The sequence below is a fragment of the Meriones unguiculatus genome, chromosome 20 (genome assembly GCF_030254825.1).
Source record: "Meriones unguiculatus strain TT.TT164.6M chromosome 20, Bangor_MerUng_6.1, whole genome shotgun sequence".
Taxonomy (NCBI): Eukaryota; Metazoa; Chordata; class Mammalia; order Rodentia; family Muridae; genus Meriones; species Meriones unguiculatus.
The window spans coordinates 26,871,667-28,025,099 of NC_083367.1; the positions used below are offsets into that span (position 1 = coordinate 26,871,667).

The 1,153,433-nt window shown below is 39.4% G+C and overlaps 2 protein-coding genes, 2 long non-coding RNA genes and 1 pseudogene across 7 annotated transcripts; 4 read left to right on the forward strand and 1 right to left on the reverse strand.

Annotated features, from left to right (window-relative positions):
• Positions 1–3,115: 3,115 nt before the first annotated feature.
• Positions 3,116–212,594, forward strand: Arhgap18 (Rho GTPase activating protein 18). 4 transcript variants are annotated; one of them, XM_060373720.1, is made up of 16 exons: positions 65,176–65,314; positions 120,030–120,103; positions 141,665–141,864; positions 147,900–148,135; positions 152,501–152,564; positions 158,522–158,700; positions 167,523–167,688; positions 169,999–170,090; positions 176,140–176,217; positions 177,861–178,020; positions 179,605–179,687; positions 186,483–186,689; positions 188,377–188,517; positions 207,088–207,212; positions 210,482–210,543; positions 211,090–212,594. In XM_060373720.1, exons 3-16 carry the CDS (start codon positions 141,687–141,689, stop codon positions 211,179–211,181), a joined length of 1,863 nt encoding a protein of 620 aa, XP_060229703.1. In that variant the 5' UTR covers positions 65,176–65,314; positions 120,030–120,103; positions 141,665–141,686; the 3' UTR covers positions 211,182–212,594. The 4 variants fall into 4 exon arrangements, with proteins under 4 accessions (XP_060229702.1, XP_060229701.1, XP_060229703.1 ...); XM_060373719.1 differs by lacking the exons at positions 65,176–65,314; positions 120,030–120,103 and adding an exon at positions 3,116–3,576; XM_060373718.1 differs by lacking the exon at positions 120,030–120,103 and having other exon boundaries at positions 65,116–65,314.
• Positions 212,595–261,614: 49,020 nt separating this feature from the next.
• Positions 261,615–853,077, reverse strand: Lama2 (laminin subunit alpha 2). Its single transcript, XM_060373445.1, has 63 exons — positions 852,895–853,077; positions 714,718–714,888; positions 705,281–705,393; positions 665,499–665,741; positions 622,931–623,110; positions 620,088–620,177; positions 618,536–618,653; positions 614,639–614,817; positions 602,406–602,505; positions 599,610–599,770; positions 577,268–577,408; positions 573,168–573,341; positions 524,527–524,628; positions 522,959–523,170; positions 510,693–510,804; positions 504,299–504,412; positions 500,150–500,277; positions 492,944–493,030; positions 482,768–482,979; positions 479,125–479,231; positions 474,250–474,430; positions 469,811–469,947; positions 461,309–461,545; positions 459,748–459,891; positions 458,876–459,055; positions 458,594–458,782; positions 458,352–458,485; positions 454,893–455,010; positions 447,436–447,570; positions 442,148–442,272; positions 436,216–436,302; positions 433,327–433,520; positions 417,724–417,866; positions 413,044–413,142; positions 402,543–402,654; positions 397,716–397,878; positions 396,351–396,561; positions 381,030–381,146; positions 380,224–380,387; positions 378,159–378,297; positions 351,721–351,823; positions 339,747–339,863; positions 337,597–337,779; positions 333,321–333,475; positions 328,041–328,184; positions 326,620–326,753; positions 324,319–324,478; positions 318,333–318,457; positions 312,186–312,348; positions 311,326–311,470; positions 302,639–302,777; positions 297,690–297,810; positions 295,121–295,297; positions 288,373–288,521; positions 282,924–283,100; positions 282,530–282,698; positions 274,878–274,990; positions 274,377–274,566; positions 272,206–272,361; positions 270,386–270,539; positions 267,784–267,914; positions 264,582–264,804; positions 261,615–261,989 (listed from the first exon to the last, which is right to left on the reverse strand). The coding sequence occupies exons 1-63, from the start codon at positions 853,001–853,003 to the stop codon at positions 261,832–261,834; spliced, it is 9,348 nt and encodes a 3,115-aa protein (XP_060229428.1). The 5' UTR covers positions 853,004–853,077; the 3' UTR covers positions 261,615–261,831.
• On the forward strand, positions 390,015–390,571 carry LOC110559222 (large ribosomal subunit protein uL22-like; annotated as a pseudogene).
• On the forward strand, positions 836,505–841,439 carry LOC132649440 (uncharacterized). The gene is made up of 3 exons (XR_009587875.1): positions 836,505–836,619; positions 839,252–839,571; positions 841,281–841,439. It is a non-coding gene; the product is annotated as an uncharacterized LOC132649440 (long non-coding RNA).
• Positions 853,029–895,369, forward strand: LOC132649530 (uncharacterized). The gene is made up of 3 exons (XR_009588008.1): positions 853,029–853,791; positions 854,438–854,581; positions 894,112–895,369. It is a non-coding gene; the product is annotated as an uncharacterized LOC132649530 (long non-coding RNA).
• Positions 895,370–1,153,433: the final 258,064 nt, after the last annotated feature.

Sequence of the window (1,153,433 nt, forward strand, 5' to 3'; positions counted from 1 at the left end):
AGGGTTCCATAGAAGATGGAGACTGTGTAAGGACACTGAAGATTTGGATCGGCATCAAGCCAATTAGGGATTGTCTTTGTTTTCAGCTTAAAGCTCTTCTTCCTTGGGGGAAGGTACCCAAAGAATGGGGCTGTAATCTACACTAAGCATTGGCCAACTCTAGGGCCAGACAGCCTGGAGTTTATGCCCACCTTGACCTGCTAGCTGTATCATCAGGGGCCCTTAAATCCTTGACTTGTAGCAGCAGCAGCAGCAGCAGCAGCAGCAGCAGCAGCAGCAGCAGCAGCAGATAACAATATTCTCTGACCTTGCATTTACTGGCTACTGTTTGTGTACGGTTCGTTCCCAGCACCACCAAGCATGCTATTACAAATTGACAATTCAGAATGTAAAATTGATGTAAATGCTTCTAAGAGATGCCTCTTGTGGTAACTAAATGGGATGCTTATAAAGAACTGAACTGTGCCTGGAAGATAATGAGGCACAAGTAAGTGACAGCCGTGACTTTGGCACCAAAACTGAGAAAGTCTTGGTTTTGGTAATGAGGACACCATACATACAGTTTTAGAAGCAAGTTCTGGCAATATAAAGAACAGCAAGAAAATTAAGTTTTTATAAAATTGCAGGATGTTAGTGAGGGAGAAGAGGTGAGGGTCTCTGCTATGAGGCTGAGTGAATGAGCCTGGGGCCCGGAGTAGTAGCAGGTGAATCTCAACTTCTGCTTCTTCTCCCTTGGGATTAAAAAATCAAAGAACAGGGCTGGGGGTGGGGAGACAACACAGCCAGTGAGGTGCTTGCTACCCTCTCAAACCCGTCTTAGAATACACAAGAAAACCAGACAGAACAAAGAAATAACTAAAGGAGCCCAGAACTGGTGCCTGACTGTTATCCCCTTCCTGAAAGTTGGAGACTGAAGGACTGGGGGGAAGGAAGGCTGGCTGGCTCAGTTGGTGTGCTCCAGGCTAGTGAGAAGCTCCACCTCAAAGGAGAAGTGTGGCATTTCTCAAGACTGTTCTCTGGCCTCCAAATTCGCTCACCCACGCGGGCGCACACAGACACATGCACACAGAGAAAGATTAAAAGAGGGGAAGTAAATTTATACAAACACCTGAGTGACACCAACAACATTGTCCTCTGTCACATGCTCATGCATGATGCGGACACACAAACACAGAGCACCTCTACCCTAGTCTTGTCGTGTCTGAACAAACTGTCCTATAGTGTCCAGTGATGGGATCTTTGCTTTCTCCTTCTAGACTCACTTCCTCCAGGAAATGAACTCCATCAATTTCCCAAGTGGCCAGCAGGAGGATTCTTTCCTGTGCCTCCGTCTATTCTGAAAGCACTTGATAACAATGGGGCAGGTGCTATTATCACAGAGATGGAAATGCCCAGTGTAGTCTACTGTGTCAGGAATACTTCACTCTTGGTAGTCAGACAGAATTCAACTACAGAGAATTCTAAAGTTGTGCTGATAAAGTGATTCTTGCCTGGAGAGTCTCAGGGTGAATAGCAGATCAGGGCTCTCTGATCTTAGGAGACACTCCCCCCTTCCTAGGGGGAGGTAGAAGGATGAAGAGAAAGGAGCAGTGGGATGGAGGAGAAGAGGAGGAGGAGGAGGAAGAGAAAAAGGCTTTTCTGCCCCAAGGGACTAGACTACTGAAAACAGGAGATATCTGTAAGGATTCAGGAACTTCCTGGCCCCTAGCTCACTTCAGGTTTCCCAATAAATTTTTAAAAAATATTATTGTGTGTGTGTTGGGAGTAGCTGAGGGGCACACACTCCATGAAGTGATGTGGAGGCCATAAGACAACTTTGTAGAATGTGTTCTTTCTTTCTGGGGATCAAACCAGGTCTCCAGGCTCACCCAGAAAGTGTATTTACCTGCCAATCCATCTCAGAAGTCCTTTCCCATGGACTCAGAGCAGCCTGGGCTTTCAAGCTATTTCAGGCTCTTTCAGCCACAAAAGCCTTTTAGATTCACTCTTTGTAGACTTGACAGGGTAACAGTGTAGAAGCTTTACCAAATGAAACAATTTGCTTAGCCATAATCCATGGAGAACCCTCGTTGGCTTCAACAGTGACAGAATAACAGGCTTGAAGGTGGCCCAGCCCCAGGATGGTAAGTCCCGTGTTAGTGGGCAAGGAAAAGAGAAGGGGAAAAAACCCACAATTAAAATATTGAAATATAAACAGTATTGACAAGCCAATTTGCTTATGATGAAAACCTAGGGTATTTTTATACTCTTGACTAGTCCCACAGGGAAGACAGAGAAGGCCAAGAGTCAGGATCTTTGTTCACATGAAATTCGAGAACACTGGATCCCCTGTTGAGGGCGATGCGCAGATATGCAGATTACCTAACCAAGCCCTGGATTTCAGCACTTACCTTTTATCAAACCTGGAGCTAAGATTTCTGCTTGCAATAGCAGGTGTTCTCTGTTGACAATGAGAGTAAGACTGAAGTTCCAAAATGTATGTTATTATAATATATAGATTAGTCTACATATCTATATATTATATACTAATATATAACATGTTATATGTAAAAATATAATACTATATAATATATAGCTATATAGATTAATCTATATATTAACAAGATATATAGATTAACATTTTCATCTCACACATTACAAATCACTTTATAGAATACTGCTTTAAGATATTAGTCTAGGCAGCAGATTATATCGAGATCAATAATTTTGTGGCTTGTTTCGTAAACTTTCTAATATAGGCAATTCTACTCTTAAGCCATCAATGATAGTAATGGGTTTCACTGCCTAGGTCAGGGACTTTTGACTCCAAGGGCGATTTAATTGCAACGGGACAGTCAAGATTAAAAGCTATTGAGAGCTTCCAAAGCGGTCCTGTCAACCTGTCAAAAGAATTGCTAAAGCCACCAGAGTGCATCTTTGTTTTCCTTTTAGAGCAGAAGGGTGAGGAGGAGGTCATGCCCAAATTTAAAATTACCTCCACCGAATCTCATATTGTACAACCTCCTCAGTACCTCTTTCATATTTAGAGATGTCAGCAGTTGACAGGCCCTGGAGAGATGGCTGGGGTCTGAGCATGCTCAGTAGACGCCCGCTCTCTACTTGCTGAGGGCTTCAGTTGGCACAGCAGCAACACTTAGACCCGAAGGCAGCCGGCTTGTGCGCAGCTGCTGCTCCTTGCTGGAAAGCTGATCGCTGCGCGGTGACCGCCTTTGGATCCTCAGCAGCAGCAGCTGAGCAGCCAGCGGTCCCGGGCACGCACCAGCTGAAGCTTGTGCAGGCTCCGTGCTAAGGTGCACCCCTTCCTCTGAGGCCCACGCGCCTGCACGGTCTTTAAAACAGCCTCCCTGATGATGGAACAGAAATGACAGACTCCGGATCCCGGCTGACCTGAGGGGCCAGTGGGAGACACAGAGGAGGGCTGTGGCTCCAGGAGGAAAGCGACTCTCGCGGGGCTCTCCCGAACATGTTTTCTCATGATCATGTTTCCCCACTTCTTGGGACCCTGGGGTCCCCGGCTCTGGACCTGCGGAAGATGGTTGCAACAGTCCACAGGTTTGTGCACTGCCTTCATGGCAGGTAAGAAGAGCCTCTCTGCACATTCTGTTAACCTCAGAGGGTCGGCAGATCTCAGAGGGATGGTTAAAGGGCTTTTAACTATTGATATTCCCACAGCAGCGTTAATAGTTTCTTCTTAATGGAGACTAGGGAGGGGATCTTTCGGGGCATTAAAAAAAAATCATTCTGACGAAGATTAAACACAGCATTCTTGTTCCTTTTGACCTTAATCTCTTTGGACTCCACAACTGACCCCCTCAGTAGAATTTTGCATTTACCCTGTCATTTAACTTTCCATTTGCAAGAGCAGGTGAAATGTAATTTATTATTTTTAAAAGTGGAGATTCCTGCCCTTTTTAAAATAATTCCTGCGCAATTATTTTTATCAGGTAAACTGATAAGAATAAATTAAAAAAAAAAAAAACCCAAACCTCCAAATAATGACCATCTCGGTCAAAAAGAGAACAGCTGATGTTAATATCTAACATTAACTTGTTCAGCATTGAACTGGAGCAGCTGTGCGCACTTCGCATTCGCCTGACGTTTTTATTGCTGCGAAAAAGGTGTCCAGGATTTATTTCTGAGAAGGAAGCAAGAAACTTTGTACAAAAATTATCACTCCTAATTGCACAAGTTATTGTGAAAGACAGGCTCTCTGCAGAGACATCAGCTGAACAGGGCTCTTTTTCAAATGCACCTAGGGGTATGTGTATGTGTAAACTGTAGAATCACATTTCCAGATAGTTCTTCATGTAAAGAAAGCAAGGAAATGGGGAGGCCTTCGGAATTTATACCAAAAGCCTTTGAATAAAATTAAACCCACATTTGCAAAGAAATTGCACCCAAATGGCCATTTACTTGCACCTCCAACTTTGATTACTATCCGTTTGCCTGGTTGTTTTAAAAGAAGGAAGCACATTTTAGTAGGGTGAAGTGGGGATAGCTTTGTGAGCTGGCCTTCAGCAGCTCAGCCAGTGGGGAAGATGTCTTCTTTCTACTTTGACATTAGGTATCTTTTGTTCTTGCTTAAAATGACAAGCATTACTAACTTACACAAAATAGTAACTTTTTTCCCCCTGCACATGGTGCTCAGGGGTTAGTAGTTGGGGAAAAGTTGAACTTGGTGAACAAGGCTTTTAAAGTCTTTATGAAAATGTCAGCTAGTGCTCAGGAAACATTCCTTTATGGGCACATTTAGCCATAAACAACTGATACTATCACTCTTGGCACGATCAGCTATTGCCTTAACACCTGCTTTATTACGGAATTGATATTCTCCACAGCAGATCTATACAAGTTGTGAACGTGGTCCTGACACATGAAATTAAGCCATAGGAAAGGCCGGGAAAGGACGTGTGTCATTGCAGCCAGTCAACGCCTTGTACCAAAGCTAGATGAAAAGGAGCAAAAGGCACAAACTCGAGCTCGTTGCCTCTAGTGAGATGGCAGAAGCGCCCTGTTTCTAGTTTGTTCTGAAGTAGAAGACCCTAATGGCATTGAATTAAACAGTTTTGTTGAACAAAAGCAGCTCTTTACAGCTTGGTTCCCCTGGAGGACATCTATGTCTTTTTGTTGTTGTTGTTGTTGCTATTTGTTATTGTTGTTGTTGTTATTATTTTCCTATCTGTAGAGATTTATTATTATTATTATTATTATTATTATTATTATTCATTACAATTTATTCACTTTGTATCCTGGCTGTGGGCCCCTCCCTCGTTGCCTCTCAATCCCATCTCCCCCACCCTTCTCCCTCTATGCCCCTCTCCAAATCCACTGATGGGGAGGTCCTCCTCCCCTTCCATCTGACCCTAGCCTATCAGGTCTCATCAGGACTGGCTGCATCATCTTCCTCTGTGGCCTGGCAAGGCTATACCTCCCAGTGGGAGGTGATCAGAGATAGCCCCTACTCCCATTACTAAGGGACCCACTTGGAGACTGAGTCTATGGGCTACATCTGAGCGGGGGTTTTAGGTCCTCTCCATGCATGATCCTTGGTTGGGATATTAGTCTCTTCAGATATTAGTCTCTTTATGGTATAAATACACAGGTAATGTCATTAGCAACAACCCTACTCTGAGCTATGTGCTTACCTGTGACCCTACAAAAATCTCCAGGGATTCCCTGCCCTCGGACTTGCTCACACTGAAGATTTCCAAAGTCTCCATTCACAAGTCTCTATGTGCAGTTAACACAAGCCATGCCCTTTTCAGAAGCTGCCAATTACCTAAGAAGTTACTTGAGAAAAAAATTACCACAAAATAAAGTAGCATCTCCCAGTCCCTTGCCAGTCTTGATCTCTTTATGGGCTTTTGGAAATTGTTTTTTATAAGTTGTTACTTAACAGTAATTGTCCTGAGTGTGGTTTGGATTGAAATGTGCATTTCTGCTAAACTCCCTTGTAGTTAATCTGTCTTGTAAGCAGTCACCTAGAATATCTTCATGAAGAAGAAAAGAAGAAGAAAAGAGGAAGAAAAGACAATGAAGTTACTTGCATATTTGGATTTGCAGGGCAGGCAGTGATTCTGGCTTGCCCTCTTCTCCTTCACATCTCTTAATTATGACAGAGGAGGAAGAGTCAAACTATTCACTGCAAGTCTCTGCTTTCCATCTCAAGGATTCTGAGTCTGCTCAGGGGTAGGGGGCATCTCCTCTTTTTTTTTTTTTTACTGAGTTTCTGTCTTCTCCAAAAACCACACAGGAAGGGGATGAGGTTTCCTACATTGAGTTAAGCAAGGGCTGGAAATGGTGAATTTCATTTTCTCTTAGCAGTTAAATAGGAGCAGATAGGTATCCCATTTAACACACCCAAGAACATGCTTTTCTTGCCCTTCATTGCATGAGAATTGTACCTGCCTCTATTATTTTTCAGATGTACTTAACTAGTGTTTAGCATGAGAACAAAGTATAGCTGTGGCCTGTTCATTTTCAAATCCTGGACTTAGAAATATCCAAGGATGTTCAATAGAAGTCTTCATGAATAAAAGTGTTTTTGTTTCATTGATGAAGTATACATCATTCACTAAGTCCGTCTTCCCCATCAGATGTGTTCAGTTAGTTTAGAAGAGCTAATCAGTTATATTTGTATAACATGCAAGGTTTCAATCCTGGTTCTTCACTGGTTCATTTTGATTGAATGGAGAAAATTTCCTTTGCTTAGATGACCCCTAGCTTTCATCTTAGCAATTTATAAAAGAATAAATGTCTTATGCAGGGTGAGAATAAATGTTAAGTGGAATCTAAGCAAGAAACCTGAAATAGCCAATTACTTCTAGGACTGATGTACTCATGTCCAAATTCGCCAGAGTGTATGTCATCCTCAAGAGTGTTGGTAGCTACAGCCAGGACTTTCAGATTGCCACCTCTGGGAATGCAGACACAGACACGCATGCATTGAGCTTTGCAAAAGCCTGGTCCTGGTTCTCTGTAACATCATTTTGGTCAAGTAGCCCAACAAGGGAGGATAAGTGTAGGTCACAGCTAGCATCTTCCAAACATTCAAGTTCACTCGGAATCTGAATATTTGGACTTTCTTGGAGTCACGAATAGCTAAGCTATAGCATAGAGTATAGTTTTAGAGAGGTTTTCAGGACTTACACACACACCGTGCACAACCAGAGCTAGGGTTGATCTGGGAGCAGGGTTAAAATTGGGGACATACTCCTGTGGTTTTTGTTTGTTTTGTTTGTATTTGTTACAGAGATGCATTGTTATATTCAGTGGAGTTCACTGGAGGATATAGAGTGGTCGTAATGGAGTGAGTGTGTCTAAAGTAGGGTGTGTCAGTCATATATGTAAGCAGAGCTAGGTGGTAGGGAGCTTAGCATGAAGTGAAGATGTAGGAGACCAGGCCAGTCATGGGCTATTGTACTTTAACATTTTAAATTTTTTTTTGAGAATTTTATACCTGATTACTGTATTTACATAATTTTTACCCACCTCCTCCCCATTGGAACTCTTTGTATCCCTCATTATATTGTTGCAGACATGTATACACACACACACACACACACACACACAACCTCCTGTGTCCATTTAGTGCTGCTTGTGTGTGTTTGTACTTGGGATTGGGTATCAGGGAGCTTGTCCTTCCTTGCACAGCAGCCGTTGGTGGCCTATAGCTCTTCATGTAGAGAGAGGCTCCTTGAAGTTTACCCCATTTATGTTGGCATGACAACCAATGATACCATTATGCAGGTCTTACTTCAGCAACCATACAGTTGAGATTTCATGGGTGCAGTTAAGAAGAATAAATGAAAATTTCAGGTAAATTCACAGAAGTAAATCATATTATGATGCATGAGGTAACCCAGACCCAGAAAGACAAATACAGCATGTTCTCTCTCCCTTTTGGATGCTACTTTCTGGTCTTTAGTTTTGAGTATATAACCTGAAGTAACTGCAGAAGCCAGGAAAGTAGCAAGGAATCATGGGGCAAGGGGAGGAGTTTGGATTTCTAAAGCACAGCAGAATTCACTGGAGGATTTCGCATTTGAAGACGCCATGGCTGCTGCCTGAATGAGTGATACATAGTAGCAGAGGGAAGCTATGAAGTCAAACCAACACATTGTGGGTGTGGTTCAAAATATCAGCGTTTCCCATTTTCAAGCTAGAGTGGCTTTTCTTGAAATTCATTTTATGAAATGAGGCTCCATTGGTTTGTCTCCAGCCATCTAAAATTCAACATCCATGACAGCAGTTTGTACCGTTAACTCAGGGTATTCCTCATATTGTATTCCCTGACTCTGGAGTGTTAGCCTTTTTTTTTTTTTTTTTTTTTTTTTTGAGAGTGGCCTGGAATTTGTGGTCCTTCGAGCTAAGCCTTCCATGTGTAATTGTGAGTGTGCACAAGCCCATTCATCCAGGAGTCCTACTTTTTATAAGCCTTCTAAATGAAAACGAAGAGGGTTCTGACAGGGTTTCTCTTTGTAGCCTTGGCTGTCACAGACTCTCTTTGTAGACCAGGCTGGCCCAAGAACTCACAGAAAGACACCTGCCTCTACTTCCCCGAGTGCTGCGATTACAGGTATGTGCCGCCGTGCCCGGCTGCAAAACGATTCTTCAGCCCTTTCTTCCTCGTCCAGAAGATAAAGTAACTATGCAAGTTCAGAGAAGCCACACACCACCACTTTCCCCCTTCCATTCTATATGCCTTTGCTTTGCTTCAGTCAGCTCCTGAGTCCTTTGGTCCCTGTCCTGTACTAGCCCCTGTTAACATGTAGATCTAACAGTCCCCGCACTGGCCTAGGTATGTGAATACTTGCTTGCTCCCCAGTTGATAGTGATGTTTTGGGACCTAGCTATAGGAAGCAAGTTGCTGAAGGGCCTACTTTTGAGAGTCTGAGTTCCATACCTGGCCCTGTATCTGTTTGTCTCCTAATCTGCAAGATCTTAGGAGTCAAAGCCACAGCTCATGTGACCGTCAACTACGCCACAATAGGCTGTACCCTCAGAAGCCATGAGCCCAAACAAATCCTTCCTTAATGTGCTTCCTTTCAGGTTTTTGATCAATGATAGGCAAAGTAACTAATAACATTCCCTATTTTGTCTTCTGTGTTTAAGAATTGTCTGTTTTCTTTATTAAGATTGGTCTTGGCAGTTTTACCCTCTTTACTACCACATACCTAGACAATTCTAAGCTCCTCAGACATACATGGTCGATCATGGCTTGCCCTCATTTTCTATCTCCTTCCCTTTCTTACTATTTTGTGAATTCTTTCTTGATGTTCTCAATATTAAGCTTTAAGCCACTGCTATTTCCTCCAGCTACAGTTATTTTTTTTTAACTTTCATCTACACGTAGCATAATTCTACCCATTGATTCAGATCCAGGCCTAATATCATCTGTTTGGTGACAACAGAGCCTGGTGCCACCATGTCCTCAGTTGTAGAATCATGTGATCAATTTTCTGAGTGCTTAAAGCATTGTCTTCTGTTGGACTGCAGTCAGCATGGCTTCAGCTTTGATGTTTGGTGCCATAATGCATCTAACTGATGGTCACTGGGGGAAGTGACAAGTGAGCAAATGACACTTAGCACTTTTTCTCTAGAGTCTGTCTTAAGTGGCTTCCAGACTGGAGAACTTTGTGCTTCCCTAGAAGTAGAGGGTGCACATTTCTTGGTGTGAGTTGAAGTGTTTTGCTCTGTTTCCGTCTTCCTGGGCAGTTCTGCATCATGTTCTTAAACCTTGGAGTTGGATGAATTACAGCCCTTGGGCAAAATCTGGCCTGATACCCATTTTTGTTTTGTTTTGTTTTGTTTTTTCTCTTTTCTTTTTTTTTAAATTCAATTTACATCTCAATCATAGGCTCCTCCCTCCTTTCCTCCCAGACCCACTCTCCTTTTTGCATCCCCTCTCCCCTATTTCTTAGAATAGGGGACCCCCCTATTCAGGCACCCCAGCTCATCTATTCACATGAGGACTGAATTCATCTTCCTCCCCTGTGGCCCTGTAGGGAAGTCCTGTCAGCGGAAGTGATCAGAAAGTAGGCAACATAGCCTGTGTCAGAAATATCTTCTACTACCCTAACTAGTGGGCTGACATGAAGCCTAAGATGCCCATCAGGCTAATTTTCTTGGGGTCTGTGTATTGTAGTATGCTTATCCTATACTATATGACTAAAATCCACTTATGAGTGAATATATTCTATGTGTGTCTTACTGGGTCTGTGTTACGCAGGATGGTCTTTTCTAGTCCCATCCATTTGCCTGCAAATTTCATGATTTCCTTGTTGGTTTTTTTTTTTTTTTTTTATGGCTGAAGAGTCATCAGGGAACCGCAAATCAAAATGACTCTGAGATTCCATCTCACTGCCATCAGAATGGCTAATATCAAAAACTCAAGTGACAACATGCTGGTGAGGATGTGGAGAAAGGGGAGCACTCCTCCATTGCTGGCAGGAATACAAACTTGAACAATCATTTTGGAAATCAATCTGGCACTTTCTCAGAAAACTGGAAATAAATGTAGTTTATCACTCCTGGGCATACACCTGAAAGATGTTCTGCCATACCACAAGAACATTTGCTCGACCATGTTCATAGAAGCTTTATTTTTAATAGCCAGAAAATGAGAACAATTTAGATGTCTCCCTGCCGAAGAATGGATAAAGAAACTGTGGTACATTATCAGAACAATCTGGTTTCATTTGCTTCTGAATTGTGTGGGATACATTTGAGTGCTTGTGACAGAAGCCATATGACCTGCTGAAGTTGAAGTTGAAGTCATAGCTATAGTTTGTTGACTGTTGCTGTGACATGAGACAGGAGTTGCAAGCTAATATCAGGGTAGCAAAAGTGATGTTAGTAGCAGCAGCCGTTAGGCCCTTTGATCAAGTAATAAATGCTAAGGCTAATGTTAATTGTGAATACAGAAAAAAAACTAAATCAAGGTCTGATAGCTTTGTTTTAGTTATTATAAGCTCTTTGAACTGGGATAATCACCTAAGGGCTTCGAGCATCACCCTTTATCTCCTAAGGTCCCAAGAGTCCCAAATTTGCTAGGCCTGAGTGATGGTCTGTTTTGCATTTGGAGCCAATTCTGAGCTGGCACTGGTCTTGGGGTTCATAAGGGCATTCTCAGAAGCATAAGTTTAGAACCAGGGTCCTGAATCACCTGCAGTAGTTTTTTTTTTTTTTTTTTTTTAAAGTTTTCTAAAAATGCTTTTAGGCCTCACCTTGGGTTTTCCAAACCAGAATCTCCATGGTTGCCCTGCATTTTAAAGAAAGTCGTCCTAAAGCAGCGGTACTCAACCTTCCCGGTGCTGCGACCCTTTAATACAGTTATTTTTATGCTGCTTCATAACTGTGATTTTGCTACTGCTATGAATTGTGATGCAAATATTTTTAGAGATAGACGTTTGCCAAAAGGGTCCGACCCACAGATTGAGGCCCACTGTTAAATATGGTTGTCCTTTTCATAGGTTTTGGCTAAGGTGTTTTTTGAGATGTTTTTACTGTAGGTGACAAGCAACAGTTTGGTAGAGATTTCATTATAGTCACAATTTTAGGGGAAAAAAAACCCTTTAAACTGGGGGGTTTAGTTTGTCCAGCAGCCCGAGATAAAAACCATCACCTGAAAGATGTGCCACGCCCATCCGAGCCTTTTCATTTTTCGTATTGAATTTCACAAGGATAAATCTGGAAACTTGGGTCTGGATACAAAAGCAAAACAAAACAAAACAAAACTGGCTGTGATTCTGTGTGGGAAACTCCTTTTCCCCTTTCCCGGAGAGAATGTGGGCCTTTCTCTTGAAAGGGCACGAGTGGTCACACTGTCACTCTTACACAGGGCTTGCAGTGCCAGTGCACCACTAGAAGCGGAAACACCGCCAGGGAATCTTTCCTGGCTCTTCCTACAGTGCTAACGGGAGAAATCGCCCGTTCTCTAAACAGCTGAAGGTCCTGGGCTCTGCGTGTGCTTTCGCTCAGAGATGATTTTCCTGTCCCTACCACGGGAACAGCATAGCCTATCATTCACTGATTTTTTTTAAAGAATTGATCTTTACGCTTTTCTTTATTTTGACTTGTGTGGACGTGGGGCTCACGCGTCAGTGGAGGTGCACGAGGACACCTGTGCCAGGCAGAGGTGGGCGTCGTGTGTCCTCTCTTTTGGAACAGCTGCTCTCGACGAACCTAGAGCTCACCGTTCTGGCTAGGCTGTCTGGCTGATAATCCTCCAGGATCTGCCTCTCTGCTACCCCAACCCCAGAAGACAGGCAGAATCGCACAGCCCATACTCGGCTGCTGTGACTCCGCGTTCAGGTACTCAGGCTTGCGAAGTGCTTTGCTTCATCATCGGCCGTCAACCCTGCCCTCATTTTAATTCTTTTGTTACTGTTGGCAATGCTTTGAAGTGGACTATAATGCCAGAATACAAATAAGGAAAAACAATAACAAAATAAGAAATGCTGAAGTACCAATTCCTTGGTGCTTTGGCAGCCAGCATAGTGACTGACACGGGTGTACCACATAGAATACTCCCAAATTCTGTGTATGAGGAGCAGGCATTTCTGCCATGCTTGGGCCTGTATGCTTTTCTTTAAAAAATATTTGTTCTTAAAAGTCTAGGAGTAATTACTGAAACATTGATTTATAGATGACCAAATCCATACAACTAAATAACTACCACCTCCCTAAAGTATGTAGTTTTATGTTATGAATCATGATTTCCAATATATAGTGTAGGAATATAAGCTTGACAGATGCCTGAGCAAGAACAGTGACCTATAGATTGGAAGGGCTCATGTATTTAAATGCATTTGGATTAATTCAAGTTTTGACATAGCTGGTTTCAGTGAAAATTTACAGGTTTTTCCTGGGCATTTGGAAGCTCTTGTTTGGGAAGACCTGTTGTTGTTTTCTAGTCCATGGATGCTATTTATACTTGCCCTCCTCTCCCAAGAGAAGCTCTTCTTTCTAAGGGATTTCTTTGGGGAGGGGACTTACACCATTTCTATGTTGCCTCAGTTAGTCTCAGTCTCAGGTGGATTATAGAAAGCCACCTGCCTCGGCCTCCCATCTTGTTGGGGCTAAGACAGGTACCGCCGCGCTTGCTTCTTCAGGAAAGCCATAGTCCAGAGCAATCACAGAGGAGAGAGAATGTTAGCTCACTACGGTGACTCTCAGTGTGGTTACAAGTTGTGGTGGTCCTTGTTTATGTGGGCTTTGGTTTGGTTTTGATACGTGGTATTACTGTGTAGCCTTGGCTGGCCTTGTAGTCCTGTAGATCAGGCTGCACTTGCAGAGATCTGCCTGCCTCTGCCTCAAGTGCTGAGATTAAAGGTGTGTGTCCCCATGCCCGGCCATGTTGGGGTAGTCTTAAGCACACCCACCTCGAAGTATAAGAGTCAGCGAAATTGCTCAACTGGAAGAACTGATTAAAACGTCTCCTAGGAGCATTAGTATACTGTGAATAAATCATCACTGTTTACCTGTTATAGAAGGATTGATTTTCTCAGTCAAGAAATTCTAGATCCCTTTGTAGGCCAAAGGCACAGGTGTATGTCTGGGGACCCTCTTTGTATAGAGAGCAAAATTAAGTGACTTTTGTTTTCTTCCTCTGCTCATTGGAGGTACTTTCAGGTCATTGGATTTCTTTAGTCAATACACTCTTGCTTCTGCATAGCTGCACTCTGTACTTGGTTTGCTGCTCTGTGCTTACTTTCTTTATAATCTTAATACTCTCTTAAATAGGAATTCGGCATTTTTGTTTTTAATAGTGCCCATAGTACAAGGAGTTGCTTTGGCCCACATGAAATATATTTTACTTATCTTTACTTGCTGGTAGAGTTTCAGCATGATGCCTATTGGGCAAATAAATGACCCTTTCACTCACTGAGAGTGAAATGAAGTATCTACCGTTGCTTTTGCACTGCTGTTGGTGTATGCTTCAGGTTACCGTGTTCCAAGATGAACTCCACTGAATCCCAACATAATGAGGGAAATGATTGAATGGTGGTGTGGAAGAAGTGCAGGGACCAAATAAATTTTGAGAAATACAAATGCATTTCCTAGATTTAAGATGGATAGATAAAATATCTCTCTCTCTCTCTCTCTCTCTCTCTCTCTCTTTCCCTCTCCCTCCCTCCCTCTCTCCCCCTCCCTCTTTCCCTCTCTTCTTCTCTCTCTCTCCCTCCCTCCCTTCTCCCTCTCTCTTTCTCCCTGTATTAGAAACTGTATAGGTGTGGTTATGCCTGTGGTTGTGTTTACGCCTGTGTATGAGTTCCCATCTTTCATATTAAAGAACTGCAAATGTGGAGGTCTGTGCCCAAGCTATGCATGAGTTTTGAATAAACGAGATTTGTCTAGGTTGTTGGGGTGGATGTGGGGGTGGGGTGAAGGTTTATCATGACACCAAGTAAAATGTAGGATAAAATAGGGAAAGTTCACACTAAGTACAATCTACTCATGTATGGGATGGTTCCTTGTGATGAGAATAGCAAGGCTGACACTGTCTAACAACAGTAGCTGCTGTTCCTTGAAAGAGATTTGATGTTCTGTGAAGCTTGTGCTTATAGAAGACCTGGTGATGCTTGGCCTTGCAAACCACGTCATGGTATAAGGTACTGACCTATTGCACTGGCTAGAGACTATAAACTATGTGAAGCTCGTGATAGTCAGCCTTAGTGCCTTTTTGGTACAATCTTGCTATGGATCTTACTAGAATAAAAGGTGTGTGTTTGGGGGTGGGGTCTGAGTGAATTGAGGTAGTGAGTTGGTCTGTCTCTCACAGTGTGTAACGATGGCCACACTGTCCTTAAGAAAGCAAGGGTAATTGCGGAACTGTGGTTTATGTGCATCTCTTTCTTGATGATAGCCTGTTTCGGAGATGGAAGTGACAATAGAAAATGAAATTTGTAACTCCGGGGATGATAGGAACGTGCGAAGCTCACATTCTAAGTGAGAGCATCTTCTCTGTGAGAAGACACATGAGAGAGAAATTTCTAAAGGTTCAGAGCCATCCTGGAGGGTGTCTTGCCTACAACAAAGGTCACATGCTCAGAAGCAAGGAGCTAACAGCTAGTACCAAATCATCCTTGTCTGCCATTGTGAGGACCTTTCAGAATGAAGCACAAGGAGATTGGCCACAGTGAGTATAGACAGAAAGGACTATGACTGTCAGCAAAGGCTAAGGATCAACAGTTATATAGGAAGAGATTATTATGTTCTGAGTACCAAGCATATACATATTAGGTAGTTAGACAGTCTAGGTACCAGAGATGCAGAGGTTAAAAGATAGAAGTAGGTTCTGATTTTGTGGACCTGAAATTTGAAATATCAAGAGAAAAATAATATAAATAAACACATCATGATAAAAATGTAATTTAGTACAGCTATTAAGAAAAACATACAGGAGTTCCTTGACTTAAAAATAAACTACCATATAGTCCAGCAGTTCCATTACTGGGAATATATCAAAAGATTGTACAGCCATGATGTAGAAAGATGTCTATATTCCCATGTTCATGGCAGGACATTCATGGAAGCCAAAAAATGCAGCCAATGTGCTTACCCATAGAACAAAGAAGATGTGGTGTAGATATACAGAGTATTATTACTCAACCTCAAATAAGAAAACGCTGTCATTGGTATCAGAATGAAGGAACCTAAATGATACTACAGTAAGTGAGATAAGCCAGGCTTAGAAAAACAAATTCCCGGTGAAGAATACAGAATTTCCTCTAGTAAGAATTAAGTTTGAGATCTGTTGCACACGAGGACAACTGTAGTTAAGGATCATATAGTAAAAATTTCTAACAGTCATCTTAAATATTCCCACCACAAGATGTATGAGCAGATGCATATGTTAATGAACTTAATTAGATAGTCTACAATGTACACATAGTTTGAAACAAGTTATAAGCAATAAGTGCATCTTATTTTGTCAATTAAAAATTAAAGAATGAAAAAACAATAAAAAAATTAGAGAATACGGGCTGGCTAAATGGTTCAGTGGCTAGAAACACTGGCTACCAACCTGTCAGCCTTTTAGTCTCTGGAACCCACATGGTGGAAGGAGAGAACTGAACCCTGCCTGTAGTCCTCTGACCTCCATGTTCATGCTGTGACATCGTCTACCCATATTTGACTGACGTCCATAAGATGTAGATAAATGTAAAAAAATAAAATAAAAATTACAGAATGTGGCCAAGGAGATGGCTCTATGATAAAATGCTTGTACAAGTGTGGAGACCTGAGTTCAGATCCTCAGAGCCTGTATAGAGTTGGGCATGTGTGTGCAGTATTGTCTTGATTCCGTTAAGTGAGGTGGGAAGACTGTCCACTGTGGGCGGCACAATTCCCTAGGCAGAGGATCTTGCACCATCTAGGTGACAAACCCAAGCTGAGCACAAGCAGGCATGCGTGGTTTAACTCTTTGCTTTATGCTCTTTCTGTGACTGTAAAGACGCTTGCTGCTTCTAGTTCCTGCCACCTGGACTTCCCCAAGATGATGAGCTTTAACCTGGAATTGTGAGCTAAAATAAACTCTTTCCTAAGTTGTTTTTGCCAATATATTTTTTAATCACAGAAACAGGAAATAAAACTAAGACAAATGCTAACGGCATGGAAGATTACACTGATTTTATTCTCTTTGTATTTCTTATATTTGGCTGTGGTTTCCTGATAAGAAAAATAAGAACAAAGTATCAGAAATTATTACTATCACTTAAGTCTACTTATGGCATGTTTATACTTATTAATAGAAATTAGATGACTAATAAGGATGTATTTTAATTTTTAATATTTAGATATTATGGTGTTAGAAAACATAGAATCTAGGAAGTGGCATGATATCACCTATTTTAAGAGATAATACATGGTGTATTTGATGATATATTTATGTGAAAATGGTTGTCTTAAACATTTTTGAGGTCTGAATTAGTATTAAATCTTAGCTCTTACATAGATGATATTCTTTAAAATACCAATTAGAACATCTAATAGAATGACCCTGCTGTTCTCTGAATGCTGGTGTCCTGCACAAATTCAGAGGTTGATATACTCAGCTACATGGGAGTGATATTAGGAGGTAAGATTTGGGACACAACCAATCCTTTAGGTTAGCATCCATGCCTCTCCTGGTTTGAGAAGGAATGTTTCCCACAGTTTCATGCTTTGGGTACTTGTGCTGGTGGTTGTTTGGGACACTGTGTTTATTAGTTTCCTTGTTGCTATCACAAAATAACTTAAAAGAAGCAACTTGAGGGAGGGTTATTTTGCCTCAAGAGGACACGGTCCATTATGGAAGGGAGGAAGGGTGGCAGGAGTTGGAAGGCTGGCTAGTCTTAGCCCACCTGCACTTATGAAGCAGAACAAACAGGAAGTGACATCATGATATAAAACCTCAAGGCCTACTTGTAGTGACCCACTTCTTCCAGCAATGCTTCTCCTCTGAAATGTTCAGTAACCTTCCCCAAGCAGCTACTAGCTGATCAAGTGTTTGGATGCATGAGTCTAGATATTTAAGCCAGAGGCTGTGGGACCTTCAGAGAATAAGGTCTAGGTGATAAACATGGGTCACTGGAAGTGGCCCTTAAAGGCTCAGCCCCACTGTTTCTTCCTGTCTGCTGTGCCATGAACAACTACTATCCCATTCTCCTACCCCTACCTCTATAGACAAAGCCACTTTGCAATGCTTCCCTGCTGTGATACACTAAAACTGAGAGCCAAAATAAACCTGCCCTCCCTTAAGTCATTCCTATCAGCATCTCATCATAGTGACACACACACAAAGAAAAGAAAGCAACAACAACAAGAAAACAGAAAGCAACCTTACAGTAAACACCCTCACAAGAGATCAGAGAACTACTTAGACCTTTCCATGTGAAAACAGAACAAGAGTATGTTTCTGAATTAGGACGCGAACCATCACAAGGATACCTAGCCAGTCTGCATTGATCTTGTTCAGCAATGAGAAATTTCTATTTCTTATACATCTAGTTTACAATATTTTGGTCATATGCAGTTCAAACAAATTAAAGCAAACTCTTATCAAATTTCTAGATGTCCCATTCACATTATAGCATAAAAACACTAAGCTTACATCTTGGACCATCTGATACAGTCACTGTGGTTTGCATCTAAGGAACACAATGATGAGAGCAGGTAAACATCTTGTTTTAGAAAGCAGAGACTGTTTCCCTTAGGTGTGGGAGCCCATTTCAAAGTCTTGTAAGAAGAGGGGCAGCTTCACAGAATCATCCTAACACTCCTAAGGTTTTTGTCGGCGTACGGCCAGTATTTGTGTGCATGTTGGGCCCGTGTTCTTCTACAGAGCTGCATTACTAGAACCGAGGCCTGTTCCTCCTCGTGCTTCATGCCACTAGCTCTGTGAACTTGCTCCTCTAAGACTTCAGTAATATGTAGAAGTTCTACTTTGTAGTGTATATATATAGATGGCTACATTGTATGTAGATGGCTACATTGTATGTAGATGGCTACATCGCAATGTTTGTAGATGGCCACATTGTATCATAAATAGACAGCTACATTGATATCATTTGTAGATGCCTACATTGTGTCTGTGTAGACAGCTACACTGTATCATTTGTGGATGGCCACACTGTATCATATGTAGAAGGGTACATTGTATCACTTGTGGCCACACACACTGTTTCATGTATGGGTGGCTATGTTGTATTGTGCATATGCTATAGGAAGGTCATGCTCTACTGCTTTCTGGGTTGTGGTGGGAACGATAAGCACAAGTGTGGTAGGGAGGAGAGGGCAAGGGTACAGGAAAATGGATGATTACTAAAACCAAATACTTCTTCCAAAAAGATTTCTCAAGAAGGTGCTATTGTATAGGAATTGTGGGAGTGCATTTCTGTAATCTATTCAAAAAGGCAGGGCAGGAGGATGTCTCAACTCTTGGGTCAGCCTAGGCTGCATGAAGAGATCTTGTCTCAAAAAAAACAAAACAAAAAGGTTCACTTAGAAGAATATGATAGAAACACACTTATTTTCCTAGATTTTCCTAGTTGTTTGTGATTAAGGACCTCAACCTTCACACTGTAGCAGAGTTTTATTGAATTTAGGTTTTGTTAAAATTGATTCTTGAACATATTAGTACATATGCAAAATAAATGACTTTTGTTGTTTCATTTAAGATTACAGCTAATACTGAGGAACATATATATATATATATGTTCATCTCATATATATTTATAGCATCTCTCTCTATATATACATGGTGATTGAGATGCTATGTATAGTGGATGAGGAACGTGTCAATACACTTGAAAACAAGGATAGGTATTAATAATGCTATCGGACAGATGTTGAAATGTCTCCATAGATAGTTAAGTGTAAAGCCTGACGTCACTTAGCCGGTAAGTGTGGAGAATTATGGAGGTGAGTCCATACTTGCTTAAATGGCCATTGCTCTTGCCCATGACACTGTACTTCATTAACCTAGAGGGTGAACCGTCAGAGCACAAAGCTTCTATGTTTAATTACCAGCCTGTGTTTGTGTTGTCCATATGGGTCATCATATTCCTTCTGTGTTAAAGATGTGCGCTGCTAGTCGACATGGTCATAGACCACGAGCTCTACTAGAGACTTTAATATTCCCTCAAAAAAATTCAAGACAGCTGTCTGAGGTAGACATGACAGGTCACTGGTACACACGATACCTATTTTATAGATAATAAACTGCACCTGAATAAAGTATATAGATTCCCCAAATGCTCAGTTATTGGTCTAATTTCAACTTCTTCCTCTTCTTCTTCTTCCTCCTCCTCTTCTTCCTCCCCCCCGTGTCTGTGTAGGGTATGCACACACACATATATACACACACACACACACACACACACAGAGAGAGGGAGGGGTACACGTACAGAGGTGACAGGAAGTTATCAGATGCTGTGCTATTTGACACTTCCTGCTCTGTCTTATTTCCTGAGATGTGGTCCCACATCGCTAGGCTGGTAGACAGGAAGCCCTAGCCAGCCTCCATAGTGCTCAGGTTCCAGGCTTGTGCCAACATGCCCGGCTTTTGCATGAGTGCTGGGATCTAAACTCAGGTTTTCATTCTCGCACACCAAATTCTTTTACCCACTAGGTCATTTATCTAGGTCACTGTTACTTAATTTTTAAAAAGTGAACATTTCATGTTTCTTGGTTTTGTTCTGCTGGAATCATTTAGTTGGTAATGATAAAACAGTAGAAGTCAGCAGAAAAAGAAAAAACAAAAACAAGACTGTCCCTCTGTATCTCAGAATAAAGTCAAATGCCTGATTTATTAGAAATTAGATGTCACCATCAGAAAACAGTGACTTTGCTTCATGGGAAAGAAACAAAGGTAGGGCATGGAACTAGGCATGCTCTCTGTGGAACCAACCTTTCTTTCATTTTCCTAGCCAGGATACAGTATGAAAATTGAGTGAAATATTCTCCCGACGACCACTAGATGGCGCGTGAGAACAAAAGAGTGATATTTATAGGCAGCATGTGACCTGTCTTTCAAACAGTAGTAGAATTTATTTTCTAAGAGTCTCATTGAATTCAGACTAATAACCAATGTCAGGAACGCCTGACCTTTTATTCCTCCAATAAGAAACTCAGCGTTATTTACAATTCGGAATGGAACTTTGATAAATTTAAGCAGAGAACCAATTCTTTATTTCTTTTTTTTTTTTTTTTTTTTGGCAGAAGATTAACCAAAAAGAGCTCCTGGCATCATGTCTATTCAATAACTCTGGCCTCGCTGTATCAAAATTATAGCAAATTGAATGTATGAAAAAAATAACAGAGTCCAGAATTGTTTCTGTGAATTCTATGAAATGAATTGCTATGCTTTTTTGGATGGCAATATGTTTATTATCAGGAATACAGGCTTCTGACTTTACACAAAGAACAGAGCCAAAAATCTCCCAGGCTCCACGTGCAGGGGTGAAGGGAAAAGCTAGACAGCTTTGTTTTTATGTTGGGCTCTAGAACTCCATTTTTATTTCAACTGTTACTTATAATTTAAAATTTAAACATTCTCTTATTTATTAGATACAGTATTGTTTATGCATGGGGCACAGGCATATGCATTTCGTGGCACATGTGGAGCTCAGAACCCCTGCTTCCCTTGAGGCATAGAACCTAGGAGAGCAAGAGGAGTAAAGAGTGTCAAATAAAAGGTTCATAGCTAAGGAAGACAATTGCACAGCTGAGTCAGAGATTAAATGTTCCTATTAGATGCTTTAATTTGACCAGACCTGTATCAGTTCACCTCATTTTTAGATGTCTCTTGTGCCATAGCCATGGTTAGAAGGATTAGTCTGAGCTCTGTTCCTTTAAATAAGCCAAACTCTCAGTTAGAAAGAGCTTCCCAGTGTAAAAGAAAGATGGAGTCATCAAGGGACTGTGGTAAGAGTGTCTTTCATCATTACAACTGCACAAACAAAGCCATAAAACCTGAAGTAAGGGTGAGCCAATAGTCTCAAAGCAAGTCTGAGACTTAACCTACCACACACTCACTTGTACCTAGAATTTGCTGCTGTTTGGATGCTCTCATTTAACTCCTATCTCAATTCTATGATGGAGCGGGCTTGATTATTATCCCACTTAATATATTCTATATGTAATATATACTATTGAATATGTAATGTATATAGTATATTTTATATATAAACTGTTGGCCTAAGGAGGTCCAAAAGTAATCCCAGGTTCTGGGGGAGTGATAGTGCCATCTTTGATTTCTTAAGATCTGACTTGGAAATACATCGGTGTCATCTTCCTTGAGATAAAAGACAAACATTCAAATTGGCACATTCTTTACCTGCTCTTTCACCTCTCTAGTTCAGTGTCTTTCCCTCCCTACTCCAATAATCCCAGAGAAATAGGTCACTTCAAAAACGTCGAAGCATTTCTGGAGGCCCCTGACCAACAACTAGACTAGGCCGTTTATCCTTTTCCTTCCTTCCTTCCTTCCTTCCTTCCTTCCTTCCTTCCTTCCTTCCTCCCTCCCTTCCTTCCTCCCTCCCTTCCTTCCTCCCTTCTTTCCTTCCTTCCTTCTTTGCTTCCTTCCTTCTTTGCTTCCTTCCTTCTTTGCTTCCTTCCTTCCTTCCTTCCTTCCTTCCTTCCTTCCTTCCTTCCTTCTTTTCCTTCCTTCCTTCCTTCCTTCCTTCCTTCCTTCCTTTCTTCCTTTCTTTCTTTCTTTCTTTCTTTCTTTCCCTTTCTTTCCTCCTCCTCCCTTTCTTACCTATGGCTTCAATTAACAGTTGAAAGCCCTTGGGGAGTGAGGGTCAGTTTTCTTCAGCACTGTGGTCCATGGTAGGTTGTCTGCTCCAGTGAGTGGCATTCCCCATCCATGAGCATATGAGCAGCACTAACTAGACCCAGAGGATTATAAAAAAATGAAAGAAAGAAAGAAAAGAAAGAAAGAGTGGAGGAAGAATAAGATAACAGCACAAAATTGTGAGAGTAATAGAGGTTCTAGGAGGAAATGGAGAAAGGAGAGTGGGAGGGGTTAAATATGATCTAAATACATTGTATCACATATGAAATTACCAAGGAATTTAATATTTTAAATGTAGATGGAAAATCAAAGAAGCAGTTTGACCCCCCCCTTTTTTTTTACCCTTCACCAATAAGAAATTGTTGGAACCCCAGTTCTAATCTCATTCAAGTAGACTTTTCTTTTTAAAAAGTTAAATTTATTTTATCCCTTGCTTTATGGATTTCTTGCCTGCATGTATGTCTGCGTATCACATGTCTGTCTGGTGCCCTTAGAGACCAGAAGAGGGCATCAGATTCACATTCCCTGAAGCTGGAGTTGTAGATTGTTGTAAGCCACCGGGTGGGCACTGGGAATTGGGACTGAGTCCTTTGGAAGAGCAGCCAGTGCTCTCAACTGCTGAACCATCTCGCCAGCCCCTAAAGTAGATTTTTCAGTGCTTAAGGTCAATTTTCAGTTTGTCTTTTTCATCTCCCAAACAGTATGGCATTGATTGTAATGAGATGATCCTTTCTTTATTATCCTGATTTCCACTGTAGAAGAGAAATCCTACACAAAACAAAATCAAGGAGGGGCATGCCTTGTTCAGGCCTCCACATAGAGCACCTTATGGGAACAGAACTCCTGTGTACCTGTCAACTATGTCTAAGAACATTCTTCACACGAGGTTCTTTCCAATAACACAGGGGGACTCTAGTAAAAGACTGAAAGCTTTTATTTTGGTCCAAGCATGGGCATGGTCTTGTGAGAGCAGGGGGCTCATGCTCTGCACCCAGGCTTCTCGCCCAGCAGGTGAAATCAGGCACATTCCTAATTGCACCGTCTCAGAAATTTAATCTTTAAAATGTGGGGGCGGAGCCTGGTGCTCTGCAGAATCTATCCTTTTGGGCTTCTTCCAGCCCCACACCTGAGGACAGTAACCAAAGGGAGAGCGAAGATTTTTTAATCAAAGCTAAAAATTATTTCAAGATCCGATTATAATTAATGCTCAAAAGTTCTTAGAGACACTTAACTGAAAGCTCAAAAGGAAAGATGATCTGGCTTAGAAAACTGCATGAGTAATTAATTGCAGATGACTAATGCTCTTTTGTCTGCTGCCCTCCCCCTTAGCAGCACAGAAACAGGATAAGCAATATGACTGACTCAACCCTCTCTGCACACAGGGAAAAAAAAAAAAGCTGAGAGGGTTCTGATATGGTTCAGTAGGTGCAGTTCTCTTTCTTAAATGAGTAAATGTGTGTGTGTGTGTGCATACATGTGTATGTTCCATAGAATGCATGTGGAGGTCAGAGGACAACATGTGAGGATCAGGCCTCTCCTCCTACCACGGGCATCGTGGGGTTCCAAATCTGGGGGTCATGTTTGATGCCACGCCATGTCACCTGTATTTATAGTCACTGATTAGCAGAAAAGAAAGCTGGAAAGCAGATAATTTCATCCTGCCAATCAAACTAGGTGATCCCCCACCCCCACCCGTCTTGTCTTCCATTTTCGACATGACTTACAGGATCAGTTTCATATGTTATAGTATTGATGACATCTGACTGATTGCTTTCAAGAGAAAGCGTGTATAGAATTAACTGCATTTTCCCCTAAGAAAATGCCTTTTGGGGTGATCTGAATCTATATACTTTGGTGCTAATGTTAAAGATTGTAATGATAGTAATAACTAGTGATCCAGTTGGGACACAGTATGTGTTTGTGGGGAGCTGAGAATGAAATGAATATGTTATTAAGACGGGCTGAGAAGAGCCACTGCGGGCAACAGGCTGCACCGGTGTCTGTCAGGAGTCTGGCATAAGCCGAAGGCAGCTTCCCTGCAGTCCTGGGCCATCTCTGCTGCCACTGAGTTTATACCTTTCTTCATTCGCAAGCCAACTTTTAGGCACCTCACCTAATGCACAGTAAATGCCAAGTATGTAAGTGGTGGCTGCTATTTTAGCTTGTCTAATAAATAATTCAACTAGTAGAGAAGAAAAAATAGACTGGGGCTTGTTTGTTTGTTTTGTTTGTTTAAGCTCTACTGAAGTATAAGCCTTATCAGAAAGGGGAAAATATTAAGCTCTGGAAAGCACTGATATGGTACAGTGAAAAGATCTAATCACAACTCTGCACCCAAGTCTGGTTCAATTGGTCACTTTATACTGTAGTAAAGCTAGAATTTTTATTCTACTTCTTCCCCATTGCATTTTTTTTCTTTCCAGGCAAACTTTTATAAGTACACCAAGAGCATATCCTTAGAGTCCCAGCCCCCTTGAATATGTGGAAATGCATTCTTGTGTTTAATAAGTGCTCCCATCCCTCACAGTTAGCACAAAGTACAGTCCCAGGCTGGTGTTGGGAAGCCAAGTGAGGGTGATGGATGATAACCAGGAGTGGGCATGCCTGGCTGAAGAGCTAGCCTGGGGCCAAACATGAAAGAATCCACCAGAAGGCCAGCTGCTTGGGAATGAAAAAAAAAATGGGTCTATGGGGCATTGATATCAGGAAACAAACTCAACTTTCTATTAAAATACTACAAGTAGGGCTGTCAAGGCTGCTCAGTGGATAAAGCACATCTGGAGACCTGATGCTCTGAGCTTGAGCCCCAGAACCCAAAGGGTGGAAGGAAAGAATTGACTTCTGCAGATTGTCCTCAGAGTGCTACCATGTGCACACTTGTAGAAGAAACAAATGTTAAACATTTAAAATACTGTAAGTAAAGCCTGGACCTAGAGGAAGTCATCAAAAACTGTGCTTCCAGGGGTAGAAGGCTGAAGACTACCAACAACTGGCATTTTAGCTCCTTAAAACGGGGTCTTAGATTCTGGAAGTTGAGTGGCACGGGTGGTTCACACTGACGTCATTAGCCTTTGTGTCAGTGGGGATCAAGCGCAATTTTCCTGAAATGTTTAGGTATTGATTTTCTTTTCCGTTTTGAGACAAGGTCACAATATGTAGCCCAGGGTAGCCAGGAATTTATGATACAACCCAGACTGGCCTGGATATCCTTGTGATCCTCCTGCCTCAGTCTTTCTGGGTGTTGGGATTACATGTGTGTGTCACCATGCCTCTATCAGGCATTGATTAGTTTTTTTCTCTGTCTAGTTTAATCTCATGGCCATTTTTTTTTCTTCTCTTTGTCCTTAGTGAAAATGTCGTGGCTGTGAAAAACGTTCCTTCAGGTAATAAATGTATGCAAGTTAGCATTGTGTGTGTTTGTGTGTGTTGCATGCATGTGAGTTGAAGTAGTGGGCACACAACCGTGTGTATACAAGCATACACCTCCTTGTGTATATACAGAGGTCAGAGCAGGTTATCAGAGAACTTCTTCCCTGCTTGTGTCTACCTTATCGCCTTGAGAAAGGCTCTCTCATTGAGCAAGAAGCTCACCATTTTGAGCTGGGCAGGCTGGTAAGAAAACTCTCAAGATCCACCCATCTCTGCTCCCTAATGCTAGGATTCCAGGTACAACAAACAACCCTGCCTGCCTTTTCATGTAGTTACCAGGGGTTAGAATTTGGGTCTTCATGCTTGCAGTGAGCATTTGTTATCCCAATGAACCATCTCTCCAGCCCCCAGGTCAGCAATCTTCTAACACTCATTCTTCCTTGTGTCTTTGTGCTCTGTATGGGGTAGCTTGGTCTGGTAGCTTCTGTCCCTTTGTCCTTCATTTTGACCCACAATCACTTTTTAAATCATGCTATGTGAAAAGAAGAAACTCATTTAAAACTTGTTGTATGCATCTTCCCATATCTTTCTATACATCCATAGTGAACACACAGAAATCTGGACATAAACATATCTTGAAGTGTATAGTTCTATGAATTAAAATGTGCTAGAGCTTGAAGCTTCTGGTTTGGTTGTTGAATTCTTGATTTTTATCATTTCACTCTTATCATGTGTATTAGTTAGGGTTCTATTGCTGTGACAAGAGACCATGATGATGGTGGCAACAGTTATAAAGGGATACATTTAATTGGGGCTGCCTTATAGTTTCAGAGGTTTAGTCCATTATCACCATGGTAGGAAGCATGGTGGCATGTGGACAGACATGGTGGTGGAAAGGTAGCTGAGAGCTACCTCTGGATCCACCAGCATCAGGAAGAGACAGTAAGCCACTAGGCCTGGCTTGAGCTTTTGTTTGTTGTTATTTTTAAAGATTTATTTATTGTGTACACAGTGTTCTGCCTTCAGGCCAAAAGAAGGCATAAAATCTTATTTCAGATGGTTATAAGTCACTATGTGGTTGCTGGGAATTGAACTCAGGACCCCAGGAAGAGCAGCCAGGGTCTTAACCTCTGAGCCATCTCTCCAACCCACTCCCTCCAACAAGGCCACCCCTACTCCAATAAGGCCACACTTTTGAACAGTATCACTCCCGATGGGCCTGGAGGGGTACCAGGTGGAAGGGGGGACATTTTAATTCAAACCACCACACATCATCAGGAGCAATTTTTCTTGGCACCCTGCCTTTCCAAAGGGTCCTTGTGGCATGCAGCTTTCACAGAATCAACTTTTCCAAAACTCACATTTAGAATAACGAGTTTAAGTAGTCTGACTAGCTGTCTCACTCTCGGTAAAGATGCAAACCAAATGATGAGGGGAAAGAAAGCTTCACCAGCCCAGAGGAGAGTTGTTACAGGCTGCCCTGTCAGAGGTCTTCTGTCCTACACACTCTTGCCCAGTGCCTATTGCCCAACGGTAGGGATGATACATGCTGGTCTGCATTGCTCTTGCCATTCTGAGTTTGATATTGTCTAGAGGTGCTTTCAGACTTGGGCTATTTGAAGAAACCCAAAGGACTTGTTGAAAGCAATGAAGCTTCCCCTCTCCTATCTCTGAACATACTGCATTTCACAACATCTTCCGGATCCATTCCCAGTTTCTCCTCATGCTTTGATGATCATTCTTATCTGATGTGGATCTTTCTGGGGAATTGCTCCGTATTTCATGGTTGGCTAATGGCATTCACTCTTCATATCATGTAGTTCTCTTAAATCATGGTCCTCATACATGTCGGCTCTGCAGATGTGTCTCTTTCTACTTCCCGAAATAGATTGGCATTGTTTCACAATAACTTCGTACTCTAATTTATGTCAATCACTGTACTAGAAATTGTCATAGGTTTAGCAGGTCAGCATCTAGAGTTTGGTCAGGTTGGCATTATGAGTCTGGAGGGTTTAAAGTCAGGGATAGGGACTGTTGGCCGTGGTCTGAAGAATGGGCTTAGGACCACAGTGCTAGCAAATGGTGTCGACTCTAAGTTAACCAAAGGATGAGTCAGAAAATCAAGCAGATCCTCAGAGGGGCACAGAAGTTAGTTACCCACATCCCTGTTCCAGGATGTAAAGTAGGCCACAAATAGAAGCTAAATACTGGAGTAGTTTTAGGGGACTGATAGCCCCATGAACAGCAGGTCAAACAGAATGGATATGCAGCTTTCATTTTGTGCTAGTTGGTTAGATTTCTACAAGCTTAAGTCTGTATGTGGTCAAGACCCTTGAAGAATTTGGAAACAAACAAGTGAGAGCTAGCAGGGAGTCCAGTTAGTGTCTGCAGTTCAATGGGTCATTGTCTGCCTAATGAGGAGTGACCAGGAGGAAGCTGACCTTTGGTTGGCCGTAATAGTTATGTGTAAACTGCTGTGTTATTGTTTTTTGACTCTCAATTATTTGACTCATCAAAGTAGTGGAAAAATAAGTTCCCCACTTCAGTGTACCCATTAACAGATTGTGGTGCATCTGTTTTCTGTTGCTATTGCCAAATACCTGAGGGTGGGTCGTTTAGTTAGCTTTTAAACTGAAGTTTATTTAGCTCATGGTTCTAAAGGCTGGAAGGTGAAAAGAGCTTGGTACCAGATATCTGCTGCCTTGTCTTCCCCTAGGCATCGTGCTGCTGTCCGTCCTGGTGGAAGGGATTCCTCCTTGGGCTTGAGCAAGGACACTCTGCTTCTCGTCGTCGTTTGAATGGAGCCCAGGGTTCCACCTTTATGACTTATCCAGTCTTAATCATCCCCCAAATGACACACTTCCAAATAGCATTGAAACAAGAATTTGGGGATCAAGTTTCCAGTAACAACTCTAACAATAGCATATTTTTTAAAAGCTAAAAAAAAGGGGGGGGGGGAGTCCCTGCCTCAATCTCAGTAAGAAAGATCATAAACACTAAACACATGTCCTAACAGATCATGAAACGTCAGCATTTGATTAAGAAAAAGCAACGACTATAAGGGTAAACAAAAAATTCCAGAATCTTTGCTTTCCTTAAAAAGTTCTTACTCCTGCTGCATCTGTTTCCCAGAAAGCACCTTTCCTGTTACTACGTGACATGCTTTATTGGCTAGGTCTCACCATGTACCCCAGGCTAGCCTAAACTATGCAGTCACTTTTGCTAGATGACAGTTACCAGTTCTGCCTTTTGAACTCTAACTCCTGTTCCTTAGGGTTCCCTGAGATCTGAAGGGGGGGATTTAATGGCAACATCCCACTTAGAGCTGTGTGTTCCAAGGACACTCTTCTTGTGTAATGTCTAGCTCTACATCTGTTCATATCTGCTGTAGGAGGAAGCTTCTCTGCTGATGACTGAATAAGGTACCAATCTATGAGCATAGCAGAATATCATTAGAAGTCCTTTTTTCTTTCTTTTGGTTTTCCCCTACATTTCTGGGCTACCTAGTCTCTAGTCCTTGGTTATCCAGGCAGTATTGGGTGTGGGCGCCTTCCCATGGAGTGAACCTTAAGTCAAATCAGACCTTGATTGGCTACTCCTATAAGTTCTGTGCCATCATTGTCCTAGCATATCTTAGAGGCAGGATGGATTTTTTTGGGGGGTGGGGTGTTGTGTGAGAGAGTTTAATGACTGCTTCTATTTCACCATCATGGGTTATAGGTCTACTTAAAGTATTTATCTGATTTTTTTAAAGATTTGTTTATTATTTATACAGCATTCTGCTCACATGTGTGACTGCCCACCAGAAGAGGGTACCAGATCTCATATAGAGGGTCATTAGCCACCTTGTGGGTGCCGGGAATTGAACTCAGGACCTCTGGAAGAACAGCCAGTGTTCTTAAGCTCTAAGTCATCAATCCTGCCCCTGTTTGATTGTTTTGGTTTTGTTACATTATTTGTTTGTTTGTTTACTTATTTATTTTGAGATAGAGTTTCTCCATATAGCTTTGACTGTCCTGGACTCACTTTGTAGACCAGGACTGCCTCAAATTCACAGAGATCCGCCTGACTCTGCCTCCCTGAGTGCTGGAATTAAAGGTGTTTGCCACCACAACAGCCTTAATTTAACTTTGGTAAGTGATACCTATCAAGAATATTATCTCTTTCTTTTATATTTCCAAATTTGGTGGAGTACATGTTTTTAATGCATGTTCTTATAGTTCTCTAGATTTCTTTGGCATTTGCTGTTATATCTCCATTTCAGTGCTAATTTTGTTAAGTTAATATTCTCTCTCTGACTTTTAGTTAATATGGATAAAGGTTTCTTTATCTTGTTAATTTTTTCAAAGAACTATTTTTTGTTTCATTGATTCTTCATATTTTTCTCTTTGTTTCTGTTTTACTGATTTCAGCCTCGAGTTTGATTATTTCTTGCCATCTGTTCCTCTTGGGTCTAATATTTTTTTTCCAGAGCTTTCAGGTATGCTTTTAAGTTGCAAGTTTGAGAGCTCTTCACATTGTTTGTGGTGGTGTTTTTTGTTGTTGTTGTTTTTGTTTAATGTAGGCACTGAGTGTTATGAACTTGCCTTTTAGAACTGTTCTTTCTAAGTGAGGATTGATCATCTTACTCTGGGACCTCTTTTCTTGTTTATCTACTTTAGGTGTACAGATTTTAGTATGTTTATCCTATCTGAAGGTCTAGTATCCACTTAGAAGTGAGTATATACCATGTGTGTCTTTCTGCTTCTGGGATACCTCACTCAGGATGATCTTTTCTAGGTCCCACCATTTGCCTGCAAATTTCATGATTTCTTTGTTTTTAATTGCTGAGTAGTATTTCATTGTGTAAAAGTACCACAATTTCTGTACCCATTCCTACCATAGAAGGCCTCTGAAAGATACACTCTACCTAGCAGTGTATCAAAGCAGATGCTGAGACTCACAACCAAACCTTTGGCAGAGTGCCAGGAACAGTATGAAAGAAGGGGGAATTAGTATGACCTGGAGAGGACAGGACCTCCACAAGACCAAATGTATCTGGGCACAGGGGTCTTTTATGAGACTGAATCTTCAACCAAGGACCATGTATGGATATAACCTTAGAACCCCTGCTTGGATGTAGCCCATGGTAGCTCAGCATCCAAATGGGTACCCTAGTAAGGGGAACAGGAACTGTTTCTGACATGAGCTCAATGGCAGGCTCTTTGACACCCCTCACCCCCCCCCGAGGGAAGAGCAGCCTTGCTAGGCCATAGAGGAGGACATTTCAGCCAGTTCTGAAGATAAGCTAGTGTCAGATGGAAGAAGAGGAGGACCTCCCCTATCAGTGGACTTGGAAAGGGATAGGGAGGAGATGAGAGAGGAAGGGTAGGATGGGGAAGGAGCAGGATACAGCTGGGATACAAAGTTAATAAACTGTAACATATTAAAAAATAAAATTTAATTTAAAAAAAACTGCTCTCATTGTATCCCATAAGTTGGGGTATGTTGTTCAGTTTCTATGACTTGGAAGCTTTCTGCTACTTTTGTTGCTGAAATCTAGCTTTAATTTGTGGTGGTCTGATAGGATGCAGAAAGTTATTTCAATTTTCTTATATCTGTTGAGACTGGGTTCATGTCTGAATGTGTGGTCAGTTTTGGAGAAAGTTCATGTAAGTGTAGAGAAGAAGGTATATTCTTTTGTGTTTGGGTGAAATGTTCTGTAAATGTCTGTTAAGTCCAGCATTTCTCTGTTTAGTTTTTGTCTGGATGACTTGTCCACTGGTGTTTCTTTTGTAAACATAGATGTCTTTTTGTTGGGGCAGAGATGTTAAGAATTGAAATGTCATCTTTGTGGACTTTTCCTTTGATGTGCATCTAGTGTCCTTCCCTATCTCTTTTGATTAGTTTTAGATATTAAAATAGATACACCAGCTTGCTTCTTAGGTGTATTTGCTTGGAAATTTTTTTCCCCAATTCTTTACTGCCAGAAGCAATTGCATGCTCTTCCTCGGTCTTTCCCCTGACCTGTCAATGCTGGGCTTTGACTTTGTACCCTGAGGTAATGTCTATTCTTGATGCTGAGGTGTGTTTCTTAGATGCCATAAAAGGATGGATCCTGTTTTCACATCCAGTCTGTTAGCTTGTCTTTTAATTGGGGAATTGAGAGCATTGATATTGAAAGATATCACTGACCAATGATTGTTGATTCCTGTTATTTTGTATTTGGTGGTGGTATGTGAGTGTGTGTGTGTGTGTGTGTGTGTATGTGTGTATGTGTGTACTTCTTTTGAGTTTGCTGGTTTGAGATTACTTATTTCCTGTGTTTTCATGGGTGTAGTTAGATTAGAGTTTTCTTTTTAGTATCTTATATAGAGCTGATTTATAGAAAAAGATTACTTAAATTTGGCTTTGTCATAGAATATCTATCTTCTTTTCTCTTTGGTGAATGAAAGTTTTGCTGGTTATACTAGGTCTGTGATGATATCTGTGGTCTCTTAGAGTCTTTAGCATATCTTTGCAGATTTTTCTGGCTTTGAGAGTCTCCATTGAGAATTCAGGTAATTCTAATAGGTCTGTCTTTATATGTTACTTGGTCTTTTTCCTTTGCAGCTTTCAATATTTCTTTGTTCTTAACATTTAGTGTTTTGATTAATATGTGCCAAGGGGGCTTTTATTTCAAGTCCAATCTATTTGGTGTTCTGTATGCTTCCTGTACATTTATAGGCATGCTCTTCTTTAGGTTAGAAAATTTTTCTTCTATGATTTTGTTGAAAAAAAAAATCTCTGGGCCTTTGAACTGAGATTCTTCTCCTTCCACTATTCCTGTTATTTCCAGATTTGTTCTTTTCATAATGTCCTAGATTTCCTGAATATTTTGTTCCAGGAGTTTTCTGTATTTAATATCTTCTTTGACCAGCGTATCCATTTCTTCTATTGTATATTCAATGCCTGAGATTCTTTCTTCCATCTCTTGTATTTTGTTGGTGAAGCTTACCTATGTAGGTCCTGTTCAAATTCTTAAGTTTTTCATTTCTAGAATTCCTTCAGTTTGTGCTTTCTTCAATGATTCTGTCTCCATTTTCAGGTCTTGAACAGTTTTCTTCGACTGTTTCAGGGTTTGTTTTTTGTGTGTGTGTGTGTGTGTGTGTGTGTGTGTGTGTGTGTGTGTGTTGGGGGAGCCTGCTGTGGTAGGATACCTGGGCTCTAATGAAGATATGTTATCCTGTCTCTTATTATGTTTTGATGCTGCCATCTAGGCATTTGATATTGGGATGATTATAGAACTAGGTCCTGATTTCTGGATTTGTCTTTGATAGATAAGTATTCTGTTCCTCAGATTCTATTTCATCTCTGGGTTTCCTCCATGTTGCCTATTAGGAAATTTTCTTTGGACATGATAGTTGAGGCCACTGGGGCTCCAGGTAAATGTTTTTTGGGACGTTATAAGTTGGCACTTAGGAATGAGGATAGATGAGGGATTTGAAGGAATTCACAGGAGGGAGGAAACTGGAATGTTCCATCAAGACCTGCTTATTTTGTCTGCTTATTTTGGGGTGGAGCAATGAAGAGAGGTCACCCCAGATGGTCTGCTATAGTACTAGTATTTGGATCTAAAGGAACAAAATGAGAGGGGAAGGTAAGGACTTCTTCCCTGCTTTTCTGGGAGGAGTAGTCTGTGGCTTGATGGGAAATGCCTGCGAAAGTTGGGGGCTGAGATGAAGCAACAAATGGGGAGAGGGAACTTAGGGGAAGATCCGTGGGATCCACAGGAGATGGGAACAACAGGGCAGGAGAGGCTGCCACAGACAGAGGTCTTGTTGCAGAGCTGGGGGGGTTGGATGTGGGGGGAAGAAAGGGAGAAGAGCCTTTCTGGAACTTACAGGAAGAAAAGGCAGTTAGTATCATAGTGTTCACCCAGGTGTGAGCCTCCTTGGCTGGCTCACGAGGTGTCTCTGGAGGGTTCTAGCTGTGAGATTAGAGCATGCTCCCAACAGCCGGCATTTCCAAAGCTACATCCTTGCTTTGAGAGGTCCTCAACTGTCACTTGGAGTAGGGAAGCTTAGGTATCCAAATATACTTGGGGGTATTCCGCAGAAGCATTGTTCTCTGTTGTAGGATCCTGGAGGAACTAACATACTACAGGAAATCTGTTTTCCCTTCGGTTAAAAGACACACAACTTTTCCTATGTTCACTGAACACTCTCCTCAGGGCCCTGACTCCACTCATGCACTTGCAAGACTCAAGTTGTTGAGCCCTCATGTGTTCAAACCCTGCGAAATTAGTAATCGCTGAAATCTGCATTCACTGAAAGCAAGCTGGCCCAAGCCCAAACAAGCCTCTGCAGATTCAGTAGGCTTTAAAATGTGATTGGAACTGACTGCGAATGTCACGAAGACCCTTGTTCTCTTTGTTTATTGTAGAAAATTTTAGGCAAAACATATCCTATCTGTTTCCTGTTCTTTTTTTTTTTTTTTTTTTTTTTTTTTTTTAGTCTTGGAAAGCATTCTTAAATTTATAGTTAAGAAATCCTTATTAACTTGGGTATACGCCAGTAGAAGAGCAAATTTATTTTGCCAACATGAAAAAAAAATATTTTCTATGGTGGTCCTGTGGTGAGACTACAGACCATTTTTTTAAATGTTTATTTGAATTTCCTATATTATTTTACTTAACTTTTTACATAATCAGAAAGTATATTTAAAAAGATATTAAACTTCAATATAATAGGAAATAATAAACTAGAATGCCAACAAGGAGTGTGTCTAGAACATCACAATTAGCATGGTTTCTAGACAATTTTACTCTGGTCAGAGGAAGTCTGTACTCACCAGGCATCTATATCGAGTTTTCTTCTTTCTCAGTAAAAGATTTGTTTATGGTGTGATAGTCAGTGTTTAAGATAGTTCCTGGTGGTAGAAAGATGGTTTTTTTTTTTTTTTTTGTTTGTTTGTTTGTTTGCTTGTTTGTTTTTATTTTTCTAATGGTGGCCACTCTTTCTTTCAGTACTGACTTTAGGCAAGATTTGAGGGTTTAAAGAGTAGGCAGGCTCAGTGCTCAGCTCCCGGAGCATAAGGAGCCTGTATGATGCACAGTGCCAACTGAGGTCAGGATGAAGGGCATGCCTCTCACAGCGGGTGTCTCCTGTGTGCTTTTTGGTCACATCTATCTCCACATCCATCATTCCTACTCCTCCATCCCTACTGATTATTGCTATCTTGCTGGATTATCCTTCAATTAAAATATACAAATTGGTGTTTATCATTTTTTTGTATTTTTTCCTCATGATTTTTAAATACTCCTATATTGTTTCTTGTTTTGAAGATACTAGTTTCTACCTTTAAATGCTTGTTAAATTTCTTTTATCTTTTGAATTTATAATTAAATATTTCCTTCTCTCTCTCTAAGCCTTCTTATATGCACCCCTACCTTGCTCTCTTTCAAATTTTTTTTTGTATGTGCCCTTTCCTGAGGAAGACTGTTTCTCCCATTCTCAACACTCCTTGGTTGCCTAGAGTTCTCTGTGGAGGGTCGAGCTCCCACGATTGTTCCCTCGTCCACTTTGGCATATCTATTTTCATTGTCTTTGTTCAGCTCACATTTCCTCAGCTGTGTTGGTGAGAGCTTATGGGCGTAACTCCCAACGGTGCTGGGAGACACCCCCTGTTCCTCCAATATGCCTGGAGCCCGAGGTGCAGCCGTTGTTTGCCGATGAACCCTGGGCTCAATAACTCTGCATTTTGGTTGGCTGTGGATTTCTGTAATGTTTTCTGTCTGTTGCAAAGAGAAGTTTCCTTGATGAGGGGTAAGGATTACAGTTCTCTGGGGAGATAAGGAATGATATTTAGAACATAGTTAGGAATTAAGATGGTTTAGTAAGATGGTGGGTCCTGGGTTCTTCTCCAAGATCAAGGACTTCACGAGCCTGGGTAGTTGGTAAGGTTTCCAGTGCCAGGAAACCTTCTTGTTGAGTGGGTCTATGTCCAATTAGAGAGTTGTTGGTTACCACCAGCGTACGAATGCTAGTGCTATAGCTTTAGGGTTCTCGTATGATGGTGGTTATTGTTGTGGATCATAGCTGGGTAGGACTGTTCACTGGCTTCCTCCTTTGGAAGCTTGCGTGGTACCTTCTGGTACCATGAAAGCTCCTCTTCATTGAGGAAGCTTTCAGTCAGTTTCAGCCCGGGAACCTCTGGATCCTGCATCTAAAATAGAACTCCATAATTCCATGGATAACAGATGTCCATAGGCTCCAGTGAAGCATACTTGCCAAGCAAGTGTGATGTCCTGTGTTTGCTCCCTGGCGATGGAAAGAACAAATTCCCAAACATTATCTGACATACACAATAAGAGAAATGAAAGGCTACAGGTGTTAAGAGATAAAAAAAACATCGTGTGTGTGTGTATATATACATGTATATATAATTAAAATAGGAAAAATGGGAGAAAAGCTGTTAGAAGAAAGTTTATGAGTTGTTTTTATTAAAAAATGGAGAAGAAACATGTGGAGATATGGGTTAATGTTTAAGAGCACCTGCTGCTTTAGCGGAACCCACATTTAGTTTCCAGGACCCACATGGTGGCTTACAACTATCTATAACTCCAGTTTCAGGGTGTCAGACATCATCTTCTGGGCTCCAGCAGCACCAGGTACACATAAGGTGGACACACACACACCTGTCCACAAGCATACACACACATAAGGTGAAAGTTAATGGATCTTTAAAATAAAGTTGGAGAAGCATGAGCCAGGACCAGAAAAGAAAACCCAAGGATGTGTGTTACATGAACAGAACTAATATAAATATCCAGGTGAAAATATGATTAGAATACTTTCTAAATGGTGCCTTATGATTGGAAAGCTTGAAATGACAGTTTCCATTATATAGTCCAGGATCATACTTTTCTTATTAAATAGAACTTATGGCACCTGTTAACAGGAAAAAAAAGAAAAGTACAAGTTTACATTCAGTAATGTGTTACTGAATTTGCCACTTCATTAAGAAGTGTTGGTAGTAAAGCAGAGCTAAAAGAGGCACCATTACTGGTCACTAATAGAGATTAGATATGTTCCTATCACACAGCCATTGTTGCAAGTACCCTGAGAAACTGCCCTTCACCGAGACTGGGGAGGTTGACCAGAACTCCTGTTAGGTGCTTGGTTTTGAAAGCAGTAGAGACAGAGATTTATGTTACAATATCAACCGTTTCTAACATTTTAATAGTTATTAAAATTCAATAAATATTTAAATTTAATTTAAAAACTATATTTTAAAAGAGTTGACTTCATTTTTTTATCCTGTTTATCTCAGCTATTAAAAAGTTAGTGTTCTCAGATTTCACCAGACTGTGAAAAGGTATTCACGGCACTGACTTTGAGAGTCACTGACCCTGAGATATTTGTGAGTATTGAGAGCCCAAGTCACTGTACATAATGCTCATGGGAGGCATAGGCGAAGAGCAGGAGGCCAGTTGTTCAACTTGCAATTAGAAGTAATAATCACATAAAATTTACAGAAGTCCGGGGCCGCATGAACAGAAGTATATTTATAGTTGGGAGGGTTGCTTTACGTAGTGAGAGATTTTACTACATTATTCCAAGTAACACTATATGGGCAAGAAATAGGGAAAGGTAGAGATACTTAAATGACATAATTAGCAAACCTCACTTGTTGAGGGGACATGGAAGCTGACACTTGAGTCATGAGTCTTCTTTTAACAGAGGCAAATGTTAAAAGTTGAAAGTAGCTATGTATTGGACCAAAGAAAAATTTCAATGCTTCTTCAGAGGATTGAAACATAGGCTTACTGTTTCAACAAGCTAGAAATGAACAAGAAAAACAAACAAACAAACAAACAAACAAACAGAAAACTCATTTGATTATAGTGGAGTGAGGAGAGTGTGACCAGAATGCATTCTATACATGTATGAAACTGTCAATGAGTAAATTAATGATTAAACAGACAAAACAGAAACAATTACTTGGTCTGTTGTAATCTTTACCTTTAGTCTAGAGTAAAAAGATAGCTTCCTGTTTTCTGCACATGATATCTTAACAGCATAGATTGCTAAATGTTAGCCCCATTAGTAAGGAAGTGAATAGCCATGTAAGAAGAAAATGTAAATATCAACGGTTCAGTGACAGACAACGGGGAAAGGACAATGAAGTTTAACCTAAAATTCAGATTAGAAAGCTAAAATGGGAAAAGTTACTCATTGCCAAGCCTGTGCACCTCAGGTCTCTCCTTTAGCCCCACGTGCTAGGAGGAGAGATCTCACTTCCACACATTGTTCTCTGGTCTCCATAACTGTGCCACAGCAGAAGCGCCCCCATACACAAATACATAGCCATGCACGTCAAACAAACCAATAAAATTAAAGAGAATATATATAAAGGCAAAAATATCAGTGACAACACAAACATAAAATAAAAAGCAATCATGTACTCTAAGGCAGATTCTTTAAAAGGCTGAATACAATAAAAAGACGTTTCTTAGATTAAGAAATGAGGCAACGCCACTAATAACAAGAAAAAACAAAGCCTATGGTATCACTGTGCTTTGAGAATAAGGGACTTTTTGTACTAATGCATTTGAAGTTTTTTTTTTTTTAAATTTATACATTCTGAGTAAAAAATTAAACATTCTGGGTATAGCCTAAAGAGAAAAAAAAAAGACATTAGAAAGAAAACTGAGGACAGCCAAGCCTACACAGAGAAATGCTGTCCTGAAAAACAAAGAAAAAAAAAAAAAGAAAGCAAGCCCAGGAATCATCATACAAGCGTAATTCTTAATTAAAGCTCCGCTCAAGGAGTAGTCTCTTTCCAGATGGCTTTCATGGAGGAACCCCACACACTTAAGATGAGTGTTTTCAAAGAAAAATAACCCAGAATCAGAAAGACATACCATACTTTTTTCCCTCGTACATGGAATAAACACTTAAAATTGTGTGTCTGTAAATATGTGTGTTTGTATGTACATGTGTGTGTGAGCATATGAATGCATGCATGCATGTGGATCATGAAACTAGAGAGGGGATCATGAGAAGGAAGAAGAAATCTTACAGAAGAGGAATGGAGAAGGGAATGGAATACATGCATTATGACAGAAGAGCAGGCTGACTGAAGAACAGGAGGAATCTGCTGAGCAGGGGCAGGGAGTCTGGGGAAGACTGGGGAGGGGGAGGGACAAACAAGAAGGAAACATAATGACACGTTGTCCAAAGGCTCCACGATGAAGCTCATTGCTTTGTGTGCCCACCTGAAAAATTGACGTTTCCAGTATTTTTAAAACTTATATATGTGTTTTTAAATGAGCACTTTTCAGACAGACAACAAAAAGGGAATAACCATGATATCAAATAATGAGAAGGCAACGAGCAGCGCTTAATCTGATCGTTCCTTGAGTGTCTTTGTAGAATGGCTACCTGAGCCCATGCACTGCTTTTCTGTTGAAGCTGTAAACAACTGACAACCTAGGCAGCATCTAAAGTATTCTGGATTTGCTCTCTTACGGTTATGTGCGTTACAAATGGAGCTGAAGTCTGTGTAGGCTGTGGACCTGCTGTAGGCTGGAATGGAGAACTCTGACCATTTTCCCCCTTATCTTCCCAGCCACCTTTATCTAAAAGCCAGCAACAGCAATCGAGAGGGCCGATTTAGAGGGCCTTGTTTTCTCCGTGTCCCCTGTCTCCACTGGCTCTTAACAATCAATCTCTCTTACTGTGCAGCTTCGGTTAGGTCTCTTGTGCCTCCTCTTCCTTCTCAGGACATTTTAGCTTGTTTCTGATTCACATGGATAATGCAGGCCAGTTTTCTACTCTATGCTTTGCCAATTGGCAACCTTGGTTTTTCATTGCTGTATAGTTTGATTTTCACGGGTTCCAAGGATCAGGAGAAGGGCATTTTAGGGAGAAGGGCACGAGTATGACTTTATTTATTTTACTTACTATTATATCAGAAAGGCTACCTTATAGCCACCAGCCACACTTACTCCACAAATCTAACACCAGAAGGACCCACACAATATATCGCATTAACAAAAGATTAATAATTGTCTAATTAAAGGTGTGCAATGGTTGATAAAATTCAACTCTATTTTTTCCATATATATAGCATTTTTTTAAATTGAGGAGCCATTTCAAGTTTTTAATTCTTTTTTTCATTTTTTAAATTTTTTCCTTTCATTGAAAATATATTCTTTTCTCACTTAATACATCCTGATTATAGTTTCCCCTTCTCCTCCTCCCAGTTCTGTCCCACCTTATCTATTTGGATCCCCTCCCTTTCTGTCTCTCATTAGCAAAGAACAGGCTTCTAAGAGATAATATGAAAATATAACAAAATAAATATAATACGATACATTTTAAAAAATTATCACATCAAAGTTGGACAGAACAAACCAATGAAGGAAAGGAACCAAAAACAAGGCGTAAGAAGCAGACACCCACTCGTTAATACTTAACCTTGAAGCCACAATATATAAACAAAGAACCTGGCTCAGCCCACTTTATTCTCTGTCAGTTCCCACGAGCTTTGCTCATGTTGATTTAGAGGGCCTTGTTTTCTTGGGTCTATCTCCACTGGCTCTTCTCCTCTTCTGCAGGGTTGTTTCCTGAGCTCTGAGTGGGAGGGATCTGAGGGAGACATCCCACTTAGGGCGGAGTGTTCAAGGACTCTCGCTCCCTGTGTAATGCCTGGCTGTGGGTCTCTGCATTTGTTCCTACCTACAGCAGGAGGAAATTTCTCTGATTGCCAAACAAGGCGCTGATCTATGAATATAGCCATTTAATCATCACTTTTTCATTTTTTAGCCAGTAGTAGTTGTTTTTACCCTATGTCTCTGGGGTATCTGGTCTCCGTACCCCAGGTGTGGTTCAGGCAGGGAGGGAATTGGCAGAGACGACTCTAAGCTGAATGTTGCTGAGGCCCCTCGGGGTCTCCTCAGGGGCCAGGTGATGAGGGTTGGGGCCAGCCTCAAGCTCACCCCTGCCGGCTCTTGCCCAGGCAGATCAGGCAGGGAAGGACTCAGCTCAATTTTAAATTGCCTCCGGTGGACTAGGTGGTGCTTCATGCCTGAATCTCAGCATTAAGGAGGCTGAGGATCATGAGTTAAAGGCCACCTTGGGCTATACAGCATTGTCCCTGTCTAAATGAAAACATTCTCGCTTAATAAATGTACTGAAAATCAAAAGGCTGATATTGTCAAGTGACGACAATGTTAGAGTGTCAAGCCCTCTGGGAATGGCTTAATGTTTCCTGCTAAAGTTGACGATATGTGTGCCAATGATGCAGCAAGATAGATATCCACCTGAACTGTGCTTGTGGGTGGGTGATCCACAAAAATGAATATTGATCATGACAAGTTATTTATACGGATTAAAAACTGGAAACAGCTCCAATTCCTATTTATGATAGAGCAAATAAATGGTGTTATGCCCATAATGGAATGCTATGAAGCAGCCAAAGGAAAAACAAGCATTTAAACAATATGCATATATTATAAGAATAATTCTAAGGGCAAAAGAAACATTTCAAGAACAGATACCATAGTTTTTTATTTGTAGCCATTTCAGACAACACATAAGTCTAAACTACCATCTTAGGGATGTGTGCTTAGTGAATACATTCATTTTTTAAAAGTCGTAATTCCTGATGATAGAGACTCGTTATTGAGAAAGAAGAGAGGGAGGCTTCCGGGGCTGATAATCACCTATTCTCTTAACTATGATAGACTTACTTGAATATTTTGTATTGTGATAAACCATGCCTCCGTGCAATTCTGGATTGCACTTGGCTTGTTACAAAGGTAAAAGTATTTAGGAAGCTGTAGTCAACTCATGCTCTTATTTATTTATCTGTGTAAGTGTATAGACATGTGTCCATGTGTAAAACCAGCCAGCCAGAAGATGGCATCAGGTGTTCTCTATCACTCTCCCTCTGTTCCTGTGAGGCAGGGTCTTTCCTGGAACGTGGGTGTAGAAGTCAGCAAGTCCCGGTGATGTTTCTGTCTCTGACAACCTCGGAGTTACAGTGTATGAGGGAGTGTCCTGCTTGTTACATGAGATCTCGGCTTGAGTTCTCATGTCTTCAGAGTGAGCACTCCTAATTCCTGAGCCATGCCTATTCTTTCAAGTATATTAGAAACCACCCTATTTACATATTATGAAGAGCTAGTGGCACAGATACGCACAGTTTCTTCTTCAAGGTGGACTAACACTTGAAGCCATGCCATTAAAAAAAAAATGTCAGCATAATCAAAGGATGCTATGCCTACTAGCCTTAGGGTGATCCTATGAGTGATAAAGTCTAGCTACCTCATGTCCAGCTGGCATGGCTCTTGGCATCCTTGATGCTCTCTTGTACCTCTGTCTTTATCCTTGTCCAGACCTCTCTTTCATGGACTCTTTGTATTCACATCCATTCTCCTCAGATAAATCAACTCAATGCTTTAAAGACTAGTCCCAATGATTATCTGTCCTAACTGTTACTCTGTCCTTCAGGCCAGCTTCGAGTCATTGCTAGCGTATTGTAAATGCCTCTGTGATTATCTGTCTATAATTTTCACACTTAGGATGAGCAAAGAGAGTTGAGATGCCAAAGGGATTTTCACAGGACATATCTACCAGGTACAGTGCAGAAACTGGCATTAAAATGGAGAATTCAGCAAGGGAAGCTAGGGAGCTCCTTGATTCCCGGTCCATAACTGCAGCCTCAGTCTTGTGCTGGCCCAGTGTAGGCAGCCACAGTAGCTGTGGATCCTGACTGAAGTGCAGGCATGATTGCCCAGAAGGCAGCATTTCAAAGCCCTTCCTCAAATCTTCTGCCCTTTAGGGTTCTTTTGGTGGATCCTAGGGAAGAGGCAATCTTTGTCTTTAGTTAAGTACCCATGGGTTAACACAGTGGGCTCCAGTGGTCAGTGACACTGACAGCGCAGCTTAAACTCAGTGGCTTATGAAACAAAAGACTTGAGTGTGATGAAGGTATTTGTAGAGAAAAGTGGGGATTAACAAGAGTAGGAAAGAGATGGAAAAGGGTGAAGGACAAAATGAACCAGAACATATTATCGACATGCATGAAACTGTCAACACGCTTAATAAAAATTAAAATGGAGAGAAATTAAGAATAGAAATGACAGCTTTAATATTTAGAGCATAATGAGTTTTCCATCAATATCTATTTTTAACCATAACTTTGTTTTGATAGAATAATAATGAGCATTATCACCAAAAGTTTAAATCTGAGAAAGCATTGTTCAATATAGGCTTTAAGATGAAAGGTTTTTGCTGATTATAGATGTTTTAGAACTTCCTTCATCTGTATAGCCAAATTATCTTTCAACTGTTTCAAATTACTACTGTAATTTCAGCAGTTGAGGGACTGAAACAAATTTGATTAGTTTGAAAGGCATTGATTCAAAGATAGGAAAATAATAACAATCAGAATTAAATTTAGAATTTTATTAGAAAATTTGAACTCAAATTTGGCTTCCAGTTCAATGTGTTATTTGGATCCACATCAAATATATTACTAAAATGTCAAGTATATTCCACACTCACTGAGATTAAAACCTATCATTTCATTCATTCTGCACATTTCTGTTCTATTTTACACAAAGGAGTATCAGAAAAAAAACTATGGATCATAGACAATCTCTTCATAATTTCATTCCTCCTGATTGTACCATCACCAGCAAAACAAAACAACAAATAGAAAAAAAAAATAAATAAAAACCTTCAACTTAATCCACTTTGATACATCTTCAGGTACCCATAGTCAAGTCAGTCCTTGCTAAAGTGTGGGGATCACACCCGACTTAAACCCATATTCTCTGTCTGGAGGCAACATTTCCAAGGCCTGTCAGTCAGCACAGTCTTTGCCACAGAGCTGAGCACTTGTCTGTTGATGGCCCAGTTCCCAGAGCGACTGGAAAGGCTGGGAGGTGAGACAGCCTCCCAGATGGGTCCACTGCCCTGTCCTCAGCCTGGGATCTTGGATAACTCTGGAGTATTGAGTATCCTGGTCCTTGATTTCTTTTTCTGTAAATTAGACTCATGCCTCATGTTGTAACAACGGTTAAATGACATGTGTAAGCCATTTAGCATGCTATCTGATACATCAGAACATCAGACACACTCAGTAAACATGACCTGTTATTTATTATTTTTAAATAATAAAAACGATATTAAATATTTAAAATATTATTGTGTGTACAACTTGATACACACATGTATCATGGGTGTGGAGGCCAGATGATGACTTTGAAGAGCTGGTTCTCCTGACCCACCTTCTGTAGGTTTCTGGGACTGAACTCGGGATACAGGGCTTGCTAAGCCGTCTTGCTGCCTCATGTTTCCTACTTGAAGATCAGTGTCCCTATTTCATTTCACTTTTTCTCAATGAATATGTTTTGGGAATTTCATACCATCCTCTTTATGCTCTCTAGAGAAACGTTTTTCTTAAACTGTTGTGTTTGGTGTAACTTCATTTAGCTTTAGGATAAGATACCATGCACTATTTTCAAGAGGTTGGCAGTGATTTTGAAGTATTTTAGAACAGTGGAAGTTGTAATGTGGCTAGAAATTTTTCTTAAGAGTCCTCTGCATATACACATGCTACTTTTCATTATCCCTATCGAACTTTCCCCTGACCTGCATCCAAAGGAGAAAGAATGGATTGGTGGGAGATGAAGAAGAAGAAGAGGAGGAGGAGGAGGAGGAGGACGAGGACGAGGACGAGGAGGAGGAGGACGAGGACGATAACGACGAGGACGACGAGGACGAGGACGAGGAGGAGGAAGCAGCAGCAGCAGCAGCCTCTTCACCAATTCCCTGAGAGGTTAAATAAAAATTAAAGTAGAAACATCTGTCAACTCACTGATGTTCATTAGCCGTGATTTTATGTCTATTTAATTCTGGACAGGTTAATTTTTTTTTCTGATCCGTCTCCCTCATTATGCATTGCCTTTAGCGCCATTATTTTGTTTGAGTCGTGATAAGCGCAAGTCATAACTACCATCTTCAATTACAGCCGTCAGAGCCGAGCATGAAAAATTGCTCCAAAATGATAATTGTTACTCCTTCCAAAACTTCCAGGTGAATATCATCCGGGGGATAATGACTTGGCGTGGCGTGACTTTCAGTAGTGTCAGGAGAGTGTGGATGTTCTCATACCCTTCTGGTCAACTGCTAGGCTGACCTCTGAACTTGGCCCGCCAGTTGGCAGCTGTTGCAATTTGATGGAGCGCTGTCGATGAGCATTTGTGTGCTTCTTCGTGGTACAAGCTCTCTCTGAGAACTACAGTCATGGAAGCTCACCTTAGAAAGTGTTTCTTCCCGATGGGCTTCCCATGGAGCAGGCCTGGCTTCCGTATTAGAGGAGTTGGTGGCTCTGAGCAACCTCACCTTCCATCCGTCCATCTACAGGCTCTTCCTCCAGCAGCCTGGCCTTGGGCTTCCTTGCGCAATGCGTAGGAATAGTTCCTCGCATTTGTGATGGCCTCGTCATTCATTAAGTTTATTCTTATTAGTGTGTGTGTGTGTGTGTGTGGCGGGGGGGGGGGGGGGGATGCATATACCATGGCACAGGACAACTTTTGGGAGCCAGTTCCTGGGGTCCAGGTCAAGTTTGGAGGCTTGCGGGCCAAGTGCCTTTACCTGCTGGGCCAGCTCCCTGACCCTCTGATGTCATTGTTCTCCATTCTAGAGGCGAAGTGATAGGAGTCCCAGGGAAGGGGCTGGGCTGATAACGTCAGGGTCTGTTCTCCTTCTCTCTTTGTCCTCTGCGCAGCTGATTAGCCACTGATCTAGCCTTATCTCTACTGTGCAGCCAGAGCAGGCACCCCTCCGTTAGAGCAAGGGCTCTCAACCTGTGGGTTGCGACCCCAGGAAGAGCAACAACCCGTTCACATAGCCTGGGTCGCACAGCCGGTATCGCCGCTGCATTGCTATCCGTAGCAAAATTACAGTTACGAGGTAGCAATGACAATAATGTTCTGGTGGGTGGGTGGGGGGTCACCACCACGTGAGGAACTGTGTTAAAGGGCCTCAGCGCCTGGGTGTGCCAACCGCTCACATCCTGTGAGAGATTTGTGCGGAATGCCACGCTTCCCTTTCTTCTCCGTCCATTAGGGAAAGAGTAAGATAGCAGTTGTCCTCCCACAAAAAAAAAAAATCCCCACCGGTCCTGGTGCGCCCTCGCCATTGTGTGAAGGGTTAGTTAATATATGTGAAGTGCGTAGGACAATGCCTGACCGGGTTAATCCCTCAGCCGTTAGCCACCCAGTAATGCCTCTCGGAGATAAAGGTTGCTGAGAGAAGGGCAGAGGAAAGCCCAGCGTTTCTGTGCCTGTCCAGCCGGGCCTGGAGCGGTCTGAGGCCAGCCCTGAGGCCTGCGTGTCTCAGGCAGCAGAACCCAGCCAGTCCAGGTTGTCCATGGGGGCACGGGTGGGCCCTGAGTGTTCCCCGAGCGAAGCAAAGAACAGCCACCCTCTCCTCTCCTGTGATGATTTCAGCCGAAGGGTTGAGTATTTCTCACGAATTGCTATCGAAAACAAATGCCTGATCACCAAGGCTGACTCTCATGGCGTTTCTGAAGTCTATTGTGTTTTGACTGGTTGTCACTGGCGCCCCCTGCAGGAGACATGAAGAGTTTTCCTGGCCTGCCTCGGCTTGGCTGGGAAATTCTCTGTTTGAACGCGTTGTGATTGTTTGCAGGCCTGCGGCGTTAAGGCCTTCAGTCAGCATTTTCTGTGTTTGGTAAAGGGTACCTGGGCATTCCAGGGTGGCGAAAACTCAGGCGGCGACGGAAAGGGGTTGGAGAAAGGTTCTGTCTGGTCTGTTCTGGAATCCATCATCACTCTTTGGTGGTATTCTGGGAGGCTAGCTGCTTATTTTTCCTTCTTCAAAATGGTGGGCTGTCACATGGCTTGTGGGTGGGTGCAAGCAGCAAATCCAAATGTACCGGGTACATCTGGAGAACCCGGTGTACTGTCTGTCCTGCCACACACAGGTTCAGTATCACCCCCCTCGAATATACAAGGCAACCCCAACTCCCCCACGCTTGCTCTGCTAAAAGTAAGGCTTTCTTTTGTTTACACAGCATCCTTCGCAGCTACACAGCAGTTTTTGCTGCAGAGGAAAAAAAAAAATTTTTTTTGTCTTTCAGCCAGCAGGTGGCAACCAAATTAAAGCTAAAAGCTCACCTTATTTAGACACAGGTGAAAACACTGTTTTTCGCATAACGGAAGTGACAGGTGAATGGGGAGAGCTTGCTTGGACCGAGGGAGAGCCACACCACTGTGATCTCAGTGTCAGACCGCTGGCGCCGGGGGCTGGGTTTCTCGTGCCTGCATACTACCTTCTCAGGGGATCCCTGGAGGAATCACCCGCTTTATGCAACACCGTGATTTCGATGAAGTGACTCTGTCCCCAGGATCTGGCCGCTTAAAAACCTAGAGTCAAGTCCTGATTTGATGCGACGGACTTCCGGACAGCTTCTTACGGATCCAGTTTCGCTGTGTTTGCCGTTGGGGTCTGAGGCGGTGTTTCTGGTGATCCGCTGTTGGTGGTTTTGCACGTGTTGTCTTAGGTTTTTTTTATCTCTAAAAGGATGAAATCGTCACTGCTGTTGTGAGTCGTAGCGAAGTAGACCATGGAAACGCGCTTGGCGTGGATCACGGCACACAGTGAACACCTGTTTCAGAGACACATTTTAGATGATTCATGCTGATCTTTTAGACACACCCCTGGTGGAAAGTGAGGTTCCACGTGGTCTCCCTTTTTGGCTGAGGAAGTGGAGACCTAAAAAATTAATTTGCATAAAGCTACAGAGCCTATTAATTTTTTTTTTAATACAGGTTTGTTTGTTTTGTTCTGTTTTTATCCCAGTACCCCAGGGTTCCTCATTCCTGGTTGGCGTTTGGTGTAGTACTGGGGCCTGGCTTGCCTTGGAGACCTGACTGCCACTTTTTGAGAGACTGTGGCCAGGATGAGCAGTGTGGTACCACCACACTGGCTACAGTCAGAAGGGTCCCAAGTCACCATGCCATGTAACGTGGTGCTAACATCCCAGGATTGAGATAAGGTCAATCCCAAACAATAAAGATAACTCCCTCATCCTAGCTTTCTCTTCCAGAGCAAGTCACCCCAGTCTGCTTCTCTCCCTTAGAAGACTATCCCCACCAGCCATTGTACCTGCTCAGATGGCCAGTGCCATGCGATTATGAGAATGATTCTTTCTGCTGTATTCCAGGGGAAAGAGTCACCGATGCTCACTTGCTTAGCAGCTGGCCTGAAGGTTTGCTAGGGGTTAGCCAAGTCCCCTAAAGGAGTAGCCAGAAAGGCAAACATTTCCCCCATTTACGTTGCTGCTTACTCTCCTTGGCTATGTGGTATCGACACAGGTAAGGGAGGGTTGGCCAATGTCTCTTGAATTAGCTGATGACCGCTGCCATCCTATGCATAGAGCTGCCAATGTGAGGTCTATGGGGCTACCCCACCGTCAGGGTCTACCAGCCAATAATGGTGTAACCACAGTGGGGATGAAAAAAGTTCAGAGGTTCCTGAGCTCAGTGTGGCCCCCTCCCCCTCTTTATTGTACTTTTAAATCTCCCTGCCTGCCTGCTGCTTGCCTGTGTGCCTTGTTCCCTCCTCTGTGTGTGTGTGTGTGTGGGTATGTACACACATGTGGTGGAGTGCATGTTCCTATGTAAGTGTAGGTGCATACATAGAGGTCATAGAACATTAGATGTTGGTCCCTACCTTACATCTTGTTAGAGACAGCTTCCATCTTCATTGTCCGCTACTGTGTACACCAGGCTGGCTGGCCCATCAACTCTGGAGATCCCTCTGCTACTGTTGGTCATCCTGCCACAGCAGCACGGAGACTACAGATGTTGGTTACTGTACCTGACATTGCACGGGTTCTTGGGATTCAAGCTGAGGTCCTCGAGCTTTGCCCAGTGAGACGTTTTCCTCAGCCCAACAACCTTCCTTTTATATAACAAAAATCTCAGTGTGATGCCATTGGGCCATCAGGTCTCTTTTGTGCTGTTACTTGTGGCAGAGATGATACTTCTTAGTCATTTCAATTCTAATTAAATGCTCCAAACCCACTAGAAGATAATTGATGGTTTTGGGGAACTAAAAACAAGAGACTTACCTCCTCTGCTCTGCACTTGTGCATATTACGGAACAGATTTGTGTCTTCTTGAATCTTCCTTTCCAGTGTCAGGCTCAGGCTTTCATTAAATTCATTGGGCTTGGATTAACTACATCCCCATGCTGAGTATATCAGGAGACTGAATAAAGCAAAATCTGAAGTTCTCATAGATAATTTAAGCATAAGCAACAGTGAGATCTGGGTGGGTAACATGCAGGTACCCTCTCAGAGATGGCAGTTCACATCACGTGATTGTTGCCCCTGACTCTGGAGATAGAAGATCCTGATTACACAACTGTTTCTAGGCCTCATACAAGAGGCAAGAATGCACAAAGGAGGCGTCTAGCCTTGGAATAATTTCAAGTAGCGAAGTTAATAATGTCTCTAATGTCTAGGATTTATAAAGCAAAGGTCTTCTAAAATTAGGTACTTGTAATTTATAATTAGACTTAATTATAGTTGTTGATTAGTTGAAAGTGGTAATTTAATGCTGTGCCATGGAGGATTATAGACTTTGTGTTCTTTCCTTGTGCATTTTTTTTTTTTTAAAAACTTGTATTCTGAAGCTCAGTAAGACAAAGGCAGGTTGTGACTATTGACAAATTAGTCAGTTCTCAGCGGTAGTGATGCTGGGTTCTTTAAAAAGGAGGGAGATAAAAGAACAGAGGCTCAGTAGCTAAGAGCACTTTCTGCTCTTGCAGAGGGCCTAGGTTCAGACCCCAGCACCCAGATGGTAGTTCACAGCATCCCTAACTTCAGTGCCAGGGGACCTGATGCCCTCATGTGACCCCTGTGGGCACCAAGAATGCATGTGATGCATGTAGATTCATGCAGGCATAGTGTTCATACCCATAAAATAAATAAATGAAAAATAGATTCCTTCTTATTTCAGAAGGTGTAAGTGCGCACTGGATTTCCTTCACAGGCGATAAAGGATTTTATTAACCGTGGTCAGTTCGGAAATAGCTTATTCTTAACTAAAGCCTTTCAACATTTATCTGACTGGCGAAGAATTCTCTTATCAGAAATCCAAATTACTCCATTTCTCCATTAAATTCTCAGGGTTATACTAACTTGTTTGCCTGCTTTCTAGGGAAGCAGGGCACCCGAAGTCCCATGTTCTTGGCCAGATCAGTGGCATTTAGATTAGTAACAACATCAAGTGACTGTGTCCCTGCTGTTATTTTGAAGATATGGAGACGGTGAAAACTTTGTGCACTCAAGGGATATAGAGTTCTTCAGGGCCTGCATATGTGGAGAGGAGGAAGGCTTGAGAATAAAATAACTACAATATGGCATGGTAGTCATAGGATAGAGGACTAGATACACTGAAGAAGAAGAAGAATATAATAGAAATGAGATTATTATACATTGAAATGTTGCTCAGATCTAGAATATATCTGAGAGCCCTAAATTAATATCGAGACCATCTATTTGAGAGGGAAAAAGAGCTTGTACTTTAACAATTCCTAGGCTCCAATGGTTTTAGCTACACTTGTTTAAAGCACCTGAAAGAACAGTCCTACTCGATTGTTACATGGGACGAAGTAGGCAGGAAGTGGGTATGCACTTTGATGCACTGATGACTTTGACCCAAGGTGGTTGCATCATTGTACCTAGCATTTTCTCTCTATGCTACTGGGTCACTTTGGGGACAGTCCCTCATTACAGCATTGGAATTAATGACAAAAAGGTTATACTGCTGGGCACAATGGGACACCCATAAGCAGATCTACCCAGAGGCAGGTAGATCCATCCAAGTTTGAGGCCAGCCTGCTCTATATAACACATTCTAGGGCAATATTGGCTACATAGTAAGAGCTCATTTACACCTCCACTCCGCCACCCACACGAACATAGGGTTCCAGTGTTATTGTCATACCTTTAAAGCATGTAAAGTCTAAAAAATACTCATGCTTAATATTTCCTTGTTGGGAACCCATCACAAAAGCCCCTGTGCCCACAGATTTCGGGGGGGACCGGGACTATTAGACACACAGGAAAGACATACGACTTGTTCTTTCATCCAGAAAGCTGAAGATTGAAAGTGGATAAGAAAGCCTGGTGATTCATTTTATCTGTTGGATCAGGCCATATCAGGCTCTTACAGCCAGGAGATGAGGAGGCTAAAAACAACCAAGATTCCTACAACCAAGACCAAAGATAGCTAATAGTCTAAATGACCTTTATACTTTGTGTATAACCAAGAGTTATCCCAAGCTCCCATGACCAGGACCAGAGCTGACTTATAGCCCAAATGACCTCTATGCTATTTGTATGACAAAGACCAGACCCAACCCATCCTTAGGCCCTTAAGCGAATACAGGTAGCCTATCTCTAGAACCCATCTTGGAAGAAATGACGTTTACCCTGAGTCCAGTTTTTATGTAATTGCACTTCCTTGTGCACAAGGAAATCACACCAGAATTTTCCCCCATTTTACACTTTGTTTAAACTTGTTGGGAATAAACTGCCTGGCATCAGACTCCCTGAAGTCTTGATCCAGGTTGATAAAGTCAGTCTGAACCAAGTTTTCACTCTTACCTTTTTTCGATTCACATTCTTGCCTGCCGTGAACCACCTGCAGGGTCCCCCTCATTTGTTTCCCAGAGAGAACATATGTAGCCCTTGTATGATTAAGTCTTGGATCTGTGGTATTTCCTTTTTCCTTTTTCTTGGTCACCTAGTTCTCCAAAAGACCTCAGAGTGGCTGGAACGCTGTGCTTGCCCTGGCTGCCTTTGTACTCTGGGGTTTTATTAGTTATACAAAAAGATGATCAAATTATGCCCTGCTGTAAGGCCTCCTGGATCATTTTGTGAGGCAACAGTGTTTAAGATGAAGAAGGACACAGGCAAACCTCGAGTTGTGGTTGCTGGGCTGGGAACAGAGCTGTGTGTAAAGTGTTTGCCCTGTAAGGATGACAACCAGGATTCAGCCCAGGACCTAGGAAAAGGGAAAGCCGTCATGCCAGTATGTGCTGGGTAACTGTTGGGATGAAGACAGAAAGACAAGAGGAGACCAGGGGCTCTCTGGCCAGCCAGCTAACCTATAGCATCGTCTACTTGATAAACTCAGGACAATAAGTGAACCTGTCCTAATTTTAGAAAAGGAAGGATGGAAAGAAGGAATGGAGGAAGAGGGAAAGAAAGAAAAAATAGAAAGAAATGAAAGAAACAAACAAAAGAAAAAACAGAGGGAGGAGGGAAGAAAGAAGGAAAGAAGGATGACATTTGGTCCTTTTATTTCTGTGTTTTAATGATCCTGAGATGTTTCTTTTATTCATATTAGTACTTTTAATATTGGAGTACAGGAAACCATTGTTGGCATCCATAATATTATTACCCATGTTATTTATTTACCTCTCACATAAAACCTAGGGGAGAGTCACTTACATAACAAAGGGGGGCTCCTTTAGATTGGGAAAGTTACCATATTACTACTAAATTCACTTCAAAACCACCCATGATGTTTTGTAAGTGAGCTAGAATAAAGAGCCATCTAGACCTTTGGATCAAAGTAATTTTATCCTGGATTCTAGCTCTGCCTTCTAGCTTTCTGCTTTTCTCTTTAAACCTGAGCCAACCTCATTTGGAGTTTTGCAGCCTTCGGACCTGTGTGGCGGGAATGTAAAAGCAGCTGCCATTCAGGGACAAGAAGACAGGGCTCGCCTGTCCTTTTCTCCCTAGCTGCTCCCCAGTTCATCTGTACTCTGTTTTCTGGGACCCCATCATTCCCACAGGGTCAGAAGCAGAAGCTTCATGGCACCAATGAGAAAAACTGAGCAAATCCATGAGCCTTTGGTTTCAGACACTCCTGGCTCCCACAGGCTTCTCCCAGGCTGCCTCAGAGGTGTGCTTGGAGACTCCTGTCTTTTAGTCTACTTGAGCAGCCTCTGTAATGACTTCACACAATAGCTGGATAACCTGAGCGTGCACTGCATCCTTATTGGGAAGAATTTTACCTCTTGCCCTCATCCTGTAAACAAGGGACAGCCTCTATTTAAGTGAGAGGAAAGGGAAGAGGGAAGAGGATATTGTATCAACTGGCCTGCAGTTTTGGGGAACAGATGTTTTCCTTGTTTCATTGTTCACAGGGAGTGCTTTTAGGATAGTCGAAAACAAATGGTCAAAAACAGTGTCATCTATAAATCACTTCAAACTTTTCTTTAGCTTTGTTAAGACAAAACCTCGAGGGTGGATTGGAAATTCAGGATAAGGACTAAGAACTCAAAGCCTGTGGTAAAACACTGGATCTCAGCTGTAAGAACCGAGGGCTTGAACCAAGCTGGGAATATGAACACTTTTTAAGACTTCCGAGTCTGAGTCTACTTTTTTTTTTTGTAAGGTAGGGTTTTACTATGGAGCTGTAGCTTTGGGTGACCGCAGTACTCACTATGTAGTCTGTGCTTGCCTGGAACTCTAAATTGCTGAAGTTACAGCCAGGTGCCCGAATGCCTATCATTTTCAATTATGAGATTTTATTTTGCCTTAGTACTTTTCAAGTGTGCTGCGAAGTATCAGATAACATGAAATAAATTTTATTTCAGTAATAAAATATCAGACCACACTGAAGATGCTCATGCCCACTTTTAAAAGTTCAAGCTAGGTTTTTGAGTGGGTTTAGTCTCTTCCACGATTCAAGGCTTGGCTGATGCATTGCTTACCTTAATGACACAGCATGGATGTCAAGCAGGCAACACAGGAGAGGAAATAGTTTGAAGAGAGTTGCAAGCACCTGGCACTTCACAGATGCTCAGTAAGTTCACATGTCTTTAGACTCAAATTACAACAGACAAACAAAAGAGTTTGATGTTTAACACAACAAGGGAACTGCTCTAACAGACATAGAGCACCCTTGAGAAATGAGCAAATGCAACATTCAGTTGGACAGACACAGGAATATGGGCATATCTATCTCTCTTGTTCTCTCTCATTCTCTTTTGGGGAAGACCACCTGGAGATATGAAACTTTAATCATGAAAGTCTCAATGCATTCCCTTCACCTGTCACAGGGGTAGTTGATAACCATGTGTTTTCTGAGGCCCTCCTGCTGTGGGCTCACATCAGAGCAGTTCCTCTAAGTTCCTGTTGGATTTCTGGATTCCCCTAGGCTATAAACTGGAATAATTGTGTACATTCTTCGAAGTCCTGAAGACTTTTTTTTTGCCACGAAGTTTCTTCGTATTACCCCTGTCATAGGTGGCCCAGGCTGAGAGGAGGACATGAGGTCCAGACAAGTGTGTCAGTGCTGAAACAGCATCCTGCTGAGCCATGCTAACTACAGTGACCTCGAAGCTGATCTCTGTCTTCTTCGGTCTAGCCAGGTGATTCATAGTCAGGTAGCATCCTTCCTTGCATAGGTCTGATTATGTTTCTACCCTGCCCATTCCTTCTGGAATGTTTCCTGCTGCTTCCAGAATATAGATAGTTTAAGGAACTAAAAGTCCCTAATGGTCTGCTACAAATGTATTTATTTTTATATATTGGCTCCTATGGTCCTGCCTTCTCCTCCTCATAGCACACTCTTCCCAGAAAATTTTAGAAATTGACATATGGTAATCATGCATATTTATGCGGTATACTATGATAATTTATACATGTATACAATGTGCAATGATCGAATCAGTGTAATTAGCATGTCTACCCTTAGCTTGTTATTTCTTTATGCTGAGAAACTTTGAACTCCCTTCCAGTTCTTTGTAAATCTGTGTCACACATTATGAAGTATAGTCACCTTCCGACACCAGACGCAGAACATCAGAATTAAGGTCTCAATGAAACTCACAGTACCACGTTGGCCTTGACCATAACAGACAAAACAGGATCTGATTCTTGGCTTCCGACAGTTGTCCCTCTCTTGAAGGAAGCCTTGCTCTCCCACCACGTTTCAGTTCTCCACAGCCACTGCCGTGTGTGTGTGTGTGTGTGTGTGTGTGTGTGTGTGTGTGTGTGTGTTCACAAGCATTTCTCTAAGCCTGAAGGAACCAACGGTTAGTGCAGGAAGCTGGGAGCAGGTGACTCATGCAGTGTTTAGCTGTGCCCTCTTCCTTGAAACACAAGTGCATCCCAAAGTTAGCGGCCTTCTTAAAAAAAAAATGTGTTACTTCACTTAGTATTGAAATCTACGTTGTTGGTTTTTTTTCTCTTCTCAATATTATAAGTAGTTATACCTTTGTCCACCTTCACTGAAAAAAAATGTCAGAGCTGAGGGGTTCCTGACTCATCAGCTTCCCCGAAGGGTTCTTTAGAAGCCAGCTCATGCCTGAGGAAGATGAGCCAGCCTGTGGTTTTAATGGAGACATGGGCTGACATGAATGAATTTTTATTACTATTATTATTATTATTAAGATAAAACATTGCTCATTTCCTCAACATGCTCCACAGAAGCCACTGTTGGTGGGCAGGGCTTGATGGTAGATAGTGAGGAACTCTCAGATCTCTTTATTCTGTGCTTCTCATTCACATTTGAGGTGGTAGAATTTTTGCTCTGGCCTGCAATCTTTGAAAAGGCCTTTGAAAGAAAATGTTTGACTGTGATGCCGCTGACTTATCTTTTGATATCCCTGTGAAACACACCCCAATAAGCTGTGTGGAATAAGGCAGAGGCAGTCTGCCTCCACAGAAATGAAACTGCCCTGTTTGGGTTGCTTCAGTGTGTGTGTGTGTGTGTGTGTGTGTGTGTGTGTGTGTGTGTTCATTCTGGGCAATGTATTAATTTCACTCACCACAGCTTTGTTTTGATAATCTTTGCAAGGTTAAGACAAATATTGCTCTTGAGCTCGGCAGACTTACAGTAGGGAGGATTCTAGAATATGACTCATCTTTTATTTTGACCAAACATGTGACTGTACTGTGTTGATTCACATCCTTGATAACTTAGAAAGACACATATTTCTCAGAACATCACAGTGTAAAAGACTTGGAAGGTTGTATTTGCCTTCTGGAAAGACTTTTGAAAACTCACTCTGCTGAAGCATGTGCCTGTGTGAATACTTCATTGCCCCAAGGCTTCCTGCTTCCCTCCTTAGTCCTGTTGTGATGGAAGCTGAGTGGTATGAACGGCCACTACATTCTGGACTCATATGCGCATGAAAGGTATTGCCATATGCTTGGAAGATGATGACCACATGAGGTTTTATTATGTTTACTGCTGCTTATTAATTCTTAACCTGTAAACAGGGCACAGTGGCACGCACCTAAAATCCCAGCACTTGGGGAGTCAGAGGCAGGCGAATCACTGTAAGTTCGAGGCCAGCCTGGTCTACAAAGTGAGTCCAAGGCTACCCGGAGAAACCTTGTCTTGAGAAACAAAAACAAAAATAATAACAACAAAGAATTGTACCTGTACGAATGTGCTGTATTTAATATTATAGTGTAGGTTTTTGTTGAGAAAGGAATATAATATATACATTTATATATAATATATATACATATGTTTATAGGAAACTATGGTGATTAAAAGTCCTAGGAAAACAGGCTGATGGAAAAAAAAGATTTACTTTGTAGTAGAATTTGCCTTTTATTCTTGCTATTTGAATTACAGACAACCTAGAAACCTTAGCGTTGTTTTTCCCTAGGAGCTAGGGTGTGACATAGGAGTTTGAAGACCAAGGCTACTTATAAGTGATTGGTTGGGCTAGCAGAGATGGCTTTGCAAGTAAGGGAACTTGCGGCCAAGCCCAGTGACCAGTGTCAGGTGCCTGGAAGCCATCTGGCAGAAGTTGTCCTCTGTGATATGTGCCCTCCCTGTCACACACAAGATTAATAAACAAGTGTTTGCAAATGAATTCATTAAGGCTGCCATAAATTCTTACAGTGGATTCTTTCGACTGTACTCTGGAAGGAATTGGTACCAGGCGGTAGAGGTTCCCTGGTCTCTCAGCTCTGGCTCCATAACTGTTTGCTCTGCTCTAGCTCCCCTTCCCCCAAAGCTGCTTCTAAAAACAGAGCAGCTTAGACTGGACATAGATAACTTTTGGATAGCCTCAACCCTGTAATTTCAAGTCTCTCTTTAAAATTTCACTAGGCTTAGGTCCTCTTGATTATAGCTGTGTTCCCAGTAAGGATGAGAGGTCAGCAAATTATTAAAGTAAAGAGAATGATGGAAAATACTTTTCTAGGTATCTTTAGAGGCTATTTCAGGAGCACAAGCTGTTTAGGTACAAGGACATTTAAGGAGCCATGTCTCCCTTAGACTGAGAGCTGGGCATTTGGGGGAAATCCTTTTTAGCACCAAGTCTAAAGAATAGTGCTTCTGGCCACACTGTGAGACTATGTGGAAATTTAGCAATCCCACTTCAAAAGCAGGCCAATGGCCCATGTGTGTCCAACCAGGCCTCGGGCTACCCACCCCGGAATAACCACGAATGAAGTCCAACACAAAATTGTTAAGTGGCTTAAAATGCTATGAGCTTGGGGGAGGGGGGGAAGAGAGGGGGAAAGAGAAAGCGAAAATAGAAGAGACTTTTTGTGGATAACAATGTTTGTTGCCACGTGAAACATTGGACACTCTTGAATTAATTGTATTCCAAATGTTGTAATTAAGTAGTTTTCCTGAAAATTCTTTCACAGAGAAAGAATATACAGTCAATGATACAAAGACATAAATTCCGTAAAACAAATTATACCAAAATATTTTAGAAATAGAATTTTTTCTCTCTGTGATTCTGGTTGGTATTGACAGATGAGACAACCTCAATTACATTCGTGGGAAATGAAAGTCTTTCCAGACTATCACATTTTCTTCCAGGACTTAAAAGTATGGGCCATATTTAAAAAGCAATTAACAATTGTTTCTGATGACTGTGTATTCACACCCACACAGAGACACACAAACACACACTATAAGGCTTGATTTTAACTTATGAATAAATTTTACTTTCATTTTGGTAGCAGCAAGCTCTGCAGACCCGGATTCTCAGAGTTCTGTGTGAGTGGTAGAAGACTCACATGACCAGCTCTGTCTTACCAAGATAGGCCGATGTAAATAAAGACAGGCCTACCTAGGCACCAGGGGGAAGTCAGATCATTTCTCTTAAGCAGCACAGACCCGCAGAAGGGTTCTCAGAGACACAGATAGGCTTGTTGTCACTCAGAGCAGTGTGAAATTATAGCCTATGAATCCTGGGCTTCATGCATAATTCAGTCATTTAGAGCTCCAGTTGCCAATCTTGGTTGACAAGGCTGCTGATTTTATAAAACAACGCCACAAGTTTGCTATCTTTATTTTTTTTTAATTATGTTTAAATTAGTGTGTGTGTGTGTGTGTATGTGGGTATGCTCATGTGAGGATAGGTGCCTAAAGAAGCCAGAGGCTCCAGCCAGAGTGACAGACAGCTATGCCCTTTCCCATATGGGTGCTGGGAATTGAACTTGGTTCTTGTGCTCTGGGCAACCACTGAGCTATTGCTCCAGGGAAGTGGTTACATCTCCAGTTTTGAAGATGTTTCTTACTCTGTGCTTCCCATAAATCTCACACAACAAATTCCTTTTAGTGGCACAAATTTGTGCAGGATTAAGTATTCTGGTCAAGAAAACAGTGTGATTATTCTGGCTGTCACTCTGGAATGTTGGAACTAACTTCATTTGGAAAGGTTTCACATCTCTTTGGCTTCTTTTTGATTGTTTGCTTGTTTGTCTTAGTAGAAAATAGTTTTCACTTACATTTTCCTCCTAGGCTCAACTCAACCCAACCCTTTTCTTTTTGTTTTTGTTTATTTTGACTTTTTCGGGAGGGGGAAAGTTCGGACGGTCTTGGTGACTAGATGAGAGGGCAGCTTGCAGGTTTTCTCCTACCCTGTGAGGTCCCTGCCTTTACCTGCGGAGTCATCTTGCTGTTTCTTTCTGCTTTTCTGATCTAGGCGACTTCCTGAATTTTTTCTCAGCACTCTTGATCTACCTTTCCCCCAACCCCCGCATCTCTGTCTACAAGGAAACCCAGACTTCACAGCAGGTAGACGCAACCTTGGAGCCTTTGGCATCCATCTCGAGCTCAGGCTTTTGGATTTAAGCGTATCTGCAGGTACTTTAGATTTTCCAAACTGTGTTTTCTATGCATAAGCAAGCCTCAACTTTTCTAGTATGTGTATCCTGAGAATGTTCTTCGTTCATAGTCTTCAGTTGTGTTCATAGCATAACTCTCACAATACTGAATAATGAGGAAGAAGAAAACCAATGGAAAGTCATGCAATTTGTTTTGTTAGGGGATGTCTAGTTTCACCAAGACAAGTAGATTCCTCATGGGGCCCTGTGACCTTGACCAGTTAGGCTCTTCCAAAGCTCTTTCCAAGGCCCAATGCTTAACAAATCTTGTATGCCTATGGGGTTACAAGCTTAATCTGCCACTGGGAGATTTTTTTTTTTTTTTTTTTTTTTTTTTCAAAAAGAATGAAAGGATGTTCAGAATGAGCAGTGTATTTCTGTTTCCTTTCTATGGGCAGAACACTTTTTAAAAAGACTGTCTCTTAGAATGCCATCCAATCCTGCTGTTTGGACATAAGAAACCATTTCGAAGTACCAGAAAATACATGTGTATACTGGCTAGAATGTAAATCCCCAATGCATCAAATTTATTCTGTTTGCTTGAACATGGTAGCTTTGTGCAAGGCTCTTCTCCCTGCTAATTGTCGGCAGGGCTCTTTTCATAAGTGAAAGGGTGTCAGGACAGACACAGCTGTAGCATTCACAGCACCTAAGTGCTCACACTCAACAATCACACACACACACTTGCTCAAATGTCCTTCTTCTTCTACCGACATGCTGGGAGATGCCTTTTTTCATTGAGTCTTGGGTAGGTGGAATTCTAATATATCTGTTACGGTTCTTGTATGAGTCAAAGGAAATTATCAGGTCTAAGAAAGAAGTAGTTCACAAATATTAGCAAATATTATTTGTTAGCAATAAACTTCTCAACTGTAAGAAGGCTGCCCCTCCCTGAAATGTTTGCTAGCAGCCCTAAATTAGCCTCCAGCCTTAACAGTTGCGTATCATTTTGGGTGTGACTCATACATATTTTCCCCTGGAGGAACAGTTAAAATAACTTTGATAATGAGGTAGAAATATTTGAAGCTTTCCAGATAGAGGCAAAGGCTCAGCCCTCTTTGACCCAGATAGAATTAGTAACAAGTGTCATTTCTCAGGAAGTCCATTTCAATGTTTTTAGCTGCAGCTTCCCTGCACAGAACTGACCAGAAGGAAAGCTTTCAAGAATGACTGGTGGCAAAGGCCAAGTGAAACATCAGAAAAGCAGCAGGGAGCACTCCCTTCTTCTTAGTCAGCACTTCTGTAAGCCCCAGTTTTATCACTTAGGTTAAAAAAAGAGGTTCACAACTGATTAATCTACTCAAGTTCTTGTTACAACACATAAGTATAAGTTGGGTTTAGTATTGCCATTTGAAAGATCATTTTTCATATGGCTTTGTATTTTATATCACCTTATAAAAGCAGGTCATTCTCCCTCACTGGTATCTCCTTCACTTACTGATGTAGAGTGATGGGAAGGAAAAATATTAATAAACATGTTGATTCCACTGCAACTTTGGTTTCTTCCCAGAGTCATTTTTTATTACTAACTAGGAGCTTTTGTTGGAATATGAACAGTTAGTAAACTCTTCCATACTAGTAGCACTGAAGTTCGGAATTTTTCAAATGATTTCAGAGCATGGTTGTCAAATTGTCAAACACTGCGGTACTACTGCCAACCTATTTTTAACAATTTATTTGAGTGCATAAATTACAGCTCTCTTCCCCTTCCCTGTGACATCCAGTATACAGCATTTGAAGAGGATGAATGAAATGCATGTTTAAACTGTCTTGATGTTTTTAATTGCTTTCTAAGATGACTCATACAGGAAGTGTTTGGCATGAGCTCAGAGGCTTGCATATTAACATTTTTCTAGGACATGCAATGTCTGAAATGGATGAGAGGACATCAAAAGTGTGTGTTAACTGTATTTTTTTTTCATAAAGAGGATCCATGCAAGAATGCTGGTAGAGAAGCAAAAAATGTACTATGAATGTTGGTAGAATTTAGGTTATGAAATATGAACAGCCTCTCATAGGTCCATGTTGGTGATTAGGCTTCCTTCCATGATGACATAGTAAAATTCTGAAACTATTTTTAACGCACTTGAGTCTGAAGCTGTGTATACCAGTCCTACTAGCTGTGTATCTGCCTCTGGCAGCCATATCTTCAGACTAGTAACAACAGAACATACAGGGAAGAAATAAAGAGGATCTTGAGAAATTTATGTGTAATGAGGAGGCTTTGAAATTTATATATAATATTATGGGATTCAATTTGTATCACAGTTAATTTTCTGCCTGAACCCACATGCTATTTGAACTTGTGAAATAGCTACATTTTAACCTGAACATTATGATTAATTCATTAAATCAGTGAAGATACTATAATTAGGTAAGGATATGGCTTAATTACTGTTTTGGTTTCTAGTGGACAAATACTGTCATTATCAATTGACTCATGAGAGTTGGTAGTGTTTTCTATGTGATACCCAGAGACTTGAGATTCATTCAGTAAAGGAAGGAGGGAGACTAGGAGAGAAACGAAGAAGATATGAAGAAGGCCCAGGGAAGAGAAGAGAAGGAAGGAGTGAAGCAGAGAAGAGGCAAGAAATACAAGAGTCTCCACAAGCCAAAGCACTGAAAAGCAGTCACCTTTATACAAGGTGGTGGGGTGGAGGGACCCGTCACCATTTTTCCATACAACGTCACGTCCAAGAAGGAAGTGTAAGCTCTCATCTACTTTCCCTCTGGCTGTTCCTTCCTGTATTTTTTTTTTTTTAATTTTACCTGGACTGTGGTGAACAGTTCAGCAGTACTGGTATGTGCTTGGGAGCCACTTGTCTGACCAGTTCTCACTCAAGATTGAAACTGAAGGCACCTTCAGAGTCACATACTTCCTCCTGTTTAGCATTTATTTAGAGACCTGGGATGCAAGGGTGGGAGGGGGGATAGGGATGAGAGGTCAGATGCGAAGGGAAGGAAAAGGAAGAGAGTGTGACCTGAGGGGAGAAGGATATGTAGGTGAGGTGAGAGCCTCATTTGGGGCAGGAAGTGAGAATGACAGTGGACCATGGAACTGTCTCTTTGGGTACTAGGGACTTGGTGAAGGTTTGTAAGTAGTGATACATGTACGTAGTGCTGGAATAGATCCAGTAACAACAGGCGGGCAGAAGAGTTTAAAGGAGGTGACAAGAATGGGCTAAGGAGCCCATGGTGGCACAGGCCTTTAATGCCAGCACTCAGTGTGCATAGGCAGGCAGACCTCTGAGTTTGAAGCCAGCAGGGACTACAGAGTCTGTTCCAGGACAGCCAGGGCTACACAGAGAAACCCTGTATTGAAAAACAAGCAAACAAAAAGAGTGGATCTAACAGCTAATTCCAAGTCCCAGCTTGAGGCAAGAAGGACAGAGAGGAGAGGGCAGCAGAAAGAGCCCGTAAGGAGGACAAGGTGGAAATATTGAGTAACTGGTTGTGGAAAGAGAGGCAGAAATATATAAAAGGGTCCCTTTAAAGGAACATTTGTGTTTGAGTTCTCTGTGGCATGAACAAAAAGACATTTTTGAAAAATGTGCATACTTTGAAAGGGCCATGATGATGGCTCCACAGTTAAAGGCACTGACCGCTCCTCTAGAGGACCCTGGTTCAAATTCCAGCATCCACATGGGGTTTACAGCTGTCTAGGACTCCTGTTCCAGGAGATCCTATATGTCCTCTTCTGGCCTTCACAGGCACTAGGCACACAGATATGCCAGACATATTTGTGAACACAATATGTATCAAATAACCCACATTCATAAAATAAATATAATTTTTTTAAAAAACATGGACAGACTGGCCCGTTTTATGTCCAGTTGAAGCACGTTACAATTATCTGTGAGAGCAGAGAACTTCTACTGAGAAATTGCCTCCAGGAGTTCTGCAGGCAAACCTATAGGGCATTTTTTAAATTATTGATCAGAGAGGGCCCAGCCTATTGTGGGTGGTGCCATCCCTGGGCTGTGGTCTTGCGTTATATGAGAAATCAAGCTGAGTAAGCTGCGAGGAACAAGTCATTAAGCAGCACCCTTCCAAGACCTCTGCATCAGCTTCTGCCCAAGGTTACTGCCCTGTTCGCATCCCCTCGTTGGCTTCCATCTGTAGACTGTAATTTATGATATGCCATCCAAATAAACCCTTTCCTCCCCTAGTTGCTTTTGATCCTGATGTTTCATCACACTTAGCCAGTGGACATAGTTTTGTTTGTTTGTTTGTTTGTTTGAGACAGGGTTTCTCTGTGTTGCCCTGGAAGCTCTGTAGACCAGGCTGACCTTGAACTCAGAGATCCACCTGCCTCTGCCTGCCAGTACTGGGATTAAAGGTGTGTGGCACCACACCCAGCTGACAATAGGTATTTTAAATATAAATAACTTATCTCTCAGTTTTAAATAATGAAAGAAATACAAATCATATGTATATGGAATGGCAAAATCAAAGGCATCCAGAAAATAAAACAACAACAATAATAATAAATAAATAAATAAATTTTGGGTTTTATTATTATTTTTTTGAAACAGGGTTTCTCTATGTAGCCTTGGCTGTCCTAGATTCACTTTGTAGACCAGGCTGGCCTCAAACTCAAAGAGAGCTCAGCCTCTGCCTCCCTGAGTGCTGGGATTACAGGTATGTACCATCATGCCCAGCAAGGTTAACCAAAAGCGATCACAAAGTTAACCAGGAATTTCAGTTTGTGACTTGGAATTCAGATCCTTTGGTAGCTTCCTTGCCTTACATGTGTGAAGTTCTGGGTCCATCTCCACAAGCCCACAAACACATACTGGCAGGCATGGGGCAGCTGGCAGGCTGCTGGTGTATGCCTGGCAAAAGAATCCCAAACTTAATTGTGTTCTCAACTAGATAGCAAGTTCAAGGCAAAAAGCAGGGCTAGAAAGATGGTTCAGTAGATAAGGCAAAAAGCAGGGCTAGAAAGATGGTTCAGTAGTTAAGAGCGTATACCATTTTTTCAGGTGACCTTAGTTTGGTTCCCAGCACCCATGTTGGGAAACTTACAACTTCCTTGTGGCATCTCCGAGGAATGGAACATTCTCCTCTAGCCTCTGGGGCACCAGAACACTTGTGGCAAACACTTGAACCAGACATTCAAACATACCTACAAATAACCACCCCCAACAACAATAATAATAACAACAATAAAATCAAGGTGTGATGGCATGAACTGCACTTGGAAGGTAGAAGCAAGAAAATCTGTGAATTTGAGGCCAGCCTGGTTTACACAGAAAGTTTCAGGCCAGTCAGGGCTACTTAGTGAGATTTTTATCATACACACACATACATATACGTGTATATATATATACACGCATATATACATATATAAATATACATAGACATACATATATGTGTGTATGTATATAATAAAATATAAAGCAAAAATGTTTCAACTCAGATTGCTACATATACCAAAGAGCAGAAATTCTTGTTTTAAATTTGTTTTTTAGAATAGAAAACGCAGAAAATTATTTTTTAAAAATTATGTTTGCGTTTGCTTTTTCATCGTCCAAACAAGACTAGGCGAATGTATAATAACTTGGCGCTTACTAACTTATTTTGGTCAAGTTATTTCCCCTGTTCCTTGGCTATACGTTTTCTTATAATATTCATAGTTTGTGTGTGTGTATATGAGCATGTAGGCTAAAGTGCTCCTGGGCACCCCCCCCATCCTGCACACACAACTAGAAAGTAACAGGTTCTCAGCAAATGTTGGGACTTCTTTAATTTTGAGCAATACCTTTTAACAGGCCACTAGGTAGACATGTATTTATTTCTCCTAAAGAGTGTTTTGATAAAACAAGAGGTATGTTTGACATTGCAGGGCACACGATAACGCAGTATTTTTAATGCAGAAAGCAAAGCCTTTCTGGTGGGCCAGATGGCACTGTGTGTTTGACTAGGCTCCTTGGTTTTGCCGTGGTGGATGCCTGAAGGGGTTAAGGACTGCCTTACTCGAGTTACATGAAGTAGCAGAAATTATCAGATGGAAACTGGAATGGGGAAGGGGAAAAGGCCCTGCTCTTACCCACTGTTTGGTTTCCTAGCTCACTAGGCTTGTAGTGAGCGATGGGTGAGCTGTGGGCTGGGACCACCCCCACACACCCGGGGTCCCCTTAACTGAGGCCGCCGCCTGGGATTGCCGGGTTTAAACAAAGCTGTGAGTCACACAGCCGTAACTACTGGGCCAGGAAACCCAGCTGGAGAGGCCACGCCCCTCTCCCTGTGAATCGCTGGCCGGGACAGGAGAGGGGCTGGCCCTTGCTAATGAGCAAGTTGCCAAGGCGACACAGGAACTTCATTCCCTTCTGTGTCAGGCTGCCAGAATTATGCCCCTTCTGTCACCATGAGCTGGCTCGAGAGTTCGCCCGGAGTTGTGCTAACTGCTTACCACCCCAGCGGCAAGGACCAGGTCGTTGGGGAGAGACCTGCGAAGGGAGGCGACGAAGCCACCTCCAGGTAAGGAAACTAACGAAAATCCCCTACCTGCCCCAGGAACAAAGTGACAGGGAAGTTGTCACGAGGGAAGAGAATCACCTCTGCACTTGAAGCCTGACCTCACGCTGCAGCATAGAGGCTTGGCTTGATCTTTGCATCGCCTTCACCCCTGTGTGCAGGAGCCCCTCTGGTTACCGGTGGAGGATGGGGGATTTGGCTCTCAGACCAGTTGCATAGCAGGTGCATGTGCAAATGCTGACTGATCAAATGACTATCGGAAACGGTCCCTGTGAGGTGGAATTCTTGAACGGGCTCAAAACTCCGCTGGAACTGTGAGCTGGGAAAGCCTGCCAAAAAGCAGGGAGGCTGGTCACTGTACTAGCTGTTTTGAGAGTGGCACCCTCCGCCCCTCGCTGAAAGCAGACCTCTTAGGCAGAATGCCCAAGACACTGGCCTGTGGCAGTGCTGGTCACATTCTTCAGTGTGTGTAAATTACTCCCACAGCCCAACACACCCCTCCCTACACCCTTGGGATTTCAAAAGGGAGTTTCTGTCAGCAGGCAGTACTCTGTGCTCGTAGAAGGAGCATGGTTAATGTTAAATCACTTTATAGGCCGACAGGGCAAATGTTTTCTCCACCGTTGAGCCTCCGAGTCCTCTTCTGCCTCTGCCTGTCTGTGTACTTTGTTCTGTTTTTCAAGGTTGGTGTTTCCCCTACCTCTTCCTTTCTCTCCTTAATGACCTTCTCCCTAGCTGAAACTTTTAATCTCCAGTCTTAGATAGAAATTGCAAATATTGGCCTGAAAGATTGCAAAAAAAAAAAAAAAAAAATAGTTATCAGTAAGTCCAATTTCATCTTGATGCTAAAAGTGATAATGAAAACTTCATTGTTCCTTGGGTGACCTAAGGCCCGTGCCCTACACTGAAAGAATGCCTTCTTTCATTGGGTTTTCAAATCCCCAAACATGGGGGCGTGAGAAAAATGAAAGGAAAGGCCGTAATATTCTTGAGATCTTGGCTGAAGAAATTTGTTTCTCACACGTTGCTCATTGTATCCAGGCCGTTGAATGAACTCATTTCCAAAGTTCAAAGGGAAACCGCTGCTTTGGCGGCTACATGTGTTACCATTTTGCTTTCTGTTTTCTTTGAGAAGTAGGGATGGTCTCCATCCATGCTTCTGCACCACAGCAGAATACTCGTCTGTCAGCAGCCACAGCAAACCGGCAGCTGCCCTAGCTTGGCTTCCTCATGGCAGTCAAGCAATCCAGAACTGAGCAAGCAAAGCCCCCCCCCACCCCCCCACCCCCCGTGTTCTGCAGCTGCCACCGACTTCAGGCTTGGGTGGGCCAGACGGCTGGAGTGTAGTCTTGAGTCTTGGGTGTGAGCCTGACTAAAACCACTGGGACTTGGGGTCCAAACCTTGATCCCATTGTTTAGACTCAGATCTCAGAAATTCCTTCAGTTGTAGCAAAGTTTCTTGCTGGGAACTTTTGCATGTGACTGCAGACATTCCTTCCTGTTGTTTCCAGTTCTCTAGCTTGTTATGGGTGGTTTAGAGTGGTTGGACAAATAAACTAGGATTGGATTGCTTTCAGCTATTGCAGAAGCAGGACCACAGTTGGGAGAGGGGTAGGGTGAGCACTAGGCCGTGCAATATGTGTTTTGTGTTGGACTGCATCTCTAGATGCTCTCCGAAAGACCTTTCTGCTGGCTGCCATACTGCTCCCTGCCCTGGTCTGGGAGTTGGTTTTTAGTGGGTATATGTAGGTACAGATGCTGAGGGGGTGGGGAAAAGGTGGAAGCTGCTTTGAGGCAGGAAGAAGGGAGGAGAGAGTAGTCATCACTAGTTCTTACCCTAAGCTTGGGGTAACTTACCAGTTAAGCAGAATGTTGACTTTGAGAGGTACCTTGTTTAACCTTGAGTGGGTTAAGATATTGGAGTTAGTTGGCATGGAGCTAGGCTTCCTGGAATGAGGACAGATTTGAGGGGTGGGAGAGAGAGGTTCAGTAATGACCTGGGGATAATGGTTAGCAGTGTATAGGATGTTGGCTGTGGGTGGGCTGGTTAGCTGGTAGTTGAAGCATTAGGACGGTACTCTAAAGATTTCAGTGATCCTTGATGCCCATTTTGTACATAAAGCCAAAGTAAAACTCCTGTAAAGAGGCCAAATTAGATCCTGCATGCCCTCATATCTATTTAAAAGTAGCTGGAGGTAGCTCAAAATTTTGACCTTGCTTATCAAAAGACTGCATTTATTCTAAGTAATAGTACATCAATGAGCTATTTATTCAAACAAATGGTTCATTATTATTAATTCATGCATGTGAGTTAATATATTTATTATATATGTAATGCAGTTAGAAAAATGCAAAATGTTATATTTATGATTTTAGATGTTTACAGAAAATGTTTGATTTTTTTTTTTTTTTTTTTTTTTAGTTTTCTTTTGCTAAATTCTTCTTTACTGCTGGTCTCATAAAAACCCAGGATGGTGAGAAATTAATATTTTTGTAAGTAGTTTGATGCCCTAGAATTCCTTGTATTCCATCATATCTATTTCTCAGAATGCATGCCCATATTCCAGATTGAAGAATTCCTCCTACTCCTGGTTGGGGCCTCCCAGTTGTAGAATCCTGTTTATATATATATATATATATTTTTTTTTTTTTTTTGCAATGTTTTTTTTCCTCAAGCTACTGGGACTTGAAAGAACGTGTTAATATTAGTGTTCTGGCTGACTGTATACAAATGTTTCCAAAGGAGAAACCACTTTTTATGGACAGCTATATTTACAAGACTTTATTTACTTACTTGTTTTCCAGGCAGGCATCTCAGTATTTGCTTTAGGAAAAGCAATTTCTCAACAGAAACTATATTACTGTTCTCTTGACTTTAGCATCATTTTAAGGGAGGGGGGGCTGCTATGATTGCTTTATATGTTTTTGGTTTTGCTCTTTTAATATTAATGTCAAGCGATATTTTCTGTCTTATTGAAGATTCTAACGCCTTTGAAAACAATTTAGTAGTTTAAAATAGGTTGGAGAATTGGATCTGTAGTGTCTTGCTTGAACACACATGCTTTTCTTTAGATAAGGGTTTACAGAAACTTAAAGCCCAAAGCTTGAAGACCAAGATGGCTGGAGTCACGCACTGACTCCCCTAGCCATCATCAGTGTATACCACAGAGCCTTCATCAATTCTCTGCCTATAAGTTGGCCTTCTCAATAGTCCTTTTCTCCCTGGGATGGAAGGTCCTGTAATCCACGCAAAGACCACAGAGCAGTGTCCACTTCAATCAGTTTGCTGCTTTCCCTAACACTTTATGCCATGTAGAACATTCTTCCTCCATTTAACATCATGCTCCGGAATCTCATTTTATCAAGGGATTACGAAAAAGAAGATCACCATGCTTTGTTAAGAATGATGTTGGAGGCTGGGTGTTTTGCCACATATCTGTAATCCCAGCACTTGGGAGTGAAGGAGGACCCAGAAATTCAAGCCTAGCCTTGTCTGTCTGTCTCTAGAAAGTTCAAGGTCAACCTGGGTTTTTTGTGTCTCAAACAAAAAGAACCTTCATCACAACCAAATGAATGAAAGAATAAATGAGTGAGTGAATGAATGAATAATAAAATGATTTATGGGAAACTGGGTGTGCTGGCATGTACCTACAATTTCAGCATACAAGAGGAACCATGAGGATGAGGACTTCAAAGTCATCTTCAGCTTTATAACAAATTTGAGTTTAATCTCTAAGATCCCCATCCCTCACTCCCTTTCTCCCTATCCCAAGTAAAAGAAAAAGGACATTGGAAGGTGAAGAACAGTATAAAATTGAAGTCTTTTGAAGTCTGAAAGACCGCGGAAATGCCTTTTCCCCCACAGCAGTTTTTGAGATGGACTGGGGACAGCTGCACATGGGCGTTGGGCACTGCGGCCCATAAACACCGATGGAATGTGGGTAGGACCGTTTTTGGCAACAAGACTCCCCCTACCCATGTCTTCATACTTCCCTCCTCCACCTTGAGGAACTTTGCCCAGCAGCGATGCCAAGCCAAAAGCGCTGGCACTTTCATAACTGTATTTCAGCCCTAAACATGTTCCAGTCTCCCCGTTGCTTTGTTTGAAAAGGCTAGCTAGTGACTCTCAGTGAGCGATTCTCAGTGACTCCAAATACTGTCTGGGTGTCACTGACAATCAGGCAATTGTCCCTGTGCTGGTGATTAATGGAGAATGTGACGGTTTTTGTTGCCTTTCCTCACTGTGACAAGTACCTGAGAAAAGCAAGAGAGCAAGCATCTTCCTCTACTTCCAGTTAGAGGCTTTAGCCCAAGGGCCCTATTGATGTAGGGAGAGTCAATAGTAGGCAGCCTGGCAGCAGAGTGTACGGTAGAGGAGGCAGCCATGGGTTGATAGGAGCCTGGCTGCGAAAACACACCTCAAGTGGCTTATTTCTTCCAGTTAGGCCTTACTTCCTGAAGTACTTCATCAACCCTCTCCCAAATAGTGCCACCAGGTGGGACCAGGATTTCAACACATGAGCTCACTGAAGACATTTTATATTCAAGACTTATTGAAAAGTATGTGTTGGGGTAGGGAGAGGTTCTTGAGGTGGAAAATCGACCCTGAGCTGCTATCCGCCAAAGGCTGCAGGTATCTGAGAGCAAGGGCTGTTAGAGCAGAGAGGTTAGAATGCAAGTAGGCCTAGAGGAAGCCCTGCAGCAGATAACCGAGGAGCAGAGAGACCTGCATGGCTACAGGGCTGGGGAGAAGGAAGTAGAGGACAAATGATGGCTGTGTGGGACTTTAGGGCTTTTTGATTATACTTTCTAAAAGACAGGGTGACATGAAGGGAGAAGGTTTTGAGCAGAGAAGAGACAGAGAAGGCTTCAATTTTAAACAGTTATAGAGGTTGGTTATATAAACTGTAGCAGTAACAGCCACACTACGAGGGGAAGGTGACAGTGGCCTAGGCTAAATAAGATCTTAGTCATTGTAGGAATGGAGGGAGTGGGTCATGCACTCTTGCAGATAAAGCCTGCAGCATTTCCTGATGCCTGATGTATGAGCAAATGTGAATAAAGGTTGTTGCATGGATTTTGGTCTAAACTCTTACAAGAATAGGGATGTCGCTGCTTTAGATGTGGAAACTTCCTGCATGAGGTTGTGTAGGGAAGCTCTACAAACCAGTCTTTTGAACATAAGAATTAAGTCTTTTTAGGCATGCTTGCTTTTCTCGATGAGGTTGGCATTTTGTCTGTCTCTCAGGGCGCTGGGTGTTGAATTCAGGGACCTGTGCCTGCCAGGCAAGCGCTCCACCACCGAGCTAAACATGCAGTCTAGGCCATCATTTTTTTTTTTTCAATGCAGTTTATTCAGGAACCTTGAACAATCCTCGGACCCTGGGGAAAGCCAGCCCACAGCTTAAATAGCCTCTGGGTAGCCAACCCAGGCGTGCCACGTGGGCAATGCAGATAGGTCCACATACATGGAAGCAAGCCAGATCCTCAGCCTTAGCCAAATGTGGAATTGTTCATGACAGAAAGCACTCACCATCGGGAAGGTGGAAGGCGGAAACCAGCTCCATCTTTAAGGCATAGCATTCCGCAGCTCTCTACAGTTCCCCCTTTTTGTTTTAGACTCATCAGGCAAGAGTAGAGGTCTGATCTCTGATATTAGAAATAAATTGGGACTTTGTACCGATGTTCATTTAGGTGTCATCCACCCAAAGAGCATCAGACCCGTCCGATACCTTTTTCTCAGAGGCGGGACCTGGGGCATCAACCTGCATGCAATCAGACATGCTCTTCTCTGGGTTGAAAGCGGCTGACCCTGAGTGCAGTGCTTAGCCTCGCATCCTGAGCGTATCATTTTAGCTTTTTATGGTATCCAACCCTGCTTGGGGAGAATGTCCTGCTTCAATGGCTGTAAAGGTCTGAATGATCATGGATGCATCACACTGTTGTGAGACTCTAATCTTGCATATATACCACAGGCAAACCAAGGAGACCAACACCAGAAGGCCTGCTAACGCTCCCATGCCCGCCCATTCCTTCAGATGATTCATGGCTGCAGCAATCCATGTTGATAATCCTGTGGCTAGTCTTGCGTCCACTCTGGTAGAATTTACTGTGACAATGGCCACTCTCAGCTGCTCCATCGTAGTATCGAATTCTCCAGTCCAATTACCTAAAATATAGCTCGACAATTGTTTAGACAGATTTGCAGCACAGGAAAAATTCTCATGTTGTATGCTAGTAACACAAAGTCCAGCATACTTTCATTGACAGCCAGGTTGAGCGATTTGCTAGGCCATCATTTTTATTTGACTCCCCATGCCATTTCAAAGTGCTATGAACTGCCATCAGAAAATTCTTCTGAATTTGTGTATTATCTGAAAGTTTATTTTGTGAAAGGGCTGTTTGTTAAATGTTTTTATATTGCTAGTTAAAGAGTATTTCCTGATTCCACTTTTGTACAAATTAGTGAGGAAATGCCTTTGTACGGTTCATGTGGTTGATTGTTTTCAATGACATAAAGACTTTTTTTTTTTTTTTTGCTTTTTAAATAATGTCTTTGTTCTGTAGGGCCGAATCCCTACCCGTAATTTCCTCTTGAATTGTTGAGATACACACACCGGCGACTGGACAGATCTTGCCTTCACTTAGGCAGTGAAACTTTGTCTCCTCATTGTCCACATCTTTAAACTGTGATTGTGGTGTGTGTGGGTGTGTGTGTCTGTGGAAGTAGCTGGAATCATTTGAAGTTATCTTCATAGAACTTGTTACTAGTTTATGGTTTTCAAATATGAGTACAAGTGATCACACACTGCACCCCAACCTCCTGATGAAACACCCCTTGTTTTTCATTCATGCTGCTCCATTCTTTTGCTGCAGAAAGACTGTCCTCTCTTGAGTCCTCTCAGGGGGGCTTGCCCTCATTGGCAGGTTTATCACTGTTCTTTTCTTTTAAAGTGATTTTACTTTTTGCGCTGAGTTATTCAGTGTGCTATGTATGTATGTATACATGTATGTGCATTGGGGACAGGCTGTGTGTGCTCCGTCCTAAGTATGGAGGCCAGAGACAACTTGCTGGAGTTGGTTCTCTCCTTTTACCACATGGATTCCTGGGATCAAGCTCAGCTCTGCAAGGTTGGTGGCATGGCTCTCACACGCTGAGCCAACTCACCAGCCCTCATTATTTTATTCACTCATGTCAAGTTCTATTACTGTCTGTTTTAAGTGTTGACGCAAAATGGACTCAACAATTGCTTGCTTAGCTTGAGGATCGGATGCATGGCAGTTGGACTTATGTCACTTTTAATAGTCAATGAAAACACCAGGACGAATGATCCTGTAATTTTAGGTCTCACTTTCTTGTCAGCTGTCGATATCAGTCTCACATGTTAGGACAAACCCCTAACACAGTAGAGGCCAAGGCTACCAAGTTCTTTTTCTGCACTTCCTCCTCTTGAATGAATGAGGTCCCGTTATATGTGCTGCCTTCTCTCGACTTCTTTACTCAGCTCCGCTTCGGGGTCCCTAGAAAGCTCTCCCTGCCGTCCTCGGGGTGTTACTGTGTGTGCTCAGCACTGCGGAAAGTCAGGCTGACAGGTCTTGCTCTACTTGGTTGCGAGGAGGAAGGTGTGCTAAGATGGTGTGATGGAAATCTTCACTTGAATTTCTCCATCGGATGTTTACTCTCCAGATCCAACCCTTTCACGTCAAACAAACACTTAGAGGTGGGCAGTTTGTTTTGTTTGATTGGTCCTGAGCCTTTTCTTCCAGTAAGAGGAGATGGAGCATAAGAAGCTCATTATTAGAGGAGAGGAAATGCATCAAAGTGTCTGGAGTGAGTTCAGGCAGGAGGAGCAGAAAGCATGTCTGTCTCCTTCTGGAGACACATTCTTTTCAATGCCACATTTTGTCACTTTGAACTGGCCAGGTATTTATTTATTATAGAAGGAAACAGGAACAAACCTGTCTGGTCACTTCAGACATCTGGAGCCCTTCAAATACAAGGTCCACCAAACGATCTGTGTAGAAAGAGTGGCAAACCTCCTGTCTTGCCATTGTATGTGAACAGCTTTTTGGTCGAGAAGAATGTGTTTCTGTAGGGAAGTGGGGTTATCATACACAGGGATCTTGGTCACAGGGAAAGGGTTCAATCTCTTCTGTTCCGTGACTGGTCACATGGTGCCATAAGTGGACAGGCTTGCCTGTAAGACCATGACTCACCTGCTGGCTTTCTAATTTAATAATTTCAGCTTGGCCACGGTGGCTCTTCTTGGGCCTCTCTCTACCATCTTGTGTCTTACAGCTAACTGACCAATCTTTTTATTAAATGTTTAAAATTGGGGTTAGATTAGCCTAGTTCATTTAATTTTTATGCATCTAAGTGGTGTATGCTTATGTGTGTGTGTGTTCGAGAAAGGGAGAGGAAAAGAGGAAGAGAGAGGGAGAGAGAGAGAGAGAACATGTACTGAATGCACAGTGTGTATACGGGGTAGTGTGAGAATAGAGGCCAAAGGGGGATTTTAGGTGTCCTGCTTTATCCCCCTTTCCATATTCCTTTGGGACAGAGTCTCTCACTGAACTTGGATCTAAATCTGTGGCCAAAAAGGCCTAGCTATGTTTCTCTATCAAAGGCATGTGGGTAGGAGTTACAGGCATGTGAGTGGCTATGCTCAACTTTTTGCATGGTGCTGGAATTCAAACTCAAATCTTCATGTGTACACAGTGAGCTCTTTTACCCAGTGAGCCCTAGTAGTAGGCCATAGCCAGTCCCTAGGCGGTGGACTGTTTGGTCATTTTGGGTCTTTTTAGATGGAGGCCCTGTGGATAGACCAGGTTCCTGTAGAATGACTCTGGCATCTTTTCTAAGATGTTTAGGACACAGTCTACTTTTATAGATTTCCTCCTTGATGAACTCAGTATAAGCACTATCCTTAATCCCTTTACTTGGTTAATTATGAAAATTTTAAAGATACAGTTGAGAGTTACCGGAAACCATTTTCTGTGTCTAAGATCTTCTTCAGACCTTTCACTTTTTCAGAGCCCTCATACTCGTGTAAGTTCTGGGTCTCAGGGATCTTGTCTGTGGGTGTCTTCTGTCTTAGGCGGGTTGGTTACTAAATAGAGTGCTTATTCCATTATAGGTGGTTACTAAAAGCTTGAATGGAAAAATAAGTGAGAGGGAAAAGATGTAGATTTTGCACACAAAGCTGGGACGGTCTAAGTTCTGGGTTGTAGCCAGAGGCAAATTCCTGATAGTCTAGGAACATCAGTTTCTTTCTTTCTTTCTTTCTTTCTTTCTTTCTTTCTTTCTTTCTTTCTTTCTTTCTTTCTCTTTATTCAAGAGCTGTTCTGGGGTTAATTGAATTAACATGGAACCTTCTAAGGACAGTGCTTGACTTAGAGGATAACTTATTTGCTTGGTGATGGAGGGCAGCAAGAGCCTGTTGCCTGTCAGTGAACTAACTTGGGAAAGTACTGAGAAGCACTGTTGAGGTGAATTTGCTTAACAGTTTCAGAAATTAACATTTGCTTTGTTTATAGGATATCATCTTTATCTTAAAAATTGTTTGGAATATGTCAAATTACCCATTTTAAGAGCTATAAGGAATACACAAAAACACGTCTTAAGGAGAGACTCACAGTATTGAAAAGTTAATCTACATGTCTGTTTTGATGAGCTTTTGGAGCATGTAATGTATAAATCATTGCTTACCTTCAATAAACTAGGATGTCAATTATGGTCAGCAAAGAAAGCTGTTTGTCAATGAGCCTCCAAAAAAAAAAAAATTGATTGTCTTACCTGAGTACTTGGGGTACTTTCTATACTTAAGAAAAAAAAATTTTTTTACATTCCTCCTTTTGCCCTTAAATATAAGTATATATTCAATGAACAGCTGTTAATCTCATAAACAGTAAATACTTAATGCTTCCTGGAACAGAGGAAGGGCATATCTGTAGATATGCCCTAGCAAGAAGTTTGAAAACACTGGTTGGAGAGATGGTTTAGGGGATAAGGTCACTCACTGACAAGCTAACTGATGCCCTGCTAATGGCCTGAGTTAAATTCCTGGGACCCTGACCACAAGATGTAAGGAGAGAACCAATCCATGCAAGCTGTCCTCTGACCTCCAGGTGTGGAAACTTGAATCCGTTACTATTTCTCTTTGTGTGATCCATAGTGTGTTTTCTTCAACTCTCTGCTGTGCAGTAGGCTGTAGATCTGAAGAGTGTCCTCCTAGCCTCGTTCTCGGGTCTCTCCCCGTTCCTGCACTCCTGTGTTTTGCAAATTCCTGCTTCCAAAATGTTCACGAGAGCAGGCTGCTCTGCTTCCATCTCAGAGGGAATGGTGGAAAGTAACTGGGAGGAAGAAGAGAAGGTGATACAGATGAAGGTCAGAGCCGGGAGACACTTAAAAAATGCAAAAGCCATTTTCCATAAGGGAAAAAGAAATCGTGTGTGATGCTGACGTTCTCTGGATTCTTAAATCACCCAGTTCTGCCTCATTGTTAATTCGTTGCTTTTTATAAGGCAAAGATAAAAAGACACTTATTTGTAGCACTGCTGCTAGAAGAAACATGTTCTAATTTCCCACCAAATTTAAGAATCAACTTTCTGAATAAAATAAATAAAATAAATCTCTAGCTCTCCCTGGGGATAACTGTTCACAGTATACTGTTCTTTGCGTTCAGGCTTTTTTTTTTTTTTTTTTTTTTTTTTTTTGTATAGTGAGAAGTGAACGTTTTAAAAATCTTTTTGTGTTTAGTTTGTTTTTTTATAATAAAACAGCCTTTTCAAAGTTGAAGGGACCTTGGCATAACTTCAATAACTATGTCTTCCTAATGCTGTGACCCTCTAACATAGTTCCTCATGTTGTGGTGACCCTGCCCACGAAATTATTTCACTGCTGTTTTATAGCTATAATTTAATTTTGCCAGTGCCATAACTTGGAATGTAAACATCTGATGTGCAGGGTATTCACCCCCAAAGGGGTTGGGGTGCATAGGTTGAGAACCACTGGTCTTGAGAACAGCAAATGTAAGCATCCCTGCTTTAAGCAGGATTGCAAAGAGATTCAGATATAGTGTAGACTTTTCGAAGAACTTTGGCCAAGTAGCTGAAGTTCGGTTTGGCTCCGAAAAGCCAAGTTGGCTGCAGGAAGTTGAAAGGAACAGGCTATTTATAGGTGGTCTAGAAACACGTAACTTGATTAACGTGTTTTATAATTAATGCTTCACTAGGGTTACCCGAGTGTACCTGTTTATTTCTCTCTGTTCAAATAATACAGCCAAAAGTGTTGTCTGTCATCTGCTAAAAATGTTGTGGGTGAAGGTAGAAATGAATGTGGATAGCATTTGATTTTTGTAAAAACTCATTTTCATTGATGATTTTAGCCTTGAGTACAGGGACAGCTACACTCACATTTCTAGATTAAATTGTTTTGAATTATAGCATTCTGAATTACTGTGTATTGTAGTGGAGTTGGATAGTTTTATATTTAGAAGTGGTTAGGTAATTATAGAAATGTCTTACTTTCCATTTTTTTTAGCTTTATTTTTAAATAAAAATGGTTGAGCAACATTTGTGTGTGCATGCTTACTGTGTGTGTGTGTGTCTGTGTCTGTGTGTGATGCACATATTGTGTAGATTCCTTCAGTCTCCCGGAGATTGAGTTCCAGATAGTTTTGAGCCTTCCAGTATGGGTGTTGGGAACTGAACATGGCTCTTCTGGAACAACAGCAAGTAGTCTTAGCTCCCCAAAGTCCCCATTTTCCTTGAGGAAGGTTCTGTCCTTAAGAATCAATAGACAGAAGCATGGTGATGTCACTAAGCCCAGTACCTGGGAGGCAGAGGATTGCCACAGGTTTGAGGTAAGCCTCAGTTGCATAGCAAATTCCCGGCCTCTTTATGTTATATGGAGATATCCTGTCTCAAAAAGAATCAACGGAGGTCTGTCAGATAACATAGCCTGTGAGTGACATGACACTGTTAAAGGCATGCTGAGCTCAAATTTGCGTTTCAGTAAAATCTATACACTAAAAATGTAAGGGCTTGAATGTGAACTGTTGTCCTCCATAGGCTTAACGTGTTTGAACACTTTGTCTTAGGCTGTTCTTTGGCTGTTATGAAACCTTCTGATATGGGTCCACAGCACGAAAGCCAGAGGGTTGTAAGCAGCTTCCAGTTCTGGCCTTCATTTTCTACTTCCTGATCAACGAGACAGGAAGAGCCATTTGAGTGGTGTGTTTCCACCATGAGGCGCTCTTCTGTGCTTTCCCTGACCTGACCCAAAATAAATCTTTCTGTTTTGTTGCCTCTGTCAGGTATTTTGTCACGGCTGTGGGAGGCGGGAGTAACTAATATGGAGGCATCGTGCTGAAAGGGCTGAGCTATTCCTAAAAGCATACCACAGGTTGTCAGATGTCTTACAGTCTTGCTGGCTTTCTTTCTAAGAAGTGTCCTAAGAAATCGGAAGTAGAAGCTCCCAGCTGGACTTTAGGAACCAGTTGGAAGTGAGCGAGTTTGGCTATATGCTATTTGCCAGTTAAGTAAATCAAAGGCCAGCTCAGAGTGCAGAGCATGGAGGAATAGCATGGAGAGAGGCTACCATATTGGAAGTTCTCATAAAATGTTAGCTATTTTCCTGTATGGCGTAATTAGTCACTGCTTCCATCTGCTGGCAGCCAGGTTGCCAAAGATCCTTGTTTGCTTACATCCTGTGAAATTTACTGAGGAATTGTTGGACAGTGAGTAGTATTTGGTAGCGCATGACAGTTTTGAGATCATATAGTACGTATGAAAACATCCAAGAGGTCATGGAAAATTAATCTCCAGTGTTTGAGTCACTTGTGTCCCAGGAACTCACAGTGCTTTGGGTACGTGAATATGCTTAGTCATCAGCAGAAACTGTGAACATTCAGCCATATGCACCTAAACGGCTGCCCTGTAAATTTTTCTTTTTGCTTTACTGGGTCTATTATTATTCTTTCTTTCCACTATAATTTCTTCATTTATTTTTCATGTTTCAAATTTGTTATTTGAAAATCTCGTACATTATGTTTTTATTATATTTAATCATATTCTTTCTCCTCCCCCACCTGCTCCCAGATTCCTCACTCCCTTTCTCTCTCTTAAAAAAAAATTAAAAAGAAAGAAAACCCAAAACAAAACAACAAAAAGAAAATGAAGCCTGATTTGTGTTTGTAGAGGAATTTTAATTCAGAACATGTCTGCTCTGGCAAGAGATCACATCCAAAGACCTTTTACATCTGTGTGATCTGGCTAGAATACAAAGACCCTTTTAATCTCAGGAGACAGAGGCAAGCAGATCTCTGAGTTCAAGGCCAGCCTAGTATAGAGCAAGTTTCAGGTAAAGAAAAGCTTAGGTCCAGATGTGGTGGACCTAAGCTTTAAAGGACCACTCCTTTAATCTTAACACTCAGGTGACAGGCATGCAGATCTTTGAAGCTAGTTCTGTGCAGGCAGTTCATTTGAGTCAGTGAGTTGAGAGACAGTGCAGTGGAGTTGAGTTCATGGCACTTTTACTGGGAGAGTTTTATAGAGAGAGGTTGAAGAGAGAGCATTCTAGACACGGGTGAAGACAAAACAAGCCAGAGAATGACAAGGAGTCAGGAGATTAGAACAGATTCCTGGAGTTAGTATGAGACCAAGCAGAGCAATTCAGCCAGAAACCAAGAGAGAAGCTAGTTTGCATTAGTTTGCTTAGAAAGGAGATTGAGCCAGAACAGTTGAGTTGAACCAGCCAGCCAGAGTTCAGAACGAGCAAGAAAAGGTGAGCTTGTTCAGCAGTAAGGCTCTGAGGCTGAAAACATTCGAGGCTTAGATTAGATTGTAAAGAGGCTAGACATTTCCAGGATAGACCTAGGTTAGCAGTCGAAGGCAGCAAGCCTCTGAGACAATTAAGTCAGGAGAATAAAAGTTACTTTAACATGAATTGACCCAACTACTTCTGAGCAAGGGACTTGCCCTGGAGTTTGATTGGTACAACCAGGGTCACTTCATTAAAGAAAACTGATTTTCCCTCTCCTAGCAGCTTTCAGTTGTGAGTAGCTTCTTCTTGTTTAGGGATGGAATGTGACCATTTCACCTCTTTCATGCTGGGATTTTGTCTGGCTTAGGCTTGTGCATACCTTCACAGTCTGTGAGTTTATATGTGCACCTGTCCTGTCACACCTGGAAAAACACAGCTTCCTTGAAGTCGCCTACCATCTCTGACTCGTAAATCTTTCCTCCCCCTCTTTTACATAGATATTTGATCCTTGGAAGGGGGGCAATGATAATTGCATATTGCTCTACTGGAAGAAGAACCCTCTCTGATGAAGGCTGAGCAGTGCACTAATCTACAGGACATAGCAATATAGCACTAGATGCTTTTTTATTGCTGTTTATTTAGCAGAATGTTAGTAGTAGGCCCATTACCTACATAGTCTCTGTTTCTTGGCCTCCTTAACATCGTCAGGTATGGTTTCAACCTTGTGGAATGAGCCTTAAGCTAATTTAAAAAAGCTTGTTGGTTGCTTCCTCAGCCTCCATGCCACTGTTGCATCCATGGGCATATCTTGCAGGGGTGTCGTCATTGTGGGTGATAAAGTTCATACCCAGATGAGACTGGTGATTGTTTTTCCCTTCTAGTAGCATGTATAGTTCCTTTCACTACTAGCCAACTAGGGTTGAAATGTCAAGTTGAGTATTAGCTAGGTTTCTTCATGCTCTTTATCATAAATAAGCACATGATATTCCAGCAACATGGTCGTACTAACAAGTTGTGAAGGGTAATCAACAGCATTGGCCATTGCCTGTTATTTGGTTGTGTGTCTAAAGGACACCTTTGGCTAAAGACTCAGGAAGATGTAACCTATTCTTGGACCCATTCTTATTTGATAAAGTAAAAATGTCTAGTTGGGGTATGGTCTTCACCATTCTATGGTAACTCTCTTTGAATTCTTGGTTTATTTGTGCATATTTTAGAAGCATCTACAGTAGCAGGTTTTGATTTGGCCTTTCAGAAGGCTTTTAGCACTAGCTATTCCTCCCTGTATTTCATCCTCTACCCTTACCTCCCAACCTCACTTAATCCTCCTTTTCTGATTTCCAAGATCGGCTTAGCTTATGACACCATGCTTATTAACCCTTTCCTTGGAAGGCAAACTTCTTTTTGTTTGTTTTGTTTTTCAAGACAAGGTTTATCTGTGCAGCCTTGGTTGTCTTGTTTTATAGACCTGGTTGGCCTCCAACTCACAGAGATCTTCCTGCCTCTACCTGCTACTGTGCCTGGCTGCCATACTTCTTGTAAAAAAAGAAAAAAAAGAAAAGAAAAATATCACTTTATGAGTAAACTCTTTAAACTCTGTGTGGGAGTTTTCATCTAAATAAGAATTTTTGTTTTGTTTGTTTGTTTTTTTGTTTGAATTTGGAGTTTCTCTATGTAGCCCTGGCTGTCCTGGAACTATCTCAGTAGACCAGGCTGGCCTGAACTCACAGAGATTCCACTGCCTCTGTTTTCCAAGTGCTAGGATTAAAGGATTTTTTGTTGTTTGTTTGTTTAAAACAGTACTTAAAGATAAAAGATGTTTCTATTTCTTTAAAATTGCTTTACACATTCAGTTTAGGGTTGTCATTATTTAGTGTGGGACTTAATGCATACATTTAAATAACTTGTCTATAGAAATGATGGTGTAATTTGTGAGATCATGCAATTTAAAGAAATAATTATTTTTTAACCAGTTTTCTTATTTCTTACGCTATAGATTGGAAATTCCTGGGACATCTGTTTTGTAGGAATGGGAAGAAGCTATTGTTGCTGTTATTATTATTATCATTGTGTTTGTGGGCCTGTGTGGGTCACAGCGCCTGTGTAGGGGTTAGAAAACAACATTGTGGTGTTTGTTCTCTCCTTCCACTATTATTATGTGGGTTCTGAGGACTGTAGCCAGCTCATCGGGCATGCCCTAAAAGTGCTCTGCCCACTGAACCATCCCGCCAGCCCACTGTATCATTTTTGAGCTTAGTTTGAAGGCTGAAGCTTAAAGAACAATTCCAAACACGGCACCTCTAACAGAAAAGACCCACTCTAATTGCTACGTGCTCCTCTTTGTCTATATTCTTAAAGCACAATTATTTCTTGCATAAATTAGTATTATGTTCTTGTTCTAATGAGCCTTATATTAAGAAGGATTTTGTGGCCTGACGTTTGGCTGTAAGCAGCTTTTGCTTGTTGTTGTATTACACTTCTTATAGCACATACTGTCTGGGTAGTATTCTAAGCCCCAAAAAAGATAGAAGAAAAAAATTGTAACAAGTAGCATATTCTGAATTTGACAAAGGAGCCCCTGTGAAACACTTGATGCTAATGTTCTGTGTGAACTAAAAATATTGTTTTCTGCTTACTTGTTGAAAGTGTTAAAGACTGTATGCTTGGAACCAGTAAGTTACTTTGGGTTCTTTTATATTGAAGAAAAAAAAGCAGTTTTCAGCTTTCCTCCTTCTGCTGTCCACTGTGCATTTATATCACAGAGCTGGTCCTTGGGGAACTCATTCCCACCCCCAACTTGGAGACAGGGTATCACTATGCAGCCCTGTCTGGCCTGAAACTCACTCTGCAGACCAGGCTAGCCTCACACTCACAGAGATCGGCCTACCTCTGCCTCCCAAGGTGTGCCACCATGCTAGACTGTAAGCGTGTTTCTGTTTTCCACATTTGAGTTTCAGCTAGGCATGGTGCTGCACCCTTGCCATCTGAGCTCTTGAGAAGTAGAAACCGTGTGGTTGAAAGTTCAATTCCCATAGTCTGTTAGGGGTAACTATGGCAAAACAACCCTGAAATATAAGATACAGAATTCATATAATATACATCTTTCAGCAAACAAAACAATACAACATCAAAAAACCTACCTAGTATTTTTGTAGGCAAAGTTTGCATGTATATCCCCAAAGCTAATATGGCAGTGTGGTAAAGTTATGGGGAAGGACTACCTCAGGGCATGGGGAAAATATAACATCAGTGAAGAGGAGCTGTGGCCTGGCTAAGCACAGATACAGCACCTGGCCTTACTGACTGGCTATCACTTAGTGGAGTTTTAACTATTCTCCATTCCACTATGGTGATCTGTCCATTGTATTGGACATTGGGTGTATATTTCGCTTTAGGAAAACTCATTTGTGTGTCTTGGTATATGCATTATATGTTTTGTTACTTAAGAATTGGACACTACCTTTCCCTCTGGAACATGGATCTTTAGGTAAGGATCGCAGCTGTTTCACCTCATTAAATATGATGAAGAGATGTCAGCAAGCTTCCTGAGGCTGTCCTGCACAGTAGTGCTGGGATTTGATTGGGCCTTGGCCCTGGGAAACCAGCTCTCAGGATCTGCACCACTATGCCCACTTGTAAGAATAATTTTACTACCAACTTTTGTAAACTGAAAGTGATGTTTTGAAAACATATACAGCACATGTTTAAGAAGAGTGAAGTGTTTGAATTCTGGCTGATTGATGCTCGTTTTTATAATAAAAGCTCTGCTCTGTTGCTTTTAGTGTTTAGAGGAAGCATTGCCAATCTGGATCTAGGACAACTCATTGATGATAAAGTAGACATTTAGGGAAATCACTTCAGCAACTTGCAGACACTGAGATGTTATTTATCTCAAACAAGTAGTGATTTCTGCAATTCTGCCATTTAATAAGTAATTTTATGTAGCCGTAAGCTGTTCCTTGGTATTTAGTGGTTGGCTGTTCATATAACTGGAGCAAATTCTATGGTAGAGGAAAATCAAAACAAATATTTCTTGAGCTTGCTTTGTGTTCCTGTGAACTTTAAAGTGGACTTTCTCTAATCCCTTTAAGATGGAAATGAACACCCTTACCAAATGAGGGAAAGAACCGGCATTTGTAAACAAACTCTGGTTGGAAGTTTGGTCACATAGCCATAGAATAAGTGATGTTGGCAAATTTTGTGTTCAAATGGCATCAGGGCTTCAGTTTTGGGTAAAGACATTGCCTGTGGCAGGTGCCATGTGGGTTTGGTTGTCCAGCTGTCCTGAGACATAGATTTGGGGTGGGGGCTGCGGAAGCAGAGGAGGAAGTTGGACTTCTGCAGAGGGAGCAGAGAAGGCAAGCCTGGGCAGGGACCTCTCCCTCAGCAGCCTTTGTGTACTGGAAACCTTTCCAAGGTTGACAGGGACACAGGAATAAAATGCCCTTATGTGACCACCACTGCCATTGCCACCATCAATAGTTGCATTTTTCTTTAAAGACAAGGAAGCAGACTTTTTTCCTTAAACCTTAGTAAAGAAACAGTAAGACTACAAGTGGCGCTCATTATCTTCAGGTCATCCCCAACAACCCAGGTTGTTTCAGTGCCCTGTCGCTGTGCAAGAGTTTTCTGCTGATGGTTGAGCTGAGGATCTGGAGTTCTCACAGAGGCTCCTTGCAAACCGATTAAGTGTTTGGTGTAAGAGCAGCATGGGGCTGTAAGGACTTGAACATCGTGGCCTACCGCAGACCCAGAGATCTCAAAATAAAACCATCTACTTGGTGGGTACTTTTGATTACATCACTGAGGAGGTTTAGGAAGGTGATGAGTGAGGGCTGGCAGGAACACGTGGCCTGTGACCAGTCATTCAGCCTCGGGTCGCACAGTATTTAGACTCTGGGTTTTATAAATCATAATAACCGTGTGATGGAAATCTCTTTCAGGGGCAACTGTATTTTTTAGGTTAAGCAATGTGAAATTTGTCCACATGCAAGCAAAAGGTAAGTGAACTGGCTTATTCATGGTCCTAAAACTAGACCTGTGTGTAAATAGTTGATTTCCAGGCCAAGGTGTCCCTGCATGACACTCTTCTAAAAACTTCCTGCTGCCACAAATTGCAAACCTTTGCCATAACAGAATTCTGTGTGGGTCCAGATCATTCCCTTGTAGGTTGCCAGTGCTGCGGAGGGTTCTCTGAGAGATGTCAGCAAGCTTTCAATTTGATGCTAGCATTTGACACTGCTGAGGCTCCTTGGCTTTATACCATTCCTCCATACTTAGGAAAATAGTTTGTTTTGAAAGACGGTAAGAAAAAAAAAAAAAAAAGAAAAGAAAACCACACTCTGTAGACCCAGTGTGGCCAGGACAGGAGGACCAGGGAAGAAAATGACCCTTGTGATATGCGGAACCCAAGTTTAGTGGAGTACTTTTGAAACATTGGTCTGCTCATTTAGGCCTCTTTCCCACGAGAGGGCCTGTCTTTTTGTGGAGAAGAAAGGAATAAGTATGCATTTTGTAAAACATTTCATAATTTAAAAATGAAGTTGATGAAATGCCCAGACTGCCAAGTCCTTATTCTTGCCCAGAGATCTCAGTTTGAGGGAAGATGGGATTTCTAGGATTCAGGGTCAAGAATAAGACAGTGGTCAGCGGAGTCGAAGAGGAGAACAACTGTGGAAGGGAAGGAGGTGATATGGTTGGCACCTTACATTCAAAGGCGCCAACCATATCAGTACTAAGCAAGCCCCAGGTCAGGCCCAGTGGCCGTAGAGGGACTGCACCTGACATTCCAGCAGTGGTGGAGGCGGCATGGGCACAGGAGAACTCACCTTGGGCAGACTACGAGGAGGGGCAGAGCAGTTACTAGAAAACATGGCTGCAGCACGGGTTATATGTTGGCCGCAGCAGCCTTCTGGGTACTTGCAGACCGGCTGTGACTGGGAGGATGACTGCACGGAGAAGCATCAGCCAGACCTATCAGATGTTGCCATCATGGGTAGTTTACACTTTGGCTCACTGTGCTTTCTAGATCTATAGCCTGGGAAACAGCTGTTCGGACCTGTTTCTTACACTCTTTATTGTCTTATTTACGAACTTAATTTTTACTTACTATGACTGACATTCAAAGTGGCTCTTCTAAAACCTTTTCTTGTGACTCTTAAGCCATTAAGTTTTAATGCTTGGAGACCATTGCTTTTCATGTTTCCTTCTGAAAACTGTTGTAACCTGTGCCTTAGGAAATGATTGAAATAGTGAGTTCCATTAAGGAAGCTCATCTTTGAAAAGGGTCGACAGTAACAGAATTCCTCTAAGGTCGAGATAGGCCTTTCCATGGTCTGAGCAGCAATGCTGGTCTTCTTGATTCAATAGGACCACCATTTCCTAGATCATTAAGTGGAGGATCCTCAGGCTCCTGAGGGCCCTGTGCTGATAAGAGCTAGGGCCAAAGTCTGCACAGCCTTTTATTAAGGTCCAGGGCAATGGAAAGTATGTTCTGTGTTTACGTTGAAGGTGGCCAATTCTGGATCAGTCACTGCCCTCCCTCCTGCACACCCTCCTCATCACCAGAGAAGACAAATGATTGTAAGGTCTATGCACAGTACAGGAGCATGGGTTGTACCACTAGCTAGAATATCAAAGGGATACCTTAAATGAACCCATGTATAAATGAGAGGGAGAGGGACAACCATTGTTTCATGGTGTTTTTGTGTACAACCAGACTCCTGAAAATAAAAAAAAAAAGATAACTTATTTGTGTTGAATAAAATGTCGTAGCATTGAAGTGAATTTACAATTCCAGAGATTTAAAGAAAACTTCCAAATACTCTGCAAGCATATGTAATTTACTTGTTCCTCCATGAATCTTCTAGATTGTGGCATATGTTGTTAGGCTCATGAAATTGTAGTATCACACATAATCACACATTTATCATCTTCTTGAACGGAATCTGAAATGCCACAAATCTTTACAATGGTGCGTTTTTGATGTGTATCCTCTGTGTGTGAATATTTTCAAAGTGAATATTTATACCTCTGGGTATTTGCATTAGGTCTTAGGAAGATGTAAATCAGGAAAAAAAATTATTTGTTTGATGACGAGCCTTTTCTATAGATTCTAAAGCTGTGCTTGTAAGCGACCCATACAGTGGCCTCTTTGCCGTGCCAATCCCCACGTTCTGTTGTGATGGGAGAATCAACCATTTCACATTTGAAGGATCCACATGTGGTACATATTGCCAGATGACTTGAGATGAGGGTACAATGTCCCACTCCTGTTCCAACCTTATCATTCGCTAAAGTGTTCCTTAGAGTGTAACATTGTAGGTATCTACGGGATCATCATCTATTTAGGTTAGGGTACCAATATTTAGGTATTGATTTTCACAGGTTGAACCTCTTTAGGCTTACGTGAAGATATTAGTGTTGTGAATAAATAGCTGGAGCATTTTTACAAATTCCGTGCCAACCATACATGAGTGTTTACTTGAGCAGGCTATTTATGGTGACTTTGCAGTGGATACAGTATTGGCAACAGTCTAGTTATCTAACGCACCCACATACCTAGTCATTATTGACACTGGACTCAGTTTAAGTTTGTGTGACTGGTTAAAACAGGAACAAATCTGCCTCTTTTTAAAATTGGACATGTTACCCTTGTAGTTGTAAGATTCGGGATGAACTCTTAAAGCTAGGATGCCGGGGGCTGGGGTGGTAGAGAAAGAATTTTTTTTTTCTTTTTTCCACGTCCTTATGAGAAGCACATGGAGGTGCTTCTACTGTATCAGGTGTCCACATGTACAAACCTTGCACCCATGAGTCACGTCTGAATTTTAACCATCAGAACATTTAGTGAGGAGCTGTGATGTGTGCATAGATCTTCATGCCTGTATCCCAAGGGACTACATTGCTGATGTTCCTTTAGGCAACACAGCGTGTGCTTGTATCTCCATCTTGAAGGAAAGTTCTGTTTCTCCGAGGGTTCTGCCTTTGCACAGGCGGCAGGAGAGGACTCAGACATGATTATTCTTGTTAGCAGCCATTTGTTCCTCCAAGAATTGAAGACCGCCCTCTTTCTTCAGCTTGCTCAATAAGTTCCAAAGAAGACGAAGAACATTTGCATATTAATAAATAATCTGGAGGGCTGAGGCGATGACTCAGTGGGGAGAGTGACAGCTGTGTAAGCATGAGGACCTAAGTTTGGATTCACACACAAAAAGCGTGACATTGTGCCTATATTCCTGACAGTGGAAGGCAGATTCAGGAGGAGCCCAGAGGGCCAGCAAGAGTAGTCCATTGGGTGAGCTCCAGGTTCACTGAAAGATCCTGCCTCAAAACATAAGGTGGAGAATAATCGAGGAAGACGTCTGATGCCAACATTTGTCCTCCACACACACTCATGTCTCCATCTATTTGTCTATTAGACAGTAGCTGATGGGTTCTTTCTGTCAGTCTCTGAAGTTCTGAAAGAGAGTTGACTTCACCAGTAGCAGCTTTGTTCAGTTTTCATTGCCCAGGATAGCAGCGGTCAGTGATGAGACTTTCCGTGTAAGTCCTTGGAGCTGTTCGCTGTTCCACACCAGGCACACGGTGCTTTCCAGAGATAATGCTCTGGAGGGATTCTCACAGTTTCCACCAAGGGTGATGAACTGGCTGGCTGCTCTGTGTTTCCTACCAGAAGGTTACAGTCTGGCAGAGACTCAGCTCAAGCACGCTGTGGGTATTTAGCGGTGTAAGACATCTTCTGTTACCTAAGGACAAGAGAAGCTCGTGTGTTCCTGTGTCAGCTTGTCTGGGCACTGAGGAGATTGGGGGTCGGGGGGAGGGAATAGGCACATTGTAAGGAGAGGAAGGTCTGGGTGGAATGCCATGAGGCTGTTAACTAGGGGGACAGGACCCTTGGAATAGCAGGAAGGCAAGGCTGGGAAGTTGAGGCCAACTTATTCAAGGTCTGAAAAACTGGGATTTCTCAACATAGTGACCTGCCCACTTAAAAAAAAAAAACAATACTAAAGCTCTGTATCACAGACCCTTGAATCCATTGAACTGGGATTTCTGCCCTGAATAGCATAGTGACGAAAGGGGAGAACTCTGGATTATGGGGTGGCGTTGTACTCTGACTTTGACCCATCAATTACTGATTACATGACCTTGTCCAAGACTCTATAAACTTCTCTGTACCTTAGAGATTCTGTGAAGACTAAGTGAGGTGAGCCCGGGGTGCACAGAAGCCCACTGCAAACAAAAAAAACAAAAAGCAAAATTCCTTGGTCCCTGATGCCACCTGGAAGTCTCCTCTATTGTCCTGTCAGGAACATAGTGGTGAATTCAGAAAGTGTCAGGAGGAGGAAGAGACATGGGCAACACAGCTGCATATGCACATGAAATAGGACAACTTGTAGTTTTGCTGTTGTTTGGTTTTGTAATGAAGCTAAACTTCCTAGAACAAAAGTGTTCATCAGCCGGCTTCCTTTCTTTGCTCTGGTAAGAGAATGAAAGGAGTACTTTTGCGTCAGGCCTGCTGTGGTAGCTCTAAGTGCGTATTGAGGTATCTGGATGTGTTCTGTTTGGTACCTGAGTAGAGGGAAGCTGCTGTTGCTCTCTGCAACCAGCCCCAGACAGACAGGAAACACTTTGAAATGTTGATAGTCACTTTTCAGTCACAGGTTCTGTCAAGAGGCCCTTAGAGCCACGGCATTTCCAGGGTGAGCAGGTGTGGTTTCTGCTATTGGTATTAACGTGGAAGGCCGGGCTGGGGTGATTTACAGTTGCTCTGAGACCTACGGACCAAGGTTAAAAGTCCCGAGGGTGTGTTGGAGAGAAGCTGGGTTTTGGCCTGTAAGCAGAATCCTTTGCTTACCATCTGCAGCTAATTTTTGTGCTCAAATGGTGAGATTATGCGTATGAAGAATGGCTTTTTAACGAAGGGTGATGAGGTGGCTTCATTAACTACTGAGAGACATAGAAATCTGGAAAAGAGACCAGAATTCTGCACTAATGCTTCTGTGGTTACAAACCTGATGATTCTGGAAGCTGTCGGCCCATAATTCTCCCCAATGTACAGGGAGGTGACTGAACCTTGACGAAATTAGCATCCTCTGGGAGCCAAGGGGATTCTGGGAAAGCATTTAATGGGTACCAGTTTAATTAGGTAGGGAACTTCTGGCCTGGCATTTGACTGGTGGTGTGGTTGGCTGGAAGCTACTGTTGTCTGACAGAGTTGAGGTTGGGGAGGCATTTCTGGGCACCGTTCACGTGGGTGTACACAGGGTCTTTGTGTAATGGCTGAGATGAGCAGCTCACGCACACATGAGCGTACATTCAAGGAAGATGGTACCCTGCAGGAGAGCCTCAGTCCTGGTGGGTGTTCGTTCGTCCTCGTTGTGTAGTGGATGACCCTATTATCCAGCGAGGCGACCTGAGGACACGTTCCGAGCTGGGCTGAGGAAAAGCTAGTTATCATAAGCTCTGTAAAACAGAAAGCAGACACATGTCCCCAGAGCAGACTTTTCCTTATACAATAGGGACAGCTTGCTTCTGGCTTTAAAGCATTTTACAGCTCCTCGGGATTGTGAATACAGAAATGTCCTTCCTTTTCTAGGGGGTGAGAAGAATGTGCCATGGGGCAAAATGGAGGGGCAAAAAGCAAAAAGCCAGCTCTAACTTCTGGGATACTGCACATTTTGAGGAACTGTAGAATTATCTGTATTAATCTTCATTGGTCAAAGGGGAAACACAGAGGAAGTTGGAGATGAACAAGTGACCCTGCCTGTGGCGAGTTTGGAAGAACTATCAAATGCACCATCTATACAGTTAGTTCATGGTCACATCTGGGCAGACTCTTTTAGGAGGCTGTGCTTATTTCACCTTTGATGGTAAATACCAATAACTGATCTGCACCAAGGAGCTTCTCTTGGCCTACTACCGTCTTGTGTGCCTTGCAGTAGTCTGTGTGTGCACACCGGTTGATGCGCACTTCATAATGCATGAGGGTAGACGTAATCGCAGCTTCCGTTTTATGACTTGGGAGATTGGGGCACAAGAATTAAGAAACCTAATCAAGGCGACAACCTCAGGAGAGTGAAGCTGGATGTCAAACTTTGGTTTCGCTGCACATTCTCTCTTGTCGCTTAATAACCATGTTGTGTCCCCTATCTATAGCCTGGGCTCGAGGAAAGACAGATTCTGTTCTGTATTTCAGTGACCTTGCCCACTAGGTAATGATTTGAATCTGAAGAGGCTCATGGGTTTGCACACCTGCTCACTAACAGGTAGCACTGTTTTAGGAAGTTAGAGACCTTTTAGGAGGTGGTGGATGTTGCTCCCTGGCCATTAGTCTTTAAGTGTTATATCCAAAACCTTGTTTTTAATTTTAATATATTTTTTTTCCTGTGGAGGCCAGAGTGTTAATTGGATCCCTTGGTTCTGGAGTTTATATATATGGTTGTTTGTTGTCATGTGGGTGTTTTGACTCGCACCAATGGACTGAAATCTCTCTGAAACCATGATCCCAAATCAACCTCTCTTCCTCTTGAGCTTTTCCTTCATGTATTTTGTCACAGTGATGAAAAAAGCAAGTAACACACCCAGGGTACCTTGTTTCGTGTTGATTCAAGAGTTCATTAACTCTTTTGAGTTGGTATAAGGATTGGGCTTAAACTTGTGATCATCCTGTTTCAGCCCCCCCAGGTACCTGGGTCATAATAAGCCCAATGCAAACACGTCCAGCTCCCAGCTTACTTGGTGCACGATCCCCATTTTTATGACTGCGAGGAGCTATATTTAGTGCTGTAAACATCTTAGTGCTGATAACTTCTGTAATTCGAGAGGGCTTGTCACAGATCACAGGGAAAGCTTCCTTAGGGAAGGGCGGGGTCAAGCTTGGTGACAACTTGTGTTTTGAGCTCAGAGCTTCATTGACCTTTGTGGTTTGGCTCCTGTACAGTCAGTCTGTCTGACATGCGAGTAATAAGTGAAACTCGTCAAGAGGCAAACCACCATGGTCCTCCATGAGTACCCCAGAGTGCTAAAAGCAGTGAACATCCGTGAACTCACTCTGTGTGTGTGAATCGTGTGCATCCGTGAAGCTGGTCAGTGACTGTGTGTGAGTGTGTGCATCCATGAAGCTGGTAGGCACTCTGATATCCTCAGCCATGACATGAGTTAGTATTCTCATTAATGAAAATTTGGAAAAGTTCTGAGGAGGAAACATTGATCATTTACAGCATCACTTCAGAGCTAGCCTTGGTAATTTTACATTCAGCTTTTTTTTTTCTTTCTCTCATTCTTTCTTTTTTTTCTTCCTTCTTTCCTTCCTTCTATCCCTCCTTCCTTCCATCCATCCTTTATTGCACACACATTCTTAGACGTGCTATCTTAAGACAGAGGTTTGTATAGTTTAGATACTGCTACCCTTGCAGTTAAAATTTAACCTAGCTGCAGAATGTGTCAGCTGGCGTTTTCTGCTGGGGAAACCACAGATATGTCGGTGTGTGTATGTTGCTAAGCCACTGCATACATCATTTCCTTTCCTACTTCCCCTGTCTCTGGCAGCCCTGTTGCTGGCTCTCCACACGTGACAGCTGAGTCATCACTGACATGGCTCTCAGGCCTGCTCCATGGGGCCGCTACTGAGCTAGGTGGTTTTTTGTTCTCTTTGAGCCTTCCTTTGTTCTCAGGAGCTGCAACTCAACTTGATCCTTATTTCAATCATCGCACGCTGTCGAGGTCTGTTTCTTGGCCCCTGGCTCCTTCTCTCTTTCAATCCTCACTTTAAAAAGTAATTTTTCTAGAGCTAGGGGCATAGTCCAGTGGTACAGCGTGTGCTTTGCATGCACGGAGGTCTGGTTTCAATCTTCAGCACCTTTATGGACCAAAAAGTAATTGTTATTCATGTTTTCTCAGTGTTCTTTTCCTTGCGAAAGTCTCCTGTGATAACGCCCTGCACTCCTCATGAGCCTTTCTTCCACCATTTATGCTCTCATTTACCTCACCCACCCTGTGCCAGGCAAAGGTCCATCTTGCTTTTTCATTACTATGCTGTTAAAGGTAAACCGAGCTGGCTCTAGGGAATGCTGTGACGTAGGAGAGCCTCTGACATTTCCAGCCTCTACCTTTCATGACTTTATGACCCATGAGGGCTTTCTCGCTTCCTACTTATTACCTTGCTCTGTAATTCACACTCCAATAAAAATATAAAAGATATCATATTGGTTTACACTCTGGTTAATTTGATGACAAATTCCTCTCCTTCCTCTTCTTTCTTCAGACAGGGGCTCGCTTCACAGCCTAGGTGAACCTCACATTTATAGTCTTCCTGCCCCTGACTGTGGAGTGCTGGGATTGAGGTCTATGCTGTAGCTCCCAGCACAAATTATTTTATGTGATCAGACATTTTAATGAAATGGGGCTAAAGAAACTAGTGGGTTGTTTTTTTTTTTAATTCCTTTCAGAAGGGGGCCTTATTTGGCCAATTAAATAGACTTCAATGCTATGGTTGTTACTTACTTTTACCCCACAGTCTAAAGAAAGAATAATTTTCTGTGTGGGGATAGAACTGTAGGGTCTATGTTTTGATGTACGAGGCCTGGGGTTCAATCTCAAACACTATAATAATATCGCTTTCCCCAAAGTATATAAGTCTGAGAAAACTATTTCAAAATATAGCATAAAAAGGAAAGAAGAGAGAGGAAGGCAAGAAATAGAGCTGTCAATATGAGATAGTATTATCTAGGTATATATCCCTTGGTGAAAATGCATTCCTATGGGATTGTTGCTATATGATAAAAATACTTTATGTCTGTGAAATTTAAAAAGCTAGATTTTCTTTGTGTTCTCCTCAGTCTACTTCTATTCAACTACATGTGACTAGTTATTATAGTCACATGTATTATTAGTATTATAGTATTATATGTATTATAGTCACTAGTTATTATATCTGTCGTAGAATATAAACTCATAAAATCTTTGAGCAGGTTGTTTCCCCTATTACTTTTCTCAGCATCAAGTTTATACCAGCTGTCATGTGTACAGATGATCAGGGTATGCACATGTGTGTGGTGATGCTCTGGAATAATTTTCCTTGTAATTTTAGAGTTTGTGTTGACTGTAAGATTGATTGGTTGACTGGAGAAACTGTTGGTGATCTAGTACATAAAAAAATTTCATTTTTCTGATTTTCCATAGTATTTTCAACAAAAGACTTTCCTCCTCTCTTCCCACCCTCAAGATTCAGCCCACCCAAAGAAAGAGTAATTAATGTTGATGGCTATGAATATGAAGGCATCTAACAGGGTCACAAAAAGAGTTTAAATTTGGAATTTAAAATATCCTATACCATTCCATTTTTGCCAAGGTAGGATCCTGACATGACCACAACCGTTCTTACCTCCCTCCCATGTGACCTCAGGCCAGCATCTAGGCTTAGCAGAATCCAGGGGTATTTGGGAAAAAAAAAAAAAAAAAAAAAAAAGAATCTCAGACCTAAGCAACAAGCAGTTCCAAAAGGAATGAAAACAAGGCTGGAAATGGACCCTCCTTGCAGATAGCTAGTGTTGTCAAGAGTGCCAAGTGATTGAGACATAGGTTCCTGACACTGAGGGTAGATGGCAAAATTCATATGGCCTGTTAAAACAAACAAACAAAAATTTCTGTGGTTCTGTAATCACAGGGTGGTCTGTCTTTGTTTTATTTTTATGTGCATGTGGTGCTTATATTCGTGTTAACATGCATGGGTATATGTGTGTATGTGGGTATGTATGCACACGTGTAGAGGACAGAGGCTGGTACTTAATGTCTTCTGTTGCTCTCCACATTATATCTATCAAAACAGAATTGCTCCCTTGAGCCCAAAACCCACTGATCCAGGTTTTGTAGCTGGCAAGCTCGCTCTCTCTGGATCCCTCATCCCATCCTCTAAGCACCTGGATTAAAGGTAGGCTCTCCACCTCACCTGTCATTTATCTATGTGGATGCTAAGGATCCTAACTCTGGTCCTGCTCACCCTTACATGGCGACGGCGTCACCTTCCAAACTGCTCCTCCATCCCCAACAGTGTGGTCTTTTTGCATGCTAGTAAAATTTAATCCTGCTAAGTTGAAATGAACTCTGGAAAAGGTGGAGCTCTCTAGCAGAATAGAAGGATGTTGTATGGTAAGATACAGCTGAGAGGAGAAAATGGACCTTTCATGTAGCTGCCAGCATGCTTCTATGTCCTGAGGAAAGGCTCTAGAGAAGGAGGAAGACAGTGGTCTTTCCAAGCCCTAGGCTTGCTCATCATCTTTGAGAATTAGGTAGATTTCGATGTTTGATGGCTTTGGACTGCCTCATGGTTACCTGCTTACCCTATGTCAGGCAGACTTAAACAAATGTCCAGTGGATCTGAGTATTTATTTGGAATTTTCCCCTGCATTACCCTTTTTTTTTTTTCTTATTGTGTTTTAAGCCAGCATGAAAGTGAAATAAATTATTTTTCCCATTTACTTTGCCTTTAAAAGTAAAAGGACATAATTGGCCCTGTCAAAATTGAAATGCTTTTGTACTGCAATCTTGCTGTATGCGGTGACAATTGTGTTCTCACTCGAGAAGCTAAGGATTGAAGTGGTAAGTGAGTCAGCAGATCTAGAATGGGAAGAAAATAGATACTCCTGTACATGAGCAACTGTGGAGTTGCCCACCCTATATTCCCGTTTTGGAGACTAAGTATTTACACTATTAAATACTTCTGAATAAGACTCTTTCTAATGGCCTGCATGTAATGCAATGTAGCTTAACATTTGAAGGTGAAGTAGCAACTCTCCTGTGTAAGAATTTCAGCAAAGAGTCACACTGCTTTACAGATTCTAAGATGGTAGCATTTCCCTATCCAGGCTGCTGGAGCAGGAGGCGAGTCAGGCTGACATTGGTGCTGTTGATACTCTATGGCCAGGAAAGCATGGCTAAGCCTCTACTATAATTTCTCAAGTGTAAATAGCACATTGACCCTCATCTCTTTCTCTGTGTGTGTGTGTTTGTGTTTAATCATGTAAGGTCTTATATTGTCCAGGTCTCAGATGTGCTGTGTAGCTGAGGATGACTTTCTGTCTCCGTCTCCCAAGGTGCTAGGATTATAGGCTAATCGACATGTTCCATGGCCTGTATATTTTAGGATTTGTCTGGAATTTCAAAGTTTATTCATCCTACTCTTACTTATATGTATGATTATGGTCTTGGACTTTATACTCAAGATTTATTTTTGTGATCAGTGGGAAGTGACTGAATAGAGTCCCTGAATGAATGCCGTGCTCTCCTTCCCGTTCTGGAGACTGGAAGGGACCTAGCTCCAGGGTTCCACTCTGCCAGGCTTTGTGTGCTCCACTTCTCCTCTTTTGTCCTAGGACTCCTAAGAACTTGCACTTGCTTGGGCTTCGTGCTGTGGTGGTTGGGTTTCTTCTCTCAGTGCTTGTCAGTCGAGGCAGTAGACTAGAGTAAGGAACAGATGAGTAAGGGCCACAGGCACTGTTTCCCAATGAAATTTGAGGTTGTAGCTGAGGAGAAAGAAGATGAAACAAGAATGTAATATCAGTTTTAATTGTGTAGTGCTTTCCGGTCTCATTTAATTAAATTCTCTACATATCTTATGAACAAACAGAGGAGTAAATATTTGGGATCTTTCAGAGGTAGATGAACTCTTCAAATATATTTTGAGCAGAACTGTAAATGCCCTGTTTAGTCAACTTGGATTTTCCACCTATTATCCTTTTTATGCCTTTGCAGGTTTGGTGGCAAATTAGATAATGGCATTTTAAAAGTTTCATTTCCAACTAATAAGTTGTTTGGAAAAGTGGTGTCTTTGTAGATGTAATTAAGGCTCTTTTGAGGTGGGATCATTATGGGTTATCCATTAGTACTCTAAGTGGTATTACCCAGGTCCTTGTGTGAAGCACAGGGACTCTTGACTCCCATGGAGGAGGAGACTGAGGCTGGTAGCAAGATGGAGGACAGGTGGACATAAAGAAATGCCAGCGCCACCAGATACCATGAGAGACAAAGAAGCTCTTGGGAGAATGGAGGGAGCCAGGCTCTGCTCACATTTTAATCTCATCCCAGGGATCTTGTTTTGGATTTCATATCTCCAAACTGAGATGCCAGTTTCCATTGCCTTCAGCTGCCATGTTTGCGATCACTTATTTCAGTACCCTGTGCAGCTAGGGCAGGAAGAAAAGTGAAATTGAAGCGGAGAGGAATTTGGTCAGGATGGCTGTGGCACCAACCTTTGATGGAAGACTCCTCTTTTAATTACTTGTGTTATGTATTCTGAAGGAAAGGGGAGCCTAGTTCGGTGTCATTCTGACTATCAGATTAACTTTCCGAAGACAGCTCTCTAACTGGGTCATGAGTGATTGCCAGAAGTCCCAATTTGACGGTAAATTTGAGATTCTGTTTAGCCTCTTATAATTATATCCACAGTTTCTGGCACATAGTAGGTTCTCAGTAAATATTTTCTGAATGAGCACATTTCAAAGTATGAGTACTTTCCTAATTGGGGCTCCAATCTGCCATTCCAGCTATTTTTCCCTCACATTTTTTCCTCCATATTCTTGCCAGGAGGGAATCAAGTTGGTAAGATATAAATAATGAATAACAACTACAGTTTCTCTTTTGAATAATAACTGTCCAGATGACAGATGGCACCAGAATAGACTGATTGGGTAATAAATATTAATTGAAACAGTTTTTGTTGCATCCCTTACAAAATAGAGGCAAACTAGGACAAATCAAATGTGTATTAAAGATTTAGTAGAAAAATGTACTTTAGTAGTATTTTTAGGGTCAGTACAGATAAAACTCAAATGCATCCGACACCTGCAGTGTTCTATGTGATTGTGCTATTCACGCTGTCAGTTAGGCTCCGAACCACAGGCTTTCCAAAACATACTAGAAAATATTGAAATCAAAATTGTTTTAGTGGAGGAAAGCTGAGCCATCTGGTGAGTTCTTAGCAGTTCTTACCACCCGACAAGAAGATGCTGATCTTTGGGTGAGGGCCATTATCTTGTCTAGGACAGTTAGTGGAGAAGTACATTTCCTTAACTTTCTCGTGCAAAGCTGAAACACTTGAAGATGTTTTCACAGGGGCTTAATGAATACCTAATTTTACATCCAACTTCAAAGTTTTCAGTCAAGGAAAATTAAAAACTCTAAAGCTCAAGCCACATTCAAGACAAATAAAACCTCAGTCCCTGGGTGTCAGCTTTTTTGCGCCTGTGTTTTGGTGACGCCCAGAGTGGTATGGTAGGGAATGCAGACAAATTGAGAGCCATGATTTTGTTCTACTAGTCAGTCTACATCAGGGTGCCCAACCCCCCCCCCCCTTTTTTTGTGACAGGGTCTCATGTATACTAGCAGGGCTGGAACTCAGATTTGATACATAACAGAAAATGACCTTGAACTCTTGATTTTTCTGCCTCTGTCTCTTGATCCCTGGGCTAGCAGATGTGATGCTGAGGATCAGACCCTGGGCTTCTTGCATGGCAAGCAAGCACTGTACTAACTGACCCAGGTCCACAAGCTGGCCGGCCTCCTGGATGGCCTTCACAGCTTATTTTTGTTAGAAACCACAATATTTTGGATCCTCAGTATGTAATCAGGAGACTGGCACAGAGTGATGGGTAACTGTGATTGTGTGAATTTCTTCAGTGGTGTCGGCATTTTGTCAGACATCTGTTAAGTAATCTTCCGCTGACCAACTGCAGGAGACGTAACGAGCAGCCATACAGCTTTTCTTGCGCCAGTAGTAGTTATCACTTGTGGATTTAAAAAAGGAGATCAATGGAGAACGCAGCTCTATGATCAATAATGCATTTGGGTTCAAATAAATATGCGGCGATGTAAGGTGAATTTTATTTCATGTTTTGTGTAAACACTGCTCGAAGGCTTGAGGAAGCCCTTGGTATTTGGGTCCCCAGGGCTCAGTGGGGCTTGGTTTGAAAGAAACCAGGTAGAAGTTTGTTCCTCCTTGAGAGGGCTGGTAGCCCTGTCACATAGGCATCCTTCATCTTGCAACATCAACTGGTGCTATACCTTGGCAGGAATGGAAGGCGTAACTCTTTTGTTTATGATACTCATCCATCTTATATTTCTGAACTGATTTGAATAATTTTTGAGATACGTATCTGTAGCCCAGGCTATCCTATAACTCGATAGTGCAACTCCTTGTAGTCCTCCTGCCTCTGCCTCTCAAGTGCTGGAATTACATGAGGGAGCTGCTGTGCCAGGTATATGTCACTTTTTAGTTGTTGCTGCCTTGCACATTCTTTCCACTTCATACATTAAACTTATAGATTCACTACCAGTATTGTGTTCCATATAGAAATTCAAATGCCAGCTGCTGATGGGATGCAAATCAATGGATTAATGATGATATATAAAGAGGTGGGTTTGAGAATAGTGCCAAACCACAGGACTGGAGGGGTGTGTCCACGGAAAGGTGGAGAGCCTTTCAAAGCACTCTTATTGATGACAAAATTCTGAGAAAGAATTGACTCATTATTAATGTATCTATGGTTGAATATTCTGTGAGCATCAACATTCCATTTTTGAAGAGCCTTGTGATTTTCCAGCAGCACACTCAAATCTGACCAAGAGATGGAGTCTTTTAGATCTAAGCAGAGTGTTTTAGAAATGGAATTGTTAAGGTGGTCTGCTTAGCAAAAACCAAGCACTCACCACATTAGTTAACAAGGTGCCCATCACCATAAACACGTGTGATCTTCATGGAGATTAAATGAGTCAGGGAAGGCAACTTAGTCTTTAAACTTGATCTTCCATACAGGACTCTGACAAGCCCTTAATTTAAATCTGACTTTGTGGTTTATTTTAATCTAGGTTTAGTGATGCAAAAATTCAGTGTTACTGAATATTAATTGCTATGCTATTTCTCTTCCCTTTAAAAATGCTGTTTGCACTCCCAGAGTTTTAAAGAGTGTGGTCTCAATAATTTACAGAGTAGGGTATTTGCATTCAGCTTCCAGGTTAAGGACAGAAAGGGAATGCTTTCTGAGCACACGTTGGGGACATGCTGAAGGTCTAATGGCTTAGAAACCAGCCACAGTGTCATGGGACACAGGACACGTGGCCATCTTGGGGTCCATATTTGAATTTGGACGGTTCGGTGCCTTATTGAAAATGTTTATGAGCATCCAATGGCTAAGCCCCTGAATGGCTATTCGTGGATCACCTCATGATGTGGGTCTGAGTGGGGTCGGCCCTATTGCCCCTCTACAGTTTATGGGGTCACTAATCTTTATGACATGAAGACAGTAGCATTCTCACATTCACTGCTAATGGACGGCGATGACTCTGACCATAGGAGCCCTGAGCACATGTGTAAGCAGAGCTCTCAGTCTGCTTTCTTTTTGGCAACCGTTTCTGGAACATAGGAGCAATGAGTCAGAGTCTAACAGTAGACATGTTCAATAGAGTACCTGGGCAGTGATGCCTGCCATGGAGAAGAAGGGACAGTACTGCAAATTTGAGACCAGCTTGGTCTGGCACAGTGAGGTTAGGCTGGCCAAGGCTATGGGAGGGACATTGTCTTAACATACTCCTCTCTTCTAACCTCGCCATATAATGGTCCCTGGCTACTTATTGGTCAGTTTTTACATATGGCTCAGTTGTTCCTTCAGTTAGAAGAGTGATGGTGCGAGAGTGCTGTTTGCTAAACTTGGGTGGAAGGTGATTTGGAATTATTTGATGGGCAGTACAGTAGGCAGTACAGGTAGGTTCCAAGGAATAGATGAAGAAAATCAAGCCTTCGGTTCTTTGTTTACATCAATTTAAATGTTATTTTATGATTTAGAGGGGGCAGCTTGTTACAATGTCCATTCATCAGAATAATAGTACTAGATTCCCCCCTAACGCAGTGGTTCTCAAGCTTCCTAATGCTGTGACCCTTTAATACAGTTCCTTGGGTTGTGGTGACCCCAACCATAAAGCTATTTTTATTGCTACTTTACAACTGTAACTTTGCTACTGGTATGAATTATAATATAAATGTCTTACATACAGTAGAGCTGGTATGTTACCACTGAGAAAGGGTCTTTTGACCTTCAAATGGGTCTCTATCCACAGGTTGAGAACTGCCACTATAGGGCCTATGCCCTAGCCATCTAGGCAGTTTTGGCTCAGTTAACACCCGAGGAATGAGTTTTGTCCTGTGGCGTGGGCTTTAATTTCAACCAAAGAGTGGTTGGTTACTTGTATTAACATCCATGCCACAACTGTACCTCTGGGCATTATTGTTCAATGCCAGCTACTGTAGCTCAAAGGATTCACATCTGGGCAACACTGTTTACTTTTCTCCCATAGTAGTATGTAGAACCTTCCAGCACGATGAAAGCGAAACAATGCTGCAGCCTCCGGGTTGGTAACAGCTTGATTTCTCCATTCTCCGTGACTCCACTAAAGTGGTACCTTCAGCAATAGGCTTTTACCGTCAAGTTCCAGAGAATAAAGGAGAGCAGCAGCAATAGCCGACCGTGTCAATGTTTATTTTTACAAGGAGCAATGACAGTGGCTTGTTACCAAGCCTGATGACCCGAGTTTGGTCCCTGGAACCCACATGGGTAGGAGGAGAAAACTAACTTTTTCAAGTTGTCCTCTAACTTCCACACACACACCGTAGCACTAGTTCCTGCCCTATAGCCCTACACACAAAATGAATAAATGCAAAACAAAATTCCATGAGTAATGAAAATGAAACTTGTGAATTACAGATAGAATCAGCTACACTTAACACATATAATGAGTTGAAGTTACAAGCATCAGGGATTTGTAATTAATTTAAGAAATTTGTTTGTCAAGGAACCTCAGTCATTTTATGGAAAAATAGTTCAGTGCATTTATTGTAATTTCCTAGAACCACAGATTACTGATGCTTAAGCAGATAACCATGGTCACATTCTCTTATGCTTGATTTGTAAAGAAGGAAGTAGGCCAGGGAAGTTAAGTGACATTTCCAAAATTAAGCAGTTAATGATAGAGCCAGGCAAACAGCCCAGGGCCTCTTTCTTTACCTTGTAGACTCGTGTTATAAATCTTTGTGTGAATCTCCTGTCTGGCTAGCATCATATAGTAGTTTGCTTCAATTCTAATAGATTGTAATAATGAGAATTTCAGCAAATAGTTTTCATGTGGATAAAATATTGAAAATTTTAGACAGGTTATAAACCCCTGCTATGAAATATGCTTCCTTAATGATAGAGAGATTAAACGCCAGCACAACTGGGAAAAAGCTCAAAACAGTGGCAACTATCATCGCTGCAGAGTGAAGGGTGTGGGTGTGAGGACAGAAGAGAAGGAGGGGGAAAGAAGGGACTGAGGAGAGGGGGAGAGGGGGAGGAGAATGGGAGAGAGTGGTTAATTTCGTGTTTCTATTAATTATGAAAATGAAACATTAACCATTTTTTGAAGCATTTTCTCATTTTCTTAAATAGAATAGAGTTTTAAATCCTATATACCCCCCCTTTCTACATTTGGATGAATTTTATTTATCTTACTTTTTTTTTCTTGGTGGGGGGTTGTTTCAAGACAGGGTTTCTACGTGTTTCTACAGCCTTGGCTGTCCTGGACTCACTTTGTAGACCAGGCTGGCCTCGAACTCACAGAGATCTACCTGCCTTTGCCTCCTGAATTCTGGGATGTTTTAAATAGGATTTAGAATAACTTGCAGTATCACATGGTCAAGGCTGGTGCTGTCCATTATGTGCAGAAGGTGACCCACAGTGGCATTCTAGGATTTTGGATTATGACCTTTTCTCACTAAAAATGGTTAGCTGAAGCTTACCAATTTAAAAAGAAGCAAAAGTTGAAACTAAGCATACAAAAACATGAAAATAATGCAGTTTGATCATAGTTAAGAGCTGAGTGTTGAAAGGATATGGAGATTATGAGCTTAAAGACTATAGATTCATTGTTTACAAATTAACAATAATGAAAGTATATAAAATATACGCTTTAGAAGGTATGTGAGAAGTGATTTCAGGATAAATGGTGAGATTTTCTTTATTCCATTTTCCCCATGTAATAAAGAGAAAAGCATTGCAACCTGATTTGGAAACAAAATACTATAAGATGTGGAGCTGGAGAGATTGCTCAGTGGTTAAGAACACTGTAGTTCAGATCCCAACAGCCTAGGGACAAGACAAGCATCACACATCCACTGTATTTCCAGCTCTGAGGAACCTTGTGCCCTCATTTGGCCTCAATGTGTATACATGTGTGTGTGTGTATATGTACATGCACTGATACATGTGCACACACACACTATACATATGCACACATAAATCTATTTTTTAAGATTTTTATTTTATGTGTGAGTGCTCTATCTGCATGTATGCCAGTATAGATGATTGTGAGCCACCATGTGGGTTGCTGGGAATTGAACTCAGGACTTCTGGAAGAGCAGACAGTGCTCTTACCAGCTGAGCCATCTCTCCAGCCCAACACATAAATCTTTTTTAAAAGCCCCACGAATATTATTAAACACCTTCACTTAGGATATTAATTTCGTACCTCATTTAAGATTTTTTAAAGAGGGGCTGGGGATATGTCTTAGCAGTTAAGAGCAAGGACTGCTTTTCCAGATGACCCACACACAGCTCCCAGTACCCAAGTCAGATGGTTCACAACCACCTGTTAAGTCTAGCCTAGGGAATGTGATGCTTCCTCCTCACGTCTGCAAGGAAGTGCACAGAAATGACAACCTTAAAAAGAAAAAAAGAGATTTTCCTCTCTCTCTCTCTCTCTCCCCTCCTTCTTTCTCCCCCCTTCTCTTTTTTTCTCTCTCTCTTCTTCTCTCTCTTCTTTTCTTCTCTTCTACTCTCCCCTCCTTTTTTTTCTTTTCTTTTATGAGCTGAGTTTGGTGTCATGTGCCCGAAGTCCCAGTACTTGGCAGGCTACAGCAAGAATGAGTGTTGCTTGAGTTCATGCATTCAAGACTTCATCTAAGAAGTTGTAAAATAGTAAAGACTTCTTTTGAGAGGATATAACTATTTTGACCAGAGGTAACCTGGAGATGGTTTTGAGTTGGGAGGGGAAAAAAAAACACATTAGATTTAACAAGGAAAATAGGAATGACATATTTGCATAAAATTTCCATGTAGTATGAAAATAATGTAACAAAGGAAAACCATTTCCATTTTAATGTACTCATGAATGTTAATTTTGAAGCATAGTAATATGAGCTTTCTACAATTTATGGAAAAGCATAGTTTTTAAAGAAGAGTGTTCTGATATTTTCCAAGGTTTATAAACATTATGAAGAATGACTCACCTGTGTGTTTGAAAGGAATCGGCCAGGGAGAGAAGAGATCCAACCTGCAGCCTCTATGTAGTCAGCCAGTCACGTCACTGATGCTGCCTTCTTGCCTCTCAGAGTCCGAGGACCACCCTTGTTCTGTAAAATAAAATGATGTGACCGGAGTGGTCTGAAGGTCCCTCTTATCTCTGCAAGTCTACCGTTATTAATAATTTGAGAAATCGGGGATCAATTTGGGCCAGAACCCTGAAGGATGTTAAGAGGAGGCAGATTTCAAACGAAGTGTAAAGCTTGATTGATATCTTAGAAATAGCACATTCCACTTGGAGAGAGCACAAACAATGCAGGTCTAAAGGGCGCATCTCACTAGTTACTGTCCCGTTGTTTCATTATTATGAAAAGCACAATTGTTTATTATTGGAGACTGAACCGGGCATTGGCCCAGCAGGATTTGAACAGCCCTTGAAAGGAACTAGGGTGCTACGTTTTGTAGCTCACTTTAGGAAGCAGCACAGATCAAGCAAGGACTAAGGGAAAGCTAACAGCAGGGCACTAGCCAAGGTTCAGGTTGCATACCTCGCGCATTAATTGATGTGAGGAGGAACTGAGAGACCGGGCTCTTTGGAAACTGGATGAGGAGAAAGAGAGAAGGAAGGTCAGTCATTGTTTGAGAAGGGAGAGATTGACTTGGATCTCTTCACGAGCGTGAGTGCACACATGCGAACCACGTGCAGTCATGCGCACCGCGTGCGTGTGCAGGTCAGCAGACAACTTTTGGAACTTGGTTCTTTCCTTCCTCTGCGTATATGGTTCATGTGATCAAGTCTGAGCCATCTCACCAGCCCCCGAGTTAGACATCATTGTGATCCGAGTTTAAAAATGCTGTTTGTCTGTTAATGAGACTTGCAGAGAACCCAGTTAACAGATATGCTCAGGGAAGCCATACATTTTCTGATTTTTTTTTTCAAATCTAAGATTATCATCAGATATGAAAAGTTTGCCAGTCTGTTATGTCTTTTGACATCCAAGCATTTGCAGAATATATATTTATTTTGTATTATTTCCCTTTACTTCTATGTAATATGAGAAAGGTATTGTCTTCAGTACTCACACAAGTACACGTAGACAAATTGTTTTGAGTTTTCCTTTCAAATGGTAAAAGTGAAGAGGGCTGAGTGTTTTGCTATGGGTAAGTGAGTATGGTAAGGCTGAGTGAGGGTCTGTTCCTCAGCAGTTCCAAGCTTCCACTCAGTGCCAGGCAACTCGAAACAGCACAGCTCTATCAACATTATGATGCTAAAAGGTTGGCTTTACATCTCGAGGGTTTTAAAAACCTGACCATATCAACCTGGGAAATGTGTGGGAACCAGCAATTACCGGCTACTAGGACCTAGAGAGTTTAAGACCCGTCTGTTGGAGAAGGGGTGACTGTGATGGATAGGTTGCTATGGTGATAAGAGAGAGGAGTTTTCTTGTTCCTAGCTTATTAACGGGTGGTAGGGTTGGGAAACGATTTGGCAACACTAGAGGAGTTTTTGACTACACTATGGCTGAATATTCAGAATCAAACCTGTACCCACTGCCAGCAGGTCCCGACAGTGCTTGCTGGTGTGGCTTCACTGCAGCCTCGGTTCTAGGCAGGCACCACACACGCTTGCTCTGTGTATGTCGTCAGGCTGTGCAACACCAACCAACACTGCCTGACCACTCCAGCCTGGATCTGAGACAGTTCATTATGGAGCACAGAGTCCATACTGCATGCACAAAGTTTTCAGCACTTACAGAAACATCCACTTTGATTAGAGGGGGAAAATACTTTTATGTTTTCCTGCTGTCATTTTTCAGCATGTAACTATCAAAATTAATATAACTTTTGCCTGTGTTCTATTAAATGTTTACTTTAAAAACCAATAGCCAGGCAATGTGCCATACACCTTTAATCCCAGCACTTGGAAGGCAGAGACAGGTGGATCTCTGCAAGTTCAAGGTCAGTCTGGTTTACATAGTGAGTTCCAGGACAGCCATACCTACACAGTGAGACTCTGTCTCACAAAACAAAGCAAAACAAAACAAAATGAAACAGTAGACATGACAGCAATGAACATGCCAAACAGATCAGGAAAAGCCCACAAGTCCTCAACCCTACACAAAGGACAATAAGCAATGGAGGAAAGTGGAGTCTGGGAGAGGGCAGTGTTTCCAGGGAAAAAGCTCACCAATGGGTGCCCCAAAGGACCTAAAATCATTCATATATGTAACATTATACATACTTAACAGATTATACTTAGAAAGATACATATATGTATACATACACAAAACACACACATATGCACATGCAATAACAATTAGTGAAGAAAGAGTCTTCAAATTGTGGGGTGGTCAGGGGAATCTGAGAGGGTTTGGAGGTTAGAAAGAGAAGAGACGATTGTAATTAAGTTTTAATTTCAAAAAAATTTTAAAAATGAAAATGAATGCTTGTTGTTAATTAATTTGAGATTCACAAAATTATTAAATGAGTTTTAACCTGGGATTAGGATATAATTTTCAACAACTTTCGGAAATAGTCCTAAGCATACTTGTGTTTTCTACTATGTGTGTGAAGTGACTATCTTAATAATGACTATAAAATCAAACTCTCATGCCCGGCATTCCTCAGAATCAAACCTTCAGCCAACATTTAATTTAATTCTTTCTCTAACAGTGAACAAGCACTTTATCTCACTGGTGTGTAAATTCTATTACTTTAATAAATGCCAAGGATTGTTTCAAAATAAACTTAATTTATTATTACCTGTTGATTTTCATACCTATGTAGGTACCTATATATAGCGTAGCATAAAATATCTCAGGTATAAAGGGGCCGCCACAAGAAAGAGTTTAGAAGCTTTGTCTAGTTTGACAACCTACTGAAAGAAGAGAGGAGACCTGGCAGGGAGCTCAGTGGGATGAGCTCTCTGAAAGGGGACATGCTCATTTTATGACTTTACACATTTCTTTAGCTAAATTTGGTTGATTTTTTTTAAAGGTGAGGCAGGCAGTATAAAAGATTTTTCAGATAACTGAGCCACCCATAAATACATCTCTTGTGCAGTCGATTTTATCCAGAACGCAGAGAAGCCATACTTTAGCTCTTAACTATAAAATCTTGCTGCCTTCAAATAAAGGAAAACAGGCTCAAAATGTATTCCACCTTTGAGGGTCGATGTGAAAAGGTTTTATGGATTTGGGAAGAGTTGCGGAGATCTTGTAAGTTGATCGTCACTAATATAGAATGCTCCCAGAGTGAAGGTTTGGGGGGACATGTGTTTCAGATTTTGGATATTTGATTTAGATGTGTTCAACCTGTTATTTGGCCATTTTTGTAAATTATTTCTAATGTTCTTAAGGTGCCACTTCAACTTTAAGTCAGAGGATTTGCTTTCCATCTGTAAGCTCACATGATATTTTAAAACCTTTCTATACTAGAACAACTGTCATGTTCTTAGCACCTGCCTGAAGAAAATAGAAATGTCAAAATAATGAGACATCCATAAAGCCATGATGAAGCTAGGTTGATATCAAACCCAGAAAAAAAAAAAAAAAACTTTAAACCTGATGTCCAGATTAAAGCTCACTATGACCCCAAGCAAAATTCTTAGGAGATGGTTTTGACTCAGTTTTGAGGTAAATTTCCATTCAAATTGTCCTTTAGTTCAGTCTGGGAAAAGTTGAGAGCAAAAATCTGAGGAGAAAATTGAAAAAAATTACCAAAGAAATAAGTTGATATAAAGAAAGAGGAAACAAAACAAAAACAAAAAAATATAGTTTCATTTGCAGGGTGTGGCAGGTACCCAAAATTATTGACTACTTTTAGGCTAACTTTGATAATAATTGTCCACTGTAGAAAACTGAGACATTAAGAAGTACAATTGCTCACAAAACCATCACCTTTAAAACTAGATTCGTGAACATCTTGATGCAAATTTTAGTTATTTTTTTTTTTCTGTTTGCTTTGTAAGGCACTTGTTCAGTGTCAAGTATAAAGGTTCAAGCAACAAACCCTCAGAGGAGAATAAGAAGGTACCTGCTTTCACCACTGCATGTGGCTCGTTTCTTTTCTCTGGCCTTGAAGCAATCAGGTTGTTTTTGTTTTTCTTTAATTTTCAACTCATGAGCCTTTATTATATTTTCTATTTACATTTTTAAAATTTATTTTTATTTTTTGTTTACATAACTTTGATCAATGTTCATGACCATGCCCACGCCTGGGCTGCAACTAGATCTTGGAACATAGAAATCAGCATCTGAATACACAGCACACCAGAGCAACCCCCAACAGTTGAGCAGACAGCATTTATACCTCATGTTGTTGTTTATGTAGTAGCAACCTTACTCAGTACAAAGATCACTCCAAAGTGGATGAAAGCGAAAGGAGGAAGTGGCTTTTGCAACAAGGCTTGGCTTGGGAAATACGTCTCTTTGTCTTTGGAATGGGGGCAATGACTATAAATACAAACCAATTAGCCTGATGCCCGATAATTTCCAGAAGTACAGGCAGTAGCCAGGGGACCTTAAATGGTATCCCTAATTTGTACACTGACTTGTATTATCAAGAATGTTTGTGGTAATAGAGGGAGAACATAATTGAGGACTGTTGTCAGCCTTTCTTCACTCTGATTTTACCATGTATGTATGTATGTAGGTATGTATCATGCTGTTGATTGTTAATATTTAATATTGATTTAACTTAAACTGTTGTTATTCCTAAACCAGCTGTATATATAAATCACCATGCAGAGACTAGGATTTATTTAATTAATGTAGAGTACAATGTTGGGCAAGAGTTACTCCATCCTAAACCTCCAAGCCTGGACAGTTGCCTCCCATTCAGATTTCCCACATTATACTTGCTTTTAGTCAAATCTTAGGTCCAGTTCATCTCTCCTTGTAGTACGAAGTCCTCTCCTGCCAATCCCTGACTCCTCCCACTCACTTCCTTCTCCTCCCTTCCAGACTAGGATGTCCCACCCTATTCTCTCCATTGCTCAGTAATGGCTGGTTGTTGAATTGACAATTACAGTGAACAAATGGTGGCATGTTTACACAAACTTGAGACAGGTAACGCTTAGAATAAATGTCACACTGTAATGTCCAGATTGAAACCAGATAGTGGAGTAGAGAAATCAGCATTTGAATGAACAAGTGTAAATTGTACACATTCCACAAGAACCTTATACCAACTATTTCATTTATCTATCTATCATCTACCTGGGGACAGGGCCTCTAGGTAATACAAACTGGCCTCCCACAACTACCTAGCCCAGTCTCAAACTCACTGTGTTGCTTTTCCTTTAGCCTCCCAAATGCTGAGATTGCAGCCAGTTTTACTCTTTCTGGTAAGTGATGAAGCAGGTACCACTGGGGCTGCCTCCTCTGGCTTTCCCATTGCCCCACTGCTTCATCACGGCCTTCTTCTTTCCTCTTCAGTTCTTTTGTGCAGGCATGTGTTTGAATGCCCAGTACCCTTCCAGGTCTTGGCTAAAAGCCCAGCAGACACTACTAGACTCTTACTCTGCCAGGAGCCTGCTGGGAGCCCCTGAGGTTCTTGTCAGTTTCTTTTGCCCTTCATGTACCTATTCCCATTGCTTGGCAGATCTTGATCTGAGAATAACCAGTACCTCACAAGACAACTGGCCTTTTGATGAACGTTTCCTGAAGGATCTCGTTATTCAGGAGGAAGGGAGCCCTTTCATAAAGTATTTCCCTGTTGGGTATCTGCAAATCAAAAGTATTATTTTTTTTCATTTCTTTAATCTGGTTAATACCTACCTAAATATTATCTTAATGTATTGTTAAAAAGCTAAGCATTTTGTACAGAAAGCGTTTGTTAAAGATTAAGTCATGGGAGGCCGTGCGCATCTGTAATCTTAGCACTTGGGAAGGTAAGGCTGGAGGCTGGACTGTGCTGCGTGATGAAGACCAGGCCAATCAGGCATACAGCAAAGCCACATCCCAGGAAACGCCTGACTTATGGGACAAACACTGACTATAATACAATTCTGTCAGCTTGTGAAAAATGCAAAGACACACCGCTGCTGCAATTCATCACCAGTTTTTGAAAACATTGAGTGACTTTGCCTGTCTACAGAATTGGGTGTTCCTTTTTATTTTAAGAAAGGGCAGAGTTACCAAATTTTCAAGTGGGAAGAGGGTACCTTTTTATTTTTTTAATGGAGAAAATGAGGAACAAATAGATTTATGGCTGGTGAGCTGGCTTGGAGGATAGGTACTTGCTGCTAATGCTGACAACCAGAGTTCTCTTCCTAAAACCCATGAGGTTGAAAAGAATGACTGGACACAGCAAGTTGTCCTCTGACTTCCATACATGGAATGGCATCCGTGTCCTCTCACACAAAATAAATTACAAAAAAATAAAATTTAAAGTAACTTGTATATGCCTTTATATTGGGAAGTTTAGATACTGTTTAGTTTCCCAATTCTATGCAAAAGTTTGGATTTATTTCTCGTTAATAAAGGAATTTTTGTTCAATGACTATTTGATGTCCAGTATACCTTCATTCTGGACTTAAAAAGAGGAAGATTAAACACTGGTGAAGAGCAGGAGATGAGCTTCTGAGAGGTACAGGGGCAAGAAATTGTGTTCCCTGTCAGCAAGACTTAGGATCTCATTTTGAGGATGAGGTCCACACTCATGAAATTGAGTGTGGTAGTGTTGTTTAGAACTGCATTATTTGCTTTCCGTTTCTGTATTCTCCAATGAGCTGGTGTGGGGGTGTATATAGTCAGGATGGCGAGTGCGGCAGCTATCTGAGGCATGCGCAGAGCCATCTCTCCATCCTTTTCTCCCCTGTGCACCTGGACCATCCTTGAGCTTGACTTGGAGTTCGCAATCCGCGAGCCAGTGAATAAGCGAGACTTCTGTTTGGACAGAATTAAGTTTCTGTAATTTCCTCACAACCTGACAGAAATAGCCAGGGAGTGTTGTATGTGCACTGTTTTCTGTGCCCAGTAGCAGAACGGCTTTTGTCTACGCGATCTCATCTGAACTCCAGCTCATCTCTGAAAGAGGGGTGCAGATGGTTGGTTCCAGTTCACAGAGAGAGTGCACCACTTGGTCAAGGCCACATAGATAACAGATAGCTAGGAAGTGGCCCAGGCTTTTCTGTCACCAAGACTGATCTAAGTCTCACAGGTGCCGCCTTTCCTGCTAAGGAGAGTGGGTCAGAATGTTGGCATCCGGCATGTATGTTGCTGTGTGGTGTTATGCAAGGGTTCCTCTGAATTTATGAGCTGATGTAAGGTTTGGCTCTGACAAGTGTAGCTTTTCATTGTGTAGAAGGTGACATTCAAGGACAGGCTTTCTGACCCTTGGTTAACATTGTTTCGGTGCCTTTGGTGTTGGCTGGGAAGCAAAGAAGATAGACTGGGTTCCAAAGCCAGATGAGGGAACAACGATGTACAGAAGTAGAAAATTATGAACTTCCTTTCCAAAAGCATGCTGACCGCCCTGTCGGGAGTTCTGCGTGTCATACAATCATTTCATGATGCTGGGCCTTTGCTGAACGTGTCTGCATAGCTAACCTCGCCCCTCCTTCCTCCGTTCAAATTTGTTTGTGCATCATCTTGCCTGCTCGGGAGGCCTTCTGCTCTGTCCCAATTCCACCCCATTCTTTTACCCACATCTTTTATTTTTTAGGGCACTTCGCTCCACCTGGCAAATCCCTTTGCTTTCTGTCTCCTCGCCATTCCATTCCCCCAGACCGGATGCTTTGATTCTTGGTTTTGCCAAGCATTTTGGATAGAGTTGTTCCTTGGCAAATGGATGGATAATCACTTTGAATAGATGGAGGAATGTGAGGAAACTCAGGAATAGGGTTTTTATATAATTTGCCTGTGACCTCACAAAAAATGTTATAATCAGGGTTTAGATTCTTTTTTAATAGTTTGTGTCATTACGTTCTGCCTCTACCATTTTCCCCTTCACAAATGTCCCTCTGAGAAAAGTCTGTTTTCCATACTTGTTGTAAGATCTGTATCTGTGGATTTGGGGAATAAGGGGAAAAAAATCCAAAGTAACCAGTCCAACATGTTTCTTTTACAAATGAGAATCTCATCATGATCCATTGAGTATAGATAACTTAAATCAAAGTTGTTCCATCATTTTTGATGGAGGAAGGGTCAGAATTGAGTCTTGAACCATCCTCTGTGCTGCATTTGGTTTGCTCTTGTCACAGCAAGAACTTGGCTCATTGGGGATGGGGATGGAAGAGAAGAGCTGTACTTTAGTGTCACAGTATGAATCTACTGGAACATAGGCTGCCCTTCAACTACCCAGAGGGCTTGGTGGGAGCACAGAATAAATGGGACCGGTAGGGACTGGGGCAAGCTCGGATGTATATTTCTTGGGTAAAGAGACACTGGCCCACTCATACCTGCTATTGCTCCAAGAATCGTGTTACAAGAGAAAAAGATGATATGCCAATAAAAAAAAGACCTGATGTTTACTTTAGACAAATAAAACCCTCACCCTGCCATATCTCCCTTGCAGGATCCTAGGTCTGTGGTTTTCCTGTGCCTTCCAGGCTCCTTTCTTTTTCAAATGCAGAGAGGACTAAATAGATGGGACTTGGTTGCAGAGTAAGGCAGTATCTCTGGTTAATTGTTCTTTGGACTAGCCCAAGCATCAGTGGGCTGGGTTGTCAAAGTTCACAAAGGGAAAATAATGATCAATAAAGGAGTATTTATTGCCTATCTTTATGACCCTGGTGATAAGGGTGAAGAGCAATGTGTTTTCTCTGCTCTGATGCCGTCTCTTCTAATGGAGGGTACTTGGTCGTGCCATTTTCTCCCTGGGAGTCAGAAGAACATCAGAGAGGTTTTGCCTGGATACAAGATGCCTGCGTGTTCCTGGGAGCATTACCCAAGTTTTCTGCTCTGCCAGCTACACGATGGAATATGACCCAGGATTGGACTCTGAGGCAAAGGCAAGAAAAGAAGGCTGCAGAGGATTTGATGAAAGATTTTAACTTGGTTTGCTACCTTCATCTCTTAAAAAAAAAAAAAAAAAAAAAAAAAGCTTGTCAGAAATGAGTAGCCAAATTGTATTTACATATCTTGGATGCACTGGTAATGAAAGCGTGTTTGCTGTGCTTTCTCTCAAGCTAGTTATAAAGTTGTGCATACGGGTAGGGTAGTGATCTCTAAGGTCATTTTGGCTCTAATCTCCATCATAACTTGAGTTGCTGTTTCTGAAGACTGGTGTCAGAGCTTTGTTCTACAGAGGTGAACAGTGTGTGTCTTGTGGTCTGCCTGTCCTAGTCCAGGGCATTTATTTCTCCAAATTTCACTTTCTCATCTTTAAAACACAGGTCAAAATGGGACCCACATCTTAGCATCGTTGTAGCCATTGTTCTTGGCAAACCAGATCCAGTGCTCCTTTCCTGATAACAGAGCTACTGGGTGGTGGAAATAATAAAAATGGAATTAATTAACATTTACATTTCAGATGCAGAATGACGGAAGGTTCCCTCTTTCCCAGAACATTTTCGGCCATTAAATTTCTTATTAATAGCAGAGACGTGTTGAAATTAAAAGCTGACAGACTTAAATTGTTGCCTATGTATTCGGTTTAGCCTACTGTGCCTCTGTATGTTATTTATTTACTTGTCTTTTGAGGTAGGGTCTGACTATATAGCACATGTTGGATTCAAACTCAACATCTGAAGTAGTATTGGTGACAGGAGTCATTCCTGGCTCCTTAATCGTACAATTGCAATTCCCTAAGTCACAGAGCCTCATGAAACTTATAATCTTATGCTAATGAATGGTTTAACCATGTATGCCAAGAAGCCTCATACAGTCTTGGAAAGTAGGCAAGCATACGGATGTTTGATGTCACCTAAAAGAGGCTATCTGATAGCAACTTTGCTGTCTGAGGAAGTGTTACTACATGGGAAGACACTCTGCTAGCTTTCATGGGCTAATGGGAAGGACGCCTGCCCAGGAAGAGCACAAACATCTCTTCAGATCCATGCTGGACGTTATTTAAGGCAAGAGGCTGAATGGACAAATTGCATCCACTTCAGAAGAAGAGTGTGGGAGCACACTGGGTTTTTGTTCCAAAGGGCTCATAAGTAGGCACAGTGCCCGGATGGGCCTCTCGCACTGGGCCCCCGTCACTGCTGAAAGAGCAGCCTGTCCTTGTCTGCTCATTTTCATCTTCTGCAACATCTCTATTCATGTGCGTCAGTCCCCACACAAAAGGGCACAGCTTGCTGTTCCTGTCTTTGCCTCTGTGACCTGCAGTAAAACCATTAAAAAATATATTTTAAGGTTTTCGGTGGAAAAGTAAATTTATGCATGGTGATTTGGCCTCCAGCAAGAAGCATTCAGAAGCTCTTATGCCTCAGGGAGCAACAGCTTGCAGGGAACTTGGGAGGGGCAGGGTTTCCAGGGCATTCGTGCATTGCCCTGTGTGTGTGTGTGTGTGTGTGTGTGTGTGTGTGTGTGTGTGTGTTAGCAACACCAGGCAACTACGGCAGTATCACCTGGGAAACACAGGACATAGACAACAGCTTAGTGGGCTTGAAACCTGCTCCAGACAGCTACTGCTTTCTGAGGGGGACTGCAGGAACACTCTTCACCGTGGTGAGCCGGTGGGCTGAGGAGTTTGGGATGGGCTGAGAGTAGAGGGTGTGACAGTTGCTGCACACATTCTCCCTGTTATTCTCGAAGGAACGTTTCAAGTAGAATTGAATACCACCTTGTCAGCTGGGAGCTCGGGTAGTCACAGCGGAGAACCTTCTTAGAAGAGAATGTTGTGTCCCCAAGGTCCTCATTTTCTAGCTGAGGGGACCCTGGCATGTAGGGTGGCGAAGGCCTGCCTGAGGCCAGACAGCACCTGGGAAGCCAGCCTAAAATCCAGACTTCTGACTCTGATTGTCTACTTGCTTTGGCAATGGCCTTTTAAAACTGTTTTATTTAAAGATGATATAATATAGATATTAACAAAATTGGGAGATAGGTTGGGGGGGGGGAACCAGCAAAGTTGAAGACTAAGCAATGTCCTGCATAAGTATATAATCTCACCGAAGAACCATTATTATTTAATTTTATATTCATCACCTTGAATTTGTTTTTGTTGTCTAGCACCCTTAAATATTAAATAAGTTTAACTTTATCATAAGTAAGGGTATTTTGTTTTTTTGTTTTTTGTTCTAGTATGGGAGATTGAACCCATGGCCTCCTCCATGCTAAGCTCTAGCCCTGACCTACAATCCCAGCTTCCCAAACTTCCTTCACCCTGCTTCTGTGTTTCTCTGTGTAGCCCTGCCATCTTAGAGCTCATACTATAGACCAGGCTGGCTTTGAAATCGGAGATTTGCCTGCCTCTGCTTCCTGAGCACTGGAATTAAATGGTGTGTCTCTACCATCTTGCTCCCACTTTTTAACTTAAAAATGGCCTAGGTTATCCTTAAAATTTATTCTCTAGTGCAAGCTGAACTCAAACATGCAATTCTTCTGCCTTAGCCTTCTGACAAACAGGCTTCATAGGCCTTTGCCACCCTGCTTGGTTCATAGACAGTCTTTATAGTGTTAAGATGGATTCACCATCTTTCCTTGCTTTCCCTCCTGTTTGTATTTATTTAGTGTACTTAGCAAGTGAGCTGGTGTTTAACTTGATGATGATGTTTTATTTCCATTCCACACATGCAGCCTCTTCCACACCACACAAATTCTTTTATCCTGTATAAATTTGTTTTCTGTATCGAAGCTTTTTTTTTTCCCCAGTCCTATAGTTTTAACTCTCATGTATATGCTAATGATGCTAAAATTATCCTCTTTCCTGAGCTCCTGTGCTCCCTTTGCTAATGCCTGGAGCAAATGTTGTTGGTTGTTTGGATTTGGGAGGTACCCGAGGATGTTAATTTGCAGACCAAGATTGAATGTGGGGTGTAGTCTGAGAGTCTGGCGATCTTGTGCCTGGTGCAGCTGAACTGGAGAGATGAAGGGAGCTTCGCTCTCTTGTAGGTTCATTAATTCAGCTGACAGGATCCACAATGGATGGATTAACTGAAGAAAAGGCCTAAAGATCTACTTAGGTACACAGGGCACTATAGGAAAGTGAGTACCAACAGCCTAATGAGATTTAAAAGCTCCAAGGCACCTAGCATTGGTGGTACATGTCTGTAATCTCAGAACTGAGAAGCCTGAGGCAGGAAGCTTGAGTTGGGGACCACTCAGTTACATGGCAAGAATGTACCTCAACACAAAAACAGAACAAGAAATACTTAAAAAAAAAAAACAACAAAACAACACAAGAGATATTAAAACACAAAATGACAAAAGCCAGCCTCATATGCACTGTTCTTAGGTTAGAGGGAGGAGAGGTCATTCATAGACATTTTACAGAACAGAGGGTGAGAAGGATTAGGCAGGCAGGCAAATGGTTCTAATGAGAACAAGACAGTAGCTTGGGAAAAAAAAATCACTTTTATTAGTTACTTTTCTTGTTGTTGTGATCAAACAGCTGGCAAGAAGCAATTTCCTGGAGAAGGGGTTTATTTTGGCTCACAGTTTCAGAGCCTACAGTCCATCATGGTAGGGAAAGCTTGGTGGCAAAGAGTATGAAGTAGCTGGTCAGCAAACATTTGCAGTTGGGTAGCTGAGGGAGAGAGAATAGGAAATGGGGCCAAGCTACAAAGCACCAGTGTCCACCCCTAGTGTCCTATTTAGGGCCCCCACCTCAAGGTCTGCCCCCAGCTGGGGGACCAAGTGTTCCAACGCAAGTGTCATTTCTCATTCAAACTACAAACCCTGTGCTCTGGATATAGCATCAGTTTTAGTACTGCCTGCAAGTTGCCAATCTTTGGAATCTTCTCGAGGAACTGACTTTTAAGTGAACAGTAGAACTTTAGAAAAAGTTTCCTTTGGGGCTTGAGAGATGGCTCAGTGGTAAAGAGCATTGGTTGTTCTTTCAAAGGACCAGAGTTCAAATCCCAGCACCGACATGGCAGCTTACAACTTTCTGTAACTTCAGTTCCAGGGGATCTGTCACCCTCACAAACACATATAAGCAGATAGAAAACCAATGAACATAAAATAAAAATAAAGTTCTCTTGTGCTTCAGGAAGGAAGGAGAGGAAAGGGATAGAAGAAATGGCCAATCAAAGTGGATGTGGTTCCTCTTTACTTTCAAACATTCGCTAAAACAGTGGCTCTTTGGTGTTGTTTACTGCACTTCAATACAGCCATGAAAAATGACGTGGATGGCAATGGTCCCGAGCAAGTCTCAAACCCAGACTGATGTCAGGGTTTTCTCCATCATAATGTACCTGGCGATGGGCAATACTGCTTCAGAATGCTGACTGAGCAGCCCAGAGAGTTCTTCCTCACTTTTTCTCGGTGAAGCGAGTATCTTGTCTGCTAACACAGTAAAGAACTTCAGGATAAGCCACTGTGAAGCTGAGTTGGGGTTTATTAAGTAAAGTATGGAGCTTGTCACAAGAACCATAGTGTGTGCTTAGATTTAAACATATTATTAAAGCATGGTGTCATGGCGTCAGATGCATGGTGGGCACTAGAAATTTTGCAAGGCTTACAGTACTCTATTCTAGAATGTCTCCAAACCTGCTAGTAGTCTTCTTCCTTCGTGTGTGTGTGTGTGTGTGTGTGTGTGTGTGTGTGTGTTGGCACCTGTGTGCCACAGCAGTTGGGGGCAGCTTATAGTTTGCCAAGATTAAGGACAATTTTCATCAGAGGTTAAAAGAAAAAAAAACAAAAAAACAAAAAAAAAAAACAGGCAAGCTGTAAATCTCAGTGGCTTCCCCAGGGGAGGAAAATTGAAGGGGGAAGGGAAAAAGCCATGCTAGCTTGGCAGATAAGCAACCACATGGCAGGGAAAGAACACTTTAGAGAAAAGGTTAGGAGGCCTAAAATGTCAGGGAAACCCAAAGTATAAAGACATAGAAATAAGAAAATGGAAGTTTCAGAAAAAAAAAAAAAAAAAAAAAAAAAAAAAAAAACAGGCAAATATACAATGCTGCATGTTATGGTCCAGGATTCTGTATTAGGGATTTTGGAAAGGGAAAGTATGCTATCTCATTACAGCACTAATTTTTCCATTCATCTCTGTAGCATGGCTTGCGGTGAGATGGTTTCTATTGACAGCCCTTGACCAAGTCACCCAGCTGGTTTCCACATCAGCTGAGGAATTTTTAAAATCTTCTGCCCTAACCTTATCACTCTGCCTCAGTATCTTGAGCAAGATCTCTCACAGAACATGAAGCTCGCCTTTTGGCTAGGCTTTGCGGGCTCACTAACAGGCTCCCAGGACCCACTATCCACTTCCCCCAGTGCTTGTTTTGGTGATAGGGATGAGTGTCCGTGCCTGCCGATTTCTTCCATGGTTTCTAGAAACACCAGCTCATGCCCTTGTTTCGGCAGAGCAAGTGCTTTTTATCCACTGAGCCATCTTTCGGCCATAGTGATGTCTTTAACAAGTGTCCTTGCTAGAATGAGTGACTCCTATGGTCTGTTTCCATAGCAACCACTGCTTAGCATATTATGTTGGGGTTGTACATGTCTTGCTTACTGAATATTCGACCTATTTTATCTAAAAATCTATCTGTGTTTCATTGTTTCGGATAACGTAGAGAAGTAGATTTTCAGTAAATCTCGCCTCAATTGAAGGCCAAACATTCTGTGGACAAACAGCAGTGGGTGTCATATGTTGGGAATCTAGCAATTGCATACAATGGCTGCTGGAGGAGACCTGGTTTCCTGCCTCATTCACTGTGTAGCTGCTCTTGTCAGTATGGAAGTTTCCAGCCATCTCTGCTGCCTGAGAATGTGAGGAAAGAGTTACAAAGGAAATTCTAAGGTCCTAGAGTGAAGTGAAGGATTTCTTTAATTTGCATATTTGCATATTAATTATGTCTTGCCATGATAACACGGGGTGTATGGGGTTAAACGATATGGCGTTTAACATGAATTTCACCTGTTTTATTCATCCGCTGAGAACAAGTTGTGCTTCCTGAGGTTTGCTAGAGCATTTGCTTCTTAGCTGTTTGCAATCTTAGGAGTTATTGATTAAAAAAAGAAAAAAAATATATATGTAAGATAGTACACTTGGGTCAAGTTCTTCACATTGGTCTTTGAGGCGGTTTTTGTAATTACTCTAATGTTAGAAGTTGATACCTCTTAGAATCTAGTGCCTAGTTATCTACTATGACCTAGAGAATAAGAATAGGAAAGTGCAGCTGGGGTGGTAGTGTCTGTCTATGGATTCCTAGCACCTAGGCAGCTGACATAGGGGGATAATGAATTCAGAACCAGTCTGGGCTGCATAGTGAAACACTGTCTAGAAATAAGTAAGTAAAGACAAAGTAGAAAATGAGAAATGTTATTTAAATTTAAAACTTCATTTTATTTTTACGTGTATGTATACGTGTGTGTATATGATAAACAGGTTTGTGTGTGCCCACACTTGGGTTCTTGGAGGCTGGAAGAGGGCTTCCACTGTTTTTTTCTCTTTCTTTTAACCTTCCAGCTTTAATTTGGGATCTCCCATTGACTTGTAGCTACATATTTCGACTAGCCAGGCTGGCCAGCAAGCTCCTTGACTCTGCTTGTCTCTGTCCCACAATGCTGGCTTACAAATACATGAGACCATGCCTGGCTTATTTGCATGGATGCTAGGATTTTAACTCAGGTAGGTCCTCATGATTATAGAGGAAGTGCTCATAAATACTGAGCTATTTCTTCAGCCTGAGAAATTATAGCGTAAGTCAACCATATTGTCTTATACAGTGTCTTGTTTGTTTAAAACTAACTTCAAAGCCTAGTATATGGAAATCATAGATATTTTCTGCTTCATTGGTTTTTCAGTGTTAAAAACTTAAGGATGGAGATCTAAAGTAATCTAAATCACTTAAGGCAGGGCTGTTCTGTTTTGTTTGTTTTTTTTAATTTCTATAGTCATGTAGTCTTTTCCTTATCCTAAGATAGTCTCTAAATAGCAAGCCAATATAAAATGAAGCTGCTGAGGTTGAGAGTTAGTTGGGGATAGGTGGGGACAGCTGGAGGTGCCATGGTGGGCTGAATTAAGGTGTGACAGTGAAAGGCAGTGTTGACAGATAAGGAGGGATACCACTTTCAGAACTGGATGTGACTTGGGATACTGTCCTTCCTTTTATGGGATGAACGTGTCTGTCATGCCCACACAAAGAACAGTAAAGCTGGAAGCAGGCCAAGTTCTTTTCCTTCTTCCAGGAGAATCTTCATTCCCAAACGACCCTGTGATAATAACATAAAAAATAGAGTGTCTTGGGCTATTAGCGTGGGCTAAAAAAAAGATGAGGACACTTGAGGTGTGAGAATGCGCTAGAGATAAGGTATGGGTGCAGCCACTGTGATTCATGGAGCAGCAGCCCAGTCGAGTGAGAATGAGGAGGATGTTCAGGAGGTAGCTAATAATTCTCTTCTCTCCAGTGCGCTCTGTCGCTTACTGCAATGCACTGATTAGGGCTGAAAACGGCCCAATGAATTATGCAAAAACTGCATCTGCAGAAGAGGCTGCCTTGCAACCTAATGCAGCACAGATGGAAAGACCCTCTTTTAATCATTGTTCCCACAGCATTTTTTTTTTTTTTTTTTTTGAGGAACAAGCACTCAGAAGTAGAAGCGAATAGCCTTCAACAGCAAATGAATTCCTTCTGCACAGAGGAACTGAGAGGTATTTGTGATGCAGATGGCTGCTCTGGGTTGGAGTGTGCATCCTTATCATTTGAGATTTATAGAAGCAGAATGGAAATACTTGCTTTTAAGATGGTTCCACTAGAAGAATTACGCCTGCTCGCCTGGCCCAACATGCATTATTATTATTATTTTCAAAAATGGTGACAATGAACGTTTAAATGCCAATTCACTCCAATCAAGAAAACATGCAAATTACCTCTCTCTGATCCTTAGTTACTACTGAAGAGATGGAATTAGTTAGCATGCCCTCACTTTTATTAGCATAATATTAATGCAAATGATCAGTAAGGGTTTTTTTTCTTTTTTCTTGAAAAAGAAAGAGCCATAAAAAACAATTAATAACAGCTTATTTCCTCAGTAAGGAAGAAAAAATACCATTTATGATTAGACCTTTAACTCTGTTATCTGTTATCCTCCTCCTTGGACCTAAAGGGGTACCCAGTTCTAAAATAAGCTTCAGTTTCGCTCTTGCTCTCACGGGCCGCAGACAATTAAACGGAAGCATTTCAGAACCAACATGGTCTGCTGTTACCTGGAGGCAGGTCCTTGAAAACCATGGCAAGGTGTGCCATGTCCAAGTGTTTGGGAGGCTGCTTCAGGAGGATGGAGCCATTCAAGGCCAGCTGGAATTCCTCACAAGACCCGGTCTCAAAATAGTAGTGGCAACAGCAGTAAACTCAAAACTGTGCAATAGGTTGTGTTTTGAAGACACTGCTTCTTAAAGGAGGGGGGAAAAAAGAAGTGATACTTAGCAGCAGCTCCAGGTGCAATAAAGGGCTGAGTCCCAGCAAAGAGGTTACTGTGAAGAGGACACTGATTCTTTATTTGCTTAGAGGAAATGGGCTTAAACTAAAGGGAAGTGAGGTTGAATTAAACAACAGGAAGACAGTGTTGGCTTCAGAGAGTTTTATAAAATTAGAACAAGGTGTAGGAAGAGGCTGGAATTTCCCTCTTACCTCCTCACTGTACTACAATTGTTCGCCACCCCCCATGCGTTCTGGCCCAGCTCCAGCGCCTACTGTATCTATCCACAGTCAACCTGAACACACAGTACGGCTCCTCCCCCACCCTGCCCCACATTGTTCTTTCCAAGACCTCTTTAAACAATGGGGAGTCTGATCCAAGGTAGAATCCAGTGCCTCTTTAGACTCTGGACATCACCACGCACAGTACTTTGCAGCTAACATGGAATCAGTATCTGCTGAATGAATGTCTGAATCACTGCTTGCAAGTCTATGCATTATTAACCAGAGCCCCGGTTCTGTAGCTTCACTGTACCCAGAGGCGTTGCCACTGTACGAACCCCAGTGCATTTTGTGTCATATTCATTACTTAAAGTTCAAACCTAGGGGCTGGGAATGTAGCTCAGTGGCATAGCTTGTGCTTAGCAGACACAAGATCAGTGGTTCTCAACCTTCCTAATGCTGGGACCCTCTAATACAGCTCCTCATGTTATGGTGACCCCCAAGCATAAAATTATTTTGTTGCTACTTCATGACTCTTAATTTTGCTGCTTGTTATGAATCGTAGTGTAAACATCTGATATGCGAGTATCAGATAGGCAAGTCCAAAGGGGTTGAGACCCAAAGGTGGAGAAGCACTGCTCTGAATTCAATTACCAGCAAACACACCCATACCCACACGTACGCCCACGCATACATGCACACACGAAATAAATGAATATTCACCTCCCTTTAAATCATAATTATTTTTAAAATAGAGCTTAAATGCTGCATTCAAATTAATATTTATAAAGGAGGGGTAATGAATAAATGTAGTCACAGTTGTTTAATGGAACTGTATTGATGAGGTGATTAGATTTAAAAAATGATCTTTCCTGGGCTGGTGCGAAGAGCTCTGTGAACAAAGTGTTTTCCACACAAGCATGAGGACCTAGTTCAGCTCCCAAAGCCCAAGGAAATAAGCGGAGGAGGCAGAGCTAGGTAGATCTGGGCTTCCTGTCCACTGTCCAGCCGTTTAGCCTAGCCTAACCCATGTGGTGGGTTTAAGGCCGATGAGAGAAGTCCAGTTTTACCCTCTGCCTTCTACACATACTTGAGTGTGCTTGTGTCACCCGTGTGAACCCTCCCTCCACCCCACACACTTAACATGTGTGCACTGACTTTCCTTTATTAGAAGAGTTTGCATATGCAAATATGTTTAGGAGCTTGAAGGAAAAGGAGATCCTGGCTGCTCGCAGGTAGGGCGGAGGAGAGAGTTTACCGTAGATTTGAGGACGAGCATAGCCAGAGGCATCTGGAAGGATCCAGAGTGAACAAGGTCCTGAGCCAACCATGTGAGGAGAGGAGTGAGGGGAGAGCAGAGACCGAAAGGCCAGGAGGACAAAAGGGAAAACAGGGCGGGCATAGCCAAAATGGCAGGATTATATATAGAAGGGCAGTTTGGGGGTGAGCAGCCCCGCCTCTGGGCTGAAGTTGGAGGTAGAGGGCAGGGTATTTAGGCACTTCAACCATTTGTCCTGGGTTTGAGACCTAACAGGGCTCACACCAGCTGAAAGTCGTACCTCTTAGTGTACAGAAACTGCATTGGGAAACAACTAGCTTCTCTGGTGACAGGGGACCCTCAACAGCCTACATTCAAACACGGGATGAAAAAAAAATAAGAAAATAAATGAAGACATCTAAGTATTGGGGCCTGTACCTCAGCACAGGGGTTCTCAGCCTGTCGACTGCGACCCGTTTGGGGTTAAATGACCCTTTTCCAGCAGTTGCACATCAGATAACCTGCATATCAGATATTTATATTATGATTAACAACAGTAGCAGAGTTACAGTTAAGTAGTAGCAATGACGTAATTTTACGGTTGGGGTCACCACAGCATGAAGAACTGTTTATTAAAGGGTCACAGCGTTAGGAAGGCTGAGAACTACTGGCTTAGCATATCAACTTAGATCTTTTTGTAGATGCATCCTCGTAACCGCAAAGGAAGTTGGTTCTTTGATGCCATCGTCTCCATTGGCATCTATGCACGGTTCCTTCTGCATGAGGGTGTTGACTGTGCTCTAATGGGGATGTCATACTTCATTGGAACCTATTCAGTCTGTTCTGGGCTTAGAGTTCTCTGCTTGCTTTTCAACAGCATACTCATTAGTGTCTTATAGGGTGATGGCTTTCTGAGACAACACATTTTTTTTTTCTTTTATGTCTTGGTGAACTTGGGACATATATGAGTCCTAAGAACTGTGACTAGTGTCAGATTTGGGTCTCAGGAAGCTTGGTTTTGGAGTTGTCATTTTGTGCAGCAATAAATATCAGTCGCTTTGGATTATTCCTTTATGGGGACTTAACAAGAAAGCAATCTGGGCCCGCAGCAATTACAGAGCAGAGTGACAAATACAGAAGACTGGAGATGGAAATTCTTGAGTGGGAAATTCTGTCCCAAGCCACAGTTCATTTAATGGACTTTGTAAATGAAGCTCAAGCCAGTAACTCAAAAATCAAAACATTCCAGCCCAGTCTATTCCAGAGATACATTAATTGGGTATTTGTATGCTGAGGAATGGCGGTACAAAAATATTACAGATCCTTGTTTCCCATGTTTACTTATTAAACCGTCATGTTTAATAAGAGCCAAAGTTTTTTCTGCACAATGAAAACACTACAATTCTTCCTTACGTAGCCCTTTATTGTGCAAAATGTGTTCATACACACACACCACACACACACTCACACACTCGTATTCACACTCCCACACACACCGTTTACTGTAGGAGCTCACCTCCTGTTACCCACAGGTTCAGTAGCTGTGAGGCAGATTGCATATTCCTAGCGAGGAATAGCATTAGTTATGCTGGAGATTTCTAGTTCTTCTACTTTCAACATTTCCTCTTTTCTCACCTAACGCATTTATGTCTCCCTCAGAGAGGAATGCGCCTCACTGCTAGATACCCTGACTATCCTCTAAACAGTTTATTGTCTATTATTATTATTATTATTAAAATAGTAATCCTACACTTCTCCATTTCTACACTGTAGTTTTGAGTTGGAGATTGTGCTTCATTCCGTAGGCATTTTTATCCTTCATAGGCTTTTTAGGCTGCCTGTCTTCTAATCTGTTGGATCAGCTCAGAATCCAACACATGCTAAGAAAATAAAAATGGACCTTTGTAATATTATTAAACCAAACAACTTTCTAAATGGAGGGAACCTTGGAATAAAAGGATCTATTGAACAGTTATAGATAGTACTCCGAGAAAGGACCAGGTCCTTGGGTAAGAGAGTTTACCTTCAGGTAACAAGGCTGTGGAGCAAATGGACAAAAACAAAAACAAAACAACAACAACAACAACAAAAAACTCACTGGACCTAAAGCTAGGAATATGTGTATAAGGAAAAACTGGAGATAGAAAGCGTGAGTTGGTTTTGTTGAATCTCCATTGGCTGAAGAAGTGAGGGACAGGATAAGGAAGTACAGAAGCCTTGGGGCAGGAAGACAGCACCTGAGCAAGTGTACCCATCGCTTCTGCATTGGTTGAAGGTGCAGGCGAACTGCGATGGTACGTGGGAAGCCTTGGGACATGCTGGACCTGCACTGGCGTTTAAACCTGGATTTGCAACTGTGTCAGGCTCTTGCTTTCAAGGCTATAGCTGTTCTAATATTTTCCCCAATCTTCCTTTTCACCCTCTAGTTTGTTATTAAATTCAGAATATCTGAATTTTTTTTATTATCAACTTCAATGTAAAAGGAATAATTATCTTGAAGTAGTCATAACATGTGCTTTGTGACTGTCGGCTGAACATACTTTGAAGGAAACACAGGTTAAGGTGTCTCCTTTTTCTAAGCTGGACGTTATTTCTCCATCCTCTCTACTTCCAGGTCGAGCTGACTGCAGCACTTGACCTATAGAAAGAAATGCTTCCTGACCTCCTGCCTTTTATGATGTTTGAAGGTCACTTGGAACTACCAGTGAAATTATGGTTTGCAGCCTCCTGGCTGCAGACTTTTTTTCCTAATGTTGCATTTGCCACAGTGTGGCTGACGTTCTGAAGTGTCCTGTTTTACCAATGGGTAACATTACTCTTTATGTGCGTTCTTTCCCTTTTTACAGTCTAACACAAACACAGATATCCTTTCAGTTTTAATGTTTCTTCCCAGTGTTTATCTGCCTATTGGAAGCTTGGCTGTATACTCATATAGCTTTCCTGACGTACAAGGTGACTTTCCCAATTTACTGGCATAATTAGAAAAAACTAAGAAGGGTGAACAGTTCCTTTATCTTGTCCATAACATGCCTGTGTGCTTAACTTTATTATCCAGAGATGATGCTTTTTTAAAATTTTTATTTTTTTCTTTACAATTTATTTATTATATATCCCAATTGAAGACGCCTCCCTCAACTACCCCAGTCCCACCCTCACTCCCTCTTCTCCTTATCCCCTTACCCTAGTCCACTGAAAAGGGGGAGTTCTCCACTATTGCCATCTGCTCATAGCTTGCTAAGTCTCATCAGGACTGCCTGGATCCTCTTCCTCCATGGCCTGGCTTCATCATCATGGACGAGTAATCAGAGAGGAACCAACTGAGCTCATGAAAGAGGCAGCTTTATTCGTAATAGCCAGAATCTGGAAACAACCTAGATGTCCCTCAACTGAGGAATGGATACAGAAATTGTGGTACATCTACACAATGGAATACTACTCAGCTATTAAAAACAAGAAAATCATGAAATTTGCAGGCAAGTGGATAGAACTGGAAGAGATCATCCTGAATGAGGTACCCCAGAAACAGAAACAAAAAGACAGGTGTGGTATACACTCACTAACATGCGGCTATTAGCCATAGAATACAGGACAGCCATCTACAGACCTAAAGAAGCTAAACACTAAGGAGGACCCGAGGGAGGATGCTTAAATCTCCTTCAGAATGGCAAACAGGACAGACACCAGAAGCAGTGGAAAAGAGGAAGCTGTAAGAGAGTCTATTATAGAGGGTCCTCTGAAAGGATTCATCCAACAGGGATTGAAGCAGATGCTGAGATTTTGCTTTTTATATATTTATATTTTAGAAAAGCATGTGAAACTTGATGTCAGTGCACATGAAAGTGTCCCTGCAGGGCAAGACTTTGCCCATAATTTAGTGTTATTGTCTTTAGTACTATTTTAATTTCAAAGACATTGTTTGCAATTTTGTTTTGTCTTATAGACACTTTGTTACTATTTATTTAAAGTTGTTGTAAGTCAAGAACAAATGTCTTTATAAATCGGTGAGATATCAGAACAGTATACTTTAGGGCCTGGAGTATGCATAGTCAATGATGGAGGGCTGGCCTAGGCTAGCATGCGTGAGGCTAGCATTTGATCCTTGGTAGAAAGAGCAGGGAGGGGAAGAGGTAAGAGTTATATATAGCAAGAGATTCCCTGAAAAAAAAGGACAGAGAGAGAGAGAGGAAAGGGAGATGAAAGGAGAGAGAGGCTATTTGAGGGGAGAGGGTGAGAAGAGAGAATATGAATGAGAATGAATATAAGACTATGAATGAGAATGTGAAGGAATTTACAGATCTGCTGTCACTCAGCACATAGAAGCTCCTGGTCAACATCCACTGTCTATTTTCTAGATCTCAAATCTTGAAGTTAATAATTAAGTATTTATTTATTTATTTATTTATTAAAGATATGATCTCAATGTGCCATAGACTGGCCTCCAACTCAACACAGCAGGGGGTGATCTTAAATTCTCTGGCTCCCCCAGTTTTTACTTCCAGAGTACTGGGTTCACAGGCGTATACCATCAGACATGCCTGGTTTATGCAGTATTGAGGACCAAACCCTAGGCTTTCTGTGTGCTTGGCAAGCACACTGGCAACCAGACTGCACTCTTTGCCCCTGTTGCTAAGTCTTATGGGAAACTTTTACCTTGGTGTTTTTGTACCTGTTTGTGTTAATCCCTCTTTAAAGGGTGCTGCCAAATTGAACTTTCAAGATTTTGAGAACTAATAAAAGTGGTGAGAGGGGATTTATATGTTGAGTCTGGGAATGTCAGCAGGTGGAATGGCCTTTGGTTTTTGTTAGCAAGCCTTTGAGTTGAGTCACCTCTGAAAGTGTTTTGATAACTTAATAGTCTCCCCAGAAGGAAAGCAGGAGCAGAACTTTGAAAAGTAAAGAGGGGAGAAATGCAATTTCTAAGTGCAGTGAAAATAAATGGAAGAAAGGTTGATTAAAGCTTTGAACACTGATCACTATCTTTAAAAGCATTGGATGGGCATGAAAAAGAACACTACGTACTTGATAATTATGCGGAAGCCAGGTTCCATCTCAGAAAAGGAAAGCTTTAAGAGTGGGTTTCAGGCACACCCATGAAGGCTGGGAAAAAGAAACTCAGGGAGGAAGGCATTCCAAGGAGGTTTTCTTAAAACATCAGTATGGCTACAACAAAATGCCCCAAACTGAGTGGATTATTAAAAAACGAAAACAAAGAAACAAACGAAACCCAGAATTTTCTTATAGTCCTGAATATTGAAAAAACCTAAGATCTTGAAGATACTGTCTGGGCCAGGCATGTTGGCCTATACCTATGATCCCAGCTGAGGCAGGAAGGTCCTGAGTTCCAGGTCTGTCTAGACTATCCAGCAGAACAAGGTCATAAAAAAGGGGAGGGGGAAAAGATTCTGCCTTCTCTCTGTGTCTTCAGATGGTAGAAGAGACAATGCAGTTTCCTTGGGCTTCTTTATAAGGACATTTGTCCATTTTCCTGAGGCCCCAGTTTCTGTTATCATTGCGTTGAGTATAAGGATGTTGATGGTTGTATTTGGGGGTAAAGCCTCTATTTAGACCGTAGCGAGGAGCTATGTAGGCAACCTCAAATAACTGATCCAAACCTGGGAGTATGGCATCAGTTGAGGATGAGCGCTTAACAGTGACAGTACCATGAGAGAGGAAGTGAAAATTCTCACTGTGGAAGGTGTGGTAGCTACCTCAGGGCCTGAGTCTGTGTTAGGAAGTGAGTATCACAGAGGTCACGACGGGTGTGCACACTAAGGCGTTTGTCTGATGACTGTCATTCAGGAATTGCTGGAATATTCTACTTACATCTGGTGTGGGTGTCATTCATCGTATGCCTAAAGTATTGGAGGGCTTGACTGAACGGCCATCTATGATAAGGTGCTCGCCTCAGAAGAGTGCATTCAGTGAACATAGTTTGTTATTACAGAGCTTGAAGTACCAGAATAGAACATTGGCGTGCAAGTTTTATAAACCACAGGTCTTTCTTTGTTCTTGCTCTTTAATGTTGGCTCCAGTCTGGCTCCATCTTCCCCTCCTTGTGTACTCTTCTGTCCCTTTAGGAAGCCTCCTTTCAGTTGGACGTTTGAGAGAAGTGTCACTGAGACATAAGACAATGCTTTTGTCAATGTCAGGGTCTCTCACGTCTCCCACTTCTCTGCTGGTTGCTTTTCATGTCTCCACTTTCAGTGTAGTTTTATGTAACTAAAAACAAAACAAAACGAAACAAAAAAACTCTGGAAATCAAATGGGGGCTGTTCTTTCAGAAACAAGTTGAATTTCATAAATTAATAATTGAAAAGCTCATAAGTATCTGGGATGGCAAATAATGCTTGAACCTAAGGAGACTAAGATGAAGAGAATCATGAGAGCTGGAGACCTGAGTATGAGCAGCCATCAGAGTGCAGGATGCGGTCAGGGCTGTGGGAAGTCTGCAGGGCAAGATGATGCCAGCTCCCATGGGGGTAGGGAGGAAGCACCAAGAGATGAGTTGAGTCATGGCAGCTGGAAAACGGATTATGCTGTACAGTTTTGCACAGAATGCAAAGTAGCTGCTGGTGTTTATTTCCCATGTGTCTGTACAGCTGCCAGGACCAAAAGAGGAAGGGATCCTGAAGACATGACTGTAGGTCCTGGTCTCTGTGGATTGGAGTCCTGGAGACATAATATGTGGGGTAAATGTGCAAACCGCACTTGGTATTCTTTGAACCAACATCTCACAATCCTGGGATTTTTATATCCAGCTGCAATATTCTTATCTTCAACCTTGGAAGATACTTTTGGAAATTAAGAGCTTTGTTCCCATTTAGCTAGTTGTATCGTTATATCTATAAGTTAGGAGGAAGTACCATTCCCCAGGACAGTTTGGGGGAACTGAGAAATAAACAGAAGCCACATCTACCAGGAACCAGTGCTCTAAACAGGACCTGGGTCTGTGATCAGTTTCAGGGCTCCTGAGTCTGTACTTTAGAGGGGAATGGAGGACAGCAACCTGCCCCCTAGCCATATCTCCCAAGTCCTCTTCATGCCTTCCCTAACTTCTTAATAGATCTCATGGCAGTTTCTTTCTGCTTTTCTGCTTATTCTTGTAGTGATGTTGACATAGAATAGAAAGTTTTTAAGGCAAAACAAAAGGAACAACAATTACAAAATTCCAAACATGCATGAGCTTATCTTAGTCATATTTTTTGGTGAAAGCGATACAGCCAAGTATTCAAAGCTACTTCTGATCTTTGCCAATATGCTTTTTTTCCTCAGCTTTGTTCAGGTAAATTCTTGGTAGATAGAAGATAATCCATTCATTTGCTCATTGTTTTTCTGTGTAAAGCCAGGTGTGGTTGAGCACATCTATAGTCCCAGTCAGCACCCAGAAGGATGATGTGGAGTGAGTGATTCTGAGTTCTAGGATAGCCTGGGATATATGCCAACACTCCTCCTTTCCTCTTCCATTCCCATAAAACCTTCATTTTCTGTTGCTTTGCTGTATGCCACAATTGGATGGATACTGTGAACAATCATAAAACAATACATAAGATGTCCAGTACTTACCTTTAAAGGAAAATCTGAAAGAAATGAATCAATTTTATTTTTCCTCTATGCAAATTGTAAAAGATAGCAGTTTACTTGAAAAGTGAAAATTAACTTAGTAGTTCTTAAGAGGATGGCAATTAGACTGAGGAGAGAGAGAAACAGAGAGAGAGTGTATGAGTGTTCACTTACGGTTTTTCCCCTGGCGCGTTGTCCCCTGGGTGGTGGGAGGGGCACTGTGGTATAGTTTGCTAACCAGTTTCCTTCTGCCTTTAGCCATTGCCAGGCTTCTTTGTTCCTTGATGCCGAGCTATACCTAATAATTACTACTTTCAGCTAACCCATAGCCACCATTCACTTTCAAAGGAAAGTAAATAACTTGTGTCATTCATAGGCTGCAGCTCTTCACAGCCATTGTAACTGAGCAGCTTCTGATGGCCTGATACACAGTATTAATAGCCTTGTCACTTATTGTAGTACTGATAACTTCCTTAATATCTTTGCTGCAATGAAAGGAAACCATTGATTAGAAGCCCATGTAACACAGAGGTAATGCAGATGAAGAAGAAAAAAAATTTATAAACTTAGAAAAAATGTTTTAAAACAAAGTTTTATTTTATTTATTTTTTCCTCCTGGAGTTTCTTTGTGTACCCTTGCCTGTCCTGGACATGCTTTGTAGACCACACAGGCCTCTAACTGAAAGAGAGCTGCTGCCTCTGGAGTACAGCATGCCTGACTTTGTTTGGTTTTTAATGGGTTATATTTGAAGTCATGGTCTAAGAGGACATTAATTATGTTTTAGAACAGGCACTAGAAAATGCATTAGTCATGCCAAAAGGTATCTGGAAGGCCAGTGGCAGAAGTGGATAAAGAGAAGTTACCAAGGGCTTAAAAATCTAAAGGGAGAAATTTACTGAAGCAAGCTGCACGAAAGGCAGAGGGTGAGTCCTGGAAAGGTAATCACACCCTTGAAAAAGAATGTCCTGTTCAAGTCATATATTTTACTGCAAATGCAGATGCAGGTCATCTGGATAAGGTGTCATAGGATTTTTAGAATATATGTTCCAGATAATAATATTTGACACTTTAAGTCATTGGGGTCTGCCCCATGTGTGAGCTTTTAGCTTTTGTTTTAGACTTTTTGCCTCTATATCCCATTTCCTGACAGATCAGCATTGTGAAATCATTAACCAAGTGTAAATACTTTTCTTCTGGAGTTACTTTGGAACTGAGCAGGTATATGGGAGTGTGTGTGTGAGTTGGGGGGGTACAAACTGGGTGGTGATGCTGACCTGCCAAAGGGCCTTGGAAGAATAAGGCATGAAAGGTTTAAGCAGCATGTTGGAGAAGTTCGGGGACAAGGGAGGGCAGTGGCTGGGTTGGTGCTGTCAGTTCACCTGGGAGTTAAGGGTAGGCCAAGGCAGCAGTCTTCTGTGAAGATTGGGTTGTATTGTTTGCAGTTGTGGAAAAGGTAATCTGGAAAGTGGCAGCTATATGGTCTGGGAATAGGAGAGGGAGGATAATGAAAGTCACAAAAAAGGGATAACACAAGGTGACCTCAGGAAGACAGATGAAAAGTAGGAGGATAGTGATCATGAAAATGAGAAGAAACCCTAGGCCAGCAAAAAAGCCCAGTGATGCTATGATAAGGAGGTGAAAGCAGTACTTAACAAGGTAAGTGGTGATGCTGGTTGAGCAGTGGCTTCAGAATTTTCCCAGAAGGAAAACATTTACAATGACTTCTGAGTTGGGTCTTTTAGGATGGCAAAGGAGGGGAGGAGAAAGGAATTAACTAAGCTTGTAAAATTTAGAAAAATGAAAAAAAGACTCTTTGATATTCATTGAGGTTTAAAGGTGGTTAAGCATGGGTTTTACCAGGCCCTTACCAGAAAAGGAAAAAGGAGAACTCTGAGAGGATCAGAGGACATGGTCCTTGAAGCTTGACTGACAGCAGTTGGAGCCATTAGTAGGACTTTGTTAAGGCCCAGTCCCATCAGATTCAAGTGGCCTTTTATCCTGGGGGGAGGAAAGTCCTTGTATTCTCTCCTACGATTTATTATAAGCTAATAGGTCCGATTACAGCCTTTTGTAAAAAATATTTTTATTTTAATTTTTATTCATTACACTTTATTCATTTTGTATCCCCCCATAAACCGCTCCCAATCTCACCCTCCCTCCCTGATTACAAGCCTTTTTAATTCCTCCTAAGAGGCAAGTAATCATGTAGTTCTAGCAGATTCTTGCCCTACCATCTTCTCTGCCACCAGCTGCTATGTAGCATGGTTCTGTAGTGGCTGCTAACTATGGTGGAGTCTGGCCTGGCAGTGCCTGGACTTGGTAAAGGCCTAATTCTACTTAAAGAGTACAGCAGATGGTTAGAATGATAAAAATGGCTTTGCCAAGTTAGGTCAAAGATCACAGACCTTTGCATTCCTTGATGAAGGTAGATAACTTGTCTAGTTAACATTAGTTTGAATTAGATTTGAGACAAGCCAAACACATAGAAAGGTAGACGACTCCAGATGGGCCCTTGGCCCCAACAAGCACATCAGAAAGAAGAATGTTTTCCTCTGGAGTGAGTATCGCTTCTAGCTGTTCGCTGAGTTTCCAAAAGAAGTCATGATGTGAGTGTGGAGAGAGAGAGACTACATCTGGGTAAGGGGAAGAGGCACTCCACTCGGAGAGGTTCCATTGAGGAAGGAACCTAAGCTTGAAAGGTAGAGATGGAAAGGGGAAAGTTAGAGGCTCAATAGATGGATAGGAAGTTGGTGCCAGAGAGAAAGGATGAGCAGAGGGAGAAAGAGAGGGGGAGGTGAGAGAGAGGGAGGTTGATCCCTAGGCTGAGCAGAAATTTGAATGCATCCCAAGAAAAATCATCATGACCATCATTTGGAGCTGGGTTTAAGGAAGAAAACCTACTGCAAGTAGGTCTAGGAAGGAATTTATTAGATCTTTCCAGTGATGGAAAGTCCTGTGTCAAGTTTGTGAAAACTGGAATGTAGGAATCTTGGAGTTCTTTAAGAACAGAGACATGGAATGATGTTGTCATAGTCAACATGCCATTAAGGGGCCAGCATTGTCTTATAAGAATGTACAGAGGACACATGTTGCTGCAAAAGAAAATAAGCTAGTTCTTTATGGGGTTCTAAAGATGAAATTTAAACTAATTATGAAAAGCATGTCCCAGAGATGAGCCAGAGTGAACGAAGAGTGTATAACTCATGGTGGCTCAGCTGTGGAGCAATGTGTAATATTTCTCCTGTGGGCAGTGGACCACCCATTTGTCTGCCAGAGACCAGGGGCTAACATTCTTGGGTATTCACCAAGAATAAAGATGAGGTAGCTCATGACATTGAAACCCAGTTTTGCTTTAGAGTCACCTACATTGCTGGGACCAAAAATGTTAACTGGTCAGGTTGAACCTGACCTTAAAAGGGAATTTATAAGCTGAATTTGGATATGAGTTTGCCATGAGGAAAAAGGAGCAACTCATTATCAGAGAAAAGTGAAAGTCTGGTCACCTGCTCTCACAGCTCATTTTGTCTGGCTGAGAGAACGATAGCCATGCAAACAGTGGCCACACACACTGAGTAGTAGATGCTGAGAAAGAGGGTTTGACTCAGCAGGCATCAACCATGAACTCTTTGGTCCCTCCAACTCCTGATAGAAGAAAGAGAAATGAGAGGACTAAGAGAAGAGGGACCTTTTAAGAGGGAACTAACATACTTTTAAGACAATTATTAAAAGGGAGGGGACCCATAAAAATAAGAATAGCCTCCCCTTATAGTATGGATGGTAGCTGGCTGCCCTCCGTCATCTAGTACATTCAGGTTCTACCAAAAAGCTGCCTTTCTCCAGAAACCTACAGTTGTGAACAAGATGTAAGGCATTTGTAAAAGGACAGAAAGGAGCTCTTTAGTTTTTGCCCTATAGGTCAAGGGTATCCCAGAGTCCCAGGCCTTTGAGTCTCACTGGAGAGAAGCCCTGGCCAGAGACCTTCAGTTGTTGGCCGGTCATTTGGCTGATCACTATAAGTACGATGGAGAAGAGAGACAAAGAGAGCCTGTAGAAGCCTCGAGCACATTTTGTAAAATGGAGTTTGGGAGGTCAGTGGCATGAATGGGTGTAAACAGATTTTATCAAGGACATGATAAACAGTGAATTTACTGAAAAGCACTGCAAAAGAGGCATCGCAGAAGAGACCCTGCCACCAAGAGGGAGTTCTTTCTATGATAGTTACTTCCTCTTATTTGTGGGCCATTTGGGCAAGATGCATACCTTGGTAGATAGGTGGGCATCTCATTCTCTCATTAAGAAGTGCCTATCACAGAACACATTCTATTTCTTGAGACTGGACGTATGGAGGGGATAGGAGTTAAACTTCATATGTCTGTAAATAGTATCATAAGTCACCAGGGTCAGTTTCTCGTCACTGCCCAGTTGTAAAGTTTGGGATTTAGCGTTTGTTTTTGGCTTTTTTGCCCCTGCTTTTTTTTTTTTTTTTTTTTTTTTTGTGCCAGATGGAAATAGAGTAGATGTGGTGGTTTGAATGAAATGGCCCCCATAGGGTCATATATTTGAATACTTGGTCCCCAGTTGGTAGAACTGTTTGGGAAGGATTAGGAGGTGTGGCCTTGGGGAGGAAAGTATGTCACTGGGTGTGGGCTTTGAGGTTTTAGTAGCACACACATCATTCCCAGTTCTTTTTCTGCCTCATGCTTATGGATAAGATGTAACATTTCTGCTATCACTCCCATACCATACCTACCTGCTGGCTGCCATGCTTCCCACCATGATGGTCATGAACTCCTCCTCTGGAACTGTAAGCCCACATTAAAGGCTTACTTCTGTAAGTTGCATTGGTCATGGTATCTCTTCTCAGTAATAGAAAAGTAGCGACAGCAGTAGATGACTTTGCTAGACCCATAGGAAGGCAGCACAAAGACACATAGGCAAAATGTGAAGTGCAAAGCTTTTCCTCCGACTTGGCTGCCTCTGGGATGTGCCATGTGCATTTAGGATATGTCTTTCCACCAAAAATAACCTGATCAAGAAGATTTCTTTCAGTTGTACCCAGTACCTTATCTCTTATTTGATTATATACCCAGTCAACTTAGACGGTACCGTAACAGTTAGTATAATTGCCATTTAAGGATGATATCTATAGGCTGTGTTATCAAGATAAATTTGGTCTAGTTATCCATGAAAATCCATCTGTTGAGACAGAAGTAAGTTCTACCCTTCTGTGACTGTGTAATATAATAAACTGACCCCTGATAAAGAAATATGTCTGTTAATCCAAGTTTTTTCATTCCTTTGCTAAGTTACCTTGCGATTTAGTCCTGAGACCTTATTGCCCCATCCAGAACATGGAGAGAGAGATTTAAAGCCTAAGTAATAATACTAAGTTTTTTAGTTTGTTTCAATAAATGTGATAAATAAATAAATAAACAAATAAACAAACGTAACCATTATGGTTGGTAACAATATTGTAGTCTGAGTTGAAACCTTTTCTCTAATTAGAGAAAGAAAAAAAAAACCCACAAAAATAAACTTCCCTCTTCTGTTTTATGTCCTCCACTGTAGTTACTTCTCGTTATTTCTAGTATTGAAATAAAAGTAAGGTGAGAAGGGAAGCTTCAAGGTGGCTCAGAAACTGAAAATACTTGTTGTACAAGCCTGATGGCCTGAGTTTAGCTTCTCATCCTCAAACCTATAGAAACAGAAGTAACTCCCAAAAGTTCTCTGACCACCACAGGCCATGGCACATGTGTGTGTACACGCATGCACAAACACAATGATAGTGATGATGATGAAGATAATACTAATAGTAAAAGTAATAAAGGTAGGACAAGAAAGACAATGTTAGATGTCTTTTTTTTTTTTTTACATATTTAGAAAGGATGGTTTTTAAAGAAAATAAATATAGAACCATGGTCTAAAAGGAATCAAAAAGTCACAAAATTTTTGCCTCTAAAAGGGACAGGAAAAGGGGTCAGACTTGAAATGAAGCATTGCACACAGACCTGAAGGGAAGGAGGATCATCTCTGCCTTCCAAAGGTCCTCTGACATGCACCAACCCACCGACAGTGGAAAGATTGACAGGAGAAAGGGTTTGCGAATGTGCTTAATGTGCTGTGTGCATCAGAGGCCCTCAAGATGTGTAACTCAGAGAGGGTCAGGTGAATGAAGCATAAGACTCTCTTAGAGTGGAGAAAAAAATAGAGCCAGGGAGCTGGTTGACATCTTCTGGGGGTAGTAAATGACTTTCAGGAGAAATGAATGGGCCCCAAAGAACAGACCACAGATTGGGACCAGCTTGCTCTCAGCCCTGGGATGGCAGCTACCAGTTAAGGAAGCAGGATGTTGCTATAAATCTTCTGCAGACAGATTTTTCTCTAGAAATCCTGCAAATCATGTCATCATGAAAATTGATGGAGATTCCATCTGAGTACAGTGGGAGTTGGTGCCTTTTCCTCTCCAGTGGTTGATATTTCCTGGTTACTTGGTGAGGTACCTAGGGAAAGTGCTTAAGAAGGATATATTTTGTTGAGAAGCAGTTTACTCTGTCAGACAAGAGGATATGAAAGAGTCCTTGTGTGCTTTGGGGCAGAAGATAGAAGAGAAAATTAGATAGCCCTTGCTTTAGAGGACGGCCCCAAAGCCTTCCACTTTCTCTTAATTCAAAAGCACACCAAAACCAAACTGTGAAGTATTAAGCCTTAAGGATGAACGGTACAAAAAATAAAAAATTTGACCAGATTGCTAAATATGCATTCCAGTTCACATATCCAATAGTTACAAATACATCTGCCTTGTGGTGACATTAGAATGAGATCATGGATGACAGAGGGAAGTATGTATTATCAAACACTGTGCCAAAGGAGAAAGTTGGTCTCCCCCTTTTTAGGACTGGATATGTGTGAATGATTAAGGACATTGGCAAGGTGGGGCTTTTGCAATGATATTTTTATTCTTTGTCATCATACTATAAATTAAATATAAAGATACCATTGGAATTGGTCCCAGTAGTTTATATATATATATATGAAAGTCTGCAAAACTGAGCAAAAACAAACAAAGAAGTAGGTCAAGAGGCACAAGGAAAGCATTCCCGCTTCTCTCAGTAGAGATTTCTGGAACACCGCCCACAGACAAAGATGCACTTTTTTCAGATCCAGTGGAAGTGTTTTTGAGAAGTGGGAGAGTGGTGATTTTCAAAGTGTGGTCGGGGACATGGGGGAATAAAAGAATCGTTTCAGGGAACTTGAGATCTAAGCTGTCTTCACAGTGTCACTAGGACCCTATGCTTCTTTGTTTATCATTCTATCATGAGAATATAGTAGGGGATCTCAGGACACATGGGATGTAGCCAGAGACTGACTGCAGGAGCAGATGCTAGCATCCAGATGGCATCCGAGAAGCTGGACATTAAGGCAGTTCTACAAAGAACAGCGCTGCTTGCTCATCTCACTTTTTGTTCATTTGTTTTTGGTTTGCTTGGAAAGGTGTAGCCACTTTCTTCTTCTTCTTCTTCTTCTTCTTCTTCTTCTTCTTCCTTCTCTTTCCCCTCTCTCCTCCTCCTTTTTCTTTTCCTCCTCCTCCTTCATTTTCTCTTTCTTCTTCTCCTCGTCTTTTTCCTTTTTGTTCTTGTTTTTCTTGTGGTTACTTTTCTTGTTCTTCTTCTTAGGAAATGAATTATCCTTATTTTTTCACTTACAACATCTAATATTATAATAACAATAGATAATACACCCTTAAGGGAAAGCTTTCTGGGTATTCTTAAAGATTTTGTAACTGTAAAGGAGCTCTGGTATTCTCGTTTGAGAGTTGCACTAGAGGATAAGTGATTCCTCTGAGCCTTAGAAGAGAGCACAAGTACCTTATTACAACAGAAGGGAGGGAGTCGTGTGTAGTTACTGGTACAGTGGTTGGGAAGAACACTCATGGCTGTGACCTTCTCATTGCTAAGCATGAGCCAGTCTCGAAGGAATTCAGACTGTCGGAGTTTTTGTTTTCTTGATGCTTTTGCTTGTTTCGGGTGGTGAGGGTTAAATACAGGGTCTCCTAGCTAACATATTTATCATGGATCTCTGATGGTATCTGAATCTCTAGTGGTATTGTTAGTACTCTATTTTATAGGTAGGAAAATTGAGGAGTACAGGTTAGTGATTTACCAAAGATCATGGAGTTAGGTAGAGATAGGTTCATTTGGTGCTTTGCTGACCACGTTGACCCTGGGAAGAGTCACTGATCAGTCAACCATGGTATCATAAATGGTACCAATGGTGTGGTGACACATGCCTAGAATCTAAGTACTTGGGAGGCCATAGGTCTGATGCAAGTTCAAGGACAGTCTGGTCTTCAAACTAAGTATAAGGCCAGTCAAGGTTATCTAGCAAGACTGTATCTCAAAAAGAAAAACACAAACAAAAGGAAGAATAAACATTCCTAACACCTTGAAGAGTACAGATACCTTTTAAATTTTCTGGTCAGCTGGAGAAATTATTTCAGCAAAATAAAATAAGTTATACCTGGGGAAAATACAGTAAAATAAAGGTTTTCCAGTTATCTTTATATGTTTAGAAGACATGCTGGCAAGGTGAAAAGGAACATTCCAGGAAAGCCCAGAAGAGTCTACGAAGTCAGTATTTCTTGGTGTTTTTGGAAGCCATGAACAAAAGGCAAAGTGATAATGCAAGTATTAGGAAGAGCATGATGTGCACAGCAAGCCTGGAAGCAACTGTCTGTCCAGAAAGACCAGCAACTTCTCTGAAAGAACCATCTTCGGTTTGATGTAGGTCTGCTTGAAGCACGAGCTCCCTGTGGCATACTCTCTGCTTCTTTGGTTTCAGCACCACATATTTGCTGAGATCGTGTGGACATGAAATCTCTTTCTGATCTACCTCATTACGCATTGCAGATGGTGCTTTATGGTTTTGAACTCAATTTTCAGGATGAGCATTAATAGAAAAGACATTAGTCCTCAAAGCACAAAAAGAGAAAAAAGGAGTAACTGGCCACTTACTAGGACACTTTCAGGAAGACTCCAGAATTTTAGATATTGACCATCTGAAGGATAAATGTTAAGTATCTTAGCTGGCCACACCTGAAATAAATGTTTGCATTAAAAGAAAAAAAGGATAGGCTGACAGAATCCAGCAAAGAGGAGGCTATTAATAAACATTTGCTGTCTCCCATTCCTTACTCTAATATTTACAATGGAAAATATGGTCCACCAGTATTTACCAGTTTTGCAAAAGGAAAGAAAAAGTGAAAAAAAGTAACTTTTAGATTATCAAAAATCAGTTCAGTACCCACCTCTTACCCAAGTCACAATATTGAGTCATTTCATCAGCACTGAGCTATAAGACTGATACATTTATATAACAGTGCTATAACTCAATACCCTCAAATTTTTCTGCACATGCTATCTTAATGGGAATTTACCAGAAATTTCTTGCCAGAATAAACACATTCCTTCAGGAGTAAAAGGCTGCACCTCTTTCCTATGAGCAGATAAACCAAATAATTTGGCATTAGTTATTATACTTCTCAGAGTTCACAGGACACATTTTGGTCTCCAACAAGGGCACGATAAGAGCTAGAGGTACAAAACAGAACAAAAAAATGTAGCAGCCAACTTTATACTCTAGTTAGAGAGAAAACAAAAGCAAAGACTTGATGCCTGTATAGTTAACATGGCATAAACAACAGCAAAAATGAACAGGGGAATATCTGTGAATCGACTTTAGTTATCCTGACAGCTATCCTGACAAAGGAGGTGGACCACACACAGGTTAATGGACCTCCTGATCCTTTAAATGTAAACATTTATGAGGCAGGTACCATTTTATAAACAATTTACAAATCAAGGTAGAAGATCCTACAGTGACAATCCTGACAATTCAGGGATAAATGATGTCAGTCACTGGGCTTGGGAGTTACACAATGACATAAATAGGATGAGTGGGGAAAAAAGAGAGGCAGTAGCTTTTAAGGATGGAGAAGGCTGACGATGGACAATGGCGACTGGATGAAGGAGATGCACCAACCTTCCTCTACTTCCCCTGTTAACCCCTGTTCGTGAAATCCACCCATCACACTCCAAGGTTGCTGTTAAAGAAAGGGGTATTTGTGGGGTCGGGGCATCACTCCATAGCCCACAGGAGTCTTAAATTTGCAATACTGCTGACTCGGTTTACTGAGTGTTGAGATTGTTAGGGTAAGGTGCCATACCCTACTCCAAGGAGAGATTTTAAAGATTCTTCTTTTCATTCTCACAAGCAGCGTTAATAGAGTCTTCAAGATCTAGAGAACCAGCCCTCGCTAATAAAACTTGTGTACTAGTACATCTTGGCTCTGTTCCATTTATTTGCAAGATCTTTGACTTTTTTGTTTTAACTATTTGTAATTAAATAGATTTGCCAGCGTTTAAGGTCCTGTTCCCTCATACAGTGTTAAGATCCCACTCTTTAAGTAATTATCGGAAAGACCAGTTTAAACATGAGAATATCACTCATGGGTTACTACAGAATGTTATTTTATTATGTTTCTCTATATTGTCAATATGCATAGGAAATAAAACCAGTGTAGCAAGTAGTGCTTCCTAGCAGACCTTCTTGGGAGATTAAAAAAAAAAAAAGCACTTTGAAATTAGAATAATAAAACTCTTTCAACTGATTATTACCTGCCCTCATATAGTGCTTTTTAAAAAGAAAAGTATTTTATATAAAGCAAAACCACCAAAGATGAAAACGTTCCTCTTTGAAGTGCTGAACTGCTGTTTTCTTTCTATCTGTAAATAATAAATAAAATTTAATTTCTATCTTTATATCTGTTTTTATTGTAAATTCTCATAACCCAATTTCAGAAGTAGGTGGGATGTGAGTATAAAGAAAAGTAGTTTATTGGCATCATCTAATTCTCCTTCAAGGACTAGTGACTTCAATTCACTAGCGGGTAAAGGCGCTTGCTGCCTTGTCTGGCGGCCATAGCTGCCATAGCTCAGTGACTGGGACCCGCAGAGTAGGAGGAGACCACTGGCCCTCCCGAGTTGTCCTGTGACTTCCACACAGTCTTCACGATTTGCAAGCTGTCTCCTGCCCATAATAAATAAATGCAATGAAAACAAATCTCATTCAGTTTATTATTTTTTTTCTTCAGAAAGTAACACGAAATGTTTGGGACGATTTCAAGTTATTCAGAATTTCCAGGAAATGAGTATTTAGCTATGTTAGAAATTATTTATATGTATAAGTCATGAGAACATTTATAACTTTTAAGAAGTGCTTTCTTCAATAGACTATAACAGAAAATTTCATAAGTTAGCTTCTGTGTAGCTCAGTAGCAAAAATAAGATAGAAATAGGAATAGCACCTTATTCACTGATGGCAGCAATTGGCTCTAAGTTCATTGAGTTTGGTATATAAATATAACTGATAAAAATTATGCACTATATAAATTTTATTCCTAATTTCTATGTGAACGGTCAATAATCAAGGCTAACTTTATTGCTTCCTAAATACAAAGTTTCAGATTTGAATGGGTCTCAGTGAAATGGTAAATTAGTAGTTGCTCCTTATTCTTTGCCATTCTTTCCTGTAGAGCGTGAAATGTAGATGAATTACCACACTGTTTCCCTCGGAGGGTTACTGACCATGATACACCCAAGTTAACAAAGTAAGGGTGAACTTAAGGAGTCTGAAGATTTCCCAGCTCCGTGCTAGTTTCTCATGTGAAATGAACCATGTTTTGTTTTGCATGTTTAGTCGCAGATATGGCCAGTACACCATGAACCAAGAAAGCTCCACCAGAGTTACAGAGAGACCTCCATTGGACCGATCGAGTTCTCAGGATTCTTTGGACGATACAGCAATGGAGGATTATTGGAAGGAACTAGAAAATATCAAGAGCTCTAATGAAAACCGCCAAGAAGGTCAAGAGGCTGTAGTTGTCAAGGAGCCTGATGGTAATGACTAAGTAAATAAAATGTTTGTATATTTGTAGAAATATCCGGAGAGGAAAGGAACAGACCCCAAATAATGCTGCTGACTTTGAACTTGAAGGTTACAGGATTGTAGCAGATATAAGAGTCCAGATATGAGGTATACGTAAATTCGCTTCGTAGGGATGGCTAAGTCCATTCTATTAGAGATTCAGTGAGTTAAAATAATCTTACTGTTTAAAATAAGCTGCATAGACTTTAATTACTGCCATAACACATTAACCTTATGGCTATTTGGGCTTCAGGAAGTGTGGATGGTGATGGCAAGCTTCTAGCTCTTCAGTGTTTCCGTATTTTTCCCACTCGTCAAGTAGCTTGATGTGTTGGTTTGCAGTCTGTTTCCTTCTAACTCAGACTTACATGCTGTAGCTCTTCCTGCTTTAAAGAATTAAATAAGTTAATTCTACCTTTCCATATATGGTAACGGGTATTCACCTCTCTTTAAAGATTTTATTATTTTTAATCATGTATGTCTCTCTGTGTGATTAAGTGTGCACGAGTTACCCGGAGGCCAGAGGTGTCAGGTTTCTCCCTACCAACTCCACACTCCTTGGGCTGGAATAACAGACATTTGTGAACTAGAGGGTATTTATCTAGCCAATACATTCTGACATGGCAGAAACTGTGGGTGATTTTTTAGACCCCTGTTAGACCTGGTCAGGTATCATCCCACACAATATACAGATTTGAAGCAACACATCATGCTTTGACATTGAAAGGGAACAGATTTGGACTCTAGAAGACAGCATCAGCATTTTCAGTTCCCTTGGTTGCTTCTTTCTGATATTTAGTGCATCATTTCTTCTTACATTTCTTCCCAGCAGTATTTTATATACACTTTACTACTATACTTGATATTCTGAAGGAAACCTGCGATACTTCACTTTTTAATGGCTATCTTAATTTTTGTACTATTTCCTTTAATCTTTTTAATTCAAGAAATCACCATATTTGTGATGCCTGATTTAGTCATCAATACTGTGGCTATGCTGTCCATAAATGTGTATGCATATTTTGGTGTGGCAGGAAACGTATAAATGTCAGAAAGATAAAATCATAATCAGTTCTGTGATCCAATAGTATAGACATCCCCAACTCTTAACTCAGTGACTGAAGTAAATACCTCTACAAATAGGACTTTCTCCTTTGCTACAATGTTGCTTTAAAAATCATCTAGTCTTATCAGGTCTCATCAGGACTGGCTTCTTTGTCTTCCTCTATGGACTGGAAAGGCTGCTTTCTCCCACGCCCCCAGGGGAGTTGATCAAAGAGCCAGCCTATAAGTTCATGTCAGAGATGGCCCCTGTTCCTATTACTGCGGAATCCTCTTGGACACTCAACTGCCATGGGCTACTTCTGTGCAAGGGTTCTAGGTTATCTCCATGCATGGTCGTCATTTGGAGTATCATTTTAACAAAAGACCCCTGTGCCCAGAAATGTTGAATTTGTTGCTCTCTTTGTGGAGCTCCTGTCCCCTCCAGGTCTTTCTATCTCCCCCTTCTTTCATAAGATTCTCTGCACTCTGCCCAATGTTTGGCTATGAATCTCAGAATATGTTTTGATACTCTGCTAGGTAGAGTCTTTCAGAGGCCCTCTATGATAGGCTTCTGTCAGATTCCCTGTTTTCTCTCTCTTCTGATATCCATCCCGTTTGTCTTTCTGAATGAAGATTGAGCATCTTACCCAGGGTCCTCCTCCTTGATTAGCTTCCTAGGTGTACAGATTTTAATATGATTATTCTATATTATATGTCTAATAACCACTTATAAGTGGGTATAAGGGGAGGACTTCCCCTATCATTGGACTGGGGGAGGGGCATAGGAGAAGAAGAGGGAAGTAGGGTGGGATTGGGCTGCAGTTGTGATACAAAGTGAATAAACTGTAATTAATAAAATAAAATAAAAATTAAAAAAATCATCTATCAATAGCAATCTGGGACCTGCTTTTTGTGCTCTAGTCAGACAGGGTCTCACTACTTATTTTGAATTTGTAATCCTTCTACTTCAGACATCTAAGAGCTGTGATCCTAGATATGTGTAACTGTACCAGGCTTGGATATTTTTCTCAATTTAATATTTCTCAGACTGATAAAACCATAGTCAGCTAATCTGATTTCTCATTTATTTTCTCACATTTTTCTAAATACATTATAATCAAAACCTCCCTGGCTTGTAATAATCAATAAATATCTTTCGGTCCATGTTTCAAGATAGAAACAACTTGCTAATTGTTCAGTAGAAAAAAATATGCTAGGGAAAACCACATTTAACTCTTAAGTGTAGAAATGTACCTATGGCTATTTAATTTCCAAATTTAAATTAATTAATTTAGCTTTGTTGATGAAGAACAGTGGGCATATACTCATATTTTCTTAGGAATTATTATTATTATTGTTATTATTATTCACAATAGCCACAAGGACATAAAGTACTTTGGTGTGACCCTAACCAAGAAAGTCACTTATATGAAAAAAATTTTCAGTCTCTGAAGAAAGAATTAGAAGAAGATATCAGAAAATGGAAAGATTTCCCATACTCATGGCTTGGCAGGATTAACATACTCAAAAGCAAGCTATAGATTCAATGCAATTCCCATCAAAATTCCAACACAATTCTTTATAGACCTTGAAAGAAAAATTCTCAACTTCATCATATGGAATAACAAGAATCCCAGAACTGCCAAAACAATCCTCTACAATAAAAGTCTTCTGGAGGTATCTCCATTACTGATCTTAAGTTGTACTATAGAGCAATAGTAATAAAAACTGCATGGTACTGCTATAGAAACTGACTGGTGGATCAATGGAATCGAATGGAAGACCCAGAAATAAACCCACACACTTATGGACACCTGGTCTTTGACAAAGATGCCAAAACCATACAGTGGAAAACAGATAGGATCTTCAACAAATGGTGTTGGTCTAACTGGATATTAACATGTAGAAAAATGCAAATAGATCCATTCTTATCACCCTGCACAAAACTAAAGTCCAAGTGGATCAAAGATCTCAATATAAAACCAGACACACTAAACCGCTTAGAAGAAAAAGTGGGGAAGAGCCTTGAACTCATTGCCACAAGAGACAACTTCCTGAACAGAACACCAACAGCACAGGCTCTAAGAGCAACAATCAATAAGTGGGACCTCATGAAAAGGAAAAGCTTCTGTAAAGCAAAGGACACTATCATCAGAACAAAACGACTGCCTACAGTTGTTGGATCTTTACCAACCCTATATTTGACAGAGGGCCAATATCCAGAATATATAAAGAACTCAAGAAGTTGAACAGCAACAAATCAAGTAATCCAATTAAAAAATGGGGTACAGAGCTAAACAGAGAATTTTCAATAGAGGAATTTCAAATGGCAGAGAAACACTTAAAGAAATGGTCAACGTCATTAGTCTTCAGGGAAATGCAAATGACCCTGAGATTTCACCTTACACTCATCAGAATGGCTAAAAACTAAAACTAAAGTCCAAGTGGATCATTCTCCACATCTTCTACAGAAGATGTGGAGAAAGGGGAACCCTCCTTCACTGCTGGTGGGAATGTGAACTTATACAACTACTCTGGAAATCCATCTGGCACTTTCTCAGACAATTAGGAATAGTGCTTCCTCAAGATCCAGCTATACCACTCTTAGCCATATATCCAAAAGATGCTCAACAACACAAGGACATTTGCTCAACCATGTTTGTAGCAGCTTTACTTATAATAGCCAGAAGTTGGAAACAACCCAGATGTCCCTCAGTTGTGGAATGGATACAGAAATTGTGGTACATCTACACAATGGAATATACTCAGCAATAAAAAACAAGGAAATCATGAAATTTGGAGGTAAATGGTGGGAACTGGAAAAGATCATTCTGAGTGAGGTATCCCAGAAGCAGAAAGACACAAAGGGTGTATACTCACTCGTAAGTGGATATTAGACATATAGGATAAACCTACTAAAATCTGTACACCTAAAGAAACTATGCATGGAGATAACCTAAGACCCCTGCACAGCTGTAGCCCATGGCAGTTCAGTATCTAAGTGGGTTCCATTGTAATAGGAACAGGGACTGTCTCTGACATGAACTGATTGGCCTGCTCTTTAATTACCTCCCCATGAGGGGGAAGCAGCATTACCAGGCCACAAAAGAAGACAAATGCAGCCACTCCTAAAGAGACCTAATTGACTAGGATCAGAAGGAAGGAAAAGAAGTCCTCCCCTATCAGTGGACTTGGGGAAGGGCATGCATACAGAGGGTGAAGGAAGGGAGGGATTGGGATGGGAGGAGGGAGAGAACCACAGGGGGGATACAAAGTGAATAAAGTGTAATTAATAAAGAAAAAAAATTTGAGAATGGAGAAACCGAAAAAAAAAAAAAAAAAAAAAGGACGACGACTCTGGCTAAAATGCTCAATCCCCATTCAGAAAGGCACAGAGGATGGATATCAGGATGGATATAGAAAACAGGGAACAAAGTCAGTAGCCTGCCACAGAGGGCCTCTGAAAGCCTCTACCCTGCAGGGTATCAAAGGAGATTCTGAGACTTATGGCCAACCTTTGGGCAGAGTATAGGGAATCTTATGAAAGAAGTGGAAAATAGTAAGGCCTGGAGAGGGCAGGATCTCCACAAGGATAGCAACAGAACCAAAAAATCTGAGCAGAGGGGTCTTTTCTGAGACTGATACTCCAACCAAGGACCATGCATGGAGATAACCTAGAACCCCTGCACGGAAGAAACCCATGGCAGTTCAGTGCCCAAGTGGGTTCCATAGTAATGGGAACAGGGGCTGTCTCTGACATGAAGTGATTGGCCTGCTGTTTGATCACCTCCCCATGAGTACAGAGCAGCCTTACCAGGCCACAGAAGAAGACAATGCAGCCACACCTGATGAGACCTAAGAGGCTAGGATCAGATGGAAGAAAAGGAAGACCTCCCCTATCAGTGGACTTGGGGAGGGGCATGAGTGGAGAAGGGGAAGGGAGGGATCTAAAGGGGGGAATACAAAGTGAATAATGTGTAATTAATAAAAAAAAGAAATTAAATGTCTGTAGTCAGGTCTGGTAGGGTGAAGAACTTTGTTGTGGGAGGATTAAACATTTAGAGAGTGCCCGAGCTACATAATGAGACCCTGTCTAAAGGTGGGAAAAAAAAAGAGGAAAACCAGTTCATACCTGTATTGAGATCAGGCACATTTGCTTTCTAGCAGCACATTCAGTCCAGGTCAGTTGAATCTTCAGATGCAGAAACCACAGATGTGAAAGGCAACTGTATTTAATTTACAGTCGGCTTCCTACTTTCTGTGTTCTCAGTTGGTTTAATTATCTAATTAGTTTTTATACAGTCTCTCTTCTTGTTGGAAGTAATGTGCTTTTAAAAATTCTTTAATATCTATATTATCCCATGCACTCATTTGAGAAAAATTAGGAAATTTAATTTGAAATTGAATTGTTCCCAAAGCCCGGATATATATATATATATTTTTTTCACTACCTTGCCATATGCCTCATTAACTACATGGAACTGAGAAAACAAACCCTCTTGGAGATGAGTGTTGGTCTCCAAGATAGCCTTGAATTCAAGCCAGAAAACTAGGTCTGCATGTATGCTCTTAGCACCAACTTCCTGTGATAGCCGCTGGAGTAAGTTATCCCGTCATTTCTTGTTGGGCTCTCAAAAGAGAACAGTGCGGTCCTCCCTAGTTAGTATGCAGGAAGCTGTGGAGGTTAATTACATGTGAAATAATTTAAAAAATTTTAATTAAGTATATATGAAATTGACCCAAAATTCGCTATCACTGTGGCCAGAGTGGATGGCAGTTGTCCAAGTTTCAGAAAATGACTCTCAGTGCTGCGGCTTGGTTATAATAGAAGCATTTCAGTCAGGATTTCTAATAGTCTGAAAATATGAACAGTTTTTATACTTTGTGATTTCAAAACCCTTTCTCTCTCTCTCTTTCTCTCTCTCTCTCTCTCTCTTTCTTTCTTAAAAAAAAACTATTTTAGAGGGAGAGCTGGAAGAAGAATGGCTCAAAGAGGCGGGTTTGTCCCATCTCTTCGGAGAGTCTGCCGAGGACCCGCAGGAAAGCATGGCGTTGTTATCCACACTGACCCGGACTCAGGCAGCGGCTGTTCAGAAACGAGTCGAAACGGTCTCCCAGACCCTGAGGAAGAAAAACAAACAGCACCACATTCCTGACGTCAGAGACATATTTGCTCAACAGAGAGAGGCGCAGGAAAAAGTAAGATTCTGTTCTGATATGAAGGCAAATGACGAAGTGGCTTAGACTCCTTTGGACCAATCCAGCTTATATCAAATCATTACAGACTTAAGCAGCACCTCTTTTCTCTCCAGTGCCAAAACACTGTGTTGGCAGCGAACCAACGTTCTTGAGTTTTGTCCTTCTAGAAGTTACCCAGTGAGACAAATACCTAAGCAAGTCCAAATTCAGTGCAATAATTCTGTGCTAGGGAGAACGGAGTCTTTGAAATATTTAGATGTTCCTGTCACACCGCTGGGTGTGACAGAGTGGTGGAGCAGGCCTTCCACACAGCCTGGCTTCCAGGTGTTTCTGATAGAAAAGCAGGCACCGGGGGGTTATTTCTTGTCTATTGTTGCTGGAAGAAAATCTTTGCGCTTTCGACTCACTGAAGGATAGGTAGAAATGCAGTGCAACGTGACAACTGATGGCAGCTAACCCATGAGCTCGGGCCTTGAGAGGGACGGAATGTCGTCTTTGTGTTTTGCCCCCTGCACCTGACATGGCATGTAGATTTAAGACAAACCCAGATGGTCCATGTTTTCATGGAAGATGCTAAATTCTGCTGGAAACAGAGCACTGATAAATGAAGAGGTTTGGAGGGAGGTAGTTCAAATATTAGACCTGTGTGTCCCTGAGCAGGGGTAGGCAGCCTAGCCTAGCCCATTGTCAGAGCACTCGTTGCTTATCTGTGAGAAAATGAGGAGCTTGCACTCTATTGAAATGATCATACTTAACTTTCATCAAGAAAGACTGGCCACGACCAAAAAACAAACAAATAAAAAAGACAGCTGAAGTAAATGGTGTTTTTAAGAACACAGAAATTTCGCTTACCAGCCCCATCCGCTCTGGTTTAGAAAATTCAGTGAAAACACTGGGGAGGTAACACGAGAATTCTTGAATAATGGTTACAGTGACAAGATTAATGGTAGCAATTGCTGCCACAGCTACCCTCACCTGCTTGGTCTCATTGACTCTATCCCCACAACTATTGTGAGAGAGGTGGTATAATTTCCATCCCATGGCTGAAGCTCATAGACTTTAAGTAACTAATTCAATGTCCCGTAGATTCTAACCCCAATTTTTGTCTGTTCATTCTCTCTCTTCTTCTGTATTTCCACTTCCAAACATGATCTGATATTAAGCAGTCTGAACTTGAGGATCCACTTATAGTATAAGCAAAGGGCAATAAAAAAAAAATCATGATTCTTCATAAAAAGCAAAATGGGAGGGCTTCTATTTAAGGTACTTTTGTTGTTACGGTGAGAGCTTTTACTATTGCAATTATTTTGCTCTTCTGAAAAAGATAAAGAAAAACAAAAACAAAAAACCACCTTTCCCGTTGCAGGCTGTTACTTGGCTTGCATGGCCAGCTATGGGTCAACTTCAGCCCGTTTATAGGAATCCCGGGGTCACTAGAATGCCCCAGGCACTTGTGTAAGTTCCATGCTTGTTTACTACCCAGTGGCTATTTGGGACATCTACCAGTGTTGAAGGATGGAACTAGGTTTCCAATTACAGAAAAATGAATAGTGAGGATATACAATATGACATTTCCTTCCTAATTAAAGAACATGGCTTCCTCCCCAGCCCTGCCCCCTAGGAAAGCTCAAAGGAAGTGAAGAGCAGGAATGGGCAGAGAGCTGAATCTTAGCAAAATATGTGGTATGGGATTCCTGCTAGTATCGAGGACAATATTGCTACCTTGTGCTAGAAGAAACATTTCTTCAGCAAATTCCTGGAAAAGTCCAACCCATGTGGCTTTGAATCTAAAATAATTGGTGGCTTTCAGTATCTGCTGGTCTCATTAAGAGTGAAATGACACAAGCAAGTTAAGGTAATGTCTTCTTTTGCTGGATACTGTTAATTGAAATCCCACTGTCCTTTAGAAGATGACTTTCCTCCTCCCATCCTTTAAACATCCATCTTTGTTTGTGGTGCTTCTGTTCTGGGGTAAATGTACTTCAGCTTTTCCAGTGTCCATACTTAAGCATGAAGCCTGTGCTGCTGACACCAGGAAATTTAATGCCTAAATGTTTCCATCTGCAGGCCTCTCTTCAATACTAACGATTGTACTACTAATAATAATTGTAATAATACAGACTGTACTAACGAAACAGTCTGACCACATACTCAAAACACATATCTGTATGTGAGACTAGAACCCCTGGCTGTGTTCTCTGGGCCATGGAAGACCAACCCCCTGCAGACTTATAGGCAGAGGGAAGGAGAAGGTTGTATTGCAACCAACTAAGGTACACTTTTGGCCACGTCATGTGTCGCTTCTGTGACTTGTCATTGTCTTGAGTGCTATAGGTTTCTACCTCATGGGTTAATGACACACTGGCACCAGCCCTAGTGTTTCCTGTAAAACTGTGGGTGATGGAGAAGAGTCCCTGTGGAGAGCAGTCTGACAATAGTTGTGCTGTGAGGAAAGTAGAGGGACTAGTTTCTGAATGTAGAAATGGAATCCAGTAGAGCAATCACTAAAAATAATTCATTCAAATAAGCCTCTTTGCATGGTTGGCCTTGACTCCCTTTCCTGACCCCAACAAACTCATGTAGAGCTCTGTCTGGTGTCAGTCCTGACTCACCATGCATATCAACCCCCAAAGGTAGCACCAAATCCCTTTATATAAAGAAAAGAATTCCTTTCAACATGTCACTGCTTATTGCCAGTTTGGCAATTAGTTTCAATTTATCCTTTCAACATGTCTCTGCTTATTGCCAATTTGGCAATGAGTTTTAATTCATCTCACATTTCCTCTTTAAACAACTCATTTTGTGTGTGCACGTTAGTATGTATGGGTGTGTGCAGATGTGTGGGAGGCCAGAGGTCAACATTGTCTTCCTTAATCACTCCCCACCTTATTTTTGGAGGTAGAGCGTTTCACTGAAGCCCCAAGCTAACCAGTGTGGCTTGAAAGCCTGAGGAACCCACCTGTCTCTACCAGATGCTTACTGCTCTGCCCAGGCATTTGCATGCATGCTAGGTTTGAACTTCATGTTGGTGTAGCAATCACATTACTCTTTCAGCTAACTCACAGTTAAGATTGCCATTTATTTATTTGTTGGTTGATTAGAAGCAAGGTTTCACCCTGTAGCCCATTCTAGCCTTGAACCCATTCTATCACCAAGACTGGTCTCAAACTCATGAGAACCCTACTGCCTCAGTCTCCAGAGTGCTGGGAATGCAGGCATGCGCTACCATACTTGGCTAGTCACATTTTATTTTTTATGCAATCTTTATTTTGCTTCTGACATGTTAGCTGGTAGTTTTGTTTGATGATAGAATTGTTGAGCTAAAGTTTGCAAACCAAATGGTCACCTGGTAAAGCCTAGAACTCAATCTGGGAATGATGACCTGCGTGATGCAGGCCAGATGACAGTGAACAGCAGTATCGGTCACAATAAGAACAGAAAAACCAAGTCATTTTTCTTGGCTGGTTTAGTCCCTGGTTAGCTGCTCCTGCTTTCATAAATAACGCCCCCCCCATGCTTATGCTGAAGACCTTAATTAAACTTTCTAAGTTACCCCTCCCCCCAAATAGATGTGAGAAAGTAGGAAGGCACTTGTTTGGAATAAGGAAGGGTTCCATGAGAGTAAGGGGGGATAAGAGAAGGTCAAAGGGGAGTATTGAATATGAGTAAAATATATGCATGTGTGAGTTCATAAAACAGTAAATATTTTAAAACCAATAACAAAAGAGGTTTATAATCCAGTGATTTCTGCCATCATCACAGTCGACTCTAACACATTTTTTTTATTACATACCTCACAAAGCTCATATCCATAGATAGTTATTTTGCTTATTGTCCTGAATACTTGGGAAAACATGGATCTCTGGGTCTGTGTGATTTGCCTGTCCTGTACTTTTCATGTAAATGGAACCATAATGTTTATGGTTCTTTGTGTGATTGTTCCTTTCATGTAGCATAATGTTTTCAGAGTTCATTCATGTTGAAGCATGTTTTCGAACTTTTAGTTTTGTTTTGTTTTGCTGCTAAATACTATGTCATGGTCTAAGTAAACTATACATATCCATCACTTATCGCTGGATATTGCTAACATTTCTTCATCTAGATATAGGTGTTTCAGATAACAGGGACACTCTTGACATCTTTCCTGTTCCCAGTTGTACGTGGTGTGTCTCACTGTTATAAGTAATCCCTCGCTTGTTGGATGATTGTCTGTTGATTATAACCATGGCATTTTGTTTCCTTACTGTGACTTTATAAGTCTGAGTACATTTCTTGTTCTCTGAAGGTTATAATGGAATTACGTACAACACCATTTTCTCTAGTTGTGAGTTGGACATGACTAAGTGGCTCCTTTTCTGTGTTTAGTCTCCAGATGGCCCAGAATTGCAGCCAGTCGGAACAAATGAAAACAAATGCCAAGGAAAAGACGGTATGCCGGACCTCTGTTCTTGATCGTCCTTTAATTACTGTAGTGAACAGTTGTAACTCTAACATATTACCTTCAATTCTACTAAGCAACTTCTATTAAAATACTAAATGGAAGGTCAACTTAGATCAATGCGTGATTCTGAACGGAGTTGGCCCTTTATCATTCTATGTGTATCTTCATCTGATCTAAATTTAATATACATCTTCATGAATGTTTATCATAACCAAAGTGGCACGACGAGCTTTTTGGTTCATTCAGGACACTCAAGAATTCTACCTGGTTGGTACTGCTTTCAGTCCATTTTATAGAAGGGAGAACTGAGGGTTGGAATCAGGAAGTCATGTTCCCCACACCACGCCTCTGGGATGTGAAGTTATGTACATCGGTGAACCATAAGCTCCAAATTCCTAAATGGTTTCATCTTTAGAATTTTTAGAGAAGCCTGTAAGAACTAGAGTTGTTTTTTTTTTTTTTTTGAAACTGATTGTAATTCTCCCTTTCATGTACTTTTCACATTTAACATCTATTTCACGGACAAATTAGAAATTAAAATGAACACAAAGATTCTGTTAAGCACTGCTAAGAAAAGGTTCACAGATACGGTGTTTACAAGAAGGAAAATGTTCTTAGTTCAGCTTAAGAAGTTAGTCCTCTAGTTACTTAACTAACACTGACATGGCTGAGCTGTGCATTTCTGGTCCCAGGTATTAATATCTGAGGCATCTGTGCATGATAGTGTTCCTTGGGCTTTGAAGTAGCAGAGGCAGGGTGTGGCAGAGAAATTGGAAGGCATACAGCCTTCCCCTGGAAATCTACCATTAGGACAACACTGTAGGGGAAGTTTTAGAAAACTGAGAACATAGATCGTCTTTGTTTGTTCAGAATTTTCTCAGCACTTCTCTCCTGTACCCCTTCCTAAAAGATACAGGCAGGAAATACACACGTGTGTATTAACATCATGAGTCTGAGCACACACATGTATATATGTACATCATGAGTCTGAGCACACATAGATACATATGTGAACGTCACAAGTCTGAATATACACACGTGTATATGAACACTAAGTTTGAGTGCACATGCATACATATATCAACATCATAAGTGTGAGTACAAACACACACACACACACACACACACACACACACTCTTCTATGAAGGCCTCTGTAGCCACATGTGTTCTGTCAGAATGAACTGTTTCATATTTCCCCATGACTGTGTGCCAGCAGACGCCGAAGTAGCAAGCAGACTGTCAGTGCCAGCCTTAGCCTACTGGAGAGCTGGGTCCTCAGAGAGAGAGATGAATCTTTTGTGCCAGTGTCAATATGCTTTGGGGAAGAGTGACTGCCAGTTGTTTAACAGATATTGAGGAAATGGTCTTTTTATCATGTTTTCTTCTCTTGCCAGACATTGTACTGTAGGCTATATCAACAGAGGTTCTGAGAGACAAGCTCGTTTTATGAGCACTTTCAGACCGAGACTACCGTGGGTAAGGGAAATGTTGACAGACTTGTGGCCTGATGTAGAGCTATATCCGCTGGAAGGCTAGCAGCTGGGACAAGCCTGCCAGAGTCGCCCGGTAGCTGCCACTGCACCGGTCTGGGGGGTGCTCAGCAGTGAACCAGTGGTGTTTTGAACACATTTTGAACAGAGGAAGAAATTGTCCCAGCTTTCTGTTTGTTTTCGTTGCTGTAATGAAACACAAGTCCAAGCAGCTTGAGGGAAGAAATAGTTTGTTTGGCTCACCGGTTCATCATCCTTGGAAGCCAAGACAGGGTCTCTAAGCAGCGGCCATATTGTAAAGCGCTTTGGGATCTACCCCCAGGTCCGTCTGAAGCTACGCTTCTTTTTCTTTTTTAGTTGTTTACTTTGTTGTGCATTGGTGTTTTACCCGCAGGTATCTCTGTAGGAGGGTGTCAGATCTTAGAGTTACAGATAGTTGTGAGCCACCATGTGGGTACTTGGAATTGAACCTGGGTCCTCTGGAAGAACAGTCAGTGCTCTTAACCTCTGAGCCAAAGCTGTCTCTCTTATGCAACTTGGGACATGTGTGGAGAGATTGCACAGAGCTAACAGCAGGCAGAAACCTTGTACAGCAATTAGCAGTCAAGGAAACACCCCCACAGACTTTCCCCCTGCCAATCTGATGGAGGCAATTCCTCAAATCAGGCTTCCTCTTCCCAAGTGTATTAAGTTGACAATAAGGTTAGCCATTACCGGCATGCATGGAAACACTATCTGGAGCTTCTGTAAAGCGAGGCTGGTTCTCGTTGAAGTCTCAAAATATGAGTGTCAGTCTAACCTGAATGTTCTCCTCATACTTGAGTTCTTATTTCACTCAGAACTATGTATTCTGGAGCTGAAGAGATGGCTCAGCTGTTGGGAGCACTCCGGCTCCATTCACAGCAGCCACAACCATATAACCTGGAACATCGCCAACACCTGTGACCTATAACCAGGGAATCTAACAGACTCTTCAGTCTCTTCTGGGCACTGCATGCATGTGATACACAGACATAGTATACAAAACAGCAGGGCACATGAATTTAAAAAAATAGACATTAAAAATGTCAAATTAAAAATAATAGACTGAATATCGCAAGTATTGTCACATTTCACATAAATCCACATTCTTCCCTCTTCATAAACTATACAACTCTATGAAAGGTGCAGTTTATGAACGTGAATTTATTTAGAAATATTATCATACTAATTTTATTGGGAATATTATTATCCTAATAATTTAATTTTTTTTTTTTTAGGATATGTGTATTTTTAGTTTTAGGTTCCATGAGAGAAAAAAAGTTTTTTTGTTTTGTTTTTGTTTTTGTTTTTGTTTTTGTTTTTTTGAGACAGAGTTTCTCTGTGTAGGCTGGCTGTCCTGGACTTGCTTTGTAGAACAGGTTGGAACTGAACTCACAGAGCTCTGCTTGCCTCTGCTTCTCTGAATGCTGGGATTAAGTGCACCACCACCACCACCCAGTTATTGTTGTTTGTTTGTTTTTGTTTTTTATTTTTTGAGACAGGGTTTCTCTGTGCAGCCTTGGCTGTGCTGGCCTTACACTGATGGAGATTTACCTGCTTCTGCCTCCCTGAGTGCTGGGGTCACACAGGAAAGTATTTTAAAAATAAAGATATTTCCGTATCTGGACAATTTTTTTTTTTGGACAATTTTTTTTAAAGTAACTATGTAGCCTGGACCTGTTGCCTTCTTCAAGATCAGAAGGGCTAGAGAGATGATTCAGTCAGTGAAGTGCTTGCAAGTAAACTGCTTGCCTTGTAAGCATGTAAAGATTTGGGTATGATTCCCGTAACTCATGTGAACAAGCTTGTTTTCCCTCACATACATATGTATGAGTCCAAGTGCACAAATGAATGCACACACAAACACACACACACACAAATGGATGCACACACACATGCACACAGAAACACACCCATGTAATAAACACATATGCACACACAAACACACAACACACATACACAAATGCGGAAGGAGAGAAATAGATTAAAGAAATTATTTACAGCTGTAGACTTAACACGTAAAGAATGTGCCTCAATATTTTACTTTACCTCCTCTGTGTGGAAATGACAGGTCCATCGTTTTTCTTAGGCAGCCTACAGTCTGTCTCCCAGCAGCGGCCATGGCCCCCTGCAGTTGCTCTCTCTCCCCCTGGCCTAAACTTGATGTCACATTTGGACGGAAGTCTGTGCCTTTTGTACTTTTTTGTTCTTGTTGTCACGTTTTCTGGAGGAAACCGATTTGTTTTAAGTGTGTTCTGAATGACACAGTTTTGGATTCCATTCAGCATATTTATTGGAGTATGCATGAGGGGGATATTATTGTAACTGACATCGGAGCACTGAAGAGAATCATTTTTAAATTCCCGTCCACTGCCATCCAGCAGCTGAAAGTAGCTCCTAATTTACAAAAATGGCCAATCATTTTTTTTTCTTATTGAATGGTTTCCTAGGAAACCAATAATGTATTCACAGGAAAAAAAAGTATAACCATATGAACTAATGGGAAAAATAAAATTAATTTTTGTTTTGACATTTATGATAATACTTTAAAAATTAATCATAAAAGTTATTAGGTATTCTACTTAAAACTGTCTCAGACTGTTGAAAAACACAAATTTAACATAGATGGGAGCAGATTATACCATCACTGAGCTTTTCAATTCGTCTTTTACTTGGGGGTTTGACAGAGGTACGTGTTTGCTGGCTTGCCTAACTGGGAGGCTGCCTGAGAGGCAGCTGGCTCACGCGTCTAGGCTTTCTGTAGGTTTCAGTTTGGCTAGAGAAGCATGAGAACAAAGGCAAGACCATTCCACGCTGAGCCCCCCTTGATACCGCGTTGCCGCACGCCCACCAAGTGGAAACGAATGAGCCTGGGCTCATATTTAATCCTTAATTTTATCCTGATTAAAGCAAAAGGGCTTTTATTTTCTATTAAGCGATGACAAAAATAAAATAAAACAAACAAACAACTCTTCAGAGCAGTAGTCCTCTGGGTTTCTGACATGTTCTTATTAGATCTTTAAAATTAACTTCCCCTTGTGTCACTTTTTTTCACAATGTGCAATATTAGTAGAAAAACACACGAAGCAGCATTTTTGCTTTACTTTTGTTTGTTTGAGACAAGGTTTCCTTTTGCTCAGTCAGGGATGTAAACCACTATTTGGGTGGGAAGCATGCACCGCCACAGGTGTCCATTTATTTATCTACTTTGGATCTATTTATTTATTTATTTAAGTTTATTTACTATTATAAATTATTTATTTCTTGTGTATGTTTACTATTGTGCATAAGTAAGGTGTGTGTGTGCAGGTGTGCATATGCCATGGTTCTCTCTTCCCAGGAACACAGCTCCGGCTGTGAAGCTTGTGTGGCAATGCCTTTTACCCTCTGAGCCACCTTGCCAGCCTTAGTTTTGCTTTTGGAGACAGACTGTCATAGGCCCCTGTTGTCCCCGAAGCCACTGTGTAGTTGAAGATGACCTTGAACTCCTGATTTCTTAGCTTATCTAAGTGCCCAAGTCACAGGGACGGGCCTCCATGCCAGACTGTCCCTTTTTCAGTTCACAGCATCTTATGACAGATCAATGGCCAGCAGTGAAAAGCAATCCCAGTGTTCCTGCCAGTGTTTTTCTAAAATGAGATGTACAAAAGCCAAAAATTTACCAAAGAAATTTGGAAGTGTTTTCTTCTATTCTGGTAGCTCTTGTTTTTAATCAAAGAAAATGTTCAACATTAATTATTTCCTAGAGGATCAGCAGCAGACAAAATAAAAAAGCCCAAACAAAATGTAGAAATGCTGATGCAAACACCACAGCTTATTTGACTCATGCTGGAAGAGACCTTTAGTTTCTTTGATAGAATCAGGTGTGAAGCCGGATTCTTGTACCAGGTGCCTCCAGATCTGACTTCCATAGTGACAAGTTGTTGGCATCAGCTGCTGTTGTGGAATTTTCACCCTGGTACATGGGTAACATTCCGGAACATTCCAGGGTGTGGAGGAGGTCTGCCCTGGAGGCGTTCCACTCTGAGGAAGTTAAAGGAAAGGCACGAGATTACAGGCAGGCCCTCCTCTCACTCTGTTGCTTTAGTTCTACAGTGCAGAACAAAACAGTGTGCGCATCCACTAAACTTTACCATTGAGCTTCCCATTGAGCTTGATGCCTTCCAGTAGGCTATAGAATTAAGACCCAGTCTGAAGACTGTGACCACAAAGAATCCACAGTTAAACCCTCGCTTACCAGCCGCCACGTCTCCCAGCTTTTACTCCATAAGCCACTGGTACAATTCCTTGAGTAAACATTATTAAAACAACATTCAGTTGTTGCTTAGAGTAATGAATATTCTTCCCACAGGTGTGGTGAATATACTAGAAGGTTTCTGAAAGTGAAAGGCTTGCAGTTGGAGTGTCTTGTCTTTTTTTTCTCTCTCTCCTAGAAAAGGCATCTAGTGGGCCTGTTGATAACACGGAGCTGAGCCCACCAATGCGTGAGGACACACCTGCCTCTGAGACAGCCATCAACCTGGAGGTGTCATTTGCCGAGCAAGCTGACAATCAGAAAGAGCTCAGTAAGGAGAGGACACAGAAGATCAGAGGCAATGATGCCTCTTTGCCAGTATGTAATACCCGTAATGTAATGCCTCGAGAAGAATTTCTTTTGAACCGGCTTTGCATTTTTAAAATTTAGAACCCACAGAAATGTTGAAGACACAGCATAGCAAGTTGCCATCAAGAGTTGATTCTACAGTTATTAATATTTTTCTAACCTTTCTTTTTGCATCTGTCTATCTGTATACGGTATTTTAACAGGTACACACTCACTTTGTATTTTGAGGTTTTCAAGGACATTCAAAATAAAGTTGGATCTGGAGAGATGGCTCAGTGATTAAGAACACTGGCTGCTCTTTGAGGACTGGGGTTCGATTCCCAGCACCCACATGAAGGCTCACAGTCATGAGTAACTGCAGTTTCAAGGGATCTGATTCCCTCTTCTTATCTCTGTGGGCACCAGGTAGACACGTGGTAGGGTACACAGACAAATGCAGGCAAAACACCAATATCCGCATAAAAATAAATATTAATAAGAAATAAAAATGAAAGTTTTGAGATGTTAAAAGTTAGATACTAGGGTTATAGTTAATACTTAACAAAAAGTCATGTAAACATTGGCAGTTTTCACAGAGTGTCCTCATAGCTTCTCCCTTCTGCACGCCCTGTTGAGGTTTGAACAGGGAGTACACATTGCATTGGTTCCCTTATCTTTCTGGGTTCCTTGAATTGAGATTTCTCCTTTTGCATTTTAATATTTTTATAGAGTTCTTAACATTGAAAATATTGTGTGATCATTTCATCATGAATAGATACAAGTTGAACATTAAACCCAAACCATTATGCCTCTGGAGCGATACAGGCCACTCATGTCACCAAGTTGGCTAAAAAGATGCTCCCATGTTCTCCTGCTATGAGGATGCTCTTCTTATCTAAAATTTATACTCAATCCTATCTTGTAACTTAATGTGTTGTAGTGAAGTGTCCATTTTATCCTTCACTGGAACAATAATTATTAAGCCAGACTTTGAGAAACATCGATTTTTCTAATCCTATTGTCCTTTCTACATTAATTGGTATGCCCTAGCAATCGGTTGCTGGCCTTCTCTTTTCAGCTCTGCACTTCATTGCAGACCTGCTGTAGACCCTTTTCATTAAGCATTTTTGTAGATGTTATAATTTGTCTTCGTTTGTCTGAGTTACACAGCCTTGGCCACCCTGCCCAGTGGGGCCCTGCAGCTGGCTCCTAGGTTTCATTGTGCCTTCCTCATCCTTTCTCGCCTGCATTCTGTGGTACAGGACATTCCAGGCTCACCTTGTCATTTTCTCTCTCTTGGACATGAAAGCAGCTGGTTCTTAAAGAAACTGGTTCCTTTTAGCAACAAATGGTACTTGAGACCGGGGCCTTCTGTACAAAGTGTTCTCTCTGCGCTGTGAGTGCCTTGTGTGTTTGCATCCATTTGAAAGCAGAAGGTAAAAAGAGTAATATAACAAACTTGTGAATTCTCACCACAGAGCCACAGCCCTCATTAATGGCAGTTCCTGACACCTCTGTAACTCTCTACTCTCCTTATCAGTGTTACTTTGAAACACGTGTCTGAATTTTGGTTATCGTCTGTAAAGGTTTGTAGTGCTAAGCGCAAAACAAAACAACAGCAGAGGTTTTAAAAACTGCATACCCATGTTATCATTACTGTAACTTTAAAATTATCATGACTGTTTCTGAAGATTGAGAGCTGTGCTCCACATAAAATCCATTGAATTTGGTTGATATGACATTGAGACTATCCATCCTTCCTGTACTTTCTCCTATCCTTCCATTCCTCCATTTTCCCCTTCTGCTTTCCCATTTACCTTAAAAATCTTTCTAGGTAAATAGTTATTTACCTAGGTAAATACTAGTTATTTCGTGTGTTTTCGTGATGTGGGTATGCATGTTGAATGTGTGCGTGTGTACAAGTAGATGAATATGTATGCAGGGGCCTAAAAGTAGACAGTAGGAATCTTTTCATTTTTGTTTTTTAAACAGGGTATCTCTGTGTAGTCCTGGCCATACTGGAACTCTGTAGATGAGGCTAGCCTTGACCTCAGATTTTCCTGCCCCTGCCTCCCGCAGTGCTGGGATTAAGGCTGTGCACCATCACTGCCTGTTCAAAATCCTTTTGGGTCCCTCTTTCACCTTAGTTATTGCTGCTACTGGATCTTTAAGTCAAACCTATGGCTTCATGAAGCAGCTAATCTGGCTAGCCATCTTGCTGGGAGGCTCCCCTGTGTCTGCCTTCAGAGGCTTGGATCACAAGCAAGCCCTCATGCACACCCAGGAATTCTCTGGTCCTCTCTTTTGTTCAGCAAGTGCTTTCACTGCTGTACTGTCTCCCAGCCCTGTACTCCAAAGTTTATTGAAAGAGCCTTGTTTGAATTCAGGTGACTCTTGCTCTCTGATTGCATCTCTGTCCCATAGTAGAGATGTGTATCTTTAATAGGTTTATAAACTAGTTGACATCAGTTGCACTGGATTTGAGCTCCTGGGTCTGATGTGGTCTAGATACTTTAGATCTGTGGTCATGTGTTCTCTACTGGGAGTTATCTGGATAACATCTTTTGTGTAATTAGGTCTGGTTCAGAGCCATACCTGACTCCATTAATTTATTAATGATCCAAAAGGATGAGGTTCTAATGTTTTCTTCTTTTTCATTTATTATTCTGGATGGTTCCTTTAAGAAAGCAATTATCAAGATGATTACTTTCCCCATTTGTACAAGTTTTTACTTTTACTTTTTGCTTCGTTGCCATCTTTATCAGTGACCAATCCATGTCTGTCTGTTTATAAAAATGGCATCATAACCCATGGGTTCATACATGTTTAATGATAGCATAGGGAAATCTCTCCAGGCTTATAGCATATTTTCTGCTCAAGACTTAAAAGCGTCTCTATTTGCAAGCATCCCTAGTTCCACTTAGTAGAAGTAAAGAGTTCTGCCTGTGGCCAGGATATTAGGAGCGTGCAGTTCTCTGGGCTGGTCATCACTTGAGAGCCCTCTTTAGTGGAGATGTAGGTTTTTATCTTCCTTCTTTCGTGCTGAGTAGTATAGTTCTTAGGAAACGGAAGGAGGCAATGCTTCCACCGTCAGAAACACCCTCCTTTGTTTATTACTCTGCATTAATACGTAACATTCTCAGAAGGCCAGCGCTGACCACGCTCAGTGTAAGTGCTTCAGAATGATTCAAACTCCTTTTCTCCAGCCATCTGTGTCCTTGGGGTACATCCCAAAGCGGGCCATGAAACAGTGAAGTTCCTGAGCTGTGTAGGGGTTATTTTCTGGTTAAGCCACTGACCGAATATCTATCTCTCTCCATTTTAAAAGGTTGCTTATTTTCAAATATTATTTTATTTTGTGATAGTATACAATAGTTATGACCCAAAAGGCAAATACAAATCAAAGTAAAATAAGTAGCTTTTATCTTTGACTGGCCACCTTGTCTGATCCTCCTTTTAGAGAACCTTTATTGATTTTATTATTTTAAAATATTTGTCTATATTTTGTGATGAGTGTTTCGCACACATGAATGTATGTACAGTATATGTGTGCCTGATGCCCATACAGGTCAGAGAGAGTGTCGAAATTCCTCCGAGCTGGAGTTACACATGGCTGTGAGCCACCATGTGGGTGCTGGAACCAAACTTACATCCTTTGCACGAGCAGCAATTACTCTTAACCAAAGCCATTTCTCTAGGCCTAGGGAGCTCTTTTATTTTAATATTTTGTTTTTATATATCTGTTTTTCTACAAATATTAGCCCTTGCACACATTTTTCTCCATCTTGGCTTCATTTTATTTTGTCTTAACTGTTCTTCAGAGATCCTAACATAATAATGCAAAGACATACTTCCCATTTCTTTTTGTGGGTGTACTCCTTCTCCACCGTGAGGCTGCACTGTGATGTTTTTGAAGTAGTCCTTAGTGACCGACATCTGGTAATTTCTAAGCTTTCTTAAAAATTTTGAGGGATCTGTTTTCATTGCCTAATAGGGAAAGTAAAGGAGTGTTCAAAGTTTGGCCTAAAACACTGATCCCCACCCCCAGATTCACCTTAAGAAGAGTAAATCTCTCAGTGTGTGATGGTCCTCGTCACAGAAGATGGGAAACCCTGAAGCTACCATAGGGCAAGACTAAATGAAGTTTATTTAAAATAAAGGTGTTATTGATTCTTAAATTGTCATCCCAAACAACAAAATAAAATATAATTAATATCTTTTTGAGGGTGTTTGAAAACTCAGTCTGCCATTTATTATTATTATTATTATTATTATTACCAAGTTAATTTGTGTTGGACTACCTTCTGGATTTTGTTTCTGCCGTGGCCAAGTTATAAAATAACTTTTCTTTGTCTACCTTCTGCAGTTCCATGCTTACCTAGACACTTTAGTCTGTCTTGTGAACACTCAGTTTTGCTTGGCTCTTAACTCTATAAAATATTTGAAAGTGCTCTTTCAGTGATCAGTACCGTACTTTCGGTGACTGCTAGTCACCTACATTTATACCTGTTCGTGTCCGTAACCATGGCTCAGAAATGCTTTCTATGTGTGGCCATGCTGTGTAGTTCCCACACATCCTTAACATTGTTGATGAAGTGAGCATCAACTCCTTGCTGGGGCCACTCAGAAGCAGGCACCAAAACAGGTAGAACCTTAAATGCCGATTTGTCGCTACCCTTCTCTCTCCCTGTAAACAAACAGTGGGCTTTATGTAACGAGGCACTCTCGGGTGACCTCATTTCTCACTCACTTCCCTTTTGAGGCAGCACTGAGCGGTCTTTATAAACTCTTTATGGTCTCACAGCAGCCCCTCATTTCTTCTCTCACGTTTGGAGATCCCACTCAATATCTTTGAAGGTGCAGCCATTTACGAACTTACCTGCGACACGCTTTATACACGTGGTACCTAGTCCAGAAGTGATGCTCTGTAATTGCCGCGCGTTTCTAGAGTGACCTCTGTGAGGCAGATACGAGCTTTCAAATGCGCAGAGAAGTCAGATGATGAAGCATGCTAGGGCCTGCTCTCCGAGCCACTTCTGCTTTTGAGTTCCGACTTCAGGCTAGAGTGGGAGCGGTTGGTGAGTGAAGGATTTGCCTTGGGCATTGCTAGTCAAGTCCCTGAGACACCTCCACCACCTGCTGTCCTTTACAGCCAAAGGGTTCAGCTGGGACGAGCTACCTCACTAATTTATGTTGTGCAGAATCCCTAGCAACCTTATACAAGCCGGAAATTTTTCTCTTTTATTTCCTTTTTCTCTTTTTTTCTTTCTTCTTCTTTTTTTTTTTTTTTTCAAAAAACAACAAAAAAACAAAACAAAAAAAACTTTACTCTTCTTGAAACTTAACTGCTTTCTTTTAGCCAAGGGACCAAACCATCTAGTCCACTGAATGCTCTTTCCTTTCTTCTTTTTTTTTCTCTTTCTCTCTCTCTCTCTCATACACAGACACAAATAAAATGACAGGAAACTTCATAAATATTTAAAACAACTGCTATGAATTAAACATTGAGATAAAGAACCAACTCCTTTATTAAGCACAATGTTTAAATAAATAAATAAACAAGCCCATGACATATATTGCTAGGTAAATGAAATGTTTGTACTAATAACATTTCAGGTTTCTCTAAACATTTACCTTTAGTAATACTTTCATGTAATTATATTACATGGCTTATTAGACCCAGAGCAACTGATTTTAATGAAACACTTGAACTGCTGTTTCTTAAGCATGTAAATGGGTAGATATGGTTGGTTCAGCGGCTCTAAAAACAAAGCCATTAACAGAAGTACAGAGCCATGTGTGAGAGAAATGGGACATGCTTTTTCTGGGTCTGAGAAGAAAAGCTCAGGGCTTCTGTTGTGGCTCAGGGACAGGTGTTGGCCCAACATTGGGTACCAGGCCCAAAATTGTCTTTAATAAATGAAAGCTCAGGAGATATGACAAATCATCAGAGACCATGGAAGAACATGGGAAGAGTAGATGTCTAAAAATCCTAGCACTTGGCAGGAGGAGGCAGGAGGATTTTGAATGTGTGTTCTGTCTGGACTGCAAAGGAAGACTGTCTCAAAAAACAACAGAAGAACAACACTGGTGAAATAGCTTTGCTGTGGTCATCCTGTCTGTGTGGGGTATGTCTTCATTCTCATCCTAGACTGTAGCAGAGCACCTGAACCATGGCAAAGTACAGACACACTGGGGCTTTATACCACACAAAGTACAGACTCACTGGAAAAGTGATCGCCATGTGGCCCTGCCCTTGAGGGTCTCACTGTCCTCCATCAATCTAGACTGTCCTTACCTGCCTGGTGGGTAAGGAAGTGGAGTAGAAGAGCAAAGCTGCCTGAAGGTGCAGCAATTGATGCCATTGACTATGTGGCCATGCTCAAAGCTTTCTGAAAGCCTGTTTGCCCCACCTAGAATATGCACGATTCTTACATAGTGGAACCTTTTACACAATGTACTGAGATGCCATTCATCAAATATGAGTATTGATCCTTTTTCTTTCCTTTTCATACCATGCAGGAACAACCAAACCAAAAACAAACAACAAACAAACAAACATTTTCAAATGATTTTTTTTTGGGGGGTGGGGTAGGGGAGGATGTTAAGATAGGGTTTCTCTGTGTAGCCTTGGCTGTCCTAGACTTGTGCTGTAGACCAGGCTGGCCTCGAACTCATGGAGATCTGCCTGCCTTTGCCTCCTGAGTGCTGGGATTACAGGTTGTACCACCATGCCTGGCTTTCAAATGAAATGATAGGGCAATAGGTTAGGCATGCGGGCATGAGTCTGCATCTCAGACTTTGATGGAGAGGGCCAGGAGAATCTGAAGTTAAATGCTGGTCTTGGCTACATGGTGTAAAAAACTCCCATATATTTGGTGCAAATATAGTGTGTGCGCGTGGGCCTATTTACTACTCTCTGAGCGCTTACATGGATTGTTGGATTCTAACCCCTTGAGGGAGGGCCGTAGGATCTCTGGCATTTCTACATCATTTTACAGACTAAGGGATAGAGGCAGCATTATGTTCTCTCTCTCTCTCTCTCTCTCTCTCTCTCTCACTCTCTGCGCTCTACACCCAGTCAATCCACCAACCTCCTGCCTATCTGTCCCTCCTTTCCTTCCTCCCTTCCACCCCTCCTTCTGTTTCCTGGCTGCTAGGGATGAGTTTGACCACCGTGTCCTCCCTCCCACTGCCACGGATTGAAACCATGATCGTAAATAAACTTTCTCCTTTAAGTTGTGTTTTCGCAAGAATTTATCACAGCGATGAAAACCTAACCCCACTCCTAACTGACTGAGACAGCGTGTACCCCCTGCCGCACACTCTGCTCTGTGTTACACCCTGGAGGCCAAATTAATGGACAATTAAAATGCACTTCAAGTCCCCCAACCATGATGCCCACCCCTATTGTTTTGCTTAATATTCTCAGAGAAAAGCTCATTACCAGAAGTTCAGAATGACACCTTTCCTTTTTTTGGTGGATACTCACTCTCTTGAGAGTTGAGGTTAGTGTACTCGAGAGGCGACCCAACCAAGCATAGGAAACATATGCTTGTTATCCCAGCACTTGGAGAGGCAGAGACAGGAGGATCTCTGTGAGTTCAAGGCCAGCCAGGTTTACAACATGAGTTCAGGACAACCAAGGGTACCCAGAGAAACCCTGTCAGGGTTTAAAAAAAAAAGAAAAAAAAGGATACACAATCTCCAGAAGTTACTGATGTTTTACAGACTACCTCTATGCTCTACTAGGAAATGTTCTCTCAAACATTTATGGTCTTATAATTTAATTATGGTCGTAAAGTGATTTAAGACCTCAAAATCTTTTATGTACATTGATTGACCTATGGATACATGTAATTTTTAGAGACAGAGTCTTACTTTGTCGTTAGGCTGCCCTGAAATTCACTAAATTCACTATGTAACTTGTGTTGCCCCCCTCCCCCAACACACAGCAATCATCCTGCCTCAGCCTTCTGAGTATCGGGGTTAAAACATGTGGACCGCTGTGTTTTGCTATTCTGTGGCTATTTATTAAATAAGAAGTTAGGGTTGCAGCTGGAACTATATCTTAGTAACAGACTGCTGGGTAAACATGAGATCCTTTCCAAGCATGCACAGGATGCCAGTTTTAATTGTCAATATGCAAAAAAAAAAAAAGAAAAAGAGAAAGGGAAATGAACCGTTTGGTTTCTAGCACCAGAAAACATCTTCAGTTAAAAATAAAATAAAATAAAACATTAAGGTTCACTATTTTGGCATACAAACCCCTTTAAATGTGAAAACAACTCTTTTTGCTTTTGTTTGTTAGAATATACCTGCCCTTTCTTTCTAGAAAAGTCCACTGTACTCTCATAAGAGAGTGAGATTAGAAAAGAAAAAAAAATATGTCTTAGTATCCTTATTAAAGTTAACTTTTGGCTCATAAGCTTGACCTCTTGGACTAGCTGGTACCCACAAGATTCCCTGGACCGCACTTTGAGGAAGGATGCTTGAGAGGAAGGGTTGATTGTCCTTAGCAGCTTAATGAAGGAATTCAGGGCAAGCCCCTAAAGAAAGTCGAGATGACATGGGTGAATCACAGGTCTGTACGTGGTGTATCTGTTATGTGGTGTGTCTTCCTCAAACTATCTAATGACTTAGCCTCCTTTATTATTAAACACATTATATGTAAGAAACAAGGCACAAAATTAACAAACTTCTCTAGCATATTTAATCCAAATTACAGCCCCACCGTGTTTACTGACCAATTGATCATTCACCAAAAGGGGCTAGATACTGATAAACTTTTAGTTAATCTCTATTTACTTATTTGTTTGTTTGCTTGCTTATTTATTATTTATTTATTTTAGAGTTTCAGGCTACCAAAAGATAAAACAGGTACTACGAGGATTGGAGACTTGGCACCCCAAGACATGAAGAAAGTTTGCATTCTTGCTCTAATTGAACTGACTGCCTTGTATGATGTATTGGGCATTGAACTCAAACAACAGAAAGCTGTGAAAATCAAAACAAAAGGTAAAGTTAGATTTGGCTAACTAAAGTAGCAAAACTGGAGTTGGCTCTTGGGTGGTATTCTTGGGAGTGGGATGGAAGACAATTCAAATAATCCGAGACTTGAAGACATTCGGAGTTTCAGTTCTCAGTTACTTTTTATAAATTGATAAAACAGAGAACACACAACCAAATAATTTAGCTCTCATAGAAGGGAATTGTAATTTTAAGAAATTCTAATGTTCACGGTTTCCTCTTTAGAAAACTGTATGTCTGAAGGAGAGATGTTTTGGTAAGCATTTTTTATTTCCAAGAGCAGACCTTAAAAGTTGGCTTTCGATGTCTGGCTGCTGAGTAATTACTTTTGTTATTCCGTGATGAAATGTGGGTTGGCTAACAGGCTGTCCCTATGTTCACTTACGGTCTGTTTTTTAAATTTAAATGTAACTTCTTATCGTGTGCTTGTAATGTACATGTGAGTGTGGCCATACAAGCACCACAGTGTGAGGGTGGAGGTCAGAGGACAACTCCTGCGAGTCAGTTTTCGCCTTTCACTGTGGGTTCCCAGGCTGGAACTCTGGTTTTTCAACTTACGTGGCAAGCCCTTTGACCTGATGAGTATCTCACTGACCCCACATTGTATTTTTTTAAAAGTATTTGACAAAATATTCTTTTCTCTGTAAAGAAAACAATGCCACTGTGAGAGGTAGTGTCACTACATTGTACTCACTCTCCACGTGGCATCTTGATATTGTAAGCAGCTTGCTTATCTATTACATCAACAGACTAATGCTGATAACCTGATGAAGAGCAGACACCATTATTCCTTCTTTCTCTTTGTTTCTTGGTCTGGAAATGCAGGTAATTCTCTAGTGACAAAGCTTTCCTGTTTAGGAATCTCTGTCCTCTTGTTTAACCTCACAGGTGTCTCCTAAGGAGGCCCTGGGAATGAGGATTATTGAGTTGCTATGGTAACATGAGCCAAGAAAATTATGTACCTGCTTTAAGCTGTAGAGACAGTTTCTCTGTACGACTGAAGTGTACCTTGCCTGTGTGTCCCTGTCATGGTGACACTAAAGACCCTATTCTGTGCTCAGTTCTTTAGAGTATATTAGCTTAAGGCTTGCAGTGGTGAATTTCTGAGTTTATTGTTTTCCCCCAAGTCCTTATAAAGAATGAGGACTTCAGATGCTTCTGTCAAAACTCATCATAAGACTTTTTTCAATTATAAAGTAGGAATATAGTTTGAATAGCTATGATCGTATGCCCAAGACTTTAAAGTGGCTTACAGAGGTGTGCTATTCTTGTTTGTATGTTTAATTTTGTTATAATTTTTGGTTTTCTTATATGTTGGAGGGAAACATTAAAACATTCTTATCAAATCTCTCATCGTTTAAATGAAAACAGAATAAGTTCTTTGTAGTTTTTAAAAATATCTATAGTTCTTATTCAAGATAATCCCTATACCTTGAATGCTTGGAGTCCTTGAGATTACATCTCTTCTTGATGATCAGGCCAAAAGGCAATCTACTATTTTTTTTAAATGGCTTTTCAGTATCCTTATATCCCAGGCCAGTCTCTTCTCCTTGCACACAGATGAATGATATTTATTTGATTATTTGATTATGTCATTCCTAAAGGTCAGAGCTCTTCTTCGGTAACCCTCAACCCAAAAGATAGAAGAAGCTCGTAGGTAGGAGTTATGTTCATTTTGAACTTAAGGCATAAGAGATGAGTTTGGAAAATGCATAAATATTATCCATCATTACACACACACACAGAGAGAGAGACAGACAGAGAGACAGAGAGCACAAGCAAGCAAGAGAATTTAAATGTAAGAATACTAGCTGTCTACTACATTTTTGGAAGACCCATTAATAGACCAGGATTGTAAAATCAGTTGAATTTTCAAAAGGCAAATATTTAGCTGTATCAAGGAGTGTTCAATATCCATTCAGTAAAAGGGGGCAGGAGGGAGTGGTGTTCCATTATGCGTCAGAACTTGTAATTTGATTGTACCTCATCAACTGTTTGAATAATTTCCATGTCCTCATAATAGTGTGTTTGTTTCTTGCAGCAGTTTGCTCTAATTATTTCAGTGACTTTTCGCAATCATTTGTTCAGATACCTATCCCTGCTGGAGTGTTTAGAAGACACAGCCATGGTTTGGCTGTGTTGGTCTGTGTCTACCTAGTGACTTCATGGTGTCAATCCCTTAGGTGCTCAGTAAATAATCTGACCAATAAATGACAATGTAAGAAATCTCACATTTTCAGTTTCTATTACTGTTTTATAGGTTGATGGAAGTGAAGAGCTTTTGTTTTCTTGTTGCAGATTCTGGTCTTTTTGGTATTCCATTAACCATATTGTTAGAACAAGATCAAAGGAAAGTGCCGGGAACTCGAATACCCTTGATCTTTCAAAAAGTAAGTAGGCCTGAACTGGCCAGAGCAGCAGGTACACACTTAGGCTAATAGTAGCATTTTACACTCAGGCTGTTCTGATACAGTTTTTCCAACTGGTGTGCTGTTTTTTATTTTAATATATATTTTAATTTTTCTATTCAGGAAGCAAATTTGTTTCAAGGTCTCTCATAATTTTTATCTCATAGTGATGCTTTCTATGATATGACTGTAACTGTCTTATATTAGCTGCCTTTGTGTAACTGAGATTTCAGTTCCATAATACATAGGAGTGGGGGCTGTGTATAAATTCCTAGGGAACTGAACCCTCATGAATATTTCATGTATGTGTGTATTTCTCAAGCTTTCCTCTTTGCAGTGAGGATGCCCAACTTAATTTAACAGTGCTAATGTCCAAAGCAGGCAAAGAAACCATCAAGTAGAATTAGAAAATGATTGCTAAACTATCAAGTCGCTTGTGTAGTCAGCACTCAATTATTCATAAGGAGATTATCTGTAGCAATAAAAGGAATTTCAGCTCAACTTCTGAACCATGATTGTGCTGACCAGATTACGTTTGATAAAACCCAAGAAAATACGGTAAGGAAGGCAGGCCAAGATATAGATCCTTTGCAACAGCCTCAGTGTATCAGTTTCTCGGGACAGGAGAGATGGTTTTTCAGTTGGTTGACTCGGCTAATCCTAAGGCTCGGTCTATTTGGTACTCACTGTTCTGTTTCCATCAGTTATTTCCCATGTTAGCCTCTTGCTTCTGCTGTTTTACTCCTCTTGATTGTCACTGTATCCAAACTTGTATCTAACATGTCTTTTGATGGGTGTTCTGTAGAGTTTTCCAGTCACTGCCTGTTGAGCCTAGGTCTGTATTAATAGTTAATAATAGTTATTTCAATTAAGGTAAAGAAGCTAGTGTGTAGAGATTACATATTCCATTGTTTTTCTTATGTTGAAAGGATGGTGTTACTATGCAAAGATATATTCTAAAGCCATATCCTATCTGTATCTGACTTCGGTCAAATCCTCCAGTACCAATAGAGTCTATATCCATGTGTCTGTCTACAGCTCTACTTATTTCTTTCTATACCTATGTGTATGTGGAAAGGCTTCTTTTAATAATTTTGTTCATGCAGCTAATGGGATCCAGAAAGTCTGACATATATGGAACAAGACCCCAGGACAGCAACTTGAGCAAGAGTTAAGAGTTGATGCTGCAGTCTTGAGGAAGAACAGTTTCTTTACAAATCTCAGGCTGTGCTTTTGCATCTTCACCTGATGGGAGGAGGTTCACCATACCGCAGACAGAGGGTGACCTGCATGGCTTAAACCCTGAAATCCAATCCAAATGCTGGTTACTTCTAAAAAAAAAAAAAAATTGTCATTGCGGCATCTAGATTAGTGTTTGCCTGACTCTCTGGCCACTACAGTGGTAGCACTTGGGTTGGCTCATATAGCTCATCATCACATGAAGAATCTGTTGAATATAATGTGAAATGAAGCTTCAGTTCATAGCTGAGGCTGAATACTGACTGCTTGTGGTTTGTCAGAGGAGGAAAAAAAAATCTCTCAATTTTCTTGAAATTTTGATTCTTTTTTTTTTTTTCAATGCAGTTTATTCAGGAACCTTGAACAATCCTCGGACCCTGGGGAAAGCCAGCCCACAGCTTAAATAGCCTCTGGGTAGCCAACCCAGGCGTGCCACGTGGGCAATGCAGACAGGTCCACATACATGGAAGCAAGCCAGATCCTCAGCCTTAGCCAAATGTGGAATTGTTCCTGACAGAGAGCACTCACCATCGGGAAGGTGGAAGGCGGAAACCAGCTCCATCTTTAAGGCATAGCATTCCGCAGCTCTCTACAGTTCCCCCTTTTTGTTTTAGACGCATCAGGCAAGAGTAGAGGTCTGATCTCTGATATTAGAAATAAATTGGGACTTTGTACCGATGTTCATTTAGGTGTCATCCACCCAAAGAGCATCAGACCCATCCGATACCTTTTTCTCAGAGGCGGGACCTGGGGCATCAACCCGCATGCAATCAGACATGCTCTTCTCTGGGTCGAAAGCGGCTGACCCTGAGTGCAGTGCTTAGCCTCGCATCCTGAGCGTATCATTTTAGCTTTTTATGGTATCCAACCCTGCTTGGGGAGAATGTCCTGCTTCAATGACTGTAAAGGCCTGAATGATCATGGCTGCATCACACTGTTGTGAGACTCTAATCTTGCACATATACCACAGGCAAACCAAGGAGACCAACACCAGAAGGCCTGCTTATGCTCCCATGCCCGCCCATTCCTTCAGATGATTCATGGCTGCAGCAATCCATGTTGATAATCCTGTGGCTAGTCCTGCGTCCATTCTGGTAGAATTTACTGTGACAATGGCCACTCTCAGCTGCTCCATCGTAGTATCGAATTCTCCAGTCCAGTTACCTAAAATATAGCTCGACAATTGTTTAGACAGATTTGCAGCACAGGAGAAATTCTCATGTTGTATGCTAGTGACACAAAGTCCAGCATACTTTCATTGACAGCCAGGTTGAGCGATTTGCCATAGGGTATCAATTTGCTCCTGCAAGAGGTCAATCCTCTGATTGAACACCATCAAGCTTCCTTTTAGTTGAGCATTAATTCCTTTATGTACAACTAAGGCATGAGCTACATTGGCTAAATGATTATTCAGGGTCTGAGCAGTCTGCCCAGTATGACTCATGGCTAATGCCCTGGTGGTAGCTCCAACAGCCGCCAATGAGATGGTAGTAACAATGGTGGCTGTAGTTCCAAGATCCCTTTCCTGTCTGAAGAAAGTCATAGCGTGAGGGGCATCAATGGGCACAGGCACCCAGCGAGGCATGCGAGTAACCAGGGCATACCTAAATTTACTAGCATTCCAGCATTGGGCAAAAAAGCAAGTATCATTACCACAACTACTTGGCTCTATCTGGCTAATAATGAATAAAAATGGGGGATATAGACAAACAGGTATGGGCTTATAGGAAATATTATGAGAAGCCTTAACCCCCTCGTTGGAACATCCTGCATCAGTTCTAGAACTAGCAGTGGTGGTGTCCGAGGTCTGAGTAGGTTCAGGAGACCATTGCCCCCAGGGGCGAGACGTGCTCCATGCCAATTGACTAACTCCATTCTTTTTTTTTTTTTTTGGAAGTTAATTCTTTTTCAACTTTTTTAAAAACATCGTAGAGACTCTGACAGCCTACTGTTCTGAATCAGTATTTCAATTTTTTTTTCATATTAAGAATTAAGGGGGTGATTAAGGCACTGACTGGCAGGTAGCTCTCACCAGTTGGCATATGCTTTGTGTTTGAAGACCTCAACCACAGAGATGTGTCGTGAGGAGCTTCTTTGGGTTATTGGCCCACACCTTCATTGTCTGCCCTTCAGTTCTGTAACAAGGGAAAAGAGGAAGCACTTGATTTATAGCAACATTCACTCCCAGACTCCAGAGGCCTCATCTATACCGCTGAAAGAAAGTGTGCATCGGGAGACACTAACCAAAGTTATATCAGTAACTTTCGTCTTTTACTTTTTTTTTTCCTGACTGTTCTTTTCTTTTTCTCCCCGAACCCCTCAAAGGCAAAAGATAGTTTGTTTAACCATTAAGAGTGGTTTATTTTTAGAAGAAAAATGTTCACTTTTCATTATGGAAAAAGTGCACTTTCTGATCAAAATTTCAAATGCAGTGTTTTTGTTGTCAAGACAATCAGAGAAACCACTGGTGTGCCAAAGGAGTCTGATTTCATTTCCATTGTATTTTGCAGTACACACAGACTCACACACACATACACATACATACACATGTACACACAGAGACACATATGCACACATACTCAAAGATACACTCATACATAGACACATGCACAATCCACCCACATGTATAGGTATACATGCATTGTGATTTATATTTTGAGAAATATTATGGATCATTGAAATATGAAATGCCTAAGTTTCCCAAACAGCATAATTAAGTACAATTATTTTTGTCTATTTTCAGGTCTTAAAAAATTAAAAGAAAGCTGGAGTATGTGTCCTATTAATATAAAAGTTAATATGTAGAGAATTAATAATATAGCTAAAATACATGCTTTTTCAAAGTGAGAAGTAGCAGATAATCCATGGTATTGTTTCAGACAGCGCACATGTAACTCCTGATGTTGGGATCCAGTACCAGAGAATGCTATAAAAAGATTCCAATGCAGCATTCAGAATGAAGCCCATTCAGCTGTTTAGAAGCCACAATGTTCTTCTGTACTTAATGAAAGTGAAAGGTGTAGACTGCTAAAAAGTAATTGACTTCAGCAACCTGCATTCAATTGGATGTTTTAATAAGACATGCAAATATTTTATAAGGTGAAATAAAATGAAAATTGGTCGTACATGGAATATTTTAATACTTGGCATGAAATACTTTATTGAATGACATCCTTTTAATCTCAAATAATTCATAATCCTTTTGCTCTGAGTTTCTCTACCATGGAACTTGAAAGATGTGGTCTAGGAGAAATTTGAATTTTAAAAATTGATGTACTTTTTTGACTCATCAGTGGTGCCTTAGCCCGTAATGTGTTCTTAGGCGAATTTGAGCATCGGAATCTCTCTATATCAGTGAGTTTCCTGGTCAAAATCTACAGATAAGGTCGTTAGGGATCCAAATGCAATGGTACACCTGCTTTTGGAACAAGTAGGCAGAGGTCCAAAACCCTCTGTAAGCATGCTAGGCTTTGTCCCTAATAGACACTTTTCTATTAAAAAGAAAAACAATAAGCTCTGTGTGGCCTGCGGAGCCTGATTAATCATTAACAGAGGGTTTCCCAAAGAAAGCGTTTTTTTTTAAATATTCCTTTGCACCCTGGGGGGTTTTATGCCTCAAGGTGTGAAGAAAACATTCAACTAAGATTGGAGATGCTTGGAGGCCAGGTCTGGGTTTTATAAAATAGACTTTTGAGATGGGGGGATGGGCTACAGAAAAGACACACCTAGTGCCAGCAACTGCATTGTATTTATGAGGAGGGGATGGAAAGTGATCTCCCTAAACATAGCAGAGGATGCTGTGTCCTCTATAAAATTCCACATCCTGCCCAAGGGATGTGTAACCCAGGTTTTCCAACTAGAAGCTCCCTGTCAGGAAGCACATGACTCCACTCTTTTATGTTACTAGCAGCTTTCTAACAATTTGCCTCTGTAATATTCCGTACTTGCCTGGTTTTTGTGATAGGTTTTTTTTTAAATGTGTATTTACTCACCTTTTAAATTATGTGTATTTTTGTGTGGGTGTGTGCACGTAAATACAGGTGCCCATAAAGACCAAAGGCCTCTCCACCTGATACCTCTCCACCTGGAGTTTCAGGCAGTCGTGAGCCATCTACATGGTAGTCGGGATCTGAAAATGAGTCCTCTGTGAGAGTAGTGTGTGCTCTTCACCACTGAGCCATTTCTCCAGTCCCATGGCTGCTCCATTTTTATTTTAGTTCATTTTAGTGGAATCATTGTGCTTAATACGTGCCTTTTTATTGAGTGTTAGTATTACTTAGAAGCCCCATTTTAATGCATCCTTCTTTAAGCTTGCCACCAGAAGCTTAAAATGAGTAGTAGCAACACAGTTTTTGTTTTTCATATAAAAAAAAAATATTGTTTCCTGAAACAAACTAGATACAGTATATAAATGTGCAAATACTAGTCTTCCATGACATTTATTTGATTGCACCATGCATGTTGCTGGAAAAGCAGAATGGTGTTCTGGGTTGCTTTTACACAGTGAACATCTTTTCCCTGATCCTGTGGAGAGCTGCAGCTGTTGTGTGAAATTACACATTTCTTTTACAAAGGAGAATAAGATGAACTCTCTTCAAATCATAACTCAGGTTTTTGTATATACAGTGCTATCTAGTGTAGTTTTGAAGATGTTCGTCTCGTGGCACTCCAAACTTAAAATCCAGTTTGCATGCCATCAGAATCAGCTTTCACTTAGTGACATGGGGAACAGATGTTAAACACTACCTGGTAACAATTGCCTACATCACAATGTTTGTTGGCTTATCCACAGCTGATTTCTCGGATTGAAGAAGGCGGTCTGGAAACTGAAGGCCTCCTACGAATACCAGGAGCTGCCATGAGAATCAAGGTAACCAAAACGCTTCGATTCTGTTAATGTACAATTTTATTGTTTAATTGTGCTTGTGCATTTTAAAGACCAGCTTAGCCTCCACGCCCCTCACCCCCGTTAGCAAAGCCAATAAAACAAAGCAGTAAAGGCTCTGAACGTCCAGTTGATAGTTTCTCTCCCCCCTCCTTTTTTTTTTCTGTAATGTTATTTTTCCAACTCCCTGCCTCACCCATTATAATCCCATGATAATGCGAATGCCATTATTCAGGAGGCAGTAGAGAGCTGGGTGAAAGATTTAGTCAGTATGAGTAATAGCAACGGAGTTTTGGTTTTAAAAAGGAGCAGGGTCATAGGCGCTCCAGGTGGGCTGGAGACTAAGGCTCTTGGCAGGAGGAACAGGTAAGCTACGTGCAATATCCAAGAAGGCCAGTTAGGTGGCTTCAACTGTGTCAACTGGTATACCCAGCTTGTTGCCATAGGCTGGAATCATGCTGCAGCCAGCTCCTAGTGAGTGATTTAAAGATGGTGTGCAAAAGTTTGTTCTCTCTGCTCCACTGAATTTTTGAATACACCTCTTTCTTTCCTCTTTTAGTCTCTTCATCTCTCTCTCCCTCTCTCTTCAATTCTTCTCTCTTCATCTTCCCCCCCTCCCTGCTCCTTTCCTTTTCCTCCCTGGCTCACCTTTGATTCTAACCCAAGTTTCTCAGGTAACTTCCGTATTTCTCACCAATTACAAAAACAATTAGGGCAAAAAAAAAAAAAAAAAAAAAAAAAAAGAGGGTTTTCTTGGGAGAAAATATGATAAATCTCCAATGTAAGCAGAATAACAACAGAGGCCATAGCCTCAGTAGGGAGCACTTTCCTAGAATACAGAAGGCATAGGTTTCTGTCCCCACCACCACGAGCAAACCAAATAAAGAAAACACAAGCCTAAACCATCCTTTGAGAGAATGGTTCCAGGAATAGAAACTTAGAAGGATTTCTGACTTCACAGGGTTTATGCCACAGTAAAAACGAATCCAGAAAAATGGTGTTCATGAACTGACTTGACTTAGTGGCAATCAGTCGTAGTTGGGTTGGTACATCCCATAGGGACTTATGGAGAAGCACCTGAGCATCCTTCTGCTGCATGGACTCCCAGTGGACTTGCGCTGCCACCAAAACTGTGAAAGCGGGTAGCTTTATATATTTTTATGACTCCTTATCTATAGGATTTGGTTTTATATTTCTCAGCGGTAACACAGTAGAGGTACCGTCTGCTCAAGGAATGGATTTGTGTGCTTTGTTATGTAATATGCCTCTGAATAGCTCAACAAAAGCTTCATGTTGAATGGTAAATGGTTTGTTTTAATGTGACACTTTGTAGCATCTAGGTGACATGCCCAGTGGAAAGTGATTTTAACCGATCTTTTAATTAAACCTTTGCTAATTAATGTATGTGAAAATGTTTAAACTTATTTCTTAACCTCGGGTATAATTTCTCCATGTAAAGGACAGTCAAAATTGGGAATGGCATTTCTTTCTCCAAGTAAAAGAAAGATGTTGATTTTCACTACTTTGACACTTCTTGACAGATTAGAAACCTTGTAAGGTGGAAAAAATACCATATTTTTAAAGGGGGGGGGGAGGTGCTTACTGCTAATTTCTTTTTTGCCACTTAGAATCTTTGCCAAGAGCTAGAAGCGAAGTTTTATGAAGGGACTTTCAACTGGGAAAGTGTCAAACAGCACGATGCGGCCAGCCTGCTGAAGCTCTTTCTGAGAGAGCTGCCCCAGCCCCTGCTGAGTGTGGAGTATCTCAAAGCCTTCCAGGCTGTCCAGAGTAAGTGGTTTCCATCTGGAAGCAGCCTGGGTATGAGGGGGTGCCTCCCACAGTAATCGTCTCAGTGACAATTGGCATCATAAGGCACAGCGTAACAAGCTCTCTTTGGTTAGACATGTTGGTTCACGGATGTCAAGGGTTGCTAAAGTGCCACACATGACTTTCTTTTCCCACATATACATGCCTGAGTAAACATGGCAAAATGTTCTTTTCAGGTGCAGATTAGTTGCATGGCTTTTAAGAACACAATACATCTAGAGTTACGACCTGGAAACTTCGAGTTTCTCTCTTAAGAGCATGAATCACATAGATCTCTGATGTGCTTTTCTTGCCAAGTGTTGAAATAAACACACACTGGAGAAACTGTGGATTAACAGTTATTATAAAAGCACAAGGAGATATAGTGTCTATGGCCATTTCCTGGAAACTTAAATCTGGAATTGTGTGGGAGGATGGGACCCTAGTGCTTTGCTGCCTCATTGGTGGAGGGCCACAAAATTCGGCTGTGTGGCCATTTTGTGGTCCTGGAAAACTCCAAAGTAAAGTATGTAATCGGCCCTGATTCCTTTCCAGGGAATCGGGATCTTACAAGGTTTATATACTGCTATGATTGTTCCATTTACTCCTAGGGGCCAACAGGGCAGGAAACAGTATTGTATTACAATACTATTGTATTCAAGTAGTCCTATCTTTAACTTCCAAACTGAAACATTTTGTGAGTGAATGAGGTCATTATTAACAATAACAGTCATAAGGTACCCATTAGCACTGTTGCATGCTATTTTTTAGGTGTGCAATTTTTAGAGGAGTGCCTAAGTTATCTTGTATAATAACATGTTTTTCGAAATATCTAAAGAAGATAAGAAAATTGATATTCAATGTCTTTGTTTTTCTTAACAGACTTCTCCTTCAAGCAAAAAACAAAAACAAAGTGATCTTTCATTAAAATATTTTTAATGATTAAGTTGTGTTATTTTGAATACATCCCCTGGATATAAACCGAACTTTTTACTGGCTGACAAAACCGTACCGATAAGATTCTAAATCTCTCTGACTAATAGGTGCCAATGAAAAAAATGTATAGCTCCTCCAGGCTTCACTTGCCATTGGGTTTCTCGTCCATCCCCTAAGCATTTATTGGACGCCTGTTGTGTTCCAGGCCCTGATGTTCCTATGCTTGTCAGAAGACATAGCCTCTTCTCTTGTGTCTTATTCCCTTGACATTAGAAGAAACAGCCTTCAGTGCTGAAGGAGCAGCCTCGGTAGCATACCCTGCGCAGTCCAATCTTCCCCATGTTAACTTAGAATTATTTCCAAATCACTGTGGCATGTCTGCAAACCTAAGGCTGCTCATCCTGTGGTCATACCAGGAAGCTAGCATCCTAGGACTGAGGGTCCTCTGAGCAGCTTCCTCCACCATCTCCAGCAAACACTCTTGATGAGGCTGGCTGCTCAGCCATGGTGTCCCATGTTTCACTGTAATGTTTACACCGAATAACTTGTTTTTTTTTTTTTCCTTTAAAAAATAAGAGAAAAAAAAAAGTGTTCCCCTAAAGTTTTAAGATTTCTTTCATCTATCTACAGGTCTTCCAACCAGAAAACATCAATTGCAGGCTTTGAACCTCCTTGTCATCCTTCTTCCTGATGCAAACAGAGACACGCTGAAGGTCAGCTGCTTAATTTACACTAAATATTTCTTAGAACTGTGCAGAGCAACTTTTCATTATTTGTGGAAAAAACAGTGTGATGCTTATTTTGGAAACAGTAATATTCATCTGAAATGGAAACAAGTGCTTTTAAGGACAGACATTGAGAGGCAGCCTTTTGCTCTTAGCTTGCTAGGTGGTAATTTTATTAATATTATAAGAGTTTAATATATATGTGTATATTGTATATATATGTCTGTGTGCCTGCATCTGTGTATGAGCACTCTGTATGCACAGGTGCCCATGGTAGTGAGAAGGCATGCAATCCCTGGGAGATGGAGGTCTATGTCTTTTGAGCCTCCTTATATGGATGGGGGACTTGAATGTTGATCCCCTACAAACGAGCTTAGTCAAGGTTTCTAATCCTGTGAAGAAACACGGCAACTCTTAGAAAGGAAAGGTGTAGTCTGTTATTGTCAAGGCAGGAAGCATGGCAGCATGCCGTCTGGAGCATGTTGTGGCATGTTGCTGGAGAAGGAGATGAGAGTTCTACATCTTGAAGGGCAGGCCACAGCCAGAGAGAATGACACACTTCCTCGGACAAGACCACGCCTCCTCCTCCTACTCCAGCAAAGCCACACCTCCTAATAGTGCCACTCTGTGAGCCTAAGGAGGCTATTTTTCTTTCACACCACCACATAAACATTTAAAATGCAAGTGCCTGCTCTCACTGTTTTCTAAAGATGTGACAGGTGTTTATGGGCACAAGTGGCAGAGTTTGACATAAGTCACAGTGGCCAACTGAAATATTTGCTAACATAAAGTTACTTCTCTAAGGAGCTGAGGTTCTGATTTCTATGCTCTTTGTAGTAATATCATTAGAGGTTCTTTGGATCGGTGTGGATTGTTTTCACACTGGTCAGTGTTCCTTAGAAGCAAGTAAGTTTAGCGTTGCTAGGTATCGTGGTTTGAATGAGAATGTCTTCCGTAGGCTCATTTGTATGGATACTTGGTCCCCAGTTGGTGGGACAGTTCGGGAAGGATTCGGAGGTGCGGCCTTGTTACAGGAGGTGTGTCATTAGGGCAGCCTGTCTTCTGCTTGTGCAGCAAAATGTAAGCTCTCAACTACTCCCTTAGTGCCATGCCTGCTGCCGGCTGCCTTGCCATGCTCCCTGCCATGATGGTTATGGACTCGCCATCTGTACAATAACCCCCAGAAAAACTGTCTGTAGGTTGTCTCAGTCATGCACTGACAATCTGTGAAGTACAAATATGTTTCTGAGTGAAGGAACAAGGCCTTGGAAGTTCTCCTGTGGTAGACATTCTGTGTTTCTTGTCATGTTCAGAAGGAGTATTATCAAGGAACATGAACTGTCAGTCAACAAGTCACAGTGCAAAGTTTATTGAGTTCAGGAGGCAGCTTTGGGTTTGCTACTGAGACAGGTCAACCCTGGATCAATTTATTTCAGAATTGGACGAGCAAAACAGCTGTGTAGGAGTGTGCACACTCTGGCTACCACTGGCCTAGGATAAAGTTGGGCCAACCACATCCTTGACACAGTCTCAAACTCAGAAAGGAGAGGAACATCCTTTTCTCATACATGAGGTCCTTGCTTGTGTGACAGGCCCATGAGAATGAGCAGTGTAAGAGGACCTGAAAAACCCATAAGTTCAAGTGACCTACCCCTCTTGAGACCATTTGGAGGAAGTACATTCCATGATAGTTGCTAGTGAGCGATGGTGCTCTAGAGCCCTTCTTTGGACTTGGCCTTCAAACTCTAGGCATATTCTTTTATTATTCTGTTTATATATGGATGCATGTATAGGGATGGTTAAACACTTCTTTAATGTGAGTTTGCTGAAAGTATGTTTGTAATTAAATGTGAAAATGCTATTTTGTCAAATTCTGTGAGATACAGTTAAATAATTTTACTTATTTAGCTGGCTTTGAGGAAGGTTTCAAACAAAAAGCCTACTAACAGAAGCATCATAAAAAGTATGAGACAAATTATACGTTTATAAACTGTAAATTAGTCCCACAAGGGAGAAGGGAAGCTCCTTTGAGGCGTAACTCGGGGAAGCTTACTGTAAAGTTCCTTCTCTTTATGCAGCCCTTGTGCTGCTCCTTCCATGGTCGTCTGGAAGGGGAGAACCCTGCATGATGTTTGTGAAAGACAGGCCCAGGGTAAACCCGAGGGTTAGGGCAGAGAGGAGCACAGCGTTCTGGTGCCGATGGAGAAGGACAGAGCTTTGGGCACTGCTGCTCCAGCATTGCTTTTCTCTTAGGCTATCACACATTGGATCAAGGAGCTGTACCTGGGTTTGACTTGGAAAAATAACAGAGACTTATTTATACTTATCCAGAAAGGGTCTGTGTTGATATGGTTACCCACCATTATACCTTTTATAGTTTTAAGGTTTTTTTTTTTTTTTTAAGATTAATTTTTATTTTTTAAGTGCACGTGTGTACTTGTGCATGCATGTGAAGTACTTTTGGGGTCTAGAAGAGAGTGTCAAATCCCCATGCAGCTGGAGTTAGAGACAGTTATAAGTTGTCCAGATAGGTGCTGGGAACTGAGCTCAGGTTTGTAGGAACAGGGACTACTCTACTGTTTTAACCACTGAGCCACCTGCCCAGCTTCCCACGCTCTCCCCCTTTAAAAGGTTTTAATTTTGTTCAGGTGTGAGGGGGCACAATATAAGTGCTTTCAGAGGCCAGAAGAAGGCTTAAGATACAGGTAGGTGTGAGCCACCGCAGGCAGGTGCTGGGAATCAAACTCTGGCATTCAGCAAGAGTACATCTCTTAACCATTGAATCATCTCTCTGATTCTCTCTTTTGAAATTAATTTCATTTAATTTTAAAACTTTGCTGTATATGTTGTCACACTCTTTGAAAACTAGGAACATTGTATTCTCATTTTACGTAGGAACAAATTTTTAAGGAGCTGTTGAAAACAGATAGCCAGTCAAGAGTAGCCACTGTCCTGGGCCTCAGGCGTAGGTTTATCGGGGGTTAGTCTCCTCACGCCAGGCTCTCTGTATGGTTTATAACTACTTAAAACAGTGCATTGTTCAGTGTAGAGGAAAACTTTCACTTTTTCAAGGGCTGAGCCAACATTTTGTTACCTTATCTTCTCTTTCCTTCCCTCCCTCTTCCCCCCTCCCTTTTCTCTCCCTCCTTTTTCTCTTTGTCATTCCTCTAGTAATATTTTGAACAATTCTTATTGCATGTGCACACCACAATTAAAATAATCATCTAATCTTTGTAATTCATGCTCTTAAAGAAAAAGATACGCTTGGTCCCTGAGAAACCATCCTAGTCTCTGTGGAACAAAATTAAATAGTTTTTTTTTCCTAAAGTTCAATTAATCTTTGGTCTTCATTTGTGAACATGTTACTTCAATATAACATGGTGCTTGAATTACCATTTAACTTTCCAAGCACTGTACCAGATATGAGATACATAAATTTTGCTGTTAGATCATAAGCCTTTGCCTTTGGTTTGCTTCACATGTCTGTGGTCTGTATTGCAACTAAACCTGATGATATAAGATCAGCCTGTTAGCACTGGCATCTAGTCTTTGGTTTTTCCTCTTTTGTTTTTTGTTTGTTTGTTTTTGTTTTTGTTTCTGCTCTGAAATCTTGTAAAAAGAGGAGTTCTATCTGGCATCACTCCTTCTATTTTGGTCTAGCCTATTTTTACCTCTTCAGGTAGGGAAGTTAGGCTAGCTATGAAAATGTGATTCCTTGCGTAGTTAAGAGCTTAAAAACAAAAGCCATGGAGACCTGTAATTAAATTCTTCCTGCAGCTTTTGCTGGTAATGTGCCCTCTAGTAGTGGTTCTCTAAAACTTCCTCATCTGCACCCTGGGGTGGTCCCAGTGTCCACCTCTTGTGAGGATTAAAATAATGATCGCTAACATGTACTTAATATGATGCCTCACTCAACGAGAGCATCGAACACACATGTTATTTTTGAGAAAATCAATTTAAAAGAAAAGGCAAAAGAACCTTCCGCCTTAGTAGAGCAGGTTGAGTCATGCGCTGGCGGATCTGCAGGCAGACAGCCCAGAGCATGATAGAGGTGGGCTTAGAGATGTGATGCTGAAGAGTTCCAGTTCATTCATCTCTCAGCTTCATGTGGGCCCACTAGTTAGGGGCGTGGGGAATATCTCTGACATGGACAATGTTGCCTGCTTTTTAATAACTTCCCCCTCATGGGACTTTCCTACCAGGCCACAGGCGAGAAAGAAGAACTCGGTCCTCATGAGAATAGATGAGCTGGGATGTCTGGGTAGGGGAGATTGTATGCCGGAGGGAGGGCGGTACTGGGAGGAGGGAGGACCCTATGACCAAGGTGTAAATTGAAATAATTAATAAAAAAACCAGAAACACACAATCAAACAAACCAAAAAAACCAATGTTCTTTCTTTGGTATTTTTTTCTTTCATCATGAAGCTCATTTTGTTTAGGTTTTGTGCTGGCAGGCTATAGAGTCCCCTAGTGAGAATTAAACTGTGGTGGAGTGAACTTTCTCAAGGACTTTCTTTCTTTTTCTTTGTTCTTCCCATTATTTGCATTTTTTTCCCTTTCCTGTACCTTTATCCCCCTCTGTTCATACCATTCCTCCCTCTCTTGTTTCTTCCTTCCTTCTTTCCCTCCTTCCTCCTTCTTTTCTTCCTTGAGGTAAAAGAATCGGCACTTTCTCTAAACCATGGTAGTGTTTATATGTATTTTAAACTGTTTCTCAATGTTCTTCAGCTCCTGTAGCCTCAGAGGGCTGGACTCTGTCACATACCTCTTTGCCATGTCAGAGGCCTTACTGCCTAGTCTTGGGATAAGTAAAACACCATTTTGGGCTTCCTCAGTCTCTCAGAAGAGCTTTGCTGGCAAAGTCTGTATGATATAGATAGCTGACTGTGGTTACACAGAATTCACGCGCAAGTGCATGTACATGTGGGTGTGCGCGTGTGCATGCCAGAGGTCAACCTTGAGTATCACTCTAAGGAACCAACTACCTTGTTTTTAGGGGTCACTGGACTGAGCTATGCAGGTTGGTAAATAATCCTATTTCTGCCTCTCCAAACATAATGTTTAACTCAGCTTTTTTATGAGTTCTAGGAACCAAACTTGGGTCTGCATGGTTGCATAATGGGCACTTTACCATCTGAGCTATCCTCAGCTCTGACAACTTATTTTTAATTTTTTTTTTTTTACATTTTCTTATCTGTGTGTTTGTGTGCATGAGTACATGAGTGTCAGTAGTTATGTAAAGTTCAGAGAACTTCTATACGTTGGTTATCTCCTTTTGCCATGTGGGGTCTAATGATTGACCTCAGGCTGACAGGCTTGAAGGCAAGTCTTCTTATCTGATGAGGTATATCAGAGCCCAGACTCTCTTTAAATTTTTTTCCTTCCTTATAATTTTTATTTTAAATAATTTTTTCTTTAATTCTTTGGTAATTAGGATAATTAACTATTTCATTATTTTTTGGATAATTTCATACAATGTGTTTTGATAATTTTCAATCCCACCTTCAAGCCCTCCCATATCCTTGTCCACTTCATGTCTTTTTTTCCCCCTTTCATTTAGGACCATTGAATCCAGTTTGTGTAGCCCAAGTACTCGTGGGAGTGGGGCAAACTCCTCGCTTTTCTCCCAGATGTTATCAAATGCCAGTAGCTTCCTTGTTAGGCCCATGACATTGTGCTCCCCTTCTCCCCTCCATGATGGTGTTTTGTCTAGCTTGTGCTTGTGTGGGTCTTATTCATTCTATCACAACCACTGTGCGTTCATATGTGGAACTTCATTGCCATGTCTGGTAAATACTGTTTCATTGTAGTCATGTTTCACCTCTTGCTCTTATAATCTTATGTCCCCTCTTCCCCGATGCACCTTTGGTCTTGAGGGAAGGCATGTGATATAGATGTACCGTTTAGGGCTCAGCATTCTGTAGTCTCTTAGGGTCTGCACCTTAGCCAGTTGTGGGTCTCTATTAATTACCATCTCAAGAATAAGCTATTCTGATGAGGATTAAGAGTGGCAGTAGTCTATGGGTATAACAGTAAGTTGTCAGGAGTTGGTTTAATACTATTTTCATTTAGTACAATAAGAGTAGTAGGTTCTTCCCTAGGATTTATGATCTGTGTAGCCACAGGCTCTTGGCCCAGATAATGGTGACAAGTATACTCCTCCTTATGGAGAAAGCCTTAGCTCCAATCAGAAAGTGGTTGGTTACTCTCATGATATTTATGCCACTACTACACCAGTGGGCATCTCTCGCCAGGCCAATAATTACTGTAGTTCAAGGAGTCCACAGTTAGATAAGATTAATGTTTACCATTCTCTTCTAGTATCATGCATAGCACCCTTCTTGCACCATAAAATTTAGCAAGTAGAGTTGAAACTTGTGGTCACTACCCTCTTGATTTCTCCATGATCTATGAGTCAAGTAGATGGTGTCTTCAGCAATGGGATCATACTATTAAATTGTGAACAATAACCAAGAACAATGGAAATAACTATTGGCCAACAAACCCAAAAGAGATAGCCCATCCCTGGTAGTGGGTTTTTCTTTTGCTAGCCAGTGGTGTTTAATAGGGGCATTATCCCCTTCAAAGTAATTCAATTTAGACTCTTTATGTGTTATTATATTGTAGGAAGCTGATATAATAGGTGGTTTTCATATGACTTTTTCAGAAGGCCTTTGGAGTTAACTAACCTCATTTTTAAAACAACTTAAAAATTCAGTATAGTACAGTGCCTTAATCTCTGAGCTCCATGTATGACAGAAATTTTGATTGTTTTTGTTTTAGGCCTTGCTTGAATTTCTCCAAAGAGTCATAGATAACAAAGAGAAGAATAGAATGACAGTTGTGAATGTAGCAATGGTCATGGCCCCAAATCTCTTCATGTGCCATGCACTGGGTTTGAAGTCCAGCGAACAGAGAGAATTTGAAATGGCGGCTGGGACAGCAAACGTCATGCACTTACTGATTAAGTACCAGAAACTTTTATGGACAGTAAGTATATGTTTTTAACTTGAGTGCTTAGGTCAGTGTACAAAGTAGTGGGTTTCATAGTGACCTCTTCGTATGTATGTGTCATTATACCTTTTTCCTGTGACTGCCTGTGTTCCTGTGGCAAGTTCTCTTCCTTCTCACCAGATGGTACTCTTTCTAAAAAATCTTTTAATTGTATTTATTCCATAGTCCTTCTTTCTCCTCTACTCTATTTCTCTCCTCTTCAGCATTTTTTTTCTAACACACATGGACACATCCATGCAAATATTTACACAAAATTTTAGATCTAAGTTCTTCATATATGAAAAAGGTGGCATTTGTTTTAAAACTGCAATAATGGTCATGTAATTTCCTCGCATAATTGTTCGTGGTAATCATGAAAATAAGTTTAAAAAGTTGATATTAAAAAAGCAATATGCTTTTATTCTTAGTGGCTTAAAAATGCACTGCCTGTTGGCTTCCAGCCTTATAAAATTACTGTTAACATTTGTGAATGCAGAGGTATTAAAGGCATTTTATTCACAGAGGTAAGGAAGGCCTTGTGAATTTCTATTTTAAAATCATAAAATTAGGTCAAGAAAACATGCCTTGTAAAAGGTACTTTTTATGTAGTTCCATCAACCCATTTTCCCTCTGTGCGGTGTTCAGCTGTCATGTTTTAAAGAGCTCATGCTGTCTCTGCTTCTGATCATCGCCTTATTTTCCAGAGAACAGTTATTTAAAGGGACACACACATCCTGCACCCTGATTGCTGAGGTCTTGTATGCAATTTTCTGCTTTATTCTTATGTTGATGTGAAGTTTTGACAGATAATCAACATGGATGTTGATAAGAGATTTAGTTGATTACAATCTCATTTTTCAATGAAACTTAGAAAAAAAAATTTTTTTTTTTTGCAGAGAAAGAAAGTCCTTACAAGCATTTAGATAAATGAACTAAAGAATTTCTAAGCCAATTTATGTTATTAACTACTTTAATCTCTGATGTGAGCTTCTACTTATCCCAGTATTTTTTAAAAATACAAAATGATGCTCCCTGGATTTTCAAAGTTTTTATAGTCTATCCAAAGATGACTAATAGTTTTCAAGTAATATTGTTATATTGTCCACCTCTTTTAAGAACAACTTTATTTTATGGGTACTTTTTAATGACCTACAAGATTTTTGTTTTTAATATAATTTTTAAGGATAAATTTTCCCTTACCTTTAGAAGTAGTAGTAGCACCACTAATTCTTGGCTTTTGCTGATGGGTGAACTTCTCTGACAGTCGAGGCCATCTGGTTTCTGGGAAGGGACCTGGAGGTTAGTTAGCGTCTCAGAGCTGGAGAGAAGTGGTTGGTACAGGGACACCTGCAGAGGTGGTGGCCTCCACGAGGGTCTCTTCAGGGAATCTCCTACGTTGACATCCGTGGCATTGAAGAAGCCAGTGTGTCCTTGCACTTCACCAAGTCCCTTTTGGAACCTTGCACAGCGGGTGGTAAATTATACCAAGAGGCTGCCCAGTTCCTGGTCTGAAAGAGTGCACGGTTCATTTCTTTTCATAGAGTTAATGAACGGCACATTTAAATGGCTTAGTCTTGAGAAACAGAACCTTTAATCCTCTTGAAATTAAAGAATGATTTCGTTTAAAAAAAAAAAAAGGTTCCATGTCTTTTTCTTCCTCAAGCTGAATTTCTTTTCTTCATAGATTCCGAAGTTTATTGTAAACCAAGTGCGGAAGCAAAATACTGAAAATCAGAAAAAGGAAAGAAAAGCCATGAAGAAATTGCTGAAGAAAATGGCGTATGACCGAGAAAAACATGAAAAGCAAGATAAAACTACAAATGATGTAAGCAAATCATTATTGAAAATTAAGTACTCCATTGGATGGCTTTACATTTATTGAGGCTTGGTAATAACATCAGTGAAAGATACTAGTTTTCTTCTCATGATCTATATTGAAATTTGGTCAGATGTAGGGACTCGGCATGTGGTTTAGTAATAGTGAAGAAATAAATAATGTCAAGAGAAAACTATCTCTAACATCCTCTGCACATGCTTGCACACACACACACACACACACACACACACACACACTCACTCCTTTTGTATAGTTCAGATGCTCACCAATTTTATGATATATAGCAAATGAAATTCCTGTGCACTCCACTAATCTTTTTTATCCATAAGAATTCACCCAGATATTTGGCCAGGCTGGGGATATCTTGTGGCTGAAGATCAGTCCTAGACCCATAAAGTATTTAAGCTCTGTAATTTGATCAGGGGAATTTTAACTTATGTTGTAGAGAAGAAAATTAAGATTTAAAAAAAAATCCATTATTCACAAACTAGTGTAAGACTATGTTAAGAGCCGTGTTTACGATAATGAAATATGCATGAAATTATATTTCTGAATTGAGTTAACAAAACTATGGTGGCAGATCTCAGAATGGGTGAAAGGCCTTCTATTGTTCTACTTAAGGGAAAACACCCCTCACCCCAACTGAAGTTGCTCAGTTGCATGCTGACATCTTGTGGAATACCATGAAAGTGCAATCATCAGCCTTTGTCCAATTTTTCTCCTTTGGCCTTCTTTTAAGGGGGTGGGGGTGGGGGTGGGGGGAACCAAAATAATATTAATTCTTTTCTTCTAAACTTATTTGTAACTATCTCTTAAAAATAATAGTTGCTTAGAGATGTAAAAATGCTTTTTCCCTGAAAGATACAAAATATAAGTAAGGGAAATTATCAGTATTGTTTATAAGATTTTTTTTTTAGCTTAATTTTATCATAGGGCTAGAAAGGATTTGTGACATGTTGTTTTTCTTTCACTTTGGAATGCTCCATTACTTCAAATACAATTATAAAGAGGGCGCTGGCCTTGTAGTCCTGGCTGTTGAAATTAAGTAAACTCATGTTGCTTTTTTCATTTCTAAAAAATTCAGGTATTTAGCAAAATGCTGTTGATATCAAACCTGAATCCCTCATTAGATATTCAAAGAGACCCAAAGCTGGTTGCTTGCCTTCCCACCCCGTTCAGAAGCAGGTGGCTCAGATTAACCTGAGTGGGTGTGATGGAAGCCTGCCCTGGGTTCTGGATGCTAGGAAACAGGAAGTGGACCTTACAGAGGCTTCAGGGTTCAAACTTAGCTGTGAAAACATGTAAGAAGTGTAGCCCACAGAGCAAGTTCCCTAGGCTCACAGCTCCACAGTTAGGGTCAAGTTTTCCCTGTCTTTAGGTTGAGAACTTTGAATTCAGTTCCAGAAATTTAGTTGTCAAGTTGGTACCATAGAATCAAGTTGGTATCTTAAGAGTCATATGCACAGGCAAAAGCTACAAAAAAGCAAAAAAATAAAAAATTAAAAAAAAATAAGGGGGGTACAAAATGAAATTCAGTTGTATATGTATGCTTGTGAAAGCATCCACACATCCATTGCTAGACCTGAAAGTCTGAAAGATTGAAAATGGAAAGTTTTGGCCCTAGGTTTTATAGCACATAGGTCAGAGGGCCATGCTGTCCCCTAGGCCACAGGTACTGTCTAGCAAGTGCCTGGCTCTGCAGCTGATCCCTTTGAATGCTGTGTGAACCCCCTAGCCCCCACTGCCTTAAACATCCTCACTTTACTTCCTTGATTCTTCCTGTAAATAATCCGGGTGTGCAGTCTAGGCCCTAAATGGTCAGGCTGGACACTGCCTGAAATGTGGTCTTTATTTTTTAAGCAATTATTCACATTTTCACTTACACTGTTCTTAGGTATTTGAAAGACATTATTGGACAAAATAGTAGAACATCCCTACTCACCATGGAAGTTAACATTATTTAAGTAAAGTAAATATAAATACACAGAAATAGATTAATAATGTTTTACTATGTAGTATGGGCAATGCTTTAAGTGTGTGTGTGTGTGTGTGTGTGTGTGTGTGTGTGTGTGTTTATATAGGAAGGAACCAAGAAAGGAAGAAAGGAAGGTAAGAGAGAGAGAAAGGGAGAAAGAAACTGGGAATATGAACATGTGATCATCCAGGAGACCCAACTGTGGTCCAAGATAGCCTGCAAGTCACAAATAGTGGAAGATGAGTTTGAACTTCTGATCACCCTGCCTCCACCCTAGAGAGAGCTATATTACAGACAAACACTACCGTGCCCGGCTTTTATATAGTGCTCGGTGGAATTGTTCATGGTAAACACACTCTACCAAGTAAGCTAGACCAACACCCCCCTAGTGTGAATATAAAATGTTGTGAATATAGCAAGGAAAATGTCTCTTATTGAGTTTACCATCTTACCTGCAGCAATTTTATTGGTAAATACACCTATCATATTCTCATCGTACCTCTAAATTCTCTTCCATCCATGGTACCTCAGAAAACCGTTTGTACTGATTATCATTTAGCAAAAATAAAACCATTTCCATTTTTTTTTTTTTTCAGAAACAAAAGTAAATAGGAATAGGGAACTCAGAACTGAAGTCTCATCATGAAGCCCAACTGCCCTGGCACTGCCTATGCAAACCAGGTTGGCTTGGAACATACAGCCATTCACCTGTCTCTGCCTCCAGAGTGATGGGATTAAAGGCATGTGCCACCATACTTGGCTTAAAAATATATTTTTTTTTAAATAATAAAAGAAGAAGAAGATGAAGAAAGCATTTGGAGAGGAACCTCTTGCCATATTTAATTAGCTAGAGGGGTGTTGCTCATTTTAACAGTTATGAAGCAAGATGGAAGTCTGAGCTCGGTGTCTGTCTCAGGAAGCGCCCTCTGGGCAGAGGAAATGACTATGAATTCATAAGGCAAGAGCTTGGTTGGGATGTTTGAGCACTAGCATGGTGTGAATGATGCCAGCTTGCCAGCAGGGCTGTATGAAATGAGGTCAGAAGGACACTAGGAGTAGATCACATAGAATTTGAATTTAACCCAAGGCAAAATGAGGTCATTGCAAGACTTTGTGTAAAGGAACGACATATGTGTAGCACTTGAAAGTCGTAGGAGGTCCTTATAACCAAGGTGAGAGACAGTGGTGGCTCAGACCAAAGTATCATTGGAGGAGTAGTTGGATTTTGGATATATTTTAAAGTTAGAGTCAGTTAGATTCATTGTAGAAATTTATATAAATTGTAAAAGTTGAAAGAAAAGGTAAAGGAATTAATGACTGAGGCAGAGGCAGGCAGATCTCTGAGTTAGAGGCCAGCCTGGTGTATACATAGAGAGAGAGTTCCAGGACAGCCTAGGCTACACAGAAAAACTCTGTCTCAGAAAACAAACAAACAAACAAACAAACAAACAAAAACCAAACAAACTGATCCAAAATTTGTGATGTGAGAAATTGGAATGACAGGAAAGATCATACTTTTCAAATGGGACCTGTTGACTATGGGTTCACTGGTAGATGTCTACAGGTAGACAGGTGTTTGAGTGATTTTGGAGGGAGAGCAGGGGACCTAGGTCAGGCAGAGAGGTATAGCATGCCAGGGCCAGTGGGAAAGCAGGAACTGGGCTCAGGACAGGGCCAGGCCTGTATTCTGTATTTCAGTGCAAATCACTATAAAGTTAAGGCTCCGGTTTACTCATTCGTATCTGCATTTTAGGACAGTCCTTGTGAGGGACAGTTTGGGAGTATAATAAGGCTTGGTAGGAGACTCTGGTTAACTCTTGACTGATGAGACTCTTTACATTGGAATATGCAGTTTAAAGGACATTTACTGACACAGGGCAACCACCTGAAAGTTTTGCTTCGTAGAGGACTTCATTTTTTCAGATTTTTTAAATTGTGTGTGCGGGCACGTGTGTGCAAGTGCCTGTGTGGGCCGGAAGAGGAGGCTGGGTCTCCTGGAGCTGGAGTTGCCGGTCACTGTAAACCTTCCTACATGGGTACTGGGAACTGAACTCTCGCCCTCTAGAGGAGCAGGAAGTGCTCATAACCACTTTTCAACCCCCTGCTGCACTTTCATTGACATTTTCTGTAGCCACATTTGAAAACAGTCTAATCATAAAGAAGTATCTACTTAGCTATCCCATGGTATATTTATATCAATGAAGTATAAAAATGTATACGATATAAAAATTTTATATTGTGAAGTCCAAAAAAGGTAAAATAACAAAAAGAAAAATAAGTCGAACCAATGAATAGTAGAAAACAAGACTTGTGAGGGGTAAAAATTAGGATTTTTTTTTCTACTACTTCTGGGAGTGAAACCAGAGCTGGCCACTCTACCCCTGGGCTGAATTTCCCAAGCCTGAATTTTTAAGCACTTACCTAGGATAAGAAACATGGCTAAAGATTTTACAGACATTATCTTATTTTAAAATCTGTTTGCCTCGTTAGAGTACATTGTCATATTTTTCTTAGATAAGAGAAGGAGAGAGCAGCAGTTTTAAGCTTCTCTAAAAAAGGACAGATTTAGGATTCAAGACAAACTATGACTTTAGAATCCATCAGTTTTTAACCATTTTCTCAATTTTTCTCAGATTATCCTCCAAGGAGAACGTGTACCAAATCTCTGAGTTCATTGTGTTGTTTTTGAGTCTCTGTTGCTGATGGTATGAAATGACTTACAGATAGCTTTTAAAATAATCCTGGATGGGGGGAGGCAAGGTCCAGTTGTGAAAGGGAAGAGATTTAGAAGAGCTGACAGCAGTCACAAAATGTGGCTCCTGGTTGAATGTTAGGAGTGTGGGAAGATGATTACAGATCGAAACTGAATTTGTTTACGAGATGTGCCTATATTGGAGCGAGGTGGAGTTCCAGGGTCACTTCAGCTACTCTTTATTAATTAGCCTAGAACTTGTACTCAAGGCCACGGGATGCTTGTGTAACTCAAGAAAGACTCGAGGGTAAGAAAAAAGGAAGACAGATCCAAGGCATGCCAGTATTTCCATGGCAAGCCACTGAAGGTGGATGGAAAATCCAGAATTAAGAGAAAGGGCCTACAGCTGGGATACAAAGTGAATAAACTGTAATTAATAAAAAAATAAATTGATTAAAAAAGAAGAGAAGAATGTGCAATGAATATTGTCTTAGACTCTCGGGCGAGAAGAGCAAGGTTAAGAGTGATTTAGAATCACCAGATACTGCAGAGAGCTCCCTGATTCCTGCCTTTCTGGAGCACTGCCAGTAACCTGATGATGAAGCCAGGTAGCTGGGGGTTGGAGAATCAAAGACAATTGTTAAGACACTATGTATGCTATTATGGCTGAGTATACAGTCAGGCATTCACATTAGTAAGATACGCTTGACTAGATAAATGAGTCCTTTGAGCCAAGTTTTAAGATAATACTCAATTTACCTAACATAGTAATTATTTGATGTCAATATGAATGTCCTTAAATATTATTAAGTTTTGTCCACTACTTATAACGAGAGAAAACAATAAGAAAATTGTAGACTGTTAAAAATAGTACTTTTCTGATTGCACTTAACTTGTTGGGATCTCGCCCTCTACATACCCAGTTTTGGTGTATGTATCCCTATATATTTAGTTGTATCATGGATTTTGAGAGGGAAAGGAACTAAGGGGAAAGAACTGCTTAGGCCAACAGTATATGACACCCTAAAACATGTATCTTTTCCAATATTGGAAAAGTAGAAACAATAACACATAAATCCCAACAATCAAAAATTTCCCTCTTCTTTCAACCTGTTCCACAGTTTCTCCCCTTTCAGTCTTTTTATGCTAATTGCAAATGTCCCATCATTTCCCCAGTCAGTACCTCGGATGGCCACTGTCTAATGAGGATGTAGGGGCAGCTTTGATGATCACTTAGTGACAAATCGCTGAAGCTCCTAGGCTTTGTTTCCAGTGTAGTCTTTGATTCATGCCATGTTCCCTCTGCCATCCCAGAGTAAAGCACGGCTTATATGAGCACATGCACACTCTAAGAGTCCAAGATCCCCAGTGCTACCCACCCGCCCACTTCTGATCCTATTAGCTCAGGATTCCAAGGTTCTCATTCAGTCCTTAACTTTTTTCACTCGGGATGATGCGGCGTCAGGCATTAAAGTAGAGCTCAGGTTTTGAAATGTTTATATGATTTTGCCAGAACCCCGAGAATGATCTTGTAAGGGCTTCAAGTTTAGGGACTTGGGCTGGGATTGGCTGAGTAGCATCCAGGCTCTGGTGACTTCGAGCCACAGCTTTCCTCGTCACTCACCTCAGGTTTCACTCAGAAGTCTTCACTCATAGCATCCTCACAGGTATGGCTGCGTTCCAGTGCCTACTTTTTAGGTCTGGATGTCAGGCTCTGGCTTAATGTAGAGACTCATGTGGATAATCAACTCAAGCTACCTCACACAATCCTCTTTCATTTTTGTGACACACTTGGATCTAAAATAGAGCATAGTAATATCATGTAAAATATGTTAGAGCGTACTTCACTGTGAATTAAAGGTTTATCAACTTCTGTAAACTATTAGGGCCCTTAAAGTTTTCTGAATCTATGAGTCAGATTAAAGTTTAAGGCGTTTTGATAACAAGGACCACATTGGGAGCACTGTTTAAGATATAAGATCTTTTTATATCACCACCTGCTGGTATTGGAAGTTCACGCTAGGGTGATCGGCATGCTATTAAGATACTTTGCTAAAATATCCTCACCTAACTTTTAATTTTTTTAATTTTAATTTTTATTAATTACAATTTATTCACTTTGTATCCCTCCTGTAGATCCCTCCTTCCTCCCCTCCCAATTCCACCCTTCCTCCCCCTTCTCCACCTGTGCCCCTCCCTCAGTCCAATAATAATAGGGGGAGGTCCTTCTCCCCTTCCCTCTGATCCTAGTCTATCAGGTCTCATTAGGACTGGCTGTATTGTCTTCCTCTGTGGCCTGGTAAGGCTGCTCCTCACTCAGGGGGAGGTGATCAAAGAGCAGACCAATCAGTTCATGTTTCTGTTCCCATTACTATGGAACCCACTTGGGCACTGAACTGTCATGGGCTACATCTGTGCAGGGGTTCTAAGTTATCTCCATGAATGGTCCTTGGTTGGAATATCAGTCTCAGAAAAGAGCCCTGGGCCCAAAATTTTGGTTCTGTTGCTCTCCTTGTGGAGCTCCTGTCCTTTCCAGGTATTGCTATTTCCCACTTCTTTCATAAGATTCCCTGCACTCTGCCCAAAGATTGGCCGTAAGTCTCAGCGTCTGCTTTGATTCCCTGCAGGGCAGAGCCTTTCAGAGGCTCTCTGTGGCAGGCTCCTGTCATGTTCCCTGTTTTCTCCTTCTTCTGACGTCCATCCTCTTTGCCTTTTTGAATGGGGATTGAGCATTTTAGCCAGAGTCCTTCCTCTTGATTAGTTTCTTTAGGTGTACAGATTTTAGTATGTTTATCCTATATTATATCTCTAATATCCACTTATGAGTAAGTATATACCATGTGTGTCTTTCTGCTTCTGGGATACTTCACTCAGGATGATCTTTTCCAGGTCCTACCATTTACCTCCAAATTTCATGCTTTTCTTTCTTTTTTTTTTTTTTTTTTTATTGCTGAGTAATATTCCATTGTGTAGATGTACCACAATTTCTGTATCCATTCCTCAGTTGAGGGACATCTGCGTTGTTTCCAGCTTCTGGCTATTACAAATAAAGCTGCTACGAACATGGTTGAGCAAATGTCCTTGTTGTATACTTGAGCATCTTTTGGATATATGCCTAGGAGTGGTATAGCTGGATCTTGAGGTAGCACTATTCCTAATTATCTGAGAAAGCGCCAGATGGATTTCCAGAGTGGTTGTACAAGTTTACATTTCCAACATCAGTGGAGGAGGGTTCCCCTTTCTCCACGTCCTCTCCAGCATATTTTGTCACTTGAGTTATTGATCTTAGCCATTCTGATGGATACAAGGTGAAATCTCAGGGTCATTTTGATTTGCATTTCCCTGAAGACTAATGACGTTGAGCATTTCTTTAAGTGTTTCTCTGCCATTAGATATTCCTCTATTGAGAATTCTCTGTTTAGTTCTGTACCCCATTTTTTAAGTGGATTACTTGATTTGTTGCTGTTTAACTTCTTGAGTTCTTTATCTATTCTGGATATTAGTCCTCTGTTAGATGTAGGGTTGTGAAGATCCTTTCCCAATCTGTAGGCAGTCGTTTTGTTCTGATGATAGTGTCCTTTGCTTTACAGAAGCTTTTCCTTTTCATGAGGTCCCATTTATTGATTGTTTCTCTTGAGCCTGTGCTGTTGATGTTCTGTTCAGGAAGTTGTCTCTTGTGGCAATGAGTTCCAGGCTCTTCCCCACTTTTTCTTCTAAGCAGTTTAGTGTATCTGGTTTTATATTGAGGTCTTTGATCCACTTGGACTTCAGTTTTGTGCAGGGTGATAAGTATGGATCTATTTTCATTTTTCTATATGTAGACATCCAGTTAGACCAGCACCATTTGTTGAAGATGCTATCTTTTTTCCATTGTTTGGTTTTGGCATCTTTGTCAAAGATCAGGTGTCCATAAGTGTGTGAGTTTATTTCAGGTTCTTTTATTCGGTTCCATTGATCCACCATTCTGTTTCTATGCCAGTACCATGCAGTTTTTAGTATTTTTGCTCTATAGTACAGCTTGAGATGGAGTTACCTCTAGAAGATCTTTTATTGTAGAGGATTGTTTTAGCAATTCTGGGTTTCTTGTTATTCCATATGAACTTGAGAATTTTTCTTTCAAGGTCTGTAAAGAATTGTGTTGGTAATTTGATGAGAATTGCATTGAATCTGTAGATTGCTTTTGGTAAGATGGCCATTTTTACTAAGTTAATCCCTCCAAGCCGTGGGCATGGCAGATCTTTCCATCTTCTGATATCTTCTTCCTCACTTAACTTTTTTAAAGTCTATATTATTTCTGGACTTCTTTTTAAGAATTCTGTATTTCTTATTTGCCCTCTTGATGATAAAAGTGTTTTCCATAGCATTAAAAGAGTCATCTTTCTGTTCAAATGTGTTTTAATGGAAAAAAAGAATGTCTCCTAATGATCTTACATTAAATTTCTGGAGTATAAAAATGTAAGGAATGTAATGTTTACACCTGACAGAAAATGCATGGAAAATCATGATTTTTTATTTAACCAAACCAGAACTACAATGAGATTTTTCTAAATACACCTTACCCCACTATAGAACATATGTGAGGACCATTTGAGATCATTTGTCTGTTACAGTAGTTTTGGTATTCATAGGAAATTAACATTCTTTGTGTAGTAAACTCATTAGGAACTGTTATTCAATGGCACATTAGTCTTTATCTACTTAGGACCTGTTGTACATCAGATAATTTCATAAGTACCCCCCCACATACTCCAAAGTAATGTATGGTATCTCTTAGCCAGCGTATTAGTATCTAGGGTTCTAGGGGAGCAGAATTTCTAGACTAGGGGGTTAATTAGAGTGTCTTCTAGGCTATTGTCCAGCTAGTCCAACAATGCCTGTCTACCGACAGATGACCAAAATGGTCCCGTAATTGTGCAATTCACAAGGCTGGAAGTATCTCTGTACTTCAGTGTATGCCAGAATCCTGAAGAAGGAGGCTCTAGTGCCAGTAGACTTGTCCTCAAGAGCAAGCAGGCAGGGAGCAAACTTCCTTCTTCCACGTCAGTTATATTGGCTATCAGTGGGAGATGTGGCAGACATTAAAGGTGGAGCTTCCCGTCTCAGAAGACCTGTGTTAGTAATGAGTCTTCCCACATCACATGATACAGTCAAGAAAAACATCACTCAGCCATTTGGGTTTTAGTGAATTCCAGATACAGTCAAGTTTACAACCAAAATTAGCTGTCACAAGACTGCATCCTGTCGACTTCACACACAATCATATCGCCTGATGCTATGCTTAATTTGTGAATGAAAACTATAACTAGTTCATAATCATGGCCAACATGATATAACTATACTATGTAAAATAGCCAACAATGTCCCTTGAGGTTTATTCTTCCAGTTTCTTAAACTTAAACAACCATTGATATTCTCATAATTGACGTGACAGTACCTGAAAAAACTGAGGGAAAAAACCCCACAAATATCTATACAAATACATGCTTAACAAAATACAACAAAAACACTTATGTGAATTATAATCTTCATTTCTACAACTGATCCTGTGGCATTTATATCTGCCGCCTTCTACTACCTACTCTCTATTTCCTCCACCCTCAGCAAGCACCTCAGTAGGTTTTGGCCCTTTTCCTGGAGGAGTGATCCATACCTTCATTTCTGAAGCCCTTTGTCATACTGCCTGGATTATAATCACAGGACATAGTAGCACCCAGACATGCCTGAAGGATCTCCTGTGCTCCAGACACAATCTTTCTACCTCCCTTGTGGAGAAGCAATCCAATTTCTCCTTGGTAATCTAGCTTAATCACCCCTCCTAACACAGTTAGCTTGTTGGCTCAAGGGCATCAGAAACCCAAAGTAGCGGGGGTAAGTCTGAGTTTTCAGTTCAGTGAAATATTTCTTACATCTCCTGGCAAACAGGAGCACCCCCCAACCCCAGGAAAAAAAAACTTCTAGACCAGCAAAACTTAGTGTTAGAGAAGAAGCCAAAAATTCAAAATTTCCCTAGTGAACTACTAGGGGTGACAGTGGAACTTTTCTCTTTTCTACCACTTGATTCTTGGACCCATGGATCCTGGCTATGGGAGAAACAGTACCATGTATTAGATGCTGATTCAAAACACAATGGACCTGTGGAGCACCCTGCCCCAGCCCTCTAGGCTGCTGCCACCTAATTGGCACTGTACCTAGTCTTCAAAGGCTATTCTGTCTTTCTGTTATGCCAGCTGCTTCAGGGTGGTTGGAAACATGGTAAGACCAGCGGATTCCCTGATGATGGTCCCATTGTCACCCTTCTGGTTGTGAAGTGAGTTCCTTGGTCAGAAGCAATATTGTGTGGAATGCCATGATCGTGGATACAGCACACTGTAGGTCTATGGATGGTGATTTTGGCAGTAACATTAAATTCAGGAAAAGCAAATCCATAAACAGAATAAGTCCAGTAAGGACAAAGTATTTTCCTTTCCATGGAAGAGTGGTCGTCACTGGCTGGTCACCATGGGTAAAGGTGCCACATTTGGTGCTCAGTGTTTGTCTCTGCTGTTGGCAGATATGGCCCTCAGAAACAGCTGTAGCCAAGTTGTCTTGGTGAGTAGAAGGGAATGTTGTCAAGCCTATCATAACCTCTGTCTCTGCCACCATGGCTACTTTGTTCATGTGCCCATTGGGCAATGACAGTGATGACAGAGGAAAAGGCTGACTATCCACAGAATGGGTCATCCTATCTACTGGGTTACTGACGTCCTCATTTACTAAAGTCACCCACTGATTCATATATACGAGTATTCTCACATCTTTTGCCCATTTGGAGAGATTTATCTGCATTTTTTTTCTCTAGATGTTTTTCTTACCAATTTTCAAATCATACTCTTTCTAAGTCCCTGTTCGTGCAGCCAATCCATTGGCTACAGCCTATGAATCAGTGAGTAATCACACATCTGTCCATTTCTCTTTCCAAACAAAATGAATGACCATGTCTAGTGCCAAAAATTCTTTCCACTGTGAAGATTTCACCTTGCCCGTGTCTTTCAAGGTTGTCCCAGAAAGGGGCTGTAAAGCTAGTGCCGTCCCCTTCTGGATAGCAGCTTCATAACATGCAGAACCTTCAGTAAACCAGGCCCTAGTCTCCTCTTCCTTAGTCCAGCACTCAGAGGGAACACCTCTGAGGCTCTAGGTACATTCCTGGATGCAGAGATTGCAATGACAGTAGATACCATAGGCATTTGGCCAATTTCTTTATGTAACTTTTTATGCCTTTAGGACCTGCTCAGTCCCCATCATTGTGTGTGTGTGTGTGTGTGTGTGTGTGTGTGTGTCTTCCCTTTGATAGCAGATTGCTCTTTGACTTGATGAGACAGAAGAAGCACCCAGCTCATGTTGGGCAGCTCAGGTTGCATGGTAACTTGGTGAACCATTGTCAAATGTGCAGTTTCTACTAAGACCCTACAGCGGGCCCAGAGCTCCTTTTCAAAGGGAGAATAGTTGTCTGCAGATAATGTTAGAACCTTGCTCCAAAATTCCAAAGGTCTTTCTTGTGATTCACCTACATAGGGGTTGCCAAAGTCTCCAAATAGTCTATCTGGCATTGACACTCAAATACCATCATGTCTGCTGGATCATATGGTCCAACTAGTAGAGCAGCCTGTACAATAGCCTGGACCAGTAGTTGAGCCTTTTCCTGTTCAGGCCCCACACAAAGCTAGCACCTTTTTGAGTCACTTGGTATATGGGTCAAAGTAACATACCCAAGTGAGGAATCCTCTGTCTCCAGAATCCAAATATACCCCTTGAACATTGTTCTTTCTTTCTTGGGATGGGGGTTGGGGAATCAGGTGCAATAAGTTATTCTCCACCTTGGAAGAGTAACTATCCCACCAATCTCATACCACTGGACTCATAAGAATTTCACTGAGGTTGAAGGCCATTGAACTTTTGTTGGATTGATTTCTCATCTACGGATACTCATATTTATTACCAATGAGTCCAAAGCTGTTGCTACCTCCTGCTCCCTTGGGCCAATCAGCATAATACCAGCAATATAGTACACTGATGTGATATTTTGTGGAAGTGAAAGATGATCAAGATCCCTTTGAAGTAAGTTATGACACAGGACTGGAGAGTTAATATACCCTGAGGTAAAACTATAAAGGTATACTGCTGGCCTTGCTAACTTAAAGCAAATTGCCTCTGGTGGTCCTATGGACAGGTACTGAGAAAAAGGCATCTGCTAGATCAACAGCTGCATACCATGAGACAGGAGATGAATTAATCTGCTCAAGTAAGGAACCACATCTGGTACAGCAGCTGCAATTGGAGTCAGTAGTTGATTGAGTTTTTGACAGTCAACTGTCGCTCTTCCTGATGACCCATCTGTCCTCTGCACTGGCCGGAGAGGAGAGGTAAAGGGAGATAAGGTGGGAACCACCATCCCTGCATCTTTCAAGTCCTTGATGGTGACATTAATTTTCTGTGATTCCTCCAGGGATGATATCCTGGTTTTGATTCACTATTTTCCCTGGCAGAGGCAACTCTAAAGCCTTTCCAACCATAATCGTCCTCCGTCCATAGGTGAGAGAACCAATTTGAGAATTCTGCTAGCTTCTGTTCCCAATTATACGTGGAAGGACTGGGGAAATAATTGCAGGATTAGTTTGGGGAACCAGTGGGCCTATTGTGAGTCGGATTTCAGCCAAAACTCCATTAACCACCTCAATTCCAGAAGCCCCGACTTTAACTGGAGGGCCATAATGTTTCTCAGGGTTTCCTGGGGGTCAGTGGTCAGTGTCAATTCAGAACCAATATCCAATAGACCCTGGAGTGTCTCATTGTTTCCTTTCTCCCAGAGTATAATTACCCTTGGAAATGGCTGTAAGTCCCTCTGGGGAGGAACTAGAGAAAGTCTGCTAGTAAAACTTTTACATATTTTATCAAGGTCCTTCCTCAGGGCAAACTAGCTGTCTCTCCATTCAAGGAAAGGTCTACAAACTGGCTCAAATCTGAAAATTGGTGCATAGGCCAAGATTTTATTTTATTGTCATGATACAATAGAGACTTTCACTTGTTTGAGAATTTTTCTGCCTATACAGATCAAATAAAGATATGATAGACTTCTTATTTGTGTCCTGAAAACACCATGATTGATTAGCAAGTACCAAAGGTTCATATGAGTCATGCCACCATACAACTCCCTTTGCCTATGCTGACCGTTATGGGTTAGGCCATTGTGGACATTGCTATGTCTATACTACCCATTACAATAACTGCCATCACCTGGCCTTTGGTCATTCAGTGCTGCCACCTGGCCTCTGCTACTTTGGGGGCTCAACAAAACCCATTGCATTTAATCTATCCAACCGAGCAGCAGCATCTTCAACCCTAAGGCCTGACAGGAGGAAAAAGGGAGAAGACCCCTCAAATGTGTTGGTGCCCCTTTCACCATTTTGGGCCTCTCAGGACTAATGAAGGGAATGTCTTCTGGGCCTTCCCATTAGGGAAAATTAGGTTTTACACAGCATATCCACCCTAGCATTGTAATTTCCTTGAGCTTTAAAATCCCTTCATCTGCACTAAGTCAAGGGATATCAGGCATCCCAAGCTCATTTTTGGTAGGCCACTTTTCGTCAAGTGGTTCAGTGAACCATTAAACAAACCTTGACACACACACCCTTTTTTAAATAGTACAAGTTTAAACCTAGAATCTCCAGTCAGTGGGCCCCATATCAACAAACTTAACCTCTTCAAGTTTTATGAATTTTAAGGGTGGGAGATAACGGTGGCCCACCATTATTTCATACCCTTATAATACATTTCCCCATATATTCCCCAGACTTCTGCTTGAATGAATCAGAAAACTCATTATTTACTCATTATTTACACCTTCCCATGGGCTACACTTTGTACCTCCCCTCTTAATGTGCTTAGCCTTAAGACTAGGTAAAGGTTGAGAGCCAAATATTGGTTGGCCCTGGGTGATATCAATACTACTCTGGTAGGAATCTCTTTCACAGAAAGTCACTGCTGTTTTAGCAGACCCTGAAGGATTAAATTCTTCAGTCAAAGGTAGAAAAAGCAGCATTTCAGTGGGTGTGGATGGGAGCACAGCTTCTGCTCAGGGTAGAGAAACTACATCCTCTGATCAGACAAACCCTTGAGAATCTGAAGGTTCAAAGTTCTCAGCTTCAATAGGTCCATTCAAAGTCATAGGACCCCATTCTTTACCAATTAACTTTAACTGCTGACATCCTCTGAGGCTGGGATGTAAATTTTTGCTGTAATTCAAACACCTTATAATGATGGCTTTGGTTTGATTTTTCACAACTTGAGCTTTGTGGCTGCTGGAGAGAAGATTTTCTTCTGAGCACAGTTAGAAACCTTTAGACTGTTTATGTGCATCTGAAACTGGTTGATTTTATTGCTGAGTTTATTGTTGTCCTACACCATATTCTGAGATGCTAGAAGTTGGTTAATTTTATCACAGAGCTCATTCTTTTCCATTGTCAGTTCATCCAGTGATAGTAGGAAAAAACAACCATCATCTTCTGTTTCCTTGTTTTTCCTACAAACTGTCAAAAGGTTTGTATACAGAGTCACTAAATGTATTGCCTCTCACAATTGGTGAATCAGGATAATCGCATGCCATTTGTCTCCTTAAGTTTGTAAATTGGTTCACACCATGAGCTTTTAATATTCTCCTCTAAGCTTCTAGCAGAGACTTCAGTAACTGTTGGAAAATTGCAAAGTCCATTCTAAATACCTAAATAATTAATCCTTATACTTTTGTTGTTCCAGAACCACTTCTGGTACCCAGATCTGTATTAGTCAGGGTTTGCTGAAGGAATAGAACTTACATAGTAAATATGTATGTATGTATGTCTGTATATAAAGGGAATTTATTAGAATGGCTTTCAGGCTGTGGTCCAGGTAATTCAACAATGGCTGTCTACCAACAGCAGGCCCAAGAATCCATTCAGTTCACAGGGATGGAATTCTCAGGTGGTCTTCAATACATGCCAGAATCCTGAAGAAGTAGGCTATAATGCCAGTGAAGAAATGGATTTACAGTGAGAGCAGGAGCATGCTGGCAAAAAGAGCAAGCAACTATTTTCCATAATTTTTATATAGGCTACCAACAGAAGGTATGGCCCAGATTAAAGGTGGATCTTCCCACCTCAAAGGGTAAGGATTAAAAATGAGTCCCCCATGATTTAATTAAGAAAAAAAATACCTCAGAGTTTTACCAAGCCACTTGGGTTTCAGTTCATTCCAGATGTAGTTGAGTTGCTAACCAAGAATCTCCATCACAGCCATGAAATATGAATGTCACAAAGATTATTCTGTGTATAGCTTCAGCTGTTATTATGTTATAAATAAAAACATATTGTTTGGCTTGCTGATTAAGCATGGTGTCTTTTCAAAGCTTGGCAGCTCATTGCAATTAGTATACTGATAATATTTGTATTGGATACAGTGTGAGTGTGGAGCTTAATTGAGGCTGTCACATACCATTTAAGTGAGACGTTTGATATCATTTATTGTTTATCATCTATATGTAAATATCACTCACCCTCCCTTGCTAGTATACTCAGTAAAAGCTTTCCAAAAATTTGAGATTTTTATTTTTACCATCTACTGGGCACATGTCTGCAAAAGTGTAAGGGACCTATCAGCAGGTTCATACTGAGTCTCATTTTCAGTCGTTGTATTTGGGGGGATCATTTCGATGAGATGTGTTAGGTAAGTGGAGGTCTGCTTCTGCCTTAGACATAAAAACACTCACACTCTGTTTTATGGCAAGTTTCCTAGTTGCCAGAAATATCAATAGCCAACCTGGGAAAGTGCCAGGTACCTCTAGTGGCTTGAGGTATAGATGTAATGAGTCAATCTTTTTTTTTTTTTTTTTTTTTTTAAATAATAATGCTTAGTTTGGGAAGGGCTAACACCAAACTGCAGTTGGCATAACTTTACCCCCTTTTATGGAAGATGAAAAATGGAGAAAATGGTTTTATCCATAGCCATAGGAGCCTGTGGTCAAAGGCCCATGTGACAACCTACCCCCATTCCCCCAATTTGGTAAAATTCAACGCTGGTTCCAGATGTGTATAGCATGACAATCTCCTAGCATTGCATGTCTACTTTAAAATGCTGGGATACCCTCTGAAGCAAATTCCTAAACTCTTCCTTCCAAACTCCTATGAGTGTGCAAGTTCTGTTACCTCACTGAAACTCAGTATTCTTTGAGGAAGCCCATTGCTCTTCCAAGGCCACATTCCATGAACTCATGTGGAGAGTGTAGGACACGGGTTCTGTTAGTAGAAGTCGTCAGCTTTTCTAGAATGTCTCAGGAGAGAGGTTACTTTTCAAACAAGCACATGCTACTGCTGGGAACCTTGAACTTTCCCTTGGCTTCCAGCAGGAGTAAGCAACTGAATTTACCTCTTGTAGCACTGTTAAATTCTTTGCAGAGTGTGGGGAGCAATTCTGAGAGTCAGTGTATTAATCAAAAACAAAGTACATAAGATGAATTTGTGACCAGTAAGAAAATGCATACTGGTAGACCTTGAAACAGAGAAAATTTACTGTCATTATTGCATTGTTTTTGATGGAAATATTGTTGAGTGATTTTATTTCCTTTGATTCTCCGAGGAATGGTAGAGTAGGTTCAATGGAGTCAGAGGTGAATGTACCTTGGAACAGGGTTGGTTGAGAGATACTCAAATGGGGATTAGGATAGATTTTCTCCCCCTCAAACAGGAGAACAAACCACAGGAATAACTGAAGGAAAGGCAAGTAGCTACTAAGGTTGTCATACTGTTAGGCTCTGCCTGACAATATTTTTTATTGTTCATTTTGGTTTGTTTGTGGGCATCTATTTTTTTTTTAATTCTGCCTGGTTCTAGATGAATACTTTTGTTTAATTTCCAAAGAATCAAAATGGCAACTGTAGTATAATCATGCTTTACAGCTAAAACCAAAAGGAACTCAAGATCATGTCCATTTAAGAGGCACAGACCTAATGTGTGCTGAAGAATGTGTATGTTTTTAATTGCTAGGCAAGTCAACCTAACATAGCACTCAGCAGATACTTGTAAACTTTGGTTGAATCAAGTAGGGTATTTGTAATATTTAAGGAATTACATCTAAACATAATTTAAGCATGCTGTTCTAAAATCTGTTTAAGACATATGGTTATAAATAATAAATTAGTATTTATTTTAGAAAAACCATTTAGGAATTAATTAAGCCTATTATTTTGAATGCTGTAGCTGATGTTCTGGTATTACAGACCTCAAGATGTTTCACTGGTGTCTCTAAATCCATAAAATGTCCTGCAAATTCATGGGCAGAGGGCTGAGGACTAGTTCTCTTGAGTTCAGTGTGTACGGTCAAAAGCATAATGAGCTTGTTGACCGAGTGGCAAGCATATATATAGTACAAGCGTGCCAGGAAAGTCCATTTCTGTCTCACAGCCAGGCACATAAGAGATGGAAGAAATTTTGATCCTGGGTGGGAAGGTTATGTAAAAACACACATAGCCACAGCATGGAGTGGCTTCTTTCTGATTCAATTTCATAAATCGCTACATGAGGAAGCGTTCTCCGGTAGATAACACTCAGAAATCAGCACTTAATATGGCAGTAATGGTTATTGCTGTCATTCTTTACATCTTTAAAAATAATTAAGCATTACTGCACAGGCATTATAAAGTTCCCCGATCACCATTAAGAGGATATTTGAGGTTTGATGTAATTTAGCAAATTACATTATACAGTAGTTAAGGTTTTATGCAGTGGAGTAAAATGAGTGGTAGTTAAGCACACTCCCATGCAACACATTGTACGGAGTCACATGTTCCAGCTGTCAGCTTTGTTCCAGTGTCATTATTGCTTTGCAGGCTGACGTTCCTCAGGGAGTGATTCGAGTGCAAGCTCCCCATCTTTCAAAAGTTTCCATGGCAATACAGCTAACCGAAGAACTAAAAGCCAGCGACGTCCTCACCAGGTTTCTCAGCCAAGAAAGGTAGAGGCCTGTTTTAATTATTCTGTGGGATAGCTCACTTTTATATTCATATTCTCCCTTTCTCTCACTCCCTCTCTTTCCCTCCCTCCCTCTGTCTGTCCCTCTCCCCTCCCCTCTCCTTCCTCTCTCTCTCTCTCTCTCTGTGTGTGTGTGTGTGTGTGTGTGTGTATGTGTTCCCATCAGAAGAGCAGAGCAGACCTGACAGACCATCGGAGATAATAGTCAGTGCTATCTTGTGTTCGAGTAGAGCTTGTTTTAGGCAGCATGTGTGAGCGGTCCATCACCATTTGTCTACAATGAGCTTGGCAAACGAAACTGCTCAACGGCCTTTCCAGAACACATTGGTTGGAGGTTAATTACTGTTTGTAGGCTGTTACAAAGATTGCTAATTAGGATGCAGCAAGATTAAGATGAAGACGCAACTTTCTCTATGAAGTTTAATGAATAAGAAAGAAATGGTCCAATTTAAAAACTGAAAGCTTGGATGATTGCGAGAGGACACTCAGTTTCCTGAGGCCTGAAGTCATAAGAACAGAACAAGCTGTTCTCGTTAGGGACAACCATGTCCTTCTTCTGGTGCAGATACTGTACAGTCCTTCGAAAGCTCTGCTCCTCCTCATTGTACACGCTAGAGTCTGTGTGACTTTCACTGATAAGAGCCTGGCCAGGGAACGTATTTGCCCAAGGTCACACAGCTGGAAATACGAACCTATATTTCTGTCCACAGAGTCAGCCTCTGAACTCCCCCCAACACCAGCTCCCGGGAGTCACACTGGCATTAAGCCCTGAGTTGATTCTCTAGAAACTGGGGGTTGGGAGCATTTGAAATTTCTCAGATTGATCTTTTACCCCTAGAGTGTCTCAGTTACAATGAAGTCAATTCACTTCCTCTTTCCTTCCTTCCCAGATTTGACCTTTGACACTATCTTTGACCCTTCTTTTCTCCCTGGGCATGTTTTATTCCCTTCCAGAATGTATTTCTGGAGATCTGGATGGCTTGAGACAAGGAGCCTCCTACAAGCTTCAAGGACTCCGTTCTGCTCATCTGCCCTACTTAGACTTTCTGATCATAAATCCTTAAGGAGCTGTACAATGTGTTCCACTGGGACTTTAATACTTCAAGTACAACATGAAACATTAGTCAGTATATCCAAATGCATTCGATTCTGGGTTCAAGGTGGGCTGGTGTTTTAAATGATGACATTTTAATTTATTTTGTGTGCATTTATATGTGCACAGATGCACAAGCCACAGTGTTTGGGCCAGTTTCCTCCTTTTGCCATGTGGATTCTGGGTCACTGGGTTTGGCAGTAGGAGCCTTTCCCTGCTGAAGTTCTCTCATGTCCTAGCTTAAAGTACTCATTCTTCATTTGGGATAGCAGGAGACTAGAACTTCCTTATAGTCTCATGAGAATTGAGTAGGGAAGTGGCCATAGGGTCCTGTTGATGTTTATTCGGGCCACAGAGTAAGGGAAGTGCTCAATAAGTGTTTGTACTATATTTTTTCTCTAACACGTTCTTGTGTTTTCTCCATTTATATTACATTTGTCCGGGACAGTTAGGAAGCTAGCTCCCTTCCTCTCATCATTCATTTTCTAACTACCTCAGCCAAAGCCAATGAGCATATGAGAACAAAAAAAGTATAAGAAATTGGCCATTAATCCATCTTTCTTTGGTAAAATATTGATGCCTTTCCATTAGTTATAATTTGTTGATTTTATATAAAAGCTATCCTGTGCCAGAAAATTTGTTCAGCTTTCTGTAAAACTGAAAGAACTGTATAGTTCAGAGAATCACTCCGAGAGCAATATTAGACCAGATTCTTAAAAAATCAAGTCCTTTACAAGATTCCTTTTGGGGTCTATAGCCACAAGAATATACCACTTGGAGTCAGACTGTGACTGTTTGATGGTATGCAAGGCAGCAGGTGGAACTTAAGTGTGTGTGTGTGTGTGTGTGTGTGTGTGTGTGTGTGTGTGTACAGCCATGGGCAGTGATGGAGTGGGCATAGCGGGGAAGAGAGAAAATGGCAGAACCAGAGGACCATTGGCTGCTTAGAAAACCCACTGTTATTGCCAGGAATTCCTCATAGCTGGAGTACAGTCAGACTTGCCTGTTTTCTTCTTGCTTACATGATGTGTTTCCTCGAGGCTTAAAAAAAAAAATTATTATCTGAGGGATGCTTTGCTTACATGCCTGTCTGCACCATGTGTGTGTGTGGTATCTGTGGAACCCCAAAGAAGGTGTCTGATCCCCTGGAACTGGAGTTACAGCCGGTTGTGAGCCACCTGTGGGTGCTGGGAATTGAACCGCAGTCCACCGAAAGAGTCGTTAAGAACAGTCAGTGCTCTTCACTGCTAGCCATCTCTCTAGCCGCCATCCTCTCGCCCTTTTGTCAACAACCCACACCTTCTCTGGTCACCTATCCACACACCGAGACAGATTTTAGGAGCAAATTCTTCAGCTTCTTCCTGAAATACAAGTTTTAGCAGGTTGTTGAAGTAATTCTTTCATAGAAACCTTAGAAAAATCACAGCACTGCAAAGTTTTTGTATATGAGTGAACTTAATATTTTAGAAAAGTTTGCTTTTGTAGCCAACATGTAAAGCCTAAAACCGTACACAGTTACGGAGTAGTGAGAGGTACACATTCAAGGCCATGTAATGTCAGAAGGTGACAAAATGTATTTGTGGGCTTAACCTACAACACCCTTGTATGGTAGATGGAAAATTCTATTCTTTGGAAACCGCAAATGTATAAACAGCATCCTGAGTGGAGTCGAGTCCCGAGGGCTTAATTCCACGCTGTATGGGTGGATACACCTTCCAAATCTGAATGGCCATCACCTATGTGGCACATCTTCATGGCATGCATTCAGCATGTACACCACTAAGGTCTCATGACGAATAGTAAACACAGTGAGAAAACCATGTCAGAATCTTGGCCCTGCTCAGAGAGCCAATAATCACATCAGTAATCGTGTAATACCAGTGTTACACTAACTTGGGTTTTGGGTGTTTACAAATCTAGGCACTGATTTATTCTTTTGCCATCAGATGTCTGAATCTACCTATTTCATTTCCGAGTGTGACATCTTTATTACCTGTTGGGCACATTCAGCAGATGGGGAAAAAATACAGAAGTGCATAACTGCAGTATGTCTGAGTTACGAATTTTCTGTGCTGGCTAGGATCCCCCAGCCTCTTACACTGAATTACTTGCAAGCTGTTGGATGATGCAACTAATCAAGTTTGTTTTGTCCTTGATAGTGGGGTTGCCCAGACACTCAAGAAAGGAGAAGTTTTTTTGTATGAAGTTGGAGGGAATATTGGTAAGTACATTCTCATTCTGTAAATTGATTTGATGTTGCCAATATTTGTTATCTATATCTTTGGAAGAAAAATATTGCTACATTTGAGAGTGAACGTACCATGCCTTAGATGATTGCTGAATACTATGGGTTTTTTCAGTGGTCTGACCTTTCTTCCTGGGTCCTCTTTTTGAGCTCCTTATGTTCAAATTATCATTTATAATTTGACCATTGCACATTTGACCATTCCTTTCAGTGTTATAGAGCTTGGAAATTAGTGTGGTCTCTTAGGTGAATTCAAAATGACTGCTATGTTTAATAAAGGTGGGGATGATGTCGACGAAGCCCTTACAGTTTATCACACAAAGTATTTTCAGCTTCTTAATTCAAGTTGACACCGGAATTTAGACTACCCAATTGGTTTCTTCAGTGCCTTGACTAATTCTTTGAATGTTGTCATGAGAAATGGAAGAGTGATAAGGATTGTGAAATTTAGGATCTTAAACCATGGAGATTAATTTGAGGATTGCACCCACTGTGCTAACGGATACCTCGCCTCCTTCACAGGGGAACGCTGCCTCGATGATGACACGTACATGAAGGACTTGTACCAACTGAACCCAAACGCTGAGTGGGTCATAAAATCCAAGCCAGCGTAGAAGACAAGGACTAGTTGCCTCATTCTTGCTGGGTCAAGAGTGGAAGTAAAAGTAGCAGCTTTCCTAATTATTACACAGTGACACCCTCAAGCTTTAAAATTATATATATATATATGTATTTTTTGTGGCTGCCATAATTGTTGTTTATTATTAGAAAAATATTTTTGGATTAAGGAAAAAGGGGCTTAGTTAGCTTATGGGCTGTTTATACATACTTTAAAATGTGTTCAGATGTGACGGCTTTTTTTGTATGAAATAAGCTCTTTACCACTTTTTGTTTCTTTGTTTGTTTGGTGGGGGTACTAGGTATTGAACCGGAACTTTGCTGATTGTGGGCAATTTCTTTAATGACATACCTAGTGATATCCCCATCAGATTAAATAATCTCTCCTCATAGATTTACCAATAGAGTTTGGGTTATTTACCTCTTAAGAATGTTGTCTTCCCCTTTTTACCCCCTCCTATCTACCTTCCCTCAATAAAATTTGCTTTTTAACCAGAGAGAAATAGTTAATAGCAGGTATGGGAAGCTATGAAGACAAACCTAACTCAACAGTATTCTTCTTACCACAGAAGGTTAGTGTTCATAGCTTTGAATCAACTGTCCAAACAATCCAGGCAGTTGATTTTTTTTTTTCAGCTTATCTGACTTATGTGCACAAAGTGGTATCCATCATCAAAAACAAAAGTGGCAGGAACTTCCAATTATCACCAAAGCATTAAATGTTTAAATACTCAGGAAAAATGAAACGGATCCACATGAACTATGAATTACCTAAGACCACAATGTGAAAAGCCAGATCACTTTGTGTGTGCCACACTCTTTCAGATAGAAACTGAAAAGTCACATATGAAGTTACCGGGCAACTTAGTAACTATCACAGTAGTACAATATGGAACAATTGGAGAACTCATTGTGAAAGGCCACTTCCCCACCTCCAGAATGAGTCTTCCGTGGCAATCATTTATGTGAACAAGGCTTTGCCTGTCTGCGTACTTTAGGTGATCTGAGTCAGGTGATCTGTGTCATTGAAAGTATTATTCCCAGGACTTTTCATGCACAGACCATACTGTGACAAAACACAGACCTCTCTGTAAATAAGAGAAACGAACTGAAAGCAATGTTCGCCATTTTATAAGAGTAGAGTGTCATTGATAGAAAGGTGGTGTGTGTGGGTATTGCGCCAATGTGTTGACAAAACTGTTCGTAGTCCTTTAGGGGAAGATGGACGTTCTCTGAAGCTCTTGATGTCACTAATTAGGAAGGAAAGTGCTGATCATGAAAGCAGCAAAATACTGAGCATGTAATTACGAGAGCAGCTGTGGATGGATGCTTTAGTAACGCCATGGTGATTCGTGCCATTGCTTTTTTATTTAAAGAAATTTTATAATTAAATGCCTTTTTCTAAACAATCTTCTCTTGGAATTATTACTTTTAAAACAGTATGCTCACGAGTCTACTTTTGTCTTTTAAAATTATTTTTATTAACACTCTACTTTCAATGTAATTATGTCTCATCTACTCTGTTGGTTCTATGTTCCTGTGTGGTTTTTAAGTTCAGAAGACATATGAGACACACTTTTGTTCTTTAGCTCCTCCCCCTTTTCTTTTTTATATTAATGTCTATCCTTTAGGGATTCCAAAACACATTTTTTTTCTGTTCCTTATTATAAGAATATTTTTATTTCTTGGTTAACAGATTTTTTGTTTATTGATAGTGCAAACAATGTGCAATTCTGAAGAAAAATCATGTGCTTAAAACCTCCAGGGATTAGCTAGGTGTGATGATGCAGGCCTTTAATCCCAACACTCTGGAGGCAGAGGCAAGCAGATCCCTGAGTTTGAGGACCACGTGCGAGTCCAGACAGGAGTCAGGATAGTCACAAAGAAATGTTTCCTAGAACACATGTCAACTGATTCTCAGGACAGAGATTGCCTACTCAGGTAGGTTGGCAGAGGACTACCCAGGTTTTGATGGAGAGTCATTCCTAGAAATCATGGCCTAAATTCATTGGCACTGGAAAGTGCATTTAAATCACATACGCTTATACATATACACATATATATTATATAAATGATGTAATATTTATACACATGTATTTATATCATACATCATATCATATATATATTTGCTTCTACAGAATGGAATTTGACATTGTAGAGCCTTAGATACATGTCCTGGCATTTACTCAAATGCTTTTACTATACTATTTTGATTTCTAGTAAGTTTTAATTTTCAGTGTACATTTGTTTGGTTAAGAAAAGAAAAATGATGTGAAAACACATTTGCTTTGAGTCTCAAACATTTAACTCTGATGGGAGTTGTTGACGAGAAATCTGAACTGGTGGGATGTTCACCCTGCTGCCCTTTAGCCTTCAGCAGGGCTGATGATCTCATCTCCCCATTCTTGCTTTTCTGCTTTGCCATCTCACTTGCTGTCATAACCCTTTTAGCTAATTCTGGTCCTTGTTATTCCTTTCACTTATACAACTTTTGCCTAGTATAGTTACGGAGATCAATATAAATTCCTTGTTGGCCATCAGCAGGAAAAGTCCATTGTTTTCTCAAGTTTGTAGAACTTGTTTGTATTTTGTGGTTGTCTTGATTTCCCACCTACATGTCAGTAGGTGGCAGTATTGGGCAAAGATTCCTTTAAATCCAAAGAAAGTTTTTTTTTAAACTTTTATTAATTACACTTTATTCACTTTGTATCCCCCCATAAACCCCTCACTCCTCCCCTCCTAATCCCACCTTCCCTCCCCCTTCTTCACGCATGCCCCTCCCCAAGTTCACTGATAGGGGAGGTCCTCCTCTCCTTCCTATGTTTTAGATATGAACAGGAGTTCATGCATATGTTGCTATGACTTGGTGACAAGCACCTATACCTGTTCCATGATTACATCGTGGGGCTCTGTTTTAGTTACTTTGAAATTGTAAGCAATAAGTAACAGTATTTTGTGTGATTCATGAATTAGTCTGCTTTAGTCCTTTAATCTATTGAATGGATATATCAGATCCAGAATTAAACTCTCAGTAGTGTCATTTACTGAGAGGTGTGAGGCAAGGTGGCAAACCAGAAGGGCTAGAGATGAAGAGCTCAGAAATAGGACAGCTTTGGTGACATTTGTCTTAGTGTATATATGTTTTTCTGTTTTATTCAACAAATACTTATTGGACACTGACAGACACACAGACACATACCTATGTTAAGTAAGCTGTTCCCCTTGAGATTTTTTTTTAGTGGAAAAAATAATCAAAAGCATTGATTCTGTTGGATTCATATTTTAATGATGGAGGCAAGTAAGGAATTAAACAAAAATAATGTGAGTAGAACTATAGAGTGTAATGAAAGGTGGTAAGTACAGTGGGGGTATAAAAGAGATGAATGGGGCCAGTAGGACCAGAGCTGGAGGGATGAGTGGATGAGAGCATGAAATGAGGGGTCTCCTTGAATGGTTGACAACTAAATAAAGACTTGGAGAAAAGAAGGTTTTTCTGGTAGATATTTAGAATGACATTTTAGACAAAGGGAACATTTAGGACCAAGGTCCACCATGAAAACGTGCCTTGTCACCAGTGTGGCTGGAGTGGACTCAGGGCCAGTGAAAGAAAGCAAAGGTCAGAGGGAAATGCAAAGACAGAGTCCAGTGTCATGAGAGCCTAGATTAGAGGAGTGGTAATTTATTTATTTATTTTTATATCAGAAGAGTCAGTAAAAGGACACTATTGGCAAAAGCTATAGCTGTAAAGTAATGAGACATCATGGTCACTCCACACAGTGAGGGCAGAGCCTGCAGGCTCGCTGGTCAGAGATTAGAATATATAATTCCAGCACTTGACTGTCAGTAGGGTGGAGTCTAGATAAACTGTGCCCTCAGCTGAGATCAAGGAAGAGGATGTGAGTTTTATAGAGAGAACAGGAAATGGAGCCCTAGAACTTCCCAGTATTCAAGTCGAGGAAGGGAAGGAAGAAAAGCGGTATCAGAAACTCCTGAAATAAGAGGTGATGGTGTATGGGATGTCACAGAAAGGCACCAAAGTTCTATCAGATTCTCCTTGTAGCTCAGGTTGATCGATCATGGGATTTATCTGTGTGGGGTCTTTGTTGATCTTGATGAGTAGTTGAAAATATTAAGGATTATTATAGTGGGACTAAGTTCTCATAAGGTGTTCTGCTGCTACCTCCCCCCCCAAAAAAAAAGCCTATAAAGTGGGAGGCATTCTGGTCTCGTTGAGGTTTTGAAGTTTGCTTTATTTAAGCAATGTTTTGAGGAAAGCTGCCATGGGTACAGAAGACAATATGGACTATTTTAGTGTAACTTTGGGCATGTTTCTCACCTGAGCTTCATTGTTTTGTTTTGTTTGAAGATAATAATGAGAATATTCAATATTTAGTCGCTTGTTAGAATCATCTGTATCAAGAACTCAGCAGCATACTTACCTGATAACATGTAGTCAAATAACAGTATTTTTATTAGTGGTGGTTATGATTAATATCAGAACTGTAGCATAAGAATGTTCATGATATCATGCTAGGGCTCTACTGTTTCTGCTTGACATAGAGCAGAGGTGGAATAGACATATTAAAACAAGATTACAATAATCAAGAGTTAGACCTGGGGCAATGGGAAGTGGAATGAGAAAGGCCGACTTTACATGGTTGGAACCTGGAATCTGGGTCATTCCATGGCCTCTAGGGGAGTGACAGGGTGGATATAAATTACCAAGTAATAAGTAAAAATAATGCAAATGACTGTGAGAACAAAGGATGCTTCCTTTTGACTAATTTTAGATTAGAGTGAAGAACTGATTGGAGATAAAAGGACTGAAAAAGTGGTAGAGAGGAAAGAGGAGCAAAAAAATGGATATATATATAGAGAGAAAATGATGTGTGAAGCTTGAAGTGAGGTATGTGCAAAGGCTATAAAGTTAGGAAGTATCTTTTAGGAAATATTCTTGGAAGATGTATATTTAGATTCTACTTGTTGGGATACGGTAGCATAAGTGAAAGGGGCTAAGAGCGAAGCACCACCTTGAAATCATAATAACAGTAGGAAATGTGTGAAACTCAAGAGACGCCAAGGATGACAAAGGAAATGACCAACTGTGTCGGATAATCAGGAAAACATCAAGACAAGAATTGAGCTAGAATTCAGGACAAACCTGCTGGAAGCAGGCCTAAAGTACTTTGAGATTGACAGGAACACAAGTCTTTCTATGGATCAAGATGCAAGCAGGAACTGGAAGATAAGAATTTAGATGGGGTTGTTGGAGGGAGGGATAGTGAGAATGAAGTTTATCAAGGCTCTTTTGGGGGGCCCATTTTTTGATATTTTGGATAGGGGAAAATCATCTGAAAAAATATATATATATATTTTTGCGCAGACATTCTAACACTTGAATGGTCTGCATCACTGCATTTAGTAAATTCAAGATTTTGGAAAAGTCTTCTCTAAAATAGTATTTAGTTTTTTTTGTTTTTTTTTTTTGAGATGATGTCTCCCGTAGTGCTCATTGTATAGGCGGAGATGACCTTGAATCTCAAATCCTCTTGTCTCCATCTCCCAAGTACTGTGAGTATAGCTGTATACCACTGCCAGGTTCATTTGGTGCTGGTGGAAACAAAGCTTTACTCATACTAGACAAGCATTCTCCCAACCAAATTACATCTGCACGCCCAAATAATTAACTTTTGAAGAAAATTGACTGTGCCAAATATGAAATTTATCGCCAGGGTTTCGCCAAACCTTGAGAGAGACCACTCATTTACATTTTACTTTTATGACATTTTAAGTTTTAAGTGTCTTTCTAGCTCTAAATTAAATGGTTCTAAAAATACGCTTATTGGCAAGTTGGTCTTTAGTACAGGAGGATCACACAGATGTACTAAAGCATATTCCATGTCAATAACTCTCTTCCATGGTAAAGAGCACAACAGAGAAGGAGCCAGAGGGATGAGGGCGCAAAGGAGAGAGACTAACCAAAATGAAAGATGCACGAAAACCCACAAGGAAACATAGCACTTTGTAAGCAAATTAAAAAAAAACAACAAAAACTTAAATAGAAAATCCCTACCTACTCTACACAGTCTTCAGTGTACCTATATTATACTGAGGGCTATGACTTGGCCTACTTATTAAAACCTGGGGGACATACACTAGGTAAATTCTGATGCCACTCAAGGATGAAAACAAGTGCTATACAAAGCTTTGCCCACCATGTTTAATAAGTTTTGAGAACTTATTTTGTGAACAATTCACTAGATGCTCTGGAATTCTGTTCTTCAAAATTTTCCACCCGACCTCCACCTATGATGTATCTCTGTATTAGTCAGTGTTCACTAAAGCAATAGAACTTATAGGATGAATCTATCTGTATAGAGAGAGACAAGATTTATTAGAATGACTTAAAGGCTATGGTTCAGCTAGTCCAACAATGACTGCCTCTGAATGGAAGGACCAACATGGTAACATGTTTTTAAATGTATGAAACCTAATTAACATCAATGCTTACGTAATTCTTTCATATGAGGTTTCATACTTCCTCCCTCCCGAATATCATCCAAAAGTAATGTATCATCTCATATGAAACAATTACATTTCTCTGTATCCAAAATAAGTGTTGATGTCAATGAAACAAAAATATATCAAATTTTGATACTCTAAATTTTATTGAAAACAGGTTCTTACTGAAGATTTTAGGTTTATATTTTCTCTAATTGCCACCAGGTAGACATCATTTAGTTTTAATAAATGTAACGTCCTTTTATTCTCGTGTGTGTGTGTGTGTGTGTGTGTGTGTGTGTAAGCACAGTGAAGCCTTTTTACATATGAATATAATTTAGAATATACTATAGTTACAGCAGTAGTACACAACTTTTTCAATCCTTTGAATAGTCATTATGTGACAAAATCATGACTATCTGATTAGTAATCTACTAGCTTTTGAAATCATAGTTTGAAACAACCTGAGTTTTGTAATGATTTGATTTCTGGCTGTTATGATCGTGCATTTTTTTTTCTAAGAAGTACATCAGACAGTGGTGACTGAGAGAAGGAAAAATATTTGAAGGTTTTGTTACATATATTGTCAAAGCATTCATACTTCCACTAATAGTGGTTGAGTGATATCCAATGTGTCTCCATTATTTTCCCTTATAGTCATTAATTTCATGGGTGAAAAAAGGCATTTTGATGTTTTATGAAATACTTAATGAAGCTAACATGTCTCATGTTTATTACAGTGCATTCATAAAATTTTTAATTTTAATATTAAATATTTTTAATATTAGTTACAGTTTATTAACTTTGTATCCCACTCCCTCATGTTATCTTATATGTTATCTCCTTATATTCTTTATATGTTAGTAGTGGAGAAGCACAAAAATTGTATTTAGTAATTTTACACTTATCATGTCTATACTTTTAATGAGTATAGATGTGACAGAGAATATAGACAAAGCAGATCACATGACTCAGCGAACTTTCAATGTTAGTGGGATCAGAATTACTAGTGGATAACTTCAAATTGAAAATGAACTTTAAATTGTTCATTTTCTTTTTCATTGAAAATTTATTTTTCACCTCAGTATGCTGGAGGCATTTTGAAGTGAAAGGTACTTGTTTAATGAAGATCCTAAGGAAAAGGTATGTCCCTCCAAATTTACTTGTTAAAGATCAAATACCCAGAATTATGGTATTTGGAAATGGGGCCTTTGAGTGGAAGACATGGTAGATATGCTCAGGGAACGTTGTCACATGACAAAAGTGTAGTTTCTCCATGTGGCTGGGAAGGCTATCTAAAGACTAGGAGAAAGTGGTTCTCTTCAGCCAGGAAGAGAGCCTGATCCAGGCCTAGTCATCTAACACCTTTTGGTCCTGGACTTCCTATTTCCCAAAACTAAGAAATACCTTTATATTCTTTAAGCCACTCCGTCCATAGTGTTCTTTCATGGCAATAACAGAAAGTATGACATCTGATCTTGAAAATTCCTCACCTGACACTTTTTGTAAAAAGATTTTAAGAAGTTTGTGTTTATATTTGTGTGTGCCCGAATTAGTTTATGTCCACCATGTAGGTATATGCAGGAGACCAGGGAAGACAAGAACAGGGCCTGGACTCTGTTGGAACTTAAGGTGGTTGTGGGCCACCAGCTGGGAATTGAACCTGAGTCCTCTGCAAGTGCAGTAAGTGTGTTTAAAGACTGATAAACACTGAGCCACCTCTCCAGCTGCTTCTTTTTTTTTTTTTTACTTAATACATGAAATTTTTTAAATTAAATTTTTATTTTTAATATTAGTTACAGTTTATTAACTTTGTATCCCACTCCCTCATTCCCTGCCAATCCTACCCTCTTTCCCTCATTTTCTCCCTACCCTTTTCCAAGTCCACTGATTAGGGAGGTCTTCCTCTACTTTCACCTGACCCTAGCTTATCAGGTATCTTCAGGCCTGGCTGCAAAGTCCTCCTCTGTGGCCTAGCAGGGCTGTTCTTCCCTCAGGTGGGGGAGAGGGGGTCAAAGAGCCAGCCATTGATTTCTTGTCAGAAACAGTCCCTGTTCCCCTTACTAGGGTACCCACTTGGATACATGGGCTACATCCGAGCAGAGGTTCTAGGTTATGAAATTTTCTTTCAGCCAATTTTCTTTCAACTTGAGGCTGCCTTAAACTGCCCCTCTCCAAGTAGGTCAGATGCTATTTAAACTGATCTGTTCTATATAAAAATATACAAATGAGCCTGTGGACATGAAAGTGATACTGACATTTTGATCACCGATGTGAATGGGCACAGACCTTCCAGATTACCCTGGTATTTCACTGCGGAGCTGGCACTGTATCATCTCAAGTGTAAGCACACAGGCATTTAGATAGAGGAAAAGTAGTGCATGCTTTTGAGTATTTCAAAAATGGTTTCTAAAATGTTTACGACAAAATTTTAAGTATAAATACAATTTTTATGGAGCCATCAACCATATGATTAGGGATCTACCTATGGAATTAATAAAGAAGAGAAATTTTCTATATGGATAAATAAATATTAGTTCAAAGATAGATATTAATAGAATAATAGAAGAAATAAACTATAGGCCTAGCTCTGGAGGTACAACCCAACTCCTAGCTTCCTGTGGTGAATTTCCAGGCCCACCTCACCATCCCCACACCTCAGGCCTGCCTTTGGAGAACTTTTCATGCCTTCCCTGGAAAATATGTCAATCCCATCCTCATACTTTCAGACTTACCTTTATAGGCTCACATTTGCCTGGTGAGTCTCCCAAGCCCACTGGCACCATTCCTATGCTTACAGGTGTTGACCTGATCACGTAGATCCTGCACACAGGCACTGTGTCTTCTCAGACCACAATGGATCAGGACTAAAAATCAATAACAAAACAGTAGGAAATATATATATATATATATATATATATATATATATATATATATATATAAATGGAAATTAAGCATTGTGCTCCTAAATAGCCAACATGTCCTAAATTGAATGGAAACAAAGTATAACACAAACTATATTATATACAGTTACATCAAAAGCAGTATTAGAAGGAAAGATTATCGTAATGAATGCATATATAAGAAAGGTTACAAATAATCTATGATGTGTTTTACAGATGTAGAAAGCCAAATCCAAAATGAACAAATAATTAGGATGAGAGGATGTGAGGTTTAAATGGAAATGTCCCCATCAGTCCATAGGAATGGCACTATTAAGATCTGTGGCCTTGTTAGAGTAGGTGTGAAGTTGTTGGAGTTTGTGTGTCACAGGAGGTGAGGATTCAGAAGCTCAAGCCAGGCCCAGTGGCTTGCTTTGCATTCCTGCCGCCTGCAGATGCTAATTTAGAACCCTAGGCTCCATGCTGCTCTTTCTTCAGAGCTCCTCCCCCAGCACTGTCTCCCTGTACACCACCATGCTTCCTGCTGTGGTGATAAAGGACTAAACCTTCTGAATTGTAAGCTAGCTTCAATTAAATGCTTTCCTTTATAGGAGTTGCTTTGGTCATGGCATCTATTCCCAGCAATGAAACCCCAAAACAAGAGAGAAGTAAATAAAATTGTAATCAAAACAAACAAAAGCAATTAAACATAAAATCGGTTTTATGAAAAAGATGAAATGTAAAAGCCTTTATCTTGATGAACTAAGTTAAAAAAAGAGAGAGACCCTAAATATCAAAGATTAAAAAGGGAGACATTACAGGAAACACCATGAAACAGAATGGATCATAACCTGGTATGAATAACCGTATATTAACAGACAGGAAAATCTTTAACAAATGTACAAATTCCTGGCCTTTACAACCTACCAAGAGTGAATCAGTAAGGCATACAATATGTAAACATGAATAGTAACAAGATTGAAAGAGTGACTGTCACTTTTTTACATCAAATAAAACGCCAATAAACTAAGATCTTTATCGCTGACTTTTATAAAACATTTTAAAAGTTATTCTATTTATTCTCAAACTATTTCAAAACTGAAATATAAACAACAGAGCCAAAACATCTGAGCCCAGGCAGGCCTGCCCAGACCGATACTCCAACCCAGGACCATGCATGGAGATAACCTAGAACCCCTGCTCAGATGTACTCCATGGCAGCTTGGTCTCCCTGTGGGTTCCCTAGTAAGGGGATCAGGTGCTGTCTCTGACAAGAACTCAGTGGCTGGCTCTTTGATCACCTCCCCCTGGGGAGTGCAGCCTTTCCAGGACACAGAGGAAGATGATGCACCCAGTTCTGATGAGACCTGATAGGCTAGGGTCAGATAGCAGGGGAGGAGGACCTCCCCTATCAGTGGTTTAGGGAAGGGGCATAGGGGGAGAAGAGCGAGGGTGTGTGGGACTTAGAGGAGATGAAGGGGGCCACATCTTGGATACAAAGTAAATAAATTGTAATATAAATAAATATTAAAAAAAGAAAATGAAAAGTGAAAAAAACATAATCACCAGAACAGAAGCAAATCAAATTCAAGATTACTTATAAAGATAATAAAGTGAGATTTCTCCCAAAGACTTAAGGATGATTAGACATTTACAAATCAACAAATGTAATAGTTAACATCAATATAATGAAAGGCAAAAGCCTTATGATCATCTAAGTAAGTACAAAAAAGCATTTGATAACATTCAAGATCCTATTTGGTAAAAGCTGAATAAATTTGATGTAGAAGAGGCATAACCCCAAATAGAAAAGCCGGAGTATGACTTTCACACAGCCCGCACCTCACAAACAACAGCACACTGGCAGTCCCTCAGCATCCAGAACAAGAAAAGGATGCCCACTTTCACCACTTTTGTTAAATATCATTTTAGAAGTCTTAATAAGAATAATTAGACTCGACAAAGAAATAAAAGGCATCAGAATTGGAAAAGATAAGTTATGTGTTTGTAGATGGCATGATTTTGTACATAAAATTTTAACTTCATCAAGGAACTGTTAAAACCAAGAAAATAAAGTTTCACTAAACATAGTCAACATATAAAATGTAGTTGTAGTTTTATATACCAATAGCAAATTTTCCCCAAAACAAATCAAGAAATAGTTCCATTTGCAATGACTTCTAAAAATTAGATATTGATTTAATGAAAGAAGAGAAAATTATATAAAATATTGGTGAAAGACCTTGGAAAGAACACAGAGGAGAAATGAAGAACAAGAATAAGGGAGGGATGGATGAAGAGGAGAAGGAGAGCCTGTGTTCACAGATTAGATTCATCAGTAATGTCAAAATGACCATACAGTCCGATGTGGTTTATTGATTCAATGCAATGCCCATTAAATAGAAATAACACTCTTTACAGAAATAGAATCTTGAAATTATTATAGAAGCACAAAAGACACAGAGTATTAAAAGGGATCCTGGGCAGGGGGTGAACCTAGGAGGCATCGAGATACTTTTTATTTCATCATGTCGGTTCTCTAACAATGAGAGTAGAGGCTGCCTCTGACTCTGTAGGCTTTCGATCCCTTTCTCCTAGCTGGGCTGCCTTGTGTGGCCTCAGTGGGAGATGATGTGCTGAGTGCTGCTGCTGTTGGTACCCCTTGGGGGTCTACCCTTTTCTGAGGAGAGGGGAAAAGAGGAGAAGAGGGGGCATGAGTCTGGGACTGGGACTGGGAGGAGAGGATGGAGGGGCCTGGGATCAGGGTATGAAGCGATTAAATAAATGAATAAAATCTAAATCTATAGCAATAAAAAAAAAACTGACATTCAAGAACAGAGTAGAGAATCCAGGAGTGAATTCACATGCTTATGGCCAAGTGACTTTGACAAAGGTGCTGAGAACTCACATGGCAGAAACCACAGTATCTTCAAGCAGTGCTGGGGAATTAGATGTACATATGCAAAAGAGAAAAACAAATCTACAAACTGAAAATGCATCAGAGAACTGCTTGTCTCACTAAGGTCACTGCTCAAAAACATAGGGCAAATAATTCAAGGCAAGGATTTAAGCAAAGGTTATTTTTGTTGTTTCTGTTTAGGATCCCCAAAACACTCCATACAAAAGCAGACAAATGGTCTTATATGGGAGATTGGTGAATAAATAGCCAAGCAAATAATAGAGTTGAGAGCCAGCCTGAAGGATAGAAGAAAGTACCTTCATTATTAAAGATAGGTTAAAGATCTAAGTAGATCTCTCTAACAAATAAACAGACCCAGTAAATATAAGGTTTGATGGTTAGTATTTTGTCAACCTGACAGGATCTAGAAGCACTTAGAAGATGAGCCTATGGTTGTGTCTGATGTTGATTAGGTAATCAACATAGATGAGATAATCCACCTAAACTGTGAGTGGCAGCATTCCCTAGGGTAGAGTCCTGGACTGAACAGATAGAAAGTGAGCTGATACAGTGGCACAGGCCGGTATGCATTTCCCACCACTCAGGAAGGCAGAGGCAGGCTGTGATCTCTGTGAGTTTGAGGCTAGGCTGGGGCTACACTTAGAAACTCTGTCTCAAAAAGGAAAGAGGGAAAGTGAGCTAAGCACAGGTGTTGGTCCCCGTGTGCTTCTTGACTGTGGAAACAACATGGCAGCTGCCTCAAGCTCTGGGTGCAATGATGGACTGCATTCTCAAACTGTGAGCAAATATAAATCCTTTGTTTTCTTAAGTTGTTTTGTCAGGTATTTTGTCACAGTGATGAAAACAGTAACTATAAAAGGGGGAAAGTTCAATATCATTAACAGGAGAATCATTGGGGTGAATCAAATAAAAACAATGAGACATCTTATCCTAGCCAGTTGGGAACACTGGGGTCCCTGCTTCCATCCCACCTCCATTCTGTGTGGGACTCAGTGCTGTTCTAGAGCAGGAATCATAGCTCCTTCACTGCAGTGTGTCAGTATGTACTGCTGATAAGTTGAAAACATGAGCTTCAGTCTCTTCATTGCTGCTGGAGCTAGCAGTGCCAGAGGCCCTAAGAAGTAGTAGGGATAGCTAGCATCAGTAACATCTAAGGAAGTCTCCGTTATCTCATGGAACCACTACTCCCATGGTACTAGTAAGTACGGAGTGAGGACATGTCACCCAGTGTTGTCTGCTAGTTTTCTCCTTCTTGCATGGCCAACAAAGACAGAGGGTTTCTCTAGCTCTGCCACGGTATTCAGTGTGCCCAAGTCATTGATTGTAGCCAAGCAACTTGTGTGGAGACTGTATTACTATGCCCAGCAAGAAATAAAGGCAACATTACATAGGAAATTCCTACATTACATGTAGGAAAAAGCTGCCTATTAATGTCACAACAATGCTAACTGACTTAACAGATGTGCAAATCTAAACATAATGCAAGAAAGTGTGAAGACTATGGTTTGAATGAAACAACAACAACAAAAATAAAGAAAATAAACAGACAAAAACAGAGGATGGAATCAATCAGTGGAACAGGAAAGAGATCCAAGAAATAAGCCCAGGTTTCCATAGACAACTGATTCCCAGCAAAGGTGCCAATAATATAAACTGGAAAAAAAAATAGGGTCTTCAATAAACATTGCTGGAAAAACTGTATGTTTCTAGATAGAGGACCAAGACATGATCATTACCTCTCACCTTGTACAAAAATCAACTCAGAACATACCAGAGGTTTGTAAGACCAGAAACTCTAATAAAACTAAAGAAGAAAACACAGGGAGCTATTAGAGGCATTGGTACTATCAGTGTTCTGCTAGGATTCTAAAAGCATAGAAAACAAATTTTAAAAAATGGTAAATAGGATGATTTGAACTGAAATGCTCTGGAAAGCGACAGGACTATCAGGGAGATAAGAGGTGACTTACAGAATGGAAGGAAATTTTTATCAAGCACTTATTTGACAAACTAACTTTATCTCCACAATATAAAAGTAACTTAAAGAAAAGCAAAAAGCAGTCTAATTATAATAGGCAAATAAAAAAATTTAAAAAGACTATCAATAATCTACCAATGTGAAAAAAGTTCAATATCATTAGTCATCATGGAAAGACAAACAAAAAGTCCTATGAGTTGTCTTCTAATGTCAAAATCACCATGGTTAGCACCTCCCTACCTGCACCCAATTGCAAATGCTGACTCGGATGGCTAGAAAAAAATTCAAACACATTGTTGGGGGGGATATAGGTGAGCATAACTCACTTGGCTTACACTGACTGTCCTTCAAAACACTGTCTGCCACCTGGGCATGGTGGCACATGCTTTTAATTCCAGCACTTGGAAGGCAGAGGCAGATCTTTCTGAACTTGGGGCCTCCCTGGTCTACACAGGCAGTTCCAGGCCAGCCAGAGCTACATAGGGACACCTTGTCTCAAAACACTGAAACAGCAACAGAACTATATGCCTACTCGGTAGCACAGTTAATATCAGGGGTACCCCTTCTCTCTGTGTGTTCTGATTGACTAGATAGCCTCCAGTTCAAGGTCGTCTTTAGCTCCAGAACTCTGATCCACACAGGCTGTGTAGTATCTCCTTGTCTGACTTCAGCTTCATTTCTTTCTCATTCCTCTATTTCCCAAAGCCTTTCCTAGGGCTTCAAATGCAAAATTCCCCAAGTCTTCAGACTCCCAAGCCAAGGAAAGGAGTCAACAAGAATGTGTCTAAAAGCCAGGTGCATGCCTTTAATCCTGGCAGAGGCAGAAGCAGGGGATCTCAGCCAAGCTGAGGCCCACCTGGATTGCCTAAACAGTGAGTTCCAGACCAGCAGGGCTGCATAGTGAGACTCTGTCTCAAAAAACAAGCAAAACCCCGAGCATATAGGGGCTGTAAGAATGAAGCTTGTATTTCCACGACCAAGACTGGTCCTCAGTCCAGTGTCTGTGCAGACTCCTTTCTGGTGTTTATGACACACACTTATGAGTTAATTTCAAAAATAAAACCAAACAGCCCTGTACCTTTTAGAGTTTGCTTGCGAAACAGAACCTGGGCATGTGTTTCTGCCATTGAATAAAAGCCCATTATTTATATTGTATTTTATGCTCAGATGTTAATTCTTTAGAGAGTATTTTTTAAGCTGAGATTAAAATTTCTGTTTCAAGAGGAAAAACTGGGGCAAAATAAATGTCTGTCTGGAGTGAGAAGATAAAAACCAGTAGAACAGTGACTCACAGCCAAATTTTCAGCAGAATGCAGGGAGTCTTATGGAAGAAGGGGATATAGAAGGGCCAGGAGGGAACAGGAGCTCCACAAGGAGAACAACAAAGCCAAAAAAACTGGGTCCATGGGGACTGCAGAGACTGATGCCGAAGACCATTCGTAGAGAGGACCTAGACTCCCTGCTCAGATATAGCCCATAGACAGCTCAGTCTCCATGTGGGTCCCCTAAAAGGGGGCAAAGAGACAGTCTCTGACATGAACTCGGTTTCCTGCTCCTTGACCATTCCTCTCTGGTGGGGCTTCTATCCTAAACACTGGGAAGTGAGTCTCCTCAAGCCTTTCTTTTGTTTATAATCACCACAGATGTTAAACTGTCACCCTGGTGATTATGCACAAGAAGATTACGTGCTGGACACTGGTCATCCATGTGCCAACCAGGAGTTTTCTCCTGTCGAAACCAGGCCACCCCAGCTCTCATAGTGTCCAGTGCAACTGAGAAATTCCTGACTGACCTTCACTTGTAAAACACATATATACTGTTTCTTGGCGTGATGTCTGGGATTTTCACTAACCTGGAAATTTAGAATTGTGATCAAATCAGAGTCCTGGGCTAGTCACTATTATGAAGTAGCAAATTGAGATTTTTTTTTAAATAAAGGTCAAAGTATAAGTGTATCTTAAGTCACTTTGTATAGAAATCTGACTTATTATTTTCCCCTTTCCTAAGGAGGTGTCTAATATGAGCAGCGGTTTGTCCCTAAATGATGGAGACAGGTGCCTTTATGGAGCAGGTGTCCAGTGGGAGCAAGCTATACTGATCTTGTGCAGTTAGCATGCAATTGTGTTTATAAGATGAAGGCGTGGGGCAGAAATTATCAAAGACAAAGCCATGCTTCTCTGTATGAACGCTTGAGAACCCATCTGTCCTCTTTTCTAAGTGATTACTACCTAAGGTCTAGCACAGGATAGAAAATAAATCAAGGAATAAAGGAGCGCTTTGGTAGAAACAGGGTTTGTACAGATGTGCAAGACCTGGACCCCAGCAACACAAAAGAAAAGAAATCGAATACAGAAAGTAAAATATAAAGAACTAGCCAAGCTAATTGTTTTTCCATCTGTAATCCCAGCATTTGGGAGGCTGGGTCAGAATTGATATAAGAGGCTAGCCTGGGCTACAGAATGTGAACCACCTCTTAAAACAGAAGAACATGCTGTTAGCAGATGCTCATAATGAGGGCTTGCATCTATCATGAGCCTACAGAATGCTGACACATACCGACACGGGAGCTACATGGGGCAGACATCATCATCAAGCTTGGGATGAATCACCCAGGAAAAAGCTGTGCTAGCCTCAGAGAGCACTGTCACGTGCACCGCTAGGCTGAGTTAACTGTGGTACCGTTTCGGGAAGATTCATGGGAAAGCTGTCTCCCGGCATCCTGGGAGAAGATTAACTTCAGTTGCTATGCCCTAGGACCCTCCATGACTGGGGAAGCTGCAGAAGCAGGTCAGGAACCAGCCAAGAGGATTCTTAGGGCTGGGGTGCTGTAAAATTGCTCCCATGGAAAACGAATGGAGATAGTTTTCTGGGAAGCTGCTTACACTGGAACACTCTACCACCATGAAATCCATGAGGCCTCTGGACAGGATGGTTCTTGAAAAGCTGCCCCAAAGAGGAGCCAATTGCAGCTGGCTCCCAGGCACTATTGAAGAGATTATCCATCCATACTCCGGAAAGCCAATGGGGTGATCACCATGGATGGAGGTTTGAACAGGTACAGGCCCCCATAGACTCATGTGTTTGAGTGCTTAGCCTCTAGGGAGTGGAACTATTAAGAGCTGTGGCCTTGTTGGAAGAAGTGTGTCACTGTGGGGGTGGGCTTGGAGGTCTCCTATGTTCCTGCTACACCCAGTGTGGCACACAGTCTCCGCAGCTTGCTGGTCAAGATGTAGAACTCTCATCTTCTCCAGCACCATGTCTGCCTGCACGCTGCCATGTTTCCCGCCATGATGATAACGGACCAAACCTCTGAAAGCCAGCCCGACTTAAATGTTTTTCTTTATTAGAGTTGTCGTGGTCGCAGGGTCTCTTCACAGCAATAAGACCCGAACTAAGACAGAGGAACTGAACTTTCTGATCACTCTCTTGATAGATAAACAATGGGTTAGCTAGCAAGGTAGAGAGATTTAGAGAGCACAATTACCCTCCCTGGAAATGAAGAGCTGTATGTGGAGAGCTGCCTCGACTCTTGATGTGGGCTCACCACGTCTTCCCTAAATGCTGGTGATCCTTTGCTCCTAGCTTCCTGAAGATATCTGATTTAAATGGAAGCATTTGCTGTCAGGTGCCCTCTTCTGAGCTTAAAGCCCATTATGAGATTCAAAGTCTCTTAATGAAGAAAGGGACTTAGTGCGTAATGGAACATGTCCCACACAAAACGATTACAGAAGCTCTACTTTCTCTATCAGCTCTTTGGAGTTAAGTTTGAAGGAGACACGGCAAACAGTTATTTACGTCAATGGAGTTTTCATGTGTGTTTATTTTCTGTATGTATTCTTTAACAAGTGACATAAGACAACTGGTACTGGTTCTCAAAATACAGAAACTGAAAGCTTGCTTTTCAGAGAGGATTCTAGACATTCAAAATTACAGCAGACTCTGCATTTTCCCATGTACTCTGGGAGAAGGTTATGTCTTTGGTGGACAAGCCAGTGTGTCATTTTCTAAAGAAAGTTCTACTTGCCTGTGCCTTGGTTCAACATCTCCACATATTGACAGTGACAACTCTGATGGGAGCTTTCCTGTGCTGATGTTGGCTGCAGTGGGGGTGGGGCAATTGGCTCAACTAACCCCCAGGGAAATACCCGGAGAAGTCTGTTCCTGAGCCTGAGGTGGAACGCTGTGCATACGTGGGATTTGGCACTTCGGAGACTGATGCCTCTTGTGTATTTTGTTTATTCCGAAGACAGATGGAGATGATAATCCAGGTCAAGACAGGAGCCACTTTTCCTCTTTAGCTAGGAAGGATTTGGGCTAGCCTCTTCAGATATGAACCCAAGAGGGAGCTTTTCAAAATCATCAGCGCATAGCAAACTGTAAGCAGGAGTCTCCTCCGGCACACAGAACGAGTTAAGTTTTGGGGCTGTGTATATTTTCCCATATAAAGATCATAGTGGTGTGTTTGTTGTTGTTTTTGTTCTTGTTTGTGGTAGAGTTAGCATTGTAAATTATGTAATGGTGTCTTTCCTCCTTTTAAATTTTTACTTCTTAAGACTGTAGGTTAATTGCTACCAGAAAACAACAACAACAAAACCTTTTCCTTGTATGAATAAGTGAACATAAAGATAGAATGAAAGGGAAGTTTGAAATAAGGGAGGCAGGTTCTGTAGATGTGCTGGGGACATCAAGAAGAGTAGAGACATGAAAAGTAGAACTGTTGACGAGTTTCTAGGAGGACTTTTCCTTAGAGCAAATTATTAAAAGGGAAATAGAATCAATTGCAGGTTTTAAATACATACGCAAGAGATGTTAAAATTCTGGAGAAAAAAAACAAAAAAACACCTGTCCCTGGAGATATAACTCATTTAGTGAAACCTCCAGTTACAGACAGATACCCGATAACACCATGTCCCTAAAGCTCCTAAGGGCTGAGTAATGTGGGGTCACATGGCGTGTTGTGTCCTCATCTGCCTGGCATCACAGAAAGCTGAGCCTCAAAGACTCATTGTCTGTAAGGCTTTTGGAGTCGCCCTTATTACCAGTGCTATTGTTTAGCGTGGAATGGTAGCAAGACTTTGGAGACTCATAACTGGCCAGATTGTTTTGAAGTTTGCCCAGCTGACCATTCCCAGGCTGGTAGTGACCCAAACCCATTACTGTTGGATAATTGTACAATCTACTATTGGATTTATGTTTCCCCGGGCTCAAGGCTGAGAGAGGAGGAATTTTCTGCCTAAGGAGCTGCCTCTCCTCAGTCCTTAACTTTTCTCCTCCATAATTGTTTGCTTTCCCTCGCTACCTCTAATTTCTGTTGTTTACCAAAGCCCTGCTGTGCCATGATTACATGTGCCATGAAACTTGATCACTTAGTAGAGTTGGTTATAGCACAGCCAGTACCAGGAGAGGACACACATTCAGAAATGTGTTGAATCAGCTTCTCCTGTCATATAAATTGCTCCCCCAAGGGAGAGTTAAGTTCATTGGTAGATTCTAATAATGCAGGCCTCAGGGGTACTACTTCATAAATTACTATTTCTTCATGATAAGATTTCCACTCCCATTGCAATTTCCTTAGTTGTCTGTACTGATTGCTTGCTGTATCCAAAAGACTGGGGGTGGGGGTGGGGAAATGATGCTGCGGAGATAATAGAAGCCAGATGCAGAATTTGCAACACTTTGGGGAAAGCCAACTCTGAAACATGGTCTAGATGTCTTAGTGTTTGTCCATCCGTCCATCCACCCAACCACCCACCCAACTCCTCATTCAGCCACCCACCTACATATCAAAATAATACTCTAAATAAAATTCTAGGTACTGTGTAAAGTTGAATGTAACTTTTATGCCTACCTCCCCAAACTTAGCTTTAAAAAGGAGTCAAGCAATTACAGAATGCAGGATTCCCATGCTGAGGATTTGCACACATATGTAAAATATAACAGGTGATTAAAATGTATATGTTGGAAAAAATGTTTTGTCTTTCTGTAACAATCAGAAATCTATTTTAATGGCATAAGAGACATATTTTCCTCAATAATATCTAACCCACATTAGATTACTTCACCTCAAAATACCAACGATCACAATGAAAATGGAAGATTGACATTCCATCCCACCCTGGTGAAGGGTCTGTTGCAGTCTAATTCTGAAAGCTGCTGCTCACTGGCTGTCTTCTCAGTTACATGGGAGGGAGGAAACCTTTCACACTGATATTAAAAACCAAATCAGAGAAACAGAGGTAGGCAGTATTATTTAGCATTTGAAGAATCTCCATGAGGAATTCATACCTTTACATAAGGAGCTCTATACTCAGACATTATGAAAATATTCATCAGACCATTTTGTTAATAGATGAATGGTAGTAAAAAAACATTCCTCTCCGCCTTGGTGATATGAGTCATATTTGAGATAAATAATTGGTTTGTAATACGATGAAAGTATAAAACTCCAGGGACCTCAGAAAGGCTCCATAGCTGTAGTAGAGCTGGAGAGCTTTAGAGTGATGGTACTATTTATTTTTATCCAGGACACTTAGCTTGGGACAATAGAAGGAAGACATTCTGTCATGAGGCTTTTAATTCCTGTAACTTTTTTTGTACACTCTTTTACTAATAATGTTTGGTTTCCTTGTTAAAAATTGAAGACTAAATGTGGTTCAGGGGTTTATTTCTTTGTAGTATACCATCTGCTACCGAGGTTAAATATGTGCATCATATAAGCATTTGTGCTTGTGAGTGTTATCATAATATTTACTTCTCAATCTGCCGCCTGAAAAATGGCCAAATTACCTTACATCTGTTTGCAGCAGGGGTTGGAATTTTAATATCGGTCATATCAGGACTAAAACCCACAGGTAGAGTCTCATGAATCTACACACTGTTCATGAGAGTGGACAAGGGTGTGCTGGATAGCATACTTCCATAAGCCAGAGTACACGTAAGACTCTCTTCATAAACATGCATCCCAAATTTAAAAATGTACAAGACACTCTCATTCTGAGACTATTAGCAGACACAATAATGTAAGTGTTACTACTAAAAGAATTATAGATAATAAAACAATTTAGAATAAAGATATAAAGATTTAAAACATTTAATGATTTATTATGAGCAATGATAATGACTCATAAGAAATTGAATAAGAAACCAAGAAGACATTTTAAAATAAGACATATATGGAGGTAGGAAATAATAAAAAATTTCACAAATTAAAATTACAATGAAATAGTCAGCAGATAGGCTAACTGGTAAACTATGGTGAAGAGATGATCGAGAAATGAAAAATAGAAGTGAGGAAATCATAAAACAACAAACTTATCTGTATAAGCAGATTTAAAATATGCTTGCTCTAGTTGCTTACATGGGTTCCCCCAAGCAATATAATCCCCTCAGCAATGTGTTCACATTTTATAATTCTACAGTGTGTAAAAGTGAGGTTTTAAACTGCAATCAATAACAACTATTTAAACTTTTATTTCTTTTGCTTCATTCATACTTTTGTACTTTCTACGTAAGGTTGACTTGTGGATATGCAGCCTGTGTTTAAAGAGGTGAATTTGTAATTGTAGTAGTTTCCTTGTATATTTGTTACTACAGACATCTTCACCTAGGTTCTGGGAATAGCCACTCTATGACAATGCCCTGAATGACAGGCATTTAGACATTAAGGTCTAAGAACGCTTTATAATGGGAAAAAGCATCACAGAACCTGGCATTGAGACAGTAAGGAAAATGAAAAGTTTGAGATGTATGGAGTCAGAAACTCATCTTACTTATATTCTGGGATGGTAAAGTGTCAATTGTGAATTTGACGTAATCTAGAATCAACTGGGAGGTGGGCCTCTAGGCATACCTGTGAGGGATTATCTTCATTAGGTTCATTGATGTAGGCAGGAGCATTTCCTGATGGGATCCCAAGCTGTATTAAATGGAGAAGCAGGCTGAGCATGCATTTCACCCTCTCCGGTTTCTGACTGTGGGTGAGGTGTGATCTGCTGCTTCAGGGCTGCCTTGACTTCCCTAGCTGTGGACGACATGTGACCAGATGTGATCAGCTGCTTCAAAACTGCCTTGGCTTTCCTGGCATGATGGACTGCTCCTTTGGACTGAGCTAAAATAAACCTTCACACCCTAGAACTGCTTTCGCCAGGGTATTTAGTATTTAGTCATAGCATCAGAAAGAGAAACTAAGACTTATACAAAGAAAAAATTAGGTTTCTTCCATAACTGACAATAATTAAAAAGCATACAAACAAAAACAGCACTTACACATACAACCAGTGAGGTGCTGTGGGATTAAAGGACATTTTGAAAGAGACTATGAAAGAAGCACATTAGAGGAGACACTGAAATATATATATATATATATATATATATATATATATGTACTGAAAAAGAACTCTAACCATTGTTGCAGAAGAATGTAATACCCAGATGAAAAGGAGTAAAAGACATCATGGAGTCAGGACAGTAATTAATATAAACGTTATGGCATGTGCGGCAATTATTTCTGATGTATTGGTTTTTTTAAAGGACTTTATTTAAAATTATGTGTATAGGCTTGTGTGTGTGTGTACAATGAGTGCCATGCCTGCAGAGGACAGGAGAAGGCATCACACACCTGCACAGACACTCAGACTGGAGTTACAGTCAGTTGTGAGCTACCTCAATGTGGGTTCTTAGAATCCAGGTCAAAAGCAGTGGAATTCTTAAGCACTGAGCCATTTATCTAGCCCCTGATGTATTTGTTTTGTTTATAATTTATAATTTAAGTGATTTTTCCCTTCACATTCTAAAGACATACTGTTTTCATATTTCATTTTTTTTATATTCACCTTTTTATATCATCCCTAACATGAGTCCCAGATTGTGTAAGCTTCAGATTCCAAAATTTCTGGAACTATGAAGACTGGCACACAGAAGACCAAAATGAAAAGCTCCAATTTAATTAAGATTCAAATGAAGAGAAAGGGGAATTGGAAAAAGCAAAGAGACATGCTCAAGAAGACCCCTGAATTATGAGAAATTCACTCCAGTCTTAAGCTGAAAAATGTATATGGAAATTTGAATAGCACAAATCAAAACAAACGTTCACCTGGCACATAGTTGTCAAAGAGCTGGTGACTATGGACTAAGAAAGAGACCCCTAACTATCAAGATGGAAACAACAACCCAACGATGCTAATCAGGATCTGTTTGACATCTTTAATAAGACACTGAAGATGACAGTGGACTCCTGTCTTCAAAGTGCTGACTGATGATGTTTGTCTGGAATTCTTCACCTCAACAGATTAAGATTAAAAGCCAGATAAATGCTTTTTCAAAAATTTAAAAATCAGGAGGCTTATTCCCACAAAAGGAACTATTTTAACAATCTTTAGCAACAGAATGAAAGAATCCAGAACAAAGAGGGAAAATTCAGAAAGTGATAATAACCAAAATGTTGTTAAATCACAATATATATTGTCTTAAAGCAAACCAAAAGTTAGCAGTAACCTAATTATGGAGAATCTAACTCAGCCATATACTAGAACACACACACACACACACACACACACACAAACACATTCACACACAATCGAAGTTCTTCAGTTTTTTTGTTAACCCAATTCAAAATAACACTTTACAGATTGCTCTTAAATTAAGAAAATTCAAAAAAGCAAAAGGGAGGAATCAAATTCCAAAACCAGTAGAAATTTTTATTTTTAAGGGAGGAAGAATTATATTCTTCAACATGGAAAAAGAAAGGCACACAATTGAAATCTGTTGTAGAATGTGGTCCTCAGGGCAAAATGGCTACTGTCTTTATGAGATCAGCTGTGCCTATTTGCAAGAATTCATTACCAAGGGGCCTGTAGACTATTGACATTCCTTCGTAGAAGGATAGATTGGGAGCCTTATTGAACCTTATTGATACAATTGTAGCATCAATCAGCTTTACCCAGCCATTTGTGTGCAATTCTGCCCTAATTGCATGTAATCTGGAGTCTCTGGAGATGTTAGAGTATATAGTCTGTGATGCCCCCCATAGGCTTATGTATTTGAATGCTTAGTCATCAGGGAGTGGCCTTACTTGAGGAGGTATAGAAGATGTGGCCTTGATGGACTAGGTCTGCCCTTGTTGAAGAAAGTATGTCACTGGGGAAGAGCTTTGAGGATTCAAAGCCCAAGCCAAGCCTCTTCCTGCTTCCAGAGGAAGTAACTCTCAGTTCCTTCTCCAGCAACAAATCTGCCTGTGCACTACCATGCTTCCTGCCATGATGATAACAGATTAAACCTCTGAAACGGTAAGCCAGCTCCAAATAATTGCTCTCTTTTAAAACAGTTGTTATGATCTTTGTCTCTCCATAGCAATAGAAAACTAACCAGGACAGGCTAAGGAAGGTTAACTGAGGCAGGACTTCATCCATACAGGGACAGAGAAACCATCAGCCATACTGAGAGAAACCTTTCCAGTTCAGCTGCTTTGAGATCTCTCACACTACAAGTAATCCATCCCCCACACTCTGCAAGTAATCCCAGCGAAGTCATTGGTAACCCAGGGTGAACTTTAATGGAATCATCCTGGGGTTTGTGTTGGTACCTTATCAGGATAGGGTAAATGTTGTTTACATTTCCCTGGGGAAGAGATTCTCATAACCAGTGTTCTAGGTCAGTCAGAGAAGAAGGTATATTTACCTACAAATGCCAATTATAAACATTTTACCTATAGCCAATTATCTAGGTGGTAAAGGCAATCTCTGAGCTTTGGTCTTAGGAGTAGATCATTCTCTCTCTTTTAACCGCAATACCCCATTCACTCTTGAGAGGAACACCGGGTTTTATTTGAGTGCTTCCACACTAGCTCCAACCACTGATGTTTCCATCCAAATATTTTGTCTGCACAGTCATCTGATCATAGCTTCATTGATTACAATTGATCCAGTCTTTTGAATCCTGCATGTCAACTACCTTAAATTGATTGACACAACCTCTCTCATGGTCTAGATTTAGTATAAGACCCTGACTCATAGAACAACGAAGATTTAAACTATGCCAAGTGCTATTTCTTGATATTTTGATGGGTTTCTTGGTCATGTATCTTAAAGTTAGAGCCTAGCCCTAGAACCAATTATCTGGTGTCTTTTGCTAGGAGCAGAATCTTGTCTATGGTGTGCCTCATGCTCCATAGCCACCATCAAGAGCCCTCCTGACACGAGTGTATGTGGTTGCCTGGGTAGCAGGAGAAGGGCAGAGACTCCTGCATCTAGCATCTCTAAGCCTTGCTCTATATCACCGCTATCTTTTTGTTACTGTGGTCTAGTGGGTTTTTATTTGTCTTTTGACACGTTCTTTTGTATTAGTCTACTCTTTTAGGCTAATAAGGCTTTATTATTACTTACTGATGGACTGAATGATTTATCTAAGTAAATTATTTAAGGCAAAAAAAATCTGAAAAGACTTTTTTTCAAGTCTAAGTAAAAGAAAGTCTGTCTAGGAGGGCTTTGATGAGCAGGCAGATGTGGTCTGACCAGCTTAAGATCTCTCAGTTACAGGAGCTGCATCTGGCTGAGATGCAGGGTCCTTCTCTAAACTGTATTATCTTGTCCATTGGGCCAGAGTCTTTTATCAGAGTCATGTGGTTACACATATGTTCAAGGAAGTTAATGTTCCCATTTAATTTTATTCGCTGGTGGGAAAGAGAGGGATTTGTATGCGAGGCATAGGCTGGCAGAAAATAATCCCTTTACAAAAAAACATTTGCTCATCTACAAAAGCCCTCTTTAATTCCTGTTTCCCATTCAGGGCCCGAGTCTTTACAGAACAGCTCTTGTCAAGGTTACCATGTTTTCTATCCAGAAACAGCCTTCTGCTTTTATCATCAAAAACACACTCCATATTCCCTGAATCCAGTGATACTCTTATGTAGCTTTCTTTTTAAAAACATGCTGAAAATGGCACACAAATAGACAGGAGACCAGTGGAATAGAAAAGGGGACCCAGGGAAAAAAACCCACAAAGCTATGCCCACTTAATTTTTGACAAAGAAGACAAAAAAAATGGAAAAAGGATTGTTTATGCAAAAAAAAAATGGTGCTGGAAACCTCAACAACCTCTTGCAGAATGAAATTAGATTCATATCTTTCACTTTGTCCAATAATCAATTGAAAGTGGATCAAAGACCTTAATTTAAGACCACCAAATGCTGAAACAACTAAAAGAAAGAAAAACAAACAAACAAACAAACAAACAAACAAAACTCACCGAGAATATGTTTCGAGACACTGAGTCAGGCAAGATCTCTGTGAACAGAGCAACAGCTCGGGAACTGGCTCTAAGTACCAACAGATGGGATTTTATGAACATAAAAGTTTTCTACACAGCAAATGAAACAATCAGCAGAGAGCACAGCCTGAAGCATGGGAGAAAAATATTTGCCATGTACACACCAGACAAGGGGCAATGTCCAGAATTTACAAAGAATTGCAGAAATTAAATACCAAGAAAATAAAACTGACAATCAGCAAGTGGGCTAATGAAATGAATACAGACTTAAAAAAAATAAAAAAAACAAAACAAAACCAGAAGTGGCTAATAACTACTTTAAAAAGAGTTAAACATCTCCGGGCACCATGGCAATGCAGATTAAAATCACTTTGAGGACACCACTTCATTCAACCTGTTGAAATGGCTAGCAAGAAACTTGTCAGAGAGATGTAGAGAAAGAGGAATTCATTGCTGGTGAAGGTACATATGAATGCAGGCATTGTGGAAGTAAAATTCCTCAAAAAGTCAGAAAGAAAGAGAGAGAAGAGGAGAGAAGTAGAGAAGAGGAGAGGAGAGAAGAAAAGACAACTAAAAAGAAGATATCACCTAGCTATTTCACTCCTGGGTTTATTCCCAGAGAACTTCATAGTTTACCATAGAGATATGTGCGTATCATTTATTGCTGCTTTATTCACCATATCAAGGAGTTAATCAACCTAGTCCACCAACTGATGAATGAATAACATAAACCCTATACATACATAAAATATAATACCATTCAACCCTAAAGAAAACTGGAATCATAAAATTTATAGAGAAACTATGGGCTTAGAATACATAATATTAAGTGAAGTCATACAATTTCAGAAAGAAAAAAGGATATATTCTCTCTCATATGTGAATTCTAACATATATGTATGTAAAATATGTACACATGGTTATAACGTAATATGTAGGAGGATGACCATGAAAGAGTAATTACCAGGTGATGAGTAAGGATTTAATGCTGGTAATTAACATGCAAATCATGCAAGAGCGTATAAATCTCTTTGGTTTTTCTACTTTTAAGTCTTGGTGGATTCTCTCGTTTTGTGGTTGATAAGTACATAAAAATTTAATTGATAGTGCATAAATCATAACTGACAGTGAGAGTGTAAAATGCAAGGTGATGCTCTGAAGCTTCAGCATGGCTATTCTAACTGTGCAGAAGTCCTTTGAGATGTGTAGACTTCAGGTCTGATCAATCTTGCCAGATGACTTTTTGCTTGCAAGTCCTTTACAGTAAAGTTTGGTTATTTTAATTTAAGAGACCGCTTAAATCCTTTAATTTCAGGTTTCATACTTGCTTAATTGACAAGCAATGATTGGGCATGACTATGTGGCACAGTGGGTTATTTTATAAACAGAATTTATAGAAAATTCTGTTAAGTGAATGAACATACCCCACACCTCACCAATGTATCATTAAGAGGGTTAGTCTTACTACTTGCTTTCCTTGAAACATTGAAATGGCTCCACATTTTCTTTCTCTTTCTTCTTTTTTCTTATTTTTTAAACCTAACATTTACATATGGAGGTTCTTTCTTTCAGGTTCCACAGGAGAGCTTATCAGTCTCCACACACTCTTGAGTTTCTGCCTCTAAAATTGTAGCTCTTTCACCTGTTTTTTCCTTGGGTCAAACTCAGGTCCATCTATCTGTTCAATCCAGTCACATGAATCTTTAACTCTAAAATCGAAACATTTGAGAAGAAATGCTCCTTCATTTCTTCCTCACCTATCATGAATGTAATTAGCCAAGAACCCAACTCTGTTTATCACATGTTTGATGATAAAAAAAAACCTCCTTAATTTTAGTAAAGACAAATCATATATGCAGCTTCTTCAGTTATTGCCAGTGTTTATTGGTATGGTCCATTTGTTAATACTGATGTATGACTGTTGGTAAGTTATCAACCACAGTCTTTATCCCATTAGGGCTTCCCCTGTTTTAGAGAGCAGAAGTTGACAGAAGTCTACCATCCCAGTTTCATTCAGAACAGCCCCACTTCCATAAAACCCATGTTACACCTGCTCATCTGCTCATCCTTCTCTCTTGAATTCTTGCAGACCCTTTGGTCCTTTTATAATTTCTATAGTTTTGGTTTTTTTTCTAGAAAATCATATAGTAAGAATCATCCAGTGTGTAATATTCTCTTAATGGCTTTCTTTTTTTCTTTTTTTCTTTTTTTTTTTTTTTTGCTTAGAAATGCACATTGTATTTCTGTTTTCTCTAAATCTTTTCATGGTTTTATAATTTTTTTATTTACCAACCTACATTGCATTGCATTGGATGACTACATCAAATCTGGTTATCAGTTTTTCCACTGAATAACACCCTGGCTGCTTCCAGTTCAGGAAACTTTAAGCAAAGCTGTGCAAAATGTCTCGTACATGTTTCTGAGCGGGCACACTTTTTCTACACATCGAGGTTATCATAAACCCAGTGCTTTGCTATTCTTTCTAAGTTTCTGAAATATTTTGTCTGGAAAGTCCCAACTTTATTCTTAAGAAAATACCCTGATTAATACACAACAATACAAGGAATCTTTTCATTTGCATGTGGTTGGTCATGGGGATGTATTCTACAGATTAGACCTGAGTAGAGACTGCCACAAAACTCTAGTAAGTCTTTATTCACTAATAGGAAGAAGACAATGGTTTTGGTAGATATGCAAGTGTCTAAAGCACCACTGCCAATATCTCTGTAGAGAGACTCAGGTGGAACAGGACAGAACTGAGAGGTCCAGAGGGCTCAGGCCTTAAAGCCCAGAACTTGGCATTTCTATTATGTCAACCAGCACAATTCCATGAGCCTCAGGACACTCACATGCTTCTTGCTCATTACATTCTCCTTACCTCTACAGGCTTCCCACTCTAATGAGTCAGAAGGGCATTCAATCCAGATATTTAGGAAATATTCATTTTTAGGACATCTTCCTCCCTATTCTTCAGGCACCTCTACTTTCTAAGTGCAATGGCCTCTTTAAAAGTCCTTGAATGTACTTCTATCTCTACAAACACACCCTACTCCAGGTCACTATTACTTTGGATTCATGCTGCTTCTATTTCTGGGTCCCTTCTGTCCTGTTTCCTGGAGAGTAGAAATAAAAATTATAGCAGCCACCATGTCTAAAAGCCTGTAGTCTCTTCTCATTGCTCTTTAAAAAAATAATCAGTGGCTACTTCCATCCACATGGGCATAACACTTTGTGTATTAGCAGATGAAAATGAGTTCTGGGTTCCTGTCTTGGAAGAAAAGAGGCCAAGAAACATGACGTTTTAGTGAGAAGTATATGTTGTAGCACAGAGAAGATAGTGGTCAGATTGGGACATTAGCAGCCATTGGATCCTTGTCATGAGTTTTTAATGACTATATAAGGTAGGTGGTATACTCATAGGCACAGGGTAACCCACTTTTTCCCTATCAAGTTGTGATACATCAGATCTTTTCCTCATGATTCTTTTGAAAGGCCTACAGTAGGAAAGTCAAAACCTCAAGGTAAATGATATGAATACCAGTTATTAAAGATGCAGAGCCTTCATCACTCTAACTGTGTGGTAATTGGGAAGTCCCAATGGTACCTAAGTTTTTTGTTTTTTTGTTTAAACAGAATAACAGCTTCAAGGATGCTTAACCACAAAAGAACATTCTGTCTTCAGTTACTTTTCTTTTGCTGTGAAGGGACACCAAGATCAAAGTAATTTATAAAAGAACACATTCAATTTGGGAGCTTACTTACAGTTTCAGAGAGTGAGTCCATGACCATCAAGGCAGGAGCATGGCAGGAGGTAGGCGGGAATGGGACTAGAGCAGTAGCTGAGAGCTTCCATTTGATCTACAAGCATGAGGCAGAGACAGGGAGAGAATTAACTGGGGAATGCGTGGGCTTTTGAAACCTCAAAGACCATACCCATTGACACAGCTCCTCCAATAATGCGACTCTTCCCAATCATTCCCCCACAGCCCACCAGCAAGGGACAAAACTTTCAAAGACATGAGCCAGTGGGGGCCAACTCATTTATACCCCCACAGGAACCATCAAGAGACATGACTACTACAACACAGACGCTGTTGCCTCAGTTCCTTTTATTGTGATTCTTTGTTTAACAAGACACAGTTAACAAGGTACAGTTTCAGGTTTCCTTGGTTGCCTCATATGTAACTCCTTGCCTTATGCAGTTTCCTATATCCTCAAGGAATATGAGCCCTGATGGGAAGGAGGGTTAGAAGTCATTCTTCGGTAATTTCTTAAGGCTGAACGATCGGTCTAATGTCCTTGCTCTCAACATCATTGGTACAAGTGATCATTGAGTAAATCAGCAATCCAATGCAGAAATGAATTTGGGGTGTATTCTGGGATATGAAGAGAGACATCTTTATTGAAAAACCATTTCAAGCGGAATCTGCTGTTGTAGAACAAAGAAACCTAACTATCTAACAAAGGAGGCCGAGACTGAAAATGCACAGTAAATAAAATAAGGGATCACTGCCACTCCTACCCAAACACTGGTGGTTACTAACCCTAGCATTCTGTCAAACTGAGTCTGTGTTAACTTTCCTCTGGTTTTCTGGCCTCTTACCACGTTGGTGGCTTCCTCTTCTTAGAAGACATCTGTTCCACCATTCCTCTGCCTGAAAATCCTTGCCCTTTTGATTGCTGTCCTTTCCAAGTACCCCTCTGCTTTGTCCACACATGAACACATTTTTAACGCAATTGCATTTTTCTCATTTAGTATAAGCATAAGGGGCACCTGCTTAGAACATCATTGAAAACTCACCCACAAAACTGGTTTCCTCTATTTTTGTTTATGTTTCTACAATGCTGGACAGAGAATTGTACAGGCTAGCCATGAGTTCTACCACTGAGATACATGCTCAGCCTTGTGTCTCTTTTTTCCCCTTTCTTCAGCTTCTCCCAGCTCCTCCTCGCTTTTCCTTCCACCCAAATCCATACCCTTTCTTGTGCTCATCAGTACACAGGTATCTAAAATAAAATAAGTAAATAAAATAATACAGAATATGACAAAACAAACAAACAAGGAAACAAACAGGAAAAAAGATTCAAAGGAAAAGCACAAGAAATATGTACAGATACAGAAACAGACAAAATTGGATATTATAGTACATAAAATATCTATAAGAAAACATGCTCCAATAAAGCCTTATGAGAAAAACAAAACAAACCAAAACCAAACAAACTAAAAACATTCCAAAATTACCTATGAGTTCATTTTGTGTTGGCCATCAGCTCTGGGTTTGTGTGCCCAGCTTTCTCTATTAGAGAAAAATACTTTTTCCTTTGTGAGAAGTTGTCAATGGAGACAGCTTCTGGGTCAGGGAAGGGGCTTATGTCCAATTCCTCTCCCAGCTCAGACCCCGTCTGGCTTAGACCTGTGCATGCTGCTCAGTTTCTGTGAGTTCATGTGTGTATTGGTTCTGTTCAGTCAAAAGGTCTTGTTTCCTTGGTGTCCTCCATCCTCCAAAGGCTTTCTGTTTCTTATTTTTGACAGCACTAGCAATTTGTCTCAATTGGACATGAATAGAAAATTTTTATATTTAAAAATTAGAATGACATTGTACAAAAACAAAAGAAGAGATGACAGCAGGAAAAGAACAGAAGAGGCATTTTATAAATTTTCAAGGATACAAATATTAGCACCCAGGTTGAGCATTAATGGAAAAAAAGTCTTTTTTTTTTTTTTTTTAAATCTGGAAAGTTATATAGGTCAGGTGTTAGTTTAGTTACAAGTTTTATTTCCTTCAGGTGAGAAACAGTCCATTTAGTTCAGAAGATCATGCCTGAATCCAGCTGCCATGTTTCACCTGAATGTGTTCAGAAAGTATTTGCTGGTGAGAGAAAAAGCCATTGCAGTCACTGTTTGCCTGAGCGATTTTATTTCAAATGTCTGTCTTACAATCACAAAGAAAAGTTGTCTTATTAATCCTGCATAAACACATTAGATTGAGTCAACTTATACATCTTCCATTAACAAAATTAGACTTTTAAAAAATATTTGTGCTACATGGACTACAATAAACACACAAACCAAACATTTTGTGCAGACAACTAAGCCTTTAAATTACACAGCAATTTAGCATGATTTATTGGGGACATATGTTGTTTAGAAAAATTCGGAGAAAGAATGCAGAATTTAAAAATGTGTTTTTATTTAATTAGTGACTGAATATTCCTTAGTTGCGGTGTGGTGCTGTGGCTTTCATTTGCAAGAAAACCTGTAGCTGAGAAATTCATTTACCATCCTTTCTTTTTTTTGGAAGGATTTAAAGTGACCATATCATTCTTATCTCATTTGGGCTATCAAAAATTCTGCTTTCAAAATTCAGCTCATCATTTTAAAATATTTTTTTCTACTCTTGCACAGTAAAAACAAAAACAAAAACAAAACAAAACAAAACAAAACAGAAAAACCTAACGTATTCATTCACCAGCTCTCAGTGGGAATCAAATCCAGACCTTCCCCCTTCTTCTCAAATCCCTAATTACCAAGTCTCATCAGCTCTCAAAGCTTCCTCTGAACTTGAACACACCATGAACTTAACACTTACCCTGATTTGTGCTATATCCGATCTTCTGCCCCTCTGGAATGCCCCCTCACCTTTTAGGTGTGAGGCCTTGGTTTATGCAGTTAGGGGCACATCAGCTGACCCTCCGGTGACCATGCTCTTTGGGCTACTAATAGCAGCACTTGATTCATGTCTAGCCAAACCTGATATGGTGCTCGGGAATTTAAAATTGAGATGGGGCGGAGCTAGAGCTTCTCCGTGGGTCCCCTGAAATATAAACGGTGTAAGTAGATGTTCTTCTGTTCACAGCAGCCAATGTTGAGACACCTCTGGAAGGAGAGAAGACTGAAGCCGGTTCAGTGCAGAGCAGAAATCCATGCACAGAGCGGCTGAGCTCAGGCTGTTGTTCTGTCTTCAAGTTCTATGGCAGTTCCTGACCTCTGCTTATGAATAGTCTTCTGCCTCTTTGGCTGGCTTAACATTTTTTACTTACAAACTAAGGAAATGTGAGTAACATTACGTGTCTCAATAGTGACTGTGTGTGTTTAGCCCAAAATAATATGTGCAAAGAATGCTCAATTTTATTCTATTTTAGTCTTGCTGGTTTCATTGACGTCAAAGGTGAGGAAAAAAATCCATTTTACTTATAGAGAGCATTGACTCTGGTGAAGTGAGATTGTTCTAAAGTTAGGACTTAATGGTTTGGGGGACTTCCTGGCTCGGTGACTTTTGGAAGCCCATCTTGCTTCCTGTCTAAACTGCAGGTTTGATTATGGTGCCCTCATGAAGGAGTACTATAAAAATTAGCTAGGAACTCATGCCTTCCATGCAGTTCCTGTGTCTGGCAATTAGAGCTCAATGTCACAAATGCCACACCAGCTTTGCAGCAAAACAACCATGGTTGTCAGTTAGTAGAAAAGGCCAGAGTGACAGGGGTTCCAGAATAAAGCGTTTCCCTTTCCCATTCTTCACAATACCATTTCTCTTCCCATTCATCACTCGGTTCCCTGTGTACTCTGGTCTCCCCACACAGGTACAGCCTTCCAGGGTGGGGGGGTATGCTTTCAGGAGGCCTTACTGGATGTGCCATGGTCTTAATTGGTAGAGGTGGAATAAAGTTTACTTGTTGAGCTATCACTACTTCTGGAAAAGGATTCATGGGCTGGCCAAATCTCCAGAAAAAAAAAAAAATGGATGAGGGGGAGAGGTCTCCTCTCATTCCCTAAGTACAAAGAATGTCCCGTTGCTTGGCCTTCGACATAGTTTTAAAAGCATCCCGTACAAAATGGAATTCATTATTTTCTTTAAACTTCATTAGTTTTGTCTTGATGTGATCTTTTAAGAAACGTGTTCTGAGAAGTACATGATTCTTCATTGAAATTTGGTTTGCACAAATTGTTCCTTGCCTTTTATTTGCCTCCCCTTCCCTTTTTTGGAGATCTGCTTTTTAGAGTTTGCAAAAGCAAAGAGACGATTCTGCAATGTTTTAATTCAAATGCAGGATTTTGAATATTTTTGTGCTAACTCTGTCTTCAGCTCCATGATACCAGAAGTTTGATCTCAGGATTCGTGATCTTGTAGAGATGAGGTTTTGGATACAACAGAATTATTGGTTATCAATTGGAATTAAAGCAGCTAATATTAGAGAAGTTATTGGATTATATTGTATTTTGATTGCTTTTTTATTTTTAAATTATTTAAAAAATAATCTGCTTATTTTTATTTCATGTGCATTGGTGTTTTGCCTTTATTTGTTAGGTCCCCTGGAACAGGAGTTACACACAGTTGTGAGCAAAATTTGGGTGTTGGGACTTGAACTTGTGTCCTCTGGAAAAGTAGTCACTGCTCTTAACAATTAAACCTCCTCTTAAACCACAGTTATTTTTTGTTTCTTTGTTTGTTTTTGTTTTTTCATTTTTTAAATTAAATTTTATTTTTTAATATTAGTTACAGTTTATTAACTATGTATCCCAGCTGTAGCCTGCTCCCTCATTCCCTCCCAACCCCACCCTCCCTCTGTCATCTTCTCCCTTCCCCTTTCCAAATCCACTGATAGGGGAGGACTTCCTTCCCTTTCACCTGACCCTAGCTTATCAGGTTTCTTCAGGCCTGGCTGCAAAGTCCTCCTCTGTGGCCTAGCAGGGCTGCTTCTCCCTCAGGTGGAGGGGGGAGGTTAAAGAGCCAGCCATTGAGTTCATGTCAGAAATAGTCCCTGTTCCCCTTACTAGGGTACCCTCTTGGATACTGAACTACCATACACTACATCTGAGCAGGGGTTCTAAATTATATCCATACATGGTCCTTGGTTGGAGATATAGTGTCACAAAAGACCCCTGTGCCCAGATATATTTGGTCCTTGTGGAGCTCTTGTCCTCTCCAGGTCATACTAACTCCCTCTTCTTTCATACGATTCCCTGTACTCTGCCCAAAGTTTGGTTATGAGTCTCAGTATCTGCTTTGATGCACTACTAGGTAGAGTCTTTCAGAGGCCCTCAGTGGTAGGCTCCTGGCCTGTTATTTGTTTTCTTCTACATCCAATGTCCATCCCATTTGTCTTTCTAAGTGAGGATTGATCATCTTACCCTGGGTCCTTTTTCTTCTTTATCTTCTTTAGGTGTACAGATTTCAGTATGTTTATACTATCTTATAGGTCTAGGACCCACTTATAAGTGAGTATATACCATGTGTGTCTTCTCCTTCTGGGATACCTCGCTCAGAATGATCTTTTCTAGATCCCACCATTTGCCTGCAAATTTCATGATTTCCTTGTTTTTAATTGCTGTGTAGTATTCCATTATGTAAAAGTACTACAATTTCTGTATCCATTCATCTGGGTTGTTTCCAGGTTCTGGCTATTACAAATAAAGCTGCTAAAAAATGGTTGAGCAAATGTCCTTGTTGTGTACTTGAGTATCTTTTGGATATATGCCTAGGAGTGGTATAGCTGGATCTTGAGGAAGCGCTATTCCTAATTGTCTAGAAAGAGACAGATTAATTTCCAAAGTGGTTGTACAAGTTTGTTTTTGTTTTTTGATATTAGGTCTTATTCTATAGTCCAGAATGGCCTTGAACTCATGACAAATCTTCAGCATCATATTCTTTAGTCTGGGAAAATAAGCCTGGGCCACTAAGCTTGGCAAAACCATATTTTAAATGCAGTATTTCTAGGAAATTAGTTTAGTGGTACACAATGTCTAGGCAAACAAATATTATTTGGGTTAGTGGATAATTTGTACACATTTTAGTGTAATAATAATGATTATTCTATTATTGTTATTTTTAATTTTTATTAGGAAGAAAAAAAGTCACTTGTGTTAGTTACTTTTATTCATATAATAAAATACCAAGGTCAAAAGCAACTTAGGGAAGAAGGCATACATGGGTCCTGAATAAATTTCATCAGGTGGAGGAGGCATGGCAGTGAAAGCATAGCAGTGGGAGCAGGAAGCTGCCTGATCATATTCTTATTCACACACAGGAAGCAGAGGGATTGAACAGAAAGTTGGGCCAGGCTTACCCCAGTGAAGGGCTTCCAACAGGAAATCTCCCGAACACCATCACCTACCCGGGAAAAAAGTGTTAAATACACTTTATGGGGTGGGGCATGTCTACTGATTCCTTGCCTTCTTTCTTTATTTCCCCACCCTATTATTTTTGATGATGTCTACTTCAATCTTTTATAATTATAATCCACTGAAGTAAAAACATTAGTATGTATTTTAAATATACCTTATACAATTACCCTGTAAGTACACTCACACAAAGACTCCTGTTTTTCAAACCAAGTTCATGAAGTCATTCTCATTCTGTATGATGTTCTTTGGTGTTATTATTCTGTTTTTTTTTCTTTTTCATTCAACTTTCTTACATAAATTATTCTTTTATATCCTGTAATTTGATGTTATGACCCATTGATATATATCAGTAATAAAATTTGAATAGTTTTGCTAAAGCTATACTTTCTCATGAATAACTATTCTCATGAATAATTATGTGTATTAAAGGGAGTTGTGTTTTTTTAATATAAAGGTGCTAGGTATTTGTATTTCTCTTTGAAAAAGCATTATATAATTTCAAGTAATATGAAATTGTTCTCCCAACTACACACAGTTGCACACCACAGGAGCACACCAACTAAGAAAGCCCGCTATGGTGTTAATCTTGTCAATCAGATTGGACCTGGAATAATAACCAGAGACACGGACCTGGGTGAGTCCATAAGGAAACTTCTGGAAAGTTTAACTGAGATTGAAAGACCTTCCTTCAGAAAAAGCAGCACCCTCAACATGGTCCAGGTCTAAGGGGGGCCTGGAAAGAGGTTTTGCCTTATGCTTGCCTGCTTTCACTTCCTGCTGGTGAATTTACCTACCCAGCTGCCACCATTCTTTGCTGCCACCAGAACCCAGCCAAACATGGAGGGTAGCCAACTGGCTCTGAAGGAATCCTCGAGGCCTTGAGTGCTAGACTGGGGCTGCTGAGGGCTCCAGCCAGAGGGACTGAACGGCTACAGGAGCCTCAGCACTTACACTTATCAACAGCTACTGTTGGACTACTCAGTCGCTATCACGTTGGCCGATCTAGCAACCACCTTTGTAATGTATACTCATTCTATCTGTTCCTCGCCTTTTTTTTTTTTTTTGCTGAATACATGATTTTATTGGTTTAAGATACAGATAATTGTGCTGTGAATATATACATTCTCGAACATGTTTAACCCATCAAATTCCACTAAATGCATAAAATATAAACTTTGAACTTTAAGAACAGCATTTTCTTTGCATTTCATTTTGTATTTTTTAGTTCCTCTCCTCTTGAGAAGCCTAACACAAAACAGCTAATGCAAAACAGATGAAAACACCATGACTCAGCCGTACAGCAACTACCCACACAAGCCGCCAGACACCTTGATGTAAAGACTATGAAAAATTCCACATTTGCCTCATGAGAGCCATAATTTATATTCTGAATCTGAAACTATGATTGACTGTAATACATTAAAAACAGTGACAAAAAGGGGAAAAAAAGAGAAGTGTCCAGTTGCTATTTATTGGAACTAAATTATTCACAACAAGGTGCTCTTTTTGAGGTGTGCCTACATACAGTGATATAAAATCTCCCCTTTTAATCATCATAAAGAAGCCAAAAAAGTATCAAAATGAATCAATTGGTATTTTAAAGTATAAAAACTGAGGGATTGCCAACATGAGAACATAAAGTTTATTTTGGTCCATTTTTATGCCCTTGACTTTTTAAATATTAATGTTCATTTAGTACATGAAGATGAAACGATAGCCATTGTTCAATAAGTTGGCTCTTATTTACATTTTAAAGTGGACATTGCCTTTATAATTAAGTTTAATGTTTTCCTTTCTCTCAGCCCCTCATCATCCCTTCCTTCCTCCTTTCCACTCCTTTCCCCTCCTTCCTTCCCTCCCTACCTCTCTTCCTTCTTTTGCTCTTCCTTCTCTCACTGTGTCTGTATTTTCACCTGCTACATCTTCTGAAATACACATGAGCTGCTGTCTATTTATTTAAATGATCCCCGGAGGTTCTAAGCTTAGAATTGGAATTGATGTAGAGAATTATCAGTAAAATACAGCTCACCGATACAGCAGCTTGTTCCGTGGGTGATTTGCCACTTGTATTGATAGTGCCCCCTGGTCCTGCTCACAGTGCCTCAGTGTGCAGGAACTGTCTTTCTCCTGCTGGGTCCTAAAAGCGGGCACAGTGCCAGAAGCAGCCTCTGCTCGCTCTGTTAGGAGCCCCATGAAAACATGAGGCATACAGAGGGCCTAGGTTAGACCAAAGCAGGCTCCCTGATAATCAGTTCAGTCTAAATGAACCCCTGTGAGCTCAGGCTTGTTGATCCTGTGCGTTTCCTTGTGGTGTCCTTTACCCCTCTAGCTCCTACTGGATTGCTGCATTTTAACTTGGAAACTTTAAAACTTTGTTTGTTTGTTTTATCAAATTTGGCAATAATACCTTCAGATAGTTTTTTTTGTGGTTTTTATCTTTCAATTTTATTTTAGCTGTGTGTATGATCATGGGCCTTGTCAGAAAATGTTAAATAAATCAAGTATAAACAGTTATCTTATATAGTTTGATGATTGATTTTTAATAATTAAAAATCATTGCTTTCTGTAATTCAAAGCTACAAAATGACTTTATAAAATTCTATGTGTGTTTTTGTGATTGTGTGTTATCCCAGCTTTTGAATAACAAAAGGTATGACCTTTGTAAAGAAACTCAAATGCTGTGGATGGAGGGGCAGATGGGTTATTAGGGCACTTGCCTAATATGCACAAAGTCCTGGGCTTGATCGTCTGCACTGCATGCCTGGAGTGCATGCCTCTGGTCCTACCATTCTTTAGGTACAGGGAAAAAAAGTTCAAGGTCATCCTTAGATGTAGATGAAGGCTGGACTACAGAACATCCTATCTAAGAAAGAAAGAGAGAGAGAGAGAGAGAGAGAGAGAGAGAGAGAGAAAGGAAGGAAGGAAGGAAGAAAGAAAGAAAGAAAGAAAGAAAGAAAGAAAGAAAGAAAGAAAGAAAGAAAGAAAGAAAGAAAGAAAGAGAAGGAAAAAAGAAAGAGAAGGAAAAAAGAAAGAGAAGGAAAAAAGATAATTGGTTTCTGGCTCCAATTATTTTACCCAAAGATAAGAGTAGATCTCAATATTCTCTCTCTCTATGTGTGTCTCTAAAAGCTAAAGCCAAACAAGTGAAAGAAAATATAAAGAGCTATAATTCTTTCCCTGAGCTTAAAAAAATACATTAAAGTAGCTTCTAAAAATAATATTTACTTCACAAGAAAATCAGTAATGGAAATAAAAGGTTAGAGAGGTTGAGAAAATTCAATCATAAATAAATTGTGTGAACTGTTGTTTACTTTTGAATTAACCTGAGCAAATTCAGTCTGTTATTTTCTTTCCCTTTCTTCTCTGTTAAAGCATGCTTTGCAAAGATGAACATTATAAAAGGTTCAGAAAAATATAATGTGAAAAACACCAGTGATTTTTAAACCCATTAACTAATGAGGGAAATGGTAAAAATTTTAAAGGTCTCAGAGCTTGGTAAGATGTACATGCATTTAATTTCTTGACGAAATATGAGAACAAGGTTATTCATTTAGATATAGGCTGTTGTAACCTTCCGGCTATCTGGTTCTCCTCTTTGCACCCGCTAGGCAAAAGCTGCAAGTCATTTGTCCCACAGAGTTCTGTAATGACTCAGGCAGAAGTCAAGTAATATGCTGAAAGAACATCTAGAAGTTTCCTGTCCTTTCTGCCACACTCTGCATGGTTTTCTCTCATTCTGTTCTGAACGCTCTTTACCCTAGTACGTCCGGAGGCCTCCATACTACTCACTCCTTAGGCCTTTCACTCCGTCCGTATAAATGGTATTAAAATCCTGCTGCCACTTGATGACTACACGGAGAGTTCAAATCTCTCCCTCGTCCTCCAGTCTCTCCAACCACCTCTTCACAGTACTGTGCCCTCACATGCCTGATACACGGTTGAAATATACCAAGTCCTAATCTAAATTCTGTTTTCTTTTTTGTAAAAAGCCTGCTTCTATAACTTTTGGGGCCTCACTGATGGGCAATTTATCAGCTTATCAGAAGTCTAACCCTTATTTTCTTACACTCCATGCAATGCAGGAAACAGCAACGCACTCTGTGACTGTATCAGTGATCACTTTTTACCAGGGTCACTGTTCCCATCTCTTACCTTCTCAGGTGTGCCCTTCAAGAGGTACTAAGCTCCAGGAGGAAAAAGGAAATATAGCATCACTTAAATGTGTTAAAAGAGTTAATGATTATTTCTTCAAACCCAAGTATACAGACTAGCTCTCAAGAAAGTCCCCTCTACAGAAAAGATCGTGGAATTGTTATTATGTTAAACATTGGTCCCTGATTTATAATTCTAAGTATCTATGTCTAATATTCTCCATGAACATACACGCAAAAAACTTGATTTAAATATGCTGTTGCTCAGGAGGCTGAAGCATGAGGATTGCCATGAGTTCAAGGTCAGTCTTGGCTACAGAGTGAATTCCAAGTCAGGCTAAGTTGTAGAGTGACACTTTATTTCAAAAGCAAAAATGTGTGTGTGTGTGTGTGTGTATAGTGAATATTTTGTTACTTTATTGTTTATTTTTAAGTTGTCCTACAAAATATTTTGATGCATGCTTCATTTTGACTTTTTAATCTATAATTATGTTCTATTTCTTTACCCCATCTCCTTGTCCTTTCATTTTTCATTGTGACTTTTTACCTTACAGTAATATCTTATGTAGCCAGCATTTGCTATTTTATGGGTTCTTCCTTCTTCCACCCTTATCCACCCGTTTTCTTATTTTCTTTCAAACCCCTAACAATAGATATGAGAGAAAGAAGGATAAAGAGGAAAGGAAAAAGATCCCAGAATAAAGCCAGAGGTCAGAAAGGGGTTGACATTATCATTAGATTACTTCCTTCTAATTAGGGGTGTCAAATTCCTTGGGGCCAATTTGATCAGGATATATAATTTCTTGTTTTTTTGGGGGGGTATTTTTATTATTATTATTATTTTGCACATGACTATTTAACAAACCACAACTAATGCCAACCAATAACCACTGACCCCCGCCTCTCGGGCCCTAGAATTTATATACCCTCTGAAAAGTTTCCAGAATTCCAAATGTCATATAATCACATGAACTATTTGCAGCTGACAAAATCATTCCCCAGCCAGAGCACAAGGCAAATCATAGTTAGCTGCTTTGAAGCAGCCCCATATCCCCACACCTAGGATTAAAATGAAAATCTATTCTTATAATGTTATTTATTTATTTTTATTATTAGTTACATTTTATTAACTTTGTATCCCAGCTGTATCCCCCTTCCTCATTCCCTCCCACTCCCACCCTCCCTCCCTCATCTCCTCCCTGCCCCTTTCCAAGTCCACTGATTGGGGAAGACCTCCTCCCCTTTCATCTGACTCTGTTTTATCAGATATCTTCAGGACTGGCTGCAAAGTCCTCCTCTGTGACCTAGCAGGACTCCTCCCTTGGGGGGTGGGGAGGTCAAAGGGCCTGCCATTGAGTTCCTGTCAGAAATAGTCCCTGTTCTCCTTACTAGGGAAAACCAATTGGTTACTGAGCTGCCATGGGCTACAGCTAAGCAGAGGTTATATCTAGGTTATATCCATGCATGGTCCTTGATGGAGTATCAGTCTCAGAAAAGACCCCTGTGCCCAGACAAACGGGATGGGTATTGGATGTAGGAGAAAACAAGTAACAGGACAGGAGCCGACCACACAGGGCCTCTGAAAGACTCTACCCAGCAGGGTATCAAAGCAGATGCTAAGACTCATAACCAAACCTAGGGCAGAGTGCAGGGAATCATATGAAAGAAGGGGGAGTCTTTAGGGGTATGTTATTTAGTATGACATGGAGAGGACAGGAGCTCCACAAGGACCAAATGTTTTTTTATTTTTAAAGAAACAAAAATTTCAAAATTCTAATTACACTTCATGTGTTTCATGGTCTTTCTCACTCCTCTCTCTCTCTCTGTCTCTCAAAGTCTCACCTGTCTTGTGGGGCCCTTTATAGATTCCTGGACTTTGCCCAGTTTACTCTCATTTGGATGAAAAGATTTAACCATTTGAAGCTGGAGCTACATATGAGAGACTAGGGGACTGGAGGGGTAACTTGTATTTCTGAGCCTAAGTTGCCTTGCATAATACACTGTTTACCAGTATGCAAATTTCATGATTTTATTTTTTTTTTATACCTGAATAAAATCCCATTGTGTTGCAGTCAACAAAGCTAAAGGGAGTTGGGGACATCAAAAGTTATCTAAGACTTTGGACATTGGCTATAAATTTGTAGAATTTGGAGTTATCCCTGCTGGGTTTTTATCTTGTTTTGGTTCAATATTGCCTCACTATGATATCCTTTCTTCCTTTTTTAATGGTAATGTATAGTAGGTGTATGTGATTATATGTTGGACGTATGTGATCTGCTGTTTGGGTTTGATTTCACCAGATTTCCATGAAGGGAATGCCTCAAGTCTCAAAAGAGACTTTGTATCTTTAAACAGTGTTGAGACTGTAAAAGTGTATGGGGACTTTTGATGATGTATTGAATAGATTTTTACATTATAAATGGCTACAAACCTATGGGGGCCAGGGAGTACAGTGTGGTACCAGACTCTTTAGGCTTATATGTTTAAATGCTTGGTCCCCAGTTAGTAGAACTGTTTGGGAAGGAATGGGAGGTGTGGTTTTACTGGAATAGGCTTGGCCTCTTGGAAGAGATGTGTAATGGGGGTTGAAATTTGGGGTTTCAAAAGCCCTTGCCAGGCCTACTGTTTTTCTCCCTATGTGCTGGGCTGCCTGATTATAGGTCTGGATGTAAGCTTTCTGTTGCATGCCTGCCTACCTGCTACCATGCTTACTGCAATGATGTTCATGCACTAAGGTTCTGACACTGTAAGCAGCTCTCAAATTCTTTCTTTTATAAGAATTGCTTTGGTCATGGTGTCTCTTCATAGCATTAGAACAGTGACTAAGATGCTCAGTAATACAATAGTTGGTTCATATGGTAGAGTTTTTGTTTGTTTGTTTGTTTGTTTGTTTGTTTGTTTTTCAGGGTTTATATGTGTAGCTTTGGCTGTCCTGGACTCACTTTGTAGACCAGGAACTCATGGCCTTGAACTCAGAGATACGCTTGCCACTGCCTCCCCAAGTGCTGGGATTACAGGCCTTTGCCACCATGCTTGTCTTCATATGGTTTATCGTTAATATTAAAATGTGTTTCTTTTAGTCTGAATCCTGTTTTTTTATTCATTCTTTTAGTCTATTTCTTTATGGTGGAATTGAAACCATTGATGTTGAGCATTGTCAATGAGCAGTGTTTGTTGATTCCTATTATTTTATTGCTGTGGTGTGGGTGTTTCTCTGGTCTTTTGATTTGCTCTTCTGAGAATACTTAGTTCTTGTGAACAGTTAACCTCTTCAGGTTGAAATTTTTCTTCTAGTACCTTATTTTTGGCCGGACTTATAGAGAGACACTGCTTCAATTTTGTTTTTATCATGGAATGTCTTATTTTCTCCATATGTTATAATTGAAAGTTTTTCTGGGTATAGTAGCCCAGGCTGGCATCTGTGGTCTCCTAGTTTGTAGAACATCCATCCGGGCCTTTTTAGAGCCTTCATTGAAAAGTCACATGTTATTCAAGGTCTTCCTTTATATGTTATTTTGTCTTTTTCTCTTTCAATTTTTAATATTATTTCTTTGTTGGGTAAATTTAGTGTTTAGATTATTACATGCAGTGGGAAATTTCTTTTCTGGTCTAGTCTATTTCTTGCTCTATATGTTTTTTGTTTTTTGATAGGTATCTCTCTAGGTTAGAGAGATTTTCTTCTTTAATTTTTTGTTGTTTTGAAAATATTTTCTGTACCTTTGACCTGGATTTCTTTTTCCTCTGGTCCCATTTTTTATTATATTTGTATATAATATGATTTTATTATATTTGTATATAATATTATATTTGTATATAAATAATTTTTATAGTATTCTAGATTAACATTTTCTTTGACTGACATGTCTGTATTTTTCTATTTTGTCTTCAGTGCCTAAGATTCTTTCTTCCATCTTTTATTCTGTTGCTGAGGATTGTCTCTCAGTTTCTTGAGTTCCTATGTTTTTCATTTTGGTTTTCCTTCAGTTTGTTGATTATGCTCCTACTTTCATGTCTTGACCTCTTTTCTCAGTCCAGTGTTTGTGTTTTCATTAATGGAGTTATTCATACTTTTTAAAAAGTCATCGAGCATATTCTTAATAGCTGTTTTGAAGCCTTTGTCTTGTGTATCAGCAATATAGCATTTCTCAGGGCCTATTATAGTAAATTGCTGGGCTCTAGTGGAGACTTATTGTCTGGGCTGTTATTATTGTGTTTTTATGTTAACATCTATGCATCTGGGTTGGGTTGGGCTGATTTTAATTCTAGGTGCTAATATCTGGTCTTCTCTCTCTCTTTTTTTTGGGGGGGTATTCCATTCCTTGGTTTATGTTGCCTTTTCTGGTTCTTAGGAGAATCTGTTGCCTTGTAGAGAATGCTTCTGAGATCCTTCCAGGTGTGGTTACTGGAGTTCACAGGTTTTAAGTATTTGGAGCTGACACTTAGGAATGAGGATGAGCTAGAAGAGGGGGGCTGAGAGTGTTCACAGGAAAGAGGAAACAAGGTATGCCACCAGGATCTGTGTAGCTCCCTGAGAATGAGGGCAGAGAGGAAATAGAGGCTGTCTCAGATGGCTTGCTACAAAGCTAGGAAAGGGCTTGGAGACTGGAGACAGGAGTGAGAGTGAAGATCTTCTACCTACCTGACTCCCTGGCCAGCATGGCCAATGGGGTTCCAGGGGGTGCCTGCAGGAGTTGGCAGCTGAGACAAGGAATGGGGTGGTAGAAGAGGAATACAAAAGAGGGGCTGGATGATCTGCTGGGGTTGGGTTCAGAGAGGAAGAGGAAGCCACAGCCAGCAGTCTGATGCAGAACTGAGATTAAGATCAGGTCCTTGGAATTGTAGAAGAAAAGTTTGTTTGTTTTCTGACTAGAGTGAGATGGAATTACAAAGGAGTTTTAATTTGTATTTCTCTGATAGCTAAAGATATCTGAACACTTTTCAAAACATTTTTTGGCCCTTTGTGTTTCTTCTTTTAAAAACTTTCTGTTCAGTTAATTGGGTTGTTTATTGACTGAATGTTTTGTATTGTTTTAATGTTCAGTATTTGTAGTTCTTTTTTGTTGTTGTTCTTGTTTTCAAGACAGGGTTTCTCTGTGTAGCCTTGGCTGTCCTGAACTCACTTTGTAGACCAGGCTGGCTGGCCTCGAACTCACAGAGATCTGCCTGCCTCTGCCTTCCTGAGTGATGGGATTAAAGGCATGTCAACTGGTCAACTGGCCAATTTGTAGTTCTTCATATAATCTAGATAACTTTTTTCCTGAAGCATAGATGTCAAAGACTTTCTCCCATTTTGTAGTGTGTCTTTTCCCTTTGTTATTTTGTTATTTTTTTGCTGTGTAGAAGCTTTTCAGTTTCAGGAATTTCTATACATAAATTTTTACAGCTATTAACTGTACAATTAGGGGTCCCTTCAAAAATTTTTTCCTCTGCCTATATTTTGATGTATTTTTATCATATCTGTTTCAGTGTTTCCAGTTTTAAATTAAAGTCTTTGACCCAGTTTGACTTGAGTTTGTAGCAGGATGAGACATTATTTTTATTCTTCAGGTAGAGAACCAGAATCTTTTACTTTTAAAAATTCTTAAACTTTTCTAATCATATCACAAAAGATAATAGTCACTTTCAAAATAATTTCTCTAATCCCTCTGTCACTATTCAGGAAACTGAAATGCGTTGATAACTGAGCCTTAAATTAAAACATTATTTATACATTAATGAAGGAATGCTCTGTGATAGTTTGGGTGGTGGTTTGGATAGATATGGCTGCTATAGGTTCATGTGTTTGAATGCTTGGCACTATTAGGAGCTGTGGCCTTGTTAATATAGGTGTGGCCTTGTTGGAGGAAGTGAGTCACTGTGGGGCGGGCTTTGAGGCCTTCTATGTTCAAGCTCCGCCCAGTGTGGCACACAGTCTCCTTCTGCTGCTGTGGATCAAGATGCAGAACTCTCAGCTCTCTCTCTAGCACCATGTCTGCCTGCACACTGCCATGTTTGCCACAGTGACATTGTTTGACTAAACCCCTGAAACTGTAAGCTAGCCCCGATTAAATATTGTCCTTTTTAAGAGTTGCTGTGGCCATGGTGTCTCCTCACAGCAATAAAACCCCAACTAAGACAGTTTGCTTAGTTAGCACTATAACACACACACTGAAGACTGCATGGGATTATCAAGATAAAATTATTATCTCACATTTCTGTATACCGAATACCTAAGTTCAAGGTGTCAGGGACATTGCTTTCTCTTTTTCTCTTCAAAGCTCCTTTACTTTTCTTGTAAGACTTTTTTTTTTTCTCTTGCTGTCTTCTCTCCAGTTTCTTCTCAAAGCCTGTTTTCTAATCTCTTCTTTTAAGGTGGCCTAATTCTATGTCCTCATATTGTTTTATTACCTCTTTGTAGATTCCAGCTCCCAAACTAGTCAGAATCAGAGCTGGGGTTAGGACCGCACTTGGATTTTGTGAGGATGCAGCCCACTCTTAGTATCCTCATATCAGTAATGGGCACAGATGTCATGCCTACTTAGGCAACTGGTGCACATGCTGAGCAGTGAGTCTTATCACTATCTAGGTTCAAAAACTACATTTGTGTTCAGCACCCAGATCAGGCAGCCTTTCTCTCCAGGTGCCTCATGGACCTAAAATATGCACTAATTTCAGTCAAGTAAATAAGGAAACTATATTTTGATATGTTTGTATATCTCTGCTGACTAAATATAAATAAATAGATAGATAGATAAATAGATAAATAAATAAATAAATGCAAGATAAGAAAGCTTTACTAGCACTGTGATGTTTGCAGGTGGTTGTAAAAATGACTCCACATTTGCAAAAAAGTACTTTTTCCTTTTGTATTTGTGTTAATATTTATCGATTTTTATATACAAACCCAGTAAAATCACCATAAAATCAGAAGATTTCAATTTGTTACAATTATCTTTTTCTTTTGTGAAGCAGAAATTGTGGTAGGGTTTTGTAGTCAGACATAATAGACTAAATGGAAGCGGGAGAGAATAGTTATAATTTTTACAACTGCCAATTTACGATGTTAAGTGTTCTGGTGGCTTCGGGCTGAGATCTCTCTGCTCTCTTCTTTATTTTCCATTTGTGGTGGTATTTACCATGGTAACTTCCATACAACACACTCACAATCTCTTTCTAAAGTTCCAAGCACCTTTGCAAAAAAAGAGGGGCTAACAACCTGGTAGGAATGAGTGTTTAGAAAATAGATGAAAATTATGCTGCTTTGTCTGTGATTGCAGCATGTGACAGGAGGTGGGGGAATGGCTGAGAAGGGCTGACTGAAAAAAAAATTAACTTATTGTAAGATAAAAGTTAATTTAATGTTTGAGGTGGGCAATTAGAGCACACTGAAGAAACTTCTGCCTTTCAGAAAACTTGTTTTGGTTTTATAATCTCGGTAAGCGCTGTTCATGTTGAGTTATGGCTACTCCCTTCAGTGTAGCCATTCTTCAGATGAGAGAAGTCTAGCCAAAGACAGATAGACTGACTTCTAACCTCGAAGCTACGCTTCTGGAGCCATGTTGGGAAATTCTACTAATGTGGAAGTTTAAGCACACTGGCCTACTTCAGGCTGCTCTGTAGCTCCTCCCGATAAGATATGGAAGCAGCTTGGGACTGGAGTGGTTTAGTCTCCGTCATACGTTAGACTCAGTTGGAGACTGTGGGGGTGTGTGCATGTGTGTGCAAGAACCTTACTCTAGATCAAAATGCGTATAATTTCTTTGTTTATGCGCCTAAGTCATTTTTAATGTCTGTCTGGAATCGTGAGGCACCGCATTCATCTCAAGGGCTCCCCGGAACCGTCCCCTCCCAAAACACTTACCTAGAACTGACTTTCAGGAGGAGGGTCAGTCACGCCTCGAGGGCTTTCAAATGTATGTATCATTTTGAGCAGAACTTGAGGGAAAGGGGCTTTATTTTTAATTTGAAGAAAAGCATCTTTCTGCATGTTTATCTCATTTAGTATCCAGAACAAACCCAATAATTTATGTCAAGGTTGGCTGCAGAAGTAATTGTTGCCTTTTCGAGACATATTGGATTTCAAATCGTTTAATGGCTTTAAAGGCTAATTAAGAAGCAACTAGATTCAATATAGGTGTGTGTGTGTGTGTGTGTGTGTGTGTGTGTGTGTGTGTGTTTGGAAATAACCAAGGCCATGATAATAGTAGGAATTCTATAAAACTCAGCTGGCATGTGGACAATGTTTTCTTATGAACAGTGATTTTTTTCCTGGGAAAGATTCTAAAAACCTTCCTGTCTAGACCAAACCAGAACTGCTGTACCTGACAACTGGTTTTTTTTTTTTTTTTTTTTTTTCTTTTAAATATCCCAGAAAATAGCTTTAAAACCTGAGCTTAGGTTGAGAATCCCTTTGGACACACTGTACAGAGCAACTGGCTAATAGTGAAAGGCTAAATGTACATTTGCCATCACACTGACATGAATAGCAGAAAACACTGTCACAGCAGATTACTCTCCTGGCGCTCAGGTTTCTATAATGAGGCAAGTTTCCTATTCTCAACCCTTTTGGGGCGAAATGGCCACTGACAAAATTTCATATCACATATCCTGCATATCAGATATTTACATAATGATTCATAATAGTAGCAAAATTACAGTTATGAAGTAGCAATAAAAATCCTTTTATGGCTGGGGGGGTCATCTCAGCATGAGGAACTATATTTAAAGGGTTGCAACATTAGAAAGGTTGAGAACCACTCTTTTATATGTTCTGAATCATTAAATCAAAACCTTTCTAAAAGTGGGAAATGTAATGTTTCCTTTTAAATTGATGAATAAAATCCAGGCTGGTCTTGGTTCCCACACCCCTTTGAAGATGACTGAACAGAAAGGAAAAAGAGAAGCAGACTTCCCCCCGCCCCCCTGGTAGGAGATGAATTTGTTAGGTCAGACTATATCTCAGGAAGGTTGGAGCAGAAATGTCTCTGAGGTTTCTGATGGGTTGTCTCCTGATAAAATGAGCGCCTTTCAGAATGCTTTCTCTCCATCTGAGTGTAGGCTGTGACTCCCTCTTGTAAACCTGGAATCCACAGTCTCCATACAGTAGCAGGGGCTGTGAGCTTCATTGTCATTCGGGAGCTTGGCCCTGGCTTCTTCTCGAAGCCTATAAATCATTCTCAAACAAGAAAAATCAAGTAATTAAGCTCTCTGGCCTGAATCTGGTCTCTGCTACCAACCTTCAGCATGAAAAGATCTTCATTTATAAGGCTAGTTAAATGCTCTAATAATGAAGTTGGATTAGGGAAATGATTCGCTAACTCTTTTGCAAACATGGGAACTGAAGAACTTGATTGCCTCACCATCACAAGGGCAAAATCCATTTTGTCTCACTGGCTTGAACACAAAGCCAAAGGCAACATACATGGAAGAGGATGACAAAGTTATTCATAGACGTTGTCTTTTTTAAAAAGTTGCCTCCATGAGCTTTCCTTTCTTTTCTCTTTCTTTCTTTCTTTCTTTCTTTCTTTCTTTCTTTCTTTCTTTCTTTCTTTCTTTCATGATGACTTCAGGGTATGTTGCAAATTCATTTTATGGTCAGTTACCTTTTATCTTCAAAATCATACAAAACATGCAATTATTTAGAACGAAGTAATTGGTTTAATAATCATAAGCTCGAAAGAGAACTTGAATTAAAATGCAATCTGCGGTCTGAATTATCACGGCCTGATACAATACAGAAAGAATTATATGTATATGCACACATTAGCTTTATTAATATGCATAGGAAGGTATATTGTTTAACTGGGTACACTTGTTTTGATGGAGCCTCCTTAAGCTTGAGCTTCTCTTCATTAGGTAGCTGGGCAGGACACAGGTTGAACACCCCTCAGTTCCAGGGCCTTGGCAAAATCAACCTCCAGGGGCTTGCCTGTGCCTTTGGTGAGCCTCAGAGATCGGATGCAGCCTCGGAACCTAACGCTGGTGGTCAGGCCAAACTGATTGAGGCCATCTGAAAAGACACAACAAGAGAGTTCAGTTCTGTCTTTCTTCCTTATGAATGCTGGAGATCCAGCCCAGAAGCTTTGGGCATGCTGGGCAAGCACTCTACCACCGGGTGGACCCCAGCTCTCCCGGCTTCACTTTTTTTTTTTAATTAATTACACTTTATTCACTTTGTATCCCCCCCCATAAGCCCACCTTCCCTCCCCCTTCTTCACGCATGCCCCTCCCCAAGTCCACTGATAGGGGAGGTCCTCCTCCCCTTCCTTCTGATCTTAGTCTATCAGATCACATCAGGAGTGGCTGCATTGTCATCTTCTGTGGCCTGGTAAGGCTGCTCCCTCCTCAGGGCGAGGTGATCAAAGAGCAGGCCAATCAGTGCGGCTTCACTTTTGAAATGCCACCACATCAAAACGTTTACCAGCACACTTCCTAGTCAAGACACAGCTTGAGCTTGAGTCAGAACACTGTCCAGTGTAAACTGTGATTGTGTTTGGAAGCTCGCTAACAGATTTGTAGAGAATTAATCACCTTCTTAATAGTTACATTATAAGGTATGGAAACTTCTAAAATCATGCATATTAAGATGTATTTTGGTTTGGTAAGAACTCACTTAAAGTTACAAAACCAAACTACCCAATTATAGCTAAGTCTGATGGTATATGCCTGTAACACCAGCATCACAGGTAGGAAAGGAAGGCCATAAGGTCTAGGCTAGTGTGGGCTACACAGTGAGAACCTGCTTCAAAAACTGTAATAAATAAGGAAATATATAAACAATCACCTCCCTAATAAATCTTATACAAATGTATTTAATGAAGCAAAGAAATTTATAAAACATTTCTAATATTGAATCAGGGTATAAAATTTTAAAGGTGAATTTATCATTTTCTAATATTGCAAAAATAGAACCCCCAAATGTTCTGTAGGTTGGAAACCTATGGATTTTTTTTTAATTAAGGAGGCTCATTGAGATACAATCCAGGAATAGCACAGTTTGAGTAGAGTTTTGAGTGTTTGTGAGAACACTCTGAGGAAACAAGACAAGTGTCTGTGCCTCAGTTTCTACAAAACATAGAATTGTTCTAGGAATGTGTTTTTACCTTCCTCTCAGGTAGAGTGGACAGGAGACAGTTTACTTTAGATCACTCATTATTGCCTCCTGATGTTTTTCAATCAAATGTTTAAACTTATATACCTGTTTGGAAAAACATGTTTTTACCATGTGTGGCTTGTCTTTTTGACTGAATATCCTACTCATGTGATTCTTCTTAACCTTCAGAGTAAAAATAGCCTGGTCCTCTGAATACAGTTGGCTACAGCATGAGACTTTGGCGTGCCTTGTTTTTAGGCTCCATTCTCCAGCATTCATGCTACCAACAAAAGCAGTAAAAGGACATCCTTCTCTCCTCAAGCCTACGAGGTCCTTGGGAGGATCTTGTTTCGTGGGCTGTTGGTACACTGTCTCCCTCAAAATATTATGGGTTTGTTCAAGACTGAAGCAGTGCTTATTTCTGTGGCTCAACGACAAGTTTGTTAACGTTTAAAAGGAAAACGCCAAGGAGTGTATTTTTCAGGAAACCAAAAGCAGGACTTAGAGAGATGGCTCAATTGTTAAGAGCACTGGCTGATCTTCCAGTAGGACCAGGGTTCAATTCCCAACACCCACATAGTAGCCTCCAACTATCTGTGATTCCAGTTCTAGGGTATCTAATGCCTTCTTCTGCCTTCTTCACATGATCCAGGCATGGTCCACAGACCACACCTGCAGGCAAAACACCCATGCACATAAAATAAAGTTAAAAAAAAAAGAAAAGCCTAAAGTCAGGAAGGAGACTCCATCAGTCTCTTTTATATCCTTTGTTCTGTTAGCCTGTACTGAATACTGAGCGTTATTCTTGTTTCCCAGGGAGAAGGGATTTGTGTAAGAAGAAATGACACAAATTTTTCTTCCAAAGTGATGAAAGCTCACTGCAGGGGTCTGTGTCATTCCAGTGCTCATGAAGAAGCAGTGGAGTCATGGCTGACGTAGCCAGCCCTGCTCACGGGCTCTTTAGGTAACTGCTGTTCACATGCTGTGTTGAACATGCTGAAGAATTTTGTGAAAGAGATTTATTGCTTGGGTTTCTTTGTAACATAAATATAAACTCTTTAATAACCTATGTGGAAAATTAGCTACACTTAAACTGGAGAATTCCAGGACTGGAGGAAATAAGTTTGACAGCATTTTATGATTCCTCTGACACATTAATTTTAAAGCCAGGACAGGGAGGGGTAGACCCTCACAATTTTGGCCTCAACTGCTGTTAAATGCTTCATATCTTTTATAAGGCAAATTCATTTCCTTTAGCTTTAGCCTTTCCTTGGGTAAAACTTTGGGGTGATTATGAAAATCTCAGTCCCATGTGGTTTAAATCAACAGTCCTCTCATTTTACAAACTGGAAACTTCAGGCCAAGTGTTATTTATGGGAGGAGATTCTAAAGCTTGGACGCAAGGACCCTTAAGTACACATTCCTGGACACAGCTATACAAACATAAATGTTGAAAAACCACAAACATAGGGAGCAAAGGACATGCTTGCTGGTGCAGCCAGCACTCACCCGGGAAACCGCCAACAAAAACAGGGTCGTTCGTATCGGCCGATGTCGATGCCGAGTTTGGGCTCTCGGCATCCACCTGGCTCCCATCTACCACGAGCTCGAGACGGTTTTTGATCTTCTTGGCAGTGACTTTATGCCACTGTCCATTACACATGTGGCCTGGGATCCCTGCATCATAGACCGCAGTGAACCGGCCAGCTCCGTTATCCACGTGGAACATAAGCTGGAAAGTAGGAAAAAGAGCTATCACAGGTGGCTTCCCCAGAGCGGTCTCCACACAGTGAAAGTTAGAGTCTGAAGTGAATACTACTGGGGACAACTTAGCTTTAAAGAAAAAAGCCCGGACGGAAGTTGGGTCTGGAGAAATAGCTCAGCTAGTAAAGAGCTTGATATGCACTTTAAACTATTTAGTTCACCTAAGGATTCGGTTCTGCTTATTCATTCAGGTGCTCATCCCGGTCTCTGAGTTCTTGTATGTTTTCCTCTGAAGGTGTGAGGAAGAAGGGAAGCAAGGACGGTGCACTTTAGATCACCTTTTCTTTGTGGGAAATGTCAGCATCACAGGACAGGAAAAAAAGGGGGGGGGCACAGTTGAAGTACAGCTCTTAATTTGATCCCCAGAACCCCTGTGGAAAATGCGGATGTGGCAATCATGGATTCATGATCTCAGCACAAAGGAAGCAGACTGGAGCTCCCTGGCCAGCCAGCTTGTAATGCTTGGTGTGGCCCAAGCCAGCAACAGACAGTATCTCAAATAGCAAGGTGGCTAGCTCCTCGGAAGAGCAGCGCACAGTCTTCCGGCCATCACTATGTGTACGTACACCCACATACCTTCATTCACACACATACACGAACGCAACACCCAGAGAAAAGCTGAAATGCAAATTTGAGCGTGATGACTCTTTCATACAGATTTATTGCCTGGGTTTTATTGTGATATGGATATAAGCTCTTTAGTAACCGATGTGGAAAATTTCGCTATATTTAACCTGGAGAATTCCAGAACTGGAGGAAATAAATTCAGGAGTGGGACTCAGTGATAAACCATGTTCGTTGCTCTTGGACATTGCCTGTGTTAACTGTTCAGTGAGTGTGCTGTTGTTTCTTCCTTCAGAAAAACTCTGAAGTCCTGCAACAAAAAAAAACCAGCCACCAAAATTTCAAGCAACATATATTTTTAGAGTATGAGGGTCTTGGCGAACCTCACAAAACTTTCTCAGGAGACACTGCTTCAAGTAACTCATTAATTGCCTTATAAGTTTAAGCTTTTGATTTTAATTGTGTTTTCTTTCTCCTTTGTGGTTTTTATTTTACATACAGGATTGAGAGTTACACAAATTACTTTTTGGGGCAAGTTTCATGTCACAGGTGCCAAAAACCCAAGCCAGAAGGCCAGTTAAATTTCCAACAAGAAAGAACTTGATTAGAAGTTCTTGTTTAAATAAGAAAAATCTGTTTTTAGTAACATGGCAAGGGCCCTGAAATTTGAGACATCAGAATTCTTTTGAAGCTGATGAAGAAAAGAAGCACTGTGAAATATTAAGAACATTAGTCAGCTTGGCAATGCACTTGATAAAGAAATATTTTGTTTATGAAAAGATTAATAAGGTTAGGTAAAAAGTTTGCAAAGTGTATAGTAATGTAAATATTAGAGTGTCAGACACTGAGTGGAGTTTGTAAAAATGACATTTTGCATCTATGAAGAGCCTGGTAAGAAATCACATGACATAGTGACATGGAAACATGAAAAATGTTACAAGCAAGCGAGAAAGCTTGGAAAAGATGTAATAGATGTAGGCTTTGAAAATTTGACAAAACGAGGAAATTTTGCCTATCTGTTCATTTGTTTATGCTTTTTTCTTATAAGCACCTGCATATTTCTATGTTGTTTGAGGGATGGTGTGAGAAACAAGGAGAGAGAGGGAAGGAAGGCATGTTTTAGATGACCCAGCCCTGTTTCTTGGGCAGCGCCAGCACCAGCATGCCCAGGTGGGAGCCTGCACAGAGAAAGTACAATCCTTAAGTTCGAGCCGATTAGAAAATTGGTAAAGTTTCTCCCTTACTCTCCTCGTTTTACTTTTTTTATTATTCATTACAATGTATTCACTTTGTATCCCAGCTGTAGCCCCCTCCCTAGTCTCCTCCCATTCCCACCTCTGTCAGTCTTCTCCCCTTATGGCCCCTACTAGTCCACTGATAGGGGAGGTCCTCCTCCCCTTCTATCTGTCCCTAACCTGCCGGGTCTCATATGCACATGCACTTGCGACCTTCCTTCCTTAGCTGCATCTGAAACACCAACATCTACTCTTCTCTTTTTATCTGCTCTCTACATTGCAAAACACATCATTAGCTCATCTCCCTATAGGTTGCTGACCACAGGCAGTCATGGATTAGAAGGTATTTTAAAATATTAATTAAATTATTTATTCACTTTATATCCCACTCAAAGCCCCCTCACTACTCTCCTCGAGGTCCCACCTACCCACCTTCTTCCCTTACTTCTCCTCCCCTATTCCTCAGAAAAGGAGAGCTCCCTTCTCACCCCAATTCATTAAGTCCCACCAGGCTGAGCTCATCCTCTGACCCCGAGGCCTGATGAGGTAGCCCCACCAGAGGGGAAGTGATTAAAAAGCAGGCAACAGAGTCCATGTCAGAGACAGCCTGGCTCCTTTTACTAGGGGACCCACATGAGTCCTGAGCTGCCCATCTGCTACATCTGTGGAGGGGACCTAGGTCCAGTCTATGCATGGACCAGGGTTGGTGCTTCAGTCTCCACAGGCCCCTCCGAACCCTGGGATAAGGAGGTATTTATGATTAGGTTATTGGTTGTACAACTAACTGGTAGTACTTGTGAAAGTTTGCTTTTGGGGACAAGCATCTAGTGCTTGTGAGGGAAAGCTGGGAACTGGGACATTACTGGTGTCAGAGACAGAGGGGCGATCGATGCTTATGTGTTGTAAAAGGCAGGCTGATTTCCGTCTGCTTGAGTCTTTTCTCTTCCCATTGAACCAGTAGCATTGTAGACTAGGCGCATCACGTTGAAAAGCTGGGCATCTGAAAATGCTCAGCCCATGATTGCTCAGCACAGTTGTGGTGCAGTGGTTTCTTGCAGTGATGGAACCAGCAAGCCCTCAAACCAAAGCTCTGAGTGGGAACACCAGTGTTGGGAGAGAATGCATGTGTTTGGGTGGCAGACACTCACCTTCTCATCAATCATTTCAATGCCCATTCCATCCATTTTCTGACTGCTGACCCCCAGGAGAACTCCAGTGGGCCTTGTGGTACGGAATTCAAATTCTACAAGAAGGTCCAATCCCACTTTGAAACCACCAACTGGGAAATAAAAATATCAGTTAGAGTTTAGGTCAAATTAATTCTTATCTGTGGCTTCACCAGCAATGTGCTTTACAGCTCTCGCTGATTTTCTTGGTTCCTGATGTGAGAGGCCAGGACATTATCTATACTGCTCAGAGTTTTACTCTTCAAACTGCCTAAGAATCTCACACATAGTGGGGTTGAATCATTGACTAGCCAAGTGGATGAGCACACAGTAAGATCGAATCAAAGACCTGTTGAGGCCAGGTCTGAGTATTTCCAAAGTCTGCTGGGTTAAGTAAACCATTGCAATGATTATTCAGTAAAATTTTATTGAGACACTCTAAATTGCACTACTGTGATTAGAGAGCGTTCAAACAGTCCTAAATATTTTATTATATGAAGAGAAAAGTTGCAAATATAGTTTTTTTATGGTATGACTCAAGGATATAATCTTTACTATTTAGTCCAGCGAATTCTCTTTTCTAGACTCTTTAATATTTGCTTCATCAACATATTTAGCCTTTAAATGAGAATTTAAGACATTTCACTTAGGCATAAAATGATTTCCTAAGAACAGTTAAGACTCCATGAACTCTGGAGGATAGTAGGAAAGTACTCAAGAAAACATTTTCTGTGCTCTCTGTTTACTGGGCAGGCCATAAACACCACGTATGACCACAACTGTCCCCAGTGAAGGGTGGTACTAACAGTGTGGTATCCTTTTTTTATTTCTCCCATCCATCAATCTTGATGAATTTACATGTGAAAGCTTTAGTGCATTTAAAGCAAAACTTTAAAGTGAAGGGTAGAAGGGGCAGAATTGTTCTGGAAAATAAAACAGCAAGAGAGAAGTAAAGAGAGGAAAGAAATGACGTAAGACACGTCGACTGGAAAAAGGAGTAGTGAGGAGGCCTCCTCGCTACTGTCCAGCAGCTGGATGGCTAGACAGCCATTAAGAACGGAGATGCCAAACCCCTTACATTTAACCTGTGTGGTTTCTACCACAGCAGCAACCTGTAGCTCTGACCACCCAAGTCTTACATAAATTGAACCATGCGGTGAGCCAAAGAGATGGGAAGAGCTGTTGGAAATTGGAGATGTGATTCTCTCTCTCTCTCTCTCTCTCTCTCTCTCTCTCTCTCTCCTTTTCTTTTGTCCAGTTTGGTCCAGTACCAAGAGGGGGTAGGATGATAAGTCAATCCATTAGCCACAGAAGTTGAAGCCTGGTATCAAAACTGGCTAAGAGAAGGGCATGGTAGCCACTTGTGACTCTGCAGAGATCTTGGGAAATGTTTTAACTTTCACAGCACAAGTCTTTTGGGTTCCATATCCTCTAGTGTTACCATACCTGACACATGCCTCGTTTTTCAGAATTCTGCCTCTACAGAGGTGGGTTTCCACCCTAGGCCAAGTTGGCGGACTCTAATATCTACTTGCACAACTTTGTATGGAAGTATTCAAATCAGATAATAAATCTTTGCTCAAATATCTGTTTCTCCAGAAAACCTTTTCTGATTCCCAAACAAATTAATCTTTCTTGGAAATCTGTACAATACTGTGAGTCTTTTATAGTATTTGGGCAGAAATTACACCTCATTTCCCCATTTCCTCTAATTAGCATTCACACATTATGTGTTCCTTTTTTTTTTTTTTCTAATGAATAGATATATGTGACAGAGAAGCCCATGGTCCTGAATATTCTCTTGTAGTAGCTAATGTAAGGGGGTTTATGTAAATATAGATTACTTCTCGTTTTTCTTTACAGTGTGATGTTCAGTTTCCGTAATGCAGATCTATATATTGGAAATTAATACTTAAAGCCAGGCAAAAGAGACATTAATATCATTAATGTCAACAACAATTTGATACCGAGGTGCCTGTGTGCATGCTTGTGTGTGTGTGTGTGTGAGAGAGAGAGAGAGAGAGAGAGAGAGAGAGAGAGAGAGATAGAGAGAGAGAGAGAGAGAGAGAGAGATGGTGGAGTCCTGAGAGGAGTTTTAAAAGAAGAATTGAAGATGGTGCCTTGTCTCCAGAAAGTTACACAGAGACACTGGAAAGCAGTACATTACCTGAAAGCCTTCTTGCATAGCTACATGCATTTTGCTGCCATTGATGTACAGTGAAGGACATAGAACATCTCTCCAAGTAGCTTTTCTTACCTTTACTTAAGTTTTACACAAGCTTTTATCAGAATCACACATGTGACTTTTTGGTGTAGGTGTTGGTTTGCGTTGGCTTTTAGAGACGGAACCCAGAGCCCCACCCATGTGAGCATGCGCCTTACCATTGAACTGCAACCCCCCGGTCCCCACCAACCGTATGTGAATGTTTTAGAGGTGTTTTTTGTTAGTTATAAAAACTAATGTTTGGTTTATATGAAGAATAATAGTTCAGGACCCAGGAGACTTTAATTTTTTTGGCACAGGCAAGAAGTTGGAGTTTATACATTGGGAATATTCAGCGTGGAAGGAGCCAAAATACCTCACCTGCTTTGGCAAAACCAGTTCCATCGAAGTAAGTCCCCTTTTGAGCATTTGCAAAGCACGTCCCGACGTGGAAGCTGGAAGTCGGTTGGTCCAGATTAACAGGGGCCTGTTCCATGTGAAGATTCCTAATGCAGCCGTCCAGGCTATAGGTCACCTGAGCAATCAGGTCAAAAAGAATAGACACCAAAATCAGCAATGTTTTGCCTCTATGTGTTACTATGCACAGTCATTAGCCCTTTGTCCTGGAAAAATCCTCAAAGTTATCTGGCTCTGGACCTCTGTCACCCCCTTTGTACCCTAGACCTCACAGCACAAGGGACAGAAATCCAACATCAAGCTTGTCCACTGGATGCTTCTAGCCAAGACCATGATGTCCTGATATTCTAAGGACCGGGTCACAGTTTGTGCCCATTGTTTTGCCAGAGCTGTGAGCTTAATGTGAGAATGGTAAGTTTTGACTGGTGTTTTATATTCCTGATTTCATATTTCTATGGATAATTTGTTAATCTTAGTATCAATGTATTCTGTTGTGCTCTCTGTTTAAATTTCTAATTAAAAAAAACATTTAAGTTTGGATTAGTTCTACTTCCTTGGGAACAAAAATATAATGAAAGCAATGGTCCTACACCTAAGAAAATATATAAACAAAACTTGAAAGTTTTGCATAGAATATTTTAGGGATGATAGAATTTAGAACTAACCAAATTCTATATTCTGCTCTACTCTTGTATATTGGGTTTAGTAATTCAAGTTGATCATTTTTTGCTGCTGTCACTCCAGACTCTTGGTTTTGGTAGGTAGGTAGCACTTCCCATAGTCATGAAAACGGTAATTTATATTATTCACACACACACACATGCATACACGTGCATGCACGCACGCATGCGCACACATACACACACACACACACACACAAAGACAGAGAGAGGAAGAGAGAGAGCAAAAGAAAGAGAGAGAACCAGGCGCAGAACATTATAAATGTAATAGTGTTGGGCTTTTATGCATAAACAGATCTCCAACGACTCTTGTGTACAAGTCTGTCAAACTTGTCTGTAATGCAGTCACTAAAAGCTCCAATCCCATGTGCGTCTCAAAATAGAGTTTCCAAAGCAAACCAGGACATGAGCCAAGATTACAAAGCTTCACTGGCAAATATTAATTTACACAATTGTTAAGATTTTAAGTTTAGAGTCAAAATTTGGTATCCACTCTTTAAATTCCACAGCTCTTAAGGGTTCTAGAAGGATAACATGAATATCACCACTGATATTCATGAATATCACCACTTTCACCCTCCTTGCTGTCCAGAGCCTTTCATATGTCTGGTCCTTTCCCAGACATCTGAAATATGTATTATCTCATTTCATCATTATAGAATGGTCTTTTTTGTTGTTGTTGGTGGTGGTATTATCAATGCCACATTTTGAAATGAAAGAGTTCATTTAAAGAGAAGTGAAATGATTTGCTTAGGGTCATACTCCTAGTGTGAATATTAAGTAAAGTAAGTTAAAGTAATATTAAGTTAAGTAGATATTCAAACATCAGGATCCGCTTTAGTGTTCTGTGGTATGGTCTCTCATGGTCAAGGCTACCTAGAAGACCTCCCACATTTCATAAAATGAAGATTTCCCCACACACAAGTAAGTAATCATGAAACACGGAACCTCAGAATTATATATATATATATATATATATATATATATATATATATGTGTGTGTGTGTGTGTGTGTGTGTGTGTGTGTGTGTGTGTGTATAATATATATGCAAATGCACAAGTTACTAACTCTACCAGATAGGCAACAAGGAATTAGACACTCACTGGACCAATTCTGCGCGTGGTATAGTTGACTGGCAGCCCACCAACATACAGAATCCCCACAACATCCAGGATGTCAGCTTTCTTGGGACTGACAGTTTGGTTGGTGGCATCATCTACGTAAAGAATTCCTTCTTGCTTCACTCTCATGATCTTAATCTGCAAAAGGGAGGAGCCATCATTAATGTCAATCTTGAACAAAACCACAAGACATAAAGAGTTTCCCTGGGATTTCCAAGAGAAAATGATATCACCCATGTGCTAATATAAGGGAAAGTAAATATGTTTTACAGAGCCTATCAAATTCTGTCTTTGAATATACTTCTTTTTTCTGAGTAAGTTTTAGATAAAAATCCCAGAAATAGCTTAGTGAATATATATATAAATAAAACATATATATATAGAGATAGATGTTTATATAGAACATATATATATATATATGTTCTATTGGTAGCTGTGCCATAAGTAATGTTGCATACTGACAGCTCTGTCTTGCACTGAGAGAGCTGTAAAATTCATGTCTTTATTATTACCACAGTTATTGAAAGAAGCTCTTATTATATAGCCCATGATCCTCAAGATCCTGTTGCCCAGCCTCCCTGGTCGTAGTGTGATAACTGTGCCTCATTGCACTAGGCTTCCGTGTCTACCCTTAGTAGGTGTTTTGATTCAAATGAGCTAAGCCTGGAATCCTAATACAACTTCGGGTATGCATATTAATTAGCCCTCCTTGTGCAAAATTCCAGGAAGGAAGATCAGGGCAGGGGAGGGGCCGAGCCATTCTTGTAGCAGCCGATTACTCTAAAGTCGGGGGGCGGGAGGGGAGATCTAAATCGAAGACCTGCTGAATCAGGAGGGAGAGAATGAAGAAGGGGAGGAGTGTGAGGCCTGGTATAGCCTTGGGACAAGGCCTGCGTATAGCCTCGGGACAACGCGGCCTTTAAATGCTGAGGCACAACCTTGCTGTACAAACAAGTTAGGGCAGGATTCGGACAGCACAGCATCACATTTTAAACACATCCGTTCTAATTTCGGAAGTTTTGTGTTTCTTTTTTAAACTTTTACAAATTAAATCTGCCCTTACTACTAAGGCTAATTACCCTGTATGAACTGCCTTTCCTAATCTCAACTTGCTGGGGAATAGAATGGTGTTTATTCTCCATTAGCCAAAGAACAGAAGAAGCCTTGACAAAAATCTCTCTGGCTAAGAGCCACGCTTGCTACTTCCAAGGTCCCAAGAGAAAAAGATCTCGTATCTTATTTCCAGGGTGAAAAACTGATTGACTTGCGGTTTGTATTGTAATTCTATTTTCTCCCAATTCTTTGGCTTTCTCTCGGACATAACAAGCCAAAGCAGGTTAATACATCAAATCCAACATCTAATAACATTGTGCTCTGAAAATTAAACATTTTATTGGTCTACCTGGGGAAACTGCAGTTAATAGCCTGTCACAGGTGTGGAGACGAAATCTGAGATTTTATTTTAATCAGGCCACATATTATGTACTTGTAGTCATGCCAAAGAGGAGCGAGTTGGCAAATGAGCCTTCTGTGCCCACAAGAGCACCAGTTCCTGGGTGTGAGGCCAATGTTTAAAGTTGTTGCAGATGACTGTTGGTGGAAATGGTACCTCGGAGCTCCTTAAACTTGGTGTGGCAGAGATTCCCAGTCTCCTGATTTTCAGATCAGTATGTGCTAGGGTTAGGGATAAGTCTTAGGCCCCATCTTGGTGTTTGCAATGTTGACTTTGGCGTGTATTTATTTCCCTGAGAGGAATGCATAGTCTTGGAACAAACATTATTTCTCTAAGCTGGATACAAAAAAAGCACCATGATGAATGCACTGTGTTTTCCTCTCCCTCTCCCTTAAACCAATGGAACCATCCTCAATGGCCTGGCCCTGGTTTGTGGACAGTTACAAGGGAACTGCAGTTACGTAATGGTGGCAGGATTCTGAGGTCTCATGATGCTCCCGTTAAGTGGTGAATCAGAGACCTACTCTGGTCTAGACACGTTCTCAAGGCTGTGGCCTTTGCACACAGCACTGGCCATTTGTCCAGTCTCTGTCACGTTTTGTAACTCTCAAGTAAAGGGTGGGCACTGGCAAAACGGTCCTGGCAGGGGAAGGCCCTTGGCTGTCTCTTAGAACACCCCCCACACCCCGGGGACTGTTACCTTGTGCCACTGGCCGTCATTGATTCGGGTGGGGATCATGGTGTTCGTGTCACCACTCCCCAAGTCGTAACTGAAGTAGGGGAATCCGTTTCTCAGCTGCACAGTGGCAAAATCAGCGTGGTTGATCCGTGCCATGTAAAAGAGCAAGCCCGACTCCGCTTGTGTTCGAACCTCCAACTCGATGGTGAGGCTGTGGAACACGATTGTGGAAAGAGAGAACTAAGAGCCCGGTTAGGCTAAGAAGCGGTCTGAAACAAGGAGTGCGCCTTGATAAAGGATGTAAAATCTGTAACGGGGGCTTCCTGGGGTTAGGAATCGCTTGCCCTTGAGTGAGTCCACGGCAAACAAAATTCTATTTTCTATGTTACTCGGCAGATTAAAAGCAAACAAACCCCCGACACTAGGAATTTTACATGTAGCTAGCTGATTAAACTCGACTGATGGTGAATTTTCCTGGCTTTGAAGAACAGTTCCTGTGCCACGCTGTAGAACGATACATACCGGTTTTTAACTTTGGTGTCATCGAAGGCAATAGCAAGGTGGCTGTTTTTGGAAAGCCCGAACTGCTTGGCCCCTGTCAGAAGAGCTGGTTCTGATTCCGCCACACAAGGACCCTGAGAAAGACCGAGGACAGGAGATGAGATCATGGCTGTCCGTCCGGAGGCGGATATGCTGCTGTCTGAAAGTTTCTTATCTGTTCTCCTCCTGACCTTGAACAATGCAGAATTCCCCAAGACTGAAACCTACCTCTTACTCATCTCTGAAATCTGCAGCATAATAGGTGCTTAGGAGGTGCTCTGTGAATCCAAACTAGTTTTCCTCAGCCACATCCCCAAGTTGCTGAAGGAACGTGCGAAAAAACATGTGTGGACGCTTTCATCTTTTCCTTCCTCTCTAGGGAAACGTTGTTTATATTTCCAGGAAAATTGCAATTTCTTTTCCCCATTTACTCCACCGAGGAGGAGTTTTTTCTTGCAAGATGGAATAGGGAGAATTATGGGCTAGCTACTTGGATTGTAAGAGTAGGAAAATGTTTTCCAACTTGCTCTCCCCATTTCCATTTCCCACTCTAGTATTTTCCCCCCTTTGGAAATTATCAGTCTACTAGAAGGTTGCCGTAAATTCAGAATTTCAAGATGTTGTATCTAAACCTGCAAGTCAGCCCATTCAGGGCCTTAGCCAGTTGCTAGGCAACCAGCACGTGTGGATTTTTTTTTTTTTAATGCAACACACCATACAGCATTTCCACTGCTGCTGTTCAAAGCTCAGCTTCCTAGGGTGCTTGAGAGGGACGTTCATGTGCAGTCACTAGCTTCAATGCTATGCTGTCGTCACCTGGAAATTTGTAGTATTTTTTGATGAAGGGGCCTCGCGCTTTCCTTTTTCACAGGGTCTTACAATCACGTAACCCATCCCGGCGACTTGGACTGTAATACACAGCTCAGGAAATACGGCTCCCCAAATGACAAAGCCACCATCCTTCTTCTAGCTCTCTGATTTCACAGGCTAGCGTGATGTACAGTGGCTGATGACATCTTTTAAAACACAGGGTATGTGACAATTTATAAGAAAAACATGCATCCTTGCTCAAACACATCTGCTTCTCAGATCTGAATTTAATAGCTTTGAAAGGGCGGCAGCCCCAGCCAGTGCTGACTAAGCAGGTCCTCCCAAACCGCCGAGGGCAAGCTTTTGATGAGGAGTGCTCTCCAACAGAGCACCTCAGACATGACTCATCAGCACCCAGGACATCTTTATATGAGGAAAAGCCTTATTCTCTTTTCTCTTGAGCTTGGTCAAAGGCAACATTATGCCACAGCAGGTAAGAGGGCTTAAAAGTGTTTCAGAAAGCTATAAAATTGGTCTTGATGGGGGGTATTTCCTTTCTTGCCTCCTAGGAGAGGGTCAGTTACAAAAAGAAGACTGGCTGAAATTCATACATCCATGCAAAAGCCCAGTGGGCAGGGCAGGACGATTCTATCCCTATTGCATGTCCAACAAAGAAAGCCCAAATGCAAAGCCTTCAGTGGTATAATGTCCTGGCCTCAAAGGGTATTAATGGAACAAAAATCATTTATCAGGCTTTCCGAGTATTTCCTGCACAGAGGAGCTTCTCAGCAAATATCAGAGTATATATGTAGCCTTCCTCAGAATTCTCCTAGAGAGAATTCTGTGTTGTGAGTTCTTGGGAACAGAATTCCACCAAAACTTACCTCTAAGCCTTTAGCTCTGAAAACAGACGTTGCAAACGTCGATGGATTCCAAGGATTAAGGGACCAATAATGTGCAGCCTGAAGTTAAAGCAACTGTAACTCACCAGCAGTTAAAGTTGCTGTCAGAACTGCTGCAGCTGCTCAGCCTCTCACCAAATAATACGTGAACATTGAACATTGTTCTAATGTAAGCCATGCTCTGATATGACTGTTAGAGGGGTCAGGATGGCAGTCTTAAGGACTGGGTATTTTATGGGTGCTCTGTTTGGGGCAGCTTTTGTCTTTGAATGCCATGTGCTAACTAAACACCGTGACTTGGCCTGCTGCAAAATCGAACAGGTATGGAACTGGTCCCCAGTTGAGCAGCGGTCTCCCCCACCTTGAACATGTCGTCAGATTTTTCTAGAACATTTTAAGTTGGGAGAGAGAGGATTTAGTCCAGGTCCTCTGACTCTTAGGTCCTCGTATAGCACAGTCACCTTGGTAAGAGCAGTGTGCTGTAAGGGCCCAAGAAAAGTCTTCCTCTGTGTTTTGGAAACAACAGTCTGTCACCAGTGCTAAAAACAACAACCGCAATAATAGAAAAAAAACCAAACAAAACACAACAACAAAAAACACCACTGAATCGGCCCCACTGGCTCACTGATCTCAACATGTTACACTTCTGCCACCTGGTGGCGATGCTTCATACTACATGTACCACACTAGGGAAAGGTGATGAAAGACAGATTTGTCTCTCTGTTTTACAGGTGGCAGTTCTCAGGCACCCAGGGATGTGGGGAGCCTAGAGGAGCAGTGTCTTTGTTGCTGAGGGCCTGAAGTGGCTTAAAAGGTGTCTGCAGGAAGCCATGCCTCCTGGAGCCACAGTCACAAGGTATGTCATCTAGACAAACTTCTCCATCTGTTAAAACTTGAGGCTAAAGCAGTGGTCATTTCCAATTCCTGGTGCAGGGCTGACACTTGGAGATAAGTTATTGAATTCAAGGCAGCGCATGGTTTCTTGCTAAGTGGACTTTGAGTTTAGATAGCCAGAGAGCAGAGATTTTAGCTGTGTTTATCAAAATGGGCACCGGATGATGACTCATTCTAAAAATTGTGTAATTTTCTTCCTTCATGAGTCAATGATCCCACTAATAAGTGTGGGCTAAAATCCCATCGGATGCTGCTTTTGGTGATCTTCGTGCATGAATACCAACTAGGTGCTTTTACAGCACTGACCTCATTGTCCTGACGTATGCAATGCCTGCGGCTGTGTTTGTTGAGATGCTGAGTTGTGCGAACTCCCTGTATGTGAGTTCTTTAGTGGGAGCTAGGACTCTCCAGCAATATGCCTTAAAAGACAGGTTCCACCTGGAGTGTGGGGAATGCGCCTTTTCCCTTTAAATACATGTCAGTGCCCAATTGATCTATCCTATGGCTTTGACTGCACATAGCTTTTCAAGTGCTGGGAATGATGTTGCTATAGGAATAACTCTCCATTGCTCTGGTTTTTTTTTTTTTTCTTTGTTTTGTTTTGCTTTGTTTTGTTTTTTCATTTTCAGCTCCCTTCTCTTTGATTCCCAAAGAGACCATAGCAGAACTCTTCATTTCTACCAGAATTTGAAAGTGCTACATTCAAATTTCCAGCAAGATTTGAATACAAAAAAAAAAAAAAAAAAAAAAAAATCCAGCCATCTTGTGGTCTGTCGATTCCCATGGGCCATGCTTCTTGGCAAAGCTGGGAGCCAACATTGCAGATGCTTGTCCCATTTGAACACATCACTCCATTTCTGTATTGATAAGCCCAGATGTGTATCCGCCCCATCCTCGTCACTCTGCATGAGAAATATCCACAAGTATAATATGCAGGAATGTCTTTCTCCCCAGATGTTAGAGGTCTAAATAGTCAGAGAGACAATACAAAGGGCTGCTAGACTCTGCGAAATGAGATAACACGCAGGAAATACTGTCACATCTAGAATGGCTGACCACATACTAACCACAGGATTGATATATCCATTTCACCGGGCAGGGATTTCCCAGGATACTTTTCAATTAGCCTGAAGCAAAGAGAGTGTTTTCTTTTCACTCTGAGCTGCTGGCAAAGTTAGGGATAAAGGGTGTAAGGAAGATAAAGATGGGTGAGCAGGGCAGTGACTCCTGTCAGGAAATATGGGACTTGGAGGTAGCAGTTTCCATCTCCAAGATTAACCTGCAGGGTTTTTAAAAATCTAAACTCAGAATAGTTGAGAAACAGGCTCTAAGACGCATTTCATACTTGCATTTGAAATTGCTTACAAATAGAACACTTTTCAGTATCTGAGGGCTCTGGTACTCTTCACTATCTGAGGGCTCCCAGCAAGTGTATTCACCCTGCAAGTGTGAAAGGCTACCCCACCTTGTTCACACAGAAGGATTAACAGCGGGAAGGGGTGTTACCACAGGCTAGACGGCGTGCTATAGCTATGTTATGGACAGTATGTAATTCCACACCTAATGATTTTCAAAGCCAGTTGTCCTCACTGTCAACAGACATCCACACAAGGAGACACCAGGAGCGTAGGTCACCAGCAAAGACAAGTGGTCTCTCCTTTCCTTCCTGCTCCTTCCTGGTTAGCCATGATGACATCAATCTCACATTTACTGGGCCCTCAATAAGCACACTGCATACAGTAAATTACCAATTTGTTAATTATTAGTCACTTCTAAGAAGACTTTTTATTTTCCAAAAAGGAAAAATAAATCAAATTAAAATAGATAGTATGTACCATAAGAAGTAGGAGTTGAACCTCTAAAACAATTCTGCTTCGTGTGGTGGTGCAAGCCTTTATTTCCAACACTTGGGAGGTGGAGGTGGGTGGATCGCCTGTAAGTTGGAGCTAGCCTGGTCTACAAAATGAGACTCTGTCTTAAAACAAAACAAAACAAAATCATGAACTTGGAAGGTCCTAAAGCTATAGCTCTGACCCCACAGTTATAAATGCATACAGCATACAAGAGAGGAAGTAGCTGGTAGGGTTCAGTTCCTTATTACTTGTACATACAGTCTGAGTCAACGTTGTAACTTCTCTCATGGGGTCACTTACGAGTTAGGATTTCTATGCAGAAGCCGTGCGCAGTTCCCAGCACCCATGATGTGGCTCACAGCCATCCTCTAAAGGATCTAGCCCCTTCTTTTGAGCTTTGTGCACATCATGAGGTGCAGACACATATATGCAGGCAACTACTCAGGCACACTGAAAACAAATTTATAAGAGTTGGGACTTTCAAGATCTTTTCTTCCCATGATTAAGTTTTTTCATTCTTTCCTTCTTTCTTTCCTTCTTCCTTCCTTTCTTTCTTTATCTTTCTTTCTTTCTTTCTTTTTCTTTCTTTCTTTCCTTCTTCCTTCCTTCCTTCCTTCCTTTCTTTCTTTCTTTCTTTCTTTCTTTCTTTCTTTCTTTCTTTCTTTCTTTCTTTCTTTCTCTTCCTTTCTTTGTTTCCTTCTCTTTCTTTCTTTCTTTCTTTCTTTCTTTCTTTCTTTCTTTCTTTCTTTCTTTCCTTCCTTCCTTCCTTCCTTCCTTCCTTCCTTCCTTCCTTCCTTCCTTCCTTTCAAGACAGGGTTTCTCTATGTAGCCTTGACTGTCCTGGAATTACTCTGTAGACCAGGCTGGCCTCAAACTCACAAAAGCTCCTCCTGCCTCTGCCTCCTGAGCGCTGGGATTAAAGGCATGCCCCCCCCACTACCACCTGGGACTCAGTTGAGCCTCTTTTTTCAAGTCTTTGGCATCAGTCTTGCCTTCTAAGTGCAATGCTGTGGTTTTGAAAAGGTTAAACCATTTTGCTAAGAGAAAAATGCAAACCAGAATTAGAATAAGCGGTTCGAAGAAAACTTATTTGTAGAAATATCCACATATCTGAAAACTGCATTCTTCAGAAACAAGAGTGATGTGCTTGAGGGATTCCTTAAAGAGAAGTTTGTAGACTGTAAAGAGTATGCTGGACCTGAGTGGGTGTATAGTCAGAGAAGCAGGAGATGCCAAGTCGTGGCACTGTCAAATGAGATCAACACAGGGAACTCTAACTTTGGATGGCTGGTGATGCATTAACCACCGGCATGCCTACCTATTACATAAGGAAGAATGAGGGGCTCTGTAGAGACCACCAATGAGCTTCTCTACCTTTGCCTCAAACAAACCAACACAGAGAGATGAAGATCTATGGATGAGATGGTCTAAAATTCTTGCTTGGCCAAACATGGTTACTAATTAGGAGTCAACCAGTTGATGCATTTGTTGGAAGCTTCTATGTAGCATGTCTCAGTGGTACCCCAGGAGAAATCACCCTACTTGACCACAGCCTTCCAGTTGGTAATTGGTGACCCTAAGTATTTCTTGTTGTAAAGTCTGGGAAAACACTGCTTCCAAAAATATACATAAATGAAAATAAAATAATATCTTCTAAAAATGAACTCTCAATTTTTAAAGTTCCACATACACCATACCCTTTGATAATTATATCATCATGAGAATATTGATCATAATATAGTATTATTATAATTTTACTATAGCAACTGGACTACTAGAAGACTCATTTTTTCAGAGGCTTAAATGTTGATTGCAGTAAATAATCAGTTTTTCTGAATGATGATTATTTGGCCTCCCAGGTAATAAGTATTTCCAGTGACAAGGAACAGTTAAATAAGCTAAAGGGTGGAATGCTGTGTCTGAGTGTTTTCAAAATCTTTACTTAAGACTAGAAGTGCTGCAACCATTATTAGCCATGGATCATAATTGTGATTGATGTGTATGCTCTTGAGTGCAGCAAGATGGGCCTTCTCTGATGTTATGGTGAGAATGGACACTCTAGTAACTTCTAGAAAAACTAATTCTGACAAGTGTGAGAACCTTAGCTGTAACTATCTTTTGGCTTTGTGGTTTCCAACTGGACATCTAATAATGAGCAACAATGAAAAACTTTAAGCCTCAGGTCTACTCGGTTGCTTATAATTTCTAATAATGAAAGCTAGAAACCCCATCAGCAACCTCAGTGGGCTAGTCCAAGAACAATGAATCATAAAAGCCAGATTTTAGAGTCTGGCCTACTTGGTTAAAATCCCCAACACTTGTTTGAGTTAACTTGTGAGTTATGTTCAGATAGCAAATTCTTATCCAGTCCACTGGAAATGAGATGTCAATTTGAATTTCATAGAGTCGTTATGAGGACTACACATCACATTGGGTACATCGTGTTTGGCTAGAGGTGGGCACATACTGTCTCTGACAACAGCAAATGCAACCATTAGTATACCCTCAGTTTATTTCAGGCATTTAGAAACTATCTTTTAAAATTCTGATGAGGTTGGACAGCTGGGCTGTCAATATCCTCACTTTACAAGTTAGGGACTTGGGGCCTTGGCTGGCTAAGTAGCTTCCCCACATTCACTCAGCTCTGGGATAGGGGCACAGGCTGGCTGACTGGATCAAGGTTCTCGCCAAGGATATCCCACCTCTTGTACTGTGGTGTATTTTGTCTGACTCCCTCTGTGTATGTGTAATAGAAAAATCATGTCACACACACATACATATATTTATAAACAGTTCTGATTATAGTACCAGTTTTTAAAAGGATGAGTTGTATGTGTATATGAGCTGTATGTGTAAAGTTCAGAGGGGTCTGAACACAGACACAATTGTCTCTGTCTATTGGTGTTAGAAGTGGCTTTGAATCTGGACTCTGAAAATTTCTGTCCTCTTCAGTTTTTCAACAGAAAAATTGGTTCTAGGTTGTGAACATCAAAATTAAAGGGATAGATGTGAAAATATAAGCAACCCAAATAAGACAGGAGGATGTTGGGTTTTTTAGACAGGTTTCAGGTGGCCTAGTGCTAGTGGCAGAGTCCGCTAGATACCTTGAACAACCTCCCTTCTGAAAATGACTCAAAACAGAAAGTCCCGAAGCAGTGTTTCTGTGAACACTTACATGTACCACGGTGGGGGCAGGTGAAGGGAAGGCAGGGACAGGCACTGGCTGAGGCTGGACAGTGACTTCAGCTGGAATGGTATCATCTTCATCTTCCCGGGGCTTCTGATAGGAGCAGCGGCCAATGTCAGCATGTTTGAAGGCTACAGGCCGTGCAAAGTCCATGGGGCTAACGAAATATAATCAAAATGAAAGTTTACCTTATTTTTCACCGTCTTCTTTCTTAATTAAGCCATTCCCAACTCTGCCTTGAAATGGTCAAGGTAGAGTTCCAGGTCTAAATGAAAGCTCTTCATAGCCTCTTCCTTAGGATGGTTTCAGATAACATGGGCACTACAGTGACCCTCATATTAAAGGAGAAAGCAAACAGGCTGCAGGATTGAGAGTTACTTACACAGAGTTAATAACAAGATTCCACACGCAGCCTTCAAAAGCAGGGATATTCTGGAGTGGGGAGGGCTGAAATTCAGGAGGAACGCCCCCAACGAAGAGCTTTTTCACTTCAATAGGCTGTTCTGTTGTCAGGTTTTGCGTATGCCTTCTGTCTTCATCAACTTGGACAGTGAAGATGCTGATAGAACATTTAAGGGCAACAGATAGTCAGTACACTTAGAAACGAATTTCCTGTCACCCCTCCTTCTCTGCTTCCCAGAATTTATTTTTCTGTTATGCTGCCATTGAGAAGAGGTCTAGCTCTGTAACTTAAGCTGGCTTTGAACTCATGATCTCTCTCAGCCTGTTGACAGGTAGAATTTTACAGGCATGTCCCATGCACTCTGACCTCTCATAGCTCTCAAGACGGCCCAGACTGGATGATTAGGACCTCTACACCAAGCAACTAACAAACACCATTGTTGCCAAGGACTTGGTCTCAACCTTGCTTATTAACTCAGCAACTGCTCAGCTGCATCCTGTGTCTCTGATGCAGGTGGCAACAGAGGTTTGCAGGCCAACACACTTTCTGTAAGAGCAGAGGCTGCAGCTCGGCAGCAGTGTCTAATCCGATAAGGATCTGTGAAGTTTGGCACAGTGTGGGGTTGCATTTTACTTGGCTCTTTGTGTCTTGGTTTGGGCTAGCTATTATCTTCTTGCTTGGGGACAAACCATCCTCCTGAGAGCTTAGACTGCAGGAATCAACAGCAAACACTTACAGTACATTTTCTAAGGAATGTAGCTGCTGGCTTTTGAATAGAAGAGGCAGGCCAGAACACCAAGCTAATTGTTCCTTGCAGTGATTTTCCTCAGTGGCTGTTTCATTAATTTCCCTAATTTGCTTATGAGTGATTACTCACACACTACTAATTGAGAACCGCTTACTACTTATTCACAACAATCCTTGGATCCAAAGGCAAAGAACCAAGAAACGGAGTTCTAATGATGAAAACAACCAAAGGCGTTTTCTCTTTTTCTCTGTAACAAGCAGGTTTTGAGCTTGGTCCCAACAGTGACCACAGCTCTGCCCATCGTGGTGGAGGGATTGTAAATGGATTACCGAGAACTTGGTTCTTATCCGAAGCTGAGACCTAAGTGCACGCCATTATTAATTGACTTTTGGTAACAACGGTGGAGGGGGGAGGGTAGGAGATCAAAGCGAGAAAGCTGGAAATAATAAATTAAGACATGTTAGGACTTGGAACTGAACAGTGGCTCCACTTTCACTTTGGTCTAATTCCAACATTAAAAAATAAAAAGAACAAAATAAACTGTCATAGCTTGAAATGTCACAGTTCAAGGGGTGTAGAGGCACAGGTAAGATTTTATTTCAAAAGGAAACCAGGGGGAACTTTTTTTTTCTTTAAAGAGAGGAGTGGGTTCGGCGTCACTGCTCAGTGTTGGTGGTTCGCGAGACTGAGGCAGCCACTCCTTTCCAGGTGTGAGTGACTCACAGAGCAGCGCCCTCCTGCAGCCAGCCTTCTCATGCTGAGGCAACGGTTTTGAACAACGCTCCCAAGGATTTAGCCCACTCCTGAGACATACCCAACGAGAGTAATTTTCTCATCTTGATTAAGGAGGGGCCCCTCTAAGGTAGATTCTCCAGCAGTGCTGTTGTGTCTGGGTAGCATAACAGCAGGCCTTACTACACTGCAATGCAGGAGCGTGAGCCTCTAGGAGGCCCAGACTGGAATTCAGTATTAATGCGTCTTCCTAGCAGCGTGACCTTGGGCCAGTTATTTAATCACTCTCGGTTTCATTTTATTCCTTTATAAAATGCAGATTAAAAACACTTACTTCAAACAGTGGAATACATTAATTAAGAGTTTGCCCCGAGGCTGTGGTACATAAGAAGGGCATTTTCCTCTCATTTTACGTTCAAGAAACATTGGATATAAATAATTGATTCAGTTCCTTTTAAGATAAGGACATTAACAACATATTCATTCTGGTATGATATTTTGCTTTGATTTTATGATATTCAAAGGTTTGTTTCATTTTTGATTATGGGTATGCATGTGCGTCCTATGTAGGTGTATGTGAGTGTGAGTGCAGGAGCTTAAGGAACCCCGAAGATGGCGCTGGATGCTGTGAAGCTGGAGTTGCAGGTAGTTGTGAGCCATTTGACGTGAGTGCTGGGAACCATGTTTGGTCCTCTACAAGAGCAGTGGTTAAGAGATGTGCTCTTAACCACTGAGCCATCTCTCCACCCCTCATTTATAGCTTTTAATGGGTAGGCTGCTTTATGCAAAAACACTATAATAAACACTCATCCCTATTAGGATTGTCGTTTTATCATTATATTCGTTTATAATTTCAGCGATTGATCTCATAATCATTTTATTTCTTATACTCTGTTCCTCACTTATTTGTAAAATGCATCTAATAGTTTTCCAAGTCATCAGCAATTGTGTATGTAGATGAAGGCATTAAAAGGAGTATTTATAGTTTACTTGAAAATGTAAAATGATTTTTTTAAAGATTTATTTATTATGTATACAATGTTGTCTGTATGTATACCTGCATACCAAAAAAGGACACCAGATCTCATTATAGATGTTTGTGAGCCACCATGTGGTTGCTGGGAATTGAACTCAGGACCTCTGGAAGAGCAGTCAGTGCTCTTTACCTCTGAGCCATCTCTCCAGCTCCAAAATGATTTTTTTTTTAAATTGACATCTACTGAATGCTAAGGGAGACAAGGCTGGGATTGCAGTGTCTGAATCCTGAGCTATGGCAATCCTTACTTCTGAATGTCTAACTTCCTGGTCTTTAGCTATGTTCTGCTCCTATGTAATGAGTGCTTTCACAGAAGACCAACTCAACTCAGTCCATTGTTCCAGTCACCCAAGTGCCTATTCCAGACCTTTGGGTTTCAAGATTTTTGTTTAATTAGAAGTAATGTCCCCAAGGTAGACTCCAGGGGAAAGATCAAAATGAAGAAGTCACAAAAGGCAGGGGTTATGGAGTATGGGAAAATCAGATAAGAAAATGATTGGGTTTCTTCCCAGCTCCCAAAGAAAGAGGTAGAAAAGGAGATAACAGGATGGGACCTAAAGAGGAGCAAGAGAACAGAGAAGGTCAGTCTTGAGAAATTTGTCTAACAATTTTGTAAAAATCCAAATAGTTTAAGAGTACTTATATAGTTATCACATTATTCTGGAGTTTAGGGAAAGAAATGACTGAGCCAATGCATATGAAAAACATTGGGGGAGGGGGAAGAAAAGCATCGGGAGAAAGCAAGTATTTTCAGATTAGTAATAGCACATCATACTCAATATCTAGTAATATAAATCTTTAAAGTCCCCAGTGGGTGAGAACAAACAGCAAGCCAAGCAGAGAGCATAGAAGGGGCGTTTAGACTGGTTATAACCAGTTTTAAACCCGGATCCTGTTTCTCCTATGCAATTTGAGGCAAATTATGTAATATTATCTCTTCTGGGATTAAAGAACATTAATACACTTCTCACACACAATTTAGAATGATTAAAAGACAATCTTGGTCTAGAGTTCGGCCCAGTGGATTCTTTAGAATTTCGGTAGAAATCAGCACAGTGCCTTTGCATGATATCTGTGGGCTCATTAGTGATCCCTGCTTAACCTGCTTCATTTGCTTGCTTATAGAGTAGACCATGACCGTGTTTTGACCTTAGGGTGCCAACGAGGACACAGTACTGAATGAGTTCCTGTTTTGGCACAGAAATTAGATCACCAAACAGTCATATGTCTAACACGCCATCTCGTAATTAACAGTGAATGGCAAACCTGTTTGTTTATATGGCTAATTAACCGAGTGACCAGTTTTCAGGGATGTATTGTATACAGGGCTTAATCAAATGAAAGCTGGATTGATGGCCAACAGCTGTGAAGTTGGCATAAAAAAATGCCCTTCTGGAAGAAACACCTGTTAAAAGGACACCTTACTACAATGTGGTGATACACTTTGGAATTGCTAAATTGTTTCTCTTGAAAACATCACACTTTTGGTGAATTTTGGTCACCTATGTTCCCCAAAATCTGCATTTGTTTATTGAAATCATTTGAGATTTAAAGACCCGCAAAATGTCCTTCTCACAGCGAGAAAGATTAACGTTTGGCAAGGGGCCGAAAACGTAGAGGAAAAGGCGTGCGAAATTGGTATTTTAAAGCACTCAGCAAAATTTTAAGTAAGGAAAGATAGTTCATGTTCCTACACCCTAAACACCCTGACTATGAAACCTTGCTATTAAATCAATAAAAGTTCTGAGTTGTCTAAATATTGCTCACTCATTTTTTTTTCTTCATTATGCTTTCCAAACCTTTCGGTCTAGACTCAACACAAGGCTTAATATTAATTCAGCCCACAAGCAAATGCTCCATATCACAACAGCAAAGCAAACCGAAGAAGGCTTTCTTATTCACTTAGAACACTGGGATCCCTATTGCTTTATCTAAATCGTTACCTATATAAGAGAATACTCAGAAAATAGAGACCTTTGCGATGTATGACACCAGCTGCTTCGGACCACAGCTCCCTGTCCAAACCATTGCTGCCCTCACAGGTGCTCTGTGCTCTCAGGTTTCATCAGATTGGATTTCTGGTTCTTTTCTCTGCCTTTGGGTTAATAAACGGATTGCTGGTCTGGAGGTCTGAAGCCCCCCCAAGTCCCTAGGCTTCTGTTTTCTTTTCCTCTCATTGTCCTTCTGAACTAATTTCCTCTCTGAATTGTTACACAGTATTTTGACGACCAACACAGATGGCTTTCCCAATAAAGCACACAGCACTGTGCAGAGACAAGGGATCAGTTTATAAGCTTAAGGGTGATTCCCTAGCTCGGGCACAGGACAATCAACCTTGCAGATTTGTGGAGAAGGGGCCACTCTAAGTGGTTACAGATGGCCATCATTCTCCTTTTCTGCTTTGACACATTTCTCCCAGAAAGCCGCTACAGGGCCCTGTACACTTTCAGGGAACACACAGGGCTGAAAGACACCTCTAAGGGGCTCAGTAGGTCTGAAAGCTACTGTCTTGATCTGTAGTCTTAGTGGCAGGTTTCTAAGCAGCTGCCATGATTGGTTGGGAACCTGAACGAACTAGCCAAAAGCTGCTGGCTCGATCTGAAATAGCCTGATCACCTTATTAGAGAAGAGACTGTTGGTGAAGTGTAGGAGGAGGGATTTTTTTTTCCCCTCTATAGCCTGAGATGCACTGTGTGATAGTATTGAGAAGAACCACATGGAAGGGAAACATTAACAGTGGAACTCCTCAGGCCCTTGAGGTTCCCAAACACAAAATACAAGCAAGGGCACAAGTGAATTGTCACCATTTGGTGTGTGTGGTTTGTCTCCACGGGCGGTTCAGGCAGAGAGCTGTTCTGGCAAAGGGAGTTCACATCAGTTACGGCAGCAGCGACTGCTCTGTTCCTAGTTACCCTCTAGTTCTTTCCATGTGCACCGAGTGTTCTCTCCCATCATGAAACAGGTTTGGCTCTGGTTTGATGACAATTTTCCTCATTGTTCGTGTCCCTGAGGATAGATGCACTTCCAGACGGCCCTTGTTGAGGAATAGGGCATAATAGGCCTACAGGGGGAAAAAAATGGTAGAGAAGATTAGACAGGAGCTGTGACAGCTTTAGTGATAACCTGCCAGAGCTGTAGAGAAGCCAAGGAGGATGTAAGGTTCTTCTCTAACACTCTGTCTTACTCACTTCGGACAGGCTCTCTCGCTGAACCTGGAGCTAGGCTGGAATCCACGAAGGCCTGGCAACAATCCTCTTCCTGCCTCCCATAGTGCTGGGTTATAGCTTCTTCTATTGCAGCATCTGGCTAGTAATGTAGAGTCTAGGGATTTGCACTCAGGACTTCACGCTTGGATAGCAGGAGTTCTTACATAGAGTTGATAAGGATGCAGGAATGTCTTTTTGTAAATCCATTGCCATTTTGTTCGTTGAGTAAGGGGGCAGGTGGATATACTAACATTAGTTGTCTGACAAGTTTCTGATGTTTAGCATTACAGCTCTGCTTCTCTTTGGCCTCTAACTTACAGGACTCATCAGGAATCAAAGGGTGTCAACAGCTATTTTCTACAAATTCGGTCTGACTCAACCTCATGGCATTTGAGTGTTGAGACTTTAATTTGTCACCAAGCTGGTGGAGTAGATCATTGCCATAAACATGTAACTCGCCTCCCACATTTGGAAGGAAGGAAGACAATTTTCCATCCACAAGCATGCCTGCTTTCCTCTTGTCACTGTTACCATAGCAACCAGCAGGGTTTTTGATATCGGATTATGAACTCCAGGGAGCCCGGGTGCAGTCCTTGAACAGAAGCGGATGCTACATGCACTCAGTCTCCTGGATGTCGGGGCACCTGCTGTACAGTGCTCACTCATTCTGTCCTCCGTGACTGATTAAGATGTTTTCCATCGTCATCATCATTCCCTTCAGTAATGTACTAGGTGATCTACGCAGCTGTGTGTCCAGGACACAGTGTGCTCAGGAGCAGCCCTCACCATCCGTCCACGGGGCCACCACAAGCTACTTACTCAGAAACTATTTCAGCTGATTATTGGATCTCGCCAACACATTTAGGGCAAGACAATCACAAATAACCTTCTGCGTAGTTCAACTGTTAGCCTTCACAAATAAAATATATCCATTTAGGCAACGCTGATTCACAACACACTTGGACAACTTAAACACCGTTTTCTTTTGAAGATAACAAATGTTATACGATTTTTAAAAGCTAGATATTCACTATCATTAAATGCTTGGGGCATTAAAATTCCATTTTTGTACTCAACCTCATTAGCCATCAGGGAAATGCAAATCAAAACGACCCTGAGATATCTATCACCTTACACCCATCAGAATGGCCAAGATGAAAAACTCAAGCGACAGCACATGCTGGAGAGGTTGTGGAGAAAGGGGAACCCCCCACCACTCTGGAAAGCTATCTGGTGCTTTCTAAGACAATTAGGAATAGTGCTTCCTCCAGACCCAGCTATACCACTGCTAGGTATATACCCAAAGTTTGCTCAAGTACACAAAAGAGATACTTGCTCAACCATGTTTATAGCAGCTTTATTTGTAATAGCCAGAACCTGGAAACAACCCAGATGTCCATCAACGGAGGAATGGGTACAGAAATTGTGGTATTTTTATACAATGGAATACTACTCAGCAATCAAAAAGGAGGAAATCATGACATTTGCAGGCAAATGGTGGGATCTAGAAAAGATCATTCTGAGTGAAATATCCCAGAAGGAGAAAGACAAACATGGTATATACTCGCTTATCTAGATCTACAAGATATGATAAACATAATGAAATCTATACACCTAAAAAAGATAATCAAGAGAACGGACATGGGGTAAGATGATCATTCCTCATTTAGAAAGACAGATGGGATGTGCATTGAATGTATGACAGGAGTCTACTGAGTGCATCTGAAAGACTCTAACTAGCAGTGTTTTCAAAGCAAAGACTCATGACCAAACCTTTGGCAGAGTACAGGGAATCATAAGAAAGAAGGGGAGTTAGTCTGATGGGGAAAGGATAGGAGCTCCACAAGGACCAAATATATCTGGGCACAGGGTCTTTTCTGAGACTGACATTCAACCAAGGTCCATATATGGATATAACCTAGAACCTCCACTCAGATGTAGCCTGTGGTAGCTCAGTAACCAATTGGTTTCCCGAAGTGAGGGGAACAAGGACTATTTCTAACAAGAACTCAATGACTGGCTCTTTGGCCTCCCCACCCCCAAGGGAGGAGCAGTCCTGTTAGGCCACAGAGGAGGGCTTTGCAGCCAGTCCTGAAGATACCTGATAAAACAGGATCAGTTGAATGGGGAGGAGGTCCCCCCATCAGTGGACTTGGAAAGGGGCATGGTGGAGATGAGGGAGGGAAGGAGGGACTGGGAGGGAATGAGGGATCGGGACACGGCTAGGATACAGAGTTAATAAAATGTAACTGATAAAAAAAAATAAAATTAAAAAAAAATTCCATTTTTGATGAACTTCCAGTACTTATTATTTCTCATGTTAATTGTCTTACTAAGAACACATTCTGTTTTCAGCACTTACCTGAAATCTGTTGATTTAAACCATTTATCATTGCTAAGACATTTGGAGCTGACAGATACTTAGTTATTGGTAGTGACTAAGTGAGCAAACATCCTGTGGTGAAAATTTTAGAATGTTTGGTTTGGTCCTCAATATTCCAAATATCATTTGCAAAAGAGAGAAAAGATTTTTATTTTTCAGGATTAGAAAACGAAGGATTTGGACTTTCTTTTTATATCTATTCAATGATTATTACATGCAGTGGAATGTTAAATATTACATTTCTTCCTCTATATCTCAACAAAAAAAATTTAGAAGACTTAAAAAAATAAATTATGTATATTTGTGTATGCGTTCAGGTGCCTGTCCAGGCCAGAAGAGGGAATCAGACTCCCTGAACAGAGTTCCATGTGGTTGTGAACCATCCCTGGGCTCCTCTGCAAGAACAGCCAACAGAGTTAATCCTTGAGCCATCTCTCCAGTCCCTCGAGAAAGCTTTATTCTGACTGATGTATTCCACCTGATATAAATGCATTTATGTAAATGCTGAAGACACGTCTATGCTCAAGTCAAATCTGTTGTAATCTGCCATGCAACTTAAGAAGCCAGCATTGTAGACCCCATGAGCTTCTTCCTGGTTCCTTCTTTCTGCTTCTCAGAGGTATCGCTCTCATGGGATTTATTATCTCAGAATTTCAAAAAATTATTTTTGAGGATTCACATATGTATCTGTAAATAAAATGCTCAAAGTTTCATCTGAAGGAAACCGAGACAGCTGAGATCATGGCATCTTCACTGCTCCTTCTCATTCCTCTCACTCATCCCTGATCTCCCGTTAAGTAGTACTTCATCCCTTGCTACTACTGCTTTCTACACCATTGAGCCAAAATACAGTTTACTGGTCTCTTTTTTCAGCTGATGCATATTTGGGTTCTTTTTAAGCTTCTCTATGTAAGTAAGAACTGTTCCTTGAAGGCATTTTTGTACCTGTCTCATTGTGTGTCTGTGTCAGTGTTCGGGTCTGTACATGGAGTGGAATTGCTACCTTGAAGACTAAACATATGATCCTCCTCATAAAATGAATCCAAAGCAGTCACCAGAGCAACTGGGTCAGTCTCCTCTGTCCACAGCAGTAAGAGCTGCCTTTAACAAAGGCTTTGCCAGCACTTGTATCATATTTCATAATGTTCTATCACTCCAGTGGATATACTGTGGGTTGAAAATGCACTCCTCTATTATCTCAAAGTTGAATGTTTTACATTTTTTTTTGCATGCATCATGCCTTCTCTTCTGTTATATCTGTTCAGACATGTTCATTATTGTACATGTTTCAGTTGCATCTTAGTTTCTAAAAGCTGCTTTCCCATTGTGGTTATGAGGTTTTTGAAGGTTACATTTGCAGTATCTTTTCAAACAGATGCTTGCATTTTGTGCTTTTTGATGAATGGAGAGTTTTAATATTTATATGATTGTACTTACACTCTTGTTTTGTTTACTAAATCTTTTCCAGGAGCTCAGAAAGACCAAAACCATCTATTTATTTACTATCTGTCTGTCTATCTATCTTCTATCTATCTATAATCTATGTAGCTAGTCTCTCTCTCTATCTCTCTGTGTAATTTTTATGTACACACATACATACATTTACAGGAGGAAGACTTTTTCCTTCTATGGAGCTCTGGTTATTTTTGAACTCATGATATAGACTAGGCTGGCTCAAAATCAGAAAGATATACCTACTTCTGCCTCTTGAATGATAGAATTAAAGGCATGTGCCACCATATTGGGCTGGTTTCTTCTGAGAGTTTTAAACTTTTATTTATTTCTAAGTTTACACTTTTAATTTTCTGAGAACCTATTTTTCAGTTTGATACAAGGCAGAAATTGTTTCATTCTTTCCTGTATAAAAACATGGAGATAACCTAAGACCCCTGCACAGATGTAGCCCATGGCAGTTCAGTATCCAAGTGGGCTCCATTGTAATAGGAACAGGGACTGTCTCTGACATGAACTGATTGGCCTGCTCTTTAATTACCTCCCCCTGAGGGGGAAGCAGCATTACCAGGCCACAGAAGAAGACACTGCAGCCACTCCTGATGAGACCTAATTGACTAGGATCAGAAGGAAGGAAAAGAAGACCTCCCCTATCAGTGGACTTGGGGAGGGGCATGCATGCAGAGGGTGGAGGACGGGAGGGATTGGGATGGGAAGAGGGAGGAAACCACAGGGGGGATACAAAGTGAATAAAGTGTAATTAATACAGAATTTTTAAAAATTAAAAAAAAGAAAAAACAAAACAAAACAAAACAAAAACAACAATGGCCCTGTACTCATTCAGGTAATGTCTACTGTTTTCTTAATGATCTGAGATACTACCCATTGGGTATATCTAGTCTTCCCTATTCTCTACTACCAGGACAAGGCTTTCCAGGAATGACCCACATTACTGCAGTCTAAACCTCTGGCTTAGAAAGAGCTGATATCTGGTATAGCATCCCGACCACCATGTTCTTCTGTTTAAGGAGTTTTGGAGGATTGTGATCTTTGATAGAATAATAATAACAATAATAAAAACTGACATGCCATAACTGGCAAGAAAGACAGGATGGCATTATTGTTGAAATTAAATCTGTACATCATTTTAGGGAAAATTGACATATTTTTAATAATGAGTTTTCCTCTACTAACAAGATGAATATGTGCATTCATTGAGAATGACTTTAATGGCTTTCAAGAACACTTTACAGTTTTCTCATCTATGTCTAACTGATGTGTTTATTTTTTAAAATACGCAGCTCCTTTTGTTATCAAGGTAGTTGTTCTTTTGTTGCTGCTGCAGAAATGTTGCATATGAAACAGCCACCCTTTCTTAGGTCCTAGTTTGTATTTTGTAGCATATCACGTGTCTGTGATGCTCTTCCATCTGGACCACTAACCATCATCTTTTTACAGACAGAATGTGTCTTCCTCTTAGTCCACGAAGTGCTTTGTAAAATCATGATTGCTGTTAAACTTTACCCATTTTTCTTAAATCTGTTGAGATGGTTTATGATTTTTAATTTTTAAATATTAGAGTATAATTGCATTCTTTGAGGATTCTACGCTTATTTATTTATTTCGTGAATGTGTTTATGGATGTGTTGGGGGCACGTGTCTGTCATGGCATGAGTCAGGAATGCAGGAATCAGAGGACCAACCACTTGTGGGGGCCAGTCCTCTTCTTCCACTATGTGGGCTCTAGGGATCAAACTCAGGCAATCTATTAGTCAGAAAGGCCTTAGCCTTCTGAACCATCTCACTGGCCCCTATCACTGTGTTCTTGGGATTCTCGTGGCTATACAGAGTTTGCTCCTCTTAACCAATCTCTTGTAGGCATAATTGTGTTTTAGAGAAAGAAAGATTTTGTTGCCTACTAGTGATTTTTTTCAATATTAAAGTCTAAGGATTTAAAATGTCTTCAGTGAACGTTCAGGAGAGTTCAGATGCTAAAGTACTTCCTTTGCAAACACAAAGAGGACTTCAGTTTGACCCCCAGAACCCACATTTTAAATAAATCCAGGTGTATTTCCACATGCCTATAATTCTAGCACTGATGATGTGGATACAAGCAGATTTATGGGGCCTGCTGGCCAGCCAGCTTAGCCTACTTGGTGAGTTCTAGACCAGTGTGAAACTCTGTCTCAAAGCAAAACAAAACAAAAAAAGATTGACAGCTGCTGAGCTTTGGCTTTCACACTTAGACACACACACACACACATACACACACACACGATTTGCACCTGTGCCCACACACGTACATCTCCCTACAAATACATACAAATATACAGACAAAGACCTAAGGTGCTTTCATATTCAAGGGTATATTTGTAGAACAGTTGGTTTATTTCCTTGATCATACCTGACTTGGTAATAACTATGAATCCTCTTACTGAGAATGACCAGTCCTGGTTATCCAAGATGATGGTCAAAATAAGTTATTCAAGTCTAAACTCTAAAACCAATTGAATGGTGCCATTTGAGGCATGCCCTTCACCAGCTGAGCATCTCCACACCTTCTAAAGCTGCCATTTGAAAGCGAGGGAGAAATGTTTTATGAATGAATTGCAAAGGTACCTGTGTAGTCTGCCTCCGTTTCCTCCTGGGTGGTGTTGGTGTCCCTCCGCTTCCCAGGAGAATGATCCCAGATTCGTTCTTGGTACTGAAGGACAGATTGATTTCTGTTCCAACATCAATGGGAACAGGGGCAAGCTCTACAAAGCCAGGCTTGGGGAAGCTAACTGTGTAAACATTCTGGGGGGCGGGGAGAAGAAGAGCAATCATCAGAAATGAGGGCCTCAATTCTCCACACCACTTACTTCCACAATACATTCAATGTGATTACAGAAAAAGTGTAATTTTAGGAAGCATGAAAATCTATAGTCACATTGAAAGCTTAAGAGCAGTTGAAGTTTAAAAAATACTGTTTCAAACACAGTGAATCTTTGGAACAGTTCAGTTTAAAATTTAAGTAATTATGGTCTCTTTTAACTATAGAACTCTTAATGTGAAATGTGGAAGATTATTGGTAGACATTTTTTTTGTTTGTTTAAATCTACCTTGCTGTCTTTCTTAAGTCTCTTGATTCTGTAGTGTCAATTGATTTCTTTTTTGTTTCAACAATATGTGTCACCTTGCCTAATATCTATATTCTTTCTCAGGATGAGCCCATGGGAAAATGTTCATTAATATCAAGAACACAAATATTGTTTAGAATAATTTCTACAGATGTAGCCTAATTATTGAAAAATAGATAAACCAAATATTTCATGTCTGGTGTATTTATTTTTATTTTTTCAAAATGGAAATAATACCACTGTCTTGGGCTGACCATGGAGTTCACACACCTGCGTTTCAGAGACTAACACAAGCAAGTAGCCTTCTAGGATGCATCTGTTCTTCATTCACTTCACCTTCCAGAGCCATGTCCATGTGTGCATGTGTGTGTGCCTGTGTGTGCATACATGCTTGCATGTGTGTGTGGGATTGTGCATATGGATGCAGCACCCACAGAGGCAGGAAGAGAACTCTGGAAGTGCCTTCAGCTGGAGTTACAGGCAGTTTTGAGCCATCTGCTGTGGGAACCACGAGTAATTCCTGCTCAAGAGCAGTACAGGCCCTTCATCACTGAGCTATTTTTCCAGCCCTGTGACATCTCTTTTCAAATATGAAGAAAAGTTCTCTGCCATGGAGGAGCTCTACCATCTGAAAGAGTTGGCATTTATTTCAGCAAGACCATGTCACTGGATATTTAAAGTACCTAAAACATTCAGTTTAGGCAAAGAAAAAAAAAAAAGAAAAAAAAATCTTTCCTGTGGGTTATCCTCCCTCTTCCTCCCCGAAAGGGTTCCAAGGCCCAGTTAAATGGCACCAGAGTTGGTACAACGTATGATATGCTTTCTACTCTGATTTTCAAACGTCACAATTTTAGATTGTTCAGATAAAACTACTGAACAAACTTTTCCGTGTTTGTGCATATCATATCAAATCCTGATTCTGGAATGCCTTTACACAGGTGTTGTCATTGTGCATATAGGCTGTTGAGTTCAATCCCTCTAGACAGCTTTCCACTCCCATGTGTGAATCTTTTATGTTTAGATGAGGGTTAGATGTTGGAGATTTAAATTCTCGGTAAGTTTTTCTTGGAGAAGACAGTATGGACAATTAGAGTTTTATTTCTTTCTGTATTTTCTTCTTAAGCTTGCTGCGGGAGCCTCTGGCCACATCACACAGAACCTGCAGCTATGAGTGCGAAGAGACAGACAGGTCTGTTCCAGTCTTGAAATCTCACTGCGCAGAAGGTAAACTCCATCTTTTCTCCAGTTTCCTGTCCTTTATCCATCTCATTGAACCCTACTGGAGTGATTCCAAATGATTTGGATTGGAGGAATCAGCCAAAAGGAACAGTTATATCACAGTGGATAATTAAAAAAAAAACATGTTTGATAGAGTCAACATTTTTAAAAAAATGTCATCACTATAGGATTTTCATAGAGTTCTTGCAATGTTTTCTGGCCACCTTCAGGTACACCATAAGTATTTTAAGGGAGGAAAATGGTGCGCTGCCTCTTTCTCCCATTGGCTATCCAGAATTGAAGAGTCAGCACTGAGCACTCACCCTTAGGCTGCTTTAGCCACAAAGAAGAGGTTCTGAGATGCAAGAGATTTTGCAGTCATGCCACATGAGTCTCTGCAGAGTTGGACAAGATGCTGCACTCTGGTGGGCTGGTGGATAGCTTTACTCAGTTTTTGTGTAAACTACTAATATATTCTAGAGAAAGGTAATCAAGCTGTATAATGTGCAAAGATGAATGCGTTTAAGAAAGATGATAAAAAAAATGAGAAAAGGTGTTATTGGAAAGGAAGAGACAACCAAACAGAAGAGTTATTCATATTATAGGTGTCTGCTATATATTTAAGTACTCTACAGTTTGAAAATGGAGCACAATTCTGGCTCTTCACAATACCATTCCCATCACAGTGATTTATACAATGCTCCAGTTCTACTCTGTCATCTATGCAAAGCTAAGAACAGATCAGGACAAATCTAAAACACTAACAAAGGAACAGGTTTAGAAAAAGCACTCATGTTAAGCAAATGAAGTATGACACGAATGTGTTAGAGAACTTTTAGAAACAGACTGACCTCCAGTGAACAGCCTTTGGTCACCCCAACATAATCAGGGCTGCTGAGTATGTTGTATGGAGTCCTTGAAATCTCGATATCTTTGAGGCAGCCGGAATATTTCTTCACATTTACCTCTGGCCTATTGAGTGGTCAAATGGAGAACAAAAGCAATACCGTTAGTGTGATGGCAGTGTAGGCTCTGAGCCCTGGAAAGAGGCAATGTGGAGCAAACACACACAAACACACACACACAGAGGCAGGTGCTTGTCTACCATTGCGCACAAGCACACACGTGCACTCAGCAATCCCTGCTTTCTGATACGTGATGGTTGGACTGAGGGCATTTGCCATCGCTCCCTACACAGCATTCTGATACTGTTCTCCTCTCTAGAGAAACTTCACTCCTAGCATTTCAGCACAAGGCCCAGAAATCAACTGACTTATTAATCTTTCATGTGCATAATGAAATAAGTGCTTCTTGCTTCTTGTTTCCAATAAAGAGCAAATGATTGTGCAAGCAGAATAATTCAATTATTGCGAAGAGCTCTTAAAAGTCTTGTTTGAAATTTAGGAAGGGTATTTGGAGATGTTTATTTGAGAAGCTCTAGAGAGAAGTGTGTGTGCTTGTGTGTGTGTGTGCGCGCGTGTAGATGTGTGTGTAAATATGTGTATGTTTATGTGTGTCTGTGCCATAACAAAATGAGTCAAACTAATGCAAAATAGTCAGTTCTTCTAGTACGGTTTATGTTTTCTACACCCAAGCTACTCTTGAATGCTTGCTTTCTGCTCACTACTTCCAAAGACACATCAAGCATGTCAATAGATTAAAAATTAAACAGAAATTAATTTTCTGCGCTTGACTCTAGCTCTGATTTATTATTTGATACTTATCAAGTGGTCTGATTCTTCCAGGACTCCATACATGTATGCAATCAGTAGGCATGACGGCAATGACAGTAGCGCCTCCGATTTCAATGAGCAAAGTCTGGGTGTGCTGTTGAGCACAGCACATCTGGCTGCCCAGTTGACACATACAGACAGGATGTGAATGGTGATGACAGCTCTCGAGTCTATGACAGCAGATCCATGTGATGATGGATGTGCCCCATTCTACACTGTCCAGCTCATAGTTTTCTAGTTCCCAGGCATCTGTGGCTATTGGGACTTGCAGTGTAGTTGTACAAGGGGGAAGCTGAGTTTTGTTCTAGCGTATATTTTAAAGTTAAATGCCCACAGTGGCTACTACACTGAACAGTGTTGAACTATAAGGGTAAAAATTGTAATTTTTCATTATGTAGTGTTAATGAGCATCTGGAAAGTGTCCAATTGACACCAACATTGCACTTGATAGGCTAATGATTAATTCTCCTCTCATCATCCCTTGATGCCAAGTTTCTCGTTTTCATCTTTATAAAAAAACACATGGCACAAGGAAAAACAGGTGGGAAAGAAAATTAGACCCTGGCAGTCTGTACCAGATGATTTATTTTTTGTCAAGTATCTGTTCTGTTCTCCACCTCCATCCTTGCTTTTCTGGAACTTCTTTATTTCCCTTCATTATTTTCTCTGGTTCCCAAGGTCTTCTCCTTCCATTCCTTCACTCAGTAATTATGAAAAACTCAGCCAGCTGGAGGGAAGGCCTCTTGTTTATCATTATGTACAAAGCAAAGGGGGGATGGTGGGTTTCATTTTCTGGGCTCTCTTACTTGTCAACTGTCCTTTAGAGGAGGAAAGCTCTTTCAGAATTTGGGGTGAGGGGAGAGCTTTGTTAATAGAGTAAATCACTCCGAGTTTATTGTTTCACAGAAATACTAAGATCCTTTTCAGAATGTAATGATTTAGCAAATTCAACATTATGAAAGTCTCAGTGATGAGTCATGGTACAGTGATTGCTTCCTAAGGTGACCTCAGGTAAGGTGACCCCAGGTCTCCTTCCTGAGGCTCACCACTCATGCACAAAACTTCCAAGGCTACACGGTGGTATCCTGGAGTTTTATTTATCTGGATTTCCACTGAATGTTCAGTCTTTGCCTTTTACCCATCTCTGCAAACAGAACATGACTAGTTTCAGAATTATGTAATGAGAAAAGCAACTTGTTTTTATTTTTCCCACATTCAATGTTTTCTAGTTTCTGATATTAAAATGCAGTCTTTCCTTTCAACATTTTTCTGGGTCATTTCAGCTTCATTATCTCCTGTTCAGAAATCTGGCACAATTAGGCTCTGAAATGCCAAACACCTTTGGCTTTGGCCAGGGTCAGCCATCCATTCACATATCCAGGATTTGATCAGCCACTTACAAGGCTGCTAATTCTTCCTAATTTCTATCTTCAGGGAAGAATGCAAAAGCTACTGAAAAGCTCTGGAGAGACTGTCTTTAAATCTCTCCACTTGTAACTCAAATATTCATTTGAAATGTAGTATCTGCAGAAGTTCTTTTCAAATGTCTCCATAGATATTTTTAAATATGACAATAAACAAACAGCTGTAACAAGAGGTGCAGTGGCTGCATAAATGCATATTTGCAGGCCTGCAAAAAGCAAGAAGGTAGTGCTAAGCATTTGGTAGCACAGGTGGCTTGTTGAGCAAACAGCATAGTACTAGTGAGGCCAGAGTCTAAGCTTCTGTTCCTGAAGCCATCTTACCATGGTTCCACTGAATTCAACTATACCCAGAAGCTTGACTAAGCAGCTGCCCTTTGGACACTAGGATGCCCTGTGCCGGGTGGGTATTTGAACAAGTAAGCAGCGAAATTCCCTTAGGGCTGGTGAAACAACAGAAGTGGTAACCCGACTGATGGTGGGCAAGAAGCAGCCTCTTGGTAAGTGGGGGGAAGCATGAGGACTCCGGATGTATGCATTATTTGCCATGAAATCTACTGTGGAAGCAACTGCATTGGTGTTGATCTGCTGCTGCATGACTGCTGTCCCCACAAAGCCACATTTCCCCAGCCATGCACTGAAGAAGGCATGCATAAATTTAAATTTTACCTTGCTTTCATACTAAGCCAATGGGAAGAGAAAAAAAAAAACAATTTACTTATAATTGCATTTTCATTTAACAAAACAACAAACTTCAATAATAAATCTTGTCATAAGCCCATCTCATAGAAAGGAATATTTGAATAGGGGACACTGAATAGATAAATGTCCTCAATGGAGGTGAAATTAGAAATCAGAGACAGCCATTCCCCAAACTTTACCTCTTAGACATTTTTGTTTCGGGATATAAATTCAAAGTTGTTATTTTTGTCGGCATGACATGTGGGGAAGCACACCAACACGGTATTTATGAATAGCTTATAAATATTGCCTCTCAGAATGCCCAACAATTTATGTGAAAATAATTTGTGTTTACCACCTCATCATATAGAGAGCCTGACGACAGGTAAAGGCGTGGATTCTTTGTCCATCACACACATGTATGTAAGGATTATCCTGAAATAGTGGGCCAGGTTACAGCAGTATTATAGTTTAAATTGCTGAATGGAGACAGTAGCATTTCAGTGCTGAAGATTCAGAACACAGCTTCCAAAAATATACCCGAGATACAAGCCGTTTTCAATGAAGTTAATTCATGACACGTTTGTGGGTGTCTCACAAACACACTTTCTGATACTAAAAGTCATGACATGAACTATTTTTAAGTAGTCTTATTTTACTACATGTAGTTCATTATGAATATAGTCAATGATTTTGCAAGGTAAAGCTTGGATTTAAGTAGATACTTGACCGCAAGCATTTGGAGTGCTGCCTGGCACACAGTAGGCATTCAGCAATCATGTGTTGAATGCATGTTTAGCAAAGGAATTACTGAGTGATAACGGCATCACTATTCAAATCACCTTGGTCATTTTTATAAGTTGATGCTTCATAATCACATCACTAATAAATAAATAACGTGTGTGTGTGAATGTGCACACATGACCTGTACCATGAAGCTTATCCATATACCTCTATGCATGACTGGTAATTAGACAATTGCCCATGAGTAGACTTTGGGAAAAACAAGTTCAGTTTATATGAAACTGTCAGACAAAATGAGCCCAAGGTTCCACTGGTCAGTATTGGAATTAGGGAGTTAACTGGCCCCTATAATTTCCAAATATAGCATTCTAAGAATTCTCCAGATGTAGCATTTTTATAGAGTAGAAACACCTTTATAGGACTTCCATACCCTTTATAAACCACCAACAAAAAACCCAAAAACCTCAAATCATGGTACTTCTCTGAGGGTGCCATAACTACCCACTGTTTAGCCAGATCAGCTGATTCCATTTTAACCAGATTCAGCAAATGTATAGCAAGAAATAGATGCTCCAGGAGGTTGGCTTCCCATGTTTTATATTAAACAGCAAACGATTTAAATGCTGCATGGGGTATTTTCTGACTTCTCAGTCCCTGTTTTGAACTAAGTGAAGTGTGAGCTAAAGGTCTGTCTCCCTGCCCTGCTTGCTGCGGAGCATATGAGACATTTCTGAACCATGCTAGAACAGGCATGTGAATAAGGAACGTCACTTAGTATTGGATGGAAAAACCCCGCTACGCTATTATGCTGCTAATGCTTTAGCAATAACATAGATTACACTCACGGTGTCCCTAACGCTGACTAATTTCCAGAAGCCTGCACAATGTCAAATGCCATTCTCTCTGGTGACTGTGCACGGAGAACAGCAGTTGCAAGACCCACATTCAGCTTCAGCTTCCGCCTTTAATTACTCTCATAATTCTTTTCAGCAGGTGTATATAAGAGAAATAGCAATTCCAATTTATCTCTTCAATAAAGATGTCAAATTAATCCCCAGTTTCTAAATCCTGGTGTTGTTCTTACATGCAACATGATTTTTTTGATTAGTCCTTTCTGTAGCAAAGGTTATACAGCATTGCTATTGTAATTAAACTTCACAACTCTAGTGGCACAATGGCCATTTAATTAAAACTTTCACTTTAAATATACACTAGGTTTACCTCAAGTTTCTTAGAGTTGGGAGGCCACCAAAATATATTTTGTCATCTGCTTTCAAGTCAAGACCAAAGTTGTTTCCAGAAGATGTCGTGGCTACATTCTCCTCCTGGTTAGTATCAATGTCTACGATTGATATGTTGGCTATAACAGAGATAGGAATATTCCATTTAATTAGCACAAGGTTCACCACAGCTTTGTTCTTGCTAACAACTGGAGATACATTCAGTCTAAATTTCAAAAAGACATTGGTGTTCTCTCAGCATGCATATTACACCATTAACCATCAATGTATAACCATAGCCTCAAAACAGTACATGATTGGAGCATCCACATCAGAGCGTGCAAGTAATGGCTTCAGTGAAGGCAGATCAGTGGAGACCAAAGAGAGAAGTTTAGATGGCTATCAACAAAGCACTTGATATCGCTTCTTATACTAAAGGGAATTAGTATTGTGTTAGCACAAGTATCTAACGAGAAACTGGATAATTAGAATGTTTCTGCTCTTTGCCTCTCCTTGTGAATTTCAGCATCCTCATAAGTACTGAGGTTTCTCTTCATTTGCAAACTGTTACTTGTATGAAATCATAGCATACAGATGTAGATAACTGGTCCCATGAGGTGGTGAGATCCACATCTACTGTAAAACACATTTTAGACTTGGGGGTGGTAGTGGTGTTGAGAGTGATGTACGCCTTTTTGCTTTTCTCTTCAATCTCAGAGGATTTTTTTTAATGTGGAGAGGATTAGAGCACAGACATAGAGAAGGAAAAAGATGTCACATCTCTACTGAGACTGCATTGTTTAGAAAGCAAATGGGAATTCTTTATATTATTCATTTTCTTCACTCATTTCTGAGGGTCAGGCTAGGTTCTTTTGGAATTATGTGCTTCCTCAGGAAGCATGCTACATACGTAGACCTAACCTTCAAGTATTTCATGTTTTGGTCCCTTGATGTATACTGAGGCATCGGCTTATTAATCTGACAGGTTTTGCTTTTGGATCTTTGCCTGGTGGAAGACTGGCATTAATGTGGGTTTGGAAGTGTGTATTTGAACAATTAGCTATAAGGGAATCTCTAAATGTTCACTGTTTGCAACATTTATTTCTTCTGTGTTCCTGGTTCAAACACATGTGACACACACTGACTCAGTGTTGAACATATATCTTCATGCTTGACTGCCCAGACTGTTCAGCATGCCAACGGACTCTGCAGTGCTCCAGCACAGGGGCCGGCTGAGGGACTACTCAAATTTGTTTGAGCATGAAAAATTATTAAAGTGTCTGTGTTCATCATCATTTAGAATTGAGGTTATTTGGAAAACAAAAAAGCAACAAACTCCAAACTTCTACTGTGGTCTACAGTGCTACTGTCCCTCAAAAATCTATCTTCAATTAAATCAAATACCATCAACCCGTAAAAATGACCAAAATCAAATAACCCAAGCCTCCAACCCTAAACTCTCTCTTTCTTTCTCTCCCTGTCTCTTTTTTGTGGAAACAGGCTATTGCTGTATAGCCCTAAGTGGCCCGGAACTCACTCTTCAGACCAGCCTGGCCTTGTCCTCCCAGGGATCTACCTCCTAAGTGATGGAATTAAAGGTGTGCACCACTATACTGTGCAAAAAAGGTCCACTTTTGTCAAAAAAAATCGGAAGCCAAACCAAATAAAATAAAAACTACCATAAAGGAATGATTGTCCCATTAAGATATATTTAACAAATCAATATTCAAAACTTTAATTAATTTATTCATATATTTAATTACCTTTACACATACAATTAGCTCTCTATACACATGCCTCTTAGACCAAACAGGAAGTTAAAGAAAATAGATTTATGGAACTGTTTTTTTTAAAGCTTTCATACATATTTATTTTTTTAAAATCCAGATCACAAGAAGGTTTTATATGGTGCTGTTCACTGGACTATGAAGCCTGTCCCTCTGCAGACCTGGGGGATATTTTAATGGTGTTCATGAAATAGGATTCAGCCTCTGTCACCAGCAAGCCAGTGATAGGACATACTGTCCTATGTGGATATGTGCAGTTTTAGAAGCCATTCCCAGAATCCAAGAGCATCAACATAATTCAAGAGAAACTCACTAGCCCCAGAACTAACACTGATGAAGATGTAGGCTGACATACTTTTACTTCTTTTAGAGGAGGGCTTTCCTACAGCCTTTAAGAGTGCCAATAATGAAGAAGGTTTGGGTAGGAAATGTTACGCTTGTCATCATTTTTTGAATATAAAAAGTATCTACCCACACACAAATTTAGATTTGATGGATCCAGCCATCAATGTTATGAGTATCCAGGGTAAAAGGAGTGTTATTACACAATAAACACAGCATGGGGGCTTTGTATGTAATTTTGCAATAATCCCTGTGTTGTTATACACTTGTTTCTACCTTGGTAATCCTTTTGTTCTCTAAATTCAACAACAACAACAAAAAAAAATTATTTTTAGCTTTGGTCCCATTCAGTGCACTTGGGGACTACACTTCTGTTTATGGCTGTTGGTTTTACTCAAGGCTTAAGGAGAGCGAGGAATACCCCCAAGTAGTGATTCTGAGTTTCAAGCAGAGGTTTTACAAACAGTAATTGAAGCAAAGCAACTAATATGATTGCTGATTACACAGAATCACCTACATTGCTAGAGCCTTGGTTCATCTCTCTCAGTACTTGGTGTCCTCCTATCTCAAAACCTTCTGGACTTTCCTCCCTAGCCCCATTTTAAAACCTGAGCACCTTGAATCCTCACCGTAGTTTTACTGAAATATTTGATGCTGTTAGCATCTCTTTCATTGTAGAATTTTTTTTTCCTTTGGCTTTCCAAGGTGCCAACCTCTCTAGATTTTCTTTCCTCTAATTTTCAATCTCTTCCCCTTCATCTTTAAGGAATGTTTTAATCGCATTAATTTAACAAGTGTGTTGCACACAAATGAGGAGTCAGTTCTCTCCTTTGACCATGTTGGTTCTGCGGGTCACACTGAGGAGAGGCGATTTGCTAGCAGGTGCCTTTACCTGCTGACTCATCTTGGCTGTCCCCATATACCGTGAATTCTTGGACTATATTGACCTGCCCTAATGTGCTTTCCTTTGCTCTTGTCTTAGTTTTAGTCAACATAGTAAATTCAGGCTTATTTCTAATACGATAATATGTCTGGGCCTGAATTTTTTTGAAAATTTACATTGAACAGGTGAGACACCATTATTAGCATTTTCTTTCAATGCTAACCATATAATGAACCAAAGGAGGAAACTTTGTACTCTCAAGCATACATGAATTATTTTATTTGGTGGCAGTGTTACACTAGTCATTCTTTTAAACTTGAAGACATCCCTCTCAGCATTCATATATAATGAAATTAAGGCCCTCACTGATATGGTTATTCTACGTACATACTAATCATGTTGTTTAAGAATAGCTTTTGTGAGGTATAGTTGTCTAGCTGACATATTAAACTTTGCCAAATCTTAATAGGTATACCATAACAAAATTTCAAATATCCATATACCCACAGACCCGTTACCTCCTTCAAGACAGTGAGTGTGTCTATCCCTCTAAAAGTTTCCTTATGAGTTTTCACAGTTCAGCCTCCCTACCCTACACTCCTGATGTAGCTTGACACTCATAGCACCCATGTTTTATGTGTCTATAGATGAGTTTGCATTATCCATATAATTCAATAAGATGTGTTCCTCTTGTCTAACTTACACCATTCAATATTTTATATCTATTCATTTGCAGTGTATTAATAGCTTGTTGTTACTTTTGCGATTAAGTAGTATTCTTGAATATGTATTTATAACAATTTATGTATGTCAATATACAATGCATGTGGATACTGAACTTGGTTTTGTCTTTTGAGTTTCACAAATGATATGAATGGTTTGGACCAAGGATTTGCTGTGATCCATGCTCTCATACAAGAGGGGGCAGAATGGTTGGTTCATGGGGCTGGTAAACTTGCACACGGTGGACACCTGCCAGTGTTGAGCCATCTTCCATTCTCTTTTGCCATCTATCGGGTTTCCTCTAACCTGCATCTTTGCAGCATTTGATGTGACAGGGATTTTAAATTTTAAACATTCTGGTGTCTGTGGAGCAGCATCCCTTTTTGCATTTTCTTAGCATCAAATTTCCTTATGATTCTTATTTCACAGTTGTGCATGTAATATTTCAACATTGCTTCTCCAGGTTCTATGACCTTATTTCTCTACTGAGATTTCATTTCTTAAGCATATATAATAAGTCTTATTGGTTTTTCTTTTGCCAATTATATTTTATAACCATTGCCTAATGTTCTATTGTGGCTTTCATGTTCTTCTCCTTACTATGAAAAAATAATTCATATTAATTGACCTGCCAGAATAATAAAATCTTTTAAAAGTATCAGAGAAGATATAATATTAAAAAATGTGTAGAACACCAGACATCTATATAGTTTTATTACAACAAAAATGGCAACTATTTGATTTGAGGAGTGGGTGGCTGCAGACCAGAAAACAAATGCAGTTAGGAGACGATCTGAAGCTAATCTGAGGGTGCAATTTCTGAACTACTGGAATATGTGGAAGTTAATGTGATTCTGTGGAGACACAGCGGGGAAGGCAGCATCTTCGTGTTGTGAAGCTTTCAAGGAAGAGCGAGGGGTGACTGCTTGGTGCACCAGATGGAGGTACTTCAGAAGCCATATCAGAATGGGAGCCCGCAGTCCATCTGCAGATCCAGAACAACACTTAGCAAGGAGGACATACTAGTAACAGTGGCATGGGGGCCAAAATGCAGAAAAGGAATGGCACATAAGACTCTAGAGCTTCAGGACTGCCAACGTTCCCTCTGGTTTCTGGACCCCAAACGGGTAATAATGTAAGTTTAGTGCAAACTGAAAAAAAAAATATAAAACACCAATTGGAGGCAGTGATTGACCTACAATAAACTGGATCACTGCTTTAATGACTTTCACATTGACACAGTCCTATAATTTGACTTTTTGATTACTTGTTTCAATGGACAAAATAAAAAAGACAAGGTGACAGATGAATTACAATAGATATATTTCCAAGGTGACAATGTATGGAAATTTTACTCCTAAAAAGTTGAATCAATCCTGCCCCCATGATTTTACCTGTTGACACAGTGTCATCTTTAGAGTTTGTAGCACTAGCCTGCCTAGCCCGGCACCTGTGCTTTCTTACACCTTCCTCACAGCACACATTGAATCTTTCTTCTAACCTGTCAGTTTGTGACTTCTTGTTTTCTCCTATGCTCATGTTCTGAAGAGAATGACCTTGAAATGCCCCTGCACCCAGAGTACACCTCTTGCTTAACTTGTCCCACTTCCTCTACCCTGCCTTGGACTGGGTCCTGCCATAGTTTGGATTCCTGCTGTATCACTGACCACTCCTATCTTTGATCACTGGCTTCCTTTCTTCTGGCACATTCTTCATAGCCTACCACTATGCTGAAGAATCACCCTTTCACAAAACAAACAAACAAAAAAGCATACCAAGTATTTACAACATGCTAGAAAACAATGGAGACCACTAGAATGTTCTCTCAGTTCCAGAAACTTGCCCCTCCAACTCCACACTCAGGGTTGCTAGCTATTGCCCTTTGTTCCCTTCTCCCTTGAACTTCTGAGACAAACTTTTTTTTTGGAATCAGTTCATTGCCACAGTGCCTGCTTTCTCATAATCCTTTGCACCCTAAGGAGCCTCTTCTAGCCTTCACTGTGACTACTCTGCTACCATACTTTTCAAGGACCATTTATGGCTTCCATATTTCCATTGATGATGAATTCTATTGCTCTTATTTCCTGCAGACATACTATGCGCTATGATAAAATATTACTCTTCCTTTTTCTTTGAGACAAGGTTTTATGTAGCCATGACTAGAGTTTACTGTGTAATCAAATTGCCTGCCACATACACAGTCTCCTAGGTCACTGAAGGTGCTAAAGGTATCTTGCATACAATTTACCTCAAATAGAACTGATGCTTTTTCAAAAGAAGAAAAAAAACACAAAGCCCTAAAATGCTGTTGTTTTCTCTCAAGTTTAACAAATCCTTCAATAGCACTGATCTTGTTATCTAAGAAAAAAGGATTCTTTCGAATTTTGTTCCTCTGTGTTTATAGAGTATAAGATATTTGATATTTTTTAATGCCATTCTCCCCTCTCCATTCTCATTACTGACTTTAATTTTATCCTGTTTACTGGCTCTTTGAAGATCTCAAGAGCAACAAAAATGGTCACAAAGACACTGACCAAGATACTCTGAAAGAAGCCCAGATCCAATAATACCACAGCCTTGGTGAAGAGTTACATTCACCTACCGCTAAAGTCATCTTGTTATCTCACCAGGGTCGGCCAGACTCACCCTGATCTATGCATCATCCGGTAATTTTCTAACATCATTCATCCTCTTATCGTACACAATTGCTGATACCTATTAGTGTGATTGCAAACACGTGTCTGGCAGAACATTGCTCCTGCAGTAGTGGAAGGGTTTATTTAATTAAAGAAGTGTGGAAACACCTAATTAAATGTCCTTCTTGAACTACACAGAGTTCTCAGGGCTTGTGGGCATTGTGCCTTTCTTACATGGGGACAAAGAATGAAGAATGTCAGGTTGCAGAAGAGTGATGTTAGCTCTTTACTTCCCTAAGGTGTTTCTCCAAGGAGATGGTGCTTCAAAGTGGTGCTTCTTGTTTTCAGGTGCAACTTTCCTCTAAAATCTCTGCAGTGCTTTTGCCTTGGCCATTCTTCCACCCTTGCTAGTGTCTCAGGGACAATCCCTGGAGCTGATTTCTCCCTTTCCACGCAAACAGTTTTTTTCTGAGACTATGTGCCAGCTAGTTTTAAATCAACTTGACACAAGCTATCATCATCTGAGAGGAAGAAACTCCAGTCTGTAAGATTTGGCTGTGGACAAACCTGTAAGTCATTTTCTTGATTAGCAATTGAGATGAGAGGGCTCATCCCATTGTCAATGGTGCCATCCTTGGCCTGGTGGTCCTGACTACTATACGCACACTGAACAAACCAGGGAGAGCAAGCCAGTTAACATCAGCTCCTGCCTTTAGGTTCCTGCCTTTCTTGAGTTCCTGTCCTGAGTGTATTCAGTGATGATATGGAAGAGAAAGGTAAATAAACCTTTTTTTTTCCCCAAGTTGCTTTTGGTCATGGTTTTTTGACACGGCAATGGAAACTCTTACAGTGACAGACTATTGGCTTACTATATACAACTCTACCAGCAATTAACCATTCTTGCATAATCTGACTATAAATTTCTTGAAGACAAGCTTTGCTTCAGATTTCCTTTAGTTTTTTCACAGTATTTAGTAGATGATTGGCAAAAAAAATTAATAAATACAGAGTTTGGGGGAAGGTGGTACAGGGTTAAATCCAAATTTTCTTAAAATATCATGTTGGCGTCATAAATATTAATTATATCTATATCTGTTTGCATGAGTATTAAAATTTGGATTTCAGATATTGGTCATGTCATAGTAAAGAGAATTACAATATTCTATCCAAATAACTTCATCATTACACCATGCTAAGAATTAAGAGACATTGCCTTCCATCTTGGTTATGATTATCCATCTTTCTTTAATTTGCTTTTTGTTGCTGTGATAAAACACTCTGACCAAAAAACAATTTAGAGGAGCAAAGGGTTCATTTAACTTAGAGGTTACAGTTTATTATTAAGAAAAGCCAAAGCAGCAACTCAAGACTGGAGATTGAACCAGAAGCCATTGAGGAATGTTACTTAATGGCTGGCTTCCAGGCTGACCTTTAGCTACCTTTCTAATGCAGACCATGCCAACCTGCCTTGGACGGTACCATCTGAGGTAGGCTGGGCCATTCTACATTAATTGGCAATGAAGAAAATGCCCCACAGACATGTCTTGTACCACAATGGATGCATATGATGGGGGCGGTTCTTTAAGTGAGGTTACATCTGCTCAAGCGTCTTGAGCTGATAACCAAGATTGGCCATCACTCACACACACAAACGCACTATATATACACACATATACATATGTATATATATATATATGCACAATAAAGGTATATATGTAAGATATATATATATGTATATACATATATATGTTTGCCAGCATACATAAGTTTAAGGGTACAGTTCCCATTCTCTAACAACACATCAAAATACTCAGTTGAAATAATGATCAGTTATGAAAAGTTTCAGAACCATAACAAATGTCATGTCGTTACTACTTAGTAAATTACTGGAATATGCTTACAGTTTTTTTCTTTTTTTTAATTTTTGAAGAGCAAGGAACTGATAGTTGAGTCATACCACCCTACAGATCCTAAACTGAAGGAAACATCTCAACAAAATAGAAAAGCACACAAAATGGAAAAGCCATTTCCAAACCTGTTATAGGATATAATTTCACAAGTTGTAAGACACTTTTATGCTTTCAAATTAAGCTCTCAGTTTCAAAAAAGAAAATGACAGAGAACCATTTGGCTCTTCAATCAGTCTTGTCTAATCCAAACCACCTATAACGTAAGCCAAAGAAATGACTGTATCAATTTTTCACAGAACTTGCAAGTAGCTGAAATTACAGGCAAGGCCCTTCTCCTGATTAGGTTCACGGGTGCTTTGGATGGCATGATTAAGGCCCACGCTGCATTCTTACTTTTAAAAACTCACCTTGTTTCTGAATCCTTGACAGGGTGAATGATTTCCATTTCCCGTCATTATGGTTTTGATTGCTGACAACGGAAGCCATTCCTGAACCTAGATCATAGCTGACTTTTATGTGTCCGTCACTGAGCTCTACACTCATGAAATCTTTCTATTAATAGAGAAAAAATACACCAGTGATGAGATACACAGAGAAATATATGGGTACTCATTCTTTACGGGGTTTATAAAAGGGCCTTATGGCTAGATTGCTGCATGTGTCACTTTGTGACAGAAGTACATTTCTGAAATAGAACTAGTGTTACTCACTGTAAATTTTTTTTTTTTTTTTTTTTTTTTTTTTTTTTTTTTTTTGCTTGTGAGTGTGATGTTACAGTGCAGATGGCCACAATCAAATTCCTGGGACATATTCCCTCACGATGGTGGTGCAAAGTGGGTTCTTTTGAAAATGTATTGAGCAAACAAAATGGCAAGATCCCTAAAAGAATTTACTAAAGAAAGATCAATCTGAGAAAAATGAGGCAAAGGAGTATTTGGAAATAACTTTCAGCTTAGGATTCCCAAATAAGGAACGGAAGCTAGATTTGTTGCTATATAATTCTATCCTGGGCAAATAAATTATCACAGGATAATTCTTATAAAGAGTTATCCAGGGTGTGATACTGCAGAGAAAAAAAATAAAAACTAAATTGTATTATGATTAAATCATCACTGAAAATACATAAGCACTTGCCATATCATTCTTTGCTACCGCACAGCCATTATCAACTCCCTTTAGGTTTAACTGATAACTTTATCAATAACTAATAATTATATCGGTATCCTTCAAAAAGAGAAGCAAATACATTTCCCATTCTCCATCTTACCAGGTCTCGTGTAGCAAGATACATCAGTAGAGCACTTGATGAAAATGTCCGGAACTTGAACATGACTGTGGAGATGTTGGGGTACCAGCGGATGGGCCGGCTCACCAATGCATAACCTTCTCCATCGAACTGAATAGTCCCCTCACTGTCTTCCACTTGCGGGCTGAAAAGAGATGTTTCACACCAGTTAGATCCATTTTGTTTGTCATCCTTCAATGAATTAGACTGTTCCCTGGATTGGATGGCAAGCTATTGCAGTACTGAAACTATCTCAAACATGCCAGGTATCCTTCCTGCTCCTACCTCCACTGGCCACAACCTTAGACCCCAAACCATAATCCCTTAACTAGACTTTCATAAGTATTCTTAGGCAATCATTTAAGTAGAGTATTAAATCATATTTAAATACTTCTTAGTAATATTTGTGTACACGGCTAGAATTTGAGACGGACTCAATCTATTATGCCACTTCCCATCTACATAGGACAGTAGAATAGAGACCCCCATCTCAAAATGATCACTATCGAACACACTTCCTTTGACAAGTTAAATTCAGGCAATAAAAGATGCCTGTATTTCACTTTGTCCTTTTTAGTTTGTGTTTGTCATTAGTGTATGACTCTGAGAGATTGTCCAGAAGTTATGGGCCCTTACCTATAGCAGGGTCTATGCTAGCCCTAGCCCAATTGATTGCAATAAACATTTGTAGGATGAAGGACACTTTCATATAGCAAAATGATTCATAGAGAATATATGTTCAACATTTGTTTAATAATGAAGATTAAGATAAATCTTATAAACACAACACTTGAAAGTATTTGTTGTTCAGATGTAAGTTTATCTCATCTATCTATGTATCTGGATATTTAAATATTTAACAATACAGCCATCTACCCAGCTACTGACCCACCCACACAGCTGATCATTTATGTATCAGTTGTGCATTCAAACCTGTTCTTTTAGAACAAGTCTGATTGTGGGAAGAGTTTTAAAACTTTCACTAGCTGCTTATTAGTCTTCATGTAAGCTTTGAAATTGGGGTATCGTATTGTTTTGAGGGTAGAGGGGCTAATGAGAGATGTGGTGGTTTTGTCATAAGATAATTGCCTTAAAATGTTATTTTCATGAAATCCTGGCTAATGAGATAAAAATTATGGAGCGTAAAACTGAGTGTGCGGTTTTGGAAGAGCTGTTTCACACTTGTACAAGTTGGCTTGCTCTTGGTTCCTTGTTAGAGAGGATTAAGACCCTAAGTATAGGATGCTTTTCTTTTTCAGTGTTCATAAAAATTCTTAACTTTGAAACTGGGGGACTAAATTAGCTTATTAATCATGCACTTGATAGTGAGTAACTTGGCTGTTAGATAGCGAGTAACTTATTTAGGCTTTCATCACGATAGCACAGTAACTTCTGGAGCACCACACTAAAAATAAGAGGACGTTGTAAGAGACTCCCTACATGTCCCTACATGGCAGTTCTCACTTACCAGAGCTTTGCATAGCGTCCTACTGAGGTACCAAGAACATCACAGAAAAGGGCTGTAGGAGCCCTTCTTATCTCCTTTCTCTGTGCTTCGTCCGCAGACATTGCTACTTACTGACACCTTTAACGTTACCCAAGTAACAAAACCTCACTGCAATAATTTCTTGCGTCCCAATTTTATCTTCTTCTGCATGTGGATTAGCTAGCACATACCCCGGGAACTGCAGTGGGATCTCACAAAAGCCGTTTACTGATTCATGTTGGAATTTTCCAAGGGTGACATGAAAGTTTCAGTCACTCTCAGATATCTCACGTCCCAACCAACTCCCGCACCAATGACGTTAGCTCACTCAGGCAAAAGACAGCTTACGGGAAAGAGCTTTAGGCTGGAAGTGGGCAAACACATGGGTGCAGAACAGCCAGCCACCTTCACTCGACTCATCACCGATGTTAGTCAAAGGGGATGCCGGCTTTGAATGAGTAACGTTGGGGTGAGAAAAGTTAGTTCGTTTAAGTATATACTATAACATTCCAACATGTAAAACTCTATTAGATGTCCCTGTCCATTTTATTCATACTTTCAAAGGAAATGTAATAACCCTTTTATACAGAATAAACACACAGTACCTTATTTTACCTTTTATTTCTGTGCTACAGCTGAGTGTCTGGTCAAGTCAGTGCAGAATTACATTTCATTGTAATTTTAATTTTCAATTAAATGGATTTCATTTCTAGAAGATTTTTGTATTTTTATCCTAATGTGACTTTTTATATTTAAAAAAATGAGTTATTTCTTCACTATTATTCTAAGTATTACAACAGCCACACACTTAATATTACTTACCTAAAAGTGAAGCTTTCTAAAAACGATGTTCTCAGGTCTCTATGGAAAGTTTCCAGCCTACCTTTGAGAGACTTATCTTTTATCTTTCCCATAAAGTCAGTTTTGTCATTTGAATTGAATGATTGGGTCTTTATGTAAAATTGTGACAAAGCTTTCTCAAAAGAAAACAAAAATGCCAATACACAGAGTTCTATAAATATTGTGGTTACAAATATAAGGTCACAAGGGTAAACAGTGCTGGAGATGACCACTTAAAACTTCTGCAACGATAGAATCAAACCACATAAAATAACAGCAGCAACCCTAATTAAAATAAGGCAAAAAGATACTTTAAGAAATCCTCAAATATAGAATTATTTCTATAAACGGAGAACTTTACTTTAAAAAGAAAAGATGCTCTTGGCTCCTCTCTCTCAGTTCCCATATGCCCTTTGCTCCCTATCTCTTCTCTTCCTCTCTCATTCTCCATATCCCCTGCTCTCATGGTCCAGTTCACTCTGCTCCCTGGTTCCATCTGGACCCTTCCAGATGCCTCTGTCTAGTTTATCATTCTACATCTACAGTGAAATGTCCTCAGTCATTAAAGAAAAGCGGGGAGTAATTTGGAAGCAGGCAGCATAACTATGGTGGCCTGGTTAGGTTTTTGTCCTTGACATTAGCTGGAGTCATTTGGGAAGAAGTATCAACTGAGAGTTTCTGAGAACAAGATTATAAGGTGTTTCCTTGGTTAATGGTTGATGTGGGAGCGCCCAGTCCATTGTGAACTCTTCCTCTCCTGGGCAGGTCATCCTGGGTCTCACCAGAAAACATGCTGAGGAAGCCACAGGGAGCAAACCAGGAAGTAGTGTTCTTCTGTGGCTTCTGCTTCAGTTCCTACCTCTGGCTTCCTACCCTGCAAGAGCCCCTGCCCTGCACTGTCCTGTGAAACTATAAACTGCGATAAACACTTTCTTCCCCAAGTTGTTTTTTTTTATTTTTTTGCTAAATACTTGAAATTTATTTATTTTTTTATTATTATTTTTATTTTAATCACAGGCCATTCACTTGTTTCCCAGCCGTAGCCCCCTTCCTTTTTCCCTCCCAATCCCACCCTTCTTCCCTCTTCTCCTCCCTGCCCCCTTCCAAGTTCACTGATAGGGAAGGTCCTCCTCCCCTTCCATCTGATCCTAGCTTATCTTCAGGACTGGCTGTAATTTCCTTATATGTGGTTTAGCAAGGCTGCTCCTCCCTCAGGGGGAGGGAAAGCTCAATGAGCCAGTCATTGAGTTCATGTCAGAAATAATCCTTGCCCCCATTACTGGAGTAGGAGAAAACAAGTAACAGGACAGGAGCCTACCGCAGAGGGCATCAGAAAGACTCCACCTGGCAGTGTATCAATGCGGATGCTGATGCCAAGCCTTCGGCAGAGTGCAGGGAATCATTTGAAAAAAGGCGGAGTTAGTATGACCTAGAGGGGACAGGAGCTCCACAAGGACCAAATATATCAGGATACAGGAGTCTTCTTTGAGACTGTTTCTCCAACCAAGGACCTTGCCTGGATATAACCTAAAACCCCTGCTCAGATGTAGCCCATGGTAGCCAAGTTGCTTTTTTTTTTAAATAATTTATTTTTTATATTAATTATAGTTTATTCACTTTGTATCCCACCTGTAGCCCCCTCCCTCATCTCCCCCTAATCGCTCATGTCCCTCCCCGGCTCCACTGCTAGGAGAGATCCTCTTCTCCTTCCATCTCACCCTAGCCTATCAGGTCTCATCAGGACTGGCTGCATTGTCTTCCTCTGTAGCCTGGTAAGGCTGCACCCCCCATGGGGAAGTGATCAAAGAGCCTGCTACTGAGTTCCTGTCAGAGACAGTCCCTGTTCTCATTACTAGGGAACCCACTTGGAGACTGAGCTGCCATGGGCTACATCTGTATGGGGCTCTAGAGGTTCTAGGTCTGAAAAGGCATTAGATGGTCCCCCAAGTTGCTTTTAATTATGCTACTTTATCATCAACAATATAAGTCCAACTAAAATAGGAGGGTCAATACTGCAAAGGGGAGGGCTGTCGTCAAAATGTATCATGGTAGAGAACTGGGCTGTGAACACCAACTCTGTCTCAGCTCTTCACAATCCACTTGGCAAACATTTTTATTGGACTTTCACACATCATTGAGGCTCATCGCAGAGGCTACCTTCTCCATAAAGCAGATATCCAAAGTTAAACTGTATACCCCTTCAAAGGGATTTTTTTTTCATTGTGCTTTATATCTTAACTATTTTATTAACTTTTTCTCCTTTTCCTGGTGATGGGTCTTTTGATGAGTGAGATTGAACTGAATTCTTTTTAGTATCAGAAGGTTGGAGGTGTGAAGGCCGTAGATAACCCACTACATATGGACATTTTTTTACACAGCTGAGAATTTGATATTTGATAGTAATCAGGCGTGTTCAGCCTGATTATGGAGTACATGAAATCCATGTATTCCAAGGCAGCTATGACTATGAAGCGACACATTTATAGATAACAATATCATACTACAAATATCAAGTGGTTGGATAGTTCTTTGAGATTTCCTTTCACTGCACGTGTTAATAACCTTCTAAAAATTCCAGTTAGAAAACTAAAAAGAAAACATTTAGCATGAGTCTGGACCTCACGTGTCTCAGGCTGGTGTTGAATTTATGATTTTCCTACCTCTGTGTTCTTAGTGCTGGGTTTGCCTTCAAACCTGGCATTATATCTCATGGTTTTGGTTGAACTGAAAGAGTTCAATAGACAGTTTTTCATATTCTGTGTTAATCTGTTCTGGATAAAACCATCTTAAATATGTCAGACTGTCTTGCTGCTATGTTGATAGGTTTGTGATACTAGAAGGGCTTGGTCATCAAGACTTTCAGAGATGTTTTGGAGTTTATTCCTGTATGGTACTGTAGAGATATTCAGAAGAAAATTCAAAATGTTCTCTGCTGTGTTAATTGGGTTTGGGATTTTGAAATGCCCATACGCTCATTAAATTAGAATTGAAAAACAAACTCCTTACCACTTCTGAATTCTTGTGTATATCACATTAATTCTCCAGGTATTTAATATATACTTTAGAGTTTTACAACACTTAAATTATTTTTAATCAAATGATTAATGATTATGTATTTATGTTGAGAAATTCCCTACTTTCAGTTTATTATTTTTATACTCTCTACTCAGGTTTATATAAGATTCTCTTATTTCCTACATTGCAATGTATGCTGGATATATATTAAAATCCTGTTTGTTCTGGACTCCTTCTTACTTTTGTTGATGTGTAATATGGTACATCTTTCTGGACTGACTGGGAAGTCATTATCCCTCCTACCCTAAGCAGCATCTCAGCGTCTTCTGATCATGCCTGTAAGAACTTGCAGGCCCTCACATGTCAATTTGAAAGGTCCTACAGGAAAAGTAAACTAAGCTAGGTTTCTATATGTATGTTTAATCAGTTTGGGGAGTTCTCCCCTTATAAAATAATAATTTTTACTAGAGGTCATTAATAGATAAGCAAATTCCCCTGGCCATGAAGAGACATTAGCAGAGGAAGAGACTAGTCTTAACTGACTATGATTCAAATCTTCATCTGTGCAGATTTTATAAAAAACAAAACAAAAGAAAACAAAACACATGACCATTAAATGTGTTTAAGGACACTTTCAAGGTCCTTGGGAAATGCCTGCACAGGTTGGGCAGGGATTTTGGTAAATACACCGTAAGCACAACCAAACCTGCTCTACCTTGGGACAGATGGATACAGAGTAAAATGCAAATCATGTGATGCACAGAGCAGACCTTCTCATCTCAACTCACCTGACGGTGCATCCTTTGCAGTCACCCTCTTTCTCTCGGAAGTTCCACAGACCTATAGGTTTGTTGTCAAAGTATGTTTCTCCCATGCAGCCAGTGAATGTGACCACGCGCACGGCATCAGCCTTCTGCAGAGAGACATGGGGAATTTGTTAGAGTTAAGGAGTTTATGAATTATTAGCAGCCGAAGGTAGAATAGCTCTTATCTGTTTTGTGTTCCAATCTTCTTATGGCCATATTATGCCCTCACAGCTACTACAGGATAGGTCAAAAATGAAAAAGCTCAAATATTTCATCAGTGGCTCCTGGTTATCTTTTATACACTACCTAAAATGAAACTCCATTTACATGTATTATCTCCATTAGTAAAGGCAATTTCCTTTCATGTCTTCTAGTGATTTGCTAAAAACCTCTCTGCAATGTACAGGCCTTAGATTCTCAAGTTTCTTACTTAAAATGATGTAGTATTTATATATTTCATACTTACATCATCCCATAGTCTTCAAATGATCCCTAGATGACATAATAAACCTAAAGCAATATAATATAAATTCTGTGTAATTAGCTGTCATACTATATTATTTATTAAAAAAAAGGCAAGATAAACATCTGTATATTTTCAATGCCGGAGCAATTTTATTGTCCAAATATTTTTCATTCTTCATTTGTTGAATCTGCACATGGAAATCCCATGTTAACTTGTGGCAAAAAAATAAATGACTTCCAGCTTGTAACCAGCTAGCCATTGAGCTACTTTGTAGATGCCTATGACATGGGATTATTGTGAGAATTAGATTATTTCTGGTCCTAAATCCAATGCCCTGTACAGACAAGTGTGTGTTAAGAATTAGTCCATGGATACTGTTTATGTTGGGCAAATCTGACCCATAACATACTAGGATGTTTTCTCCCTTGAGGTCATGAGAGAGTTCACACAGAGGTCTAAATGATGAATGGGAGAACACATGAATAAATTAAGCTGCAACAGTGTTCATCTAAGGCAGTGTTTCTCAATCAACCTAAAGCTTCTACCCTTTAATTCAGTTCCTCATGTGGTGACCGCCAATCACAAAATTTTTGTTGCTACTTCATAACTGTAATTTGGCTGCCATTATGAACTGTAATGTAAATATCTGTGTTTTGTGATGGTCTTAGCCCTCTGTGAAAAGTTTGTTTGACCCGCAATCCAAAGGGGCCACAATCCACAGGATGAGAACCACTTATCTAAGGTTCCATTCCCTGCCAGGTGGCCTCCAGGTCAAGGGAATGAGGAGAAAGACAGCAACTTTGCAGGAGAGGACTACATACACCCAGGCAGGTTTTGTTTGCTGCTATCCCAGCACAGGGCGTGGAATCTAAGAGAGCTTCCACATAATTATCTGTTGACTGTCAAGTCTGATGTCACTGTCGTAGAGACAGGTCGTCTGCTTGGTGAACACTACAGTCACAAAGGAGGTTAAAGACCAGATGCAAGCTAGAGAACCTTGTTTAAACACTTTTTGTTTCAACCACAACTTACTATAAATAAGTGGCATATTTGGCTGCCTGTACCTGTACTGTGCCTAGCCTAGTTGTGGTGGTTGCTGGACTGGCTGCTTTTGCGTGTCAACTTGACACAAGTTGGAGTCATCAGAGAGGTAGAAGCCTCATTTGAGGAAATGCCTCCATGAGATCCAGTTATAGGCATTTTCTCAATTAGTGATCAATGGGGAAGGGCTCAAGCCATGGTGTGTGCTGCCATCCTGGGCTCTACAAGAAAGCAGGCTGAGCAAGCCATGGGGAGCAAGACAGGAATCAGCACACCTCCATGGCCTCTGCATCAGCTCCTGCCTCCAGGATCCAGCCCTGCTTGAGTTTCTGTCCTGACTTTTTTCAATTGTGAATAGCAGTGTGGAAGTATAAGCCAAATAATCCCTTTCCTCCCCAACCTGCTTTATGGTCACGGTGTTTTGTCTGAGCAATAGAAACCCTAACTAAGACAGTTGCCTTTACTGTCAATAGCATTTAGGACCACCATAGAAAAACACTTCTGAGTGTGTTTGAGGATACTTAGAGATGAGATAGAGCAGGTTCAGGGTATTATGGCCTCCAACGAGGGTATTTTTAGGATGGTGCCATCTAATTGACTGGTGTCCAGGTTAGGTTCCTGTCAACTTGACATAAGCTAGAGCTATCTGAGAAAAGGAATCCCGGTTTATGCCTTCATCAGATTGCCTGTAAGGCATTTTCTTGACTAATGATTGATTTGAGAAGTCCCAGCTCACTGAAGTTGTGTCACTGCAGGGCAGGTGGTCCTCCTGGGTTGTACAAGAAAACAGGCTGAACAAATTCTGGGGAACAAGGCAGTAAGCAGCAATCCTCCATGGCCTCTGCTTCAGTTTCTATTTTCAGGTTCCTGTCTTGCTTGAGTTTCTGCCTTAGCTTCCCCCAGTGACAGACTATGACAGGTAATCTCAATAAGCCCTTTCTTTCCCAAGTGACTGTTAATTATGGCCATTGTCACAGCATCAGAAAGCGAACTAGGACAAGTGTGGTCCTGGACTGAACAGAAAGAAGAATGCAAACTGAGCACCAGCATCTTCCTCCTTTTGCTTCCTGCCTGTGAATTAGTGTGAGAAACTACCTCCCATTTCTGCTGCCACAGCTTCTTCTCCCCTCCATGATGGCCGTCCCCTCAGACCATCAGCCAAAATCAACCCTTCTTAATTTGTTTAATTTGTTTTTGTCACCTATTTGCTCACAGCAACCAGAAGAGCAATGGATATGTGAGCCTGCCTTTATTCTGAATTATCTGGAAGAAAAAAAAAAAAAAAGAGTAGATTGAGATATTCATGAGCAGTTGAAGTGTTCTGATCATAGCTTTAGTTCTAACATAACAACATGAATCTCTTCCCAGCACTGAGCCCAGGCAGAGGAACTGGGTACAAGGGCCACACATGTTAGTGAGACAGGTCCTCGGAAATCTGTCAACAGCTGGGCCTCTCAGTTGACTAGAGATGGCCCATTCTGCTGTGGCTTGTACTTGCTTTTTAAAATCTGCCTGCATCCCGAGATGCCAAACTTTAGAAATCTTCCTGCTCGTTTGAATTTTTTAATATTTTTTATTCTCATTTTTATTAATTATAATTTATTCACTTTGTATCCCCCCCTATAGTGCCCTCTCTCTTCCCCTCCCAATCCTACCCTCTCTCTCCCTTCTCCATGCATGCTCCTCCCCAAGTCCACTGATAGGGGAGGTCTTCCTCTCCTTCCTTCTGATCCTAGTCTATCAGGCCTCATCAGGAGTGGCTGCATTGTCTTCCTTTGTGGCCTTTAAAGCTGCTCCCCCCTAAGGGGGAATTGATCAAAGAAAAGGCCAATCAGTTCATGTCAGAGACAGCCCCTGTTCCCATTACTATGGAACCCACTTGGACACTGAACTGCCATGGGCTACATCTGTGCAGGTGTTCTAGGTTATCTCTATGAATTGTCCTTGGTTGGAGTATCAGTCCGAATTTTAAAGCAGTATATATGTTGGGCGCATGTTTGTAGCTTTTGGTTTATAGTTTGGCTGTCAAGAACCTCGGAACTCTTGTAATCCAAGTAATTTCTTAAAGTTTTCTACAGATTTCCTTTGTTTATCTGTTCTTTTTATCTGTAGTGATAACTGTATCATCATCATCATCATTATCATTACCACCACTACTACCACCATCATCATTGCCATCATCATCATCACCACCACCACCATCATCATAATTGAGTTTGGGCATAGAGGTGTGGCTTGGTTGGGAATGTACCTGCTGTGTAAGAATGAGGACCTAAGGTTGGATCTACAGCACCTACAAAAAAGTCAGGCATGGCAGCACACTGTAACTCAAGCACTGGGCTGGGACAGAGACAGTGGAAAGCCATATTTGAAGACATCCAATGTCTGCTTTTAGTTGTTATACATATATACACAACTGCATGCCTCCCTCCATACACACAAAAACATACACATACACACAATTCTTAAAATTATTAAAGTTGTAAAAACTATGTTGTAGGAAATTTTCATATATTTTAAACACATGGTCTGACTCTTTGCTGTGGGAGTGAAACAGCGGGATTAGGACTGGTGACCTCTCCCCCTATGTTCAAATCCAAACCCTTTGACCATGTAACACGGTAAAAACATTCAAGTTCTCTCTTCTTCAATATCCTTAATTATGAAATAAGGAGCATTTTAGAATCTACTCTGCCATGGCCTGAATGTCTACCTCCTCCCCAAATTCTTATATTGAAAACCTTACGTTCAAGCCAGGTGTGGTGGTGCATGCCTCTAATCCCAGCACTGGGAGGCAGAGACAGATCTCTGTGAGTTCCAGGCTAGACTCGTCTACGGAGTGAGTTCCAGGATATCCTGAGTGATGTAGAGATCCTGCCTCAAGAAACAAGCAAACACACACACACACACACACACACACACACACACCCCTAACAGAAAACCTTACCCTCAAGATGTCGAAGTTTGGGAATTGGTTAGATTAGGAGGGTGGGGCCTCTATAAATGGAATTAGTGCCCTTGCACAAAAGGTCCAAGGAAATTCATTTACCCCTTCTCATATGGGAGCTCATAACAAGATAGAGGCTTACATGCAGTAAGGACTCTGACTAAACACCAGCCTGCTGGTACCTTGATCCTGGACCTCTCAGTGTATAGAACAGCGAAGAATTTGTTTATTGCTTTCACACTGAGTAGCCAAAATACATTAAAGTATTTTTGTTGTGCCATGAATATTGAATAAACCATGTAAATTGTTTAGACTGTAACTTTGCACATAGTGAGGATTATAAAGTATTATCAAAGTTTCTGACTGGATCTGTTAACCTGAAAGTGAGGCACATGTTCTCACTGTTCTTTTGTGGTAGAGAACACTGAAGCTCATGGGGTTAAATTTGCTGAAGGGCATATAGCAGTAGAGAAAAAGAAATCCAACCCAGGTATGAATTCAAAATTCATTGCCTTGTGCTACTTTTGTGTTGCCCTATTTTTAGTTTAGGAGAGCGAAAAAGTTGTCTATATGACTACATATTACTCTGTAGTTCTATGGAATAAAGATGGTTTTACAGTGCAGCTGTGGAATCAACTCCCGTATTTTAGAGTCACGTCCTTTGCACAAAGCAAACAAATTAGTTTCATGCTCTATACCAGCCGAGTTCTCAAGAATGTGGGGTCATCCTGGCTTTTCACATTTTTTTCTGACTGGTCTCATCCCAGGCTGATTTTGACAAGTCGAGGATCATCCATTATATTCGGTTGTGTTCTCACCCACAGGTCGTTTTTCAACACCTAATTCCATCTAATCAACATAAGCTTCTTTCAAATGCAAGCACTTTGCAATTGGAAATACACAAGGACTTGCCATGAAGCAATTATGAATATTAAGTGTATTGAGGAGAAGCGCAACTCAAAAACTTTTTAAAGCAGATTATGATTCAAAAGTATATGGCCTCTATAATATTTCCTGAAGACTCAAAAATCTTTTAATTAGATGTATGAACTTTATAGCTCTTCACTTTCATAAATCATAAATTGATTGCAAAAATGATGCATATTTAAGAAACACTTTGCTTTTGAACTGACTGAGGAAAAAATGCCCTCTCCCAGCAGGATGTCATAGTTAAGAAATAAACTACTATTGAAGTCCTACAAATATGGTGCTTCCAGATTTGAACGTTCACAACTCAAAGATGGAAGTTCTGTTGGGTGTTATGACACATGCCTGTCATGATAACAGCAGGGAGGCTGAAGCAGGAAAATTACAAGTTCCAAGCAGGACTGGATACACAATAAGAACATTTCTCAAAAAATACATCATAGCAAAGAGAAACAAAACACCGAAGAAGAAAGCTCTTTAAATCGATTTCCTAAACTGAAGTTAAGAAAACATGGACAGGTGTTTCCAGCCTCTCCACGCCTTTTCTCGGTTGTCTGTAAAGGGGAGAGAAAGGAACAGCTTATTACCTTTATCTTCCCAGTCAGGCCGCCAACAAACAGCATTGCATTTGCATCTACATCCAGAATGGTATACCCTGGAGGGGACACTGAGTGGTAGGTACTGGGCATGATACTGGCTTTGGGCCCATCCAGAGCTCTCACAGAAATAGATCCGTTTCTCCCCGTTCTTCAATCATACATGCGTGTTGAAATAAAAGGGAAGAAAGTACAGAAAATGAAATATGCATCGCATTCTGTCACTTACAGATTTCGAAGACATAAAATAGAAAGCGTCATCCTGGATAACTTCAGTGAACTGTGTGTTGAGGTCCAAGCATTCTGAAGTCATTACTTTTCCAGCCAATGCAAAGATCTGATATTTGCTAAGTAATTACCATAACATTCAAATGGGGAAAGAATAACACAAGCCGATTCTGGGTATGGCCACTGAGAGGAAAGGACAGCAGCAATTAGCTGATGGAAATATTACCGATCGAAAGGAAAGCATTTCCCCTTGTTGCTTTACATAATAATTTGCTGTTCTATAAGACATGAAACTTAAACAAAGTTTATGACTTCATTTATTATTTTGTCAAATTTAATTTGGCAAGCAGAGTCCAAATGGGCCACCCTTCCATAGCACAAGCTGCATAACTTTGCCTAAAATTCCATATAATGGATCTTAATTTGCTGAAGTGGTCTTCCCAGAATGGTAGGTCTTGTTGTTTGTCATATCATAATGTATAGAGTGCAGTAGCTTGATCTGCAGAGTTGTGTATACAAATTTGTAGAAGTACACTTTTAAAGTCAGCTTCAAAACTTTGAAAGCTATTATCATTTCATTTCATTTTCTTTTTTTTTTTTAATGATTGATTTCCATGAGCTGTTAGATATGAAAATCTGGTCTCTTCTGAGACAAGCAGTCATAACAAAACGTCCTTGTCATATCCCAATCCCTGCTGTCTCACTTTGGTAAACTCTGTCTTTGAGGAGGCATTGCTAAGTAAAATATGTGGGCACAAAAGAATGCATGGATTAACAAGGCTTCCTGAATTGAACCTCCTTAAATGGAACTGTTCTTTGTGAGAATAAATGTCCTTAAACTGAATGAACTGGATGAGGTGCTTAGTCATCCCAACACTAACATGGATGTGAGCAGAGCTTTACTCTTTCTGATCCCCCCCTCTTCCTCCCCTCCCCCTCTGTTGTCTCTCAATGTCTTTCCCCCTCACACACATCTCTTAAAAAGAACTAAAATTACCGGTTTAAATTAAGTATGCTTGTAGACATTTGTGTATGTATGTGCTGGTGAGCATGACGGTATGAATGCTTTCAAGTGTGTAGATGAACATGTATGTGAGGCTCCATGTGTATGTGTCTGTGCATACATGTAGGTGTCCAAGGTTGGCAATGAGAGTTTTCCTCAATCATTTCCCATCTTATTCTTTGAAGGACAGTCTGGCAGTTGAGACCAGAGTTCACTGATATGACTAACCTAACTAGGCCATTCACTCTAGGAATCTTCTTCTTTGCCTTCTGGGTGCTAGAATTACTGCTGGCCACCACACCCAACTGGCATATATAAAGTCCTGGAAGTCTGAACTCCAGTCCTTATGCTTGAACATCAAGTATGTTATCTACTTAGCCATCTCCCCAGCTCTTCTTTCTTTCATTTTACTGTAGAAAAGTTAATCCAATCTAAACTGAGTTAAATAGTTTGTATCCCTCATATAGGTCCAACAATAAACAGTTTCCTGGGTTGATCTTTCTCTGATAAGCCTGAGGTCTTCCTTAATACAACCTAATGACTATGGAGAACATAGTTAAGTATTATACATTCTACTTAAAATAGTATGGATGGATTCATGTTAGATACCAGACCCAGTATTTTGACATAGAATAGGCCTGGAGCTATAGTTGCTGTGGAGACTACAAGGGGATCAGAGTACACAAAGATAACGATGACACTTTTTATGCCCTGGCGTCTGTTTAATAAGAACAAGTAGTTGTATTTTTTCTTTTTTCTCTCTTCAGATGAGTTGAGATGTTTGAGAAAGCTTTTCTGGCCCCACACTGGATCTTATCAGAAAACAGATTAAGAATATAGAATTGGAATGGTTTCTCTGGCTTATAACTTGAATGCATCTCCCTCCTAAAAGGCATGACAGATGAACCTTTACACACATTAATACCCATAGCATGTAACCTTTGCGCGCATGGACACAAATACACAGCTACACTATTGAAAAACAGAATTCTTCTTGCGATCTAATAATTTACTTCAAAACCTTGCCATCTAGCTGTCTTTATTCTCCACTGAGAAGTTACCTGGATGCCTCAATGCGGTACCAATATGAGTCATCGATGGTCAAGTCTGGATACTCTACACGCCCAACTCCAGATCCAACATCCCAGAGGAAGCTGACTTTGCCTTTTCGCATTTCTATAGCAAGAAAGTCAATCTGGTTCAAAGAAATGGGAAAATAACACACTTCAGAACAAAGTACTCTGAAAGAGGAGGGCTATAGAGTATTTTTTTCTTTTTTTTTATGGAGTATTTTCCAATGATATGTAACATAATTGGACTGAGAATTCTTCATAGCTATACCTTAGATATGAAAATCTGGTCTCTTCTGAGACAAGCAGTCATAACAAAACGTCTATAATATGCATAACAAAACCTCTCTATAATATGGCAACAAGATCAGAAGCGGTGATTTTTTTTAATTTATTTTATTTATTTTTTATTTTATTTTTTACATTTTTTTGTTTATTATTATTAGTTACATTTTATTAACTCTGTATCCCAGCTGTATCCCCCTCCCTTATTCCCTCCCAATCCCACCCTCCTTCCCTCAGCTTCTCCCTGCCCCTTTCCAAATCCACAGATTGGGGAGGATCTCCTCCCCTTTCGTCTGGCCCTGTTTTATCAGGTATCTTCAGGACTGGCTGCAAAGTCCTCCTCTGTGGCCTAGCAGGATTGCTCCCTTGGGGGTGGGGAGGTCAAAGAGCCTGCCATTGAGTTCCTGTTAGAAATAGTCCCTGTTCCCCTTACTATGGGAAACCAATTGGTTATTGAGCTACCACGAGCTTCGTCCAAGCAAAGGTTCTAGGTTATATCCATACATCGTCCTTGGTTGGAAAATTTTTAACACAGGGTGAGACCGACTCCCTCGTATGAATATCTAACAATAAGTTATACCACAGCCAGTCTGTTTAGGCACCTTATTCACCTTAGAACCTTCCCATACACAACAAGTTAAGTCGATTTTGGTGTGTGAGAGTTTACAGCTGCAAACAAAACTTGTGTAATTTCTGTTTGAATCATTAAGTTCAACAAACTTTAAGAGTTTGCCTTGGTTAGAATTTGTGTACAGTTTGTTATTCTCACTTCATTAACATGAAAGGATATTATTATTTCTTAATTTGAGAATAGAAAAATACTTTTTATTCTAATTAGACTTCTTAAACAGCTAGAGCTGAAAATGTAAGGCAAAATAAATATTAGCATACTGACAAATAAAAAGAAATGTGCCTAGACATGGGAACAAATTGTCACCTGTTTATATTTATAACTTAACTAGAAGTGCAAACATTCATCAGCTAAGCTTCTGAGATTTCAGACAGGAAAGGCTACATTAGACAGTTTAGGGGTTCTGTTGCTAGATTCTATATATTTTCTTTATTGCTTAACCTTTGACCTCTGTTCATGCACAGAGGTCTTTTAAGAAGATCAATATTAGACTTACAAATTTGGCACTTCCAAGATAAAAAAGGAGATTGTCAGCAACAGTAGTCTTGACATTGACAACGATGTTATTGTAGCTTCCTTTCTTGATTTCTGGCTTGTATGTGCGAATACAGTCACCTCCCGAAGACACAGATACTTTGATCTTCAAGAAAAACAAGATACAAAACCCTATGAAACTCTGTCAGTAAATCTCTCTGTAAGTCTGAAGTACATCCCAAACCACGACAAAGCCACCAAATGACTTCTTTGAAGTAATTTTTCAGCCACCAAATAGTATCATTACATCTCCATATGCAGATATAATTATGTTTTGAATAGGCAAGATGCAGAGGATTAGCTGTCCCCTAGCATTTTGCCAATGATGTGCTCATGATCCTCTCTCTTGCTTGTGAGGCTGCCACTGTTTTTGAACCATGCAGCTAACAAATTCCCACCTTCATAACAACAACAAAAAAGCTGAAGAAACTTTTCCAAAGGGGATTTTTATACAAAACAAATGGAAATAATCGTCATTAAGGTTATTTGATTAAAAAATTTTTAATTCAGATTTCAGTGATTTGGCTATCACTTTAAGAGGAATTCAGCTTTTGTTTAGTTTTCAAGAGGGTATTGCCAGCCCACCCATGCTCTTACAGTTAAAGGATGCCAAGCAGAGTGTGTTCTAGATCTCCTAAAATAAGAATATTAATCACTCCTCTCTGAATATATATTTCAGAATAAATTATACTTCTTATTAGGTTACTAGAAGATGAGATGGAAATAATTTCCAAATGTCTGTCACTACTAATACATATAACAGCTCCTTTTCCCTTTGAATAGTACTTCAAAAATTACTATAAATTACTAAGAAAGGAATTCTTGTGTGAATAGAATGGCACTGTTCATGCCAATTTTCACTTCTATTAAGGAGGCTTCGTTCAGTCACAAATAGCACTATTTGATTATTGGATTTAATTTCTTTTGGGTCAGGTGCAGAATCACCATCGGTGATTGCTGCTTTGCCGGTTGATAGTGATTGGCAGGGAGAAGGGAAGATGAGAAGCCTACTTTGCCACTTGTTCAGATGTCTAGCTTTGGGACGACCACTAGCCCTTCCCTAGTTGTGCCTTCCTGCTTGTTCATTTCTTTTTTTGCACTTTTTGCAATTCATGTAGTTTTCCGACTTGAGAAAAACTATTGTCATCCACAAGGAAAACTCATGGAGACTCTGAAGAAGGTTGAGTTGGCCACCAAACCCTCTCTATAATATGGCAACAAGGCATCTCCCTTTGCTTGTGAGGGTAGAAGAGCATTGTGGAGCACCTTTTCTATGGAAGAGGAAAGCCAGCTGGAGAAGGGACTAGATGCAAAATGTTTCCAAAAAGGAAAATGAAGGAGCGATGTTTGGCTCTAACAAACAGAGACATTTGGGGGTCTTCTGGGCAAAGAGTAAGTCTGCTGATTCTCCTGTGGACCCTACAGACACCTGTGTTTGCCAGGGGTCTTCTCATTTGTTCTCTAAGCAAACTGTGTCTCTACCCAGAGCAAACTTCCGCAAAGACACAGGCTTTGTGTGGTGGTCTGGATTTTCAGGGATCTAAAAAGCCAACTTAGATTGTATTGTGTTTTTGTTTCCTGCAAATGTGTGATCTACCTTGACAATGGTTCAAGACTAGGAGACACTTTGGATCTCAGTATATTTGTTTTGTCTTTTATAAGCTGCTCTTAGATGTGTGATTTCTAGTCTTGGTTTTCCCCTACGATAGAATTTTCCTTCTATATGAAGTTCTGTGAGTAGTCAAAGCAAAGTGAATTACAGACATCCCGAGCCAGAAAATGTAAAGATTTTACCTGGGTGCTAGTGCTATGAAGCAGCCATGCAATTTGCATGGAAAAAAAAGTTATACAGCAGAAGAGCAGCGATGCAAAGACTTATCCAAGGGTCAGAGATTAAAGGGATAAAGAAACAAAAAGGAAAGACATCTACTAGAGGGCAGTTAGACAAAAATGCAGACATCAGATATTTTTTTTAATGTTAAAAGAAAGGTAAAATATTCAGTGAGCTTTAAGAATCGTCAGTGAGTGAACCAAAATCTTCATGAGAAAAGACTGTGGCATTGAACAAATTTAGTATCTGAGGCAGGTTATAAGTGCCATTGATATCCTAAGAGGATCAAAGAGAACAAGAAATAAAAGATCTGATTGTAATTCCTGAATATTATTAAATAGTAAATGCAGCCATCCCTGGCAGAAAACCATATGCAGAATCATAGAGGGTCTGATTCACAATGAAAAGTAACTGTGTGCAGTGTGTTTTATCTGTACTTCATAAATGCTTTATAGGCATAGGTCTGGTGCCATGCTATCACTGGCTAAATCATAAAGTCATGTTTCTTTAAAGAACTCAGTTAAATAATACGCCTTGGCTATGGTGTAGGGATACATGGATATGTGAAATATAGGGTGATAGGAAGAGTTTGAGACCTTGTCTACAAAACTGAGGAAGAAGTAACAGATCATACAGCTCGGTGCACCAGAAGGGATGGTGGTGGTGCCAAATGGGGAGACAGCACCCATGTGAACAGACAAAGCTTTCAGCTTGGGAATGCAGGCCATGAGTGTGACCGCTTAAAAACCAGGCTTACTTAATCTTACAAAGATTTGTAACCAAGACATTCTGTCAAACACTTTCCATACCTATAAAGTCTGATTCTCTAAGAAAATGACAGTGTTATTCTCATATGCCAGGGTAATCTTGCGAAGTCACTTGCTGCTCCTCCCTGGCCCCCTCATATAAAACCCTTTCGGACTTGCTGTGGCCTGCTTTTTTCATTTAATAACTAACTAACTAACTAACTAACTAACTAACTAACTAATTCTCTTTATATCTTGAACACAACCCCTCCCTCCTCTCCTCCCAGCCCCACCTTTCCATCCTCTCCCCCCCCCTTTGTTTTAAAATCCCCTGAATACCTGGAATATTAAGGCAGCCCAACTGTTTACATCTATGTCACAACTACAAATTTATTCTTATAAATACCATAGGTTTTGACTTCCAGTGGGTGTATGGCTCAGTAGTAGAGCATTTGACTGCATATGAACAAGATGGCTAAATCAAAACACAACATTCACACAGTTTTTTTTTTTTTTTTTTTTTTTTTTTTTAAGAAATCTTTTGGAAGCCTATCTCTTTCAAGAGGTGTGAAATTTCTGAAACACAAGTATCCAGTTGTGATGTTTGGTTCTCCCAATCACTATATTCTAGTGTAACGTCATGATAAGGCTTATGAAGTCACCACTAAGAAGTTGGTGTTTCTAAGGTGCTCCTGGCACAACATTTCCCACCAGATAATCACAACAAACACAATTAAACTTTGCTGCACAGCCCAGTGCTCCTTGTACTGGATTTGGGCTGCCCTTTCACCTGGTCATTAGACCATTCATTTAAAGACAGCATAAGTTACTCAGTTATACAATCAACAAGCTGAAATAACCCCTTTAAAATAAATGCATTTAGTTCCTTAAGTAGGAAATGTCTTACCTGGACTGGTAAGATAGGTCAGTAAGTGGGTAAAGGTTTTTTTTGACAGACCTGACAACCTAATTTTGATTGACAAAACAAGCCCTGTGCCATGTATCCAGAGAGCTGCTGAAGCTAGGCAGTATATGGCAGGGCTGGAGTTTGGCAAGGATGCTCTGAGAGCCTACTGCTTGGATGAGTGAAGGTAAAACCTAAATTGCAATGGAGACTCCAGGTTGTTAGACAGACATGTCAGAATCTTGAGGCAGCAACATAAGCTACTGGAATAGAGGAGAGCCATAGAGAAATGCTGTGTGTGCAGTAGGGGGCAGAGCTGGAGGAGGAGAGGGATTACCCAAGCCTTTTATACCCCAGAATATTCCATCATGAATGTCAGATGCTGGTCATACAGCTGTGGAGTTTACTCTGCCCTGTTGGGTTTCTGTCTTGCCATTCCAACCACCCCCAGTTAAGCTGCCATTCTTCCTTCCCCTTCAGAATGGAAATGCTTATTCTGTGTCAATATTTATTGGATGCATGTATAGTCTTTCACTGTGAAAGTCTCTGATTTAGCTTTATTTTACCTTGTTCTTAAAGTACAAAGTGATCACCTGCCAATCACACTACATAGCTTTCATATCATAGTTAAATAGGTATCTTCCCTGACACAATTACTGCTTCCTTTCATCTTGTATTACACTATCTTCTCTATTCTTTTCTTTTCTAGGTTTTCTTCAATAAATATGATGTACTTTTCAATGAGTGTTCACCTACAACTTGATTGCCAGATACATACAAGAAGGGGCAAGCATGTGATATCACTCAGACATATTTAGGGTCACTACTGAAAACATAAATTGATGAATTAATAATAACTTCGTTCTGATCATCCTAGCTACCAAAGTGTTTTTATGAAATATTTTATGGAAATTTAAGTTAAAATTGACAATATTGAGAAGTATCTTATTGAAATCTATCATTTCTAAAGTCATTGTGGTTTAACTTTACATATCTGAGCATTTAAATATCCCAGTTCAGGGCCAGTGAGCTAGCGTTTTTGCCTCCAGCCTGACAGAGCTCAATCCCTAGGACCTACAGGGCGGAAGGAGAAAACAGATGCCTACATACAGTCCTCAGACCTCTACATGTCCACTATGGTACACAAACAAAAGAAATACATAACATAAACATTTAAACAACCCAGTATTTCAGCATGTTAGAGAGTTCCACCTGTCTGGATAGCTCTCTAATTGAGTAAATATAAAGCAAAATTTCAAGCCATGTATTTCTTACTTTTACTTCATAAATATAAAAACAAATACTGCAACAAAAGTAAGTTGGGTTTTTGTTGTTTATAAAACAAGCAAAAGCTATATTGTACTTAAAATAATGCTTCTATTTCTCCTAAAATTGTTGTGAATTCAGGTTGCAACCCCACTCATTGAACTTTTGACATTTTTCACAAGTAGGACACTCTCATATCTTTTGGCATGCAAAAATGAGCTTTGCACATGTGTTGTCTTAGTATATTAAAGAAGCAACAAAATATACTGGACTTCCTAATTCTCAAACAACAAGTATGCTTTATAATTTTCATGAAATGATTTTGAAATCTACAGGGAAAAATGTTCTACTTCTTCCTTCCTACCTACCCCAAATGGCCTAGAGATTAAGAAGTCAGGGATCAATCATTCAGCAAGTCCATTGGCAAAGACTTTCTCCAGGACTAACAGTAACACTTGTTAGTAGTTCTCGATTCTGAAAATGAGAAGATCTTACGGAATTGGCTTGTTTCCGGGCTTGGTTGATGAGTTCCTTTATTTCTGAGATGTTTTTCTTTAGGTTATCCTCAAGTTCCTTGATGGGCTTGACTTTGTCTATCAGCCGATCAGCTTCCCGTTCCAGAGCTTTCACCTTAGCACCCGCATCTGCAACTGCATAGAGCAAAATTAGCGTGTGTGTGTGTGTGTGTGTGTGTGTGTTTGTGCATGCACACCCCAAGCCCAGATATAGCAGTCAGAACAGCAGTGAACTCTACTCACTTGTTTCATTTTATCCATGTGACAAAAGCAAGATCATGATGGCAGAAAGAGTGCATGAGGCCAACTGTGAATAGTTTAGCTGAGGTTAAAGCAGGCCAGAGATGTTAGAGAAAGTGTTGGCTTTGGGATTACGATTAAAATTGGCATTAAAGAGGGAAGCTATGATGAGATGAATCAGTGCCTACTCTTTAATGCCAAAGCTGACCTTTACTGGATAGAACTTTCATCACAGAAAAATGGAAGTGTCTTTAATATAGCACTTGGTCTGTCCACACCCAAGCCACATTAAAATCAAGGTTCTCCTACAAAATGGTTAATTTTTTTCTTTTTCTCTCTCTTTGCACATGTTTCAGAGGGATGCTACGGAGACATAGCTTGAAGAACATTACCATGTTGAACAACACTTAGACTGAAGACCTCGGTTACACTCTAATTAGATCTTTCAAATTTCAGTTCAATTTTTCCCTGGAGGATAGTTTATTATTCTGCACCGTATAGTGTTTGGATTCATATTAAACTGCTCATTTTTGTAGGTTAGAAAAGGGTTGAATGTTGGCAGTTTCAAAAGCCTTAACTTGAAAAGGGTTGAAGGTTATCTGATCCCTAAACCTCTAGCATGTGCTTACCTGGCAGCAGTGGGGTGGGGGGTGGGGTAGAGAGGGTGTGCGGAGCCAGAAATTCAGTCTCTGGGATGCTGGCAGTCTCATCCAAACTATGACATCTGTTATCTACTCTAGCTTGTATTTTTCAGCTTTCTATGACTGTGACCGATAAGATTCTGCAAGGTCCACAGCTCCCCGCCCTGGGAGACTATGACCAACCCGCTGCTTGCTGGGTCACTGAGAATTAATTTTAGGATTAAACTCAATATGTTCACATGGGCATAAACTATCGTTCTATCTCACTTGGGTTTTGTCTGTGCCGAGGCCAGAAGCCAGGGCCCAATGCTTAATAGACAAGCGTTTGACCTCTGACCTCAGTCATCAGTCTCAAACGTCAGTGGCTTTAAACTGTATTTTGAGATAGTTTGGACTCATGCTCATTCACGTGGGACTGTTGTTAACAGTTTCAGGGTTACTGGGTCAAGACGCTACTGGTTTGTTTTTGTTTTTGTTTTTCAGGAGTTGCATATTGCCTGGGTCAAAGCCCTTGTTGTATGGGTCACATGCCACTGCTACGCTCTCGTTTTCTGCACTTGTCCAGTGTTCTCTTCCTTCTAATCCTCTAGTGTTATTTCATATTCTACAAATTATTTTAGAACTAAGGAAAATGGAGTTTTATAGCTAGATACACAACAAAGCGAAAGAGGAGTTACGCTAAGACTACTAAGGCTAAGGTAAATATTAGACTCATCTCTCCTAAATCTCCTGGAAGCCTCTTCAAATGCTGCAAAATGGAAGTGGAGATTTCTCCTCCTTCCTTTGCCGCTGCTACCTTCCAAAGCCATTTAAGCCCTTGGAAATTATCTTCCTGCAGCTCTGAGAACAAAGTCATCAGTGATGCTGAGTTTGAGGCTTCTTGTATAGTAGTGTTTTAAAGTGTTCTTATTTTCTTCCCTAATTGTCTAGCTGAGTAGACTTTAAAATAGCTTCTCCAGTTAAAGTTTGATAAATGCATTTTTTTTGTTTTTGTTTTTGTTTTTGTGGAAGATTATTGTCTGTATATTATAGGCTCTAAATTTTACCAGCATGGAGTTTTCCCAATTATTCTCTTCTCTGTTACATTTTCTTCATTACATAGTTTTGTCACCTTTAGGAATCACCTGGTTGTACTTTGCTTTTCTGGATTAAGCCTGCCAATTATCTGTTCTATTGTTTTCTATATCCTGACTCACTAATCAGTTATGTTTTTGTTCATGTCGCTTTTATTTTTCTAATACACTGAGCAATGGCTTAAGACTGTTTAATTCAGTGCTCCTACAGTAATGCAATTCTTCTATAATATTTTCCACAGAGGCCAGCCTTGATCATGTTCTTCAGATTTTGACATGTTTGAATTTATTACCTATTTCCCAGTTATTTGTAGGGCTATAACGCTTTGTGAAATGTTCAAGAGACAATATTTTTATACTTAAATGAGCTACTAATTTGTTTATAATAATTTTATTTCAAGAATAATTATTTAGAACCAACTTAATTATGAGAACAATTGCTTAAATGAAGGGAGGAAAAGTGAACTTTGGGAGGTGGCAAGAATACAGCCTATTTTAGCTATTTTAGCACATGTGAGGGGAAGTCATTTGAGTCTAATGGCTGAATTTGTACTATTAGAGACACTGCAATTTATTTCAGTCTGTTGGAAAAGTCAGTTTTATACTCTTATGTGGATAAGGTTCAGCTAGATATTTCACTGGATTTTCATAGCACTATTAAAACATTTTATACCAAATATACTCACATATTAATCTCAATAGAGAAAGATTTTTTTCATATCTAGCATTAATTGGCAATAGTGCAACAAATAGCTCTGCAGTGCTTAAAGCAGTACCAATATGTGGTCACATGCAAGACTGAAGCCTGAAGCCTTTTGCAATAAGCAGAGAAGCATAAAAGTTACTAGAAAGCATTCAGATGAATGTATACATACTGATTTCTTCAGGTAATTTCATGTGGAAGTAAAAAAAGAAGAAATTAGAAAAGTCATGAGGAAAATTTTCTATGTATCCAAAGTATCACAATAGTGGCAACTTTGAAATAGATGCTCATTGCAAATACACTTCATTTTAATTCAAATTATTATGGACAAATTTTGTATTATCACACAAAAATATGATCAAAATATATTGTGTGAAAGTTTTTAATTAAGACCAATATGTTGTTTGTTTTTTGTGAAGGATATAATTAAACAAGTAACAGTATTAGGACAAGGACATCATCGGCTGAGATTCAATCTAAACTAGAACAAAATGATATCTGAAATTATAAGTGAAATAAAATGGCAAATTTACTTTTAAATCAATTTTTCTCCTGATTTGGAGGCATGCTGTGGGGTATCAGAAGAACTAATTCAGGTAGGGTGGCTAAAACACCTAGGATTATCTCTGGATCTACTTTAAAAAAAGAGCCATAGTTGTCTTTATTCTCTTTCTTCCTTGAAGAAATGGTAAGGAGTAGGTCTTTCTTCTTCTGGATTGGAAGTAGGTAATTTTTGTCTTTATTTTTCTCCTTGCCCAGGAAGCTGTCATAAGCACCCTCTTGAACCACCACCAAACATGGTCTCCTGTTATCATAGTCTATTAATGTTCTTATATCTTATAAAAATACAGTAGGTAGTATTTTAAAAGCAGGATGTTAAAAAACAAAACAAAAAAACAAAGCACAAAACTTAAGCATTCCCTTTAGGGAAATTATATTCCAAAATACTGTCTTACCATGTGATAAAGAAGAAATATATTCTAAGAAACACCGATGTTTGTTGACTACATGCAATCAAAAATACAAATCATTACACTAAATTCTTTCATATCTCTCAATAAATTCTAGTGAAGTCAATGAAGTTGATGAAATATAAAAGAGATGTGAAGCTACAGTTGCCATGAAGTAGATAAATGCTTTATTTCCTAGAAATGTTAATTGGTAAGTCGCTAATAAATACAGAAAATCTTCAAAAGTCAACGCAGTCAACACATTGCTCTAACAGGACTGCTAATGAGCGTCCCCTTAAACTATGTTCCACACAACTCCGGTCCTAAGCATCTAATCACCTGCATATGACTGTGCTCTCAATCACACTAACAGATTAAAAAGCTTTGACACCCACATATCAAATAGTATGTAAACTTTGAGAATTCCTAGCCTTCCCGTGATTGGATAAACTTAACTGAAAAAGGCACCCAGGCACAGCTGGGAGTCTCGGGTGCTGGGATAGCAGGACCTGCAATTCTCACACCCATGTCAGGAATGAGTGGCCTTGAGCCCTAGGGCTTCATCAAGTTCTACCACTCCTGAGTCTAGGCTACTTTCATGGTGTGAAGAAAGAGCCGAACATTATCGCAGTGAGAAAGGAGATCTTACTGTTTTTGGAAGGATCTTTCACCACAGCATTTGTTTTGGCCACGCTGTCTGCTAGCTTCTTGTAGTTTTGCTTCAGGCCATCGAGGTTCTGATGGAGATCTTTAACCTGGGCCAGGACAGCTTTCGCTGTGTCATTGGCTTGTCTGGATTTGTCTTTGACGACTTGCAGTTTAGCAGCCGTGTCTGTTGGCACAAGTGGGCATGAGAAAGAAAACAAGAGGAAAACGTTGATGATTCCATCCATGCTTGACAGAGGGAGGGTGTGGCTGGCTGACCTTAGGGACCCATTTACAGAGGGCAGAGGCTGAACTGTGTTTCAATCAGCTCTAGCAAATGAAGCAATTATTTTTTTCTTTTAGCTAAATTAAATTTTCTCAGGGACCTTTGTGTTAAATACCCAATTAGATTTTAAAATAGCAAAGTGATTATTCTCTACATTTGTAGTTATGGGGGTATATTGTGCTTTGCTGCTGAGCATATTAAAGGGAAGGATCCATCCACATGTTTTATGTAGCTGCATCAAAACCAGAGTTAAGATCTGAACAGGAGGAAACCGCTTGTGTGTTCGCTTTGGGACAGACCTCCTGGGAATGTTAGAGGCTGTGTGTTTCCATTCATTTTTCTGCATTGGCATTTTGCCAGGTTCCAATGAGTCAAGAGTTTTCATGAAAAAAATATTCAATAAAATAAAAGTAAAATGCACTTCAATTTTAGTATTTCTTAAATTGTGTACATGTGTGTGCTTAATTCTTGATCATCATTTCTATGTAAAACATAGTTCTTGTGGTTGATGGACTTGTAGCCAGAGCTGGGACCTTGGGAAGTATTTGACTGTGAGGTATCTGTTCTCAACAATGGATAAATCCACCTACTAATTAATACGTTCTTGGCATTATTGGGGTGTCAGAAACTGTGAAAGAAGGTGGGCCCAGCCAGAGGAAGTGAGTCCCTAAAGGTATTCGTGTGATCCTCAGCCTTCTTTCTCTGGCCCATTCTCTGCTTTTTGGCCAGTCTGAGGTAACTAACCTCTACCTTGCAGGATGTTCTCACCACGTGATGTTCGGTTATATCACAAGGCCATCGCTGTGGAGTTGGCTGACCATACACTGAGACCATGAGCCAAAATAAATCTTTTTTTCAACAAATTTATATTTGATATATGTATATCTATGCACATGTATATGTTTCTATCTGCTTTTTAAATTTTCAGATACAGAATGACCAATACAATTGTACAATCAGCTCCATGCTTCTGTTTATTAGTGGTGTTAAAGGTACAGTCTGTGAAGACAAACTTCAAGGCTCAAATCTCATAAACATCACGTCAAACAATGGCCTTTAGTTTTCTGTTTCTCAGTTTCCCACTTGCCAAGTAAAAATATCAAGTCCATCCGCCTTGCAGAATTAGCAGGAGAGATTACATATGCTTACGAAAGCATATCAATTAGTATTTACAATTCAGTGGAGCCTGCTAGCAAAGCACAAAAACAAAATCCCTGAAAGAAATTTCACTGTCAGAAACTAATGTCAAACAATAATTTTGAATAATTTTAATGGGCTAGCCAATATTACAGAAATGGGTATTAGCTAAGCAATTCAATGTAGTCAAGTAAGACATAGAACAGCCCTCAGCTCTGATTTGTTGGAGATTCTAATAAATTGTGACTTGTAGTAATACACTAATATTATAGAGAACAGTACACGTATGATTTTGTTCCTTCCCACTAATTCAAGAGTTTTTAGGCTAAAACTAGCATGACAATATAATAATATGATTTTTTTCTTTATAAAGCATATTCATATGCATGCCAGCTAAAGGCAACAAAGAATAAACACTATCATATTATTAAATGTGGTTCTGATTCTCAAAAGAATAATTCATAATTAAAAAACCTGTATCTGTCTTTTATGATGGTCGAAATGCAATATTAAGAAAAATGGTAAGGGGCAGGGAGGAGATGAGGGAGGGAGGATGGAATTGGGAGGGAATGAGAGAGGGGGCTACAGCTGGGATACAAAGTAATAACCTGTGATTAATACAAAAATAAAAAAGAAAAGAAAAAAATTTAAAAAAAGAAAAATGGTAAAATCTATCACAATTCTTCTATTTTAGATCAACTAGTGCAGAGTTCTGGGACCCTGGTGCTTACCATTTGGGATGGCTGATAACTTGCCCATAGTGTCATTCAGAGCTCTCAGGAGATCACCATTTCTAACTTCAGCAGTATCTAGCCTGATTTTCAGGCCATTTAGATCATTGTGATTTTCTGTGAACATAAGCCCAAAAGAAATGAAACAATTTATATCATTCTTGAATGTGCAAGTTCAATTAACTAGCATACAGTTAACAAAAAAGCAAGAAGATATAATTCATTTATTAGCATCTATCCATTCATACATCTCTCATTACATACATGTGTTTATGACCATGTGGTACTTTAGAATGTTCAGTCATGCCATTTTTCCCGTATCTGCTGATTCCTGTGACTTAATTTAATGGTTTCCTATGGCTTAGAAAATTTTGTCTACTGCATTTTTTATATTCTCTTGATCTCCCTTCATTGATTTTTACATATTCACATTTTATCATCAAAATGAATAATTCGGGTAGGTCTTCAAAATCTCATATGTAATCATAGATAATAACATTCTATTTCAGTAAACATCACTTACTGTTATTTGGAACAGAAATAAAAGAAATTAAAGAAAAGAAAAAGCGTTACAGCCCAGATAAACCTGTCACTGTTCACAGAGAAAGCAATAGTTTTACAATATCCCTCAAAGAAACGTCAATAAAGTTTTTGTCTTGCTACATTATGTTACCTTACGCTCAAAACCAGTACTTTCACGTGATAATTTGATATGAAATATGTATATATGTATATATAATATGTATATATTAGCTTCTTTATCTTCTTATTCGTATTAGCATTTTTAAAACTTTAGGTTAGTTTTAATTGTAATAAGAACTGTGTGGTTTAGATTTTAGTAATGTCAAAAGCTTTGAAATTTATTAGGGAAAATAAATTAATTCATGGATGTAAAAAAAGCAAACTTAGGAATCTTCTGAAGTACAATAAACCACCAGTGTATATGTAGCGGTTTGAATGAGAATTTCCTGCTACGACCTCCTCCTACACACACACCAGTAGGGTGGGGTATCTGAACACCTGGTCGCAGTGGCTGGTACTATTTAGGAAAGTTATGGAAACATTTGAGGAGCAGCCAGGCCTTGCTGGAAGAAGCTTACCACTGGAAGGTTTTGAAGATTTTTAGCCTTGCTTCACTTTCAATGCTTTCTCTCTACTTCCTGTGTGTGGAAGAAAATGTGATCTCCCAGTTACCTGCTCCTATAACATGTCAGCTTGCTTACTTCCATGTTTCCCCTGTCATCATGGACTCCCCCTCCAGAACTGTAAGCCAAAACAAGCTCTTTCTTCTAGAAGTTGCTTTAGGGCATTGTGTTTTATCATAACAACAAAAACCATAATACAATATCTGAATATTGAAGCAAATCATCACCAGACTCTTTTCTTTCATCATTTACAAATGACCAGTTGAGCTGAAAAAATAAATTACATAAAGTTGGCTTCACAAAATAACATTTGCCACTTCTGACTGAATAAAGTGGGCCATTTTTTTGGAAAAAAAAAAGTGTGTGTGTATTTGTGTGTGTGTTATGCAGCCTCTATAATAGTAGCTTTCTATATAACCTTTTCAAAAGTTCTTTAGTATTAGTTATTTCTCCATGTGTTCCCTCCTCCGACATACCTTCTGCACCCCACATAACCCTTCTTATTTTATTAGCTCTATTTTCCTATTTATACCATTACATTTTCTCTTTCCGTCCTTGAAAGCCATCCCTGCCTGTATGGGCATTTCAAATAAAACACACATATCTAAAGATTCAAAGCAGTCATCAATCTTAACCATATAAGAACACCATGAGCTACACCTAGGCTGGCACGACAGTCTACCAGTGCAATAGTGGTACAAATGTCATGGCGGTAACCAATCAGTACATGCTTGGATTTAAGGCCCACTTCATTCTACAACATGAAACTCATAGCAGGTACCATTATTGAAAGAAAGAAGTTTTGGCTGGACAGAGCAAAAGACATAGGAGAGCATCTATCATTATCATTTTACTAAATGGAGATAACATTCAACTGGGTACTAATGACCTAACTGTCATACCCATAGATTAGTGTATCTCTTAGTCCTTGTCATAAGCTTCTCCAGCTTTTTTTTTGTAATGAATGGTAATTAAAACAAAGATCCATAACTAGTCAAGGTACAGAGAATAAGAGGGTGTAGAACACAAGGATATCTATATTACACCCATCCTCCCAAGATCCAAGGGTCAAGGGTCACTGAGGAAGAAGGACTAAAAAGATGATAAGAGCTAAAGGGTTTTCTTGGAGTCATGCAGAACCTAGAAGTTGCACATACAAGCTCACAGTGTTTGTGGTAACATGTGCCAGAACTGCACAAGCTCAAGCCAGATGAAATCCCAGCTTGGAAAGGGGAGGTGAACACAAAGTCTCACCCTTAGCTGTGGAGCTATTGGCAACTTTGGGAGATGAAAAGACAATTTTCTTTCAGGGTGTGGCTCCTAATAGGGCAACCAAGTGTATATGGCCAAAAAAAAAAAAAAAAAAAACCAGATTTGATGGGTTTTAAAAATATGAGGCTACACAATTTGGTAGATAGAGAAAAGGGGAATGGATCTGAGCAGGTGAATATGATGAAAATACATAGCATGAAATTCTCAAGTTACTAACACAAAGTAAGAGAAACGTCTAATAATCTCCAGTGTTCCCAAAGAACGCTGGCTGTGAAAAATGGTGAGCAACGCTGCTTTTCTAACAGCATTTAATAAATGTATCAGAATTTTTGATGAACATGAATTTGGTTTGGCAATTCTCTTTTCAGTGCTTGGGACTGAATTAGTACCTTACATATGCTAAGCAAGTGCTCTGCCACTGAGCTTCATCTCCAGCCCTAGGGAGGATCAGCAGTTCTCCTGTGAAACTTTCCCTATTATTATGGATGTGGCACAAGCCTGAAACCTCAGCACTTAAGGGGTTGAGGTAAGAAATTGTAGGTAAATAGGTATAAGATATACAGAACTCTAGTGAGAATTTCGTTTTACTTTTTTAAACACGTGAATGCTATGCAAATAGTTTTTGGTTAAATCCCAAGTGTGAAATACAGGGCTGCTTCTGATAGACTCCAGCAGCTGTGATTTGTCTCCTTCTCTAGCAGGGGCGTGGTTTTGCAAGCTGGAGACAGCTTACATTTGGAATCCTGGGGATGCTTCAGGGAGTCTGTAAGGCTAGAGCTGGAGAGGAGGTCTGGCAGCTGCTGATGCTGTTGCTGATTGCTGTTTGCTCCTGTTGCTGGTTGCTGTTTGTTGATGTTTGCTGGATGTTTGGTTGGAGATAGCCTGATGTTAAAGATCAGATTTGACCCAGGAACTCAGCACCCCTAATCAGCAGGAAGTAGTCTAACAATATTGATGCTCCCTTTCCCCACTGACCTTTTTTCTCTCCTACCTAGTGTTGTGGGTTTGGAAAGGATATGGGTAGTGAAGGAAAGTAGATAAATAAACCCAATAAAGTAGCCAAAAGTAGAGTTACACAGAACAAAAGCTTTAAAAGTGTGCTAATGTATATCATCTAGGATACACATTAGATCTTGTCATAGAAAAAAAAAAGAAGAAAATGTTAAGTAATTCAGTTACTAGTATATTTTTTTTCACATCAATATAGCATGTCCATACAATGGGAGATACAACCTTTAAAAAGGGATTATATGAATATGTGTGGGTATATAATGATCCTTAAAGCTTTTCCACGAATAAGTAAGTACACTGTGGTGGTCTGGATGAGAGTGACCCCATAGGCACCTGCATGTGAGTGCTTCTTCCTCCTCTGGTAGAACTGTTTGAGAAGGATCGGGAGGTGTGGCTTTGTTGGAGAAGGTGCAGTAGGGGGTAGGCTTTGAGGTTTCAAAAGTGCACTCCCTTCTTAGAGTCTCCCACTCCGTGCGGGATGGTGGTGTCTCATGTTGTGGGGTCTCAGGTACTGCTCCAGCACTATGCTGCCTGCTGATATGCTCCCCATTGGCATGGGCCTCTGGAACCATAAGTGCCAGACACACTCTTTCTTCTCTACAGTGCACTGGTGTCTTATCACAGCAACTTTTCTTAGTTACTTAGAAATGTAGCTAAGGCAAACACCACATATATGATTACATATATATATATATATATATATATATATGCAATAATTTGGTAGGTCAGAGGTAAGGAACTAGGTAGGAAAGAATATACTAAAATGCTGGCTGTACCTATAATAGAAACTAGGATTCAATGGGGCAGTAATTGGTAGTTTCAAAAACAGGAAACTAAAACTTCATATTTTGTATCTGGTTGCATTAGATAAATGTTTTCCTGTGCATATATTGCTGTTCCTTAATTTTTTTTAAAAAAAAATATATTTAAATGCTAGGGAGAGCTGCATCTTGGTATTACTTGCTAACCCTAGGAATGTTATTTTCATAATTAACAGTACCCAGAGTGAGCAAGTCAGGGGAGAAGATGATCCTCATAAAGGAGCCAACCTGCTCTAACCTGGCTGTACCTGCCTCTCCCATGGCTGTGTATAGGGTTGTTGTAAGACCTTTGCCAAAGCAAACAGCTGAAGAAGAACCATCATCCTGTCCTCCACTCATCTTTTTTTGGAAGAAATGCAAAGGGAAGGAAGACAGAGACCGCTGAGCTAGTTCTGCTCTGGACACATTCCAATGCACACGAAGCATTTATAGGCAGTGCGATTAAACCACCATCATAATCCACACAGAAATATGACTATAGTGCAGATCATGCTAATACAATCACATGATCTTGTTTAAGGTGCCTCACTTTATGATGCAGGCCAAAGACCTGATATTACAGAAAACAAAGCAAAAACTAGCCCTGCAAGTCACATCTCTACAACCTCAATGTGACCATTTATATCAGCAATATATTACTATTTTTTGACTTTAGCTCTCAACTATACTTTTGAAGTAATTGAATTTTCTTCTGTCAATCACAGCTCATCTCTCCTTTAACACTTGTGCTGTTCTCATTGCCAATATTAAAATAAAGTTATTGGATAGGGTTCCAAAGCCTTCTTTTTAAAATAAATCTAGTCTGACAATAAGGACATCATCTCTGTGGATTCCCTGGGATTAAAGGGTTACTCTGTCACTGAGAACCAGGGTATCTTATTCAGTTAAGAAAACGGAACTGTAAATATTTCATTTCTTACCTTCATGATGATTTAATTTTTTATAAACAACAAAATATTTAATTTGTCTAACAAACAGGGTATTCAGGTATGGTAACAAAAAAGTCATTAATTTAAAGGGCAGCATTGGGTTTATACTATTTTCTGCATTCTCATAGCAAAGGATAGCTAAAAATTCTGCCCATTTATTTTCAGGAGAAAGAGTAAGTGAAGAATATTTTTGCTGATACTCTTCAAATTATATGTCAAGATTATTATCTTGATCCTTTGCTTTCTGTACTAGAAAATAAAACAATGCATATAAAATCCTGATGAGACCTGATAAGCTAGGGTCAGATGGAAGGGGAGGAGGACCTCCCCTATCAATGGACGTGGAGAGGGGCATGGAGAAGATGAGGGAGGGAAGGTGGGATTGGGAAGGATTGAGGGAGATGGTTACAGCTGGGACACAAAGCAAATAAAATGTAATTAATGTAAAAAATAAAAATTTAATTTAAAAATCTAAAATTAACACATACACTATATTCAGATTTTGATATTTTAGCTATTTGACTCTGGCTTCTTCTTAATTATCCATTCTGACAATGTTCATTTATTACTTAGTAATTTCTGGAACATCGTGAAGCAAGGTGAGCATTTTATAGCTTTTGTAATAGTGCCGGGTAAGCAGTAGTTGGTCTCAGTGAAGGACAGATTCTGAGATGGAAGACATGCAAGCAGCAAGGAAGAGAAAGGTGTTGGCTTGAAGAGGAAGTTATGTGAGGCCTAGTAGAACCACAGCCAGGATATGACAAAGAATGAGTGTACTCCAGCCTGAATTACAGCATGGTGGAGGAAGCAGCATCACCTATGGTGGAACAAAACCCTTATGCACATCATCTAACTTTTGGAGAACAAGAGGAAGACACAAGCTGAATGTAGAGGTCTTCTTTTCCCTTTGGGAAGAACAACATCATCCAGGAACAGAACATCTTTCTTGGTCTTTTTTCTGATGGCTGTATCTGCCAAGCCTCAAGTACTCTCTCTCTTTCTATTTCTCTCCCCGTCCCCTCATGGGTGACCATGTTCCAGGCATGAGCTGGAATAAGACAGAGCTGATAACGTGGAGAACAGTGAAACCGCCCATCAGCCCATAGTGAGAATGTGCCTGCCAGCCCAACTGCCTTTGTTGCAAGCACCGTGATTCAGATCTATAGCATATGGTCTTAGCCAAAGAGGCTCACTGGACAGGGTCGGAAACAGCTTGTACAGGCATCAGTGCCTCCTCAGGTTTCCCATGTTCCATGGACAGTGCCATGAGTCCTCTAAACCTGCTCTAGGGCTCAAGGCAGCACAGGTTCTTTGAATTTCATTTTGTTCTTTGACATGGAATGTATGGATAATATGGGGGAGTAGCCGAAATCTGAATTATTTAGGAGAGAGCTCAACTTGTTTGGGCAAAGAGTTAGGAAAACGGTTCCTTATAAAAACAGATTCATCTCATCATTTGCTTAGTTGACTACATTTGTTTAGTTAGTGACTAAAACAACAGAAACAATAGGCCCTTCTGACTCAGACTGCTTTGTTTTGATTTATTTCAAATATTAAGTGATTATTTTTTTAAAACAATGAATAAGGTTTCAAAACTCAATAATATCAAAAGACTTTAAATAAATGTAGCAACCCAGCGTCTTGACTTCTACCTCCCTAAAGTCATTTTCTTCAAAGCCTTTGTAGCTGTTCCTCCTGGAATATACTTTTTAATATAGCCAAATATACACATATAATTATTTATTGAGATTTCCAAGTATAGATTCTTTCTACACATCATCATTAATTCATAAGGTCTTGCTCTCTTCTATGTCTACACATTTACCTTCTTTTAGAACAGCCAATTCTTTAGTTAAGCCAATGCAAACATTTTATGTTGCTCTTGATTATTTATTTATTATTTATAACAATAACTATTATCTTCTCTGTTGGGAGTTGAACACAGTGTCTCATGCACACTAGGCAACACACCTATCATATGAGAGGAAGGGCTCTATAACATCGTTTTTAATAATGTGAACTTCAGAATTGAAATTATGGTTGGAGAACTTAGCACAAACATTTAAAAGTCTGCTCTTCCTTTAGAGATTTAATGCAACCTGAAAAGATTTCGCCTTCTTTAACTAAAGCAATGAATCTTTTTTCTTCATTTTTTCAAAACTTTCTTTCCTTACCTATCTAGAAGATAATTTTAAGAGAGCAGTGCATATTAGCCACATTGATCTTACCAGAAGTTGTTTTTACCAAAACTGATACCAGGTGTCATTTAAAATGCACTGAATTATATATATTAATTTATAACTCATGCATTATATATAAAGCATACATACATCACACAAATATATGATTATCTACAGTATATAATTTTTATAATTCCTCAGATATACGGGACCTTCAAGATGTGTATTTGCTGTGTCATCAGTCAATTGTGATAACTCAGAGGAAAAGTTGAGGACAGTCCTCTGCATGGCAGAGCACCCCTGTATCACAATGCTTCCTGAACCAAGTTCAGAACATGGAAGGAATCACATCAGCATGTTGTCTGGTTTGTGGATTGCTCATTCTTCCCCAAGATGAAAACATTTTTTTTTTTTTTTTGCTTTTAAATATTAGGCTTTTACTGTAGTTTCTTAGGTTATTTTGATCTCGTATAAATTTGGAAGTACATTTATATTAACATTTGTACATTTTACATCATTTACAAAGCACTCGTTGATGAAACAGAAGGCATCCGAATTAGGTCTTCTAGAAATAAGTACAGTGATTGACAGGCCCCTAGTAAATGTTAGCTACAACTGCTGTGTTCTTCTTCCCAACGGAGGGTCATAGCAGACGCCTTCTGACAGGAGGGGAGAAGTACATGCCGGGTGATAGGTTCTCTAGATGTTTAAGATGTGGAGATGTGTAGTTCATTCTGCTGCTAGATGAATAAAACTAAATGATGAGACTTGAGACCCATTTTGGATTACTGACTGAGAGCCTGTAGACTTGTTTCAGCTGGCGAGAGAACTGAATTTGAAAGCCTTTAAATAGGACAGGTCTCTGGTTTCATACAAGCCCCACCATCTGTTGAGTCATCAGGAAGTTGAAGACATTGTGTTTATCTCCACTGTGTCTGAACTCATTGGCGAATTCCTTTCCACCTCCCAGAATCCTACATTCTGGCTTTGGATGCAGAACGAAGTCCAGGTACTTTGCAGGCTGGGTGCCTGGCGTATTATGAACACCCTGTCTCTGCCTGAGATGGCACTAATGAACGTCATGAATGTTTGCCGACAAATGAGGCAGAGACTGAGCAGGCAAGCCACACTGTCAGTGAAGATCATTCCCATTGCTAATGCCTCTGTGTTGCTACTGATTTGCTCCTTCTCTTATGTCATATATAACAGTGTCATGGTATTCCTATTTGTTAACAGGGACATAGATGGTATAATAACACAAAATCTTTTCTGATATAAATTAATAATAGAACCACAACTATAAGCATCGCGAATGTGCCACGTCCATTGTCTCAACATTTTTCTGATACAGTCTTGTGGACTGCATGCTGAGTACTTCCTGCATCATAGCACAGAAAGAAGTTATTGACTGGTGTGGTAAATGTGAAATGATGGGCTTATAGTTTTGCCCTTTTCCATATATTACACAGTACTGTATATCTAGGAATTCTTGGGTTTATTATTATTATAGCCATATATTTATTATTCTTGAGCTTAGAATAATCCTTTTATTTCCTGTCAGTAATCTCCAGTTTACAAAGAAATTATTTATTTTCCTGCGTAATTAAATAATTTCACCCACCTGGGGTAAAGCTAAATATTAGAGCCAAATTAGGAAGTGAATAAAATTGAAAAGTGACTCCAATGAGAGGAGGTACATAAAATCTTAGCATTCACATGGTTTCCGCACCATAAACTACTTCATTCTTTTCCCTGTACATATTCTGTGAGAACCCCAACTGACTATTTTATTGACAAAACTTCTTGTTCCTCTATGAAGCAGTATTCACCTGGTGGCCTTCATTCATCTTCTGACCCTTTCAATCACCAGTTTGTCCCTCATCTCAAATCCATCAACAAAATGATGTTTGTCTCCACAGACATTCAGCTGGTGCACTGTTGACTGCCTCCAGAGCTCCAGCATGTGCAAAGGGCAAATTTACTTTTAACAGATGTATATTCAAAAATTAAAAAGCAAAACAAATTGCTTCTGGCAAGTTCAGACTCCCTCAAGGCAAGGACAGCATAAAAATGGCAGGGAGCAGCAGTAAGTCATTTGTGGCCAGACTACAGGAACAAACCAAGCTGTACTGACTTGAACAAGCAACAAATTAGAAATATGGAGGGCGTGCTGGCCCCACCATTTTTATTCCTTCTAACTCCAGGCGCCACAGAGAGAGAAATGACTAAATCTCTATTTTAATAGCTGCTGTCAAGAGTTTTGCTCTGCAGGGCCTATTTCAGCAGTTCCTCGTGGTAATATATGGCATTTCCCTGATTAACAGCTATTTTATAACCCGTGTAATTGGCCACAAATCAGAAGAATGTCATAACGTAGCAAGAAAACATTCCCATCTCCATCATGGCCTTGGCTTGGTGTTCTGAGGGAATTATGACTTGAGTAGTTTGTGGGTTTTCATTACTTTAAATAATGTACTACCTGAAGTACAAAAAAAGACATTTAAACTAATGAACATTTCTATCTCCCAACCCTTTCTGCCACCCAAGCCTTCAGATTTTCTAAATGAAACAAAATGGAATTGTGTGTTTTTATATGTAGGATTAGGATTTGGGGAAACAAAGGCAAGGGCAGGGTTGGAAATAAAGCAAGGTATGTTGAGCAATCAGTTCAGGAATTAAATCTGAATTAGCATCCTGAAACTCAATACTCAAAACAGAAGCATTGTCATAAAATGAATATATGAGAGAGCGAGCGTGAAAGAGAGAGAGAATTGGGGGAGGGGGTATCTCACATTCTTATTATGTCCAGACTGGCCTCAAAGTTACTATGTAGTCAAGGATGACTTTGAACTTCTGATCCTCCTACCTCTCCAATGCCGAGAAGACAGGTCCACACTGCCAGGCTCAGTACATGGGTCTAGGGACTGAGTCCAGGGCCTCAGGTTCAATAGGCAAGAGCTCCACCAGCTCAGCTGCCTCCCTAGTCACCTCCAGTTTCATAACATCAAAAGTAATACAAAAAGGATTCATGAAGAATAATACATAAATGTTTTTAAAAAGACAGAGTCTGGCTCTGTGTTTGTACAGTTCTGTTAACTCGACTGCCCTGAGTAAAACTCTAGCTTCTGGCATGGGCATTAGGTAGAAATGAGTGGCTGCAAAGAATTTCAATCACATTCTACTTGTTCAATAAGAAAACAGACCCAGGTTCTTTATTGTCCTTCTGGCTGGAGTGGACCTACCACAGAATTATGTAACTGGAAACTCGTGTAATGCAGAGTCCAAAGCATTTTGGTATCAAAGTGATAGTTGTAACAGACGTGGCTCTCTCTCTTTCTCTCTCTCTCTCTTCCAGTGGCTCTCTTAATTTTGTTGCTAAGGAAGTCAAAGATATTTTGCTTTAAAGCATGCCAAATCTAAACTGTTTCAAACTGTGTTTTCTAAGACAAGGAAAATTTAATTTAAAAATCTGTTGTCATTCACTTATAACTTGTTTTTTTACGTAAAATAGCTAATTACTTTATAATTTGAACTAGGCACTACGTTATACAGTATAAGTTCAACATTAAATAGACCCTATTCCTTTCCTGAAGGATATAAAGTCCGTAACAGCAGGGGTTTGACAGGTCTCTGAGAGAGACTGCACAGGCAGGTTAAGTGTGAATTAGATATTCCATTGTTTCCTAGAGAAGATTTCTCAGCGAGGATTGCTTTTTATTTTTTTCTTGCAGAGTCTCACAGTCATTTAATTACTGATTGAGTGAGTGAGTGAGTGAGTGAAGAACCTAGGATTTTGTGTACAGTAGGTGAGTTCTCCACAGTAGTCATGTCCCCAGACGTCTGGTTCTCTTGCCTTTTCTCCCTCCAGCATCCACGGTGCTGCTTGCAAAACGTGATGCCCTGTTAGAAGGTCTCTCGATGAAGAAAACTCAGGAGAATGAGCAAATTTTAGGACATGGAATACCATTACACACACATGGTACCACGGAATGACAGCATGCGTGAGGGTTCGTGTGTACATTTGGGAGGTAGATACAAGCCAGATAACGCTAAGGGATGAGACTAGAGAAACAGGAAAAAGTACTGAGAGACAGGTGATACTCGAATGAGATGAAAAACACAATAGCTTACATCAACAGCAACCATACTTACAAACATTAAAAACATATCACAGTAGACATTATTTTCTGTCTTCAATTAGGAAGAAAATACGCGACTATTTTGTAAATATTTAAAGATTTCAGAACCTATTAACACAACTGAAGATTTCACAAAGACTTATACGCCACACACTCCTAGCTCATTTTTTAATCTGAACCTTTTTTCTAAAACCATATCTAGAGTAACAAATGGAGTTTGGCAGTGTAAAGATTTATCACGCTGAAGATTTGTTTTAGCTAGGAGGAACAATACTGTAGAAACTAAGTTAAAATTATGGAATGTTGCTTGGTGAAAGTTGAAGACTAAGTGTTGTCAGGCTTGTGAGAAAGGTCACTTGGGACACAGATGTATGTCATGGCTCACAATTTCATTTCTTAAAGTGTGGTGTGGTATCCTCCCATTATAATGCTATTAACCTTATCATAATAGAAACAATTAACAATGGCCACACTAACCTTTCACATCATTTGCTAACTTCTTGGCTTCATTAAGGATCCTGAAGCTTTTCTGAAGGGAGCCTTTGGCATCTTCCTTTAGTAAGCCCTGAGGTCTTGTTGCCTGTGAATAGAAGAAGAGTTGTCCCACATTAAACCACAGAGTGAGTCGTGGGCCATTGAAGGCAGCACATACACAGTGCGCTTTAAGCATCATGGATTCAGAGGTGCACATTTTCAGTGGATATTTGATGTCTGAGAGCTGTTTACTATGGGTTGAGATAGTCTGGAGCAGACTTCTTTGTACTTTACTGTTTCAGGTAAGTAGAGAAAGTGGGCTGGTGAGGTGTTCAGGACCCCAGAGATGAAAAGGACAAATCAGGAAAATGTGTTACTATAATATTAAAGACACAAAGTGGAATGTTGATTCTGTGAATGAAAGCTCTGTATCATCAAGGGCTACAGAAGTGAAGTAAAATAAGAACTAAAGCCATACAATGACTTTACCTCTCATCATATTTTATATTTCCGGAGTGATCAGAAAAGCCCCTCCTACATTCTAAAGCTTGAAATGGGCATAAACACCAATGTCTTTCTAAACACATCCCCAAGTACCATTGCAAATCCTGAACTTGTAATGGAAAATCTGAGAACCACTAGGATCTCTTACAAAGATATATTAGTTCAGGCTTAGGTATAACCTAGTGACATAAAGATAATAGAACTGGAAAAGGATCGCTTAACTTCTTGTCTGGTTATCCATTTAAATAGTGTTTGCCTTTTATAAACCATTGCATAATGCATACATACCCAGAGATAAAGCAAATAGGATCCTACATGTACATTTTAAATGGGAAAATATTTCAGAGAACAAACGTTGAAGAATGTTAACTGCATAAAGTTAAATTGAGAGGTCTGAATTTGGCTTATCTAGACATGGCGCTCTTCAGAGACGTGCAGCACTCTAATGAACACTATTTTTCAGTTGCTGTTTCAGCACGAAACTAGGAAAGATGACAGAATGTGGTAGCGTTGTGGTCAACTTTTTTAAAAGTTTTAATTCAAGTTTTTATTTAAGTACTTGATTGAGCATGATCAATTTATTGATCTGCTTGATTGAGCAGGTCAAGGATACAATAATATGATATGTGCTGAAGGATATTATAAAAACATAAACATCAATAAAAAGGGGAAAGGTACACCGAAAAGACAACCTCAGGCTAGAATTCTGTGGATTTCCTGGAAAGAAGGGGTTCTTAGACTCAGATTTTATTTTAGGAAATGATATGGTAACAGCACTTCAGCATCATTTATCCTGGGAGAAAAAGTAAGTGTAAAAGTGAATTGTACTTAGAATAAAGATAATGTTACACACACATACATTGGTATTTTCTGTAGCTATAAAGAAAAATGAGATCATGAAATTTGTAAGAAAAATCAATGGCCCTGGAAATCAATATAATAAGTGAAATTAGTCAGACTCTGAAAGACAAATATAACATGTTTTCTCTCATATGTGGAACCTGGATCTCAATATATATACATACATACATATACATATTATATTATAATATAATATATAGATATTTTGTGTGTGATATAAAACTAGAGAGAAGACAATAACAGAAAATGAAAGATCTTTAGAGAAGAAGAGGGTAAGGAAATACAGAGGGCACTGAAAGGTGTACGGCAGGAGAGAGAAAGTTGGATTACTGGGGGAAGAAAGGGACCAGCAAGAGGAGGGGAAAAGAATGGGACAGTGAAACAGAAGACAAATAAGAAGAGAGTAAATGTGAACATGCCACACTGAATCCAATTACTTTCTATGATAACTTGAAAATTAGTAAATAACCATAAAAAGAGAAAAATAAGTGAGTTAAAGTGGCACAGCAGATAGGATGTGCTGAAGTGAAGAGTAGAGGGAGGGAGGTTCGTGAGCTGCACATCAGCCTTGCCTACATTAAAAAAATACAAAACTAAAATAACAACAGTAAACTGAATGACATAAATTCTATGTAATTTACTAAAAGAAGACAAGCCTCAGGTTATGCAGCCAGGTCTATATTTATTACTATGTACATATCATTATTTGCATGATTCTAAGCTTTCTGAATCAAAACAGATTAAAGATAGGATATTACAAAAAGCCTCTTAACAATTATCTAAGAAGACAAGAAAACAACAGAAGTGACAGCTGACAATCCATTTGACAGTGAAGAACAAGACAAGAAGGCTAAGCAGAGAGAACATTTCTAAAGGTTAGGAATCCAAAACAACTGGAGAGGGTCTATGGCCATACTTCCCTGGACGCACCCTGTCTGGTCTAATCTCAGAAGCTAAGCAGGGTTGAGAGCTTGTTAGTACTTGGTTGGAAGACAATTTGGAGAGCAGTAAAATGTTGGTGGTAGAGTAGTTCTTGGCAGAGCAGAACATTATTGTAGAGAGATACCTTAGGTTGATATCAACGATCCTGAATCATGGGGATAACATGAGTCATTCATAAACTACAGAAAGCTTAGAAAAAAAAACGAATACAGAGAAAAATAAGAATGTACCCTTTCTATACCCTCAGGCTCAGAGAGAAAGAGAAAGAGAAACAGAGAGACAGAGACAAAGAGATAGACAGAGATAGAGATAAACAGAGAGAGAGAGAGTGCATGTTGAAGGCAGAAGTACAATCTCTTGTGTCATAGGTGTCATTCCAAAGTCCTGCCACCATTTTTCTTTGGGATATAGTCTCCTACTGGCTTTGAACTCCCTGTTCGGGTTAGGAATGAGTTTGTCTCTGCTTCCTCACCTTGGGAATACAAGCAAATATGTTTGGCTAAGTATTTATTTAATGTGGTTTCTCAGCATTGAACGCAGGTGCTTCCGTACAGGCTGAGGTAAGCTTCACATTGTGACATATGCAACCTTGATGCCACTACAGTAAAAGTCGGGAACACAAAATTGTTTCTTCTTATTCTCTTCCTGTTTCCCCCATTCATATCTTCCCTTCATTTCTAGACATTCATCTTATCTTGAACCTTATATTTGTATCTCACAGTCTTCTACACATTTAATAATTTAGCATAGCCTCTTGTTTTATCCAGCTTCTTCCATCTGAATGTGTTTATGTATTCCTCTGTGTTGTGTATCAATATTTGTTTGCAACTAGTGGGCAGTTTCACTACATGGATTGCCTCAAGCCATTTCTTCATTTATCACCTGTTTTTTTTTTTTCCAGCCTTGGGTATTCTAAATAGACTTCTTTGAGCATTCTTGCATAATGTATTGTATTAACATGTGTTTTTAATTGCCCTAGGAGTAAATAGAAAGACTGGAATACATGCAGGTATAGGGATGAGATTTTAAGAAATTACCAGTGGAGCAACAAAGCATATAAACTGTTTAAAATTCCTGCTGAGCAGCACCAGGGAAGCAGAGGCAGGTGAATCTCTGTGAGTGTGAGGCCAGCCATCCTGGTCTACAAAGCAAGTCCAGGACAGCCAAGGAGCCAAGGCTACACAGAGAAACCTTGTCTCAAAAAACTGAAAAAAAAAATCCAGTTGATAGGATGTTCTATTTCTATACATTCTTTCCAATACATTCTCACCGTTTTGAAAACTTTGATATTCTAATGCTGGCATTTTCCCTTCAATTCTAATTTTTGTTGACTCACCTAGCAAGCATCTTTTCATATGCTTATTCATATTGTCATTTTCTTTGGTGAAGAACCTGTTTAAATCTTTTGTTGTTTGCTTTGGAGGCAAGGTCCCTTGTAGCCCAGGATGGTCTAGAAATTACTATTAATCCAAGACTGAACTCCTCATCTTTCTTTCCCTTTGTCCTAAGCACTGGGATTATAGATATGCATAATGTTTAAATCTTTTGTTTAATTTTTTATTGAGTTATTTATTCTTCAGTTTTGAAGGATATTAACATATCCTTGTTATTAGTCATTGATCAGATACATAATTTTGTAGTTGAATTTACTATTTTGGGATTCAAATTTTTATTTTATTAAAATTAATTTATTAAGGACATCATCAATGAATTTTGATGAAGTTTGTTTATCATTTTCCCTTGTTACGTATCAGGTATTCCAAAAATCTTCATCTAAGATCATAAATAGTTCTTTCATTTTTTCAGTGTTTTCATATTTTTATAATTTATCTGTAGGTCTAATGATGTTGGGAGGATACTTTTGGAATACAGTATAAGATATTTTTGTCTTGATGTACCTGTTAATAACCTACTTGTGAGTGACAAACACTACCTTGTCTATACATCACAGCTTTGTAGAAAGCCTTGAAGTCTAATAAAGCAACTCTATTATTGTATTCTCTTATTCCCAGTAAACTCTACTACAAATGTTTCAGTTTCTAAAGCATAAATGCTAGCCAGGTTTTATTAGGATTTCTTTTGATATATATTCCAATGTGTCTAAGATTGTCAGCATAAGAATATTGGATTTTCTAATCTATAGACATTGCATATCTCTTTACTCCGGCTTTTCTTTATTTCAAGAACATTCAGTGTCTGGGTATTTTGAGCTTTTATAAAATTTGTTCCTATCTTAACTATTGATGGATGCTGTTGTCCATTTTAAACTCCAACTTCCAATTCCTTTTTGGCAGAATCTACAAATGATTGATTTTGTTTGTCATACCCTTTAACTGTGATCAATTTATCAGTTTTAGTATTTTTTTAATAATTTTAATTTTTCATATTAATCACAGGTTATTTACTTTGTATCCCAGCCTTACCCCCCTCCCTCATTCTCTCCCTCCCTGCCCCTTTCCAAGTCCACTGATAGGGAAGATCCTCCTCCCCTTCCATCTGACCCTAGTTTATCAGGTCTCTTCAGAACTGACTGCAAAGTCCTCCTCTGTGGCCTAGCAAGGCTGCTCCCTCCTCAGGGAAGGGGGGGGAGATCAAAGAGCCAGCCACTGAGTTCACATCAGAAATAGTCCCTGTTCCCCTTTCTAGGGAACCTACTTGGATACTGAGCTGCCATGGGCTACATCCGGGGGGTGGGGGTGGGGGTTCTAGGTTACCTCCATACATGTTCCTTGGTTGGAGAAAGAGTTTTAATAGACTGCAATGACTACCACTTACACACCACAATGAACACAAGCTCCCAGTGTGGGTGACTTTTTTTTTTTTCTGTTTTAATGCCTGTTGAGCTCTCTGCCGTCTGCAGTACAGTGTTGAATGAAAATGATGAAAGCAGACTTTCTCCCCCTTTTCCTGAACTAAGAAGAAAACTTTGAAAGATTTTGCTCTGAAGTATGATGCTAGTGGGAGGGTTTTCTCTTGTACCAGAGACCTTCATGGCTAGTAGGTAGGAAAGTTATCTGAGTCACAGTACACTGAGGATGTTTTTAAGAAATGGCCTCAAACCCTGTCACTTCTCCTGCTGTCACAGAGATAGCTGATATTATTTATGTAATATTTTTAAAACCTATTGATTTTCAAATGTATATCTATTTTGTTTCTGAATTGTTTGATATATTATATATATATATATTTTAATGAATAGCTAGATTTGATATGTTTTAATTTTGTCAGGAATTTTTACACATGCTTTCAGGAAGAAAATCAGTCTCTACTTTTGTTTTTATTTAATGGCTTTGGCTGGTATTTGTGTAAGAGTAATACTGGGCTGCAATGGTGTATGTGCAGGCAAATGTGTATGTGTATGCGTGTGTGTATCTGTGTGGTTTTAAACTACAAATATGATTTTTTTCATGAATATAAAACTATTTTAATTATTTGTATTTGTGGGTGATTTTTAACAGTTTGTAATTTGTAAAAAGAAAAAAAGTTCGTTTCAATAATGTTGTTGGATTTACACAGCATAACTTAAATATATTCTGAAATTATTTTCCCTTCTGCAGAAGATAGGGTGATATCACATCTTTTATTGCTAGCATTGTAGATGATCACTCTGGCTGGACAGTTATCATGTTTCGATCCTCCAATGGCTGTTGAACCTCTGTCTTTAACAAATGCTTCTTCTTCCTGGCTGACTTCCTCACTGCCAGCACGTTTTACTTTGTTTCTTCCTCAACTTTTGCCTTTTAAAATATCTTATACCTTTTTGTTCTAATAATCTTATATTTTTTGAATTTTAGAAAGCTGGAGATTTCTTTGGGGCTGTAGTTTACTATTTCCTACTGACAAATTAGGAGATAAGTGATGTGTGAAGGCATACAGGAGCTACAGTAAAAACAGGAACTCAATGACTGGCTCTTTGGTCTCCCCATCCCCAAAGGGAGGAGCAGTCCTGTTAGGCCACAGAGGAGGGCTTTGCAGCCAGTCCTGAAGATACCTGATAAAACAGGATCAGATGAATGGGGAGGAGGTCCCCCCTATCAGTGGACTTGGAAAGGGGCACGGTGGAGATGAGGGAGGGAGGGAGGGACAGGGAGGGAATGAGGGATCGGGACACGGCTAGGATACAGAGTTAATAAAATGTAACTGATAAAAAAATAAATAAATAAACAGTTCCAGTAACAGCAGAAAGGCAGGGGATTTTGATGCAATGATTGGTGACCAAGTATTTCTGTTCTATAGGCTTGTGGAGTATGAAGACATACCATGAAGTAAAACTGTTAGACACAATATTTCCATGACTTTTAAAGGCAGACTGGGGTAATAAGACATGAATAATTGGTGCCGTTAGCAGTCTCAGAGTCAGTGAGTGTTACCAATGCCATAACAAAAGACACCAAAGTGAGCAGTTAGAGGAGGAAAGGAGCCCTAGGTTGGCCATTGTAATAGGCCCATGGAATTGGAAGGTTTGAATTTATAAAATGTAGAGGAATTTAAAAAAAAGGCCATAATGTTTTCAGACAATCTTTACAATATTAAACAGCTGATGGCATACAACTGTCAGTTACAAGCGATCTGCCAATACCCAGGTTTGAAAGACAGGCTGTCCGATGATAAGGGAATGCAAAACACTAACATCTTACGGGTGAACAGAACTGTTTTGACTCGTTGGAATTTGGAGAGACCCTTCCAACATTGCTTCGTAAGTCACTGAAGCACAGCAACAGAATCACGACAGGTGATGAAGCAACATTCTCCACGCTAATTATACCTCATACATATTTATGAGCACTGCATCTGAGTTTCTGAGCTGTGTCTACAGCATATGTGAAATACAAATGAGAGTCTCAGAGTTGCAAGGTATTGTGTTTCCTGCTTTTAAAGATTGTATTTTTTATAAATATGTTTACTCTGAGTATATATATATATCTGTGCTTATAAGTATCCATATAATTATATAAATTTTACTATTTTATTTAAAATTTAAAATTATTTAAGATTAAAATAAAATTTATTTCATGTAAGTTTCATTCATTATTATTATTCATTCATAGCTACTTAATACAATGTAAAAGAGTTTAAGACAAAGTAGGAAAAAATATATAAAATGAAATGATAAACTTGTAAAGATTTAACCAACGTTTATGTTTTAACTGTTTTTTATGTTAATTTTATTCTTTGTTAAAAATGTGTAGTAACTCATATTAAAACAAAATGTTTTTAAAACAAAATGAATTTACTAATTTGTCCAACAAATGTTTTCAGTTTTGAGCGCAATGGTCAGTTCTGGGTATCCAAAATGGGGAGACAGCAGTTTTTCCTGATGGGCGTGGAGTGGAATGGTGTGAAGGAGACAAACTCAAAAATCACTGTCAAAGAAAAAATGATCATTTCCACTCGGGATCAGAAGCATACCAGCAAGAGTTTGGTTGTCTGGGAAGAAGGGAGAGGGATGACAGTGTGAGGGGAACCTTGAAGGTAAGTTACAGTTTATCAAGTAGGTAAACTGTGCCTTAGTGATTTATTTTTTTTAAAGCTTAAAAATTGTTTTAAAATTGCTTTATCTATTACACTTATATAATGTTTCTCAAATAAATTTATTATAAGATAAATTGTGAGCCTGTTGAGTTGATTATTTGAATGCATGCAGAGTATTCATTTTTATTTTTTAAATAAAGTAGTAACTGACGGTGCCATTCTGTTTATGAAACAACTCATTTTAGAAGACAAATCATACACTTCCAGAAGGGAAAATGTTCCAAGATAATATACTAACTTATGTGATCTTTTCAACAACGAAAACTATTTAAACATAAAAGTCATATGTAATGTTGGTAATTAGGTACAATGTGTTTACATAAAGTGTGCGAAAAGGAAATTATACTCTTTGTGGTGTTAGAGCAGTGTGGAAAATTAGGAGAAATGTACTGATCATCATGAATTATCAGAGAAATGAGAGAGTCTACTGTTATAGACACTTTAAAAGACATAACTCTAGAGAACATTGTTAACAATGTGTTTTTGCTGTTGGTTGGTATAAAAAGTTACAAATCGGTTACACCGAAAAAGTGTTTGCATGAGAAGAAGCATGGGGCAGACAGACCCCAGCATTATAAACTACTCATTTGTAGTTAGTAGATCCTGCATCTTTACCCTCCTCCATCTTCCTTGCCTGTGTTTCATATGATATTTCTAATAGATGTGAACAGTTTTTGTACTAATATTATGAAGATCACACATGCTTTGACAACAAGGAAATCTCTGTATAACAACTGAAAGGTAGGTTTTTAAATTTTTTTAAAGATTATTATCACTTATTACAATTTATTCTATTTGTATCCTGGCTGTGGCCCCCTCCCTCCTCTCCTCCCAGTCCCACTCTCCTCCGTCTATGGCCCTCCCCTAGACCACTGATAGATATAGTCTTCCTCCCCTACTATTTGACATAGGAATTTTTAAACTAACTTTTTTTTTTTCTTTTTAGACTTTAGCATTATTAGGGAATGTGTGCATGTTTGATTCGCACGTGAGTGCGGGGAAGAAGAGGTGGTGGTCATCTTCATGTGTCACTGCTTGCAGGTGGGTGTTAGAGGACAACTAGATTCAGTGGTCGCCTCCTCTGTAGGACTCGAATTGAACTCAGGTTCTCAGCACTTTGACCTCTGAACCATGTTGCTGGCCCTAATTATATATTTTGAAAGTGCTAGTAATTAAAAAGGAAGAGTAGATCCAAAATCAGTTAAAAGAGCTCAGAGATGGCTATGGTCAGAGCAAGTTGATAAGCTTCACACTCCTGGTATCACAGTGTGCATTCCAGGATGGTAAAGGGATTGGTGAGCCCTCGTAGAAGATGGAGAGCATTCTGGGACTCCACAGGAAGAACCCAGGATTGCTTCCGGGGAGAGAGTTCGTGACTGACCTTTTAGCTTGATGAGAACGCTAAGAAAGACATCCAAAGGAGAACTTAAAATATGAAAGAATTTGATAAATATTTTGTCAAATGTCTCAAAATATAGAAACAAAAATGCATAACAATTGTTTTTCTTCAGTTCCACTGTGACAGCCACCACCACGTCAGCTCCATCTAGTGCCACAGGCTTATTTTGTGAGGCAGGCTTTGGGCTGGCTATACCTTTGGTAAGATTTGATGCTAACTTTATTATTATTATTATTATTATTATTATTATTATTATTATTATTTTCAGTGCACCCACTGTTGGGTCATAAAATAGCACTGAATTTTTTTTTCTTCCAATAGATAAATATTTAGTTATTGACTCAAGTGTGAGTATCATGTATTGAGGTCCTGGTGATATAATGAAGCTTGGCTTTTACACACAGGTTCACTATGGACTGTGCACCTTGCATCTTCAGGGACATTTCTGTATTTGCTGTGGCAGAAAATGTTTAGTTCTCAGATAAGATGCCAACTCACTAATGAAGAAGAATCAACGCTGCTCACCAGTTTCAGTGACACATTGAACAGTCACACCAAGTGTAGGTGTCTATTATTTTCTCATCAACATTACATGGGTATAAATGTTAAATCCTAAGATTGCAGAAATTTGTAAAGACACAATTACTATTTGAATAACAAACAAAATAACCCAAGGCCTATGTGAATAATGTATATATCATGGCTGATATCATACTGTATTTGGACCTCCATCACTTACATAACTATTTCTGTGGAAAAATACTCCAAACCTCACCTTACTGGTCATCTTTGTGTGTTGTGTTTCATACAGTTATAGAAAGAAAATTCAAATAAGACGTACTGAACAGAACATGTAACTGTGTCTCTAAACAAACGCTCATTAGCCAGGCTGCAATGTTACTGGAAGACTCTCACTGATTCACTGTCCTATAGTGAATCAAAAGAACCTTGCCACCCCGGATCTCAGAAATGCATAAAGCAGAGGATAAATTATTAGGGACAGGAGCAACATGAAAGAAAATAATATATGAGAGAATAACACCAGGAGGAACAGAATAAAAATAAAGGAAATGAGTAAAGTCTATAGGGAACATTCAGGAAACCCTTATTTTTTTATTAGCAAGACAAATAATAAAAAATAAATGCATAGATCTGGTTTGAGGATAGAGAAGATTTTTATTCATCTGTATCCTATATTTTAACAGTGCAATTTGTTTTCTAATTTTAGTAGATCCACAACAAAAATGAATTTATTTTGAATGAAGGAATGAAAGTATAAATGTTTTATATGTCAAATAAATAAGGACTTTGTAAAGCAGCTCTTATACACACTATAACTTCCTCGATATCGTGAATGAAATGTTCATCCATAATTGTAGAGTGATCATTAAGTCAGGGAAAATGTCCTAAAGTTGAAAGGCACTGATTCAGCGCATGAAAATCAGCATTTTTCTCCCAGTGGAATGCTGTGCACCCAGTAAAAACTAAGAGGATTCTCTTGTGATAGTATGAATGAACATGGAGGATACTGCCTTAGACATATCAGCCAGCACAGAAAGACAACAGCCATGTGATCTCAGCACTGTGCCCTCACAGGGTAGAGTGGTCATTATTAACGGTATGGCAGAAGACCAATGGGTAGATATAGGTAAAAGCATACAAATACATTAGACAGGAGGGATGAAGTCTCCAGCGATCCACAGACGAACCATGGCTGATGGTGGCCTAGTGCACTCTCTTGGGATTCTAGCTCTTAGCTGCTCTTACCACAAGGCAGCGGTAACACAGTGAGGTCATACTTTTATTACCTAGTTTTAGTCATTCCACAATGCATATGAACTTCCAAACATCATGCTATATACGGTAAGGTGTAGGTCAGTTAAAAACATTTTAAATCACAGAACTTCTAGATAACGGAGTATCTGAAATAACAAAACTAATCTAACCTCTCCGAAAACAAAACAAAATTAACAAATGAAAAAAGGAAAAAATTAAAGAAATCCTTATGCATAATCAAACCATGAAAGCAAAGGATCTATAAGCTATTGATGAAATAAAATTTAAAATACATTAGTAAGCAGAAGATATCCTGCCCTCTTGGACTGGGAGACTAAAACAGCCACATTGCCAAGGCTGTCCAGCAGTTGTAATATAACCCCTGCAAAAATTCCAATATCTTTCACAGATATAGAAAAAATAATCCCAGAGTTTCTCATGCATCTACATCGATCCTCTTGAGTAACCTAAGAAATCTTGAACAGACAAAATAAAGCTGAAGTCCATTATGTTACTTGACTTCAAAACATACTTTAGGGTAGTAGAAGTCAAAGCAGCAAGATACCAGAGTGAAGTTGAAACATAGACCAAGAAAGTAGGGGTCTCAGAATTGAGCCCATACATTGATGGCTGGTGGAACTTTATCAAATGGCCTGAGAACACACAACAGGGAAAGCACGATTTATTCAAGAACAAACTCGAAATAACTGGATATCCACCTGCCAAAAGTGAGAGTAGGTCCTACCTCACATCATGTAGAAAAATCAAAGCAAAATGGATTTACAAAGGATCTTATGTAGTTTGTCTGCCAAGGACTCATGTGTGGAAAGGTTGGCCTAAACTGTAGTATTAAGAAATGATTAGACAGTTAAAACATAGGGTCCTGTGCAAGATATGCATGTATGAAATTATTAAAGAATTAAAAACACAAACATTAAAACAGAAGTAGGAGGTCATCAAAAATGCTGCTTCAGGAGTCAGCAGTTTATGGTAGAATTCAGTTAGTGCTCACAAGAGGTTGATACAAAAGAATACACCTTATCCCTCCTCAACCTCTTTTGGTCTCATTCTCTTACACATGCTTCCACTAAGATGCCATCAGCTCATTGAGCCTCAGGACATTCCTTTATATATTTCACAACCTTGAGTAACATTACAGTAACAGAGAATGAAAAAATTGGGGACTAAAAACTTAAACAGAAATAAGGAAGCTATAAAACAACTACAGAAAACATAAAGGAAAAATTCCACACATGTGCTCCACGTGATTTTTGTTTTTAAGCTATGTCAGTGAAAACACAGGTGTGAAAAAAAAGACTAAGAAGAGTACATATAAGTAAAAAAATCTTTGGTGTAGAAAAGGAAGCAATTAAGAGAATTGCTTCCTGAATGGGAGGAAATATTTGCAAGCCATATGTCTGATAAGGAATTAGTACAAAATAAAGGAGCTAAAACATCTAGAAAATAAACAAATAACAAATAGAAATGCACAAAGAAGTGCAGTGTGTCTCAGAAGAGTGGCAGCTTTGTGTAAAGCATATACAATACAAGGGAAATGCAAAGTAAGGCCAGGAGCTGTGTACCCAAAATGCACGTTACATATACAAGTCTTAGTCTGTCAATTAAAAATAATAAAACCTATGAGCTAAGTTGTATGCCCTAGGAACTGCATGCCCTATGAAAACTTGACCAGCGAAGGAAAACCTGGACTGCACCGTGCTGTGGGGAAGAGACTCCTAGTAACAGATCACTGCCTGGATAACGAGAGACAGAAATCTGATTCCTCAAATCTCACCACTAACAGCATCTCCTACTGTGAGTTTCTTTTAGGAATACGGGTGCCCTTACATTTGGGGCCTAGATGTTCAGAACTAAGATGTCATCTTGGTGGATTTTTTCCTTTGATGAGCATGAAATGCCTTTCCCCATCTTTTTTGATTACTTTTGCCTGAAAGTTTGTTTTCTTAGATATTAGAATAGCTACTCCTGCTTGTTTCTTAAGACTTTTTGCTTGGTGAACCTTTTTACAGCCCTCTACTCTGAGGTGATGTCTATCTTTGTGCCTGAGGTGTTTTTCTTGTATGCAAAATGCAGATTCATGGTTCCTGTTTTTTGTATCCCCTCGGTTAGCCTGTCTTTTTTATTGGGGACTTAAGTTCATTGATGTTGAGAGAATATTAATGACCAACAATTGTTAACTTCTGTAATTTTGCTATTGGTGGTGGTGATGTGTATGTCCATGCATGTGTGTATGTGTGTGTGTTTGTGTGAGTGTGTGTGATAGTCCCTTCTTTTGCTTTTGCTTCTGTGAAATTAAGCTACTTCCTATGTTCTCCTGGGTATAGTGTTCCTTGTTTTGGAATTTCCCTTTTCATATCCTCTGTAGGGTTTGGTTAGTAGAAAGTTAATGTTTGAATTTGGTTTTTGTCACAGAATATCGTGTTTTCTACATTTATGGCGATTGAAAGTTTTGCTGGTGTAGTGTTCAGGGTTGGCATCTCTGCCATATTAGAGGCTGCATGACATCTGCCCAGGCCCTTCTGGCTCTTAATGTCTGTGTTGAGAAGTCTGGTGTAATTCTAATAGGTTTGCCTGTATATGTGACTTGGTCCTTATCCCTTGCAGCTTTTAATATTCTTTCTTTATTCTAAACATTTAGTATTCTGATTATTACTTGCTAGAAGGATTTTCTTTTTTGGTCCAACCTATTTGGTGTTCTGTAAGTCTCTTTTACATTTATAGGCAACTCTTTCTTTAAGTTAGGGAAGTTTTTGTGTATGATTTCCTTGAAGATATTTTCTGGGCCTTTGATCTGGGAATCTTCTTCTTCTATTTATATTATTCTTAGGTTTGGTCTTTTCATGGTGTTCCAAATTTCCTGGATGTTTTGTGTTAGAAACTTTTTGGGTTTAGTGTTTTCTTTGACTGATGTATCATTTCTTTTATTGTATCTTCTGTGCCTAAGAGTCTTCCATCTCTTGTAGACTGTTGCTGATGTTTCTGTCTGTAATTCCTGTTCTCTTTCTTTGGTTTTCCATTTCTGGAATGGAAACTTTCACCCTCAGGTTGTCTTTTCTTTATTGCTTCTATCTTCTTTTTCAGTTCATAAACAGTTTTATTCATTTCCCTCTTCTGTTTGCTTATATATTCTTGTATTTCTTTAAGGGAGTTGGTCATTCCCCTTACTTGTTTGATTGTATTTTCCTGTATTTCTTTAAGGAATTTATTAATTTCTTGTTTAACGGTCTCTTTCATCTTTATGAGATTAGTTTTAAGGTTGTTTTCCTGTACTTCAGTTGTGTGAGATTATCCAGGGCTTATTGAAATAGAGTAGCTGGTTTCTGGTGGTGCATACTGCCCTGGGTTTGTTGAGTGTGTTCTTACACTGTCTTTAGCCATCTTGTTGTCCTTGGTGTTGGCAGGCTTGGAGGTTGCAGCTACTCCCTGATGGCTGTCGCTTCTGGTAGTCACTGATGGCTGCTGCCTCTCAGATTGTGTACAGAGCTGGGTCCCAGGAACTGGCACACAGAGGGCGCCATGGGGACCACTGCTGCCAGTCTCCAATGGCTGCTGTCTCTAGGACATCAGGGAGGGCAGGGGCCCAAGAACTGGTGCAAAGGTCACAGAGCAGACCCTGACCCCCACCCCTCACAGCTGGTAGTCCCCAGTGGCTGCCACCTCTGGTACTGCAGGCAGAGCTCTGTTGATAGTTCCCAATGGTTTCTGTTCTAGAACTCTGCTGGTAGTCTCCAATGGTTGATATCTCTGGAACTGCTGGTAGTCCCCAAATGTGAGATTTAAGCATACCATTTGAACCTAATTCTGATCAGTTATGATGATCAGACATCATGTAGGGCTTTTATAGTCTCACAGATACTCAGATGGGACCTCAAACTACAGACAAAGAGAGAGATAATTTTTTGTAGTTTTTTCCTTGTTCAATTTCCCTATATCTGTGCCAATATAAATGTTTTATTAATTCTTAAAATCTGTATCAAAACTATCACAGATTTCTAGATCTAGTGTCTGTGTTTGGACATGGGGGATGCATCTAGCGTTTAGTAGTCACTAACTGTATACAGGTTATAAAAGGGACATGTGGTATTTAGTAGTCACTAACAGTATACAAGACACCACCTATAACAAAAATCAAAGGATGCTGGGTAGAAAAAAAGCACAAGACTCAGGGTATTTTTTTTTGTTGTTATTCGAATTTCTGTTCACTAAAGGAGTTTGTTGACCACTTGAATTTAAATATGAAGACATTGTTTTCTGGGAAAAGAAAGAAGAAAGAAAACATTGCCATTAGCAGGCAGAAAATGAAGGGAGAGGAGACACTGAGTAGGATTCCTTGGAACAGAGAAAATAGAGAATCTCAGACCCCCTTAGCTCTACATAGCGACTGCTGATGCTGGGGTAGGAGTCAAAGCTTCCATCCGAAGCCAAGCGAAAAGGCCTGATTCCTGCCCAGTGACAGATGTACCCTGACATGTCAAGTTAAGAACTTTTCCCCACCTCAGTCAATGTGTATGTTACTCATCTTAAATTTTTAATTTTGAATTTTCACCAAAGGACTGGTCATTCTTTACAAGACAGTACCAAGACTGCCGGGCAGGTCACTGGGGAATAGTAGTAGAATGGAAGTCTATGGAGAAGAAGTTCAAAGGGGCCACCACCTCAGAAGAGAAGTTTTCTCTTCTGCAGGACACCCTTTTCTACCCATATCAACATGGTTGTGTAGGTTTTTCTTGTTCCTTCATTGGCCACAGTTATTTCTTACACTCCTCAGTTAGAGGAGAGTAAAGCAGGGTAAGAACGCACAGAATCTGGAACACATCCACACCCAAAAACAAGGAGAAGGTCAAGGATCAATGTCTGCATGTGAATAAAAGGAGATACCTCACTGCTGCCTATCATCCTTTCCTGCAGACTGCTCCCCTCTTCTGGGGGAAGGAAACTCAGACAGTGTCCTTTAAGGAAAGCGAATGGATTGTGAGAAAACAAAACAAAACAAAACAAAACAAAACAAAAAAACCCTCCTTCATTGTCCCTTAGAACAACTGTGGGTAGAGATTGAAATCTATTACTGACAATGACAACGTGACAGCTAAAGCAATAGAAGTTGATAGAAGGAGCAAGGAAGTGAGTGAAAGAGAAAGGCAAGCATGTTCAGGACATCATCCTACATCACCTTACATATGTGGGACCCACTATCATGAACAGGAAAAGACACTGTTAGAATGGCTGCATCATTTAAAGAGCAAATGGCAAAGGATCCCGACAAGGTACACTTTGACCTTGGGTGAATGAAACCTGGGGTACTACATGCTCTAAGGGAACCATAACTCACTCACTCTTTGCAGCAGTAATTAAAATGATAATGCCCGAATGCAAGGATGAAACCCACATCTGCAGGGTGGCACCAAGAGGTAAAAGCGAAGGAATGAGTTAAAGATCTAGAAGTGGTTGTTCCCCAGGGTGTGATCTCAGTAAAAGATGTGAGATCTGGAAGGATTGTGTAGCTTGACATCAGCACCCCCACCCCTTAAAATGTACAGATATCCAAAAGTTTGTGCACCGCAAGCTAACAAAAAGTAAAGAAACTTTGCTTTTGGACCCATTTTAGTCTTACTTTCTTAATTAAAAAAAAAATTAAGACTGCTTTTATAGGCCTGTTTTAAATTTTTTCTCCTCATTTTCATTATAATTAAACTAAAAGATAGTTTAAGCATCCAGAGGAGAGAAAGGCAGTTATCTGCACTCTTATTCTCCATATCAGAAACAGGAACTTTCTGCTCCATTCATCCAGAGTCCTAAGTCCTCTGGGTTTGCATACATCTGTATACAATTGTATATATACATTTGTATACAAAGTCCCTTATTTTTTTATTTAAAGGATTGGCATGTGTGAAAGAAAGAAAGAAAGAAAGAAAGAAAGAAAGAAAGAAAGAAAGAAAGAAAGAAAGAAAGAAAAAGAAGGAAACAAAGAAAGGAAGGCGGGAGGGAGGAAGGGGAAAGACAGGAAGGAGAGAGACCCACAGAGCACCCCTTCTCTGCAGTGTTGGAAAGCAGCTTGAGAGGTCAAGAGCACAGCTGCTCTTGCAGAGTGCAGGAGTTCGATACCTAGCACCTGTGTCTGGCGGCTCGCGAGCTCCTTGTAAATCCAGCTCCAGAGCATCCTCTTCTGGCCTCTGCATGCACACATATACGCAGCACAAGATTTAATGGCAAATCGCTCAACCTGGCTGTCAATGAAAGTATGCTGGACTTTGTGTCACTAGCATATAACATGAGAATTTTTCCTGTGCTGCAAATCTGTCTAAACAATTGTCGAGCTATATTTTAGGTAATTGGACTGGAGAATTCGATACTACGATGGAGCAGCTGAGAGTGGCCATTGTCACAGTAAATTCTACCGGAGTGGACGCAGGACTAGCCACAGGATTATCACCATGGATTGCTGCAGCCATGAATCATCTGAAGGAATGGGCGGGCATGGGAGCGTTAGCAGGCCTTCTGGTGTTGGTCTCCTTGGTTTGCCTGTGGTATATATGCAAGATTAGAGTCTCACAACAGTGTGATGCAGCCATGATCATTCAGGCCTTTACAGCCATTGAAGCAGGACATTCTCCCCAAGCATGGTTGGATACCATAAAAAGCTAAAATGATACGCTCAGGATGCGAGGCTAAGCACTGCACTCAGGGTCAGCCGCTTTCAACCCAGAGAAGAGCATGTCTGATTGCATGCGGGTTGATGCCCCAGGTCCCGCCTCTGAGAAAAAGGTATCGGACGGGTCTGATGCTCTTTGGGTGGATGACACCTAAATGAACATCTGTACAAAGTCCCAATTTATTTCTAATATCAGAGATCAGACCTCTACTCTTGCCTGATGCATCTAAAACAAAAAGGGGGAACTGTAGAGAGCTGCGGAATGCTATGCCTTAAAGATGGAGCTGGTTTCCGCCTTCCACCTTCCTGATGGTGAGTGCTCTCTGTCACGAACAACTCCACATTTGGCTAAGGCCGAAGATCTGGCTTGCTTCCATGTACGTGGACCTATCTGCATTGCCCCCGTGGCACGCCTGGGTTGGCTACCCAGAGGCTATTTAAGCTGTGGGCTGGCTTTCCCCGGGGTCCGAGCATTGTTCAATGTTCCTGAATAAACTGCATTGAAAAAAAAAAAAAAAAGTAGGACATTCTTATGATTGACAGTTATTCCAAATGTAGAGCCAACTCCAAATAAAGAAATAAACATCATTCTCATTAAAAAAAAATAAATAAATCTTAAAAAAAAACTACAGCAATTGCTGTTAGCCATAGAGTTCTGCACTCATGATCTTTTCAGTTTTGTAACATAAGCTGGGAACCACTGTCTTCTTTGCCTGTTTTGGGAGGTTCTGTTTGTGGGGTTTTCGGATTGATGGTAGAGGGTTATCATTTGGCTGTAGATAAATTGTGAACTACTGATTTAATTCATTTGACAGAATTCTTTCGAAGTCCATGATTTCGTTTTTGAGATAAATTTGCGCTAGACTTAGTCTCCACTTCATGTAAGTATTTCAGGTCCAAAGTGGCTGCAGGACTCTAGCGTATTCTCGTTTCATTTTGACTCTGCATGGTCTAGAGTAGCTATGGGTTTTTCCTTCCTACTCCTACCTTTGCTGAATACTGCCTGCCATTTCTCGTTATGTGCTGCCTGCCCATTTGCTTGAAGAACCTGCCTTTTATTTTGTTAATTCTAATGGTTTTTTTCTATGCCATTAATTTCTGCTTTTATTTTTATTTCCTCTTTCACTTTTTAAATGCTTTGAATGGAAACTTGGATTTAATTAGTTTTCATCTCTATCTTTTCGCAACATCTTTCGTTAATTACCAGTTTATTTGCACTCCATAATTAAGTTATTTTTGCTGTGTTAAGTGTTTCGTTATTTCAAATTATTCTGTATCCTGTGACTCTTCGAATACTTGGAAGTGTGTTTTGAATTTTGAACTTGGATTTACTTGTCTTTTGTGTATTCGCCAATGCTTTCATGTATGCCACGTGTGTGCCTGGTACCTGTGGAGGCCAAAAGCAAACCCTTGGATTCTCTGTAGCAGAAGTTCCAGACAGCTGTGAGCTGCCATGTGGGTGCTGGGAACTTCAGGTCTGCAGAAGCATCCAGGGTTCCGAACAACCAGGCCATTTCTCTAGCCCCATGTCGAACCGGTTCGTCAACAGTTTCATGATGTTTTTGTCTGTTTCTAATTTCATTGTGTATGATGATAGTCTTCAGCCTGGATGCCTTCAGGTGATCATGTTTTTCTGGTGCATTCTTTGAGCTTTGTGTCATGGTCCTGTTTTGTGACGTTCCATGAGTACTCTAACTAATGAGGCAAGCAGAATCAATTCTCCAGCTATTACAAGGTTCCATAAGGCCCCTCAGTCATTCTGTCTGTGGTACTTTTTGAACATGCATGCCTGCCTTTCTCTGCCTGGCGTGTCAGTTTCTGAGAGGCATGACAAGGCTGTCACTGCAGACATAACGAGTTTTCTCATCTGATGTGTTTGTCTTCATGTATTCTTTGGCTCTTATGTTAAGGCCTTGCAAGTTCACCATACTTGGGTTTTCCTATTAAGCCATTCTTTTCATTCAATTCTAATTAGGTTTATTATTATTTCATATAATGTAACTCCTTTGGGGAACTTAAAAGCCAGTTGCAATTGTTACTCTTAACAGTGTATTCCTGCATTTTTTAATCATTAGTTTTTTTGTTTATCTTTCTGACTTCTCATTTTCAATCTTTCCATATTCTCACAGCTTAGTGATATTTTGCGTAACCTATAACAATTTTAATCTAATACAAAAATCACTCTAACATGACTGCATTAAAAAATATGAAGACAACTTGTGTTACAGACTATTGATTCTCATCAACTTCTTTGTGCTTTCTCTATTCTCAGCCTCCCATCTGGCTACATTGGGGCACTACCTGATTCTGATCAATGTACTAGAGCACGTGTGCACAGGTCATACATGCAGCATATGGTGAGAGCTGGAATGTTGCTTCCCCTCTCAGCCAGGACAGTCATGGAGTCTGTGTAGTATGGTGTTAACTGCAAGGAGGAGAAAGACTGCCCTTGCACATTGGACTGTGATGTCAAACACGGACTCCAGTTGAGCATCGGCTCTGCAATTTCAAGAATTACTTTCAATGACTGGTGAAAGCTATTCTGACCTATGTAGTTGTATTAATTAAATTCTATCATATTTTCCTCACATATATATGTATGTTCACATAAATGGGATGGTTGTCCATTTATGTCTGCCTTGCCTTTTATGGAGTAGCTTGAAGATTGAATCACACACACTCTGATGGTTCCTCTGATAGCCAACATGCTAGGCTAGGGTCCCTGTGTTCTGATTCAGCTATGCTATCCTTCTGCTTCTTAAGCTATCTATGGTTTATGCAATGCAAGGGCCACTAAAAGTACGACAGCAATAAAAGGTCTCTGAATGTGCACTGACCAAAACTTGATTCAAAGTCAAAAGTGCAAAAACGAGGCTTAGGTGTATCTGGTAGTGTTTCTGTGTCACACCGGTAAGCTTTACAGCAGCCGTGCTTCTGAACACATGGGGAGTATGCTCTGCCCTGTGGGTTCTGACATAGCACGCTACAGTGATGGAACATCACCATTGGCATTTGGGACTGCGGGATGCTGCAGATTGCAATGTTTTGATTATACATATATTTTCTGCACTTAGAGAAACACAATGTTTAATACCAGATAAGGAAAATTGTTAGTATTTTCCCATTCAGCATGATAGTAGCAGATGATTATGTCTTTGATTTATTATGTCAGTGCTTGACCTTAAAATGTGCTATTTGAATTGCTGACTGGAACTGTGTGAACTATCATTACATAAACTTTTGTTTATGTAATTCTGCAACATAACTTCCAGTCATTTCTTAGAGGTTGATAAACATACTTTTGCCATCTTGTGTACATGTTTATGTGACATAGTGTTTCTACTAAATGTCTATGACTCTCAGAGTACAAATCACAGTTGGCTCCTACGGTCTTCAGGCCTTTAGATTAGAACTGAAACACACAACTGGGCTTCTAGAAAACAGTTAGTGGGACCTTTTAGATGTGGTCCCATTCCTCCTAAATTCCTGTGTGTCTGCCTATCTGCCTACCGACTTATCAATCATTCAGTCATCCACCCTCTATCCGTCTTTATCTGCTACTATGTCTCTTTGAAGAATGCACCTGGTAATGCACCCAGTCTTGATTCTTTCGTTGTCCAATATTAACTCTAAGTAAGGGTATGACTGACTTGAGAATGGAGACTGGAGAGTGTTAGGCAGCACTGAGGATGGTCATGCAAGAGGGAAGAGAAGAGAAAAACTAAAGAGTCTGACAATGACAGTGACTGAAGTTGAGAAGGAGGTGAAGGAGGAGGAAGAGGCAGAGGAGGATGAAGAGGAAAAAAAAGAAGAGAAGGAGGAAGAGGAGGGAAGAGGGATGGAAAAGGAAAGTGAGAGGAAGAGGGAGAGAGAGAGAGAGAGAGAGAGAGAGAGCTTCAATTTTCTGGGGAAGTAAAGTAATCCTTACGAAGGCAAGATTCCTAGAGAATACTGGGACTTCCAGATAGTAGAGACTAAGGCAGCATATCCATTGCCCTACAGAGAGGGGTAACAAAGATGGAAGAAGTGTGGACAGTATGGCGACTCTCATGTTGAAGACCATGGCTACGGGGTTCACTGCACATTACCCTTTGTATACTCTGATAAGTACACACATCACCTGAGACCCTCAAGCAGGAGAGGACAAGGCAGGGTTCATCCTCAGTGTCACTGAATTTTTACATTTTTATGCAACCGCTTATGAGACTCAACAGCACATGAAAATCTACCTATTTACAAACCAAGTTCACTTATGATTTGGGAATTTAAAATATCAATTCATGGTTATGTTAGGATCTTTTTAAATATCTACTGTGGGGCTGGAGAGATATCACAGTGGTCAGAGCACTGTCTGCTCTTCCAAAGGACCCAGGTTCAATTCCCAGCACCCACATGGCAGCTCACAACTGTCTGCAATGGCAATTCCAAGGGATCTGACACCTTCACACTAATGCACATAAAATAAAATTAAATAAGTTATAATACAAAATATTTTTAAAGGTCTGTTATTACTTTTAGATATGTGTGTGTCTATTTGTATGAGTGGGGGTGGGGTGAGATTGGGGTTGCATGTTGAGTGCAGTACTTGTGGAGACCAGAACAAGGCATTGCTTGCTGTAGAGTGAGAGTTACAGGCAGTTAGAAGCCACCAAATGTGGGTTCTGGGAAATGAGCTTGGGTCCTAGGAAGAGCAGTACATGCTTAAACTGCTTAGCCATCTCTCTAGCCCCTGATAGGATTCTTTTAAAAATAGGATTCTAAACAACGAAATTAATATTAGAGAAACAATTACTAGATTTCTGTTTTCCTTTATCTGAAAAATAACACAATTCCTTTTTCCTTTTGATTGTACTAAGATTAGAAAGACTGAACTGAGGGAAATGAATACTTTATATAATATTACTTTTCCCATAATGCCTCAGGTCTCAAGTTAATATTTTATCTTGATAATTAAGAAATTATCTTTTGATACAAGTAGCTGTTATTTCTTATTTACTAATAGTATATTAAAAATTAAATTGAATATAGCCTCTGCTTGCTTGCTTATAAGGAATTGACTACTTACTTTTTTATTTCAGTTACATTCTTAATTATCTCTCTGCATTGATCAATAGATTTAAGTGAGTCTTAAGGAATGAAGTTGATTTTAAAGTGCTGCCTCCATTATGCGTGGAACTTACTTTGACCATTCACTTGTTTCTCTTCCTGTGGTATTTTCCATGTTTTCTTGTTATTTTTTCCTCAAATCGTCTTATCACCATTTTTCCAATGTTCTAATGAGTTGTTTTATTACTTGTTTAATTGATCATTTTCTAATGCCAACATCCACTTTATTTCTTTGGCTTTTCTTTATAATTTATTATAAATATTTGCTGTTTTCTAGATAGAATTCATATTAGTAGAGGGCTCTTTCATGCTGCTAGAATTCATCTCCTTTAATAATAAATAATAATTTTATGCTCCTTTGTTATTCATGCCTATCTACAGCACTAACAATAATGCCATACATTGTGCTTATAGGATTTTAGGTAACTGATCAATTAAATGTTTTGCAAATACGCTTATTTTCTGAAAGAAACAAACTATATTAAGGTGACATCTAAAGGTTAATGCCCTAACTTTATTTGTTCATGAAACATGTTCCAATAAATTACCCTTGACAGTTCTTTCCATGTCCTGATAGATGTTGAATAAATCATTGGTTATCTTTGCTACACATTTTTTCAGACATTTCATTACCTTTTCAGTCTTTAGAAAGAGAAAAACAATAATAATATGGAGAATAGGCTTTGTTTAGGGCTGTTAGCTTACCAGATACAAAAAGTGAAAAATTTTATGTTAGCACAACCATGAAAGTTTCTTATACGTAAAGTAATAGTAATAAGTAATTCTTTACCATAAAATAGCAAATTACCAAAAAATTTAAGAATACAAGAAGCTATTAATAGGCATAAATGTATTAACATGTCATGAAACTCATGCTACTATTTGCTAGAGACCGCTAGGGGCTGGAATATCTATTAAACAAAACATCATTTAGATAACAGTGGTAATCTTAAAAATTGTCTTAAAATTGTGACAATATCTATTTAAATAAATACAATTTAGGTTAGATTTAAAAATAATCATTTTGTAAGGAAATTTATCCAATGATTATGTCACTACTTTGAAGAAGAAACTAATATTTTTCCCATGCTCTATTGGAAGGCTCCATACCCGTAGATAGAGCACTAATCAGGTATACATCAGGTGGGACTGACTGGACATACTGGGTTATAGAGGACGAATAAGAAAAAGGAGAAGAAGGAAAAGTGAACAGGGAGGGAGACTTAAGAATATATGGGATTGGAGGAAGAAATGTGGAGTGGATAATATCACCTTTCATTGTAAACATACAGGAAACTCTTAAGAATAAAGACAAATTTCAAAAGAGAAAAACAGAATACATGGCATTAGTAAACCCATGCCAGAGGAAACAAGTAATGTAGCAATTGTGGACAGCGTACGATGGTTTCATTATGACCATAAATGTCACCACAAAAGAATATGATAATTACTTCTGATGTCCTTCATATTCAAGAAAATGTTTTTGCTCAGAAGCAAAGCAAAGGGAATGTCAGTTTCTGACACACCATGGTTTATGTATATTTCTTTCACAAATATCCAGCAAGTGTGTTTCCTCTAAAGTTTCTGATGTAGTTGTAGATTCTCTGTGAAGAAAAAGGATTGTTCTAAACATTGTATTTCACAAGGAATTTCCCATGAAGCATTTCTTCAGTTCCTAAGATAGCCTGATGGATACTTGCTAGAGAAATTGTTCACACAATGATGCTCTACATACGATGAATTAATTCTTGCCATGACTGGCAAAGATCCTCAAGTTACATAGGTAACTTAGAGCTCCAAGGTCTAAAACAGCAGCTCCATGCAGACTTTGAACAATGACAAAAACTGAGGTGTTTTTTTTTTTTTTTTTTTACCTTATAAAAATGGTCTATATACTTTAAAAACATGATCTGATGTGTTTTATAAAAGTGCACTTGACAGTAAAACTTCATATATAATTAACACCATGGCAACTGAAAGCAAAAGTTTTCTTCAGGATAATTTTCAGAACTGATTTCCTGTGGATTACCAGTGACTTACGTTCTCTGTTTCAAGTTTCACATTTGCTTCCTTTAATTTGGTGAGCTGTAACACAAATCTGATTGGCACTGAGCAGTGATCACTAAACTCGGACGAAGTAAGTAGCAGGTTGCTGCTATGGTTACAGATAGTGTGAAAACATTGTAGTTGAAATTTTTATGAAATTTTCAGTAATGATTTGTGATAACTACTCCAAGTTACTAGGCTTTTTTGTTTCTCATTTAAGTCTGAAAATTATAGCTTGAAAATTAATTTTAAAAAATTTACCAGTCTGTAGGCTGTTAGTTTGTTCTGACGACAGTGTCCTTTGCTTTACAGACCCTTTTCAGTTTCATGAGGTCCCATTTATTGATTGTTGATCTTAGAGCCTGTGCTGTTGGTGTTCTGTTCAGGAAGTTGTCTCCTGTGCCAATGAGTTCCAGTCTCTTTCCCACTTTTTCTTCTAACAGTGTTAGTGTGTCTGGTTTTATGTTGAGGTCTTTGATCCATTTGGACTTGAATTTTGTACAGGGTGATAAATATGGATCTATTTGCATTTTTCTACATGGAATTTTATGAAAGAAGGGGGAGATAGAAAGACCTAGAGGGGACAGGAAGTCCAAAAGCAGACCAAGAGAGCCAATAAAGGGGGGGGGCCTGCAGAGACTGATACCCAACCAAGGATCATGCATAGAGAGGACCTAAAACCCCAACTCAGATGTAGCCCATAGACTCAGTCTCCAAGTGAGTTCCCTAGTAAGGGGAGCAGGGGCTGCTTCTGGCATGAACTCAGTGGCAGCTTCTTTGATCCACAACCCTTGGGGAGGGGGGTTGGTGCAGCCTTGCCAGGCCACAGCCAGTCCTGATAAGACCTGATAGGCTAGGGTCAGATAGACCGGGAGGAGAACCTCCTCTACCCGTGGACTAGCGGAGAAGCACAGGGGGAGAAGAGGGAGTGAGGGTGAATTGGAAGGAGATTAGGGAGGGGGTCACAGCCGGAATACAAAGTGAATAAATTGTAATAAATAATAATAATAATAATAATAAATATTTATAATAAACCTAAAAAGCTAAGGGCTAAAAGCTCAACAAAACTGATATAGAATGTGTTTCTTGTACACAATGGAATTTTTTTTCAGCCTCTAAGAAGAATGAAAATAAGTTGTGTATGGAAAAATGGATACAACTGGAGGCAGTCCCAGAAGGACAAATATGGTATTTTTTTTTTTCTGATTCTCGGAATAGAGATTCTATAGTGATATAAATTATGTATGTACATATAAATTTAAAGTTTACTCTAAATTGTCTGGAAACAAAGGATACAAATAGAGGGGAGGGGTAAGAAATAGTCATTGATGAGGATGAGTGACATGCTCAGTGTACGATGAAAAAAATTATTCAACTAGGAATGAAGAGATGGCTCAGCAGTTAATAGCACTGGCTGCTCATCCAGAGGTCCTGAGTTCAATTCCCAGCACCCACCTGGTGGCTCACAACCATCTATTATGGGATTTGATGCCCTCTTCTGTCATGCAGAGTATGCAAATAGAGTACTCATACACATAATAAAGAAAGAAATCTTTACAAAATAATTCAGCTTCCATTCTTAGCACATGATACTCTGTTTCTTACCAGTTTTGTAGCTTCCTGGGCAAGATCTTTTGCTTCTCTGGCAACTTTCTCAGCTTCATCGATATAGTCCTTAATATTACTGTAAGCTCTGAAGGCTGCAGTGGCATTGAAAGAGATGTTCTTAGCCTCATCCAGGATTCTGTCAGATTAGACCGAGAAAAGGATGTTGAAGGAATTAGCACTCAAATAAAGAACAATAAAGTCAGAGCAAATCCAGCTGCAAAGGGATCATGGTCAGTATAACCAGGATAATTCCAAACCTAAGTGAAATGTCTAATGGTTGTATCATGCAGTATCATTCCATTTAAACCTATACTCCTCAAGGCCTGCTCTGAAATAGAGCAAATGTGTCTTTTAAGATATTTTCGTATTTATTCAGTTTCTCTCTCTTTTTCTTGCCGTCCCTCTCCTCGATCTCCCCGTGTGTGTGTGTGTGTGTGTGTGTGTGTGTGTGTGTTCAAATGCAGGCATCCACTTGTGCACAGCTTGAAGGAGTCAGTTTCCTCCTTGCACTGTGTGAGTTTCAGGGATTGAACTCAGGTCTTTAGGCTTGGTGGCAAGCATCTTCATGCACTGAGCCATCTTGCTGGTCCCCCAGGAGTATCATAAACATCTGTAATAACCTGCTAAAGCTCCTGCCACCATAAGACCAGGCAAGTATATGCAGGGTAACAGTATTTCCTGCTATTTGTGAAGCGCACTATAGTTTCCAGAGCACTTGTATTCCATTAATCAAATGAATTTTACAATGTCTTCTGAGTAGGCACACTTCCCAGAAAGTATAAAGAGATCACCGAAAAATCAAATCATGACTAACACACCCCTAATGGGATATTTGGAACTTGGATCTACTGATTACTGTCCACTGATTCATCTACTACTCTTTGCTGTAGGTTGGGGAAAGTTTGAAAAAAAAAAACAAAAAACAAAACTAATTGTGCATGAGATGCCAAGTTTTCAAACAATCATTCTTTCTGCATCAACAATTATCAAAGATGAGAACACAGACTTGCACGCAATGCCTATTGAATAGATTTATTTTGGAAAGTTATTCGTAGGAGGACTAACTCATGCTTTTCTTTGTGCCAGTCACAAAAGTGTAGAGCAGTGTTTCTCAAGCTGTGGGTCACGACTCCTTTGGGAGGAAGTGGAACAACTCTTTGACAGAGGTCACATTTTAGATCTCCTGCATATCACATTTTTACCTTATGGATCATAGCAGCAGCAAAATCACACTTATGAAATGGCAACAAAATAATTTTATGGCTGGGGGTCACCAGGACATGAGGAACAGTATTAAAGGGTCGCAGCGTTAGGGAGATGGGGAACCACTGAACTAAGTAGGGGATGTAAATCAGGCACACCTTGAACACTGTTTAATGAGCAAAGCCTGTTCCCCAGCTTCCTTTCTTCTGACCTATGTGCTCATCCCACCTACATCCCAGCTGTTATTTATTGTTTGTATTTTTCTTTTTGACAGGGTTTCTTATAGGCCAGGGTGGCCATGAGTTCAGGCTGGCCTTGACCTTGTGTCCTCCTGCCAGCACTTTTCAAGCACTGGGGTTGTAGGTGTGCACCCTCAGCTCTGAACTGTTATTTCAGAGATGTGTACATAGTATCTTACTGGAGGGGGGAGACTGAAAGGCTATGGATAAGCATAGACGTTCAGAGGCACTTTTAAATGATGAGATGATCAGATTCCATTAGAAAGACAAAATTGAAATTTGCAGCAAAATGTGTTCGTGTATTATTTAAAATGCTAATAAGACAACCCCTGTGCTTTCTAATAAAGAACAAAACACAATATTGTAAGGGTAGCCTGAGGCTGTGTTCGCTTCCTGACCAGGCATAGCAAAATTCACTTTCAACTGGAACTTTTGATGCTTTTTCAGGAGATCTTTGCCTACATTCTCCTAATTAGGATTTTCCATAGAAAAGCCATGCAGCTCTTTTGTTCATAATTACAGAAATCAAGTCTTGAAAGTGATTTTCTAAATCTTTCTGCTTGTCTAAACTTTTGGATGAGTGTCAAGCCATGCAGACATTTCCAAAGCACGTGGCATACCCATCCAGCACAGCAGACGAATCGTTCAGCTGAGCCGCGTGACTCTCAGCCTGGAAAACCTTCTCAGCAAGCTTCCTGTCCTTTATTTCCTGGGAGAGGTCATCTATTTTGTCACTAAGCTCCTCGGACATTGGTGGCAACTTGGTTTTAATGTCTTCGACGTACTGATATGGAGAAAGAAGAGACAGCAGTAAGAGCAATCCAGGCCTCCTTGAACTTGTTAATTTCTCTAGGACATACAAACCACACATGCTAAGGCTTTTGACTTTAAAAAAAAACTTTTTATCTTCTAGCAAAAAAGAAAATTGGAGAATAAAAGCCATTATTTAAGAGAAAGACACAACTTGCCTAGCAACAAATGAACAAATGGCAATCATCGTGACCTTTCAGTTTATTTTTGTCCCTGTTCTGCACAACACCATGCATGAGACACTATGCCAAAGTTTGTATGCAGATACTTGTTTCTCTTTTAAGGAATGTTATATGCCGAGTGTTGGCCTAGGAACAAGGAATGATCTGGTCACCATAATTTAAAAAAAAACAAACAAAAATCAACAACAAGAACAGAGACAAGCTTTCATAAATGAGTGTCCTAAAGGCCAGTTATATTATAGTAAGAGAATAATGTTAGGTTTTAATCGTTGCCAATAGGTGCATATGTCTACAACATTATGCCACCATAGTGTATTCCCACATAAAAAATGAATGGAAGCTCTTGTTTCAGTTACTGAGCTCCATTACCAGTGTTTGAAGGAGCTGTGTCCTTGTCATCTTTCTCTCCATTCTGGGCTTTATTGAATACTCACATCTATGACAGAGTTGATTTCATCTGCTAGTCGGTTGGCTTCATCAAGTATGCCATTGCTCTCCTTCAGAGTGTTCTCTATTTGCTGTTTGCCACTTTCAATAGCCTCCTTCTTTTTCTGTGGCATGGGAAGAAAAAGGCATCACAACAGCATGTGGGTGAGATACTTTTCTACTGCGTATTCTTATTTCTCCTGAGCTGTCTGAAAAGAAAAAGGTTCCCAAACGAAGTGTATGGTATCAACAGTTTGGCTAGATGACAGTGTTATAACTTACTCACTTAGCTCTCTTAAGATATCTTCCACATAGAGCATATGCAGGTCACTTTCCCTTCCCATTTGAGAAAGTTGTCCCAGCAAAGAAAAGCAATGTGCTAGTTGCTAGAGAATTAAGAGAACTGGTAAAGAAAGCAAAGTGGGACAGCCATCTAAAGTACAATGCAGGCGCTGAACGCCTGCGACCAGCATCTAGTGTCCTGGAAGAAATGGCAGTAGATAGTGAGTTCCAGAGCCTACACAGAAATAGTTATAGTTATGTCGCAATCATTAACATATTCTTGGGAAATAATGTGAAATTCAAAAGGTGGGGTTTTTAAGGGAGTTTAGAGAGGACACCTTTCACCAAAAAGAAAGAAACTCTCACCTGAAAGAATAAACCTAATGGATTATTTCATAAGGTGAGAACAGACTAACTCCTCTGTGGGACTTACAGCTTGTCTCAAACCTCCATGAACCCCATTCCTGGCCTGGACAAGGAAAACCAACGGGAGAGAATTACTGCCCATGCCTCTATGTGGCACTTGCTTTTGCCTGCTCTTTTCTTTGTACTTCAGACTCAAGCATATCCTTCCAATCCTCATCCTCCCTACATGTTTAAGAAAAAAAAAATGTTGGTCTCTGGCCTTCTTATGTTTTCACATAGAAACGAATGATATTCTCATTCATGTAGTTTTTCAGGATGTGCAGAGCAGACTATGACCCTTTGAGTCTACGGATCCCGTGTTCATCAGCTTGAAATGAGCAGGAAATGGAGTCACTGCATTGCTCTGGTCTTAGCGCTTGTGCCTCCATCACATTTCTATGCTGAAATTCAACACTCCAATGTATTAGCATTAGGATGTAAGGCCCTTAGAAGGGATGACAGCATGCAACGAAAACCTTATAAATGGGGCCAGCGCCCCTATAAAGGAGACCCAAAGGAGCTCATTCACCCTTCTGACACGTAACAACACAGCAAAAAGGTGAGTTTGTAAGCAAAGAAACAGGCTGTCACGAGTCAGCAATCCTCTAGCACCTTGATATTGGATTGTTTAGCCCCTGTCCCCTGAACTGTATGTCATACATTTATTTCACTTGAAGATAGACAGCTCTGGTATTTTGTGATAGCATCCAGAAGGGACTAGGAAGGGACTAAGACGTTAACTGGCCTACCTTAGGAACCTCAGGCAGCATAGCGCAGTTAAAAGTGTGATGCCGTGGGTGTGGGACCGGAGAGATAGTTCAGCTAAGAACACTTGCAGAGGATTGGAGTTTGGTTCCTAGCAACAGCCCGGTGGCTCACAACCACCTATAACTACAATTCCAAGGGGTCTAACACCCCTAGTGACCTCCCTGAGCTCTAGCATGCGTGTGGAACACATACATACATACATTCAACGACACACACACATGTATAAAATAAACACAAGTTTTAACGTGTAACTGTGATACACCTAAAGAGTGGAGCTGGGGAAGGACCATCTCTTCAATTATAGAAATCACGGTATCTTGTTTGCCCAGAGTGCGTGCTGATTTCATTCCTCCTTTTCCTAACCTTACTACCCACCTCTTCACCACGCACCCAGTTCCCACTACCGCCTGTTCTTCAGTCCCTTGGCTCTGCTCCTCTTTCCGTTTCCTGACTGTCTACCTGGAGCAACAGCCGTGTTCGTCCTGACCATTACGTGCGTTCTTGGTGGAGCCGCTGAACACCACGCTCAGCAGCAGCTTGCCTGAGGTGAATCCTGGCTTAATGATCTACCACCTCTGAGCAAGCAACACAGCCGAGCTCCTCACTGCTCAAAGCGCGGCGGCTCATTCTGCAGCAGCCTGGGCCTCAACAGGAGCCTCGTTAAGAACGAACCAGCTCATTTTTTTTTCTTTTTTCTGGGAAGTACTGACTCAGAACCAGCGCTGTAACAAGAACTCGGGCTTCTGTGAAATTAGATAGGAAGGACTTGGCTTAAAACTGCCAGGCACGCAGAAATGCTGTGTGATTGTTAACCATTATAGCAATGATTTTGGCCTTAGTTCTCTCTTATCTGAATTATTGTCTGTGTGTGTGTGTGTGTGATTTTTGAGTATCTGTGTGTGAATGTGTGTGAGTGTGTGTGAGTGTATGTGAGTGTTGCAAATATGGCTGTAGGTGTGTATAAGTGTGTGAATGCGTGAGTATATGTGTGACTGGGAGTGGGAGTGTATGTAAGTGTATGTAAGTGCTGTGAATACACATGTGAGTGTGTATGTGTGTGAATGTGAGTGAGTGTGTGATTGTGAGTGTGTGAGTGTGCCTCCGAGTGTTTGTTTTTGTGTGTGTGCGTGTACACACTTACCCACTTAGGTGGGTAAGTGCCTGTCTGCAAGTAGGTGTGTATACACATATGTGTGTGTACATGTGTTGACATCAGGCGCCCTCTCCTGAACACAGAGCTCAAGGATTTGTTATGCGGACTACCTGAGGAGCTTCGGGGACTTGCCTGTCTCAGCTCGCAGCCATTTCTGGGGCTACCGAGCCGGCTGCTACATAAGGCTTTTACGTGAGTGCTGGGGACCGAAACTCGGCTCTGCAGGCTTGTGTTGGAAGCGCCTTGTCAACCCCGTCACCTTCTGAAGCTCCTCTGAATTTTATTCTATGGGATAGTCACCAATTATAAAAACATAAATGGCTGTTTCTTTGTGGCGGGGTGGGGAGAGGGTCTAAAAAGCGCAGGTTTGTTACTAGACACCCAAGAAACAAACACATCATGGGTGTACGTACAGGGACCACCGAAAATACAGCCTGCTGGCCGGCGCACAGTGCTGGACAGTGCGCAACATGTCTGATGAAGAATCATAGCTCAGGTTGCAGATCATGCATCTGCAACAAACCATTACCATGCGTATTATCTCACGTGTCCAGGCCTCCGGCCATCTCGTACACTTGCTCACTGGTACCACAAACCTCTTCTTCACTGCAGTGTGAATCCCAGACAAATAGTCTCGTGCATCAGTGTCTCCCTGGTTCACCTAAGAACTTCCTTGTGGCTGTGCTGTGCCCGAGCTGTTTGAGGTACTCGGACAGTAAGATTCAGTGAGGTATTTGATTTGTCTTTGCCTGTTTCGTGACAACAAATGCATTCCAAGTTCTAGCCACATCTTTGCTTCCAAGGGTCCGAATTTTTTTTTTCTTTTTTTTACAGAATAGCCCTTCAGCCCCTAGCACTTTTGTAAAGGTACAGGGCACACAGAAATTCAAAAGAGCTCTTTTTATTGTGGCTTCTTTTGTATTAATGCACTAAGAAGGTCATTTAAAATACTATGCTAATAGGAGGAAGAGATATTTCCGTGGATGTGATAAGCAAAGAGCTACATCCATTTCGCTTTCAAAAAACTAGAAAGCATGTTGTAAAAGGAGCTTTGATTTGCCTGGTTTAGTCATTGTCTCGGAAGATGACTGCCTCCTTCTGCTAACCAAGGCCTAGTTTTGAAGCTTCTAGCCTCTGTGCAGTCTAACCCAGGCCTACAATGTTTTCAGCCTCTGGGAACTTAACTGCTCAATAAGCTCACTCTTTCTTGTTCTTTCTGAGCTCTGGGCTGGCTGGCTCAACTCAGCTGTTCTGGTTTAAACTCCTCTCCCAACTGACTTATTCAGTCTGGCTTTTCTCTTGGCCTCTGAATCATTCTGCTTGGTCTCAAATTAACTCCAGCAGTTTTCTCTAATCTGGTTCCTTCTCATTTTCTGGCTCATTCAATCTTCACCTAAGTTCTCTCTCTGCAACCCATTTCTCTATTACTGTCCCAATAAAACTTCTCATTCTCTGTGTTGCTTCTTAAGTAGCTTCCCTTTTCTCTTTCTCTTGGAAGTTGGGCATATCCTATTCTGTCAATTCTTTCTCTGATTCATCACTGTTTCTGCCACTCAATTAGACATCACTTTCAAATATGATCCTTCTACTTTCATTGTTTGGGATTAAAGGCATGTACCACCATGCCTGGACCTAAGCTTTTCTTTACCTGAAACTTGCTCTATACCAGACTGACCTTGAACTCAGATCTGCTTGTCTGTCTCTCAGATTAAAGGCATGTTTGTATTCCAGCTGGATCACACAAACCTAGAAAGTCATTGGATGTGATCTCTTGTCAGAACAGCCATGTTCTGAATTAACATTCCTCTACAAAATGTCATTAAAGTCCTAATTGGGTCAGTTTAGAAAGCCAAATGCAATGTAAATGTTACTGTGTTCCTCATCACACTAAAGTGAATGACCTAGAGTGTAAAGAAGTGTTAAAGGTGGCTGATTTTTCAGATGATGGACTCTAGCTTTGAAACAAGGAAATATGGAGATATGAGCTCTGGGAAATCAGAGAAAACATTGATTTCTCTATGCTTTATGATGTTCTTCTCATTGATTAATGAAAGTGTATCCTTGTATTTGTGATGAACACCATTTAGGGCTGTGGGGATATAATCAGAATGAAGGTATATTTCTCATGACTCCTCTGGAAGAGTATTATGGTATGGATCTTAAATGTTCAACAAAGACCAAAGGTACCACTAATGCAAGAGAGTGAACTAGTTAGCAGGTGAGTCTCTGTCTCTCTGTCTCTGTTTCTCTCTCTTTTTCTCTCCTTCTCTTCATCCCTTTCTTGCTCCTTCCTTCCTGGCCATCTTATGGTCACCATAAGGTAACAACCCTACGCCTGCTGTAACCTTCCTTCCAAGATGCTCTGCCCTCCATAGGCCACAAACAGTGGAGCAAGTGGGCCATGAACCCTGACCTCTGACAGTTGGTACCTAAATAAATTTTTCCTTATTAATTCCTTATTTTTTATTTGTTCTGTTACAGCAATTGAGAGATAACAAACACAGAAGGGAGAACATGCATTAATAAACCAGTGTGTCATCTTAGGTAATCATGACATTAGTGTTATAAAGATAAATAGAAAGGGATGGATAAAGATTTATGTAGGATATGGAATACCTAAGACAGGAAGCTCAGAGTATTTAAAAGATAAAAAAGATGGGCCACATATAAAGATATAATTCTTTAAAATTAAGCTAGGGATGGAGGTGGACTCATGGAGTCACACCTCTAAGGATTTATTGCCAGTAATAGCTGTTGTAGGAGGGGAAGAAAATCAGCTTTCTTTAGGAATGCAGACTCTGGTAGGTTACCCTAGCTCTAGTGGATGGCCCCATGTCTAGGCATATACTGGTAGCTCTAAGTAGACACACTAGGTTAACAGAAAGACACATGAGATGGATGGGAAAGTGGGGGTATGTGGGAGAGAAAGGGTGATGGATTTGATCAAACACATATGAAATCATGGAACAATAAAAAATAAAAGGTATGCCATAAGCATAATAGTTAATTCATTCTGTTTAGATATCAAGGTTGATTGTACCCCCACCTTCCCCTTCTAACTACTTAGATCTTCCCCTTTTCAGAGCCCTGAGGGATGAATACAGCCCTTCTCTTTTGCTGTTGTTCATCACATAGCTTTTGAAGGAACCTGCAAACGCCATCTCCCTGGCTACTTTTATGTTTTCTTTTTTCCAGTCTCTGCTCAGTCAAGTTCTAACAGTAGACGCTGGGGCAGAGGGTTCGGTAATCATCCTTTGCTTCACTGAATTGCTCATGTGAACTCTTCCTGTTCATCAGTGTCTGCTCCCTACCCCGTTTCTTCTCCACTGCTAGAAATGCCCTTCTAACTGAGTCTCCATCAATACTTTGTGTTCAAAGCCGCCTATGATCTAATTCCAAATGGCATTTCCAGAGCCATCTTTCACTACTGACTTTTATGTAGCTTATGACTGAGCCGGCAGCCTGCTCTCCTTGACATTTTTCACAATCGCCTTGTACCTTCACAGTATCATATTTGAGTGCTTACTGTTCTCCCATTTCTTTCAATTTCTCACCATTTTTGTTGTAATGGGAATTTTTTTTAACAAATCTTTTGTTGACCCTCCTAGCCAATATAAATTACTGTATTAAATCTTTTTCATATTATAAGTTTGACGCAGCCAATAATTATTTATGCTCAACCTAAAATGAGAGAGCTATCAACAGCAGTTAGATTTGATCAACATTTAAATGTTAGATCAGTTTACTCTCTTGGCCTAAAATCACAGTATTTAATAACACAAAGCTGAGTTTTCCATTTAACAAAAGCACCCTTAACAAATGCTTCAGTGTGTAATTTAAAAACACGACTCTTCATTTTTGTTGCTTCCTATGGTGTTTAAGCTATAAACAAAACTCTTTAGTCATATGAGCCAACTGCCTCATAAGTCAAAGTTTGGAGTCTGCTTGTTCTAGCTGCGCATCTATGCCACCATTCATTCTTATGTTCTCTTTGTTCCAACTCTACTAACCATGAACTCTACCAGACACCAGATCTCTTTCCTTTATTTCTTTCCATGTGCTTTCCCGTTTCTACGCTGTGCCTCTCCCCTGCTTCTACTTGGCCTAGTACAAGTGTCAGAACGTCTAAGCGGGAGCAGGTAATGTGCCCTTTTCCACTGTGGTTACTTCCACAATAATTGCTGCAGGGTACAGAGTGGATTGTTTGTTTGCCTGTGTGTTCCGTAAAGTAGGGTCAGCTTATTACAAGCATCAGAGGTGTCATCTCCCAGCAGTGTTTCTTAGACTTGAGATTGTATGTGAGTCATAGGAGGGTTGTTTTGTTTGGTTTTTCTGTTGAGATGGGGCTTTGCTCTGCAGCCAGCATAGTTTGGCACTTATTCTTCTGCTTCTGCACCACGGGTCCAGACATTACAGGTGTGTGCCACCATTCCCAGCTTTGGAGATGGTTTTTAAAACAAAGTTACTGGCTGACCACTTTAAAATAAGTAAGCAACCATCCATTTGATTTGGATCTTAATATAACCTTAATAATCGATACAGTACAGTGGAGGTTTAAACCGGTATCATTATTAAACTCACCGAGTGCAATGTATGAAGCCACTGTTTGATATCTGCGTGGCTAGTAAGTGAATGCAAGCTGTCTTAGGATACGGTGACCATGTAACACCCTAACCAGCTATGCACACCTGTAGGGGAGTCCATGGTTCATAGGTACTATCTGTTTAATGAACTCTTCGTTGACCTTTGTTTTACTGTGTGTAAATGTGTGTGTGTTTGTGTGTGTGTGTGTTTCTCTGTATGTGTCTGTGTATGTGCTTCTCTCTGTGTCTTTGTGTATGTCTATGTATGTGTGTCTCTATGTGTGTGAGTATATCTTTATGTCTCTATATGTGTGTCTGCCTATGCATGTGTCTGTGTGTCTGTGTATGTGTGTGTATGTCTCTGTGTGTATGTATGCATGCATTGCGTGTCTGTGTGTTTATGTTGTGTGTTTATGTGTACCTAGCGTGTTTGTGTGTATGTAGTATGTCTATGTGATTATGCAGTGTGTGTAAATGTGCATGTAAAGATCAGAAGGCAACCTGTAGGATTCAGTCCTCTCCTTCCACCACACAAACTCTGGGAATTAAACTCGGTTCATCAGGCTTGGGTGAAAGTGCTCTTATCCATTGAGTTATCTCAAATGGCTCTGGGTGACAATTTTAAAAGGCTAGTTTGCCACCAATCTTGGTAGTCCTACTAATTTAAATAACCCATACTTTATTCATGATGATTTACTTAATTCACCCATTTTATCCAGCAAATATTTAAATGAGCCTTTAGTTAAGGTGAGCATATGAAGTAAAAATACAAAAAGGTTGACTTAGAGCTCCAGGGCTGACTGCATAGGTTCCGTGTATCTCCCATGGTGCCTAGGACTGATAACCCTCAGTTTTACACATCGCTAATGTGGGAGAAGCTGAAGTCCCCATTCAGTGTGCAACTGTAAGTCCTCTCGTAATGCTTCTTAAACACTTACTATACTTTCCACACTGGGAATTTTAATTTCTTAAACTTTTGTCATAAAATGGAGAGGTAACTCTGGGTAGGTTTCAGCGCTGGGGTGTCACAGAGTTCTGTATCACAATAAAGCCCATGACAGGACAGCCTTAGCATTTCCTGTCTTTCCAGACAGTGCTCTCTCCTGACTGTAGCTAGTGTGTCAATGGTCCCCATACTGGTTAAGATTAGACACATGACTTATAGAGAAAGTTCCCTCCTTAGTATTCTACCACTCTGGCAAGGCTAAATCCCAGAAGATGGAAGGTCTTCTCCAATTTTCTCTTAATCTATTCTCCTTAGACCCAAAGGAAAGCAGATCAAATAAAAGAGCAAACACCAAAATGGGTGGTTGTTTAATTCTCTGTCAGTGGCACTCAACAAACATTTCAGAGATTGTGTGCACCTCTGGAGTATCGGGTTACTGTGAAATCAAAAATTAGCAGAGCTGTGGGTTTCCTGCACTATTCAGATCTCCTGGAAAACCAACAGCAAGATGTGGGCTGTATGTGGAGCAAAAGGTGTTTAACACCAAATTATGTAAACTAAACACAGTCTAGAGAGGCTAAGCATTAAGTATGTTATGATCAAGGAACAGACTGAAAACAATGGAAGGAAAGAAAGGGAGAGAGGTCTGGAGGGAAGGAGCTCTGGAGGGAGGGAGAGAGCTAGGGAGGCTGAAAATAATCTGTTTTTATTTTAAGCTCTGGAGCACTCTGGTAAATGTTGACTGCTCTCTGTGAGGAAAATGAGGGAAAGTAATCCAGACTCATCCTTCGCGTTAGTCCCTTTGAAAATGTCATTGTCCACTCTCCCTGAAAGCAGCCAGAGGGGAACTGTGAAGATGGTTCGCTATTCTCTTGACCCAGAAAACTCTACAAAATCATGCAAACCAAGAGGTTCAAATGTTGGTGTTCACTTTAAGAACACCCGGGAAACTGCCCAGGTGTTCAAGGGTAGGCATATGTGAAAAGCCACCAAGTATCTGGAAGATGTCACTTTAAAGAGGCAGTGTGTGCCATTCTGCGGCATGATGTTGGAATCTGAAGGTGTACCCAGGCCAAAGAGTGGGGCTGGACCCAGGGTCAGTGGCCGAAAAACAGTGCTGGATTTTTGCTGCACAGGCTTAAAAACGTGGAGAGTAATGCTGAACTTAAGGGCTTAGATGTAGATTCTCTAGTCAGTGAACATATCCAGGGGAACAAGGCACCTAAGATGCACCGCTGAACTCACAGAGCTCATGGCTGGATGAACCCATGCATGACTCTCACTGCCACGCTGAGATGATCCTCACTGAAAAGGAACAAATTGTTCCAAAGCCAGAAGAGGAAGCTGCACAGAAGAAAAAAAAAAATGTCCCAGAAGAAACTGAAGAAACAAAAACGGATGTCATGGGAATAAATTCAGCATAAAATAAATGCAGGTAAAAGTAAAAAAAATAAAAATAAAGAATAAAAGACATAGGAGGATCCAAGATGGCGGCACCAGGAGGACCAGCAGCACAGCAGGATTTGCACAGTAACCAGCAGACAGAACTCTGGGCCCTAAAACACCAGCTATTGTCTCCCAGGTGAGAGGATACCCCACGGTGTGGGATTCAATCAGCTTCAAGTCACCCAGATAAACCGCAGAATAATTCCTGGGTCCCACCAGGTGCTCAGGCGCCAGCCCAGAGCCACACGCTTTGCCAGCATGCTCTGATCACTGTCCCAGACTGAATTGTGGGCCCCACAACACCAGAGATTGATATTTCCAGTCTAGAGAAAATCCCCCTGTGCAGGAAGTGATGGGACTGACCTTAGGTCACCCAGACAATCCCTGGAAAAAGACCCTGGTCCAGTGGGTGCTCAGGCACCAGCCCAAAGCAGGGTGCTTAGCCGCCAGCACAGAGTTTTGCCTGTGTGCTGGACTCACCATCCCAGACAGAACTGAGGGCCCCAGGGCATCAGAGACTGAGTTTCTCTGTCGGATAGAAGCCCACAGTGAGGGGAATAGCAGGTCTGACCTCAGAGCACTCAGCTGACATCCCCACCCAACCCTCCCCAAGAAAAAGTTCTTGGGAAGAGTCCCTGGGTTGATGCAAGTGCTGGGTGTCCAGGCACCCAGTCGCCCAGTTGCCAGCAAAGTGGAGCCACAAGCCTGTGCCTGCTTGCTCTACTCACAGGCAGACCTGCAAACCCCCAAACACCGCAGACTCAGGGAAAACATTGGTTCCAACCCTCAGGACACCAGAAAAGTTTCTGGGCTCTCACGAGCCCTAAGCTCTGGCCTTCTACTGCAGGCATGAGTGTTGTGCTCACCAGTCACTGATTACAATTACGGCTAGGGTACTGGAGCACACCGCTCCAACGTCAGACCTACAAAAGCTTGAGAGCCATTGGAGCAGCCCTCAGATAGTGCTCCAAGTTGCAACCAGTTATCTCTAGCTAAACTGGCAAAACCATGGGACTGCGTGGTTCTTCACAAATGCTTCACCAAGCAAGTACATTTTAGCAGCAGCAGCAGGAGCATCTCACTAGACTCAGAGAAAAAATCCCAGCAGCAGGACAGCCATTTCCAGGGCTTTGCCTGATGAGAGGAGAGCCTTCCTGAACACCACACAGGTCCATATGCCTTAGGTGAACTGTGACAATTCCTGAAAAGCACCACCATTCAGTTGACCGTACCCAAAAAGCAGAGGAGAACTTCAGAACCCCTCCAAGTGGATTCTCCCACCCGAGGACTCCAGCAGACACCAGAAATTAACAGACAACACCTGAGACAGACAGATGGGTAGAGGCCAAAGTAAAAGCACAACCAACAAAAGGTGAAGCAGTATGGCATCCCCAGAACCCAGGTATCCAGGGGCAAGTAGCCCTGTACACCCTCACATAAGTGAAATTCAAGAAGATGACCTTACATCTATGCTTATGAAGAGGTTAATGAAGGAAACAAATAAAATGCATAAAGAATTAGAGGAAGATAAAATCAAACAGATTATGGCCATCCATAAGAAATACAGGAAGATGCAGGCAAAAAGTTTGTGGCTTTCAGAGAGGAAATGATTATATCACTGAAAGAAATAAAAGAAACATAGGAATGTTCAAACAAACAGGCAAAGGAATTGAAGGAAAAACAGGATAATATAGTCAGAGGGAAGGTGAAGGAAATCAACGAAGCAGTTCAAGATCTGGAGGTAGAATTGGAAAAATTAAAGAAAACACAAATGGAGGAAATCATGGAGAGGGAGAACTTAGGAAAGAAAACACAAACTAGAGAGGTAAAAACAACCAACAGACTACAAGAGATGAAAGAAAGAATCTCAGGTGTGGACATGATGGAAGAAATCGATGTATCCATCAGAGAAAAATATCTAAAAAATTCCTGACACAAACCATCCAAGAAATCCAAGACAACATGAAAAGACAAAACCTAAGAATAATAGGAATAGAGGAAAAAGAAGATTCCCATCTCCAAGGCCCAGAAAATATTTTCAACAAAATCATAGAAGAAAATTGCCCCAACTTAAAGGAGAGGCCTATAAGAATACAAGGGACCTACAGAACACCTAATAAGTTAGACCAGAAGAGAAAATCCTCCTGCCTCATAATAATCAAAACAGTAAATATACAGAATAAAGAAAAAATACTAAAAGCTGCAAGGGAAAAAGGCCAAGTAACATATAATTGCAAACACATCAGAATCACACCTGACTTCTCAACAGAAACTATGAAGCCAGAAGAACCTGGACGGATATCATGGAGACCCTAAGAGAACACAGATGGCAGCCCAGGCTACTATATCCAGCAAAACTCTCAATCCTTATAGACAGAGAAAAGATATTCAACGACAAAAACAAATTTCAACAATACCTACACACAAATCCCACGTTACAGAAGATACTAGAAGGAAAAATACAACCCAAGAAAACTAACTACTTTCAAGAAAACACAGGAAATAAGTAACTTCACTACAGCAAAACAAAAAGAAGCCAAACTTACAAACACACTACCATAGCCAACATCAATATCAAAGGATCTAACAGCCACTAGTCATTAATCTCTCTCAACATCAATGGACTCAATTATCCAATAAAAAGGCACAGACTAACAGAATGGATGCATAAACAAGACCCAACAATCTGTTGCATACAAGAAACACACTTAAATCACAAAGATGACATTACCTGAGAGTAAAGGGCTGGAAGACAGCTTTCCAAGCAAATGGACCCAAGAAGCAAGCAGGAGTAGCCATTCTAATATCTAATAAAATAGACTTTCAACCAAAATTAATCAAAAGAGATGGGGAAGGACACTTTATACTCATCAAGGAAAAATTTCACCAGGAAGACATCACAATCCTGAACATCTATGCCCCAAATACAAGGGCACCCACATTTGTAAAAGAAACATTAATAAAACTTAAACTACACATAGATCCCCACACACTAATAGTGGGGAGACTTCAACACCCCACTCTCAACAAAGGACAGGTCAACTAAACAGAAATTAAACAAAGAAACAATATCTCTAACAGAGGTCATGAATCAAATGGACCTAACAGACATCTACAGAAATTTACACCCAAACACAAAAGAATTTACCTTCTTCTCAGTACCTCATGGAACCTTCTTCAAAATAGACAATATAGTTGGTCACAAAGAAAGCCTGAACAGATACAAGAAGATTGAAACAATCCCTTGTATACTTGATCACCATGATCTAAAGCTGGACCTCAACAACAACAGAAATAGCAAAAAGCCTCCACACACATGGAAACTGAAAAACTCACTACTCAATGACAGCTGAGTCAGGGAAAAAATAAAGAAAGAAATTAAAGTCTTCCTAGAATTCAATGAAAATGAAGGCACAACATACCCAAACTTATGGGACACAATGAAAGCAGTGCTAAGAGAAAAGTTCACAGCACTAAGTGCCTTCAAGAAGAAATTCGAAACATCTCGTTCAAGCAATTTAATGGCTCACCTAAAAGCCCTAGAGAAAAAAGAAGCAGACACACCAAGGAGGAGTAGGTTGGAAATAATCAAACTCAGGGCTGAAATCAATAAATTAGAAACAAATAAAACAATTCAAAGAATCAATGAATCCAAGAGCTGGTTCTTTGAGAAAATCAGCAAGATAGACAAACCCTTAGCCAAATTAACTAAAAGGCAGAGAGACAGTATCTAAATTAACAAAATCAGAAATGAAAAGGGGGCATAACAACAGACAATGAGGAGATCCAAACAATTGTTAGAACTTACTTCAAAAGTCTATATGCCACAAAATTTGAAAATCTAAACAAAATGGACAAGTGTCTGGATCTATTCCACTTAGCAAGGCCAGGTAAATCAATTAAATAGTCCTATATCCCCTAAGGAAATAGAAGTGGTCATCAAAAGTTTCCCATAAAAAAAAAAAGCCCAGGGCCAGATGGCTACAGTGCAAAATTCTACCTTCAAAGAAGAGCTAACTCCAATTCTCTTCAAACTATTCCACAAAATACAAGCAGAAGGAACACTACCAAACTCATTCTATGAAGCCATAGTCACCTTGGTACCTAAACCTCACAAAGACCCAACAAAGAAAGAGAATTTCAGGCCAATCTCCCTTATGAACGCAACAAGGACATCTGCTCAACCATGTTTTTAGCAGCTTTATTTATAATAGCCAGAAGCTGGAAACAGCCCAGTTGAGGAATGGATTCAGAAAATTCTACACAATGAAATATTACTCAACAGTAAAATCAAGGAAATTATGAAATTTGCAGGTAAATGGTGAGAACTGGAAAAGATCATCCTGAGTGAGCTATCCCAGAAGCAGAAAGACACACATGGTATATACTCATTCATAAGTGGATATTAGACCTATAACATAGGACACACCTACTAAAATCTGTACACCTAAGGAAGCTAATCAAGAAGGAAGACTCTGGCTAAGATGCTCAATCTCCATTAAGAAAGGCAAAGAGGATGGTCATCAGAGGAGGGAGAAAACAGGGAACAGGACAGGAACCTACCACAGAAGGCTTCTGAAAGGCTTTACCGTGCAGGGTATCGAGGCATATGCTGAGACTCATAACCAACCTTTGGGCAAAGTGCAGGGAATCTTATGAAAGACGGGGGAGATATTAAGACCTGTAGGGGACAGGAGCTCCACAAGGAGAGGAACAGATCCAAAAATTCTGGGCACAAGCGTCTTTTCTGAGACTGATACTCCAGCCAAGGACCACTAATGGAGATGGCCTGGAACCCCTGTACACAGGTAGCCCATGGCAGTTCAGTGTCCAAGTGGGTTCCATGATAATGTGGACAGGGACTGTCTCTGACATGAATTGATTGGCCTGCTCTTTGATCATCTCCCCCTGATGGGGGAGCAGGCTTTCCAGGCCACAGAGGAAGACAATGCAGCCACTCCTGATGAGACCTGATAGACTAGGATAAGAGGGAAAGGGAGGAGGACCTCCCTTATCAGTGGACTGGGGAAGGGGCATTTGTGGAGAAAGGGGAAGGAAGGTGGAATTGGGAGGGGAGGAGAGAGGGAAGTACAGGGGGGATACAAAGTGAATAAACTGTAATTAATAAAAATAAAAATAATTAAAAAGTCATTGTCTTTAAGCACCTTCCAGAGCAGTAGGGAGTGAAGGTTCTGTAGCTCTGGTAGATCTGGTCTCTCTGTTTTCTCATATGCTCAGCTTCTTCACAAAGCTCAGGGAACCTCAGTAACTGCTGGCAACCAGGTCTCTGAGCTCAGCTTACGAGTTAAGTAGCTGAACTGTAAAAAATGTATGACACTAGGGTTTAGCAGCCTTCTGTGAATGTTCCATTCTAATGTGCTCATTGTAGAGCTAGGGAATGGATTGACGCCATCTAGATTTCTAGGTGGTAATGCACTTGTCAATGACACGAAGATTCCTTGTCTGTCAGGACAGGGCTTCTTCCATGTTGTAATTATAATTCTGTCCTTTGAGTGATCCAGTTGTGACTGACTCAGTGGAAGATGACCATTAAGGACACATAGACAGACAGACACAGACTGACGGCAGACACACATACACATGCACACACCTACTATGTAGAGTCTTGGGAGACCTTCAGAACCATAGTATTGACCTTTGTAAACTTAAGTCAACTTCGCTATACTAGATGTATCCAGCCTGTCCCCAATCCCCAAGACAGAATGACAAGGCCCCTAGCTCTCACCTCCAAAATGGTCATGTTTTTTTGGTTGATAGCAGACAGGTGATTAGCATCTCGTGTTTTCTCTGTGGCTTCTCTCAGTAGATCCCGAGCATCATCGAGTTTGTTCTTATAACCTGCCAGTTTCTCCTGGAGATCCTTTTCCAGTTCTTCATTTTGAGCTCTGGGCTCTCCAAACAGCTTGTTCACCCGCTTCAGAAGGCCTTCTGCTGCCCTGCAAATGCCCCCAGCCCATGTGTACAAAATGGCATCACTGCCCATCATAAGGGTTTGCTTATCTTAAGCTATGTTACAAGGAGATGCTAATGTTAAAAAGTTAAAAATACACAAAGACAACCGACAGATTCATGATGCAGCAAGTCAAGGTGAATGGGTATCTGATTGTAGCAGAAATTTTAATTGAAATTAAGAAAACACCTGCTATGTTTCTTAAGTAAGTTTCCTTTTTTTTAATCGTTTAGGATCTCATGCCATGGTCACAGTGTGACTGATGAAAGGAAAATTTGTGTATCACTGCACATGCAAAAGCAGAATGGGAGCTGTCCCAATACAATGAAACACTTTCTCTGACTATATGCACTGACTGTTGACATCTTTGCTTCATAACTGTAGAGAGAAACCTCACTTTTTGCCATGCTAACATAATGCCATAATTTTGATCAACTCTACCTTTCCTTACAGTTCGGCAGTCTGTAAAGTCCTTGACTTTCCCTACCAAGATTTCCTATAATGGTAAAGTAATGATGGCATTGGCTGTGTGACTCTATTATCACTTGTTAAAGTAGGTAGTACTTCTCTTCTTCCTTATCCTTTCCCCCTTCTCCTCTTTCCTCTTTTCTTCTCCTTCTGCTGCTCCCTTTTCCCTTCTCCCCTTCTCCTTCTCCTAGGAGACAGGGTTTCATGTTGGCCTTGGATTTGCTTATGTGAACAAGGAAGACCATGAACTTTGGATCCTCCTGTCTCTGTCTCACAGTGCTGGGATTGGAGGTATGTCTTCACATCCAGTTTACAAAGTCAGGCACTGTATGTGTAAAGCAAGTACCTAGTAACCAACTCCCATCTCCAGACTTTTGAGATTATTGATAGAACAAACATTTCTATACAAGTAACTAACAAAGTAAGCTGGTCGGACTAGTTACAAAAGATAACAGCCTAATATTCATTTACTTATTATTTTATATATAGGCAAAACAGGCTTTTCATTGAGCAAAGTAGGTAGAACTAAATGAAGACATGAAAAATGAATAAGAAGCAAACCTCCCCAAATAAAGAAACTGTGGTCCGCTCCCCTAGGGGAAAGAAACTTAGGAAAGGCTTGATAATGCCGTCCAATAGATCAAACGGAAATCCCCCAGAATGTCTACTCACACCAGCTCATCCTCGGCAACTTCCTTCTGTGTCTGAAGATCTTTACTTCTGAGTTCCTTCAGCATCCGATCAATTTCCTTCTGAAGCTCTTGCAAGTTTCTTTCTGCAGTCCTGTCTTGACTTCCTAATGTTTCATTTAGTTTTACGGCTTTCTCATTTACGGCTGCAGGGGGTGAGACAAATTTTGTAAATTAAGCAACAGGGATGTCACATGCAAAACTGGCATTCAACATCTGGTCCTCTCACCATCTCCTGGGAGTTCCTGCTGAGAACCAGAGGCAGGTACCATGACAGGCAGCAACGAAGAGGAAAATGTGACATAGCTTCCATGCTAAACTTTTGAGAAAACATAGTAATTAAAGTGTTGTGTGTCTAGTCTCAAATGAACAGCACATGAATACAGAACAGACTCACACTATCTTCAGGTAAGAGGTAAAAATAGGAGGTGTATTGTTTAATGTTTTGTCACAAGATCTTTTGCGCTGTTGACCAGTCATATCCAGTCAGTTAGAATACTGAGAATGGAAACACTATTGACCATGAGTTCACTGAACATGGACCTGCCCTTGCATTTCTACAGCTTTCTCATCTTCAAGCTTAAAAGGAAGGAAGAGCACCAGTCTAGAGAAATGGATTAGGCTGGAAAGATGCCTTCACCAGTAAAGTCCCTCCCAGGAGTCTGTGCTTACTATGCGTTAAATGGGGTTTCGAGCTATGCTCTTTGGAATATTAGCATTCTCCAGGTGCTTTCGACTACTCTACAGATGATGTCTGTTCTGCCAAGAAACTGCTTGATAGGTTGCTGTTCTGGGCAAGATTTCATTTGGAGAAAGAATTCTCTGTCAAATAAAAGTTTAAAAACTTGGTGAATTGAAACACTTACAGAGCTCTATCATTCATTTTAGCCTTATGCTCTCGGAAGAGTGTTCTATGGGACATTAATTTGGTGAGTTGAAGGGAGATATTTTCTCAAGTTCTTTGTCTGTGGAATATATATTTCCATAATATTACCCATGAAAATCCTCAGAGTAAAGAGTGTGGCCTGCCCAGGAGATATATGCTAACATATAGAAGTGTATCTGAAGACCTCTTTAAAATGTAATCAATCTTGAACTTTCTTTAGTGGAGAGAGTTTCAGATTTGCATTGGGCAGGGCTTCCCAGTCAGGCGCACACAGTAGCCAGGGTGAGCTTTGACTGGGTGGCTCTGAAATGTGGCACCCCATCTAGGGGCAGCAGAGGCAGCCTGGAGCTTTATCTCTTCTCTTCTCCTCTTCTCTTCCCTCTGCCTCTTCCTCCTTCCAAATGAAGTGCAGATTCCCAGGCTCCACCACAGCACAACTGAGGCAAAAAAGTCTGGGTATTTGACTGAGTCCTCCAGATGCCTCTGGTGGTTGCTGGGGTAGAAAGACCACTGAAGGCGCGCCTGTGTCACCTGCACTTTCTCAATCATCCCATTTTCCTTATATGTGTTCAGGTAGAAAGTTGCTGCCGCCAGTACTTGTTAATGATTGTCAAAGCTAAAGGCAGAATGGTTTTTCCCCCTTCAAAAATCATAATGCAAATTTTAATTTCTGTGTGATATTAGGTAAAGGTGGAGCCTCAGGATCTTACCATGTCTTTTATATCTGTTCTTTTATATCTGATAAATCCCTGCAGAGAAGAATTTGACTGGAAAAGAACGATCAGAGAAGGAGAATGAGGGACCACAGACCCAGGCGCATCCTTGGGAATATATATGCCACTTCTTTTCAATTAAAGTGTTGTGTGAAAACTAAGGAAATTGATGGGGTACCCCAAAATGGCTGTAAGAAACTGATGAGGGGCTTGGATCAGAGGTCAGGGGTAGAACATCACACAGCATACACTAGGCCCTCAACTCGATCCCCAGCACTGAGGAAAAAGTTGAGCAGGTAAGGTTTGACCCTTCTACTGCTTATATAGGTGAGATCAGATTTTACACTAAAGACCAACAGGTTATTTAATCCTTTATTCCAACTTATACAGTATCCCTTTCACGATATTTCCTACAGAGTTGGAAATACTTGTAAAATATGTTGCTTGAATTGATGTTACTTATTTCAACCTTATTTAGGAAGAGGGTTTTATGGTAATTAGAGCATTTTAAAAACAAGATAAAATCGACATAAAAGGAAATAAGAGGAAAAGGGAAAATGAGCATGAGGGAAATGTTTCTAGATAGAAAGTCAGGCCACACTGTTTGTTCTAAAATTTCCTAAATCAGCTACAAATCATGACAGCAGCTAAAGAACAAAGAACAAATGGGGCTTTCTTAAGAGAAGTAGGGAGCACTCGAAAAACAAAACAAGCCAGCTCCTCGGAGGAAGCCAATATGCTCTCCATATTAAATCCAAAAAACCCTTTCATGAGTAAGTTTATCAGGAATGAAACTTGTTAGTCTGTCCTGAGAAATAGCCATGGAGGGTGTGTCCTATTAATTAATTCCTACTATAAGTCAAGACAAACACTAATGGGGTTGATCTCTGTCCTCCATTAATTCTAGCTCAGCAGATGAAATGTAGCTCACTCTTGATCTGATCAAAAGTCACGGCACAGTAGATATAAAATTCCAGTAGATATAAAAATACAGTGAGGCTGAATAGAAGTTGATTATCTGTGAAGAGGCCATGACTTATAGTGGAAGACATTATGATAGATGAGCACTTCGTCTATCTAAACAAAACTGAGACAGACAAATGTCAGGCTGGAGCATTCATTTTCCCACAGCAATTTACTGCCACTAAGAAAATACAAAACTATTCCTGATTACCCCACAACTGAAGTTTAAGTGAAGGGGGAAAAAGTGTGACTATGTAGTATAACCTATTTAATCTTTAGGCAATTCCTTTTCTCTCTTTCCTTTCTCTTAATTGCCTTCCCTCCTCATCTCCTTTTCTTTTATCTCCTCTTCCCTAAACTGTCAAGCCATTTGTAGCACATCTCATAGAGCATCTCAGCTAGAATTTAGCATATTTTTGGCATAGCATACACAAATTTGAACTTTCACTTAATTGTAAGAATCACATTAATTCTATCAAATAGTGTCTGCTGGCAGAAATGAGCCATGTTCCTGTTTCCTCAGACACGGCTTTACCACATGACACCTTACATAAATGAGAAAATGGCACACTAGCTGCACAGCTACATGCAGATCATCTGACCAAAGCACAATGTAGAGGATGAGAGAAATCTCTGGTGAGTGGCAGTGCCTTTTCCTCTGGTATACAGGCCCACAGATGTGGCTGAGTACTCTCTTTATGCTGCCCTATTGGTGACTTCATGCTGTGCACAGGCTGTAAGATAACATCCAGAAAAACAAACAAACAAACAAACAAACCAACAAACCAACAAAAAGCCTATGTTGACCAAGCCAGCACTTATTTGTGTCTCTCTGTGGGATGGAGGTGGAAGGACTAGAAAGTAGAAAGCAAGCTGTGATGACCCTGGTGTCCACTAGGCCATATGAGCAGGTATGTTTACAAACAAGTTGCTATGTTTTTTTTTTAAGTATTATTTTGTTTTAATTTTATTTATGTGTGCATGTGCCTTAGGTGTTTGTATGAACACACCACATGCATGTAGGTGCTCTTACAGGCTGGGGCAAGGCATTGCATCTCTGCCACTGGAGCTGCAGGAGGTTTTTGTGCTGTCTGGGTGAGTACTGGGAATCCATTCTGAGTCTTCGACGAGAACAGCAAGTTCTCTTAATCACCGACCCACACGACAAAGCTGAAATGATTTTGAAATGAGTCTCAAGGAGGCTGTTGGGTGTTGAGGGTTGCAGACTTCAGACAGAAGATGGGAGAATTCCCCCAGAGGAAAGTGACTTTCTACCATACATTTGTTGTTTGGAGAGCATTTTCAAATAGCATCAGTGGAAAATAATGCCAGGGAGAACACAACAGTTTCATGGACCAGAGCATGCAGCCCTGTGAGTTAACTGAGATACTTTGCTGGAGGAAGTAACTTGTTCTGTTTCAGAGCAGTCCCCTCTGGAACGCTGCTCCAGGGAATAAGGAGTCGGTCATTATTGATGCTGGACCACCAGTCAGGATTTACCTTGAAGTTTAGATCACAACCCCTCTATTTTCTATATTACAAAGCAAAATAGCAAGAGTTCACAGCATTGTAGAACAATGAAGATGTTTAACATTTTAGAGGCAAAAAAAAAAAAAAGCCATTCTTTGAACCTCCTGAACATGCATGAATATTTAACGTTTATTTAAAGAGACTGAAGAGCTCAGGGCTTCTTAGTCTGGGCTTTTGCCCAAAGAAGTGGCTTCCACTTTAATTCTCAGTCACATTGGGAGATGCCAAGAACTAATTCCTAGGGAACTGTGGACTGGATGCCAGGGAGCCTCTGGTGAACTCACGTAGCCAAATCCCAAGCAACAGATGTTCTCTCCCAACTCGTAGCAAGTACTTGAAGGACCATTTTGAGAAATTAAAGGGCAGTGTTCATGTACCAAATGGAATGGTGAAAATAACTTTTAAAAAGGAATTAACAAGTTTTAAATGCCCTGATTAGAAAAATAGCAGAGCATAGGTTTTTAACGAATTATTTCAACATCCTAGAATGTATTCCTATTCTATACCCATAATCATGAGTTTATCACCTGCCATTGTGCACTTAACACTGTAGGCTGTAGATTTCAGCTAATCATGACCCTGAATATTTCAACCAAAACACTTTTTAAATCTAAAACTTGAATTTAGAAATGACAGGGGGAATTCCGGTCCCATGCAATCCCTTCTTTCAGTTTTTCTGTAAGAGAAAAACAAAAGTTAAAATGTGATTTTCTAATACCTTCTGCATCCTGGAGAAGCTCTTTAATGAATTCTTCTAAGGATTTTGCTCTTGTGTTGGTCCTCTCGGCATCTTGTCCTGTTTGCTCGCCATCTGCTGTCACTTTGGTCGCCTAATGATCCAAATTTCAGAAAAGCATAATTAATAGAGATGATGAAATCAGCGCTAGCTCAACTCCCTCTGGCTACATTTTCTTTCAAATTTTACTTTGAGCCAAAGGCAATCGATGAATTATTGATCAGATGCACTGTCAATGACACCCTGTGCTCAAGTATACAATTAAACTTTATTACTTTTCCATTAATTGGAAATCAGAGAGCTGCATTTAGTCCCACTAAAGTCCCTGTTATATGTGGTCACACAGAAGTGTTAAAACACAGTTATTTTTGAAGTAGTTTCAAGGCTCTAATGCCAACCGGCTTTAATGGAATCCTCAGCCCCCCTCCACATGCTGAAGGTTTGTTTGTATTTTACGTTCTGAAACCATGTGGTATGCAGCAATGACCTCTTGAGGGAGGAACGGGCCATCTGTCTCAATAAGCTTGATCCTATGGATTCAGTTTAGATCAATATGTTAATTAAGAAACAAAGGGGGCGGGCAGTACTAGGCTACTCTGTAGTAAATGCCTGTCCTGTAACATGCCAAAAATGTCAGGAAAACATTAAGGCAGAATTAATACTTGCTTTCCCATATGACACCGCCAGAAGTGTGACTGCTAATATCTGGATTATACACTAGAGTCAAAAAGTGAAGCCCTTCCAATGCGTAGCCTACAACATACCCATTTTTGTTCGCATTAGAAGTGCCTTTGACACAATGGATGCATTTGATGTGTTCAACGCAGACACGATATGATCAAATACAAACAGGATGATGTTAAATATCCCTCTAATAAAAATACAAGGTTTCGATAACAATGGAATGGTCATAAATCTTGTCTCTTTATGTGATAGGGTTTCCCTTTTGTTCAAAGATGCTAGGAATCTGGTTACTGACATTGAACCGCAGAATCTAGCTGTGCCTCTGTGCGATCTTTCATAATGTTCTTGTTTGCGTAGTTGTAACACTCTGTGGCAGTGGTTCTCAACCCCTTTGGGAGGTCGGCCAAATGACCCTTTTGGGGCTTGAATGACTTTTTCACAGGGGTCTCTTAAGATCATCCTGCATATCATATATTTACATTAGGATTCCTAACAGTAGCAAAATTACAGTTATGAAGTGGCAACAAAAATAACTATATGGTTAGGGTTCAGCAGAACATGAGGAACTGTATTGAAGGGTCACCGCAGTAAGAATGTTGAGAATCACTGCACAGTCTTGCACTAGAGTGCTTTCATTCTAGTAATGACCAGAGAATTAATTTTTTTATGAATACAAAAGTAGATTTTATTTATTTATTTAGTTTCTTAAAATTCTTTATTACTTATTTCAATTTATTCACTTTGTATCCCAGCTGTAGCCCCCTCCCTTGTATCCTGCCAGTCCCACACTCCCTTCTTCTTCTCCTCCTATGCCCTTTCCCTAGTCCACTGATAGGGGAGGTCCTCCTTCCCTACTATCTGACCCTAGCCTATCAGGTCTCATCATGACTGGCTACATCCTCTTCCTCTGTGGACTGGAAAGGCTGCACCCCCCAGAGGGGGAGGTGATCAAAGAGCCAGCCACTTCATCCAAGTCAGAGACAGACCCTGCTCCCCTTACTAGGGAACCCACTTGGAGATTGAGCTGCCATGGGCTACATCTGAGCAGAGGATCCAGGTCCTCTCCATGCATGGTCCTTAGTTGGAGCATCAGTCTCTACAGAACCCCCTGAGCCCAGGATTTTGGGCTATGTTGTTCTCCTTGTGGAGCTCCTATTCCCTCCAGCTTTTTCTATCTCCCCCATCTTCCATAAGATCCCCTGCACTCTGCCCAAGGTTTGGCTATGAGTCTCAGCATCTGCTTTGATACCTTACTGGATAGTTTCTTTCGGAGGCCCTGTGTGGTAGGGTCCTGTCCTATTCCCTGTCTTCTCCCACTTCCGATATTTTAGTAGATTTTTTCTCATTATTATTATTTTTTATTTTTTTATCATTTTTATTGTAATTTTTATTAATTACACTTTATTCACTCACTGTATCTCCCCATGGCCCCTTTCCTCCTCCCCTCCCAATCCCACACTCCCTCCCCTTTCTCCACACATGCCCCTCCCCAAGTTCACTGATAGGGGAGGTCTTCTCTCCTTTCTTCTGATCCTACTCTATTAGGCCTTATCAGGAGTGGCTGCATTGTCTTCCTCTGTGGCCTGGTAAGGCTGCTCCCCACCTCAGGGGGAAGTGAGTTTTAGTAGATTTTAAACAGCAAATGTTTGTTTGGCCAGCACCAAACATGACAGGAGATGGCACAGGAACTGCCCCACATTTTATTCCCTTCCCCTCCACACACACATCCCCAAGCTCTGCCCCAGGAAGAGGCAGCAATAGGTTATATTCATGGGGGAATCTGAAGTCCAACTATTGTTACTTGCAGGTTTTACAATTCGCAAGTGTTCCTATTACAAGGATGAAAAGGAAAGAACCCATTGGAGCCATTTAAAACTCCTGTTTGTAGCAGGCAGCAATGGCCTGGAGAGTACTAACTACTGCACTTAATTTTCTGACTTATTCTTCTGAAATGTTAATAATAGGATTGTTTTTCTTTTAGATTTTTGACAATTCTTTTTGGAAGTAACCTGTGCATATAATTTCTAAGCATCTCAAATACCTGCTACTGTTGTAATTGTTATAAGTGTGCCCCAGTGATTTCTTTTAAATAAACTCTAGGTATTTATAGTCAAGGCTTGGATAGGTCAAATAACTTTACACACACACACACACACACACACACACACACACACACACAAAGGCATGCACACCCACACATTTATGCATCATGAATGTGCAACATACATGCACATTTCTTCAGTGTTACTTTTTATTGCTAACTGTGGTATTCTGTGTATGATACTGACAACCTGAAATCTATTAGAAGCTTCTGTAGTCTAAACTCTATCCTTATTCTACCCTCCAGTACCTATGTTTACATGTCACAGAAAACCAGAATGAAATATGGCCATCCTCCAATATCTTATGAATGAATGTATCCAACAGCACCAGTATATTTTACTACACAAAAATAATAATATTTTTTTTTACTTAAAGTTCACTTTTTGCCTTAACAATATCTTTTCTATATTACTAATATAGTCACACAATCAGGTTCACTAGTCCTTAAGAATTTGATACAGCTAAATCTTTAAAATGTTAGTCAGTGTGCTTTCTCTTCTCTTTAGATGGCCAAGAACGTATCCATCGTGTTATCCTTCTGAGTTACTGCATGTATGGGGTATTGCGTAAGAGACTTCATTAATACTTTGAGTTCACCTAAGGCTAGTGTTCCAGCATGTCACTCTTGAGTAGAAACGTATCAACAAAATAACCACTGAGGCCTTGTGGGATGACTCCTCTTGGCTCCCTTTCAGTACATCAGGTAAGCTATGAGTTTCTCTTCTTTGGATCCCCTTGTTTCTTATTGTCTCTGCCCAGAATGAGCTTCTCCTTAATACATTCACAGACGTTACCTTCATTTATCCACTCCCTTTAATTTTTCCTCTTCTTAGCATGCCTGATGACAGGGTTCTTAACTTGGTCCACACATTCACTGTAAACTAATGTTTCCTTGATAGCCCAGCGTATTTTAGAATCACATTTACCATAATGGGTAAATAACTGACTTACCCTCTTAATGACTTCCCCTTACCTCTAAAATGTAAGTATCATGAAGGCAAGCTTGGGTCTGTTATGTTCATCTTTTTTGTATCTCTCTCTTGGTTTGTGGCCTAATTTAAAATAGTTCCTGAATATGGTTAAATAGGCAACTGAACAATTTTCCTCACAAAGCCTGTTGTCATTGTTAGACAATTTGTCTTATCTGTCTAATTTCCACCTTTGAGTGTTAGGATCTGTATCACTTCTTTTATTCCTGAGAAAAGCAATCACGGTCTGTGGCAAATTGCAGAGGGTCTAAAATGTTGGCTCATTGGCTAGTATAAAAATAATCCAGCCAGCCACCCTTCTAAAGTGCTAAAGCCTGCTGGAGGAATCCCAATGCCATTCAGACTGACCATATGCCTGGTGCTGGGCTTGCCAGTGAGTGTGAATGGCAGAACAGGTTTCCGGGCATTTCTCACCGCTCACATGAAGCTTCTACTTATGAACTGCAGCTGAGTACTCGGGAGGAGAGCCAGGCAAGAGGCCCTCCATTCAAGGGGGCACCACGTTCTATCTCCAAGCCTCTTGGTGACTCAGAATTGTGATGGCAGGATGGAGAAGGCAGAGCAGAGGGTTAGCATAGGTGGAGTCCTTGAACTCAGGTCTGGGCTTACTTAGGGTGAATCTCCTTGGCTCGTACAATAACTTCCTCTCACTGGCTTGGGTGGAGCAACACACCCAAAGGACAAGTTGTACAGTCAGCCTCTGCCAAACCCTGTATTCGGTGCAGATTCAGAAGGGCTTACAATGTTTTCCATCCCAGCTACCTTTCTTCCATGGGGAACACATCAGAACATGAGCTACATTTATACAAGATGGAAGTGAAAGTATGGGGAGCTTATATGGTCTACTTGAAGTCACACATTGGGAGCTGAGGGGTGGGGCAAGCTATATATTTATTGGCTTTGATTCTTTCTGTCTGTGCCAAGTGCTATTGCATTGGCAACAACCAGGTATATGAGGAAAATATCCAAAAAGCCAGAGCATCCGAAGTGCGAAGAGGCAATAGTTGTACATTAAGTACACTTATAATCATTTTATAAACTAAAAAGCACTTCAGAGTCCACATCAGAACATCACTTAGATATAGATATTTCAAACTATGTCTCATTATACTGTAGCTAGGTCATCTGGTCAAAACAACCCCATGAAGGAAGTCTTCTACAAATGTTCTGTTACTTTGGGAAGTGGACACAGGTATCATTTAGGATCATCTCCACATTTGAGTGCTGGGAGTGTGTCTTGCCTTTGTTTATTCCTAAGAGTACCAGGCATCATCATTCCTGACAAATTTCAGGGGCTGAAACTTACAAAGAACAAGTTTACCCAGGACAGGGTGTTGGCAATTCTACTGATAGAGGATGTGCAGTAACAGCTGATGGGAGCTGCCTGTTGGATTCAGTCTGGGCGCTCTTTTGTTTTAGAAAATTGCCATTCCTATCTCTTAGCCATCCTCCCACTTTACGGTTGTGTAGCCTTTGACTATTTGACCATACCCCTTACTGATCCTAAGATTGCTGTGCAATCTTGCTTTGATCCTCTTTTCCTCTACTTCTGTATTGCCTGCTTGTTTACTGAGATCTTTCCAGTATTCCTTTACAAAAATGATTTATGCATCCACACATATCTTTTGATTATCTTTTGAAAATGTTATACTCACTCAACTAGATTGTTTTTCCCCTGGTTCTTAGGTTTTGTTGATTTATGTTAGAGTATTTATATACAGACAGCATGCTTGACCACTATGAAGACATAATTTACTTCTGAATAGTCTATCTCCAGGTGGCAGCTCCCCATGCCTCTTAAAATCTGCACATAATTTTCTTGGTTGAATATTACTACTGTCTTTCATTACAGGCTTCTCGACGTTAAAACAAGAATCTAATGGAGCAAATCTAACTACCGAATAGGCAACATTGCTTAAATGCCATCTACCTTTGAATTTGCAGACTCATATGGGTTCTTGCTACAATTAAATTTCAGATTTAATCATTTACATGATATTTTCAAGGCTCATCTTCAGACACTGCCTTTGCTGTATATCTAAGTGGCAGTGACTCACTCCCCAGGCAAGCTCTTGGGCCAACAGCACACAGGGAGAGAGACAGGAAGCTGACACCTGGTTCTGTGGAACGATGAGGGAGACATCTCTGAGGGAATGCCTTTCTAAATATGTCCTGTGTCGATTTTCAAAGGTGCAAACCCAACCAACATGATTTGCTCCATATCCTCTACCCCCTTAAAAACACAGGAAGGGAAGTAAAGGTCAACTCGAAGTTTAACTTTTTAAAACTGAAAATAAGGCATCACAAACATGTGGCATTGCTGGCACTTAAATATTGAAAAACTAGTTTGCTACTTTGCAAGCGCTTCAGTTTCATTAAGCTTGACTCTCAACAGACAATAGAAGACAGAGCCAACTTAAGCTAAATTTTGATATTCAGGATGTTTGCATTGTCTTCTCATAGAATATAAAGCGTGAGGGAAGTAGTTATCAAAGAAAGCACCTAACTTAATATAAGTGTTTCCTCATTTCAATCCAGTTTTAAAGAATTTCAAAGACAGTGCTGATTTTTGGATTTGTCTACACTTCTTGTAGCTGCTCCGACACTAATCTTTTTAGCCAGGAATGTTAGGGAAGTAGATTTCTCTTTTAAAAATGAACACAAAATACATCAGTGCTTCAGGGCGAAAGGGCAGGTGTTAACGCCAGCTATGTGGAGTGAAAGTTTGTGTGTCTATTGGTTAAGATACAGGGGAATGGAAGCTTTACCTGCAAGGTGATTTTGGAGCATAGTGGATCTCAACATTAGAGATGTTAGAATCATCTGACACATTCGTGAAAATCCCAGTGTTCAGACTGGACCTCAAGCCAACAGCCCCATGATTCTGTGGGCCTGGCCCCAGCCCAGTAAATATCACAATGAAACTATAGTCCAAGACAGTAGGTACTAGGGAGCTGGAGAGATGGTTCAGTGGTTAAAGGCACCCGCTGCTCTTCCAGAGGACCCAGATTCAACCCTAGCACCCACATGGCAGCTCACAACTGTCTGCAACAGTTCCAGGAGATCTGACACCCTCACACAGACATACATACAGGAAGAACACCAGTATACATAAATTAAAAATAAATAAATTAAAAAAGGACATGAGGTACTGGAGAACAGGAAGCTTTCCCCATTGCATAGATCAAGCTCTGGTCCAATCACAGGACCCCTTGTTAAGGCGCTGTCTGTGTAGCTTACTCCCGCATACCCGAGTCTTCTATCCCTCTATCCCTCTGCTTATGGTTTCAGATGTTTCCACAAAGTGTGACTTTTCAAATACCTGAATCACCTTCAGACTGTTGATAACTAGAGTAACTGAAGTAGATGTGATTCCTACATGATGCGGGCACTGTGGAAGAAGTCCTGGAAGGGTAAAATACTAAGTAGAAACTAAAAAAGCTGGAATAAAGTTAGGTTTCATTCAAACAGCCCATCAGATACACCATAGTAACATAAAACATTAAGAAAACTCTGATTGGGGAGGACTTCCTCCCCTTTCATCTGACCCTGTTTTATCAGGTATCTTCAGGACTGGCTGCAAAGTCCTCCTCTGTGGAGATGAGGGAGGGAGGGTGGGATTGGGAGGGAGTAAGGGAGCAGGATACAGCTGGGATACAGAGTTAATAAAATGTAACTAATAATAAAAAAGTAAATTAAAAAAAGAACAAAAGAAAAATGTATCAGTAAGGGTAATCAAACATGAACAAATTAATAAAGGTGTTGTAATGTAAAAAAAAAAGAAAACTGCACTATTTTTTAACTTCTGAAAAAATAAAAAAGTATATAAAAACTTAAGATTGATTTTTAAAATTAACATTGGAATAAAGTACAAAAGGACCATAGACTTAAGTATAAAATAAAAAAAACAAAAATTATAAATATCCTAGAAAATAAGACAAGAGAAAAAAATAGACATCTTTGGGTGATGGTGATGACTCCTGGGCTAAAATGTAAACTATACACTCATGTGGAACAAATAAAAACAACAAACGGCGAACGACAAACTGATAAGCTAGCCCAGATTAGAACAAAAAACTCCTGCACCTTTCAGAAATAAAAAAGGAAGGCATAGAAGAGGAACCAATTAGATACCATATACAAGAACCTTTAAAATTCAACAAAAAGACAGGTTGGGGAAGATGGTTAAGTGGATAAGGTGACTGCGGCTCAGCCACAAAGGTCTGAGTTCGGATCCCCAACACCCATGTAAAAAGTTGAGCATGATATTCTGTGTCTGTAATGGCCTGAATCTCCAATTCTAACAATACCAGCATCCATGAAGAAGGCGGAACAACAGACTCTCCCATTCAGTGCTGCTGGGAAAGCAAAATGTTACATCTATTTCAGAAGTCACAGTGACTGTCATACAAAGCTAAACATACTCGTAGGGAAAAAAAAAATAACCGCACTCCAGCAATTAGTCTGTTTGATATTTCCCCAAATGAATTGAAAATAATGTCCACACAAAAATCTGAACAGGGATATTTATAGTGAATTTCCTCACAATTCTAGAACTTGTGAGCAATCAAGACGTCCTTCATTAGGTACACAGATAAATCGACTGTGATGCGTGAAGACAGTGGGATATTATTCAGAGCCAAAAAGTCATGAGTACTAGGCCATGTAAAGATGGAGAGAGACCTCGGGTATGTATAACTCAGGGGAAAAAAAGCCAGTCTGAAAATACTACATTCTATGTTTCCAATTACATGGCATTCTGGCTAAGGTGACACCATGGAGGGACCCTGGGAGGGGTGAATGTGTTCTGTTGTATGTGATCATGGTGGATATTGGCTGTTCTGTGTTTGTACGCAATGTGCAATGGCAAGGGTGAGCGGTAATGTTTGGATAATGACAGGGTAGCACTGTGGCTTTACTGACAACCACACATTCCCCTTTCTGGCTGGGCAGGTGGACAGTGGGGCAGCTGTGGGGGGGGGGGAATGAAGGTTTGTAGAAACTCTGCACGGTCCATCCAAGTTTGCACGGAGACTTTAACTGTTCTTGAAAGGCTTCTAAAGACATACAGATGCAGTCTGCTGAAAAGAAAAAAGGGGAGTGCAAGGAGAGACAAGGGAGACGAGGAAGAGATCTGGAGCTTGGGTTGACACAGTCCTCTGTTTTTAGACTGAGTTCAGTGAGAGCAGGGAGGCAGCCAGCCTCTGTTGCACATTTATCTGCAGCTCTGCCATAGTACCTGAGACAGTGGGACCCAGTAACCTACTGGTGAGTGACAGGCTACCTGTTTGTTTCATGGCCTTTTTTTTTTTCCTAATTGTTCCTTACCTGATGAAACTGTTCCAGCTTTAGGCATTTCTCATGTATGCTTTTGTTCATTTATTTCATGCTTTATTATGCATTTGCATGTATTTACATCACCCTGAATACACTAAACACACACACACACACACGCACAACCAACAGTTCCGGCAGGATGGTTGAGGCTCATTAATATTTTTCATCTGCCAACCCTTAACCTGGGCTTTGGATGGAGTGGAAAACAGATGGAAATGAGTTGGATTGAACTGAGTCTAGCAAGGCTTCTCTTCAGCTCTCTTATTTGGTTAACATTCATGTAACTAGTCAAAAGTTACTATGGAAATTGGGTCAGTGTAAGTCTTACGAACTTTAGCTGGAAGCTCTGTTCTGTCCTCATGGGTAGGCCGAGTCTTTGGAAAGGGGTCTCCAATGTGATTTGGAATCTCGGGTCTGTTGGTTAGCAACAGGTGTTTAGAGGCCATTTGACTTTCCTATGGAAGTTTCCTTGAATCAGTAGCAGCTGGAGGGAAACATAGGGGCCAGCGGGAATCTGGGGCTGTGGCCTGCTCAGAAGTCTGACTTTTAGCAGGTTGTTTGGCCACTGCTAATGTATTTTCCCCGTTTAGCCTTTCTTTGAAATAGACTAGGTAGTCTCCAAAATCTTCTAACATTCTTTGTCATTTAAATCTGCAATCCCGTGGCTCCTAGGCTGCAGGCCTGCTTCCGTGTGCATGCACTTTTCTGTCCACCAGATGGCAGACTTTATGTTGTTTTCCTCCGGGCTCCAATGGTATAAAGAAGCAAGCCTCTTGCAGTTTTGACAATTTAGACCTGCCAGTTGCTGGGAAAAGTCTGCTAGAAGCAGCATGGATTTTTACATTCTGACTCTAAATGGTGTCTTAAACGCTCCAGACTTTGACAGTAAAGATTTCATTTTCTGAGTAGGAGTACTGCTTGAGACTGTATTTCTGTAAAAATGCAGAAACTTTTAGGAGGAGGATTAAAGAAACAACAAGAATTTTCATTGGCTTTTCTTTACATTCAAGGACAGAGTTTTTGAAACTTAGAATTGATTTAAAAAAAAAAAAAACCTTTCACAATGAAGGCTACCAAATTAGACCCTCCAAAAACACAATCACCCTTAACCTTTTCCCCTGGCCAATGTGAAGTACGTCAACCTCAGTTATTTTTTACGTGTTTGGAGGGGACTGCTGGGAAATAAGAATTCCTTTGGAGAAAAATTAGCCACCCATTATTCCTGGAATTCAGGAAGAAAGTTGTGAATTAGAAAGAATATTTCAGAGCATCAGTGTCGTTTAACATCAGTGTTGTTTTCTTTAATTTGAAGGAAACTAATGCCCTAAGATGTGTGTGCTTTAAGGAACGTCACAGCTTTTCCAACTCACTCTGGTCAGGAGCTCATTCATTTCCATCGCGAGCGTGTTCAGATTGCCCTCTGCCAACTGAATGAGCCTCTCCGGTGCCCGCTGGGGTGAGAGCAGGTGCTGAAAAAGATTTCAGACCATATACATCTTAGGAAGTGGTTTGGCAGTCATCCTAGGGTCGAACAGAGCATACCGTTCCTGCATACAATGAACACTTAGCATTTCGGTTCCCAATAGAAGAGCCGCTTCTGTAAGTGGGCAGTTACTCACCGACTGACAAGCGGACATGCAGGTAAATATTGAGGCTGGCTGCAGTTTATTGAGAGATTACTAGGTACTAAATTTTTTTTTGTTTATTTTTTCCATCATTAACTTCTTTTTAAAAATTATTATTATTATTATTTATTCACTTTGTATCTCAGTTGTAGAACCCTCCCTCTTTCCCCTCCCAGTCCCAGCCCCTCTCCCTTTTCTTCCCTTATCCTTCTCCCCTAGTCCACTGATAGGGAAGTCCTCCTCTCCTACTGTCTGACCCTAGCCTATCAGGTCCCATCAGGACTGCCTGGATCCTCTTCCTCTCTGGGCTGGCTAGGTTGCCCCACCAGAGAGAAGTGATCAAGGAGCGGGCATGTCTGAGAGTTCATGTCTGAGACTGTCTCTACTCCCCTTACTAGGGAACCCATTTAGAGACTGAGCTGTCTGTGGGCTACATCTGAGCAGGAGGTCTAGGTCCTCTCTATGCATGGTCTTTGGTTAATGCATCAGTCTCTGCAGTCCTCCCTGGGCCCAGCTCTTTTGGCTTTGTTGGAATGGGGAGATAGAAGGACCAGAGGGCACAGGAGCCCCACAAAGAGACCTCATTAACTTCTTATAAAAAATACTCCATTTTCTGGATTAGCAAATGTTGACATCAGAGAGTCTGTAACAAAAGATCATCAACTGGTTATAAGTTGAGTTTAAAAGGATCTTTGGATTTCTTAAGGCTCCCATTCCAATCGGCATAACTGCGCTTTACAAGCAAAAAAGAGAGAAGCCCCTGCTACAAGGACCTTGCTTGCTAGGTGGTCCGGTGGTCAAGATTGGTAGGAGCTGACCTTACACACACAGCTGGGCCAGATTCCTTTACAATCTACTTGACACTATTTTTAGATAGGATCACTGTGATAGTCATGAATAAAATGAAAACTAGTGTGCTCAATAAGGTTGTTAAAAGGTAGACATCGTCACATCCTTGTACATATCATAAAAATAACCTAACCCCCATTTCATGACTAATGATCATTGCTCCTTAGTAAATCCAACTTTAGCAACTCTCTGTTCCTATTTTATAGATAAGAGTCACTAAAATTTATAATTAGAGAATTACTTGCACTTTCTAATGGCTAAATCGACAGCAAGCTCCTACATCCAGAAACCTGTTCCGTTTATGGAGGCCAGGTCAAAGCCTAAATATAGTACATCATTCTTTATTCCCTCTCACTGGATACTACACTGCATGGTTACCCATGTAGCTTGATGACAATGGAGAGTTAAGAAGCCCAGCTTTGGCATCATGTGTATTGTTTTGGTGACCTTTAACTAGAACCTGGGAACCATAACACAAGAAAAGATATTCGCTCAAATGTTGCAAAACATCAAAATAGGACCCTAGATTTTCAAATAATAGATAAATTATGGAAAAGGAATCAAAATAAAGAACGAAGAAAAACCAGAGCTTAACAACTGTTCATGAACTCTAAGACATAGGAAGGGGAGAGACAGAAGTGACAGATGCCTTAGGTACTAATGATGCTCATAGGTGGAGGCTCTTACAGGGGCCTCTAGGAACCTCACTCTCCACTGATTACATACTATTTTTAAAGATGTTTATGTCCAACTGAAATATTTGCTTTTTAGATTTATTTTCTAGTCTGCCCTCTTTCTACGTTTGTGGAAAATAACTGGTCAGCCTCCTTTCCATGGAGTACTTTGTGTTCTTGAATGTGAGACTATGAGGTAAATAGATCTGTGGCCTGGCTTTCAAGGTTGTCCTTTAGATTGCCCTGTCCTCTAGAGTTTCAGCCTTATCTCGCCCATGCAGACCTGATTTCTAACGTCTGCCAGACAGGTCCAATGCATATGTGTGCCTTTTGCAGGTGGCTCGATTAGGCAAGAATGAGAGGCAAGAACATGGTCGGGGCCCAGGAGACCTCAATACTGGCTGACTAGATTTTCTCACACGAGTTATTTTTGTCTCTTTAAGGTTGGAAAAGATGTTTAGTCTCAGTGGCCCTAGAGTCATACAGCGTCTACTGAAATCTCACCTCCACACTTATTAGCCATGTAATTGAGCTTCAAACAAAACTCCACTATACCTCAGTTTTCCTATCTAAAACTGTTTAACAAGGGACCTTTGTTTTAGTCATTTCAGATGATTGCAAGAAAAGTCATCATAGACTAGCTGGATTGAACAAAGCATACAGCCTAAAGCGCTAACTAATCTGGTTGCTGGTGAGAAACTGCTCTTGGTTATCATCTCCCTGGGTTCTGAAATGGCTGATGAAGATAAAGTTCCTTTTCTCATTCTTCTGTGGCTAATACTGAATCATGAATGCTTCCTCCTCATTCCCCAATTCACCAATAATCACCTCCCAAAGATTCCATTTCAAAACACTCCCATGATGGGAATGAGGACTGTGTAGCTCATAAAATGATGTGTTGAAATGCTCATAGATAAGGTAATGATATTAATAAGTATGCCTTTGAGAAGTGATTAGGTGATGAGGGAGGAGCCCCCTTCTGCTTGGGATTGTACTCTGAAATATATCCAGGAAACTCACTATTTCTTTCTGCTATTTGGGGCCATACCAAGGAGTCACACATATACAAGGAATGAGCCCTTACCAGACCCTGAGTCTACATTCAACTTGGGCTTTCCAGCCAGCAGAACTGTTAAACATGTGGTTCTATTGTTGGTAAGCTAGCTGGTTCTGGCATGTTGTTAAAGCAATTAAATAGACCATGACACAATTTCAACACAGACACTTAGGGGGATACAAACTGTTCTTTAAAACTCCCTTTTTGCTCTTTGTTTGTTTGTTGTTGTGTATTAGAATACATATGCAATTTTAATGATATAGCTTCTCAACAAATACTGTTTATTTTTACTGCTGTCATTAAGGCAATGGTGAGGATTAAAGACTGTTAAAGAATCTATCCCCTAGGAAAGTATCTGCATGAGCTCATGATGGAGTGAATATGTCTTTCTCCTGGCCTCATCAGCTCTTCTCTTCCTATTAAAACTGTCTCTGCCATTCAGGTCCCAACAAAATTGTGGTCTCATCACTGGTGGATTCCCTACTTACCACAATCTGACTAGTTTTTCCCGGTTTTTTGGTGCTTCAGTCTTTAGAAAGTACATGGTAACTACATATTTTTGCTAATGGCTTAATTATTGTTTGACTATTTTTAATCTTTATTTTTATTTTTTTTTCTGTATTTTTTTTTTTTTTTTTTTTTTGTAACAGGGTCTCCATGTATAGCCCTGGCTGCCCTGGAACTTGCTCTATGGACCAGGCTGGCCTCAATCCACCTGCCTCTGCTTCCCAAGTGCTGGGATTAAAGGAATGTACCATTACTGCCCACCCCACTCCTGGCTGTTTAACTAATTTTTCTTTTTTTTTTTTTAGTTTTTTTTAAATTATTTACCATTTTATTAATTACAGTTTATTCACTTTGTATCCCAGCTGTAGCCCCCTCCCTCATCCCCTCCCAATCCCACCCTCCCTCCCTCATTTCCTCCCATGCCCCTCCTCCAGTCCACTGATAGAGGAGGTCCTCAGCAGAGAATCTATGTAAGCTTCCCAAAGGTGTGAAGGTATGGGAAAATCAGAGGCAATTAAGACAGGCACAGGGAACTGAGTGGTACCCAGGATCCTGTGCCTTCTCCAGCACTAGATAATTGAGTGACTGCATGCAGGTGACTTCTGCCCCATTGTAAACCACATTCATTTCTCAATGCTGCTTGGTAGCCTTTTACAGATTCAACGCTTTAGTCTTACAATAGTTTAGAATGCCTTCAGGTACCTTCAGGATGACTTTCAATGTTGCACAACATTCTATAATCTTGTTTGTCCTTTCTCAGTAATAATAGAGAGTAGTGAAAGCTATCCCAGAGAGGCAATCAAGTGGTGCATGCCAGTACTTGATCTTAGGACCTGCATTTGCATGGGTCAAAGGTCAATTTGAGTACATATGTTGCTTGTGCTAGTCACTGCAGGAATGGAGAACCTGCAGCGGTAAGAACCAGAGGAGATACAGTCGCTATCATAGTCTCCTTGCAAGAAGCAATTCACTCTCAGCCAAAATCATATTACTTTAGATTAATGCTTTTAATTTGAATTTTATTGGTTTTGCAGACTTTCTTGAGGATTAATTTGTTTTGATTTTATGGAGCTATAAGTATAAGGAGGACATACTTGATTTTATGTTTGCACATATTTAAGTCACATAATAAAACTGATTTAGGCCAAACGGAGGGGGTAAAAGAGTATTTGTCCTTAATAGCACTCTGCATTGTACAGTTCTCCAGTTTGAAACATCAGTTTTGGTGTTTTCTTGCATGTGCTTTCCTGGGTCAGGGCAGTGAAAGGAACATGTACTACTGATGAAGACCATTTGGGAAGCCTCCCTGGGCCTGCCGGTGTTCATGCGCCCACATACCTTGAGTTCCTGAGTTGTATTTTCAAGACCATACAGAATCTTATACGGAGCAGGCAGCGGGCCGGTGAGGTTGATGTCCATGGCCATCTGCTCCAGGCGAGCCAGGTCTCCGAGAAGAAGGCCTGTGCACTCGTCTCCACAAACTGCGGAATAACAAAAAACATCTGCTCACACCGAACGTTCCAGCCAGACGCCCAAAGATTCCAACCATGCAACAGTTTATGACCCAAGCATAATTCTATGAGAGAGGATGAGAGGCTGCTCAGGTAATTAACGCTGCCACAGCGATGGCAGCTGAAGAAAGGTGAGGACAACAGAAGAGCAAGCTGTATCTCTCACCCAGAACCTGAAAAACAAGAGGATGACCTGACTAGAGGGACCGAACAAGAAGAGCAAATTAAGTTTGCATGGGGGAGAGGGGAGAGGGAGGGAGAAGCATGTTACAGAACTGGTAAAGGGAAGGCAAGACATGAGAATGCTGTGAGAACACTGCATTAGAGCATTCACTGTACAGACATGGGCTGTGCATTCTCCACGGTACTGCACAGCATTTGTAGCAATTTCTCCTGCCAAGGCTTTATATGCTATGAGAAACGTATATAAGCACTATCTTGATATATGGTAAAAAGGTTTTGCGTGTGTTTGCACATATTTGCATGTATGTACAGGTGCAGGTGTACATGTGGGCACTCTTTGTGCTCATTCAGGCCAGAGGTCGATGCTCAGCGTCTTCATTACTCTCATTGGACCAGGGGTCACCATTTTGGTTAAGGTGGCTGGTCAGTAAGCGTCAGACATGATCATGTGTCTGCCTCTCCAAAGCTGCGATTGCAGGAGAATGCTGTCCCACTCAGCCTTGTATGTGGATGTTGGGGATACAAACTTAGGTCCTCAGGATCATGTGCCAAGCACCTTACTGACTGAGCCCTCTCCTCACCCTAGACGGAATTTTTAAATCCAAAGGAAAAAACATTTCTGTGATTTTTTCCCTTCCCTTGATGTTTACCAGCATCTCCTTCTTTCCCCAAGCACTTTATCTCTCACAGATAAAATTTGTACAGCTCCACAAAGCTCTACCCTGATGATAAACCTTAGACAGTCTTGTAAATACAGCCTCCAAAGGTAAAGTCTAATCTTTCATAACTGGCATTGCTTAGTATCATTCATATTATTTTTAGTGATCACAACGAAGAACGATTCAAACTTTATAGAGGTGGAGAGGGTGGTGGTAGAGTTGGTAGAAATGGACTTTTGTTAGATTGTTATCAAATTAAATTTAAAAGCAGTATCATAGTTTCTAAAGAGAACACGTATTCATTCTTTGGAAAAAGTAAAAGTATACATGTAAAAGTTTTACATTTTTTTTTTAAGACAAGGTCTCATATATATAGCCTAGGCTAGCTTTGAATTGTCTTTGTAGCTGAGGATGACCTGAAAATGTTGATCTTCTGGCTTCTACCTTCTGAATGTTGGAATTAGAGGCATGAGCTGCTATGCTTAGTTTATGCGGCACTGGAACCCGGGGCTCTGCAAGTTGTGATTACGCCACATACATCAATCCATATATATAGATACAAATTCTGTCTTTTAGTCTGCTGATGGATCAAAAATCTCATCTGTTTTAGAAGAGAGAAAAATATATAACATGAAAACACTGAGTTCTGGAGCAGCGTTGGCTCATGGCCCACACTGGCAAGAATTCAATTAGTTCTCTAAACAGCACTCCCCTGAGCACTTAATGGAGAGAAAACCATTAACGGAAGCTTGTAAACAAAGGAAAACAGTACAGAGGGTGATTGTTTTGATAGGGACGTCAGTTAGAGGTGAGCTGCCATATCCCTTCCCAGGGATCTAACAACCCAGCAGGGCTTTTAACAAATCAGCTCCTTGCAGGTGGCGAGTGCAAGTGTGGCAGGCTATCTGAGTTCCTAAGTGAGTCCTGACATTTTACAAGTGAGTGCACAGGAGGCTCAGGAGGCAGGGGCAGAAGTCTAGAGCAAGAACCACGTCTCTGTCCTGCTCCAGCTAGGATGAAAAAAGAATTTTTGTATCACAGGAACAAAGTAAGAGGAAGAAAGAACAGTGGCTTTTTCACACCCTGGGGCAGTGTGAGCTTCCAAAGACCTGTCAGCATTCAGCTATTGTAGAGAACACATCACAAGACAGGTTGGAGCGCTGGCTGGTCTAAAGATGTAAAGGTCCTTGGTGTGGTTCCTCAACTCCACTGGGCTTCTGAACCACTGGGGTGTGAGGGAAGGATGTTTTTAGATCTTCACAGGACTAGGCTACCTTTTGGGTTTCTGATTCTGGAGGTGATAGAATTCAGTGCTTTCTGATTCTCATGCTGAGAGTGTGCTTCCCTACAAGATCATAAGAGACAGTGATACGATAGGTTTGGGCATGACACTGTGGGTAACAGGTGAACCAGGAGTCTTGGCACAGCCTGGGAGCTTAATAGACATGCAGACCTGGAGATGCTACCAGTTAAGTTACGGGCTGCAATGAGAAAGATTCCATGTAGCTCACACAGGAAAGCCTGGGCAGACATCTGGAGATCAGTGGTTCTAATCCTGGGGTACACAGCACAGTCATGGGGATTCCCAGTGTGCTTTGGCCTCAGCCTTCCACACTCCACCTCCTGAGATTTGGGTTCAATGCATCCATGAAAACTTTAGTCATCAGCATTTCCAAAAGATTCTAGTAGATCCTTACAGCCACGGTTTTGAAAGAGTGTGCCATATGATGGCACAATGGTGAGGAGGCACAATGCCCCAAAAAGGAAGTCATTTTGCTTGCTATGCTTTTGGTGTGGGCCATTTCATCTTCAGCCTAAGTGTTCAGGTCAAATTCAGGCTTCCTTTCTGACTTTCTGAGACAGGAAGCCTAACAACAGAAGAAGCTACTGCTAAGTGAGCTATTAAGTTATAAGTTACTCCTGTCTTTTTCATGTTTTACCAGTTTAACCCTTGTGATACTGTATTTTTTATTTACATATTTATAAATTGTTTCTCCTTGACTTCAGAGCTGACCATAAACATCTTAGTCACAGTGTCTAGGATACTGTACACAGTTAAAATTTAATGGATGTTTATGCATCTTTGTTAAAGAAGGATAAGAAAATATTTTGGAACAAAGAATAGCAGGGTTAACATTTGAAGAAGGCACATGGCATAATTATACACATTCATGGAAGAGTGACAAAACAGGGAGGTAGGAGTTTGGGATCAGAGAGAGAAAGGTGTTGGTCACCTAGGAAATGTCTGAATGTGAGCATGGCATGTATAATCGCAAAAAAAGAGCCACATAGATGTATAAGGAATACAAGACAGGATAAGACAATAGTTTTAGAAAAATATGGCAGCCTGGTGACTAAAAAGGCAGAGGCTGTCTGAAATCAAGAAGGATGGTTGTTCTTGTCATACCCCTGGGAACATACCTAGAGACTTTTATACCTCACTATTGATAGAGTTGGTTATCTGTGTTTACTGCTTCTCAGCTCACAAGAGCTAAGAGACAGAATCAGCTTAGATGTCAATCAACTAATGAATGCACCATGAAAATGTGGTCTATGTACACACTACAGAACTGTATTCAGCTCCAAAAGAGGAAATTATAAATTTTGAATGTATGTGGGCGGAAGTAGAAAAAGGTAACCTGGGCATGAATAAACAAACGCCGTGTGTTCTCTTTCAACTACGGATCCGCACTTCCAATTCTCTAATTTTCACTTCCTGTACGAGCCAGGGGTCTTAAGGAGGGGAGATAGTATAGTACAGCTAATGTGAAAGTACTGAGGGGGATAATGGAAATGGAGGGAGTGAGGGCCAAAATGAAGTATGAAGTCTACTATCCTGTGACCAAACTAAAAATCTGCAACTTACTCTAAATCTTGAGTTAGAGGGGAGATACCTTCCAACTGGGGGGAAAAATCTGTCAACAAGCTATGGGTTGTTACACAAAATCATAACATCAAGTGTGGGATATCTCCTTAAAGGTGTTTGTTTAGGGAGACTTTAGATTGTGGAGAACTTCAAAGTATAGAGTTCTCCAAAGCAATGTAGACTCCTGTTATTCTTCTTGGTCACCCTCCAGAACTAGATGATAAGAATCTACTGCCAGAGACATGATACACAGTAGCTACATGAGAAAACTTGGAACTGAGCTGACAATTCCCTCCCTGCTGGCTTAGCTTTCACAGGGCTGGAAGGTGCTGTGCAGGCAATGGGGGAGAGAAGGTATTGGCAGCGTTGCAGAGAGAATTCCACTTCACAGGAGAGAATCCATATCTGGTTCTGTAAACCCACTCAAAACCCTATGATGAGAGAGGTCATAGGCCCTAAGGGGAACAAAAAACATGGTGTTTAACTCAACTGACATAGCTTTGAGCCACCTTCTAAGTGTGTTTGTTCATGCCCCTAGGCATTACTCTCAGCTGTAATCAGAGAAGCCTATGTTCCCAAGGAACTATGGGAAGGTTTGGCTCAACTGTTGGCTGTAACAGATGCTGAGAAGGAACAACAGGGTGTTCAGATCTAAAGAAGACAATGTATTGCATTCCCTCCACTGGTTAAAGAACATGAAGAGGAGCATAAGTAATGCCAGAGCCTGAAGACAGGGACAAGGGCTGCAGAACACCATCTTTGGGGCATACATGGCCATTGTAATCACATACTCTCAAAACATGTGGATGCCTGCATGGGATCTGCCAAAGATTGGGCAGCTCACCAGTCAGGCCTGGTGGAGGAGAAACTCAGGGGCTCTGCCCACGCTGTTGGGCTATGCCCTCCTGGTGAACTCAGGGAAGGGAGAATGACTGCTTTCAGATATGTACCCACCGGTGATCCCAAGAATAGTCCTAATCCAATAGTCACACAGATGTTCCTGGTTAAATGAAACAGCCTAAATACAAAATCAAATCAAAAGTCTTAAACCCAGAAAGAGACCGTAAGGGTGGAGGGAGCTTAGAGGATGGGAGGGAGACAAGAGAGAGCTTGGGGAGCATATGATCAAAATGTATTATATACAATATACATGCATGAAATTGTCAAATAACTTAATTAGTTAAAAAATAAAATGAACTCTTAAAGAGAGCTGTCCCACTGAGAATGTGAAAGTATTGTTATTTACTGGGGACCCAGAAAAAAAAGGACTGTAACGGGCAAGGAGTAGGGGCAAAAGCAGGTAAGTGTGACTAGGAAAGAACACACTTAGGTTATATATAGACTAAGATGCTCATTTCTGGGTGGACTGAATAGAGTGACAATTTCTTTGCTTTTACCTCCGTTAAGAGGCATGTCTATCTTTCTCTCAATTTTGGATTGGCTTTGCACTATATTCTGATCCATAGAATGTGACAAGAATTGTTTCTTTCTCTGTCTGTTTTTCTGTCTGTTTCTGTCTTTCTCTCTGTTTCTCCCTCTGTCCCTCTTTCTCTCTGTCTCTCTTGGTCTAGGTCTCCACCTCAAGATTCAAAGATTTTACATTCACCTTCTTAGAATTCTGTTTCCTAGAGTAGGTTAGCCTCATTAAGAGCCAGGACGCATGGAAGAAAGTCCCGTGTCATTGTTCCTAGATGGAGCCCTCCATGTAATTAAGATGGGACCCCTAGATGGGCCCCCTCCATGTAATTAAGAGGTAAGCAATATCTGCCCACTGTTTGGAGTTATGGCTTGGTATTTGGATCTATACTAGGGACTTTTAAGTCTCAATAACTTAAAAACATGCATCTGTAACAATTCTTAATGGTATTACCGGGTTGGAAACTCAGTTCAGTGGCAAGGCACTTCTTCCCCACCCCATAAACGGCCTTTGGTTCTATTCTCAGCAAGTGGCTCCCACAGGTACCCATACATGCATGTACACACATATGCCTACACACACACATACACACAGAGCTATGGAAAAACAAGATGATTTCCTTTCCCAGTGAGCTAAGTTCTGTTTGATTCCAGTGAAGCTGAATTTATGAAAACCGTTTGCAAAATATAAGTAGTAATTTGATTTTTTTTTTAGGTCCGAAAAGATATTAGCATGCTGGCTCACTGTGCTTTTTAGTGTTGTTTATTCCGAAAGGATCCTTTGATTGTCCTTTCCCTAATTTATTTTGGTAAAATTTATCTATTTCCAAGAATAAATCAGACTCGATTATTAATTACAACATTGCGGAAGGATCCTTACCGGGTGGCTCCTGGAATTTCCAAGAAGAGGACCCGCAATCTTTTTTTCCCATTTATTTCATACATGAACAACCTGAGGACTTTCATGCAGACATTGTCTGGTATTCTGGGATCTTCCACAGAACACATTGCTGGGCCAAGAGGCACATGGAGACTGAGCCTCCTCTGCTTATTCTACTCCCGCCCTTCTGCTTTGGTTCCTCTTCAGTTATTGAAAGGAAACATACTTAATAGCCTTTCTGAGAACTCGTCCATGCCATTTTATGTCTCTGGGTCTTACTAGTAGGTCCTATGTCATTGCCTCTGTCTTTGCTTCCGAGGGAACAAAGTAAAGTGGATTTCTGAAGGGAAAGGTAAGTTTTATAGTATGCTCCAGGTGTTCCACTCACATCCCTGTGCGCGGCTCAGAAAGACTTTTGAATACAACAGCCACGGGGGTGATTTTTCAAAGCTTCTACCCAACTCACTCATGGTGTTTCAAGGTATACACATTGGTGGGGGTAGCGCTGTTTACACAGCGGTTTGTCATTTTATTCTGACACGAAATATTTTACTCCTGCCACAAGCTGCTTTGATTTGACCTTAAGATGTATGAAGTGTTTGGCAACAGGCATTGGAGATGGCATGCAAATGAAAAACAAATTTAATTCACTCCGATAGGAAGATCTGAGGAGCAGAGGGAGACATGGGGTATTCACATTCTGTAAACAATGGCTGTCTGACAAGATGGCTGTGTAAATTAATACCTATCTCATAATCAGGACACTCTCCAAACCTCTCTAAACCATCCTCCTAATTCAATGATACAGATAAGCTTATAAAGCGAGAGCTTGCCGAAAATGCATGAGAGTAAAAGCAAATATTTCAAGACTATGATTAGATTTTACATGACTAAATGTTTCCGAGTCTTTGCCTATAAAAGTGTCAGAACAAATTTGTGTCTAATATTAACAAATGCAGCACTAAATTCAGATCGTTATAGCTGGGCACAAGTAAGGGGCAAATCCTGCGGCTGATACTACACATCGTTCTGTTAGCAATTAGTTCAAAATATTGCATTTCTACCAGAATCCCCCATGCATAGTAATTACTGGCTTACTGTCACAAAAAAATTCACAAACTGCATTTAAGCCAAAGAAGCTGAAACTGAAATGAGTACACTGAGCACTTGGAAAAGGCCAAAACCTTTAACCAATTTTATGTAGAGATACATCAATTGTCTGCTCCAATCAACTAGGGATAAATGAATATAAATTCACATTTTTTTTAAACAAAAGATAAAATGTATGCCATAATACATATATTTTAAATTAATTAGGAAAACTGAAAGACATTGCTATTTCTCTGGATCTCAGTTTTTTGTTTTGGTTTGGTTTATTTTATTTTATATTTTTTGTCTATCTTTCCCTTGGTCCCTTGAAAAAGGAATTTTCAAGCAGGGCAGATAGTTCACACTTAGAACCCTTGTGTTCCAGAGGAAAAGGAAGGAGAATGAGGAGTTCAAAGCTAGCCCAAGATACATGGAGAATGCTAAACCATCCTGAGGGGATTCCATGAGGTCCTACCTAGGCTTAAGAAACAAGATAACACAAGAGGAAATTCTATATTGTCAGTTTTCGGCCTTATTAAAAACAGATTTAGTAATACTTTATCATTTATAAGTCAGTACCTGATATAAGAATTTGATTTCAGTCTTATATGAAAGGATCATTCATTTGTTATTTCTTTCATTAGAGGAAAAAGTGTACAGTAAGTGTTAGAATAGCACCGGAGGGCCCATTAAAAGAAAGCAGTCAGCTCCTTGCCTTCAGGGCCAGGCTTAACAGGCATGGTCTCCTTGCTTAGAGTTAATCCAGTTGGGCAGGTCAATGGCCTAGCTAAGGGAGGACCCCGAGGAAGGCAGATTCACCTTAAGCCATGCAAAAGAGGCATATCCCTTTACAGAGATAATGTACTTTTACTTCCCAGAATTCCTGTCACCTTGAACAGTCCCTGTGAGCCACCTTGAGACTGTGCTGGGTCAGAGTGCCTTTCTGAATCCTGACTTAGTGGTAACTCTTCCTTTTCCTTCTCTTCTGTCTTTTTATTTCTGATACTCATCAGAGCCTCACTCTGCTTTTTCTGGTACTGTAGGCTTTTCTACTCTTCCTCCAAAGCCCACCTCCCTGCTGTGTGGCTGCCTATTCACCTTGTGGCTAGTATCCAAGCTGTTTTTTAACTTAAACAGCATCGCCTTTTCTTCTTTCTCTTCTCCTCTGGAAAGCTGCTGAAATTTATAGCTTGCTACCTTAAAGCTTCCTCCTCCTCCTTGTCTACCTCCTCCTGTTTGTTTGTTTGTTTGTTTTTTAAAATAATACCATCCCAGGGCTTCTATTTAAGTTTGTTCTTAAATCCTTTTATTAATGAGACTAAGAATTCCAAGAAGGGACCCTGATTTCTCTGGAATCATCAGATAACAAAGTTAGTCTCCCAAATTTACAGCAACGTAAATTTAGGCAGAGATTCATAAATTTGTACATATAGAGGTTGTGAGCTACAAAATGTATATATCATTCAAACTGAATAAAATTATGTCTGACAAGGAAAGTAAGGCTAGAAGACAGCGTAGACAGTACAGTGAGTGCCACACAAACATGAGGAGCTGACTTTGATCCTCAGAACACACTTAAAAATCCAGATATGACAGGCAGATGTGAGACAGCTGGATGACAGCAAGTCCTGGGCCAGTGAGAGACCCTGTCTCAAAAATAAGGTGGACAGAGCTTGAGAAAGAATGACAGCTGAAGTCGTCCTCTGTCTTCCACATATAGGGACACATAATTGCATGCATGACAGCACACATCCAGAACACACGTACACACACACACACACACACACACACACACACATAAGCACACACACGTGTGCTCACAGGGTACACACAAACAATGTTAAATTAAAAGAAAACAGAAAAAGACAAGCCTATTGCAGTTCAGGGATGATTTGGTTTTTCAGAAAACAAAATGGAACTGTAAAATCATGTAAACACCACAGGAATACAGCTTTTGTCTGCATAACAGCTATATCATAGTGCCCAAGTACATTTTCACCACTCTCTCATCTGATGCTCACAGCAGTTTGGTGAGGATCAAAATAGTCATGGCTAATGGATCGGAATGTAAAAAAAATGAGTGCAGAAACTTTAAGTGAAGAGGAATGTAGGGGAAAACCTGAGGATGGTTTTCAATGATATAAAGTATCTAAAATTCGAGTTAATTATGAAAAATAGGATTCAGCTCAAGCCAAGGAAATATTTCACAGAAACTAAGGAGATGTTCAAAATACCTTGCTTTTAAAAATAACACTTTAAAAAAAAAGTGTTCAAAGGAACTGATAGGTTTTGTCCTGGCTTGTTTTCTTCTGCTTTTCTAAACACAATGATAAAAGCAATTTGGGGAGGAATGGGTTTATGTCACCTTATAGTTTATAATTTATCATGATAGGAAGTCAGGCCAGGACCTCAATCCAGGAATCTGGAGACAGAAACAGAAGAAGCAGCAGCTGTGGAAGACTGATGCTTACTGACTTGCTCCTCATAGTTTGTTTTCTTGTACACTACAGACCCAACTAGGAACGGCATCGCCCATAGTGGGCTGGATTCTCCCATATCAGTCCTCAACAATAAAAACAAACAACAAAAACAAAAAATCAAACCAAAACAAAATGCTTTCCTATTGGCCAATCCATAGACATTTTCTTATTTGAGAATCGGTCTTCCCAGATGGCCCAAGCTTGTGTCAAGTCCACAGGAAAACTAACAAGCCCAGATCATCTTTATAAAAATACATCCAATATGTAGCGTTTCCATTCTAGGGGTTATGAAATAATGTCTAGAAAAACCATCTCATCTTAACTAATATGTGATTCTACTCTTCTTTGGAGGGGGGAGCGGGGAGTCGATAAATATTTTGGGTCTATCCAGAGTGACAAATCTCAGGAAGGCTTAGCTTACACTTAAATAAAAGCAAGATTAAGATGAAAGCATTAAGGACTGGCAGTCTCCATAACTCAACCATCCAGTGCGTTAATTTGCTTATGGCACAGGATGGTCACTGTGGCATGATCAGTATTCTAGCGATGACAGGGGCCTGTGTATTATGGTGGTGAGATGCCTGCTGGCACCTAGCTATTAGGAAAAAGAATCCTGGGCCAGTGATTTAACCTGGTGATTAAGGATGATCGCTGCCAAACCTGATGATCTGATTTTGAGTCCCACAACTTACGTGGTGTAAGGAGAGCATAAACTCCCTCAGCTTGTCCTCTGACCTCCACATGAATTCCATAGCATGTACCATCACCCTCACCAATAAAGAAATGGATACAAAACAATATGTTAAAAGGAAAAGAACCTTCATTGCGTCTCTGCAGAACTGCAGAATGAAGGGCACTTTGTAATTGCTACTGCAATACCAATAAGAGAAGTATCGACTTATAGGTTATGTTTTAAATAAATTGTGATATAAATAACAATGCAGTTATATCGCAAATACTTCTTACGCAGTGACTAGAACAGTAAGCACGAATTTGATATTTCTATGATACGAGGTAGTATTTTGGGTACATTTTATGGAGTAACATTTTGCCACAGTTACTAATTTTAATTGTGGTTTCCCAGAAGTGTTCCGTATTTTACTCTGCCACTCATGGTCTATTTTAAACATTGTCTGAGTTATTGTGTTAACTATAAATTTTAAGGAAATAGGACACGAACAAATCAAGTTTCGGTTTTCACATGCAAAACTTTTTGCATTGAATACATAATGACTTTCTCATTCATTCTCCAATTTCAGGGTAGGTGGGTATTCTCAGTTTATGAAATGACATGTCAATTATGAATAAGAGTTTAGGGAGGAGATGGATTTGTGTAACTCCACTTACTAAATCGAAGTCCTGTTCTGAGAATTACAATAAAATATTCAGAATGCACAAATACACCTGAGGGATAAACATTGCTCAGCTGTCCTAAGTAATTCCCTTTGTTTCAACTGTGAAATCTGGGATGGGTGTAGTTCAGTAGTAGACTGCATGGATAGCATGCAAAAAACACTGAGTTTGATGCCTAGAAATAAGAAAAAAAGAAAAAAGTATGAAATTAACTTAAGCTCCAACCAAATGCATGTTTTCTACTACAATGAAGCAAGATTCTGGAGACAACTTCTGAAGAACAAGTGATGATCTTCATTAAATATATGATCTTTAGAGCTTAAAGTCGGCCTCTAAGGGAAAAACATATGACCTTGTGTTGACAAGATGGCCCAGCAGGTAAAGAGGCTTGCTCCCAGACCTCAAAAAGTGGGTTTGATCATCTGGCACCACAAGGTTAAAAGAGAGAGCAATTCCTGCAAGTTGTTCTCTGATCTCTGTATGTGTGCTACAGCTCTTAGGTACCCACACATGTACACAGGCACACACTCATTCACATACTAAATAAATATTATTGAAAATTTTAAACACGGTGAAACGTGAAAAACCCAAATGGTATAAAGCCTAACAAGTTAGTTAAAATTGTGTGTTTCTCTGATTATTGTCCACGCTCATCCTAGTGTGTTTCATAACACGCTCCTGAACCTTACTTATCCTCTGCCCTATGCTCTGTGTGCCTCATCTGAATCTTTTGGATGATGATCGCCAGGGAGCTGAGGCAAGGCCAGGACCAGCTCTCAGTTACATGTACAGATATGCTGCAAGAACGAACAGGAATATAAAGGAGTAGAACAATGCTCCCAGAAAATGGAAGGCTCCCGGGCGAGATGAGACGCTAAACATTGTTATGATGTCAAACCTGCTTGTGGTGAAAGGAATGCGGTAGGGGCCGCATGACATCTGGACTTGGACTCTGAAGGTGCTGGGCACTGACGGTTACCTTTCACTGATGCTGTTCATTCAAGTTAGTCACTGTGATGGGCTTAAATTTAGCTTACTGAGAGACCCTGGTATCTCCTTATTCCTAATGAAAAGATTATTTTATAAATTTATTGTTATTATCATGTAAATATAATATATACAATGATCACACCCTATAGGAAACCCTCCAACCCCCTCCCAGCTGATTTCTTTTTTAGACAGGGTCTCATGAAACCCTGGTTGTCCTCAGACTTGTGAAGCAGCCAAGGATGACCTTGAACACATCCTCTGGTCTCTTGTTTCCATTCCCCAAGTGCTGGGTTTCAAGCATTTACCACCACACCAGGCTCAGGAAAGTCCTTTTTAAATGCACTGAAGTCCTAGCCTGGCTTTCTTGCCAGTGATAGCCATAAATAACTAACAGACATTATAGAAATTTAGGTGGTGACAGGTGTCTCACGATTTCTTCATTTGTTCTGGGTTATCTAAACTCTACAGAGGCCTACATTTAAAGCTTTTATTAAAGAAATAGTGAGCCTATGGATTCTTTCCACAAATACGTAGCTCTCTTGAAATACCATAGTGAAGGAACCTAGGCCTTATTCTTTATGCAAATGTCCTGTGTGTAACATAATACTATGTGCAATGACCATACATGGTGAAAAGTATTTTAGAAATGAATACATATCTAATAACAACAAAACATTTGATCTGTGGTATAAGCCAACTTCAACTGTGTTTCTTGAAAAATTAATAAAAAGGAGCAAAATTAAATTTTCATATAATCCATACAAATTTTACTACGTAGAGACCTACTCTGTTTTCAACAGCACGCTCACTGGGAGAAGTACAAACGTTTATGCTTCTTACTCTTCATATTCTGTCTCCTGCACTGAGGTCCTTCTCCTAACTCTCAGCTCCAGGCAATATAAAAAGCCCACTGTGATCCCATGTGATAAAGGAGGCCCCAAAGATAAGACGCACCAGGTCAATCTATTCTTTGGTCCCTTGATCTAAATTAGCTTGGGGATAGAGAAGTCTCTCACAAAGAGAATTGAGAATGAGTCCTGTTTTATAAGTCATTCTAAAAGCAGGGGCAGGAAGTAGGACCTGGAATGCATCCCCTGTGGGAGGGGAGCAGCATGAGAAAACCACAGCTTGTTTGTCCTAAACTGCAGAAACTGTAAAAGATGAGAAGGGAAGAAAAGTCCAGAGCTGTTCTGTTAGGGTTGTTAGGGTCAAGCTGAAGAAGGGTGGAAGATGGGCCCAGAAGCAGGAGCGAACCACTAAGCCTGGAGAAAGACTGTAGAAGGAATGCCGGCCCAACAACACAGCTGTAAATAATGCAGGCTAGAGGTTTAGATAGAAAAAAAAAAGTCTCCCAGTCTCCCAATTTAACATTTTCTTATGAGATGAAAATCACCACTGTGTTCCAGAAGGAAATGAAGATCTCCAGGACACAGTAAAGGAAGTGAACGGCACGTTCAACAGCTCCTCCTGTGACAAGAACAATGCAAATGGACAGGGCAAGGTTAAGTGATTCTGTCAATACTGGGTCAGCACTTTTGCTATGAACATCAGATGGAGCATATGGAAATTAAGAGATGCGTGACGAGGATGTGTTGTTTTCTTTCGATACATTTATTTAATATATAAATAAAGAATTAATCACCAGGAAAAGAACATGAAGCTAATTTGACTGAGAAAAATCATAATTCTTCTTTTTAAATAAATGTTTAGAAAGTAATCCTTTTATTTCATCTTTTGCTAATTTTAACGTGCTATGGTTTAATTTTTACATGCCACATTAAACATGTTAGTTTTTCAGGTTCTGCATAATTGATAAGGTTGATTATGTATAGTTCAAGGATTGTTGGAACGGTGTCATACATAACTTAGCTAGTTATTTGCCAAAAAAAAGAAGCAGCGCTGTGGGATATTTGGCAACCCACCAAACCCCATTTATTTATTTGAACGTGTGTGCATGTGTGCGGGTCACAGGACAACTTGTGGAAGGCCCCTCTCTCCTTCCATGTAGGTTTCAGGGATTTGGACTGGTATTGTGAGGCTTGGCGGCAAAAGCCTTTGCTTGTGTCGCTCTCTTGCTTGCCTGTGTGTGCGTGTGTGTGTGTGTGTGTGTGTGTGTGTATAACAGTACTATAAAACTAGTGCTTTGGTATGTTCCACTTATAATTCTTCTGCATCTTATTTTCACTTATTCTTCCCCATCACGGTGCAAAGGTCACCCGTGATGCCCTGAGCAGGCAATGTAAGTGCTCAATGTAAGTGCTCAAACACCGAGTCATATTCATAGCCCTTCTTACTCTAGCATTACATATTTTCACCAAAGAGAGTGGGAATTCAAAGGAAACCTTGTTTTAGATTTTTAAAAATTATTTCTATTTCTGCGTACAGACATGTGTTTCCGTGTGGGTTTATGCACATGACTGCAGGTGCATTGTGGAGGTCAGAAGAGTTCATTGGAGCCCCTGGAGCTAGAATTACAGGCAGGTCTGTGACTCCCCACAGGAGTGCTTGGCATCGAACTCAGATCCTCCAAAAGAGCAGCAAGTGCTCAAAGCTTCCGAGCAATGCTTCGGTCCCTTGCTCCCCCCAACCCCCTTAAAAGTATCTTTACAAATGCTTCATCAGCCTTAATGTTCTGACCTAGTTAAAAAACCCAGCTTTAGTTTATGAGGCAACTTTTATAAAGCCATAGCCCAAGCAAACACTCTTCTTAAAATGCAGCTCAGAATTAGAGACACATAAGACATTAAGATAGGGAAGACAAGCAGGCACAAACACTTTGAAATATGTAAATAACACAATAAAATGTGATGTAATTTCTTTAAGAAAAAGCACAGTGTGGTTCAATGTTCCTTCTCTAACCTTAAAATATAATTTATCCTAGAATTGAATTGGTATAAGTAAAGTCCAGAGTTATATATTTAACTATGGAATCCAATGTAATTGTAATACTGAATCCAGAACCAGGAGAGATGAGAGATAGATAGAGACAGAGAGGGAGAGAGAGAGAAACTATCCATCTTCCCACCGTTAACTCTGTATGGAAAAATACTTAAACGCTTGTTTGCATTGTAACCGCATCCGGGGTTTGTAGTTCCAGAAGAAATTACGAAGCGTTATATAAAAGCCGGGAAAGAAGTCAGTTGTAATTCAAGGCTTAACATGCCCATCCAGCCAATTACAAATTCAGGAGGATTCTAAAAAATTTAATACACTCGGATCTTTAATCTGTCACAAAGGCAATGCCAACTTTAGGCAAAAATGGCAGATCCTGAGCTGGGCAAAAATAAGACTTGCCTCGAGGAGCTTTGTTGTAGGCCTTCAGTGGGTTGACTCTAGTATGCTGAGGATTTTCTCAGCTGCTCTTGGCCCAGCGGGAGGGAGGCAAGAGCAGCTGCAAACAGCAGAAGGTGGGGAGACAGCTGCAGAGAGGAGGCACACTGGAGGTGCCGAGCTTGGAGGAACTGAGACAGCCACGGAAGCCAGGTCCACAGAACCAGCTAGTTAGTATACGTACAGACACACTCCGTGCCCTCGCGTGCATGCTCGTGCTCGCAGCCATCACACTTCCTTCCTGTGGCTCCAGGGCGGCACGTGCAGAGTCCCGTGACCGGGTCACAGGGAACAGGCAGGGAGCCGTAAGGGTCACACTCACATTCTTGGCAGGAGCCTCCAGGGCTGGTTGGACTTCCAGTGTAGCCTGGCGCACACCTAGATGGGGAACAGGACGAAACAAGGGAGGTTAATGAACATCGTAACTCTAAATCCGCTGGTGTGTGTGCATGTGTGCGTGGCGTGTGTGCCTGTGTGTGTGTGTGCTGTGTATGTGTGTGTGCCTGTGTGTGTGTGTGTGTGTGTGTGGTGTGTACGTGTGAGTGTGTGTATGTAGTGTGAGTGTGTGTATGTAGTGCGTGTGTGTGTGTGTGTGTGTGTGTGTGTTTATGTGTGCGCATTACTCGGGATTGAGGGATTGAGCCTCAGGTCTTGCATGTGATAACGTGCATTCTGAATCTCTTTTCTGAGTTTATAGCAGTTTGAACATGCCATCCTCCTGCCTCAGCCATCTGGGTAGATGAATTATGTATGGGTTTTTATTAGAAGGCCTGGCTTGGTCATTATCATTCTAATCTAAGATAACAAGCGTTCAGTGAAAGCATTACTTACATAAAACCACTGGAGTTATTTCTTAACATCTGCACACGAAATGACTGTATTCTAATCGGGTTCAGACTGATTAACTCTTCCTACAGTTCGTTATAAGACTAATGAAAATAAAGTATAGGGAGGGGCTTCTACATTATGGAGACAATCAAGAAATGTAAGCGGTGTTAAACCCTGACCGAATCTGCGCAGGTCATAAGGTGATTTAAATAGTTTAAGGAGCTCTCATAAGTGGAACAAATTTATCTGGAAGGTTACAATAAAAATTGGACCAAGCCCTTTGGTTTCATTTAGCTGAATGGAAGCACTCTTTTAGGGAAATAAAACCTGATCGCCTCTATGTTAGAAATGATAAATTCAAAGCTATAATAGCATTTGAGAATTACAAAAACCATTCAACCCACTCACGTTTGCTAGTATATGATCCCGCTCATCTGTAAAGTTCATGATCCCCCAAACCCTACCAATTCTACATTAATACAGATTAGAATGATGGATTTCGGTGATCTCTCTGCTCTCAGACAGTAGCAGAGTGATCTTACTGTGCATTCTTCTAGGCTTTTCTGCATGCCTGCTTTGGCAGATAGCAGTAATTTCAGTTTATAAAGTTAGCTGCAGCATATACAGCTGTGCTATAAATTGCTGCATCGGATCACATTGGGGTCATGATCCTGCTGGTGTTTACAAGGCCATTAAACGAACACTTCAACATAATCCCAAAGGACATGGCAGACATACAGAAGACACACCTTATCATCTACAATCTATGTCCAAAATGATATATGCATCATCGAAATAAGTGAAGACATTTTTGGACGTTTGTATTGGAAATTGTTGATTCTCTGCTATTTCCCAGTGATATGAGCAGTGTGAGTGCACTGCTCTGAGTACCTATGAGAGTACATATGCAGATCTTTGAACATGTGTCTTACAGACCTACACATTTTAACGGACTTTGTGAAACGCACATTTAGTTACTCCATTCATTTCTCTTGCCATTAACCATACAAACATTGCTGGTTGTATGAAAGACTCATGAGTAGTTGACAGAAATAATAACAAATGATTATTTAGTTTAAAAAAAAAGAAACAAAACGCTAGTGGTTTCAGAAGCTCCTAGGAGACTTTGGTACAGTGGGCAAACAGGCCATGAAAAAAAAAATCTAAGAAAGTGTTATTTCAGGTGATTTTCAATCTTAGCTTTCTTGACCTATGAAAATTTTAGAATATAAACAAAGTCTCAAACTTTGTTTTTCTTTAAGCAAAGGATGTAGACTTTTGAAATCCAACCTCTCTTTTCAATTATTGGCCATGAGCCACCAGAGAAATAAGGGAGTAAATCCTCAGGATAATTATGCTTTTCCTTTTTCCTGTGAAGGAAGCTGGGCAGGACACCAGAAGGGTGCCTTACACATCTGGTTATCAGGAAAGCAGCCTTAAGAAGGTGGAAAAGTGGGACCCAGATAGGTTGCTGGAACTAAGCTAAATCCACAAGTTGTTATGAAACTATTAAATCGCTACCAAGTACACTGAGATTGCCGAGTATGTACATCACGATAATAGTATGTTACCGTGCAGTATCTGAAACACAGGGCGTGACTGTAACCATGTGAACATCTAGCTTCCTGATCGTATGTCAAAGTCTGTCTAGAAGATGTGAATTTGCTGCCTAAGAGAGAGTCAATCTGGGACGATGCTCCTTACTTAGCACTTGAATGGAACTAATTCAGTTTAACGGAACTTTCTCAGATTTTTTACTTTCTCACTGTCAGAAGTCTTTGAAGAACATCTATTGCCTACTAAAAGGGGGGATCAGTAACACACCCTTTATTTTCTGGGTGAGATGTACTATACTTGTTACCACAATTCTAGAATACAAAAGGACCCACTGGTATAAGGCCAAACTGCTAAGGATGTTTGAAGTTATTGCTTAACACTATTAGACGGTGAACCAACTGAGAACAATTTCCATAGCCAGTAAAAGCTTTAGAAAAAAAATAACTTGACATTTGTTCTTATAAAACGATATCTGATTCTGTTTATACTAAAACATAAATTAAATACCAGGAAATCGTTGGGGAATCACTGAGGTCTCAACATGAAGTTAGAACAAAATTTAAAGGAGCAAAATTTAAAGCCATGAAAATAGTTTTGAAGCATTAATTATATAAATGGTGAAATGACGAAAACTATTACAAAAATGGTATGGTGAGCCTCCATGCTCTCCCCGTCTGACTGTCGGTACCTTTCACAGTACTGTCCTTCATATCCTCGGGGGCAGGCTGTACAGCGGTAATCGTCCACACCTTCCAGTACACAGGAGGGGCTGAAACTAAATCAGAAGAAAAAGCAAAAACGTAAAATGTTAATCGCTCATTTGATAAAATTCAGTGTTTCCACCCACTTCCAAGGTCACTGGAACATTTTCTTGAGGGGTGATGAATATGTTTACACATATTGATAAAGTTCTTATTTATAGCAAAGGCAGTTAAATACTACTACTGACAGATGACAAAACTGGTTAGTTTTTGATGAATTATTAAGGTACCACACTACAAATATCAGCATTTTGGAATTTTTAATAATTTTATGAAACCTTTGTAAATATTAAGCATTCAACGAAATTATAACAGTTTTTATTAATGCAAGGACAATTTTGATGGGAACGTGTGTATGTGTCTTACAGTAAACTGGCTAATACTGAATGCCTTCCACGTTAAAAACCAAACAAAAAGAGAGGCTACAAAAGCTGTATAATTTTTTTTTTACCTGAAGTCTTAGTTCAACTTGCCACTGACAGTTCAATATACGGATTGTGAATGTATTTTCCACCTAGAATACAACAGGACCTTTCCCAGTCTACCAGATTTAAAACTGCTCTAACAAACTACACGAAGTAATTCGACTTAGTGTGTGACAAGAAGACAAAGATTTCTATATGAAAATGAACAAAATTTGCTCACTATTTTGTGGGCTTTCAAACAACTGTCCTGTAACCAAGTTCCCTATCACATGCTCACACCATAGCCAGACCACAGTTCAAACCAGCATTGTCTTCTCAGCACATAAAACTTCACGGAGCTTTAGGAAGAGAAAAACCTCCTTGATGTAAAGCAGTTAACACTTTAGATATTCTGTTTCTTTGCTTGAGGGTCTTCCAAATCATGCCATATAAAGAAGCAATACAAAATATTGCCCTCGGGCCAAGATCCAAATGGCAGCACTTACCATGACCATATCCTTCGGTTTGGACATCGCTAAGGTTGTATCTTGTATTAGCTATGCACACATCAAATCCATATACATTCATGGTTCTTGAATAGATGCTTAATTTTAACTTTTGCAAAGTGTGCAAACAAATGAGTCTATTCCAAGTAACCTTGCTTTTGTAGCCAGTCACTTTTCTTGTCTTTCTAAGAACTCAGACCCTTGAATTCATCACTGGCACATCTCTCGAGTTTTCAGTTCTTTAACTTAAGACTCAATGCTGAAAACATGTGTGAGGGTGTATGTCCATTGCATATCACATTTGCATTCATACACAGGCCCTTGGAAACAGATTCTAAACATTTTAAATACAATTCTAGACTGGTGAATAGAATGATTCACAGTCATTTTCGGTAAAATAATAAAGTCCTCAATAAATAAAATGTCTTAAAATATTGTATGGGAATGTGGCAGGCCCGGACAAGCTGAGAGAAACTGTTGAATTATGCTTTTGGTGATAGAGTTTGATTTTTCCTTCAGGCATGTAAAAGGGCCTTGGAAGGAGCCTAAAGGAATCACATATGCTCTAAAATTAGTGTTCAGTCTGTCTTCTCACAGCTCCTCTCTACTCCTGACTCATACCTCCAGGATCACGTGGAAACCCTGTGTGTCTCCCTTACTGGCCACCCTTTTCTTTTTCCCTGGGATGACTAGTTTCAAACACCACACAGTGGACCACAGGGTCTGTCCTCTGAGAGACCCTCTGTGGATTCGAGCCTCCTGGAGGCCACTTCCTCCTGGTTTTTGATCCCTGATCACAGGCTGTTTCTTTCCTGGATCTATGCTGTGTTCTTCATCTGTTAATGTGATTTCAAGCTCAGGTTCAGGTCTTCCCTCTAGTCTTTAAGTACTGTGTAGAGTCTCACATCTAAAGCTGATTTTCTCTTTCTCTGAAAAAAAGTGCACTTGGTTTTCCTCACTGGAGCTCCCCTCAGTGGCCTCATCACATTATCCTATGCCGTGCCACCTCCAATCTCCGTGAAATTGCTAGCATTCTCCTCTCCACCCTCTTCCACATTTACTCCACTTCAGCTGTGTTAACCCAGTCTCCGCCAGCCCAGCGATGGGCCAGAGTCAGCTCACAGTTTCTCCTCAGCCTAGCTAGTCTTCTAGCTGATCTGTGGGTTTATTCTTTCTCTTCAGTCACGTCACTGCACCAGCCACATCTGTCTGAGGTCACTGGCTCTTATTAAAAATGGTACAACTGCATCCCCTCCCCAACCCCCTGCATGCATTCTCTGTACCTGCTTGCTTTTTCCTGAAAGTACTGTCTCAACCTATATATTACATTACTGTCTCTGTTCACCATTACTAATTATTTGTTGATCAAAGGAATAGATAAAATCCTACCTCTATCTTCATAGATTGTACAATTTTGGGACCCACAGACAAGTGTAGGATAGGACACATGTTTTCTCTCTCATTCAGGAGATTGAGATGGAGTACTTACTACTTAGTAAAAGTTTGACATCTGAAAGCGCATCTGATTGAAGTCAAGACATGATATAAAATGCATTAGTGGCATGAAAAAGGACTAAGGCATACTGTACCGGACAATGACTGTGACGGAAGTGGCCCTTGAACTGGACTCTTAAAGCTGGACTGGATTTTATGTGGATTATCTTAGTCCTTAGGGACAAGGAAGATTTCTAAGCATGTTTGGAGATGAGGCAGCATCTGCAAGCTTGGCATCACCTGGAAAGGTGCTGTGAGCCACGGCGTGCTAAGATAGACTGAAGTGGGTTCCTGATGCTACTTAAAAAGGTCTGTCCTTTCCTTGGTTGTGCATAGGAGAGCACCCAAGGATGAGAAAGTCGAGTCACACTGTTGAAGGTTTATGGTATTTGATTTGATGAAAGACAAGGGACTCAACGCTGAGGCGGTGAGCTGGAAATGGCTGAGTCTTCCTTCCCTTGCTCATGGAGTGCACAAACTGAAGTCACTAAAATAAGACATTTCACCTCTCTGACATCTGTGCCTCAGAATCTGTTTTCACACATTTGGGGAAAAAGTCCCTGTCTTTGCCCTGACCAATTTTTCTACTTCGACTCCTAATCCTTCTTACCCTCCATGGATCTTTTTTGTTAATTAGGCTAATATGTTCCAAGGTACAGCTGGTGAGATTAGTGGGTCATGAAAATCAGCTTAGTCTTTTTGACTAAGATTTCTCTAAAAATGTCTGATAAGGAAATGGAATATATGGTAGGATACATAAATACATATTTGAGAGTCTACATATTGGCTTTTGAACACTGGGTATGGTGTTTGAAAAGGGCTACCTACTTACAGTTGCAGTTGAAAAGTCTGATTACCATTCAGGCTACAACTAAGATGTTTTGAGCCTTTTCAGGCTCCTTGGCATACAATTTGTGCTCAAATAAAAGAAATCAAATTATGAAATAAAACATGAATAAGAGGTTTTACTGTTTTCTGCCAACCAACCAAACTAGAATTGTATGTATGTGTGTAATTTTCTAAAACAGGAAGGTCTTCTTAAAACCCTTTCTATTTAAAGTCCACTCCCACTATTTCATCCTTCAGCAGTGACCCTTCTAGGTAAAACCTTCCACATTTGCTCAGTCCTCTTTGAAAGAGCGATGCTGGATGCTTGCTAACTAGTGCTCCTCTCTCCCATGGCAACACTGACAATCCTGCCCAAGATTTGGTCTCTGGTTTCTCTTGCTTTTGCTCTCCATTTTCGAGTGATGGAGACTTCTCAACTGAAGAAGTCCCATTTTGCCTTCTTTCTATGTCCTTCCCTTGGGGAACATCTGCCTGAGAAATCCAATCTGACTTTAATTCATTTATTAACATATTTCTTCCTTCATCTGCTCCTGCAATTTTCAGATTTCCATTCCACACAGCTATTTGCATATTTCCATTCAGACAGACCTTTCACATCAATTTGAACCTATTTAAACCGTAAATTACCTGTCTTCAGCGGCAACTCTCTCCAGATTTCCCTGTGTGAGTTCATGGCTCCACCATTTTGGGGGCAAACTGGCTAAAATCATCAGCTTTCGACTCCTGCCTGGACCATCACCCCTCAGACCTAATTAGTCACCAGTTGTGTAGTGCTGTGTGAAAGAAGTTCTTCGCACTCATCCCTGTGTTTCCGTCTTGTGACCTGGCTTTCAGCTCTCATTATTTTTTGCCTGGGTTAGTGCAATAACCTTTTTAATTGGTCTCATTGCTTTTCCTCTTTGCTTGCTTCATTTCATTGCATTCAGGTCTATCATAACTGGCTTCCTAAAATGTGCTTTTGATCACATTAACTTTTGTAAAAAGAAAGAAAGCCTGCATGCTTTAAATTAACATAGAAAGTTAAATGTAATTTCATGGACTGGCATTCAAGGATTTCTCCAATATATTCTCAGTGTTCCCAGTCATCTTCCTCAGTAATGAAGAGTCCCCTTTATACCCCACACTCCAAGCTCTTTTGCTTACTAGTGTTTAAGCATGCCTGTGTTTTGTTTTCTAAGCATTTGTGCATATAATTTCTCACTACCCAAACCTGTCAAAATTCTTAATCTTCTCTTGGCAATACATTATCTATAATAGTATTTCTTTTAACACATTTTTGACTTTTCCACAATTAAGAATGGTATTTGTGACTTTGAGTTATGTAGCCATTTCTTTTAATGCCAAAATTTTATAGAAACTTCTCCAAGAAATGACAGGATTCTACTTTACACCTTTTGTAGCTGCAGGCATTACAGTATACCCGGTAGGGAATTATTACTGATTTTTAAAATCCACATGCTTCACATTTTGGTAAACAATGAAATAAATAAAATTCTTTTCTTTCAACATGAGCATCAAAGGGAGATCTGGGAAGGGAAAATGAAAAATTATATTCTGTTTCATACCCCTATGATTTTGTAGTTGAGCAATAAGATCACATGTTTTAACTTCATCAGTACCCACCGCACCTAACAATTTGTTTTGCACCTGGAAAGAATTGTACTCTTGCAAAGGGAAGGGAGCTAATTTGTACATAACTGTTTTCAGAATGCATGAAAAGCCAGAGGTGAAGAAACATGATGAGCGGACGCCAGTGGAGGTTCGTTCTGTCCACATGGCTTTGCGGCTCTTTTATTCTAAAGGTATCCAGAATTCCAGTGCTAGACAAACCGCCATGCCTTCTTTTCAGAAACAAGTTCTTACAGCAAAATGACTTTACCATGTGGAAACTGAAGCATACAAATCACCTAACAGAAAGTACAGAGAGTCTTAGCAAAAAGGTAAATCAAAACATTGAGGGTTTTGCTTAATAGATATGACCTAAGCCGAGGGTTCAGACAGCAGGAAAATAAGACATTTTGCCACTTCTTCCCCTTGTGACAGTGTTTCCATGGTACCATGCTCAAACCATCTGAAACGAAAGGGTCTGTGCTCCGAGCTGACACTGACTTTTTTAAAAAGCACTTAATAGTAAGTTAGCCTGGTTTCGTTGTGCTATTTTTTCAATTGTTTCTTTCAGAATAATTTCCCAGCATTGAATACAACACACAAAATGAGAGGAAACAGCCGTAGATGTGACACATACAGACAATCTTTCCCAAATGATCACAGATAAAGTGCAAAGCTCACACAAGACCTGTGCATTCATATAAACATGCGCGCCTGTGCACACATCGCTTTTCTTAGAAGCAAATCCAATGTCAATACTGATAGTTAGATTTTTATCAATAAGTATTATTTACTTAAAAGAGGGTTTTAGAATGGAAATGAATCATGCATTATGTACATTCTGACTTTGGTTGGGTTCTTATTTAAAACATCTGGGCCTCGAGAGTTTTTTTTTTTTTTTTTGTCTATTCAAAAAAAGTGGCAACTCATAAACAATCTTATATACCAGGCAGATGGGAACACTAATGGGAAAATATGGTCTTATGTATCAGTCTTACTTGTTGCTGGGAGAAACCAGCGGACATGCACACGGTTGACAGTCATTTGCCAATCCCCTGACAATTCCATAGTAGCCAAGGGCACATCGCTCACAGAAATCACCAGCCGTGTGATGCTGACAATTCTGTAAAAAATAAATAAATAAATAAATAAATAAAATGAAGAGTTGCTTTTAATGTACAAGAAGTTACAGTATACTGTATCATACAGTTCCCCTGCAATGTGTACACACACAGAGAGGGGATGTATGTGAGAGACAAACAGAAAAAGAGAGAGAGAGATTACAATTATGAATTCTTGAGTCAAATATTTTTAAAAGATACTTTTTCATTTAAGAAGCTGATCACCTGTGTGGTAGCTAGATTATCAATAAGGGCTTTTGTTTCACCTAAATCAATTTCTCCACACATTTTCTTTTGTTCAAACTTAGCAAATAGAAATTCAAGAGTCTCTCAAATTTTGTCTTTATGAGGAGCTGGGGAAAATGCTAAAAACCCTGGGCCTTGATGCATGTCCATTGGGGGACTCTGAATTCAAACCATGATGGAAAGCATAGATGTCCTGAAAGATGACACGCACGGCAATGGTCAGCCTTGTAACTATATTGTGGATGTTAATATTTACCTGTTGGAAAATGTGGGTGGTTCTTCACCATTATACAGGACTCAATCTGACACTGCAATTCTTGCTCAATATTTCCTTTTCATACTTGGATAATGAGAGGTATTGCACTAATATGCCTAAAAGCATTTTCATAAAGAAATGAGAAGCATTGCAGAGTAAGGTACAGTTTGGGTATACCAGTTCTCATCAAGCAGAATCATACCTCACAAAGGGCAATCAATATGGATATAAGAGGAAGTATCTAGGGGGCACTCAAGCGAGCAAAGAAAATGATAAAATAACATCTCAACTTGACGAATTAGATCTACTTTAGGAGTTCTTTCTTTCTTTCTTTCTTTCTTTCTTTCTTTCTTTCTTTCTTTCAAGATGACAATTGGAAATCACACTAACAAAAATGCAACCATGAATGTTTTTTAGTAAAAATAAAAATTACAAGATTTTGAGAATTGAGAGGGAGAAGAAAGGAATACGGGGAATCTAGAGCTGGATTTCAGCTTAGTTTTGTAAAACAGGGTTTGCAATAGTCAGAACAATGGCTTACTCCTTAAGAAGAGAAAAAGAAATACTGAGAAGCACAGTTCAGCAAGAAAACAAATGCATCCCTCTCCAGCCTCACCTCCGGCCAGAGCTGCTTATGTGCACTGAGCCAACCATGAGCGAGCACCTGAAGGCCCCACGTGTGTGTGGTTCTCCCTTTCCTCTAGGACTTTTCATTTGTAAACCAATGTTCAGCCAATGGAATTTCATCTTCTTACCCGGATTGCTCATTTCAACTCTTAACATCAAATGTGTTTCTCTCTTAAGCATTCCTTGGTGTCCTAAATATGGCTTAACAGTTCCGTCTATGTAGCTTAGCGTAGTAACAACTATTCTATATCAGCAAGCAACAACTATTCTAAATGACTGAATGAAAGATATCTATTCTAGGCATCATGGACAAGATGGTTCAAGATTTTTAATATGGAAAAGGACAGGTACCACATCTCATGAAAGAAGAAAAGTGGTCAGCAGGACAAAATCATTTGCTGTCTCATGATGCCAATTTAAATGCCACATTCCTCCTTCACTTGACCATCCAGAAGAATCTACATATCTTGGCAATCAAGACCTTTCCACACTTCATGGCAGCACTCTGAGAAACAGTGATTCCAAAATAAAGTAAGTACATTTGTTTTTTTTTTCTTTTTTTTTTTTTGTCTCAAATTATCTCACAAGCCATCAGCAAAATGTATTTCCTGGGGAAGGCATTAAGATCACTTTTTATAATTACAGAAATAAAAATGCTCCGAAGACAAATTCTTCAATAACAGTCTTCAGCATTTTGGCTTGTGCAACAAAATAATTGTGTTTTTATGTAACCTAGATATAACTCTAATGACTGAACTCGGTTCCTTAAATATAATGATCACTGCCAGAAATACAGAGACCCAAAATTGTGGTTTTAATTTTCTTCAATCTGCAATTTTATATTATTTGTTTATCAAGAAAACAAGCATATTTTAACCTTGTCTGGACTGTTGATTTTTCACAGATACACTAACACACTATACTTGTTTAAGTGAATGAAATATCCTGACTAGTTCCATAAACAAAGCATATAATTCATAAGGCTACTTTAGAAATTTTGCCATACAGCTCTTAAATATGACTAGCCAATATGTTTTGAAACAGTGTGCATAATATTTTCTCTGACATGGAAATTTTCCCATAGGGAAATTTACGTACTATGTGTTAATAATAAGTTTAAACACATTCACAGTGGTCACACATTACTGTTTTTTCAATAATACATTAGAATATGCAAAATTTGCATGCTTGCCTTACACTCTGCATTACTGGCGGTCTATCCATCTTCTACAATAGCCAATGAACATAACCCAGTTTTGCAGCATTTCTAACTCAAGGTGAGAAGTCAGAGAACATAATCTTACACACGTAAGTATACAGGTACGTGTCAGTTGCTGTGTGAGTGGCTGGCACCTGAATTTGGGTCCTCTGGAAGAACAGCAAGTTTTCATAACAACAAGGCCCCATTTAAACTGCTTTTATGAAGTCAACCAGCTGCTGAATCATGTTTTAAGCGGTTTGTTGGGTATTTTATTGAGTCTGTATAAAAACTCTGAGAGATAGTACTGTTATTGTTATCTTTTGATAAATGAGGATTCTTAGGCACCACCAAGGTTAAAGAAACTGACTGGACCCATCCAGTCAGTGAGAACGGAAACCAGGATTTGAGTTAAGATAGTGGCATCACTGCAGCTTGCCCCTCCACCAAAGCTAGGAACAGTGAAGTGGGTAATGGACATAACATAATGGAGTCCAGCAGAAGAGAAATCAGTATGCCTCTGCTTTTTCCGTTGCACCAGGAGGTTATAAGAGTTGTTTTCTGTTTGCCTCACAGGCCTGTTTCTAAGATAAAGTTGTCTGAATTCAAAAGCTGTAAGTTCCCCTAAGGACAATATAAAAATTCAAGGCATAACAATTTATATAGCTATGTGTGTTTGATGCCAGGATTTATTTGTTTCTTACTTCATCTAGGGATTTCTTAGAAAATAGACTCTCACTGAGGATTCTTAGGCAGAAAACTATCTATAATAACCAATTGAACAGAGAAAACAGTGCGAAGACAGTAACTTTTGTCTAACAAAAGTGAAATTAAACTCATTTATGAGCGCATCCAAATCAATCATATGAAGCAAATGTAATCCTTTAAAAGTACATAATAGTGCATTTAACTTATGAGTTGAGTCCTCAAATTATCTGTTGAAATTTATAGCAAAGCAGAAAATAAGACTATGACATCAAAAGCAAATACTAATTATTTTGGGAATTCAAGGAAAGTTAATATTAGTTATTAATTTACTCATAGTACTCATCATTTAATTGGGAACACTATAAAAGATCACCGAATCTGCCTTTATCCTTTCCCCACCCTCCACCACAAGTATGTGCTATATTTTAATATCTTCACCTGATTAAAAGGAAGTATCTCTGAGAATACAGAAATTAAAAGATATTTCTTAATAAGGAATGGAATAAATTTTCGTACTTTAAAAAATTCTTTTCTTTTCTTTTTATAATTTATTGTTATTTTATGTGTGTGTGTTTTCCCTGCACATTTGTCTGTGTGAGAGTCCCGGATTTCCTGAAGGTGGAGTTACAGTCAGTTGTAACCATGGGGGCGCTGGGAATTGAACCCAGGTCCTCTGCAAGAGCAGCCAGTGCTCTTAAATGCTCGGCCACCTCTCTAGCTCAGGGATGAATTTCTTAAAGGAACTACCACCACCATATATTCAAAATGGAGAATGCAAAGGCAGAAGAAATTGAGAGGGAGCAAATGGAGGGTTGATCTTTGAGAACATGAAAATCAAGAATTACATTAGTAGTTTTGGTTAGAGAGTGAAATGACATGACAGAAAAACCACTAGAAAGAAACGGGGCTAATCAGAGGGTGAGTGGTTAACTTAAACATTAGAAACAATGCAAAGACAGATGTGGGAGAAAAGGCGAATGGACGAGACTGGCAGTGAGGGAGAGGGACGCCCACCCTATCTTCAGGGTTAGCAACATGAAAAACCTGGGAAAACAATGACTACTACTTCAAAGGGCCACAGAGTTGGCAGCCTGTAAGGGGACAGCCAGGTTTCCATTAGCAACCTGAACAGTGAACAGAAAACCAGGGGAAGACGGGAATTCTACATGACATTTTATTGACCTCTGACCATGAATTCTACAAGGCTCAGAGGAAAGATTTCTGAAGCCTAGAGAAGAAGATGGGACAGATGGACGTCCATAGCTATGAAGTGATTCAAGTTAAGGGGATGAGCAGGGACAGGGGAACCTGAAATACCAACACAAAGACAGTAGAGTCCTGACGGTGTAAAGCAAATCGTGATGCTGGGTTCCGGGAGTCAACAGGAAGATGCAATACGAGGAGTGACCTCAGTTCTAGGAGAAGCAGGTAAGTATAACAGGATATACAATCACTGTACTTAAAGATGCTCATTGTAGGCATATGCCAAAGGCAGAATATAAAACTCTAATAGTACTGCGTGTCTTGTTTTAAAACACAGAAAAAAAAAAAAAAAACCAGAGGGAAATACTTAAGACTTTAGCATTTTGTCTTAGGTTGCATTTGGGGAAACTTTTCAGTTTTGTAACAAGTTTCCTTTCTTTTCTCTTGTTTTTAGCCTCCCTCCCTTTCCCCCTCCAGCTCCCACAATCCCTTCCTTCTTCCATACCTTTCTCCTGTATTTGCAACCCTGGAAATCAAAGTTAAGGCCTCATATATGCTACAAGCTATCTAGCACCCTAACCCTTTAAATATGTTGGTATAATTTCCAGATTCCATTAAAAAAAAAACACTTTTGCTTATACTTAGAAAATAACACATCACATAATTTTTGAACCCCTGTGTTCTGCTGTGCTCTAAGCTGCTATTATTCCCCTTTATGAGAGGAACTGAGGTTTGTTTTTCCCCCCAACATTATTTTTCATTACATCTTAAAATGAAGAACATGGCAACTATGCTTTGCCCTTGCATGTTCTATTCCAAGCACACACGATACTCCCTGCAGATGAAGTGGCCTCTGCATGGAGGATTGCATGTTTGTAAAAGGGAAATGAGTGTGCAGGTCTTGACGGCGAAGCCACAGGTGCCCACCTGGCAGACTGAGGTCTCAGGATCACACCGGCTGCTGTGTCCGTTACACTGACAGGGAACACAGCTTCCCAGGCTTGGTCCAGGGGTGCGGCCGCCTGGTTCCGACCGCAGTCTGTAAAATCCTGCTGCACATGTCTAGAAAAAGAAGGCAATGAGGACAGACACATTAGCATTCTTGCCTCATTGGTAAGCAAGTTCTGCACTGGTTTTAAAGGCAACCTTGGTCCACCCCTTCCCTTCCATGGTGCTCTTATAAATGAGCACCATTTATAAGAAGTGCCAGCTTTGATACAGTTCTGCTAGGCCCTTCTTCTGTTCTCAGATGCTGGCAGCCCTCATGTAATCATGTTTTAGCAGAGGAAAGCTTTCATTTGCATCTACTGCTTTTAGCCTATGAAAGCCTGAAAGTGTCATTTTTTTGGGGGAGGTTTATTTTTAACTAACATTGTCATATGGACTAAGGAGATGTTAGTTCAATGTCCTTGGCAGCCAAAAATATGCTTCTCTGTGCTTGACGGATTACTAGCAAATGTCCAAAGAATATCTCAGTAAAACAAAATTTAAAACATTTCATAAAATAAAAAATTCATAGGTGCATTACTTATATTGATATGTTGTAAAGTTTATAAGAAGAAAAAAACTCAAAATAATAAAACTGTCTATGTCTCTTGGGACTTCTAGGTCATGCGTAAAATTTATCTTTTCCTAACCTGTATTTTTTTCCATTTTGCAATAAAAATCCAAAAGCCAGCAAAAAATTGCTGGCAAAACTGACATATGCAGAATCAAGAGTTTCATCTTCATGAAGGTTTTGCTATCTGAATTTATCAAGAACGTCATTTCTGTGGTGGGCCTTAGATGGGACTAACTTCTATTCCAGACTCAATGATCTCTCTCATCAGACAGTGTTTGATTTCTGATTAAGAGGTAGGATGCAGTTCTCAAACGGCACTGAGGATTGTAAAGAGGCTGTTTAAGCACCTTGGCTAAGTAGGCTTTTCTTTCTTTCCTTAAAAATCTCTCTCCTTTTGATGAAAGAATGAGAGCTGACTAAGTAGGGCAAACATGTTTTACCGAGAACCACCTAATGCTCACACATGCTTTTGATCTGGCCTCAGTAGCTCAGGATGAAACATACAGCAGTCCCCCAGAAAAAGAAAAAAAAGTCAATACTCAGAGCTCTCCCTGTGTTTATTTTGATTTGTTTAATGTGTACCTCAATTAAGCACTTAATTAAGACTCTCTTGGCTTTTATCAGCCTATAAGAAATTCTAATAAGATTTAATTCCTTTCCAACTCTGAACAAACTAAAGACTGAGCCTAGAAGACAAACAAAACAAAACAAAAAACCCACACACACAATAAAAAAAACAAAACAGAATTTTGCATCTTTTCATTCTCATGGTGCACACAGATATATTCTATACCCAAATGTAACCATGTTATTGACAATTGAAGTTAATTTTCATCATTGTTACAGAAAAGTCTAGAGATCACAGCTGAAGAATTCACTTATACATAACTGAAACAACAATCCCAGGTGTGTTATAAAGAGAGAAGTGAGACACAGGGGCTGCAGAGGTGGCATCTGGGGGCTGGGGAAGTGTCATAGGGAGTATGGTTCTAGCAGCTGAAGCGTGAGGCTGTGAGGCCGAGCAGAACTCATGTAAAGCATGATAGGTGTGGCAACCACGTGTAAGCCCAGACAAAGCTGTGAGCTTTGAGTCAGTGAGAGCCGATTCAGTTTGTAAGATGGAGTGCGATCAAGGAGAATGCATCAGCCCCAAGCCTCTACACACATATGAGAACATGCACACTGAAACCTTCACACACAGAGCTTTCCCTTAGACTTCAAAAGTGCTACATTGTGCAGACTGCTGGAAATTGTTACTGTGTTGGCATAAATAAACTTGCATTTTATTTACATGAATCTCACACTTAAGTATCTTTTTTTGAAATATTGTTATTTTGTTAGTTTATTGAATGGTGGTCTATCTGTGTGTTTGTATACAGTATAAATATATAAAAACTACGAAGTATGGGAACAATTTCTAAGATCTATTTTGTATCTCAAAACAAACAACAACCAACCAACCAAACAAACCTTAGAAGAACAAAGTAAAGGAGAATATATTTCTTTGAGGAAGACAAGTTCAGTGTCCTGGGCTGAAATGTACTGATAACCCCAAGGTGTATTCTGCAGTCCATGAGGTCTTGTGTCCTAACGCTGTGGCTCTTTGTGAGGGCAACAAGTCACTGAGACTACCCACAATCCAAGTTCCACACTGAGTTTTGTGAAGAATGTTCTAGATTTTCTCCTTTTGGTTTTCAGTTATCTGGCCCCACCCTTAAAGATTGCAGTGGAGCTGCTAAAGTGAAGGGCAGTGAGTTGTGCCGGTTCTTGAGAAGGAGTTAGTAATGGTGATGACTGAGAGTGCTGGGCATGCTCATCCTCCTGCATTTTTAAAGTGTGTTTGGAAAGGGTGTGTGGGATCCTTGGGCTGTGCTCTAACGAATATGGGAGCTGCGGCTTCAGGTTAGCTAGTGTGAAAGGTGTGGGCCAGTTACTGTCATTCCGACACGGCTTCCTTATCCCATCAGCAGGCATACTGTTGGACACAGTTTAATATTGTGTTTTGGTGAACTGTATACCTAAACAAAGAAGAAGTGACCTTTTTCAATGGAAGAATTAGAGCATTAAAAGGGTGTTTGAAACAATGTCATGTTTATTCCTTTTTAATCCCTGCCTTTCCTGGATCCCTTTGTATTAATTCTTTCAATTAAAAATCAACTGAAGGTGTTTATAAAATATCAAATGTTTCAGTCCTCACTGGGGGGGGGGGGGAGGAATGCAAAATTCGACAGTACTAACAAATTTAAATAGGACAGAAAAGGAGCTACTTCAATTTTTTTTTTTTAAATTCTTTTGGAACCTGATGAATTTAAGAAAAGCAAACAGAAACTTTTTCAAAGATTCTGTTAGATTTTCTTCCTCCTGTCATTCCAACTTTTCAAAAACTCTCTTCCCATCCTGAAATTAGGCACAACTCAATTCTCTCTCCTCTCTGTAGCTTTTTCTTTCATAGTGTGGCATCTCTCCAAAGCACTAGAATTAAATTTGTACAAAAAACCGCGGAACAGCAGAGCCAACAGGGCTCCAGAAGAGCGGTGAGCCAGCTCATCCAGGATTGCTCTACACAGTCTTCTCCTCAGGGACAATGGAAGTTGACAGGTGCAGGCGCAGTGGCTGCACTCTGCCTGGGATCTCTGCATGGGCTTTGCACCCAGGCAAACATGACTTTGGTTTTTCCCCCGACACTTGCTACATAGCATTCGGCACAGACTTCGAGTACTGCAGTCCTCAGTTTCCTGATCTGAAACACACAGATCTTTTCAAATATCAGCATAATATTTGAATATAAGGTAATGTGCACTTTTAGAAACAAGTAATCTCAATCACAGCTTTGCTATTGCATAGCTGTTTAATGGCAGACAAGTTCTTCTACTTGCCTAGGCCCCGGTTTCCCCAGTGGGAACATGGAGATTGTAAATAATAGTCTGTGATGATGGTGTAAGTATGCCATAAAATGTATTTGAGATTGTACAGGACACAGTAAACATGCAACAAATATTTTTTGTGTGTGTAGGGTTATTATTATTTTGTTTGTAAGGATTATTACTCCACACACTTAATGCTTTTTACAAAATTGACTTAAATACCCTGTGCCAGATAAGATTTAGATATAGTTGCTGAGAATAAACTAAAAATAGAGGTAGCCATGACTTTTGTAACTTTCTCAGGAAAGAAAATGACAGTGCATACCATCTCTCCATAGCATGTTCCTTAATATTTGGAGGTACAGTCATGAGTCACGAAACAGCGTTTTAGTGAGCTACATACCACAGACTCACTGAGGGCCTCACAGATTCCTAGGAACGTAACAGTCATCATGCTGTGTGTGCCTGCATGCCATGATGTCTGCATAGGGATGAAATCTCCTAGTGACACAGTTTGTACTTTATGTTTTGGTCATTAAAGAAAATGTGGATGCATGAAAACAGTCATTGGGTCTCCCACACGCCACGTCACCAAAATAATAAAGGACCCCCTGAGGAAGCATGTATGTGGAAGGAGACCATTCTTGCTACATTAGGAATTTTCAGTTTTATGACTTTCTAGTGAGTATGTACTGGGAATTTAAAATTTGCCCAAACTGTTAGGTTTTAATTGACCCAATAGACAACAGTTCAACTGTGACCCAGGGCCTTGCTGAGATAAGACCTGTGAAGTGGGATTTAGGAGGCTGGAACTACCAAAATATCAAATGGACATCGTCATCAAACTTCTGATCTCCAGGAAAGTGTTGCAGAGTGCCATATACCCAGCACTGAAAAATCATAAATTAATATACCTGCATCTGACCTAAATTTAATTTAGGTTTAGGCAATAATTTTACCCTAAGCTAATCTGGAAAATGGGCTAACCAAAGTGGTTCTGTAGACAAGTGTGATGCAAAGAGAGAAGCTTTCACTTGACTTTTAAAAGAAATGTAGTTCCCACTTCAAATTGTAAATCACAATAATTAGGTATTTCAAGGACAGAAAGCTGTGCTGAGCACAGCAATACTGTCGCTCCACTCCAGTTATTTGGTAAATGCATAGTAGTATTCTTATAACTGGCTGGACTTTAAATGGCAATACTTAATTCTGTCTCGATTAGATCCCATTTTGTCTTAAAATATAAAATGAATCAATTTTGTCCAAAGTAAAGGTTGTAAAGGAACTGCCCTGTATATTCACAACCCAAAGCATACATCACTGGCATGGGGTGGATTGTCTCAAAACTGTCCTTAGCTCATGCTCTGATGATTAGGTTTTATGCCTGGGTAATTACACTTTAGAGTCAACATGAATTGTGAATTAGCTGTGTAATGGATTAGACGCAACATGGTGTGGAGAACATATCAGAAGTCTTATTGTGAGAGATAAGCCTTTATCTCTGCAGTCTCTCCGCTAACTCATCACTGTGATCCTTGTCTATAAACGGGAGCCTGACACAAACGCTTATGAAGACACATTCTAGGTCTTTCTTAGTTCCTTTCATTCTCTTTGGCTTCATTTGTGCTAATTCACATTTATAAAAAGTGGCAAGTCATAAACAATTCAATGCTAAAGTGTGTTTTAGTCTTTTCTAAAAGCTTATAAACTACAAGACAAGCATATTGAACATGAAATGTGTAGAGGGATGTAGATTATATTAAGGTTATTTTATAATCTTCAAATTTTGTATTGAAATATGAAGAGAATCATATCAAATAAGTAAGTGAAGAGAAATGGAGATGTAATATCTTTCTCAAGATACCTGAAGGTCATGCTTGACTCTGAATATTTTCTATAGGAAAATTACATTACTGAGTGAGAAATTTCAAAATTCCCACCGTATAGCTTAGATAACTATATAATGGTAACTACATATAGTAATAATAATGAGGCCTGTGGTAGATAAGGGATTTGGCCAAGGTCACACAGTTTTCTAGCAGAGCAGCCACACAATGAAACAGAATTCCATCTCTCAGAAAAGACTTAAAGTTCTCTGTGTCCTCTTTGCTTTCATCTCTCTTACTCATGAAATGTTACCCCATTTTGTAAGTGTGTGTTGTCTCATCTTCCAGCCATATTCTCTGCATGTTTGGAAGGGGTATGTAGATATGTATCACAGTTTGTGTTGTATAAAAACAGATGCATGAGGGAACTGTTAATAACTGGATGGATCATTTGTTTATGAGACCAAAGTGTGCGTATTACAATGAATATCCTCCTTTGAGCAAACAATGGAGCTGCTTCCAGGCATTTCAGTCACCCCATGAAGTTGCTCTTTGAGCATCGTAGAGCCATAAAGTGGTGGCTAAGCTGAGCAGCCCTGAGTTTGCAATGGCATTTCCTCTCATGATTTTTCATTTATATTAATCCTTGAGGTGATTCTCTAGGTAAAAACCTAGGGATCAGCAATAAGCCAGCGAAAGTGCCTGAAGTAGCGGAATGAGGTAGGAGTTGCAACAGCAATTTTCGGCTGTTCTTTTCATCTGCTGTGTCATCCTCAGGAAACACGAATTTGATAATTACACTTGTCTGTTTTTATATATGTGATTTGGTTTGTGCATACCACAATGAGTGTGCGAAGATCAGAGGGCAACATGAGGGAGTCAGTTCTCTCTTCCTACCACGTGGGTTCTGGGAATTGAGGGAAGTCAGGTTGTGAGGCTTAAAACAAAGAGCCATCTCAGCAGTCCACGATCAAAATTTCCAAGTTGTACTTTAGCTTTGACCTGGGGTCACACATGCAATTCTCAACAAAACTTCCAAGATCCCGTTTACAAAATAAGCAGATTAAACAATTTATAATAAAAATATCAGTACATGGGTGCAGCCCTCTTGAAGAATCAGGGGAAAAAATATCAATACATGGACCTAGAGTTAGTAACATGTGTCATAGTATCAACTCTCACAAGTAGTTGTGAGTAGAATCCAGTGATATGTGTGTAAAGGTCATAGCTTATATAATCTTCATAAGTCTTAAGCTGCAGAAGAGGAGACATCAGTGATATCCAACTTCCAACTAAGAGCACCAACTAACTTGACCAATAAGACAGAATTTGGGGTGCAGTAGACCCTTGAAAACTCTTTACGACCAGGCATTATAATAGGGCTTTACAGAAAGGCCAGATATGGAAGACCAGATGTGGTGACCATGAGTTACTCAGGGACTTGAGTATTTATCCTGTCCAGCTTAAAGAGGTTTAGAAACATGTACAAGATCTCAGCTCTAGTACATGATGAAATTTAGATTCAAATTCAGCCAAGCTCCATATCTCCTCCAACTTTCTGATATTTTAGCATTCCTTTTTACAAATTAATATTTGTAGAAATTGATTAGATAACCAGAAGGCATCCAAAGGAATACCCTATCAATGAAAAAAGAAAATGTTTCTTTTTTTTTAATTGCAGTGACTGAATGATAGTAGTACCATGGGAACAAATTTATGTCCTTTTGAGAAAAGTATGTTGAATGGAACAGCCTGCTATTTAGTGCACGAATTTTGTCTGTTCTATATAAGAACACTCTCAAACCCAATATAATCATATCTCATGATCACTGCAGTTTGTATGTCTTAACTGTTCAGAAACGGTGCTAAGAAGATAGATGCGCTATACAGACCGGCCTTTTGAAACACGCTCAGCCCCTCCGGCTATGGCATAGCTTTACAAATCTCTTAATTTTTATCAGGTGCTTCCCTTCAGTTGTGATTCTTTATGTGTTAAAAATAGCATTATCATGTTGCTACTGTGCATGAAAGAGCAAGTAAATGGGCTAAGAGTACACACAGAAGTCTTTGAAGAACTCCCATTCGGCTCTGGAAGGGAGCTGAGCTTAATCAAGTTTGTAGCAGCTGGCTTACCTCACAGGACAAGCCAGAATAGCCAGGGGGGCAGTCACATCTTTCTATCAAGCGTGCTGGTGGGCTTGCGGCCGTCACATGTCCTGGTTCAGCTACTTCCATGGAGATTTCAGAAATGCTACGAACAATGAGCACAGTCGATGATCACACAACCAGATATAGCCTCCCAGAACTACTTAAGGTTTAAGAAAACAAAACAAAACAAAACAAAAAAAACAAAAACCTCCTCAGATTTCTGCCAGTCACAGGTAAATTCTTTTGTTTGCTTGTTTTCAATAAACCAAAATGCATCTACTTATCAAGGTAACACGATATTATATATTGTAGAAAAGGGGCCATCAAGTTAATAACTGCATTGTATCGAAGCTGCTTAAATTCCAGGGGTCCAGTTGTCACATCTGATTACTACGTTTTTATTTCCTCTAAGACTGAGATTAAGTGTTAGGAAAATATCTGCATAAATCCTAAGTAGTTTAGTAAATTGGATGTCTGCTGTCCTGTTGAGAAGTTATTATAAAGATTTTATCCCCCCTCCCTCAGTTTTTAAAATGTGAGTAGCTTCATGCAGACATGGCCAATTAATTAGACATTTATATTCTTTCAAACAAGCAACCCAAGGTCACTCTCTTGTAGAATATCTCCTGTCGTCACCATTGAAATTGCTTTTAATTTACTACATTCTTCCTTTGGGGCTTCTCGGTGTCCTTTCAAGAACTTTGGAAAGCCTCGTAGAAAACAGCACAGAGCATGATCTAACCCTGATCTTGAAGAGGATGAGGAGCTTTCTAAATTAACATTTTATTAGCTTTATTAAATAAATCCTTCAAGTGACTTAATTTACCTTTCCTATTGGTGGGAAAGTCATTATGGTAGAAAAAAATATATTCCTAGTGAATCCACTGATACCTGTTTTCATTAATTTAAAATTATGCATTAAAATATATATGCAGTCCATAAACCCAGACTATTTCATGACTGACTAACTGCAACATGAAAATGTTCTGCAAATAAACTTTTAGGCGAGACACTGAATAGTTTTGCCTCAATAAAAAGGCACCTCCAATAGCTTAAAGAGGTTGAATCATAAACTTTATAACAAGCATAGGTTAGTTTTATTGAATTATGAATGCTGGTTTCACTAGCATTGTGATCCACACTTGGGAGCCTTTGTGAAACTAATTTCAGGCTAAAATGGAAGTTTTGCTTTACCCTCCTTAGAGTAGCATTGTGGTAGCGAGCTGTTAGCAGTGCTCTTCTCCAATAAGAAGCCTTCAGTCTTCTGCTCTCTGTGAGGCAATAGGAAAAATTGCTGCTTGTGTGACCAGCCCTCTTTCCACTGAAACGTCTGTGGGCCTCCATAGTTACTTCAAGAAGATACAAGTATCATCTTGCCTTCATTCTCTTGTACATTTGTGCATACACATTTTAAAGCATACAGCAGTGTTTAGAAATCCAGAGATTTTATTGTTGCCTTGAATAGTAGCAACAATAAACAGTTCTGCCAGGAATAGTGTTTCCCTAGTGCTTAGAGGAGCTCACACATGGGTGAAAGGGTGGAGAGGTTGGAAGGATGGAAGAGCAATCAATGGCTTTGCTTGTGTCTGGATACAGCTTCCGTTTAAAGGAATACTGAATTCAGGAATGACAACACACAGAACTCTTAAACTCTGCTTCTGACACTGCTGTGATTTGTGTGACGATAAAGTTTTGTGTTATAGCATACTGGGGGGTTAATTTAAACTTTTGTCATGTTTCCACTGTCTTAAATATTCGAGTGCTGGTGATGTGTCTGCCTTACTTGTTTTCTTGGTGAGCTTACAACTCAAGTTTTGATAGGGCTTATAAAAAGTGATGTACAATGAAAAATAAAGACAACACGGGTCCCATAAGTTACACTAACAGCATGTTCTGTGAACTGCCAAACTCCTAGTGTGTCTGTGGGAACTTGAAAAGTGGTCTACTTGCATATCCAATATGCAAAACAGATTTGGCTTCTATGATTAATTTACATTTGCTATTCTAAGAAAATTAGCAACACAGGTAACAGTGGTTTGTTTGTTGTTTTTTTTCCAGTACATGTTCTTATTTTTTATGATAAAGAGACCAAAGAAATAAAAATGAGAAGCTGAACTTTGGGTCATGATTAACTCTTTCACTGAAAGCCCCTTCCTCGATAGAGTGAACAACATGAATCTTCTATTAGACAAAAAAAAAAAAAAAAAAAAAAAAGAAGAATTCTGCATGGGATTGTGCACATGCTTAGCACAGAATAAATATCTGAAATATAGAAATTTTTACATTCATTAATTTGACTATGAGAGGTTTTCTCTTTTTTGTTTAGCTTGGTCTATTTATTTTTCATAAAACTGTTTTACAAACATATATTGATTTTATGTTTTTCCTGAACACAAAAGGATATAACATGTAAAGGAGATATTGAGTTACTAAGTAAATTCAACACAGTGTTCATCTCTGCAGTAAGAAGCTGGCCTCAGTCTGTGTGAGTTCTCATTTCCTCTCAATGGCTGATTCTGTCTACTAGTGACGAAGTCTCCTGGACCCTCCGTTGCTCTCTTTAGTCTATATTATTTTATTCTATATTCTCTCTTTAATTATTATATTTATCATAGTCTATAAACATGCTTACATAGGTTTCAAATGAGACAAATACCTCTTGATTTTTACTATGGGGTCATTCCATTTTGTAATCAGAGTCATAGAAAACAGTACTTCCCACTTTCCATACTAGGTTCTTTATGTCTTGTTCATTTTTTAAAACTTGGAGACTATTTCTGACCAAAAGCATCAGTAAAACTTGATATTGAAAATTGTACCAATGTGGCCCCAAGTGACATTCTTAATGACCCTTAATACTGATTAACCTCTTGGACTCACAAGGAAACACTGAATATGACTTTGAAGTATTCCCACTTTTGCTTCCTTGATGTCACATATGTTTCTCTAATTCATCTGCGTTTGTTTGTTTGTTACTATGATTTTTAATCAACTTACATCATGATATCCAGGGTAAATAAACATGTCTGTTAGACTGGCAAGGACAGATGAGCGTGACCAAGGCTGGAGGAGATTAGATTAACTTGGCCTTGTCTGCTCCCTTTCACGTTTCAAGGTCATTTTCTCAATAATGTTAAAACAGACTTGCAATATTATAGTTAACTATATGTAACCAACAGTATTGCTGTCCTGCACGTTTGCCTGGTGAATTTAACAAACCATGACTAATGCAAGTAAAAGTATTGTTCTTATGTTATTTATTTTGGGGGTAAAACTACGATATCTTCTATCAAGTGACTGGAAACATCCTTTGGATTGTCTTCTTTCACCTCAGTCCCAAACCAATCACTCATTGATTTTTTTGGGGGGGGTCTGGTAACTTCCTGACCAGCCCTGTACACCCTAGAATAAGAACTTAAGTTGAGTATTTCCATTATACTTTACCGGCTTTGCCTCACAACATTTCCATAAGTGGCCTTGATAAGGATGTAGTGGATATCATATACAACATCCATGAAGTCTTCACGAGTCACCGTTCTGCTGATTCGGGGATCATCACCGTAGTATTTCCATTCTTTCTGCAAACAATAACCAACAACAACAACAACAACAACAACAAAAAACTTTATGGTAAAACTGAACGAAAAAGCATCAGTATCTTTGCCCCAAACAATTACCAACTTTACCTCTGTCATTTCAATTTCATGCCTTGTCAGCTGGCCAATGAGAGGGGCAGCCATGTGCCTGGTGATAATTCTAGCGTGAGTAGGAGTCCCGCCTCGAATGATAACTTGGGGTTTGTATGTGGAGAAGCCTGTCTCATCCCGAGCCTCAAAATAGATGGCATACTTGAGTTTACCCCCATAGGCCATCAACTGAAAACAATAGAACAAAGAGAGATGATGAGGCCAACCACAAAGGACCTGCCAGAGCTCGCCTGTGAATTCAAGGTTGTTGGTTTTTTTTACCTTTTTCCCTTCAAATTGTTCTGGGAGTTTCCAGTAAAAAGGCTCCAAATGGAGCTCTTGCCTGACTTCGTCCATCTTTGCCACAGTCTCCGGGTGCTGGAAAGCAATGCCCTTGGTGGTTGTGTGCTGCAGGGCTTCGTCTACCAGAGGCAGGATGGTCTGCTCATTGCTCAGAGTCACCTGCACAGGGTCAAATGGCAGCAGGAAGTGGAATATGAGTCTTCGGGCATTCTTTGAAGGCTATGTGTGGAGCGCACACCTCTCTGCCTTCCTGGCCCCACTTTGACGCACTGTCCCAGAAAATAAGCTGAGATGACACGGTCGGTGAGAGCAGTAGGAAATAAATGCTTCGAAATGACTTGAATTATAAAACTCATAATCTCTGAAAATTGCAGTTTTTTAACAGATAAAAGTTGAAGTTAAATTCTGGCAAAATAAAGGGAACTTATTGTCAAAATAAGCATAATACCATCCAAACAATGAACAGTTCCCTGTGGCTGACTGGGGACACCCAACAAGTCCTGGTTTTCAGGGCTGAGTTAGACGTCACCAGTCACACAATAGAGCCTCCTTCCTCAGGACGTAGCTGTTTCCCAAGCCAGAACGCTGTGCCTCCTGGCACTGTTTCCAGTTTCTACCAGCTACCTCTTTCCTTATCAACAGTAACTGAGCCATCTTCTAGGAAGAGTTTTAAAGAGGCAATTATGCCAACTGCCTAATGGCACATAGAGCCTTTACCAATTCTGAATGCACGCAGGGGACAAGGTTACTTAAATGTTTTGCCATTTCCTACTACCCCTCAGGGCCCGACTAAAAGGTTCCTGCAGGAATGCACATTAGATCATTACATGGCTCAACGGCTTCCTACTCACCCGCGTATGGACCAGCCCCTTTGCTTCAGAGCACTGAGTGGTGACTCCAAAGCAATAGCAGCTGCTGCAGCCAAGTGGGTTCTTGGCATCAAGTCCGAATTTGCCAGGCCGGCACCTGTCACAGCGGATGCCTTCCACATTCACCTGAAGAAAGAAGAGGAGCCTTCAGGGTTCATAATAGTGTTACAGGAGAAATCAGCTGAAGAACAGGGAACAGCGACACGTTTCTTTTTCACCAACTAAAATCAGACAAGTGAGTGAAGAGTATGATACTTTTTCTTATTTTTAAAAATTAATTCATTCATCCACTTTACATCCTCTCCTCGAAGCCCCACCGTCCCTCCCTCTTTTCCCTCTCCCTTCTCCCCTCCTCCTCAGATAAGGAGAGCTTTCCCACCAAACTACACGGGCGCATCAAGTCACATCAGGAATAAGTACATATGATACTTACATATACCTTCAATGATATTTTTAGTTCACATCCCTGGCAGGTCCTCTTGGGACTTTAAAAGGTACTTGATTCCTACATGCGTCTGTTACTAAGGGTTCTTTACACTGTTTCTGAACCCTAAAGCCATGCGTTTTCTGCAGTTATGCTATGAGCAATGAGAATTTGAGAAGCAAAAGAAATCAATGATTCCCAGCTAAGAAGCGAAAAACCAACAGGAAACCGAAGCTCTCCAGTTATATATTTGCTCTAATATTATGTAGTTCCTATAATATTATACATAGACAACATGCAGGAAGTATAATATGGCCATAATACAGTGTGTATGTTTGGAGCATGATAATCCTCTTGAATAGGATCTTTTATGTAGAGGCTATTTTATTATATTCAAGGTCATATTCACCACGGCTTGTTCGGTCCTCAAATTTCAAACCTGCTGCTTCCTCTGGCTTTCTTTGCATAGACTTTGTCTTGAAAAGCTATCTGTGACACTGTTTTAACCACATTTATCCTGGGATTGATTTTTTCCCACCAGAAATACACAAAAGACAAAATAGCAGTCCTCTTACCCATTTTAATTGGCTGTTTTTCTACATCATTTAACAGTATTAATGATGGTCGAACATTTCACATAGTTAGCTACTGTTTGTAATGCCGATGTTCACACGAGATGGCATTTTACTGAATTTACATAGGAGTGAATACGCCTCAGTGTGCAGTGTCTTCAGATTAACCGCAGAAGAAATGGTTTGTCATAAGCTAGGTTATCAGTGGTGGCTTTTCTCTGCCCAAGCCTGAGTGTCCTCCCTGTCTACTGTGCAGACATTTCTCTAAGCAAGAAGAACACAGAAGAATAATAACTTCTCTCACTATGGAACCTATATCCTGTGCACTGACTGGAAACAAGGTTGGGTTTGGGGTGAAAGCAGTTTTTGAAAAGTGGAGCGCATCCGTATGCCAGTGAACATACATCAAGGAAACCTGAGTCTGGCCATGAGTGTTTGTTTGTGTTGCTCAATGAAGCGAGAAAAGCAGACATGAATGAAAGTCGACTTGAGTAACAGAATCTACAGCAAACAGAGGTTTTCTTTGCCGCAGCACGCTACCTCGTACCTTGCAGGTGCACTGTCCAGTCTGGTCGGCACAGGAGCACTTCCTGGTGTCTGAATCGCAAGTTGAGGCCTCTGTCCCTGGAAGAGAGCAGTCGCAGAGACTGCAGAGCGGATAGTTCCAGTGACCTCGGTTGCATTCTGAGCATGTCATACCAGAGAATTTTGGATGACAGTTGCACTGGCCCGTGCTTACATCACACTGCGGAGCCAGGGAACCCACGGTGCTGCAGTTACAAGCCTGAAGAAGGAAGGGAGGAAATCAGCAACCGTTCATGCAACTGCATAGCAAACATCTCAAATGTTTAGGCCTGCTGTTTCTAGTCCACTATGCCCATATGAACCACGTATCTATTACAGGCCCTGTGATGTTGGAGTTTAGTCCTTTGGAGCACATCAGTGAACACAGCGTGAAAAGGCTTCCTGCCTATCAGAAAATGGATGATAATCTAGAAATCACAATGCTATGTGGTAAGAAAGAAAGTGTGTAGGCTCTGATTTGTTGTTTCATTTCATCCTAAGTTATTTTAAATCATATTGTTTACTTTGGGTGTGCACCCGTGTGTAAATATATATGTGCCTGAGTGCTTGGGGGTTTGTATGAGCATGTTCTGTTGGGGCATATGGCAGAGGTCACCCTCAAGGGGTCTTCCTCAAGTTCTATCCACCGTATTTGTTGAGACACTGTTTCTTCCAGGAGCGTGTGGCCTCACTAATAAGGTTATCTCTGTGGGTCCTGGGGATCAAAGTTAGTGTCTCACGCTCAGGCAGAAGTGCTAAGGTACTGAGTTCTCCCCTTGGCTCTGACAACAAATTATTTTCCCATCTCCTCATAGATATGCCGTGAAGAGGCTATAGAAGGTATGGCCACTAAGCCTTATTTCAGGGCTAATGAGGTTGCTAAGTGGTTAGAGACCAGGGCACACGCCTAATGTCCTGATCTCACAGGGTGACCAGAAAACTGACTCCAGAGGACTGTCTTCTGACTTCCATGCTCACGCTATGGCATGCACACACACCTAAGAATCCTTAAAACGTTATTTTAAACTAGTGACATGAACTGTGGTTTTTATTATATTACAAACATGGTTTCTTTCTTTTTCTGTTCTTTCTTTTTTTTGGGGGGGAGGCAGGGGGAGGCTGGCTTTCACTTACATTTATTTAATTACACTAAGCACAGCATTAAAATAAGAACAAAAGGTACAGACCGAAAAATAAAATTGTATTCTTTTCTTCTGAATATAGGAGAAGAAAATTTAAATATAAGTAAGCCATTGAGAGTTGATTGTATGCTTGAAACTATATGAACATTTTTACACTTCCACCCCACCCCTACACATGGACATTTCATTTTCCTCTCACGGCAATCCAGTAAAAGGTGGGGCTTTATAGTCATGTGATAGCTAATACTCACACAGTGGAGCAACTGTGAATCCAGGTATATACTTCACTTATACCTACTACTTATTATCTGAATAGCCTAAGACAGCTTCATTCACCTCCCTAAGCATCAGATTTCTGTATCCTTAAGAAATGACACCGCGAATAAATTGTAATAAACAATAATTGAAATTAAAACTATTAAAAATAAAGAGAAATGACACACTGAGCAACTCATAGAGATGCTGTGAGGACAAGGCAAACATTATCGTGAATGTTCCCAGAAGTCACTTTTATTATTATTTCAGATAATGAATTGGAAGTTGCCAGAGGTTTTCACGCTTTCCCAATGACAGTTAACTGGCAGGTCAGAGGTCTGGATAAGTATGTTCCTCCGGAGGCTACAGATTAGTAAGAAAGTCAAAGAGAAAGCCACATGTACTTTTTCCTAATTTAGAAGTGGGCAGTAGGAATATTAAAGACTACCCAATAGTAAAGCAAGAAAGAGATGGGCTCCCAACTCAACAGAATACTTTCTTCCGGGAGGGAGCGGTGGAGCAAGAAGGGGTGTTCTCACAAAAATAATGTCTAAGACACAGAGTAACCCATTTCCATAATCTTGGTTTGCAACTAGATTGCATCTTGGATTAACTAAAACCAAAGCTCTGCACTCTCCTGCTATTATTTTCTTAGAGTAATTGAAGCAAGAAGACCCACCTTAAATCTGGGCTATACCTTGTGGTGGACCACCTAGAAGGGCATGGAAGAAGGAAGCTTGGATTTTTGACTGCTTGCAACTCACTCTTTCTGGCGAGTTTACCTATCCTGTTGCTGAGCCATTTCCTTGCTGGTACTAAGATGAGATCTATTGGCATTCCAAAATGTAGAATGAAGAAGATTAGATTTCCAGGAATCCTCCAGGACACCAGGGCCACAGCGGGAATGCTGAGACATCCAGTCTCTTGGGCAGAGCAACTATAGGATTCTCTGTTTTCCTTTGTGACACACCATTGTTTGCACTATTTGGACCAAGTCCTATAAGCCAATCTAATAAATCCCCATTTAATATACATAAATATTTATTTTCATCCTACTAGTCCTACCCCTTTAGAGAATCCTTATTAATACAATGAGCCTCACATAGCACTCTTAAAGAATATTAGATGTTGAATTTTCAAAATCAGGATAATTAGTTATTCACAGATTTGATTTTTTTTGTCAATTTCACTTAGTATGCGTGGATTCACTCAAACAATCATGAAGAAAATAATGATATAGTATGGAAACTATAACCATGAGATAGATTTTAAAGGTTCCGTAAAACATCCTTATCTTTAGATAACAAAAATATGAAATGTCTTCTAACCAATTTGCTGTATACAATCAAATAACTTGTTCCTGAAGAACTGCTGACAGTACAAATAGACTTTGGGATGGGACCAAATCAGGAAGTTTATTTGAGAAGTCACTGTGGGAATAAATGAGACAATTAACTGTGTGTTTAGATAGCGCCATACCCAATGTCAAACTTAAATTATAATTAGATATAATGTTTGTTTAGCAGCAGAGGATTTGTTCACCTTTCCTCTGCTAGCAAATGATGGCAAGCTTGATATTCCCCTCAAAGGCAGCTCAAATGGTATGTGTACTCACACCTCAGCAGAGAGCAATTCTCCATGGCAAAAAAAGAAGAGACCCTCTAAATCTAAAATCAATGTTGATTTAAATTATGCTCACTCAAGTTTTAAAATAGTAGAATGTATGCTCATAAATAGTTTTTAATAGGGCTGGAGAGAAGGCTCAGTGGTTAAGAGCAATGTGTGTCCTTTCAGAGGTCCTGAGATCAATTCCTGGCAACCACATGGTGGCTCACAACCATCTATAATATGATCTGATGCCCTCTTCTGGCATGCAGGTGTACATGCAGATAGAGCACTCATATACATAAAACAAATAAGTATATCTTTAAAAAATAGTTTCTAATAGCCACATGGATTCTTATAAATATTTTTAATAGCAAATGTGCAGTTAATCAGAAATTTAGATTTTTAAAAACATAGCTCAAAATAATAAAAATCACTTGAGACTTTTTTATCAATATAATGTTTATTCAGTGACCAGTAAAAGAATACCCCAAAATAACTTTTAGAGACATTAAGCCATATTCCTGCTTGATTTTTATACTGACTAAAAAGAATCAGCTTCAATCAAGAATTTCATTAAAATTTGGCTTGATTGTAAGCATTTGTGGATAGGATGCATTCACATGAGGGTTTTTTTTTTTTTTTTTTCTAAACAATTCCAAGTGACTGAGTAGGTACTTGGGTTTGACTTAAAAAAATCACTTAGAAACTTAGACCATTGTTCATACTAAACAAAAACTTCCAAGATATTGAAAAAAAGTATTGTTTTTTATTCGTTTATTTTTATTTTTTACAGGTAATAAAAAATTGATAGTTTTTTTTTCTTTAAGCAGTTGCTATGAATTAGGAGCAGCTTTTCATACAAACATAATTTTCAACTTTATAAAGTAAATTCTTAGAATGTTATTGAATGGAAATTATATTATTAAATTTAATTATTTAATCCAAATGCCATCTTGGGCATCTCAGTCATAATGTGATAATGTTACTCTGTTTTCTGTTTTTTGGGTTTTGTTTTGTTTATTTTTTTGATGTGTGTGTGTGTGTGTATTTTTTCTTTCTTTTCTTTTTTTTTTTTTTTTTTTTACAAATCATTCATTGTATATTCTAATTGTAATCCCCTCTCTCAACTCATTCCAGTTCCACCCTCCTCTCCTCTTCCCTACTATCCCCTTCCCCTAGGCCACTGAAAGGGTCGGTTCTCTGCCCTTGTCCCCTGTCTCTAGCTTAGCAAGTCTCATCAGGACTGTCTGGATCCTCTTCCTAAGGCATATTGCCAGGGGCAAGTGATCAAAGAGCAGGCAACTGAGTTCATGACAGAGGCAGCACCTCTTCCCCTCACTAGAGAACCCACATGGAAACTGAGCTGCCTAGTCTACATCTTAGCAAGGGTTCTAGGTCCTTGGTTGGTGTATCAGTCTCTGCAGGACCCCCTGGGCCCAGAATTCTTAGCTTTATGGGGCTTCTGTTCTTCTATTGCACCCCAACCCCTTCTTCCATAAGATTCCCTGCACTCTGCCCAAAGTTTGGCTGTGAGTCTGAGCATCTGCTTAGATCCCCTGTTGGGTGGAGCCTTTCAGAGGACCCTCTATAGTAGGCTTCCATCCTTTTTTCTCTCTTCTACCCTTTCTGGTGTCTATCCTGTTTGCCATTCTGAATGAAATTTAATCATCCTCCCTAGGATCCTCCTTGTTGTTTAGCTTCTAGAGGTCTGTAGATTTTAGTATGGTTATTCAATATTATATGTCTAATATCTGTTTATACCATGCATGTCTTTGCACTTCTGGGATACCTCACTCAGGATGATCTTTTCTAGTTCCATCTGTTTGCCTGCAAATTTCACAATTTCCCTGTTTTTTGTAGCTGAGTAGTATTCCATTGTGTAGATGTACCACAATTTCTGTATCCATTCCTCCATTGAGGGGCATCTAGGTTATTTACAGATTCATTCGGGCTATTACAAATAAAGCTTCTATGAACATAGTTGGGCAAATGTCCTTAAATGTCCTTATTGAATGGTGGGACATCTTTTGGGGATATGCCCAGGAGTGGTATAGCTGGATCTTGAGGTAGTACTAGTCCCAATTTTCTGAGAATGTGCCTTAAAATGTAGTACTGTAGAATGTCAAATTCAATGAGAACATGAGAAGAAAGTGAATGACTTGTCTTGTGTTTCCGCTTTCCAGCCACATCCTTCAACACATCAATATTTCAGTTCTTTTTTTGAGGTTCAGGCTATTCTATGCTTATGTTCACCTAATTTAAAATTTTTATTAATTCTTTGAGAAGTTTGAAAAATGTATTTTTATCATATTCACCCTCAACTCTGCCTGATAACTCTTCCCAGACCTACTCCTTACTGTGTGTTCTCTTTGTAGTTTTTTAAATAACCCATCAGCTCCAATTCATGTTGAAAATATGCTCCTGGTTTGGGCCAGCCACCATAGCATGGGCAACCTATGAGGAGTCACAGCTCAAATAAAACTGACCCATCCTCCCCTAGAAGCCATTGTGTCCATATCTCCTCACTCAGATGTTGGGGCTCATGAACTCCTTTCCTTTTATCATACCCACTCAAAGAAGAATGTAGTCTACCTGTCTACTGGACAATGTCATGAGGCTAAAAGACCATACTTTGTTGTCACATTTTAGTATTGCTAAGCTCAGTGTGACTGACTGGAAGAACCTTACCATCTTTTGTTAGTATTTACTGCTTTAAACCCCAGAAGATACAGTTTGATTCTCATCTTAGCTGAACCTTTTACATTTCACACACACACGTGCGCACGTGCACACACACACACACACACACCCAAGACCCCTACTTATTTTTAAAAACTAATTATGTATTTAAATTATTAAACTATAAAAGCCAAAAAAGACAAAATGCTTTTAGACATTTGATAATAAGCATAGAACTATTATTTCTGAGAAATGAGAAAGAAATGGGGCTGAGACTAGAGTCAGCTTTTAGGCTGTAACAATAGAGAAAACTCAAACCAAACAAAAGCCCAGCAAACAGCTGAGCTGAGAGACAAATGGTTCTTGTTTGGAAAATCTGAAGAAGCTAAAATTTAAGGGCACAAACACATTATGCTTAGAATGGGAATTTTACAGTGAGAATTCTAGAGAAATGCAAGAGAATGCTTGAGGCTTTAGTTGAATTTAGTTGTTCACGGGGAAGAAATGAAACTGGGGTGGGAGAAAGTGAATCACTGAAGACATCTAGGATGAAACACTCTTAGATCCCACAAAAAACCTTAGAGTATTTAATAGTTCTGATTATAAGATGGGAGAAATTTAACACTGAATTGTGTTATCAGAAGGGTCAGACTGAGGCTTACTTGCCCCAGATTTAAAGATTTTGACATCTTCCTTATGAAAACATAAAAACAAGATTTATAAGGGTCCAAATGGTCAGTGAATAAACCATATTGGCTACATTCCAACACTATTTAAAGGAATACAACAAAATATACAATACATTTTATCTAAAGTATCCAAAAAATACTGGGAATGAGAACTATAGCTGGAGGGCTTATAATATGATTCATACCTTGCTAGAAAACTATAGTAATAAATATAGTATAATATTCAGATGATTATATAAAAAATAGAAAAGTCCAAAAATCATGAACCTGAGACCAGCTACTCTAACAAAGGAACCAAGCTAATCCAATAAGAAGTAAGTCTTTTCAACAAATGATGTTGGAAAAAATTGGACAGCCATAACAAAGGAAATTTAATTACCTCACAGCAGGTAAAATAACTATATAAAATGTAGAATGTGGACCTAAATTTAAGAGCTAAAATTATAAAACTTTACAAAGAAACACAGGAAAGGAATTTATAGATTTAGGCCAGCAGATTTTTCCAAGGGAAAAAAAATTATAAGAAACAGGATCTAGAAAAGAAATGATACAAAAAAATTTGTTCATACTTATTAAAATTAGATGAAAATGGTAGGTAGAAAGCAAGTCATGTTCTTGGTTTATGTGTATGCATGTGAGCATTAAAGTACATGTATTTAGTATATACAAAACGAATAAATAATTTTACTAATATAAAATCTTCTCAGAAGAAAAGGAAGCTAAAGATTTGTAACAACTTCTTAAAAGAACTGGCAAATAGTTGATTAAATAAGCAACACAATTCCCACCATTGTTTGGCATTAAAAAATTGAAAAATAATGGGAATACACAACCAAGTAAATAATTAAAATTATAATAGAATTGTCAGTGTTGGCAGATATGTGGAGTATTCTTAAGAGAAATTAGAATTTGTGGTTTATGAATATACTGTTGTCTCCCACACTTTGTTCATAGCAAAGTTACAAGTGGATGTCCCAAACTGCCTATCAATATAAACAGATAAAGTTACGGTAGAATATACAACATATTATTATTAAACAACTAAATAGAGCAAACTTCTGATGTATGTAAAATGATGAATAAACTACAAAAGCATAACATGAAAGTGAAATTCTCTCACTTCAAGCCAAGAAAAACAAAACATAGAATAATTTCATATTTTCATAAAGAAGAGGAAATCAGTAAACTACACTATTAGAAAGCAAGGCAGTAGAACCAGGAGGTGTGAAGGAGAGCTGATTTCCAAGTGGCTCAAGAGATGGTTAATTTACTGCAATCGTTGGGAAAGGCTCATCTCTCTTTAAATAACTGAGTTTCAATTTCACACACACACAAAAAAAGTTTGAAAAGAAACAAGAAACAACCAAACAAGCCCCAAGTTTGGTTGCTGCCTGAGGTTGCTCCTTTTCCTGTGATTCCTATGGGAATGAGTGTGTGCCCTCTTCTACTCTGTGCAGAGCAGAGCCTAGAAGTCATCCTTAATTCTTCCTGTTACCCCCACCTAAGGGGGTTCAGAGAAGCTTAAGGGGTCTACACTGAAGCCCAAACCGCAATCTCACCGAAGCTGGAGCTTCCTGCCCGCAGCATTTTTCATGAATATCTCTACAGCAGTCTTACCTGCTGAGTCTCACCTGCTGATGTTAATCAAGATTCTGGTTCTAACATTTTCTGTGGTCTCTCGACAGGGGGAAGGTGAGACTTCTAGGCTAAAGGTGATTAATTTGACTCTCCAGATCCCTATTTAATCACCTCTTGAGAAACTAAAACCAAGTTAATTTGGCACAATTTTAACAGGATTTTGGCAAATTAATGGTTTAGTCCCTTTTGTTTTACAGATGTATTTTATTATGTCTAAGAATGAAATAGTTGTTTGGGGTTTTATTATAGTTTTACTTGCCATCTCCCTTCTATTTTTATAGGTATCATGAATTTAACTAATAAATGTCTCTGCCAACAGTAAAATGGAAAATAATGACCAGTGGTTTTAAGACACTCTTCAGTACTTCCATGTTGCTTTGCGAGGTGATGCTGGGTTGGAATACAAAGCTACAGACCTCAGCTGAATGAAAACTCTGGAAGAAAATGATCAGATGCCAATAGCGGTCCACTCACCTTACAGCCCGTCATGATGCTGTGGCCCCAGGTGTTGGGAACACACTCAGAACATTTTTCTCCAATGGTATTAGGAGGGCAAATGCATTGACCAGTCTTTGGGTCACAATTGTTGCCCAGATGGGCACAGTCACAAGCTTCACATGGAAAAGAGAGAAAGTAAACACGAGTCAGAGAAAGGTAAAATTTGATGTAAAATGTCAAATTCTTAATGTATTGATTTGCTTCTTTCCATTTTTAATATTACGTTTAAGGATCCTTGTGTGTAGGGGGAATGTGTGTACCCTGTTAGTTATACCTCAGCACAGTATGCTTCACAAAAGGGTTGCATCAACAAATGTTGCATTTAGTTTAGTGATTTCAAATTTCTAGCACCTTAAGTTTTTCTATCAAATATAAAGAAGGAAAGAAGCACGCTTATCAAATTCCCTCCCATCTGTTTATATTTTACCTAGATACCGTAAAGCCTAATGTTTTCATTCATGTGTTTATTTTAATGATTGATTTTTAAAAGCTGCTTGGCCTTTAATTAAAACAAAGAGGATCTTCAGTCTCTGGGGGAGTAGATACTTGCCCATTGAGGCTCAGGGAGCTTGGAGGTTTTATAGGGTAGAAAAGGGAGTTCTTGGGTGGGAGATTCCATCTAAGGTTTGTTTCCTTGCAGTCTCAAAGCTGTAAATCCCCCAGGAACTCGGTTTGTTGGCCTTCTTGTCAGATGCTATCAGCATGTCAACTTTGCTGTTCAGTTCCTTGGCTCCCCTGAGGCTTTTAGGTCAACAGCCCTTTATTCTATAGCCTAAGGGAATAAAGGGGGGAAGAGAGGATACCTCCAACTGACTGCTTCCTGTTGAGGATGGGTAGAGCCAGGTTTTGGGTTTTGTCCTAGAGTCTAACAGGGATTAGGTCAGTTGACTTCATGTATTTATTTCAAGCTTACTCACATTTTTTTCTTTGCTATAAAAAATTATTTTTCCCCTCTTATAATGTCTTATTTTTAACAAAACCAACAAAACTAATATCGTAAATCCAGTGCATCATATACAACTATATTTACATAGTTGTAAATAACACAATATCTTTCAGTTTAATATATATTTAAAACTAATTCTATTATAAAACTTTTAAAGTAGAATTACTTCTAAATTTTTCTTATTACCTGATTTAGTACTTTAATTCCAAAGTTTTTCCTCCTCACTGTAAATGAATTATAAAATTATGAGTTTCCTACTTATTATGTATTCTCTAAGATTGTAAGAATTAGGTTTGGGAGGGCCTTTAGTGCCATCCGTAAGAAGTGATGCATACCACTTATTATGTAGAATTGATCCAACTGGTTAGAGTACAGCGCAGCACTTAATTTAAAGGGAATTATTGCAAAAAAAGAAATACTGGATACTTTTGAATTCAAATTGAAGATCAATGTTGAGAAAGCTTTTAATTGGTTAGCTGATGGTCAAAATCATTTTAACCGAGTCTATTTAGGTATTGGATTAAGTTAAATTTTAAAGGGTCATAATTAACATTACTCAAAGTGTTTCATACCAGCTGTGGATGTGTAAGTGCTAAAAAAATGCCAGTGGTTGCTGTCTTTGTTATTTTTATTGTTTTTGGTAATGCTAAGCTGATAATTTACTTATATATGATATTTATTAAGTAGAAAGACAACATTATGTTTAAACTTATGTGCTAAGAAACATACTGGAACAGCCTCAGTCGTTATTTGAAAATAGAAACTGTGTAGAACTTCAGTGTAAGCAATGACAGGTAGATCTCAGTAATGAATTCGCTTTTTCCACCAAAGCACAATGTTTACTACAATTAAAACCGTTAATAAAGATAATGACAAGAAACACATGATACTGATAGTCAGCCATTACTGTAATCTTAACTCAGTGAATTCCTACGAATCCTCTTGACATAGACACTTTTGATATGCTAAGGGAAAAGTGAATTTTGCAGCGAGAAAGCATGGTCAAATTACATCACCACGACCATAAAATTAGATACTGACTGAGCCATTGGATACAGAAAGGCTATTTGGTGTGAGGAATACTCAGTTTGTAAAGACTCTCGTGGGTTTGGAATCACCATGGCTCTCAACTCTAGGCATGTTAACGAGGGAGTTTCTAGTGGGGCTTAAGGAAGGAGGGAAGAGTAACTCTGAATGGGGCTGCGTCATTCCACACCCTGGGATCCCACACCAAGTACAAAGAGAAGCAGAGGCAGCAAGTTGAACACCACCATTCATTTCTCTTCTCCTAACACATTGTGGCCAGGTACCTAACACTCCTGTCACCATTCCCACCCCTCCAGGATAGAATATATCCTCAAGCAGTTACAGTGCAAACCAGTGTTCATGGATTTTTCCACATAGAGTAAACATTAGGAAGATAGATAGTTTCTCTCGCTTTCTCACTGTCTCTGTCTGCCTCCTATCTGTCTGTCTGTCATCTCTCCTGATTCTAGATTCAGTATTATGATTACATTGGATTCAGTAGTTAAATATGTAACACTGGATTTTACTTTTGCCAATTGAAATCTAGGATAAGTTATATATAAACCATACCACAAGTTCCCATTAGAGACATGAAAAAAACTAACATAGCCAATCTTACCAAGTCTGTTTTTTGTTCCTCTCTATTCTGTTTCTCTGGCTTACAAGGCAACTAAGTTTGCATTTTGGCATGTTATCACCACTTTATAAACATTATCATTATTATCAATAACTCTTTTTTAGTAGATATTCTTTGAGTAGCTAGTAGGCCCTGTGCAGGATAGATTTTGCCAACTAGACACAAACTAAGACTATTCAGCAAGAGAGAACCTCAACTAAGAAAAAACCCACAATACACTAGTTTGTGTACAAGCCTCTGAGGAAATTTTCCTGATTGGCCATCAATGTGGGTGGGCCCATATTGATACGGATATTGGCACTCCTTGTCCTTACTTGTATAAGAAAGCAGGCTGTGCAAGCCATAAAGAGCAAACCACTAGGAAATACTTCTCCAATGGCTTCTGCCTCCTGGTTCCTGTCTTGAGCTCCTGCCTTAACCTCTCTTGGTGATTGAGTGTGATCTAGGGATTTTAAGATGAAATAAACCCTTTTCTCTACCAGTTGATTTTGGGGACAGCATTGTATCAAAGCAATAGAAACCCCAACTTAGATAACTTGGCATTAATTCACATCATGTTAAAACCACAAAGGAGGATAATGCAGCCAGTCCTGATAAGACCTGATAAACTAGGGTCACATGGAAGGGGAGGAGGACCTCCCCTATCAGTGGACTTGGAGAGGGGCATGGAGGAGATGAGGGAGAGAGGATGGTGTTGGAAGGGAATGAAGGAGAGGGCTACAGCTGGGATACAAGGTGAATAAACTGTAATTAATATAAAAATAAAAATTTAATTAAATAAAAAATATTAATAAGAATTACACTTAAAGATCACAATATTTTAAGCGTATTCTTGATAATTCCTAGTGTTCGTAGATATTAGCCTAGAGACCACACCCAGTTCTTAGAAGATCTCTATCACATATCAAATGACTCGCAACTACTTTCTCTCAGATAAAAGCCATATGCCTAAAATTCAGGAGATGGTCTGAAAGGTACTGGTACTTCAAATACATCAAACTATCATTTTGATTCTCACATGAATTGCCAATGATAGCATTTTGAAACCTTGCCATGCTGCTAAGAATACAGCATTGAGGTAACAGCTGTCAGTCAGTGAACTTAGAAAACAGAGGTGCCATTGGTTTTTGTGGTTGTTTGAATAGCATCAATTCTAAATTAGTGATACGTATATAAAGCAAAGCTAATTTCAATCTTTACTTTCACTCTTAGTGTGCTAAATGACTGTGTGTATATGTGTGTGTGTTCGCTTCATGATTTGTTCGAAAGCTCTGGCTGGGCATAAGAAAATTTTCTCTCAGAGAATTGTGTTAGAAAAACCAACCTGCATTTCCCTAGGAACTAACCATCAAGATCCAACTTGTTCTTCTCCCAAAGATAGCAAGGATTCTGAGGCAACTTTGATACAAGTATCGCTTTTGTACCAGAAACAAACAAAACACTTCTTGTGTCCATTTTGTGGTAGGAGAAGTTGAGATGTCTTGGTTTGAAAGAGAATCTAAGCTAAGATGATACTGGCACCAAAAACCATGAACGTTTGAATTTCCCACTGTAGAAGTCATGGGAATGGAGGGCTCAGGCAACTGGGCACAGCTGGATCAGAATCTGTTGCTGGCTGTTCAATCCCTGCACTAATAGTTGCACGCGGGGAAGTGTTTTCAACAGCACTGGGAGCTGTTTGTTAATTATTTAAAATAACACATTTATTACTTTGAGTATTCTGCATTGCCTATTTGTTTTCAACACGTATTTCCTGCAACAGAGGAACCTGTTGGAAGTTACAGGACGGGAGTCTCATTGACAGACCTGTGCATCCTCCTTCTTGGAAGTTGAAGTAGCCGTGAGCACAGCGGTCACATTTCTTCCCCGCTACTCCAGGCTGGCACCAGCACTGTCCACTCTCTTCACAGTCAAACGATTTAGACCCGAAAGAGTTGCAGTTGCACGGAATACAGCCCCTTCCCAATTGCAGGCCGAAGGTTTCAGGCTGCCACGGAACAGAAAAGAAAAGCAGTGAATCTCAGCAAGTCACTTAACTCACCCTGAACGATACACAGGATCTAGAGAGCAGTAGATAGTGAGGAACCCGCAGGTCACAATGGCGGCACTGCCAACTGTCTGTTACTCAGTGGAGTTTCCGACTTGACAAAGCGAAAAGTATAGTTACTTAGAAATGTCAGTAAAACTAATTATCAAAATAGGCTTTTTTTTTTTAAATCTTACAGTCTCACCAATTTTCCTATAATCTTCTTCTGATAGCCATGTGGAATAGATTATGTATTACCTTCTAAATTCTGGTTCTAATTTAAAATTTTACCCACTTTACTGCTAACATACTAAATTGATTACTTCCAGAGTTTGTGAACTACCTGCGCTTATTTAAAATGTTTTCAATATTCAGCATTCTAGTCGTCGAAATGAGTTCATGAGGAAAAATCAGTGCACTGTCTTAGAAAGCTAAAGCCATGTTTTTGAAGTTGTAGATCCGTATCTGTCTGTTCCACATCATCTTCCCACCCAGGCTTATATGACTAGCTTTGAAGACATTCTTGAAACACATGTTACCAGGCCCAGGGTAACTATGATTTAAAAGACTGCTGGATTCAGAAATCACCACTACTACTAGAAAAACGGAAAGCATATATCCTACTTAAAATATACTTTTCTTTTATCATTATAAAGTATGTCACATTATTGTGTCATTTTAATCTGGAAAATTACTCTCAGTAATTAGTTCTTTGTCAAAATAATTTGTATTTTGGAAAATCAGACTTCATAATTACTTCTTGGTAAAAATTAATTTTTCCATTTATTGGGAATCACCCAAAGAGAAATGAATAAGTATCATTATGGTTTTAATATTATTGTTAGCAGTATTAGAAATAAATTTGAGAAATTAAAATTACACTGAGGCTTAGAATTAATATGACTAGCAAAGAATAGTTATATTGTTTAAAATGTACAAAGACTTGATTGAATGTGATAATCATGTTAATTTTTACTTCTGGCTTTATTTTAAGTTCTAGTTATAATTCAAACTTCATCATATTAAAGTAGAAAGTATGTAGCAGTAAAAGTACTTCATACTTTTGAAATTGAATTCACCTATTTATAGTAAAAGTAAAACAGATTTTATTCATAAAAATAATTTCAATGTAAAATTCTTAACCTTAGAGAAATTTTAGGATATCAGAACAATAACGATGAATAACAAGCATGCTCATTACAAAATTGTTTATCATAGCATGTAATTGTGATGACACTCAAATCCTCACTGTTAGAGAGGCACTGAATAAATTAAATTACAGTAAATTAACATTATAAAAAGAGAGGCAATTAAGGAAAATCTATTTGAAGCACTTTTAATGATGGAAATACATTTGTGGTTCCACAAAAAAGTAAAAATTCTAAAAAGGAGCATACACATTATCGAGACTGTGTTATTCCAATTACGTAATGTACAGCGACAAAGACAGATAGACACACACACAGACACAGACAAGACATACACAAACACACACACACAGATACCACACAAACACACACACAGAGATACAAACAGACATACATACACAGAGACACACAGACACAGACAAGACACACACAGATACACACAGACAAGATACACACAAACACAGAGAGACAGACATACACAAAGACACAGACAAGACACACACAGATACAGACAGATATACACACACAGACACATACACAAAGACACAGACAAGACACACACAGATACAGACAGATATACACACACAGACACATACACAAAGACACAGACAAGAGACACACAGACTGACACACACACACACACACACACACACACTAAACACACACAAAGAAACACATAGATTCCAAAAAAGACTTAATGATGGTGTATTTCAGGCTTTTTTTTCAGCAAAGCAGAAATTTAATATTTATGCACTATCGTTATTGAGTATATGATGTATGTTTCTGTGACTGAGCATGTATGTGCGTGAATGTGGGAGAATAAGAACACCTTTCATGGGGATCAGGCTTAGGGTATCAGGCTTGTATAACAGGCTTGCATATGTTTTTTCCACTGAGCCATCTCACTGGCCCGTTACATTTAATCCTTAAAAAATCTAAATTGTAAGTGTTAGACTTTCTGCTGGCTATTGAATTATAAATTTCTTCATATACTAAGCTCGATTACAAAGAGAGGACTTTACAATTATCTTTGGTTGTTCTATGGTCCGAATCTAACAAATATGCACATTTATTTGTATAGATATATATTTATGTATATATGCATATATGTATAGATATGCACATCTCTTTAATGGACAAATCAAACAAGTAAGAAATGGCCTTCCAAATCAGAGTTTTCATTAAAAAATTCCAAGGCTGATTATAAAAGAAAATATACAAAACCAAATGCTGCTACCATCCTTTTCTCATATTTATACAGTGTAGTTTTAGAGGCTGATGACACCCAAGTAAAGCTACCAAACTTCACTAATAAAAATTTAATAAATTTGATCCTCAAAAATCTATTCCAAAAACCAAAGGAAACCTCTCCCAGACGTAAGTCTAAGGGACCAGCATCCCTAGTTAGTAAGTGATATCACGTGAAAACACGAACACAGGCAAGAGCTTCCCTCCGGTACCTGCTGGAGCTCTGGTGGCTTCTTGCCAGTAACTCTCACTTGGGGTGGGAAGAAAACCTAGTGGTTGCCTGTTGCTTCCTGTGTGCCAAGCACTGCTCTCCAGCCCCAACAAGTCTGGATCCCCAGGACAACCCTCTCAGATAGCTGCAGCTGCCATCACTTCTCTACAAAGCGATGCCACAGAGGCACAAGAAAGGGAAAGCTGAAGCCACTGCTTGGTCAACCGTGCAGGCAGTATCCCAGATGAGGCAGCCGGCACTTGGTTTTTAAGTATGTGTGTTTGTGTGTCTGTGTGTGTGTATATATATTTGTGTATGTGCGTGTATGTACGTGTTGTATGTGTGTATACAGATGAGTACATGAAAATAGATGCTGGGGATTCCAGAGGAAGGTGTCGGATACTCTTGAACTATGGTTATAGGTAGTTGGCTGTAAATGGGAGAAAAAAAAATCTTGTGAAAGTGAAAAGTTTGTTTCACTTTGTGTCTGCTGTGTATTTAAAGAGTGAAACTGTGATTCTTCTGTTTGGTGCGCACATGAGCAAAGTCACCAGTGGAAATGAGCAAAATCCTAGTGAAAATGTCAGGCTTATGTCACTTGAATGCTCTTCGTTCTCCAAAAAAGGCACCTTTGATAACTCGGCTTCCCTTCAACTAAATCTTTTTTGGTTTGTGCATAGACATGCTTTCAGAAATATTTTCCTTTATGTGTGTAAGTGTTTTGGCAGCATGTACATGTGTGCATTGTTGTCTGTCATCTGCAGAGGCTGGAAGAGGGTGTTGGATCCTCTGGAAATGGACTTACAGACTGTGAGCTCGGTGCTCGCACTCATATCTGGGTTCTCTGGAAGAGCAGTCAATGCTCTTAGCTGCTGAGCCACCTCTCCAACCGCCACCGCCATGCTTAATGGAAACTTACACACTTGAATGCAATTTTAAAAGCATTAAAAAAAACCACCAAAATTTAAAAGACAAGGCTTTAGTCAGGCATTATCTAATTTCTGCATTTGCGGTTTGCACACTTAGCAATCAAAATTATGTGGTCAAAGGTCTCCAGGCCTTGTCAGCCTCAGCCCAGGAACACAGCATGCCCACACAGCCATGCAGTGCCTACCGGCTCAGGGGCCTGGTAGGCTCCCCGAGGGCACCCGCTGGAGCCGCTGGAACCCCACCTCCGAGGAGACGCCAGCACTGGCTGTGCTCTGGATGACTGCTCCTCCAGCCGGTGCATCTGCCTGCTGAGGTTGCACTGTTTCCCTACAAAGCCTGATTTACAGATACATCTTCCCGTCCTGTCACACTGTGGTGACACAGAGCCCAGGGGACTGCAGTCACACAGCTCACAGAATCGCTTCGCTGGGTCCCACCACGTACCGAGCTTTGAAACCCAACAGAAGGGAAAACAAGGAAACAAAGCAGAATGAGCACGTGGGTTGATTCAAGAATAGTGGCAAGGGTATTGTGAAACTTTCTACTAAAGGTCAGTCTGAAGTCTGAAACTTACTTGCTTGTTGTGAATAATAAAATGAATCTACGTGACAGGAGCCAAGATTGACAGGCTCAACATGTTAAGCAGGGCAGGACAGTTACTGCAGGAAGATACTGAGAACAACATTACCTTTGACGAGATATCTCATTGTAGGCAACTGATATGCCTAAAACTACGTTGAAAATCTTCAGTAAGTAGAATGTTTGTTCACTGAAACTAACTTTTAAAGGACAGAACTTGAAGGCACACGTGTAGGCGTCTGGGGGTGGCAGTGTTCCCTAACAACAAAAGGAATCCCACATTTTAACCTTTCCCCAGGGTAAATTGTTTTACTCCTCACCGACCAGAATTCAGTGTGTTTTTTGTTGAGGAAATACTAAATTATACAAATTTGGTGGTAGGAACACGGGTCAATTGCAAAGTACAGTAAGTTTTGTTCTGTTTGAGAAAATTCTTCCCCGAGCTCAGGTATTTCACCTTCGGAAGTAAATACTCCTGATCTGGTAGCTCAATACGTGTATGGAATCCATCCTTGAAAGGAGGTGAGGGTGGTCCTTACCTTACACTCATCACAGCGCTTCCCCTGAACATTGGCTTTGCATTCACACTGTCCCGTTCTAGTGTGACATATCTCTGAGGAGGAGCCATTGGTGTTACAGCGGCAGGCTGCGAAGACAAGATACACACACAGTGAAAACACGGTGCTACAGATTGCAAATGCAGATCAAGCAGCCCTTATCTGACATGCCTGTGTCCACACGCATCTCAGCTTTGAGGCACATACTGAGCTATGGAATATTTGCATAGACATTTCTGATGGAACATCCCTAATCTAAAATCCAAGGTTTGAAGTGCTGCAAATCGGAACGGGAGTTGATAGACAATTGTAGCCCCTGGGAACACCAACGCTTGGGTTCACTATTTGGATGCATTCTGGTGTGCTGGATGCCCTTTCAGGCATTTCTATTATTTATTCCTGCAACATCTCTACATAGTGTAGACACTGCACACACACTTGCTTCCCACATCACTCCACTAAAATACTAATACAACTGTCATTATAATCTTTAGAAGGAAGACAAGGCAGTACAAAGAAACAATAACATATACAATGCCATGTGCGCAGTAATTGTCAGGGCAGGTGCCAGAATCTGCTTGAGCCATGGAGGTCCCATTTCAATGCTATTCTACCTCTTCCTAGACATACTGGGGTAACATCTAATTGTCATAATCTCATTTTATATATATGTAATATATAATATATTGTATATAATATAATATAATATAATATAATATAATATAATATAACATAATATAATATATAATTGGCATTTATATATATAAATGGCATGCCTCTGGAAGGCTGAAGCAATTTTAAGGAATTATCAATATCAATAGTCCTTTTGACATAGCATTAAGATCATTTTTAATAAAAGATTCTTCAATGTGATGTCTATATCCTATATGCCAGTTTTTGTACTAAGCTCCACTAATAAGAATGAGTCTAAGTGAATATATATTGTTTGATGTTATGAAAGCATGTAAGAGAACAGAAACATTACTTCAAGGCTATTAGGAATGTAACACTACCATTGGTAAAAATCACTTTTATTTTACAATTTTTATTCTGTCCCCAAAGGTAAGAAACATACTTGCTTTGGGTACTCTTTTATCACTTTTGCATTAGAAAAGTTATATAAAGTTATGCTAAAACATACACTGACTGAATAAGACTTAAAATCTGTTTTAGTTTTCAGATACAAATAGTAATTAATGGCTTACCCTGAATTTGACAAGTATATTTTTAGTGGTATACATGATTGTACTGATACCAGAATAAGACTGTGATGGTGAGATGACATGGAATTTATTCATACATGGCTTTATTAAGTATGGAACAACATCAGAGCTTATGAATTTGTTATAAAGATATACTCCACCATCCTCTGACACTATTCTGTTTAATTGGCTTCAGGTTCTACCGTTCTTAACTGTTCTGCTAAAATTTGCTTGGCCCTCTCCTGACAACTTTTGTCCTTCAGTGTCTGCTATTGTGAGACCACTAAGAACTGACCCTGTCAATTAACCTCTCCCTTTCCTCAGTCAAGAGCTCAAGGATCGCCTACAGGTGGAGTGTAAGAACAAAATGAGAAAAGAAGTTTCAATTAGAAACTCACTTTCATGTACACACGAGAACTGCTCTGCATATTGTAACTTTACCCAAATTTCTTGTGTACACTATACGTAAGCTTTGCAAATGTCAAATTATTTAGAATCAGTAACTCACCCTCGTTTTAAAAGCAGGAGCTACGAAAGTGAATCTATGATAAAGATTTTGGAAACTGAGTAGTGTTTTCTAAAAATAATAAAATAATTATTAGATTTTGTAAATATCTATGGAAAAATAGAACAGTATACATAACTTAAAATTTATCTTGACAAAAATAAAGCACTTTTTTTTTTCAGAAATGTGTGTGTGTTAGATGGTCAGATGTGTTATGTAGCTCAGGCTGGCCTAAAACTCTCTGATCTTCCTGCCTCAGCTTTCTGAATGCTATGATTACAGTGTTTTGCACCACGAGCTAAGAACTTATTATGAATGAGTGTTTACAATCTATGCATAGGGAATACATACCCCTGTAAATTATACAAATATTCATTAAAATATTTTTATAGACTTTAAATCAAATTATATGCTGACAAACCTTAAGGATCATGGCCAGACCTGTACTACAGGCATGCGGTACACAAACAGATGATGACTCCTGTTTTAATAGGACTTCATACCACAAACCATAATAAAATCAGTTGAATTGCCTTAACTTTGTGGAGGGAGTTATTAGAAGACATAAAAAGAAATCATGAAATGGATAATTAGACCTAAAATTAATGAGCCACCAATACTCATGGCTACCATGGGGACCACTTCCAAACACTGACAATGGAAGATTACTCCAGAGTCAAGAGCTCACCACATCTCCTGTATGTGCTACATCGACTAACCCCTACAGAAAATGCATCCTTTGGATACAGAGAATCCCTTCCCAGGGTCCCAAAGCTAGAGACTAAAACTCCCAGGCATTCGGCATGAGCAGAAGATATTCTTGTGTTCCCTGATAGTTCACAGAAATGTCAAATTCCACGGTGTGCAAAGGCACTCTGGTCTTGTGGAAAATTTTGTTCAGAAAGTCAATTTGTGATTTTACCAAACTCCAGTTGTTCCATTTGACTTAAAAAAAAATATCATTCTGAAAGGACAAAAAGCTAACACTCAGCTTCTCAGTTTCAGAGAGACATCGCTTCCGGGGAATTAGGGCCACTGTTGTTTACAGCGGAGATAACAGGCTGAGTTTCCTGTGGTGCCTGCAATTTCAGGGGTCCTCAGCATCCAGTCCCTTCTTACAACCCTAATTGTGCAGAAATGAACTGTTGTTGATTTCATAACTCTCTTCCTAAAGATTGTAACAGTGAGGTGGATGACTGCCAAATAAAGCAGCAGAACACTGATGTGCCTTAATACCTTTGGACTTATTCTCTTTTGCATATTGTGTTATAAAACAGCCGAGATGTCAGCGCAGCACTGAATTCTATACCCAAAGAGAAAGAGATTTGAGGGGGAATCTTTGGTGCCAAAAGGACTCAGACCTTTGAGTAGCACTCTACAAGTAATCCTGACACGAGAATTAATCATTCAACTGTCAAATCCCAGTGTGTGAAAATATTGTCACGTTTTTACACTTATTGCGAAGTACAGAAACTGTAAAGTCTTCATATGAAAGCAAAACCAATTAACACCCGATGATAGGTACCATGTAATAATATGGACAGATGATTTATTTCAATCAAATGATTAAGAGGATACTAATGAAAATGACCAAAATATAGGTCTGTGTCATTTCTAAATGCTTCTCTTCTGTTACAGATGTTAGTTCATTTAAAACAAAATTTCATTGTATATGTAAGTATTATGTTTATCACTTGAAAACCGACATTTAGCAATGCAACAAATTTTAAAGGGTTTATTCTATTTGTTACTACAAGAATATATTTTGCAACACTGAGACTTCATGTCCTCACTGAGCATTCATCATCTCTGTATTACAGATAATTTCCTAGGCTCCAATCTCCACTCAAGGACTCATCAGCTTCTTTGAGGTATCATACATCAATTCTGTCAGGGACATCAATAGTTCAGGACTTACGTTGACAGTTCTTTGCACCAACCGCATCTCCAAAATACCCATCAGCACAGAGCTCACAGAACCGGCCTGTTGTACCTGGCTTACATATCAGACAGGAGCCAGACAAGCTGTCACAGCTGCCAGGGATGGAGAAGTCAAGGTTGTCATTGCACTGGCATGGCTGACATGATCCTCCAGGTACGGAAGGTTGTCCGAAATAGCCTTCTGCACACCTAAGGTGATAATTTTCAACAGTGAGATTTTAGTGTGTACGTGTGTGTGTGTGTGTGTGTGTGCGCGCGCGCGCGCCAGGGGAACTCAAGAAACCCACCCTGCACAATGTTTCCATTTATTTCATATTACTCTGCCAGGATAATGGTTTTTCTCTTAAGCACTTTTTTTCTCAAATGGAGAGTGATTAAAAAAAATCCTTTTTTCTGTAACTGCAATGTAGATACAAGATGAAATCCCACCAGCCACAGTCATAATTAGATCTCAGACCAAAAAATAAATAAAAAATCTTGTCACTGGCATTGAAGGTGGGACCAAAGTATAACAAAAAAATCTGTGGCTGGTACTCTGAGGGAATCTAAGTTTACACCTTAAAGCCTTTATAATATAACACATCACGCGTCTCCAACCATGACTGGTTGCTTTCTGTCCACATATATAAGGATCTTATTTTTGTAGTTGTTCTTACAGCAAGAACTTTTTATGAGGGAGTCATCTCAAGTTCAACATTTATTGAACAGAAATTGGGACTCAGAAAGTATTGTCTTTGGGGTCGGAGCTCTGGGGGTCTCTGAATTAACAGGCTTGTGCACAGTTGCATATAGATTTAAAAGGCTGTTTTCAGTGAAGACTCCATTCAGGAGGAGTCAAAGCAGGAATGCCTGCCTATCAGAGCATGGAAGGGTGACGCCAACAGGATATCCAAACTCACACCGAAGAATTCTACATTTTCAGAAAACTAAAAAGCAACTCCAAATTACATTTGTTTGAAAAACATTATAAACTCTGGCAGAGAAACTATTTATGAGTTATTCCAGGTTACATGTACATGTCTTAAAATGCTGCTCAGTGGTAATGATGCTCTAAATCCTCCCTTGCTGAGATCCCCTAGATACTTTTTTAAATTTTTATTTTTTACATTAGTTACATGTTATTCGTTTTGGATCCCAGCTGTAGCCCCCTCCTTCATTCCCTCCCAATCCCACCCTCCCTCCCCCATCTCCTCCCATGTCCCACTCTAAGTCCACTGATAGGGGAGGTCCTCTTCTGCTTCTTTCTGACCCTAGCCTATCAGGTCTCATCAGTACTGGCTGCAATGTCCTGCAATGTCCTCCTCTGTGGCCTGGCAAGGCTGCTCCTCCCTCGGGGAGGGGGGTGTTAAAGAGCCAGCCATTGAGTTCATGTCATAGACAGTCCCTGTTCCCTTTCTAGGAAACCTAGTTGGATACTGAGCTACCATGGGTTACATCTGAGCAGGGGTTCTACCAAAACCAAACTGAATAGGAATAGGAGATTTCCTATTTCTATTTCTCCTATTTCTATTTCTATTCAGTTTGGTTTTGATCCCTTCTGATGCTTTGTATCAAGCCACACTTTTCAAAGAAGACATGAGACAGCACTAGAAGGCTGTGTCAGTCTACCTCTGTCATCTGTGGCATCTTTTGGAATAAAACACTCAGCAGCAATGGTCATAGCTGAGGGGGAACACGAGCACTATAGGATGTATCATTGACTTCATGGTACACAATGCTTATGTAGAAATACATTAGAGAGAGGATCTCTTCCATTTGAAACGCAAACGCTTTATCTCCAATATGGGGTGAGGGAATGCACTGATAACATCATTAGGTCAAGGTTGTTAATTTGGTGCAGATACATTTATTATCTAAGTTTTGTTGAAGCTTTCGAGTGGGAATGTTACAGATTTGAGGTTTAATCATCATCTTTTAAAAGGATTTTTAATTATATTCACAACATGGTTTATAAAGTTGCGAAAGCTGTATATTCAGAGATTAGAAAAATATTGCTACTAATTATTATTACCAATTATTACTTATTAATCCCCTATTATAGACCATGAAATAGCATTGTAGTGCATGAAATTTCTTCACAGTTCCTTCTAGAGTACTTTTAATACATAATTAAGAAGATACTTTTAATATTAACCTGATTCTTACCTTCTTTGATCTTTTGACATTATGATAGTATCCACCTATGGACACATCTCATTTTGCTTATCCTAAGAGTGCCTTTGGCCAGTTATAATAGGTTGTACACCAATCATTGCCAAAGCCAACAGAAACATATCACTTTCATTTTGCTTCCTTCAATATGTCTTACTGACCTCAAGGGAGATGGAATTATATAATAAAGTTTTAGATATTTTAACAAAGATACCAATCAAAAAGTCCATATTCTCCTGGAATTAAAAAAAAATGTGCAGAAAATATAAATTAAACAGAATAACTAAACAAGCATCTGCCGTTTTTATTTCAAGAAATTTACCAGGAAAATATGTGACTATGCGTGACAGTTCATATGCCACTTGATTGACATGAAAGCATTCCTTCCTTTAAGTGCACAGTCACGTGCAAGCAACATTTTAAACATTTAATCATTTGTTTTTTATTACTGGTGTGTGTGTGTGTGTGTGTGTGTGTGTGTGCATGTATGTGCACAGACTAGACTTTAAAAACAGGTTTAAAAAAGTTCCATTAGGAGTTTTAAAGTAACCCTCATGGCAGGGAATATTATCCTGTGTTTTTCTTATTAATAATAACAATTATTGTTACTACTTTTGTGTCATCTAATTAAAATTAGGAAATATTTTAGTCCTGTAGGTCTTCCCAGCCTCTCAGATTTTCTCTTTAGCAAACTGATTATAATGTGAAATGCCCAGCTCTCTCACTCTCACAAACAAGGCAGTACGAAGACAGTGAAGAACAGTTTGTGGGATTCCTTGTTAAATATAGACATCTTGACTACACCTTTTCCTGTTCGCTAATTTTTCAAATCATATCATAGCTTGACAAAAGGCCCTTTAAATGTAAATGTGAACTCAGGCCAGACAGCAGTTTTGTAGCTAAGTTGCTGGTGTTCTTAGTTGAGGAACACTATTACTTATTATAGGAGGGGAAATATTAATAAAAATTACTGGCAGAAGTATAGACCAAGGAGGATTGAAAATATAATAGGACCCAATGGGACTTTTGTCTCCTTCTGATCCATCATTCTTTAATGCCATTTTCAGTCATCATCTATGACCTACATCCCCATTCTCCATCTTCCTAAAAAACTTAAAGTAAAAAAAGAGAGAAGTGACCAGAGCAACTTTATATTACACCAATATAAATAAGGCATAATATTATTCTACTGTCTAGGCCCAAGAAATAGGCATTTAAAAGTCTGGCCACAGAACAACTAGAGGCATGAGAATTAGGAAGAAAGCATAGGATTATCAAAGGCCTTTTCATGGTGGTGAGCTGGATATTGGTAGCTGAACAGGTGATGGTGCCTGGTTCAAGAATGGAAGGATGACAGTCTTTCAGAGAGAACTGCATCCACAGAGGAGGAGCCTGTGGTCTAACGAGGCTGCCTGGGCTCCGTGCTACTTTCTTTTTTTTTTTTTAAGATTTATTTATTATTTATACAGCATTCTACCTGTGCACCAGATCTTATACAGATGGCTATGAGCCACTATGTGGCTGCTGGGAATTGAACTCAGGACCTTTGGAAGAACAGTGAGTGTTCTTACCCTCTGAGCCATCTCTCCACCCCCCCACCCCACCCTGTGCTACTTTCTTGCTTCTTCCTATTCAGCTTACTAAGAGAATAGCTGGCTTGTTCACATGGTGCCTTTGGCAAACCAAAAGCAGTGCAGAGGCTGCGGGCCCAACTCGACACCTGAGCATAGCATAGGGGTTGCAATGGCAAGAAGCAGCTCTTGGACATGACATATGGGGCTAGATCCAAGAGCCAATCATGCTGTCCTTTCCTCCAAGCTCACTATCACAGGTGAGCAGCCTCTCAGAACCTCAGCTGCTACAATTCGGGTAACAGTATCATTTAAGAGGAATGAGTGTGTTTTCTCAGCCAAGACCCAAGGACTGAAATCAAGACTTGGGCAGAAACCATCTGCAGCATTGTAATTGAGGTGACTGCATTTGATTCAGAGTAAGGCCTTTGTGAAGTAGAGACTCTCTAAATGGTGTTTTTTATTCTCATTTTTAAAATTATAATATAATTTTTCTATTTATTATAGTTTATTCACTTTGTATTCCAGCTGTAGCCCCAACCCTCATCCCCTCCCAAACCCACCCTGCCTCCTTCCCTCATCTCCTCCCATGCTCCTTCCCTAGTCCACTAATAGGGGAGGACCTCCTCCACTACCATCTGACCCTAGTCTATCAGATCTCATCAGTACAGTCTTTCATAGTCTTCCTCTGTGGCCTGGCTAAGCTGCTTCCTTCTCAGGGGGAGGTGATCAAAGAACCAGCCACTGAGTTCATGTCAGAGACAGCCCCTGTGCCCCTTGCTAGGGAGCCCATTTGGACACTGAGCTGCCAAGAGATACATCTGTTCAGGGGTTCTAGATTATCTCCATGCCTGGTCCTTGGTTGGAGTATCAGTCTCAGAAAAGACACCTCGCACCAGATTTTTTGGTTCTGTTGTTCTCCTTATGGAGCTCCAGACACTTTCGGGTCTTTCTATCCTGCCTTTCTTTCATAAGATTCTCTGCACTCTGTCCAAAGTTTGGCTATGAGTCTCAGCATCCACTTTAATACCCTGCTGGACAGAGTTTTTCAGAGGTCCTCTGTGGTATGCTCTAGTATTGTACCTTATTTTCACCTTTTCCCAATGCCTATCCCATTTGCCTTTCTGAATGGAGACTGAGCTTCTTACCCAGGGTACTCCTTCTTGATTAGCTTCCTTAGGTGTACAGATTTTAGTATGATTATCCTACATTATATGTATAATATCCACTTATAAGTGAGTATATACCATGTGTGTCTTTCTGCTTCTGGGATACTTCACTCAGGATGTTCTTTTCTAGATCCCACCATTTGTCTGCAAATTTCATGATTTCCTTGTTTTTAATTGCTGAGTAGTATTCAATTATGTAAATATACCACAATTTCTGTATCCATTCCTCAATTGAGGGACATCTAGGTTGTTTCCAGATTCTGGTTATTATGAATAAAGCTGCTATGAACATGGTTGAACAAATGTCTTTGTTGTATACTTGAGCGTCTTTTGGATATATGCCTAGGAGTGGTATAGCTGGATCTTGAGGAAGCGCTATTCCTAATTGTCTGAGAAAGTGCCAGATTGATTTCCAAAGTGGTTGTACAAGTGTACATTCCCACCAGCAGTGGGGGAGGGTTCCCCTTTCTCCACAACCTCTTCAGAATGTGTTGTCTCTTGAGTTTTTGATCTTAGCCATTCTGATGGGTGTAAGGTGAAATCTCAGGGTTGTTTTGATTTCCATTTCCCTGATGGCTAATGAGGTTGAGCATTTCTTTAAGTGTTTCTCTGCCATTCAATATTCCTCTGCAGAGAATTCTCTGTTTAGCTCTGTACTCCATTTTTAATAGGATTACTTGAATTTTTGCTGTTTAACTTCTTTAGTTCTTTATATGTACTGTATATTAGTCCTCTGTCAGGTATAGGGTTGGTGAAGATCCTTTCCCATGAGTTGAAGATCATTTACGGTAGCCACTGAAAATGTAGAAAACCATTGACTCCAAACACTTAACATTTTGAAATGTCACCTACAATTTTAACCACAAGATTTAAATTAGATATAAGATACTTTGTTGTGACAACACATGCTGGAGAAGAAAGGGGAACCCTCCTCCTTTGCTAGTGGGAATGTCAAGTTGTACAACCACTTTGGAAATCAATCTGGCACTTCCTCAGAAAAGTAGGAATAGTGCTACTTCAAGATCCAGCTATACCACTCCTAGGCATATATCCAAAAGAAGCTCAAGTATACAACAAGAACATTTGCTCAATCATGTTCATAGCAGCTCTATTCATAATAGCCAGAAACTGGAAACAACCCAGATGTCCTTCAGTTGAGGAATGGATACAGAAATTATGGTACATTTACATAATGGAATATTACCCAGCAATTAAAAACAGGGAAATCATGAAATTTGCAGGCAAATGGTGGGAACTAGAAAAGATCATCTTCAGTAAAGTAACTCAGAGGCAGAAAGGCACACATGGCTTTTTGTTCTTTATTTTAGTATTTCTTTACAGGTAAGTTCAGTGCTTACCTGATGGCTTCATGCCTGTGTTGGTATAATGTTCTTTTGAAATGTATACATCTTACCCTCGTTCATTTAAATGCTGATTTCCCCCCCTCAGGTTTCAATCCGAATATTGCTTTGTGATACTCATTCTAAGCGTCCTGTCTCAGTGTAAACTTCCAAATAAAGCAACTAGACACAATATTGAGCTGGGAGGAGCCAAAGGACAGGAAAGAGGGGAGGAGCTAGAGGGCAGGAAATGAGTGGGAGGAGAAGAGGGAGAGGAGAGAGAGCTGAAGGAGAGATCTTGGAGCTACCTGGAAAGATGGACTGGACCTAAGATTTCACAAAAAGCAAGTATAATGTGGGAAATCTAAATGTTAGGAAACTATGAGGGCTTGGGGGTTTAGGATGGAGTAGCTATTGCCCAGCATTGTGTTCTAGGTTAACTAAATAAACCCAGTGTCTGTGTGGTGATTTGGTCATACAGCTGCTTAGGATTAACAGCAGCATTACTAAAAAATAATCATTAGTAAATATTAATCATCTACTTACAACATGCCTGTCACGATTTTATTTCTTTCTGCTTTTCAAAATAATAAAAGCCCACAACCTTAACAAAGCATCATAATAAATGTCTCCTCTTCTCAGCATCTTAACTCTGTTTCCTTTGAGAAACTACACTCAGCAAAGAAGTTAGATGAGTCTTTGCAAGCTAAAAATAGCAGTTGGCATCTTAAAGAACATCTTTAGTAGATTGATACTTTGTTGTATTTACCATTGTCATTCCATTTACTACTTCTGTTGGTTGGTCACTTTGCTTGTAAGTTTCATTCCCTCAATTCAAAAAGCAAACCCATCTTGTACTATATGTCATAGTGAAGGATTTGACACGTAGGGAAACAGGAGTAGAGGGTATTCCTAGACTTTGGGTGTTGATTTCTAGTAGGGTCTCACCTCTTGTAAATCTTTCCCAAACAACAATAATGGGATGATCACAGCCAAGAGGAGAGATGATGAGCACTAACTTCAGGCCCTACCCTAGCTAAGTAGCTATTAGCATTTGACCTCTGCTGGAAGAGGGAGCTCTCTTCCCTAAGCTACACCTTGTAATCAACCACATTCTGGAAGCAGTCACTCAACAAAGTGTACTCCATGTTTCTGGGTGAGGTTTACTTGTTTGTTTGTGTGTGTGTGTGTGTGTACTTTTTCTTTACAGGGGGAGGGGGAGTAAAGAGGTTGGGCAGGCATGGAAGAGGATTTGGAAGGATCTCAGTGATAGGTATGAATATGATTAAAATACATTGTATAAAATACCAGAGAATAAATAAATTATTTTTAAAGTGGGATGCAGTCAGAAAGAGACAAAGACATGAAGAAATAGATGCTGTCAATTCTCAGTGTTAGATTAAAAAAAAAAAGGCTAAATTTTTACCGAACAATTTTTTTTTCACTGGGAATGTTAAGAAAGTGGAGAAAGTAAGTTGAAAGATCTAAAGAGAAAGGTAGTTGTGAGGACCAGGAAAAGGAAGAGGTCAGCTGAAGCACACTTGCATGAATTATCCAGGACTGGTCAGCCACACTGTTTGACCATTTTTCTGAAACACTCCTAAACCAAACACTCACCTACCACACACACTTTCACCCAAACACCTTGAACTCCGTAACTGGTAAAACTTTAACTCAAGATGGTTAACAAAAAAGGAGAAAAACCCTAATTGTCCAATCCATGCATCTAAGTCGTTGCAGCCCCCATAGAAGACTGGACTCTCAGAAACAAAACAAATAGAAATAGAGAACAGAAAGTTATAATGCACATCTTTTTGACACATTCATGTCATGAAATAGTAGCGAAAGATTTAGGTCTGCAAATATAATCAATAAGGAGACAACTAAGTTCATTGAGTTTCCTCACTGTCCACTACAGAGAGTGTGAGATCTGTTAACATGCCCATGATATCTCCTGAACATAAGTGATAATGAAAAGCCTTAATACAGGAATAGTGACGGTTTGGAGGACACCATGTCAGTTTTAAGTGCTGGGTTTGGTTATGCTGTGCAACATAAATCACAGAATGGTTGTGATCACAAGATATCCAATGGAACCAGTTGTTCTCCAGGAACCTGACCTCTGTTTTTTTTCCTTTCGATGCATCTCATGTCTAAAAATGCATCTCCAAAATATTTCTATTAGTATTTATGATCCACCTGATGGGGCTTTGACTCATAAAAATACTCTGAAATGGCAAATCTTAAGTATTCAAGGAAAATCTTAACCCAAATTTTGGCTAAGAAAATACAATAGCTCCTTCATTTCCTCTCTAATTATAATAGAAGATTACTTTTGGTTGGCAAATTTAAATTGGAAGTAAGATGTACCATTTGCTACATAGTCTATGCATCTTCCCAACTTCTGAATCTGATTAATACAGATTTTAGACAGGGCATCATACTTTCTGTCAGCTATTTCTTTCCTTGCTGAGTTTTACCATTAAATTAGAATTCTCCCTTGAACACATGTGACTATTCTCACCCACATTAAAGAAGGTTGTGAGCTACTTGAGGAAAAAGATAGAAAAAGGCATCTGTTTGCCTTCAGTGTTTTACCTTGTACCTACCATATGGTACTTGCTAAATAAATATTTGTTAAATAAAATGGAGCTTGTTGAATTGCAGATGGCTCCAAAACTGTCAAACATGCAGAAAGGACAGTGCACGAAGCAAAGCCGTATAAATACATCAGAGACCATGCTCACCCAGATAAGCACATTTCACAGCCTTGTATGGCAGAGCAGCTGTCAGTTTCCAGTTGCTAAAAAAAAAGGTTGCCTATGGTGAGCTGGGGGGACTAGACATTGATGCAAATCTGTCTTGGCACTGACATGCTATCCTATTAGAATGTCATATGAATGTGCCTCCCCTCTTTTTTTAACCACACGCTTAAAGACCTTCAGTTTCTCAACTGCAAATAATTTCCTTTTATTTTAGGTCTGTTCTTTGCTTTCTCATTTGCAGATGCCTCCACAGTCACCAACAGAACTACTACTGGCATGCTGTGTGCAGACTACTTGCTGCTGGCCAAATTCTCCCTGCATGAAGGCTTAAACAGGTGATGGCTGCCAAGAAGCCAGGAGAGGATGGATAGAGACAGCTCAGAAGCCAGGTCATGTCCATGTTCATGGCCTGGCTTCCCTGCCTCCACCTTACCCATATCCCCAGCAGTGGTAACTGAGATCACTTTTCAGAGTTAGAAACAAGGTGAGAGTTGTTCTGTTTGTCCATCTCATCGAGGAAGGAATTGGCATCACTTTTTAAATCGGGAGTGAATACGCACAAATACTTCTTCAAATATATTTCAGGAGGAAATACAATGATGGGAACGCTCTGAAATAATACCTATGTTCCTGCTCCCCAGAAACTAAACAGGAATTAAGATACCAGTTTAAAAATTATTAGAAGTATCTATAAATCAGGATAATAAATTATGCTTTGTTTTTGTTTCAAATGTATTTACAGTAAATTATAGGCCACTTCCTGAACTGTGAACTATGAATTTAAGCCACATTTTAAGGACAAAAAGCTAATTATGAAAAATAAATGGTGCAAAGGGTAGACAGTAAGATAAATCTTAAAACGATGGCTTTCCACTTGAGCAGCACTTTTATTTTCAGAAAAAGTGTAGGTGAATGCATAACCTTTAAGATTAACACATTAATCAGATATTCTCAGAGTGAATGGAGATTTATAGACCAATTTCCAGAGAATAAATAAACTATAAAAATAGAATGCATTTGTGTGACAAGCATGATAAGAAAGTTTATTTCACCCCATTGAGCATCACAGCTTTTTTTGGAGCAGGGAAGATCATGACTGTGGCTTTATAACTCTCAAGGTAGAGATCATTTTGCAAGGCAATGTGGCACATGCTTACCTCTCACAGCGTGGTCCTGTGTACCCTGCAGGACATTCATCACAGATCAATCCCAGACTCCGGTCTAAATGGCACGTTGGGCTAAAGCTGCAATGATGATGTTTGGGAGACAAGCAAGAGGCATATACATGAGATCATTAGCAGTGTATGCTTATATCTCTTTCTCTACCACTACTGTGACCAAAGCATATAAGCCAGTGGTTCTCATCTCCCAGGCAGAAATGAAAACCTGGCCAATGGAGGGTGAAATGGCATTGCTATTTCGACAGACATGAATATAGCCCAGTTTAGAGCAGACATGTGATTAACTGACTTTTGACTGTTTTGCCTCTAAGATCACCAGTAAAAAGAGTGGACACACTGCAGCTTTTCAAGAATTCCCCAGCGCTGACAAAACCTACTTTCACATCACTCCTTGCCAAGCATATCCCAAGCACCAAGGAACCTGATAGATGTTTAGACAGCAGTGATGTCATTGTGGCTGTATGAGTTCCTCTATCTGATCCAGCTGCCAGGCAGGGTGTGTGTGTGTGCGGGCTCTTGCACATGTGTACCCACAGGCGTGATGTTACATGGATGGAATCCTCGGGAAAGCTTTCAGCAAAGATCTAGTGCACACATTCTGCTTGATTTATCACCACACAAATCAAACCAAACCAGTTTTGCCATTTCACATCTCCTGGCATGTTCCAGGTTTTCCATCTTTAACACATTTCCAGTGGTGGTGGGGGGGCTGAAGTGACAGAGTGTGACATCAAGCTCAAACCAGCACAGTGATGTGGTACAGGCTTTGTTGTCCTGTTCAGCTTTAGTTTCACTTCTCTGCCTGGTAAGAAGCACCTCCCACGCAGCAATTGAGTCTTCTGGATTCCCCGTGAGCCCTCACTTATCTTGAACTACGTTGTTCTTTTTAAAATTTTATTTTTATCTGACACATATTTTTTATATTATATAATATGATTATGTATTTATAGTGTGTCATGATGTCTCATGGTATATATTGTGCATATTTGAATCATGTTAAACATATCTTCTAAAAACATCTTTCATTTCTTTATGGTAAAAATTTCAAAGTCACATGATACGGATTTCTGAAATATATATGTTTTTCTTCCACACCCCTTATTATATAATGCCACGTGAGAAAGACTTGCTCTCAATTAACTCTAAGTTCACATCTCTTGACCAGCCTTTTCCTGCTCCCCTGCCTTCCATCACTCTCCAGCCTCTTCTCATAAGAATGATCTCTGCAAGATCAACTTCTATAGACTCCACATCACAGTTTTAAAAAGAACTGTCCTCAATTAATCTTATTCCAATTATGTTTTCCCTATAATGTTTCCTATTCTATGATATAAAACAATTTAGTAAAGGGTTGCTTAAAACCAAGTAATCAGGGAGATCACAGTAAATTAAACACGTTAAGGCCATGGTCTGGTTCTGCTTCTGATACCTGGTGAGACTTTGGGATATCTGTCCCACTTTGGTGCCAATCGGATCATGACTACCTTTTAAAAGTGACCTCCCTGGAGCTTAACTCTGAGTAGATGTGCAATGCTTCGGTAATTCTCATGCCTCTATATTACCAAGTTATTAGGATCCATTAGACCCATCATACCAGCTATTTCAGCTCGTTGTAAAATCTAAATGAATCTGTGGTGTCAGAGAGAATGTCTGGCTAGAAGAAAAGAAACCTTAAATTTATAAAAGCTCTCCAGATGAAAGAGGTTCTCATGGTGCTATAGGAACCCAGCTCATGGTATAAGTGAGGAATCTCTTGTCAGAGGAGAGCTTGCAACAGAACGGTTTACTACTGTGACGTCTTAGCACATATTAAAGCAAAATAACTGAAATCCGATTTCCTCCATTACTTACTTGTCACTTGTTATTGTTTGCAAAACTAAGAGAAGAAACTGGATTCTGATAACTCACTATTGTGTACATGTGTGTCCGTCCTGAATTGGCATTCTCTAACTGCCTCATGTTTATGGAGAGAGGGGCCCCCAAAGAGAAAGCCTGAGTTTTCCAACCTTGTTGGGTTATAGTGACTGAATGAAAACCAAGTGAATAATATTTTTTAAATTCTCAATCAGTTTGCCATAAAGACATGTCAAAGGTAGCTGACAAGGCTTCTGACACCTGAAAACCATTTCTAAAATAAATTTCAAGTCCTTAAAAATACTCCCTTGTCAGTTAAAACTAACAGCATTAATGTCAGATGTGCTCACTGACAGAAAGCAATACTTTTTCAGGAAAAATATTAAGCAATAACAACACATTTGATTTGACTAACTCTTATATTTCGGGGTACTTTTATCATAATTGTATTGAGTTTTAACATAATCTTATGAGCCGGTTGAGACAAATATAATTTTTCTTCCTCAAGGTCATACACTAATTTCCAAGAGAATTTACATGAGATTCATGACTTCAGGGTCTTCATTTGATCCTCTCCTCTCCCTGTAACCACCTGTCATTCAAACTTGCTGCTGAGATTTCCATGAATTTAAGCTTCCGGTAATATAAATACTTGCCACCGTGTATTCAAATGAAATCTCTTCTTAAAATATCTCTTTATGCATGCTTTCATGGTCTTTAAACAATGGTAACTGAGCATTGTTCCTTTCCTAGAGTAATTGCAGTTGTAATCACAGGAGAAGGTGACATGCAACAACATAAAAAATTTAGAAGGAGAAGCTAATGCACACAGTAATAATGCCCTCAGAATCTGGGCCTGCAGAGGCGGCATCTCTACAGTGATTCTGCCCCAAATGTGGAGCTAAGTGCTGTGAGACACAAAGAAGGAATGGTAGGATCATCACTGACTTCAAGTGATTCCAACCTCATGATGCTCAACACTAGTGTGTTCATACATCACAAACAGAAAAAGAAAACAAAACAAAAACCCCTACCTACCTGCTTTCTAAATTTTCCAGCCAATGACACCAAACACTAGGTGGGCCAAGGGCCCAGATGGAAAGAAAGGCAAGCTGCTGTTGGAATGAACGATACAGCCCTTCTCAATAGCCAAGCATATGTTATTATATGTGCAAGGACTTACTACATATATACTCATATGCACAATTACAGCCGTACGTGAATATATATGTGACTCTATATGTAAATATGAATTCATATGCACAAATATAATTAGCTTTGTTCTAAGACAATGTTAAATTATCACGAAATATATTGTATAGTTTATCCTAAAATATAGTTTTCAATTATAAGCACTAAATTTGATAATTCAAAATTGTCCTGTGTGTATATATGAGCATACATGTGTGGTTTGCATGTGTGTAAGCACATGTGTATGGGGCTGCACGTTTATGTGTGTGTCTGTGCTTGTAGAGGACTGAAGTTGATTCTGGTTATCTTAGTTAATTACTATGTACTTTATTGAGGTGGGGTCCATCTCTTTCTCTATGGAGCTCACAAATTTTGGCTATTCCAGCTAGGTAGCTTGCTTGCTCTGTGGAGCTCTGATCTCTACCTCCTGATTGCTGAGATTATAGGCCTCTGTTTGCCCTAGCGAGCTTTTACATTAGTGCTGTGAATTTAAACTCTGGTCATCATTGCCTGAGTGGCAAGTACTTTACGCACTGTGCCAGCTTCCCAGTCCAATATGAGCTTATGTGTAAGCCCTAAGCTCAGCTCTAGAAATGTTCCACTGTTCTACAAATATAGCTCTTACTATTCCTGATACTCACCAAGTATGCTTGAAACGGGAGTATAGAGGGCCTGTCAAGACTGTCACAGGAATACCTCTAAATGCATTCCATATCTGAAGGAAATTTCACAAGACTTCAATGATTAGTATCTATGTTTATATAACCTAAGTGTTCGCGCAAAGATATTCACGATTTTGCCTTTAAACTATGAGCTGTGTAATTAAAAATTACTGAATAAAAACTGAAATGTTTATATTTTATTTGTCTAGGAGTAAATTTCATTACTTTAGTTACAATCTATTGTTAAATATATACATCACAAAGATGAAAAGGACAAACTGTGGCCACTGTAAGTAGCTTTTGAACATGATCTATATTTATAATTTAAATTTTACATGCTCATCTATATCCATACATCTTAATAATCATGCCAATCTGTCTTTATCTCCCTCACACTTGATTTATTTAGCAATGTTATCTAAGAAATTTGGAGACAAAACGCCTGTGATTTCTAAGATTTATGACCAGGGATTAAGAGATAAATCACAAAGATAAAGCCTGCATTTCAGATGGAGGCTGCAGCAACCTTTAGCTCTTTTTAAATTATTTCTGCATAACCTGTGAAAACTCAAATCTCATATTATAAATTAAATGTGAGTATTCGATTATACCTCAGAGTACCGAGCTCAGATTACAACAGTAAAGTATTTTAAGGCTATTTTTTTCTACTATAAAGATGCTTTCCTTCACCATTAAGTACCTACACCTACTGAATAGTTTTGATATTTTACTGAAAATCTTAGATTATTAGATAAAAGTGGACTTTTCCCATTGCAGTTGTGCAGCTCCACTATGATAATTTTGTAAAGTGTTTTCAATTTAAGAAATTATTTGACTTTAGTCACAAAACTTATATAACTTAAAAAACTATGTGGAATACCATTAACTCTTATTTTTCTTTTTATAAAATACCACAATTAAATCTGCAATTTAAAATAGGCAAGCACTCTCTGCACAATTTACTATTAAAGATAAAAATAATTCATATTTAAATATTTACTGTAAATTATCTTAAAATTTAGCCTATTCTGACCTATGTTACTGATGTTACTGTATTTTATTTATTTATCTTTTAGAAAACTTGATCAACATAATTAAATTGGAATGCATTTGCTTTAGGAAATGCCATCATTAGACACTGGGATTCCAATTCCTTTGGCAGGATGGATGAGGCTTTAGTGTTGGATGAGTTTGTTTTCTCAAGAATAAAGAAGTAGAACTATTATATAAAAAGAGAGAACAAACATAATGGGAACATGGCTGATGAATGTTTGTAATTGCCCAAGTAACTTCTCTCCCAGATGACTCTTCTTCTCTTATGCACAACATTGGTTAGTCTTGAGAGAAAATCCATAATGTCCATACATGCAATCATTTGTATACTTTTAAAGTGTACTGGGCTTGGATTTACATTATTCAATGAGTAGTCAGTATTGCTGCACTGATAGCTGTGCAAACACTGAAAATGTTTTGGCTGCAGAGATGTGTTCTTGGGCCTGAGATTACTTAGGGTGGAATTTTCATTTGTTTCCTTACAGTCTTTGCTTTCCCATTTCCTTCCTTCCTTCCTTCCTTCCTTCCTTCCTTCCTTCCTTCCTTCCTTCCATCTCTTTTCTTCTCTTTGACACCTTTTAGTGGTTAAAACTTCTTTGGTTTGGTGCCTGTCTAGACCCATTCCCTGAACTCTACAAATTTATGATCATTAAAGTACATTAAACTGGTATCTGACTTCTTTTCAGCATCTCTCTAGGGGAGCTAACTTACCAGGCAGACCAATGAATTGTTTTTTAATTGTTCTCACTTTAAATACAGATTTATTTTTAAAAAAATCTTTAATATATACTGTAGAGGAATGAAAATTACAAGATTATGAAATAACTTCAAATTTCAATGGAATATTTGAGTTTATGATACTGAACTAGTTACTTTAAACCTGCTGAACTAGTTACTAGTTCTCTGTTCTCTGTATCATCCACTATTTTGAGTGCTTTACACATTTTAATTGTGTAATTCTCACATAGCTCCACAAGAGGGTTTAGTTGATGAACAGAGTGGTGTTTCAATAACCTGCTCAAATCTTTGCACCTTGAAGTGGGGAGTTAGCACGAAGCCAGGGAATTCTGATTCTAGATATGACATCAAAATACAGCCTTCTTTTCCAAAACTTCATTTACTCATCTATAAAACAGAAACAACACTAATGACCTTACTGGGTTATTTTTGAAGATGAAACACCCAAACATGGTGCTTGCGTCTATGTCTGGCTCTGGCAGCCTGCCTTCACTGAACAGTAATTTTCCAGCAGTGAAGACAAGGGGGTTTGGAGAGGAGGGTGAAGATTTCAGAGGTGCTAAATGGCAGGCACACCAGTTCCTGCCAGGACTTAGGAATGGCAGGGTTCTTTCCAAAGTTTTCTGCTTGGATTATTACCCATTGACTCCAACAGGTAACTGTGTAGAACAGGCCTCCTAAGTTAAGACCTTAGAGTTTGCCTTACTTAGTCAAAGTCTCACATGCAAAGGCTACAGCTGACATATTTCTCTTCATGTTGACGATTTCTGCTCTGGAGTATCGTCACGGCATCTGCAAAGTGCTGAAGGACCATATTACAGCAAGAGTTTTACTAAGCATTAAATTTGCCTTAAACAGGCCTCATCAAAAAGGTTTTTCTTTCATTTGAATTTAGCTAGGAGTAGTAGCTCAGAGGTATAGCATGTGCTCAGTCAGTATGCTCAAGCCCTGAGCTTAATTTTCAGTCTTACAAACGACAACAATTAGAAATAAAATGACACTTATTTATAAACGTTTGTTATAAAAAGCACCAATTTCTATTCAATGTGATGTGCATCATAAGAGTATTTGTTTGTTGGATCGTTGGTTGGTTGGTTTCAGGACCTAATTGTTTAGACAGTGCTTACAGAATGTGCCATTCTAGGACTTGAAATATACTATTCTCAAAAAGTTAGGAGAAAGACAATCAAGGTGTGTTTTGTCCTTTTCTCCTTAAAAATGTCTGCTCCAATAGATAATTGTAGTAGGTGAACAGGTGAGAAAAATTGATTATGAAGCTTACAGTCTACTTTCCAAAATCTGCATTATTTATGAAAGATAATACAGTAATCATTCATAATTCAATACTCATTTATGATAAAATGTATTCCACGAAAGAAGTTTAGTAAGACATATATAACATAAAGATACATTGCAATAGATGATTATTCATAAAGAATATAGATTTGTACACATTGGGTCTGTTCTTTGGAGTTAAACTAGAAACTGAGTTTTCTCTCTTAGATTTTAAATCAGATCTAGACCCCAAATAACAAAATCCTTGGGAATGGTAATAATCTAAAACACTTCAACCATCAACACTTACGTTACCATTTTGAGAAATCCACACATTTTGTTCTCATATTAAAGGTGCATCCATAAATGTGGAAATGGCATTCTGTAGTGAAGTCGGTCTGGTACTCACGTATTGGATGGGATGCTGAGTGGGCAAGCACAGGGTTGACAGTCTTCAGAGCTCCCTCGAGTGGGGTCGCCATAGAAACCAGGAAGACATTCACTGCAGCGTGGACCACCTGTGTGATCCTTACAGTTCTGTGAGAGAAGGGCACACCAGCTCACTGCTTTGTTCTCAAGCACACCCAGGCCACCAAAAACAGTTACATGAAGTTGTTAGTGTCTTCTTACTATGGAAAGTGATTTCCCGCCTTAGATGTTCAATTTTGCAGCAGGAGAATAGCATTGGAAGTTGATTTAATAGCTATTTAATATTTTGCTTACAACTTCCTACTAGTTTCAATGTAACATATATTAGAAAGTGACCAAATTCATTAAGAAATGTTTCAATATAAAATTGTACTTCCTGCTTTTATTTTCATAATGCAGTGTGTGTGTGTGTGTGTGTATGTGGATGTAAAGCTCTAATGACATTTAAAATGCTGGTTTAATGAGAACTGTAGTTAATTATATGCCTCTCTGAGGGCTTGCTCTCTTCTTAGCTCAGACAATAAGTTAGAATTTAGTGAACTCTGACAGATTGGACACTACATTCTGGTATTACATCTGTGAGGAGACTACTTGGCCCATAATTAAGTGTTTAAAAGTCAAATAATTTAAACATACAACAATACATAGTTGTATATATATTTATTATATTACATATCATTAAATATGTAAAATGAAATTACAATATGAGGTTACATATGACAGAATCTGTAACTATTGTTTTTGGAAAAAAAGAAAAGCAGAAACAACATGGTTTTGTTATTTTTTGGGGAAAACATGTCTTTTTAAAAATAAAATAATTTACTTCTTGATCTCTTCATAGTAACTAGGTTACCTTCCGTGGTTTGGGCTGCATTTGTTAAAATCACTGGGTCTAAGATTCAGGTGAATAATTCAGCTCTCAACTGAATAACAGTCTCTGAGGTTTCCAAGAATTTAACATTATTAGTCTACAGTGTTAAAAATAAGGGTGTTTACTTCCTATCAAAATGCATTCATTATTAATAAGGTAGATTTCAGTTTAATAAGGATATACAATTAATAATATTCCTCATACTGGAAAGAGTTCATTGACCCCAGGAGTATGCAGTCTTTATTTTATAATCAGTAGACAAATTCTGTGAGAGAACTAACTAAAATATAAATTAACCTTAAACTGAGTGTATAAAGTTATTAACCTTCATGACCACTGGAATAGACTAAGTTAATGAAATTCTGAATATTATTTATTTTGATGTTCTAAAATAAGAATGATTTCAATTACATTTAGTAAATGGACTCAACAGGAGCATAGAAGTAAATAAGTAAAGATAACAATTCTAAGAACAACTCATTAAAATTCCTTGGAGACATCAGACTTGTTTGTTGAAATATAATTTACTAATTTAACTTTGAACCTGCCATTTAATTCTGTGAGGTAAAGGAGCTTGAAGTTCATTAGCTACAAATAAATAGGTATTTTTATAATAACTGGTATACTAAAAATAAGATATCCTTTATTTAAAATTCTTTCTTAATTTGTTTGCAAACATTTTTAAAGAAAGCACAAATGTTAATCTTGCTGTTAACAGACATCATGCAATACCTAAGAAAACTGGGTCCATTTTCAGAAAACAGTTTTCCCTTTGATTGTGTCTTCTTGCCACTTCCATGTTTTCCAATTTAACTTTACATCACCTTCTTTTTAACTCAAGAAATTGTTTATTCTTTGAAAAATATTTTGCTTATTTTCAAGTTGACATGATGAAATTTAGATCTAAAAAATCTTTTGGATTTTTAAAACAGCATCTTTAAACTGATTGTACAGTAATCCAGACAAAATGAGAATTTCTGGAATTCAACTGAAAAATCTGAAATAATTTTCTGGCTTTCTAGCACAGATTTGAAAGAGAAATAAATGACTGTGCTCTGTATACTTTCTCTTTTACTTTTCATTAAATGAAAACAAGAGTAATCTTAAAATTCAACTACATTTGTAATCAAAACCGAGAGAGAATCAGGCAGCCAGCACAATGGAAATCAAAACTGGAGAAGATAAGATGTTCTACTCTGATGAGCTGGGTGTTTTCATAGGTAACTTGCTATTAAAGTGACTTTTAAATACTGTTTGCAATTCATATCATGAAAACTTTCAGACCCTCGTGGCCTCCCTAGGTGGCTTGAAATACACTCTACAGTTTCTCCCATGCACTCAAGTTCAGATGACTTTGTCATACAGAGCAGAAGCCTGGATTTTGTTCTGAAGCCCAAAGTGCTCATTTTTAATTAGGTTTCAGGGATAAACTCCACGAAAACATCCTTTCAAAAAACAAGCTTCATGTTATGTTTACTAGTCGTGAAAAACATTACCCCGAATAATAAAAAGGAGAACAAATAAAAAATTGAACGAGCAATAAGGACTCCTTTCATATACAATATTCTAATATTGTTCTCTGTGTAGATTATATCAGAACCAACACATTCAAAATGGGTCCCAGCACCAGGAGAGAGACGAGGCACCATCTCCAGAAGACTCTGCATAGCATCAGCTCACTCAGGCAACCCAGGGAGAATAGACTGACCCTCCCTTACTGAGATGCTCATCTTTCCCCAAGATCCTTCCTTCACCTGAAAGTAGACTTCTGTCTTCTTCGCCATCAAACCATTAAAAACCTGGTTAACTCTGGCTACCAATTTCCTCCCCAGTCCTATTCTCACCACTCTGCTGAAAGAAACTATTTTGCTCTGAAACAAATGGTTCCTATTCTGCAAATTATCACATCATCAAATGGAGCAAATACGGGGTTTGATCTAATCCTAAGGAACTCAACTTCATATAATGCCTCAGGGGACATTACAAGGTTTCTATTGTGGCGTGTTTATTTTTGTCCTTTCAGGGAAAGTACAGCAATTCATGTAATGGGGTATATTTGGAATGGGGTATATTCTATTGCGTCTTAATAAAGTGTTTAAAGGTAATTCATTATTTCTTCCAGAGTTATTTTAAAAGACGGTAGTAAAATTAAAATGGAAATCACTCAGTAGCTTTATTTGTAAAATCGTCATTTGAAAAATCTACTGATCCACAAATTAGGGCTAGCATGCTCTATCCTGCTATGCCATTGAAGAAGATCATATACAGAGAAAACAGAAAGTGCATCGATAAACTGAAATGCCAAATTGCATCAGAACAAAAGCCCCGATTTTCCACTTTGGATTTTCCCCAGCAGCATTTAAGTAGAGGAGAAAGCAGGGAAATGAGCAAGAGGAATACCACGTAAGAATTACAGAGTTCGGAATCTGCCTTAAATTGTGCAGAGGGATGAGAATATGATATCTTCCTAAATTGGTACTGTTTCAAACTGTGTTCTCTGCGAGACTAATGACGTGAGAGGTGTTGTTCCAAGCCTCCTGCCGTGTCAGACAATACAAAGCTAACATGCCCCGGGGTTCCTCTGGATGCCTGTTCCGAGGGCTTGCCAGGCCCCCAGCTACTTAGCAGCACAGACAGTGCTCTGTACTTTACACAGTTTATTTTCTGGTTAAAAATTCAGAGCCAATGGTAGAAGGAGGAACAATTCTGCTGAAGATGCGTTATGTATGTTTAATATTTTAAAAGCTATGCACAGCATTTTAACTGATCTCAATGCTCAAAAGTTCAAACAAACACATATATGTCCTTATTTTCAAAGTGAAAAAAAAAAACGCCTGCAGTATGAAAAAGTACTTCGTTTTTATTTTAATGCTCATATTTTATATTTATTCAAATTATAGTGCTATAAATAATTTTGTGTTTTAGAACAGTCCACTTTGGGTAGATTTACAGAAGAGAGAGAAACCATATATATTCATAGTAGTTGTGTACCCTAGTCATTAGTTATACTTCATAATGAAATATTTGATCCTACTTCAGTTGTTAGACAAATGTGGAAAATCACTGCCTCATAGTTGCTAGGGAGATCACATAAGAAAGAAAGCCCATTCTAGCTCCTAACTCAGTTCTGGAGAGAGGTGCTTGATACATCACTCCTGACCCACATATTCAGGACTGCAAAGGTATCCGTTGAATCCCAGGCTTTGCTGAGTGGATTTCAGCCTTGTCAGTCAGTATCCTCAAGAGAGAAGCACTTACCAGACACTCTCCCGTGACATCATCACAGGAGTCTGCGTGACCAAAACACCGACATGGTTCACAGATGCCACCGAAAACAGTGCTGTTAACTCTTCGGTGCCTAGGCCAACACGACTAAAAGAAAGATAAGGATTCGGTCACTTTTTAGTATTAAAAAGCAGGAGAGTAATTCCACTTTTTCTGATAATAGAAAATAACCCAGCTAGCAAACTCAGCAAATGTGCTTGTCAGAGTGGAGCCATTATTGAAACATTACTACCGTGCTATTACATCTGACACGGGGGCTTCATACTGACCTTACTCTTATTGACAGGTATGAGATTAGAGGAAGCATTAGCTTGCTGTCTCTTCTGAAATGGTAAAATAAAGCACAGATATAAAGAATTGAAATGTGACAGTCTCAGAGTAAAAAAAAAAAATAAGACAGACAAGAAAACAGAAAGAAAGCACTGAGAAAAAGCAGGCATGAAGGGAAGTGTATGGATTCCTAGGCTAAAGGAGCACACAATGAAAAAATAAAAGAAAAAGAAAAAGTAAAAGAACAAGAGCACACAATGTCCTCCCACATTGATTCTCAGCATGGACTAACTTTTCCCACATACTGATGGTCTCTAAGGCCGCCACACAGAAAACCTTCGGGAAAATTTGGAAGGCATACCTGTCATCTTCTTTTTCAATTGAAAACGTACCCAGCGACTGGCACACATTCAGAATTGATGTTAAATTTCATCTTAAATTTCCTTTGTCTTTCATGGTTTCTCAAATTTTTGTAAAATAGATTATGACTTGTGAAGCGTCATATAATGCCTTGCTAGTTCATTTATGTTATTTGACTATACGTATGTGTATATTCACCACTGATTTTTTTTAAAATGCGAAGCAAAATTATTTGGAAAAAGAAACCAATTACAGTGGGGTGTTTGCATGGAAGGTTTCACGTGTGGGGTTGCAGCCATCCCGCATCTACTGTCACTGTTCATTACATTTCACTTCTGTGTGGACCTCCACAGATGAGATGAGATGTAAAACGAAAAAAAAAATGTGCATATAATATTGCTGCCCTCTGGAAGTTTATGATACCCTCAGATCACAATTGCATTTTGTGAGTTATTTAACTATGTTTCTGGATGGTTAAATATACCATCATATGTCAAGACAGGTTCCATTTCTAGTTGGAAATGGAAACTAGAGAGAACCACTGAAGTAATAAACTACATAGAACCATGCTGTGTAATGTTGGAAAATGGATCTTTTTGCCTCAGGATATGAGGAACCTTCCATTTGAACAACAGTAACAAACATATGTATGAAAAAGATATACTCAGATATTTCTTATTGGAGAAGAAAGTAAAATCCTCTTTCCTCTTAATTTCAGCAGTACAGAGACAATGGTGCTATTTTTTTTTTTGTCTCTTTCTACTATGTTATTCTCCATTCTAATACAAATTATTCCTTCTCTAACCTTTTAAACCAGTAAGCCTACACTATTCAGATGGACGTAAAATGTACAGGTGTGGATAACAAAAATAGCAGTGATTTATTGTTGTCAAAGCATGTTCTCTTGGCACTTTTCTCTAATACATATTTTTTTTTTAAATATTTTTAAAATGTACTTGCACCGGTCTTCTTTCTAAAAGCATCCCAATTTCTTATACTTTTCAGTGGATTGAATGAAAATAACTTCCTTAGGCTCACACATTTGAGTATTTGGTGTTCATTTTATGGGAGTATTTAGAAAGGGCGAGGAGGTGTAGTTTTGCTCGAAGAGGTGTGTTACTGGGAGCAATGGGTTCTGACATTTCAAAAATCTGTGTTCCATTCGCACTGAGCCCTCTGCCTCCCGCTTGCTGATCAAGATGTGAGCTCTGAGCTGTTCTTACCACCGTGAATTTGCGTTTCCACGTAGCCTCTCACCCTCTGAAGCTGTTACCACAAGGCTTTCTTCTATAAGTTATGTTCATTGTAATTCTTTCTCACAGCAATAAAAAATAAACTGACACACCATTTTCATAGCCATGGAATTTATATTAATAATCATAGAAGTTAAAGCTATTATAATCATCTTTCCAGTTATGAGCTAACTAGCACCAAAATGTATATCCATGTCTTTCTACCCACGCCCCCTCCAAAGTAATAGGAATGGGAGAACAGAGTATTCTAAAAGGAATATTATTTCACTCAGAGTCTAGAACCCCACTTATGTTTTAACAACATTCTTTCATTTTTTTATTGAATAACTGTTATTGTCATCAAAATATGGTCTATTGTCAACAGGACAAAAAAAAGAACATACCAGGCAAAACAGCAAAACTACCCTTTCAATGCCTTGAAATTATATTGTTTTGTTTCCAGGAAAGCCCTTTCTTCCTCAGTGATCTTCTACATTTCATTACATTCTTCTACCTACTCAAGCAAAATTGCTGTTTTTGAAAAAAAATTCAAGGCAGCCAAATGAAATCCTATGGTTGCATTTTCTTTCATCATTGTCAAATGACCAGGTGCTTCCTCTCTCTTTCAATTGCCTCTTTTTCCCAACTCTATGCCATCACACTTCCAAAATGCCCATGTCTTTGCCATTCTATCTACTAGGATCCAACATATTGTTATCAGAAGTTCTCTGCACATTACTCTTTTTCTTAATCTTCATGCTCTTTGTTGAGTAACTTATTTGATGACTTCCAAATACACAACAAACCAGAGAGATGTGTTCATTCAAGGCCTGCATTCTAATTATAACACTGGTATGTATTTCATAGACTTTCTAAACAGTTTTATTTCTCAAACTGAGTCTTCATTCTTCTTTCCACCAATCAAACTATTCCTTCCCAAGTCTTCTCCATTTCAAACAGTGGCATCATGTTCTGTTGTTTATCAAACCATAGCCTCTCATTATTTTCCATGACATTTAAGTAAAATCTCAGATTTTTGTCAGGCAAGTCCAGGCTCCTCAAATCACATCATTGGCTACTCTCTCCCTCTGCTTGCTAAGTTTTGGCCATATTTGTACACTTACAGTGTGATGTCACCAACTCACTATGCCTTTTTACAATACTGCTTTTGTTCTTCAACATTTAGTTTAACATCCCCATCTCAAAAAGCCTTTTCTGACATTTTTAAACAGTAGATCCCCCAATTTTTGTATACCCACCCTCATAGTCGATTGTCAGACCTCTATTTCAGCTACTTAAAGTCATATTTCTTTACTTTATGCAGATGGATGTTTGCTTCTGCTTGTATGTCTCTACATCATATGTGAGCCTATTGCCTGAGGAGCCTGGGAGAGGGAACTGTACCTCCTGAGATTGAAGTTACAGATGTTTGTAAGACACCATATGGGTGAGAAGAACAGAATCAGGGTCATCTGGAAGAGCAGATAGTGCTCTTAGCTGCTGATCTGTCTTTTTCACCTTTAGTGGTATTTTCATATACCACATCTGTAACATTTAGAACTTTGTCTTAGAACATTGTCATACTTGGAACATTCTATCCAGCTATGTCCAAGGCCTTGATTGTCTCAAATATATATGCTCATCAAAAATTGTCAGCTAAAGGAATGCATAAATACATCTAGAATTAACTTAATTTTATAGGAATTAAAGCATTCAGCCTATTAACTCATATTAGCTTTGTTTTCATGCTCTCATATATTGGAAAGGCAAATTATAAAATATTAGGCACAGAAGAGATAAATTAGATAAAAAGCCATAGCAATTTTATATGATGTAAAACATAATGGGGGACAAAAAATTAGAAAAAAACATTCTGAAGTCAGTGCTCAACCTAGACTCGAAATGTGTTCGTGATGAGTCACTGAGGTAAAAGGAATGTTTTTTATTAATAGATAAGAGGGCACACATTCTATATTATTACAAGACAGATTGCAGTAATCCTATCAAACTCTGTATAGGTCAGAGTACTGATGTAATACTAACATATGGTCATGTTCATTTAAAAGACTGTTACTCTTCATGCAGAAATTACCACTGGTGTTTTGTTATTATAGCAGTTGGAAATAAAATTTGATGGTTACAAAAAAAAAAATCAAACACCATTCTGAATCAACATGGTGATCCCCAAAATAAAATAAAGAGAATGACCTAGTAATTGCGTCATTTGATGAGCTGTTGACTGTGTAAACTGTTGACTCATCAAGCTAGAACTAAGACGTGGTGGGCTTTCTAGTTCACTCAGCTTTGAAGATGTTCCAGAATATAAGCGATAACCAAGCTAGAGGACTAGGCCTAGTAGGTAACCTCAATGATCAAAGCAAAGAAAACAAGTCAAGGTCAGAGATGGAGACTATTTCCTCTGTGGTAGGGAAGGAACATTTGATAAAGAAATTAAGGGTTCTTTCCTACAAAAAAAAAAAAAAAAAAAAAAAAAAAAAAGGAAAAGAGGATGTCCAGAGTTTAAAAATTCATTGCCCAATTCCAATAAGTTCTTTTTAGCCATTTCAAATAATGATCGATTATTATACTAGAAGTAGAATCTTTTAGTTTTTGTCGGTTTCTTTTTCTTTTGATGTTTGCATACTTCTTTCATCCTCTCCTCCATCGTGTCTTAGCTTCACCACAACACTTTCCCAGATGTCTCCTTCTACTGAATGCTCAGCCCTTTAAATGAGTTCCGCCATTATGTTGTGTACCACTTACTGCTCCCTTAATTACAGTGTTATGATTTAATTTCTGGGTGGTATTTGCTCTATCTAAACAGATCACAAGATCTTTAAGGACAGAGATTGTGCTGTATACTTATTGATAATATATACAGATGAATTCACAAAATGTACTAAACATATAACCGTTCAAAAAATTCTAAAAGAAAAAAGAAAGAATATGATAGGAAAAGTCCAATATTCAAATGGTTTTATTTGCAATGGGCATTTAGTATAAAAGTTGATGGGGAGCACTGAGAATAAAGTGGAACTATATTAAAAGCAAAGATAGAATGAGGGCATTTATTATTCCAACTGAAATAGGAGTTTAAAGCTTCAAAGGAAGCTAGCTGCCTGGTTTGAAATCAAAACTGCAAGACTTGTAATAAAAGAATGTCTTATCAAGTACAGCATGTGTTTTATATGTAAAATCAAATTTGAGTTGACATAACTAATTCATATCCATGATTATTTTTCTCTTATCTCTATAAATTTTGGAAAAGCAAGTACTTCAATGAATTACATTTAGTTTCATTTCTAGACAGGCAAATCTGTATCCAGTTAAAAAGAAAACACATTAGTCACGAACATGACTTTAAGCTCTGTGTCTCTTCTGGAAGCATGTGTCACTTTAAAGCGTGTGAGAACCAGTGAAGTTATGCCTGGGGTGTTTCTACAAACGGTGCAAACAGTACTGTGGAGTGGAACATATCCGCGCACTCACATGATTCCTTCAAGGTGCCATCTTAGTGAAACTTACCCTCTTGTTAATCTACAAGCCCTTCATTCCACCCAGAAAAATCACACACACACACACACACACACACACACACACACACACACACACACACGCACACTCATACTCACACAAACACACACAGGAGGTGGGGATTCCAAGTAAATCAAGTTTGAAACTAAGCGAAAACATATAGAATTGATCTTTCTAATTTACTTTACCAAGTTATTAAGAAAAAATGATATTTTAAAAATTACAAATCTGGAACAATGAGACAACAATAAAGTTCTGAAGCTTCAGGTGCTCAAAAATGGAAAGGGGTTTTCATGCCAATTTATTTCTCCCACACACTGCAGGATTGAACGTTTCCACAGGGCTGGGACTCAGACGCTTGCTTCAGAAAGAAATAGAAGGATAAGGTGCTAGGACTTAAAAGTGGGAGAGGAAAGAGGAATGAAACAAGTATCCATGTCTTAGTAGAAATGAAAGGAAAATGGCTTGAAATATTATTTTTTCTACCATCATCACAGCTGGCTGAAAGGGGAAGGAACAGAGAAATCGCAGTTATAGTAGGACAAACTATTTTAAAGGGCACTATAGTTTTGAAAATAAATGGGTAATATTCTGTTTAAAAGCATGAACTCTAGGCAGACATTCTAATTACCTTAATCTCACATGGATAAAGGAGGGGCTCCCAAGGTCCTACTCCTAACTGAGGAACTATTAGAAGCTATCAGACACAAAGAAGACACCAAGTGGAAAAGAGTCCATATTGAGAATGTGGTGAACTGGAGGAGGGAAGCAGGTGTAGCTATGATCATATTTCACTATAAGTGTCTATGAAAGTATCAGAACTTTTTTGCTTTTTTTTTTAAATGAAGCTAATTTTATTTAAGTAACATGCTGTCACTTGTTTGCACAGTTATGGATTGAAAATTTCAAAACACCCGTTTTAGAGCAGTTTATCGGCAACCTGTGCGAGGGATCGGGTCCTGCAAACTTACTTCACAAGAACTGCCACTGTACCCGGGTGGACACTGGCAAACTTCCACAGCAGCTGCAACGCGTCTGTCTGTAGGGTGGGGGACGGCAGATTCGAGGTTGACGGAGCTCAATCTGGAAAGAGAGGAATAAAATGCGAGGTAAGGAAAGAGACCTTAAGGTATTTTGAAACTGGATGAATGGTGATATGTCAATATCCATAACAATATAAAAGTGAATAAGTTATCTATGCTGAAAAAGAATGCTTCTATAACTTGAAGCCTCCATCACTCATAGAATCAGTACTGGCTACCAGTGGATTCCACATTCATGGGTTCAGCCAGTGTAGACTGGAAATATTTGGGGGAAAAAAGCACTTGTATTTGTACCAAGCATCTGAAAACTTATTTTTTTAAAATAGCCTTTATCATTATTCCCTAAATAATACTTCATTATATCTATTTATATAGCACTGTCCTTGTATTAGGACTATATGTAATCTAGCAGTAACCTATGGCCATGAGACTTCTGGCTAGTTTTCATAGCTCTGAATGCTACAAATCCAGTTGTTCAAAGAAAAAAAAAAGCATCAATAGTCTTACCTCGTTGTAGACCTCGTGAGGTACAGTGATGGCCTGCCTGGAAGGAAAGGTCTTCCAGCATAACAGGGCCACAATTGTTATGAGGAGTAACCAGTAATTGAACACATTCTGATTGGATTATGGCCAAATGTCATGGCTGGGAGATCATACACCCTTGGGCTTAGACTACTGTTTTGCTGAATGGTCATAGGGTCAGTTTGCCTCCTGATTTTTTGTTTATATTCACAGATTAGTGTTTATCTCAACTTTCATAAAGATGTTTCTGTTTGCAGTGAGCATTGGCTAACGCAGAGACTCAAAACCAGCAAATGTGAAGAGAACAAGTAACGGGAGCATTCCTAAATAGAGCATCAACCTCTCCCAGGCTCAGGGAGCACTCTGAAAGAGGGGACAGGAAGGACGTACAAACCAAAGGTTGCAGAGGAATGTTGTGAATCCTTTGCCTTGATGTTATGAATAGAGCAACAATAAAGATACATTTGAAAGTATCTCTGGAGTAGGATAAAGAGTACTTTGGATATTTGGCTGCTGAGGAGGAGTACAGGTAGATCACATGGTCATTCTGTTTCTAGTGGTTTTTTTTTTTAAAGCCCCACAGTGATTTCCACAGTGGCTGCCTCAGCTTGTACTCCCACCAACTGTAAATAAAAGTACTTCATTCCCAAATCCTCACTCGCATTTGCTGTCATTTGCTTTTTTTAATGGTAGTCGTTCTAGTGGATTGAGAAGGACAAAATCTGTTTTAATGTCTGTTTTCCTGCTGGCTAAGGATGTTGAGCAACATCTTAAACTCTATTGGCCATTTGTATTTCTTCTTTTGAGAAGTCTGTTTAGTTCATTGGCACATTTATTGGTTGCAGAGCTTTATTTTTTTTTATTTTTTTATTTATTTATTTTTTTGCTGTTCACTTTTTTTTCCCTTCCTGTTATTTGGATCAATCATTGGAATATGTATTTTTGACCTTTGAAGCAGAAAAGGAAAGTTAATTTGAGTCTTTGTAATAGATAGATGGATAGAATCATTCTGGGCTCTGAGTGACATCTGGAACCTTCAAAAGACCAGACATAATCTTTAACTGCATATCCACAGAGCCAGCACTATTTCTGAGTACTTGGTAGAAGGTCTTAGATTGGCAGGCAGATTTTTTTAGTTTTTCACGAAGTGGAGGTTTTTTTCAGCAGATAATTCTCTACAGGGAAGATCCACTTTCATGGGGATTTCCTTATTTATCTCTTACTATTTAAGATGACGTTCCCAAAATAAAATCTGTAGCTTTTTTTGTTAGTTGAGAATTCCACACACACACACACACAAATGTATATTGATCAAATATACCCATACCTTCCCCTCCACCTGCATTCTTAAAAATAATAATCTTTTGTTGCTTTCATGCTGCCTATACATGCCCAAGTGTGGGATAACCCACCAGGGCATGGCATAGTCTCTAAAAGGCTCCATCCCTGAAGAAATCTTGCTCTATCTTTGGCTCTTTCTGTCTCTGTCCATCCTGTCCTTTTGCCCTCCATGCCTCCATTAATTATCAATAATTCCACAGCTAAGGGTAGAACTCCATGGGCTTCTCTCTCATTTTAAAAGGTACAATTATGTCCTTTGGGTATTCACAATACCATGCAGCAGCCACATCTGTTTATATCAGTGGTTGGCAAATTTCCTAATGCTGTGGCCCCTTGGTACAATTCTTCATGTTATGGTGACCTCTAACCATAAAATTATTTTCATTGATACTTCAGAACTGTAATTTTGCTACTTTATGAATAATAATGTAAATATATGATATGTAGATAGTGTTAGGTGACCACTGTGAAAGTGTCATTTGACACCCAAAGAGGTTGCTACGCACAAGCTGAAAACCACTGACCTAGGAATCAAATATGTTATTAGCCCTGAACAAAACTTGTCTCCATAATCTGGTCAGAGCTCCTCTTTTGCTTAATTCTGCTTTCTCATTATTTATTTACCTGTTATAAGTATTTCTTTTTTTAATTAAATTTTTATTTTTTATATTAATTATAGTTCAATTAATTAATCAATTATATTAATTACAGTTTATTCACTTTGTATCCCAGCTGTAGCCCCTCCTTTATTCTCTCCCAATCTCACCCTCCCTCCCTCATCTCTTCCCATGCCCCTCTCCAAGGGGAGGTCCTCCTCTCCTTCCATCTGACCCTAGCTTATCAGGTTATAAGTATCTCTTAATGGTTGACTCAGCTACGTATGTCTTTAGCATCTGATTTCTCTCATTTAGCATAATGTTCCTAAGGTTCAGCTTCATTGCTGTATGTAAGAGTACATTTTTGTTTTTACATATTCTTAAGTAACATCCTACTGTATACCACACTTTGTTTTCTATTCATTTATTTATGGATATTTGAATTTCCCTGCAATTTGAATGCTATGAATATTCATAAAATGTATTTGCAGTACTTGTTTTCTATTTTCCATGGTTAGAGACTTTGGAGAATTTCTGGGTCTGTCAAGTTTTCTTACTACAACAGGAACCTAACTTAAGATAGAATTTACTTATGTATAAATAAACATGAATTATTCCTTGATAACATAAACTGTGTTGTGTGCTTTACACACGTGCAGCGGGACTGTCAAAGCCTTTACACCACATACTTTTGATGGATACATGGATGGATAGTTGAGTGGATTGAGGAAGGAATGGATGGATAGATAAATGGCAGGAATATTCATGACTAATTGAAATACACAAAGGTTATTGGGTGAATGGAATACAGTTACATTATACACAAGGTCTAAAATATTCAGTGAAAGCAGGTCCAATAAAACCTGCCATCCACATTTCGGAAAAATAAAATGCAGTAAGTAAAAGTTAAATTACATATTTGATCTGTCATAGAAAACAAATGGGAAAAAGTTAGTTAGGACTCAAACCCACAAGCCAGAAATGTCCTTAATATATCACAGCATCTAGCTGCCTAGAATTAATGTACTATCAAATAATAAGCCCATAATTCTGATCATTAAGAACTAAATGGTTTCACTGTTGATAAATTAGTTGATTACCATATAAAAGAGTCACAGCTTACTAACTAGCACTTTGATTTATAAAGACAGTTATGTTTCAGGACTTCCATTATAAAATTGACATGTAAAACTGAAAGAAAGGACATGTGGAAGAATGATCATTTGAGTTCTTGAAGAAACAATTTTAAAAAGAAGATGGAAAACAAGAAATATTTCCAGTGAACTGTCAAGTCTCCTTTGTCTTCTGAACAGCAGATGTTTGTCTCTTAATCTGTGTAACCATTTTGAGCTGTGAGAAATTTCAACACTAAAGAGTCTTTCCCTGTAATATTCCACATTAGTATTCACTGAGCAATCCAGTGTTCATTAAGCTCTGCTGTTTGTTAAATGGGATTTTAATGCGTTTAACAGTTTTAAGTGTTACCCATGAAGAAGGCTGCAGTTTGTTTCTTCCCCCTTCAATATGGTCATTTGCTTTTCTTGATACCATGTCGCATTCATTTAAATACAAAGTATTGGCAGCAATAAAGTACCAAATGCTGAAAATGCATGAACTCTCAAAGGTTTGTCAAAAAAGTCAAGTGCTTCTACTGATTCCTGTTATGATGACTTGAAAATACATACAGATAAGATAATAGATGGAAAGAAGACATATGACCACAAAAATTACTATGGAAAATACTAAAGTTACATCACACACCATTCTGTTTGGTTGAGTTTCTCAGCAAAGTTGGCTCAGTCATGATAAAACTCAACCACGAAAACAAAATGAAGCACTTTGAAATAACAAAAGCTCCTGGTTTTAAAACTAATTTAAATATTTGTCTTTATTTTTCTACACAGACTTTTCTTAATCAAAGACTTTTATCTTATCTAACTTAAAAAAAAATGTAACTTAGGGTCACTCACCAAAGAAAGATTTTATTGCTAGTAAAATATTTTATTGTGTTTGTATTTGTCAAAACCCAAGTCAGAGGGGATTCAACAGTCCCTCTTTTTTTTTCCTTTTTTAAAAATTTTTACTATTTATTACAATTTATTTCTGACATGAACTCAATGGCTGGCTCTTTGACCTCCCCCCACCCCACCCCCCGAGGGAGGAGCACCCTTGCTAGGTCACAGAGGAGGACATTGCATCCAGTCCTGAAAATACCTGATTAGCTAGGGTCAGATGGAAGGGGAGGAGGACCTCTCCTATCAGTGGACTTGGAAAGGGGCAGGGAGGAGTTGAGGAAGGGAGGGTGGAATTGGGAGGGAATGAGGGAGGGGACTACGGCTGGGATACAAAGTAAATAACCTGGATTAATATTTAAAAAATTATATTAAAAAAACAATTTATTCAATTTGTATCTCGGCTGTGGCCCCGTCCCTCATCATCTCCTAATCCCACCCTACCTCCCTCTTCTCCCCTGTGCTCTTCCCCAGCAGTCCCTCTTTTTTTTTATTTTATTTTTTTCTTATCAGTTACATTTTATTAACTCTGTATCCCAGCCATGTCCAGATCCCTCATTCCCTCCCAGTCCCTCCCTCCCTCCCTCATCTCCACCGTGCCCCTTTCCAAGTCCACTGATGGGGGGGGACCTCCTCCCCATTCATCTGATCCTGTTTTATCAGGTATCTTCAAGACTGGCTGCAAAGCCCTCCTCTGTGGCCTAACAGGACTGCTCCTCCCTTGGGGGTGGGGAGGCCAAAGAGCCAGTCATTGAGTTCCTGTTAGAAATAGTCCTTTTTCCCCTCACTTTGGGAAACCAATTGGTTACTGAGCTACCACAGGCTACATCTGAGTGGAGGTTCTAGGTTATATCCATACATGGTCCTTGGTTGAATGTCAGTCTCAGAAAAGACCCTGTGCCCAGATATATTTGATCCTTGTGGAGCTCCTATCCTTTCCCCATCAGACTAACTCTCCTTCTTTCTTATGATTCCCTGTACTCTGCCAAAGGTTTGGTCATGAGTCTTTGCTTTGAAAACACTGCTAGTTAGAGTCTTTCAGATGTGCTCAGTAGACTCCTGTCATACGTTCAATGCACATCCCATTTGTCTTTCTAAACGAGGATTGATCATCTTACTCCATGTCTGCTCTCTTGATTATCTTTTTTAGGTGTATAGATTTCATTATGTTTATCATATCTTATAGGTCTATATAAGTGAGTATATACTGTGTTTGTCTTTCTCCTTCTGGGATATTTCACTCAGAATGATCTTTTCCAAATCCCACCATTTGCCTGCAAATTTCATGATTTCCTCCTTTTTGAGTGCTGCAGTCCCTCTTAACAGAGCCTGGCTGGGTAGGTATTTAATCCCAGCACTTGGAATGCCAGGAGGCAAGAACAAAGCAAATTCAAGGCCTGTTTGAGCTACAGAAGGAATTCAGAGCCATCCAGGACAACTTAGCCAGACTATGCTTCAAGTAAAGAACAAGAAGAGAGCTGCAGTTATAACTCAGTGTGCAATGCTAGACTAACATAGGCGAGACCAAATTCAACCCACAATACCACAGGCACCTCTGGCCACTGCCCTGTGGAAATTTTACAAAGTTCCTCTCATTAGAGATGACTGATCATTTCTACCTCATTTTTAAAGAGGCAGAGGAATTACTTCTGGCAAAGTAGAATTCCTTCACTTCATATATTAATGTGTGTGTTGTGTATGTGTGTGTATGTGTTTGTGTTATGTGTGTGGTGTGTTGTGTGTGTGTGTACTGAAAATTATGAATTCTCAAATATTTGTCAAAAAGTCAAGTGCTTTAACTGATTCTTGTCCTTCAAGGGATGAGTGGATGCACAAATTGTGGTATATTTAAACAATGGAATACTACTCAGCAATCAAAAATAAGGAAATCATGAAATTTGCAGGTAAATGGTGGGAACTAGAAAAGATCATCCTGAGTGAGCTATCCCAGAAGCAGATGGTATATTCTCACACATAATATATACTCATTTATAAGTGGATACTAGACATATAATATAGGATAAACATACTAAAATCTTTACACCTAAAGAAGTTAAGCAAGAAGGAGGACCCTGGCTAAGATGATCAATCCTCACTCAGAAAGGCAAATGGGACAGACATTGGAAGAGGGAGAAAATAGGGAACAAGACAGAGGGCCTCTGAAAGACTCTACCTCACATAGTATCAAAGCAGATGCTGAGACTTATAGCCAAACTTTGGGCAGAGTGCAGGGAATCTTATGAAAGAAGGATGAGATGGAAAGACCTTGAGGGGACAGGAGCTCTACCAGGAGAGCAACAGAACCAAAAACGCTGGTCCAGGGGTCTTTTCAGAGACTGATACTCCAAACAAGGACCATGTATGAAGATAAATTAGAACCTCTGCACAGATATAGCCCATGGCAGCTCAGTCTCCAAGAGGGTTCCCTAATAATAATGGGAACAGGGGCTATCTCTGACATGAACTCAGTGGCTGATTCTTTGATCACCTCTCCCTGAGGGTGGAGCAGCCTTGCCAGGCCACAGAAGACAATGCAGCCAGTCCTGGTGAGACCTGATAGGTGAGGGTAAAAGGGAAGGGGAGGAGGACCTCCCCTATCAGCAGACTTGGAGAGGGGCATGGGAGGAGCTGAGGGAGGAAGATGGGATTGGGAAGAGCTAAATGGGGGGAGGGCCACAGCTGGGATACAAAGTGAATAAACTGTAATTAACAAAAAAAAATAAATAAATTTTAAAAATATAATACAAAAAAGATAAAATTGTATGTGTGTATATGCGCTGTATGTGTGTTTGGTATATGTGTGTATGCTGTGTGTGTATATGAGTGAGAGGTCTGTGTGTATGCTATGTTGTGTAGGGGTATGTGTATGTTATATATGTGTGTTTGGCATGTGTGTGGTGTGGCATGTTCCTCTGTGTGTTTGCCTGTGTTTGTGCGTGTTATGCATGCATGGGGGCATGCATGAGCTTGAGACCATTGTTGGGTGTCTTCCTCAAGGTTTCCCTACTTCATTTTTAAAAGCATGAGTTTTCAATCACTAATGCTGAAGCTCATCAAAGTTGCTGGGCTGGCTCTCCAATGCACTACAGATATGGCCCTATCTCTGCCTCCAGGGTTCAGGAATACAGGTGAGAGTTGCCGCATCTGGCATTTTACCCAGGTTCTGGGATCTAAATTCTCATCCTCATACTTGTGTGTCCAGCAGAGCACTTATTAAGCCATCTCCTCCGTTATTCTCCACACGATTTGATCCATGTCAAATACTAGAAATAAATGAGAGGTTCTTGTGCTACTACAGGCATTTCTAAGAATATAAAATACCGGTATGAAATTTCACCTCTGTTTCCTTAATCATCCACATGTACAAATTATTTACTGTCATTGCAGTGTCCATTATATTATTGTAAGTGCATACATCTTGTTTCTCTTCTGGATTATGCTTTCTTTGAGTTAGGTGCTGCACACTGCATCCCAACATATCCTGGGAAGTCAGAGGCTACACAGACATTGTTCCTTCACTTCATCCACCTAGAAATTCAAATATTGTTTCTGCCAGTTTACATGGTGCAGAACTGAAATTCTGACAGATACACACATGAGATTCCCAGTATGTGTTTGCAGACTGAATGAGTCCAACACTCACAGATGAGCCTTAAAGACCATAAGAAACACCTGTGGGCTTAAACCCAGGCTTTACCTATCATCAACAGTAGGATGAAAATTGAGTTATTTAAATCTTTTTTTTAAGTCCTACGGTCCTTGTCAACATATTTCTTTAAAATATGGTCACCTGGCTTGCTTGTTTCAAATGTATAAAATATGTATTCATCAACTTCATGTTTCATGAGCAAAGACTATGAAGTTTGTGTTCATCAACTTCTTTCATGAGCAAAGATGGTTTTGCTCATGAAGCTTTTCCTAGATAATGATAGTATAAACTCTGTCTATTTTTATTCAATTCAAAGCTCAAAAATTTACTATGAAATTCACATAAAAATATTGGCTTTAAAAGGTTCTATATGGGGGAAAGTGTGAAGGCCACAACATAGCTGAATAAAAATTATCTATAGAGCTCATCAATGTGTAAAACTGCTATGTGTCAAGTGAAAGTATTGTGAAGTGTTGCTAGAGAGGTGGCTCAACAGTTATGAAGCACCAGCTGCTCTTCTAGATGACGTAGGTTTGATTCCTAGCATCCACAAGGCAACTCACAACTGTCTGTAACTCGAGCTCCAGGTGAACCTATGCCCTCTTCTGACTTCTAAGGGCACCCGATGTGCACACGGCACGTCAACACACAAACAGGCACAGCACCAATATAATAAAATAAACAGTGTTCTTTTGAAAGAGTCTGTATTTGTTTGTATGCAATGAATGCGTAGGAAGTAGATCTTAGTAAAGCCACAATGGGCTTGACCCCGCCACAGTAGCTACTCCAAATTCTGAGAGCTAATCCATGCCAGTAAGAGGATTTCTTATAGTCAACCTTTCTTCAGTAACTAGATGATCAAAAAAGCCAGGGTGCTGACCTCTGTGTCCTGTTGGAATTCAAGGTTGTTTATTTTCTGCTTGCTGAATAAACCCCAGGGAGTCTCACAATGGCAGTTCAATGTTCCTCTTCAGGGAAGATGCAAATCATATTGGTTCACGTTGTGTTGGCTAAACTACTTCACCTGCTCTCGGGAGTCAAGGGTAATGCAATAATTCCCACGGGAGTGGAATTAGGTGAGATACAGTAATATCTTCTGTAGGGGCCAAAGGAAGACAATCTGTGAAGAGTCCTGTGTCTTATAGGGTCTTAGGAAATATTTTGCTTAACTTAGTGGTCAAGGGTGTTACTTAAAACCAAGATTTGGAGATATTAAAAGGAGAAATACATGCAAGCACTTGATTTACCTTACAATTCTTTATTTTCGGTGTGTGTGTGTATATGCATGTGTGCTTGTGTGTGTGTGTGTGTGTGTGTGTGTGTGTCTGTGTGTCTGTGTGTCTGTGTGTCTGTGTGTGTATATGAATATATATATGACTGAGTGTGTTTTTGGAGCCAGAGGTTGGTATTGGGTTGCTTTCTGGATATATAAGCACTTCATAGACTGAGACAAGGTCTCTCACTTGAACTTGGAGCTCACCAATTTGGCTACTCTCATTCATTTTAAGGACCATTCCTGTCTCTATTTCTTAAGTAGTAAAATTCTAGCAAGTCCTCATGCCTGTCTGACATTTATGCAGATGTTAGGGATCCAAAACGGTCCTGATGGCTTCTGTGCCAAGCACCTTACCTACTATTCCATGCTCATATCTTACAATTTTTTGAAAAATAATGCACACCCTCGTTATTCTATTCATCTTAGTAGATATGATCAAGAAGAGGATATCAATTAGCTACAATTAGTAAGTCTTTCGCATTCTGGGTAAGCATGGCAGTCAGCATCGTTAAAGTTGTGGATATAGCAGACTAAACCATATTCTAGCTCTCTCCAAGCCTAAATGAGATATATATAAAAAAGTATAATCACTTGGAATGAGATTGGTCAGATATAAATACTTCATATTTGTGAGATGATTTTCTGTTAGAAAAGCGTTTCAGCAATTCTCTAATTCCATTCCCAAAGTGACCTTTGGAAGTTGGCAAGGCAATTGTCTTCCTTCTTTCAAAAATGAAGTGACTGAAGTACAAAGAGGTCAAAGCCATATCCATGTTTACAACTATTAAATAGCTGTGTTGGAACCAGGAGTCAAAATCCTTGACCTACAGCTCAATTCCCTATGCATCTCCACCTAACCGTGTAACGGGACAAACCTAAGCCCATTTTGCTGAGATAACTACCCTTCAGTAAGTCTAAATATGAATTGCTGTTGCAATATCTTCAATTTCCTTGTGCACACAAGTGGTATACCAACTCGGGAGCCTACTGTGCAAAACAGGTTGAAGTCAATGCAAGCAATGTTTTACAAATATGAATCAATCTACTGGCAGATCAGAGATAAATAAAATATGACAAGCTTACTGATTTAGGATACATGCTGACTTTCAGCTCCCCTAGAATGGGCTGGAGCATCAGTCTGACATTGGCTCCACTCCTTGGAACACAACACTTTAGTAGTAAGGGTGACAAGGGCAGTCATCTATTTCGTGAGCTTTTAAGTCAGTCCACATAGCCACAATCCATGACTACATTTGTAAGTTCAGAGAGAACCTCAAAAAGGATTTACATAGAACTAATGATTTTAAGATGGGTAGACTTTGAAACGGTCTAACATAAATCAGCAGGAAGCACCTTTGAATTAAGTAGCCTGAGCAACAATGTGACAAAATAAAGAAGCCCTCCAGCCACTTTTTGTCAATTTGGTTGTCATTCACTTTGAAAGCTGGAGGACTCATTTCTTTATACTGTTTAAACATCATGACAATCTCTATTTACTAAATGGGGGAAAAAAAACATAATTAATTACAAAGTGCTGCTTCTCATCTTGATAGCACTTCAACCCAGCTCCTAGCAGAATTGCCTATGCAAAAGAGGTGCATTGTTTGGAAATAGCTTTGTTTATGAATCTGCAGCTCCCTCCTTTGGGAAATGGTAATGATGATTGTACTTTGTTGAAATATTACAAGTGAAAGACAAAATCAGCAGTGCTAGCGAATAATGGGGTAGAATCTATAACTGAAAAATACAGAGTAGGAGATAGTGCTCTGAAGAAAGGTATACCAGTTGTCCGTGTGGCGCCAAACTTGATCTTCTAACTCAATTTGATTGAGAGTGAGGTACAATGATACCTTGTGTTACTGTCTGAATAAAGAAAAATGAGGAAAAGCATAGTCCAATATATCTGAAATAAAAATTTTATCGGACAGTGTACCATTATTTCTAAACAACATGTGCGCTTCCAGTCAGGCTTCTGTGATCAAATTTGGCTCGAGTCAGGGTTCTTTCTCTCTGTATATATACATACACACACACACACACATATATATATATATATATATATATGGATACTAAGAAGGAACTAATTTTTGAAAATGTCCAAGTTAAAGCAGTTTATCATTTTAACCACACCCCTGAAGGAGGAGATAAACATTGTTATGGGCATTTTGCACTTAAAATCAGTGTTCCACAAATACCAATCATTTACCATGATAAATAGACCTTATTTAAGCTCCAAAAATCTCCCACCCTTTTCTTTATACAATGAGTCTATTATAGTGCAACAGTGTTTTATAAAGAGATGTGTAATTATGTAAACAAAGAAGCTTGTATTTCTTATTAAAATATGAATACTATTAAAAACTAGTTAATTGATTAATAGAAAAAATATTTTGCAAACTTCTGAATATGAGCACCCTGAAATCACATATCTTCCATATTTCATCATCTGAGATGTCATTTTTTTTAACCTGTCTTTTTGTTTCTCAATAGGGAGTCATTACCACATGCTCTGCCAAAACTGTAGGGGATTCATCAGTATTAAAAGTCCAATACATTGTTCTCAACATTTAAATTTTAAATTATCTTTTAAAAGGCTGCATATTATTGCCTTTGGAAACCAGAACTTATGTTTATTTTTTACTTGAGGCTACAAACATAGACCTTTTAAAGAGCTTTTCTTGCATACCTTTTTTTTGTTGTTGTTGTTGTTTTTTGTTTGTTTGTTTTTTGTTTTTTGTTTTTTTTTCCCAGATACTCATACTCATTTGAAGGCTAGGAGATGGAGTTCTAGATGTTACCTGAAGATGGCATCCATCCCTAAGTTGTATGTGATTTGCATGAGGACTCTCTCCAAATTTGCAAGCACGGTCATAAAATCTTTTCTACTGACTGGTAAATTTGTTCCATGTATGGTAAAGGACTCTTCTTTGAGTGATATCTCCTCAGTGTGTTCTTCAGATGGTTCTAAATACACCTCCTTATAGGCTGTACTGATCCTCAAGTTATTTCCCTAAAGGGGAAAAAAAGAAAGTAAACATAGATAAAATTTCAAGCAAGGTACAAAAATCAGAAAGGTCATCAGAGTTTGTATTCTCTACTTCAGGTTATCCTCATGGAGTTTTAACTTAAGTTCAGTTTTCCCCATCATGCAGCATATTTCTGCTATACACGAAGCAACAGCAAGGCAGCATGAAGAGCAGTCTTCATCTCCTTCATTACAAAGTCTGCCTTTGTGAATTTGCATGAACTTGCTTTCTCCGTTAACTAAAACAATAGATGTCTCATATGAATACGCTGTTACACTGTTACAAACAGTTTGACTTTTTGAAAGAATGATAATATCATATATTTATGGCAGAAATAAATAAGAATGAGAGGACATCAGGGAGGGAAACTTTCATTCAGATATAGGTTAAAAGATTTCTGACTTCTATGTAAGGAAAAATATGCACGCTTATCTTCAAAATAGGACAGCAGCATCATAAGAATCATTTACATTTACTTAGGGCACTCAAATCATTTGTCTTCATTTAACATTTTAACAATACATCATCTCTCAATCTTCATGTTTAAAGAGGACTCCTTTTATCTTCAAGGAATTACAAGATATGCATGTGGTTTTATGTATATATGAAGTCTAAACCACTTCACTCAATTCAGAAAGAAATTCTCTCTGAGAGAGTCATGTTGTCATCCTGTCACTGACTCATAAGCAGAGAAGACTCAGGGCAAGAACAGAGCCTTCAGCTCAGTCAGCACCTTTTATTTGGAACCACTAACATGTAATGCATATGAATGCCCATGGTATGTATTTGACTGGAGAATGCGTCATGGCAGTGCAGGGGAGGAAGAGCTCCGAGCACATTTCTGTGTCCAGCATCTGGAATCATGCAAGACCTTCTAGTTCCTACATGCAGCTTCTCTTGTATGTTTTTTTCTTTCTAGAGTAAGATTCTGAAGTCAGGGGATACCAACAGCTCAACAAGCAAATTACCATCTCTCCTTTTGAACACATAAAAAAGCAAACAACAAAATCTACAATATAACATATTACATAAATTAGTACTTACCTAAACATGGCTCATATAACATGCTAAGTGCAAAATATGACCATGTGTGAAATTTAGATTCCAAAATGTTTCCAAATGCTCTCCATTGCTATCAGAACTAATTTGTTTTTTATTTTTTATCTTTATTTTCTAGACATGTTTCCCATTGAAACATGGGCATGGTATCAGATTGCTAAGGTGTAATTTCTTTCATAGTATGTAAATCTATGTCAGCCAACCAATTAAAAGCTGCATGATTGACCCCAGGTAACATGGAGATAGCATATGATTATAAAGTGACATGTTAATTTTCCTACCTCTAAGATAATCATCAGCTGAAGGGTGTTTTTTAGATCGTCCTCCTCTTCTTCGAGGTCATATGAGATGGTAAATGACAATTGTCCTCCTACAGCTGAGAGCTAGAAGAGAAGAGATGCATAATAACTTGAGCACAGGAGACGGTTTATTGAATAACCTTTTATGGACTATTTTAAAATCCCTTTATTGTTATAGAAGGCAATACTTGGAAGAAGCAGCAGTCACTAGAGTACAAAGTGGAGACGATAGACATTTCTGTAGGAATAACCTTTATATGAACCTTTGCACATCAGCAGCAAGCTTGACATAAATAAAAATTCATGTATTATTCTTGCAGGAATGCAGGCTTGGTAAAACAGGCGAGGCTCCGTGGAACCAATCACAGGATTCCCTGTCATCTTCTTAGTGTGTAGTTTTAGTTTTAGAATCCCCAAACAGAGAAGGATCAGTGTCAAACTGGACAGTTTCTGTCTACCCCTACAGGTACTTATGTTCAGTGACTGAGAATACATTCAACAGAGATGTTCTTCCATTTGAAAGGCACTTTACACAGACGATGAGCTAAGCTGAGAAACATTGTTGGTCAAGGAAAAATAACATTTAGCTGCAATATTTACATGTAAATTCAATCAGAACTGCCTGAACGGGTCTACTTTTGCCTGTGTAATCAGCTAAGCTGGTTTGAATAGATGTTATTACGTCTTTTTCTTTAAGCAAACTCCATTTCTTTTAACATATGCTCGATGCCTACATCTTCTGAAATTGACATTAACCTTGTAATATATATATATATATATATATATATATATTTTAAATGGAACACAAGATCATTTTATAGGGCAGGAATCAAGACTACATCTGTGAGTGACAGATTCAATGAAAATGTGGCAGGCCTTTAAAAATTCTATCCTGGCACTCTAAACAATGACATTCCTAGAACAAAGCTGATGATTTGTATTCTGTGGTTTGCTTTGTGTTGACATGCACAGCCCCTACTTCGCTGACCTGGGCTCTCTTTGTCCTTCCTTGGCAGACCGTGGCCAGAAGGCACTTCCTTGGGAGGCATGGGATGGAGGAGGAGGAGCCCTGATCCCTTGGAGTTGTCCCATTGGGGCCACACAGAACTTGCTACGGCTCATTAAACAGGATTTTACATTGCAGCTCAGCTTTGGTTTAGAGGAGCTCATTACACGGTACTCTGGAGGGACTGAAATTCAGAAAACGTTTATTCCCCCGCTCTATTGAGAACCGCACTACTCTAATGTCTTTCCATACATAAAATAATAAATATCTGCCTGGACTTGGCATTGTTATAAGTAATGGGGAATAAATTCATTTTCTTTCTATTAGGATAAGCACCCAGCATAGCTAGCTTGTTTAAATCAGCTAGATATCAGTGAGAGGCTAAAAAGGCTGCAACTGATTTCTATTAATATCTCAAAGAAAACTGAATTATTTAGTGTTTTCTAAATTAATAAAGACATTCAGCAGGAGGTATACAGAAAAGATTCCAATTTGGAACATAGTCTGAGGTGATGGGGACTTTGGCATGTGGATTTGGGGGTGACATAACTGAACTCAGAGTTGTAAACTAAATGATCCTGTGATAATGTCTTAAATGGTCAATATACCCAACTTTAACTCCTTACTTGAATCTTCCTAAGAGTGAAATTTGATCATTTTTCAACCTACATTATTGGGTTCCGGCAAATGGTGCATTTGAACTTAGTAATTTTTTATGCAGCCTAATATATTTTTACATCATTAAATGCTTTTCACATTAGAATGTTCTTGCTAAAGAGTTCCTTATAAAATCCCTATAGTTTTTGTTTGTTTGTTTTTTAGTAGCTCAAATACTTTTCTGTTTGCTTGGTTAATATCTCAACAGCCTTTTCTAAGGAAAAACATTTTTTAATCATTCCGAAGTGCAGTAAAAAATCATTATAAAAAATCATGAGTAATAGAGTTGAAGGATTCTAGAATAGTTCCACCTGTGTCCCAAACCCAGCCATTAGCATCCACTGACTAGGTCAACAAAAGAAGAGAGTCATAGAAAACGTGTATTTGATGGAGTTAATTTTCCATAATTTGGAGCTTTCTAAAACTCATTTATAGATTCTATCTTTGGAACTTTCAAACTGGTTCATTTGGGGAACAGTGTTGATTTTCATCATTTTACCAAGCCTGTCATAAGTCAATAGGAGACCTAATTTCCTCCCATGACTTAGGAACATTCTCTTTCTCTCTTTCCATGGGCTAGAGAGAGAACATAGCTTTTCACGGGTAGAAGTAGGGCACTCTTGACTGACTTCGACATGCTTATTCTATGTGCTGGGGGGATTAGACCATCTAAGACATGGATGATGGTATGTCTTCCATAGTAAGAAAAGCCAATTTATTGATAATACACCATTCTGTGAAACTGTAACTTAGCTTTTAACTTTTTTTCTCTGTATTTCCTGAGGAAATTCTGCACGGAGATTCAGCCACCAAGTGGAGAATGAATTTCCCTCTGGAAAGAGAAACACACTTCTATTCCAGGATGTCGTATGGGGCTAAATCCCACACTCTCCAGTCTTCAGCCTCACACCATTAAGAACAGAACGCTACAGATAGCTTTTTTCCCCATGAGCATCTGCTTTAATTCTACCTTCATTGGAAAAATCAGCTTGTTTGAAAGTAGAATTGTTTCCATGCAATATGGCATGCCTGTCTAGCATAGCAACATGGCATGCATGGCACACTTTGTATTAAAGATTGAATCAAGCAGGAAAGTTCTCCTTTCCTGAAAAGGCTGAAGCTAATTCATAAAACTGACCTTACCAAAGTATTGGGTATATGGTTGTGTCTGTGTTTATTCTACTGACTCTCAAGAAGAACAGACTGAGGGACTGTGGGATAGGATACACTACTGAAGACACAGCACCTGAAGAGGAAATTCTTCTCTGGAAATAAGCTAGGGATACTCGCTTCTCGGATGTCATATCATCATCAATGTTTTCCCAGGAGATGGAGCATAAAACCTAATATTTGCTTCTGCCTTACCAGAGCCAATATTTCAAGAGGACTATAGTAAAATGAAATGAGTAAAAGGCTTTGTCATACTGAGCCAGGTAAATTAAACATAGCTGTCCGTTTCCATTTAGTACCACAGACAGGGCAAGTGATTCATCTTTCTAGATTTTGAACACTTAGACTAAAATTCTGAAAAGGTATCTCCTTCTCCTATATAAGTGTTGACACTGCATGTGTTCAATGCTCAGTCCACTTATAATTCCAAGGTTGTAGCCTTCCATACATTTATCACACTGAACTAGGAGCACTGTTTTTTCAGAAAGTATTAAGTATCAGCATAAAACAAGGCAGAGGGTATTAACTTATAGATTCAGGATCAACAAAACAGAATAAAGAACATGTCACATTTTAACATAGAGAAAACTGACTCGGTCCTGAGGTTGCCAAAAAGAGATGATGTATTCTAGAAACATTGGTTTAGAAGGCAAGAGACCTCACCCTCACCGTATAAAGTTTCTATAGGAAGAAAGCTGGATGCTACCACAGGCTCCATACCTTTTCTACATCAGTAGGCATTTATAGTCATTACTGTAGCCCACAGAGTTTGAATCTAGGTAAGGGTTACTTTTCTTCTCTGGTAGCCTACATAGACTCTTTCTATACTATAAAAGCTAGCCAGGAGGCATAATCCAGGTCAGTACAAGCTAGATTTCTCCATTTTATGGTTCAAGTATATGCTGTCTTTAGTAAAAGAGTCTTAGGATCAGGCTCAGGAGGATAACTAAGAGACAATGCAATAGCTTGCAGTAATTAGTGGTGTCTGGAACCAACCTCACTGGCCATCAATACAAAAGAGGTGTCAGTACTGAGATTTTTATTTTCTAATCTGTAGAGTATGCTAGGGCACTGTTACCCAATTATAGGGTAACTCCTTTTAAATTCTCTTATGTATATGTATGTATATATATATTTAGGACCTGTCTATAGTTTTAAAAGCTAGAAATAGATCTCCACATGACCCAGCTATATTGCTCTTGGGCATCTACCCAGAGCACTATGCCTCCTACTGCAGAGATACTGGATCATCCATGCTCATTGCTGCTCTATTCACAATGTCCACAAAATAGAAAAGAACCTAGATATCCATCACTATGTAAATATATATATATATGCACAATGAAATATTATTCAGCTCTGATGAGAAACAAAATCATAAAACTCATAGGTGAAAGGATGAAATAAAAAATGACCATTCTGAGTGACATAACCCAGACTCAGAAAAACAAATATCATATGTTTTTTTCCCCATATGTGATGTTAGCTTTGGATCTTCAGATATGTGTTATTCATTTGGAATACCCACAGAGATAATAAAAATAGTAAGAAGCCAGGGGTCAGGGGAGAGGGCTTTCAAGGGAAAAGAGATAGAATGGAGTGATATAAAGGGGGATTAATATGACTGGAATGAGAGGTGGGGTGGAAGAGCAGGTAGACAAGGAACAAAATGGGGAAGGATCATTGAAGCTATCAAAAAGTTTCTTAAAACATACACATACATAAAAAGAAATGCCGAGAATTCTTAAGTATTTTTCCAGCCATTGCCACCTTGTTTTTTGAGAACTTTGCATTTAGTTCCGTGGCTCAATTTTTAATTGAGATGCTTCCCCCCACTCATAATATTTAGTCTTTTGCGTTCTCTGTGTAGTCTAAATACTGAATATTTACCAGATATATAGCTGGTAAAGACTACTTTGGGCATAACAAACCACTTTATGTTTGTATTTAAGGTCTGTTTCATGAGGTGGATCCAATACCTTGTAGTATTTTATGGGCTGAGAACAAGAGCGAAGGCAGGTCATAGGCCAGATGGCAGAACTTATTACCATTGTTCCACTAAATGGGTAGAGTATTAAACCAACATCCAATGGTTTATCCCTATACAAGTGGGTTAGTGCAGCTCAGTCTTGGGTGGAGAAACTTTCATTCATTCATTCATTCATTCATTCATTCATTCATTCATTCATTTATTAGTAGATGGAGAACGCAACTAGTCAACATACCGAGAGAGAAAAAAAAAAACCCTGCAAAATGTTGATCCATAAGTGAGATATTTATATTATGCCCCCTCTCTCAAAGCTCAGTGATCATTGTGGAAGAGGAGGCAGAAACCTAAAGATCAGAAGTGGTAGATGACCTAAAGGAAACTGTGCTCTCTGGGAGAACAGGGTAGTTGCACACATGAACTCACCACAGCAGTTTTGACAGCATGCATGACACCTGCGCAAACTCAAGCCAGTTAAAAATCTCAGAATGAAGTGGGTGAGGTGAGGTGAGGATCCAAGTCTTATGCCTAACTGAGGACCTTCTGGCAATTAACAATGGGGACAGTTAGTTTTCTTTAAGGGTGCCATTGATGGTGGTATTTTCACCACCTTCTAGGACAGCCCAATACCCAGGAGTATTTGGGCAACACAAACTGGATTCAGTGCTCTCTTTCTCTCACACACACATGCTCTCTCTCTCTCTTTCTCTCTGTGTCTATCTCTGTCTCTTTCTCTCTCTGTCTATCTGTATCTCTCTCAGAGAACACAAGATTGTGGTTAGTGAAGTAGGGGTACCTTTTGAAGTATTAGGGTATGGATACAATTAAAATATACTGAGTAAATATTTGAAGAGTTAGTGAAGTATTATATTAAAGAAGAACAAAGTTGGAGAAGGTATTCTTCCCAGCTGCACTTGTGGCTTTCTTCTCCATTTCCTACCTGCTTGCTTTCCTACTTCTTTTCTTTATCCCTTGGATCCATTACTTTCTTATTTTCCTTTACTTTTTAATAACTCATGCAAAGTTCTAACACTGTTTTCTTCCACAATAGCTCCTTTCATTTCATCAATTAGAACGGGAAGAGCCAAAAACTAACTTCGAGAACTTTACTAAAGATATCACTACTATAATAAGTCCAATGTGATAGTTTTATATTCTTCAATATCTGGCAGCATCTAAAATTTGAAAATACAAAGTAGTGGTAAAAATGTTGCATGTGACTAGAGCAAGGGCAGAGTTCTAGGGTTGATGACCAGAGATAGTTCTTGACGTAACTAATAGTGAGGGAATTGCCAGACCACTGAAGCACACGGGCAGACCACACTAAATTTATTTTGCTTGAAATTTACCTCATCTCACCGGACATTCACTAATTATATTTTCTTCTATGTTTCTTATGGATAATTATGTCCCATGCACATACTGGTGAATTTATGATCCTATGGACACATTTCTCATCCATTTTTCTGTTGCATGTCACAAACCAAGACCAAATTACATGGTATATACACTCAACTATATTCAACTATAATGTGATTATAAATTTTGCCAGGTCACAATACTTTTGGCTGTAATTCAAAACCATACTCTTGGTGGTTCTCCTATAAGAGGACATCCGGTGGGTACATCTTAGTGTGTAAAGAAACACAGGGCAGTGTTTCTTTACCTCATTTATAGATTTAATTGAGGGCTCTAGAAAGTATCAATGACCTGCAAACCTATTTACCTGGACACAGCACAGAAGATGATCAAGACTTGAGGAAAGAAGAAAGAAAGAAAGAAAGAAAGAAAGAAAGAAAGAAAGAAAGAGAGAGAGAGAGAGAGAGAGAGAGAGAGAGAAAGGAAGGAAGGAAGGAAGGAAGGAAGGAAGGAAGGAAGGAAGGAAGGAAGGAAGGGAGGGAGGAAGAGAGAGAGAGAGAGAGAAAGAAAGAAAGAAAGAAAGAAAGAAAGAAAGAAAGAAAGAAAGAAAGAAAACATCCCATACAGTAAATTAACACTTCCTGTTCCCTTACAGTGTCCTAACTCAGAGAACTGTTGCTGTTTTGTGACATACACTGATAAAATCTTGGGCTGAAAGAGTAGACTCTCAACAGATGTAAGCGTAGCAGCCAAGTTCACAAAACTGTTCTGTGATCAAGAAGCAGGCTTGACCACTTCTCCCTGGTGGGGCAACGCAGCTAGCCCACAGAGGAAAAGGATCCAGGCAGTCCTGATGGGACCTGATAGGCTTGGGTCAGACAGTAGGGGAGGACTTCCCCTATCAGTGGAGTAGGGAAGAGAAAACATGGAGGAGGAGAGAGGGAGGGTGGGACCGAGAGGAGACGAGGGAGGGGGTTACAACTGAGCTACAAAGTGAATAAATTGTAAAAATAATAATAATAATTAAAAAGCTCTTCTGTGCTCTCAGGTTTGGAGTCAGAAACAAGGTCTTTGCAACAGCAGTTCACTTTCCATCAACTTATGGGTGGATAGAACATTCTGCTTGCACTCCTGCTACAAGCTCGCTTAATTTATGTGCAAAAACTCCTAGACAAAATACATGTAAAACATAATCTAATCAAATAAACCATAAAATATATTTTATATATACCTAGGCGGTTTTGTTTTTTTGACTAGGGCTTAAATTTTTTCAAGATCTCTGCAAAGAAAATCGTATCTGTGTGTTTATGAGAGACCACATTCATGCTGGTTAGAACAACAGAGTGCATTTTAACCCAAGTTATATTAAGTTAAGAATAAACGGTTTTATTGTTGTAACATAAATGACAAATGAGTAAGAACTAGACGTACAATCCTTTAAAATGTTACCGGAATACTGGTGGGGGAGGCAAGCAGGGAGGGAGGGAAGGAGAGAGAGGGGTGTTATTTTCCTTTCAGAGGAGAGTTTTAATCTCACTGTTTAGGGATTTTTTTGACTTAAGGATATTTATTATCTTGGATAGTGTGCGGCTATTTCACTTTACATTGCTCAGAGTTAGTGTGTTTTGAAAGAGGGGTTAATGTTTTCTGTAAAAGCTGACAGTGTTTTGATTCGATTCTAAATGGTACGGATCCACTACTATTTCATTTCCTCTCCCCTCCTAACTCATAAACTCTGCAGGTGATTCTTTCTTAGGGCACTAGGAGCTGGCTGTGAATTTTAGAAGATAAGAATCCAAGAGGTTCAGGTGGTACTCAGTCATACTCCATAGAAGACTCAACAGGCCAATAAAGGACATTCAAGTGTCTTCTTCCAGAATAAATGGGCAGCCTTGTGACTGTGGTCTGATATGTCTATTAATATAAGAGTCTTAGATATATCTCATACAGATGTGCTCATTCCTGGAGCTTTAACTTCCTAGTTTGGGATTCCGACTCTGCCTTTCTGTGATGTGTGCTTGTTGGGAAATTCACATATGCTTTCAGAGGTTCAGTTATTTTTCACTAATATGACCTGAACTGCTCCTCCCTTAGGAGTTTATTTTAATAATAAAATGAGAAAACGCACATGGAGTCCTTCACTTGGCACCACGTACATAGTAAATGAATGGCTTGGCCATATCATTGTAGTGTCATGTTCCAAACTAAAATTCTACAAAGGGTTCTCATTTAAGCCCTAATGGCAACGATATCTATCTCATGATTCTAAGCATTTTTTTTTTATTCTTAGGGTTTCTGGGAGATCATAGTGATGGAGGGCTCAGCTCTCACACGTGTCTTAATGTTTCCCTGTGGTACTTGGCAAAAGCATTTCACAGACAATAGACCCAGCATAAATATCTGCTGAATTTTAATAGCATTCACAACCATCTAGCATTTCAATATATAATATATATAGAGAGAGCACAAAGAACAAGATAAAGTTGGGCTCCCCTGAGCAGCAGTTTTTAAAACATGTCTCTATGGGTTTCTCTATTCTTATCTTTATTAGTCCTAAAACAAAACCAAAGAAAATACATTCCAGTGGTTTAGGCTGGCTTATGCCTACTCTACTGCTGACTGGCAAACCAAAAAGCATTAGTCTTAAAGAGAAGGAACTTTTATCATTTAGAAAGTTTGATCAGAAGTTGAAGAAGGAAAAATCAATATTTAAGCCATTTAAACATTCACACCTATAAATCAACTTTATGCTAGTCTCTTTGGCCAGTTTCTACACAGTAGGATGATAATGTAAGTCTCAGCACCCAGTACATATTTTATAAGTCGTAAATACATCTGCAGTACATTGTGATCTGTGGGCAAGCCATATAAGTTTTGAGTTAGGAAGACAGCAAGTACACAGACTTAAGAAAGCAGTGGTGCTCCCGCATTGTAGCTTGTCAGAGCACGTAGAGAACTCCAAGGGCAATTACTCACGCCCCCATTTCAAAGGACAGCTGACAAATTAGAGCTCATTCAAAGAAGGGTGGCCGGGATGCTGATGGCTCTGACAGCTGTACAAGGGGGCTAGAAAAGTAATTCACGTACTTAACCTCAAAAGGGGAAGACTTTAAAAGGCTTGTTTCCTGGCACATTTATCATGTATGATAAGAAGGGAAATTGCTGTTTATTCTGTGAACACAGAGCCAGTATCAGAAAATGTCATGGGAGGCATACTTTTTAAAAAATCCTTCCTAAAATTAAGAGGCTCAAGTACACAATAAGGACATTTGCTCAACCATGTTTGTAGCAACTTTATTTGTAATAGCCAGAAACTGGAAACAACCCAGATGCCCCTCAACTGAAGAACGGATACAGAAATTGTGGTACATCTACACAATGGAATATTACGCAGCAGTGAAAAATAAGGAAATCATGAAATTTGCAGGTAAATGGTGGGAACTGGAAAGGATCATCCTGAGTGAGCTATCCCAAAAGCAGAAAGACACTCACGGTATATACTCAGTCATCTAGACATATTATATAGGATAAACCTACTAAAATCTGTACACCTAAAGAAACTAATCAAGAGGGCGGACTCGGCTAAAATGCTCAATCCCTATCCAGAAAGGCAAAGAGGATGAACATCAGAAGAAGAAGAAAACAGGAAACAAGTTAAGAACCTGCCACAGAGGGCCTCTGAAAGGCTCTGCCCTGCAGACTACCAAAGCAGATACTGAGACTTATGGCCAACTGTTGGGCAGAGTGCATGGAATCTTACTAAAGAAGTAGAAAATAGTAAGATCTGGAGAGGATAGGAACTCCACAAGGAGAGCAACAGAACCAAAAAATTTGAACACAGCGGTCTTTCCAGAGACTCATACTCCAACCAAGTACCATACATGGAGATAACCTAGAACCCCTGTAGAGATGTAGCCCATGGCAGTTCATTGTCCAAGTGGCCTCCATAGTAATGGGAACAGGAACTGCCTCTGACATGAACTGATTGGCCTGCTCTTTGATCACCTCCCCCTGAGCGGGGAGCATCCTTATCAGGCCACAGAAGATAACAATGCACCCACTCCTGATGAGATCTGATAGACTAGGATCAGAAGGAAGGAGAGGAGGACCTCCCCTATCAGTGGACTTGGGGAGGGGCATGCGTGGAAAGGGGGAGGGGAGGTGAGACTAGGAGGGGAAGAGAGAGGGAGTTTATGGGGAGATACAAAGTGAATAAAGTGTAATTAATAAAAAAAGAAAATAAACAATGGTTTGTTAGGGAAAAAAAATTAACATCTAATACCTGGAACTGCCTGAGATGCAGTGAAGGAAGCTGTACCTCAGGTGTGGGAACAGAGCTCTATCTGTCTGGGATGTGGGACTAGATCTGACATCAGTAGGACTTGCAATTCCTTCCTGATAGCTTTACAATTAATTGATTAATATAGAATGCTTATTTGATAGAAGAAATATTTTGCGAGGTCTATTATATAGCACTAGGATAGTAATAAGCTTCATGCAACCTGCTCTAAGACTTTAGAGCTAAAACATGTGTAGAGCAGAGGGACATATATGCACAAATACAAATAAATAAGTAAAATAAATACAAATAAATAAATTAAATATTTATAAATGTAAAGAATTACTCCCTGTCTAAATGTAGTCCATATGTTTACTCTGTGACTTTGGGAAAATTAATTTTTTAAATAAAAAAAGGAAATATATATATATAGTGTATGTATGCATGCATATGTATGAAGTCATATAAAGAAATATAAATATTAAACTAACTCAAAATATAGATTTATTATTTAATTATTTTATCAGATGAAATAACTCCCCTTAAAAATGTTGAGAAAAAAAATCAGCATTTGTATCTAGAACTTTTGAATGAAGTAGCATATTTGTAAATCTTCAGAATGTCATTGTTTTCAAACCAGAAAACGGCTTTTACAAACAGTACTTTCAAAATACATTCATAAATTCTAAAAGAGTTTCCGTATGGCTGGTTCAGACAATATAAGAAAATGCCTCCCTGGGAATAGGAGTGCTTAGTTACCTCTGTTATTTAAAAAATAAGTTACTTGCTTCTGAGTAGACACAAAAATCCAACATATAGAACGAGAATCCAAAACAGAGCAGCTATGATGCCTCAGTTTGAGCATTTCTCTGAACTATGGCTCGGAACAATTTTATTTATTATTTATTTATTTGTTAGGGCATTGAACTTTAAAATCATCATCCTTTGTGTGCGAATTTCAACAATTTTCCTGTTTGCTCTGAGATCTGTTGAATATTTCTGGGGAGTATTTGTATGTATTTTTTTAAAGAACTATTTTTTAATATTTGAAAAATGTACCCATGCATATAATATATGTTAAGCATATCCACCTATACTCCTTTTCTTATTTACTCACTCCTCACTTCTTCCCAGTTTCATGTGCTGTTTTGGTTTGGTTTGTTTGGACCCACTGATTCTGCTCAGTACTGCCAGAGTGCGCATGTGTTGACCTTCATATCCACCAATCCCCAACAGCTCTTCTATAAGGGGTGGGGCTTCGTAACTCTCACCCATCCATGTTGGGATTTCTGCTGGCTTGATCTTGTACGAGTACAACTTCACTATCTGACAACTTTAATTACACTTGACTTGGCTGACATGGAATTTAAGTTTTTATGGCTAGAAACCTCATGCTCCTTAGATCACACAACTTCAGTGCAGTTCTTAGGACCTCTTTTTTTTAATTTTTATTTTTTTATATTAGTTACAGTTTATTTACTTTATATCCCAGCTGTAGCCCCCTCCCTCATTCCCTCCCAATCCCACCCTCCCTTCCTCATCTCCTCCCTGCCCCTCTCTAAGTCCACTGACGGGGGAGGTGCTCCTCCCCTTCCATCTGATCTTAGCTTATCAGAACTCTTCAGGACTGGCTGCAATGTCCTCCTCTGTGGCCTAGCAAGGCTACTCCTTCCTTGGGGTAGGGGGAGGTCATAGAGCCAGCTGTGGACCTCTTGTTTACCTGGAGAATTCTTGATCATGCAGAACTCACTACCTCTCATTAAATGTGCTACATGGTGCTTTAGACTTTCTGTCATGTCGTTCCCCTTATTAGAATAAAAGGCTTTTCAGGGACATCCCTTCAGAGGAAGAGGCAGGTGGATCTCAGTCCAAGAGGCTAGCTATGGCTACTTACTGAGACCCTGTCTCAAAGACAAAACCAACCATCCAAACAAACTCAAACCAGTCTTGTCAGGATCTGCATATTTAATCACATGTATATTATTAAGTGGTTCAGCCTATGTCATTCCTAGCAATAAAAAAGATAAGAAAGATAAAAATAGTGAAGAAGGAAGAGAACAAGGATGAAGAAGAACAAGAAGAAAAGCAACAGTCAGTTTCTAAGTAAAGCTGAGCATTTACTGTAAGATGTATGGATAAGTTTGGGATTTTTTTTCTAAGTTACTTAATTCCCATAAACTATAGGTACTTTTCAAGAACAAAGGAAGTACAAGCAGCGTTCTTTACTATTTTCTAACAAAACAGAGTTCTTGACACACAAAAGCAGACAGCCCCTCAGGGCACTCACAGTTCCCGCTAAGAGTTCAAAGTGTGCCAGGAAAGCCTGGCTATCAATCACAACATGAAATGCACTTTCTCACACTCTCATGGGGATACAAATATTTGTGCAGCTTGGGAGACTTTTTTCTTCATGCTCTTTCACACCACCACAGCAACTGCTTGCTCGGTGGGGGGCTACCTTCTTGTGTCTTGTGAACTTTCACCCACTGACTTGGACTTTGCAGTTGATTTTGTACTTGATTTTTATATCCGGTTTCTGGTGGTTTTTAGATTTCTTGTTTCTTAATGAAAACCCTTTCCAGCAGACCAGATGCTTCTCTCCTTGGAAGAAGGCAAGCCATTTTGCATCATAAATACCAAATCACATCTCAAGGTCAAAGTCAAAAGCTTTTATGTCTCATTAAATGTCAGGCTTGCCATCAATTTCCCTCATTGAGCTCCATTTAGATCTTGCAATGTGAAAATGCTTGGGCCTAGTCTTATCAGTTAGAAGGCTCCCAGGGACACTAATAACTAATATAAAACATTTCCAATTTCATGTTCAGTACTTAACGTACTTGCTTCAGTAAAGTATATGACAGTAGCAAACACTTCTGTAATTCAAAGCTCCAGGGCATTTTGGTCCATGCAACAGCAGCTTGTCCCATGGAGAAGAAGGAGAAACAGTATGCCTTTGTAGGTTAATCTATAACCTAACTACCAAAATGCAGAAACATTGACCTTTACTTTTTTTCCAAATCAAACCAATTTAGGACACTCATGTAGAAGTAGATGTTTTAAATATGACAAAGTAAAAAAAAAATATTGAATTCACTAACGTCAGCAAAAAAAAAGAGACATTTATTTACCTAGGTCTGCTCTTCAGTTTTCATGTGACAAATGAGTGGTATTTTGATAATATAAACAACCTTTCAGCACTTCATAATCTGCAAGTGAATTTTGAAATGTAATCATACACACCAACAGACAAACAAAATCAAATGAACTATATTCATATCCTCCTTTGTCAAAGCATCATGGATTTTTTAAAATGAAGTGTTTATTTTAACAAAAAGAAAACATGATACAGGGAAGACACAAGGTCAGCTAAAGTCAAGTTGCAAATGTTACAAAAATCTGGGCTTTGGGCTTCAGTTTCACATGTTCATATGTTATCGCATAAAATACTTATTTGGTTTAACAAGTTTTTGTTTGCTTTATTTTGTATACATTATGTTTATTTTAAAATATATCACATATTCTTTGGCATCCATCCCAGTGAATCACTGAAGTCTTTGCTCCCTGGCTCAAATTTGAAAAGGGGTGTGTGATTGCTTTGACCAATGAAATGCTAAAGACATAGTGTTTTGAGACTTCTGAAAAAAGTTACAAAGGCCATTGAGCCTGTTCTTTGCCTTAAGAGTACTCTTCTATTCAAAGCCCAACAGTGTCACAAAAGAAATTCAACCACCTGAAGCCACCATGTATTATGGAAACCCATGTCACATCTACAAGTCATGCATAGGAGACCTAATGGTCCCCTCAGCCAAGCACAGACTGTGCTCTTACAGTCCAAGAATTAGACAGAAAATATATCCAAATATTCAGCTCACTCATGGCTGTTCAAGCCTGCCAAACTGAGACAAAATATCATGGAGCGAGACAATCCATCCCTGCAATGACCTGTCAGATCTATACTGAAAATGGTGGGACAAGTTCAAACAGTTGTTTTGTACTCCCAATATGGAGGTGTTCCAGGACTCCAGCTTTGCTAGAAGATATTAGACTTTCAGTTGTTTTCCACATTATGTTGAGAGTGTTTATTTCAAAAGCTTAGCTACTATCATTTAAAAACTATGAGGGTCAAGTGGCCTTGCCTTTCTTAATTTTCATGCAGAACCTACACTACTTCCTCTGATAGAGGTTATTACTTTCTGTTTTTGTTTTTTCAAGACAGGTATTCTCCGTATAGCCTTAGCTATCCTGGACTCACTTTGTAGACCAGGCTGGCCCTGAACTCACAGAGATCCACCTGAGTATTCTTCCCTGAGTGCTGAGATTATGGGCATGCACCACATGCCTGGCTAATAGTGATTATTTTTACAAGGACAGAATATAGTAGTTTTTTAAATTCTTTTTTAGAAAGTTTTTTCTTCACAATTTATTCATTATATATCTCTATTGAAGTCTCTTCCCTCAACTCTCCAACTCTTACTCTGCCTCCCTCTTCCCCTAATCCCCTTCCCTTAGTCCACTGAAAGAGAGGGTTCTCCACCATTGTCATCTGCCCATAGCTTAAGTTTCATCAAAATTGCTTGGATCCTCTTCCTCTGTGGCCTGGCAAGGCTGCACCTTCAGGGATGAGTGATCAGAGATCTTCATTCCTAATCTCAAGCTGTACTACAGAGAAACAGTAATAAAACCTGCATGGTACTAGCATAGAAATTGGCAGGTGGATCAATGGAATTGAATGGAAGACCCAGAAATAAACCCACACACTTATGGACACCTGATCTTTGAAGAAGATGCCAAAACCATACATTTGAAAAAAGATAGCATCTTCAACAAATGGTGCTAGTCTAACTGGAAATCCACATGTAGAAAAATGTAAATAGACCCATATTTATCACCCTGCACAAAATTAAAGACCAAGTGGATCAAAGATCTCAACATAAAAGCATACACACTAAATCTGTTGGAAGAAAAAGTGGGGAAGAGGTTTTACTACATTGGCACAAGAGACAACTTCCTCAACAAAACACCAACAGCACAGGTTCTAAGATCTAAAATTAACAAATGGGACCTCATGAAACTGAAAAGCTTCTGTAAAGCAAAGGACACAATGTTTTATTCTGTAAAGTATAATAAAACAACAACCTACAGAGCGGGAAAAGATCTTCACCAAGCCTACATCCGATAGAGGACTAATATCCAAAATATATAAAGAACTCAGGAAATTAGACACTAACAAACCAAATAATCCAATTTAAATATGAGCTACAGAGCTAAACAGAGAATTCTCAAAAAAGGAGTGGCAGAGAAACATTTAAAGAGATGCTCAACATCCTTAGTCATCAGGGAAATGCAAATCAAAATAACTCTGAGATTCTATCTTACACCTGTCAGAATGGCTAAGATAAAAACCTCAAGTGACAGCATATGCTGGAGAGAATGTAGGTAAAGGGGAACTCTCTTCCATTGCTGGTGGGAGTGCAAACCTGTACAACTACTTTGGAAATCAATCTGATGCTTTCTCAGAAAATTGGGAATAGCACTACCTCAAGATCCAGCTGTACCACTCCTGGGAATATACCCAAACAGTGCCCCACTATTCAATAAGGTCATTTGCTCAACTATGTTCATAGCAGCTTTATTTATAATAGCCACCATGTGGAAACAACCTAGATGTCCCTCAAGAAGAATGGATACAAAAATTGTAGTACACATACACAATGGAATACTACTCACCTATTAAAAACAAGGAAATCATGAAATTTGCAGGCAAATAAATGGAACTAGAATACAGTAATTTTATGCCATTATTATTTACAGGCTATTATTATTATTTACAAGAATCAAAGAAACAAAGATAGTTTTTTGAGAAAATAAAAAAGATAAGCACACCCTTATCCAAACTACCTAAAAGGCAGAGAGATTATTATCTAAATTAACAAAATTAGAAACAAAAAGGGAGACATAACAACAGGCACCAAGGAAATCCACAGAATCATAAGGACATACTTTAAAAAAATACTCCACCAAATAGAAAAATTTTAAAAAAGGGGGCAGGGGAAGGGGATATTATTCTTGATGAGTACCACTTACCAAAATTAAATCAAAATCAGTAAACTATTTAAATAGACCTATAACCCATGGTGAACCAGAAGCAGTCATTAAAATTCTCCCAACTAAAAAATGCCTAGGGCCAGATGGTTTTAGCACAGCATTCTACCAGACTTCCACAGAAGAGTTAACGCTAATACTCATTAAATTATCCCACAAAACAGAGAAGGAACAGTTATTGCCATTTTATAAGGACAGAGTTAAACTGTTACCCAAATGATATAAATACTCAACAAAAAAGGGTAATTACAAACCATTTTCCCTGATGAACATACATGCCAAAATATTCAATAAAGTATTTTCAAACTGAATCTAAGAACACAGGGAAACTATCATCCATGATGACTAGATAGGCTTTATCCCAGAGATGCAGGTATGATTCAGTAAAATAAAATCAATAAATGCAATTAACCATATAAACAAACTGAAAGAAAAACATATGATACTCTCATTAGATGAAGAAAAGGCCTTTGACAAATTCCAACATCCCTTCATGATAAAAGTCCTGAAAAGATCAGGGATAGATACAAGGGACATACTTAAACATAATAAGGGGAATTTATAGGAATCCTAAAGCCAACATCAAATTAAATGGATAGAAACTCAAAGGAATTTCACTGAAATTAAGGATAAGACAAGATTGTCCACTTTCTCCACATCTATGTAATATATTATTTGAAATCTTAGCTAGCGCAATAAGACAACTGAAGGAGATCAAGAGGATACAATTGAAAGGAAGAGGTCAAACTACCTTTTTATTTGCAAATGATATCATAGTATATGTAGATGACTCTAAAAATCATACCAGAGAACTCCTACAGCTGATAAATATTTTCAGCAAAGTAGCTAGATACAAAATTAACTCCCCAAAACAAATGACAAATGAACCGAGAAAAAAAAATCAGAGAAATAATACCATTTACAATAGCCTCAAACAATGTAAAATATCTTGAGATAACACTAACCACCCACAAGTGAGAAACCTGTATAATAAAAAATTTCAGATCTTTGAAGAAAGAAATTTAAGAAGATATCAGAAGATGGAAAGATCTCCCATTTTCATGGATTAACAGATTCAACTCAATCCTCATGAAAATTTCAACATAAATCTTTACAGACCTTAGAAGGATGATTCTCAAATTCATATGTAAAAAAAAAAAAATAAAATAAAAAATAAAAAAAAAAAACACCAAGAAAACCAGAATCGTTAAAACAGTCCCAAAGAAGAACAGAAATGGTGTTATCCTTACTCTTGATTTCAAGTTGTACTACAACAGAGCTATAGTAATAAAAACCACATGGTATTGGCATACAAGCAGGCATTTTGATCAATAGAATTAAGTCTAAGCCCTATACATAAATCCACAAACAAGTGGATGGCCAATTTTTTATAAAGAAGTGAGAAATACACATTAGAAAAAAGGCAATATCTTCAACAAATGTTGCTGGTCAAACTGGATATCTGCATATAGAAGAATGAAAATAGATCAATATTTACCACACTGTACGAAACTCAAGTCCAAGTCAGAGACATCAACATAGATACGGGCAACATAATTCAAAGAACTCATAATCTAGATATGAAGAAAACAAATAATCCAATGAGTACAGATATAAACCAAGAATTCTCAGTAGAGGAAACTCAAGTGCAGTTTCTTAAACATTTAAAGAAATGTCCAACATCTTTAGCAATCAGAGAAATGCAAATCAAAACTACTTTAAGATTCCATCTTACACCTGTCAGGATGAGTAAGATTAACAGCACAAGGCACACATTGGGTTGGTGAGGTTGTGGAAGAAAGGAGGCACTCCTCCAGTGTTGGTGAGAATGCAAACTTGTACAGCCACTATATCAATCAATATAGTGGTTCCTCAGAAAATGGTCATTGATTTACATCAAGAGCCAGGTATAGAACTCTTGGGCATATACCCAAAGGACACTCATCCTGCCACAAGGACATTTGCTCAACCATGTTCATTGAGGCTTTATTTGTAATAGCCAGAAACTGCAAACAACCTAGATGTCCCTCAGCTGAAGAACTGATAAAGATAATATGGTACATTTACACAATAGAATATTATGCCATTGTTAAAAAAATGACATCATTAAATTTCAGGAAGATGGATCGTACTAGAAAAAAAAAATGTATCCTGACAGAGGTAACCCAGACCCAGGAAGATGTTTGCTTATAAGTAGATATCAGTTGCTAAGTAAATGATAACCATGTTACAATCTAGAGACACAGAGGAGTTAGGACTCTTCTCCTGTTAGGTTGCCATGTCCGACTTCAATATAATAGTTTTTGTCTCATCTTATTATGTATTATTTTGTCATGTTTGGTTGTTATCTCTTAGAAGCCTGTTCTTTTCTAATGAGAGACAGAAAAGTAGTGGATCCAGAGGGAAAGCAGAGGAGAGGGGACTGGGAGGAGCAGAATGAGGGGAAACTATATATCATTTGAGAAAAGAATCTATGTTCAATACAAGAAAAAAAAATGAAAAAAATAACATAATCAGTCAAAATCTTTTAAAGATGATGAAATTTAGCAATACAGCTTAAAATTATCAATAAGTCTTCAAAATAAAAATGAAAAATCAAAGTTAGTTATATAATAAATTTTAGCAAATTAATGGCAGAATAAACATTTTCAGCCCTATGTTATATTTAACTATTGAGAACTGCAGAAATGTCAATGTGCACCCTACTCATTAAGTAGAACATATACTGCATTATTAACATCTCTAAAAGCTTATTTTATATATGTGGCATTCAAGAAACTTCAATCATTTGTCAAGGTCAAAGATAATTTTATTGTAACTTTAGTTATTGTCAGATAATCCAATAAGCACAGTTTTGAACCTGGGTTGATAATAACTCACTCCTATTATAAAAGAATACAATCTGAGGAGATAGTGAAGTGAGTTGATTGTTTCTGTTTTGTCACAATTCATAAAAATGTAAACCATATGTTTTATATTGTGGTAAAAGAATAGAAAAGTCCTGAGCTCTGTCAGTGGATGGGAAGGGTAGATGTGGAAAGCCTGCTTTTTTGGAAGGGTTCTGGCTGTGTGCTGTGAGCAAAATGATAGAGCAGGAGCACTGAGTTTCTGAGTCATCCTAAAATGTCATCACACATTTAGCCCTCAGTGAGGGTTAATGGAAAGAAAAGGAAACACAGGATTCTAAACACAATAGCAGCATCATACTGGTAAGAATTTATTTTCTGTTCACAAACTCCATGCTCTGAATTAGAAAAACGTTACTTTGTTTCGGTAAAGTGGGTTTTAGGTTTCTCACTCTCTTGAATTTTCTTGAATTTAATTAACACAAACATCCAGGGGTTAAATGGGGTTTGGAAAAAGGTTTGTCTCTTACATTTCACAACTATGTTCAAGGTTTCAATTCCAAATTTTTCAAGCAATACAATTCCTGAAATAACTAATCCAATTTATTGTGTTCTATTCATTCAAAGTTACACCCTCAACTTACAGAACAGAGGTGGATTCAAATGGCCATTACCTACTGTTAAGCTTTGAATGTGTAATGTCCTCAACAAATACTCAGTCAGCAGCTGGTGGTGCTGTTTTGGGAGACGGCAGAGCCTTCGGCACTATGGCATAGCTAGCAAAAGTGAGTCACTAGAGAAAGGGCATGGAGATGGAGGTAAAATCAACTTCTGGTTCCATCCAAACTCCTTTTCCCTGGATCCATCAAGATGTAAAAAGTTGTTGCTGCAAGTTCCTCCTGCCAGAAACCTCCAGCTTTGCTGTCTTTCCTGCCTTTGAAATCATGAAAAAAAAATTCTTCCTCCTTAAAATGTTTCTGACATGTATTTATTCTATTAATCTGACTAGAAAATCAACCTGTGTGTTTAGCTTATAGAGACACTGGGGTTAATGATGTTTCCTGTGTCTGAGTATAGTACTGAGGTGGTTAACCTATCGACTATTTAAAACACATTCCACGAGACTGAGTCAAGCTCACAAAATACATGCAATTAGCAGTGACCTTCCTAATGTTAGCTTACATTGATAGGACTTAATTCTTAAAGTGTAGCTTACCGTTTCAAGCTATTCATAAAATTTGCTCATCAGAATAAATATTTTGCTGCTTTAATAAAATGTAGCTAAATCCTACACTGAAATGATAGCACCAACAGAGAATAAACAGGAGGAAAAAAAAAAACAGTTCAACAGACTGTTTTTCATTTCATCTCCCTTCTTTTGTCATATTTTAAGCATCTGGCCTCTGCAGTAAAGAATGAAGAACTCAGAAAAGTCAGAACAAGGAGCTCCCTGATAGGACCCCATGTATTGTTAAGGTGAATGACTCGCTTAGGAGCATTGGTCTTTGTCTATGTAGCAGTGTGCAGACAGCAGTGAAGAGGTTGGATATTTTGAATTAAGTGCCTGGGGATTTTCTCAGTACAAAAGAATGTTTTTACACAATGTACACATACCCTGTCCCCTCACTGCTATGGGCATACATCAAGTACCCTTTACTTCTCTGGAGCCAATTTGCTCATATTTCTCATCAAGATACCTCTTTGCTGGGTTAATGGTACATATTTTAAATCACAGATACACAGCAGACTGAGGCAGGCAGATCACAAGTTCAAAAGTAGGCTAGGCTACATACACAGTAAGCTCCTGGTCAGCTTGAGATACATTTGAAAATTTGTCTCTGTGGAGCTCCTATCCTTTCCCCATCAGACTAACTCCCCTTCTTTCTTATGATTCCCTGTACTCTGCCAAAGGTTTGGTCATAAGTCTTTGCTTTGAACACACTGCTAGTTAGAGTCTTTCAGATGCGCTCAGTAGACTCCTGTCATAGGTTCAATGCACATCCCATCTGTCAAGGACCAAATATATCTGGGCACAGGGTCTTTTCTGAGACTGACATTCAACCAAGGACCATGTATGGATATAACCTAGAACCTCCGCTCAGATGTAGCCTGTGGTAGCTCAGTAACCAATTGGTTTCCCAAAGTGAGGGGAACAAGGACTATTTCTAACAGGTACTCAATGACTGGCTCTTTGGTCTCCCCACCCCCGAAGGGAGGAGCAGTCCTGTTAGGCCACAGAGGAGGGCTTTGCAGCCAGTCCTGAAGATACCTGATAAAACAGGATCGGATGAATGGGGAGGAGGTCCCCCTATCAGTGGACTTGGAAAGGGGCACGGTGGAGATGAGGGAGGGAGGGAGGGACTGGGAGGGAATGAGGGATCGGACACGGCTGGGATACAGAGTTAATAAAATGTAACTGATAAAAAAAATAATAATAAAATAAAAAAAATAAAAAAAAGAAAATTTGTCTCAAAAAAGTCTCAGTATTTAGTGTTCATAGTGAGCCTACAGTTTCAGACAAGGCTGCCATAACCTTCAGGGTATGAAAACACCTTGATGGTCAAATACCAGGAAACAAGCCCTCCTATAATTTGCCACACAGTGTTTGCTACAAAAGTTTCTATTTCACTTTTTTTTTAAACCTAAAGCACAATGCTGGGCAATAATTACTGCATCCTTAACCTCCAAGCCTGCATAGCTTCCTTTCATTCAGATTTCCCATATTACACTTCCTTTTTAGTCAAATCTTGGGTCCAATTCATCTCTCCTGGTGTTTCCAGGTCCTCTCCTCTCAGATCTTTCTACCCATATCTCCTCTCACTCAATTCTTTCTCCTCCAGGATGAAAGAATTGGACCAGCATGTCCCACCCTGTTCTCTCAATTGCTCAGGACTAGCTGGTTGTTTTATTGGCAATACAGAGAAAAAATTGTAGCATGTTGGCAAAAACTTTCCAGAGGTGATGCTTAGAATAAGCATCACAATGAATGTCTGATTGAAATCAGGTAGTGGGGTAGAGAAATCAGCATGTGAATGACAAGGGTAAAGTGTATACATTCCATAAGAACATCATACCAACATTTCACCCTTTCAGTCCAATAAAGGGCTCCTTTTTTTTCAATGGTGCTCTGGTTTTTGTTGTTGTTTCTTCTTCTTTTTCAATAATGCTTTAGATACTTTTCCAAGGTCTTAAGTGAATGGGAGCTGGGAAAGGGGGGCACATTTCTTCTCCATATCTCTCATTCTACTGTTTCCTCCTAGTCTAGTGTGCTAAGTTCTTCCTAACTCCTTCTACCTAAAGAAGGAATCAATACAGTGTTAGTATGCACACATTATCAGTTGGGCTTCCTGTAGTGTCGGTGTTCTATTGTTGTCTGAGGAAATTAGCAGCTATCTAAGGAACTAAGCAACATGAGCATATTTCATCACAGTTCCAGTGGTGAGAATTTCAAAACAGATGTCTGTGGCAAAAGGGGTTAAAGTTGTTTCTGAAGAATACATCCTCTATGTAGCCTCCCAGGGTCAAGCTATTTTCTCCCTTGTGTGGCTTGCCGGAAGAATCCAGCTGTCATGGCTGTGTTAGTGAGGTTCTCTTGGATAGCTGGCCGCCAGTGTCCATTCCAAGATTCGGAAAGTAGTCCACATGCCTTGGCTCATGTGCTCCTCTCTTTGCAAGGCCAGCAAGTCTCTTTCATCCTCCAGGTCTCACCAAGTCTAGCCACATTGACAGTAGTCTGAAGTTGTTCTGTCTCCCTCTTGTGACTTTAATGCCTCATCTAATTAGATTGTGCCCTCCTGCTTAATATAAGACAGCCTTTCACCTCAAGGTTAGTTAGGGGTCAAAGATATAATTCAGCCAATGAAGTGCTTCCCTAGCTGGCCACATACAAAGCCCCATGTCAAACCCCAACACTTGCATACATCCAGGAGTACATGTCTGCAATCTCAGCACTTGGGAGGCAGAGGCAAGAGAACCAGAAATCCAAGGTCATCTGAAGCTACACAGTGAACCTGATGCCAGTTGAAGTGTTATGAGTGCTCATTTCAACCAAATAAATAAATAGATAGAAAAGAAAATTTAAGGTATTGTCAATTAAACACATTTACAAAGTTCATTTTTTCTTTTTCTTTATTTTTCATTGTGTGTGGGGGGGGGGTTCAAGACGGAGTTAATTGTTTGTTTGTTTTCTTCTGTGTAGCCCTGGCTGTCCAGGAACTCTGCAAATCTCTCTATAGACCAGGCTGGGCTCAAATTCACAGAAATCTACCTGCCTCTGCCTCTCAAGTGTTGGGATTAAAGAGGTGTAGCATCACATACAGCTACAAAGTACATTTGGTCACCATGGTAACATAATTACAGAGTTAAGATATTAGGATCCTTGCATCGCTATATTTAGTGGGGCTATCATTTATCCTACCCCAACCATCAATAGCCATATAAATATATGTCATTCTAGAGCCATATAAATCGCAGGTTCTCAGCCTGTGCTGTCGCAAATCAGATAGCCTATATATCAGATGTTAACTTTGCAATTCATAGCAGTAGCAAAATTATAGTTAGAAAGAAGTAGCAACAAAATAGTTTCATGGTTGGGCGTCTCTACGATATGAGGAACTCTCACCTTGAGGAGCTATATTAGGAAGACTGAGATCCACTGATGTAAATATATACCCCAGGAGGAGCCCGCTCGCTAAGGGTTCTGCAGACATACCCAGAATTTGGTTTAGACTCAGGGGCGGTGATTATAATTTTGAAATAATGTATTTTAACTTTTGGAGAGGCTTTGTTATAAGGTATTAGATGGCTTCGCAGACTAAATAAATAGAATTTAGCAGACTAAATCACAGTGTCCAGAAAAGGCAGAGTCTCTGAAGATTCTGACAGGCTTCTAGCAGCAGGCCCACAGCCCAGGCAGGAACTGCTGTAATAGGAGCATCTACCTTTCCAGCTAATGTCATTCTTCCACATTTCAAGCAGTAAGAAGCTGAAATCAACCCAGAATGCTAATCACATCAAAAGTAAGAGTTAAACACCCAAACAAATGTCCCTAATATCTAATGACATGTTATTTGACAAGCCAGCATTTTCCTTCAAGCTGTTAAGTCATTTGATGTTTAATATGCTCTCAGCAATATTTCAGAGAACATATGCACGACGGGCTTGTATTTTCTTCAAAAAAAAAAAAACAAAAACAAAAACAAAACCATAAACTCTCAATCTTAGTCGTCAATGTGAAAAGAGAGGAAGGAGAAAGCGTGTGAACAGTTTGAGGGACTGAAGGACAGAGATGGGAAATGTGTTGACACTTAGAAGAAAAAAAAAGGGGGGGATGGGGTGGCGATATTTCTCAGGGCTGCTAGACTAGACTGAAACCATCAAAAGAGGTGTGGGTGCAGGGTGGGAGCGCTGCAGCCCGTGAAGCTGCCTTCTCTTCCTGCAGGAAGGAGCACACTTCACCCTGTTTGCAGGACAATGGAGGAAAGGGTAATAGAGCGGAACAGTATGCAAAGACCAAACCAGACTACGCATGTAACACAGTTTAAAACACTGAACCCATTCCACACACATGTGCACGCTCAACACCTTTAGATCGTTATTATTGAATAGGAGATAAAGTAACCAGGTAAATTACAGATTAAAATTCTTCCACATCAGTTCAAGTGTAGTTTCACAGCACTGATCTGGCCTTTCTTATTGTAATATTTTATTCGTGATAGAACAAGCAGATGATTGAAATGACTTTTCTATTTGAAAAGCACTGTCATGTTAGATTAAGTCATTTTGGCTTTAGGGACATGTATAAAGCCTTCATTTCAATTAAGGAGAAACTACATGTTTAAAAATCATCCACTCACTGAAGTTGTAATGAACAAAGACAAAGCTGCTGAATACTCTAAACTGCATTGGATGGGCAGAAAAATTGAGGCCTGCCAAGCTAGCTGCCCATGGCTGACAACAGTGTGTTATTTGTTTGTTTGACTGATTGGCTTTGTTTTGTTTTCAGTTTTGCTTTTGTTCTTTGAGACAGTGTTTTACTATGTAGCTCTGGATGGCCTAGACTGCTCTATATAGACAAGGCTGGCTTTGAACTTACCAGAGAACCGCCTATATTTGCCTCTAGAATGCTTGAATCAAAGACACAGACTGCCATGCCCATGGGTGTTTTATCTGCGCATACACATACGTACCAAGTGTATGCCTGTTTCCAGCAGAGGCCAGAAGAGGACGCTGGGTCTCCTGGAACTGAATTAGAAATCATTGTGATCTACTATGTGGGTGCTGGGAATTGAACCTGGGTTCTCTCGAATTGCAGCCAGTACTCTTAAATTCTGAACCACTTCTCCATCCCCAACCATAGTGTTACAAAGACGGAAGAAGAAAAAAAAAAATCTGTTCTGACTTAAATGGATCTGTCTTGATGTTGCAAACATTCTTTTCATCTCAAATTCAGATTTTCCCACTGAGCACCAGATCTGTATGTTATCGTTATTTTAGCATTTCCACTTGGATGCTGCATAGAGGAGTCTCTTAAACAGGTCTGTGATGGACAATCACCTAGAATCTCTGTGTGGACATACTCCTCCAATTTTGTCCATGAGGATGTTTCAAGAAAGGTTTAACAAAGCCGGAAAAACCCACTCTGCATACCGTGGTGGAATCCCATGGTCCGGCTCCCCCGACTGCAAGAAACCAAGAGAGCAAGCAGAGCACACAGCCTCTATACTTTTTGTTTCCTAACTGAAGACATCATGTGATTAGCTGCCTTGCCCTCCTGTTGCCATGCCTTCCCCAACTTCATGGTACCTTCAACCTGAGAGCCAACTCAAACCTTTTCTTCCTTAGGTTGCTTGTGTCTGGAACTCTGCTACTGCAACAAGAAAAATCACTGCGTGTACTTAGCTTTATCTTCAAAATATATCCAGCATTGCCGCTTCTGCTACCCCTACTCTGGACCCAGCCATCTTCGGCAATGTTTAGAAAAATCACAAAATCTCTTAAGGACAACTGCGAACCCTTTTATCCGCCCCATTCTCTTCCAGATTCTCCCAAGCATAACGGTGAGAGGACTCTGATTACGTGTGCTAAGTTCTCGCGCTCCACTTCTAGAGAAAGGAAACAAAGGAAAACAAACTATAATGGCAAGAGTTCCCCCCTTTCCCCTCTCCATTCCTGTCATATGCGTCCTCCTCACTCATTTTTTTTTTTTTAACACCTCAGGGGCATTTACGCATTGGTCTTTGTACTTGTTTTTCTCCTGCGTTAGGTAAGGAGGAAGACCAACCCCACTTGTTGGCAGCAGCAGCACGCGGGTTGGGATGTGATGGCTGAAAAAAGTGACAAACACAGACGTCAGCTGGACACTGGCATTAATCTCTCCCTGCTTTCTGACCACAGACTCAGTGTGAGCCGCTGGCTCACATCTCTGCTGTGACATCATCCCACTGTGATGGACCGTGTTCTTCTGAACTGCGAGCCAAGATAAAATTTTCCTGTCTTATATTGTTGCCTGTTAGAAATTTGGTTCCAAAATATGAAGTGTTCAATGTAAGTATTCAGAAGTATGTTTGTGTGTTTGCTCTCCATCTATACTTTCATATTACATACACAAGCCATGATACATGTGTTTTTATTAAAATATACAATTTTTTAAAAAATATAAAATAAGCACTACTTTAAAGTAGTAATTTGTTGGTTTAAAATTCCTTTTTACTCAGGGGAATGACATTATAATTTTTAAGAGGAGCAATGTAGTAAAACATGCTTTTATATTTTATAAAATCTTTGTACAGTATTTAAAGATATTGTTGATACAGGCATTTGAAGATATGTTTTATTTTTTTAGTACTCAGGAGTTATAATTTTTCACATAAAATGATACAAAGGATACAAAAATATATACACTAGTATAAGAATTATAGCTACAGTGCGCATACTGAATGATTATCCCTTTCTTTCTATGCTTTTAATCAATTATTTTAGGAGCCAGCTGTAATTCAACTAATGAATGCCTGTCTGTTAATTGATAACAGTTTTTAAATACTTTGATAGTGTGACATTTTAACATATTTAAAAGTAGGGATCAAAGCTTACTGGGACTTCATGTTTGGTATGGTAAGAGGTAAGTTACAGCATGTATTTTATTTTAATTTACAAAAATGCATTTGTGTTTGACAGGCCAACATCCATTTGAGCTCTAAGTTCACACAATACTAATTATTTTTAATGCTATGTGTATAGGTGTTTTGTCTGCATGCATATTTGTGCACCAGTTATACGCCTGGTACCCACGGAGCATTAGGATTCCCTGCTGGAGTTTCAGGTGACAGTCACCAGATGCTCTGTGGGTTCTAGGAATCAAACACGATTGTTCGGGAATACCCAGTGCTCTTAGCTGCTGAACCATCTCTCCAACCAAGAGTAGAAGGTTTTAAAATGGTCTGTCAATGCTGTGAACTCCATCTGCTGCCTGGCTTCTTGGCCTCATGTTGGCATTGCTGTTGGCGATCCTTGTAACTGGGGATAAGTTCCAAGTACAGAGCCAGTCTCGGGTATTTTCTGGCTCATCATACTCTTTGCTCATGCTCACAGTGTTGATAATACTTACACCATAAGTTATTTTGGCTTTTAATACCTCACATAAAGTTTTGGTGGGGCTTAAAATTCCACGTGATAAACAATAAAGCGCAATGTTTTATATCTCAAAATCAACCAGCATCAAACACACCTGAATTTGCTTTTGCTAATGTTTCTCTCAGGACGTCTTGAGCATGCAACATACCAGATGAGCAGCTCGTGCTGCTCACGCACTAGACGCTTGAAAAGCCTTTGTTTAAGCTGGATGTAGTGGCACCAGCCTTAATCTCTGACTTCCGAGGCAGAAGCTAAGGATTTCCAGTTTCCAGCTAGCCTGGACTACACCATGAGATCTGTACCAAAAAATAAAAGAAACTTTACCTCTACCTAGTTACTGCTACCATTTTATGACCCTCACTGTGTAAGTAAAGAGTCTCACAATATGGATTCAGCATTCAACAATGCATTTAATAAACAGTAGCTTCGTTTGATAAAAATTAAAATATATCTAAATTTAAGCACTTGCAAATGAAAATACTATCTTCACACATGATTTCATTGGATATAAAATATGGAAAATGAACAACACTGCCTGTCTTAAAAATACAAATTTGTCTGGTCCCAATTCAAATGTTTTCTGTACTTTGATCACCATAATTCTTTTGCTTATTTTACCTCTGACTGTATGACAATGTTATAATAACCACAATCTCTTCATTATAATCAGTTTTCAGAAAGTACTGGATGGCATTAGGCATTTAATGAATGTCACTGAAGAAATGAGAAAAATCATTATTTTAACTTAGGGCCTATTGCTGTTTTTTATTGCAGAGACAGTTTGCATCTAACTTACAGGTTTTCCTCCAGGTTTTAACAGCCAGATAAAACTTTCCCATTTCTTATGAAAGGATTTATAATGTTCACAAATACACTGAATGAATACAAAAGTTTTTAAACTAAGATTTACTCAATTTTATCAAATGTATCAATTTTATTGGCTGCAGTAAGACCAGTGAACCACTATTGTGTGTGTAAAGACATTATAAGATTTAAGGCCGTCATAAGATCAGAAAAACACTGTTCCTTATATTAAGCGACTTGAGTTCTGAGAAAAACACTGAATCTTTTCAAAACAGAGTAAAACAATTCAGTTCAGACATCATTAGATTACCGCAAATATAAATCAACCCTTGTTTTTGATATATTAGCAGTTAATTGGTACGCCATCTGTGGTAATGGCGAATCTGCTCTTAATGTCATCTGAAATAATAGATTTGGGCATATTATCTGTATTAATCTAATTCATATTTCAGGACTTTAAGCTCTGATTCATTGCTTTCATTTTCTGTTCTTGCATTAAAATGGTAATGAAAAGTTGATGTCTCTGTATTTGAAAAAGAGATCAATAAATTCTGGCAAATTCAAGTGCTGTGAGGCAGACACATTTGACTTTCAAAGGGGTCTAATGAGATCACACCTGGTCACACCTTCCCTCTCTTTCATCTCTTAGGGACAAAGGGACAGAGGTCCTCTTTGACTCTACCTGCTTCTCAGAAATCTAGATATAAACTGTATGCCCTTGCCCCAAATGTATTGTTCTCAAAGGACAGTAATAAGCACATTGAGGAACTTCTTGAGACCCATTTGTATCTGAGCTTTAGACTTACCTTGAGTCACAGTGACTGGCTAAAATACCTTAGCCTACAAACAGGTAACTGTGTCCAAGCATGAATGAGTCTAGACTACATTACATATTAGGGCTTCCCAGAACCTTTAGTTTGATTTTTTTTCCATTAAAAAATGTTTAAAAAGCACCAACCAGACCCTCTAGGCATCACTTGAAAGGTGAAAGCACTTCTTGCTGTGATATGAACAGAATGAAAGATTTGAATTTACCTGTGACTTGGCAACAGAGGCTATCCATACAGAGCACCTTGAGAGTGCTCTCAGTAGAAACTTTCATTGGATAGAGCAACACACTGTTTTCTGGTAGCCTTGATGACGTTTGACACTTGTTGCTCTGACTTAAACAGAAAGACAACTATGACATGAGACTAGCTACTTGCTAAAAATAATTAAAATACTGTCTAAATCATTTCTATAATAATGTATTTAAACAGTTAATATAATTATAAGCCTTTAGACATGGGTAGATTAAAGATAACTAATGTTTGGACCTGTATAAAAAGAAGTATTATAGATGCTAAGGATTCTAAAGCTGTTTATTTTGTATTCTCAAAGCACTCCTAATTTACCTAGTGTTTTAATAATGTAATTATATAGTTTACTTTCTTTTCCCAAATCTAATTTTCAAGACAAAGACCTTAACACAACTTTATGAAATAATATGAGTTCCAGATAATTATACCTCCTTCTAAGTATTCTAAATAACTTTAAAATATTTCTTAATTCTGCACCAGAAAATCTACATCATAAATATTAAAAAATTTACTTTATTAGTTTTATTTTATTATCTATTAATATTCACTGTGTTAGTAAAAAGAAAGTATAGTGTCTCTAAGAATGAAAATAGGTATCATACAGCTCTTAAGAATTCAACAGTAGCTTGCATCTTCATGATAAATACATTTAGTCATAAAATAGATTATCCCATACCCCCAAGACAATGTCCTTTGTATTCTGACCATTAATTAATAATTACTGGTAACAGCATGATTCACTGCATATTCTAAAAAAGTAAAATCTACTTATTGTAACACTAGCTCAAGGCAACTCAGATAACTAAGCGTGTGTCCCCATCTTTTTTTCCCAAAAAAAAACTCCATCATTTTAGTTACAGAGCTTAATTATTATTTATATAACATACCAGAATCTGCTCTAAGCAATCTTAACATATAAAAGGCATGTTTTCCCTCAAGGATGATCTAATACCCTCAAACTGACAAGAAAACAAAGAAACAGCATTCTATAAAATATAAATGATGAAGCTGCTCTCTCCACACTGGTCTCTACTATGTAGAAAGTTGCTGCAGGTTACCAGGATGCTACAATCAGATTTTATGTTTCTCATTTGCTTCATGGGTTTTCTGTCATTTCAAAAGTAAAATTTTCTTTCTCATTGGAGATTTATCACATTGTGAACTGATTTTTGACCATTACTTTTCTTTTTCATACTGAATTATTATTTTATCTATAAACTTGAGATGGATATGTTTTAGTTTTATTTTACCAAAAGTAAAAACCATATACTGAGCACAAAGGTGTTAAAACAATGAGAAGACAAGCTACAAATGAGGAGGCAGCATTTACAAAAGATTGTCTCTGATAAAAAACTTTTCCAAAATATTTAACAACCTCTTCAATATCGATAGAAAAAAAATATGGTGATTCAAAAATGTGCAGACACATGAAGAACCTTGTGAAAGATTGTGTGCACATGCAAGTTAAGCACATGAAGAGGCTCTTGACACCACAAGTCATTAAAGAATCATAAATCAAAACAACAAATTACCACATACCTATTAGAATAGCTTAAGTACAACGTAACGACAATACAGTGTCAATAAAGATGCAAAAACAAGACAGTTCGTGTGCTGTTGCGAATGTAGAAACAGTGCAGTGGAGGGGAGCTCTGCCATTCTGACAAAACTACTCAACATACAGTGTTGCAACCACAGTCCTTGGTATTTACCCACACAACTCAAAAGTTACAGGAAACAAGTGCAAACAGGTGTTTGTAACAGCACCTTCAGGTATTGACAAAGCTTAGATGTAACTAAAGGGTCTTTCTGTAGATAAAAGGATGACTAAGCTGAGGCCCATCCTGGCAAGACAATATTACCCACATACAAACCAAATGAGCCATCAGCCACATACATAGAAGGAAATTGGATGCATATTACTAAGTCAATGTGAGAAAGCTTTTCAATGATGCCCCCGACCCCAAGGCCAGGATGTCTGAAAAACAAAAAAAAAAAAAGTGAAGCTGGGGAGAAAATAATGAGATAATAATGATCTATGTTTTCAGCCGGGGGGATACAAAGTGAATAAAGTGTAATTAATAAAGAATAAAAAAAAATTTAAACCTGAAAGTAGCACATATCCTAGAAAACATATTCTGACATGCCTGGAGTGATGACACGATGGGTCAAGTCATTGCTGAGCGAACACGAGGACCCTTGTGCGCAGCACCAACATAAAAATCTCATAATGTGGCACCAACCGTGATTCCAGCACTCAGGAGGTAGCAATGGCAGATCCTTAGGGCACATAGCTCACTGCAAAGCTGATAGATGAGCTACAGGGTGAGGGAGCGACTGAGCAGATGTGGACTCACATGACCTTAGGCAGATTATATATATAAATATATGTGCGTATATATGTATGTATATATTTGGACATTTCTTAGGAAATGCCAACCAAGTAGTTTTAGTGAAGTTTCAATTTTTTTTCACTTGAGAAATTTGACCTATATTTTCCCTTCCTCACCTGCTAAGGAAATAGAAATAGTGACTGTTAACACAGAAACACAAGCTTATTCACTCAAAAGAAAATTGTGGAGCTGTCTGAAGCAACCCACGTGCTTCTGGGAGTGCAGAACCTGGAAGTAAGATCTGAGGAACTAACACATTTGTAGAGTCTAAAGGAAATATCTCTGTGCCTAAGGAGGTCCCAGGGAAAGGCCTAACTGAGAAAGAGAGGGTCCGAGATGATTCCTATACAACTCCACATTCAATCTTCATCATTCAGGATGAGCAGAAGGTAATCAATCAGGAAAATTGTGGATGAAATGCCTGCAGAAAAAAATGCTGATGCCAGGAACCCAAGAAAACCTGAGATGTTTATGGGTGTTTAATGGTGGACTGCTGGCTTCTTAAGCTCTAAGGGGGCTGTGAATAGAAGGCATTCTGGGTCTCCATTATAGTTTTCTAATGTTAAGCTTTACAAAGAAGGGATAGCTGATCAAATCTGAGGTTTGTAAAGCCTCTCCCCATCATATATGTGAATAGCATTTTAGATCAGGGAGGTAAAGGTGGAAAGAAAGTTCAATGGCTTTTTCTACAATTTAGGCAGAAAGCAATGTGTCTTGAACACTGGTTGTTCTGGGTCTTGAATCATCTTAGTGGCTTTGTTTGACACTTCTCACATTGTCTATGGCTGGGCTTATGTTTCATCAGCGCATCTGGATGCGGACAATAGCCCAGCTGGGTAAAATTTTTCTCTCTTCAACTGTTGTCTGATGGCGCCTTTACCGTACTTTGTAGCGTTATTATTTCCTACCTCATCGTCAACTGAGTGAATGATTCTGTATGGTGTTAGGACCAAGTCTTGAGATCTGCACGACTTCTAATTCATCTACTCTATTTGTTTTTATAACGCGTGTCTCGAAAATTCGGCTTTCCTAAGAAGAAACCAGATGCGTACCGGAAGTATAAATTCAAGTAGTGCCCCTGTCACCTGCCTTATCTACCACGAACCCCACCGGCCGCAGACTCAGCCACTAAACTAAACTAAAGCCTCGCACTTTAACTAAACTCACCAGGTAGGGCACTGTAACCAAGCCTCGTCCTGTGGCCCTAGAACCACTACAGTCTCAGCTCTTCGGCAATCAGGGCTAGTCTCCCTCCCTCTTGTACTAGTGTCATTTCCATCTCCCTCAGTATTTGATGTCACGTTTCCATCTCCTTAAATAAATGCCAATGTCACCCTTCTCTAATCAGTGCCACCCCTAACTTCCTCTGCAATGAGAGCAGCATCCACACCTCCCTCTGAAGCCCGAGCTCTTATCTCCCTCCATCCAGTTTGATATCTACCTCTCTCTGTGATCAGAGCCATCGCTACCTCCATCTAACCAGGGGCCTCCCACACTCTCTCTAACCTCACCAGGTATGTCACCTACTTTGTGTGTTTTCAATGTTCTAATTAAGAGTCTGTTTAAGAGACTGCTGTGTATTGGCTTAGGAGCACCTGCACAATGGCCCAACGACCTGTGCTTGAAAACCAGATTCTACAAGGCAGCCAGAGAGAACCTACTCCAGAGGGGTTGTCCTATGAACGACCGACCACTCATGCCATGGCATGGTTGCACTTATGCATGTGAATGCACACAAACACATGCACGTATGCACCCACACACACATTCACATAATAATATTTTAAGTGATTTTGTTTAGAAACTGGGTCTTTTGCTGAGAAATTATAACCTTCCAGCTTGTGGGTGAAACAAAGGGTTTGCCTCTGCTGGTGCTTGTCTTGGAGTGGCCTCCAGATGGCAGCACTCTTGGCCGACTTCTGGAAAGTTTGAAGCCCTTGTTGGATGTGATACTGTTCCCAACCCCCTCCAAGCATTCTGTTCTTGCCAAGTCTCACTTCTTCCTCATTCCAAAAATTAATGGCTGTGCATTTTAGACTTCCTATTCTGAAAGAAAACAGCTGCTTGCTAAGATTAATTTTTTTCCTTATGCGAATGTGTGTGCGTAGGTTATTATGTTTATAATGAATCTGATAATAAATTTAGATTTGCATAATGCTTCATGGTAGCTGAAAGAGAATTATTTCAAGGTTTTCTTGTACATACTAAACTATAAAGCCAGACTTTGAATCCAAATAGAGTGCATTACAGTTTATTTTCTTAAGCTTTGGAAAGCCTACGTTTGTAGAATTATCTATAGAAAACTATGCATCAGTAGTTTTAGAATTCATCCTAAAGGAGTGGTCAGTTGGGAAGGTTGCTAAAACTGTAGATTCTAGGGCTGGAGAGACAGTTCATGGAATAGAATGTGTCCACACATGTGGTGGCCTGAGTTAAAATGTTTACAGAACACGTCAAAGCAAAGGAGAGCAGCTCAGTGTTCCTAGAACAAGACTGGAAGGAGTTGGAGACAGGAGGGCCCATGGTAGCTCAGAAGCCAGCCAACCTAGCACACACAGCTCTGAACAACAAAACGAATATCTCAAACAAGGTGTAAGGCTCGGCCCAATACCAGAAGGTAGCCTACATATACAAAATTGCCCACAAGCATCACACACAGAGAGAAAGAGAGAGTAAGGAGGTAGAAGAAAGGAGAGGGAAAAGGAGAGGAGGGAAGGAGAGAGAGAGAGAATTTTGATAAACATAGAGACTTAAGTATTTGTCTAAGTCTTCTGGGATAAGGGATGGCAGTGTCAATGCTTAATCAAGATTCCAGATGACTGATACACCAAGGATGGAGAGAGCCCCCGTAGAGGCTGCTGTGGCTGTTAGTAGAATTCACTTTTACAAACATACTTAGATTTAAGTACTTTCTCCACCCCCTTAATTAGATCTGTCTCCTTTTAGTAAAAATACCATGCTGTGTGAGTCAGGAGGATAGAGTTAAAGCCTGACCAGGCTGTGCTTAAGGAATCAAGCTGTTGTGGGCTTCATTCCCAGCACAGTTAGCATTCTCCCTAGCCTAGATATCTTCACTGACACAGAGATCAAGAGCTTGGCACAACAGAAATGATTTACTTGCAAACCATCAACCTATCCATCATCCCCCATGCATGTGCCAGACAGTGATATTCTTTGAATTACTGTACTTTAAAGTCATAAAAGATTCCCAATCAAGAACGCAATTAAGCTTACATACTACCGTAAGGAAATTGTATCTCTGGACTGATCTGGGGAAAAGCCAAACAAAGCACTTTAATCGTTAGACAATACTATTGCATCAAAATGTGAATCCACTTCCTTTCATTCCAGAGGATATTTTCTGGAACTGTGAAGCAAATGACCCCTTCAAATCCAGCCCCGGATGAAAATGAGAGAGAAAAGTCACCTATTCTCCTACCACAGCACCACTCTGTAAACAGGAGGAGTTATCTTGATAGTCACTTGATAATCAAAATACTCTACAATTAAATATACATCAACAGGCTCTTCCCATCCACCCATCCATTTTCTTTTTGCTCTATCTTTCATTCTTTCTGTTTTCTCTTTCCTTTTTACCTCTCCCTATTTCCTCCTTCCTTCTCCTCGGCCCCCCTCCTACCTTACTTTCCTCTTTCCCTTCCATTACTCCTCTCCTTTTCCCTATTTTTCTTTTTCATGTCTTGGGAAAGGGTTGTAACGCCTCAATAGAATAAATGCATAATTAGAGTTAATTAGCTCCTGAAAGATGTTTATTTTTTTCTAAGTCCCATCTTGATTGATGGATGCTTGTTAATTCATTGAATCTTCACAATAGCTCTATGAAGCAGGTACTAATATTAATCCATTTTTCAATTGAGAGAAAGTGAGTACATTGAAACAAAGTTACTACACAGCATTTACAAAGCTACTGTCTACAAGAACAAAGGCCAACAGAACTCATTGTTCTCATGCTAAACAATATTGGGACTGAACATGTTTTCTAATACTCATTTGTAAATAAATAAATAAATGGGTAAATGCCAAGACAATACTCTCCCTTGACTAAGCTCCATCTAAATTAAGATACTTATAGATTTATAACAGGCTCTTCAATATATGATTCAAGATCCTGGCCCAAGTCTGTTGACAAATGCCTACATTTTCTAAAATGTGTTCTACACAGTCGCAGAGAGTTACCTGTCAGGCAAGAACTACTTATAACTTCCCACTTCCCCGTAAAGCCCATAAGCAGCACCACCACCATGCCTTCTGAGCTAAGATTTCAAGTCAGTCAAGATGTTATCTCTCTTCAAGGCTTTCCCAAAACAAGAGTTGTTTTTTTCAGAATTTAAGGAATTTAATAGCCCAAATTTGTTTAATACTTCAAAAGAATCAGAAGACCATAGTATTTAAATTGAAATAACATTACTTCTGAAGTTCTCCCAAGTCCAAAAAGACAGCTATAGTAGCATATAAAAAACTTTCCAAGTTCTGGAACTGCCTACAGAATTTTTGACACTTCTTCATGGTCTCAAATCAAAGCATGTATGTTTGAGTAATTTTTATACTACTAATCTTTATAAAATTCCTCTATAAATAAAAAGGAGGTTCTGAATAGCTCCCCCTACCCCATGAAAGATAAATATGAAATTTAATGGCTGAAGTTTTTTATTTAAAAATATTCATATATTTATGAATCTTCAGCGAAAGAAAATATTTTTCTTTGGAACTTTTACACAACCAAGAGACCAAGAAGAATGAATATTCAAAGACTGTAAACAATCAAAAACTTAACTAAAGAAAATCTCGGTTCTAGTCTTCTCAGAGCATTACACCCAGAAAAGGATGTTTCCTAATGAAGGAAGCCAGTATGGTAACTCTTTCAGGTATCAATACATAAGGCGCAAGAAGGCCTGTGTTTCTTTGGAAATCGCTGTCAATATATTCATCAGCGTGAAACAATCATCTGTGTCTAGTCACGTGTGCTCTCTGCCTCCGTGGCTGTCACTGCTGTCGATCTGAGGCTGAGAGGTAATGGCCTCATGATTCAAGGGAACTGCTGAAGTGTGTACTCGGGCTTCAGTTTGAGAGATGGGTTCATTTATCATCATAATAAGCCATTACCACTGATAGGTCACAACTCATTGAAGAGACAGTCAGTCTAATTGGCTCAATTCTGCTAGCTTTGGATGTGCCTCAAGGAGATAAGCACTTTTTTGCAGGTAATTTTCAATCACCTACAAATTACCTGTTTAATAATTCATCACATTTCAGATTGGGGTCCTATCATCTAGCTCCCTCTTTGATGTGGCAAAGGTTAAATTTGGGCCACTAGGCAGCCCACTGTGACCCAGACCCAGGTCATAGAGGGAGAGCTTTAGAATAAGTTTGGTGGGAGGGCACCCGTTGTGACACAACTTTACTGTGGAAATGACAGGAACACACCAAAATAACAACATCAACAGTATGCTTCCTGAACAAGCCCTACTGCAAAAGCCAGGATATACTGAAAAACATGGAAAAGATACAAACACCGCTGTTAGGATTCCTGAGATTAATTAGGCATGACAACTCTTTTTAGAACATAGGTCTGGACCCTTAATACATATTAAGGGGTTATATTTAAGAAGCAATTTTTGGAGAAAAGCATGGAAAGAGAACACCTCATAGCAGGCTTAGTTAGAAATTAAAATTGTTGTAGTTAACATGTCTCATTTTAAAATTTGACAATATTTTCTTCTTGAGAAGGACAATAGAATAGTCTTTGACACAAGTTCATCTAAATTCAAATGCTAGATATGACTCTAAATAAACAAGCCAACATATATATACAAGCCAACATATATATACATAAATATATGTATATGGTATGTATATGAGTATGTATATATACCATATATACGAGTATAACATGTGGATGTTTAACCATTTAAAGATATACTCTGTGTATATTATTTTGCAACTACTGTGCAAAGAAATTGTAATTTGTTTGTTTTTGCATGGTGTTTGTTTGTACGTCTACAAAAACATTCACGGTGTCACTCACTGACAGACTTTTCTGCTTCTAGATGCATTTGTGATAGTTCACCCAGTTCTATGGACTTGTAGGCTGTGCTCTCAGCAGGGAATTTTGTAGAATATGTGCATTTGCAACTTCTGTGGAGGTTTCTAAAGTTGGTGCTCTTGGATTGCAGCAATGTGTGTTTCAACTCTCAACTGATGAGGGTCTCTTTCTTTAAGCCCCCATTAACAATCTATTTTCTTACCTTTATCATATGCCATATGACAAATGATTGCTCAATGGAAGCACCATAATACAAAACAAGTGAACATGTTCCTTCAGAGCCGTTTTCTTTCCTGTCCTAGGAATCATTTATTTGTGTCTGTTGACTATTTTTCTATTTGACTATAGTCCTTGCTTTTATCTATTTCTATGATTTCTTTCCAGAATTGATAGATAGCCTGTTGTTTGCCAAACATTGTTCCAAGAATGAATGCTATTGGGTTTTATAAAGAATTAATATTTTATTATATGGCTTGTAAGGCTGCCATAACAAATGTCACCGACTGGGCTGTTTAAATAATAGAAATTGACATCCTCACAGTTTTGGAAGCTAGAAACTGGAACCTTGAGAGGTTGTCACTGCTGAGAAGAAAGAGTATGAGCTGGCCATCTATTCTTGAATTGAAGATGGCTGTCTTTGTGTTCAGATGGCATTGTTCCTGTTTGTGTGCCTGTCCCCAAACTTTCTCTCATGCAAGGACTCCAGTTATATTGAGTTAGGGTCCACCTTAATTGTTTCATTTTCATTTGTATTATTATTGCTATACTGATTGCAGTTTCGAAATTTACTTCTTTGCTCAGGGGCTAATGAGTATAAGATACTCAGCTCCTTCTACTGCCAAGTCGTCAGTGAAGAAAAGAGCGGTGAGGCATGTATGTCACTTGTTTTAGATGACATGGCGTGATATGTATTACCTTTTCCTCAGACATTCACGATAAAGTGCAAAATGTTCTGCAAGTGTTTCAAAGACTGGCTATTTTCCTTTGCTGCAAGGCTGCCATGTAAGTCATATAATCATCTTACTTGCTAAAAATCAACATTCCGACTGTCCATCTTCATTTGCAATGCTATCGCTACCAGCAGACATCTTCTCAGCAACAAATGGGCATGCAAAGAAGCACTCTTTAACAAAAATCTTTTCCTGATACGCAGATCATCTGAGGGAAATTGTCACAGCAAAGAACCACAGAAAGACTGCAGAGCAAATTATGCTGTCTGATAACCTTCTGCATGCCTAGGGCACATTTTAGAACTTTGTGTTATTCTGAAGCAGTGTTCTAACTCTCACCCTGTAAATCGTGGGAGTCAAGCTTGAATGGATCACAGCACTAATATGTATCTTATCTAATTCATGTCCGTAAGTTACGTAGAATCAAACAATAGGTAATGTCACCACAAATATTATCAAGCCAGGCCATTCTTTACATACATGAGCTTTCAGTCGATTCTCATGGAAATAAGGAGTGGGAAATTGATCTGGAAGCAAGTTGTTGGCCAAGACATTGCCTTTTGAGGGCTATGAGCAGGGATCTGCGCCAGGCTCCTCTCTTTGGCTTGCTAATAGCCATCTCCTCCCAGTGACTTCACACTGTTTCCTTCTGCAGAGCACATCATCTATACTGCTCATTGCCCATGATGCATCAGCAAGTAAAATAGAATGTCAAGAAAAAAATCTCCCCATGACAGGTTCAGCAATAGCATAACAAACTGTACTTAAGGTTAGTTCCTCCCGCATTGTCAGAGTGGCTTGTGCAGGACTTGGCTTACATAGAGCTGGCTAGTTTGTCAGAAGCATCAGTCTTGGCTCCCCTAGTCCTCTTCTAGGCTGCCATGGAACATAAGTGTATCATGCCATTGAGTGGAATACAGAAGGAAGATGTACCATTTATACCAAGTAATAGAAATGCGCTTTCAGAATGATGCTGGTGCGTTCTCTTTAGTTTTGAGATAAGGAGTGGCAGAGGGCTTTGGAAGCTTTTCTAAAATATACTTGGCATGCTGCAGTCTTTTGTTTTCCAAGATCAGAGAAGGGTTTTACACAAGGATTACTTCAAGTTCTAGTTTAAGCTGCTGTCCTCAGCCATTTATTCAATAAACACTGTGTTTGACCTCAGGACTAAAAAGATACCTGGCCAGAGGTCTTGTTCTGAGTAGCAGTGGTGGGGAAGGAAAAAAAATGTTTATTTTTATAATACATGTAATCTATCTTGTAGGGCCAAATTTCCATGTGGTGTGGCTTGTATTTTTGCCTGAAGAACTTTCTCCATCTCCTCTAATGTAGCTTTCTCTGCGATTTATTTCTCTGAAAAATTCTTTGTCTTCATTTTTCAAAGATATTTTGGTCTGGTAAAAAAAATTCTATACCGACAGTACTTGCTTGCTTATTTCTGTTTCCTTTCATATCTCAAAAAAGAGAAAACTTTAAAATATCTTTGTATTCTATTGCAGTTTGCAAAATCTTAGTCTATTCAACTACCATAACAACAAAATGCCATAAAGAGTGTTACTTATAAAGAGCAGAAATTTGTTGTTCACAGTCTGGAAAATAGTGGGGCTAACAGCAAACCATCAGTAGATTTGGTATGTGATGAAGGCTTCTCCTCTGCTATGTATTATGGCTTTTTGTGTTTTTATGGGAATGCTGAGTGTGGAAATGAATGGGTCTCTGTCTCTACATCTGTTTCTTATGCCTTTTCTTGAATTCTTTTTCTTCTGTTTTCGTCCCATTCTCCTGTGTTTGTTTGGGTTTTATCTTATTACATTTTACTTTATTTTATTATTATCCCTTAGAAGCCTGTTATTTTCTAACAAGACACAAAAGGGAGTAGGTCCAGATGTTATATGAAAAAAATCCATTATCAATAAAAATCCTTTTAAAACAGAAAGAAGGCTCAGCACTGCGTCGCTAAGTGGCTGGGCAGCTTTCTTCACCCTTTTTCATAAGGGCAGCGAGTACATTTACGAGAGAATGAGAAAATCACTCCCCAAAAGGCCCACTCTTAGTGCTATCTCAGGAGGTTTAGAGGGGTACCAACACTCGAATCATCTGAGAGTTTCTCAGTTCCTTTTCCTCCTACTGTGATAAAGTACTCTGACAGAATCAGCTTCAGGGGGAAAGGGCTTATTTGGTTCACAGGTCACAGCTACAGTCCACTAAGGAAATCATGGGAACCCGAGTCTGAAATGTCCCTCATCAGGAATCAGAGAGAGGTGAAATGAATGCAGACCCGTTGGTACCGACCTCCCTCTCTCCATTTTTACGACCCGGAATACTAGCTAGGGAATAGTGCTGCTCAGAAAGCAGAAAGGTCGCCCCATCTCCGCAATTAGCATAAGCAAGCTAATCCCCACAGTCAGGGCCAGATGCACACCTCCCCCCATGAGCCTTCATCCCATCAAGCCGGCAAATTGATCTGGACAGATACGAATCTGCTGTGTTTCTTGTCTTTATTTCTCTCTGCATGTTGTATCACTCCATTCCTGAGCTGCCGCCTGTTTATCTTCTCTATCCTGTCATTTTAGGATCTCCTGCCCTGACCCCATTTTGCTCTGGGTGATGGTTCATATGCTCCACTTCTTCCTGTGCCCGGAATATCTGGTATGATAGCACACATGGTGAATTTTAGACTGCTGAGTCCTGAATTTTATTGTACTTTACATGGATTGGACTTGGGTTTGGTAGGCAGCTCTTTTTTTTATTTTTTGGAAAAAGAAAAAAAAAAGTCTTTCTAGTAGATCTCTCCAGGATTTCTTAGCATGAGTGAAGAAGAGCAGCTGTGGTCTAGATTGAATTTAATCCCTCAACTCAGAAAATATCCTCTGGCGCTTTACCTGATGTCCCTGATGCTGTGAAGGCATTCCAGGTTGGATCACGGGAAAGCAAGCCAACTCCCAGGAACAAGTTTTGCTCCAGGCATTTTTTTTTTTTCCAATCAGTGCTTTTTGGTGACTCTTCTAAGAGCTGGAGCTAGTCTTCTGCATGCGTTTGCCACTCAACAGTCAGGTCACTCCTTGTGGACCTGCAGATGGCATGTTCATCTCTACCCTCAGCAGTTGCTCTTCCTTTGCATTCTGCGGAGTGGATTCTTGCTAAGTTGGGCTCCATGTGTGCCAGCCTTTCTGCCTGGCGTAGCCATGCCCTTCTGAGGTTTCCCTCAATGTAGGTCCCTGCAGAAGCCATGGCCCAGGCACGAATCTGAGGCATCTGAATTCTCTGCTCCACCTTTCCCGATGGCTGCTTTACGTTTGCATCCAGCATTCAGTGTTATAAAGTGCTCAGTCTCATAATCTTTGTCAGGTGTTCTTGTGACTTAAACCAGCAAAGTAAATCTAAATCCCGTTACTCAATCATGGGCAAATGCAAAACTCCTGACACATTGCCTTCATAGAGCTTATTTAGCTGATTGTGTGGTTTTAATCTTTGTCCAGCTGAAATTCATTTTAATGCATGATGCAAAGTGAATACTTTACCCTTTCCTGGGCAGATAATTCTTGACCCCAGAGCCATGGTCTATGCTACTGTCTTTGATTCACAATTTGGCTAAAAACTCAAGTATTCATGTGTCAACAGGGCACTTATGGACTAGTATTTTAGTTATATTAACTTTTTAAAAATCTTTGTATTAGCATTTATTGATAAAGGGCATTTGCCTCTGTTTTCATGTATGACTTTGGAAGATGAGTTACATGTTCTTATCTCCCTGATCAAGGTTTTATTTACACCAAGGATATCAAGCTACAAATACTCCATGAGTCTTATAAGACTAAAGACAGTGAAGAGATTTTCTACCCAGGTCATTTCACTGTGTTGCATTTAGTTATTTTTGAATTATTCGAACTTATTATGTAAATTTCCATGTTTTAACATTTTTTTTTTACTTTTGGATATTCTTCTCTTTAGTTTCTGAAGTCATTTTAATTGCCATTTCTTCTATGTGTATGCTCGTGCATGCGTTTGCAGGGGTACATATGTGTTCATGCATATGTACCTGCAGGTCCCTGTCAGGAGTCTTCCAAATCGGCTTCTACCCTGTATTTTTGACTGGGTCCTTTGCTGAACTTGGAACTTGCCAATTTAGACAGATTAACTGTCCAGTGAGCTACAGAGATCCGCCTTAGTTTTGCTTCCTAAGTGCTGGGGTTAGGGTCAAGAGCTGCTGCTTGTGGCCGTTACATGCAGGCTGGAGATTTGAGCTCAGGTCCTCATCCTTAGGCAGCAGCTATTTTACTGATTATGCAATAACCACAGACATCCTTCTTTATATTACTGAAATTGTCATTTCCCTTTTTTGCTTTTTGTTTTCATTCTGTTCCTTCTAACATTAAGTTTGGGTCTGTGTCTTCCTCTGTTGTCATTTGTTTTCTACTATTTTCATTTATGTTCAAATACATTTAATATTTTTGCTTTTTTTTTTTTTTGCTTGAGATAGGGTCTCTCTCTATGGCCCAGGCAGAACTGAACCCAAAGCTTCTGCCTCAGTCTCCCAAGAACTAGAGATACGAGGCACTACACTCCGCCTATTGTTTCTGCTTCTACGTTTTCTGTTGGATATGTTGCCTCGGAACTTGTATTCCAATGCAGATGGCTCAAAGAAGTAAGAAAGAAAGAGAGTAAATAAATAAATAAATAAATAAATAAATAAATAGATGTTTTAACATTGTCTAATGGCATACCTAGACACCAACTGTGCCTTCATTATTTTTCAAGTTGAGATATCTCGGCTTACTGGCTAATGATTTTGGCTGTGAATACCAACACACGGAAACACAAACTCACAGCTGAGTGAGTGAATGTATTAATGGCATGTTTTGTGGGGGGTCAGAGCGGCCCGTTTCCTCTGGCCTGGCCAGGACATTTCTATTTGTCCTAGATTTGATTAGTTTTGTGGTCAACCAAACCGCGACCCACTCACACTGAAATACTGCTGAGGGAACTCCTTGATCCCCCCAACAACTCCGTTATTGAAGCTCATGTTCCCTTACCTGAACCTAAATCACTCAGCTAATAATAAGCTACAACCCTTGTGCCAGTTACACTTCATTATGAAGTAAGGAAAACAAAACGCTTATGAACATTAGAATGCTCTTTTATATACTAATTTTATAGGAGAATTAAGGTACATATCAAACTAATATCACAGCCACGATCTTTGCTGTGAGACTATTCTCTGTAAGCTTGAATCCTTCTTGGCGTTAGGTACTTTTGCATATAAGACTGCATAGTTAACTACAGTGAATGAATGATTTCCTGGTCTTTTCTATGTTTTAACATTTATTTTCTCATTTACTCTTAAGATTTAATATATGTTATTCCAGGTAGAAAATATCTCCTGGGTCCTGCTTTATGTCTAAATCATCCTTGATAGATTTTGATTTTTGAAATTGACTTAGCCTTTTAACTTTTATAGCCAGATCTTTCTTCACAGTCACAACGATTTTTATTAATCCATCTGACTAAATCCAAACTTAGATGGAATTGTGGGTGGAAAAGAGAATGTCAAATTCCATATTTTGGTTGCTTTTTTTCTTTTGAGGCAGGGTCTGACTCTGCCTGGCGTAGAGTCACAATGCAGCCGTGACTAACCTTGAACTTGGAGGGACCCTCCCTCCTCACTAGTGTGCTGGATTTCAGGGATCAGCACCCTGCCCAGCATGAACTCCACTTTTGAACAATGGTGAGAAATATAGAACAATGACTGTTAGTGTTTTTTAACTGTTTTAGATACATGAGCCTATAAACAGTTTTCAACTCCCACACAAACTCCCACTCAAAGGTAAGAGGTCAACAACCCAATCAAAATAATTGTGTTTTGATTCTTGCTTGTTTAAGCATGTGCCACCAATCCAGGTATTGAGGGGGCTTTTTAGGTAATAAGATCATCGTTGTCTAAACGATTCCAGCACCCACTTTCTTCCTATACACAGATATAATATGAGCTCTCCAAAGAAAGTCAACAAAGGGATTTACCACATCAGTAGAATCTCAGTGCCACAGAAATCCAATATGATGGTGTAGAAAATAAGAATAATTCTGTGGGGGGAAAAAACAGCCCCAGAAGATTAATTCAATAATGCTCAGAGACAGAACCTCAAACCTTAACAGCAACGTAGGACCAGAAATAAGCGTGACGCCTAAGCAGCTTCTTAGAGTTTTACGACACAGAGAACCACTTCAGGATGCTGCACCAACCATTTCAGTCCGCTAGGGGAACCTCAAGCAAATGGCTTCGTCAGTATTCCAGCAGCATTTATTTTACTAAAGCAGTAAATTAGCCTAACCCTGAAATTCCCAAACTGTTTCTGAGCAGCAGCTTCCTTTAGGAAGCCAGCGCGATTCTCTGTCCTCTTAGCTCGCTCCTCTTCTGCCTGTCTCTGCCTTTGTGCAAATGCCCTAAAACCAAGCAGTCACATTTGCCCAGCGTTGCAGAAATAAAACTCCCCACTGCAGCCCAATGGGCAACTGACTGAACTCTCTTGGAGGATTGAGAATTAGATGGGAAAATTACATAAAAGCAAACAGTGGTGGGAGGAAAAAGAAAAAAAGACTTGCCATGAATACTACTGAAGAACTAATTGAGAGTTGAGATGGTGACCTTTTATTACCAGCCTGTACATCACTGGGGTGCTATCTTCTGAGCTTCATTCAGTGGCCAGACACAGTCCTACACCCCCTTACACACTCTTTATTTTCCACCGAGCAGTGTGGCTTCACAGGATAAAAAGTATTCTTTATGAAACTTGCTTACGCCCTTGAGTTTGATGACACTGGATGACTGGGGTGTTATCACAGGGTATCCCAGGAAGGAGCTCTTTAATTATGTGTGGATAGGATCTTAAGAGATGAGGCAAGAACTGTAGAGTCTTTTTTATGGGAGAATATACCCGGCATCTCTTTCTCTATTGCAGGCAGCCATATAACCACACAGATATCCCAGTGCTCCTGAATCCGTTCCATCTACATTTAGGAAAAGGTGATTACATCTCATAAATAAATATTTTTGCCTTAGGAATTAACACTTAAGAAGTAGAGGGGATGACATATCCTCACAGCTTACAAACTGTGTCTATCAATAAAACTCACTGATTAAGCAGATGTTAAGGAAAATCATGATGTACTATTCCTATCAGATGCTGACAGTGGTTCTTATTCAAATGGCAATTACTGGCAAAAAAAAAATATAGCCTCAACTATTGAAAAAAGTGGCTTTATTGAATTTACAAACAAGGACCTACAATTTTCCATTTCCTTAGCAAGATATTAAATCAAGCAAGCTAAGTGTGTCATCATGACTGTAATTTACGTGATGTGACATGACAGTTAAGATGCACTGTGGTAATTTCTGAGAGCTGGCAGTATTATTGTAGTATCAAAAATTTATATGGTTCAGTTATTAAGGCAAATTGTTTCATTCATACTGAGAAGGCTGACAGTAAGCCACTGAGGGCTTCCACGGTATGCTAAAAAATGCCTTCCACAGTCAAACAATTTGCACACTCTGTTACCATCATTTTGCTCACTGAATGGAAATGGGGCACAGGCAGGCAGGGCTTTGTGAGGTGAAGATGCTCTGCTGAGGAATAGGAAGTGTCGCATTGTGGGTGGTGAGAAGAAACAGTTCAGCCAGATGAGGGAAGTTATCTTTGGGATCCAACCACTATGAACAGGATGTCCAAATTCTTTGCTCCAATGTTACTTAATATCCCATTTGCTTGCTTTCCTTCTGTTGGTTTGAGTTGCCGCCAACAGAAAGAAAAGGCATAAGACCAAAAAAAAGAAATGATGGGAAATATGGAAATGGTAATTTCTATTAGTGACTGTCTTTAAATAATGGCATGGTATCACCGCACTAGTCTGAAACTCATCTATTTTTGACCCAAATTTCTTCTTGAAGCTCCTTTCAGCAATAAAAAGAAATGAGTGTTATTTTTATTTTTACTTTTTGGCAATGGAAAGCAGCAGAAATTCAAGCCATGTGCTGTTTTGTTCTTGTCAGGGATATAGGAGGTTTCTAAATAGGATAAAATGACTTCATGTCATAAAGGGCCTAGCAAATAAAAGTTTAATTATATTTTTATTACAGCTATTGAATTTTATGTAACATATGCTGTCTCTTTTAAAATACATGTTCATTGAAAACCTACTTTATTCATTTACACTTTTTTTTGTAGTAGCATTTAGAAGCCTGTTGAAATGAAGAACCTGGCGATGAGTGGGACTGTTTCAATCAACTAAAATTGCCAGTTCCCATTCATTGAGTAGTACACGAGTTACTATCATTGCTGCTTCAATGCTCACATATTATGCAATACAGCCAATAGTTATAAGTATACTTTTGTTTACTTAACAAATGAAGGAATTTTTTTTTCAGTATTAACAATATGTTCTAACAGGTGACGTTGGTACCAGGTTTTTGTCATCACCATCTTCTGGTGTGATGAAGCAACTTAATCCATCACAAGTTATTAATACGTATACACCAGGAAAAGAAATCACAAAGTAATTAAATTTAGTTTTTAATAAATAGTTTGGCAGAAGAAGACAGAATTCCAAACATCAAGAAATACATCTAGAGGGAAATCATGTACAACAGAAAAACCTTCAAACACACAGACACACACACACACACACACACACACACACACGCCCACACATACACGCACCTTGAATTTTCAAGGTTGTTCTCCCTGATTATCTGTGTGCTTTACATTTGAGTCATCTTGAAAGCAACATGTGCTTTCAATATGGCAAGTTCAGGGTGCTTCTCTGTCCAAATTCTAGAAAATACTAGGTAGTCTTTAAACACACTTCATAACAAGCATTGAATTAGATACACAATACATCCCATTTTCCAATTAGCATGCATATTGGATAGAAGAAAAAGGCAAGTGCCTTGCTTATCAGTTTTGAAATAAAACTGCGACCGATGAGGAAAACTTTGTAAAAACTGTCACTCTAGTTACACTTAAACAAACACATCATAGTTTCCTCCAGTGTCCTAAAATGTTTTCCCAAAATCTCTCTAAAGATTTCATTGATACACATTCTAAAAGGTTGCCCAGAACCTATGTGAAAATCTAAGGATGCCATAGCCCTTTGATATCCTTTACTTGTATTAGTTATGCCACATGGAGAATGCCCAACTTGATCTCGTTAAGTTGCTTCTGGAAATGTGATACAGCCTGAGTTAGTTTCTAGATAGGTGAATAAAAACACCATTTCAAGAAGAATGTCACTAATGGACTTACTTTGTTTCCCAGATACGGGGCTGGCGCACGCCAGTAGTAAGCCTCTGGGAGGGAGCGCCGGGCCTGGAAGTTGCTGATGCTGATCTGCTGAGGGGAGTCGGGGTGATCAAGCTGAGGAGCCACCTGAACGCGGCCAGAGATGTCTGTGAGATACCAACCGTGCATTTCTTGAACCTTAAAGAAAACACAGCCATCACCAGTTACAAAAAACGAACTAATACACAAACTAAAAACAGCAGTAGTTGTTTTTTGGTTTGTTTGTTTGTTTTTTCTGGTTTGTTTTTGTTTTTGTTTTTTTTTTATTTTTCCCTAGCACAGTGCTTAGAGAGGAAAAGGCTACAGGCACTTCAAAAACATAGGGAATTGAGTATATGACCAATACTACCATGTGTGCTCATATAGAATCCATTGTTTATTTCTTATTGACTTTTTAAGAATCTTGATAGAACCATGTAATAATAATTTCTTACTGTTTCCTTAAACTATGATTCCAACTAGTATTTGTGTGTGTGTGTGTGTGTGTGTGTGTGCACAAAGGATCGCATATGTGTCTGTGCATATGTGCATGCTGGTATGAGGCTGTGTGCTGGAGGTCAGGATTGGCACCTTCTGTCTTCCTCAGTTGCCCTCCACCTTCTAGTGTTGAGACACAGCCTTTCACTTCCGTGGTGCTGATTTAGTTAGACTGCCTTTTGGCCCAGGGATCCGAGCATCTCTGTCTTTGCAGTGCTGGATTATTGGTGTGCTGTACTGCACCCAGCTACTTATATGAGTACTGGAGACTTGAACTCGGGCCCTCGTGCTTGCATGGCAAGCATTTTGCTAATGTCACCAAAAATAGAAGTCAGTTATAACTTTTCAGTTGTTATGATGCTAAATAATTATCAAATGGTTTGATTTGGAGTTTCACATTTTTCACGTCAGTTGTTTTTCTGACAGTCTTATGAATCCTAATATCTCACAAGTGCTGCATATGTATTCATAATGCAGAGGACAAAGGAAATCATACATGCAAGACCTAAAAGGTAACTTTCATTCAATATTTCCATTCTTCCTACTTTCTGAATTGCTTGTTTTCAGGTTTCAGGATGTTTGAATCCACCGGAACGTTGCTATGACAACATCTCCCAAGACTGTATACCTTCTTTCCCATAGGATCAGAAGTACTCTGGGGACTCCTAGCCTGGCCCAGGAAAGGAAATCACTTTAAAAGAAGAATAAAAGATGAGTAATGATTTGCTTTACAGTGTTATATCCCAGGCCTAACACTGTGTGCCTACACTTCTTGTGTCAAGGTCAGGCCTACGCATCCCCTTCAATGTGAAACCATCCTGTGAGGTTAAGACAAAACTGTTTGCTGAGCTGGGAGGCTTCAAAACACCCCAGCTTGTGGTAGTTTTAGCATCAATGTGAGCAAACACCTAAGATCAACAACTTAGGGGGGTGATTTGCTTCCAAGATCCCAGATTTGTCCAGCATAGTGGACAGATTGTAGTAGAGGAGAGGCATTGAACTCATGACAGCCAGTGGCCAGCACATGAAGGTGAAGGATAGCAGGATGTCCCTTCCCAAAACATGGCCATTTTGACTTACTTCCTCTCCCACTTCCAGCATTCCCACCATCTCCCAATAGTCTGGTCAAAACTTTAACCCGTGAATAGAATAAAGCATCAACTAGAAGATAGCCGTTCCAATCCAGGTATCTTTGCAAAGATCTAGAAAAGAATCTACTCAGGTCCTGCTCAGCCCTCCATCTAGCCATGCTGAAATCTAAGGTTAATAACCATAGGAGCTGCCAGTTTCCAAGATATAGCTGGTGTTGCAAGTGAGAGCAACCGGAGAGATAAGACTGAACATGTATTGATTAAATATAACTTTAATTTTCTTTTTTATGTAGAGATTATTTGATTTCAATTTGTTGTTGTTCATTTTTTTTTAATTTTATTTTTTTTTTATCAGTTACATTTTATTAACTCTGTATCCCAGCCGTGTCCCGATCCCTCATTCCCTCCCAGTCCCTCCCTCCCTCCCTCCCTCATCTCCACCGTGCCCCTTTCCAAGTCCACTGATGGGGGGGACCTCCTCCCCATTCATCTGATCCTGTTTTATCAGGTATCTTCAGGACTGGCTGCAAAGCCCTTCTCTGTGGCCTAACAGGACTGCTCCTCCCTTCGGGGGTGGGGAGACCAAAGAGCCAGTCATCGAGTTCCTGTTAGAAATAGTCCCTGTTCCCCTCACTTTGGGAAACCAATTGGTTACTGAGCTACCACAGGCTACATCTGAGTGGAGGTTCTAGGTTATATCCATACATGGTCCTTGGTTGAATGTCAGTCTCAGAAAAGACCCTGTGCCCAGATATATTTGGTCCTTGTGGAGCTCCTATCCTTTCCCCATCAGACTAACTCCCCTTCTTTCTTATGATTCCCTGTACTCTGCCAAAGGTTTGGTCATGAGTCTTTGCTTTGAAAACACTGCTAGTTAGAGTCTTTCAGATGCGCTCAGTAGACTCCTGTCATACGTTCAATGCACATCCCATCTGTCTTTCTAAACGAGGATTGATCATCTTACCCCATGTCCGCTCAATTGATTATCTTTTTTAGGTGTATAGATTTCATTGTGTTTATCATATCTTATAGGTCTATATAAGTGAGTATATCCCATGTTTGTCTTTCTCCTTCTGGGATATTTCACTCAGAATGATCTTTTCTAGATCCCACCATTTGCCTGCAAATTTCATGATTTCCTCCTTTTTGATTGCTGAGTAGTATTCCATTGTATAAAAATACCACAATTTCTGTACCCATTCCACCGTTGATGGACATCTGGGTTGTTTCCAGGTTAAGCTTTTGAATAACTAAGATGCTTTGGTTTAAAAAAAAGGCAAACTGGGTCAAAAACCAACGGTTAGGTAGACAGCAGCAAATGCTGACTTCTGGTTCCCTTTCTAACTCTAGCTGTCCTCAGGTGTTCTGAGACATCTGGGTAGGAGCATGGACCTAGGTTCTGAAGACCAAGACCTGAACGCTAACTATACCCCATCCATTGGAAAGCCATGAAACTTAAATTTATCGGTGGAGTTGTCAGCAACCTTAAGCACGACTCTGTCACCAAAATGAAGAAGTTAGACATTAAGTCTACTTGTTATTGTTTCTTTGAAGGTTTCTTTGAAATCAAGACACTGGCTAAGTGGAGAGATATTCGCGGAGATAATACAAGAGTACGGTCAGAAACTACTTATTTCAAACCTGAGGCAAAAGCCACATAGGCGAACAGATGACTGTGCTCTGGATTAGTTTGCAGGTCAAAGCTGGAAGAAGTGTTTAGGAGATAGTTTATCAAAATAGCAGTCTATAAGGCATGACTCTGATGTGGCACTCACTGCTCCTATTACTGGCTCTCCAGCTAGAATACCATAGTGTCTCAGTGGCCTTTCCCTGAAGTCTACTTGTTTATTCACTCTGAAGGTCTCTTTTCTTCCACTTTCTACGTGCTCTGTGCTGAGTGCAGCCAGTGTGACTATGGTAACTACCAAAGACCCCACTTTCCTCTCACATATTTTCTCCAGGGGAGAAAATGGCTCCCTGCATGCAGGCAGGGAGAAGCACGGTAGGCCAAGTGAGCAAGCATATGATACATCTTTGTTTTAGAGAAAGACAGTCGTAGTTACTGCTGAAGAATGAAGTCAGGTGTTTTCTTTAGTGACACATAGATTATATGGGTGAATGGAAATACAATATTTATGATTGTTATCTCATGTTTTCTCTTGTACATCTAGTGCTTGGGATAAAAGCAACATGATTTTCATTATATTTTCAAATATGGGATTTGATAAGGGTTGTAGCTACTTCAGAGAGGACTCAGTCTGTACACTTACAAAAATACTTCAATAAATATCTTTTTGGCTGTGTGTGTCTGTGTGTGAGTAGGTATATGCATGTGAGCGTGGGTGCCCACAGAGGCTAAAAGAGGACATCAGATCCGCTGGAACTGGAGTTACAGGCAGTTTTGAGCCATGTGCTGTGGGTGCTGGGAACCAAACTGTAGTCCCCTTCAAGAACTGCGTAGATGGGCAGTGTGTAGAGGGCAGCGTGTAACCTTACATTCCCGTAGGTCCAGTAGGAACTCTGACATCTGGTCGACACCCCTGAACAGAAGCATTCCTCACAGCCTTTCTGATTATCCTCTTGCAAGTTGAAGAAGCCAGATTTGCAACGGCTGCAGTCTTCACCCTCAACGTTCTCCTGAAAATGTAGAGAGCTGTATTAGCCACGGATGTGTCCTGCTAAGGAGAAGTCAGGTCTGTGCCTGCATGAGGAAAATGTGACTTCAGGCCTCAGTTTACCTTCTCACCTGTTTTTGAAGCACAGCAGTACAATAGAGAACAACCACTCTGAAATTACTGGGTCAGGTTCATTGTTCTAACATCACAGCCTATGTGCGCATAGTATGATTTTACTGAGTGCCAAGTACTGTATTAAAAGTTATTATTCTGGTCTGTCTTAGAATGTGGATAAAATACTAAGGTAAAACCAAAAATGTGTTGGACTGATGAAAGTGGAACCAGAGTCTTGCCACTCTGATTTGGGTTGCAACTTCATCGTCAAATATATGATAAAATTAAAACATCTATGTTATATAAAGATGTAAAATACCTTCGTATTGCAGGCTAAAAATACATACATTTTAGGCAAGCATTAAAATCTGACATGTGGAGAGTTTGGGACAGATATGTATAGAATTTCCCTGGTCTGGATAAATAGGAAAGAGAAAACCTTTTTCCCTGCTTAATTTTTTACAATGTTTCCTTTTGCACACTGGCCTACTAGATAATTTATACAGTAATAGTATAAAGAAAATTCATTCTTGTTTGGTGACTTTTCTCCAGATTAGGTTCATTAATCCAGTACATTATAGTGTATTTGCTTTTACATGAAACTGTAATGTGTGCTCAGACCAGTGAAAGCTGACTATACAATGAAAGCCTGAGAAGGGTGTAGTCTCTCTATTTAAGAAATAGTTAATTTTGACCAATACCTCCAAGGGAAGGCTTCTCTCCACAAGAAATAGATTTCCAGCATACGCAGGCATGCATGATTCTTTTCCCACCTTTTCCTTGCATTTTCCTTCTACCTTATTTGCAGTTTTGCCTTTCATTCGATAGCTAACTTGTTTCCCAACCCTTTCTATAGCCTTAAGTGCATTGCTTTACTATAACGGCAAAACTATACCCGGGCTTACAGAGCTTATTCTCTCCCAACACATGTAATATTTAGTCAGAGGTAGAAATGTTCCTGTGTACATATTCCCAGAAATCTATATGGTTCCTGGTCAGTGTTGAACACTGGCTTCAGATAATTTTATTAAGATTAAACAATTTGCTCTGTGACAGTGCTCTTATGCATACCAAAATTTTATTTGCACCCAGTGTATGCTTATTAAAAATAATATTTGAAGGGCTAGGGAGATGATCCACCTAGCAAAATGCTTGCTGCATTAACATGGAGAATGATTGAGTTTTAGAATAAAACATCCAAGTTAAGAAACAAATGGCAGCAGCAGCAACAACACCAACAAATAAGCAAAACAGTAGTCTGTTGGGTGCATAGTATAAGCCTGTATTCCCAGCACTGGGGAGCCAGAGTCAGGAAGGCCTCAGGGGATTCTTGGCTAGCCAATTTAAGCTGAACTGAAAATCTCCAATGTCAGTAGAAAACCCTGTCTCAACGATGGAATATGATAGAGAAATACACCAAACGTGGCCTTCTCTGGCTTCCACATGAGTGTACACATAAACAAGCCTGCTCATACATTCACACACATACACAAATACATTTTACTAACCCAGTATTGAGAAGATGGGGTGGTAAAAAATAAAATAATTAGCAGAAAATGGACCCCAAATAAGAAGAAATTTACAAGAACAACAACAAAAAGAAGAGGAGGAGGAAGAGAAAGAGGAGAAAGAGGAGGAGGAGGAGGAGGAGAAAGCAGAGGAAGAGGAGAAGGAGGACTAAGAAGAAGAAGAAAAGAGGTTCTCCTTAGATCTGGAGAACATACTTAAACTTTGATTTTTGTTTCTTAATATCTTTGATCCATTTCCACCTCCAACTACTTGTAAATTGGTGGGACCCTTAGCATGGTAACATTCCTTTAGTATCTTGACATGTATAGAAATTGAAGTGTGGTTCTCAACCAGTTTCAAATTTCCTAGGCTGCTTCCAAATATTTTAAGATGGTAGATGTCAGCAAGATAAATCAGTCTACCCTAGGACTCATAGGGACAAAGGAAGCCCCAAAGCACTCAAGTAAAGAGCATCTTCAAAAGAGTACATGGGCAGGAAAGATGAAACATGCCTTTAATTATAATTTAGCTCTTTCCATTGAGGACACAGTACAGCTGTTCCGAACACTGTGTTCTTCTGTGCTTGGTCTAGCCTACTTTTCATTTACTCTAATTTGAAAGAAAGTAATACCACTCTTCTGAGACTCAGACTGAGACAAACAATTAGAAATTTTTTTAGACATTAACTACATATTCCTTAGCTCCACTTTAGCCTTGTTATGCGACCTTGAGTAACATTCTGAATAAATCACTGCATATTCAATTTAAGGTAATAACCTCAAGCAGCACATTAAAGTGGGAATTCTGGGTGCTGTAAAGATGAGGGTAGAGTCAAGGTCTCTGTTCTTAAAAGCCAGTTTCTATCTAGATAAAAGGATGTGCCTGAAATCAACTGTGAGGTGCAATGCAGTCAGTGCATCTCAGAAGGAAATTAACTTTTGAGAACAAACTTAAGGAGGTACAGCTTCTTCCTGTGAAGGTTTTCTGAGGCTTTAGGATGGGCAGGGAATTGCAAATAAACCTTGAGGCATGGTTTTAAAAATTCTACTTGATTAGTAGAAAAAGAAAGACATCTATGTGAGCAAAGATGGTGAAAATAATACTTAATGTGAGGAGCATTTTACTTGTCACCGTTTCTTCCAAAATAAAGGCACTGAAAACTCCCTATATGATAGGAGTTTCATTTGGCACTTAAAATCAAAGGACCCACTCTTAAATAATGGACACGTAAGGGTAGCCTCAGAGACAGGACCTCTTCTCTTAGGAAAGTGTAGATAATTAGCAAGTGCTAAACAGGAGCCAAAAAAAAAAAAATCACAGAACTATAACTGGGGCACTTGAGTTGATAAGATGCCTATAAGATGTGAGACAGTGGGACCAAGAAATCTTTCACTACTATATAGTGCTGGAAGGGATTAACTCAACAGAACTGGATGCTCAAAATGGTCATGTAACAAGCAATATTCTGTTAGAGCAGTGTTTCTCAACCTCCCTAACGCTGAATCCTTAATGCAGTCCTTCATGTTGCAGTGACCCCCCCCAACCAGAAAAAAATTATTTTGCCCTTACTTCGTAAATATAGCCTGGCTACTGTTGTGAATCATAAGGAAAATATATTTGGAGATAGGGGTTTGCCAAAGGGATCGCCACCCCCAGATTAAGAACCCCTGTGTTGCAGGGAACTAACCAGAAGATCTCTGAGGTACCCTGATAGAATGATTTTGTATGTGTAGGACCTAGATTCCATTAACCACAGTAAACATTTGACATGTGATCATGCCATATTGACATAACAATATCTTTGACAAAACCCTGCACACAAGACTTGAGTGGGCTTCCTTAGTAGGCAATAGTCCATTCTTGTGATGCATGATGGGAAATTTAGCCTTTTGCACCACTTCCTGTTCACCCAGTTTCACTGATTGCAGCCATCTTATCCTCTTGTTATGGCCACACCATGAAGGACGGTATCTCCTTGAACTACTAGAACTGTTAAGCCACAGTGAACCCTTGCTTCCTCAACCTGATCCTTATTGGATGTTTAGTCACGGTAACAGGAAACATAACTAATATTGCTACGAATTCAGTAGAAAATGCAGAATGAAAAAAAAAAACTGTGTATTTCACTAGAATTCTACTCTCTAGATTTACTAGGTTCTTCTGCCTTTACTCAGGCAAAAAGCATGTTTGACAACACATCTAACAGTTGATGGATAGGGTTATGCCTAAAAGTGTTTCTTTAAAGGTAATAGTGTTTCTTTCTTGTGGATCTCTGCTCCACTCCAGGTCTTTCTACCTCCCCCTTCTTTCATAAGATTCCCTGTACTCCAAATGGATGGAACTAGAAAAGATCATCCTGAGGGAGGTATCCCCAGAAGCAGAAAGACACACATGGTATATACTCACTTATAAGTGGATAATAAAGGACAAACATACTAAAATCAGTACACCTAAAGAAGCTAAGCAAGAAGGAGGATCCTGGGTAAGATGATCAATCCTCATTCAGAAAGGCAAACAGGTCAGACATTGGAAGAGGGAGAAAACAGGGAACAGGACAGGAGCCTACCACAGAGGACCTCTCAAAAACTCTGCCCAGCAGGGTATCAAAGCAGATGCTGAGACTCATAGCCAAACTCTGGGCAGTGTCCAAGGAATCTTATGAAAGAAGGGGGAGACAGAAAGACCTGGAGGTGACAGGAGCTCCACAAGGAGAGCAACAGAACCAAAAAATCTGGGCCCAGGGTTTTTTTCTGAGACTGATACCCAAACAAGGACCATTCATGGAGATAACCTAGAACCCCTGTACAGATGTAGCCCATGGCAGTTCAGTGTCCTAGTACGGGGAAAAGGGGCTGTCTCTGAAATGAACTCAGTGGCAGGTTCTTTGATCATCTCCCCCTGAGGGGGGGAGCAGCCTTACCAGGTCACAGAGGAAGACAATGCAGCCAGTCCTGATAGACTAATGTCAGATGGAAGGTGAGGAGGACCTCCGTTCTCAGTGCACTAGGGTAGGGGCATGCTGGAGAGGTTGGGAGTGGACAGGAATGAGGGAGGGAGCTATAGCTGGGATATAAAGTGAATAAATTGTAATAAATAAAAATTAAATAAATAAAAGGAAAAGTAATAGTTTTGAAATAATTATTAAAGAACATTGCAGTATCATATACACATTTTATGTTATGGAGAGTAGCATAACTCAAATACAGAAGTGGATTTGGGGACTTTTATTTGTGCCTTAACAATGCCAAAGTATCCTTAACTTCTACAGTATATGGTGCACAATCATCTATACAATAGATGCTATATAATAGATGCTCCTTCATGCTAGCATATGATGTTGGAAGCCTAAGTCTCATTCTTTCTAAGAGTTTTTTGTTGTTGTTGTTGTTGTTTTAACCTGTGACTCATAACTCCATCCATAAGTGTTATTATATCTTTTATTGTATCTCCGATTAACACACAAAGATCTTGTATGATACCTGAGATCTGGAACTTACATAGTTTGACTCCCAGCATGAGAACAGGCCATCTGCTTTACAGGTGAGCTCTCTGGACAACTTAATTTCCTTTGCTACTCATACCAAGTTGTCAATAAATGTCCTGCACATTATTCTTCCTGTGACATTGTCACTGAGTCACTGCTGAGAATCTCTAGTATGGGAATGCTAGAAAACGGGGAATGGCACTCCTGAAGATTGTGGCCAAAACCTCAGGGAAAGTACACAGACAACAGAAGACACATTAGAAGAAAATCCCTGATCTGAGAGGAGTACAATGAACATGTGCTGTCGCCAACACCAAATTGTCACCACAGTCCCCAAGTCTCTAATGAAAAAGTAAGCAGAAAGGGGGCAGAGTTGATGTAAAATATGCGTTCTGTTTTCCTCGAGACATGAAAATAGGTTATCGCAGCACTGTCCTCTGCCGTTGGGATGTTCTAGGTATTTACTGAAATAGAGAGAGAAAACTTTTTGTCATCGTTGTTCTTTTCTTAGTAAGATTGGCAGACCATCTAGCTGGTCCCCAAACTACAGGTGACAGCATACCTGATCCCGAACTTCTAACATTGACAGTGACTGTATGATTGCTATTTTAACAATTATGGTACTGCTCCTCCTTTTTGTTCTGCCATTTCCTTTTTTTGAAGATGTATTTATTTATTATGAATACAACGTTCTGTCTGCATGTACACCTACATGCCAGAAGAAGGCACCAGATCTCATTATAGATGATTGCGAGCCACCATGTGGTTGCTGGGAAATGAACTCAGGACCGCTGGAAGAGCAGACAGTACTCTTAACCTCTGAGCCATTGTTCAGCCCCATCCCCCTTTAAAACATTACTAGATTAATTTGATGTTTTAAAAATATTAAATGCATCTTAGTTTTATCTAAACCATCAGGGTCTACTCTATTAAAGCTCTCAGCATTTCCATTTGGGAAATTTGTCAATTCATTTTAGTATTTTAAGTGTTTAGAGTCCATTAGTGATTTTGCCAATTTGCATATATAATAATAGTTCCCACATTGAAGCCAATAAAGCAATACAATTTTGAGGTTTCACACTTTCATTCTAGGAATTCCTAACACATGTTCACTGTTCATTTCCAGGTTACTCTAATGCACATACTAACTTTTAAATATGAACCAGTCATAGCCTATGATTTCCCCATTGTAAATATTTCATGTAGTAGATAATACATTCTTCCATATTGTGATAATTAAAGTGTCACTTTTTTGAGACCAGTGTTCTCAGCTTATCTGAACTATTTTTCATTATTGTGAACATAAAGGACCTGACTGGTCACATTATCATCATAATCATTATTGGGAAGCCTTAAAACTACAGGTGGACTGCATGTACAGATGAAATGTGGGTCTAGATGGACAGTATGTACAGATGGACGGTAGGGACACTTTTATCTGACATGTAAAGTTGATGTTTTTGTCCTTCTGTAGGTAATACCCATCTCCTCAAGAGCATTTGTTTGTTGTCTCAGATATCCTCATTGGTTACACAGAGTCAAATGCCTAATTAGAATAAATTTGTGGTCTGGCCTACAAGAAACCTCCTAGTGGCTGCCATTTATTTCTTTTATACTATTTCTGCCACAAAATAACTCAGTTTTCAAAAGCCTTATTAACCAGCTTCTGTTGTTTTATTTTTATTTATATATTTATTTTAATTTTTTCTTTATTAATTATACTTTATTCACTTTGTATCCCCCCTGTGGTTCCCTCCCTCCTCCCTTCCCAATCCCTCCCTTCCTCCACCCTCTGTATGCATGCCCCTTCCTAAGTTCACTGATAGGGGAGGTCTTCTTTTCCTTCCTTCTGACCCTAGTCAATTAGGTCTCATCAGGAGTGACTGCATTGTCTTCTTCTATGGCCTGGAAATGCTGCTTCTCCCTGAGGGGGAGGTAATTAAAGAGCAGGCCATTCAGTTCATGTCAGAGACAGTCCCTGTTTCTATTACAATGGAACCCACTTGGATACTGAACTGCCATGGGCTACATCTGTGCAGGGGTCTTAGGTTATCTCCATGCATAGTCCTTGGTTGGAGTATCAGTCTCAGGAAAGACCCCTGTGCTCCGATTTTTTGGTTCTGTTGCTCTCCTTGTGGAGTTCCTGTCCTCTCCAGATCTTACTATTTCCCACTTCTTTCCTAAGATTCCCTGCACTCTGCCCAAAGGTTGGCCATAAGTCTCAGCATCTGCTTTGATAGTCTGCAGGGCAGAGCATTTCAGAGGTCCTCTGTGCCAGCCTCCTGACTTGTTCCCTGTTTTCTTCTTCTTTTGATGTCCATCCTCTTTGCCTTTCTGGATAGGGATTGAGCATTTTAGCAAGAGTCCTCCCTTTTGATTAGTTTCTTTAGTTGTACAGATTTTAGTAGGTTTATCCTATATTATATGTCTATATGAGTGAGTATATACCTTATGCGTCTTTCTGCTTCTGGGATAGCTCACTCAGGATGATCTTTTCCAGATCCCACCATTTACCTACAAATTTCATGATTTCCTTGTTTTTTATTGCTGAGTAATATTCCATTGTGTAGATAAACCACAATTTGTGCATCCATTCCTCCACTGAGGGACATCCGTTTCCAACTTCTGGCTATTACAAATAAGGCTGCTACAAACATGGTTGAGTAACAAAATGTCTTTGTTATATACTTGAGAATCTTTTGGATATATGTCTAGGAGTGGTATAGCTGGATTCTTGAGGAAGCACTATTCCTAGTTGTCTGAGAAAGTGCCAGATTGATTTCCAGAGTGGTTGTACAAGTGTACATTCTCACCCACAGTGGAGGAGGGTTCCCCTTTCTCCACAACCTCTCCAGCATGTGTTGTTTCTTGAGTTTTTGATCTTAGACATTCTGATGGATGTAAGGTGAAATCTTAGGGTCATTTTAATTTGCATTTCCCTGATGGCTAATGAGGGTGAGCATTTCTTTAAGTGTTTCTCTGCCATTTGATATTCCTCTACAGAGAATTCTCTGTTTAGCTCTGTACCCCATATTTTAATTGGATTACTTGATTTTTTGCTGTTTAACTTCTTTAGTTCTTTATCTATACTGGATATTAGCCCTCTGTCAGGTGAAGATCCTTTCCCAATCTGTAGGCTGTTGTTTTGTTCTGAGGACAGTGTCCTTTGCCTTACAGAAGCTTTTCGGTTTCATGAGGTCCCATTTATTGATTGTTGCTCTGAGAGCCTGTGCTGTTGGTGTTCTATTCAGTAAGTTGTCTCCTGTGCTAATGAGTTCAAGGCTCTTCCACACTTTTTCTTCTAAGCGGTTTAGTGTGTCTGGTTTTATAGTAAGGTCTTTCATCCACTTGGACTCTAGTTTTGTGCAGGGTGATAAATATGTATCTATTTGCATTTTTCTCCATGTAGACATCCAGTTAGACCAGCACCATTTGTTGAAGATGCTGTCTTTTTTCCATTGAATGGTTTTGGCATCTTTGTCAAAAATCAGGTGTCCAAAAGTGTGTGGATTTATGTTAGGGTCTTCTATTCGGTTCCATTCATCCACAAGTCTATTTCTATGCCAGTACCATGCAGTTTTTAGTATTGTTGCTCTATAGTACAGCTTGAGATCAGGGATGGAGATACTTCCTGAAGATCTTTTACTGTAGAGAATTGTTTTAAGAATTCTGGGTTTCTTGTTGTTCCATATGAAGGTGAGAATTTTTCTTTCAAGGTCTGTAAAGAATTGTGTTGGTAATTTGATGGGGATTGCATTGAATCTGTAGATTTCTTTTGGTAAGATGGCCATTTTTACTATATTAATCCTGCCAAGCCATGAGCATGGGAGATCTTTCCATCTTCTCATATCTTCTAATTCTTTCTTCAGAGACTGGAAATTTTTTCATACAAGTCTTTGACTTCCTTGGTTAGGTTCATACCAAGGTGCTTTATGTCCTTTGTGGCTATTGTGAAGGGTGTGGTTTCCCTAATTTCTTTCTTAGCCCTTTTGTCTTCTGTATACAGGAGGGCTACTGATTTTTTTTTTTTTTTAGTTATTTTGTATCCAGACACTTTGCTGAAGGTGTTAATCAGCTGTAGGAGTTCCCTGGTAGAATTTTTCCAGTCACTCAGGTATACTATCATATCATCTGTAAATAGCAATACTTTGACTTCTTCCTTTCCAATTTGTATCCCCTTGTTCTCCTTCAATTGTCTTATTGCTCCAGCAAGGACTTCAAGAACAGTGTTGAAGAGACATGGAGAGAGTGGGTAGCCTTGCCTTGTCCCTGATTTCAGTGGGAATGATTTAAGTTCCTCTCCATTGAGTTTGATATTGGCTATAGGCTTGCTGTATATTGCCTTTACTATGTTCAGGTATGTGCCATGTATCCCTGATCTCTCCAAGACTTTAAACATGAATGGATGTTGGATTTTGTCAAATGCCTTTTCAGCATCTAAGGAGATGATCATGTGGTTTTTCTCCTTCAGTTTGTTTATGTGGTAGATCACACTGGTGGATTTCCGTATATTGAACCAACCCTGCATGCCTGGGATAAAGCCTACTTGGTCGTGGTGGATGATATCTTTCATGTGTTCTTGGATTCAGTTTGCAAGTATTTTGTTGAGTATTTTTGCATCGATGTTCATGAGGGAGATTGGCCTGAAATTCTCTTTCTTTGTTGGGTCTTTGTGAGGTTTAGGTACCAAGGTGACTGTGGCTTCATAGAATGAGTTTGGTAGTGTTCCTTCTGTTTCTATGTTGTGGAATAGTTTGAAGAGTATTGGTGTTAGCTCTTCTTTGAAGGTCTGTTAGAATTCTGCACTGAAACCATCTGGCCCTGGGCTTTTTTTGCATGGGAGACTTTTGATGACAGCTTCTATTTCCTTAGAGGATATAGGACTATTTAATTGTTTACCTGGTATTGATTCAGCTTTGGCATGTAGAATCAGTCAATAAATTTGTCCATTTCATTTAGATTTTTCTAATTTTGTGGCATATAGACTTTGGAAGACCTAATTATTGTTTGGATTTCTTCAGTGTCTGTGGTTATGTCCCCCTTTTCATTTCTGATTTTGTTGATTTGGATAGTGTCTCTCTTTCTCTTTTAGTTAATTTGGCTAATGGTTTGTCTATCTTGTTGATTTTCTCAAAGAACCAGCTCTTGGTTTCATTGATTCTTTGAATTGTTTTATTTGTTTCTAATTTATTGATTTCAGCCCTGAGTTTGATTATTTCCAGCCGTCTATTCCTCTTTGGTGTGTCTGCTTCTTTTTTTTCTAGGGCTTTTAAGTGAGCCATTAAGTTGCTTGCATGAGATGTTTCGAATTTCTTCTTGAAGGCACTTAGTGCTATGAACTTTCCTCTTAGCACTGCTTTCATAAGTTTGGGTATGTTGTGCCTTCATTTTCATTGAATTCTAGGAAGTCTTTAATTTCTTTCTTTATTTCTTCTCTGACCCAGCTGTCATTTAGTAGCAAGTTGTTCAGTTTCCATGTGTGTGTAGGCCTTTTGCTATTTTTGTCATTGAGGTCCAACTTTAGTCCATGGTGATCAGATAGGATACAAGGGATTATTTCAATCTTCTTGTATCTGTTGAGTCTTGCTTTGTGACCAACTATATGGTCTATTTTGGAGAAGGTTCCATGAGGTGCTGAGAAGAAGGTAAATTCTTTTGTGTTTTGGTGAAAGGTTCTATAAATGTCGGTGAGGTCCATTTGATTCATAACCTCTGTCAGAATTATTGTTTCTTTGTTTAATTTCTGTTTTGTTGACCGGTCCTTTGTTGAGAGCAGGGTGTTGAAGTCTCCCACTATTAATGTATGGGGGTCTATGTATGGTTTAAGTTTTATTAAAGTTTCTTTTATGAATGTGGGTGCCCTTGAATTTGGGGCATAAATGTTCAGGATTGTGATTTCTTCCTGGTGGTTTTTTCCCTTGATGAGTATGAAGTGTCCTTCTCTATTTCTTTTGATTAATTTTGGTTGAAAATCTACTTTATTAGATATTAGAATGGCTACTCCTGCTTGCTTCTTGGGTCCATTTGCTTGGAAAAACATCTTCCAGCCCTTTACTCTCAGGTAATGTCTATCTTTATGATTTAGGTGTGTTTCTTGTATGCAACAGATTGTTGAATCTTGTTTATGCATCCATTCTGTTAGTCTGTGTCTTTTTAATGGAGACCTGGGTCCATTGATGTTGAGGGAGATTAATGACCAGTGGCTGTTAGATCCTTTGATTTTGATGTTGGCTATGGTATTGTGTTTGTGTGTTTGGCTACTTTTGGTTTTGCTGTAGTGAGGTTATTTATTTCCTATGATTTCTTGAATGTAGTTAGTTTTCTTGGGTTGTATTTTTCCTTCTAGTATCTTCTGAAACGCTGGATTTGTTTATAGGTATTGTTGAAATTTGTTTTTGTCGTTGAATATCTTGTTTTCTCCGTCTATGAGGACTGAGAGTTTTGCTGGGTATAGAAGCTTAGGCTGACATCCGTGTTCTCTTAGGGTCTGTATGATATCCATCCAGGCTCTTCTGGCTTTCATAGTTTCTGTTGTGAAGTCAGGTGTGATGGGTTTGCCATTATATGTTACTAGGCCTTTTTTCCCTTTCAGCTTTTAGTATTTTTTCTTTGTTCTGTATACTTACTGTTTTGATTATTATGTGGCAGAAGGATTTTCTTTTCTGGTCTAATTTGTTAGGTGTTCTCTAGGCCTCTTGTATTCTTATAAGTCTCTTCTTTAAGTTGGGGAAATTTTCTTCAATGATTTTGTTGAAAATATTTTCTGGGCCTTGGAGGAGGGAATCTTCTCCCTCTATTCATATTAGTCTTAGGTTTTGTCTTTTTATGTTGTATTGGATTTCTTGCATGGTTTGTGTCAGGAATTTTTTAGATTTATTATTTTCTTTGACGGATACATCGATTTCTTCCATTGTATATTTCACACCTGAGATTCTTTCTTACATCTCTTGTAGTCTGTTGGTTATGCTTACCTCTGTAGTTCCTATTTTCTTTCCTAGGTTCTCCCTCTCCATGATTTCCTTCATTTTTTTCTTTAATTTTTCCAATTCTATGTTCAGATCTTGAAGCATTTTGTTGATTTCCTTCACCTGTCTGATTGTATTTTCCTGTTTTTCCTTCAATTCCTTTGCCTGTTTGTTTGAACATTCCTGTTTCTTTTATTTCTTTCAGTTATTTAATAATTTCCTCTCTGAACGCTACAAACTATTTGGCTGCATCTTCCTGTATTTCTTTACGGATGACCATAATCTGTTTTATTATATCTTCCCCTAATTCTTTACGCATTTTATTTGCTTCCTCCATTAACCTCTTCATAAGCATAGATGTAAGGTCATCTTGAATTTCACTTATGTTAGGGTGTCCAGGGCTACTTGCGCCTGGATAACTGGGTTCTGGGGATGCCATATTGCTTTGCCTTTTGTTGGTTGTGCTTTTTCGCTGGCCTCTACCCATGTCTCAGGTGTTGTCTGTTAATTTCTAGTGTCTTCTGGGTCCTGGGCTGGGGAGAATCCACTTGGCAGGTTCTCTGCTTTTTGGGTACGGTCAACTGAATGGTGGTGCTTCTCAGGAATTGTCACAGTTCACTTCATGTGTATGGACCTTTATGGTAACTGTGGTGTTCAGGAAGGCTCTCCTTTCAGGAGAGGTCCTGGTGATGGCTGCCCTGCTGCTGGGTTTTTTGCTCTAAATTTAGTGAGCAGCAGCTCTTGCTCTTAAGGTGTAATTGTTGGATGCAGCCCTCTTGAAGAACCAGGGATTCCCACAGTTTTGTCAGTTTAGCTAGGAATAACTGGTTGATCCTTGGAGCAGTATCTGAGGGCTGCTGTAATGGCTCTCTGGCTTTTGTAGGTCTGAGGATGCAGCTGTGTGTGCCCAATGCCCTAGAGGTACTCAATAATGGTGGGTGAGCACAGCGCTCATGCCTGCAGTAGAAGGCTAGAGCCTAGAGTCTGCGTGAATCTAGAAAGTTTTTTGGAGTTGGGTGTCCTGAGTGTTGCACCTCATGATCCCCCTGCTGTGGGGTTTCCTACTGACAGAAACACCCAGTCTTTGCTTTCAGATGGCCTTTCTGTCTGTGATGGCAAGTAGAACCCGCAGGCACAGACTTACGTGGCTCTGCCTTTCTGGGGACTGGGTGCATGGGTGTCTGCCGAAACTGGGTAATTTTTTCCTGAGACCTTTTTGGAGTGGTGGTATCGACTGAGTGCTCTGAGATCAGACCAGCCGTTCCCCTCCCTGTGAGTTTGCACCCGACAGAGAAGCTCAGTCTCTGGTGCCCTGGGGCCCAGAGTTCTATCTGGGGCAGCCAGTCAGGTGCAGGCAAGACTCTGTGCTGGGGCCTGGGTCCCCACCTCTGGCTCCAGGCTGGCTCCTGGGGCACCCGTGGAACCCTAGTCTTTTCCAGGGGATGTCTGGGTGACCTAAGGTCTGTCCCAATCATTTCATGCACCGTGGGGTTATCTCTCAACTGGAAATCTCAGTCTCTGATGTTGTGGTGCCCACAGTTCAGTCTGGGGCAGTGATCAGAGCAAGCTGGCGTGTGGCTCTGTGCTGGCCACCACGGCCTGGCAGAACTGGGATCTCTTCTGCGGTTTAGCTGGGTGAGTTAAAGCTGATTGAATCCCCCACCATGGGGTATCCTCTCACCTGGGAAACACAATCACTTGTGTTTTAGGGACGTGAGTTCTGACTGCTGGTCTCTGTGCCTATCCTGCTGTGCTGTTGGTCAGAATGAGAGTTGTCCCGGTGCCGCCATCTTGGCGAATCCTTATTTTTATTTATTTTTTGATTTCTTTAAGTCAGAGGCCACCGGCTGACATCAGTTTTCTTTTTGTGATAGTTTTCTCAGTACGGCCTCTCTCTGGAGATACAGAGCCACAATAGCTCTTCTGTTTTCATTTTCATGAAGCTGCTTCCTTACAAATTAGATACAACTTTAGCAGTGTGTGTTTAACTGTGATTGTTAGTCAACTGGGAATTCTATTGACAAAGTAACTGAGACTATCTACAGTGACATTTAAGTTATTTTTCTAATAATAATAGCTTCAGGAATTTTGCAGTCATGCTTACTTTTTGAGGCCTGTGTAGTCAATTACAGATTTCTTTCCATGAAGGACTTCATTTTAATGTTCCTTAGTATTAAATAAGTTAACACATGGAGGCATAATTGGTTAATTAGTAGTATTTGCTGAGTGCATACTCTTTAAACATACTGATCCTAAAGTTAGGTAATAGACGGTGGTCTAGGGAAAGATGAAAAAAAATGAGAGTTTTTACTTCTCACAAACCAAGTTTCATTTAAAAGAACTAGCCATGTACTAGTTAAAGTGTTCAAAAGCAGATTTCACCCAGGCACTATTTAAATAAGACCTCACTGCAGAAAAGCGATTCATTCCAAATGCAGTGAGGATAGGTGGAGCTTTATGAACAGAACATGAGAGGGAGAAGGCATAGAAGGCTGCCAACAGGAAGCATTAAGGAGAGGTGCCATCCTTGTTAAACACACCCAGCAGCTTGCATGTGGAAGGCAGGCCAGGCTCTCCTCAGAGGAAGAATGCGGAACACACAAGAGGCAGACTTAGGAGAAATCTTACTAGACACAGTCTTAGGCTTGAAGAGGAAGCCCAAAGAAAAGATGTAGACAAAAAGAGAGGTCAGAGGAACCTATGTAATGGTGGTTAAGGAGAGTCTTCTTACTGAAAATGTGTGTGTGTGTGTGAGAAAGATATGTTATTGTGATGTTTTCTATATGAGATTTAGATTAAAGATAAAACTTTATGCACCAGGACTATTTGTAGAAATGTCACCACCTTAAGTCTAATAATTAGTGGGGTAAATATTTCTGAACACAAATATAGAAGGAAAATTCAGAGCCTGTAAACCAGTAAAACATCATAAAAGAGCCGGAGAGTGGGTGGATCTTTTCACTACCTGTAACAACTCAAACAACCACCAAGTAAACATTAATCCCAAGTAAACATAAATTTGTACAGAGGCTCTGTGTTGTAGGCACATCTAATGAGACTTAGGTAGGACACACTCAAAACACTGAGTATTTTCAATCAGTATGGCTGATTGAATAACCTTAAATGGGACAAGCATCTGCCTGCCAAAGTCCATCATAGTTCCACCATTTTCCTCCCTTCTTCATTATGTGTAATCACAGTGTTATCTTCTTCCTGTGCAATGATGAAGGCATTTCACAGGTTCTAAGTCATCACTAGAGGTGAGACAGACGTAAGGTAGGATTCAATCGCTGAAAACGTTTTAAAGGAAAATTGTGAAAGTGATTGTGGCAAGAGAATGCTTCCCGATAGGAGATGCAGACAGCTTTGTTGATAAATGGAGATTCAGCTGAGACTAAAACAATCAGGTGAAATAAATGAGAGGAGAGATGAGGTTTCCTAAGCAGCCTGAAAAATCCTTAAAAAAATCTACACTTAGTTCTTGTCAGAGACAGTCCCTGTTCCCATTGCTATGGAACCCACTTGGACACTGAACTGCCATGTGCAGGGGTTCCAGGCCATCTCCATGCATGGTCCTTGGCTGGAGTATCAGTCTCAGAAAAGACCCCTGTGCCCAGACTCTTTGGGTCTGTTGCTCTCCTCGTGGAGCTCCTGTCCTCTCCAGGTCTTACTATCTCCCACCTCTTTCATAAGATTCCCTGCATTCTGCCCAAAGTTTGGCTATGAGTCTCAACATCTGCCTCAATACCCAGCAGGGTAGAGCCTTTCAGAGGCCTTCTGTGGTTGGCTCCTGTCCTGTTCCCTGTTTTCACCCTCCTCCGATGTCCATCCTCTTTGCCTTTCTGAATGGGGATTAAGCATTTTAGGCAGAGTCCTCCTTCTTGATTAGCTTCCTTAGGTGTACAGATTTTAGTATGTTTGTCCTATATTATATGTCTAATATCCACTTATGAGTGAGTATATACCCTGTGTGTCTTTCTGCTTCTGAGAAACCTCACATAGGATGATCTTTTCTAGTTCCCACCATTTACCTGAAAATTTCATGATTTCCTTTTTATTTACTTATTTATTTTTTATTGCTGAGTAATATTCCATTGTGTAGATGTACCACAATTTCTATATTCATTCCTCCACTGAGGGAGATCTGGGCTATTTCCAGCTTTTTGCTACTACAAATAAAGCTGCTACAAACATGGTTGAGCAAATGTCCTTATTGTGTACTTAAGCGTCTTTGGATATATGCCTAGGAGTGGTATAGCTGGATCTTAAGGAAGCACTATTCCTAATTGTCACCTCCCCCTGATGGAGCCTTACCAGGCCACAGAGGAAAACAATGCAGCCACTCCTGATGAGACCTGATAGACTAAGATCAGAGGGAAGGAGAGGAAGACCTCCCTTATCAGTGGACTTGGGGAGAGGCATGGTTGGGGAAGAAGGAGGAAAGGTGGTATTGGGAGGGGAGGAGCTACAGGGGGGATATAAAGTGAATAAACTGTAATTAATAAAAATAAAAATAAAAAAATGAAAAAAAAAAACCCTCTACAGTTACTGAACGTTAGGTGACCAGGGAATTTAATTAATCTGGAAAGAAATGACAGATGGCCACAGTCATTCTAGACAGATAAATTGAGGCCCAATCACATGTTCCTGTGAACTACTGAGATCATAATGGAAAGTGCAATAAAAGAAAAAAAAAAGGCAAGGCAAAATGAATCACAGACTAATTTCTAGTCTTGTACTAAGACTTTGGTAAAACTAAAGCTGAATGTTCCTTCTGGGATCAAGGTCAATCTCTATTATTTATCACAATCTCCAATCGAACTCACTTGAAAAAAATAGAATAACAGCAAAGTACAAAAGAGCCAACTTGTAGTATGTGGCACCAATGTACAAGCAGAGGCCAGGAGTAAGACAGCTTTTATAGTCAGGAGACTATAAAAGATTTACAAAAAAGCAAGACGTTTCAAAATGTATGGAAAGGCATAGCAATTTGGAAACATTTTGTCTCATTTTCATACTCAAAAAACAGAATAAGGATCATGCTCATTAATATTATTAGCCAAAGAAGACTGGAACCTAAAACTTGTCTGTAAACAAACACTGTAGTTGATATTGTACAAGTATTATGATTTTTTCAACCTCTAAAATCTGGGAATTCCTTTTTTTCTCTCTTTATATTTTAAAGTGGGAAATATTTTAAGACATCAGAAAAGGGCTTATTGTATGATATCAATTACCTATAACCTGATAAGTAAAAAGACTGGTGGTGTATAAGTTTACTTCATACCCATGCTTATTTTCAGACACAGCTGTCATTTCATTTCTTTGTCCCTTTTTTTCTAGTCAAGTACCATTCTAAAATTAATAGGTATCATATGGTATACTTAAATTTTTCTTACATGTGTGTTTATCCACAAAACTTTAGAATTATTAAATGTTTTCCACTTTACAGGAATGCAAACTGTATGACATTTGTTTTTAACTAGGGTTTCTGGGAGTTATCAGTCCTTGTCATGCAGATTTACTGTTTTCACTTCAGTTGTTGTTGTTTTTTGTTTTTTTGTTTTGTTTTGTTTTGTTTTTTCTAGATTAAGTGAATATTTGGATTCTTTTCTGGTATCTCTCAGGAGCTGATTGCAGAACAGCTAATTGGTCCCCAAGCCACTGATGCTCAAGTCCTTAAATCAAATCCTGCTCTATCTGGGTAACCCATGTTATCTTTCCACTCAGCTAAACCATCCCTAGATTAATTCCAAATCTGAATACAGCATGAATTACATGCCAATCACTGTTACTGTGAATTTAGGGGATAAAAGAGAAAAGCTTCCATGCGTTCCATGTAGACAACTGCTCTTCAAATAATCCTTCTTTCTTTCTTTCTTGCTTTCTTTCTTGCTTTCTTTCTTGCTTTCTTTCTTTCTTTCTCTCTCTCTCTCTCTCTCTCTCTCTCTCTCTCTCTTTCTTTCTTTCTTTCTTGTGGTACTGGAGTCAAATCTAGTTTTCTGTTTATTTGTTGTTTGTTTGTTTTTTGCAGATTAAGCAAATACTCTAGAAGTATCTAAATTCCTACCCCTATTTTTTCATCCTTTGATGTATATATATATATATATATATATATATATATATAATGTATTGCTAAACTTGTTTAGGATAAATGTTTAGATGTTAAATGTCTAGAGCGCAGGTCATGGTCATCTTCAGGATGACCATGGTACAAGTCAGGCTAATAATGATGGCAAACATTACTTCCATTTCTTCAGATTTTCTGTGGTGTTGGGTAGTATCAGCTCTTTCCACATTTTAATTTTTATTTTATATTCTTCAATATTTCTATCATTTTATTTAGATTTTTGAGAATCCCCTATTGCTTATTTTGATCACATTCATTCTCTCTCTTCTCCTCACTTTTCACTTTTCTCGCTCACCCAACTTTGTGTCTTGTTTAAACTCAAGTTCAGATTGTGCTGTACATATACTTTTGGATGTCTGCTTGCCACTGGAGTATTCTACCTTCCAGGGGCCACATGGTTAAAGAAAAATGATTCCATCTCTCTCCCAGAATCTTCAATCATAGTATCACTGTTTGAAATATTTTACTTATGCATATCATAAAGAAGGAATATAATCAATTATATTCTCCCAGAGCACACAGGCTTGGGAATTTGATTCCTCATTCGCCACAACTTTTCTTCTCCCAGAAAACTTTTCTCCCGGAGCTCCAGAAATGTAAGAAAGTTGTCTGCCTGTTTCCCTAAATTACGCCATGGAGCTGTAGTCTCCTCCTCACGTTTGAGAAACATTTCTGGAATATACGAAAAAAGCAGTTCAATTCCAGCCTATCTCTGAGAGCCAACTAAAGGATATCTACCCCTCCAAATATTGGACTTTATTTTAAAACTAAGGCTCACATCCCACCTACACCTCACAAATCTTGTTACTCAAATTGGCTTGAGCTCAGTTTTAGCAGATTTTCCTCTTTGGTCTGAAACCTAGAAATTCCCATTTACTTCTTGAATCTAAAGATTTTGAAGCTTACCAGCTGTGTTTATCCAACCAATCTGTATGTCTGAAATACTAGAAGCCGAAAAAGTTGTGTTGTCTCGGCCCAATACAGCATTTAGAATCTCTGTGACTTAAAATTCATGAAAGAAAAAGACTAGGCCTTGGGTTTCCTAATGAAGTTCTTTAAAATGTCTTCATACTCAAAGGGCATGACGGGTAGTTCTTCCTCAGGAAATCTATGAAAAGGGAGCCAGGTAGCTGTGTGACTCTGCAATCTGACGACCAGAGTCTGATCCCCCAGGACTCACAAGGTGTGCTAGAAGAAACAACTCCCCTAAGCTGTCCTCTGATATTTGCAGGAGTGCTGTGGAACTGTGCCGTACCCACACACACAGAAGCACATACAGATGTACACACCCAATAAATCAATAAATGTAATTGTTAAAGTTTTAAAAATGAAAGCATGTAAAAAAGAAAATCATAAACAGTCCTTATTTTGTAGCAATATAAAGAAACATATATGCAAATGATTATTGATTAATATGTATTTCATAGATGTGTACTTATATAGCTATTATTTATATCTATTTTATAGTCTATAAATACTTGCTTAGAGTCAATTATTTTTATAAGAATACTACATGAACACATGTATATTATAACGAGATTAAAATCTGCCATTTTTTTGTAAGCATCCTATATCATTTTCATTCTGATAAAGTATTTTGAGCCATACTGTTGATTTAATCGGCACAATTATTTCAACACATTTTTTCTTTTGAAAAAAAAGAAGGAAATATCTCATTCCTTTCTGGACTAGTAGGTGTTCCTTTTGGTATTTAAATTGTAGCACGGCTGTTTTAAATACTTATCATTCTTGTAAACAAGAGGTGATGGGCAATTCATCGAAGTGCATACTCTGTACATTGTGACATAGTTCAGTATAAGACACCATGATATAATTATGTTGTGACATAATTTTGTGATGTGACTAATTCAACTGCATATATTTACAGTTTTGTTGGTGTCACTGGCTTTCTATAAGTTTTTATCATAAGAATTCTTTTTGTTTATTTACCGTTTTATTCATTTATTATGTATGCACTCTTCTGCCTGCATGTCAGAAGAGGGCACCAGATCTCATTATAGACAGTTGTGAGCCACCATATGATTGCCAGGAATTGAACTCAAGACTTCTGGAGGAGCAACCACTGCTCTTAACCTCTGAGCCATCTCTCCAGCCCCTCATAAGACTTCTTAAGAGCTGATGTTTTCTATTTAAAATATCACACTGCCGAAAGATACATTGCTTTTAATGATGCTAGTTAGTTAATTTTTAAATCACTTTTATGACTTCTCAATTACTGTTTATTGTAGTGTCTCAACTGTGTATTTAGAGCTTCAAGTGTCTTCGTGGAGGCATTTTTTTCTTCTCATTAGGATTACAATCACTCTTTGCAAGGCTTGGTGTCAGGTAGAGTCAGCATAGGCAGCTTGAGGAGCTTTCCCCATGAGCACAGCTCATTACCAGTTCTCCTGTTCCAGCCTTCCTGGTCCTTCCATCCGAAGAAGCTGAATGAAATGAGGCCTCCCCTCTCCTTTGTTACTTAAACATAGCAGGTTCCCAGACTTTCTTTAAAGGTGTGTATCTAATAGTGCTTCCCTTCTCCTACTTGAGTTCTTGTATGCTGCAGACCCACAAGGTTTTTCTCCCACTCTAAGCTTGTACAAAAGGAGATGTCGCAGCACTTTGGAAAAATGCAGGAGGCATAAACAAGGTCTTTCTCAGTGCATAGAGAGGGAGAAGAATTCAAGGCTGTAGGACTGGCCCAGCAGCATTCAGCACACTGGTAGGGTGAGGTTGGGGTGGAGTGGAGTGTCCTGAAGCAGGCTGCCACTCAATTCCTGCCATTCAGCACTGGTTTTAGCGATTTTTCATTTCAGATAATACTGGAAAGGAATGCACTAAATCTAGAAAATATATTACATTCCAACACATGAGACCTCTCATAATGTCTTTCTCTTCATTGCGTGTGCAGTAAGTGATCCAGTTTTAATAGATCAAGACAGATGCTTAAATGGTCTCTAATATAGTACATTATATAAACTATTATATAAACATTGTATCTATGTAGTTTTATTATTATTGTATACATTAAATATACATAAAATGATATACTATGACATATTTTAAATGCTTTTTGTGATATATACTTAATATTAAAATATTTTATAATGCTATAATATTTGTATACACCAAAATTTATGTGTGTACCAACTATTATCATATATACCTAGATAAGGATAATAAATTAGTAAAGGAAAGAAGAGTATATGAAGGTCTTTATTTAACTGTCTTGCTTTTAGTAAAGTTCCATCGAAGATTTCAAAATTACTTTCATGTTTATGATAATGTGTCATGACACCATTTGAAAAAAGACTGCTCATTCGCTCAGCTAATACAGTTACACACAGGTCAGGACACCACGAATGGACTTCTGGAGCTGAAGAAATCAGTCCCAGCATTTGGGACTTGTGCATGCCTCTGTTTCTGTGTGCATGGAGGCCACAGGTATAGTGTGTCCCTCGCTGTTAACATGACGAGCTACTAGCTGACTGTGTACAGGAAACAAAATGGCCTTTCTGAAGGTACGCCTGGGAGAACATGCCAGCTCTTTAGTCAATTCCACAAGGCTTTCTTATACATCGGTAACTACACAAGAGAGTTTAAATATGGTGAGAATTTTGAGACTTATCTCCACTCAGATTTCAGGGGATACAAAATTAAATCCTTGACAGAATTCTTTTTGGAAGTAGATACAGAGAAGGTATGTATTTTTAATTTGAAACAACTACTTTCTCAAGTGATACATACATTTTTGTGCAGCGGGAGAAAAACCGTTTGTTGTAAAATGGCGTAGACCACTAAGGGGGCTAATCTATGCATTTGGAGACTTTATATAAGTGGCAGATGTGGCAGTGAACCGGGTCAGCATTTGATGACACCTAAAGGATATACACATACGTATGTATGTATTGTGAGTGCAGGAGAAGCTTTACAAATGCCTGACGGCACAGACATAGGAGAGGCGCTAAGGGATGCTGCCCTCCACCTCAACAGCGGGACATAGCTGGATTAAGCAACATACCTTACAGCTACAGGGCCCAACACAAGGGTCCTCGTTTGTGCTCCCTGAGCCACTGCAGTTACAGGGCTGGCAGTCTGGGTAGCCGCTGTAGCCCCGGACACATCGATCGCAGTTCAAACCTCCAAAGCCAGTTTTGCAGTGACAAGATCCAGGTTTCAACCCTAAGGGAAGAAGTACTGTGAATCAGCACTCTCAAAAGAAAATCAATTTAATTCTTTAGGTTTCAATTATGCTAACTTTTAAGTTGTATTCTGATCATAAATTAGGTTGATTTTTTAAAAATTTTTATTATTTATAAATTTTAAGCAATTTTAAAATTCCAATACATTTTGTTCATATTCTTTCCTGCCCCTGTCCTTCCAGATCCTCTCCCTTTCCCTACCAATTCAACTTTAAGTTTTTTCTCAAAATAACAAACAATAACCCAATACAACAGCACAACCTAGGAAACAAAACACGACAGCCACAAATAAAAACAACACAGAGACACCCACAGAGACACACACACACACATCAAACTCTATTATATGTTGGTTCACTACTTTTGAACATGAAATTTGTCCTGGAGTGTTTGATCTACCTGGGGTCACTCTGTTGGAGAAAAATGATTTTCCCTCTCCCAGCAGGGATAAGCAACAGTTCAGATGTTAACCTTTACCCTAGTGGCTAGGTTGCCATTCATTCATTAAAAACGATAAAATACAATAAGATAAAAAAAAAACTACCACATAGAAGTTGGAGAAGATAAATCAACAGACACCCCAAGAGAAGAAACAAGAACCAGAAATCCACTCATTTGCACACTCAGGAATTTCATAAAAGCACTACACTAGAAGCCATAATATACACACAGAGGACCTGGCGCAGACCTGTGTGGGCCCTGTGCATTCTGCTTCAGTCTCTGTGAGTTCATATGAGCTTTGCTCGTGGTGGTTTACAGGGCCTTATTCTCTTGTGAACATCACTAAAGCTAAAGGGTCTGGAGCATAAATACAAATGTCAGTGGTAATACAAACAGAGCAGTTTTACGATTCTTTCAAAAATATTAAGAATTAGGGGATGGAGAGATGGTCCAGCAGTTAAGAGCACTTGTTGCCCTTACAGAGGACATGGGCTTGGTTGTAAGCACCAACATGAGGCTCACAATCATCTGCAACTCCAGTTCCAGGAGACCCAACCAGGTCTTCTGACCTCTGCTGGTACCAGACACTCACACGGAATGCATACATGGCATGCAGGCAAAACATCCGTGCCCATAAATAACATGGAATCTCCACTGGGAAAGACAAAGAGTAATGAGATGCAAGAACACGGCATAAGAGAACGCATGACCGAACAAAAGGAATATTAAACACGAGTGAGTCAAGCGCACACTCAGCTACTAAGAAAATATGTTTGCATAATGTGCACAGGACTCATGGGAAATGGGTGGAAATAGTAGATACAGAGAACATAAGTATACGTCAGGAAAGTTTGCAGAAAAGTAAAGATGGCTGCATACATACTAATTAGGGCCATAAAATGTGATCTCAAACCGTGAACATTCGGATTATATTGATAAAGATGTACTAAAGTAATTGTGTTAGAGTTTTGCTTCAAAAGAGTACTGATTGTAGGGGCTGGAGGGAGATGGCTCAGGGACTAAGAGTTCTTGTTGCTCTTCCAGAGGACCCTGGTTCGCTTCCCATCACCCTGTGGTGACTCACAACTGTCACTATCTCCAGTTTCCCTTGAGGATCCAATAAAAAGAAAAAACAAAACAAAACAAAACAGCGAAATAAAAAGGGTGGCAGTTCTAAAATTTTGCTCTTTATAAAATTTTATTAATATTGCTTATAAACCACCACTACATTACATACTTATTTTCCTAATTTTTTCTATATCTAATAGCTTTTTAAATAATGTACTTATTTTAGTGAGGAACTTAATATTATTATTAATAACATTGGGGTTTACCTGTCATGAAGAAAAGGAAATAATTCATGCTGGCAGGCTTTACCTTTAAGGTCATTAGGGTAAAAAAGGCAAATAGTCTTTGTTACTTGCTACTTTCAATGAACTACTCAACTTATCCAGGACAATTGCCCTGGAAGTAGCTCCCAAATATTAATTATATTGTGCTGCCACTTGATTCTTTGATGCTGAAGGTGTATCACGAATTTCATTCCTCAGAGTATTTGGTTTCAAGTTGTCGTGCCGCCATCTGTAGCCCTTCCTGTTCTCTTGGCATCACCTACCTCTCACCGGGCGATCTCCATTTGCTTCCCCATGCTGCACACACATCTCCCAGTGAACGCTGTCATTTCACACAGGACCCAGTGGAAATTACAGAACAATCTAAGTAATGGGTCATGCCCACCTCTCTCACTCTCTTTCTCTTTCGAACACACACATACACACACACACACACATGTCTATGTGTGCAAAATTGTCACATTACACCATTTTCCTCAAGGACACATCATATAGATCACAGTGGTCCCATAAGACAAAACTTCCTGGCAACATCATATATCATATAATTCTCACTATGACATTTCCACAACTAAACTGCTTAATGAAAACTGTACACACACATTAAAGCAGATGATCTTTTTTTTTTTCGCTTTTCAAACAATATAGTTCAGCACAAAAATGGATTATTATAGTGAATGAAAATAGAGTCATTGGGAGCACACAGTGAGATGTCAGAACCCTGAGTAGGTGAGCGGAATTACTGCAAAATTCTCTGAAAAGAATGACATCTGGCATCCATTCATCTTTTCATCAGGGCGGGAGTTCTCTGCCGTGCCTCACCTCGCCGGGCATATTTCTCATCCTTGACACAGATTTCACTCAAGGAGCCAACTGGATCACAGTGACATGGCTGGCACGGTCTTGGGTAATGCGGCGACACCTGAAAATATCATGTGAAAGGATTTGAACCAACTGTGATAAAATATGCCAGTATTTTCAACTGAGCAAACAATTCAGGACTAATTTAAAATTAGTTTTAAAAAAATGTATTACAAAATATTTTGATAAAATTATATGAATTTATCTTTGACATCGATTGGTGGACTTCTAAAATCCAATTTTGCTAACTGTATACACAAAGTTAAGGGTCTTGTATTAGCAGCCTGTAGGTACTTGTTATTAGATTCAATAATCAATAAGATCTTTCCATGATTCATTACTTCCTGGACTTTTAAAGCTTGTATAAAGGAAACCACAGATGAAGAGCCTTTGACTCCTAGCATACTTAAAGAAGCCTATTTTTATAACCACGTCACTATTATCATAACAAAATTATGATACTCAGTTAGGATACTCAAATACATATTTCATAATTTAACCTGTCTGTTTATTACATGTCTTAATATGACATGGTTTAAACTTAGCAATGTCAATTTTCCCCCTGATTTACTTTTCAAGAATTTTTATGCTGTCCATGATGTAATAATTTAAATAGAAATTTATAATTGTTCCTCAGAAGAGGCATACTTAAATATCTAAATCAAAACTTTAGTTTTTAGGAGGCTGAGTAACCTGAAAAGTAACATTCAGACTCTGTCATTAGAAGCTGACCTCAAATCCCATTGTGTAGGACATTCTTTTCATTTTGACACCAGGACAATAACAGCTCCAAAGATGTTCTATAGGGGAAAATGAGGAGGGTATCTCACAGATCTCTGGCACACAGTAAATGCTTAGAAGCAAAAGTGGCTTTTACTGTCACATATTTTAATTAAAGAGGTCTAAACTGTTCGTAATACTATGTACACGTTTATTCTCCAGATGGTATAGTGTAAAACAAAAACCCTAAACTGTTTTCCCAAGGAGAAATGTGTGTGTGTGTGTGTGTGTGTGTGTGTGTATGAATGTACTTTTCTCCAGGAGACGTCTTACATATGTATCTATAACTAAGTTTAATTTCTTAAGTAGGAATTTTTTTTGCTCTTAAAGATCATGATGTACAAACTAGACTTGTTTATAAACGTGATTAAATATAACTGAAGTTCACAACAGCTTCAAAGCCATCATTTTTTTAAGGCTCTCTTAATCATGTTCTCTTCGTGCTTACACTATCCCTAACAAAGACATGAGAATGTTATCTACCTTAAGCGATCTTATGGGAATAAAAGAGCTGTAAGACACTATTTTAAAATAGGCACAGCAGAAGTGCCTCATGGTTGAAATGCCACAATCCATCACATTCCAAACAGTAATTGTCAGAAAAAAAAAAAATAACATTTAAATTGAAGCTTAAAAAGAAGGAGTAATTTGAGAATATAGTTTAGAACAGGGATCTCTGCAGGGAAGAGCCAGCAGACATCAAAAAAGAAAAACCTCTATTGTAAGAAATTTTAAAAATATATTTTGAATTAACTTTTCAGTGTTACAAATCTGATTCATGATTGCAGTGATAAGCTATAAGAAATCAAAGCCCTCCAAATGATTATTATGCTTGATACTGATTAGGAAAATTTACCTGAATCAGGCTATTGGTCAGGAAATTCTCTAACATAGGAGATTTACAGACCTATAGTGAATTCTGTGCTCTAGTAACAATTCAGATGTTATTAATTAGCCCATAAGTAAATTTTGCTTAAATATATTACGTGTGAAATATACACATGTAAAGCAAATCAAATATATGTCTTCATTAGATATATCTAGAATCAAATCACAGTTAATAAGACCAACAGCCTCATGCATGTCAGGTAAATTCTTCATCTCTAAGCTTACATCTCCAAACTTCAGGACAACAGTTTTCAGAATATAGTGGAGACCATTTACTTAACAATTTCCCAGGCACAGAGCTCTTGATTTGGTAACTTTGCAAACTTCTACCCAGATATTAAGTGCTTGGAAAATTATTTTTATAAACATTTTTGTGATAATTACAAGAGGTGTATATTCACTTAATTATTTCGCTTGTAATAAAAATGTAACCCAACTATCAGTTATGATTATGGCAATATTGTATATAGGTCCAAACACACCATCAGATGAAAATGATGAAAAGCAGGCAGAAACTATTAAGATTGGATGTTTGAAAGAACAGAAAGAAAAATCTATGCAGAAGAGAGGTCTGTGGAGGGGTGAGTATCAACTTCTGCATATTAATGTCCCCTCCACAGCTTCACTGGTTTACTCTGCATTGAAAGTCATTGATAGGACGCCAAGAAAGAGTGGAAAGAGCTCAAAGAAAACAGAAGCTGAGTAGAGTTTTCAGGGCTTTGCATCAAGTAGACAGGGCTTCAACGAACTTTGTCAGAAAAGAAGTTCAACACCATGAGCATCTCTCAATCAGCAAATGCTCTCTTCCACCACGCTATGCTCCTGTGAGTTTACTGTATTTAGGGCACATTCAAAATCTTCAGAGGAAGAAAACAGGGTCTAGGATATTGGCACTATATCATCACAAATGTAAGAAAGTGTGTTCGTAGGCATGAGAAGAATCAGGAAAATGTAGTAATCATATAAGAAAGAGAAGTCAATAAAGTAGACCTTGACGAGAGCCAGGACTGGAATTAACACATAAGGAAGTCAATACTGGAATGGTATATATGACAAATAATTCTTAGAATGTTGTTTATGAGTGATCCATGAGGTATTTCAGGTGAAAAGGATGACGTATAAGACAGGGGGAGATTAAACTGCCCATCATCTACACATATGTAGGGGTCCAGTCCATGCTTGCTTCTTGGTTGGTACTTCCATCTCTGAAAGCACCGATGGATCTAGGTTAGTTGACGGTTGGTCCATAGGCTGCCTTTCCTGGCCTCAGTGGATGAGGATGAGCTCAGTCCTGATGTAACTTGATGTGCTGGAGTGGGTTGGTGGAGAAGATAATTTTCTCCCCATTTTCTGAGGAGAAGAGGAAGGGGGGGAAGGGGGTAGGAATGGAGATCAGGAGAAAAGGACAGAGGGGTGTAACTAAATCTATAAATTAAAAATAAATAAAAAATTAAAATGACATGAAAAACAACCTTTAGACAGCTGAAAAGCAAAATCTCAAGATTTCAAATTAAATGGATATGTTTAATTTCAGATTACAAATAGTGGAGATCAGGAGGAATTGATAGTCAACTCAAAGGCATTGATGTCAAATAAAGAGAAACTAGCTGAAAGAAAAACAGAAAAGAAAATTTAAAAAGTGAGCCCTGCCTCAATAACCTACAGGGAACAATTAAGTAACCAGACATGCAGGTAGTTAAGAGTCTCAGAAGAAAAAAAAGTACAGAAATAAAATGATACTGTTAATGAAATAACGGAGCATTACCTATGGTGATCTCAGAAGTTGGGAGGTAGCATCAAAGCCAGCCTCAGCTACATAGCAAGTGTAGGCAGTGGATGGGCTATGTGAAACTGTGTCTCAACAACAACAACAAAAGCAAATAACCTAAAACACTCTCAGTGTGGATCAAAATCAAAATTGGTTGCTATGAGAAGCTCTGTGAACCATGCTAAATAAGTACTGAGAAATATAGGCAGCTCATTGTGGTCTGCTGGAGTTGGTAGATAATTTTTGTGTGAAGTAAAATGTGTAAAGGAACCAATGGGAAAGCAGAGATGCTGCATACTGTTGATTTCTGACTGTTTAGCACCCTCCTACCTTGTCCCTCTTCTCTTCCTTTTCACAAGCATAAAAATAGTCATTTGCTTGTAGAACATACACAGACCATGAGCCCAATTTAATAGATATGACAGTTTATGTCTAGAACAATTGCTGAGAATCAAACCTGCAGGCACTTATAGAGGTCCTAAATCAAATGGACCTAATAGATGTCTACAGAATTTTTCACCCAAACTCAAAAGAGTATATTTTCTTTTCAGCACCTCATTGAACCTTCTTCAAAAATTGACCATATAATTGGGCACAAAGCAAATGTAAACAGATAAAAGAAGATCAAAATAATCTCTTGTATCCTTTCAGACCACCATGGCCTAAAACTGGACCTCAACAACAGAAGAAATAATGAAAAGCCTACATACACATGGAAACTAAACAACTCTCTACTCAGTGACAGCTGAGGTCACTGAGTATTAAAAAAAGAAATTAGAGACTTCCTATAATTCAATGAAAATGAAGGCACAAATTACCCAAACTTGTGGGACACAATGAAAGCAGTGCTAAGAGGAAAGTTCATAGCAATAAGTGCTTCCAGAGAGAAGCTTGAGACATCTCATACAAGCAACTTAATGGCACACTTAAAAGCTCTTAAAAAAAAAGAAGCAGACACACCCAAGAGGAGTAGGTGATTGAAAATAATCAAACTCAAAGCTGAAATCAATGAATTAGACAGAAAAAAAAAAAGAATCAATGAGAACAAGAGCTGGTTCTTTGAAAAAAATCAACAAGACAGACAAACCCTTAGCCAAACTAACTGAAAGGCAGAGAGAAACTATCCAAATCAGAAAAAAAAGAGGGGAGGGACATAGCAAGAGACACTGAGGAAATCTTAACAATTGTTAGGGCTTACTTCAAAAGTCTATATGTAACAAAATTTGAAAATCTAAATGAAATGGACAATTTTCTTGATAGATTCCATTTGCCAAAATTAAATCAAGATCAGGTAAATAGATTAAATAGTCCTATATCCTCTAAGGAAATGGAAACATTCATCAAAATTCTCCCTTCCAAAAAAAGGCAAGGGCCAGATAGTTTCAGCTCAGAATTTTACCACACCTTGAAAGAAGAGCTAATTCCAATTCTCTTCAAATTATTCCACAAAATAGAAACAGAAGGAACACTACCAAACTCATTCTATGAGGACACAGTCCTTGCTACCTAAACCATACAAAGACCCAACCAAAAAAGAGAACTTCAGACCTATTTCTCTTATGAACATTGATGCAAAACATTGATGTAAATCCAAGAATACATGAAAGATATCATCTACCATGACCAAGCAGGCTTCACACCAGGCATGCAGGTGTGGTTCACTATATGGAAATCCATCAATGTAATCCACCATATAAACAAACTGAAGGAGAAAAAAACACATGATCATCTCCTTAGATACCAAAAAAGCATTTGACAAAATCCAACACCCATTCATGTTTAAAGTCTTGGAGAGATCAGGGATACAAGGCACATACCTAAACATAGTAAAGGCAATATATAGCAAGCCTATAGCCAACATCAAACTCAATGGAGAGAAACTTAAATAAATCCCACTGAAATCAGGGACAAGACAAGGCTCCTCACTCTCTCCATATCTCTTCAACATAGTACTTGAAGTTCTAGCTAGAGCAATAAGTCAAATAAAGGAGATGAAGGGGATACAAATCAGAATAGAAGAGATCAAGGTTTCACTATTCACAGATGATATGATAGTATACATGAGCATCCCAAAAAATTCAACCATAGAACTCCCTCAGCTGATAAACACCTTCAGCAAAGTGACAGGATACAAAATTAACTCAAAAGAATCAGAAGCCTTCCTGAATACCAAAGACAAAAGGGCCGAGAAAGAAGTTAGGGAAACTATACCCTTCACAATAGACACAAATAACATAAAGTACAATTGGTGTGACTCTAACCAAGCAAATGAAAAACTGTTTGGAAAAAACTTCAAGTCTCTGAAGAAAGAAATTGAAGAAGATATCAGAAGATGGAAAGATCTCCCATGCTCATGGATCGGCAGGATTAACGTAGTGAAAATGGCCATCCTGCCAAATGCAATCTACAAATTCAATGTAATTCCCATCAAAATACCAACACAATTCTTTACAGAACTTGAAAGAACAATTCTCAATTTCATATGGAAAAACAAAAATCCCAAATTGCTAAAACAATCTTGTACAACAACAGATCATCTGAGGGTATCTCCATACTTGATCTCAGACTGTACTACAGAGCAATAGTAATAAAAACCACATGGTATTGGCATAGACACAGAATGGCAGATCAATGAAATTGAATAGAAGACCCAGAAATAAACTCACATATCTATGGATATTTAATTTTTGACAAAGATGGCAAAACAGTACAATGGATAAAAGATAGCATCTTCAACAAATGGTGCTGGTCTAACTGGATGTCTACATGTAGAAAAATGCAAATAGATCCATATTTATCACTCTGCACAAAAGTGAAGTCCCAAGTGGATAAAAGACCTCAACATAAAACCAGACACACTAAATTTATTAGAAGAAAAATTAGTGAGGGGCCTTGAACTCATTGGCATAGGAGACAATTTCCTGAACAGAACAACAACAGCACAGGTTCTAAGAGCAACAATCAAAAAATACAACCTCATGAAACTGAAAAGCTTCTATAAAGCAAAGGACACTGTTGTCAGAACAAAACAAAAGCCTACAGATTGGGAAAGGATCTTCACCAACCCTTTATCTGACAGAGGTCTAATATCCAGAATCTATAAAGAACTCAAGAAGTTAAAAAGCAACAAACCAAGTAATACAATTAAAAAATGGAGTACATGAATGGATGTTGGATTTCGTCAAATGCCTTTTCAGCATCTAAGGAGAAGATCATGTGGTTTTTCTCCTTCAGTTTGTTTATGTGGTGGATCACATTGATGGATTTCCATATATTGAACCACCCTGCATGCCTGGGATAAAGCCTACTTGGTCGTGGTGGATGATATCTTTGATGTGTTCTTGGATTCAGTTTGCAAGTATTTTGTTGAGTATTTTTGCATCGATGTACATGAGAGAGATTGGTCTGAAATTCTCTTTCTTTGTTGGGTCTTTGTGAGGTTTAGGTACCAAGGTGACTGTGGCTTCATAGAATGAGTTTGGTAGTGTTCCTTCTGTTTCTATGTTGTGGAATAGTTTGAAGAGAACAAGAGTTAGCTCTTCTTTGAAGGTCTGGTAGAATTCTGCTCTGAAACCATCTGGCCCTGGGTTGTTTTTTTTTGTTGTTGTTGTTTTGTTTTGTTTTGTTTGTTTGTTTTCATGGTAGACTTTTGATGACAGCTTCTATTTCCTTAGGGGATATAGGACTACTTAATTGATTTACCAGGTCTTGATTAAGCTTTGGCATGTGGAATTGGTCAAGAAAATTGATACTAGTCTATGGCAGTTCAGTATCCAAGTGGGTTCCATTGTGATAGGAACATGGACTGTCTCTGACATGAACTGATTGGCCTAATTACTTCCCCTAAGGGGGGAGCAGCATTACCAGGCTACAGAAGAAGACAATGCAGCCAATCCTGATGAGACCTAATTGACTAGGATCAGAAGGAATGATAAGAAGACCTCCCCTATCAGTGGACTTGGGGAGGGGCATACATGCAGAGGGTGGAGGAAGGGAGGCATTGGACCAGGAGAAGGGAGGGAACCACAGGGGGAATACAAAGTGAATAAAGTGTAATTAAAAAGAATTTAAAAAAAATCTCTAACAGTTTATCAAAAATAAACAAGGGACAATTATTTATTAAAAAAATGGAGTACAGAGCTAAACAGAGAATTCTCAAAAGAGGAATATCGAATGGCAGAGAAACACTTAAAGAAATGCTCAACATCCTTAGTCTTCAGAGAAATGCAAATTAAAACTATCCTGAGATTTCACCTTTCACCCATCAGAATGGCTGAGATCAAAAACTCAAGTGACATACATGCTGGAGAGGATGTGGAGAAAGGGGAACCCTCTATTGCTGGTGAGAATGTAAACTTACACAACCACTTTGGAAATCAATCTGGTATTATCTCAGAAAATTATGAATAGTGCTTCCTCAAGATCCATCTATATTACTCCTTGGCATATATCCAAAAGATGCTCAAGTACACAACAAGGACATTTGTTCAACCATGTTTGTAGCAGCTTTATTTGTAATAGCCAGAAGATGGAAACAACCAGGTATCCCTCAGCTAAGGAACTGATACAGAAATTGTGGTACATTTACACACTGGAATACTACATAGCAATTAAAAACAATGAAATTTGCAGGCAAATGGTGGGAACTAGAAAAGATCATTCTGAATGGGGTATCCAGAAGCATAAAGACACACATGGTATATACTCACTTATAAGTGGTATTAGACATATAATGTAGGATAAACATACTAAAATCTTTACACCTAAAAAGCTAAGCAAGAGGGAGAACCCTGGGTAAGATAAGCAAACCTCATTCAGAAAGGCAAATGGGATGGACATTGTAAGATGGAGAAAACAGGAAATAGGCCAGGAGGCTACCACGGAGGGCCTCTGAAAGACTCTACTCAGCAGATGCTGAGACTCATAGCCAAACTCTGGGCAGAGTGCAGGGAATCTTAAGAAAGAACAGGGAGACAGAAAGACTAGGAAGGGACAGGAGCTCCAAAAGGAGAGCAACAGAACCAAAAATGCTGGGTATAGGGGTCTTTTCTGAGACTGATACTCCAACCAAGGACCATGCATGGATATAACCTAGAACCCCATGTAGCCCATGGCAGTTCAGTACCTAAGTGGGTACCCTAGTGAGGGGAACAGGGGCTATCTCTGACATGAACTCAGTGACCTGCTCTTTGATCACCTCCCCCTGAGGGGGGAGCAGCCTTACCAGGCCACAGAAGAAGAAAATGCAGCCAGTCCTAATGAGACTTGATAGACTAGGGTCAGAGGTGTGGTGAGGTGGACTTCCCCTATCAAAGTACTAGATTAGATGTACAGGAGGAGATGGTGAGGGAGAGTGAAATTGGACAGGCATGAGGGAGAGGGCTACAGCTGGGATACAAAGTGAATAAATAGTAATTAATTAAAAATAAATAATTTTTTAAAGAAAGAGAACAGGATACATCAGAATGAGTTATGAGGCCTAGCTTGTAATTTCAATATTTGCACGTCTGACTAGGAGATTTCAATTTTGATAACAGCTACATATGCAACCTTGTCAAATACACAAAAGTAAAAATAGAAACCTTATTAGGTTCAGCGATATATCTCATTTTAATAATTAATATCATATTTCATTCTACACATCCATGAAAATGGAAAAACATGAAGTTCAGGTAACTCACTTGGAAATTCTGGTCTCAAATATACTAAGTGTGTTGAACAGATTTAATTTCAGTCCAACACATTTGGTTATTTTTGTTCTGAGGGAAAGGAAGCATTTACCAGCTTTTTGTTTGAGGCTTATAAAACCTACTACAAATGACTGACAAAAATATTGTAAAATAAGAAATTAAAGTCCCAAGTCCCTCATACAGCATGACATAAATTCCTTAACTAAATAAAATAATGAAAATTATATTATTTTTATAAACTATTTTATACACAAATATAAAAGTGTTCTTGTATTTTGCACATGAATACAAACTGACCATAATAACATGTAACATAAAAATACTTATATTTATTTTAATAAATGCAGAAAAGCATTGAGAAAATGCTTCAGCATTTTTTGTTGTTATAAAAATGTTCAGTTACCTGGGAATTGCAGAGAAGATGCTGAATCTGATAAAAGGCATCCATAAAAACCCTATAACTCACGTCATGCTCAATAGTGAATTATTATGTTTATATTTAAAGTGAGAACAAAATAAAAATGTCAGCTCTCACCATTTCTATTTAACAGCAGCATAAATATTGCAAAGTAAAGAAAGTGAGTCTGGCATGATTTGTAGACAAGAGCCTAAGTGTAATTCCAAAGAATATCTTAAGATTGATAGAACATACAACTGAATTTTCAATTAATACAGATGATAAACTCAGTATTAATTTTTTCCCTTAATAACAGCATGGAAGAATTGGGGAAAGTTTTACAAAATCATTAATCACCATTTTGGACACAACAATACAAACAAAAGTCTCATTTAAATTTAAGTAAGGGTATGTAAGGCCTCTATTCCAAAATCACTGGTATGAATAAGCTTTGAAAAGTATATGAAGAAATGTTATGTTCATAAATTGACTCAGCATTAGTATATTTCCCCACTCCCTATTTATATGCACATTCTAAACAAGTAGCAAGCAATAATATCTTTATTTGAAATTTTGATTGTAAAACTCAATTGGTAACCAACTGGCATGCTCTGGCCAGCCTGAAAACATACAAGTAACATTGTATAGACTTCCTTCAATCATGGATGTAACAGCAATTAATACAAAGAAGCCATGTTTTTGATCAGGTCCCTCTGAGTGGGCAGCAGCCTTGCCAGGCCACAGAGGAAGACAATGTAGCCAGTCCTGCTGAGACCTGATAGTCTAGTGTCAGATGGAAGGGGAGGAAGACCTCCCCTATCAGTGGACTTGGAGAGAGATATAGGAGGAGATGTGGGAAGGAGGGTGGGATTGGGAAGAAATAAGGGAGGGGATTACAGCTGAGATACAAAGTGAATAAACTGTAATTAATATTAAAAAATAAAATTAAAATAATAAATAGATAGATAATTCTTTACAAAAAAAGAGGCCATGAATTTGAAAAACTGAAAGGGTGGGTGTGAACACATGGGAGAGTTTAGAGGAAAGAACAGGAAGGGGAAAACTATGTAATTATATCAAAAGTAAAAGAAATAAATTTAAAAAAACTACTGAAGAGAGTCTTGTTCCAAATGTTGTAAAAAGTGGGAAAATCTTCATTACTCAACTCTAAGTGTGCCCGTGTTGGTGGGCAGGGACTGTTGATGTGCAAATTGATCCATATTGCATGGATACATCATATGATTCCCAAACAACCAGCTATAAGTCAAAATCATTATTTCATACTAAGTAAAATTATACTCAAGTTGTTGACTTAATATTAAAAATAGAAAATCTATAAATCAGAAAAGAATAATATCATTACTTGAACACATCTTTCAAGATAGAAAATACACAAATGGCCAACAGGCAGTTGAGTTCAAAATTAAATATACAATGAGATAGTTTCAAACCATTAAAATGACTAAGATCTGAAAGGTTATCAACCATAAATAGCAATGGAGCCTAGAAACTAATAAACATCATTTTTTTTTTGGTGAATAGGTTATCATTTTTTGGTGAACAAATTATCATTGATAATTTGATACAATGTGACAGTTTCTTATAAAATTAAATATAGACCTGACTTATGAAATAATGATTTCATTCCTAAATATTTCTAGATGCTAAATTAAAACAACTATAACATTGCATACATAGATTTCTTTGCAGGGGCTAATCAGGATCCAAAAATCACTTGACTATCCATCAATTGGAGAATAGACTGAATTAATATATATGTGCATGCAAAGGAATGTTACCAGTTCTTTAAACTGAGAAATTATTGGTGCATATAACATGGATGAATACATCTTAAAATTTTACAGTGGAAGACTAAAGATGCAAATGAACAAGCACTTTGTGATTCCAGATTGCTTGTTTTATGTTGACTGAAAGATAAACTTAATTAATGGTCTAAGATTAGATAGTTTTCCAGGGAAGGGGTCCAACTGGAAAAAGGTAAAATAGAGTGGTTATAACACTGCATAACCCTAACTCTAACCCTAACCCAACTCTAACCCTAACCCTAACCCTAACCCTAACCCTAACCCTAACCCGACCTGACCTGACCGTGACCCTAACTCAACCCTAACCCAACCCTAACCCTAGCCCTAACCCTAACCCTAATCCTAACCCTAACCCTAATCCTAACCCAACCTGACCTGACCCTGACCCTAACTCAACCCTAACCCAACCCTAACCCTAGCCCTAACCCTAACCCTAATCCTAACCCTAACCCTAATCCTAACCCAACCTGACCTGACCCTGACCCTAACTCAACCCTAACCCAACCCTAACCCTAGCCCTAACCCTAACCCTAACCGTAATCCTAACCCAACCTGACCTGACCCTGACCCTAACTCAACCCTAACCCAACCATAACCCTAACCCTAACCTTAACTCTAATCCTAACCCTAACCCAACACAACCCCAACCCTAAAGCTAAACATTTAATCCTGAAAGAAGTGTAACACTTTCGGAAAAGAAGTATAACACTTTCAGATAAGAAAAGTTCCCAGTCACCTTTTAAAGTATGAAGTCCAGTGTTTTAGAGTTCCTGTTAAAGTTAGTGGGATACATACTTTTTATGAAAAAGCAAAATAAAACTTAAGGGAAGAAAGGTATACCTTACCCCTTTTGGTCTGAAGAATCCATCAATACACGTCTCACAATTTATCCCAGCTGTGTTCTGTGTGCAGTTGATGCAAACACCCCCTCCGATGTACTTCCCATGTATATTTAAACTCAGATTTCTTCTGGCAACATTTTCATCATAATAGCACTCTTCAGCTTTTCCATGACAATTGCATGCTATAGTCAGAATGAAAAGTAGTAAATAATAATTTCAGCTTTAAATATTTTTTAAAATATTTTATTATTTATATAGCATAAACACACAAAACTATTGAAAAAGCATTTGTACTTATAATACATATGTGTGTATGTACATATATATATACATTCTTGTAATGAAATTTGAAATAATTAAAACCTATAATTCAACTAAGCAGTTAAATGCCAATAGTTCATTGTTTTTTTTTCAAATATACCGACAGTTCCATAGAGTTCAGTCTATAATCTATTATGACAAAAATATTATTGAACAAAGCACTGACTTATTAACAATCATGAAATCTCTGATAAATAATTCCCATAAGTGACCCTCTGTACTTACATCCGGTAGATAAAATGGATAGGGAGACGTTAATAAGTCCTTGTTGTCATCATTAATAACAAGCAAAACTTTTCAGTAGGCTAGATTCTCTGCTAGTCATTTTGTATTTGCTACTATTGATTTCTATTACAATGAAATATTCTCCATACATCACTAAACCAAGTCAGAGAAAAGTGAAGGTACTGGACACTGTTCTGGAGTGAGAGTCAGGAATCTGCATTCTACACTAATGCTATAGTCCTCTGAGATCCTTCCCAGCCAAGGAGACTGATACATGGTAGGTGTCAAGAAATCAAGACAGAATGGGAACCCACGGTAGTTTGGATTGGATGAACTTGCCCTTGATAAGCAGCCATGTGACATGAGGAATGTCTTCATTTCCCTGGAACTCAGTTTCCATATGAAGCAGGAGACAGTCAATAGTCATTAGCAGATGACATGATGCATGTTACACCATTACCATAAAGCCTTTTAAATAAGCTCAATTGATTTGTCCTGATCTTCACCCTCTTTGTCTTCTTCACACTGCATTATAGGAATTCAAGACAGTGGCGGGAAAATCACTTTTCCCAGAAAACGCTGGGTAAACCTTTGAAATGTATGTAGAATTTTTATGAGGGTGAGAATCAGGAAGAGATGTGAACTCTCTCATAGATGTGGTTATCTGTTCATTCACTGGTTTTTGTTTGTGTGTCAGAGTGTATATATATACACACACATGGTATGTCTGCATGCACACAGCTGTTTTATCTATGTTTATACTCTTCTGAACTGCCTGGCCTTACTAACCATAATATATCAGCATTGGTATCACCTAAGCTACACAGAGTTCTGGAGAGGAGGTATGTGTCAGTACCCCATGAATAGACAGTTACTGGTTGTTCTTAGGTTTGTCCTTAAGCAACAGAGAACACAAAATGTGGTCAAGGGATAGCGGGTAGCATCTGCCCTATGCAGCTCTTTCCTGCAAGTTTGAGTCTATAGTTCTGCAAAGGTGAGTGTTTATGTTTTTTTTTTTTTCTTGGCCTAAGAAAAGCTACAGACACAGAACTCTCTAGAATTCAGGCTGACAGGGTGGGCCACTTGATAAAATTAGGACAAAAACACAGGTAGTGTGCTTTTTTTCAGTCAGTTCTCTCAAGGAAACAGACATTCATTTTGTCGCCAAGGTGATCATTTAAAGTATGAACTCTTGTTGACACATCATTTACTATGTTTCACGTCTGTCTTTTCTCTTAGTGCTCATTGTCCATCAAATATTATAGCATAATTTGTGTTAATAATCACCACAGGGGCCACTTTATTGTGAGTAGTTCTACGCTGGTGTTGCTATGAAGAATCTATATTTAACAGCATTTTGCCTATTGATAATCAATATGCCAAGGTTCTATCTCCCCTCCAACATTTACCAAAGCACTCTGCAGGGTGGTCAATATATGAACTCAGTCTAATGACTGTTTACTGCTCTAGCTGGCAGTGTGAACGTGGGAGAGTGCGGCCTAAGATCAAAGCAGATCAAAGTCTCATGCGTTAGCCAACTCTGAGCCTTAACAAGAGCCACATGAGGCCGAGGACGAGCTGAACATGGCAACATGTCATTGCACAGAAGCAGATAAATAACAACAGTCGAAGTAAATGGACTCCTCCCCACTTCACCTGGGAGGAACCTGAAAACATATTCCAAGAACAATTCTGTGTTTTGGAGAAACTGAGGCCATAAGACTCTTGTCTTGCTTTCTTGGAGTGTTCTCATGTGCACTCAGAATTCTCACACAACTCCATTCCTGGACTGTGTCTGACAGTGTCTATTTTCTGAAGAAAAGAAATGTGTAATATGTGCACAATGAAACACTATTAAGGCAAGGGATGGAACATTCTATTTGTGATCAAATGAATGAAACTGGGTACATTATGTTAAGTGTAATAAACTGGGAACCAAAGGACAAATACAGCATGTCCTCACTTATATGTTTAATCTAATAAGCCTGAGCTCATTAAGTTTGAGAGTAGGATGTTGATTGACAGAATTGGGCAAGAGGGGTTGGGAGGATGAAATGGAAAATGTTGATCATTTTTTACGGACTTACAAATAGAAGAAGAAGCTTCTGTTGTCCCATTGATAGTATTGTAATGTACTGTACAAAATGATAATTAGTATACTGCCTATTTCACAAGGGAAAGGGTCTTGAAGAGTATTGCCGCTAAGATATGATAATGATTTAAGATTTGAACATTATGGAAGATGTATATATAACTAACACAGGGGACCCCATAAATTTGTACAATTTAAAGTGTCAATTTAAAGAGGGATGCTCATGACATCCTGGTCACCTTCCACTATCTTTTCTGGCTACTGCTCATCAGCATTGCACATCCTAAGTGTGATTAATGAATCCTTTCATTTTCTGTTAATAGCCTGGTTCTGGCACGAAGATTGTCCCTCAGCTTTGACTGGACTCTCATATTAGATGATGAGGGTTTAAAGGCTATTCGGTAGGGTTGCAGAGGGAGGTTGTAAGTGATTATCTGGACCAAGAGAGCTAATTCAGATGGCAGACCATTTCAGCAGTGTCTGTGCCAGCTGGCATATACATAGACTCTAGGTTTCACTTGTTCCTCATTTCCATTTCTAGTCACCTACATGGGTGTTTGTTGTTTATGCTCCTGTTGTCTCTGTGTAAGGGCTTGTGTCTGTGCTTAGATGCTGTGTGTCTGTTTTTGTTTGTGTTTGCATGCTTCTGTGTTTATGGCTTTGTATAAAATGATTATATATGTGTGTGAGTGTGTATTTGTGTATGTTTGTGGATATGTCTTTGTGTTTACGTGTTTCTTTGTATTTCTATGTGTTTCTGTTTTTGTGTTTTGTGTGTTTGTATGTGTTTGGGTATTTGTATATTTATGTGTGTGTTTTGTATACAGTTTTGTGTATTTTTGTGTTTGTGTATATGTTTGTATGCATACTTGTTTTTAATGTGTTTGTGTTTATTGTATGCTGTTGTATATTTTGCATGTGATTGTATGTTTGTTTATGTCCATATATTTGAATGTTTGTGTTGTTGTCTTATGCTACAAGTATGGGGTTTTCCTGCTGACAAAAGCGTGAAGCAAATATTTTGTATTTCCCATAATCCTTATACATTAAAATGCATTTGGCAAATATTTAGCAAATTAAGATGAAAACCCAAGAAATCTGAGGGAATATGACAGTTGGATGATAATTTCACTAGCTCTGGCCTCTGCTAAAATATTCAACTGAACTATGAGATTGCCTAATCATCATTAGCTCAAAGTGATGGCCACTGTGTCCCTAGTCAAGCGGAATGACAGGGTTGTCCTCTCAGGTCAGGAACATACCTTCGCACTCAGACTTGGTCAGGAATGTCCCAGCTCTCCAGGGCTTCTGATGGAATCCGGGACAGCACCTGTCACAGCTCTCACCACAGGTGTTATGCTCACACTCGCAGCGTGATTTCTAGCCACAAAGGGAGAAGGGCAAGTTGTGAGTGTTGTATTGAACCACAGAAGAGGGGCTGTCTCTGAAAGGTGGGTGCAGAAAGAATAAACCTCTAGACCATGTACTAAAATGTAAAATCATGGTTGGCATGGAGACAGTGGCAGTACTGGCGTGCCTACAAATGTTTTGCACCAGTGTAGAATGCTTGTTGCTGTAGCTGGAATCACTGGGTTTAGGTTCTGAAGAGAGCAGAAGAGCCCAGTTGAAGACTGACTTCTCATTCTCTGGTACCTTGAGAATCTGTTCACTTGAGCACATGCTTGTTTTGCCTATTATAAGTCTTCCCTCAAAGTGTTGGCAACAGCTTCAGATGTAGCAAAATAGGAAGTTTTGTTCCCACTGTGCATCTAGGTCCTTAGGCAAAGTGGGAGTTTAGAATCTTTGTCACTGTGGATTCTGTCTGTCTACCCTGTGTTCTAGTCTCTTTTCCGGCTACTGCTCATCAGCATTGCACATTCTAGTCTCTATGCACAGCCTTTCCAAGGCTGCCCTTTGGGCTCTCAGTACTTCGGAAACACTGTTCATCAGTGACCCTGATACATAACTCAGATAATGCAGTGTACCACAGGTACTGTGCAAACTAGTCCCAGAAAATCCGCAGTCTTTCATCTTCCTAGAAGATAACAGTATACAAGTCATTAATCAGAAAACTGGCTTTGAGTATAATGCTACTTGTAGCATAGAATTAATAGATGAGAAAGAAAACAGCCTGCATGGCTGATAGAGATTCACCCATTTTCCAGCTCAGTCTATCCCTTCCATATGCTGCACAGTGCATGATTTTGAATTTCACCGCTTTGTTTATGACAGGGGGAAAACACACGCTCATTTGTCTTCCTGAGGTTATGCTCACCTAACACATACATTGTCATTAATGAAAACTTTTACACAAAGGCTTTCAAGCCTGTTCTAGCTTAGCCAGTTTCAACACTCGACTGAGCTCCATCTGATTTCTTATCCTCCCTCCCCACATCAGCTTCCTGTCACAGGGACACCTATATGCTTACCTCCGTGCGCAATTTTCATTTCTTTGCATGATGATTTTTTTTATTAAAAAATTTTAAAGGACTGGACAGGTAGATTGATGGCAGGCATTCTCAAAAAGCTAAATCATGCATCAGGCTGTCATAGCTACAGAGACTTCAAAATAGATACCACTTTGGAACCTTTATGAGAAAAGAAAACTAATCTGTTTCCTGATGCAGTGACGGCTGGATTCAGACTCTATCATCTTAACTGCCAGCTCTATTTCACCCTGGCAAGGCTTCCCGTTAAAGCCTCTAAGTGGGGACCTGACACCCATTCACAGCATTTCCTTTCAGTAAAGCCTCTCTTGAAGTATTTTACAGTGTGGCACTTCATTTTGCCTAAGCATCCTATAAATATACATACATTTGTTGCAGGATCAAGCGGACAAGCCCGGGCATGACCATAACAGATGCACATCCCGCCAACTGAAATATCCTTGACTGAGTAGTAATACTAGGGGGAAAAAAAAAGCCAGAAAGAAAAGTTGTTAGCATTGCTGAAAGGGGAGAGAGAAAGGAAGAAGAGGGTTCAGGGCAGTCAGTTAAAACTTCACTGATGTCTTCAGACTTCCTTAGAAGCGTTCTGTGTTTCCTGAGGCTAACTAACTCCTCCTACCTTTGCACTCAGCCGCTGGAAAGAAGACCTTCATTTTATGTTACAAGCCCACCTTGGGGCTTTCTTTCCCATAGGTGTTACAACGTCCAGGCTGGAGCCCCCACTGATACAGCAGTTTTCATGTTGGGACTGAGGATAGTGTCTTCAGAAAGTTGTTTTACTCAATTTCTCTTAAAAACAGCCTCTTTAGTTGTGACCAGGAGAAACTGGGTATTTATGAACTGGTAGGTCCTGTTTTACCTATTTATTGACAAATTTGCAATGCAACAATGCCCTTAAGGGAAACCATGTTGGGAACAATATAATTCTTATCCAGATTCACAAAGAATTTGGAAAGAAAACGGTTAAGGTGAAAGTTTGATGTGCAGAGAACTTGACGGTTTTGTTATGTTAAAATGTTCTTACAACCACTTTCCTACCTGAAATTAACATGAAGAAGCTACACTCATACTCATTTTAAACAACCAGTTATTTAAAAGGTAGTATTCATAATTATAGAGCTGGACTAAATTGAAATTTTAATTAATGTGTATAACATTTTATAAGCACTAGCGTTTTTTACATTATCACTTAGTATCCAAATAACCTTCTCAGAGAAAGAGAGCTCTATTATTACAACTTTGTAGGAGAAGAAACAGTGGCTCTAGTAAGAATAATGGACATATATCTAAGCTTTCTTACAAAAATCATTAATTATTCTATACATTTAGTTTTTTCTCTAATCTTTCTATTGTTTTGTTATATGCATTCAGTATCTTTAAAATTTTTTTTTCTATCTTCGGTTACTTGTTATACCTAGACTTTGAACTAATGGAACATGTTAAGAAATTTAGGTGACTTAAGAAAAAAAAACTCTCTTTACTTAACTTCATCACTTAATGATATAGATGCAAATTTGCCCAAGAGTATTATTGTAGATGCTTTTAAAATTAGAAAATTTATTTTAAGTATGAGCACATATTGCTTTGCTTTTGGGTATGAAGAGATGAAATGGAATAATCTGCTTTTGTATATTTAGATTTGCATGTAGTGTTCATTGAACTCGAGTTCTTTCGGGAAACATGTGCATATGTTGGCTCAACTCCTCATGCACAGTGCTACTATAAATAATAAATGTTTAATACAGCCCCCATTTAGCCCCATAAAAGATGACAAAAAGGAACAATAATTTTTCATTGATTTTTCCTTATGTACTTGTCAAAGAAGAATAAATTTCACAACAATATTGCTCAGATTTCTTCATGCTAAAAATAAAATTAAAGTTTTTTTTTTTTTTCAATCTGTGAAGAATCCAAACAGTATTGTGAAATAATGATTACTTCTGCATAAGGCAATTCACAATCTGGTGAAATATAATACAAAGTAAAATTGCTTCAAGTTTGGAAGATAACAGGCACTAGACTCCCTGCCATATGTTGCATGGCGATAATTAAAACTTTAGTAGTTATTCTGTGTTGACGGAGAGGTTAGGCATGGGTGGGTTAAGCAATGAAGAGACAAAGCAAGTGAAGTTAAGGAGCTGTGACACGCAGCTTACTGAGTCTTCAGTAGTTTGGTGGTGTCAGTGGTCTGATTATCATATAATCATTCTAGATCTAAGTGCTTTCCCCATGGGTTCAGTTTCACCCTACTGTCCTCATTTCAGCCCAAAACTTGCAGTCTTAGAGTACGCCAATTGCTTTGTCAGCATAGCTATGCCTCAGGGTTCAAGGGTGACTTGGACTGTTGTAATAGCTTGGTTGGGTGGAGACAGATCCTACACAAATTCGTGGTTAGAGAATGGACTAAACAGAGAGGAGTTGGACAGAATGAAAATTAGGAAGGGCAATCTGGGCAGATCACCCTTCTCATGGTCACTCCACAAATTTGTTTGTTTGGTACTGAAATAAAGCACACCATTAGCTTTGGTTGTCAAAGAGTTGTTGAAAGGGCACCTTAAACTTTTATTTTCTTCTCTTAATTTTGTTCATAAAGAAAAAAAAACACCCATGGCATCATTTTTGCAGATGCTGTGTATATGTGTGTTTCATTATTCCTTAATGGAGTTTTTAATATTTGATGAGTTAGCCTGGTCTTTGGACCAGCGATATTGACATCTTTGGAACTTTCTGTAAGACCACCACCTCAGTCCTGCTCTTCACCTACTGAATTAGAAAGTTGTTTCCACAAGAACAACAGCTGTGTGTACAGAAAAAAATATAAAATGTATTTCTTCATGTGGGTTATGGTCAAAGCTTTTCGAAGCCTCAGTTCTTTCAACAAGTAGCTTCTCAGAGTCAATTATAAAAATTCACATCACCTAAAGTGACAGAAACTAATGTAGTTCCTTAAGAAGATTATGAACGAGATATTATGGTCATCATTTTACAAAAGAAGAAATCAAAGTTGAAAAAATGTTGAAGGGGCTTGATAAATTCCATGTAGTTAATAAGTCGCAGAGCCGGCTTCTGAACAAAGGAGGGTCTGCTGGGTTTTAAAGCGGCTAACGATGAATGTTCCTACAGATCACAGACCGATTTCTCTCTCGATCCTTGACAGACTATTAAGAAGATGGGCGGCACGCAAGCGGCAATGCCGTCCCCAGCACTTACTCTTCTTGTGACAATGGGGTCGATTTCTCTGGGGTCTTTGTGAGCAAACATCATCAAGTCGGCGTTCAAGGTGCGGATCCGCTGGAATCTCAGGCGAATATAGCGAGCAGAGGTGAATTCCAGAAGCTCAGGGGAGGGATCGTCCGCACTTGGTCTCCCATTGATCAAAGAAATGTGAATCTATAAGAAGCAGAAAATGATTTACAGGCTCAGTTTCCCTCCTGCTTTCACCACACTGCAGATTCAGGCTCGTGTTCACACATCCGAGTGTGGTAAAGTAATTGAGGTAGTTATGAGCCTTTTTATAGACGTGCGTGTAAAAGCTTTGCTCATCTGTTACATGCTCCAATAGTATATGCTGCCCTTATTTGTAACTGTCTCTTCTAAGCCATCTCATCATCTTGACCCTCATTAGCATTTCCAGAAATTAACTATTAAATCAACTATAATTTTCTATAAATTAATGTGTTCTCAATTATTTAAGAATCTGTTATATAGTTAAAAAAAACACTTGGTAAGAAAATGCTAGACTGTATTTGACAAAACTAGGACCCCCCCCCCATCACGGATTAAAACTAATTCTGAATTTGAAATCTTCCTAAGGCAAATGGAGAAATACATTTCAGAGATGATATATGGAGTAAAAATGATAAATTTTGATGGAAAGTAGATAAATCTTTGCTCACAGACATTTCAATAGATTTGTTTTTGTTATGATTTATTTATTTTATAGTAATTGATAGACCAAGAAGACAAAAATTTACACAGGCTATTACATACTGTAAGAAAAATGGATTGTCTGAAAATGTATTAAACCTGGATGTAATGGTGACTTAAAAAATAACAGCACAATTGACACCAGAAGAAATGCAGTGCAATTTGATCAGACCATTTTCTGTGTAGAAATGGAGCGTGCCCAAATGCACACAAAGCTGTGTGTTCTCACAGGACTCCTTCAAGAGCACGTAATTTTTTTCTTTTTCTTATTTTTAGTAGTTCTTTTAGAATTCCGTACCATACATTTGAATCCTATTTATCCTTTTTCTCACTCTTTCCAGATCTCTCTCCATTCCCTTCCCACCCAAGTTTATGTGTGTGTGTATGTATGTATGTGAATGTGTGTGTATGTGTATGTGTGTTTATGAATGTGTGTATAATTTTTAAGCTCATCAAGTACAGTGTGTGATACCCATTAAGACTTGCTGGTCAGGCCTTAACTGGAACATGGACCACACCACTAAAAGAAAATGTCTCTCTCCCAGCAGCTATCAGCTACCCATAAAAAAGGACAGATAAATTGTTGCTTCAAATAAAGAGAACTGCCTCAAACAAAAGAAATAGGCTCCTGGGTATCTTTCCGAATGCTCTGAAATCAATAAAGGAAAGAAAGCTCAACATTTACAACAAATCTGGACCAAAAGAGTGATGAAAGCATTGTTAAAACAAAACAAAACAAAAAAAAACCCACAAATATCACTGACTGATCAGTTACTCATAAAATTCTACCATTTATGGGGCTAGAGAAGATGGCTCAGCAGTTAAGAGTACTGTGTGTTCTTCTAGAAGACCTGGGTTCAGTTCCTAGCAACCACATGGAAGCTCACACCTGTATATAACTCCAGTTCTAGGGTTTCTGACACTCTTTGTGAGACATTTACACAGGTAAAACAGAAATGAAAAATAAAATAAAATAAAAATAAATTAAAATTCTATCATTTATAATACAACAAATGTTAACTAAAAGTGCACTGGGTAACTACTTTTTCAGTTTTTAAATTGACGATGTTCCCTGTTATTGAAAACACTCTTTGAGGGTAAGACTAGTTTTGTATGGTCACATGTATTAGTTTTACACATATGAAGTAAAATAGCACAAACATGAATTGAGCAATGCATATCAGAATGAGAACTTACAGGGTAATTGATCTGCAATGTGTCTTTGTACAAAATAATATAGACAATGTAATATACATTAACTGAATATATTCAGTAGATGAACAGTTCCCATTGTCCACTCCTAGACTGATGTGCTGAATCTGGCTTTGGTGTTGATATGGCAAGGCCATCAGGAGGTAGTTAGATCATAGGGGTGGTATTCTCCTGAGCGGAATTAGTGCCCTGATAAGAGGAGTCCAGAATGCTAGCTTCTTTTGCACCAAGCAAGATCACAAGCTCAGAGTATGCAATCCAGAAAGAGCATTCTCACAGTAACTGATGAGTACCATGCTGACCCTGACCACAGCCTGTCAGCCTCTGCAGATGTGGGAAATCTAGTTCTTTAAAAGGTGCACACAGTGGAAGTATACTGGCTTGAAATCACATGTAAATATTCTTTTAGCACTTTTTGGAACATAGTAAAAGAAAGGAAACAACGTGTCAGTGTGAGAGTCCTTCCATAAATTATATATCTACATATTAAAATATGGGGAACAGTAAAAAATACTCTAATAGTTCGTTTTGTAGTCTATGGGAATGAAGTATTACTCATGAATTAATTCAATCAAATCAAAATTTAAAAATACTACTCAGCAATTAAAAACAAGGAGATTATGAAATTTGCAGGCAAATGGTGGGATCTAGAAAAGATCTTCCTGAGTGAGGAAAGGAGCAGAAAGACATACATGGTATATACTCACTTATATAGTCCTGTAAGATAGGATAAATATACTAAAATTTGTGCACTTAAAGAAGATAAACAAGAAAAAGGACACAAGGAAGATGATAAATCCTCACTTAGAAAGACAAATGGGATGGACAGGGAAAGTAGGAGAAAACAAGAAACAGGACAGGAGCCTACCGCAGAGGGCCTCTGAAAGACTCTACCTAGCAGCATATCAAAGCAGATGCTGAGACTCATCACCAAACCTTCAGTAGAGTGCAGGGAATCATATAATAAAAGGGGGAGTTAGCATGACCAGGAGAGGACAGGAGCTCCACAAGAACAAAATATATCAGGGCACGGGGGTCCTCTATGAGACTGTTTCTCCAACCAAGAACCATGTATGGATAAAACCTAGAACCCCTGCTTGGATGTAGCCTATGGCAGCTCAGTGTCCAAGTGGGTTTCTCTAGTAAGGGGAACAGGAACTGTTTCTGACATGAACTCAATGACTGGCTCCTTTACCCCCCCTGCCCCCCGAGGGAGGAACAGCCTTGCTAGGCCACAGAGGATGACATTGCAGCCAGTCCTGAAGATACCTGATAAGCTAGGGTCAGATGGAAGGGGAAGAGGACCTCCCCTAGCAGTGGACTTTGAAAGGGACAGGAAGGAGCTGAAGGAGGGAAAGTGGGATTGGGAGGGAATGAGAGAGGGGACTATGGCTGGGATACAAAGTAAATAACCTGTGATTAATATTAAAAATAAATAAAAAATTAATAAAAAAAGAAAAATATTTATTGAGTGATACATTCTGAATACAGCATGTGTGGATGCAGACATGCACTTACACACACATTCACAGGGGACTAAAGTGACTGGAGAACTAAGTGTGGAGGATTTGACCCCAGGGAAAGAGAAGTCAGTGGGGTCTGTGTGTGCGCTGCAGAGTGCTCACTCAGGTCAGCCTGGAATCCTCATCTGCTTCCGGGAGTCAGTATATCGTCTGTGTTAATTACATTTCTTTGGACAGGGAAGTCAATGATATGCATATCCATCCTAGAGTTCTACTTTTAGATAACCCCGGAGAGCATTTTACAACTTACTGCCAATAAACTACTTCAGTCACTGGAGAAATATAGCAATCACTGAGATGAGAAACTGATTCTGATGCTACACGCACACACACACACACACACACACACACACACACACAAGACTAGACCAAAAGGCTTCGTGATAAAATATATGAAACCCTCCAGCCAGTTGAATCAGACTCTGATATTTAGTGGTGAATCAATTCACTGAATGGACAGATTGGAGGGAGATAGAATGCAAGCTCTCTGGAAATGCTGAATCTCTCTCACAACACTAAATATCCTCTGTGGCTGGAGATCTGGGGAGTTGTGTACATTTTCTAATATTTCGTAATGTTGGCATCTAGCAGGTGAGAAGAAAAGTCCTTTAGTTTAAGTTGTTTCTTCTGCTTAAGAAGGGATCAATTAAATGTTCAAAGAAAGAGTAAATGATCCATGAAGCTGTTAAAACTAGTCTTTCTTAAAGGTTGACGCTAGCAACCTCAAAAGGTTCAGGAATGCTCGTTCTTGAATTTGTGCCTGAATTTGTGTCCTGTTTTCCGTAGATTTCCCCATGCCCAAATGATCTGGAGTGAAAGTGGAACCTCCTGAATATGTTAGACTCTGTTTCTCAGTGTCTTAATGTTTCACTGTGTAGATGCTAAGTGAGCCTCAACTTGACCATGTAAGGGATCAGTGATCTTTTCCAGTCCTCACCATTTGCCTGCAAATTTCATGATTTTTTTTTTATCACTGAGCAATATTCCATTGTGTAGCTGTACAACAGTTTCTGTATCCATTCCTCCACTGAGAGGCATCTGGGCTGTTTCCAGCTTCTGGCTATTACAAAAAAAGCTGCTGCAAACATGGTTGAGCAGATGTCCTTGTTGTATACTTGAGCATCTTTTGGATATATGCCTAGCGGTGGTATAGCTGGATCTTGAGGAAGCACTATTCCTAATTGTCTGAGAAAGCACAAGACGGTGGGAACTGGAAAAGATCATCCTGAGTGAGGTTTCCCAGAAGTAGAAAGACACACAGGGTATATACTCACTCATAAGTGGATACTAGACATATAATATAGGATAAACATACTGAAATATGTACACCTAAGGAAGCTAATCAGGAAGGACCCTGGGTAAGATGCTCAATCCTCATTGAGAAGAATGGACATTGGGGGAGGGAAAAAACAGTGAACAGGACAGGAGCCTACCACAGAGGGCCTCTGAAAGGCCCTACCCTGCAGGGTATCAAGGCAGATGTTAAGACTCAAAGCAAAACTTTGGGCAGAGTACAGGGAATCTTATAAAAGAAGTGGGAGATAGTAAGACCTGGAGAAGACAGGAGCTCCACAAGGACAGCCACAGATTCTAAAACACTGGGTACAGGAGTCTTCTCTGAGACTGATGCTCCAGCTAAGGACCACTCATGGAGATGGCCTGGAACCCCTGCACAGAGGTAGCCTATGTCAGTTCAGTATCCAAGTAGCCTCTATAGTAATGGGGACAGGGACTGTCTCTGACATGAACTGACTGGCCTGCTCTTTGATCACTTCTCCCTGAGCCGGGGAGCAGCCTTAGCAGGACATAGAGGAAGACAATGCAGCCACTCCTGATGAAACCTGATAGAACAGGGTCAGAGGCAAGGGGAGGAGGACCTCCCTTTTCAGTGGACTGGGAGAAGAACACAAGTGGGAAAGAGAGGGTGCGATTGGGAGAGGAGGAGGGAGGAAGGTACGGGGGGGATACAAAGTGAATAAACTATAATTAATAAAAATAAAAAATAATTAAAAAATGGAAAAAAGGAATCAGTGAATTCCACACAAATGTTTTTTTTTTTTTAAAGATGTGTATGTGCTCACTTAGATTAGCCAGCCACAGGAAAACACTGTGAAATATGCAGCAAAAGAACACTTTTTCTCACAGCTTTGGTATGCTCATCAAGTTGCTCTGCCAAGGGATCTTGTGAGAGTAACTAGTCCCAAGTTGTTTCTGGGATAAAAATCCAGCCAGATGTTTGTTCATGTTGTATGCTGTTTCCTTCGATTCATTCCTTCCTTCCTTTTTCCTTTTTTTCTTTTCTTCCTTCCTTCCACCCTTCTCCCTTCTTTTTATACTTTATCTAAATTATATCATGATATTGAATAACATATTTCTTCTGGCACAACACTGTGTAATTTCAAGTTTACTGGATTGCTTAGCCTATTTCTTACTCCTTATGAATCGACAACTCAGGGGTGTCTATCTTCAACGAAGATGAAAGGTAGAGGGCTTCAAGACCACCTCATCCTTGCTGTGAGGCTCTGGGGAGCTCTGAAAGCGACTGTCCTCTGCAATAGTTTCTGTTACAAACAAACTTCCCGACAGACAGACATGCTGCCATGGAAATTCATTCCAACTGAAAATGTCTGACTCTGACTATCAACTGGCCTTTTAGATTTTGAAATGACTTTTCTCAGAAATGGGAAAAGTTTCATTACAGTTTCATTGCAGTTGGAATAAAAAGAAGTGGCCTAGTTACCAAAGGCTTACTTGTTTCATTACCAAATGACTTCATCAATAGTACCCTGCCCACCAACTGTCAGACACTAGGCCAATCTTACTAAATGTCATGCTGCCCTTGCAGATGGCTAAGACAACACTGTGTCTATACTATTTTACTTTGAAATGCAGTTTTAAAACATTTTATTCATCAAGTAAACGGGTTTATACTCTGGAGAATTTTCCCATTTCAATATCTGCTTTAGGTGGCTAGAAGTGCTCTCAGTGATACAGGGTTACCATGGGAATGGGTGCACAAGATAAAGAAGATTTGGGGGAAAAATTTGGACATTATTGGCACACATCAGCAATTCTGCAGTGAGTAGTGGAAGGAATGAGGTTCAAAAAGTAGCATGTTCCCTTAGAATAGCTCCAAATCCTGTTTGTATCTGCAACTTCTAAGAGCATGCCAGTGAAATAAGCACAGCATCATGAAAGGACTCTGACCCTAGGCCTTCTTCAAACAGTAAGTCCTCAGGTATAGAATGCGATTGTCTATTCATAAGTGCTGCAAAGCTTTTACTCATAAAAGAATGGAAGCTGTTGGGGAAAGTTGCACATCCAATTGTGTCTGGGAGAGTTGACTCTAAGGTTCACTTTGAAAACCTAACCTAACTTTCATTTTAGAGCGTGTATACAGAAAGTGTTTGCAGAATGGAGAGGAGCTGCGTGATACTTAGGAAAAGGAGGGAATGCAGCATTTGTTTCAGTGATACTAACACAATGTAAAACTAGGGTTTGTCCCTCAGTGGTAACTGGCCTGTCTTTGGTTTATACCTCCCCTCTGATGTTACTGCTCCAAAGATCCCTCATTCCATGGAGCCTGCTCTCACAAAAGGCACAAATAGCCTTTACCATTACTAGCTAAAATGACCAGTTCTCAGTCTGCACCACATCTGACTGCTACCAGCAAGTGAAGCAATTAACTTGCTGTATTGATCCAGACAACAAGCGGCCCTCATTGTGCTCCTACCTATCTAAGGCTCTCTTTTCAAACCCGTTCACTATTTCAACTTGAGGATACCTCATCTGAATAGCTCTAGGCAGAAGTGTGTCACTCTAAAATGTTGCGTATCTTGGATGCCTTCATATACCTGATGTGAAACCTTCAGAATGAGAGCTGCGTCTAAGGATGAAATTAATTTGTTCCATTCTGGAGTGTTTCAGTTTGGAATTGTGGATGAGGTTGTTCATTTTACACCTTAGCTCCCTCTAATATTAGTGTGACATGGCGCTCCATTTTCTGCCTTTTCTCCTGCTTTTTAAAAATAAACTTCATATATGTTGTAGTATGATTTATATAATAAATATGTTATTTGATATATTTGTATATATATATTACATCAATGAGAAATTATTAAATGTCATTAAAAGGAACAATTTCTGTAAAGAAATATAATAGGATCTCCTTGTAAAAATGCATCATGTGCCTCGACACTCCTTTTAACTGGCATGTAGCATGTTAATTTAATCTAGAAAGCCTTTGGTAACTAGGCCACTTCTTTTTATTCCAACTGCAATAATGACTCCTGCATGATTAATGATTTCAGAGTTGATGCATTCAAAAGGACATGTCAAAGACCTGTGTGTGGTCCTGACTTCTTTAAAAAACCTATTCCAAGACTCCAGGCAGACATTGCCCTAGTGAACTGCTTATCAAATATGACTGCATCATGGACAATTCCATGCTTGAGCATCTTCTTCACCTCTGTTTCATGTTCCCCATATCAGGTATTTTCATCTAGACATACACTTTGTTTCAGTTGCCCTAAAATGAACATTGTTTTCTCCTGTTTTTCTGAGCTATAATTCTTGTGTTTGTCTTTTTTTCTGGATGAAAGCTTTGCCTCTCTTGAAATACTTAAACAAATTCTTTACTGACACATCGATTGTCATTAATACATTGAAACATAATAAGAAAATCAGCTAAAATCACAGAATATTTGTCATTTCTTCTTACCTCGCTATTCTCCTAGTAAAAATCAAGATCCTGGGCCTAAAGGTTTGGCTGATTTATCGGCTGGTTAAAAAAACATATATATCCTCTGCCTTTCATTTTGCAATGGAGAAGGATAAGACTCCTTTTTCTCTCCATACTAAAACAGCTTTCAAGGGGCAGTGAATGCTATGTTTCATAAAATGGCAGAACACACAGTGGGTCTAAAATTTAAGCAAGCTCATGAACAGAATCAAAGTCTCAGCTGCTTTAGGGGTCCCAGTTTTCTCAAAGTCTCAACATTGGGATGGTCCTGGTTTTCAGAATATATGTGCCAGTCTTCCGGCTTTCAACAGCTCAAAGCAATCCAGAAAAGCATTCATTTCTAAGTCTCTTGTTAAACGTGAGCTTTGATCAGCTTCATCTGAAACATGCCTGGATGGATAACCTGTAATGAATCATAATTAAATGAAAGAGCATATGACTTCCACTGGTCATGATGTATAAGAAGAATACTGATCACTAAGTGCTAGAAATTTTCAAAAGGAGTAAAATCATTACTAAATGTGCCCCCTACCCCTTCCTTTGATTTCTAAGTCTGAAAGGTCCTTGACATATAAGAGTTTCTCTTACATCACGTACTCTCAGAGCTTTTAAAGTAATAAAACAGTGACCTAAGTTGAAAATATTTTATTTAGCATTGATGGTTTTTTTTTTTTTTTTTTTTTTTTTTTTTGTGTGTGTGTGTGTGTGCAGTTCTATAATATTTGCATGGATAAAAGAAGACTTGTCAAAATAGGTTTTCTCAGTCTCTTTGGGGAGCTTCTCATCTACATTTTTATCAAATGCAAATGTCATTGCTAAATCTTTGTGCTGTCAAGCCAAGACTATACAGGGATACAGATATCTATCGTGTGATAGTCACCGCCAGGAAGGAATCCAGGGGGAGCAGCTCCAGAGCAAGGCATGAGGGAAAACACCAGAAGGAAGCTCTCTCACTCTCCTTAGACATTTGCATTGCTCCAAATTTTGCTTTGGGTGTGCCTCAACTAGAGATAGTCTAAGAAAATAAGTCATTGTTCATCTGTTGCATTCCCTTCAGTATTTCAGAAGGACCTTACATATAGAAACAACATTGGTTATCATTGTGCAAGTACCAGATATTGGAAAGCATGATCAGGATGTATTAACCGATGCCATGTTAATCCAGCTAATACTTCCTGAGGGGTGTCACTCTTTTTTAAAGAAAAAAAAATACTGAATTTTAAGCGACTGTGCTCAAGTGTAGCTGAGATTTGCTCTAATACCATTCTGACTTCACTGACAAGGCACTTCAGCTCATTATTACACTATCAAGCAAATCAGCAGTTCAATAAGCATATGTTCAATAAATAACATCAGGTCATGTAGACACAACTAGGAGATTTATACGGAGAGAAGACTATTGCCGATGAGCCTCTTCCATGCATCTGTTTCCCATTTTAACATCAGACATGGTTCCATCCAGTTGTGAATATGACGGCGTCAATGCGTTATTCCCATTTCCTTTTTATACCTCACCCATGATTCTTCAGATTTCCTTTATGATTCTGATTTTCCTTAATTCACTTGTGCAGGATTTGCCCCTCTGGTTATGTTTTATTGAGGACTTTCTGGAGTGGAATTACTATTAGGCTCCAGTCCTACTCAGACATTGCTGGACCAGATTGAGAACAGATTTCCTGAAAGGGGGCAGGCACGAGGCAGAATAGAACATGGAAGATCTCTAAGCCAGGGAACAGTTCTATACATAGCAATTCATCTAATACCAAAGTATATTAATATAGACACTCTTGGTTCATAGAAGCAAACTTCTGAGAAATCAGAACCATAACTATCTGTTTCTTGGAGTTAATGAATGAATCATTATCATACAGAAATAATCCACATTCTAAATTTTCATTAATTTCAATTTTTTCTAAATTTTTATTAATTTCAAAATGAACAAAATTTGTGGCAAAAGTTTGTTAATATAAGTATTTTATCAAGTGAGAACTAATGGTATCCAAAGCAATTTACATTATGTGGATGTTCTACAAGGTAGAAAGTACTATAACTTTGAACTATAGGGAAAGTAAAAAAAATGTTCATATTTAAAATAAACAGCTGTGAAATTAATATGGTCTTCTTTAATCCGAGGATGTAAATTGGAGCAGGCCCTAAGTACAGGGAGAGTGTTCCATGACCTACATTGGTAGCACAGAACAATTGGTACTCTTAGAAGTCATATAACAACACAAAGGAAGACTAACACAACCTTTTCCTGTTTTGTTTTCAGTCCCTGTGTGGGAACACTTGTTTAAAATTAAAATAAAATCTTGGAACAGGCAACACAAATACTGTGCCAGATCCTGTGTCATTTCATTGGAATAAAGCCTGCATGTGTGTTTGAAGGAGAAATTCAGTCTCTTTCAGTCTTGTTCTCTGATTCAAAGGCTCCTTGGAGAGAAAGTATACTTGGACCTCACAAGTGTGCAAATGAAAATCTGTAGGAATATCTTGTTTGGTTGTCACATTTTATGATAACCCTTGGTAGTCTCAACTGATTTTAAACCCCAAAAAGGTCTCTCTAAAGAAGCAAGATATAAAAGACTTTAAAATAAAAAAATACTGATATTTGGCGAAAATTTGAGATATAGCTCCCTAATACTGAGCATGTTCCCCAGGCTCACTCCATTCCTGACACCTTTGGTACAATCCCACCCTGCCATTTGCCTGTTACTTGTTTGACCACCTTCTCTCTCCTCTTATTTTTATTTTCACAGTATTAAATTAGGATAGTTCCTTTCACATCTTAGCTATTGTTCATCTGGCTGTTTAGCAATTTCCTCTAAGGTAAATCCTTCATCTTGCAGGAAGACCTGATAAGAAACGGGATGTTAATAGAGAGGTGAAACAAAAGGATGCTCTAAGACAGTTGTTCTCAACCTGTGGGTCATAATCCCCTTAAGGTTGACTGACCCTTTCAGGAGTTGTGTATCATGCATTATGATTCATAACAGCATGAAATTACAGTTACAACGTGGCAATAAAAATAATTTTATGGTTGGGGTCAACACAAGATGAGGGACTATGTAAAAAGGGTCACAGCTTTAGGAAGGTTAAGAACCATTTCTCTAAGAGGATGTGAAACATTCCATCCTTCAGGAAAGCGTATTAAACTCAGGAAGTAAACAATTCAGTAACTCCAGGAAGTCCCTGAAACAGAGCAGATTCACTAGGCCCTTCTATTGCAAAGCATACATATAGCTATAAGAACTGAAGAATACACTGTCAGACAATCTGAACTACAAAGAGGCTCAGAGCAGCTGAGCAGCATGGAATGAAGTGGAGACAAGCCAAATTACCTGCAAGAAGCAGAGAGCAGCTTGGGTGTCTGGAAGAGAATCAGAGCAACTGAGGAGATAGGAAAGAACACCTTCGAGCTCTTGAGCACCTCCAGTCTCCCTGGTATGCTCCAGATTTCCAGCTTTCATGAGACGTCACCTGTCCTAGGGTAGACTTTTTTGTAATATCGCTGACTTGGAGTCATTTCTCCTTTGTGTCCCCCCACCGATATTCCTTTCAGTAACTCCAGAAAACTTCTTTGGTTCACCAGGTTGGACACTGGTGGTATTTTTACTTTGTTTTTGGTTTCCTATGTGGAATAAGTAAATATTTACATCTCCCCAGGAATAGTAAATTGCAACACTTGTACCGCCTACATTTTCATTGTAAGGGAAAAACTGTGTATCATTGGTTGGCTAAGTTTCTATGCTTTTAAGTGAAGACATGTGATCTATTTCTCTATACATGAATCCAGACTATCTTTGTACCAGAAAATAGTGGTTTTATTCCTCCTGTTTTTTTTATTGTATAAAAATTTTCATAATTTTTTTTATTTTTGCATAACAAAATTTGTATTACTATAACTGTTGATTGTTTCATTGTAGTGAGCTTTTGAATCAGACTCATGTAGTGGTGTGCAGATTCTACCATCTTTTTCTAACATAAGATTATCTGTGTGCTAAGACTGTATCGTTGTATGCAAATGTTCAGAAAGTTTGATTTTTAATATCATACTAATTGGAGGCACTATGGTTTCATTACTTACTATTCCATATGATTATTTGAATCAACCGTGTCAAAATTTTCTTTGTAAAAATTAAATATTAACAACACCTTAAATTTCCATGTGTGAGTTAAAAGAAATTTATGTGACGTTATTAGAACAGTGCACAGCTCAAAGGGAAAATGCTGTTATTTGTGATTTTTGAGATTAAGAAAAATTGTGAAGTAAATGGCTGTACATCTCATACTGCTCCCCCTTCCTTTATCCTGGCTACCTATTGCCAACCTGTACTGCCTCAGACAAAAGCGACAGCAACAAAGTTTCCATCCACCATACAGAAGCCATGCTGTGATATGAAAGTGCTTGGGTGTCAATGGAAGAACAGGAATGAAGCCCACCAGAGCACACCCCCGTGTTTTCTTTTCTTACCCATATCCTATTTCTACAAAGCCAGTTAGGGGAGAAATCACCAGAAAAGCTCCAAGCTCAAGACCTGCACGTCTGTGCTAAAACTACTGTCCTGGAAATGGCCTGTGTTCTCATCCCATCACGTGATAGTTTCAGGCACTGAGATCATAGGAATGACCAAGGACCAACACAAAAGCTGCAGGAAGAAGAGGCCTGCAGAATCGGTTACATCTGGGCAGTCACTTGTAAGGGAAGAAAGATGAAAAGGAAAAGAATGTGATATAACAAGGGACCTTCTATAAATCTGACTTCAGACTGGAAAGATGGCCGGGGCTGCTGCAGTAATTATGGCTTATCGCCCTGATGGGCACAGATGGTTAGATAGTCTAAATGAATAACGTGTTAAGACTGTTTCACAAGGAGACTTGATCTTCATTTTGTATGCTTAATAGAATGGATGCCAGCAATTATGATGCCTGTTGTCAGAGTCTCAGATTGAGGTCCCTCCCATCAGTCTGTACGGCATGGGTCCTGATCATTTATTTACTAACTCTGTAGACTGTTGGCTTGCTGCACTCCGACATCTGTAAGGCTCCAGCGGATCTTGAGTCCTTTCAAAGAAACAGAGTGCACATAGGGATTTCGCCTCCCACACAAGCAGAAGATGAAGATTTCTGCCGATTTACCAAGTACACAGTGTTCTTGTTCTTTTTCTGGCCTCCAACTAATAATTGACCACAGGAAGCTGCCGGGCCGTGCCCTCAAAGAAGCTCAGAAACTGTTCACGTTGTTGGTTAGCTAGCAGGGGGCAGAACAGGCTGAAACTCAGGGCCTTCTTTTTTAAAAGGACCTGTGCAGAATTACAAATAGCTTGAAACATTAAAACTTGAGAAAAAAAAAATGAATAAGCCGCTGATTGGAGGTCATTGATCATTTTTTTTAAAGTAATTCATCTAAAGGAGACATTGTTACACAACATTTCTTTTCTCTTTCCTCTTGATAAAAACAGTGTGAATGAAAGGTAAAGGGAATAAAGGATTTAATCAATCATCCAGGGGCCAAGGCAGAATTGCTTTCTCTTATACATTGCTGCCAAGTTCATAGACTCAGGTTTGTTTCCAATTATTTGTAATATGTTTTCCCAAAAGAATTTATAATAGGTTGTTTAGGCACTGTTCCCTTTTCTATTAATGACCAAAACACAACTGTTCCTCCTCAGCCCAAAGCAAGGTGGGTAAATTAGGAAATTGTTATGGATGTTGCTGTTGGTCTTCAGTGGTTTTGTGTTTGCTTGTTTTTATTCTAAACTAGCTCCAATAAGAGCAGGAACGGGACTATTTCCTTGTCTTTTTTTTTTTCTTTGTTCCTATCACCTTACTTCCAAAACAAGGTAACATGACACATCACAGAAGCAGGTTATCACAATGACACCTGGGAAATACTAAAAGGATCATATGTCAAGGTTACAGGATGTGGCTTTTGCCATTCTAACACTTGTGAACTTGCTGCTCCAAGGATATGCTACAAGCCTGTGAATTTTTACTGCCTGAATGGAATGGTTCTGACACCTAAACAGCACCTTTATCTGTAGTCTCTGGCTCCCCAGTAGCTTCTGCCCTAAGTTTTCGTGTCTCTCACAATCATTCACAGAGATCCTCAGGCTGACTTAGGTGCACCCAAGGGCTCAAAGGAAATCACAGATTCATTACCAGGAGCCATTCCTTGTTGGACAGCTAAGCACGGCAACTCTGAAACCCTGTTTACAGCAGACAGTGGCCTAGACTCCCGTGGAGAAGCGATTTCTTGCCTCCTCTTGTTCCAAACATTTTACTACATTCTGTGAGTCCAGAGATCACAGAGATCACAGAGGCCACGTTATGCTTCCTGTCTTTATCCACAGTGAACCTCAGAAGTCAGCATTACCATACCTCAGGCCTCCGTGAGTGCCAGTATTGGTTGGATTTTCTGTAAGATTTCTGAAAAATCTGATTAATAGTATATCATTTGTGAAAATTCATTCCCATTTCTGTTTCTAGCCAGAAGTAAGCCCTTTGACTACAATACCACATGATCCTCCCACCTTCTGACCTAAATGCTGTCTTTATGCATGTTTCAAGTTTCCTAATTTTATCTCTAAAGTTTCCAACTTTAACACCGAAATACAGCTTACTTTTGTTTCTGAAGGTATGCAGCATACTTTTCTTCACTTGGGTATCTGCTCCCATATTTACAAATACATTGCAAAATGTGAAACCATGGTGAAACCAATGCTAAAGGAACGATGAATCTTAGGTTACAGATGCCATCAGTGAACGTATAGGTTGTACCAAAGTGCACATAAACCACCCCAAATCCCATTTCCTTTTTAAATTTTATTTTATTTATAACAATTTATTCATTTTTGTATCCCTACTGAAGCCTCCTTCCTTGTCTCCTCTCAGTCCCACCTACCCTCCCTCATCTCCTCCTATGCCCCTTCCCTAGTCCTCTAATAGAGGAGATCCTCTTCCAGTTCCCTCTGACCCTAGCCTATCAGGTTTCATCAGGACTGGCTTCATTGTCTTTCCCTTTGGACTGGTAAGGCTGCTCCCCCCCTCAGGGGGAGGTGATCAAAGAGCCAGCCACTGAGTTCATGTCACAGACAATCCCTGTTTCCATTACTGGGGAGCAGCCCACTTGGAAACTAACAGAGCAGTGAGTCAAATCCCATTTCTAAGGTAACAACACAAATATACATACATATATATATATATATATATATATATATATATATATATATATAACAGTTTTGAAACAAGGACTCCAAGAGTTTATTAAGTGAATGTTAATGTTTATCAAAGTAATATTATTTTTCAAATAATTATTTGAAATGATTAGTAAAAATACTGACTTGTCTCAAATTATTTTAATCCCACTGTATTTTGTTTTTGTCATGAAGTGATGGGGGGAGGATATTTCAAGAACAAAAGGTATTTTGGGAAAGAAAATAGGACATAAAAATAAAAGGTTGGACCAAAATTCAAGCTGAAATTGAAGAAAGGTTCATGGAGCAGAGCTGCAGTTGTGCTCTCATTACCCACAATTCCAGGGGCCAGTTGAACTTCAGGGTCCTTCAAGATTACAAGGGACAGCTGCTGGGAAACACTGAATGTTTAAGGAAAGAATTGGTAACAAAAGACCATTTACTCAAAAAACCATTTCCTTTTAGCAGCCACCTTTTTCTTCAACTTTGCTTGGTCTCAGTAACTTGTGGTCAGCCATAGTCCAAGTAGATTAATTTTCTATTAGTTCTTTCAAAACAGACAAACCACATCCATATACTTTTAATTAGAATATATTGGTATCATTGCCATAAGTTAATTATCATTGATCTCTTATTGTGCCCAGTGTATCAATAGGTATTATCTCAGATATGGATGCAGGGAGATAGGCAGAGAATTTTAAGAGTTGGGTTCTGTCCTTAGTTTTTAGTAGGTCCCAGGGGATCTTAGAATACCACCTGTGGAAAAGGGGGCATACTCCTCAATGACATCAAATCTTTGCCTTCAACTTAAGATTGTAAACCATTCATCACCAAAAGGATATTAATGCATCTGTGTCACATGTTAGAAAATATGATTTAAAGTTTAAAAACGCTATCTTAAAGTTAAACCTATATTGAGAATTGTAATTCCTTTTTAAAGATTTATTTTTTTATGTCTTCACGAAAGGTGAGGTAGGTTACTGGAAAGGTCAGAAGGAAGTGTCAGATCCTCTGGACTGGGCTTCCAAGCAGTGATGAGCTAGATCCTAGGGGCTGAATTCAGGTTCCCTGCAGTAGCACAAGACACTCTTCACCACAAAGCCTCTTTCCAGCCTCATCTAGTGTATTTAAATCATGATTATGTGATAAACTTTTTAAACTTATAATTCTGTACACTTCCATTTTCAGCCAGTAATATCATGAAAGGCTGGAAAGCTAAAACAGATTTTGTCACATGATCTTCTAATGTACGTTCTCATTTCCATAAAGTAACAAGCCCTACTTTACACTTGGCTTTCCTCTAAATCTGACAACCAAAAGAACAGTTCTTCATAGAAGAGTCACCTGTCCAGCCCTTACAGATTGTAGAAGAGGTGGTGTGTGTTTTCAGAAGAACATCTATTTGACAAGTTGAAAATATTAATTATGTTTTTCTCATTTCCATAGCACCAAATACCTATTGATGACTAGCTATATCAGCTAGTTTGACCCATGTGTTTGGCATCATACATGAAATCGCTTCAAAAAAATAAGTGCTTTTTTAAGTCTGGTTCTTAGTGAGAGAAAAATTTTAAAGTAAGGTTTTCGAAATACCATGAATAAATTAACTTGAAAACAATTATCTTTCAATGTTTACATGTACAAATAAAAGCCAAAATTGAAAGCCACTTATGAATATCCAACATTAAATGAGATTGTCAGTTAGTGAATCTATGTCTAATAGTCAAACATTTTGCATGTTTGAACTCTTGAGTTTATATTTCATGCTACTGAAATATATTCATCAATACACAGCACGTAAGCTCTGACAGATAACTTAGACTATAAATCCTGAAGGATAAATAGCATACACTGGATTATTTGCTATTGTAAAATGAATACCAAGGCTGGGCACATCTTTCTTTGTAGATATGAAGCCCCCTTCTCATGTGAAGGTTTTTGAGTAGCACTTTAGCACTTTTATTTTCTTGTTTGCATATTGAAACTGGCAGTTACACATAAATTGCATCACATTCAAACACGTGTTTCTCATGTCATATTTCACATCCTCCAACCAAGAGGCTCCAGAGCACCTGCAAAGTTCTTGTAAGAAAATTTACCCTTAATGTTGGGCATTGAATTAAAGGTTGTGTATTCCCTCTATGGCTTGTGAAGGATGATGCCCCTTCTGAGGGATGCAATTCTAGCTTCACAGACATCTTTGGCAACATCAGTGTCCTGGTTTTCAATCCCCTGAATTTTATAGTGAAGCAACATTTCTTGTGTAGACTCCAGACCAGTGTAGAGTGTCCATTCACCCTCAACACAACACTGAATAGATCCTTCTTGTTTAACAAATCCCCCTCTCAGTCTTCCTCAACTCCTCAGACAGTAACTCAATCTTTACAGTTGCTTAGGCCAAACCCGGGTACTCATCTTTTGAGCCTCTCATCTCCTCACACCTCATGGAAAAGCCATCAACACATTCTCTTGGCAGACCCAGTTAGGCAGGAAATCCTACTGGCTCGACTTGCAAGGTGTCTGTTCTACTTCAGCCATATCTTAACACCACCACTGCCGCCGGGGAGATCTAAGCTGCTATCATGCATCCTCTGAACTGCTGCCAGTCTTCTCACTGCTTTCCTGCTTCCACCTCTCCTTCCTGGCTCCAGTATTGACCCAGAACAGCTGGAGCAAGACGCGAGGGGAAGGAGGTATGGAGAATAGCTGTTCACTTACTGAAAGTTGTTTTTACAAGTGCTGGGTATGATCTGAGTTTGGATGATGGTGCTGGCTGCGAAGAAGGTCCTGTCCTACATATGGCTAGCCTGTCCCTGTCAAGCTGGCGAGTGAGATGATGGGTAAAGCCCATCTTCACAAGCCTTTTGAAAAATATTTAAAAGACTGTGAGGGGTCTGAGATTTCACACTATTTACAAGAAAGATTAAGTTAGTGGATGTACTTTCATGGAGTCCAGAAGGACAATCGTGGACCCTAAACCGGAAAAGATCACTAATACTCCAATCCCAGGAGGCAGAGGAGCATGTGTGGTGCAATTTTTCCCAGTTGCACATTCTGGAGCAAAGCAGAGACAGGGACAGTTCTGTCTGAGCTCTCTGTGCACAACAGGGGATGAACCCTGACTCCAGGCGCTGCGGGCTTTATTAGGTAGGTGCCTACTGACTGATGCTTAGCCCCGCCCCCTGGATGGAGACTCCGCCCCTTCCACCTAGGCCCATCTGCCCTTTGCCTCCAAGAGATGCGATTTATGCCTTCCAGACCTGCTGCTCTATGAACATCTTCAAAACTATTTCCTGGACAATTCACTGCGATTAAGAAGCTTATAACTGGTTTGCCAAGGTTTCTGAGTTCAAGCCTTAGCTTTTGGATTCAACTGTTAGGCGAAACACACCACTTCACAGAAGAACGCTGCATGGATTGCATGGCTTTGTGTGCAAAAATACTTTTAAAGGCACACTTTCATATCCCCCCCCTTTAAAAACAAAATGCTTGGTTGTGTATTAGTTAACATAAAGTCTGTAGTGGACACAACACCACAAGGTCAGAGTTACGGCAACTATGCCAGAATCGTCAGAATCGTCGTGTACACGCGCCAACGTGCCCATAGCCACCCAACCAAACTTCCTTCTCTCCTCACTTAGATACTAACACAAGAGCTAAGATCTACCGTGTTAGCAAGTTTTTAACTCCAAGCACACTGTCCCGCGTAGCGCTCTGCGTTCATCTTCTTTAACTGTAACCTTATCAATCCGTTCTCTCGCCCTTCTCCCACAAGCCCGTCTATGTAAGTGCAAATCCGCCTCTATGGATTTTGACCCCTGTGAGTATCAGGGGAAAGCCGTACTACTTGTTCAGCGTCTGGCTTGTCCCATTTACGTGTCTCCTAGCTTCACATGCCGTGTGTCTCATTGGATGTCTTTCTTTTGAAAGGAGGTGGTACACGTCACGTTTTGCCATTCGTCCAGAGTTCCCTTTACATAGCTTCTAAGGTTTGGCTATTACACTGATTCTACAAAGAGCGCCCTGGGTCTAGCTGTCACATTGAAATGCTAATTTCAGTTCCTGCGAAGCAGAATTTTAAACTTTAGGACAATCTCTACAGCGCTTTTAGTATCAGCTGCTCCACGCTGTGTGCTGCCTATAATTTACATTCTTCTTATTTAATTCTCCTGGCTATGAAGGTATTACTATGTTGCCTATTTTTCCAGATCATGAAAGATTAGAAAATGTTAAAGAATTTAGCCAAGAACAAGAGTTTGGAAGGTCGGTATTTGGGATTCCCCAGGAGTCACTGAGGAGGCCAAAATATAGCAAACAGAGAGAAGCCATGGGCAATGGCCCAGAAGTCCTTGTCCAGGAACCTAGGATGACTCTGTTTTCCCTAATGGACAAGTCACAACACTGTTTAAACATCATGCCTAAGGAGCAGAACGTCGGGTATCCTCTTGATTTCTGTGGTTCTGTTTGGTAGCAGACAGAGCATTGACGTGCCTAGCTGTGAGGTACAGAAAAGCGCTAAGCCTTCCTGTCCCCTTGCTCTGATAATGTATTTTGACCGCAGTAGGATGAACACTGCATTTGCCAAGTTCCCTCACACGCAGTTGCATAGAAACCCATGTAGGTGCCCAATAACCTGGAAACAAAAGACTATATAAAAAATATTTTTGTGTGTGTTTACTGAGATGTTTTTTAAAAACCGTGTCACAAATGTAGTTAGAGAAATATGTTTCCTTTCGTATTTGTTAATTTATAGATTAGCCAACATGAAAGATTTCCGTAGAGGTTAGTTGAAAATGTTCGTGGGACATTTCCTTCCATCCAGACCTTTCACGCTGGGGAGTGTCTGAGTCAGCTTATGCAGGTTAAGAGCGGAGTTCTCTCTCCCTATGTGCTTCTGCGGTAGACACCCTGACAGTGAGTAACGACCACCAACAGCAGCTTTTCATGTGACCTAAGCACAAAGCAGCAGGCAGGAGTGTCTCTGCTCCCTTCAGCTGAAGTGACTGCCCAAGCAAGTATTTGATGAGTTCAGCCATTTTTAAATCCTCAATACCTCAGAAATTGACTACTGTAAAATTTTTTTAACATTTAACTTTAGTTTCAGACAATTAAAAGATAAAATTTTATTTTATTTTTTTATGTGTGCCTTAGATTACTCACATGATGGAAAATCCCAGTATAACTGGTTTCCATACCATTCTTGCTCTATTAAAATTCCAATTTTTCTTTTTTTAATTATTTTTATTTTTTATATTAATTACAGTTCATTCACTTTGTGTCCCGGCTGTAGCCCCCTCTCTCATTCCCTCCGAATCTCGCCCTCCCTCCCTTTTCTCCTCCCATGCCCTTCTTCAAGTCCACTGATAGGGGAGGGCCTCCTCCCCTTCCATCTGACCCTAGCCTATCAGGTCTCAATAGGACTGGCTGCATTGTCTACCTCTGTGGCCTGGTAAGGCTGCTCCCCTCAGGGGGAGGTGATCAAAGAGCCAGCCACTGAGTTCATGTCAGAGACAGTCCTGTTCCCCTCATTAAGGAACCCACTTGGACACTGAGCTGCCATGGGCTACATCTGTGCAGGGGTTCTAGGTTATCTCCATGCATGGTCTTGGTTGGAGTATCAGTCTCAGAAAAGACCCCTGGTCCCAGATTGTAAATTTAACTTTAAATTTCAAAGCATACTGTCTCCAATTTGCCACTATTTGACAGTTTGGTTGGATTGTAGCCTTTCCAGAATTATTAAGTATGATTGATCTCTTAAAAAAATCATGTGTGTAAATATGACAAAAAGCAGAAATTCAGTATCTAGGAGAACAAAGGGACTAATGCAGGTCTGAAAGAGAGGAAAGGAATTGGTGAAATGCTATATATCAGTTCTATATTTGTGTGAAACATTTAAAAATAAACAAAATTGCAAAAAAAAATCACACACACACAAACACACACACACACACACACACAACTTCACTTGTAACGGGCCAAGGAAGTCTAAACACAGAGTCTTACTGATAAAATAATTTTACTTTCTTAAACTGCACAGTCTCCTAATTCTGCTAATGTCTCCTGCAATTGCTTTAGTCCAGATATCGGGGAGCTTTGCCAGGTTCCATATGAAGTTCGGGAGATCTTTGTGGTAACAGAAACATCACTAAAAGCACAGAGATGCACTGACTAGTTATGCTAGTGTTGAAAACTGTACATGCATAGGAATGACCCACACTAAATTAAAGTAAATTAAAGTGCAGTTGTAAATACCACCAAAGGGCTCATAATAAAGACGGAAATTATATAATTACCGAAGATTCTGGTGTCTTCAAAGGAATGTTTTTAGAATGTGTTTCTTGTTGAACTATGAAATCTTCCAATGTTAGAAAGCCAAGTAGACAAACATCTCAAAACGGGGCAAGTACAATGGTGAGGGTGATTCGTTTGTTGTTGTCTCTGTAAACAATTACTTCTGAAAATACATCTGAAGCCCACCATCAGTGAAGGACAATTAGGAGGGAGGTCTCTGACTTCTCAGCAGGGGCCTCTAGGCTAATACGCATTGCCACCCACTATGACCACACCACAAGGCTCTGGGCAATTGAACTTCAGATATTGTTAATCATTTCAGGATTCACAAAGCTGCCCTAGAAGCCTAGCTGAAGGGGTAGACTGATTCAAGTGGGTTAAAAATATCTTTTTAATTCATAAGCAGTTTTTTTTTCCAATTAAAGGCAACAAAGAGTCTCAAGAAGAGACATTCTGAACTTCTCACAGCCATCATCCAACATTTTTCTCTTTCTTTTTGCCTCAAAGGCAATTGCAGAAGCCAGTCCAGATCTGAGGTGACTAATAATGTCCTGGAAGGTTTTACAACATGCCACGAACAGACATACTGAAGAGTCATAGTGTGATCACATGAAAGAGGATAAATGAGGCTTTTCATCCAAGCAGGACCACAAACAACAGCCAAGTCATGAAAGAGATGGAGCTGGCTTCTCAGCCCAGGAGATCATACCAGAGTCCAGACGTTTAAGTTGTGTTAGTCATTGTCCTGTAGGATAGACCATGGAACAGCTCCACTTACCTTTATTTGTTTAAATCTAAAATATCTAATTCGCCTTAATTTATAAGATCAGGATACATTTCTGCTCAGCCTGATCATCAGGAGGACCTATAAATTCAAATTTTTGTTTGAAAGCAACTGTGTCAACTTTTATGACTAACCACAACTTTTATGAGTGACCCCACTCCAGTGGAACAAAGCTTTTATGTTTAATCTCTTTTCATTTTGACTTTCATTTATTTTTTGTAGATGATAAACTTTAAAAGTAACAAAATGTTTACAGTATGGATTTTTCACTGTTCTCCCAAATCCCAAAACATTCAAATGTCCATTTTCCACCTTAGCTTATCACACTGGTGATTCCAACATAAATGGCATTTTAGATGTTTAAACAATTTTTACCTTTTGCCTTTTTGGGGAGTGGGAGCAGTGGGGAATGGACTCAAATATTTATCTGAGTGCCTTAGGTTGACACAGCTTGAATTCTGATTTAGGAACCTACAAAATGTTCTTGATGTAGTCCCTGGATAGTGTTGGCAACTTCTGGTTATAAATAGACCTTCTCTATCTGACACTTGTGGATGGATATTAGAAGATAAACTTTAAAGTTTTGTGACATGATAATACAAATGTAGCTAGACGCTGTATAAATAACAGCTTCTACGAATTAAACAATGAAAACTTCTATGTTTCTAAGCATATTTAATCATTGCTCTCACTTTATTTTGTGTCAGTGTGCATCCAAAATAAAATATGCAGATATTCTTTAAACAGACCTATTTACAGAAACATTCATGGGAGAACAAAAATGTATGTGTGCAAGATGTCCATTTCAGCATGGGCTGTAATCATGAAAAGGCTGGAATTGACATACCATCATGGGAGTATGAGGACATACATCATAAAATACCAACATTGTAGGAGGATGTGACAGTCAAGTTTTAAAATACAGCAAAGTATGGTGGTATGCACTTCTAATCCTCATGCTCAATAGGTTAGAGGCAGGAAGATGATGAGTTCAAAGCCAGCCTTGCTACATAACAAGTTTGAAGCTATCCTAGGCTTCAGATTCTGTTTCAAGAAAGTGAGGGAGGACACAGCTCCATAGTAAAGCAACAAGAATGTGAAGAGCCCTCCTGGGTTTGCTATCTATACGAAAACCAAAGCTAAGCAACATGATTTCATAGATGCATGCTTCCATAGAAAATGAGAGAAGACATACCAAACTGTTCACTGCTATGAACAGTAAATAAACATGATGGAGAGGACTCTACTTTTCTATCATTGTTCCCCTATGCACACGTGCACACATACATACTCACTCAGAATATCATTTATTTTGTACTTATATTTTTAAAGTTTTGCATAAAGGCCTAAGTATGTGCTATGCCATTCCTTCTTGCTCTTTTGGGGATTTTCACTCTGATTCCCATTCCGACACGATGAGCAACAACTGAGCAGCAACTCCTCTTGTACTCAGCTTCTTGTACTCTTTAGGGAAACAGCTAAAAGAACAATCACACAGCCTTCTTTCTTTCAGAGGGGGTCTACAAAACTGTGACTGATTTTTTTTAAATCAAGATAAGGATTCCGTGTTCCTCTGTGTATGTCACAATCTAGTTGCAGTTCCATATAGACAGGATAGGAACAGCGTTATGGCAGTTGAATCTCCAACGTTAGGTGACAAATAATTCTCCATTGACTAAAATAATTTGGCAGCATCTGTGCATTAACTGGCTGCTGTGTCATCCACTCACGACACTTGGCTGAACACTTTGGTCTTTGAGATTGCCTCAGAGTACCATGATAATCCTCTGATTTTACACGCATACATGAGGAATGACAACAGACAAGCAACACAATCTGTGTGTGTGTGTGTGTGTGTGTGTGTGTACATTTGCTATCACAACAAGGTATCATCTAGAGAAAGAAAGACTCTTAACTCAAATTATCAATAAAATAAAGCATATATAAATCCACTTGAGGTTCCAGAAGAGCTAAAGTTTAGCGTTGCAGATGTCAAGTACTATAATAGGGGGTTGGGGTAGGTAGGTTAGATGGCTCAGAAGATAGAGGTGATTAACGCCCATCCTGAAGACCTTGGTTTGGTACCAAGAGCCTGCATGGAAGAAGGAACCGGTTCCCACAAGTTGTCCTCTAATTTCCACACCTACCCTATGGCATGAACATGCTCTCTGCCACCCCCACCAATAAATAGAAAAAAGATTGAGAATCAAATCTTTTTGCCCTTAAAATTCAGCATGCTTTCATTATACCACACTCATCTTCAAAAGATGATTTGTTTTTACCCTACTATTAGGTATTAGATTAATTAATTAATTCACCCTGCTATTTTATACTACATTTCTATTTTCTTAATTATAGCCTGGTGATCATAAATGTAATCATGTTCATTATGACACTTGGCCAAGAGTCACAGTAGTTCGCTTTCCTGACTAAATCAGTAAAATTTAGTCAGTGTTCCCTTTACCATTGCTTCTGTTTCATCCCCTCCCTATGGCCCCTACATAAATGAGTCTATAGTATATGTCTTTAGTGTTTATGGGCTTATGTAAATTCATAGACAACTTAACAACATTCTCATGATGGTGACTATGGACACTATAGTGTCAGGCTGGATTCATACTTCAGGTCCTCACAAAAAAAGATGCTCAATCTTCAGCAAGTGGATAGTTCTAGCCAGTTTACTTATTCATACATGGGAATAATAATAATTGCTTTCACTCTGTGGGGTGCTGTTGCTAAACACTTATAGTGAAGCCCAGAATATGATCGGTAACTGACAGATATTAGCTGTTTTTGTCCCAGGGAACACTGGGAAGATACCAATACCTGTTTTTATCACGAGGTTCTAACAACAAGCAATCTTAAAATATATTTCTATGTGGCGGCCTGCCTGCTCTCCATTTGAATAGGAATGCATTTTGTAGGTACTCAGGCTGAAGACTACCCTAATGAAGAAGGTTGATGGTAAGCTCCTGGCAGGCAGATCTACCACGAAAATTGGCCTGTACGCTTGACATTTGAAGAGCCGCAACAAAATGCACACACTTCCTATCATTTCCCAGGCTCCTTGGAGGGAAGGTTATTATAGGATGTCAGAAAACAAAATTGACTCATTGTCAAGTTTTCTAGAGACACACGGACCACGTATTTTCAGCTCTCTTGGGGGATAGAAACAAAGAATTAGCATGCTCTTCTTTCTCGTTGTACTTCTAGGAGTTTGAAGTCTTCCTGGAAGGACTTCATTGAAATTTGTTCTGAAAATGCTGGGAAAATGCTTATCTTAAAAGTTTGGACTGGCTTACCTTAGAAGTTTTATCACACAAGGAAATAACATGAAAACATTTTTCTATTTTTTTTTTGTCTGAAATTTCTGTAGTCATAATTCCACTGAAACAGCCAATTTACCCCAGATGAGCAGCCAACCTGTGTTTTAAATATTTTACTTATGTCTTCATTGTTTGGTTATATCAAAGTTACACTTTGCTTTCTACCACCCCATTCTTAAAATAAGGCAAGATATGTCAATTACCTTGTTTTCACTCTAGTGAACTGATTTATTTTGCCCTTTCTTTACTAACTTGTCCAACTGACTTGAGAAAAGATTCTTCTAAGCATCAAAAAAAGAAAAGAAAAATGAATCATGCTCAAATACTGAATTTCTTTAAAGGAGAGTATAAGAATAAACAAATTTATTGGAGAAAATCATTCTGTTTTAGAATACACATAGGAAATTTATGTCATTAAGATCATTTCCTAAACTATGTTAACATGACTCTGTCTGGGGTGGGGGGGGGAATCACCTTTCAGTCTAAAATAGAGAATGAGGATGTTCTTTTTTATATTGAGAGTGTTTTTAAGTATATGAGAATTTTGTACAGTTTATTTTGCTCACATTTATTCCCTTTAGCCCAATTCCTCCCAGACATGTCCCTTTCATTGCCCACACAACCTTTCTTACTTTGAAGCCAAGCTGTAATGGCATATACTCTTGAATATATGGACTTCCATTGGAACTAGCTTGACCTAACAGGGACTATACTCTTACCGAAAACTGCCTCTCCTTTTTCAAGCAGCTATCAGTTGCCAATAGTTCCTTACTTGGATAAGGATGAGAGTTCTTGTCCAGCTCCACTCTTGACAGTAAATACATTTCTTAGTCTATACTACAGAAACTTGGGATGAAAGCATTCTCTAACTTCCCCGCAGCGAATAAAGAAAGCTACATTCCTTTCTTCTCCCTCACTTAAAGGGCAATATGTTAGCAGACAAGATTCAATTCCAACTCCCAAAAATTTGGTACTCTGGAAAACTTTATACAAATTCCAAACTACTAATTGCATGCATAAAATCTACTGGAGGTCAAGAAAAGAAGAAATGTTAAGATGTGTTCTGTAGCACACTGTGATAAATGTTCCCAGCAGCTGCTGTTTATTGAATCTGCACTTTGAGCCAGATCTCTTGTTTAAATCATCTCATTTAATAAAACTAGCTTGGAAGACTTTTAGTCATACTTCAAATGTTGAAGTAGGGACACTGACCTTTAGAGAGTTGCTCAAGGTTACAGAGTTAATGCCAGACAGAGACTCCAATCCAGTCTGAGCTTCATGGCTCCTAACTCAAGGACACCACCTGTGACTATTCCTAATTGTTTCTCTTGTACACATCCTAACCATTTATTCCAGGACAAAAGATGATGGGAAATAAAATAGACTCATGGGATCTCAAATTAAATATGGTTTGTGCTTCTTATGGAATTTTTTATGCTGTTACATTTGCTTAATCATGTCTTAATAACATCTGGGAAAATACCCTTTTTTCAAGAAGTAGTCTGTATGCATCATAATGTTAAAAAAAATTCCACCCAGATGTTCATATGAAATTATCCAGATGTTACAAAATGATCATCCAGAAGGCCAGTGGCAAAAGAGAACCAAACTGAGAAATAATTTCAAATGAGAAATACAAGTAGAGACAGAAATTTTGATATTGGGGTGGGGGCTGCTCAGTAGCAGAAAAATAATTATCACTCTGATGCTTTAGTGAGTGTGTATAGACAGATTTCTCTGAAAGTCTTTCCTAGGTAGAAAAAACATAATGCCACATCCAGGACAATATTCTGGGGATCATTGTAGAACATGGTTTTTCTGAATTAAGTGGGGACTTCTTAGGTACCTAAGAGATATTTTTTTAAAAACATCGTTCAAATAATTTGTGTCTACGACTATTCTTATGCACTGGCTAGACTTGTCTCCAGAAGAAAAGCTTACCATCTTACTACTTACTTTCTGTGGGCCTTCAGCACATAAGTGAATGAATGGCACACACAAATACTTCAAAGGTCTAGTGTTCCCTTCCTGTCACTGATTTAATGGAAAGTAAAAGCCTAGCTGGTTTACTTCTCATGATTGTCTAAATAGTAAGTCTGATCCCACCTTCTACTTCCATGCATGACTTAACCGAGATGGCAGGCTGCACAGGAGACCCTACACATAACTTTATGAAACAATACAAACTGAGCAGAAGAGACGTGAATGCAGGAGTGATCATGGTCCCTGTGTTCATGGTACTCAACAGCTTCCAGCAATGACTCCTAAACAAGGATGGCTGTCAAACACCTGATGGCCCATGAAAAGACAGTGACTGCATTGAGAGTAGAGGATACGTTTATAAAGCAAATAGAGAAAGTTGACTTGGTGTCTGATTTGAAACCTAATGGATGAACAAGCAAAAACAATCAGCTCCACAGTCATCCTTTCATAGTTTTTCCTTGGAGAATTGTATGAGTTATAAACATGGGGGGGAGAACTATGGGAACTAAGAATTTCAATAGTTTGGAGTCATTAGCTGTCCTCCACAATGCAGTCTTCTCACGGGACTTGTTTACTTGCCCTTCTGCAGCTGTGAGTTTTGGAAAGAGTTCTGCAGACCTTGATTTTCAAAATTGCTCACAATCCCTCTTCCAGGCGAGAATATCTGCATGCGGTTTGGTTTGGAATATGTTATAGCTGTTCCTCCTGATACTGTTAATTTACATCTATCTAACCCTAGTCTCCATCTTTCTTGTTATATACAAGTCCTTTAATTTAGAAAATACAAATCTCCTATTTATCTTGATTTGATATATTCCCATTTTTTGGATCTTAAAGGATCCTGAGACATGGTTTCTGTTCTGGGAAAATAATTGTTGGTAAATGGGAAGCACACACATCCTTCTACTCATTCAGCCTTTGTTTCTTTTGCTGAGAGAAATATCATCAGGCTGAAAATTACCCGTGCTATTTTTAAAAAGGTACCAACTGTGCTGGGATAGGAATAAGATGTCTGCAACCATCTCTTCCTCATGTCTAAATGTGTGGCTTTAGCCACAGGAAAGACAAAGATAGCTGATATTTCTGGCTCCTCCTAGGTGGTCCCCCAGAGACACCAGAGGACCCTGGCAAGCTTTAGCAGATGCTCTGTAGGGAAGAAGTGCAGGAAAACTCTATGTTGGTGCAAGTCATGTTCCCCCTGTTGTGTCTTAATCAAATTCCTCTGTTAGTGCAAGATCCTCTTTCTGTGCATGCAGGAGAGTAGTCTTTGATTGCTTTCCTGTTGCTTGATTATGCAATCATATGCACTTAACAGGGAGACATGTGAAAAGAAATTGCATTTGTAAATGCTGTAATTGTATGGCCATTATAGATATGACTGTCAACAAATTTACATGGAATATCAACTCCATATCCAAGCTAAGGGAAATATTTCTTTGCATGTGTGTATAGAGGTGGCATTTGTGTATGTGAAACTGTTTATGTATGGGGTCTCTCCTCTGTGTGTGTGTGTGTGTGTGTGTGTGTGTGTGTGTGTGTGTGTGTGTGTGTGATAGTTTGTTGCTCCGGAGGCCATGTGGGAATGAAAATGAAACAACATATATGTTCAAATCCAGTTAATCATAGAAACTGGCACTGGGAGAAACAGAAAACACAAGTTCTATGAATCACAGTGCTTTCGGGGGCAGACAACTGTTGTTTAATATCTAGAAAGGGCATACCTTTAAATAATGCCGAAAGGCTTGACAAACACAGAGAGAAGTGGTCACTCATTATTGTCCCTGAGTACATTGTATTGTGTGTAATTGAATGCATTATTTGTTTGTACAATTGGCAGCACAGTAGGTCGTTTCATAGCATTATGACAGACAGGAGTAATGTGTCCTGCAAGATGTTATAGCAGCCACAGCATCACTAGACATAGGAACATTTCAGATCTTCTATATTCTTACAGACCAATGATGGCTTCTGCTGTGATTGGCTGCAAGATCACTGTGCAGGGCATGATGGCATTTAAATGGCTCACGTGGAGAGCTGGGCTTTGTTCGCTTAGCGTGTGAGTGGAATCGGTGTATAGGAAATCTCATAGCTCTTGCTAATACCGTGTGCTTGTGAAGACAAAGCTGGTGCTCTGTTGATGACTTTCCTCTCCACACCTGGGTTACCTATTCCTCTAACCTTTTTATGTTATGTACCCACCATTATGAAAAATACGTGTGACTTAGCATGGAACCCTGACAAGGAGATCCTACCCATCTCCAGACAAGTAGACAGGTTTATCTATGACAGTAATTTAGGAGTCAAATACTACCGTAGGCTTGTTGAGAGACTTATTAAAAGGCTATTCATCAATGGAAAGGGTTATCAAATCACCGAGGAGCAGGGGGGATTCTGAAGCATTACACATCTAGGGGTAAAGCCCCTCAACACGAAGAACAAAGCCCAAATTATGTGAGCATCACACAGAAACAAAGGCAAAGCAAGAGTCAGTTTGTGACCCAGGCTAAAACTTCAAATGCTTTGTTCCCTAGAGTCATAACCACACCTGCTTCTATTTCAACAATAATTTAACTGGGACCATCACACGAGGAAAGAATTCTCTCCCGAATCTCTGTATTTCAGCAAGGTGAGCGGCTTTTTTTTTTTCTTCTATTTTTTTTTTCTTTCCCCTAAGTGTAAGTTTAAAGATGGGATATTCTTATTCTCAAATTGTTTTATAGCTCAGTACAGAGAGCCTCTCGATGTAATTTATTCAGTTATTCTGCAGCTGAAATAGTCATGTTAAGTCAAAGCAATTACTAAGAACACAGCCCACCTTTCTCTACTCAACCATGCACTTCCCCAAACAGGTCCCTGCAACTCATATCCATTCATTCATTCATTCATTCATTCATTCATTCTCTCTGTCTCTTCTCTGTCTCTCCCTGTGTCTGTCTCTCCATCCCAAACTCTGAGATGTTCTCTCTGAAGCATTTTGTGTCTTATATTAAGCCTCTAAACATAAAACACTTAATCTCTGTATCAAAGACAGTGCTTGTCATACATATGGTTCTCAGTATTTGCTAAATGGAAAAATAAAAGATAAACTCCAACTCACTATATATAAGCCTGTGCTTGTTTTTTTTTTTTTCACAATAGCAATCCATTTGTTGGATGAACTGAAGCTGTATTCAAGCCATATTTTTGGTGTCCTATCTTTTGAGTAAAACATTTGCTTAGAAGTGATAAAAAATGTAAGCTGCTCTCCTGCAGCTAATTCAACATGAAACTTTATCTGGTTATGAGATAGCTGAGTACAACATGACAAATTGTAAGAATGAAAAGCACAAGGCTTTTCATCCACAGAAATAACACAGAGATAAGAAAGATGGCAAAATTAAACCAGTGCTATGATTTTTCTTTCCCCAAACACAAAGATTCTTTTCTTGACATAATCTCTGAGAGTTATTACCAATAATCTTACAATAAGGCAATACATCTTGAGAATACTGGATTGCAGCTGTAAGGGGATATCAGGTTTAAAAATACATGAAATGTTGATTCAAAGATGGCAGCTGTCAGTCTTGATACAGTGACTGTCTATGCGTGTGATCCTGTTGTACACGTGGGAGAACTGTAACATGCCTCTGGAAGTACAGATATGCAAATCCATACTTTCCAGTCCATGAGACAAAATACAGGCCCAGACTCCTTACTTGTAACCAATATTCTGTCAACAAGCACATGTTCCCCACAGCATCCGAATGAGCCTGATTATTCTTATGAAAACGCCATTTTGCTGTTCTCCTCCGGCCCCCCATGAAATTCAAAAACAGATTCGATAGGACTTTCTCTAACTTAATAATCACCATATCACTAATTCAGTCACAGAAAGGCCTTCAAAAGACAGCTACCCTACAGTATTGCAAATTATTGTTTTAGCAGCAGACAGCTTGGTTTTCTTTCGACGATGTTGGTGAAAACATTCTCTACATCTAAGGCTATGTTCAGGATACTTTCAATTTCTACAAGTATTCCTATTCAGTCTTTTGTATCCATTGCTTTAAACCATCTGAAACTTCATTTTGCTGACTAAAAACAGTCGAGTATTGCCCATTTCTTGTGGCTGAACTTAACAGTGGTAAACAATGCAAGCAGTGGCCTACAAGGTGCTTATCAGTAGAAGAGAAAAATAATTCCTGCTGAATGACGCTAAAGAGCATGTCGTAGAAGGAAAACATGATTTCCTAAGTTGCAGCCTTGCCAGGTTTCTCGTTCTCCTTTATGAAACAACTCTCGGGACATTGCTACCCATCAGGGGAAATGTCAACTCTGCGTCTTGTGTCCTCCCCAGGTAGCAGAATTAAGCCAAGTTATTAGTTTTTTATATTTGCAGTGAAAATATTTGGTTACAGTCAGTCTGCTATGGTGCAAAATGAGACACATCCTCAGGCCAGCATGCTCTGCAGCAGGTTTTTCCACACTGTTCAGCTCTCGGCAGGGGGCCTGGTGGAGGAGCTCCTGGTATAGCATAGAAAGCTATGCTAGCTTATAAAGTTGATCATAACCATTCTGCTCCTGGGTTGCTTGTCTCAAGGACTTTTGATAATAGCTTGAGTGTTGAAACAGTTTCCCTACAGGGCTTAGCTTATTTTAATAGCTTCAAGATCCTTTGTTGTATTTTTTATTATACTTCGGGAATAAAGATAATATTACATTATCTTTCCTGTGTGAGACTGATTAGTGGATACGGACAAACCTTCAGGTTTCCCCGGCAGAGACAGTTGCCTGGCGCTTAATTATCCACACAGTGTTACCCAAGCCCCTGGAACCAATGGAAACACATATTTAAAAATGGCGGATTGGACCCAAGGGTTTTGTTTATGGAATTCACCATCAGAAGATCTTGACCAGATATTAATGTTGAACATTAGACACTTCATGACCTCAAACACATTTCAGAGCCTCTACCTCTTAAAGTAAGAATACTAAAATAGGAGCTTCAAGTGCCTCCAAGGTTTTGATGGAACTGTATTGAAAAATGTTATGACCAAGTACTTTAAAACCCAAAATGCAAATTTACAGAATGGAGACTGTTAATGTCACTGATGACAAAAATACTAATCATCTACTAACTTTCTTCCTTTGTTTCTTGGGAGTCACATTTTAGCTGGGAGCCATTAGGACTTCCTTGGTAACATTAAATAGAATGAGACATATCAAGCCCTGTATGACCTGTCATTCCATCAGTGGCCCGTTTCCTCAGCAATTTAAAATTGATTTTAAATGTGACCAGATGAATGAAATCTCGGGCTCAAAAGTGCACAGCAGTTGATAGCCAGACCTGTACATTGTCGCATACATAGAAAAGGGGACTGTCCCTGGGCGGGGACTCACAGAGGATCTTCCAGAAAACTCCATATACAGAGGAAAAGAATTTCTAGTCCTCCAAAAACATAGCAACTGAATTCAAATCAGATACAAACTTTACATGGTGGCTACAAGTGCTGGAAAAGTCAGTCAACTTCTCTGTACCACTTTCTTCTCGGCTGTAAAGTAAGACGATTCTTTTATGCATGTTTTTACCCCTCACAGGTAATTTAAAACAATAGCCCAAAACCTTTACATCAAAATCTCAGAAGTCATGCAGTGGTGTATTGATGGTTCTCATTGCTGGCATGGTAAGACCTCACACAACCCCGCTCCATCGCGGTGTCGCACTCCGTTCCTGCCCTTCAGTCACTGAAGAACCATCTCTCTGAAAGACACTGTGGTCGAATCCACAGAGCTTCTATTAAATAAGTTCTTACTGTAAATAAATAATGGCTCAAGACTCCAGAGTCATGATGTTGAGGATTCTAGCACAGTGTGGTTTTAGAATTCCTCTATTTGTTTGTCTAATGTTGATCTTACGCTTCCTATTTATACACTGCACTTTATTATAGTCATGCCCCTATAATAAAAACCATAATATGCATTGGCGTTCAGTACTATTTGTGGTTTCACACATCTTCTGGGAGTATTGAGCTGACCCTGGCCCTCTTCCATATAAGCACAGTGCATAAGACTGCTATATATGGGTTTATATTAATAAACCTCTTAGATAACGTCATAAAAGTCATATGCTGTAATTACTGGAGCTATTATTATCTTCCGGGCTCTGTGATAACCTCATATCAGCACTCGAGGCCTCTTCTCCTCTTCTTGGCAGTTCACTCTTCATGGATTTAAGGTTGCTTGCTTCACTTATTTCTTCTGAATTGTTTTACAGTCCCTAATGGCCCTACAATCAATCCACAAAACCATACTGAATCGTCCTGCCTCTGGGAGGCTCCCCGCTCTGTGTTAAGCACAGTCGTTCTGAGATGAGCACTAAGCTGTAGTAACCACGACCCTAGGAACCTTCTGTCATGTTATACAGGTTACATGGAAGCCTTGCTGTGAGCTATTAAGACCTGCAGTATAGCAATGAGAGCAGCTAGACACGTGTTGGTACTTGTCTCTGCAAGTCCCATTGTTCCTTTCTGGCAGAACTACATCAGCCACATCAAGTGAGAGCATGTGGGGCCACTGAGCCTCTGCCCATGTACTTTCTCACAGGCTGTAACAGATTAGTACCTCACTGTTTCCTTCTGGTAAATGGTGGTACATTCAACCCCAAAAATGCCCTCTTGGGTATTGGCATTATATCCCCAACATTCCACTCTTGTCAGTCAGTTACTCTGATAATCTTTATTTTCAAAGATACTGAATGCATTTTAAGAAGCGCTTGTTTTATTTTCTATGTATATCACTTTAATGTGTACACATTAAAAAAATTATGGGGTAACAAAGACAAAGGGAGAATGGCAACCTCCCAAATTTTATTTCATTTTTATCAAAAAGGTGTATTTTGAAGCACAATAAGTAAAAATACCTTAAATGAATGATTTATAATATTTATGTGTGTATCACTTGATAAACAAAACATTTCAAGTGCTCTCTGTATTACAGCTGGAGAAGGAAACTTGTTTCTTATAGGGTCTGAAAATCTTCAGGGTAAGGTTCCATGTTAGATGCTATTCATCAGCCCAATATTGGTCATTGTGACAATTATGTTTGGAGAAAGATATATGGAAACTCCAAATAATTATTTACTTTAATCTCTGTTTCTTACATATAGGAATTGGCAATATCCTCCTGAAGCTCCCTAAGTGAGGTTCACTTAAAAGGGATAATGTCTTATTTCTGTGTTCTCATTTTCATAGATGCTCACACATGAAATCATACTATATTATAACAGTATTACATCAAAGAAAAATCTAGGAAGCATTTTCTAACATGCTGCATTTGTATCTTCTTTCTGTAGTAATTTTCAATTCCAACTATCATCATAATATCAGGTGATGAAAAGAGAATGAAAGCTATTCTGTCTTACTATATAAAATTCTGTCACATAAGAAATCAAAATAATATCAAAGCTGTAAACATGGTATTCCAAAAGAAGTGTCTTCAAGAATTAATGATGGTTTCTGGGGATTTCTATTTTCGATTGCTACATTTCAAAAGTAGACTCAAAGGGAATCTAAGTTCCATTGAGATTCACTCCTGTGGGGTGGGAAGGGTTGTGGTAATAAGGAAAGAAAATCACTTGTAAATAACAGAAAGGTTTCTGTATGAGAAAGTTGATCCAAAATCACCATGGAAACCATGAATATTCAGTTGTCTGTCTAGTAACTATCCAAATAAATTAAAAGTAACAACCCCAGCCACAGGACAGGGAAATTTCATATAACCAGAAACCAGTGATTAAAATTTTGATTTTGGGATCCCTAAAGCATTACTGTCCATACAGTCATGCTTCTCAACACCATGTTGTAATTCCTCTCTCTTCCACCTCTTCAACCATCAGTAACTGAGTACAGTCCAGGTTATAGACCCAGCTCTAAAGCACTCAGAGACTGGGCTCACTAATTCTATTTGGTTTCCTGAGATCAATATGCTTATTGACTTTCTTCAGTTACGAATTACCAACTTTCTTGCTTGAAGTAACCCGTTACTCTGTTCTTCTCCAGGGACTGAGAAAGCTGGAATTGTCTGAACAGCAAGCCAGGAGCAGAGACTTCAGAATCAAGGGCATCAGAAGCATGTGTTCAAAACGTGCTTCCCAACATATGAACAGACGACTCTTTTCCCAGCCCCTTCTCCCCGCAAAAAAATCTTTTTTAAGCGGTTGATGAGATTTACAAGTAAGTCCAACTTCTCCCTGGTGTTTCCAAGCAGCAGTCCTGGGAGTGAGTCGTGCGAACTGTTCTCAGTAGCTTCTGGAGCAAAGACTCTGTGCTGCTGCAGCACTCATTGTAGATAGATAGTGGGGTGGCTCTCTGCAGCACAGCGGGAGGTATGACTATGGGTGCCCTTTAGGGCTCTATCCTGTGGCTGGGCTCAGGAAGCAATGGAGGCTCCCTGTGCTCTGCTGCCCCATAGCCTGCATCTCCTATTACTGACTGCAGATCATTCTCTCTGACCAGGGGAAAGCAAATTCCTGCTGCGTCCTCGCCGCACTGATGACACAAAATTACTTTTTCTAAAATTGAACTCTAAAGGCTTTTCTCCCAATGCCTCCTATGGTTTTCAACCTGGATAACAACACACGGGTTATCTCGCGGTGGTCCTCCACCTCCCTCCTCTGCCAGGCCCTAATGCATGATGCACCTGTGTTATCACAGCTCACAGCATGCTTCTCTGCTCCCTTAGGATTCAAGCCCAGCGTGCGGAGTTAATATCTTTCTTGGTAGCCCTTGAACCTTCTTATCTTGGAACTTAGTGCAACCCTGAAGTCCCCTCAGAGGGAGGCTGTGTGGTAAACATTTTTTTTTTAATCTCTTGAAAACCATGTAGAGTGTTGCTGAGGAAAACCAGGGAAGGTTAGCGAGTCAGGTGCTGGGGTAAACAGCAGGCATGAGGCAGCCAACAGGAAAGGGATCGCTGGAACAGCCAGAATTCTGCATGATGGCCCAGTCAGAGGCAGTTTCATACTCTAGGCTCGGAACAAGACACTGCCTGGCCTTTACTAAGTCAATGCTGAATTAACCTGATTATTTTTTTAACCTGACCATGGTGTATTATCTACTGGAAACAATATTCTAGAACATCTCGAGTTTGGCCATATCTTCAAATTTCTCAAAACAAGTGACAATGTCATAAACATATATTCACTGGATTGGGCATGGGTCGTGAGAAGATGATTTTCTATTGATAGTCTATCCTTAATCCTAAAAAAATGTTATATTGTTGTATTATAATTAATACAGCAATGTGCTTGTTTCATCTTGTCTTTTTTTTTCATTGATGATCTTTAAAGATACTCTCTTTTTAATTAATTACTTCATTTTATATTTAAAGGATATTATGAAGGTCTGGATAAAAATGGTTATTCCATGATGAGTCAAAAACATGCATTGCAGATTGGGGTGCAAGAGAAAGTTTGTTTTTCCATTATAGTCATCCCCCAAACCAAGTCAATTTAATTATAAGACATCAGCCAAGTCTAAACTGAATATAGTCTACAAAATATTTTTCAACAGGTCTTAATATACCTCTTATAATTGTTACAGATCAGAGCTTATGAAAGAAACACATTCTTTTTTTTTGAATTATTAGCATTTATTAGTAATACATTTTAATGGTTTCTTGTGACATTTTCATATACGTATACAATGTATTTCAAGCATATTCCACCCACGTCAGCCTCTTAGTCCCCTTTTCTGATATTTTCTTCATGGTCTCTTGGCTTATTCTTTTGTATAGCTAACTCATTTTGTTATTTTTTTTTAATTTTTCATCAATTACACTTTATTCATTCTGCATCCCCCCATAAGCCCCTCCCTCCTCCCCTCCCAATCCCACTCTCCCTCCTCCCTCTGCTTGCATGCCACTCCCCAAGTCCACTAATAGGGGAGGTTCTCCTCTCCTTTCTGATCTTAGTCTGTCAGTTCACATCAAAGGTGGCTGCATTGTCCTCTACTATGGCCTGGTAAGGCAGCTCCCCCCCAGAGGGAGATGATCAAAGAGCAGGCCAATCAGATTATGTCAGAGGCAGTCCCTCTTCACATTACTATGTAACCCAATTGGACTCTGAACTGCCGTGGGCTACATCTGTACAGGGGTTCTGGGTTATCTCCATGAAGAGTCCTTGGTTGGAGTATGAGTCTCTGCGAAGTTCCCTGTGTTCAAATTTTCTTGTTCTGTTGCTCTCCTTGTGGAGACCCTGTCCTCTCCAGCTCTTACTATTTCCCAGTGCTGGTCTAACTGGATGTCTACATGTAGAAAAATGAAAATAGATCCATACTTGTCACCCTGCACAAAACTGAAGTCCAAGTGGATCAAAGACCTCAACATAAAACCAGACACATTAAATCGGCTTGAAAAAAAAGTGGGCAATACCCTAGAACTCATTGGTACAGGGGAAAACTTCCTGAACAGAACACCAACAGCACAGGCTCTAAGAGCAACAGTCAATAAATGGGACCTCATGAAACTGAAAAGCTTCTGTAAAGCAAAGGACACCGTCATCAAAACAAAGCGACCACCTACAGATTGGGAAAGAATCTTCACCAACCCTTTATCTGACAGAGGTCTCATATCCAGTATATATAAAGAAACACAATTCTAGATGCAATGTTGTCTCCTGAATTGGATTCAGGAAGAGAAAAACTGACACTGATGGAAAAACTAACAATTACCTAATAAAGTACTGACTTTATTGGGTACCAATGAAGAGTGACTATTTGACAAATCCATTGTGTGAGATATCCTCTGTAGCAACAGCAGTGTGAAAATATGCCATGCTCCTCTGCATCTTATAATCATGTTAATATAACAAGTTCCAAAATTTAAACATAAAGGTATGACTTTGATTCTGTTTCTAGCAGGTCAGATGACCAGGACTAACATTTCCAGAGACAAACACCTACCAAATGACATAAAATTCACAAGAGCATCCACTTACAGCCATGTGAGAGCAATCAAGAGGATGAAAATTAAAGTCTAGAGAGATACTAGTACACCATGGCAAACCTAGTCCTGTAGTGTGGTCTCCCCTAAACACGGCAGAGGAAACCAAGAAACGCTTTTGGCAAACCCTGCTATATTACAAGGACGAAAGCTGGATTCTGAAACTTGGAGAGATCAGGAGACTTTAATAAATTTCATGCATATTAGCTCAGTCTCCAAAGTCAGGAAGCCCAGGAATACGAGTGACTGGAATTAAAGCAGCTGTAGTCAGGTTTAGCCAGAACTTTACTCATCTGAATGTCCCAGGAATTTAAACATGTAAATTCTTTAAAGGATGATCCGGATTGCTATGAGGTGCCAGAAGCATCAGAAAAATTCTCACAGGAAGATCCTATCTCAGTCCTTCAGTTGTTACCACAAACATTTTCAACTACAATTTTGTTATGTGATGTAATCAGGGATATGCAGACATGGACAATGTAAAAAAGTGGCAGTTAGCAATTGGACAACAAACTATATCCACAAAAACCAGACATTGAGTTATCAAACAAAAATTTCAAATAATTATAACTTTGTACTCTAGAATTTAAAGCCACAACACTGATAGGTCCAACACAAATTACATTCTTAGATTAATATCTTATCAATTGTTAACTATGCGTAATAATATATGTCCATGTGGGTCTGAAGATAAGCCAGAGGGCAGCAGGTCCCTGAAGCTGAGTTCCAGGCAGCTGTGATTCGCCCCCAGGTGCTGGGAGTTGAAACAAAATCCTGTTTAAGAACAGTGCGTTCTTTTCACCAATGACCCACCTCTCCAGCTCCCTAAACTTAAGGTTTAGTAAATATGAAATTCCAAAGGAGAACAAGAAAACTCTAAACTTCGACTTGAAAATAAACCCGAGAAATTATAGAAATGAAAAATTATTGTAAACAAAATTAGATTTCTATAAATGGTTTCAACAGATTATTACGTAGCTCCGGGCATAACTTAATACACTAAAATATGCCATGATAAAATAGGTATGTCAATATACAAAAGGGAAAATGGACAAAGATTACTGACTGCACAAGTGAGAAAGAGAAGTGTAAAGCATGTAGTGGCGGTTTTTAACTGGCGTTGCCGCAGACTGACAGAAGCAAGACGCTACACCCTGAAATGATTCACTGTACAGATGTGTAAAACAAAATGAAATCCCAGTCTCGAAAATAGATTGAGCAGATTCACCAAGAGCAGCACTTCCCAACAGGACTATTCAGGGTCAACGGCGCCCTAATCTTCAGGAGCCAGCGTGATAGTGACTGGTCCTACCTACCAACTGCACGCTCAGAGTATGGCCAGTACAGCTAACCAGCCAAATTCTACCACGATTCAAGTAAGCTGAGACTGAATTTAAATAACAGTAAATGGCCATTGGCTTTAGGAGTTGGAGCATCATAAGCATACAATTGCAATCCAAAGGCAAATATAAACACCCGCAAGGAAATTAAAGACAAAACACCTTGAGGAACATAGTTTGGGTAGCTCTGCTCTCTACACCAAAAATGGAACTCAGAAAACAATAAAATGTGCAAAGACAAAATGGTTACATCCTTAAGATTCTCTCCCTAGCAACATATACCACAATAATTTCTATCATGTATTTGTTTAACACAGAAATGTTATGAAGCTAATGTCACATATTGGTCTTGAAATTTAAAATTATCTGCTCAAAAGAATTTTCCAACTCATCTCGTGGACAGGAGTGGTGCACTCATTCTACCGATTTCCCTTGTGGTCCTCATATCATTGCAATTTATTGAGTAGTCAATACTTTTTTTTCTTATCTCACTATCACTTCTTCTATTGATATTGAAAACACAAATATCTAAAATTACATTTCAGAGTTTATAGAAAAGTGAATCATTTTACAACTAAAAGCTAATACATAAGACAAAGATCCATTTCATAGTCACTTGACATAGAATTAGGGTGGGCATTATCTAAATGTTATTAGAATATCCTGAAGTGTTTACTATATGAGAAGGGACAGGAGGGACATGGGTCAGTAGTGGGAGGCTGGGAGAGTATGAGCAAGGTGCAGTGTACGCGTTTATGAAGTTGTCATAATGAAACCTGCTTTTGTACGTTAATTTAGAAAAACAAAATTATGAGACTTTAAAATACAGATGTGCTTGGAAAGTTTGATATATTAAACTTGGTGTTCCTCCACATATGTTATTTTTAATGTAGAATTTGAGATAGAGTAAGGGTACTGTTTTGAATTTGTAGAACTAAATTTCCAAAGAGGAGGCTGGGAGAATTATGTCCAAATGCAAGCTTCTTTCTCAGAGGTACTTAGGGGTAATCTAGATTGGCTAACAGTAGGGATAACAAAATGGGAATGTGGGTTTCAGGAAGTGTGTATAAAAGATGCTATGATTCTTGGATACTGGATTGGGGACAGACTATCAGGCAGGAGTACAGACTGTGTCTCCCACATAGGAATGTTTCAGTTTTTACCTTGTTTTGCTGAAAAATGTTATGTATTCAATAGAAATATACTTTTAATCTGGATGTTTTCCAGGCAGTCCCTTCTTGTGAAGCCTAATAGCTTTAGCTACACGTTTCCATCAGCTCCATGTCACAACAAGAAACAATGGGCACTCTGCAACAGGCTGTGTTTCTGGGACACTTTGATTTCACATCTCACGTCTTCAAATCACTCATCTGTGTCTCCCGCTCTCACACATGCGCACTGTTTTAGTTTCAATCGAGTCTTCATCAAATTGCACGAGCTACTAACTCTTGGGTGTAAAATGGACTTTGTGTTAGACATAATTGCTCAAGCTAGACTGGTGGAATTTATCTGAGCTTATGTAAGGTAGGTTACAAAAATCTGCAATGTCTGGCAGGTTGGTCCATTAAATTTATTAGCCATTTAATGATATTTTTATCTTGTGATAAATGTTTCAAGACACATGCCCATAGAAAGCTTTAAGTGCAACATTCTTTTGATCATGATCACATTTTCATTTGATCACAAGCAAACATTTTAACTATCTCTAGGGTTCTTAGTTTATGGAATGAAGCATAGAGAATTTAAGCAACAGGCTCAAGAACACACAACTAGGATCTAGGGAGTCACACCTGGCTTAAAACTAACTAATAAAAACTAGAATATTATCTCCAGGAGCAAAACAAAACAAAAACACCACAGGGTAACTGAACCTTCTTGAATTATGCATGTTTGCATATAATTAAGAACTTAAGCACCTGTACATGACCTCTCAGGAAGACTTCACCAAAGGGATCATGTCACGCTCTGGCCCTCCATGGTGACAGCAGAAATACATACAAAACCTGACATGATTTCTTTGTATATGGTTGATATTTTAGTATTGCTATAGGTTTGTTGGTTGGGTGGGTAGGTGGTGCTTTTTTGTTTTGCTTTGTTTTGTTTTCTTCACAAATTCTCTCCTTTGATTCTATCCTCAGACTGTGTGTGCATACTGTAGAGCCTTCCTTAGGTCTCCAGTCTTTCTCTAGTCACTAGCAACCATCATTATTGGAAAAGTCTCTTCACCAGCAAAATTAATCTCTGGCTTCCCAGCTAAACCCATTTCCTCATGTCTCATCTTTATTGAAGAGAGGAAACACATGAAGGTAGTTAACATTCCAATCACCTTGGGCTTTCTGTTTTTTTTTTTTATTTAATAACACATTTAAATTTACTTCTGCTAAATTCCATTTTAAAACCTCTCTGACATTAATTACTGATATGTTCATGTCTTTTTGACAGAGCTATTTTCCAGTATTCAATGCAGCTTCTCCGTCTTACCTCTCCATTCTCTAAAGGGTGGATCTTGGAATAAAATGAAGTGCAGATGACCTCATCATCCTTGGCATAGGATGGTGGTCCAGTGCGGGGATAGATATTGTAGAGGGTCAGGCACTCTGTGTCTGTCACTGCGTGATACTGCCAAGGTTTGTACTCCACATTATCCAGTGAACGTTCCAAAATCCAGTTTCCAGGTCGAGGGGAGTTGGCTGCTTTCACAATCACATAGGCAATCTGGAACACCTAAAGATGAGTGACAAAAGCACAGCTTTGAGTTCAAAAGTTCTTAGTTATGCAAATTGAAGAGTGGCTGCTAACTCAGAGTTCATCTCCGATTTTGTTTTGTAACTCAATTGTGTTCAGGAAAACTGATTTTACTATTGCATGTTCATCTTCAATAGCTCTTTTGCTGTGACAAGTTGTGTCGTTTTGACCAACATGACTTTGAAAGCAGTGAGTAAAGAGTGGACTTCTCACTATTACCAATAAAGCTGCTACAAACATGGTTGAGCAAATGTCCTTTTGGTATACTTGAGCCTCTTTTGGATATATGCCTAGGAGTGGTATGGCTGGATCTTAAGGAAGCACTATTCCTAGTTGTCTGAGAAAGCGCCAGATTGATTTCCAGAGTGGTTGTACAAGTTTACATTCCCACCAGCAGTGGAGAAGGGTTCCCCTTTCTCCACAACCTCTCCAGCATGTGTTGTCACTTGAGTTATTTGTAATAGCCAGAAGCTGGAAACAACCCAGATGCCCCTCAACTGAAAAATGGATGCAGAAATTGTGGCACATCTATACAATGGAGTATTACTCAGCAATGAAAAATAAGGAAATCATGAAATTTGCAGGTAAATGGTGGGACCTGGAAAGGATCATCCTGAGTGAGTTGTCCCAGAAGCAAAAAGACACACATGGTATATACTCACTCATATAGACATACAACATAGGACAAACCCACTAAAATCTGTGCATCTAAAGAAACTAAGCAAGAGAGAGGACCCTAACTAAAACGCTCAATCCCCATCCTGAAAGGCAAAGAGATGGAGATCAGAATAAGAAGAAAACAAGAAACAACCTAGGAACCTGCTACAGAGGGCCTCTGAAAGACAGAAGAAGAAAACAGGAAACAAACTAGGAATGTGCCACAGAGGGCCTCTAAAAGCCTCTGCCCTGCAGACTATCAAAGCAGATACTGAGCCTGATGGCCAGCTGTCAGACAGAGTGAATGGAATTTTATGTAAGAAGTGGGAAATAGTAAGAGCTGGAGAGGACAGGAACTCCACAAGGAGAGCAACAGAACAAGAAAATTTGAACACAGGGAACTTCCCAGAGATTCCTAATCCAACCAAGGACTATTCATGGAGATAACCTAGAACGCCTGCACAGATGTAGCCCATGGCAATTTAGTGTCCAAGTGGATTACATAGTAATGGGAAGAGGGACTGCCTCTGACATAATCTGATTGGCCTGCTCTTTGATCACCTCCCCCTGAGTCGGGAACAGCCTTACCAGGCCACAGAAGAGGACAATAAAGCCACTTTTGATGAGAACTGATAGACTAAGATCAGAAAGAAGGAGAGGAGAACCTCCCCTATCAGTGGACTTGGGGAGGGGCATGCATGCAGAAAGGGAAGGGAGGGTGGGATTGGGAGGGGAGAAGGGAGGGGCTTATGGGGGATACAAAATGAATAAAATGTAATTAATAAAAAAATTTAAAAAAAGAAAAGAAAAAAAGAAAAAAAAAGAGTGGACTTCTCTAACAAATCACTAACATTGTGTCACGTAGTTCTTTAAAGTTCCCTTAGAGCATCAACTTTCAAAGGTTCTGCATGTTCGTTTTCTCGCCTCATATGAGAGTCAAGAAAATATGTGCTAAAAATAAAGCATGCATATTTAAATGCACTTAATCCCCAAAAATGCAGACCTTGTGTATGACATCAAAAAATAATATAGCACTGCAGGTGTGCATTCCTGTGCTCAAGTTGTGGGTCTGGCATGTGCGCAAACCTGGAAAGGCTTTTTTTCCTATCTGTAGCTTTACTGTCTAGGAATTAAGATCAAGAATAGGCAAATCCCAAGACACCACTTGATTAAATGGAATATTGTATACCGGCTACCTGGAAACTCGCTTGGAGTAGATATCAAATAAATACGTATTCCTCTGTATCCCCACATAGAAAACATGGAGTAGAAATCCCAGTAACGTGCTGGCAAGCAATTGAAACTAGAAGATATTAAATGGGTGTTTCTGTGCTTTCTCTATAAGAAGTCAACATGTAAAATCAGGGAAGGAAGAAGTATCATTGCTACAATTTGACAGAGTAAACCCAGTGGACAGAATGCATTGGAAGCAGTGACTGTCTACCTTCAAATCTGCATACAATTTGATGAACAAAGAGAAACAGACAGAGAAAGATGTTTGTGAAGATGTATATGTGTCTGCAATGCAATCTAAAAGCCTAAAATATAATGTCCAGGCATTATAACATGACATTTCTGTGTAGTATCCTAGGCAGAAATATAGATGCAAGCTAGATAAAAGTACCATGTCTCTAGAATGGGAATGATAAGCCATGAAAAGTAACAATACAGCAATACGATAATTACTAGGTTGGGAAATCCTATACCATATAGGGATCTTGACAGCTTTAAGGTATGGATGATGGATGGAGTCACTAGTAGGACAAACTAGGTGAAAGTGATGAAAAGTCCTCCTGTGATATAGAGGGAATCCTGAAAGGAACATTCCAGAGAAAGCATCTTGGCCATGAGAGTTCCCTGACTTCATGTATAGCATCTGTGTGATGCTAACAGATAAGGAATATTTGTATTATATATTTTAAATAAATATATAAATATGTTTATATATTTAATTTATATTTATATTCATATTTATTTTTAATTTATATTTGATTACATTTATTTTTAATTTATTTACGTTTGAGACAAGACTGTTCATGACCATGTTAAAGCTGTTTATTTAAGTTGTGGATTCAAGGAAAGGTAGCAGGTGAGGAGTGTTTATTCATCCCACTTTCCTGTTATGTTACTTGTATTAACTCGTATGTCTTACTTAGTAACAAAATTATTTTGTGGTTGTGCAACTTAAACTCAGAGCCTCTCACACAGTAGGAGATTATACTACCATGGTGCTGAGTCTGTACCTTAGTTCATTTGCCCTAACTTGCCTATAAATATATTTATATTTAATTTAATAAATAAATATATTTATATATTAAATATATAATATATATAACATAAATAGATAAATATATGTTTATATATATTTATATAAATATATTTTATATACATATATATGTAAATATATATTTAAAATACAAATATATATATATGGGGTAATATAAAACATGACTGTTTCTGGAAGATGTTTCTGTGAAGGCAGACACACCATGTGTGTTGAAAAAAAAAAACACAATTTGGCATTTACTGATTAGACAAAGTTGTGGGAAAGCTGCTGGCTAACAGGCTGAATTCCTTCTGCTGCCAAATCACTGTTGTCCAACCACTTAAACATCATCTCTTTCTAGAGGACAACAGACAAAACCCAAGAAGACTAGCCAGGATGTATTATAGCTCGTGCCATTCTTTTCCAATGAGTGCATATAAATGGGCAATATTTATGAGTTTTATTTTGTGTCTCTATGTGTGTTCACCCAACATTGATGTTGTGAGTCTTCCTTGACTGTTCTTATCTGATCAGATAAGAATATTGAGGCAGAATCTTCCACCGAGCCCAAAGCTTGCCGACATGGCTAAATCTAGGGAACACTTTATTTTAGGGTTGTCCTGTATCTGCCTTCCAGTGCTGGAATTTTAAGCAGGCTACCATACCCACAATCCTCACATTTGCACACAGGAGTGTTAACCACTGAGACGTCTCTGCAGCCCCTAGTTTACATTTACTGTAATTTCAGAGATACACATCTATGTATGTACATACAAGCATTAAAATGCTTATAATACGTTTGAGACAAGACTGTTCATGACCATGTTAAAGCTGTTTATTTAAGAATGCAGAATTAAGGAGAGGTAGCATGAGAGGAGTGTTTATTCACCCCACTGTCCTGTTATGTTACTTCTATTAACTCGTATGTCTTACTTAGCAACAAAATTATTTTGTGGTTATGCAACTTAACCTCAGAGCCTCTCACACCCTAGGAGAATATACTACCATGGTGCTGAGTCTGTACCTTAGTTTCATTTGCCCTAACTTGCCTAGAACTTGTGATTCTTCTACCTCAACCTAAGTGTAGGGACCTGGCTTCCTATGAGCCTGAGCCGGGTGGATCATACCCCATAATCCACAATATTTGCTGTTTCTGAAATTGAAGGTGTTGCCCTTAAGGAAATATCTCCATTCGAGTAGATCCTAGTCAACAATCCATCACACAAATTCCATATGAGGAAATTTTTTGAGGAAGATGGCCACTGATCCCTTTCAAGGACTGTAAAAGGGACTCTATGGCACAGTAAAGAAATAGTCTCTACATAGTTGCCAGTATTTCCAAGGCAACCCTGTCAGGCCTTACGACAATAAGAAAAGAGAACAACTAAATTGTGAGTACCCAGAGAACCAGGGCTTTAAAACTGGTATCATTTTTACTACCGTATTTTGAGATTATGTGTATTTAACATTTATTACATATAGCTGAATAATCAGGTCACTCTAGAATCTATGTTCCTACTCTTAGTTTAGCTATGACTATTTTTGTTTGCTTGAGCCTGAATCCCAGGCAACACCAGGGCATACATGACTTGGTGGAAGCAGGGCGTACATTTCTCTTCTGCTGATCTTATTCAGCCTTGATGTTCTATTGAAAATAAGCAAACCCTTCAACATGCTACTTCCTAGTATTTCCTTTCCAAAGGCCACCCAAGGAAGAGCTAGTGAGTACAATGTACTGGCTACTCTTTGGAAAAGAGTATCTGCAGCACAAATATTTGAGCTGGTATCTTTTCTCCCAGAAAAAAAAAACTGTGCAGAGATTTTTTTTGAAGATAAAAAATGAAAGACAATGAAACATATTAGAGATCACAGTTAGTCCATAAGAAAAATAAGGCTATATGGAGGTTACAGATAAGGAAGTTTGTTTAGCAAGCTGCTCAGCAAGCTGATAGAGGAACAGGCCAACTTCTCCTGGGGGATGTGATACAGATTTATGATTCCAGAGCATCTGTGTTGGCTCGGGAATAATAGATGAAAACTTTTTAAACAAAATATCTCAGAGCCTCATTCTGTAATTTAGTATAACAGCCAGTATTAAGCGCCGTAGAAAAGGAGTCACTGCTTTTTAAAATATCGAAAGAGCACCATTTCAAAACAATGTCCTTCTTTCTTTTGTTTTCTATGGATTCTTCTAACAACTCATGAAACATTAATTAAACTTGTTGGCATTTACTATTATAAATAAACTTCTTAAAGTGCGGTAAATAGCATTATTCAAAAACACAATGAATAGAAGCATTCTCTGAAGGCTTCAGAGAATGAATGTGAAAAATGTAAGAGATTTTTCTAAGTACTTCACGTTTTCAATGCCTCAAACAGAATAGCTCTTTAATGGTGTCTGTGCTGTTTTTATTAACTGTTTCTTGTGTTTTCCATATTAAGACTCTTCAAAAGCAGTAGTGTTAATGTCATATTCCTGATGAAAAAAGGCGCCATCTATTACAGTGGGAAGCTGCAGCAAGGAAAGCAAATAAGATCCAGTAAGACCTGCAGGCTTCAAGGACCATAATGTATCAATGTGATATACAAATGTCTCCTTGTTGGTTGGTTGGTTGATTTGTTTTGTTTTGTTTTGTTTTGTTTTTTGGTGGTTGTTGTTTTGGTTTGCTCAGTTTTTCCTTTTTTTTTTTTTTTTTTTAGTGGCAGGGTGTTTTAAAAACTTAGCACCTGGAGAAAAGATTCAAAATAAGTATTAAAATAACACCAAATACCTGAAATTTTAATGGAGGGAACTTTCTAGTTCCTGCTACGCTTGCTGCTCCCTCACACGTATAACCGACAATCACGTAACTACCTCATCTGCTGTGGTGTTGAAGTAGAGGGTCTTTCTCCAGTAATTGGAGTATTGAGAGTGTGGTTTCACTTATTACATAACTGGCAAAAAGGGGTCCTTCTGAAGGGACCTTTCAGTCCAAGGATGATTAGAACACACAAGTGTCACAGAAAGATACTTTTCCATGCCATGGCTAAAATAATATGATCTCGTACAACACTGCCTGAAGTAAGTAACCCTAGAGCTTGGTGTGTGCTGAGTGCTGCCCTGGTGCTGGTTTTCTGAGCTCTCACACACAAACTACAAGGTAGAGATGGTATTGAAAACCAGCTCTATCCATGCGTTGCTGAGTGCCTTCTTTAAGATTGACTTCTAGGACTTTCACGGTTCTTCTTTCTCCAGGTACCTTGATCCTCAGAAGGTTGCTACCAGAAAGTACTGTGTTTGGTATACTACAGAGATTTTTTAGCATTGCTTTTAAACAGTTAAAAGAATCAGGACAAGGGCTGGAAAGATGGCTCAGCAGTTAAGAGTGTCTGTTGTGCAATCAGGACCAGAGTTCTCTAGTACCCACATAACAGCCCAAGCAACATGCAAAATCCTGTAAAAAGACCTCTGACACTCTCTTCTGGCCTCTACATAGAAATAGGTGTGAGTACCTACGCTTCCTACACACACACACACACACACACACACACACACACACACACACACACATGCATGCACACAAGTTCACACACTCACAACATGAATAAAATGATTTTTTTTCCCTAAAAAGAACCAGGATGAATATGATACCTTAAGAATGGAACAAATCGATGAAGCCCCTGGCTGTAAGCAACGGTGTAGGTCCTCCAGGCAAGACCTGACCCAACTCAGACTCCTCTGAGTCTTTTCCCCTTATTGCTTATGAGACCAGCAGGTGCCCATCTAATTTCTGTACTGTTTTGCTCACTGCTTCCTTCTCTGCAGTGCTGTCCATTTGGGAACTAAAGCCAGCAGCTGCCAGCAGGAATCTCTGCAGTACCCTAATACCTGCTTTTGTCCATGCTATCAGTTTTAACTTTTCTAGCAGCTGTGATACAGTCTACCATTACCATTATATTCTGAAACCTCATCTGTGTTCTTTGCTTTGGAATGGTACATGAGTCCAATTGTGTCATTTGTCCATCTTATTTTAAAGTGATGAAAGTGACCTAATTCAAGACCAGAAAAGATTATTGAAAGAATGAATTTTCAAGGTTAGAGAGGAATTCTAGATGCTCATGAAGATATCTGTATTTCTTTGCTTCAGTTGAAGGACACAGTTCATATGATTGTGGTTGTTTTGTCTGTGACCACAAAAGGAAAATTAGGAAACAAAACCAAATCCAGTAACAACAAAGATAAATGAATGAGGAGAGCTCAGCCTTTTACTGGAAGATTTGTGAGCATTGTTGAAGAAAAGCAGAGGTCATACCCCAAAGCCCCCAGAATGGCTGCTATGGAAGTCCAGAGCCTTGTAGATGGAGCGTTGGCAGAAGCAGGAGCCTGGCATGGGCTGAGTAGTGAAAGTCAGTGCAAGTCTGTATGCAGGGAAAATGTGCACAACACTTTTCTCCCATGTATGGTCACCCTTACACCATACAAATGTCTGAGAAAAATTATAGCACATTAAAAAAAAATAAACAGGATGTATGTTCTGAAAATGGCGTTGCAAAACTCAAATTTAAGTTAAACACCATGTTTGAATGGTTTTAAGTGAGGCTTTAAACTTAAAAACAGAAAAATTAACCTAAAAACAACCACAATCATTAATTCTGGGTGAGCTGTGTTTCCATTTATCTATTTCATTCAGGAAAGCCAGAATGACATAGCAGTGTGCTGGCCCATGCTTTCAGTCTTCAGGAATACTCATTTCTAATATTCTATGTACTAACATAATCTGTAATTGTCACTTAGTTATTCTGTTGTAGGCCACGTATCTCCCCCTCCTGCAAATGTGTTAGCATTGCTGAACATGAGGTGACTGAAGTTGCAGGTAGGCAGATATGCTGCTCTGCCTAGGGGGCAAGTGGCTCTGGAAGGTCACAGAGGAACAGGAACACTCTGCTCTCAATTAAAACATATTTTTTTAAGTGCTCACATTGTACTCAGGAAATTAACACATTTGAAAATGAATCGTTCGCCACCAAAAATTTTCCTAAGAAACAGTAATCTGACTGGATGACTAATGACAATTCTGTGAAGAGAAAATTTGCAATTATTTGTAGAAATTGGATTTTTTTAACAAAGGGTTTAAATCAATGGCTAATTTTCAACAGACAGTCTTGAAGGACTTTCTGCCTTGTTCTACAAGAAGCAAGATCTTTAACTCTAGTTCAAACAAAAGAGTTACTTTTCAGTTCTCTGCATTAATATACAGTTAGCATTCAACTACATACGCTAACATGCAATTCTGTTTATTTCATTGGGAATACTATGTAGATTTTTTTTTCCCCGAGAGCTGGGCAAGCTTGTCATAAAGTTAACTTCTAAAACATTAAAACCAGAGGAAAATCTAAGTACCCTGAGTAAAGGGATACACTTTTTTACGACAGGCGGCCATGTGGGATGGGTCGCTATCAGTTTTAAAAAGCACACCTCGCTTCTTTTTATCATGAAGGAAGATCTACTTTCCGAAGGGATCTATGGCTACCAGGGCCCATCAAAGGCCATTGGTATCCCCCAACATATCACCCAGACATTTCTACAGTATGTTAGAAGCATGCCCACTACCTGTAAAACAGTCATGCTGAAACAGTGAAACAACTAGAGGAAGAAATAATTAGAGGAAGTCTAAGCAGGGCCATTGTCAGGAGCCATGGCAGTATGCAAACAATACTATAAGAGACAGTTAGCAAAGGGGGAATGTGAGGCCCTCCACTGGGCAAATCAAGGACTCCTCAAGTAAATAAATTAATTTCAAGGAAGCTAAAACAAAATTAGTTTATAAATTAAGAGAGATTTGAAAGATTTAGCCAAATAAATGCGATGTGCATCTTCATATGCATTATGAAGAAACTAGGCAGCCATTCACAAACAAACAGTAGGCAAGCAAAATGAGTCTCATGAGACTCCATCTTAGTTAATATTAAGCAAGTCAGAATCTTTTGTGTGATCATGGTTTCATTTATCAAAAATAAATAAGTAAATAAAAGTTTATTTTTCAGAGCTATGAAAGAAAACAATTACCTAGAAAGACATGCACAAGAGTTTGCTTCCAAGTAATCTTGGGGCTCAAGATTAGGTAGGATGTGGTTTTGTTTAGAACCAACATAAAGCTGAGACAATGAGCATCAGGTTCACTGAGAAACCCTACCTCAAGGAAGTAAAAGGAAACGGGTAAAGGAAGACACTCAGTGTGTTCTTGCTTCCACATATGCAAACTAAAAGACACATATCTTCACAATGTTTGTATGCAACCCACACTAAATAAAAAGAAAAGTAAATAAATAAATAAGAATTTTAAAAAATGACATGAAGTAAGCCATGAGTTAATTCTTATAAATGGGTAGGCGTTGAGTATAGCCATGCTCATGCTATGCTCTATGTTTTTGTGTATATTTGAATTTTTTTCACAATTAGAATAAAAGGCTTACTAATATATCTCATTTTAATAAACAAATAATTCTCTTTCACACAACAGTATTACCACTGGCATTAATTTAGTGCTGGTTCCTAAAGTGCAAACGTTTAATACATTTTCTTAATTACCTTGATAAATAGCTCGGCATTTTCAGTGACTAGACTGCATTCAGGGACCAAGAAACGTGTTTTAAGAATTACCAACCCCAATGGCATTGTTAGCCATAAAGGCTCAAGGTTTCAGCCCAGCCTTACTAAAGCTAGTAGCAAGAAGAAGTGAAGTCCAAATTGGAATGAGCACAGCCCTCCTCTGCTTATTAACACATCTTGTCGGCCATGCTTCATTAAGTTGCTATCAGTTTTAACAATGTTAGCTGCAGGGGGAATGCAGGCAAGCATTTTTCTTGTCTTTAGCACTGCCCTTGACATCTCAGTCTCTCTTCAAGGGCTTCTTTCTCATTTGAAACAATCTACGGTTTCAAAAGATTGACCTGCCTCCTGTGAGGAAGTCATTGGCTCAGCATGGCATTCACACCAGCTACTGGTAAAAGAGCAGGTAGGCTGAGTCCTGCACAGAGAACGCCAGTCCTTTGAGTGCAGCCATCACAGAGTGCAATATTGGTGCGAATCACAGACAATCAAAACTGTGACAGTTTAAAGCTTGCCTTCTGAAAATTATTCACCCTGGAGAAATAACCAGCCACGTCTTTTTTCTTTTCTTTTCTTTTCTTTTTTTGTGCTTCTGCAGTGAGCAGGGTAAAGACAACCTACATGTTCTCCAATAGTGACATTCCAGAGTGAATGAGTCACTGTAGTTCAAAGCACTTGGGGAACAATAGGAAAGATTTGTAGTGATGAGACAACTTAGAAATTGAGTGTTAATGGTGCAGAATAAAAAACTCAAAGATGGTGGAAACTTTCTGATTTTAGTTCATGAATGCTTTCCACAAGTCAGAATACTTACCAATTTGCCTATTACAAGTAGCACCAGCAATTTTCATGCTTATCTGTTTCTCTACTGTCGTGTCTTTCTTTACAGAATAGTAAATTAAATATTGTCACTATTTAATTACCTGCAGCTTCAGAATCATACACCCAACCTAATGTAACCAACTCCAGAAAGACACCAGTTACCCAGTTGGAAATTATATTATTTTTCTCCACTTTCACCTTCTTTGAAGTATCTACAGATTTTCATTACTCTTCTGTATTCTGCAACTTTCTGAATCTTTCTTTCTCTTCAGAAAGAAAAGGGGGCTATTTAATTTCTTGGCATGGTGGCTCATACCTGCTATCCCAGTACTGGGAAAATTGAGGGACAAGGATTGCCATGCATGTGAAGTTACCTTGGGCAATACAATAACTTCTAAGCATGCCTGGTACATACTGAGACACTGTCTCAAAATTAAAAAAAAAAAAAGTATTTAAAATGTAGTGGATTTTGAAACTACATCATACTTTCCTAATTCAGCTTTTTCCTTGAAGGGAAAAATAAACAACAGAAGAGGAATTCCTAAAGGGTGAACCTACCCCTACTTGCATTAATAAGTACAGATATCAGACCCAGAGGATAGCACCAACCTGAGTTCTTATTTTAAAATTATCTATTTTTTATTAATTACAGTTTATTCACTTTGTATCCCAACTGTAGCCCCCTCCCTCTCCCAACCCCACCCTCTATCCCTCTTGTCCACTCATGCCCCTCGCTCAGTCCACTGATAGGGGAGGTCCTTGTTAAGCCCTGGAAAGACAGTCATGATGTCTCCTTAATTTGAGTTTCCCAAGCAAAAAATGTGCTTCCTGTTTTTCTCCTAATAGCCTTTTCTTTGAGAGAAATAAGATTCAATAACCACTTTTTGGCAGCTTTTCAGCATACATAATTTTGTTTCTGCTAACAAGAACTCTTTGAGATAAGTAATAGATGAGAATGAGATAAGTTTTTGTTTTTTATTTCCTTCTTTAGTATCACAACCAAGTCTTTCTAGTTCAGGCACATGGGAACTTAGGGTGAAAGAGGGGACTGAAATCTCCAAAGGTAACATGAGAATAACTTCTAACTGAAAGCTTCCCAAATGGGTTAGGAACATCTTAAATCATGGCTATAAAGTTGTCCCCCCAGTAAATAGTTTGGAAGAATTTTTGTGGTTCCAAGGGCCCTGTTGTGAGCCTTCAACCATCCCTTAATGTGGTTAATAGAAAAGGCATCTCTAGAAAAACCTATACTCAATTCCTTCTAACCTAGCATAAAATATTATGCCTGAATTCTGATTCTGAAGCCATTACTCCCCCAAAACAAATTGAGTCAAAAAGTTTAAAGCAAAGTTTTAAAGAAACCACATGTCTCTAGGACATTGTAATATTTTCCCTGGCACGGAATCAAGCTTTGATTCATATGTAATAATTAGGGCAGGAATCACCATCCAGGGGCTTCCGGAGCACCCTGGCTCACACCAGACACTGAGGTTACAAGACCACGTCTGCCCAGTAAAGAAATGATGACAGTAGAGCCCTTGAATATAGATGGAGCGAAAACCAGAAATAAAAATGCAGCACAAGTCTCACTGTGTGTCTCATGACATGAAGCCTCGGGACTTTGTCCAATAAGAACACATAGCAGACAGCCAAGACATGACTACAACTGTCAGTCAGTGGAGATCGGTACAAAGGATGAAGGATGGTGACGTAGCTTCCATGAGCCCAGCCTCTATGCTGCCAGTCGCTGGAGGGTGGGCACTGAATTTGTGCAGTAAACACAGGTAGTCGCTGAAACACATTTGACATGAATGTTGTGTGAAGCGGGTGCCTCCATCCTTCCACATTCAGCATTTGACATTGCCAACATCATGCTGAAAGAAGTGGAGCCACACAGCTATCAAAATTCTCTGGTTAATCCTTTTAACATCTGGATAGGAAGCTCTAAAGCTTGACTATAAGGAGAGGAAAGGTCATAATTTCAATTGCAGATGTGACTGATATGGACACTTTAGAAATGTACTATGTGCCTAATGTACATAATATACTGGGATAATTCCAGATCAGGCTTTGCAAGCTGAACATAAATGAAATTACTTGAATATGAACAGGGCACATTGGAATGTCCTTATTCTTGGTAAACAAAAGAACATTCAAATAAAGATTATGATGACTTCCAAAATAAGCATGGTAGGAAAGACAGTTGTACCTGAAATCAAATCCACTTGGAGATTACTAGGCTTATTTTTTGCTTTCCAAGGTACCAATAATAGAATCTGCAATTACAAATGTATAGGAAAGATGCACAAAATGGTGTTTTAATTACTTCACTAATCCATTTGTTTTGCAATTATTTAGTAATACAGACTTTACTGTGGCAGCCTATAACCTTGCTGTTGAAATACAGGGATGAAACCAAAATCCTTTCTCAGTGGAGTTAGATTCTGACAGAAAGAAGCAGCATGCCAGAGCACATGGTTTTCAGAAGCTAGTGTGATCGTATCTCATCAACGCTATACATGCCCAATGCTATACATGCAGTAGTGTGCAATTAGCCACACTACCTAATACCCACACTGTAGGATTATTTTCCTCATGAAGGGTGGCTAACCCTTTAACTTAGCTATTTGCTATTCCCTAGAAATACAGCTGCTAAACACTTTTCAATACGCTACTGTAATGACAAACAAGGTAAAGAAGCAAGCAATGGAATTTTAGATCGAGTTTTCTTAACATAGTCACAAAAGATTTCTCTATGAAGATGCCATTCAAGCCAAGACCCTAATGACACAAGGGAAGAAGCTATGTTGTATTTTACTGAATAGCACTTAAGGACAAGGTCCTTGGTGTACGAATAAATTTATTGCACCCCAAGAAACCAAGTGTGATAAGAATAAAATACACAGCAAACAGTATGTGGTCCATGATGATGCTGGAGAACATGAAGACCATGTCTCAGGGACATATAGAAGGTAAGTAAAGGTGGGAATTGTGTCTACACAAATTGGGATGCTGTGTGGGACACTGAACAAAGGCATAACAGACTCTAATTATATTCTAATTGGTTATTCTGACTAGTCAAGGGCAAGTAGGCTGCAGACAGGGATATGGAAGTGAGTTGGATGTGAGGCTCAGCTACACGCCCTGATGAGAGGGTGGTGTAGATAGTGTCAGAAGCATTCATGGTGTGTTTTGTAGGTAGGTTTTGAAGGGTCTATATCAGAATGAGGAGGAGAAAATGACAATCCATGTTTATGCAGAGTCTGAGGCTAGATAGCCAGGTTCTTAAGATGCATTTTGTGGAGAGTCCTGTGAGAAAGCTGAGAAAACTCTGTGGTGCTGGACGAGAAATTATGTCTAGCTGCTCTCTGGGAAGTAGATACAATATGTGTTAAATAAAGTTTTGTCACTTGGCCAAAGTTTTTAACCTTCTATCCCTTGAGAATCGATTCTCCATCTGGACAGTGGAAATGATGATAATAATTCCTTTATGCAGCTCTGAAGAATAGAATTTGGAACACACTGGAAGTGCCTAGAGAAGGCTTACTAATCCTCATTTAAAATTAGCTGTTACAATCAGTGATGACCTTTTCTGTCTTCTAATTGATACATAGGATTAAAGTTATATTTTTACATAATCTTGAAAGGGAAAATTTATATCAAGTTGGAAAATGATCCACACTGAGTGTATTTTTAAACCCTTAACTGAGAAAGAGAAAGTACAGTTGTTGGTGAGTATTTATTAATTGGGAATGAAGCCTATCTAGGTCTGCACTGCCATCTGTGATTTAATTTACTCACCAATAGTCATTATGGTTATACTTAGATTTGTTGGGTTTTTCTTTTTAAAATTTATTTTTTTTATAAACTATGGTTTACTCACTTTGTTTCCTAGCTGTAGCCCCCTCCTTCATTCCCTCCCAATCCTATGCTCCCTCCCTCATCTCCTCCCATGCCTCTCTCCAAGTCCACTCATACTGGAAGTCCTCCTCCCCTTCTCTCTGACCATAGTCTATCATGTCCCATCAAAACTGGCTGCATTGTTTTCCTCTGTGGCCTGGTAAGGCCTCACCCCCATCAGAGGGAGGTGATCAAAGAGCCAGCCACTGAGTTCATGTCATAGACAGTCCCTTTTCCCATTACTAGGAAACCCATTTGGAGACTGAGCTTCCATGGGCTACTTCTGTGCAGGGGTTCTAGGTTATCTCCATGCATGGTCCTTGGTTGGAGTATCAGTCTCAGAAAAGACCCCTGTGCCCATATTTTTTGGTTCTGTTGCTCTCCTTGTGGAGTTCCTGTCCTCTTCAGGTTTTGCTATCTCCCCCATCTTTCATAAGATTCCCTGCACTCTGCCCAAAGTTTGGTTATGAGTCTCAGCATCTGCTTTAATACCCTACTATGTAGGGTCTTTCAGAGGCCCTCTATGGTAGGCTCCTGGCCTGCCCCCTGTTTTCTCCCTCTTCTATGTCCATCCCATTTGCCTTGCTGAGTAAGGATTGATCATCTTACCTAGGGTCCTCCTTTTTGCTTAGCTTCTTTAGGTATACAGATTTTAGTATGTTTATCCCATATTATATGTCTAATACCCACTTATAAGTGAGTATATACCATTTGCGTGTTTCTGCTTCTGGATAACTCACTCAGGATGATCTTTTCTAGTTCCCACCATATACCTGCAGATTTCATGATTTCCTTGTTTGTAATTGCTGCAAATGTACCACAATTTCTGTATTTATTCCTCAACTGAAGGATATCTGGGTTGTTTACAGGTTCTGGCTATTACAAATAAAGCTTCTACAAACACGGTTGAACAAATGTCCTTGTTGTATACTTGAGCATATTTTGGATATATGCCTAGGAGTACTATAGCTAGATCTTGTATTGCTATTCCTAATTGTCTGAGAAAGGGTCATATTGATTTCCAAAGTGGTTGTCCAAGTTTACATTGTTGCCAGCAATAGAGGAGGGTTCTCTTTTCTCCACATTCTCTCGAGCATGTGCTACCACTTGAGTTTTTGATCTTAGACATTCTGATGGGTGTAAGGTCAAATCTCAGGGTCATTTTGATTTGCATTTCCCTGATGACTACGGACATTGAAGTTTTTAAGTGTTTCTCTATAGAGAATTCTCTGTAGCTCTGTACCCCATTTTTTAATTGAATTACGTGTTTTGTTGCTGTTTAACTTCTTGAGTTCTTTATATATTCTGGATATTAGCCCTCTGTCAGATACAGGGTTGGTGAAGATCCTTTCCCAATCCATAGGCTGATGTTTTGTATTGACAATGGTATCCTTTGCTTTACAGAAGCTTTTCAGTTTCATGAGGTCCCACTTTTCAAAACTATTTTAATAAATGTAAAATAAAAAAAAAAAAACGTTTCAAGTCCAAAGGTAGAATACATTTTAAATGTGTTCACTTGTGAACAGACTCACTTGTTTCGAGAACTCATGCTGATGATCCCCATGATAGAAGCAGACACTGTAACTGAACAGAGTTTGCTGAAGTTTAGCCAAGTCTGTTTCAGTTATGTTCTCCTTACATTTCTGATAAACCACAACTCTGACCTTCTCATCAACAATTGTTAAACAACCATGTTATTTCAGTTCCCAGAATCTAATAGATACTGTAAAAATAAATGAGACATGAAAAAGAATTATCAAATACACATACATTTTCACATTTAAGGACCATATATAATTTTCACTATCTCTAAGCCCAATCATCTAGTAGTTATCTCCTTTCAAATATAAAATATTACCTTGTTAAATCCTCATTGTATTTTAGGGATATATGTCTTAAATTCCAGCAGTATATAATTTTAATAAGTTTATGATAAATCAGTTCTTTCCAGGATATTGTCTTAACTTCATAACTTTTATTTCCAGTGTCTGAGAAGGATGAATAAATCATGTAACAAGAATTAAACTTATTTACTATATATTCAGAAGTTCACTTGTAAAATTTGAGTACAAAATTCTACCTAATGTATTGAAACATTAAACGCCATGCTGCTATGGAAACACTCAAATCTTCCATGTGGTTATTATGGAAACATTAAGTGTTCTTTCTCAGCAAAATCAACAAATCACGCTGAAAGTGAAGAAAGGAGGATTTTAATTGTCTGAAAATTGTCTTGACTAAATCAGATCGATAAGAATAGTTCAGCTCTGTCTTTCTGCTGTTCATTCTGTTGCAATTAGTTTCCCAGAGCATTCTTATCAGATTCCCAAGTCTATATGTCTTCTTATGTGTGCTTACACTGACCAATGAGGACTCTATTGCAGTAATTCCATCAAATTATTCTCAGCGAAGCATCAACACAAACAGACATTTAGGCAGTCAATAAAGACTGCGACATTCTAGCTATAAAATGAATGCTATCGGGTAATTATGCTTTTGATAACTCCAACTAGACATAAAATTTTAAGATTATGTTATATCAATTTAAATTTTAAAGTTAAATTATTTATTTATTTATTTTTGACGTTTATTTTTTCTTTATTAATTACATTTTATTCACTTTGTATCTCCCCTGTGGTTCCCTCCCTCCTCCCGTCCCAATCCCTCCCTTCCTCCCCCCTCTGCATGCATACCCCTCCCCAAGTCCACTGATAGGGAAGGTCTTCTTTTCCTTCCTCCTGATCCTAGTCAATTAGGTCTCATCAGGAGTGGCTATATGTCTTCTTCTGTGGCCAGGTAATGCTGATTCTCTCTCAGGGGGAGCTAATTAAAGACCAGGCCAATCAGTTCATGTCAGAGACAGTCCCTGTTCCTATTACAATGGAACCCACTTGAATACTGAACTGCCATGGGCTACATCTGTGCAGGGGTCTTAGGTTATCTCCATGCATAGTCCTTGGTTGGAGTATCAGTCTCAGGAAAGACCCCTGTGCTCCGATTTTTTAGTTCTGTTGCTCTCCTTGTGGAGTTCCTGTCCTCTCCAGATCTTACTATTTCCCACTTCTTTCCTAAGATTCCCTGCACTCTGCCCAAAGGTTGCCCATAAGTCTCAGCATCTGCATTGACAGTCTGCAGGGTAGAGGTTTTCAGAGGTCAACAAAACGGTTCAAGATATGAAGATAGAATTGGAAGAATTAAAGAAAATGCAAATTAATTTAATTTTTAAGTGGAGCTATGATAAATTGTAGGTACAGTCCTGTGAACAGAAATCCTTGAAACTCTTAAATTCTGAGGCTTGCATAGAAAATTGAAAAGCGTCTGTTTGGAATGTAGAGGGCAAACTGTGAAACTGTGGGGTGGATGGAGGATCCATTCTGGGCTCTGGTTCCATGGCTTTCTCTGTTAAACGGTCAGCAAGATGCTTAATGTCTGTGAGGCAAATGTTCTCGTTTGTAATATTATCTTCCTTGAAAAGTTGAAAAAAAATCCAGATGATGATTTGTGAATTCATGTAAAACATTTTGTCCACTGTACTGGACAAAACAGAGCTGTAGGTATTGCCTGCAACAACTCCCTAATGACAAAAATGCCTCTTGTAATTCTAGACATGAGAACGTACATGTTACTTTTGTATGATAAAACTATAATTTATGCAAATAGTAAAATAGCTCATTTACTACCTGACTCTTTTTGACTTATCATGAGCCTTTAACTGATGACACATTTCAGCAAGCTGAGCAAAATTGAGCAGGATTTAATTTCCTTTAGCACAAGGTTGTATCTATCATGATTCAGGACTTTCAAATTTTACAGTATACTCCTCATTGCTATTCTTTCCAACAGCAGGTAGTTTAAAAATTATTATGTATCTCTCAGGATGTGTCAAAAATGACCTCAAGAAATATTAGAGAACTCTGGGTGAAAATATGAACCGTTACCTCCTTTAACCAATTTGGAAAACTGAAAGATGAGAACAGAAAACAAAAAGTGTGGGTGAGGCTGTGAGGAGCTTGCAGCTCCAGTGCCCTGGTGGTGGGAAAGTCAAATGGTGTGGCCACTGCAGAAATAGTATGTAGCTTACAGAAAATAATTGTTATTTTTTACAATTTATTCATTTTATCTCTGATTGTAGTCCCTTCCTTCATCTTCCTCTGGTCCCTGCCTCCGTCCTTCTGCCCCCTGCTCCATTCCTTTCCCCTAGTGCATTGAAAGGGGGAGTTCTCCTCCCTTGCCATCTGACCCTAGCTTATCAAGTGTCATCAGGACTGCATGGATCCTCTTTCTCTCTGGGCTGGCAAGGCTGCATTGCCATAGGGATGTGACCAAAAACCAGGCAACTGCTAGGGAACCCACATGGAGACTGAGCTGCTTATGAGCTACTTCTGAGCAGGGTGTCTAAGTCCTCTCCATAGTGGTCCTTGATTGGTGCATCAGTCTCTGCAGGCCCCCATGCCTGGGCCCAGATTTGCAAAAGAACTTTTTAAAGTCAAAGTATTTTTTTGTACTAACAAACCCACCTGCAGGTGTACTAACAAAAAGTAAACAAATGAATAAACAGGAAACAGAAACAGAAAACAAAAGAGAAAAAAATGGACTTAAATGGATATTCATACTAAATGACAACAAAAACACAATCATAGTCCAAAGAGCCATCAGCAAAGGCAGTGTGGTGGTGGTGGTGGAGTTTGAAATGTCCTCTTTCGGCGAGTATCATGCACTATATAATTGCACCTGTACGTGGAATCTACAGTAATCAAATTCATTCTATTGGAGGGAAATGCTGCTTGACAGAACCTGTGGTAAAATGCAGAGTTTATATTTATGAGCTCTGTGTGTCAAATTTTTCAAGATGCAGAGGGGTCTCCAGGCAAATAGTGTTATGGCTCCCACAGTAACATGAATGTCCTAAATGTCACTGAACTTACACGTATATTGATTATGTTTATGCTACAAATCTTTTATCGTGCCATCACAGCAATTTACAACTATCACAGCATACTCCGAGAAGCTGATGGTTTAAGTAATAACATCCTTCAAGATGTTCAATGCTTTCTTGTTTAAAAACAGTTACCTCAAACAACAACAACAAAAATTAGTAAGAAACATGGAACGTATTCCTGTCTTTATAAAGACCTGACTGGCCAAATAAATAAAGGCATTTTTAGGGTCATTGAAAAACTGAAGACTCAGTAAAAATATTTTTTCAAATATGTCTGACCTTGTAAGTAGAGGGTCTGACACAGTACGAACATTCCCTGTGAGCCATACCCTGTGAAGGCTGATGGAGCTTCACTACACACCATAACCACCCCACACCTGCTTGTTCTATCAGGGATCATTCTGTGCAATTACACATTCATCATAGTATCAAGATAGTGTTCACCACCTAGAGAGAAACCTGGTGCTCTATTTAGCCTTCCATTCTCAGGCCCTGACTTCTTTTTAAAATAAGATTTAAAGATGCTTTTAATTTTTGTTCTTGCAGTTATGTTGGTTAAAATGAATAATCTTCAGAAAATAAGTGTGACGTGACATATCAACAGGCATGCCAGGAACAGGAACTGCATCGTTGGTGTAGTTAGAGCCTCCTTTGCAGGAAAAGTTTATGTGGTGCTGCATGGTTAGCATTTGCTTCTGTGGTCAACACAACCAAGAATCACCTAGGACGAGTCACAGTGAGGGGCTGTCTACATTGGCTTGGTCTATGGCATAGCCGTGGGAACTGTCTTGGTTACTAATGTCAAAGGATATGGGAGGACGCAGCCCACAGTGAGTGGCCCATTTCCTACTCTGAAGTCCTTGACTGTTTGGAAGTAGAGAAAAGAAGCAACAGGGCTGCATGCATTCATTCATCTCTGCCTTTGCCTCTGACTACTTACAACCTAGGATACAAACCACATAACCCTTTCAGTCTTAAGCTCCTTTTAAGGTACTTCATCACAACAACAGATAGGGAATTAGAATCAGTGGTATGTGTCATGCAGTGTTTTCTATTATAAAGACTAGAGGACAATTGCTTCAGAGTTCACATTCTGTCTCAACACATAATCATAAAGACACGTTTGTAAAACGATAGCAAGGCAGCTTAAAATATAATATGGCTGGCAGGTGTCCATTAATAACAATGTCAAGAAGTAATCTATTGTGCAAAATTTAATTATGTGAATTATAGTGAAATTAACTAAATTATTTAAGAACTAATTGAAATATGTTATCACTGTTATAACTTTCATACACATATTCTAAAATTATTGGGAAAACTAACATTTATTTTCTCCGATCATCTCCTAATTTTCGTATTTTACTTTATAAGCCCTTCTGTACAAATTTTCACATTGATAGATATAAATATTTGTCATTTGAATTTCTTGAAAAGGGTATCAATGAAGATGACCATAAGGTAAAATTTGAAATTTGAATTTAATATTATTACTCAGAAATATCATGCATTTGAACCCATTACTGAAAGGTTTTAGCCTAGAATGAGTAAATACTAGGAACACAGACAGCTTCGTAAGTAACTTATCCTGTGTTCTGAGGAGTATATCTATTGGCCTCTTTGCTGTACCTGATGTGTGTGTGTGTGTGTGTGTGTGTATCTGGGTATGTGTGTATATCTCTGTATGTTCTTGTGTTTATATACCATGTTTAAGTGTACATATGTGTTTGAGTGTATACAAGGGTGTGTGCAGATGTATGTGCATTTGTGTGCATGTGTGGAATCAAGAGATCCACCTCCGATGTCATTCCCAGACTCTCTTCATGTAGGTTTTAGGACGGGGTCTCTCACTGAACGAGGTGGTTGCTGGGAAGCTTCAGAATCCTTGCCTTGCCGCCTCCTCTGTGCGTGGAAGACAGACACACCCTTCTGGGTCCGGGTTAGATAGAATTCAGAACTCAAAGGAAGCACCTCCCTTCCGAGCCATCTCCAACCCCTGAACGTGACTTCTTACCTCTGAACAACGATAACGCACTGCCAAGAAGCAGCTACCCTGAGAGGTTTGCATTGATTTCCTGACTTATACTGAATTTTCTTTATTTGTTTTCATTGTTTCCACTAATTTGAGATTAATCTAAAGTCAGCTTCTCGCAGCCAATTTGGCAGAAAAGCTGCACTGAAGTATTTGTAAAAATAAACAAAAGTGAGATATTTTGACAAACTAATATATTACTCTGAATATTTAGATACAACCTGACTAATAAGCAAATGTGTTATCACTTCTATTTCATTCTGGACTATTTCAATAGCTATTACCTTAATTGAAAAATTCCAATGTAAACATTTGTGTTTTCAAATAATTAAAATGGTTGCGGGTAGATTGTATTGTGTTGTAAAAGGTTCCAAATTACATTTCACTGTTTATAGTCACTTGACTTTTATTAAAGATTCTCAAAAAAAAAAAAAATCCACAGTAAAAAGAACCTAGGTATGTTACTCCCTGAAATCCAGGGGCAGGAGTGCCATGTTTTTTTGTAGTCCATGAACTCTGGTGTTTTTGGTACTCAGGTAGTTAGCTCACCTTTCTCAACACCTCAGTTCCCTCTTGAGTTCCCTCTTGGTACCTAGGTACCAGCCACCTGTAACTCTAGGATGCCTAGGATTCTGTCTGGCCATCCTTGTAACTCTAACCTCTCCTTCTGTGACAGTAGAGGACAGTGTTAAAAGATTCTCAATCCCCACGACCTCCAAGCTTGTGTTACCACTCTACTCTCTCCCTGAAGTGCACGCTCGCCAAGCCAATGGTCTTTCGACTATTTCCACTTCAGCAATGAATGTACATTTCAAATATAAGTTAAATATACATTTAATACATTATATTTGAATGTACATTTCAAATATAAGTTAAGCATGGATCTTAATTACCACCCAATATCTAATACAACCTGCTTCTTGGTTGGTAACATTAGCACAGCAAGATGCACTTCTCAGGCTAGAACCCTACAGGTCAACATTCTCACCTTCCTCTGGATTCTTCCACCATTAAATCTAGTCACATCAACTTCCACCATATAGTCCAGACCGGACCTGCTCTGCTCTGCTCTGCCACTGCCATCTCCCTGAAGTCACCTCAGTGCCACGAAATGGCAGTGATCTAACTGCTGTTCTGTTGACCATTCCACCACCCACAGTGATGCTAACAAAATAAAGGAAATCAGGTTACTTCTTGCTCAAATCTCAATGGTAGGTGTCTCATTATTCACAGAGATCAGTCTAAAGTCCTTCTGGTGATGGATTGCTCCCTGCAGTGGCTGAGCAGACACAGCCATTTCCCCAACACCACCCCCAAACCACTTCTCCCTTCATCTCTGTGCAACTAAAGCATCGGACATCTTTCTAGTCCTTTTCTTCTGCTGGAGACAAATGCACTCACCCTTTTCTATAGTTAGAACTTTCCATCACTAAATTCTCAGCTCCAATAGCACCTGCTCAATATCTCACGCATAGACCACACAAATGAAGGTGCTCCTCTAACAGTAGTTCCAGTATCATATTGCTTCATTTAGTTTTCCACCCATCATTATCACTGTTCTAAATGTCGACTTAATTTCCTCCTCCTTGAAGAGAGTGAAAAGGTAAGCAGAGAGTCCTGTCTGCTTCATGTCTGTGCCTTCCATCTGGACTGCTGACACTAAACAGTAATAATAATAATCATACGATTATAGTAATGAGCAACAAAGATTCTTTAGGAATGCTATTATATTTTTTAGAAAGCAATTTCACTTCTCTCACATCTCCTGGGTGATCATAATTTTAAATACTCTTTCTTATTTTCTCAGAATATTCCAATACTTAGCATATTTCATTATCAGAATATATATTCAAAACACTCCCTAAATTCATATGCACAATTTTTATCACATATTGTGTTCTTTAAAAACTTTCATTTTTTACAGATATATATATATATATATGTGTATGTATTAATGTGTGTGTGTTTTCACTTTCCCAAAGACAATAAACATAAAAATTGAATAAGATACAAAGAGAAACTGCTTGGTGGTGTTGAGAAGTTGCTGAAACTGCAGGACTTGAGCAAAGGGCAACAGATCCACATGAACTAAGATTTTCCTCTTGCCATCCTCAGTGATTTGCGGAAAGGTAAGCAGAGCTTGGGGGTTGAGCACAGAACTCCTGCCTGGAATGTGCCACAGCTGCACAGACAAGAAGCTCCACACTGGACTTCATGGATGCAGCATGAGGTAGGACCTGAGCAATGGTAAGCCATAGAGAAATAGGGTGAAAGCCTCATTTCCTCTTTGGCTTTGAGAGATTTGACCAATGCTAAGAGGTAAAGAGCTAGGGGATAAAGAGCATGCAAAGTGTGACCCCCGAGTAGTGAAGAGGTAAGGTGACCATAAGAGATTTACGGAGACCTGGGGGAGTATGAAATTGGACCTCCAGGTCAGTCAAGCAGGAAAGGTTCTAACCAGAAGCTGATCCCTTAGCTCTGCTTCCAGAACAAATGCCAACTAGAACAAGATACCAAAGACCCTGCCTGATCTGACTATGGAGGGCCTAAACTGTTGCCTAAACTGTTCCTGAGATCAAGGCCACCACCTCTCTTCTTAGCACTTGTGAAGATGTGAAGAATTCCTTTCAGGGGAAAACAACATTATCTATACTTCATATGAATTCTTAGGCATGGAGCACATAATTCAAACCCATCATGCATGTCATAATGAGTGAACTAAAAATGAGAGAAAGATGATTCAAGCAGACTTCTGGGTACTTCAAGTGTTACAGTTATTAAGTATGTAGTGAGAAAATAAATAATTAATATGCTGCAGGTTGTCACAGGAAAAATACCTAATATTGTTTTTTTTTTAAGTATTAAATGGATGCTTACGAACAGAAAAACAAAATGAACAAATGAAAAATTTAGCATGTTCAACAGATGACTGAATTCAGCAGGTTGGTGGAGATCATAAAAGCAGGTCATTGGAAAATGCTCAGAAAGAAGATAATCAAAAAAAAAAAGAAAAAGAAAAAGGAAAAAAGGACATAATATAATGTGCAATGAACATCATCATCAAACTAATATGTAATTGATGTGTCAGTAAGACTAGAGGAAACAATATTTGAAATCAATAATTTCTGGGAATTTTCCAAAACTGCTTGTAGGGTATACATCTGTATTTCACAAAGACATTAAGAGATTTTTTTAAAAAATCTATACAACACAAACATTTATGGGAAAAAAAAAGCCAGTGACGGCTACCAAAGGAAACTCAAAGGAATATTGCTAACAGCAATGCTAAAATGTGATGCTAAAGCACGAATCTCAGTCTGTAAGTCTCCACTATTACAATTTTCCTATAGAAACAAGAACATACGTAGTTCACTGATGTAGACATAATACTGCTGCCAACAACTGCCAAAGCTGCATTCTTGCTACACAATTGGCAGTGACTCTTGTTGAAAGAAAGAAATTTTAAAAGAGCTGTGCCTCAAAGAATCAGTCCATCTACTACACTGGAATTAAGTGAGAAGAAAAACTCAAGAGAGAGAAAACATTCTGTAATTTAGATATTAAGCTTTTGAAAAAAAAAGTCACCAACATCAAAAGAAAATACAATGAAAACCTTAAAATGTTTTCAAATAAATGATAATGAGACCATCAGTGTCAAAATTATAAGATAGCTAAAGATGTAGACAGGCAAAAATGTCGCCTTATTGTAAATATGCTAGGAAAAAAAGACTGAACCATTAGTAATGTACTTATCCATTTCAAGAAGCTAGGGGAAAAATGCTAAAATTCGAATTAACTAAAAGAAAGTAAATATCAGGTAACATAAGAGAAGAATTCAATATAATATAATGATCTGATAAGATAGGAAAATTAACCAAGCAAACAGTTTTTTTGAAAGACTAAAAGAAATCATAAATATTAGCAAAGTTCTCAAGAAAAGAATCATGGCGCTACACAAATGCACAGGAAAATTACTATAAATCCTTTATACTGAAAAAACATAAGAATAGTATACAGCACACAATTATATAGCAGTGTATTTGTATTTGTAGAGGGAATGGATAAATGTTTCAAACAGCCTGGCTTACCAAACTTACGTAGAAATGGCACCAACCTTTGTATTAGTTGTTTTCTATTGCTGTGAGAATATATGATCAAGGCAACTAAGAGAAGAAAGTGTGTTTTGGGTTTACAGATCCAGAGGGTTAGAGTCTATTGATGATCAAGCAGATGTGGTAGAAAGCTGGTGGATGGAGAAGTAGCTGAGAGCTCATATCTTGAACTGCAAACAGGATGCCAACCCACAACTAGAAATGCATTTGATTCTGAGACACCAAAGCCCGTTTCCAATGGGCTTCTTCCACATTTCTTCCACATGCTTCTTCCAGCAAGACCACACCTGCTGAGCCACCCCATACAGGTCTACTAATTAGACATCAAGTATTCAAAGTCTCTAGAATACTAAGACATCTCATCTAAACAAAACACACTTCTTTTCTTCCTAAACAGCCACTAATATGCTTAGGTCTCTTCATCAGTGGGACCAGTTGACTGTGCATTTTCTCTGTGGATAGATTTTTTTAATTCAAATGACAGACATCCATAATTGCTGTAACAGCTATGATCATGTGTGGTGCTGTTTTCGTTTTTGGTTTTTTTGAAGGAATGTGGAAAGCTGTGGGACTCCGGCTTAGAAAAGTTGTTGAATGCTATAAATGGAACTGATAGAGCCATCCTGGTAGGACCTTGGAAGAAAACAATGCTGAGAGCTATGTGGGCTGCTGAGCCCTGGTTCAAGAGGTTTCAAAGATGAACAATGTTAGCAACTGTACTGGAGACCATTTCTTCTTGTGATATTTTGTGCTTTCTGTCCTTGTCCTAAGAACCTACCTAAGGCTAAATTTTAGAGTAGTGAACCAGTTTCTTTTCAGAGGAAATTTCAAGAAAGCCTAATATTGACTTTGTGGTAGGGTTGTCAATAATCACTCTTTTGCAGGTCTACAATAAAAGAAATACAAAATAAATAGTTTGGAGGGGGAAGGTCACTTGCACTTATGATGTAATTGTCAAGGCTTGTCCCAGAGGCTGTAATAGTTAAGGAGATTAGTAACATTAAGAAATTACCAAATTTGTATTGAGATAATGGGAAGGGCAAAGACCTTTTAGGGTAAGATTCCACTCAGCAAAACTTCCAACTTATGAAAGAGAAGTTCCTAAGGAATTTTCTGTTCCTAGAAAGACATCACCTATAAAAGCTTCTGCAAATGTCCTCCAGTAGCCAAGAGACTGCCCCGGGCTGGCACCTGCACTTGGCAGGGCCATCAACACGATGCTGGCGTTATAGCCACGAATGATATGTGATTAAAGATGTCATGGACTCTTCCCCTGTGGCCTCAGAGAGCTAGCAAGGCCAGGCCTGTGGCAGAAGTTTCTCAAGGGAGAGAGAGAAAGGCCCTGAGAGGCCACTGGCTGAAGCTGTGAAAGTGAAGCCGGAGCTCTTTTGAAGACCCAAGTTGTTAGATGTGCCAGAGTCATGAGATATCTTCCAAGGAGAGCAGCAGACAGGCAGCAGAACCAGCTTGAGGGAAAGCAGGCAGACCCAAGCACTGAAGCTAGAGAGGCAGAGCCATCTAAGTCCTTTGACCCCGGAGCTACAGGATTTGGAGTTTGCTCTGCTGAGGGCTTCTCTTGTTTTGGTGCAGCGCTTCTCACTATACTCCAATCCTATCTCATAGAATGGTAGTGTATATTCCATCCCATTGCATGTTGCAAGTATTTTACTTTTGATTTTACAGAGGGTTACAATTAAACACTGCTTTGAGTCCTAGAAGACTTTTTGGACTTTTAATGGGAGTATGAAAGACTACTGAGACTTTTGTTGTTGTACTCAATGCAGTTTGCACCATGATATGGCCACAAGAATTTGGGAGCCAGGGAGTGAATGCGGTGGTTTCCAGTGACATGCCGCCTCTCACCCTGGGAACCGGATTATTTAGTTCCTGGTTGGTAGAATATTTGGCTTAGTAGATGTAACACTGTAGGAGGAAGTGCGTCACGGGGGATGAGCTTTGCAGTTGCAAAAGCCATGTGCACTTCTAGTGCTGGACTATCGCCATTTCTTGTTTGCAGTTCTGAAGGTGAGCCCTCAAATGCTTCTCCAGCCACCAGACACTTCAATCCACGGTCAGGGACTCTGGCCCCCTGCAACTATAAGCCCATAATTAAATTCTTCTTCTGTAAGTTGCCTTGGCCACAGTGACTTACCACAGCAATAAAAAAGGAACTAATACAAGGGGTGATGGGCTAGGCAGAGTATGGAGACAATATTAGTCACAAATTATCTCTGTTTCCTGGTGGCTCTTTGGGTAACAAACCTTCACCAACTTTCCACTAAATTTTAACATTTCTGATTTCCTTATGGTAAAGTTATTGTATATTTTTATTCATATCTGCATGCATATATGAAATACATGTTTTATTAAAAACACATATTCAGAGAAAATAAAACCTCAAAACTCAAGTATATACTGTTATCAGACGAAACAGAAAATGTCAAAATGTCTTAATTAAAAAAGGAATAGAAAAACATACATGCAAATGGTAAAAAAAAAAAATAAGGTATAGTAAAACCAATGATATAAAGTGTTTAGATAAAGGACCACACAGTAATTAATAAGGTTAACTCTCAACTAAAAGCTAATGATCTAAAGGACATAACAAAATATAATGCAGTGGATGTGGTGGCACACGCCTGTAATCCCAGCAGTCAGGGAGGCAAAAGCAGGTGGATCTCTGTGAGTTCGAGGCCCAGTGAGTGAGTCTAGAAAAGCCAGGGCTACACAGAGAAACCCTATCTCAGAAACACACACACATTTATATGTGTATGTGTGTGTATATATATATATATATGCAAAACTTATAAAAGCGCTTCAGTGACAAAGTGACACTTTTCACGTCTTTTTTTTTTATTGTTTGCGCTGCTGACTTCTGTTATTATTTTTTTTTTCAATGCAGTTTATTCAGGAACCTTGAACAATCCTCGGACCCTGGGGAAAGCCAGCCCACAGCTTAAATAGCCTCTGGGTAGCCAACCCAGGCGTGCCACGTGGGCAATGCAGATAGGTCCACATACATGGAAGCAAGCCAGATCCTCAGCCTTAGCCAAATGTGGAATTGTTCGTGACAGAGAGCACTCACCCTCGGGAAGGTGGAAGGCGGAAACCAGCTCCATCTTTAACGCACAGCATTCCGCAGCTCTCTACAGTTCCCCCTTTTTGTTTTAGACGCATCAGGCAAGAGTAGAGGTCTGATCTCTGATATTAGAAATAAATTGGGACTTTGTACTGATGTTCATTTAGGTGTCATCCACCCAAAGAGCATCAGACCCGACCGATACCTTTTTCTCAGAGGCGGGACCTGGGGCATCAACCTGCATGCAATCAGACATGCTCTTCTCTGGGTCTACAGCGACTGACCCTGAGTGCAGTGCTTAGCCTCGCATCCTGAGCATAACATTTTAGCTTTTTATGGTAGCCAACCATGCTTGGGGAGACTGTCCTGCTTCAATGGCTGTAAAGGCCTGAATGGTCATGGCTGCATTACGCTGTTGTGAGACTCTACTCTTGCATATACACCACAGGCAAACCAAGGAGACCAACACCAGAAGGCCTGCTAACGCTCCCATGCCCGCCCATTCCTTCAGATGATTCATGGCTGCAGCAATCCATGATGATAGTCCTGTGGCTAGTCCTGCGTCCACTCTGGTAGAATTTACCGTGACAATGGCCACTCTCAGCTGCTCCATCGTAGTATCGAATTCTCCAGTCCAATTACCTAAAATATAGCTCGACAATTGTTTTCACTTTTCACGTCTTATCTATGTAAATTTGAATTAAAGTAGATCAAACAAAATATTTTTCCTATGACACAAAATGTGTGCTATCATAAACATCTCAGCAATTGAACCATTTCTGAGCTTATTCTAATTTCTTGTTTAGCATCTCTACACTGTATCCATTGCAAGTAGCTCAACACACTTTCAGTACAGAAGGCCAGAAAGTGTTATTTCCTGAACATCAAGTAAATGCACAGCAGGATGTGAGGCAGTTACCTGCCTATCATCAGTTATCCCTTAGACTCATCCTTTTGATAAGGCAGAGGCACTGTTAGTTCCATTTCTCAGGTGGCCCAACAGAGGAGCACAGAAAGGGAGAATCAGGGAACTGTGAAAGAACTAACAGATACATGGCAGGAAAGTAGGAGGATGGACCCCTAATGGCTCCTGAGCCTTTAGTCTGCTTTTCCTGGGCGTTTTTACATTTTATAGGCAGGTAACATAAAATCACATTACAGATTAAAATCACTTATGAATTGAAGCACATACATTCCGTCTTACAACTATCTCATGTGTCTATATTGATGAAAGTGAATCATACCTACTGATAAATATGTATCGCAGTTATATTTCCTGTATATAATCATATAAAACTGCATGTCCAAGATGGGTGTGTGAGTACGGTAAGACATAGTAAGTAGAAGTTCTAAGACTAAAATAAGGAAGCACACAAGACTCCAATAAAAGGATGAAATAAAGATGCTTTGTGTATGGAAGCCATCAGACAGCTGTGAAAAAAATTGCCCTCATTTGGTTGATTTTGGTCTATTTTGGGATGTCCTATTCAGGCTTCCCATAATAACATTGGTATGATTTAAACTGTTAACAGATCTTTCCCACAGCTTTTTAAAAAGCAACTTGTTTTCCTTATGTTCTATTGTTCCCACTTTTTAAAGAACTAATCTAATTTAAACAGTGACACCATGAAGCTTTTCCCCAACAGGCAGTTAGCTTTGCTGCAATGGGGTATATATCTCCAAATATTTAGTTTTTCACGATGATGCTAGGCTTGGGTCTGTGTCTACAATTAAATAAGCAAGCTAATATGTTAACGCTTGTTTAAATAGTATTGCAGCAGAATATGCCAGTCTTTCCTGGCCCCATATTTGTGCCTCATTTTTTACCATTTGGAGAAAAAAAATGCCAAGCCACAACAAAGAAAAGACAAATAAACAAGTAAATACAGCATGTGGTTCCTGACTTCATTATAAAAAAAAGAGTTACAATAGTTGGAGCCTTTCTCAAACAATGCTGTAAATATGACAGAGTCACATGATGGTGAAACAGTGGCAGACATTTGGAATAGGTTTGTAAAGAAGATTGGTGAGAGCGTTTATTTCATGCTTTCTGTGAACTGAGTATTCATTTCCTACTCCCCTAGGTGAAGTACTCAGAATTGCAAATGCCACAAAACTTCATAAGGATGGAGCCACCATTAGTGGCCTTTTAAAGAAAGATGTTAGGGGATTCAACTGTTCCTTCTGCCAAACAAAGTATTTATTTCCACCTTCTCCGTTTTCTCTGATCCATGTTTTACAGAATTCAGGGTAGAAGTCCTTTACTTCCTTCCTCACCTATATCTCTAAGTATTTCATTTTACACTGTTTATATAATTATGTAAAGTAATTTCTTTGGGGATAGTTTGTTGACAATGTAGAGTAACGTGATTTTACTGAATTTTCTTTTTTACTAGTTCTAACTGCTTTGATGGATTCTTTAGGTGTTCAGTATAAAGAGTCTGGTCAGAGCAGTCTTTTCTGAAACTGATACTACAGTCAAGGACCACTCATGGAGATGTCCTGGAACCCCTGCACAGAGGTAGCCCATGACAGTTCAGTGTCCAAGTGAGTTCCATAGTAATGGGGACAAGGACTGTCTCTGACAGAAACTGATTAGACTGCTCTTTGATCACCTTCCCCTGAGGGAGGAGCAGCCAGCCTTACCAAGCCACAGAGGAAGACAAAGCAATGACTCCTGATGAGACCTGATAGACTAGGATCAGAGAGAAGGGGAGGAGGACCTCCCCTATCAGTGGACTAGAGGAGGGGCACAGTTGGGAAAGAGGGAGGGAGGGTGGTGTTGGGAGGGGAGAAGGGAGGGGGGTACAGGGGGGCTACAAAGTGAATAAACTGTAATTAATAAAAATAATTTAAAAAAAGAATCTCAAGGATGCACAAAGGTAATACAAACATTAGCAATTACAGAATCTGTTTTGTAGGCACAAGATTGTTTTTTTTATATATATTTGATATTTAGTAAAACTGTTTACAGAAAAAAAGAACATGTAATTTGTAAACTGAGAAAATTTACATCTTCTCTAATTTGGATGTTGTATTTATTTTTCTTGCCTAACTACTCTGGCTAAGATTTCTAGTACCACACTGAAGAGAAATAGCGCCAGTGGGCACTTTTGGCTTGCTGCTGGTTTTTCATGAAATTTCTTCATCTGCTCTCTATTGGGTACAGTGCTGCTGGCTACCGTTATGTCATATCTGACATTTAGAATATGGGAGAGTATTAACAAATAACTTAACATTAAAAAATAACCAAGTTTAAAAAACACTTATTTGAATGTTTTTATTGTGTGTCTGTACAGGGAGGATGAGCACATGTGTACAAGTGCTCACTGAGGCCAGAAGCAGGTGTCAGTGTCTTAAACTACAGTTACAAGCAGATGCTGGGAACCAACTCCAATCCTTTGCAAGAGCACAGTGAACTCCTGACCACCGAGCCATTTTTTCACGCACACGCCCCAAGTAATGAACTTTTTAAAGACACACAAACAAAAAATTCTGCCACAAAGCTAATCAGCTTTCTCCCTAGGAAAAGTCAAAGGCAGAAATTAATGAGGTAACCAGATCACAAAGAACAACATGAGATCAGAAATCATGACGTAGGCCTGTGGCATCTTGAAACGGAATAGGAGAGAATGTTTTGGACATTCTGTTAATCTTTTCAGTGTTCATTATCATATTCTAACTTGCTGTATGATTTTGTTCATAATCCTGCTGTTGGGCTTTTGTGTACACTTCAGCAGAACAGTTCAGTTTCGACTTGAGTTTATGCCGATTCTACATCCTAATAATAGCCACGGATGCCAGATGGAATGTAGTTGTTATACTGCCATAATCATTATTTCATATTCTTGCCACAATGTAATATTTATTCTGCTAATCTCAGTGGTGAAGCACAGTGTGATTAAATCATTTGCTCAAGATAGGCTGTGAGTAAATAGAGCTGGGAAATGTTACCATCCCTTAGTAAAAAAATGTCTGAAAACAATCTGTTTATAAAATAGAAGCTACTCTTTTCTAAATAAATTATGTTTTGTTTTTGTTTTTTTGTTTTGTTTTGTTTTGCTTGTGCTTGTCTCAAATGCTAAAACATTAAAGAATCTTGTAAGCATAATAGGTAAGGATCTGGTCAAGCCACTCCAATGAGTGCTCCTTATGTTTAACATAGTAATTTATTAAAAGTACTTCACAGAAGAGTCAAGAATATGTAAATGTTTACGTAGAATTTCCCAAGATTTGTATACATCACAATAAAAAGAAATAATCAGACCTCTCACTGACTCAGTGAAAGTTGGTGATATTTTTCTGTTCCTTATAACATGATTGCTTTGACTCTCAATCAATAATAGCTGGTTTGATGCTGAGTAACTAGGTACCCCTTTTGGATATGTGTAAAGACAGAGTTCTATCTTGGTAGAGGCATAATGGTACACGTTATATAATGAGAGATCTAATCAGCCGTCTTTCAATAGCACAGACATTAGTGATACTCTTCTGGCAGAAGTCAGGAGAACAATAGGTGGTCGCTCCTTGACCCTGCATTATGTATCGAAATATAATTAAAACAGTAACTCTCATGAGATCTATAGGCCTGGGTCTTCAGAGCCATATTAGGACATAATGGCATAGTTCTAATTTTGCATTCGAACTTTTTAGGTTTGAAACATAGCACTGCCTGTGGAAAATTTGTAAAGACCTAAGTCTTTACTTTCCTAAGTCGCCATGCTCTTCAGCTATTGAATGGGAGCTTTTAATGTTGTGCCCAATGACTGAAGTTCTCCACACAAAGCCAAAGTCACACAATGGTGCTGTTTTTCTAAGGAGATATAAGATTAATAATTTGGGAAAATGAATGTCTCAGAGTTTTAACCCTTCAAGGTTAAATTAAATAGGAGTAGTAGCACCATCTGCCTGGAGGGACTGTTGTGAGAAGCAAGGGAGATAGTAAAGAATGCCCACATTTCCTTGGTTATCCCTGCATGCAAAGGCACCTTCCCACAGCTCTGTCCGCAGCTGAATAAGTACCAGAACACTCTCCAAATTTCGTTATTCCACAGACCAAGGCCACATGAAAGTGTGAAACCCTTTCTTGGTCTAAGGCATTCTATTATAAAACCTAAGTACAGAACATGCTTAACATTTTTTTGTAAATATATTTTTTTATCAGTTACATTTTATTAACTCTGTATCCCAGCCGTGTCCCCATCCCTCATTCCCTCCCAGTCCCTCCCTCCCTCCCTCATCTCCACCGTGCCCCTTTCCAAGTCCACTGATAGGGGGGACCTCCTCCCCATTCATCTGATCCTGTTTTAACAGGTATCTTCAGGACTGGCTGCAAAGCCCTCCTCTGTGGCCTAACAGGACTGCTCCTCCCTTGGGGGGTGGGGAGGCCAAAGAGCCAGTCATTGAATTCCTGTTAGAAATAGTCCTAGTTCCCCTCATTTTGGGAAACCAATTGGTTACTGAGCTACCACAGGCTACATCTGAGTGGAGGTTCTAGGTTATATCCATACATGGTCCTTGGTTGAATGTCAGTCTCAGAAAAGACCCTGTGCCCAGATATATTTGGTCCTTGTGGAGCTCCTATCCTTTCCCCATCAGACTAACTCCCCTTCTTTCTTATGCTTCCCTGTACTCTGCCAAAGGTTTGGTCATGAGTCTTTGCTTTGAAAACACTGCGAGTTAGAGTCTTTCAGATGCGCTCAGTAGACTCCTGTCATAGCTTCAATGCACATCCTATCTGTCTTTCTAAATGAGGATTGATCATCTTACCCCATGTCCGCTCAATTGATTATCTTTTTTTCAGCAATCAAAAAGGAGGAAATCCTGAAATTTGCAGGCAAATGGTGGGATCTAGAAAAGATCATTCTGAGTGGAAATATCCCAGAAGGAGAAAGACAAACATGGGATATACTCACTTATATAGACCTATAAGATATGATAAACATAATGAAATCCATGCTTAACATTTTTACATCATTAGTTAACTGAGTAAACTAAAACCTCAGATCAAGTAGAAATGGCCACTTACTTCTTGATATGGATTATATACATTTCACTTCTTTTAAATGCATGTGATAAGCGAATCTTTAGGAAGTAAGAAGAAATAAATGTAAACATGATCATGGGTAAGCACTGCACTATCAGACCATTTGAGCTCACAGCCTCTGATTCTACAATCAATGCAGACTTCAGAGTTGGTTTAATCTTTATTATAAGATAACTTTTTCACTAGTTATGAAGACATAATTATAGAAGACCCTTAAGAATACCAGCTCACTTTAAGATTGTTATATTACATGGGAGGAGGTGTGAAAACAGAAAACAACTCCTGCTTCTAAAAACATCATGTGGTCATATGGGAATCAAAATACATGAGACACAGTTAGGAAACACATACCTGCCTTTACTGGAAAAAAAAACAAAAAGCAAAAAACAACATGACTTTCAGGTGAGCTCTGACTTGTTAAACTAATGATGGACTAGTTGACTATTGAGGATTAGATTAAAACCTGGGATTGCACCATATGACTGTAAATTAGAGGGAAAATGATGTTGTATTTGATAACAGATAAATTATTTTGTTGAGCTCAAAGGAAAGTTTAAGTAATCTGTACACATGATATTAATAATTGACTTTCTTGATCCATGCGCAATTTAAAAGAATAAGTGGAGAGGAAATGAGAACAATAAACCTTCTCTATCTATTGATTCCCTATCACCAGCAATGACCTGAATCAATGGACTGCACTCTCACTCTTGATTTGAAAGGCTGATTTTTAATGATCATATGGATGCTGGATCAATAAAGGACCAAGCTGTCTTTACCCAGAAAAAAAAAGAAAGCCCAATTTGAGGGAGAGATCCTCTGGAAACTCTTCCATAGATTATTGAACCTCGAGAATAATCATACTATAAGGATGGCATTTGCCACTCCTTGGCCAGACAGTGCTCTGAGATTTCTTCGGAACTAAGAACTAACTCAAGGTTGACACCCTTCTGTTGGGTAGAAACAAACCCAGGCTGGCAGATTAAACAGCAGCAGCATTAAGACTCTGCTGCTACCCAATGGCTCAGGTTCCAAGGAGTCTCTGGAGGTATAAAGGAGAATCGTCTGTGACACATGATAGCTTCCTCACTCCCGGACCAGCTATTTGTAGCTTAAGATTGTATGCATTCATTACCAAGATGGGTCAAAATCCTAGAGAAGAAATGCTTCATGTGGATGCACAGAGATGTCTTTTTTTAAATTTTATCACAGATCCATATATGAGCATAAATAAGTTAAGAATGAGGATGAGCTCTGTTCCCCATTTTTTAATTGGATTACTTGGTTTGCTGTTTTCAGCTTCTTTAGTTCTTTATATATACTGGATATTAGCCCTCTGTCAGATAAAGGGTTGGTGAAGATTCTTTCCCAATCTGTAGGCAGTTGTTTTGTTTTGATGACAGTGTCCTTTGCTTTACAGAAGCTTTTCAGTTTCATGAGGTCCCATTTATTGATTGTTGCTCTTAGAGCCTGTGCTGTTGGTGTTCTGTTCAGGAAGGTGTCTCCTGTACCAATGAGTTCTAGGGACTTCCCCACTTTTTCTTCTAACTGATTTAATGTGTCTGGTTTTATGTTGAGGTCTTTGATCCACTTGGACTTTAGTTTTGTGCAGGGTGATAAGTATGGATCTATTTGCATTTTTCTACATGTAGACATCCAGTTAGACCAGCACCATTTGTTGAAGATGCTATCTTTTTTCCATTGTATGGTTTTGACATCTTTGTCAAAGATCAGGTGTCCATTAGTTTGTGGGTTTATTTCTGGGTCTTCTATTTGGTTCCATTGATCCACCATTCTGTTTCTATGCCAGTATTATGCAGTTTTTATTACTGTTGCTTTATAGTACATTATGAAATTTGCAGGTACATGGGGGAACTGGAAAGGATTATCCTGAGTGAGCTATCCCAGAAGCAAAAAGATACACACAGTATATACTCATATGTGTATACTGCAAACACGATGGACATCAGAAGAAGAAGAAAAGAGGAAACAAGTTAGGAGCCTCCCACAGAGGGCCACTGAAAGGCTCTGCCCTGAAGACTATCAGAGCAGACGCTGAGACTTATAGCCAAACTTTGGGCAGAATGAGGGGAATCTATGTAAGAAGTGGGAAATAGTAAGATCTGGAGAGGACAGGAGGTCCACAAGGAGAGCAACATAACCAAAAAATTTGAACACAGAGGTCTTTCCTGAGACTCATACTCCAACCACGTACCATGCATGGAGATAACCTAGAATGCCTGCACAGATGTAGCCCATGGCAGTTCAGTGTCCAAGTGGGTTCCACAGTAATGGGAACAGGGACTGCTTCTGACATAAACTGATTGGCCTGTTCTTTGATCACCTCCCCCTGGTGGGGAGCAGCCTTACCAGGCCACAGAGGAAGACAATGCAGCCACTCCTGATGAGACCTATCAGATTAGGATCAGAAGGAAGAAAAAGAAACCTTCCCCTACCAATGGACTTGGGGAGGGTCATGTGTGGAGAATGGGGAGGAAAAGGGATTGGGAGTGGAGGAAAGAGGGAACTAGAAGGGGGATACAAAGTAAATAAAGTGTAATTAAAAATAAAATTAAAAAAAAATTTAAAAAAGATACCTCCAGAAGATCTTTTATTGTAGAGGATTGTTTTAGCAATTCTGGGTTTCTAGTTATTCCATATGAAGTTGAGAATTTTTCTTTCCAGGTCTGTAAAGAATTGTGTTGGTAATTTGATGGGAATTGCATTGAATCTGTGGGTCGCTTTTGGTAAGATGGCCATTTTTACTATGTTAATCCTGCCAAGCAATGAGCATGGGAGATCTTTCCATCTTCTCATATCTTTTTCTAATTATTTCTTCAGAGACTTGAAATTTTTTTCATACAAGTCTTTGACTTGCTTGGTTAGGTTCACACCAAGGTACTTTACGTCATTTGTGGCTATTGTGAAGGGTGTTATTTCCCTAATTTCTTTCTCAGTCCTTTTGTCATTTGTATACAGGAGATCTACTGATTTTTTTTAATTAATCTTGTATCCGGCCACTTTGCTGAAGGTGTTTATCAGTTGTAGGAGTTCCCTGATAGAATTTTTGGGGTCACTCAGGTATACTCTCATACCATCTGCAACTAGTGATAATTTGAGTTCTTCCTTTCCAATTTGTATCACCTTGTTCTCCTTCAACTGATTTATTGCTCTAGCAAGGACTTCTAGGCAGAGAACACTTAAAGAAATGCTTAACATCATTAGCCATTAGGGAAATACAAATCAAAACGACCCTGAGATTTCACCTTACACCCATCAGAATGGCCAAGATGAAAAACTCAAGTGACAGCACATGCTGGAGAGGTTGTGGAGAAAGGGGAACCCTCCTCCACTGTTAGAGGGAATGTAAACTTTTAGAACCACTCTGGAAATCAATCTGGCACTTTCTCAGACAACTAGGAATAACACTTCCTCAAGATCCAGCCATACCACTCCTAGGTATATATCCAAAAGAGGCTCAAGTACACAATAAGGATATTTGCTCAACAATGTTTGTAGCAGTTTTATTTGTAATAGCCAGAAGCTGGAAATATCCCAGATGCCTCTCAACTGAAGAATGGATGCAGAAATTGTGGTACATCTACACAATGGAATATTACTCAGCAATGAAAAATAAGGAAACCGTGAAATTTGCAGGTAAATGGTCAGACCTGGAAAGGATCATCCTGAATGAGCTGTCCCAGAAGCAGAAAGACACACACGGTATATACTCACTCATATGAATATATAATATAGGATAAACCTACTAAAATCTGTACATCTAAAGAAACTAATCAAGAGAGAGGACCCTAACTAAATTGTTCAATCGCCATCCCAAAAGGCAAAGAGGATGGACATCAAAAGAAGAAGAAAACAGGAAACAACCTAGGAACCTGCCACAGAGGGCCTCTGAAAGCCTCTGCCCTGCAGACTATCAAAGCAAATGCTGAGACTTATGGCCAACTGTTGGGCAAAGTGCATGGAATCATATGTAAAAAGTGGGAAATAGTAAGATCTGGAGAGTTCCACAAGGAGAGCAACAGAACCAGAAAATTTGAACACAGGGGTCTTCCCAGAGACTCATGCTCCAACCAAGTACCATGCATAGAGATAACCTAGAATGCCTGCACAGATGTAGCCCATGGCAGTTTAGTGTCCAAGTGAGTTCCATAGTAATGGGAACAGGGACTGCTTCTGACATAAACTGATTGGCCTGTTCTTTGATCACCTCCCCCTGAGGGGGGGAGCAGCCTTACCAGGCCATAGAAGATGACAATGCAGCCACTCCTGATGAGATCTGTTAGACTAAGATCAGAAGGAAGGAGAGGAGGACCTCCCCTATCAGTGGACTTGGGGAGGGGCATGCGTGGAGGGGAGGGAGGATAGGGTTGGGAGGGGAGGAGGAAGGGGCTTATGGGGAGATACAAAGTGAATAAAGTGTAATTAATAAAAATTAAAATAAGAATGAGGATGAGTCTTATTTATTAAACTCAGCCTGATATGAAAATCAGATAATAAAGATAAGAAATAAAGATAAAGATAAGAATGTTAAGAACAGAAGGCATGCAGGTTTATGCAACACAAACTCTGACTTTCAATGTGAATTTTAGGCATTTAGTGGTCCAGGTTTAATTTGAGAATCAACTGTCACAGCTTGCTCAACTCTCCTGTATGAGAAACAATTTACTCAAGAGCCTTGATATCCAAGAGCCTTATAAGTGCCACACTATCAACAGAGTGGTATCAAAGTCATATTTTATAAGTTTCAAACTACATTGTTGTATTTTCTTCACATAAAACTGTGTTGATCCACATTTTCAGTACTCCCAACTATTTAACACTCAGCTTCTACTTTATTTCTCAACCACCCATATGTATCCAATTGGCTTGTGCTTGAGAAATAACTGCCAAACATCAATAAATGACTGTCTATGAAATAGACAGGACCCTTTGTCACAATATCAAGAAAATAATAGTGATAAGATAGCTTGTCCCTTCATCTGAAAATTGCTAACTAGACAAATAACAGATGCAAGGTATAATTTCAAAAATGGAAAGTGATAAGAGGTATCCTACCTGCTGTAAATCCAGCGTAATTGTCACATAATGGTATTCGACTCCATTCTTGATACTGGGACTCTGCCACCAAGTGTTCTTGCCATCAATAGCATTCGTGATTGGGTGTCTTTCTGTGGAATTGGCAGCAGCATGAGGAGGAGGAGAAAAGAGCAAATAATAAGTTTATAGCGGTCTTGTCAGAAAAAAAAAAAAAAAGTAAAGCAAAGATGAAGACGTGTAACAAGCCTGTGGATAACAAGCAGTAAAAAGAGTAATTACTATCTTCAAACCATCAAAACATCTGTGGTTTCATAGTTCTACACAATACCCAAGAAATAGTTACAAGTCTAGGCTGCAGAAGAACTAGTGATTGTTGCCCAGCAGCTAAAACGGCAGCCTTAAAGATACCACCAGAAATTGGAGCAGAGAAATAGTACAGAAATTCAACGAATATGCTGGTCATTTGATAAAGAAAAGCTCTCTTGTTAGAAAGAACCTGTAATATTGCATGTTTACAAATTTTCTTTATTGCAGAGATTTGGGCAATCTAGTTTATATGTGGCTCAATATAAAATAATATCATTTTCTGCCTATGTGAATTTTTTTTGTAACAAGTCTTTTAACTTGTCACATTTCCACTATGATTTGAAATTATATAGGTAGATTGCCCAAATCTCCTATCTAGTATTTGCTTGGCCGTATATCACTAATTCCAGAAGAGGAATCTAATCGACATTGGCAAGCCAGAAAACTGGCAGATGAAACTCTAGTGTGTCAACCAAACGCAGGCTTTCCCTCACAAACCCAATCCAGACAGAATTGAAGAAAACCAATTATGGAATTCAAAGAGAGACTGGAGACAAGAAGAATGTGTGACCAACACCTCCAACCATGACTGTCTTTCACTACAGTTCTCTTCTTTCCTCCAACCCCGAAGCTCTGAGGTTCCTATGCCTTCGAATTCAGCTATACCCTCACATCTCACAGTCATGTTATATTCTGGGTTGTGCTGGAATCTTTTCTTATACGTCACAGGTTCTGGGTCTTTTCTCCTCATCTAAATGTGCATAAACCACACCTGCCTAAAGATGACAGAATGGTGACTGTTGGCGTTCCTGCTTCTGGTCTCAGGGCTAGGGTAGAAAGATGTCTAAGTCCCTCAGATTTCGTGTGGAAGCCAGGAAATCTGCTCCTTGAAACTTGTGTTGTGAGATGCTCTCCTTCCTTTAGTTCTGATAGAATTGTGTTTTACAGTGTCAGTCCTGGGAACCTGTACAACCTAAATGGCTCTAAATTGGCTGACAGACAAGCTGTGCAGAGACATGGATACTCCTTCCAGTGGCAGCCCAGATTAAAGGAGATCCAAGAGAAAACCCTCATGCTTTTTGCCTCATTGTCTTCACATCTCACTAACAAGTTTGTGTACTGTCCAGCTGCCTCTGTGGCCGTTGCTCTTACATTTCTTTGCTGATAGAGAATCCAGATTCTTCAATCTTCCAACATGCACTAAAGATCAGTGGTTCTGCAATCACATTTACACTAGTTGAACATGGAAAATCTAATAAAAATTCTTTCATGCATATGTGCATGTATGTGAGTACACAGATATGTGATGTGTGTATGTGTGTGTGTCCTGTTGTATGTGAAAAGGACAAAGGATAACCTTGAATATTGGTCCCTGTTCAATGTCTAAGACTTACTAAGAAGTCTAAGATTCTTCAATCTTCCAACATGCACTAAAGATCAGTGGTTCTGCAGGACCACTCCAACCCTCATCCAGGACTTCAGTACCGACTGGATTCTCGGCTTCTTCCACATGAAGGTGGCCATCAGTGGCCTATTTTGACCATACTGTGCAAGCCAACATAAGAAATATCCCTTTGATATATATTCATTTTTATGAGTGCTGTTCTAGATACCCCTGACACAGTTTATGTCGCTGTGAGGCTCAATCCTACCCTCTTAATTTGCCAAAAGAATAACTGAGGCAGGATATGTGTTTTGTCTAATGATATGGGATGAAAGACCACAAGACTTGGGATGCAACAAACAGATGTATAAAATGGTAGCTATTTCTTGGCTCCACCATTTAGTATTTAACTGGCCATAGACAAATGAGGTAAATTCCATTTTATCCCTAAAATAGGGATGGTGAAGTTCTACCCCTATTCTTCAGCATTTTCCATATTCTCAATTTACTGGAGAAAAGTAAACTCAGAAAAACCAATATACATTTAAAAGATTTAGGGTCTGATACAGTAATTCTACCCTCCAAATTTTATGGGGAATGATAATCTTGAGTCTAAATTATGTTTATCTGCTATAACCATGAACTCAAGTCCATTTATAAATTAGTGGACATTGAGAAGCCTACAATTATCTTCAAAAGCAATATAGCAAATTAAAGAAAATTCAGTCAAAATTATCCTTTACACTTTTATGAAGACCACAAAAGATGCTGTATTTATTGACCTTATGAGCCATTGATGAGTGAAAACATTTGAGTGGGATGCCCATGAATTCTATCACTATGAGGGACATATTTGGGTAGTGCTGGAATAAATTACAAGCCTGTTCAGAATGTGTATTGTTATGAATCTTAAAATATATTACACTTAATAAAAATTAAAGATAAAACACTAACAAAACCATGGTCTTCATGTGTAATAATCTGATAGGAACACAAAAATTATCTTTAAAATAAAAATATAGTTTAGCCAGTAAAGTATTTATTTTGTGAGCATGATAATTCCCAGGTAGCAGAGTGTTGGATATGTGTGTGATCTCAGGGCTGTGAAAGAAATATCCCCACATCTCAGAGCCCAGTTACATTTTGGGTTGTTCTGGAACTTCTCCCAAGAGAATCCTTGGGGCTCCCTGGGCAGCCAACATAGCTTATTTGGCAAGCTCTGGGCAAATGATAGCCTCTGCCTCAAAATGAAAGATAGACATTGAACAGGGACCAATATTCAAGGTTATCCTTTGTCCTTTTCACATGCAACAGGGCACACACACATACACACATCACATATCTGTGTACTCACATACATGCACATATGCATGAAAGAATTTTTATTAGATTTTCCATGTTCAACTAGTGTAAATGTGATTTTGTTGATTTTATTTATTTAGACCTCAAGGTAATCTTCAACTAAACACATAAAGTTAAAATATGATGTATATATTTTAATCTGGATATGAAAGTAAAGAACAGAATGGTAATAAGCATTGCCACTGGTGAAACTTCAATGCAACTACAGTGCTCCATGGACTTCACTTTGTACCAAGTCTTATCATTTCAACAGTCCATGGTAAGGAGGCATCCTGTCTCATTAATGAAAAGAAAGCAGATGAATGCATTTAATAATAAGTGCTAGTTGGATTATGTTGAAGCCAGGTATAATGTCACTTTATAAAAACAGCATATAACAGAAGCATAACTGAATATGACCAAATGTCTCTGATAATGTGAGTGGGTAGAAAAATACACTGCAAATCAGAGCAATACATGAAGTATTATTGGCATTTCCTCTACAAAAAAAAATTAAAAAACAAACATATTCCTGATCCTTATTGTTATCATTGTTGTTCTCATGTGTGGAAGCAAAGCACACATGCAAATGTATCTCCAAACAGAATTCATGGGTTTTGAGTAATTGCCAGAGAAGTTGTTTAAATGGGGATTTTGATATCTACTACCTCAAGTCAAATTTATATGAGAATCAGCCAGGGAAAAGATGGGAATTCATATCAACAATTAATCATAATTGCCACTTTAATAATTTTAAGTAATTTTCAAATACTGATTAATGGTTGGCAGAGTTCCCTTATTTAAAAAAGATAGAAACATTATTATCCTCAAAAAGAATGAATTATACAAGTCAAAGCCGGAGCCAACTACATCTGAAAACTGGCTGGAGGATCATAAGGCAATCTTCACAAACTATTTGTGTTTTAATTAAGAAGCACAAAGTACTAACAGCCAGAGAGTTCACGTTTCATTTTCCTCACATGGTGAGTAAAGGCAGGCCTTGCAGATTTATGCAGGGAGGTCCCTGGATTTGTGGAAATTTATCATCTGTTACTACAACTTTTACTCAAGCATGTTCACATAATTGATTGCCAAATTTCTATCCCTGTCAGAGTTTATTCTTTCTGAGTTCCCTGTATCAAAATTGATTTTGAAACGTAATGAAGCTGCACACACTTAAAAGTAACGCAAAGTAAATCCAAGCTGCGACAAGTTTAAAAGGCTGTAAGTGAGCGAAGGGAGAAACCAGAACACTCCTTCTGCGCACCTTCCTTCGAAGAAAGAATCAGTTCTGGCTTTGATGTGAAAAAAAAAAAAACTTGGGGTATCTGCATCCACATATAAGGATCTACCACTGAGATGCCAGAGACCCCAAACACAGATCCCTAAAGCAGATGGGTAGCAGGGATAGGCAATGACTCTGCAAAGAAGAGGAAGAGTCATTCATTTTTCCAATCAGAAGTCTCCACTCAAAGTTCCATCACATCCCGAAATTTGCATCATTATTGCTGCTTCTAGGCTATTACTCACTTCCACCTTTCTCTGTTTTGTATAAAACATTCTTTTACATACTTACGTGTATCTGTATATTGGATACTACTTGGACCATAACATACAGCACATTTAATTTCATATTTAAGAGATAAGTTATATCACATAAACATAATGCTGTCAATGCACATATCTTTCTAATGCTTTCTCTTTCCTACCCTAATCTAATCACACAGATACACATTACAACTACCCATGTCCACCATTTCCTTATCACCTTGTCAGGATTCTAGGCTTTCATGTCTTAGTGAAGACTTTGAGCTACTGGTCCCTGAATAAATGCCAGTTTCTGTCCATCAGAACCCATCTCTATTCCCAGTGAACAAACCAGTTTCTAGTTTGTGAAATTGTTTGAAGATCATTTGTATTATCTCTTCATTGAAGGTCTGGTAGAATTCTGCACTGAAACCATCTGGCCCTGGGCTTTTTTTTTTTTTTTTTTTTTTAGAATTTTGATGACTGCTTCTGTTTCTCTAGGAAATATAGGATTGTTTACCTGATCTTGATTGAACTTTGATAAGTGGAGTCTATCAAGAAAATTGTGGAGTCTATCAAGAAAATTGTCCATTTCATTTAGATTTTCAAATTTTGTGGCAAATAGGCTTTTGAAGGAAGACCTAACTATTCTTTGGATTTCCTAACTATTGTTTTTCATTACCTCTCCCTTTTCATTTCTAATTCTGTTGATTTGGATTGTGTCTCTCTGTCTTTTAGTTACTTTGGCTAAGGGTTTATCTATCTTGTGATTTTTCCAAAGAACCAGCTCTTGGTTTCATTGATTCTTTGAATTGTTCCCTTTGTTTCTAAATTACTGATTTCAGCCATGAATTTGATTATTTCCAGCTGTCTACTCCTCTTGAGTATTCGGCTTTTTTTTTTCCTCTAGGGCTTTTAGGTGTGCTGTTAAATTGGTTGTATGAAATATCTCCAATCTCTTTATGAAGGCACTTAGTGCTGTGAACTTTCCTCTTAGCACTGATTGCATTGTGTCCTATAAGTTTGGGTATGTTGTGACTTCATTTTCATTGAATTTTAGGAAGTCCTTATTTTCTTTATTTCTTCCCTGACCCAGTTCTCATTGAGTAGAGAGTTTTTCAGTTTCCATGTGTGCATAGACTTTTTGTTATTTTTGTTGTGGTTGAAGTCCAGCTTTAGACCGTGGTGTTCTGATAGGACACAAAGTATTACTTCAGTCTTCTTATATCTGTTGAGGCTTGCTTTATGACCCACTATACGGTCAGTTTTGGAGAAGGTTCCATGAGGTGCTGAGAAGAAGGTATACTCTTTCGTGTTTGAGTGAAAAGTTCTACAGACATCTCTTAGGTCCATCTATGTCATAACATCTATTGTTTTTATTATTTCTCAGTTTAGTTTCTGTTTTATTGACCTGTCCTTTGGTGAGAATGAGGTGTTGAGGTCTCCCACTATTAATGTATGGGAATCAATGTACCGCTTAAGTTTCATTAATGTTTTTTTACAAATGTGGGTACCCTTGTATTTGGGGTATAGATGTTCAGAATTGAGATTTCATCTTGGTGGAATGTTTCGTTGATGAGAATGAAGTTTCCTTTCTCATCTCTTTTGATAAATTTTGGTTGAAAGTCTATTTTATTATATATTAGAATGGCCACTCCAGCTTGCTTCTTTGCTTGGAAAACCAGCTTGTAGCCCTTTACTCTCAAGTAATGTTTATCTTTGTGGCTGAGGTATGTTTCTTGTATGCAGCAGAATGTTGGGTCTTGTTTTCACATCCGTTTTGTTAGTCTGTGTCTTTTTATTGGAGAGTTGAGTTTATTAATGTTGAGACAGATTAATGACCAGTGACTGTTAGTTCTTTTTTTTTTTTTTTTTGTGATGTTGGTTATGTTAGTGTGTTTGTATGCTTGTCTACTTTTAGTTTTGCTGTAGTAAAGTTATTTATTTCCTGTGTTTTCCTGGGTGTAGTTAGCCTCCTTGGGTTGTATTTTTCCTTCTAGTATCTTCTGTAGGGATGGATTTGTGGATAGGTAATGTTTAAATTTGGTTTTGTTGTGGAATATCTTATTTTCTCCATTTATGGTGACTGAAAGTTTTCTAAGTATAGTAGTCTGGATTGGCATCTGTAGTCTTTTAGTGTTTGCAAGGCATCTGCCCAGGCCCTTCTAGCTTTAATGGTCTTTCTGAAAAGTCAAGTGTGATTCCGATGGGTTTGCCAGTATATGTTACTTGGCCTTTTTCCCTTGCATCTTTTAATTTTTTTCTTTGTTCTATACATTTATGTATATTATTATGTAGTTGAAGGATTTTCTTTTCTGGTATAATCTATTTAGTGTTCTGTAGGCCTGTAGTATGTTTATAGGCATCTCTTTCTTACAATTGGGGAAATTTTCTTCTATGATTTTGTTAAAAATATTTTCTGGGCCTTGGAGCCTGGAGTCTTCTCTTTTCTCTACTCCTATTATTCTTAGGTTTCATATTTTCATGGTTTGCTTGATTTCTTGGATATTTTGTGTCAGGAATTTTTTAGATTTAACATTTTCTTTGACAAATGCATCAACTTCTTCCATTGCATCTTCTATACATGACAGTCTTTCCTCCATCTTTTCTATTCTATTGGCTATGCTTACCTCTGTAGCTCCTATTTTCTTCTCTAAGTTCTCTCTTTCCAGATTGCCTCAGTTTGTGCTTCATTGTTTCCATTTCTATCCTCAGGTCTTGAACCATTTTACTGATTTCCTTCACCTGATTGTTTGCTTTGCATTTTCCTGCATTTCTTTGAGTGATTTATTTATTTCCTTTCTACAGGCCTCTCTAAAAGCCTCAGTCTGTTTGACTGTATCTTCCTGTATTTCTTTATGGATTTTATTCATTTCCTTCATTATCATCTTCATAAGCATAGATTTAAGGTCATTTTCTTGGGTTTCAGTTTTGTTAATGTGTCTAGGGCTGATTGCCTTGGGCTAACTGGATTCTAGAGATGCCATATTTCTTTAGCTTTTGTTGATTATGTCTTTATGCTGGCCTTTAGCCATCTGGTTGTCTTTGACATTGGCTGATAGTTTCTGGTGCCCACTGGAATTCTGGGGGATGGGGTACAGGAAGAGCTCTGGCAGGAAGCTAAATGTTTCTACAGGAACTCTCCTCAGATTGGTGGGTACAGTCTCTAACTGGCAGGTGGATCTCAGGGGATTGCCCACAGCCCTCTTCAGATATATGACACTGTGGAGTAACTGGACTCCTTAGGAGCCCAGGGGCTCTCCTCTCATAAGGAGACGTACCCTGGAGACAATTGCCACATCACTGTCTTTCTTTGAGGGTAATGGACTGCAGCTGCCCTGACATTGCTCAGTACTGTACTTGCTGGGAACAGCAAACTTGGGGAATCATTGAGCCCAATGGTTTGATTGTTCTCCCTAGGGAGACAGATTGAGCTTTGAAGTGGCATCTGGGGCAGTTCCCACAGCTCCCACATGTCAGATGCCCTGATGTTGGAGCTGTGTGCCCAGTACTCAGAAGGTATTCACTGGTTAGTAAGAGCAGAGCAAAGGCTTGTGGCTATATCCTGAGACTATGTGCATGGAACCCAGGAACTTTTCTGAGGATTAGTCTGGTAACCTGAGGTCTGACTGGCTTGTTTCCCTCATTAAGGTGTCTCCTCTCACCTGGGAAACACAAATGCTTGTGTTTTGAAGCTCTCAGTTAGGGAAACACAGAAGCTTTTTGGGGGGAGACTACCAGTTAGGTCTCTTGGTGGCTTTGCAGTCTCTGCTGTTTTTCAGATAAGACACAGTGTGTGATTGGTGCCATCTTGGAATCTCCACAAGCCTTTTCTTACACTGAGAATGAATTTATGACCCTCTTCTCTCACTTCAAGACCTCTGTATATTAACCCTTTGTTTCAGTAGTTGAAGGCAGGATCATATTTTATTCCAATTGGATTTCTGGGTTTTTTCTTGAAACTCAGTTGTCTCATGTGAATACGTTTTATTATTATTGTTATTATTATTTTGGACCCAAGTGTGGGATATGGGAATGACCCCCTTTGGAAAGCAGCTTCCCACCTTCCACTCACCCCCATGGAAAGGCACATGATGTTTGTCAGCTGTAAACTACCTTTTGTGAGCTGGAAAACATGCTTGTGTGGACTCTGAGAAGAGATAAATAGAAACCCACATACAGTGAGACAACATTTTTTGCACTGCTACCCTTTGCAAGGGTTCACACGGATTTGCTGACTTTCACAGAGAGAAACCCTCCAGAGAACTTGTTGAGCTTCTTTGTTGGGGTTTTGACACTTTGGCAGGTTCATGCTATTTGGGTGGAGTCTTGTCCCTTTTGCTGAGTGGTACCACCTCTGTTGCTGTTGCTTGCTGTTAGCTGCTGCTGCGGTTCGAAGCTTCGCTTTTTGACTGGACTATCAGTATCCCAGCAACTGAGATTGGTATACCTCCAAAGATCCCAAAGACCCTAATCAGCAGGAAGTAGCTAAAAGAGGTGTACAGCCCCTTTCTCTACCGAAGGTCGAGGAGTTGGAAGGGAGGCAGAGACATTTAAGAACCTTAAATAAAGTAAATGTTTAGAAAATCTAAGCCTGTAGGTATGATCTCAAGAAAATACCTAGAAAACGTGTAACCATTGAACAACCAAGTCCCACATGAATCGCCAAATTCCCAGAGGGCGTTCTAGAGACAGCGATTCTAATAAGTGTCCTCGAACTTCAACTAGTGAATTCCTCTATGTTACTGAACTTGGAGTATGTATGCTAAAATGTTTATAGAGTGACCAGGAAAGGCCATAGAAAGCTCATGCTCACAAGCCCTTTGAACTTAGTGCAATCTGGTCTTTTTATCATTGAGTCTATTCGGTGTCATACAAATACACATACAATACATACGGTATGGATGGCTGCTGTTTTGATTGCAGATTCGACACTGAGGGTTCCTCACAGGCTGCCCGGGGACATGTTCCACCAACTTGCAGTACATTTCAGGTCCTTTTTCCCCACATGTAGCATTGGTTGTAATTAGTGCATTAGAAGCAAGATTCAGGACAGCAGGAAATAAACCTGAAAAAGAGTGTCAAATAAAGGTATGTCATGACAATTTTTGCTAAATTTAAAGTACAATTTAATCAAGATATTTTTTCAGGGTATTAAACCAATCCAAAATAAAATAATTAGTGACTAAACCCTTGACTTGTCAATATACTTCATCAACATTATGCTATTAAAGCATTTTTTTATACTTTCTGGGTTTTAAGATGTCCTTCTAACATTTAGCCTCTAGTATTTAATTTAAATAGTCATGTCGTAAACAGGCATTTAAAAGTCACCTTTAAGTATCTGATATGATGGCTTTTTTAAATTAGAATCTTCTACATTCCATGTCAGCTATCTAATACCCAGTATTAATCTATAAACATATGTAGTTTCTATACAACTGTGTGCCTATGTTTCTCATGGTCCTTTTATGCTCCAATTAGCAGTTAGTGTAGACTGCTACTACATCACCTTCATATGACGACTGGAAGGAACAGACAGTGAGTGGTAAAAAAAATGTTAGAAAACTATCTGTTACCAATTTCTGTGCCAAGAAACCTTTAACATAGTCATAGTGGTTAATGACCATAGGGCAAAAATCTCTGCTTTGGAGCTCATGGAAGGATTTGACTTATGTTGGTCCACTTCAGTGCAGAGCTGAGAGGTCTCCTAGTCCAACTGAGAACCCAGGGAAGGGTCTTCACGCTGGTTAGTTGATGCCGAATTCTGCTACCTACATGTCTACATGTCTGCAGTCTGCATTCCCCTCTGAGTGACCAATGAAGTGAACCATCAAAAGCCCTCCATTAAATGAAACTTCATCCTGGGAAGATGTATTTGAGATAACAAGTAAGCAGACTTGGTTTGTACATTCTAACCGCTCACTGTACGTGTATCAGGTAAGTCTCTGTCATTTTGGCTTTTGATAAGAAGTCCTTCTCAACTATGTCTTATCCATAATGTTTTGCTGAGACCCTTGGACTCAGTAGGTCATAAATGCTTCCTGCTTTAACTTCAGGCATTGACACATGGGGAAGACACAATTGAAACTCTTCATATCTCCAAGAGGGACAGATGACATATATGTTGGCTCATAAAAATCAGTCTGGACCAGATGCCTATGTTAATAGAAACCTTCTCTATTCACGTGAATCCACACCGTGCCAGACACTGTTCTTCCCATGTCTGCCATCACTCTAGTGCTTTTCATCTTTGCGGACTAATTTGTATCATAAAGCAGCCATGTGATTTGCATGCTACTTTTCCTCTACTTTCCTGACATGCTAAACAACTTGCCTGGGAGACAGCTGGCAAGCAGCAGGCTTGTGCCTCACCTCCCAGGCATCTGCCCCCAGCGTCTAGCCTATTAACACTGTCCACAATGTGATGTGAAACATACATTTTGTGCTCATTTGTAACCTGAGTTATCCTTAGAATTGTACTGGGAAATTTTTTTTTCAAGGAGTATCAGAAAGAGTATTTAAAATATCTGATTAGATGCATATACGTTTGAACTTAATTACCGAATTTTCTTTTCAGTCAGAAGAAAAAAAAAATAAAACAGAAAAATAGTTTAAATATCGTAATCCTTATTATAATCAGTCTCAAAACTTTTGAAGAGGTAAATGAATTAATAGAACCCAACTGATACCTCAGCTTTCATACATCACTCCGAAATTACTACAAGTAAGCATTTTGTTCCCACACTTTTTATTGTCTAAATAGAGAGTTCATCCGCCAATGAACTGCCCTCCTTGAACTGTCTTCAGCCTCTTTGCAGCTAAGAGTTTTTTGCCATTTACTACTTTTCCTCATTTATCCAGCATTTTAACATCTACTTCTTTTACTCAATTCCATCCACTATCTCAACCATTCTTTCTGTTGAAGTTGCTCATCTGTATATCCCTTGCCCCCCCCCCCCCCAGGTAATGAACCTCTCTATCTATGTGAGATGGATAGTTTCTATGATCACTGTTCAAAGGAATGCTAGTCAGTCATAAGAACGTCATATTTACTTCATGAAAACAACACAGAGTGTTTTGTAAAAACTGAAGAACTAGTACAGCAGGCATGCATTGTATTTTTCATTTTGACTTTTCTACATGCCAAATAAACGTTATTGGAAATAGTCTCGCCATTTTGTGAAGTTATGAAATTGCAAATTTTGAATAATTAGTCTCCAGAGAACTCTTTCTCTATCTTAGACATTCTATCCCCTACTTTAGTAAATTACATATGATGAAATAAATAAGGTTTGTCTGGATGCCTTTTTCCTCTTTCATTCTGCACCATTTTCTGCTACTGTGCAATTATTCTCTCATCAAAGATATTTTGAGCATGCACTAAGCCGTATATCCAAAAAGTTGAGAAGTACTAAGATAAGTTTCATGAGGGAAGGAAACATAAATGAGCTCTTGGGAGAAACTGAAGCTTATTTTGTAGAAAAGTTCCAGAAAGGAAAGAGCAAGTGTATCAGCCAGAGGAAACAGTGTGTGGGTTGGGCCCTGCTGACAGTCTACGTGGTTGCTCTGAAACTGTCAGAGCATTTGAACCTGCCTTTGTTCCAGCACATAAGGGAATGTAGTTGGATAGGTATGTGATATGGACATAGTACTACACAGAAAATAAACACAGTGGTTCGTCAAAGCAGACCATTACGTATTTTTCATTGCTGGCGATTTGTCTTCCTTGTTCCCTGCTTCTTCAAATATTTAATTTAAAGTATAAAATGATAGTGTAAAAAAAAAATCCCTACATTTGGCTTTCTGTTTGGAGAGAGCCATATCTTCCTTTCTGAGTAGCAACGTGAGGCTAGGAGGATGCCTTCCAGGAAAGCCAGTTTGTGCATATAAAAGGTACCTCTGGCATGCTGTGAACATGTCCAAGGCTTACCCAGGATATTTTGAATTTGGTTCTGTCATTTTTGTCTCTTCTTTAACTGATAACTAGTTCTGTACTTCATATGACAGTTGGTCTTGCTACTATCGACAAACCCCCTTGTACTCTGGAGTGGTGCTGTCCTGTAGGAGTTAATTTAGATGAGACCTGTGCTATCCCCGGCCAAAGCTATTGTGAAAGAAGGACCAGAAAGATAGAGTCAGAATACTAGTGTGTATTCTACACTTATGATACAGAGAACTGAATTCCATGCCATCTCCTCCTCCTCCCCCCACATACAGGGACATATAGATAAAATGAATGAGAAAGATATAGCCATAAAAAGATTATAGATGCCCAAGTGACCTTGATTGAGAAACCATGTTATGTTCTTCCTATTATTTCTCAATCATCCTACTGAGTAGAGTAATCGCACTTTTAAAATGCCGTGCTGTTTAAAGAAGGTGAGTAACACACAGCGAAGACTGATAATGTAACTTGAACACAGCTCTTGAAAGCTCAGAATGCCTGATGAAAGCTCAGACCCTGATCCTCTGAAATTCCTATCAATTTATATACTTCACAAAATAAATAACTTAGTCACCACTCTACTATGGCTTTATGGAGTTTTTAAATGTTGTACTAAAGATATTAATACAATTTACATGGTATCTTTTACTTTCTTTCATTGATTTGTTTCTCTGATATTTATTGAGCGTGTACTCAAAATTAACCTCATCACAATATAACTGCCTTGCTTCAAGTTCAGGGAGCAGCCTCTTTATCAAATGTTATCATTATTTTGCTGTCTGTTTAAAAAAATCAGAAAAGATTATTGGTCTTGGAAGGTCCATAATTAATTGTTAATGACCAGTTCAAAGAATAGGTCGATATTTGAGCATTTATTGAATCTTTGACATGTCATATTAAGGGTTTTCACTATATGGCAAACCTATTTAGCTAACCCCATTCTTTCACTTTCAAAATCATCAGGGTGATATTTATTATCGTATTCAATATGGGTCATCTGCTAAGACTATGTGACCATTAGGAGTGTAAATGAACTACAAATAGCTGATAGACATTCTAAGACTATTGACTTGGAGGCTCTCAATTCAATTTGAGATTCTGTAATTGTAATAACATAAAACCCAGTAGATATTATCCATATAACCATGATTGACATTTTTCTGAGTAGATGATAAACTAAATAAAGTTAGTTAGATTTACATCTTTAAAAAACAAAGTCTGATGTACACCAAATCAATTTTTATCTCATATCATACGTAATGAAAAATTATATTATTCATATTACTTACAAAATAATATATTTAGTTTTCTAATTTGTACACTTAGTAAATGGACAATTTGGGGAATTTTAAGTCTAAATAAGGGAACAGATAAATATTTTGCTCCCTTATGACAAATATTTAGAAAGCCCAGTCAAGCTCACTGGTTTTGTGGGCATGTTTAAATTCTTTGCTTGCTCATAATGTGCTTGCTGCACATGTTGGCAGGGTGTCCATGTTCTGCACAGTGAGAGAGTCTGGCCTTTAATGGTGGGTGCTTTTTAAGTCTACTTGAACTCCTTTTAAAGGAAATGGTTCATTCTGATTGGACCAAACCTTCCACAGATAAATGCTGTAAATTCCCTAAACATTCCACAGTCTGTTGACATGGACACTGCTCTTGAATCTGAGGAACCATGCATATTAAAGGCAGAGGACAAGTGTGTACACATAAGAAGGAAATGAGATGGATCTTTCTACAAAACCCAGAGTGTCATTCCCTGGAAGGATCAAAGAGCAAAACCGAGGAGCGACCATAGTGCTCAAATGATGTTGGAAAGACTAGAACAGAGAGGATCACAGAAGATGAGCTCTGTCCAAAGGTTAGAAGCCAAGAACTCTTCTCTAATGGAGATTAGAAGTACTGCACAGAAGTTACAGGTTTGAGTCTGAAGTTAACAAGTACCAACAAAGAAGATAGGCAACACTCTTCATAAGAACATATCAGAATCCAGAGATTCTACAGTGAATCTTTCACAAAAGCCAACATGCATTAAATAAATCTCTAGACAAAAAATAATAATAAAATTTAACTCAAATTAAAAAGAAAATCCCTCAATAGAGATCATTCCTGAGACCAAACAGATATTAGAATAAGCAAACAAATGTTTTAAAGCAGTTTTTAAAGTTATATTAACTGATATATATTCATGTTTGCAAGTGCAAGAAATGTAAGAGACTTTTTAATCAAAGTTGAAATGACAAACACATAATTCAATTTTCTGAAATTTTTAAATCAAGCAGATAATAATAGAATTAATTAATTAATGAAAAATTGGGTTGTAACAGAAAAAAAGATACAGTGAAAATATTAAAATTGATAAATAAAAAATAAATTAACAGGTCATTTATATAAACTGTCAAACTGAATCTTTGGGGGAAATCAAATAGCAAATAATTGCTGCTTTTAGAGGCACAAGTTAATTAGGAAGGGGCTTAATGGAAACTGAACATAACAGTACTCCTTCCAATAGTTTGCATTATGCAAGCATATACTGTGAAAACTTCCTGTTACTTCCTATTGTGAGGGAATGCTATATTCAGGAATGGCTTATATATTTCATTGTGTGTAATTTTAACCCAATAAAGAAAAGATACCAATACTTAACTTCAGTTAATGAGGAACATAATAGTGCATTTTTTCCGTTATGAAAGGGCCACTTCAAATTCCAAACTCGGATAAAAACATGTCAAAAAATGAGAAGGATTTCAGAGTAGTTGTGTTCATGTAATAGCTATGCAAAATGAGAAGTGTGTGTGTGTGTGTGTGTTGTGTGTGTGTGTGTGTGTGTGTGCTGCATTCATGTGCACATGTTTGTAAAAGTGTGAAGGCCAATATCAAGAGCCTTCTTATGCTGCCTGTGAGCGAGAGGATCCCTGAGCCTGAAGCTCACTGACTTTGCTATATTGGCTGGACAGAGTTCCTCCCTACTCTTGGATACACGCACATCCTCTCTGCCTAGCTAGAAGAACAGGCTGGTGAGCCAAATTCAGGTTCTTTTACTTGAGCAACAAACTTTTTCTTGAGTGAGTGGTCTCTCAAGCCTGAAGATCAATTTTATTTACAAAGCCCTGCCCTGGCTCATCCCTGCTCATCTAAATGAGCAACTCCCTCACCTGCTCCATCCCAGAGTGACCTGCAAACTCTCCTGGTCTCCTTCTGTCTTTGTGCAGTCGTGGGCCCACTTCTCTGCCAGCTTCACACGTCCTGCTGTTCATTTCCAGACAACTTCATTCTACAAAATCACTCCTTACCATAATCTGAATCCTTGCCTTCCTCTAACATCTGTATTTCTTCTGATCTCCCAGTAGGGCCACAGAATCCTTGTGGCTTGTAAAGGGCCTTGCAAATCAGTTCATCCCCATATCTCATAGTAATGTATTTCCCAAGATTCAAATAATCTTTCTCTTCAACATACTCTTCTCCATTATGGAGTGCTTTCATGAAGACCACCCCAAAAAGGTACCTAATTCAGTCTTTTTTTTCCAAGTTTCTACAATTCTCTTCAAACATTTAATTATCAGACCGTGTGGATTGCAGTCCGCTGAAACCAGAAATGTCAAAAAGTACCGTGGTGTAAATATTATCCCTAAGTTCATCATTGTAAGATGTCTGCTTCCAAATCATTAATTTTGTCTCTAGGTTAACTTTAACTACATATTATAGTTCATATACTTTTTATCTTTATCTTGCAACTATGATAATGACCACCCAACTAGTCTTTCTGTGTGACTCTGTTTCCTTGATTTTCACCATTGTCACTGAAGTGATCTTTCTAAAAATTTCTGTTGCTTTCTTGTTTTAAGGCATTTGTAAGTTGCCCACTGCATACGGCATAGTAGCTAGACCCCATGGTTGGCTACATATTAATACCAGACTGCATGTCTTCCAATATGGGAATTGGTTGATATTCTTCTGTTTACAAATACAGCATGTGCTTTGAAACTCCCTTTGTGAGATGGCATTTTGTCCTTTCTATACACTGTGTTAGTATTCTCACTGAAACAACTCTTGAGACCTAGCTCAAATAGTCCTTACTCTGTGAACATTTCACTACACTGAATTTGTTTCCTTCTGGGTGTGGCTTAGGACATTTTATCATAAACCTCATAACGTTTTAATCCTGTGGCATGGATATCGAGTCTATAACATGACTGAGTATATAAATAACACGAGCTAAAATTAATACCACTGAAATTAAAATGTATTGGATTAGAATAAAAATATGTGCTACTTCGGAACAGGACCCATGCCCAAAAGCCCATAAATTTTTTGGAGACTTGGGAAGATAAAATTATAAATTTTTTTTTTGGATATTTTAGCCAAATGAAAAAATACTGAAGGAAAAATTTGCACTAATTGAAAAATAAAGGAAAATTTTATCATCTTTCTGTCCTCCATCCCTGCTCCATTTCTATTCTTTTTTTTTCTATTCTATTCCAAATGGCAAAATGGACAAAGAGATATGCTCAGTTGCTTCACTGAGATATTTATGGAGTGGGGACTATGAATTGCCTGTTACCTGTGGCATATCAGCCAGATTTCCTGGTACTCTGAGTCCAGCCTGATTCTCTTCAGGACCGCTAATCACAGCTATTTTTAAACAGATACAACAATTCATACAATGATCACAATCATGCATAGCCACAAGGTCATTTAACAATATGATTTGAAAGTGGAGATTTTATTTCTCTACGTTTTAGCCATTGAACTTTAATGTTACAGTGCACTAATACTTCCAGACATGTCTTTTCTTTGTTTTCAGCTAAAATACTGAATGGTGTAAATATTGTGGAGTATCTGCTTTCCGTATACATGCTTAGCACATACTCTACTCTTAGTTAACAGTCAAAAGACCTGTATGGACATGTACACTTGTGAATATATATTTATGTGCATGCGTATATGTATATATCTATATATGTACTCATTATTTTAAAGAATGCTTCTTGTTAGTTTTTGTAATCCAGCTTGCAATATCCACATTAATACATATAACTGATATCCAATGGTATTGGTTGGCTTGCTGAGAAAAAAAATAAAACCCTTGAGTCACTGAAACAACTGTTCTCACTGTGCTCATTTTAATGATGGAGCTCAGTCATGTACTATTTATGACATGTGGCAGATCTCTGCCTTCCTCCTTGGCAGCTCCTCTTTTGTTGTCATCTTAGCTGGGGTTCACAGTAATTCTCCTCTGAGTTCTTGCCAGGCACCTATCACCTCTCAAGTTAAAAAAAAAGTGTCTGGAGTGGGGCTGTTTGAATGTTTCTAATTTTCCATTCCAGTTTCTAGGTCTGTAGAGCATTTTAAAATATACTCATGCATGTAAACAGAACTGTTTGCAAGTGATTGACTATTTAAAAGACAAAAGAGAACACGCCAATTGCAAATGTTCTAAGATGTGTCAAGGAAGTAAAAGAGACACTTGTCTGTTGAAATTCTAGCTATGTGGGTGTGTAGGAATACACTAGTATAAAACAAACTTGGAACAAAACAAAATGTTGAAGAGAATGGATTCCAGCTGTGCACCACAGGAAGTAGCTTAATGCTCTTCATCCACAATGCAGATGAATAGTTTTATAGAACTGAAAAAAATCAGCCCAATTTGAACTAATAGCTGTCCAGACACACAGCGCCTGTGAGCAAGGAGAAAAATAACATCAAATCCAGTTGGCCAGAAGCAAATAAAGGCAAGAAGACAATGCATTCCAGTTCTGTTTCCACTACTTGCAAATTCGTGACTTAATCTTGCCATTGCATAATTTTCAGATCTTCCAAAGCTCCCTGACTTACTTTGGTCTCCCTTCTTGTTGTTTTTTGTTTTTGTTTTCACCACAAACAAACAAATAAAAAGTAGTTTATTTTCCTCTGTGGAATTAATTTTAATAGTCTTACTCTGTTTCTTTTTAATAGACAAAGACGAAAATTCAAGTAGGCCTTCCTTTTTTCCATCACCAAATAAGAAATAAACCAGACATGATCATGTAACCTGGCACTGGTTGTGTACAAGGTCAGCCCAAATACTTGGTAGAAATGCTGATGTACACAGAAAAATCATAAGAGTTTATAACAGTGGTTTCAGATGGTGACATTTGTACTTCAGTCTTTTCTCTCCAAGCTTCTGAACAGACTTTATGAAAGCAATTTTAACTATATTCTGCTTGGCAAGTTACTATAACATACTTCTTGAAGTTAAAAAAAAATCAGGTTTAGCAAGCTATCTTTGTGATAGATTGAACATATTTTAATCTGAGGCTTAAGTGCCCTAGAAACAGGTCCCCACCAAACTCTACTCCCTTCCTTTACCAAGACCTTGCTGTCCTGGCAAAACTGGAATCTACCCACTGTTTTGTTTGGGTTTGATTTTGTTCTTCCTAAAGGAGAACCCTGAAAAAGCATCCAGATGGTTCTCAAAAACGGTATGTTAGAAAATATTACCTTTGTGTAGAGTTTCATTTGGAATGTTCTAGCATGAGGGTACCTGAATGTATCTTGGGGGGGCAGTAGTTGGGGTGGATCAACTGCAGCCAAGCTCCTTCCACCCTCACTTCATCAGTATCAGCATCACATATGCTCTGTGTTTTCTCTGTCTGCCTGCTCCAAACCCAACCCTACAACGGTGGTCTTGTTGGCTGTTCTTTAAGTCACTAAACTGAAATTGAGAGGCTTAAGTTGGAAATACTACAGGAAAGGTCTTTGTAATACAGAAAAGCGACAGAAAATGTTATGGCTATGTCTGCTCTTAATAATCCAAAAGTAAAAACTAAAAAATGAAAAATCTCTACTCCACATGTACCAGAAGTGTGTGCTTGCAGTTATAACCTTCAGACAAAAATATCAGAAGAACCTCTTGCATGCTTTGGTGTTGCCATGTTCTTTAATGCCTGCTTATACCTACTGATGAAACCCACGTGGAAATTAATTATGTGGTCGGTTTACCCTTGCTTAAAACACCTAGATGAGTGAAAATCAAAGGCATTTTTAATTACTTCACATTTTTGTTTGTTTGTTTTAATGAGTAACTGTTCCTCAGGAACTCATTGTTTCCTCCTTCCTTCCCAATAATTCCATCTACTTCCAAGCCATCTGTGGAGTTGATGACTCTTCACTGTAGCTCCAGGCCAAGAAATTTTCCAAGCTTTAGACCTGTTTATCCTCATCCTGCCTGAAGTCCTCTTGGATGTCCCAGGAACATCTCAAACTCTGCTCTAAGGAGAACCTGGGGTTGTCCATGTTTCCACATTTAACCAGCACATACTCTGGATTTCTTACTCCTGAATTTTCTCTATGCTGCTTGATCCACTAAGCACATCACAATAAAACTGGAAATCAACAAATATTCAAGTCATTTCATCACTGAATACTATTCTAATTATAAGCCAATTTCAAATCCAGCTGTATTCCCAGCACTGCAAACGTCTTTTCAATGTAACATTCACCCACTCCTCATGCTTTCCTATCACTCAAAAGTGTTTCTTCCTATTTGTCTCCTCCATTGTCTCAAAAGGTGTTAGTGTGGAAAAAGTCAAAGTATCACTATTCACAGACGATATGATCATATACGTAAGTGACCCAAAAAATTTTTACCAGGGAACTCCTACAGCTGATAAACGTCATCAGAATAGTGGCTGGATACAAGACCAACTCAATAAAATCAGTAGCCCTCCTCTATATAAATGATAAACAGGCTGAGAAAGAAATTAGGGAAACAACACCATTTACAATAGCCACAAATAATATAAAATATCTTGGTGTAACTCTAACAAGTGAAAAACTTGAATGACAAGAACTTCAAGTCTCTGAAAAAAGAAACTGAAGATGTCAAAAGATGGAAAAATCTCCTATCCTCATGGATCAGGAGGATTAGCATAGTAAAAATGGTCATTTTACCAAAAGCAATGCACACATTCAATGAAATTCCAATCAAAATTCCAGCACAATTCTTTATAGACTAGGAAAGAAGAATTATCAACTTCATACAGAAAAGTAAATAAAAAAAACAAAACAGGAAAGCAAAAACAATTCTGTACAATAAAAGAACTCTGGAGGTATCACCATCCCTGATTTCAAGTTGTACTGCAGAACAATAGTAATAAAAACCACAGGATACTGGCATGAAAACAGATAGGTTGGTCAATGAATTCGACCAATTGAAGGCCCAGAAGTAAACTTACACACCTATGAACACTTGATTTTATATAAAGAAACCAAAACTATACAATGGAAAAAAGAAAACATCTTCAACGAATGGTGCTGGTCTAACTGGATGTATGCATGGAGAAGAATGCACATAGATCCATATCTATCACTCTTCACAAAACTCAAGTCCAAGTAGATCAAAGACCTCAACATAAAACCAGATATACTAAATCTAATAGAAGAGAAAGTAGGAAATAGCCTGGAACTCATTGGCCCAGGAGACAACTTCCTGAACAGAACACAAACAGCTCAGGCACTAGGATCAACAATTAATAAATGGGACTTCATCAAGCTTCAGTAAGGCAAAGGACAGAGCCAAATAAACAAAGCAGCAACCTACATAGTTGGAAAAGATATGACAGAGAGCTGATAGCCAAAATATATAAAGAACTCCAGAAACAATGCATTAACAAATGAAAAAATCCAATTAAAAAATAGGGCATATCTCTAAACAGAGAATTCTTCAACAGAGGAATCTTGAATGGCTGAGAAGCACTTAAGGAAATGCTCAACATTCTTAGTCATCAGGGAAATGCAAATCAAACTGACTCTGAGGTTCTATCTTACACCCATCAGAATGGATAAGATCAAAAATTCAAGTGACAGCTCTTGCTGGCAAGGATATGGAAAAAGGAAAACACTCCTCCATTGCTGGTGGGAGTGCAAACTTGTACAACCACTTTCAAAATCATTTTGGCGGCTTCTTAACAAATTGGGAATAGCTCTACATTAAGACCCAGCTATACCATTCCTGGGCATATAGCTAAAAGAATCTCCCCATACCACAAGGACACTTGTGCAGCTATGTTCATAGCAGATTTATTCCTAATATTCAGAAACTATTCGCAATGTTGATGCCCTTTGAGAGTGGATAAACAAACTGTGGTACATTTACGTAGTGGAATACAACTCAGTCGTTAAAAACAATGACATCATGAAATTTGCAGGCAAATGGATGGATCTAGAAAAGATCATCTTAAGTCAGGCAACCCAGATCCAGAAAGACAAACAAAGTATGCACTTACTTATCAGTGGATATTAGTCATAAAGTTCAGGATAACCATGCTACAATCCACAAGCCCAAAGAAGCTAAGTGACAAGGAGGGTCTAAGGAAGGCTACTTGACCCTCACTGAGAAGGAGAACTAGACTACACCTGTGAGGTAAATGGATGGAAGGGACTGGATCAGGAAGGGGATGGGGACGGAAACAGGAGGGATGTGGTGTGGAGACAGTGGAGGGAGAGAGTACTGAAAGAGACAACTGGAATGGGGGGGTATCTCTGGAATAAGCTAGAAACCTCCCAGGACAACGAAAACTCCCAGGAATCTATGACGGTGACCCAAGCTAGGACTCCTACCAATGGGGGATGTGGAGCCTGGACGGGCCATGTCCTGTAACCAGGCAAGACTTCCAGTGGAGCAATTGGAGCACCAACCCAGTCACAAAACCTTAGGCCCACAATCATGCTTATAAGATGTGCAGGGGTAAAAGATGAAGCTGAATTTGAGGGAATGGCCAACCAATGACTGGCCCAGCTTGACAGGAATGCGATGAGAGAGAGAGAGCCAACCCCTGACACTATTAGTGATATTCTGCTATACTGGCAGACAGTTGCCTAGCATAGCGGTTATGAGAGAGACCTCTCCCAACAACTGATAGAAACAGATGCAGAGACCCACAGTACAACATTAGATGGAGCTTGGGGATTTCTATAAAAGATGGGGAAGAAGGATCAGGGGATCAAGAGAGTCAAGGACTCCACAAGAAAACCTACAGCATCAATTAACCTGGACCCATAGGGGCTCATGGAGACTTAACTCTCAAACAAAAAGCATGCATGGGATAGATCTAGGTACCATGCAATATGTAACAGTTGTGCAGGTGGGTCTTCATGGTGGACTCCTAACGTGGGAATAGGGGCTGTTTCTGACTCTGTTGCATACTTTTGGATCCCTTTTGCCTAACTGGGCTGCCTTGTCTAGTCTCAACAGAAGATGCTTGTAGTCTTACTGCAACTTGATATGCCAAGGCTGCTTAATAACCATGTAAAGCCTCTCCTTTTCTGAGAAGAGAAGGAAGGGTGTATGGGGAAGGGGAGGGGAGGGACTGGGAGGAGTGTGTGTGTTTGTGTGTCTGTGTGTGTCTGTGTGAGTGAGTGCGGTTGGATTGAATCTTTATATATACTAGCCAAGCATTCTATTGTTGAGTTATATATCAACCCTTAGGGTTGTTTTTTGTTTTGTTTGTTATTTTTGTCTTGGTTTGGTTTGGTTTGGTTTGGTTTGGTTTGGTTTGGTTTTGGATTTGGTTTTAGTTTTTCAAGATGGGGTTTCTCTTTAGAACTGCTGTGGCTGTCATGGATCTTGCTTTGTAGACCTTGGAGAACTGGCTTTGTGGCCTGGAACTCATAGAGATTTGTCTGCCTCTCACTTCCAAGTGCTGGGATTGAAGGCATGCGCCACCATGCCTGGCGTTACTTTTTAATTTCAACACAAGGTTATTTGCTTATCCAGGATGGTTCTTAACTTCCTCAATCTCTGAAGTAACTAGAATCAGAGACGTAAGGTCCAGGCCCAGATAGCATCTTCTGTTATAAGACCTGACTATATATCTTTTTGTTCTTGTAAAGAAGTAAATACAATGTAAGTTTTTTGAAATTTGAACTCTGTTGTGGAAGAAATGACATATGTTTTGCTGTCTGTTGGTTCTGATTACCAAAGACTCAGAGACCAGTGAGCTGGACACATGATGTACAGTGAAATGTTCTCCCACAAGAAATTGTCTTCGATTTCAGTAGTTTGTGAGTATTCTGAAGAACTAGCACCCCCCCCACACACACATATCGCAAAATAAGAAATAAAAAATTATTGAAACAACACATTAAAAAGAAGATACAATGAGACGTTCCTTTTATTGTTCTAGTAACAGGCAGCAGAGAGAATATCTAAAGCCAGTGTTTCCTATTTATTTTGTTAATTGTCTTCTCAAAATCCTACCCTTTTCTTTTGGGAAGATTTAACATTTTCTGTGTTGGGACATAAACAAAGCTTTTCCTATTTTGGGTGATCTTAATGAGTGATTTTTTTTTCAATACAGTTTATTCAGGAACCTTGAACAATCCTCGGACCCTGGGGAAAGCCAGCCCACAGCTTAAATAGCCTCTGGGTAGCCAACCCAGGCGTGCCACGTGGGCAATGCAGATAGGTCCACATACATGGAAGCAAGCCAGATCCTCGGCCTTAGCCAAATGTGGAATTGTTCGTGACAGAGAGCACTCACCATCGGGAAGGTGGAAGGCAGAAACCAGCTCCATCTTTAAGGCATAGCATTCCGCAGCTCTCTACAGTTCCCCCTTTTTGTTTTAGACGCATCAGGCAAGAGTAGAGGTCTGATCTCTGATATTAGAAATAAATTGGGACTTTGTACCGATGTTCATTTAGGTGTCATCCACCCAAAGAACATCAGACCCGACCGATACCTTTTTCTCAGAGGCGGGACCTGGGGCATCAACCCGCATGCAATCAGACATGCTCTTCTCTGGGTCGAAAACGGCTGACCCTGAGTGCAGTGCTTAGCCTTAATGAGTTATTTTTAATTTTTCATATACCTCACCCTCTGACTCTACCTCCTCAAAACACAGATTAAGATACAAGTGGACTACTCAAATGAATACACTATTCAGTACCATTAACTGCTACATAGATTCCCGCACCTTCCCACTGGATTTCAAACTGTGCCAGGCCTCAATCTAACACATGGGTTGAAGAATTAGAATGAGAAATGGTGAGGCAAGGAGGGGGGTGGGGATTTAGAGCTGACATGTGCATCTAATTCAGTTTTGTGCCATCAAGGCGAATTCTCCGCAGCTTTAACACATTTATGCAAATACTTGTTTTATAGCAAATTCCCCTTAAAGTGAAATCTGACAGTGTTTATAGGAAAAACTTTGTTCTCTAGCAGCTGTTTGAACACACATATAAAAATGCAGGAAAACACAAATATTCTGTTTCTTCTTGTAACTACTTGAAGTAAAAAAAATCAGCATTTTACAGTCGTTGGGCACAGTTTTGCTAATAATGCTTTTCATTTACCAAGTACACATAAACTCTCACATGTAATGAGTTTTCAGTCTGTTTTATTTTTGTCTTTTACCACCCTTCTGTGACCAGCTGACTTTCAATTCCTTGGAGGATAGGAATATGATTTCTTAATCTTTTCATTCTCAGATACTAGTTTTGCACACACACACACACACATACACACATGCTCATTAAATGTCCCTTAAAATTAATGAATCACCCAAAATTCTGACCTTTAAAAAATTCTAAATGGAGTACATTTATTATACTATGCATGATCTAAAAATAAAGCTGAAAACAAAACCCAAACTGCACATCTGTCTTTGTCAGGCAGTTTGAACTATGAACCTTTGTTTGAGTCAGTTTTGATGACACATATGAAACACTCAGATTTACACAGTATTTTTACTTTCTCTAGATTCATATCCTCTCTCTGTGTATCTTTCTGTCTCTGTCTCTCCACCTCTCTGTCTCTGTTTCTGTCTCTCTCCCCTTTTCCCTCCTTTCTTCTCTCTCACACATAAAAGCTACCACATATACTGCGCAGGCATTCTGAAAGTATCTAAAACATGTTCACTGAATTTTTTTCAGTTGTTAGTCAATGGGGACATAATGGCACAAAATGATGGACACAAGAGAAGCCATTTGTCTCCACAGATCTCCAGAGCAATGCAACACAATTCTCATAAACGTCATAAGGCATCCTTCCGTTTGGAAAGCAAACTATCTAAAATGAAGTTGACAGCAAAAGCGAAATGACATGGAAAGGGAGTCTGGCTGGAGGTCAGTCAAAAAGGTGAGTGACGACAGGTGGACACAAGTCCGGGAAAACTAACCCAACCGGTATTTACATTCCCGGGGAGGGGTCAGGACCCAGGTTTGGAGAAGTGAACACACAGATCTTAAGCCAAATATCTAATTCTCAGCCAACAGCTTCACTAGGAAGGAGCACTGAGAGTGCTCAGTGACACTCCAGCTGAGTGAGAGTCAGAGGGACCTTTAATATGCAGGCAGATCTAAGCCTGTAACTACAGGTAAGACATTTATTACTGGTTACCCTAAGGTCTTTGCAGGGAAGTGGACAGTGGGGACTGGGAAGATGCATCAGTGGATGACATACTTGAGCTTAAGTGAGGAGCTACTCCTGGATCCCCCAAACCCATGTACAGTCATTGTGATGGGGTAGATCTGCGTCCCCAACTCTGCTTTAGTGAGATATGTAGCAGACACAGACTTACTCTCTGCAACAGAGGAAAGTGCTTCTTAGAGTAATTACTAGCTGTCCATGTTTAAACATATTGATTCTCTTCACGCTCAGCCCTCACGTTGAGAAAGCTGATGCACTCTGGCTGTCTTATTTGGGAGAGAGGGAAACATCTCTCTAATGTGTCCAAAGAAGTTGAGTATTGGCAGTGTTACTCTTCCTACAAGTAAGATACCCAAGGTGAGAAATTCTCATCTGAAATCTGCTACAGGAAGCACCCGTGCAACTGTCCTCTAATTAAATATTCTTGATCAGTTTTCATTTTCCTCCAAGAACATCACTGCATAAAATTCTATGCACTTCTGAGGTTTCATGTTCTGCCACACGTGGCCTACTCTTTTTTATACTCTCTGGTGTTTAATTGCATGATCGTTACAGCTCTCCACCGCTGACGCATAATGAGCTCTCAGTTCTCTTCGGTACCACGTGCTATTTTTCCCTCACACTTGCACGTAAAGTAATTTCTTCATCACCCTGCTTTAGTGCTTAGATCTTCCCTTCCCCAGTAAATTGCTTTTTTGTTTCCTCTGTGAAACATCTGATTCGTGCCTATGCGATTCATGAGTTCATTGTTCTCTCCTTCAATCTTGACTAACATTCTATCTATTCTTGTACTGCTGGCTAATGTAAGACCATACTATGTCATCTGAACTCATAAGTAGGCATTATGGCCTGAAATTACTTTGGGAGAGAATCATATTTGGGGATTTGGTCCTGGCATTACAAGCAATGGCTGGGCTTTCTTTTTTTTTTTTTTTTTCTGCCACCAACAGGAAATTTGGAAGTTAGAATTTGCAGGTAGGAGTGACATACTTCAAAATATGGTTTATTTAATCAAAACAATAATAATTACAGTACAATCAAAACAAAAATAATTACAATATGCCAAATATTTAAGTAAAAATATACCTGGAAGATTTAGCCTGAGAACACATTCCTTTGGGCTCTAAATCCTTCCCGAACTCAAGGTCAACTTATTGAACAGTATGTTTTCAGTGTATGGATTTATTCACTCACAAAACTGTAAATATTAACTTGTCCCAAGCTTGTTGAAACAAGGGGATAAGTACCATTTTCAAAACACTACGTATTTGCTTGACAACAACAAACATGTCTCCAAAAGTGTCATTCTTAGAAACATAAATTTTGCCCACTTTGTCAGATTTGAAAATCATGTTTATGAAACTAATAGGTGGATTAGGAGCATCAATGTTACCTAATGAAAATTATATTTATTGATCATCTCTCTCTAAACCAGATTGAAAACACTATAATAATTTATCTGCTCAATGTAGTGCCAGAACCCAGAAAATGCTTGAAAATACTTGATAAATGAACTAACTGAACATGTATACAACATATGAGGCAAATGCCAACAATAGTCATAAGCATGAACATTGCACAGAACAATACAAATGTTTTATAATTTAAAGTATGATTATAGGGGCATGCACACAGGATTTGGGAACTAGCTGAAAGAAATCTTCCCTTTTTATAATCAGCAGGTGTTATTTTTATTGGCATTTTAAATTGTGATTATTCTGCATCATACTACAGCAGTCTCCATTTTTATTAAAAACAGAGATTAACATAATTTATTAGATTCCTGTGCATTGGTGTCGACTAAGGCTCACAGAAGTCCACTTTCCTCATTACCACAGGTCTCTAGAACTGTAAGTCATTTTTATTTGACTCATAGATTAAATATGAAATTTTCCTCTAAGTGTTCCAAGTATTTCATAGTATCACTATAATCTATATTACCTATCAAAATGTATTCTATTTTTTCCTACTTACTGCTCAATTAAAGTGTCTTTCTCCAGCCAGATATGCTCCGTCTTCTCTGAATGAGCAATTCAACTCCCCAGCTCCTCTAGCTGGTGCTCATGTCCCCACATGAATTATTCCTCATAAATTCTAGGAGTGTTCCCTGCAAAATCTGTTCAGGTTCATCTCTGTAGTCTAAAAATACATCTCTATTCTGACTTGTCCTTCAGCAATGACTCTACAGCTTATGACTTTTTATTTTAAAATTCTCCTCTTATTTTATTATGCAGATGTACTCATGATATAGGAGGTCGTGTTGCCACTTGTTTGGATTCCCACAATTCCTAGTCCATCTACAAGTGTGTTGTTGACATGCAAAAGTTCCTACTAAGCACAACTTAATTCACTTACAACATAATATGAATTCTTCTTATGTAAATGTATGTGCATGCACTCATCTCCACATATGACACCTGTCAATTTGCTAAAAGTACACGCACGTCAATCAATTTGCTAAAAGTATGCATAGGTAGGCAGATTATTATTTGTGAGTCATTCATTCGTTCAACAAACACTTAAAAGTTCTCCCTTTAAGTACAAGACTACCACTGGACCATCTACTGTGCTGTCCTTAAATTATCAACTTTTTCGTGATTCGGCTGAGAAATCCCTGCGTATGGAAAAAATAAAATGTACTGAAAATAAAGGGTTTCTATTCATGGATAGATTCCTTTTTTCCCCACAACTCTTTCTAAGATTCTCTCTTTCAATAAGGGCATTACTTTGGGGTTTTAATACCAAAAAGTTGACATTTTAAAAATTCTTTTAAAAATCAAAACTATTTGGAATTTTCCAGTTTTAAAAATGTTCAGTTTTAGTTAGTCACAAGTAGAGAAAGTTAAGGCTGAGCAGATGGCTGTCAAAACACCAATGACTACACACCAGGGCTGAGAACTTGCACACAAAAATATGCAACTTGGTGCACAGTATAGACTTCTTCCATGTAAAATGCCAATGGCCATCTGGCTTGAAAGCTCTGCAAAATCAATTTGATGCAATTCTATATTTGCCCCGTCTTCCATGGATATTAAATTATACCAGCATCTGGTAGAAACTCTGACAGGAAAGATTGTGTCCCCAGAACCATTTCACACCCCAGCATTTCCACTTTCCAACATTAGAAAACAGCTGGAAACTAAAACATGACTCACAGGACAAGGCACATTGCTTACGTGAGTGGAGCTGGTTGAACACTAGAAAGAGTTAATGCATTCCACTTACAATCAATTCTCTTTCCTCCGTTTAAACACATATATACTGATTGCTCATAAGCAGTTTCATTCTTAGAGTTGCTTCCTAAGAGTATAGCTACCATTGTGCTCTGCACAGTTAGATTCAATTTAGTGCACATTTATGCAAAAATGTTTTTACTATTGTTTTGATGGAAATTTGACAATGTGTTCACCTTAATTAAAATGTTACATAATTTTATAGAGAAATATATACTCTACAAAGTGAGTTGTTATATAATGAATGTAACTACCATAGACATTTTGTTTATATAGGTCAAACTATATATTTATATAGTCTATATAGGTCAAACTATATATTTTACTCTACATAGTAAAAAGATAATTGCCAATAAGATTTTTGTTTCATAGACTCCTTTTTATGCCAGGTCATATTAAGTATAAAACCACTAACAGATCTTACAAGAAACATCATCATGAGAAAAGAGCATTTTATTGATGAAGGACATTAGAATCCAGAGTAAAACCCAAGTTGCAGTTGATGACTGAGTTGGATACAATAAAGAACAATATCATATAACCTTGAATGTGTGAGTGTGTTCAGGTGTGTTCTGTATTTTAGGGGCAGAAAGGCTGGGGGATGAATCTGGGGGTGGTGCTGCAAGAAGAAATACTTTGTTCCACCAAAAAGAAATCACTGTGAGTTCTCTTGTGGCTACACAATGCAAATGGCATGCACAGGTGGACTGTGACCACAAAGCTCCCATCTCTGCTGTCCAGTGGCTGGGCAATTTTCCATTTTAAAAAATATATGAATTTTCACACACTATTGAAAGAAGCAAAAATGGTTTCCTTTATTTAAATTTTTTCGATTTAATTTGAATCCTGAGATGGCTGGTTTCCTTCCTCTGAGGATCCTTCAGTTTATGTAGGATTCCTCCTTGACTCAGCTGCAAAGCTACTGGTGAATAAGGTGACTGTAACCACCTTGAAGTAAGAGGTGACATATCTATTTTTACCACAGAGCAGTAATTATGCTCAGACCTTTGTTTTAGAAATACTTCAGGAAAATTCGTGGTCGGGGCTTTTGAGTTTGTGAAAAGATAGCATGTACCCAGACATCATTTTTTTCTATTAAAATGAGCACCAGTACTTCCTTGGAAATTTACTAACTACAAATAACAAGCAAGCTTAGAGTGGAGGAGGGGACACTAAGAGATAGATTTGCTCTCTTCATAATTGAAAATGAAAAATCTACTTTACGTAAAAATAGCAGAGGCACACATTTCATATCATTTTCTACATCTCAATGATCTCCTCCCTCTATGATTGGGACTAAATTAGACTCTTGGCTAAGCCCTCAACACAAATACTTGTAATGTTTCACAGAGAATATTCGCTACCATAAAATTCATTTGTAAACATTATGGGCACCAAATCTACTTAGCAATAGACTGTTTTTAAATGCTATGAGTAGAAAAGGAAGCAGTTCTGAAGGCCTTTGACTTAATTCTTATCTTACCACACTGTTGCTTAATCAAAACAAAAAGAAAGGATACGTTTACAATATAAACCATGTAAATTTATTTAGACATATATTTGGTTATGTGCTAAATGAGCTAAATCTCTTTTTTTTCTGTGTGTTCACATCTTTTTATTTTCAGACACATATAAAAAATACTATGGCACGACGTGAATGGAAAATATGAAAATGATGATAAAAGCAGTACCTGAAACCTCACAAGCTATCAGAATCTGACTCATAAGTCAATAAGTAAAATCAAATGTGATGGATGCATATTGACATATTGTGTCTACAAGTTGAGAGAGATTTGAGTCATTGTCTGATTAGGGCTGGCCACACCAGCAACAGATGATCAAAAAGTCTAGTGCTTTTTCTTTGGCCATTGATGTAATTATGGCTAGATTGTACTGACACTGGAAGGAGAGTCAAATAAAGACACATTTACAAGGTACAGGCACGGGTGGCCCATTAATCTGAGGATGGAAAAGATGATTGGAGGACAATCCAGGTTTCTGTGCTGGTGCTCAGCAACTGACCAGTCACATCGGAATCCTAGGCCTACGAGTGTCTAATGACAACTTAAATACACACTACAGGCATTTAAAAAAAAAGGAACAGTATAGAATCCAGAACACTGCTTTGTAAGAGCTATACAGAGGAATTTAGGGGACACAGGTTTGTCAATAGAATCTGCAGACAAATCACCAGTTAAATAAACGGGTACAAGGCAACAGGGAAGAAGGTAGATGTGCTAAGTGCAGTATATATATTCTAGTTTGTTTTCTCTTTACAGTGAAGGAGAACTAAGCAAGTGAAATGCTGAAAGGATGAGGCAAGGGAGATTTCATCAAGACATTCATCAAGCTGGCATGCTTGTATGTAGCCACATAGTTGCATACAAAATGTAACTAAGAAAAAAAAACATAACAAAGCAATACCATGATAATGAGGTAGAGAAAGATAATCTACACTGGCAAGTAGATGCAGACATCTTAAACATCTAAACTAAAAATAATAATTTCTAAAATTCATATTCATTTTGTGTATAATACTATGTTCATGTTAGACATTCTGTTCAGTCCGTTGAGTGTTATTCTACTGTCTACAAAGAAAGCTTCTTTGAGTAGGAAGTTGGGAAGGTAATTTTTGGTTGCATTTATTGCTGAAAGGAAAATGTATAGCTCTGAGCTACATTTGGAAACGCATTTGAAGTATGATGATTTTATTCAGGTCCTTCACATTCATCTATCTATTGATTTTGGTTCACATTTATCAAAATCTAGTAAAAGGCTGACACTGCATGTCAAAGTAGTAGTTTTTGTTTGTTTGTTTGTTTTGTTTTGTTTTTTGCTGAACTCTGTGGCTAAATGTGATTAAAGTACAATCTCTTAAGCACCAAGAAAAATTTACACTGAGAAGGAATTTATAACACACATATCATTGAACACTGAATTTTAGAGTAAATGAGGGTTTGGCATTGTGATAAATACACAATGAGAGTTTGTCAATGGACAACATTTCTTCTGAGCTTCATGAATAAACAACAATGTAGAATAAGCAAAAAATGTGCCTCATGATAACATTCCTTTTAAGTAAAACAAAACAGAAATTTGGTCTTAGAAACCTCAAAAATGCATGATGTTATCTGAAACACCCTGAAAGATTATGTTATTTTGGGGGCCCAAGGAACTTTATTTGTATGCTAAAAATCAATAAGTAAAAATAATTAACAAATATTCAGAACCAACCAGAAACAAGAACAAATGTGAATGGCCACAGTACTTAGGCTCAACCACCCAGTCCTATCTTGAATGAGAAAAATTGCCTAGCATTATACACTTTTCTTTCCTTCTAACACAGTCTTAAGAGCTGGGGAAACTCTCAAATGGATGAAACTTCTCCAAGCCTAGTTAATACAGCTTCCTGGCATGCCTTTTTGGGATATTTTTGGTCCATGTCCTACTTACAACCATGTTTTAGAAACTTTTTTTTTTTTGAAACAGAGGTAAGTAGTGTTTCCAAGTCAGTCCCCATCTCTTTGTGAAGCCTGCAGACCCTAAAGAAGTGACATGGATTTAAGTGGAGGAACACAGCATGGCTTCCTGGCTTTTTTCCCTTTGGCTATTTGCTAGTCTCTTGTTACTTTTGCCGCCACTTCTTATCAGGATAGGACACACTTCCAATTACACAGAAGTCACTTACAGGTTCCTCCTGGGATAATGACACCTGCTCTTGCCTGAGCCATTCAAAGGGATACTCGGGGCATTCTTTCCCCTACCCTTTCTCTCCAAAGCTGACGCTAATTCTTGTTGTTAGAAACGCAGCCACACCAAAAGATGCTTGTAGCAAAGGGAAGATGAATAACAGGAGAAACCTTCTTAGCTCTTGACATTTTCATTTCCAGAATTACGTGCACTCCTTAGGTAATTTCAAGAAATGAGTTAGAGTATACACAACATACATTTAATTCTACCTACAGTCTACTTGAAATCAATGAAAACCTAATTTCTGCTTCAGAATAATTTGCTTCTTTCAAATTCATCTTAACTTTTATATAAAGGAAAGCCTGCTTGAAAGAGTAGTAGTCTATTATGAAACATTTTTAGATGAGATCAGTGCCATAAAGTTCTAAGCAGTTCACCAAAGTGTTTGGCCAGCGTGTTCATAATTGTAAATTAGTTCTCAGAAACCATGGACAAAACTGACTCCTCTGTGATTCAAAGCTACAGTTTTCTTCAAGACTAATATGTAAGATTAATAAACATCTAAATGAAAGCACTTCAGAAGATAACTGGGGAACTCAGGGTGTGAGGTCTGGCTTTTTCATTTTTATTTTATTCTACTAAGTGCAACAAAACCTATAAGATCCGAATTTTACTACAAGATATAATGTATTATGATTTTCTGTCCTGGTTGTTCCTATATTTTATATACATACACAAAGTCATAAACTTATATATGACATGAAAGTACATGGAGTTGTCTAGGTGAAAGGGGGTACTAACAGGAGTAGGAGGGGCAAAAAGGGGGAGGAGAGGGAGGTTTGGGATGTTAGCTCAGTGTGCAGGCTACACTTACACAAAGGTTCCTGATGTAACAGTGCCATGTACAATAACAACACGCACTGAGTTTTAAAACAGAAATGTAATATGAACAAAACAATGGAACTCTTTCTGCAGGAAAATATTTTTTCCATTTGTACCCAAAAAGAGCTGGGACCCCAGAACACTTGTAACTGCCCCATCTCCTAAGAGTAGAGTATGGAAGTCAGCTCTGCGGGGAGACACAGCCCAGAGGAAAAAAGCCTTCAGCTCCTTTCTGATGATGCCCAGCAAACTGCCACTCTCTACCTGATCACCGGTTGCCCTATCCTGTTGTTAAGTGCTGTCAATCACTTCAGTTGGCCCTTGAATTATGTTAAGGGTTTCACAGTTAATTGTAAACAGGCAAAGCAGAACATGAAATGGTTTGAGCAGACTCAGTCCTGGATAAGAGGAAATAAAATGGTCCATGGTGTCTTCAAAAGATACATCACTAACATTCTTTAGAGACTGGGGAAATAAAGGGGGGGGTAAGGTGACAGGGAATAGAAATGACAAATCTGAGGGTATCCCTGAGGAAATGAGCTATGAACCAAAAGAATGGAAGGCAAGGATTCCCAAACAAAGTGAACCCTGTGACAGAAAGTAACTTTAGAGCTCAGGCAGGAAGCAAAGGGATTTGGGTAAAGAGTTCTAACGACCAATGGGAGTTTAGGAAAGTAGTATGTTAAGATGTTTGTGATGGTGGAAAACATATGGAAGTAAGAACAAGGACAGGAGATAACAAGGAAAAGGAGATAACCAAACCACTGAAACTGAATTTGCACTCCTGGGATCCTGTAGCAGAGGACAGTACTTATGTGGTTGAAGCTATTGGGTTACAGATCAATTTTAGCATAATTAGAAGAATCGATACAGAAGACCAGAAGATGAGAAGACCAGAAGATGAGGTGTAAGAAATACTGTTTAAAGTCAGGAAATGTTAATGTTGCAGAACACATTAGGGATAGGGAAGGGGCTGTGTGTCTGCTTTAATCTGAGGGATTAAAATACACACACAAAAAAATCTCGCACTAAGCTTTCCCTTGGACCTATGTGTCATTTATCACATGCTGATAAATCACTCCTTCCCTTCCCTTAAGACCTTAATCATTGTCCTCTCTCTCTCTCTCTCTCTCTCTCTCTCTCTCTTTCTCAAGAAATTTCTTTTTACTAATGTTGGGAGCTACAGAAAGTAAATGAGAGTACTGTACCTTTGGAGGTCAGAAAAGGGCTTTGGCTTCACCTGGAGCTACAACAATATACAGGCAGTTGGGAGCAGTGCAGCTAGGGTGCTGGGAACACAACCCAGGTCCTCTGCAAGAACACTGTGTACTCTTAAGTGATCGGAATCTCTACCCCAGTCAATGTCATTTTTTAGTCTTCCGGTTTATTCTGAGTTGACTGGTTTGGACTCATTGTCCAACCCTCTCTGGAGATATGAGATACTGTCTCCTTCTGAAAGCAACCACTGAGCTCAGCAGGGTGGGGAGCGGAGGGAGACAGAAAGCAGGGTGCTCTTTAGTGGAAGAGTGAGGGAAGAAATGGAACAAAGGGGATGAGAAATGTGCTTGATTTTTTTAAAATAAATAAAAACCTAAATTAAAATAAATTTAAGTGAGACTTCTCAACATATCTCTTTGATTCTTATTTCAAGGGAACTAAAACTGACCAAGAGATACTTTTAATCTCTGTCTCTCTCTCTTCACGGAAAGCAGACAGGAAATTTCCTCTAAATCAGGGCACAATGGGAAAAGACACTAATAGAGAGAGAAACCTGCTGAAATCAGGATGTTAGTGTCCCTGTGAATACGTAGCTGTGCAGAGTTTAACCAAAACAACTATATTTACTTCCATCCTCCTTGACACTAGCTTTATTTTTTGCGTGTGTGTGTGTGTGTGTGTGTGCATATGTGCATGTGTGTAAACATCAAATGTTGACATCGGGTGTGTTCCTCCCATGTGTCTCACCCCCCATTTCAACCTACAGCACACAGATTTGGCTAGCCTATCTAGTCAGCTTGCTCCAGAAAGCCCAACTAGTTAGTGTCTGTGCTAGTGCCAGGCTTAGAGGCAAACTGTGATACCTGCCTGGCTGTTACATGGATGAGATCAAACACCTTACACACTAACGTTTTAAATGGGGTTTTAATTATCTTTAGTGATAACCATCAAAGCTGTTCTAAAATGGTCATTTTTCTCCTTCCCAGGATGAATGAAGCCATGGTTTCAGAGAAAATGCTCCACTGATTTTGAAGAAAAAAAAAAAAAAAAAAACTCAAACCAAAACAAAACAGAAAATCTTTACCTCTCGTCATAAACCTCCATGTCATATGTGGCATCAGCCAGGACCCTGTGTTTGCCATGTGGTATGTGTCTGGTAAAAGATGGCTGTTAGTGTTACCTGTAATATTGATTTGGAAAATACACCCCAGGAGATTACGAAAAATGGGTCTTCAGAAGTAATAACACATTATTTAATCTGTAAAGTTTTCCTAGAATTTCTGTTCTCAAAATTCAGTGGCCAGATACCAGGTAAGTTGACTGAAGTCTTTAGTTTACTGGATGCACATTTTAAGCGTCAGGTAAACAATTAATAGATATGAGTTTGTTCACATGTGTGTATGAATGAAAGCATGTCTGTGAGAGTGTGGGTGAGTACATGTGTGCTTACTACCTTCATAAAAAGAAAGAGCACCTCCATCAATAAAATTTTATGGGAATCTGTATGTCTGAGACACATAAAAACTAAACAATGGCTCACAAAGAACAAAAGCCAAATAACATTATTTAACGTAAAAATGGAATTGAATGGTTGAAGTAGATAAAATTAGATATAGCAAAGTTGCCTATGGTTAAACACACTTGAAGTTTGTTCTACAAAAGGCCTCCCTTGGATTCTGAGGTGGCTAAGCCAGATGTATTTAAACCTGCTCTGCAGATGCAGATGCGGAAAGGCTTGCTTAGGATTCTAACGCAGAATAAATCCAAAGAGGACACTAGCGTGACTGCATGGCATGCCTCAAGGAAGAACGGAGAATGTGTTCTTTACTTCAAATTTCTTCTTTCCATTTCTAGAACATTCTAAAACTTGGTGGGAAATAAATACCAAATACTACACACGTACACACAGACACACACTATGCTGTTTTTCCACTTGACTCTACTCTCCGTTAGATAAATACTACCTTCTATCTAACATAAAAACTAAGCCGTATCTATATTTGAAATATTTATGTATGAAATGGGACTGTATCTATTCTTCTATACCTGATATCTTCTTCTAAATGTTACTTTTAAGGATTCATCCAGGCTGTTGGCTATGACTTTTGCTGCTTTATAGTTTTCCTTTTATCAACACACCATCAAATGTTTGCCCATGCTAATGCAATGTCATTCTGTCCAGCTATGTATTAATGTTTTAATAACGACACTGCTGTACGCACTCTTCAGTACCCGCGCTGGTGCTCAGGTGTTCACATTTCCCTTTGGTCTATGATTACTAGTTGAACTTCAGTGTCACCAAGGATATGTGTCTTAAGTACAGCAGATAATGTCAAATATCATCCCAAAGTGGTTTATGCAACATGCTTGTTTTTAAAATATTTTATGTGTGATCTGAATCACAGAGAATTATCTGGCTGTTGGAGCCTCAGATAATAGTCCTTGCCCTATTACACGTAATGACACAAAACGCTACTTAGTTTTATTTTTAACACAGTTGTACATGACACATTAAACTGTTCTTCAGCTAGACAGAAGTTTCTGAAGCATCCACCACTTAAGACACAAAAAGCAGAAAAAAAAATTTCTCTGTCAAATATAGTGTGCTAGGCAGATGACAGGGCCTAGTTCTAAACAAACTCAAAGAGAACCTCCTGCTGACTGAAGTACAGGCAAGAATGGTGCTTTTTCTCAGCTGTTTGTAACTAGGTGATACTTCACAGCTGCCTCTGTCTTCAACTAAAGTTCCCACTGCCGTCAAAAGCCAGAAGAGCTCCAAATGCCAATGGTGATTGTAAATGCAAACATAAGCAAGCCAAAACTTCATAGGCAGCCAAGCAGGTTAACAACCCATGCTTCGTATGCCACAAAGCCAGGCTGCCACGAAAGGAATTTTTTTGTTGAACAATGATGAGAAATGTCCTAATATCACCCACATCCCTCTACCCCCACACTAGAGGAACTTGGAGGCCTACATGTAGAGAATTAATTAACCAATTTTTAAAATTTCATTACAATTTATTCACTTTGTATCGCAGCTGTAGCCCCCTCCTTTGGCCCCTCCCAATCCTACCCTCCCTCCCTCTTCTCCTCCCATGCCCTTCTCCGAGTCCACTGATAGGGGAGGTCATCCTCCCCCTCCAACTGACCCTAGCCTATCAGGTCCCATCAGGACTGGCTGCATTGTCTTCCTCAGTGGCCTGGTAAGGCTGCTTCCCCCTCAGGGGGAGGTGATCAAAGAGGCAGTCACTGAGTTCATATCAGAGAGAGCCCCTGTTCCCCTTACTAGGGAACCCACTTGGACACTGAGCTGCTATGGGCTACATCTGTTCAGGGGTTCTAGATTATCTCCATCATGGTCCTTGGTTGGAGTATCAGTCTAAGAAAAGACCCCTGGGCCCAGATTTTTGGGTTCTGTTGCTTTCCTTGTGGAGCTCCTGTCCCCTCCAAGTCTTTCTAGCTCCCCCTTTTTTTCATAAGATTGCTGCACTATGCCCGAAGTTTGGCTATGAGTCTCAGCATCTGCTTTGATACCCTGCTGGGTGGATCCTTTCAGAGGACCTCTGGAAACAACCCAGATGTCCCTCAACTGAGAAATAAATACAGAAATTGTGGTACATTTACACAATGTACTCAGCACTTAAAAACAAGGAAATCATGAAATTTGCAGGCAAATGGTGGGAAATAGAAAAGATCATCCGAGTAAGGTATTCCATAAACAGAAAGACACAAATGGTATATACTCACTTCTAAATGGATATTAGACATACAATACAGGATAAACATACTAAAATATGTACACCTAAAGAAGTTGAGCAAGAAGGAGGACCCTGGGTAAGATGCTCAATCCTCATTCAGAAAAGCAAATGAGATAGACATTGGAAGAGGGAGGAAACAGGGAACAGGATTGGAATCACCACAGAGGGCCTCTGAAAGACTCTACCCAGCAGGGTATTGAAGCAGATGCTGAGACTCATAGCCAAACTTTGGGCAGAGTGCAGGGAATCTTATGAATTAAGGGGAGATGAAAGACTTGGAGGGGACAGGAGCTCCACAAGGAGAATTCATTTTTTAAAAGTTGTAGATTTCATGTTTCTTAATTAAAATGTTAGTGGTCTCAATTATAAAGACTTATGACATTATTATACTCATATTTTAAAGACTAATAATTCTAATACAAATCAACTCTAGAGGGCTGCAACGGCTATTTGAGACTCTAGCTCCCTTGAGTCTCTTGGTGGTACCCCTTCTTCTGGCCTTATCACAATTTTCTTTTTTTATTGAAATTTGTTTTATTTTAGTTTTATTAATTACAGTTTATTCACTTTGTAACCCAGCTGTAGCCCCCTCCCCCAATTCCCTTCCAATCCCACCCTCCCTCACAATTTTCTTATTCAACAGTGTGCTTTAGATTTGAAGCATGACTTTGGTGCTCTCGGATCAAAGGTATCTATGATCCTGGTCATCTTAAATTTGTTGCACATGTGATTTATATTATGAAACCCTGGGGACTAGATATGATTATAAACCTTTTATCATACACACTTTTGGTTTAGACTTCACATAGATTGCCTCATTTCTGAACCTAGACATTTGCCATCTTTGACTAAGATGCTGATAAATGGTCTGTATTAAGTTCAATTTCAGACAAAGCACTCTCAGTTAACATGGAAAAGCCTTAATTGGTTACTTTAGAATAAACTGCATTTAATATTTTATTTGAATAGACTGCCAAGCTATAGTTCAAAACACTAAGGCTAGCGAATTCCCCTGCCAGAATATAATACCTGGTGCCTTCATGCTTCATTAGGTACTGATGATAATATTGAACTATTAATATTTCAAATTTGTATAACCTTACTTTGATATAGTCATGTTATCAGCACAGAGTTTCGGTTTCTTGTTTTAAAATCATAGGTTAAACATTTCAATCATGAATTAACATTTAGCTAGTAGAAGGAAGATCTGGCATTAAAGAACAAATACAAAACAGCCAGAAAAAGGGATGGTGCAGAAGAAATCTCCACACCTTCTTCTCACTCTTCAAAATGTGAGGTACCCATTCCCTAGCATTACTGATGTCATACTCTGTCTTCACTCCTGTCTCTCCAATAAAATGGGTTGTTCCCATCTAAGTCTATCTCTCCCATGGTAAGCGTGGCCTTGTTCCTATCAGCTATTTCCTTTCAGCCCTAAACCACCAATCTTTCTAATCACTCAAATAAGTCTATAATACACAATAATTAAACATCAAACGAGACAGACATGTGAAAGAATTTTTCTGTTCCTTCTTCCCTTACTCCTTGCCCATTCCTTCTTATCTCCTAGGGAAAACATCACTGAAGAACTGGCCCAGTTGCCTTCACAAGTTCACCTAGAACACACAGCATTACAGAAAATATTCTTGCCAGACAGTGATCTTCAGCTGTATTTGCTAGTTGCTGGTTGACTTGAGCCTCTTTAACATTTGACAGTACTGCCTGTGTCCCCATACATTTTCTCTTCTTCCTTTTTACCCTTTTGTTTTGGAGATTATACTTTAATTACAAATTTTCTCCCTCCCCTTTCTTCTCTCCAAATCCTCTCTCATACCCCTTACACTGTCCTTCAAATTCATGGCCTCTGTTTTCATAGGTTGTTACATCACACACATATGTATTTGTATATACAACCTGTTGAATTCATATAATGTTAACTTGTATGCCTGCTTTAGAGGTGATCATTTGGAACTGGACAGTCAAATGCCTGTGCTCTATTTTTAGGGGGGATCATCTCTCCCACTCTCTGGTTTATTTGTTCACCTGTAGTTCTTTGTGTAGGGTTGAGGCCTTATGGGCTATTCTCCACCCAATTTGTCATGTTCACTGGTGTTCTCCTTGGTCAGCTCACATTTAGGAGGTCATGCCGGTGAGACTATGGGTGTATCTTATGATATTACTAGGAGACAGAGTCTTACAGCAAAGTTCCTGATCCTCTGGCTCCTACAGTCTTTGTTGCCCATATTTGGCAATTGTCCCTGAGGCCACAGGTAGAGGAAACTTTTAGGAAGGAAGGAAAAAAGGAAAGAAGGAAGGAAGGAAGGAAGGTAGGAAGGTAGAAAGGAAGGAAAGAAAGAAGGACAGAAGGAAAAGAAGAAACTGAGCTAACTACTCAGTGCTGATGAAATCATGGTTATTAGAGTATAATCTATAACCACTTATTTACTAACCCAGGACAATCTCTCACAACAATCTATAAGCACTTGTCCATATAGTCTTCCCTCCTCATCAAGGAAAATACTCTTTGCAATAGCTGAAGACCAATACAGAAAACCAACACCAAATTGCAGAGTTGTGGTGCCCAGTCCCAAAGAATAAGTTGTCTCTTCATTGACTAACTGAACTACAGCCATAAGTTTCTTTCTGTCTGAACAGCCATACCCTCACCATCTTGTCTACTGTTTTATGATTCTTTACCACCAACCAAATATGGAAATGCCAAATCTCAGTCTTATTTTGTGTTCTTTATCTCAGTTCTATGGTTTCAATCAGTGTTTATGAAATTGCTCAAGATAAAAAAAAATAATTGAGATACTTCATTCTTCTACCCTAATTATGCTGATTAAAGTTTTTTTCTTTTTCTCTTCCTTACTACAACCCAGACTGTCAATATGTACTATTCCCTCTACCTCTGAAAAGTATCTCATACAAACATGTTTTTGTCAGTTTCTATGAAGTCCACCCTATCTGAGACACTATTACACCTGGTTTTTTATAGCGCTCTAACTTATCACCATACATAGCATTTTATGCCTCAACAATAAATTATCTTTATGGTAGTCAGCCACCTTTTCCAGAATTCAGGAAAGAAACAAGCCACATCCCTGTTTAAAATCTACATAAAGTCAAGTCAAATATCCCTCCTGTTTCAAAGTGGTTCACGTTCTGGTCCCCACCCATCTTTGGCATTTATCTGTATTATAGAGATATTTTACATCTCAATGCACATCTTTTATGCTTCAGGCACACCAGTAATCATTTGTCTCCTATCACAGGTTATGTTGGTTGCTCGGCGGTCCCTTGACTTCTTAGCAGTTGGCTGGTCAGTTGCTAGCGTACTATTCTAATTACTCAAAACATTTTAATAAAAACGTCAGTCAAGCAGAAATGTTGAAAGACTAGTTCAAATGACAACTATATACACACCACTTATATTCAATAATTTGGTGACATTTGGCCATATTTGCTTTATCTTTGAATGTGTCTTTTATTCCAAAGCCTGTCATCTACAGATAATAACGCTTCAGGATGGGATAAGAATTCAGCTCATCATTCAATTCACCAATACTATGCTGATCTGTGGATGAGGACATGCTGGTTTTCCCTATTTAAAATGAACAATTCATATTTTATTAGCCGGAAGTAATTTATTGAGTTTAAAATATGCCCTCAAAAAAAAAATCTAAATCACATAGGCAAAAGCATGACCAATGAAAGCCAAGCACAGCAAAGTTCCACATGCTTTTCTCTTACTAAAATAAAGGACATAACTAGCATTGTCAACGGAACACATATATTCTCTCAGAATTATTGCTTTGACGGAGCAATAAAAACAAATAGCATGGCATTGTTTAACCTTTGGGGAGTAGATACTATTTGTAGAGCACCTTTCTTCAGCAATGAAAAACAAAAACAAGTAATTTCAAAAAAATTACATTAATGAGCACAGACTAGCTCTCAAAGACTTACGTAAAAATTTTTAGTCTGCAACAAATTCTCAGTGAGGAAGAACTATTCCTAAAGTAAATTAAAATATGCATATAAAATGAAGGCATGTTGTATCAATGGGAAACCACTTCCTTCATAAACAGTTATTGAAGGGAACTTTTCTTTACTCAGCCTTGATGTGGCACATATGTTGATTCTGAAATTGCATCAGTTTTGAAGGAAAAAAACCTAAAAGTGACAACAGAACAGGAATTGGTGGATGTATGTGTTGAAGTGCATAGTTGTAAATGAGAGAACAAGGCGACGTCACAGCTGTACTCACATGAGAATAAAGTATAAAAATAGTGAGTGAGTCACAAAAATAGGCAACTTGATTACCTATATTCTATTGAAGAACATCCGTGAGCACAAAATATAGCTAAATTAAAAATACTTATTTCTGTGGAAGAATGTATTTTCTGTGGTTTGTAGATAAACGAAAAATACCAGGACCACTCTTTTAATCCCAGACCATTCCCTTTTAATAAATGGCCATATTCAACAATGTTAAATCTATTTTTGTTTTTATGATTTTTGTATGTTTACAGATGAACTTTGCTCAAAATCTTAACAAATTTTTAAAAACCTAAAAATTTAGATTTCTATCTACCCTTTATCTTCATCTCTTCACCACTTGAAATGAATTACCAGGCACATATAACAAAACTAGCACAAATGTTTTGCAAAAGAAACTCAATTCATTACAAAGCTTTTCCGACTGACCCTGAAACTCCTGAAGTAAACGGCTCTAAGAGAAACAGGTGTGCTCAGAATGGGAGATTTATGGAGTCATCTCCAGGAAGGTCTTTTTTTTTTTTTTTTTTTTTTTTCTTGCTCAACCTTGATGCTGAGTGCATTAATGTTGCCTTGGATGCCCGAAAAGCCTGGGGTGGACCAGCCACCTGTGCACAGGAGAACACTTCCTTTCCATTAGGTAGAGTCTAACCTAATTACGTGAATGCTTGAAAAGACATAGAGGATAGATCACAGCAATTTCATAAATGTGCCAAGGGCACAGGAATGGGTCCACAGTTTCCAAATAAGAGAACAATCAGTAGGTCTTTTTCTCCACACCAGGAGCTTGTGTAGTAATGGTATTTCTTACCCAGAGCAAGGGCCTGGCACTACAAATAAATGGTGGCTGTGGCATTAGCCACCAAAACGTTATATGTGGTTAAAGATAACTTTGTAGCTTAAGGTTCCATTAGGTGAAGGCTTTCTCTTAATAGCCAAATGAAAGATGGAGAATGAGTGAGAGGTTTTAAGAAAAGAGCATAAGCTGATAAAGTAAAATGCAGAGACTATACAGAGATTAAACAGGGTTAAGACTAAATCTGTCTTTCCCATGAATAGCATTTGAATATGAAGAAGGAACCGTGGACTGTGCCTGGATGTAGATATCCATGGATAAATAAATAAAGCTATAGATATGAATTGCCAGTCCTGTGCCATTTTCTTCAGTTTGGACCATTCACTTCTGAGTATTTTTTAGTTTCCTTCACAGAAAAGAAACACTTAAGTAAGAGTAACAGGTTGCATATTTCCTTATTATCCAATAAGGAAATAGCTTTTCCTCTGGTGTACTCAATATGCAATAGTGTAGACTCGGAAGGCAAAGGCAGTTTTACATTCAGACCTTAAGAGTTGTTTTTTTTTTTTTTTTTTTACCTTATTCAATGAAAGACAAGTTGAATTGAAATAAATCAAGAAAAGTTTTTAAATCCCATTCTCTTCAGAAAGAATGTTCTAGAATAGTCAAAATTGATTGCATCAAATGACAATGTATATGGACATTTTCCATACAAAATTCTAATTACTAGTATCTCCCAATGTATTTAAACCGCAGAAGGGGAAAACTAAAAAAAAAAAAGTGCTGTCCCCTCACCTTTTCCTTTCCAAGCTTATTCGATAGAGACCACCTATTATGGGATATTCCTGGGAGAAGGCAGTCCTGGTTTCTGTAGATGAATGATGAGTTACCAGGTTTAGAAAATATGCCAGGCCCAACATACAGGTAGGTTCATGTAAATTTCCCACTTAAGCTCAACGTCTTTGTTACAAGGAGGCTTTTAAATCTTCTAAACATTCCCTTTAGCATCCAGTTGAAGGCTGATTTATTATTGTTGCCACACTACGCTTGAGAAATAAACCTGCAATAATCATCACCAGCTGCCAGCCAACAGGTGCTGCCAAGAACATCGACACAGTGAGCCATGAGCCAGAATCAATTTGGTCTCCTTTCCTGTTCCAGCCAGAGCATTTTTAATCTTTCCTTTAATATCTTTCAGAACCAGAGGTGGGAAACAGGACCCTACCATATCATCAAGAAAATACACTCCCCATCACAATAATTGTTCCCCTGGGCCCTTCATTTTATGACTTCAATATAAAACTTAGGGGGAAGGTCGTATTCTGGAATCAGAACACAGCCAGGAGGCAGGAAGAACCGCTATATGTATTCTCTGTGCCTGAGATGTTTACTCAAGCTCTGAAATTGTACACAGTGTTCATTTGCAACCTCGGAATTTACATTGAGGTATTTAAAGCAGTTTTTGTCCTCTGGCCCAGAGTGTAATGGCTTCTCTCTTTTTGAAAATGGCCATTTGAGAAGCTATAAAAGGTCAAATATTTAATTAATGACTGCAACCTTCTTTAAAAAAAAAAAAGATTTCTCCACTTTTCTGAAGTAGTACTACATTTTAGTTTCTGCTCCAATTTCATTACATTTCTATTTATCAACCAGAGTTTTTGATTTAAACAAATTGTGACTTTTTAAATTGATTCTCCTAATTAAAAGAAAATGTGGAATATTCATCAATGTTTTAGCTTAAAAATAAAGCTAATCATAACATCCTAGCTTTTAAAAGATATGAGCTATCATTCCTAAGTGTTTAGAAGTAAAAAAAAAAAAAAAGAATTCATTTGTCTTGAAATGAAGCTAACTTATTTGTACAAGGTCACTCAGTTATGCTATATGCCCTTTTATTCTCCAAACGAGCCTCAATTTAACTAAAAAATTAACATGTGAAAAATACCCCCCAAAGACTCCCAAGGGAAAAGATGACTTTCCCCATGACCTGAAGAGGAGGCTTCAGAGGGGACCTGCTCGATTAATTATGCTTATTAAAGATGCTAGCATGATTAACACTATGAAGACATTTTAAGCAAAGTGTTGCGTTGAAGTTAGAGCTAAGGCCATGGATCTCAACATAAGCATTTGGATTATACACATAGGTGAAAAACTCACAGACCACACTGTGGTAGACACGCTGAATCCTGGGAACAATATGTTTCTTATCTCCAAATTGTTTTTCCAAGATATTTAGTTAATTCTATGTGAATCATCTGGAAAATTCCTGCAAATGATCCTATCCAAAAAGTAATCTTCCTCCTTGCCAAAGTTCCTGACAGCATGTAGATCTTGATTTGATTAGTTAGCCCAGGGAAGGTTTACAAGTTTTTTTGTTTCTTTATTTTTTAATGAAATAGATATTCTTAAATAAATTTCCATCAATACTCCATTACTTCTAAATTTTATTTTTCACATCTAGTTTTAATGAAGAGCAACAGATGGTTCAGAAGTTAAAAGTGCATACTGTTCTTAAAAAGGGCCCAAGTTTTGTTCCTAGAACCCATATTTTGACATGGAGTTACAGCTATGCGTAGCTCCAGCTCCAGGGTATCCAATACCAAATCTTCCTCCCTGGTACATAGCTCCCATCTCAGCCCACCACACACATACATACACATAATTAGAAATAAACAACCAAAACTTTAACACAATGACTGCTTTGATAAGCTTCAATAGCTAATTAAGAGTATAAATCCTGGTTATATAATCCTGGGATCAATTGCCAGCAAACCAGTTAGTCTCTTGCTGGTAAAATAAAGATAATAAAATTTGCAGTCTTCTGGGGTTATGACTAAATTAGACGACATATGTAAATTGGTTCACAGTGGTGAGACTTTCTGTGAATTTCAGAAGATTTATACTCTCACCTTCCAATACTGAAAGTGAATGTAACTGACTCATGCTAATTGTGAGCCTTTTGAAGGAGAATTCAACAACGTCGTGTTAGCTTCTGCCTCAAAGGAGCAGCCATGGATCCAGAACATGGACAACAGTGCTTGCAGTGAGTGTACCACGGTGTCCGCAAGCTTTGCTGTGGATGTCAACACCATGATCTGGGGCGGCACCAGCAATGCACTGTGCAGTCCATGTATGGAAGCTGAATAAGCTCAGGGTCTCACCCCCGCGAGTTTAACCCCGAGCTGTCCATGTGTGCTGTGCGATAAATGATCCCCTTTTTGTTTATTTTCCAAACTACACTGCTACCAAAGAGGAAACTCCCTCAGGATGTATTGCATTAGGTCAAAGCTGCCCATGAAATATGCCAATTAGTGAACGAACAGCTCACATTCTGTAGCAGGTAGCAAGGTAAGCAGGAAGCAGCAGTAGAACCCTCCTCCCCTATATGCTCTGCATGACTCAAATGCACTTCAGAGACAAACACATCAATAAATACCATCGTGCTCTAGTTGATGAGCAGGACCTCTCTGGGAGAAATGGCAGCCTGGAGTAGGTAGGCTGTTGATATTCCTGACCTCCGCCTGCATCTGAGGACACTCGCCAATGAGGTTACTTCTCAGAGTCCCCACCAATAGATGGAGTTAGACTAGGCACTCGCGAAGTATTTACACACAGATGGTGATAGTATGAGCTAGCACCATTGCATGCCACACGCCTTCATCAAATCACACTGCATTCAGAAAAGGAGTCTACCAGATACGAGCACTTTAAGTGCCTTTTGAAAGTAACTTAATAGGAGCTTAATAAAGGCTTAATAGTGGCTTAATTAATATTCTACTGAATACAATTTACATAATCTTTTTTACCAAACACTATGTGGTATTCGGGGACACGTACATAGATGACAGGCATATTTCTTATATGTCAGGTGCTCACTGAAGGTACCAGGAGCAGATGTGACAAGAGATGTGTGAGGTCCCTCCTATTCCCCCTTCCTCCAATAGCCTTTCTAATCTTTCCTAAGTTCGGCTCAGTCTCTGAAAAACAGTGTTGTGATCGTGTGACAAGAAGACAAGTTTCCTACAACCTTTTCCACCAGATTTTGTCCACTAATTTTGTCTCCGCTAGCTCCTCAGGATGGGGACCATCAATGATAATATTTGGGGATAAAAAGGCATATGTATAAAGATGTTTGAAAGAACAAAGTGTGGTAGTTTGCAGAGCAGGATACCCAAACAGTTTCAAGAAACAGTTAAATGTGATGGTGTATTACTTTTACAAATAAGAACTGAGAGATATGAAAGGCTTAGAGATCAGCCTGTGGGGCAGTATCCCAGGAACGGCAAAATGCAGGCTGGTGAGTATGGTGTACAGGAAATAAATAGAGTTGTCAAAGATTAACTTGACCTGATGAGCAAGGACCAGATTATATGGATGACATATACCTCAGTTTAAGCTGTAATTTAACTTTATCTTAAAGATTTTGCTGGCTATTTTTATGTCAACTTGACACAAGCAAGAGCCATTTGAGAAGAGAAAAATCTCAACTGAAATAGTGGCCCCACCAGCCTGGCCTGTGGGAAGCCTGCAGGGTATTTTATTGATGGATGGATGGAGAGTGATGAGTGATGTGGGCAGGCTCAGCTCACTATGTGTGGTACCACCCCTGGGTTGGTGGTCCTGGATGCTATAAGGAAGCAGATTGAGCAAGCAGGATCAAGTCAGTAAGCAGCACCCCTCCATGGTCTCTGCATCAGCTTCTACTTCCAGCATCCTTCCTGGAGTTCCTGTCTTGACTTTGTACCAGCTGTGGAATGTGAACTGAGAGTTGTAAGTGGAAAGAAACCCTTTCATCCTCAAGATGTTTATGGTCATAGTGTTTTAGCACAATATTAGAGACCCAAACTAAGACAGAGATCACAGGGCTCCTAAGAGAGCTTTAAACAGGAGTGGTATGAAAATTGAAGGCAGGAATTTTCGAAGACTGCCTGTGAGAACTGAAGAGGCACTTGTGAATAGAAGGAAGAAGATTCTAAAGGCAAGGTGGCCCTGGAGGCCGGAGCAAAAAGCAACCGGTGGATTTGGGGTAGACCTTAAGAGGCAGTATCTACAGAACTTGGAAGGTGAGTGAGTGTATAATAGGACTTTGTGGTGTAATCCGTAGTATAGGTGGATGCGCAAAGGAAGTAAAATCAGAAGAGTGAAAGAAGAGGCACAAGTCACTCTGCCTGTGCAACAGCTGCTAAGACTGAGACAAACACATTTAGTGTCTAAAAATAATGTTTAGAATACTACTCATTCTATTTTATTATTTATTTATTTTTGAGGTGAGGCCTCATATAGAAAAGATTGGCCCCAAGTGCAGCTCAACGTGACTTAGAACTTCTGATCTGTCTCTTCTGCCTCCACTCCCATAGCGCTGGACTTCAGGTATGTCCCAGTTTGCCCAGTTTTATGCAGTGATGGGGACAGAACCCCAGGTTTTGTGCATGCTGACTAAGCACTCTACCAACCACACTATAATCCTCAGCTCCTGCATATGACCCATTTCTTACAAAAACTTATTTTAAAACAAATTAAAAGATATTAAACTCAACCACCAAACCATTAAAATGTGCAACCATTATCAGTTCTAATTGTAGATGCTCTCAGCCATCCCAATTATGAAGGGTTGTGCTATCAAGCTGTTTCTTGTTTTAGCACCTGAATGTTGCTGTTTATTCAACTACAGAGTTGTTGATACTCAGTAAACTACCAGTGACAATGCATAATCTTAGGGGCTTATTATTGTCTTTTACTTGATTGTGGGGGATTGTGGGGCCATTGTAACAATGGCCCCCATAGGCTCATAGATTGGAATGCTTAGTCACCAGTGAGTGGTACTATTTGAAAAGATTAGGCAGTGTGGCCTGACTGAAGGAAGTGTGTCATTGAGGTTTCAAACATCGATGCCAGGCCCAGTCTCTCTCAGCTAGTAGATCAGGATGTAGCTCTCTACTACTTCGTTTATGCCTGTATGCCGCCATGCTTCCTGCAATGATGATAGTGGCCTAAACCACTGAAGCTGTAAGCAAACTTTCAACTAAATGCTTTCTGTTATAAGAGATGCCTTAGTCATGGCATCTCTTCACAGCCATAAAGCTCTGACCAAGACCCTGATGATTATATCACACTGGCATAGTTTATTTTTGTTAGAGATATAGCAAGAAGGTAAAAAACTAAAACCATTCAATAAATTCCTTTCTTCAGAATAATGTATTTGAAAAGCTATTCTTTTGTGAGAAGTCTGGTGAGAAATCCCAAGATGCGGTTTTAGCATAGCAAGAGAAGATACATTGAGAAGGAAGGCAGAGAGAAAGGGAGCTAGCTAGAGAGATTCACCTGCTGTCCTCCTAACTCCCAATGAGGCAGGAGAAAGACACCAACCTCCCACTTGGGAGAGGAAATGAAAATTAAGTTCAGGCTTTAGACTTGGGGCCTTGTTCCAGACCTACCACAGTGCAACAGGATTGGGAGATGCTCATGGCCAATATTTCCAGGGCTGGTGTTTCTGGCCAGAGCTTTTGAAACTATGTTAGGCTTGGGACCAACACACTACTCCATCACCCCTCCAGCAACCTGACAAAGCACAGTGCAGATTCCTTCCAACAGGGAGTGGAGCAGAAAACAGTGAATGGAAGTTAGCCCTCTAATTCAGTTCCAGGCAGTAGGACTGCACATTGGGCAGACTGCATCACCCATCGTCTCCAGGTCAGCGCCTGTGGGCAATCCCCTACACCACCTGAGTTCTTAATGGAGGCTCACAGTTCTTCTGGGATATGACTTTGTTCTCATGCTCTCAGGGTAAACACTTAACCAGCTGACTTACTTCCTTAGCACCCATCTACACACACACACACACACACACACACACACACACCAAACATTCTTCTTTATCTCCTTTTATTCAAACCATCAATTAGAGAATCTTCAGCCTTCACAGTCTATTCTGCTTAGTTTCACCAAGTTCCTTTGTAATTACTATCTAATTCTCTGAACTGTAGCATTGACATAGCATTTGACTCTTAAAATTAGATTCACAAACTACCCCAGTGTCAAATATAAAACTCTAACTTGAAATTAACATGCTATGAGTTTCTTAAGCCTCATAGTATATTACTGAAGTTGATTAGCCTTTAATTCAAATACCCATACTTTCACATTTAATAACCCTTTGTATTTAAGAACCCTATTAGCTTTACTTCTGTACTCATTAAGTATAGTAATTTTATGAAAACAACCAGGTGGAACTGAGAGCCTATGCCTTTCTTTCATAGACAACTTATTTCAGAAAATTCTTTGTCTATGTCTGTCCGTCTCTGTCTCTCTGTCCTTCTGTCTGCCTCTCTCTCTCTCTCTCTCTCTCAGTACATATTGCATGCCTTATTAAAAACAGCTACTCTTTCTGTGTCAATAAAAGCTGTGCACTTGCCTTCGTCTTGCTGCAACAGTGCACACCTTCGCAGGACTATGCTAATTTAAAAAACCCAGAGAAAGCAAGGATGGAGGCAATGTTCTTCTTATTAAGATAATGAAAAGCTCACACAAAACAAGCATAGACACATACAACCAGGCTGTCCTGATGTATGTAATACACTCTCCATAAAATATGTATAAAATCTAACATATATAAGTAAATTTGAGTCAAATCTCTAGCTCCTCTTAGGTTGCCTAGCAACAGAGGAACCATGAGCCACTGTCAAGACAATGTTGCTGAAATTTGTGAGAAGAAACTGTTCATCCATTGTTCATTCAGGAAATATGTACATTATATGCAAATTCTTACTTGATGTTTTTTTCAGTTTCCATTGGTCAACAGTATCTTTATATGGAAAGGGAACTTTATTATTTTCTTTTGAAATTTTTAGTCAGAATGATTTGGGTATGATATATATATATGTATATATATATATATATATATATATATATATATATATATGGAAATTCTGGGCCTTAGGCTGTGGTCATTTAAAATAAAAAATCTGCTGTACTGCTATGGCGAAGCAATTTCATCCACAGGAAGGTTTTGCAATGTCTCATGAATGGTTCTCACTAAAAGGCAAAGAACTTAAATAGTACTAGTGATAAGTTTGACATGTGATAGCCCCAAACATTTTTTTACTTAAAGGACTCAGTTATCTTAAATGACATCATATTCTTCTTCTCCTGTTAGCACAATGCTCCTCAACCTGTGGGTCATGACCCCTTTGGGGGTCATATATCAGATAACTTGCACAACAGATATTTATATTACGGCTCATAACAGTAGCAAACTAACAGTGATGAAGTAGCAACAAAATAACTTTATGGCTAGGGGATCATCACAACATGAAGAACTGTATTAAAGGCTCTCCACATGAGGGACATTGTTCTAGCAGGAGCAAGGGAAGGCTCTACCACAAAACCACAACACACAGTGGTGATAGAATATACAAAGCCCTGTGGGAAAACTGAAACGTTGCAGCCATCAAATACATACAGGACCTGTATCTTCCTGCTTAGACCTAGCTAATCAGTATTTAATGCGTTATGTCCACTAGTGAATTCTTTGGGATTATTACATATGAGTATGTGTATCACTCCATGTCAGAATTCTGCTGAAGTTTATGGCATTTGTTAGTCTGGGCAGATGATTTCAGTAGCTGAGATTGAGTCTCCCATTAAATGAGCACTGATATATTAGTGATGGTTTACAAGTGGCTGAGTATTCAAATAACTGGCATCTGTGCTTTTTCTTTGGAATGCAGGACAACTGAGTACTGGATCCAAGAATTAACTTTGAAGATAAATCTTCCATACATATATCTTCACAATTAAGTTTACTTAAAACGAACTTCATTAGTACCATTTCCTACTATGAAACAAAGCTGTCACTTTACATAAGTTAATATAAGACTCCAGCTCACAGACAGCCATGATAGGTTGTTAAGTACTGGCATTTAGCTGGGTTTGCTCAATGGCCACCAGTGACTGAAATTAGGCACAGATACCTAGCATTACAAATTTGAGATCAAATTAATGCTTAAGGTTTCTTACAACTATCTGAAACTATAAAAGCTGTAATTGTGAAGATGAAGTATTTAAATGCCACGAACTACTCACTGGATTAAAAAAATTGTAAGAGTATATTATATCAATTGCCCTATGCAATATGTTATACTATATAAAAACAAGTAATTTTATATAAATAAGTTCTATCCATACGTAACAATAGAAAATCTCTTCTAGTGTAAAATGACATGGACATGTATGCAATTATTAGACAATGACTATATTCCTCCCATTTATTCCCAGATAGAATTTTTTACAGGATATTTTCATTTCTGTTGAGTGAATATACAGAATGGTCAGGAGTATATAGGAGGATGGTTGCATGCTCAGCTCTAAATAGGACATCTGCATCACCTTCCAATGCTCCAGGAAATCACAGAAGATGTAAGGAAGACTGTAAGAGCACACAAGAGCAAAAGAGCATGAGAGAGCAGGATGGCTGAGCAGGAAAAGTGCACAGGCCAAAAACCTGATGACCTGAGTTCAATCCCAGGAACCCACAGTGACCAGACAGAACAGACTCCCAAGAGCTGACCTCTAACACACACACACACACATACACACATACACACACATGCACACACACACACACACACACGAACTTGTGTACTGTCTTGTGGACATCACATGACTTTTTGTACATGAATTCATAGTCACAACTGTTACATTTTCTGCACAGTGCCTGCACGAGACGGAAACTGTTAACATCAAATCATGGGATTGGGGATAGAGGAAGGGCTCATGTGCTGTCCCTTTTGTGGGGAGCTATGGGCTTGTGATGGTTTCTGGGCAAACAAAATAATTATCTTCAAGTACTATAGACGCAGAAGAGTCCCACGATCCTGGAGCTACTTCCACACCTGCGCAGGCAGCCCTGCTTCAACTCAGCAGTTCAGATGTTTTTGTTTTACAAAAAAAGCAAAACAAAAAGGTATGAAAATAATAGAGGGACGTGTTGGGAAGAGGGAGGGTCGGCCTGAGTGGGAAGGAGAACCCAGATGATGTGGGGTGAGAATGATTGATATGTAGTATGGTATTACGCACATGTATAAGGTTATGAAAGAATAAATTCCCCTAAAGAATCATAAAAACCAAAGGAGGTTATTTAAGAACTGTTTATAAAATTAAAAATTGGATGATTGTCTAAACATACCCATTTTATTAGTCATACAATTATAATCTTATTTTGTCCTTGAATAGATTTTGCAGGCTACTTGTAAGTTTCCCCTACAAGGTTTAAGCAGTTACCAAAAAGTAGAAACTTTTTTTCCTTACCAAAACAAACAGTTCTTCCAAACCATGCTTTTTATTTCACTGCTTAATATGAGCAGAAGATTGCTTTCTCTTCTTCAATTTATTGTGAAGAATTCTGAGATGAGGTTGGGTGTAATGTTTCAAACTGACTATACTTCACTCAGAAGAGTCTGTAAAGCAGAAATGAAGGTGTCTCTGCTTCTATTATAATAGATTGGAGCACACCCATCCATTTGCATTGGGAGAGCCCTGAGTGATCTGAGAAAGCATTTCCTGTTGCAAGACAGAAGGGCTTTTGAGATCACCAGTAGAAGTCAGTGGAAGGAAGAACTCTGTCAGTTGATAGAAATTTGTAAAGAAGTCATTACCCCTGGTTGATCAGTGATAGGGGTAGGGGAGGGCAAACTAAGGAGAATAAAATATTTTGAAGTAGGAGACCATACTGAGAGGGAAAAGCATTTTCCCACCTTTAAGGAACAGATTGTGTAATACCCCACAGTCTCAAGAATTAACACTTGAAATCAAAACCCAGTTTAAACAGTCACCTCTCTGCTTACAGTTATTTAAGTCATTTGATCACAATCTTCTATCTACTCTAAGAGAGAGCAATGGAATTGTCCCCTTTCTAATTATAAACAAATTTAAATGCCTGCATTCTTGCCAGGAAATCCTTCCACAGTGGGATTCTTCTAACTTAAATACAAGGACACATGCAGATTAAGGTGTCTTCTTTGTATATATAAAGAGATAAATAATACTGTGTGATTAATGTTCTGCCAAGTCATGTGCTTACAGTTCAATTAAAAACACTGTTTGCTCATTTGTTTTAAGTGACACACATACAAACAATAAAAATAGTTCATGTGAAAGCTTTTTAATAAACAATGAACTCTATGATTAAGGCAAGATAAATAAGAGTGAGAGTAATCTATTTGAAAACAAAAACCAAAGTAGGAGCTAGTCTTTAACCGAGTGGTTAGCATGAGGCAAAGGCAAACTGATAAATGTTATATTACCTAGCCATGAAAAAATTACTTCTTTTCAGACCCTAGACCCTGAGGGTTCCAGGGAGTCCGGTTGAAGTTCCACCGACAGGATCCACTGTCACTGCATGCTGAAGCACAGTGCGATGTGTTGTGTTAGGAGTTTGCAGCATGCCAGACTCTAAATGCATATTCATATCTGAAGAAGTAGGTTTTCCTAGCTGCTTCACAAGCATTGCGGTTGTTGCCGTTTTATTCTTGTGGGCCAGAATAAATTGATTACCCATTAAACCAAAATAATCAATAATTAAAATAATTGCTTCTTTTGGAGAACTGATAGGAAACACAGAACGGATTTTTTTTTCTGAAATAGCACAGGATGAAGACTCCCCACCCCAACACAGAAACCCTCCATAGCACGATAGATATAAAGAAAGCTAATGCATATTTCCTTTAAACAAACCTACTTAAGATAATCCGCTAATCCAGCTCATTCCTTGTTTTGCTTGAACAATAATGATAATAAAGAATCAGAAAGTCCTTATAAACTATGTTATACACACAATGTACCTACGATTCCCAGCCGTGTTCGGGATTTGGTGCCCCTACCCCTGTCAAAACTAACATGTTGAAATCTCCTAGAAGTAAGATTGTTTTATCTGGATGGGGCTGAAGTCTGGATGGCAGCGCCCTTAGGAACAGGATTAGTGCCCTTATTAACTAGGGTTAGTCTCTTGCTCCCTTCCACCTCATCAAGCCATAGAAACCTGTTAATGAGACCCAGGCTAGATCTTTACCGGCCACTTGGTCCTCCGATGATCTTTTTGATCATCCTAACTTTGAGAACCTTAAGAAATAAATCCGTGTTGCTAACAAACCCATCTAGGTCATGATCCAGTTACTGTGAGAATTCCATTAAGTTCTGTACTGAAGTGACTTAAACATGTCAACCAATCCTAACAGAAAGTGAAAGATAATGACCAAATTTGCCTACTTCCTACCAGTCCCCTCAGGCATTCTTTGTCTCTAATCCTTAAGGCAGTTTGTTCAAGACAAGTTTTATGTCTTGAACAACTGTGAAGCCTAGGCCCTGAGGAAAGGGTCTTGGTTTCTAGTAGCCCAGTAGAAAACATCACTAGGAACTTCAGTGTAAGTCTGAACGTTTGCACTTGCAAAGTTCATGCTGTTAGAGTCAAGCACTCCTCTGCCAGCCTGCTTTTCTGGGACTTAGAGCCAGAAGTTTACTTATCACCCACCATCACCAGGTGAGAAGCACTTCCACTGCTCAATACTTGAGTTACATATTTTTCTACGCAACATGCACCCTTTAAAAGGTCCCTCTTGACATCAAAGCCTTCTCTCCTGCTCTCTCAGTCTCTGGTCTCTCTGTCTCTGTCTCTTATGTTCCCACTCCAAGAGGACCTTCCACTCCTCCCCTCTCCCAACAAACCACTTTCATTTGACTTGTTGTGTGTGATCTTTGCTCTGCACCTTGGCCTAGAACCGCCAAGATACGATCTACTGTTTAACCCTGATACAAGCATGTCATTCACAGGCTGTTTAAAAACCGAGATTTTTAAAAGGCAGTCACCTCTGCAGAGCATGAGTAGCTTTCTTCGTGTCTCAAAGGTAACAGACAGCTCACCAGGTTAGGATTTAGCCCCTTTGCAGTCACTGACTGCATTTCTCAGTTGCAGAATGAGTGCTTAATATGTGTATTTGGTACTATGGGTGCTATGGTGAGGACTTAAAAGACCACAGAGCCCATTTAAGGCACCCTAAAAAATATAATTAAAGAATTACTGAGTGAATCCAATCGGACGTTATGGAACTAGAGAAGCTAGCTCTTGATATAATATAATGTCTTGTAGTTTTCAAGTATCCCATATCCATAGATTACCATCATTACTAATTTTTATACTTACTGAAAGAGAATTCTTTACTCTTCTAAAGTGTACGTGTGTGTGTATACAGTGTGTACATACATCCACATAAATAAGTATGAAACCATGCAGCTTTTTGTCTTTCATTTAATTATCCCCCAAAGGATAATTTCAGTTTTATTCAGTATCCTATTAATTCCAACAAAATCTAATAGACTTGTTTAAATTAACAACTTCAGCCTGAAGAAATTTCTGAGCTTTCTAAATTAAATACCTCAGTTTTAATTTATTTGGCTCAACTCTGATGAGTTTAATCTCTTTCCTGCACAGAGAGTAAAAATGAATGACATTTCTCCCAGTCATATGATTTTAAAGACTTAAATTTAATATATTTAATCTAAATTCTGAGAAGTTGGAAGGATCCAGTAGTTGGCCATCTTAATGCCCAAGCAATGTCTGCGCAGTATCAGATCCTGCCACTCTGAGACCTCCCCTGAGGACAGTCTTACCCGTGTTTTCTTTCTCAGGTCTTGAGCTAGAAGATTTTGTATGATAGACAATACCTAAAATGGCTGAAGCAAACAAAGTTTACTAAACCTGTTAAGGTTTTTATCCTGTTGATTCTCAGTTTTGTCTATATAAAAGAGAGGATTTAATACAATTGTCCAAGCTCACCTACTCTGCATTCTAAAGTCCCCTTCAACAATGACTACTGGATTCTGTTATTCCTATTAGATTTTTCCCTGACCATGACCACTGCTAAAATTCTTTTACTTCTGCTTCCATAAATCCTCTACAGAGAATGATATCCCTGGTGCTAAATACATGACTGAAGACTCACAGGACTGTCCCAAATAAGATGATAAATAAAATAAAATCAGTCAGGAACTTTTAGTCAACAGACCATTATCCCCGACCTTGACTTTTCTGTTAAACATCAAGCATTGTAAAGTTTGAAAAGGTCTGCTTGGTTTCCAGTTGGTTACATTTTCCTAAGAAACAAAGAAAATGAATATTCAGGTTGAGCCCCATCCCCACCCCACCCCCATCTTTTGGCTCTCGCTAGCAAACAAGCCTTCTCCACTTCCATCTTAGTAGCAACAAGCCAACTACGGATCATTTATTTACTTGAAACATTATCAAGTGACAGTTTTTGGCAGGATCTGATGCAAGCTCTGGGAATATATATAGACTTAAAACACAGAAGGCAGCGTGGAGACCTGCCTGATTTTTATCTTCTCTAGACGTCCAGGCTGGACTCACCAGTGACTAAAAAGCTATGAAGACCTGTGACCACCAAGATGATGGTATTTTCAATCCTTTCTCTTTAATTTAGAAAGAAGGCATTCCCACAAAGCATGTTAAGAAACGATAAGATTAAATAACCCATAAGTTTCCTGAAGACTGCTAGGAATCAAAAGTAGGACAAGATCTAAGGATCAGAACTAGTTCTAGTAGAGCTAGCAGATACTAATGTGTTGTGGTAATCAAATAAACAAACAAACAAAAAAAGAGTTTGGGCTATGTGTCAATTATTATTAGCCCTATGATTATCATGGTGATATTACCTAACTCACTATCAAACAAAAAGACACAGCCATCTGTTAGACTTCATAATTGCTTTATTTACTTTGGGCTGGGCAGATATTTTACTTACAGTGACTCAGTATCCTCACCACCCATCTCTCAGGTCCCATACAATGCCATCGACCTTAATCTTTCTCATCTGTTCTACCTTCCATACATTTCCCATAGTACTTGCTTGTATTCTTCATCTGGGCCTTTTCACGCCATTATTGGAGTCCGTTCTCTCGGCTCAAGCAGTTATTTTTCCACGCTAACCCACCATGGTGCCCTCCTTTCTCCTGTCTGCCTGTCCTTCTGTCACCCATGATTCTCTCTGTCCTATCCAAACCCGGGAATCTTAGGCATGTCTTCAACACGTGTTGAAGAGTCTCCCCCAGCATGTCTAACCCATTCTGCCTTGCCCAGATATAGGCTGCTTAATTAGCCAATCAGATAGGTTTACACAACAGGGATAGGTGTACCCAGATCCTGAGGGCTAGTAACAAATGTCAAATCAACCTCCAGCAATCCTCCTCATGGGACTGATAGGCTAGGGTCAGACAGTAAGGGAGGAGGACTTCTTCTGTCAGTGAACTAGGGAAGAAGGACAGGGGAGGAAGAGGAAGGAAGGTGGAACCTGGAGAAGATAAGGGAGGGGGCTACAACTGAGATACAAAGTGAATAAATTGTAAAGAATAAGAAGAAACAAAAATTAAAAATATAAAATAAATGTAGCTATGAATAAAGTTTATGGCTTAGTTTTTGTTTTTAATTGGGTAATGTCTACATGACTAATAGGACGTTTTACAAATACAAAATAAGGGAATAAACAGATGGGTCCTCAGTTAAGAGCTGCTCTTGCAAAGGACCTGAGTTTATTTCCTGGTATCCAGGTAGAGCGGTTCATAGTCACCTGTAAGTACAGCCACAGGGATCCAACACCCTCTTCTGGCCTCTGCAGAAACTTGCACTCAAGTGCACATAACCTCCCCACAGACACAGACACACATATACATGCGCGCGCACGCGCATACACACACACACACACACACACACATGCAAAACACATACACGTCTTTAAAAAAGAAAACAAAATAACCACCAAGAGAGTTATCTCAGTAGTTGTTGTATATGATACCTTTGCCATTATTCTTTTGAAACTACATATATAAATACCTAGCCTGATAGAGTGAATAAATTATCAGGAATCAAAATTTTCAACAAATGAGAAAAAGCATCACAAAAACAAAGTGTAAAACAAACAAACAAATAAACATCGACCCTACAAAACTCAAGTGTCTATTTCAAAATGAACTTTTGATGTATTTTCTCCCTGTTTGGGCCACTAACATGGTGACAGTGACAGCCCTGCTGAGGTAGGTCATAGTCTTCAGCAGGGGCAATGGTATCTTTCATACTCCTTAGTGAAATTACTCTAAGAAAAATATATATGGGATCATTTAATACCATCTCAGAAGATACTAAAAAGCGTGGAAATAATGATGGCACAGTTGGCTTGAATGGTCTAAAAACACTGTTGAAGACTTTCCCCCGGCCTAACAGAGGAACATTTGGCCACCCAAGGGAGTATTAGCTACAATGGATTGAAACACACCAAATACATTGAAAATCCATGATTTCAAATAGAGAACCAAAATAATCCTTGTAAATCAACCCATTTTTTTTTCTCAAATTTGGCAAATACCTTCTTCACTGTGAGAAACTCTACCTGGTAGTAAACAAAAAGTTAATGATAAAAAGTTTTTTAGTTCTATAAATATTCCAGCAAAATCATTTTTAATGCTCAACAATGGCTATTTGATGCTATAAAATAATTAATGCTGAATTTTTAGAGGGGCATTATATGGAGTGACATCTTTTTATAGAACTTTTTATTTTTTTATTTTTTATTTTTTTGCATGACTGAAATGTGCAGATTACAGGTTGCATGCTGTGGTGTCATTGATTTAAGTGAACCCAGGTAAGAAAGAGGGAAGTCAGAAGAGGTAAGGATGAAAAGCACAGGTGATGAGTCCTGACCACAGCCATCAAGAGCAGCTATCTCTTTACATGCTATCTTTCTGTCTTCAGTTGTCAACATTTCCATAAAGAAACGTCTGAAGCATTGGGATATCAGATTTTTAAACGTGTACTCCACTGATACTTCAGTTTGCCAATGCTTTTGTCACTTCACTGATATTTCTACATCTTGAAGGTGCAGAGAATTTTCTTATTAAAGCAAAATCAGTCTCCCTTGTCCTCCCAATCTTCCAACACTTTAAGCTCCATTTTCCCCCCACTTTCCAATGAAATGTCTGCTCCTGTCCCAACATCAAAAGCCCAGAATTTTGCCATGAGCACTGAATAGTTTCAAATTTCATGGTATCTTGAAGTACCCAGCCTGGTAACAGAACTGTTAACCTTGACTAATCCGTATTTTAAAGCAGCATCCTTCAAAAGAGCCCAGGAAACTATTGATTTTCCCCCCAATCTTCACAGGCGACCATATGACCCAGTTTTCTTCACAGAAACCCATTCCACATTCACGACCACACATACCATGGCCATAAACCTAAAAGGAATGAGGCAGGCTAAGAAAGGAGATTATAAAATGTGATACATGGATGATTCTATTTTGTGATCTACATTAAAAGATTGGAAACTAATATAGAATGTAGAAAAATACATATGTTGGGTCTAATAATAAGTTTATTTTATAGTTCAATACAGAACACTAAGACAATGAGAGCTTTCAGTAATCTATAAAATATTGTTGAATCTTTTATTTTCTACCCTTACTGGGTATATTCAAGTGATTGCTGAGGTATACACATGCACTTTGTATTGTTTTATAAGAAACATGGAAGTAGGTACTCCCCATGGAGAAGCAGAATGAGATTTAACTAAGCTATATTTGTTACTGTCCAAGAGACTATCAGCATTAATTTCGAGCAAGTCAGGGGAAACGGCTATTGGTGAGAAATAATTCCTTAATGGTCGCAAAAACAAACAAAACAAATTCACTCAAATTCTCACCTGTACAAAGAAAGCTTTTTTCTCCCATAGAATAGTGTCTTTATGAGAAACCTATCATTCAGTGTTACCAGACTTTAGAAGGTAAAAGGTATTTGTTTTCTTTAGAGAAAGTTGAAAGGGTGCACTGTTTTAAATAGACACATTCATATGTCTAGAGAAGCGGGGAGTGGGGCATCTGAGCTGTTCACTCCTGGATGCTTGTCACTACTGACCTTCCTCTTAGAGTGGCATGAATGAGTCATTCAGAAGAACAGTCAGTCCTCAATCACCGGCTATGAATGAGGAGGTCTTAATCAAATGAGCTTTACACAGCACAGCAAGAACAGGAACAGGACATAAGCAAGAAAAGAGCACATCAGATTACAGAAGGGATTTGCTAGCACTTCCGAATTGTACCAGCATCAGAGGGGGGAGATAAAAAAAAGAATGTGGTGCTTGAATCTTATGTAGGACATGGGAAAATGTGAGTGGCTGAAGGCAGGAACAGAAAGAGTAGAATTTGCAAGAAACTTCTACAGGCCAAAGTTCCCCTGCTGCTGTACAGGTAACTGCTACAGTCATTCATTGTATACTTTTATGCTGGTGATACAGTGGAGAACATTGGGCCATGCTTAATGGGGTCTGATTGCTTACATTTTAAGTTTAGTAAAGAAAAAGAGCCATATGAGTCGTATATGTTAAACAAATATCATTAACATTTATATTGTGTTCACAATCCAATTCAAATCACTGGGATTCAATTTATCAAATACATTGTAATTACAGTCACTCTTCCTTTGTCTTAGTTTCCTCTGCTTACTTCAGATTACTGGCATTTGTTGTCTGGTCTGTAGCAATAGTTTTCTGAATTGATTTTCTGCTCTGCATCTTCCCCTCCCTAATTCCTTAACCTCCAAAGCACCTTTCGTAAACTCATTCCTTAAAATGCACAGCTGCTGATGGAGATGGTAGCTTGTCAGAGACCATCAGTAAAGTTCCATCTAAGAAGACGAAACCTAAGCTTTTTAGCATGGCATTTCCCATCTTCCTCTCTCTCCCCCTCTATCATTCTCATTCTGTAAGATAAACACTAACATTTTAACCACCTACCTACCCATGCATCTGGAATGTTCCCATTTCTTCAAGCCTCTGTGTATTAATGACAATTCTCTAAAAAAAAAAAAAGTCACTATATGTTCAATCTAAGATATCAAAGACCAAAGGAAAGGTTTAAACTTAATAAAAAGCCATGATGATACACTATTTTCACTCAAAAAGTTGAGAATAATTCATTTACATGACCCTACCTCTTCGCATATTTAAAATTAATTTTTGATTGTCAAACACAACAGTATAATTTTAAGTAAATACATAAGAATTAATAACTTAAAAAAGGCATCACACCCTTTCTAAAACTAAAAAATACAAAGGCAAATAGCTCAGATCCTTAGCACCTGAGCTACAGACACTATATATACATACAAATATATACCATAGTCTTTTAATGGAAATGAAAGTAACAATCCTATGATGACACTTTTTTTTAGAAGTAAAAGACTAATGGGAGTTAGGACAGATCATGCCTTATAGCATTTACCATTTATTAAGAAAACACGACAATATGCCAAAGTTGAAATTTCTAAGAACTAGGAGGATATATTTTAGTATGTTTTCTACAAATTTGGTTTTCTCAGTGTAACAATAAAGAAGGAATACATGGTGGTACCATCAAAGAGCAATGCAACAAAGGACCCAAGCAACTGAAACTAACTACTTTGGTATTGGAAGGACATACTGTGTTGTGAATGGAGAAAGGTTGAGTGCCTGTAGCATTTTCTTCTGTAACCAAATATTTAAGGAAATAAAGGAGAAATTATTTCTTTTGTCTCAGGATTCCATGGATATCAGTCAACTGTGATGGGAGGTTTGAAGGAGCAGAATAGTTCAGTTTTGAGCCAGCAGCAATTACTCCTGAAGCCTGGAAAATAAATATTGGAAGTATCCAAATACTATCACACATTGTGCTAAGTATAAGTTAAAATAAACCTTTTGTTTGTCTGTGGATTAGTATTCAAGGTCTTTGTTGACGACATTACTGTTGATTGAAACACATCACAAGATACACACATGAATGGAAAAGCTGCTTTTGTTGTGGAAGGTAGTTTTTAAGAAGCAAGAAAAAATTACAATATCCGCTGTGATTTGCTAAAACAGACACACAGTTCCTAGGCAAATGAGGATGGAACATTAGGTAACACTTAGACTATGTCAGCTGGTAGAAATATTTTTATATAAAAAGTCCTATTATCTCTCTAGCACCATGGAAAAATAAGCTCATTTATTTATAGATGCGAATTTCCTCTCATAGATATGCAGACAGCTCAATAAACATGTTTCCTAACCCTAACCTAATATGACCCGATATTCCGTGAGAACCCATCCACAAACAAATGAAAGAATGAGGTTTTTGTTTCACATGCAAAAAAAATTAAATTCCTAAGACAAACCCTTGATGTCCTCCTTGCTTTTGGTGGATGTTAATATGTATAAAGTACAAAAATGTTGTCTACCTAGTCTGCTAACCTCAATCGATACACAAGTCCTGAAGCAGATGCTTTTCTGTACATCATAGAAGACTGTAATTTCCAAAGTTCTATGCAGAGGGGAAATTCTTTAAGGTAAATGGCAAAATATTTAAAAACAGAAATCCAGTATTAGCATATGTGATATTGGTGTAGAAAGACATTTTTTTTCATTGTCACATTTGATATTAGAAATCACTACTGCTATCAATGCATGATATTTCTGTTAGTAATAGGTTTATAGATCCTTACTTGTTCGTTTGTCCTCACAGCACCAGTTTGAATTTGGGAGGCAGCATTTGTTGGCCCTCCGTAACTCTAAAACTCCAACTTCTCTCTTCCTTGATGTATTTTTACTATTTAATCAGCAAACAGTTCCACTGATAGTTTTAGCAAAGTGTGTCTGGGTTACTTTCTCCTCTATTATCTCGGCCTACTTCTGCAATCCAAAGAATTTTATGCCCAAAATAAAATCTTAACAGTTGCAAAAGGGCTCTTTAGCATATCTGTGGACAGACAGTTAAGCTTTTAAATGATTTAGTCATAGTTATGGCTGTGGCCAAAGTACCATTCACCAATGGTCATTAAACTTACAGTGAAATCTCTTACATCACTCAAATCTCTTGTGTTAAATGATGACATGATTTGCCCTATGTATAGTGTGTGAAAGAACATACAGTTTGTTCTACATGGTAAGCTGTAAGTGCAAGTGGTGTTTATCACTTTCCAGGCCAAGGCATGAAGAGTCCAGTTGGACCTTCAGCTGTCTATCTCCAAGGTGATCAGCAGCTTTCCAGAGAGCACAGAACTCATTAGCTACTATCATCTGTCGCATACAGAACAGTGCTCCCTTCTCCACATCTTTGGTACCTGAGTTAGAAAGTGAAGCAAAATACGACAAGCTCTGCTGTTTGAAGCAGCCAACATTTTAGGGACTATTTTATTAGAAACGTCTTGGCTCATGTAAACCAGTAAGGTAAAAACCCCTTGTCAACATCGCCACAGTCTCTGGTGCTATTTTTTTTTTCAATGCAGTTTATTCAGGAACATTGAACAATCCTCGGACCCCGGGGAAAGCCAGCCCACAGCTTAAATAGCCTCTGGGTAGCCAACCCAGGCGTGCCACGGGGGCAATGCAGATAGGTCCACATACATGGAAGCAAGCCAGATCCTCGGCCTTAGCCAAATGTGGAGTTGTTCGTGACAGAGAGCACTCACCATCGGGAAGGTGGAAGGCGGAAACCAGCTCCATCTTTAAGGCATAGCATTCCGCAGCTCTCAAATGGACCTAACAGACATTTACAGAACTTTACACCCAAACACAAAAGAATTTACCTTCTTCTCAGCACCTCATGGAACCTTCTCCAAAATAGACCACATAGTGGGTCACAAAACAAGCCTCAACAGATACAAGAAGATTGAAATAATCCCATGTATCTTGTCTGATCACCATGGAATAAAGCTGGACCTCAACAATAACAGAAATAACAAAAAGCCTACACACACATGGAAACTGAACAGCCATGATCATTCAGGTCTCTGGTGCTATTGTACAAAATGGGATACCAAGAAACTCATCTTCAGCCTCATCCGACCTCCAATAGTTGTGAGTCTACTTCAAGAATAACACATAGAGAGACAGCATCACATTTTTAACAAATTCATGGTGGTTCTCATTGTGTGCGGCAATGTTTTATATGTTGCAGAAGGATACACTGAGCAAAAATCATAATGGTCTGTTTCATGTTGCTCCTCGCTGTGATGAATGAAGCGCCCCCGATAAATCAGTAACATAACTATACACACAAGTGTTCGAATGTCTTTGTGATACTCCTTAATGCTGTATGTCACACTGAGTTTTCCTACCTTTAGGCACATGGAGAGCAGCTTACTTAACTCTCTGAATATCCTGGCTTAATATGAGTGATTGGGACAATTAGGTGCTTCGGGTTTTCAAACGATAAAAATAAAAATAAAATAAGGGTCACTCCAAAGACAAGCATTTAACGGCTTTAATGTGCCTTTCCTTCTAGCATGACTACCGGGAGCGGTGAAAAGATGAATGACTACTGCATCCGGTTAGTGATCTCAGTGAGTACTGCTAAGAGGCGCCTACTGACAACCGTGAATGTGTGCCGTGAGTGGAAAACATGTTTCTTGGTAGTGGCACCTAAAATCATGGGGGTAGCGTAGACCATCCTGGGTAATATTGTCTTCATTTGTGCTCAGTGTCATAATCTCAAAACTGTTGTAAAACACCAAGTGATTTTTGACAAAAATTTTACAAAGTGATTACGCCAAGATAAATAATACTATAGAATTTTAAAAAACATGAAATTATTCAAATACATGAGTATCACGGGACAGCAAGATGGTTCAGTGGGAAAAGATGTTCATTGCTAAGCTTGATAGCCTGGATTCAATCCATACGACCCACATGGTAAAGGAAAGAACCGACTCCTGCAGTGTGTCAGACCTTCACACATGTGCCCAAACGTGCATCATGCACACAGACACATAAATAAATATACATTAAATTAAAGTCAAAAGAAATGAGTGTCATGATGAAAGTCTTTTCGGTTTCCCCAGACGTCATCTTCACACTTTGCTGATAGCTCATCATTCTTTCCAGTACTAACCCCATGCTGCTCATGCGCAGACCCTTTTTGTCTACTAGACTGTGGGTGTTACGTGTTACAGGATCTGGAGCAGAGCCTCAGAAGACCGTTTGTTCTTGCAAGAAGCAAGTTAATGCATCTTTTGAACAGGTTCACCTCTTGCTTTTCAAGAACCCTTTTAAACATTTTCTTAGCGTCCGTTCCCTCTAGTATCCAGTTTCTGGCTTTTCATTTGTCTTTCATGTTCTTCCTCTTGGTAGATGATCCAGGCTGCTGCTTTCTTTTTGTGACAGCCCATCAAAGGAAAAATCAAAGGACTTCAATTTTTTTCTTAACCTAATTTTCAATGTATAAATTTCATTGATGCTTGCTGAATATGTACAATGACATGCTTCTAAATATACTTACGTTAGTACAAAAGGAGACATTTGGATATAGGACACTAACGTTAAATTTTACTTAACCAGAGAATATGCAAAGTGTGATCCATCACTTACTTGAACAATAAAGTTTTATTAAAACACAGCCACATTCATTTTTATAAGTGTTCTATAAGAATGCCTCCTCTTTGGAACAGTAAGGCTGAATCGTAACAGAAACCTTAAATCATCTGCAACATTCACTATGTGCCTTGCATAAATATGTTTTTGACCTCTGACAACTGTTGTTTAATAAGAACAACCACTTAATCTTTAAAGATTAACGGGAAAAGAAACTGCATTCGAATCCAAAGAAAAGAATGAAGTCAGGTATTGTTTTGACATCTGTTTGGTAGAATATGATGGAACTGCTCTGTGATGCTGGGAGCCCTGCTTTGGAGGGGAAAGGAGTCTTAGACCAGATGTTGTCCAAGGAGTTTGTATTTTCTATACTTGGGAAGTATCTGGCATATGGAACAGGAACCTAAACCTCACACAATTTGTTTGGATTTGTCTGCACTAAAGTGACAGATTTGAGGATCCAAAGCATCAGTCCCCATGGATGGTGATACCACCCACACTGTACTCTTTGTTAATGATACACCACAGTAAGAATGGTCTGAAAGTTAAGAGTTCTTGTCTGTTTTTATTTTCATGCTTTTTTTTTCTTTATAGATAGAAAATTGTGAGTGCAGAGTACACTTGGGACAAAGTGATCTTTTTCTCCCAGGCCTCTGCCTTTCAAGCGCATGCCTTCTCTGCTGAACTACCAGCAGCACCTGTGGACACCAGTAGAAGTTGCGCACTGAAGTTCTATAGTCATTTCTACGAGGGTCAACGCCAATAGGGTCTGACTCTCAACCCTCGTCTCGAACTGGATGCCTATGAAGTACCAGGAATTAGAAACTCAATCAAACTAGTTTTCCTTTGTTCCCAAAATTTGTTTTTCCTTCAACCAAGTCAGAAGTCTAGGTGCCCTGTCTAGTCCCTTCTTCTACAGTGTACTCTATGTGAATCTGCTTACTAAGTCCTGTAGAGTAAAAGCACTACAACAATTGGTCAGTCTATTTTCATAGTCCATCCCATCAGCAAGCATCACATTTCAGGCCTTGAAAATTCCTTCAATTACTTACACAGATTCTTATTTTTGGAATTATGTTTTTGTTAAAGGGCCCAGAGGCCCCTGAACTGGAACTGACCTGAAAGCTTCCTCACTGAGGACTAACTTTCATGGCAACAGAAGGTGTCATGGAAGTTTCCAAAAGAGAGAGGTGGCCCAATAGTCTTAACGCACTGTGAGACCTATGAACCACATCAACTACCAGCATGTCCTGATAACCCTCATAAGTTCTGTAGTGGCACACATACTGTAGTGGTAGGCAACAACTCTCCATCTGGGCTTACAACCTACTCAATAAGAAGAAATCATGACTGGTATTAGAAAACTAGCCAACGACTAGTTGACTTCAGGGCCACTGAAGCCATGGATCTTAGAGGAGAACCCACATTGCTTCATTAATAAGCCACTAATCATCCCTAACTACATTCTAAATATTTGTAATTATACTCACTGGTAAGTATCCTCCTCACCCCTAATCAAGGAAACAGAGAAAAACCACAACAAGCAAACTGCAGAGTTGTGAAACAAGCTTAGTCCCAATTGATTCACCTACAACACGACTATGGCACATAAGGCTCAGGGATCGTTACAGAAGAGATGGTGGAAAGACGGTCAGAGCCAGATGAACAGGGAGTTTCCTAGAAGTGTCACAGGTTACACCCGTAAAGTCTCACCAGGTGAGACTTTAAGCTAACCAAGGATGACAATGCAAGGTATGACAAAGCAGTAGAGAGAAAGACCTCAAGGCCTCAACCCTTCACACACACAAACAAAAACAAAACAAAACAAACAAAAAACTACAGGCAACTAAGTAATGCTGAGAGTAGGAGAAAGTCTTAGAGAGGTCACACTAATTGGTTATCCAATACCAAACTGTCAACTCTATAAACATGTACATACAAGTCACATTATATATTCTGAGCAGGCTGTACTTTAGTATTTAGGAATACAATTAATGAAAAAAAAAAGAGGCCATGAATTTGAAAGAGAGTAAAGTATTTATGAAAAGGTTTGGAGGGAGAAAAAGGAAGGGGGAAAAATGATGTAAAAAATAAAAAAAATAGAAAAATGGTTTGTTAAAAGTTTTTTCTATATTTGTGCAGGGATTCTAGGTTATCTCAATGCATGGTCCTTGACTGGAGTGTCAACCTCAGAAAATACCCCTGGGCCCAGAATTTTTTGTTTCTGCTGTTCTCCCTGTGGAGCTCCTGTCCCCTGCCATTCTATCTATGCTTTCTTTCATAAGATTCCCTGCACTCTGTCATAAGTTTGGCTATGAGTCTCAGCATCTGCTTTAATACCCTGCTGGGTAGAGTCTTTCAGAGGCCCCCATGACAGCTCAGTCTCTAAGTGAGCTCCCTAGTAAGGGGAACAGGGACTGTCTCTGACATGAACTCAGTGGCCTGCTCTTTGATCACGTTCCCCTGAGGTGAGGGGAACAGCCTTACCAGGCCACAGAGGAAGACAATACAGCCAGTCCTGATGAGACCTGATAGGCTAGGGTCAGGAAGAAGACCTCCCCTGTCAGTGGACTGGGTAAGAGACAAGGGAGGAGAAGAGGGAAGGAGGGCAGGATTGGGAGAGGATGTGGAAGGGAGCTAAAGCTGGGATATAAAATGAATAACATAATAATTTAAAAAAATTAAAAAAATATTTTTTCTGAGTAAATATGTGCACAAGTGTTCAGGTACTTATAGAGATCAGAGGTGTCTGATTCCAACATACCGGTCCTAGGAGATGGAATTACTGGTAGGTGTGAGTCTCCCAAGGTAGATGTTGAAAATCAAACTCAGTTCCTCTGCAAGAGAAGTTCTTGTTCCTAACCACAGAGCCATATGTCCAGTCCCATTTCAATAGACTATGAATAGACTTTCATTCTGTGGCCCTTCTGTTCATTCTTTCCCTGCGGTCAGAGATCTCCCGGACACTCTTACAAGGCTCACAATGTGGCCCATGGTCTGCTTCCTGCTCAGCTGTGGATCTTACCTTCCCCGACGCTTTCCCTTTGATCTCTGTGTCCTCGTCTTCCATTATTCTCTACACACTCTATATGTCGGTTACTAGTAATGAATAGATTGCAATGCCAGCTTACCTGGCTTCTCCTCATAATCTAAGTTGAATTATTTCTCCGTATTTTTTCTAATATACTCTTCACCCTTTCCCCAGCTCTAGATTCTGTTTCTCTGAACTTCCCCAGCTCATCCTAACATTTTTTAGATTACTACTCCTTCCCTCAGGAAAACTTGGTTAACTCATCGAAGACTCAACTAATATTCTGACCTCTGTTCTTATAGCATCTGCCAGTAGGTGTTTGTTGTACTTATTTCACTGTATGTCATTTTCCTTGCTTCAAAACACTTTCTCATTCAGTTGTGTCCCAAAGAAGACATAAGGCCTGTTTGATTGATTTTTATCTTCAAAGTGAATAGATCAAAATTGTACATCGTCACAGTGACTGAAAATATTTTGCAAACAGTTCTCTGGGCTAATTTAGGATACACTGAACAAACGTTTCAATAGCATTACTACTGCCCTATTATCAGAATAGTGTAAATTGTTACTCCAGGAACTATACTGGTAAGGGATATTTAAAACTGCATTCGAACTTTCCATTCCATCATCTGACATGACTGAATAAATTTCAACACAAATAAGGTTTTTATTCTTTACCCCATTAACACTTTTTGTTTTTGATTTTTAATTTATGTCTACGCATCTTCATGATTGTATGCACACATGCCTGTAGGTTCTGAGTGAAGCTACGAAATGGTGTCGGATTCCCTACAGCTAGAACTACAGGTGGTTGTGAACCATCTAATGTGAGTGCTGGGAACCAAACCCGGATCCTCTGCAAGAGCTGGCAATGCTATTAAATGCTAGGTTATCTTGCCAGCCCCCATTTTTAATGTTTTTTCAAAGGTAGTACCATACAGTCCTATAGATTTTGTTATCCCTTGGTATGCTGCTAGCTAAGACACATTAGTATTTGAGCTTGAGAGTCAGGTCCACCTGCCTGACTTAGCTCATAAGTCACAGAGCCATTTCTTCTGGTGGAAAGTGAACAATAGAAAAGTAGTAAGTATTCTGTAATTTCAAGCCATTTCTTTGGTATGATTCAGGGATATATTTTGTCCTTATCCTCAAATCTGTGTTTGATAAACACATATAGAGAGGGACCCAGTACGACACAAAAGACCAACTATCGTACTGTGTAGAATATGCTGGAGCCTGGCTACATACCTTGATCAGACTGTCTATTGGGTGACAAATTAGGACTTGGACATGGATAGTAGGTCTCTATTAATGTGAAAAGCTTAAAAATCATTTGAAGAAGCTACATTAATTTGACATACTGGTCAGCATTTGTGACAAGAGCTCATTACCGGGATTTCCTATGTATGGGGACATTGTCACTGAAAAGCAGGCACTCCATCCGTTCCCAAGGTGGATCACTATCATTGTGAATAGCCTTAGCCATCTAATCATTGGCACACAAAAGCAGCAGGTTAGTCCTGTGCTTACATTCGCCCTTGTCTCTGTGGCAGTAACTTTAACTCTTCTAGCAATTTATCGCCCTGCTGGGAAACTAAAAACCTCTTCGTTTCTCTGCCTCCGTTTTTCTCATCTTTTATTTTCAAATACCCACTAAAAGCAAGAGAATTTCATAATGAATAATGATTGTGAACAAAAGAATCCCAAGTCATAAAGCTAGGCAATTATATACATAAAAGAAATATTTTCAGAATGTGTCATAAATGAGTTATAACTCTAATAGTTTAATTGCCAATGGAGGTTTGTTTCTTTTTTAAATTTACTCTGTGTGTGTGTGTGTGTATGTATGTATGTGTGTGTATGTATGTGTGTGTGTGTGTGTGTGTGTGTGTGTGTGTGTATGTGTCATGGATACCTATTGGATCGGCTGAACTCGGGTTACAGGCAGTTGTAAGCCAACCAACCATGGGTACTGATAACCCAACACAGAACCTTTGCAAGAGCAGAATGTATTTTTTTAACTGCAGCACTATCTCTGCATCTCACCAGTGAAGTTTCTAATTATTTTTGAACAAAATAATGACTAAAGGAAACAATGCAGTTTTAATAACGCTTCTGTTTTTTTTTTTTACTTGTTTGTTTTGTTTTAAATAATGTCCTCATTTTTTTGAGTTGAGTGCTATGTGATCCTGGCAGAAGAAAAACTTTAGAGTGTCAAACTCTGTTATCATCAGTATCCTCTTTTGCACATGGTTGTGTCTTTTAGCCAAATCCAGAGGCAGAAATACCACACAGTAAAGAAATCAGAGCCTGCTCTGAAGTGAGATCTGTTTTCAGCTTGTTAGTACTGGGGCCAAACTAGTTAAGAAAGAAAGTCTGGAACACATTATGTGGCATTGATTCAGGATCTCTTCTGGTAGCAATGGCTTCAGCTACCAGGGCCACACTGTGGAATCAGCAATCTTGGAAAGCTTTTCCCATTCCACTATACTAACTAGCTAGTAAATTGTTTTAAATTTGAAATATGATTATCAATTTGTAATTTTTTGTGTATTTTCAACAAACTTTAGTATTTGGTATTCAATCAACATTTTCTATTTCAATACTGAAATGATATTTAAACTAAATAAAAAATAACAGCAGCATAACTAAGATGATATAGATACTTCTTTGAAAAAATATCAGAAAAAGCATTTTAAGAAACGCAGAGATGACTTGGGATTATCCTTAAGGAATTACCAAAATCACTTTGATAAAACGGCTTTTCCTTGTCACATACTTTCTGGGCCTCTAATAAATCTGTACTCCATCATTTCCAATAGTTCCTTGTTTCTAATTGAGCAGCATTTCTTTTTCGTGATGAGGGAAGCATGGAGCTGTAGAGACAAACTGTAAGAGGGCATTCATGCCAAGACTACACACATGCAATGCCAATGTGGCTTCCTCCCAGACCCTAACTCTGAAGTCAATGATCCCTAGAACTCAACAAAGCCTCTGAATATCTCATGGAGATTTTAAAAGCTTTGCTCATTGGAAGTAAAGTAATATATACCATCAAAAGAAAGGTTACTGTTCACCATGCATAATGTTAAGTGCTTCAATTTATGTATTTAACATTCACATTATAATATCCCTATGACACATGTGACCTGGAGGATCAGCATGGTCCAAAAACATATATGAAGGTACTCATGCAGCAAAAGACAAAGCCACGGTTTAAGGGAAAGTCTTTCTGACACAAAATCCAGTGCTGTTAATGAGCAGAACGTTCTATCAGTTAACGAAGTAATTCCAATTAGAAGTCATAACCAAGCTGCAATAAATATGTCCATCAAGCTTGTCTGCTGTCACACACAGCCTTCTATGGTCCTAACCCAGGTTTCCCCTGGAGAAGTTCTGGGAAGCGTCTCGCCCAGAACCTGAGTTTCCATTTCTGAACTTTGGCAAGTGTTGTCTGTCTGTGGTGTATAGCAGAGCCCTTGCTGAGCCTGGCCTTTTGGAATGACAGCTTCCTTTCCTTACATTACTCCCTGACTTGCAAGGCTTATCCTTCATCCCAGCCTTTGGGTACAGCCAGTAACTAACTGATGTGAAATAAAAATCTCCAGATCCACACCCTGGATGTGGTGGCTGGTGCTTGGCTCCCACGAAGTCACATCAAGTCCCACTTTTTCCCATACCCTCTGCTCTTTCTTCACGTGGCGGCGGGAGCTCTGTCTCTACCAATCATTTACTCTAAATGCCTGCTTCAGACTCTGCTTTCAGACCCTCCACCCATAATGCCTGTCTGTCTTCTGGCTAATCGCTGCCCTGTTTAATCCCAATGTGAGCAATAAAAAGCACCATGAGCATTGCAATGTCCATCTTTGATTATTCACCTCTCAATTATTCTAACTCTCCTCTACATTTGCGCATTGCTATGTAACCATGTCTTCTAGGACAGCCTTTTACATATTTTTTTAATGAAAACACGCCTCTCTTATCGCTAGACATCATTATATTATGGACTTCCTTAGCATTTTCCTACTTAATTTCTACCTACAACAACACTAAGAGCATTGTCTGTTAATCATTGATTGCTTGCAACAAGGTGATGCATTTTAAAAGACCAAAGTAGGTGCTGTGTTAAATTATAAATATGACAACAAAATGTTTTTAAAATGAGTTCACTCTGTAAAAAATTAGTTTTGGTTGTTTGTTTGTTTGTTTTCACTGAATCCTCACTGTCTCTTTGGTGCCAGGCACAGGAAGGGATAGTGACAAGCTGGCTCTTCTTGGTTGTCAAAGCTACAGGGACAAATCCTTCCAATTCAAATGACAGGCTGTCACAGAGAAGGAAAAGGGGGTACTACATGCCAGCTACAAAAGAAAAATGTCTTTGGCTCTTTTCCTATCTTCCCACATGGCCACAAATAAGACCAGCCATTCTCTAAATAAATTTGGCTCCAAGAGATATGCGAAAGAAGACTACCATCTCTTACCAGGAACACATCTTGCATCTTGTAGCTGTAAATTATTCCCATCCCATGTTACAACTTAATCCATTTCCTTCAAAGACAGCTAGTGTAGGGACGCCAGTGGACAATGATTGATTTAGTAATGGTCATGCAATGCAAAATCATAAAACACTTCAGGAAGAAGGGTCGTGAGAACTTAAAACAAACAAATCACAATAGAATTAAACATTATTTCCAACAACTGACTATCCTCCTTTTGTAATGGAAATTTCTTTGTGATTATTCAGAAATATGTTTTAAGTAAAAGCCAACTAAGAAATACATATTAAGTGAAGATATGCTTAAATCTACTGGACTTTTAAATTTACGCACTTTCATTTATAAAAACCCAAATAAGTCATCTCTCTTACCTGCACTCACAAGATATTGGAGAAATTAAATAGGGAAAATTTGCAGACAAACCATTGGCTGGAATATTCTACAGAGAAAATGATTAAAGATGATGGAATGCTTCAAGGCTCTTCACTGTGTAATTTATGCTTTTTTGTTTTGAATTTGGACTAGTAATTTTACTCAGCATTATTTTTAAATGGGTTCTAGTACCCAGCTAGCTCTGTCAACAGATCATGAAGACCCTTGAACACAGGCTCTTGTCTAAAATCATCATACATTTGCATTCTTTCACACATCGCTGATCAAATAAATAAAAACACCCATGGCTGCAACATTACATTGGGTCAAAATATTATCTGACCCAATTTTTATAAAAATTAAATTTGACCAGTTATAAAACTGAGTGTTAAAAGTTTAGTTATTTATTAAAAGAAAACAAATATTCCTCCTGACAGCTAGATTCTTTTTTTATTATTAATTACACTTTATTCAATTTGTATCCCCCCATAAGCCCCTCCCTCCTCCCCTCCCAACCCTACCCTCCCTCCCCTTTCTGCATGCATGCCCCTCCCCAAGTCCACTGATAGGGGAGGTCCTCCTCTCCTTCCTGCTGATCTTAGTCTATCAGATCACATCAGGAGTGGCTGCATTGTCATCTTTTGTGGCCTGGTAAGGCTGCTCCTTCCTCAGGGGGAGGTGATCAAAGAGCAGGCCAATCAGATTATGTCAGAGGCAGTCCCTCTTACCATTACTATGTAACCCACTTGGACACTAAACTGTCATGGGCTACATCTGTGCAGGGGTTCTAGGTTATCTCCATGCCTGGTACATGGTTGGAGTATGAGTCTCTGGGAAGACCCCTATGTTCAAATTTTCTGGTTCTGCTCTCCTTGTGTGGTTCCTGTCCTCTCCAGATCTTACTATTTCCCACTTCTTACATAAGATTCCATGCACTCTGCCCAACAGTTGGCCATAAGTCTCAGCATTTGCTTTGACAGTCTGCAGGGCAGAGCCTTTCAGAGGCCCTCTGTAGCAGGTTCCTAGGTTGTTTCCTGTTTTCTTCTTCTGATGTCCATCCACTTTGCCTTTCAGGATGGGGATTGAGCATTTTAGTCAGGGTCCTCTCTCTTGATTAGTTTCTTTAGATGTACAGATTTTAGTAGGTTTATCCTATATTATATGTCTATATGAGTTGGTATATACCGTGTGTCTCTTTCTGCTTCTTAATTTAAATTAATATGTTTAACATTACTTTGTTTCCTACTGATTTTCAATTTGATTTATTTATTTATTTTTTTTTTACTTTGTTTAAGTAACTGGATTTTTATTTTTTGTCACAGATGGTGAAATCGCCTCTAACTTTAATCACCCAGACCTGCTAACTCTTGGAAGTTGCAAACTGATTGAAGAAATCATGACTGGAGAAGACAAATTCATTCATTTTTCTGGGGTTGCCCTTGGTGAGGCTTGTACCATTGTGCTTTGTAGTGCCACTCAACAAATCTTGGATGACGCTGAAAGATCTTTGCATGATGCCCTTTGTGTCCTTGCCCAAACTGTAAAAGAGCCTAGAACAGTTTGTGGAGGAGGTCGTTCTGAGATGCTGATGGCTCATGCTGTGACAAAACTTGCCAGGACAGCCCCAGGAAAAGAAGCTGCAGCGATGCAGTCTTCTGCTAAAGCACGGAAAATGCTGCCAACCATCATAGCTGACAATGTAGGCTGTGACAGTGCAGATGTGGCGGCACAGCTGCTTACCGTGAAGGGTGAAAAACTGCTGGACATGAAAGAAGGTACTATCGGAGATATGGCAGTCTTGTGTATTACAGAAGGTTCCCAAGTGAAGCGACAGGTACTTCTCAGTGCACCTGAAGCAGCATAGGTGAGTCTCCGCGTGGACAACATTATCAAAGCAGCGCCAACGAAACGTGCCCCTGATCACCAACCCTGTTGAGCATCCCCATTTGCTGTTGCTCCCTGGATCAGTTCATAGCAAAGTTATAATTGAAAGACTTCAGCCTTTTAAAGAAGACTGTGGGATGGGTGTGTCCCTGATAGCTTTACTTTTGGACATTTAGCTGACCTGTTTCAAACATGGGTACAAATTTATTTGCTTTTTCACTTTCCATACAATTCATTCGACTTACAAGTTCATCTTATTTTTATATGTAGTAAGTGTCTTGCCTGGCAGTAAGCCTATGTACCACGTGAGTGCTCACAGAAACCAGAAAAGGACATTGGACGTCCTGTAACGGAGTTACAGATAGTTGTGAGCTTTCAGGCAATTTTATTTTCCTTGGGTCATAAGGCCCTCCAAAATGCGCAAATCCTAAGAACTGAAATGTGTCCCTTCCTGCTCTCGCACTGTGTAGGACAGTGACTGGCACATAATAAGAGCTCAAAATTATTCACTCAACAAACAAAACACATACATGGGAGATGGTTTCCTTGAGGAAGATAGACCTACAGCTGGGACTTCCAAGATCCTTAGAGACAAAGTAACTTGGGAATGACCCAAGACGCTAAATTATGACTCATGTTTTCTTCTCCTGTATTTACATAGAAAGAAAAAAAAAGAATCTCTCCCTGGGATGCTTGCTCTAAAAACTGCTCTTCCTCATTTCTTTCCTCCTGAAGTTCATCTAAGCCTTAGGCCCTTGATTAACAGAGCTTTCTTTACATTTCAGGAAGGATCAATTTCATGTAATAATTTCTTGATAATCAAAACATTTCCTACTGCAGAAAAGGTTTCTCAAGGATCAAGAAGGAAACAACAAAACTCACAAATCTCAGGAAATCTATGAAACTTAACAGATTCACAGGACTCCTGCTCTGTGATACATAAGCATCACCAATGACTGTGGAGAGGACAGCCTGCAAGAAGCCCAGAGTTATAAAAGTAAAACAGCTTCTTTAGTTATCACCCAAGCTGGAATGATTCACTAAGCTAGACACGGGAGGAATCATTTATCTTACCTGTTGCCAGTACCCCTATTTGTGATGAAAATATGCTCATATTTCCCCCAGGAAAAGTCCCTCAAAAATAGTTTTAAATGTTTGGCAAAGTTACTCTTCAGGTGTTGTTCAGCATAGATTCTGGGCAAGCCCTGGGCACAATATAAGGTGTCGATCACATCTATCTTTAAGGTAGCCAGGAGTATATTTTGAGCTAGGCACACTGCATGTAACACTGGTCCAATGCACAAAGAGACAGTGTCTGGCACACAAATATTTTCTTTAAAAATTTTTAAAAATTTGAGATTTTTTTTCTTTGCTGCCTGGTTAAAAAAATATTTCCTTGTGTTCTCTCCTTTTTAAAAATGCATTGTTTCGTATCTTTTTTATATGAATGACTAATTTCCCATGTCTTTGGGGACGGTAGGAAACTAAAATCTATCAGATCCTTGAGCACTGGGTGTGCATGGTATTTGCATGGCTTCTGTGTGCTGAGGGTACCCGTCATCTCTGTGCCAGAGCCCAGACCTGAGGCTTTACAGCACCAAGAATTCAGTTCATCCTTTGGCATGTTCCTGATCTGTATTCACAAGAATCTTATGTAAGAACCGTTAACAAGCTACATCCAGCTTGTGAGCACGTTTCCATCCCGCCTGAGCCAGTCCATGAAATCTGGACCTTCACTGGCTGCAGAATGAGGAAGAATTGTGTCCTTGAAATGTTTCTTATGCAATATATGCACAATAAAGTTTAAGTAATCAATTCTAGATTAAAAACAAAAAGGCCACTTTTCTGTGTGTAGGGCTTTCATCATTACAAGTACCTTATTTGCTGGGCTGATCTTTGCTCTTTGAAAGAATACAAAATTAACCATTTGATAAAGAAGAAGCTCATTTCTCATCACACTGACCTACTTTCTCCTTAACCTACCTCACTTTAAAAAGGATTATGTGAATGAATAGACACTTTTAATGAATATTTAGCATTGAGAAAACAATGGAATCATTTATCAAAATAATAAGGGTTTTTCAAACTGTTCAGCTAAATGCACAATGCCTTTCCTAAGAAGAGCTGGCACACTGAAGCTTGGCCCAGAGAAACCTCAGGAATTGAAATTATTTTTCTTTTGTTTCTAGTCTTTGTCTATACATACCATTTTATTTTATTTTTAGTTAAATGGCCTGTATACTAACTGATAACAGCAGAAGAGACTTCAAGAACTTATTCACAGAAAGTATAACTTACAGAAAAAAAATGTTTACTTCCTAAAATTTATTTAGTTCAAAAAGTCACAGTACTTAAGCAAGGGCTTATTTTTCTAAATCAGCGCGAACAGCAAACATTTGAAAAGCCATCACATTTTAAAATTCACGATCAATTTCTAAGACTATTGCTTAGCAAAAAAGGAAATCAGGATATCTGCATTTCAGAGATAGGCCAAAGTCAAGGTGGAATTCCACCACCTTGAAAAGAAAAGTGTAAAGATCTAATTCTACAGGACAACTATTTAGATACTTAAAACAATGGTTTCTTTCTAATCCGTGGTCTTACTCTAGGCTGGAGATGGCTATGTAGACCAGGCTGGCCTCGAAATTGCAACAATCCTGCTTTGACCTCCTCAACGCTGGCCTGACAGGCAGAAGCCTTTAAAAGGAGGTTGTATGTCTTGTGTAGTTCTCTGTGACCTCAGTATTCCCTACTGGCAGGTAACAATACTCTAGATGTCCCAGATTAGTCTCAATATACAAAAAAGCCCAGTTTTCATGCTAATCTTTAGAAGAGTATAGGATATACCAATATCTGTGGAGAATGGGTAGTTTTGTTTTTTTGTTTTGTTTTGTTTTTTTTAATTTTTCTAATGCCTTTTAGTATTTTGCTTCTAGACTGAAGAAATGAGAAATTAGAATGAAATTTGAATAAGAATGATTCAAGGGAGGCAGGCAAAAGTACTTGCAACAAAACTGACCTGTGTTAGGTCCTCAAAACACATGGGGAAAGAAAGGACAAAGCTATCCTTTCACCTCCATAGGCTCTCTATAGTGTGTGTGTGTGTGTGTGTGTGTGTACATGTGCACACTCAAACACAAAAATAAAAATCAAATAAATGAACGTAATTTTTTAAAGTATGACCCTCTAGAAGATGGGTAAAATTGGGAGGCATTCTGAAGAATAATTTTATAATAAATTATAAAAAGAGGAAACTCAAAAGAAGATAGAATAAGTGGTTAAATACAGCTTCATATGCCCTAAGTAATAATGTCATTTAAAACTGTTGTCTATTCCTACCAGCAGTGGAGGAGGGTTCCCCTTTCTCCACAACCACTCTGGAAATCAATCTGGTGCTATCAGAATAGCACTTCCTCAAGATAGCCATACCACTCCTAGGCATATATCCAAAAGAGGAAGAGGCTCAAGTATACAATAAGGACATTAGTTCAACCATGTTTGTAGCAGCTTTATTTGTAATAGCCAGAAGCTGGAAACAGCCCAGATGCCCCTCAACTGAAAAATGTATGCAGAAATTGTGGTACATCTACACAATGGAGTATTACTCTCCAATGAAAAATAAGGAAGTCATGAAATTTGCAGGTAAATGGTGGAACCTGGAAAGGACCATCCTGAGTGAGCTGTCTCAGAAGCAGAAAGACACACACGGTATATACTCACTCATATAGACATATAATATAGGATAAACCTACTAAAACCTGTACATCTAAAGAAAGTAATAAAGAGAGAAGACCCTGACTAAAACACTCAATCCCCATCCCGAAAGGCAAAGAAGATGGACATCAGAAGAAAAAAACAGGAAACAACCTAGGAACCTGCCACAGAGGGCCTCTGAAAGGCTCTGACCCTGCAGACTATCAAAGCAGACGCTGAGACTTATGGCCAACTGTTGGGCAGAGTGCATGGAATCTTATGTAAGAAGTGGGAAATAGTAAGAGCTGGAGAGGATGGGAACCACACAAGGAGAGCAACAGAACCAGAAAATTTGAACACAGGGGTCTTCCCAGAGACTCATACTCCATCCAAGTACAGACATGGAGATAACCTAGAACCCCTGCACAGATGTAGCCCATGGCAGTTTAGTGCCTAAGTGGATTCCATAGTAATGGGAAGAGGGACTGCCTCTGACATAATCTGATTGGCCTGCTCTTTGATCACCTCCCCCTGAGGGGGGAGCAGCCTTACCAGGCCACAGAAGATGACAATGCAGCCACTCCTGATGAGATCTAATAGACTAAGATCAGCAGGAAGGAGAGGAGGACCTCCCCTATCAGTGGACTTGGGGAGGGGCATGCAGGAAGAAGAGGGAGGGAGGGTAAGGTTGGGAGGAGAAGAGAGAGGGGCTTATGGGGGATACAAAATGAATAAAGTGTAATCAATAAAATTAAATTAAATAAAAAAACCTTTCTGTATAGAAAAACCTACTCTCAAAAAAACCTATTTTCTTTATTTTTTTTCTCATTTTTTTGGAAGTTAGGTTTCTCTCCCTCTGTCCCTCAACATAAAAGAGAATAAAATGTATGATTCAAATGAACAAGAACCAATGGAATGAATTTTAAAAGTGGAAAATGCCAACTTTGTTTCACCTCTTTACAATAAATAAATAAATAGGACTGTTTGCTTTTGAGGACGTCATAAAAAAGTGCTTCCTATTCTCCGGCCTGTTTTGGTAATCATATGTTATAACATAGTTTGAGCTTGCTACAGTGCACTTATTCATACTCAACAGTCTCATCCAAGGTGAACAAGAAAAAGCTGAAGTGACACTGCCCAGCCTTGGTGGCTCCAGATGTGAAAGCAACATATTCTGCTCAGAGCATGTGTTACAGAGTCTTTCAGTTCTCTATTAGACTGATGAGCTTGACACCCCTCAAAGGTATAAATCCCTCCTCCCAATTGCTATTTGCCAAAAACATATATTTGGAATGAGATTAATAAACGCACGGAAGTATATTTTCTCATGATTTGAAGTGCCCCAACAGCACACCACTCCCTGTGGTTGCCTGGTCTATCACTGGGCTCTGTTTTATGAGCCTCTCATATAAACTGTTCAGGAGAGGGCCGCCTCTTACAGACTCCTGACAGTAGAATGCAGCCTGTACGTTTCTGTTACAGGTTTATGATGATAGATTGATCTTGCCTCAGAACTGGAAGCTACCCAAGCCAGTTTATAAAACCTGTTAATAGAAACAGCCTTCATACTGAAGCACACTCATTTACTGAGCAACCAAACCTACCGAACATGGATTCAATTTTTCCAGATAAAAATCAGAGGTGCCGTTCTATGTGAGGAAGTATCCTTTTCATATATGAAACTTTGGTGTAGATGACCGTGATTGGATTGATAAAGTAGTTTTTGCTTTATTTCGAGAGACACGTTAGTCAAAGCATGCAAGCTTCCGACTTGCAGTATAATTGGAGGCCATGATTAGCTTACATCATTCTGTTTGAATGCCAAAGCCCATTTGTGTGTGTGTGTGTGTGTGTGTGTGTGTGTGTATGTGTGTATGTTCAGATGCAACATGAAAGTCATAGGGAAACCTTGAGAGTCATTTCTTGAGTATGGTTCACTTTATTTTTCTAATGACCTAGAATTTGCTGATTAGCCTATGTTGGTAAGCCCCCAGGGATCTACTGTCTTTGTCATCCTAATATTGAGATTATGGAATTATCATGGGTCCTTTTGCTCTGCTTGCTTATGTGGGTCCTGAGAATTAAGTTCAGTCCTCGTGATTTCAAAGCTAGCCCTTTACAGATTGAGCCATTGCTACAGGCCCCAAAGTTCATCTGTTTACATTCAAACCTGTTGTCTATGATTGCTTGCCTATACCGACATTTGAAAGTAGAAATTCAAAATACTGTGAATATTTTGCCTGTGATGAATGAAATTGGAGCCAAATATTGTGACAGCTGACTGCTCTGAAGCACCCTGTCCTGTGAAATTATGCCAGCATTCACTACGGGAGAGGTGAAATTGTATTTGACAACATATTCCCAAGCAGTGTGTAATGAACCTTCAAACTTCAATTAGAACCTATCAGAAAGAAAAACAAACACAATTTCACTAAAATGCTGCTTTCAGGAGAAAAGCAAGTCAGTTGGAAAATACAAGTTCAACATCATTGGTTACTCATCAGGCATCCCTTTCCCATGGCAGGTATCATAGAAAAGGCAGATTCTTAAAAGGCAATAATAGAGATCACTCTTACTTTTAAAATACAGGGCATTCAACACACTCGATATTCTTTCATTTGCAACAATTCCACGCTCCAGACTTTAATGATTTCACTTCCTCTCCACTTACATCGAAAGAAAATGATTTTTTTTTTTGGAAGCGCATTGGAAGCCACTGTTTATGAAAGGTGATGAGTCGTTTACAGTTCCAAAGAAAAACAGAACCTTCTAGAGACAGCCCAGAGGCATGGAAGAACCAGCACGTTACAGTAGATTTAGCCCAGAAGGATAACGAGAGTTCATATCCCAAACGTATGACATGCTTCCTGTACTTTAATTTAGACCATTTGGGTGATGAATTTCTAAGTGTTTCACACAGACAGCATTTCAGCAAATGCCATCATCAGCAGGCGCTTGCCTTCTTGTAACCCCCCTTATCATCAGTATTAGTAGTCTGCAAACATTTGAACTATGGGAAAAGTGACATGAGAAGGGTAAAACAATAGGCCCACTGAGTTCAGACACTGAGAACAATTCCGGCTCTGCTGATGGTGTAAATGGACGAAGGAGGTGTTTGGCTTCTTAGTCGTTTCACTGAGACACTTTTGATGTATCTTCTCCGGTGAGGTAACTTATTGACTTAAATTTCCTGATCTTAAAGAAAGCACCCAGTGGGTTTTACCCAAGATGAGTCCTGCAGATAGCCAGATGGATTCACTTCACGCCAGATACAACTTGAACAGCATTTCTAGGATCAGGAGAACTGTCTACTAAGAAACAAATCTGATTGTTAACGAATATCCCATGCCACCGCAGGATTGTACACACTTTCACTGTAGAAATGAATCCATACTGAGGCCAACGTGTTTTGTATTTTAAACACTGTGTGTAAGTATGTGTGTGTATGTGTGTGTCTGTGTTTCTTTGTGTCTGTGTGGGTGTCTGTGTTTCTTAGTGTCTGTATGTGCCTGTATGTGTATATTTGTACGTGTGTGTCAGTATGTGTGTGTAGCTGTGTTTCGTCTGTGTGTGCCTGTATGTGTGTCTGTGTTTCTTGGTGTCTCTGTGTGCCTGTATGTGTATATTTGTGTGTGTGTGTGTGTGTGTGTGTCAGTGTGTGCCTTTCTTTGTGTCTGTGTGTGCCTGTGTGTGTGTCTGTGTGTGTATATTTGTGTGTGTCTGTGTAGCTGTGTGTAGATGTCCCCACAGCTAGAGTTGCCGAGCATGAGTGCTGGGAGCCAAACTGGAGTCCTCTACAACACCAGCGAGTACTATTAAGCATGGAGCCATCTCTCCATCCCTACAACTGGATTTATCAATCAGTTAACCAGCCCAAGTCTATGTCACATTCATGGAAACGCCTGGGATTAAATCTCCCAAGATTCATTGTCTCTCTACCAGATCATGGGTAAAGAGAAACATTACTTTGACATTTAATCATTTACACCCGCTGCCCAATGCCTACTTCCCGATGTTGTACTAGAGTTTCACTGTCTTCTTTCCTATAGGAGTAATGCCTCCTCACAGGAAATGTGAAGCTGAGAAACACGTTAACTCACTGCATGCTTCTCTATGATGATGTGACACACATAAAATTTACCAAACTCATGGCCAGCCTGCTTGTGAGGTGACTGCTACACAAACATGGGGCCTGAATTTGATCCCCAGAATCCACATGAGCCATGATGCCCAAGCTTGTAACCCCAGAACTGGGGAGGTAGAGACAAATACATTCCTGGGCTTTACTAGCCAGCCATCTTGCCTAACCAACAAGCGCCAAGCAAGCCAGTGAAAAATCGTGCTTAAATAAATAAATAAATAAGTGGCCAGAGACCAGCTCCCAGAGAATGATATGACACCCACTGTTAGGCTCAGGCCTTCAAATGCACACACACATACATATATACTCACATATGTATGCATTAGAACACATACACAAAACACACAGAAAACTAGACTCCTACCATTATTCTTGGTATGACTATAGCATGAACAGGACTTAGAATCACTACCTCCCAAAAGCAGGAGAAATGAAATGGTATCCTATCTTTGCTTCACAGTAAAGTAGCCGTTCTTAAACCTTAGCTAAACAGGGCCATAAATATACATACATTAAATAATTCTAATACAAAACTTGCTGAAATAAGACTTACTTAAGGAATAAAAAGGATACGTAAGCATTAGATAAGCAAGCAGAAGATGACAGCAAATAAAATGAGAAAGATACGAGAAGAGATGGATGGAGTGGGGGTAGCTAAGAGAACAGAACACAGAGTGACAGGGAGGCGGTCTTCATTCAGTGTGTAGGAACAAGCCACAGCAGCTGGAGTTGCTAAGCCCCTGAAAGTTTCTGAAATGTGCAAACCAAATAATGCATAAGGTTGCAGGAAAGACTGAGGCTGCAAAAGCTTAGTTAGGACCCCTCTAGCCTTTGCCAGATCCTTACAACCTAGCTACCACACCCCCGGCTAGCAGGAGGGGTAGAGATGTATGCTCTAGAGTAGCAGTTCTCTGCTTTCCTAACGCTGCGACCCTTTAATTCAGTCCTGTTGTGGTGACTCCCAACCGTAAAATTATGTCCATTGATATCTAATAACTGTAATTTTGCTACTGTTATGAATCGCAATGTAAATAGTTTTGGAGATGGAGGGTTGCCAAAGCAGTTGCAACCCACAGGTTGAGAACTGCTGCTGTAGAGAAACTGAACCACTTACTCATTAGCCGTCATAAGGAGAGTAAGGGAATATTCTATATTGAAAACAAAAAAGTAAGTTTCCTTATACTGAATAGTATCGAACATTAGAATCTCTTACCCTACTCCAGCTCCAGTAGAAATGGCAACAGGCAAAATATTGATAAATATCTATTTATAAAAACAGTTTGCAATTATGGTATTTGAGAGTCTCTTAGCAAGGGCACAACATTATCATACGTGAGTTAATGTACTTTTCTGACATCCATTCATTTAAGAATTTTAGTGTACCCAATTAAACAAAATCAGATAGCTAAATTTATTTGGAGTTTTTATATCTAACATGAGAGGAGGAAAAGTAGAACAGAAAAATAAAAATGAGAGACTTAAGGAAGCTACAAGAAACTTTCAAAACTCACATCTCCCAGAGAAGCAGCAAAACCTATGATATACATGAAAAAGAAATCATGTGAGAGAATTAATTAATGGGTATTCAAAACATAAAATAAGTAACAAAATTAAAATTATAGAATTATAAATATCTGTTGTAAGTCAAACATGAAGTCCTTAAACAGAAAAAGAATAAAAAAAATGAAGTCAAACAGTCAAGAAATGACAAAAGTTAAATTTACGTCCATAACATACAACATATAACTAAGAGCGATAGAGATAGATAACACATCAATGAATAATCAAAAATAAAAACCAAATCCATGTGTCTCAAGGTTAAAAAATTCTCATTGCATAAGGTCTTCATCAGTAACTACAAAATATTGTAGGTCAAGATGTAGCTCCAAAACAAAGTTTGACTTGTGCATGAGTCTGTAGGATGAAAAAACAAACTGGCAAGACTTCTCAACTGCAACATGAGAAACTGGAAAATAATTTATTAATGGATAGTTTTAAATCCTCACATATTCTAAGCGCTTTTCCCACTTGTTTCAGTAATGGCAATCTAACACAACTTTATACACGTTATGCAGTCTAACAGAGAGTCTTACACACTCTATGCAAGGGACATTACCAGCCTTTTGTGCACTTTTGTACTTGTGTAGGGAAATATATGATAATTTTGGATATGTCACTTATGTAAAAAGATACACAATAAGGTACAGAGAAACACAGTAGGGTTTTCCTAATTCAGAAGTGGGATGTACAGTGTATTTAAAGATAACAAATGAAAAGAAACTGGGACAAAGTTCAGGAAACCAAGATTGATAAGGCAGAGTCAATTTGCAAACCTACATTACTAAGTAAGAAGCAACTTAGGAGAATGGTCCATTTTACTAATTTTCAACAAGAGAAAGGAATAAGCCATGAAGACATTTTGGGAAGGATAAATCTATGCAGTGGTCCATAACAAAGGGCTAAAATCCTTTGTAATCACAGGAAAAGATATTGCCCTTATGATGGACAAGGGGAAGATGTGAAGGTAAGCTTTCAACTGTTCACATAATTTTATGTCATAATAACACGATAGAAACTATAAACTCTGAAGAGTCTTATTTTTATGACTTTAAAATAAAGTGGAAAAGATAAAATGCATTAAACATAAATGACACTTTGAAATTTTTGGTTCTAAGAAGCTCAGACTTTAATGACATCATTTGAAAGTCATAGAAAAATGTTCCACAGAACAAGAATGGTAACTGATAAAAAAAAATTAGCTTTGGAGGATAATATCTTGAAACAAAATTAGATGTAGATGATGAAAGAAGGAACAGGAGGGGTTTAAAATCCACAAATGAGATACATTTGTGAAATGTTGATGTTTTACAGGTTCTTTAAGTTGTTCATTTCCTAATCAAAATCCTACAACACATATGCAAAATGTTAGCAAAAATGACTATTGACTGAAGAGACTGTGTCTAATTGTATGGATTTTCCAGATTTGAATATCAATATACAGTACTCTATGACCAGGAACAGAATACGTGTCATCAGATTAGAAACAGAAAACAGAACCGGGATACGCAACATCACTGAGATGCAGTCTTTCCCGCTGAGGTCTAAGAGGATTTTCAAGGGAAACCTCCAATTGGCAAATGACACATCTCTGCGATTGTGAAATTCACAGAAAGAGCCACATTTAAGTGACAGCTCTCAAGCAAGAGGCAGAAAATGGGCGTGAAGTGTTACACGGTGGGGGTGAGGGGGCACTCCAAGTTACGCTGGTCGATGATAAGCTCTGAGATCTCAAGAACCTGTTGTCACTCAGTGTAAAGTACTCCTCAAAGACAACAGGTCCTGGGCAGCGGCACATCCAGCGGGATAATTGAAATCACTCTTCTTCACCGGACTCCAAAATAATACTGAATATTGTCGTCATCATTCCCGCCCCTACCCTCAGACCGCCCCCACACACCTACGGAGAGTTCAGCCATGAGATCTGATGGAGGGCAGAGAAGCATGAAGCTGTCACAACACGGACCTTAAAGGGCAGATGTATTCACTCCTCAGCACCTACAGGACTCAGTCAGTCCATCCCACCATGGACTTTGTATCTATTCTCTTCGTACCTATTCGTATCCCACCATCTTCGTATCTATTCTTTTCATTACTCGTAACACCTAATACCTAGTAAATTATGTGGTGTAGATAGCTAGTATACTTGGCAGTTTAGGTAGTAAAAAGAAGAAATCTGTGCATGCTCAGTATACATGTAATTTTTCGCCAGCAATTTTTCCACTGGTAGTTGGTTGTGTCAGTAGGTGCTGGACCTGTGTATAGAAGAGCCTATTGTATTTCAGCCTGAGTAAATGAAAAAGAAAGAAGGAAGGACGGAAGAGTGAGGGTGGAGGGAGAAGCGAGGGGGAGAGAGACAGAGAGACAGAGAGTGAGAGAGAGAAAGAGAGAGAGAGAAAGCCTGAGACCCAGGGAACAATGCCTTTTAAATCTACAGAAGGACATAAGCATTGAAAACTGAAACTACATCAGTTTTTGGCAGAGCCCAGGCTATAACCCTGTTTTGTTCCCAATGGGCTCAGGCATTTGAACACTTGGTACAGGGTTATAGGCTGTGTTAGAATGCTGTGAAAACTTTAGGAGGCAGAGATTTACTGGAGGATGCGGATCGCTGGAGCCAGCCTGGGGCATTTATAGTCTGCTTCCTCTTCCTGTTTTCTCTCTTCTCCCTGAATGTGGACACATGTGACTGGCTGACCTCTTTTCTCCCAGGATGCTATGCCTCGCCACCGTGGCGGAAGAATCTACTGGAACCGTAAGTCAGGATAAGCCCTTCTTCCCTGGAACTAGTTTTTGTCAGAACTTCGTCCAGAGCGGTAAGAAGATTCACTAAAATATCCATAAAGCAGAGGACCAAAGAAATGAAGATGAAAGGACTCACAAATAACAGACCTGTAGAATTTAGTGACTAGCAACATATAAACACCCAAAGGCTGATGCAGCAAGCACACAGCCTGCACAGGTCTGCTCCAGAAAAGGTCTGGGAGCTAAAAGCACAAGTGGACACATGCGCCTATACATAACCCAGAAGCTGTCGTCAATTGATAACCACTTACAAGTGAAATTTTAGTTTTTACCAACGGAGTCTCACGAGGAAAACAAACTCCTTTTAAGGGTAGGCTTCGTGCCCAGCAGTAGCAACGGAAAACAAGCTCAACGGCATCTTCGGAGGTTCCTTATCTCACTGTGTAGTGTCAGGGTTTTTCCTTTTCCTTACATTTTTATTGTATTATTTCTATATACTTTTGTTTTTCATCATTTTCTTTTTTCTTTTACCCTAAAGGGCCTTTGCATGGGAAAGTCCAAAGTGCGGCTTCCAGTTTAGGGTTTCATGAGTTTTCTGACTATGGAAATGAGTAGTCTCTGCTTTTATATACCTCCTCTTGGGTACTTCTCTTTGTGTTTGTTTTTGTTTTGTCCTATTTTGATGTGTTAGTTTTGCTTTATTGTATGTTATATTTTATTATTACCCATTAGAAGCCAGTTTGATTTCTAATGAAACTGGTTAGATCCAGATGGGAGGAGTGGTGGGAATAGAACTGGGAAGATTAGAGGAAGGGGAAATTGTAATCAGGACATATTATGTAAGATAAAATTATATTTTCAAAAAATGTAAAACTAAAATAATAATAATAATAATAATAATAATAATAATAAATGCTCTTCTGGCTTTATTTTGGTTGCTGTTAGCAAAGAACACCTCCACTACCCTTTTATGTTGAAGTCTGTAAAAAAAAAAAAAAAAACTAAAGTTAACTTAAAGAATATTGTGGAACCCAAATTTCCTAATATTCAGCCAGAAATTAGCCAGTACACTGCACACAATGAACGCTCATAAAAGCACCCCACAAAGCAGTGTGGTTTGGAAGCAGCCCTGTCTGCATAGTAACATCACCAGACAACATCACCCTCCCACTGCTGTGTTCTGGTGTCGAGTGAAGATCAGATGAGTAACCTATTCTTATAATAATATCATGTTCTGCATGGACCCAAATCGTAACATGAGAGCAAGCTTTAATCTTCGGAAGAATTGCCTTGCTTGGAGATTGCCATGCCCTGTGTCTTGCAGCATTTTACTTTGAATTTCTATCACACAAGTCAGTCGCACATAAAATCCATTCATGCCATCATTCAATTTCAGTGCTGGGTTCTTTTTTCATTTGCCTTCTTTGTGACCCGCTGGAACTGTATTACGAGAGAACGAAACATGAATTTGTATGACATGACAAACAAAATGGAAGAGGAGATGATGATTGTAAGAGGCAGCGGTGTGTCATTACAGAAAAGACTAAAAACACACAAAGAGTAGTAATTGTCAAGGTGGAAAATTACCAGATACATGTCGCTCTGTATCGCCACTCTCTGAAAACGCCATTAACTCTACATCCTGTTCCTTATATATTAATACTCTTTATTCTCTTTCATGAGCAAGAGTTCTATCGATCTATCTACTCTTTCAGATTAACAGACCAATACACACTGAAGCTTACAAAAACACCTAACTCTGTTTCATTTTCATTGTTGGAGTCACAGTGCATCAAAACTTACCACCAATCTACAGATAGAAAAAAATATGGAAAGCTACATTCTCTCAGAAAGTCTAAAACTTAGATTTTTAATTTCCCTAAGGCAAAGAAGAATAAATAGCTATACCTTGAGGTCTAGTGGCATAGCTCCAACTTCTGACTTAACAGCCATGACTGTGAAATTTCTTTGAAGAGCTAGGAAGGATATTTTAAAAATGCAAACAAGTTATTCTACTGCATGGTTTTTCTTATTTTTAATATTAAAAATGGTACTTAAATTTGCCTTTGAACAAAATTGATGTCCTAAGTCAAACTTCCATGTTCAGACCACACAGGGGCATAACATTCTGTATCTGTGATGATTGTTTCACAAACTGACAATTGTATGGTGTTTTCCCCCTATAAAAGAGGCAGTGAAGTCTATGGTAGTGTAATAATTACTGAGTCTAGGTAGGATGCTTAAATCTCATTCAGAATGGCAAACAGGATAGACACCAGAAGCTGAGAAAGAGAGGAAATGGGACATGAGCCTACTATAGAGGGTCATCTGAAAGGCTCCACCCAACAGCTGCATCAAAGCAGATGCTGAGCTTCACAGCCAAACTTTGGGCTGAGTGCAGGGAGTCTTAGAAAAGAAGGGGGTGGGAATAGAAGGACACAAAGGGAACAAGAGCCCTTGCAAGGAGACCAATAAAGCTAAAAGATCTGAGCCCAGGGGGTCCTGCAGAGACTGAGGCACCAACCAAGGACTATGTATGGAGAGGGCCTAGACCCCCTGCCCAGAAGTAGCCCATTGGCAGTTCAGTTTCCACACAGGTGCCCAAGTAAGGGGAACTGCCTCTGTCATGAACTCAGTTCCTTATCTTTGATCACTTCCCCTGATGATGCGGTCTTGCCAGACCACAGAGAAAGAGGATCCAGGCAGTCCTGATGAGATTTGACAAGATATGGACAGATGGCAGGGGAGGAAAACTCCTCCTTTCAGTGAACTAGGGAAAGGGGATGAAAGGGAAAAAGGAGGGAGGGTGGGAATGGGAGGATTTGAGGAAGGAGGCTTCAATCGAGATATGTAATGAATAAATGTAGGAAAAAAGTTAAATAAATAAATAAATAAATAAGAATTACCGAGTCATAAGAATTCATGTTTTCCCCAAATGAGCCTTTTGCTCAAAAAGAGCTTTTTTACCTAACATTGTATTTAAATGCATTGATCAGCCACCGTATTTATTTGTATATCTGCCACCCTTTGTAGTTCTCATTGAAAAGATATGGTCATTTAAATTGCTTTTACAATGATGACTTGATTGAACGCTAAGATCATTTTAATCTTTGCTCTCTATGATAACTATCTCTATTTGGGCCCTTAAATTTAGCAAAACTAATGAAGAGATAAATACAACAAGAAGGTACGTGAATTTAAGAGGAACCAACCTTAGAAATTCAAACTATATCTGAACTCCTGTCATGAGCATAAGAATGAAAGATGTGTTTTTTCCATTCACTTTACCCTATTAAAACACATTGACAAAGCCAAGGAAATAGGTCACTCACTAAAATATTTGCCTTACAAGTGTGAAGGCCCAAGTTTGACAACCAAAATTCCAGTTAAAAAAAAAAAGTGAGGCCTGCCTGGTGTCAGCCCCATGTTTGTAATCTTAGAATTGGGGGTCAGAGACAGACTGGTACCCAGGCTTCCCTGGCCAGCTATTTCATCCTGCTCAGTGAGTTCAGACCAGCCCTTGTCTTGGTTTTTAAGAACAGGAGGAGGTGGCAGCACCTGAGCTATGCAGAAGAACATTCTCTGATCTTCCTATACCCACACATTCTTTGAACTCCACGTGCATGCACACACATATGCAGGCATACACTCATAATATTGTGTAAACATACCAAAGTATTTATAGTTTGGGTATTTCCACATACTTTGATATTTCACTTTCAAATTAAAGATTAAAGCTCCAATTCGTCCTATCTATATCACTTCCTTCAGCTGTACTACTAGTGATTAAAGCATAGCGTCTACGGCCCTTCCGTAGGTGCTCGGGTATGGGCCACCGGCTGTGTGGCCTAGAAATTAATCAAGTCCTAGGTTTTGTGTCTAGGAAATGGGTGCAGCAGCAGTTCCTATCTAGTAGCCTTTTTGAGAGTGCTAATGAACTGTGTCAAGCATCGGAACACTTGCGGGCACAGAGTGATTCCACTAAAAAGGTGTCACTTTGCTTATCCTAAGGAGCACGGCAGATCCCCGAGGAGTCACTATGTTTCACAGAACAACTGTTGTGACTGCTGCAGTGGGCGTCTTTGCACGCTGCTGGCTCTTTAACTGAGGGGTGGTGGCTCCGCACCAGTGCTCGCTGGCACTCCGTTTTGAAGAGGGATCTGTATTCTCACCACTCACCTCACTCCTGCATGTGTCCTTTACACCGGCAAAGCTGTTAAATCACAGTCTTCTCGTCCTGACAAACCGAAGAACATTCATTCATACTGAGGAAATTTGATTATATATTTTGAGATTTTGGAATGATAAAATTATTGGAGGGCTGGAAGAAAAACTCAATGGTTAATAACTCGCTGCCCCTATGCATGGACAAGGCCATTATTTCAATTTTGGCAGCACAGTAGCAAAAATTATGAAAAAGAGGAGGAGGAGGAAAAGGAGGAAGAGGAAAAAAACAAAGAGAAGAAGAAGAAGAAGAAGAAGAAGAAGAAGAAGAAGAAGAAGAAGAAGAAGAAGAAGAAGAAGAAAAGTTGTTGTTGTTGTTAAATTGGGACACACAGGCTCATCATTTACAAGCCAGAGTTTGATGATAGGGTCTTATCTATCTGACACAGAAATTTTCTATCCATTTTTAAAAATCTCAAATAGCCTGGCACAGTGGCACACACCTTTAAACCAGCACTCAATAGGGAAAGGCAAGTGGATTTCTGTGAATTCAAGGCCAGCCTAGTCTACAAATTGAGTCCAGGACACCCAGGGCTACACAAAGTAACTCTGCCTCAAAAACCTAAAAATTCTTAAATAGATCTTTTGCTGTGACTTACAATGTCTTCACTCGAATGTATTGCATTTGTCTGTGTATTTAAGCACAACGGAGCATTCCTGTTGAGTAGATTTATCCCCTATGACAGGTCAGCACCAAAAATAAAAATTAAATCAAGGAGCTGATAATGTAAAAATGCCAACACACCACGTATGCATAAAAACAACTCCGTGTTTAAGAAATGTTAAATAAAATCAAATATGATGACTGCTCACAACCTTCTGCTGATGTGGATGTTTCTTGAGAGGGGCCATAAAAACCAGACTTTTCTCTCAATGAGACGCAAAGGATTTCCAGAGCTTGCAATTTCTTCCTGACATAATAAAGTATGAAAAAACAAAATGTAATTTAAATATTTATGCCTTCACTTTATTTAATGCCATGGCACTGTGACTATAGATATTATGCTTTAATGCTTTCCTGTGCTTCTCTCCCTGCTGTAGAACACCTAAAGTGATAGCCATTTTTAAAGATGCTGTCAGAATGCACTGTTGCCAAGTATTGCTTTCTTTCCTTGGAAGACATGTTCTGCTACTAATACCTTCTGAAAAACGTATGCTTCATTTTTGAAATGGGGAGAAAAACCTACTGGTGAAACACCAAACTTTGGGACTCAGTTTCCCTCCCATCTTGACACGATAGCCCTGTAAAACTAGAGAAGAGACGTGATCAAACTTAACACAGCAGCAAAAAACCTGAAGAACGTGATTTGTTCCTTGAACTTTGTTATAGTCATGAAAAATCAACAGGGCTTCAATATTTAAAGAACACTGTCAATAAAATATGCATAAAATAAGACACATATAGTTTATATGGTTGGCATTTGACCAGACACAGCTGATAAATAAGCTTATTTGACAACTGTTCTCATTAGAAGAGGAACAAGTCTGTCTCCTGCGTAGAGCGGACATGCATAGGAAGTGTCATTTAATTCATCTGGAAGAGAGGAAAGGCCGTTTAACATAAACCCTGATGGTACACTGATAAGCTAACATTAGGGTCTCTTCTCCTTGCCTCTCTAATACCACACATTCACAGAATACACACACAATCATACATGCACATCTATGTGCATACACACACACACACACACACACACACACACAAACACACACACCAATGCAGGTTCTACAGACATTGTATGTACGTGAATGGTGGCACTGAATCAGTTTGTCACCTGTTGGAATCCATGCTGCATTTATCAGGGATGTCCCAGGGTTTTACAAGTCCTTCCTTCCTTTCCTAAAGACTAGATTTAGTAAGGAAATCTCTTCTATTAAGAAATGTGATTTTTCACAAGAAGAAAATATGAAGGGAACTTTTATTGGTTTTGCTTGCAATTCACACACAAAAAAAAGTTTTCACATAAAATTAATGCACCAAGACAGGAAGCATTCTCAATTGAAAAGAACTTCCAGTTAAGGCTGGGTGATAATTTGGAAGGAGCATGGATTCTAAACACAGCCCTTCTTTCCTTTAAGTGGAAATCACACTAGTCAGTTTTCCTTCTCTGAAATGCAGTACTGTTTTATCTAAGCTGGCCAAAGTACTCTGCTCCTTGTGAGGAGATTTAACCTCTATGGTTTGGCAGCTAGAACATATAAAGCCACCAAAGAGTACAAATTTCAGAGATGGGCACTCTTTCTCCTCTTGTGGTTTGAATGATTGACCTTATAAGTTATTAGTGCCTCCTTGCATAGAGGGCCCTAATAAAAGTAGAGACAACAAGGCTAAAGGCTGTGGTGTGTGTTAGCAAACCTTGGGAGGCAGAAGCAGGAGGATCAAGTCTGAGGGCAGCCTTAGTGAGAGATACAAGAGCAATGAGAGGGAGAAAGTGAGGAAGGAACAAAGATGGTAAGACAATACAGAGCAAAAGGGAAATCTGCCAATGATGGGACTCAGCCTCAGGTCAATAGATGGTTCAATCAAGACTATGGCTCTCCCCTGGACAGATGGGTTTGCATTTCTGTCACCTACCCCTGAAGACAAACATAAAACAAACTCTCTTATATCCACCTAGGCATAATGCATCCAGGACAGTACTTAGCCATTGTTGTGTTAATAAAAGCACAGCTCTGTTTCCTATGCAGAAAGCATGTCCAAGATTTCAACTGTAAAATTCCACACCAGCAAACATAGATTCAAATTCTTCAATATAGGCAAAGTTTTAAAATTGTTAAAGTCAGCAATGCTCATTATCTCATCCTGAGCACCTTAAGAGTTAAAACTGTATCTTTCTCTTGTATTTTTTCTACATTGTATCTAGATCACAGAACATTAGGTCAATGCCTTGCTTAACTTAGATGCTCAAAAATCATGTGAGATTGAGGACACATGGAACCAATCCCTGTTTCTGTTGGAAAATGTTCAAATTAGTAAGAAGCAGTAGACTACTTAACCAAATTCTCAGTAAATTCAAAAATAGAATAATAGGAAAGGCAGTTGCTTTTCCATATATGTAAAGATGAATCTTTACTTCAAATTTAGAAAAAGGAACTTATGGGAATTCAACGTGCTTTTGAGTTTTGAAGATTATTATGATTTATGAACTACAGAAACATTTTAAATAAATAAGAAGAGGTTGAAGATATTTTTAACATGAAAGCAAAACTAGAAAAGTGGCATTTTAGGGGTGTGTTTGGGCCACATTCATTACCAACTGCTTTGCTATTGTCAAGAAGAGCCAGCCCGGTGAGCATGGACTCAGAAGATGAATGGGACCTACAGTCATCACTCTGACAGACTTGGAGATGTAGCTCAGTGAGGCTCTTTGTATATTCATAACATGCTTTATGGTGAGTCCTTTATTTGGCATTACTGGTTTAAAAAAAAAACCTATTCATTATCGAACCTAGATTATTATCTAAAAGTGTGCCATCTTTCTTCTAATAGGTTCCTTTACAGCTACCTGTTTCTGCTCCTGCTGTCATGTTTAGTCTTCTTGACAAACCTTACAAGGAAACAAAACTCAGTAAGTTTTGTTTAATCGGTAGTTCTCAGTGTTGCTAACCTGAAACCTTTTAAGGCAACTTCTCAAGTCATGGTGACCCCAACCATCAAATGATTTTGTTGCTACTTTATAGCTGTAATTTTGCTACTGTTACTAATTTTAATGTAAGTATCTGTGTTTAATGTAAGTATCTGTGTCTTTAGGAGGATGTGACCCACAGATTGAGAGCAGCTGGTTTAGGTGGAGTTGAGGGCATCTGTAAACAGCTAGTAGAGAGGAGTACAAGTTGAATTCCAGCCAGTCTAATTCCAAAGTAGATGCCCTGCAGTGGCTTTATGAAGCTGACAGTCAGAAAAGCAACACATGTCAAGAAGCACATCTACATTAGCAGCTAACTAGCACCTGACCTGCTTTCCTTATGACCACTGTATCTTCTCATTTCCTGGTTTCTTTTAGGCAAAGTCCCTCAGAATGGCTGATCCCCACCCCGGGTACTCACTTTTCTCAAAGTCTCAGGGGCTTCCTAGACAGCAAGGACTGAGGCTTCACCTCCAGCCACAGTCATGCAGCCCATTAGTACATACCAATAGAGCAGACATCAGCATTACACCTGTCTGAGTGGTTTCTGCATCTGTCTAATGATGATGCCCCGCATTGCTTACAGAGACAATATTTTGCTTCAGGTTTCAGCTCCCTAAATTATCTGCACAATGCTCATATGTATGCATGCCTCTCTCTCTCTCTCTCTCTCTCTCTCTCTCTCTCTCTCTCTCTCTCTCTCTCTGTGTGTGTGTGTGTGTGTGTGTGTGTGTGTGTGTTTGAGAGGGTTGTTTAGAGGCAATAGTGGTCTATCTTGAAATAACAAGGAGGCAGGCTGGGATCAGGAGGATTCTGTGTTTTAGGAAGACATTCACAAGTAAATAAACTTGGAACTTACTAAAGCCTGACATAATCTCTGCACAGAGGGAAGAAGTTGATTGAAATACAGTTCTTGCTCCAAACTCAGGGTACCACAGTCCCAGGGTGGCTGCCAGACCTGCCTGCCAATCTACCCAAGACTCTGGAACATAGTCACGTTTTTCTCTCTGCTCTATTTTGTACGTTTGCAATCTTTACTTCCCCAGGCCCTCCTCACCCTCATTCTTCTTAATCTCAGCCAGTGATCTGGCTTAATTCCAGTTAGGACTTTCAGCTGCTTGCACGCCTCTTCTCTGCTTTTTGGAAGCCTTCTCAATTGTCACTTATTTTCCTGCAGTCTCCAGTTCCCTTTCTTTGTCTCCAGACCAACCTTGTCACTTCCATTTGAAACCTCCATCATCCCTGCTTTTCTGCAAACCTGGCTGAGCTCTTTCTTTTCTCCTCAGCCCAGACTGTGTGACCTTTGAGCACCACTCTTCATATGTTCTCATTTCCTTCTCTGTTGCTGTGATAAAACGTTGACCAAAACTAACTCAAGGAAAAACATAATTTAATTGGCTTATCCTTCTGCATCACAGTTCATCACTGAGCAAATTCAGGGCAGAAACGCAATGAGGAACCAAGAGGCAGGAACTGAGATAGAGGACACAGAGGACAGCTGCTTATTGTGTAATTCTTCGCTGCTTACTAGACTTGCCTTCTTACACAACCCAGGACCGCCTGCCCTGCTCTGGCGTGACTCATGGAAGGCTGGGGTCTCCCACACCAATCTATCAAGGAAACACCCGCACAAAATGTCCACAGTCTGAAGAAGGCATTTCTCAACCTCTCTCCCCATGTGACTCCTTTCTGTATCAAACTGACAAAAACCATCCAGTACTCCATAATGTTTAAATTCCTCAGACTTACATTTCTCTCAGTGTCCATAATTTTTGCACTGTTTCCCTTTATACCTAAGATAGGACCCACCAAAGCTAACAAACAAAACCCCAAAACAATAACAAGAAACAAACCGAATAATCACTGTCTTACTTTTATCTTAAAACACTCCGACGTGTGTGCACACGTGTGTGTTTATAGTCACAAAAGTAATTCATGCTTCGATAGATGTGATTTAAGAAAACTATAATCCTAAAACTAAAACTTGTCTTGTTTTGTTTTTTTAAGTTATGGAGTACATAAACAGAAATAAAAGGGTTGGTGTTTGAGTAGCTGTTTGATGGTATTGTTTAACTAGATATGCTTTACAAATAATGTCCATAAACTTAGTGGCTTAATTCAATGTACAGTTGCTGTTACAATTCTATGGGGCACGTGTGGTTACAGAGTAGATGGGTGCACCCAGACAGCAGGCAGCAGTGATCTTGGCATTGGTTGGTCTGCCCTTACATCCTGGCTGTCCTACAGCTTCCTAGACTTCCTCAAATTCCTCTCATGAGTTAGCCATCTGTCCTTTGGGGTTGCAGAAGATAGTCCCTCAGCTCCAGGGGCTTTGTGAAAAGCTCAGGCGATCAATCAGGCCATCTCAAGGTAACCTCTCACTTGAATATCTCAAAGAAAGCTAATTAGTGGGCAGAATTATACCCTCTACTTTATGATAAAGTGTACCTTCATCATCATCTGTGTGACACGCTAGCCTTTTCATGGGGCCCGCTCACACTCACTTAGAGGTGTCTCCACAGAAGACATCGCTTAAGAGTTGAGACTCTTGAACAGTCCAGAGCCTTGTGCTACACTGAATTACCTCCTAGTTAGGTTGCATTTACGCAAAGTCTTCCAACATGAAGACCGTTTATTAAAAACATAATTTTAAAGACATCATTCTAAGAAAAGACAAGTGGAATTTAACTCATCAATAGTTTATTTATGTGCTGTTATTGATATTTATTCTAAGCTTCATTTTGTGGAACATGAGTTCTGACTTCAGACCAAGATATTGTTATTACTCTTGGTAAAATGCTGGTCTCAGTTATTAGCTCCTGAACATCGTGACAGAAAGAGAAAGGAAGGCATCTAGGTATTGTTCTTTGTTCCTTACACTATCAGTGTGACACTGTGAGCTGGTTGGTTAGATGGCAACTATAATGGTTTAAAAGGTTCAGATATTGGGAACTTCATGGAAGAAATGTGTCTTAACATTTGATTTTTTTTTATAAGTAGAGGTTTCAAAAATTTTAACCCATGGTCACTGAATGAAAAGCTATGTTTTTAACTTACCATAGGACTGTCAACCAAAGCTTCTCAAAAGTCACATTAATGAAGAGTGTAGTCTCTCGGATAGTAAAAGACAAAGGACACACGTTTTCTGAGCTCTACCAAAAACACACGATTTCATAAACGCTGTTGTAGCTACACTAAGCCGGCTACTCCCACTCTGCAGAGGTCTAAGTCAGGTGGGTTCCAAGAGGGAAAGTGGACACAACCCCCCAGTCCAACCCCAGAATGTTAGCTATCTCCAACTGACAACAGCTCACAAAGAAAAAAGTTAGATTTCTCCAATGAAGCCTCGCTTTGTACCCATCAACACAAAACAAACTCAGTGGAATTTCTGGAGGGTTTTTGCCTTTTTTGTTTTACCTTACAGGTCTTTTGCTTATATGTTATGCTTTTTGATATTGTGTTTTTATGGCGTTTCTGTGTGTGCAAGTGTGACTTGTGTTTTTTCTTGGGCTTATATTATTCATGTTTGTTTTCTCTTGTTCTTTTTTTCCTTTCTTATTTCTTTCCTTTCTTCAGTTGCCTGTTTGTTTCCAAAAGAAAAAGAACATGTGTGAATTTGGGTGAGTTGAGAGTTGGGAAGAGATGGGAAAGGGAAACCATGATAGGAATATATTATATGAAAAATTATTTATAATTTAAAAAGAAAAAATAGGTCAAGGCTATTCCATGTTTTGAATAAATTTGTAAACACTGGCATTATGCAAGATGTTTGGGAAAAGCACAAATTTCCAGAAGCAATCTAAGGGACTGTAGTTAATTTAGCTAATTTAAGGATAATTCCTACATGGTTTACTTCCAACACTCTGGGTATCTGTATTCAGGTAAAACTTTAAAAAATTGTGTGTAGTAAAAATATAAGCCTACTAGTATGTTTTATACTAGCCCTATCAGAGGAAAGGCATCTAAACTCCCTAAGACTTGATATATAGAATATATGCTGTGTAAAGTATTTGCTTGTCAAGTTTTCAAAAAAAATCACAACTTTTGATACATCATTATTAATTAAATGATAAAAGATATATTGCAATAATCATTGAAAATGTTTTGACATCTTGAGTTTGTCACACACACACACACACACACACACACACACCAAACAGGCTGTCATAAATATATTTACAAACATTCTTTCTAACTCTTTAAAGCCAGTTACTCTTTCTCTACAAGGCACCTCCTCTCTGAAGCCATACTTCTGACCTGCATGGTTCTTACAAGATAAGAGTATTCTCTGCTCTCTCATGCTCTATCATTGTGCATGCTTTCCCCCTATTTTCCAGGATAGTAGCTGGCAATAGTTTTGTAATATTATTCCCACTAACTCTGTCTAATCAGGTAGTAAGTAGAAAGAAACATCAGGAGAGCTTCATTGTTTCCTGGTAACTTGGAGAATGCATATTATATATGAGGCCATAAAGAAAGTCAAAGTTAATTTCAAAGAGCAGAAGTTGCTCTGTATACAATTTGTAATCCATAGGAAGAATTCTTTATACCTTGTAATTAATTAATGTTAAAGTAAAAAGAAATGAGGCTGTTGGTGGAGTGTTTGCTTGGCATGTGGAAGTACTCCGTGGGTTTGACTCTACATGATCAAAGACCTGGTAATATGCACCTGGGATCCCCAAATTAAAGAAGGCAAAATAGGAGGATCAGAAATTCAAGATCAGCTTTAACTATGTAGTAAAGCCTATTGGACCCTGTTGTAAAACAAAACAAACATGAATTAATAACAATAGTGATAGAAAAAAGTGAAAGGATGTACTGAGGGAATGACAGTGTGAAAGCTATGGAACACATGGGAGAGAATCTTCTGAAACACAGGGCTGGAATCTTCAAGGGATTCTGTTACCCACAGGGATCATAACAGGACAAAGTTCTGTCCACTGTCTCAACAGTAAACCCTCAACTCCCATTCTTGTGGCTATTCCTGCTAGCCAGTTCCCTTGGTAAGAAATCCGGCTTAAAGGAGACCAAGGAAACCTAGAGTTGAATTGATAATTGTCATCATGCCAAGAATATACACAGCTAGGTATCATTTTTTAAAAACAAAACAATCAACTGAAGAAATCTGCCATCCTCAGTATGAAAAACACTAAAAAGAATAATATTTTATTCTCCATGACAACAGTATTCAGACACACACGCTATCTTTTATAATTCATTTAAATAAGTTGATTCAGTTTTAAAACAAAAGTAAAAGTATTAATTTATTCAGCATGTGTGGTTATTTTTTTTCTTGTCAAGATGAACTGAAAGGAAAAAAATGTTCTGTTTAGTTCTCAATGAGATTTCACTAAACAGTGACACAAAAGAGCAGAAACTCTTTAAAGAGAAGCTCTAGACTTGCTATTGTATTAAAAGACTTTAAAAGTTCAGGTAAAAACTTATAAGTTATACAGATTTCTTTCAAGGTTTTCCTAAAAGAATTTGTTCTAGTTGTGCCTCTGTTCATGTGACAAAAGACAGACAAAAATCAACTCAGGAAGAGAAGGGATTTTATTGCTTACAGGTAGCATTCCACCATTGAGAGAAATCAGGGCAGGAAATCAATGCAGAATTTTAGAGACAGGAATGGATGCAGAGGCTATGGAAAAATGTTGCTGGCTGGCTTAGTTTCTATGACTTGCTCAGCTTGCTTTCTTATTCAGCCAGGACCACTTTCCTCAGGCATGACATCTTCCTGCATCAATCATGAATCAAGAAAATGAACTACAGACATGCCCACAAGCCAATCTGATGGAGGCAAGTCCTCTTCCCTGGCGACTGCAGTGTGTGGTAAACTAACAAAAACTAACCTGCACAGAACTCAATAAAAAACAGGAGAAGAAAAACAATAAATTGGAAAGGTGAGTAACCACAAAAGTGATTGCTATAAACAAAACTTAGTGTCCCAAGCAGGGCTTGAATAAGTACAGAGGCGAAAGTAAAAGTCATGAGAAGGTCATGCTGTGTTTCAGTTGTAGGTGTTTGATTTACTTTCTAATCATGTATGTTGGGCTTGTTTTCCGATCTTGTCTTAATGAGATTGTTTTCTGCTGCTCTTAAGTGATGCAGCACTTTGGGCATAGCTAATTTAGCCAGTGTCCTCTAGAGATGCTCTTTTCAAGCAGAGATTAACGAAGGCCAACAACATTCCCCTTCATCATCTACTGCTGAACTTCTCAGTGGCAGAGGTTTGTGTGGGGTGTCGATGGATCCTAGTTTGGCAATACATTTGAAAAATCACCATCAGGAGAAGATAACAGCACACTGGGCACAGAGAATAAAACTTCCATCTACCACAAGGGACTCTGGCCTTCTTAATAGCCCTTCTTAATAGCGTGTCTGGTTAATGAAACTCATTATCTGAGGGACTCAAGATGGCGGTGGCAGTCGCACAGTGTATCTGATCAGTAGGGCAGCAGTGATTTCACATCGACCAACAGACCTAACTGTGGGCCACAAAACATCACCAATTGTGTTCCCCAGGTGAGAAGAAATCCCACAGTAATGAAAACAATTGGGTCTGACTTCAGGTCACCTAGCTACCCCCCTGAAGAGTTCCCAAGTTCCTGCAGGTCCTCAGAATCCAGCACCTAGCCACACACCTGCATGCTGTGCTAATCTGAACTATGGACCCCAAAACACCGAGACTGGGTTTCCCAGTCAAGAGGAAACTCCATGGTGAGGGAAACAATCGGGTCCAACCTCAAGTCACCCAAATAACGCGCAGAAAAGTTTCAGGGTTCCTCCTGGAGCTCTGTCTCCAGAGCATAGCCACATGTCTGCACATTGTGCTTACCCTCCCAGACAGAACTGTGGGCCCCAAAACTCCAGAGACTGGGTCTTCCAGTCATGAAGAAACCCCACAGTGAGAGAAACAATTGGGTCTGACCTCAGCGAACCCAGCTAATCCCTGGAAAAGTTCCTGGGTTCCCACAGGCTTGGGGTCTCCAGTCTCTAGCCATGGGTCTGTGTGCTGTGCTAACTGGCCACTGATTACCCTCTGGATTCTGGAGCACAGAGCTCTAACCTCTGACCTATGGATGTCTGGGAGCCACAGAAACAGCCCCAGAGGCTTCTCCAGAGCTCAACCAGTCTCCCCAAAGAGACCAACAAAACCTCTGGGCTTACTGCTTTCTCTAGAGGGCTGCACCCAGCAAACACAATGTCTGAGCACAGTGTCTGGACCCCTGCAGCTAACTAACAGTAAAGGAAAGACAAACTGAAGAAATCCTGGAGAGGAAGAACTTAGGGAAGAAAACAGAAGTAATCATCTCTTACAGAATACAATAGATGAAAGAAAGAATCTCAGGTGTAGAAGATGCAATGGAAGAAACTGTTGCATCCTTCAAAGAAAATGGATCTAAAAAATTCTTGACTCAACCATACAAGAAACCAAGGACACTATGGAAAGACAAAACCTAAGAATAATGGGAATAGAGGGTAGAAGAGGATTCCTGTCTCCAAGGCCCAGAAAATATTTTCAACAAAATCATAGAAGAAAATTTCCCCAATTTAAAGAAAGAGATGCATATAAGCATAAAAGAGGCTTATAGAACACCTACTAAATTAGATCAGAAAAGAACATTCTCCTGCCACATAATAATCAAAACACTAAATATACAGAACAAAGAAAAAAAATACTAAAATCTGCAAGAGGAAAAGACCAAGTAACATATGATAGGAAACCCATCAGAATCACATCTGACTTCTCAACAGAGACTATAAAAACCAGAAGGGCCTCAACAGATCTCATGCAGATTCTAGAGACCACAGATTCCAATCCAGACTACTATGCCCAACAAAACTCATCATAGATGGAGAAACAACATATTCTACAACTAAAACAAATGTAAACAGTACCTTTCCACAAATCTGCCTTACAGAAGACACTAGAATGAAAAATACAACCAAAGAAGGCTAATTACACCCAGAAAACACAGGAAATAAATAAGTTCACTACACCAAAACTAAAAGTAGCCAAGCACACAAAAACCTTACCAGAACCAACATCAAAATAAAAGAAACCAACAGTCACTGGTCATTAATCTCTCTCAACATCAATAGACTCAACTCTCCAATAAAAAGAATGGATGTGTAAACAGGACCTAACATTCTACTGCATACAAGAAACACAACTCAGCCAGAAAGGTAGAGATTACCTGAGAGTAAAGGGTAGAAGAAAGTTTTCTAAGAAAATGGACCCAAAAAACAAGCAGTAGTAGCCATCCTATTATCTAATAAAATAGACTTTCAACAAAAATTATCAAAAGAGATGAGGAAGGACACTTCATACCCATCAAAGGAAAAGCCAACTGAGAAGACATCTCAATTCTGAACATATGTAACCCAATACAAGGGTACTCATATTTGTAAAAGAAACATTAATAAAGTTTTAAGCACACATAGATCTCCACACATTAATAGTGGGAGATTTTAACATCCCATTCTTACCAAAGGACAGGTCAAGAAAACAGAAACTAAACAGAGAAATAATGTCACTAACAGATTTCATAAATCAAATGGACCTAAGAGACATCTACAGAGCTTTTCACCAAAACACAAAAGAATATACCTTCTTCTCATCACTTCACAGAACTTTCTCCAAAATAGATCATATATTTGATCACAAAGCAAGCCTCAACAGATACAAGAAGACTAAAATAATACCTTGTATCCTATCATACCACCATGGACAAAATCTGGACCTCAAGAACAACAGAAAGCAAAAGCCTACACACACATGGAAACTGAACAACTCACTACTCAATGACAGCTGGGTCAGAGAAGAAATAAAGAAAAAATTTAAAGACTTCCTAGAATTCAATGAAAAGGAAGGCACAACATACCCAAATTTATGGGACACAATGAATGCAGTGCAAAGAGGAAAGTTCATAGCACTAAGTGCCTTCAGAAACAAAACTGAAACATCTCATATAACCAACTTAATGACACACCCAAAAGCCCTAGATAAAAAGCAGCAGACAAACCCAAGTGGAGTGGATGGCTGGAAAGAATCAATCTCAGGACTGAAATCAATAAACTAGAACAAATAAAACAGTTCAAAGAATCAATGAAACTAAGAGCTGATTCTTTGAGAAATTAAACAAGATAGACAAACCCTTAGTCAAACTAAAATGTAGAAAAAATGAAACTCATTATCATTTTCCTACTTGTACATTTACCATCTCTGAAAGTGCTTAGGCCTACACTCACTTTTTTTTCAGTAACACATTATTAATTTTTGTTTCCAGAACTTAAAAATGTTTACTTCTGATCAGTGGACATAGTAATAAAATGACTCCTAATGATTTATTGTTAAACTTATTGATCAGCATATCACTCATCCTCATCGGAGAAACTTTTTGCAACAGGCAGAAATTAACACAGAGACACACAACTGGTCTATATGCAAGAATAAGAGACAATGGATTACTTATCCCTAAGTAGATGTCTATATCACATCTGTCTCTATGAAATTCAGGTATCTTCTTGGAAGAAAAGATAAAAATACTGTAAGAGCAAGAGGTGGTAGAAGACTTCAAATATAAAGTCTTCTCCAAGAACAACCTGTAAGTTGCATATATGATCTCATGATGGCTGTCAAAGCACGTACACTATTGGCAGGCTCAAGCCAGCCAAAAGACCAGCACCAGGTGGAGAGGTGGACACAAAATCACACACTATTTGAGGAGCTATTGGCATTTGATAGTGGCTGGAAGCCTGGAAGATAGTCAGTTTTCTTTTATGGTATGTACCCCCCCGCCAAAGGCTGACCACACTCCAGGCCAGGTCCCATTCCCAAAAGTACTTTGGCAACACAAATTGAACTTCATGGACTGAACAAAAAAGAGCAAACATAAAGTTTGGTGGATAGGGAGGATGGGTGGATATGAAAAAAACTGAGGGGTTTTTCTAATTAAAAGTTATGCTGTGAGAAATTTTCCGAGAGTTAATAAAACTATTACTTTTAAAATTTTTCAAAAAAAATAAGAGAACCAATAGATTTTTGAAACAAGGCTCACATTTCACAGTCAAGAGAACTAATATAACTGATATTTAGAATATTTACTGAAAGCATGACTTCATTTATTTGATTAATTTACTTATTTATTAAACTATTCATTCAAAAACCTTCCTTAAGACCTACATCACTCTTTCAAAACCTTTCTGATTCTGCCTCCTAATATGCAATCTATGGATTTTACTTTTTGTAAGGCCAATTAACCATCAAGACATAACAAAATAAAGAAAAGTTACTTAGTATTTTCTTGGCAAATATTTTTTGGAAATAAAAGCTTAGGCACAGGCAGCCAAAGGAAAAACAAACAGCCTTACCAAGATCAAAACCAGAAAGGTTTTTACAACAAAGGAAATGACATCAAAAAGAAAAAGGCAACTCTAAAATAACATAAAATATTTGCAAACCAAGTATCAGATGAGGAATAGTAAAATAATACCTATTTAAAATCATTTAAGTCAGTTGCATCAAAAGCAACATACCCATGATTAAACCAAAGCAAAGAATCCCAAACAGTGTAAAAAAAATATTTTTCCTAATATGTAAAAACGGCCAACAGGCATGTGAAAAAAACAAACATCAGTAACCAACATGAAAATGCAAATCAGAATCACAGTATCACTTTATGCTTGTTGGCATGGCTATGAGCAAAAAAGACAAGACATAACAAATGTTAGGAAAGATGTGGGGAAAGGGATCCTTTCTGTATCTGCTGCTGAGAATGCAAATTGGTATTGCCACTATAGAACACAGCAAACGGTGTTTTGAAAAATAAAACAATAACACCACATGGCAATATACTCTATTTCTGGGTATATATTCAAAGGAAATAAAAACAAGATTTCGGTGAGATATTTATATTCCCATTGTCACTGTGGCATTATTCACAATATCCAAACTACAGAGTCAGCTCTTGTGTCTATCAGTGAATAACTGGAGAAACGGAAACTGTGTATATGTTGGGACATTATTTATCTGTGAAGGAGGATGGGCTGAATGACAGTTCTGTTAGTAAAATGCTTGTCTTGGGAGCGTGAGACCTGGGCCCTGTAAAAAAGCCAGACTGAAATACACCTACTTGCAGCCTCTGTGCTGGCGGCTCAGTGAAAGGCAGATTCCCCAAGGCTTACTGAGCAGCCAGGCAAGTCTACTCGGTGGGTTCAAGGCCAGAGTCACCTAGTCTAAATAACGACACATACATCATCTGAGGAATAATATCTCAGGCTGTCCTCTAGCTTGCAGATGTACATACACACATTTGTACCACACAATATATCAAAACACACAGACACATAACAGAAAGAAAGAAATTCCGCCATTTATAATCACAAGTATACTGTATTAAGGGAAATAAATCACTTAATAAAAACAATAATGGAAGAAATTTTAAAATATTTTAAATTCCTCTTGCATGAGGAATCGTGATAGATGAACCTGTAGAAGCAGGAAGTAGAATGGTAGTCACCTGGAGCTGTCCTTTGCAGGGAAAGAGGAGACTTGATCTAGTTCCTTTTAATATACTGTAAGGAACACCATGAAAAAAAGCAATTTGGAGTTGGGGAGGGCTCATTTCACTTTACAGATCACCTTTCTTTACTAAGGGAGACCAGGGCAGGGTCCCAAGTCAAGACCCTGAAGGTGAGTATGCTTGATATTCCACACAGCTTTACAAACAGCCCAGGAACTCACAGCCAAAGAATCATGGCAAGAGCCATGAAGGATGACGCTCTGCTGGCTGGCCTCTGCTTAGTCACCTTCCTTATACTGTTCAAGACCAGGTACCTAGGAAATGGTAGGTACCAACCCCTCTACATCAATTAACAAACAAGGCAATCCCTACAGACATGAGCACAGGACAAACTTATCAAAGCAAGTCCTCAGGAGATCTATACTGTGGAAAATTTAATCTATTAACTACAACAGTGACCTATCTGCTATAAATAGGCATTTGTTCATGTCTCCCAGGAAAAGTTAAAATTATGCACACACACACACACACACACACACACACACACACACACAAACTTACCCACAGAATGTTAATGCTGTGAGATGGTGAACAACTATGAATAATTTTACAATGTGCATATACATAGTAAATCAATATTCTGCACATATAAAATGTGTATAACTTCTATTTGTCAATTACATATTTAAAAGTTTAGAAATAAAAGTCACATCTGACTCCAGGACTGGGTCCATCTTGCCTAATTGCACGAACTCTCGCTCAAAGCTCACTGCCTGATCCTTAGTGCCACCTAAGAACCACTCCCATACACTGCCCTGCGTGGACTGCCTCTTGTTTGCAATTCTCTTGCTCACAGACTTCAAACACACAGCTTAAAATTTAATCATTCCCTCCCATGCATCTCTCTGTAACTTATGTGAGTCTTGTCTTGAGCAGGGATTATATGCCATAGTTAGTATTCTCTTTGGTAAGAGCTGAAGGCATGCGTACAGTAAGCTCTTGGTAAACACTTGATGAGTGGTGTATTTAAAGGTTCCAGTGCATGGCTACTGAAAGAAATACCAACAGGACAGATTTTCATAAGACATGTCACTCCCCAGTGAGGATCCTTTCTGAGCAAAGTGAAGACAGTGACATAGAATTCCACTTGTGAGAATATCACCGTATCTATTCTTGTTCTTGTTGCTATTACTGGGAGGGCTGCCTTTACAGAGAAGGGGGGTGGGAAAGACTGTAAGAGGCAGAGGGGATGGAGGACACCGGAGAACACGACCCACTGAATCAACTTACATCTGGGCTCACAGACACTAAAGCAGCAAGCAAGGGGCCTGCATGGGTCTGCACCAGGGCTTCTACAGATATGTTACAGCTGCTAGATGGTGTTTTTGCAGTACTCCTACCAGTGATAATGGCTGTGTCTCTGATGCTTTCGTCTGCTCTTAGGACCACTTTTCTTTGTCGACTCTCAGTAGAAGGGCTTTTGCCTTGTCTTGTCCAGCTGTCATCTCTTGGAGGCCTGCTCTATTCTGAAGGGGAAACGAAGACCAAAGACAGAGTGGATTTGAGGGAGACGGGAAGTGGGGGGCAGAGCTACAGGAGTGTAGCAAAGCGAAACTATGGTTGGGATTATTGTATGAGAAAACAATCTATTTTCAATTAAATATATAAGAAAAAAGAATAAACTTAAAAATAGACATGCATTAAATATGACTTACACAGAAATACTTTTTAAATTTTCCTTTCTTGTTAATATCCAAAGTTGGGGCAATGTAGAATACTCATTTACCTGAGCCCTGTGTTATCCATCAAAGAATAGTTGGTGCATTGAAAGCAGTTAGAAAAAATGTGTAATTATTTTTAAGGGAATTAATTTAAAGTTAAAAGACAATGAACATATCCCTGCAATAGCAGTCAAAGTGAAACAGTCTTTAAAACCGTTATCTAACAAAATATTAATCTGTTTAAAATGTAAACTGAAGTCACAAAGAAATAAAATGCTTGAAAATAAAATAAGTTGGAGTCAAAAGTAAAATTCAGAAATTATTTTAGACAAAATAAATCTTAACACCTGAGGTGGGTATAGGGGATCACACCTTGTAAGCCCAGCACTTGGGAGGCAGAGACAAGGGATTACATATGTCTGAGGCCAGCCTGGTTTGCATAGTAAGTTAGTCCTAGGGCACTTTGAACCACAGAGAAAGGCCTCATCTCACACACACACACACACACACACACACACACACACACACACACACACAAAACCAAAAAACTAAAAACTAAATAAAATGAATAAGTAAAATGTTTTTTAAAGAAAATTATCACCATGACATTTGCATTTTAATAAACATTTGTCTGGCAATACCTATGTCCTTATTATTAATAATCCAACAGCTTCAAAAGAGAAACAGGATGGTTTTAAGATTCATGTGTTCCTTAACTGTAAGGTACCCTATGCAAAAGAATTTGAAGTAATGCAGAAGTGGCATTTTATGCTTGTGGAAAAACAACAGGATCTCAGAGAGGAATATATATGTTGTGTAACTGTGAACCGAAGTCTCAATAGAATAAAGGAGGAACTATAATAAGGACTTATCCTCTGCTTCTTTATGTACATTTTGTGTCCACGGGTGGGTGTGGTCAGTACCCATTTTCTCAGGTCCTTCAACAAGACTAGCACCTACTTCAAAAAGTGATGGAAGTAAAACTGCCAGAACAGAAAGATCTTGGAAAGCATAAAAAGTAGTCTAGAAATGAAATTGAGACCTTCCTGATTAATATGATATGAGAAGAAAGAAAAGGATCCAGTGTAGGGGGTTTACTGCTGTACAGCTGGTAGTACTTTTAGTAGATTTCTCAAAATCAGAGAGGAAAGAGCTAATGGAAAATAAGCAGAGTCTATGGACAGAATAAGCTGCTTCTAAGGCAGTATGTTGTAAGTCCTAGAAAGATGTAAGAATATGGCTATATGAGTAAGAATACAGTTGAAAATTAGAAAGTGGAGTTCCCAGAAGAGGAAACAAACTTGATATAGAAATAATGTTCAAAACTATGCAAAGTTAGCATCCATCAGTCAAGAGACCTTACCACATTCTTGAGGCAAGAGACATATTTCTTTGGTTATATAATTATGGAGAATAAAATGAAAATGACAAAAACAATAGAGAGAAGAGCCTGGGACCTTTTTCTGGAGCATTACTATTTTAAGGATTGAAATCCAAGGTGTAATTTTGAGTCCTTCAGGAGCCCTTTGCTAATACAGCCTTGCAGCTTTTGCGTGTCACTACTAGAAGGTCATCGTGTAAATACAAGGAAGATGGCTGATATCCCCTGAGATAATTAAAAAGTTCATACTTAACTATGATTCTCAGAAGGCTATTATAATAGTTTGAGATTTTTTTTTAAGAAATTTTTCCCCTTGGCCTTAGCAGGTACAGACATGAACTTTTAATAAAAAACTAATGAGGGAAATCTTTATGAGATTTTTTTTTAAAGAAAATTTCCTGAGCAACAATGTTAACTCAGAGAAACGTGTTTACTCTCTGGGCAGGTAAATTGGAAAGGACTCGCGACTTGGTTAGCAGGTTCATTTACTTCCCTAGTAAAATCAAACATGAAATGAAACAGGTTGAGGATGGTTTTTGCAAATCGGCATTAGCACTTGCTTTTTGTGGATTTTGACATCAGTTTAGTGGGTTGAAACCAGTAACAAAGAATGTAGAATAGGAACTGAACTAGAACGCGATGAGTGCTCCTTTGTAGTATTTCCTCAAGAGGAGTTATGCCTTTATTTATTATTTATTTATGTGTGTGTCTGTGTGTATGAGAAAGAAAGAGAGAGAGAAACGGTCAGAGCTTACAGGTTTTCTCACTAAGAAAATGCCTTGAAATCTACTTTCACAAAAAGCGAAGCAACAGAAAGCTTGAGGTGTTGAACGATGAGTAAATTAGGAATCACATTAAAGTGAGTGCCGCAGACAGAGCCCATCCTGCACTCTGTTTCAGCACTGACACATAATTCTCAGGTCTTTGTTCCCATCATGTTTTAAATAGAGTTTCTCCCTGTAAGCTTATATAGAATTTTAGACCTCACCACCGTTTTTAAATTAATGGTATTTTTAAAACAGACATGTATCTGACTATGGTTTTGTGAGGTAGAGCCTCTGGAAAGTGAACAGGTTAGAGTAAGGCATCAGGGTAGAGCTAGTGTCCCCATGATTGAATCTTGGAAGAGAGAATGGGGGAGGGATGGATCGTTCAGAGATATATACGAGTCAGAGACTGTACCATACTTCCAGCCTCTAAAACAATGAGCCAAAGTAAGTCTCTTCTGCTTCATAAGTAGCATGTGTCATGTACTGTGTTATAGTATTTCAGCACCCACTGAAAGCCCTGCTACTCTCAGCTTCACCATCCTGTACTTGGTGAATGATTTATCTCCAAAACTAAACTGTAGAGGATGAATGTGTTCAAACTGGATGTCAATTTTAATCATATTCATCATATACCTACTTAATTCTCTGTTTTGTCTTTGTTAACTGAGCTCGGGTGTACTGGGATTTGTTTCACCATCTTAGCAATAATACTGCAGTGTGGTAGCTGATGAATACTGAAACACCTTCCAGCTCAAGGTTTTAGCACCGCATTAAGTCTTTCTAATCGACAAGTGATCTTACCTATTACAAAAGGGGAGAAGAGCTCAGGAACAGGGCTGGTTTTCCAACCACTGCAGAGGGATAACCAATGTTAAAAAGGCATAAATTTTCAAAATATGACTCCTAATACCATTTAGCAACATGACAGTGTACTGATATTAAATGATGATGAGATACCAAATTTCTCTGTGTTGGAAAAAGAAAGGAGTCTTGAAGGGTCAGTAGTTTGACAGGCAGTTAGAGCATTCTAGCCTTGAAAATCTTCTTGTCTATTCTTCCTGGGTTCATCCTAAATATTGAGAACAAGTACGATTAGTAAAGAATAACAAATCTCTGAGTAAGCTCTGTGGAATATATATTTGGGCAATGTGTTACTATCCTTGAAACTGCACATTTTGTGTCTAAAAGAAGCAGTTGTAAATAAGAGCTAAAATTTGTTCTTCCAAACACTGTTCCCACCACAATTAAAGAGACTCAAAACTAAGGAAACTTGAAGTCATGCACAGATGGAAATGCACCTTTGGAGAACAATACTCAAACTCCCTTATGCATAATACACACACACACACACACACACACACACACACACATGTGCTCGAAGCTTCAAGCAGAACCAATATACTTTAAGCGAAATACGTTGGAGATGGGGAAAGTGGTATAAATGATAGATGCGAAGATCTTACAAAAGTTCTACCAGAGTGGCTCGTTTTTAATAAACCAAATGAGAGTCCTGTGCTGAAAAGCTCTTAAGAAGATGTCAGAAGAGATGAAATAACAAACCAGTTTGGGCCAAGAATTTTCATGCTTCATCTCAATAGCTGGACATCATTGAACATGGAGAACAAATTATGTGCAGGTAACACACCCATGTAATCAACAAAACTAACCAGCAAGTGAGCCTTGCTTGAGAATATGAAGAATAAAACCACAGGTTTTTTTTTTTTTTCTGATTAAGCACTTGTGGTAAAGTAATTTTTTTTAATTTTCTTAAATTGTGGGAAAATACACAACATAAACATGTTGTTATAACCATCTGGAGGGCCCAGTGTGACATTATCAATGATTTGACAGTGCTCTGAACTTATGAGCACTGTCCATCTCCAGACCACTTTGTATCTTTTGAAACCTAAACTCTGTGCTTCTGATGTCCTAACCCACAATCCTCTCTCCCCTCAGCTCCCTGCAACCAATATTCTATTTTCTGTCCCCATGAATCTGATGGCTCCATGTGTCTCAAACAAGTGAAGCATGCAATAGAGCATATTGATATGAAGATAAAATAAATTAAGGAAGCATAATATTTGCAAAACTTGCGTGCTTTTAATAAATTTTGAAGACCATAATTTTCATCATTACACTTAAGCAGAAGTATTTGTAGCAGTTCTAATCACATTCATCTTGTGTGGCTTACACAGCCAGCCCCTAGCAATTAAGAAGTTGTGTAACTACTTCTATATAGTTTGTGCTTTCCTAGCTGAATGACTGTCAATTGACCTGGACTGTCAATTCTATGACAGTGTCATCTTTGACTCAGTGATCACAGGAAACATTCATCTAGTTACTGACATCACAAAACCAACTGGAATTCTGACTCATTAGATGGACCTGTTTACACACTGTATTATTTCCCAGTAAAAGAAATAAACCGTGGTAATGTTGAGAATTTTGAGCTATGATTGAGCACTGGTCATGTGACTACAGTAGACTAATGTTCAAGTGATTGTGTTATTAAAAAAAAAAAAAACCTGTTGAGAGATAAAACATAATGGGCATACGGTATATGGAAATAGATCACACAATTAGAAGGCAGGTCATAGGGATGGGTCAGGTGACTCAGTACTGCTCATTCTTGCAGTTTCATTTCCAGAGCCCTTTTTAGGCAGCTCACAGCAACCTATGACTCCAGCTCCAAGGGATCTTACATATTACATCTTCAGTCTCTATGGGCATCTGCTCTCACATGCATGCATGTGTGTGTATATATATATATATATATATATATATATACATACACACACACACACACTCTTTAAAAAATAAATTTAAAATAAGTTCATGAGAGGAGACAGAAAGGCATTGTAAGAAGGGAAGATGTAAAAAAGAGAAATGGAATACATGTGGTGGAAAAGCACAAGGAAAGATTATTGGAGAGGAGGAAGGAGAGCAGAAAGCATGTCTAGGGGTATGGGAGAAGGCAATGAACGACAACAAATAAAAAAAAATAGACATCATAAGATCCAATATAACTCCTACATGCATGTTTTATCATCCTTTCTACCTTTTCCATTCAAATACTTTGATGTATTTTTCCCCTTTACCCAGGAACTGTCCTGGCTGCCTAGGAATAACATAACAAATTAATTACATCATATCTGGTGGCTAGAAGCCCTTGATCAAAGTGTTTGCTGACTTGGCTCATGGAGACACCATGATTAAAAAAAAAAAAAAAGGTTTCCAATTCTTTCCTCCTTTCTGATAAGGTACAGAGATGCCTGGGATTGTATCATTTGTGGAAGCATCCTTCCTATCACTGCCAGCATCCCTGCATTCCCTTTATCTTCCTCCATCAAATGTCTCAAGCTCATCCTATCCCCATACGACTTCCTCCTAACTGGATCACATTTACGAAGTTCCTGTTTGTGGAGAAGGTCACAGTCACAAATATTGAAAGACCAAAGTTCAAAATTGCTTTTTGAGAGACACAACCTATAAAAACAGCTCTCAAACAATGCTCCACTTCACCATCCCACTTTCATCTTCCAGAAATAAATGCTGTAAATTGGATTGAAACAATCTTTACTTTAGTCACCATTTCAAAATTGTTTTGTTTTGTCTAACCTGTTACCAACTTTAAAAGGAAAGTTCATTTCTGTGCATTACACTCTCAAATTCAAACTTAACTACACTGCACCAGCTGAAATTACCTTATTATATAAGCGGCTCTAATAAGACTGAACACTACAGGAAAAATATAAGGGGCTTCAGGCTTTCTTTCTTTCTTCAGTTTTTTTCTTTTCTCTTCCTCTTCCTCTTCTTCTTCCTCCTCCTCCTCCTCTTCTTCCTCCCCTTCCTCCTTCGTCACAGGTCCATGCTAAGTTAAACGCAACCAACAGTGCAAGTGCAGGGTCAGATGATGAGAAGTGGAATGCAGTTATGCACCCAAATGGTCAATTCAAAGCATCTCAAGTCTTTCTCCCACGTTTTCCTTTCTTGATATTCAAGACACAACCCTGTACTTTCAATAGGTGGGCACAGCTAAGTGGGGGAAGATCCGGTTGGGTAGTACAGGGAAGCTAGAGTCTAGAGACATTCAAACTTGTGAGCCCAGCACTCAAGAGGTAGAAACAGGATGATAAGAACATTAAGGGAAATCTCAGCTATACAGCAAGTTCAAGGCAAGCTTGGGCTATATGGTAAAGACAGAGATAAGTGGTGGATGGAAGGAAGGAGAAAGACAGAGAATTAAAAGTCATTTAAAGACTGGAACCCATTTCTTGAAAGAGTAAAATAAATGCAAACCTGGCAGCTGTTGTGTATTACTCTCATGAGCAGAGGGGTGTTTCTGGCCTAGGTTCCAGTTCAGAATGGACAGCATATGACTTATCCCATGTATCCAAAGGACTCACAATGAGTGTGGCTCAGAGCTTATGACTGAGAAAGGTGGTAACAGATGAGGTCAGGAAAAATGCAAAGGGCAGATAACAGAACAATTTATAAATAAGGTGGCATATAATTCATCATTCAGACCAGGCTACTTTTGAGAATAAATGGGGCTACTACTATTAATTAGGCCGAGACAGAAGGTATGCACCATTGCTGTCAGAGTAACTAGCAGCTCATATAGCATTAGCAGAGCTTGAACTCTGTGCTAAGGTCAACTGGATATACCATGGCATCTTATAGAGAGGAGTCTGTTTTGTTTAATTTTGATTTCATGAAAGTGCCTCTAGCTGAAGTACAAGAGAAAAATGGGAGAAGGCTAAATTGCAAAAAAGATCTGTTAAAAAAATAAAAAACCCTGTGATAACTTCTGGCTATTGAGATAATAGTAGCTTGAATCATTGGAATGGTTGTGTAAGGACTATAAGAAAACTGATCAAGTTCTATTAGGTTGACTTAGAAGAAACTGCTGAAATCCATCTTTTTTGACCTACAGCGTGGAAGGTTCATAAGACTCCCCTAAAGGATTTTAAGAAAATAGACTTGGTTGGCCACAAATGTTAAACATATAATTGTTACACGATGATACAATGATATTAGTGAAAATGATAAAAAAAAGATAAACTGGTGAGAGTGTTATCATTACTGAACTGACTGAAATTACTATACATTAAAAGTCAAAACATGGAAAGTTGAGATTGCTGTAGCTGGGCAGGAGGAGAATGCTTGATTCTTTATGACTCATACATGTAAGCAGAGAACCAACTTCATTCAAAAGCAGTCCCCATGAGTGCTCCAAAGCTTTCCAAAAGAAAGGTCCGAGAAAACTCAGTTTGTCATTAGACTAAGCTGAGAAAGGGGATCAGTGCTGTAAGTGTGCCTGAACTGTGACATCACTGTAGGTGAACTGGATCTTCACCAGAAAAGATTTCTGGTATCTAATACACTGCCTGTGTCAATAAGTTTAATCAGAAGCCAGAGGCATGCCTCCCTGGCTTGACAGTGTGGTTTCACATAAGCCCCCTATGAATCCAAACCCCACATCAAAAGAGTGATCAGGAAGTTGAGATTTGAACTGACTCAGTTTTAAATAAAACAGTACTCTAAAAAAATTACAGGAATAGCCGTTACTTATCCTCAACCTAATGCTTTACCCTGCACCGCCACAGGAGTCCCACTCTTCTGTGTGCACTCAAATCATTCCCATTAGGAAGGAAAAAAGACCCCATACTGAGGCAAATTACATATGTTCAATATTTCACTTGACTGTTCAAACCAAAGAGGAGCTGAGTGGAAAGGCCCTGGATGACCTCCATCTTTCTGATGATGGGATGACTTCAGAGCCACTGCCATCATGACCCCAGAAGCATCTCTATGCTTCGAACAAGCCCAGCTTTCCCGAGCTGACATTCTTTTAGAAACACTACCCTAAAACTAAGGACTTCTGAGCTTGAAGCAGCCTGATGCTATCACAGAAACCAAACCCCAGATCACAACAGCACATTGCAAAAGGGAGGCGACTTGAAATCCAGGTCATGTCATAAAAGCAGATTTCAAGACCCACCTACGACAGTGGCACTGCTAATGTACCCCAAGTCAGGGATCTAGGAACAGGGAACACAAGCATTCCTGGTGAGCTGAGTGAGCTTCAAAAATCTTGCTATTTGCAGAGTGTTTTCTGTTTTGAGCACCTCCAAACCCAATGAATAGGAATGCAGAGCTTGGCTGGTGACAATAATGTTTGGTCTCCATTCCCGTTCTACATTACGTAAATAAACTTTTCAGTCCCAAGGCTGATATGCTGACCACTTAGGCCCCTGAAAGCTGGACTGACACTTGAGATGAACAGAAGTATCAACCAAGGAGGCAAGTGGAGAAAATTTAAACACTGAAGAGTAACAGCAGAGGGAGGGAGTAGAATTCAGGCAACATAACTAACCAGCGAGCTAGCATGCACACACAAACTTACATATTTCAATTTCATTGAAAATTGTATGCAGATATGTTTCACTAATGTCTTTAATTAAACGATTCGTCTTACTTCAGAATTGCAAGGCAAGCATATTACCTCTCATCAAAATTACATAATGGACTAAGGCCTAGTCGTTGAATTTATTTTCAGTCTCATTCCTTAATTTATTGTTCTCCCACAAGGAACAATTACAGTTTTCACTACAAACATTCAAGTACAGAATTTCTGGGGCTGTTCTTTTTTTTTTTTCTTCTGTGGCCTCAGAGGTCCATTTTTAAACTACAAAATAACTGGTAAGTGCTCTACTTGCATAAACATCATCCCAAATTGTGAAACAATTCGTGCCAGACAATGTATTTCACACCGGTTAAGTAATACTCCCATCAAACGGAGTTCTATAAGACACTACCAAGTTTACCTGCAGGGAAACACACTTCAATAGTTCTCACACAGCATGAAGGCATTTATCATTATTCAAATATAGGAGAAAAGAAAAGGTTCCAGCATTTCCGACATTATAACTGGCTTGTGGTAAACTACTGTTAAGCACATTCAGTAGGCTGTACTTACCCTACACAATTGGAAGACAGCTTTCACGCTGTTCTGAAGAAAATGCAGGGAATCAGAAGTGCCCTGGGGATAATTCCTTCCTCAGATCTTGCCCTGTACTCCCTGAAGTCTTCAAAGAAAACCAAAGACCAACCCACAATGCACAGCAGCAATTAAAGGAGGAAAAATAAACGCGTATGCATTTCAAGGAAGGTAATGAGGTTTTATTTTTCCATTAGCCTGTCTTGTTCAAGGTCTGAAAAGAATGTTTACACACTGTTCTTTTTTTGCTCCCTTTCCAATCCTTCTTTTTAAAATTGTAGACAAAATTGTATGTGTTTATTGTGTAAAACATGATTTTTGACATATTCACTGCTGTAAATGTTCGCACACAGGCAAAAGTATGTTAGTTTTCAACATATGGCCAATTACAGAATAATAGCAGTAGCATTTAGGCCAAGGTCCATGTAAGGCCAGTCTCTCACCTCTGCCATTACCCAGAATGTAGAAACAAAAGTAATAAAGTCTAAAGGTTGAGCTGTTCATGAGGTTTGTTAATTGTTTATATGTGTATGTGTGTACGTGTGTGTTTCCACACGCACGCTTTTCTGTGGTATGCATGTGTATTTGTGTGTGAAAGCCACTTCTCTGTACACTCTAGGCTAGCCATGCCATTACCTTCTATAGGGTAAAGGGATTAGCCTGTCTCCAGCAACCATCTTACCAAGAGTGCTAAGACTATAGACATATGCTACCACATCTGGCTTTTAACTTGGGTTCTGGGATTTTAACCCAAGCTGTAAAGCTTGCCCAGTAAGCATTTTCAAGTGCTGAATCCTCTTCATGGGCTGTTATTCATTGTGTCCAAAGTTCTGACTTCTACTCAAAATTGTCCGTGGGTAATAATGTCTTAGTTAGGGTTTCAACTCCTGTGATGAAATATCATGACCAAAAGCAATTTGGGAGGAAAGAGGTCATGTTGTCTTATACCTTGTAATCCATCATCCAGGAAGGTCAAGACAGAAACTCAAGGCAAGAACCTGGAGGTAGGAACTGATGCAGAGGCCATTGAGGAACATGGTTTACTGTCTTGATCATCATGGCATCACGTTCATGTTGCTTTCTTATACAACTCAGAACCAACTGCCCAGGGTGGCAGGATATAGGTCCCTGACTACCCACAACCATATTGTTTTAATGTACGATAGATTTGTGTACAGGTAATGTGTTGGAGGCATTTTCCCAATTGAGGCTCTCCTTCCCAAATAATTCTAGCTATGTCAAGCTGACAAAAAAAAAAAACTGCCCAGGACAAACTAGATATAAGAAAGTGAAGAGAAGGTTATGTTTTTGTTCTTTGCTATAAAACAACAAAGTTGGCTAAAATAATGTGAAAATATGAACTAGAGTGTTAGAGTGTTATAGTGGATTAACAACAGGATTTAGATGAATAATGTGAATATAGGTTCTTTGCTATAAAACAAAGTTGGCCAAAATAATGTGAAAATATGAACTAGAGTGTTATAGTGAATTAACAACAGGATTTAGATGATATAAATTAAAGCATATGAAAATTTATTCCTAGTAAACTCAAGGATCAATTATGCATCCATTTTAGCATATTTACAACCTTCATCTTAAGACTCAAATAAAAGAATAATCTGAATGACACATATTTGGACCACTTGCTTCACACAGGTCAAACACTGGTACACGTGAAAGCTAGCTTTGTTTATGTTCCTATGAGCTATGGCTTAAAACCATAGTCCATAAAATAAGATGACTGTCAAGTTCTTCTTATGAAATGAGCATAGCTATTTTAAAATTAGACATGCTTGAGATGACCCTGGGAAGAACTGAGCCCAGGAGCTGTGTTAAACTTGAAGGAAGCATTGCATGTGTATCATTTACAGAGGATTTCACACTTAAATTATACAGGTCAGCACTTAACAGTAGCGTTTCTTTGAAGCTCATTGTACATTTACATTTGGCTTGCTGGTTTCAGCTTCCCCTTTGCAAACAAACATGCATACCTTTCCACAGTGGAAAATCAAATACACCTAAGTACTATTTAAAGTGCATCTACCTGATGATTTGAGTGTCAAGTTAAAAGAACATCTCCAAACCAGGTTGTTGTTGTTGATGGTTTGTTTTTTTTTTTAATTTCTAATAGTACCACAGAAGTGAACCACCTGTTCTATAAAATAAAAGGAAAAGCTTTGTTATTCTATATGAGAGATTTTTATTTTTTAAATGTATTTATTTTTTTTATTTTTTTTTTATCTGTTACATTTTATTAACTCTGTATCCCAGCCATGTCCCGATCCCTCATTCCCTCCCAGTCCCTCCCTCCCTCCCTCATCTCCACCATGCCCCTTTCCAAGTCCACTGATAGGGGGGACCTCCTCCCCATTCATCTGATCCTGTTTTATCAGGTATCTTCAGGACTGGCTGCAAAGCCCTCCTCTGTGGCCTAACAGGACTGCTCCTCCCTTCGGGGGTGGGGAGACCAAAGAGCCAGTCATTGAGTTCCTGTTAGAAATAGTCCCTGTTCCCCTCACTTTGGGAAACCAATTGGTTACTGAGCTACCACAGGCTACATCTGAGTGGAGGTTCTAGGTTATATCCATACATGGTCCTTGGTTGAATGTCAGTCTCAGAAAAGACCCTGTGCCCAGATATATTTGGTCCTTGTGGAGCTCCTATCCTTTCCCCATCAGACTAACTCCCCTTCTTTCTTATGCTTCCCTGTACTCTGCCAAAGGTTTGGTCATGAGTCTTTGCTTTGAAAACACTGCTAGTTAGAGTCTTTCAGATGCGCTCAGTAGACTCCTGTCATACGTCCAATGCACATCCCATCTGTCTTTCTAAATGAGGATTGATCATCTTACCCCATGTCTGCTCAATTGATTATCTTTTTTAGGTGTATAGATTTCATTATGTTTATCATATCTTATAGGTCTATATAAGTGAGTATATCCCATGTTTGTCTTTCTCCTTCTGGGATATTTCACTCAGAATGATCTTTTCCAGATGTATTTATTTTTTATTAATTATAGTTTATTCACTTTGTATCTCAGCTGTAGCTCCTTCCCTCATCCCCTCCCAATCCCACCCTCCCTCCTTTATCTCCTCCCATGCCACTACCCTAGTCCACTGATAGGGGAGGTCCTCCTCTTCCCTCTGACCCTAGTCTGTCTCATCAGACTGGCTGCCTTGCCTTCCTCTATGGCCTGGCAAGGCTGCTCCCCTCTCAGGAGGAAGTGATCACAGAGTCCGCCACCGAGTTCATGTCAGAGACAGTCCTGTTCCTATTACTAGGGCACCCACTTTGAGACTGAGCTGCCATAGGCTACATCTGTGCAGGGGTTCTAGGTTATCTCCATGAATGATCCTTGGTTAGAGTATCAGTCTCAGAAAAGACCTCTGGGCCCAGATTTTTTTGGTTCTGTTGCTCTCCTTGTAGAGCTCCTGACCCCTGCAGGTCTTTCTATCTCCCCCTTCTTTCATAAGCTTCCCTGCACTCTGCCCAAAGTCTCAGCATCTACTTTGCTATCCTGCAGGGTGAGAATTTATGTCATCTAATAACCTTGTACAGGAAAAATGGATAAGGGAGTTAGCTTTACTTTTAAGTTTTTCACTTCTCTACCTATACAATTCTTTTTTTGCTATTTTCTATTTTTCTTCTAGATTTATTTTCATGCTCACAGTATAAGACATCGGCTTCATTTAATGGCACACACATATTCTCAAAAGGTATTGATGATTTTGGCTGTGATATTAAATTACATACACACACACACACACACACACACACATATATATATTGTCTACATAACAGATGAATTTTCTTTTCCCTTGCCAACAAACCTCAATTATAACCTCATTTAATTTAGATTAGCTGTGAGCTGAGGTAATTCCATAACATAAAAATATGTTTATGCCTAGTATACTTTGACTATATTTTATTGCTTATAAGCATTGTCTAATTTGCTCTCAGAACTTAGCACTGATTGCTTTGCTACTATAATGGTGCAGTAATGTGGAGGATCTCAAAAATCAATTCCAGAAGCGGAGGTACAGGAGCTTTGCCCATTGTATTGCAATAAGCTTCAAGTACAGAATTTCTAAAAGAATCTCCAGTTAATAGTAACTAAATCCAAATTGTGGAAGTCATTTACCACAATGAAAATATAGCTTGAATTTATGTGGACATTTATCTTGGGTGAAAAGCTGTAAGAAGAAACAAAGGGAGCTCGTACAATTATCTATTTTCATGTAAATACACCACAAAGAAAAATACACACTAAACAAATAAATCATTTGAATAATCAACGGTTGGGTGAGTTTGGCTAAATTTATCAACTTTGAAAAGTTCTTGAAGAGCCAAAGAGTTTCTCAGATTAAGAGCAGGTACCGTTCTTACAAAGGATCTGCTTTAGTTTCTCGGGAACCCATATTGTACGACTAACAAATACCTGCACACGCTCTCCAGGGATCAGATGGCCTCTTGTAGATGGACACCTACATGCATACATGATCTACCTCCAATTAAAAATAAAGTAAATATTTAAACGGTAAAAGTAACATGAAGTATGAGCCAATGTATAAAAATCGCCGTTAACTAGAACCACCAGCGCCGCGATTATCTTTCTCATAGCGTCCAGACATTGTGAAACCTAGAAACTATGTCTGCATGCTACATCAAAAACCTATCACTAGGCCCCACTTCGCCTTCCACACTCTGCCTATCCAAATACTCCAGACTCGGACGGAATAGTACATGTTTTCTTTCATACGCGGAAGAAGAAAAGAAGCTGACCTGCAGATGGAAGAGACTCCCAGCATGAGGAAGAGGGGTTCCCTAGGGTGGGATGGATAAAGTGAGGGAGAATCCGGCCGCCTTGCATTGAAGGCATATATTAACAGTCACACCAAAGCTCATTTACATACACAGTTCAAACATACTAATCAAATATTTTAAAATAATATCAAGGGCTGGTGAGATAGTGTGGCAATTAAGAACGAATGCCCAACCACCACATCAGGCATGTCATTCCTACGTATAAGTTTGTCAGATCCCGGGGATATATCATAATTTCTAGCCTTCTAGGCTACGTGCATTCATGTGTGTCACGCCCACACACACATAATTAAAAATAAAATACATTTTTAAATGATCGAGTTTTTCTTCTCATGATAGATTTCATTATAAACTAGAATGGTTATAAGCTTAAATTCAAATTTGGAATTATTTTTTTTACTACTGATAATTCTGTCTCCCTGGTTGTCTGCCTCAGCCTCATTTATCTGTCTGTGAATAATGAGTTCACATTGTGCAACTAACCATTCTCTCTCCCTGTGCTGCTTTGTTCTGATCTGCCCATCAAAACTCCTCTCATCGGTTGGACTCACCACAAATTGCATCTCCTTTGTAATATTGTTCCTATTCCTATGGAATGAAAATTCTTCTTCCTTAGACTTTAAAAACACTTTAATAACCTTAACCCTCCCCCCATATATGCCGTGCCTATGTTTACCTCATTATATAGGTACATTTACTTTTTCTCTACTCATGTAATTCTAGGGGAAGAAAATTATACCCTTCTCATATTTGTATCTACATTGCAATTTTTTTTTCTTACTTACAGAACCTAGTTCCAAGCATTTCTGTAATAGCGGACTCTTTTTGCCATCCTTTACACCATTCCATTGCCTAAACTGGGAGAATAATACATGCAAAAGAGATAAAAATAAATCAAACAAAATAGATTTGGGGGGGGCAGTGAGATGGCTCAGCAAGTAAAGTTGCTGTCATTAAGCCTGATGACCTGTTTTTGTTCCTCAGAAACACATGATAGAAATACAGAACTAAGACTTGGATGTTGTACTATAATTCCACATGATCATTGTGACATGCATAGGAATGCATACATGCACGAATACATATTTTAAAAGTTACTATGTATTTATTTTGTGATATGTACCTTACCAGAATTTTTAAAGAATTATTGGCTTTGTCAGTCTTTTATAAAGATAAAATCCTCCCATATAAAAAAAGTTTTTTACTGTTACATTTTAAAATTATATTAAAAGAGCCAAAACATAGAAGAAAAACATTAATTATGGTTCCAACAATTACCCAGAATGTTAGCTTCCAACCATATATGTATACATGTGTGTGTGTGTGTGTGTGTGTGTGTGTGTGTGTATGTACGTAACCTTCCACTATCATCATGCCTTGGTTTTGAAAAACAATTTTCTTTTCATAATAAGATTATAAAATATTTTATATGAAACCCATAAATTTCACTGCTAAATATGAGAAATGAAAAATACGTCTACAAAATGTTTGTGACATTTTATTCACTGTCGTTAAAGAGTACAGTCAATGTGTGTATATGACACCAATAAGCAAATTCAAAATTAAGGTACATTTGTACATGGAAAATTCTGAGCAGTTAGAAGGAACAAATATTGATGAACACAAAACACAATCTTTGAGAAGATATCAAATTAAGTAAAAGAAGGAATTGAAGTAGGTACAGAATTTGATGGTTCAGGGTGTGGAAACCTAGGACAAATGCAGCCAATCTGACTAAGGGCCAAGGAGGACTCGTTGGAGAAAGGAAATATTCCACTTCTTGACTGGGGTGGTGGTTAAATGAGTGAATACACTGTCAAAAGCCACATATCTTCTCATTTTTACCCAAATCTTATTAGATGGAAACTTTCCCTCAAGGGGTTCATTTAGAGCACATATCATGCTCTTGTGGCATTTGTAAGTATCCCACAATTCAGAGCAGCTGCCTGTGCAGTTGAGGAGTCAAACCAAACATTCTGAGTCCTCGGTGAATCTCAAGAATAGCTGGGACATCATGAATAGACTGCCTGGCACATAATTTGTCTTACTCCTTAGAGAGAAGAGAAAAAAATAATAGTCAAGGGTTATAAAAGCCAAATGTAGATGAGAGGTTTTAAACTCAATACAAAAACTATATTTTGCAAAGAAGCTCATTATACATAGCTTTATGTTTATGTCTAATCTAAGCAGCTATCAAATCACATATTTGAAAACAACAGCGGTCCAACTGAAAGTCATTACTGAGACCCAAGCTCTAAGTAATAGTTACCGGAAAGGTTGATTTGGAAAATAGAATGGCTTTCTGTATGTTTCACATGAAGCTATAACCCATAATATAACATGCAGTAACGAAAGATTTGGGGATTATCTGGTTTCTAGGACTTTAAACAACCATGCATCTAAGTGAGCAGCAATAGCCCGATTTCCTTCCAAGCAGCTCATTATTTCATTCAGCTTCTTAATTCCTTCAATTAAATTTCACATATAAGCAAATGAAAACCATGCATAATTTGGAAGAGAGACATTATTCTGTTAACGCCCACACATCCACAAGAAGCGTAATCGTAAGCAGCTGTTTTTCATTTCACCAAATTAACAATGCTTATTATGCTCTGGCTTCGGGAGGCAGAAGAGCACACTTCCTGTTCATATGCTTGGTTTCTGACCTGACAATAACGCTAACAACCTCAGCAGGAAACCCAGCTTCCACATACTGCTAGCCAGGGAGAAAGGGGCAGAGGAAACTCAAGTGGTTGGAAATTAAGAATGCATACTACAACCTGAATCGAGGACATTTCTGTGACCCAGTCTCCTGTTGTAAGTTATGAAGAAGGTTTCCTCTAACAAGCTGAGGAACCGACACTGTGGGTAGCATACTGAGAAAACAGAAGCTGCCTTTTTAAAAATTATTTATTTTTTTATTAATTACAGTTTATTCACTTTGTATCCCAACTGTAGCCCCCTCCCTCATTTCCTCCCAACCCCACCTTTTTTCCTTCTTCTCCTCCCATGCCCTTCCCCCAGTCCACTGACAGAGTAGGTCCTCCTACTTTTCCATCTGATCCTAGTCTATCAGGTCTCTGACATGAACTGATTGGCCTGCTCTTTGATCACCTCCCCCTGATGGGAGGTGCAGCCTTACCAGGCCACAGAGGAACATAATACCTTAGAGGAAGAAGGTGCCTTTTGAGGTAGCTACTATTGTGGTGACCTTTTTCTCTGAGACCAGGACAAGGAGGGAGGCCTGGGGTACAGTTTCAACATGGGGTGCTACTGGGTGATGTCAGCCTGGATGAAGATACAGAGTTCCTCCTAGCACAGTGGACCGAGCAGATGTGCGTTGGGTTTTAATTTCTGATCTCAGACTCTTGAAGAACTAGTTCCAGAAATGACAGTGTTAACCTAATTACAAGACAAAAGTCTCTGCTGGTCCTGCACTGTGAGGCTCTTATGAGTCATGAAATAAATATATGAAATAAAAGAGATTATTGGCAAGTGTGTGCCTTCTGGGTATTGATGAGATCCTAATGCCACCATTTCAAGCCACCATTTCAAAACCAAGGTCATTGCATTTATCTTTTCGTTTGCTTCCTCCTTCCACCCAGATTTCTCCCTCTTAGCCCAGACAGCAACATTTCAACCGAAACACTCTCCAATATGTAATCTAAGGAGAGATTCTATTCCCAAGAAGCTCTGTCCAGTAAGCTTGGGAAAGCAAATTGACAGGCGATAGATAGATAGATAGATAGATAGATAGATAGATAGATAGATAGATAGGATAAATACAAACAAATGATTGATAGATGATAGATAATAGATTAGATAAATATAGATAACAGATTAGATAGAGATAGATAAATAGATGGTAGATGGATGACACATATACATAGGTAGAGGATAGATAGATGATAAATACACAGATAGATGATTGATAAATAGACAGAGTCAGATAGACAGATATTGCAAGCAAAGTACATCATGTTTTATTTGACATGCTGTCATATAATCTGGCTTATCTGAATTGACAGTCATATACTACAATGTACAGTTTATGTGTCACTGGGGGTCAAACCCAGGGCTTTGTGCCTGTTAATCAATTATTCTGCCAGGTGAGCTACATCTCAAGCCCAAAATACGTAATTATATACAAAAAGGTTGATTTTTTTACATAGAAAATAAAAGGGTATTGTGAAGAAAAACTACAATTATATCTTAAGATACACAGAGGCTTTAAGAAAGTTTATAATCTATAATTAATCTTATTTATTCCAATAGTTATTTTATCCAATAATTGCAACTACACTACAAAATATTTTCAGATGATTTCATAAAGAAAAAACAATTCACTCTGAAATCTTGCAATGAGGTTTAAGATGAACTTTCCCGTGTAACAACTATGTAAATCAACAGTCATTAAAAAAAACTGAATTGAAAGTACACTTAATGCATGTTAATGCACAGCAAAGACACTAGATCTGCAATTCTACTAAATGTCAGTGGTTCTGGAGCCCACTTATTGTGGAGTCAGAGATGATGAAACTCCATTTATAATGGAGCAGAATGGAAGTCTACATGACGTCAAAAGAATATAATGCACAAAACGCAATTCAGTAATAATGAATGGCTTACAAAAAAGATTTGGTGAAATAATTTCACTGTGAGACGCTGATATTGTTCTAATATACATGCTAGATTTTAACACCAATAATTTACAGAATGAATTAAAATAAATTCAACATCCTATTCTAGAAAACCATACACAAACCTATCATGAAAGAACAAAAATATTAATAAGAAATGAGGAAGTATAGATTCTAAGTTGTTTCTAACCATATTTATGAATGGAATAAGAAATAAATTTTACAGGTGAATGACTGACAGTTATCTTAAGCACATGATAAAATGATATATGTTTTACTCTGGAGAGTATGAGAAATCAATACATCTTACTACATTTTTTTAAATCTGCATTTTAGGTTAGTTATAGGTATGATTCTAAATGAATCCTAATCCTATCATGATAAATATCGTTACACTGATTAAATTTTCACATTAGATTTTTCAGCCTCCAATTTTTTCCTTCAGTACTGAAAGAAAGGTTGATAATTTATGTAGAACTTGAATCCATGTTTAAGATGTGAAATACGTGGAGCTCTGTTCACTTTTCATCAGCACCCTGCCCTTGGCGTTAGCATTGATCCGTGTACTCCAGCTATGGGTTATACTGCAGCATCCATTGGAGACCTAAGATACAAAGGCCTAACCTCCATGATGCCAGATCCTACAGAGATATGAGTGCAACATGGCAGAAAGTGAATTTATCACTCATTGCTTGTGTCATTTGTTCATGGAAATCATCGCAGTTACTTAAGATTCTACGTTTAATTTGTAGGATCTGTGTTAGTCATCAAGGTAAAGTTTATGTGACTGTATAGCACTGGATGTTCAAGTTCGAGCCTGGAAGGTCTCGTTGGTTTGGGTTTCTGACTAGGATGGCTAGGGAAGATGCTTTTCTTGAATCACATACATCTGACATGGCAAGGTCCCACAGTCCACTTTGGTGGCAAAGCACGCACAGCTTCATAATGTCCTTCCAGCCTTCAAATGAGCCATAATATTCCTGGGCCTATAAGTAGACTTTTGAGATATCCATCCAAGCCACAGTAGACTCTATCTGTATATCATATTAACTGAATAAATAGGAAATTGTTAAATTGTATTATCAATTCTAAGTCTTGAAGGAATATTTACCATAAAAGAAACTAACTAATAAGCTAACAATTTTATATTTGGCTACAGAGTTTTTCAGGATTTCATGCATACCTGCATACCGTCTTTTCAATCACTTTATCTGTGACTAATACATGACTGGAATATAATGATTACAGCAGGATACCAAAGGTCATCAGGGCTAGAATTACGAGGATGTGAAACTGATCCTGGGTCCTAAGAGGGAAGTGAAAAACTAACCCAAAAAATTTTCCTTGGACCTTCACATACATACAATGGTACATGCACGTGTGCACACACGCATTGTAAACACACACACGATAATAACAAATAAATAATTTTCAAAGATGTGACTTTCTGTTTTACTTAAAATTTGCTACTTAAAAAATGTTTCCTACATTGGGTGAGTTTAATGACTAGATAGTTCAATGAATTAAGAAATAACACACACTTTTGAGACTAATTCTATCTCTTCCATACTTTCTGCATGTAAACACATTAATCATGAAAACTAAAGATTTAAATTCATAAAATGGTTGGCTTAAGTAGCTCAGTTAAGAGAAGATTTAAATACATAAAATGATCAAGAATTTTATGCCACACATTGTGATCACTGGAACTAACACGAAAGATGCAGTCAGACAAAGGTGATACCTCCAGTAGAATATGGAGAAAATGATGCTTAAGCCATATTTCAAAGTGAAAAAAGAGGATTCAGGGTACTTCAGTGAAGGGTGTAAGGAAGAGCAGTGGTATTTTTGATGGTGTAAATGTTTTAGCAAAAGTATAAAGTAGCTCGGTATCCAAGTGGGTTCCCTAGTAAGGAGAACAAGGACTATTTCTGACATGAACTCAATGGCTGGCTCTTTGACCTCCCCCTCCCCCCAATGGAGGAACAGCCTTGTTAGGCCACAAAGGAGGACATTGCAGCCAGTCCTGAAGAGACCTGATAAGCTAGGGTCAGAGGAAAGGGGAGGAGGACCTCCCCTATCAGTGGACTTGGAAAGGGGCAGGGAGGAGATGAAGGAGGGAGTGTGGGATTGGGAGGGAATGAAGGAGGAGGCTACAGCTGGGATACAAAATAAATAACCTGTGATTAATATAAAAAATGAAAATTATCATAATAAAAAAGTATAAAGTGAGTAATCATTTTGGCATGTGGTGAGTAACAACAAACAATTGGGAAATGAGGGCATCATGTTGAAAGTGGGGAGAATTTAGAAAGAACCCTGATCTGGAATCAATATTGTCACTTAAATTTAATATTTAAAAGGCATCATGTTGCAATAGCCTATGAGCTAACACCTTTCCTGAATGTGTGGCAGGCACTGCTTAGTAGCGTTTGCTATAGTTAGTAGAAATTGTACCTGCTTTCTTTGGATAGCACCATGAATCTCAACCATCCCTCTACTTCTTCCAACAATCACAGGTATGAAGAACAGTTCCTTCCTAAAAGTAAATTGTACCATTTCTCCTAGCTCATCCATCTTCCTGTGTCAGCTCCTGTAGTGAGAATACAGTAGCAGCAAAAGCCAGACATGATTCCTGCTCTCAGAGCTCTCACACTGTTCTACTTTCTATAAGAAACGCTCTCCCCTTTTCTGCTGGGCCAGCTCTGGCTTACCTTCGGCCTCGATAAGCACTTTGTTCTTAAAAGAGGGGGGAAAAGTGTACCACATTTATTAAAATACATTTTTTAATTTGATTTATTGCTTCTTAGTAAATTTTACATAAATCCAAGGCTAGAATCCAGTTTCCAAGGCTGGTATTGAACTTCTGATCCACATGTCTCTATCTCCCGTAGTATTTAAATTACTTTCATGTACCCCAGGATTGGTTTTATGTGGGGCTGAGTCCTGAGCCCATGGCCTCCTGCAAGCTATGCAAGGACTCCAACAACTAAGCTGAGTCATCAGCTCGCAAATCTTTTATTAATTCTGCATATACAACCCATTGTGATTGTTGGGAACTACAAGGAAAAAGGCCACATCGAAAGCTATGTTCTACGCACTGATATATTCTGCAAGTCTGTGGAGACTTTAAGAAATTGTTTTCTGGTTTCTGGGGGAAAGATACTCTGTGGTGTTCAAGAAGAAACAATGAAAAATGAAAACAGATGCCAATCAAGTCAATCCATGTGAATTATTTATCTTCTGTCTCTACAATTTACATCTTAAATGGCTATTTTGATCTGATGCACTGTAATTCTTATCCAAAAAGGTTTCCATTACCTAACTGTTCTGATTAAGCCAAGAAATATTCATTTCTCATCTAAAGCGTAAATGTTGTTTAACCCTCACTGGAATGTCTAAAGAAAAAAAATGTAACTTAAGAAGCAAAAAAAAAGAAGTGGGAAATAGTAAGAGCTAGAGAGGATAGGAACCACACAAGGAGAGCGACAAAACCAGATAATTTGAACACAGGGAACTTCTCAGAGACTCATACTCCAACCAAGTACCATGCATGGAGATAACCTAGAACCCCTGCACAGATGTAGCACATGACAGTTCAGTGTCCAAATGGGTTACATAGTAATGGGAAGAGGGACTGCCTCTGACATAATCTGATTGGCCTGCTCTTTGATTACCTCCCCCTGTGGGGGAAGCAGCCTTACCAGGCCACAGCAGATGACAATGTAGCCACTCCTGATGTGATCAGATAGACTAAGATCAGAAGGAAGGAGAAGAGGACCTCCCCTATCAGTGGACTTGGGGAGGGGCATGCTTGAAGAAGGAGGAGGGAGGGTGGGATCGGGAGGAGAGGAGGGAGGGGTTCATGGGGGGATACAAAGAGAATAAAGTGTAATTAATAATAAAAAATATTAAAAATAAAGAAAAAAAGGAATCTTCAATATAGCAACAATGATGCTAATACAGATCACCAATGAAAGAGCAACCACTAGAGTAATAATTGTTAGCTTGTGCCCAAGCTACTGACACTTGTATAAGCAATCATTAAGTCAGTAACTGGGAGGGAAATGAGTAATGTCTCCATACTTAATTTGTAAGAAAGTAATGTTTTCTCTTCAGGGCTGTTGTGAAGACTCAGTGAGTTAATGCCCATAGAAGAGTTTATGTAGTATTTTGTCCGTGATGGAAATTTATTAAAAGGTGTTTTTTAATCATGAAAGACATGTTAATTCATTTCTCTTAAAATTGTGTGAGACACATGTCAATAAAAATAGTCTATTCCTATATATATATAAAAAAGAAGCTAGACATGAACTGTTAAAAAATGAACAAGTAAACAACAAAAGTTCTACCATTAAAAATTTGGGGGATTATTTTCTATTTGTTAAAGTACTGAAAGCCATGGAAGAAAAGCTAGTTGACTAAAAAAAAAAACCCGTCTATCTTTCTCTAAGAGGAGCTGTTATGGATGAATCAGAAATGGACTTTTACATTACATAACTTGAAATCATAAGGGAAAAAATTTCTTACGTACTTGAATCCAATGTTGACTTAGCTTATGGAATTATATTCAAAAGAGAATAAACACAGACCTGCTCAAAATAAGAAATACGGATGCACAGTGTCCCCTGGGCTTTGGGGGTGATGGGTCATCTAGAGTTTGCATTCTTTGTTTAATTAAATTTTTATTTTTTTCCATTAATTGCAGTTTATTCATTTTGTATCCCAGCTGTAGCCCTCTCCCTCATCCCTTCCCAATCTCGCCCTCCCTCCCTCATCTCCTCCCATGCCCTTCTCCAAGTCCACTGATAGGAAAGGTCCTCCTCCCCTTCCATCTGACGCTAGCTTATCAGGTCTCATCAGGACTGGATGCATTGTCCTCCTCTGTGGCCTGGCAAGGCAGCTCCCCTCTCATGGGGAGGTGATCAAATAGCCAACAACTAAGTTCATGTCAGAGACAGCCCTTGTTCCCCTGACTAGGGTAGCCACTTGGATACTAAGCTGTCATGGCTACATCTGAGCAGGGGTTCTAGGTTATCTAGGTTATATCCATTAATAGTCATTGGTTGGAGTATCAGTCTCAGAAAAGACCCCTGGGCCCAGATTTTTTTTGTTTTGTTGCTCTACTTGTGGTGCTCTTGTCCCCCCCAGGTCTTTCTATCTCCTCCTTCTTTCAAAAGATTCCATGAACTCTGACTGGGCTGGTTCCACCTGTCTTAAGTCAAAGCTCTAGCTGGTCGGTTGGTCATGCTGAAAACAGCAGACTAAGTAAAGACTTCGAATGTTGATGCTCTGATTCTCCTTTGGAAAGAACGAAGCCCTTGGCTCCTTGTCATGCTGAGACCCGTCTAAGAAAGCTATTAGTGACAGCACAGTTTTAAAGATGGAGAAAATGATGGAAAGAAGCTGAATGATTTACCCAACATCACTCATCCAACAAGAGCTCAACTCCTAGAAAACCTAATTTCAAGGTATACATGTTTAATACTCATATAAGCTGGACTTTGGATGCAAAATTATAGTTCTAGGACTAAATGTTCTGTCAACCAAGAACCTCCCTAGTAGTATTCAAATTCAGGCAACATCATAGAGGGACCACACACACACACATGCACACACACATGCACAAAAACTCAGTGGTGTCTTTTGGTTGGTTGGTTTATTTTTGTTTTTACCTTACTGGTCTTTTGATTATATATTCTGGTTTCCAATTTCATTTTTATGGGTATTCTGTGTATGTGAATATATGTGTGTCTGCTTCTGTATTTATTTCTTGTGATTTTCTTTGGCTCTTTTCTTGTTTGTTTTTTTATACCATTCTGGTTTCTCCATCCTTATTTTATTTAATTTTATGTTATTATTGTTTTTTAAGATTCCCATTTGTTTTCTAAAGAGAATGATCAAGAAAAAGTGTGGATTTGGGTGGGTGAGTATGTGGAAATGATATGTAGAGAGATGAGTGAGGAAAATAAGAATCAGAATCTATTGTATAGAAAAAAATCTATTTTTTTAAATATTTATTACCTATACAGTGTTCTGCCTGCATGCACACCTACAAGCCAGAAGAGGGCGCCAGATCTCACTATAGATGGTTGTGAGCCACCACATGGGGGCTGGGAATTGAACTCAGAACCTCTGGAAGAGCAGCCTTCCCTCTTAACCTCTGAGCCATCTCTCCAACTCCTATTTTCTTTTTTTTAATTTATTTTTTATTAATAACAGTTTATTCACTTTGTATCTCATCTGTAGCTCCCTTCCTCATCCCCTCTCAATCCCACCCTCCCTCCCCCATCCCCTTCCATACCCCTCCCCTTCCCTCTGACCCTAGCCTATCAGGTCTCATCAGGACTGGCTGCATTGTTTTCCTCTGTGGCCTGGTAAAGCTGCTTCCCCCTTCATGAGGAGGTGATCAAAGAGCAGGCCACTGAGTTCATATCAGAGATAGTCTCTTTTCCCCTTACTAGGGTACCCATTTGGATGCTGAGCTTCCATGAGTTTTATCTGTGCAGAGGTTCTAGGTTATCTCCATGTATGGTCCTTGGTTGGAGTATCTGTCTTAGAAAAGAACCCTGGGTCCAGATATTTTCGTTCTGTTGCCCTCCTTGTGGAGCTCCTGTCACTTCCAGGTGTTTTTATGTCCCCCTTCTTTCATATGATTCCCTGCACTCTGCACAAAGTTTGGGTATGCGTCTCAGCATCTGCTTTGATCCACTGCTGGGTAGAGTCTTTCAGAGGCCCTCTGTGGTAGGCTCCTCTCCTGTTCTCTGTTTCTCCCTCCTCCAATGTCTGTCCTGTTTGCCTTTCTGAGTGAGGATTGATCATCTTACCCAGGTCCTCCTTCCTGATTATCTTCCTTAGGTGTACAGACTTTAGTATGTTTATCCTACATTATATGTCTAATATCCACTTATAAGTGAGTATATACCAGGTGTGTCTTTCTGCTTCTGAGATACTCAGGATGATCTTCTATTTTCAATTTAAAGAGAAGTTCGAGAAATATTAGAATAGAAAGACTATAACTCCAACATTTGTTAGAAAAAGGAAAAGAATGTTTGCTTGATTTTAAAAATATCATCACCTATACATAAGCTGTATCTAGGATGATTAACAAAACTAATATAGATGAGATAGCAACTTTTGAAGTTTTTCTCTCATACCAGTACCCCTTTCCTGTTATTAGGATACAATACAAGAAGAAATGGAGAGAAAATACAGTTTTCTTTCTTATAAAGAATCTAATTTTTTTTAATATGTGAAAATACAAAGAAACATTGAGGATAGGAAGAACCAAGTGGAAGAGATATACGAGAAGATGACTGGAAGAATGAAATGAATACAATCGGTGTATATTATACATATCTATAAAAAGGTCACAAATAAAACCATTGTTTTGTACAATTAATATATAATTATTTTTTAAAATCTCTTTCTCTGGGTTAGTATTGAAACTGTGTTTCAAGACAACTATTTCTCCTTGGTGAAAATCAATATAAAAAAACTACAGTGAGGTATTTTCTACAATACATATTTTCCCCATCTCACCAAAGCAGATGTCAATCACAGGTACATAATTTATAGGCTAAGAATTATAACTAAGCCTTACAAAATACTGTGATGTAGTTTTCTAAATTCACTACATGCATTACAGTGTTCTATAAAATACATCATCAATACTTTATTAGCAAGTATCAAAATCTGAGAGACACTGAAAACCATCACCTTTTAACTGAAGAAAGTACAGAGTGTGAAAAGTATTTATAATGCCTACCTAGTGTTGTCTGTTTCAAATCACTTCTCACACTGAGTTACTAACATGAAGATCAGTTAATTATAGAAGCTTGTGCTTCCTGTTATCTCGCATGCTGACTTGGATAACCCTGACAGGATTTTTCAACACCTCTACAGTGAAATAGTTTTGCCATGTCTTATCTCTTAGGGCATACACAAGGAATATTTTAGAGTGTTTTGCATTTGTAAACAAAATTATATTCATACATGTTGAAAACATCATTGTTGAGCCTGATACTGAAAGAAAAAAGCAAAAAGAAGTAATAATCTCTGATCTACAGCCAATCACTTTCACATGTATTTTGTAACTCAGTTATGTTACTAATAGGATAAACTATCTACCAAAATTTTTATATTAGTTAAGTAGTACGTTTTCTATCAACTTAATTATTGCCATCTTCCAAGTCTATGCTTCTTCTCCAATTCAGAGTTATTACTAAAACAGAGGAATGTGTGTGAAATTTAAAAGTATAAGGAGATATGCAGTATTATGTAATTATTATAGGCTGAGCTGCAAAGTTCAGAATACTGCAGTAGAAATTCTAATTATATTTGAATTCAGATATTTCTGTCTTCGAGTACAGAACCAAATTCTTTCACAAATTGTCTTTACTGAATTTAAAGGACCACAGTGTTGAGGAAAAGCATTTTATTGAGCCCTAGAATTCTTGGAACTATGCCAGCCTTTAGACTAATTCACATTACTATTAGATGCTGATTTATGGTTACTGTCCTACAAATACCTCCTGGCCAGTAATGGAGATAAGGTCTCCCCATCATGACAAGTTGTACTACCTTGAGTTTTTCTTCATAAGTTAAGCCTTACTTAGTCATTGCAAAATGCACATGAGGCAATGAGCGTGGAAGTTGTGACGACTATTAGGATTTGGGGAAAAAACACAAAAATACACACTCTATAGAGATTATTTTTTTAATAAATTAGAGAATCTAATGATTTACAAAACCATAAATCAATAGACAATATAGTAGACATCCTCAATGTACTCATGAAGGACTCTATGATCTAAGCCAGAAGCACCCAGATACTGACAATCAAGATATGTGCACATGCCCGTGCCCAGGAATAAAGGCATCTGTCAAAACATCTTCAGTAAGTTCACCTTCAAGGGGCAGTCTGAATACTTTTATCAAGTTGGTAGTGTTTTTCTTCCCTTTAGTAGAAAGGTTTAGACTAACTCTTCTCTGACTCTCAAGTATATATATATATATATATATATATATATATATATATATATATATATATACTCTTGTTCTTTCATTCACTGGCATTTACAAACCAAATGGTTTTTAATTCATTTTATAGCAAACACTATTGCTTCTAACCTTCTAACCTGCAGAAGTAATTCCAGAAAATCCAATAAAGAACCAATGAATGCTTTCTTACAGTTAAGAAATCCAATCCAAGCCCCAGATATTTGGAGATTAAAATTTAATAAATCATTAGATTGACACATAGTTTTAGTTAGTACATATGCTTATATGTTTACATGGTTTTCTGTTGAATATATAGTTTACAGGAAGATACCCACTAAAGAGTACACTCTCATGACTCTGTTTTCAAATTAGAATAACATAATTCACAGAGAAAGATACGTTTTAAAGGTATTTTTACAAAACACAAGCATCTAAAACTCAAAACAAGATGACTTAGGATTTGTAAAATCAGAAGAACAAAAATAAACATTTCTATTAATTAATTCAATTTACATCTCGATTGTATGTCCCTCCATCCCAGTCCTACCCTCCCTCTTACATTCTCCCTCCTCTATTTCCTGAGAATAGGGAAGTTCCGTATCAAGACACCCCAGCTCATCGATTCACATGAGGATTAAGTTCCTCTTCCTTCCCTATGGCCTGGTAGGGCAGTCCCATCACAGACGTTATGGTGGAAGAGAGGAACAGGAACCATCAGAGCCCATCAACCAGGGCCCAGAAGGGTCTGTAGAGTCTGAAGTACCAACCAAGGACAATGCATGGTCTGGACCAAGGACCTCTCCTTATAAATACCCAATGGGCATCTTAGGGTTCATGTGGGCCCAATAGTCAGGAGAGTGGAGGATATCTCTAACAAAAATGAACTTCTAAGTCTAAAACTACACTGGGAATGTTCTTCCTCCTCGACAGACTGCAGGACACTGATTCCATCCCTCTACAAGATAAGAACAATTATATTAATCCACTAAACACCTACACTATATGAGTAAGTATGCTAATGCACACCATCTACTAAGCACTATCACCCCAAATGAAACCATCTGGCACCCGGAAGCAGATAAAGGGAAAGCTTTGGGGGGCCATGAAGCGTGGAGTCAGCTGAGAGAATCATACGTGGGGAAACGCTACAGCATTACCCATGGTTCCTTGCCTAAGTTCCAGGCACCACAGCGCTCTGACAGTGTTCATGATTCGGAATTTGCGTGATTAGCTTGCTATTTTGAGAGAATGTAAGTTTCTTGTGGTGTTATAAGGAATGACCCACGAATTGAATTCACCATCTTTTACTAAATGGCATGTCTCCAAATAAAACTAAAAAAAAAAAAAAGAAAGAAAGAAAAGAAAACAACCCTCTCCATATTAAACTTTATATTCTGTTTTAAATTTATTTATTAGTTATTAGTTATAATTTATTCACTTTGTATCCCAGATCCAAGCTGTAACCTCCTCCTTTGTCTCCTCCCAATTCCACCCTCCTTCCTTCATCTACGCCCATGCCCCTCCCCAAGTCCACTAGTAGGGGAGGGCCTCCTCCCCTTCCTTCTGACCCTAGCCTATCAGGTCTCATCAGGACTGGCTACATTGTCTTCCTCTGTGGCCTGGTAAGGCTACTCCCCCTTGAGAGAGAGGTGATCAAAGAGCCAGCTACTGAGTTCATGTCAGAGACAGTCTCTGTTTCCATTACTAGGAAACCCACTTGTGGAGCTCCTGTCCCCTCCAGGTCTTTCTATCTCCCCCTTCTTTCATAAGATTCCCTGCACTCTGCCCAAAGTTTGGTTATGAGTCTCAGCATCTCCTTTGATACCTTCCTGGGTAGAGTCTTTCAAAGGCCCTCTGTGTTAGGCTCCTGTCCTGCTCTCCATTTTCTCCCTCTTCTGATGTCTATCCCATTGGCCTTTCTGAATAAGGATTGATCATCTTACAATGATACATCTTATGTATCATAGACAAGCCTTCAGCTTTAATTCATTATGTAAATTCAGATTGTCTCAAAACCATCTTATATAGTAATTATCAGTATCTTTTAACAGGAAAAGTGGAAGTGAAATTCTCTGCATACAAGATCGGACGCATACTTCCTCCTCGACAGACTGCAGGACACTGATTCCATCCCTCTACAAGATAAGAACAATTATATTAATCCACTAAACACCTACACTATATGAGTAAGTATGCTAATGCACACCATCTACAAGATAAGAACAATTATATTAATCCACTAAACACCTACACTATATGAGTAAGTATGCTAATGCACACCATCTACTAAGCACTATCAAATAAACATACTCATATCTATACTCCTAAACAAGCTAAACAACAAGGAAGACCCTAGGGAAGATGCTCAATCTTCATTCAGAAGGCTAAATATGAGAGACATTGGAATTAGGAGACGACAGGGAACAGGACAGGAGCCTACCACAGATGGCCTCTGAAAGACTTTACTGATAGAGGTAGCGAAGCAGAGGCTGAGACTCATAGCCAAACTTTGGGCAGAATGCATGGAATTTTATGAAAGAAGGAAGAGATAAAAAGACCTGGAGGGGACAGGAGCTCCAAAAGGAGACCAACAGAGCCACAAAAAAAAAAAAAAAAAAAAAAAAAAACAAAACAAAACTGAGCCTGGGGACCCTGAAGAGAATTATATCCCAACCAAGGACAATGCAAGGAGAGGACCTAAAACGTCTGGCTCAGTCTCCAAGTGGGGTCCCTAGTAAGGGGAACAGGGGCTTTCTCTGGCATGAATTCAGTGGCAGGCTCTCTGATCACCTCGCCTTAGGAGGTGCAGCATTGCCAGTCCACAGAGCAAGACAATGTAACCAGTCCTGATGAGACCTGATAGACTAGGGTCAGATAGAAGGAGGGAGGAACTCCCCTAGTAGTGGACTAGGGGAGAGGCATAGGAAGAGAAGAGGGAGAAAGGGTGAGATTGGAAGGGGATGAGGGAGGAGCCCACAGCCGAGATACAAATTGAGTAAATTGTAATAAATGATAATAATAATTTAAAAATTAAAGAAGAAATTCTCTGCATATATATTCTTAAAGTTGTAATGCTAAAATCAGTTCTTTCAACTATCATATTTTATTCTCAAGCAATCTACCAAAGTAGAATGAAAGAATGAAGGCCGCAAGGAAAAATCTAAGCAATTTTCTTCATATAACTTTTGTCTTAAATGACAGAATTAAATCATGCCTAAATTGCATTGCTTTGGCCCAAAGGTCACTGTATGATTTACAGTAATTCTTATAGTATTTATAGAAATCGAAACAGAACAGAGAATAAACTTCTGTTCATAAAATAGGCAATGTTTCAAAGTTCATTTTATAATAGAGGTCATCAGACTGATATATCTTTCTGTCACTTTAACAATGATGTCTAAAGTTTACCTTTGATATTGAAATGGATAATAACAAAGGCAGCTCTAAAGTACAGATGAATCTATGTTGGACTGAAAATACCTTACTTTTGTTTTAAAATGCATACAAGTAAAAATTACCCTTAGAAGCCTACACTGCATTTCTAGTACACTGGCAGAATCTAAAGAGAGATGCAGATGTCCCTTGCACAAAAGCATTTACCTAGGCAGGCACTGACACTGAATTGTGGGCCCGTATTGATGATGACAAAAGGAACAAAGTATCAGATCAGGTGTCTGAGTATCACAGTAAGGAACATTTTGAGGCAGAATGTTCTACAGCATGGAATCACTTAATGTCCTCCAGGCACAGGACATCTGGGACAAGGGAAGAGTGGAAATAATCTTATTCTTGGATGTTGGGTCTAGTCCCAGTGACCTGTGTCTACATAAGAAAAGATAAAAGTATGATTTCTTTTCATCTACTAACTCTGGGCAAAACCTGTACCCTTTCCATACCACTTAGACTACAAACCCAAATAACGTCCACGATGGCCAGAGTGCAGTGTGACCTAGCTTATATTACTTCTCTGAGTCCTCTAATCGGGCCCTGACAATTCCGCTCCCTGCTTGGGGGTTCCTCTTCCACCTGATATCTGCAGAAATATTCTGCTCTACCTGCATTTGCTTGTGTTGACCTTCTTCACGAGGGCAACCTTTCCCAAAACAGCTACAACAGTAGTCAATCTCCCTGCTCTTCTAGGATCCCATCTCTCTGTTATGCTAGTCAGGATGTTTATCATCTAATACATTCATTTTTATGGATGACTGTGTTACTTCATTATATATCATTATATATTTCCCATATTCCTGTCACCCTTGTCTATTCTGGTTCAATATATGCGCCACAGGGATGAAGATTTGTGGGTCAGTCTTGCGTCTGTCTGTTTGACACACACCAACCTTGACAAGAATCTGATTTAGTCAGTTTTGGTTTTCCATTTTGTATTTTTTTTTTTATTCACCAAACCTGGGTTTCTGCCTAAGCTGTCTTTCTACCTAATTAAAAAATGTAAGCATATGCAAATCCTTATCTTCCATCTTTGGATTAAAAGGAGAATAATGTGTGTGAGCAATAGCAAAATTTTCAGCTTCTAAACTGCTAAATTAAGACCTGCAAACTTGGCAGGGGACTGGGGGTCACAACAATAATAATAACAAATAATAAATAATAATCCCTCTCTACATGGAAATGTTTCTAGCTTGGCTCAACAGCAAAATAGAATCTTACTAGAGAACTATTTATACAGGAATTAAGCACAACATGATGCCTCCTTTGTGCTTTACAATTTGAACAGCCAGCCACCCCACTGATCCTGCCTATATGGTCCCTGGTCCCGGTTATGGTTGTTGCCATTCTTTGGACATTACTAGCTACTTTTTTTTCCACTGTGGACAGGTATGTGGCCCTCTAACAACAATATAGATTATGAACAAAGGTGTGAGATATGTTATAAAATTTTACCCATTAGTAGTTCCTATTATGTCTAGTTGGACTAAAAGAAGTGGTGCTTCAATCTTAGAGGTACAGAACATTGATGATCCAAAAATTATTCACTGCTTACTAGATTGTGAAAGAAGTATTAGTACCAGTGTTCTACTTTGGATGGATAAAGCTGTAGTCTGTGAGTTGTGAAATGTACCGTCAAGCGAACTTTTATTTATAGCTATTGTAGGATAGTAGAGACTATCCAGAAAAGTTTGGGGGGCGGGGCGTTGCACGTTATCTCCATGTATGTGCGCTTACATGTGTGCGCTCATGTAGAAGCCAGACAGCAACGTCAGCACCTTCCTTCATCGTTCTCCATCTTACTTCTGAGAAAAGTTCCCCCAGCAAACCAGGTGTCCATCAATTCGGCCACACCGGCTAGGCAGAGAGCCCCCAGGATCTTCCTTTCTCCAGCTCCTTGAAGTGGGGTTGCGGACAATGAGCAGCACCACTGCTGGCTTTTACATGGGTACCGGTGATCTGAACTCAGATCTTCAGGTCGAGCGTCCAACACTTTCCTCATAGAGCCGGCTACCTTCCCGGTCCTCCATTCAGAAATGGTCTCCCTTCTTAATTCCTCCCGTAAGATATGAGGTCACTTTTCCCGGAGCAGTCGCTCATGGCTAGACCTTTGTACCCTAATTGGACTTTCCAATGACCAGAGGTAAAGGTGTCATCTGACTTGTATTTCAGGAAGTGAGTTGAGAAGGAACTGAGAAACTATGCTCAATTTTTGCTTCTTAATGACCAACATCCTCGATACAGATGCAATTCAATATTTTATATGATATGCCACAAGGGTTGACGATGAAAAAAACCTCAAGGCTCTACGCTGAAATCTTCAGACACTAACAAATGAAATTTAAAGTATTCGTGTCAGCTTTATTATCTCTATTATATAAATCATAGCCAATTTTGAATATTTTCTTATTCTCAGTTTTATCTGTTATGAAGAATTTTTACTAAACTATTAGGTTAGTGAATAGTAAATAAGCTATCAAATCATAAATGTAACAAAACAAAGGTTAAAAATAATAACTTTGGGTTTATTACCACAATTACCCCATGACAATATCTTAGGTCATTTATTAAACTATTCTCAGATTTTGTAACACATGGTGTTTTAAAATCATGCAAATGTCAATGATGTCAAAATTCCTTAACAAATGTTTATGCATTTTTGCCAAAAAAATGAGCAAGGTTTATCCAAAAAAAATGTTTTTATTTTAAATTCCAAAGGCATCTAAATGCACATTTAACACATTTCACATTTTGTTGACGTTCTTAAGAACCCAGAGATTAGAATATGAGTATTCACTCCAAAAACAATAGATTATAGCTCCAGAACCATGGAACTGAAACAGGACTGAAGACATCACATGCTGTGACTTCCTCTCTGCACAGCAAGACTTCCTAGGGCATACCTGGCTTGCTCTGCCTCTAACCATCATGTGACCACATCAGAGGCCAGTAGCACCCAGCTACTACTGAACTATTCAGAACGATTGGTAAGGGTAACAGGGCAGACATATCAGATTCCCATTTTTATTGGCCCTTCTACTTCCCATATTCTTCTGTAGACCCAATTCAAAAAGACTCTCTCAGTCCCTCTCATTTAACAATCCCTTGAAGTCTGAAGTTGTCTTTTATCTTCCCTTTCTTTTCTTCTTCTTTTCTTCTCTTCCTCCTCCTCCTTCTTTAATACAGTCTCTTCTTGGACTGTTTCTCATGTGAACATGTTTTCAAGGCCTTAACTACTGACCCCTGCCTGTGGATTTCTCAGTCAGGTACTCCACTGTGCTAATCTTGTCTGTTCCTATGTGGGTATGAAAGCTGACTTTTCTGCTACAGTTCTGACTATATTTTCACACCAAAACTGCTGCAATTCATACTGGTATTTCCATCCTCATTCCTGTACATATAAGGGGCATAGTAGATTTTCAGAAGAGAATGAATAATTTAACATCTGGATATGAATAATAAACTAATTTTATGCAGGCTCCATGGTGTGGAGACCTCTGAAATTTCTATATTCACCAGCAACCAAATTTAGACAGATTAACTTCAGACTAACTGACTCTCTGGTAACTTAAATATTGTATATTTAAGTATATGTAACTTGTATATTTTTCATCAAGACTGATTTCACTCACTAGACAATACTCTCCGTGAAACTATTTTCTCTCAACTGCAGATTACATACTATTGTTTCCACTTCTAGATATTAGTTATGTGGATATCAGAGATCATTTTATTTACTGCTGTGATAAAAGGTAAATCCACTTTGACTCAATCACTATTTTGCTGATATTAATAGGAAGGTGAAGTTTTTATTTATAAACTCAAACTTGAATCAATGATATCCACACTATAATTTGGTGCTCTATAATAACTATGTAATATTCTCAAGAAAAATGAGAGGCAAATAAACTTTGGTTAGGCTTCTCATTATGTTTACAGCAGTGGTTCTCAACCTTCCTAATGCTGTGACCCTTTAATCCAGTTTCTCATGTTGTAGTGACCCCCAACCATAAAATTATTATTTCTGCTACTTCATAACTGTCATTTTGCTACTGTTATAAATCATAACGTAGATGTCTGTGTTTTCCGATAGTCTTAGGTGACCCCTGTAAAAGGGTCATTCACCCCCCCCCCCAATAGGGGTCACAACTCACAGGTTGAGAACTACTGTGTTACAGAGTCTAAATACACTGCTTAACATCCTTACTGAGTTGGCACTGGTCTATAAGGTAAAACAGAAATCTTTCACAGTTAGTGCCAGGACATGAGGGTCATTGCTAGTACATATAATCAAAACCAGAAAAGTTGATGGTAGCCAAGAAAACATTTTTTGTCAAACCATATTCATTGACCCTTGCTGATATGAAATATGAGAATGGAAACAACCTTCTAAAAGGAAAAGAAAGAGATTCCCTGAGCCTATGGAAAGGGAATCTGAACGTGAACAATACTGGGAGTACTCTTAGTTTCTGAAAATGACAATATTCCCATCAGTTATGGAACGTCTGTGGCTACTACCCCAAGCCTTAGGTTTTAAATTAGTCCCGTGGGAATAATAATAGCCAAAGATGAGAATAGATCTTGTGATACCAAGTTAAATGACTTCTGTATAAGTACTTTAAGTTATAAAGCATTACACTAATTTAAGGCATCATAAAGTATATTCTAAATATACCTTTTATTGTTAATAAATTTAAATCACTTATCCTGGAGCTAATCTCCAAATAGCCTGCAAATGGGTATAATAAAGACAGTCACAGAGCTACCCCCACAGCAAGGCTTCCTTGAGTAAGGCTGTTTGCCCAAGCCCAATGACAAGCTTTTAATACCCAGAACCCAGATGGTAAAAGGCGTTCTGATGTCTCTGAACTTATCTCTGACCACACACATTCACCCCATCATGTGTGGACTCCCATGACAAACAAAAGTAAAATAAATAAATAAATAAATAAATAAATAAATAAGTAGATGTGAACAGATTGCTTAGGGAGAGAACACACATACGCACAGAGACAATGCTCGCTCAGCAACTTGGATGGGAACTACATTATGGAGGGGAACGTCTGCCTTGTTCTGCGTGGAGTAGCACAAGGACACAGCCCAGCTCTCCCAGTCCCGGCAATATTAAAGTGCTGCTTACTGTTAATCACAATTGAAGAAAGGATAAAAGTTAAATGTAGCATTTTTTTAAACCAACTGCCAAAGATATTTCCACCAAAGCACAGTCTCAGTAATTCTATTATTTGCGCCACACTGACCTCGTGTCACCTCTGCAGAAAATAGAAGAAGAAAGATATCGGGAGAAACTGGGAGTCATTTTTATTCTAGGAACTATCATCAGAGACTATGGCGAGGAGCTTGGGGTATCTGTTATGTTTTCTTAAAGTACCGTGCGAAGCGCTAAACTAGAACAAGAACAAACATGAGCAGTACTAGGCATGGCTTGATTCCAGTTAATTAAAAAGAACAAAAAAACAGAAAATCGTACTTCAAAACTCTATCACATTCAGCCTCATCCAACTTTCTAAGGCTTTGTCCTCCGGATTTTGCACTTTGGGGTAGTTTGAAATAAAGCTCACCTATTTCTGAAATACTGCTTACTTTGATTCAGGTTTTCCAGCTTTGGGAGATGCTTGCCAGAACAACGTATTACAAATTATGTTTCTCGGTGCCTTGCATGTGCTTCTTGTGAAAACTCTGATAATTCTTCAGAGACTCACGCGCTTTTCGGAAAGATACGCTCAGAAGCACTGAGATGCCCTCCTAAGAATAGTTTAGATGCATTGTGCACAGTTGTTCCAAAGTCTCCTCGCTGGAGTCTGAGAACACGCACAAGTATAGTCTATATTTTGAGCTATCTGGGGAGGGGGGAGGTTTCACAAACGTGAGGTGAGAGTACTAAAGTACTAAACTACTTTATGTAAATAACAGGAAACACGACCCTCAAATTTAAAGGAAAACAAACAAACAGCTCCTTAACACCGAGTTCTAGGATAAACTGTAGCTTGGGCAAGCCTTCTTCTGCAGGAATGGAATCTAATTCGGGGAAGAAAAAAAAAAAAAGCCTGCCTAAGAACTTCAGAAAAGTTTTCCGTAGATCAATTTCCAGGATTTAATGAGAGCGCGAATGAGCAGAAAAGGCTTGATTTCCCTTCTCTGGAGGTAATTTCCTTGCACCTCTCACTTGGGGACTCTGACGACTCTGAGCTTGGAGGAGTCCCTTCCCTGGTGCCTGAAAGCGCACGCCCTGAAGTAAAGCAAGAAAGTGGTCCCTAGCCAGCGACTCTAGCCAGCTGAAGCCAGTTGGGAGCAGCAGTTCCAGGAAAGGGCGCCCTGGACAGTACCTCTCTGCGGATGCGCTGGGGACTGTCGCTTCTGCTGTAGCCTCTGCGCCTGGGAGCCTCCGAGGGTCCCGGAGAGCAGGAGCAGGAGGACCCCGGCGGCCGCTGACATCGCGGCCGGAGCAGATCCACTCCTCCCGAGCCCACGGAGTTGCTGCCTCCAGTCGGCCCAGGCTGAAGTGAGCAGCTGCGGGGGGGGGAAAGAGGAGGAGACAGCCCTCCGTTGCTCTGCCCCGGCACCACCCAAGGGTGGGGGAGAAAAGACAGTCCCCACCCCTTCCCAGGCCCGGGCCATTAAAGGGTCCTTGGTTAAAAGAACCTGTCCCCCTGGTATTTCCCCTGTTGGGGGGAAACAGGCCTTTAAGAGGAGTTATCCAAACTTCTTTAGCATTAAGAAAGTAATTGATACCAAGTCACTCTGGGGTCTGGGCAGTCCCTCCAGATGGAAAACATTATCTCCCAGAAATCCATACAGCCAGAAACTTTGGCTCCTCGGAAAGCCCTGGCAAATCTGTGCAGCTGTCTTGGGTCCAGACTGTCCCAAGGCCAAGGTGCTAAGTAGTAGGAAACTGAGGTTGCCTGGGGGAACCTCATATTAGGTTGCACATTAGGAAGGGACTGCCCCGGAGGTGGCTGTCCTGGCAGCAGCAGGGGGTGGCGGACTAAAGCTGCCTCAGCTCCGCTGAAATGTTTCTCATCAACTCCACGGACTGGACGCTGTCCCTGTACCCAGGGGACGTTATTAGAAGGCAATCAAGTGTCTGCAAAGGCTTCCGTTTTTCAGCCATCGTCATCGCGGCTTCTTCCTTTTAACTCAACAGAACAACATTCTGTTCTGTCACCCGGGTTCAGATCGCCACTCCATACCAGGTTGTAATTGATAAAGACCAACGGTTCTCAGTAAGTCACCAAATAACAACCTCATAGGTTTTAAGCGGCACCCGGGATAGCCTTTGCCTCAGTGTACCGTGGGATTGGGAAGCCCTCAATGAACAGAACAACCCTACACCATAAAGTACTTCCTCTTGAACTTCTGAATGGGCCACTGAGGGGGAGGGGAGTAGGTTTGAAACAAGATCTCACTTTGGTCTCAGATTCAGAGATGCACCTGTCCCTGCCTATCAAGGGCTGGGATTAATGCCATGAGGGACTTGCATAGACATTTTTAAGAAAAGTAAAAAGAAAAAGCTTTGTACTTAAAATCTGACTTGCTTTTGAAGTTTGCTTGCAAATAAAAAATTTGTATTTGCTAATTTTACAAGTTGCACCAATTAATGCAACTAGACAAGGCTTTGTGGGTTTCCACACCACCAAAATGTGTGCAGCATTTCAGAGACCATTTCCAGTGACTGCAAGTCTGTAAACGATATTGGAGTCCCAGTGTTAGTATGTTCTGTTTTGCCTACTAAGAAATTTATACATGTTTCCATATTGCAGTGCATATAGTGACACAGATGGTTTTTTCCTGTTTAGTTTATAGTTAAGATGTATCCATTTTTAAGATGCCACAGAGAAGTTACAGTATTTTCAATGAATTTACTTTCAGTAGAATAGAAGTAACTATCCTAAGGGACTGATGAGAACCAACAGCCCAGATCCACCCTTCATCTTGGACCCTGCTAAAGGCATGCCTGAGCTAATGCTTTTACATCTGTGCTGTTTTTCAAGTGGTGCTGAGAAAAAGATAAAGGTAAGGGCTCTCTCTCTCTCTCTCTCTCTCTCTCTCTCTCTCTCTCTCACTGTCTCCCTCTCTCCCTCCCTCCCTCTTCCTCTCTTTCTCATGCTTGTGCTCCCTCATAGAGACAACATTTGATTCGAATGGTATCACTTCTTCATCTGATGACTTTGGCTTCTTTTGTTCCCAGTTCATTGTTTGGAATATAGATATAAACATCGCACAGCTTCCACTGCTATAGCTTTAGAACAAATTTCAAAGTTAGGTAATATAAATCCGTTATTCATTTTATGAAACAAATCATTTAACTGTTTGAGGGCTTTTGCATTTTGGTGTAATCATTGAAAGAAAATGTTTTTATTGATAAAGCTGAACATTTTTACTTTATTGTTTTAGAACAGTTTTAGATTCCTATAAAAAAAAAGAAAAGTTAAAAGGAGTGTGTGTACACGTGTGTGTGTGTGTGTGTGTGTGTGTCTGTGTATCCTCTACTCTCAACCTCCTCATCAAGGCACACTTTTCACATCTGATGACCCTGTACTGTCACAGTCACCAATCCCTCTCCACAGCACAAATGAAGCTGCTGTCATACATGACTGGACTTGGATAAATACGTGATGTTGGGTCATTTCACTAGCCTCGGCTTACTTCCTACTTTGCCAATTCATCTTCCTTCTCATCTTGTGACACTCCTCCCCCAATCTCAAGGCAATCACTGTTTTGTCTTTTTAAGCCTCCTTATTACTTAGACAAGTATTAGCAGTTGTTATAAATGTCTATGCACAGGTATTTGCATGCATGCAACTTTTCAGGTCTTTGGGTAGACAGCAGGATCACGATTACTAGATTGGGTCACAAGAGTATACTTGATTCTATAAACTCCACAGCACTAACTCATCAATTTCTACTTTTGTAAAAGATAATAAGGACTTTGACTGCAATTAGATTGAGTCTATAAATTAATTTGAGGAAAGCTGACACCTGACCAATACTGAAACATCTATTCCACAAGTCCGACTCATAAATTCACATTTTTAACATTCTAAGCCATGTTCTAAAGTTTTCAATACACTTGTCTTGAATATATTTTCAAAACTTCAAATGTTCCATGGTTTAATGAAGTTCTAACCTTTAATGTTTTAGTTTTCAAATATCTATACTAATAATGAAGTAACTAATTTGGACAATGTACATTAAATCATAATTTACAGGATTATGCTATGTACAAATAAGCAGTTGTTTGTTTTGGTTTTTTTTTTTTTTTCCTTTTTATCCTGTATCTCTTTTATATATTTTCTGGCCACATTCATTTGACAATGATTCACATCTGGCAAGTGTTGAGAGCTCACACTTCCACCTTCTTTCTGATCAGAATGGAAAGCAACCATCAATTCCCTTCACGCTCACCATATGTAAATGGCTGTAGGTTTTCAACAAGCACTCACCATAACAGGAAGTTTTCTTCTTTGGGTGAAACTTTTGGGAGGCAAATATTACATTTTGACATTAAATAAATACAACAAAAACCAGCAATAACCACAAAAAAAATCTTCCTTGAATCTATAGTAACACAAGTTTTCCTTTGGTTTACACTGTGAATTATGACGATTTATTTTTACTATTCAAAGAGTGTGTGTATAAACTCTAAGTAATCACAATTTGTCCCTTTTTGTTTCTGGTTTAGATCTACAAAATGGTATTTTTGTGTTCAATATTGATACTATACTGTAATTTGTACTGAGCTTTCTAGATGTAGAATTCTTTTTTTTTTTTAGTCTGACAAAACAGTTTATTTATTTGTGTGTGTAGTATTAGATTTGTGTTTAGACTTTTTTATCATTATTATTAGTTAGATTTTATTAACTCTGTATCCCAGCTGTATCTTGCTCCCTCATTCCCTCCCAATCCCACCCTCCCTCCTTCATCTCCTCCCTGCCCCTTCCAAGTCCACTGATAGGGGAGGACCTCCTCCCCTTTCATCTGACCCTGTTTTATCAGGATTGGCTGCAAAGTCCTCCTCTGTGGCCTAGCAGGGCTGCTCCTCCCTTGGGAGTAGGGAGGTCCAAGAGCCAGCCATTGAGTTTATGTCAGAAATAGTCCCTGTTCCCCTTGCTAGGGTAACCCACTTGGTTACTGAGCTACCACGGGCTACATCTGAGCAGTGGTTCGAGGTTATATCCATACATGGTCCTTGGTTGGAGTATTAGTCTCAGAAGAGACCCCTGTGCCCAGATATATTTGGTCCTTGTGGAGTCCTATCCTCTCCACATCAGATGTCCATCAATAGAGGAATGGATACAGAAATTGTGATATTTTTACACAATGGAATACTACTCAGCAATCAAAAATGAGGAAATCATGAAATTTGCAGGCAAATGGAGGGACCTAGAAAAGATCATTCTGAGTGAGGCATCCCAGAAGGAGAAAGACACACATGGTATATACTCACTTATATAGACCTATAAGATAGGATAAACATAATAAAATCTATACACCTAAAGAAGATAATCAAGAATAGTTTCTAAAGATTCCAGTTTCCAAGTGCTATACACAAACATGCTTTATTCGGGAAAACAGGTAACTAATTTTAAGTGACAAATTTCCCAGATTCAACCACAGAATGACAAACTGACAGTTAGTATTTGGGGTCAGCAACAGTAAGTCAATGGCTCAGTCCTTCCTCCCTCTCCCTTCATCTCTCTACCTTCCACATAGGCATTATCTAGGCACTGTGGTTTTTTATGGAACTCAGGATATCCAGTTAACAATCTGAAACCAATTCACAGGTAAACATGTTTGGGCCTGTTTTTATGAAAAAAATAATAATAATAATAAATAAACCACTAATAAAGGTTTGGTTTTTTATTTTACTTACATATTTACTTTCTACTAATTTAATTTTCACCCTGTTTCATAAGGCTTTTCTATTATCTGTTTTCATGTTTTTAAAATATTAAATTAATAATAATAATAATAATATTTAAAAGAAAATGTGTCAATTTATATACATAATGACTAAAATATGGTATGAACTAATTCCATACTGTTAAGGGAAATGGCCAGTTTCCTTTTTTTTAAGGATTTTTTAAATTTTTTTATTAATTACACTTTATTCACTTTGTATCCCCCCATAAGCTCCTCCCCTCCTCCCCCCCAACCCCACCCTCCCACCCCCTTCTTCACGCATGCCCCTCCCCATGTCCACTGATAGGGGAGGTCCTCCTCTCCTTCCTTCTGATCTTAGTCTATCAGATCTCATTAGGAGTGGCTGCATTGTCATCTTCTGTGGACTGGTAAGGCTGCTCCCCCCTCAGGGGGAGGTGATCAAAGAGCAGGCCAATCAGATTATGTCATAGGCAGTCCCTCGTCCCATTACTATGGAACCCACTTGGACACTAAACTGCTATGGGCTACATCTGTGCAGGGGTTCTAGGTTGTCTCCATGCATGGTACTTAGTTAGAGTATGGTATTTTCAGCTAAAATAGGGAAAATGTACCTGCTTTCAGTTGGTGCTTAATGTAACTAATGGTAATCTCCGGAGTATATATAGTTTAATAAAAGCTGCTATCAGCTGTCATGGCTACCCTACCATGGCACTGCTGCTTTTGTTGATCGTGAGTTCAATTTTGTGGTGGTGGTATCCTGGGGGCATTTGTTCTACTTCAGCTGCTCCTTCCCCTCCCCACTTAACATTCTGACAATTTAGTGTCTGACATTTAAACAAAGTCACAAGTCTACATACTAATTCTACAACCACTGATACTGGGTACTTTGTGGGAAGAGTTTACTGGAGAGTTGGTCAGGGATCCAAACTGAAATTAAGTCCAGTGGAAATTCACAACCCAAAATTTGCCCACTTTTCAAATGAAAATCATTCAAGAGTAAAATGCTGAGTTATGCCTTTAAACTTTCGAAATCACCCTAAACAGTGAGAGGCTTAAACTTTTACCTCAACATGGATTGTACCTGATGTTATTTTTGTGGGAAGTGAGACACAGTGGTGGGAGGGTGGACTTGGGAGGAATGGGAAGCAAGTTTTATCGGAATGTGTTGTATGACATTCCTCAATAAGCAATAGGAATATTATGTTGAAAATAAAATGAGATAAGGTCTACTTTCCATGCTCCTCTTTCAAATGGCTGAGAGTACCCATAAGTGAAAAAATAGGTAAATAAATAAACAAATAAATAAATATAAAAATTTTGAAATTAAAAAAAAAAAAGATTCCAGTTTCCTCGCGTAGGACTTGTGATAGTTCTGAAGCTTGTCCTCAGTGTCCATGTGTGAATACTACTTTCACCCTCTTGAGAAGCTGCTAGTCTACCACAGTGAAGCCTGATATCTGGAAATTCCTTTTGTGCGAGTATCCACTGATTATGCAAGTCCTTTTAAGTTAGCATGTTTCCCACAGACAACCTTTGTCTCTCGCTGTCAATATTTAATTGAGCGTTGCATTTTTAAGGAGACTATTAATTTCTGCCTTCTTATTGTAGTGTTTGCCCTTGAACTCTGCAGTGCAGCAGCCACAGTCACAACTAGTTTTGTAAACTGAAGTAAATAAAACAATATCAGACTACATGTAGATGATACAGATGCTGTATGGATGGGGTCATTAGCCTTAACACTAGAAGGTCTACCATGCACCTATGATTTGTGATCTGGAGGAGGGGAAATGGCATGAATGAAACCAACCCTGCACTCTAGTAGTAAAATACCATCTTTTCTGCACAATTTCTATTGATTTACCCACAAAGGATAATGTTTAACCAGAATGCTTATAAATCCACAAAAATATTAGTAGAAATGAAACATGAAAGTAAAATATCTCTCTAAAAAATGGAAATAATTGAATTTAATATACTTAGTAAAAAAATAAGTTGAGGTAATAAATATCAGTGATTCTCAACCTTCTTAATGCTATGACCCTTTAATGCAGTCTGTCATGTTGTGGTGACTCCCCCAGCCATAAAATGATTTTATTGCTACTTCATAACTGTAATTTTGCTACTGTTATGAGTTATAATGTTAGTATCTGATATGCAGGATATCTGATATGTGACCCCAAAATGAGTTGTGACCTACAAGTTGAGAACTTTGACTCTCCATGAATATGGATTTTGTTCTTCTCCCTGAAACTCTATTATCGGTGGAGGTTTTTGTTGTTGCTCTGTTTGTGATGAATTTAAGACCCAATGTGAATTTTAAGATCTTTGGCATAATACGTATGGCATTTGATTCTACTTAAAACCTAAAGTGGATTTAAAGTAGTTCTGTCACTTTTTGTGTGCTAAGGAGAACGATGCCTGTTTGGCATCAAAGAGGGAATACTTTGTAATCTGGGAAGTACCATGCTTCCATCTCTGTGCTTGATAAATGGTCTATCCAGGCCATGGGTGTTTGTTAGCAGCAAGTAAGGGAAACGGAAGCTAATGAACCTAACAGTGAGAGCAGCATGTGATACTTCATTCATTCATTCTTATTACCAGGTGCCTGTCATGAGCGAGATGCTGGCAGAGTACTTATTAGAGACAGGAGATACATCGCAGCTATTGTAGAACTTACACTTAAGTGGGAAAACAGACAGTAAGTTAGCAAAAAGCGGGAAAGGAGTTCACAACAAATGGTTTCAGCGGCCACAAAGGAAAGGAGGTGGTTCGGCGGTAACTGTGAAATGACACTTCTTAAGCAACATGTCAGAAAACCCTTCTTGAGGAGGTGACATTTAACTGCACTCTGACCGGGGACAGGATTCCAGGTGAATGCAGAATCAGTACAGAGGAGAGAATAGTTTGGAGACCTTTAGGAGAGTGAATTCACAGGACTTGTGAATCAACCGGACATGAGGATTTTAGGATCCTTCTAAAGTTTCTGCCTGGAGCAACTGGCTGTCTGGCAGTGTGAATGCCTGAGATAGGAAACACAGGCTGACTGCCAGGTGTGAGCTCAAAATGCTGAGGTAATTGTCACTGGAGGTGTCCGGATGGCTATTTTTAGTTCTGATAAGAGCATCTCATAGTCGTTTCATGAACAGAGCAAACAGTCAGGGGAACAGATTTTTCTGTGAAGCAGAAGAATAGCTGTGGAGGGAATGATCAGAAAGCATAATGCACCTAAAAGCACAATAATTTAACAGATGTTTATTTGCAGCATGAATTAATATGAGTAAGGAAAAAAAATACCAACTGTAAAAGCTTAAGCAATGGGCTGAGCAACTGCAAAAACTGAAAGTCAGATTTTCTCATATATATATAAAATTCCAAATGAGCTTATAATCAAATGTAAAAATAACTTATTTAAAAGTTATAGATAAATTATGGAAATGCATAAAAATTTACTGTAGGAACTGTGAGGTAGGGCTGGGGAGCAGGGGACTAAAATAAGGTGTCATTAAAACATAGTATTTGAAGAAAACCTTGTCTTGGTTCTGATACCATGGAAAACAATCTCTAGAAAAGCCACATGTGTGGTAACATTATATTAGGGTGTAAGATCACAGATCATCTGTAATGTTGGAGAGGTGGTGTAAGATAGGGTGTGAGATAGAAGAAATAAAAGAAAGCACTAATGGAATGATAGAAATTAGTACCAAGGTGAATGCTTGATCATCTAAGACATTTTAAGGGAAAAAAAAATGGCACAAACTATTGTTGGTATGGTTTTTTTTTTTAATGTATACACCTTACCCTTGTTCATTCAAGTACTGATTTCTCTCCCACCCCACCCTCAACTCTCTGGTTTCAATCTGGATATCGCATTGTGATACTCATTCTATGCATCCTGTCTCGACTCTTGTGTAAACAGGAGAAAATAAAGCAACTAGACACAATGTTGAGCAGGGAGGAGCCAGAGGACAGGAAGGAGGGTAGGAGCCAGAAAGTAGGAGATGAGTAGGAGGAGAAGGGGCTAGAAGAGAGCGAGGAGAGCGGAGCAGGAGGAGAGATCTTGGAGGATGCGGAGCATGAACCAGACCTAAGATTTCACAAAAAGCAAGTATAATGTGGGAAATCTACATGTTAGGAAACTGAGGGCTTGAAGGTTTAGGAGGGAGTATATATTGCCCAGCATTGTGTTCTAGGTTAACTAAAAACTCAGTCTTTGTGTGGTGATTTGGTTATACAGCTGCTGAGGATTAACAGCAGCATTACTAAAAGATATCATTAGTAAATATTAATCGTCACTTACAACAAACTACTCAGACTCCACATGGAATGAGAAGAAAATACAAATCAACTGACTCCTGTTCACCTGTAATCAAAAGTCATCATTTAGACATAAGGTTCCACTCTTGAATTTGCACACATCTAGGTGCTCACTAAAATGCAGAGTGAAGCCTACGTTTTGAAACTCAGTGGGAACAACAGTACTCTCAAAACAAAGAGCGAGACAGAGATTTCACTCATGCTTTCAAGAGGAACTAGGAAGAGACACAGAGTGGGCCCATCAGTCAAAAGTCACCAAAGCAGCCTCAGCAAGGCTGGAGATACTGCTTCTCTGCAAGGCATAAAGCCCTAGATTCACATTCTGGCACCACACACATACAAAGGGAGTGAGAGCAAGCCACAGCCTTAACCTCAGTCTGCCTCTAGCCATGAGGGAATGGAGAAAGCTGTCCTGAGGAATTTTACATGTATAAAACAGAGCATGTGCATAAATTTAGGGTGAAGGGAATTTGAAGACTAAAGGCTAGATGAAGGGGGGAAAACACATTAATACATGACAGAAGGTAAAGGGGCAAATAACATTAGCCATTCCAAAGACAGACACTGTTTGTACTCTAAGTGAAAGTGTCACAGTGATTTCTCTCCGCCATTTTAAAAATATTATTATTGTTGTTGTTGTTGTTGTTGAAAACAGATTCTTCTCTCACACAATACAATCCAATCAGTTTCCCTCCCTCCACTCCTTCCAGTTCTCCCTGCACCTCCCCTCACCTCCAGAGCCACTCTTCTCTCTGTTTCCCAAGGAGCAAGCCTCCAAGAGACAACATCCAAACACAACAAAACAAGAAATGATAACACAAGGCAAAGGCTCTTATATGGAGACTGGACAAGGCAACCCAATAGCAGAAGAAGAGTCCAGACAGCAGGCAAAAGAATCAGAGACACATGTGCTCCCATTGTTAGGAATCCCACAAAAAACACCAAGCTAACCGCCAAAATGTTTGCACAGAGGGCCTGGTGCACACCTGTGCAGGCCTCCTGCTTGCCGGTTCAGTCTCTGTGAGCCCATCTGAGCCTTGCTCAGTTGATTCATGGGGCCGTGTTTTTGCCTCAACTCCTAGAATCTTTCCATCCCCTCTTTCTTGGGATTCCCGGATCCCTGAGAGGAAGAATCAGATGGAGACCTTCAATTTAGACTCTTCACATAATGTCTGTAATGGATCTCTGTACCCACTCTGACCTGCTGCACCAGGAGTCTCTCTGATGATTGGACAAAGCACTACATGTGAGAGTAGCAGCCTATCATTAGAGATCATTTCAAGGTTTTGGTTTGGTTTTTGTTTTTCCCAGTTGAGTTTGGTTCTACCCTAGGTCTCTGAGATATCTAGTCTCAGGTTCCTGGCCACCTAGGCAGTGTCAGACATATGTTTCCTCTTGAAGCAAGGGCCTCAAGTTAACACAGACTTTGACTGGCTACTCCCACAAGTTCTGAACCACCATTGCCCCATCACATCTTGCAGGCTGTAATACTGTTTTTATTCCTCGGACGAAAGGATGAGATAAGAACCATTTCCAAGCCTTTCTAGCTGTTCCTGAACTCTCCACTGGCTGGTTCAACTCAGATGTTCTGGCCCAAACTCTTCTCCAAGCTGACTGATTCAAACTGATGGAATTGTTCTGCCTGGTCTCAAACTAATTCTGGCAATATGTGTTAGTTTCTGGCTCCTTCTCATGCTCTGGCTTGTTGTGTCTTCACCTCTGTCTAGCTTGTTCTCTCTGCAACCTGTCTCTGTAAACTATCCCAGTTATCAACTCTTAGTAAAAATCTCCCCTCTCTCTTTTTCTCTCTCTCTCTTGCTGCACTGCTCTTAAGTACCCTCTTTCCTGTCCTTTTCTTGTGAGAGTTGGACATATCCTATCTCTGACTCATCCTGTCAAATCTTTTTCTGATTAATCACTTTGTCTGCCCCTCAATTAGACTTCACTTTCAAACATGGCTGCTTTCTTCTATAAACTAACCTTGCTTTCACTATTTGGGATTAAAGTTGTGTACTAGAAGTATGTCTATATTCCAGCCAGATCATACTGTAGTCCAGAGTGTGTCTGCATTTCAGCTGCATCATATAGACCTAGGTCTTTGAATGTGATCCCTTGTCAGAGTAGCCATGTTGCTGGATTAAAATTCTTCAACAACAGGCAAAACAGATTGTAAATCAAAATTTTGTCGCTGTGTTGGTGTCCAGGTTTCTCTCTAGGCTACGGAGTACCTTCCTATACCAAAGAGACTAGAATGTAGGGGTGAAGGCTCCATGGAGGCATGAGCTCAACCTCTATACATTCAATGAGCTGTGTGGATATTGTTCTGGGCAATGGTGTCCCACAGTCAGTTTTCAAAGTGACCTTCTGTCCTAGAATCAGCTTGGGTTGTTTAGGGATTTCCATGAGACCCCCTCAGCCACCAACTCGACAGACTAGAACCCAGGCCCACACTGAAAGGCTTACTTGACTACACGAGAAGGCTGACTGCATTCTCCATTTCTAGAAGTCCTCACTAGGATCACCCTCATAGATTCCAGGATGTTTCCACTGAACTAGATTTCCACAACCCCAGTGTCCTCCCAATTCCAGTCATCTCTTCCTACAGTCTCTCCTTCCCTCCCTCCCCACCATCTGATCCCTCCAGCCCTACTACCCTGACTGCTCCTGATCTCGTCTGCTCTCCTACATCTTCAAAAAGTGTGTCTGTGTGCTGTGTCGAAGTAGCCCGCAGCAAATAAGCACAAACCCAGATGATGTGTTGGCAGGCAGCTGTAGAAATGTATCAGCTAGTTCCAGAGGTATTCTGTGGAATCTTTGAGCTCTCTCGTGTATAATGTCACATCACATGCAAATAGTGAAATTTGATTTCTTTTATTTGCATCCATTTAATTTCCTTCTCTTATATTGCTCTAGTTATGGTGTCAAGCATTTTTTTAAAAAAGAGTGGGGAGAGTACAGACCCATCGTTTTCAAAATTTTAATAGGATTCCTATAGATCTAACTAGTCATCAAAAGAGAAAAACAAATAAATTGCTAAGAAATAGCTTTCAAAAGTATTCTATGTTCTTAGCTATCTGGAAAATACAAATTAAGACTCCCTTGAGATTTCATTTATTCCAATCATAATGGCTAAAATTAAAAATATAGCTGACAACAAAGGATGTGGGGAAAATAGGACCATTAATAAACTGTGGGATTACAAACTGGCATGGCTCTAATAGAAATCAGCATAAAAAAGTCCTCAAAAAGCTACTGCCTCTGCTTTGCACATGTTGGTAGGTACGGAAAGCACTTGATCTCCTACTTCAGAGAAACGGGCTCAGCCATGTTCATTGCTGCTCTCACCACCATTACTAGGAAATGGAAGCAGCTTAAAGAGTCATCAACTAATGAATGAATAATAGAAAGTTGATACATATACCCTGTGGAGTTCTAAAAGTAAAATTTTCAGGCAAATGGACAGAACTGTAAAATAGTATACTGGGTGAGGTAACCTAGACCCAGAAAGACAACCCATTACATGTTCCCCTCATTCGTGGATTACAGATCCAAATCTGCAGGTTTGGTGGAGGAGAAGAAGGACCCTTACAGGGAAGGACCCTTACAGATGCTATGAATGAGGAAAGAAGAAAATGGAGCAATATAACTGGGGAGAAAGGAAAAGGGATGGTACAGCAGGACAGGAGAGGAAGAGGAATAAACAGTATTAAGGATGTTTTGGAAAGCCCTAGAGAAACTCATTCTTTTATAAGATTACTTAAAATGCAGTTACCTTACATATGCTATAATGTTCTCACCAGAAATCGTGGACTACCTAACAAAATTAGAAGTGTCAGTCAGAGAATAGTTCCGTTTGAGTTGCTGCTCAAGGGGAGCCCAACAAATGCGCCCCAAAATAATGTAAGTTATTGCCATCAGACTTGGTTTCCTGCCAGAACATAAAGGCAGGACCTTCTTTGTGAAGACACTGTACACTTTGGTCTCAAGACTTAAAGAAATCATCCTGGTCCTAACCCAGAAGCCTCCTCATGGACATCTAGCTCTCAGAGTGTCAGAAGACACAATCCAAACTGCCAGTAAAAAAAAAAAAAAAAAAAAAAAAAAAAAGCAGTTAGGAGTTCTATACAGCTGTAAATCCTGAGATGTGAAAGTCCAATGGGACTGACAATATATCTCCAACAGTACAAACGTGCTGTTTGCATCTGCAGGCAAGCACTTACTGTCTAATTGCACCTGAAGCCAGCCTAACCAGAGGGAACTCATGCCTGATATTGTAAGCCTCGCCAAGAACTCACAGCTAAAGGGGTCATAGAGAAACCTACGACTGCTGTATTACTAAACTAATATAGTTTCAGGTTGCCTTCCAAATATTTATAATTACAACAGAGATAAACACATTTCTCACAGATCATCGAAGTTGCCTCTTTTGTGGCAGATCGAGATTGGTAGAGAGATGGAGAACTCATCAAAATGCAGAAAGTTATGTAGCCCATGGTAGCTCAGTAACCAAGTGGTTTCCCATAGTAAGGGGAACAGAGACTATTTCTGACAGAAACTCAATGGCAGGCTCTTTGACCTCCCCACCCCCAAAGGGAGAGCAGTCCTGCTAGGCCACAGAGGAGGACTTTGCAACCAGTCCTGAAGATACCTGATAAAACAGGGTCAGAGGAAAGGGGAGGAGGTCCTCCCCAATCCGTGGACTTGGAGAGGGGCAGGGAGGAGATGAGGGAGGGAGGGTGAGATTGGGAGGGAATGAGTGAGCGGGATACAGCTGGGATACAGAGTTAATGAAATGAAACTAATAATAATAATAATAAAGACAAAAAAGGACAAAAACTAAGTGACTGTGTGGTGTCCAACCCCAAATGGAAACTCTACAATGCAACCCCTACACCTAAGACTCACAGAACATTGAAGAAGAAAAGGTGAAACTATTTTAAGAGCCCAAGAACCAGGACAACAACTGTATGATTACTTCTTTTGGAACAGGCTCTCAATCAAGACCTGGAAAACCATATCAACTATCATGCCAACATGGGTAAAGGCAAATTTCACAAGACCACACCCTTAGATAAAGAACTACAGGCAGTCAGTGACTGTTGGAGGATGGAAAAATCAGTTTGTTTTTGTTAGGAATAAAAGCCTAAATGAAGGGGTCAGCCCTAAGCAAGCACATGTAAATTTGAGCAGGATTAATCAGACCCAGCAGATTTGTGTGTGTGTGCATGTGTGTATGTGCACATGCACACAAAAAATAAATATATCAACACAACCTGATGAGTTAGTTCTCAAACTTAAGTGAAAAGTCTATTCCTTATTGTTTGGAATCAGACACTCATGAGGGAGTGTCTGATTATCCGAAATTATTAAAGGAATTCAATTGCCATGTGTTGAGGTTTGAAGTTAAAGTATGCCCTATGAAAGAATGGCTGTGAACCACCATGTAGGTGCTGAGATCTGAACCCAGGTCCTTTCCAAGAGCAGTAAATGCTCTTAACCACTGAATTATCTCTTAGCTCCTCTTGGAATTCAATAACATGGCACTGTTTCCTCTTCACTCTGCTTCATGACAGCATAGGTAAGGTAAGCAGCCATCTCAGACTCCAGCCATCATCCCTTCCCCATCCTAGCTGACTGTATCCCTCAAAGTAGAAGCCAAAACAGACCCTTGGTTCTCTGCATTGCTTCTTGTCAAGGTTAGCTTGAAAAATTAACTGTTACAGTGAGAATATGAGTCATGCAAAACCTGAAGCATGCATTATGTCCATGAATGTGATCTTGGGAAATACAGAAAGCAGAGGTCACACCAACAGAAATTAAACCAGTTAGCAATTAATTTTAAGAAATGGAGAAATACGATAACAAGGTCAAGACTTTAAATAAGGATAACGGTAAGATTCATTTTTAGCAAAGAGCTTATATATACTTCAGCAGAAATGACCAGTTTATGGACTGTATTTAAAAAACTAAATGTAAAATAAAACAATTTCATGTCCTGTCTTTTATTCAGTTTTTGTTAGAAATTTTTACAGTAAATTAAGCTCAGCTCATTCTTTTAGTATGACAAAAATAAAACCAGTTAAAGGAACATCTTTCACTATTTATTTTTATTAATTTTTAAAAATAATTTTTATCTCACAATAATGTCCAGGTAAATAAAACTTATAATTTAAAAATTAATTTTAGTTCCATTGCTCCCCTTGTGGAGCTCCTGTCTCCTCCAGGTCTTTCTATCTCTCCCTTCTTTCATAAGATTCCCTGCACTCTGCCTAAAGTTTGGCCGTGAGTCTCAGCATCTGCTTTGATACTCTGCAGGGTAGATTCTTTCAGAGGCCCTCTATGGTAGGCTCATGTTCTGATCCATGTTTTTCCCTTCTTCCAATGCCTATCCAGTTTGCCTTTCTGAGTGAGGACTGAGCACCTTGCCCAGGGTCCACCTTCTTGTTTAGCTTCCTTGGGTGTACAGATTTTAGTATGTTTATTCTATATTATGTGTCTAATATTCACTTATGGATGAGTATATACCCTGTGTGTCTTTCTGCTTCTGGGATACCTCACTCGGGATGATTTTTGCTAGGTCCTACCATTTGCCTGCAAATTTCATGATTTCTTTGTTTTTAATTGCTGAGTAGTATTCCATTTTGTAGATGTATCACAATTTCTGTATCCATTCCACCATTGAGGGACATCTGGGTTGTTTCCAGGTTCTGGCTATTACAAATAAAGCTGCTATGAACATGGATGAGCAAACGTCCTTGTATACTTGAGCATATTTTGGATGTATGCCTCGGAGTGGTAATGCTGCATCTTAAGGTAGCACTATTCCTAATTGTCAGAGAAAGCGAAAGATTGATTTCCAAAGTGGTTGTACAAGTTTACATTCCCATTAGCAATGGAGGAGGGTTCCCCTTTCTCCACATCCTCTCCAGAGAGCAATAGAACCAAAAAATCTTGACACAGGGGTGTTTTCTAAGACTGATACTCCAACCATGGAGCATTCATGGAGATAACCTAGAACCTCTGCACAGATGTACCCATGGCAGCTCAGTGTCCAAGTGGGTCACATCGTAATGGGAACAGGGACTGTCTCTGACATAAATTGATTGGCCTGCTCTTTGATCACCTCTGCTTTAGGCGGGTGAAGCCTTACCAGGCCACAGAGGAAGACAATGCAGCCACTACTAATGAGACCTGATAGACTAGGGTCAGAGGGAAGGGGAGGAGGACCTCTCCAATCAGTAGACTGGGAAAGGGGCATGAATCGAGAAGAGGAAAGGGGTGGGGTTGGGAGGGGAAGAAGGAGGGAGGTACAGGTGGGATAAAAAGGGAATAAACTTTCTCCATATCTCTTCGACATAGTTCTGGAAGTCCTTGCTAGAGCAATAAGACAGTTGAAGGAGATCAAGGGGATACAAATTGGAAAAGAAGAAGTCCAATTATCACTATTTGCAGATGATATGATAGTATACATGAGTGACCCCAAAACTCTATCAGGGAACTCCTAGAGCTGATAAACACTTTCAGCAAAGTAGCAAAGTTGCCGGATACAAAATTAACTAAAAAAAAAATTAGTAGCCCTCCTGTTTACAAAAGACAAATGGGCTGAGAAAGAAATTAGAGAAACAACACCCTTCACAATAGCCACAAATGACATAAAGTACCTTGGTGTAACCCAAACCAAGCAAGTCAAAGACTTGAATGAAAAAAATTTCAAGTCTCTGAAGAAAGAATTAGAAGAAGATAGCAGAAGATGGAACTATCTCCCATGCTCATGGCTTGGCAGGATTAACGTAGTAAAAATGGCCATCTTACCAAAAGCAATCTACAGATTCAATGCAATTCCCATCAAATTACCAACACAATTCTTTACAGACCTGGAAAGAAAAATTCTCAACTTCATATGGAATAACAAGAAACCCAGAATTGCTAAAACAATCCTCTACAATAAAAGATCTTCTGGAGGTATCTCCATCCCTGATATTAAGCTGTACTATAGAGAAACAGTAATAAAAACTGCATGGTAGTTGTATAGAAACAGAATGGTGCATCAATGGAACCGAACAGAAAACCCAGAAATAAACCCACACACTTATGAACACCTGATCATTGACAAAGACGCCAAAACCATGCAATGGAAAAAAGATAGCATCTTCAACAAATGGTGCTGGTCTAACTGGATGTCTACATGTAGAACAATGAAAATAGATCCATACTTATCACCCTAAAAAAATAACTAAAGTCCAAGTGGATCAAAGACCTCAACATAAAACCAGACATATTAAATCAGTTAGAAGAAAATGTGGGAAAGACCCTAGAACTCATTGGTACAGGGGACAACTTCCTGAACAGAACACCAACAGCACAAGCTCTAAGAGCAACAATCAATAAATGGGACCTCATGAAACTGAAAAACTTCTGCAAATCAAAGAACTCTGTCATCAAAACAAAACAACTGCCTACAGATTGGGAAAAAATCTTCGCCAACCCTTTTTCTGACAGAGGGCTAATATCCAGTATATAGAAAGAACTAAAGAAGCTGAAAAGGAGTAAACCAAGTAATCCAATTAGAAAATGGGGAACAGAGCTAAACAGAGAATTCTCTGTAGAGGAATATAGAATGGCAGAGAAACACTTAAAGAAATGCTCAACCTCATTAGCCATCAGGGAAATGCAAATCAAAACGACCCTGAGATTTCACCTTACACCCATCAGAATGGCCAAGATGAAAAACTCAAGTGACAACACATGCTAGAGAGTTTGTGGAGAAAGGGGAACCCTCCTCCACTGCTGGTGGGAATGTAAACTTGTACAACCACTCTGGAAATCAATTTGATGCTTTCTCAGACAACTAGGAATAACCTTCCTCAAGATCCAGCCATACCACTCCTAGACATATATCAAAAAGAGGCTCAAGTACACAATAAGGACATTTGCTCAACCATGTTTGTAATAGCCAGGAGCTGGAAACAGCCCAGATGTCCCTCAGTGGAGGAATGGATGCACAAATTGTGGTATATCTACACAATGGAATATTACTCAGCAATAAAAAACAAGGAAATCATGAAATTTGCAGGTAAATGGTGGGATCTGGAAAAGATCATCCTGAGTGAGCTGTCCCAGAAGCAGAAAGATGCACATGGTATATACTCACTCATATAGACATATAATATGGGATAAACCTACTAAAATCTGTACACCTAAAGAAACCAATCAACAGGGAGGACACTAGCTAAAATGCTCAATCCCTATCCAGAAAGGCAAAGAGGATGGACATCAGAAGAAGGAGAAAAGAGGGAACAAGCCAGAAGCCTGACACAGAGGAGCTCTGAAAGGCTCTGCCCCGCAGACTATCAATGTAGATGCTGAGACTTATGGCCAACTGTTGGGCAGTGTGCATGGAATCTTATGTAAAAAGTGAGAAATAGTAAGATCTGTAGAGGACAGGAACTCCACAAGGAGAGCAACAGAACCATAAATTTGAACACAGGGGTCTTCCTAACCAAGTACCAGGCATGGAGATAACCTAGAACCCCTGCACAGATGTAGCCCATGGCATTTCAGTGTCCTAGTGGGTTCCATAGTAATGGGAAGAGGCACTGCCTCTGACATAAACTGATTGGCCTGCTCTTTGATCACCTCCCCCTGAGGGGGGAGCAGCCTTACCAGGCCACAGAAGATGACAATGCAGCCACTCCTGATGTGATCTGATAGACTAAGATCAGAAGGAAGGAGAGGAGGACCTCCCCTATCAGTGGACTTGGGGAGGGGCATGCGTGAAGAAGGGGATGGGATGGTGGGATTAGGAGGGGAGGATACAAAGCTTATGGGGGGATACAAAGCGAATAAAGTGTAATTAATTTTAAAAAACTGTAATAAAATAGTATTTTAAAAATAAAAAAGGAAATTAACTGTAATTAATAAAAATAAAATATTATATAAAAATTAATTTTATCTTCTGTTCATAACTTAAAATAAAGGAAAGCTCTGAACATTTTTTCATTTAGAAATATTTTAATGAACTATAAAAAACTATCCCCCAATATTTCAAGTTTTTTTTTTTAATTTTCAGTGTATATATTGATTTTTTGAATTTTAGCTTTCATAAAAGATGACGAATACAGACCAAAATGAATTGGATTTACAATTTTCCAAACTATATATAAAGGGCTACAAACAACTAAATTTAAATGTGTGTTTTGTGGCAGCAGGGACAGGGCCTGCACAGGGTCCCAGCACCAGCAGGGAGAAGCGTGCCTAATCTCTACCCTTAACCAAGAAGCAGTCTCCAACTGACAACTACTTGCAATGGAGTGTCACTGTATTTATAAACTACATTTAAGGTAGACCCCATGTCTGGCAGTGGGTCTGCACAAAACTCACACAATGGTGCTTTTATAAATTTTTTGCCTCATATTGCCTTGTTTGGGCTTTTTTTTTTTTTTTTATGTCACTGGCCTTTTGCTTGTATATTATATTTTCTGATTTTGTGCTTTTATGAGTTTGCTTTATTTGGGTACATGTGTATGTTTCATGTGATTCTTTACAGTTTTGTTTATTGATTTGTGATTTTTATTTATTTGTGTTTATTTATTTATTTCTATTCTGGTTTGTTTCGATTTTTTTAATTGCCTGCTTTCTAAAAATGGAAGGAAGGTGTGGATTTGTGTGGGGTGGAGAAGTGGAAAACATTTAAGTTGAGATGGGGAAGGGCAAGCCAAGATGGCAACATATTATAGAAATGTTCAATTAAATTTTAATTTTAAATTATACTAATTAATTAATTAGAAAGAGATAACACTATTCACAAGTAACTAAAAGAAGTTGAAGTGTGTATTTATAGAACAGGAAAAGTCATTAATCCTTCACTAATATGGTAACAGGTACACTAAACAGAATATATTTCAATATGGAAATATTTGTAAATTACTAAAGGATACCAATGTTAGTTTTGATTACTTATTAGGCAAAAGAAATCATTAGGTTGATTGGATTATCACTATATAATTTGCATAAAAATAGACTAGCTCTAATGTCTGTAGAGTAAACTTCAAAAGCATATTAAAATATAAATGAATAGGAAAGAGAAAAAAGTAATTAAATTACAATCTCAAAAATAAACTAAAAATATACCAGTGAATATGTCAATAATTAAGTAGCAGACAAAGTACAGAGCTCATAAGAACTAAAAAAAAAGTTGTGAAATTTCCATGTAAGTATTTGAAACTTTTTGGGAAAGAAAAACCTTATTTTTTAAAATAATTTTAATTTTTTTATATTAATCACAGGTTATTTACTTTGTATCCCAGCCGTAGCCCCCTCCTTCATTACCTCCCAATCCCACCCTCCCTCCCTCATCTCCTCCCTGCCCTTTTCCAAGTCCACTGATAGGGGATGTCCTCCTCCCCTTCCATCGGACCCTAGCTTATCATGTATCTTCAGGGCTGGCTGCAATGTCCTCCTCTGTGGCCTAGCAAGGCTGCTCCTCCCTCGGGATGGTGGGAGGAGGTCAAAAAGCCAGCCATTGAGTTCATGTCAACCATGTCTGTAGCAGCTTTATTCATAATAGCCAGAACCTGGAAACAACCCAGATGTCCATCAACGGAGGAGTGGATACAGAAATTGTGGTACTTTTATACAATGGAATACCACTCAGCAATTAAAAACAAGGAAATCATGAAATTTGCAGGCAAATGGCAGGATCTAGAAAAGATCATCCTGAGTGAGGTATCCCAGGGGCAGAAAGACACAGGTGGTATATACTCACTTATAATTGGGTACTAGACCTATAAGATAGAAGAAAAAACTTAATAAAGTTATTTAAAGAACCAAGATTATTGGGAATGTTTTTGGGTAGTTAAATGGACACAACATTTATATACACTTATTAAGTGTCTATGAACTACTATGACAGAAAACAACTCAATAGAATAATAAGCAAAGATTAACATGTAATTCATAAGATTAAAGATACATATTTTCTCCTGCTGACTCAGAAATATTCATGAAAATAGTAATGAAGTGTCTATTTTCACTATAATGAGTAAAATAAATTGATCAAATATTTGAAAGTTAACCATCCACAATGTTTTAAAAAAAATGTAGAATGTACGGCTTCTCTACAGCTGTAGATAGAATTATCAGCATCATTTGGGAGAGTGTTTGTAAAGTATATACAACATGTAAATTTCACTCGTGCATGCAATATTTAAAACATGTAGAGCCTTTGACCAATTATTCCATTTGTAGCGTCATTTGTTTCATCAATACAATCTGTTTCATCTCAGCTCGTATTTATCTGATGTGAATTGTTCACATTGGATTCATAAATAGGTAATGGATGTAAAACATCACAAAGAACTTGGCTAGGACCGTACTCCCTCCCAAGAAACCAGCAGGGGGTAAAAAAGCACGAATAGATATATAACCTTCAGCAAGCAGAAAAAGCTCACAGCCTAGCTTGCACAGAAGTAGAATTCCATTACGAAAATGTGCATACTCAATGTATATATGCATCAAAACTTCACATCGTGCCTCATAAATATGTGCAGATATTATGCGTCAATCAAAAGGAAGAGACTCAGTGCCTGCACCCCGACTTCTGTGACAGCTCACCCTCAGCCTTATTAGCTCTCATCATATGGCAGCTCTTCCTGCTCCCTGTGCCCACCATGGCATCCACCCAGCTCACAGCTCTGCTTCAGCGGCCCATTTTTCACCATCATCAGCTCGGCTCTTATCAACATTTCCCCTCAGTGCTTTCATACATTTTTAACATCCGCTGTGATGGCCTCCAGCGTAACGCTCTCTTGCCTGGGTAGCACATTATCTTGAGTACCCATTTCTGATTCTGTGGTTCTCTGATTTCAAAGGTTCTCAAGTTTGGGAGTTTTTGTTTTTTGTTTTATTTTCTGTTATATTTAATTTTCTTTCACCTTCATTTGGCTTTTTTGAAGAGCATTACTCCCGTTTTTATGAATTCAAAGAAGAAAGCCTGTATTTACAAAAAAAAAAAAATGAGCAAATCGTGAACCATATGTATAAGGATGATGATTTCAGGAGTGTATACAATAGCAAATAGCCAGAATAGGAAGTTTCAGTTGGAAATAGTTCAATAAATTATGATTTGTTCATCCCACAGAATGTAAGCCATCATAAAAAGGAAATTTATAGACACTGGAATTTTATAAAAAATAGACAATTTTCTATAGAAATTTACTAAACAGTATGCATATTTTACATTTAAAATGAGAACTATATAATTCTATTTAGAGATTCCAAAGTGTTCCTAATGTTTACATACAAGAACGAAAACATTACTAATGATATTTTTGTCAATGAACATACTTCAGTGAAACTTAAGACCTGTAAAGCAATATGCAGGTATTCATGTCGGAAATCTTTTAAATAGCTCCTAAATTGAAAATCTAAAACTTACTAGGAAATATTCAATACTTAAAGAAAAAGAGATTGTCTTCATTCCTCAGCTTCAAAACTTGTAAATAAAATGAAAAGATGAACACAGTCTTGAAAAATATATGAAAAAAAGACTCCAATATAAGACCTGAAAATCTGTCTTTTGACTTTTTGGTAAGGGTTGTCTAGGAGACTTCCAAAATATATTAGGCTGTTGCTATCGCCTTTGGTTGTCAATAAGAGATGGAAGGGAAATCCCTATTGCTAAAGACACCAGAGATTTTGGAAATAAGACCCAAAGGTCCCCAAGCTGACAATGACTTAAATGTCTTTCCGTATTAATTAACTTTTATGGTAACATAAGACATCCCGCAGACTTTCAAAGGACAGAAATAACCAACATCCCCAACCAGCTAAGATGTTTATGAACCACAATAACCAACATAGTGTGATAACCCTAAGAGTGCAGTAGTAGCACACATGGCTTGGCAGTAACCAACAGGTGTCTAATTGGACTTAGGAACCATTCAAAAAGAAAGAAATCAGGTCTGGTACTGGAAACCTAGCCAATTACCTGTGGCTAGTTTAAGTATGGATCTTAGAGAATCTACAACCAACAACCACCTTACTAAGCCAACGTAATCCTAACTACATTATTTTTTTGAGACAGGTTTCTCTGTGTAGGCTTAGCTTTGTAGACCAGGCTGCACTCCAAATCACAGAGCTCTGCCTGCCTCTGCCTCCCCAAGTGCTGGGGTTACAACTACACTCTAAATACTTGTCCTATATATACAGATGAGAGTAGTCCTTACCCCTCATCAAGGAAACGTATCTTTGCAATAGAGATGGTTACAGAAAACTACAACTGATCACTGCAGAGTTCTGGAGCCCAGTCCCACCTGATTTTTCTATAACAAAATTCCTGCGTGTCAGGCTCAAAGATCACTACAAAAAGAGGAGGTGGAAAGACTGTAAGGAACAGAGAGTGGTCTGTGAGCTTTTGTCTCCTAGACACGTCAAAAGCTTCAGCCGTAAGTTCTAACAGGACTTCTTAAACATGAGCTGAACAAGGATGACATCATCAGACAACGCTAATGCAGATGGGTGAAAGTTTATAACGCCTCAACCCTACACAAAGAATGCTGAGAGTAGAAATAGTCTTCCCCAGGAAAAAACACACCAACTCATTATCCAATAGCAAATGGTCATCCCTGAAAACACACATACAAATAACATTATACAGACTGGGCAGGTCTGTATAACACAGGCATTTCAGAGTGTGTGTGTGTGTGTGTGTGTGTGTGTGTGTGTGTGTGTGTGTGCTTATGAATGCAACAACAATTAATGAAAAGGGGGCTGTGAAATTAAAAGAGCAAAGAGAAGTATAAAGGTGGATTTAGAGGAAGAAAAGGAAGGGGAAAATGATGTAATTATATTAGTATAATCGGGATAAAAACATATCCTTTACCTGTGTGGGAGTGAGAGTTCTAACAGAAGAATACAGAAAGAATGGCAAAGTCCTTGGAGCCTAATTGTAACTCGAGTGCTACAGATGCTTTCAACAGCAAGTACACTCACGTCAGATGATTTATGAATAAAGAACATAGCACGACAGTCTCTCCCAATTTTAAGTGAATGAACAAATTATCCTCACAAAGTTCAAGTAGCCAGGACACGGAATACCCAAACTCTTAACGAGAGTGATTTAGAAATGGTCAGAAAATAAAAGGTCGGATTTAACTTTTTGTTCTCTCATTTTTTTTGTTGTTGCCTATGGTTTGGGGCTTCTGCTTAATTTGTTTTGTTGTCTGTTTTTGACACAGGGTCTTCTTTTATAGCACAAGCTGGCCTGTAACTCCCAATAGTCCGGTCCCAGCCTGCCAAGGGCTGAGATTAAAGGAGTACTCCACCAAGCCGGCCTTAACTTTGTCTTTGATCTTTTTCCGTTTTCCCTGGAGGAATGAGCAATGTTGCATGGCAAAGATCAGGGCTACAGGCCTTTGGACTAGACTTGTGCTCAGCTGTTTGTGATGAGACCTGCAAGGTACTCCCAGTGTCTCACTAATGGAAAGGCTGGTTCCCCACTGTGTCCAACTCATCTTGCTGTGTGCCCGGCCTTGTCGAATGCGGAAGTGTGATGTCTAGCACTTTTGTGTGCTCCTCCATGTCACGCCCACTCTGTCATGATACTTCAGTAGCCTAAAGAAAGCAAAACCCCTGGCCTGAGTCCTATGTCACTCTTCATAATGTGGCATGGAACTGAGACATAAGCGTTAGCTGTTATAAGAACATCACTTGGAACCTCTTAGGGGTTCACAGGAGGGCTTTCCTAACAAAAACTGTCCAGGAGGAAGGAGAGAAAAGGCTTTTAGCCCATTTTCCTTTTCTGGATTAAAAATAAGCAACACAAAAAAGTATTGTTTTAGTTTTTATTCCTAAGTGATGAATTGATGTACTAAAACAAGAAAATGACTATCCACTCTAGTGACCCCAGACTTAATGACTTTATTTCTGGGGTAAAAAAAAAAAAAAAAAGAGAAGAAGAAGAAACTGCTTAATGAATTCAGAAGCTAAATTTCAGTCTTGTCTCTTAAAAACAAGACATCATTTGCTCTCTGTTCTTGATCTGCATGCACAGCCAGTTATTAAAAGAAATCAAAGTAATGTTGATTTTCCTTCCATTAAAAGGAAAATGCATTCACCTTTAATTCCTGAATCAAATAAGGTTCTATTTATTTTTCTGTGAATAAGCAGGCTTAAACTAATAAGAGAATGAATAACGATGGTGCTTTTAGAAAACCCTGTAATTTTCAAATGAAAAACACTAATCTTAACATATTCTTAGGCAAAGAAGGTTACGGCCTCCTCAGAAGAACTCCATGCTTCCAACTAAAATAACACTTTTGAAAAGAGTTTCTACACCTTGTCTTGAATAGTACTTCTGTCACAAGAGAAAGCTGCCAAATGTGTCCAGAATTGATTAATAAGGAGAATAATCACCTCCCACCCATTTAAATATTTCATACAGTTTTGCCTCTCATGGGCTAAGCATGAAGACTTTGTGGCATGATTGTCAAATCTAAATCTAACCACTCCTTGCCAGTAGCCAATGAAGTGCAAACACAAATTAAACTGCATTGAGGATTCTATTACTTGGCTGTTTGAAAATTTATTTTACTGCAAAGCATGCAGGCAGAGAGAAGCAGATGGGCAATACCAAGAAAATTTTCTTTCTGGGCATTACCCATCTGTTTTCCATTTTTGTTTTTCTACTTCAAGCTATTCTAGATGTCCTATTTCTTTCTATACAATGGCAGGAATTAGTTATTCAAATATTCTGTGGTCACAAATGTAATAGCAATTTAATCATTTCAAAATAAGCAATAATATAATTTTAATTTATATTGAGCGCTTACAGGGTTCTTGTCACGTTCCTAAACCTTTAAAATGTCTTACAGTTTTTTCATTACACTGAATAGATCCTATTATCATTTTCATTTTACAGATGAGGAATTTGAAGGATAAAGAGCTTAAGACAATTTTCCAGTTCATGTTGCTTGGAAATGTTAAACTAGGGAATCGTTGCTGTTTAAAAATGCCATGTCTTAGGCACATGGGAGAAGAGGGAATTTGTGTGCTTACCCTAATATTTGATTTATTTATCTATTATTAACTCTGAAGTTTATATAAATAATCAAACATAAAAATTTTATTTATTTATTTATTTTATTTAATGCCTCAAATCCATCAAAGATTTTTAACACAAATAAGATATCTAATATTTTCCAAAACTTAGTTCTGTTACTAGAAGTGGTTAGTATGCAACTGTCAAGCCATTGATTTCAGATTTGGAATGAACATTAGACATGCTCTTATCCAAGATTCCTCAGACAATTTAAGCAGCAGAACCTTTTCCTCAAATGAAATTTGATGGAAATTTGATAAACACAGCCAGTAATTGCTGTAGTTGGGGTGAGGAAAAGAAGGGGTGTAGGCGAGCAGAATTGGGCCCCAACCATGGAGTAGTCCTCTTCTTTTTACCTCCTCCCCATCGCTTTCTGGTCCCCAGTCCTCACTCTTACAACCCCTGTGCACCCCTGAATGAAAATGGATATTCTTTGTTTGTTTTGTTGTGTTGTGTTGTGTTTGTTTTTTTATTCACTTTACCTCCTTGTTGTGGCCCCATCCCTTCTCCTCTCCCAGTCCTCACTCCTTCTATCCTCTGCCCCCTCTCCCCTTTTCCTCAGAAAAGGAAGGTCCCTTTCCCATCCACCCCAGCTCATCAAGTTGCATCAGGACTAAGCATCTTCTCTTCCCCTGTGGCCTGGCAAGGAAAAGTGATCAAAGAGCTGGCAAGTGGAGTCTGTGTCCAATGTACTCCCCACTTCCCTTACTACAGGACCTACCTGAGACCTAAGCTGCCCATCAGCTACATCTGTGCAGGGGGCCTAGGTTCATTCCATGCATGGTCCTTGGTTGGTGCTTCATTCTCAGCAAGCTTTTCTGGGTCCTAGTTAGTTGACTCTGTTAGTCTTCTTATGGAGCTCCTGTCACTTCCAAGTCTTTTTTTTTTTTCTTTCTTCCCACTTTTCCACAAGACTCTCTATGCATCTCACAATGTTTGGCCATGAGTCTCTGTTTGTGTTTTAACCATTGTTTTCTTTTTTTTTTCTAGCCCCATTTCAGTAGACTAGGGAAAGTACATAGGGTGAGGTGGGGAGGGTGGGTGGGAAGGGGTGGAGATGGAAGGGGATACAGCCAGGAAACGAAGTAAATAAATTGTAATAAATAAGTTAATTGAAAATAATTTCATTTTCAAAAAAAAAAAAGATGGAAGGTGGAGTTTTCCCATTAGTTGTTTTTTTTCTTTGCTTCACTGTTTTCTCTACAGTCAAGGCAGAAACAGGCTGTTTCTTTTGTCTCCCACTGTTTTCCATGTCATCCTCTCCGAAGAACTTAATGTCTACATTAAGGCACTCATACTCTATCTAAGTTAGAAGTGAATGGAGTTATGTTGACAACTGCAACTGGCCTAGTGACCAATCTAATTAATAATACAATACAATACAAAAATAATAATCCAAACCCCAAGTAGCCAACTATAAAAATTTTAGGCAAAAACAGTTACTTCTGTGATGGAATTATCTTTGCACACATGCTCTTGCATACACATACAGATGACCAGCTTAGCAGACTCCTAATCCTGAAGGACAGGCACTCGGCATACACACTGAATATCTTGTTCTTGAAGCACCTGGGCTCAGCATAAAGCAGCATACCATTCCCTTAAGCATTAGTGGCACCACAGTCAAAGGAGGTGGATAAGCATTGGAAACAATACAACCGATGTCCTGGTAAGATAGAGAGACTATAAAAATGGGAAGTTACAGGAAATACAGGAACCTACCTTACCAGTGGAATCTTACCAGCGGTTATGTCAGTGGGCTGAGTCCTAGCAGTAGAACTCTTCTAAAGTATGGGACACGTCATTATGTTGCACACTTCTTAACACAAAAAGGCAGTGAAGTGTAGGGTAGGAGCCCTGGGTTTCTTTCTTTCAAGTTTTGTGGGTAATTAGTTCCTCCCGTAATGAAATATTGGCATCAGCATATTGTCTTGCTAAGAAAGGAAAGCTTCGTGGATCCCATTTACCTCTCCTTATCAAGATAATTCTGTCTCATGGCTCAGGTTCGGCTAGTTACTAAATATATGACCTCCAATCACACACTCCAGAAATGCCAAAGTAAGTGGGCACAATTTGGCAGACCTTCTCATTTGACAGAAACACTCATTTCCCTGCCTCATCTTTGCTAATTGTGACCAGCCAGCAGAATATATCATGACACGCCTTCCGGTTTTACCTGCACTTTCTATTATGTGGTAAACATACATGTCAATCCTAGTCGGGGTACTGGAGCAGAAGTTGTGTCTGATTGACAGTGGTGAGAAGGAAACCTTTACTTTCTGGGAGCAGTGCCTTCCCCGTGAATGTAGAGGGAAGAATTGGAGTGGCCAAACTTTGACATGAAGCAATGGCAAAGGAAAACCCTCAGACACTGTTGAACGTGTTCACCACTTTCTGATGTGGCACATGGATTGTTCGTCATATTTGTTGAATTGTTATTACGAGCAAGGAGTAACACCATCACGAGTACAGGCGGATTCATCTGCGTGATTTAATAACCATGATTAAGCCATTAGTGTCTCTTCTCTTTGCACTGAAAAGCAGCAACTATTTCTCTTCATCTCTTGATGATGTTTCTCATTTGCAATCCATGCATTAATTAAAACACAAACTAATGTTCTGAGTAAAGATTAGAGATTGAGTAAAAATTAAAAGGTGAAGGAAGAACTGCCGAAATGGCTCAGTGAAGCGCTTGCTGTGGGAGCATAAAGACAAGTCTCCTCTCCAGAACCCACGTTTAAACAGCCAGGTGTAGTGAAGCCAACTTGTAACCACAGCATGGAGAAAGCAGAGATAGGAAGAGCTATAAGAGCTGGCCAGCCAATCTATGTTACATGCTTAGTGATAGGCCAGGGAAAGAGCCTTTAACCAACCAAAAAAGCCAGTAAGCAAGCAAATAAGAGGTGGATGGTAGCTCTGGTACAAGGTTGATCTTTGGCACACGTGCGTGCACACATACCCCAATATATACACATTCACTCTCAGCCCCCAAACACATACAAATAAATAGATGGATAAATAAATAAATAAATAAATAATAAAGTGCAAAGTAAAAGTCAGCAAGGCAACCAATTCACCCAGTACGAGTTAGGAGCACAAACTTTTTGTGTTCATTTTGTTTTCAGTATCCCATCTCTATGCAGCAAAAGATGATAGGATTTTCCCCCTTTTGATATGGTCATAAAAATTCTGTTATTTACAGTCCCTGCCTTAAGCTAAAAATTTTAGAATTGAGCCCACTGTCCTCTTTTTTTTTTTATATGTCCATAAATTTGAAAAAAAAAAAAAAAAGTCTGTTCTACCCATTAAATGCCTTTCATGCTACTGGGCAACAGCAACTGGTCTCGCCCAGCCTCACACTGAATGGCTTTTTTCACTGTAGATGACCACAGGGAATAATTTAATTAGTGGCTCAAGTACCACAGCCATTGACTACCAAAGGTCTTTAATATTCACTGGAATCTTTTTGCCTCCAGGCTCCTCAGCCCTCCTGTGCCCTCCTCCATTTCCCCTTAGGCTTATCGCTTGCAAACATGTTCTGATTTCAATTCCATATTAATCAGTGTTCTACACGGAAAGCAACAAATACTGACTGGCACCACATGGTTCAAGATTTAAATTAAAAAAAAATGCTTTGAAGGAAATTCCAACAAAGTTGGAGAACCAGTTTCAGAAACTTCATAGTCATAATAGAAGCCAAAATCATACTGTCAGTATGAACTTGACACTCTCAGTGGACACTGTTGTCACTGATGAAACCAGTTTAAAGTCATAGAAGGTTGTCTAACAACATAGAATACCACACTGCTGGGCTCCTGCTAATCTGACCCTGTAAGTTCACTGTCATGGTTACAGTTTCCTTTGCTTTCTACCAGACACATTTACTTGTGTAAATTTCTTTCCAGCAGGATCTCATACATCTCAAAGTAAGGTTTCCAAGCCTACGTCGAGGGAATCTAGACAGACAAGTGCCCGAAGTACATGCCATTAAGCTTCTACACAGGAAGACCTACTGTCCCTCTGTGCTGGTTTCTTTTTACCCACTTGACACGTAGCTAGACATGTCTGAGAAAAGAGAGAATCCTAATTTAGAAAATTCTTCCATAGGGCTGGCCTGCCTGTGGCAAATCTGTGGGACATAATCTTGATTAATGACCAATATAGGAGGGCCCATCCAATGGGGAGGGGGGAGGGGGGTCAGAGTGCCACCCTGGGCAGGTGGTCATAAGCAACCTATAAGGAACAAGCCAGTAAATAGTGTTTCTCTACAACCTCTTCATCGGTTACTACCTCTAGATCTTGCATTGGGTTTGTGCAAGACTGACTTACAAAATAAAGCTTATTCTACCCCAGTTGCTTTTAGTCATGATGTTAATCACAGCAATAGAAACCCTGACCAGGACACCTTCCTGACAAGGTGAACGGGTCAGGAATTCTGGGCACATGGGAGAATGGTCCACAGTGTGATCAAAAACACAAGGGAAATATTCAATCGAAATCATTAACATCCATCAAGCCTGCGTTGCTACCTGGCACTGCTTTATGCACTGTCAATTAGTTAACTCATTATGCTCTTCCAGTACTCCATCTTTCCAAATTCTGGTGCAGAAACTAACATATAATGAGGTTAAATAGCTTCTCTGAGGTCACAGCTAATGAGAGACAGGACAATTATTATTTCACTGAAGCCCTGTCACATACCACCCCCTTTCATTATGACCTTTGTTTATAATTGCATAACTAATTGCTCACCAGTTCCAATGTACAATGTAATTTTAACAGAAAATAACATTTTTATCTTTTGGGAAAATTGGGAAGGGCTCAAAATACACCCTATGAAAAGAGAAGAATGTGAGATTGTTATTGAATTTAAACCTAAATCATTAGATTATGGCTTTGCCACAGGCCTAAAAGTTTCTAAAATTGTAAAATTGGGTCAAAAGACTCTAGCTATAAGATTATACTTTCCCTAAGAATATATTGTAAACTCCTGAGCAGACCTCTGCAGGTGTATGTTTTCTCTTTCTGCTCTGAGACAATGACTCAATATCCTGTTTCCAGATAACACCTGCAAAGATAATAAAGAAAGTGATATTGCCAGAAGTGCTTTTCTCTTTAATGGACAATAAAACAGCAAAACACTAGTTTCTGATATTGGCAGAAGTTACATGTTATGGGAGAATGCTTGCTTTCAAAGTCTAAATGATTTAAGAAATGTCTTTTTCTTTCTCAATGAGTGTGTTTATCTATATTTTAGATTAATAGATTCATTTACATGTGTGTTAAAATAATGTACTGGTTAGTTTAATGTCATCTTGATACAAGTTAAAGTCATGAGAGAGGAGGGAGCCTCAACTGAGAAAAATACCTTTATAAAACCCAGCTGTAAGGAATTTTCTTAATTAGTAATCATGAGGAAGGGCCCAGCTCATTGTGGGTGTGGCCATCACTGAATAGGTAGTCCTGGGTTCTATAAGAGGCTGAGCACACCACAAGGTAGTACTACTCTCTCCAGGTTTCTGGCCTGCTTGAGTTCCTGTCCTGACTTTCTTCAGTAATGGACTACAATGCAGACGTGTAAGCCAAATAAATACTTTTCTCCTCAACTCACTTTTGGTCATAGTGTTTCATCATAGCAATAGAAATTTTAGTGAAGACAGAAACCTTGACTCAAATACTAAAAGTATTGACAGAATATAGTGAATTTGGACATGATTATCGGATATAGTGAGTTTTGATGGTCCTTATTCTGGAACATGGTACAGCAAAGTTTTGTAAATGCTTATTAAAGAAATGTCAATACTTCTGCCCTCCACTGTTCCCAGTATATATTATTCTTCTCCATCTTTCCAAGCCTTTTACAAGGCTTCTTGCCTGTCCATCCTGCAGTTGATGTCTTCTCTTATGTTACTGACACGTGAAAGAATATCAAATTTGAACTCTCTGCAGTCTTTTCCTTTGCAATTCCCTCTTATTTCTCCCTTTCTTTCAACTGTTTTCACTCATTCCTTTCTTAACTTATTTCTTCCTTCCTTTATTTTTTTTTTTGGAACGAAAATGAGAAATAAAAAGTCAACAACTAGAAGGTAAGAGCCATGAGTTTGGGTATCAAGAATATTTTAGTCCTTAAAGACAGTTGAAAGATCGGGCTCAAGCATTCTACAATCTTAGAAGAGTCGAGGGATTTAAAAAGCCAGGAAGCGTTAGATGACACAACACTGGTTCCTTTCAGTTACCTATTTATTGGGCTTATCTTGAGCCAACCAAGCCCAGCTCACAGAAATGCAAAAATGAGACCAGGCCCCATGCAAGAGCATCTCACAACACAGAAGCAGACGGCAGATAAAATCTACACAATTCTTTAATCAGCTCTGCAGAAAGAACATGAGTCATGTACTATGGAAAGGTAGACAGAATAATGCTTCTTTGAACTCCAAACACTGACTGACCCCGTGCCAATATTCTACTTAGTATTTGTCTTAGGTAGGGTTTCTATTGCTGTGGCAACTCTTATAAATGAAAACATTTCCTTGGGGCTGGCTGAGAGTTTCTGCGATTTAGCCCATTATTGGCATGGCAGGAAGCATGGCAGCATGCAGGCAGCCATGGTTCTGGAGAAGAAGCTGAAGTTCTGCATCTTAATCCACAGGCAGGAGGTCTTGCTGTGACTGAGCCACTGAGCCTTGGCTTGAAATTCTGAGAAATCCAAGCACACCCACTAATAACACACTTCCTCCAACAAAGCCGCACCTCCTAATAATGCCTATTAGGAGGTCCTATGACCTAGGGGAACCATTTTTATTCAAACCTCCATAGTACGTAAGGGCTACCCCTTGTTTTTGTTTTTTGTTTTTTGTTTTTTGTTTTTTTACTTGGTTTTCAAACCCCTGTGTCCTTCATGTCTTTAACGTATTCTTAGATTGTGACATGGATTCATTAGCAGGGTGCTAACTTAGTTTAAAAAGCTGAAGGGGTGTCACTAAACAAAATTTGCCAACGTAGGTAAAGCGGTCACATATGAAAAGAATAGACAGAACGGGGATGCTTGGAGGAAAAACACAATCTCCACCATTTAAAACAATTCCTAACATAGACATGATCAGGAAAGCATACCAGCTGTAATTTTTAGTAGGTTTTTTTTTTCCAACATAAGACCACTCTACAGTGAGAAAATTAGAGCATATACAGTTTGAACACATAATATTGCATCTTCACAATTTATATACTTTACAGTGCATACTGAGACAAGATTAGAGACCTATCCACTAGGTTACTGGTGGAGACTTGTGTGTTGTTGTACAATCACAACCATACTTTCTGATATTCCCCAACCATGGAGGACCTTCTGCTAAGGGACTTATATATGTTTTCTTTCCTGTGCCTCAAAAAAAATATTCCACAAAATAGGTACTGTTGCCTCCAACTTATAGAAAAAGTAATTGAAGGTCAAAGTAGTTAAGCAACGTCAACGTACCCAATGTCAGGCTGCTCAAGTAGACCTGGTGTTTGAACTAACATGTGTCAGCTGAATCTTAACGACTTGATGACTTGGCACAGGTGAACGCTGACTGTCCTGGGAGTAGCTTGAATGATGAAGTATCAGTGAAAACTCAGCAACTGAAAACTAGACAGAGGCTGTCCTAGTTTGGTTCTCTGTTGCTGTGATGAAACACTGACCAAAAGCAACACAAGAAGGAAAAGATTTACCACGTTACATTTTAAAATCCATCCCTGAAAGGAGTTACGGTGGTCACTGAAGCAGTGAGCATGAGGAATGCTGCTTACTAGCTTGTTCTCTATGGCTTGTTCTGGTTGTTTCCCTTAGCAACCCAGGACAGCACTGCCCACAGTGGCTTGGCCCTGCCGTGATAAGCATTCATCCAGAAAATGCCCCACAGAGTTGTCTACAGCCCAATATGATGAAGGCATTTTCTCAGTTAAGGTTCCCTTTTTCCCTATAACTCCAGTTTGTGTTGAATTGACAAAAACCAAACCAACACTAGAGCAGTGTTGGTGTTTTTAAACATGATTCTTCAATGAGGATAATAGAAGTTAAGGTACGTAAATGAGATCAGCCTTGTGGGGGGAAAAAAGAACTTGACACATGACCATATGTGGAAGAAATGAAGTCATTAGTATGCTTTCCTACTTGGAAAACTACTATTATGGAAGAATAAAAATGGAAAGAAAGAAAAATGTTTACACCTGCTCTGATTTGAAAAGGGCTTGTTTCTACCAAAAGGCAAACTGAAGCTTGATCTCTGATGTGGTCGTATTGAGAGGCAGAGCCTAGAGGAAGCTTGGCGATAATGAATTGTGATAGGCAAGTAGGTTAACACTAGCCTCATCCCTAGTCCCTATTCATATGCTAAATGACACATGTGATAACCATGTGTATTTCAGCAGCCCTGTAAAAAATGTAATCCACTTACCAAGCACAGTTCTTGGTTTAGTAAGTGAAACCAGCATTCATAATATAAGCAGAACTGAACATATATTCAAAGAATATACCTACAAACAAGTTAACTGAAAAAGAAGTTCTACTTAAGATTCTTGAAAAATCCCAGCATTGCAGCAATGTAGAAAAGATATCAGTTCCAGCTCATTAAGCACTTCTGCAATCTGGTGAGCATACTAAAGTAATAGTTTTTAACCTGAGGGTCTCGACCCCCATAGGGGGTAGCATGTCAGATATCCTGTATATCACATATTTACATTATGATTCATATAATTACGGTTATAAAGTAGCTATGTAAATAATTTTATGGTTGGGGTTCACCTCTGCATTAAAGGGTCGCTGCACTAAGAAGGTTGAAAGCCCCTGCCCTAAAGGCTTTGAGGCATAACTTTAACTTACCACACTATGGAAGGGGACTCCTGGGTCTGACTTGATTCATTCAATTCTGCATGTGGCAGGTGACCAAACTAACCCTTAAACAGTAAGTCATTCACTAAAATTAGAAGTCACTGACACAGAAACATAGAACAAAGAGTTTTTCATCTCTTTGAAATACATAGCATTACTGTAACATCTGCCTTTAGTTCATCAGTTGACTCTTCTGTTGTTTATTTTGTATCAAGGTCATAGAAACAGAAAATCTACCCACCTTAGCAATGTGAGACACTCTTCTTAATATCAGTAACTCAAACAAACATCACAGGGTTTCATATCCGTCTATAAAAATTACTCAGAACACACTGCCAAGCTCCCTACCACTGTTGTTCTATCTCATTTTGGTATAGAAGCAGTCCACTGCTCTGTATCCAGCCTCCCACAGAAGCTTGCCATTCCCAAGACCCTCTGAAGATAGACCCCATGTGGCTGCTGCTTCCGTGATAAGCATGAAAACAATTTTTTTCCTAAGTAAGGGCAGCATCTCTTGTTGCTTACAGAGCCGAAAACTCGCCAGGGAGCAAAATAACACTGAATTTACTACAGCCTTCACTGTGTCTGTGCCACGCTGTGTTGCTTGGAAAAACAACAACAATAAACAAGTACAATGCTCCTCTCTTCTCTCTGTCTTTGTTACATTTCAGACCAGAACTCTGAAATGGCATGGCTGAAGCCTCCATTATCTAGTGGAGTTGTTTATTTAAAGATTTACTTACTTTTTGTTTGTCTGTAAGTGTTTTGCCTGCACATAAAAATGTTTACCAAATGTACACCCAGTATCCATGGAGGCCAGAAGGAAGGTATCAGTCCCCCTGAAACTAGAGTTACAGTCAGTTGTGAAGCACTGTGTTGGTGCTAGCGATGGAACCTGGGTCTTCTCTAAGAGTAGCTGGTGCTCTTACCAACCGCCATCTCTCTTTCCCCTTATAGAGTTTTTATGAAGACTCTCTGTTGAAGCATTCTGGCCAACTGTACACAGGCTAAGATCATTCTGCTTTCTCACCTTCCCATCCCAGCCAAGCATGACCTTCATCCAAGCCCTCTGTCCTTCATACAAATCATCTGATACATGCCCTGATACATACCATTTTATATACTGGGTACCAGATTGTGGCTGTTGAATTATTTGAACCTACCTTTTTTTTTTCTGGATGTTTGCATTAAGAAATACTGGCATGACACTCTTTCTGCAGAGTTTTAGTCTGAACACATACACATCTTCAAGACCTCCACCCTCTGTGGTAGGCTGGACAGTACATCCACCATACCCAATACTTGTGGGGCTTTCTTTCTTAATTTGTTCTGTGTACATCACTTACATTAACTTAAAAATGTATAAATAGGACAGTTGATATGGCTCACCATGTAAAAGTACTTGTGGCCAAGCCTGAGGACCTAAGTTTGATCCTGGAGCCCACATGCTGGAAGGAGAGAGCACACTCCCACAAATTGTCCTCTGATCTCCAGAAGCATGCTGTGGTACCCTTTTACCCATACTCCCTTCTGCCCCCCAAAATAAATAAAGGTAACTTAACACTTTAAACAGAAGTGTGTAAATAGCTGAAAAAATTAGCTCTAGAACCTTACAATTTTTGTATCAAGTTTTCATTATCTTCATGACAGCTGAATACAGAATTGCATCTTTCTGCAGGTCATTAGTCAGCTTCTAACAGAAAGTACCCTTAGCAGGTGTTATGCAGAGGCTACTTTGATGTCTCAGATTTACTTGGTCCAGGGGATACTCTGACACATATTCTGCATTAGCATGCTTCTGAGAGAGATGAGCATTGGATAGGTAGTGTCTTAGTTAGGGTTTTTTTTATATTGCTTTGAAGAGGCACCCTGTCCACAGTTGCACTTATAAAGAAAAACATTTAACTGGGGCTGACTTAACTATTCAGAAGTTTGGTCCATTATCATCACAGCAGGAAGCATGGCAGCGTGCTGGCAGACATGGTGCTGCAGAAAGAGCTGAGAGCTCTACATCTTGATCCATAAGCAACAAATGCAGACAACTCACCACGAAGCCTCGATTGGACATCCAAAACCTCACAGTGACATACTTTCTTCAACAAGGCCACGTCTCCTAAAGTGCCACTCCCTATATTGTGGAGAAATGCATGTTTTCACCCTGGCCTTCACCTGGAGATTCTGATAGGCAGTATGTTCCTATTGTTTGTGAGAGGATCACACAGACAAGCAGTCAAGATAAACAAGTTTGACTTCTCGATAAACCCCATCGTTGTATTGAGGTGCTTTGCTCTGACTATAAAAAGGAATTGTGGATAGTTTCTACTGGCAGCCCTCTCAAACCGACCCCATGTGTAGTGTGTTATTATTTTTTAATTTTCTTTCAATCCTTACTCTCCACTCAAGAACTCTTCAACCCTGCCCAATGGGCTCTAGCAGTTTGGCACCCAAACAGGGACTTGAGATAAGGGGAAGCAGTGAAGGACATGAGGGTGTTGTCAAGCTTGGATCATAAACTAAAGAGAAAAGGGTATGGTGAATAAAATATGCCAGTAAAAGCAAGACAAGGCAGTAGCCCCGTGTTTTGTTTTGTTTTTGTGTGGAATTTAATTAGAAATGGTCTGTATGTGTGGCACGAGACTGAGAAAGTGAAACTTTCAGGGTTAGAGAGAAAGAGGAAAGAAAGATTGGAGGCTTTAGGACAAACTGATATTAAACCATCAGCTCCTCCCAAATAGTTATATGTTCCCCCTAATGATACTAATTTCTTGTTAAGGAAAGACTTTGAGGATGATTAGATCCTGATGAGATTACAGAGTTGAAGGAAGAACAAGCTAGGCAGAAAGAAGATATAACTGAGTTTTATGGTTTGCCAGTTCTAGAGCAACCTAATGGATAGGGTAATATGGTAAGAGTCCATGCTACTATAACTTTTAAAAAAATTAAAAGAATTGAAAACTGCATGCACTCAGTATAGCTCTATAGCACCTTTTACTCAAGGTCTGTTAGAGTCCTTGTCTACTGAGGCTCTCTATCTAGGGGACTGGAAGAAATTAGCAAGAGAATGTTTGACAAGAGAAGATCATTCATTGTGGAAGCCAAAATTTGATGGTCAGTGTCAAGCAACAGCTAAAATCACTCAAGCTAGGAGAAAGGGGGGGGCAGCTTTTCAGTTTTTCCAGTAAGAAAACTAATGGTTAATTCTTCTACAAAGCTTAAGTGGTCATAAAAACCAGATTCAACAAATAGCAAGGTGTTTTGTCTGTTTTGAATGTATAAGTTTACCGTGTTCATTATGTCTTGGTTATAAATTATTGGTCACTGGGTATGTTTAAAATTGCAAAACATAAAAAGGGGGAGTTATATCCCCAAACACCACAGAATTATTTTAATCATGCTCTCTTTATTTTAAAATTTTTTGAATGTGGATACACAAGGCTGTTTTGAGGCTGATCGATTGTGGCACCCTAATATCAAGGACAATTATGCCCAAGTGAAATGGAAAGATCCCCTTACTGGAATATGGCAAAGCACCAACCCTGTATTAATACAGGGAAGAGGGTATGTTTGCGCTTTTCCTCAGAATGCTGAAGGAGCAAGGTAGATCCCAGAATGTTGTTGTGATTTGCCGGAGATGTTTCCCAGAAGGAAGATGCTCCTGCTGCTGACCATGGTGAATTCTGTCCTGAGGGTTAATGGAGATCTGTATTGGGCATATGCTCCTTTGTTTCATTCTTCTCCAGGGAGGAGATATTGTGCAGAGAAACTTTTTAGATAAAATGTCACTTGCCTTGATTGGTCTGGTAATCAGGACAATTCTCAACAAAATCAGGAAGAATGGAAGAAAGGACTGACTATGGGACTTTGGTCTGATTCTGGTTTTTAGCAGACACATATTTGGAAGCTTGCCACAAAAACTCTTGGGAGGCCCTGTAACTGCCTGTGTAAATTCTCCTTATGCTTTGTTGTTTAGAAAAGTTAACATTTTTATACAAGATTCAAACTTTAATGTTTCTTCCCCTCCATGTAAACTAACAAACCATATTTCTAAGCTTTCAAATGGACAACAGGTCCTGGTCATTCAACAGCCTTCTTTTATTATGGTTCCTGTGACTGTTTCTCAGGCTTGGTATTTTGATAAGGGGTCATCTTTTAAGTCACTTTTATGGAGTGTTATAGGACTTGGCTTATTACTCTTATTAGGAGCATGTCTCTTATCAGTCATAATTAAAACTACATCAAGGCCTTTTAGAATGTTAAAGCTGATATGCTTAAATTAAACTTCAGTGTCTACCCTAATGGAGGTTGGTAGTCCAAGACAGTAAGCTCTTTCTGAGGAATATTCAACCTAAGACAGGACATGAATGATGGAATTCATGTTCCAATGACGGGTAGATATCTTTCAAGAGAGACAACTTAAGACAGGCACAATCTTCTGCTCCACAGCTCTTAAGTTATAGACAATTTTAAAAATATGAAAAAGGGAGATCTGTGGAGAATTGCTTGTTTTCACTCTGGCCTTCACCTAGAGACAGGAATAGGCAGGATGTTTTGCCAAGTCCACTTCCTTTTGTTTGTGTGAGGATCATCACACAGATAATTGGTCAAGGTAAACAAGTTTGACTTCTCAATGAACCCCTTCATTATATCGAGGTGGAATAAACCATGTGTGATAGTTTCTACTGACAGCCCTCTCAAACTGATCCCATGTGTAGTGTATTATTATTTTTAATTTTCTTTCAATCCTCACTTCCCACTCAAGAATTGTTGGACTCTGCCAGGGAGCTCTGGCACTATATCCCTGTGGGAGAATTTCTATTCTATTCAAACCACCACAGGTAAAATGACAAAACATATTTTATACCCTAATGTAAAATAGAATGTAAAAGATGGAGAAAGCTTCTTAAAAAAAGAGAATTCTTGCCTTGCTGCCTTCAAGGTGAGACACTGGTTTATTTGTGTATGTGGAGGGATGTGGGAAGGGCGGTTTCCCTGAATGTTTGTGTGTGGGTGTGGGTGTGTGTGTGTGTGCACCACATGTGTGGAATACCCACAGAGGCCAGAAGAACACATTGGATTCCTTTGGACTGGATTTGTAGACTGTTGTGAGCAGCCCTGTGGGTGCTGGGGACTATGTTTGATTGTTTTTCTGCTTTCTTACTCAAACAGAAATATTGGCTTTTACTGGGTCACTGGGTATGCAGACTACCTACCAGCCATCACACTGGAATTAAAGCATCTATTCACTTTTCATTTGATCCTCCAGACTAGATTAGAACTAATACAACAATCATCTCCTTTTTATAGCTTTCCAGTTTCAGACTTGGGGACTGATTAGTTCCTATGCTCACGTAAGGCAATTCCTCTATCTATCTATCTTCATATCTCTCCCTCTATCTATCTATCTATCTTTCTATCTATCATCAATTTATCTATCTGTACCTATCACTTATCTATCTTTCTTTCTATTTATATATCTATCATCTATATATTTATCTACCTATCTATATCTCTCACCTAGCTATCTAGCTATCTTGCTCTTTATCATCTATCTTTCCATTCACCCTATCTCTAAAGAACCCTACCCACTATCTATGATGTGTTAGCTTCATCCTCAAACTCATTTCAACTGGAGTTGCCTTAGCCCATGAACAGGGATTGTGATAAAGCCAACAAAACATAAGGGGAATGTTAACTCTTCCTCAATTTTTCATATACAGTTGTTGGCCCCTTGGAGGTCCATTTGCACTAGGAAGTGTGGTTGGTAATGACACTGGAGAAACAGAGATGAAACCACCTAGGACTTAGTCTACATTCTACTCTAGCATGTGCAAACCATCCAATGCAGATGGTCCAAAAGTCCATCCATCATTCTCATGTTCCAGGTGAAACAGTGTCTCGTGTGACAAGTGTTTTCAAATGCTATTAGAAGCTGTATTTTAAATGGCTTATCTCTGAGAGTCCCATAATAAATGTTTCCTTGGTGTGTTTTATCTATTACAAATTTGTCCACAATTATTTCAGACTTCTAGATACCCAGTTCCAGTCTCCTATTAACTAGATTAATTTTAAAATTACAGGTAACTTCTGGGAATGTCAACTTTCTTTCAGAAGAAAAAATTTATCATCTGTTGTTTACATGTTTTTTTTAATTTCTTAATATAATTTAAAATGTACAGTTAAATTTGCAAACTATTTAAGATTACTATATGTTAATTTTTCTGTCTTTTCCTAAAAGTGTTGCTAATTTCATTTTGTGTGCTCATCAATCTCCATGCTCCTCAGGGTTCTAAAGAAAGTTCTATTCAAGAGTGAGGCATCTGACTGACCTGCAGTGAGCATTGTTCTTTCTTCCCTTGCTTAATAAATAATTTTTCTCTACAGAAGTGAACATTTTGAAGGAAACATTTCTAGAAGAAACACTCCTATCTCCAGATGATGTGTGATTACAAAGCATGGAGGCAAGCCAGCTGTTTTGCCATAATAAAGAAAGCCGTAAGATGAAGATGAAGTTGGGAAAAGAAAAGCAGAATTTTAAAACAAAATGCTGCGTCCTTAAAGGTTCCCTTCAGTTACTGAACAAAAATCAACCAAGCTTCAGATTCACACATTCACAAGAGGCCATAAGTCACCTATGAGAATTAAGCAACGCACAGAGGAGATAGACTGCGGTGTAGAAAAGTCAGTGCCTGGGAGCAGTGCCTGAGAGGTTCTGATCTCTAGACATCTTTCTCAGAGGCTCCATTTTGAAATACGTCACCTGGTAAAAGTGGCACATGCCTGTAATCCCAGTACCTGGGAGGCAAAGGCAGGAAGATCTCTGTGAGTTTGAGGCCAGCCTGGTCTACAAAGTGAGTCCAGGACAGCCAAAGCCACACACACACACACACACACACACACATACACCCTGTCTCAAACAAATAACAAACAAAAAAGTGGTTCTCCCTTCTTGCAGGGGTTGAAAATTAAAAAGGTCTGGTACATGTTTTCCACTTTGAAAGGGTTCCTGTAAATGTAAATAGTAACTACCTCTCCTCAGGTCCTATTAATCCGGGGTGACCTGGTTCAACTAGTGCGCTACCTGTACCACCTGCTCTACTACCGATGGAAAGAACAGACGGCAATGTCAAGCTGTCTTGGAATTCCTCAGAATCTGAGTAGAAAACGACTCAGTACTTCAGGGATGGGTTTTTTCCATCCAAATCCCATCCATTCTTATTACTACCATTTATTATTGTTACAGAAATGACTAGCTTATTTTAAAGCCTAATTTCACAAAATTCATAAATGGTTTTTTTAAAACCAATGATTACAAAAGTTAATGTGACATCTTAAAATTAATTTACTTTTATTGTCCAGGATAACTTGTTAAATTATTTCATATACTAAAGCATAGAAATGTAAATATTATTTTATTTGAGTGATATGGTAATTACATAAGTATTGAGAAATCTGATTCTTGCAAACACTTATTATTTAGCTATATCTGTATGAATATGCACAACACGTTCTAATAATAGTAGCAATCGCCGGTTGTGGTGGCGCACACCGGTAGGATTTGCTGAAGGAGGCAGAGGCAGGAGGATCACGAGTTTGAGGCCAGCCTGGGCTACACAGTAGCAATCATTTGCATTTTTAAATTATGGCCAATCAAAAATGTTTTTTATAATTTCTGGGAATAATTCTGGCAAGTCTAAGTTAACAAAACAAAACAGAAAAATAATATGTGCAAATATTTAAAGAGATAGAAGAATATAAATATTTAAAGAAAAAGAATTAAATATTGTAATTAATCAATCTAATTATTTGTAACACTAATGTGTGACTTGAGCAAATGATATACAGGTGATAACGAATAAAAGGTTTTATATACAATCTAGGTTTAAAATACTGGTTAAAGGTTGAATTTTCTTGCCAATCATAATATGTGACATTTTTGAAAGCAGAGAAATGAGACATTTAGAAATAAATCAATCAATAAATTTCTTTTTTTACTTCTATTATTCCAGCTATTTTGATAAATAAGATATAAATTATTTATAAAGCCACTTTAATTTTTTTATTTTCATTGTATATATGCATCTGACAGTTTCTTACCATCTTGCAAGGATTCATTTAATTTGTCACAAAATACAGTTCATGACCTCACAGTGGCCTGCAATACAATCCAATTATGTTGCCTGAGTATCCCTAGTCTAACTTAACATTTGCGGAAACAGTACAGGTCTTCCCAGTGATAGAAGGACATTGTAACCCTGAGAATAGTGTCAAGGATGCACTTCTAAAAGATCCCAAGAAAGAACATTTCCATAAGGACTGCAAAAGTGCCATTCATCAGTCATGGTCTTAGAATGACACTGATCAGAAGCCCAGGAGAAGTTAATTAGACTATCATTAATGAACTGATCAATGTTTAAAATGTTTATTAAAATTTAAATTGGTTATATCTCTATGTCTTTACTTTTGTTACTTTGCTCATGATTGTTTAGTGTTTGCTTTTACTGTTTTTTAATGTATTATTTTTTCACTCTTACTTTTTCATGAAGTAAACACTTTGTGCTGACTTCTGGCCTACAAATGTACCTGCATGGGGTGGGAGAGACAGAGAAAGGACAGACAGAGAGACAATAAACAGTAAACAAAAACTCTTTCATAGTAATGTTTGACCTATGGGTATGTGGCTGAAGTTGGGTATCTGGAGCTGTGCTCTGAAAACCACTGCACTTGCTTTGCTGGACCTCTGGCTCTGTCTGTTCTGGAGCTTTCTCTCCTCACCCACAGCATCACTGAACTGTTGTCTGGATTCTAGACTGGATTGTTTCCTAGCCAAACCCTTTGGCCACCAAAGATATGACAAAGTTAAGATGAAACTCATCAAGTGTGGCTCAATAGATACGACTGTCAAGTTTACACAGGGACACAAGGAAGGACCAAGCCCAGAGGGAAGGGCCTTCAGAGGACACAACAGAAACAGCCATCTGCACGTCCAGGATGCTAACTTTATCAAGAGTCAGTCCTGCCAACAGCTTTGTCTCAGACTTAACAGAGTGTGCAGAGAGAATGTCTGCTGGTTGACACACCCAGGGTGTAGAATTCTGTTACTAAAAATGAGGTCTTCAGCCCCACCTTACTTCTCACATTGGCTGAAGTGGTACTACGTTGCATCCATTACATTTTAAGCCTGTTGTCTTAAGTTAATAATAATAATAATAAAACCCATCCTGGCCCATGTGTTTTTGAAAAACTAAAATGATGACAATTATAAGATGTCTATGGCCATACCACCCTGAACAGGCCTGACCTATTCTGATAATTATATAAGATTGTGGAACTGCAGTAAGAAGATGAGCACAGACCAGTATCCGATGAGATTAAACCAAACTCACACAACTACGCAGGAGCATCATCCAATGGAGAAAAATGAAGCTTCCTCATTTTTATTCTTCAGTTTAAGTACCATAGTAAGTGCTCATTCTAAATTTTTTTTAACAGATGGGTGAACTGATGTGTAAACAATTCCTTTTACATTTTTCAGTAGTGTAGATAACAGTTTGTTAATTACATATTATGTAAGTCTTCATAATGTTTTACTAAATGATGACTACATGGAAATCTAATTTTAAATTGGAATTTAAGGCAGTACTGAAGACTAATTAAGGTCGTCTACAAACAGTACAACACAGTAGATCATGTCTACACAGTATACCACTAGCAACATTGGCCCAATAGGGCCACTATTGGTTTCATTTAAATAATTCATCTTGCTAAACATGGAAGCTCAAAATTGTAATTCCATCACTTGGAAGTGTGAGACTGAAAGACCTACTGAGCCCAAAATTTACAAAATCAATTTACAGCAAGATTCTGTCAAAAACAATACTTAAATGATTAGAAATAAGAGAACATAAGCAAAATATATGAATATAGGACTGAGGAGACGAGTCAGCAGATAAAGTGTCTGCTGGGCAAGCAGAGAACCTGAATTCCTGTCTCCAGTATTCTCATAAAGCCAAATATAGAAGTGTACCGTTGCTGGGTGGCAGGCACGGGTATGCCCTGGGAGCCTGCTGGCTAGCCTCTGTAGCCAACTCAGAAAGCACCCAGTTCAGTAAAAGACCCTATGTTACAAAACAAGGTGCAGAGTGAATGACAAAGACACCTACCATTGATTTCTGGCCTCCACATGTGTCACACAGGCATGCACACATGCATGTACACATATACCACACACAAACACACACCCACACACACACTAATATATTCCAAATATTTTCTTACCTCCTATACCTCCATTATGAACTCAGCAACTCAAGCTGTATAAGTCTTCAAATAAAACAACAAAAAGAAAATTATCCTAATAAATACTATTTTTCCATTCTATTTTATTTTACTCTTACTCAGATTCCACAGATTAGGACAATGGCTTTCAACTGTCAAAACAAAACAAATAAACAAAAACAAACATAAGAGAAACCAGTTGAGCATATGCCCTTTTGAACATCCTTTTACATATGTAAGCAGTTTCCCTGGCATCAAATTCCATAGCTAATACTGCAGCCTGTGATTTTATTTCATAGCACAGACAATATCAAAGCGTAGTGGAAAAGAAAAGCAAGAGCCTCTGCTGCTCTCCACATTTAGAGCTGGTGATACACAGTTTATTTATGGGAAAAATAAGTTCCTTTACATAGTCAGTTTGGGGTTTCCTTCAACTATCATTAATACCTATTTGAACTTGGGAGGTCTAACCATGCTAAGTGTATATCCAGAGACCCTGAAACCATTTATTTTACAAAATGTTGTTTCCTTTTGTTTTACTTTTTTGGGTTAGAGAGGGTTTCATGAAGTATGGGCTGGCCTTGAACTCACCACGTAATTGAGGATAACTTTGAACTCCTGGTCTTCCTGTCTCCAGTTTCCAAGACTTGGAATTCAGGTCAACAGCATCACATCCAGTTCATGTGGTGACACAGGTTGGTCAAGCACAGGACTTCTTGTATGCTAGGCAAGCTCTTTACCAACTATGTCTCCAGCCCCAATCACCGCCTTTTGAAAAGCAAGCCACATAAGTCACTACATTCTGTCTATATAATTAGTAGACCAGGTTTGTCCCCAAGTTGGCTAATCAGGTTTGTGGCTAGCAAGACTGTAATGACTTGACATACATTGCAACAAATAATAACAAAAAGTAACTGTAAAATAATAAATTAATGATAAAAATGATATTTCAATGTGTCTTCAGCAATTAAAACATGGTATGGATATAAAATTTATATTTTTGCAACTTCTAAGGCTCCTGTGATCTTGTTACATTAAAGATTTAAAAGGAAATGCTAGATTTCTGTTAGAAACTAGTCAACATAAAGATTCCCTTCTATTTTGGTCCATTTTTAAAACATATTCTGCTCTTTTATTTTTTATTATTATAATTTATTACAATTTTTTCAATTTATATCCTGGCTGTGGCCCCCCTCCCTCATTTCCTCCCAATCCTACCCTCCCTCCCTCTTCTCCCCGATGCCCCTCCCCTAGTCCACTGTAGGAGGACCTCCTCCCTTCTATCTGACCCTAGCCTATCAGGTCTCATCAAGACTACTTGCATTGTCTTCCTCTGTGGCCTGGCAAGGATGCACCCACCTCAGGGGGAGGTAATCAGAGAGCCTGCTATTGAGTTCATGCAAGAGACAGCCCCTGCTGCTCATGCTAGGAACCCCACTTCGAGAATGAGTCTATCAGCTACATCTGAGCAGGGGTTTTAGGTCCTCTCTATGCATTATCTTTAGTTGGGGTATCATTCTCTTCAGGTCCCTGATGGCTCAGATTTTTTGGCTCTGTTGTTCACTTTTGGAGCTCCTGTCCCATTTTTAAAGTGAACGCACATACATACATAAACACACTCATACATACACACATATCACACACACATACACACATAAACACACATATACACATACTCATATACACATATACACATATACACATATACATATGCACACACAAATACATACAGAAACACACACATAGATAGTACCCTCTCTGACTGTTATAGGGCTGAGGAAACCAGATTAAGAAGTCAATATAGAAGAAGTCATTTAAAGAATGTCATTTTCTTTCAGTCAAGGGAAGAATACTGAAAATTCTACAAAACACGTAATTCAGTTACTTCAACAAATCAATGGCACGTGAAGGTATGTATGCATATGTGTGTTTTAAAAACAGAAAATATGAAGGTGAACTTGGTAATTGGTAATTTTTAACAAAATGATGACAGAATTGTTTCTAGGCAATTTTTTTTGATACAAATAAAAATTAAGGCTCCTTTTGAGCTTGCTTTTTAATTTATTATTTTTATGTTCAGAGAGGGAGAGCCATGTTCAATGAGTGTGTTTGTGCTGCATGCTACAGCATACACATGCAGGTCGGAGGACAACTTTGAGGAGCTGTTCCCCGTAAGCAGCACACAGCCCAGAGCCAACATTGGAGAAGCCAGGATGTTAAGCCTCCAGGACTGCATTCTTCAATGGAATAATGACGCCTGGTTGTCTGGAAGGCTGGAGTGAGTGAAATGTGGTCAAACAACCTGCTGAGTCTCTGCTATTCTATTAGGAGCCAGCCTCCAACTGAATGTCCCCCAAATCCTGAGACTCTTTTAGACCCTCATCTTTATGAAGGAGGCACTATGTACTCTGCATCCTATAAAATCCATCTTATTAAAATTCTTCCTCTTCAGCGCCTAGCCCTGAGCACTCTTTAGGAGTCAATAGTACTCATTCTTAAGATAAAGACCTCACTACTTCCCCATAGCAGGGTGTTTGTAACTGACTTTTGATGTAGCCATCCCTGAAGCTTTGTGTTATGAAAACTGTCACACAGAGACTTCTTTTCCCCAAAGTGTTACTGTGTTTAAATGTGCAGAAAAATTAAACCAGAGGTTCAGATTCTTTATAAGTTTTGATCCAATCTTACTGACCGAGTCTGGTTGAACCTAGTTTTCATTCTTCATGGTTCCTTTGCCTACCAGCTGTGGCACCCGCTGGGTCCCCTACTCCCCAACAGTTCCTTTCTTCTGACTTGGCATCCATGGAACAAATGACGGTCCTTAGACCTGCATGGCAAACACTTGTACTCATCTCGCTGGTCCAAGTAAAGATTCTAATGAATAAAAATTAACATTACATCAGATTTTCCTTCAAAATACCAAGGAAACAAAGTGAAGAAACACTTGATGAAAAAAAAATGAGAATAGTAAATAGTAGAATATTAATGTTGTTAAAGCTGACCATATCGGGTTGAACTGTCTTTTTATAGTTTTATTTATTTAAAAATTGAGTTAATGAGTAGACACCTAGTGGCGAAATTGTCCATCTTTTGGCCACAGTTCACAATCTCTTGACCCATCATTTCAACTGTTAATGTTAAAGCCCGCTGCACAGAGGTATAAAAACAGCCTGTGTTTACTTCCCCCCCCCCTCCTGTTTCATTGGTTCGTTGTCAGCAACAATCCATTTAGCGGTTGAAACACAGCAGCAAACAGCAGTGCAAGGAAATTCACACCCTATGGGCAACACTTAGCCATTACAGGATGGGGCTAAGGAAGTTGGAATGATTTTCTCACTCCCACTGTCAAGGAACTTGACCTCCGATTTTACAGTGACCTGCCCAGTACCCACCCTTAGGGTACGTTTCCCTCTGTCCGGTTCCCTAGTCCTGTCCCTTGGAATGGCATAGCAAAATCAGCTTGTCTAGACACAAACCCCAGGCTCTGGCTCTGGTTCCTAGGGGGAACTTGATAGAATAAAAGGGAATTAAATTACAAACTACAGTGAATTTTTTACATTCCAGACGAATCAGTTAAAATACCCTGACAGTTGGGTTCTCTGGGAAGCAGACTGTAAAAATAAAATAAAATAAAATAAGTAGCAAGTCATGAGCTTCATTGGGTGGGAACGCCTGCCGGAGATAAAAGCTGAAGAAGTAAGCTCTAGCAGAAGGTCACTGTGGAGCTCTCACACTTAGGAAAGGGATTAGGCAGAGAGACCTGCCAACACCGCAGTGGACCCCACTGGGAGCCCTGCAGCAAAAGTTGTTCCGCAGCGGAGTCTGTTCTTGGCCAGATGTCAGAGGCCAGTATCCACACATGATTCTGCACAGATACACAGCATTTTGGAGGGGGTAGGGTTCTGCCTTACCTTACCATATTTAATTAACTTCAAATAGCATTTAGAGATCATCAGTGTTCTTAAATTGAGCACACCGAGTATTCCTAGTGTTTTCCACTAAGAATGTTTGGCCCCGTGCGATTTCAAGCAGCAACCAGGTGAAAGGTGTTGAGGGCGCAGCGGAAGCACGTTAGACCTGAGGAGCTTTGGAAAATCCCAGGGGGGGATGCTTACGTTTGCTTGTAGCTCTCCACAGCTTTTGAGAGATTGTTTTTCTGTCTTTAAACAACCTTATAACTACAGAGGTCCTCTAGGCAGCTTCTCTTGGGAATAACCACCACAGACATTTTTCAGATAAAAAAATGACTTTCTTTCCTTGCATGCCACAAACCAGGGAGAAACTTTTGTCATGACAAATACAAGTGAAAAACACAGACAGTGTACCAATTTACCATCTCTAATATTCTACTACCCATTCTACTACAAATGATTCTCTTTGTTATTCAGAATAACAAAAAAAAAATCTGCATTCAGACAGGCGTGTTGACACAAGCCTCTAATCTCACCTCTCAGGGGCTGAGGCAGGACAGTCACTAGGAGTTAGAGACCTTGCTGAGCTGTTTTAAAAGTTTTAGTCTAGCCTGTGCTACATAGCAAGACCCTATCTCAAAACATATATATCCACAAAACTCAAAAATAATTCTGTGAAACTCTTCAGAATAATAAAAGTCTATCTCAAGCCGGACGTGATGGCACACATCTGTAACCCAGCACTAGAGGTGGCAGAGTTGGGCAGATCTCTGAGTTCAAGGCCAGTCTGAACTACAAAGCGAGTCCAGGACAGCCAAGTCTACATAGAGTAGCCACGTTTCCAAAAAAGAAAAAAAAAAGTATCTCAATAGTTCAACTTCCTGTACAGATTTTTATGCAACAAATGCTTCGTTCAATATACTTGCTTATTGTTTCTACCTAGATTGAGCATAACAGCTCAACCAAGCACTGTTGCATTTTGTTACTTTTATAACACAAACTGACTATCAGCTGTCTACTAGACCAGACCCTGTCAACTAAGCCAGAAGCTGGAGATAAGTCTATACTTAGCTGGGACATTTATATATAAACCTTAGCGGTTATTTATGGTCACGACTTCACCAACTCTGAGAATAAATTTGTGAAGTCATGAGTGCATGATGTGACTGCTCCATTTTTGCTGTGTTCAGTAATAGACCCAGAACATTCCAGTGACTAGGGGTTTGCCATGTCCCATTATCTGGTGATGAGTAACATCTCTTATTCAGCCATATGCAGCAGATGCTTTCAATGGCTCCTTTGTCTCACTTCATGACCGTGAAGAACCTGTAGATACAGGCTGAGAAAATGACTAAGGGCAGATGGAAAGCAGAACCACGAGAGGGAGGTTATGAAGAAGTCTTTCGAGGAAGAGTAATAAAGGGGACACTCCCAAAGCGGATTAATGGAATGGATGGTATGTGTATGTGTGATATACGCCTGTGTGCATGTATTTATGTGTGGGTTCATGGGTGCATGGGTGTGGTTATACGTATGTCTGTGTACATCAGTGTGTGGGTACATGGGTGTGAAGGTTTGTGGGTGTGTGTGTATATGGGTGTGTGGGTGTGTGGGTGTGCGGTTGTGTGGGTGCGTGGGCAGGTGTGTACACGGGTGTGCGGGTACATGGCTATGTGGCTGTGTGGGTGTGTGGGTATGTGGGTGCATGAGGAGCACATATGTTTGGAGGCACTGAATCTGGAGGTCACTAATTTAGCAAGACTGATTGTCCAATGGTTTTACAGGGATCCTCCTATATCTTCATGTCCCCTGAACTTGGATTTTAGGGGTACACTTTACACAGGTGCTGGGCACACAGCTAAACCCCATCCTTGCGACTGAGTCATCTCCATAGCTCCTGGTGTGTGCAGTTAGTGCTCTCTCACAGACTTAAGAATCCTTCTTCCATGCACAGGTAGGCTCTGTCTGAGTCTTCCAGCATTCAATGAGGATCTATCACATGCTGATCCTTTCAGTCCATGCTGTTAGGGAAGCAAATATCCCTCAGACAGGCCTAATAGTCAAGGGGTTTCCAGTCTGTCTATGACATCAGCTTTAACACATGAAATCATTAAGATCTGATTAGTGGTACTAATCTGAAGACAGTAGTCCTTTAAATGCACGCTTGTCAGGGCTAGAAGTATTCCTTCAGACTCGGTGGAAACTATGATGAACCCTGAGGGTGGGTAGAGAGCTTTAATGTGGTTTTACAACTAGAAAATGAGCACATCATATCTGCTTGGTATTAGGTATCTCAATAGCAGTAACCCTCAGACTTTAATGGAGTTGACTGACATGTTTCATTGGACAGGATCAGAGTTAATGTTTTAAGTACAGGAAAAAGAGCAATTGCAGTTGTCCGCAAGGAAACAGGTCTGACACTAAATTCGATGCTTTCTGATTCAGACTAAAGAGAAACTAGTCAACAGTCGTGAGGACTGAAGTACTCATGATACTTGGAAGTATACAGGACACAAGGCAAAGGAGAGAAATATTTATATGTGCCCATATCCCCATACATGTACTAAGTGTCTTATTCGAACTATATCTGTATAGTTTCAATGACTAAGACCCCTTAGACCACCCCAAAATATGAGCTTATTATTCCAAAGTCAACCAACACCAGCCCATATAATCGTAGACATGCCTTCATTAAGGTGCTACCAGCATGGTGTGATACAGCATGAGAATTTTCTAACGTTTAGTATCATGCAAAACAGCCCTGTATCTCGCTAACACCTGTTTTTCCTGCTCATTCCTGCCTGTAAAAATCCGGTGTAAATGAGTTTAAACTCAATTTCTTAGGGAAGGAAATTTCAGGTAAGTAATTTTTTTCTTCAATTATCTTGGCCAACTTTCACACCTAAACTCCGATAGCCTCCACGTTGGCAATCCATCTGACAGGATGAGCCTGCTCTCCTTCCCAGGTTCTTCAGTCTTTGGAGATCTCACCTCTCTTCACAGCTGCTGGCTTGTTAACAGATAAGCAAGTTTCATTATCCTAGCATTCGGTGTGTAAGTTCCCTGTATCTCCTTAAGAATCAGCACATGCCTGTCCTAGTTTGGCTGCCTGCTGCTATGACAAACATGGATCGAAGAAGCCTGCTTGGGGGAGCAGAGGGTTCATTTGGCTTAAAGGGAAGACAGGGCAGAAACCCATAGCAGGAACCTGGAGAGAGAACTGAAAGAGAAGCCAGGAAATGATGCCTCGGTTTATTTCCTTTGACTTGCACAGATAACTTTCTTAGATATCCCATGCCACCCTGCCCAGTGATGGAGCAACCCACAGAGGGCTGGGCCCTCTCACAGCCATCAGCAGTCAAGAAAATGTCTCCGCAGACATGCCCACATAGAGGCAATTCTTCAGTTGTGTTTCCCTCTTCCCAGGCAACTTGGTTTATGTCAGGTTGACAAAAGCTAACCAGCACAATGCCCCACCTCTGCTGTGAAATGTAGCCTAAGACAGCCAAAGATTTAATGCGTTTTCATTCTTTCAAATGTACTCTTTCTTCTGTTCCCGTAAGAACAGGAAACAAGTCACGTTAGTCTTGCCCCTGTGTATTTGGCACTTTTTATTGTGATAAATCACAGAGCCCAAGGCAACCATTATGATAAATCACTTATTTGGGCTTATGCTTCCAGAGGGTTGGAGCTGATGATGGCAGAGTGAAGGCAGAGCAGAAGGGGCAGGAAGCTGAGGGCTCATATCTTGAACCACCGACTTAAAACAGAGTGCACACTGGGAACAGAGCAAGGTCTTGAGACCGCAGAGCTCACTCTCAGTGACGTGCCTCCTCCAGCTCCTACACCGACCCAAACAACTCCATTAACTGGGTATTAATATCTGAATCTATGGAGGCATTCTCATTCAATCCACCACACCCTGTAAACTGGACACTCTGAGAGTTTGACTGAGAAGATTTTTTTCATCAGCATTTCATGTGTATAGTGGGCAAATCTCAAAAAGGCTGTATTTTTGTGTGTCCTTTTAAGATGAGTATTCCATATGTGAAATGCTGGAAGACAGAAGTGGAACACTAGGGTTTTTCATATGTTGCAATATTTGTAGATACACAATAAGGTCTCGTAGGGATAGGACCTAAGCCTACACTTTAAATTCATTTATGTTTCAAATACATCTTATAGACAATTGTTATGTATGTAATCTGATAATTTACATAATACTTCATTGCATGTGTCTTGACTGCATCTCATCACAGGACAAATCCAAGTATGGATTTTTCTACCTGTATCACGTTGCTGTGCTGATGCTCAAAGGTCTTATGTCTTGAAATATCTTGGCCTCTTCTTATTCTAGTTAGGGGGAGTAGGTTATAGTCTAAGCAATTTAATAGCAGATATGGTAATTCTTACCAGAAGGTTTCATGCCTGGCTAACAGCTGCAATCATGCTTGTCATTCAAAACTCAAGGCAGAAACAGTATCATTAAATTCATACTGAAAGAATGTTCTTAATAATTTACATATACATAATTATAGTACCTCTTCAAAGGACACTTTTTTTTTTTTGCTATTTTCCAGATTTGAATGAAAAACCCATCCTCTAAGCACAATTCTAAAGACTATTTTCCCTCCTAAGGATACATTCTTGCTGAAAATTCTCAGTAAGTACAATGTATAACATATTTTTGTTTGAATAAGTATGTATGCATATGTGCATGTTTGCCTGCTATTTGCATGTATGTATTACATGTGTGTTTGTCTATTTGCCTATGCGTCCACATTTGGAGGCTGGAGATCAATGTTGGTTTTCTTTCTCCATTGCCTTCCACCTTTGGGGCTTTTGTTTTTACAAAAGAGTGTCTCAAAAACATTTTAAAAAATAGAGTGTCTCATTAAAGTTGATGCTCAACAGTTTTACCAGACTGGCTTCTCAGACAGCCCTCAGGGTCTGTTTCTCTCAGCCTTTCAATGACGGGGTTACAAATGCACCTTGCCAAGAAATCACAGAAGCATGAGCAGTTGCCAACAATAAAATTTTCATGTCCATATCATGTTTTAATTGCTGAAGATATTTTGACATATCATTTCCTTCATTATTTTTACTGATTATTTTACATCAAAAATTACTTTGGTTACAAGTTACTCACTTATGCTCCAGATAATGACAGTCTTATTATCCACAAGTGCAGCTGGCCAATTCCAGGGCAAATCTGGGCCCAATGATTACGGATAAAACACAGTGCCTTATAGGGCTTGCGTGTCAAAGAGGAAATGATCCATGTGCCAGGTGTAACTCACAGACTGCTGACTTAGCATGCAGAAAGCCTTAATCTTGGCTGAGATGGAGTTGATAGACTGGTTACTGAGCGTGTAGGAAGCCCTGGGTTTGATTGCCAGCACCATGTAATATGCACACTCATGTTCCTAAAATTTAGCAAGTAGAGGCAAAAGGATTAAAAGTTTAAAGCCATCCTCAGCTGCTTAGTGAGTTTGAGACCACCCTCTGCTAAATGGGAACCTGGCTGCTCTTAAGCGTGAAGGAAAAAAACAAACAAACAAAAACCTTTAGCCACAGAGACATCTCCCCAGTCCCTAGATCATAAATCTTTTTATTAGATAATTTTTAATTCACATATGTTGGCTGACTTCAAGACTGCCTTTCTCTGATACCTTTTTGTAAATAAACTCATACATCGCTTAACGCTTGGAAGGGTTCTAAGCAATGAGTCATTAGTCAAATTCTTGTTATGAGATCATCCCAGAGTATGCCTACATGGACCTAGACAGTATAGTCAGTAGTGCCTGTTTAGGCTTTATGGCATATGGATATGATATAAACTACTGTTCCTAGGGCCTTTATGAACAAACTTTGAGACTATATTAAGCTCAGGAGGAAAGCCTGAAATCAGGAGACGGTGACAGGAATTCTGTGAGTCTGCAGTCCACACTACAGAGCACAGTCTTATAAGAAACCATTTATAATGAATAGAAGGACTTTTTAAATAACAAATCTAAAATTTTTGTTCCTCTCAGCCAGCAGCATTAGCTCATAGTTGTTTATGAACTCTAAGGGGCCCTAGGTGGAGTATCCTGATTTCATGTTTGCCCTTAATTTGGGTGGGAGGGCAATGTGACTATAATGCGACTATAATGTGAGCATTTTAGTAACAAAAACACAGCTGATATGTAAGCCAAGAGTACATATATTTATTATCCTTATCAAATATTCTGTTTGCTGCATTGTATGTTCTATGCAACCTCAGTGGTAGGGTGGTTGTTTAGCCGATATCACAAGAACCACACAGAAACAAATAGTAGCATTGCTGACATACTGTGAAAGCTACAGTGTCATGAGGTGATGGGAAATTTTCATCTCTATTATGATCCTATGAGACCACTCACTTCTGTAAATGTGACCCATTGCTGACACATACCACATCGGCATGCCCTATACCCTGTAGGGCACTGTAGGGGCTGTTTTCTTGTGGTATTCGTGCCTTTTATATTTGCGGCTGTCTTTTTGCAACGCATCTCCCCTTTGTGCTGAAACTAGGAGATGACCCTGAGCGAGCCAGGAGCATCCTCACCTCCTCCCATGCTCATCCTTCCTGGTCTTCCCTCTCTCCCCATCATCATTCTCTCTGTATGTGCTGCTACAAAGCTTGAGACTGTGCTTTGAAAACTTCTTTTTTCCAGTTTCTGAACTCTGACTTCTAAAGAAAAACAAAATGACTTTTACTTACCTGATTGTACCTCTACCAATTTTCTGTAACTTAAGCTGTCACTTTCCACTGCTAAATAAAAAATAAAAAATAAAAAATCTACCACAGTGATGATAGCAGCTTTCACTTATCACCTTTTTCATACACAGGTGGGGGCAAAATGCACAGGGCCAAAGAACAGAAATTCTAGGGCTTGGTTTTCTGGGACAACATGTCTAATGTCAACTTGTTTCAGGGAACTATAAATCTGTATCTTGCTAGGAATCTTTACAATTTCTTTTCGATCCAACACTGATGGTAGAATAAATATTTACCTCAGGGGCAGTTATGCCTTAAAATTTGTAGTGGATAGTGTACATTGTTAGCATGATAGAATGATAGAATGCCAGGGAACAGGGACTCTGGACACGCCTGTAGGAGACTGGCTTGATTGTGTTAGCTGAGGGGGAAAGAACTGCCCGCTGTGTGTGGAGGAGCCTGCATGCCAAGTGCCATCCCCCTGCGTGTTTGCGTTTGCTGTACCACCTCGCTTCTCAAGGTTGTTTCTTTCCATGACAAATGCGCATTTCTTTCCCTCATCTTTCTGCCCAGCGCTCTCATCCACCTACCCTTAGCCGATAGATAGGAAAGGCTGTGCTCTCTCTTCCCTCACATCCCCTGAAGGCAGCTCTAAGACCCTCCTGGTCATGCTTTCTTTCAGTGCGTTGCACAGCTGCCAGTCTCAACAAGCATGATAAAATTACATGGAAATCAGTTGCCTCCCGACTCCAGAAAGGTGCAGGTTTGGATACCAATAAAATGTGCCCTTTTCCTGCAAAGCCAATGAGTAAATAACCTGGGGGGGGAAAAAACGCAGAGGGTACATCTCCTGTATCAGCAGGTCAGTCAGGAGGATGGTTTTGTTTTCATTTTAACAGGTCTGAAAATACCTAGCTTCAGTTATATGTTAGACAGAATTCTGTCAGTGTATATCTGAAGAAGTTTAACTTTAAATGTCGGTAGAGTTCATTATTCTACAAGTTGGAAGGCATTCTGATTGTACTTTTAAAACCACTTGAATTACATTTGTTTACTGTCAGCACATGCCACAGCACACGTGAGTGAGGAGGTCAGAGCGCAGCTCTCAGGAGCTCCCGTAGCCACACAATAGAAGGGACAGGTGATGTTTGTTCCAAGGTAAAGTGAACTATTCTCAAAGGTGCGTCAGACAATGGCAGACACCAATACACAGAAAAACACTCTCAAGAGTGAGAGAGGGCAATAACCAGAGAAACCATTGTAAACATGTTTAGAAAAGCTTAATATGGCTTCTACCATCTCAGGACTAGACAGGTTTCCTGTACAGCGCTTGACAGGTACATTTGAATGGTTGTTTTGTTTTATCTTCTTTCATTCTTTTTTGAAACTATAGGCATTCACCACCACCAGAGGCTCTATTAACTCTTACAGGTAGAAGAAGTAACATGGCAACTCTCTTGCTAGATAGTAATCTCTATGAGTTTTAGGGCACCTCAAAATGTCATGTGTCAACTCGGGGCCAGAGCTACGGTGCAGATCCTGTTCTCCTGACTAGCATTTGTGAACATAACAGACTAAGAGGAGTTAAAAACAGAGGCATTGCAAATAAATGTATGGGGTCGGGGGAGCCTTCTTTTACCAGAAGGAAACAGCCCTTTCTTCATGAGCTGCCTTAAAGCCCCCTGCCTCCAGCTTGCCTTTCTCTGTCTAATCAGTAGCTAGCCTTCTGCAGGAGAGGCTGGAGTGGTATTTCTCCTTCCCTCCTTCCTGCTTGTCAGTTTAAAATTAGTGTGTCAACAGGGACACAGGAGAAGCAGCCTGTAGCTGGTTTTTCGAAGAAAAGATTACTCTGCTGGAGTCTGTAGAGAAAGAGCTACGCTAGAAATATGAGTCTCCATCGGTCACTCCATACCCTTCCCCAAAAAAGGTATTCCTTTTGGGGAGTATGGGGAGTGCCTTTCTCAAGATGGACAGTCTCTATCCCAGTCCAGAATGGAATAAAAATCCTTTATACAACACCTGTTTCCAGGTTTGTTTGGGAAGAGGAGGCAGTAGTAGAACCTCCTGCACCTGGCAACAATTAATGTCTCACGGGTTCAGTTCCCGCTTTATGTCCAGTGGCCTCCAAGCAAGCCTGCTGAGATCCAACCCAACGCTCAACAACAAATAGAGTACACAGTCAGTGGTCAGAGCAACTCTGAGGTTCAGGGCTTTCTAAAGAGAGCTCTATGTAGACCATGCTTGCCTTGAACTCACAGAGATCTGCCTACCTCTGCCTCCCAAGTGCTGGGATTAAAGACATACCCTACCACCACAAAGCTTGAAAAAAAAATCTTTAAAGTAGTGTGTGCCCATGGCCCATGGGACAGAGGTCTGTGTTGTTGTCCATAGTCTGTACAGCCACCAGAGACCATGCAGAGGTCCATGGTGGGTACTGACACTGGAGACCATGGGGAACTCCATGATCTGTGCTCCCTCTGGGAAGGGCAGTGCTACTGAACACTGCAGAATTACAGCTGAGGAAGAGGGACATAGACGGCTTCTGTGACAACCCCTAATGTACCTCACCCCTACTTAATTCCCCACCCCATCCTCCAAAAACAGTAACAGCCTAGACTCCATCAAGGAGTACACTAAAAAGGTGTGATAAGGACGCTGAGGTATAGTACTCTACAGCTGATGTCTTCTGGCTAGGGTGTGCAGGTGGAAGGACTCAGTTTTCTTAAGGGACTTGCTACTGGGATTTTGATCATGCAGGGGAGGGAGTCGTAAGGGCCGGGGGTAGTAGACCAGTGAAGTAAGTGTGCTAGGGTTGCATCATGCGAAATTCCCAAATAATCAATAAAATATTCTGTCAGAAAATTTTTTTTAAAAAGTAGTGTGTGTGTGTGTGTGTGTGTGTGTGTGTGTGTGTGTGTGAAGTGTACCCTAAGAGACAGCATATTAAGCAACCTGCTGACAGCACACAGGGTTGGGGAGATGAGTGGTGGGAACCGAGTTCACCTCTCCTAACATTATGTAAAGGCTGAGTTGTGGTGGCAGCCTAGCTGTCATCCCAGTTGTCTGGAAGAAGAGAAAAGGCTCCACTGGACAAGCTGGACAGCTAAGCTAACCGAGCCGGTGAGATCCAGGCTCAGTGAGAAAGCCCCTCTCGATATACAAGGTGAAGAGCAAATGAAAAAGATGCCTGCTGTAAACCGCCGACCTTCACACACATGTAAACATCTGCATGCATGACTACACACATGTGCACCCAAACAATGTGGACGCCTACCCCACACACACACAAGCCCAATATGAGTGGAATGCATGAGAGGTGGCATAGCATTCATCTGGGTTTATGTCCTCAAAGAATAGACCCCACAGTTTCCCTTCTCCTTCCGTTTTCTAAATATTTGAGTTGCCTTGCTAAACTCATCTATGAGTTCTAGTAGACTATTGTTTTTGTTTCGTTTACAATGCATATAATTTCTCTTGGAAATACTTAACACCATCAGTGAAGTTTCACTTGTTCTTTACTAAACTTTCTGTTTTTAAAACTTTTTTTTTTTTTTCCTGTCAGGCACAACTGTAATCCCAGCACTCAGGGAGGCAGATGCAGGCAAATCTCTGTGAGTTCGAGGCTAGCCTGGTCTACAAAGCAAGTTCAGGACCACCAAGACTACACAGAGACACCTGTTCTTGAAAAACAAAACAAAAACAACAAAAAAAGGAAAAAGAACACAATTCTTCCACCATTTAAAAAAATCAGCCATTTTTCTGAATTTTCAAGTTTGTAGTAAAACCAAGAATAAAGTATAGGTTAGCTCATCAATGCCCCTTGCCACAGTGCTACCTTTATTAGAGTTGAAAACTCCCATTATTGTCCATTTGTCATTTGCATTACGGGTGAAACTTGGATATGTATATTACATCAGTTTGGACAGACTTAGAAGGATGTGATTCTTCCATAATAGTCTATGATGCAGAGTCTTCTGCCCTAACACCATCTGACCTACAGGCTTCTTTCATTTATTAAGCCTAGTCAATGGCCATGCCACCCTGATCTCATCTGTTAATAAGCATTGAGGTTTCCTTCACACCTTCTTGCGGATGATGGTTTACTTGTTAATTGTTATTTGTTATTTCACAATAACATCCTGTTACCTAGACTGAACACAGTTCATTTATCCACTTGCAAACTCAAGTTTGGGCAGTTATGAATATAGCTGTTATAAATATTTATACATAGGTCGTGTGGTTTAAATTTTCAACTCCGTTCGGTAGATGCCAAAAAGTACAACTTCTGGATTATGCGATATGTTTCATTTTGCAAGAAACTATCAAATCGTCCTCTACACTGACGGTGCTGTTTGAGATTCCCAGCAGCCATGAGTAAGAATTTCTGTTGTTCCATGTCTCCATCAATATTTGACTTTGCCAGAGTCCTGGAGTTTGGTTATCTGATAACTAGCTATATAACACATGCCATTGTGGTTTCATTTTGCATTCTCCCTGCTGTGAACTATGGAGAGCATCTTTTCATATGCTAATTTCCTAAATACCTATCATCTTTGGTGAAATGTCTCTCAAGGTTTTTGGCCTGTTTGGCAATTGAATTTGTTTTCTTATTTGGTTTATAGAGTTCTTTGTTTATTGTAGTAAACAGCTTTTTATCAGCTATGTCTTTTAAAAATTATTTTCCCAGACCCTAGTGTTTCTTCTCATTGGCTTATTATGCCCTACTATTCCACCCTGCTATTTCTTCTTCCTCTTCCTCTTCCTCTTCCTCTTCCTCTTCTTCTTCTTCTTCTTCTTCTTCTTCTTCTTCCTCTCCTCCTCCTCCTCCTCTTCCTCCTCCTCCTCCTTCTTCTCCTCCTTCTCCTCCTCCTCCTCCTCCTCCTTCTCCTCCTCCTCCTCCTCCTCCTCCTCCTTCTTCTTCTGTTCTGAGTAGCAGTGATGGAAGCTGTCTATTCCTTACTCTCCAATTAAAGAGGATGCTGATTGTACTTTTTCCTCAGTTGTCTCCGATCAAGTTGACAGTGCTTTCCCACATGTGTTTTTAGTTTGCTGAGAGATCTTCTTTGTGAAGCTCATAATCAGTATTAAATTTTGTCAGATGCTCCCCGTGAAGTGACCATACCTTTGTCCTCTTTCTGATTAATGTTCTGAAATTACATTGACCAATTCCAAACACTGAATCAGTTTGGCTTTTGCATTCATAGGATAAAATGCACTTGGTCATGATTTATATTATCAGTGTTTCATGTGGCCTTCTGAGAGTTCTCCACTGCATTAGTTTTTGTTAGGGCTGTCTTTAAAAGTAAACAAACTGGAGGGTGCAAACCACAGCAACTGACTGTCTCACAGTGCTGGAACATATGACTTAGTGTCTTTTGAATGAAAAATTATAGCTGGTCATGGTGACTCATACCTAAAATTCCAGCTAAAGAATTTCTTGGTATGTAAGGCCAGATTAGGCAACAAACAAGTCTGATCTAAATGATGATAGGGAAGGAGATGGCTCAGTAAACAAAACGCTTGCCACATAAGTATGAGGATTGGAGCTCAAATTCCCAGAAATGATACATAAAGTGACGGCAGTTGTGAACATCCATAATCCCAGTGCTTCTATGTTTGGTGGAAACTGAAGAATCAAAATCTCAAAGGCCAGATTGCTTGATGTATGCCACGGTGAAGAACAGAGACCTTGCTTCAAGTAAATTGGAAGATAAGGACCAACCAAAAGTTGTCCTCTGAGCACACCATGAAAAGCATATACACTAACTCATACACATATATTTTAAAAAGAAAGGAATGGATGGATGAATGGAAGAATGGAAGGAGAAAAGGATGAAGAAGCAAAGACGGAAGGAAAAACTTCTCTTGCTGAGCAAGAGTCTTTGACAGCTCTTTGGAGTCTTTGAAAGCTCAGTTTCTGCTTTCCTCTAAACTAAATGAATTTTGCTTTGTCCCGTGCATGAAGGAATCCTTGTTGAAAACTATGTGCCTGCAGTATTGGGGTATGGGTGTCCCTCCCTATGCTTCTTCTTGCTGAGATATATTACTCTATACAAAGCTGCTCTTGGTATTTTTCATCTCTATCGTTCCAGGCCAATAAAACCGCAAATTTTTATTTGTTCTCTCTTTTCCAGATGTGTCAGGAAACAGGAAAGTATCCTCGGGGAAAAGACAAATAGAGGAAGCATCACCGCTCACTTCTTTCTCTTTAAATGGTTGTGTCCTGTATAGTTACTTTCTGATATCAAACTGTTTAGCCAGGTCACAACTGGCACCAAAGGGAGGAAGAATTTGATGTTACACACTATTACCAGAATCAGAACTCTGATTGGGGCTGGGCTTGTGGCTCAGTAGGCATAGTGTGTGAAGTGCTAGGTTCATGAATCTAGGGTGATAGGGTGAGGCTACAAGCCCAGCACTCAAGAGGTAAAAGCCAGGAAATCAGTTCAAAATTATCCTCAGCTATGTATACTTTGAGACCAGCCAGGCCTAGGTAGACCCTCTCAAAAACAAAGAGGGAAAAACTGTAACTAATGCCTTAAAAAAGATAGTGCCATGATCCAATCTGCTCATGGTACCTGTCCACAAATCTACTATTTAAATAAATGTTATACAGTGATTATTTCTGAATGTTAAAATTCAATTTTATAAGGCTTGTAATTTTATAACTGATGGGTTATAAGCATTTTAAAGCAGTCTTAAATTACTGTTAATTAATTTCAAATGTTCTTTAACTTTTTTACATTAATTACAGTTTATTCAGTTTGTATCCCAGCTGTAGCCCCCTCCCTCATTCCCTTCCAATTCCACCCTCCCTCTCTTATCTACTCCCATACCCCTCTCCAAGTCCACTGATTGGGGAGGTCCTCCACCCCTTCCATCTGATGCTAGCTTATCAGGTCTCATCAGGACTAGCTGAATTGTCCTCCTCTGTGGCCTGGCAAGGCTGCTCCTTCCTCAAGGTGAGGTGGTCAAAGAGCCAGGCACTGAGTTCATGTCAGAGATAGTCCCTGTTCCCATTACTAAGGAACCCATTTGGATACTGAGCTGCCACGGGCTACATCTGTGCAGGGGTTCTAGGTTATCTCCACGCATAGTCCTTGGTTGGAGTATCAGTCTCAGAAAAAAAACCTGTACCCAGATATTTGGGTATTGTTGCTCTCTTTGTGGAGCTCCTGTCCTCTCCAGGTCTTACTGTCTCTCCCTTCTTTCGTAAGATTCCCTGCACTCTGCCCAAAGTTTGGTTATGAGTCTCAGCATCTGCTTTGATACACTGCTAGGTAGAGTCTTTCAGAAGCTGTCTGTGATAGGCTCCTGTCCTGTTTCCTGTTTTTTCCTTCTTCCAATGTCCATCCATTTGTCTTTTTGATTGAGGATTGGTCATCTTACCCAGGGTCCTCCTTGCTTAGCTTCTTTAGGTGAACAGATTTTTGTAGGTTTATCCTATATTATATGTCTAGTATCCACTTATAAGTGAGTAGAAACCATGTGTGTCTTTCCGCTGCTGGTATACCTCACTCAGGTTGATCTTTTCTAGATCCCACCAATTGCCTGCAAATTCCATGATTTTCTTTTTTTTAATTGCTGAGTATATTCCATTGTGTAAATGTACCACAATTTCTGTATCCATTCCTCCGTTGAGGGACATCTGGGTTGTTACCAGATTCTGGCTATTACGAAGAGCTGTTATGTACATGGTTGAACAAATGTCCTTGTTGTATACTTAAGCATCTTTTGGATATATGCCTAGGAATGGTATAGCTGGATCTTGAGGAAGCCCTCTTCCTAATTGTCTGAGAAAGTGCCAGACTGATTTCCAAAGTGGTTGTACAAGTTTACATTCCCACCAGCAATGGTGGAGGGTTCCCCTTTCTCCACAACCTCTCCAGCATGTATTTAACGTTATTTTTGGTTTTTAAAGATAATCTTATTGTTTTAACATCATATAATTAAAATGATAAAGTTTAACATAGTTTCATTGCTTAGTTTTAATATTGTATAAAACATAATTTTAAACACTAGATTAGAGAGACTCTTCATCTTGTACATATTTTCATTTTAATTACTATTGATTGTTTCTTACCCCTGTTTTATAATGACAACACAGAAACAGCCTCACACTATCCATAACTTGATCGAATTTAGGAGAGATACAAAATTGGATCTAAATATGAAATATAGGAGGCCAGAATATAGTTCTGGGGAAGGCAGACACAATCTGCTATGAAGGAGTTGCTACTGAGCTATACAATGGCCCGATAAAGCAGATTTTACTAAGCCAGAGATAGGAGCTCACTGCTGTGACCCCAACATGTGGGAAGCTGAAGTAAGAGGATGACAATGAGATGAAGGCCAGCTTACATTTTTCAGGATAGCTTGGGTGTAGTCCTAAAATTAATGCTTATAAAGGTTTGGGAGAGCTTTCGGGACAATGTAAAAGTTAAAGCTGTGGAATAAGAAAGGAAGATGTGTATTCACCCAATGTGACCAGGCGCCTTCCTACTGTTGAGGGTTTCATACTGAACAAAAGGCAGAGTGAAGACAAAGGGACAGAAAGAATGGTAGAAGCTAGTAAAGACCATGGGGGTTTGTGGTCTGTTTGTTGTGTAGGTGGCAGGCATAGTTGGAGGAAGAATGACCCTGGGTCATGTCCTTGGTGCTAGGTTGTAGCATCTTCTTATGCCCCCCCTTTTTTCTGATTCCTGACTGTTATATCGTGGAATACTTTGTTTTGCTCTAAAACTATGAGCCAAAATAAAATTGTTCTCCTTTTGTTCTGCTAGCAGTTCTTCTTCACAGCAGCAAGAAAAGGAAGAGATACAGCTGAAAAACCAATGTATGGTTTTCTTCATCTCCTTCAAGGTTTTCATAAAAACAGAACACTCAAAGTAACAAAATTCATAGCCATAGACAAAATGCCATATTAATTCTAGGTTAATATGTACCTATTAGTTGAAGGCAGATAAAAGTAGAAAATTTAAGAAAAGATATACGAACATATCGGCTCAAAAAACCCTGAAGGAGCCGAACCTGATGATGCCCTCCTCCCAGCACTTGTGTAACAGAGGAAGGAGGACGACACGTTTGAGAACACTCTCTCAAACACAGGATAATAACAATAACAGCAGTAAGTATACAGCCTGAGGGAGAGAGAGGCTTATGTTCACTGAAATGTATGTCATTTATACCCCAACACCAGCTCATTTTCATACCTGAAGAAAACAAGATAATTTGATAGGGTAGCAGGTTAAAAAGCAACATAAGTAGTCTTTCCATGTACCAACAAAAAATAACTAAAAAACAAAACTAACTAAAACCCTATTTATAAGAGTAAACATGTGTACATATGTGAGTTAACAAATTATGTGTACAGCTATGTATATACATAATGTATATATCTGTGCCATGTCCAGAGGTGCTGGGTCTTGGGAACCTGACTAGGGCTGGCAAGGGAATGAGTAAAGAACAGACACATAGGCAACTGTACAAAACATCAGGGAGGGAAGCGCTGTGCTTGCTCCAAGTGTGTAGGAGTGCAGTGTCAAGCTGTATACATCTGGAGGAGGAAGCTGCGGCAGCTAATCTTTGCACACACTGTCAACATTCATACTGGAAGAGAGCAAAGCTGTTCCAATTTTGCCAATTTTGAGCCTGACCCATATGTGGAAGGCTTTGCCACTCCCATGAGTCTTGACATGGCCGTGTCCGTGTCAAACCACACACATTCACTCTGTAATTCATCCACTCTTCACCCCTTCACTCCAGGCTTCCGTGGCTCCCCACATACGTACAACTCTAGAAGTCAACTTAACAAGGAGCACAAAAACCGACATGAAAATCATTAATGACACATTAGTAGAGTTGGAAAGGAAGGTCCAAGGAAGCTTAGGCTTGGCGAGGAAGGTCTAAGGATAGTTAGACTTGGAGAGGGAGGTCTGATGCCAGGAAGACATCAGTGTGCCCCTAGCTGATTTGTACATTTAAGGTAAATGCTGCAGAAATGTCATTACAGAATTTTTCCTTGAGCTACAAAGGATTATTATAAAGTTAATTTCAGAGTGAATAAAAGGAGATGAAAAGGTCTGGACAAAAAAAAAAAAAAAAAAGATTAATGTCTGAGAGAATTAGCACCCCCATATATCAAAATATATTAAAAGCTTCCATAATTAAAATGATAATGCTCAAATAAGCAGATAGGTCAGAGACATGAAATTAAAATGCATGTGTATGCTTAACTGTTAAAGAAACATGCATGATAATGTAAGTAGCATATCAAATCAGTAGGGAGAAAGCAAGAGTTTTTTTAAAGTGGTGCAGGCATAACCTTATAGAGGAGGAAAAATGGGAGTGGGCCGATCTTAGTCCCACTTATGATAAGAAAGGTGCAAACCAACATCATGTTGAGACGTTTTCACATACCATATTCAACACTTGGCCACGTTCTTCTCGGTGAGCCTTAGGAAAAGGCTCTCTCAAATATCACCATGGGAAAGGAAAAGTAATAAAATTTGGATAGGTTCTAGAAAATATTTAGTCAATCATGCATGTGTTTGTCATTTGAGCCAATGATTTGGCTCCTGGAATCAATACCATATCTATGAGAACACATAGAAATGGATTTGTCAAGAGACACTGCAGCACGGTGACAGTGACATGCCCGCTGGTCTCTCCAGGAAGACAGTGATTATGGCTACTATCCCTGCTTGTCTCTGGACACTGGAAGTAACCAGGCACTGGTCATCAAAGAATCATCATGGACTTTGTTTAGAGTAGGGACAGATAGAAGGAGAGGCAATAAGTCAGTAACAAAAATGAGTCCCAGATAAAGTACCATACTTTTAGTCCATAGGTAAATATACCTTATTTCTAAATGGACTGTTAAATTGATTCTTTCTCTCTTTCTCTCTCTTTATCTTCCATCTTCCCTCCCCTTTTTCCCTCTCTCTTTCTTCCTCTCTAGGCCTCCATTCTTCCTACTCTGAAAAAAGTTGACTTGCTACTATGGCAGCATGGAAGACAGAAGCAAAAGAGAGGTGAATGAACTCACAGTTTAGACCAGAATAAAGACCAGTTTATTCAGAACACTGCAAGGGAGCACAAAGCCAGTCAGTAATTAGAATACCGTCTCCCTGGGTATCAGGATTCTTGACAGGCAAAAGAGTTATTTCACCAGATTGTGGGGTAAGACCTACCATAGAAAATAGTACCAAGAGCCAAGAGGAAGCATCAGAAACCCCACATACCCCATCTCAGCCACTTTCATTTAACAGCCCAAAGTGATGATCACAGACAAAATGGAATTTGAGACATGGGCTGGGTAGATGAGGGTAGATGACGGAAAATAGCCAATGGTAATGATTTATATAATATATATTATATAAATTATAAATTCCTATTTTTTATACACATATTCACCTATATATATGTATATATGTATAGGCACATATATATGCATATCCCAAGCCTACCAGACATGGTGCTTTTGCTCAATGAACACTGTATAGTACATTGAGTGGACATGCATGTGGTTGTCAGTGTGTTTGAATTTCGGGGAGAAAAAGGAAAGAAAATGAGTATGCATACACATGAGAGTTTTAAAGTACAGTTCAACCTCAGATACAGGTTAACACTACAGCTCAGTGTCATAATAAAAGCCCACATTTAAGCTGCCTACGCATCTATGGGGCACTGGCTCAGTCCTCGGAAGAAACAAGGGAGCATGTGACAGGTATAAACTCATAAAAACTCAGGGACCTCTGTATCAGAAAAAAAAATAGGAAGTCTGGTAGGTTGGAGCAAACCAGGATATTTTCAAATTAAAAGACAAATTACTGTATCTTTTTCCTTATGTCAGTATTCTGACATAAGGAACATTGGGTATTTGTCTCAGCACCACATTTGGTGTCAGGAAAGGCTACTTTCTTGAATAAGAGTTATCACAGAGAGAGGACATGAAACAAGCTTAGACTGAGGGATGTGAAATCTGCTGTTAGCTCTATGTACAAGGCAATGTAGCCGTTATGAAATAGAAGTCTCAATGGTTAAAAATAATAAACTGGAGAATTTTTTTCTAATTCTCACTAGGTATCCCAGAGTGTATGTGCCTAGAATTCCAGAGCAAAATCACACCACCATGCCAAAGAATTATGTACCTCTTCAAAAACGAAAACAAAACCAGAAAACCTTCTGGTGAGCCACTGGGAGCTGGTAAACAGAGAATGTTTGATCGTGCCTTCTAAGTACACGTCAAGAGCTGTGTTCTGTTCAATTTACTAACTGACAGACAACATCAGGCGTAGGCAACAACAACCCATTACAAAATGGAAATGCTCTCGTCGTGATTAAGACTACACAAGAATGAAGCATATTTAGAGGCCACATCAGCAGACGTTCTGGAATCCCAGCTCACAAATCTTGCTTGCATCCACTCCAGAGCCTCTGCTTACCAGCATTCAAACAGAAGCCACTGAGGGATCAGGTAGAGGCGTGAGGCTTTGCCAAGGGTTTTGATTGAGTTGAGTGTTTCTACACAGGTGTGAGAGGAGCTGGGAACTAGCAGTAGAGATTCATTATACAAAAACATTTGTTAACACTACATGAAAAATGTGTGAACACTTATTTTACCTAATTTCATTTTAAGCAACAGCTATGGACCGTAACTTTGAAAATGTATTTAAATGTAAAATTATGGTGAAGAAAGGTGTAGAAAATAAGGAAGTTCTCAATGAAACCTCATACTATCAGGCTTCAGCAGTAAGTGTCATTTCTTGGGCTGTTAGTGCATATTTTTTTCCACTTTCAAGCTAGATGACCTACCAAGAAATACCCTGCAATGAGCAGCACTGGCATGGAATGTTGTGGTATTCAGAGATTTTGTGTGGAAGGGGTCATTTTATGCCTATCACACTGGCAAGCTGCCCCTGCTGAATTAAACTGTAAAAATGAATGATGTCTTTATGTTCAAAATTAAAAGGGCACAATATATTTATTGTCCTGTTGCTAAAAAATGTTCGGATTGTAATCCATTCCTTTTGCATTTTAGTGGCGTACTCTCTCAACTATACAGAAATGTAAGGGGAATCAACATTATGAAGCACAAAGAGAATCCAAAGGTTGGTTCTTCTAACTCTCATATTTTACAAATGAGAAAACTCGATCTTCTGAAGGCTTTGGAGGTCTTAGTGATTGAACTGAGGCTAAAACATAAGAAATGACCTGCTGATCTAGTGTTTCTTCGATGACCTAACTTAAAGACTCGGTAGTAAATGGGACGAACATCAGAAGAGGGAGAAAAGAGGGAACAGGATAGGAGGCCTCTTAAAGACTCTACCCAGCAGGGTATCAAAGCAGATGCTGAGGCTCATAGCCAAACTTTGAACAGAGTACAGGAAATCTTATGAAAGAAGGCAGAGATAGAAAGACCCAGAGGGGACAGGAGCTCCACAAGGACAGCAACAGAACCAAGAAATCTGGGCCCATGTGTCTTTTCTGAGGCTGATACTCCAACCAAGTACCATGCATGGAGATAACCTAGAACCCCTCCACAGAGGTAGCTCATGGCAGCTCAGTCTCAAAGTGGATTCCCTAGCAATGGGAACAGAGACTGTCTCTGACATGAACTCAGTGGCTGGCTCTTTGACCACCATCCCATGAGGGGGGAGCAGCCTTACCAGGCCACAGAGGAGGACATTGCAGCCAGTCCTGATGAGACCTGATACTCTAGGGTCAGATGGAATGGGAGAAGGACCTCCCCTATCATTGGAGTTGAAGAGGGGTATGGGAGGAGATGAAGAAGGGAGTGTGGGATTGGGAGGGAATGAAGGAGGGGGCTACAGCTGGGATACAAAGTCAATAAACTGAAATTAATGTAAAAAAAAATAAAAAAAACAAGGTAGTATTTCCCCGCCAATACATCCAGCCTACAGATAAAAATTCCCCAATGAACATAGAAGCAAACTTTGCCCCTCAGGTGACTTTCTCATTAACTCCATCTCACCTGTCATCCTGTGAGAAGAGTTAAAAAGAGCCTCTGTTAGCAACTCTTCATTTTGCCAAGTCTATCATGGTGCCTGATGAACAGTGATCAAAATATGCTCAGTAGAAAAGAAAAGGGCGTGGCAGTTGCACCAGAAATTCTAAAGCTCTTCCCAAAAGCAAAATGACTGCCATGTTTCATCAAAAGGATAAAAGAGGTAATGTGTTTCCAGCATATGAAGGTAATTAAATTTGAGCATTGGGTTTTGTTTGTCTTGTGAAAAGTAATTTACTCACTTCCAGTAGCTCAAACTGTTTATACGTAGTGTGTGAGGCTGTTCTCCATGTCTATACAACTCATTAAATACACAACACATAACTTTACTCAGTAATCCTAGTAATGAAGAAAATGTGTCATGATGCTACCATGTAACGTTTTACAGTTCAAGACTTGAATATCTGCAACAATTATAGCATCATTTCTCCCAAGGAGAAATTATTTTTAACTGCAAGAAGGGTTTTTCAAATGTCCTATCTACATTCATCTTCATTCCTAAAGTGAACTGTGTAGTTTTTTAGAGACTTAATTAACAGAGATTATCAGTTGTATTTTATTTGAAAAGAAAATATACTTTCTTTCTTATGGATGTTGTCTCTAACAATCTAGGAGAGTCTGTGAGCATTAACACCGTCAAGTGAATCCAATAAAACATTTACTGCTCCAGGTAAATGAGTTACAGCAAATTAAGTAACTCATTCTTGTGTTTATGAGGGCTTTTTAGTGCACCCTTGTGGTAAAGTAATAAATTACAAATGCAACACTGAGGGAAAACCCTGAGTGTAAAGCCAGAGAAGCGCAGTCTACCTTCAGTACTATCTCCAGGAAGCATCAACCACCGCCTGATCACAGAAAAAAACCAAAGACAAAGACAGACTAAGCTAGCACGGCTCTACAGTACATCTGGCAGAGATGAAAAAGTGAAAAAAGACAGAAGGACAATCTTAAGTTTTTAAGAGACCAGTGAAAACTAGGCATGTTGACCCATTTTTCTAAACGCAGCGCTGTGCCTCCAGAAGCAGGTGGATTTCTGTGAGCTCCAGGCCATCTTAGGCTACCTGGCAAGTTTCAGGCCAGCCCGATTATTGGAGTGAGAGCTTGTGTAAAAAAAAACAAAAAGTTAGTTCATTTCTAAATTGCTTGTTCTAACTTCCCGCCCATCATAAGAGAAAAATGGCATTTGAACAACTCTTTCTTCCAAATTGTCAAATTTGTTCACAACTTCTAATCTTCTTTATTTTTTTTTTCATTTGTTTGTTTTAACTAAGCATGAGACATGCTTGGGCTATGTGAAATTGAATGTTTTTCTCATATTAACTCATATACCCAGCACCAACACCCGGCCGAGTGTTGTCAGGAGCACCTTGCTCAGCTCAGAAAGCAAGAACGCTTCACGAGTAGAAAGTTAGATCGCTGTCTGAGATGTTCTCACCAAGATTAAGACAAGGGTAAATAGCAAGGGCATGTTTTCTTCTATGTGTGACATATTACATGTGAACACCATACGGACACATGAATATGAGAATGTGCACAGCTTTGTGCATTAATATGGAAACTAGAAGATGCTGAGTGTCTTCCTCTATTGCTCTCCACATTCTTGCCTTGAGAAATGGCCCATCACGAACCTAAAATTCCCCATTTTATCTGCGCTGCCTGGTCCGAGAGCTCTTGGGATCCACCTCTTTCTGCCTCCGAATGCTGGTGTTACACAACTGCATTTGCCTTTTTTAGAACTTTTTTTAGCTTTCATGTGTTTGTATGGTACCCACCTGTGTGTGCATGTTTATATGTGTGAGGGCACATGTGTGTGCGAGTGCACATATTTGTGGCTATTCATGTAGGCAGAAGCCCAAGGTTCATCGTGGGAATCATCCGCCATCGCTCTTCCACTGTCTCAATCAGACGCAGACTCACCAGCATGGCTAGTCTTGAAAACTAGCAAGTTTTGTGGTTGCCTGACTCGGTCTCCCAAGGCTGCACGCAGTTGGGCTGCTATACCTACCCGGCATTCATGTGGACTCTGGAGGTGTGGAACCTCCATCCTCACTCCGTACAATAAGTACTTAACCGCCAAGCGATCTCCTCAGCGCCCTGGGCGCCTTTTTACATCCCTTCCTGGACCTCGTGATTACCGGTAAGCACTCTGACCCACCAACTCACCTCCCCAGAGCTCCAATGTCAGATTTTTTTTTTTTTAAAAAAAAAAAGCAAGAAAATACCTGTCCATGATTCAGAAAAGTCGTGACAGAGAGGTTTTGAGCAAGTGTGGGAGACAACCATGAAAAGCCCTGAAAACTGGGTGTCTATTTTCTAAACAGGATGTTAGGTTAACTTGTATTTATTACATTATTGCTTACACATAAAGACATATGAATAAGTAACGTACACAGGAGTCTCCAATGATACTACCTGACAAAACAAAGATAGAAATTCTGTGCCACAGGCTATGAACAACAGAATAATAAAAAATGAAGACAAACATAATTAACGTCACTTTCTGAAAACTGTAAAACATAACAGTGTATGGTATGGTGTGGCTAGGCAGTGTAGGAAAAAATAAAATTCAAGTTGATGTGAATTATCAACTGGCCTTCTTCTCATCTGTTCACATACTGGTGCCTGGAGCAGACATCCCATGTTGAACCTTGTGTCAATCCAAAAATCAAGTGCTTAATAAATGTTTTATGAACAATGGTGTATACTTGAAACTTCAAGGTTGGTCTATCTTTATAAGAAGGTTCTAATAATTTAAATATTGTTTCCAAAAAGAATTATTATAGACATATGATACACAACGCCTTTTTGAGAAGTAGTATCATTATACCCTAGAAGATGTAACTCAGAATAAAGCATTTGCTTTGTCCTGAGATCAATCTTCAGCACTGCTACAGAAAAAAAAAAACATTGTTGTACATATTTAATGTATATGTTTAAAATATGTCTGAAAGCAGAGTTTTATGTTAGTAAATAAAAATGTCATTGTTTCATATTAAAATACTGTCTGATACATAAGAATAATATTTTCCATTTATTTTTAGCACATTTATTTTTTCAAAGTTCTCTAGCGCCAACTTGTCTTTACCATTGCAATACTTTCCTGTCATTGGCTGGTAATAGGACTAGGAACCCTGCCTGACACCAGTCAAGACAAATAGTCTTTGTCTCATCAAGAGAATCTGATGCGATAAAAGCCAAGCAAGCTGGAACCTAGGACAGCCTAGGAGTGCTGGAAAGGGCTGTGAGGGATGCCAGCTGGCTAGTGGAAATGGTAGAAGGCTTTTCACAGAATAGAGTGGAGTGACCATGCTGGCCTTGAATTTGGCAAAAATCTGGCTCTAAATGGTCCTAGAGGCTCAGTGGGAGTGATTAGCACAGAGAGCAGGTGGATACACCCTACTGAACATTAAAGTAGTTGAAAACAAGCATACATATGACTGACTATGCAGTATGAAATAAGAGCTTGAGAAGAAAAGCATTGCATAATTTTACTAGGTCATTTAGTTCTTTAATGTTACAAATATTCCAGCTCTCTAATATTAATTCCATTTTTTATGATCCAATCCCAAGTTATAATATGCAAAAGATATTTTTAATTTACCCATTGCATGACAAATACAATGTTAAGCCTTGAGTAAGTATTGTTTAAAAGTCTTCTATTTGAAGGCAGATAGATGATTACAGATGAATTTTATGTAGCTAGTAGGGCTCAGATATGTAAATTTCTAAAGACCCAAGACCACCTTGATGCCTTTGAAGAACTCCATGCTCAATGTGGCTAGGATATAGGCAATGAATGGGAGAGTGGGAAGATCTGGACACCAGATTGATGTAGAATCAGATTTATACATAATTGGACATCGTTAATATGTGACCTTGGGCCACATTGGTCTTAGGATAGCTATGAATGTGGTCCAACACACCTTTGGTTGACAATATTGTATCACCATGTCAATGAGTTAGACAACCCTGTACCAACTCAGGCTTTTATTAGACTTCCCCCTTAATGCTAAATGCCAGGAAAATCCATGGAATTGTCCAAGTAAAGCTGTATCTTGAAGAACCACTTTTATTATTACTTACACACACACACACACACACACAATCAATCAATCAATCGACTTACTACAATGAATTAAAAAGAAAATTTATGATGATTAAAATGTATGAGTTTAAAATGCCCAATGAAATTAGAACTATGGAGAGCGTTATGTCTGGTTAAGGAGTTACAAAGACAACCACAAAAGCAGACAAAATATAAAAAACATTTTCTCTGCATCAGTATAGTTGCTATATCAGGGAGATGAGACGCAGAGTACATCCTGCTACTGCCTCCGTTTAGTGCCTTGTCTTTCAAGTTTCCATGTAGGTAAAGGGTAGAGAAGAGACTGGCAGACAAACTAATTAATGTCAGTTTCTGAAAATTATAAAATTTAACAGTGGGTATGGTGTGGCCAGGCAGTGTAGCTCAACTTGACTTGTATTATTAACTGGCTTTCTTCTTATCTGTTCACATACTGGTTCCTGGAGCAGACATCCCATGTTGAACCTTGTGTCAATCCAAAAATCACCTGGGTGGAGAAAACAGAACAGAAAATCCAAGCTATGGAGAGACATAGAGATTGCCAGTGAAAGAAAAGATTCATACAGAGAGAATACTATAGGAGAATATTCAACTGAGTATGACTGTGAGGAGAACAACAAAGGCTAAGAAAAGAAGAAAAAAACATTTAAAACCATTAGAACGTGTGATGGTTCTAATCTGTAATACCAGCACTTGAGAAGGAAGATGGAGGAGCATAAAATGATCAAGGTCTTCCTTGTCTAGCTACAGAGTTCAGGGGAGCCTGGAATACTGGAGATCCTTTCTGAAGAGAAAGGAATGGGAAAGTAAAGGAAGGAAGGAAAAAAACAAGAAAAGATGGGGTTAAGGAAGATTTGGAGGAGCTCATCCATATATGGAACAAACTCAGGACCAAAAATAAAGTGTCTTCTTACCAACCAGTGTAGGGAACCACAGAACTTAAGACACAGTATACAACACTTAGAAGGATGTGCATTTGTAGTCACATAATAAAAACCCTAAGTTAAATGCTTCTCCGGGTCAATTGTTTTAGTTAAAGTAAGACAGTAATAGATCAACAGTAAATGGGAAGTCTTATTTTTAAAGATTTTAACATTAAGTATTCCACAATCAAGATTTTAACACTAACTATTCCTATAGGCTTATAATGGCATCTTGCTGTGGCTTTAAATTTGTATAAATCTGTACTTTTTTTTATGTTTCCCAATTGTATAAATCCATAGATGAATTATGTGCTCAGCATTTTGGCCTATTTTCTAATCAGATTTTTAAATTCTGATTTACTAGGTTAAATCCTGGTTACTAGGACCAGGATATGGGCCATGAGATAGTACCTTCTATATCTGACAGGAAAGCCACACCCATGCAATCTCAGCAATGTGGTATGCTATGCTAGACTAGTACAGTGTCAGTGGACATGCAAACATGAGTGGAGGGGACTCTCACAAGGCCCACCCTTAGGTGAAGAACTATAGACAGTTAATGGCCGCTGAAAGAATGAGATTCAGTCACCTCTACAGTGATGACTGCCCTGGTCAACTATCCTATCCTGTGTGGCCAGCCCTCAATGCATATACATGCAACAGTAATAACTAAAGAGTAAGAAGGACATCATAAAAACCCTTCCCTTTGCAGCAGAGGCCATCACAGAAAACCACAACTGGTCAAAGCACAGAGAACAACTGATTGTAGGGTGCCCAGCACACACAATTCTACAACACAACTCTTGTACCTAAGGCTCAGGGAATACTGCAGAAGAAGACCTGGAAAGCTTATAAGGACCAGGGAATCACATATATCTGCTGTGAGACTTTGTCTCCGACAATGACAGCAAAGCTTTAGCCACAATATTGTAACAATATGGCTGACCAAACAAGACCCAGACCGTGATGACAGCAATAAACCCACTAACATGACAGGAAATAATCTCTCTTGGACCCATCCCTAGACAAGGAACTACAGGCTGACTACTAAGAGAAAGAGAATTAGACTTCTTCAGGGAAAAGCTTCCTAAGTGCTCCTAAATGGCTATATAATACCAAGTGGTCATCCTTGAAATCATGTATATGCAAGGAACACTGAATGGAGTCAGCAGGATGTTTTTGCATATTTATGTGTGCGTGCACACACATGTGCTTGTGTGTATGAGTGTGCACGTGTGTGAGTGTGTGTGTGTGTGTATATAAAGCAATGTAGTTAAAGAAAAAAGGTCATAAGTGTGTGACGGAGTTGGGAGAAAACAGAAATTGTAAGGGGAAAAGGATGGAAATGATGTACATACCTTACTCGTTACTCATGTCTGAAATTCTCAGAAAATTAAGTACATAATAAATAAATAAATAAGAGCTTTGACTTGTTGCGCATATGATTTATTAATAGTTTCTTCCAGTTAAGGACTTTTATTCCATTTTTTTCACAGTAAGCTTTTTAATTTTTGTAAAATAGAACTTATCTGTATTTTTCATGGAATATGCTTTTTTTCATGGAATGTGCTTTTTTTCATAGATGAAAATTAAGTTTATTATACACATCAAACTGAAGAAAAATTTTATGAAATTATCAAAAACTTCATCAAGTGTAAGGGGAAAAAACTCAAGAATTGGGTTCAAGAATATTTAAGAAATTTTTGTACTAAAATGGCATTTAATGTAATTATATAAAAACTCTAAAAAGCATTTTTACAATTTCTTTCTTTTTAAAAAAGGATTTATTGATTTATTTATTATTCATACAGTGTTCTGTCCGCATGTGTGCCTGCATTCCAGAAGAGGGCACCAGACCTCACTATAGATGGATATGAGCCACTATGTGGTTGTTGGGAATTAAACTCAGACTCTTGGAAGAGCTGCCAGTGCTCTTAACCTCTGAGCCATCTCTCCAGCCTTGCATTTTTATAATTTCATTCACTGTTTACAAACAAAGAAAGCTAAACCCTCATCTCATACCATCATCTGGATTGATTTGGAGGATTTACATTCTAAGTTAGGGCTAAAATAGCCAACTGTCCCTTTCACAACAAATAGTGAATATAAGGCAAAAACAACACAAAACAAATGAGAGACACAAATAATAGGTAGGTAGATAGAATAGATAGATAGATAGATAGATAGATAGATAGATAGATAGATGGATGGATGGATGGATGGATGGATGGATGGATGGATGGCATCCTACATTGCCCTTGGATATCTATCTGCAACCAGTCCAGACTTTAGATCATGAAGAAGATCCCAAGTACAACACAATTATTTAAATGAGTGAAAGAGATGAAAACTGTATTTAGAGAGACTGAGGCACCAACAGATCAAAATTCTGGAACTGAGATTCACATAGTAATATCCATGGTGGTCCTCTGGGACTCTACAAGGAGGCTGCTTGGAAGTTTAGGGATATGCCATTACCAGAATGAGTTTGGGCCATCTAAGAAGCAGATGTCACAGCAGGATTTTATGTGCTGACGATTCCTTAAGTTATAGACCATGAGTGAAGAATGAGTCAGAGGATAGAGGGAAGTCTTCACATGGGATGGTGATCTGGACTCCGGAGAAAAAGAAATGCTAGTATAAAAGCTCAGCACACAGTTCCTCAAATGTGCCAGCCTTGGTAATGGGAAACCTTTGTGCCACAGTCAACTATGCAAGCAATCTCATGCTTCACAGAATGAACCTTCATGACTTTCTCTGATGTTCTCATCCCTTGGCCCTTTCTGTGAACCTGTTGTTTTGTTTAAACAAAGGAAACATTAATTTGTAGCACTTCTTGACATGTGAATCTCAGCGGCACATGTTGTTTGTGACCATTGATAGTCTACTGCTTCACATGTATCATCTGTTTTGCTAGAGTTCGAGACCTGTGTAGATTCTGGGAAAATATCTTCCCAAATTTAGAAAATGGAGTGAGGTACAATGAAGAAGAGCTCACAAGTATCTCGAGAATCATGAGCTTTTCAAGAGTGACTTGTATTTCCACATTCTCCCACAGCTGAGTTATCTTTTGGCTGATCATGGAGATGTAACTGATGATATAACCAAAACTTTCATCACTGACAAAAACATATCAGCCACAGACTAAAAAATATAAAGGTTTATTTTATGGTATAAACATGACAACTTGCATGAAGAAGAAAATACTTTCTATAAAAACAACCAAAAATATGAACATTGAGTAGTACTGAATTTACTAGAATTTTTAATTTATTTTCTCAATTAATCCTGCCTCAAAGAATTCCAAAACAAAAGCATTCCATGGTTTCTATCAAATACTTTAGGAAAGTAAAAAAGTTGGTAATAAAAATAAACTCCCCAAGTGACTTTACAGGGTCACATTAATATACTATGAAAAATGTCAAAATGTTTTTCAAAAGAGGAAGAAAGAGGAAGGGGAGGGAAATATAAAAACTCCTCTGTAAATAAGTGGAATTTATGTCATAACTAATTAATATGTATTAGTGATTCTAATCAAAGTAACTCCATTAATTTATACCAAGATAATGGCAAGGTGAAAGATTAGGGATTATTCCAAGAATTCAATGTTGGGTTAGCATTTAAAAATCAATCACTGTAGTTCATTAAAATAACAGAAAAAAAGAAGTATATGATATATATTTATCATATGAAAAGTGTCTCAATAGATTCAGAGAGACAGTCACACATAGTAAAAATATCTGAGAAAAGTGAAATTTAGGGAAATTTTTCTTTATCAGGCATTTAATTTCCATGAAAACCTATAGCAGATATAATAATACACAATTCCGAACAAGACTGGATGCTTTCACTAAACACTGGAAACACGGAGGGCATGCTTATCACTTTCACTCGGTACTAGAAATTGTTGTCAATGTAAAAGGAAAGAAAAATGCAGATAAGAAATAAATACTAAAGAGTCACAGATGACACTCAGCAGCATCTCTCATAGAAAGTATCGAAGAATATACAAGACAACAATAAACTGAATAAGTTCACAGTGTATAAAATAATTGAAAAGTAAATTATACTAATGTACAAGAGCAATCAACAACTGAAGAGTATTGTTGAGTATTTATTTAAGGTTTCTCCTCCTCCATCTGGTTGTTGTTTTGTTTTTTGTGTGTATAGGCAGAGTCTCTCCATATAAACTAAGCTGAACTCATTCAGCCTAGTTTAATATAAACTATGTAATCATATAGTTTCATATAAACTATGTAATCAAGTTTACCCTCAAACTTTCATTAATCCTTTTGCCTCATGCCCCTTGTGCTAGTATGCCCACACTCAATGTGGAAATAAAAATTAAAATGCAGCAATTTATAAAAGCATGAGATGCTTAAGGATAAATTTATTAAATTGTGTTGAAAGTAGTTACAATAAGGATGTTAAAACACTGTGTAAAACATTAATTAATGAAAGAAATGGAAACATATATTCTAATCACAATTCATAATTTGCATACTGCTGAAATAATTCTCTTCAATTGCATCTTTTCAGGACAACCCAAGTAAAATATAAGAAGACTTTTTTAAAATTAGTCCAATTTTAAAATTGTAGGAAAAATCAAAATATCTAGATAAAAACAACATGTTTTTTAATTCATTATTAATTACAAAGTGTATTGCTCCAAAGATGGATAAAAGGTACAGATACTATGGACTATGAAACTCTCTATATTTGTGACGACTTTTCTTATACAAAGGTGGTGAGATGATTTTAGAGGAAAACTTCATCTTTTCAATAAAATGTCACAAGAACATCACTGTATCATAAACTTCCCCTTCACTTTACAGTAAACAAACCATCTGCTTCAAGAATATTTTGAGCCTAAGTCTAAAACCTCAAAATAAATCTTAATTGTTAAGAAACCTTAAGACTCCATCATGATAATACTGGAGGAGATGATAGAAAAAAACATTGTCATCCATGAAATATCCTGCAATGCAGGACTTTGTCTCAATACCATTAAAGTTGATAGCTGATAAAAGAAATAAACTGATAATAGGGAGATTAATAGGAAAGGGAGTTCATAAATTTATTATATTAATAGACACTTGGATGTCACCCAATGAAAATTATTATTATAATAGGTCATCAAAACTAAAAGCTCAGATACTGTCTTACTAGTGTAAGAGGGGAAGCCACTTGCTGATGAATAAGGTGAATTACAGAATGAGATGAACAGTTTCTCCAAAGAACAAGTGAGAGATATAATCCTTTTAGTAAATGGTGTAGAGTTGATTTGTCTTCCTCTATGAGAAGAACCACTATTTCCTGGTTATTATAAGCCCTGGAGGTTGTGGAAGGGAACACAGAGAAAGACAGCTAAAATTAGTGGGTATTTGAGGGGTAGTATGGAAATTTAATACACTACACATTCCTAAAATATATGCATATATGAAGGTAATCTAATGAAATTGCCAAATAATGGAGGAGACAGAGTGCCCACTGGCCATCTTTTGTCACCAAATGAAGCTTCCAGTACTGGGTCTGGTTTACATCTAATTGAGTTGTTGGCCAAAGGGGCCTTGTGGGAACCTCAAACCACCCAGACTATTGGCAAGACTATAGCTTACTCTCCACAACCTGACATCAAGTTCCTGTTACTGAAGACAATGCCTACACAAGTCATTGACTATCAGGATGTACAGCCTGTATCCCATAGAGCCTTCACTCCTAGATTCCAGTATCAGTGGTACAGGAGGTACTCTGTGTGCTATCAAAAGAGAAATGCAAACACACACCCTTTACCTACAATGGTGTACTGCCTCCATGATACTCTAGCATAATGATGGCAAAAAGCTTGTGTGAGTAACCACCCAAAGCTGATGTGACTTACGGCCCACTGCATGAGATGGAACTCCTACCAGACATTTCGTGGGTGAACAAGAACCTGAGACTTGATACAAGAAGGGCTAGAGTGAAAGCCAATAATACTGGTCTGAAAGGGGACATGATGAAAGAATTTACTTCTAAGATATGCTCCTATACTCATAAATCATTGCCTTGTTTAGATATCAGCAAAGAAGTTCCGACCTGCAGCAGGTAGGAACGAATACAAAGACTCACAGCCAGACATCATGCAGAGAGTGAGAGACCTTGGAACACTCAGATCTAAATGGAATGTTTCCATCAAATCCCTCCCCTCAGAGCTCAGGGAACCCTGTGGAAGAGGAGGTAGAAAGAGTGTAAGAACAGAGGAGAGGGAAGACACCAAGAAAACAAGGCCCTCTTTGATCAACACGAGCAAAGCTCAGATGAATTCAGAGATTGACAGCATGTGCAGGACCTGTATGGGTCTTTACCAGACCCTCTGTGCATACACTTGCCTTCTTTTTAATGTTTTTATTGAATTCTAGAGTATGTGTGAATGAATGGGTCTCTGATTCCTATGCCTTCTCTTGGGCTCTTTTCCTTCTCTTAGTTTGTCTTGTCCAACCTAGATGTGATAGGTTTTTGTTTTACCTTATTCCATTTTATTTGGTTATATTTTTAAAACTTAATGAATGAGTGGAATGAGTGAGTGAGTGAGTGAGTGAATGAATGAATGAATAAAAGTCTAGCCACTAGAATAAAGTTTAATGACCTAACTGTCACTTATACCTTCTGGGAGTGGTAAAATCAGTTTTCTTAAATAAAGTGACCCTGGGCATATCAACAGGTCCAGGACAGGCCTCATGTTCAGGTCAACCATATAATGGACTCAACAGGGTTTGTATGTGTGTGTGCGTGTGCATGCGTGCACACACATTTTTTTAGGTATGGTTTTGTTGTCTTGGTTTTGGGGGATTTGCTTGTTGTATTTTGTTTTGTATAATTTGTTTTTAAGACAGGACTTAAATTTGGGTGGGCAGGGAGCGGGGAAGATATAGAGAGACTTGGGGAAGAGAAAGAACATGATTAAACTATGTTTAAATTTAAAAGTTGTTTCAAGTAATAAAAATAAGTAATAAAAATATCATGAGGAAAGAATCATTGATGTTTGCATTCCTTGTTAAAAGATTCTGCCTTTAAAGAGCTGACCCCAGGGTCATAAGAGTAGAAAATCCAGCCCTGTTCCTCAGTGGCTGCAGCAATCAAGAAAGCAGGGCCTGTACCTTGCCTGGGAAGGAAGACAGGTGAGCCTGACTGAGGGCATATGAGCAGGAGAGCTGTCCCAGCCCCTTGCCTATTGCAGCACTTGGAAGAACATGCCCTGCACCTCCCCTGAGCAGGAACAGCTAGACCTGACGGCATGTGCACAGATGAGCCGGTCCCTAGAGAGACCTGGCTCCGCCTCTTGCTGACTGTGGCATTGGATAGACCAACCAAGGCAGAACAGGAAAGCTTGCCCCAGTGGGTTGGGTGTAGGAGAGCAGGCAGGCTGACCAGCTCAGATACCTCTCTGACCCAGATCCTGAGCTTTGAATTGGCCCACCCCAACATCTACCTCATGGATGAACTACTGGAGCATGTGAAGGGGCCAATCCTACAGGATCCAAAACTATAGGATCTCCATGACTCAGGACAACCACAGATATCTGAGCAGAGTACCAATGAGGTTCCAGTATTGATAATATAGCATAAGCCAGATACCTCCTATCAGACCAACAACTCAATGCAATGAACATTTGCAAGCAAAGCAGTATGGACAAAAGGATATACTGTAGGACACACTATGATAATACTACACTACAACTTCCACAAGGAGATTTTTTTCCCCTCTGTTGAAGAGGAGATTGCAAGGGTGGAGGGCAGGTACAAGGGAGGGATAGATGAGTGGGATTGGGGTGCATGATGTGAAATTCACAAAGAACCAATAAAAAGTTTAAAATCAGAAAAAGAATCTGCCTTTAACAGACAAGAAGGCTGGGGACAAGCCTCCCTCTCAGTTTGCCATCTCACAAGTACATCCAGCTCTAAATCGTTAAGACACCAAAGCAACAAACTGGTGGACAGCATGTGCTGACACCTTTTACCCACAATCTCTGTTCCTTGAAGATCTCTCAAAAGTGGGAGGAAGCCATCCCTGAGGCACAGATCTGTAATCAAAGTTTCTCAATTGGCTGAGGCAGAGGCTCCCACGTCCAGACCTTACCCAGGTGACACAGTAAGTTCAAAGCCAACACAGGAAACTTGATGATGTCCTATCCCAAAGTGAAGGATAAAAAGTGTACAGACAAGTGATAAAACTATTGCCTAACGTGTGGACGAACCAAGGCTCAATTCCCAACAAAACAAACACATACCTGCACAAGCACGTAGCCACCCATAGACTAATAAGCTTTTTCAACACATATACTTGGAAAATTACTTGCACCTCTAATGGAATTAGTAACATTTACAACTAAATATGTAGAAGAAAATCAATGCCTCTGACAAGAATCAAAATAGTTATCTCACAGAAAAACATTCACAGATGCAGATGTTCCCCTCCTTAGTGATGTGTGATAAGGAATGTCATGCTACATTACTCTACTGCTGTATGCTCCCGAAATGGCTAAGGTAAAAATACCACCAGTGCCAAGTGTTGCAGGGAGGATAGAGGTCCCTGTAGTGTCATTCCCCAGAGGAAAAAAGAATGTAAACTCATTTAAAGCAAGTTTTGAATCCACACATCCAAGCCACATGTGCTTCTACTCCAAGTTAAATGAAACCATGTGTTCACATAGGACACGTTCATATACAACTTCTGTGTGTCAGGATCCTTAGAGACTTCGTTAAAAATAAAGGCATGAAAAGACCTAAAAGTAGGTAAGTTTTTACAGCTGTCCAAGGGAACTCAAGTATACAACATGTATGTTAATCACGGATAGAAACTGCAACACATTTGGCCCAACGATGCCATCATTGACATACAAGAGCAGTGTCACAGTGCCTTCAAGGACCCTGACATTCAAGGTCTTAGCTACGTGAGGATTTTCTAGGCCTCCTCGGAATATGCAATAGATTACAGTGCTTAGGTCATATATAAAAAGTCCTTCACTGTCGGGTTTCCTCAGCTTTTGGATTCTTTCCTTGCCTTTATGCTAGAGAAGTTTCAGTGCACTGACTTTCTCAAAGTTTCAGTCACAGATCCTATTAAAACTTTCTAGCTCTATCTAAGTTTGCACACTAAGTCTAAAGTATTTGGTAACAATAATCATCTCTATAGGTTGACTTAATAAGTTCAATCCTCTCTTGCTTAGCAACCTAACAGGGTTTACCTTTGCCAACTCTTCATTTATGTGCAACAGATGTGAGGCAAATATGGCAGTATCTTTGGCGAGTCAACTACTTCCTCTGGGTTTAGATTATGCTGACCAACCTGGAGCATGTCAAAACATGGTCACATGACTGTAGGTAGGCATCCGTGGCCACTCAAGGTGTGTAGGTTATGGACAGCCTCCCAGTGCTATCTTTGACTCAGTACATTCTATGACAATATTATCTCACACGGCATTGAGTGCCTTGTATGTGTGATTAAGTGCCTTGAAGTGACTATTCTGAACTGTCCCAGCTGCTAAACATTATCACAAGAGACCTTAAAATTGAAAGATGGAGGTGAACAGAAGTTCCACATGCTACTATTGAAATGACCTTCACCCCTGTTGCTAGTTCTTAAGTTGGAAGAAAGACAGGAGTATCTGTAAAATGCAAGCAGCTTCAGAAAATTGGCAAAGCCAAGCCACAGCTCATCTTTCCAGAGTCTCTCCAGAGGGAATGTTCGCTTGCTGGCACCTACTTCTGCCTAGTGGAGCCAGCCCTGAGTTCCTAGCCTAGAAAATAGTACAACGGTACATCTGTCTCATGTTGAAATTATACTTTATGGGAGACACAGGACATCCATACAAGATAAGGAGATTAAGCGCTGATTACCCGGCAACTTTCCTCAGGGAGAACACTAAAGAAGGGCCCAAAAAGAGCTGATTGCTGCTGCATATGCCAGGCCAGCGGAGCCATTTGCTCACGTCTGTGATTCTATTATATCTGCTTCTGCTCAATGTAGAAGCACTGAGATTACGCATGTGCATAACCATGCCTACATACATGTAAGTTCCAGGGATTTGCACTACAGTCTTCGCATTTTCTCAGCAAGTTCTTATCTGTTCAGCCATTTCCCAAGCCTAAATATAATGTTTAAACAACTGTACACACAAAAATAAACCAAAACCCAAAACAAGCTGATTGTCTTAAACATCTTGTCATAGTCACAGAAAGTAACTAAGATATTGATCAATTGATTTTTGCATCTCCTAAGATGATTCCAGAAATAGTATCATAAATGCTTTCAGATCAACCATAAGAAGCCATTGAGCTTTATTTATAGGGTAATGGATGCATCTAGAACACTGGCTAGAAAAAAACTTCATTTGCAACATTACCATGTTTGTGTATCAATGCCTATAAGTATAACGCCAAAGTTAAAGGAGACTTTGAAAATACATACTATAAGGGGCATGAACAAAGTAAAGAGACTGAAATGGTCATCTGTGGAACACAGATGGAAAGACTGAGGGAATGGAGGGGAAAACATATCACTGTGACCAGATGAATTTGTTAGGATGCTGACTAGAACTGAAGGACTTGATTGAACTTCTGTTTCGCTCCCCAAAGAAGGTGATGCAGGCAATTACTGAGGATAAAGGAAAGGGAAGAACATTTAGAAGAATCAGAAAAGTGGAGAAAAATCAGCAATTACTGCAGTGAAGATGAGAGATAATCAATGCGACATTAACAGAGAAGATGTTGAAAAAAGTGTGGTCAACCAAATCCTGATGAGGAATATAGAGGTCTGCCTGTGTGCTTTCCTGTAGTACCGTCATCCTACACAAAGATGAAATGAGGAACACAGCAGAATTTACACAGCTCAATGTGCGAGACAATTCTCAGTACTTTGGCCACCTAGCTCTCAAACGTATTTCTGACTTGGGGAAATCTCCTTTTTACTTTGTGTAGCTGATTGTCCTCACTCCCTCATCTCCAATTACCAGAGACAAAAGAGAGAATCTCCAACTCTACTCATCAAGCCAATATATAACCATTTAAGTTTCAGCCTAACAAATGCGTCTATCAAAGACTTTGAGTCTTAAGAAAGTGATATAAATGCTTAGCCCTGTCTACCTTTTATTTGGTAACTGCACAGCCTTGCTAAGAAGACCAGCATCAGGACCAGACAGCAGCGGCAGCACTCTCCAGCTGATCCACACCACTGTGTCCACCCACTTCGGTGTCAGCATTTTATGCAACATCTGTCTGTGCCCTAGCCTACCTTGTAAACTTTCTTGATGCCTATATATTTGCTGAGCCCTGTTCTCCAGTCTTCTTTCCCAGTTTGTGAGCTATCCAGTAACTATTCCAATAGTCCGCTTCCACTCTAATGATTCTGAAGCATTTTCCATCCTCTTGCAGTAAGGATTTCTAAAGGATATAGGCGCATGTTTCACAAAGATGGAATGGGGGGATAAGTTGATCGGAATTTAAATATTATGGGAAGAGAATAACAAACCAGATCATCTGCACTGAGTAAGAACACTTAAGTCACAGCAGGTGATAGAAGAAATTGTGTCCACGCTGGTGAAGACAGAGAAGTAACAAGAGAATGGACCTCAGCAGACTGGCCATGGAGGAGGCTGAGGACAGAAACTGGAATGAGAAGCTGAGCATTTCAGAGGTGGATAAGTTCTGGGGAATCACCATTATAACAGCACAGACTAGAGAGTTAGGTGATTGGAGACAAGAGCCCAGGAAACAGTAAAGTCAATGCTTCTACTACCACCCAAATTCATTTGCAGAAACAGAATGAGGTCATGAATACGCTATAATTCATTCATAAAACTCTCAGTGAACCAAGTGGCATGCCTGAGCAGCCGGGTGTGGAAGAAATGGGGAAGGTGGTGGCAAGGTTGAAAGGAATAAGGGTGGTGCAAGAAGAATGCTATTTATTTATTTATTTATTCATTCATTCATTCATTCATTCATTCACTTGACATACCCCTCCCTCCTCTCCTCCTGGTCCCACACTCCCTCCCTCTTCCCCCTTACACTCCCTCCCCTACTCCTCCGAAAAGGAGAGCCTTCCCCACCAGCTCACCCCAGCACATCAAGTTGCATCAGGATTGAGCATATCCTCTTCCTCTGTGGCCTGTGGAGGCAGCCCACCAAGGAAAAGAGATTAAAAAGCAGGCAACAAGAGTTCTTGTTAGAGACAGTCCCACTCCCCTTACTAGAGAACTCACATGAAGCCCCAGCTACCCATTGACCACAGATATGTAGGGGACCTAGTTCCAGTCCATGCATGGTCCTCGGTTGGTGCTTCAGTCTCCATAAGCCACTCTGGGCCCTAGTTACTTGGTCCTGTTCTTTTTCTTGTGGCCCTTCTATCTCCTCTAGATCCTTCTATTCTTCCCCTCACTTTTTTACAAGACTAACCATGCTTTGCCTAATGTTTGGCTGTGAGTCTCAGCATCTGTTTCTATCAGCTGCTAGATGGAGTCTCTCAGAAAACAGCTCTGATAGGTTCCTGTCTGCAAGCATAGCAAAGTGTTGTCAATACTGTCAGGGATTGGCTCTCTCCCATGGGGTGAGGGAAGTGGAAATTTTTGGTTTATTTGGAAACTCAGTTATGTCAAATCAATATTTTTTGTTTGTTTGTTTTGGTCCCAAGTGTGGGATGTGGGAATGCCCCCCTGTCCCCACCTTGGAAAACAGCCCCATGAAAACGCTCAAGATGTTTGTCAGCTAGAAAACTACCTAGTGAGAGGGGCGTGGTTTTGGCCAGCTAAAAAACATCCTTGTGTGGACTCCAAGAAGGGACAAGTAGAAGCCCACAGAGAGCAAGACAACTCTTTTTGCATCGCTAAGCTTTGCAATGATTCACATTGATTTGCTGGTTTTCACAGAGAGAAATACTATGGAGAACTTTCCCAGACTTTTGGCAGAATTTTGCCAATTCTGTGAATGCCTGCCATTTGGGCAAAGTCTTGCTGCGTTTGCTGACTGGCACCACCGCTGTTGCTGTTGCATGTTGTTTGATGCTGATGCTGTGGTTTGCTACTTTATTTTTCTCACTGGACTGCTGATATCCTGAAGATAGAGGTCAGTATATCCCCCAAAGAACCCAACAACCTAATCAGCAAGAAGTAACTAAAAGAGGTCTATAGCCCCTTTCCCTACTAATATCCTGCCCAAGGTCAGGGGATTGGAAGGGAGGTAAATGCTTTTAAGAATAGTTAATAAAGTAGGTGTTTGAAAAAGATAAGCCTCAGGTTGGGTCAAGCGTTGGCTGGACATTCCCTTAGTCTCTGCTCTATCTTTATACCTGCACATCTTGTAAGCAGGGTAAATTTTGAGTTGAAGTTTTGCGAGTGGTTTGGTGTTCCCTTCCTCCACTAGACAGGAATCCTGTCTAATCAAAGGGTGTCCTTTTCAGTCTCCATGACCCGTACTACTAGGAGTCTCACCTAGAGTCACCTCATATCCTCCAAAAAGCCTACCCAGTCTTAGATCTCCAGCTTGTCACTGAGATGCCCTGCCCATAGTTTCTTTTCTCTCTGCAGGCATTCTGTCCTCCTGTCCTCCCATTATGCCCCTCCTCCAATCTCCTCTGGTCTGGTCTCCACCCTCATTTCTCTCTGCACTCCCTCTCTTACCTGTTCCTCTGTCAACCACTTCTCCTGTCAATTGTATTTCCTGTTCTGAGTGAGATCTAAGCATCCTCCCTTGGGTCCTCCTTGTTACTTATTTTCTTTGGGTCTGTGACTTGTAGTATGTTTCTTCTGTACTATGTGGCTAAAATCCGTTTATAAGTGGGTACATACCATGTTTGTCTTTCTAGATCTGGGTTCCCTCACTCATGATGATGTTTCTAAATTTCATCTATTTGCCTGCAAATTTCATGAATTCCTCTTTTTGTTTTAATAGCTGAGTAGTATTCCATTGCATAAATGTACCACAGTTTCTTCGGAATAGCCAGAATCTGGAAATAACCTAGATGTCCCTCAATGGAAGAATGGATAAAGAAGAAGAGTTTTTAAATGAAAAAAAAAAAAAAAAAAAAAGTAGTCCTGGAACCTGGTCCTGTCTTAGTATAGTATACTTCGCCATCAAAGGACAATGGAAAAATGCTTTGTTGAAAGTTCTGTTTCAGCTCTAAGTATGAAAGTTGAAACTGAGGTAAACATTTTTATTTCTTGAATTCTGAGATGGGGGAATTGGTTTTGCTGCTTACTTCCTTAGAATAAAGTGGATTTGCTTTGAAACCTCTGAGATGACAGCGTTAGTCTTTAGAAAGACACGCTATAAGAGCCCGCATATAGGATGCAAATATGTCACCGAAAGTGCTGTGTCGTTCCTTGTCTGCATTCTAGGACATTACTGTAGTTTAAGTTGCCACTTAAGCATGCTCTTTTGAAAATGAGGTTTTTTTTTTTAGGAACAAAATTTCACAGATAATATAAAATCCACACGTAAAAATTCAAGGAGAAAATAATCCATTGTATACATTTTAAGAATTCTTCTTTTTACATGTTGAGCTGGATAGTTTTATGTCAACTTCACAGGAGCTAGAATCATCTGAGAGGAGAGAGCGGCAACTGAGGAAAACACCTCCGTAAGATCTGCATGTAGGCAAGCCTTTAGCACAGTTTCTTAATTAATGCTTGATGGGAGACCCTAGAGCATTGTGGGTGATCCCTTCCTGGGCTGTTTGTCCTGGATTCTACAAGAAAGCAGGATGCCCAAGCCATGGAAAGCAAGCCAGCAAGCAACTGCTCTCCCTGCATCAGGTTCCTGCCCGGCGTGAAGTCTTGCTTTCGCCGTTTTGTTTCTGATGCTGAAATGTTAAATAGAACTGTAAGTGAAATAAACCCTTTCCTCCCCAAGTTGCCTTTTGGTAACAGCGTTTCATCACAACAGTAGCAAATGTTATTTTAAAATTTCTAGTATGAGCCAGGAGCAGTGGCACATGCCTGTAATTCCAACACTCAGGGAAGCAGAGGCAAGCAGAGGACCTCAGTGAGTTTGCAGACTGCCAAGGCTACACAAAGAAACCCTGTCTCCAAAAAAAAAAAAAGAAGAAGAAGAAGAAGAAGAAAAGAAAATAAATTCTAGTATTTATATTTTTCTGGTGCTTTTTGTTTAGTATTTTTTTTTGTCTGTCAGTAGAAAAATGTATCAGTACACTAAGTGATTTTAGATTTTCCTTTCTATTCCCACGTACTAAATAATTGACCTACTTTACTAATTGAAAAGGAGAAAAAAAGAAGTCGATTTAATTTTAATTTTTAGCACGTGTTCGTTTAATACTGATTTTCAAACCCAGAGGAAAGAGAAAGTCCCCCAGGATGCTGTTAATAGCAGACAACTGGTGAAGTCGGGATCCTGCTGTGACTCTCTGTAAGCCAGGCACTCACTCAAGCCTGCTTTGTGACCGCTACCCACCCCCAAAGCCACCTGAGGGGTCATTGTTTCTGCCTGTGAGCGAGGTGGCTATTAGCTCCTGTGAGTGTTTCTTTCCCTAACAGTTCTACCAATCATTTTTACCTCTGCTGCCAACCTGATCATTTATTAACAGGTGTGAAAAGTGTTCAAGAAGTAGCATCCATCTTTTTTTTTTAATTCTTTTTATTAATTAATTCAATTTATATCTCGGTCATAGGTCCCTTGCTCCTCCCAGTCCCACCCTTCCTCCTGCATTCACTCTCCCCCTCATATTTCTTCAGAATAGGAGAGGATCAATCTTAAAAAAAAAAAAAAAAAAAAAAAAGAAGGTTTTAGTGAGGTTCAAGGAAAGCTATCACTTTAGTACAGAAGATTTGGGACATCAGTACTAATATTCTCTCTCTCTCTCTCTCTCTCTCTCTCTCTCTCTCTCTCTCACACACACACACACAAACATGCACACCTTTCTCTCTTGTCTTTTGGTCTTTAGGCTTTTGAGGCTATGCCTCACTATAAGGCACAGGATAGCTTCCAAACTGTGATTGTCCTGCCTCAGCCTTCAGTGGGATGGGAGTTCAGATCTGTGCTATCACATCTGCTTACCTATCCAATACCCAATACATTCTATTCCTCTAGTTTCTCAAACCAAAGTTATCCATGTCACATTAACCCCTCCTCACATCCCAACACCAAACGATCACCAATCCTCTTGATCTTATCCAAGAAATTTAGTGAGAATCGGACTCTTAAAGACAGTGCACAAGACCCGATGTAACCATTTCATTTTCCTGTGTTATTCGCTATGTTATACCCAGTTCGCGAGCCCCCAAAAGATCTACAGGAATCGACTCCATTGCAAAACACATGAGGGTCTTTTTATTGTAAATTACAAGCTGCAGCTTGGGCCTACACAACCCCACCGCCGAAGTGGTGGGAGCTGAGCGCTGCCCCCAGGTTAGTTGGGTGATATATAGATTCTGGTCCATCCCAGCATGCCCAAGGCAGGGGCAATTCCTGCCTGGCAAGCATCTATTGGTCAAGATGCTACATTTTGAATCGATTGGCTATAGGAAGGTTCCCAGACCATTGACCATGACCAGTTGTCCCTCCCTAGGGGGAGGGTCCAGTTTCCTAGCAACTGTATCTCTAGTGGGTGGGGAAAGAACGCAGCGAGGTAGCTCTCCCCTCAGGGCATTACTAACTTTTTACCGAACCTATTCTAGGTCTTAACCCGAGCGCTGCTACTTTATCTTTTGGTCTCTCAGCTACAGCTTCGAAAGTATGTCTTCCCTATATCAGTTCTGCTACAATGGGATCTTTACACTACACACGTGTTACCTTTTAAAACTTTAAAAACAAATGATTCCCTTCTGTCAAGTGTATTCAGTGAGTGCCCATTGGTGCAACATTAAAAGCCTGCACTTAGTAGGTCTACAAAATCTCAACAATTTGGTTCCTAACAAGTTCTCGGACCTTATCTCTTCTGAGTTTCCTGCTGCAGCCTCTCCACTTCTCTGTCCTTCTGCAAACACACAAGGCTTTCCCTGACCAGCTCTCTGCAGTGTCACACTCCCTTAACCTTCCCCTTTTCTCCATTGCTCATTAAAAGTCAAGGCACCAAGGAGGTATTTCTAGCTGATGTAGCCCACCGTAAAATTCTGCCTTTTACTATATCTTTAAATAGAACCCACCTCCAAACATAAAAAAAAAATTTTTTTTCAATGTGGACATGTGTGCACGAAAGGAAAATCATGCAAGCGCATATGAAAATCACTTACCAACTAGGCTGTGAGATTCTAACTTTTTACCTAGGCTATGAATTCCGAAGAGCTCGAAGACTGCTCTTGTGCCTTGCCTCAAATGCATTTGGCTCATATGCTTTGTAGATGTATTTTCTTAAATAGAAGGGTGAGTCCCCTGCAGCACTGACGGAACCAAGATGCACGGACTTGTTTCCAGTAGCAGGAATGGCGGTGCACTTCACTCTCAGCTGTCTGGTGAGGTTATCCTCCTAGTTAGAGTGCAACCTGAATGCAAAAAATTAGCAGACACACTGTGTGAAGTGTAACCAGACCGCTTGAATGAATTCGTCAGAATTAGCCACTGGAGCTGAGCTTGTCTGTGGCTCAGCCTTTACTGACATCCTCGCAATGTGCCCCAAATACTGAAGTAATAAAGAAGGCAGATCTGGTAAAGGCTTGAAGAACTACTTCGATTCCTCCGAGTTTGTCAGCAGGCATCAGGGCTGGATACAATTCAATCAACCCGTATTACAGTGTTTCTCTCTCAGAAATGCTCTGTTTTACAATAAAGGAAAAATATTCTTCAAAGGAAAAACCAGAACAGGTTAAAGAAGCCCTGTACGTTTGTGAAATAAGATGTGTCATTGTGGACACTAAGATCATCTGAGGGCTAGAATAGAAGGCCAAGTGTTAGAAAGAAATTCATTTGAAAATGAGAGACAGTCTCCAGTTCTCTCATTTCAATCTAAATATCAGGACAACTTTGGACAAAACTGGTTCCAACAGGCTTCACTTAAAAAAAATAGTTTAGAGGCTAGCAAGCTGGATAATTGCTACCCACACAAGTGTGAAGGCCTGAGTTAGAGTTCTATAGCCCATGTTTAAAAGCGTGGTGTTACGTTTGTAATTCCAGTGCTGGGGAGGCAAAGACAGGCAGATTCCTAAGGCTTGCATCGAGCCAGTCTAGTTTACTTGAGCTCCAGACCAATAAGTGAGACACTTTGTCTCAAAATCGAGAACAGCACTTGAGGTTGTGTCTGGCCTACACACACACACATATGCTCATGCATCTGTGCAAACATATGCCCTTCAGGTCCCGCAAACATGCACGCATGCACTTGAATACACACAACAAATTAAGTCCCACAAACACGCACATGTTCATTTGAATACACACAACAAATAAAAAAATAAAAACAAAAGCTAGGAGTGATCTTTAAGGAAAAGGGAGGACTATTAAAGTGATTTGTAGGAATTTATCTTATTGCCCACAACTTTCTGCTCTGACACTTTATTTGTTGTGCCAAAATAAAATAGAGTGGTCTTTGGGGCATACCGAATCATGAAGAAGTTATCCATCTCAAAAGTGATGTATCTGTGCTGACAAGAATGTCCCTATTTGTCAGCTATCATCTTGGGTTGCACAGGCTAGTATTGTCTAAATTCCATGTAATCACTGTTTCTGCTTTAATTTGAAAACCACGAATGTCCCATGAAATATAGAAGTAAAGTGCTCTTAGAATTTTTCTAAGAAAGCTTTTCAAAGTTTGTTTACCCATGGAGTTTTCAAACTATAATGTTCTTTTGTATAGCCATCTTAAATGTAAATTTTGACAAGTGGGTTCTCATTAAAAACAACAGTGGTTAAGTGAGTGCTTTCAGTGGTGGTTTACTTGTGCATCTCTGGTTGCTTCCAAGCTGATTTCCTGATTACTTTAATGATGGAGGAGGAGTGTTGTGCTGTGAGCAGTCTTTGAAGAGAAATGCTGGTGATATACATAATGTTGTGTTTATAAGACAATTTATGACTGTTTTCATGTTCTTGTTGTTATATTGCATCAAACCTTTAGAACTAAGGGATACAACTGTCATTAATATTTTAGAATATTCCTGGGAAACTTCTAACGTTTTAAAATTAAATTTAAAATCATACATTGGGCTTGAGGGTAGAGCTCATCAGTAGAGTACTTGCCTAGTAGGGTACAAGGCTCTGAGTATAATTTCTAGCATTGGAGAAAATAATTTACCAGTCATCCCCATAGTCTACTTGGTTTGCAGAGTCAGGACATTCACTAATATGAAGTCAGCCTGTGCATAGTGAGATCCTATTACACATCCACACACATCCACACCTACACACACACACAGATCCTATTACACATCCACACACATACACACCTACACACACACACACACACACACACACACACACACACACACGAACACGCACATGCACCAAGGAGTAGAGGGGCAGGGCAACAGACAACAGACAGAGACACAGACAGAGAGGACAGAGAGGGCACTATCATAGAAAATCTACAGACTAAATTTGTCACTGAGCAGGAGACTGTTCCCCATTGTCATTAATAAAACCTGATCAGGTTGGTTTCTTTGTGGTGATGAAAGGACCAGGCCTGACCCCCTCCCCCAAAAGACATCAGTCCCAGGAACTAGGCCATAGGTCATCAATTCCAGGAATAAGAAAAAACATAAAATTCCTTATGCAAGGAATAGCCTGGAGGTAGCACAAGAATGAGAAGGTATCTTGTCTCAGGGTGGGGCATCTATGCTAGACCGCCCACCAACTTAACATTCCTGAGGTCTACAGTAGCTCCCTCAGTGCTGTTATGTTAATTAGCCAATCACTTTGTAACAAGTTTACCCTTGGTCACCCAATCACTTAACTGTTAAGCCAGAAATTTCCAGTCTGTCCTCAAACCCCAGTAGGAACTGTGCAGCTGCTGGGGGCTCTCCTCTTTGATCTACTGCATTGGTGATGGTTGAGAGCCCAAGCCTGAGCCTAAATAAAGCTCTTTGCTTTTGCATATGTTGTCCAGCTCCTGGTGGTCTTTTTTGGTACCTTAAGATCTGGGAACAACAATAATATCTCTGACTCTGCTTTGAACTTCTGATTAATAGAATAAAATAGTTGAATGTTGTCACTGAGTCCAAAAGAACGCTATTTCCTTCCACTCACTGTAGTTGATGGGTGAAAATTGCAAGAGATAACCACTGTTATGCACATATGACACAGCCCAATTTTATCTGTGTTGTAACTGCCATCTGGAAAAACAGTAAGAGCATCTCATTTTTCTCATGACAGATGTGAAGTTTAGAGAGCTGTTTGGTGTAGAAGACAGACCTGAAAAGAATGTGATCTTGGGAAGGATAGCACAGGCATGTGGCTCCAAGGTGAAGAGGATTTCAAGATAAAATGCAGGATGTCTCATTGCATTTGAATGTCGAGAAAAAATTTTGTAAACTGCAGTTTCTGACATACAGCATAAAGAATGACTTACTTTTCTCGAAATTAAAATTTGAGCACTAATTGTGAATACTTGCTAACTATAGTATAAAAAAATGTAGAATAAAAAAAAAAAACAACACTGGGGTAACTGGTTTGAGAGAAGTTGTTGTGCCCTAGTCACGAGACCCCAAAAGACCACCAGGAGTCGAGTCCATTGCAAAACACATGAGGATCTTTTTATTACAAGCTATACCTTGGGCTCACACCCTCACCACCACAGTGGTTGAGAGCAGAGAGCCTCCTGCTCAAGTTAGGTGGTTGATTTAAAGATTCTGGTTCCTCTTAGCACATCCAAACCAGGGGAATTTCTGCCTGGCAAGCGTCTATTGGTTGAAACACAAAAGGGGATGTTGTATTTTTAATTAATTGGCAATAGAAAGGCCCCAAACCCATTAATGTTTCTTCTTTGGCTGCCCTAGAGGGGGAGGGGCAATCTGGGCTGGTTTCCTAGAAACTATATCTCTAGTGGGTAGGAAAAGAATGCAGTAAGGCTGGTTCCTCCCCACAGGTGGCTGGATACATGTCTGGCCTTTGTTCAGGCTTGAGCTTTAAACTTTACTTCAATAACTCAAAAAGCTAATTTTTAATTCTTTGGTCCCTCAAAGTATTATAGGGTACTTATGTGTAAAGTCACTTTTGTCCATAGCTGTGATAAATGGATTCACAGAAATATTTTTATCTTCTCTTTGTGGAAATGCCTCAACATTATTATGCCCTTCATACATCATGTGAAGACATGTGAGACATGAACAGCACAAGATACTAATAAGTAAATATGAAGAATATAAGAAAATGAAAGGCATAACAAACAAAAGAGAAATATTAGCTAACAACCTAGTTGTAAAAATTAGGCATGAAAACTGAAAAAAAAAGCATGAAACTGAAACTGATAAGGAAGTCATAAAAATGGCTCAGTTCAAAAAATTACTGAGAACCCAAATTTGATAGCAACTTAAACACAGAGATGTAAGTGCCCAGTACAGATAAATTAGTAAATGTTGAAACACATCAACAGAATGAAGAACGAAAATCCTGTGGTCATATCAATTGTTTGAGAAAAAAAAACTGCTAGGATTTAACATTTCTGCATGCAAAAAGTCTGCATAAATAAACACTGTGTATTTACGGAACACTTTTATTTTTTATTTTTAATTTTAATTTTATTTTTTTGTATTAATTACAAAAAATACTTTGTATCCCAGCTGTAGCCCTCATTTCCTCCCAATCCCACCCTCCCTCCCTAATGTCTTCTCTGCCCCTCTCTAAGTCCACTTAGAAGGGAGGTCCTCACCTTTCATATGACCATAGTTTATCAGGTCTCATCAGGACTGGCTACAATGGGGGTGGGAGGTTAAAGAGCCAGCCACTGAGTTCATGTCAGCGACAGTCCTTGTTCCCCTTACTAGGGAAAACCCACTTGGATGCTGAGCTGCCATGGACTACGGTTCTAGGTTATATCCATGCATGGTCCTTGGTTGGAGAATCAGTCTCAGAAAAGACCCCTGTACCCAGATATATTTGGTCCTATGGAGCTCCTGTCCCCTCCAGGTCTTTCTCTCTCCCTCTTCTTTCATGATTCCCTGCATTCTGCCCAAACTTTGGTTATGAGTCTCAGATCTGCTTTGATATACTGCTAGGTAGAGTCTTTCAGAGGCCCTCTATGGTAGGCTCCTGTCCTGTTACTTGTTTTATCTTACTTCCAATGTCTATCCTGTTTGTCTTTCTGAATGAGGATTGATCATCTTACCCAGGGTCCTCCTTCTTGCTTAGTTTCTTTAGTTGTACAGATTTTGGTATGTTTATCCCATACTATCTAATATCCACTTATAAGTGAGTATATACTGTGTGTGTCTTTCTGCTTCTGGGATACCTCCATCAGAATGATCTTTTTTAGATCCCACCATTTGCCTGCAAATTCCATGATTTCCTTGTTGAGTAGTAATCCATTGTGTGAATGTACCGCAATTTCTGTATCCATTCCTCTGCTGAGGGACATCTGGGTTGTTTCTAGGTTCTGGCTATTACAAATAAAGCTGCTGTTAACATAGTTGAACAAATGTTCTTGTTGTATACTTGAGCATATTTTGGATATATGCCTAGGAGTGATATAGCTAGATCTCGAGGTAGCACTATTCCTAATTGTCTGAGAAAGTGCCAGATTGATTTCCAAAGTGGTTGTACAAGTTTACATTCCGCCAGCAATGGAGAAGGGTTCCCCTTTCTCCACAACCTCTCTAGCATGTGTTGTCACTTGAGATTTTGATCTTAGCCATTCTGATGGGTGTCAGGTGAAATCTCAGGGTCATTTTGATTTGCATCTTATGAAGCACATTTCAATGTAATAAAGGCCATTTTTGTCAGCCATCTTTGTACTGAGAGAGAAAAAGCTGAATGCTTTCTTTCTAAAATCCAGGACAAGGATGCCAATTTCCACCATTTCAGCCTTTAAGAAGTACGAAATCCTTTCAATTACAGCAACATGAATATGAACAGAACTCATTGTGTTAAGCGAAATAAGCCAAACACAAAACCCACATGCTCTCACTCACATATGGAATTAAAAATATTTAATCTCATAAAAATTTAAAGACGCCAGAGAGAGTAGGAATTGAGAGAAGTAGGGAAAGTTTGATGAATGGGAGCTAAGTTATTTCTATTTTCTATGTGATAGTAAAGGTTAAATTTAAAAACTGAGTTTCATGACACACAGTTACAATCACACACTTGAGAGGCTGACACAGAGGAAATCATGAGTTCAAGATCATCCTAGGCTCCATAGCAAGATACTGTCTCCAAAAATAAAAGTGATTAATTAATTAACATATTTAAATTATAACAAAATAATACCAGTTCCATGTGGAGCTTATGTTTCTTTTCTAACCCTCATCACAATGCAGGAAATTTAACTAGGGCCACGTGTATGATGAGGACGAATCCCAGGATGAGCTACACCTCCAGAGCATGTAGCATAGCTGGTACATCTCAGCAGGTACATCTCAGCAAATGGTGAAAAATGGAGCATGAACTGAGAATGAAGAGTGTCGTTAACTAAGGCAATGATGGTTTCCAGAGGAAAAAAATATTTCAATATGTGCTACTTAAAGCATGAAACTGAAACTGATAAGGAAGTCATAAAAATGGCTCAGTTAGATCCTTGAGACTGGCACGGTGGGAGAGACACAGCTCCTGTGATCTGTCTGCTGATCTCCACGAGATTATCTTGTGTAGCATAAGCATGTCCCTGCTCGTCCATATTCACATATAGACACACGTAACATTTTTCAAACTACATTTTAAAAAACTATATGAAGGCCTAAGAAGTACGTTTTCCTTCATTCATGTTTCCAGGGAAAGGAAGCGTGTCAACAGATTCAACTTAAAGGATAAAAATTATATTAAGGTCTGGGCTAGCAAAATGACTCAGCTGTTAGGGGTGCTTGCCACCAAGACTATGGCCTGGGTTAAATCTCTGAGACTGCATGGTAGAAGGCATAGTCCATACTTTTTAGACATAGCTGACCTAGAAATGCTGACTAAAATCTTTAAGGCATCTCTCCTTACATAGAGGTTCACCTGGAATATATACACTTTATCTTGACTGTGTGGCCTGAACAGCAAGAGCATTCTGTCAACCGCTTTGAAAGAATGAGGTGAAAACTGTTCAGTTTTTTCTAAAGAGTGAAGACTGGAAGAGAATATTGAAACTTAGAAACATCTCCAATAAAATTGAAAACACTAGGCTGTCCATTTTCTCCCATGGCTTTCTGAAGTTTGCTCAAAGAAGAATAGAGAAGGAGGAGCTTGAACCAGAATCCATCCAGTATGATGATATATGGGATACAAAGGCTCCAGAACCCAGAGAGAACAGAATGGATTGTGGTTTGGGTGAGAATGGCCCATATAGGCTCACATATTTGAATACTTAGCCCCAGTTAATAGAAATGTTTGGAAAGGATTAGGAGGTGTGGTATTGTCAGATGAAGTGTGTCACTGAGGGTGGGCTTTGAGTTTCCAAAAGCCCATGCTATTCCCAGTTAGCATCCTCTATCAGCACTGAGCCTGTGGGTCAAGATGTAGGCTCTCAGCTCCTGCTCCAACACCATACCTGCCTACCTGCCTGTATGCTACCATGCTCCCCAGAATGATGATTATGGCCTCCAACCCTCTGGAACCACGAGCTCTAAATAAACATTTGTTTGTTTGTTTATTTATTTATTTATTCATTCATTCATTCATTTGTAGCTTGCCTTGCTCATGGTGTCTTATTGCAGCAATAGAAAAGCAACTAAAATACAAAACTGAAGTGGCAGTTCTGGTTTCTTTGAAGACGCAGTTGTGTCATGTGATGTTTTGCTGTGAGCTGTCTCCTGATAGGGACGTGACTTTGGCCAGCTGAAAATATCTGTGGGTGGACTCTGAAGAGAGGAGATTTTTGAAGCCCACGGACAGTGAGACAATGCTTTTTGGATCAACGTCACTTTGCTGGTCTTCATTCTTCCACACTTCACTTTGCAGAGAGAAACGTTCCAAAGAACTTCTAGGCAATCTGACTGAGTTTAGTGGGTTTCACTGACTCCTTCAGATTCAGTGGAGTCTCGCTGTTTCTGCTGAATTGTGCTGAGTCGTATTGCTGATTGGTGCTGGCATTTGGACTGAAGTGCTGGTATCCAGACATCGAAGAATGGATTCACCCCAAGGAACTACTTCTAAAAAGGCCTACAACCCCCTTTTCCTAGTAACCTTCTTTCTCTCCTACCTCTGGTCAGTGGGTTGGAAGGTAAGAACCCTAAATATAGTAAGATTCTTAAATAAACCCTAAATAAAATCTAAACCTACAGAAAACAGTCCCAAATACCTCAACACCATCCCTCCTGGAGTTGAAAAGAGAAGCCTTCCATGATAAGGATGAGGCCTGGCCACTCTGAAACACAAACATAATATCCGGAGTTAGGTAGATAGTGAGAAAAAGGGGGCAATGTATGTCTAAGCTCAACTTCCACGTGATCCAGACTTTCAACTTAGTACACAGTAAACTGAACCAAGAATTTTTAAAATGTTAAATATTTGAGGAAGAAATGGATAGGTTAGGGAAAACAAATGAGATTTCAGGAAACGAAAAGTTAACTAGAAACTCTGAAAAGAGTAAACAGACTCACTGGGAAACCACACACCACTCCCCGAAGGGGAGAAAATGGGCTAACTACAGATCTGCATCTCTCACTCCACTCTCTCTCCAGCCTCCATGGGCCTGCACATGTGCGGTGCACATGTGTACATACAGGCAAAAAACTCATACACATAAAAGCATAATTAAGCATTTTAAACATCATCAAAGCTGTAACATTTTAGGCCATATACTGCCACCATGTAAATAATTATACCGCATAAAAATGTGAGTTGATGAGGGAGAGTGGGTGGGATTGGGAGGGAATGAGAGAGGGGGCTACAGCTGGAATACAAAGTGAATAAACTGTAATTAATTTTAAAAAAATAAAAATTTAATCAAAAATAAATTTAAATTTAAAAAAGAAAAAATTCTAAAGACAAAAAAAACAGTTAAAAAAATAAAGATCATCAGAAATGAGGTACCTGTGAAAAAATAAAGCACTTTTTCAATTGCTTTAAGAGGTACTAGATTATTTAGAACAGACATAACCATGGATGTACTATTTGTTACTTGTGTAGAAGCCATTTGTGCAAAGCAGTGGCCAATGGATAGAAAGGTAGTTGAAACTAATCTCTCATACAGTATAGTAATAAAATACTGGCATAATGTAGACCATGAAAATTAAGAGGTGCATGTTACTTTCTCTACAGAAAGCAATATCCATCAGGGTATGGAAGGAGATACTGAGACCCATAGCCAAACTTTGGACAGAGTGCAGGAAACCTTATGGAAGAAGAGGGAGATAGAAAGTCCTGGAGGGGACAGGAACTCCACAAGGAGGCCAACAGAGCAAAAAACCTGGGCCCTGGGGGGCCTGCAGAAATTGATATTCCAACTAAGCACTATGCATGGAGAAGACCTAGACCCCTGCTCAGTTTCTAAGTCCTAATAAGGGGAACAGGGACTGTCTCTGACATGAACTCAATGGCAGGCTCTTTAATCAGCAACCCCTCAGGGGTGCAGCCTTACCAGGCCACAAAGGAAGATGATGCAGCCAACCCTGATGAGAATTGATAGGGTAGGGTTAAAATTAAAATTAAAACCAAGAACAATTGCAAGTCATTAAGAAGTATTAACGGAAAGGATGGCAAGATCAAAGGGCACCTTTGAAGGCTTTAAAATGTTTAGCTGAAGGCTAGGATTGTGGTGCAGCGGTAGACCGCCCTCCACACCTGTGTGCAATGCCCCACATTAGCTCCTAGGATCAAGAAAACAAAACAAAACAACAACAACAACAAAACACTGCTTAAGTGAAGAGTTTTGTAATTGTTTTCTTCTAATTTAGTATCATTACAGTGACCAGTTTCTTTGATTCTGCCAACAGATTGATAACCCCTCTTCCACTCCACACAGTTTCTAGCTTCTGCTGCCATGCCTACCTACCCCTTGCTCCATGCCTCCAGAACCATAAGCCCAAAAAAATCTCTTTCTTGCATAAGTTGCTTTTGCTCATGGTATTCTATCACACTGACTAATACACAGGCCTTCATTTGTTTCGTGTGTTCAAAATTTTCCATCATGAAAATATCCTAAGTTATAAAATAGAAGAGTTCATTTTCAAAATAGAAGTACCTTGAGTCATCTTCGGTAACCGGGCTTGTATTAGGGTGATGAAAACTTGCTCTGTGCTCAGTCAGCATGTTGGGCTGACTGACAGCTTTGCAAGGTCATTCTCCAAGTCTCCCATGCTCTTATTATGAAGGATCAGCATTTCTCACATACTATCAAGGGGAAACAGAAAGAAAATCACCAGGTTATTAGCAGTTTTAATAATAATTACATAGTTGGAAACAATTCATTTGCTACAAACTGAAGAATGTAACTACTGTATTCCATAATAAATCAAGAACAAAATGAACTGAAATAAAAATTTAATATATGTTTGACCAGATCTAATTAGCATTAATGTCTTTAAATTTTTTAATGGTATCTTTATTGTGCTATTCAGGAAGGTGTCTCTTGAACAAGGATTTTAAATCAAGGGAAGGAATTCTGTGCTTTAAGAAAGAGTTTTTCTAGACCAAATAAGAAGATCAGAAATTAGGAAACCGGTGAGAGGCTTTCATTAAGTCTGAATGAGTTCTGCAAACTAATAGAAAGCAAATTCTCAGAACAGTGCACCTGGCAGTTTCCAAACAGAATATCATTACATTGTGTGTGTGTGTTTGTCTGTGTGTGTGTGTGTGTGTGTGTGTGTTTGCAATAAGTACCATTTGTTCCTTACACTGACAAAGAAGAGATAAGTGGCTGTGAGAAATTAGAAATTTCAACCATCTCCAAGTATCCACATTAAAAAAAAATTGATAACCTCCCATATTTAAGAGAATTGAGATTTGAAAATCTCATATAAATCTTGTCTGTATGACAAGTAATGGAGTCTGTATTCCTCTTAGGAGCAAAACTGGAGGACTTCTAGATAATCCAACATGAGAACTAATTAATCCAAAAGCAGATGAGAAGAGTGGGCAGAGCTGTTTGAAAACAGCTCTCTTCAGTCTTCACTTATGAGGACTTCTCAAGGAAAATGACTTTATTTTATAGTGTGTTTAAATAATGAAGTTAAACTTATTATAGATAGGTTAAAATGCAAAGTCTCTCTCAAATAAAGTATGTGTTTTTTTTCAACTTACACCCCATATCACTGTGTGATTAAATGATTACTTTTCAATTTGTTTATATTGTGATGCTTATATACCCAATAAATGAATTAACTAAAAGGTTTTTACATAAGCTCCAATACTACATGACATTTTTATTCTTAGCTTCTGGAGACTGTAACAAAACTAATAGTAATAGCAGTCTGAGGTAAGTATGATGAAATATATATATATTGCAAATTTTAAAAATGGGATTATATTTTCATTCAGGTGTCCCATGTGTAAGACTGGTTATTTTTCTAAGAAGACTTATGGCTTCTCTCCATAATGTACCAGGTCCTATTGAGAACCAATTGTTCACCAAAGTCTACAAATGAATGTTCTACTTCTTTAATCAAAGATGCTGAAAAAGATACATGGCACCTCAGTCTGAAACAACAACTCTGTGTTTTTCACACTTTTTCGTTTTGCTCTTTTCTTAACTGATGCAGGGGATGTGGAGCTTGAAGGAAAGGATGGAGAAGGGGCTGGAGCAGTTAAGAGCACTTGCTGTTCTTCCAAAGGATATTCATGTCAACCTCTATGAAAACACACATACACAGACACACACACCAAACAGTTGAAGAGACACATGATAGAAGAAATTGAAGGCTTGGTAACAAGAACACATGTCAACCAAAAGCACCTGCACAATACTATTACTTTAGCAGAAAATATTCTTTTATATATGTGAAGCCAAAAGTCATTCAGGTTGAATTTGATTTGGTCATTTTACCATATAAGATAATTTTTACTAGTAGAGACATTAAGAATTTGAATGTAAAAAAATGTCTTTAAACAAAATAGTGGCAAATATTTGTAATCTCAGTACTTGGGAACTGGAGGCAAGGGTTCAAGAGTTCTAGGTCATCTTTAACTATATGATGAATTTGAAGCCAGCCTAAGCTACAAGAAACTTTCTATCACAAAAGAAAGAAAAGAAAAACAGAAGTATCTTGTCTGTGCATGGCTGGCTTAGTAACCCAGGAGCAGACAGTGAAGTAACTGAGAGCAGAAATGGAAATGATCAGTGATTGTATTTTGCCATGGTTAAATACGTGGTCAGCTGCCATTGTCTTGTACTAGCAGACAAACCCAGACAATGAAAGTTACAGGCAAACACCGTCAACCTCTGTGCACTGTCGCTAGAGCCGTGGGCTCTAGGGAAAGAGACTTGAAAATATCAAAGTATGCACAGCTTAAGTTGGATTTTATACCCCACTTCACGTTATGTTCCCACAAGTTTTATGCCTTACATAGCTTCGGTAATATTAATCACTGAAATCACTACTGTTTGCATGAACAGTCTATGTTTGGATCTCCCAGCATTGAAACACATCCCATCTCAACTTCCGTGTTCCTGTTTCAGGTTACTTTATTTCCGTCAGAGGCACTCTGTTAGATCTACTCACAGTGACTTCTCCCCTTTTGTGTGGAAATGTCGTTAATGATTTTGGCTATATTTCCCTGTGGTTATGCATTTGGTTATAGAAGCAAGGTAGGCATTTTCTTTCTCTGGCATGTGAAAGATGCCTTTCCATTGATTTCTGGCTCCCATCATTTCTGTTGAGTAATTAGCTGTCAAGCTTTGAAGATGAAGTGTCTTTCAGTTTTGCTTGTTTTAAGGTTTATTATCTGTTATTTATTTTTATTCTCTCTGTGCTGTTCCTGGGTGTGATTTCTTTATATTTATTCTGCCAGAGATTTTCTAGCAGAGTCTTTGTCTATCTTGTACAGCTGAATCTTTCATCCATTTATAAAATGCCTCCTGATCATCTGCTCAAATATTGCCTTTGGTTGGTTGTGGTGGTGCAAACTGGTAGGGTATGCTGAATTGGGAGAAGCAAGTGGATCAAAGGTTGCCCCTGGTACATTTTCTCCCTTATTCTGGAAGTTCAGCTCATAATCATATAATCCACATACCAATTTTTTCTTTCTCTTTTGATAATCCAGAATGAATATTCTCTGTTTAAATTTTGTCTCTTGTTACTTCCAGCCATATATACAATTCTTAGTTTCAGCCATAAATGCAATTGTTCTTCAATTCTACTTCTATGATAACATTCTTTAACTTCTCTTTATTTCCATGTTCTCTCTACTTATTTCTTCAATGCATGTGTTCAATTCTATTACCTATGATAATGTTTCCATCTGTTAATAACTGGATCACAAAGAGACTTGCTTCTCTAATGTCTCTTTTCTTCCCTCTTCATTTCTGACCATGGGATCCCATCTCTTGACATGCCTAGTAATATTTAATAAAAAGGCTAAAGTGTGTACACAAATGTATGACTCTATTGTTGTTTTCCTTCAGATGGGTTTTTTTTATTGTTAATTGTTTTCATCTCTATGGCTGGCATACAGAGATGAGCAGTGTCGCTGTTGTGATCTACTGGAGGACTGAAGTAAGTACAGTGTAGATTAAGGTGATGGGCCTCAGGGTTTCCATGTGACACCAAGGGTGAATATACACAAAAGCTTTCCAGTGCTAGATGCTGTCCTGTATATGAGATATGATGATAAACTAGGTAATGTATATACTTACAGCCCATTTGAGAACTTTATTTTTTCATTTGTTTGTTTTCTTTTCTAATTAATGTGGGCCACTGTAGTGGGTTTTTGACACAGAAGTGACATGGCAATAAATGAAGTTTCAGATAGTTTTCTTGAGTGTTTAAGTATAAATATAATTTAAGAACTAATACAGATCCACAAAGGAGTCAGCAATATCACTCCTTCCAAAGCATTCATCAGGGAATAGTGTAGAAGAATTTATGGAAAGAATTCAAGAGCCAGGGCAGGGAGAAGTGTGTGACACCCTGACTTCAGGTGTGGCATGGACACTTCACTCAAGTTCACAGAAGCTGTGGTTATTTGCCCAAAGTATGCACAACATTGTGCCAGCCAACAACCTGTCATGGAAAGTGGAGGGATGCCTGAAGCTCTTCTTTTCCCTGAGAATTTGGGCACAGTCATTCATTGAAAAGGGGAATAAAAGGCATTTTTCTTCAGGGGTGTAGCTCTGGCAAGATGCTCATGTTCCTATAAGCAATTTTTCACCTACACTTCTGTAAACAATCCAGGTGAAACTCATGGGCTCAAAAACAGAGACAGAAGGAAGGAAAGAAAGAAGGAAGGAAGGAAGGAAGGAGAGAGACATGAGGCTACTTTGCAAGAGAAAGTGGATTGCAGGGAATGAGAGAAAAAAAGACAATATGAGTGGGTGGATATAATAAAAATTCATTATGTTCATGTATGAAAATGTCATAATGAAACCCATTGTGCTAAGTATATTTTTAAGTGATGCAGGAGGTAAGAGAAGCATGGAGATATCTCCAGCAATCATTAGGTCTGTAACTGGTGGTTCAAACATTCGACATTAGATGCTATATACACTTTTAATTACAGCAAACAGTATTTTCTAATGCCCAGATGTTGGATAAAGAGAGAAAAAGAGAGGTCAAGACTCAAACTCAAGTTGTGGGCCTGAGTATGCAGAAGAATCATCAGTACCGATTGATACTGCGATGACTTATACACAGTTTGGTAAGGGTGAGGTGTCAGGAGTGCTGCAGCCTGGAAGCAGTTTGAGACTCTGCTAATACACAGACATACGAAGGTACTGAAGTTTATGGTTTGGAGGGACAATCCTGACAGAATCTAAACTCTGTGTGTGAGATTAAATAAAATCAATCTACACAAAGCATGAAGAACACCGTAAGTGCTGGAGCCAACCTGAGAGCTCAGTGTGTTTATTTTACTGAGAGATCTTCTTTTTCCCCTCAAATTCTAACATTTGTTAGAATGCATGCCATTCTAATGCATGCATCTTGTCCGTGAAGCACCATCTGCCTAAATTCTTATAGAGTAGGGGTTTTGTCCAAAGAGAAGAGCTCTTCAGTAACAAACTGAAAGAATGACGAGACTTTCAACACATATTTTTCATCTGTCAATAGAATCTGTCTCACCACACTCAGATTTCTATCTGGGAAGATAACTGGGTTTTACCAAGATGGTCCAGCCACTGTCCCTTCTGTCACTCCCACATCTGTCTCTTCTTACTGTTACATCACTTCTCACGAGCTAATTTTTCTTTTTTTTAAAACATCACTCTGTGTCGCCAGAAAGACAAAAGGTGATGGGTTAACGTTTCATCTTCAGACAGAAAATAAGCCACTCAAATTGAGACCGAGGTGAAAGGATGAAAAACAAAATAATAGATAACCTGTCACCAATGGGAGGCGAAGACCCAGAGAACAGTTACAAACGGAGCTGAGGGATTTTGACAACAGTGTTAAATGGATTGTGGTACTTCATATGTTTTCCAGTTGTTTACTAGAATTTGAACTTAAAAGGAGGAACTGTGTAAAACACTTCAGAGACTATTTCAGAATATCGGTCCCCTGTTTGAAAGGACTTGCTAATGAAAGGCAAGGCATGAATCTATTAACAGTTCGGAGATTCCTGATTTAGAATTGATGGGTGTGTACACTTATTACCTGTAAAACACACTGGTTTTGCACCTTAAGTTTAGCTTTCACTCTGAAAATAAAAATACAACTGGGTAAAAGCTATAGTATTTACCGAATTAATAGACGTGTTTATGATCTGGGGACTGGATAAATATACAACTTAAGAAAGCCAAGTTCACCCTAAAACCTAACCCACACATCTCAGTAAAACATCAATTTCTATCATCTCATCATAAAACTGATTTTTTTAAAAAAATATATGAGTGTAGGTCAGAAAAAAAATTCAAAATGAAATTTAATGTCCAGGAAGAATCATAAATAACATTTGGAGCTGTTACAAAGCAATCGGAGAATCCATCCTGAGAGATATGATTCAAAAACATGATTTCTGTCTCATGCCAAAAAGTGCAATATTATTTTGTTCAAAATGCAGTTATATAGATTTTTAAGGAGACTGCTTTCAAAATCTCTCCAGAATCCTATGATGTAAGACCCAAGGCGCATTCTATTTGCTTTGGCCACATATCTATTCTTCTGAGCGGAGCAGCCAGGATGAGGCTCTTCTCAGGCAGGGACCACACCTCTCCTCTGCTTCCACTTCTCAGTTCAGTCACCCTGCTCTCCCTCCTGGTCCCTTGGCTGTCTAACATCCATAACTCTAGGCATAGGCTACCCAGACACTTGAAGTATAATGACAGTGTGCCACTGCAAAGCATGTCACTTCTGAGAGATGACTAATTTAAGATAAGGGCGGCTGGAAAGAAATGGAGAAAGGCCCTGTACCTTCCTCATTTGATATAAATTTACTGGAATCTCCTCTCCTCTCTGCCAAGGAGCAAGGTTAATCACCAAAAATAACCGTGGACACCTTTGTTGTGGTCCGAATATGTAGTTGCCTTCTAAATTTCATAGGTTAAAATCTGATCCTCAGCATAATGGTGGAACTTCTGCAAGATGGTTGAATTGTAAGCTTGAGGCCACACGGATGGGAGTGAGGTGCCAAAAAGTAAACAAAAAGTTCAGAGTTCTTTTCTTTCTGCCAGGGGAGGCACATATCATTATAGACCAAGAGGATGGCCTCTCACACTGAGGCTGACGGTGCCTTATCACTGAGTTTTGTACCCTCAAGAAATGGAAACGCATTCCTCTTATTTGTATCCACCTTGTCTGTTACACAGCCCCCACGAACGATGACGCCTCAAGACCCTTCTCAGCGTAGGGATTGCAGGAGCTGGCTTTTGTTGACCATTTCATATATGTTTGCCTTCCCATACTTTCTATGTGAAAATTTTAAGGATGTTTTTATTCCCCCTTGTATTATCTCTTCTCTGAAAACACATGGTTTTTACTGAAGATGCTGTATACGAAGAGAGTCCAAGCCACCTCTTTAACAGCCATTCCTGACATAATACATGCTGATAAACTAGCCTTCCCATTGAGGGGGCGGTGCGAAAGCAACTTTCTGAGAAAACAGTAAATAAAAACTGAAATATTCTATTTTTAGATTATATGTCTTGAGTTTGAAGTCTGTCTCCTATCTCCACCTAGAAAGGGTCCAAGGAATATGGAAGGCTTTAACAAGAAATGGAATTCACATGAAGTAAGGCCAAGCTGGCTTGAGGCTTCATCTCCCAAAAAATTATTTCCTCCTCCTACTGGAGAAGTCAAAGGGGATCTCATTCTCCAGGAACCAGTGTTATTGCTTTGTTGGGAGATGAATGCATAAATTTTCTGCATTCAACTCATATGAGCATTAGAAAAGAAAAGGATTATTGAGTCTATCACATGAAACAAGGGTCTTTTAAGAGACTGGGAGAAGAGTTAGGAAAGAAGGCAGGAGGAAATAAAAGATTAGAAGATAGATTAGCAGAAGAAGCAGAAGTAAGCAAAAGATTAGAAGGGAAACTAAAACAGGAAACAGAAAGTACAGTCCTAGGTTCATCAGCCCTCACAATCCTGCCCTTTTATAGCAAAATAACCAAATCAGGAACTGTTGGATTGGACATTCTCCTTCAGTTTCCCAAATATCAAAGTCTTCCTCCTGAGGCCTCATGTCCCATCGTTCCATTTCTGTGAGATGCAATGGGGGATGGTGCCTTTCTTCTGGCTGCTTGTCCTTGCGGCAGAAGATTTGGGGACTGAAAGTTCCCGAGAAACTAACTGCAGATCCAGATGGGATTTGAAGACAAGCCAAAAGGCCTCCCTCTGGCAGGAAGATCACAGTGGCCTTTGACCTCCTACCCTAATTGACTGGAACTGGAAGGGGCTTTTTCTCAGCCATAAGGATTAGGGAGGAGGCCAAAAGCCAAAGGAAGAGAAAGGGCAGTTTCAACTAAACTTCTGTTTTAAAAGGACATCACCAAGTACGCTGTATTCGGTCACTTATTTAACATGTACACAGATGTTTCCACTTCACGTAAAATTGTTCCATTTGAGATCACAATAGTAACAAAGACTACAATCAAAGCAAAGATTTATTATTAGTATTATTATTATTTTGTTTTTCAAAGAAAAAGAAGAATGCATGTTGGAAAATAAAATGGTGTTTTATTTTCAGGCATAATGGGATGCCATAATGAATTATTACCGCACTGTACATGTTTACATTTGGGTTTGTTTGAATAGAGCCACCATCTTCTTTATAAAAGAAAATAAGCCAAATAAAATATCTTTCTCTACATTTCTTTATGACTTGCTTTTGTAGCACCATGACATAATGTTCTTTAAAAGCACTGACTAGATTTATTAAACAGGTCATTGGAAGAAAATTGAAGTTTGGGAAAGTTGGGTTTTAGTACTGACAAGAAATGGTATGAATATGTACCGTATTATTAAAATATTCCTTTTTAGACAAAAAAATAGCAAATTGCTAGTATATCAGCTTACAGTAAACACAGTTACATTTTTATTCTGTAGGGAAGAAATGTTGCAGTCTACCAACTTGAAGAAAAACACTGATTAAGTTTGCTGAACTGTAAAGCTTTTGCCCTCAGTCATATGCATAAGTAAGAAAGAACTGGTCCAAGTGACCAGTAATGAGGCAGGAGTGAGCATTCCATAGGCAGTAAGTGGAAAAAGGGCCTGTGATAAGACTGCAATTATTACCACATAAATGTGAAAACAAAGAGAGCATAGTTTAATGAGCAGCCAAGAAGACACAGACAAGGTCAGAGTCCAGCAGCACTGACCAGGTCAACAACTGGCAACGCCAAGTCAATGTGAGCAGCTAACAAAGCAAAAGATGGACAGTGGGGTGGGACCTCAGCCCATGACAACATCTCTAACTGCAATCAATGCTTAAAATATATATATATAATATATATGTGTATATGTATGTGTATATATATATATATATAATGGTCTCTGACTCAACCAGGAGGATTTGTGCAGAATGTATGATCCTCTTCTGCTCTATCGTCTCAGCATGCAATATGCAGAGAAAATTGACTAGTCTCAACAGAAATTATCCGAGTGTGTGCCCAGTTTCTGAAGTAATTCCTATGGAAATTCCCTAAGCAAGGAGCGAGGCGGCAGGCTTATCCCCTCTCTTGGGACAGCTCTAGTTTTAGGAATTTCTCTCACTTTTCCTGAATTCCTTAGTTTCTGACTTTTTAATTTTCTCTTGCTTAATCTGCTTTTGCTTTGCTTATTGCTTTTTAACTCCCATCCTGAGAGAATAAGCCTCAGAAGCACCCAGCTCAGCTTGGGTTTTGCTGACTTTTCAGTCCCAGATTAGTCCCCCGAGCCAAGCACATCATGGCTGAGAAAAGCCCTGGAATTCTCTATGATCTACAACACTACAAATAAGTTACTCTCATTGTTCCTACTGTTAAAAATCCTACCTGGTGCCCACTGCCTCCTTGTGATCCACAAGGTTTCTGCTCTGAGAGCCGTATTGGAGAAGATCTTCAGCCATAATGAATTCTTGTTCAAATTCTGCAAAGTCAGAGTAGGTAGAAGTGAAGGAACACACACTTGGGTAACGCCTGGAATCTCCATTATAAGAGAGCTGGCCACACGTTCATCCGTACGACACACCATTACAACCATGGAGGGGTAAAGCACTCAGACACATAAAATAAAATTAAAAAATTTAAATCTTAGAAACATAAGGAACAGATGGACCAACAGTTCAGAGCATTTTCTGTTCTTGCTGAAGACAGAGGCTTCAGTTCCCAGCAGCTACATGGTGGCACATAACAATACTTAACTACAACATGCTGCCAACAAACATGCACATTAAATGAATGGATGGATGGATGGATGGATGGATGGATGGATGGATGGATAAGTGAACAAATCTAAAACTGGAAAAAACACATGGTGAGGATATTACATTAGAGAGGGTTGTCCTCCAAGTTAAAAATACCATAGGAAAGCTGGGGTTATTCAAAAGTAGTAAGACAGACACAGGCCTGACTTCTAGGAGAAGTAACCTTGATCCAAGTCTGAAGCTATACACGATGGCTGTTCAGTCTAAAAAGTTCAACTTGCAGCTCACTCATAGAGAGTAAGTGAAGTCCTTGCTCCATTGGTCCTCTATGTCAAGGACCAATGCCTCTGATGCACAAGAATGGTAAAGCCTTCCCCTCAGAGGAGTCTTGGAGAGATGGTAAAGTCAGCGGAAATGCTGACAGTGTGTGCACAAGGTATCCACCCTTGCTGTCCACCAGGTTCTTTACACCCAGACAACTGGTCCCCTACAGAGGCTACTTCTACCCAGGGGAGCTTAACTGCCTTCTTGCTTATACATATGTAGCAATTCCACCCCCTAGTTCAGCAGTATGCATTAACCCCACTTCTCTGCTCAACTGCAAACCTCTGAGCTTCTCCATCAGAGACCCCAGCCAACCAGATCCCAGCTTTCTGTACGTCCAGGTGTTTTGATGCCTGACTTGAGCATCACTAGAGCTAGGCAGGATACAGTGTTCACCACAACCACCACCAACAACAACAACAAAAAAAACAAACCAAAAACACAAAAAACACCAGAGGAATTTCGGTGTCCATCTATACAGGGAATGAACTTTCAGAAAGAATTCTGCCTGGCCCCAAAGGAGGACAAATCTTGCATCCCACAAGATCATATTATTTCCCCTTTCAAAATCGAAAATCTGGATATACAGTGTAGCCAAGTTGATAGAGTGGTTGTAGGTCGCAATTTGTTGTTGTTTCTCTCGTTTTTATCTAAGAATTCTTACTTTGTCCCTGCTAGACCACCTTGGACCCCACTGCTGATAGTCTAGGCAAATTTCCCATAATATGATCTTTTCTTTTCCTGTCTCATATCTATAAAGATTTTTAAATAAAATATTTAAAAATCTGGTCTGTGCAGGGGCTGTCTCTGGCATGAATTCAGTGTCAGGCTCTCTGATCACCTTCCCCTGGGGGGTGGGGGGTGGGAGCTGGTGCAGACTTACCAAGCCACAGAGGAGGAGAATGCAGCCAGTCCTGATGAAACACAATAGGCTAGTGTCAGAAAAAGGGGAGGACAACCTCCCCTATCAGGGGACTAGGGGAGGGGAATAGGGGGAGAAGAGGGAGGGAGGGTGGGACTGGGAGGAGACAAAGGAGGGGGCTACAGCTGGGATACAAAGTGAATAAATGTTAATAAATAATAATAAAAAAAATCTGGTCTATGGCAACAAAGCCCTTTACTCGGAGCTCCCTTTGTCTCAGACATTTTTTAAAAGATAACTGTAAGTGCTCAATAGATAGGTCTGGTGCTTTTTTGCTTAGATATGCTCCTAGCAGCAGAGATGTGCGCCTACCAAAATTGAGCTGAATTTCCTGAACTGTTTATGCTAGCTGTACTTCTTACTACAATTATGTAATTAAATTAAATGGTATGCAAATTGATGAAAAGTGATTGATGGTGGATTTGCTGTGTAAACTAAGTTAAATGCTTTGAAGACTTTCACAAATGTGAATGCCTAATGTACACTCACTATTGTGTGACAAGCAAGGAAACTGAAATATTGACAAGGGTCTTGAAAGTAAAATCCAGAAGGAGGTTACACTCGATCTTTTTTTTTTTCAAAGTGCACAGACTCCTATACTAAATTTAAAGAAATTAAAACTAGAAATCATATCGTACATTGTGGATGTGTTTATATAAGGAAGAAATTGTAGTGCTTTTCTTAGCAGACATCAAAGTAGTGGTCTTGGATCATCATCAAAGTTTGGGCAAATGAGTGCAAATTCATTGGTTTTTAACTTAAAGTAAAATGTTGATACAGGCATTAACAAAGAGGCTCTCCTTTAGCCAAAACTTTGGACTGGTGCCACAGAATCCTTCTCTTGACTGACCCAGTCTTTTTCCTGGTAGGATTTGATTTGAACAAGAATCCTACCAACTCAGTTAAGCAAACAAATGTCCGAATCACCAGTATATGACCCCCTTAATCCATTTTGGACCCTCCCCTCCCTCACCCGCTCCTTAACAATCATCCACAAAGTTATTACACTTCATTATTCTGGGTGTTTCTTCTTCAGAACTTTCTACACAATCGAGAACAGGAGAAACTGGTCAGGCAAATTTTAGGTAAGGAACTGAGATAAGAAAGAGGAGAAAGGGAGGGGTACAGTGGGGAGGGGAGGGGAGAGGACGGAGAAGTTCCAATCGGGATATAAAGCAAATTAATTAAACTAATTAATTAATTAATAATAATAAAGAAATAGATTTTCTTGCCTTGAAGCTGGAACTATCTGTGGGCAGCTCTGTCCTTACTGAAGGCCAAAGACGCTGGAAATGTTTTAGGCAAAGCATCGCTGGTTCTGAGGGAGCAAAAGGACGCCAAAAGTGGAAGAGGTCTGGTTTCTCCTTATTTCTCTCCCCTTACATGCGCACCCTTTCCTGAAAGCTATCATGAAGATACGACCTAGGATGGGAGGAAACACCTGGGCATCCTTGGTTCAACCTATTCTTTCTGCCTCCAGACCTTTAAAAAACATGCTAGACTAACAGTTTGGTGCCCATTCCTGGGACGCCATCTTTCAGCCAAGTTCTGCCTTCTTTCTCGTAAGCTTGCCCCCATGATTCTAGAACAAACCTTCTTCTGAACTCACCCCCTCATTGTCCCTGAGTTTCCCCTTTGAACTTGTACGACAGGAACACAGAGGCCACCGACTCAGCAGAGCTCTGTGTGACTCTGAGCATCTGCCGAAGCCCACCTGAGGCTAGGAAGGAGCTTCCATGGAACTCAAAGATATAGGTATTTTCTCAAGTCACAGTGCTCACGGTCCCCAACACTTCTTAACAATAAATCCTGACGGGTCCTTGTTACAGTAAGACCCGACTCCACTCTCTTTCTTAAACTGTCCAACCTGTCTGCAGCCCTAATCTTAGAGGGCAACATCTGCCTGGCCATAGTTAGCAAACGTCTTGTCCATTTCTTCCTTCCCCATAGCTCGGTTCTATTTTTAAATTTTATTTATATAATGTTATAGGGACAAGGTTTCATGGATCCTAGGCTGGTCTCAAAGGTCTAAGCGGCTAAGGATTATCTTGAAGTACTGATCCTCCTTGCCTCTACCTTCCAAGCTCTAGAACGACAAATACACACCAAATACAAATCCAATTCAGGTGGTGCTGGGGATTGAACCTGAAAACATCTGCACGTTAGGCAAACACTACCAACTGAACAGTGCTTCTCAACCCCTAGAGGTAGCATAAGCTATCCTACATATCAGATAGTTACATCACAATTTATAACAGTAGCAAAGTTGCAGTTATGAAGCAGCGAAGAAATAATGTTTTGGTTGGAAGTCCCCACAACTTGAGGGACTGTATGAAAGGGTCATAGCGCTAGGAAGGTTGAGAACCACTAAACTAAGCCACATCACCAGCCGTGATTGCTCTCCTCAAGCAACCATTTTAATCAACGGCTAGTAGTGAATGAGTAGGAGGGATTTGTCTTGTTTGGTTTCGCTTTGCTTTGTTTTGTTTTGTTTTGTTTTGAGACAGGGGTCCTACTGGGTAGCCGTCACTGACCTAGAACTCATTGTGACTTCAAACTCACAGAGATCCACCTGTCTCTTCCTCCCTGTGGTTTGGATTAAAGGTGTGGGCCACTATGCTTGTCCAGTATAAAGGATATCATTTCATAATGTATAGATCTTCCAACCTAGTGTTATTATGAAGGTTCTTTTTTTAAAAAAATGACTTCATATTCTTGATGATGATAACGAAGTTTGCTAGTTCCAGTAGATGACGCGGTAGAGCATTTTAGTGCTAACTCACTGTTTATTCAAGACAAACAATTAATATCCTCCTTCTTTGGAAGCATTAGCTTTGATGAAAACATTGTTTATGTAAATATCTGTCTCAGACAACCAAAGTTTCCAAGGAAACATAATTTGAATGCAAGGGAATATGCAAATGAAAACCTCTTTTTCTGTATAAATTGCCTCTAAGTGAGAGACAAAGCCTGAAACAATAAGCAAATTCAAAGAGATAGAAAGAACCAACAACTGGCAAAGTGGCTCCGGCGGCAGCTTTTTTCAATAGCCATGAAAATCATTCTCCTTTGCCTTGTGTGCATTGTAGCACCCAGTATCAATATTTGCCTATTGTCAGCGGGAAAGAGATTAAAAACAAGTTGGGCTTAAACAGTCTCAAATGTGCACCATGGTGTCTTTGCCTCTGAATGATATCTATTTAGCTGGTTGATTATTGAGATTAAATTGCTTTGTGGAGCAACTCAAGTTTTTAGTCTTCTTTTTACAACAAAAATCAATGTGGCCTCCTTGCTAAGTGAAAACAACAGACAACAAAAACCAAGAAGCTGGTGAGACAATGCCTGAGTAAAGAGTTTATCTGGCAAGCTTCCTGGAGAGAGTTCAATCCCCAGAACCCAGGTAAAGAGGGAGAGCCACTAGCTTGTCCTCTCACCTCCCCATAGACCCTGGGGCACTCACTATAACAATAAATTGTTTTGAAGATGGAAGCGAACAGGAAATAAGAGAGCTCTCACAAAATTCTAGAACTATATGTTAGTTCTGTATCCAGAATACAATTAAGATGACTTACCATTCTAAACACTACATAATTATTTTCGGACTTAGCAAAAAGACAAGGAAGATGAGAAAAAAAAATCATAACATGAGACACACGACATTTGAACTCTATAAACTAGTCATCAAACCATGTCATCTACCATTCTTCTTAAGTTCTAAAGCGAAGCAAACAGGCCTACCTTTGTATCCTCTAGATGTGTCACATAGCACACTTTGTTGTTGTAAATGTTTATCCCAATTTTACAGTGACCAACAAAGCAATACCCACTTGGAAGAAAAAGTTTAAGCTTTGCCTGTATCTGCACCAATTGCTTAGTTGCACAGATAACACTGGAGATAAGAATATTTTATTTTCAGCAACTTACATTGTTTTCAAAGAAATGCAATAAAAACTGAAAGAAAATGACCTGGAAGTTGACATGGGAAAACTTAAATGTCATTGTTGGATATATATAGCACCGTTTACAAAATGATAGTTCTTCTCTGTCTCTCTCTCTTTTGTTTTGTTTTTTGAAAACTATATCTATAGTCTACGCTGGCCTCAAACTTGCCATGTAGTTAACATTGACCCTGAGCTCTAATTCAGTTGCTTTTACCTTTCAAATTCTGGCACTATCACTGCCAGCCCCAACAGGTCTTCCCCTATGGAGCACTGAAATCTCTCTGTATACACAAAAAGCAAAGAAAACTGAAGAAAGTGATCACATTTCACAAAGTGTGATTGAGGAAAAATAAAAAAGTAACACCAGGCATCATTCCGACTAACAGTGACTCAGCCCTGAATGCCTTCCTCTGCCACATGTGCAGAGCCAAAGGAAGAAAGTGACCTACAAAAACCACATGGTTGGATACAGTTGACATTTGCCTTCCATGTGTGTGTTCTGATCTGTTGGAAGTCTATAACTGGATGAAACTTCAGTGCAGTGACAGGGGAGCCTCTGTCTATCACATGTGCCCACATAAATACACATACATGAGTACATGAAAAAGAATGTAACAACAAGAAAGTGTAGAGGAAGGTGGAAGTCAAGGGAAGAAGAGAAAGTGAATATTATGAACATACAAGGAAATGCAATACTAAAACACAACCAAGAAAATCAATATTTTAAAATTTAAGTCCTTTGAAATTAAGAGTTTGCTTGACAAAAAGCAAATTAGAGCTATAGTTTTAAAATAAGATGTGTTAAAGATTTTCAAGATACAATGAAACATGGCTGTTTTAAAAAAACTAAGACTAGAAAAGACTGCTTACGATACCGCAAACTAAAAAAAAAAAAAAGTCATTTAAGTAAAGTATAGTATATATGATTGTTATAAAACTGGAAACAATTACAAAATAACTAAAAAAAAAAAAATGGATAAAGAAGGGACTCATTGAGAACACAGTTAAAAAATCAATTAAAAATTTCCTACAGGGTCTGTTGGTCTTCTTGTGAAGGTTAATTAATTAATTAGTTAATTAATTAATTGGAGAGGTAAAAAGCTGATGAATCTAGAACTTGAACCCAGGAATTGAGAGGACACAGGGATTCATTGGTAAATTCTACACATGTATCCAGAGCTGATGTCAGAGCTTCAGAGATGAAATGACACTCATGAAATCTGTCAGCACAACAAAGATAAACCACTCAGAGTTCACAAACAGATGAGAAATAGACTTCTCATTTATCTCATTTACAATAGTGTATTTCAACAATTATGCCTAAGCACAGATGGAAGAGACAAGAAAACTATCAACAAAGAATACTTAATTAAAGTGGTATTCAACAGTAAGTACAAAAAAAGGTATTTTCAGACTTATATCTGAGATCATTTATCTACAAGCCTTTCTCTTAAAATGTTTTACATTACATTTTAAGTGTGTGTGTGTGTGTGTGTGTGTGTGTGTGTGTGTGAAAACCCTGTGGGATTTTGGTTCTCTCCATCATGTGGTATCTGGTGAATGATGACTCAGGTTGTCAGGCTTGGTAGCAAATGCCTTGACTAGACCAAAAGTGGTGATGGAGGAGGGAACAGCTATGTGAGCTCCCACAGAGTCCTGGGGATGTTGCTGGGCAAGCCCAGAGAGGCAGGATTCCACCTTGCTCTTCGTTTTTTCCCCACTCAAGCAGGCCATCAACAAACTGAAAGATGCCCCACCACACTGGTGAGAACAGATCTTCCTTATTCACTCCACTGATGCAAGCAGGAGCTGATCTGGGAAAAGACGCTCTCAGGCAGACTCTGGAAGAATGCTGAATCATCTATCTGGGGTCATCTAGTCTAGTTAACCCATAAACTTGATCAGCACATAGGAAAATTTGGGGGGGGGTCACTGAATATGATAAAATACCTCATAAAATTAATTAACAGCGTTTTTCAAATAATAACTTTATCACAAAAGTGAAGCTATCAACTTTTTGGCTAAAATAACAAGATGAGGAGTATCACAGATTACTCAATCTGCAATCATGCTAAAAATCTTAAGTACTAAGAAGCACAGATGTGAATGAAAGTGTATTTACTATTTATGCTAACTGAGCAGCAAACCAAACAGAATATTAATCTACCAAGTTCCATAGTGGAAGAAAATAATTTGGCAATTACATTCCGCAGATTACAGTTACAAAAACAGGAAGAAAGTTTAAACACAAAGGAATGCAAAAGATATGTCATGAAATAGTCAGGAAAGGGGCTGAAGCAATGTTGATATGGTTGTTAAGGAAAACAAAATCCTACTTCAGAATACAGTTGTATACAGAAGGTTGCCACATAATTTCTCAAGAAACGATTTTATATGCAGAAAAGAGAGAGAGACGTGTATGCACTTAACAGCATGGAGCTTACATGCAAAATGCAAGGTCAACTTGGATTTTAAGGATAAAATTTTGAAGTCTACTAATATGGGGAAACTGTTTTAGCAAGTATCTGTCTGAAATAATTAAACAAGTATAAAAGAAACTAAGATGAATAAAGGTGTCTTGATACACCTACTAAGAACTAAGTGTCAGTTGCCATCTACTCTGACACTTTTATTGTAACTGATCCTTTCTTTCAAAAAGAACATTCAGAGTTAAAAAAAAAAAAAAAAAAAAACTAAGAAACTAGAATAGGGTAAAATGAAGGTAGCCTGAAAATGGCATCTTACAAAGCTGTATAGAAAATAAACCAATAAAATAAGCCAGGCATAGTTTTGCATGCCTGAAATCTCAGCATTCAAGATTCCACACAAGGGGGATTGTGAATTTTGGCTCAGTCTGGGCAGCTTCTCTAAAATAAAATAAAATAAAAAGATGTGTGTGTAATATTTTATCATTAGTAATCTTCCATTATGAAACGCAATGGAAAATAAGACTCAGTTACAACAAAATATGTGCTTTTAATGAAATTTCTGACAAACCCATTGCAATATGTTATGAAACTTGATTTTGTTTCTAAAAATTCATGTAGAAAAACAATGATAGGCAGAAAACCTTATAAGAACAGCAAAGTGACTTTACCCTATTATCACTTATAGGGGCTATTCTGCTGTTATTTGAGTGTGGATATAAATAAGAAAAAAAAATGCAGCCAGAATTCCACCTCAGGAAAACACAGATTACAAAGGTGACATGGATCATCAGCAAATGATGAGGCTGAGTCTGTCCATCTGGGATGATTGAGACCCCATGACAGTTTCCTTCCCTACTTTTCTGATGAAACATATCAATGTTAGGCATCTTGAGTATTAATTTTATTTCTTTGAGCCAGTTCCTTAACAGATGTATCTTTTAAATTTACATTTTGATTCTTCAGCAAGTGATTTTAATCAATTTTACAGTGCTCTTTTACTCTTTATTGCCAGTTAATAATGTAATTGTGTTTTATTTGGTATTTTTATGGCCTATGTGTTTTACATCCTTTCACTTTAATGTCTTTATAACTTTGCAAGAAAGTGTAACGCTGAAGCAGAAGGTGTTTTCATTTTACTCTACTGTGGGAATTTTTGTGAAAAATTTGTGTTTACTTCAAACGCTTATGGTGATTACAGCTGTATTTGGATTTATTTGCAGTATTTTTTATGCCATTTTTAATTTCTTAATTTTTTCTCCTTTTTTGTTTTTCTAATTTCTTAATTATGCTTTTTAGATTAGTCTTTCCTCATAAATTCTCCTGTTAGTTTTGAATTTGTGCATTTGAGAGTTTAACTCATTTATGCTTTTTTTTTATTACCAGTGTATTTGAATCTATTTAACAACTTGGTATTTACTTATTTGGGCCTTGCTTATCTTGTTTTATTGTTTCTTTTTGCTTTCACTAATTTTCTTTGTTCTATGAGGTTAGAGTCTGGCTTTGTTCATTACCCCTTTCTTCTATCTATTTGAGCACCACGTTCTGTCAGCGTGCAATCTGTGAGGTTAGCTAAACTCACTAACTTTAGATGCATCCCTAATAAAGTCAAAAAGTATTGAGCCTGGGCTGGGGTGGTGGTGCATGACTGTAATTCCAACACCTGGGAAGAGAGTGGAGTTTGTTGGGCAGCATAGTGAAATCTAATTTTTTTTAACCTGGCTCTCTTGTGCATTTCTTTTTTCCCACATGAGGAAAGAAATATTTTAGGAACCTGATGTGTGCTACTTCTTGAGAACATGTTTGGAGTTATATTTTCCAGGCAGGAACTGATTTCAAAACCGCCTAGAGTAAAATCACCCACCTCTGAAGATCACAGTGTGGAAAAAGTAACAGACCTACATAACACCGTTGACATCATTTTTTAAATAGCCTTTTATAATTCCTAATACAAATTTGATTTTAATTTGATCGATCAAAATCTTCAATAAGTGAAGTGAAATCTTTCCTGGTAACTGTCCTATTAGCAGCTCCAGCCAATGAGAAAGCTGATCTGAGGAAGGTCTAAGCCCGTGTGGACGGTCCAGCATCACGGAGGCTCAGACTAAGGGTGCATTAGTCCACCTTTCTTGATTTTTAAAAGTTTTAAGCTGGAAATCATGAAATATGAAGTTCTCAGTTCTTAGTAGAATTAAGTTTAAGGCGAGCTTCCTCCTTCCTTTGATGCTTTGAGTACCGAATACATGCTCACATATGTCCATACTGTCAACGAGTAACCATCGCAGTGTAAACGCCTATCATTCTAATTCCCAGGACAAAGGTTGAAGAAGTAGGAGTTTGTTCCACTGAAATGACATGCTTTCTACTTACGTTGTAATAGGTTAATAATTATATAAGAAAGGAGCTTTTGATTTTAAATAATTTATTTACAATAATGATGTGTCTGCCTTGCCCAAACAATCTTTGATGTAAGAAAACTACAAAAAAAAAAAAAAAAAAAAAAGATGAATGAAAGAATTGGCTTTCACACTAATTGACCCATAAAGAGAAAAAAACAAAAAAAGACTTATCTCAGATTCCTTTTTTAATTTTCTATTCATTTCTTTGTAGTATGATGTCCTAAGGGAAGTGATGGTGTCTGGCCATTTTGTTGGTTTTGAAAACCGGTATTGTTGAAATATTGCAAAATCCTGTGAAGTGATTGACAGGTGGAGCTCAGCCTTCCTGGGAGTTGTTTGATCATGGGTGGGTGTCTGTACTGTAAATATGAAGCCGTTATTTGTGCTGTAGTACTTGTTCATCTTAATTTACCTGCATACCAACGTTGTCCTTGGTGTGACAACGTTAGAATGAGTGATAAGTCCAGATTGCTTTCAATTTTATGTACTTAGTAAGTGTGTTTGAATAAAGCTTATTATGTCAAGAATCAACAGATCTTAAAAGAGCCTGCCGAAATGCCAGCCACTTTGCTTCAAGTACTGATAACATGAAGACAAATGAAGAGCCCTAGAAGAATTTAGCTGTGTTCTATCCAGATGGCTATTTGGTTACAATATTTGACTTATCTGTCTATTAAAGATCTGATTTGTTTTTCCCAAGAAAAAATGGGAAATAAAATTTCTTGAATGGTGGCCATGCTTCTCATCAGCATCCATCTGACGGGGAAAGCTGCATTGAAAAGACAGCTCTCTGCCTATGTACGGCCAGTGGTACAGCCTGAGGACAAAATGATGATGGAACAGGCCTCCTGCTGCTGCTGTTTGATGGGGATGAGGATGGGCGTGACACACAGACCTAGGCATTTTCTGGGCTTCACTGCACAAAGCAGTTTCATTTGGGTCTCAAAAGGAAGCCGTGGGACAGATAGTAATGCTGGCTCTGTTTTATACAGGAGAGTTCTTAACTTTTTAAAAGGTGAAATCATTTTTTTTAAAAAAAAAAGCTTTATGGTATTATTATGTTCTCTGTGATTAAATTATAGCAGAATATATTTTCCACCTTATTTTGTAGATTTGGGGTATTTTATTGGAATTTAAAATATTAAAGACTTAGGGGCAGGGAGTAGATGAGAGAGGGAGAGTGGGATTGGGAGGCAATCAGAGAGGGGCTACAGCTGGGATACAAAATGAACAAACTGTAATTAATATAAAAAGTAAAAAATTAATTAAAAAATATAAATGACTTATACTTCTATCTTTGGCTATCTAAAATTAACAGATCTTTGGGCGTTTTTTGCTGTTTGTCTCTAGACTTAGCCTCATGTATCAAAGCCCATTCTAGAACTTGCTATGTCACTAAAGATGACATTAAATTTGTGACCCTCCTACTCCCTGTTCTCAAGAACTGTAAATGCAAGTTTGTGCGGCCACACCTGGTATATGTTGTACTGCAGGGCAACCCCACACACTCTAGGCATGCACTCTACCAGATGAGGCCTATTGTCAGACATAGAGTAACTTTGAATGGATTTCGTAGGTTGTATCTATATATTTTTGTGTGTCTGTATTTGTGTAATTTATATGTCTATAGTATGTATATTATAATCTTAGAGGAGGAAGCCAGGAGTGGGGGTGAGAAATGGAAGCAGATGAAGGAAGGAAGGTGAATGGAGAAAAACAATATAATTATGTTTAATGAAAATGTTATTTTGCAAAAGCAAAAATAATTACTGACTGTTAAGTAATAAACCATCATGAGAACAGTTATAAAAAATAACTTCGGTATATTGAAATTCAAACAGAGATAGTTCCCTCAATTTAATATTTGCCATTTTTGAGCACATTTTGTTTATTATAGAACCTAGAACCCCTGCTCAGATGTAGCCCATGGTAGCTCAGTATCCAATTGGGTTCCTTAGTAACGGGAACAGTTCTGACATGAACTCAATGGCTGGCTCTTTACCTCCTCCCACCCCCAAAGGAGGAACAGCCTTGCTAGGCCACAGAGGAGGACAATGCCACCAGTCCTGAAGAGAACTGATAAGCTAGGGTCAGATGGAAGGGGAGAAGGGCCTTCTCTATCAGTGGACTTGAAAAGGGTCAAGGAGGAGATGTGCAAGGGAGGGTGGGATTGGGAGAGAATGAGGGAGGGGGCTACAGCTGTGATACAAAGTAAATGACCTGTGATTAATATAAAAACATAAAAATTATTAAAAAAAGAAAATCTCAGAAGTGAACAAGATGGAAGCACCAGTCACTCATTTGGAATTCCTATGTACCCACAGGCAAGGAGAACCACTCTTAGCACTTAATGTACACACACACAGGAAAGTTAATACATGAATGTCTTTTAGGTTTCTTTAAACAACAGGTCTGCATGATTTGAGGCCTCTTTTTTTTTTTCACTTAAAATGTTTTACTATTTACTCATGGCAGAAAACATCCTTCAAGGGCATTCTTAAGGCTCCCTAGTATCCAATTACCTGATAATATCATGAGTCTATTTCAGCAATCTGTTATTAGACTTCATATTATGTCTACTGCCTGTACTAACAACTCATCTGAATAAATCCATGATCAGTCAGTGTTTTGCTTAAAATTTTGCTTAAAATCTAGCAAGATTATGCAGTGAATAAACATGCTTTCGGACCCTGACACAATGACTTTAGCCTCCTTGTTGCTGAATGAAAATGAGAATGCAGCTTGATTACGTAAACTTGGAAGCAGTTACTGATTTCAAGTCTCTTTTTCTTAATGAAGCATCCTGTGAGTACTGGACTACCTGATACAAGGTGATAGCGGTTCTGTGGTCCCTGCTAGATTGCCTGTTGGTCCTGCTGGGTTCCTGTCCTGACACAGGTCTCTAGATTCCTGCACAGAACCTCCCTCTGTCCACTCCTGACTCTGAACTGAACATCTTTCCCTCTGCCACTCAATAAAAAGGTCTTCCCTTCTCTAGACCTTGATCTTATGACAACACGGTTTGTTCCATTGATAGTGCCAGCCTTTGATAGGTGAGTGAGACAGGATTTGGACAGATTTCCAGGCATTGCTGAGGCAGGTACTCATAAGACTCCACTGCTAGCTCTACATTTATTTCCGCGTCCACAGAATTTTGAAAGCTTCTGTAACAGAGAATTAAGATCTGTAGGGAACAGCAATCCCCAAAGCCTCTGACAGTCAGTGCTGACCCTGCCAAAGTATGACATACAGAGTAACTGGTGTCAGAACACTCATGTGTCACAAAGCTCGTGTGTCAGCTCCTGTTTCCCCAAACCCTTGTCCACACTGTAATTTTTCTTCTTTTCTTTGTAGGTTTTCAAATCAGTTTGAAAGACAGCAATGGTATTTCAATTCAGATTTCTTGAATGCTAATATATTGTGCACATTTTATACTTCTTAAACATTTTTTCACAGACAACACATGCCTTTTAGAACACACCTTGAAGTTGTTTCAAAATGCACAGAGAAATAAAAGTATGCAATATTTTCACCTTTAAAAGAAATACTTCTTTAGTGCATGCTAACTGTATTCCCTATGTTAAAATGCATATATAATGTCTTTTATGCAAAAGTGTATATTAATATTAATATTTCACCTCACTGTTTCCAAGAGCCACAAGAATATTTTCACAACATACACAATTTATTCAACTAGTCATATATTGATGTACTTTTCTCTAGTTTCAAATTTTTCTCAGGACTGTGACATGACAAATATAATTTTCTATAAACCTTGCTGCACTTTAATAAGCTTTTATGCAAGGTAAATTTCTAGTAGTTCCTTACTGTGTTAAGGGGTTTACATATTAATTTTTTATAAAAGGGAAGGCTATGAGGTCAGAGGCTGTTGTCTACTAGTCTATTATGTTCATTCATTGCCTGGGACAGCCATGGACTCTCAAGTAAATACATGGAAATATTTCACCTACATCCCCAGAAACTTCATATCAATTTATCTTCCTACTAACACTATATTAAAAAAATTCTGTGTTGTTTCACACTTGTCAGGCAAGATTATTACATCTCCGATCATAATCACTGGAAGTTGGTACCTCATTTTTCTTTGTATCCTTTTATAAAGATTAGCTTTAACCTACCAGAAGTTTTTTTTTTCATTTTTGTTATTTTTTTCATTTTTATTATCATTTAAAGCTTTTGTTTTAATTTAATTTTATTCTTCTTACTAGCATTGTTTCACTAATTAGTACTAATTAACACTAATTAACTGTTCCTGTTAATAGGGTTAAGAGTGATAGTCCAAAACATGCACAGACTGATAAAATCCAGCCCCTCTTTACTCACACTTACATATCTCCAATTATCAGGTAATCACTACTCTACATTTAGGCTGACAGTTTTTTAAACTTAAACATATGAGTGGAAACATACAGAATTTGTTATGCTGTTCCCAGCTTACTTGACATAATGTCATCCAATTCCATTCAAGTTGGTACAAATGACAAAAGTTCATTTTTTGACACAGGGTTTCTCTGTGTGTGGCCTTGGCTGTCCTGAACTCACAGAGCTCTGTCTTTCTCTGCCTCCCCAAGTGCTGGGATTTCAAGTGTGAGCCACTGTACCAGGCCAAAAGTTCATTTTCTAAGATTAAATAATATTCCCTCCCCCCCCACACGTTTCTTAATTCTTCTGTTAACAGACACAAAGGCTAATTCTCGTCCTAGCTGTTCTAAATAGGGCCTAGAATAGGCATGACTGTTGGATTGTATCTTTGTTGAGGTGATTTGGGTACCTACCCAGAAGTAGGATACTTTGATCATCTAGTGCATGTGTGTACTTTACAAAAGTTCTTAGAGGTTATTTCTTTAATGGTTTTTTTTTTTTTTTTTTTTTTTTTTTTTTTATTTCATGGGTATAGATATTTTGCCTACATTTACGTTTGGTCATCAGCACCCTGGTAGAAGTTTTAACTTATTTAACAAAACTTAGCTTTGAGCCAAAGGCTAAAGAATACCTTGTTGTTTTTTTGTTTTTTTTTTTTTAGTTGAAAGTTAGACTTTTTGTAATTTTGTGTGTCTTTAATTGGAAATAAGTTTTTTTTTCTCATAAAATATATCCTGATTATGGCTTCTCCTCCTTGTACATCTCACAATTCCTCCCTACCTCCCCTTCCATCAGGATTCACACCCTTTCTGTCTCTCATTATAAAGCAGGTATCTAAAGAATAATAGTATATATAACATAATAATGTAAAAAAAAAAACTAACACATCAGAAAAGGACAAAAAAAAAAATAAGAAGAAAAGGCCAGGAAAAACCACAAGGAAACAGATATAGATGCAGAGGCCCATTCATTCACATACTCAGGAATCCTATAAAAACACAAAATTGTATGTATTTTTGGCATCTTTATTAAAAATAAAAATCAGGTGTCCAGAGGTATATTGATTTATGTTCAGGTCTCCAATTTGACGCTGTCCATCAATGTCTACCCTTAAGAATAGTTTGTTTCTCCAGAGAGACTGCCTTAGAGGAAATTAAATTGTCATTCACATGAGATTATCAATGGAAATTGCTTCTGCGTTAGGGACAGGAACATGGGTCCTCTTCTCTTTTCAGCTCTAGAAAACATTAAGATCATGCAAATGCTGCCTCAAATCTGTAAGTTCATATTGTGTGGGTCCTACTGTGTTTAGAAGGCTGTATTTTCTTGGTGTCCTCCACCCTTCTGGCTTTGATGGAGATTTGATGGAAATGTCCTGGTAGTGATGACTATTCCAAGGTCTCTCACTTTGCTTAATGTTGATGTAGGTCTCTGTTTATTTCCATCTGCTGCAAGAGGAAGCTTCTCTGATGATGGCTTAGTAAGTTACTGATCACGATGCTATTAGTCATTTTATTTATTTGGGCTTTTTTTTTTTAAAGTAGCATTAGTTTTTATCCTGGACTACCTTGTCTCAGATTCTTGGTCACCCAAGACGTGGTAGATATGGTCCCATGTTGGTATAATGTTCTTTTGAAATGTATGTACTTTACCCTTGTTCATTCAAATGCTGATTTCTGCTCCCCTGCCCCCCCCCCACTCTCTGGTTTTAATCCGGATATTGCATTGTGATACTTATTCTAAGCATCTTGTCTCAACTTTGTGTAAACAGGCCAAAATAAAGCAACTAGCTACAATGTTGTGCCATGGGAGGAGCCAGAGGACAGGAAAGAGAGGAGAAGGGAGAGGGCAGAAAATGAGTGGGAGGAGAAAAGGGAGAAGAGAGCTGAGAGCAGAGCTGGAGGACAGATCTTGGAATGATGTGGAGAGATGGACTGGACCTAATATATCACTAAAAGCAAGTATAATGTGGGAAATCTAAATGTTAGGAAAAACTATGAGGGCTTGGAGGTTTAGGAGTGAGTAACTATTGCTCAGTATTGTGTTCTAGTTTAACTAAATAAGCCCAGTCTCTGTGTGGTGATTTGGTTATACAGCTGCTTAGGATTAACAGCAGCCTTACTAAAAGATATATCAATAGTAAATATTAATCACCACCTACAACAGTCCCATCTACTAATTGTTAGTCTTAGTACCTAATGTTCTCTCCAGAAACTCTTTTCCTCCGCTAATGAGTTCAAGACTCTTCCCTGCTTTCTCTTCATTCAGATTGAAGGTATCCGGCCTTATATTAACATCTTTCTTTGTTCTACTTGGAGTAGAGTTTTGTACAAGGTGATAAGTATGGCTCTATTTGGAAAAAATCTTCTGCATGCAGCCATCGAGGTTGACCTGCACAATTTGTTTGAAGATGCTGTATTTTTTTTTCTAGTATGTATTTTTGGTTTCTTTATAAAAAAAAAAGAAATCAGGAGTCCAGAGGTGTATGGATTTATGTTCAGGCCTTCAATTTGACTCCATTGACCAATGTCTGTTTCTCTGCAAATACCACAATATTTTTAATACCATTTCTCTGTGGTATAACTTGATAGACTTGCAAGTGATGCTTGCAGCAGTCCTTTATTATTCAGGATGTTTTAGATATTCTGGGATTTTGTGTTTTTCATATGAAGCTGAGAACTGTTGTTTCAACATCAGCAAAGAATTGTTTTGGAATTTTGATGAGGATTTCACTGAATTTGTAGATCACTTTTGGTAGGATGGCCAATTTTACTAGATTAATCTTAGTGAATCAGGTGCAAAGGAGATTTTTCACTCTGCTGATATTTTCTTTAATTTCTTTCTTCACTGTCTGAAAGTTTTTCTCATACAAGTCTTTCGCTTGCTTAACTTAAGTTGCCCCAATATATTTTATACTATTTGAGGCCACTGTGAAAGTTATTGTTTCCCTGCTTTTATTGTTGGTCCATTTGTCATTTGTATAAAGGAAGGATACTGATTTTGTGCAAGTTAATTTTGTATTCTTTTATTCTTCTAAAAGTGTTTGTGAGTTGTAGGAGACTCCTGGTGAAATTCTTAGAGTCATATATGTCCACATCACATCATCTGCAATTACAGATAATTTAATTTCTTCCTTTCCAATCTGTATCCCCTTGATCTCCTTGAGTTGTCTTATTGCTCTAGCTAGAACTTCAAAAGTTATGGAGAAAGTGTGCAGCCTTGTCTTATCCCTGATTTTAGTGGAATTGCTTTGAATTTCTCTCCATTTAATTTGATGTTGTCTTTCAGCTAGCTGTGTATTGCCTTTATTATGTTTAGGTATGACCCTGAATCCTTGATCTCTCCATGAAGGGGTGTTGGATTTTGTTAAAGGCTTTTCAGCATCATGAGTTTTTTTCTTTCAGTTTAATTAGATAGTGGATTACATTTATCTGTTCATATATGTTGAACCACCCTTGCATCTCTGGGGTGAAGTATACTCATTTATTGTGGATGGTCTTTTTGATGTGTTCTTGGGTTAGGCTTACAAGTATTTTATTGAGATTTTTTGCATTTATGTTCATAAAGAAAATTTATTTGTAATTCTATTTTTTTGTTGGATCTTCATGTGGTTTGGGTATTAAGGTAACTGTAGCCTTGCAAAATAAACTGAGCAATGTTCATTCTGTTTCAATTTTGTGGAATAGATTGACGAGCATTGGCATAAACTCTTCTTTGAACATGTTGTTCGAATTCTAGCCCTGGGCTTTTGTTGATAGGTAGACTTTTTATTACTGCTTCTATTTCATTAGACATTATTAGTCTGTTTAAATTGCATATGTGTTCTTAATTTAACTTTAGTAGGTGGTATGTACCAAAAAAAATTATCCATTTCCCTTAGATTTTTCAATTTGGTAGAGTACAGATTTTTAGAATATGTCCTTACGAGTCTCTGAATTCCTCTGTGTTTTTATGTCCCCTTTTTTATTTGTATTTTTTTTTTACTTGGATTTTTCTCTCTGTGCCTTTTTGTTATTTGGCTAAGGATTTGTAATCTCATTGATTTTTCTCAAAGAACCAACTCTTTGTTTCATTGATTCTTTGCATTGTTTTTATTGGTGGTGGTTTTTTTTTTCTTTTTTATTGATTTCCCCATCCCCACCCCCAGAATTTGATTACTTCTTGCCTTCTACTTCTTTAGAATATGGTTTCTTCTTGTGCTCTAGAGCTTTCAGGTGTGCTGGTAAATTAATAGTATGAGAGCTTTCCAATTTTGTTCTAGAGCTTTCAGGTGTGCTGATAAGTTAACAGCATGAGATCTTTTCATGTAGCTACTTAATGCTATGAACTTGTCTTTTAGAACTGCCTTCATTGTGTCCCGTAAGTTTGAGTGTTTTGTGTGTTCATTTATATTCAATTCTCAAAAATTGTTCGTTTCTCTCTTAATTTCTTCCTTGATCTATTTTTCATTCAGTAGGGAACTGTTCAGTTTTCAGGAGTTTGTAAGTTCTTTGTTGTTTTTGTTGTTGCTGATATCCACCTTTAATACATTCTGGTCAGATAGGATATAGGATGTTACTGCAATTTTCTTGTACCTGTCGAGAGTTGCTCTGCATCTGAGTATGAAGTCAGTTTTGGAGAATGTTCCATGAGCTGTTGAAAAGGAGGTGTTTTCTTTCATGTTTGGGTAAAATCTCTGTTAGAGCCTTTTGGTTTACAATGTCAGTGAGCTGCAGAACTTTTCCATTTAGCTTTCATCTGGATGACCCGTCTATTGGTAAGAGTGGAGTAGTGAAGTACCACTGTCAATGTGTGAGCTTCAAAATGTGATTTAAGCTCAAGCAGAGTGTCTCTTATGGACTTGGATCTCCTTGTGCTTGGTGCGTTGGTTAAAAACTGAAATGTCATCTGATGGAGTTGGGATGTGAGTTTCTTTTTTCTTTGATGAGTATACTGGCTGATTTTATGTCAACTTGACACAAGGTAGAATCATCAGAGGAGGAAGCTTCAATTGAGAAAATGCCTCCAGAAGATCTGGCTATAGGCAAGCCTCTAAGTAATTTTCTTATCTAGTGATTTGATGGGAAGAGGCCCAAGCCATTATGGGTGGTGCCATTCCTGGGCTGATGGTTCTGGGTTCTATTAAAAAAAAAAAAAAAACAAAAAGCAGGCTGAGCAAGCCATGTAAAGCAAGCCAGTAAGTAGCCCTCCTTCATGGCTTCTCTATATCAGCTCCTACCTCCAGTTTCCTGCTCTGCTTGAGTTCTTGTCCTAACCTCCTTTGATTACGAACTATGATGTGGAAACATAAGCTGAATAATCCCTTTCCTCTCCCCAAGTTGCTTTGGTCATGGTGTTTCATCACAGCAATAGCAATCCTAAAACAATGTAGTGTATGTATTATCCTTCCTTATCCATTCTGATTAGTTTTGATCTGAAGTCTATTTTGTCAGATATTAAAATGGCTATACCAGCTTGCCTCTTAGGCACAATTTCTTGGCATGTAGTTTTTTCCATTTTTTTCCCTGAGGTGATGACTATCATTTGGTGAATAGGTGTGTTTCTTGAATGCTGCAGAAGAATGGATCCTGTTTCAGCATCCATTCTGTTAGTCTATATCTTCTTACTGGGGAATTGAGACCATTGATGTTGACAGATGTCAATGAACAGTGTTTGTTGTGTCCTATTATTTTATTGTGGAGTGTGTGCGTGTGTGTATGTGTGTATGTGTGTATGTGCATGTATGTGTGTGTTTCCCCTCTTTTGATTTGCTCTTCTGGCATTATTTATTCCTGTGTTTTCTTGGATATTACTAACATCTTTATGTTAGAGTATTTCTTTCTAGTGCCTTCTATAGTGCTGGATATATAAATAGATGTTATGTAAATGTTGTGGGTTATTAATATTTACTATTGATTTATCATTATAAATAAACAATGGTATTCCTGAACCAGTTGTATACCCAAATCACTATACAGAGACTAGGATTTATTTAACTAACATAGAGCACAATGTTCATCAATAGCTACTCCACCCTAAACCTCCAAGCCTGCATAGCTTCCTCCCATTCAGAATTTCCAACATAAAACTTGCTTTTAGTCATATCTTAGATCCTGTTCATCTCTCCTCATGGTTCCATGTCCTCTCCTGTTGATATCTCTTCTCAGACTCCTTCCATTTGCTTCCTTCTCCTCCCCTCTGGACCAGGATGTCCCACCCTATTCTCTCCATTGCACATCACTGGTTGGTTATTTTAATGAAATTACAGAGAACAAACAGTGGCATGTTTATGCAAACTTGAGACAGTTGATGCTTAGAATAAACATCACAGTGCAATGTCCAGATTGAAACCAGGTAGTGGGGTAGGGAAATCAGCATTTGAATGAACAAGAGTAAATTATATACATTCCACAGGAACATTGTACCAACACTTAAATTTGGTTTTATCATGGAGTGTCTAATTTTCTGTATGGTTACATGGAGAGGAAGGTTGAAAGAGAAGGTGTATGTGCTCCATTAGAGATGTGGGCAGACAGAAAGGGGAGGCCACAGTAAGTGGGTCTGTTAAAAAGCAGGGAATGAAACTGGGGTTGGTTTGTTTTTTGGTTTTTGTTTGTTTGTTTTTTGTTTTTTCTTTTTGTGGTTTTTTTGTTGTTGTTGGTGGTGGTATTTTTGTTGTTGTTTTGTTTTGTTTATTTTTTGAGGCAGGGTTTCTCTGGGTAGCCCTGGCTGTCCCAGACTCACTTTGTAGACCAGGCTTGCCTCAAACTCACAAATATCTGCCTGATTCTCCCTCTCTGAGTGCTGGAGTTACAGGCAGGGGTGGAGGTCAGGGTGAGGTTGGAAGAGAGGAGGTAAGGTAAAGATCTGCAGTTGGCCTGCCTCCTTCTCTGGACAGATTAGCCTGTGGGTAATGCCTGCTTTAGTTGGGGCTGGGATAAGGCAATGAGTGGGAGAAAGAAAGTTTCAAGAATACTTTCAAAATCAGGTGTAAGGCACTCAAGAAAATATGCAGGGAATGATGGACAATGCTGTAGGAGCTGTCCTGAGCACCTCCACACCCTGGATTTGGAGAATTTAGGGAATGTAGTGCAGAATGATTGAAGCATGTTGCATTTCTTCTCTTCTAAGGGAGAGGGGGTGAGAACTGTTTCTGTTTTCTTCCCAGGGCCAAACAAATTTTTATTTAAAACTCATTTAGAAACTATTATATGGCTAGATATCAAAGTGAAGGAAAGATTTTTCCTCTCTAGACAAGGCAGGTAAAATTCTGTGTGAGGTGGAGTGATGGTATGAAGGAACCTTTGAAAGTATCTGTGAGCAAAAGGAAGCTTGGAACATCCAGTCCAAGTGCAAGGTCAATGCACTTACCCATTAGTCCAGGAAGAACTCCTTTGTTCCATTTTCTCACCATATATGCATGCTTCGAGAGGAGAGGAGATGAGCTAACATGGCAAAGCCAACAGAAGGGCAAGCCTGTAACTCTCTTTAGGACCCCTTTACTCTCAGAGTTTCTAAACTAACACCACTGAGTGTGTGTGTGTGTGTGTGTGTGTGTGTGTGTGTGTGTGTGTGTGTGTGTGAAAACACTGTTGGCCCACACGGGAAGCTGGCTGATTTCATAACTGAATTAATATAACATTGGCAAAAGCAGCACGTGTGGATGTCAATAGACAGACGCTTCAATAGGCATCTAAATTACAGGAGGTTGATTCCTTGTCCCTCAACAGAGTTTCTGTCAAGTCTGAAAATGAAGTGGGGAAGCTTTAATTCTCTATAACACATTCAGTTCAGAAAAATATTATTTCGACTTCTCCAGAATAATGTCTAGGTTGCCACTTGGGAACTGACCAAAGAAAACAAAAGTAAAGACAAAAAAGCAGCCACCTTGGTCAGATGGATCATTACACTCCTTCCCACTCCACCTCTTCCATTCCCTTCTTTTCCATTTCCTTTATAACTGTCCCTTTCTCTTTTCTTCCCTTTCTTTTTACACTGCATAATTCATGCTGGGCTATCTCTGTCTCTTAGCCATCAGTAACTGACCACACCGGTCTAGCATAGCATCTCCATGAACCCAGCCCCAATTCCCCCCTTGAAAGAATTGAGCAATATCTCAATGACAGATGGCAAAGTATGGCAGAGTTCTTAAAAACTGAGAACAGTTTTACTCATAATCCACCTTTTCTGCTTCTCATATGTCTCTCATGGTAACAGTTATTGAGAACGATACATAGTCTCAGCTTTGGTGAGCTTGCAGATTCAGTGTGTGAAACTGGGGATCCAATTAAGAGGTGATGAAAAGGTTACATCAAAAAAGTATATGTATATATATTTGTATATATACATGTATATGTAAGCATATACATATATGCATATACACATATGCACATATATATACATATACATACATATGTCTAGAGTATCAAAAAGAAAAGAGAAATTCATTGTTCTTCTTAATTTAGGAAAATATGTAAGTGGGGAGAAAATATCTCAAATATAACTTTAATCTCATTAAGTAACCACTTGCTGCCTTTCAGACACATACAAACATAAATATTACCAGGCTGTGGGACTCCTTCAGGGAGATTTTCTAACATAGGCTACTGGCCCTGTGTGAATGATTTTCTTCCCTTCAAGTTAACGTGACTGACTTTCAGGAAACAATATAGTGTCTTCTGTGAGTCCCTCTTATTACCGGGTAGCTATCCCAGTGATCCTATTATGATGTCCAAAATGCTACTATAAGGACCCTTCTTTGGAGCTAGGGCTATAGCTCAGGGCTCACCAGCATGCGTGAGGCTCTGGGTCAGCCCTCAGGTCATGCAACACTGAGCATGGAGGCACAATTCTGCACCCCCACCTATCACTCTAATCGAAAATTCAAGATCATCCTCTATTACATATCAAGTTGTAGGACATTGTGAGCTACCTAAGAACCAGTGTCAACAACAACAATAAAACACTGCTTTGAAATTACACAACTGTCTTATTTCACTTTAACTTAATTTTGGAGCTAAACTCAAGATGTAGCTGAGAAAGACCCTGAACTTCTGATCCTCTTGCCTCCACCTCCCAAGTAAGATTATATGCACACAGCAGTTTATACAGTGCTAAGAATAGAACCATACTGGACAAGCACTCTACCCACAGTATTGTGTGACTTTTCCTAGGGGGATATAAACAAATGTTTATTTACTTCATTTATGGTACTGATTTTGGAGCAAAAAAATGATCCCACACAACATTAGGTTAGTGAACCAGTGAGTTTGTTGAGGTCACTTAAATATGGGCACATGGATGATTCACCAAAAGCACACCCTAAAAAACTCACAATTGCTGTGTCTGACGTTGCCTTGCTTCTACAAACTTGGGGGAAGACTTTGTGAATCCTGTAAGTTTTTTTTTGAGACGCCCTGAGTCTACTTCTTGAGTCTTATACATTGTGTTACTTCCTGAGTCTTTTTTTTTTTTTTAACGTATTCACTTTACATTCCAATCATAGCCCCCTCTCTCATCTCCTCCCAGGCCCATCCTCCTACCTTCTTCCCCCATCTCAATCTCCAAGTTCTCAGAAAGGGGTGACCTCCTCCTTTACTAACTGGCCACAGACTATCAAGTCTCATTAGGATTGTCAGCATCTTCTTCCTCTGTGGCCTGGTAAGGCTGCCCCACCAGGGAGAAGTGACTGAAGAACATGCAACATAGTCAATGTCAGAGACAGCCCCTGGTCCCCCTTACTAGGGAACCCACATTGAAACTGAGCTTCCCATTTCCTACATCTGGGCAAGGGGCCTAGGTACTCTTCATACATGGTCTTTGGTTGGTGCATCTGTCTCTGAAGGCCCTCCTGGTCCCAAATTCATTGGCTCTGTTAGTCTTCTTGTGGAGCTCCTGTCCCCTCCGGGTCCTTCTATTCCCCTACTCTTTGATAAGACTCCCTGTGCCCTGCCCAAAGTTTGGCTGTGACCCTCAAAATCTTCTTCAACACTGCTTTCAGAGGACATCTGTGGTAGGCTCTACATCCTGTTCCCTCTCTTCAACTGCTTCTGGTATCTATTCTATTCGCCCTTCTGAATAAGAATTAATCATCCTCCTTGTTACTTAGCATTTTTAGGTTTGTGAATTACTATGGCTAATATCTGCTTATGAGTGAGTCTATATCATGTGTGTCTTTCTGGGCCTGGGTTACCTCACTCAAGATGAACTTTTCCAGATCCAGCCATTTGCCTGCAATGGGCTAATATCCAAAATATATAAAGAACCCAAGAAACTAAACACCAACCAAATAATCTAATTTTTAAAATAGGATACAAAAGCCAATCGCAATGGTGCATGCCTGTAATCCCAGCACTCTGGGAGGCAGAGGCAGATGGATCTCTGTGAGTTCAAGGACAGCCTGGTCTACAAAGCAAGTCCAGGATAGCCAAGGTTACACAGAAAAACCGTGTCTCAAAAAATAAAAAATAAAAAATAAAAATGGGATACAGAGCTAAACAGTATTCTCAGTAGAGGAATATCTTTAAGAGCTACTGGCCTCCAAGATCTTACCCCTGTTGAGCACATTCTCATGTATACCTGCCGTTGTGTGTCAACCTTGCTCCACCTAATTTAAAGCTGATTAGTTGATTTAAAAAATGCTGAAGCTTGGGGTTTGGCAGAAGAAAGTGAGGTGGAGTTTGGGGTTCTCAGTCTGGGGTCAAGGAACCACAAAGAAGAAGAGGATCAGAGGAGAAGAAAATGGACTGGTACCATGGGTTAGCTTGGAAAAGGAGCACATGGCCTGATCATTGTGGATGGAGGATATAGAAAATATTAATAAGTATCTTGTGAACATGTATGGGAGGTAGTTTGAGATTGGGACTGGGATGTAAAGTTAGTTTAGAGGGTTAATATCTGTAATACCCCCAGGTAAAGGCCATTTTATAAAATAATAAAGAAAGAAAGTAAGGGGAATAGGAGTTGTCTCTGACATGAATTCAGTGACAGGCTCTCTGATCACCTCCCCTTTGTGGGTGCAGCCTTGCCAGGCCACAGAGGAAGACAGTGCAGCGAGTCCTGATGAGACCTGATAGGCTAGGGTCAAATAGAAGCACAGGAGGACCTCCCTTATCAGTGGACTAGGGGAAGGCATAGGGAGAGAAGTAGGAGGGAGGGTGGGGTTGGGAGGAGACTAGGGAGTGGGCCACAGCCAAGTACAAATTTAATAAATTATAATAAGTGATAATAATTTAAAAGGAAAAAGAGAAAGGAAGGAAGGGAGGGAGGGAGAGAGGGAGGGAGAGAGAGAGAGAGAGAAAGAAAAGAAAGAATTGCTCCATATCCTTAGTCATCAGGTAAATGCAAATCAAAACAACTCTGAGTCAAAATGGCTAAGATCAAAAACTCAAGTGACAGTGGATGCTGGCAAGGTTGTGGAGAAAGGGGGCTATTTCTTAATTACTGGTGGGAGCACAGACTTGTACAACCATTTTGGAAATCAATATGGTGCTTTCTCAAAAAATATGGAACAGCTCTACCTCAAGACCCAGCTATATCACCCCTGGGCATGTACCCAAAGAATGTTCCACCATACAACAAGGACATTTTCTCAACTATGTTCATAGCGGCTTTATTTGTAACACCTGGAAACAAACCAGATGTCCCTCAACTGAAGAATAGATAAAGAAATTATAGTGCATTTACAGAATGAAATATTATTTCTATTAAAAAAAAGGAGATCATAAAATTTATTTCCTAAGTCTTAAGGTACCTCCTTCTAGGATAGAATGTTCAAATTCAGAAGAAATTGTTGTGTAACACAAATACATCCCCAGCCCTACATTTGCCATCTAAGGTGTCTTACTAGGTATGGTGTACAGTTAGTAATGAAGTTTTATGATCTGCAGTCTAACTCAGCCTGACTAGACTGTAGGAACAAGAATTCTCCATTCACTTGCATAGGTTCAGATCCAACTTCTGACACTAAGGAAACACATAACTCAAAGTTCTACTTTTAACATCAGAATAAACAAAGGGTAAACAGAATTATATTGTAATTTTTCAAAGAAAAAGATGGAAGTCAGAAGAGGATGGACGCAAGAATCTTATCTTCATATATTCATTGCACATAGTGAAGAGTTTCAACAACATATTTTTATTCAAATATGTCATATACTTTGCCTGTTTTGACTGCCCATATTTCCTCCTTTCTCCTCTCTTGATCTCCATTGGTACCCATTTTATCATAAATGGCAAAATCTCTTTCTTCCAGATGGAAAAAAAAATTCCATTGTGTTTTGGAGAAACACCATATTTTCTTTGTCCATTTATCTGTTGACAGAAACCTTGGCTACTGTGAAGAGTGATACAATAAATATGAATGGCCTCTTTAACACCAGCACCCAGAGGTAGATGTGGCACAGTGCTGTGAGTTCAAGACCACTGCGATCTACACAGTCAATTTCAGGACTGCCAGGGCTACCTAGTGAGATGATGTCTCAAAGCTCTGCACATATGGATGTGTGAGACTCTCTGTGGTATATTTAGTAATCTTTTGAGGACTCCATGTTCATTTACTTAACACACTTACTGAATTCCATGCATGGATACCATTTAAAATTCAACTTCTTGAAAAACAAATATATATATACTTGATATTAGTCATCTGTCAATGTATAACTAGAAAATGTTTTCCCCATTCCATAGCAGTCTCTTTACTTGATTGTTTCTTTTGCTGTGTAGAAGCTCTTGACTTCATTCAAGCCTATTTATCAATACATTGCTTTATTTTCTGGTTGACTGGAGGCTTTGCAGAGTCCTGGCCTTCAACTATATCTTTCACCTAATCCTTTCCCTGTTTTTCCCCCCTCTAATAGAGTTTTTTGTTTTTGTTTTTGTTTTTTTTTAGGTTTTTTTGTTTATTTGTTTGTTTTGTTTTGTTGAGACAAGGTTTCTCTGCATGGCCTTGGCTGTCCTGGAACTCACTCAGTCAGGCAGGCTGGCCTTGAACTCACAGAGATCTGCCTGCCTCTGCCTTCCTGAGTGCTGGGATTAAAGGCAGGCACCACCACCACCTGGTTGAGTTTCACCTTTTACACTAAGGTATCTTATCCATTTTGAATTGATTCTTATAAAGAATGAGAGTAGAGATTTCATTTCATTCTTCCACATCTGAGCACCTAACTTATCCAGTGCTATTTGTCTTTTCTCCAATGTGAGCTTTTGGCACCTTTATTAATAACCATGTGCTGTAACAGTGTGGTTTATCTCGATTCTCCTACTGTATTTCATTGATATATGTACCTGTTTGTCTGAAAGCGCTGTGCTATATTCTTGTAACTATGGCCTATGCTATAACTTGAGGTCAGGAATAATTATACTTCCGTCATTATTGTTTTTCTCAGGATTGCTTTAACTATGCAGGGTCTTCTTTCTCCTACATATTAATTTGGATATTGTTCTTCTCCTGTGAAGACTATCCTTGAATCTTTGAAAGTGTTTGCACTGAACTTGTAGATAACTTTTGGCAATATAGCCATTTTATGATATTAATTCCACAAGTCTATGATACCAGAGCTCTTCGCATCTTTAGTGTCATCTTCAATCTATTTTTTCAGTGTTTTATTATATTCATTTTAGAGGTTTTCACATCCTCGGTTAGGTTTATTCCTATGTGTTTTCAAGCTATGGAGAATGGAATTGTTTCTTAATTTAATTCTCAGTGTGTCCATTACATATAAAATAGCTTCTGGCTTCCAAATATTGATTTTTTTTTAATCCTGCTACTTTGTTAAAGATGTTCACTAGTTCTAGAAGCTTTCTAGAGACTTTAAGGTTTCTTATGTACAGTATCATACAGTTTTAGTTTTGTTTGTTTGCTTGCTCACTTGCCTCTTGAAATAAGGTCTCAGATGGGTGTGGTGACACAGCACTCAGTGGGACAGAGGCAGTGAGTTTGAGGCCAAGCCTGGTCTACAAAGCAAGTCCAGAAGAGCCAAGTCTATACAGAGAAACAAACTCTGTCTTGAAAAACAAGACAGGGGAAGGGTCTCCTATAGTCCAAGCTGGCCTTGTGCTCTCTACGCAACTGAAAATGACCTGGAACTTTGGATTGCCCTGGCTCCACCTCCTTGATGCTGGGATTGCAGCATTCCCCTGCACCCCATTCAGCTTCATGTGGTGGTGGGGATCCAGCTGTGGGATCTGCAGGCTAAGCCAGCGCCGCACCAACCGAGCTGCATCCTCAGCTCCAGGGTCTCAGCTTTAAAAGCAATTTTAAGAAGTGCTGAGTAGTTAAAAAAACAGAACTTCGGTGTTTTTATTGCTATGTTATGTTTGAGATATTTCTGCTGAGAAGAACCAGCAATGGAGATTTGTAAGCTTTCTAACAAAACTGATAAGACATCTTGAAAATTCAACTGTGGAGGAAGACTTAAGAATATCAGTTAATATTCTACAGATTTTTTTTGTGCTACTGTAGATGGAAATATTCTTACATGTTCACACACACACATGAAAACATAAATAAACAGTATATGGATCAGCCCAATGTTCTCTTTTCTTCTTCTTTGCTTTTTTTCATATTTTATTTTTAAAAATTTATTCACTTTGTAACTCAGCTTAGCCCCCTCCCAATACCACCCTCCCTCCCTCCCTTTTTTCCTCCTATGCCCTTTCCCCAGTGCACTGATAGGGGAGGTCCTCCTCCCCATCCCTCTGACCCTAGGTCTCATCAGTACTGGCTGCATTGTCTTCCTCTGTGGCCTGGTAAGGCTGCTCCCTCTCATGGGGAGGTGATCAAAGAGCCAGCCACTGAGTTCATGTCAGAAACAGCCCCTGTTCCCCTTACTAGGAAACCTACTTGGAGACTGAGCTGCCATGGGCTACATCTCTGCAGGAGTTCTAATTTATCTCCATGCATGGTCCTTGGTTGGAGTATCAGTCTAAGAAAAGACCCCCATACCCAGATTTTTTAGTTCTGTTGCTCTCCTTGTGGTGCTCCTGTCCCCTCCAGGTCTTTCATCTTCCCCAAAACTGCATAATACTGGCATAGAAACAGAATGGTGGATCAATGAAATCAAATAGAAGACCCAGGAATAAACCCACACACCTACAGATACTTGATTTTTGTCAAGGAAGCCAAAACCATACAATGGAAAAAAGATAGCATCTTCAACAAATGGTGCTGGTCTAACTGGATATCTACATGAAGAAAAATGCAAATAGATACATATTCATCACCCTGCACAAAACTAAAGTCCAAGTAGATCAAAGACCTCAACATAAAACCAGACACACTAAATCTGTTAGAAGAAAAAGTGGAGAAGAGCCTTGAACTCATTAGCACAGGAGACAACTTCCTGAACAGAACACCAACAGCACAGGCTCCAAGAACAACAATCAATAAATGGGATCTCATGAAACTGAAAAGCTTCTGTAAAGCAAAGGACACTGTCATCAGAATAAAACGACAGCCTACAGACTGGGAAAGGTTCTTCACCAACCCTATATCTGACAGAGGGCTAATATCCAGAATATATAAAGAACTCAAGAAGTTAAAAACCAAAAAAATCAAGTAATCTAATTAAAAATGGAGCACAGAGCTAAATTCTCAATAGAGGAATATCAAATGGCAGAGAAACACTTAAAGAAATGCTCGACATCCTTAGCTATCAGGGAAATGCAAATCAAAATGACCCTGAGATTTCACCTAACACCCATCAGAATGGCTAGGATCAAAAACTCAAATGAGAACACATGCTGGAGAGGTTGTGGAGAAAGGGGAACCCTCCTCCATTGCTGGTGGGAATGTAAACTTGTACAACCACTTTGGAAATCAATCTGGCACTTTCTCAGACAATTAGGAATAGTGCTACCTTAAGATCCAGCTATACCACTGCTAGGCATATATCCAAAATATGCTCATGTATACAACAAGGACATTTGTTCAACCATGTTCATGGCAGCTTTATTTGTAATAGCCACAATCTGGAAACAACCCAGATGTCCCTCAACTGAAAAATGGATACAGAAATTGTGGCATGTTACAAAATGAAATACAACTCAGCAATTAAAAACAAGGAAATCATGAAATTTGCAAGCAAATGGTAGGAACTAGAAAGGATCTTCCTGAGTGAGGTATCCCAGAAGCAGAAAGACACACATGGTATATACTCACTTATGAGTGGATATTAGACATACAATATAGGATAAACACACTTAAACATGTACACCTAAAGAAGCTAAGCAAGAAGGAGGACCCTGAGTAAGATGTCCAATCCTTATTCAGAAAGGCAAACGGGATGGACATCGGAAGAGGGAGAAAACAGAACAGGATAGGAGCCTACCACAGAGGGATTCTGAAAGACTCTAACCAGCAGGGTACTGAAGATGATGAGATTCATAGCCAAACTTTGGACAGAGTGCAGGGAATCTTATGAAAGAAGGGGGAGATGAAAGATACAATGTTCTTTTGAAGCAGGTTTCACTGTGTTCTGGCTAGCCGGGAATTCACTAGGTAGACCATGCTGGTCTTTAAATAAAGAGATCTTCCTCCAGAGTTCTGGGATTAAAGGCATTCACCAATGCACCCAGCAGTCCACTGTGTTTTTTATCTTTAATTTTTATTCTTAAATAACATTTTTAAACCCTTAGTTATACATAGTCATTACTTACCTAACTATTTCATTTTGTGGAGACCTTAGATTGTTTTATTAAGGTATTTATTCATTTGTAAAAAAAAATAATAATAATAAGTGAAAAACTCCTTTTTAAATATAATTATTTGGAGTCTACATAAACACAAAAATGTTTACTGCCTTAAGAGTTCTGATTCTATGATTGGTGCATCAATCTCTGCAGGACCCCCTAAGCCCAGATTTGTTGACTCTGTTGGTCTTCTTGTGGAGTTTCTGTTCCCTCCAGGTCCTTCTCTCCCCTCACTCTTAAAGAAGACTCTCTGCACTTTGTCCAAAGTTTGCTGGTGAATCTCAGCATCTGCACAATCCCCTGCTTATAAGTGAGTGTATAATAACATACGTGTCTTTCTGGGGCTGGGTTAACTCACTCAGGATATTTTTTTTTTCAGTTCTTTTCTTTTTTTTTTTTTTCAATGCAGTTTATTCAGGAACATTGAACAATCCTCGGACCCCAGGGAAAGCCAGCCCACAGCTTAAATAGCCTCTGGGTAGCCAACCCAGGCATGCCACGGGGGCAATGCAGATAGGTCCACATACATGGAAGCAAGCCAGATCCTCGGCCTTAGCCAAATGTGGAGTTGTTCCTGACAGAGAGCACTCACCATCGGGAAGGTGGAAGGCGGAAACCAGCTCCATCTTTAAGGCATAACATTCTGCAGCTCTCTACAGTTCCCCCTTTTTGTTTTAGACGCATCAGGCAAGAGTAGAGGTCTGATCTCTGATATTAGAAATAAATTGGGACTTTGTACAGATGTTCATTTAGGTGTCATCCACCCAAAGAGCATCGGACCCGTCCGATACCTTTTTCTCAGAGGCGGGACCTGGGGCATCAACCCGCATGCAATCAGACATGCTCTTCTCTGGGTCCAAAGCGGCTGACCCTGAGTGCAGTGCTTAGCCTCGCATCCTGAGCGTATCATTTTAGCTTTTTATGGTATCCAACCATGCTTGGGGAGAATGTCTTGCTTCAATGGCTGTAAAGGCCTGAATGATCATGGCTGCATCACACTGTTGTGAGACTCTAATCTTGCATATATACCACAGGCAAACCAAGGAGACCAACACCAGAAGGCCTGCTAACACTCCCATGCCCGCCCATTCCTTCAGATGATTCATGGCTGCAGCAATCCATATTGATAATCCTGTGGCTAGTCCTGCGTCCACTCCGGTAGAATTTACTGTGACAATGGCCACTCTCAGCTGCTCCATCGTAGTATCGAATTCTCCAGTCCAATTACCTAAAATATAGCTCGACAGTTGTTCAGACAGATTTGCAGCGCAGGAAAAATTCTCATGTTGTATGCTAGTGACACAAAGTCCAGCATACTTTCATTGACAGCCAGGTTGAGCGATTTGCCATAGGGTATCAATTTGCTCCTGCAAGAGGTCAATCCTCTGATTGAACACCATCAAGCTTCCTTTTAGTTGAGCATTAATTCCTTTATGTACAACTAAGGCATGAGCTACATTGGCTAAGTGATTATTCAGGGTCTGAGCAGTCTGCCCAGTATGACTCATGGCTAATGCCCTGGTGGTAGCTCCAACAGCCGTCAATGAGATGGTAGTAACAATGGTGGCTGTAGTTCCAAGATCCCTTTTCTGTCTGAAGAGAGTCATAGCGTGAGGGGCATCAATGGGCATAGGCACCCAGTGAGGCATGCGAGACCTGATAGACTGTGGTCAGTTAGTAGAAGAGGAGGGCTCCCCCTTTTTGAGGACTAGGAGAGGGGGTTGGGAAAAGAGGGTAGGATTGGGAAGGGGATGAAATTGGTATGTAAAGCGAATAAATTAAAAAAAATTAAATTTAAAAAAAAAAGAAAAGAGTTCTATGGCTGTAAAGTACAGAAGTCATGAATTAACAGGAGAGAGCAGACCAGCAGATAGAATTTCATGATGGCTTCCACTGCTTTATTGGGTATCCACTTGGGGATAAGAACACATTTAAAGTAAAGTTCAAGGTATCATATGAAGCACACATTTCCTTGTGTGTGTCTACATTATAAATATTTATAATACCGCACCTTAGATTGCTTCTATTACTTTTGTAGATCTCACTCAGCATACCCGAAAACAATGTGAGGTAATTCCTAATGGAACGCTTCATTAATGTTCAGCTCATTGTGGAGAAACTGTGGAACCTTAAACATCCTTCTCTGATTCAAAATATTTCCTTTGTGATATTATTGCGATGCCAACAGTGATAAACATCTTTTTTTTTTTTTTTTTTTTTTTTTTTTTAAAGGCATTACCAAAGCCTATTTAAAATAACTTAAGAATTTCATCACTGGTCCTTATGGGATCTGGTTTGGGCAGTTACTCAGTGGGTATTTTCGTAGGGAAGTACAAGATGGAGACATGCTAATGCAAAAATTGTGTATAACAGAAACTGCCACATGACTGGCAAATGAGTGATAGTGTGGCTAGTGCTACCTTCATGCAGAGTTGTGGCTTAGTCTCTAATATCTCCTGTTCCATCTCCTGAGGACTCTCACCAAGTCTGTGTGCTGTACCGTGGTCAGCCAGAAGTTTCACATTGCTCTCTACAGACCACTGACCACTAACCTTTCATTGAAGCGTTCTAGGAGTACTGTAAAATACTGGAAGGGTGGGTTTGGGAGGAGCCAAGGGAGGGGGCCACAGCCTGGATACAAAGTGAATAAATTGTAATAAATGATAATAATAATAAAGAAAGAAAAACGATAAAAAAAAAAAGAGTTCTGATTCAAATAGATTTAATTTTTATTCCTAATACTGTTTTGGTCAAAAAGCTCAATAATAGTGTTTTCATATTCATAAAATTCAATAACAAATTTGGCCTTCTTGGCAAGACAGGGACGAAATTACAAAAACCACAGGCGTTCTTAGAAGCACAGTCTCTGCTTTCCTTACTTTCTTCTTAGATTAATGGAGTGTCTACTGGGCTTGGACAATGACTAAAACTTTACAATAAGGAAGGGCGACCCCTAGTGTTCATCTTCAGAAATTAAATTCACGCCGAGCTCCCTGAATGTCACACCAACTTCCAGGGGCAGGTGCTCTAAAACTAGTTAGATCACAGTTCTATTGACCTCAATTGTCTTTAGATTCAAAAGTTACTGTTAATAAATAATTAAAATGTTTTAAGGGAGTCTTCCTGAAGGCAACAGCTCCTCTCCCATGAAATGCCTTTTCGGGTGACCCCGAGGAGACAAATTTAAAAGGAATATTGGAAGAGGAAACTGCTCAAGCTTTGCTTGAATGGGCAAGGGGAAAGCCAGCTAAGGGAAAAGCAAAGCCTAGATATTAACTCTACCCTGAGCTGAAGATAAATTACACTTAGAGTCACGGCAGGAGCCTTACGTGGTGCACAGCAAGAAAATCCCCTGGGAATCATTTACTGCTTTACGGGTTCTGCATGCGCAAGCTGAAGGTCACTAGTCCTGTAGAAAAATGAAAGTCGTTCAGGGTAGACACCTGTCACTTGTGACAAACTAAAATGAAGCGAGGAGTCAGAAGAGACGGTACCGATCGAATCCACTCACTCAACAAGAGGAGACTCTGCCAAAAAGAAAAAAAGAAAGACAGACAGAAAGAAAGAGGACCTGCTGAGACAGGAAAACCTTGTACTTAAAGGAAAATTCTTTGAGGAGGAAAAAAATACATAGCATTTAAGAAATTTCTGGCATTCCTGCCTGTTGTGTTTTATTGTCACTGGCTCCTAGGATTCTTGGCTGAAATTGGCTTGGTTCCAGCACAGACCTAAGGAAAAATTGGACATTCACCACTCTTTTCGGAGTTTTCGGTGTCAGCGTTATATGGAAGAGTTGCCTAGGTGAAGTTTGATCTGGGAACAACTCTGCCACCTCCTTTCACCCAAACAAGCATGACGTGTCAATGTTAAAAAAAAAAAAAAAAGATGGGACAAATAAGAATGCGAAGACCTCCGTGGACAGTGGAGCCTCTGCTGCCATCAACGCAGGCTCACCCACAGGGCACACAGCACCTTCCGTTTTTACAGTCTAGAGCGGTGTGGTTCCCAACCTGCCTAAAGCTGAGACACTTTAGTACAGTTCCTCGCGTCGTGGTGACTCCCACCCATAAAACGATTTTGTTACTACCTCAAAGCCGTAATTGTGCTAGTAATAAATCATAATGTAAATATGTGACATGCTGGATATCCGATTCACGAGCCCTGTAAATGGGTCTCTTGAGCCCAAAAGGTGTCGTGACCCACAGGTTGAGACCCACTGGTCTAGAGTCCCTTGCAGTCTTCTGATGCTTCCATGAAATGAACCGTTTGCTGGGTTAGAGCTTGGCAGCTGGCACCCTCTGCTTTCCGGGCGGAGGGCGTACCGTTCAACAAACTCTAACCGTCACTAAGAGCTGTCCGTACTTTCTAGTTCCCCTGTATTTGATCCGGAGTAGACTTCCCTTTTAGATTTGCCTCTACCTCCTGAAGGGGCAACCAGTCCCTCCTCAAGCCAAGCAGACCCTTTCATGTCTCCTAACGGTTCCCAGTTAGCATCTGTGCTCACATTAGTAACTGTTAATTATTCAGATCATACTTGCGAAATTATTTAAAATAGTATAAGGAAAGAATCATATACATTACCAAGAAACAAGACCTTTCTCTGTAAGATAAATTTGGCACGGAGCATTTTATTTAAACCTTTTATATTTCTGGCTTCCGGCACTTAGAAGAAAGCAAAATATCCTTTCCAAGTCTGCTTTTTCAGTCTATTTATAAGAATTTACTCAAACAGGTGGCCTTGAGTTCCTGCTGTCACTTATACCCCACGCAATCAAGAACTTTCAATTACCAGCAATATGTCCATCATAAAAATTTTCATTTATTTAACAACGAGGTAATCTTTAATAGGTGCATACATAATTTCATTTTGTATGACTGATTTACCTGCCTACTGATGCTCATTCTAGCAGAGCATTAGCACCCTCCTGGAACTTCTGTTTCTTTTAAAAGCCGCATCAATTCCTTCCAGTGACTAATTTCATAAGACACTGAAATGGCCTCTTTGAAATTCAACTTTGAAAGTGCACAGGAAGTCTAGGGGCAGCTTTTGCATGCCTTATTATGCTTTCCTCTCATATAACTTCTGCTAGTCAGCACAGAAGGCCTCCAAGAAACCCTGGGTAGGCAATCCCTACTCACTAAATACCACAAAATAAGGCCTCGTGCCAGCAGGTGCTCACACTTCTCTAATACAAAGACAAGAAAGCTAGCTAGGAAGTCCTATGCTTTGGAAAGGTGAGGTGTAAGAAAACCTAGAGGGTAATTGTTATAAAAGAACCCATCTTAGAAAATCAATTTCATTAAAGATTTGGATAAATAAAATGATATATTTTCTCCTTGAAAATCCTTTTTTTTTCCTTTGTAAGATATATTATATATATAATATATTTCATATATTTATGTATGACATATGTACCCCAGGCTGGCCCAGAACTCCCTGTGGAGACCCATAAAATTCAAAGACACTTAATATGTAGTATATTAAAGGTAGATGTTTTGAATTCAAGGTGCTTTAAGCCAACTTCTCAGATCATTTGGCGTTTATTCGATATTTTCTTCTTTATAGGATCAATTTATGAAAACATTGAAGATCAAATTCTTTATATTTGTGTTCTTTCAGGAGAAATTACACATAAAGGTGTTAATCGTGTATCTGGAGGGGGAGGGGGAGCTCACGTGGTAAAGCACATGTTTCGCAAACATGGAGACCTGACTCTGGTCCCCAGAATCCTCACTGGTACTGTGAGGGTTAAAAGGCACACCTGTAATCCCAGCACTGGAGGTGGAGACAGGCCAATCCTCGGGGCTTGCTGACAAGTTGAGGCTGTAGAAAATTTGGGTTAGGATGACCCTGCCTGCAGTTCTTTCTTGAAGACGAGTGTTCAGTTATAGAAATTGGTTTTCATTTCTCCCAAGGCTTGACTTGAATTTTGTGGAAATTTTTGCTCTACTTGATAAACTAGCATCATAACTAATAAAACATATTTGCATTTTATTGTTAAAATTTGAAAGGTATTCAAAGGCGGGTTTATTGTTTGCCTGCTTGTTTGTTCATTTTGTTTTGTATTTTGATAGTCACCTCATAGCCAAGTCTGGCCTCTAATTCAGAGCATGGGCAATTGTACCCTGTCCTAGATCTGTATTCACTTTGGAGATATTTTTCTTTATACATATATTTAGGTAGACATAGATATATCTATATCTAAGTAAATATATATGAGTCTTTAGCAAAAGAAAATTAAATTAAGCAATCTTTCAACTTTCTTCCTTTGTTAATATTCCTATTAATAAATAGTTCCTTGTGACACATGAGTTCACGAAGACTGTGGCAGCATGCACAGGACCAAACCAGATGGGACCCCAGGAGTGAGACTGGGAAGTAGACACAAGCTCCCATCCCCAACTAAGAAGCTCTCTCCAAATGACAACTGCTCAGAAAGGAAAACTCCATTTCTCCAAGGAGGCTTACTGAGTCCACAAACCACACTTAAGAGCAGGCCCCATTCTCAGCAGTAAATGTCCAACACAGAATAAATTTAAATGTATTTTTGCAGATTAGTTTGTTTGTTTCATAATGCTACTTTTGGGCTTTTCTTTTTAACCCTACTGGTCTTTTGCCTGTATATAATGGTTTCTGATATAGTATTTTCATTGGTTGTGTTTGATTTTCCCCTATATGTGGTTCTTTTCTGTTGTTTGTCAGTTTGTTCATTTTGTTTTGGTCTTATATGTCTTTTTTGTTTGGTGGATGTAGACCCCCTACACGTATGTAGCAGATGTGCAGCTTGGTCATCATGTGGGTCTCTAACAACAGGAGTAGGGGCTGTTTCTGACGGTTGCCTGCCTTTGGTTCCCTTTCCCCAAGCTGGGCTGCCTTGTCTGGCCTCAGTTGGAGAAAATGTGCTTAGCCCTGCTGTGACTTCAGGAGCCAGGGTGGGCTGGTACCCCTTCAGACCCTGCTCTTATCTGAGAAGAAGGAGAGGGGGATTAGGGAGGGGGGGACATGAGAGTGAAACTAAAGGAGAGGGAGGGGGGGCTGGGATCAAGCTGTAAAGTGATTAAATAAATAAAACTTTTTAAAAAGAGAGAAAGTGTCAAGTTCAATGGATGTGGAGGTGTGGAGGATATGGGAGGAGATGAGGGAAGGAAACTGTGATCAGAATATATTGAGTGAAAAATTATTTTCAATAAAAAACTACCTCAGTGTGAGAGCCAAGGGTATGTTATTTATTGTCTAGATCAGCAGTTCTTAACCCTTTGGGGTCACATATCAGATATCATGCATGTCAGATAGTCACATTATCATTCATAAGAGTAGCCAAGTTAGTTATAAAGTAGCAATGAAAGAAATTTTATGGTGGGGGGAGGGTTGCCACAACATGAGGAGCTATATTAAAGGGTCACAGCACTAGGAAGGTTGAGAATGGCTCCTCTAGAGGTACCATGATAGCTTCTCACAGTAGTCTATCAATCAGATAGAGAGTGTATCAGTCAGCCTCCTCACTGAGAATGACAAAGCCTAGATCGCTTTGCATATACTGATTATTTCATTTCTGATGAAGCTGAAAGTCAGTATTCTCTTACAACTTTATTTTTTAATTATATTTGCATTTGTTTATTTTACTTTATAAATGTTCTGGCTATATGGCTGTATGTACAAACCTGTGCGCATGCCTGATGCCTGTGGAGGTCAGAAGAAGGCATGAGATACCCTGGAACTGGAAGATAAATATGGGTATGAGCTATGTCTGTGCTGAGAATGGACCCTGGTCTTCTGTAAGAGAGAGGAGTGCTCTTAAACACTGAGCAATCTCTCCAGCCCCACCATGGTTATTTGCGTAACAGTTTCAGGATCACTGATAGTGGTACATACTAAGTTTTTCCGTGAGAACCTCCTATGAATCTCTTTCTCTGTCACCAGTGTATACATAATAAGGTAGAGTTTTGGTGGTTATGCTTCTCATCTCACTGAAGCAATATTTTCTCTAATATATAAAAAACAATGTATTTTCTTTTCTGGGGTAAATTTTGTGTTTTGAGTCATATTTAGGCTAAGGCTAAGTGCTAGAGTACTTCGGAACATGCAAAAGGGCCTACGTTTGATTTCCACTGTAAGGACAGATGAAAGAAAGGAAAGGAGGGGAAAGAGGAAGGAAGGAAGAAAGAAAAGAACAAAGGAACAAAGAAAAGAATGAAGGAAGGGAGGGAGGAATGGAGGAAGGAAAGAAAGGGGGAAGTAAGCTTCCCATATTGCCCTATTTTCAGAAGCAGATCTTTAAATCATCAAAAGGTTTAGTAGGGCTTGTGATTAAGAACAAGACTTACCAGAAAGACTCGTGAGAAGAGTGGGAAATTGAGACTTACTAGGAGACTGTGACAAGGGAGAGTTCTAATTCTTGTCTTTGGCCAGAACCTGGAAATTTCCTTAGCTCTGTCCTGGCCAGGGTTAGAAATCCTAGAAAGGAATCCCATTTCTGGCCCGCTTTTTCCTTATCTCTCTCACCTGGAATGAGCACTTCTGCCTGGAAGCTGTATGTGAGGATGTGACTGCCTCATGGGAGGGATGTCTGGACTAATAACCTCCCCATGGCTTATGAAAGCATCTGCCTTGGGTCTTATAATAAAACCCGCAGTCTAGCAGCTCAAGGCACCACATTTCTGTGGCCCCTTTCTTTCTATCCACAAGCTCCATCATCCTTTTCTTAAGCTCCCAGCTGTGAATCAGTATTAAATCTCTTTTCTAAACTCACCCTTCAGTTGTCTGTGAATTGCGTTCTTCAAATTTGCAGGACCTGGACCTGGAGGCCACCAACTGAGTGAAAGTTTTGTGTGTCCAGGAATAACTGACACCCTAACTCACCAGTTATATCCCTCCTTGGGTGAGGGAGAAATCTTCCATCAAACTCAGTGATTCCCAACTTTTCTGCATCACTTGGACTAAAGTCAACTAAGACTGGGAACTTTCTTGGGCGCTAGTTTGATTGTTGTTGGCCACTTGAGTACACATAAGAGACAGCCCCTGTTCCCCTTATTAAGGCACCCACTCAGAAACCGAGAAGCCTATGGGCTTCCTTTGAACAGGGGATCTAGGGACTCTCCATTGATGGTCCTTGGTTGTTTTTGTTTTGGATTTGTTTTGTTTTTGTTTTTTACAATTGTTACTTTTTTCTGGTTTTCTTCGTTATACAAGTCAACTCAGGAATTATTTCAGTTTCTCGGTGTTTTGCTTATTCTACAAATCTTTAATGAGTATTGTGATATGCTTTAATACACTATTTCTGGCATTTCTGTCACAGAGTGCATTAATGTAGTTCTTTCAAGAACTTTGCAAAATAGGTACCCCATTTTCTCCCAGGGTTCAGATGAGGAAATTAAGGTGTAAATGAATATGGCCCTTGTCTAGTATTATACTGGAAGCAAATAGCCTCACGGTTAGGCAATGCATTAACCATGTCTGGCCATCTTTCTGCCTCTTTTAGTTGCAAATTGAACTCACTTTAGGGGGAGTCTATTTCCAAGGTCCTTTAAGACTTCTGCCAGCACAGCTCTGTCCTCTCTCTAGGGATGAGGTCTGAAATGCTTATTTTTAAGTATCTCAGTAAAAATTCTTGAGAACTAAAATTTTTATTATAAATTTAAGTCATTGCAAAAAGATTACTTTTCTGTTTATTATAAAAACATCACTTTGAAAATAAAGCTCTCAAGACACTTTAAAACATGGCTACTTCAGTGTGAACACCTAGAGACTTAGAGACACATTCCATTTAAAATAAAATTTCCTTCAGAAATAAAAATTTTTCTTGATCATCATTCACTTGCCCCCATAAAACCTTATACAAAATTTTAAAATATTTTATAATACATTGGCCATCATTTTATCTCTTAATGTATTTCTGTAAAAATCAACTATGTAAATGAGTTTATATATTTTGGTGGGTGACTTTTTCTTTATAATTATTTTTATTACAATTTATTCACTTTGTATCCCAGCTGTAGTCTCCTCCCTCATCTCCTCCTGGTCCCACCATCCTTCCCTCTTCCCCCATGTCCTTCCCCTGGTGCAGTGATAGGGAAGGTCCTCTCCCCTACTATCTGACCCTAGCCTATCAGATTTCATCAGAACTGCCTGGATCCTCCTTCTCTGTGGCCTAGTAAGGCCACCTTACCAAAGGAGGGGATCAAAGAGCAAGCAACCAAGTTCATGTCAGAGACTGCCCCTGCTCCCCTTACTAGGGAACCCTCATGGAGACTGAGCTGTCCATGGGCTACATCTGAGCAGGGGGTCTAGGTCCTCTCCATGCATGGTCCTTGGTTGATTCATCAGTCCCAGAAGGCTCCCTGAGGCCAGATTTTTTGGCTTTGTTGGTCTCCTCACGGAAAGCTTGTCCCCCCCAGGCCTATCTATCTTCCCCTTCTTCTATAAGATTTCCTGTGCTCTGTCCAAAGTTTGGCTATAAGTAAGTTTACATATTTTTACATTTAAGTCCCTTTGATTCTAAGTTTCTAGTGTTAAGTTATTTTTCCCAGAATTAAGTAACTAGTATAACTGTTTAGCTGTACTCTGTTGATTTAATGAACAAATTAACTAATTTGGGCTGGAGAAATAGCTTTGTGGCAACATGCTTGGCTAGTATGTGCAAGGCTTGGGCTCAAGCCCCAGGATAATACACACAAATGAAATACAACTTCAGCAATTTTCAGCCTTGAAAATATAAACTGTAATTGACAATGCATTTCTTAATGAAATAGGAAGGTGATAAAGCTTTTCTGATCTCTCAATAAGTCTTTATTATTAATTCATACATGCATTGATGGGTGTTATTATTCTTGAGATAATGTTCATGAACCATCCCATCCCTGGCTTCATTTTCATAGATATAAGTGCAGAGAATGCTTGCTCACATAAATTAATAACCAGTTCCCAGGGGGAGCTCAGACATAGCAATGTTGTTCAATTCCTTGAACTCATTATTAGGTATATAACAAAAATTAGTTAACAGTCTTCCTTCAAATATTGTTTTTAATGATTAATCAGTAAGAATGCTATTAGGTTCTTGGTGTGTTATTTAATTCAATGAACAGTGATTCCCACGATCTGCAAGAGGATTTGTATCTAGTCACTAGGCATTTGCTTCTTCCATACCAGCATCAATATTTCCAACTGTCTTTTGTCTGGTACCCTGATAGCTACATAGTGGCACAACACTCTTTTGTAATACTTGAGAACAATTGAGAAGAGCCATTTCTTCATTTCTTTAATTTATTTTGCTTTTGATTATGAGGGAGAGCTGTATGCAAATGCATGTGTGTCCACAGAGGCAAGTCTGTGATACGAGTTTCCAGATTAAGTTAGTTAGGGTGGGAAGACAAACCCTACATGTGGGTGTGTCCTAGACCTATAAAAAGGAGAAACTGAGCTAAACACAAGTAGTTGTCACTCTTTTCTCCCTGGCTGTGGACACAGTATGGTCACTTGCTTCTTGCCCCTGCCACCACGCCTTCTTCATCATGACAAACTGCAGCCTTGATTGTAAGACAAAGAGAACCCTTCCAGCCTTGACTTACCTTATGTTAAGCATTTTTTCACAGCAGCAAGACAAGTAACTAATGTAACAGATTCTCAGTGATTTCGCCTCAGATGGAAGCTATGGCTCTAGGCTTTTTCTAATCACTCATGTCTTGACAACTTAAACCCCCAAATTCCATGAAAAATAAGCATAATTAATCTAGCTTGAGTGATCATCCTTGACTATGCTCAATGAATCATGGTTAACAGAATAGGATCATATGTTATACACACACAGCTCCAGGTATCAGCTTCCACATTGGAGGCTAGTCCTCAAAGATCATGGAATTGTGGGCTGAGCCATCCTTATAAGACTTGTGGTGAGCAATCTACGACCTTGACAAAACTCTCAGTTGTTTGGGTGCTCATGTGGGAACCCCTTTGGATAATAATTTGGTTAGATGTAATCCATTTCAGTTACTGGGAGCTTCATTTGGTATCAAAAGATGTCTAAATAAGGCTCTGTCTCCTGTTATTTGGTGATTTATTTTTATTTTTTTGCTCCTCATATGTATACATTTAAGAAAACTTTAGATTTAGAAAAATCTACTGATTTAGAAAATCTACTGTATTAGATTTCTACACTAGCCCACAAATGGACTTTAATTTTACCTAGAAACCATATTCCCTCCCTCATGACCTTCATTCCTTTATCTATTTGATCCTCCTGATCCAGTCCATCCCCTTGTCTATCTGTAATTAATCTATTCTATGTCCCCCTCCCAGGGAGTTCTATCTCTCCCCAACTGGTCACTTACTCTATAACTAATTTCTGTGGTTCTACAAATTATTGGTTGGTTATCATTGACTTAACAGCTAACGTCCTCATAAAAAATGAATACATACCATATTTGTTTTTCTGGGTCTAACTTACCACACTAGTTAGACATTTTCTAGTTCCATAGGTAAACTTACAAATTTCATTATTTTTTAACAGCTGAGAAATACCCCATTGAGTGAATGTACCACATAATTGTTGTTCATTTATCTGTTTTGGGATAGTGGGCGGTTTCCAATTTCTGGCTATCACCAATGAAGGTTGAGCAAGTGTCTCTATAGTACAGTTGTTCAAAAATAATACAGTGGGTAAAAATAATTTTTTAGTTACCAGTCACCACAACACAAGGAACTGTATTAAAGGGTCTCAGCACCGGGAATGTTGAGAACCACGGCTGTAGTAGCATGAAGCGTCCTTTGGGTGCATGTCTAAGAGTTATATAGCTGGATCCTGAGATAGACCAATTCCTATCTCAAATGATTTCCACAATGGCTTTATAAGTTGTCACCTTCACCAGCACTGGCTGAGTGTTCCCCTCACTCCACATCCTCACCAGAGGCAGCTGGCATTTGATTTATTGATCTCGGTCATTCTGACAGGTAGAAGATAAAATCTCAAAGTAGTTTTTATTTGCATGACTAAGGATTTTGAATATTTCTTTAAGTCCTCAGCAATTGGCGTTTTCTCTTTTTAGAGCTCTCTTGTTTGTATCTGCACCTCATTTCTTAATTGGGTTATTTGTTTTCTTGATGTCCAGGTTTAAAGTTCTTTATATATTTTGGATATTAGCCTTCTATTGAATGTGTAGTCAGTAAACATCTTTTCCTATTCTGTAGGCTACTATTTTGTCCGAATGTTGGTGCCCTTTACCATGTTTTGCCAGCTTTTTTGTTTCATGAAGTCCTATTTGCTAGTTGTTGATCTTGGTGCCTGTGCTAACAAGAACCTGCATCTTGAGGCTGTATGTTCTGCCAAAGTTACAAAATTCTGCTTTTACCGTTAGGCAATTTCTGATCATTTGTTATGTTCCAGCCTAGATGTATTATTGCCTCCTTGAGTATCATTTAAGATCTCACAAGTAAAGTGTTGTATGAATATGATTTGCCAACACAAAAATATGAAGCTTCAGAAATGCAACTTGTAGTAATTCATTCAACCTGTAGATTGCATCAATAATATCAGAGTACTGGTCTACTAGACTACAGAGCCTGACAGACATCTATTGTGAGGCCAAAAATCTGCCACCAAAAGAAGTGGAAGAACGTTTCCAAGAATGACAAAACCAGGAGACAACAAGGCAAGAAAATCCATTTCCAAACAGAATGTGTGCTAATGACAAATGACTTTCCTAAATCTTTATAGATTCCACCAAAAATCTACTGACCTAGAAAATGAATAGAGTAAATTTGAGGATACAAGATTAGCACATAAAAGTAAACCCATATTTTTCTATAATACTAATCATACACTAAGAAAAATAAAAGCAAGGAAACAATTCAATCTATAATACCTACAAAGAAAAAAGAAAATGGTTACTACAGAATTTAATTAGAGATATGCAAAAACCTGTATACTAAAAACTGTTACAGTCAGAGACAAATTGAATGAGTTACAAACAAACAGAAAGCTATCCCATGTTCATGGATTGACAGCATTAACGTGGAAATGTATACACTGCTGATTTGAAGGTTTATTTATTTGTTGGTTTTAAGAAAGCGTATTTATTTCTTGACCAAGCTAGTCTTGAACTCTAGGACCTCCTGCCTCAATCCGTTTAGTGCTAGGATGACAGATATTTACAGTCACATCCAGCTGTGGAATTTAATTTTTTAATGGATAAGTTGATAGGTAATGTGGAGGGCTACCAAGAGATGATGAGCCATTTAATATCTTAGGAGCCATCGACATTTAAAATTAAACTGAACTTTAAAGTTTTGAAGAAATGTAGGTAGCTGGTAACTGGATTACTAATCCTAATAAGAAAAATGAGATAGGACAATGGATGGGAGGAAACAAAGATCATAAATGTAATCATGGACCTGTGACTACATTATATTGAATGCCTGAGTATTCAAATCTCTAGCCGACTTGAGAAAACAGGCACATCCTTAGAAACTGGAACTATGAGTTTGAGATTCGAGAAATGATTCTTTGCCTTATGAATTCATGCATAAATATGGTTGTGATTGCAAAGATGTTTAGAAAGTGAAACAATTATTTTGTGATTTTTTTCACAAGGAAATGAGAGTTATAGTTCTGAGCACCACGAAAGCTTTAGGACAGGAATTTAGCAAAAATAAATAAATAAATAAATAATAGCAGAATGAAGAGGAATATTCAGAAAATAAAGATATAAGAGGAAAATATTAGGAACAACAAAATGTTCTGTTGATCTAGAGGTCAAGGGAAAAGCAATTTTAGGGAGAAATAAAAACTATGTAGCTTGGGTGCATAAATCTCTCTTATAGATGAAAGAAAGCTTTTCTCAAGAATGTAATCCTGACAAGGAAACAATTAAATACATCTAAAAGTAGGCTAATAGAAATGAAAAGGACATTGGCATTGCTTATCAGTAAAGAAAATGAAGGATTTAGAGATTGATGTGGAGGTATAAGAAAAAAGACATGTGAAAGTCTGGGAAAGAGTATCTGTGAGAAATTTTCTCTTATGGGTAAATATCAGGAAGATCCAGGTCAGGTACAAAGACATGGGCTAATTTTCCAATAAGGCTAACTATAAACTTGAAAAAAAAAGTCACAATTTAACAATGTGAGGAACAGGAAAATCATTCTAAATGTTTTCAAATTTACCTAATAATCAATTGGTGAGGAATAAGGATGGAGCTTGAAGAGGAAGGGACCACACAGTGGAACAGATAAAGAAGGAAGTCAGACACTGGAGGCTCGTCCTTCTGAGGTTTGTTGTGGAACAAGTAAAAGACAAATAAAAATGGAAGGAAAAGAGGCTCAGTTAATACAAACACAGAGGAAGCGCTATTCCTAGTTGTCTGTGGAAGTGCCAGATTGCTTTCCAGAGTGGTTGTACAAGTTTACATTCCCACTAGCAGTGGAGGAGGGGTCCCCTTTCTCCACAACCTCTCCAGCATGTTTTGTCACTTGAGTTTTTGATCTTAGCCATTCTGATGGGTGTAAAGTGAAATCTTAGGGTTGTTTTGATTTGCATTTCCCTTATGACTAAGGACATTGAACGTTTCTTTAAGTGTTTCTCTGCCATTCGATATTCCTCTATTGAGAATTCTCTGTTTAGCTCTGTTCCCATTTTTTAATTGGATTACTTGATTTTTTGCTGTTTAACTCCTTGAGTTCTTTATATATACTGGATATTAGTCCTCTGTCAGATATAGGGTTGGTGAAGATCCTTTCCCAATCTGTAGGCTGTCGTTTTGTTCTGACGACAGTGTTCTTTGCTTTACAAAAACTTTAGCGCTTCCTCAAGATCCAGCTATACCACTCCTAGGCATATATCCAAAAGATTCTCAAGTACACAATAAGGACATTTACTCAACCATGTTTGTAGCAGCCTTATGTGTAATAGCCAGAAGCTGGAAACAGCCCAGATGCCCCTCAGTGGAGGAATGGATACAGAATTTGTGGTACATCTACACAATGGAATATTACTCTGCAATAAAAAACAAGGAAATCATGAAATTTGCAGGTAAATGGTGGGATCTGGAAAAGATCATCCTGAGTGAGCTATCCCAGAAGCAGAAAGACACACATGGTATATACTCACTCATATAGACATATAATATAGGATAAACCTACTAAAATCTGTACATCTAAAGAAACTAATCAACAGGGAGGACTCTTGCTAAAATGCTCAATTCCTATCCGAAAAGGCAAAGAGGCTGGGCATCAGAAGAAGGAGAAAAGAGGGAACATGTCAAAGCCTGACACAGAGGACCTCTGAAAGGCTCTGCCCTGCAGACTATCAATGCAGATGCTGAAACTTATGGGCAACCTTTGAGCAGAGTGCAGGGAATCTTAGGAAAGAAGTGGGAAACAGTAAGATCTGGAGAGGAAAGGAACTCCACAAGGAGAGCAACAGAACCAAAAAATCTGAGCACAGGGGTCTTTCCTGAGACTGATACTCCAAACCAAGGATTATGCATGGAGATAACCTAAGACCCCTGCACAGACGTAGCCCATGGCAGTTCAGTATTCAAGTGGGTTCCATTGTAATAGGAACAGGGACTGTCTCTAACATGAACTGATTGGCCTGCTCTTTAATTACCTCCCCCTGAGGGGGAAGCAACATTACCAGGCCACAGAAAAAGACAATGCAGCCACTCCTGATGAGACCTAATTGACTAGGATCAGAAGGAAGGAAAAGAAGACCTCCCCTATCAATGGACTTGGGGAGGGACATGCATGCAGAGGGTGGAGGAAGGGAGGGATTGGGATAGGAGGAGGGAGAAAACCACAGGGGGGATACAAAGTAAATAATGTGTAATTAATAAAGAATAAAAAAAAAAAGACAAACACAGAGCTGTGGCCAGTTAGGGCTGAACAATTCCTTGTTCTCCCCTTTTGAAGTTGCACTGACAATTATGACACTGGCCATATAGGCAGAGCAAACCTGAGTACCTTGAATTCTTCTTTCCCATACCTGTAAATAATGCATTGAAATTAGTTTCTTGATTTCTGTATTTCAGCTACTTTATGAGACACACAAGCCAGTTGGAGAATTGGGGAGGCTCTCTTTCTTGAGCTAAGTCTTATTATTTTAATTTTTATTTACAATGGGGAAATTATCTCTGAAATCTCACAGTTCTCATATCAATGAAATTTTAAATCACATTCATAAATTGATTATGCCTATCTGAGATGAGCTTATCTTCAACTAACTCCTCAGTAAAAGAAACTGCTTTTGATATTTTGTACATCAAAAAGCCTTGAGAAAACTATTTAAGGGGACACACTTGTAACTTAAGTCAATGTAACTATTTAAGGGGGATACACTTGTAACTATACTTCCTTTAATTAAGTCAATGTAAGCATTAAAGTTTATGGCAAGAATGTGACTATGGGGGTTCTTTGTTGGTTTCCCCATTTTTTTTATTAACTAGGAGAAATTATGTAACATGCTAGTCAAAAGATAAAGGTAATAGACTTAAATGTATATTTACAGTGTTCTTAGAACAAAATCTTCTCTTGGATTGCATATAAATATAAATATTACTAGTGCATTGCACTGTCTTGATTTTGCTGTACTGAATAGACAGGCCTTGGAATTCTAAAGTTCTTGAAGACAAGAGGAGCCATGTCTTAACTCTGTATAAAAAAACTTTGGCAGAAAAAAAAATTTAAAGAAGCCAAAAGACAATAAATAAGAGAAGAGGAAAATCGGATATTAAAAGGTTAGCCTAGCTCTTTCCTGTGGTGCCTCATGGGCAGTCGGCTGTGTCAAGGTGAAGCCAATATCTTCTTTCCAGCCACTGGCTGTCAAAAACTCATTGAAGTGGGTGATAAACACAGGCTTCATGCTTCCAATGAAAGGTGCATGGCCACAGAAGTATTTCTGATGCTCTAGGTGAAGAGTGGAAGGGTTTTGTGGTGGGAACAAAAACCAAAGTTTTTCTGTGAAGCAAGACACCCTGACCCCACAACGGGGTGTACCTATTGCTGAGTAGGAGGCATCCTTGTTATAGACCGAAGAGAACTGGAAAAAGGAAGGACAAGTGTGTTGGCAGATGGATTGTGGATGCCAATTTGAGTGTTTTCAACTAAGTTGTCAAGAAAAAGCAAGAGAGAGAGAGAGAGAGAGAGAGGGAGAGAGAGATTCCTGAATTTTCAGGTATTGTCATGCATTGACAGTTGGAGCTCAAAAAAAAAAGCTATCAGAATCTCAAGTTTTACATCTTCTAAAGAAGATGATGTGAACACACTAAGAAAAACAAGGAGGGGAAGAGGATAAAGAATATGCTAAATTTCTGGACAAGTGAATGAAGGAGGCCAAAGAAAGATGCCAGGAACAGATTGGCAAAAGGCATAGGTTGTCTTCCCTGAGAATTGCTACTTCTAAGTCTGAATACAGTTTTTAAAAAGTCTTTGAGAATAACAAATAAAAGATCAGACAGCAAATTTCCAATAATTATAAATAATCAACAAAGGCACTTGCTGCCATACAGCTTGATCCAAGTTTGATCTCCAGGACCTATTGCTATAATGTTCTTTTGGAATGTATACACCTTATCCTTGTTCATTCAAATGCTGATTTCTCTCCCCCACTATCTGGTTTCAATCCAGACATTGCATTGTGAAACTCATTCTAAGCATCACCTGTGTCAAGTTTTTGTAAACATGCCACCATTTGTTCTTTAATTTGTCAGTTAAAACAACCAGCTACAATGTTGAGCAATGGAGAGGATAGGGTGGGACATCCTGGTTCAGAGTGGGAGGAGAGGAAGGAAGCAGGAGGAGAGGAAGGAGTAGGAGGGAGAAGAGGAGCAGAAGCTGGGAGAGCAGAGCTGAAGGAGAGCTCTTGGAACAACGTGGAGAAATGAACTGGACCTAAGATATCACTAAAAGCAAGTATAATGGGTGAATATGAAGGGTAGGAAACTATGAGGGCTTGGAAGTTTAGGATGGAGTAACTATTGTCCAGCATTGTGTTCTAGGTTAACTAAATAAATCCTAGTCTCTGTGTGGTGATTTGGGTATACAGCTGTTTAGGATTAACCGCAGCGTTACTAAAAGGTCTATCAATAGTAAATATTAATGACCAAATACAACAAGGACCCAAATGTAGGAAGGAAGAATCAATTCCCAGAAATTGTCCTGTGACCTCCATATCTACATCTACATATGAACTCACATGCATGTACACACACGAAAATGAATGTAATATAAAAGATTTACAACATGTGCTAAGATTCCCGTTCATGACCTTCTCTAGGGTCTATTGTTTTTTTCAATATTTGTGTACTCCTGCGTACTTACTTCTACCTACAAATCTTCCCACTAATCAAAGGGGAAAAACGTGATTTTTTTATTGTAATTAATTATCCTTCAAATTCAGGCTCTCCATCGTAGGAAAGAGTGGATTCCTAGAGTACAAAAATTAACTAAAAAAAGAGAAATGTTTAAAGCAGGCACAGCTCTAAAGCTTGAAGCTATTTAAAAATATTAGCTTAAAGCATTAGCCTAGTTCAATTTTTGTATTTATTTTATTTCATATATAGCAGAGCAACATTTCCTAAAGCAAAAATAGGCTGTTCCATTTGGCTTTTAAAATTGCATAATGTAATAGAACTTTTCTACACAAAATATTAACTATGAGTCCAATACTTCTTTTTAATCTCAGCAAATTCAAATATTCTAATTTAATAGCTTGCAGATAACTACCTTATTAGCAAATGATGTAAAAGTCAAGGCTTTATGCTCCCTCAAGCCTTCTTAAATGATATGATACTTTTACATTGCTATTAACCCTCTGCCACATGTGGTTTTTCCACCAAAATAAATGAATCGCTGACTACCATTTTTTACTTTAAAAAATGATAACGAATTAAATCTGTGCCATACATGACAAAAGCTTGTTTTTATTACAGCAAGCTTTCTCCATGATTATGAAGTCTGCCTTTGAGCTCTTGATATATGTTTTTAATCATACTAACATTAAAGTTTAAATAGGAAATCTTCTTTAGTGCTTTACGTTATTTTACAACTCCTCATGCATACATGTTTTCAAGACTATTTGTGACTTCATGTAATGCTTTTAAAAAAGGGGGGGGAAGGATCCATGGCTAGCTTAGATCACAAAACAAAACCACTAACTGGCTAAAGCTAGCCAATGTGAGGCAATCTCCAAACCTGTCCTTCCCCTATATTCAAGATGTTTGTGTAAGAGGCTCATGAGTTTAAGGCCAGCATGAAACTCATAGTGAGCTCTCATCACCCAGCAAAAATAAACAAAACTAAGAACAATGCCTGGCCCCAAAATAAATAAAACAACACTAGGGCTAAAGAAACGGTCTTACCCTTTGAAGTTTTCTTTCTCTATTTTTTTTCCTCTTGCTTTCATTTTCTTTTTCATTTCTGTGTGAGCAGTTTTCTTCTTTCGTGTCTAAAATATCCTTTCTTACACATTCATGTTAATGAACTCTTACTATCCTGCTACAGGGATTGGCTAATTGGCAAATTTCTAATTCATTGTCTTTGAGGTAAAACAAAATTGTGCATTAGATGAGAAGCACGGGTTCTCGTGCTCACACCTGATAAACTGAGCTGTCAATCAAACAAGACTCCAAAGTTTGTGTGCTCACATTTTGAATCATGACATATACCCTGCCACCTCATGTTTCTAGAAATGTATTGATAGTTAAGATGCCATTTCTTTTTTTTTTCTTTTATTTTTTTTTATTTTATTTTTATCAGTTACATTTTATTAACTCTGTATCCCAACCGTGTCCCGATCCCTCATTCCCTCCCAGTCCCTCCCTCCCTCCCTCCCTCATCTCCACCGTGCCCCTTTCCAAGTCCACTGATAGGGGGGACCTCCTCCCCATTCATCTGATCCTGTTTTATCAGGTATCTTCAGGACTGGCTGCAAAGCCCTCCTCTGTGGCCTAACAGGACTGCTCCTCCCTTTGGGGGTGGGGAGACCAAAGAGCCAGTCATTGAGTTCCTGTTAGAAATAGTCCCTGTTCCCCTCACTTTGGGAAACCAATTGGTTACTGAGCTACCACAGGCTACCATTTCTTAACAGGGAGGTTGATCAATAGAATGGAATCAAAGACCCCAAAATAAACACACACACTTAAGCACACCTGATTTTTGACAAAGCAGCCACTGGAAAAAAGAAATGATCTTCACCAAATGGTACTGATGTAACTGGATGTCTGGATGCAGAAGAAAGCAAGTAGATCCATATTTATCACCCTGCACAAAACTCAAGTCCATGTGAATCAAAGACCTCAACATAAAACCAGATACACTAAATCTATTAGGAGAGAAAGTAAGGGAAAGCCTAGAATTCATTGGCACAGGAGACAACTTCCTGAACAGAACACCAACAACTCAGGCTCTAAGATCAACAATTAATAAATGGAACCTCATGAAACTGAAAATCTTCTATAAGGCAAAAAACACTGTAAATAGAACAAAACGTCATCCTACAGATTGGGAAAAGATCTTTACCAACACTACATATGACAGCGGACTAAAATCCAGACTATATGAAAAAGTAAAGAAATTAAACACCAAAAAAATAAATAAGCCAATTTTAAAAATGGGGTACAGAGCTAAACAGAATTGTCAACAGAGGTCTAATGGCTGAGAAGCACTTAAAGAAATGTTCAATGTCCTTAGTCATTAGGGAAATGTAAATCAAAACAACTCTAAGATTCCATCTTATGACAGGGAGGAGGACCTTCCCTATCAGTGGACTTGTGGAGGGGTATGGGAAGAAAAGAGGGAAGGAGTATGGGATTGGAAGGAGTATGGGATTGGGCTCTAGCTGGGATACAAAGTGAATAAATTGTAATAATAAAAAAATAGATACTTTTTAAAAATATTCCATCTTATACCACTCAGAAGGGCTCAGATCAAAAACTCAAGTGACAGCACATGCTGGTGAGGATGTTGAGAAAAGGGAACACTCCTCCATTGCTGGTGGGAGTGCAAACTTGTACAACCACTTTGGAAATCAATCTGACACTTAATCTGGGAATAGTTCTACCTCAAGAACCAGCTATACCACTCCTGAGCATATACCCAAAAGATGTTCTACCATTCAACAAGGACATTTGATCAACTATGTTTATAGCAGCTTTATTTGTAATAGCCAGAAACTGGAAACAACCTAGATGTCCCTCAATAGGAGAATGGATAGAGAAATTGTGGTGCATTTACACAATGGCATACTACTCAGCCTCTAGAAACAAGGAAATTATGCAATTTGCACACAAACAGGTGGAACTAGAGAAGATCATTTTGAGTGAGGTAACCCAGTCCCAGAATGATACACCTGATATGCACTCACTTATAAGTGGATAATAGCCATATATACAGAATAACCATACTACAATCCACAGACCCAAAGAAACCAAGTAACAAGGAGGGCCCAAGAGAAGATAGTTGAATTTCACTCAGAAGGGGAAATAGAATGGATGTTGGAAGTGGATGAAGAAGAAGAACTGGGAGGGAAATGGAGATGGTGGTTAGATGTGGGCAGAGCAGGAGTAGGAAGTGAGGGGGCAGGGAGAGAGAAGGGAAACTGGGGGAGGGGCATCTCTTAAACAAGCTGGAGACCTATGACAGAGTAGGCTCCTGGGAGGATATGGGGGTGACTCTAAATGAGACTTTTAGTTGAGGGGCACATGGAGACTAAAGGGTCCACCTCTTAGCCAGCCAGGACTTCCAGTGGAGTGAGGAGGACACCAACCCACCCACAAAACCTTTGACCAAAATCTAAGCTACCTACAGGATATGCAGGGATAAAGATAGAGCAGAGAAAGAGGAAATGGCTAACCAATGACTGACCCAACCTGAGACATACCCCACAGGAGAAAGCCACCCCCTGACACTGCTAACAATTCTCTGCTATGCTTGCAGACAGGAACCTACCATGACTGTCCTCTGAGAGGCTGCACCCAGCTGGAGAACAAAACAGATGCTGAGACTCACAGCCAAATATTAAGTGGATGTGGGGAAATTTTGTGGAAAACTGTTGGGAAGGATAGAAGGTTCTGGAAGGTACAAAAACCCCTCAAAAAGACCAACAGAGTCAACTAACCTAGGCCCATACGAGTTTATAGAGACTGAAGCAATAACCAAAGAGCATGCATGGATTGGACCTAGGCCCATGACACATATGTAACTGATAGGCAGCTTGGTCTTCTTGTGGGTCCCCCAGCAACAAGGGGAGTGTGGGTCATATCTGACATGAACTCAGTTGCCTGCTTTTGGTTCGCTTTCCCCTAAGTGAGCTGCCTTGACTGATCTCAGTGGAGGATGTACTAAGTCCTGATATGACTTGACCGGCTGGTGTAAACTTGTAAGGGGGGAGGCCACTCCCCTTTTCTGAGGAGAAGGGGAGGGAGAAAGGAGGAAGAGGGTAGGGGGTAAGACAGGAAGGAGAGGAGGGAACAGACTGTGATGGAGATGTAAAATGAGCAAATGAATAAATTTATTTTAAAAAGGATGTCATTTGTGTTGGTAACCAAGCATTATATCTAAATGTCTATCTAAAAATGTTTATATTATGAGATTATTTATCTATGTTTGAATGTGGTGGTTTGAATAAAAATGTCCCCTATAGGCTTACAGGAAATAGTACTATTAGGAGGTGTGGCCTTGTTGGAGGAAGTGTGTCATTTGGGGTGGGCTTTGAGGTTTCAGAAGCTCAAGCTAGGCCCAGTGTCACTCTTTCTCCTGCTTTCAGCCGACAAAAAGTTCTTTTTTAGAAAGATTTATTTATTTTATATGTTTGAGTATTTACAGAGCCCAGAATAGGGCTGGAATTAAATTAATTCCTGGAATTAAATTCCAGGAATTTAATCCTGGAATTAAAGTTATAGACAGTTGTAACTTGCCATGTGAGTACTGGAAATCAAATTGAAGACCTTTTCAAGATCAGCAAGTTCTCTTAACCACTGAGCTCTCATTCTAATCCTCTTGTAATGATTTTTAAAATGTAAATAAGGCATCCATTTTTTTATATTTATTAATTTTATGTGTGAGTGTTTTGCCAGCATAGGGTGTGTGTGTACCTGATGCTTGCTTGGTGCCTGTAGAATTGGAGCTCCAGATGACTGTAGAAAACCATGTAGGTTCTAGGAATAAAACCTGGGTCTTCTGCAAATTCAACAAGTGCTCTTAACATCTTAGCCATTTCTCTAGTGACATGAAAAATACTTTACAGTTTGGCTTTCCACGTGTAAACTTTCCAAACTTTCAAGTTTATGATGAAACCAAGTCTGTCCAGGTCTTTAGTTCATTTCATTTTTATTTTCATGGTAATATACTGTCTGAAAAATATACAAGGAAGAGCTGGAGAGACAGCTCAGTAAGTAAAGTGCTTTGTACTCATAAAACAAACATTTGAGTTCAGAACCTAAACGCCCACATATAAATCCAGGCACAGTGGCATAAAGCTGTAATCCCAGCATTAGGTAATAGATCCAGGAGGATCACTGGGGCTGTTGGCCAATGAATTGCCCAGATTAATGGGTTAAACATGCCATGAGAGATCGTGTCTCAAAAATATAATGTAGAAAGTGATTGTAGAAGACACATGAAGTTTTCCCTTCCACACAAATGTGCACCCACACATACAAGCATATCTACAGACATTGTGTGTGCGCCTGTATACACACACATGTACAACATACATACCATGTAATAAATTTCAAAATTTTTAAAAAATAATACTATTTACAATACAATGATTAGACATCACATATCTATATGTCCATGTCTACCTGTACACAAGGAACAATATAGAGTTTCCTTAAAAAAACACACACACACAATGAAGTTCATCCTACAATCTAGGATCCAAAGGAAGTGAAATCGGTATGTGAAAGAGACACCCATGTTTCTGCACTACTCAACAGCTAAAATATTACCTAAACTATGTGTCCGCAGATGGAAGACTGAATAAAGAAAAAATGTAGTTTGCGTACAAAAGAAAACATTATTCAGCCGTATAGAAAAAGTACATTTGTACCTAAATGGGTGAAACTGGAAAATAATTTGCTGAGTGAGACAAGTCAGAAAAACAAATAGCACATAACCTAGTCACATGTTGAATTTTTTTTTTTACGTTGATCTGGTTGTAGACTAGGAATTATGAGTGGTTGGGAAAGAGGGTGTGGATAAATGGAGGCTAGTTGTATTCAGGTGTTAATATGTGACATAGTGATCCCATTAATATATCCTAATAAAAATAAAAATTTAAATATACATTTATGCGTATGTAAATGTTTTTATTCATAGCACGTCTTTTCAGAAGGAGGACACAGGCAAGAAAATCTACTTTCCTCCCAGCAATCTCTAGTAAATTATCTTACTATTTCATTAACTGTGTACTGGGTAACATCATTAAAACCCATATACCTTGGAGGAGTGAAAACATATATCCACTAAGAAATATGTGTTTGCAGCAGTATTACCTTAATGGGTAGAAACAATTCAAACTTCCTCAGCTAAGAAAAAGCTCTTTTTTTTTTTTTTTCGAGGCAGCGTCTTGTGTAGTCCAGGATTTTGCTACGTAGCTAAGGCTGTCCTTGATCTTCCTACCTCTACCTTTATAGCTATACCTTTGAGTATAATTTTCCAATAAAAAAAAAAAACAAAAACAAAACCCATACTCTACAGATGTGTGCTGCAACCTGCTTGAGACCTGAAAATGTTAAGGTCACTGAAACCAGCCAGTTGCCACAAACCAACCCCCTCTGTCTAGTTCCAAGTGGAATTCCCAGAAGAGGCTGGTATTTGAGACAGAACATAGATTGGTAGCTATGAATGAAAAGAAGGGCACAGTGGCTTAGGTGCAGGTGAGGAGTGACTGCTGGTGAGTATTGAATTTCTTTTGAGGAGTGAAGATATTCTAAAATTGAATATAGCAATAGTTACATAACTGAATATATTAAAATGATAAAGTATATACTTTCAGTGGATGAATTAAATGATATGAAATTCATAGCTGGTAGGACTACTAGTAAAAAAGGAAAAAATAAAGTAGAATACTTTTAGGTTAGAGTACATTTAATGCTGACATAAGGGACCAAGCATGCTGGGTCACCCCAAGTCTTAACCATCATTATAACTCTATTAGTGATTTGTCAATCACACATGCTATCTCCAACAGCAAACCCACAGGTGACTTTCAGAATAACCAAAATTCCATCTTGAAGTTTTCCTGTCCTGTTCAATAAATACATATACTGAAAAGAAGCTTTGACTGGACTTGGCTTCTTCCAGCACAATCCAACACCTAACAACATAGATTGCAACTTATTATCAGAGGTATGAAAACAGTGGTGGCATGCAAGCTTGTCTTCAAACTGGCCTATAGCTGCCCGGGCAGAGTGACCTCTCTGGGCATGGAGCAAGACCACATGGACACACGTAACAGGCACTTAAACCTTGTCAAAACACTGTAATCAGTCACCGTAAGATTCCTCTAAGCCTGTTGCCTGAGATTCACATCCGTGCAACAAAACCGCCTGATTATTTCATGCAAACAGTTCCTCATTTGGTAAAGAACTCTTCTCATTATATCCAGTGACACTGACTTCCGTCCGTAATCACAAATCATATGATAACTTATGATGAGCTTAGTAAAACTATAAACTAAAATAACAAAAGACATATTTTTTTAACCTGAAGAAAATCCAGTTAGAGGAGTCAGTGTCACAATTTCTTCATTATATTCATCATGATAAGAATTTATAAAGATTTTATGTAAATGCAAATTAACACTCCCCTTTAAATCTATAGGTTTATTACACTATTAAAGTATTTTGAGAGAAAATGGTTCAACTCTTTCCATAACTAGTGTCTCCTGTATTGAATTATATTAAACATAATTTATATTATATTAAATATAATTTATATTATATTAAACATAATTTTTCCTACACCAGTTTCTACAGACTTGTTTTCTTTTTTACAAGCAATTTATCCACTTGTTCATTTTTATACAATCCAGGCTTTGTAACCTATTCTGAAAAATATCTGGAAAAAAAATCATGAAACCTAATCTTTGTGGTATAAGAAACTACAGTTACAACTGGATTAAGTCATATTTTTGAGATAATAAATACCAGAGACCCATAGTTAAGTGCAATGTGACAGTTGAAAGAATATTAAAAATTAACTTTGAATGAGAATGCAAGTATCTATAGAAATTTTAGTCCACATGAGCAAAGAGCTGTAGTTTCTGATGCCTGTGAGTTTGTTTAAATAACAGCTTTAGTCTTTAAGAAATAATATAGCCTTTTTTATTTTTCTGCATTATGTACAATAAAAGAAGCGCTGTGCAGTGATGTAGCTGAAAGGTTATCATTACGCGAATGACAGAAACAAAAGTATATTATCACTGGGATGATGTCAATGAAAGGGTATCATTACTTCTTCTGAGGAGAACATTCTGCTAAGTAAACACACAAGTGCAGTATTTATTACATTTCATCCCACATGTGTCTCCAAGAAAATCTGGGGGGAAGGGATTGGCAATGCACTTTATGATGCTGAGAGCATACTCACCTTGTTCAAGAAAAATCTCTCCAGCAATTATAGTTTCCTCAAATTTTCCTTCACAGCAAAACATTCTACTTTGCTGTCTACTCAGTGTTTTTCACACAAGGGTATCCTTCTACAGGGAGTGAAAGTCAAAATCCAAGTTCTAAAACGAAATGCTTAAGCTTTCAATGTCAAATCAGTGTTCTCTTGTGCACATCAAACTGAAAAATATACAGGACATACTTACAAGGCTCCAAAATCAAGCATGTTATTCTAAAAATGTCTAATGAAAGAAGAAACAAAACAAAACAAAACAAAACACTGTTGTAGATACGTAAATGCATTTCCTAAAACTTTAGTTTACTGTGAACTAAAACAATTTGTTAAATAAACTGCTTATTGGCTTCTTAGAAATTAGTATTCATTGTTCTTTTCATTAAAATAAATAGTATGTCAAGATTGGAAACATTTTTAATTTAATATGTTTTTATTTGTTACAGTTTATTCACTTTGTATTCCAGCTGTAGCGCCCTTCCCTTGTCCCCTCCCAATCCCGCCCTCCCTCCCTCTTCTCCTCCCATGTCCCTCCTCTAGTCCACTGATAGGGGAGGTCCTCCTCCCTTCCCTCTGACCCTAGCCTATCAGTTCTCATCAGGACTGGTAAGGCTGCCCACTCTTCCCCCCAACTCAGGAGGATGTGATCAAAGAACCAGCCACTGAGTTCCTGTCAGAGACAGTTCCCATTACTATGGAACCCACTTTGACACTGAGCTGCCATAGGCAACATCTGTGCAGGAGCTCTAGGTTATCTCCATGAATAGTCCTTGATTGGAGTATCAGTCTCAGAAAAGACCCCCGCAGGACTGGAAAGTTTTTAACATTTGTAATGAAGCTACAGAGGCCACAGATCACACAAACAAATATAACTCCAAAGCCAATTTTTTCCTACACCTGATAGGTGATGGCAGCCTGATCTTAATATGTGCTGATGGTATTCCTTGCCTTGCAGAACTTCTCTGAAAATTTGCCACTTACCAAAAAGAAAAAGGAAAGAAAAAGCAGAAACCACGAGCTCCAAAACACAATTTATCTTACCTCTTTTGTCAGTCTAGCACCTGGATTAATCTCCACATAGGTGAATCTTTCTTCAGGAGACTCTGAAAAGATGGATTGACCCATTGATAAGCACATCAGTTGTTGTAATCACTGTTCCATTTATTTTCTTCTTCTTCTTCTTTTTCTTTTTCTTCTTCTTCTTCTTCTTCTTCTTCTTCTTCTTCTTCTTCTTCTTCTTCTTCTTCTTCTGCTTCTTCTTCTTCTTCTTCTTCTTCTTCTTCTTCTTCTTCTTCTTCTTCTTCTTCTTCTTCTTCTTCTTCATTTGTTTGTTTTCAAGATAGGATCTCTTAACTCTGGTTGTCCTGGAATTCACTCTGTAGAGCAGGCTGTCCTTGAACTCCAAGATTCAGAGAGATCTGCCTCTGGAGTGCTAGGATTAAAGGCATGTGCCACCGTTGCCAGGGCAATGTTTAATTTCTTTAGTCTCCTTTTTTTTTTGTCTCTTTTTCAGATTTTTCCTTCTTCTATAACTATAATTTTCTGGTTATTTGTCTCTTAAAAACTCTTCCTTTGATATTTGAGTTTTTAAAAATTATTTATGGATTGTAGTTCTCACATTTGCTCAAGTCTCTGGGATATAGACAAGGGCTTTACTGTTCTTCTTTCAGGAGAGGGGTCTTCTTTACAGCTTCCACAAATGGAGCATCACTTATGAAAATACTGGCACAAATCAATTCTCAGCCTTTCTGCCTAGTTCTTAGTTTACTGTTGCAGCAGATAAGCATGGTAAGACCTAAAGTTTTGAGGTTTACATGAGAGACACCACAACATTCATCACAAATGCCATAGCTTCTTTAACCTATGAAGGACACTGTTGTGTTATTTTCCTACTGGGATGGCTGTTCTTGCCTGTCAACTCCTGGGTGGGACATTTCTTCATTAAACCATTTGAACTGGGAAGATCAGTCTTTAATCTGGACCCTAGGAGATGGGAAGATCCACCTTGAATGGCCTGCAACCTCTCCTGGGAACCTATACAAAGGACACAAAAGAAGGAAATTTTGCTCTTTGCCTGCTGCCCTCATACTTCCTGAAACAGTCTATTTCTTCACTCGTATTAGAGCCTACTTCAAGATTCCAGCACACATGAACCACAGCCTATAAATCACTATAATAAATCCCTCATTATGTATTTGTATATAATATATATTGCATATATGTGTGTAGTATCACCATCTATCCTATATATAAATATATATGTATATCCATATATCATATATATATGAATACATATATTTGTTCTATCAGTTCTGTTCATAAGAACACTCTGACTAATGGGGAAATGTAAGGAAGCACCAGTATACCCCAGATACAGTAACAACAGAGCAAAGAACAGATTCCATCCAACTTGAGATCAGTGAGCCAACAAGTTTACAGAAGAGAATAGGCAAAGCAGCTGAATGGATTCAAAGTCTCATCCCTAACATGGGTGACCCAATGTCCCACTGAAGAATACAACCTCTAGTTAATGATCTTCCTCCTACACACTCCTGCACCTCAAGACCTGGGTAGCTGGTTGGAAAGAGCAGTGTGGACTCTCAGCTGAGGAGCTCTTCACCTGCCCAGTTCCTCAGAGGAGGAATTTCTGACAGGCTCAGCCTCTTTTTCACACTCTTACCTGTTGGCTGTGCCATTCTGCTAATTTATTGCCAAGCTGCCTTGGTATGCTCCTGTATTTCATGGCGGCGATTGACAAATCAAGTTTACATGAAATAGCTTCACTGCACACTGTTACTCTTATTTTTACACTCAAGGAAACAGATATACAGAGTTAGGGTTTAAAACCAATGTCTTAACCACACACGCACACACTCACACACACACACACACGCACACGCACACGCACACGCACACGCACACACACAAGAAGAAAACACACCTGGTTAATATGAGCTTGAAAATGAATGGTGGCAACATTTATTATCTGGGCTTGAAAGCATGAAAAGAAAGAAATGCTAGTCTTTTGAAAGTGATTGAAATTAGCTTTGGACCAAAGGACCTAAAACAAAACAAAAGAAAACAAACAAACAAAAAAAAATTCTGCAGTCAAATAAAAATGCAAATAAACAGAACTTCTCTGGGTCCCCTTTGGCTACAAGTGTGCATGCTAAAAATATATGATGTTTTTTAATCACTACATGGGGGAGGGCTGGAGGGAGTATTAAATTAAACCTCCTTTCTCTCATTAAGTTGGATCTAAAGCAGGCATCAAAAATATCAGAATATCAGCACTGTTGCTAACAGCACTAAATTGGAGGACTCATCTAAGTCTGTAACTGTGGACTTCCTGGTATAGCCTCATATTACAGATGTTGGAACGCACCTTTGGAGGGAAGTTTGAGATACTGGTAAACCATCTCCTTCAACCAGCTCAAAGCAGTCCTGGTCTCACTGGGTGTGATGAAAACACAGAACTCACAAGTACCTTTAACATTCAAGAAGGCAGAGCAGGTGTGGTTATGACATGCTGGCCGCTCACCCTCAGTTAAACCAGCATTTCCCAATGGAAAGACAGCTTCAAGGATGGAGAGGAGGATTTCCTGCAGTGTGTGTTTGAAACTGTTGCAAAGCCAACCAGGTACAAACTTGCAAGTAATAGTTTAACAAAATCAAGGGAAAATAGTTTTACTGGCCATGACCTCTTATAATAAACAATACAACACTGTATATGATGCATAATGTCTTTAATATAAAATATTTGAACCACCCGTATAACGAGGATACAAAGACATGCACGTGTCTGCGCATGAATGCATGTGCAAACAGCTTGTAAAAATGCTTTATATCTACTATTCTTAAAGACTACCATAGATGCTTACTTAAATCACAACAAACTAATGATATTTAAACAGTGACTATAATGACTATTCCCAAACTCGGACAGCCCAAGTCTTTAAAAGGATCATAACGTTTAAAATGGTACATGCCATGGTAGCCTATCATTAATAAAATAGGTAAGAATACTCAATTTTTTTCCATAATTTTATTTTTCTCATTAGTTACATTTTGTTAATTCTGTATCCCAGCTGTATCCCTCATTCCCTCCCCAATCCCACCCTCCCTCATCTCCTCCCTGCCCCTTTCCAAGTCCACTAATAGGGGAGGACCTCCTCCCCTTTCATATGACTCGCTTTTGTCAGGTATTTTCCAGACTGGCTGCAAAGTCCTCCTCTGTGGCCTAACAGTACTGCTCCTCCCTTGGGGGGTGGGGAGGTCAAAGAGCCAGTCATTGAGTTCATGTTAGAAATAGTCCTTGTTCCCCTTACTATGGGAAACCAATTGATTACTGAGCTATCACGGGTCACATCCACGCAGAGGTTCTAGGTTTTATCCTCTCATGGACTTTGGTTGAGTGTCCATCTCAGAAAAGACCCTGTGCCCAGATACGTTTGGTCCTTGTGGAGCTCCTATCCTTTCCACATCAAACTCCCCTTCTTTCATATGATTCCCTGCACTCTGCCGAAGGTTTGGTTGTGAGTCTTAGTATCTATTTTGGAGCACTGCTAGGTAGAGTCTTTCAGATGCTTTCTGCGGTAGACTCCTGTCATACGTTCAATGCATATCCCTTTTGCCTTTCTAAATGAGGATAGATCATCATACCCCATGTCTGCTTTCTTGATTATCTTCTTTAGGTGTATAGATTTCATTTTGTTTATCCTATCTTTTAGGTCTATATAAGCCAGTATGTTCCATGTTTGTCTTTCTCCTTCTGGGATACTTCACTCAGAATGATCTTTTCTAGATCCCACCATTTGCCTGCAAATTTCATGATTTCCTCCTTTTTGATTGCTGAGTAGTATTCCATTGTGTAGAAATACCACAATTTCTGTATCCATTCCTCCATTGATGGACATCTGGGTTGTTTCCAGGTTCTGGCTATTACAAATAAAGCTGCTACAAATATGGATGAGCAAATGTCCTTATTGTGTACTTGAGCAAATTTTGGGTATATGCCTAGCAGTGGTATAGCTGGGTCTTGAGGAAGCGCTATTCCTAATTGTCTGACAAAGCGCCAGATTGACTTCCAAAGTGGTTGTACCAGATTACATTCCCACCAGCAATGGAGGAGGGTTCCTCTTTCTCCACAACCTCTCCAACATGTGTTGTCATTTGTGTTTTTTATCTTGGCCATTCTGATGGGTGTAAGGTGAAATCTTAGGGTCGTTTTGATTTGCATTTCCCTAATGGCTAATGAGGTTGAGCATTTCTTTAAGTGTCGTTCTGCCATTCTATATTCCTCTACAGAGAATTCTCTGTTTAGCTCTGTTCCCCATTTTTTAAGTGGATTACTTGTTTTGCTGCTTTTCAGCTTCTTTAGTTCTTTATATATACTGGATATTAGCCCTCTGTCAGATAGAGGGTTGGTGAAGATTCTTTCCCAATCTATAGGCAGTCGTTTTGTTTTGATGACGGTGTCCTTTGCTTTACAGAAGCTTTTCAGTTTCATGAGGTCCCATTTAAGAATACTCAATTTTTAAACTGTTTCTCTTCATGGATATATTTTTATTTAGTTATCTTGTGGATTAAAAAAAAAAGAATATTTTCTGTGGAAGTAGCATCACATGCTTTTAGTTCCAGCAGCAAAATCAGTAACAATTTAGAGATCTAACAGAGCTGGAGCTCAGTGGTTACAAACACTTGCTTGCTCTTGCATAAGATCCAGGCTCAGTTCCCTGTGCCCACACTTGGCATCCCGTAACCACAGTACTCCAGGTCCAGAGGTTCTGACACCCTCTTCTGACCTCCTCAGGCACAAGAAATGTTTGTGGTGCACAAGTATGCTGGCACCCGCACACACACCTAAAATAAAAATAAAGCCTTTTAACTTGAAAATATTTTGACTGTGTGTGTGGAAGACTCTTTCAGCAAACTAACACCTCCAAGTTCTCAACAAGCAGCTCCTGGTAAAGGGCATGCTTCCCATAAACACGACTGTCGCCGCCATAGTTAAAAAGGCTAAATAACTCCATATATCCTGTGTACCCACATTGAAATGCTCTCCACCGACACAACATGGTTATAATTAAATTTATTTTTAACTAATGCATAACATCACCTATGGTACGTACACCTATGGACTATCATGTGACATTTCCATACATGTTCCTATTAGGTAACTCTTAGGTAACTTACATAAACACTAGTGCACAAATAAGCACTATAAATTAGTAGAGGCTTTTAGGTATTTGTAATAAAAACATTAGAAACAGTCCTGATGTCTATCAAGTGAAATCTGAATGGACAAATTTAGTATATCCAAATACAGACCATTAATTCAAGAACGACCGTGCATGCCTATAATCCCAGAATTCAGCAGCCTGGGGTAGCTGGATGACTACGAGTTCAAAATCAACCTGGGATACAGAGCAAGACCTAGCAGAGACAGAGACAGAGATAGAAAGACAGCGAGGGAAGGAGAGATCTAATCTACTCCATTAATAAAGGGAACCAAGTGTGAACACATGCAGAACGTGATAGTTCAAAAACATTACACATGTAAATAATTTGAACACAAGAGACTGTCGGGAACAGAGGGGTCAAATGTCAAATTTAAGCAGGACTCTGTGCATAGACTGGTTTTTCCTTCATTCAGCTCTTTGGTCTCTAGCCTGCCACTCTCTGTATGATATACACCTCTTACTCTAAGACGTACTAGGTACACATCCTGAAAGCAAATGCAGTTCTGGCTTCACTCTCTTTAAGGTCTGCTTCCAACATGCGCTTCCTCAGATGACCTTTTCTTCTAGTCAGTTCAGACATTCAGTATTAACTGAGTCTCTGTTCAACTAAAAAGTTTTTGTCATACCACTGCCTGCTGTAACCTATGTCTCCATATGGATGCTAACTTTACAATACAGAGGGAGGTGTTAACTGGAAATTAAAGGAAAGGGAGAACAGAGACTATACTATGTTTTTAATATTCTCCTCACCTCCTGACTTATCTCAGTCATCACACTGCTGGACAGTGTCACTATCCAATGCACTCTCAAGCATGGTCAACTGTACTATATAACATACATATATTTTATACATACATATCCATAATCTCTCTTCCGTTTTTTGCTCTTCTTGCCAATAAGAATTCTTTTTCAAGTCAAGTCTCCTGACTTTAAATTACTGTTTCGGTTTCTTTCTGATTGGAAATCATGGGGCATATTGTATTAATTATTCAGTATAGACTGTTGATCTCAGTGGGTCTTCTTGACCCATTACCTCCTCCCTGCTTTGCAACCCATCTGTCAGAAGATGAAGCTTGTTTTTAGCCACTTCATTTTTCCAGGGTTCTTAAATTTTCTCTGAAATCAAATATAGCCAAACTTGAAATATATAAACTATCAGAATATCTCTGTGGAACAGGGGACCATGTGTGATGATTTGAATGAGCAACATCCCCTATGGGTTCATGTGTTTAAACACTGCTGGAGTATCCTTCTGCTGTTTGAAAAGGTTTAGGAGCTAGAGCCTTGCTGGAGGAAGTGGGGCACAAGGTACAAGGCCTAAGGATTTCGAGTCCAGCCCTAGTTCCTGCCCACTCTCTGCTTTCTGAATGCAGATCTTGTGTGGCCAGGCAGCCTCACTCCTGTCTTCCCTACTGCAATGGAATGTACCACCTCAAACTGTAAGCCACAATCAAACCTTCATTTCTTAGACAGCATCTTGCTGGATATTTTGTCACAGCAATGAGATGATGCTGTATTTAAAAACAAATACACCAATAAATAAGCTAAAATACAAATTACTTAATACCTTCTCATGTGTCCTAAAAAGAAATTTAAAGTTTACTAGTCTATTTCCTATAGAAAACTATTTTCAAAGCTTTACAAATGTTTCCCAGACTGCATGCTCATAGGAGGATCCTGTATAGGTGAGTTTAAAGACTGCATGGCATGCACATGTCTCTACTCAGAATTACTTGAGCCCAGAAGCTCAAGGTCAACTTGGTTGGGCTGGTTAATCTAAACTATCAGCCTGATTCAGTGTAGAGCACCCTGTGAGATGGCTCCAGAGCCCGTGGAAAATGACCTGGATTTGGGTAATTGGTGTGGGAAGGTCCAGCGATTTTGAGTGGGACCATTCACTAGGATAGAATCCTGGACTGTCTAGAAAGAAGGAAGTAAGCTGAGCATGGGAAGTCATCACTGCTCCTGCTGCTACCTAGACTTGCTCTCCATGGTAGACTGTATCCTTGAATTGTGAGCAAAAATCACACTTTCTACCTTTAGTTGCTTTTGTCAGAGTATTTTATCACAATGGGAAATGTAACTAAGACATTGGGCAATGTAGAACATCAGGAGACTCCAACTCTATGAATGCACAAGTGAACAAAAGAATGCTCACCTAGAGAGAGAGGTTCTGTAAGAAAGGACATCTACCCTTCTGGGTAGAGTCTCCCAGAGGACTCTGTGGTAGGCTCCTGTCCTTTTCCATGTCTTCTCCCTCTTCCAATGTCCATCCTATTTGCCTTTCTGAATGAAGACTGAGCATCTTACCCAGGTCCTCCTTCTTGATTAGCTTCCTTAGGTATGCAGATTTTAGTATGTTTATTTTATATTATACGTCTAATATCCACTTATAAGTGAGTATATACCATGTATGTCTTTCTGCTTCTGGGTTACCTCACTCAGGATGATCTTTTCTAGGTCCCACCGTTTGCCTGTAAATTTCATGATTTCCTTGTTTTTAATTGCTGAGTAGTATTCCATTGTGTAAATGTACCACAATTCCTGTATCTGTTCCTCAACTGAGGGACATCTGAGTAGTTTCCAGCTTCTGGCTATTACAAATAAAGCTGCTACAAACATGATAAAGCAATTGTCCTTGGTGTATACTTGAGCATCTTTTGGATATATGGCTAGCAGTGGTATAGCTGGATATTGAGGTAGCACTATTCCCAATTGTCTGAGAAAGTGCTAGATTGATTTCCAAAGTGGTTGTATAAGTTTACATTCCCACCAGCAATGGAGTAGGCTTCCTTTTTCTCCACAACCTCTCCAGCATGTGTTGTCACTTGAGTTTTTGATCTTAGCCATTCTGATGGGTGTAAGATGAAATCTCAGGGTCATTTTGATTTGCATTTCCCTGATGACTAAGGATGTTGGGCATTTCTTTAAGTGTTTTTCTGCCATTCGATGTTGAGACTCATAGCCGAACTTTGGGCAGAGTGCAGGTAATCCTATAAAAGAAGGGGGAGATAGAAAGGCCTGGAAGGGAAAGGAGCTCCACAAGGAGAGTAATAGAATCAAACAACCTGGGCCCAGGGATCTTTTGTGAGACTGATACTCCAAACAAGGACCGTGCATGGAAATAACCTAGAACCCTTCCACAGATGTAGCTCATAACAGCTCAGTGTCCAAGAGGGTTCCACAGTAATAGTAACGGGGCTGTCTCTGACATGAAATCATGGGCTGGCTCTTTGATCACCTCCACCTGAAGGGGGAGCAGCCTTACCAGTCCACAGAGGAAGACGATGAAGCTAGTCCTGATGTGCCCTGCTAGATTAGGGTCAGAAGGAAGGGGAGAAAGACCTCCACTATCATTGGACTGGGGGAGGGGCAGAGGAGAAGAAAGGGGGGGAGGTTGAGATTGAGAGGGGAGGGGAAGAGGGCTACAGCAGGGATACAAAGGAAATAAACTGTAATTAATAAAAATAAAATGAAATTTTTTAAGAATTCCCCAACTCTTCAAATGCCAGTAAATAATTATCAGACCTTTTGGTTGGTTTTTTTTAATGTATTTATTTCAGGCACAATGGTACTTGATGTTAATATGAACTATTTTTAATAATTTTTTAATTTCATATAACCTGATAGTCATGGAAATAAACTGTACTTTTCTGAAAAAAAAAAAAAAAAAAAAACAAACAAACCACTAAATAAATAAATAAGACATTAACTTGGAAGGGAGGTATATTGGGGGAGGGCCCAGAAAAATTTGAAGGAGGGAATTAGGATGGGAATAACCAATACATATTGTGTATATATATATATATATATATATATATATATATGAAAAAATGAAGAATAACAAAAGATAATAAATAAATAATAAAAAAGAACATCTAAACAGAGATGTATCAATTGGCTGAGAGACACATCAAATATGGCGGCCTGATTACTTGAAAGATGGAGTTGAGAATTAAATGCCCCAAAGCTCTTTTGCCTCATTCTTCAGCCCCTTCAAATGTCTCATTGAGAGAAATACAACCAGAAACCAAATATAGGAGCACTCAAGTATGAAATTCATGAAGTCATCATTCTGCAGCAATGGCTCTAAAAGTCCAATGGTGGAAATTATACAAAATGACCTAAGTTGCAAACAGTGGCTACATAAAAGGAAAGAGAAAAATGTTAACAAATACAATTGCGACTGAAATAAAACAGAGAGAGAGAGAGAGTCAGAGAAGGGGCATGTGTGTGTACATGCTCAAATACTTATCAGCGTTTTATACCTTCCCAAGGAATAAAGAAAAGTATAATCTGTATTATTTTCAAATTTTTGTCTTTGTTGAATAAAATATTATATATTTAAAGAATCAATAAAATCATTATTTCATGAAAATTGATCCATAGTGCACCGGGCACAGAGTAACTAGCTTGTCTGACTGACAAACAGCACAGTTACTAGACAATAGGCATTACATCTTTCATTCCTCTGCCCCGCCAGCAGAGCAATGCGTTTATGGAATAGAAGTAAAGCTTATGAGTAATCAAATGAGTGAATGAAAAGAATGAAGTAACTCTGGAGTGTAAGAGTCAAAGGTTTCAGATTGTTGCTCATATGTGTATATGTTTAGGGCTAACAACTTGGATTGAATAACCTATTGCTCTGAAGAAGACTGATTTATTCTCTGGCTCTGTGTTTCTCAGCCTCAGAATTATATATATATATAATATATATATATATATAATTTCATTTAAGGGTAGGACCCCTTGATATTTCTCCATTCATGTTGGCATCTCAACTGATGTCATTATGCAGGTCTTGTTGATTTCATGGGTACAGCTTCCCTGCCATATATAAAAGATGTTATCAGACTTCATGGTCCCCTAGCCCTTACATTCTTTCTGTTGCTTCTTCTCCAATGTTCTCTGAGCCTTGAGTGTAGGAGTTATGTTGTAGATGAATCACCTGAGATTGAACACCTTATAATCAGCTGCTTGCATTTTTACCAATTAGGTTACATATGCACATATACATGTTACACATACATACATATATGTAACATTCATAACTAAAGAAGAGGTAATGAATTGAGAGGGAGTGGACTTGACATAGGAAAAGTTGGAAGGAGAGAGGAAAGGGTAGAAATAATGTAAATACAGTAATTAGAGATGAAATTCTGGAAAAAATGATATTATTTTTTACATTTTAGTTTGTGTTTTATTTATTTATTTATTTATTTACTCTTAATTATACTTTATTCACTTTGTATCCCCCCCATAAGCCCCTCTCTCCTCCCCTCCGAATCCCATCCTCCCTCCCCCTTCTTCATGCATGCCCCTCCCCAAGTCTACTGATAGGGGAGGTCCTCTTCTCCTTCCTTCTGATCTTAGTCTATCAGATCACATCAGGAGTGGCTGCATTGTCATCTTCTGTGGCCTGGTAAGGCTGCTCCCCACTCAGGGGGAGATGATCAAAGAGCAGGCCAATCAGATTATGTCAGAGACAGTCCCTCTTCACATTACTATGTAACCCACTTGGATACTGAACTGTCATGGGCTACATCTGTGCAGGGGTTCTAGGTTATCTCCATGCCTGGTACTGGGTTGGAATATGAGTCTCTGGGAAGTTCCCTGTGTTCAGATTTTCTGGTTCTGTTGCTCTCCCTGTGGGGTTCCTGTCCTCTCCAGATCTTACTATTTCCCACTTCTTACATAGGATTCAATGATAAATAAAAGCTTTCTTAATGACATTTTCAATGTTCCCAGTACTTTTTTTCCCTCTGCTGCCAAATAATTCTTGATATAGGCCCTGCACTTTTCCCACAGTTCTGTGCTCTTCGTTTGCCATGTTCTCGTTTCCCACAATTCTTTGTTGTGGAGACTTTCCTGTGTGTGTTCCATCGCATCCCTCTAGGTGTGACTAGGGCTTTCCCCAATGGGACAACTAAGGAGGTCTCCAGCGTTAACTGTCACAATGTCTGGAAGATTTCCTGGTTCAGTACCATTGTTCTAGGAAATGCCTCTCCTCTTTTTGTCTACTAAATATAATGAGACACCAGGACATTGCCGTCATAAAATTGTGAGGGTCTCATCAGAACTACACAACTTTTGTAATGTTGACGGCTCATGGGCTACGTAGCGTCTGTCACTTTACGCCTTGACTTTAACTGCCTGACCCTTTGCATTAGATGTACTTTCAATGCTGCTGTGCTCTTCAATGTAGTCAGTGGTGGTTCTTGCCTAGACTATAACATTTACTCAGTATTTGTTAGAATGAATGAAAAAAAAGTGTGACTTCATACACAGAACTGCCATTGTCTAGAAACACTTTCTCTGCAGTAAGTAAAATGTTTCAAATACAGGTCCTCTATCATGGACTTTTTATGACCCTGAGCCAAGATCAATACTTGCACCCTTGCTGGACTCTGAGAGATGCTTCAAATCTGACAGTTGGGTTTTATGGCAATATTTTATATTCTTTTTGTAAGTGTCATTTTTTAAATTTCTAGTTAACACCCAAATGAAGCATGTAAAAATAACATGAAGAGACCAGATACAGGGTTTTTGCTAGTTAATATTTACCATAAAAATTTACCTTCCATAATGAGGCCTATTAAATTGTTTCATCTTCAAAGAGCTCTCAAGCATTAATTAATTATTGCAAGACTCCTGTGCAATAAATAATTAAACATTATCATCGCTCCATTTATTGATGGGAAAATGAACATAATAGATTAAAAACTTTCTCCAGTTTTATTTAGGTCAGTTGCAGTGTAGAGACCTGATGACTTTTCAGCATCCCCTTTCTCCATTGTATAATCTGATATAAGAACCACTTTTCTGAAATATATTTTTATAAAGTTTTGTAACAGAAACTTCAAATAATTCCTAATATCAGAGCGATAAATAATAAACTCCTATTTCCACCAAATATTAAATCAAACTTCAATCTTCAGTCCTCTGGTTCCTGAACTATAAAGCGTTAGGAAGTGGCGAGTGCTTTCCTGAATTACATTTCCATCTCCTCAGCATCCTTATTAGTAACTGCATGTACATTTGGGACACAAAAAAATATGTCATCTTTTAAAATTCTAGCTTTTAAAAAAAAGATGAAGCTCAAAACACAGATGATGATATTCTGAGATTTACAAACTCGGCACTTTCCTTGGGAATTAAATAACAAGAAATTTACTAGGTTCTGTCATCTTTTGTAATGTATTCAGAAGTGAGGTGTCAGGGAAGTTTTGCATTTTCTTTTCTTTCAATTTTGTGATTGTGATATCTCTGTTTCTAGAAAATACTGGGCTGTAGTCATAAATTTGGAAAAACTGGTCCCCTGTCTCCTTACTTCCATAGAGGGTGGATTTGTCTTGGTGTGTGTATCATTCTTTTATGGATCCTGGAAATGATACTTGCAGTAATACAATTTGGACTTGTATCTCCTTGGAAATGCAAACTTGTCTGGACCCCTTTTTCTCGATGGTCACCTAGGGGACAACTTGTTACTCGACACTCAGCTGTGGAAACAGAGTTAGGGCCTGCTTTCTGCTAACTAGTATATGCTTTTATTATGAAGGGTAGGCCATGTGACAGCGGTGTCGCTCAGTAAGAAAGTAAAATCATTGTCCCTGAGTCTTACAAAGCAAGAAGCTTGTAATGCAGAAATTTAAGGGAAGAAGCCGAGAGTGAGGCTGTCAGTGCAAGGGTCGAGAGGAAGTGATGTGATAGGCAACACAAGGTTACTATGGATGGTAACAGAATGTTTTCAATGCTGTGATGTCTTCCCTAGTGGGATTTCTCCGGAATTGCCTTCACTGAGTTCATGGCTTCTGGTGGAAGGGAAGTACCATGAGCACTCACAGCAGTCACTTCCAAATGCCACTCTGAAAAGGCCTGTTTTCAAAACTCTTGTTCCTATACTTTTACACAGCTACATGCTTGCTGTCACTTGTCAGAATGGGTGGTAAATAGAATTGGCAGAGGAACAAGAAAATACTATTGGGGTGTAAAAAGAAAGCAGCCAACCACTAACATTGTCTCTAAGCTGACAGTGAAAATGGCAATAGAAAAACTCTCAAGTTCACAGTCATTGGTTTCTCACTTTGTTTTCATTCAGAGATGATCTAAGACTTCTTTAGGAAATTTGAAAAAAAAAAAGAAAACTACTTAGGTACTATGGTCTTTGATAAGTTACAAACATAATATTTTGGTGGGATGAAAGGAAAATGTGAGAAATGAAAGGATAAGTGGGTATGGGTGGGGGAGGATGAGACTAAAGCTAGCTGAAGCCCAGTGCTGGAGCGCTTGCCTAGTATGTGTGGAGCATTGGGTTGGGAAGCTGAGGCAGAAGGAGTGAGTGTGGAGCCAGACTGAGCTATAAAATGGAAAACCTGAGCCTGAGCTGAAGAGTATCACAAAGAAAGAGAGAGAGAGAGAGAGAGAGAGAGAGAGAGAGAGAGAGAGAGAAAGAAAGAAAGAAAGAAAGAAAGAGAAAAAGAAGAGGAAGGAAGAAAGGAAGGAAGAGGAAGAAAGAGAGAAAGAAAAGAAAGAAACAAAGAAACAAAGAGAAAGAAAAGAAGAAAAGATGGAGAGCTTTCCTTTACTTTCCACTGTGCATATTATGCCTTTAACTTATTTATGTGTGGTCTATCATTTTCTCATTTCATGATGACAGAATATTCATATATAAATTTTATAAATTTGAGAATGAAAGCCCATGGCATAAAGTTGCCCTTGATTAATTGATCATCATGAATAATAGTTGCATAGCTCTGTAAACCAGTCTTTTTCTGCTTTCTGTCTGATGTCTCATTTATACTAGGAAATGTTTTAAATGTTTTCATCTTAATGAGATGATTACAATAAAGAAAAATGGTGCATGGAAAAAGTTCATTCTGGAAAATAGAAAAGAAGAAAGAAGAGGAGGGTAAGAATGGAGTATTGTTGGTATGATGGAAAGTTATATACTGAAAGTTTTTTTTTAAGAATAGAGAGAACAGGACAGGAGAGATAGCTCCAGTTGGTAAGGGCCTAGTTGTGCAAGCATGAAGACCTGAGTTTGAGTCCCAGTATCTATGAAAAAAGCCAGGGAGGGTGAGCTGGGCCTGCAGTCTCAGGCTGGGAGGATTGCATGAGCTCGTGGACAACCGGGCTAAATAATCAGTGAGACCTAGGTTCAGTAAGAGACCATGTCTCAAAACACTAGAGAAAAAGTAAAATGGGAGAAAATGGACTCTTAGTGTCTGTCAAAGAAAATAAGAACATGATCAATTTAAAAAGTGACGAGGCAGGTTTTATTCAAACTGTCAAAGCAGAAGCTTCATGATACACTGTGCCCAACTCTGTAAGAAAAAGATAACTGTTCTGACTCCATTTTGTGTTTGCTTAGAGAGTTCTCCATCCTGTATCTTCCTCCACCAACAGTCATGTCTTCACTGGCACAACATTTGAGATTTCCATGGCCTTGGCCATGGTCCAGATGTGTTAACAAAAATAATACATGCCATGCTCTGACAGAAATGAACACTTCAATGTTTCTATGCCCTTTATCTAACATGAATGTATCTTTGTGGTTTTCACCTTTTAAAACTCTGTGTCCCTGAATTTGGGAATGAAAAGACTTTTTGGAGGCTCAAACATGCTTTTGTTCTGGAAAAAAAAAAAAAAACCTAGGTGGACAGAAATTGAGGAATTCACCTGATCTCAACCCCTGACTCATACATTTTGGACACCCACAGAAATACATACATACGTGCATACACATATAAGAATAAAGAAAAAGATATAGCTCATGTCAAGAAAAAGGTCATACAGCTTACAGTAGGATGCACGGCTTCATGCAAGGCAAAGATTGATATAAGTAAAATAGTTCATTGTGATCAATTATTCAATTATTTCTACTGAAAATGCTTGGTCAGCACAAGTCAAAACTCAAGTGTACATAGACTGTATTTACTATGTAGTTATTGTTGCACATGGTATTCTTTTTTTCAGAAAACTGATAAAATAGCCAGGCATGGCGCTGCACACCTCTAATCCCAGACTCAGGAGGCAGAGGCAGGAACATCTCTGTGAGTTTGAGGCCAGCCCAGTAAACAAGACTATTTCCAGGACATCCAGGTCCACACACACACACACACACACACACACACAGTCTCAAAATAAATAAATAAATAAATAAATAAATAAATAAATAAATAAATAAAAGAGAATGAAGAGAAAGAAGGAAAGAGAGAAACAAAGAAAACGAAATAAAGCTAATAAAATATCCCGAGAAAGGAAAGGGGAGAAGGAAAGGAAAGAGGGAAGGGAAGGGGGGAAGAGGAAGAGCAAACAGAAAGGGAGAAAAGAAACACTGGTTGCCTCCTGGACAGCTCTGACAAGTCATGCAATGCAGTTAATCATAGCCTGTAATTATCACCCATCAGACAGCTTGAAATTTCATCAGTGCTACGCATTTCCCAGCCAAAGTGACAGTGCCCCTTCAAGTGAAATTTTCGCATGTTTCCTCAGGTACATTTAATGACTTCTTAAATTCTAAGAACTACATATTACATACACAGTCTTTAATCGCTTCTCGAAGTTGTGTTCTATACGAAGCTATCATTTTCAGGATAATTTATTATTTAGAAGGTGGTGCTCCTTATTATTCATATGAATTCTATTACCCTCTTAAAAATCAATTAAAGTTTTATGAGAGTATACCCTTTTATTTTAAATTCCACAGAAGCTGTACCTAGCATACAACAAGAGCCAAAAAAAAAAAAAAATCGGTTTTCTGTGTTATGTATGTGGTAAATTTTTTTTTTTTTTAGAAAATATTGTTGGCTCCTTGAAGATCTAAAAAATCTGAAATTTTCTTCTTTTATTTTCACTTTTCTTATTTATTTGTTTGTTTGTTTATGTGTATGTATGTGTGGTGAGTAAGCGGCTATTGCATGGGGTAGGGTGTGTCCCATGGCTGAGATCACAAGAGGTTCATAATTACTTGGCATGAGTGCCAAGAACCAAGCTCTGAAAGAGCAGCACCCTTCCATAATCATGGAGTCATCTCTCCTGTACTTCATTTTAAATACTATTCTCTAATTCTTCTTTTAAATCACTTGCTATGCTTTTTCTGCATATGATGGTTTTTATTATCCGATACTGTCAGTGTCTTGCCAGGCATTATCCATCACCCAGTCCCTTCTCTCCTATTCACAGAGGCTCTCATCTCTGCTTGGATGTTACACAGCAAGAGACAATGCACCAGCTAGACTCATCTTGATTGCTTTGGCTTTGGTATACAGGATATGGGAAGACATCATTCTCTACCCACCATTGCTACTAACCTAAAAATCACAAGGTAAGCTCAGGTATTGGCATGGGGTTATATTCTCTAATGCCCCATTTGATAATTCATTCTTTCTTCTAAATCTAAGGTAGAGAGTGACAGATTACAAGATAGTAGACATGTAATTGGAAGAACCAAAGTGGGTTAAGCATTGCATAGAAGTGAGCTACTTAGGAAGGTCCCTACCCAAACTTGTATCCAACATCGTAATAAGCCCATGGAAATGGCAGAGTATGTCCTAGTAATAACATTAGTTACTCTTTTTGATACAAACACACAGACTTCACAGATTTATTACATTCTCTAATGAGTCAAATACAGTTCTTAACAGTCTACTTTTGTAGAAGATTAATCATGTTTTGAACTGTTTTCTTTGTATGAACTAAATAAATTAAATGTGATATTTAAAGTATAAAAAGTAAAGAATTACATGTATGCATATATCTGTATGCAAATGTGTGTCACAGAGAGAAGAATCACAGTCAGAAAAAAATTATAGTCACTCGTCAAGTAAGCTCCAAAAATAGCCCAACTTAGGCATCATCACTCATGCCATCTTCTGTCATATGTTGAGTATACTTTATCTGACATGCTTGACATGTGGATCAGAGCTTAAATTTCCCCTGGTTTTGAAACACTGGCATACTCATAATAAGATATCATAGAAATGAAACTCAAGGGAAAATACAAAACTGATTCATGACACATGTATAGCTTACTACAGATTTCATAAAAAATGCTCTCCAAGTTCTATGTGGTGGAGGCTTGTCACTAAGAATGACTCTATTTGAGCTTGTAAACTCTTTAACACTTGAGAAGAGATATTTGGTTTGCAGGGGCATGCTGTGGAGAAAAAGTTGGAGTAACCAGTTTGATGACTTAGGGGTAAAGATACTTGCCATCAAGCCTGAATACCTGAGTTCAATCCTCAGGATCCACATGATGGAAGGAGAAAACAGACTACTGTAAATTGTCCCCAGATTGTCACATAAACACATGACACAGATGCAATTCATTAATTGATTGATTACTAATAAATAATTAAACCACTGTTCCTTTCTTCATTTCTTCCCTTTTTGATGCCTGGTCATAAGATGAGTGATTTTGCAAAGTCACTTGCTTATTCCATGACATACCACCATTGACTCAAGATAGTAGGAAAACAAAATTGAAATTTCTGAAGCTGAAAGCAACAGAAAAACATTTATCTTTTTGTAATTTTTAATTAATTTATTTATTATTAATTACAGTTTATTCACTTTGTATCCCAGCTGAAGCCCCATCCCTCATCCCCCTCCCAACCCCACACTCTCTCCCTCGTTTCCACCCATGTCCCTCTCGCAGTCCACTGATAGGGGAGGTCCTCCTCCCCTTCCTTCTAACCCTACCCTATCAGGTATGATCAGGACTGGCTGCATTGTATTCCTCTGTGTCTTGGTAAGGCTGCACCTACCCCAGGGGGAGGTGATCAAAGAACAGGTCACTGTGTTCATGTCAAAGACAGTCCCCGATCCTGTTACTAGGGAACCAACTTGGACACTGAGCTGCCATGAGCTGCATCTCTGCAGGGATTCTAGGTTATCTCGATGAATGGTCCTTGGTTGGAATAGCAGTCTCAGAAAAGATCCTGGTGCCCAGAAATTTTTTCTCTTCTTGTGGAGCTCCTGTACCCTCCAGGTCTTTTTATCTTCCCCTTCTTTCATAAGATTCCTTGCACTCTACCCAAAGTTTGGCTATGAGTCTCAACATCTGCTTTGATATCCAGCTGGGTAGAGTCTTTTAGAGTCCTTCTATGGTAGACTCTTGTCCTGTTCCCTTGTTGAATATTTGTCCTTGTTGAATATTTGAGCATTTTTTGATATATGCCTAAGAGTGCTATAGCTGGATTTTGAGGTAGCACTATTCCTAATTGTCTGAGTAAGAGCTAGATTGATTTCCACAGTGGTTGTATAAATTAACATTTCCACCAGCAATGGAGAGGGGTTCCCCTTTCTCCACATCCTCTCCAGCATGTGTTGTCACTTGAGTTTTTGATCTTAGCCATTCTGATGGGTGTAAGATGAAATATCAGGACTGTTTTGATTTGCATTTCCCTGATGACTAAGGACATTGAACATTTCTTTAAGTGTTTCTCTGCCATTTGTTATTCCTCTATTGAGAATTCTCTCTGTAGCTCTGTACCCCATTTTTTAATTGGATTACTTGATTTGTTGCTGTTTAACTTCTTGAGTACTTTATATATTCTGGATATTAGCCCTCTGTCAGATATAGGGTTGGTGAAGATCCTTTCTCAGTCTGTAGGCTGTCGTTTTTGTTCTGATGACAGTGTCTTTTGCTTTACAGACGCTTTTCAGTTACATGAGATCCCATTTATCGAAGGTTGAGCTTAGAGCCTGTGCTGTTGGTGTTCTGTTCAGGAAGTTGTCTCCTGTGCCAATGAATTCAAGCCTCTTCCCCACTTTTTTTCTAACAGGTTTAGTGTGTCTGGTTTTATATTAAGAACTTTGATCCACTTGAATTTTAGTTTTGTGCAGGGTGATAACTATGGATATATTTTCATTTTTATACATGTAGATATACAATTAGATCAGCTCCATTTGTTGAAGATGCTGTCTTTTTTTCCATTGTATAGTTTTGGCTTTTTGTCAAAAATCAGGGGTCCATAAGATATTAATAAGCAGTGGCTGTTAGATCCTTTGATTTGATGTTGGTTGTGGTAGTATGTTGGGGAGCTTGGCTACTTTTAGTTTTCTGTAGTGAGGTTATTTATTTCCTATGTTTTCTTGAAAGCAGTTAGTTTTCTTGGGTTGTGTTTTTCCTTCTAGTGTCTCCTGTAATGCTTGGTTTGTGTGTTAGTATTCTTTAAATTTGTTTTTGTAGTTGAATATCTTGTTTTCTCCATCTATTATGACTGAGAATTTTGCTGGGTATAGCAGCCTGGGCTGACATGTGTGTTCTCTTAGGGCCTGCATGCTATCTGTCCAGGCCCTTCTGGCTTTCATAGTCTCTGTTGAGAAGTCAGGTGTGATTCTGATGGGTTTGCCATTATATGTTAGTTGGCCTTTTTCCCTTACAGCTTTTAGTATTTTTTTCTTTGTTTCTGTATACTTACTGTTTTTATTATGAGGCTGGAGGATTTTCCTTTCTGGTCTAATTTATAGGTGTTCTGCCGGCCTTTTGTATGCTTATAGGCCTCTCCTTTAAATTGGGGAAATTTTCTTCTATGATTTTTGAAAATATTTTCTGGGCCTTGGAGACAGGAATCTTCTTTTTCCTTTATTCCTATTATTCTTAGGTTTTGTTTTTTCATGTTGTCTTAGATTTCTTAGATGGTTTGTGTCAGGAATTTGTTAGGTTTATAATTTTCTTTGACAGATACATCAGTTTCTTCCATTGTATCTTCCATACCTGAGATTCTTTCTTCCATCTCTTGTAACCTGTTGGTTAAGCTTACCCCTGTAGTTTCTGTTTTCTTCCCTAAGTTCTTCTTCTCCATCATTTCCTCCATTTGTGTCTTAATTTTTCCAATTCTAACTTCAGATCTTGAACCATTTTGTTGCTTTCTTTCACCTGTCTGACTGTATTTTCCTGCTTCATTTGTTTGTTTTAACATTCCTCTATTTCTTTTATTTCTTTCAGTGAGTTAATCATTTCCTTTCTGAGGGCCACAAACTGTTTGGCTGGATCTTCCTGTATTTCTTTATGGATGGCTATAATCCGTTTGACTTTATCTTCCTCTTTTTCTTTGCATATTTTTATTTGTTTCCTCTATTATCCTCTTTATAAGCTTAGATGTAAGGTCATCTTCTTGAATTTCCCTCATGTTAGAGTGTCCAGGGCTACTTGCCCCTGAATAACTGTGTTCTGGAGATGCCATATAGCTTTGCCTTTTGTTGGTTGTGCTTTTACATTGGCCTCTACCCATCTGCATGTCTCAGGTGTTGGCAGTTAGTTTCTGGTGCCTGCTGGAATCCTGTGTGGAGAATCCCCTTGGCAGGATTCTGAAGAAGGCCTCCTCAGCTATTTGGGTATGGTGAACTGAATGGCGGTGCTTCGTAGGAATTGCCATAGCTCATGTCAGGCATATGGAACTGTGTGGTAATGGTGGTTGTTGGTAGTCAGGGGGTCTGTCCTCTCACCAGGAGAAGTCCTGGAGATAGCTGCCCTACCACTGGGTTTCTTGCTCTGAATTTAGTGAACTGCTGCTGTTGCTGCTCTTACACTGTGTTTGCTGGGTGCAGCCCTCTTGAAGAACCAGGGAGCCCCACAATTTGGTCTCTTTAGCTAGGGATACTGGTTGAGCCTTGGAGCAGTATCTGGGAGCTGATCCCCCGGATGCAAGGTTTCTGTAGGTCTGAGGTTGGAGCTCTTTGCTCCAGTACCCAAGCAGTAATCACTGGCAGGTTGAGCACAGCATTCATGCTTGCAGCAGGAGGCTAGAGCTTGGAGTCTTCAGGAACCCAGAAACTTTTCTGGACCTGGGTGTCCTGATTTTTCCCCCACCATGGGGTTTCCTGCCTACAGGGAGACCAGTCTGTGGTATTTCGGGCCCATAGTTCTGTCTGGGATGGTAAGTAGAACCTGCAGGGCCAGGTGAGTGGCTGTGATCTGGGGACTGGGCACCTGCAGGAACCTGGGAACTTTTCCCAAGATCTTTGCGGGGGATAATCAGCTGAGTGCCCTGAGGTCAGACCTGATGTTTCCTTCACTGTGGGGTTTCCTCCTGACAGGGAAACCCAGTCTCTAGTGCCCTGGGACCTACAGTTCTGTCTGGGATGGTGAGTTGGGTACACACACGGGTCTCTGGGCTGGCAGCTGAGCAACCACTGGACCCAGGACTTTTCCAGGGAGAGATTGTCTGGGTGACCTAAGGTTGGTCCTGATTGCTTCCTTCACCATGGGGTTTTCTCTTGACTGGAAATCCCAGTCTCTGGGTGTTTTGATGCCCACAGTTCAGTCTGAGATGGTGATCAGAACACATTGGCATGTAGCTCTGGGCTGGCAAACGAGTGCCTGCGGGACCCTGGAACTCTTCCAAGGTTTAGCTGGGTAACCTGAACCCGATTGCTTCTGACACCATGGGGTTTCTTCTCACCTGGCAAACACAATCGTTGTTCTTTTAGGGCCCACAGTTTGGTCTGTTGGTCACTGTGCAGTCACTGCTGTCCTACTAGTCAGACACAGTATCCTCCTGGCATCGCCATCTTGGATCCCCCTTTTATATTTTTAACTTGGTTGTCAAAGTTGGTGACTGAAAGGTACCTGGTACAACAGTTCACTCACATAATATAGCAGTAATTTTACACAATGCTTTCATTAAATTTATGCATAAAATGGGGTTTAATGTATCAAGATTTTTCACTTGTTGCATCAGGTCAATGCCCAATACTTCAGAGGTTGGACCATTTCAGACTGAGCATAATTTTTTTCTTTTTCTATTTTATTTTTTGTTACAATTTATTCACTTTGTATCTCAGCTGTAGCCCCCCATCCACTCCCAATCCCATCATCCCTTCCACTTCTCCTCCCATGTCTCTCCTCAAGCCCACTGATAAGGGTGGTCATCTCCTCTTCCATCTGACCCTAGCCTTTCAGGTCTCATCAGGAGTGTCTGCATTGTCTTTCTCTATGGCCTGGTAAGACTGCCCACCCCTCAAAGGGAAGTGATCAAAGAGACAGCCACTGAAGATAGACATCAGAAGAGGGAGAAAACAGAGAACAGAACAGGAGCTTACCACAGAGAGCCTCTGAAAGACTACCCAGCAGGGTATCAAAGCAGATGCTGAGGCTCATAGACAAACTTTGGGCAAAGTGCAGGGAATCTTATGAAAGAACAGGTCAATAGAAAGACCTGAAGGAGACAGGTGTGCCACAAGGAGAGCAACAGAACAAAAAAATCTGGGCCCAGGGTTCTTTTCTGAGACTGATACTCCAACATACAGGCAGATAACCCAGAACCCCTGCTCAGATGTAGCCCATGGCACCTCAGTCTCCAAGTAGGTTTCCTAGTAAGGGGAACAGTGGCTGTCTCTGAGGATAATTTGACAATGGCTATTCAACTGTAGCTAGAGCATCGTTGTGGTTAGGGTTTCTATCTAGTCATTGTTTAGACTGAAGATGCATGTCATGCTTTTTTGTGAAGAGTTGCAATCCTAATGTTGATAACACTGATAAAGACAGTAATGAGGGTATCTACAGAGTTGAGCTGGATAAATATCAACATTGTTTAAAGTTGTTACATTCAGGCAAAATTTTCATATCTTTGATTAAAGTTCCTCCCTTGAACATTATCTTGAATGTGTTCAATATTGCACCTTTATAAGAGGCACAATGAACAATTAAGAAGAAAAGGGACCATCAGGAGACTAATTCAGCCAAATCTTCCTTAATAATTAATAGATTAACAGGTATCAATACCAAATCTCTTTTAAATTCAGCAAATTTGTTTAAAGTTGCTTCCCTGAAGACTAGCTTTCATGGCAAGCTTCTAAATAAGAGACGCAACCAATGGTTCTATCCAGCTGTCATGCCTATAAGCCATACCAATGACCATCATTGCATGATAACCTAAAGGGTGTACCAGTGGCACATATGCCTTGGCAGTAAACAGCAGCTCTCTAAATGAACTCAAGACCTGCTAAACAAGAGAGAAATCATGTCTGATTCTGAAAACCTAAACAACTACCTAGGGCTAGTAAAGTAATGCATCTTGGAGGAAAACTTACAGCAGCCACCTTACTAAAACAACATAACCCCTAAGTACATTCTAAATATTTGTCTTTTTATACCACATAAGTATAGTCTTCAACCTTATCAAGGAAATTTCTCTTTTCAACACATGGAGACTGTTACAGAAAACTACAACCAAAAAAAAAAAAAATCAGAACACATTTCCAAGGGATAAACAACTCCCATACCTAACACTTGGGTATTGCTGAGGAAGAAGGGGTGAAAAGATTGGAAATGCCAGAAGATAAGGAAGTAGGGGAGTTTTTTATTATATTGTGTCTCCTAGTAATATCAGAAGCTACACCCATTAAGTTTCACCAATATGACTACCTAATAAGTGCTGAACAAAGACAATAATAATAAACAGGCTAAACTGGTTGGGGGAAATCCGAGGAGTCCTCAACCCTGCAAGAACTATAGGCAACTAAGGAATGCTGAGAGGAGAATAGTCTTCATCATGGAAGAGCACACCATTGGGTCATCCAATGCCAAATAGCAGTGAAAACACACATGCAAGTAACATATGCAGACTAAGCAAGTTTTATTTATGTAGTTAGGAATATATATGTATAATTACATACATATAATGAAAGGGGGATGTCAATTTTAAGGGGAGCAAGGAGCGGAATATGAGAAGGTTTGAAGAGGCAAGATCTCAAGCAAATGATATAATTATAATCAAAAATATTTTTAAAACTTGATTCCTAGGACATGTGCTGTTAATATCAGTATGTCAGAATAAATAAAGTTAAATGCTTATAATAAAATATTTTGTCCTGACTGGAAAGATACGGAGGCATGAAATAAATATCACGGTGGGAAAATGTACTAGAAGTACCTAACAATTCTATGGATATGTTCCTGAAAACCTCTATGTCATAGAAGATGCTTGTCAGGCACTAAATACGATAGGAAGATCATGTTTACTCCAATTCCTGAAATAGTTTATAGCTTGAAGGGTTTGAGAGTAAGAGCCATAAGGTACCTCTTCCATTATTAATTGTGTTAATGACTGTCTGGAAAGAATTAAATATATGTAATATCAAATCTCATTTAAGCATGCCATGCTGCTTGGCTGAGGAAACTACCAGATTCTACCAGATACTACCAGAATGTAGTCTTTAAAACACCAAGGAGCAAGCAGGATGTCCCAGGGATGAAGCAAACATATTCCTCTTGCAGAGGACTCAAATTGTGGGTACTCAAATTCCTGTACCCACATCAGCAGCTCACAACCACCTGTTATTCCAGGTCCAGGAGATCCAGGGCCCTCTTCTGATCCCTGCACGTACCTGCATGCATGTGGTCAAACACATATATAAAGCCACACATGTATACATAACTAAAAATAAAATAAGCCTTAAAAGACGTTTACCTACAAAACAATAATGCAAGAACAATATAAGCAGGTGAAGTATTCATTAAAATGTAAAAGAGATGGATAATAATATGGCACACCCTACCCAAAAAAGAGAAAGGAGTGATGTCTTCAAGTTTAAATGAACCTTATAAGGGCCCCAGGCATAAGTCAGTATAGGATCTTTTCCTCATGTAACATGTAATATCAAATGGCAAGTGACCATTTCCCACAAGGGAGAGAAGGAGAAGAAGGAGAAGAAAGAAGATAGAAAGAAAGAAAGAAAGAAAGAAAGAAAGAAAGAAAGAAAGAGAAAGAAAGAAGTAGAAAAAGAAGAAATTTTAGGCTAAAGGGCATGTGAAATCTAGTGGGAGAGACTGAAGAAGAAGGATTTTTCTCTTAAAGAAATGCACCAGGACTTACAAGGAGCCATTGCCACCACTGTGCACCTCTACTAGTGGAACTGAATCATGATTCCTATCTGCAGCTCTGAGTATCGCTTCCTTCCCTCCAATTTCTTCCTAAATAACTGAATCATATTTGCATCATCTAACATTCTTTTTGACTATTCACAAAAGTCAATGATGAACCACTGCAAAATACTTTTGTGAAATAGTTACAAAAGCAAATTACAGTTGCTGCATTTACCATAATTAATTTGGATAACAAATAGTCTGTCTTACAAAGGTATGCCTTGCTTCAGTACTTCTGACTGTTATCCTGTTACACTATTCAACTTCCATTTGTATAACACTTTTCATTTTCCCAGGCCCCCTCATTTATATTCATTTTCTCTATGAGATAAGATAAATATGGCTTTTTTGGCTTAGAAGATGAAGAAAATGAAGCACAAAATGAACACAGCTAAACCTAAGTACAGAGTATAGCTCCTGGTTCCCAGCTCATTAAGAAAATAAGCAACTTAAAGTTTCTGTTCTGACCCAACAAAGTTATCAACTTCAACCATGGTACTTAATATGGCTTATAATTAAACATTAGTAAGGTATTTAACGTTACCATTTAAGAAGTTCAAAAATCTATTTGTGTATCATCATAACTGTTGTACAAAGCATAGCCTCTAATGTCTTGGAGACACTCAATGGGTTCTAAGTGCATGAGTGGTAGAAAAGTTCTTTTCCATAAAATGGTACCTAATCTTTGTTCCTTATAATTAGACTGTAATTGTGCCTCAATGTTTGAGCTGTAGCTAATTGTACCTTTTAAATCACTGGCTCATCATTATTTTGAGTTACCTCTAAATAGTCTTTTCAATACAAGACCATCAAGATCCTAGTACCAGAGCTTGGACACATAGCCCAGTGGCAGTGTTCTCGTCTTAAGTATGCAGCAGGCCCAGGATCTAATCTTTAGCACATGCAACAGCAACAAATGCAAAAACATCAGTCAGTACATGCCCACACCCTAGGGTAGTACTTAATAAATATTGGGAAAAAATTATGTCTGCTTCTATACAGCTTAGAAAAAAAGGAAAAGGCAAGAGAACCCATACAATAAACTGTTAATAAAGTCCCTTATCTCTAAAACATATTCTAAGTGAGCCACTTTTCACTTAACCAGGACTCATAACCTTTACCAAGAGCATCACCTCACCTTTCTGTTCATGTAAGGTCTCTACTTCCCTCAAAAAGAGAAACTTTTTAAGCCAGGTTCATGGAGTAAGTGAAGTGTGAATGTTCATACTGGCAATTTCAACTCAGGTATATTTGTCAATAGGTTAATCTTGCTGTTGCCCCTGCCCTCAGAAGCAGTCTGTTCTCACTCTACCTGACTCCTTCTCTCTCTCTCTCTCTCTCTGTCTCTCTCTCTCGTTCTCTCTCTCTCTCCTAACTTTCTCTCTCTACTTCTCTCTCCACTTCCTTCCCTCTCCTCCCTCTCTCATTTCTCTTCTCCATTTCTCATCTGTTCTCTGAGAACTCCTCTTTCCTGACCACTCATCTAAGCACCCTTTCCAGATAAAGTTGTGTCCTAACAGTTTCTGGTTTACCCCAGAGTGGTGAGTTTCTGTGAAAAACAACAGATGTTCCCCTCAGGCTGGGTGAAGCCAGCATTGCTCCTATCTTGATGATTTCAGCTTGATGACTTGATCCTTCAGCTTCAGGACCATCTTGGGACATACCTCCATAGTAAATTTCTGCAATGGTGGCCCCTTCCTGAAAAGATCACAAATATTCTATCCACTTACTATTTAATCTGGCCCTCCTGACCCTAAGGAAACACGTTGACTCATTTCTTTCTTTTGTATGTAGGAAAGGAGGAGCTGACTTGAAAAAGTGACTCCAAACCCTTGTCCTTCACTGACCACTAAAGAACTGTTTGCCCTAGGGACCTTTGATAAGATTTTGAGGTCAGCTTAGAAGGTTAAAGAAACAAGATTTGGCTTGGAGAAACGTGGGTAACACAGCGTGTATGTTGGTTCCTTTTCTCATTGGGGAAAGGAAATGTTTAACAAAAGCAACTACAATGAGAAGGAGCTTGTTCTACCTCATAGTCCAAGAGCGTCATCCATAATGATGAGTAAATCATGGCCACAAGGGACTTGAGGCAAGCAGTCACATTGCATCCATACTGCAGAATCACAAAATGATGAATGTGTGGTGCTCAGCTTGTTTTCATCAGCGTGGAACCCCAGCCCACAGAATGGTGCCACCTACATTTAAGGTGAATCCTTCCACCTTAATTAACCTTGTAGAAATGCCCAAAGGTTTGTTTCCGTGGCGACTCTAAGTGCCCACCAAGTTGACTGTCAGATTAACCACTACATTCTGTAGTTGTGCTCACTGAGACAGGTGGGCATCATGGTACTGCTGCTGATGTTTACTTGTCATCCAGGCTTACACTGAAAAGTGAGAAATGACAGTAGCAAATGTTCTGACCTAAGGGTCTAGAGAAGCCATCCCACGTGAGGCTGGAAGACGGAGCATTTCCAAGCGATGCCCCACACCTCAAAGGGAGAAGTGACATTTTCAGTCTCTGCTTCTCAATCAGGAGTAAAGTCTTCCCAACTTAAGAATCAAAAACAGCCGTCATTCAGAGACATCGGAAAGGTCAGCAGCACATGGCATAAAACTAAAGTCCGTAAGGAAATCACTGCTGAGAAAGGGTAAGGCCGTCCTCCAAGCCTTCAAACACACTAATTAAAACTATACCTTTTAAAAGAAAAAAGTGCTAAGTCAGATACTCCATAAAATAACAGCCAATTTTCACTGAAATTCAATTTCATATAGCCAAGAGGTTCTTAAATGTCACTCAAACGCCTACGCAAATGATATCAATTGTGAGATGTTTTTATTGGTTGTAAGGTTTCACATTTGTACTCCCAGTCTTCAGTTATGAAGGATTGAATACTGTCTCCCTCATATGTCTATTTTTTTTTTCCAAAAGCTGTGGTCAGTCACTCTAGTAAATTCCAGACAGAACTATATTTATTTTTATACCTAAAATATAGCTGTCTGCCCAGTGTATTGCAAAGTGTTTGATCACTTGCTTTAGGTCTTTGTGCTTTTACACTCAAGTCATAAAAATAAGAAAAATGCCATTATTGGAACTATTTTATCTTGGTTGAGAACTTGCTGGGAGTCAAACTCACTTCATAGCCAAGGATGACCTTGAACCTGTGCTCCTCTAGCCATCCCCAGACTAGTGCTAGGATTATGGGAGTGGCCAGCCACGGTGTTGTCAGTAGTGCTGGGACATGAGCCGAAGGCTTTATAGACAAGCACTGCACTACATGAGCTGCATTTTCAGCCCACAAATATGCTTTTTAGTTTTCTCCTTTTTTAAAATTTCTCAGCTCACTTACTATTTTAATCTGATGATGAATATAATTGTTATTATTTACTGATACTAATGATTAACCCTTCTGCCTCACACATGAAAACATGCACCCTACTGAAGGCTGCAGCTACAGCCTTCCTCTTCAGTTTTCATGTAAATCATGGCTACAGTGATCATGGTTACAATGATGCGGAAGACTTGCTTTTACCTTAGACATGAAGACTATGATCTGTTGATATGTCGAGCATGAAAACTAACACCGCACACTGATTTTTTTTTTTTTTTCTGGTTCCTAGACAGCATAAAATGTAGCCGCAAACCAGAGTAAAAGGTTCAAGCCTGGGCTCTGAAAACAAAAGTGAGGTGTCGGCTATATGAGGCAGAATGCTGAGGGAGATCAAAATATGCCACTCTGAAATAGTCTACTTTGACGTAAGGATTATTTTGAGCTGAAATGATTTGGAAGCAGCAGGAAGAATTCTCTAGCCCTCCCTTTTGCACCTTAACTCAAGGACATATGCTTCCCTCTTTGAAACAGCACAAATCTTCTTTGCCAAGGTATTCCCGTCTCCTGTAACAAGAAGAGGACACTGTTCTTTGTATAACTAAATGCACTAAATGATCCTTGTCAAACCACGTATTCCACACATTCCTATAAGCTACTATTTCTATGAGCTAAATAGCCACTCCCCCTTTTTTCTTTGCCTAATTGCCTCTTTCCAATTTATTGACCCTTTGTCTAAATAGTGTGCCTATGATTCTGGGTTTTATCTCTCTTGTGTGTGACACCCAATTTGCATGTATGTATGAATATCAATAAACTAGCATATGGGGTTATATATCAGAAATGTGATAGAATAAAGGGTTTTAGCTCCCATTCCTGCAAACTTTCTTCCATGGGGGAATTTGTGACCCAAAAGGACTCTCCTTTAGTGCTTTGTTAAGAGAGCTTGGGGAATTATGAGGAGGACAAATTCGCACTGTCTGGCCTGCTTCAGCGTGTGCTGGTACCTCTTCCCTAGATCTGGGGACTCTCATCAAAGCTCCTTTTCCTGGAGAAGGTGATCAGCTCAGTGTTTCCTTTTTTTATATATTTTATTTTTTTTATATTAATCACAGGTCATTCACTTTGTATCCCAACCATAGCCCCTTTGCTCATTCCCTCCCAATCCCACCCTCCCTCCCTTATCTCTTCCCTGCCTCCTTCCAAGTCCACTGATAGGGGAGGTCTTCCTCCCCTTCCATTTGACCCTAGGTTATTAGGTATCTTCAGGACAGCCTGCAATGTCCTAATCTGTGGCCTAGCAAGGCTGTTCCTCCCTCAGGGGGCTGGGGGGATCAAAGAGCCAGTCATTGAGTTCATGTCAGAAATAATCCTTGTTCCCCTTACTAGGGTACCCACTTGGATACTGAGCTGCCATGGGCTACATTCGAGCAGGGGTTCTAGGTTATATCTATACATGGTCCTTGGTTGGAGAAAGAGTCTCATAGCAGACCCTTGTGCTCTGATATATTTGGTCCTTGTGGAGCTCCTGTCCTCTCCAGGTCATACTAACCCTCCCTTCTTTTATGATTCCCTGCACTCTGCCAAAGGTTTGGTTATGAGTCTCAGCATCTGCTTTGATACACTGCTAGGTAGAGTCTTTCAGAGGCCCTCTGTGGTAGGCTCCTGTCATGTTACCTGTTTTCTCCTACTTTCAATATCCATCCCCTTTGTCTTTCTAATTGAGGATTGATCATCTTAGCCTGAGTCCTCTTTCTTGTTTATCTTCTTTAGGTATACAGATTTTAGTATGTTTATCCTATATTATAGGTCTAGTACCCACTTATAAGTGAGTATATACCATGTGTGTCTTTCTGCTCCTGGGATACCTCACTAAGGATGACCTTTTCTAGATCCCACCATTTGCCTGCAAATTTCATGATTTCCTTGTTTTTAATTGCTGAGTAGTATTCCTTTGTGTAAAAGTAACACAATTTCTGTATCCATTCCTCTGTTGATGGACATCTGGATTTTTCCAGGTTCTGGCTATTACAAATAGAGCTGCTGCAAACATGGTTGAGCAAATGTCCTTGTTGTGTATTTGTTGTATTTCTGCTCAGGGTACTTTACAAGTCATTCTTAAGAATAGAATTTAAGAGAGGTGTAATAAAAAAAAAAATCAGGATCTAGAGAAATGATTCAACAGTTGAGTTTCTGTCTGTTCTCCCTAGGGTTCAGTATCCAGATCCTAGCACTGACTTTAGAAGGCTCACAGCTGTCTGTAACTACAACTCAGGGGGTCTCACACCCTCTCCTAGCCTCCATGAACATACATACACACACACACGTGGCATACACAGATAGAGACACACAAAGAAAACTAAACAAAATTTATTTTTAAGTAATAAAAAATTTAGAAACAAAGCTGGTTAATGAATATACAACGAAAAGGAAGTAAATGATAATGCCAATGAAATAAAGGTAGGCAAGTAAATATAGCTCCTGTATAAAATTGATGTTGTCAGTAGCTAAAATAGTCTATTACAACCATATGAAGTTTTATAAATGAAAAAAAAATTATAATACATACATGTCTTAGTTAGAGTTCCTTGGGGGAGGAAAGGACTTATTTCAGTTTAGTTTCGCACCACAGCTCATCATCAGAGAAGTCACGGCAGGAACCTGAAGGCAGCACCTGAATTAGAAGCTATTGAGGAGTGATGCTTAGGGCTTTCTCAGCCTGTTTTCTGATGATAGCACCCAGAACCAGCAGCGCAGGCGTGGCGCATCCACAGTGATCTGGCCCCTCCCATATCAATCATCAATATAAAAGATGTACTACAGCCTGGCCCACAGCTAGTATGCAGGAGGCATTTTCTCAATTGAAGGTCTCTCTTTCAAAATGACTCTAGCTTTTGTTGAGTTGGTACACAACCAGACAATATAATACATAAGAAAAAATAACAGAATCAGGTATGTCTTTACAAAAAAAATTAACAAAATACAAGTAAAGACAAAAAGTCAGGGAGAAAGAAGCAAGACAAAAACCTGTGAAGTATACAGTAAATAATTAAAATAAAAATATAAGCCCATAGTCATAAAAGGTTACTATAAACATGAGTGAATAAAAGAAGTTAAAAATTTCATAAAGGCTAAATGGGTTCAAAAAAATTACCCTAATGGAACCATTTAAACCCTACCAGAAATGAATTCTATATTTAAGAGACAAATACACTAAACATAAAGGGATAGGGAAAAAAAGTCCCTGTAAATAATAACCAGAAAAACAGCATTAATTACTATATTTCTTTTAAACTAAAAAGACTTTTAACTCAAAAACTGCCATAAGATTCAAGGAAGGTCATTAAATATTTGCAAATCAGTTAATTAAGAAATATGTAAATATAATTATAAATACAATTAACATGAGATCATCTAAATACATAAAAAACAACATTGACAATTTCAAAACTGAGAAACAAATAGCAATATGAAAATTGTGATTTCAATGATCCAGATTTATTACATTATAGTGTTACCAGAGTTTAGGCAAATCCCTACTCCAGAAGTTCCAACAATGGAGAGCCAGTTCCTGTCCCAGTATCCCAGTTACCTGAGTAATTGCAAAGGGCAGAGAAACAGGATTTAGACAATGTATTCATGTGGGGAAGAACAGATAAACCAGTTGAGTGAGCCCAAGTTCTCCTTGTAGAGTATGGACATGAACTTTAGGTTTCCATGGATAAAGAACTGGGGTAGAGGACAAAGAATCAGCATAATTAAGCAGTCTTGGTGAAGCTGTGGTATGGTGAATCACAAACTTGATAATGTGGAAAGAGCCATCGCTTTTTCAGGCAGGGACCATTCCTTAGGCAGACTTCCTGAATTATTCAAAGAAGAGAAAGCAGCTGATTACTGGTATGTGTGCAATTGTTTTCTCCCTGTTTGTTTGTTCCCACATTATCTGATCCTACAAGGTAGTTCAGAGACATCCATACTGCTTATGGGGACATGCAGATTCCCTGAGGTTAGTGTTCTTGCCTGGGGATGACCTCGTCTCTGGGTGATTTTCTGTGAGGCTCTGCTCTTTCTAGAATCAAAAGAAGCTACAGATTTAGACTGATGGCTGGAGATTCTGGGATGGTTTTTGTACAGGACACTTTAAAGCTGACAGCAAGATGCTTCCATTACTTTTATCTGTCTGCCTGTGCTGTTGAAGGGCGGTGAAATAGGTTAGGCGTCACCAGTATTGCATGGACCCTCCCTGTGTCATTAATATGCCTATGTGTAGTTTAACAGAAGAAAACATTTTAAGATGATGATAACAGGAGCAAAATAAATGCAGGGATGCGCAGGATTTTCTTCCTGATTATAGTTATCCTGCGGGTACCAGTGAGCTGAAGTCAGTATGTCTTACTTTGTTTTCCTGTCGCTGTCATAAAATCTTCTTATCGAACTATTTGAGGGAGTTTATTCTGGTTCACAGTCCATCCTGGTGGGGAAATCACAGCATGATGCAAAGAGAGCTTGAGGAGACTGGGCACATTTTATCTGTAGTCAAGAAGCAATAAGAAAGCAAATGCATATACACCAGTAATCAACTGCTTTTTCTTCTTTAAACAATTTAGGCCTGCCGCCTAGGGAATGTCCCTGACCACAATACAAGTGGATCTTCTTACAGGGCCTTCCCATATTACCTGAGTTGGAATTTCTATTGCTGTGATAAACAGGATGACCAAAAGCAACCGGGAAGGAAAGGGTTTATTTCATTTTAAACACCCAAACACTAGTCCATCATTGAATAAAGTTAGGGCAGAAACTCAAGGCAGGAGCCTAGGGACAGGAATTGAAACTGAGGCCATTGAAGAGTACTCCTTACTGGTTTGCCCAGTCTGCTTTCTTTTTTTTTTTTTTTTTTTTCAATGCAGTTTATTCAGGAACCTTGAACAATCCTCGGACCCTGGGGAAAGCCAGCCCACAGCTTAAATAGCCTCTGGGCCTCTGGGTAGCCAACCCAGGCGTGCCACGTGGGCAATGCAGATAGGTCCACATACATGGAAGCAAGCCAGATCCTCAGCCTTAGCCAAATGTGGAATTGTTCGTGAGAGAGAGCACTCACCATCAGGAAGGTGGAAGGCGGAAACCAGCTCCATCTTTAAGGCATAGCATTCCGCAGCTCTCTACAGTTCCCCCTTTTTGTTTTAGACGCATCAGGCAAGACATTCTCCCCAAGCATGGTTGGATACCATAAAAAGCTAAAATGTTACGCTCAGGATGCGAGGCTAAGCACTGCACTCAGGGTCAGCCGCTTTGGACCCAGAGAAGAGCATGTCTGGTTGCATGCGGGTTGATGCCCCAGGTCCCGCCTCTGAGAAAAAGGTATTGGACGGGTCTGATGCTCTTTGGGTGGATGACACCTAAATGAACATCGGTACAAAGTCCCAATTTATTTCTAATATCAGAGATCAGACCTCTACCCAGTCTGCTTTCTTATACAACCCCCAGGACTACATTCTCAGGAACAGCATCATGTAACAGTGAGCTGGGCTCTCCCCCATCAATACTTAATCAAAACAATAGCCCACATATTTGCCTACAAGTCAATTTTATGGAGGTATTTCGTTAATTAGGATTCTCCCTTCCCAGATATGTCTATGTTTGTGTCAAGGTGATAGAAACCAAGGGCCCATCTCTTGGGTGACTCTAGATTCTACTGAGTTGACAGTTAACATTAACCATCAGACAGTGTGCTTTCGCAAATACAGCTTTCAAGTACATACTACAGCCATGGTGACGTCATTGGAGATGTGCTTATCTATAGACCAAGCAAGTTGTGAACATTAACTATGTTCATCTTTTTTAATATCAGTCAATAACGTGATTTTCAAAAATGAGAGAGAGAGAAAGTGTTTGTAGAAATGAAGCATAAAGCCTTTCCACTTGCTAATCTCTCTTCTGTCAGTTTGACTTGCAGGATGCTAGGTACTGAATCTAATGGGGCAAAGGAAGCATTCTCCCCTGTAGTGCTTTTGGGCTGAAGAACTGAAAAGGCCATTAAAATAACACTAGCTTCCATAAAGATGTTTTTCTGTGTTGCTTTGTACTGATGTTTGGAGCTATAGCCCGGTGAGGATGGTCGACTATTGGTTTCATCAGTCTGCTTCCCCTTGTGGCACGTATCCATCCACCTCTTCCACATACCATCATCAGACTGGAGATAGGAGTCCTCAGGCTCACCCATGCCAGCAGGACAGCTGAAGCAGCTTCATACACTCCACCGTTACACAACACTATCCAAAATCCAGGATGGGAAGAGGGCTATTTATTTCCTTGTACCCCTAAATAACAGTAGCTAAAACGGTCCCAGAAGTTAGTCAAATGATGTCTGTCATATCTCACTTGTTAAATTCTGTCATATGCCTGTGTTATGATGACTCACTTGGTAGGGCTGTGGCATTGCCGTAATTGGATGGGACAAATCAGGCCTCTTCCCCACCCCCTGGGATTGGGGAAGAAGCCAAATTCCTCTGATGATCAGAAACCCTAGGCAAAGCAGAAAGAAAATAGATGCATGGTCACATGCCTCCAGGAGCAGAGGGTGTGTCCAGGGCTAGGGCAATCCCTAGCTCTGCTCATCTCTTTCCCCTTTCTCTCCTATTTTCCTGTCTACTTTGTTTATTTTTATAAGCCCAAGTTTATATCACCAGCTTAAAGATTTCCCTCTAGACCTTGTTCAGATGTGTCTTACAAATAGGCAGTCAATTCACAAAAGGAGCACTTACAAGCATATCAACAAATGTAATTGTCTGATTACCTTTCCCACGCTTTGAGATCAGCAGTATAATTCACTCAAAGTACCTGGGGGGCAGGAAGTAGCCACAAGACACCAATGTTTCAACTCTTTAGTTCTTCAGACTCAAAGATTGCTATATTTGTGGTGCATTGAAAACTCTTCAAGAAAGAAAGTCACACTTTATACCGTGATACATTGTGATTGTGGGTGATTAATAAATATCTATTAGACAAAAGAAATAACTTGTGTTATTCCTTTTGGAACTCTCCTCTACACTCTTGGCTCAGTGAGGATTGCCTCATTAAACCTTCCATATCTGTTTATTCCTATACCTCCGGGAATCTAGATTCATCCTTTGAAAATGACCGCCATTTCAAGTGAGACTGCAGCATCCTGTTTCACAGTCCTTCAAAGGCTTGTGTTACTGCTTGACATCCTGTATTTGTTGACCATAGTGACAGCCTTCTTTCTCCTAACATTTCAGAGCTCAAAGAATTCCACCACAAAACGTTAAAATATAGGCTAATATGGAATGCCTCCCATGAGCTGTTTTTACTGCAATATTGGCCCATGCTTTGTGACATCTCCACCGGCATCCTTCCATTCTCCAATTTGCTGAGCATTCTACAGATTATGACCCTTCCACGCATTGGTTTGTATAACTGCTGGAAATGTTCTTGCTATGGGTTTTACCTTCTAATACTCTCTTAAGAGTCTTTTCACTAGTCAGCTTGCCAGATATTCTGAAGCAGACTTAGACACCTCCTATCTAAATCCTTTAATCAACGTTTAATCACACCTTTGCTTGGCATCATTATCATCATTATCAGCAGCATTGTTAGTATGGCTGTGTATGATGTAGAGCAGAGGTGAAAGGGCTCATATGTAGAAATCAAAGGCTAACTTCTGGAGTCAGTTCTTTCCTTCTGCTTTTACCTGAATTCCAGGGGATGAACACAGGGCAGCAGACTTGCATCAAAAGGGAACAAACTGGCTATGCCATCTCTCAGGCCGTGGCTTTAAAATATATTTTTTTGCCTTATTGATATCATAAAATCTTAAAGAAAGATTTTGTGTATTCCTTTTTTAAAATATTCCATTGCCTGATTGCAACCTTTTTGATAGAAAGGTTTTGATAAAAATGTGTCAATTAAATTGTTAAATTGAGCATACATATATACCACACATGGAAGATTCCTCAAATTATTAGAGGACTATTGTTTTCTGTGAACTTTAGCTTTTTTCAGTCCTTTCTGTGTCTTGTCAGCTTTGTTGACATAAACATTCTCAAAGAAACTGAATTCTTTGGTTAAATCTCACATTAAAAACATAGTTGACAGTTTCTTTTGGGAATATGCTCACATGGAAAAAAGGCTTTAGCTGGGGAAGGGGAAAAGGGGTAACAAAAGAAGAGGAAGGGTTTTTCAAACACTACATATGTTTGAAAAGGACAAAGGGAGACATGGTCTTATGTTTAAAAATACAAAGATGGTTTATTATATTTTTTGCAAATGAAGTTATCCCATTTGGGGTGATAATGTTTTCCCAAGAGAATCATAGACTATCTAACAAGTGTCAAGCACATGAAACCTTCTTTGAATTACTGGTAGGCTAGTCCATGAGACTTCCAAGCCAACATAGGCTTCTGTCATTACCCTTGACTACCTACCAAAACTTGAAGGTAATACCCAATTACCGAAGACACCACAAAATTTGAACAAATAAATTTGGGAAATCAAGCTGAAAACAAGCTGGAAGCTTCCTCCCTAAGGACTAGCTCTCCTAATATCCAAAGCTGCTGTACAAGACACAAGGGAGAAAAGCAGTGAGTAGCCTTGTCCAGCTCTAATGCTTACGGACCATGAAAGTGACCAGCCTGCCAAGATCTCCAATGGTGCAATAAAGCAAGTACATCTTGGGAGTGACCAACAACTGTATAATTGAATGTAAGGCCTCATAAACAGGAAAGAATTCATGCCTGGCACTGTAAGCCTAACCAGTTATCTGGTTGTTGATGCAATGCATCCTAGAGAACTCGCTTCTGCCATTTTGCTAAGTCACTGTCATTTCTAACTCCATTTTAAATCCTTGTCTTATATACCCACAGATAAAGTAGTTCACACCCCTCTTCAGAGATGCCTCTTTCTGCAACAGATAAAGACTATTACAGAAATCCACAACTGGTCAAGATGAAGAGAACAAAAAATTATGTAGTGCTCAACCCTACTGATACATCTACACCACAACTCTATACCTAAGGTTCACCATACATCATGGAAGAGAGGACATAAAGATGATAAGAACTAGAGAACCAGAACATCTTCTGTGAGATATTTCTCTATATATGACAAGGAATCTGCACCCATAACATCAAAAACACGATCACCCAATCAAGAGCTGCATAATAACAACACCAATTGACTTTCAAACTTAGATGGGGGAAATTTCACAAGGCCCCTCCTCTAGACAAAATTACAGGCAATTGATGGCTGCTGAGAGAGGAAGAGTCAGTTTTCTCTAGAGACAGAGCTGCTGATAAGTTATCCAATCCAAAATGGTCAGCCCTAAGCAAATATAGATATGAGTAACACCAAATGGAATCAGTGGGTTTTATGTATGGCTTTGTGTATATGTGTGTATATATATATACATATACATATATATATATGTATATATACATATATATGTATATATATGTATATACATAATGTGTGTATATATATGTATAGATATACATATGTATGTATGTATATAAATAATAATGTATGTGTGCATATATATTTATATGTATGTATATATTGTAAAATAATATTTAAAGAAGAAAAAGTCAATATTTTGAGAGAGGGGAGCCACAGGAGAAGTTGAAGGTGAAGGGGGGGAGTGAAAATGATGTAAATAAAATTCTTGTGTATGAAATTCTCAAAAATAAAATAAAGAATTATATTAGCTAAATGAATAGGTTATTTTTTTAATGCAATAACAATTTTAAATGTAAAAAGATGTACAAATATTATCTATAAATAAAACAAAAAAAACTATTGCAAAACAATAGTTGGAAACTCATACGTTGAAGACTTTCGATTTATAAATTTAATATGAAGCCAACTGAATACTGCTCTCTGGCTATCTAATAAACTTCTGAATTTTTTCATTTCTTTTATATTTTTTAATTTTTATTAATTATTAATTACAGTTTTTTTTTACTTTGTATCCCCCCTGTAGCTCCTTCTCTCCTCCCCTCCCTATCCCACCCTCTCTCCCCCTTCTCCACCCATGCCCTTTCCCCAGTCCACTAATAGGGGAGGTCTTCCTTCTCTTCCTTCTGATCCTAGTCTAGGTCTCATCAGGAGTAGCTGCATTGTCTTCCTCAGTGGCCTAGTAAGGCTGCTTCCCCTTCAGGGAGAGGTGATGAAAGAGCAGGTCAATCAGTTCATATCAGAGACAGTCCCTGCTCCCATTACTATAGAACCCACTTGGACACTGAGCTACCATGGGCTACATCTGTGCAGGGGTCTTAGGTTATGTCCATGAATGGTCCTTGGTTAGAGTATCAGTCTCAAAAAAGACCCTTGTGCCCAGATGCTTTGGTTCTGTTGCTCTCCTTGTGGAGCTTCTATCCTATCCTGGTCTTATTATCTCCTACTTCTTTCATAAGATTCCCTGCACTCTGCCAAAGTTTGGCTATAAGTCTCAGCATCTGCTTTGATACCCTTCAGGGTAGAGCCTTTCAGAGGCTCTCTGTGGTAGGCTCCTGTCCTGTTCCCTGTTTTCTCATTTCTTTATTACACTCCTCTTTGTATTTTGTTTCTTTTTGTTTTCTATTGGGCCATTTATAGATTGTTAAAATTAATGAATGAGAAAATTATTCAGATATCATTGTCAATATCAACATTCAAGTTAAAGTTACCTTACTTTTTGTTCAAATGGAATACTAATGACAAATAATATGTTCTCTTCCAAACTCAAACAAGTCTAGTCTCTCAATCTTATCCTGAGCTCTGTTGCTCAGGATGACTTTGGCCTCTCTGCCCCCATTCCCAGGCATGTAAATGGAGTAGATCCCCAAGCCTTCTCCTCTCTTAGCCCATTTTCCTCACTAAGTGTCACCTCCCCAAACCAAGAAACACTACAGTGGCCTGAGAGCAGCACACAAGGACGTCAAATATTTTAGAGGTCTTAAAGGTGAAATGAATACATCCTTTAAGAAATCTATGAAAATACAAACAATGAAATGATATGAAGAAAACATTTCAAGATTGCAAATGAAAGTAGAATCAATTAAGAAAACCCAAACTGAGGGAAAACTGGAAATGAACATTTTAAAACTTGAACAGGAGCCTCAGAGGCAAGGCTCACCAACCGAATGTAAGAGAAGAAAGAGAGAATCTCAGTCACTGAAGACTCAAATAAATCCCATAAAAATCAGGAACAAAGCAAGGTTGTCCACTGTCTCCATACCTATTCAGTATAGTACTTGAAGTCTTAGCAAGAGCAATAAGACAAATGAGCTCATTGAGGATACAGATTGGAAAAGAAGATGTTAAAGTAGCTTTATTTGCAGATGACATGGTAACAGACAAAAGTGAGGCAAAAAATTCCACCAGGAAGCTCCTACAGCTGAAAAACACTTTCAGCAAAGTAGCTGGATACACAATTAACTCACAGAAATCAGTAGCCTTTCTATATACAAATGATAAATGAACATAGAAAGAAATAAGGGAAACAACACCTTTCACAATAGCCTCAAATAATATATCTTCAGGTGATTTTAACCAAGCAAGTGAAAGTTCTGTATGAGAAGAACTTCAAGACACTGAAGAAAAAAAAATCAAAAATGATATCAGATGATGGAAATATCTCTCATGTTCATTGGTCAGTAGAATTAATATAGTAAAAATGATCATCCTATCAGAAGTAATCTACAGGTTCAAGTCAATCCCCATCCAAACTCCAACACAATTCTTCACAGATCTTGAAAGGACAATTTTCAGCTACATTTGGAAACACAAAAAAATCCAGGATAGCTAAAACAATCTTGAATAATAAAAGAACCACTGGAGGTATCACCATCCCTGACTACAAATTGCAGAGCTATAATAATAAAAACAGCATAGTATTGAAACAAAGAGACATATTGATCAAAAGAATAGGACTCAAGACCCAGACATAAATTCATACACCTATAGACACCTGACTTTCTTTTTTTTTTTTTAATAAAGAAGCCAGAATTACACACTGGAAAAGAAGACACCAACCCAGCTACAAATCCTAAAGACAAAAATGACTTGCCTTTGGGATACACTTTTAATAAAGCTTGAGTATCTGATTTGAGTTAAAGACACACTCCCTGAGCTGAAACCCGCACCCAGTGCTGCTTGTGTGGCCAAGAATCTGAGACTAGGTAGACCAGAAACCTAATGGAAAGCCAATACTACTGTTCTGCTAATGGGGAATAGCAATAAAATGACTCCTAATGACATTCTGCTAGACTCATAGATCAGTGCCTTGCTCAGCCAGCAATAAGAGAAGCTACTTCCTAAAGCAGATGTGCACAAATACAGAGAGAGACCCACAGCCAGACAATATGCAGACAGTGAGAGACCTTGGGGCACACAACCTTCTCAGAGCTCAGGACCTGGGGAAGAAGAGGATAAACACAGGCAAGTCTTAGGGAACTGAGGACACCTAGTAAACCAGGCCTTCTAAGAAAGCACAGCGCCACAGATGTACAGGTGAACTCATACATTGTGGCAGCACGCACAGGGCCTGCATGGGTCTGCACTAAATGGGATCCTAGAGCTGAGAGAAGTGGACAGATGTCCTCATTTCTAACACAGAAGCCATCTCCCACTGACGGTTTTCTCTAAGGGAGTCTCACTGGGGAAACAAACCACTCTTGAGTTTGTGGAAGTAGATGACTAACACAAAACAAACTCAGTGGTAATCTTTACATCTTTGCATGATAACATGAGTCAGGGCAGGACACTGTGTGTGTGTGTGTGTGTGTGTCATGCCTTCCTTTTTGGAGTACATGAATGTTTGCATGTACATGTGTGTGTATTTCTTGTGCTGTTTCTTTAATTCTTTTTTCTTTGTTTGCTTTCATCATATTGCAATTTTTGTTTTTTTTTATTTGTCTTATCACATTGCATTTTATTTTTTTGTTTTTTTAGATGTCTGCTTATTTTCTAATGAGAGACAGAAAGGGTGTGTATCCAGATGAGAGGGAAGGTGTAGAGAAACCGGAAAGAGTAGAGGAAGGGGAAACCATAATCAGAAAATATTGCATGAAAAAAAAATCTATTTTCAGTAAAAGAAAAAGGTAATTTGGTAAAGACTTTTAAAAATATACTTGTCACCATGTTAAAAGAAATTACAACACTAAAGAGAGAAGACAGAACTAGAAGAACTAGAGAAGATACTAGAACTAGAGAGGATAGGTCTCCTGACAGGCATGAAGTGACTCCATAATTTCATGGAAAGAAAGATGCCTTTAAATTCCAACATCGATTTATTTCATGTTACAAAATAATCCTCCTCAGAAGAAAGTAAAACCTCATCTCTGTTTTGACTTGTCTCTACAATTTTATCTCTACTATTACAAATAAAAAATATTGGAGCTTTTTAATATCCAGCATTCAATTTGTAGAGAATTCTTAGACTTGAAAATAAAGCCAATTTCAAAGAAATAGGTAACCACATTAGGAATCTTCTGCAAGAATGTACTTGTTTCACTCAGAACTCCAGCAGAAATAAACACATTTTAGAATATACAAAGAGCTATTCATCATTTTGTTGAAAGTACTAAATAATCCACCGGGAGGGGGGGAATGTGGGAAGAAAAACCCAAGAGCAATGTGTGACTCTGGAATACAAAATCAGTTTGAACAAATCATTGGAAAACATACTGTATGAAACAATCTCCCTTGTCCCCAACAGACTGAGCAGTGTGACATAGGGAGAAATTTGCATTTTTGTCATCAATAGAGCTTTCCCCTTAGGATACCAGAATATGAATCAACCTCTCAGACGGACATTAACCATTTCTTAACCTGCGGCACTTTGAAATGTCTACAGAGTTCCTCTATCCTTTTAGACTCTCCAAATGGATGGATGTATCATAGAAGTGATGATCAAAAGAAACTTTCAAATATGTGGATTCCTAGTTACTATCCCCTAAAAATAAAAACTTAGAGAGTTAAACCCAGGTAGCAACCTCTCTCGCAGCTGCCAATCTCTTCGGCAGCTGTGTTGGTCTTGTTTGTTTCGAGTTTGTGTGGACATGTGGACATGCCTCCTTCACAAGTCCTGAGATTTCCAATCCTAAATATTTGTTCTCAGGAATCCCGGAGAGATAATTTTGGTCTGATTCTACTGCTTGGGATCTCAATACCCTTGTCCTTGTAGATAGAAATTTAATACCTTAAATTCTTTTAATTAATTTAAAAAACCAAGCTTCTAGAAATTCAGGCTAATGTGGAAAGCTTGAGCATGGATTGGTCTTATACAACCAGAGAAAATAAATGAAGACCCAGGCCATCAATTACTGACCTTACCTCATGGGTCTCGTTGAACACTAACTACCACGCATTTACCCTTTTCTTTCCACAGTAGTAGGATTTATTATTTGTATCATGAACTCTTCATTTATATAACCTTCAAAAAATTTATAAAATAACATTATTATGAGTTAAGTATAAAACTATGAGATGTACACAATGATTTTTCTCAGCTTTGAAGATAACAGCACTAAGGCACAAGAGGGTGAATAATTTCTGTCTTCTAACTTGTGAAGAGTGAAGTTAGGATTTGAATTCAGGCAAATCTGGCCTCATAGTGTGTGTTCTTGATGCCTGTGAGCTCTGAATTTACACTCCATTTTCACTCCAAAATAGCCCTATTTTCCTTCTCAAAGGAAATAACAACCAGACAAAAGGAGCCCACTCGCAGTCTGCTCAAGCCACTAGTGGTCCAACCAACGTCCACATCTGAAGTCACGGAAAGTGACTTCGTTTCTCTTCTAGTGAATTTATCCTTTCTGACATCCAAAGGCAAGGCTCTGCCTTCCTGCTCCTCAGGACCCATGCCTTGTTTCTGTACCATGCACTTTTTTCTTGTGAGCACTGGAAGTCCTCACAAGAAACAGCCGTGTGTTTAGTATTTTCTTCCTTGACTCCCTGGCTACAGGCAGTCCCCCACGTCTAGTGGCTGGCCTACAGTGTGTATAAGATTCTTGCTAGGTAACTCAGCTTTTGTCACTCATCCCCATGGGCCAATTTTCCCCTGATGTAGTCACTGATGACTCATAATGTCTTCCCTCCTAGTGCTGCTCCATCCATCTTCAAATGTTGCTCAAGGCAAATCTCAGCAATGGTTCAATCTAGGAAATCTTTGCTTTGTTTTTATGACCACACAACTGCCACTAGGTTATCACACTTTGCTCTTGGTGTTCTCTCAATAAGAAGGGACAGAAGCAAGAAGAAAGTTAATGGAGGCTGGAGGAAATAGTGCAAGGAGAGGGGAAAATAATGAAGAGGTTATTTGTTGAATATATTGATTCAAAGAATAAAATTAAAGCAAATTTATACACATTTAAAACAGCAACTGGTAATTGTAACTTAAACTTTGACATTGTAAAGACAACATGGCAATTAACCCTTCCATTATCTCTGTAGACTAACAGATAAAATAAAATATAAGCTAGGATAATAGCTTTCCCTCCATAAAAACTTTTAACAACCTTGAACTCCACTTTTAAAGCCCAATCTTTTAAGTAATGATTTATTTTTTTATCATTTCTAGAAATGTTACTCCAGGGGGAAAATGAGACCCAAAAAGATAAATGTTAGCAATTAAACTAGAATCTTCTATCTTACACTGGATGGTGCATTTTAAAGCCACATAGAAAAATATGAATCATCTTTATGACAATTGTACAAGAATCATTAGTACTAGTCTTACATTAAGTAAGGAAATAAATTGCTTTGCTTAAAATTTAATCCAACTTTCCCTTTACATATTCACGAAAGTGAACAACATTTTACTTGCTAGAAGGGCAACTAAGGACCCTATGCTCCTTGCAGCAAACAATTAATATGCTTTATCATCAGAGAACACCTAAGCTTTGACAGTGTAATTAGACTGGATGTGGTATAGAGGCTTGTCTGATTGTTTTGATTGACCTAGCCTGTCAAATCAAGTCAAAACCATCAAGTATATTTGACATAGAAAAATAACCCCACACATAAGAATGCCATATTTCACAAGGCATTGCAGTGTGAAATTGGCGTTGTGTTATCAAGACAATTGCACAAAACAAAGGTACTAGAGTCACCAATAATAATAATCTTCATGTAAAGTTTCCTCTTCTTGATAAATAATGCATTTTTCCTCTTCTGTGGTATTCCAAGTGATCTGCACAGCTGTATTTTTAGTTTCAAATGAGTGAGTTTATCAAGTATGCATCAAGCAAAGGTAAAAGGTCAAATAGCAAGTAACAGATACAGACAGAGCAGCTCACTAACAAAACACTTATGACATCCAACAGAGATGACTGGAGAAGAGTAATTGAGAGAGCACAAGTTATATCCTCAAATGGAGGCTGACAACCTCCAGCAGAAAACAACAGGGGAAGCCTTGAAATAGGTGGGACAGAGCTTGCAACTGAGGGCCGCAGCTAGAGCAGAACAGTCCATCCATGGTTGAGCTTCCCATTCTCACCACAGGCATTTTAGGACTTGGATTAAGCAATAGTAACTTCTGATGGAAAATATTCACTTCCTCACTGTTCTTAAGGACAAATGTTTTTAACGGCCTTTGCTGCTTAATGTTTTTTGTTTCCCTATCACAAAGTTAGGTAGCCTGCCATCCACCAAGATGTTTTAAGACAAACATACTTGGTATGAAATGATAGCTAGATTAGGGGATCCTACTCGTCTCCCAAAACCAGCTTATCAGAAAGCTTAAATAGCACATTATAATTTACCAATATAGTGTACATTGCTGTGTGTGTGTGTGCTGTAATACCACAATGATATCCATTTCTTTGTGTGTTAATCAAAAATAAAAAGAAAATTTCTACTTTTGAAGGTCTATGACATTTTCTCTCCCTAACATCTAGTTTCAGTTTTTAAAGTAATGAGTTATTTTTCAGTGTGTTCATATTTATGCACCTTTTTCTTTTCTTTTTCTCTGTGTATAGTTGCCTTTGTGATATTGTTCTAGTGGCTGCCATCTTGTTTTATTTTGAGGGAAAATAAGGTAAAGGAAGTAATTTTTTCTTTTAGATACAATATTGGTCAAGAAAAATATTTAATTTGCTTGTTTTTTTAATTTTTAATAGGTTTTATTTTATTTCATACCTAGGAACTGCAGCTGACTCATTCCTACTGTTTCCTTTCCCTCTTTTCAAGGACAAGGCTTCCACTGTGTGTCCCGGGATGGCCTTAAATTCTCTTCTTAACCCAGGGTAGCTTCGAACTCACAATGCTCCTGCCTCCTTCCTACAGGAGCTGGGATCTTGGGAATATGTGACAAATGTCAGACCTTTAAAGTTATTTTCTATAAAAGAATTTGATGCATATAATGGAGATATTCATCAAACTCCCCAGATTGTTCCAACAGCATGAATAACAGTAAAGCAGACACATGAAAAACACCATAAAACTTTCAAAAAGTATACAGATACATCAAAAATAATATTTTTTGCTGACAATTAAATGTTTGATGATATACATACATATAGAATTTTAAACTTTGTATAATTAATTATACCCCAGAAGCAACACCAGTGGAAGAAGGTGAAAGACTCAAGAAAGGGCTTTCAAGACTTTCTTTTAAAGTTCACCATTTTATCTTTAACAACGACAACAACAACAAAACCCTTAGACATACTATTTCTATATAGTTGTCTTTTCCATTAGCCTATTTGTATGTTAGTATCTGGAGCTCTACAATACTACTCTATAATCCATTCAAATTGAAAGCCCAACAATTCATATGAGTCTCTGTTTCAAATCTAGTTTGTTTTTTATGCCTACATAATGAATTATTGTGGCAATAATCCCCTTGTCCACCTAAAGTCCTTAAGGCCATGACTCTGCTTTTCTGCTATCTTCTTTCTTTCCTAACCACAGCGTCTTGAACTTTTGAAAGTTTATTGATGCACTGTGCTCTTTCACCTTACACCCATCAGAATGGCTAACATGATGGAGAGGATGTGGAGAAAGGAAAACCCTCCTCCATTGCTGGTGGGAATGTACACTTGTACAACCACTTTGGAAATCAATCTGGTGCTTTCTCAGACAATTAGGAATAGTGTTACCTCAAGATCCAGCTATACCACTCCTAGGCATGTATCCAAAAGATATTCAAGTATACAACAAGGACATTTGCTCAACCATGTTCATAGCCGTTTTTTTGCAATAGCTAGAAGCTGGAAACAACCCAGATGTTCCTCAGTTGAGGAATGGATACAGAAATTGTGGTACATTTATACAATGGAATACTACTCAGCAATTAAAAACAAGTAAATCTTGAAATTTGCAGGTAAATGGTGGGAACTAGAAAAGATCATCCTGAGCGAGGTTACCCAGAATCAGAAAGATACACATGGTATATACTCACTTATAAGAGGATATTAGACACACAATAGCGGATAATCATACTAAAACCTATACACCTACAGAAGCTAATCAAGAAGGAGGACTCTGGGTAAAATGATCAGTCACCATTCAGAAAGTCAACCGGGATGGACTTTGGAAAAGAGAGAAAACAGGGAACAGGACAGGAGCCTACCACAGAGGAACTCTGAAAGACTCTACCCTGCAGGGTATCAAAGCAGAGGCTGAGACTCATAGCCAAACTTTGGACAGAATGCAAGGAATCTTATGAAAGAAGGGGGAGATAGAAGGATCTGGAGGCGACAGGAGCTCCAGAAGGAGAGAAAAAAAATCTAGGCACAGGGATCTTTTCTGTGACTGATATTCCAACCAAGGACCAATCATGGTAATAACCTAGAACCCCTGTACAGATATAGCCAATGGCAGCTCAGTGTCCAGGTAGGTTCCCTAGTAATGGGAACAGAGACTGTCTCTGACATGAACTGATTGGTCTGCTCTTTGATCACTCCCCTTGAGGGGGGTACAGCCTTACCAGGCTACAGAGGAAGATAATGCAGACAGTCCTGATGAGACCTGATAGGCTAGGATCAGACAGAAGAGGAGGAAGACCTCCCCTATTAGTGGACTGGGGGAGGGGAATGGGTGGATAAGAGGAAAGGAGGGTGGTATTGGAAGGGGATGAGGGAGGGACTTCAGTTGGGATACAAAGTGAATAAACTATAATTAATAAATTAATTAACTTATTTTAAAAAAACCTGACTGGCTGCAAACCCATTCTTTTTCCTTTTGACCCTTCATGTGACCTTTAGAGAACAAATTCTATGTGGGTAGGAGTTTCTCACCCTCAGATCCTGGATGATCATCATCAGATTGGTTTAAATGAGCTCTTTCTGTTCACATATACTGTATTTTTAATTTGTATCACTGTGATAACAGTTGAGCAAATCGGCTTAAAGGAGGAAACATTCATTTTGATAATGATTCTCAGTTCATGCCTGGCTCATTCCATGGCTGTCACAGTGGAGGCTACTTACCTCACATCAGCTGAGAAGCAGAGACTGAAAAAAAAAAAGAGTTGGGAACAATATCTCCCCTTCAAAAGTATACCCCCAAAAGACTACTTTTTTCTAAGTAAGGCTCATCTTCCGTTAACCCATTTAGTTGTCTACTCTCTGATAGACTAATGTGTTGATGAGATTAGGAACGTCCTCACCCATCCCCTATCAACAGTGACAAAAGCTGGGGGGAACCAAGCCTTCAACACAAGATATGAGGACAGTGTACCTCAGCCTGCATTCTCCCTTTCTACATTAATATAGCCTTCTAGGCCCATGCGATGGTTAATCTTGTTTCACTGCTTGACTTGTCGAAAGAAGCCTAGAAAAGTGATAAAGTGCACTTCTGTGTGGGTCTTTGGGATATTTTTCAGTGAACACTGGTATGTGAGACAGATAACTGAGAGGGAAGGAGTCTTCCCCAATACAATGCTCTTCAACAGGTTGGAACCCAGAGGAAGCCCAGGCCTATGCACAGAATCTTCCTGCTAGGCAGGTGCCTCTGTTAAAATGGCTGCTGTCACCATTGGATTTCAGACTTCAGAATCGTCAGTGTTTATATGCACTGCCCTTCAGGCAGCTTCTTAGATGAGGGCTACAATGTGGGTCTCTCTTATTCTGAAGCTTTCAGCTTCTTGAACTGAGCAACTACTAGTTTCCCTACTCCCAGTCTAGAGACAACCATTGGGTAATTATCTAGCCTCTGATACTAATCAATCTAATAAATACCATATTCACTATATATGCATAATATGTATTAGTATGTACATTGAATTATCTGTATTCTATATGTACATGTATATCCTACTAGTTTGATCATTCTGATAAACTTTGACTAATACAACCCAATGTAAATATTACTAACCATGTAAAATCATAAGAAACTTACAGCATAGGTGTGTTACTCCTTTCTCTTTTTTCCAAGTGTATTTTTATTTGTAATTTATATACCTTGTGGTACGTGGCAACACAAAAACTGCTTATAGGTACTGTGGCATTGTATTAGTTACTTGTCATTACTATGATAAAACACCATGACCAAAGTCATTTACAGAAGTAAGACTTCTGTAAATTTTGGTTTACAGTTCTAGAAGGAAAGTCCTTAATGGTGGAAAAGGAATGGCAGCAGGTGACCAAAGCATGAATCTGAGAGACCACATCTTCAACCATAAGTGTAAAGCAGAGAGAGTTAGGGGAGAGAAGCTATGAACCCCCAAAGCCAGCACTCCTGTGATGTACTTTCTACAGTTAAATAACAAATCCCAAAGGTACCATAACCTTTCCAAATAGTTCTTCCAGCTGGGGACCACATGTTCAAGTACGCAAGCCTACAGATGGGCATTTCTTACTCAAACTATAACAAGCTTATCAGTGACAACTCACCATACACATTCAGCCCTTACCTCATAACATTTTCATGTCAGATTGTGTTTAGGTGAGAATCCAATTCATTATATGGGTTTTGTCAAATGACTATGCTAAAATAAACTCCAAATCGCTATACGGCATGATAGCCTGAGAAGACTTTTCAATATATTTAAAGTATTTTTATTTTATCACATTTATTTATTGTTGGGGAAAAGTATGTGCATGTAGCATGTCACATCCTTCTACCCTGGAGTCCCAGGGATTGATATCAGAGTGTTAGACTTGGCAGCAGGTAATTTACTCACTAAGCCATCTCACTGACCCAAAATATTTTCATTTCAAGTGAAATAAATAATGACTAAGATGAGTCCTAGTTGAGATATTATCTATTTACACTCTCAGAGCAAAGCTCTAAGCAAGGATTACATATAATGTATATGTTTCAATACAGCTGCAGAAATTAGAAATACATATCATCCTTAATGGCTTTAAAAGAAATTATTTTGCAAGTGATAAGAATGAGTATCAAATGGACAATGCTAATGATTTTAATGTATTTCTCTTCCGTTTTACATGTTCAATGTTGTAGCCAGTCCTTTTCAACCTTACGGGTTTGAATAAAAAATTGGTTAAACTATAGAAATACAAAAAATGTCTTTCTCAGTTGCCTGATACTGTAGTTTCAAAGAGAAATCCCACAGGTAGCCTCTTAAGACAAACGAAGATAAAAGAAGCATAAAGGGGGATAAAATAAGAGATTTTTTTTTAAAGCTACATTCCCTACCATGAGTAATGAATAAATCAATGAATCTAAGATAAGCCTGAGAAAAGATCCCAAATAAGCCATGTGGTGAGCTAAGTAGATTGAGGGGTTAGATGCAAAATTTACTACTAATGCAGATATTAAGGACATTTGGTTCCATGGATCCAGACTGTAATACAGTCTTTGTGCAAATACTTAACAAATGTCTTCCCTAAGCAGTTTGGGAAATTATTACTCTGATGGAGGAGTATCTAACTCACATATGTAGGATAAATATGGTGTTTTCCCATAAATTATCTTTGAATTAAGGGCACATCATCAGTGCCGTATCACTCAAAATCAATATCTGAAAGCAAATTTCATCTTTTTTGTAATAATTACACACTCACTGGAAATCTTCAGAGACACGGTCCTAATCTCTAGATAGAGCAGCTGAAATCATTTTCTCCAAACACAGGTCTAGACCAGTGGAGCCCAAACATTTCCACCCTTGGTTGCATACAGCTCTTATTTAGTAGGTACATTTTCTGAATTATTCATGATAAAAATGTCCTTGCAAACAATATTGGGAAGAGGGGAAATGTATGTACAGTTTGTGCATGTGTTCTCTAGAGAGAAAGCATTTCAGATTTATGACATGCAAACCATTCAGAGGAGCTCTGTGTTATGATTCCAGATGGCTGCTTAATTTTATCATTAAATTTATTTCAAAAATCTTCAAACATTTACCACTGATAAACTATATTGGCAAAGATATATGTGATTGATTAAAATTGATGTTTATAGCAGGTGGCCAAATTACACAAATCTGCTTTGCCATGAAGCTGTATTAAAAACACCACACATAAAACTAATCTGCCATTTTAAGAAAGCACTTGAAGCCAACCCAATAGCTGCTGCTTTTTAAAAATTTGACCATTTAGCTGGCCATGCCCTAGCAATATGATAAAATCCATCTGGGAGAGAAGCCATTAAATAATCCCAAATTGGCAAATCCCAAGATGATCAAACATTTTTTTTTTGCTTCCTAAAAATAGTAGGTTGAAATCATTCTGATTTTTAAACCTTTGTGTGTGTATGTATGTATGTATGCATGTATGTACATATGTGTGTATCTCTGTCTTCATATGTGTGAATATGGGTTGGTTGGACACTGTGGCAGGTATGTAGAGGTCAGAGGACAGCCTTGGGTAATGGGCGTTCACCTTTAACCTTGTTTGAGACAAGGTCTCTTGTTGGTTGCCACTGCATATGCCACTCTAGTTTCTGAGAACTGTCTCTGCTTTCCACCTTTTTTTTTAATAACTTAGGCAGACTTAAGAATTTTTTTATATTAATTACAGTTTATTTACTTTGTATCCCAGCTGTAGCCCCTTCCCCTCATTCCCTCCCTATCCCTCCCTCCCTCTTCTCCTCCTATGCCCCTCTCTAAATCTACTGATAGGGGAGGTCCTCCTTTCCTTCCATCTGACCCTAGCTTATCAGGTCTCATCAGGACTGGCTGCAATGTCCTTCTCTGTGGCCTAGCTAGGTTGTTCCTCCCATGAGGGTGGTGGGAAGGTCAAAGAGCCAGACACTGAGTTCATGTCAGAGACAATTTCTGTTCCCCTTACTAGGGTACCAACTTGGATACTGAGCTGCCATGAGCTACGCCCAAGCAGGAGTTCTAGGTTATATCCATACATAGTCCTTGGTTGGAGAATCAGTCTCAGACAAGATCCCTGTGCCCAGATATATTTGGTCATTGTGGAGCTCCTGTCCTCTCCAGGTCCTACTAACTCCCCCTTCTTTCATATGATTCCCTGTACTCTGCCCAAAGTTTGGTTATGAGTCTCAGCATCTGCTTTGATACACTGCTAGGTAGTCTTTCAGAGGCTCTCTATGGTAGGCTCCTGTCCTGTTTCTTGTTTTCTCCTTCTTCCAATGTCTATCCCATTTGTCTAAGGAGCCAGGGTTAGATGGTCAATCCTCACTCTGCTTTCCATCTTACCTTAAAAGCACTGGGATTGCAGATGGGTGCTACCCTGCCCTGCTTTGCATGGCTTCTAGGAGTCCAAGTGCAGGTCTGTAGATCAAGTGCTTTATGCTCTGCGCCATCTCCTCGGCCCCTGAAAATGACCTGGAGTTGTATTTTTCTCACTTCTGTTGTTCTTAATTTCATACCTTGTAAGGAATTTGGAAGAAAAATATGTTGACACCTGAGTCCTCTGTATGCTATACTTGGATCCGTGGTAAACACTTGGGTGAGGCTGGTGACTACCTACCCATAAGCCAACAGCCCATTGTAGTCTCCAGAACCAACACTATTTATAAAGATTTATAAAGATTTATCTAAGCAAATCTCACAGACTGTAAGGACCAGAAAAAAAAAAAAAAAAAAAAAGAACTGGTTTGCTTTGCCTATCTCATTTTTTGGTAACAATGCCCAAGTTTTTCTGCATTGTATCAGGATTAGAGTTCAAGGACTGCTGCCTGTGTCTGGACGGTAATATGCTAACATCACTGATGCATAGGATTTGGACCAAGTTGTAAATTTTGTTAGAGTTAATTACTAAAAACAAAATACATCAAAACAAACAAAATGAAACAGCCCGAACTTTAAAACTTACTTAGAGAAAGTTTATAAAACTTTTGAGGTTTAGTATTTAGTATTATCAGAGGTTTAGTGTTTTATAACATTTTCAACATTTTGTGACCTAGAATATCTAAGACTCAGTTATGTTTACATGAATGGGCTGTATATATGTACATATACAAACATATATAGCATGCTCATATATATGCATATCTCAGATATATTAACATTAACATGCTGTATATATCTACACACCTTTATGTGTGTTGCTTGTTCATGTGTATGTATATGCACACACAAGTACATATAAAGACGATATTTGGGGTTTTTGTACTTTTTTGTTGATTTGGAGATTTTTGTTTGTCTTTTTTGTTTTTTTCCTTTTGAGAAATAGAGCTCAGTCTAGCTTAGGAATCAATATGCAGATGAGATTAACCTTAAACTTCTGGTCCTCTGAGTGCTGGAGTTATGTGTGTGTGTCTGTGTGTGTGTGTGTGTGTGTGTGTGTGTGTGTGTGTGTGTGTGCATGTGTGTGACTTACTCAAGCTCCTGCTCAGTTCTATTCACTACTAAGGCCCATACCCAGAGGTTCACATATTCTAGGTGAGTATTCTAACAACTTAGCCACACCTCAAGCTCCTTACACTTGGGTTTTATTAGTCTAGAAGTAGATTTTGTCTTGAATTTGGTGGTTTAACATAAAGCCTTTAAACATCAGACAGTGTGTTCTCTGAGGTTTGGGAAAGAGAGATTGGTAATAGTTCACCCAATGGTGAGCCACCAAATTTATTTACCTGTGCAGAGATCTTGCCATTTATTTTCACATGTTTGGCTAACTCATAGCACTACTCATACAAATTTTAAGATATGCAGTTTAGGGAATATTTTCTTTTTGGAGCTGCAAAATTATTTCTGGTTTTTGTCTACCTAAGAATTTGAAACTTAGTTCTTTATACCAAAGAAACTTCTGGTCACATTTACAGGAAACAGCATACATTCTTGTTATTGACAATTTTAAGACCCTGATCATCTCTTATGTACTTACGGCATTTTGTTCCTTTTTCTATTTTTTTGTCCACTGTTAATGACTGCACTTATCTCTGCTACCATAGATGCCTACCCGTTCTGTGTCCATTTGAACATGAATACTTTATTGTACATGCAGGGTGTCACTGCTTGCTTGTATGCACACACACAGCCTTGCTCCAGGTTACACTGTGCAAACACACAAACTCAAAACATTTGTTTATGAGAAGACAGCAGCTTGGAAGAGTAGAGACCTTCTCTGCTAATCCTTTAAAATCTTCTCAACAGCTTTCAAAAAGGATTCACAGAAAGAAGAAATACGTGTGATGTGAACGATTATTTGACACTAATGTAGTATGCAACATGTGATATGAAGGACTATAAGAAGTGCATGCAACATGCTACATGTGTCCTTTGAATGGCTGTGCACTATAAATCATACTGCTACAATGTATGAATATTTTGAGCTTCATGCAGTATAATATCTGTTATCTTTTTAAGCATTTATTCTATTTTACATGTATGAGTACTTAGCCTGAATGTATGTATGTGCACCACATGCATGCCTGGTGCCACCAGAGGTCAGAGGAAGACATCAGATAACCCGGAACTGGAGTTAGAGATGGCTGTGAGCCACCATGTGGGTGCTGGGAACTGAACAAGTGATCTTAACCACTGAGCCATCATCTCTCTAGCCCCTAACTTCCCTTTAAATCCAATTTAAATAGTAGCTCTGGAAATAGGTAAGTGCATAGATTCTCCCTGTTAGCATCACTGTGATTATAGTTTGATATAAAGAACAAGATATCTAATTCTTGTTCTCTTTTATTATTATTATTATTATTATTATTATTATTATTATTATTAATTACAATGTATTCACTTTGTATCCCAGCTATAGCCCCCTCCGTCAGTTCCTCCTGGTTCCACCCTCCCTCCTACTTCTCCTCCTATGCCCCTCCCCTAGTCCACTGATAAAAGAGGTCCTCTTCCCCCACTATCTGACCCTAGCCTATCAGGTCTCATCAGGACTGCCTGGATCCTCTTTTTCTGTAGCCTAATAAGGCCACCTTGCCAGGGGGAGGTGGTCAAAAAGCATGCAACTCAGTTCATGTCAGAGACTGTCCCTGCTCCCCTTGCTAGGGAATCCCCATGGAGACTCAGCTGTTCATGGGCTACATCTGAATGGTCTAGGTCCTCTCCTCGTGGTCCTTGGTTGATTCCTCAGTCTTGAAGTCCCCTGTGGGCAGAGTTTTTGGCACTGTTGGTCTTCTTTTAGAGTTCCTATTTCCTCCAGGTCTCTCTGTCTCCCCTTTCTTTCATAAGATTCCCTGTATTTTTACCAAAGTTTGGCTATCAGTCGCCGTATCTGCTTCGATATCCTGGTGGGTAGAGTCTTTCAGAGGTCCCCTGTGGAAGGCTCCTGTCTTGTTTCCTGTTTTCTCCCACTTTCAACATCTGTCCTGTTTGCCTTTCTGAATGAGGATTAAGCATCTTCCTTAGGATCCTCCTCGTTGTTTAGCTTCTTTAAGACTATAGATTTTAGTATGTTTATCCTATATTATCTGGCTAATATCCACTTATAAATAAGTATATACCATTTGTGTCTTTCTGCTTCTGGGGTAACCTCACTCAGGATGATCTTTTCTATTTCCATCCATTTGCCTGCAAATGTCATGATTTCCTTTTTTTTTTTTTCTTAATTGCTGAGTAATATTCCATCATGTAAATGTGCCATACTTTCTGTCTCCATTCCTCTATTGAGGGACATCTAGGTTGTTTCCAGATTCTGACTATTACAAATAAAGCTGTTATGAACATAGTTGAGCAAATGCCCTTGTTGTATGGTTGAGTATCTTAAGGATATATGCCCAGGAGTGCTATGGCTGGATCCTGAGGTAGCACTATTCCTAATTGTTTGAGAAAGCACCAGATTGATTTCCAAAGTGGTTGTACAAGTTGACATTCCCACCAGCAATGGAGGTGGGTGTCCCTTTCTCCACAACCTCTCCAGCATGTGTTGTCACTTAGTTTTTAATCTTAGCCATTCTGATGGGTGTAAGGTGGTTGCTTTGATTTGCATTTCCCAGAAGACTAAGGACGTGGAACATTTCTTTAAGTGAGTTTCTGCCATTCGATATTCCTCCACTGAAAATTCTCTGTTTAGCTCTGTACCCCATTTTTTAATTGGATTACTTGGTTTGCTGACGTTTAACTTCTTGAGTTCTTTATATATTCTGAATATTAGCCCTCTGTCAGATGTACACTTGGGGAAGATCTTTTCCTCGTCTGTAGGCTGTTGTTTTGTTCTGATGACAGTGTCCTTTGCTTTAGAGCCTTTCAGTTTAACGAGGTATCATTTATTGATTGGTGATATGAGAGCCTGTGCTGTTGGAGACAGAGGTTTGTCACTGGGGTTGCAACCCACAGGTTGAGAACTGCTGATCTACATGCAACTTTTATTTCTTTCCCCTTTTCTCACATAGGATGCATGCTCAGTGGTTGTTATGGATTTGGGGAGAAAATGACCTTTCCTTTTGGCCCTACTTACTGGACTATTACAGGCCCACATCATCAAGAGCATGCTCCCTTCCCAAGGCATTTGTCCTGCATGATGGAACAAACTCTCCACACCAAAGCAACTTATAGCACCAACATAACGTTTACATTTTAATATAAAAAAAAAAAATACAATGCCCAAAGTGTGGGTTAGGCATGAGTAAACGTTTGCCTAAGTCAGAGGTGAGCAGATGTTGTTAAAAGACATCATAGAGTTTAACATTTAAAGGAATGAATGGAAGTCCCCTCACATTTTAATTTTAGTAGTATATTCTGCTTTTCAAAAATCCTCCTGCTAATTAACTTAGAGTCAGGCTGCCAGCTGTTCTTAGCGGGAAGGTGGGTGGAGAGTTATGTGGAGGACATGTGGGATCTAGCCACATGGTTTCTTAATGGGGATGTTCTCTGCACTGCTATATTCACCTTCTACTGAGGTACTGTTCTCATTTCTGGAGTGTACAGCCCTCTGCTTTAAATTACAAGGACATTATAAAGTTTTCCATAAATAATGTTTTTTGAGTTTTTTTTTTTTATGAAAATAATCAAACAAAATCTACTGCCAACATGAAACCCAACCCTTCTCCAAGCATCACATGGCCATAGCGTAGAGTTTCCTTCACTTGGCATATCATCTTCAAGGACATAAATTCTTTTCCTGTTGAGAACTGAAAAGATAAGATGCAACAACTTGAAGATTAATAAGACTTTTGTTCCTCTCCTACTACTGCAGATACCTGGCATTGTCTGAGATACTTAACATCTGGCATGGCAAATTTGTTTGTCATGAAGCCACTAGGACAGTAGCACAATATCCCAGTGTCTTATATTATTCCTTCCTCAGAGGAAAAAATCAGCTTCATATACTGTGTACCTTGCCTCTTCCTTGGGGGATGCTTCCTTCTTTTATCGATCTCTTAAAAGCATCACAAGAAAAGTGCCCAGTGCCTAGGATCCTCTGTAACACTCATCCTGCTAGACAGTAAAAGGAAGATACAAAAGCACAATTTCTGAATCAAGATTCCATCCAGGCAATTTAAGGAGAAAAGTGGCATTTTGTTCTTTTCTTTTGCCAAAGGACATCCAAACTCTCTTTAACATACATTAGTTGTTTTTTATTATTATTATTGTCAGTAGTGTCCACCACAGAAAGGTTGCATTTTTAATGAACCCAACTTTTTTTTTAATTAAGGAAGTGGGTATTTATTATTTAAATGACAACATAAAGGACATGACCCAAGGCTGCTTACGTGCAGAGTTTCCTGGCTGGCTGACATCTCTCATCTACTTTAGTGCTATCAGATGCTGAACTAAGTCAAAAATGGGAATCCCATATAGAATTTTTGGCATTTGAAATGTACATGGGTCTTAAGTTCTGCTGTGGATGTGGAGACAAAGCAAACATTACATCACCTAAGACTGTTTTGATTAGGAAAGAAAAGTGCAAGAGGTGAAGGTTTGTGGAAAGCAAAGAGAATATTGGGCAATCTATAAGATCAACATGCAAAAGACAACAGATTGTGTGACTCCAGTTATATCAATAAGAACTTCACCTATTTCCTTGTCTTGGGTCTGCTTTCCTCTGTCTGACCTTCTGATCTTCCCTCTTACTCTTGCCCAGAGAAGTAGCTCTTAACAGCTCTAGAATAAGTCAATGACCTGCAGCAAGCACAGTGGAATGAGATTTTCCTTCTCAAAATGCAACTGTGGGACTGCCTCTGCAAGAGCAGTGAATTTTTTGTTTCCCCTCTAAATAATATTCCATGGGCACAGAAATGAAATACTATTGCTGACATCTAGATCTACATCAGTTGGTTGTAATTTCAAACTACAAGTCAAAGTTGCTTGAAGGAGACACAAGGAAAAGAATTTTGTATGAAAAAAATAAAATAAAATAAAATAAAATAAAAATCAGCTGATTGAGGAGTCAGAAATAGTAGAAAACCAGTTGTAGATATATTCAAATTAAGTATTTTAAGATATAATCTTAACTTCATAATAAAATAGAAAAAAAGGATGAATATACCAATGGTGAGTCGGCTACTACCAGGTTTGCTGTTAAGTCCTGGGCCCATGGAGATTAATGTGCCCAAGTCAGCTGGTCCAGAATGCTCTCCAACAAAAGCACTGATCTGCTTCTGCAAGAAGCCACACCCTGGTTCCAATTCGACTTCTGGAATTCACACATACTGCAAATCCCAAATTCAACTTTAATTCTACTACCTCTTTATCATTCCATCAGTGATTCTTCAAGCCTTTATAGAAAGTCAAAGAGAGTTTTCTGTGGACTGGAAAAGAAAACATAAGGTATGAGTATACACTAAATAAACTCAAGAAACAAAGTCTATACATCATTTCAAAAGAATAGACGTGTTCTCCTTCAGGGGTCTATTAGATAAAGTACTACAGTGACATGGTAATAACAGGGTGTTGGCACTGTATAGAGTATTTTGCTAAGAGACTAGGGGAAAGCAGAGTCTTTGATAATCCGGCTAAAAATAACCTAGCAATTAGATGCTTTCCACAGAGCTCTGAAAGGAAAGATGGTGGCCTCTCCTTCACAAAAGACTTTTAGAGACTGAAAGAGTGATTCTTTTAGGTTAGTCTGAATGCTGTTGGGCAGAAGTCAAGGAAAGAGACAGTTTCTAAGCTTTCCTGGCCTATGATTCAGACAGTCAAACTGCTCAGTGATGGGATAATCTACAACCCAATTGTTATATGAGACAGCTGGGGACGGGCTAAGTGAAAAAATAAAAGACAAATTACAGGGTAAACTCTTAGACTGCTGGAAGATGGAGTCTTTTATCCAATTTTACCTGTTGTTTTGCTATTTTACTAGTTGTTATATGGTAGATTCTCTTTGGGGGAAAAAAGAATAACTTACAGTATGAACTATTGTGAAAATAAAATGCTCTATAAAGTTCATGTGATAGTGTCTTTATTTCTTCAGGGATCCAAACATCCTAAGCTTTTAGGCTTGCCTGTGCTTTCCTAACATTAGACTTTCTCTGCTAAAGGCTTTCTTTCATCATGCTCTAGAGTTTCTTTCTCTTTTTTTCTCCTGAGGGTTAGAATTTTTATGTTTCCTCTTTCTGTCAAGCCTGGGCCCATTTCCACTTTTCTTTTTTAAAGCTATAAGTGAAGTTCGGCTTTACTCTACACTGGTGTTCTGTTCAGGGATTGAGATTGCTACTGGATTGGGAGTTGTCCTTGTAGGTCATTAGAGAACCGTACTGGTAACTAATTATTTTCTCTTTTCATTTGAAAAGACTTGGCAAAACTGTCATTTGGTCATCTTGTTATTAGGTGATGTTTTAGTTCCATCTTCATCTGTATGGGTCATTTTACAGGTTTTGCTAAAGTTATACTGCTATTAGCTTTGTAACATAAAGTTCAGTATGCCTTACATCATTCTTACAGTAAGAAGAACTTATGTCCTATCAACTTCCTTGAACCACAAGTTAACTTTTCAACTGTCCTGTAAATAAATACTTAGAAGTGATAATGATGTCTTACTGTTCTGTGTGCTATAAGCTTGTGGCATAGTGTCCACTACACAGCACGTGATCAATAAATGCTCAATGCCTTAAAGGAATTGAAAAATAAATGAAGAAACAAAGACATCGAGTGCATGGTACACAATAATATTGTAACCATTTGTTTAAAAAAAAATGAATACAAAACATGTAATCTGTATACAGAATTCATATTCAATTATCAGTGTATGATATAAATACTGTGCAGGAGATATGAGAATATTGGCAAGATGCTACCTATGGATTTTTAAATATAAGTAAAAAAAAAATTCTAACTTGAGAAAAGCCACAAGTTCATACAAAGCTGGTTTAAACAAAACAATGAAATTGACCTAAAGGAAAAGAATTACAAATTAGTCAAATTTTGATACTTGTCTTCTTGACAGACTCAATGACTCTAAATCTTAGCCTCACAAAAATGAGGATGGTTCTGAATGTAACAAGAATTATTTTAGAGAAATACTCAAGTGTTCATCACTGTATAGTTTAGGAAAAAACAGATGACCCAAAGATTTGACTTGTTCAATTCTAGCAGCAGGTACATTCATATCATACAGATGGGTTTACATTATTCTCTTCAGATTCTAATAAACATCGCGGTCCCTGATTTGGGCTAGAAAGAGAGCTTAGTTCTTAATGTGGTTGCAATTGTGAGAACTAGACTTTCTTCCACAGAATTCATGAAAAAGCCAGATGTGATATTACGGCATGCTCAAGGAGCATGCCAGGGAGGTAGACACAAGAAGACCCCTGGGAATTCTTGTCCCATGAGTCTATCCCAACTCATGATCTCCAATCATCGTGAAAGACGCTCTGTTATTTAGCTGAGTGATCACTATCTTGATGAACTACACTCAAGGTTGACTTGTAGCCTACACACGCACATTTACACGTGTGCACGTGCACTTGCACTTAAGTGAACACACTCACACCATATGCACACATATACACAGGCACACACACATACATGCACATGAAAATCATACTTCATCACTAATCCTCCTATCCAGTCAACTAAGTGAGTCTCTGGGTCCATGGTAGATTACAGACACAGAATGAGCTACAGTACCCGAGATGGTAGAACTGAGTTGGAATACTGAAAATAAAATGTTATTTGAAAGGTAATATTCAAAGGAAAAATGGAAAGGACTGTCCAATGCATTATCATTGGTACAAAACAATTAAACAAATAGGGACAACTAAGTGAGATACAGGATGAAACTAGCAAAACTAAATTTAAAAAAATTTCAGAAAGGAATTGGGTAGACATCCAAATAATGTCTGCAGCCTCATATGAGGAGGAAATCCTGATTTGGGGATGGCAGCTCCATGCTTTTCAGAGTTTTATGAAATAAAATTAATAATATCATCACTTGCAGCCTTGAGAAACCTAGTTCTTCATACAGTCTCTGTGTTTGGTCAGTGTTAGGTCACAAGGAATATCCTAATTTTCCTGTGACTCCGGTCCAGAGCTGGTAAGATTCTTGATGTACCTTAAGAATGAAGGCAAAGCACTAAGGGCTACACCAACATCCAAGTTAACATCCTGCCAGACATCTGTTGTGGTTTCTCCAGGAGATATTCACATCAGCTCATGTGTTACACACAGGGTTCCTGGATGGCACTAATCCCTTAGGAGGTGATGTCATTCTTGGGAAGTCGAGCCCAGGTCAAGAAAATGTCCTGGAGGAGAGGGCATTGACACAGACACCCCCACCACTGAGCTACCGTCCCCAAGGCCCTTCACACAATGGCAGACTGCGCACCCTCCAACAGTGGGCCGGGATAAACCCTCCTTCTCTTAGGTGTTTCTTATCAAATATTCTGCCATAATGAAGAGAGAATTAATGAATAAAATGTTATGGTCTTCTTCCAACATGAGTTTCTGTGTTGTCTTGGATGGGTCATATTTCTTCCATAAAAATGTGAACTCTATAATTTTCAAGGTTGTTTTCTTTTTATATAAAATATGTGAACAAGTAGAGTTCTTGCATTTTTTTTTTACATTTCTTTAGTGTGTGTGTAGTGTGTGTACTTGCTATGACTATGTGGAGGCCAGAGGACAGCTTGTAGGAGACTATATTTTCTTTCTATCATGTGAGTCCTGGTTATTAAACAAGCTCAGGTCATCAGGCCCTGAAGTCTTGATGATATGAAAATTGCTAGAGTCATTGTATTTTTTTCTCATAACTGCTGAGTATATTATCTAGAAATAAATAGCCATTACTCGTAAGCATATTACCAGTAAGCTTTTAGTTGACGACAAAGCTTCATGTGGTACAGTATGTCACAGCTTCTTGTTGAATACACTCTGCCTGGCATGTAGCATTAGTAGGTAACAGTATTCCAGCTTTCACATTAGGTAAGAAATCACCTCAGAAATCTCACTTAACCAGGTGTGGTGGTGCACACCTTTAAGCCCATCACGCAGGAGCAGGCAGATCCCTATGAGTTCAAGGCCAGCCTGGTCTACAAAAGCAAGTTCCATGTCTGCCAGAGTTGTTACACAAAGAAACCCTGTCTCAAAAGAAAAAAACAAAACAGAAAGATAGAATGGAAGGTAGGAAGGAAGAAAGAAAGGAAAGGAAAACGCAAAGAAAGATTGGCCAGATAAAGTTAGATATAGAAGGTTAAATTTTATTAATAATAGAAGCAGTTCACCATTTCAAATAAAACACTTCTACACACTGCCTTTCTTAGACAAAGTCTTTATAACACAACTATTATCTTGAGGGAACAGTTTCAGGGCTTGACTTTTTGCCGAGCTCAACTGTATTGTCAAAGTTTCATTTGTAGCCAGATGTGATAGTACCTGCCTAAAATTCCAGCACTCAGGACAAAGAGAGAGACAGGGCATTTCCTATATGGCAAGACCCAGAATCAAAGCAATGACAGCAACAAAATGCTTAACTTGTATCTTTGGAAATAAAAATCTTAGCAACCTGTGATCTTATTTCACTAATTAATAATGTATTCCTGCAAGAGGGTGAGAATGGGAAAGTGAACTCAGTGTGTAAGGACCCATTTCCTATTCAAAGAATTTGTACACGGAATGCTTAATTTTATTGTGGCTTACCCTTGAGCTGGAGAAAGGCTTAAGTTTTTCAAATTAGTTAACAGTCCAAACTGTTCCTCAGTTAGAAAAAGCCATTTATCAATCGCAATCCAGAAACCTGTCATTCCAACTCAGCCCAATCTGGCCAAAAGAAAAAAGAAAAAAATTCAAAGTGTTATTTCCTGCATTTGAAAGAACTTTTTGATAGAAACACATGAAAAAAATCAGTATAAGGCATTTAAGGCAGACATGGAGGTATACGTTTTTAATCAGACCACTTCAAAGACAAAAGCTGGGGCTTTTCTATAAGTTCCAAGCCAGCCGCATCTACATAGTCAGGGCTACAAAGCCAGACCCTATCCTTGGAAAGGAGTTGGAGGATATTTAATAACTAAACATTGCTTGAGATTCTTAAACTCTTCAAACAAAATATGGTAAATACCACCAAAAAAGTATTTCAAACAACTGAGTCCAGAAAATTCTTGGATGCGTAAGGAGGGAAAGGTGTGAAGCTGAGGATCATCAGCATTCTACCTGTCGTTGTAAAGCGCGCCTTTGTTCTGCTGAAAAATAGTCCCTTGTTGTACTGAGGAGGATGCTTCAAAGGAGACATACTGAAGACGGATATTGTCCAATGCGGCTATGCACAATGAGGTGCTTTTAAAATGATTTTCAGCAGTGTGACAAGGCTTTCATATATCTATAACTTTGTTCTGCTTCCAAAAATACTATATAAACGTAGAACTCAATATTGAGTTCAAAAAAAAAAAAAAAAGAACCTACATGATATTAGATTTGATGCAGAAAAACAAAACAAAATGTCCTCCGCTGCAGGTTTAGCTCGGTGCAATTTTGCAGTCAGAAACTGTCCGAAACGAGGCTGTGACACAAAGAAATCTGACTATCACAAATTGTCCAAAATGAAATTATAACGAAATCTTACTACATCTTTTTTTTTTCTTTCTGTCCCAGGCTTCAGGTGTCACACAGGTAAAACAGTCATTCTACCATCAAGCTCTAGCGGCTCGACCCTCCCTTCTCTTTGCCAACCTTGTCATCAAGAGCCACCTTTAAGATAATTCTATTTCTGCCAGCTGTCACCTCTCCTAACGTCTTAGCATCTTTTTTTCTTTCGCAGTGAGAAAATACTCTGGCAGAAGGAACTCAAGAGAGAAAGGCATTGTTTTGTCTCAAAGTTCCATCCTGTTGGGGAAATCAGGTTAGCAGAGCTCGAAGCAGCTGGTCATGGCACGTGAACGAACCCCTGCGTGGGAAACCTTACCTGGCTTTCTCCGCTGATGTATACAGTCCAGGACCCTGCCTAGGGAATGGTGCCACCCGTGATGTGTTGGCTCATCCCACCTCAGCTAACATAATCAAAACAGGTCCCCACCGAGAGAGGCCCTTCTCACAGGTAATTCTCTGAGGTCAGTGAAATGAAGCATTTCTGCCTAGCGTATTTCCAAGTCTTTCTGGTTTCCACACATGGCTGCTGTGTTTGAGAGTCTAAAGCAGAAGAACAAAAATCCGAATGTCTTTAAATGTGAGAGGCAGTGATAATCATACTGAGTTAAAAAACAGCTTTTGCAAAATTTCACTTGTTTCAAACGTGTGTCCTTTCGGTGTTACATCAGCTTGCTCTATGTATTTCTTCCTCACCCTGCCAACAGGCTTTCCCCATCCTTTAATAGCTTTCTTTTCAAGATTTACATTTTGTTTTACCTTCTATAGTGTCATATTTTCAAAACCTCATCTCTATCCATTCCAACCTGTCCTTCCTATTTGAACATCCTTCATCCCAAGGTGCCAAACAGCTTCCCACAAAAATTTATATACATCATTACTCAGACTTGACCCTACTTGTCATAACTCCCATTAATACAGTTTTTAAAAGAAGGCACAAATAATATTCACATCACAGTAGTCTCTCATCAAGATGAAACAGCTATAGTTCAGAACTTCAAGTGTGGGGCCCATGGTTTATGTCCCTACAGTACTATGTACACATAACTGAAAATCAATAGGAAGTTAATGGAAAACAAATACCACAGGGAGACTCAGGCACTGCCCATAACATTCTTACAGAGCAAGAGAGAAAACATTTGGAGCAAATGGCTAAAAACAAGTTCAGAAAGTTGAAGAAAAAAAAATGGATCAGTTGTGTTTTATGATGTTTACCTTGAGGGAATCTATAACTTGACTTTGGGTTCAATATGGTTCTGCTTCCTCATATTAAAAAAGAAAAAGAAAAGAGCCTGTTGGGAAAACCTTGAGAGAAGCACCCTGATTAGGACAATTCACCAGGCATACTAGAAGTTTCGTATATCTTTTCATTCTCTGAGTTATAAGAAACGAGCTCTGAAAGGTCTGGATATTTTCTAACATCATGAATGGAATGAACAACTAAAATACAAATCACTCTGCTCGCTTGAGATTGATCCAGACCCTGACACACCTATAACCAGAAAGGCAGAATAGCTCTGGCCTCTTCAATACTACCATTGACTAAAATGCTGTTCTTTAGAAATCAGTGAAATGAGTTCTGATAGAAAGTGCAGCCTGGCTGGTGATACAGGCTATAATCCCAGATACTCAAGAGATGGAAATTACAAATTCAAAGGGATTTTACAAATTCAAAGTCTTCCCTGCCGTTGGCAAGATGCTGTCTTCAAATAAAAACTTATAAAAGGTGGGGCTACAGCAGAGTGGTGGAAGAACATGAGAAGCCCTACATTCACTCTCTAGAACTACCAAGAAAATCAATTGTCAATGACAAATGGATTGTGTATAAGCATTTGCTGAGTATCTCATATGTGCATAAGCTTGCTGTTATATATTTTAATTATTCATTCAATGATGGATAAAAGATTGTGCATACAGTGGTTAGCACCATGGATTCTAGAGTCAGATTTTAAGACAGACAGACAGACAGGTTTCTGTGCCTGCTCCATCTGTTTACCATAGGTATATAGAGCATTTAGTCCTTTAAAGGACTTACCCCACGGTGTTTATGTAATGAAAGCAATCTACTGTTCCTCCTCGATATGTGTATAAAAAAAATTCCTAATAAGGCTACCATAACAAATTAGCATACATGGTGTGGTCTAAGAAAACACAAAATTATTATCATAATTCCAAAGATCTGAAGTCCAGAATGGGTCCCACTGGGCTCAAAGTTAGGTAAGCAGAGCATAGATTCCTTCTCCGAGGATTCGGAAAGGCTGTCTTCTTGCCTTGGTTAGGCCACCCATACATGGCCACCAACCTCTGCATGGACAGGAAGGCCGTGCAGCTTCTTCCACACCGAGTCATTGACTCAGGTCCCTTTGCTGTCCTTTTCCACGGGAAAAACAATTGCATTGCACCCATGACAGATCGGGAAGCTTTTCCTTGATAGAAGAAAGTCAGTTGACTGGCAGCCTTAATTCTACCTGTCCTCCCCAAGAAATTCTACCAATACAGTTTTTCCAAATAGCAAGGGAAAGAAACTGGGTTTTGGGGGCAGGGGAAGTGGGACTGTTATTTATCCTATTACATATTGATATTTAACCTGCTAGTGCTAACATTTTAAAGTATGCATAATAAGGAAATAAGTAGCTGGGCACGGTGGTGCACGCCTGTAATCCCAGCACTCAGGAAGGTAAAGGCAGCAAGATCTCTGTGAGTTCAAGGCAAGGCCAGCCTTGCCTACAAAGTAAGTCCAGGCCAGCAAAGGCTATGAAGAAAGACCCTGTCTCAAAAAAAAAAAAAAAAAAAAAAAAAGTGACTGATGCAATAAGAAATAAAAACATAGTAAATTCTCTATATTGTTCACTGAATGAAACAGATTATATTATTGCAATTTTTATGGATAAATATTCCTACCAAGGGCAATCAAATTTTATTACAAACAATAGGAATATAGAAATATGTGATGGTGTGTGATTTTTAACAATAGATTCAGGTTTTGATGATCTTAAAGATAAATGATTTATCTTAATTATTAGTAAGCATGATTTAATTTTCCTTTGACCTTGAATGTCAACACTGCAACAAGAGAGTAAAGCTACACAAAGTCTGATCTGTCAGAAGAAACATTCCTTATTTTCAAAGTAGTAAGTGCCAGTGTGAACCAGCTCACAACTAAGCATTTCAGCCTTGCAATCTACTTCCCATGGGCTAGAGTTTCCCAGAAGGGCAGGGATTTTTATCAGGACTTCCTAAAAGTTGTCTTCCTGTTGTCTCATAAAACTGGTAAATGCCATGAACTCTTTTCTCCCCTTAACCTCACCTGTCAAAGACACCCACTCACAATCATGCATACGAATTTTGACCCCCCTGAAGGCTGTGAAATAGTTCCAGATTTCAATGGTCTTTGGAAGAGTACTCAGCCCTAACTAGGACATCTCCTTCTCGCCAAGGGTCAGGAAACACCATGGAAGAGAGAAAGAATGTGCTAGCAGGAGGCTGGAGAACAATGCTGTGAAATGCTGACTGCCTGACATGAAATGGCTGTTGCATCCATGAACTCAAGTGTGGTATTTTTGTTGTTGTTGTTGTTGTTGTTGTTTTTATTCTTTCTTACACTTTATTCACTTTTTATCACCCCTGTGGTTCCCTCCCTCCTCCCATCCCAATCCCTCCCTTCCTCCACCCTCTGCATGCATGCCCCACCCCAAGTCTACTGATAGGGGAGATCTTCTTTTCCTTCCTTCTGATCCTAGTCAATTAGGTCTCATCAGGAGTGGCTGCATTGTCTTCTTCTGTGGCCTGGTAATGCTGCTTCCCCCTCAGGGGGAGGTAATTAAAGAGCAGTCCAATCAGTTCATGTCAGAGACATGTTCCTATTACAATGGAACCCACTTGGATACTGAACATGGGCTACATCTGTGCAGGGGGCTTAGGTTATCTCCATGCATAGTCCTTGGTTCAACAGCAGTCTCAGGAAAGACCCCTATGCTCAGATTTTTTGGTTCTGTTGCTCTCCTTGTGGAGTTCCTGTCCTCTCCAGATCTTACTGTTTCCCACTTCTTTCCTAAGATTCCCTGCACTCTGTCCAAAGGTTGCCCATAAGTCTCAGCATCTACATTGATAGTCTCCAAGGCAGGGCTTTTCAGAGGTCCTCTGTGTCAGGCTCCTGACTTGTTGCCTCTTTTCTCTTTCTTCTGATGTCCAGCCTCTTTGCCTTTCTGGATAGGAATTGAGCATTTTAGCAAGAGTCCTCCCTCTTGATTAGTTTCTTTAGGTGTACAGATTTTAGTAGGTTTATCATATATTATATGTCTATATGAATGAGTATATACCATGTATGTCTTTCTGCTTCTGGGATAGCTCACTCAGGATGCTCTTTTCCAGATCCCACCATTTACCTGCAAATTTCATGATTTCCTTGTTTTTTATTGCTGAGTAATATTCCATTGTGTAGATAAACCACAATTTGTGCATCCATTCCTCCACTGAGGGGCATCTGGGCTATTTCTAGCTTCTGGCTATTACAAACAAGGCTGCTACAAATATGGGTGAGCAAATGTCCTTATTGTGTACTTGAGAATCTTTTGGATATATGCCTAGGAGTGGTATAGCTGGATCTTGAGGAAGCACTATTCCTAGTTGTCTGAGAAAGTGCCAGATTGCTTTCCAGAGTGGTTGTACAAGTTTACATTCCTACCAGCAGTGGAGGAGGGTTCCCCTTTCTCCACAACCTCTCCAGCATGTGTTGTCTCTTGAGTTTTCGATCTTAGCCATTCTGATGGGTGTAAGGTGAAATCTTAGGATCATTTTGATTTGCATTTCCCTGATGGCTAATGAGGTTGAGCATTTCTTTAAGTGTTTCTCTGCCATTCGATATTCCTCTATTGAGAATTCTCTGTTTAGCTCTGAACTCCATTTTTTAATTGGATTACTTGATTTTTTGCTGTTTAACTTCTTTAGTTCTTTATATATACTGGATATTAGCCCTTTGTCAGATAGAGGGTTGGTGAAGATCTTTTCCCAATCTGTAGGCTGTCGTTTTGTTCTGAGGACAGTGTCCTTTGCTTTACAGAAGCAAAGGTTTTGCTTTTCAGGTTCATGAGGTCCCATTTATTGATTGTTGCTCTTAAAGCCTGTGCTGTTGGTGTTCTGTTCAGGAAGTTGTCTCCTGTGCCAATGAGTTCAAGGCTCTTCCCCACTTTTTCTTCTAAGTGGTTTAGTGTGTCTAGTTTTACGTTTAGGTCTTTGATCTACGTTGACTTTAGTTTTGTGCAGGGTGATAAGTATGGATTTATTTGCATTTTTCTGCATGTAGATATCCAGTTAGAACAGCACCATGTGTTGAAGATGCTGTCTTTTTTCCAATGAATGGATTTGGCATCTTTGTCAAAAATCAGGTGTCCATAAGTGTGTGGGTTTATTTCAGGGTCTTCTATTCAATTCCATTGATCCACCAGTCTGTTTCTATGCCAGTACCATGCAGTTTTTAGTATTGTTGCTCTACAGTACAGCTTAAGATCAGGGATGGAGATACCTCCTGAAGATCTTTTACTGTAGAGAATTGTTTTAGCAATTCTGAGTTTCTTGTTGTTCCATATGAAGGTGAGAATTTTTCTTTCAAGGTCTATAAAGAATTGTGTTGTTAATTTGATGGGAATTGCATTGAATCTGTAGATTGCTTTTGGTAAAATACATGGCCATTTTTACTATATTAATCCTGCCAAGCCATGAGCATGGGAGATCTTTCCATCTTCTGATATCTTCTTCTAATTCTTTCTTCAGAGACTGGAAATTTTTTTCATACAAGTCTTTGACTTGCTCAGTTAGGTTAACACCAAGGTACTCTATGTCCTTTGTGGCTATTGTGAAGGGTGTTGTTTCCCTAATTTCTTTCTCGGCTCTTTTGTCTTTGTATACAGGAAGGCTACTGATTTTTTTTAGTTAATTTTGTATCCGGCCACTTTGCTGAAGGTGTTTATCAACTGTAGGAGTTCCCTGGTAGAGTTTTTGGGGTCACTCAAGTATACTATCATATCATCTGCAAATAGTGATAATTTGACTTCTTCCTTTCCAATTTGTATCCCCTTGATCTCCTTCAATTGTCTTATTGCTCTAGCTAGGACTTCAAGAACAATGTTGAAAAGATATGGAGAGAGTGGAAAGCCTTGCCTTGTCCCTGATTTCGGTGGGAAGTATTTAAGTTTCTCTCCATTGAGTTTGATGTTGGCTATAGGCTTGCTGTATATCACCTTTACTATGTTCAGGTATGTGCCTTGTATCTCTGATCTCTCCAATACATTGAGAGTATTAAACATGAATGGATGTTGGATTTTGTCAAATGCCTTTTCAGCATCTAAGGAGATGATCATGTGGTTTTTCTCCTTCAGTTTGTTTATGTGGTGGATCACATTGATGGATTTCCGTATATTGAACCACCCCTGCATGCCTGGGATGAAGCCTATTTGGTCGTAGTGGATGATGTCTTTGATGTGTTCTTGGATTCAGTTTGCAAGTATTTTGTTGAGTATTTTTGCATCAATGTTCATGAGGGAAATTGGCCTGAAATTCTCTTTCTTTGTTGGGTCTTTGTGAGCTTTAGGTACCATGGTGACTGTGGCTTCATAGAATGAGTTTGGTAGTGTTCCTTCTGTTTCTATGTTGTGGAATAGTTTGAAGAGTATTGGTGTTAGCTCTTCTTTGAAGGTCTGGTAGAATTCTGCGCTGAAGCCATCTGGCCCTGGGCTTTTTTTGTATGGTATACTTTTGATGACAGCTTCTATTTCTTATTTCTTAGGGGATATAGGACTATTTAATTGGTTTTCCTGCTCTTGATTCAGCTTTGGCATGTAGAATCGGTCAAGAAAATTGTCCATTTCATTTAGATTTTCAAATTTTGTGGCATATAGACTTTGGAAGTAAGACCTAATTATTGTTTGGATTTCTTCAGTGTCTGTGGTTATGTCCCCCTTTTCATTTCTGATTTTGTTGATTTGGAAAGTTTCTCTCTACCTTTTAGTTAGTTTGTCTAAGGGTTTGTCTATCTTGTTGATTTTCTCAAATAACCAGCTCTTGGTTTCATTGATTCTTTGAATTGTTTTATTTGTTTCTAATTTATTGATTTCAGCACTGAGTTTGATAATTTCCAGCCGTCTATTCCTCTTTGGTGTGTCTGCTTCTTTTTTTTTCCAAGGGCTTTTAAGTGAGCCATTAAGTTGCTTGCATGAGATATTTTGAATTTCTTTTTGAAGGCACTTAGTGCTATGAACTTTCCTCTTAGCACTGCTTTCATTGTGTCCCATAAGTTTGGGTATGTTGTGCCTTCATTTTCATTGAATTCTAGGAAGTCTTTAATTTCCTTCTTTATTTCTTCTCTGACCCAGCTGTCATTTAGAAGCAAGTTGTTCCGTTTCCATGTGTGTGTAGGCCTTTTGTTATTTTTATCATTGAGGTCCAGTTTTAGTCCATGGTGATCAGATAGGATACAAGGGATTATTTCAATCTTCTTGTATTTGTTTAGGCTTGCTTTGTGACCAATTATATGGTCTATTTTGGAGAAGGTTCCATGAGGTGCTGAGAAGAAGGTAAATTCTTTTGAGTTTGGGTGAAATGTTCTGTAGATGTCTGTGAGGTCCATTTGATTCATGATCTCTGTCAGAGTTGTTTCTTTGTTTAATTTCTGTTTTGTTGACCTGCCCTTTGTTGAGAGTGGGGTGTTGAAGTCACCCACTATTAATGTGTGGGAATCTATGTGTGGTTTAAGTTTTATTAAAGTTTCTTTTACAAATGTGGGTGCTCTTACATTTGTGACATAGATATTCAGGATTGTGATATCTTCCTGGTGGATTTTTCCCTTGATGAGTATGAAGTGTCCTTCTCTATATCTTTTGGTTGATTTTGGTTGAAAATCTACTTTATTAGATATTAGGATGGCTATTCCTGCTTGCTTCTTGGGTCCATTTGCTTGGAAAACCATCTTCCAGCCCTTTACTCTCAGGTAATATCTATCTTTGTGATTAAAGTGTGTTTCTTGTATGCAACAGATTGTTGGGTCTTGTTTACGCATCTATTCTGTTAGTCTGTGTCTTTTTATTGGAGAATTTAGTCCATTGATGTTGAGGGAGATTAATGACCAGTAGCTGTTAGATCCTTTGATATTGATGTTGGCCATGGTAGTGTGTTTGTGTGTTTGGCTACTTTTGCTTTGCTGTAGTGAGGTTATTTATTTCCTATGATTTCTTGAAAGTAGTTAGTTTTCTTGGGTTGTATTTTTCCTTCTAGTATCTTCTGTAACGTGGGATTTGTGTGTAGGTATTGTTGAAATTTGTTTTTGTCGTTGAATATCTTGTTTTCTCCGTCTATGAGGACTAAGAGTTTTGCTGGGTACAGTAGCCTAGGCTGACGTCTGTGTTCTCTTAGGGTCTGCATGATATCCGTCCAGGCTCTTCTGGCTTTCATAGTTTCTGTTGAGAAGTCAGGTGTGATTCTGATGAGTTTGCCATTATATGTTACTTTGCCTTTTTCCCTTGCAGCTTCTAGTATTTTTTCTTTGTTCTGTATACTTACTGTTTTGATTATTATGTGGCAGGAGGATTTTCTTTTCTGGTCTAATTTGTTAGGTGTTCTCTAGGCCTCTTGTATTCTTATAAGCCTCTTCTTTAAGTTGGGGAAATTTTCTTCAATGATTTTGTTAAAAATATTTTCTGGGCCTTGGAGGAGGGAATCTTCTCCCTCTATTCATATTAGTCTTAGGTTTTGTCTTTTTATGTTGTATTGGATTTCTTGGATGGTTTGTGTCAGGAATTTTTTAGATTTATTATTTTCTTTGACAGATGCATTGATTTCTTCCATTGTATCTTCCACACCTGAGATTCTTTCTTCCATCTTTTATAGTCTGTTGGTTATGCTTACCTTTGTAGTTCCTGTTTTCTTTCCTAGGTTCTTCCTCTACATGATTTCCTCTGTTTGTGTTTTCTTTAATTCTTCCAATTCTATCTTCAGATCTTGAACTGTTTTGTGGATTTCCTTCACCTGTCTGACTGTATTTTCCTTCAATTCCTTCAGCTGTTTGTTTGAATGTTCCTCTGTTTCTTTTATTTCTTTCAGTGACACAAACTGTTAGGCTGCATCTTCCTGTATTTCTTTACGGATGACCATAATCTGTTTTATTATATCTTCCCCTAATTCTTTACGAATTTTATTTACTTCCTCTATTAACCTCTTCATTAGCATAGATGTAAAGTTATCTTCTTGAATTTTACTTATGTTAGGGTGTCCAGGGCTACTTGCTCCTGGATAACTGGGTTCTGGGGATGGCATGTTGTTTTGCCTTTTGTTGGTTGTGCTTTATTGTTGGCTGTACCCATCTCTCTGTCTCACGTGTTGTCTGTTAATTTCTGGTGCCTGCTGAGTCCTGGGGCAGAGAGAATTCACTTGGTGGGGTTCTGAAGTTCTCCTCTGCTTTTTGGGTATGGTCAACTGAATAGTGGTGCTTCTCAGAAATTGTCATAGTTCACTTCAGGTATATGGACCTGTATGGTAACTGTGATATTCAGGAAGGCTCTCCTCTCCTCAGGAGAGGTCCTGGTGATGGCTGCCCTGCTGCTGGGTTTCTTGCTCTGAATTTACTGAGCAGCAGCTGCTGCTCTTATGGTGTAATTGTTGGGTGCAGCCCTCTTAAAGAATCAGGGATTCCCACAGTTTTGTCAGTCTAGCTAGGGATAACTGGTTGATCCTTGGCACAGTATCTGAGGGCTGCTGTAATGGCTCTCTAGGTCTGAGGATACAGCTGTGTGCCCCAGTGCCCTCGGGGTATTCAATAATGGTGGGTGAGCACAGCGCTCCTGCCTGCAGTAGAAGGCTAGAGCCTAGAGTCTGCATGAATCCAGAAAGTCTTTTGGTGCTAGATGTCCTGAGCATTAGACCTGATGATCCCCCCGCTGTGGGTTTCCTCCTGACAGGGACACCCAGTCTTTGCTTTGGGGATAGCCTTTCTGTCTGTGATGGCGAGTAGAACCTGCAGGCACAGACTTACGGGGCAACACCTTTCTGGGATTGGGTACATGGGCGTCTGCCAAAACTGGGTAACTTTTCCAGAGACCTTTTTAGGGTGGTGGTATCAGCTGAGTGCTCCGAGATCAGACCAGCTGTTCCCTTCCCTGTGAGTTTGCACCCGACAGTGAAACTCAGTCTCTGGTCCCCTGGGGCCCACAGTTCTATCTGGGGCAGTGAGTCAGGTGCAGGCAGGACTCTGTGCTGGAGCCTTGGTCCCAGGCTCTGGCTCTGGGCTGGCTCCTGGGCCGCCCACGGAACCCGAGTCTTTTCCAGGGGATGTCTGGGTGACCTAAGGTTGGTCCCAATCGTTTTCTGTACCATGGGGTTATCTCTTGACTGGAAATCTCAGTCTCTGATGATGTGGTGCCCACAGTTCAGTCTGGGATAGTGACCAGTGCACGCTGACGTGTGGCTCTGGGCTGGTGACCAAGCGCCTGGCAGAACCGTGATCTCTTCTGGGGTTTAGCTGGGTGAGTTAAAGCTGATTGAATCCCCCACTGTGGGGTATCCTCTCACCTGGGAAACACAATTATTTGTGTTTTATGGCCATGAGTTTTGACTGTTGGTCACTGTGCCGATCCTGCTGTGCTACTGGTCAGAACGAAAGTCGTCCAGGTGCCGCCATCTTGCCCTGTCTCCTTAAGTGTGGTTCTTACACAAGATAAAGCCAACAAATTGAGACAATATTCCAACTCAAAGTGGAAGATGTGTTCTGGGTGCCTGGGGGGAGTAGAAGAGCTAGGCTGCATGTGATCAAAGAGCATCATTCACATGTATAAAATTGTCAAATATATATATATATATATATATATATATATATATATATATATATTCTACTAAAAATACCCAGGCATGGTGGCCTTTGATCCCAGCACTCTGGAGGCAGTGGCTGATGTCTCTAATTTTGAGGTCAGCCTAGTCTATCAAGCAAGTTCCAGGACAGCCAGGGCTACAGAGAAAACCCTGTCTCAAAGAATAAGTAAATGTTAAAATGCTCTCTCTTTTCTTCTACAACAGATATAAATAAATAACTAGACAAGGGGGGAAATGGAGTACTAAGGATAAAACAGTAACCAGAAATGACTCTCCCCCTCCCGTTGGATCAGTACATCACTTGTGCATGAGACTGTGTGATGTCCTCTCTTTGTTTTCCTCCTCTATGCCTGCAGCCTTGGAGCCATGAGGCAGGCAACTGAGAGAAGAAACGCCTCACTGAGGTGGTGTGAGGAAATGAATACAAGCATGACCATTTGCCTCACATGTAAAGTCTCCCTCCTTCAAATAGGAGGCTTCTTACCATCTTCTTGTGCATTCACTGCACCCATCTACAGAGCCCCGCAGTGCATGTATTTAAGTCACAAGACTAACACATATCTCAGAAAGAAAATTAGTGTTGAAGGCATAGGAGAGAATTTCGGAAACTTAAATCCGCACACTTCTATATTTCTGCTGCTTTTGTTACAAGTAATTATAAAGTGATTTTTTTTAAAATAAAAACCTGCATATCCCCTGGAATAAGCCTGGCACCTTAAATATACATGCAAATGGTTTATTCTCTTTCTCAAAGGTCATTCTTTCCTCCTGAAACCTGGTCGATTTACTCTACCTTAGACCTTACAAGATGCCCTTCCTTCTCCTCACAGAAACAATGAAATAAATAAATGTGCAGTCAGTACCACAGAGAATGCTATGGGTAAGCCAAGGGATGAGGAAGAGTCAGAAAGGAAAGAACTACTCTTGGGGTTTTAATTTTACACTAAACTGTTTCAAAACCTCCTAAGCATCCCCCTCCTGCTCTTTTTCTAAATACTTTCCCATGCCAATGGAGCAATAGGTAACATTTTGATACATGCAAACATTACATAGTGTAAAAGTCAGGTTAAATGCATCTCCTCGGCTCTTTGTTTGTTCTTCCTATGGAAAACATTCAAAAATCATTTCTAGCTTTGTGATTTTAGAAACTGACATTCATATATTGTATGTGTGCATGTGTGCATGTGTTGTGCCTGTGTCTCCACACAGCACATATATCAAGGCCAGAGGGGGATCTTCTGGGAGTCAATACCTTTCTTCTACCATGTTGGTCCCAAGAATCAAAAGCAGGTCTTCAGTTTTGGTGGCCAGTGTCCTCGACCTCTAAGTCATCCCGTCAGCCTCAAATAGCAGGAGCCACTTCTTTTTTATGAATGATTTCCTCTGCAGCCATGGGTTCACACCAAAGTTCCATCCAGCTCCTGAAAAGTCTTCACAGAAACCCCAGGCAGGCTGCTTATTTTCTCAAAGCCTACCCTCACGTCCACCATTTCCGCAGAGATCCAGACTGCCTGGGAATCTACTGTTGCTGTGGCTATTTTGACATTAGAGGGCAATCCCAGACTGTTTATGCACTGTCTATGCACTATACAGACAGAAACAAGAGAGTACCTAGAAAAGCATGTCCTGTACTCAGAGGCACTGAGTACAGGAAGCCGACTGGAGACAGATGTTTCATCTAAGGACAGGCCTGTAGTTAGGTACTTCAAGATTCCACACAGCCAAGGACAAAGTCAGCCTGGATGGACAACCCATGGCTCGATGTCATCTCTGTGGCTACCATACCACCAAGCTTCCTCACACCCTCAACCTAGAAGCCTGTCACTGTACTCAGACCAAGATTTCCCTGCTATGCCTTTTCCTTTGAACTCAAGACTACTGTGGACAGCCACAAGCAAGGATTTCTAGGATGAAACCTGAACTGACTGGGCTTTCTGTCTTTCTGTGGCACTGGAGCTATTGCAGAGGTTCTAGCTGTGGGCAAGCCTAGAGCCGGGACCATAAAGATAGTCTTGAGTATTGAGTTCTACCATCCTAAGCTAAGATCCAGGGCAGTCCTATGCTTACTCCTCTCTCTTCTATCCAGTACATGGATTCTCACAGGACACTATGATGCTGGAAGAGGAATGCTGGAGAAATCAGTCCCTTGGCCACCTACACTCATATTAATGAAGACTGTGCTTAAGTCTCTTGGATGCAGGATCCTGCACATCCCACAGTCCCAGGAGGAGGACAGAGGTTACTCAGGCTCACACCAAGACTAGCAACTAGTCCAGGTCAAACTTCTTGAGTCAGTCAGACAGGACTTCGCTTAATGCCAGCTCTGGCCTAGAGGCTGTATGTACATAGATCCCTTCAGTTTCTACCAAGTGCTGGTGTTGCTATGAAAACTGGTGGTACAGGACTTTAGGACAAAGCCTTTTGCCAGCTCTTGTACCTCGACTCCCCAGTCGGTACAGTCCTGCTCCAAGCTCTGCAATACAAGGCTGAGGAGAGAAAGTGGTATAATTAGCATCTTCCAGGGACAGTTGTAGCAGCTCAACCCTGCCTGGCAGTAAAGCCAGTGGGGCTTTGCAAAAGACTTGTTTCCTTTAGTTAGTTGGGCCTAATACTAGCTAAAGCCTAAATTTAATTCCCCATTTCTCCCACAAGAAAGAGGTACTCCTCTGGGTTCAGAGGGAGTTAGAGATAGGGAGAGGTAACACCTGTCTTTCCTTCCTGCTGTCTACAACAGTATTTCCATTTTGTTATATTAAAAAAAAAAAGCACTCTTGTCTCTCACCTGGCTTTCATACCTCTTATAAAGACAGTCTTGTGTGGCTGTTCACTTTGGTATCTCTGTGGATTAACAAATAGAGAGTTTTATTTAGCAGCCATCTTGTTCTGCCTACTGCTGATGAAATCAGGAACTGGTTTCATAATAAGAAAGAAATGAGAGACTGCATAGCACTCCAATACATCTGGAAATATAAAGTATTTTAAAATCTAGCAAAAGATATAAGTTAATGTCTTCAGTTCTCTGAATTAAAGATTAATTCATGTGAAGGAACTGAAGTAGAAAACAAACAATAAATGTGAACATTAATGGTTTTCACTGTGTAAGTAAGAATTTATAGATAATCAAAAATAATCAAAATAAGAAAGTCAAGACCAAAGGAGAAAGAGTAGCAGATAAATGATATTGAAAATCTTTGAGATTATAAAAGAACTCATACAAACAAGAGGAAATACTAGTAATGCGTCCAGCCGTTCTTAAATCACAACAACTGAAGTTTTAACGTTCACAATGAAACTCATCTCTGAAATTTAAAATGATTTTAAACAATTGAAGCATACTTACTCTACTACTCAGTTAGAAGAACAACTCTTTTGACCATCAGTATTTGTGAATAAAGAGTTTTGGAACTTTTAATTCACATGACTAACTAGCAAAGATTACGACGTGACCAGAATAAGTTAGCTGTGCAATTCTGGCTAAAAGAGGCATTTGGGAAGGAAACACATCAAGGAAAAGGATCCCAAGAGGGGCAGGCCCACAGCCAGTGTCCCACAGTGTCCAGGGGAGAAGAGTTAACTCAGCTGGCCAGAACTTTCTTGCTGGCATGAGAAATTGGTGACAATGGAAGGTACCCTGAGACTGACAGATATCAGCACCCAGCATTTCCCTGCTGATGTCATCATGTCAGATATGGTGTATTCCCTGGTAAATTGCTGAGATGTCCTTGGTAGAAGGCTATATTCTCCTGGCCAGAGTATAAAAGGAAAGAGCTGTACCAGGAAAGATGCTCAAAAATCTTCATAAACTCATTCTCCCTCCAGCCTTTAGCTATATCCTGATTAATGAATCTCTGTAAGGAAACTCTCTGGTGATGAAAATAAACAATCTCTAATAATAGTCTCCACCTGGTGGTCACACAGACGGTCCAGCAACAAAACCAAAAGCCAGGAAGCCAGGAAAGGCATGGATATGGAAAATGAGAAGTTGGTAGCGATGGAGGAGATTATCAAGAATAGGCGGAAAGTAGCCAGAGTGTATCATAAACATAAATGGAACTGCCAAAGAACTAACAAGCAACAGCAAAAAGAGCAACCCAGGTACATTGGAAGAGGGAGGGGAAGGGTCACAGAGCTCTCTCAGGACCAGGAACAGTTCCTACTCTCAGCAATCAGAGTGGAAAGCACAACTTTGGACAAAATATGCATATACACACACAATGTGAAAAAAAAAATAGCTGCCAGGATCCTTCGTAACAGAGATTAAACACGAGACCCAGAACAAGCAATCTGTTTTGAGGTAACGTCACCATGTGCCAGAACAAATCTCAAAAACATTTATAGTAATATGAAAACATCTATCTCCAACAAGATGAATTTCACAAAATCTACCGTAGGGATGGGAAAAGCACAGGGAAGTAAGATTCATAATGAGTACAAACATACATCAAAACTGGCTCCCAAATTACAGAGATGATAGAAAGTGGAAACAAAGGCAATAAATCAGTTAATTACAAAACAGGGCAAGAGCTGGAACACTGGAAATAGAGATATCCATGATTTAAAAAAAAAAAGAAAAGCAAACTAGAGATGGACACCAGCACAAGAGCCTCAAAACCTTCCACAAGTTCAACACAGCAACTATCAGGAGAGAAAAAACCCACAGCCTTGGAGCTGGAGAAAAATTTCAGCAGTTAAGACCACTGGCTGTTCTCCCAGGTGCCACAGATTCAATTCCCAGCTCTCACATGGTGGCTCAGAACTATCTACAACTTCAGTTCCAGTGGAATTCAACACCCTCTTGTGGCCTGCACAGGCATTAGATACCTGTTGTACACATGTATACATGCAAACACCCAAATACACATTAATAAGTATTTTTTTTAATCTTTTAAAAATTGCAACCCAAGTGTGAAAGTTAAAACTACAGGATTTCTAAAATAAAGCACAGTAGAAAGTCTTTGGCTTTGATAAACTACTTTCATTGTTTTGCTTACTGTTTCTATATAGTACATAGCAATTACGAGCCAGAAAGGAAAAAAAAATAGATCATTGTCCTTCATCAAGACTGAAATAACTGTTCTCTGAAGGAACTGTGCTGGAGACCAGGAGTCAGCATTCATAACAGACATATTTGACAAAGGCCAAACTTTATATCCTATTCAATAAGCATATGAAACATTTAAACATCATCAACCAATATGAAACTAACACTGATATCACTAAACACCTAGTGAAAATTAACATTTTTATTAACATTGTGGGCAGGGTTTCAGGCTCTGTTCCCAGGTGCCATTTTGGGGGGCCTCTGATGAAGCAGAACATCATAAACAGCAGACTGTGGGGCTGGCAGGACAGAGCTTCTCATCTTAGTAGCCAAACGGCAGAGTATGAGCAAGGGAAGTGTCCAGAGACCATCTTTCCATGGCATGTCCTCGATGATCTGATATGGTCCCACATCCGAAGAGTTTCAGCACCACTGGACTCAGCAATACGGTAGTCCACTGATGAACGTATCATCCTTAGGACCCAGTCACACAGTGATACCAGATAAGGACTAAGCCTTCAACCACAGACCTCTGGGGAGATGCTTTACATTCCAAACACAAGTAAAACTGAGTTGGTCCTCGCAACGTGAATTAAAGTGAAGGACCCAGAAGTCTCACATAAGATTGTCATTAGTTTCTCTTCTTAGTAGCCAATGTAGAAAACAGGTACAATTTGAACTGACCCAAAAATTCAGGCTTTAAACACCAGAAGTTTGTACTGGTAATGACATCACAGACTACACGTGAGAACTGGGAGGAGTTCATGATCCAGTGACTTAAGCAGAGCAAGTCAATTCTGATTTACAGATATGTCCAACAATCCTGCAATAATCCAACAACAATCCTGTCTATAATGTTTCAGTCCCCAAGTGTAATGGGCCTTAAGGCAGATAGAGAAAGAAATCCTCCTTGCAGTTAGAACTGTTGCTTCTATTTGTTTTTGTAAAAGAAAGCTCCAGAATAAACAATGGATAATAGCTAGGATTTTGAAAGAACTAACATAAGGGATGGATAATAAAAAGTAATGAACAAACGTGAATGGGTAAGAGTTTGAAAATGTTCTTCAAGTTACGGCTCGCACACAGACATCTCCTGCAGAGCACTTTCCCAACACCGAAATGGAGATAGAGCTTTGTAGAGGCAGAGGACCCTTTCTGTAGCATCCAGTACAGATGCTGAACATTTTCCTAATATACACGGCTTTCCCTTCAACAAGCCTATTCTTGCTACCACAATTGCTAGCTACCTAACATACTGATTCAATTTATTGGCTCCATTCCCCAAGCAATCTGCAAACCAAGTTGACTATTTCCATCATAGAAGCAGGAAGAACATGTTTCACCAAAACAAACATAAGATATTATGGCCTTCCCTGGGTGCCTTGCTTTTGTAGCCACTAACTGTAGGCTAAAGGAATTTATGATGTTCTCTGATGATAACCACCCAACTTTTCTTTCGGCCAAAGAACACGTGCACTGTCCAGGAATGATAGAAAGGCCCACACCCATACAATTTATTGCTCTTATCATATACCACATCAGCTTGAGTCGGCTTGCCTGAGACAGCTGTGGAGAGAGACTGCATTGCAGTGCTGTTTGACTAATGTAATAGAGTAGCAAGAGCTTATTTGGAGTGTACTGTCCTGCAAGATTTTATATATATTCTGAACTCTCAGCCAGTATGATGCTGTCTTTTCCCCAAAGCCAGATCACATAGATCAAAAGATGAAGATCTGTTACCCTAAAGTAGCCAATCACAAGAATTTGGGTTCCTCTATCCAATATTTTAGCTCTGTAGGCTTGGATATTTTGTTTCTAAAAACTGAAGGGCACTTGCAGGGTAAACTCTGCCTTGTAACTCTGAGTTCTTTATAGCATCAAACCACTGGGAAAGGAAGGGTTTCCTGAACTAACTGCAAGGATTATGGTGCTGATTAAAACAACAGCCCCCAAAAAACAAAAAACAACAACAGAAAAACCTACTGCCACCTAAGAAAAGTAGGACTCAAGGAATTTTTGCAATTGCCTCAGCATTCATGTGTCTAGTGTCAGAGGCTAATAAAGGAATAACCAACCCATTAAAGGCAAGGCTTTTATTCCTCCGGCCTTTAAAACTTAAGTTTTACATTACCTCATCAGGTAAAAATCAAGACCAGACAAGGAAAGTGCTTATTGAAGAGGAAAGGAATGAATAGTAAGAGGAAGAAACTAAAGATACTAATTATGGCATCTTACTCATTGGCAGAAATAAGGCCAATGGGCATGAAGTTCACTTCTCTTCCTTACTTATGAAATATATATTTGTAGGTATTAACCACATTTTGCTATTCCTTATCTTCTATTATAAAGCAACGTAGTCAGGGTAAGCCTTATGCGTCAGTCTGTTAGCTATATGATATCAAAGAAGAACTGGAACTGAGTTGGCAAAAAGAAGGGACACCACCCAGAAACAGTGACTTACAGAACTTCACACGCACTTCGTGAAGAGGTGATGACATGGTTGGAGAAGATGTGGGAACACCACATCACATCCCTTCTGAACATGAGCATGGGGCTGAGGTTGGTCAGCATTTCAGATAATGTCAGGTGCACTCTTAGATTGACAATAGTACTGCCTATCTTTTCTATTTTGTCTGCTTCAAAGAAAGCATTCCTGACTTTCCATTGTCCAGAATCCCTTCAGGTGGCTGGCTACAGACTGAACTGAATATTGATAAACTAGCACAAAAAGAAACAGGCATCAAAGACAAAAGGGCAATTCTTTTCTGGACGCAACCAAACAAATGCACAGGCAGACATCATGAGATGCTGCGTGGGGAATTCCACATCAGACACCATGGGGTCTCACACAGAATGACTGATAACTACCTCTTAGAGATTCTTGAGAGTTATAAAAGCTTCCAGATGACCCTTTAAGAATCCCTTCTAACTCTGTTGCCCGCTCTTTGATCACTTTGCCCTGACCCTTGCCAGGCCACAGAGGAAGAGGATGCAGACAGTCCTAATGAGACTTGATAGGCTGGGATCAGATGGTAAGAGCAGAGCGTTCTACTTTCTGAGGACTAGGAGAGAGGAATAGGAGGGAAGTAGGAGGGAAGGTAGGACCCGGAGAAAAGAGAGAGAGGTTTACAATCATTATGTAAAGTGGATAAATTATTAAAAAATATAGTCACCTGCGACCACCAATAGTAACCACCTGCACAAGGGGCTGGGAATTAAAAGAGACAGAGAACACGAAGAAGTGACACCAAGACAGTGCTCTGATCAAGGCGCCATCTTTATTACAGAGTAAACCACTTATATAGGTTTCCAAGTAAACATATCCAAGCAAACAGGAAACTTAACGGAGCAAAACAGGAGCTTAACTAGGCAAAACAGGAGGCTTAACTGAGCAAAACAGGAGGCTTAACCAAGCAAAACAGGAGGTGTCTGCTGAAAACAACAAGAATAGCAAGCCAGCATGACTTGCACGCATGTGGCCATCTCAGGTCCAATGGAATGGCTACCTTAAAAAAATGTAAATTAAAATAAAGAGTTCCTTCTAAGCCACTTGAGGTGGCTCAGGCCTATAATTCCAGCACTTGCAAGGCAGAGGCAGAAGTCGACCAATCTCTGTGAATTCAAGGCTAACCAGGTCTACAAAGCAAGTCCAGGACAGCCTGTCTCAAAAAACCAAAACAACAGTAATAATAATAATAATAATGATAATAATTCCCATCTGGAGGCTGATGGGTCAGTGGTTAAGAGTATGTACTGCTTGTGGTTTTCAGCACTGACACCCTGTGGCTCAAACTGTCTGTAACTCCGGCTCCAGAAGATCTAGGACCCTCCTGTGGCCTCTGCAAGCACCTAATGTTCATGCTTATACTACATCCCATACATACATCCCATACATGTGCATAAACATGGACATCACATAATAAACACAGCACATACACATACACATTGCACACACATACATGCACATAATTAAACAAAAATATCTAAAAGATTCATTTCTAGGTCCCATGGCCACTGGCAAGTACAAGTAGGCTTTCCTGACAGTCAATCCCTGCTCAAGCTGTAATTATACTTACAACTTCAGTAGCAAAACACTACTTCTTAAAATAAACAGAATGGCTTCTGATTTTTTTTTTTCAGAGATCGACCAATATGGGAAAACATCCTATATTGGAAAAGGTTAAAAAAGTGATTGAAAAAGTCTTAAACCAAATCAGCATCATTTTAGTGGAGTCCTGTGTCAGGATTCATGCTGCATAACTGATGTTCTCAAGTTATATGCATATGAACAACAGAAGAACTCTTGTCTTACCTTACAAAGTTAAACTATAATTCTTCTGCACTTACACATTGTCCTGATGGAAAAGCACTCTATCGCTTAAACATGAACTCAAAGACCTTTTTCCTGGTCTTTGCTGTCCTGTTGAGGGTAAGCCTCTACACCTACCTTTCTCTTGAAATTCATAATTAATCTCCAAAAATTCGTTATTGGTGATCTTGAGAAATGGGACCATCCCAAATTAGAAAGAAAAACAACTGGACCTTAAATAAGGGCCAGCTAAGAAAGAAAAACAAGTCAGGCAATTAAGGGCTACTAAATCTTGAGCAGGGGCCAGACCAGATGACCCCCCTCAAAAGACTGGACAAGCTTGTTTTAAGATAAGGGACCCAGGACTGGGAAGACTGTCCTTGAAGCTGTAAGCTGCCAGCCGCAAAACAGGGAGATGGGAGAGATGGGAGGACTGTCCTTGGAGCTGTAAGCTGCCAGCCGCATAACTGCTATCTTTTCTGCTAACTAGTCAATGTAAAGGCCTGATTTTTTAGGTATAAAAACTCTGTGCTTTGTATGCTCGGGGTCGTCTCCTGCTTTGAAGGGACGACCCCCATCGCGATCAGAATAAACTGCCTCTTGCTTTTGCATCGAAACGCGGTCTGTGAGTCTCTTTGGGGGAGGGAGCGGTACGGAGACCCTGCACCAGGTGTGCAGGTTTTGCAATCTCAGACTACTATGTTTAATCTACCAGATTCAGTTTCCTTCCAACAGAATTGGGATATTTAGTATATGACTCGTCATCTTAGAATATTGAAAAATTGGCATTTACTGTCCAATGTTAGGGGACATTAGGTAATGATTGGGTTACTGGAAGAAAAAAAAAACTAATTCTGATTTCTCCAGTTAAGAAATGTTTCATGTAAGTAACTATAATTTAGCTGTTTGTCTAAAAGCTAATCATAAGATTAATTCTCCTTTACTGGTGATTCCTATTCATGCAACAATTAAGGAAAATCTTTCTATAAGCAACCTGAAGAAAAGCTCTTTTCTAAGTATTGAAAGTTTAAAATGAAAACTCTCTATATGAGTGACTTTATATGTAGCTTTAAAAGATGACTCGCAGTTAATGGGAAATTCTCCTGAGTGTCAAAAAGAAACGTTATGGTCGATTAATGCTCCTAAGAAGAGCATTTAAATATTTCATTGTTCCACGGAAACCATCATTCAAATCACTGCATGTTTATTCCTTTTGCATGTGTTAAAAACAAGACTAAATTAAAGCAGCTTTTCATTAAAGATCTATTTAGCCTATAAGAAGTAAATGAAGCTTTTCAAACTAAAAATAACCCTGGCTGCTTGCTACATTTTTAGCATGCTAGCAAATGACATTCTGATACACGAAGATCTAGACAGCTATAGTGAACTCAGTGTGTCTTTTGGCAAAGAGTCAAACAATGTTCTGTTGAAGCCACACTACTGTCTGCTATGTAACGTGACACCTAAATCTATCAGTTACATCATATTCAGCTTTCAGATAAGTTTCACTGTTGACATGTTCTTCTTAGCATCAAGTGACAAGAGAAAGTGTCCAGTAAAGTGTTTGGAACTGCAAGCACTCCAGAGGCATGACAACCTAATCTATGCTCAACTGTGAATTCTGCTCAACTTATACAAATGTAACCAAGGCAACAAATTGTGGGAGAAGTTGATTGTAAGGCACAGAGGACAGACTATCGAAAATAGTTCCAAAACAGGTCACAATCTTACACGAAACAGAACACCAACAGGCAGAAAAGCCATAGATGGATCATGGCAGACCTACATTATCTGTGACAGATGGAGGCAGGAAGAAATAATATGCTTGAAAAAAGCGGGGGAGGGGACAGAAAAGCAGCAAGCGCTATTAAAGAACTCTTTCCTGAAGGACAAAAGTAAGAACACAGAAAACAAATGGGGCATATTTTATGCAATATTGTTTAGTCCGTTGAAAAGATAGTGATTATATGAGTAAGCCCCAGGATTTGGCTCCATTGGTGGAGTGCTTGACCAGGATGTACAAAGCCCTCAGTTTGGTTTCCTGCACAAGATACCCTGCACACAGCCATAATACTAGCACTTGGTAGGCAAGGTAGGAGGATCGGAAGTTCAAGTTCTCTAATACATGTTAAGTTAGAAGCCAGCCTAGGATACATGAGCTCTTGTATAAAAATAATAATGATGACCCAGTTGTGGTGGTACATGCCCGTAATCCCAGCACTTTGGGAGGCAGAGGTAGATGTATCTCTGAGAGTTGGAGGCCAGCCTGGTCTGCAAAGTGAGTTCCAGGACAGCCAGGGCTACACAGAGAAATCCTTTCTCTGACAAAAAAAAAAATAGTAATAATAAAAATAGTGGTGCTGCCAATTGCCACTTTCTGAAACCGATGATTACCAGGCATTGTGTCATCATGGGCATTCTACTTAATCACCTTATTTAATTCTTAAGGCAAGGTTTTAAGGTAGTCATTATTATCCTCATTTTATAAATGAGGAACTAAGGCACAAAGAAAAGTGAATGGTCAGAGATCACATCACTAGCAAATGGAGTCAACATTTGATTCCAAATCTAAGTCCAGCTACCCTTCCTGCTCAAACATTTGTGAACTTTGTGTTGGTCAATGCATACATCCACATGCAAACACATGTGTACACAGACTCCTCATCTGTGTACGCCAGGGCACACTGATGGCTGTGTTCAGCACTGTGGGGGTAAAAACCTATGTGGACCATTGCTATACTTATGCACCACTCCACTTGCAAAAGCTAAAAGGGCATAAATTCAAGAGGAGAACTGGAGACATGTTTAAGAGAAAAACGGTATTAGGTTAGGTTTAGTCAAGGCAATGTATGAGTGACTTTTCTGGGATTTTCATAGCACTGAAATTGTCTTCCTAGCGAAAGATGCTAAACACGGTTGTTATAAACTAGAAAGGAAAGCATTTTTGTATAAATATTCTTTAAAATGGAAAGGTATCAATATTCAGGAACATTGTAGGAATCTCAGAGAAATTTAAAACGATCTTGGCATTATTTACCATAAAATAGCCCTCTGTGGGTGTGCGGAAAAGATAGGGTAAACAGTGCAATCAGCCAAATATTCCACAACCTATAGTTTGCTTTTCCAGAGAAAGGACTGAAAATACACTTCTGTTTTCAACAAAGAAATCACTGGATATTGGTAGATGTTGTTACTGAGGTTTTTACTTTGAGTTTGAAAGTATGGATGGAGGGTCCTGCCAAGCCTCTGAGAGTAGCTATTCAGTCACAAATTACCATCTTTGCTAACCTTAGGCTGCTCTTCTGTTGAAAGATTCTTTCAGTTCTCTGTTTTAGTAAACAATGGAGAGGGTTCAGATTATCTGATGAATTTCCCGGGTAGCTGAAGACAGAAAGCGAGGTGAACTGAAGCATCCATGTCTATAGGGAGTCTGAGCACATGACCTTACTCTAACTGGCTGTGCACACCAGTGACCCCACAGCCTTGCTTGAGTCTCACTGTCTGCTGCTATTAAATAAGGGAACTGGCTTAAATGTCATCTACGAATTCATCAGGTCTTCTGTGATTTTGTACATTAACTATGACTGATTCCATGGCGTGAACATTTATGGAAATGGCACCTTCTGCCTTTTACTTCTTTTGTTTTAATATGAGCCTATATTGCTTTGGGGAACATAAATTCCAATACCAATTTTTCATTACCGCACAATAACTGACATGACAGAATCTCGTCACCTCTGGTGCCTATTGTGGCAACTATCCACAAGCATTTCTAGAAATGATCTCCCATGCATACACTTTAAATACCTGGCAGAGTAGCCTCCATGTCTTCTCTTTCAGAGAGGATCAGTTTCGTTGGTCCTTTCAGTTCATGAATACCCCATTCTTTTCTATCTTTTCTTTCCTTTCTCAACTTTATTTTATAGACCCTAAGAAATGATTTGGCACGGCCCCTCACACTATCTGACCAAACTCAGCTGAAAAGAAACTTTTGCGTTTTCCTTTTGATCATGTGGAAGGCATGTCAATCTCTTTCTTGTTCTAGCAAGAATAAGGCTGGCCTGCTGCTGCCAAGTCATTATCAAGTTTCTCTGGCTTTTGTGATAAGCGTTTGGGATTTCAACCAACTGTGGGAGGACTCCCTGAGACTGTAGCTGCAGCTGGATTCCCTGGATGATCTTCATCTGCCCCACATCTGAGTGTATCGGTGAAGCTGCGGCTTGACAGCCAGACTATAATGTTGCCTTTGTGGAACAGGAAAGAGTTCCCCATTCGTCTGTCAGATGTAAATTCACTGAGGCTGGCACCCACAGGGAGTTGTGAGGAAAGATTGCTTGGGAGATGGTCTCTTTTGGCTTTTGAAGCAGCATGATTTGTTACACACATACACACACACACACATACAAACTAGTGATATATGCGAGATATTTTCTTGAAGGAATTGTTCAAATCTGGAAAATTAAGGCAAGTAACTTTCTTTATAATAATGTATATGCTCATCAATTATAACGTAAATCTTATTTACCCTGCACATGATTTACGAATAATTCAAAATTTGGAAAAAACTTCATGGACATCCAGCTACAGTTCCCATGAAATATTGTAAGCAAAAGTCTTCATCTTGGTGATACAAAATGGCCCATCATTTAAAGGCACTTAATGGTCTTCCAGACAACCTGAAGTCAGGTCTCACACCTACACGCATACACATACATACCCCCCCACACACTCCTAAATGAAAATAAAATACTTTTCTTAAAGCTTCATCTCATCTGAGTGGCCGGATATGTTGATAAGATGTTAGGATTCTCAGACAGGAAGCCCTGCTGCGCTCACTACCCAATGCCGTTCCATTCTAAGGTTACTCTAATTCTCAACACAACAGCCATTGCCTGCCTTCGTTCTAAACCTTAGTTTACCTCTCCAGCTGCACAGCATACTGCGTAGAATCCCGGCCTCTCAGCTAGCTGGAACAAGGATGTCTTCTAACTCATGTGTTCTGTTAGTCACTCTACTCATTTCTTAGGCTGTGACAACAAACTATCACAAAATGGACAGCTTCAAACAGCTGGACGTCATTTTCTTACAGTTCTCAAAGTCAGAAGGCTGGAACCAAGATGTTCCAGAGCTGAACTCTTTCCCCGGGCTCTAGCGGGCTTCCTCATCTCTCCCACATCTCACGACATGAAGTATTTTACCCCAGTCTTTTCGCTCCTCTTCTCATGGCCTCTTCCTCTGTTTCATCCTCAGTGTTTATGTGTAACATCTCCCTCTGATCCAGTCATGTAGGACACATAATGACATTCTGAGTCCATTCAGAAAGCACAAGTACATCTTTTAATCTGAAAATCTTAACTTAGTCATATCTGCAAAGATCTGTTCTTCAGATAAGAGAACAGGTACACATTTTGGACATCAGACTTGCTGTCTTTGCTTGCTATCAACCTACACCTGTGAGGAAATCTGCACCTTACATTTTTACCTCGGGATTCTTAGCACAAACAATTTACTATTGCCTTTTCTGAAGAGATCTCCATGTGCATTCATTACCAGATGCTTCTGTTCAGTTTTCCCTACCACAGCATGGCCATCCTATTGTTTCCATGTCTTTCTAATTTTTCTGCCTATTCTCTGAAAAGTTACATGTATTCTTTTGACCAGTGTGTGTTTGTGTCCTGATCACAGTTTTATCTTTCCCTCTATTCCTCCCAGTTTCTCCCCACCACCCCACCCCTCTAGATCTATCCCCTTTTTCTCTCATTAGAAAAGAGCAGGCTTCTGAGGAATAGTAACAAAACATGACAAAATAAAATGTTAATAGTGTAAAAAAAAAAAACCATCACACTGAGGCTAGACAAAACAATGCAACAAAAGAAAAAGAAAAAGCACCCCAAGAGCAGGCACAAGAATCAAAGACCCACTTATTCACACACTCAGGAGTCCCATAAAAATACTAAGCTGAAAGATATAATATACTTGCAGAGAACTTGGTGCAGAACCATGTAGGCCCTGTGATTGCTATTTCAGTCTCTATGAGCTTGCACGAGCTTTGCTCAATTGATTCAGAGGGCCTCTTTCTCCTGGTGTCCTCCATTTCATCTGGCTCTTTCAAATCTTTCTGCCTCGTCTTCCAGGGGATTGCCTAAACACTGAGGGGAAAGATTTAACAGAGACCTCCAATGTGTAGATTCTCTCCACTGCCAGGGGAAGCTTCTCTGATCTCTGAGTGTGGAAGAATATTATTAGGAGTCATTTTATTGATACTGTTTTTTCATACAACTAGTGTTTGGTTTTTCCCTAGGTCTTTGGGCTCTCTAGTCTCTGGTTACCCAAGCAGTGTTGGATATGGGTGCCTCCATGAGACTTAAGTCAAATCAGACAATGATTGGCTACTCCCACAAGCTCCATGCTGCCATTACTCTAGCATATCTTGTAAGCAGGAGAGATTGTAGGTCAAAGAATCTTTGGCCAGCTTGGTGGCCACCTTTCTTTTCTGGTAACCATGAGAGTACCTTGCTGCACCAGAGACTAAAGCATAGGGGTGATGAGGTCCATGTATGCACCTGTTTGACTTCACCATGTTCATTGGCATATGTGGGTATTGTCCTAGGCAATGGGGTCCACTTCCAGTTTTCAGAGAGCAATTGTTTGACTTAGAAACAGTCTGGGTTGTTTGGAGACTTCTATGGGACCTGATGGGTCCCCAGTCCCACCACTGGAAGCCTTGCCTGTTGGAACTCCATATCTGCTGTTACTAGGAGTCCTCATTAGGATCACTCTCATACATTCTGGGAAGTTTCCACTGCACTGGGTAATAAAACATTCTTATACTCTGTGTTGATCATAAGGTCACTCCTCAAATGGCAGATATGTAATGAGCGATAGTAAAACCTCCAGTGGTTACCATCTGCTGGATCTCTTGACCACCAAATTTCAAGTTCCTTTCGGAACACTCAGTATATCACAAGAAGTCATCAGAGAGCACCTTCAGGAACTCATAAAGCCTGCAGAGTGTCAGTGAGCAATTCCTGACACACAGAGTAAATTAGCCTCAAACTGAGCACCTCGTCATACATACGAGCTGGCTGTTGGGGGTGCTGGACTCCTAAGAGGGAGAGAAACAAGAGCTTTAAGTCCAGAAGAAATCTTTCTAGCTATGGTGAGCTAAAGACAAACTGGAAAATTTTCTGAGAAGCAAGACACCCACTGGCAACTTTATTATTGTTTTTGTTGTTAATATTGTTATATTTATTGCATTGCATGTGTTTTGCCTATGTGTATGTCTGTGTTCCATGTGCATTTCAGGTGCGCATGAAGGCCAGAAAAAGATGTGGGATTCTTGTAAGTGGAGTTATGGACAACTGTAAGCTACCATTTGTGGTTGCTATTGGTTTGGATGTCAAATTTTACATTACAGAAGTGACAGAGCAAATATGTATTACACAACTCTTTATAGAGGTGATTAAATGTTACTGTAGGTTCATAAATACAGAAACATGGTCAAGAAAATTAGCACTTCCAAAAAATTCCTAGTACAGAGTAAATGGTTGTTTTTTAATTATATTCAGATTAACAGTGTAGTTTGGACCATATAGCAAGTACTCAGATAATGTAATTAAGTCTTAGCAGTTTCCTATTTTAAAAGATTATACCAGTTAAAATTCTCATCGTTGTATTACTTTAAGTGCTAACTTGTCTGAATCATTTCTCTGGATAACTGTCAAACTTTGGAGATGGGTCCCAGGTTCTGATTGCCCGGTGCCAACTATCTACTTCCAGCTTGTCTGCTGACTTCAGGTAAGGAGGTAGCCGTATACCAATGTCTCTGAAGGATGAACATAATTGTTCAATGAAGAAAAATCCATTCCATACCCTGACCCACTAGTAGCATATGATGTGGAAGGACTGATATCCAGAAATAAAGAGGCGGCCCACACGTCAGAGTGAGGTTTGTTCTGATGGTTTTGGTGTTCTCTAAGGAGTAAGTAAATCCATTTTATCTAAGCCTGGCCCACTGAAAAGGTTTCGAGGCTTAATTTCTATTTACCAAAGCACTCAGCACCTTGTGGTTTGCTGCTTCTCCCACATTTTGAAAGACACTTTATTTAACACCTGGGTTTGTGTTATAGTTGCCTTTTACTTGACCGTAAGGACGATTTATAAGGGTCTCTTCAAGATATGTGATGTGCAATCCAAAAAGGCTGACCTTTGGTCAGTATTAAAATTGGGAAGAAATTAGCTCATTAAAAGGCAATATTCTACCCCTTATTCTGCTGTCATAGACTTCAACTTGCAATAAAACATGTTTTAAGCCCAAGTTTGCATTCTTTCCAGGTCTGGGATTAATATCATAATTAGTACTGTTGTAATGGTAATTGAACGCATCTTGTGTAATTTTGTGCGATTTCACTCGTGCTTTGTTTGTAACAGTGAAGGTTCATTTATCCTGCAAGAGAAATTGTCCCTGGAATTTGAAGTTTCATCATAAATTTCTCTTGTTTTTTTCTCTAGGTCTACATGTGGCCAATATCCAAGTCTCAGCATGACCATTTCAAGGGAATGCTGTGCAGCATCATTAGCTATACACGTTACATTGATTAGAGCACTCATTTCAGTTTGAAGGTCGTGGGTGGGGTTCTGTCCCCAAAGCACATAATTTCCCACAACACAATCTATTCGATTCATAGGTGGGACTGTGAATAACGAAAAGACCACGGATGAGTATTTGAGGAGCATTTATTAAGTAAAGACAAATATTAACCTATGATCTTAACATTCATGGTCTAGGCAGTGAAAACACATCTTACTGTCACAAAAAGTGCTTCAAACCGAGCGTTTCAGAGAGTGTTTTTATAGAAGAATAGAAATAACAGAAGGAAGGGAAAGAAACAGGAAAAGGAGAAAGGAAAAATAAGGACAAAGTAGAGAAAATGGAGGAAGGAAAGGAGGGAGAGGGAGGGAAGGAGGGAGGGAGAAAGGGAGGGACAACAGTTGTTAGGCCCATGATCTGTAGTTCCAGTTAATTTCTCCCTGCTCTGCTGTTTAGAAGGGTTTCAGTTTTATTTTTCCAGACTCTTCTCTGTGCACCATTGATTTTGTTTGGGGTTTTCTGAACTGGACCTTGATTAAACCTGCCACTTAAGCAGAAAGAACCAAATCCCTTGTGCTAAATATTAACCTCACAGTAATTGCAGCTGCACAGCTTTTCCAAAGAATCTATACTCAGACTTCCCCAGAGCTCTACATCTTAACCTCTCTGAAAGTAATTATAAATACCTTTATGACTTTTTGAGAACGGCCAGTAAAACTCAGAAAATATCCTGACGTTCACTTTGGGAAGGACATTCGCATGTGCTCAAACAATAATTAGGTTGAAGGTAAGCTATCACGAAACGTAAACCGCACATAAAGAAAAGCCGAGAGTAAATTCAGAGTTTCTGGTCTCTGCCCCTTTCCCTGCTTTACAAACACAGTAACAAGAGTGTTCTTAGACTTAAGACGCCTATCACAGATAACGAATAGGAACTTATACAGCAAATCTTTGCTCTTATAATTGTGTGACATTATTATAAGTAACTTTAGAAATAAAAGATATATTTTTAAATAATACCAAGGTACTCATTGTCAGCAGTTAAGAGAAAATAAAAATCAAAGTCACCTATAATCTACTACCCTGAAATAAATACAAAAACAATGTTACCAAGTTCATATGTCACCATGATTTTTTGATCATATGTGATCCTTTATTAGTGCTTTATGTCTTTACCCTGGTTTTGTCAATGTATTTGTACATATATGAATGCAACTTAATACTCTTTTTTTTTTACCTTTACTGAAAATACATTCTTTTCTCATTTAGTACATCTGTATTTTAGTTTCCCCTTCCTCTATTCCTCCCAGTTCCTCGCCACATCCTTTCTGTTTCTCCTTAGAAAAGAGCAGGCTTCTGAGAGATAACAACAAAACATAACAAAATAAAATGTAATAAAAATAAAATAAGAAACCATATCTTGATATTTCATTTCTTCAGTATTAACCAATTCAGCATGTATCAATTAACTTTGAGACATTTGGATTATCTGAAGCTTAATTACTAAACTGGGATTTCACATAGAGGTTTGACAAGGAAAAGAGCCACAAGAAAAGGTATGAGAATCAGAGACACACCCATTCACACACTCAAAAGTTCAATAAAAACACTAAACTGCGAGCTAATATAAAGGTATGAGAATCAGAGACACACCCATTCACACACTCAAAAGTTCAATAAAAACACTAAACTGCGAGCTAATATTAAAAGTGGGCTTGCACTTTTAATCGAGTTCATATGTGTTTTGCTCAGTTGTTTAGAAGGCTTTGTTCTAACAGTGTCCTTTGGCTCTAAACGATGTTTCCACTTTCTCTTCCGTGGGATTCTTTGAGCTCTGAGGAAGAGATTGATGGAGACATCCCAGTTAGAGGTATGTTCCAAAGTCTGTCAGTCTCTCTCTCTCCAGCTCCCCCCCATAATGACTATGGGTCTCTAGCTCTAATTTTTTAATTTACCAATAACAAAAAAGGTGTTTGTGCCATCAAGTAATAACATAATAACATACTTACTAGTTTTATTGCTTTTTGCATTGTAACATATAAATATACAATTTGTTTAATCAATTAGCTTTGAGACATTTTAATTATTAGAAACTTCATTGCTATGTTCTTAGTATTTCATTTCTTCAGCCACATAAAAGGAAAGACAGAAAAAGAGCAAAATCAAAGGGTCATTGTAAAACTAAAGTGGTTGTCAGCTCTTAAGTATTGAATATAAGTTAAATACAAGTCAGTATTAGACTGACTACCTCTCTCTCCTTACCTCCCGTAATCTTATAAAGATAATTTGCCAGGACTTGAAAATATTATATAAAATAAGTAGATATTCCATGTACAATTAATAAGTACTTAGGTGCTGACAATCTGGGTTAATAAACACAGAAATAGAAGGCGCTTTCTCATCCTATCACCAGAAATTATAAGATAAAATTAATTAAATCAATCTACAAGTAAAATTGTGAGATTATTTTTTAATACACTTAAAGTGAAAAAAATTTGGACTACATCTGAGAAGTAAAACTTAATTTAAAGTATTTGGTTAATTCTAGAAATTAATGAAATAAGTAAACATAAAACCAAAACTTTCAAAATTTAAGTTTTTTAAATTTACAATAACTTAGTATAACAAATACATCATTGTATATAGGGGGTATTGTTGTTATTCGTTTTCAGCTTGTTAAAAAGGATCTGGCTATCCTAGGCTGACTCTGAGCACATTATCCTCCTGCCTGAGGCTCCCAAACACTAGGATTATAGGCCTATATCACCACACTCTGTTAATCACTTTTATCACACATATTTTACAGGATTTTGTAATTTGTAATTTTCTCATTTGGTAATGTATTTTGAAATTGTTTGATTCTTGATTGTTTTAAAACAATGATATGGACTATCACAGAACACACCAAGTTTCCTCAGCTCTTTAAGACCAGAGTCAAAACATCTAATATTACAGTACTAAATTTTGAGATTGTATGTCCTTTGACCTTTTAATCCCATGGAAATAAATTTACCAAATAATTCCATGAAAATAAGATTTTATTGTAACCCATTAAATAATTAACTTGAAGCTGAAGCTTTACTTGTGGATATTGGAAGTTAGAGTGAATTAGTAACAGAGAAGAAAACACTAAGTTTTGACCATCCTGGACTTCACTTAATCTATGGAGACCTTTTGGAAGCTGGAGGTTCTCTAGCAAGACTAAGAACCACTTAGCTGCAAAGAGAGCATCAGACAAACTACAGTGAAGAGCAAGTCACAGGAATCTCATAAAGAGGGTGAAGAGCAGCCAAGTACATCTGTAGTGCCCCTGCTGTGCTCACCTTCATTTTAATCCAATAAAAATACCTAAAGGCATCTCATAAAAGATTGTGCTGGAGTTGACATAGCCCTGGAAGAGCCAGAAGCCATCTGAATGTCCAAGCCCATGGAGATAAATGTTCTGAGACAGGGTCTGAAGAGCCAGGTCAGGGGTGCAAAGTAAACAAAAGTCAAATGTCAGAATAAACTAAGTGATTAAAAGTGTAGAGATGGATAGCCTTGAAGCTGCAACACACTTTGCTTCCATAAGTACTTCCTGCCCCGGACATGGTCATTGCGTATCCCAATAGTGAAGAGCTATTGAATCAAAAGAAAATATCATCAGTGAGGTAGATCAACAGGGAAAGGTGCCACTGTCAATCCTTAAGACCTGAGTTCAAGGAAAGAACCAATTCTTACAGGCTGTTCTTTGACCTCTACACATGCACCAAGACAAGTACATGCCTACCCAACACCACACAGTAAACAAACAAAAAAATGTAATTGTTTGAAAGAGAATAGTAGGAGTGGAGAAATGGCTCAGCATCTAAGAGCATATACTATTCTTACAGGAGACTCATGTTCAGTTCCCAGCACCCCATTGATCTGAAGCTTCACAGCTTCCTGTGACTCCACTCCAGGAGACCCAATGCCCCCTTTTACCCTCCACAGCCACCACATACACATGGTATCCACATGTCATTGACTCACATAAACACACAAACATATACATAAAAATAAATATTTTTGAAGAAATTTTAATAAATAGATCAATGTATCAAGATTGAAACACGTGAAGATATCTCTCCACGTGGAATGACATTAACACCCCCAATTTTATGTCTATCAATAGGCTGCTGATAAAAACTGTTTTGGCAAAGTGACTCCTCTGTCTATCTGTCTGTCTGTCTATATATTTATCTACCTATCTATTTCTATGTTAAAATTTTTAGTTTTCCTGGTTTTTCTCTCTCTACTTAAATGAATTACATAATAAATTACACATATCTATCTGTCATCTATTTTATATGATCTAAAAAGACAGAGAATATACACCTGAAGAAGAAACTGTCACTACTTTAAGCAGGTTCTAGGGGCTGAGGGCTGCAACCAGCTTTGCCCAGCATGCTACAAAAATGGGAGTTTCATCTCTGTCTTGTATCTACCTTCAGTTGAAAACGGACCAAAGGAATAACACATTCTCTCACTCAACAATATACTGAAAGTCCTATGTTTTAGAAAGTCCTATGTTTTCTAAAACTTCATTTCTTAATAGAAGAGATTTTCACTGAGAAATTTTGTATTGCACAAGAATAAAATGAAAAATTTCACCTCTATAGATTTCCCAATCGTCCTTTTTCAGATGTTGTTTATCTAGGAAATAGAACTCATGCCTGTTACAGACAGTAGAAAGTTCTGGGAAACATCTCATCCTTTCCTAAGCCCCGAACACCACCTCCACAGCCACTTTTCACCCGATATTTCTCATCTTATCTTAGCCTTGGCATCCTAGCTGTGTTTTTCTTTTCTCTCTCTCTCTTCTCTTTTTCACTTCTCTCTCTCTCCTGCCTGTGGCTATTTGGTGCTTTTTGTGGTTACTTTACACTATTTGACCTATTGATTAGAACGATATTGTTGGGTAATAAAAGGAAGTCATATTTCTCTCCCCTTTCCTGTCTCTGTTGTCATCAGATTAAAACTGTACTTCAGTAAACTTTTTTTTACTTAATTTCCTATATTTAAAGCTAAGCTGGGAGGCTAGCACAATGGCTCAGTGGGTAAAGGTGGTTGCTCCAAGCCTGACAACCTGAGTTTGCTTCCTGGGCTGCCTATGAGAGAAGGAAAAAACATCTCCATAGATAGATAGATAGATAGATAGATAGATAGATAGATAGATAGATGGATGGATGGATGGATGGATGGATGGATGGATAGATAGATAGATAGATAGATAGATAGATAGATGCGGTGCTATAAGGTTTGGAATAGCTGTTTTATAGTTTTATAGTGAAATTATCCTCTATATTCATCCAAAGTTAATGTTAAAGAGAACCTATAATCCACATATTATGGACCCAGAGCTATTAATAATACTCTAGAAAATAAGCTCCTGCAACATAAAATTTAATAAGAGTAATACAAGTAACATCTGAAAAGATCAAAATAGATCTGGGGCCAATTATGTCACTACAAATACATAGATTTTTCTATATCAACAGCTGAGTGAAATGACAGAAAATAGATACAGGAGGAAGTATGAAAATATCTTTTTTCAGATCATCCTGAGTGAGGTGTCCCAGAAGCAGAAAGACACACAGGGTATATTCTCACTCATAAGTAGATATTAGGCATATAATATATGAATATATGAAAAACATACTAAAATATGTATACCTAAGGAAGCTAATTAGGAAGGAGGACTCTGGCTAAGATGCTCAATCCCCATTCAGAAAGGCAAAGAGGATGGACATCAGATGAGGGAGAAAATAGGGAACAGGACAGGAGCCTACCACAGAGGGCCTGTGAAAGGCTCTGTCCTGCAGGGTATCGAGGCAGATGCTGAGACTCATAGCAAAACGTTGGGCAGAGTTCAGGGAATCTTATGAAAGAAGTGGGGGATAGTAAGACATGGAGAGGACAGGAGCTCCACAAGGACAGCAACAGATCCTAAAAGTCTGGGCACAGGGGTCTTTTCTGAAACTGATACTCCAGCCAAGGAACACTCATGGAGATGGTCTGAACCCCTGCACAGAGGCAGTTCAGTACCCAAGTGGCCTCCATAGTAATGGGGACAAGGACTATGGCCTGCTCTTTGATCACCTCCCCCCAAGGGAGGAGCACAAAGAATGCAACGCAGGCCACAGAAGAATATAATTCATCCACTCCTGATGAGACCTGATAGACTAAGACCAGAGGGAAGGGGAGGACCTCCCTTTTCAGTGGAGTGGGAGAGAGACTCGGGTGGGGAAGAGGGAGGGGAGGATTGGGAGGGGAGAAGGAAGGGAGGTACAGGGGGGATACGAAGTGAATAAACTGTAATTAATAAAAATTAAAAAAGAAAAAGAAAAAATAAAATAAATGGGATCTCATTAAAAAAAAAGAAAACATCTTTTTTTTCTCTCTCTCTCTTTTTGGTGTTGGTATTGTTGTTGTCATTTTCAATACCAAAAGCTCTTCCAACATTAAGAAAAATAAGTGAGCAGCACCATTTGGTAATGTAGTACAACTTGAGATCACGGATGTAAATAGCTACAAACGATCTGTTGTTGTACAGAATTGTTTTATCAATTCATGTTGTTTTTGTTTTTCTATATGAAATTGAGAACTGGATATCTACATATACAAAAGTGCAAATAGATTCACTTTATCACCCTGCACAAAACTAAAGTCCAAGTGGATCAAAGACCTCAACATAAAACCAGACACACTAAATATGTTAGAAGAAAAAGTAGGGAAGAGCCTAGAACTCATTGGCACAGGAGACAATTTCCTGAAGAGAACACCAACAGCACAGGCTCTAGATAAACAATCAATAAATGGGACCTCATGAAACTGAAAAGCTTTTGTAAAGCAAAGGACCCTGTCATCAGAAGAAAACCACAGCATACAGACTGGGAAAGATCTTATCTGACAGGGGGCTAATATCCAGTATATATAAAGAACTCGAGAAGTTAAACAGCAACAAAACAAGTAATCCAATTTAAAAATGAGGTATAGAGCTAAACACAGAATTCTCAATAGAGGAATACCGAATGGCATAGAAACACTTAAAGAAAAGCTCAACATCCTTAGCCATCAGAGATATGCAAATAAAAACCACTCTGATATTTCACCTTATATCCATCAGAATGGCCAAGATCAAAGACTCAAGGGATGACACATGCTGGAAAGGATGTGAAGAAAGGAGAACCCTCCTCCACTGCTGGTGGGAATGTAAACTTGTACAACCACTTTGGAAATCAATCTGGCACTTTCTCAGACAATTAGGAATAGTGCTACCTCAAGATCCAGCTATATCACTCCTAGGCATACATCCAAAATATGCTCAATTACACAACAAAGACATTTGCTCAACCATGTAGCAGTTTTATTTCTAATAGCCAGAAGCTGAAAACAACCCAGATATTCCTTAACTGAGGAATGGATACAGAAATTGTGGTACATTTACACAATGGAATACTACTTAGCAATTAAAAACAAGGAAATCATGAAATTTGCAGGCAAATGATGAGATCTAGAAAAGATCATCCTGAGTGAGATATTCCAGAAGCAGAAAGACACACATGGTATATATTCACTTATAAGTGGATATTAAACATATAATATAGGATAAACCTACTAAAATCTGTACACCTAAAGAAGCTAATCAAGAAGGAGTACCCTGGGTAAGATGATCAATCCTCATTCAGAAAGGCAAACAGGACAGACATTAGAAGAGGGAGAAAACAAGGAACAGGACAAGAGCCTACTATAGAGGGCTGAAAGACTCTACCCAGCAGAGTATCAAAGCAGATTCTGAGACTCATAGACAAACTTTGGGCAGAGTGCAGGAAATCTCATGAAAGAAAGGGGAGATATAAAGACCTGGAGGGGATAGGAGCTCTACAAGGAGAGCAACAGAACCAAAATATCTGGGCCCAGGGGTCTTTTCTGAGACTGATACTCCAACCAATGACCATGCATGGAGATAACCTAGAACCCCTGCACAGATGTAGCCCATGGTATCTCATTGTCCAAGTAGATTCCCTAGTAATAGGAATAGGGACTGTCTCTGACATGAACTCAGTGGCCTACTCTTTGATCACCTTTCCCTGATGGGGGAGCAGCCTTACCAGGCTACAGAGGAAGACTACACAGCCAGTAATGATGAGGCCTGATAGGCTAGGGTCAGAGGGAAGGGGAGGAGGACTTCCCCTATCAGTGGCCTAGGGGAGGGGCATGGGAGGAGATGAGGGAGTGAGGGTGGGATTAGGATGGGAAGAGGGAGGAGGCTACAGCTGGGATACAAAGTGAATAAACTGTAATTAATAAAAATAAAAAAATTTTTAAAAAGAAAAATAAATGAAGTAAAGTAAGGTTTTGTCTTTTTGTTTTGTTTTGATCAGACTTGGTTTGGTTTGGGCTTTGCATCTCAAAAACAAACCGTGTAGACTTATCTATTGGGATTGAGCAATCCAACCGTGCATATTGATTGAGTGGAGTTTTCTGTCATCAAAAGCTCTACCAATCAAGTGTCACCAACACAACCTTAAATGTTAGTTTAACAAGGAAGACAATTAACATGCCAAATCGAATGGGTAAAAGCCCATAGCATTTAACCCTACACAAAGAATTATAGGCAACTGAGTAAAGCTAAGAGCAGAAGAGATCTTCTTGAGAGAAGATCACACCAAGCAGCCCAGTGCTAAAAGTAAGCCCTGAAAACATACATATAAGAAACAGCATATCCATTCAACAGGTTATATTTAGGTTATATATAATATATATAAGTAGGTCATATATAATCATATATAATATATTTATATTATATGTATATATGTATTTATATTGTGTATATGCATACAATTATACAAGTATATTTATTATATATATTTACATTTTATATGTATATATACACATATATATTTTTATATATATTTATATAATATAAATATATGTACATACATATAGAATATAAATCAATATACATATCCAATATAAATATAAACACCTATGAGGTTGTGTTGGTATAATGTTCTTGTGGAATGTATACAATTTACCCTTGTTCATTCAAATGCTAATTTCTCTACTCCACTATCTGGGTTCAATCCAGACATTGCATTGTGGTGTTTATTCTAAGCATTACCTGTCTCAAGTTTGTGTAAACATGCCATCATTTGTTCTCTGTACTGTCAATCCAATGCTGAGCAATGGAGAGTAGGGTGGGACATCCTGGTCTGGAGGGGAGAGGGTGGAAAGAGTGGGAAAGCAGAGATCTGGCAGGAGAGGACTTGGAACCGTGAGGAGAGATGAACCAGACCTAAGATTTGACTAAAAGCAAGTATAATGTGGGAAATCTGAATGGGAGGAAACTCCCGGCTTGGAGATTTAGGATAGAGTAACTATTGCCCAGCATTGTGCTCTAGGTTAATTAAATAAATCCTAGTCTCTGTGCGGTGATTTGGGTATACAGCTGGTTTAGGAATAACCCGTTTAATTAAAAGATAAATCAATAATGACTATTAATAACCAACAACAATGTTGCATTGTGCAAATTAAATGACACTTGTAAGTCTTCATCACACTTGACCTCTGGTCACTTTGGACTTTCTGCCTTCTGCCTTACTGTGATTCCCTTGTTGTTTCCTAAGATTCTCCACCACCTTCAATGCTGCTTCTATAGCTTCTGGTTCCAGATTTTTTTCACAATTCCTCTTCCTCTGCCTCTGTGTAAATAGAAGGTTTTCCCAAGATTTCCTCATTTGACCTCATCTAATTCTACTTAATAGAGAATAACTGTTCCGTCTTTCCCATGCCCCATTCAATCAATCACCAAGTTCTATTGATCCAACCTCATCAGTATTTCTTGCACCAATGCCATTTCTTCAGTTCCTGCCACTACCTCTCTAGTTCAGGCATTAATCATTCCTACCTGCAGTGTTCAATAGCCTCCTAACAGATCTCCCAAGTCCATTCTCAAAGTTCTGTCTTCAGAGTCTAACATGATCCTAAATTTCAACTGCGTGACTGAAAAAAAAAATCATATAGTACTCTCTCATAAGTGGTGAGGAAACAGTGAGATACAAGAAGGGAGACTTTTAATTAAGCCAGTCTCGGTCACAATAATGCAATTGGGGAAATCCTCCTAAAGGCTTTAATTGCTTTACTCCTTGGTAATAACATTTGTTTTGAACTCCAAAGGATTTTTTTAACCCATATTCTTTTTGCGTGTATTGAAAGAGCATAAGTGTTGAAAGAAAGCAGAGAAAGGAGGCAATAAGAAAGGAAGAATGAGAGTGAGTAGACAGGGAGAAACGTAGAAAGCAATTTTATATATAATTTTTCTAAGGTCCCATATTACTTTTAGAATAAAGGGCCACTCACTAAATATGCCTTTAAGGTTTTTCATGATATGACATGTATTTCGTCTCTGCCAAGATGTCAACAATGATTACTAAACATAAATGCTGTACAGAACTACAAAAGAGAAAGTGCTGTTTTGATGTCCTTTACATGCTTTGTCTTACACAAACTACCCCTCCAACTAATGTTCCTCCATCGATCATAAGCACACAGTTACACACACACATTTGCTTTTGATGACATCTTTTTTTTTCTGTAAAATATTCCCCAAGTAAACTACTCCTCAAGCCTTAGACACTTACTTGGAAAACAAGGTAAATTTTGAGGTTGAATAGTATGCCTCTTCATTATTTGCACTTAAAAAAATTATTTCTATCCAAGCACACATAAAACTGAACAAGTTTCCTTGTGGATTTTTCAAATATCCTTAATGTTCATTATCCTTCTCCTGAACTCTTCCTCTGTCCTACCTTTCCATCTTCCATAATCTAAACCACCCTGCCTATCACAGAAGCTGTAAGTTGCCAAATAAAAACCCAGGGCCAGAAGTGGGATATCTCCCCTTGAGTTGTTGATCAGGGGTGTCTACGGAACCTACAAAAGAACATAGGCTATTGTCATAGTTCTTGGCAGAGCTTAATTCTAAATTTCAACTGAGTGATGATAAGGCCCTGTTGCTGAATTTACTACACCCTTTCATCACAGAACATAAAGAAGCTAGGCCAACACTGACACAAAAGCTTCCTTGCTATGAATAGTTTTCATAGCACTGGGATGACTCTCCAGGCTGCTTGTGGGGGTTGGGAGGAGCTGTTGACACTCCTACCCAGCTATAAACCTTGCCAGCTACAAGAAGGACCAGTCTGATAAGTTATGCCCATGGGTGCAGTGATGGCATGAATGTGGTAGGTGTAACCACCCACTGCCTGACTGACCTGGCACTGTAAAGATAACCAATGACCCATCGCTGGAGAGCTCACAGGCCACAGAAATGAACTCGCCACTATCAGTTTGCTAACTGAACATAGTATCACACTGCGCTCTAAAGATTCATGTATCTTTGACTTTAGATTAACATAGTTGTTCATCCTCATCACAGAAGCTTCTTTTACAATGGGCAGCAATTAACTCAAAAACTCACAGTGGGCCAAAGCGTAGAGGATATGTGTCTGCAGAGTTATCATTCATAAGTGGGCCCTCCATAGCACGTATCTCCCTCTAAGCCTCAGAGAACACGACTGAAGAGGGGCAAGAAAAACTGGAAGAGACAGAAGTCATGGAGAACCGGGTCAAAAGTTTTTATAGATACGACAGGACAAATGCGCTCTTGAACTCAAAGCAGCTTATCTGAATAAGACCTGTGTAACAGCAAGTGAACGGATGTTCCAGAATGCAGCATTGAAAGGACTGAGTCCCTCCTACTGAGGAGTTATGGACGGTTGGGAGTAGGGTGTTGAGAGTCGGTTTTCTTTAGGGATGTTGTATCTTGTACATCAACCACGCTTCTGTGGATTGCCCTACAGCTATGCATATACGGTCAGCACAAGTTGAACTCAGTGTAATACTAGAAAATAAAAAGAGCATGTGGAATTTAGAGTGGGGTGTGGAAGCTGAGGGTGGGCATGAGAGAAGTTAGAGAAAGAAGTGAATTCGATTAAAATACATTATATGCATGGATGAAATGCTCAAAGAGTTAATACACAAATCATATGCTTTTATTTTTTATTTGTTACATTTTTTTTTCATTTACTCTGTGTGTGCATGTGTATACAAATGAGCACAAGCAAGCCAAGGGGTGCATTGGGAAGTCTAAGAACTTGAAGGAGTCAGCTCTCCTTCCACCATGTGGATCACAGCCCGGTCCATAGATCTGGCAGCAGACACTTGTACCCACTAGCCATCTTGATGGCTGAGGTGTTCTTTCTTTTCTGTGTGGTGTGAATTCCGATACTTCTCATCACACTCTAATGAAGTCCTTGCTGTTTGTTCTACTTTCTCAATCTGTAAACTTCTTGAGGATAAAAATTACAATTTTCATCTATACATCTCCATTATCTTGCCTGTTGTTTTCTGTGTGTGTGTGTGTGTGTGTGTGTGAAGAAATGACATTTTATTAGATAGAAAGTAATTCTTAACCAATTTATTTCTCTCTATGATTTAATTTGATTGCATTTTATTTTTATTTTCTAGGGACTTTGAAGGCAACCATATCCATGGTTTAAGATTTTTGACTTTTCTTTCCTGCAATAATTTGACTGTTTTGTAAGTACTGAGGGGTTTTGTTGTTGTTGTTGTTGTTTTCATAAATGTTTTCTAAGTACTGTTAGACAATTTTCAGTGGTTTAGTGAATTAGAAGTAAAAACAAAAGTTTCTCAATGCATTTTTGGTTTGATATTTTTGCACTTGGTATTCTCACATGATCTTACAATCTACCAGGTAACACTTCTGTCATATTCAGAAGATAACTGTGGATTCCTAAGCCGACATTAAACCTTTTTCAAGAGGGCTGTGTAGCTCTAAGGTGTCACCAACATCATTAGAGAAGACATAAAATTCCATGTGTTTTTATTCTGTTAATTTATTAGGTTGAGTTATTCTGGTGATATTTTTCTTTAACTGGTCTTAAAAGTCAAGTTTATAAACCAATAGGAAAACAAGACAAATTATTTCTTGTAGACAGTATATAAGAAATTAGTGAGTGTGAACAAGTGTCAATAAATTTACAACTTGTTCTATATTAAGAAATGTAAACATAATGTCACTAGATGAGATGGTCTTTACTACCTTTTTTGTTTTGGTTTGGTTTTTGAGACGGGGTTTCTCTGTGTATCCCTAGCTGTCCTAGAACTCACTTTGTAGACCACTCACCCCTGCCTCCTGAGTCCTAGAATTAAAGGCATATATGGCCCAGCTTTACTGTCTTTATTAAGTGTATTAATAATTACACAACCAACTAGATGCATGAGGGTGTTTGGGCTTGCTCATATTGAGCATATGCTTAAATATACCAGAGACTTTAAGGAATCACGATACAATTATAATAACTGTGAAAATATGCTTAGAATGTCAGCTGTTCTGCAGCATCTCTTCCATCACAGAATTGCACTGTAAGTTCAAGAAATGAAAGCAGCCGCTGTTTAATGTTCCCCTATCCTGTTTCACAACACTTTACACACAGCCTGTAATCCAAACTCAGAGGGAGATAACTTCCTGTCACCAACACAACCAAAGCAAAGAGTCACCTTCTGGTCTTATGGCGCTCTCTATCATTACTGGGTAACATCTGTACACTCAGGGACTCTGATATCCACAAGCTATCACTTGGGACCAAGAGCAGAGGATCTTCTGTCTGAGTTTTAATCAAACTATCTAAAGCTCTATGGAATCCTGGGACTGATTATTCTAGGAATCTACTAGATTTAATAGCTATTCCTTTGATTTTTCTTTCATTTGTTTTCAGGAAATTCTTTGTGTTTTTTTTTTTAAAAAAACTGAATTACATACCTATTATATGCAAGCACTGTGTCACAGGCCCAGGCTACAGAGGATTCCAGAAGAGAAGAGGAAGCAGTGATCTTACCTTCACAAATTTTGTCTAAAGGGGAAAAGGATTACTGAACAACTCACTTAAGCATATGTAATTCTACATTTTCCATAAAAGAAAGGTATATAGGGCGAGGCAGACATATGGTAAAGAAGTAAGAAAAGACTTCCTTCCTGGTTTCATTGCATTTTCTGTCCTAGCTCTTTTTATTTCTCCGCATTGACTTCCAACCCAAAGCTTTGTGGGTCAAACACCTCAAGGCTCTACCTATGATGCATCTGATCATCTAACTACCATAACACCTGTCTAGAGAACAGCTGTCCTGTTCACAGGCATTGCTCCTACGCATCTACGTGTTGTTGATATTTACATACATGTTCTCATCATGAATATATTTTCAATGTGTAGAATAATCATAGAATGATAATACTAGAAGCTTGTTGTCAATTTTAGAAAAATGAAAAGAAGGATTTTGGGGGAGGGTCATTGAATGGCTTGAAAGGGGGCTGTTGGGTCTAATCTGAATGCTAAAGCCATAATGGAATTGTAGTAGAAATGTGGAGAAATAAACATCTAGCTGAGACTCCTTTGGTGAGAATTTGTGACCAGAGCTAAGCAGGAACGAAATGGATACATAATGTTTAAATTCTCATGGTTTTCCCAAGGGGTAGTAATAAACTTGTCTGGTGGGAGATAATTACCAGGCGTTAAAAGTGGCCCAGCGCTCTCTCTCACTGCCCCATTTCTATGCCACATCAGCATGATATTTAAAGCACTAAACCAGTGTCCACACTGCCGAAAACGTGAGGCTGGCTGGTTTTGCATATGAAGCAAATTCTGTATAAATATTAATTTGACAACTGTCAGCCCCACAGAGCCAGGGTTAGCATTACGTAAACTGTCAACCCACAGGCAGGTTGGAGAGGGGGTGGATACCCTCCGGGGAAGCCATCTCACCACTCTGCCCCACACTGTTTTTTTTTTTAAGGAAGAGCTGACAGAGTCAAGGGCAAGGTAAGGAGAGCTGCAGAATTCATGGCTGTACTGAGCTCAGGCTTGTGCTGCTGAAGAGGCACCTTTAGGCTGAAGAGTCCGCTTCATTAACACAAATCCAGGCATGGGGAGTGACTTCACCACTAAGGACAAAACCAAGCAATAGGGGTTTTTTTTGTTTGTTTGTTTTGTTTTTATTATTTTTTTATTTTTTTGAGTTTTTTTTCCAATTTTTTTATTTATTACAATTTATTCACTCGTATCCCAGCTGTAGCCTTCTCCCTCATTCCTTCCCAATCCCACCCTCCCTCCCTGTCTCCTCCCTGTCCCCTCCCTGTCCCTCTCTAAGTCCACTGATAGGGGTGGTCCTCCTCCCCTACCATCTGACCCTAGCTTATCAGGTCTCACCAGGACTGGCTGCATTGTCTTCCTCTGTTGCCTGGTAAGGCTATTCCCCCATTATGGGGAGGTGATCAAAGAGCCAGCCACTGAGTTCATGTCAGAGACAGTTCCTGTTCTCATTACTATGGAACCAACTTGACACTGAGCTGCCATGGGCTACATCTGTGCAGGGGTTCTACAATGAAAGCAATAGAACCAAAAAAATCTGGGCACAGGGGTCTTTTCTGAGACTGATACTCCAACCAAGGACCATGCATAGTGATAATCTAGAACCCCTGCACAAGTAATAGGTTTTAATTTAGAACACAGATATTTTTTTCCTCCCTACGTAACTATGGGTAAGATATTATCTCCAAGTACCAGAGTTTCTAAAACCCTTTGAAACTTTTAAAGCAACAATACCCTCCTTCCCCCACGGGGAAGCAAGAAAGGCAAAGAACAGAACAGCACTCAGCCAAAAAGAACTGAGGCCAGATACCTACTCACAAAAGCCCCATTCAGGGAGCCCAGCTATGTCTGCCTCTGCAGTGCCTGACTGCTCTATTTGACACCGTGCCCGCCGAAGCCTTCAGATGAAACACCTGCATCACCCTGGGTCCTTGATCTAGGCCCGCCCCTGGCAAGAGGCTGGGTCAGCTCATAGCTGGAACCCGGGAGCCTCTGGCTTCTCACTGTTTCCTCAATGACTCCTGCTGGTTCCCACTCACCAGAGGCTGTCAAAGCCACCAACACAGGAGCTACTTCTAGCTAAAACAAAACAAAACAAACAAAAAACAGGTTGACCGCACACACAGGGAATGCTTTCTGCATAGTCTCAGCCTGAACATGCAGCCCCATTTCATCCGTGCTTAGATCAGCTGGAAATTTCTGCGGCAGGAAGGCTCCAAACCCGAATCGTCTACCGTTTCTCTGCCAAGGTTACAGTATCTTACTAGATTGCATCATTTGTTTTCCCCCATCGAGTTCTGGTGAAGGCTTTCTACCTCGAAACCATAAAACACCCGGGGAGACACCCTAAAACAGTTAACTATCTGTGACACCCTGCCTTACAAAGTTATACTTCCAATACTGTCTTATGTTTGCGGCAGAACTGTGAGACTGTATTAATTGTGGTGGGGTGGTGATTTAAAAAAAAAAAAAAAAGTGGTACACATAGCAAATACAGCTCGTATTGTATTGGAGCCTCGTACAGGGTTAGTTAGAGAGATCTACACTGTCCGGTGCACAGTTACTTTCCTGTATGAGTGGCTATTTGCAAAGCTGATTTACAATGTGACAAATAAGAAAATGGGAAGATGTACAGCCTCAGAGATGCTGAGAGAATCGCCATGCAGGCACTGTTCTCAAGTGCTGGGCACCGTAAATTCTCACAAGATAAAGTGTGGAGCAGGGGAAGCAGTGGGCCGTTTTCTTTATTTCCCTTCCCTTTTGCCAGAATTCTAAAATCAAAACAGGAGAGGGTGAACAGGAGCCACCAAGGACATGCCTGTGACTAGCTATGCCAGAGATACACGACCTTGGGCAAAGCCTATCACAATCCCAGCTCTTTTCATTGCTTTATTGTGTTTTGGAAAGACAACAAATGTCGTATAATATTATGTAATTGTCAAATATCAATAAAAAGAATATACACGTTTGTGAGATAAAACTGCATCATTTGGGATGTGATAAAGCATATATGAAGTTAGATCATAAATTAAGTACAGTGGCCATATATTTTTAACACTAAATGCTAGTCACACATTGGGTGGGTTTGATACTAGTTTCTGATTCTATGAGTTCTCCTAATATATGAGAGTTCCATATTGTACCTAAGTAGAACTAGTCGTAATCTTTCTTTTACTTTTTTTAAAAAATTCAAGCTCATTCTCTTTATTATTATTACTTTGAGACAGGATTCATGCTGTCTGTTTGACTACCCTCAAACTCTTGGTCTTCCTGACCCCAACCCTCCTGCAGGTTGGGCTTACCAGTTCCTTTCCACTCCAGTTTAAGAAGGGAATTTTTTTTTAAGTATCATTTTATGTATGTGGTAATGAGAGGGTTTTCAATACCAGTTATTTGACAGGTGCCAGGAGACACACAGAGACTGAGTAATCAGGAGTGAGGTTGCTAGGTCAAGGTCTTCCTGGGCTCCATGGTAAATTCAAGGGCAGCCCAGCTCACAGCCTGAAACTCTCTCAAAAGACAAAAGAAGAAAGCAATCATTTGAGAGCAGGGCTGAAACCAGTTACATTATATAAGAGTGCGGAAAAGCATGGCATTTTGAAATCCTTGAGCCAATTGACTCTCAGGTGGATGACTATGAAACGATATTTTAAAAGATGTATAATTAAAGCAATTCGTGTGTGTGTGTGTGTGTGTGTGTGTATATGTGTGTGTGTGTATAAGATGTAGTCCAATGGCTCAGAGGAAAAAAAGCTTGCCTAAGTTCAGATCTTCAGATACCAGTCAAATTAAGTAGCACCCCATTTTCAGTCCCACCATTTCTACTGCGAGATGGAGGCAGAAATAAGAAAACTGGCTGAAGGCTCACAGGCCAGTGAGCCTGGAGCATACAGAAGTGTGACAGAAACAAGAGAGATCTCACCTCACTAGGGTGGGGGCAAGAATCAGCTCCAGATCCTGAGGGTTGTTCTCTGACCTCCATGTGTGCACCGGAGCATGCACACATACACACCCCTACACACATAAATCATATACATATCATGCACGCACATTCATACATATACACTTACATGCATGCCACTCACACATGTACACACATCCCTATGGGTGCTATTAACATATTATTAATATTATTAATTATTAATATCATCAATACTATATTCTTGATTATCAATATTATTGGTATCATAGCATTAATATTATAAATACCATCGAGGCTATTAATAGCAAAGATTACAGAACAGAAAAGGAAGTACAGCCAGGTACAGTTATACGTTACACGAGGATTTCACTAAAGTCAGTGAATCTTGACACGTGAAAAGCATTATCTACAAAGAAATCACACAGAAGAGTCCCACACTGTAGTGAACACGTACTACATGTCTGAAGTAGCCAGGGGGGATGCTAGGCATTGGAGATGTGCTAGTTGAAAAGACAGACCAACTTCCTATCCTTCCCAAATGTATATCAGCTGGGACTATACAAATTCAGACAGTAACTAAGAGAGCTTAGTAAGTGATTGCACAATGTCAAGTTCTGCTGAGTGTCACAATGGTGTAGGATCACTATAAAGAAAATGAAGCTTTTAGGAGGTAATACTAGGTAGGGACCTCAATCACTTGAGACTTCTAATTCAGGGGATAGAAATTATACTGTCAAGATAAAGTACAGAGCGGACTCAGTCAGAGACACTGGGCAGAGGAGCTGGAGGTTCTTTCCATTTAGGCAACACTCTATCAGAGACTCAAAACCACAGCAAACAAGATCTATTGTCATGTAGCCCCAAACTTTGGTGATATGAATTCCAAAAATTTTGCAAGTACAAGGAAGAGGAGAGAGATTTCCTGGATGCTGAACCTAACCCATACTCAACCCTCTTTAGCACAAGGTTCCAAAGTAAATATACTCAGTATAATTGTGCCTACTCAAATAGAAGCATGTGTTTTTTCCCAATGGTAAACTGCACACCATTTCTGACCCCGGTAAACATACAGGATTGAAGTAAAAAAAGCATTTTAAGTTGAATTTTTTAAGATAAAAAAGAAAAACTCTTCATTTTTAAGTGGCTTGAGGTGACATGTGAAAATGTTTTGGCACTCGCTTGGTGGAGAAACCCTACAAAATCATGCAAACCAACAGACTCAGATCTTAGAGATGGAGAGACAACTCAGCAATTGGGACCACTGACTGCTCCTCCAGAGGATATGACTTCAATTCCCAGAACCCACATGGAAGCTTGCAACTGTCTATAACTCCTGTTTCAGGGCATCCGTGGCAACAGGCATGCATGCAGTACACACACACACACACACACACACACACACACACACACATATATATATATATATAACTTGACATTGCCTTCATATATATATGAAGGCAAAATATCCCCATACCCAAAATATAACCAATTAATTAATAAAACAAGAGACTCAGACTTTTATGTTTACTTTAAGAACAACAATGCAACTACCCAGTCCATCAAGGTTATAAGCACAAGAAAAAAGCCACCAAATTCTGAAAGATGTCACTTTTAAAAAGCAATATGGAGGGAAGAAGAAATGATGGAAGTGGTGTAAATACAATGCTCATGTATGGAATTCTTAAAAAAAAAAAAAAAAGGAATCAATGTACGGCTTCTGGTGGCTTCATTGTACTGTCTGTGGATATACCCAAGCGAAACACTGGGATGCTGGATTGGTTGTTGACCTTGATTTTTTAACTAACCTACTTTACTTAGGGTTTTAAACACTTCCCCCTCCCTCCCAACTGCTCAACACTGGGTAGGAGGGAAAGGTTTGTGCAGACAGGTGGTGGAGTTCTCTCTGCTACTTGCCACTGGGTAGGGTCGTAGGAGTCTTTTTTTTTTTAAGCATACTTTTTAATTGATTTAGTATTTATTACTAAATACTAAAAGAAAGAATAGTCTTTCTTTTTTAAGCATACTTTTTAATTGATTTAGTATTTATTACAATTTAGTCACTTTTTATCCAGCTGTGTCCCCCTCCCTTTTTCTTGCTCCACCCTCCCTTTTTCTTCTCCCCCTGTAAACCTCCCATAGTCCACTGACAGAGGAGGTCCTCCTCCCCTACTATCTGCCCCCTATCAGGTCTCATCAGGACTGGCTGCATTGTCTTCATCTGTGGCCTGGCAAAGCTCCCCACCCAGTGGGGGCTCACATTTTTTTTTCAATGCAGTTTATTCAGGAACCTTGAACAATCATCTGACCCTCGGGAAAGCCAGCCCACAGCTTAAATAGCCTCTGGGTAGCCAACCCAGGCGTGCCACGTGGGCAATGCAGATAGGTCCACATACATGGAAGCAAGCCAGATCCTCAGCCTTAGCCAAATGTGGAATTGTTCATGACAGAGAGCACTCACCATCGGGAAGGTGGAAGGCGGAAACCAGCTCCATCTTTAAGGCACAGCATTCCGCAGCTCTCTACAGTTCCCCCTTTTTGTTTTAGACGCATCAGGCAAGAGTAGAGGTCTGATCTCTGATATTAGAATATTAGAAATAAATTGGGACTTTGTACCGATGTTCATTTAGGTATCATCCACCCAAAGAGCATCAGACCTGTCCGATACCTTTTTCTCAGAGGCGGGACCTGGGGCATCAACCCGCATGCAATCAGAAATGCTCTTCTCTGGGTCCAAAGCGGCTGACCCTGAGTGCAGTGCTTAGCCTCGCATCCTGAGCGTAACATTTTAGCTTTTTATGGTATCCAACCATGGTTGGGGCGAATGTCCTGCTTCAATGGCTGTAAAGGCCTGAATGATCATGGCTGCATCACACTGTTGTGAGACTCTAATCTTGCATATATACCACAGGCAAACCAAGGAGACCAACACCAGAAGGCCTGCTAACGCTCCCATGCCCGCCCATTCCTTCAGATGATTCATGGCTGCAACAATCCATGATGATAATCCTGTGGCTAGTCCTGCGTCCACTCTGGTGGAATTTACTGTGACAATGGCCACTCTCAGCTGCTCCATCGTAGTATCGAATTCTCCAGTTCAATTACCTAAAATATAGCTCGACAATTGTTTAGACAGATTTGCAGCACAGGAAAAATTCTCATGTTATATGCTAGTGACTCAAAGTCCAGCATATTTTCATTGACAGCCAAGTTGAGCGATTTGCCATAGGGTATCAATTTGCTCCTGCACAAGGTCAATCCTCTGATTGAACACCATCAAGCTTCCTTTTAGTTGAGCATTAATTCCTTTATGTACAACTAAGGCATGAGCTACATTGGCTAAATGATTATTCAGGGTCTGAGCGGTCTGCCCAGTATGACTCATGGCTAATGCCCGGTGGTAGCTCCAACAACCGCCAGTGAGATGGTAGTAACAATGGTGGCTGTAGTTCCAAGATCCCTTTTCTGTCTGAAGAGAGTCATAGCGTGAGGGGCATCAATGGGCACAGGCACCCAGTGAGGCATGCGAGTAACCAGGGCATACCTAAATTTACTAGCATTCCAGCATTGGGCAAAAAAGCAAGTATCATTACCACAATTACTTGGCTCTATCTGGCTAATAATGAATAAAAATGGGGGATATAGACAAACAGGTGTGGGCTTATAGGAAATATTATGAGAAGCCTTAACCCCCTCGTTGAAACATCCTGCGTCATTTCTAGAACTAGCAGTGGTGGTGTCCGAGGTCTGAGTAGGTTCAGGAGACCATTGCCCCCAGGGGCGAGACGTGCTCCATGCCAATTGACTAACTCCATGTTTTCCTCCACTTTTGAAAGTCATTTAAGGTTCTTAAATTATTTTTCCCTTTTTTTTTAAATTTTTCATCAATTACACTTTATTCATTCTGCATCCCCCCATAAGCCCCTCCCTCCTCCCCTCCCAGTTCCTCCCTCCCTCCTCCCTCTGCTTGCATGCCACTCCCCAAGTCCACTAATAGGGGAGGTTCTCCTCTCCTTTCTGATCTTAGTCTGTCAGTTCACATCAAAAGTGGCTGCATTGTCCTCTACTATGGCCTGGTAAGGCTGCTCCCCCCCAGAGGGAGGTGATCAAAGAGCAGGCCAATCAGATTATGTCAGAGGCAGTCCCTCTTCACATTACTATGTAACCCAATTGGACTCTGAACTGCCCTGGGCTACATCTCTGCAGGGGTTCTGGGTTATCTCCATGAATAGTCCTTGGTTGGAGTATGAGTCTCTGGGAAATTCCCTGTGTTCAAATTTTCTTGTTCTGTTGCTCTCCTTGTGGAGACCCTGTCCTCTCCAGCTCTTACTATTTCCCAGTTCTTACCTAAAATTCCGTTCACCTGCCCAACAGTTGCCCATCAGGCTCCGCATCTGCTTTGATAGTCTGAAGGGCAGAGGCTTTCAGAGGCCCTCTGTGGTAGGTTCCTAGGTTGTTTCCTGTTTTCTTCTTCTTCTGATGTCCATCCTCTTTGCCTTTCCGGATGGGGATTGGACATTTTAGTTAGGGTCCTCTCTCTTGCTTAGTTTCTTTAGATGCACAGGTTTTAGTGGGTTTGTCCTATGTTGTATGTCTATATGAGTGAGTATATACCATGTGTGTCTTTTTGCTTCTGGGACAACTCACTCAGGATGATCCTTTCCAGATCCCACCATTTACCTGCAAATTTCATGATTTCCTTATTTTTCATTGCTGAGTAATATTCCATTGTGTAGATGTACCACAATTTCTGCATCCATTCTTCAGTTGAGGGGCATCTGGGTTGTTTCCAGCTTCTGGCTATTACAAATAAAGCTGCTACAAACATGGTTGAGCAAATGTCCTTTTTGTGTACTTGAGCCTCTTTTGGATATATGCCCAGTAGTGGTATGGCTGGATCTTGAGGAAGCGCTATTCCTAGTTGTCTGAGAAAGCTCCAGATTGATTTCCAGAGTGGTTGTACAAGTTTACATTCCCACCAGCAGTGGAGAAGGGTTCCCCTTTCTCCACAACCTCTCCAGCATGTGTTGTCACTTGAGTTTTTGATCTTGGCCATTCTCATGGGTATAAGGTGAAATCTAAGGGTTGTTTTGATTTGCATTTCCCTAATGGCTAGTGAGGTTGAGCATTTCTTTAAGTGCTTCTCTGCCATTCAGTATTCCTCTACAGAGAATTCTCTGTTTAGCTCTGTTCCCCATTTTTTAAGTGGATTACTTGGTTTGCTGCTTTTCAGCTTCTTTAGTTCTTTATATATACTGGATATGAGTCCTCTGTCAGATAAAGGGTTGGTGAAGATTCTTTCCCAATCTGTAGGTGGTCGCTTTGTTTTGATGATGGTGTCCTTTGCTTTACAGAAGCTTTTCAGTTTCATGAGGTCCCATTTATTGACTGTTGCTCTTAGAGCCTGTGCTGTTGTTGTTCTGTTCAGGAAGTTTTCCCCTGTACCAATGAGTTCTAGTATATTTGGGGGCTCACATTTTTAACCACAAGCAAGAAGTAGAGAGAATGAACTAGATGAGGTGAGACTATAAAAAAGCAAAAGTCAACCTCGGAGATATACTTTATTAGGGCCACACATCCAAAACTTCCCCAACTGTGCCACCAAGAACCACGTGCTCAGTTGTCTGGGCCTTCAGGATCATTTCATTAGATAAGCAGAATAGCCCTTTACCCATTAAAGGGAGTAATTTTTTTTAACTTTTATTAATTACACGTTATTCACTTTGTATCCCCCCATAAGCCCTCCATTCTCCCCTACCCATCCCACCCTCCCTCCCCCTTCTTCATGCATGCCCCTCCCCAAGTCCACTGATAGGGGAGGTCCTCCTCTCCTTCCTTCTGATCTTAGTGTATCAGATCTCATCAGGAGTGGCTACATTGTCATCTTCTGTGGCCTGGTAAGGCTGCTCCCCCCTCAGGGGAAGGTGATCAAAGAGCAGGCCAATCAGATTATGCCAGAGGCAGTCCCTCTTCCCATTACTATGGAACCCACTTGGACACTAAACTGCCATGGGCTACATCTGTGCAGGGGTTCTAGGTTATCTCCATGCCTGGTACTTGGTTGGAGTATGAGTCTCTGGGAAGACCCCTGTGTTCAAATTTTCTGGTTCTATTGCTCTCCTTGTGGAGTTCCTGTCCTCTCCAGATCTTACTATTTCCCACTTCTTACATAAGATTCCATGCATTCTGCCCAAGAGTTGGCCATAAGTCTCAGCGTCTGCTTTGATAGTCTGCAGGGCAGAGCCTTTCAGAGGCCCTCTGTGGCAGGTTCCTAACTTGTTTCCTGTTTTCTTCTTCTTCTTCTGATATCCATCCTCTTTGCCTTTCGGGATGGGGATTGAGCATTTTAGTCAGGGTCCTCTCTCTTGATTAGTTTCTTTAGATGGACAGATTTTAGTAGGTTTCTTTGGGGGGCAATACCAACATCAGTCATCCGAATCCAGAAGACCGGCAAATCAGCAAATAGCAAATGCAGCAGCAGAACGAACCAGCAGCAAGCAGTCTTCCTCCAAGCAGCCCCACCTTCTTCCTCTGGGTTGTCTTGTTTCTACCCCTCAAAGTCCTCAGAATTCAACTCATCCCACCTGGCAAAGAACACATTCCGCACGAGGCATTTAACAGGTGTGGACAAAGTAAAATCCCTAACTTGAAATTTTAACAGAAACATGTCTACATGTGATAAACAAAAACATCCACAACAATTGGTGGTCCCAAAAGTGTGCCAAATGTTTTCTGCACACACTTAAATACACAGAGTGAAACTGAACTTAAGGGTTTCATGCACACTGTCTAGTCACTGACGTGTTCAGATGAACAAAGCACCCAAGAGACACCACTGAATTTACAGGGAGCACATGGTGGGCTGACCCAGGCAGGAGCTCCCTGCCATTGAAATGCGCCTCAATGCAAAGGAAAAGATTATCCCAAAGCCATGAGAGGAGGAAACACGAAGAAGATGTTTCAGAATAAACTGAAGAAACAAAAACTTAAGGCATGAGAACAGTCTCAGCATAAAATAAATGGTAACAAATGTGAAGAAGAAGAAGAAGAAGAAGAAGAAGAAGAAGAAGAAACTTCAAAGCAACTGCATTCCTAGAATATGTCTCCTAACACACACAAAAAACACAGCTTCTAAGGGTGACTTAATTTTACTCACATCAGAGTTAAGCTGCAGCCAAAAGGTTTTAAGGAAATGCTTTGTAGAATATGTGCTAATTCACCTATTAGAGTGGATCGTCACTCTAAAGTTACTTAATCTTTTCGATTCTCAGTATCTTCATTTATAAAATAGAATTAACGCCTTCTTCGTAGATCCAGTGGTGAAGTGCTAATACTCCTCTAATCTTATTCTGGTGTTCTAAGTGAACAACACTGACTGAGTGATTTTTTAAAGAACAGATGTTTATTGAGCTGAGTCCCGAGACTGAAGAGTCAAAGAGCCTGGGAGAAAATTCTGGTGGGAGTCATTTTCTTGTAACATGTCATACAGCATCACAGTGCAAAGCAGAACTTTCTAGGCCAATTCTTTCCCTCATGATCTCACCTAATCCTATTTCCCAAAGGCCCAGCTCAAGTTTCCAACAGCTGACCGGAAAACGCTCAACTGTACTTGCCAATTGGAGTAGAATGCTCCTTCTTGACTCTCATCCTAAAGTCATGGAAGGAAGGAAGGAAGGAAAGAAGGAAGGAAGGAAGGAAGGAAGGAAGGAAGGAAGGAAGGAAGGAAGGAAGGGAAAATCTCTAATTTATTCTATTCTGTCCTATTCTATTTTGTTATCTATTCTGTTCTATTCTATTCTATTAAAAATTTCTTATTTCTCTCTCTCTCTGTGAGTCTCTTGTCTCTCTTGTTCACTCTCTCTCCCTCTGATTCCTTCTCTTTCTTTTACTTATATAGAAGCAGCAAAAGAAGATGTCTTTTTGCAATAAGAAGCAATGAATGAAAACAGAATGTGCATTTTAGCCAAGTAGAAAGGGCTTTGAAGGTTGTGTGAAGAGTCTCTGCTTCTAGTTTAGTAACAAAGCATCATTTAATGAAAAACTGAATAAAGTAAGATGAAAACAATGGCTAAGCTGAACACTTCAAGCCAATGTATGAATGAACCAAAGGTGAAGAAGTATCACCCACTTCATAGGGTCTTTGTACTCCTACATAAGCTGTTTTAGATGCTATCTCCTTTTAGGTCAGAGGATTCCAACTCTGGTTACATAACAGAAACACATGGGTAACATTTAAAATCCCTATATGTGCAAAAGAGCATTGTCTTTTTAAAAATATCTTCGTCTATTTTGTGCTGCTATGACATCATGTCACAGTGTAATTGTATTGGGCCTATAGTTATGAAAGCTGAGAAGTCTCAGACTAAGGGACACATATTGTGAGATCCTTCTTATTGCCTCACTCCAGGGAAGAGGCTAAAGGGCAAAAGAGCACTTAAGAGAACATCAGAGAAGCTGTATAACTGTATATTATAAAACTATACAGTAACAACAAGGAGCCTGCTTCTGTGATTACCAGCCCTCTCTCCCTCAAGACATCAATGAGAAGAGAGCCCTTATCAACTAAGCTTGTCTTCAAATTCTACCTCTCAGCACTGTGGCAATGAGAATCAACATTTCAGGCTAAGAATTTTGAGGGACATGCTCATATCATAACACTAAGTGATTCCAGTATAACTCAAAGGTGACCTGGGCTAGAGGTTCAACCATTCTATGCTAGTCTGTTTAGGCCTCAAATGCAATTATTTGAGGACAAGAATCTCATGGTGACTTGAGGTGTGATTTATTCTTCCCTTCTGTTCTGGTTAGTTTGCTCATGGATGAGAATTAAATAATATAGTCCTCTATAGCTCTTATCATAAAGTCATTTGTACTAAAAAATAGACTTGAAATGCCATACCAGTTCTTTTTTTTTTAACTCTTTATTGATTAAACTTTATTCACTTTGTATCCCCCCTGTGGTTCCTTCCTGCCTCCCGTCCCAATCCCTCCCTTCCTCTACCCTCTGCATGCATGCCCCTCCCCGAGTCCACTGATAGGGGAGGTCTTCTTTTCCTTCCTTCTGATCCTAGTGAATTAGGTCTCATCAGGAGTGGCTACATCGTCTTCTTCAGTGGACTGGTAATGCTGCTTCATACCAGTTCTTAAAGAGCAACAGAATGCCTGGTCTTTCTGTCAATATTTCTGTCTCTGAAACCCCATCATGAATTTTGTATCATGGAATCAGATTCTCACATATTAACACCCAGGCAGCAGACTCCTTTTGTAAGTCTAGAAAAACATTGGCAAGGCACAGATCACTCAGTTTTTGTATGTACAAAAGTGGCTACAGGCCATGGCCTTTCAGGCAACTCATCCTAATAATCAACAGAGAAGGCAGAGCAGAGGAAGAACTTCCTCACTCAAGCATAATCCATCTGGTTCCCATTAAATGCACAACCCACAAGCCAAGCTGACTGTCCCTGGACCAGATGAGAACTCCAACTCCATCCTGCCTTCTGCTTTGAAGGAGATTGTAGTTTGTACGTGATGCATTCCTTCCCTGGTAGCCCTGATGTACCATGTCAATGAACATTTTTTGAAACCTGGTGTTCTGGTTGAACAGAGCAGTGTATTACTGGGGTTACACTGCACCAAAACTAATTCATTTTTTAATTGTTCAGTATCAATCTTTTCCTTCTAAAAAGCATGAGGACCTGACAACTAAATTCTATAAAAATACCTAAGTATATTTAAATGTTGGCCTTTCCTGCTGTTTTCTTTTCTAGTTTGCTATCATTTATTTGTTACTAATATGGCTTCTCTTTTGTCTTGTTGTCTGGTTAGCATGGTTGTTTGTCTGCCTGCTTTTGAGGCAGACTCTCATTTTGTAGTTCACCTGCTCTGGAACTTCAGCACACCGGCCCCAGAATCATGAGTGTTTGGATTAGTGGCCTGGCCACGCTGTCCAACGATTTTTTTAATAACCACCTTCCCCTCCCTACAACACGGTATTTGTTTCACTTTCTGCACCAGGAAGATCAAGTTCAAATGTAGAAACCACTGGAGGACCTCTTCAGCATGCACAGGCATAAATAAATGTGGATTGCCGCATTACTGGCTACATAGAAATAAAATCTCATAGTGTACACTCTCGTTTCTGTGTTCCATTTCATCATCCATTATTACCTCATAAAAACTCCTCACTTCTTTCACAAAGTCCTGATTCATTTTCACTAGCTACAAGATAATGAATTATATACAGATCCCATAACCTAGTCATTGCATGAATATAACTACCCTCTCATTTGTTAATAGGAGCAATGCTTAATCAAGTGTCCTTCTGTATAAGTAAATATATATGCTTGAATAACTATGCTTTTCAACCTCCCACCTCAATATCGTGTGGATATCCTAAGAACAGTCTTAAATATTAACAGCTATTTCTGTTTTATTGTCCAAAATAATAATTCAAACACACAACAAAAGTAGTTGGAAATGACACTTTTTCCTAAGCCAAAAAGTAATAAAGGCATACTTATAATTTTAGCCAGTATGGTTTAGATTAACATGTCATTGATGCTTTAATTTATGATTGATTCCCTGACTCTTAGCAAATTTGATCATCATTTCCGGTAATTTTTGGTCTTTGGGTTTTTACCCTGTGGGGAGTGGGATTGGAAATGGATTGCCTCAGCAATTTGAAAGAGATAAGTAAAATTTTACCATTTAGGAAAGAAAACACACTTTGGCTTTGTAATAAACAAGCTTTATTATTTTGAGGTTTCTAGTCTTCTAATGATGGGCATTATTAGAAATTCCTAATACATGTTTTAAATGGATCTTTCATCCTCTCTTGGTAGAGAATATGATTAGTCTGCTTATGATTCTTTTACATTGGGTCTTATATGGAATTCTGCTAACAGAACTCCTGATAATAAATGAGCATTTTTAAAACAAAAATGTTACATAGCATATACTAATACAACTCTTTGATAGATTATAAAACTATGTTATTATCTAACTTGTAATTTTATATATATATTAAATAATACTAGTGTACTTTTTCTATTTAGAGATATAAAATGTGATACTGTGTGTGTGTATGTGTGTGTGTGTGTGTTTGTGTCCACATATTATGTGACACATGCTATTGTTTTATTCAAAACATTTTAAAAGTTTTTCTCTTCTGAACGTATGTCACACTGAAAATAATGTTATAAAACTTCCTAATAAGTATAAATTCAAATATCTTTTAATTTAATTTCTAATAAATTTTATTTGTATACTTAGTTCTGTATTTGGCACATTAAAGTTTTATAATAAGTATATTTACTCATAAATAATAATTTATTATATAATATTTTCCTTTACCCTGATTACAATACATATACTTTCTATTGAAGGGAGATTCCTTCAATTAACACTTTCCATAAATATGAATGTAATTACTTACTTTTTTGTTATCTTTATCTACACTACACTTGTTTTAAAACATGAATTCATTTAATCATAAATGACAAGTTTGAAAAATTAAGCATGAAAATTTTTATTTGCTAATGAATGATTAGATTTCAATTTTCAGGAAGAACTGGACAAAAGGAGGACTAGGTCAGTTTAAAAGAAGAGCCCTGCCCTGCTTCCAGAGTCTATGAGCCAAGACACTGTAGATGCCAGAAACCTTGCATAGCATAAACCACAAGCATGTGTGTGTGTGTGTGTGTGTGTGTGTGTGTGTGTGTATAGTTTTATAAATTAGGTACAGTGAGATGTTAGCAATGGAAACTAATAAAGTAGAGCAATTATAACATCCTTTAATGTATTGTTTACTGGCAGAGGTATGTTCTGGAAAATGTGTCATTAGACAATTTTCATTGCACATACACCAAGAGAACTCCTAGACAAACAAGATGGTATATACTCTTTCACATACTTAGGATATATAATATATAGGTCATACGCTGTTGTTGTGGGGCCATTATGAAAGAAAAAACCAATAACATTAGCAGAGGTAAACGATGCACAGTAAACACAATAGATGGGAGACCATACACAGAAAAGCAGGGCATACCGTCTATAGTGAACCCTTTTCTGTGTGGAAGGACAACTCTCTAAAATGATAAAAGCACAGCCTAACAACTGCATAAACCATACCATACTCAGTTACTATCATTATCAGATGAATGTAAGCTGATATGCTTGTTTACCCCAGCATCATCAAAAATGTATGACGAATCCCCTGCATTGCACAGTCACAATGGACATAGTGCCAGCAGTGGAAATTTTCCACTTCATTATAATCTCACGGGAGAATCTTCAGATGTGTGGGCCATTGACGAGGCCATTATCCTGTGGCACGTGACTCTGCTGGAATAAAATTACCTACAGCTGCCACTGAACTTTGCCATTGACGAGGACATTATCCTGTGGCACGTGACTCTGCTGGAATAAAATTACCTACAGCTGCCACTGAACTTTGAGGCTGTTATTAAGTAACATTGTAATTACTTGCATACAGGTCAAATATCTCCCTGTAGTGACACCCCATAACTGTCACTGTGACTAAGTGGCTACAGCAAATAGCAGATACGCTGTTGAGTGCTGGACTAACTGATGATTGAGGACCCAAGCAGAAGAAAGCTGGGGAGATCTCTTAATTCTGAGAATATAGACATTTTGAAATACAACAATTGTTTATTTCTGGAATTTTCCATGTGTGCTGCATAGTTTTATGCCAACTTGATACAAGCTGAAGTCATTTCAGAGGAAGGAGCCAAAACTAAGAAAAATGCCAAGGGGGAGTTAATATGACCTGAAGAGGATAGGAGCTCCATGAGGGCCAAATATATCTGGGCACAGGGGTCTTATATGAGACTGTTTCTCCAACTAAGGACCATGTATGGATATAATCTGGAACCTCTGCTAGGATGTAGCCCGTGGTAGCTCAGTAACCAAGTGTGTTTCCCTAGTAAGGGGAACAGGGACTATTTTTGACATGAACTCAATGACAGGCTCTTTGACCTTCCCACCCCGCAAGGGAGAAGCAGCCCTATTAGGCCATAAAGGAGGACTTTGCAGCCAGTCCTGAAGCTACCTGATAAAGCAGGGTCAGATGAAAGGGGAGGAGGTCCTCCCCAATCAGTGGACTTGGAAAGGGGCAGGGAGGAGATGAGGGAGGGAGGGAGGGTGAGATTGGAAGGGAATGAGGGAGTGGGATACAGCTGGGATACAGTTAATAAAATGTAACTAATAATAAAAATAAAGAAAGAAAAAATATTTTATAGATCTTTGCAAAATTTAAAAAAAGAATGTATCATATTATAATTGACATAAATATTTGTTATAATAGTGTGCTGCTAAATTTTGTGTCAGTCTGAAATAAACTAGAGTTACCTGAGGATCCCCAATGGAAAAAAAACATTTCCTTAGAATCAGAAGTCTGTAGAGCATTTTCCTAATTAGTGATTGTTGGTGGGAGGCCTGATCCACTGTGGTTGGGGACCTTCCTGGATTTTATAAGAAAGAAGCCTGAGCAAGCCCGTAAGAAGAACTTCTCCATGGCCTCTGCATCAGCTCCTGCCTCCAGATTCCTGCCCTGACTGCCTTTCATAACAAATTGTGTTTATGGAAATGTAAGTAAAATAAACCCTTTCCTCTCCAAGCTGAAGAAAGAGAGAGAAAGAGAGAGAGAGAGAGAGAGAGAGAGAGAGAGAGAGAGAGAGAGAGAGAAAGAAAGAAAGAAAGAAAGAAAGAAAGAAAGAAAGAAAGAAAGAAAGATGCCTCTGTGAGTTCTGACTGTGGGCAAGCCTCTAAGGCATCTTCTTAATTAGTGATCAATGGAGGAGGATCTAGCCCACTGTGAGTGATTCCATGCCTGGGCAGGTGGATTTTATACAAAAGCAAGCTGAGCAAGCGATTTAGAGCAGGCCAGTGAGCAAGAATCCTCCATGGTTTCTACATCAGCTCCTGCCTCCAGATTCCCACCCTGCACTGAGTTCCTGCCCTTACTGCCTTTGATGAACTGTGAGTGAAATAAACCTTTTCTCTCCAAGTTGTTTTTGGTCACGGTATTTCATCACAGCAATGGCAGCCCTAACTTAGACACCATGTAATAATTTTTGATCTATGAACAAGGAAAACCACAGCAAGTAAAACTAAGGGTAACATCAACAGATTGACCAGATCTAGAAGAAATGTATGAAAGTCCTATACTAACAAGGAAATGATGGTGATTACCATAGTGATTACTTGTGGCAAATTCATGTAATCAAACAAAATAGAGGGAAAATTTATCACTACAGAAAGTCACACAACAAAGGTAAGTGAGAAACAAAGAAAGGAATAAAGGTGCAGACGATAAACAGGAAAATTTACCGAGAGAGCAGACATGAGTTTTTATTTATCAATAATAATGTTGGCCATAAATTCCTTAAATAAAAATGTACTGATGGAAAATATGGAGAAATAACACTTGGCAATATACTTATTTAGAAGAAATTCACTTAATGAAAGACTTAGTGAAAATGAAAGCAATAAGAAAGTTTTACCACACAAATAAAAAACAAAAGAGAACAAGAATAATTAACTTCTTACCAGTCAATGGAGAGACCCTTTAATTCAGAAAAGTACAATAACAAGGCTCATCACCGTGTAATGACAGCTGTCTCATTCCAATGAGAAGAAATAGCAATTGTAAATAAACGCACCCCAGTGCACTACAGCAATTCTTTTAAGTCCAGTGATATTAGATCTGAAAGGGGCAGAGGGTTCCATACAGTGGTCACCCTACATTCATCAATAGATAAGACTTGACCCCGAAGTTCACAAACAAACATCAGACTGTGCCAGAGAGCAAATGGACACAATAGACATTTCCAGATTATTTCCACCAGAAACCATGAAACACACATTTTCTCTGATTATTACATGAAGCATCATCCAGGGTAGACCATGTGACAGACCACAAAGACTCAACAAATCAAAATTAAATACAAATCCAGCCACCTTGAAATAAAACGATAAATCAACTTTAGAGCTGACCTTAATCTGATCTGTGATGACTTATGCATATATTAAAATATATCATGTTCTATTAATATATATAATTGATATCAATTAAAAATAAAAACATTTTTAGAGATTCCTTTTTTTTTTAACCTGTGTGTGTGCCACAGTACACATACAGAAATCAGACCTTTGCTGTTGGTCCCTTCCTTCTATCTTCCATCTCTTGCTTCAAGCTGTGCAGTCCAGGCTAGCTGTTTTGAGAGCTAAAGGGCCTATCTCTCTGCCTCCCATTTCACATCAGACCACTGGGATCGAAGAGAGATGCTATCAAATGGGATTTTATGTGGATTCTGAGGGTTGAACTCAGATACACGGCACTGCACAGCAAACACTCCACCTTAAGAGCCGCATCAGCAGCCCAAAAGATTGCAAACTGTGATAACCCTTTGTCTTAGTTAGGGTTCTATTGCTGTGAAGAGTCACCATGACCGCACCGACTCTCATAATGGAAAACATTTAATTGGGGCTGGCTTACAGTTCAGAGATTTAGCTCATTATCATCACAGTGGGAAGCCTGGCAGTGTGCAGGCAGACCTGGTGCTAGAGAAGGAGCTGAGAGTTCTACACCTTGATCTGAAGGCAGCAGGATGAGAACTAAGACACTTCCTCCAAGAAAACCACACCTACTCCAGAAAGGCCACACCTCCTAGTGCCACTCCTTATGAGCCTGTGGGCACCATTTTCTTTCAAACCACCTGTCTTGTTCCATCACTTCATTGCAACTCACTAGCTGAACACTCCTCAGTGCCCTTTATAAGGAAACTGAAGACTTTCAGAGGCTAAAGTATAATAATAACCTCTTTATTATACTTTTTGTTTGTTTTGTTAATTTTTGTTTTTTTGAGACAAGATTTCTCTGTGTAGTCCTGGCTGTTCTGGAACACACTGTGTAGAGCAGCTGTCCTTGAACTCAGAGATCCTCCTGCCTCTGCCTCCCAGTGCTGGAATTAAAGGTGTGTGCCACCACCACCCAGTCTATTGTATTGTACATACATATATCTTTTGTGTGTGCATGTGTGAGCATGTGTTTGTGTGTATCTTTTATGTATATATATTTAAATCATTTGACACTCATAAAACTGTTCATCCATTTTTGTAAGTTGTCTATCTTTTTAAAATGTCATAAGCACACTGTTCAATGTTGTTCCTTTTTTATTAATTTACTCATTTTACATCTCAATCATATCCCCCTCTCTCAATATTTCCATTCTCGATTTACACTCTACCCTTTGTGCATTGCATAATTTTACAGAGGACAATTGCTCCTATTAATAGGTAGGTGGAGTTGTACTTGTGACTAGATTTTACATTATCTTTTCCTTTTTCATTTTATTTCTGGTTAGGTTGTTATGGTTTATTATTTCACTTTTTTCATGATAATGGGTATCGTTTTATCTTCAAATACACAAATCTTGTTGAATATTCAAGAGTGGCAGAGGATCTCACTTCTTTCTATATTTGCTTTTGATGTTTGAGAACCTCATTGACAGACTGTCTTTCCTTTGCAATTTTCATTTTTTTAAAGCTAGTGTTTATAAGAAGATCTCTTTAAACATTTTATCAAGAAAATTTTACGTACATGAATTTTTATGTCAATTTTTCTTCAACATCAAATATTTGTAAGTCTCCATTCAAGGTAAAGAAGATTTTCCTTGATCCACAAATAGTACAAATGCCTTTGCTAAAACAGCTACCATTTTCATATATGCCTACATACATTTTCATAAATGCCTAAAGACATTCATATTTTCCTTACTTGATTTTTAAAATACTGATTTTTTTCCCCGTTTAAAGACAATAGAAGGGAAGTCTATAAACATGCTAGGTTTCCTGTATAAGGACAGCTTGGAGTATTCGTTTATCAATGACTATGGTTGTTTTAATTACCAATGTGACAAAACCTAAAATGACTTGGAATATGAGCCTCTGGCCATGACTTAATTGCATTAATTGAGGAAGAGAGACCTGCCCTGTCTGGGTGGTACCATTCCCTAGGCAGCAGATCCTCGATCACATAAGAGTTGATAAGATGAGCTGAGCACTAGTATCTACACATTAATCATGCATTAATTGCTCTCTGTTCCTGACTATGGAGGTAATATGACCAGTTCTTTCAAGTTCTTCCTGCTGTGAATCCCTCTCATAAGATGGACTATTGAAACTGTTAGTCACAAACAAACAAAAACAAAGCAAAACAACAAAACCACAAATCTTTTCTCCCTGAAGTTGCTTTTGCAGGGTATTTTATCACAACTCTGGGAAGAGAAATTTGTCCAATGACCTAGCCTAAGACTCTGAGTCCCAAAGGCCCTTAGCTCACCAAAGGGAAAGAAACAAATACCTCCTTTCACTCAGCCAGAAGCTGTTTGCCTTAGGAAACGTGGACAGTGGGGATGAAGTTAAATTGTGAAATACAGAGTACTCTATTTAGGTCACTGTCTTCCCAGAATCTCTGATATTGAACCTGTTCACTTTAACAAGAAAGCTACCAACAGAAAATTTCAAGTTAAATCCTATGTGCCTGTCTCATAAATACATACAGAGAGCCAAAAATTTAAGATTGTTTAGAAGAAATGTAGCCCTAAGTATAGAACACTATTATTGTCAGGTCCAAAACAACCTTGGAACAAAGGGCGTACCAAAGAGCATGCTGGCTTCCAGCCTTCCTCAGAATGGCAACTACCTGTGGCTCTTCTCAGTTTTTCTCAGCCCCACCCCCTAATATAACCATCTCCAGCTCATGGGCTTTCCTCCAGCAGCTTCTCATTTCCTTATAATCCTATTATTTCAGCTTAATGCTCTCTCCCAGTCATTCTCCTTTGGTCTCCTTTGCCCACACTCTCTTTGTCATCCTCTCACTCTCAACCCCTCTCTCTCCTCTCATGACCTGTCTAGTCCTCTGGCCATGTTTGTCTACTTTCTTTCCTTGCTCTGGACCTTCCAGATGCCTCTGGCTATCCCTTCCTTGGTTGCTTTTGTCAAGGGTATTTTATCACAACTCTGGAAAGAGAAACTAATCCAATGACCTAGCCTAAGGCTCAGAAGCTCAAAGGCCCTTAGCTCACCTGAGGGAAAGAAACAAATACCTCCTTTCGCTAGTATTTTATCTGCAACAAAAACCTTCCCCTCCACCGAACACTGGAGCAGTCATGTCCTCAATTTATGCAAATATGAACTCAGATTTTGATTGTCTTTTAGTCATCTTACCGTTGTTATAATGTTACTACAGCTGTCTGAGACAATAGACTTACACACACAGCAAAGGCTGTTCCGCCTCATGGATTTAGAGGTCGCAGTCCACGCTCACTTGGCCGCATCGCTTTTGAGCCCATGATGAAGCAGCACATTGCAGAGAGTGTGGCAGAGCAGATGCATACCCATAGCTGGACCTCATAAAGAAAGAAGGGACTAGAGACCCACCAACACCTTAAAGGGGGGATCCCTGTCCTGGCTGGTTTTGTGTCAACTTGATGTAAGCCAGAGTCATCAGAGAGAAAGGAGCCTCAGGTGAGGAAGTGCCTCTCTAAGATCCAACTGTGAGGCATTTTCTCAATTAGTGATCAGTCGGGGAGGGTCCAGCCCTTTGTGGGTGGTGCTATCTCTGGGCTGGTGGTCCTTGGTTTATAAGAAGG

Bases quoted from the DNA above. Each gene is read 5' to 3' on its own strand.
- Arhgap18 (XM_060373719.1), top strand. From the start codon at position 3,464: ATGTTTTCTCATGATCATGTTTCCCCACTTCTTGGGACCCTGGGGTCC. The intron at 148,136-152,500 runs GTAAGATTCTGT...TTCTGTGTTTAG, and splicing joins AGAGAGAGGCGCAGGAAAAA to TCTCCAGATGGCCCAGAATT. The intron at 158,701-167,522 runs GTATGTAATACC...TATTTATTTTAG, and splicing joins GCAATGATGCCTCTTTGCCA to AGTTTCAGGCTACCAAAAGA.
- Lama2 (XM_060373445.1), bottom strand. From the start codon at position 853,003: ATGTCAGCGGCCGCCGGGGTCCTCCTGCTCCTGCTCTCCGGGACCCTC. The intron at 705,394-714,717 runs GTATGTATTGTA...CCAATTCCACAG, and splicing joins AAACAGCAGCCATCCATACC to AAAGACACCCAATCACGAAT. The intron at 378,298-380,223 runs GTATGCCACGTG...CTAATCTGACAG, and splicing joins TCGTCTGCTGTGCTGGATGG to AATCCTGGATGAGGCTAAGA.